General features: G+C 36.5%; 40 protein-coding genes, 6 long non-coding RNA genes and 1 other non-coding gene across 107 annotated transcripts in view; 21 read left to right on the plus strand and 26 right to left on the minus strand.

Annotated features, from left to right (window-relative positions):
- Positions 1-3975: 3975 nt before the first annotated feature.
- LOC126869741 (sorting nexin-6) lies at positions 3976-7591 on the minus strand. Of its 4 annotated transcripts, XM_050626657.1 has the most exons (12): positions 7450-7591; positions 6764-7018; positions 6586-6636; positions 6229-6444; positions 6026-6147; positions 5807-5943; positions 5409-5716; positions 5152-5334; positions 4981-4998; positions 4387-4450; positions 4214-4299; positions 3976-4140 (listed from the first exon to the last, which is right to left on the minus strand). In XM_050626657.1, the coding sequence occupies exons 2-12, from the start codon at positions 6767-6769 to the stop codon at positions 4090-4092; spliced, it is 1242 nt and encodes a 413-aa protein (XP_050482614.1). In that variant the 5' UTR covers positions 6770-7018; positions 7450-7591; the 3' UTR covers positions 3976-4089. The 4 variants fall into 4 exon arrangements, with proteins under 4 accessions (XP_050482614.1, XP_050482613.1, XP_050482612.1 ...); XM_050626656.1 differs by lacking the exon at positions 7450-7591 and having other exon boundaries at positions 6764-7021; XM_050626655.1 differs by lacking the exons at positions 6764-7018; positions 7450-7591 and having other exon boundaries at positions 6586-6757.
- LOC126869749 (ER membrane protein complex subunit 2-like) lies at positions 7472-9731 on the plus strand. Of its 4 annotated transcripts, none has more exons than XM_050626682.1 (8): positions 7472-7619; positions 8168-8208; positions 8316-8429; positions 8507-8657; positions 8733-8876; positions 8964-9120; positions 9199-9294; positions 9360-9731. In XM_050626682.1, the coding sequence occupies exons 2-8, from the start codon at positions 8175-8177 to the stop codon at positions 9531-9533; spliced, it is 870 nt and encodes a 289-aa protein (XP_050482639.1). In that variant the 5' UTR covers positions 7472-7619; positions 8168-8174; the 3' UTR covers positions 9534-9731. The 4 variants fall into 4 exon arrangements, with proteins under 4 accessions (XP_050482639.1, XP_050482642.1, XP_050482641.1 ...); XM_050626684.1 differs by lacking the exon at positions 7472-7619 and adding an exon at positions 7640-7734; XM_050626683.1 differs by lacking the exon at positions 7472-7619 and adding an exon at positions 7649-7702.
- Positions 9732-10003: 272 nt separating this feature from the next.
- Positions 10004-12416, minus strand: LOC126869739 (tRNA (guanine(10)-N2)-methyltransferase homolog). Of its 2 annotated transcripts, XM_050626651.1 has the most exons (9): positions 11954-12413; positions 11817-11882; positions 11488-11733; positions 11277-11411; positions 10942-11205; positions 10741-10879; positions 10472-10670; positions 10261-10387; positions 10004-10174 (listed from the first exon to the last, which is right to left on the minus strand). In XM_050626651.1, exons 1-9 carry the CDS (start codon positions 12035-12037, stop codon positions 10013-10015), a joined length of 1422 nt encoding a protein of 473 aa, XP_050482608.1. In that variant the 5' UTR covers positions 12038-12413; the 3' UTR covers positions 10004-10012. The 2 variants fall into 2 exon arrangements, with proteins under 2 accessions (XP_050482608.1, XP_050482609.1); XM_050626652.1 differs by lacking the exon at positions 10004-10174 and having other exon boundaries at positions 10281-10415; positions 11954-12416.
- A 623-nt stretch (positions 12417-13039) lies between these two features.
- Positions 13040-20039, plus strand: LOC126869721 (uncharacterized). The gene is made up of 2 exons (XM_050626613.1): positions 13040-16524; positions 16751-20039. Exons 1-2 carry the CDS (start codon positions 14038-14040, stop codon positions 18416-18418), a joined length of 4155 nt encoding a protein of 1384 aa, XP_050482570.1. The 5' UTR covers positions 13040-14037; the 3' UTR covers positions 18419-20039.
- Positions 20040-20513: 474 nt separating this feature from the next.
- LOC126869733 (BRCA1-associated protein) lies at positions 20514-23968 on the minus strand. 2 transcript variants are annotated; one of them, XM_050626642.1, is made up of 6 exons: positions 23520-23968; positions 22740-23010; positions 22465-22654; positions 22065-22383; positions 21542-21966; positions 20514-21471 (listed from the first exon to the last, which is right to left on the minus strand). In XM_050626642.1, the coding sequence occupies exons 1-6, from the start codon at positions 23596-23598 to the stop codon at positions 21091-21093; spliced, it is 1665 nt and encodes a 554-aa protein (XP_050482599.1). In that variant the 5' UTR covers positions 23599-23968; the 3' UTR covers positions 20514-21090. The 2 variants fall into 2 exon arrangements, with proteins under 2 accessions (XP_050482599.1, XP_050482600.1); XM_050626643.1 differs by having other exon boundaries at positions 22740-23027; positions 23520-23967.
- An 828-nt stretch (positions 23969-24796) lies between these two features.
- LOC126869745 (dual specificity protein phosphatase 15) lies at positions 24797-35506 on the minus strand. Its single transcript, XM_050626670.1, has 8 exons — positions 35344-35506; positions 32969-33342; positions 31249-31365; positions 31048-31172; positions 30220-30391; positions 29211-29389; positions 28831-29031; positions 24797-28230 (listed from the first exon to the last, which is right to left on the minus strand). The coding sequence occupies exons 2-8, from the start codon at positions 32987-32989 to the stop codon at positions 27993-27995; spliced, it is 1053 nt and encodes a 350-aa protein (XP_050482627.1). The 5' UTR covers positions 32990-33342; positions 35344-35506; the 3' UTR covers positions 24797-27992.
- Positions 31372-34816, plus strand: LOC126869765 (uncharacterized). Its single transcript, XR_007690990.1, has 2 exons — positions 31372-31925; positions 34343-34816. It is a non-coding gene; the product is annotated as an uncharacterized LOC126869765 (long non-coding RNA).
- A 1633-nt stretch (positions 35507-37139) lies between the features above and the next one.
- Positions 37140-48269, minus strand: LOC126869757 (transmembrane protein 42). Of its 3 annotated transcripts, XM_050626698.1 has the most exons (5): positions 40187-40312; positions 40019-40120; positions 37802-37987; positions 37544-37690; positions 37140-37429 (listed from the first exon to the last, which is right to left on the minus strand). In XM_050626698.1, the coding sequence occupies exons 3-5, from the start codon at positions 37973-37975 to the stop codon at positions 37280-37282; spliced, it is 471 nt and encodes a 156-aa protein (XP_050482655.1). In that variant the 5' UTR covers positions 37976-37987; positions 40019-40120; positions 40187-40312; the 3' UTR covers positions 37140-37279. The 3 variants fall into 3 exon arrangements, with proteins under 3 accessions (XP_050482655.1, XP_050482653.1, XP_050482654.1); XM_050626696.1 differs by lacking the exons at positions 40019-40120; positions 40187-40312 and adding an exon at positions 48003-48269; XM_050626697.1 differs by lacking the exons at positions 40019-40120; positions 40187-40312 and adding an exon at positions 39463-39926.
- Positions 38456-46050, plus strand: LOC126869735 (protein phosphatase 1 regulatory subunit 16A). 3 transcript variants are annotated; one of them, XM_050626644.1, is made up of 9 exons: positions 38456-39361; positions 40360-40623; positions 40709-41023; positions 41135-41277; positions 41354-41479; positions 41560-41635; positions 41718-41935; positions 42019-42190; positions 44829-46050. In XM_050626644.1, exons 2-9 carry the CDS (start codon positions 40395-40397, stop codon positions 45134-45136), a joined length of 1587 nt encoding a protein of 528 aa, XP_050482601.1. In that variant the 5' UTR covers positions 38456-39361; positions 40360-40394; the 3' UTR covers positions 45137-46050. The 3 variants fall into 3 exon arrangements, with proteins under 3 accessions (XP_050482601.1, XP_050482603.1, XP_050482602.1); XM_050626646.1 differs by lacking the exon at positions 44829-46050 and adding an exon at positions 42622-43130; XM_050626645.1 differs by having other exon boundaries at positions 38460-39361; positions 40721-41023.
- On the plus strand, positions 46595-52021 carry LOC126869754 (peptide methionine sulfoxide reductase). 2 transcript variants are annotated; one of them, XM_050626692.1, is made up of 5 exons: positions 46595-47384; positions 50132-50298; positions 50614-50734; positions 50825-50961; positions 51266-52021. In XM_050626692.1, exons 1-5 carry the CDS (start codon positions 47319-47321, stop codon positions 51501-51503), a joined length of 729 nt encoding a protein of 242 aa, XP_050482649.1. In that variant the 5' UTR covers positions 46595-47318; the 3' UTR covers positions 51504-52021. The 2 variants fall into 2 exon arrangements, with proteins under 2 accessions (XP_050482649.1, XP_050482650.1); XM_050626693.1 differs by lacking the exon at positions 46595-47384 and adding an exon at positions 48355-48511.
- A 143-nt stretch (positions 52022-52164) lies between these two features.
- Positions 52165-56131, plus strand: LOC126869731 (uncharacterized). Its single transcript, XM_050626639.1, has 11 exons — positions 52165-53092; positions 53239-53386; positions 53542-53717; positions 53795-53967; positions 54103-54256; positions 54401-54445; positions 54524-54674; positions 54816-55174; positions 55299-55591; positions 55667-55774; positions 56003-56131. The coding sequence occupies exons 1-11, from the start codon at positions 53015-53017 to the stop codon at positions 56097-56099; spliced, it is 1782 nt and encodes a 593-aa protein (XP_050482596.1). The 5' UTR covers positions 52165-53014; the 3' UTR covers positions 56100-56131.
- LOC126869762 (uncharacterized) lies at positions 55309-56034 on the minus strand. The gene is made up of 3 exons (XR_007690987.1): positions 55939-56034; positions 55650-55788; positions 55309-55455 (listed from the first exon to the last, which is right to left on the minus strand). It is a non-coding gene; the product is annotated as an uncharacterized LOC126869762 (long non-coding RNA).
- Positions 56132-56463: 332 nt separating the features above from the next.
- LOC126869732 (TAF5-like RNA polymerase II p300/CBP-associated factor-associated factor 65 kDa subunit 5L) lies at positions 56464-59417 on the plus strand. 2 transcript variants are annotated; one of them, XM_050626641.1, is made up of 10 exons: positions 56464-56844; positions 56942-57099; positions 57204-57543; positions 57657-57889; positions 58005-58187; positions 58281-58433; positions 58488-58635; positions 58765-58933; positions 59007-59190; positions 59268-59417. In XM_050626641.1, exons 2-10 carry the CDS (start codon positions 56996-56998, stop codon positions 59398-59400), a joined length of 1647 nt encoding a protein of 548 aa, XP_050482598.1. In that variant the 5' UTR covers positions 56464-56844; positions 56942-56995; the 3' UTR covers positions 59401-59417. The 2 variants fall into 2 exon arrangements, with proteins under 2 accessions (XP_050482598.1, XP_050482597.1); XM_050626640.1 differs by having other exon boundaries at positions 56464-56840.
- A 15-nt stretch (positions 59418-59432) lies between these two features.
- Positions 59433-69724, minus strand: LOC126869726 (inositol 1,4,5-triphosphate receptor associated 2-like). Of its 7 annotated transcripts, none has more exons than XM_050626629.1 (13): positions 69236-69724; positions 65353-66178; positions 63726-63924; positions 63273-63625; positions 62042-62241; positions 61619-61646; positions 61382-61522; positions 60867-61096; positions 60555-60666; positions 60365-60427; positions 60193-60269; positions 59839-60066; positions 59433-59681 (listed from the first exon to the last, which is right to left on the minus strand). In XM_050626629.1, the coding sequence occupies exons 2-13, from the start codon at positions 65917-65919 to the stop codon at positions 59555-59557; spliced, it is 2325 nt and encodes a 774-aa protein (XP_050482586.1). In that variant the 5' UTR covers positions 65920-66178; positions 69236-69724; the 3' UTR covers positions 59433-59554. The 7 variants fall into 7 exon arrangements, with proteins under 7 accessions (XP_050482586.1, XP_050482584.1, XP_050482585.1 ...); XM_050626627.1 differs by having other exon boundaries at positions 60163-60269; XM_050626628.1 differs by having other exon boundaries at positions 59839-60069; positions 69236-69723.
- Positions 69725-72355: 2631 nt separating this feature from the next.
- On the plus strand, positions 72356-79818 carry LOC126869743 (serine protease snake-like). Of its 2 annotated transcripts, none has more exons than XM_050626664.1 (5): positions 72356-72469; positions 74066-74266; positions 76432-76673; positions 77166-77467; positions 77877-79818. In XM_050626664.1, exons 2-5 carry the CDS (start codon positions 74083-74085, stop codon positions 78265-78267), a joined length of 1119 nt encoding a protein of 372 aa, XP_050482621.1. In that variant the 5' UTR covers positions 72356-72469; positions 74066-74082; the 3' UTR covers positions 78268-79818. The 2 variants fall into 2 exon arrangements, with proteins under 2 accessions (XP_050482621.1, XP_050482619.1); XM_050626662.1 differs by lacking the exon at positions 72356-72469 and adding an exon at positions 72804-73024.
- Positions 79350-101151, minus strand: LOC126869718 (mucin-3A-like). The gene is made up of 7 exons (XM_050626598.1): positions 101003-101151; positions 88692-88747; positions 88441-88481; positions 87649-87802; positions 87506-87553; positions 86730-86845; positions 79350-85952 (listed from the first exon to the last, which is right to left on the minus strand). Exons 1-7 carry the CDS (start codon positions 101011-101013, stop codon positions 81438-81440), a joined length of 4941 nt encoding a protein of 1646 aa, XP_050482555.1. The 5' UTR covers positions 101014-101151; the 3' UTR covers positions 79350-81437.
- On the minus strand, positions 89254-89326 carry Trnaf-gaa (transfer RNA phenylalanine (anticodon GAA)). The gene has a single exon. It is a non-coding gene; the product is annotated as a tRNA-Phe (tRNA).
- Positions 100141-110785, minus strand: LOC126869729 (CTTNBP2 N-terminal-like protein). 2 transcript variants are annotated; one of them, XM_050626636.1, is made up of 8 exons: positions 110189-110784; positions 109977-110078; positions 109641-109865; positions 108944-109565; positions 108689-108784; positions 108136-108245; positions 105650-106015; positions 100141-104966 (listed from the first exon to the last, which is right to left on the minus strand). In XM_050626636.1, the coding sequence occupies exons 1-8, from the start codon at positions 110456-110458 to the stop codon at positions 104952-104954; spliced, it is 1806 nt and encodes a 601-aa protein (XP_050482593.1). In that variant the 5' UTR covers positions 110459-110784; the 3' UTR covers positions 100141-104951. The 2 variants fall into 2 exon arrangements, with proteins under 2 accessions (XP_050482593.1, XP_050482592.1); XM_050626635.1 differs by having other exon boundaries at positions 100141-106015; positions 110189-110785.
- On the plus strand, positions 110727-118361 carry LOC126869719 (chitin synthase chs-2-like). 4 transcript variants are annotated; one of them, XM_050626601.1, is made up of 20 exons: positions 110727-110873; positions 111576-111817; positions 111985-112226; positions 112416-112712; positions 112779-112997; positions 113089-113388; positions 113497-113924; positions 113998-114244; positions 114343-114617; positions 114746-114956; positions 115104-115351; positions 115501-115693; positions 115814-115968; positions 116070-116369; positions 116476-116675; positions 116746-117055; positions 117140-117316; positions 117397-117564; positions 117638-117866; positions 118023-118361. In XM_050626601.1, exons 2-20 carry the CDS (start codon positions 111645-111647, stop codon positions 118220-118222), a joined length of 4572 nt encoding a protein of 1523 aa, XP_050482558.1. In that variant the 5' UTR covers positions 110727-110873; positions 111576-111644; the 3' UTR covers positions 118223-118361. The 4 variants fall into 4 exon arrangements, with proteins under 4 accessions (XP_050482558.1, XP_050482559.1, XP_050482557.1 ...); XM_050626602.1 differs by having other exon boundaries at positions 110746-110873; positions 111716-111817; XM_050626600.1 differs by lacking the exon at positions 110727-110873 and having other exon boundaries at positions 111308-111817.
- On the minus strand, positions 118242-122439 carry LOC126869763 (uncharacterized). Its single transcript, XR_007690988.1, has 2 exons — positions 122359-122439; positions 118242-119704 (listed from the first exon to the last, which is right to left on the minus strand). It is a non-coding gene; the product is annotated as an uncharacterized LOC126869763 (long non-coding RNA).
- Positions 120190-122237, plus strand: LOC126869736 (another transcription unit protein). The gene is made up of 5 exons (XM_050626648.1): positions 120190-120413; positions 120508-120932; positions 121008-121598; positions 121675-121876; positions 121966-122237. The coding sequence occupies exons 1-5, from the start codon at positions 120296-120298 to the stop codon at positions 122133-122135; spliced, it is 1506 nt and encodes a 501-aa protein (XP_050482605.1). The 5' UTR covers positions 120190-120295; the 3' UTR covers positions 122136-122237.
- Positions 122440-122902: 463 nt separating the features above from the next.
- LOC126869744 (spermine synthase) lies at positions 122903-127185 on the plus strand. 5 transcript variants are annotated; one of them, XM_050626667.1, is made up of 9 exons: positions 122903-123051; positions 123661-123769; positions 123992-124284; positions 124679-124790; positions 125893-126015; positions 126102-126256; positions 126343-126447; positions 126516-126707; positions 126795-127185. In XM_050626667.1, exons 3-9 carry the CDS (start codon positions 124003-124005, stop codon positions 126939-126941), a joined length of 1116 nt encoding a protein of 371 aa, XP_050482624.1. In that variant the 5' UTR covers positions 122903-123051; positions 123661-123769; positions 123992-124002; the 3' UTR covers positions 126942-127185. The 5 variants fall into 5 exon arrangements, with proteins under 5 accessions (XP_050482624.1, XP_050482626.1, XP_050482622.1 ...); XM_050626669.1 differs by having other exon boundaries at positions 126343-126432; XM_050626665.1 differs by lacking the exon at positions 124679-124790 and adding an exon at positions 125077-125188.
- Positions 127186-129545: 2360 nt separating this feature from the next.
- Positions 129546-132073, minus strand: LOC126869750 (uncharacterized). Its single transcript, XM_050626686.1, has 2 exons — positions 131836-132073; positions 129546-131503 (listed from the first exon to the last, which is right to left on the minus strand). The coding sequence occupies exons 1-2, from the start codon at positions 131935-131937 to the stop codon at positions 130745-130747; spliced, it is 861 nt and encodes a 286-aa protein (XP_050482643.1). The 5' UTR covers positions 131938-132073; the 3' UTR covers positions 129546-130744.
- Positions 132074-132767: 694 nt separating this feature from the next.
- Positions 132768-143727, minus strand: LOC126869728 (sodium- and chloride-dependent GABA transporter 1-like). 4 transcript variants are annotated; one of them, XM_050626631.1, is made up of 10 exons: positions 137185-139431; positions 136976-137066; positions 135860-136115; positions 135467-135767; positions 135180-135363; positions 134841-135108; positions 134360-134734; positions 133987-134289; positions 133685-133852; positions 132768-133589 (listed from the first exon to the last, which is right to left on the minus strand). In XM_050626631.1, the coding sequence occupies exons 3-10, from the start codon at positions 136004-136006 to the stop codon at positions 133500-133502; spliced, it is 1836 nt and encodes a 611-aa protein (XP_050482588.1). In that variant the 5' UTR covers positions 136007-136115; positions 136976-137066; positions 137185-139431; the 3' UTR covers positions 132768-133499. The 4 variants fall into 4 exon arrangements, with proteins under 4 accessions (XP_050482588.1, XP_050482589.1, XP_050482587.1 ...); XM_050626632.1 differs by lacking the exons at positions 136976-137066; positions 137185-139431 and adding an exon at positions 143583-143727; XM_050626630.1 differs by lacking the exon at positions 136976-137066.
- LOC126869755 (eukaryotic translation initiation factor 3 subunit K) lies at positions 139596-141218 on the plus strand. The gene is made up of 4 exons (XM_050626694.1): positions 139596-139785; positions 140031-140250; positions 140493-140712; positions 141008-141218. The coding sequence occupies exons 1-4, from the start codon at positions 139733-139735 to the stop codon at positions 141163-141165; spliced, it is 651 nt and encodes a 216-aa protein (XP_050482651.1). The 5' UTR covers positions 139596-139732; the 3' UTR covers positions 141166-141218.
- Positions 141199-143730, minus strand: LOC126869753 (palmitoyltransferase ZDHHC3). Its single transcript, XM_050626690.1, has 4 exons — positions 143583-143730; positions 143011-143292; positions 142548-142706; positions 141199-142301 (listed from the first exon to the last, which is right to left on the minus strand). The coding sequence occupies exons 1-4, from the start codon at positions 143699-143701 to the stop codon at positions 142028-142030; spliced, it is 834 nt and encodes a 277-aa protein (XP_050482647.1). The 5' UTR covers positions 143702-143730; the 3' UTR covers positions 141199-142027.
- A 688-nt stretch (positions 143731-144418) lies between these two features.
- Positions 144419-147640, minus strand: LOC126869746 (protein Mo25). Of its 6 annotated transcripts, none has more exons than XM_050626675.1 (9): positions 147346-147640; positions 146648-146851; positions 146290-146402; positions 146060-146227; positions 145788-145906; positions 145533-145701; positions 145290-145454; positions 144994-145098; positions 144419-144914 (listed from the first exon to the last, which is right to left on the minus strand). In XM_050626675.1, the coding sequence occupies exons 3-9, from the start codon at positions 146380-146382 to the stop codon at positions 144732-144734; spliced, it is 1002 nt and encodes a 333-aa protein (XP_050482632.1). In that variant the 5' UTR covers positions 146383-146402; positions 146648-146851; positions 147346-147640; the 3' UTR covers positions 144419-144731. The 6 variants fall into 6 exon arrangements, with proteins under 6 accessions (XP_050482632.1, XP_050482629.1, XP_050482633.1 ...); XM_050626672.1 differs by having other exon boundaries at positions 146281-146402; positions 147346-147639; XM_050626676.1 differs by lacking the exon at positions 146648-146851 and having other exon boundaries at positions 147304-147640.
- An 856-nt stretch (positions 147641-148496) lies between these two features.
- Positions 148497-153116, plus strand: LOC126869738 (transcription factor Dp-1). The gene is made up of 11 exons (XM_050626650.1): positions 148497-148916; positions 149537-149655; positions 149786-149852; positions 150650-150747; positions 150856-151025; positions 151194-151356; positions 151432-151793; positions 151876-151958; positions 152032-152115; positions 152188-152454; positions 152529-153116. Exons 1-10 carry the CDS (start codon positions 148868-148870, stop codon positions 152418-152420), a joined length of 1428 nt encoding a protein of 475 aa, XP_050482607.1. The 5' UTR covers positions 148497-148867; the 3' UTR covers positions 152421-152454; positions 152529-153116.
- A 286-nt stretch (positions 153117-153402) lies between these two features.
- On the minus strand, positions 153403-154156 carry LOC126869761 (COP9 signalosome complex subunit 9). The gene is made up of 3 exons (XM_050626701.1): positions 153941-154156; positions 153675-153744; positions 153403-153580 (listed from the first exon to the last, which is right to left on the minus strand). Exons 1-3 carry the CDS (start codon positions 154007-154009, stop codon positions 153543-153545), a joined length of 177 nt encoding a protein of 58 aa, XP_050482658.1. The 5' UTR covers positions 154010-154156; the 3' UTR covers positions 153403-153542.
- Positions 154157-157111: 2955 nt separating this feature from the next.
- Positions 157112-168884, plus strand: LOC126869764 (uncharacterized). The gene is made up of 3 exons (XR_007690989.1): positions 157112-157260; positions 168503-168640; positions 168736-168884. It is a non-coding gene; the product is annotated as an uncharacterized LOC126869764 (long non-coding RNA).
- On the minus strand, positions 158005-170966 carry LOC126869714 (PHD finger protein rhinoceros). 6 transcript variants are annotated; one of them, XR_007690981.1, is made up of 12 exons: positions 170215-170966; positions 169066-169115; positions 168475-168989; positions 167809-167965; positions 167396-167548; positions 167036-167323; positions 166765-166938; positions 166472-166644; positions 166266-166389; positions 158589-165915; positions 158398-158498; positions 158005-158293 (listed from the first exon to the last, which is right to left on the minus strand). XR_007690981.1 is itself a non-coding variant. In XM_050626593.1 (11 exons), exons 4-11 carry the CDS (start codon positions 168930-168932, stop codon positions 158722-158724), a joined length of 8721 nt encoding a protein of 2906 aa, XP_050482550.1. In that variant the 5' UTR covers positions 168933-168989; positions 169066-169115; positions 170215-170709; positions 170772-170966; the 3' UTR covers positions 158545-158721. The 6 variants fall into 6 exon arrangements, 4 of the variants coding, with proteins under 4 accessions (XP_050482550.1, XP_050482549.1, XP_050482548.1 ...); XR_007690980.1 differs by having other exon boundaries at positions 158005-158498; XM_050626593.1 differs by lacking the exons at positions 158005-158293; positions 158398-158498 and having other exon boundaries at positions 158545-165915; positions 170215-170709; positions 170772-170966.
- A 256-nt stretch (positions 170967-171222) lies between these two features.
- On the plus strand, positions 171223-173160 carry LOC126869758 (NTF2-related export protein). The gene is made up of 4 exons (XM_050626699.1): positions 171223-172373; positions 172443-172529; positions 172650-172794; positions 172964-173160. The coding sequence occupies exons 1-4, from the start codon at positions 172365-172367 to the stop codon at positions 173137-173139; spliced, it is 417 nt and encodes a 138-aa protein (XP_050482656.1). The 5' UTR covers positions 171223-172364; the 3' UTR covers positions 173140-173160.
- Positions 173161-174480: 1320 nt separating this feature from the next.
- Positions 174481-184387, minus strand: LOC126869720 (tyrosine-protein kinase Abl). Of its 8 annotated transcripts, none has more exons than XM_050626605.1 (16): positions 183988-184387; positions 183093-183243; positions 182817-182926; positions 182333-182631; positions 182107-182248; positions 181879-182009; positions 181523-181785; positions 180606-180777; positions 180250-180505; positions 180029-180151; positions 179721-179856; positions 179347-179474; positions 178713-178924; positions 177553-178622; positions 176907-177413; positions 174481-176780 (listed from the first exon to the last, which is right to left on the minus strand). In XM_050626605.1, the coding sequence occupies exons 1-16, from the start codon at positions 184112-184114 to the stop codon at positions 176270-176272; spliced, it is 4338 nt and encodes a 1445-aa protein (XP_050482562.1). In that variant the 5' UTR covers positions 184115-184387; the 3' UTR covers positions 174481-176269. The 8 variants fall into 8 exon arrangements, with proteins under 8 accessions (XP_050482562.1, XP_050482569.1, XP_050482563.1 ...); XM_050626612.1 differs by having other exon boundaries at positions 178713-178876; positions 179368-179456; positions 183093-183246; XM_050626606.1 differs by having other exon boundaries at positions 179347-179456; positions 183093-183246.
- Positions 184388-185094: 707 nt separating this feature from the next.
- On the plus strand, positions 185095-186930 carry LOC126869756 (ras-related protein Rab-2). The gene is made up of 4 exons (XM_050626695.1): positions 185095-185270; positions 185882-186021; positions 186120-186476; positions 186568-186930. The coding sequence occupies exons 1-4, from the start codon at positions 185225-185227 to the stop codon at positions 186667-186669; spliced, it is 645 nt and encodes a 214-aa protein (XP_050482652.1). The 5' UTR covers positions 185095-185224; the 3' UTR covers positions 186670-186930.
- A 1807-nt stretch (positions 186931-188737) lies between these two features.
- Positions 188738-198796, plus strand: LOC126869723 (huntingtin-interacting protein 1-like). Of its 2 annotated transcripts, XM_050626616.1 has the most exons (19): positions 188738-189521; positions 192381-192583; positions 193175-193238; positions 193709-194066; positions 194399-194460; positions 195173-195447; positions 195584-195777; positions 195855-195993; positions 196065-196152; positions 196229-196317; positions 196395-196598; positions 196678-196858; positions 196933-197220; positions 197289-197530; positions 197608-197760; positions 197868-197968; positions 198029-198258; positions 198335-198498; positions 198584-198796. In XM_050626616.1, the coding sequence occupies exons 2-18, from the start codon at positions 192539-192541 to the stop codon at positions 198493-198495; spliced, it is 2874 nt and encodes a 957-aa protein (XP_050482573.1). In that variant the 5' UTR covers positions 188738-189521; positions 192381-192538; the 3' UTR covers positions 198496-198498; positions 198584-198796. The 2 variants fall into 2 exon arrangements, with proteins under 2 accessions (XP_050482573.1, XP_050482574.1); XM_050626617.1 differs by lacking the exons at positions 188738-189521; positions 192381-192583; positions 193175-193238; positions 193709-194066 and adding an exon at positions 194762-194860 and having other exon boundaries at positions 194442-194460.
- Positions 198797-200472: 1676 nt separating this feature from the next.
- LOC126869742 (quinone oxidoreductase) lies at positions 200473-219496 on the plus strand. Of its 3 annotated transcripts, none has more exons than XM_050626661.1 (3): positions 200473-200619; positions 213843-214568; positions 217105-219496. In XM_050626661.1, the coding sequence occupies exons 2-3, from the start codon at positions 213853-213855 to the stop codon at positions 217538-217540; spliced, it is 1152 nt and encodes a 383-aa protein (XP_050482618.1). In that variant the 5' UTR covers positions 200473-200619; positions 213843-213852; the 3' UTR covers positions 217541-219496. The 3 variants fall into 3 exon arrangements, with proteins under 3 accessions (XP_050482618.1, XP_050482616.1, XP_050482617.1); XM_050626659.1 differs by lacking the exon at positions 200473-200619 and adding an exon at positions 212627-213013; XM_050626660.1 differs by lacking the exon at positions 200473-200619 and adding an exon at positions 212627-213013 and having other exon boundaries at positions 217123-219496.
- Positions 219497-220371: 875 nt separating this feature from the next.
- LOC126869722 (dynamin-binding protein-like) lies at positions 220372-225506 on the minus strand. Of its 2 annotated transcripts, none has more exons than XM_050626614.1 (9): positions 225358-225506; positions 225092-225269; positions 224900-225018; positions 223371-224798; positions 223148-223297; positions 222451-223071; positions 222183-222365; positions 221501-222106; positions 220372-221203 (listed from the first exon to the last, which is right to left on the minus strand). In XM_050626614.1, the coding sequence occupies exons 1-9, from the start codon at positions 225445-225447 to the stop codon at positions 221012-221014; spliced, it is 3567 nt and encodes a 1188-aa protein (XP_050482571.1). In that variant the 5' UTR covers positions 225448-225506; the 3' UTR covers positions 220372-221011. The 2 variants fall into 2 exon arrangements, with proteins under 2 accessions (XP_050482571.1, XP_050482572.1); XM_050626615.1 differs by having other exon boundaries at positions 221061-221436.
- Positions 225507-226153: 647 nt separating this feature from the next.
- On the plus strand, positions 226154-227696 carry LOC126869737 (putative GTP-binding protein 6). Its single transcript, XM_050626649.1, has 2 exons — positions 226154-227167; positions 227241-227696. Exons 1-2 carry the CDS (start codon positions 226154-226156, stop codon positions 227679-227681), a joined length of 1455 nt encoding a protein of 484 aa, XP_050482606.1. The 3' UTR covers positions 227682-227696.
- Positions 227697-235777: 8081 nt separating this feature from the next.
- LOC126869717 (plexin-A4) lies at positions 235778-662223 on the plus strand. Of its 2 annotated transcripts, none has more exons than XM_050626597.1 (12): positions 235778-235926; positions 349968-351249; positions 557088-557270; positions 652554-653285; positions 653498-653623; positions 653820-654281; positions 654634-656312; positions 656424-656637; positions 656726-656909; positions 657082-657792; positions 657893-658038; positions 658136-662223. In XM_050626597.1, exons 2-12 carry the CDS (start codon positions 350077-350079, stop codon positions 658307-658309), a joined length of 5784 nt encoding a protein of 1927 aa, XP_050482554.1. In that variant the 5' UTR covers positions 235778-235926; positions 349968-350076; the 3' UTR covers positions 658310-662223. The 2 variants fall into 2 exon arrangements, with proteins under 2 accessions (XP_050482554.1, XP_050482553.1); XM_050626596.1 differs by lacking the exon at positions 235778-235926 and adding an exon at positions 301101-301387.
- Positions 398871-675429, minus strand: LOC126869740 (PI-PLC X domain-containing protein 1-like). Of its 4 annotated transcripts, none has more exons than XR_007690983.1 (8): positions 675038-675429; positions 674488-674607; positions 674198-674371; positions 673659-673890; positions 672998-673348; positions 672505-672692; positions 671520-672010; positions 398871-399019 (listed from the first exon to the last, which is right to left on the minus strand). XR_007690983.1 is itself a non-coding variant. In XM_050626653.1 (7 exons), the coding sequence occupies exons 2-7, from the start codon at positions 674537-674539 to the stop codon at positions 671649-671651; spliced, it is 1359 nt and encodes a 452-aa protein (XP_050482610.1). In that variant the 5' UTR covers positions 674540-674607; positions 675038-675429; the 3' UTR covers positions 670885-671648. The 4 variants fall into 4 exon arrangements, 1 of the variants encoding a protein (XP_050482610.1); XR_007690984.1 differs by lacking the exon at positions 398871-399019 and adding an exon at positions 481857-481877; XR_007690985.1 differs by lacking the exon at positions 398871-399019 and adding an exon at positions 521040-521056.
- Positions 662352-666886, minus strand: LOC126869724 (NPC intracellular cholesterol transporter 1-like). 2 transcript variants are annotated; one of them, XM_050626618.1, is made up of 10 exons: positions 666801-666886; positions 666186-666295; positions 665871-666117; positions 665712-665785; positions 665164-665611; positions 664571-664816; positions 664150-664452; positions 663498-664062; positions 662901-663383; positions 662352-662823 (listed from the first exon to the last, which is right to left on the minus strand). In XM_050626618.1, the coding sequence occupies exons 2-10, from the start codon at positions 666284-666286 to the stop codon at positions 662426-662428; spliced, it is 2865 nt and encodes a 954-aa protein (XP_050482575.1). In that variant the 5' UTR covers positions 666287-666295; positions 666801-666886; the 3' UTR covers positions 662352-662425. The 2 variants fall into 2 exon arrangements, with proteins under 2 accessions (XP_050482575.1, XP_050482577.1); XM_050626620.1 differs by lacking the exons at positions 666186-666295; positions 666801-666886 and having other exon boundaries at positions 665164-665804; positions 665871-666008.
- LOC126869760 (uncharacterized) lies at positions 666282-670749 on the minus strand. Its single transcript, XM_050626700.1, has 3 exons — positions 669832-670749; positions 667198-668864; positions 666282-666760 (listed from the first exon to the last, which is right to left on the minus strand). The coding sequence occupies exons 1-2, from the start codon at positions 669955-669957 to the stop codon at positions 668517-668519; spliced, it is 474 nt and encodes a 157-aa protein (XP_050482657.1). The 5' UTR covers positions 669958-670749; the 3' UTR covers positions 666282-666760; positions 667198-668516.
- A 2573-nt stretch (positions 675430-678002) lies between the features above and the next one.
- On the minus strand, positions 678003-710235 carry LOC126869730 (palmitoleoyl-protein carboxylesterase NOTUM). Its single transcript, XM_050626637.1, has 8 exons — positions 708644-710235; positions 681767-682133; positions 681362-681422; positions 681012-681235; positions 680623-680832; positions 679959-680235; positions 678913-679226; positions 678003-678374 (listed from the first exon to the last, which is right to left on the minus strand). The coding sequence occupies exons 1-8, from the start codon at positions 708659-708661 to the stop codon at positions 678037-678039; spliced, it is 1809 nt and encodes a 602-aa protein (XP_050482594.1). The 5' UTR covers positions 708662-710235; the 3' UTR covers positions 678003-678036.
- A 22037-nt stretch (positions 710236-732272) lies between these two features.
- Positions 732273-883000, minus strand: LOC126869699 (glutamate receptor ionotropic, kainate 2-like). 2 transcript variants are annotated; one of them, XM_050626569.1, is made up of 16 exons: positions 882103-883000; positions 794967-795074; positions 760028-760183; positions 758080-758291; positions 753685-753984; positions 746700-746798; positions 743949-744110; positions 742937-743167; positions 742522-742737; positions 741982-742066; positions 741758-741896; positions 740450-740587; positions 737429-737627; positions 736842-737070; positions 736499-736764; positions 732273-735923 (listed from the first exon to the last, which is right to left on the minus strand). In XM_050626569.1, exons 1-16 carry the CDS (start codon positions 882209-882211, stop codon positions 735687-735689), a joined length of 2886 nt encoding a protein of 961 aa, XP_050482526.1. In that variant the 5' UTR covers positions 882212-883000; the 3' UTR covers positions 732273-735686. The 2 variants fall into 2 exon arrangements, with proteins under 2 accessions (XP_050482526.1, XP_050482528.1); XM_050626571.1 differs by lacking the exon at positions 882103-883000 and adding an exon at positions 810505-811036 and having other exon boundaries at positions 732292-735923.
- Positions 856938-1145208, plus strand: LOC126869701 (glutamate receptor ionotropic, kainate 2). 2 transcript variants are annotated; one of them, XM_050626575.1, is made up of 18 exons: positions 856938-857329; positions 942288-942474; positions 946766-946921; positions 1008434-1008618; positions 1051015-1051172; positions 1095636-1095777; positions 1110796-1110963; positions 1120333-1120353; positions 1121344-1121496; positions 1126703-1126924; positions 1130175-1130466; positions 1130976-1131114; positions 1132508-1132645; positions 1137404-1137602; positions 1139100-1139331; positions 1140489-1140604; positions 1141731-1141886; positions 1144840-1145208. In XM_050626575.1, the coding sequence occupies exons 2-18, from the start codon at positions 942402-942404 to the stop codon at positions 1144891-1144893; spliced, it is 2604 nt and encodes an 867-aa protein (XP_050482532.1). In that variant the 5' UTR covers positions 856938-857329; positions 942288-942401; the 3' UTR covers positions 1144894-1145208. The 2 variants fall into 2 exon arrangements, with proteins under 2 accessions (XP_050482532.1, XP_050482531.1); XM_050626574.1 differs by lacking the exon at positions 1132508-1132645 and adding an exon at positions 1135711-1135848 and having other exon boundaries at positions 856942-857329.
- Positions 956556-957662, minus strand: LOC126869704 (uncharacterized). Its single transcript, XR_007690974.1, has 3 exons — positions 956992-957662; positions 956819-956917; positions 956556-956741 (listed from the first exon to the last, which is right to left on the minus strand). It is a non-coding gene; the product is annotated as an uncharacterized LOC126869704 (long non-coding RNA).
- A 741-nt stretch (positions 1145209-1145949) lies between the features above and the next one.
- LOC126869705 (uncharacterized) overlaps positions 1145950-1153433 on the minus strand; it is a 7653-nt gene continuing 169 nt past the window's right edge. Inside the window, exons 1-2 of the long non-coding RNA XR_007690975.1 lie at positions 1151996-1153433; positions 1145950-1151679 (exon numbers count right to left, since the gene is read on the minus strand). The exon at positions 1151996-1153433 is cut by the window's right edge and continues 169 nt beyond it. This is a non-coding gene — a long non-coding RNA (uncharacterized LOC126869705). The remainder of the gene's footprint in view (positions 1151680-1151995) is intronic.

Below are 1153433 nucleotides of genomic sequence, written 5' to 3' on the forward strand. Positions count from 1 at the left end.
AAAACAGATACAGCTCGTTTGTAGATGGTTCACGATCAAAGAAAAATTTACGTGTACAAGCGGAACATATACGTATATATAATATATAAATATATATATATAAATATAAATATATAAATATATTATGAAACGTAAGAAGATCATCGAATGTGAAAAGAATAATTAGATAAAAGAAGAAATTGATCGTCGATTAATAACTTTATCATCAAAATTGACCTGCATCTCAAGGGTACAACGTACGCATGAGAGATGATACGTATCGAATACATAGGCCAATACCTACTAATTTTCTTATAATCAATTATCAAATACGAGTATATGGCAATAAGCAACTGTGGTAAACCGTCTCCAAACTATCAGAATCATTCAGAAAGAAGAAATTTCCTCGCGACGACGCTAAAACCATAGGGAAAAGTGTACGAAACGGTTTCATTCGATCGTGTCAAATCAAAGTAAAGCCGATCAATAAACTTATAGGAAAGCGTTTCTTTTTCACAGAGGGACCGTTCAGTTCATTCGTAAATCAATACGGAAGACGCTGCACGTTTTCCTGACAGCTTTACTTCCCTTTGACGTTCATCGCCAAACGAAAAATACCAAAGAAAAAGAACGATCCGTCGATATTCAATGACCTTCCTTGTGATCTGGCGAACCACCGAAGACGAGTTCGTTCAAGAGAGATCTCAACGAACCTGAATAAAGTTGCAGAATCCTTAGCCGATGTATTCTGCTGCGTTCATTGGCGCAGGAGTTCTTAACTTTCTCTTAAGATCCCGGATCCCTTCAACCAATTCAATTCACGACGATCGCCTCTGTCTTGATTCAAGACACTCGCAGAAAAAGAAAAATGAAAGAGAACGATTCAACGACATTGATCGAACTTTAATTGTCCTTTCTAGGTTGTCGGCAATGGATTGATAAAATATAACGGGTAGAGATTCTATGTTTAAATTGTACCATTATCCCTGCATCCCATTTGGAACCCTATTTCTTCCACCTCAGGGGAACGCCAGGACATTACTGGTTAAGAACACTTGCATCCCATTTGGAACCCTTTCTCTTCCACTTCAAGGGAACACCAGGACATTTCTGGTTAAGAACATTTGTATTATCCTTCTGGAGAAGAAAAGGTGAGCTCATGATTTCTTCTTTATCCAAAGATACACTGGTACGATAGTATTTTCTCATTATTCGTGGTACATTACTTGAGTTCAGTATTCGAAGAAATTAATTAAACTTGCGTTGTAGAGAAATGAAGAGAATATTCAAAGGAAAGTTCAATCATATAAGGTTTTGTATTCGAATAAGTATTCCATATTATATCATACAATATTATCCTTTGTTTTTTTTCTTTTACTAATTTCTTTACCTCTCTTATTATATTTTTTTATTATTGAAATATCATAAAATAAAAAATATCTCACGTTGCAGCACGTAAATGTTCGACAATTTAAAAATAGCAACAATGATTCAGAAAGCTCTTCGTCATAATACTTTTCAACTTTCCGGTGAAAAAAAAGGTGTAGTACAACGAAAAATGAATAAGTTACTTCCGATGGTAATATTAAATGAGATACCTTTTTGTATTATTTATGTCGAAGTGGCACAATTGTAATAAAATATAAAACATCTTTTTAAACACATAATAATAGTAGAACGAATCTGTCATCGAAATATTCGAGTAACTTAATATTTTAACCAGTCGTAAGATATTTGATTAAGCATTCTTTTTTTAATCGATCGGTATAAAAATAGTTATATTGAAAGCAAGAAGTATAATTATATCGGCAATATACTACGAATCAAAAGTATTCAGTTAAATTGAACAATAACAAGATGAAAGTTTCTTTCATTAACTCTAACAATATTAACAAAGTGATAAAGAATACAATCTGTCAATAAAATTTAAAAAAAAAAAGATAGTAACATCAAAACACCACAAATGGAGATCTAATAATCATGTTGGATGGAAAAAGTTAAAATATATGGCTGTTAAAAAATTTTTCAAATTAAAGAAAATCTTAAGAATACTCAAAAAAGATTAAAAAATTGTGATGGAAACAGATATATTGAATAAAAACCGAGCATTTCAAAAAGTATTTTTAGATTTATTACAAAATTGAACATTGGAGTATACTTATATATACAGTATACATAATTCTTAATTTTCATACATCACATGATATGAACTAGAAATTTGAGTTTTTAGAATTCCATTAGAAATACGAAATCAAAGGCAGAGCAGTATTAAATCAATAATTTTTAACTATTTCGACCTTTTTTTATTTAGTGACCATCGCTAACAAATAAATTTTTCTGTACCCTTTAAAATTAACGAACATTGTATCATAAAAAAGTAAAAAATCTAATAAAAAGCGTAGATTCATCTATCATTCGTTGATGCAAATCTTTTCAGTAAAATTCAATATTACTATCCCATAAACATTTGATGTACAACAATAAATACATTCTGTAAAATATTTATTAGACAGTTTTTTTTAATGAAATATAAAAAGTGGATATATTAAAATACGTGATTATTTTAACAAAGTGTTTTAAAATCTGTCTTATGATGTATGTATGGTAACCCGAGATGAAAATCATTATTGCATGATAAACAAATTTGAAAGTGGTCAATAATCTAATTGTTCTACAAATTTTAGGATATATGATTTGTTTTAACACTAAATTAGGATGATATATAGATCACTATGGCGATACTTCAAATTAATTTTTAAGAACTTAAGTAATAAATTCTATTTAATGATTCTCTCAGTAAATGTTTGCAATCGTGTATAAGAGCAACGAAAATATTTCAAATCAATAAAAACATAAATCATTGCCTACATATTTGCTTTAGTTTTTTAAAATATTTTTATTTTCTTTCAATTTTTATCTTTGGCAAACTTCGATAATTCTATTATTAAACGCATAATCAGATCACATATAATTATCTAATTTTAAGGTCCCTTTACTCTTATCCCATTACTCATGATTATATTTATGTAATTTTATTGAATAAACAAAATATTGTAAATTGATTTAACAGTATGCAACATGTTAATCTACATATAAAAATCTGAAATATTCACTGCATATGCTAATTTATATTCATCTTTTGATTAACTTAAAACATATTGAAAAATAAGATCACTTAAAATAACATTTGTATTACTGCTAGAAATTTCACTTTATAGCATTTAAATAAATGAACAATCGCTATTTTTTTTTTAGTTCCGAATTTCTTTTCAAACGAGTTGTTAATTATATGCACATGCTTGCATACATAGAATCGTTGTATACAGGAGGTATCATAGAATGTAATGAATTTTGGAAATAAAAGATTCTTTAAATAAAAACATAATTTTTTTAGTATTTGTATATCTTAATTAATATTCTTAATAATTAATAATAAAACCAAAATATATATAACATCAATATAATTGCAATAAGTTGCATTATAGTGTTTCCTACAGTATTTAGTTTTTCAACATTTTGTATATACATATTCCAGTATTTGTTTAATATTTGTTTTATATTAAATATATTTTATGAGTTTTATAAAATGTTCAATTTCTTGCAAGTATTTTGTTTTAAATACACACGTAGTGCTAAGTTATCTTATTTTTATATCACGAATCTCTTATTTCCTTATGACCACTTCCTAATCATCACTTACTTCCTGTTCCATTAAAATACACTAGTATATAGAATGGAAAGAAATCTTATAGCTTATATTAGATCAATATAAATCTGTAAAAGAAGTTGACAAGAACCAATATCTTGATTACATTATTCTGCATGAAACTGAAAAAAACGATATAAGAAAAAAATAATTGCTATTTAAGTGACGATTATAACGTATACATAATTTTTTATAACTTAGAAATATTAAACAACACACAATACAAATTAATGTCATATGGAGCTCTTTTGTAATTAATAATACGATTCTTTTTTTTTAGATAATATAAATCTAGATAACAAAAAATATATATTTTACAATACCATTACATTGCAATAATTTTAAACAGATTATCTTCGTATAGATTACGCGGTAATCTTTGCAATGAGAATTATAAAATTGAATCACTCTTCTCGTAAAACAGTTAAACATTTTTTGAGCAATTCCGCGTGTGCCTATAAACAAAAATAGAAGTATTTTTAAAACAATGAGCAATTATATATTTGGACAGAATAAAAGCATTCTTACTTTTGCATGTTTTATTTCAAGTTCAGTTAATTCAATAAGATTCTTTCTAAAAGCAGTTACCCTCCTCGTTTTGAAATCCACTAATTCTATAACGGAAATTAATACATTATTTAAATCATTGTGATTGTTTATTACATAAAATAAAGCGTCATAATATAAGCGTCATTCTTTACCTTCTTTTCCCTTTTCTGACATTTGCTCAAATTTTTCACAGGCTTCTGTTTGAGCTTGTTCTGCCTAAATTAACAATATCCAAAGATAATTATAAATTCCACAAAAATACATAATACTACCAATTTTAAGAACTTTCGTAATTCTTTTTTAACAATTATGATTGGCAAAAAACACATGCAATATTTCGAATAATTATATTATTTTAAAATAACGTGTATTTTTCACAATTTTATTAGTAAAATATGACCTTCCAAAATTATTTTTTTTATTATTTGTTTTATTGTAATATTTTATAATATTTTTACTTTTTATTCGAGACTAAATAATATCAATGCAAGAAAGAAATGTTCATGCAAATTTATTTCATGCATGTTTAATTAAATAATAATCTAAAATATATTCACACTAATTTCAATCTCTTCCTTTTTCTCCAACACATAGTAACTATATTAATTCTACGAAAATGTTCGTATATATTGTTTATAAAAGTAATACAATCTATAAGATAAAAAGTATATATCCTTTAAAACAAAAAATGATATTAGGATTATACTACAACAAGGCGGTAAACATACAAATGGAGAAAAACACACCTCAGCAACCTCCACTGCCTTGATGAGCAAAAAGATGAAATCTTTAGTTAGATATACAATATATACAATATATACACATACATATACATATATATACTATATTTAGCAATTGAAGTAACCCATTTGTTATAAATACTACAATAATAGAAATGTCTCAAGTAATATACATACAGCATGAACATCTTTGTTTTTGGCACGAGCTTTCTCTAGAGCACGGTTTGCAGATTCGTACGCATGTAGAGCTTTCAATCTTCTAAACAAAAGCCGTTTAGCTGCAGCTGTATCCCTCATGTAGTAACGTAGAGTGTCTGATAATTTTAAATCTTCATCAGATGCTACCCGTCCCTCTACTTTCTATTACATTGTAACATTACAAAGATAAATAATATGAAGAAATAAATTAAATTAGTTAAATTGAAAAATCTTACCCTTAATTTCTCAAACATCTCTGCTATTTTTGTTAAAAATCTTTCTAATTTACCATTATCAGTTGTAGCTAATTGCAAAAGATTTGTAGAAATTTTAATATATGAATCTGCTACATCTTTATGTTTGGCAGTTTGCCGATCTGCACGAGCTGTTGCTTCTTTTAAATTATGATGATAGGTTTGTAAAAACGACATTTCTTGATCAAAGAAATCGTTTACATCTTTTACTGTTGCAGACAAATAGTATTCATCTGTAGTAGTGGAAAATGATTTTACCAAACCTCCAAACATTTCCATTTTATTTTTCCCTAGAAAAATAAAAGATTTATACCTTTTATTCATATTACAGACAATAAGAAAATGCAGAATCTTCCTTAAGGAATTAATATAAATTTTACCTCTCACACAAAGATCTTGATCATATTCCAAAAACACTCTTAAATTATGATCATTACGAAAAACTGGATGATGTGCTAATCTAGTCAAAAACATTTCATGCATAGCAACAGTTTTTTTAAACGTTGCCAAGTATTCACTGTAAAAATATCAGTATATAAATTTATAGTTTTGGGTCATTATGATTGAATTATATTTTAATATTTGTATATATAACTTACGCCTCCAATTCTTGTTTCATTTTATTAAATTCCTCACGTGTCATGTTACCCTCACCCTCCCCAAGTTTTTGTAACTTTTCACGAGATGCATCAAAATCTGGTCGTGGTGGACAAGGAGGAATCTAAAGATACATATTTTTTCTGTTCATTATTTAAAATTGTAATTATATATTTAATATAGGTCAAAAAGTAAATAAACATACAATATAACCGGCATATTCTTCATTCTCCTCGAATCGGTCATGTAACCATACAAATTCTTCATGTTGCCTTACAACTAAGTTATCTGGTTTTTGAAATTCTGGTAATGTAGTTGTTGTATGTACAGTGAATTTTACTTTATCCTTTTCACTAAGAGCATCTGAAATATCCACCTGTAATGACTTATCAGAAAGATCTACATTGTCAGTATGAATTGTCTGTAAATAAAAATTGCCAAAATTAGAACAATTAAATTATCAAATATAAACGGTAGTTTCAGACATGAAAAAACATTAATTTTCTAATCAGTGTTATTTTACATAATAAAAAAAGAAATAACAGGAAACTAGCGTAAATACCTTTTTAGGAGGAACATTATTTAAAATGTCAGCAGTATCGCATATGCCGTCCTGAAACATTTTTTTAAATTAAGAACTGTATACTAAATATTTACAATAAAGTAAAGCTTAAACTGCACAGTATTAGGATTCGCTGGGAAAGTAGATCGGTGGATAAATGATAACAGGTTCCACCTACCATCATGGCGTCCAAGCGTCTCTGACACGTTCCCTATTTTATCGTATAGAACTATACGAATTAAACTGATACCGATCTTAATTGCAGAGTTAAAAAATTGATCTTATACGTTCGAATGAAATTATTTTCTTCTTATTCATATATATATGCCTTTTAGAATAACCATTAGTAAAAAATTTTCCGCGAATAAAATGAACTTAATCGACACATGAATGTCAAAATGTGGTATTTTTGAAGTACATGTTATCAAACCAGCTGTGAGAAAAAAGTAATGAAATGTAATCAGAATACTTAAAAACTAAATGAAATATAGTTTTAACAGATTTAAAATTATTTTCTTGTCGCATTTATCAAATATGTACATAACATTAATCATTAAATTTCTATTGAAAAACAAATGATTTGTTAATCTGTTGATAATTTTACATTTCATAAAGAATAAACATAATTAATATATTAAACACAGCATTTTGTGTTTTTTTAATATTATTTGTATTTATTTAAAAAACAATATTTCCAGTTATTTGCTATATCAATTTAATGTCACTACTTTAATATGATAATATAATAGCAAAAACTAGAAACAATGATGATAATAAAAATGTATGTATTTTTATAATATGCTGTAAACTATATATTATTTTTTATACTTTTCACTTATTTTATAATTTAAGAAAATGACGTACTTCAAATATCTTACTGAATAATTTTGCATATATAGCCTTGAATTACTTTTTGATTCCTGATCGACCTGTGTAACATATGTACATGATCGATTTAATTTAAGGCTACGTGTACATTGATTTGAGTTAATACTTTATTATAAACTTGTTTTTATTATTGCAATTACTTCTACGTAAGTTTGAAATACCTATAATACTTTATATCCTGAGATTCTACTGCACGAATTATTACACTGTAATAATAAATTTGTCCCAAGTGTGTTATAATTAGTAACTGTTAACATCTAAGTACATATTTGTTTTAATATCTTTTTTAATTTGTGTTAATATTTCTTTCTGTGTTATTTATATATATTTAACATATATTTTTTGATATCTAGTCTTTTACTTATTTAGGTTATAATAAATAGGTTATAATAAGCAATGTATTTACAAATTCACACATATATATTTATATATTATAATATTATGTATACTTGTATGAAATTTATAATATTAAGGAATGGTTGTTATCATAAAAATATTCAGAATTATGTAAAGTTGTTTAGTATTTTTTTAGTATTTTTTTTAGTATTTAGCATTTTTTTAGTATTTGATTAATTAACTTTATATCTTCTTTTATGTTTATACATAATTATAGTTGTTTCATGTATAGAATATTATTTCATGCACTCTATGCACAAATCTATTATATATTATTTATGACATTATTTTTTTTAAGACCAACTATGGCTGATCAGTATGATAAATTATCATGGAAAGGTAAGTTAATAAAGAACATAGTTTAATCATCTATAACTTTTGAATTTTAATTTATTAATATTTCAATGTAATTATTAAACTTTTATATATGTTTTTTATATATGTAGAAGTACGAGACATGTTCAGAACATGGAGAGAAGATAGTGAACGGCGAAGTAAAGATGTAGTTGATCTGTGGGAGTCTAAATTAATGGCAAAAATTGATCAACTTGGCAATGAAAGTAAGATGAAGTAATTTTTTGTAAGATATTTTTAAAATGGTGTTAACTTTCTACAATAATTTGTAACTTTTAAATAGAATATCTGGTTTTGGAACAAGTCTGCATAGCCGCATTGGATTGTGATCGTCATTCTTTAGCAGAATATTGCATTAAAATATTGAAAAGAGAATTTCCTAGCAGTTTAAGAGTCCATAAATATCATGCTATGCATCTGGAAGCTTTGGAAATGTAACAATTATTTATGAAACAATGATTATTTGTTGCATATTTCTATGCCATATAAAAGAAGTTAATTATTTATAGGTATGATGAAGCATTAGAAGTTTTGGATTCTATTATAAAAAGAGACGAAACAAATGCAGCACCAAGAAAAAGACGTATAGCTATATTAAAAGCGAAAGGTCGAATATCAGAAGCTATTAAAGAGCTTACAGAATATTTAAAAAAGTTAGTGTTTAGTTGAAATTTTTTTGATGTTTTAAGTTTTTAACTTATTGTATTAATCATAGATTTTATATCCTTCATGTATTACAGATTTATGAGTGATCAAGAGGCATGGCATGAATTATGTGAACTATATTTACAAGAACAAGAATATTCCAAGGCTGCATTTTGTATGGAAGAACTTATATTACATAATCCACATAGTCATTTAATTTATCAGAGATATGCAGAAATAAAATATTCTCAGGTAATAAATATTTTTTATGTAACAATACCTGAGACCTCAAAACTTTCACTGAAATAATACATTTTTACTTATTATTAGGGTGGATTTGAAAACATGGAATTAGCAAAAGCATACTTTTGTCAAGCTGCAAGATTAAATCCAAATAATATCAGAGCTTTGTATGGTTTACTGTTGGTAAGAATCAAAATTAGAAAAAAAACATGTAGTGTTAAACTTTTACTATAAGCTTAAATTTTTAGGCAACCAATAATATTGCCACATCACCTAAATGTCCCTCTTCTAAAAAGAAAGATGCAATAAAATTAAGTGAATGGGCAGCTAATCAAATTGAAAAGCAATATGAATCAAAAGTGTCAGATGAAAATATTAAAACACTTGAAGGATTATTAGGTCAGTTGCAACTAGAAGTTTAAGTATACAAATTTATATGTATGTATGTTACTGTAATATATGTAAATGTACTGTTCATTCCTTACAATTTACACACATATATAATTTATCATTTAATACAAATCTTTTGACATAAATAGTTTTTTAGTATGTCAAGTAAATTTGCGAATGTATATTAAGATATTTACTATCCAAAATACAGTAAAGTATTATTTACCTTATTTAAATAATTCTTAAGATCATTTAGTAAAAAGATTATAGAACTAAATGAAGAATGTTCCTTGTTCTTCTCATAATCTCTAGAAAATGTTAGAAAATGACTTTATTGATGGTTCAGAATTTTTCTTGTTATGAATACTTTCCTGCACATGTCCTGCTTTATTCTTTAAAATGCACATATGGCCATAAAAAGTAACAGTTTAACAAAATTTATATTCTCAAATACGAATTTGAAGGAAAATAAATAATTATAGTCAGTTTGTTACACGTAAAATAATTATAGTCATCTTTTTGGATTTTCTTTATTATTCTGTTCCCAAAGTTCTCTTTTCTTTGCTTTTTCTACAGCTTTCTTCATTCGTTTTTCCCTTCTACTTTCATTTCGTAATGCAAAATATTGTTCGCGGAAGTCGATTAAATTGGTAGAAATTATTTCATCTGATTCCTGAAAGAAAAATTTGAGAATTTTGATCAAATTACTTTTAACATTTTTTTAACTAATAGTTGTATAATATATATTTTGACACATACCTTTGGATCTTTTACCTTTTTATAAGTCAATAACCTCCGACTAGTATAATTACTAAGTACTTGTTCTGAATTAGCTACTAATTCCAAACATGGATGTGTTGGTAACTGATCCTCTGAATATTGATCTCTATAAAAGTAGTATTTTATACTTCATTCTATAAAAATAAATATTGTAATGTCGATAAACAACTTTTTATAACCTGTGACTTACCTAAATAAAGGAAACCAACATACTAATCTACCATTTAATTTAAGATGTTGAGCTGCAAAAGTTAATAAATCCTTGTATATTTGAGGTAAATCATAACCAATTTTAGATGGTATATGAGATGAAGCTTGATGTTCTTCTATCACTGGATTTAATTTAGTTGTACCTATCCTTTCTGTTGCTTCTCTGATACCATAAGGAGCTATAATTAATAAAGAGATGAAGGCTTTTACAGTACAACTTATAAGTTAATGAAAAGAGCTGATACTTACGGTCTGTTATTATAGCATCTATACACATGTCAGAACGCCATAAAGGATAAGAAAAATCTGATACAACTACATCAATATAGTATGATCTTTTTCCATATTGACTCATATTTGTAGCAATATTTTCATCTTTTTCCCTAATCTGGTCATTATCTTAATAATAATTTAATAACATCATTTAGTGTAAGCAAATAAATTCTTTACCTTTTGTGATATCCTACTAGGCCTTGTACGCCCATGCAGCATTAAAAAATCTATATCTGTTCCCAATGTATATCCTCCAAAATGAGAAGCAGCAACTAATAAAGATCCAGTACCAACAAATGGATCGAGCACGATGTCTCCCTTTTGAACTTGAGCTTGATTAGCCATTATTAATGACAGTTGAGGATCCATAGACGTATTACCAATAAATTTTCTGGTTTTCAGCGATAACTTTCGAATTAAATCCCTCTGTCCTCTTGTAATCTAAAATTTCATTATAAAATGTAATATATATGTAATAGATTGATGTAACGGTACAATATAATTATGCATACCCATCTACCAAAAAATAATTCATATGGTTTTTTAGGGATGTTATTAGGATCTAATCCATAAAATTCTATATAACACAATGTTGTGTCTGGATTATTTAGTCTTACTGGTCCTTGCAATGGTAAATAACTGAAAGACTATTTATTACAAAGTTAGATTAATATCAAAATTTTACATAATTTCAGTTTATAAATTTATAAGTTATGTACTTACATCAATTTTATTTACTTTTTCACCTTGAGAAAAATGTTTACAAAATGTTTCAACTGTTACTTTAAAAGATTTGTGTGGACCAGCATATTTATTAATTTCTGAAATTGGATAAGTTTTTAACTTGTTATGCAAATTTTCAACTTGTTTACTATTAGCCCACAACTCTAAACAAAATCGCACACAGACTGCTCTGCTTGCAATTTTATGTGCCAGAGTTTCTGAAGGTAAATTAACTATCCAATAAGGCTATAAAAAAATCATTTATTGCATAGACAAATGTATTAAATATTATATTATATTATATTAACAAAATAAATGTATTTTCTTACATATGTGTTTAATTCAGAATGAGTATAAATATTTACACCAAACATACCAAGAATAGATTGCATTTCCTAAAAAGGTGAAGTGTAAAAATTTTATAGAACAAATAGGTAAAAATTAAATTAAATAAAAAATTACTTACAGCTGTACGAAAATCAATGTGTTCTTGGGCAAACCAAAACAGATATTTTTTCCACTGGTTATTCATTGTTATTGCATTATACATATTTATCCATATTCAATTCAAATTACATTATTTAAATTGTAGTATTAATTATATTAAAAGTATAGCACATATACTCTAATATTGAAATACAGCTTTAAACTAATTTTGCATAAACTAATGCAATTCAAAAATTTAAGTTGAAGTAAACAATTTGTGTTTATAATACAGACTTTTTACTTTACTACATCATTTAGATGTTTCAACTAAAAAATTAAGTTTCTAACTTTAATATAAATTATTACATATTGATTAAATTGTAATTATATGTAACTATAAGCATTATTTAGCATCAAGTAACATAAGATCTATGATCTAGACATTAACCAACGTGATCAACACAAAAAGATATTGCACACATTATACGCGCATGCTTAATCGAAACCATAGATAAATAAAATATAGTGAGTCGAATATTATTGAATATTATGTCGGTATAAAATCATTATTATTATTTTTTATTATACAAAACAGTCAAGAAGCGCTCTTATTAGAGAGTAAAGTTGCTCAATTTATTTTGCGATATATTAGTCTTCTATAATATATTAATAGCATTAAGTATAATACCATACGAGGAAATATTAGTTAAATCATAATATGTGGTAATAAAGAGATATTAATTACAATTATTTTGATGATATGATTTACTAAATGTTGTTTAATAATCAAAAAGTGTCATAGAAGGTGAAATATAAATTTCAACAACATAAATATGAAAGAAAAATAGGAAAAGCAGAGAAGTTGCAAGAAAAAAGATGTACATAACATATAAATGCAAGAAATAGCATAAATCATATATATATATATATGTATATTAATTAAATTATGAGCATAATAATATAGTAAAAATATCTCTGGAAATATATATATATACATATAATATATAGAAACATTATATATTTAAAATAGTCGATAAAAGAGAAAACTATAATTTCTTAATCGGTAGATCTACAACATTGTAGCTAATAGAACAGTGTACGAGGGGGCGCTATGTTCGTAGTAAAACTTCTTGTTGTTCTCATTCTAAGGTGGAATACTACTCGTCACTGTTTTCTGTTGTGTTTTTAGGCTGGAATCGGATGAAAAACATGCCGTTTCGATAATCGAGTGAGAAACAAAAGGCTCTTAAAAAGAGTTGTTGTACATATGTTTGAGAAAGCTGGTATATTAAAAACGTGTGTGAATAGTGCAGGTGTAATTTAATAAGAGCAGGGGAGGCTGGCGATTTAATAGGATATTGATTTGTCCGAGACTGCCTTGCTGGCTCCATCGCACACACAAACCAGGTAGCCATGAACGTCGATATTTTTGGGGCACTGCCTGGTGCAACGTGTCGGCCGTACATATGCCGTGCTCTAATGTGTTTGCAGGCCTGATAAAGCCCAAAATGCAGCCAGCCATTGGCGATATGTGTTAACGATATTAGACAAAATTACGGGTAACAACGACTAGGTACATCTATTACGATCATAACGACTATCAAAACGGCGACCAAAACGGCAACGACTACAACGATAACGGCGACGGCGGCGGCGGCGGCGACGACGGCGGCGACGACGACGACGACGACGACGACGACGACGACGACGACGACGACGACGACGACGACGACGACGGCGACGGCGACGGCGACGACGACGACGGCGACGACGACGACGACGACGACGACGACGGCGACGGCGACGAGGACGACGACGACGACGACGACGACGGCGGCGACGACGACGAGGACGACGACGACAACGACACCGACGACGACACCGACGACGGCGACGGCGACGGTGACGGCGTCGGCGTCGACGGTGACAACTACGACTGCGACTAAAGAGGCAGCTGAGACGAACAGAACGATAATTACGACAGATACGACGAATTCGACAGTAACGGCAGTAACAGCAAGGGCGTCAATTACGAAAAGAATAAAGTGGTGTTATTACTTCATCGTGGATATTTTACAGAAAATTTTGCATTGGTTGTGTTCAATGCAATAGTTGAGAAGTTAAATGTATAAAGAAAATACCTCAGACACAATGGATGCAGTAAGCAATGGAGCTTCAGGAAGTGCAGTGGCTTGTCCAGTCTGTACCCTCTATCTACGCGAGGGTATCAGCTTACAAAGACATTTGGATACTCATCCAAAAGAACAAGTCATTGAAGCTCTTATCAAAGCTAGTACCAATTCCTCAAATGTGCAACAGACACAGTTATCATCATCAGCACCTCCAGCATCTCCAGCTATACAATCATCCCAAAATACACCTCAAGTTGCACAGAATACTCATCTATCGGCTCAATCTCCATATCCTATAGGACCTATTTTCGAATGTCCACCTATTGGTACTGTGATGCCACCTCAGTTTGCTTCATTTAGTTATCAACAGTTTGTAAATAATGGCACTATGATGATACCACAATATGCAATGGCTCCACAAGCTAATCAAATGATGCAAATGCTGTATAATCCATATGGTATGTATCAGCAGCAACAAATACCAACTGTTCAAATGATTTCGCCAGTCACAGCCATACCAAACACCACTAGAGTCAGGCCAGTGGTAACTATGGCTGGTGAAACAACTGGTAGGACTGCCATTGCTGTACCTGTAAATAATTCCGAGCCAAAACAAATTTTACCTGAGATTTTACCTGAATCAGAGCAAGAGTCTGAACAAATGTTATCAGATATCAACCTTCCAGTTTCTCCTCCATCATTAAACGAAGATAATTCTATGCAGCAAAATGAAAGTGAAACTAGTACAATTCAAATAGAGCAAGAAGGAGAGGAGCCCCTTGGTTCAAGTACAGATCAGCATACTGTGCAAGATGAATATGATAGCATTCCAAGATCATTGGCAATTACTTGTAATGTCAATGTCACTACAGATGATAAAGTTGAGAGTGTATTGCCGGATATTGATAATGGGGAATCGTCGTGCGTTGTTACTACAAATGTGCAGTGTAAGTCTATTCATTATGAATCGTCAGACATGCAGGAGTATGTACACAGATATGAAGATGACGATGATAATAATAAAGTTATTATGCCTGAAGTATCACCAATGGTAACAGAAAATGAGACAGAAAATGCAACTAATGAAAAAGTTCCTCACAGAGAAGAAATAAGCAAAAATGAAGGTACCTCAGCAGAAATGCCTGTAGAAGATACAGTAAAAGCACCAGCTCAGCCTGAAGTAGAACAATTAGAACGTCTTTTAATCACTATTATGGAAAATGAATTTAATAATACTCCACAGAAAGAATCCAATTTTGAAGATGATAAAAAGAAGAGTAAAGATACAAAGAAAAATACTTCTCCTGAAAGGGCTGAAAGTGTAATACATGAAATAACTAGTAATAATCCCATTGAATATGAAAACAGTTGTAAATCTGATGTAAAAGTAAAAGTTAATCAAAGCTCGGAAATTAATATAGGTAATGATGAAAATAAAAGTTCTTGTTTTTTATATAATTATAAAAACAGTTTGTCTGCACCTCCATCACCTATTGTACAAAGAAGACCCCATAGAAGCTATTCTGTTCATTCAGATTTTAGTTCAAATGAATACCTTAATTTTTATCCAATTGGTTTTGATGCAAGCACATTGCACGATGAGGAAGATGATGAAGATGAAAAAAATGAAACAGAAGATAATTTTGATGAGGCAGATATGGAAATAGAGGAAATACCTAGCCCACATACTCCTTTCATTAAATATGATGAAAATGCAGACAATGTTAGATCTCATACTCCATTATCTGCAAGTAGTGGTATTTCTGTATTAAGAGTTAGAAAGGATCTTAGTAAACCATGTTCTCCTGCTTCTGTCCATTCATTTTGTCATATGAATGCTAATGGTATAAGCCACGATGAAGAAAGTAATGTTGCAATGGATGGATCACCAGAAAAAGATCCTATTGATTGTTCTTTAGTTGAACAAGATGTGAAAGCTGATCAGTCAGAACTTTCCTTATGCAAAAATGAGAAAAAAATGGAAGGGGATTCTGCATATCAATCTGGAATTAGTGACCATATGAGTTCGTTTTCTACAATTCATTCACAACATTCTCAGCAATCAACATTAATGGATGAATCATATAACATGCCAAGTAAAAGTAATAATCATGTAAATTTATCAGAATCTAGTGACGTCGCAAGTAGTTCTGACTCAAAGAGTTTTCATTCATCTAAATCAATTATACAAAAACAATCTGTGGAACTCCTTAGTTTAAATGAAGATGCCCATGCAGGTCCAATGAATGTGTTTGAATTTGATGGGCTTCAAATCTTAGTTCCTAGTACATTCATAAGTGATTCTTCACAAAAAGCAGTTAGTGGAACCAGCCAACAATCTATGGCAAGTAGTGAAGGTGGAATAGGTATAGATGAAGAAGTTAAAAGCATTAATATGAGAGCTGATGAAACTATGCCACCCAGAGGTGAACTATCAGAACAAGAAAGCAATGGATGTACAGAACAATCAGCTTGGCAGGTATGTAAGCTGCTCTTTGAATATAAATATATTGTTAAAATTTATTATAAATATTTCATATAAGAGTTTAATAGATTTATAAAATAACAAATGTTTTAACAAGTAATTTAAATATATACAATTAATTTAATTTATTTAATACTGGATATATTTTGTAAACAAATTTTCTATAAAAACTGATATTAAAAGTTATGTTTATATTAACAAATTTATTCTGTATATTCAGTTATATGCTGGTCAAGAATCATCAAGAATGTCAACATCTTATGATCTGATGGCACGTGAAAGTTGGGAAGAATCTGATGGATCAGACAATGAAATTGCAGGCCCATTATTAGATAGCAGATCTTTAGCAACACATTTTACATCAAGTTTATTTTTAGATCGAGATAGAAAAACTCCTACAAAAAGAATGTTCAAATGTTATCATTGTCCTGAAGTATTTGATTGTCCGAAAGAACGCAGAGTACATAGTACCACCGCGCACAAAGAAGCTGGTCCGAGTAGCAGTAGAGAATCTACAGAACAACCTGAAGTAAAGGATATTAAGTTATTGGATGGCCGTATGAATGTATTTGAAGATATTTTTGTACCAGGTTTACATGTTCAACAAGTTTATCACCAGCAACCACTGTTACATCAACTTCAACCACCACAATCATGTACAGATGTAACTACAAAAGTAGAATCTGATCAAAAAATTGAAACACTAGTAATACCATCAAATATTGAAGTGATCTGCACCCTTTGCAATCAGAGATTTAGTAGTGAAAAATCATTACAACTACATCATAGAAGAGTACATATTACAGAAACAACAAAACGAATTCGTGAGAGCACCAAGTGTCAGATATGTCACGAAGAATTTCCTTCGGTTCTATTGTACAATGCCCATTTAAAAATACATCCATTAGAATGTAGTCAATGTGGAAAGTATTTTTATAGAAAACAAAATTTCAAATTACACATGAAACGACATTTAGGAATTAAACCATTTCCATGTACTGTTTGTGACAAAGCATTTTTAACAAAACAGAAGTTAGATGAACATACCAATGGTCATACTGGAAATGCACCTGTTAAGTGTAATCTTTGCAATGAAACATTTCGCAGATATTCAAATCTAACACAGCACAAAAATAGACATCATTTGAATATAAAAAAGAAATTAAAAGATTACATATGTCATTGTGGTGAGGTTTTTCATACAAAGAAAAAGCTAGCTTGGCATAAAGAAACACATGATGAAAAACCTAAAGCATGTACATATTGTAACGAAAGATTCATTCACATGGCCAGCCTGACTAGACATATGCGCCGAGCTCATAATAAAAGATTCGTTCCAGATGCTCAAAGAGAGAGCGAAAATGTTGAATGTCCTGTATGTAAGTGTATTTATTTACGATCTTCCTTAGCAGTGCATATGCGAGTACATAATGGTGAAAGACCATATGAATGTCAAGTTTGCTCTAAAGCATTTAGTACTAAGTGGAACTTACAATTGCACAAATGGACTCACGCTGCCCGTAGCACCAAACCTTTCAAGTGTAATCAGTGTAGTGGCGCGTTTTACCGGCACAGTGATTATACTGCTCATATGAATTCTCATAGAAACGTGCGTCCTTATACCTGTAACTATTGCGGAGCGCAGTTCATACGAAAATATAATTGTTTAAGGCATGTAAAGGAACATGAAGAGAACAAAGCATATACATGTGATGTTTGCAACAAAACTTTTCATAGATCATATTATCTGAAAGAACACTTGCGAGTACATTCAGGTGCCAGACCATATACATGTCATATTTGTGGAAAGTCTAGCGGTACGAAATCCAATCATAACAAACATGTCAGAATTCATCATGCACGAGAACCTGTAAATACCGAAAATTAAAAAGCGAACGAGATTTTTGATCCAGTTTACTTAGTTAATATTTTTAATCATCTCACAATGCTTTATTGTAACGTTTTACCTCTTATTCTTCTATTTGCTGAAAATTTTTTTTTAAACTGAAGCAAACAATAATTCAGTACAAAAAAGTGATGAAATAAATGTAATACATCTATATATATTACATCTCTTAATCTTTTACAAATCTCGTTCGTTTCTGTTATTATTTCTTAAATATTTTAATACAGAGATTTTAAACTTGAATTACTTGCTAGCATTATTACTAGCAGTATTTAACTAAATAAAGGGGTTTAACTTGCTTTAATCATAAAAAACAAGAGGACGATTTTACGTTGTATTGTGCATTGTGCATTGTATGTTGCACTTCGTAAATTTTCGTCATATAGTCTGCTAAATACAATGACTCGAGACTGTAACTACTTAAGATAATAAGAAATTTTTAACAAATATTAACTGGTACATGTCTGAAGATTTGAATAACTTCCATAAAGGAAGACTATACGATGAAATGCTTTTTGCCAACTTATACTAATTAACTATTAGATAATAATAACTAACTGATCAATATTATGGAATCATTAAGCACTTTTATGTGTTGGTCGTTGTACGAAATTTTTTTACAATAACTATTTTACACAAAGTATATATATTACGATTTTATGTATTGGCATCGAATGTGAGAAGGAACTGGGAGAATCGTATTTATTTGCATTGAATTTACTACGCATAAGCTCATATCAATAATTAGGATTATTAATTATCACAAGGTAGTTACGGATCTTAGTTATATTTATATATTTTGCAAAATATCTAATAATTTTTATCTCTAACTGTAATTCCAAGACTGATCGATGTTGGTTCCTCATATTGCTCTCCGACATACATATCTTGAGTATATGTATGTCTTAAATGACAAGCAAGAATAATCGTGTGTGAGGTTATTTGAAATATTTGGTATAGTGATACTGTGACAAATATCTTAATAGTTAATTGTTTTATATTAAAGTATTTGGCAGATCATGTATCATTTAATTTCTAGAGAGCAATATGAATGAAGAGGCGCTAATATATTAACTATATCAAAATTATGTTACTATAATTATATTACGTTCGATGGACGTTTTGTTACGAAAGCCGGTTCCCATAAACTGTTACCGTAAATTTCAACAAAACTGCATGAAACATTTTTAAAATGGTTATACTGTTTCCATAACATATTTTGAGTTTCATCTTGTTAATAGTTATTTAACAAATTACATTTTAGTTTCGTTAATAGTTAAATATAGCAGTTTTCCAATATCGTCGATTATTAAGCGAAACTTATTTGCATGCATGACCAACATCGACGTCCAAATGTGCAATCGTTTAGTTAAACATATGTATTCTACTTGAATGCAATTGTAGATAATGTAAATATGTATATCAGTTTTATTTTATAACAGAACCGACAAATTCTGTTGGGAACTAATAATTGTCTAAAAATGACTCGTACTCTTATGAGGATAAAAATAGGCTATTAACTATTATCATAAAAAGAAACTATAAATCAACAACACCTGTATACCTTAATAAAAATTATGTATTGAGGTACTTTTTTAAATAAGTTTTTCTTTGTATTTTTATTACAAGTACCAATACCATATTTGTTTCTTGTTTGTAAATTGGAAATGTAATGTAAAAACGAATGATAAAATAAGAAAAAATATGTAAAAATATTGCAAATTGCGAATTCGATAAAAATATTTAGGACAAATGTTTTATGGATTTAAAAAAATGTAATATATTTTTTATTTGAAAAAGTAGGTAAATGAAAGATTAATTTTAAGTAAGTGTTATTTATTAAAATATAAGTGAAATTTATTTAAATGTACATACATATATGTATGTATCATGCAATTATTTGATGAATACTTCAAGAGTGAGCAAAAATGATTACTATTTATTAGAATATTTATTGATAAATTAAAGGACAAGTGTAATAATTTAAATACCATGTGTGTATACCTCCAAATATAACTCTCAGTTACTCGTAGAACTTTACTAATTTTAAAGTTAAGAAGATGCGATATAAACAAAATTGGTTTTGAGTAGATGTTTTTATTCTGAAATTCAATATATTTTACATTTATAAAATCATATTCATTTAAAACATTTTTTCGAGAAAATAAGAAATTTTAGAAGAATTAAAATACTCGCTATTTTTACTTAAAATACTATAATCTATTGAATATTAGTACAAGCATAATTACAAATTAACAAAATAAAGCAAATAGTTCTATACTTAATATCAAACATTACGTTGGCAAAAATAAATATGAAACAACATCTTTTATTTTTGAGATAGATTACATTTGAAACTCTTCATATAACAGATTTCGTTTATACATATATAGCATCAATTTATATTTAAAATTTCATATATTAATTTTAATTCGGAAGAATTAAATATTAAAATGCATTCAGAAATTACAAACATCAGTAGTTTATAGCATTGATCATAATTTTTATATTACTATACTTTCACGTTGCTGTTGCTTAAAATCAGTAAAAAAATTCAGCTGTTTATTTTGACATAAAAAGGTATGAAATCAGATTTTAATTTTTAGATCTGATTTGAAACTCAATCTTTTTACAGAAAATATCAGCGAATAACATCAACGTTTTTTACGAGATTTAGAAGGTCGAATGTTCTTCTTAGCAGAATTAGAGGTTTCTGGAATTACTATACGACCTGATGCTATTTCTTCTCGCAATTCTGAATTTTCGACTTTGTTTTGAGCGTCAAGATAAAACATTAAATCCTGTACTTGCTCTTTTAAATTCGTTATTTCCGTCTGCTTTGTCTTTTGATACTCGGTCATTTCATCTTGCAGCATTTTATATTTATCTTGCCAAGAGGCTTGATTTAATTCCAATGCTTTCCTTAGTTCCTTTTCTTCAGTTAATTCTGCTTGTACTTGTACCAATTTATTACTAACTTGCTGTAGTCGTTTATCCACATTTTGTTTCTCCCGAGTCAATGTTGCTAATTGTTCCTAATATATGTAATAAAAACAATGAACTTTCTCGTTTAATTTTCAAGAGACAAGTGGTAATAAAAATTACCTTAGTTTTGGCATTTTCTTCTGATACTTGACCCACTTTTTCTCTAAGTTCTGTAGTTTGTAATACAGAATGTTGTTCTAATCGCGCCAACCTATCCTCGAAATACTGTCGTTGAGTTTCCAACTGCGATGTTAAAAGATACGTGAATTCTAACTGTACGGAATCTACTTTTTCTTCCATTGCTGCTCCTTCAGCTTTAGTTGCTGTAGGTCCACCTTCAACCATTTTTCCATCTTTATTTTGCAGTAATCGATGAACAAAATTATCTCCGACATAATCCCAGACTCTGTTATTTCCTAATTGCATAGCGTAACAGTGATGTGTTTCACGATAGTGCTGAAAAGCATGTCCCTGGTGATATCGCGAACATCCTATATGTCCACATATTAGACAAATCCATAAAGCATCATTGCTTTCTCCAGTATCTAGGAAATATTTATACAATTTTTATTTTATGTGTGATATTTTCACTAACTTCTCTTAATTCACTTCTTTTTATCTAAAAAAATTATTGTTTACATACTACATTCCATACAGTAACTGTCTGCAAATGATTCTGGTGTTTGAGCATATCTACAAACTGGACAGGAGGTATCTCCCCATTTAGCTAAACAACTTGCATGAAATGTATGGTTGCATAATATTGTTAAAATCCCGTCAACACTTTCGTCCATTCTCTCTAAACAAACTGGACAAAGTGGTAATTCTGTGTGTCCAGATAAAGGCATAGCATTATATGTCACTTCAACACTGTACACAAATACCATGTGACAAATAACATCTGGTTCAAAAGAATTATATGGAGTGCCATTAAAGGAACCATAAAATTCTGTTGCTGCATTCTGAAATGTTATGTAAAATGTAATGTTATAATACAGTAAAATCAGTATATGAAGAAGATTTAATTCATTAAAGATAATTACAGCAGATTTGAAGGTAATCAATGCCATATATTGATTGGGACTACCATCTCTAAGTATCCTAAAATGCCGAACATCTTGATGGCAAGGTGCTGTAAACCTTAGAAGATCATGACAGGTCATTGTAGCTGGAACTGAGAGAATGCAGATAGTTTGGGTACGTTCTGCTGCATGGTGTATATCCGTTAATTTGCTAGAATTTATTAGTATTATTACATATTATAGTACAAGACATAAATGATTGCAATTTATTATTTACATAATTAAAGGGTACTCACTTTTCCTTATACAAGTGTATAATTCCTTTCGTCACTTCGACAAATGGGTTCCCAGAGATAAAATTGATTTGATCACAGGCACAGGCACTTGCACCAGCTATCTCTGAATCATCATAGGTATTTTCCTCTGAATTAGCTCTAGAGGCAGAGCTAGATTTGCTAGTTCCTTGAGAAGGAACCGCAGAGTCTTGATTCTCTGTAAGATTTGTGCAATTTTCCATGTTTATTTTGGATGGTTCTCTGCAACCCCTCATCTTAGTAGCCATTGCGCCTGGATTACGAAATCCACTGTGAATTAATCATGATACAAACAAGATATGATCTTTGTACTTTTAATAATTACTTTTTAACAATCTTCATATATTAAATATTTGAAAGCATCTTTTAAGGTCTCAGAAAAAGCTTTTAAAAAATTAATAATATTATCCCATTTATAAAGAACAAAACGTACAAGATAAAGAATTATGTAAATTTGAAAATGATATCTTACAAGCCTTACGTCTATTTGATCGTATATAATCAAAAAGATATAAACGTTCTTTCTAAAAAAATTTTATTTATTCTCTTTCGGATAAATATCTTATTTTCGAAGTTACATGAATTTTATAAAAAAAGGTAATAATATAAACACGACATTGTTAGGACAAACAACATAACCTTAAAAGGTTTTGTAAACAAAAAGATTAACCGAAGCGATTCATTATAAAACAAGTAGTGTATAAATAAGTAATAACAATTGAATGTTACTACTCTACTTATACGATACACATAAATATTTACCATTCGATTCTTCAGAATCCTCGTCAATAATCTCGACGCGAATAACGCAGAGAGACACCGAAATAGGAGAAGAATTCATCCCATAAAATAATACTTATCGCGCATTATTACAAACAAATTTATCATTGTGATCACTATTCTTAAGTACTTTATTAACCCTTTAAGCAACCCCCATGATTAACTAACAATGACCTTACAAGGTGTTACACCGTTTTCGATTAATAGGTTAAATTTATCTTTCACTCATTGCTCTTATATTTAATTGTCACAGAAATTATTGTAGACAGATTACATTCTGATTGTGCAAACTTATGAATACGATGAATCATGGAAAGTCACAATTTGTTGTGTAGTTCTTTTCTCTTTTCGCTTATCATTCACCAATCAAATACAATATATTCTTTCAAATCGGTAACTCCCACCTTTAAAAAGTAGTCAGTATCGCGCCATCTAATGTGCATTGTTATTATTAGAGAAAATTCCTTTTTTATTATTATGAATTATGAATCTTATAAAGTCAGTACTAATTAATAATTACATATCATTATTCAGTGTGGAAAAAATAAACATGATACAACATTGTTTTAAGAAGCGACAAAAGTTTTATTAAAGTTTTACCAAAATTTTCTAAATTATTCTTTATAATCATTATTAGGGACAATAGTATATATTCATTAAATATACAACATAATATAAATAGGCTTTACGTTTTTCTTTTTAGTAGTAGCTCTTCAATTTTTGAGCGCATATTAAAAAAAAAATTGCCGAACAGAATTATATAATTGCGCTAAGAATATTAAATTAGTGTCGTGAATAGAAAAATTTTATACAAGCCTGTAAAAAATATAAAATATTAGACACCATGGATTTCGAAGAAGCCTTACATATTTTTTAATACCGAAACATGTCATTGTATAAATATAATAAAAACTCAGATAGATAACTTTGAAAGCCTAAGTCGCTATGAACCAATTTCGAATTACAATGAATCTTCTTAAAAAAATAAAAGGAGGGTAAGCGTATAATAATGTTCAAAAGTTCCAATAAAAATTGTTTTTATCGTTATAATATTACGTTATCATGCTTGTTCTTTTACGTACGATTTGAAAAATAATAATATATAATATTTCTCGTTTGATCCCGTATCAAGTATTTTATAAATAAAAAAGGACGATATGATGTCCTATAATATTTCTTAAATATTTTAAGAAAATAATTGCGACTTAAACTGTTTTCAAAAGTTACCTGATTAAGCGTAAAAATTGAATTATCTTCAAATTTTAAATATGCTCTCCATCTGTTTTTAGTTGCTTTCTTGCTTTCTTTTCTTCTTTTTTTTATTTTAATACACTTCACTTTTGCAGTCACAACCTAAAACTATATAGCGTAGGCATCGAATAGAGAATATAAACATATATCGAATTTTTGTTCTGTGTTCGTCAAAATCATTTTAAAATATAATTGTACGTTTAAATGAAAAGCTTTAAGATGAAATAATGGAGCTTGAAATAACTTACGATTCATGAAGAATTTGTTCTCTACAAATATATATTATTAATTTTTTTCGTATTTAAATGGTCAAGCGTTGTGTGTACTGGTGTATACATGTATATATATTTAATTAATATAACAGCGATATGTGTTATTATCGAGCAAAACTTTGAAAACAATAAGTTTATAAAAAATACTTTTTGAATTGTTAACATTATCATATCTGTACTCCTTTGAATTGATCGAAATGATGGCTGGTCTCACCGAAGCTAACTGAATAAATCTCCGTCGCTAGAATATATTTTACGTTATTGCTTTAATAACATGCAAACTCTATTTAACACAACAATCAACAATAATAAATAATAACTATGCAACTACGAAGCGAAATGAGCAATCGGTTTAATTTCTATCAGTTCAGACAGGCTCTAATGATCAGATTATTCAAAAGAGCACAGTTTACATTGAGAAAATGATTTTAACAATTTCAGTCGATAGATCTCCTAAGAAACTGTTAAAAACACTTCCTGGATTGAACAACGCTAAAAAATCGAATGAAACGAGCGCATTTTTTATACTTTTTAACTGCGCACATTATGTCTATCCTCTAAAATTTATTTATTTACTTTATTCTTGTAAATCTATGATAAGTCGAATGATGCTAGAAAAATAAATGTTTCTATTATGCGAAGAAAAATACGCTTCGATGATAGGAGGGATGATATCGGAGATCCGCTTGCGAACTCTTTGCTATTCTCTCACTCGTCGTGTGAATCGTACGTCGCATCGGTGCACGAAAGAATAACAACTTGTCTATCTAATCTACGACATAGTCGCATAATAATCACCATTTGCCAACAAGTTATAAAATTTTCTGAAATCCTTTTGCAACAACGTATGCCTACAAAGTGTATATGCATACAAGGTGTATGATGATAAGTCGAATTTTATGCACACATATGTCCTATTCGTCTGAAAACGAGACGCTCTTAACATATCATGTATTAAGTTGTAACATTTTCTTTCGCTTTGTAGCATTTTCCGCTTGCTAGTATAATAAAAACAGGATAAATTTATGTTACAACTTAATATACACGCCGTTTCCATTATTTTTTCTCTCTTTCATTTGGGCTTTAAAAAAGATTGTTGTATAGTGCGCTTGAGGTCGAGTCGAATTAATTGCCTCGAATAATATTGTGCGACAAAACTATGAAAAATTAAAGAAAGTATTCTTGCTTTTCTTCTTCCTTTTCCTTTTTTTCTACACGATCAGCGTTTAGAAGGTAATTATCTTTCAATCAGTTAGTGGCTACAGTGTGCATAAAATACTTTCATCGACGCACCGTTTTAAATACATGTGTATGCTCGTATATGTATATGTAATATGCTTCCCTTTAGATTAACAATTTGCGCTAAACAGCGTGGTTTTCGCTACAAATCCAACAACTGCAATGGACGGTTGCGAACAAACTCAATGCAACGATTCGAGGAACAATGGCTCGCGCTCTTCTTGCTCTTCTCGCTGTTTCGTTCGAATAGTAGAGAATTTTTGAAACGTTAGTCTCGATGTTAACAATAACTCCGTTCATCGTGCTTCGTTAAAACGACATAAACTCTGAGAACGGTTACCATTTCCATTTCTTTTTACTTTCTCGTAAACGACATCTCTAGAAATCCTGAGGGCAAATATCAAACATCGCGATTAAGCTCTGAATCGATGAAGCGAAACAATATCTGTTTTAATGATTCAAAGCGATTCGTCGCGTTCAACGATCGGAGAACGCGTCGTAACAAAATTCTGTACGCAATTATTAAATCGTTGATTTACAGTTGAACGAATTGAAGGAAACACAGATGCCCAATTTTATTATGTATCGCAACAACCGATTGACGTGAATCTATTGATGGGATTGAATTACTCGTGCAACGAATACGAGAATTAAATGCGTTCCTCTCGGATGCGATGATTTTCTGTATCTCTAACAGCGAGTTCTACCATCTTTTTTTTTTTTCTCGGATAGTAACGTTACTGTTTGGAAAGTAATCGAGATATCTCTACGAGTAAATTGTTTTGTTCGGTTGATCGATTACTCTTCGTAGCTTCATCGTAAATTATAAACTTTCATTGTACGCTTTAAAAAAACGTTAATTAACAAGAGTTCTAGAATCGTACGCAAGATTGTCGATGATCGCTATCACGCGCGTTTCAAATCATTATATCGCGTCGGTTAATATTTGTGTAAATGTTCGAACATTCGGTACGCGATTCCTTTTCACGCGACAAACGTGTTTTCAAAATATAATCGCCGCCGCTCGAACGTCGGCTCATGATAATTGTCGAATTTCGATTTCGTACGTTCGCTTTCGACGAAAAGATAATACGTATTTTTGTGCGATTTCTCACGCCTGACGTTCGATTCAGTTACAAACGCGACGTTACGAGCGTTTTGCTGTATTAGCTGGCATAACTTTTTTCCCATGCTTTAATCATTCATACAATCAATAAACAAGTATCCTCTAACTTTCGACCGGTGAAATATGTATAATAAAGCTTTTCGTTTAGTCTCTTCGCTGTCAGCCAGCTGGTAAAGTACTTAGAAATGACATGATTTCCGAATTCGTACATTTTTAAAGCATCTTTGCGTCCTTGTGACGGTGCAGTTACGCTGAAAGCGGTTCGCTGAAAGACTGTTTTTAGAAGAACTCGCACGATCAGGCATCGTTTTGCGAAAATTTAAGTTACTTATGTGCTTGCTCCGTTATCGAAAATTTGTCAATGTTTTTCTCGACATTTTCCTCTTTCTATTATGCAACACAATCGCAACAAAATACTAGGCTTCTGCCAATACGCTAGCATAATACATTGTCAGACATCACTAACGATAATTGTAGGGTGCTGTCAGGCAATAACTGATATCGCTAAATAAATCGACGTCCAGATTACTCGGGTAAAGTCGAGAACGAAGCAATTTTCCGCAAGTGCTACGTCGTTGTCGAAGGAGTTTCCGGCGGTATTGGTAAAGGGGGTGTTTGTCGAGTAGATGCTCGTCTGGGCCAACGTTGCGGAGAAACTGGTGGCGTCGGCCTTGGTGTGTTTGGTGCGGATCCAGCCGCTAATCGCCAATTACTACTGGACATCCCTGATCTGCCTACCGATGTTAGGCTTGTGCTACTACTGCTGCAAGCCACTGCAGCTGATAGGTCAACCCTCGACACCGCTCTAAGAAAAAGTATCATGTTAACCGTAAAGGCTATCGTATTTTAGAAATCGCCTTATAAATGATGAAATGATTTGAAATGATGAAATGAATTTCATCAATAGATGAAATTCATTTCATCTATTAAATATTATAACATCACATATGTACGTATTTTGTACGTTTTTACATTTTTATATACTCGCATTAATATTTCGACATTTCATGTTCGATAAGATAATGAACGATGAGCCAGATAATGAAATGTATAATGAAATACATTTTATTATCATGAAATACATTTTACTATCTGACTCATCGTTTATTATCTTAAAACGGGTATGTGCATTAAATAAATGAAACATATCTACATTTTTTTCTTAATATATCAAAACATTATCAACTATTATAAATAAACGTATACACAACAACAATGTCTGGCATATCATTGTATCCGAATATCTATGTATGGCACTATACATCTGTACATCAACTACTTTTGTAAATGCTCTGAAATAACTCTGTTACTTAAATATCTTATTATCTACGAAGGTGTTGATATTCTATAATAATATTACTTTGCTTGTAATAGTAAGTTTATTTATAATAATAAATAAAATTACCTGGAAGGAGGTGCAGATCCTCCGGTATAATAATGCAAACCAGCAGGACCACTTCTTGGTCTCGCTGTTGAGAGCACGCTGGTTGATCGGTGCATAGCCGGTGAAGGTGGTGCGGATGGTAGCATTCTTGGTGTTTGCGGCGGAGTTCTGCCTGTATTTAAGCTGCTAGTACTGCCTGTGGATGACTTTCTTCTTGGACTTCTGTATGCATAAAGAAACATCAAACGTATCAAATGATCAGTTCCATTTCCCCTTTTCACGAATTTTCATGAACATCAAAGAAAAACGAGGATGAAAGATTATATACATATAATAGGCGCGCTATCTGACGCTGACAAACGGACTCAGGTTGGATAGAATGACACAAAGAACTAACAAACCTTTTGGAAGATTGCCTGCATAGTCCAGTCGGACAAGGACGGCCCATGGCACATTTTCCCTCGCACACTTCTCGTGCCAGTGCCATGGTTTCGTAATTTCTTAAAGTAGTGCGGCACACTTCTGCATCGGATTCCGCGAGCGCCAGGCTTGGGAAACGTTCTTTCAACCTACGTCGTTCCTGTGTCAGTCGAGAGAATTTCCAGGCTAATTTTTTAGATTAACAACCCATTTTCTCATGCAAAAAAAAAAGTAGGTAGAGTTATTTGATTCAGAAGGATATTTGAGCAAGACTAAGTAATTTGCCTTGTAATTCGACAAATTCGGTCATGGACAATTTTTAAGGAATCTATGTTTAAAGACAGACTATTTAACTCGTTGTTAATAGCGTGATGTACAGTGAAATATTAGTAGTAGTTCTATTATATGCAGTTAAATATTATATGTAGTTTTCTACAAGCATATAGCTTTTACTTATCAAGAGGGAAGTCGTAGTTGTTATGATTAAGTAGCGCGTATGTATTACTTTATTTCTGGAAATTATCTTGTTGTTTATTTTATTACTGGTTATATAATACCTTCTGGCTGACTCAAACAATCCGACTATATAATTATTCGAGTCATCTTTTTCTATTGCACTTGAAGTATACGATATTTTCTCGTTCTTTCGTTGTCATATTACAGGCTAATGGTGTCTCATAATACACAAGTTATATGTACAGTAGTTCAAGATTGAATTTCAAGTTATTGAAGCTTACGCGTCTCAAATAACTCTACTATATTCGTACTACATCATCGAACAAACGTCGAAGGTTCATCGTGTTTATAATGTAGCATCTTTGTCATCGTTAAAGATTCGATGAATAATCTTGAACAATTTTCCTCTCTCTAATTAGAGAGAATCGTTCGCATCTTTATTACATCGAATCTCTTGCAGAAAAAAAAGAGAAAAAAATGTAGCATAAGAAGGATCAGCCTCGGGCTATTCTTTTTGATCGTTAATTTGAATACCTCGTGCAATCGACTGGATTCGAAATCTTTCAACTGTTGCTGAAAACCGACGTTTGGATTGGCAATGGAACGACCTACTCTGACAACTTTAAGTGCCTCTTTCCATGAAAGATTGGTGGTACTCATAATATAGGCCACTGCTACTGTAACGCTTCTCGACATACCGGCTAAGCTGAAACCGAATATCGTTTTGTGAACGATTTTCAGATCGGTTGTTAAATATCGTTTAAAACCAAAGATTAATTGCTTCATATTTTTCTTTTTTTTTTCAAGATTTGATAAAGGCTAAGCATTGGATTGTTCAGAAAATTTGTAGCATCGCTGGTAATCAGTCATTCTACTCTATATTTCTATTGGAAGACGTTTATTTATCTTGAATATATGTTAAATAAAATTGAAATAAATACTGTTTTTAATTGGCTCTTAATTCTCGGCAATAGCTTAAATTACGTTGCTTAATTATAGGATATTTCATGTATATGTATTTTAGCTGCACGTGATAATGATATCATATTTGTATGTTGATAATAATATTTGTCGAACGAAGTGAAAGATATAATTTCAAGTTAAGTAAACTGCAGTAGTCACCTATGACCCAACAATGATAAGTATTAACCGAGGGTCCAATAATTGTTGATAAAAAAGAAGTCGTTTTTTAAAATTAAAATGCACTAATGCTATTTTGCTTTGTCCGTCGATGATAATAATAATATTCGATAAAATTCCAGAAAGATAGGACTACCTCCGAATATTCCTTACATTTTGCATCGATTAAAATTTTCTGAACAGTCCGATATATTAATAGATATATTAAAAATGATTACGCACCAGTGTATTAGGACGTTTCCACCGCGTAAGCGAGCAGCGTGAATAAAATCGTTACACAAAGAGAAATACTGAGATAGATTCTGATCTGGACTGTCCGCCGCCAATATGCATAGATAATGTTTGTCCTACAAACAACATATCGAGCTAACTTCGTAGAATTCTTCGAGCCAAGTTAAACACTTTATCTCCGAATATACTCACAGAATGCAATCGACGAGCCGTGTCGTGAATGGCCAGAATATGTGTAATTTCAAACCGTTCCAATTGGTCTGCATCTTTACTATCGTGATAATTCCCGATGTAAAGACCGGGAAGAACCTATTTGCACAAACAAATAAAACAGCTCACAATATACGTATAATCATAGTTAAACTGCGAATTCTTATACAAATTCACATTTTTATGAACGCGATAAGGAGGATAGAACTTAGATGAAGAGTGTGCCGAGCGTTTTACTTGAATATTTTGCAACTATGATTTTACATATTATGTATATCCTATATATTTCTGAACATTTGAATTTCCCATAAATCCGTAAACGTATAAGTGCGATTCTTCTTCTTGACTTGTAGCGTTTGAAATATCTGTTTACGGATCGTTCGTTATTGGAATCATTAGATTCTTAACGAGCGGCGTTTTGAACTCACGCGCGAGTACACATACGTTTCGCATTCAATTGGCGCTGCTTCTTCTTCTATCGCAATTAGCGTGAGGAGAGAGAAAAAAAGTCGAGCGCTACTCGAGATACGTGAACGTTGAGATAGCGTTGAAAAAAAAAAAAAAAATGAGAGGAGAGTCGATAGAGCAGCTTTTTGATGCAGGTGCTCCACTGTTAATCATTCATCTTTGTGGATGATCACTCGAACGTGTTTAGTCAGGTGAGACTCGTGGTAATCGTCTAATCGATACCGCATTCTTAAGTGAGGTGTCTCTAGACAATCGCGAGAACAATAGTACCAGCTCTTAACTTTTCATCGGAATCATCGATCGAAATCTCGGTATGCATCGTCGACCGATATTATGCATCGTACGGTACCTACCGACAGTAAGCGTTAAACCGCCGATTCAACGATTAATATCGAAAGAACTGTTCGATGAGCTAGTTAAACTGTATAATTAGCTAACGCGACGATTATATACATATATGTATTGCATCAGGACATAATAGTAGACCTGTCATCTAAATATGTTACAGTTATATATGGCTAATTATAAACATGATAAGTCTATTATTTTTTATGTTACTTGATGATGAGAAGGGAGTATTTATGTTAAGAAGATACAAAGGTAAAAGGGTAGAGGAGAGAAATTGGTAAGATAAGGAAAGGTAATATAAAATTAATTGACAATATATTAAATTTAAAAACCGTCCCTCTGTAGAATATGAAAAATATAAATCCCGTGATTTTCGTAAGTAATCATGTTCTTGCCTCGGTAAGAGTCATTTTACCTGGTTTACTAGTTCTACATATCATCAACGCGACATATAAAATAAAAATAGAAATTTGTTAAATATAACGAACAAGATATACGTACACAAGGGAAAAGATATCTTGAATTTTTGGTATCTAGGACAGATAAAATTAGAAGCGACGGTATAATGATTTTACAATATGCACATACATAATAATCACAAAATAAGATGTAGGAGCACGTGTATCATTAGCATATTTTTCAATACAGGTTAAGGCACGCAATAAGCAAAATGTCAAATACTATTTCATCATTAAAATATTAACATAACTATGCTCTTGGAAAATTATTATTGCATGTCACAAATATATATGATGTTTGTATGATTTTAACCACATTCCTCTCCTATTATTTGTATCTTAATAGCATTTATGATTCGCATAGATGACAGAAATGGTGACAGAAAATATCAATTGAAACGCAACTTATCTGTGAAATCGTTACTCACCTTATTCATGCCATTCCCCATGGTGTAAATTTATGTTATTCCGCGCGAAATTCCCTCGGGTCGCAGCCGGAATTATAAATTCACGGTAAAAAGCTATCAGTTTAATCGGTCGACGCGCTTGGGACGATTCGATGACGATCTTCTCTTATCTTTCGTCTCTCGAGCTCACTCCCCAATGATCTTATTGTTGGACAACAATATCGTTCGTGGCCGCCGTCGCGTCCCTCCTTCAGCATCATCGTTGAAGGTTCTCGAAGCTGGTTACAAGTTCTGATTGACTTGATTACGTCGCCTAATTGAAACCTTCGAAGTCGTCGGGGATGATGCTCATAATGCGGTATGTTCGCACCAGCATTCTTGCGATATTCTTTTCACTAAAAAATCGTAATCTAATTCGTATTTCAAACAATTCTATATTTCTTTTATTATTTTATTATTTTAATAGTCCTGTTTCCTTCTTTTTTTTTCCTCTTCCTTTGCTTTTATTCGATAATGTTTCATTGGACTTTGTACGGATTATAAAAAGCTACTAAAATATAAATATAAATAAGCTCGCAGTCTCTCGTGCGAATTACAGTAGAACACTGTCACATAACGAGAACCGCGTTATTTCACGTTCATTATCTTCCACCTACATTCGTTCATTATTCATACGAAAAAATGCAGGGAGAAGATAAAAAGGAAAAAAAAATGGAACACTTTGGTGCCATAAATCTTGCTCGTAACCGAAGATCAAGCAGATTGTCACGAAACCCCTTTTGAAGTGTGTGTGTCATAGCATATGCGTTTCTCTGTACTTTTCTGTTTTTTCCACCGGGACCTATCTATGCAAGCATTTACAACGTATTTATTCCACTACACCGCGTCAAAGAACGACTCGAGCGTGCAATTTCCGACGATCGTGACTTCGTAGAAATTTCTAACAACGATCGACGACAAACTTTCACGTGTTACGCTCGTGAAAAATGGATTATTATCGATAAAAGCGATAGAAATTTATAAGCGAATTATAATGCGGAAAGATAATGAAAATAATATTATTTATCTTCGATCGAACAATCGTTTATATGTTGATATCTTATTTGCTCTGATTCAATGGTAGCAGAAGCATAATAAACATAGCAGAACGAAAAGGAACTCGTTGCAAGCGATCAAGTTATCATTCGCTAGGAAAACGGTGCAATTTAAAGACGAGCTTTTGTTTCATTTGGTGCCGGATGAAATCTATATTTTTTGGCCGATTTTCTCTGACAATTTAAATGCACGATGCATTTGTAGAACAAGGAGAATGAAACGCGACTAACGGACACAATCGTTATTTGCCCCACGGCGATAAATTAAAAAGTTTTCGCTTCTTTGGTTTTGCCGTATTAGTTGGAATCCTGCCAAATACAAAATCGAAGCTGGTCTTGCGTGTGCTGATCCTGCCAGAAGTCAAATTTGACGGGACAATAAATTCAAGTGAAGAATTAAGAGCAACCGGACTGAGGGACTAAAAAAGGATGGATGAAATAAAATCGCGCGACTTTTTCATCGCGATGACCTAAATGGCCACGGATAGGACTAAATGTTTCTCGCGATAATAAAATGTCGTTTCTACTATGATTTTTATCCTTTCATAAATATTATATAACGATAGTAACGCTTACACAAAATAGAATTGAATTTTCCATTGTATCAAATGCATGTTATTTTTTTTACGCTTGTAATTATAATCATGGAAAATAAACTATTATAATACACGTCAAATTATTGAATATTCAAGGCTTCCGTTTGTTAAATATTGTAATTCAAATGAAATATATTAAGCAATTCTTTTACATATAAAACTTAATGAACTAAAATGAATGAACTCGTATCGTTATTTTTCAATGCAAACTCAATTGTATCATTTCAATGAAATTTTCGTGCATAGCATCAACTTAATTCACAAACATAATGTTGTTTGTTTCAGTTGTCATACTTCAAAATGTCATGCATAACGAGAACAAGCAGAAACATAAGCATCGTTCTTTCGTGCATTAAGGAATCACGTAGGGGGTATAACTGACAACTGCAATTTTATTTTTGCACATTCGATTCTTTTGGCACGTCTCGAAATTACCACTTGAGACCCACAGCAATCGAATTAATTAAGATCCTCGTGGTATTTACTTTGTTCGCCTTGCAAATTGTGGCTTCCGCGTTAATTGATCTTCTGGTTATTGTAACTCGTTCGCTGAATCGAAAGCTGTTCATTATGAACGAGTGAAAAGCGAAAGAAAAAGCAAGGGAAACAGGAAAGATAACCGTGAAAGATTACAGTGTGTAATGAGTGTGAAAAATTTTACAATAGGTGGACCGATTGATCGTACGAGAACCATAATTCACTCTACCTGTCGACACTTTCACGTAAAGGCACCTTTGCTAATTAACACGGTTGTGTACGCGCACGTAGACAAGCAGTGAAGCAGCCGATCTAATGGATAGATACGCGAACCGCGTAACGCACAGGCTCGCTATGCGTACTATTCGGTATCCGACTCGATTGGCAGGAGGGTGCGCCGTATCGAAACTGTCCCGTTGTCTCAGTTGCGAGAAGCGTTGCTAGAATCTAGGGGCACCCGTCACCGAGAGGGAGAACTATCGGTGGTGGGGATAAAAGTGTTGTGGAGGGGAAAGTAAGGCGCGTGCACGGGGCAGTAGAACTCGTTGAATAACGGAAGGCCTACCACGGTAAGGGTGATGAGTTAAAACATGTATAAAAACACTTGAAACGGATAATCTCGAAAATCTGAGACGATTAAATGCTAATTATTTGATTAATGTTTGATTATTACAAGAGCGTTAAGTGAACAATGACCGTAGCTTACAGTGATAGACGATTGTTACAATGTACTCTTGTAAATTCAATGAAAATAAAAAAGGTGTCGATGTTGATGATTTAAATAATGATTTAATCTATTGAGGAGTGCAATTACACGAGTCGAGTGTTTAAAGCAGCTCGAGCGGTTAATAGATCATACAAATTTTCAAGATTTACCGTTCAAAGTTGTACACTTAATGGTATGGAAGATTATGGACAAGTGTTTATTGTTACGCAAATGTGTAGCAGAGCAGTAGTAAGAAAATATTTATTAAAAAAGATAAAAAGAGAGAAACTATCATATTTTGGACTGTTGGGAATGACTGACAACCGGTAGGCGGCAGTGTAGAGAACAACACTGTGGCGCAGCCGCCGCTCGATAAAGCCATCCTCTGGCTCCTCTTTTACGTTCTCCTTCTAATACCCTCCTTTTCAACTGCATGATATACCTATGAACCACGACCCTGCCCCACAAAGTAAAAACCTGGTCGACTGAAACTTCTTGAACAGTTCGGTACACATATACCTTTAACTAGGGTACACTACCTATGTAACGAAATGCTAGTAACCCTGGACTAGTAGGATGCTTCGTTACTAACCTACGTCAACTTCCCAAACAGTATAAATAAAGGCTCGTTATTTAATCAATTTAATGAATTAATTAACTTTTCTTAGATCGAAATTTTAAAGATTTTTTAGTTAGAATTTCAAATCTAGTATTTTTTTGTACTTACAATTAGTTTCGTAAATACGATCAACTTTGAAATTTTTCTTTTAATTTTGATGTTAATTTTAGTTGCTTAATATTAAAATTTTAACAAAAAAGTATAAAGAAATGAAAGAAGCAAAACGTTATTGTTAGATTAAAAAGAACTTCTGATTCAATACAATCAAAAAGGAATTTGTATAGTCTACGTGTAGTAGGAAATAGGGCGGAAGAATCTTCTATTCTTTTTTCCCTCGCGTTTCTTATCCAGTACTATTACAAGCACGGAGATCCACTTTAGTCTCTAAACAAGTACGCTTCAGGTCTTTTCTCTTGCCAGTTTCCTCGGTCGTTCTTTTCGTATTTTCCATTATCTTTTTTTTTTAAAGAGAAATGAAAACCAAAGACGATAAGCCTGTATTAATCTTTATATGCTCGGTTAAGTAGCGCAAATCATGGGCAATTACAAATATCGTATGACAAATAATGAAATAAATTTTACAAAGCTGAAATAAGGTTTCGAAGATTTAGAAACGAATAACAGTTTAACAAGAAAAAGAATTAACTGGTACGAAAAAAAAACGAAAAGAAAAGAGGTCTTGCAATTCCCTTAAACAAAGTTTCAGTATAATTTTTTATTTATTTATTCAATTTATACATACTAAAATAGATAATAATATTATTACAATGTAGATGACATGTAGACACAGCATAATATTAAGAAAGTAACAGAAAAAGATTTCCAAATCATTTTCGGAAATTATTCGCTCTTCGATCTCTTCAGGGAAGGTATATGATGGTCTTTGGATTGCGTACAAGAGATGACCAATAAACCCAGAATAACGAAAGATATACCGCACCACCAAGTAAGTGACGTTGATTCGTTAAAAATCAAGGAACCCGTAAGAGCCTTTAAGAAAAAATAAATCAGATCTAAATATGCATTCACTTTTCTTTGTGTTCTCGTTTTAGTGTGTATATATATATATATATACATATATCGATAGAAGAATAAGTAAAATACCGAGCAAATATAACTGGTGGCGGCGCTAGTTATTGTACATGGTAAAGAAGATCCGCTAGCATTGAGTGCTTTTACGAAAAATGCGTAGCCCACAGTGTTGCTTATTATCATTAGTATTAAAAGTACTCCTTTAAGCAGCAATCCGAACTTATTAAGAAATACATAATTAGTTTTGAATAAAAATAGTGGAATTTAATTTATACACAAGATTATTAAATACTCTTTATGCAACTAATGGTTGCGAAGAACATCACTTACAGTGGAATCCACATCGGCACCACCAGCGAGTTTACCAAGTAGACTTCCGATAGTTGCAAAGAATCCACTGACGACAGCTAAAGGAATATTTGATTCTTGCTTTTTTTTCATATATAACATCGAGGAAGGTTGACTTTCTTTCAATGTCAACGAAGAAGAAAGTTTACGTTTCATTATCAAGCACCGCTGTTAATATATTAAATATATTAATAATAATAAAATAATGACATAGAATTATTTTCAATCCATATCACTTTTAACTTTACTGATGTGAAACTGAGATTTCTACTAGTACCGTAAACAAAGTATAACATCCTATACTTTATGCGCGATGACTACAGATCTTGTTTTCATGGCGGGAGTATTAAAATGAATGAAAAACAAATCGATTTTCTAATTACTTATTTTATTAAAAATCTTCGTGCTAATAAAATATGAATAATTATGTATATAAGGAAGACACTGTCCTTTGTTACTTTACTTTATTTAATAATTAAATTTGTAATATACTTATTTACTTACACAAAAAATAAGAGATAGAAAAAAGGTTAGATAAGTATACAATTCACATCATAAAATAATGAAATATGAATAATTATGTATATAAGGAAGACACTGTCCTTTGTTATTTTACTTTATTTAATAATTAAATTTGTAATATACTTATTTATTTACACAAAAAATGAGAGATAGAAAAAAGGTTAGATAAGTATACAATTCACATCAATTATAACAGAATCTTTCTCAAAATTTATCGACTAATAGATATTCTTACATAATTCAACAAATAAAAATGTACTAATGAATCGTTGAGATAAGTTAAATTCCGAGATTCAATGACTCAATAAATTAATTTGATTATACCCAAAAAAGAACGGTAAGATAACAATGTACATACATACATTGTGTACGTCATAAATTAATAGCGATATTTGAATTTCCAAGAAGGTGCTAAGCACTAAGTTCCACGATCTTCTGATTCGATATGTGTTACAAATATACCATAATCTGTAGAAAATAAAATGAATACACAGCATATAGCGTGAGTACGCATAGAGACTGGTCGTGCGTAAGAGATACATAATTTGAAAAAAGACAAAGTTAGCGCGCGGTGAAGGGAACGCGCGAATGGTTTTCTACAGGTAGTTTAAAAATGGCGACTGACAGGTACGCGTTTCCTCGCGTGCACGGCGCCGCGACGAGATCAAACGCGACGTGATTTTCGTGAAATTAAAAGCAAGAGGTTCGTCCACCCTCTTCGGTTCAATTTCATTTAGTGGAATCGTCGCATCAGAGAGACCGTAAAAATTATGTTACGTTTTGATCAATCAACACGGTGACTTTCTCTCTCTTCGCTACGTCGTGTACTCGCGAGATTCAGCTCCACTTTTCAGTTCATCTTGGCAAGATACTAAAATTTCCTACCTTCATCTCGCCCGCTTTCCGAACCGAACGAAAAAAGAAACAAAAGACGAACGAATGAACGAACGAACGAGTAAACTTCCGCATTCCACTGGATCGCGAACGAATAAGTGAACGAGCAAGCGATCACTTGCCGATGTGAGTAGATACCGCGATTTGACACCCCCCAGTCTTAGAACAGATTTCTTTCACCTGCATTAACTCTCGAGTTACAATCATGAAATGGCATACACACTCACATTTCCGTTTCTAAGTCAGTTCCATCGATATTTTATTCATCACTGATTCATTTTTTTTCTCCCACTCTTCACCTGTATTCTTCTATTTCACCTATTTTGTCTTTTATACGAGGAATATATTGTTTTTTTCCATACGTTGAAATAAGAAACAAGAAATAAAGAATGAGAAAACAATGCCACCCAATATAACACCTTTGCATATGTTATTTTCGTTACCTGTTGAAATCTTCTAATTATATAATTTATCATAGAAAAATTACACTATATCATGTATAGAGTAAGATAAGATTAAATTGTACATTTTTATTTTGTGATAATTTAATTACGGATAATCTTATAATTTTTCATTAATTTTGTTGCTAATTGTTTTATTGATTTTTTAGTTTTATATAAAAAACATAATTTTATGTGAATTTTTTATTGCGTTAATGCGTAATGGAAGCATATTTTGCTTTAAGAAGAAACTACAAAGCAACGTTAACTTATTGTTACTGATTATATGATGAGTCAAATAAGTATTTTGGAACATTTGTGTAAATAATGTACATTTACTTACCTAAGTAGTTGATAAATATGACAAAGTTTTGGATAAAAGTATGATATCATTCACAATAAAATACCGAATGAAAAAGCAGTTAATTTCACACAGATTTTGAATCTGAAAGAGCAAAACTTAAATTATAACAAAATGATATCTAATGTATGTCACAAAATTTTAAAATACCTTGAAATGAATTCATGGTTTTATAAGTGTAAAGGTAATCTCGTTGGCTTCAAATTCCGTTTTATCATAGTCTTCCTGATAAGAGTTCTGTTTCATGTGTATTGAAGACACTAACACATTATAATACTAAATAATACATACAAAACAAAATATAATCTGTTTCTTTTGAGTAGGTAAATACAGCTGTGAAAATTACAAAAATATAGCCATGGAACATTCAGATTTAGTAGCAGAAATGGTACATGTAGAAAGGTTAACAACACAAGAGAGATTGCATTTGGCTCGTCACAGAAGACTCCAACAATTAAAAGTATGGCGTCAACGTGAAAAAGAATGGCTACGACATCAAACCAGACATACAAGTAACAAACGTCACATATATTTTAGTGACAGTGTAATGCTATTAGAAGCCGCAGCAAGAAATGACATTGATGAAGGTAATCTGACATAATTTTTATAATATTATTATTTGCAATTACTTTTAATATAACTGAGTATATCAGTCGACATATTAAGAAGTAGCATATACTTTAGTGAGGCGACTCTTGAAAAAAGGAGTAAATCCAGATTCAACTAATGAAGATGGACTGACAGCTTTACATCAGTGTTGTATAGATGACAATGAAGAAATGATGAAATTACTAATCGAGTTTGGAGCAAATGTTAATGCAGAAGATAGTGAAAAATGGACACCATTACATGCTGCTGCTACCTGTGGCCACTTACACTTAGTTAAAAATCTCATTGCTAGAGGTGCCAATTTATTAGCTGTGAATGCTGATGGTAATATGCCTTATGATATTTGTGAAGATGAAAAAACATTAGATTGCATTGAAGGTAAAAATCCTTAAAATACATATCTGTAATTAAAAATTACTTAAAAAATGCAAGATTACAAAAAATATACAGGAATGATATTTTGATTTTAATTTGTTTATATAACTGTAGGAGAAATGGCAAGACGAGGTGTTACTCAAGAATTAATAGATGAAACTAGGGCTTCAATAGAAGTTCAAATGTTACGAGATTTACAAAATATAGCTTCTATAGGTGGTGATCTAGAATATAAAGATCATCAAGGTGCTACACCTGTATGTATACCAATTTATTAAGTCTATTAATTTTAAAAAGTAATTGTCAATAATCTTTTTCTTTTTTCAATTTTAGCTTCACATTGCAGCTGCAAATGGTTATTTAAGGGTAGTTGAATTTCTTCTAGACCAACATGTTTCAACTGATGTCGAAGATAATGACAAATGGCAACCAGTTCATGCAGCTGCTTGCTGGGGCCATGTACGATCTGAATTACGTTTTTTGTATTAACTAACTTATTTAAATTAAACCCGTTTTCTACATTCATTTTATCTTTTTAGTTGGAAGTTCTTGAGTTACTAGTACAAAATGGAGCTGATCTAAATGCAAAGAATAAACACGATGAAACGCCAGCTGGTAAAAATATTTTTGCTAATAAAATTTTGGAGATTATATTTTTGTATGAAATATTAATCAATTGTTAAATTTAATTTTATAGATATCTGCGAAGATCCGGAAATTAGAGAAAGGATAGTAGAACTTAAAACAGAACAAGAAAGTAAACGATTGCGAGAAGCACAGGGAAGACGGGTACGTAGATCTCAAAGTATAAATACACGTACTCAAAGCGTAAGAAGAACTTCGATAAGGGATAAAGTTTTGACTACAAAAAAAGATGCTCAAGAAGAAGCTCGTCTTAGATTACAAGCGCAACAGGTAACAAAGAAAAATAATATTTGTTGTTGATTATGTAATGTTAGAAACAATTAAAATCAAACAACAGAGAAATTATGTTTCAGACATACGTTGGCGGTTCGACTACGAATGTTCCACAATCGGAAAACGAAGCCAACGTACGAGAAAATACAAGTAGCGAAACAGATTCTAATGTACCACCAACAGCTGCACGTAAAGCTCCTGAGGGGAAGGATAATGAATCTTTCCTTCACGAGGACGTCGATAAAGAATCAGGTATATTCCAAATCATGTTAAACTCGCACTGGTTATGGTTAAGTAGAATCCTCTGGTAAATGGTAGTTTTATGCATAAGATTTGTGCAAAAAAAGAAATACGTTACGTGTCATGTCCATTTAAACTGTGCGTTCGGTCGCATAACTCGACCTTGTTAACGTTGTATAGTTATTGTAACTTTATATTTATCATGCGCTTATTATGTTTAAAACAAAGCAAAATATTCCTTAACGAATTTTTGATAATCCAAAAAAATGAATTAAAGACTGGCAGTTAAAAATTATAAATGATCGCTATTATGTTAGTATAAAGATTGGAACAGTAATTTTTACTATAAATTGGTTAACAAAAGTATTAAGCATTGATCATTTATCAGCCCTTTCTGTTTTCTGTTACTACTGCGTCGTGTTCCTGAATAATTGCGAGGTCAGTTTTCTATATCACTTTCTTATTTCTTTAAACGTATTTTTCAACACAGCGATGTATTATTTTTTAACTTCTTACGTGATTGTACATTCGAAATTTTCTCTTGTAACAGTTGAATTATTTTTATGTGCTGTGTATATATAATATGTTTTTCTCTTTTTAAAATATCATTATAGCATAAAAATATTTCTCCGAATTAAACTTTTTGTGGCAAGGGCTAAATTGCATTGGCTTAATTTTCAGTACTTCTTTGCAAATAATATGTTAGCATTTGGCAAAGCTTATTGGTCGTTATGTGTGAAGAGACATTATAATAAGTTTAACAGTCAAAAACCAAGCTCTTGTAATGTTGTTTTTATATTTACTACTTAAAATGTTCTAAGCTTAAACGCACATTCATAGTACACAAATAACTTAATACTCTCTCTATATGTATACAAGTAGGATGAAGACTTTTACTGTAACAGTTTCCCAAAAAATTACTTTGTGAAGTAAATAAAGTATTGCAAATGTAGCTTCATTTGGTAATATTACTAGTATTTCATATTTTACCAAACAGATTAACTAAACTTGAATCTATATTGTAATGCATCAGTAATCAATATTCAATGAGCACTCCACATAATACTTACATATCATAGAAAGTTTGTGAATTAAAACATTAAACATATCGATTTGCTGTAATATACATACATATATATTAGATTTGTGAAAAGTTCTGACATATTCTTTATTTACTCACATTATAACAGTAAATTGTCATGTTTAGCAAATAGACGACAGCTACTGCTATTTATAGATATAAATAAATATATATATATATATTTATTTATTTATTTATATATATATATATATATAGCTCTTGTTTTGTTTGCTTCTTATTGATTCTGTTCTGATAACAAAGCATTTTAATATTTACGATTTTACGTGTACATGTTCTATAATTTAATGTTTGCCTAATGACATAAAAAACTTATATGCCAACAATAAAAAACAATGTTAAGAAAAATAGAAATAGAACTTTCTCACATACCTAACATATTAGTTCTGCTAATGATTAACTGTATTCATTCAATGTTAGTTACGTACTCACGCGATGTGTCTTCCCGTCTTTTAGTTTTATCGTTAAATGATAAAGTCGTTACGAGGTCAATTGTGTTACGACATTATGTTTCGTATTATTGCTAATAGGAGTCTATAATAGATTCCACATCAAATCAATCATACTGATAAAATGTAACATTAACAAGCATAAAATTTGTCTTAATTTAAAAGTAAAAAGTTATACAATTAAAAATTTATTTAAATATTTTGATACATATTTAAATTGTTGATTATTACTATAAAGATGTTGATATAAAATGTTGATGTTTAATATCATATAGCACACTTGTTATCTTTTAAAAATAATAAAATTTATGATGTTATTGTAATATTTATATTGCATACTATTATATTTTAATAAATTTTATTGCATAAATGAAGGTATTAGTTTAAGAAATGATTGATTTGACAAATCTTATTACATTATTATAATAAGATATGTTTGGACATTGACACAGCTAAAAATAGCGTTAATGCATATGTCTAGAAAAATGTTAAGTCATTTTAGTGTTCCAGAGAATTCAACTATTATTTGCTTTGTATGTACATACATATTTCTGTATACAAATATTATGTTTAATGCATACGAATATTGAATTGTAAACTAAATCTTTTGTGTTTTATAATACAAAAATTTGTATAAATGCATTCATATTTTAAAACCTAAAGACTTAGTTTACAACGTGATAAACTAATAAACAAAAGTAACTTATTATCCACTTTTTATCGGGGTAAAGAAGAAACCGATATGTTGTTAAAAATTTTCTTCTTTCTCCTAAAAAAGAAGTCTGAGAACATGATAATAAATACGATAGAAGGTAGGAGACGAAGGATAAAGGTGTTTTTATGTAGAATAAAGAGAACATGTTTTTGGTGCTCCGTCATGCAATGTTTCTAATGCTTATTGCTGAAGCATGTACCGCTTAGCGCATGGCTGCTAATTTTCATACTAGTCGAGTTTCTTTTGAAGTGCTATTTCAGTGTATAAAAAGGGGAATTAGGTGGAGGGTAATACAAGGTGGAATGGGATGAGAGGGAAGGAAAGCAAATTTCACGTGAACCAGAAGGAACAAGAAATAGCATTGGATTTACATGTTTGCCTCGATAGTGACAGGGCCCGACACGCCGATCAGTAATCAGCAGCCGATCTACGCGTCAGACAGCGACACCAACGGCAAGATCAACATACACGTCTCGGTAGTTTTTGTCAAATCATTATCGGATTTGAAGAAACAAAGGGCACAAAATCGGCATATATCTGGTGGATCGATAGATGCTAATGGAAATGGTATTCCCGGGTCGCCTATCTCCAATTCTGAACTCAACACTGGCAGGGATTTTCAGAGATTCACCGGAAATACGAGCGACATTGTCGGTGATAATCATTCTGAAAAAAGTTGCTGTACTGTCATGTAATTATTTTTAATTACTTTCTTCCTTACCACTACCTAGATTGCGAATTTTTATGCATTTTTGTAAAATCTAAAAGTACAAAAATGCACAGAATGCATATAATATGCGAAAACATAAAATATCCAAAGTAGAGTATTTATTATAATATGTGATAAATGAAACAGATTTCTATTTAAATTCAATGTCTTTAAGTGTATCTATAAAAATATAAAAATCCGCAGTCTACTCATCACCTTCTTTAAAAATCATTTAATTCCATTTTATTCTTGTTCCCCGCAACTTTAGTACCTTCGTCAACATGTACTTATAAATCTATGTATCTCTTCCATAGAAAACCGTAGATAATTGTACCAAACGAGATTCTTTTATTTAGATATGGTGCAAACTAACATCTGTTTCGATCTTGTATTTTAAGTACCGTCTAATAGTTTCTTAGACCTTGATTAATTTTATAAGCTGTTCGCGTACGATTTTGAAAGGAAATCGCGTGGGGTCTTGAACAGATGATGCGCTTACAAATTCGAGATAACGGGATCGTATAGATTTCTAATCTGTATTGTACTTAAGCGAATATTTAAATAACTGCGATACAATTAACTAAATTTATAGTTAAGTTTCGAATATGTACAGAATTTTATTTATTACAGCGTAAACATAATGTATATTTCAAACAATAATTATTGAATTGTATATTGCGCAAGAACTCATTTTTGCGGCTACTATGTATGATATCGTATATCGTAGATATTTCTCGTGTTTTTTATAAAAATGCTAATTATAAATAATATTTTTTATATTCATTTAGATATACATATTTCTACGAATACTTTTATTTGTAAATTTTGATGTGTGCCGTTATTCCGCAATAGTATATATCCTGTATTTTTTCTTAGAAATATATCTTGAATTATACGATATTCAATCAACATTAATTTTACATCCTATAAATATGCATTGTATACTTTTACATTTCAATGAGAATTTACATCCTAACATTATTTATATGTCGGATTAAGGTTGGAATTTTGGGCGTTCGATGAACCTTCACTCAAATTTACCATCGCGGATATAGCTGATGTTTATTAGTACAAATGTGAGCACTACAAGAGGCTGTAAGTAATAGCGGCAATAGGATAGTCGAGATGTTGATGACAACGAATTCAGGTTCGATAACGAATCCACGGTACACGGGATGACGAATGCGATATGATACACATATAACTGCACGTACAAGTCAAACTTATCTGCATGAACTCCAAAAACTCCAAGTGGAACTGCCCTTATATATTCCTTTTCCCACTCCTCGGGTCAATCTCTGTTTTTGAGGAGAGCTACACAACTATTTCCTACTTCCTTTATTACACGTCCCTCCCGTGACCGTGGGTACGTTCGGTGACTCATCATGTCACCTCGAGCCCAAACCCATCATCATAAACCTTAAGTGCCCGTGTAACTAGTTCTTCGTTTATTGTTTAAATGTCGTTGTCGTAAATGTTTGGATTAAGGTATTGGATTTTTCTGAACATTCTAAAGAAAGGTTCCGATGCCCTTTCATCTCCGACATATATTCATTTCCGTACTGTTTCCATTTATACAAATTTTATATATGCATTTCTTTAATAATCGGATTTACGAAATGGAAATTGAATTTTGATTACATTCATATTTCATTCACACTTTTATTATTTTCGTATATAATAAATATACTCATGTATGAATCAGTAAAGAATGAAACAGACATTTTTGCTGTAATTACATAATGTTTCTATATTATACCAACTTAATAAATTAATTCTATGCACGGTAAAATATCACTTTTCATTTTAAATATATTTGGAAATGTCCCTGACATCCTCCATCGTTGAACGTGATAATCACGTGCTCACGTTAATCGAAGCTGATTAAATTTTCAAGGAAGACCTAGCTTAACGAAAGCTACGAAGAAAGGCATAAGTATAAATGCATAAAATCCATTGCATTTTCATTACGTTAAACATTTTTCAAATCAATATTTCGAATCGCATGAAACATTTACATTTTATCGAAGTGAACAAATATTCGAACAAAGTTGCAAAGATTCCAATTCAATTGTTGCAAAACAATTTAACTTCGACTATTGTCTTTAACAATATTAATGAATGAATGATTCTTTTGGACCACTTATCAATAGATATTTCTATCAAAGATGGTGACACCAAATTTAACCCTCTTACTACGCAGGAGTTTCATCGCAATCAACTATCGCTATTTGGTATGTCATCATTAATTTGCACTATTTTACTATATTTTTCAATCAAGTTATCTTTGATTAGATATAGTATATTGTTAAATCCGACTTTTCAACGATTGTGGAATGATGCATGTCCAAGCTATGCGCCTGTACTATATTTGGCATTATGAAAATGCCAAACTTCCCAATACTGCTATGTTCCAATAAACATTTGTAAATGAATAAATTATATCAGATATTATGTATCACTGCAAACATCATATACACAGGAAATAAAAGACGCGATAATAACCTCTCTGCATGATCGAAGCTGTGGATGACGAGCTACTGAGCTTAGTGTGCAGGGTACAATAATTACATCAGTCGGTCCAGCAATTGTTATCTAATGTAACGAACACATGTGGCTTCAATTTTCTGATGCAACTCAGGCGAATAACTTACTGAACTCCAGTTAAATTGACAATTAACACATACCCTATATACAATGAGATTTGACATCGATTAATGGCACAGTATCTCTCGCGAGTGAGGTTAATATCGATATTTTTAGCCACGTTCTTTGATCCGGTATTTTAAAACACGCACCTTTTAGTTTTAGGCTAATGATTATATGTATCCGATTTGTAAAAAAATACTTACAGATATTTTACTACACAATTTGTAAATTTTATGTATGAATGAAATGCACAGCACCATTTAAATATTAAAATTATAATATAATATACGAATAACCTTTACCAGTCTTTACCGTTAGGAAGTATATATGTACATACTCTGTGGCGTCACAAATGCAATTTTTATTACCAAATAACCAACACAATAGTAGAAAATGTAAGCAGAAATGCTAAGGCAGCAATATCGGATTATTAAAATTGAAAATTGAATTGAGATTTAAAGGAGAGCTACTTACTAACGAAATATGTATTTCGAGAAAAGAGTGGTGGTAGTTCGTATTGAAGAGTGGGGAAAAGAGAAGGAGGGGGGATACTGTGATAAAAAGTAGAGCTGCTGAAGCACGCGGTAGTTTCTTGTTCTTTTCAGTCATTAACGGAGTGTCGTCCGTTCAATTTGGAGTGAATCTTTACTTTCTCGTTTACTTTACTTTTTCGTTTATATTTTTAATCTTTTCTATTTTATCGTAAAATAAGGTAAATAATTTTTTAATATCATTTAAAATAAGCTTATTTTAACTTTAATGTATTTTTATAACACTTCTACTAAATAGAAAAGATGTTACATATTTATACTGCTTAAAATATCACATGAATTTTTCAAAAAGTAGATTTTATTAATAAATATTAGAATAGAAAATAATAATTAAAACAGAAAATTCAGTAATTAAGAAAGTAAATAAGTCAGCAAATTGAATTACTTTAAATGATTAACAATATTTTATTATTTGGACAAATTTTGATTATTTTTATTAATCTTTTTAATCTGTCATCAATAAAAGTTGTTATGTCATAAATTTCAATTTGTTAATCAAATCATGTAACCAAACCATCTGAACTGCTTGTCACTTATAGACAAGCTGTTATATATTAGTTTATGCTTTACTCTTTATTTCAAAAAGTCACATAACTTGGCTAATTTTCAGAACTTTGTTTCTATAGGTATTTTTGTTTGATTATATATTGATGGGAAGTAAAACAGTTCCAAAAATATTTCCTTAAAAAATTGAAAAAGTAGGAACTTCTAATTTACCATTTACATAATTTTCTTTTTTTATGAAATAGTAAGATTTAAAAAAATTTTTTGGTGATGAATAATATTTAATGATGGTACATAATCACACAATAGATCCATCTTTGATTACATGTTACCGTGTTCATGAGATCAAACTACAATAGATTCAAGTATATTGAAGTCAATGAATAGCATTTTAAGCATCTTGTAAGATACATCAATGTATTTTCAAGTATGTACTCTATTTTTATACTTCTAATTCTGATATATTGAAATAGTTACAGGATTCGAAAATATATTCATTTTTGCATACATTTGAAAATAAAATTAAACAAATTAATTAATGTAAATTTTATCGTAAGAAAAAATAGTAGTATTGCGTGTTTAAATATTGAAAAGAATTTTGGATTTTAAAGTATGTTATTACGGAGTAATACATTTCAAAGTAATTTCATTAACTGAAACGATGAAGGTGATCAAGTTATGTGGTTCACCCTGTATAATTTCTTCACGCTTTTTTTGTACACGCATCTGACACAAGCATCAGATCTGTAATTTATACACAACGGGTGTCGTAAAAAAGGACTGTTTCTAAGCATAAAGATACAAGGTCAAAATAATATTTAAACAAACGAAATCTCCAAACAGGTGTCGATACTAAAATACTTAGAATTAATTTTACTCATATTCATAAGCATTTTATTAGGTCTAACACTAACACCCGTTAAAAACATTTCCAATGTTTAAATTTCTAAAATTCTACTAATATCGAGGAAGAATTAAGAATTTTTGTGCTTTACATAAAAGAAAAATGATTTTGTTTGATAAAATCTTCGCTAGAAAACTGATACTATTTTGCCACTAGTCATCCTCAGCTTAACCGTTACTTAGCAGGTTTCAGGTTTCTTTATCGGATCAAATCAAAACATCATTACGGCACGTGAATCGAACGATTTTCGCTTATATCCCTTGCGTTGATATCATAATCTAGCATACTCAATTTCCGTTAGCATTTTTGTAATTGTATCAAGTACTCTCTTTTATGACCTTCTACGTGATTTGGCACGTGTTGATGACGATAGTCGAACAAGATGCCAGGACAATTCAAAGAAATCCAAGCAAAACGTGCAACATTCGGAATGGGATGCTTTTGGGCTGGCGATTGTCTTTTTGGCGTTTTACCCGGTGTAATTAGGACTTGCGTTGGCTATGCCGGAGGACAAAAGGAATCACCAATTTATAGAAATATGTATGTTCTTATACCATTTACATTTTCTTTCTCTAAGAATAACTAAGTATGCCTAAAACTTTTTTTTTAGGTATGTGCAAAATTTGTTCTTGAACAATAGTTTATCTAATATCATTTTTTAAAAATATACAATAAAGATAATTATCTACAAAATAACACTTACATGTATTTTTATTAATTTTCCTAGTACAAATATTAATACCTTCTACATGCTTCTTTTTTATCGCAAATTTATTAATCGCTATATATCAGATAATACCTCTGTAATGTATTTATGACCTGTAATACCGTAATCTATTCTATTCTCGTTTACAGTGGAGATCATACGGAAGTCGTCGATATCGAATATAATCCAGACGTAATATCATATACACAATTACTCGCTTTATTTTGGCAGAATCATGAATATGGTCTCACTACAAAGATCAAGAGACAGGTAAATGTGTATAATGATTTTTATTATAAGTATTTAATTTTTAATCTTATTAATTATTAAAAGATGATTATTTTTTTCTATTGGTTCCAGTATATGTCACTGGTCTTGTATCATGATGAAGAACAAAAGTTGCTAGCTGAAAAGTCACGTGAACAAGAACAGCGGAAGCGTACAAACCTAATTCTCACCGAGATAAGAAAATTCGAAAAGTTCTACCCGGCTGAAGAGTAAGAATTATGCATTATAACTATAACAATCTTTTTCGTAGAGAAGTACAAAAGGAAATGATTTTGGATCGATACATTACTTTAATTAACATTGTTATATGATAGAAAAAGAGAGAAAGTTCCATCTATTAATGATGTAATATTATTTGATTCGATCTTTTACGTTGATTTTTATTAGGCTAAATATATCGTTCATATTTACTTAAAAATTTTAGATTCGTCCACAACGAATTAAAATATTTAAATAAGTGATTTTCAATATTTTTAAATGATTGATTTATTTTAGATGATTTATTTTTTTCAGTTATCATCAAAAGTATCGACTTCGAAATCATCCATGGTTAATCGAAACTACTGGTCTCACCAGCGACGAGGTTCTTCGAAATTCACCTTTAGCTGCTAAATTGAATGGTTACATTGCTGGTGCTGGAACGATCGAACAATTTGAAAAAGACTTACCTAATCTTGGTTTAAGTGAGAAAGCTGCGCAATATTTACAGAAATATGTAATCGAAAATCAAGGAAACGGTTTATATTGCTAGCTTAAGAATGTTTAATAATTCTTCGTATGTAGTACAGATCAAATAGGATTTATTTCCTCGTAAGAAGAAGTTTTTAAATCTGACAAAAGACTTCCTTATGCAATGCAGGTTTTCTGTGAACCTGTCTTAAAAGAATATGTCTGGAATCGTTCGCCGAACGATTCTAATAATGCGAATGAGGGTTTAGCTCGATTTTAAAAAGTAGTTATGTTCGGTAAATATCCTTCTTGTTAGTATTAAAACCTCTCGTTTTCTATCATTTTTATTGTAGTATATAAGTTTTACTAACAGGATATTAATGCTATACTTCATGCATAAATGAGTAATAACAGATTTGTTTGCTCAGCAGTATCGACATGTCGTTTTTTAAAAAGAACTAAAAATTAATTTGCAGTAAGATAGGCTGTGAAAGGTATATACAGATAATTCTGTTTGCAATAATTTGTTTTTTGATCACTTCGTACATTCTATAAGTTTTATAAGTTTATCGCGTTATTATTCATCCTAAAAAAAACAAATGACTATAGAGCATACAACTGAAGCATGCTTTTTAAATTCTTCAAGTTGTAACTTTTTGGATAATATTACTATTTCGTTTTGTGTAATAAACAAATGTTTATTACGTATAAAAATACAATTATGTAATATTTATTAAGAATTATGACCATGAGTATTAGTAAATGTATATAATTTCAAGACAACTGCGTTGTCAGATACGCACGCTTACGTACATATAGATATATGGTATGGTGAAGTGAGATACGACTGTATATCGGAATTTAATGTGCTTCTAACTCATTTACTTCACATTATAATTTGATTTTTATATATACTTTACTTATATAAAATTAATTTGCATTGCGAAAAAATCAAAATATATGTAATAATCGTTTATAAAAATCAGTAAAATTACTGAAAAATTAAAATAACGATTACGAGTTCTACAAATACTTTAAATACTTTTCTTTTTGTTTCTCTTCTGTACTTTCTCCTCTCTTGATTATATGCATTGTAACTTTTAAGAATAGGTAAGTTTGTCTACAATTCTTTTGTAACTTTCTTATATTTTTTTCTTTGTAAATTTCTTATATTTTTCCAAATATTAACAGTTTAGATATTATTTTTTGTAACCAATATCTTAATCAGTATATGTATATATAGATACCGAATTTAAAAGGCGCTGCTTGAGCAACGCGCATGTGTATACATACATGTGCATACACATACAAGCAAATTCGCTTTATTTTTAAAGATTGTTATCGCTACTCCGTTACAACATTTTTCTGTTACACACATGGCTGTGACATTGAATAAGTATGTTCCATTTAAAAATACGTATTAAAATAGTATCAACAGTCGGAGATAATGTGTGTCAATTTTTTTAATTGGAAAGATTGTGAGAATCCTTTTTTCTAAATAAACACAAAAAATTCATAGGAAATTTAAAAATTTGATTATAAAGTATACAAATTTTGAATACGATATAGATTCTGTAAAAGCATAGTTCAGTTATGCTTAAAGGTTATATGATAACTGCGTTCCTGATTGCAGTTACATATTCATCTTTTCCATACACAAATGAACGTAAAGTAAGTATAGGTATAATAAGTAATTAAATGTAATATTTGATATTTATTTTTATGCCTGTATATTCATCACTCATTTATCAATATCGCTTGTAAAAATAGAGCCCTATATTTACTTTATTTTATTAAAAAAATTTTTTTACTTACAGTATATCTGTGATGCTGATGGTTGTAAAATATTAACAAATAACTTGAATAATAATATCTCATCTATAAGATATTGTACAAGCGAAGATATTTCCACTGATGTTAATTTTTCAATAATAGAAAATAAAAATGAAGCTTCTGAATCTCCTGGTAAATAATAATATATATTTATATCTAGATTTTCAGAACAAATAATTAGACTAAAGTATATATATATATATGTAATAATAATAACATTTTAAGTATAAATAAAATCTATTTATGTTACATTATAAAATTTTTAAATCATATTTAATGTTTCACAGCTATTATACAGATTAATCTTAAACCACCAAAAAGTATATGTAAATATGTATTAACTTTGTTAACTAATGCATCAACTAGTGAAGAAAAGTGTGTCAATTATAAATTTCACAACTCTTATGGAAGTGAAACTCATACTAGGAGTACCATATGGTTTGTTTCAGATAAACAGTATCAGGTAATAACTTTTAATTTTGACATTGTATAAAATGAATAATTTGTCGGAAGATTTAACATCTATTCTTTGTTTTTTAGAACACTATTGGAATTTTTGTTCCATATATATTTACCGCATGTTATTCTGTTCAATTTTCTTTTGATAAGGATGTAAAAATGTTAAAACATAATAAATTCATAAAAACTAAATATAAACGAACAGAAATCATGACACCAATATTTGAATGTACATATGACTATAATATTGATAAGTAAGTTTATATTGTGAAGTAAAGATTGATTAATTTGTACAATATCTATTAAGAAAATAGTTATATAATATTTTTATGTCATATTTTCTTAAATATTAGAATTTTATTTAAATTTTGAAAATTTGATAAATTTAGAAAAATGGGACTTCTTGAGGTACTCCTTTATAAACCTATGGTTACAGCTGGAGTAATAAGGTTGGGAAAACTTTGGTATGATTCATCTGGAAATGAAAGCTGTCCTTTTAATAAGAAAGAATTTCCTAATGCTGTTTGGAGCTTCAATGTTTTGGTAAAATTTTAACAATACATAATATGACTAGATTGATGATGTTTCATATTATTGTGAAATATTTAGACTCCTGTGTATATGTTAAGTTAGAATTTGATAATGTAAGTAAACTAAATTTTTATAAAATTTATATATCATTTTTAGGACAGTTATTTAGGAGATAAAAATTATAACTTTAATACAACGTTGGTAAGTCTTATATTTGATATTTCTCAGTTATACTCTAGTATACTGTTATGTAATTAAAATTTGTTATTTCACTATTAGTTAACAAATGAAATATATAATAGAAATTTGACATTTCAAACTGAAATTTCACAAAAGGTAAATTATTGTGTTTCAATATTTTTATATCGTGATATAAGATGTCAAGAATACACTTTATGGGAACCACCTGACATATGTTCTTGGTATCAAAGTAAGTAAACTGATATTACTATGTTCATATATCTTTCTTAATTTGTTGCTTAAGATAGTCAATATTTCTCAGTTTGAATTTAGATGTATAATAACTTTTTTATTGCTGTGTAGTATAATATAATGGATGTTTTATTTACAGGTTGTCAAGATATTACTATTTCAACTTTTGGTGTACCAACTAAAATTAATTCTGATACAACTTCTTATTCGTACCTGCCAATTACTATTATTACATTAACTATATTTACAATTATTGGAATTATGTATCTCATCTATATCATACATATTTATAGTATGCAAGGAAAAAGCTTTCAAAGAAATATTTTCAATGGAAATGTTCTTAAAACCAATGAAACTAAATATAAAAAAAAAGAAAAATTTGAAGACGCCAATGTTAAAAATACAGATATTATATTGCTATATCCTAAGGGTTCTGAATCGTTTATGGCATTGATGGCAGATTTTCGCGGACTACTTAGCCATGTTTGCCGGTGTGTTGTAAGTTATTTACAATAATATACAGTTTAAGAAAGACTACAAAGATATAATTTACTACAATTGAAGATGTGATTTTCTATTACAATGTAACATTGATTAATTGTAATATCTATATACCTTACAGGTACACGATTGGTATGATGGCATGCAATGGAATTATGTAGCCGAGGTCGGTGCTTTTGATTGGTTTGCAGAAATGCTCCATAAAGAATGCCGCGTTGTTTGGGTAGATACTCCAATAATGCGTGCATTAATTACACAAAGATTTAACAATAGTTTATCTGTTAAAAATTTAGAACAGTATAGTTTCATAAATATTGGCGATTTCCGTGACGCAGTATTTCCTACAGTATTTAATTTATCTAAACGTAATATTGGAAAATCTACATTACAAGAGCCTAAACATTTTATTGTACGGTTAGTACAAATTTTATAGTTACTACTTTTATTTAAATAAAAGTAGCATTTATATTACCTTTTTATATTTTGCAGGTTAAAAGAATTTGACAATTTTGAAAACGATAATGATCCTTTTGTTGATTTGTCTCCGCATATGAGATACTTTATACCTCAGGATTTAAACTTGCTCTGTTCTGATTTGTAAGTTTTCATTACTAGAAATACGTTTGTGTAATAATTTTATTATAGAAGATAATATAATGCTATTACGTTCAATAAGTAATATAATATAGATATTACATATATTAAAAAAAAAATACATTAATATTGCTAATGAAAGCAGTATAAATATGAATATTGTATACCTTTTTCGTACCGGTGCCGATATTATTATATTATCAGCTTTTACAATGTATATATGTATTTTAGGTCAGCAGTGGACTTAAATATTATTGTGCCATTCACAGGCCAAGAAGATCTTATAAAACAACATTTACATTATGTAAAATTAGATTTTTATAAATAAATATTTCAATTATTTATAACTGTTTATAACAATTAGTATTTCTAGTTGTAAGTAAACTACCCCTACTTAAAATTACTAAAGTCCGACATGTCCCTATACTGTATTAATGGCTATTCAACATTTCAAAAGTCTTATGTTTAAATTTGTTGATAAAATATTTGAATTTATGAATAAGAAATATAGCAATCCAATTTGATGTTAAATGCTAATGGAAAATTTAATTGTTTTATATTTATGCATAAATTAGAAACACGTGCCCAAATAATTCAAGCATGAGAAGTACTTTTCTAGGGGAAAGATATGTTTTTGACTTTCAGAATGACTGGCGAGCGGCAACTATTTGTTTATAGATCTATATGTTATAAATAAGGTTGAATAAAGTATGAAAGTTTAAGAGGAATTAGTAATGAAAACAATATGCCGAACATTACTAATTGAATGTTTATTCAAGTTTCAATTCACTTCATTAATGGAAACATACATAATAATAGCAGTTATTCAAACTCGATGTCTGTTCTGTTAATTGTTGACAAAATATGAATATTATTTGCATTCAATTGGTTTTTTAAGTAATTGTTAAAACTACGTACTTTCAATGATTTTTATTATTTGACGTTTTTCTTATGGTTAAATATTTTCATTTGAACATAACCAACGTATAATCTCAAAAAGATGAAACGTTTAAAGAGTGAATTAATTAATGCTACAATTGAATCATATTTAAAACGACGTCATTATCAGGCAGGTTACGTTCTTATTTTTACTAAAAAAATGTTTTTTGAAGTTGAATTACAACTATTAAATTGACATAACCTCTTGTTATTTTCAAATATCTATTATAGACTAGCGACATTTTTTGTAAAGGCAATCAAATACATTGCCGAACAAGTGATGAAATGACTCTGAGTGCAACTGCTGCTTCTGCCACTTCCCAAGATAATTCAATCATTTTTAGTGCCATTAGCATTGATGTTACTGCTGCAGATCAAGCGTATCAACGGTATATCTCTTTAAATTTTTGTTATATCTGTTTCAGTATATTAAATTAATTATATATAATCTTTACTGAGAGATTTCATTTTTAAAATATATTTTTTTCTCTAGGTTGAAGATGTGGGTAAATATTGTACTCGATGATAAATTAAAAATGGAATTAAAAGGGCTTCTATACCCTGTATTTTGTCACTTGTATTTAGAGATGCTACATACTGGTAACAGGCAAGCAGCAATTCAATTTCTAAAATCACATCAAAATGAATTCAACAGTGAAACAGAGAAAGATTTTTTAGAAGAACTATCCAGTGTATTTTCAGTACAAGATATTGAATTAAGACCTTTAGTTAATTCATTTAGAACTAGAAAATATAAAGTGGATATGTCAGATGTTGCTCACTTATGTCTTCAACAATTTCTCTCAAAACATGGTCATATAATATTAATGCAGGTAATATTATAAAAAATGTTATATATTGATTACAAAATAATTATTTATTTATTTTATTTTTTGTTATATATATAATATAAAATATAATAATTTAATAATTATTTTATTTTTAGATAATAAACACTCATGTAACAATAATTAAGAAAATGGATGTGCCTGAAACAGACACAGAAGGATGTGAAGATGCAAGTATACGTTCTGAGGTGGGGATTAATGGATATGTAGAACAACCATCAGGTACTGGAGCTGACCGTGAAATGAGAGAATTACAAGAGGCTATAAGATTAATTCGAAATAATGCTCATCAACCTCTACGAATATTTGCAGTAAATAATGCTGTTGAAAAGTAATTACATATATAGGAATTTATTTATCTAAAAAATTAATTTCGTTGAAGGTCAATGTAGTAATAATTAGAAAATTGCAGAAGTCATATAAAATTTATTTATTTATCTTTATAGTGCAAGTAGTGGTGCCATTCCACCCAATATGGATAAATTAGCAGTAGGGTTTAGTACTACAGAGATTAGGCTGTGGGGTATAAATGAAACAGTATTAATTAAGCCAAAGTATGAAGAACCTTCCTTCACATTTGCCTCTGATATTCCATTTTTACATAAATTTTACGATACGTCAGATGAAATGTAAGTTCCTATAATTTCAAAATCATTTTAAATTTCAATGCATTAAGTACATAGAACAATATAATATTATACAATTTTGTATTTCATCTTAAGGATTGAAGGAGGGGCAGTGATACTTAGAGGACATACCGATATTGTACATGATTTAAGGTTTATTCCAGAATCGGATATATTACTTTCTGTATCTAGTGATAAAGATATGAGGGCATGGAGACTTAATGATTACACATGTGCCGCAATTTATAGGTACGTATTTAAATTGACTATGATACACTAAAACTAAAATGTAATTTGTTACAGTGGTCATAATTATCCTATATGGTGTATGGATCTTAGTGTATTTAATCTATATGTAGCAACTGGTTCTCATGACAGAACTGCCAAATTATGGTCTTTAGATAGGATATTTCCATTGCGTATATTTGCCGGTCACTTTTTAGATATAAATGTATGTATTTCAAATATATAAAAAAAATATTCCCTTTTATATATTCAAGGATTCATATACTTAAAAAAATATGTAAAAAATAAATTTAAAATTTGCATTAATTTTGTTATATATTATATTATTTTGTAGTGTGTCAAATTTCACCCAAACGCTCGATATTTAGCGACTGGGTCTGCTGATAAGACTGTGAGATTATGGGATAAGGACGACGGAAATTTATTAAGGGTATATATAGGCGCGCAGTCAACGATTTATAGTTTAGCCTTTAGTCCAGATGGGAAATATTTGGCAGCTGCAGGTAAGACAGTTTATAATAATATTTCGTAAAATAATATGTATTTTGTAATTTATTAATTGAGACTTTATTCTAGGCGATGACAAATCTATTTCTATTTGGGATTTATCAACTAACGCATTGTTAACTGAACTTAAAGGCCACGAAGACACGATTATGAATTTAGACTGGAGTTGTGATGGTCAATACATTGCCAGTGGAAGTTTGGATGGCACTATTCGTTTATGGCCTACACATGATCATGTTAAAATTGTTAATAGGTAATTTTCAATACTACAAATTGAAAAGATATTTATTTTTAATATTGAAACTATATTTTAAGTGTACTGTTTTACAGCAATTCATCAAGTCTAGTACCTGAAACAGAATCACCACAAATATTCTCAACTTATTGCTCGAGCATCCTTTCTTTACGTTATTACAATAAAAATAATTCGCTCGTGTGCATTGGAACAGTGGACAATTTGTAATATACGGAAAGAAAAGAATATTAAATACGATATATTTGTAAATCCCGTCTTTTATTATTCCTTGTAAGTGTTATTACACGGGGAAATATATATTTAATACTGCAACACCATAACACAAAAACGCTAACTCTTACTATTAAAACCATTTAATATATTATGTAACAAATGTTGAAGTAATTTGTTTGGCATAAAATCCGAGAAAAAAGATAAATGTAAACCATAATATCGACCGCCATGTTTCGATATTTCTAGTTATTCGTAAAGGCTCAGTTGTTCGTATACTGAAAACAAAACGTTTAACAAACGTTAAGTATTTTTTGAAAAGTTCGCTTTCTTATATTTCATTATAATTTTAGATATTTAATATGAACTAATAATACGTTTCTGTATTTACTTTTTATTTAATTATATACCATTTCTTATTAAATGAGTAATTACCATGATTTTATCTGCTTTTCAACAGTTTTAGTTACACTTGATTCCAAGAAAGAATTTTGTTTGATAATTGATCGATCTTTATCCCTTGTATTACTGGCTATGTTACAATTCATACTACTAATGTTATTACTTTGGTCGTTTCTTAAGAGATTGTTATTTTCTTCAATGGAATTTCTCCGCGGCTCAGTGTGCTCAAAAATGTCACGTAATTCCACAACACTATTTGTGCTGCTAAAATATGGAAACATCATTTCATTTATTTTTCTTATCGTTTTAAATATATTTTATTATTGTTAGTCAGCGGAATAAGAAAATAGTACAAACTCCGTTCGGTTTAATTTTTCGTTTTCCCACCTCTGCGTTTCGAAGCATAACGATGGCCGTCTTAAGTTAACTCTTCCGGAAACAGAGTTACGTTGCCTAGGAGTTTCCTGAATTTAAAAAAAGAAAAAATTTCTCTATTTAACTGTAGCTTTTTCTTGTAATTTTTACATAGAAAATATAATAGTATGACGAAAAGTATTGCCTTTATGTCCTGTGCACTCAAGGGTCGCGAAATTGTAGCGATGCTCGCTCTTCTCCTAGTCATCTGTAAATAAAATTAGTTAAAAAAGAATTAATTAATAGCGAACATATTCTGTTGATAAATCTACAATTTCGCGCATATACCAGCGCAATATATTGTATCTTGTCTAATACATTACTAATTTTCAAACCATTGTTCGATTATTGCAGGGTAATCCATTTCTGTATCTAAGTTTAGGTAAATCATCTCCCACCTCTCCAGTAGTTTCTTCTATCATGATATTGTTCTTCAACAATATTTGTCTGAAAAATTATAATTTCTAAATATTATTAAATCGCCTTGAAAAGAAAGAAGATTATTTTTTATGGCAGATAATTTCTGACAATTAATTATGATTATATTTTATTTTTCAGCATGAGAAGAATACCAATTTAATTTACGAATATTGCGAGAAACACAATGAGATAAATAAACAAAAGGAAGTTTTGAGGGATATGCTTACTTGACTTCTGCGATATCTGCTGCCAGATTTTCGCATCTGGATCGCAATAACTGCAAATACTTGTCACCTATGAAGATTGCTCGAGAGATTCTATGCTCCTGGTACACTGCTCCGAGTGTTTCAGCGGCGCAAGAAACTCTATGGGCCGAGCGTGCTATCATGTCTAACTGATGACGGACGTTTTCTATTTTGTCTATCGACTCTTGATCCGTGCAAAGTGGACACAGACCCTTTAACGGAAAATAACAGGTAAATAATAATAATAATAATAATGATTAATAGTCTCTGAACATATAAAATTCTTTCAAAAATTGTAAAACGGTTTCAATATTAACGCTTTCTGAGTTTTTATGAATTGGCTGTATTAATTTATTGCTATGACAAGTTAGTTTTTTCAAAAATATATATTTATATATTTTTATAATTGGTATAATTGATATTTGGGAAAATTGACAAGAGATCGATTCATGAACAACAGCGATGAGCGATGGAAGAAGGTAATAAATTATATTTACGTTTATATCTTCTTGCATCTTTTGAATTTCATTCATAAAGTTTCGTTCCGATTGATCTCGTTGACGAAGCGACAATGCCATCCTCCTATGCAGAGTGATCCTATCCGTACTAAGTCCTATCGAAAATGCAATATATTTGCGCTGAAATTAAGAAAGCGGGTCGATATTTACACAGAATAAAACTAAATGTACACTCGTTAATTTCGTAATGTTACGTATATCTGATAACTTATTAACCTCGAGCTCGTTCTCTGGTATATTTTCCCTGTAACAAACAAAGAGGAAAAAGAGATAGAATTAATTCAGATCTGAAAATGCATATACGCTATCGTTCAACGAAAACAGTCGGGCACTCGCGCTTATCTTGGACCGAATGCAATCGAGTCAGAAAATCATTGATGAAAGGATTTCTAATGATTTAATCTTTTTTTCGAGACGAGTCCCATATTCAAGCAAATAGAATATTCAATATTTGATAATTTCATATTCAATGAAAGAACTATTTTAGTAGCATGTAATTGGTTGACGAAATAGTGGATTTTAAAATTGCATCCACGTGAAAAAGATGAAATGTGACGTACGTATGTTTCCCCTGTGGTTTTCGCATAGAGAATATACACTGGAATAAATTAAAAAGATAGTACTTTGACTCGTGTGTACCTGTATACACTGTCTATATCATTGGAGCACGATAACCCCATGATTTGTAACCTAGTGTCGTTGAAGCTAGGAAAAGCTGGAAATTCCTTTTGTTCTTCATCGAGCGATTCCTCTTCTTTGACGCATCTGCAACGACGTTTCGTACGATGGTATCGTTCGCAGTCGCCTTCCGACAGAGATCTCCTTGCGGCAAAAAGTTTCTAGTGGCAAACGATATCAAACGATACACACACATATATTCGCGAAGAATATCATTTCGTTTCTTAAACCGATACCGAGTTTTCAGCGTTTTTCGGCTTCTCTATAAATATCTCAATGCGCGAAATCGAAAGGGAATTTCAGTAAAAGCGTCCGTACGCTTTATTTCGAATTTCCCGAACTGTTATATGTGCTTCGCGTTTTGCTTCTAGAACAAATATTATTTTTCCTATCGAACGGAATAGATCGCCAGATGTAATGCGACCATGTGGTACAGCTACGACTCAAGGTACATACATACACAATATTTCAAACGTCTGGCAATGCCGAAGGTCTCCATCGCAAATGCCAGCGCAGTTTATCAATTTTTCTTCCTTTTTTCTCGCAGATTAGATTATATTCTAAGATCGGAACCGTCTAGCGGTAAATCATTCATTTCGCAGAAATAACTACGAGCATGTTTAATACGTTTCGAGAGATAATTGAGAATAATGTTCAATCTACCTACATTGCACGTATATACATTGTAAGTACATACATTGTAAGTATTTGCATGTGAAGTAAATGCCTTTGTTTTCCTACAAAATGACTTTTTATCAGTTTCTGCATCGTATTTTCATAGTATCGAACCTTTATAATTACATAACAGGATCTAAACACATATTCTGTGATTATACATATTTCGTGTAACCACCGTACGCATTAGGACACCTATTCGTTATATTTATTGAAAACTTAACTTTATGTCATCCAGTATTTTACGCCATAAAATCAATTAATTACTACATTACAATTATAGCATAAAATAAATAAATTATACAAATGTATAACAAGATGAGAATAAAATTAAATGAATAAAACGACAAATCTATGACAAAGTAACCAGAAAATAGAAATGACGACAACGCTCAATTCATCAGCAGGTGTCTTAATGCTTGTCACCAGTGATATACGTTTCGATATTTTTACGGAAAACAAGTATATTTTCTATAGGAATAAAAAGAACAAGTGATATTTTAAAAGGATTACCAACTTGTCGCTCCACTCGTTCCAGACAAAGTTCCTCAACATCCTCCGCCACTTTTTGATCATGGATTTCCCTTAAGTTGAGTTTCCTGAAGGGTTCACCCATCGAGATAGACGACAAGGTTTGTGACAACGGGCTGTTACTTTTCGATCGTGACCTCTCATTCTTCGTCTCGTTTCGCGTACATATCGTGGCGTGCACGGTCCGTTCGATCGAATCGTCCTCGCTATCGGAACCCATCGAGCTATCCTCGTGACTCGACATTTCGGCATCGACTGATGTATATTTCCCAAGACGACGGGCACCCGACGCGTTCACAAACGAGCGGGGATACTCCGAATCTTTGATCTTAACCAGATCTGCGAATCAGAGAGAAATAGATCTCCAACAATATACATCTTATTGTATTTTTAGGTTTTTTAACTTGATCGAGCTGTGTATAGACTTTCTGCGATTTACCGGTGCACGTGATGGCTCGCGAACATGCTGAACGCGTTTGCGGTGAATTTCCATGTTGCGGCTCGGCCGTTCCATTGGCAGCAGAGCTGTTCGTTTCGGCGTTTCCAACTTTTTCTTTGGCGAATGATCGAATAGTATTGGTTAGGTCGGGTGACGAATTGGTTTGGCGCGAATTGATCACGGCACTTTCGTCGGCGACCTGTGATCGAAAGACAACAATCATTAAGAGTAAGAAGATTATTTTTAACTCTTAACGGTCCACTGGTGGGTTCTAACTTTAGACTAGACTCGGTTTAGCTGTCTGATAAATCATGTAATATATATAACATAGTTCTGTGGAATACACGATGATGCTGGAAATTGGGCCAAGGTTTTGTTCCTTTTCCTTCTTTTTCTCGGTTTCGAGATGATATGTGAAAGCGATACAATTTTGGAATTCTGTACACGTTGCGTTATAACCCTTAGCCACAGATCATTCGTAAGGAATTTTTATTCCATTGCTATAATATGATAATATGTAAGAGTTTTAGAAGATTTAACGTTTGAGCATTTTCAATTGTATAAAATCGACAAACAAATATGTATGATCAAATAAAATAGTTATATCAGGAAACCATCGCGCAGAAGTATTTAAAAGAGGATTCATTTCCGAATGAGTTCGTTCTTCATTGCGACCGGAATAATCCTAAGAAAAATATTTTCGATGCAGTAGATTCAGCGAAGTTCTACGAAATTAATTCGACTCGCAAATCGTATCAGAGAATCAGTTTGCCATGAAAACAGTCCGACTGAAATATCCTCCAAGAGAAAATACCAACAGGAACCATTAAGAGTTAAATCGGGAGACTCATAACAATCACGGTCCTTATTAAGTTTTCCAATCTTTTAGATAATAACGCTTTCTTCTATATTCTATTTATTCATTGTAATATATCGAACAAAAATTAACTCGTTAAATGGATTGTCTTTTAACCGGACATATATCTAACGTTGCTCTACGTTAAATGTTTTCTTCAAAAAAGTTAAAAATCTTTTCTGTCGAATAAATTCGAAGTCCGCAGTAGGGTCGATTTCAAATCGAATGCAAATACGAATTCGACGCGTTTTATACGTTTTATCTTAAACATAAAATCAAACATATACAGGGTGGTTGGTAACTGGTGGTACAAGCGGAAAGGGGGTGATTCTACGCGAAAAAAGAAGTCGAAAGTATAGAATAAAAATTTAAGATTTAAAAAATTTTAAAAATTAAAAAAATAACGTCAATCGAGGCAACGATCTACAGTGAGATCCGTTATAACGAGACGTGATAAAGTGTACGGTTACCGAGCGAAAATTCAAAGTCGATTTTCTCGAAACCAAAGCCTCAAACGAAAAATTTTTATTCTATACTTTTTCGCGTAGAATCGCCCCCTTTTTCGCCTGTACCACCAGTTACCAACCATCCTGTATAAAGAAGTACTAGATAAAGATATTATTAAGACTGAAAGATTACGATCTGAATGACGAGCTAGTCTCGTCTACCCCAGTTAATAGATCGAAGACGTTGAGATATTATTTCGCTTTTATAAAGAAAGATAAACATAGCCAAGGATCGTTTTTGTTATGAGTTTTTGTTACAGCTTACTTTGTACTCGTAATTCCCATTGTTATTCAACTTATAGTGTTTCCCGATTGACGTCTCGGTAATCGTGGCGTAATTATCGACGATCGTGTCCTCTAGAACTTGAGGTAGCTTGAACCCTATCGGAGATAACGATCCAGCTTTCGAAACTTGCCCGTTATTCGACGAGGGCTTTTCGCTGAGCCGACTCGGCGAGGAGCAGCTCAAAAACTTCCCGTTCTCGTTCAATGAACGATAATCATCGACGAAGTGTCTTTCCTGCAAGCTCGCTTGTTGATCGATCTGACCATTCTTCGAATCGGCGTCCTCTCGAGTTCTTTCGATTTGTACGGACGGGCTGCTTGACGTTCTTCGAAAATCCAGCGTCTGTTTCTCCTTCTCTTGATCGACCTGTGCGATCACGTCGAACGATCGACAAAATACGGACAATTTTCGTTTTGGAATTTTCGATAAGTCAGTGTCGTTCGATGTCATATAATTTGTCGCTTTTGTAGAGGTTTGTTGCTTCTGATCTGCGTCCACTTCTTGTGATCGAGGCTGTTTCTCATTATCACTCGTGGATTCGTCCATTTGATGGTTTTTAATTTCCACGGGTTGTTTTAACGGCTCTTCACCGTGATATCGCTATTCCTTTTGGACGTTTCACTTCTTTCTTATCTATTTAAATCACAATTCTCTGGTATCATATTTGTATATTGCAATTAGATTAATGGATTCTTATGTGAATATCTTCGTGGAGATTCGTTTCACGAACAAGATATTCAGCAAATTGTTGCGATTATTTTTCACGATTACGATGAATTTAGTGGAATTCGATAATGTGAATTCACTGAAAAGAAATTACAGAATCAGATGCGTTGCCGCAATGTTGGGTTCTTAATGAGTTAAGTCTAAAGATCGTATTAGCCATTAAACCTCGATCAAGCACAGATATATCGTTACTATTATTATTATTTAAATTATAAAGAAAGATATGAACACATACACGCATACACACACATTGGAATATTTTCGAATTATCTTACAATTAGAATAATCTATCTGCATTGTAGAACCATGAGAAATCAGCATACGCAAGAGACGCGGTTATGGTATGATATTCAATTCCCAGCGCGGGCAAGTTCGCGAAACACCCACGGAAAGTTGTAACATAGTTAACAGCACCGTGCTAAGGAGATTATTGCGTAATACCGAGCGGCGTATCAATGTCAACGAGTAAAGAGTGTAGCGACCCGCGCGTCAAATGAACCAGAACATTTTAATCAACGAGGATGGGAACGCGCGGTCCGTTTTACAGTTGCCTTTTCCTCCTGCCGATATAAACAGTTTGCATACATTAGGCCTGTACGTTAATTAGGACCGTCACCGATTTATCCAATTTAGCGCGGCGATCATACCATTGAAGGAATAAATTGGCTTGTCCTTGCCACTGGATGGTCTAATGTTAAACCTGCGCGCAACTTCTACGCGTTAGCGTAATTAAGACATACGTACGTACGTGTGTATGTAGCTCGCCGATTTAGATCGCTGTTCAAAAGTATTTCGCATATTTGTTCATTTCTGACGGGATACGTTTTAATTGCAAAGAAGGATCGAGTGCCTTAATTACAAAATTAATATCGTCTAATTTGTATTGTGTAATTTGTATTAATATTGTATTAATATTGTATTGAATATTGTCTTCAAAATTTATGTACAATAACAAAGTTTGTCAAATCTTATAGAATTGTCTTGGTACTTGACAAAGTTCCGATTTTTTAATCTTTGAATTAGGAGTCGCAACTGATAGACATACCGTTGATATTGATACAATCAACGATGCGAATAAAAGAATTGTATGTTGGTAAATGAGGATTTCATTTCCGTTATTGATAATTCATCGTTATGACATTGGAAAAGTGATTTTAAACAGACTAGTGAATATGCAATGAAATACTGGCGCCTCTAACGATAAGAATCAAACAAGTTACGGATTTTTCAAGAAGATTTATAACAAAACAAATTTGAGAAATTTCTTTATTCCCGGACTGTCTATTAGTTGTAAGATACAGATAAAATAAAAAAATTCTTCTAAGCTTATAAAAGGACCATGACCGTTAATATGCAAGCAGCGATACTTAAAAAATTGGACGAAACTCAATAGATATATTGGATATTAATATACTGTTGGGCAATTTTTAAACGTATCATTACAGTTTACTGTTTGTTAATTCTACAAGCTATTTATTTATGTGCCGTGCTTCGAATCAACTAAAATATCTGGGTACTCGCGAGCAGTAATCTATATAGTTCAACAAGTCTTAATTGCAATTGCAAATATCCATCGTGAATGCACGCGTGCGACACAATATTCGCCATCAGCTACTATTTGCTCAGAAACCACTCCGTTTGACATCGATATATTTGTCGAAAACTTTAACGGATGAGTTGTATATAAGTTGCGTTCGATCTTCCTAGAACTTCGTAGATGTAAACTGCCAGATATAAGTATCAAAACATCTATTCGTTACATTGGTTGGACAACTCCGACAAATATTTTTATTATTTCATTCAATATCATAGAAAAGATTTGTGATTATTATATCGTACTTATATTACGATATAAATAAATTAGAAAGGGATGCGAATGAGATCATAGCGATGCAAGTGAAATTATAATTAATAAAATAGCTAGAAAATAAAACGTCTTAATACGTACAGTTCGTAGTGTTAACGATATTTTCTATCAAAAATCTAATTCTTTTGATATTACTGGTTAGACTGTCCATCGTTTATGGTTGATTTAAGTTAATCAGATTACGTCACTTTTCATATTTATTACTGTAGTATTACCTAAGTACAAGGTACAAGTTCGCTCTAGCTTGACCGTGATACTGAGATGGAGAAAAGATCCAATTATATATAATAACATTAAATATTTCTACGATTTCACGCGCGCGGAAATTAGTCACGCGTCGTGTGCATCGTCGCGAGAATTTGGATAGGAGACAGTAGCTAGAACAAACGATTTTTACATAGTCAAAAGGATACTTGAAAATGTATATCATTCCGTCCGAGTTATTTAATTGAACGAGATTTTGCGTAACTTTCACCAGTACCGATTTATCTGATCCGAGGGGCGCGGGAAACTCCGTATTCTTTCCACTTGCCTTCGACGAGAATCGCGTTCACAAGATATTGAGAGTAAAAGTATACTAAACTACATTTCTTCTGAATGCGAGCTTACAGCCTTACTTTACCCCGATAAACTGTATTAATGAAAACAAAACGGAAAAATTAAATTTAGCAATTCTAACTGAGATAACATTACGAAATTATTTATTGCATCGAGTATTTTGCGCTCATATCTATTTTAGACAGCGGATTACTCGGTTTGGTGAATATCGAAGTTAGCTCCTTAGTAGCTTTGTAGCTGGTTTACTTTCCCATTTTCCAAGATGCACCGTTCGTTTAAAAATCACAAGACGGATATTACGTTTGCTTACGAATAATTCATATTGTAAAAATTCATTTACAATTTTATATTTTGTACGCTATTAATACGCCGAAGATTTAATCGAAAAGAGCATGCGAGCTCAAGATATGCAAGCAAATATCAAAATACCATTCGTAACAGGAAATGTCCACAGACTTTGAAGACTTTGTTTTCTTATCTCTTAAGTAAAGCCGCGTTATACAAGCTGTTGCGAAATAACGACTAATTATTTTTAATCGAATAACGCGAAATGAAGATGGCACATAGGGAATAATAAACTTCGGATTCTTTTAGTTTCAAAATTTAGTTTTAATTGGATGGGACATTTTTATCAAACAGGTCGGCGTAATGGCAGAATACGTGGAACAGCGGTTAATAAAACGCATCATTATAAAATAAAGCTTCTCTTACCTAATGTTGCGATTTTAAACGACTTGGAGATTCACGTGTTCCTGGATCTGAGCGCATCGTTTATTCGCGTGTCCCTCATAGAGAAAAATGGTGACGGAAATCAGGTTTTGCGTGCTTCGTGTCGTTCATTCTCGTTTAAATCAGCAACAACAGGGTCATAGATGTGAAATAGAGTAATAAAAGCTGAAAACAAGCAACGGAATACGACTGGCACGAACGCCGCAGCCACACTGAATGCGAACGCGTGTAAAACTGTTCTCTTTCTCGCTCTACCATCCTCTCTCCGACAGGCTCTATCCTCGCCTTTCGAACTTCTTCCCTCTTTTTCCACCTTTATACCGGTTTTTGTCTCTTTTTCTCACCTCTTCCACTGCCGTTTTCCTCCTTCGTATCTCTTTCGCGTTTTCATACTTTTTTCATCCGGATTCAAATGTTTTCGAAACGTATTCGGTAGGTATATGTGCATTATTGTACACGCGTACATTATAACACGCGTCTAGACGCAGCCGGGGAATCACAAACGATATCTGTTCAAGCATTCTGGTAATTTGTATGAAGCATAAATCGCCTCTGACACGCTTACAGTAGTAGTGTTAGTTTTTTTTATTGCTTATTGAAGATGTAGGAAGTATTAATGCCATCATCTCGTTTCATAAGTACTGGCGTTTATTATTTTATACTTTGAATTTACTCTATTTTATTCTAACATAGAATCAGACAGTGATCAGTGAAATTTACGATCGATAATAATTGGGAACACTGCAAATAGAGTAATTAGGATAGAAATGGTGAACACTAATGAATCAGAAGGCAATTGTATTTTATTTTTGTTTTGTTCTATAATTGCGATAGTCGCATGCATTAACCCAATATTAGATAACTTATGTAAAGTAGTATAATTGGGAATTACTGCGTGTTTCTAAATATAGACAGATTTCCATACATTTCCATTACATACGACAGTATGCTATAAAAAATACAAAATTTCATACGACAGAGAATATCAAAGCTGGTAACTGGATATTTTCCATCGAAATGTTAACGATTTTTTAACGCGAAACAAATCTTCCTTTTGTCCTGGATATCGGTTTTCAGTTATTCATTAATTTCGTTTTTGATTTGCTCGATTATGGATCCCTTTCATTCATTCAGCTGCATATACGTTTTATCATCGTTGCGCGCTATATGCTAGTAATTTATAAAGAGACGACGCTCATTTGTTAATACGAGAAAATCGTTCGTCTTTCCTATCGTTATGAATGCAGTGGCTGATATTTATGGGTTCTATGACGTACGTGTAAAAATTAATCAGAAATTTTCTTGAAAAATCAACATGAGGCCATAAAGATCAGGATAATTGTAGCATTAACGTGAATTTCTTATAAGGAAACAAAGTGGAGAGACTAAGTTGCAACTTCATCGTGATACACGTACGATTATGATTTTTAATACGATCTCAAGGAAACACGGTTATTTTTATGCGAGTGCATTTCATGGAAGGTATTCAGGCCAATGTCGTACATGTGTGAACCCCCAAGTTCTATTTTTATGGGAAACCCTGCGAGTAAATATCCGTGTAATTTCGCGGTTTTCTGTTTGATGTAAACGAACGTGAATAAGTTTACCAGGAAATAAAATCTAGGTGACTGAATAAGGAACAAACTACCAATGCAAGCCATTGCATATATAATTTCTATGTATCGTTGATGACTAATAATATATCATAGATCTAATTCTCACGGGTTTAATATCGAGGAAAAAAGAAAATTCGGATAAGAAGCAGGAAAACTTGTCTGAAATTCTTCATTTACGTATACGAGCTTTTGTTACAGAAATAAATGCTTATCATTCACGGTCATCCAACGATGACCCAACTTTGCATTCTGCGTGCGGATTTCTCATTTTTTCGTTCCTTTTATTTTCTCGATAAAACATATTTTACCGAGTATATTTTAATTTGACACGAACAAAATTCTTCAGTCTTCGGTTTATTTAGAGTCGAATATAAATATATATAATCTTAGGTATATAAGTGAGTCATTAAGAAATTATTTCGAATTCAGAATATATAAAAGATTCCCGTTTATATTTCAAAAATGATATTTTAAAGAATTTTAACTAATATTATATAGCCGTATAACGGTTTATTTGTTTTATCGTTTTGTTTAACTTATTCTTATACCTTTTGGTAAGTAAACATTTCTCAGATATCGCTTTTGGAATATAAAGTGCAAAATTTACGCGAAAAACTTTCACACACCACTGTAAACGTTAAGTCTCGATGCAACAAATATATTATTATTATTATTAGTTTCTTTATACAGAAACTATTATTTTTTCGGTAAAATGTACTTCACGGAATATACAGGGTGATTGGTAACTGGTGGTACAAGCGGAAAGGGGCTGATTCTACGCGAAAAAAGAAGTCGAAAATATAAAATAAAAATTTGTTTTTAATTTTTTTTTTAAATTTTTTCATCGAGACAACGATCTACAATGAGATCCGTTATAACGTACCGCACGCGTACCGAGCGAAAATTCAAAGTCGATTTTCTCGAAAACAAAGCCTCAAACGAAACATTTTTATCCTATATTTTCGACTTCTTTTTACGTACCACCAGTTACCAACCACCCTGTATTTCGTTTTGACTGGAACAAAATCATTCAGCTGTAGGTCAATTAAATTTTCATTATAAATGAACACAATTTTTATTTAATACAATAAGTATTATCTAATAATAATAAGTATCATCATGTAGCACTCGAAACTTTGGACGCTATATAAACTTTTGAACGATATGGAAGCGAACGATGAGGTATCATTCAGGTAGCTTTGTGACAGAGGTCCTTGAACCAACGACAAAGAGAAGTGTCGCGTTATTGTCATGTTTATACAATAACTATGCTTTTCAAACGTAAAGAAATAATATTTTGTTCGATGGCTGCTTCAAAATCTATTGTAAGTGTCCATTAGTTTTCACTGACTTAATATTATGTAAGAATTTTTATCTGAACTGCGATCAATTGTTGCGTGATCGTTAACTGTACTCCAATTATCGTAATTAACAGTACGTCAAGAATCATCGTTAAATTAATGTCAACTACGTATTATCGACGTGTCTTCTCAAATAACCATCAATCTCGATCTTAATATACTTTCGTCATGACATAATTCCAAATAGGTCTCTGCCTGCAAGATCGCTTTATCTTTGTAGCAAATAACATCGTCCCGAGGTAATTGGCAATTTGTTGTTACAGCGTCATTGAGGAATCATTGAATTTTGAAGGAAAAGCAATATTAAATTAAATATTAACAAATATAAGGCAATATTAAAATAAAGAATCGTAAATTACCGTGTACAACGTTAATTACATTGTTCAAATCCGGTTCGCGACGTCCATAAAGAGGCATCTAACATTCAATACGTAATACGTTAATCGCTGTACATCGCATCGCAACATTGCCGTCTATTCATCATTGATTTTTTAATTTTGTCATTTTCTCTATTCCTGTTCTTCCCACCAGGAAGACCAAAACATATGGGCGTGAATCTTTCTTCGAGTCTTTCCCTTCTATCTGATTCATGGCATCACTCGTGCTTGCTTGATCATCAGTTTAGTCTTGAACTGTACGCCACGCGGATTGGTTTATCGGCATCGTTTGTTTCACTTCTCATCGCCGTGTCAGTTTTGTGTACGTTATTACAGAAATGTGCAGCATCGTTCGATCGAATGCCTTGTTCCTGCTACTCCTCGTCTTAGCGTCCGTGAGCAAAGAGGAACTCTATGGTAAATAAAATATCTATTCCGTGTTCGTGTGTAACTTATGTCTGTGTCTGTGTTTTTTCTCTTTTCGTCGTAATCGTCTTCACGTCGAACGATTTAAAAATTCATGATCATCTCGCTTCAAAAAGTGTTTAAAACTGCGATCACGAAAGACGGTAGAGTTGTTATGTCTCCGCCCACTCAACTCGGATTTTCTAGAGAGAGAAAAAGAAAAAAAGGAATATTTCTACGGTTTGAACTCTTCAACTCTGTCTTCGTCACGACCGGAATTATGATGTACCGTGGTTGAACCCAATAAAAAGTATATCGTCGTATTACGAACACGAACATAGTGATCTACGCGAATTTTGTATTGCACGACGCGAACGAAATACGTATTTATTTTACGGCGACACACGAAAGTGTTTGGACCCTTATTATATCACATCTTTGTAAATCGACTAGATATCATGATTATTATGGCAAACTTTGAAAGCAATTCGAAAATGTACATAAAAGAAAGCATAACATACAAGACGTTTATCGCACACGTGTAATTAGCGTTAAAAGCGATACCATTATGCCTATCGGTAAAATGGACAATTCACTGTTTAAACAATTTCGTGATCTTTGCGAAATGTATGCTTGCAATAAATATATCGTAGTTTTCATATCAATTTTCAGGCTTGCTTCAAACTTTACCAGCGTTATCGCGATAGTCGTATCGTGTCGCGCATTATACAAAACCTTTTGCATAACGTAGATAATATATACAGATAAATGTTCTATGACAGGCGTTCAAATAATTTCGCGAGCAACTACACTTGCTTATTGCAGAAACGTTTTGTGTACTTTTATGACGTCACTCTTATGTATTGTAAAGTCAAGCCTTCTTTAACTGGCAACTTTGCACCGATCATGTGGAGTAACGTTTGTATTAAATTGTTTGCGTGAAGAGGCCGAGTTAAATACAAACTTGAAATTCAGCCTCGTTAACAAGACTAACAGGATGTTACGCGATAAGTAAAAGCAATATTACCTCTGGTTTCTCTTTGTTCTTCGCAGAAGGAAGCCATTGCACGATGGAACAAGGTAATCCAGGTGTATGTAGACAATTGTCCGACTGTCCCTTCAGGATGCAAGAAGTAATAGAAGGTAGAAGACATACGACTTCTTCGGGAAGATGTGGATTCGTTAAAGACATCGAGATCGTTTGTTGTCCCATAAATATCACGAGGAAGATATCACCTCGTCCAGCTGATATTGGTATGGCTCTTTGGATAATGTAATTTTCTATGGTTAAAATACTTTGCGCGTAATCACTCTTTCTACGGGGCTATACAGATTTTTGTATTAAAAGTTAACTTCCTTCATAGTTTCCACAAATTAAAGATTCTATCACTCGTAATTAAAGGTTCTGTTACACCATTGCTCCTTTAAACCTGTTAATTTGTATCGTAAATAACGAGTCCGTTTTTGAAACTTCCACGTATTTATATTATAATCGAACTATAAAACCTATTTCGACGTAGCAAATTGATCTTATCAACACTAGTTTTCGATAATTTCTTTTCATTAAAAATCTGCGTAGGAAGTTTACACTTCGCAGATATTTTTAAAGATCTAGGAAGATCGGAAGATTCACAATCTGAAAGTAATTTATGACACAATTATGTTGGTAGGATGGTATTAAAAGTTTACGCGCGTGTTAGATACAATCGCTTGCATGTGTGAAAAGTACGCGTATATAGTAGATCGGAGTCTGTAGAACATCATCAATGATCGAGCATATGGAAATATCAGAAACAGTTGTACTAGGAGTATAACATAATTCTAGTAGTTAAAAAGGAGTGAGTTGTCTGAAAAGTAACGATAAAAAGAACTGTTATAAAAAGATAATGACACAACTTAGTCTCATGTACTTTTTTAATATTCTGGAATATTCATAAGAATAGCGAAAGCGCACGTATAAACGAAATAATAAAATAGGACTTGGTAATATCGATTTGGTTCGAAGCATATTGAATTTGAAAAAAAATTATCTCTCTACGAAAAACAAAAAGCTTGATTGATTATATTTTTCCTGTATGGTCTACGTACGTTAATGTGATAAGAAACAAAGCATGCTATATTTTATGTCGTATTGAGAAACAATTTTCCTTATTCCAAAAGATTAGATTATAATACTTATTGAAAGAAAGAAAAACGGTAAAAAGAGCAGTTTAGTTTTGTCTCATAATTATAAAACCAGCGTAAAAATTCTGTTCGAAATTTTCATCTTACTACGTAAATATTTAACTCAGCATACTGTATAATGAAATAATAACAATAACTTGTCTAAGTTTAATTATTCAATTTCGCATACTTCTAGTCTTTTGTCACGTTGTATTCTTGTACCTCGTATCTGTATAAGAATTGAAAATTTCAGAGTAGTTTTATATTTACGAGATGCGGTGTACGTAATTTATTGTTATGGATTTTATAAAATAATAGTATGAAATTTTAATTACGTAGAACGAGAAGCGAGGAATAGATTATAATACAAATTTACTATCTTAACATATCAAATTGCATGCATTTTATCTGAATCTGAAATGAAACACGAAATGCATAAAGATACGTCAGAAAGAAATTTCTTGATAAAATATCACGATCATATGCGTATAAATCACCTACTACGAAGTTGATTTGCATACTTTATTTAAAATTTAAATGGTTAACCTTCCTTTTGGTCCAGGATTTATGCGCAATGCGTAAAATTAAGTACACGTACTACCAAAAAGAATACGTACCTTCATTTTGGAAATTTTCTTTTTCTTACAACCATTGTTAAAGGCATATTAATCTTCTCAAAACGTATTTTACCGGATTTATTACCACGGCACTCTTGCATAATGCAACTAACATTGTTAACCCAGTTAAAATTTCAATAATGATATTGAGATCTATTGAAAATGACAACGTGAGTTCGCGCTTGCCATCCATATGCAGATGCGCTACTTACAATAAATAATAACTAGAATAGTTATAGTTCTAGATACAATCGATAGATTTCAGATATTCTTTTGTTTTTATCCCTAGTCAATGTAAGAAAGTGCAATAAAGGTTTTTCGGCTCAGAACGCTGTGATAGATTTATCCAAAGAATAAAATAATAACTATTGTGATCCTACCTCTAAATACAGAAACAACAAGATCAATAATAATACCGTGTCACAAGTTACAAGTTGCCAAGTATTATCGAGTTACAAATAGATTAATATATTTGACGATAAAACGAATGAAATTTTACAAGTAAATTAGAGAAGTTATAATTCTGTATTAATCTGTGATTTGACTTGTAATAAATTATTGCGCAAGAGGATTAAAAAATTTTTATCGAAAGTTCGATCGCTTTGTATCATTTATTATGGTAATGCATTTAATTTTTAGCTTGCCAAGAATACAATGAGCAGAGCTCGCAATTGTACGATCTATCGTTTCACATATACGGCGGAGTTGAGGCTAAACCTGGAGAATTTCCATATGCAGTCGCTTTAGGATATGTAAACAAGGACCTTTCCGAAAATCCAGCACCTATCACTTACGAATGCGGAGGTAGCTTGATCTCTATTGAACACGTGTTAACAGCAGCACACTGTGTGAATAATATAAACGAAAAAGTTCCAGTCGAAGTGAGTATTTTTGTATGATTTTTTTGAAAAATAATAAAAACCTGTACTTCTTTATCTATCTTCGTTCTTCTTGCACGACTTTGTTACTGTTTGTTAATATACGATATCGTGTGATTTAAAATTTACATATCATGTATCTGTATATTTTTTTTTAAACATTATTTCGTTTACTACTTTAACGTTTTATGTCATTGCATTGTTGTGAAATAAGTTAATGCGAGTCCATGATCAGAGAAAGATTCGACGATATATGGTTAAAGAATATTTTAAGTTGCACGTATATTACCATCGATTACGTTTATTTTGTTTCTCGAACAGCAAAATTTAATGTAATTCGCGCAATGTTTCTGTATATGCTCTGTAACAAGTAACTTCCCTACGACGTATGTAAAAATTTCTCTTGAAAGAAAGAAAGATAAGATTATTATCTTACGAATTAACATTAGATAACGTTAACGGATTTCTTTAATGAACTTTTACTCATTGTCCCAGGTACGAGTAGGAAACGAAAGCATAGTAAATATCGCGGCAAACGTGCAGCGAATCCCGATAAGCGACATAATATCTCATCCGAAGTATAAACGCAGTGTGAATTATAACGATGTTGCCATTCTGAAGTTGAAAACAAAGGTACTACTTTCCAGTGCTGTCTATCCTGTCTGCCTTCAAACGCAATTCTTAAATACATTGAGCATGACACCGAAAATGTCTTTAATAGTGATTGGTTGGGGTGCTACAGACTTTAGCAGTTTGGAGTCAAACTCCATCAATTTGAGGAGGACACCCGCTCTTAGGTATCATAAATTTATTATTTTAACCGTAACCGTAATTTTTAGAATTTCGAGATTTTATCGAGCCATAAAATTTAACGTTGTTTCTAAAGTTTTCCGCTTCGATGTTGTTTCTTTTAAAATGACGTTTTTACATATTCGCATTTTGAATCGTTGATGAAACCTGTAGGAAATGTGACGCAGCTAAGTTTAAAGCGTCTTCTCTCGTTCGTCGCCGTAATTTAAATTTTGTTGCTAAATTATTTTATTATATATTTTATTATAAATTATATATATATTATTAATTATTTTATTACTATTATTATTATTGAGTCATATAATTTCTAAAATTCAGATTATAATTCTCTAGGGTGCTAAAAGATCTTCAGCCCGAGAGAAGCACTAAAATGTTTTAACTCGTTCGAAATTACAGACTCGTGGATAGAGAAGAATGTACTAAAGACTACGTAGGATTTCCAAAATTACCCAATGGCATCGACGACAGCATGATTTGTGCTGTAGACACGAATCTAACGAGGGGAGCAGATGCCTGTCTAGGAGACAGCGGAGGTCCACTCTTACTATTCAGCCAGCAAGGCGTTAAAGTAGTTGGAATTACGGCTTTCGGACAAGCTTGTGGTGGCTCCAAACCCGGCGTCTATACGGCTATATATCCTTATTTAGATTGGATCGAGGAGCAGGTGTGGATAAGAAGCAACGAGAATAACAAAGCCGTCGTGAAGGCTCCGAGTAACAAGAGTGAACCTGTCATAAACCTGTCGTTTATTAATCCTATCTTTAACATCACGTACACGTCTCAGTGAGACATGGCTTATACGTGTTACACATACCTGGAGGATATTCGCATAATAGAATTGGATTATGTTACAGAGACAACGGTATATATCATCAGTTCCATTTTTCCGATTTTCCATCCAATTTAATCGTGCATGATACCTTAGATGATCCGCTGCATCTGCTGCGTCATATCCGATGCAATCGTATTTTTTTATCGTTAGAAAATTTCTTATTGTTACGTGCGATTTTTTTATAACATTTGCGTTTACGTTAAAGATTTCCTCAAAACGTTAAAATTCCTCTTTTCGGATTGAAAATACAGCGAGATTCATAGGTGGAAAATTAAAGGGTTAATAAATTGTATAGTGATTCGTAAACCAAAAATTTAGTAACTGAATAGTCTACAAAATATCGAAACTTGTTAGTAGAAAAGTTGGTAATTGAAGACCGCAGGGCAAGAACACGAGCTAAGTTACGTTTCCCATTTCTTAAGCAAACAGTTTTAAAGTCGTTGTGTAAACTCATGTTGTTAAAATCGTCTTTGAACTTGATTTTGAAGCTAATTTTACGGATAACTTAAATCAGTGTCGTAATATTAAATTATTGAAAGTAATTCAAATATTGCTTACCTTGAATCATACCTCTCTCCGGTAAAGAAATCTATCAATTATATTTTCAAGCCTCAAAGATGAACTTTAATTAAGTGTCCGAACCCCTAAATTTTTACTATATCCAATGTGTGTCATCGAGAAGGAAAGAACGATAGGGAGTAAACATTAACAAAACCCTCTTTTATTTATTCACATTCTGTACAAATGTTATTTTACATAATGTCGATAATATCTACCGGACCAGCTCGGATTATTGGCCGGTAATTATGTGATAAGCGTCGATTTGAATACTCTTCGAAGTGAAGTACAGTTATTAAAACCGAGCTTAGGCAATCTTGGAATAAAGTAGAAACCGTTGTTGGCGGATAAACGTAAGATGTATTGATTGTATGCTTTTTGTAAAAAATGCAAACAAAGAAAAAATGCTTTCTAAACGAAATAAAAATATTTTAGACGAATACTGTGAACGGTTAAATACGTCTAACAAGGGCCTCGTATCTTTAAAGTCGTTACTCTTTAAGATATCCAGATGCAAAGAAATATACCAGCACCAAGATTCAAAGCGATTCCATGTAATCTAAGTTTACGATATAAGTTTCCACATTTTCCTCCAAGTGATTAATACATTAAGGACCAAGCGAAATGTAGGATTATTACAAAGCATAAATAAAGATTGTTTTATCAAGGTACAATGGCGTGTGAAGATGTTTGAATATTTATAAAAAAATTTTCTGAATGTATCATGTACGTTATGTGAAAAATCGTGTCTGAAATATAGGCGATGTGATACAGCTATCGTGATCACATTGGCGAAGTTTGAAGCGAGTCTGAAAATTTACGTACAAGTTACAAGATATTTGTAGTAAGTATTTTTAGTACTAATTATATGTTTTAGGCAACTAGTTATACTGTATGCTAATTTTTTTTAGTAAACATGTATTTGCAATAAACATCCTATAACTTTTATATACATTTGAAGGTATATTTTACTATTATAATTATGATAATCGTGTCTTATTATAATGCTAATAAAAGATAAAGTTTGTTATAACACATAATATATTCACAAAAATTTTCTATGAGTCAGGTGTGCAAATACTTGACAAAAGTCCATTGTGTAAATTAAAGAGATGAAATCAATCTTCGTGACTTAGAAAGGAGATAATACCTAGTATTATCGTGTAATATTTCAACTTCTTCAAACTTTATCAAAATGTAGGATCTAGATAAAAGAAGAAATACTATACAAAGAAAATATTTTGCAAGTCTTTGGAATGTTCTTTCGTAATTGCTGTATTAAAAAATAGAATTCTGTGATATAAATTCGTTAGCATAATTGAAAGTACGTTGACGCAACATTGGTCCTTAATGATTTCAAATTTTGCAAACCATTGAAACCATTTCAGCACAGATATAGATGTACAGTTCGTATTTCTCATAAAGGTAAATCGTTAAATCTATTATAGAACATCGAAATTCTTATTTATTCAACGTAGGGTGTACAACGATTATAATACAGTGTACTTGTACGCGATGTAATACTGTTAACGATCAGGTGCAATTGTATATATGTATTTTAATTTACAACCTAACGAACGAATTCCAAAGAATTTCATTATTCCCGCAGACTCGTTCGTCCGCGACGCGTGATTCAAATGAAATTAATCGGGAGTCGTTTCGTCGATCACTAACACCGTAAAGCTTCGTTCACATTAGTCAAGTTACGTGAATTCAAGCCGCTTGAGCTCGAGTAACCTAATTTGAAGGGAACACCTAACACTAGGTAGAATATTTTTATTAGAAAATAAGAATAAAAAGGAAGTAATTACACGCTTGTTCATAAATATTAAGATACTTGCTGGTTTGGGTACGAAACTTTTAATCCGAGGTATAATCTAAAGTCAATTTTATTTAAAGTACCGTGGAAACGATTAATCAGAATTTTATATTCGCGTAGCATAAAGATACTTCAGATTATTTTAAATCGAGTCGGCTGATGAGGATAAACATAGAAAATTATAAAGATATTTCAACTGGAGTAAATTACACGCTGGTAAAGAGGTAACAAGTTACACGAATTTAAATTGCTCGAGTTCATGTAATTTGGCCAATCTGAACAAAGCTTAACTTCTTAACAGTAAAGAGTTTCGTGCGTATAGAAAATTGAAAGGAAAGATATTTCCGTCGTATTAACTACGTACGTGTTGCATTCCCATCACCCATAGACACCTTCCACTCTCGTATCAATGCAATTTAATTTTCTAATCAATTTGAAAAATCCTCTGAACAAAAGTTATTCGACATATAACATTATACTGCCAAAGAAAGAAAATTGATTTGTTATACGATTAGGTAATACAAGTTAATTGATCGAATTATGATACTCTGTCTATAAAATCAATCAACAATTCTCTAGCATATCGTTCTTCATCTTGAACTTCATCGATTCATCCAATACATACTATAGTAATACGAAAAAGTAGTTTCTGTTTTCTCAAAAAGACATGTTTCGGAAGGGATTTCTAATCTTCAGAGCCTGTCGACGCTAAACGATCCTTGCAACTTAAATCTCGGCTCTTGAATTTTCACCCCCATTTGGTAGCTATCGTGTACAACGATCTGAGAAGTTCCAGCGCCCTGTTATCCGACGCAACAGTCTCGTCCTCCTGCAAAGAATTATTTTCATCCAACGTCGCGGTCTTTTCCGATCGTCTTACGATGCTCGCCGAATTTTCCGTAGTTGTTCGAAACTTGCGGCTCTTTCTACTCCTAAATGTGGTCACCGGTGGATCCGTGACTAATGGAGCGGTCGAGGCACTTTTTGCGTAATTAATCGACCTAACAGCAGGCAGACTAAGCTGATTAATTCCGGCCACCGCGTTCTTCGATTCCTCCGATGAAAATTCGTTCACGGGCAATCTAAGCAACGCGTTTAGCAATTCTTCCCTTTCACGTTGCAACGTTTTATTCGCTGGATCGCTGCAGTGTCGTATTAAAAGTAGAACAAGTTGTCGAACAGTCTCGTTGTTATCCGCCTGTTTCATCACCCTCATCAACGTGTTAGTACTCGAATCGTTTAATTTACCGAACAGTTTCTCAGCAATTTCGTTCTCTGTTCCATTTAACTTAGTCGTCGCTACTGTATAAGGCAATAAAGAAGTCACCACGGTGTCATGAGGCAAAGACTTCGTCGACGTGATGGAAGACGTTATGGTCGTCGTGATACTGCTGCGTGTGGTTATCATTGGCTTCGGTGTCGCGGTGTTTTCAGCTGTTGACGAAGTAAACGATGTTGGAAGCAGAGAAAATGTCGTAGGCGAATCTTTATCCCTGGACAATCTCTGCGATGAAAACAAAACATCTTCGTCGCTAATGAATGACTCGTCTGAACTACTCGATACATCTTCACCCAGAGAAGGCGTATTTTCATAATCTACTCCTTCTCGACTATCAGTGACGCTAAACGTTCCTGTTGTAACAGTGGAGCCAAGGTCTGACTCTAAATCGTGATTAATTCTCTGAGGGTCAACGAACACCGAAGTCTCCCATAAATGAGTAACAGCTGGAGACGAAGTCCAGTGGTCACTGTCTAATAACTTTGAATCTTCCTTCTGATCTACGGACTCGAAAGAATCGTTAGAATCGTCATTTGCGCAAGGCGTAGTATCTATGCTATTTGTAGTGGAGGTTGTTAGTTCAGTAACAGCAGCTGTGCTTGTTATAGGTTTCTCTGTTGTCTCGATATTATGTTCGTCCACGCGATTGTAAAGATTTCTAAACTTCATGTAACTGCTTCGTAACGTAGGCAGGGAAATTCCAATTGGTTTCGGTTCGGCTAATAACGACTTGTGACGGGGAATTTTATGAGGTTGATTTGTAGAGGTTTCGTAACTCGTGGTTGAATCAAAAGTAGTCGATCGAACGCTATGCGTGGACATAGGCGTGCTAGAATAACTTTCATGCCTCAACGACCCAAGAGTTTTATCATTTTCCTTTCGAATCGTCTCTGGATGATCGTCGAAAAACGGAGGATTCAATTGTTGCTCAGGTTTCTTACTCGTCGACTTTTTGTTCCAATTGTAGGTAACCATGTGCACGAACACGGATGGAGAGGGAGGTGTCGGTGAAACGACGTAATTGTCGCTTATGGGAGTGCTGGCGAATAATTTGTCGAGTGATTCCGTGACAGTCGTGACGCTGTTATTCTGGAAACCCCCAACGCGATTTTGATTCCCAGTCTCATCGGACGAAACGTAGCTACTTGTCACCGCTGACTCGCCGTTTCCTTTGTCCACCTCGTTATTCTGATTGTAGAATCCGCTTGAATCATACGGTGTACTGTTTGGCTCTAAAGTGTACGCGCTCTCTGTTGGAGGAACGGAAGTCTCGAAATACGTGCCAGTCACAGGACTCAACGATATCAAGTTGGTACTATACTCAAACCCGTCTTGAGAAAATACTTTCGGAGTAGTGTAGTAAGTGCTTGCTGATGTGCTAAAAGTATCGTAAACGCTCTCTTGGGTCGTAGTGGTTGGTGGTTCAAAGGTGGTAGGATAAATGGTAGTTAATTTCTGTCTTATATCGTTACCATCGTCGGAGAAATCCAGAACTTCGTCTCTTTCTCTGGTCGGGGAAGTGTTATCTTCGATCAGATAGGGAGTAGTAGTGCTCCATAAATCATTTTCTTCCGTAGTTTTAGATGGCTCGGTCGGTCTGATCTCCGTTAATACCTTCTTAAACGATTCTGGATCCAATAAATAGGCCGACAGAGCGTGTGTGAACACTTGAGCCAGCTCTCGAAGTCTAGTACTGTTAGTCTTTCGAAGATCATCCAAGGATCGTCCGCTTTGTTGGAGCTCTAAATCATCGTTATAATCCTCTCTGTAACCACTAGAATTGTCCAGACGATCTTCCGTAGTCACATTATTCGTCTCCACCTCTTCGTTCAATTTAAATAATTCCGTGTACGAATCGATAGTGTGCCTGGTTAGAAGACTGGTCGGCACTTGGACCGTTCCATTACTCTTCTTCGAAAGTGCCGATTCCTCCACATCCTCTGCAGACTCTATATTTATAGAGGAATCCGTAGTTTCGTTCGAATCAAAGTTCTCTGTGGCTGTAGAGAAATAGAGAGCCAGAGAGTGTAATGTCGAAGGAGCTGGAGGAACGGAAACGTTCGACGCCTTCTCGTTTTCTTTCAACGTTTCCGACAAACTAGATACACTATGCTCGAGATTCTTCAAAGAGTGTAGCATGCTCAACGCGTGCTCTCTTTCGGAAAATCGCGCTGCATTCGACCTAATCTTACTCGACGACGTCGAAGTAGGATATTTCAGTTTTGGTATCAGAGTTCTCGGAGAGGTATAAGTCGTCGTATAAGTGGGCACCGTGGGAGTATATGGAGTTGGTTTTGAAGTGGTACTGCTAGAACTGTACGCGTAGTTTCTTGTAAACGGAATATAAGGACCTAGTGTAGACATCACTTTACCCTGTTTGTACGTGAAACTTCTATCGTAAGGACTCAGATCCTTCTCGGTCACGGTGTTCTGTTGATAAGCCAGAGTGCTTCTAAAAGGTTTCTCTGTGGTTGTGCTGATCAAATTTTGTCGATAGCCTGGAGATACCGTGGAGGGGTTCTTGCTAGTCGGTATAGAATCGTTGTTTAACCTATTAGACTGGTTATCGATCGTGGTTCGAGCCGCTGGTCTCTCTGTGCTGCGTCCAAAATTGCTGCTACGGAAAGATGCAGTTGGTGTGGGAGAAAAGTAGCTTGTAGTATATCTCTGCTGCGAAGAACTCGGTGTTATAGTGTTTTGACGATAGACATCTGTGGTCACGTAGGAACGAGTCGTAGGAGGAACTGTTCCTGTGTTCCCGATAGTTGCTCTATTATTATCCCTGTTATCGTTACCATCGTAATAATTCTTGTCAACGAAGCTGCTTCGAACGTTAGTCCCTATAGTTCTCGCGTTTCCACGATACTCGTAGTTGCTGTTAGCAAACAGAAGCGATTCGGTGATCGGTTGAGCATCAGAATAAGTAGATGGATTCGTTAGAAAACTACTACTTTCGGTGGTAATCTCGTCGTTACACGGAGGAGTAGCAGTGACCGTCGAATACTGTGTCGTCGTCTCATAATAAGTAGACGTCGTGTCTGTAAACGACGGGTAATCGTTCCTCTGTGTGGATACGTCGTTTTCATTATCCCGTCTCCACGTGGTCGAATCATAAATAGAATTTCTTGTAGTAGAATCACGATTAATGTACAATTGATAGTAATACTGGTGCGTATTTCCAGTGTTTTCGTTGAACCGATTCCCACGATTGCCAACGAACGCTGCGCTTTCTGCAAATTGCTGAGACTCTTTCACGGGGCTTGTATTACTTCCTCTGAATGTAGTCGACTCTGTATAAGCTGGCGTGACCCTTTGCGAAGAAGTAGAGTTACTCCTATTCAAACCTTTAAACTTCAATCTTTTCAGAGCTCCTTTGTCATCACGTTGACTATTCGAGTTTCTGTTCGTAACGTAGTAATTTTGAGCCTTTTTCGGGGTGCTATAATAATCTTGACTGGTCGTCGAATATCTATTCACGTTCCCTTCGTCGGTGTTTCTTGTAAATTGATTGAATTGCTGCTTCAAGTTGGAAGGTTGATTGTTCGAGTGAAATCCATTGCCACCAAACAGTTGGTTACCGTCTCTTTGTGAGTTTGATTCTTGACTGAAATTGTTGCCAGAGTCAAAGTGTCGAGAGGACTTGATCCTTTCTCTGTTTGGTTGCACCTGATTTTCTTGCGGAGGCTCTTCATACGGTTTAATCCTTCCGTTCTGCTTACCATCGTAACTGAGATTCTGAACGTCGTAATAGTCTTGTTGCGCGCCTGATTCGATCGACTGTGGATAATCTAATTTCGATTTTCGAGACTCGGCCCGTCTTCGTTCTTCTTCAAATAACTGCTCGCTACTTTGCTCGTACAGTTCCGCCGATTTGCTACAGTCCACCTTGAACCACCAATCGCAAATTAGCTGCGATTGTTGAAAGATGGTGCCGTTCGGACAAAGAAATGAGATTTTTCGCCCGTTGTCGCAGATATGGAATACCTGAACAGAGAAATGTTCATTGTGATAATTCATTGCTTGATTTTTGTTCATCGTGTACCATTACGGAATCATTTATATCAACGGAGTCTGTGTAGTTCGACGGCCAAAAAACATGAGAATATGAATGAGAATATAAGAACTAACAATTTTCTTAATCTCTCTTTTAAGAAATAAAATTTAATATGAAGGCCATATCAAACGAACTACGATGACTATTATAACACGTTATTTTCTTAAATCGTTAGATTTTCCAGAAATAAGCAGTCTACAATAATAGAAGCGAAAAACCCAGTTCTACAATTGTCTATTCATCAAAAAGAGCATACATTGACACACAATACATAATTATACATCTTCGTAATGTATAATATCTTGTATCTCATAGTCGCATCGGCTGCCTGACTCATTTGATTACCAAACATAATCATACGTCATTATTATCTCTCGTTTTGAATTTTTATTCTATTTTTAACGTGTTTAAGGTCGTCGACACTTTTAATTAAACTTCCTTCATTTAAAAAATGTTTTTTTACTTGGTTGTCTATTTCGTAATCTTTTCTTATTTTTTTTTTTTAACTTCAAACAGCTTGACGTTATTGGTAAAGACAATTTTTAGGAGAAAGTTTCACAAGTTTTACGAGTTAAATAGTCTATTCATCAGTTTGCTCGATTACGCTATCGCGAGACGAGATATCGCGATGTCGTAACGGTGAATCCCGCGTTTGATTAAAGTAATTATATTGCGGCAAGATATATATTAAACCATTTGTTACTTACTTGACAATTCGTCTCCAAGTCAGCGTAGTAACCACCTTTCAGACCGCGACAGCTGAACGAAGTAGCTGGAATTGTCGTGAGAGCTGGAAAATCCACTCCTGGCTGTCCTGTCACTCCTAAATTACAAGATCATGTTTCATTGTACGACTTGATCGTTCCCTTTTAAAAATCCACTGACGTTTTAATTCCCAACAGCGAAATTTCTACTTTATTTATCTTTTCTTTCTCCTTCATAATTCGTGAATACGATGAAAAATTTAAAAAAGTGTGCAGGGATTCCATTAAGTCATGCAAGTTAATTCTTTTACATGCATTTAAAGCTTCTTGTAGTTGCTCGAAAAATGTTTTATTTCGTGTCATTCAAAACGATTCTACCGCCTATAGCATATTACCACAATCATTTATTCTTGTTCTTATAAAACATTTTCTTTTTTAATTAATTCATAATCTTGAAACTTTTCCTTTTTCTTTTTTAAATAATTCATAATCTTGAAACGTTTCCTTTAATTTTGCTACAAATTTTCCAAACAACCTAATATACATACATGTTATTACAAGACTCTATTACAAGACATGAAAGTCAGTATTAATTGATAATTTGATCTTCTTTTCTTTTTCCATCGATCGAGATCGATTTCTTGGTGATCCACAGCATTAGTTGTCACATCGGTCAGTTACAAAGGATATTAACTAGATGCATGCGCTTTATTCTATTGGGATAGAGGAAGCTGAAAGAGAAAGCGGCTGGTGTACTTATGCAGTATTATTAATAATACCCGCTCCTTTGAGCCATTCCTTGAGAAGATCCACATTGCCGAAGAAGACTGGGAAAGAAAGGCGAAGAAAGTATTTTAGAGACAGAACGGAAGAGGGTTAAGAAGTGTTACTTTCGGTGTTAATAAGAGTATGGCTTAGAAACCTTGATAAATTTGGTACTCGCCATTCTTCTCAGATGCCAGTCTTTTCACTATTTTTTTCAACGATTCCTCGTTCTCTATGGATGCTTCTATACTGGATAAATCCAACTCTGACGAAAGTTCCGGCAGATTTGCTTTTTTGTTACTAGTTTCTGACTAGAAGTGAAAGCAATTCGTAATGAAATTATATAAAATATTAACCGTGTTAAGTGTATAATAATTAGACTGAGGATTTTTATGCATTTATTGTTTATGGGAAATTTGAATGTACATAATAATACGCTGCATAAGATTGGAACACTATAAATATTATAATGACGTTAGTATACTTGCATGTGAATCAGTTAATTATTTATATTAATTAAAACAACACAATATTCATAAAAATTCATAAAATGTATAATATACGTGGAATATTCAATGTAAAATACTCGATATAATACTTAATAGATGAAATGGATCTTTTGAATTATCTTAGAATTAAACAAACGTTGATTAACTAAAAATCTTGATTTTCAAGGACTCGAAAGTTTTTTAGTTTCGTGAGCTTCCGAGTATAGTATCTCTAACTATTATTTAAAAAATATGCATTCGCATAAATATCCGTAGTCTAATAACAATTCTTGTATGACAAGTAGTCTTAGAATATTTGAAAATACTTTGCTATTTTTCTTAACACATTTTTATGACTTGTTTCGTAGTAATAGCAGTGTGAGTAAAAGACAATGAATGTAGATATGTATTGTTATTTTACACGGTAGAAGCTAGAAACGTTAATGAGCGGTCATAGTCACCTCTGCTTCGCAATTGCTGACCATGAAAGTGACCATTGAACCTGAAAAACCGAGTGACACTTAAACCTCAAATATTCAGAAACGAAATTTATTATCAATTCCTCGAAAAATGATACTTCATTTTCCGTGTTTTAACATTCAATAACGCTAAAGTAACATCCTCACATAACATAATAAAAATCATACATATATATACGTATGTAGATTAAAACATATCGAGAGAGATCGAGAGATACTCTAATCATACTTACATAAAAATATGATTACTTCGAGATATGCCATTCTCGATAAATTCTTGTGCATGATTCTGTAACAAGATATAAGCAAATTCAGGTCAATCGAATTTCTTCGTAATTAGAAAAATATCAAGTATCACAATGAGTAATAAGTTCAGTCACAATTTCATAAGAAAACACGTCAAGTGTTATTAATTTCATATGAAATCTATCTATATAGTTAAAGAGATTTTATTTATCCCATTTCTTTATAAATTTATCTTGTTTTGGCTTTTATCAAAAAATTCACACGTAGATATTTCTACATTCTTAATTTATTATATCATTCTTTGCAATGTATACAGTGGTGAAAAGCTATTTTTCGCTAAAGCGAACTTATTGCTCAATTCAATACATATACAATATATGGATGCCATATACACATATAAGAAATAATAACGTTGTTATCTATAAAATCAAAATAAATAAACAGATTACACTACAAATATTCTGTTATTTCTAGATATATTCAAAAACGATACAGAAAAATGAAAATATAATAAAAGCTCAAATTTTCAAGAGAAAAAAATATAGCCACTGCCGAAACCCGGGATCGAACCAGGGACATTTAGATCTTCAGTCTAACGCTCTCCCAACTGAGCTATTTCGGCGCTGAAAGAACATCTCTCTATACATAATAACAAGCACTTATTATACAATTCGATCAATACTTTCTATTAAAAATGTTTAAGCAAAAGTTATTTTAGAATCTAAACTAATAATTTAGGTTCTAATTAAATTTCATAAGATACGGTTCTAACAATAAAGGTTTTCATGAAGCGAAGCTTTAAGTAAAGAGATGACATTTAATCGCTTATATTTCATACTATACATAAGCCTTATACATTCTCGTGAACTATTAACGAGAATAAATAAAATACCAAGAACCTTGCTTAATAGTGATAATAATCTCGTAAGATTTATGTAGAAACATATTTTATGATTGCTCATGGAGTTATTATTATCTGAATAAAATCTTCGATGGTAATAGTTCTTGTTACTATTTTATTATTATTCTTTTATTAGGTCTATAATTAATAGAAGATTTAAGTATCTTTACTTTGCAAACAAATTTATGAAAAAATACGATTGATAATAACATATAACAAATATATAACAAATAATATATAACAAATAATAACATATACATATCAATAAAAGGTAATAATAAAATATATGAGAAGAAAGTAGATAAAAACGAAAAATAAGATAAAAAGATTAAAATTCTATGACGTAGTCGCTAAAAATATGAACATAGTACGTAACATAATAATCTATTTATATCAGATACAATTTTCTTATTTATTATTATCTCGCCGGGAATAAAATATTCGAATACTCGCCATAGAAAATGTATCTGATATACAAAGCTTTTCGATTAATACTCCAATGATACGCGATTCATCATGATATTAAGTATAGTGTTCTTTATAATATTCCATTTCCTTATCTATACTCATAAAAACATGAATTTGCATGAATATCCACAATCTGTTTGTCAAGCATGAACTACTTCCTACAGACCGCGTATATTACGTACATTCTATGTATTTTCCAGAAAACTAAAAAAGCAGTTATCGTTTCCTCGATAAATTCCTACCCGATAAGATCAATCAAATGTTTTCCTCCAACTAAAAAAAAAAAAAAAAAAAAAAAAACAAGAAACAAAAAAAACAGAAAATAAACAGCAAATAAATTATCATAACTCCTCGATAATGTTTTACGATCCTTTCACGCTCATCTCACTTACACGTAAATCAATGATAAACGGCCAATTCGAATTTACTGGAAGAAAACGGCCCGTTCGATCGCGATGATACGATCGGCGAAGGACTCGTGCGCGAACGTAGCTCGTGATTACCCGTGAAAGCGATTATCCTAATCAAATCCCTGGCCGTGGTAATGGGGTTTCCATTACGCCGCAATCTGCGACGAGTAGAAACACCACGTCACGATATCGGCCGTGGCTCAGTGACATTCAATCGAACATGAAACATGCCAGCCTCGTTGTCGGAAGAAACAGATAACCCCAACGTGCTCGTTTTACTCCTCTCTTCATCTTCCTCTTCGTCTCTTTGTCGTCGTAGCAGGTGACGCAACCCCGAAGACGGTAGAGAATATCTTGTTCATTCTCACGGTTCACCGATTCACCGGACTTTCAAAATGATTACGGTAGTCATTAAGTTGCTGGTTGGCATTTGATGCGACTCGCAATTTATGGTTAATCCTTTGGGCAAACCGCGATGAGTATTATAACGAAGTACTTTCACTCTCTCTCGGTTTGCGACGCGCGGACTCCTCTCTCATTCGATATGAATCCGGCTCGTTGTCGTTTCACCCCGTCGATAACCGGATTCGTAGCTTATTGCTTCCTTTCCGTTAATTGATATTGGCCGTTTAACGATCGCCACGAATTCCTGCGACCGTGTCCAACGATCATTTTAACGGAACTTCGTTCCTCTTCCATTATGGCGTACGATAAGCTATCTTCTTTTGTTAAAATGTTTTTAATTCCTTCTTTATCTAAAAATTTCTTAATTCCTTCATTTTTCAAGACTACAGTGATTAATAAGAGATAGCGTAAATTACGGATGACTATGCAAATTCAGATTTTTGTGATCATAGATTAAGGAAGTGGAATCTAAACAGAAGATTAGATATTGCTTTATTTTAAACGTGCAGTCTGTGCATTTTTGCATATTTAAATTACGCATAAGTACTTAAACATCCGCAGTCTACTTATATAACGATATAACGAACTATATATAGCGATCATTCGTAACACGTTAGGAGTTGTGTATGGTTTTGATTTCAATTACTACGATGTTCAATAACGAATACCATATCGCGTTAACAAATAGTAACTCAAATTTATTATTTTTGCTTTTATTTCTCCTCGTTGGAAGTAGGAAGTTGAAAAATCAATTTGCACTTCGTAATGTACGTGCACTAACACCGTTGCATCCCTTCAATCATTTTCGATCCAATTAAGTTTTTCTATCATTAGAGCAAAAATGTTTGAAATTGAGATACGAAGGAATCGTCGTTGGTACGATTTTTCGTTTCAATTTTATGTCAATGTTTTACTCAAGCTATTGGTTTTTAAATCAAGTACGATGTAATTCATTTCTACCAAAAATGAAACGGCACGTAAAGAGATAGGGAGTCATTAAATAAAAATATTATCGTTTTCAAAAAAATTAAGCACTTCGCGTGTCAAGTTAACTTACTTTTCCCGACTAGTAGATTAAAATATTAAATATTATTTATTATTGCTTAGTCCGTGCCTTTCGGCTTTAGACGAACTTTCGGTTTTACATCTCTTATGTCTATTTCTCTTCTTATATGTCTACCTCCCCTCTTTTCCACTCTATTCTATTGCACTCCCTTAATTATTCTATCTCTAAAAACTAAAACTAGAAACTACAAATTAGCAACTAATGACTAAAAACTATTGCAACTTTGGTCTTTAGCCTCCTTGCTGTGCATCCTTCCTGTCGTTTGTCCTTCTCTTCTCTATTATTGCTTTCAGTTCTGTTAAACCTTCTCCAGTCTCATTTAGCGTTTTTCCTGTGTCCTTTGGTCCTCCCGTTATTTCACATTCTTCTATTACATGTCTCAGGTCTTCTTCTTTCCTTCTACATAATCTGCATCTTTTTTCTCCATCTTCTTTCCAGTATTCCCTTGCTTTGGTCTCGTTTCCACATCTGAATCTTGCCAGTATTCTTCTGTCCTTCCACTTCATCCTCCCTTCTAAGTACTTTGGTAATTTTTCTTTGGCTATATTTCTGTCTATAGGATAGGCTTGTCCTTTTCCCCCTCTCTTCTGCTTCTCTCTTTCTTCTTTCTTCTATAATTTGGTCTGCTGTCATCCTTTCTTGCTCCTCTCCTGCTTCTATCTGCGTCCCTCCCTTTCTCACCTCTTCTAGTCCCTTCCTTCTCTTTCTTGCTCTTTTCCCTTCATGGCCATTTCCCAAAATATTAAATATCGTTGAAGTAAAAGTAAAATTGAAACATAGAAATTTTAGGACCGCAGCAGTATTAACAAAGTATCGATAGAAACTTTTGACTAACTCTGTTGAGCACTATCATCGCTCATTGGTGTATTATTAAAATTGTACGTGTTCTAACGAAACGAGAAGGATGGCTATTGCAAACATAATTCTATTAAAAAGTTCCCTGCATTATGGGACGAGTCCACGGTCTCGTAACGATTATTCCCCGTCCTAGATAATTCCTAATTATTATAATTCTCGTCGAAACTTCGACTTGATTGACTTGACTTCGTCTAATAAAGGAGTATTTCGAATTTTCAGCGATCGATCCCTATAGCATCGCCATAGCAGAAGGGAAGCCTACTGCAGGGCACGGGCGGATAGTGATGTTGAAACAATAGCCGGCAGATAGCGAAATAAAACTTGGCGTCTTAACGAGCGCGTACTCGCATACGTACCGCCTTCCTCTTTTGTAATGCTAATTCAAAGGAGGCAATTATTTCAGGAGTAACTGGTAACCTTCTAGTTTCTCGAACGACAGTAAGTATCGTCTTTAGTAACCGAAGAATAGGTGCGAAAATGACCGTGTTATTATGTGCAACATTTAATGAAAAATGAGAAAATTCGATGAATAAATGAATATATATATATATACTCTATTTAGAAATTGTCTTTAAAAATGATATAACTTCACTTTCAACAATTCCTAATATTTATTTAATATTCTATATTTTTAATATTACCGAATGTAATTTTCAAGTTTAATTAAACATTTCTAATAATTAAACTGCGGGTGTTCATGGAGATTCAAGTTTCTATGAAGATAATAAGGTAAATAAAGAAATGGAACATAAATAACATTAAATAAGACTAAATTAAATTAAATGAGACATATGGAAGCTAAATTTGTTTCATCCACTAAATATTACAACAAACATTTCACTTTCGATGTTTTATATATCTTTGCATGTTATATTACATTCTGCGGATCTTTTCAAACGTAAATGTCTCGTAAATGTATAAAAATTCGCAATCTAATAGTAATCGTGAATCTCTTATTAAATACTCGCACGAATATAAATATGAATACTTTCATAAAATCCCTCTTTAAACGTGATATTAATTTTCAATAATTTACCATTTTTATCACTCCTTTTTGATGTTAAATATATTAAATCCTTGCTTTAAATACGTCAAGATAAACGGAGCGGAAATGATTTTTACCAATTAAAGAGACAAGATAACATTGGTAATACGTGTACGGTAATAAGTATTATTATCGGAATTATAATCGTGATTAAACAATCGCAGAGGGGAGCTGCGGTTCTTTTCATTAAGTCACACGTTCGTTTCCGGTTATTTTGTTCACCTTTGCACACTCGAAATCTAACAAGGCGATACGGCAGAGCATCGCGTTAAGGTAACAATCGAATGAACGAATCGAGTTGTCAGATATTATCAGAAACACTGGCTGCGTGTTACGAGAAACAGATTACTTTTCCCAATGAAGTTGAATCGGGAAATTAAAGATCGTAAGGCTGCTTTGGAAGGCAAGACCGGTTGATTAAACGAAAATCTTTATTCGTCGACTTTTATATAGAGCAAGATACAAAGTCGATAATAGAAAAACCTAAATTACGCAAAACCTGAAAGAAGACATTGATCTTCTTACATTTTCTTCGTGTCCTTTACTTGTCTCCTATCTCCGGCACAAAGTTTGCTTTACAATCATTAATCTTACGCTAAACTGTTACGTTATAACTAATAGTCTTTCGGCATGTCGGCTGGATAGTTCTACTCTATTATCTTATCAAGATGTTGAAATCATTTAATGGCTGTCTTGCGAGAAACTTGGACAGACGATTACAGGTTTCAATTGACTTTTCGATCGTTAGCTTAATGATTAAGTTAAAACGATTCGTGATAGCTCTCGGATATACTATTGAAACTGGAGAATTTTTGGAGAAGAGATCTCTTTCCTTTCTTTTATCTTTATATGATTGCTTATAGTCAAGTCAAACGTTATAATATGTCGTTAGAGACTCAGTTGAGATCATAGGTCAAATTTGACAATTTTTGTGAAAAATTTGATTCGTTTTAATAATTTCAACAGCTGAAATATTTATTGAAATTGTACAAGTTATCTTTGACAAAGGAGCAACCAATATTAAAGTATGATTTAACAGCAGAAAATTTGCCACGGTATATAGGATGAGATGTTTGTTTTAGTTGTTTCTTTATTATTTTTACATTAAATTGCACGTATGTACAGCGGTAAGCAAGTATGTATTATTATTGATTTTGTCGGTATCATAGAAATATATATCACGTTCGGAGATTTACTGTTGCTTGTTTTAGTTATCTCGTTATTACTTTTAATAAATTACGTATATAGTAATGTTGGAAAAGTATGCATTGTTTGATTTTCTCAGTATCAGAAAAATGTCTTCCACGTTCATTGTTCAAACAACTTGTAAAATTGAAACAGGCAACGAGATCTTTCTCTTTTGCCATTCGTTCAGCTTCGTTGAGGCGAATAATAGCGAAGTTAATTACATGAATCAGCCGTAACATTTTTCGAAGTATTTTGTTACAGTGTAAAAGAAGAAATTTTCCCTTCCATTTAGAAGGTAAAAGTAATCGTTAACTTTGTTCCTCTAATCATGTATTTCTTTGTGTTGATTCAGTCGTTTAGTTCATAAACTTTTTTCTCTGATGAAATCATTTCAAATTTTTAAGAATGAAGATTTCATCTTTTTGTTCTCTTTTTTTCTTTTTTAAAGAATTTGATGTCTTATTATTAGACATTAACAAAGAAACCGACGTGTTTTTTGAAATTTTTCCCATGTGTACGTGCCACCTTACGTAAAGCATTGTATTCATTATGGGAGAGTTCTTGTAACTGCTTGTTTCTTTCGTGACTGAGTTTTGGTGCTATAATCCCTTCGTACCGAGGTATTTGACTTCGTGTCTTTTTCTTCTTTTGTTTCATCCCGATAATACGTGTTTCCTCCGATTACGTGAGATTTCGCGAATATAAATAGAAGGAGAATATTCGTGAAAGATCTGAAGTACAGAAGCAGAGGTGAGATAATCAGCGAAATTTTCCGCCTTAAATCTTGGCTTCATTTTCTCCAAATTAATATTTCACTCTGCGTCAATCTTCATTCAGTTTCCATGACAGATTCATGGAAGATTCCGTGGAGAACAGAAATCGAAGATTTATATATAGAAAATAATCTTCTTAAGGTACAGCAGTAATACATTTCAGAAACTGTAAAAGTAATTGTTATACTGTCGTAAATACTAAGACATCTATCAGTTACATAACGAAAAATTCGAATAGAATTGACTTTATGTAGCATTACATCGTATATTATAAATAAAGCATATGTGTACGTACAATGCGAGTGAAACAACGGATTTATAACAAAAAGATTGGAAAATAAAAGCAACGAAAAAGCGTTCGATTTATATTAAACATCAGCAGAATCGTGTTGTACGATTCAACTAACATAAATAGCAAAATTGTACGAGTATCAAATTGCTCGTATTAATCGATATTTACAAGTAAATTTTACAAATTATAAATTATCTGAACAGCCTGTTTAACAAAAAATTAAAAATTATAAAAAGGAAATCTATAATCTATAGCTTGTAATTTATCAATTAACAATTATTGTACAAGAAAATCCAAGTGTTCCAGTACCTGTGACCGGCGATGTACATTTTACATTCTTCTTTCTCGCTTCTACCGTTACGTCTTTTTACTAAAAAGAAACATAACGACAAACATATGGAACAAAATTCTGTCGAATAAAAAAGAAAGGAAAGGTACAAAAAAGACATCTACTGTTCGATTCATCCCAGTTGTGTGGTACACAAACATCATGAGAACGCGAGGACGCGCGTGCTTTCGGTTCAGGAAATGCTGAACGCTCGAGATCGTTATAGAGCGGCGCCTTATGAAACATCCTGTTCACGAATATATGTCCGACACATACGAGAAGGCACGGGACTTTCGGTTGTACTCTCGGTGACGGGGAGACAAGCTCGTCGTGTCGGAGAGAAGCGGAAGTGCAAGTCTCCTACCGTCGTTGGCAACGGTGTTTATCGTGTCGCTGTTGACCCTAAGCCACGGAAAATCCGCCCGCATTTAAGATCCCAACTGCAGAAGAAAGGTCATTTCAGGCCACTCACCGACGCCTTTGCCGGCGAGGAAGATCGTCAGATACCTTCAGAACGAATCTGATTACCGTCCCCGTGGCAAAAGATCTTAGAAAGCGGCGAACCGACCACGGCAACCAATATTGAGTCACGTTGAGACGAGCTGCGAATCTTCCGCACCGAATCGACACGATCCTCCTTGAGTTAGTAATGCGTTTTCATTGCAATCCAACGCGGCGTTTAACTAACAATTGTCGTTTCAGTCAGTCGGCAATATTCACTAGAGGAATCGCGGCGCTCTATAATTTTCAACGAAATTGTCGCTCGAAACGGAGAATGTCGAAATAATAAACGCTATGATTATCAGCGGGAGAAACGATACTTATTTCGTCAATAATAAATAGGTGGAAGTAACTGGAAGATCTCTCGGTTTCAAATTGCTTCTTCGCGGATGTCTAACGTTACAATCGAGGGGCTTTTTTTTCAAGCTATCGCTTTCGTAAAAGCGTTAATAATAAGCGTTAATAGCCTACTAAATATCGAAAATACGTCGACTAAATAAGGAAATATAAATCGAATCGTGCGTAAATTGATAAAGTCCAACGATGAAAGAAGGGTAACGGAGCTTAAGCGCTTCTCTGAATTGGTTTAATAACAGAATTGCCAAGCCTGTCGAAATGACGAGCTGCAGATCCTTTCTCTTTTTTATTATTAAACGTATGAAAGTACTTTCGATAAAATTGACGTTGATTTTTATTGGAATGGAAACATAATTATGGAGGCTGTGGAGAGAAGTGGACGATATTTATAAAGTTCTAGACATCAAGACAATGAGGAAAGTTCATGTACAAAAACGTCGTTCCCAACTTTTATATCCCGACGCTGTCGTTCGGACGAAAAAACTTTCAACAGTTTTAACATTTTAATAAGAACTTTAACAATTTCTTCATATTCTCTTCAAACACAAATCTGCAAACGATAAAGAAATACCATTAAGTCGGAAGCAAAACAAAAGAACATGGCAGAGTCAATTATAAACTTTATGCATTTACGAGAAATTTAAAAATGCAAAAATGCACAGAATGCGCGTAATACGCAGAAACATATAAAATATCAAAAGTTCGAAACTCGTTATAACATTTACAGAGTGAAACAGAATTTCCGTGTAGATAGTATTCATTAAAGTATGAGTCTGTATAAATATCCACCGTCTAATTATACGTATAGTAATTTAGATACGCGTTAAAGATCGGCAGTTCTAGTGTAAATGCGTTGAGTTACCGTATCACTAACAGAGACGGAAGCGCGACGAATGACTTATACGATTTATTGAGCAGACGTTGATCCGGAAGACGAGCCCACTTTCGCCAGCAGAGTAGCGTGCACGGTGTACACGTTAGGCTACCTACGACCTCACAGGACACTAGGCCCGCTTCACACATGCGATTGCGATTCCTCACGGCCTCTCTTTCAGACACCTAAGAAACAGTGATTGTCCTCCGCGTTTTCTCGCGTGATACGAACGTGACGAAGGAGGGTGGCCGCGCTGGTAGTGGAACTATGACATAAGTGAAATTACGAACACACGTGCTACCGGTATACACACGCAGACACTTTCTGCGCCGGCTCTGTCGCGATCATATCGCGCGCGCTACCGCGATTATCCATTACGGACGTAATCATAAAATAATGAGGATGATTTTCTAGGATACTTATGAAATATTATATTCAGTAAAAAAGAAACTGGTATATCCACAGGGAAATAGGAGAAGAACGAACAGCTCTTATCTCGTGATTTATGTCCTTTCTTCTTCTTCTAAGCAAATTATGGCATTGTTCGAGTTAGGGGCGTTAAAAATATACAGTGATTATTGATTGTTTTTGAAATGCGTAATGCATCATTTTGAGTTTAGTACGGAAGATAGGGAAGAAAGGTGAAAACATTTCCGTATCGATTTAAAGATTGTTAAGAGGAAAGGGATGTAAAAGGGGGGATGCAGGTACTCTCGATGGTTTCTATCTCGTCTACGAAAACTAGATATCCTATTTTCCCAACGAACGTGATGCTTTCTACGTAATATACGGTAACAATCCAGTTAATTTCTCAGGAACGTAAAATGTTACGTCTTCGAATGCTAATTCATCTCTATCTGCGCCTGAGTATAGTAATGCGTCTTACGTTATTAATCTGTAACCACGGCTTTCTCCGCGAAATTGTTGCTATGTAATAATAGAACAGGAGGAGGAAAAAAATAGAAGAGAGGAAAATGGATTTAGTTTTGCCCGTGGAAACCGGAACTCGGAAGCGAATCTATTCGGCGGATTTATAGGTTCTGACGTGCATGACGTTAGCGAGGAACAGCTTGGTAGAAGTGTGTTCCTTCCATCGTGAGATACAACGCAATGTCGACCATGGGAACCCCTTTTCTTTATGTTTAATTAATCACAGTCATAATTATGCTGTTCGACGGAGCTATATTGTTTTAAGCAGCTTAGTATTTAAGCCGCTGTTTACGTCATACTTGTAGTGTCACGAAAATGGGTCAATATTGAGAAAAAAATGTCGAATTTGAAAAAAACATATATATATTCCATTTAAAAAATAGAAAATATCTAAAAATGAAATGAATCAATGTTAATGGCAAATAATAAATTTTCGAAATATATAATATACGTATAATTACACAATATTATGTTCTATCTGTAAAGTAGGACGCAGTGTCACGAAAATTAATTATTGGGAAAAACATTATATTTTAAAAGTATATAATATATAATTTTATATCGTTACATTCGACTTAGGAAATAAATGCTTATCAACGAAGAATTATGTAATTTTCTATCGCGTAAAATACTAACTTACCTGTAGAAAAAATCAAGATTAAAATATTTAGATCGCTATAAAGATAAAAAGCAGTCATTATTCCAGTAATTACATGTTTAGTAAACTACTTTAAATTTAAACGTGGAAATTTATGAGAGAGAATAAAGTTTGGTATAATCAGAGGAGATTATGGCGCATACACGACCATAACGCCAAGCTCGATATTCGCATACTATGCATTGGGAGCACAAGATACCTTTGCCATCCTTCAGTAGTTTTAACAAAGTTTCTTTCGATCTTCCTGCGCGGAACAACGAAGTTTTCATTCCCGCCATGCCGTAGAAGAATATCAATGAAAGCGGAAAACAAAAGAGGTCTCGGTGAATTGGATCAACGATAAAAGAGGAACAAGGGGTGGTTTTAAAACTTTTTTACTCGGTTTCTCTTTTTTTATGCTATCAATATCGTATATTCTTATAATTTTAGCGGTACATCTTTTTGTTAATCGCCTTTCACGCATTCAACCTCCTTCGTGTCGATTATACGTTCTCGGACTCCAAAAAATAAGGGTTATTTTTTTGTGCGTTTCACAATCGAGGAACATACCGCACTACTTTCCCCACCGCTACGTATTTTTGTCAATTTTACGATTCTTATAATATATATAACATCTCCATGATATATATATACACACATAATATTCATTTACTGCTCTCGCAAAATGAAAGTTAAATCGGACAAGGGTCTATGGAGCGGATCGATTAAAAGATATGATCGATGAGAACAGTAACCAATGTTAAAATATTCTACGAGGTGATAAACCAGTCATAGATGCGACGAATAAAAACTCGATACAGAGTAGACGCTATACTTCAATAAAACAATCTCGATATTGTCTATACAAATACATCTGCTGTACATACATAAATTACAGAACAATCTATTTGTATCAGGTATGATCAGTAATAGTTTGCTACGATTGTACTTATCATTTATTATCACCATCTAAATCATATCACTTCTTACCTCCTAATTCAGAAGCGTAAACGTAAACAATACGTAAAACATTAACGAGTTACCTTATCCTACGTATATATAGCTAAAGAACATTTCTAAGAAATGACGAAACAGAAAAAGATACCGCTAGTCTCATTCATCAACATCGCACGTTTTCTACGGTTTCTCAAGAAATAGTGTGAAAGCACAATCTCCCACGTTTATTGCAACGCGCGGCGAATCACAACAAATAGAATCAATGCCGAACGATTTATCGTCAATCAACATTATACATACGTACGTACGTGCGTAACATCCAATATCTCTCTCTTCTGTCACCCTTGCGAATCACTTTGCTCGTATTCCTACGGAAACGGCTCGAGGATACGATAAACGGCACACATCACCCGGTGACACGGGGCAAAACGTTTGATACTTTCGCTCCCGCTTTTAGAATCGTATCACTGATCGAAATACGAAAAATAGAAAATAAAAAATACGGCGATATCCCGCCAACAACGAAGAACAGAGTCGTACGAGCAACAATAGTACCACCGGTACTCCAGAGCAATCGGTGTACATCAAACAAGTTGGATGACGCGCGGACCAGGACCAAGTTGAAGGGTGCGCGTCGCGAACGAAACGTAGGACGATACTGAGGAGCCGTCCGCTAGGCATGCAAACCTCATACCGCGCAAGGATCTCGCGAATCCTCGCTTCTTTGTCCATCGACTGTCACGGCTCGCTATCTCTATTCCACTCTTTCCATTCACGTTTCCAGCTGTTATCCCATCTCGCTTACGCTCGCCCCGCTCACTTCCTCGCTTTCTCGCTTCCTCGCTTCCTCGTTCGAGTTTGCGATCCTCCCTCTGATGTTAACCTCTCGCGCTCTCTTCGTCTCCTAACTCCCTTGCATAGACGACCCCATACGTATATATGTGTCAGTATGTGTACGTGTGCGTGTACTAGGTGTATCGGACAACCTAGCCGGCGAGCGCACGCGCTATACGCGCTGCTTACCTTTTACCATCCTTACCAGAAGAGAACAACCTCACACCCACTCTCACCTTCTCTCTAGGTCCTCCTCCGGCTTCCTCTGTCTATCTCCTTCTGCTCGCATTTCCTGTAACCCTCGCGCGCTCCTTGGTCATCTTCTTCCTATGTGACCCGATGTTATCTGTAATGCTTTCTCTTTTCTTCGTTCCTCAGATACATTTACACCTTGCACAGATTCTAACTCTCACGTTTGCGTGTAAGTAGATATGTAGTACTTGTAGATGTATGGTATCGCATCAAGCGTATACGTATAACGTGTATGGCTGTGTAGCTTCTGTTGAGTTGCTCCTACATCTTCGCGTAATCATCGTCTTCCCCCTTTTTAATTCGCTCTCCTCTTTTTTACGCTTCACTCTCGCTCTTCTCTCGCTTCGCTCTTTATTACGACTCGTGTCGCAACGCGCCGCTCTAAAGCGTTTTCCTTCGCGTCTCGACCTTCTCTTATCCTCAAAAAAAATCCTCTACTTCATCTCCAAGAATTTATACCTGTTTTAATGTAGCCCGTTTTAATTACCCTCCGGTTTCTCATTTTCTGTGTTTTTTTTAATCACACCGTCCCGCGAGATTTCAACGTATCGCCGATTACCCAAGTTTTCTTCTTTCTCCCCCTTTTGTTACCCGTATAGCTGCTTATATCGCTGTGTTTTTATCGAGATCCTCTAGAAATTTTTCCCGTGAAATCGAGAAACTTCGATCGAGATTACATCTCTCGTTAAACAGACTTTTCGTTAACTCCGAAGAAAGTGAATAGGATGCACGACGGTACGATTACGCAACAGATGGAAACTTCTCAAGTGACATCGGAAAGAAACAACAGCTACAGGCAATGAATTTCTAAATGTATAAACGAACAAATATTTTACATTTCTCGCATCCTTCCCTTAGCGAATTAAACAGAACTCGAGCGGGTGAAGTTAAAAGAGGTTTCTTTCGCTTCTTTAATATTCATTCTGCTTGACGAACATCTTCTTTTTTTTTTTTTTTGTCCTTCTCTTTGCACGAATCTTTCATCTTGAATAAATCGTTGTTAGGTATTCCCAAAGTATGAAGAAACTAGGGAGATTGCGCGTGTTCCTTACGAAATGCAGCATAATATTTATGCATTTGACTGGAACATTCTCAAAAAGAAAAAAGAAAAAAGAGAAAGAGAAAAAAATGAAATATTGTAGCTAGCACCGGACAAATATCTGTGTTCTTTAAAAAGAAAAAAAAAAGAACTCGCACACTAAAGACAATCGACGCGCGCGCGCACTGAATATTTTCACACGTTTTATGAAATCACGGTCGCATGTAAAGTATAACGAAAGGAAAGTGAGATACATCTTTAAATAACTCCGATACATCGTTTTTTTTTTCTTCTATGTATGTATGTGTGCGCCTGTATCTGTCGACAGGAGTGTGTGAGTGAACGAGTGTGTAAGTGAATATGTAACAGTGTATGCGTGTTTATACGTGTACATCTTTCATACGTTTATGAGAACGTAATTCCATCCATTTATAATTTATACAAGAGAAACTGTGTACAAACGAATAATTTTATTCATGTCCTTGTTATAAACTCTGTATTGTGGGAACGAAATTTGTACAGAGATTTCGTAAGATGTACCGAGCTCGGCAGGTAAAGGATTTTTACAGCCGAAAATTATTCTTAATAGCCTCGTACGTACGCTTGGAATCTTTTTAAAAGATTTACGACGAACGACGCGTATATGCGCGTAATAGAGACATTCGAATTTATTTCATTTACGCGTTTAATAAATAGAAAAATTAATAAACAAGCGTCATACGAAGATACTGAGAATATTTCTGCTTTTATTTTTGATTCAGAAATCGCTCGTTCCACCTGATAAGATACATCTTACGGAACACTGTGGATCAATAAGATCATTGATATTACTATTGTTTAACATTCATGATTGCGCGACTGGCCTGAATCATTGGAAATTTTCTCTCAAATCAAACGATCACGTTCATAGAAACACATAGAAAATAAATTGCCTCCTGTGTTTCTTTGATTTGCGATCAATTATCGACAGTCGTGATATCTGAAGAAATCTCAACATGGATATGATGGTCGCGTGGACTTCGAATAATACTACTTTGCATATAGGTATTGTCAAAACGATAACGGTTCAGTTGATTTCCCTTCGTAACTCCTCAAATACCTGTCCCGGAGCAAATCAACAAGTTCACGATAAGAACCACTTCCAGACTTATTCCTGTTTTAGCTGCTTGTCTCGAATAAATTCGTTCAAAATGCTTTCGTCCAAGGCGTAACATCATCGGTATATTGACGATGCACGCAATTACGTCAGGCAAGGCAGTGATTATAGCATATACTGTTGAGTCATCTCACGTCAAGTCGATCAATTGTTTCAAGAAATTTTTAACAATATTCTTGTATATATTTATTAAAAGTTGCTTAAACTGTATTTTAAAAATTATGAAAATCATGGTAAATATCAATAAAATATCGTTAAAATCTTCCTTGTTCCTGCAAAAGGCAAGTTCATATTCTCAGTGTATAATCATTTTTATCCAATGAAGTAATCGTGTTTAAAAAAAAAAATAAAGGATATCTTCGATGGAAATTTGGCAATTGGATGATTTAACGTGAAATAACCCTTCCATATCTTTCCCTACCTAAAAGTATTTCTTTTATTAACATATTACATGGTCTAGCTCCCTGTTGCATAAACATTTATTATTCACGTCCACTGTTAATAACAGTATCGTTCTTTCTTACGAATAGCACGTTACAACGATACTAATTTTATCTAATGACTTTTAGTGTAATTCGGAAAGATCGCGGATAATAAACTACAGAATCTACAGAGTCTACCTTAAATAGTTCAAATAATCCCGTTTCTTCGATTGATTCATTTCGACTATAGTACAATGTTACAAGCATGATTCTTGGTTGGTTGTGGTGATGTATCGCTATGGATCCATAGATCCGTCCAATGTCGAGATCTAACAATATAAGTAATGATATCTTATGGTACGCGATGTATAATCAATCGATGAACAAGTAGTTCGAGCACTAACGTTTCTTTTCGTTGATTCAGAAACGTTGCTTAATGGAATCCCGCGTTGCGTAGTTCCAAACATACTACCCCAAGTTTTATTCGTGTAACACGGCTTTCAGACTTTCTTAAACGTTAATAATGCTTACTTTTTTTTGTACCCGCCGTTAAATCAACGTGGCTTTGTCTGAAATCATATTCACGAGTTCTGAATTGCGTTCACGTATAAAAAGGATCATATAGAAGAACAATATCGATTCATCGGATACTCAAGGAAGTTAATCGTGCAGCAAGTTTCAAAAGAACATTCTCGTTACCAAAAGCCTCCCATAATTTACAGGCAACATTTAATAACTTTTATTTAAGAACCAATTAACGTAACATAAGAAAACAGGAAGAATAGGACGTGCTCGTTAAAAAATTATGCAATGAAAATGATTCGGGATAAGGGAAAAATAATTTAATAATTTTATAAGTATTTAATTAACATGAGAAGCTATAGAATGTTATAGAATAATTGAACTTCTGCAGGATATGTAAAATTTTAATAAAATGTAAAATATCGTAAATATCGTAATGATATGAAAGTATAATAAGAGAAATAATGGCCTTTTATTCAGTAGCTTCATTCAATCATAATTATTTATAAAGTTCCTCCTAAATAGAAAATATAGCAACGTGTTTGCAACTTGTGCAAATAAGTAGCTTTCTTGAGCACCCGATGAGACTTCTAAAGTCATTGACAAAGAGGAAAGAATATATCAGGAGATAAGAACATAGAAACATTTAAGATGCTGGCACTTGAAATGAAGTTGAAGTTGTTCATCCGTATTAATCGGATGAGAAAGGCAGAGGAGCTTTATTACTAACCTCTTCATCGGAGGCTTGAGTAAAAGCTCCTATTGCCTGTTGGACTTGCGGAACGGTAGGTCCACTAGTAGGATGCGCCGCAGCTTGTTTACCAAGTTTTACGGCGTCCTGTGTTGCTTGAGACTCAGTCCTTCTAATATAAGCAGCCTCCTTTTTAGGTGGTACTACCGGCTTATTTGGCGGCACTGGAGGAGGAACACCGCGAGATACTGGTGGCTTTTTCGAGGGCAGCATACCGGATGCTTGAATCGCCGAACCAGAGCCAACATGAAAACCAAGCTTTCCTGTAGCTTGTGTCGACGGTATAAGTTTTACCGTGCCTCCAGGATTTACAGGAGCAGGTACAACCACACGTTTGTCTACAGCCTGAGGAATGAATACACAGGAGATCCGATTTAACGTTCCGGTTATCCCTTTGAAGCACCCCCACTAGAAGGGCACATATAGACGATCGCTGCATTTAAGATAATGATTAAGAACAGAAAGAAAAAAAAATGGGGCAGTCGAAATTATACCAAATCACCAATCTAAAGCAAAGAAATAAATCAATTGCCAGAGAAATAGTAATTGAAGATGTTTGAAGAAAAGATCAGCTTGTTAAGCTAAGCAATTTCATGATAGATATGTTTATTAATTTTTAACTACAACCAGAACTGCATTGATTCCTAGTAACTTAATATATAATTTGGTAAAGTGAAAAGAGAGATTATTATAAGGTAATACGAATTTTATTTGCTTGCGAACATAATTAAAAAGAATTGTAACGTTCTACTATAGAAACTGTATGTAGATCTACTTTTCTTTGTTAGAATAGTTACATTACACAACTTGAAAAAATAACAGGTGAATAACCAAACCATGGTAAAGTTAGCAATAGCAAATACAAGGTTGCAATTAGGAGGGCAAGCAGGGAAAATTTGTAAATAAGGCTCAAAAGTGAGTTGCATACAAGTTTTAATTAAGGAAATAATCAATGTACATACTAAGTAGTAATCTTATGTACAAAATAAGAATAGCATAATACATAAGTTAGACTTAAAATTTGATGGTGTAGTAACTTATATAAAATAATACAATGTGATATAATTCAATGTGAATTAAAGTTTACAAACATGTGTGTGTGTATGTGTGTGTAATCAGAAATAAAAAGATGAATTTTTTGTCATCTATATGATAAAAGAATATTCAATTACAACTATAACAGCGTAACTATAACATGATATAAATTTATCATAATAATTTAAAAAATTGTAATAATAAAATGTTTATGAAGTTCCGTTGTAATAATTAAGAAATACCTATTGAATTGAAAAAACATGCAACGCATCTGCAAGATGTGTGCATGCAACATTAATATTCATATGTATACTTATAACTTACTGTGCGTGTATGAACACCTTTATTTTCTGCTTTGCAATAATATTTTGTGTATTTTACATCTTACATTTGTTTTTTATATAAAAATATAGAAAATATCTATTGTTCATATTATTATTTTAAATATATACATCGATTGTTTTTCTAGCTTAGCAATTATATTGATTGCTTTTCATGTCATTATAGTAAGTACGATCAGTAACTTACGTACGTGTTAGAAGAAGAAATAAACCAATTTTACCCCAAAGCAGTTTCTGTTTGTTACACTGATTCATTAGAAATAATACAAAAAGTCAAAAAATACGCAATAACTGTGCGTTCTATAACAAGATGATAAGACATATTTATATTTATCATTATCATGCAATAATCATACAATAAAATTATTCTATATAACATTCAACCTGAACAAAATATAAGACTAGAAAATCCTATTTGATTATGATACACATATAAAATAATATCATATAATATTATTAAACCTAATAGATTAATTCAATCATATTTTGATTATTTTTAGAAGCACTTTTGTTATCATTAATAATCATAACGATAATAATAATAACAATATTTAACACTTAAATTTTTGCTTGTACGGTCACTTTTATAAGTATAATTTACATATTCATAAATTAATTTATGTATTTTGGTGTTCTATTCATTTCTTAGCAAAATAAAATTTAACATAAATTATGGATACAAAATTATCATGCTTATATGCTTATATTATGAAGCAGTGTATTAAATTAATGTATTTCTTTTTAAATCACATACAAAGATCAATAATTTATTTTTTTTAATAAATTTTACTTTTAAAATAATTTCTTTTGAAATTACATACAAGCAATATACTGTTCAAATGTTTCCATTCTAGTAACATATTATTATGTTGCTTTTGTATATTCTGTAAATTTTCATACAAATTAGATGCATAAAACATAGTGGTGTTTTAAAAATCAACATAATTGATTGAAATGAAAATATGAAAGATTTTAATATTATGAAAGCTATATTATGAAAAATGATTTTTTACAAGTATATGCATAAATGTGTACTGTATAATATTTTCAAATTAAAGTAGAATGTGAAGGAAAATGGGGATAATTTACCTGACTTTCAGAAGACGCCGCAGTTTCTCCAGTAGAAGATGTAATGTTGGACGTGTAAGTGACGCCGCGTAATGCCTGCCCAGGAGTTACTGACCTAGCAATCCCAGTAGCTACAAAGAAATTAGTATAAGTATTATTTCACTATTTTAAAATACCTATATTCAAAATATTGAAATACAATTAAAAATATAATGTATAATATTATTCCCAAAGTATCAGCACGAATTGTTTAGTTTTATGTAATCTTTAGAATAAAATCTTAAATATAAATTATTTATTGTATTAACCCTGTATCAGTCTGAACCAGCATTAAATTATAAATTATCGCATCAACATCAAATAAGTAGAAATAACAAATTCATATCAATATCAGGTGCATTACACTTATGAGCAAAAGCTATAATTACCATTCCTTTTTCAATTAACAGTCAAAATGTAATTTATTAATTCATCCACTGTCATGCAATATAAAAATTCTCTTAGAGAAAATATATCCAAAATATTTTAATTTGATTATATCCTATTTTAACTTTAGGATAACTGCTGTTCTTACTTGGACCGCTGACAGGAACACTAGATACCGTGGCAGTGGGCTGAACAACTTTACTACTAACCATTGGAGTCCCAGTACCCAGCACTGTACCTTTAACTGCACATAAGATGTAATTATAAAAATATTCAACAATATTATCAGTATTCAACATCATAATAGATATTGAGAATATTATTTGCTTGCTATTAGTGCTTACTAAAATAAGTTCTATTTATGTATGTAACTGTAACATTTTAATTATTATGCACAACATACTTGTTTGTGGTGCACTAGCAGGTTTAACTGTAGGCATAACAACTAAATTAACTGGTTTGGCTGGGGGTGGTGGTGGAGTTGCACCCACACCTCTTGGAGAACCTCGTGTTTGAGACTCTTTCCATACATCCATTTCAGTTCTAAGTTTATCTAATTCTAATTCGAGATCTTTAGCCCTCTTTTCTTCTTTTGCTAAGGCTTGTTTATATTGCTGTCTTTCCATGTCAAATTGCGCAAGTTGTTTCTCCAATTCTGCTTCCATTTGTAACGACTTTTTACTTTCCTCTTCGAGTCCTTCAGCCATAGAATCTATCCGAACTTTTTCTTCGCTTAATATCTGTGCCAAATCTTCTGATCTTTTCCTTTCTTCTATATACTTCATAATTATCTTTTTGCGTTCAGCAAGTAGAAGAAGTACTATTTGCTTCTGTCGAGTTTTTTCTTCCTCTAAAGTTTCATTTGCTTTCTTTAATTCTAATTCCAGTCTTTTTTTTTCTTGTTTCTCTAATTCTAATTCTTTTTTCAATCGTGTCCTTTCTTTTTCCAAGCCATATGTAATATCGTCACCCTGGGCAGTATCATGTTCATGTTTTCGTTTTTCTTCTTCTAATTCCTTGATAACCTGAAGTAAACTAAGTATGAATATACAATTTACAATATTCATTGCTATTTAAGTAACCAAATATGATATACATACTGCTCTGTGCCTAAGCTCTGCTTCTTTAAGAACTTTGGCCATTTTAAACTGCATACATCTTTGTTGTGTCACAAGTGCTTCTAAAGTAGCAACTTGTTTATTTATTTGATTTGGTTCATGTTCACTGACACTACCTACTAATACAATATCACGTGCAAGTGCAGCATGTGGATCTGATGTCCCACTCAGATATCGAGTATTTAATAGATGTTTCAATTTTTCTGACTATAAAATACACAAAAAACCTATTTATGTCTTAAATATTCAATATCGTATTGTTACTATAACGGTTAATGTTAATTATAAAAATGCTCCCATTAATGAAAAATAAATTACCTTTAATACTGCTATTACAATATCTCTTGCCTGCAATTCTCCTTCAAGATGCCCTAATAGTTTTAATAAATCAGTTTTGCTTAATTCCATTTTTGGATTACGCTACAAAAGAAATGTAAAAAATTATTATCAATGAACATATAATCTGCATGATAGATTATTTTCTTCAAACAGAAGTATTTCTAAATACATATAACTATATGTATACATACTTTTAATGTATTGGAGGAGTTCTTATCAATTGCCTCTATATTGTTAGGTTGTTGTAGAGTCTGTTGATGCTGTTGCTGCATCGGTGACGGCGACGGCGATGGTGACGACGATGGAGACGAGTGTTGTTGATAGGATTGTGAGGATGGTGTAGAAGTAAGAGACTGCATCTTCGTAGTGCAGACCGAGATGGTCGTCGACGATCCGGATGATCCATTCGCCGGTGAAACACTCGAACTTACATTCATAGCATTTTGACTCTGTGATGCCATTTTTGAAAAAAAAACGAAATATCGGGGGGGAAATTCACCCCTGAAGAAGACGTATAATTTCAGGGAAAAGTACTTAAAAAGTACTCAAAGAAGGTATTCCGCGGTTAAACCGATTCAACCTTCGGTATTAATACTTTCATTTGAACAAAGAAGACTTCGGCCCGGAGAGCCAACTTCGGGGCACGCCACATCGCTTCAGGATTTCTCTTTTCCTTTTCGAACTCGCTTAGATTATGCCGAAGGAATTAATCCGGCATTTAACTTTATCCTCGATTATTGACAAATGAAGCACAAAGCGTAATTCACAGATAGGAACCTATCTCGTGAAAAGTGCTACGAAATCCATTCATTATCGATTATTTCTTATCGAATGTTACGACTCAGAATTCGATATGATTTCAACTTTATGGCAGCGGTAAAATTAAAATCTTGTTTGAATGTATTGCTCATATACTTGCTTTCAATCTTCGCTATCATTTTTATAAATTTTTACAATTTGTTATTAAATGAATAAAACTGATTAGAGAATATAATTACTAGACTGCGGATTTTGATGCATTTATAGGAAATTTTAAGATGCAAAAATGCTCAACATTTATGTAATATAAAAAATATATAAAATATCAAATATATATTACTTCTTACGATATCTGATGAATAAAACAATTTTTCTATATATGTTCTATGTTTTTACTTATAATCATAAAAACGCGAATTTGCATAAATATACGCAGTCTAACAATAATTATTATTAAGATTTGGGATACTTTTGTCTAAAGTTTTGAAACAGTTCATTGTTGCATAAAGATCCTAATTTATTCATTCTTATGTTCATATCTGAAACATTTTTAATGCATATTACTAAATAAAAAATGATAAATAAAAATATCAACTGATGTTTCTTCTAGTAAAATAATATTTTTACATTCATCTATTTTTAGGCGTAAAATATATCATTTAATGATTCTACTCCATTTCATATAACACACTAGGCTAATAATAAATAACAATGAATTCTGTTGATCAAAATTCATTTCTTAATAAACCTAAATATCGTCTTAGAAAAAATAGAACATTACTGTAACTTACTTGTTTCTCTATCTCCTTGATCTCCTAGATCACAGATAATGTAGAAAACCCTTGACAAATTTGAAATCTTATCAATTTTATCAGTATATTGATTGATATGCCAATGAAAATTTGGGCTATTGGTGACACATCAATGACTAAACTTATTAGTAAGTTTTATTCTTGCAGCATGTCATCGTCGAAAGACAATAGTTTAGAACCTTCATATGAATTTCAATATTCTAACGATGATTTTTCGGAATATGAAGATGAAAATACGTCGCAAAATTCGTAAGGATTCATCATTTTATTTATATATATAATTTAAAAGTTTCAAGTATGTAAAAGTCTAAAAAAATTTCGAGTAATCTACGTTATAATATCATAATTTAATATGTGTTTAAAAAATGTCTACTTTGTTAATAGTTACCTTACTGAATTTACTCACTTAATTGTAGGCTTCCAAGTTCATCAAATACATTTTGGGATATATTTAAATATTTTCCAATAAAAAAAGAAAGTGCATCTATGCAAAATAAAAAATGGTTGGATATTTCTATGCAAATTATTAAAGTATTTGTATATGGTATATTTTTCTGTATTGTCCTTTGTACTGGTTTAATCTCTAAATTTGTAGTCATTTTTGCTCTATCACAGCTCAAAGATGAAAAGTCTATACAGTTCTGTGATTATTATTCAGGTAATTTATTTAATATTTATCTTCATTAATTTATATCATTATAAGTTTATAATTGTGCTTATAGTTACTTAAAATTATAAATCTCATTACAATTATGTTCATAATATATTTACATGTAACTCTTTTTTAATATAAATTTTACATTTTATACAAATAAGGGTACTATTTCAGTAACATTTAATATTGTAGAATATCAAGAAGAACTGGAAGCAAGGATTTCCAAAAAAGGCAAAATAATTTGGACATGGTATATTATTTCTATGTTCCTCATACCAGAGTGTTTCACAATACTTTATGCAATATGGTATTTTCTTTTCAAAAAGAAAGAAAAATTGCCTCCAAAAGAAGCTATTATAATTCTTTTTGTTTTGGAAACAATTCAGTCAATTGGTGTTGCATCATTAATTTTCTATAGTCTTCCACAGCTTAATTCTGTGGATGTTGCTGCAATCTGTAGTTGTATTTGTTTTATTCCTACCATTTTAAGTAAGTAAATCTATTTGTTAATTAGTTATGAAAAATATAGTTAACAAATTTATACTATTATTACAGATTTATTTATACAATATCACAAATACATAAGAGCAACTAAGATATTTATAGTAGTCCTAGCATCCAATGTTTTAGCAGTAATTGCTCAAGGTTCAGGAACAGTTTTATACTCCTTTCTGAATTATATACAACATCCTCTAACATGGATTCTTCCTATATCACTTCTGTTATCTTCTTCTCGTTGGTGGTATAATTATGTGACACACAATAGTTATTGTGGTAAAATTTGTACATAATTTAAATCTATTATATCTTCTGACATGTTTTTTCTAATTTACAACTTTTTAAAAAAATATAATTTTTTATTTAGGTTTCATAAATTTATTAGCAAAAAATAAGATAGATTTATCAAATAATTGCAATGTATTACAAGGATATATAGCATTATGGAGATGTTTAATCTTTATTTCAAGTACTATAGTGATTTCAACTTTTAAAGAAATCCATATACAAGAATTTTTTGAATTTTTGGGACAGAATGAATATAACATAGAATTAATCAAACTATCAAATAAAGATAATATTATAGATACTATTATAGATACTACTTCTGCACCCCTGTATACCTTTTTATTACAAATATTTTGTGCTTTTGTCATATATCAAGTAGGTAAGGTATACATTTTTATTATAAATATGATAATAATAAATTATATATTGTAATAATTTTTTTTATTTTATCTTGTATAATTCTAAAAATTGTTTAATACCTTTACAGCAATAATTGCATATAAAACTCAAATGCATAAGTTTGGCTTTGCCCTGCCAATAAGTTTAATTACTCCAGGGACGATCTTATTAATAATGATATTTTGTGTATCAAGAGAAGAAGATTCGTGTGCATTTCATAATTTAATACCAGATTATTTATTCTTAAATACACCTAAATATAATAGTATGACAGAGTTTCTTTTAAACTGGCATATCTGGTGCTGGATAATATGGTGGTTATCACAGATTTGGATTACAGTACAAATCTGGTTAGGTGAAAAGGAAAGACTTGCACCTATAGAGAAAATTTTCTATCATCCTAGTTATGATGCATTCCTAATTGATCAATTCTTAGGATTAAATAAGAGGAGACATGAAAATTATCATGTTGTTGAAGAAGTAGAAGAATCTTCAGACTCTATTACAGAATTTGAGGTTTTACTTTGTTTAGTATTTCAAAATGAAAGTTTGTTTAACTGCTGATTTCTAGCTGAAACTTTTATTTCAGAGTAGCAATTCAAACGAAATATGTGATTTTAGTAATCCTAATTCCACACTTTCTCAAAACACTATAAGTAACAAAAGAAATGCTTATGTCCCTGTAATTTATGTTTGTGCAACTATGTGGCACGAAAATAAAAAAGAAATGAACGAATTGATTGGAAGTATTTTAAGATTAGATAAAGATCACTGTGCCATGAAAGTTACACAGAAGTATTATAAGATTTCTATTAATGACTACTATGAACTTGAAAGTAAATAACATACTTATAATTAATTATGCAAGACATGTAGTATATTTCAATTAAAATCTTTAAAGTATTAAATAAAAATGACATATGAACTGTTTCAGCACATGTAATGTTTGATGATGCATTTTGTTGTATGCATGGTTGTATTGGATCTTGTAACCATAAAGATAGTGAAGTATGCATAAATGAATATGTAGCAACATTTGTGGAATCAATGCAGGAAAACATAAAAAATCTTGGTATACTTGATTTACCACCAACTAAATATCCAACTCCTTATGGTGGTCAACTAGTTTGGAATTTACCAGGAAAAACACGTTTAACAGTACATCTTAAAGATAAAAATAAAATCAGACACAGAAAACGATGGAGTCAGGTGTACTTAATCATATTACTTTTAATATGAGACAAAATTATATTTCTATAAATTTAATTCAAATAGGTTCTTTCTTAAATACATAAATTATATCTTTTTATTTTGTACTAATTACTGATATATTTTAGGTCATGTATATGTATTATCTTCTTGGTTATTGTTTCATGAACTCATCAACAGATTTTGACACTAAAGAATTAATAGCAGAAAATACTTACATTCTAACACTAGATGGAGATGTTGATTTTCGACCAACAGCTGTTAAAGCATTGCTAGATTTGATGAAGAAAAATAAGGAATTAGGTGCAGCTTGTGGAAGAATACATCCCATAGGAAAAGGTACCTCCATAGATATCTAAGTTTGACATAAAAATTTAACATATGAAATATATTCTTATTTCTCCTAAATTTATTTTAAAATTTATTAAAAATTAATAAATTAAAGTATTTTGTAATATAGTTTTAAAAATATATTTTCATATGTAGGTCCCATGATTTGGTTGCAGAAATTTGAATATGCTATTGGGCATTGGCTTCAGAAGTCAACAGAACACACAATAGGCTCTGTTCTTTGCAGTCCAGGTTGTTTTTCTCTGTTCAGAGCAAAAGCTTTAATGCAACATAATGTTATAGCTAAATATGCAATAAGGTCAACTGAACCAAAACATTATATTCAGTATGATCAAGGAGAAGATCGATGGCTTTGTACACTAATTTTACAAGCTGGTTGTAAAGTAAGAAAATGTATATTTATACCTACATTATACTTCAAATCATAATTTAAAAAAAATTAATTATTTTTCTAAAAAATAAGGAATTAGATTTAAAAAATGCTTTATTAATTTATTATAAATACCTTTCTTCATTTGTTTCATTCAATTAGGTGGAATATTGTGCAGCTAGTGACGCTTATACACATGCTCCAGAATCATTTGAAGAGTTTTATATTCAACGTCGGCGATGGATTCCATCAACCATGGCTAACATTTTTGATTTACTAAATACATCAAGGGAAACCAGGAAACTAAATAATAATATTTCATGGCTTTATGTAACTTACCAATGGATTTTAACAGGTAATTTGGTTCTATAAATATGTATAATTAATAAATGCAGAAATAGTTATTCATATATTATGTATTAAAAATATATATGTATATCTATTATTTATTTATTTATTATATTACTTTATGTAGGTAGTACAATTATAGGGCCATCTTTCATTTACTTAATGATGGTTGGGGCATTTGTAACTTCCTTTGAATTAAATAATTGGATAAGTTTCTGGTGTAATTCAATTCCAATTGTCATTTTTGCTTTAATCAGTTTTTTTGGTGATGTACACAAACAGGTAATAATCTAAATTATCCATATACAATGTAAATATAACCAATTTAAAACTGATAATTATTAATAGAATTAATTTACAAGTTTTTATTAATGTTATTACAGCTTATAGCAGCAGAAACTATTTCTGTCTTATATGGTGTAGTAATGATGATTGTATTAATTGGCATAGTATTACAAATAGCAGCAGATGGACTCCTTGCACCCAATGCTCTTTTATTTCTTATTGTAATCGGTCAGTTCGTAGCAACAGGTTTTTTGCATCCTCAGGAACTATCATGTTTACCTTACGCAATCATTTATTATATTACTGTGCCATCTATGTACATGTTACTCATTATTTTTTCCATCTTCAATCTACATAATATTACATGGGGGACCAGAGAATCCAAATTGCACAGACAAGTATAACTTTATAAAAAAAATTATCTTAGTATTAGTTACTAGTAAATTAATTTAGTAAATTATTTTAGTATTGCTTCTCATACATTATGAATTATAATTTTTATAGGCATTAGAACAACAAAATAGGAAGCTAAAGAAATCTGAACAAGAGGGAACTGTTGCTAATAAATGCCTGAAATCTTTTTTACACAATTTGTGTAAATGTAGATTTTATACTCATAAAAATTCGAAGAAATCAGAAGAATACTTAGAATTTATCTATAATTCTATAAATGAAATTAATATTCGTTTAAAGCATATAGAAAGGTATTAAACTAATGAAAACTCAGAAATGCTATAATAAATATATTATATTTAAATTTACTAAAATTTTTAGTACCTTAGAGCTCAATAACATATTAAAAGGCAATATAGAAGAAAAAAGCAACGATCAAAGTAAAATATACGATGAAGTAAAATTAGAAGTGTCTGAACATTTAAACACAGATACAGAATCAGAAACTTCAGAATGTACCTTTACTAATAACAATCAAGAAGATCCAAATTACGTAATAAATCCTTATTGGATACAAGATGAACATTTGAAAAATGGAAAAATAGATTTTCTATCATATGCAGAAGAAGAATTTTGGAGGCAATTAATTAAAAAATATTTACATCCTATTGAAATTGATGTGGAAAGGCAGGTAAGTATGATTTTTACAAGAAAATAAATAATTAAAATTGAAAAATTAATAAAAACTTTTATGGAAAATTAAATTTTGTTGCAGCAAAAAATTTCAGAGGGGTTAATAGACATACGTAATAAATGTCTTTTCAAATTTTTTATGATAAATACATTATTTATAGTGGCAATATTCTTGTTGCAAATAAACAAAGATGTTTTGCATGTCCAATGGCCATTTGCTGTTAAATATAACATTACTTTTATTAATGACACACATGAAGTAAGTCTTATGTTCTCAATGTGCTATGAATATCATTTCTGACTGATTTTAATCTCATTATAAATGAACAAATTTTTCAGATACATATACTCAGAAACTATATGCATTTGGAACCAATTGGATGTCTCTTTATTATTGCATTTGTTTTCATTTTGTTCATCCAATTCTTAGCTATGTTAAGTCATAGATTCACTACGTTTATCCATGTGCTTGCTAATGTGAAATTGAGTTTAGCATGCTTTAACAAGGTAATATTATAAAAAAGAATTATTGTCAAATATAATTTAATTTAATTGATTTAACTTTCATATTTCTTTCCAGAAAGAAAATTTACCAAATGAATTAGTTACTAGTACTCATGCAAAAAATATAGCTGATGGTCTCCAAAGTACAGTAGAATATCAAACAATACATAATAATAGGTCTGAAACCTCTTCAAGAAAACATAAAACTGTTAGAGAATTGGCGGAAGAATCTCAAAATCCTACGAAGCGACCTTCCAACTTTGAAGTAGTTTTCAATATAAAATTAAGGAACCCTGATATATCTGGTATTTAATTTTAGTATAACATATTTAATAAATTATATTTTAATAATAATATTTAAAAGTAATATTTTATGATATATAATATTATTATAATGATAAAATATAACAAAAATAATAATTATGCTTTAAAATAATCTTATATTAAATGTATTATTTCAGGATTTAGAAAAACAATATCTTTAAACACACCAAAAGGTGTATTAGAAGCTTTTGAACAACATCGTTCAAATATTTTAGCAGAACATGAGTTGCAGTCTCAAAATAATGCAGCTAATGAGAAAGAAATATATCCAAAAAATAAAAATTCAAAAGGGCCTGTATATGATAACCCAACATTTTTAAATGACAATAATGAATAAATTTAATTGATAGTATATATATGATTTTATACATTTATTTTATATACGTTTATTATATTGAACAATAAGATCTTCTACTTTGTACAATCACTACAAACATCTGTAAATTATGGATCCAAAATAAATTTGTTAAAATAAAGATAGAATTTGTTTAATTTGTTCACTTATTTTCATAAAGTAATAAGAAATGTTTTAAAAAATGTGTACTTGGCAACATTTACCTTGTGCTTACTTGCACACTTGCAGTTTATTTGTTTAAAATTTATTTTCGTCTAACATTTTAATAAACAATGAAAAACAATATATGTAAGTTCAAGAATCACTTGCAAGCACAATCAATAATTGAACACTTACACTATAAGTAATATCATAATGTAAACAGCTATAGTACTGTCATAAAATATACATATAATATATATGAATATATGAATGCATGGTGGCGCCTCTATCACTTAAAAATTTTGCTTCTTCATAGTACTACAATTTCCACTCTAATAATATCAGCCTACACCCAGTGAAATCAGAAAATAGTGGGTCTATGTGAAAAAGTAAGAAAAAGATGTAGTATAATATTTTTTCATCCGAGATTTTGTTTCCGAGAAAATCGAATTTAAGAATTTGACAAGGATATATAAATTTGCCTAATTCCAGACTGGACAAGAATAAATAATCGACAGAAGTTTAAACTATATGTGAAAATAAATCGAAAAGAATAAAATAATATTTTTTCATAAGATACTTACGTTTTTTCGAGGAAAATAGATTTGAAAATGATTATTGAAATTGAGATATCATGCGCGTGTATCAAACTATTTCGTAATTAAACATGTTTAAACTTTAGTTTCTTGAAAATGAGATTTTACAATGAATAGAAAAATATTATTGAATATTTTTGACTTATTTTCATATGTATATTAACTAATAACCTCGTGCTCAATGTTTATTCATACCTAGTTGGTACTTAGCCAAGTTAAAGTATATTTGACGAATTTTTAAACTCAAATGTTTCAAAAAAAGCGACATATGAAAAAATTTTACTGCATATCTTCGACATATTTTTTCACGTAGAATCATCCTCTGTCCGGTTGTTCTATGATTACCGTCTCACCCTATATATCTATTTTAGTTATCAAAAAATGGACACGTCCGAAAAATAATAGTATGTCTAAAGAAATATTATATAAAGAAATATAAAAATAATATGTGTAAATAAATATTGTTACATTAAATTGAGATACTTTTTTAAAAAAATGAATGTACAATTAATCAATTACACAAGTTGCATTTATAACATGCAGGGCGACCACGCATCGATATTTTAGAATTTGGAAGAAGTATAATATATTATAGGAGTTAATATATTAGAAGAGTTAATTATATAACTTCAATTTATATAAATTCAAATAAATGTATGTATGGATATACATTACTTAAGTCTGTGACATGTAGAATTAGTCTGACCGTAAAACGTCGACATTCTTTCTGGAAAAAGACGAACTTGTTATTAATTAAAATAATTAACAATTTATCACTTGAAATATTTAATATATTATTTACTTTTTACATAGATAATTAAGAGTAATAAACAAAAATGAAAAGAATAACATTTTGCTTTTTGGAAAACGCAATTTTCTATTTCAATTGTAGTTCCAAGCATTTGTAAAGTTTCATCTCTGTGTTAAAAATATTTAATACATATAAAAATATGCATTTTTTTATTTATTCAAATATACAAATTTATTTTTTACGTTTTTTAAATAAAGATATTATAGAACAATTAATTATTATATTAATATAATAAATGATGTTAATAAAAACACTTTACTGTTTATCATTGTTTGACATAAATTGCGATTGCAGCGTTCTACAATAAGCGGCCGACTTGTAAAGCGCATCTGTGACATTAGAGCGCCTCATCCCCATCATGAGAGTTACTAAATTTGTGACTGTCTTTACAGTCTACTATGATGTGTTACTATTAGTACGATTCTGACATCTTCTGACTGACGAACAGTAAATAAGTACTTACTTATAGTTTTAACCTTCTTTGCTAATGATATTAACATTTTTAAAATGATAAATTCTCCTGAGTCCGAAAAAAATAAACCGATAGATTCTGAGCAAAGTTCTTCAGAAAGTTCTGAAGAAAATAAAGATGACAATGAATCTGAAAAATCGTTGAAAACAAGAGGTTTGTCAATTACAAAGGATAAACAATCAATGTATTTAGAATTAAGATTTAATAAATAAATTAAATACTGTTTATATACATTATTACATTGCAGACAGTGTAAAATCAAGTGATAGTGATGGAGAAGCAAGCCCAGCTCCTAAAGAAAATAATAGTGGTTCTGCTTCAGAAGCAGACAATGAAACAAAAAAGTCAAAACCGCTAATAGATTCTGATTCAGAAAGTGAGGCAGGAGATAAACAAACTTTAGCTCCAACAGCAGATGCCCTTTTCGGAGATGCTAGTGATATTAGTACAGATGATGAAAAGGACAAAGAAGATGAGAAGAAAGAAAAGAGCAAAAGTAGAAGTAGAAGTACAAGCAGAAGCAGAAGCAGAAGCAGAAGCAGAAGTAGGAGTAGAAGTAGAAGTAGAAGCAGAAGTAGAAGCAGAAGCAGAAGTAAAAGTAGGAGCAGAAGTAGAAGCCCAGAGAGATCTGATAGTGGTGGTGAAGGCCCTAGTCAGGCTGTTATTGAAGATGTATATATAAAATAAGTTATTTATAATTAAAAGATTCTTCACAAGCAAAAGATATTTACAATTCATTATTTTTAGGATGTAGATAAAGAAAAAGAAGAAGAACCAGAACCTCCACCAGAGACAAGAATTGATGTAGAAATCCCAAAAATCAGTACAGATTTAGGTCGTGAAATACATTTTGTAAAACTTCCAAATTTCCTTTCAGTAGAAACACGACCATTTGATACAGAAACATATGAAGATGAAATTGATGAAGAAGAAACTTTAGATGAAGAAGGTCGAGCCAGGTTGAAATTAAAAGTAGAAAATACTCTTCGTTGGAAAGAAACTTTTGATGAACAGGGTAAAGTTATCAAAGAAAGTAATGCCAGGTTTGTAAAATGGTCTGATGGCAGCATGTCTCTACACCTTGGCTCTGAGATTTTTGATGTATATAAACAACCACTTCAGGGTGATCATAATCACCTCTATATTCGACAAGGAACTGGTCTTCAAGGACAAGCAGTGTTTAGAACAAAATTGACATTCCGTCCACATTCTACAGAATCCTTCACTCATAGAAAAATGACAATGTCTTTAGCAGATAGATCACAAAAAACTTCTGGTATAAAAGTATTATCTCAAGTAGGAACCAATCCAGATCAAAATAGATATGAAATGATTAAGGTAAATTATGTTTGTTTAATTCCATTTTATCATGAAATTTGTGTATAACACAGCACTTAGGTCTATTATTATACAGAAAGAGGAAGAGAAATTGCGAATGGCAATGCGAGTTCAAAGTAAAACAAAGAAAAGTACTGCAGGTAGAGGAACTACTGGAAGATCTGTTGGTGGATATGGAGCTGATGCTTATCATGATGATGGTTCAGATGACGAGGGTGCTATTTCTCTTGCAGCAATTAAGAATAAATATAAGAAAGGACTGAATATTCCTGTTAAAGGTAAGTTATACTTGACTTACTTAAATAAAATAAATAAATTACTTAAAAGACATTGATTAAAAAGTACTTGTTTATTTTTATATTTTTAGCATCAAATATATATTCATCAGATGAAGAAGGTTCAGACTTCGAAACATTGAGACCAAAAAAAAATATCAAAGGAAAGGTTCTCAAAGATTCAGATGAAGAATCGAATTCTAGGAGCGCCTCAGAAAGTGGAAGAGAAGATGATAACCAGGCTGATAATGCCAGTGATTAAAATATTACTATTTTACTAAAGTATACATATATGCTTTATAATATAAATGTAATACTTTGTAATATAAATGAATAAATTAATATTTTTTTTGACATAAACAAACATTCAAACATTTTCAAACGACATTATAAACAAACATTCAAACATTTTCAAACGACATTTTTTCGTCTCCGACAGATATAAATAAGTGTAGCGACTCAGAGAAATCAGTAAGAATATTTACCTTTCGTCTATCGAGTATATTAGTTACCATTCGTCTATCAAATATTATAATTAATTACCGTTCGTCAACCGAATAATTACCATTCGAAGACTTAGTTATCATTTAGTCAACAGAAGAATTTTATATCCGTCAGTCTGTCAGACAATTGTCAATATCGAAATCGAGTAAGATTTGAATAAATCATTACATATTGTTAATTTACTTTTTGAACAACTTTAATCCTCTCCCATGCCAGTATAGCACATAGCAGGTTAGCAGAAACTGCAACTTATTGCCAGTTGTATTAAACGTCAGTTAACGCTACCTTCTCGTCGGCAACTAAATAGAACGTAACATTTTAATTCTGTCAATTTGAATTTCAATTGGTAAATTTTGAGAAATTCCTAAAATTCTCTAAATTGCAGAGTGAGGGAAAACCATTGATTTGTTTCAGGATCTGTATTTCTATAACTGTAACACATAATTTTATAAAATATTAGATTTATACTAAAAATATTGCAAATGTTTTAATACCATCTCAGCTTTTCGTTAAATTATATTATAAATTTCAATGTGCAGATTTGAAACGGTGTAAAAGTTTATCTACATAAACAATTGGTAGCACTGATTGGAACACAGTGTAATATAACGACCTGTATTGCAAAAGCATTTTTATCGTATAAATTACTGGTCTTGTGATTGAGAGTTATTATTGTAAGTGTAATTTGTGAGTATAATTCCTGTTTTGATTAATGGTATTATCTAATCATGTGATGTACACTTTTAAATACCTATATATAAATATATAAAAACTAATGAGTTTCATTTAAGAAGTATTATTTTTTACAAATAAATTTTAGAGTAATGGCATGAGTTCTATTAATTATATTTCTGTGTCATTATATATATAATTTTACCCTTAGGTTACTTGACCATGTAATTTTATATATATTAAGTATTTTCACATAATTTTTGCAGCTTACATTCATTTAATTATTAATATGAATATAAGATGTAAAAATTAATTTATATAATGTTTGCTTATTAATATTAAAAAGTTAATATTAACTCTTTGTTGTTGTAAGGAAGTTTTAGATGCAATTACAAAATTTTTATTTCAACAAAAAATGATTTGAAATATAATTTTAATGATTTTAATATTATAACAATTGAAACTTATTTAAAAAAAAATTGGCCTACTTATATATTGTTAACGAAGTTAATCATTTCATTACTTATAATTGAACTATTGGTTTAAGGCAATTTAACTTATTTTCTACTATGCGTGATGTAGTATAACCTTAAAACTTCTCTATTTTCCAGGAGGAATTTAAAATATTTTCTACAAGTTCTTTTATGTTTATTCAATTTAAGGATTTGTACAGGAATTGTGATTTTCTTCATTTTACAGTCATTTTATATTAATATACAGGTATTAAAAAATCTTTTTCTAATATTTGGTATTAATTAAGTTTGTTGTGTATTAAAAGAGATAAAAGTATATTCTATGATAAATACTAAGTTACAGAATATCTCATTTTAATTTAATATTTTATTTATGTAGCTTTCTTGAATAAATTTTATATTAAATTATGTGTAATATTCAATTAATAACTATTAATAAATAAATAATAAGCAATAAAAATGATTTTAGGTTTTTATACAATGGTTGCCCACACTGTGCTTCTTGACTTTACAGTACCATCAAATGTAATAGTAGATGTGGAGAAACGATCCAATCTAAAAATAGCAATTGCTAATGTCCTTCAAGAACATTTTAATAGTCTGAAGCCATTAACTGAATCAAGCATTGATGGAAGCTTTTTAGTTTTATATACAGGTCCCAAAGGTAGTCTAATTACAGTTCGAGGATATACTGAAGGCTTAATCACTGTTAACATTGAATATTATAAGAGAGATGAAGAAGAAGCACTTTTGGATTTTGAGGTACAGTCCTTTATATTAATTATAGTAATTGTTTTGCAATACATAGTTGCAAATTTCATAATATTTAATTGCCTCTCATGAATATCAAGTACAAAATCAGCTTTTGTATCTCTCAAACATGGGGTCATTACAAGGTACATCTTGTTACATATGATATATCATAATAATGACTGTGCTAAAGATGTCCTCAAAAAGATTTGTTCAATATGAAAAACGTGAAGATTTTTGCATTCGTTAAACCGTGATTTTTCGTTTGCCGATTTTTGCCGCTGAACGCTAAAATTGCAAGATAAACGTATTGTAAAATCATCTCGTTTGACGAATAGTATTATAGAAATAAGTAAAAATTTTACTATATGCGGAAGAAACACGCATAACAAAGAAGACCTTGTAGCAGTGGCGATACCTGGAAGCGGACGTTGCGATGGCTCTGAACAGCCAACGCAGTAAGCGCCTGCCACCAGTAAGGCGAGGAACCATATATGACCTCTATCTGACACTATCAGGTAGAAACCACTCCCCAATTAGTTCCTATTAGTTTATCTATAGCACTTTAAAAATGTGCGAATCGTTTCCGTTGCACTCTAAAGACAACAGCTTCGGTCGATTACTTTTTTTCCGGTCAACGTGTATTTTCCTCCCGCCCCACCCCCTCGGTATTACTTTTTAGTTTTTCCGCAAAGGGAAAATGACTTGATTCATACGTAAAAAAAGAGAGTTGTTACGATTGGTGTAACAAGATAGTTTCTGTTTTTTTTTATTCGTCGGTTCGCTTGTCGCGGCCACCTTTAGTTGGCCAGAGAATTGGAGACGGCGTTGCAGGCGGCAGTAGCCTCTACGCGTTCGCACTCGCTTACACCGATTAAACGCGGCGGACCTTTTGAGAGATACTTTCCTACCGCCGGTGAGTTTTTTATTTATTATTCTGTTTACGGTATAAGCGGAGCATTTTATCCGCAAGATTTTTCATTTCATCATGCGTCGTTAACGAAAAATGCTTTCGATTCATTTCCTCGGTTCTGTGTAATTTACTTTCCTATACTAATCATTCTTTTCATTATTCATCGTGCGGAAGTAATATCGATTACTTAATTGTTATTCATTTATTACCAACAAGTATTTTCATTTCTATATACATCTTTTATTTCCTTTCTTCAATAAAAAACACATTTAAACTATTTTATCTTTGGTTGATCAGTTTCTTTGTTACAGTTTATATCTAAACATAATGAGTTGTTTAAAAAAAGACAGCAAATATCAAAAATCAATTTTGTGATCTTAAATGATTTTAACAGCTATAATTTTGTGGGACTTTATATTTTTATAAATATGTTAAGTAAACAGTATTCTTTATTTCTTCAATTTACATGCTATATCAAATATACATGAGACTAATAAACATAAATAATATGATAAATTTAGTAATCCACATGTGACACTCCTAAATCTTCAATATTTTCATTCTTTTTAATTTTAGTTTTGATATAAGAATCTTTGTTCTACGAGATTTATGCTTTGCATTGCATGCATCTATTAAATGCTTTCTTATGCAATTACTTATATTCTGTAAGTTTTCAGTATGGTAATAAAATTATTTCCTTTTTTAAGATGACAGACTACTTGAATATGACATTGACAAACTGGTTTTTGAAGCACGTTCTCCCTATCAAAAAGTACAAATTGTTCATTCAAAATCACTGGGAAATCTATTGGTTCTTGATGAATTACAAAGTAAGAGCAAATCCTATATTTTCAAAGCAATTTGAAATTATATTTAAAGTCAGAACATTCTTAAAATTAAATCTCGCAATTTTTAGATATATCTGAAGCAGATCTGATATATACAGAAACTTTGATGCAACGTGGTAAAGAAAATTACACAGGGAAAGAAATAGTTATTTTAGGAGGAGGAGATGGTGGTTTACTTTGGGAATTGCTTAAGGAGAAACCAAAATTCGTAACCATGTTAGAGGTATGACAGACTAAAATTGCAGAAGTTGTATTATTACATGTATTAGTAAATTGCTTTACCAAATAGAATTAATTTTCTTTTATTAGATTGATGATGTTGTAATAAAAGCCTGCAGTCAACACATGAGAAGCATATGTGGAAACTGTTTGGATAAAAGAAAGGGAGAAAATTATGAGGTAAATTTTATAAAGGCAAGATTCATTTCTTCAGCTACAAGTAAAATTACTAGAATTTTTTATGGAAGATTGAAAACTTGTAGATTATTGTTGGAGATTGTGTAAAAACTCTAGCACACATGATTGAGGAAGGCCGACAATTTGATTACGTTTTCGGTGATCTCACAGACATACCAATTAGCCCAACCCCACATGGGGATGCATGGGATTTTATTAGACTAATCTTAAACTCTTCAATGAAAGTTCTAAAGTCTACAGGAAAATTTATGACTCATGTACGTATAAACATGTTAAATAATTTACATTTCTGCAATAAAAATCAACACTTATCTATATAAGTAATCTTCTATTTTATTCTTTAGGGAAATGGAGCATCTTGTCCAGAATCACTAGAAATGTATGAACAAGTTCTTTCACAGCTCTGTGTACCCATAGCTTTTACCAAAGATAGTGCTTTTGTACCCTCTTTCTTCGAAGATTGGGTCTTCTATCAAGTATCGTTAAAATGATGGATTAAACCTATTGTATTGAGGTTTCAAGTGAGGTATTTTTACAATCCATTTTCTCTCTTATGACCCAAATTCGACCCTAGTCGCAAATCTTCTGTTAACAAATCGGTTCCTGGAAGAGATGATCCTGATGCTGGACATGAAATCCCAATTAACACTACTACGCTGGCGTCTGTACATACAAAAGGTGGTGGTTATCTGTATTTATTTGTTTGTTTAGTAATTAATAAACTATACAACGGTGCTCAATTATTTTTTCTACTAACTGTCAATAATCAAACTAAATTACCCAATAGTTTATTACAAACAAATTCAAAAGCAATACAAACACATTACTGTACAAATAACTTTAATAAAACAGAGATGAAATTACATGAAATTTTAATGACACATATATAAACATACTTTTTATTAACACGTCTTGAATGTTTTTAAAATTCTAAGGTTGTATTTATTGATATGTACTAAGTAAATAATATTTTGTAGATGTACATAAAAACACGAAATACTGCATGAGGTATAATATGCATCAGTAATAAAAAGTTAAGGAATATACATAGAGCTACCATCTAGCTAGAAAACTGATTTTATTTTATATTAATTATTTTTAAACTAAAAATATCATGTTATGTTCTGCAAAATTTTTAATAAAAACATAATTATATATATAATAAATTAATAAAATATTTAATAATAATATTTAATTTTAATATTTGGTAGATAGAGATATAAATTATAACTATAAATATTGATTATAAGTTGATAAATAGTATTAATCTAAAAAATTATTTTCTTATTAATGTTACATTAATAACATACCCACATATTTGACATTATTTTAATATCACTATTTATGTATGTTATGTATGTAAAATAATATTAAAATATTCCTTTGCTTCCTTTATTAATGATAAAATTATAATTAATAATTAAAAATATTTATAACTAGTAGCCCCTCAATATTAATGAAAGTACGAACTTATTTACTAATAGTATTACTGATCTTTAGCTACCAAAGAGAACATCTTGTAATTAATTATTATCCAACTTACTAGCCGAAACATTCAAATCATTATCTAACAAAAATTTTGACAACCGGGAATCCCCATCTGTTTCACTCTCACATATTACATCCACATGACCATTCTCTCCTAAAACCGTCCATAATAAATGAACAGTCTTGTCATACCTACATCCATCCGAGTACGCCTCAGTCACAAAAGCCTTACCATCAATCACACCATGAACACACATATTACATTTAAACACACGAGAATACACACGCAAGCAATTAGTTTTCCCTGAACCACTATCAGACCTATCGAACACATTTATAAACGGCATTTCCGATTTTTCTTCTTCCGTGCACGAATCTCATAATTTCCTTCTCACATCCAAAGCAATTAACCCAAAGAAATATCCTAATGACCAAAACAAACAATGTCCATCACCAGGCATCTTCAACACAGCACTCGTAAAAGCTTCCTTCCGCGCATTCGCTAATTCTTTAGAGCTGACATACGATCTAGTTGCTACAACCTTATGAAAATTATACACACTTTCTTTCCGCTTCTTCTTCGACATCACCAATTCCACATCAGCGACCTCATCACCTTCGTACCTCTCTACACGAGGCATTAAATTAACATTCTTTTCCACTTCCAAGCGCAAATCCTTCTCTTTAATAACATTTTCATCTTCCTTACTCATGTACTTACAATAGTGTATAATAGCGTATAATTAACAATAATGTCGAGAAAACCCTCACGCATTTGCACATCGACAGTGTCAGTATTTACACTATTCACTATCTCACTCTCAGTTTCATATCTTCCCTCTACAGTAACAAACTCTTCTATCTCAATACATTTGATGCTCTCAAAAAATTCTGCATCTAAAGAAGACCGAGCCCTAGTCTGAGACAAACAATCTACCATCTGGTTCCAACACTCCTTAAACGCATCCAAAACAGAGATACACATAAACATACGCGCCAAACATCGCATAACATCTGAAAAACCAATCCTTCGTAAGACACGCTTCTCCTTCTCATCACTCACAAACCGTTCAATCTTTTTTCCAATCGCGTATCTCTCCCTATACGCAATACAATACACTGCTACAATCACATCCATCAAATCGGTTGAAGGTACCCTATTCAGAGTACGAATATCATTTCCATTAATAGTCATTCGAGTGTTAAAGGTTAACGCGTCTGAAAAAATTTCATTTAAATTAAAACCAGAACGTAAACAATTACCATATAACAAATCAAAAAACTTATTATCAATTTCAATATATTTCCGAGTAAAACTAACAACAGGATTCTCACGAGTTTTAAATTTACTTTCTGCAAAAAAGGAATCAGAATAATCCCAGGTCGCGATAACCGTGACATTCGAATTTCCAGACCAATAATCGAAATGCGTGCTTAATTGTTTCGTCATAGGTGGAACACTGCAGTATGTAAATTTAATAGATATATTACCGCATCGTATATTTTTCCTCTCAATAAAATAAACACGACCCTTCGGCGTCACGACCACCTGCTCCGTTAAGATACGCATATAATCATCCAAACTATGAGAGTAATTCAATGAAGGATCATTTACAAAAGAAAAATATATTCTACCATTCTTCTTCACAAAATGTATACGTTGTTCAGTTATAACACCATGTTGTTTATAAAAAATCTGTACATCGAAGTTAACCACACTCCAAAAAATTTCAATCCTATGCGAATCAAAAGCCTTGGCTAAATCATCAAATTTAATATCGTACTGAGAATGAATCGCCATACCATACGCGGCCTTTACATTACAATCCTGGGCTAATTTCATACATCGCCGCTGGAAACTAGAAGGTCGCACATAATCTCGAAAGGTTTTCTCACCGATCTTCCCTTCTCGTAACATAGCACGCATGATCGCGACTCGCTCAGTTTCACGCGCAGAACCACGCACGTCAACACACGGAACACAACAATGGATGTTAAATCGGTCCTTCTTAACATGACGCACGTAATTAGCGCCAATGTCAACAATATATGCCTCATCACCACGAAGAGTACCTTTTACACAGCTGTTATAATGTAGACTGCGCAATACCTCTTCCTCACTGCAAACACACGAAGCAGCGGACATAGCATGAGGATGGTTTACTTTGCCAGTCACTACAACGTCTAATTCGGGAAACGCTCGTTGCAGAGCGGCAATATCCTGCTGTAACATAGCATAGTCTACCACAAACCTTTCTTTTCTCTCACCTAACTTATGCTCAACCAGGTGATTAACTGGATTATGATTAACTGGAATCGCTTGATCATCGTTATCCCCTAAACCGCAGATTCGCGCGCTCGAGAACATCACAGATCTTATAGCGTCACTCAGCAAAACCGGCTCACCACACGAGCTCACATGGTATAAACCTGCATGACACAGAGCAGGGAAGGAATATAACAATCCCACGGCGCTGTAGCGTACAAGTACCCAAATACTCGCCTAATATATGGATAACGACCAAAACGACATTTGATTATACTTAAATCATATGTCAATTCGCCTGTCGCTTCGTTAATCAAGGAAAAAATCCTCAAATAACTGTGACCTGACGTATATAGAGCACTCGCCGTAGTGGACATTGCTATAACGAATGAATTATTCTGAGATTCAAGGTGAAATACAAAGTAATCAAGTATAGTAAAAAATTGTTCCCAATTTGAGATTTTCTACTTTATGAAAAATTAAAGATAAATATATTGTGAAAACAATACACTGAACAAGTTGCTTAGCTAAATGCAATTTTCATGTTTCTAAGTGGAACTTTGCACAAACATAAGCATCTGATATTTCAGGTAACTTTTCCACTTCATGAATAGTTGGTTCTATTTCTGTCTTTAGAAGTATTTCATCCAACCACTGTTGAACTTGCTCTGTGTGTCTATGAGAATTATGTTGTTCTTCTATGATATTACTCCTTGAATTCCTATAATTTTTTGCAATTTCCTGGTCATTGGTATCTTCAGTAGTCTGAAGATTGAAGTCATTTTTATTTGATTCTGTATCTATCTTTGAAGAATGATTAACACTTTTTTCAGAATCCTTTTCTTGAAAATCAGAAATATGACTGGAATTTCCTGATAAATTTATTATATTAGACGATTTCACTTCAGTAGAACCATCATCTATGTCTTCATCTTCTGTCATACAAGAAAATTCAGTTTTTGTATTAGAAGGAATAACTTCTGTATTCTTGATAGATTTATCAAAGCAGACATAATCTTTATTTATATCTTGATATTCTTCTATTTTATATGGTTCTAGATCAGTTACAGCTGTTGTATTAGATCCTATGAGCTCTATTCTTCCAAATTGTTTAATTTGTTCTTCCAATGCATGTCTGTCATTTAATATTGCTATAGATGGAGGAAGAATTTCCTGACTGGATAAAGCCAAAGATATTTGTTGCCTATAAATTGCTTCTGATTGTCGTAGAAGTTGCTTTTCTCTAGCATACATTGTTTGTGCCAATTGAGCAAAACATATTTTTACTTCCTCTTGGACCTCAAAATTAATTGCATTATTTTAATTACGACACCTATCATGTAACACCAACTAACTAACAAAATGTAAAATATTTACAAAATAAGATGTAACTCTATATAAATATCATTGTTTTTAAAGAGATAAAACATTTGTATATACATAAATGAGGAATGAAGCTAAAAATAAGAAAAAAGAAAAAAATAAAATTATGAATGAATTAATAAAATACACTCTATCAAATAATTGAATTATATGCAATAATTTAAATAGTAACAGTTCAGAGGTCATAACCTCAAAATAGTAATTATATAAATATAATTATCAAATGAAATATATGCAGAAAAAATTACCTGAAGAAATTGTTTCTCCAAAAATGTTCTTTTGTTAGCTATTAATCTTATTCTGTCAAGATGATTGTCATTGTCAGTATTTTCTTCATTTTTTTCTATCATGTTATTTATTTATTTATTGTATTTACTAAATAATTTTACAACGTAACTTTATTAGCAACGCCACAAACAATTGATGTTATTGAACAGTTAGTTAATTTTTTAGTAAAAACATCACTTCAATACACTCCTAAAAACTACTTACAAGGAATTCCACTTCTAATTACTTTGCACTTGTTAGATCAGCTGCGCTGCCATCTTGATATTTGAAAGAATCTTATTTTTCTTTAACGGAAGTAAAGTGTTAAAAATGACAATTATTATATTTTATAGTTATAAATATTTTTAAAAGTACACCACTGAAAATTAATAAAAGAAGGTATATAACAATGAAACATAAGGAAACTTCGTATACTACTATACATATATCCTTACTATACTTTATATATTTCATGGCTTTTTCATTTGCATGGAAGCGTACATATATAATTATATATTTCATAAAATAAATATATAGTATAATTTTTATATTGTTAAAAATAACAACATATAAAAGTTATAGATATTTATATATATTATACTAACAAAAACTAAATAACTTTTTAATAATTAACTTTATTTACCAAAAATGTTACCATACAGATTCTTTTTCTTAATTTTTCTTTCTTCATATGAATGAAATTCTTATTTAGCATGTTACATTTTCTAAGAGAGAAACATGCGTAACATATATAACTACAATAGATACTATTAAAATAACTAGTTATAATAATTTTCAACTAAATATACCGTGAATTTTGCCAAAACGATTTTTAAATAATTTTCGACTTAATTATATATATATTAATAATTATTTTTTCCTATTAATAATGTAATGGATATCTACTACCATATTTTCTATGCAAATCTACAATTTTTATTAAGAATAAAATTTGCACATACATTTTCTGCAAAATCACGCGTAAATCGATATATCTTTTATATAAACAAAAAACATTTCGGCTTAGCGATCAATTGAGCAGCAAAATATAATAATTATGGCAGCGTAGATATGTGTACTATATAGTTACATTCAAAATGTGCAGTAATTTTTGATTTATGGTACATGTCCGATATTGCTAAAATAAGTTATAGCTGCTAAATTTGTAATCAGACTTACACGAATAGTTTCGGAATTTAAAACACTTATCAAGTACTTGAAATTTTTAATTTTAGAATCCATCTTATAAACAACATCGGGAGATTATTTTCTAAATGCATTTCTCTTGTGAACTATTCATGTATGCCAAAAATTTCATGTGCTTTAAATTACTCTATAATATACTTAAGCTAAAACTAGATACAATTCTGAACACTTTAGTTCCTTCTGATAAGAATCTAATATATTATTATCTAGACGATAAAAAATGTTCATTTAAATAACATGAATTTCTTTGGTAAACAGGAACACAGCAAAAGTTTTTTTTTCGAACGAACGAAGAAAGTAATTTTATAAAAAAATTACACGAAAATAATGATGTCAAATGTTGTCATTAAATAGTTAATTCGTTAAATTAATGGTAGTCAGAAGGTATTAAAGATTAAAATAATGAATCCTTTTTAGGATCAAAATGAATCCGTGGCAGTTAAAGTGGTGTCAGTTCGACCGATGGCTGACCCATTTTCATTCGTAGACCTGTTACGTCATCCTCTATCCGTACTAACAACTTGTATTTCTAAACATAAAAATACAAAAGAATGATTAATGTTTTATTAGATACCCAAAAGACTTATGAAATCTTAAGCGAAATAATAAATAGGATTTATTTACTGTAGACGTATCTCCTGGTGTTGTCTTCCAGGCATAAATCATGTAACCAGGTATACAAAGCATCGAAGATAAAGCCGTCATCCAGCCAAGCACGTGCGACCACCATGGATATTCATAGTCTAAATATTTTACAGGTGTCCATTGTACGAGATTGAAAATGAAGACGCCCTATTAAAATTTTTAAAGATTGAGAATAATAATAATTTTATCTAAATTAAAACATAAATTGAAGCTAGACGAGAAAATTAGAAAGTAGTCTCAGTAATCTTTGATTTATAAAATAAAGAATGAACTCTACTTACGACACAAATCATCGGGGTGGTAATAGTCCAACATAGCTTCCACCACATTAGAGGGTAATATCCTATCATATCTCTTATAGCATCGTAAAACCGATTTACACCAAAAGCCCAACTTATCGAGATACACTCGAAAAAAATTAGGAAGAGAAGACAGAACCCAGACACTGCGTATGAATCCAAGATTTGAAAGACGTACATGCCACCTTGTGAAATACAAGATAATCCAATAATGTAAGAAAGCACGCAAACTATCGCAATGAATAGTTCCTTACGCCGGCGAAGCAACTGCGGCCATTCGTCCACCTTGAATGTTAAATATTTTACAAGGGATTGAAAATTGTTTATTAAATATACCCTAAAGAATTTTACTCACCATGGCAGTAATAAACCCTTCCATAGTACAAAACTGAGAATCTAAACCTATGAGAAGAAGCATAAAGAAGAAGAGACAAGACCAAAGGGGCGCTCCAGGAAGTTGAAGAACCGCAGAAGGGTAAGCTAAGAAAGCCAATCCTGGACCAGAAGCGGCGACTTCTGCGACAGGTTTTTGTTGTTCGTGGGCCATGAAGCCTACCACGGAAAATATGACAAAACCGGCGAACATGCTCGTCGAAGAATTCACCGAACAAACGATCAATGCGTCTTTGTAAACGTTATTTGTAAATTTATTGTAACTACCAAGAGCCACTAATGTACCCAAACCTAGTCCGTATGAAAAGAAGATTTGAGTAACAGCATCTATCCATACCTGCAAAGTTCAATAAGCTGTTACTAAAACCGAATAATTGTTACAATTATTTTCATTCAATCATTAAAAGAAAACGATTATTGCAGTATAACTGTATATTGCTTACCTCGGATTCTTTTAGTTTGGAAAGATTTGGACTGATATAAAATCGAATGCCTTCCATGGCTCCGGGTAAAGTAATGCCACGAATCAGAAGGATCGTCAACAAAACATAAGGGAACAAGGAGGTAAAGTATACCACCTTTCCAGTCCATTTAACACCTTTCCAAATACAAAAATAACAGAGAATCCAAACCAAAAGGAGGGTACCAGCTAGTTCCCAACGAATATTGCCGACGTGTTCCACGCCCTCACTGATCTGAAGTGCTCGACGTCTACAAAATAGTATTTTATACGCTCAAAGAAATCTTTCATATTGTTACTATAATTGTTTAGCCGAGCTTACTCCCAAAATTCTTTGACCGGATCAGTAAGCTCTGTGATTGTCATGTTGACGTCGTTGACGGAACATACTTTAACGTAATTATGATGTCTAGTAACTTGATTCCAACATATTAGCGAATCTCTGTCGTAGGGATTTACGCAATTCTTCGTGTTCCAATAGTTATTACAGCTTCCCCATGGTAATTCTGATTAAAAATAAAAGTCCATATAACTCGTTGAACTTTCTATATGTTTATCAAATTTATTTTTACTCTATATATAAAATACAATATCCTCGATTAAACTAACCACTGCGCATGGACATAAAAAAGTAGAAGATAGCCCAAGCAAGAATGACGATGTAATAAACATTCATCCAACAGGACATGACAGCGGCGGCATATCCGATACCCTTAAACAATGGCGCTATTTTGAAGACACCGAGGCCACCAACGGTAAGCATCTGGCCGAGAGCTAGTTCCATAAAGAACATTGGAATCCCAGCAAGAACCAGTGTTAAAAAATACGGAATTAAAAATGCACCGCCACCGTTCTTGTAACAGAGATATGGAAATCTCCAGACATTTCCCAGACCGATTGCTAGACCAACCTTCGAATCGAAGTGAATTAGTATAAAATCAATACAATATAAACGTTGAAGAGCAAGTAAGAAATAAGAAATATTATAATTGATAAAGTTACCACGCTCAAAATGAAATCTAGCTTGGTACTCCATGTACCACGTTCTGGCAGTGGCTTCGTTTTATTAGATGCGGATGCTAGGTTCAATGCAGTTTTGTCAGGATTTTCAAGATCCGCGAGTTCCGGTTCTCTCGATGCTTCCGTCATTTTGAACGATTTATTCCGCTGACCGTAAAAGAGTTCCCTCGTTTTCGATGACCTCTCTCGCGTATTCCTTTATTGGCCGCGGAACTACCGCGAAGACATAACAGTGTTTCTGTTGGCAATCAAACGTGTCATAATTTTTATTTCTTCGTCTATTATATATTTTTCGACTATCCTATGTATTGATTTTCTATAGAATATATTTATCAAGTTCACATGAGAGTGGATTATGAGCCCTCTTATATGGATTATAAGCAACTTTCAAGGTTCGCTGAAAGGATGTAGTTTGCGAAGAACGAGTTTGACCGAGTTCTGTTTCCGGGACCGGATGCGATTTGTGTTTTGCGGTGTGGAAAATCTACGGAAAACTATTATTCGTCGAAATTCAAGGATACCAACTATAGTTTAAAACTGTAATCACTGACTATACCGAGTCACATGACTGGAATCTAACATTTCACTCATTTTTTGTCCGATTCTAAGATTTCTCTTTTAAGAAAAACTGAAGAAAGTTATTGAAAATTTAATTAGACTAACAAGTATTTCAAAATGACTGAAAATCAAAAGTAAACGAACAGTTTAGTTACAGAAACAGTATTATAAAGAGATAATGTTTCGACGATTCTTGAAGGACTCGTCGCTCTTTCTATCGCGGAATCGTGCGAGAGTCAAAAGTGAAACGAAAGTAACATGGTTTCTGACGTCAAGATCAATAAGAAAAAATTAAGGCGTAAAAGTAATATCGATGCGATCCGGTTAAATACGAATGTCCGGCTGGGGAACCCTGTAATGAATATCCGAGTCCGTGCGCGTTCCCCCAAAGCTCATCCTTCCCCGGCCCCTTCGCGGCCGATCCATTGCCTGGCTCCCTCTTCCTCTTCCACGCTCATAAAAAACAGCTATATTCTAATTAGCCGAGAATGCGTTGTTCCGCATAACCGACATTGCTATGATCTTGAATTTCTCGCTTACTATTAATTGGTTTCTCGCTTTTCCAATTCAACCTCCACTTGCGGCTTTTCCTTCCGTCGATCAGATCTCCGTTTCTCGGTCAATGACGCGCCTAGGAATGTCAAGTTGCTCGCACGTGTTACATGTTCCCCATATTGTTTTACTTTGTTCTTTCTCAATAAGATAATTTGCGAAATAAAATCTTATACAAGGCATAGTTTCATACAAACCTAACTTTAGCCAGTTATCGATCTCACGACACTGTGTCAGCCGTTTATTGCGCTTCCGTGGTCACCGTGCTTCCTCCTCGTGAATTTCCGGTGGTTCGTGAGAAGAACGGAAATGAAGGAAGGACCGCGCGAAAGAGAAACGCCGATTTAGCGGAACTTTCTCAAGAATCAAATTAGATCGTATGCACTGCACTGCACACTCTTAATCTTTCACGCAACAGCTCGATCGGGTCGAACGGGCGGCATTCTCAGTGTTTCAAGCAAAGTCCTCGATGCAGAAAAAGAGTGATGTAACACTTTGATTCGACGGAACTTCGATTCGGTAAAGTGATATTCGGCGATCAAGAGCTAACGGGTTCTCTTGATCCTGGCGGTTCTAGCGACGTTACGATCATCGATTACTACGTATGATGTACATAAACGACGAGAACTGTTGCAACTGTTCGTTTTTTCCTCCCTTGATCTCCCTTTTTTCTCTCAACTTTTGCTCGTCTCGTCTCGATGTCGATGTCTAAAAGACAATTTATATCTGAGGGACGATGTGAATGGTTAGCCGGCCCGCTCAGAACTGGAATCAGGAGTTCACTTTCGACGGCGAACTAGCTGAAATATCAGGGGTACAAAATCGGGGGATCCCCCTTTTCCTTTTTTTCCCCCGGTCCACCCTTGCAGTTTACATCGGTGTCACGCGTTTAATCCGCGCGCGCTCACTCGTGCCTGCTCGCGCGCACGAAGCAAGAGGGGACGAGGAAAACAAGGAGAAAGAGGGTCACCAAGATCGCAACAGTATATCATCATCAAGTTGACGGCTATCCCGACGATGCTGTGCTCTTTATTGTCAATGTTTAGATATGTACATCTACATATCCATCCATTTTCTTCTATGTATCGATAACTTTCCAATTCTAGCTCGCAATATCGTTACAACCTTCTATCGCTATTATTCGATCGCGCCAATCTCAAGTACTTGAAATTGCAATACGGATGGCAGAAAAAATGTTTCCTAAGAATGTAATTAGAAAGTTCTATCATAGATATTAACCACGGGGGTTCCTTTTTGGTCAATTGAAGAAAAGAGCCTTAAAATAGAGAAACATTATTTATGAGGATTTTTGTTATTCATGAAATAACATCAATTGATCATCTGTTCTATACAAACAATATTGTCAATCATGTTTCCAAGTGTACAACTTTGAACACTTCACAATATCTCATTTTTCGCGTTATTATCCTTATTATCGAAACTGTCTTTTTTGTATATGAAATAAGCAAATTTCTGTACTTTCTGACGAAATGAAAGAGTACGATAAAGTAGGTGAGCAAGACTAGGAAGCTAGTATATCCGGAGGGTTCACGTGACACCGATCTATCGCTACATCCGTTCTGGGTACACTCCGTAATATAGATCATCAGGATGATCGACATTAACTCACACAAATCCCAAAGCATCTGCTATAGATAGAAATCACTCTTCGATTTATGAAATTAAGTAGATACCTGAAAAAATTTTTTGAATTCCTTAGAAAATTTTACGATTAATTCTTAATCTTAGAAGAAAAGAAGTAGTATTCGTGAAAGTTTCTCTGATCAAATTGAAAAAAGTGACCCTTCGTTGTAAAAACAACGAATTTGATGTATGGTGCCCAAGTGTTCGAAACTTTTGCATGAAACAAGAAATTGTTAACGTAACTAATTTTTATACCTTACAAGCGCGCGCGTGCACGCGGTTTGATTGCTCGTTAACGGTCAGCACGGCAGAGGGGAGCATCCCCAATGACTAGAGGATGTGCGGGAAGTGGCGCGGGAACCGCGTTAAGAATTACTTTGCGGGTCACATCTTTTTTTTACGAATCGAACTACCTTTGATTTCGCGAAGTACGTTAAAACTTCTAATACGCAACAGAGATAAAATATATATTACACAAAGAATACAAAAATTGATAACAGACAAGTAAAAATACCAAATATAACATATATATAAAATTCGGAATAATTTATAACATTTAAAATATTGGTTAAATAACATTTCTTATTGAGTTCACACCTTTTGCAACACATTGACTTGAACATGATAAACATGCATATATAGCTCGTATAATTCCATTAAATTCTTCTTTCAACTGTACATAAAATGGGTAGTTTCATATAAATGATGAATGATCTATTAACAATTCGGGAATAGTTATTTTGTTTTTAATTTAATGTGCATAAGACAAATGTATTGACATTTTTATTATTGCCTGCAAACAAAATTAATTTACTATTATATATTGTATGTTATTACTAATATATACTATTTTGCGTTCAAAATTAAAATAAAATAGCTGATAGCAGATGATACCTGGTGATACTTAAATTTTCGTTTCTAAAAGCATTTATGTAGGTTGGTATTATTAGTTTATGTTGTCAAATTTGGCAACCTTGTGAAGACTCATCGTGTGGTGGAATTACTTTTCCTAACCTAACAAAATATCTGTTTTCTAGATTAAAGAGCAATATACTATTTAACTTATAATAAGCAATTAAGGAAATAATCCTTTTTACTATAATGGCTGAAGCAATGCGTCAAACTGTGGCTGGAATGTTGAAAGGCATTGAAAGGTGCATTATTCATTACTCAAAAGTGTAATCTAATTCATATCTTATATATGATTTATTTTAATAACACAAAAAATACATGGAAATTTAATATATTTCTTTCAACATTTAATTATTAATTTATTTGATCTCATTAAAATTTTATTTATATTGTTATCATGAAGAACATATTACAATCATATACATTAAGCATGCATGGCAAATATAATAACTGTAAATATATTTTTTATATTTTATAAAAATTTCAGATATAATCCAGATCATTTAGCAACGCTAGAAAAATATGTTGAAATACAATCAAGAGAGAATGCATATGACTTGGAAGCTAATTTAGCAGTTTTGAAATTGTATCAATTAAATCCACACAGGTTTAACATGGATATTACTTGTCAAATACTGTTGAAGGCTCTAACAAATCTTCCTCATACTGATTTTGTACTTTGTAAATGTCTTCTCAGTGAACGAATTGTAAGTTATTCATTTATCATCTTGATCTTTATATTTTCATGGAAAATATTTTGATTTATAACTTATATATTAATTAAGCATGATTTTGATTCAAGAACATATTTATAATATATATAATAAAACATTTTTTCATACAAAATATATATAATTTCTCATTTACATTTTTTACATAAATATGTTGCTAATCTACTTTTTATAATTAATGCATAAACTGACCAATAAGTTTAAAATTATTTTTACAGATGCAAGAAAGTCCTATTAATCAAATCATGTATTTGGGAGATATTTTAGAACAATGTAATTTCCAACATTTTTGGGATAGAGTTCTTTCTATGTCTGATCTTTGTGATAGGATTGTAGGATTTCAAGATTCTATAAGAAAATTTGTTTGCCATGTAGTAGGAATTACATTCCAAACAATAGATAAAAATCTCTTAGCACAACTTCTTGGAGGAGTTGATGGTAATGTTTTTTCATATTTTTTAAATACTTTAAAAGAGATTTATGAAAATATTCACAAAAGAATATTTTGTTAAAAAATATTATATCAAAAAAGATAATTATTCTAAACAACATAAATCCATTAAAGCGTGAATTTATAAACTAAATTCCTTGAATTAATATTGTTAATATGTTTTACTTATCAATATTATGTAACATTTATATAAATGTAGAAATCTGTTTTTTAAGTACAAATTATTATACTACCTTAAAATATGTATGAATACAAATTTAATAATAAAATAATTTATTTCAGATACCACATTAAAACATTGGGTAAAAAAATATGGATGGAAAGAAGAAAGCAAGTCCATTATTTTTATAGCTAATCAGGATGAAAATATTAAAACAAAAAATATTACAGAAAAAATAGATTTTGAAAATGTTGCTGGTTTAATGGCTGCTTGTCTTTAAAACTTATATCTTCAATAAATTTTTTGAACAAAATAAATTTCTTACTTATTTTATAGTGTAATACTTTTTTATGTATAATAATTTCATAACACATATAAATATAAAAAATATACATTCTGCACAATTTAAATACAAATGAATTTCATTAATATTTTTAAAAAATTGAAAATTAGTACTGAATTTTGCATAAACTGGAATATTTCGTAATACATATGAATTCATAAAATTTTATAAAAGATATACTAAAATGTTTAATTATATGTATTACAAGATTTTGTTGAAATTCATTCATTGACATTACATTCAATACAGTTACTAACACTTGATTCAATCATGTGAGTATTAAATCTGCAAGTATATTTAGACATATTTAATCTTATGGAATGACTCACAAATACTAAAATATACATCAATTTAAGAGTTTATCTTGAACTATAAGCGGATATAATTTAATGAGGGATTAAATAATAATTCATCAGCAATGATACAAAATTTGTATAAAATTAAACCTTCAAACATCTTTCCTATGTGTTATTTTTTCTACATTTTTAACTAAATATGAGATTATTTAAAAAAGAACTTTATTAAAAGACTAAAAATTATTAAAAAATATTAGAATGCTGTAAATTTTCTAATTTTAAATAATTAAACGTTTTTAATAATATTTAAGAATTTGAAGTAGACAAATATAATATGTGAAAGTCTTCCTTTTCCTTCTCCTAAATTTTGTAATGTATAATATCTTATTTTTTTGCAAATTGCATTTAAATAATGGAGACTTTCTTAAACATATAGAAAAGTATTTATGGCAAGCAAAGCCATAAAAGAGCATTTACATCTCAATATGTGATTAAGTATTCATCTAAACTTCATGATCTATCAGGTACGCATCTTTTCGGAAAGTATAACGTGGTGGGTTTTGGCAAGGAAACATCCATAGAATTGGATGGCTCTTGCCACAAACCTGAGAAAGTAAAACCAGAGTACGTGAACTGTTTCTTTTATAATGATGATTATTCTGCATATGTTCCATTATGTTTTCTTCTCCGAGGATACCTTGAAATTGGTCTACCAGCATTGCGATGACAAACATGCCAAACAGTGCTGATTCCAATACCAATATAACACAGTGTAAGCTGCAGAAAAAACTTCTTGATTAATTTCATTTTTTTCTGACAACATATTTCTGTGTGTACTTCAAATAATTTTTAGATTTGAATAAACTTTACATGTAAATTTGAATATTGTATAAGAAAAAATTACTAATTATTTAATCTTCTCTCAAAGTACTCTTATTCTATTATTAGAAGTTGAATTTAAGTTAGAATGTAATTATATAGTTATTATTTCAAACAATAGTGAAATATTTGAAACACACATACATGCGACTCTGTTTGACAGCTATGTCATTACTGCACCGAGAACATTCTAAAATCCATGAGGTTATCACCAAGCCTAGTGCATAGAAGGCCAATATTCCAACATAGACCAGAAATTGAATAAAGTACTTTTGATTTTGTTCTCCAACACAGTTGTTTATCCTTTGAGCAACATTGTAAATTAAGTTCAATGTGAAAAAATATCATTAAAGTATATAAATCATAAATCTGCTATTACTGCATTATTATTTTTATTATAATGAATGTTTGGTAAAAATACTAAAAAATAATACTAAGAAAATATCATAAATTCAGAAGTTAAGAAATAAAAATTACAATTGAAAATAAATAATAACAAAGATCAATTATTAATCGCTATAAATTGCATAATTTTTAATTGAATTTAATATTTTTTACTACTCTACAACTGTAAACATGTTTTATATTCCTATAAGTTATAGCATACCATGGACAATGATGATCCATTCGCCTAACACATCGTTTACAAATTCTACAATGACATGCTTTGGGAGGTCTATATGTTTCGCATCTAGTACAAACAGTCCAACTGTCTCTCTCATCACATTCAATTTTTGTTTCTGGATTATCTGTATGAATGTCAGAAAAGTCCATACGACTTTGAAGTAGTGGCACAACACCAGGATCACTGCAGACTGCTTTCAAATGTGATATTATCAATAATAATACAATAGTGTTGAAAGCCACAACATGAAAGGGACCCCACAAACTGTACATAATAATATACAAAATGAGATTAATTGTAAATCAGTAAATAATTAATGCAAGTGCATTTCCTGAAGATGCATCTCTAATTACAAGAAAAGTGCAATAATGTAATAAAATGGAAAAAGAAACATTCCATGAGCAATATTTTATTAAGTTAAATTAAAAGTATATTAAAAGATTAAAATACATATATCCATATTGATATAAAATTTATGCAAAATCAACTTTGTACAAATAAATATAAAACTACAAATAAATAGGTTTACAAACATAGAATATTATTAAATGCACCTGTCTTGCAAACTATGCAGGATAACCCAACGTACGACGACGTAATCTGCATAGAAGACAGCAACATATGTAATTATGATACACACAATCCCACAGGGGTCTTTTACAAACATTTTCATTTATTCCATACTCTTTGCTAGCAAATATATCAGCTATCGTCACAGACTTAGAACGAGTTTATGTAATTTCGTTCTTCATTGAATTTACATTATACGAATTCAATTCAATCTTCCTTAATTCCATTTAAGTTCAAGTCTTTATTCTACAATTGCACTAAAACATCAAGTCGGAACGTATTTATAGGCAAACAGTTGATTTGTTTCACTAAATAATGTTAAAATGTTAGCACAAATATTAAATTTTCTGACCAATACTGATCACTATTGACTAGCCTAAACTGACCGCCATGATATTGCTGTCATAAAATACCACGTGACATGCCCCACTACTCCAATGTAATCTTTTCCCCTGACTGAAAATATATTTTAGTTTCTTTATTAACATTGTAATGTTCAATAATGAAATGCTGTTTAACATGATGAACATAACCTAACAATTATTAAGTTTAATAATATAATAATAAATACATAATTTCTTTACTCCTATAAATTTTAAACAAAAAAAATTAAATATATATTAGCTTTTGAGCAATATTTTATAATATAAATTTCGTAATTTAATAAATATTAAGCAGCATAATTATGATAGTATCAAATAATCTAATTGCATTGAGAAATTGATATTAACTTCAAGAAGGAATATTTTCTTTTCAAATGGATATTTAAATGGAAATATATGAACGTGGCATAGAATCGCTTTGTGTAAATATACAATAATGCATTATTAAACGAAAACTTTATTTACAGAACTACTCGCAAATAAAAGTAATAGCGATAATAATAATAATAATTAATAATAATAATAGTAATAATTAATAATATTAATTAATAATAATCGAATCATTATGAATCGATTAACGATAACTATAACAAGTGAAAGAAAGGGACAGTAAAAGACAGAAAGATAGGAAGAAAATAATGGTAGATTGCTACATCGGTGACTGTGATGGTGTAACAGTAGCAACAGCAGTTGAATAGACTTCAATAGTAGTAGTTAACGGTAGCTGTAGCAATAACTTGTATTTTGGACTTAATTCTCATGTACAGACTTAAGTTCTTTAATCTGCTTAATAAGATACGCCTTCTCGTCATTGAACTGTTCGTCTTCGGAACGGTCAGTGTGGAAGCGTGTCAAGAATTCGATTAATTTTTCCTGATTACGCAGTAATATATCTAGGATTGGTTTCGGTTTATTTGGATTCGCCACGAATACCTAAAAAGTTACAAACAAATTTTTCTGATTATTTTCTAAATCTAAATAATAATGATGATTCTAAACTACGTAAATATACCTTAAAAACATGAAACGCTTCAAACTGAATATTACGTGATTTTTCTTTGAGCATATTCATCATCAATTTCAAATTATCAGGATTCGAAATATATCGTGTCATTACCTGAAATTTAAGAACTGTCGAATTAACGTGCTCTTAAGAAGGTACACATATATATATATATATATATATATATATATATATATATATATATATATATATATATATATAAGCACGCATACACATACACGCGCGCGCACATTATACATATATACATATATATGCTTTCTTTAACTACTGATAATTATACATACGGTAAAATTGTGTCTATCAAGTAAGAGTTCCCCTAGCAGTTTCAAACTTTGTCGTCGCGTAACATAGTTTTCTGAATTCAATAACCTTTGATAATGAGAGAAAACTTTATCGTAATTAATTTCTAAAAACTCAGCGCTCAGTATTTTATGCCTGGTAAGTAATTCCTAAAAACCAACGTACCGGATGCACCAAGAGTATTCTTTACTTTAAGTACGATATATCATGCGCTTATCATCGCTTACTTTGAACGTAGAAAACGCGTCGGAAGCTATGTCGAATGTTGACACTTCAACGTATCTGAAAAAATTGTAAAAGTCGTCCGAATAGATCATGATTTTTGCCAAGGCCTCATATCTTGCACATTCTCTTAACATAGTGCCACAGTTTAAAGCAATGTCTTGGTGCTCATATCTGTAATTATTACATTTATAAATTAAAATATTTCATATTTATATTTAACAAGTAGAAGATGAATATCGTACTTTACCAGAACTTACCCAGACATGAGAGTAAACAATATTTCCGGTTTAGTACATATATACTCTACTGTTGGAGATCTGGTTCCAATTTGTCTCCGTAATATATTATTAAATACTTGAGCAACATCCTTCTTTCCCTAATGAAATATTATAAAACATATTAAATATATGAGTATATGAGTATATTAATAAAGAAACAAATAGTATATCATAAATGAAATATTAAAAGTTTGAAAAATTGTTGCACAATTTATAATTTGATATTATATTGTAAATATATCTAAACATACCTCAAAATCTATGCGACTAAGATTTTGCACAAGTAGAAGCAACAAATTACTATTATACAATTCTTGGGCCAATTGGGCAACAACAATATCTGCTTGAGGCTCTGTTTCAGCTGTTCCATAAAGCATATTTTTTATATGTACCAAATTTTTACTGACATCCTCTTGAGCCTAAAAATTAATGTATTGCGTCATAGAAACCGAAATATAGTCTCACAACATACCTTTTCTACCTTCTTATCACCACGCTCCAATGCATTTACTGCTTCCTTAAGAGCTTTTACCACCTCCGCCGGACTCTTTTGAGACTTTCCGAACAGAGGCATGTTTTTCACAATGTACAGACCTTGCGGAATATATGGAAACAATAAACAACTGTTAGGTCTCTTGTTCTAGTAAATAGTTTATATAAACTGTAATTAATACAATTAAATAATGTGCACTACTATAGTACATAACCATTATGTAAATTCCAAGCATAGAAAATCCATTTGGAAAATTCATTCTAATATTTTGTGCACAAAAACATAATGAAATAAAATTGAAAGAAAGTAAAAATAAAATTATATCAAATTTAGGTTAAAAAATTACGTGATTTAATTGCTGCAATAGTAAGTGCTCCAAATTTTGAATTAAAAGAGGCTATGTATGGTATTTTTCATATTCCAGACTTATAATATCCTCATATATGTTTATGCGAAGAGTCTTTTGTAGGATATACTCTTCTTAAATATTTTGTTCATATATTACAAGATTTGCAATAAATTGCGCCAAACATATTTCTTCAGGTTATATCTATAGATGTAAATGTCAAATTTGTTACAGGCTACGACCTATTATCATCAAACATGATTTTATAAATATTAATTGTGTCTGTTTTCTTATTTCGAAAGTACACATTCGAATTAACCTAAAAATTTTGACTTTCGCCGAAGTCAAGTTTAAAAATTCGTAAAGTGATTTAAAAAAAATAATTGAACCGACAAACACTGCAAGAAATATGCCGAATGAAATAGTTGCAACAAAAATGGAGGTCGTGTATCAAGTCGATCAACGATACAATGACGACAGAAAGGTTCAGGTAAAAAAAAAGGAAAGAAATCAACAAAGCAACATAAAATTTATATATGTTTATAAAAAACATAAATGATATAAAATAAAAATTTAACAATTTAAAGAAACTAGAAGAAATCGAATTGCGACTTGTTAGGGTGCGAGTTTGTTGAAGAAGATAATAAATGTTTAACCTGAGCGTTTCAATCGTCTCACGAGCCTTAAAATAATCTTACCATTCAGTCAGACCCTGAACGAACCCTCAGCCTCGGTTCGAAGTATTCTATACGATTCTTTTAAAAGCACACATATAAGGCAACTACTTTTCAATTCAATATTTCGTGTTAAAAACACAATTTATTCTATTATGACAACTCTATTGATAACAGATCCCGAACCTATGCAATGTGATATAGTTTCTTTTAAAGAACGCTACAAATGAATTATTTGTCTTTGAAAACTTTTGACTAATTGCACGATTCTATGACGTCTCTTATCAAAATTCTTTCGCGACTAATGCCGAATCTGCAAAAACATTATTGGTCTTGACTATCTAGAAACTTTCGTTTCAACCAATTGGGAAGCTTTGAAATTAAAATCACGCATCAATTCACTTAATTAATACGTAATCCTGCTATTTAAATGAACTATTTTTTATTTTATTTTCTTATAGGTATAATTACATAGTTTTTCTTAGGAGATGTATTGGAAAATTATTTAACCTGAGAAATCACAAAAAATGTCTCGTTTGATGTTATTTTGAACTACGTAACTACTCTGAATGTTTTTTATTAATTAATTATGTTTCAATTAATTAAAATCATTAGAAATATTCTTAGGATTACTTTGTACATGATATATTATATATTGAATCATGGCGCGAAAATTTCATATACTTTACCGCTTATTTTTTATACAAATAAGACTATAGTGAAATAGTGCATAAATTTTAATACTGCACTTCATTTGAAATATGTCTTAAATAAGAAATACTTTTAAATACCTATCTTAATTTAAAATTCATGTGTGTTTAGAATCGATAATAAAGCAAATAAATTACGAAACTTTTCTTTGGAAGTAATAATTACTTTTAAATATTTAATTCTTTTAAAAAATAGCATATTTGATGGAATTAAATATTTGAATGAGATTAATCTTTCCACTATTTACTATGTATAGTAAAGTCAATTGCGATGTACTACGCGTCCTTTTTAATTTACTACGCGTTTGTGTTCAACATAAGTTATTTATTGGACAAAAACCGACAAATGGGTATTACCAATCTAAAAAGTGAAATCCCAATAATAGTGTTTGGCATTTTGTAACACTAGAAACAGGTTTTTCTTGAAGATATTACAGTGCCCATAAACGTGGAACAGAAGAAGCCACGTGACTGGGAAAGCAACCAATCAGCTGTTTAACTTTGTCATGCCGCCAAGCTCGTCTCTATTCTGTACTGTGCACGCGGAAGCTAGATTTGTGTTGTTTGTGATATTTTTCCAATGAGCGTTTTCATAAAATGGTCGCATTAATACGATAAAGAAACAGCTAGCTTTCAATTTTGTGCGTGCAATAAGACGTTCCTTGATCGGTATATCGTTGAATTCTGTTCTCAAATGGTTCTATATCATAGTCGCCATTTTGGTGATAGACCGAGCCAAGATTAGCGAGTGTACCTATGATCTTTTTATTTTCACTCGGCATTCGGTCGATCGTCGTGATCGTCGGTGACGCCGGGACGAAATTCTAACCTCGAGGATGACGCAACAAAACAAAACGATGAACTTTCTCATACATGACGCGAACGGTGAGTATGCCGAGTGCGCGCCAATTATCAGCATGCCTCGCTTCGATGATAATGCCTTGATTTTCTCTCATTTTCTTTAAAATCACGTAGTTTCACTATCGTTGCCTTGTTCCCGGTTTCATGTTCGTGTTTCTGCTATTTTTCTTTTGATTCTTGTTAATTGCAATTTCATGTTGACTCTTCTTTTTCCACATACATGTTAGTCTTATACTCTGTTTCTTTCTAAACTATCTGCACTGAATTTATGGAAAGATGTTTTTATTTTCTTTTCTATTACTAAACAGATAAAATCAATTTACTTCCAAGTTGTTTGACTTTAAATTGTTTAGGAATGTACTTACTTGTTTGTCTTGATTGTTCAATCGAAAAAGGTCACTTTTACTTCACAATGCTTATATTCAAGTTTGAAGATGCTGTTCAGTGTGTTTTTAACATAGTTAAGGTATATTAGTTCGGAGAGCCTTTGTTTAGTTCAATAATTTTTCATGTTTATGTTTATCAAACATTTAAATTTTTCATTAATTACTACTGACTCTATATTGTTTGATGTTATCATAATACATTGATGTTGCACTTGTTTAACTATCAAAATAGTAATAGAATATTTAATATCATTTTAGGTCATCCACAAGTAATAAAAGTAGTGCAGAGTACTGCTAATAAGGCATTGGGTGGTATCGTCAGTACAACAAATGCAGGTGGCCTTAAAGTCTTTAAGACTCCGAGCCAAGAATCTCAGGTATAATAAACAATATATGTATAATAATTTTATTTGCCATTTGAACCTTTTTTTTATTATAATATTTATATAAGGATAATTCAGTTTTTCATTTTAATATTGAATTCAGTGATTTGTCTCTGATGTTTAGGTTTTGTCATCTAACGCACAAGTTCTTAGAACTATCAGTCTGCAGAGTCCTTCAACTCCTGGCCAAAGTAAGTAACTTTTTCAACAATTATTTTTATCTAGTCACCTATCTCTTTATGTATTTTTTCTTAACAAATTTAAAAAATTAGATTTTTGTACATTTGAAACTTTTGGCATAATTATTTCTTACATTATTGGTTATTTGAAAAAAATATTGTAAACATAAGTTACTCTACTTCCAGAAAAATATCTTATAGGGAATATAAATTTTGTTTAGTTGAACATACCTCCAAGATTTCAAGGTGACCTTTGTTTTTTTAAATAGGTCTATATATTTTTATTTAGGTAGTCATGTAATTCATTATTAAATGAATTCATTTACACCTATAACATGTTGATCTTTCAATGTCATTCAAAGATGTTTATGGGAATTTAAAATTTATTTTCTATGAATAAAAACAAGATTTCCTTATCAGAGTGAATCTGATTTGATCATAAAGATGATACAAATTTACATTAACATTTATATTCATCATTATGTTTCTAAACAAAGGACATTCTTCAAATGAATTTGTCTTGTAATAAACTGCATGCCTAATAGAACGAAAATATATAGTTTCATATTAAAAAATAAAAGTCATCTTGCAATCAGAGGTGTAATTAGATAAAATTTATGTCCATCATTAGATGCCCTCTTTGAAACAAATTAATTTGAAATATCTGTTTGAATAACCACAATTTCAAGATATAATTATGTGAAAATGTTTATATGACATGTCCTGTATATACAGTAATATAATTTCTTGTCATTTAATTTTGAAATAAAGGATATTAAAACAATATTTTTTGTGTGTAATTATTCTAGGGTTGGTTACAATACCATTACAGAATACAAAATTAGCAACAACCAAGGCTGGTGAACCTGTACTGACCAAAACTATTCAATTAACATCTGCACAAATGGTATGCTTTATTCAAAATAATTACCTCTGTTGGTAAAATTTTAATACTAAACTCATTAAAAGTTATAAGAATATATGAACTGATTGTTTTGTTTATTTTGTTTTACAGAGTGATATAAAGCAGGCAATAGTATCTCAACAGCAACAACAACAGCAACAACAATCTGGTAATCAACAAATTGTGAAAGATGCAAGTGGAAAAACATATATTAGTCCAATATTGGATCATAGTGGTTCTAGAAAAAGACAAGATGTTGAGGGTGGTGATTTTGTACCAGAGTAAGGATTTATCTATTTTAATGGAATATTTTTTTATGCGTGTATTTACTATTGTCTTCATTCTATAGATTACTTGTAAACAAATTTTAATGATTAAGAACTTAAATATTTAAAATAAATTTTTAGTAACATACATTTATCATTAATGTTTTATTTTCTTGTTGATAGCAAACGGAGAAAAACGGAAAAAGTAGGTAAAGGATTACGTCATTTTTCAATGAAAGTTTGTGAGAAAGTTAAAAAGAAGGGAACGACGTCGTACAATGAGGTTGCGGATGAACTTGTTGGAGAATTTACTAATCCTGCTCATATAAACTCTTTAACAGATCAGGTATGATTTTCGCCATTTCTTTTCATTTTTAAAGTAATACAAATAAAGAACAACGTATTATTTTTTGTCTTATAGCAATATGATCAGAAAAATATTAGAAGACGTGTTTATGATGCTTTGAACGTTTTAATGGCAATGAATATTATTTCAAAAGAGAAGAAGGAAATCAGGTGGTTAGGTTTGCCAACTAATTCTCTTCAGGAATGTTTGGCACTTGAAAAAGATAAAAAGAAGAAAATCGAGAGGATTAAAGCGAAAACACAACAATTGCATCAATTGATCCTCTCGCATATCTCTTTTAAAAATTTGGTGGAACGTAATCGTGCCAATGAGAGTCTGCGTGGCCCACCAAAACCAAATTCTGCCATACAGCTGCCATTCCTGATTGTGAATACTAGCAAAAAGACTGTCATAGATTGCAGCATTTCAAATGACAAGTATGATAATAGAAATAAGTGATTTTTTTATTACTGTCAATATTATATTTTAATTGATAATATCAAATCATGTTGGTTACAGAACCGAGTACCTGTTCAATTTTAACGATAAGTTCGAAATTCACGACGATATTGAAGTTCTAAAGCAAATGGGTTTAGCTTTCGGTAAGCAATTTGTTTTATATTTCTTTTTGAACCTATCAGTCAGATTATTTAAAGAGAAATAATATTTGATCAGGTTTAGAGAAGGGTGAATGCACAGAGGAAAATTTGCGGAAGGCCAAATTAATGGTTCCAAAATCTCTGGAGAAATATGTGGAACGTACGTATGATTCATAATTAAACAATTGTTCAGATCGTTATATGAATTTTATATTTCAATGCTTTACTTTAGAGCTAGCATCTGGTGATTTGGAAAAATTCATCCCAGTGACCATTCCTGGACCAAGTACCTCAATGGAAGATCTGGACACAAAATTGGAAGGCTCTCGACCTCCTTCATCTTCTCATACTTCACTTTCAGAGGATGTTCTATCGCCACCCTCGCAGTATTATTCCGAGGAGGAAGATGAAGAAGAGGAAAGTGATCAAGATGACCAAGCCGATAGTGATCTCGAAGTTAACTAGCACTCCGAACGATTTTCTCGGGGCTGGACTCAGGGTGAGTAATTCATAATATATAGAATTAAAGAAATCTTTTTAATGTACAAATAGTGTAAAATTTGTATTTTACAGGATACTCGTCACTGTTAGCAGCGTACTCGACATGGTCGTCATCGATATCGCTCTTAAAAATGTCATTCTTGTGCGCAATCAAGATGCAAACGAGTGACGGTAGTCGAGGGTCTCTTAAATATGGAACCTCGTTGTCACCGTTAATAAAAGTCTGTTAATGAAAAATGAGGATGGTCAAAAAGTGAATTAAATGTCGATTGGGGCCAAGGAGAAACACACAAAAAAAACAAATCGTGTAGGCATAAAACACAAAAGCTTCAGAACGTCTCGTCTGAAAAAAGGAGACTCTCGATGCATGACGATCGACAGGATCCATGATTATGCGGCGCGACTGAAACCCGGGGTGCTATTTTAATTGTGCATCATCTTAACAGGTTTATATGACTAGCATCTATGTATTGTAAATTATAATCTTTACAATGATATCGATATTAATGTGTACGAGACATTATGACCAGTACTCATTTTCTTATGGCACGTTTATAATTAATATCGCCCAAGCTAATATGCCAAGATAAGTGGTATTCTGAACAAGGGCACACGTCTGATTCAATTTCGAACTAAAAATAATAAATTGTAATAATGTTATTGCACTGTGTATATCAATTTTCTCTACCTGTATGTGTTTAATTGCTTTTCCAATAGACATATATTTGCTTGTTTAAAACTTATATAAACTTGATTATAAATTGATATAATAGAACATAATTTATAAATATATAATATTAAGAATAATTATTTTAATTTCAGTTTTTATAGTTATTTATAACGATCATATATATGTATTATATAAATTCAAAATTTGTTACTGTTATCTGAATCAGTTCAAATAAAAGATGAAAATAGATTTACTAAAAGTAGTCATAAAAGCAAATCTGTTCCATGTTTTTTACTTCAATTTCTACTATATATCACAAAGCATTTTAAATTAAATATTTATAGAATGCTTTATAAGTTGTTTTTCTTTTTCATTATAATTACTCTTACTATTGCTACTATCAAAATTATAAATTTTTATTCAAGATCATCATCGTCATATAGATCATCAAAATCTGAAAGAAAGCATTATTACTCATAAGATATCAGTAGTATTTGTTATGCTATCAGCATTAATTAATTTTGAATGAAAATATTATCTTTATTTACCATTGAAAAAATCCGCATGTACTGCTTTTTCACTTGCAGTTAAATCAACCAACAAACGACTACCTCCAACCTAAAATAATTTTAATAAATTCATGATTATCAATATTCGTATTGGTTTATTTTTTCCTCCAGAACAATCATTTACAAACTTTTCGAAAATTATCAATATATATAATTTGGAGGAGAAAAAACGATGTTTAGTTCATCATTTACTAATAAAAATTAATGTTTCAACGTAAACATAACCTTATTAAATTGATACGTACCTCTTCTAATTCGATGTAAGATCCAGCACCTTCTGGAAACATCTCATCTGCTACAAGGGTAGGTTTCATTTTATTACAAATGTGAATTAAACAAGGACTGTGTAAATTTTTTGCAAGGCTATTATGGCTGGATATATATACAATTAATAACAACAAGCTACTATGCAACAGTAATATGTTATCCAAAGAATTTGAAATCTTGTATCAGCGCCCTCTCGAGAAAATTGACAAAGTTACATAACCAGGTATGTATTTTAAATTACTTTTTAAAATTCTAATGGATATTTTCACAAAAAAATAAGGATTAAACAAAATGGTATTCAACGATATCTATCTCTGTTTTTTTTTTAAAAAACTGTAATTATTATTAATCGTAATAATATACTCATCATTGACAATGACGCGGCTATGTGCACATTAAAACACCTTAATCCGTATCTTACAAGACCAGCTTTTCTTTTACACTATATACAGTAGCTAAATATTGTATTATTTCATTTTGCAATATAATAAAACTATTTATATATTTATATATGCACGTATGTGTTTTTGAATCGTTGTAAGTGTCTACACTTTCTATTTTTACATGCAGACACGTGCAACAAATTATAACAAAATTCATCAGCTTCTTTAATTTTCTTTCTATGCTTAGCATAAGCAAGAAACGATTCGAAATTAAACAATTCTGCTTGGCTTGCTTCTTCTCTGTACAACGTAATAGGCTCCTCTAAGGCTCAGCTTATCGCCGACGAATTTTTTCTTCGGCGTCCAACGACGTATAACGTTATTCTTCGTCTCAGAATTCAGGAGACTATATAATTTAATATTAACATCTCGTTCGACCCTAGAACCAGCTGACTCGATTATTATATTTTACTAAAATCACGATTAAAATCACGATTGGAATTCTTCTGATTTTAGTTGGGATTATATTTTATTTACAAGTTGATTAAAGTTAAACTTCTCTTTCGTTGAGTCCGCATATTCAATTGCATTTAACTGTAACTCTCTATATTCTATGTAAAATCAATCATACAGATAACAAAAAATATACATATCAAAACTTGAAAACAAAAAATCGTCATCTTTGAGCGAGATAATCTTCGTGATAGCTTTGATTTATTAGAACGATCTACAATGATTCTTTTGTACCCCATATTGTTTGTATAAATATACAGAATAAAATATTGTACAACATTTTCTAAATGAGGAGATTCTTGAGCTAAGGTAACATAATTTTAAATGTTTCTACGGTTTTGAGAATCATACAAGAGCAAGAAAAAGAGATAGTCGAATATAATAAAGTATAGGCATTTGTAGCATATTGCACCGTCATTTTATATATAGTTTATTTTGACTTATAAAAAAATGCTGATTAGACCACTCTTTTTATGAGTCATAAAAAGTTGTCGTTCAAAATGAATATTGTAACAGCAAGAAAAAAAAAAGAAAACATTTATAAAACATTGCATTTGCACGTTTTCATAGATCACAATTCCATCGTTACGAAGATATGATTTCATTAAATGAAATCGTTCTTAAAATTGATAAATAGTAAGCAACAATATTTAAAAGTGACACATGAGTCACGAATTATTTAAAAACGTTTAAATAACGTTTTGTTTTATCCCTTTTCTTTTTTTGTTAATTCTTTTACAGACATTTCATTCAGTCGTACAAAATTGTATCAAAAATCGTACAAAATATTCGTACAGAGGTACAATATCGTGAAAGTACGATACATTAGAGCTCTTATATTTTTCAACATTGATAGTCAATAATTTAAAAAGCACAAAAGAAAAATATTTAAGAAACATGTAATTATAGTACTGTTAGCTCAGGAATCTCTTATACATGGATACGGTACTTCTAAAGGGACACTCTGTACGGATGTAAAACAATATTAAAAAGTAGAAAATATAGACAAAACTATCGTTTGACAATACTAATTTTTTCTATGGAAATCTTTATGTATTCCGAAAAATAGCATACGACACTCGATTTTAGACTTCACATCGTAGTTGAATAAAAATAATTGTTGCAATTAAAAAAAGTAATAAGTACAGAAAAGCGGACATATGGGAATTTGATTGACTGGATCTAGGGTCAAATACATCGGTCCGCGCAGAGAAATTCCGTACCCCGGATTCCGAGCGAAGAAGTTACGTTTTATCTTCGTCACAGAATGAAGAAGGAAACAAAATTTATATTTGTTTCCGCATAAGAAAGAAAATTGTCCCTCTATCGCTGGCATACACGGCGAAAGTCCAACGAGGACAAACATTTTTTAATGTATAACGAATTCCAATATGGATATGGACGATTATTTTTGATTACTATTTCTCATATAGTCCTCTTTTTTTAATGAACATCCATAAGAGTGGATGCTTATTTATCATCGTAAAATTACGCAGTTATCCTTAAAAGGGAAATTCATGTTCCCCGGAAATGAGTTAAAAAATGAGATTGTTCGGTGTCAAAGTAAAAACGTAAAAACCAGAAGGAGCGCAAACGAATTAACTATCACATTATAAACTATACTACTGTGTAAAAACGTATTTCCATTCTATGTAGAGCTTACTTACAATAACAAATACAATAAATTATTAACATTGTACTCGGTATAAAATATATTTGAATATATATATATATATATATATATATATATATATATATATATATATATATATATATATATATATATATATATATATATATATATATATATATAATATATATATATATATTAAATATATGATTATATATATAATTATATATATATATATAATATATATGTATATATATATTATATATATATAATACCAAATGAATCATAAAAACGATGAGAAATGCGTGTTGATAGTTCTTACGAATTTACTTTGGTAAAAAGTATATTATTACACGCCTACAATGCTAGATACGAATAGATATATCTAACAACGGACATTCGGTGACTCGTATACTAACGATAACTGCGTAATTATAATTGATGCATATTATTGCGGTAGACTATACGATTAATTGATCTAATTCATCGAAGAAACTGCTACTGCGCAGTAAGATTGTCCTCGTCTATAACTCGGCTAAATTACAATTCTTTCTCCGCCCGAAAGTTTATTACTTCTTTTACTTGTTATGTTCTTTTCTGCATTTTTTAAATATATATTATTTCTACTATAATGTCAATCGACCATTTTATTTGGGGAGAGGGGGGAACACTCGAGCGATCCAGTAATTATGGGGGGATACTGAACGTTTCTGCGCGGCCCAGGATTAATTTGCCTGGAAGATCGGACCGCGTGGTAAAACACAGCCATCACGTAAGCTTCGCACTGATTACAAAATCTCTCACGCAGCTTCTCATTCGCACATTCACCGGTCTTTCACTTTCTCCCTCGTGTACTTACAGCTCTCATCCTCTTATCGCATGTATTCCTCTTATTCGACTTAGACTAAATACAATCGTAGATTACAATTATGTACAATTAACTATTTCTTACTGTGAAAGTTCCGACGAGGCCGCGTACGAAGTAATCTCGAGAATCATCCCCGTTTTAATCCAACGTTCTTTTAATCGTTCTTCCTATTTTTTTTTTTTTCAAGTTCTCTGTACACATACAATACACACGCATAATTCAGACATACACACATACACAGGAGAATTCGTGTAGACAAGACAAAAAATGTTTTTTCTTCTTTACAACATCAGTCCGTTGAATTCACAGTAGATTCCATGGAGACCTTCGTCAACAACCTCGACTGTTTCTTCAATCTGCTTTCTCTTTCATCAAGGAAAAACAGACATCTGGTCGCCGCCGCGAAATGGCACGCCCGTTTTCATCTCTCGAGTATTGTTTAAGAATAAAACCGGATTATTTTTGTTTTTTCTCGAGGAGTATAAATTCTTCTCGTTTAACGTAGGAGAACGTCCGTTGAAGCGAGTCCAGAACGAGTATATCTTAGAAGTCGCGCGACCACCTTGTTCCTCTCGCCGAAATGAGCGTTTTTGTTTCGTGATTCTGTTGCCGTAAGAAGGTGAAATTTATAAAAGAAATTCATTAATATGAACAAAGAATAATCATCGTATATACATAAGATAATGATAATGATTAATAATAATAATATTAATATTAATAATAATAAAATATAATAATAATAAAATAAAAAACATGGTCTATAAATATCATCAACAGACTAATGCAAGTAATTCTTACATACAATTTTGTAAAAAATGTTGTATCAAGAACTATCGTATCATAGGCTTAGTGAAAACAGTTGATAAAATTCATACTCCGTACTTTATCAATTATATGTACAACTCCTATTGAAAATCTTGAACCTAAACGGATCTATCTGCAAAACAAAAAATATTTGATCACTAACGATTTGATTATTAATATCGATCTATTTATCGAAGTAGTATTATTCAATTTAATAATATTAGTAAAATATTTGACCTGATTTAAAGCAAATACCAAAAACTTGAAGTTTTGAAGCCTACGACGACATCAGTGTTGTCTGTCTCTTTCTTAGATCTTTCCACTAAGCCAACGATACGCTGCAACAAATATTATAAAAAATTGTCTTGTAAGAATATGCAGTACCTCGATCTTCTTGGACCGTATCACTTGGAGGAACAGTTTTTCACCTTATTACGGCAACATGCTTTCACCGCAAGCGTGTATCGAGTCCGTTTTCTTTATCGATCGTAAAAATCATACAAGCACCGTGTGTATGTGTTCTTGTCCTCTGCTTCATTACTCCACGAGTATCATTAATTATCACCTAACTTGGCATCCCTGCGGTATACTTGTCGCGGCAGGACACGTGGAGGAGTCCCTCTGCACGGAACTATTGTTCTCCTCCTCTTCTTCTTCTTCCTCCTCTCTGGAAGATTCCTCCTCGTCTTGGCCCTTGATCGGTGGATTTCTTGTCTCGTTCGAAACTTCAAGACTTCCCGGTTTCTCCCTCGTTAAACTGGACTCCTCACCGTGGACTGGTGGGCCCTTCAACTCGTAGCCCTCTTGACAACGTGTCAATTTTAACCTAATCGGAGTGACTTTCGCCGAACGAACGTTTCTGGGTGCACTACCACCAGTATCTGGGTCGGTAGGTTGTTTCTCTTCGATGTTAGCAGCTACCGATGGGTAAACAGGCTCGTCTTTGACCGGTTCCGGAGGTGGGGGACCTACTCTACTATCAGTCGGATGTCGTTCCTCTTCGTCCTCTTCTTCCTCATCCGTGAGCAAAATCGGTAATTCGTCTGGAGAATCATTACCTTTGCCGAGTCTTATTATTAATTTCGGAGGAGCGGTTCCACCCTCGAGGATACGTACCCTAGCTTCCTTTCTACTCGACTGTCGTTTCTTTCGTTTACTATTTCTATCCTTTTTACTTTTCCCTCTTAATTTCTCATCGTTATCGAAACCGGCCATGATCATACGCCTGAATTTCATACTCTCTCTCTTTAACTCCTCGATGCTCGGTGTACTACTAGGAATACTGCACAACCGCTTTTTCGGCGGTCTGATCCTCGTTCTGTCATCCTGGCCACTTTCTTGGCCACCAATTATGCTGTTACCGATCTTGATCTTCAACTTCGGCGGACCACTGTTCGTAGTAGTGGTCGTGGTGGTCGTAGTCGTCGATCTACCGCCACTACTCTGCCTGCCTCTCCTACGATCCGTGTTTCCGACTGGAGCGTTACCACTGGAACTAGCACCGTTAGTAGCGCTGCCCCGCCTTCTCTCGACACTTCCCTCTTCCTCGTTAGTATCCAAGAATCCGGCAGATCTTTCTTTTCTTCGTTTCTTCTCCATGTTCGCATCGACGACTGCCTTGTAGTCTTCCCTCGTGGGTATACTGGTCATCGAGGCAACCGCTTTCGGTATTGTTATCACTGTGCGATTGATCTGTGGCATGATGATTGGTGCTGACGTAGCCAGGTTTCCACAACCTGGCTCGTCCATATTCATATCCTGAGAACAGTACTGCCGGAGCAATTCCTTCTTTCGCATTCGTCTAAGGTTTGAGGTTCCGGAAGCGATGGAAGCACTGGTAGCGGCTGGTGTGATTATCACGGGTGCCTGCTGTGCAAGCGGTGGTACCGACGAGGTAGCAACGTAATTAGCATCCAGGAAAGGACCTTTGATCTTAACCTTCAGCTGGTTTCTCGAATCCGTCAAGGAGACTTTATTGGCGTCAACAAAGCCAGAAGATGAGGCATCGATACTCGCATCAAAATTCGGCTTTGAACAGTCTTCTTGACCTTGCTTGATCAGCGCGGGTCCGAATTCTTTCTCGAGGTCTTCTTCGATATCCGGGAGGGCAGGATCATTAGCTGAAACGCTCGTAAACGTACCCAGGAAATGATTCTCGTACGTCTGACCATGCAAGGTAGAAGAACTTGAAGCATCAAGAGTGGAATTGTATGTTCTCATATCGACAGGGCCTGGAATAAGTGGTAGGACGGTATCGAAGCTCTGTCCAGCGTTTGACTGACTTTCCACGACAACAGAATCATCATGACTTGGAGAGCAAGAGAGTCGTCTGTCTTCCAGATACTTCCTGCTACCTCCAGGGCTGGAGAGTCTTGACTGAACGCTTTCTCCGGAAGCCATAACCGTGGAATCTCTCCTTTCGACTCCAGCCGTCGCGGCATCAGTCGACTTCTTTCGCTCTCTCATAGTGCGTAAATCGGCAATATTCGCCTCACTAGTTGAATCTTCGTCGGAATCGAAGTCGTAAACTGTGCCGACTAGTTTGTTCTGAATGGAGTCATCGTGTTGGCCGATACCCGCGCCGGAGACCAGAGAGAGTCCTGAATTTTGTCCGCTTCTACCTCGACCTCTGCCTCTTCCGCGTCCACGCCCCCTATAACCGGAGTGTTGCGCCGAATTTTTGGCACCTCTGCCACGACCTCGCGCTCCAGGAACGTTTTTCTGCGTTTCCTGTCTTGGAGATTTTCCCGGAGACTTCCCTTGCAAAGACGTTACACGAGCAGATGTCCTGGTAGGTTTGGAAGGTGACTTTTTCCCAGAATGTTGGCTCTTGCTGTCCGTTAGAGCTTCTTGAAGGCTCTCGACAACGGTGTCGCTGGCATGACTCTCTGGTGCTACGGTGTTTAAGAAGTTTATTGGCAACGAAGGTGAAGCGGTTACTTGCGTTTGTAATTGTTGTTGCGTCCTCTCTATAGGTTCTGCAGGTGGAACGGTGACTTGTGGAGGTGGTGGCGGTGGTGGTGGAGGTGGTGTGACTATCTTAGTAGGCGAGACCATGGCTGCGGTAAGCGCCATGTTGTGCGAGGAAGACGTGAATGCTGCGGTACATGGCGAAGCTTGTAGATTAAGCGAATCTTCTAGCGGTTTCACGTGTGGCAATAACGATTGAGCTCCTGGAAACGCAGCTCCAAATGCTGGCGGAAAAAGAGCTGGTCCAGGAGAAGGGTAAGGTAAAGGTGCTGCACAGGACTGTGGCGGAAATAGGCTGACTGGACCGGTACCGTAACTCGAATCCGCGTAGTATGTTGTTTCCATGGAACATGGTGGAAACGGAATGCTCGGTACGTTCTTGTAAGGTGGAATGGAATGATCCTCCGCGGAAGAGGCGGAAGTAATCGAAGAAGATGTAGATCTTCGGGAAGGCAAAACTTGACTTTCCGCCCACCTGGTGTCTGGACGACCGTTTATATCATTGTACGGTGAATTTTGATCGTACTCCTGCTGTCTGACAACGTCGTCCTCTTTATCGAGCACCCTGTCCATCATTTCAGCAGCCTGATCCTCTTCTGATGCTGGCAAACTGATCAAATGTCTGCTCATTATTTCCATAGGACTTTCTTCAGGTATCTGTTGATCGAGTATCGTCCTTTCGTGTGGCTCTTGCTGACTATGTAGAATCGAATGTGATTGCTGCAAAAGATATTGTTCCTGGATACTCGGTGCGGTCAAATGAGTACGCGCGATAGAATCGTTCTCTGAAATAGTTTCATTAGAAAAATGATTGCTGTATCGACGATTCTGCGTCTCCATCAAAGCATTCAAATGTTGCACATCACTCAGTTCAAAACTATTGATGCTTGGTGGAACCCATCTCTCGTCAGTCTCCGCTCGATCGAGTTTTGATCGTTCCACTAAGCTTACTTTGTTCGCCTCACGATCCTCTTCATAGGCCGCATACCTATCGTTACCGCTCGAGTAGCATGTTTTTCTCTTTTCCTCTACCGTACTCTTATTATAAGTGCTAGGACGGGTTTCATTAATAGCTACCTCTTCTTCGGAAATTTCAACATTTTTTACGTTTAGGACTGGTTCTGCAATAGGCTCGAGGATCTTTGTCTCTTTTTCTGCTTGAGTTTGAGCAAGTTGCTGTTGCTGCTGCTGAAGTTGCGGGGATTGTTGTGGTTGTTGCGATTGTAGTTGCTGCGGTGGTTGTTGTTGTTGCTCGTACGTTTTTTCTATTGGTGGTTCCTCCTTTTTGATTTCGCCATCCACAGGTACTGCCTCTAATTCGAACTGACTAGAATTTGATTTCTTCGAGAGTTCCATACGCAATTTCTCAACAAGATGCAATGTTTCCCTCGCGCTATCTTCTTTCGAATCTTCCTTGAACCACAACTCATTATTGAACGAGAAACTTAATGGTACACCCCGTTCTTCCGCATCTCTTGATATACCAAATCCATCTTCGTTCACTATTTCTTCTGTTAACATATCCTGGTCAAAATCAAACAATTCCGAAACACTCGCATCTTTACCATGTTGTGGCGAGAAAATTGATCTATTTGCAGATTTTCGTCGTTTTTGATGTTCTTTTTCAGAATTTTCAACTCTTTCCAAAACAGATTTGACGTTGTCATCTTTGCTGCTTTCTTTCTGCACATTGTCTTCCACGGGAACGGGCTGAGGTTCGATATTTTGCGGTGGTTCAACACTTCGTTGTTCGACAATTTCCTCCAGGTTCTTCGTTTGATTCCGATCCGTTTTCTTCTTTCCAGCTATAACTTTCTCAATTTCTGGTACCTCGGAAATATCCTTCTTTATTATCTCTTCCTCCTCTTGTTCTTCCGATTTTGGTTTCTCAATAATAATATCGCTCTCGTTAATATGGTTTTTACGATCTTCGTTTTTCACAGCTTCTTTCATTTGTAGACTTTCTTCCACGGATCCCTTCTCTTCCTTTTCCTCGTCACAAGCAACTTTCTCAACTTTCACCTCCGAATTTTTACTCTTAGACATTTTGTCGTGATGTTCACGTTTCTCCAACAATTTATCTAATCCCCTCAATGATTTTTTCGGACTATCCCTTTCCGCCCTACGCTGTTTCATTTCTTCTTCCAAAATATTGATTGCGTCCTTGCCTCCAATCTTTTTAATTTTCTTCTCTTCGTTCTTTGAAGAATTGTCCATGCATTCGTTAGTTTTTCCTTGATCAACAATCTTTGGTTCGTCTTTTCTACTCTCCTCTTCGTTTTTATTTTCTACTATCTTGACAGGTTGCTTGTCAGTTAACCGTTTCTCCGGTTTCTTGATCGTTTCTTTCCCACTCTTTTCATCCTTTGCGACAGACTCGTTCGATTTTCGCTTTCTGCCTTCGGACTTGGTCTTCTTATCTTCTTTCCTTGACAAGGACTGCTGCTTACTAGCTTGACCCGACTTTTTGGGAGGTCTGGACCCAGGAACACTTCTTGCCCCATCATGATCTCCAGACCCAATGAGCAGATCCTCATTAGTCTCTGTTCCTGTTGTTGTGGCTCCCGCTGTTGCTGGTTGCTTTTGTTTGTTGTCTCTTTGATCCTGCTTCTTGACAGTTGCTTCTTGTTGTTGTGTCTGTGGCTGTTGTTGTTCTTTAGGGGTTCTACGAGATTCCTCTCTCTCAGTAGGCGGCTGAAACTCAGGTCCCCGCCGCCCGTCGGAAGTTTTAAGCTTCTTCTCGGGCAGCTTCTTGAGTTTCCGCCCTGAAATTTGTTTTCTTTCAGCATCCTGTCGTTCTGGTGACGTTTTATTAGACTGTTGCCTTCTATTTGCTGTGCTTGAAATTGTAACCGGTTTACTTTTCGTTTTGTTACCAGTATCACTTTCAGAGGAAGTAGAACAAGAAGAACCGTCCACCACTTCATCTGAGAATTTCCTACGTTCTGGATTTTCGGAATCACTGCTACTTTCTGAGGAACTACTACAACTATTACTACTACTGCTGCTATCGCTGTTGCTTGAAAGCACCGACGACTTTTGGTCGCTCGGTTTTCTAGGTCTTCTCGGGCGACTCTCCTTCGAGATGATTTCCTCTTTCCTGGAGGACGATTCTTCTTTCTTAGAAATCAATTCGTCCTTTCTGGATGAAACTTCCTCTTTTCTAGAGGATGAGGAAGAAGAAGATGAAGAAGAGGATGAAGATGACGAAGAGGATGAGGAAGATGACGACGATGAAGATGATGAGGATATTTCTTCTTTTCGTGAAGGAAGTTCTTCTTTTCTGGAAGAATCGTCCTTTTTAATTTCCTTCCTTTTTCCTGCTTCTGGAGATTCCTTTTTCGATCTTCCGTCAAGCGTCTCCTGTTCGATTTGCTGCGTAGTCTTAGTACCCATGCCACTTTTGATGTGTTCGGCGGCCTTCTTGGCAGCTTGTCTTTGCGGCACATACGCCAAAATCTCCGTTCCATCTTCTTTATCGAAATCATATACATCGTTATTTTTAGTTTCTTTCGACTGTTTGTTTTCTCTCTGTTTTTTATTAGGGGTTTTGTCTTTTGATTGCTTCGACGAGGAACATTTCGGAAATTCGTCGACAGGAGACTTAATTACTTCTGGAGTAGATTCAGGCACCGAATTGTCTTTTTTGCCTTGCTGTGTGCGTTGCATGATTTCCGAAGCTTTCTTCGCAGCTTGTCTCTGCGGAACGATTAATGCGGAAGGTATATATTCTTTCTTTTTAGAGCCAGCTTTATTTTGATTCTCTTTATTCTTCGATCCTGTATTATGATACGTTGATTCGACATGTCTGGGATCTTTGCCAAAACTTTTTTGTGAATTTTTTGACAAATTTGCTGCGGAAAACTCTTTCACTGCTGCTTTTGTGATTAAAACCGCAGAATGAGATGCATGTTCTTGGGAGTCAGAGTCAGTATCTGAATAAATAGTGGAAGCGGTAAAATGCTTCGTTGCGCCACCGCTTAACATTAACAGTTCGTCGCTTTCACTACCAGAAGCACTTCCTAATTCTTTCTCCATATGTTCGAGCGTATGCGATCTACTATTCACAAGCTTTTCATTTTCACTGTTATCCCTAAGCGCCGAATGTAATTTATCAGCCGATTGAACAGTCTTTTTCGTTTTTCTTCGCGATAGTTTAGTTTTCGTCGAAACGTTAGTTTCTTCTTCCGTACTCGACTCAGTTTTCGATTTTTCGGTTGTCTTCACCTTAGCCGCATCCGTTTCACTACTACTGACAGATGATAGATCACTGCCATAAAGAGTCTTTCTTCGGACAGAGCCATTGAAGTATAACTTTTTACTAGAGGCACCATTAAAATCTTGTTGTTGTTGTTGCTGCTGTTGTTGCTGCTGCTGAGTCTTCTTCTCTTCACTAGTCGGAGAGTCTATACCAGCGATTCTGGCAATAATCGTGTCAAAGTCGTGAGTGTGATCCTCCGAGTCAGGGTGGGAATATAATCGGTCGTATATCGAAGGTCCATGATTTGCTTCCATTACAGCAGCGGCTGCTGACGGTGGTAAAGGTGGACCAGACATTAGTAAAGCTTGCTTGTGGAAAGTCTGCTCTCGTAATCTGAGGAAGGTTCGACAGAGTTTTTCTCTTCTGCCAACCATGTAACATAGGTTTCGAACTCTTTCCAGATCTTGGCGCAATTGCACAAATGTCCTCATCTTTTCAAGATCTGCTGCTTGTCCTTGATTACGCGATCCACTACCCGAAAGTTCTCCACAACGCGGTGCCAAAAGCGGTTTGTTATGACCGGCCTATAAAATTAAATGAAAAAATTAAGAAAAAATAAATTTAACATAAGAAAGCTGTTCACTTATTTCATTTATGATTTTCTGCTTATTCTCGATATAAATGTTGACTTTATAAAGAAACAACGCTAAAATTAGTGAAGCGAAATAGAATGTTTAAATAGGGTGTAGGAAAAAATAAATTTAAACAAGTAATTCAAACATATTAAATTAATAAGTCAAATTACTTTTATAATTATAATCTTAAATAGAAAAATCGTAGATTAATAACAATCATTAGTACAGAAGCACATAGTAAACAACAAAAAATTATTATTAGTTTCAACTAATATGTGATGTTTTCAAATCTTACTTACCCTTCTTTTGAGCTTCCAATAATTATAAATATAAACAATGCCATCAGGATCGACATCTAACTGCTGCGAAGCGATATCCTTTAAACTCACGTGTTTGTCAAATTCTGCTTCAATTTCCTGTAGTCTAATGAAAAATAGACGAAAATTTATAATAAATATAGGAAGTTGATAAAGAAAAATTAACGAAATAGTGATTAAACACATACTTTGCAGCACGTGCTTGATTTTTCTCTTCAGAAGTCATGTCTTTTCTCTTACGTCTTCTAGACTCCGCATCTTCGGAATCTGATCCCGCTTTGTCAGCTCCACTTCCTATAGTGCTTCCAGTACCTTGAACTTTATCTTTCGTATTTGTTCTACTATGTTTCTGGCAGTAAGACTGTAAATAAAATTTACATTAATATTCACATTATTATTCTTCAATACCAAAAAATTGTAATAATAATTAATAATTTAATAGTTTTGGAATTAATATTCTCAATTATTTGATAAATAGTACCCTTAATTTTACTCCATCATCTGCCATTTCATCTTCAATGATTGCCTTCATTTCTAAGCCATATTTGAAGGCACACGTTACGTGATACGCTGTCTTACACGTCTTTATACTGCACTGGATGCAAGCACCGACCCTCTCTCGACACAATACACATATTAAGGCCCATCGACTTTGCTATAAAGAAAAATTTATTATATGAACTTAAAATTTTTACTTTTTTTTCTATAAAATTTATATTGAACATATATGTATATATATATATTTCACATACCGGAATGCTGGATATTTTAGTAATAGGCTCCATTCTTTCGACACAACCAATACTGACTTCTGGGATCCATAAAGCACAAGAAACATGAGCCCATTTTTGACCACTACGAGTACACTTCATAGCACCACCTTTGTTAGGACAAAGAACACAATCTGGTCGTTGACTTAGAGAACAAGTTCTGCATAGCCATGAACCATCTGGTATTGAAGTAATTCCATAACATGCTTGATGTACACATATATTGCAGCAGTCACAAAATACCATTTCATTTCCTTCCTCAGAATCAGGCTAACAAAATAATTTTTATTACTATTCAGTATTATTAATCCTGTTTCATGAAATTAATCAGAAGATACTTACAGATCTGCAAACATCGCAAATCACATTTTCATCATACTCAATACCAAGACCTTCCTCATTCTTGACTATAGTTTGTATTCTTTCCCAACAACGAACTTCCAGTTCTTCTATCACACGTTCCAATTGTGATTCCGTAATAGGCAATTGTCCAGCCTAAAATTATAATGCAATTATAAATTATAAAATTATATAATAAAACTATGCAATTTTGAATAAACATTTACTTTCATATTTTGGCTGTAAAGAATAAAATTATTATACATGTATAGAGCTTTATTATTCATATCCATTAAATCTACTAAAATAAAACAGTAAATGAGAAATATAGATTATTTATTCAATCAAATAAGAAATTTTTATTGACTTATTTAACGAAATGTTATGTGATGAAAACTAGTCAATTTCAAGCATACCTGTGCACGTTCACCGTTTAATACATCCAACCAAGCAATATCAGTATCATCAAGGTCATAGGCACAAGCTTTTTCTGCTCGTGCTGGAGTTGTGCTTAAATGATGATCTTCAGGGTTGAAATAATCATCACGAGATATCCTTACGAACTTTTTAGGTCTATGAAAATTCCATCATTGAAGAAAATTAGCAAAAGACTATTCATTTATATTATGTTAATTATAGTTATTAATATGTAAAGTGATACATGTCTAAAATTAAACTAAAAATCAGGAATAAAAATCACATTTCCATCAAGTATAAATCATTTTCTAACCAAATATAGAATAGACATTAGGTTTCAAATAATTTTTAAAATATTAACATTTCTTTTTAGAAAAATAAGATCAGTGGTTCCTTAAAGCATTCTATTAACATTATGAAACCTCAAAGATTATATTTTAATATGCAGAAAGGATTTTTCTCTTGTAGTAGTACTTGCTACAGTACAGCAATTACCATGTAGATAATGACAATAGTGTTGTAAATTATAAGTAACATTATAATAATTGTTTCGAACAAAATTATTTATTAAATTCAATGTAACTATTGAATATCTATCATATTCAAAACATAGTTATTTTCAGACATATTTAAAGAAGATACAATAAACTGTAAATATGACTTACAATTTAAATTCACTGTGCTGCTTTATAGGTGTAGCTTGTGTGATAGTGACTGTTGGTTCTGGAAGGGAGTCTGGGTTGACAGGTACTTGAACACCTCTCTCCCATTCTTGCTTCCATTGATCAGTAATAACCCAATATTCATTGGGACTTAGTGGCTCACTGTCAGGTAATTTCATTGCGCTAATCAAATCCTTACGAAATAATTCTGCAGGAGCCTCAGCAGAGGAGCGATTATATATACTAGAGATTTTAATGTCACAGAGTGGTCTGGGGGTCCAGGATGCCCCTCCTTGACTGGACGACGCCATCGTCTCCTCCTCTTCTGAGGGCCCCATGGTAGCTGCCAGCGACGACGAACCCGACGCTGGGACCAGCCTACATTTGCGCCTTTTGATTGCGCCTGGGCAAGACGCCAAATCATTGTCGTTTCTATTTATCCGTTTGCCTCGCTGTGCCATTCTACTATACCAAGTGAGCTAGCGGTACGTGGCACGTGCAGGTGAGCCGCGCACACCCTAAAACATTTCATTATTGTAAATTAAATGAATAATAAAAAAAATTTGAAGCAAAGGTATTTATTTAATTACTCACTACATAGTCGTCCATGTATTTATTATCTAGAAAGCGGATTCCTCTTGGAGCTGCAACAACAAAAATATAATTGTGGCTTTAATCTAGTTAAAAGAAAAGCTTACAAAATTTAATTAAAACTTCTTCAAATAATTATCAACTATGTCTTAACACCAAATATGATTCCCTGTGCAAAATTAATTGTTCTTCATAAATAAAGGAATATTTATATAGGAATAACAATATTACATGATTTTAATAAAAATATTACATAAAATAAAATTTCCATGCTTAGATACAACAAATGGAGTATATCACATTAAAATGAAAACAAAGCAATATATAAAATCAACAATTTATGCATTACATTGTATAAATTTAAATTAATAACTGTTTGCAAAGAAATAATAGAAAAAAAGAATCAAATCTAGTAAAAATAGTACATATATGCAATTATAATACACAGCAGTAACTGCGTAGAAAAAATATGTAGAATACGATCATTGAAACATATTTCATACGATACACACTGCAATAATGTTCATCAATTAAGTAGAAATGTATTATTACACATAATAAAAATATAAAAGTAAATATAGATAAAGAATTGGTATTACACAGAGATCATAACTGTAAGACACGAAGCATTCCTTCGCAAACTGAATTTGCAAAGATAACATTTGAGATTAGAACTATTCGATAACACAAATTGACAATTCTACTAATTAGCACACATTAAGATGTTTATATCAGAATTCTAATAATGCAAACACGTTTGAGAGCATAACACTCGGACAAAAGGACTGATGGTATAGACCGATTGTATTGCAGGGGGTCTGCGGCCGTTGATCCTCGATGGCCGCCGCGGAGAGGTTATAAATGGGGCAGTCCAGCAGGAAAAGTTACTATTCGAATGAAATAGTTTTCCCGTAACGTAACAAGGCGTCGAGGAGTTGGAAAAACACAATAATCTTGGTGAAACTGATCGCCGTGGCGGGTGGCATGTAAACATTGCGACGAAGTTACTCCGCGGCGACGCTCGAGCGGCACCGAGGCTCGACCGTGAACGATCGCTGTATGACTTTCGATGACTCGACACGAGGAAGTCGAGGTTCGCGGTCGAGAATAGACGTCTAGAAGAAGATCGGGCGGAGAGTCGAAAATGCTCACGGGTCCATTGGGCTGGTGGTGCTCCTGCTGGCCGACAACATTGACAATACAGATGGCGACAGGCTCGACTCGCACACGAATCTCGATACACACGTATACACATCTGAACGCACACGCAGCCGAATTTCAATACACATGCACAGAAATGTAAGTAAATACGCACACGCGACGTAAGAACACAGGTATGCACGAACGTGAATATATACGCACACGATGTTGATACGAACACGCGAGCACAAGTTCGACACGCACACGTAAACATGAACACGCACGCGCGCGCAAGAGAGAGCAAGAACGAAAGAGACAGAAAAAGATAGAAATGGTCGGAAGGCAGTAAATGCCTTATTATTGATCTATCGACGGAGAGGGTGATTTCGCGCGCGATGATGCACGTGACAAATAATAGCCGGTATGTCTGATCGTGAATGATCGAATTATTCTTCGATCGGTAGCTCCGAGATGGCAGTAGTCCGAGTACGCCTCTGTCACGGCAGCCTAACCAAGATGTCCTCATTAGCAATTCGAGTCGCAGCCGCGACCAGCTCGGTTTTACTCACTTCGTGGCCCGAGGGCTCCTGTCGAGCTCACTCGACGCCCTCAAATAGCCTCCGTAAGGACACCCGATGGCTTTCTTCCTCGCGCGGTGCACCGAATCGATATTGTATTTACATTAATGTGGATACTGCTGTTTGGCGCCATCATGCCTAAAAAAATAACTGTCTGTGCGCGGAGTCACGTGACCCTGCGACACGGTAAGATCCCACGATTGCTTTTATCCATAAGCCACTATGAGCTCTGGAAACTGAGCAGAATAAGAATTTGTGGAATAAGTTATCACGAATGTTTCTAATAAACGTTGCTTTATTCTAGTTAAAATCCACTAAGAATTAAATAAAGAAACATCGGTTTTTTATTTAATAAAAATTCATGGTATAAGTGCAATTTTTAAATATTTTCTTCATTTAGCATTTATGTATAACGTTTACTAATGTGTTTTGCGAATGAACTCTTTTTTCGTCAGTTAAATTAAAATTCAAAAAGTATTTAAATGGAGAGGAGAAAAAAGCTATATTATTTAAACAATTTATTCCTAGAAGTGTTTTACAGAATAAGCCACTATATCATCTAGGATTTTTGTTAACTAACTATTTTACGATGTGCCCGTAAAGTAACTAGTACCATGATCATATAAACAGGTCCCGACACCCACTAGGGAAAACCGTCCGAAAATTGAATCATGAAAACTCAACATGGGAAGCAACAGAGTTCTCGTTTTTGGAAGATAGACAAGGAAGAATAAAGTATCTCTGCTTCTGATTGAGACATTCGTGGCATATCACACATGCGTAGAACACTAACCTTCTTGTCTTTCAAGTTAATTTTTCACAACTCAATTTTCGGACGGTTTTCCCTATACTTCAGTATCTGAGTACCGAGATTTGTTTATGAATCGTAACTAGTACTGCTACAAATTTTAAGAACTAATTTTGATGCTTGACTTATGTTCATTTGATAGTAGATAATTGCTATAATAAATAGACACATATGTATTTATAGGGAATAATTTAAAATATTTAACATATTAAAACATTCATCTTTTTTTTTCTTTTGTAAAAAAATATTTAATCCCTTTTTTAACTTTTTTAAACATATTATGCATGTTTTATAACATAGGATTTTCTTAAAATTCAAATAGTATTTAATAGCAGCTTTTTTATTGTGCTAAGGTTATAGTAAACGGCTTGAGTACAATTTTATTTATTTTTAATATGTTCTTACAAGATCCAAAAACAAAGATAACAATATTTTTCAGGAATCATTTATACATTATTGTTGTACAATAACATTTATAAAATTATTTATTGGCAGTTAATAATATATAAAATTCTATAAGTTCTACAAGGAATATTTCTTATTCTTTCCATATTCCAGTGATAGATACCTACAAAACAGTAACCTACAAAACAGTAACCTACAAAACAGAGTTTAAGAGAAAAAATACTATTTTTATTGTTTTACTTTTAGAAACGCAAAAAAAAAAAAAATATTCTGTAGTTATTTTACAACAATTTAAAATAAACAGACCATTAAATCGTAAATCAATTTGCCATGTTTATGTTATGAAGGTTATATTGACATTAATATAAAGGATGGAACAGGTATTTTATGGAACATTTTTTTTCTATTATTGTTGAAAGTTTTACAATATGATAATTTATTATTTTTAGGATCTGAAGACGAAAATCGATCAGGCTTGTCGAACAGCCGAAGAATTTACAAAACTTTATTATGAAAGTTTAGATAAACGCAGATATGTAAGTAATTTTAATACTGTTTGAAATTGTTATTTTATACAAATTAAACAACGAAATCCAAAAAGTTAAGAGAAATAAAACAAATAAATTTACAGAATATATATATCATATTTATTTTAGCTTATATCAAGGTTATATTTGGATACTGCGACTTTAATATGGAATGGGAATGGTATTGAAGGCAAAGATAACATACAGAAATTTTGGACAGATTTGCCACCTTCAGATCATTCTGTTTTTACTTTAGATGCTCAACCAATAACGGGTAAATAGATCTATATGTTAGACAATATATGTTTTAAATACCTTCAATTTTTGTTATCCTTAGTTATAAATTTATATGCTTTCATAACATTGTTTTCTTTCATTATATTTTGAACAAAAATTACTATTGAATATTAAATATATATAAATATATTTAATTATGGTATTAGGTCCTGAGGTGGCAGATCAATTAACATTTCTTGTAAAAGTTGGAGGGCAAGTAAAGTATGATGATAAAACATCGAAACCATTTAACCAAAGCTTCTTAATTGCAGCTATGGGAGATAAGTGGAAAATTGTAAGCGATTGTTTCCGAGTACAAGAAGCAATAGAAAATGTAAATTGAAATATAAAATAAGTTAATTTATATGTGTTTTCAAAATTTTCAAAGACCTTCTTGATTCAATATTCCTTTTTATTTCTATCGTCGGTCTTATATCAATGTATAAAGCGATATTAAAATTTTCGTATTAATGAATCAGTACGTTGGTCGATCATTTAGGAATAACTTTACACGAGAAAAAACTAAAAATAAATATAGATATAAATACTTAGACATAAACATTACTATGATACATATCGTATAAAACATCGATTTCATATCCTTTGACGGTTCATCAACTTAAATATCCAATGATTAATAAGATTCCGAGAAGTTCTAAATGTACATCTTTCTAAATGAAATACCTATCAATATATAGTTCGTAATACTTCTTAAGGTCTATAAATATTGCCTATAATTACTAAAATTTTGAAAAAATCACACATAACATTCCCTATTTATATTAACTGTGTTATACTTCCTATCAGTTAACATTAATGAGATTAATAGTACTATGATAAAACGAAATTCCATAATTAAATGTAACATGCAATAAGATTATAATACAACTATCTAACATATAATAGACAAGACTGTTTGTAAAGCATCATTCTTATAACAAGAATTGAAAATTGTTTTAAAATTATTAAACATATTTAGGCTAAAAGATCACTTAAAATGTTATGTGTGATCCTTTGAAAATAATTATGTATTTACAGATAACATTTTATTGAATACTTTGCCTTAATAAACTAAGAATTGATTTAAATTCCAATTAAAAATCTATACATCTAGGACTTCTCAAGAAGATTCGTTCGTACGATCGCTCGTCTTTCTTTCCCTCCCACCCTCTCTCTCCCTCTCTTTCTCGCTTTTTTTATTTGAAGATAAAAGATAAGTCGATCGGTGTATCACAGGTACAAATGATGTAAAAAAAAAAAAGAAAAAAAAGATATAGAGAAATGATTGGGTGATCGGACCGAAAGAAGAGAAATTCCGGTTCGCGTAACTAGCGTTGTCGATCGATGTATTCTAGTAGCCATATGTAGGCAGTGTTACAAGGAAAAATGTCTTGATTGGCAAATCGAGTGGCATTTTCATTCTCGTTGCATGTTTCTTATTTTTAAATGATCAAGTAAAACATGAGTTCAGACTCCGGAAACTGTTATTGGAAGACTACCAAATGAAAGTTAGAAATAAACGTTAGAAAATTACTAAATTGATATATTTAAGTGTAAAGAACTTTCAAAGTGGTAAATGCAATTTGAATTCGAGCAGCATACTAAACGCAGTCATTTAAATTGATTAATGAATTAATTCACGATTAAGTAGAATTATATTACACTAAGAGAATGATAAATAAAATAAAATGAATACTAATTTTTATTTAAAGTTGATAGTTTGTTTTTGCTTTCTTTTCCTCGATTTCTTTAAAAAGTATCCGGAGTCCTTATTTTTTACTAGCGCTCTGTGGAAGAAAATCTACGCGATGCGTAGACAAAATAAAATATTTCGAAATTTGATTAATTACACCCGCTGATTTACATAAATATATACAGTAAAACCTTGACACTATTTGATCATATACAAATCTGATTTTTGATTATTATAATACTTGATCGAACTTTCCATTATTCAATATTAATTAGTAATATTAATATAACTATCAATTTAAATTGACAAGTATTATATTTTTGGCTGACAAATTTTTATATATCTAAGATAAACATATTTTAATAATACATGCTTAGTATAGTTATTGCATGAAAACAAATTTACGATAGATATCAACACATCAAACAATCAAATTTTTATATATATTACAAACAATAAAAATTTTTAAAACACTGAAACAATATATCATAAATGAGTTAAAAACGGAATAAATGATACTATTATATATGCAAATAAAATGAATGGGGGTTGATTAATCGAAAAGTCCATCAATTTAAGAATATTTTTTCTGATTAATTTCTCTAATCAAAGTTTTACTGTATTATTAAGCATACCTGTTATTCGACTTACTCTATACAAATACAAAAGTTGTTACATCCTCTCACGCATTAAAATGGCTTACTCGCTTAAAAGTTTTCGCACTTACGATGTATAATCTAGCCTAAGACTGCGTACGATATTACGAAGCACGGCGCGAGAAAGTTCGATGAAAGAACACCGAGATGTTTTACTCGACAACTATAATCACTACATTTATCGTATAGCGGACGAGTATGATTCACGTAGAGTTTTCACTTATACAGGATACATGTTGGATCGACGTAGAAGTAACCATAATTAATTTACAAAAAGAAGAACCAAGTGTTCAGTGTACAAAAAGTATCTTTTTCTGTTTTCATAAGATTAATATGCGTTCTTTTGTCTCGATAAACTGCGATTACTCGTCCTTTTTCTATCAATTTTAAACTATTATTAAAAAAATTTAAGGAACCAGAGTATATTTGATCCTTATTTATATACTTATCATACTTCTAAATTCACTTTGCTCTTGAGAATACATATTTCTTTTCTTCCTTTTTTCTTTTTTGCAAAACTCAATACATAAAAAATATAAGTGAATTACATTTATGTACTATGTGGTCTTTTTTTCTCGATATCAAAAGAATAATACTTTTATTATAATAATATCTCAAAATCCGAAGGAAAATGGCTAATCGCAGTCTATATTAAGAAATGTATTGATGAAAAAATCGAGAGAGAAATATATATATATTTTTTAATTTAGTATTTTAATTTTAGATTTTTCTTACTTTTCCATCAAATCAGTACTTGATTGAGGCCGAGATCGACTTGAGGCCTTACTCTAAAATATCCTTGGGTTAGCGTACTCTCTCCAGGAGCAAAATTATAAAAGTATTTCTAGGAAAATCATTGCAATAGAAACTTTATAAAATATCCATTGCAAAAGAAGTATTTTAAATGGATCTCAACTGAGATTAGATAAGAACCATAAAGTTGCTTGATGTTTAACACAGAAGTTAAAACATATAAGTCTGATACAAGACTTCGGAACGATTTCCGAAGGTGTCCAAAACATTTCATGATTGAGTAACAGACAGGGACATTGCAAATAGTATCGGGTGAAAATGAGGACGAGAATAAGGGTGGAGATAGAGAGAATGATGTTAATTTCTCTAATTTATCTTTGTACGGTATTGACAACATCCTTTATCGTGTTTTGGAGGTCAGTGAGAAGTCTTGTATTCTCTGCGACATTTCGAGTACCAGCTGCACGAAGTTGTCGTGCCTGAAGTTCTAACTTTCCAAGAAGTTCGCGAAACTGAAATCGCGCATGCGGTGCGATACCACTGTCTGCGAGATTAGCGCACATTCCATGTAACAGCCCTACCTTGTCTGAAAGTTGAAGCCAGCTAGTCATTACTATCGTTGAGTTACTTTTCAAATTTAATACGCTGTTCTCAATTAATGTTGAAAGCTCCAGTACGATTTGTTTTGCGGTTTTTGAGTCTGTATTCTGTTTACTTAGATCGTCTTCTGCATGTTGAGATTTCGTACAGTTTGGTGTTGCATAAATTGAAGAACCAAAATGTTTAGTTGAAGAACACAATGGTTTTAGTGGTTTTGCAGGAACAACTGGTTTTTCTGGTTCAGGTGGTGGCCATAGTCTAGTATCACTTTTGCTACCAGAACTAAAAATATTGATCTATGTTTTATGACTATTTATATATAATATTGAATAAATTGAAGATTTAGAAAACTACCATTTAGTAAGCAATATATAAGTATTATAACAAATATAAAAAACGTTTATGTACCTCTGACTACGGGTTGAGGCTCCACTATGATCTTCAGGTGAATCTTCTGTCTGGTCAAGAGTTTCTTGTTTACCGCTACTTCCTCTGACACTGAGTTTTGGGCTGTGAGGCTGACTATCACAGGATTCTTTATTTTCCCAAAGTTTCTTTAAACTGCTGATACTACCAGTGCTTCTGCGCTTATCATCTTGTTGTTCTTCTGATTCTGAAGATTGTTCAGTGATAGTACTTTTCTCCTCTAACGATTTTTCCCTTTCTGCATTCTCAACTTTTCGAAGTCTGGCCTTGAAATCGATTATTTGTCCATCAGATGTCTCCTCCTTCTGCGGATTATTTCGCTTATCTACTCTCTTCAACTTAAAACCGACACTTCCGCTAGAGAGTATCGACTCAGTTACTGGAGAAGATATGCATGAATCTTTATGAGTATTATGTATTTGAAGTTGTTGTTCTTGAATTGCTTCGTTGGTTTTTAAAGTTGATACAGCGTACTCATTTTGAGCGTGTCTAATATGATAAGAAAAATATAACATATATATACATGCTTTAAACAACAGTTAAGATGCAGGAAAGCAGAAACGAACATATAATACACTGATATATAATACCTATTACACACGATGTATGTATATATATTGGGATTTACCTTTGTCCAGAATCCATGTTAAAACTTGCACAGAGTTCCGAAAGTAACTGTGATGCTGGATCCAAAAGAGCAGATGGAGTACTGCTTATTACTCCAGGTTTTTTCGTAGTAGTACCATGTTTAGTTTCTGCACTTTGTTTAATTTCATTTATCAGCTTCAATTCCAACATCTCTTTCATTCCAGGTTTCCGTTCAAAACTATCAGGAGGTGAATTTGTGGAAACTGGTGGTGGAGGTGGTGGAGGAGGTGGTGGTGCTTCTTCTGGTGGTGCAGCAGGCTCGATTGTTTCTATCCTGGACTTAAAACCCGTTCTTTTATTATCGGTAGTTCTACACGAGTTATCTTGAGTTTCTCTGCGTCTCAAATTAACTCCAAACCTCGAACACGCTTCTTTTACAGAGGGTTCTGCGTTACTAACATCATTCCTGTCTTCTTGATGCTCATTTTCATCCTCCTTTGAACGCCAATCTGTACTCTTTGCTTTTCTTATGGATAAAGGAGAATTTCTTATTTGAGAAATTTCGCTGCAAGAAATAGGAGGTGGTAGTTCAGCTTGTTCTTGCCCAGAAAAAATTTCATCTGGTGGAGGAGGCAAATCTGCGGGTGGAGGAGGAAACTCCAAGTCAGCTAACGACGGTTGAACAGATCTCGATGGGCTCGCAGTACGAAAATTAGAGTTACTTGAAACCCGAAAAGTTCTTAAACCGACAGCATCAGACTGATTATTCTTTCTTACAGCTACTACTCGAGTACGGGGAGAATTTGGAGGTTGATAAGTATTAACAACACCGCTTGAAGAATTACTACGAGTCATTTGAGGCTGACTTCGTAAATTACTTTGACGAGGAGAAAGAGATCTGTGTTGCGAATTGTCGATAGATGCTTCATGTTGTTCCACTGTACCAGGTGTCATGGAAGAAGCCACTGTCGTCGATTCCTGATTCGATGGCATGCCACTCTGACGTAAAGACTCCAAATACGCGCCAATTCTAGCACCTTTTGGCAATGTACCGTAACGATTAATGGCTCTTTTTACGTTCTGTACTTCTAATGCACCAACTTGTACCAACTAAAAATTAAATAAAAAATTTTTATTTATGTGACAAGTTTCAAAATTGTTTGGAAGCTACTTTAATATTTCTTTGCACTAGAGAACTACCTTTTGTGGTAATGGCTCTTTCGATGGATAAGGTCGTGGCTTAATTTGTTTTTGTGAACAGGTCAAGCCAGGTATAGGTTCCGGAGACGTTGAAGGTTGAGTGATAAAGTTTGGTTCCGCTGTACCCTGAGAACCCTCTCCATCCTCCTCGATTTCACAGCCTCCTGTAGCAATCGTTCCTTGAGCCATCGTCGCGAGATCTCGCGCAATACCTGAGTTCCCATTTAACAACAAACCGTACCGGTACATATTCTCTTTCTGCTTAGAGTCCTTTCGCTGAGAGCGAACAAGTTCCGTAAGCTCACATAACGAAATACAAACAGTATGTTCGAAAATTAAAAGTAGTCTCCTTTGTACATATTAAATTTTCTTTATATCAGTACTTTTTATAAGTTATTTAATGAATTTATAAAGACAAATTAGTTATTACACAAAAAAGATAAAAATATCAAAATGAACTCGTTCTTTTTTAACCTTCAGTTTTACTATAAAAAGTTAATTTTTTATCTAATTCGAAAAAGAATATAAACGCAAAGAGAATTGAACATAAAAAGCTGGATACAGAGCTTACGGTAGGAAACTGAAGCAGTACGTGCACGTATCAGTACGCTCGATTAAAGTAGAATGAAAATACCTTCGAGAATCTTATCAATACCATTTAGATCCGTGGCATCATCGAGAGTCATGGTGTTCGTTTCAGTGTTTTGAGAGTCTTGCTCTTGATAGGCAGAGTCGCGGAACGAACTGCACGACGACAGCAAGCTGTTACCCAATCGTTATATTATCGTATCACCATATAATCAATATTTGTCGGTGTTCGAAATCTCGATTATGTGAAAGAAATTTAATAAAAGCAGATTTATGCAAGTAATGTGGTAGATAAAGTATATTCCATATGTGTGTATAATATTTTATTATTTACTTATTATTGTAACCAGATCTAGAAAAATTATAATAAACATGTAATAATCGAGGTTTCGTTACACCGAAAACAAAAAAATTTCATACCTCGTTCTTTTTGGAGGGGCAGGAGCCTGTTTCCCCTTTTTATTCGTAGAACGTCTCATTTGTACGATACTACTATTGTTCTTACTCGACATACCACCTGTGAATGTACTCAGTTTCGTTACTGAACTGGTAGTATCTACAATAAATAAATGGAAGTTCGTAAACTGCTGTAATATTAAAAAGTTAACTCATTTTAAATAAGACTAAATAAGGATTGACTTAATCCTAAACATATTAATGTATTATGTATAACCTGCAATAATAGTATTATCACAAAACAATATTCTATGAAGTCCATACATGTATACCTGAAGATGATAATGGTTCAGAAACTAGAACAAGCCCATGGATGTTTCCAGTGCTACCAGTCTGAGATTTTTTGTATGAAAGTAAAGGAATTTCTCCTCCTCCTTGCAATTGCTTTTCAACTTCTGTAAGCACAATTTTTATACATGTTTATACGAACTATTTACATTTAAAAACATATCTTTATCTTTGATGTTTGCATGGAATTGATAGATTATTTTACCTTCTGTAATACTAGATTCTTGAAACATATTTTCAAGAGAGTGGTGAATTTCTTTGAAAGTGGGCCTATCAGCAGCGGACCACTGCCAACATTGCCGCATCAATTCATATACTTTCGGTGGACATCCAGGTGGACATTCCATTCTGTAGCCTTTTTCCAGCATATGATAGACATCGGTCAAATCAACACCAGGGTAGGGAGACATTCCATAGGTTGCTATTTCCCAAAGTAAGATGCCAAATGCCCACACATCAGACTACAAATATATGATACAAATAAAGTACAAATGTAATATAAATAAAACAAATTTGAGTAAAAATTCCTAAAACTCTGTATTATAAGAAAACTTGTTTTACCTTCGTAGAAAATTTATTATATGCTAGTCCTTCTGGAGCAGTCCATTTTATAGGGAATTTCGCTCCAGCGTGAGCCGTGTACGTATCATCTCTCATCAATCGGGCCAAGCCGAAGTCTGCGACCTTCACCAGATGATTTTCACCCACTAGGCAGTTTCGAGCCGCTAGATCTCTGTTTCGAAAGTCGCGATGTTAACGCGAGCTCGTTTCTTAAGAGGAGAGGATGATGAAATTTAAAAAATTTCTCCTAACTAACTGAATGTACTTTTTTGTGCAGAATATGCATATCATAATCATCACTATAATCTGCCATTACTTTTCTTCAGTGATCCTTGTGACGCTATAAATCGCTCCCTAAAAACAGCTACTTACAAGAAAAATACTTTAAGTGCAACGATTACTTTTCTGCATAATACATACCACCTTAAAGCTAATTCTTTATTGATCACGAAACTATACTACTTTAAGACATGTAGTTATAGTTTGCGAGATAGAAAAAATTAATTACTTTTCGATATGCACTATGTAAAAAAGTGAACATTACATTTTATGTACTTTACTTGTTAGGTCTTTTTAGTGCCTCTTTTTGCAAAAATTTAAGTAATCCCCAGTACAATTTTTTACTTGGTCAAAATTCTAAAATGAGTATGCAAATATTTTTATGCGCTAATCATAGTGACAGTACATAAGATCAGGATAAAAATATAAAAATATGTTTTTTAAATAAATATAAATAAGATTAAATCATTTGTAAAAAGAAAGAACAATTAAAATACACACCACAATTATTTGAGAATTAGTTTGTTCATAAAATAGAAAAATACTGATAAATATACTTTCGTTCCATCCTTTAGAAATATGTAATAACATGTATACCATATAGAAACATGTATTTATTCTAAAGTATGAAACAATACCTGTGAATGAAATTTCTGCTTTCCAAGTAACTCATTCCACTGGCGATCTGCGTAGCCATATGCATCAAAACGACAGCATTTATTTGATGTTTACTCTCATTCCGCAAATAGTCTAGCAAATTTCCTTTGCTCATGAACTCTGTAATGATGTAGAAAGGCGGTTCCCGAGTACATACACCTAATAACTGAACTAGATTTCTATGCTTCATTTCCTTCATTATTGCAGCTTCCTCCAGAAAGTCTTTTAGAGCCATTGTATCCTCCTATAAAATAAAGGTATATAAGAGTAAACCAAAAATAAGTAAAATAAAAAATGATATAAATAGTAATTATAACTAATATATTAAAAGACTAACCTTTAAGGTTTTTACAGCCACAGTCATATTATACCTCTTCCATACAGCTTCATAGACATCCCCATATTGCCCCCCACCTAATTTATGCCTCATGACTATGTCTGTCCTATTAATTTCCCATTCATCAGGTTCTGAAATAAATAATTTCAACACATTTCATCTTTACAATGATTATGTAATTTTACATGAGTATCACAGATATGATACATGTTATTTTTTTCCACATACCTGGGCTAAGTGGGAAAACAGTAGGTTTATTGTGCTTTGGTGCAGGATAAAGTAATTGTGTAATTAAACCATCAGCAAGCATTGAATGGTGGTGTACTAATTCTGCCAGAGTATTAAATTTGCTTTCAGTTGTAACAAACATCTGAAATATTAATATTTCATAATACCGTGTTTACATCTTATAGCATATCATTTAATTACTAGTAAGATATATGAAGCTTTATACCTTTCCCTCACTGTCTTCGTTAATCCTATAATGGTATACCCTACCCTCATATCGCAGAGAAATACTGCGTTGACCTGGACTGCTTTCTGATTCACGAACCAGAAAACTACCATTTATACCAGAGCTTAGGAGATACTCTGCAGCATTCCTGGATATCCTTCCATGATACCAGGAATGTTTCTCCAAGGAATTTACTGGTGTAACATAATTTGAAGGAACCCATCCTACTTGACCAGTACTTGAATGAGCTTCACACCATTCTCCACTCTTATTATAACTTAGAATACGAACTTGTTCTCCTAAATTCAAATTTATAATGTACAACATAAATTTATATCTTTATATTCATACAAGGTATCCCAGATATTTTCTCCAGATTTATAATAAGACATTTATGGACTTTTTATAATATATTTTAATCTTACCTTTACTTATAAAGTACAAAAAAGTCTGGAACACCAAGTATGTTTTCAAAAATAATTACCTTTCTTAAGACTGAGCTGATTTTCTCCACCTGCTTGAAAATCATATAAAGCCACAAATAGTTGAGGATCATCTTCTTCTTGTGCCAATAGGTTTTCCTTACTTGTCCACCTGTGATATACATATTTTAATATTATTCAGATTCATATTAAATTAATTTGTATATATAAAATATACTTTATTTTTTAAAATTGAAGCATAAAATATTTATATTTATGTGTTGTATGATGAAAAACATTCCTAAAGTAATAAAATTATATAAATGTTATAAAGTAACCTGTTTGCAGCCTCCAAAAGTCCAGCAGAAGAAACCACAGTATGTTGTTGAATATTCACTTGTTGTGAAATTGACTGAATGCTGGACCCATTTGGTGGATCACCATCTGGTAATGCCGGAATGTGAGGTAGCGGTCTGCTTTGTAAAAGAGCTTCTGCACAACATCATAATACTGTTGTATGCATATGACTACAAATTAATGTAAGAAACTTAATTAATACAATTTAATATCAGTATTTTCATCTGCATTTTATCTTTTCGAAAAAGTTATGATGCATCTCTTTTCACTAATAAAATATACAAATGTTAATATCTTATTTAAAAAAACATATCTACTGAAAATATTTATTTTCCTTCTTATTGAACACAATCGTATATGACGCATTAAATTAACAATTATGATTAATTAGATATTAAATTGTTTAAGATAATTTACAAAATTAGAAATTATGCTGTTCAGAATAACGGAAACAAAACTTACAATGCAAATAGATTCTGTTATCATACATCTGTGTTAATGACTAAGAACTAATTTAGAATATTAAGTCATTTAACAATTGTTTTATCTTTATAACAAAATTATAATAAAACAATTAATAATAAATTTAATAAAAGAAGTACATAAAAATATATATATACATATGTGCATGTATTAATTATATAACTAAATTACAGCCTATTTTTGTACATGTCGTTATTTGCAACTTTATTTAATATTTTCCTGATCTTCTATATTCATAATCTGTTATAAAGCAGACAAAGTGCATGAATGCAAGAGAGAAAACTAAGTAGAGAGGGGAAGAAAGCGTGAGGGAGAGAAGTGGAAAAAGGACGGAAGTAAGAAAGGAATAGAAGATAAAAAGCGAGAGAGTAGGAAAATAAGAGAAGGAATTACCGCTGTGCTCTGTAAATATATTAGAGCCGACAAGACGGGATTCCTTGAGGTTCCTAGGCTGTTTGCGCGTCTGTCGCGCAGCAGAGCCGACAGGAACAATTCTCTCCTTAGTTTGTTGAGCACCCATAGTTCCCGAATTGGCATGCCCTTAGATTAATCCCGGCCGCAAAACTGCCGGGGCCGTTCACTCGGCACATTCACTTTCGGCCTGACAGTCTAACTCCCGATCGCATCTCTCGTCGGCCTCTGCCGACGACGAGAACACCCGAGACTCACCAATCTCACCACCGAACGCGAACCTCCTATTCACATTTTTGACCACCATTCAAGATCGACATTCTCGCCATGTTTGACAGCTTCGACGTCGACGATAGCTCGATTCGCATCGTACTGTTTACTACTTTTACTTACCACCAGAGTCGTTTCTCTATTCTCATTGGACAATCAATTTCTCGGACAAAGATTTCATTGGCTAACAGCTTTGTTCACCGATAACATCATTCGAAGTCTAACAAAGTTCTTTGTTATTTATTTCTTATTCTATTTTCCCTCGTAAATATTTCTATTCGTTGGAACAAACAGTTAATATATAATAATATACTTAAAAATGTTTAATTATTTATCATTCTCGATATAAATTATTCTTTTATAAAATTACTATATTTAGATTCCAGATCTATTCTCGATTTGTTCGTGTACATTGTTATTTTTCTTTCTATTAGTAAAAGAAATGTTATAAAAAGGAATCATTTATAAAATTTGATTACATCTGTTAATAATATCAGAGATATTATGATGATGAGGAATTTCCTTTCTGATAATATGCGTAGTTAAGAGAATACGAAGAATGGTGGAGTATAATATACAAAAAATAGGCGTGATAGTGTGATACGAATTCATATGGAATATGAATTATATTAGATTAACGATTACATTGTACAATATTATAATCATATAATATATATTTTAATATATCTATGGTCAGCAAGGTACAAGTGTCGTGATTTTGGAACACGGCCAACGCTTCTAAGATACGTCAATGACTGAAGCGACGGCAGCGCGATATCGGAAACCCGAGCTTATTACGAATAATACGAAAAATCCCGAGAATTGCCGAACTGATTCAGTGACGTCATGCTAAAGCAGAAGAGATAAGGCAGCAAAAAAAGTGAAGTTCTGTTTTTTAATATATCCGCATTTCGTGTAGATATCTTTGTTTGCTACGTGATTTCGAAAAATGTCGTACGCATACCTTTTCAAGTACATCATTATTGGAGATACAGGTAATTATCTGATGCGTCTACTAAAACAAATTTTGAATGATTTCTACATCCTACACTATGTCGACCGTGACAGGACTCATTGTTTTCGTTTCTTTCGACGATAATATTTTTGATTCGTAAACCTTACAACAGTTCTAGGAATTCTAATGCGCGTATTTCACAACGACATTTAATGTTACAAATTAAATATTTCTTTCAATGTAACATCTGTACATAGCTTCTTTTTTATAATAATTTCGTCAACTTAAAAGGTGTCCAATTCAGTTATTTATGTTCAGGACAGATTTCATATTAAATTTTTTGTACTATATATGTATATACGTGGTATTATTAGGAAATGATATTAGATGTTGTAATTATGAATCTGCTATAAATATTTTATAATTTTGTAATTGGCTTGTTTACTTTCATATATATTGTTTATTATATAAATGTAATATATCTTTGAACTTTTTGCTTTGTAATGTGAATAAGATAAATAAATAAATATATTTTAATATTATAGGTTTTGGTTTTTAATTTTTTGGTTGGATTCATTGATTTTTAATTTTATGGAAATATCTCCAATCTGCATTAATTGTTTAATGTAAGGACATCTTATTTTTAAACAGGGGTTGGAAAATCTTGTCTACTTCTTCAGTTTACGGATAAGAGATTCCAGCCTGTTCATGATTTAACAATAGGTGTTGAGTTTGGAGCCCGTATGATTACAATTGATGGAAAGCCAATCAAACTTCAAATTTGGGATACTGTAATTATTTAGTTTTTTTTGCGTTGAATTTCACAAATGCTTACAATAGTGAATTTTAAGGAATAATAATTGCTTATACAATTAAATTGAACTTATAGGCAGGTCAAGAAGCATTCCGTTCTATTACACGATCATATTATCGTGGAGCTGCAGGAGCTTTATTAGTATATGATATTACACGTAGAGAAACATTTAATCATTTGACCACTTGGTTAGAGGATGCAAGACAACATTCAAATTCTAATATGGTGATCATGTTAATTGGTAATAAGAGTGATCTGGATAATAGAAGAGAAGTGAGGAGAGAAGAAGGTGAAGCTTTTGCAAGAGAACATGGACTTGTTTTTATGGAAACCAGTGCAAAGACAGCAATCAATGTAGAGGATGCATTTATCAATACAGCAAAAGTAATTTATGAAAAAATTCAGGAAGGTGTATTTGACATAAATAATGAGGTAAAATCAGAGAGTTAGAATAACAAAAACTTTATTACAATATTGTATTTTTGATATTATCATTTAATAAACAAAATTTAAATGTACTTAGGCAAATGGTATCAAGATTGGACCACAACATTCACCGACAAGTCCTAGTGGATTAGCAGGTACTGGTGGTCAAGGAAACACGCAAGGTGGTGGGTGCTGCTAGGGGCTGGGGGTTGCCTGTCCACCGCTTAATCCTTCTCCAATTTAAATTGATCTTTTTACTCCTGCTCCACATTTTATTCTCAACCAATTACATTGTATATTTTTTTGCGCGCGTCGCATCATGAGGTAACAAGTGACTCTATTGGTGTATTTATTATTTAAAAACAATAACATATACATACGTACTAAATAGGAATATTATAAGGGAAAATGTTATATATTGCTTACATCATGAAACCTAATAAACTTTTAATTTACAGATTCTGGCTGATGTAAATTTATTAGTTTCAAATATGTTCATTACATGCTTTCTGTACTTAATTCCTTTGTAGCAGTATAGTAATATTAGTTCTTAAATTACATCCATAAAATATTAGATGCTTTTCATATACATATACAGATAATTTTATTTTTAATGTACTAGAAAGAAGTTAACGTTATTTTATTAATGCAGTGCTACATTAGATTTTTATTCATTTACATTTAAAATTACTTAATTTTAATTGTAATATACGAAAAAACCGAGAAAGAAATTAATTACTATTGGATATTGATAAAGCGGGAGAGGATAGGCACTTCCATTTAATGTTTTGTATTTGTTCACATTGTATATTGTATGTATTGTGCACTGATCTTAGAATTTGATTTAATTTAATAATGAATCATAATTGATATACATATATAAATCAAAGTGATTTGTCAAAAATATGATTTACACTTGACTACCTAACGCGACACCATGTATATGTATGTATCAATGTATGAAATGACGAATATATAAAAACATATAAATCAATTTTATTGTGAGGCCTATCTAACCAAAAATCATATTATTTTATTAATTATGATTGGTATTGTTATTTTTGGTATGTCTTGGAAATATAGTATTCTAATTACAACATATAAACTAAGACATTTTTATAATTTTTATATTTAAGTAAATATGTCCAATAAATTTAAATATTTACTAAAGATAAATTCTGTACTTATAACCATTAGTAGTAATACCAATCAAGAAAATAGAGAAATACTAATGCTACCTGTATTTTGTCCAATTAAATGTAAAAATAAACATAGTATACATGCACTTTTGTTTTGATTATAAGTTTAATATACTTTAATATCTTAAATATTTAGAAAAATTTTAGGTAGAGAATGTTAATCCAGATAATATTCTATAAAGAAAAAGGAATTTATTTATTATAAATGGTTTTTGTACCTACTGCAATATGCAACATACTTTTTTCGAAATATTCTATGATGTTTTAAAATATACTAAAAATAGATGTATGTAATCTAATGTCAAATGGATGTAATAATCGAAACTTATTACCACAATAAGTATTCAATTTTTACACCCGTTTAAAATATTGTACTGTTGTATCCTTAAAATTAAAATATGTATATCAGCTTGAAGAATCACAATTATTTATCAAATGATATTATTAAACATAGGAAATGCATGATATTGTCTATTTATAATAAATTTAATTTACTTTTTTTATTGAAATATACGTGAGCATATCATATATATATCTTATTTTATTCTGAATACATGTTCAACGATTTCATTTGTACTCTTTACAGCACTACATGTTTCAAATCGAATCTATTATAAATTATGATATTAATATTCGTTGTAGCGATAGAAGACCTGGCAAATCATTTGTGAAGATCCCTTACTTTATTAATGTATGTTAATTAAATCCATTTCAATCGCGTTTTTTTTTGTTTTAATTAAATGACGACAATTAAGATTAGAATTATTTCAAAAGCAAAGTATGACCTCATTTAATAATTTAACATAATTTCTAAACTATTTTATGTCAGTTTTTACGTATTATATTAACTTAAAAAAATGATAAAATAAATATGCAATTATAATAAAAAGATATGAAAATCATATAAAAATTTAAGTGTATGAAAAGCAACAATAAATGGTTGATCAAATAATTAATGCATAGTGGTATTTTTAAAATTGTATTATATTCAATAACAAAAATGAAAGAAATAGATAATTGTATTAAACATTACATTTTTTATTGACTAGAGATTTTAATGTTATTCAAAATAAATTTTGGTGAATGTATTATGGCTATATGTATTTTGAAAGAACTTAAAACAGGGAAGATTATATATAAGCGTTATACCGGAAAGAGATAAATAATGCACAAATAACGAGGTGATAATGATACTAGCGAAAGAAAAAAGAGGATGAGATAATAAAAGCGGTAACATTGAACGATTCGTTGAAATGTGAACGAAAAACGTAAAAGTAGATGTTACTTTAAAAGCGAGTTTACGCGCCAGCAGGTTTCACAAGTCAGCTACGCCATTGGAAGAGCGCTCGAAATAGCGGTTTGACACTGAATGCACGCTACATCTATTGCTATATTCCAAGCGATTCACTGTATTCCATCATACTCGCGAAGGGGAGCACGTATTTATTTCGTATTTAATACGAATTTCGATTTATATAATAATAACGCTATCTGGCTATTATTTAACTTTCTCATTGTTATCTTTAACATTTATCCATCGTATCTGATATCGTATCGGTGAATCCGTACTACTACGTATCGATGCATTTCTAATACGGTCTTTAATTAAAAGAAATCAGTTAGATAAATTGATTTGACGTTTGCCGCACTTTTCAAAGCCAGACGCGTTAATATTTTAAAAGAAGTGCTAGTGCGCATTAATGAAGTTCCCGTTTATGATAGCCGGATCTATGCTACGTAATCTTTTGAAACAATTCGTGTATTGAAGGTGTAATGAGTTTGACATATAATTGTGTTTTCTAACAAAGCGGAGATCTAGATTTAATGGCATAGACTGCTGGATTAGTTTTAGGTACGTAATGCGAGTTTCAATTTTTAACTGCATGATATATTTGCGAAATAACTATTTAAATGTATCGATGCCTTTTAAAATGAACGTAAGGTTATATTTTTGCTAAATCAGTAAAACTATACTAAAAGCGATATTTTCTTTTTAAAGTGTACAGATGTTTCAAACTATTAAAACTAGACGTATACGATGAAAATGCGGTCCTTGACCTCGTTCCAATTTGTATATCGTTTCAATGCCTTTTATAGGTTAGGAAATGTGTTTATTATGATATTGTACGTATTTGAAGGCTTAAGTCATTGACAGTACTATTTCTGTGTACAGTTCTCAAATTTCGAAAATTTGTATTCACGAGGAACATTTATATCCGCCATTTTTGACATTAATATTGATAACGTGATATTGTATACATCGTTCTAAGAAAAATCTGACATCAGCGAACAGGAAACCGCCTCTCTGATGTTCTTTCACGTATATACAGACACACATTCTATCATATGCACCGTTTCTTTTACCGGTGAACAAAATTGGAGTAATTTTTACATGAATATCATTTTATTTAGGTACACATACTTAAATTATGATGGTATTTATAGATATTTATGCCATCATACGACATGCGTGTAAACAAATTTAAAAAGGATACATATTGCAAAATTGTACGAATTATGCATAAGCACATTACAACATATATTATTGTATTACTTGATTTTTTAAGATAATATATTCATACTTTATACAGGAATTGTAAAAGTTACTAATTATTTTTATTTGTTTATATTAACATATATTATTATTATTTATACAAAATTTCGAAAGAAAATATGTGTACATATATATAATAATTGTGACACTTGACACTTACGTAGAAAATTAATAGAACAATAGGAATATGATGCTTCCATGGTCAAGGCCCTGTATTTAAATTGAATGAGTTCAGTTGCGACCATAATTTACATATCATTTTTTTTAGCAGAGGATCAAAAAACATCAAGTTAATCAAAACATGTCATATTTTCCGAAAAAATAAATATATGCGACCGAAGGAAATGTTCGTACCAATTATCGCATACCAATACAAATAGTTACAATAACTGACACAAATTAGAATTCAATATTATTTACCTCGTCGCTCTATTTACAAACATCTTTGTTTAGTACAAACTTCATAGTTATACACACAATAATCGATATTTTATCCCATTACACGAAGTAATCATTCATATTATCATTATCTTCTCAAAACACGAATGTTACTTTTCTATCAATGTATATTTTTAAACAATACCTTAGCAATTTCTTGTTTATATTTATGTTAGCTACAATTTATAATTGAATCGTAATTGCATGTCAGAATTGAGTATTGTCTATGTTGCGTTTATTTCAGTTATTATCTTTGTTTTGCTGTTGCGATACACAGGGTCTTTGACTTATGCTATAATGAACTACATACATACATACATACATACATACATACATACATCTCGCTTGGCTCATCTAAATATACAAGTGCAACCAGTGCAGTACTTTCTGAATGAACGTAACCGTATAGCGGCACTTTTTCTGGCACAAGGCATCGTTAACCGTACCGCTGCGGTGACACCAGTCGGAGGGTTAATGAACATAAAAGACCCATCATTTAGACTTCCGAGATTGGACACTTCGAATACGTATTTTATGAATATTGAACGATTTTCGTAGCAAAAGTTAGAATAGTCAAGAATTCAAAGAAAATTCTATTGTAGCATATTTTGCAGTATTTTACAGTTCTGCTTCTTTTTTCAATAGTTCATATCATTATTAGTTTGTGAGTTTCTATGCATTTATGGCAAACTTAGAGGAGCGAAAAATACATGGGATGCATATAATATGCAAAAATATATAAGATATCCAAACTCATTATTATATTCAGTAGACGAAACAAATTTTTGCCTTGTTTGGTTCTAGTTGTTTCACTTATGTTCATAAAAATATGAATTTATATAAGTGTCCATAGCCCCATTATTGTTTTAAGTTAGAAATAAAAGAAAATTTAATACAGTTTAAAAGTGAATCAAAACTCTTCATTCTTTGAATGCAAAACTCATATATGTAAATTATGTTACTTAATAAGAAAAATGTCACAATTCAAAAGTTGTTTTAATTCCTTTGACACTGGTAAACAATACATATAAACAATATTTTATTGAAAATTTAACTTAAAACTCAAAGTCTATTAACTAAACTCTAAAAGAAGAAGATTTTGTTATTGTTAAATGGTAATTAATAATTTTCCACTTCAAACGGTCTATTTTAAACGAATTTCCTGAAAAATTTACGTTTCTTAATTGTGTCATTCTTCTAATGTCTGTTACAGCGTTTTATCAGCATCGAAGTTAGCTTCGATCATGTATCTGATAATGATAACGTATTGATATAATATGTTTCAGTTTTAACTTTAACTGACGACACAAATTACGAGGGCTTTGAACTTTTCATTGCTGACATTTCTAAAGTAATGGATAATAGTGAACCTTTAGTGACATATAAATTTCATTTATCTCTTTTTTAAAAAGTGTTTTAAATGTAAATATATTTATAAAATTATAAGACTATATTTAACCGAGATAATCATTGTGCAATAGTTTAACTCTGCTGCAATTCTCGACCTTTTGACGTTTCAATCTTTCGCTTTAGTTTGAACCGAAAGAAGGACATTTAACGTTCTATGAATCAAAAATCATATTTTCCTTAAATTTAAGAAATCTTTTAACGGCAGAGAGATAATTAGAATAATAAAAAAAATAAGAATTTTGTAAAGTTAATCTTGTGGTACATCATTACTCTTCGTAAAAAGTATCGCAATTTTTATATTTTTTTCAGACGATGTGGAGCAACGTAACGTTGTTGAGCGTGCTTGTTTAACGCATTTCGACACGACTGGCGAATTGGTGAAACGATGACTTTTCATACGGACTGACCATTAGGATTCCTGTTTACACGTGCTTTAATTTCTATCGCAGCTGTTGTACGCTATTATCATGACGGGTGTCGTTCCGCTCACCGATAAACAACTCCACCAGCTGGTAAATGAATCTCATGGAAAGATCCTGTTTCGTCTTTTTAAATGCTATGAATGTCTTTAACATTGGAACTATTTTAGATTTTTTGCTTTTACAATTATTATAAGGATGGAAAATTAATGCTGACTTTTATCGAAATGAAAACATGATTATATATGAAGATCACAGAGGAAAAATATGTTAAGTCATATTTCTTTTTTAATTTTTAAAAATTTAATTTTGAACTCTAATACTTTATCAAACAATCGCATATCACCAAAATTGTCTTTGTATTAAATATAGCTACAGGGTTTTCTTGAAAGATATTTATGTAAAAAGCATCGATTATCTGATTAAACATATATGTATATATTTTAGACATTAGACATTGATTTTATTTGTCATTTATTGCTGTATAAGCGTATATCTTTAAACTGAATAAGTTGTTCCCCCTTTTCCCCTGTAACCTTCATATATAAATATTTATTCTGATCGTATCACTTTAATTATAACTATTTATGTATAACTAATTATGGCTACTATGATTTTAATGTTTAACGAAACTCAAGACAGTATGTCATAAACAAACTGTAATAAATGATTTCTAACTTTTAGAGTATCTCTATAGGGAAAGCTGTAAACCCTACAGAAACACCCGTAAAAGAGAAACATGTGCGAAGTATCCTTTTTAACAAAAGATTCTTCAAAAATGAGAAGACCATTGACCCTCTGCACCTATAAATGTTTTCCGAATTATTTTATATCAACTTCGAACTTTGAATTTAAAAATACCTTATGTATTAAAGATTCATGTAAATTTTTAGTGCATTATATTTACATAAAAATCAACTGTCAAATATGACAGTTAGGATAGATGACAATAAGGATTCAATCGATCAGTTAGTATCTTAATTTTTTCAATGAAGGTCTCGTGCAACTTTCTGTTCCAGTTCCAAATGAAGCTTTCATTCTAGCAAAAAATTGAATAATTTTCGCGAGTCTTCTTCGTAGAATTTCGCGAGATTTTCTTCGTAAAATCGCATTTTTAATACGTTAAGCAACGAGCAAAATATTAACAGCGTGTATTAGGTGTTGCAATTAGCAAAATTGTGTTTCAAAGTACGTTATATGTTCCTTACAGAAATATAGGCGCGATTATAGGTACACATCAAGAGAAGGGTGGAGCGATATTTTGGACGTATATGTTACGGCAGCCACTGCAAGAGAATCAGATCGTCGCTTGGAAATTTTGTCATGTGTTGCACAAGATACTACGAGAGGGTCACGAGAAAGTGATTCCAGATTCCCAACGGTATCGCAAAAGATTGGAAGACCTCGGGAAATTATGGCAACACTTGCGGGAAGGATATGGCCCATTAATTCAATTGTACATAAGATTGCTGATTACCAAGTTAGATTTTCACAAACGAAACCCACGCATACCCGGAAATCTTCAAGTAACACCGGAGGAACTTGAATCTATAGGGGAGAACGATATTAATGTCTAGTAAGCTTTTAACTTAATCAGTTCACAGTAGAACTCCAGTTATTTGAATTTCATTTGTTAAAACAGAAGTTAGCAAGGTGAAAATTTGGCAAGTATCATGTTTGTTAATCTCTTAATTATCTAATCGTATAGTTCGTATAATTATTTGATCCTACGTATTATATGACCGAGAAACAGTAATAAATAACAAAGGAAATTGATAAACTCCTATTAATATTATCTGTTTATCCTCCAATGAGTTCAGATAATTGGAATTTTACTGTATTTGTATTTTCAGCCTTTTATCCACGTTTTATGATCTTTTATAATCTCTTCTAATCTTTTCTGCTTAGTTTCCAAATGTCGGTCGAAATGTTCGATTACATGGATGACATTTTGAATTTACAACGTGCAGGTAGGTACAAATTAGATTCTCGTCTATCACGATGCTTTTTGTATTGTTCGAGTTTCTGGCTTCCTTTCGATCGATGAGAAACAGATCATCTTTCTCATACTTTCTGCTAACAAACGCTTTGCACGAGTACCTCAACCTCCGATGCATTCTCTTCCTTCTTAGATGAATCATTTTGGCCGATTATACTAGAGTAGTTTTGGCGTGAAAGTGTCGATTGTGCTTGTAAAATGAAAGCAACGCGGTATCAACTTAGGTTTCGCTACGTTGACGTAATTAATCTACTGGAATCTCGATTATCCAGATCGAACTGAACCAAGGCAGACCGGTTAAATCGAGATCTGCATGCTGAATAAATGAACGGAGGCGTCATTGACGGATGAACAGAACAATTTACATAACGGTAATATCTTTTTATTTCGTGAATTACCGACGAAAAATCTAGCTACCAAAGGAGATTCGTATTTCCGAATAGATCCAACGTCGAATATACAAATTGTAAAAACAGAACCCGATACTTTGTGGTATTTGAACGAGCAAATAGGTACAATTAAGCCGATCGTACCAGATACATTTATCCTATCGTCTCGTGTATTATGGAAGCTGAGTGTATCGCTTTTGTAACTTCTCGATCAAAATCTGCCTCAAAATTTCGTTATGTCGATGATATTACAGATTTGTGTTGATATTAATTTATACAAATGAAACGTTTCAGTTACCACTTCTTTGAAGAACACACCCTCCAACTCGATGACTGTAAGTGGACAGTGTCGGCTGGCTCCACTAATCCCCTGCGTTTTAGACGCATCGCAGCTTTACGATTATTGTGTAAAAATATTATTTAAACTTCATGGTGCTCTGCCTGCGGATACCTTAGCCGGCCATCGCGATAGATTTTCTAAACAATTTCAAGAACTAAAGAAATTTTACAATACTGTTAAACAAAGACAGTATTTTAAGCATCTTATAACGATACCTGCGTTACCTGAGGTAATCTTGAACTATTATCTTGTAATATTATTTTTAATGTAATTTTTATATAATAATATCTACATATAATATTTTTAATATTTATAATATTATTTGTAATATAAATTACATTTGTAATGCGGTATATTTGTTCTAGAATCCACCAAACTTTTTAATACAATCTGAGTTTCGAGCTTATGTTACACCGATAGTAGTATTACCACCAGAAGAATCTTTGGACTCTGACACCGTAGTTGATCTCATCGATACTTCCGATACAAGTTCGTTACCAGGTGATCAACTAGATTCCACGCGAAATGGTTCGATTTCACCCGATGCAATAGCAGAAAGGTAAGTTTAAAAGTTAGTTGCATTTGAAATCTATATGAAATTTGAAAGTTACACGAGGCAATCGTTTGTTGTTTTAGAGAAAGTCTCATCGATCATTTGCAACAGGAAATTAATCGACAAAGACAAGAATTACATCGTGTATTGACTGATCATCAGCGTATCGTGGGGGATCTTCAAATTCGTGTTACTCAGTTGGAATCTGATTTGATCCTTAAAGTATGGATATCTTGATTATTTGTCAGCATACTTATTGTAAACGTGATATTTTAATACGCATATTTCTTTAGGGTAATGAAATTGAGCAGGAAAAGCAAGTTAATCAAGACTTTGTCAAGCAGAAAGCAGATATGATGGTGAAAGTTCATGAAAGCGAAGGTTAGAACTGTTTTCACTTGCATTATATAAAATATTGTGAAAAACATTCATAATATAATCATTGTTCTCTTTCTAGAAAAGTACAAAGTCTTACAAGAGAAATTTCAAAAATTGAAAGATGCATATTCAAAGTTCAGAGACGAACATATCAATTTAATTAGGAAGGTAGGATTCTTTTAAATATTAAAAAAAAGGGATAAAAAATATTAGATGTTGAATTTGGGTATGTTTCTATGCAATAGAAAGCTGAAGTGGATAAACAGTTAGGAATGTTAAAAATGTCGCAACAACAAGCTGAACGACGAACGTTTGAAGCAGAACGTCGTCTTGAAGAATTAATACAAGGCCAAGCAATAACAGAGCAAGAAGCACGAAAAGCTGTTGAAGCTCAGCATGATTTGGATGATGTAAAACAACAACTAAATGACGCGAAAACTGAAAACTTGGTTAATATTTCTCTTTCTTTTCTTCAGTTTACGTTTACGTTTGTTTTTATTTCGTTCCGGTAAAGATGTAATATTTTAGGCTTTGATTGCCAAAAATGATTTTATAACTTCTGAAAAAACGGCTTTAGAAGGGGATCTACATGATCTATTAGCACAGAAAGAAGAATTAGACCTAAAGATCGAAAAGTTGGAAGTTGAAGCCGAACGATGCCGTAATGAAATGAATACGTATACACATACTATGTTGCATGAATTATTGCGTAAGTGTTTCATTCATTTGAGAGTGAGAAATTATTTGCGTTCATCTATTTGGAATTATGAACTTTTATTTCAGTAAATTGTATTTCTGAAGCGGAAGACATTATGCAATACTCATTAAGTGCTATTGATAATCCAGCAATGTCGGATTTAACTTGCACTTCTCAATATCTTGAAAAATTAGAAGATCCTATTCTAAAATCGTTAGATACTTTAGATGCAGCGTATACCGGTTACGTATGTGATACAACGAATGGAAAAGTACTCATTAAAAGTGCAATACATGTTGCATATATTTTGGGGCTTTATATTATTCACGCCAAATCTACGTCCAATACTACATCTAATATTGCATTGGGCGACAGTAAGTTATAAATTGAAAAGATTAATAGGAGATTAAAAACCATATACTGATTTTTTATTCTATCATAGAATTGACTGACGAGTGTAAACAGTTAGGATTACAGTCATTGACTATGTTTAATCACATAAGAGAAAAATCACCCGTGACTGTGGGTCAAATCAACGAAGTAAAACAGCAATTTAAGAAAGTGTGCGATCTTGCTGCTACATTGTCTAATGGACAAGGCACTGTTGAAGTTATTGGGAATTTAGTAGAAATGGAATTATTAAGTATGGATAAAGCAATAGAAGAAGCTGCAAATAGAATACAAGTAATTATCTTTTACATTCTATTATGTCACAATTAATGTACTATTTCTATATGAAATATTTTATAATGTTAAATCAGGATATGATAGAGAAATCTCGTGCAGCAGATTCGGGATTAAAATTAGAAGTGAATGGAAAAATTCTAGATTCTTGTACAGAGTTAATGAAATGTATAAGAATGCTAGTTAAAAAATCACGACTGTTGCAAGCAGAAATTGTGGAACAAGGGAAGGTAAATGTATATAATATTTAATTTGATATGGCACAATATGTATATCGATGAGGATGGGATTCCAACTTTTGTCATACATATGTGTAAACATCTATTTTGAATTTTAGGGCACTGCCTCTGCAACAGAATTTTATAAACGTAATCATCAATGGTCCGAAGGACTTATATCTGCAGCTAAAGCAGTAGCAATGGGTGCTAATCTTCTGTTGTAAGTACAAACAGTTTATTGCAATGTTTGCTTGTTTACAAAATTTTTTAATGTTTATAGAGAAGCTGCAGATAAGGTTGTTGCCGGCAATGGTAAATTTGAACAACTAGTGGTTGCATCCCAGGGAATAGCAGCGTCTACAGCGCAATTGGTAGTTGCAAGTAGAGTAAAAGCCAATAGAAATAGCTCTAACCTAGCTGCACTTTCTGAAGCATCAAGGGATGTAACGCAAGCAACAGGAAGTGTTGTTGCAACTGCTAAAAATTGTAGCCAACTTGTTGAAGAAAATGGTAATGTCGCTTTTTGGGACTTGTTTTAATATTTTCCACGTGTAATGAGAAATTAATAATTATTAATATTTTACAGATGACTTAGACATTTCTGGACTAACTTTACATCAAGCCAAACGATTAGAAATGGAAGCACAAGTACATGTACTGGAATTAGAGCAGGCTCTGGAGACTGAAAGATTACGCTTAGCTGCTTTACGTCGCTACCATTATCAACTTGAAGGCGAGAAAGAATAATCAGTACGTATAATTACAGTAAATTATTAATACTGTTCTAAATCATAATGTTACCTCCAAGTAATATATTTTCAATGATTGATTTCAGATTTTTGCTAACGTCTATATGAGATTCATGTTGATAACAGAATTTCTCATAGGCACTAAACAGTATTGAACAAAATGTTTATAAGTGGAAAGCAAATAATTAAATTCCATTATAAAATAATATATTGCAAAAAGGAAATCTATTTGGATTGTCCGAATTATTGTAATATTTGCATGTTTAATGTTTAATAAATACAATTTTATTTCTTTTTAATGGTAATTGAAAATATTTGAACAGAAATCAAACTATCATATTCCTTTTATTTCATGTATATGTATATTCTTTTATTTCCCCATAACGCTTCTTATTTCGTACCATCAGCTCAAAATAATCATAGATGTAATTTCCATACTTCTCCAAATTTTTATATAAATTGTGCTCCTTCTCGCTGTCTCTATACTTTTATAAGAACAACCATTTATGTATTTCGATAAATCAATTTAATTTTTAATTATTATTTAACATAAAATTGGAAAAATTGATGAATCAGATAAAAGTTATCGTTATAAAGAAATTTTATCATATCGGCAGTCACCGTGGATTTCCGCGACCTATCGGAGATAGTGGTTGCTGTTTATATAAGAGTCATGAAGTCGTAATTCGCGTTCATTCAACGTTCTGTCTTCGTACGAAGCGGATCCTAAACTTAGCCGGCGTATTTTAAACTGTAAATGGTATAGATAGATGAATGTCTACAATATTTACATTCTTAAATTTAACGAAATAAAATAGAATTTCTAACGATTTATACGTATAATTTTAATTGTTAATAAATATCGAATATTATTACAATGAGATTTATAATTAACAGCAACAGATAAGATTTGTATACTAGAAGGCGGCTGAAATTAGTGTACAGTGGGATCTCTTGTGTAATCACTATAGAGATATAAAGATAGAGTGCGTGATCGAGCTGGGAAAGTGATATAAAAATAGAAAGAGAACGCTGTATAGAAGCCCTTTGTATCCTTGTCTAATATCTATGTATAATATCCACATTCATGCAGTAAATATAGAAGTGTAATATCGATTAACGAACGATATCAGTGTGCATGTCTGATTAGACGAAGACACAAGGAACTTCTATGCAGCATTCTTTTTCTATTGCCATATCATATCCATTTACACGGTAACATATGGTTCGCGTACTCTATCCTTTATATGTATTTTTATGGTAATCACCTATTCGTGGCAAAAATTGACAGTTGATGTCTTTTATTCAAAATTATTCTTTACAAAACAGTATCGACCTAAGGTCTGCGTATTCTATTTATGCAATCTGCAATTCATTCTAATCTTTAAATTTTTTGTGGATCTTAAAAAATCTTGCGTACATGTGTTATACATTGTAATGCATATACCAAATAATTCAAAATTTTGTCAATATTATTTGATGTTTCGAAAAGATTCTTTTATATATAATAACTAACATCATTACGTAATATAAAAATACAATGGTTGGCCCATATTATATCTCATCTATGATTAAATATTTAAAAATTTCCAATTCAATCATCTCTATCAATAATTACCTTATTGGAAAGAATATCATAATGTTTAATAAAGTGATACTTGAACTAAAAGGACCAGGAGGCATGTCGAATCGGATGTATTTAATAAAATATATCCAATACAACTAACAATATATATACTCTGAAAAATAATAAGATTCATGAATACATTGATCCGAAGCTTGTTCGGAGTTTTCCACTCATAAGAGTTTATCACTCGTCCTGTTCTAAAGAATAGAAAATAAGGGTTTGCTATACTTACAGACCATAGGCTTTGTGTACGTGCGATCGATGACATCCCTTCCATAGGTCGTAGTTCGACGTTGGATTTGCAGACTTTTCGGAGTCGGCGCGATGATGGTTCCCCGTGAAGCGCCCTCGCTGGATACGATTCTGCCCTCCACAGTAAATCTATCAGAATAAAACGAAGGCTTGGCGTGTGACTGTCAGCATTACGTGTTCGTTTTACGTGTTTTCGTGAAAGCAGTTGACACCAACGATATTATCAAACGGTTAATTTGTAAGGTGAGGAATCAACCTTGATTTGTCTTTCATAATAATTGCTTATGGATTTGCAGCTAAGTTCATGGAAAAATTAATGTCCCTGTGGTCGATCGTAAGTGTTAGGTAGGACATCGGGTATTATATAAAGTTCCTCAATTCCATGATCGAGTGTTTCTGTATTCACAATTAGTGTATGTGTATCACTTATACGGAGCACAAGTGCTTACATATTGAAAAAGTTGATTTGTCTTGTAATGTTAATGAAAAGATGAATGTTGGTGATAAAAAAACTGTCGTATGTGAATTTCTGTTGACGAAATATATATCCTGTATTTTAGACCTGGCCGTATAGTAAGTGCATTCTTCGAATATGCTGACATTTCGCAAAATTTAAAATATCAGTCATCCTGCAAATTTTTTTGCGATTAATAATCAGAATGTATGATACAATGCTTTATATATGATAGGATACAATATACTGTAATATAGTAATCATAAATTACTGTTATTATGCTACTGTATCTTATTCAGTTACGCTAATTTACATGTAATTTTGGATTTTATGCTTACAAAATCTATTAATTTTCCAATGGAGAAGTAAAACTAGATTAGCAGAAAAAGAAGTTAATATCGACCACTGACTTCTACGTCAGATATTGTAGGTGTTTTCACGTAACCGATATCGACAACAACGTGCCAACTCCGTGCCCCTGAATGACGCTTCCTGAACAGCTGATTGGAACATAGAAACGTGTCACGTTATCAACTGATCGTTCACGATACGTATTTATGTTACCACTTCGCACAGATACCGCGATACCACGAAACGCGTGATATCACAAATAACTACGCTATATTCGCAAAATAGCGGTATTTTAAAATCAGGCGCATTCATCGACCTATGAAAGTGTAAACAAAAGCCGAACTTGCGCTGTAATCAATTCGGAGATCGGCTGCTTGTTTCAGCGCGTATAAAAGATGCACTGGCGTGCTAAAAATATTATCGTTGATTAAATGCAAGAACACATTCCATAACCTACGCAACTGAATTTTATTGAAATTTTCATTTTCTTTTTTTAAATATACAGTAGAATTTCAAGAATTAAGAAAGAGGTTATGTATATTTACGATGCATTATCATAAATGAAGTCTATGAATGGGCAAACTATATGGATCATTTCTTAGGACGTATATTTACTATACCTTTGCCTTAATCGATTCATTAACGATCACTAATTTTTTTTTTGATGAGCAGAGAGGTTCGAGGTCTGGTTGTAACTTTCTAACACGTACTAAAAAGGTTGGTCGTCAACTTATAAATGTTAGTGAATGCAAAGGACTTGAGCCTTTGTTTGATAACTTTTTCGGTTTGCACATCAATATATACCATTTTTATCTCTGAAATGTTTCTGATAATTTGTTTCACGGTCATCGTTTCAAGGACTAGAATCGATAACAAAAATTTAAGATTATATCAATTTTAAAATGCGGGAACAGTACTATTATATTTATCATATTTCGCAAAAAATTTAACGGAAGCTACTACTTAAGCAAATCAAAGGTAACCCATAAAAATGTTTGCCTATTTTAAATTAAAATATTCCAGATAGATTCGTATAAATAATTACATTTTCATTACTGCCAATTTGTTTTAATACGAGAAATGTTTGTCTTTTTTGTCAGTTGACATCCTTTCATGAAGATTTTTGAACGATATTCTCAAATTATCAGCGAAACGACGTCATACGAGACAAAATAATATCACGTTTCGAGGACGCATGCAAGGACAAACGCATAATTTATTTCTCCTTGCATTGAGCTAATGTTTTGGATGTTACTAATGCTGCATCAGCTAATGCTGCATCGCCTATGCATCAAACCAGTTGTATATAATATGTAATCCTCTTAAACGTCTTTTCTCAAGAATTATTATTCCTCTGCGTTGATGTCTCACTTTTAAGCAGACACAACAATTACACATAATTTTAATTCTATCTTAATCGATAGCCATGGATTTGTTAAATTTTGTATATCAATATTTTTATATGTATATGTACAGTGATGAATAAAAGTATCGGTACAAGCTATAGTTTGTTTTATAAAATTTGGTGGGAACTAAAAACAGCATGATGAACATGATACTTTGTTTGATTTTCTTGTAAAATATAAGAAAAGTTGAGAATTATTATGATATTGATTTTGTTTCTTAAAACGTTTATGCAGAATGTTTATTTAGAGTAAATATCATAATCAAAGTTTCTATTTCGATTCCTATAACGGTTTTTATGTCGCTTTTAGTATACATTGTTAGTTTTACATCAATTTAGGTTAGGTTTGTAAAGGAATCAGAGTCCTACAATCAGTTCATGTATCAATTTTACAGTGATTAAAATTTTACGTTTCAGTAAAATAAGTCATTGTGTACTATTTATAATTTATTATTAAACTTTATTATTGAACTGTTTACTAATAATGAATTATGATTTAAACATGCATATGTAAGCTATAGGTTCGAAGGCTATATTTTACATATTTATACAAGATTTTGCAGAAAAATGTGGTTTTATTCGTTACTGTATATAATACCGTATATGAATTAAGCTTCTGTTTAATAAAGTTTGTACTGCTCCATAATGTTTCGAGATATCCTGCTATAAAGTTAGAGCCGCATATTGTCCAGGTGCGTAGCGTTACGCAACGAGGTAATCCTTGATGAAACGAATTATAATAACGTGACCCTCAAAGAATATTCAACAAACTTAGCTCCGCTATAATTATATCATGTATATGTATACAAAATAAGGCCTAGTAGCTGTACTCTCTCATGATTGAATGTTTTATATTACATAATAGGTACTTTTATTAACCCTGCTACGCCCATGAATTTTTCACGTAATAATTTTTTAAGAAACTCTTCAACAAAATCTAAGACCGAAACAACGCAGCTGGCTTAAATGGCTATTAACTGTAATAAAGGCTCAAATTGATAATAGGTTATTAGATAGTGTAATTAAAAGTCATCCATCTTAATAGAAGTATTTACATACGAACTCATACCCTTCAATTATTAATCTAAAAATTCCACGTTCTCATCGATCATATTATTCAAACCCCTTTAAGGAACAAGAATAAAAACAAGGCTTTTGCGTCACTCCAGTAGTATTACCGGAGCCCTATCATCAAAACACTCTCCCTTCCATCCATGCTTGAACCTCATCAGTCATAACTGCTTTTAAAACGTCCAAAAATATCTATCTTATATTACTTATACGTATACATGTACCAGCGTTACCGATGGCTTGCCTCACACCGATGATGTACAATTCTTTAATCTTCCTTTGACGTGTCCATATTTTTGTTTGAATGAGTTTGTTTGTTTATTGACAAGATAAGAAAGCCCAAAGTATATATTGTACACAAATATTGATATAAGCCATCCATTGGTCAAAGTTGTCAACTTCCTTTCCGGAACATTTTAATAATTTTTAAGTTAAGTGCCTTATAAAATTAGTAAAATTTAGTATCTTACATAATTTCATCAATATCCTCTATTCTTTGTTTTATGGCGTGAACCAATTTGGCAAATAAGCGGCTTATATATACATAGTAATTTTTCCAAAAATTCTCGTAATGCTGGTAAAAGTTCGGATATTCGCGACGCAACCGATAAAATTTTCTAACGGACGCAGTCGCTTATTTGGGGGAGTAAACATGATCCGAAACACCACGGGCATTGTACTCGGGAAGGTGAGAGCGTGTCGAGCGGAGTGGCTCGGCTGAGCACGCGGATGCTTGCTGATGTGCACGTGATTCCAACGTGCCACGGTTCCACGGCATCGACCGAGTTCCCCTTCCCCGTATCCCACTGATGCAGTCTCACACCACGCGCACTACGCTATTTATGTACATCGGTTCATGGTAAAATCCTCGTTTTCATTTTTGTCTTTCAAAGGGCTTGGAAAAGTGAGATCAATCAGAACTTTCTTGCACAATTGAACTAATATGTATTCTAAAATAGTGAAATTTTGCCAGTAACAAGTCATTAGATTCTCTTATATTGAGCTTGATGATAAAGCAAATGAAATTATTGAAGTAAATTTTGTAAATTACAAGTTATCCGATTATTTAATATAAAATTGTAAACTCGTGAACTTGTTATTTGTCAATTCATTAATATTATTGCGATAGATTTCTGTTTATATGAATTTGTCGAGAAACAAATAACTTATATAATTGGTGTATATACAATACATACAGTATGATTTTTCTCATCACCTATGATTTTTTGATTTATGAAATAGGAATTCATGTTCAGATAAATGCATCTAACCGTCACGGAATTCATTTAATCAGGTAATAACTAAAGTTTGGTTCAAATAAATACAGTCAATATAAACGGAGGTCTGTTGTAATCGGTAAACTATTGTGCACTCGGAACGTAGAATTTTTGTATTAACGATTAAGAAATATAAATCCATATGTGTGTAAATATTTACACAGATTCCTCTCTATTTATTTCCTCTTACTTGTTTGTCTCATGACACGAGATTTAGGCCTTTCCTTTTAACTTAAACACGATATCTTCTACATAGAAGTTAAAAATTTTGGAAAGACAAAGATGCTGCTTGAAAATAGAGGTTAAATTCAAGATTTAGGTACCATATATATGTTGTCGATTCGTGTCACTCTTACGAGTAAAGGTACTGCTCTCCTTCTCTTCAGTGGAAGATTTTCGCGTGGTAATAGAATCGTGATGGCATGCGATTCCTGTAATCATTCTAAAGATCGATTTTTGTAAACATTCTCGTAACTCGTTGTTTACACGTACAGAACTAGTGAGAAACATTCGATGATCCAATTTTTTCATCGGTGGGATTCACGCGAAAATAAAAGTTCGAGAAGGTGCACGGTTGTGTAGTCTGGAAATTTTCTAAACGGTCGTCTGGTATAAAATTTAAAGGATTCGGATTACATGCGTACATTTTGCGACTCAATTCGTGCTTGGAAATATCGTAATTTCATATCGTAATGTGGTGACGAAATTTTGCTGAAAAAAAAGTATTTTTTTTGTTCCTTTGGTAAAATGTACGATCGATTCTTAGTAGGAAAGTATCTCTTGATAGTAGTAGGCGTTAGGTGTAACGATTTCTTTTCTTTTTTTTTTTCGCGCGATTGATTTATGTATGTGTATCACGAAGGCATAAGAATATCGTGTGCAAATTTAGAAAGCCAACTGCGTGTTTCTTTGCGTCCATTTAACAATATTTACAATGTTCCAGAGCACAAAATATACATTAACTGTGATGAGAAATTATTGGGTGCACAAATAAAAATAATTTTACGAAAAAATAAACACTATTCTAATAAAGAGTACCTAGAAATTGTTGTTCTGGAGAAAATACGCGTGATGCATTCATCTGGAAATAGCGGAATTTATCGTGAAATACTAGTTTTTTAAGCTTATGATTCACTGTTCTCTTCATAGCACTCAGTATCATGTGATAAAGTTTTCAATAATAAAGATGATTGCGTGATAGAATGACTTACACTTGATTTTTAACAAGAAACTGTCTAATTGATAGATATACGTGAGAAATCTTTAGATTGCGCTTGAAAATAGAAGATTTTTGTCAAATCATAAAATCTCTAAATACTGACATCGTAAACATGTTTTCAAACGATAAGGATAGGTAAAGGAAAAGGAGAACTGTGAAATAGACAAGTAAAGTGGTCTAAGATATGGCGGTGGACATAGAAACAAACAGAGATATTTTTAGATAATTGTGGAGTATAAGTATTTTTGAGATATTATTGTTATTATTGCGTAATGCTAAATCGTACTGTGAAGTTTCTTTGTCTTCAAGTAGCACTGAACGCATCGCGAGAGTCTCTTTGTCTTTTGGAAATACAGGATGAGATCAGCTGCTTGTTGGTTCATTCACAGCGCATAAATTGCGTCGGTATACGTATTTGTATAACTAATAGTCATTTTAGTGCAAGATAATAATTTTCTAAAAAGTGTTTATTGTTATTTGATCCTTCTGCATTCTTAGAGTGATTTTCCACTAAATCGTATCTTCCTATCGCTAGAAAATTATTTACATCTGAGGAAAATATGAAACAATTGTTATTGCTATATGTAATTTCTTGTTTCAATTTTATGCTGAAGATATTCTTAAGGAAGGTGAAATTTCTCTCCATTTTTGTTGTAATATTATCCACTTATAATAATACCACCACAATGTTATTTTTAACCATTATAAATAATATTTTACTTTCTTTTTTATTTTATTTTTAGCGAATATTAAATATAACGATAATAAAAATCGCGTTCGTTTAGCTTTATTGATTTTTCAAATAACAAAAATATACTCTGCGTTGAAATTTTATCCGTGATAGCATTAACGCGAATTTCTTTAATAATAGCTTTTCTCCAGAATTAAACGTTTTTTTTTCTCTGTTCAAATAAATATAAAACCATGAAAAAGATATTTGAGAATATTACAATAATCTTTATCATTTTTTCGTTCGATTTTCCGTTTTTCGTTGTGGTGAACTCATCTGCATCACAATAACTTACAAAACAATCTTTTCAATTCAATCTAGATTTCTTTGATACATAAATCCTTGGAATAATGATGATCAATGTCTTCTATTGAGCTGATCGAGTAATGGTATAACACCTGGTTAAATGAGATAACACACAATATTTACGTTTAAAATGTAATTGTTGCAGAGGATACTCTGCAGAACCTTTTCCAGAAATAATTCAAGTATCGTTAATCGTGATGATGAACCATAGACGAGCATGATTTTATGTACTTTGAACGACTGTTATTGTGATGCTATTAGATCGTAGTTGCTCGTGTGGCATATTTTATTTCTGGTATGTTCTTTCGTCGTAAAGAAACGATAATAATTTGATATTATGTATCATCGGTCGAAACTATCCTGAGCATCAACAAAGTATCTGTGTGACAGAATATTGTGGTCGTAAAACGAATTAAAAATGTATCTATTTTGAAGCTTAATTCTTTCTTAATTATGATGTCTTTTGATTTCAAGCGTTTAATTTACTAATATATCAGTGACATCATTAATATTATTTGGTCATTTGAAGAAAAAAGAAATACATTAAAGTGTCGTTAGACATTCGTTCACTTGTCGGAATTAACGTGATTAATATTTGGATGCACGTTGACTCAATATTGTGGCAACTTATTAATTGATTAAAACATCAGATAAAGAGTGGAATAATCTGAAAATTATTAAAACACATACAAAAGCTTGGTGAAAGTTAGCTTGGGTGACTTTGTGTGAAAATTGATCGATTCTGTTCTGTACCAAGGGAACGTATTAGCGAGATATTCTCTAATACCATTTATTCGAATGATTGAGCTGTTTTATTGTATAAGATTATTATATAAACAGTTTGTAAAATACATATCGTGCAATAAAAAAGCGTCAAACAGCTACTGTTTGTACGAGATAAAACGCGTTGGTCAACAATATAATAATCGACTTCAGTATAACGAAGGCATTGACAAAGTAGTTTTCTTAAAAATAAAATAATAAATCGTATTTTTGATAACAAAGAGATAATCGATTGATGTGCGATCAAAATATGGTATAAAGCACGAATAACAGTATCTTTTTACCTATTGCGAATGACAAACACGTTCTTACACAATGCAAGCTGCATGAGGCACTATGCTCCTCCTCGAAGCCAAGGTTAGTATCGTAATTGCAGCTAATTGTATTTTGCTGCTGTTTCTTAGCTCTGTGTGAAAACAATTCAGTTTCGTCTAGGTTTCCTTTCTTTAGAAATCCGTCTTAGAAATATTAGTGAAATAATTGCTTACAAGATGATGAGTTTAGAAAAATCACTTGGAAATATTTAAAAGAGGAAAAGATTTATTTTACAGAACAAAGTCAAACAAATGCAGTTCAATTATTTCTCAATTATTCTCGCTATTATTCGATGAGTGGATGAAATGTGGCAAAACTATTACTTGCACTGGTTATTACGTAACATTGCGACGATATTATTACAGGATGATACTACTAAAACAAAATTTGCGTGGACTGGAATTTTCTCTATTATAGTCTGTTAACGATTAAAGGATTGCTAAAAAATAATTTAAAGCACCATTTAAAAAATTATTTTTAAAATATTTGGAGAATCGTAAAGTAAGAAATAAATATATGTTACTCTCATTGGTATTGTTATCATGAGTCCTGCTCCTATTCGCTATGAGAACTTTGTTCGTTATGCGAAACAATCAAAGACGGTTCTAGGACAAACCTAAAATAATTCTTAAGTATCTACATTGTCTTCTTATCGTGTTTCATGCTATTTCAGTACAGCATGAAGTAAGCATTTCCGGGATCTAGACAAACTGTCTGTCTCGGTCTGTTTCCGCGTGTTTGATGTGACTGCAAATTTCGCACCTACGATAATAACGATGCCAGTCAGATATAATGGCAAAAACTCAATGTATTAATGCTAATAGATAGAATTAATTAGGTAACGGAGGAAATGTAGGCGTTGACGTTATCGTACGTCATTATCATCGAATTGACTTAGTCAAACAATGCGTTGAAAAAGATTGCAACTGCGTTGCGTTATTCTCTCTATTAAAATGGTGAACTCCTTTTAATTGACCTCGTTAATTAACCTTCTCACAATTACGTTGTTGTCAACAATCGTGATAAAGAAGATCATAGTTTTCTTTTTTTTTTTTTTATTTTCTATGACCTTCTTCAATCACGATTGTTGACAACACCGTAATTTATTTTTTTTTATACCTTTTAATATCTTTGCTATCGTGTTTATTACAATGTAAGTATTTTCTAACAAGGCCAAATAATAGTTTAAAACGCAGTGTTTCACCTTCAAATTTTTCAAGTTTCAGTCTTTCAGATCTTCAGATTTCCAGACTCCCAAGTTTGTTACTATGCAATAATATCGCATTTACATATTTTTCACGTGTTATTTCACTGCTTGGTTCTGTTCTTAACGAGTTAAGGATCAAGTAATACTAGATCTAACGTTAGGGCTGTCCTTTCCTCGTTTATTCTACTTGCCCCAAGTTCTTGTTTGTTGCTGACGATCGCTTATGAGTCAAGCAATTATAAACGTACCACGATGCAAGTATTACAAAAAGATGCTCGTGGTTTATCGAATAAATCACTTGATAATGAATTATAGAAACTGAAAAACAGAGGAAACGAATTTCAGAGGCAACGTTTATTTTAGCTCCTACTGAAAAACTCGGGAAATTATTCTCGTAAACGAATGTTTAACCCAGATTTTGATAATTTCTTGACGATAACTGAACGCTGGCTATTATGATATTTCGTCTGAAACTAGTATGAGGGCCAACACGATTCCTCCTACACATAACTCACAATCTTTTCCTATTTTATCTGCATTTTTATTATATTTCACAATCGAGTGTGCTTTTTATTTGCCGCTGAAGGACTCTTCTTTTCCATTTCCATTTACGTTCACGTGTACAACACGTGATACTTGGTTTTATTTAAATATTGTAAATCGGTCGTTATCAGCATCGTTGCTGGCGAAATAAATTTGTGCAATTTAAAGCACGATACAGCACATCGTGAAGTATTTGGAACAATTGGCGACGATTTCTTAGGGGAAAAATTAATTTCGTCTCAAGGTGAATCTTGTCTGAAATTATTCAGCGATTATTTGCATGCGGATTCGTATGACGTACGATGAAAATTGGACAGCATCGAAGGGTCATCGCGAAGTTGATAAGATCCATGTCACCACTTGATCAATAATAAACACATGGCTACATACATATGCGTATTATTTGAGTCAAAACAAAACAATGTCATTCTTTATAAGCACAACCATATGATATGCCATATGATGTGTCACATGAGTGCCATATGATACATCAAATTAATAATCGATCATCGTTATTTTATTTTATCGCACTGGAGAACACTAGTGATCAGGAAGGTTAAATCAAACATTTAAGAGAATCCAAGTAGTTAAATGTACTGAAAGATTCGGGAAAATTTCGAAGTTTATCGATCGTTTTTACAATCTTCTACGTCGTTTGAGAAAAGAATCAATTACCCTGTTCAGAGTCTATTCCAAGATATTCAAATTCCAAATTAGTCTTTAGCTTTTTTTTTTAAACAATTTTGTAAAAATCACGAGTTTTTAATTTTTCGTTTTTAACAATCGTTCAGTCAACATTGAATTTTACTATCATTTTAACAATTTTAACAATATTAACAATTTTAATATCAATTTATTATCGTACTACATTAATTATAGTCTTTTATATATAACTTATTGCATTTTCATCGTTCCTTTACGCTACTTGAAACGATTAGCCAATTCAATATTGAAAGTATTTATATTAAATATAGAATCTGGCTATTGATATAGAAAGTATCTTTAGATACTTAAACTAAACGTTAAATATGAAAGAAATTTCTCCCTTTTTTTGCAATAAAAAGACTTCAAAGATATTAATTACGTTACTAAAGGTAATTTTTTGATCGCTTCGTTCAGCGCGATATTCGTTAAATTTACTTATCGACTTTGAAACAAGTAAAGACATAGAAATAACCACATTTCGAAGAATATTGATTACTCGTTCAACAAAGTTACGCTTTAGGAATAGAACATTCTGCCGATAAGATAATGTTTATTAAATATCGACTATATATAACTTTCACACATCTGAATAATTAATAACGTATATCAGTATTTTTATTGTCTCAGAACATGTTGCGTTCCCATATTCATTGATATCGCGTTGTCTATATATCCAATATCTATTCGTTATACGAAAATACGAGATGTCAGACGGTTTCTCGTGATCGTTATAGAAAGATTACCTTATCTTAGCGATGAATAACACGCGATATATACTTTACATTCTCCGAATTACTTCTATGTGATTTCAAGAAATTTCCAATATCAGATGAAGATTTCCATCGTTGTTAACACGTCGAGGATAAGGCAATATTTTTGCAAATTCTCTAACAAGATATAATTATAATCAAGCAAATTCTCACCTGCACACCTTTAGATACAAAGACTACTGTTTCCCCTCTGAGTTTTAATTTCACGTTTCTTTCCATAGACGACGATTAGATGTAATCATGCAAATTCTCATATTAGTCAAAGATATCTGTTGTTGTAACGCTGGGTAACATTGCAAGGTAATTATTAATACTTCTTGTGTATCTCTTATATCCGATACCAAAAACGCAAGAAATATTGCTGATAGAGAAATAATTTTTTTTATTATAAAGAAGTATTCATTCTTATTTTGTTACATCGTCAAAAGGCTATATATGTTCACAAATTTATTTATACGATAGCTTTTTTTTTCTCTCTTATTTGTTATCGGTGAAGAAGATACAAGATTCTCTTGATTCTCACATCATCAAGGTCGTTCTAGCTGCACAGGAATAACCCAGTAGAATAAGTACAAGGAGTTGAAATATTTCATTTTACTCGTAAATAAGATAACAATCAGCGAATCGACGAAAAAGAATGATCTCATCGCGTTTTTCTCAAATAATTTTCGAATACATCGCGATCGATTCACGATAAAACGTAATATCGATAATACGTGAACTATTATCGAGAAACGTATAATTACACCTCTTCTATTGCTTTTATGTACTTCTATTGTTCGGAAACATATTCCACGAACAACACCCCAACGAAGATCATAGAATTTGCAGCACGGAGTCTCGAAATACGTGTTCGAAGAGTTAAATCGATGGCAGTCGTCATCGAAATAAAAACACGAGCTATCTCCGCCTCATTCATGCGTCTATCACGAAGCACTGGACGAACGTGAGGGCGTCGATATAGGAGAAAAACAGAGGTTGCACGTGGTACGCGAATGCTCGTACCTGCTTACGTTCCGTTTCTTCGGATCCCTACCATGACTCCTTTTCTGCCTACCATGACTAACGCAGCTTGAACGAGAAAGCCCGTCCGGGTATAAAAGTGAAGGAGCGTGAGCGCGCTCCACTAGTACGTTTTACGCGTTCACAGAGCAACGTACTCTGTTTTTACCAAAGTTTTTATTTTCTTCGTAACTCTAAGTCGTTCCCTTTCAATCGTTCGTTTGCCTTCAACCAAGTTTCAGCTTAATATATTCGAAAGTGAGATAATTCCACGAGCGTTTGATCTTATTGTGAATTCGAAGAATCGAGTCGCGAGATTCGTTGACGAGATTCCATCCTCTTGAAGGAGACTGAAATTTTTCGAGAATAGATTTAGAGGGGAGTTGTTGATAATAGTCGAGCACTGTGAAATAGAAGTAAGAAAAGCCTGATACAGAATGCCCGTCGAATTGGAGTCAGTGGCACCGATCACACACAAGCCCTTCTCACCTTGTAACGGGTATGCATGTGTTTTAATCTCGTTTAGTGAATTACGTTTATTGAAAGAGAGTTGAGGCCAGCGCAAGTGTGAAATTGCCTCGATTATCTTGATATATGATATAGTCGTATACGTACCTTGGTGGAGTCTTGTGTAAGAGGCAACAGCTGACGTGTAGAAACTGGGGCTAACGGCGTGTTTCCGCTTGCGGTTGCGGCTGCTTCAAAATTTCCGATACGTCGCTTGTAATTTGTTGGCCTTGTCTGGAAATTTTCGCTGTTTAATATAATTGACATTAACGTAATCAATTTATTTTCTCGCTCGTAGACTTTTATAAAATATAACAGTATCATATCTTTTCGTACGGCGGATACAATTTCGCTCTTCAAATCGTCGTACTTCAATTTTATTTTCGTGAAATGGACGAGTTCTTCGACGTTTTAGAAAAGATCTTAGTATAAACTTGAAACGAAGAATCGCGCATATAAGCGAGAATTCTTTCCTTTTCGACTGAATCGAAAATGACTCAAAGAACGTATCAGTGTTGACATAGCTTGCGTTATATATGTGTATATATAAGCTTGACACTGAGAAACATCCCAAAAATAATTTTCTCCGTTTTTACTCCCGATACTTTGTATCCAGACTGCGGATGTTCATACATAAAATTTTAATTCTGCAAAAATACATACAATGCGCGTAATATTCGCTGTACGAAAATTAGAAACGAAAAAATATAATATCCACGTAATAACATTTAGTGGGTAAAATAAAAAGCGCAGAACGAAATATACCTAATTTACTTCTATTCAAAGTACCCTTCAGCCTATTCATTGGTGTCTCTTTGCAGGGAGAAGAAGATGAACAAACTATGCAGGCAGGTGTCCATCGACAGCCCGAGCGTGACGGGTCGCGAATGGGTGTTCAGTTTCGACGTTCCTGTTCCCGATGTTCCAGCGCACGGAGCCCGGATCCGGGTGATGTGTGCAGGTGCTTGCTACCATCCTCGTCGTTCGCCAAGCCTATCCAGCCTGACCTCTGTCTCCAGTGGAAGCAGTTTAGCGACAGATGTTTCTTTGGAGGGTGACTTCCCAGCATCGTTGCCTCATCACGGAGTCCGTGACGCAGCTCTGTTCCCTGGATACGAGGTAGCAGGAGTGATCGAGTCCCTTGGAGCGAATGTTCCCGAGGACTGCGGCTACACGGTTGGAGATCGAGTGATTCTTTATCCTTACGAGGGAATTCCAAATGGATACGTCGAATACCTGGTCGTTCACGATCTGAAGTATCTTATAAAGATACCAGATAACGTCAGCCTCAGCGTAGCGGCCATGTTACCAGCTGGTGCTCTATTAGCCATGAACACCGTTTTTGCTGCTCATGAACACGTTCAAGCGGTGCTGAAGCAGAGAGGCGAGAAGAGCGTTTGCAAGATTCTAATTGTTGGCACTGGCGGTCTGGCACTTTGGGCTCTGAGAATCGCGGCGTATCACTTCAGCAACATGAAGGATAGGGTTACCATTACAATCGCTTCGCTGAAAGACGATGGACTGACTATGGCTCAGGAATTCCAACGGTGAGTTGTTTTGAGCGTCGGATAGGACGACCTTGTTGATGTTAGATGGTAGACGATAGGAACTGTAAATATGTTTCTTGTTGTAAATACGTGTCTTATTGCAAATACGTCTTTTACTGCGAATACGTCTCTTATTGCCAATATGTTTTCTTTGCGACGAAGAAGCGAGATCCTTCGAGAGAAATGATATTCTTGGTGTTGTTAGCTCCCGAACAATGAATTCTCGACATTTTGACCTGTCATCTGACCTTGGACATTACGTTTCTCTGGGAACTCAGTGACAGTAGTAATGTTTCGTCAAGCTCATAGCCTGGAAAAACTGAAGATAAAGTACTTTCGATAAACTAATGAATTTTAATTCAAATAGATTAGAGGTAAAAGATTCTCGAAAAAATCAAGTATTTTCATTAAGTTGGAACGAGGGTTTCCTACCGTTTCGTATTTGTTGACTAACAGTTGAAAATCCAATTCGTATGCGTCATTAAAGACTCAAGTATTTCTCTTTTTATCTAGAATTCCGTAATTAAATTGCATCTTATCAAATATAAACAAATGCTTATCTGGATACACTTGAGCATTAACGTATCTATTGAGAAACTTATATCACATGATAACAAATAATCATGTGATATCACATATAAATTTTTTAACGATTCACCATGGGAATTGACCTTCTCTTGAAGCTAGACTCGCCTTTAATTGGTTGCTAGATGAACGACGCGTATTAAACCGAGCATTGTTCGTCGTTGATCTTTGAACTAGGCAGCTGGCAGTGTTTGGTCGATTAGTAAAGCCGTTTTGTTTTTGTTATTCGAGCTAATTGATCGTGTCGACACCAATGATAAAGTCATTTAGATACATCGACGTTCTGCTCGATTCTATCTATCTTTTCCGTGATTGCTATTACATAAATTCGTATCTCGGATCTCTTCCGCATACTTTTATATACGCGATGAGTCATCCGATTTGAATATTATATAAACCGATAAAAAGAATTGAAAAAGAGATCAAAACATGTCGTTGTCTATATGTATGTATGTATTCCAATTTCTGATAATCACTGCACTCTGTCGTCTTTCATTTGCATGTACAGCTTTCAGCAGTCGATTACCTTTAAATTACTGGCGATCGATGTCTCCCTCGTTCTTTTTTGCCGGCAATTATTATATTATACCTACCGTGATGTGTCATCGTTGACAATTCTATTCATCTACATATTTATCTACACGTTCATTTCCATACATAAAAAGGTAAAGAAAAAAGGGAAAATGATGAAACTCACTATGACTTACAGTTATCTACTTAGTTAGTTATCAGCATGTTACATGTCCGCGTGAATATTTCCAAATAATAATTACAATTAAGAGAAACAGAAAAATGCTATCTTATTATATATAAATAGACAAACGGGGAAATAGATTAAAGTTATTATTTTAATCTATATCGGTGATATTAATTATTAAAGGTATTAGCGCATTGATGTGTGGGTAAATAAAAATTGTCGGCAAACTAGGTATCGGTGAAATCGTGTCGATAAGGACATTTTCGATGAAATGATTGTTGGTGATTTAAAGGTAACTGTTTGAGCACTTGTCAGTAAGTAGTTGGTTTAGATTGGTAGAAGTAGTATTGTTTGATATGTAGTATTGTCTGTTATCCAGTATCACGTTTAGGAATAAGGAACATGACTTAGATATCGAAATTAATTTATTGAGGACCAAGCAGTGAAGTAGTGCATAAACGCAACATTATTGGGAAACTTGAATAAAGTAATTTATATATTGTAAATACAAGAGAGATGTATTACAATAATGGATACTTCACGAAAGCTCAGTAGCATACTATTAGTGAGCCTTATATGTGAAAAAATGTTCAAGATATCCGAAGTACAGTGCTCATTGCAACATTCAGAGGATAAAGCAAGTTTCCGTTTAGGTTCCATTCTTTTAATCGTATTCAGAAAAACATCAATTTACATGAACATCCACAGTCTACTCGCTAGATATATATAAATCAGAGATATAAAAATAACTTCCATTAAAAAGAAGATAGCTTATACTATTTATAAAATTTCGTAAAATTATAAAACCTAGATCTCTGGAAACAGCGATGGAAAGAATTCCCTTAATAACTTTCGTAACAAAATATTACAAACCAAAATTCAATAACATATAAGTTGATCGAAGATATTACAAACGGAATATTGCATTACACTGAACATTGGTTGTTAATGAATTGACAAATCAGTGTAACAATTTAAAAATTCAAACTCTATCCCAACACCTCGATCTTACAACTAAATAATTTCCCTTATCGAAACATATTTCAATAAAACATATTTTCATTAAATCCAAATAAATCCGATTTGGTTCAGACAATACCTTGATCGCCTAAATCTTTCTACCCTTTTATCGAAACATCGTTTTAATTTCCATTCGATCTCCTATACATATGGTGCAAGAAATTAGAGTAGATAGCTAAATAACCGAGTCCATCTGCATCCTACCCGAAGTCCATTCGATTTATTCACCAACAGTTTCCTTTCTCACTACAGCGTGAACGTGGTACAATGGAGTGAGGATCTGTACGAGAAACAGCTGATCGAGCGCACGATGGATGCCTGTCAAGGTCACGTGGATGTGGTGATCGATTTCGGTACAACCTCGCGCAGTCTACATCGCAGTATGCAGTGCCTGAGCAAAGGAGGCGTGGTGTTCGTGATCAAAGAAGTGGCCGATCGATTGCTACCAAAATTCAGCAGACGCGCGGAGGAATGGCAACAGAGTATCAAATCAGTGGAGGCTGGTACTCTGGAGCAACTTCGCGAGTTGGTCGAGCTGGTGGCTTCTGGTGAAATCGAGCCCCCGCCACATACCGTTTATCCTGCAGAAGAGGTTCTCGACGTGGTCCGCAAGCTGTGTCACTCTGAGATTCAAGGTCGTGCGATTTTACGTTTCTATCCAGCGGATTAAAGGATTTTCTGGAACTAAACATCTTGTGCCGCGCGGATCGGCACGAAACGCGAATCGGAAAACGACCGAGGAGATTTGAAGAATAGACGGTAGCCGGATCAACTTCGGTTAATTAGGTATTGAGGCCAACGTGGCTGAACAGTGTGAATACTTCGAACACTGAAGCTTCACAGAGTAATCGAGAGCATGGGTCGTTGAATAATGTTTCTCCTCTGCACGAAATGCAGGGAGCAAGGAGAATAATGGTATAGTTGTCCTATGAAAAACGTTAGATCACTGGGCGATTAATTTATATACAAAGTAATACGATTGATCCTTGGATGAAGCGAAACGAGAAAAGTTGGACGATCCACCGTATACCACTGCGTATCTATTAATGGTGTATTATACGATAACGACTACCTTTGGATCGGTTCACATACTTACATATATTGTATCGTTGCTATGTGCAGTACCGATAAGTGCACACTTACTCGCATCTTTCGTTTCGAAGGCGTTTAATCACGCTTCCCAGGAATTTGTTGAAAATCATCGTGAAATTGTATGGTCATAGAGTAGAGAGTAAAGAGGTATTCGAGAAACGATGATGTCATGGAAACGTAGGGAATACCACAGAGAAAGTTTTATCGCTGAATTGAATACACCGTTATGCATGCGAGATTTTCCATGGCTCTTTCGCTAATATCGTGGTATTGCTTTCACTTAAAAGTTGTTAACTTAAGAATGTAATTATATATTTCATTTCCAACGTCGAAAGACTTTGCCAATATTACCTAATGAGCTGTTAATACATTGTTGACCAGTTATTTTACGTAAAAATTAACGCGTACCACCGCCTATTTTATGCAAGATCGAACAATTCTACTTTATACATAAAAGCACAAGTTAACCTGTAACCGATCAACAATGTGTTAAGATAAGATTTTAATATAAAATATATTTAACGCTCGAGTTGTTGAACTTTAATGATCTGCGACTATAACAAAGCACAATCTGCGATAAAATTTGAAAGAAACGTTTCTGAATACCTTGCCAACCATTGAGAGTTTAAGAGATAACAGAGTTATCGACTAATAACTAAGTTAAGTCTCGGGTAGATTTTAACCTTACGTGGTATATATATATATCGGATACACGTATAAATCCGATGTATCAAAAGATGATTAATGGTACTGTTAAATATTTAATGTCAATTGAATCGTAATGGCCGTCATGATTTCAAGTTTTTAACATGTAATACCGGCCTGTAATTGTTCGTTGAGGAATTCGATTAGGAAAGACAAAGTTATGCGGGGAGATTTTGTAATCAGGTCATCAAGTATCATCGTTTAAATGACATAAATCATACTCAGAACGCATTTCGCACACGTACTCGGAATATAATCGAGCAATTAAAATGTGGAAGGAAAACACCTCCTAATTCGTTAGGTACAAATAATGAATCATATCGGTCGGCGGTTTTACGAACGAAACTGTCATCACGTGAAAAGAAACGTTGCTTTACCATTACATGTAGATTTGGTAAACGTTTGCATTTAACGAATGATATAACATTTATAAAATACGATTGTCTCGTAATCGAGACACCAGAATTACTTTCGAACGTGTTATCACGTTTCGGGGCATTTTCGCAAATTATGCTTAGGTATCAGTATTCCTTTATCACATAGCGCAATTTAGGATAAGTTGATCATTTTGTGCGCGTATAAGGAAATAACTAATCGTATCTCATATCGCAGTTATTACATCTCTACCTTGAAAGACTGTTTTCTTTATTTAAGTATAATTAACTTTTGTCCTTTTTATTTCCGTTCTCTCTTTTTAATTTTTCATTGTAAACCTAGGTGATAATTTAACAGCGTGGATACGTGTTACCACACGTTATTCTACTGACTGTTCGCTGTGGCAGTAATTGTATTATATTATGGTGATAATACAACAGATTTATTAAAATAATTGTACTTGTTTGTATTTCATACTACACCTTCATTTAGATCCTTGTTGTCTTCCTCTACATGAATTCTTGTGTTTCTATCCGTGTGTATCGAATGACTGACATTGAAATCGATAAAAATCGTTAATTCGTCGAAAGTAGGTTAATCGATTATACAGAGGTTTCAATTTATAACGAAAAGATCGAGTATGCTCAAGGACTTACTATTAACTAATTAAACTGCAATTTGCTTTTTAAACTGCTCTCCATTACCTTCTCTCCAATGAATTCATTGTCCTTAATTATAATAAATTGTTGCCGGTCGTCATATGTGCCAGATTATTTTTTTCTTTGCTCAAGATTATTATTAATTCATGCAGCTAATGAAATACTTAATATTAATTTATAAATAATTTCTGAGATCACGTCCTTCATTTACATGTCCAGCCTGTAATACAATAATATCAATATTTAGTTTGTACTCGAGTATGCAATTTATTTTATATCTTCAGTTTCTTTTACTTTGTTGCGCTTCTTCCTCCTGTGCCTCCTATCGATACCATTGATTTATCGATAACTATTTATAAAACGGATCGTTTCTACATGCCTTATGTGCCATACTCTTCATTTTGATTATGGGAAAATATTATAAAGTAATTTCAGCTGATCCTACTTCAAAATGCAAATTAATAATTATTAATGAAAATATAGGTCATATTAATGGTTTCTTTGGTTACATAAAATACATATCGCAAGCATCCTCAATTTGGATGGTGAGCTTCAAGCAGAGAAATCTGCCTTTCTTATTCATTTGTGTATTATCTGATGTGTATTATTAATTGTTGTTGTTGTTAATTGTGTATTATTAATTTGTGTTTAATAAATTATTTAAATAGACTAATATTGACACAAGAATTTTATTAATATATTTATAATTTGACAAATATGGAACAATAAAGATAATGTATAATATTAAATATATATGTACATATTTTTATATAAAATGCAAAACAGTATTGATATTTTATAAAGTTAATTAAAAAATGTGTATAACATATACATATAATATATAGATATTTCAAATGTATATAATATGTAGATAAGTTATATATATTTGTAAATAAAACAATAAAATTTTAAGATTATTTAAAGTGACACATATTTATAGTATCACAGAAGTAATGCATTATTATAAGTAAAGTTAAAATATACATCTTTCAATTATATTTCACACATATATGTATGTATTAATAAATACTGAGGAAGTACCTTTAAGCGTAAAACATGTAAGCATAAGTACTATTATTAGAAACCAGTAATGTTATAATACTTTTCTATGAAATTAAAATATACGAATGATATGTATTAATATTAAATTAAAAATAATATCTCGAGCAAAACCTAATATTTAATATAATCATTATTCAATGACTTAATTAAAATTTTATAATAAATGAAACTATACATATGCATTGGAACATTAACATCAACAATTTAATACATGAACATACTGAACTGATATTTTATTTGCGAGTTTATTACTTTTCCGTGGGTGGATCCCGTAAATAGTTCTTGGGTACATAACCTTTGTTACCGTAACGATCCTCCATAAGCCACCATTCATCATTTCCTTTCTCATCATGAGGTCTAACGAGTCTCAATGCTTGTCCTTTAACGACAGGCAATGTTCCAGGTATCTTTGTAGAAAAATCATATTCTGCATAATAAAACTGGAAAATAGTGTAATTTAGTTTAACAACAAAAATTTCCTTAATATATTTAACACGTTCAAATCGGCGTGACCCACCGTTGGACCACAATCTGCACTTCTATTTGGCGGCGTAGGTCACCGCTGAATCATATCTTTTTTTACCATCAGGCGATGTTATCCATCGGTGATTTACGCCATTTACGTTTCCAATTTTAATTTATAAAAATGTAATTTAACGGATATAATATGGAACTGGAATAATATGTTATTGGGGAAGGCGCGTATGAAAAGACTTGAATGTGTTAATATTACTTACTTCATAGTTTAAATTTTGATATTGTTGAACTCTAGGAATTTGTTCAATGTTGCCATAATAGTGATTCTCTTTCTTCGTGTCTTCGTTAATGTTAAGGTCTAATAATTCTTTCAAATGTGATTGGGATGTAGTTTTGATTTCTTTTTCAGGAGAATCCATGCAAATTAGATTAGAAGATACAGATGTATTACTGTATCTATCTGAAGTAGTAGCTTCATTGGGTAATTCAGCTTGTGTTACTTGTTGAAGTTGCAAACTTTTTGAAGGTAAAAATCCTTGAGCAACACCGTTATCTACAAACCATCTAGTGGCATCACCCATAGGATCTTGCTTCTTAATCACTGCGACTAATGTCCCATGTGCTGCACCCATATCCAAAGAGGAAGTGCTTGCTATATTTTCTGTAACAACATATAATTTATCACTAGAGTATTTCTTTCTTAATGCAATTCTTTGTCTTTCCCCTTGTGGACACCATGTGGATTGAGCTTCTTCTATCCGTGAGTTTAATCCAGCAAATGCAAAACGAGTTATTTGGTTCCACAATAAACTATGATTAACTAAAAATGACTCCAAAATGTCCGGACGTGATAATTGAGTCGAGGTCTACACATATAAATAAATATGATCAAATTTTTAACCTTTACATAATCGTACATATCGATTGTTTTATTTGAAATACCTCGCAAAGAGACAAATATCTTTTGGTAATTTTTCCACATAAAAGTTTTCTAGCTTGTGCAAAAGCACTAACACAGTCAACTAATACTTTTGTTCCAGCATCAATCACAATTGGCAATTCTTCCATTAGTTGATGTGTTAAAGCTTCATAATTACTTTTTGCTGTTGATAATTCATCTTGTGCCTATATAAAAAATAAAATGTCGTGATGTGTCTATACAGTTTAATCGCGTTATTTAAAGAAATAATTAAATACAATAGAAGCTCACAATTCTTGATTCTTTATATTTTTCACTTTTAGAGATAGCAGCGTCATAATCAAGTAATTTGTCATGTGTCTTTGTTATTAACACAGCAGGTCCCTCTAATAAGGTTGCTAAACAATTAACTGGTGCACTAACTCTATTTTTCAAACATATCTTCAATTCTTGTACGAATTGTGACCAAATTGTGGACCTTATGTCTCTAAGTCTCATTGCTTCAACATTAGGTGTTCCTTGATAGTATTGAATCAAGAAATCTGATATCATTTCTCCAGAAATAGATTCATCGCTTAAATATGTAAGGCACTGTTCAGCATCTTTAGCTAAATGTAAGACGCATTTTTCAACAGATCTAAATTGTTTCACAAGCTCTTCAAATTCTGGGTCAATAGCAACATTTGTTAATCCTAAACTAGCAGAAAATCGTGTACTTAATCGGGTAGACATTTTTGCCACAGAATGCATATTAAGTTTAGCCATTTTTCTTATTAATGTGTTGCCATTACCCAAATATTTTGATACTAAGTCTTTCCTACGTTTATATTCGTTAATATGACTGGCAACAGCAGTCATAGTCTTCCATGCTTCCTCAACTGTAGATTTATCTGGATGGTTGTCATCAGTACACTATAAAATAGTTGCCTAATTTTAAGGAAGCTTATAATACACTGGTAATACATATATAAGTATTAGCATGACTTACCTTTACTAACTCATATAATATAAGGGGATACTTTAATATTCGTTGTACTGGCTTTATAAGAATAGAACTCATATCAAAGCAAGCTACTTGATACCGCAATGTTTCAATTCCTTTGTTGAATACTTTCATTATTTCTTCATTATTCTCATACTGAAATCATATAGTAATCTATAAAATACTTAACATATAAAAGGTAAAAAAGAAGTGATTTTAATATAATAACCTTTTTTAATAAAAATAATGCAGCTTCATGATTTCCGCAATATTTTACATAAACGCCTTTTAGTTTTTCAGCCATTCTTGTAAAACAAGGACCAATAGTTTGTAATTCTTCATCACACCCCTTCATTGCTCTTAGTATCAGATCTAATAATTCTTCTGCAACTTGAATAACGTCAAAAAGATTTCCGAATAAAGTAGTCACATCTATTCCCAAAGATTCAAGTTGACTTGGATTATGTAAGTTAAATGTTTCATATGTCATCCTTAAGTCACGAACATATTCCTTTTCGGTGAGAACTAATTCCGATATAACATTCTGTCTTTGGTCTGCTCTTTTCCGTTTAATTTCTAAATTATCATTATCAGTAATGTTGATTTGATGATTCATATTATCTAGAATTGAATTATTCTCTGTTGCACCCTTTTGTAGCGGAGTACTACCCGGTGCAGGTACAGGTGGTGCTGGTCTATGAGGTTCTGAAAGTCTTTTTGATTTTTCTTCCTTTGTTCTTTCAGAAACTGTGTCATCGTGTCGTATTATTACAAAATCTTCCAAAATACTAACATCTGATGATTCTATAGGCAATGGACTCAAGTAACCTCTTGGACATAAACCAATTTTACCAAAGTGATCTTCAACATTAACCCAATCTGAATTTACCATATTAATTACTTTAACTGTATCAGCTTCAAAAATAGTCAAATCTCCATCCATTTGAGCTTTAAAAGTGTAATCCACTTTTGCTTCAGTTCCAGGCACTAATTCATCATATTGTATAGTGTTTGTTTCTTGATTACAGAAATTTTGTTCATTGTTTGTTTCGCTACAATCAACTATGATGTTAACATAAGACATAGGAAAAATGCCTTTTTGATTATCTATCGTACCTTCTAACCATTCTGAATCTACATGTTTAATGAGATGTACCACTTCTCCTGCTCCAAAATTAAGCTCATTTGGAAATTGAGCACTAAATGGGTATAGAGTTATAGCATATGGATTTACATCTACTGTATTCAGATTATTGGTATTTTTTATATCTTCTGTTACACTTGAAGAAGTTGGTTTGAATTCAGGAAATAAATCATAATAATTTGGTGCAGGTTCTTCCACACAGGATTTTGCAGAAGGTGTTTCTTCAACGTTTCTATATATACTTTCATTGCAATTTATAGATATAGAAGAATTATTGTCCGTAACAGATGCTATATCTAATTGATCTGTGCTGTCATTTATATAAGATATAAACCCTTCTGGAAACATACCCATTTTGCCATCATTTGTTATTCCATAGCACCAACCATCACCTAGAATTTCTGTGACAGTGACTATTTCACCTTCTACCAAATCAAGTTCTTCCTCAAGCTGCGCTTTTAAATTAGTTTTTATTCTAGCTTTTTTTCTTGTAATCTTCTTCCCTAAAGCTTTCTGAAAATGACAGAAATTAGTGTTTTTAATGGTTTTCTTATTTATATAATAAATGCAATTTAATTACTAGATTAAAAAGTTAATTTATACAAATAATATACCTTCAATAACTTAGTGTCAATTTGCCATACATGTGTTAGTGGAAAAATACCCTTTTTAGAATTTACTTGACCTAAGTACCATCCAGATCCAACATCTTGTACCCCAATAATAATTTCTCCTATATTCAGGAAACATATGCATTGGAATAGTTCCGTTATTTAAAAGTATACATATGTACAAACACAAATTACCTTCGGAAAAACATAGATCTCCATCTTGTTGTCCTGGAAAGCTTGCAATTGATACAAACAAACATTCAGAATCATGGAATGACGGAATTTCTACTTTGTGTAAATGACTTGAAGGAAATTTTCCAGTTCTGCCGCGAGATTCTCCATAACACCAGTGCTTATCTATGACACTATATACCTATCCCAATTTTACAAAAAGAAGAATGTAATTAAATACAATAGGGTTATAAATAAATGTTTATGTACACATATATTTTTAAAAATACCAAGAAATGTTCTCCTTTATGTAAACTTAACTCTCCTTCAACAGTCGTTAAAAAGTCGGATAAAACTTTCGTGAGTATTCCTGGTTCCATTTTTATATAAAACTTAATTTAATCCTACTTTTAATTTTGGAAAGTCACAATTCACAATTCTGGAGAGATTGACACCTTGTCAGTGTAGTGTGTCGTGATCAGACCTTCAGTCACGTGGCAAGAACATCTGTTCAGTTACGTCGATCCTCAAATTTAACTCGTGCGTTTGAATATATCACACGAAAACATAGGAATTAAGTATTTCAAAATATTATGAGGTTGATAAATATTTCAAACATACGTCGAAAAGTTAATTTAATAATTTTGTAACATATACTATGTATTAAAGGAAGTAGAACGTTAATTTTAATTGAAAAGTGCATGCAATGATTTTTTTTATTTAGAACAAATTTATACAAATACGAGTATAATTAAAACTAAAATCTATATTTATTTTGACCGTGAATATTATCCGGCATTATATTCAATTTTCGAACAGTTTGATACAAGAGTTACATTTTAAACAAGGTTAAATAAAACATAAAAGCTTTTATTCTTTATTTTTATACATTTTCTCTCCTACTTATTGAACATAGAGGAACAACAGTCCTTATTTAAATGTAATGTTATTTTTCTTTAAAATTAAGTTGAATATTTTATCGACATACATGCTAAATTTGAGGTTATGAAAGTATGTGTATAACTGCTTTTTGGAGTATTTATTTTTAAGTGTATATTTAAGGAGCAAATATTACATAATTATTAAATGATGCAGTGTTCAAAAAAGCTTGTTATGGTTCTAAATAAATCACAATATATAATAAATATAAGAAGAAAATTTAATATACTAAATGTTATTCATCAGTGTAAACATGCGTCTTATACAACATTTAAATATGAGGAGAACGAAGAAGAAAAGAACACCTATGCACAGGTATCCCAAGACTGCTTGGGAACAGCTGTTGGTGGAAATAGAGTATTTGTGATACAACCATATATAAAATGGGGTATTAATAAGAAAAGAAATACTACACCTCAGTTGCAATTAGCCGAGGCAAAAGCACTCATTAATACTTTAACTAATTGGAGCGTTGTTGGTGAGAAGCTAGTTCCACTACTTACTTTGAACAAAAATAAGTTAGTTGGTGTAGGAGCTCTTGAAACGTTGAAAGAAGATATTAGAAAATGTCCACATGTTACATGTATATTTATTAGTACAAATTTATTGAAATTTGTACAAATTGCTGAGTTGCAAAAGGCTCTTCAGTTACCAATTTATGATCGTTATTCTATAGTCATTCATATTTTCCGAGAACATGCAAAGACGCCAGAGGCAAAATTGCAGGTAGCTTTGGCTGAACTTCCATACATAAAGCAGAAAATGATGGATTTAACCAATTATCGTATTGGACGAATAAACTATACAGAAAAAATGAAAAATATGCTACAAACTAGGGAAAAAAAGTTAAAAAATGAACTACAAAGGTTAAAAGAACATAGACAAAGGATAAAACAGCACAGAGTTAATTATGGTTTTCCAAGCATTGCTATTATTGGCTACACAAACGCTGGCAAGACATCTTTGATAAAAGCATTAACAAATGATGCTTCGTTGCAACCTGAGGACAAATTATTTGCTACTTTAGATACAACAGTACATGGAGGATTACTTCCAAATATGTTAAAAGTATTATATATCGATACCATTGGCTTTATTCAAGATGTACCAGAAATTTTAATAGAGCCATTTATAGTAACTTTAGAAGATGCTACAAGTGCAGTATGTAAAATCTTATTTTTTTGATTATATTGAAATCTACTAGCTTAAAGTAACTTTATTTAATCTTCTATAGGATATATTAATTCATGTATTTGATGTGAGTCATCCTGATGTTAGAGCTCAAATTCAACATGTTCAGAAAACAATAGAGACTATGGTAGATGAAAATAAAGTAATAATTAACGTTGCTAATAAATGTGATGTAGTAGAAAAAGATGTCATAGAAAACGTTATACCAGAGAATACGTTTGCCATTTCTGCTACTAAATTGACAGGCATCGATTTATTACGATCGAAAATAGAAAAAGAAATTACAAATACACCTAATTTAATAAAGAGGCGTTTTAGAGTAGGAAATGGAAGTACGGAAGCATCGTGGTTGTACAAAGAAGCGACAGTTCTAAGTGCTGAGCCTGATCCTAATAATCCACAATACTTAATAATGGATGTATTCATGACATTACCTATATTTTATAAATTTAAACGAGTTTTCAATCTCACTCGATCTAAATAAATTTGTTTAAATCTATTTCTCTACCATGTGTTTGTTGTAATATAATTGATTTATATTGACTAATGCTTATATAATTCGTTTTATTTTATCAGTTTGTTCCATTCTATTCACCATCTTCATTTAATAGTAGAAAATACATTATGAAACACAAATAAAAATTTTGATAATATTTATCCTCATAATAGTTTTTCTAATTTAGTTAGGGTCTTATTTTCTATTGCATGAAACTATAATCCAACAATTCAAACTAATATTTCGTTTTCCCTAGAAAAATTAAATGAAACTTACCAACCTCAAAGCTCTCCAGATTAAGTCATCTTTTTCAAGTCGATTTTCCCTTTTATGATAGCCATTCCGCACACGTGTTTCGCACGTGTTTCTCTACAGTTGGTGCTTCTGAATACCAGATGTATGATACATAACTCGAAATTTCAACCAAAGCATTCGTTGCGCTCGTTAACTGAATTAAAGCTTTATTGTGTGCACTCGTATATCTTTACGACTGTCAAATCTAGACGTAAAAACAAGCTTAGATATCTACTTTATTTTTACGACTTCAAAACAGGTAGAAAATTAAAATTATTATTTGTATACTGAATTGTCTAGTATTATACAGAACATAGAAATATTTTGGAATGGAGATGAATAGAAATTCTAATTTTACAGATTCAAAATAAATGTTTAAAAATAGGATTCTTGAATGAAATGTTTCCAAGGGTTTCATATGCAAATGTTCACACATTAAAATCGTGCATCGCATTCTAATATAAATTGGCCTCAGACGCGACGCGTGGGTTGCAGAGGATGCAATTTCGTGTTATCGAAGAGTAGAATTCAAGCGTGGAGGATGGCTCGTAGAAAAAAAGAGATACGAAAATCCGGCGAAGAGTAAACGAGATAAGGAGGTTCGTTATACGTACTCGTACAGCTCATTCTAGCTAACTGCAGTTTGATGTACGACTCTTGATAGCTAACAAAGACGGTAGCTAAACGGGATGCAATTACTTACACTATTATAATGTGTAAGTATTTGAATATTTTCAAACTACTTTACGTAATATAAAATATATTTCTCAAATGAAACTTTTTAATTTACTTTTGATAATTTTTTAATTTTTGATGAGAACAATTGACCAACAGAAAATTCATTGACACATTCTTTAATCATGCTTTCTTATTCAACTAAATAAATGCATTTTTTTTGTATCATACATACATGTGGAATTTTAACCATTTATACATGTATTTGTATTTTTTTTACAACTGATAAATGACAATTAGTATACATTTTAATCGCATAAGGGCCGGTTAAACGAGAGTCTATTACGTAACAAATAGACCACTCTTTCTCTTTTTATCGAATTGTACCAGAAGTCAAAATACTTACGTACATCAGTATACGTCAATCAAAAAATAAATGCTTAAAATTTTATCGAGCAATCAACGTCAAATATTCGTGCGTGCTTCGAGTATTCTTTTTTCGATGAAACTATCGGTGGGTAACAGTTTTGGAAGTGGCGTTTATTAAGAGGCGGGTTTATTTGTCTTATCTTTGTTGGCGAGTGCAAGAACGATCATCCGCCGCAAGAAAGTTCGCGGCGAGGGTGCCGGCGACGTGATGTATAATTCATAGAGCCGGTGTTTCATGCATATATAGATATAGAGAGCGTCTTAAGGAATTAATCGTGGCGTCGTGTGGAAGAGTTTCGATGCAAGTCGTTCGTTCTTCGCCGAGGGAATTAATGAAGGATTGATATCGCGATTATGGCCCTTCCCTTGCGGAAAGGGTCCGGTGTGCCAAGAGAGGCCGATCGACAACCGGGCAAACGGGCCGCGATAATTAATTACGAGCGTGACGTCGCTTTAACGTCGTTAATTTTCATTATCTCGATTGGAATTCGCTTGTAGCGCACCGTGTACCGCTTTCGGGCTTGCTAATTTCGCGCCTCGTCTCAACCTCTCCGCGGAAAAGGCATTAATAATTCCGGCTGTCCTTGCAAAATTTGTCACCTACCGTGGCCAGGCCGCGGTAACGTTAACGTTGGTCACGCACACCAAACACTTTCATACAGAGTAGCTATGCTTTCACGGATGCAAGGATCCCAGCAATGCACTTTACATGTTGTCTGGATTATTAAAGCGAACCAAGTGAAACCTAATTATCGCGGTGCCACTCCTGCCACTGGCTTTAGCCGAACGACTAATTTCCACCGCTTTCCTACTGTTTACCGAGGTAACAAAGCAACAACTTTACATTCTCGCCGCTCCCAACCTGTGGGACGACTCTAATCTCCGTAATCTTTGCGTGTCTACGCGTTACATGTATCATTACCTGTCGTTGTTTTGCACTCTTCGTTTCTTACATTCTTCTTTGGTATTCATATCTTATTCGCATAGACCGTCACATCTTAACTGGATCGTGCAACAGAATGGGGTTAGTGAGAATTTTATGCTGTTGTTTCAAACGAATACGTGACATATGTGAATCCATGGTCTCGAGGAGCTCATTTTCGTTCCTAAATCGATGCATTGTAAATTTGCCGTAGGATATTCATTGCTACGATGTTTCTCTTTATACTGGATCTCTCAGTTGTATAGCATAGTTCAACTGATGTTAGAGGAATTGTATAAGCGACAAGTAGTAAACTATTGGAATTAATTAGATATTAGTAACTTTGCGTAACAGTAACAAGTCTGGTGATAAAATAACTTAATATTTTATAGAAATTTTACAAATAAATTTTACAAGTTACAGCTTATTTGATTATCCTGTTTCAAACTGTAAAAGGCAAACGGTAAACTTTTTATTTTACTATTTATAATATTTTATAGAAGTTAAATATTACGATTATATTGGAACATTTGAAACAGTGACTGAGCCAAGTAAATCGTTAGAATTTCCTTTCACAATTGCAGCGTTAAGAACAGAATTCCATAATATAAATTGACTCTGGAGAAATTACAAATGAAATGTTACGCGGCGCAATGTTGATTCTGAATAGATTAAACAGGAAAAGTGACAGGCGAAAGTGTCGATGATATATCACGGACAATTCCGATTTTGTAACTGACACCAATTTTATTCGCATGCTATATATAACAATGTCTTTCTCAGCATATTGTTCCAGGCACGTTTATTTATAAAGTGAAATGGAAGGCCTTTTATACATTTTGTCGGACAATTCTGTCTTGTTCCGCGCTATCTAACGAGCCAATGATCGTATTTCTTTCACTCAACGTGTCACTCCGCCTCGTGCTGTTAGCGTTGCTCGTTTATCTGGTACCTCAACTACAAAGCTGTAGCTTAACCGGGCAACTGTAACCCAACAATTATACGAACGATTGACTAACGAATGTCGATCGGCGAGTGACTCGTATAATGCAATGATTGGACATCGCGCTGATTCGGTTGCTGTTACAGATTCAATTACGGCTCCCACGGCTTGATATTTTGCGACGCCGATTGAACGGCCCGAAATCGGCCGTACAGAACTTTGATCTCCGACCGTCAGTGGTCGAGAAATCGAATTAAATCTGGCTATACGCATAAATAACAAAAATGGTGTCTGTCGTTTATCGCCACTCCCACGACTTTATCTGCTACATTTTTAAATAGATATGTAGTAAGGTAAAGTTGTATAAGTCGTCTAAGTTTCATCGTTTTGAAATTCAATGTTGAACCTTGCACAGAATAATTAAGTTTATTGTACATGTGTATATTATTATAGATATTCAAATTTTGGAATAACAGGAGAGAGACATGACGAGTAACATTTTTCGTTTCATCTTTTTATTCGATCTTAGAAGTAAATATGTATTTCTGTCTATATAATAATATAAATATGTTTTTTTCTATATGATATATAAATAAGAATGTTACTATACGTCTTAAACAAAAGATGCCCGGTAGCCAGTATGTACATAGTACATAGATTCGCGGGATTGATAATATGTTAATATTAACTTAACACCCGTCGTCTCATATTTAACAACTGTTCGATACCACGACACAGACGACACGACACTCGTGTGTTAAATAGTTCGTAACCTTACCTTAAGATTAAGTCGTTAAGTTCTATCGTATGATGATTAATTAAGCTGCTGGCACGACACCGGTTCGACGAGGCATACATTTCGTCTGTCGACAGAGTATTCTAGCGATCAAGCTTCCAGGATTAATTGCATCGTTAAAGTCGTCGAACAATGTCCCGCAATGAGAAATCAACGCTCAAGTGGGCCCCTTTACGTGCCGTGACCGATGTTCGCGGAATGGATATCAGCTAAGCCGAACAGCGGAGCCGGTAACTTCAAAGAGACGGAGAAAAATTTGAACGGTCAACCCCGCGTAAGAATCGGCAAATTTTTTCGTCAAACGATCAACGCTGCTCGCTTTCCTATATCTGAATATTTTGACGAAATAACATAAGATATATTTATAAAGAAATGGAATGAATAAAAATCTCTTTAACTATAGATAGATTTTACATGAAAGTAATAACACTTGATGTATTTTCTTAAGATACTAATAATATACAAGTATAAAAAAAATTGCTTATATCTTGTTACGGAATCGTGCACAAGAATTTATCGAGAATGGCATATTTCGAAGTAATCATATTTTTATGTAGGTATGATTAGGTTAAATAAACAATTTTTAAGTACACCAAATTTTAACGCTATTATATAGAGAAATTTTGAACATCACAATCATTGTGATTTGTGTTATGATTGTGAAAATGTGTTAAATAGAAAATCACGAAAAATGGATACTTTTCGTTTTTACCCTTCTCATATTTCTCTCTATTGCGCGTTTCTTCATAAGGGTCCGGGTGAAGGGATGCGTATTTACATATACACTCATTCCTCTTCTATTTCCTCCCTCTATACTTGTCATTAAAGTTGTGTAATGTTATACATATGTAACTCTCTTTGTTTGACGTGATACTATAAAATCGGGATGAAACAATGATTAAAATATTATCACGCGATTGTCGTTTGTTTCATGGGTTCGAAGAAACAAATGGAAACAGACGAACGTAGACCATTAGAGTATTTCGTTCGTTTACCCAGTCACAACACGATTCAACGGGGCGAGTGCTAGACCCGTATATTGAGGAATTGGGACCCTCGTTTTACAAACGTATTCCCTACGTAATAAATTCTTCTTATTTCCTAACCTACAATAATCCTACGCAAAGCCTTTAGGTAGAAAATCTATACATATTTATCTACTTTAATTTCATTTTATTCAACAAAACTTACTTTATATTTATTTGTATTGTTAAAAACCCTTTGTCGGCGATCAGTTTTTATTATTTAAGAATGAATTTTAATTCTACTACCACCGATACTTCTAACAATAATTAATAACCACAAAACATTGCTTCTATACCGGTGTATCATAATGTTGGTTAAGAAACAGAAAACGTATTCGGTAGGTTGGCGCCCTTGGTCGAGGTTAGACGGTCCTGCGGAGAGGCTCCAGCATTGGCTGTTTCGCGGGCGTGGGAGCTCCGCAGGGGTTCAGTTAGTCTGCACGGGTAATAGAACTGCGCTGGGGGTGGGCGTAAGAACGAGGAACGGTTAGTATATCTTCGCGAAGGGTAGGAGCAATAGCCGGTTGGCGCAAGTGCGGCGGGGATATCGTGGCCTGGCGGAGCCCAGTCGAGTCCCGTGAGTCCGGGAAAGCACAGCTATTAAGGTGGTACGTGGTGGTGGTGTAGGCGTCGTCCGGGACTGAGAATTCGAGGCCGCCATCGAGAAGCATCTCCACACGGTGTGTCTGGTGCGTTTATGTGTGGTCGTCGGTTCCGCGTGGTACGCATCGAAAAACCGGCTCGATTCGTGGCTGATTTCCATTCTACCTTGATAACATTGAAAGAGAGCCTTATTCTGTTGTGCCGCGTGCTGTAAGAGTGTGTAGGTGAGTGTGCGTGTGCCTGATAAAAAGAAAGGTTAGAAAGAGAGTAAATGTAAAGAGATTAGCGAGTGGGAATCGAAGAAGAGAGAGAAAGATAAGTAGAATATAGTCGATGCGTGGTAGTATGCGTGGAAAGAGCGGCTGCTCGACCGAACCCGGCGAGGAGGAGGCGAGAGCTGTCACTTCGATCGCCATTTTAGCGCCGAGGCGGTGAAGAACCACCGGGTATGCACGCCGGTAGTGGCGACGAAACGGAGCGCCCTGACACGATGAACGGTGGTGCTGTTTGTGGGCTGTGGCTCTTTCGGTGACTTCCTCTCGAGTGTGTCTCGTGTTTTGGCTATCGAAGGGACCGCTACGCGATACATGATAGAAACGGGGGAAGAGAAAAGTGGTAAGCGCGCGTCGATCAGAATGTGTCCAGTGTATCTTGTGTCGTGCGAGCTACATATATACATAAATATATATATATATATATATATATATATATATATATATATATATATATATATATATATATATACACATATATACACATACATATATATACATTGTACATTGTACATATATATATATTGTACATTTGCTGTTTGTCCGCCTCTGTCTCTGGCCCCAACGCTTCAGTCGACTTGTGTCACTTTCTTGGTGTTTCATCTAGTTTGGATATATATAGTTTCTCTTATTTCGTCGTTTGAGGTTATACATAAAAAGAGGAGATGTCATGTCGCATGAATCAGTGAAATTACCTTGCTCTAATAGTGTATTCGTTGTTCTTCGTCGGTGACTTGATGATTATTTTATAGTCAGTGGAATTTGGAATCGTGTCATAATCTTAACATAATCTAGTCCTCGACTAATTCAACGATCCCGTGCGCGCCGGTGACAGTCAAGTGTCGAACGTGTATGCGCGTGGTTAACACGAAATAGTGAGGAAGAAGGTGGTGGTGAGAGTGAGACCGGCGAGGCGCATACATGTGAACATAACGAACACAAGAGAGACAGAGAAGGAATATACGTGTATAGTGAAAAGAGGCGAATGAAGAAGATCGGGGTATAGAGAGAGGGACGGACGGGCACTTACGAACGTAGCAGAGAAGTGAGATGGAAAGCGATGAAAGAGAAGGGACGAATGTATGCGTGTGTGCGTGAAAGAGTGAAAGGGGTTAGAGAAAGAGATAAAGGAAGGACGGCGCCATACTGGCTCCCCGGTACATAGTTTTCGTGGCACATTAGGCGATCTTTCTCTCTCGCACTCGCTTCCTTCGATTCGGTTTATGACTCGTCGATCGTCCGTCATATCGCATGGAAGCCTCTGATCGATCGCAAATGGTTTTTAGGTACGTACAACGATAGGCCACGTCTTCGTTGCTGGAACCGAGCAGACAGACACCTCTCCCATCGACACGGACCAGTTTTCCACTTCGTACCGGCCGAAAGAGGAAGAAATCGATGGTGGTGTCACAACAGACAACGTCCGAATCACTTTGCTGGCCGCGTACGTAAACTCTAAACCCGTGGAAAACTCATATCGGAAGTATATAGGAGGAATCGAACAGGCGCGCACGATGATTCTGCGCGTCTGAAAGTACCGTGTACGTAAGAGAGAGGGAACAAGATAGCTAGATGGATAGATAGTTAGATACGTAGATAGGGATAGATAGGACTGATAGAACGTGTGGAAAGAGGAATACACGACGTCGTTCGAGAGTTCGCGTACATATATTTACGTTCGTCGCGTTCGGTGGTGGATAAAGAAAAAAAAATAGAGTGACAACCGGTGATCTACGATCGAGAGTGGGGGAAACGTATTTCAATAGCGGGAGGAACACGAACGATGTTATCGTTCTTTGTCGCGCGTTTCTTCGACCCCTGATGATCAGTGCTCGCTCTCGGTGTAACCGATTAACAGACTCCCGCGAGTGTCTATCGATTAAACCGTCGGGAGAACAGCGAAGGAGGAAGTGGTAAAGCCTTTGCAAAAGAAAGGAAGAAGGGTGTGGAAGAAAAAGAACGAGAAAGAGAAGAAGGAGAATAGGAGAGCGAATAAAAGAGAAGAAGATCACGGAGAGGATAAAGGATTAGAAAGGAAGAGGATAGAAAATTGGTGACGACTGTGAGTGGTCGGGTAGTGCGTGGCAAGAGAGAGTGTGTGCTCTAAACGGAGCACGTTGCAAAGGAGTAGCATCGAGGACGGGGGGTCCAGAGTGACATTGGGGGGGCGTGTGAGACTGATTTTGCCCCCCCTACCCCCTGTCTGTCGTCCGAAACTGTGACTTCATCGTCGTTAAGTCAATTTCTCGTTGGCGTTACAACGTTGCCGTTTAGGTGAGTCACATTCCATGAATTCTTTTTCCTTCGCGCAAATTCTGCGTACACTATCGTTCATAACTACATATCCGGACACTTCTATCGATTTGTACAAATTATATATTTTTAAAATTTGTTATTTAAACATTAATCATTTAGTAGAAGTAGCACTTTCCACCATTTTTTTCTAAATCAATAGAATATAAATTCAAGTTAGTTATTAAAGAACGATTGCTATGTACGTATTTTATCTCATATATATATGCGCACATGTTGCGTCGACACAATTATTTAGGTAATATTACTGATACAACTGCTACATCTCAATTTCTGTGTCTTTCAATAAAGTAACATAAGACAGGTAAAGGAAACAGTAGATAGTATAGCCGGAACAGACGTTATTATTAAAAATAAGTAAATTTTTAATTCGAAAGAGAATACAACTTCGAAAGTATAGTCGTATGATTTATAATTCAGAAATCAAAGAATCTGAATATAAAATATATAAAGTTTGACGATTAAGAACGCCAGTCTTTTTTTATTATTGCATATAAATTTCCAAAAATCAATTTAACGTATATACCTATGATGGTTATAAATAATAAGATCATCGCAACTCCATTTATGCGATATTTAATTTCCTAATTAAAATACATATTGTCAGAAATATACAAGTGTTCAGATACTTTTGAACGATACTGTATACTGTATACCACGACCTTCGTCGTTATATCCTTTTTCTCTGCGTTTCACCAGCCTTTATCTCTCATTCTTCGAATGCAAATCATTTATATTTGCAAAACGAAACGAAACGAAACGAAACGAAACGTGGCATTGAGAGTCCGCGAAAGAAATGAATTCTGGGATTGGTAGGGGGCGGGAGGAGAGGGTTTTTGTCCTGTGAGGTCGGCCGAACATTATGATAACGTACAATGTCGCGTCGGGATTCATTGTACGCTTAGTAACAGGCCGCGTTCACTTCCTGGCCTGCTCTCTTGTCCGCGTGGAGTAAGAAACAAACAGGCTCGAGCAGAGAATAGTTCTTCTTTAAGTGTTTTGTCTATACCTCCCCTGTTCTCTTTGTTTTCGTTCATCCGCACTCCGCGTCGTGTTCTGGTCGACGGTCCTCCGGCTGGCGGATTTTGTTCCTGCCCGGAAAAGAGAAAAATACGACATTGATTCGCCACCGAAACACCACTGGCTCCAATTTCATCGTGTTGCATACCACGTTACACGTATCCGTGACTTACCCTCGATCTCTCTGTCTCCAAGTCGCGAACAAGGAGTTGGAAGGTTGTTGACCTTGCTAATTACACCCTGGATCGTTTCTGAACTCGTCGAAAACGCGTCTTTATCCTCTTGATCCTTTGTTTGTTCTAGTCTCTGGCTTTCTTTTCTGTTTCAATGTTGGAATCGATAATAACAGAATTGTAGATGGATAGTAACTGCACTATGAATATTTGCGTTAAGTTTTTATGAGTATAAGCAAAGAAATAGAGAAGAGAAATAGAGAGAAATATTTGTTTTGTCCATTAAATATTATGAATTTTATAATTCCGAATAATAAAAATACTAGGTACTTGCCATTTTTATGTAATCAAAATAAAATTCTTTTTAGTATCATCGTCTATTTTCTGTGTTTACATTTTGTTCATTTAATTCGTCGACGAAAACGAAATAAATAAATCACTGCGTCTTCGTCGATTTCCTTTTGTTTGGCTTAGTGGTAATATTCCCGTAAAGTATCTTTCCATTAAACGTAGAATGTAACGAAGTAAGAACGATGTAAGACTAAATATCCACCGGGTTGAAAAAACAATGTTATTAATAGATAATGCAAGAACCGGCAGACCTTTGCACTCTCCTAATATTTTCTTGTAATTACGAGCACCTAATATCCTGCGCGTAGTAACGTATCTTCGTTACAGGGAATTCTACGTTACGCTTAGTCATACATGGTTTAACACGAGTACAACGATTTTATAGCGTCTGAACACGTATCATTACTTAAGGTGATCATTTTCAACGTTCGTATGCTTTGCGAGAATTACGCGGTTAATTTAATGCGTTCGGCGCGTCTTTGGGGGAATCTTGAATTAGCTCGCGCCCACGAAGCTAGTTACTTGATTTCGGTTACCTGATTCCGAGCAATTCCCGCTTCTCGGAAATACGCTGCGTCTCACAGCAATAAAACCATTCTAAAATTTTCCGTTTCTTACATACAGTGGCTGGAGAAGCTATTTGAATACTTATCGCGGAAAATCTTTACGCGTGTAGTGCGCTTATGTACGTTTATTATACGAGTTTCTCAAAAAGCCAAACTCCGCTTTTCATTAATTTCTTGACTTTATTACATAAGTGCACTTATGTAAGATTAATACTTCATTCCCAGGAAACAAATAATTCCATAAGCTCATTCATTGTAAGATTTTCTAACTTTCATTTACGCGTACAAATTCGTTTTAAATTTCATTAATATCAATCATGATAGTGTCGTCTCGTTCTAATTGTAGTGAAATTTCGAAGTGCTTTCTATGTAACACACATAGTATATCGATAAAAAGTTTCTATAGACGATCAGATACTTTTGTGAGCTGCTATATTTCGTTCCTTCTCGCGTTAACCACGACACGCTATAAGAATCGGAAGTTTCTGGCTTGTTTTATAGGTACGAGGCCCGCTCTATTTATACGTGATACATACGTTTAACGTTGATTTGATTCGATTATTCTGTCGAACGGGCAGACGTTTTTTACGCGGAAGCTCTTTAGAGCCGATTGAATAAAAATCCAATCGCTTTTTACCGCCTCCTCCCATTATAGTCTCCTTTTCCCTGCGTTCTTTTCTTTCTTCTTTTTTTTTCAATAGGAGGAAACAAAATTCACTGGTGAAACGAATATGGCAGCCAGGCGAATTCATTTTTGTTAACGGTGCAATTACTTTCAAAATGATTGACGTCAAATAGTACGCGCTATTTGCGCGACCACGTTCGTCAGATTATATACATATTTAGCGATTGCCTGCAGTCTCTCTCTTTTTTATTTTACATTCCCTCCCACTCTGCCTCCGATTTTTTTCCCTTTCAAATATAATTGATTGACAGCGTGCAACGCTGAAATTCAATTACCGTTGATACAACGCTCGAGTACCAGTCGACTTCTGATCAATACTCGAATAGGACCGTTTTTCCGGCCGTGTTTCTCGCGAATAGAGACAGACATTGGTAAAAAAAAAAAAAAAAAAAAAAAAAAATAAAACAGGTACAGACGCAGTGACGGATGTCGTTTCGTCGAAACGTAACCTGGGTCGTTGGACCACACCATTAACCCCTTGGGGGGTGGCGGATGGTTTTGTTACAATCGTTTCAGGAAACGCTGGTCGGTGGTGGCATATTTTTTTCTTTCTTCCTTTTCCTTTTTTCGTGCAGAATCCAAAAGAAATTCATAATTATACGGGTTCGTTAGCGGTTACCCGGTATTCCGTTTTGAAGTTAATCGACGATGAAAGAATTTCGCTTGGGATCACGATGAGCGGGCTTAAAATACGAGCAGCTTTCGTGGCTTTGACCATTAAAAGCTGTACTGGCGATGCGGTTAACCTCAAAAAGTCTATAGTTGGGCCTTCCGTCGGCAACCCTGGGCAATTTCACTGGAGAATATGAGGAAGGATAGCGGAGGAACGAGGTCGGCGCGCGCGTAGGCATCCTCGTCCTTTTTTACTTTCTTTCTTTTCGCAGTTGCATCGAAAAGGAACGGTGTTGCGCGCGTCGTTAACGAAAGCAGGCCACGTTTCGCCGTGGATGAGGCTTGGCTTCTTAATCGCCTGACCGTCGCGTCGTTTCTTTCTACGAGTATTTTACTTTGGCATTAAAGAGGGAAGAAATTTAAATAAAAACGAAGGAAGAAATATTTTTAGGAATTTAGCTCGCTTCTTAATCGTTTCTTTTTAGTTTACTTTGTAATTGAAAAGAGAAGAAATTTTAATAGAGTGTAAGCAATATTTGGAGAACGAATCGAATCTTTTTATTGATTTTATTCCTTTAATTAATCGGATCGTTCGTATCGAATTAATATAAAGATGCACGTTACGATACTTTGATCGAGCAAGAAGAAAGGATTTGTTGGTTCTCGCGTGTTAAACGTTATTCGCGAAAATCCTTTTCAAATACCGTCCGTGTTAATCGGATCGATCGGAGGAAAAAAAAATATGGACAGGGTCATTTGGGGTCAGAGGGTACCTGAAATAACAGGAGGGCTCGTCGGATTACTCGATGTATTTGTTCAGAGGGTTCCACTCGTAAATTGTTTCTCTGGAGTTTCGCGGGGGTCTGTTACCATTCTCATAGTTTTGTTTGACGAGAAGATCCTCTCCGAACAACGTGGCCTTACGTAATAACTACCGGATAAACGGAATTCTTCAAATATTTGTAAACATCATTCTCTCTCATGCTCGACATGCATTCGTACTGCAACTCGTTCAGATTACTCATGTTACTTGATTTCAAGTGATTTCGATTCAAGTAACTTGAAACCTCTTTATCGCATGTTATTTATCCACTTGATTTGAAATATCCTTTCGTATCTCTATACTCGTCTTCATTAAAACCTCGTTCCGATTAATTTGAATTCATCTGAAAGTCCTCAATTCATTCGATCGCTGTTTACCTGATGCGCTAAATACATAAGTTGCAGTTTCACTATACATCTCATTACGGTGTTAATAAAATTCCAGAAACATAAATGTTCAAATATTTTCACGAGCCACTATGCAACGTTCCCGGAAGTTTAAATTCGATAGACCAATGCCATCTACTAAATTCCATCCTATCGTATCATCGAATAGAATACACCCAGAAAGAAGATATTTTTTAAATCCTATATCTTCTAAACGTTAAACCAGTACATTTCTACGGAGAGATTTACCATCATCCTCTTCTTCCCACGTTTGGGCGATATCCATCCTCGGTATCATTGCACGTACGAACAATGAGCTATTACAGAGAGCGTGTAGAACATAAACATAACGTGGACCGATGAAAGTACACAAATCGTTAGGGAGAACAAGGCGTCTCGTTTAAAGTACAGATGAAACGACCTGTACCGCCTAGCTTGTACCACGGTGATGCAACTGGGCACGGCGCCCTTATAGAAAACGTGGGGCACGAGGAAGAATCGAGAAGAGTATGCCTCGTGCACGACGTGCCTCTCCTCTATAGCCAGTTATACGTACATACATATATAATATACATATATACATACCGCGTATACACGACGAGTCCTAGATTCTCGATTTCGTATCCGTGAGAGAGAAGAGAAGGAAGAAACTCGCAGCTCCGCCAGTCCCACGGAGCGTTCTCGGAGTGTCCTCAGTTATCTCGGCCAGAAGGGGGCCTCACCTCTACGATCCTCTTCTCCTGGCGGTCCCTTTCTCTCCGGGCCAGTCCTTTCGAATGCATCCATCTCGCTATACCCACCTCTTCCTTCTCGTTCACGTCGTTCGTTTTTTACCCCGCAACAACGTGTGCCCGTCCTTTTCGCATTTCAACGAACATCATTTCCTCCTTATTACAAAACTAATCCACTCCTCCCCCTGGTTTTCCCTTCTCTTTCTATCGCTTTCTACGAATCTCGCGTTTAATTCCGCCTCTGTCAGCGTATCTTTCTTCTCGTCACGACTTTGAAGTTCGCTTTAATGTATATGTATATCCGAGTTTCGTCGATAATGAGACGAGCGTTCGTCGTTTCCTGGGGATTCTTTCTCTCTTCTCAGGCGATTCGTGTTATCAACGTGAGAAAGGATTTTCATTTCTACCGATAACCGTGCAAGGAACCCCTCTTACAGATTGGTCTTACAATATCCTATGTATCGTCGAGTTAGGTGGTCCCAAGTTTCGATGCTAATAGGACATTTTATATTAGAAGAGATAGGAGAAACCTGGAGTTTTATCGCTTTCTTTCAGCTATCTCTGTCGTTATTCGTTCCATTTAAAATATATAGATTCAAGTATATACATAGGTAATACATAATAATTTATTCATGTAGCAATTATTTAAATGGATAAAACAGCGACTTGCTGTCACAGTGATATGCATTCTACAATAAAATATCGAATTTTATCATTATAAAACCACCTAAAAAGCATTTAGGACAAACAATTTAGATTTCTACGAAGTATTTTAGTATTATGCCAAGCAATTTCGTCTGGAATTACGAAGAAAATGGAACTATATCTGTTCAATTCCAACACCATACTTTTTCCTCCATACAAGAACGTACTGAATTTTAGAATTGCTCTCTCACAAAAGATGAAAATTGTCATTACCGTGTTCTTCTCCTAGCCTTCGTATATTCCGAATTCAACGTCCAGGAACTGTATATCGATATCAATATGCCAGCCACATTTTTTTGCCTTTCTGTTCTTTATTGATCGAAATGGAAAAGTTTAATTAGACAGCGGACGAGTTCCAGAGGAAATTACTCGACTGGTTTTAATATCCTCTGCGTGTTCGGCGAATTCCAAAGGAGACCGGACCTAAGGTATACCTCGCGACCTGACCTCAACCTGTTCGACTGTTCGGTACTCCTGTTTCTACCGGTTTTTTTTTCTTTCTTCGCCGGTGGACCAACCCCAGATCCCCCTGTCAGTCCCTCGATTCCTCTTCCTCGAATCTTTTTTTTTTCTCTTCTTTTTTGCATCGGAATTCATCTTTCAACTATACGTCTCCGTTCTGTTTCGTCTGTGTCCTTTTCGGCTACCTCGGCCCTTCTCTTTTTCCAGCTGCCTTCGTTTTACACGATCTTTCCAAAACATCATTGTACTGGCAACTATTCCACGTTCCATTGACTGCTGTTTCGCCTGCTTTATTTTCGTTCACACACGCGAGGCGTGTGAGACGATCTTAATGCGAAGTTTCAGCTTTCTTTCGTTATTTTTCGACCACTGTGGCATTCGTATTGATATGGAAAGTAGTGGAGCCATAATTTTCTCTCTATACTGTATCGTTATTATCGTTTTACTATTTATTTATTTATTCCGTAGGTTATCAGTGGCGACATTTAATTTCGCAGTGGTATTGGTGGCTCGTAAGCGATTCGCAATAATTTAGTTTACTATTTAAGTTTATGCATACGTATACTGAATTTTTACGTAGCTCAAGAGTACTCTCAATCTATCTATTGTCCACTAAAAGTTCTTAACTAAAAGGATCAATGTATCTTGTCAATACAAGATTGTCGATTTTGTGCAATGATGTTGGCCAACTTGAAATATTAATAGTGTTATTAATTTTCTGAGGAAACTCTAATATTTGTATGGATAATATCTTTATGGTATTACATATATAGTAATATATATTATACAGTATATATATTACTATATGCACTACTATACATATATCTCACCTTAAAACGTATCTCGTATTTTCAGAGAAAGTATTAGGTCGTCGGAAAAGTTTCTTTCGTTTCATAAGGAAATAATGGGTACACAACATTTTTCGTTTTATATTATTTTATCGAATTACGTATGATGCATTTTCTTCTATCAAGACAAAGATTGCAGATTAGGTTTCATGTTTGTATGAAGATGCGTCGTTGTAAAAGACGTGTCTATAAAAGGAAGACACTTTTCGACAACCTAACAGATCTATGGATGTTAAACTCGATCATCGACGATCCAAGAAAAATCTCACTCTTGAATTTCGTCGGAAAGAATCTTTGTTCTCATTACAAGTGTTTTAAATTTTGTCCTAATTTATCTAAAGCCTAACATAATAGCGTGAGAATTCATCCTTCATCCGTTTCCTCATTTTTAGCTTAATCTACACGTTTACGTTAAAATTGATCGTTCCTCCGTAGGTAGCTTCTTCTAGCTCCTCTTATATTTTTGCATAGTCTGAATAGACGAAAGATATAAAAAAACTTTGGTGGCTGATTGACAAAAAATCGTAACTAACAATCTTAGAACAAACTTCTTATATATAAAACTACTCTGAAACCCATGTAGATGTACATCTGCCAATTACGAGGTAGAGCCTCAAACTCCAACGTATAGTCAGTACAGAGATGACAAAACAAAAATAGCATTACAAATCCATATAGAAATTTGTAAAATAAGCTGGCGCGTGCTGGCACTTTTGTTTGTCACCGCGTGCTCCGAGAAGAAAAATCCAGCGAATGTAGAACGTAGAACGTTGAAACGTCAGAAATGGTGGTTCGATGCGTGGAGGATAGAGTGGCGGGCATGGTTGGGATACATTCCGGCTTGACCAGCCGCAGAATCGTCAACTATGACGGAGGTTGAAGCTTATCTAGGCTGTTCCGTGGCTACGTAATGACGAAACAATGGCACGTCTTGATCGTGCATCGGATATACGTAATCGTGGCTGGTTCGGCCAGATTTCACTCAACGCCCGCTCCTTGAATATGCAATAGCTCGATATTCGTTGTTTCTGCACACGTTAAAGGTCTTGATACTCCGGCATGATTTATGCTCGTGAAACGACCAAAGTCTGCTCCGTTCGATTACGTGCGAAATATTCCTCCAGGCTCTCTCCTGACTTTTCGAATAGTTTCTTGAAATCTTCTTTTCTGTTCTTTTTATTTTTTTTTTGTGATCTATCGTACAACGATACTCAGCACAGACCGTAATGAATTAAATTGACACGAATGGGAGTAGATCCAATAGTGTATCACTATGATATCGTATTTAGCTTATGCCGTTAAATTTGTACGGTAAAAGTAAAGAGTTCTACCAATCAATCAGCCACTAAAGTTTTTTATGTCTTTCGTTTATTCAGACTATGCAAAAATAAGAGGAGCTAGAAAGCTATCCGCATTCTTCTGTGATGTTCAGCGATTTTCTGGCCAGGTTGTTGAGGTGATTCTTCAGCCGTTATTGATATAACCCGGCTGTGTCTGATGATTTCTTCTTTCACCGTGGATATATCGGTTCCTTTGTTTATTTTTTCGTTCCGCAAGTACCGGTCTACTTTCAAAATGGCTCTCGACTTTTTGTTTTGTCATCTCTTTACTGACTTTACGTTGGAGTTTGAGGCTCTACCTCGTAATTGGCAGATGTACATCAACATGGGTTTCAGAGTAGTTTTATGTATAAGAAGTTTGTTCTAAGATTGTTAGTTACGATTTTTTGTCAATCAGCCACCAAAGTTTTTTTATGTCTTTCGTTTAATAGCTCTGTTTTTTTTTATGCGGACCTACGTTTTCCTATTAAAGTTTCCCGTGTAAGTGTACTCCGAGATATCTGGTTTTAAAATTAGAATTTTGCTTTCTTAGTTTGAACGACGTCGTGGAAGTTAGCTCGTTGTGAATGGAGAAGAGAAACATATTCAATTTTCAAGCACAGCGTGGTAGTGTAATGCGCATAAAATCTGCGAATCACGAGCTCTTTTGCTTTGCTTACCGTGGCTCTATAATGCAAGAGGTGAATCGTTTAACATGTGACGGAATTTCATGCAAACGCCGGCACGAGAGACAAGAAAGGCGTGTCTCGAAGCATACCGTACCGAAAAGGTTGAGAAACGAGTCGCACGCCATTAGGTAACACGCTAATCCGTTTGCATTAGCGGACACACAGGCTAGTTATCGTATTTCCGCGATTTTGTGTTTTAAAGTTTTTAGAAATCATCTGCTAATTTTTTTTTTTTTTATTAATCTCTAAGTTTATCTTTTTTAGAATAGAACATCTCAGTCGAAGATTTAATTATGTTGCAACATATAAAAAGTCCGATTTTTGTAAATTACGCTGTGCAATTACCTTCTTCAATTATTTTTGAGAAGCATCAATTTTATAAGAAGAGGAAAATTCCCCGTACAGCACGCGCAGTATCATTTTTGGAGCTTACAGCGAAAGAAAATAGATTTTAACGATATACTTAAATTAAATAAAAATCCCACAGCGAATGGATGTGCATTAAAATTCTATTACAGTCGAATGTCGCAGTGTAAAGGTTAATAGAATGACAGTCATAACTGGACTGCGAATGTTTATGCAATTTCATATTTTTTACGAATGTAACGCGACGAAAGCAATCTAAATAGCAATTTGTTCCATCTATTAAATATTATACCAAGGGCTTATACGAACGTTCTATTAAAAATCGGCTACTGAACGTTGATTTCTTTTACCGGTTAACGTACAATATTTTTGATTACAAAATTTGTCACCTTAGAGAAGAAATAAATAAACGCTACGAAATAATAATTTTCCAGCAGCATATCCTTTTTTCAATATTCGCTGAATAACAGAGCATTAACTTTCTTATGTTCTCCTTGAGAACTTTAAACGCACTTTTAGATGAATTCTAAAATAAAAATTTCATCCCTAACATCGATCCTTAATATCCAATAACAGTTATTAAAACATTTTTTACCGAAGAGAAGAAGAAAACTAACGATACAAAATAGTACTATTCCCAGTAGTATACTCTAAATTCACCAATTGCTCGTCGAATAACAGAGAGTTTGGGTCTTCTTATGTTCTCTTCGATGGCCGTCGGTATTCTTCTACGCCCACTCTTCCCATCTACCTGTCTCTTTCCGATGCTTTCCCTTCTTACGTTTTCTTCTTTTTTTCAACAGCTTGCTTTCTTCGGTCCAGTCGCCGTGGCTCGTTTTCTCATTGTCAGCGTCTGTCTCCCTGTCTCTCTCGCTTTTTCGCCGCCTCGTCGTCCTCCCGGGGCCTTCTCTGGCCGCCTGTAGCTCTCCTGAAACTTCTCGTTGCCCCTTCCATAGGAATTCTCCTTTTCTACGGTCTTCCTTGCCTCGGGCTTTCCAAACTTCACCATCTTCTCTCGTGTCTGAAAGGAGGAGGCAAGGAAAGGGATCTCCTCCCCTGTTGTACTTCTTTCTCTTTTTTTTTTTTACTCTTTCTCGTTTCGTTTTCCTCTCCTTATTCCGCCTTGATTTCTTGACTCCTTGGATCGTCTGCTTTTCGTCCAGGCATCGCGAGAATTCTCGTTCGTTCCATCTGTTCCTCGCTTTGTTCACTAAGAGGCTCGATACGATCGATGATATTGACAATAGTTTTTGTAACAGCAGTTACTCTATCATATCTTTAACAGAATCAAAGAATATACGTTCTTGTTCACAAGTATCGGAACAGCTGCCGTATTCGTACGAAATTAATCCAAATTACCAAAGGAACGAGACGAATTAATTTAATTAACTATATTTGCAAATATTTTAAAATGTAGAATACAAAGTTAATCGTAAGCGTTGCTCGCTTGATAATACTCGTTACTGCGGTACTGATACTAATATTCATTCGACTGACTCGATACTAATATTAATTCGTGCGACTGACTGACTGGAGAACTTGGTCGTCTATTTATACTGGTCGAGGGGGGTACCGAAAGGTTTGAACTTGTCGTCGGTTGTAGGTTGCACGTAGCAGCGAAATTGCTCGACAAAATTATGTGCGTCGTACTGTATTAATCCTCTGTGGCAAAACATCTATGTGAGGCATCTTCGTATCGAAACGTCCTAAAACGCATATGCCGCTACATACATTTGCAAGAATTACAGTAATATCACAGTTACAATAAATTGTACAAATGTGTCGTCCTCCGCAAGACGAGCTTTTCAACCGAAGAATCGAATAACAACAAATACAGTGGTAATGCAAGTATCAAAATCGAACAAATGTGGAGAAAAAACCGATGAGCTTTATCATACCAAATCGATGAGATTATTATTTTAATATCGATTATACAGATTCTTTCCAGTCCAACATTTCGAATAAGATAACAATTTTTAAACGTTTTAAACAATTTCTCAATAACCCGATCCTCGATTTTCTTAACTTTCCCTAAGCGTTCTAATACGTACGATTCGAGCGTTTCTTGTTCTTAAGGAACATCGATTGGCGCTCGTCGTCTTGCAAATTCACCGTAACCATTCCATCCTAGCTCCGATGGAAAACGGTCTTATCTACAGTGATCGCGTCTCATCGATTCCACGGATCTATCTTTTTCCGTGGATCGTTCCATTTTGCTTCCACCCCTTAATTTTCCTCCTCACGAGAGGAGAACGCGGTTGCACCGCGATTAAGACAAAATACAACGGATCCATCGAAGCGTGGAAATCGTTGGCTTCCAGCTTTCCTTCCTTTCCTATCGGCGCGCATCTTTCGAGCCGTCTAACGACGAAACTTGTGGTAATTGGATTTAATGAGCATTCTTTTCCTGCGTCGAGATGCCGATACACCGAGAGTCGAGCCCGTTTGGCCCCGTGCTCGTTCGATTGTGAAATACTCGAGCACGCTTTGCTTGCCACGCTCTTCTGCTTGATCCGATGTAACTAACTTGCTCGAACTTAGAATCTTCCGATGTTCGTAATATACGATATACAGGATATTCCAGAGCGACTACAGCCAGGTAGATTATTCCATTGGGTCGTTCTTAAAGTAAATTCCTTTGTTTCTTTTCTTTTTTTTTTATTTAGATGTCATATTTTAAGAGCTAACTTTATTCCAATTTATAAGATTGTTATATCGTACATTTTAACGGTTCACATTTCAAGCTTTGTTTAGAAAAAAAATTGTTATAAGTGGAAAAGCAAAGCGTGCATTTTTGTCATACTTTGATCGTAAGGTATTAAATCATCCGAAAAGTTTCTTTCGTTTTATAAGGAAACAATGGATGCACAACATTTTTCGTTTTATATTATTTTATCGAATTACATATGATCTATTTTGTTCTATCAAACTAAAGATCACAACGTTCGACAGATTAGGTTTCATGTTTGTATAAAGATGCATCGTTGTAAAAGACGTGTCCGTAGAAGAAAGACACTTTTCGGACAACCTAATAGAAACGCGGTGCAAGGAAGGAAAAGGAAAATTATGTGCCATGTGTGGATAGAGATCTCAAAGATGCAACGCGTTTAGGAAGGTCAGTCGAGGCTGATGAAGATCAAATAATAAAGACATTGGTGGAAGCAAATCGTCGCATAACAACACGAAAAATTGCTGCGAATTTACACGATTTAATAAAACTGTTTTTCTTTATAAAAAAAAATGGTCTTTCACTCTCGCGCAGGAAACGAAATCACTTTCCAGACAATCCACGACTTTTCCTATTGCTCGCTATTTCCAATCTGTGTGACGCAAGAATTTTTAAAACTCGCTAACTGTTTGGTCGGAAGTACTGACCTGTTTTTTTCTTAGATTGTCGAATAAAAACGCAACCTAGTCACGTGGAATGCTTTCTATCGAGCTAATTGCGAGTATGTACATCTGATATACGATAGGAGAGATAATATAGGTCGTGCCTATCTAGGCGCCAGCACAGTTTATTATTACATACTGATTGATTATATTACTGAAATTCGTAACTGTTACAAAACTGGATATGAGCGAATTTACGACCTCGTGGATTTCGTATAACGCCTAGCGTAAATTATTAGTCTAATGCTGTGTGTAAGTGATGGCGCATTGGTTCAACATGATTAACTTCCTAACTTAGACTTTCAACAAACTTTGTATCAAAGAATTAAAACTCACATATACGTCGGTACTTTACAATCTTGTATGAAAATATAATCGTGCAATATAATTTATGGTCAGAGCAATGTTAACGTACGGATAATCGAGAGTCTTGCCCAACTACAGAGAAAGATAGTAACAGCAAAAACGTGTAAAACGAATTTCATTATAAGAATAGTTTTTTTTTATTTGGATGAATTTTACAATCAATTCTCATTGGGAATTATAAGTACATTTTTCTGGCGTGCTAATATGCCGTGTTTAATAAGTGTTTATCGTGTGTTTGATTCTAGTTGAATCTAGTACTTTAATCTAAAGGGTAATATCTTTTTAGCCTGCGGATCTGATCCGACGTGTCAAATAATTGAGTAACTGTGGGCTTTGGTGGTTAATGGTGTTAAATCTTATGTTATATCTATTACTGAATTTGGATATTTCTTCTTTGACCGTGGGTATCTTGAGATGGCGATGTATTGTTTCGATAAGAATAGTTGTGAATATTTCGTTTGAAATTAGAATAAAATCGTAGCAAGACAGAATATTCTATTAAAATAGTCGTATCTTTAGATACATCGTAGACACAAATATATTCTCTCCCAAATTTCTTTGTACAACGTAGCTTTCGAATTTAAAGAACTTTGAACTACTTTGCATATTTTCCTGTGTCATTACTACAACCACGTAATCATCCATAAACACCCACAACCTAATAGTCGCAATATCAATTCGAAATTACAAGCTTTAGCCCACGCAAGAAAACTCAAACGTACAGACACGACAACTCGCGAATCCTAGCTTCTAACTTCCTCTTGCCTTCGCTCGGCGCAAGTTTCGTCGTATTCTCCGCGAGTATTTCCTTAGCAAGACTCGTTCGGGTGTTCTGGTTTCCGGTCGCAAAACGGAAAAGCGTGTATCGAGCTCCGAAAGGAAACTATACCGAGAAACGGTTGAAAAAGTTTCCCTTCGCCGTCTTGCTTCTATCCGGAGCAGGCTGTTCAAGTGGATTATGTATCCGGCGGTCGTCGTATACATCTTCCGTGGAAAGTTTCAACCTAATCGCGGTTAGATTGTAGGAACGAGGCGAAGGATCCGAGGACGGAGCGGGCGAAGAATGAGCGGCCTCTCGGTACCTTGTGATTTATCGTCTTAACGCGCGTACTGATTTATTATCTCGGGAATTGACCTTAAGACGGCCGATCCTGGCCCGTCTGGTCGACGTTCATCACCGATCGGGCCTTCTCGATAATGTCGACTGCACACGGCCAAGGAAATCATTGTTCTTTTAACGAAATTACATCTATGAGGCGCGCGGCATTTAACCCCTTTGCACTCTGGCTTTATCTCGCGAACCAACAACTCACCTTTGCTCTGTAACGACTTGTAGCCATGCACTATGGCGAGGAACTAAGCTAAGGTTGGCACGTTTACCTGCTGAAATTAGCGTACAGTCTTGTTTCGTGGGTAACGCGTGTGAGAAATTGAGGGGTGTAACCCGAGTCATTGGTTTCTTTTATTTGAGGTGTCTTTTTGCGCGGTTAGGTATACGCAAGGTGTTCCTTTCGAGTGGATACTTGTTGAAGAGGAATTTGGTACATACAGGGTGAGGTAATAAGATAGTACAATCGGGCAGCGGCTGATTTTACGTGAAAAAATAAGTGGAAGACGTAGAAGGACATGTTTTCACGCGACGCTTCGTTGCTGAGAAAGTGGAGTTTGAAAATTTGTCAAGTATACCTCGAATATTGGCTAAATACCGGGTAAGTATGAATAAATGATCCACAGGAAGCTCTTACACATGAAAATAAGTAAAACGCGTAAAATAAAATTTCCCCGTTTAAGGCCACGTTTTCAAGAAAATGAAGTTTAGCCGTGTTTAATTACGAAGTGGTCTTGTACACGCGCATGATACATTTTTAAATTCGTTTCTCTCGAAAATGGAGCATCTTATGAGAAAATGTTATTCTACATTTTTCACTTATTTTCAAAGGTAGTTTAAACCCCCGTCGACTATTTACTCTTATTCCATTCGAAATAAGCTAAATTTAAATATACTTGTCAAATCTTTAAAGTCGATTTTCTCGAAAACGAAATATCAAATGAAAAATTGCCGTATCAAATTTGTTTCTTATTTTTTTCACGTAGAATCCTGCGCGGTTGATTACCGCCCCACCTTGTATAATAAATTTAAAGAGATATTTGTTACATATAACGAACAAAGACAGAGAATTTTATTCGTTCTGATAAACTATCCAGATCTAATTTTTTATGATCCAGCTATTTCCCGTTTCCACTTTCTTCCTCGTTTCACCGCAAGGTTTTTCGCAACGGAAAGTTGAAAGTTAACGGTGCACGAGATCACGAACCGTTTAGATCAATTCGTGTAATTCATCGCAACGTGGACGTGATAGTTCGCGTGTTTGTCTCTTTTCTTCTATTACCCTGACCTTGTTAAAATTCTTCAATTATATTATATTGCACGATTATATCATTCCATAATACGATTGTTCAGTTATCTTCTAATTAGGTCAGCTAGTTAAAGTCTTACTATGTACTATATACATGTATATATATACATGTATATACATGTATATTGTACATACATGCGAACAAGTAAAGTTGTACAAATGGATTTGACGAATTACAACTGCTTGTCCTATGCGAAGTAAAATCGTGTAAAAAGAAATTACATAACTTGCCACTTGGAAAATTCAGGCGAACAGCGACAAGAAATGTCAAACATCTCTTTGTTCGCGAATTCTACCGTATTCCAAATGAGAAAAAAAAAGAAGAAGAAAAGAAAATTATGCGAAGGTCAAGCCTACGTTATTCTTGATATCGATTAAAACACACGATAGCAGAGAAGAAGAAAATGATCGTGATTAATTTCACGCACGCTTACGATCTACGCTCAAGCACGTTTCTATAATTAACCGCGTTGCATTTGATTCGCTGAAACGAAACGTCCTTGCGGTCTGACTGTACCACAGGTGCCCACATGGCATAATTCACAGTAAGAAAGAAAAATTTATTCTGTACACGCGTGTTTCCTCTCGAGTGACTCGCTTTTAACAACGATATTTATCTTCGTAGAAATTGGAAAAAGTAAGTAAAGAGAGAAGAAGAAAGTAGCAGCGAAAAAGAGACATTTATTCGAGTTTGCCTACGCTTTTACAACGGATAGGAAATCTTGCGGAACGGTGATCTACCGCGAGAGCTGAGATGAGATACGAGTTCGCGTTGAAATGTTGCCCTCTAAAATGGAGGCGACGTAGCCGAGGTGAATCTCGTGTATATTTCGTCATAGATTTTACTTCGAACTTCCACGGCCGAGTTACTTATACAGTCGAACTACGAACCTCGAGGGAACAGCTAAAATCTCCGAGTTATGGAGGTTCTGTCTTATCGAATTTTTCGGGTAACAGAGGATCAACAAACGAGAAAGACTTACAGGGACTTTGTACAAGGATTAGTATTATAGTTATATACTATTACTTATAGTATTAGCACATATGAAATATCTTCTTTTCGAAGTTTCAATTTGATTGATCGGTATTACTTAATTAAAAAATAATTCTATCGCATCGGTAAATTAATTCATCGATTGTCAGTGATATTACAGAAGAGAAATTTCCTATAAATCGGATATGCGCAATGTCAGAAAGATTTGCAATAAAACTATATGAGTCTTGTTAATGGTTATTATGAATAATCAACGTGAAATTGAAAGTTTGTGAAATTTAGCACTTCAAGATGGTTAAAGATATCGTTTTTCTTTATCTTCGAATTTATTGCAATGTCCGTTTATCCAATAGTTTAATTCCAAACAAGTTTTGATATTATTGGATTACGCTTTGAAATTGTCCTCTCGTAAAAAAAAGACGATCGTCAATTTTTCACGAATAGATCGTGATCACGATCGAATCGAGTCGAGTTTTGTTGTAGCGTCGATGAACTTTCAAAATTTCACATAATACATTCACAAAGGTTTCTACAAATGTTCGAATACCTTCGTGAGCCACTATACATACGTTTTAATTTCTTAGAGATCTCTACAGTGTGACGAAGGAGAATGAACAAAATTGCCCTCTTACCGAGTTTCCAGTTACAATGTTCTACTGTAGTTTCCAAGTTGTTCGTATCATTTGCCCGTGTCTGCGGACCTTTTGATCTGTTTGGATTTCATTTGTGGTCGCGAGGGAGAGAACCCGGAATTCTCTCGTCTAAAACGACTCGCCTCTCTCGTTCTCTCTTTTCACCCCCACCCGCCATACGCTTTCTTGACTGTTTTCTGAAAAATTCGCTACCCTTAGGCTGTCTCCTGATGACATCGTGCGCTCCGTTTCCACGATCTTCGTGTTACGGCCTTCTTCTTGTTCTTCGCATCCCTCGCGCGAGTCTCCTCCTCGACGTTAAAGAGGCAACCACGTCGTCTCTTATGAGCGCACTTCCGACCGAGCTCGAAACGCGCACTCGACCTCGTTCCGTCCTTCGTTTCTTTGAGCAAAAGATTAACGCACTACATTTATCGCGGCCAGTTTCTTGGGAAACGCCTATGCCGCGGGTAACTCGCCCCCGGTAATAACCTTCCACCTGTAATGGCCGATTTCGATCACCGACCAGCAAACCTCTACCGGGGCAGTAATTATATGCAACTTTGTTAAATATCTTCGCTTCTTTCTCATATTTTCTCTCTTTGTAATGCTCTGTACGGAAGTAGTGCGTTCGCGTTTATTTTTCGACTCGCAATTCGTCTTGCCAGCTAATGGGATATACAGGGTGTTACGAGAGAAACAGTGAACCCTTTTACGTTCAATTTTGGACGTACGTAATATGGTGTTTGGATGAATAATTAATTAATTAAACGGTAATTGTATTTAACGCCTAGATGGGGGAAGTAAGATAGGTCCACTTTTCTTTAATTCTTTGTATTTTGTGTTACGTATAGCTGAGTATTATTGAGACGTTTTAAGATAGTTTTGATATTGCGAGATACCTTTCGTCGAACCTTTTTTTAGAAATATCTTTAAACTTCGTAAATCTTGCGTAATTCAATATCGTAAAACTTGCCGACCGTAGAGTAGCTGTTATATGATATGATGAATCTGCGTATATTTGTCGCTCAGGGCTGATAATATAGACATATTTTATAGTCGGAGAAGAGTCAGGAATAGGGTTGTGGGCGTTTGATAAATTTTCATTGGAATTGGCCATCGTTGTGGTATAACAAAGGTACGGTTTGTTAACACGAGTATGGATACTACCGACTCGACAATCAACCGCGGCGGTTAGGCACTCGCGACACTAGTAATGTTGGTCTTAGGTTCGATAACGAATTCGCGGTCAACGGGATGATAGATATACTTGCTCACAAAATCTAACGCAAACGTGCAATACTCACAGATCGTAAGGTGTTACTCTCTTCGTCGATGAGATCGTAAGAAAAAATGACTTTTCGTCCCAATGATGCCACAGAGGAAAACTATGATGGGGTGTGTCTAAGGACACGAGATCATCGGATTCGTCGAGTATAGCCCTCGTTCAGAAAGTAAGGGAAATTGACGTTGCTGTCAATTGGTCAATTTGGGACAAAGACTGCCTGTCCGTTTGAAGAACCTTAATTAACAAAAACCTAGGTTTTATAGCGGGTCCTCAGGCTAGCTGAACTTGTGCTGTGTAGGTGCATCGACATCTGGTACTCATTTTGTCCGAAGGAACCATTGGAATGTTTTACTGTCAAGTACCTCTACGGGTATTTCTTTTAATGAGGGCCATACTACCACTCCGCACCTTTGCTAGACGACGCGCCCGCCCCGTTGATCGCGGCTACGTTCGGCGACTGATGGTCGCCTTGAGCCCAAGTTTATTATGACAAATCGCAAATAAGTACAATTGGGTAGAATGACGGCAAATTGTTTAATTACAGCTGTAAACTTTAATTGTAATTTTACGAATTTTCCCGAAGTCCCAGAGGGAAGGCTCCGGTGTCCTTTCATCTCCGACATATACATATGGTATGAATACATATATTTCTACATATTTCACGGTGTAGAAATCCTCGTAATGGAAATGTCTGCATTCGGAGATATACATATCAGTTTGTCACAAAAGAATTAAAAAATATTTACATGTATTGCCAATAATGCAATTAAAAAAATTACAAGTTACAACGTACAAAATATAATATACCATGTACAAAATACAACAATATACGATATACAATATACAAAAAATTACAATATACGATTTTATCTTTTGATGCTGGTACTACGTATAATGTATCGTAAAATATTACAATACGATAAAATTAATTTTTTTTTATATGTCAGTAACAATATGATTTGTATTTGTAGAAAAATCCGAGAAGAAGGTAATGTTTTTTTTTATTTATTTATCAAAATTACAATCAATTCTCGCATTGAGAATTTTCAGTAATAAGAAGGTAATGTAAATGCAGAATATGGTGGCCCAGTAGTTAACACTCGTGTCACGTTAGTGTAGCTTTCTCGATGTTCACGATATTAACAGTAATATCAATAGAAATAATGTAGTATCTTTAGTATGTTTTCGTGTTAATACAATGTATTAAGAGAGAAAAAGTGAAAAAGCATGCGTCAGCAGCTGCCTTTTTCGGTCGTCAACGGCAGATTTAGAAGCGTGTCCAAGCAGATCAAGCGATTAACTATATTAAAATCGCGATTAGTTGCAGGAAAGTTGCAAGCGGCGAGCGTCACGAATCGGATCGTTAGACGTGTTATATCGTCGTAAAATCCTCTCCGTTGGTTTTTACGACTCGTCGCTTTTGTCAACGAGATTTCGGGTCCCGCGATCTTTCTACTCTTTCTTTTTTCCATTTCACCACGTAGCGAACAGTAAGCCTGTCTTACTTCGTTTCTTAATCCCAATTCACGTTTGTCGACATATGTTACCTCTGTCGTCTTCATCCACGCGATAATATATCCGACCGCTTGTCTTTCTTTATTGCCACACGGCAGGGTTTACAATTAAATTGACCCGGCTTCGTTTGTAAAATTTAATCGACTGCCTGAGAACTGGTCGGGCGAGATTCAAGTCGAAAAATCAGGATACAAAGTGGCCGTGACATTCCTTCGAATTAAAGCGGGATTATAGTAATTTACGTAACTGTTTACGACGGTTAATTAAAGTAACGATGAGACCCGTGAATATAAAGGTGAGAAAGCCGGTGATTATTCGGGGCGTATGTTTTGATTAAATATATTAACCCGATTAAAAAGCCGACCGCGGGAACTATTATGTGTAAAAAATATTACGCTAAAGGAAAGATATAACGTTAGATGATCGTAAGAACAAATTGGATTACATGATAGCTAGATTCTTTACGTTGATGTAATACCGTTTGACATTTAGTTCCGGTTTATTTATTCCATTAGGTTGCGTAAGAAGTTCGTCTGTTTTTCGTTAAAAGAATATGGAAAATTGTTAATTTTATATAATTGAAGATTACTCGTAGACAATACCGTAAGTGTAAAAATATAAAAAATGTTGTCTTTTTATCGTACAGCGTTCTACATACCAGTGGGAATGTACTGTAGCGTAGAATTTAAGAGCAGTTTCTGTTCGTAAATAATTACATGTAATATTGTAATACATGTAACATTGCCTCTGTATAAAGCGATATAAATGCCATTAAGTACTCGAACATCTAGATATCAAACGTCACCAAGTGTATAACGATTCTCACTCGGATCATCATAAAATATACGTTTGTAATAAAAATTAAAAGATTCGTCGCCTTGAAAAATATGTTTTTTGCCTTCTATACAAGTTATCTAGCGACGAACAGGATCGGCACTTACAGTGTTTGCAAATTTCAATGAATTGTACATTCAGTTTCCTCTACGAGTAAGAGGTGGTGCGGCTTTTCTACAAATACAATTCGTTTTCCTATGAATTTTCACTGTATCAGCTCATAACATAGAAACCTTCCCGATGCATTTGGATTATTTTTTGTACGCTTAAGATCTTACAAAAATCAAAAGAAATCAAATTTCGAGAATAATTTTAAGATTTGCTTTTTCGCTCCTAGAAAATTTGATGTTTGACACTTAAGTGCTGTCTTTTGTTCTTTATGCCACGTACGAGAATTCCTACGTCAAACGGAACTTGTTATAAAATCGAATGTCACGAAAAATCGCTCCTCGGTACGAACCAAAATTTATCTTACACCTGATTCACGAAGAAATCGAATTTAAAGCGTTCTCCACTCAAACTGGCCAATTAAATGGCAATCCAACCCCGTAAATTCTCCATGAACGCCCTCGCAATTTTCTCACCACCTCCATTCCACTTTTCTTTTTTTAGCGAATTATGAGCTCATTGCTTTCTCCGGTTCTTCCATATCTTTTATATTATTGCCTGAAAGACCCTCTGTTATTTCTGATGGTTTTGGATGACTTTGACCGGGTACGTTCTGTAGTTTATCACTTTAAGTATCATTTTGAACCAATAGAAGAAACGAAAGTATTTTTTTTATGATTTTAATAAAGAATTAAGTACAGTAGAGCCGCTCTTATCCGAATAACATAATGTTCTAACGTTTTATATTTTCGTCCGAACATGATATTATAACATAATAATATTTCCTTAATAATAATGTATTCTTTCTTTTATTCGATCGAATGAATTCTGATTTGAATGATTTAGTATGAAACTAATAACTTTCTAACTGTCGAAATAAAACACGACATAATTAATAAAACTCGAAAGTGATGTTACATGATGTTAGAGGATCCACAATCGCAGACATTAAAAACCAACAACGTGGTACCGAAAATTATGGAAATCACATAGATTCCACAGATTCTGGCTACAGTAGAAAAACTTTAAGTAAACCTGATGCAACGAAATGGTTTCGTAGCAATAAAAATGATGACAATGACAATTTATACGAATAAAAAGCAGAGGTGTCTCCTCATGACGAAGCGTTCCTGGCATTCGAAAAAGAGTTTCGATTTATGCAAGTACAAAATGAACGTAATTCTATACAGTTACTTGTGTCGAAAAAATGATGTGACTTAACAGCTAAAACGATATGTGATGCGCAAATATTTAAAGAATCCATCAATTAATCTTAATCTATATTCAAATAAATGAAATATCATGTCAAAAAAGTGATTGTTCTATTATTCGAAAAGTCCACTATCCGACCAAATTTGTCTTCCTGTTAATTCGGCTAAGGGAAGTTCTGCTGTACTTTTTTTTTTTTTTTTTTTTATTTATTTGTTGAAATTACAATCAATTCTCGCGTTGAGAATTTTCAGTAATTTTTCTGGCGTGGCGCAGTGACATGGCTGATTATTTATAATAAGTTAATACTTATTATAGATAAGTATAATTTATAAGTAAGTATTATAAATAAGTGAATATTACTTAGATTACTGCTGTACTTAAATCAAAATGTTTTTTCTTTAATATTAAATAATATTAAATATTAAAATTGCACCGATACTTCGCCATAGCGGAGCTTCAGTATTCTGAAGTTTCTCTCATTCTTGTTATTTTTTCTAATTTATCGCAACGGAAGCTCGCATGGAAGCTTCTTAATCCGGGCATACGCGTCGTCGTGTCGAGCCGGTTTTACACGTTGTCGCCGTGCGACGCGAGCAAATCTCGTTTTCACGTGCGCGCACGTGGACGATGGCAGGGGTTGGACGCGTGTTTCCAGCTTTTTCTCGGATGTGCGGGTCTGGGAACTCGCGTTCCCCGGCCTAACGTGAGGCAACTCGAGCGATGTAAACGCGCGTCAATCCGTGACGCTGCGCCGCGCCGCGCCGAGCCGAGCCGGACGTCGCGTCGCCTCGTTTTGTTTATTTTTCGAGGAAAGCGGCGCGCAGCACGTGGCGGCAGCTTGCAAATGACACATGTACACACGCCACTCCCCGTGTATCTCTCTCCTCTCTTCGTTCCCCTCCGACGTACACGCTGGTTACGTGCACCTCATTCATGCGGACCGATCGTGCGGGACAACCGCTTCCATGCCCGCAAAAAAGGCCCGGATTCTGCGACAATACTAGTTCGACCCGCGTGAAAACAACCATAGCAACCTTGTTGGGACAGCTTGCGATGGATTTACCGGGCGATCGTTACCAGAGATCCGTGGATCTAGCGAGGGTCGCGTATTGTTGCGTTTAAATCTTCTCGGTGACTTCTCTCTTTTTTCCTTTTTTTCTTTTCGCAAATTAGATCTGGAATGGTACACTGTTTTTTTTTCGAGCTGCTACACGATGGAGAGTCTTTTAAAACCCTGAATTTCATGAAACGCGTAATTAGATTGCCGATGTTAGTGCGTTCATGGGAAATTTGAAATCTTACAAATCCGCTTACAAACGCACGTAATATAAAAACATTTGGAAATTATGCGCAAGAGGGCGCCTCAACTTTAACTTTGTCCGAGATATGGGACGAACGTAATTCGAAAGTTACGGCAAAACGAAAATGCTACTTGTTAGAGTAAAAATGAAATTGCATGCGCGTTTGCGTCGGACTGCGATTCTAATACTGGCAAGGTATGGTTAGGTTAGGTGAGGTAGTTGGAAACAGAGCCCAAAAGATCTAACCTAACCTAACTTTCCAACCACGATCGTCCCATACTCCATACAAAGTGCACGTTACTCAGGATTTTTCCCTCCGCGACATATCTCAAGGTTAAGGTCATTGGATTTGAGGTAGCTTTCATAATTGTTAAAAATTTGTAAAATATCTGAAGTATAATATACTTGTTACGATACGTAATAGACTCGATACGAACCTCCATATTGGTTTCCCTGTGCTACTAGCGCTCATAAAGATACAAATTTGCATAAATGTTCATCGTTTGTACATAATAATTCTCCTTATATACAGGGTGGTTGATAACTGGTGGTACAAGCGGAAAGGGGGCGATTCTACGCGAAAAAAGAAGTCGAAAATATAGAATAAACATTTTTCGTTCGAGGCTTCGTTTTCGAGAAAATCGACTTTGAATTTTCGCTCGGTACGCGTGCACTTTATCACGTCTCGTTATAACGGATCTCACTGTAGATCATTGTCTCGATGGAAAAATTAAAAAAAAATTAAAAAAAATGTTTATTCTATATTTTCGACTTCTTTTTTCTCGTAGAATCCGTTTGTACCACCAGTTACCAACCACCCTGTATGAATATTATACTATTATACATATATATACAAGATAAAATTATATTTATTCGTAAGAATCACAGAACTATATTATTCTATGAGTAACACGCGGTCGTCACTGGGGTAGGTATCAAAGGGTTAAAAGTAAGGCAAAACGTGCATGGCAGAACCAGCTTGTAGGAATATCCATAGTCGTGAATTAAACATAAGATAAAGGAAATCGATCGTTCGTAGCGCGTTACTCGTGAAAATAATAACAGCGAGGATACATTAAGGTAACTCATGAATATAAAAACAGATTCAGCGGCTAATACCAGATCTCCCCCGTTCGAACATTCCTCCCCTCTTCTGCGCGTCTCTCGTACGGTTTTAAACGATAAGATTAACAAAAGCTAATAATTGACCGTCCAAACTATAAGCAAATAATTCAATAAAGATTGTTGGCCGATTAGTTGGAATGAAACGTTCGATTCGTTAAACGCGTGCTCGTGGTGATCAGTCGGAGGATCAGTTCCCGATGTTCGTACGATTTTATCGTACGTTGGCCAACAGGATGGCTGAGTGTCGTAAACAGTGGACAATGACACATAAATATCGCGATAGTTCGCACGCGAAAGTCGTAAGACTGTTTTTAAGCCGGCTACGTTGTCCCTTATGCCTCTCTGCAGGCTACTATATTTGTAGTGGCTCTTCATTATCTAAGTCCGGGACCATTAGCATAATGAATGGTGAATGTCATAAAATCGGTTAACAGGCACCTAGTGCCGAGATATTTACCTCTTTATCCGTGGAACGGGGCCTACGACGCGCCGTTAAATTACATTGGTTGCAATGGAAAAAGATTACGGGAAAAGAGGACTGTCGCATCTTGATGACTCGGAAAGTCGACAAGTTGCGAGAGGATAAGTCTATCTGGCCGAGGATGGGGCGATGGGTCGTTTCGAACGACGATATTACATTAAATCTCGTTCCTTTTTCACCGAGGCTCGCTAATATGGGATGATTAATCTCGTGAAGTAATTTTTTGCTATTAAATCGCAAGATCGTTTGATACATTTATTATATAGATATTATAATTACGTTGGTTCGTCTTTGACGAGTCAATATCGATTTAACGTGTGACGTATTAACGCGCGTTGTATAAATCGTCGTGCTCCTTTATCTTTAATTTAAAAAGCAAAGAAAATGTCGATTGTATGCAAATTGGGTTTAAAATTGGAAAATCTGTGGTTCGTTATAAATCGGTGAGTTATACAGTTATGTTTAACATTTCAAATTGATCGATAATACGTGTATTTTAACTTGCAAACGAATATATTTCTCGGTATAGACCAGATCAAGCTACGTAATTGGAATTGTAAAATTCATTCGAAATGTATGGAAAAGAGATTATCAGTGGGGATCATCGTAAATATTTCAAGGTTAGTGCGTTAAATTAATTGCTACGTGTGTACGAGTAAATTTTTCGAGTAAAACAAAGTGCGAGTGAATGTAGATCGAATCTGAAGGAAACTGTCTTGTAAAATTCACTCGTTGAAAGAAAAGATCTAACATTAGCAGTGAATTAATTTTTTAATCTTTGTTTCTCTTTACATTGAGATTAGAAAAGAGGATATTACGCTATGGAAAATTATCACGAGTAACGGTGTTTCAACCAGCGATTAGAAAGATGCTACGAGATCTATTGTATTTAATTCCTACGACCGTTACTCCTCTGAAAAGCTACTTGAATCGCTGCCATGCTAGCTATGGTAATAAAACAGGTTAATTTCGATTTGTCACAATGCGGATTATTCGCCAGCACGTACCTAGCGTTCTTACGTGCAGATTGTATTGTTTAAATTTATAAACGGGTACACGTGTTCTCGGAAGAAGTAGGTTGGTTTGAAGAAGAACGAGGCTCGCGAGGATAAAAGAAGGTCGAGTATGGAAGTCGACGATGACGTCAAGGATGTTTAAAAAATTAGAAATCTAGCGAACGATCTTTTAAGCACAGCTCCGGTGATCGTTCTTCGTCGCAAAGACTCAAAGTTTCGACCTCTAACCAGTCAACATGTACCCTCGACATGATTTCATTATGTACTTGTGATGTTGAAAGACCTGCTACAACGAGACTATTCAGGCCGTTAAAAGTAGCTGCCGTATCAGAGGGTACGAAGCGTTAAAGACATCGACCCGACCTTGAAATGTCTCCGATCGTTTTCGTTGTTGATTTTTCCCCATTTGACTCATAGCGAGTTCAGTTTTCCCGACTCGTTGCGATTCGTTCGTTTCCCAATAAAAACACGTACACTGCGGTCAAAAAGGATGCGAACGCGTAGATGTATGCTACATATTTTCATTCTATGTACTTTCGTATGGTTACAAAAATTCGATCAGATGAAATGTAGAGTCGCATAAAAAAGGAAAAACGCTTCACCGAAAAACAACGGTATACGCTAATACTTTTCGCGTGGTCTGAATACTTACGGACAGCAGAGTAAGAACATAGCAGTTAATTCGAACAACCAGTGCATAATCGTTAGAAACATAGATGCGAATCTGGCCTCGTATGCGATTCACGCAAAATGAACGTATAGGAATACGAAACCGTACATTCTGTAACCTTCTGCTGGAAAAATCTCAAAGATGGAAAACTCGCGCCCTGTCTTCACAATCTTCGTCTCAGAGAAATTTCACGGAACATTTAGAATTTTTGCGACCAAGTTCTACGTTAGCAAGTTCTCTTTCAAACGTCCTGGATCCTGTGAATGGGGCAATTACGAAGGTAGATCTGGATTTGCCGGCTTCTTTGCCCCGATGCGCTCCTTTTTCTTTGTCCCGATGCCGCGAGCTGGCGCGTTAATCTCTCCTTGAAGAGCCCCTGCTCGAATTGAATGATTCAGGTGAAGTTTGCCGGGAGTACATACTCCGTCGTGTGTATGTGTATATGTGAAGAGTGGGGAGGGGTCACCGCTATCTACTCGCATGAAAAGGGGTTGGAAACCCTTCAGGCTGTGTGTTGGCAGGGGTTCGATCCCCCGGCGCACGTTAAGCCTCGTTTTCAGAGTTACACGAAGAGAGGAAACGACTCGTCGTCGTTGTCGTCGTGGTTTGACAATAAACGGCGTTGCGCGGGTCGAAAATTCGCAGCGGGCGCTGTTGGTGTCGCCTTGCAAAATTAACGAATTCAATCAACGCCGGGGCAGCGACGGGCTTTGCTTAACGAGAAGTCTCTCGCGTTACGTCTGCCGTTGACACCGTGCCACGTTCCGCTATCCTAATAAGTCTGTTTAGTTAATAAGCGGAATCGACGCGTAGAGTCACCGTCGGATAAATCCATGGCGCATTTATATTCGCATGTAATTTACAGGCACTCGGAGCCAGGCAGGTTGGCTCATTTTCCAATCTCTCCATGTCAGTTATCAGTGTTATCGTTTATCTAGCCGGTGATCATTTATATACCTACTCGTTCTACGATTTTTGGCAAATAGCGTTCGCTGTGAAATAGAGATAAGTGTATTTTCTATTCTTTACTGTTGAGGTTTTTATCTCGGAATAGAGAGAGCAAACACGTGGATGAATGTATTATAGAATTTCTTTACTCAGAAATGTTAGAAATTAGGATTTCCAATGGTTCTTATTCTATATAGTAATCTATTGATAGGTGGATTTATTACAGTGCATTAAACAGAAAACGATGATTATTTAACGTGAACTTAATGCAGTAGCGTGATATGACAACTCTCGATTAACGACTCTTGACTCTTCACTCTCCGGTGGCTAACTGACGATCAACTACTGCGGTGCCGAAACATATTGATGACCGTTAGGCCCATTGAAGCATTCCGACCCTTTCGACTTGTCGGCATTTGTGCTTTATCATCGATATTGTCTGTATGTTGACGATCTTTCTGCGGTACTAAGGTTGTCCGAAAAGTAGATTTCATTTCACAAGGAAACAGTAGACGCACAATATTTTTTGTTCAATATTCTTCTGGTCCATTACTTTTTTCATCCTACAATTTACATCGTATGATCCATTTTACATTACGTGCAGTATATTAATACGTGTAATAAAATATAATATAAAAAATGTTATTGTTCTCTTCTGTATCTTCGACCAGTCGCGGAGAGACGCGATCGCGAGGAAGCGCGTCAACGGGAGTCGTAAATTCCCGTTGCGATTTGACAATCGACGCCACGAACTGATCGATCCCATTTCGATTAGGATAATAGAGGTGGTTTAATTAGTATAATACTTGATTAACAGTTCAAAGATAGTATATATTTCCAACAACATTGTGGAGAAGATAGTTACGCTGGTGCGTAAGGTATAAGTTAAGTAGGTGAATGATTGAAGGGTGAAAACCCAGTAAAGAGATGTTGACTGTTCTAAAGTCGAAGAACCACTGAAGTCCGGTGACGATGCAAAGGAAAACTCTTGCTCGGTGGTGATCGCTCCACTACTGGTCGCTTGCGGGCGAAATCATGAAAAAACCTATGTTTCCCCAATTTTGACCTGCTGGAGCAATAACCATAAGGAACCTCTTGACTCGAAGATTTTTTATGCCAATTGACGGCCTTAATGGTTTTATGGCAGTTCCTTAGGATCATTACGATCCGCTTAATTCTATGTGCACAGCTGGTGGCTGCCTCGGACGTCACCAGACGTAATACCCAAAACGAAAGAAACTTTTCAGACAACCTAATATAATGGAGACCAAAGAAGCCGCTGTAAAGAGAATCGTTGTGCCAAAAACTAAACACTAGAGAAGATGTAGAGTTTTCCTAGAAGTGAGACCCACTTCAACATTTACGGGGCATAACTTTTTACACGGAGATACGTATTCGCTACATCGTCGATTGATCTTGCGTTATCAAATTATTTCAGGGTATTTCTACAAATTATTTTTTGAAAGTAAAACGTGATAAAATAAAAGAATTTTGGTGTTAGTTGGAAAAATTGCATATTGGCAGAGGAGGTTTATTTGTGTCAGTAGAGATATATATATATATATAGTAGCAGGTTAAACGAGGCTCTTCTACTTCACGACATATGATAAGTTCGCTTTCAATTCCATTCACACAATAACTGCCACGCAAATGCAACTTCTATACTAATCTGTATGAGATATAGCTACTTACGTACGTACCTTGCGCACATTGTCTACTTGATATTCTATTTTACAATCACTTCCACTCGATACACATAAATTACGCAGATATTCCCAGGACTGCTGTATTCCTTCGTAGCCATAATCCTAGGTCCTCTTTGTATTTCTAAGATTCAAGACGCAGTCATTCGCAATAAACGTAAGAACGTTTAAAAGAACGAGGTAAATTCCTATTCGCTATCTTCTTAATTGTATGCATGAAAATATAAATTTGCGTAAAAATCCACAATATAACTGCAATATTCTTCTCTCTCAAGCTTTTATCCACCCAACACAGGGCCGGCGTGACCTTTTTGCGGGCCTTGAATACACATTCATCACAATCAATCCTACACTAAAATTTTATAACGAGGAGTTATTTATTTACCAATGTTGTTACATATTATATATTTTTTATAAGCAGTTTTTTAAACAAATCCAAGTAATGTTTTTTCGCATCAATAATTCGCCTTCAAGGGGCACAAAATTCAATGAAAGTACCACATCTGTAATCATATATGACTTTTGCAAAAAACTATTGATGCAGTTTAATTTCTCTAAAAAGTACATTTCTCTGAAAGCGCCTGGATTTTTATCTGAAATAGTTTCCAGGATATGAGGACTTTATGGAGTTACACTGAACTTTGATGATTTTTGTCACTCTTTTAAACTGAATTATCGTTACTAAAAAATGTCTTGCATCTGTTAATGGTATCATCATTCTGTAAAAAGTTAATCAAAATCGGCGTTTTTTAATTGGCTAATTTTCCTGGACCGCGGGGCTGGGTTCCGGTGAACGCGCTGAATCTGCCTTGCGGCAGCCCTGACCCAACAAATTCCTAATAATACAACAACAACTTTTATCTGGCCATGTTCGACACATCGATTAAGATATCACACGCCACGGACAAGACGTTCATACCAAATTCTCATTTCCTCTGTCGATAATAATCGCAGAAAGTTATAAACAATATGATAATAGAAGCACGCGTAACTGTATGGCACGTTTCGTTATGATTAAAAGACGATGCGCAGCTATTAAAATTAATTAAGTCGAAGGCAACCGATGGTGAATCGATTGCACGCCAATGTTTCCGTTTAATGCGAGTCCGCATTGAAGAATTGTTCCCTGAATCACGACTCCGCCACGGAGCATTTAATTAATTTCTCTAAGGTCTCGATATGTGGGCTCGAGTATCGCGATAATAGCGAATAATTATCGGTTGATCGAACTTTGGAGACTTCACCATAAAAAAAGGTTTAATTAAAATCTGTTGGAACGTACCGATATATCATGAAAGTCGGAACGCAGTCGATTAAAGAGAGGAATATATTCTTCTTTTATCTGCTACGTATTTCGAAACCAAAGAAAACCTTTGTTTGAACCTTGAACACGTTTTATTATTTCCTTTGGGCCTTCTTTGTTATCAACATTAGAATCGAAACTTTGGAGCTTGAATTTAAATTTTAGTTTGACCTTAAATTGAATTAAACTAATAAGATGAGAATTACAATCACATGATTTATTTTTTATCAGTCACATGAGTTTTTATTTGATGAAAATTTTAATTTCATTAATTGTTTGGACCTTGAAGACGTTTTATTATTTCTTTTGGGCCTTCTTTGTTATCAAGACTAGAATCTAAACTTTAAAGCTTGAATTTAAATTTTAGTTTGATCTTAAATTGAATTAAACTAATAAGATGAGAATTACAATCACATGATTTATTTTTTATCAGTCAAATGAGTTTTTATTTGATGAAAATTTTAACTTCATCAATTGTTTGAACCTTGAAGACGTTTCATTATTTCTTTTGGACTTTCTTTGTTATCAAGACTAGAATCTAAACTTTAAAGCTTGAATTTAAATTTTAGTTTGATCTTAAATTGAATTAAACTAATAAGATGAGAATTACAATCACATGATTTATTTTTTATCAGTCAAATGAGTTTTTATTTGATGAAAATTTTAATTTCATCAATTGTTTGGACCTTGAAGACGTTTTATTACTTCTTTTAAACTTTCATTGTTATCAAGACTAGAATCTAAACTTTAAAGCTTGAATTTAAATTTTAGTTTGATCTTAAATTGAATTAAACTAATAAGATGAGAATTACAATCACATGATTTATTTTTTATCAGTCACATGAGTTTTTATTTGATGAAAATTTTAATTTCATTAATTGTTTGGACCTTGAAGACGTTTTATTATTTCTTTTGGGCCTTCTTTGTTATCAACACTAGAATCTAAACTTTAAAGCTTGAATTTAAATTTTAGTTTGATCTTAAATTGAATTAAACTAATAAGATGAGAATTACAATCACATGATTCATTTTTTATCAGTCAAATGAGTTTTTATTTGATGAAAATTTTATTTTCATCAATTGTTTGAACCTTGAAGACGTTTCATTATTTCTTTTGGACTTTCTTTGTTATCAAGACTAGAATCTAAACTTTGGAGCTTGAATTTAAATTTCAGTTTGACCTTAAATTGAATTAAACTAAGAAGATGAGAATTACAATCACATGATTTATTTTGTATCAGTCAAATGACTTTTTATTTGATGAAAATTTTAATTTCATCAATTGTTTGGACCTTGAAGACGTTTTATTACTTCTTTTAAACTTTCTTTGTTATCAAGACTAGAATCTAAACTTTAAAGCTTGAATTTAAATTTTAGTTTGATCTTAAATTGAATTAAACTAATAAGACGAGAATTACAATCACATGATTTATTTTTTATCAGTCAAATGAGTTTTTATTTGATGAAAATTTTAATTTCATCAATTGTTTGGACCTTGAAGACGTTTTATTACTTCTTTTAAACTTTCTTTGTTATCAAGACTAGAATCTAAACTTTAAAGCTTGAATTTAAATTTTAGTTTGATCTTAAATTGAATTAAACTAATAAGACGAGAATTACAATGACATGATTTATTTTTTATCAGTCAAATGAGTTTTTATTTGATGAAAATTTTAATTTCATCAATTGTTTGAACCTTGAAGACGTTTCATTATTTCTTTTGGACTTTCTTTGTTATCAACATTAGAATCGAAACTTTGGAGCTTGAATTTAAATTTCAGTTTGACCTTAAATTGAATTAAACTAAGAAGATGAGAATTACAATCACATGATTTATTTTGTATCAGTCAAATGACTTTTTATTTGATGAAAATTTTAATTTCATCAATTGTTTGAACCTTGAAGACGTTTCATTATTTCTTTTGGGCCTTCTTTGTTTTTCTTCGTTCAATTTAAGATATTATTTTGTAATGACGAATATAATACAACTTTAGGTGAAACTACAGAGAAGCTAATTACAATCCCCCGATGATTATTCAATATGTGTGAAACTCAATATTTCCATCACTTTTCTCCTATAAATATAAGCGGTGAACTAAGATATAACTCGCATGGTTTCCCGGATATCCCCGAAAAAAATTATCCGTCAAATAATAATAATAATTATCATTCTTTTCATAAAATAATATCAATCGCTCGTTATTTTCCAGTCAAAGTAGTTTCAACCGCGCCTACTATTTTTATAGTCAATTTGTTATTATTTTACGTAAACGTAGCCTGTCACCTCGCGGCAGTCGCATTGGAAAAACTAAACCAAACCCAATACGTCAATTAATATTCTCTTTTAATTGAATTACAAGCTGTAACAGACGTTCCTTACAACCTCGTATATGTATGACGTTGTATGCATATGGTCTGCAAGCTCGTCCAACGCTCATCTAGAAACAGAAGATAAGCCACCGACAACCAATCCTCAAAATACATTGCCATAGACACACAAACAGGCAGAATTGAATTCGCTAGTAACCGACAGGCAGTTTCCGCGAATATCACGGAAGCTAAACGAGTTCACTCTTATACGTATAGAGAAAACATGTTCAAAATATTGAGTTTTACAACATACGAAACTAAAAATCATCGAAATCTCAGACTAATTAGCGTTGTTGCAGCTTCATTTAACTCGAAAAATATTCGTTTTACAAAGTTTCATAAAGCGTCCTTTAAAGTTATGCGTTGCGTTATTTTCCGGTTCACAAGCGCACCTTCCGCTGTTGCGTCACAGCGTCGTAAATTTATAGACGATTAAAATGCAACAAAATCTGTCCCAGGAAAAAAGGAAAGTTTGTCGGGGCACGCACGTGGTAGCGTACGATGTTTCTCGTTGGGAAACGATACAGAGACCGCGTGCCCCGACGCCTCGATAAATCCTCCTCGACGCTTCCTCGTTTGCTAAAGCGTGCGTGCCCGCGCGTGGAAAGCAAATTTCTAGCACGCTCTTTTATTCTCCCTTTTTCTCTTCCGTTCTTCCTCTCTTCCACTGCGTTTTTTCTCTGTAACGAAATAAAATACGGTTGTTGGACGATCACGTTATACGCGGCTATAGTGGATTCACGCACGCAATATTCGTAATTCATAATGTTGAAGCGAATGCGGTTCGGCCAGGATAGAAGAGAAAAATTATGAACCGTACCACTGATGTTTAGGCATTTCGTAGGATTCGTGGTTACAGCGTGTTCCTCACGTGCGTGCGCGCGCGCTCCTCGGCCCGGATAATCGACATTTTGTTTAATTGCTCTGCAGATTCGAAGCTTCGCGTTCCTTTATTTATTCGAAATTAAATGAGCACGGGATTGCCGCGCATAGGAATACGATTAATTCTTAATTTGCACAGCGTTCTATCTCGCCTCGCTATTTTAGCTATGTACAGGGACGCGCACGTGTTGTTCATAGATACTCGCTGGCTAACATTTTGGTTGATTTGTAACAGCGGTACGATCAAAGTAACGTAAAGTTGACGAGGAAACAGTAACCAGAAGTAGCGTTTTTGACGGACTGCAAATGTAAATTATTTCTTAAAGGATATTGCAATGGTATTTTATTATTTAATTTTTTATTTTTATGCAATTTTATTATTTAATATGTATGTACATGCATGCAATTAATATTTCAATATCACTGTTTACATTAATGTTGAACGCGTTGTTATTATTTCAACAGATGTTCGTCAATCTGACGTGCAATTTAGAAATTAAAGAATCTGAAGATAAAGAGAGCTTGTTAGTTACGCACGCTCTATCCACCGGTCATAAAAATTGGGACACCTGATACACATTCAGTATAAATGCTTCTCGCTGCTTTTATTTTCTACTTCTTTCATTACACACCCGTTATTTTGTTCACGTTATACGCTCCTTATAATATAAAATACTGAACGAAGTAAAATTCGTTCAAGTTTCTCGACGAATGTAACGAGCAAACGTCGCGAAACTTACGCTCAGCGGTTTATACGCACTGAAATATTCGTTTGCCATTTGATACGAACGAACCTCTGTCCGAAACATTTCCCCGGTTAAACTAGACCATCCAGTATATCGTTACGCGTATTCTTATTACGTTCCAACGTTCGAATAGCAATTTCGTCTCGTTGGTTTCTTATTTTTTCCACGATTGTTCTTCCTTTCTCATGCTGTTCTGTTTCCTTTCTTTCGTTCGTCTCTTGCCCCAGCGGGCGTCTACCCTGCTGCTTTCAATCGAATATTCGATGAAACGGTCAGCGACTCCGGCGAGAAAGCGAATTTTAATTAGCAAGAGAAACTTCCCTCGTCGCGGCCGATTAAAATCAGTCGGAAACGCGAGTTTTGTAAGCGAGATCTAACGATTAAAAAACTGGAACATCGTTAATTAACGGTGGTACGTTAGATATTTCAATCATAGGGGATCGTTAAGCGTACTTGACATGATCCTCGACGTCGATTAATTATCCGCAGGGGAGCCTCGTATTTGACCTGGTCCAATCGTCATTCGGTTAATTGTATCATTATATCAGACACGTCGCCACGGGTTAAATAGTTTTAATCTATTACTCAGGCTACTTGACACGTTACATCAACGAGATTCTTTTCGTCCTTTCTTTATTCCTTTCCTTCTCTCTCACTCTCTCTCGTTCCTTCTTTTTTTCTATTTTTTTTTACGTTTCCTGCTTGTAATCCTGGCCCGGGGCTTGCATTGCCAAGGATGACATCATTCCTACGGTTTTTCGAATCTTTTTTCACCGCCCTTCTTTCGCTCATTTTTCTTCGTCCTACCTTGTCCTGCTTCTGTCTTTGTCCCCTCTGTTCCTTCGTCTCCTCGATCTTTAACTTGGAACACGAGGCAGCTGGCTGAAATCGGGTCGAAATTACCAAAGAACTCCGCCATACTTTCTTCCCTTCCATCATTTCTGCATCTTTGAATCGTGCGGTCGTTGATGCGTACAAATCCGGTCTAATTTTCTTACAGTTCAAATATCTTTGAAATATTTCTTTTCAAGTTGTCGGTTATTCTTTTGTGCCGTGTACTTTTTACTTATTCGTGGCCTTTTTGTAGCGCGTCAACTAAAGTAGCCGCAAGCTCGAACACCGTAGACATATGGAAAATCTCATTTACCGAAATACGCTTTTAAACGTCTGCGATGAAATATGGTTTGTGTGTTTTACTTTCTATGAAGAAATAGAGTGAAACAGCTTTTGCGTGTAGTAGCAATAATGTTATGAGACAGTTATGACACTTCTATTACAATAAATAGTTTATTTTTAGACTCAATTTTTGTCGATATTATCAAAGTCGACGATTTTTCAAACGTATCATTTCTCTAGAAATTCTTCCAAATTCCGTTAAATATTCTACCATCAACAAGTTAGTGTCATTATAACAATTATGAAATTTTTAACCCTTTGCACTCGGAATTTTATTTCAATTTCGTTACCAGCAGCTGCCAACGTTTTTAAGTTTTATTTGAGATTTACTTTAACTAAAAAATAAGACAATTTAAATAAATAAAGGAAAAAAGAAATTCATTTAAATATCAGTTTTATTCACACTATTGTTGTATTTTGTGATTTTTAAGTGTATGATATATCTTGAAACAATTTCCAGGATGCAATCCTGCTTTTCTTTCGCACTTTTCGCAAAAAAGGTGGACATGAAAGAATGTCGAGTGCAAAGGGTTAATATAATATATCGCTTAATATATTACACATAGTTAATCATTTGAAGCGATATGACAAAAATGAATAAACATGCAGAATCTCCTACCCAGTAAAGGCAAATACAAATACAGACTGGACACTCTGTAACCATCTGATCTTCACTATCAATAACTTTTAAACAAAATGAAGAACAACGATCTTTTTAATACAAGTCATTCATATATGTCGGAGATGAAAGGAAAACCGGAGCCTTCCCTTTGCAATTTTGAGGAAGCCTTCTAATGCTTTAGCCTAGGATTTTATCATAACTGTAATTAAGCATGAGGCGGATGAAAAGAGAGAGAGAGTTGTGCGTTTCGTCCCGGGACTATCGGTGGACTCGTCAGTAAGTCTATGCCCGGTAGTCCCTGCCTTAGACGTATAGCGAGTCTCACTAGGTGCGGTATTTATATCAATCGCTCGTATATTCGATCACTAGCGAGTTAGACAGACAGACTCGTTGTCGTCGTAGCCCTCTAGTGTTGGCGGTTGGTACCCGCGGCTCGACCTGTCGGCGTCCTATTGATACCGATCCGCCACAAGCAATTGTCATTTGTAATTGTTTGATATTTGTGAAAGCGAAAGTGGGTTCGAGGTGACAACTGGTCACCGAACGTAGCCACGGTCACGGGATAAACGTTTTGCCTGACGAAGGTGTGGATCGGTTGTATAGTTCTCCCTAGAAATCACATAGAATTGTACTTTAGAGATGTCGATATAATGGGACACACGTTGTATTAGGAATCAATCTCCAGACAGAAACTGCCTAGTAACGGTGTTTGGATCTTTCTCGATGTTTCCAAAGAGTATAAAACAAACTTTTGACAGAAATTGCCTAGCAACAACGATTGGAACCTTCTCGATGTCTCCAGCGAGCATATAACAAACAAATGCAGTCGTATAGCGAAAAAGATTTTCATCAGATATTCATTCGTGTGATCGCCTTGGAAAGTGATACATCGAGCAATTTACCGAGTGTCTCAGCAATCGTATTTTTGTGTTTAAAATTATTCTACGCATAGTAAAGAGTTATCCCGTTGACCGTGGATTCGTTTGAACCCCGGAACATTGTTAATAGCGTAAATTAAATTCATTATTCGTAAAACCTATCAATCGTTAATCTCATTATTCGTTAAATTCATTATTCGTAAGACATATTATTCGTTCCTCTTATTGTTCGTTAAACTTATTATTCTTTAATCTAATTATTAATTAAACTTATCGTTTGTTAATCTTATCATTTATTAAACTCGTTATTCTTAATATTTTGTAAAATCTTGTTTATTCGCGTAAATATATTCTCTGTTTTGTAAAACAGTGGCTAATTCAAACGAAGAATCATTACGCGCCTTAAATCCTAATGATAACCCGACATATATATACAATATACATTTGACGACTATGTATTACATGAAGCGATAGGAAAAATTTTTACCAACTTCGCAGCATAACATTCATCAACATACTGACGTTGTGTGTTAAAACAAATGCTAAGACTTTTCTACAAATTGAAGTAATAAAAGAACTCGTGGTTACGATTGTGATAATTTTTACTGGATAGACTCTGATCTCCGATCGTTTGGTATCTTTCTCCTAACTATTTTATATTGTCCACCCTGTATTAGCAAAAACGTTCGTACACGATTCTTAGTAATTGCAAAAACGAAAGATACGACGCCGGATCATTCTGACTTGTTTAACACTAGAACTACTGATAGTTAACACGAAGCTGTTTCTACCAAAACCAGTCAAAGTGACTGGTCTTGAAGAAATACGTAATCATAGAATATTTTTATATTTATTGATTTATTACTTTCTCACAGAAGGAATTCCATGTTATGTAATACATTTTTGGTATTATTAATCCATCTGGGACCGTGATCCCTAAACGAGGGTCGACACATTTATAAAATTGTAGAATCAGTCGTTTTAACTGGTGTGGTATTTCTAGTGTTAGCATTTAGCGATCTAGCGATCGATTCGGAATTTTCCTGCAAACTGATATCATCATATCGAATGATACGGAGTAACAATTTTAAAAACGTGTGCGAAGTTGTACAAAACGAGGAAACTGGTTAATTGGGGTTCGATAAACAGATTGCAGGACCCTTTTACGCTTTAACAAGTACCAGTCGTTTTGACTGGTATTGATATAAGTAGCCTTGATACAAAATTATTTTCAATTTGAATACATAAAAGACAAAATACAATTCATTATATTATTCTTTTAGTTATCGTTGCGAAACTCGTTACATCATTGCGGAAAAAAATATAACACAAAGTATAGATGAAATATAACACGAAGATATTAGAACAGATGATAGAAAATTATATGGAAGCAGGGATATACAAAATACGGAGAAAATGAAGTCGTGTAATAAGCTGGCTGTTTTAATGTTAATGACGGGTTTCGATCGATAGGAAATGCAGGAAGCCCGAAGCGACGACGAAAGAGGCCAGGAACGGAAGAATAGAAAGATTATCGATGTTTGATTGACGTTTTCATTGCCGCCGGTTACTCTGCGCAACACAGGGCCGGCGTGCCACTGACGTGCACGGAAATGATGTATAAAATCTCGTCTTTGATGCGCGCCATTAGTATGCGAAAATGTCGAATTCGATGAAAGGTTTTAACGCTCCATTTCGCTTTTAAGCCTGGCATTTTATAACATTCGCGCTGCTACCTGAAAGCGGTTATTAAATCAATTATCCGGCCAATTATCGGTTAAAAGCAAAATAGAATTTTTGCTCGCGCACATGTTACCCTTCCTTTCGAAATTCTATTTTCACGATTGACGAACGACGATCGGCCGATTGTAAGGTACGCGGAAAAGTAGCTGATTTTCCCGTAGGTAGACATTTATGAAAATTCAGGTTCTTCGTGATCTACGCAAACTCCAACTTTTACGAACTGCTGTTTCGGATGTTCGTTTGGCTCAATATTTCACTTGTATATGGAACAACGTAAATTCTTAGGATAAATCAGACGATCGATTCTGGAAAATCGAGTTTTATTTCGGGAGTAATTAAATTAAATACAATAACAGTTAATAACAAATCTATTACAAATTTTACTTAAATTACCGTTCTTTTCTCGTGATCTTTTCTATTCAGAAAATGACTGCCGGTGAAACAAAACAAAAGCAAAATTGTCGGTTTGCGGGTGGTTTGAATTTTATAGAATTTATATACAGGGTGGTTGGTAACTGGTGGTACAAGCGGAAAGGGGGTGATTCTACGCGAAAAAAGAAGTCGAAAATATAAAATAAAAATTTTTTTTTTTTAATTTTTCCATCGAGACAACGATCTACAGTGAGATCCGTTATAACGAGACCTGAAAGTGCACGCGTACCGAGCGAAAATTCACAGTCGATTTTCTCGAAAACGAAGCCTCGAACGAAAAATGTTTATTCTATATTTTCGACTTCTTTTTTCACGTAGAATCACCCTCTTTCCGCTTGTACCACCAGTTACCAACCACCCTGTATATAGTAGCTCGCGAGAAAGTGTTCCAACACATATGCAAACCTTTCGTAAATACGAACGTTATACGAAACATTTTGTTTGGTTGGCCCTGCAACGACACACAACGATGATGATCATACTATTGGGTTGGCAACTAAGTAATTGCGGATTTTGTCATTAGGTGGTATTGGCAAAATCCGCAATCACTTAGTTGCCAACCCAATATTTCAATTATAAAATTTCAAACGAATCTGGAAGAAAAGAGAAAGAGAAAGAGAGTCGACGAGTAACGTTCCATTGACAGAGCGGTGCATGAATCGGAAGCAAAGTTGTCGTGACGTTTGCCGCGCCCCTCTGTCCACGTGCAATATTGACTATAGCCTGGTCTCTGTGTCTTCAACATTTCCCGATTGCACGATATTTTATCCATGCGGTCTCTAACTTCCCGTTACTTTGCACAAGAATCTTTACTCCTGTAAATACGCTTGGTAATACGGTATGCGGTGTTACCAAATCGTGCTTGACTATAAGAAGCGTAATAGCAAGATGTCTTTATCGTTGCTTGGGTTTGCGACGCGAACAATTATTGACTCGTGATAAACGGCCAATACGACGATGGCATACGAATGACAAAGAAAGGAAGAAAGGCGATAGAAGGCTGCGTTTACATTGAACAGCTTTGGATTTTTCTTCTTTTACCTTGTACCTTTCAATTCATTAATAGTAGCGATATAATAAATTATTGAGTATAAGTATACTGATAGCGTTAATTGTAGTTGATCGTGTAAATACTGTGAAATTGTAATTAACGAGCGACTGAGACGAACAATTATCGAATAATTATAATTAATTATGATTATTATTACCGATTATTTATAGCTGTAAATAGTGATAAATATTGGCGAATAATTAATAACTGATAATAAAATGTGTATTATTGCTTTACGCAGTATATTTTATCTCGAACGATGAAAACGTAAGACCACGGTGTAATATAAATCTTCCAGGTCGACAGGAAAAGGTAATTGCCGAATGTAAATGCGACCCAAGGGAGAATTCTTGTGTAATAACAATAAAGGTACGTGATTTTTACGAAGTCTGTTTAATCTGATTACCAGTTATGTGGTAGTAGACTTTCTTGAAATGTAAGTATAGTATCGAAGAACAAATATAATTTTTCTAAATTTAATTACCGCTTATCGTTTATTGAGTTTTTAAAGTGTCATGTTTAACAACTTTTTAAACTGATGTGCGTGGTAACTGAAAAACTAGTCGGTTGAATAATCTCGGAAAAAGCTTATTTGTTGCAAATTTCTCCGGGGACCGAATCTGAAATTTTTATTTCATCATGTATTTTTAATGTTCTTCTAAGCGTTAGAATTTATCAATTCTTCATGCTTTTCTTAAAAAAAAAAGAAAAAAAATAGATTCAGTCGCAGCGTAAACTATTTAACTTTGAGAAAGTTTCTGAACTATCACATTCTGACGATCGTGACAAATGCTATATTGCACGCCAACAATGATTACAGGGTCAGAGATGATCACAAGACTTGCATAATATACAATAAACGATAAAAGCTGAAATTTAAAAATTACAATTGTGCTTCAAGACTATTTGTTTACACCGCAAAAAGATCTAATCTCATAGAACCAATAGTTAGATTAAAGAAACTCATAAAAATCATTTGGTAATATTGTCGCAACTTGAGAAACTCCCCTTAAGCAAAGCGATTTTTCGTCGTTTGTTAGTCTGCGATTACAACGACAGTTATATGCGACGAAACATCAAAAGGAGGAAAATATCGTAACAATAAAAAATTCCCCCGATCGTCATATTTCACGCGTCTACCTATTTCAAGTTAACCAGTTTATTGTATCTCCTACGCTGATAATTCGTTGGAATCTCGTTCCTTCTTCCCAACTAATTACAATTAACTGGCCTTTTTAATTTTTTAATTATTCATCAACTTATATTCGTTAATTAAACATGCAATTCCATGAAGTTGGAGATAGTGGAGTAATTAAGAACCGTCATAAATCGATGGAACTAACATCGGGGCAGTGCATGTATTTCAATTCGACGTCGTAAAACGTCGAAATGAACGGTGTAACGGTAAAAACTGTCGTAAATCATGTTTAATTCTTACATTTGTGTCGACCCTACATTTTTAATTACGCTGTTACGAGTTTCATCGTTGCGAGCAGATCGTTCAAGTTTTATGGTCGTTTTTATTAAGTTTCTGTTGTCCCAAGCGTCGTAGACATAATCTTCATCTTATTTGCTTGTATCGACACCGGTAACTGTTATCCAATGATTACAATCTATCGAATGGCCTCTCGTTTCACCACCTTCCTTCTATTTTCTTCCCAAGACGTTTGACCGGTTATTGTTTGTCGGCACGTTTGACGATCGATCGATCTATTACGAAACGTGTCGGGTGTCGTGGAAATCGAAGGATAAAAGTTCAAAATTGCGTGACTGCAAAATTACAAAATTACGAAATAAAAGATTATAAAATTACGAAATAAAAGATTGCAAAATTACGAAATCTGAAAACGCAAAATAAGAAATTACAAAATTCCAAACTTACTCGAAATTGCGAAATTAAATGATAAGGAACCTGTGACTTGCAACTTTTCAATTGTTCGAAGGCCGAAGGTTTAATTGAAAAAATGACGGCTCGGTGTTACGCGGGATGGATGGATCGTCTCGTGGAAATCGAAGGATAAAAATTAAAAATTGCGTGACTGCAAAATTACAAAATTACGAAATAAAAGATTATAAAATTACGAAATAAAAGATTGCAAAATTACGAAATCTGAAAACGCAAAATAAGAAATTACAAAATTCCAAACTTACTCGAAATTGCGAAATTAAATGATAAGGAACCTGTGACTTGCAACTTTTCAATTGTTCGAAGGCCGAAGGTTTAATTGAAAAAATGACGGCTCGGTGTTACGCGGGATGGATGGATCGCTTCGTGGAAATCGAAGGATAAAGTAAAAATTGCGTAATTGCAAAATTACAAGATTACGAAATTACGATATAAAAAATTGCAAAATTACGAAATCTGAAAACGCAAAAATAAGAAATTACAATATTACAAACTTACTCGAAATTGTGAAATTAAATGATAAGAAACGTACAATTTGCAACTTTTCAATCGTTCGAAGCCCGAAGCTTTAATTGAAAAAATGACGGCTCAGTGTTACGCGGGATGGATTGATTGTCTCGTACTCGAACCAGCAGCAAGATTTGTTCGTCAGCTTATTCCGTTGGAAACGTATGAGGTGGATGGATGAAATCGCGGCGTGGAACGTCGAGCGAATCTTTCATCGAGAGCACATTCAAGGCAGGGATAAAAAGGATCGAATAGATTTTAGTAGCGAGTAATCGTACTGTGCACGATAGTTGGTCGAATGATCCTCTTTTATGGGATGTAAAGACCTTTCCTCGCAATTCTTCCTGTACCGAATGCGTAACTGCATTTTATTCCGCGTTCGTCTCGCAAAAGATCGGTTATTCGATCTAACCCCCGTTTTCCATTAACGTTCTGCTATGAAATATGTAAAAATTTACATTTAAATGCTCAACGAGAGAATCACTCAAAACTTTCAATATTTTTCAGTTCTTTTTTAACAATGTTAACGGACATGAGGGAATTCCAAAAACAAAATGTTTTTGTTACATTTTCATATGTATATAGGAATGTTTATTATAAATTAACAGAAAAGACAGTATGATAAACACAATATTGTAACACTCACAATTGAATATAATATCGCACTTCACGAATTCGCTTAACATTATTTCTACGTCATAGCAACACGATGAACTTCTCTCGACCACGATTAATTCAACTCCGACAGCATTACCATTACTGTAACAAACCTTGGTAACGCTCACAACACTCCTTGACAACATTAACATATCTTAACAACGTTTATAAACAATCAGCCACGTATTTCGCTAACGTCACACCATCCCACATGTAATTGCTACTAAGTAATTTCTAAAAGTTTATATAATAATATATTTAGCATAATTAATTAGTATATATTTAGTATAGTATTAATTATTCTAGTAGAATTTATATAATATTATGTTTTTTGTATATTTTAGTAATTACTTAGTAATAATAACTATATATAATAGCTACTAATGATAGTAATATCTAGTAGTAAATATATATACAGGGTGGTTGGTAACTGGTGGTACAAGCGGAAAGGGGGTCATTCTACGCGAAAAAAGAAGTCGAAAATATAGAATAAAAATTTAAAAATTTTTAAAATTAAAAAAATAACGTCAATCGAGACAACGATCTACAGTGAGGTTCGTTATAACGAGACGTGATAAAATGCACGCGTACCGAGCGAAAATTCAAAGTCGATTTTCTCGAAAACAAAGCCTCAAAGGAAAAATGTTTATTCTATATTTTCGACTTCTTTTTTCGCGTAGAATCACCCCCTTTCCGCTTGTACCACCAGTTACCAACCACCCTGTATATATATATATATACTGTGTATTAACGTTCACAAGTATTGGGACATCAGCGATGGTCTGATAAGAAAGTAATGATTAAGCTGCAGATATTTATCCAGTATCATAGTTTTCAGAATATAATTAAAGAAATAAAATCATGGTAGATAATTGTTTTACCTACCAAATATTACGAAAAGCACTATAATTCGAATATTTTATATACATATCTGTTCATATTACACGTATTCTGTGCAATTTTACACCTTCAAATTTTCTATGAACGGACAAAAATCCACGTTCTAAAGTAAATCAACGTACGTCGACAAAGAAACGATTAGTCGGTCAGAACCTAAAACAAAATTGCGATTGAATACTCGCAGCGAAAAATCTGTTATTGTATCGATAATATCCCTGACATTTATGAACGAGAGTGCATGTATAATACAATATAATAACGACGCGTTATAAAATGTGAAACTTCTGCGCGTGAACCTAATTCGATAACCAAGGACTTTTACCTCTTTCCACGCGTTTCACCTTTCTATCGGTGTTCTCTTTCGACTCATTTCACGTTTCTTCCTCCCTGGCTTCTCTGCTTCTTCGTTGCTCCTTCCTTGTTAGATGAAACGAGAAAAGGGTGGAGAATAAGTAGGAAGAAGAAGGAGGAGGATAGGAAATTGCACCGCTGGAAATTCGCTTTCTTCCCTTGCCACGAAATTATCATCCCGGAAGTCAGATACGAATCTGTCGAAACTGTCTCAGTGGACGTAACGAATTACCGGTAAACAGGGGAAACGAACGTACGTACAGGGCGTATCCGTCGCGACTATTGATTCCTCATTGTCGTATGCGGTGCGAGGGACACGCGAAGCGAACTACCACCCTGCGTGGACAAAAAGGTGAAACTACCCCTTCCCCTTTCTCTACTCCCCATCGAAAGGCGTTTTCCAAACAGCTGGCTTTTCTCGACTTTTTCAATCTACTACCTTGGTGAATTTTCTGTACCTGGTTAAACGCTGTTCCAAGGGATAACGATAACATCGTAGGTACGTAGCTTAAACAAAGATATTTGACTTATGACGATAGGAAAACGTTATCTTGTTTAGTGCATATTGTCTCGTAGATATGACTATTTTTTTTCTTTTTTGTTAGAACATACCTATGTTTCTCTTTCTGATATCAGTTTTCTTGTTTTTTAAAAGATTTATCTCGATCTCGTACATGTAACTCGCGCAAGTATTGTATTTTTACAAGAGATTGATAGACGGACTATCGCGAGTAATTCTAGCAACAATATTTAAAACCAGTTAAAACTTGCACGAGTTTTATTGTATTTAATCATAACATGCCATTGAGAAGGTTTGAAACAAGCAACGCAGATGAACAATTTCCGTTCTATAAGATACGCGAGTCAAATTTAGAATCTCCAGAAGCCAAATCGATCAACTTCGCTTTTTATAAAGCTATTGATTTCACGTTATCGAGGTGCATAATTAATATTCAACGTTGCAAGAAAGGAATCTTATCTCTTAAAGGAAGAAAGGATCTTATCTATTATAACATGCAACGATACAAAGAATATTCAAACACATTAAAAATATTCGATGCGTGAAATCAATCTTTGTTTATATATAGGTTCTATTTGCTTCGTGAAGTTAACGAAAATAAAAAATTGCGGAGAAATCCGCAGTCTGTTTATAAGCGACAACGCGAGTATAATACTTTTTCAATTAGCAAGTGTTCTATGACAATGTACATCTGTTCGTTGAAAACGAATAGTCTGCTCGCAATCCGTACGCGTGGAACAACGAGTCGAATACGGAAGTCGTATTGATTGCGCGTTTCGGCGTATCGCGATTTATTGTTCCGCCGAGCGAATGGTTTTCCACTTAAGTGGCCGGTCTCGAATTTCCCCGTGGCTGCTGGCCTCGGGGTGGGCGGAATAATTTATCGAACGAAACGAATGTCCCGGCCGCGAACACCGTCGGCGAACTTTAAATCCCAGTTGGAGCGTTCTAAGGAAGATCGATATGAGTTTTTAAGGGACACGCGAACTTCTATTTCGGTGTCGAAACGTGACCGGGCCGTTTCGCCTTCTGCGAAACGCATGCCGACCAAAAGAAAGGAAGAAGAGGCGACCGGCTTCTCTCTCGACATCTGGAAAATTTTCAAACCGTATGCCGATCGCCTTAAAATAAACCGACAGAGAAACTATGGAATTTCCTTATTACGCTCTGTATATACGAAATGACGGCAAGATTCGACGACACAGTGGACTCACGAAAGTATTTAACTCGGTTTTCCATCTGGTGCTATTTTCTAACGTTGAAAAGTATCTCACGTTCGAGCAAGTTATGAAAAAATTGTTACTGGTATGCGCGATTCCTCGTTCCAACTTTACGCTAAATATTCTCTTAAAATACTAGCAAGCCGTTTTGTTTGCTAAAACGAGTAAACTTGAAACATAGGGATTCGAGGGTTGTAGTAATGTTAAGCATTGGAGATCTCGATTTTACGTGTATCTGAAACATACGTGTACACGTGCAGTTAATATATCCGTGTTTTAATCCATGTACTTCTCAATACACAGGTACACAGCTATTAAAATACACGATTACACGGATCATAATATCTATACATGTATCCGTGTACCGAGGTTCACGGATACGTGTATCGAAATGTATAATTTCACGTGTATTAACCCGTAGCCCGTGTTTTATTTTCTAATTAAATATCAGAATATTTAGATATGTAAATTGTTTGTGAGACTTAATTTGCTGGGTCGCGGGTAGAAATAAGAAACATTATGGTTTTGGTTAATAAAGTTTAATTTATTAATTTTTTGTTTTGAGATAGGAAAACTAAAGTATTAACATTTTATGGAAATAAATGGTGTCTCCTTTTTTTTCTGTTACAATATTTCCAGCACGTGAAAAACACTGTTCCGTCATTGCCGAGGTTGCTGGTATTGTTAAATGTTTTTTGGCAAGTTCGGATATTGCTGGATATTTGTTTGCGCCAGCCTTCCACCATTCAAATGGATTTAAATCGAAGCGTAATTGTGGCTCGGTCATATACGTTTCAATTGGAATGTAAACATCAATGTTATCGGTGATCTCGTTATATAAAAGTTCGAGAGCAGATTTTTCATTTGCCTTTGCTGCATTTGCTACATCCCAGTCTTGAAGCGAACGTTTTACTTCTGTACAAATTGTTTCTTTCACGTCAGATGTTTCGTGCTCCAGATTTTTGTATCTTGGATCGAAAATACGGGATATAATTTAGTGAAAGAGTGATCATCGTTCTATTCGAGTTTGAAACGTCTTAAAATTTCCGAAATTATAGTTTTCTTTATTTAATATACCCTCGCACTTCAAACGAATATCGCCAGAAAATTCGTGCAATAATAAAAATGCTAGCGGATTATCAGAAATTATTTACTTATTTGCCTATGCAAACATTCTGATATCTAATTAAAAATGAAATATGGTATACGAATTGTATCAGTGTGTATCAGTGTGTATCAGTGAACACTTATAGACATTACTATCCGTGTATTTCAATAGCCGTATTGTATTTCAATGTACCCGTGTATTAACAAGTACACGGATTAAAACACGTATGTATTAACTACACGTACACGTATACACATTTTCAATACACGTTCAAAATCAGAAACTCTAGTGAATAGTCATAAAGAAGTTTCATACGAACGTATTATGTGTGTCGTAGGTAAACTGCGGATTTTTATGCCTGGAAAATCATACGAATTGTGTATTTTTCACGTGTCGCATTCTTACACTCGATACATTGCATCTATTTTTCGTTTGGTTCCCCAGTGCCGTAGGATTTCGTGCGGATCAGACAATAGTATTCTTTATCTTCTTCGTCGATAGGGGTATTATTCTCTTTCGTATAGGCATTACAAGAACGTTACTATTGTCGTCGATCATGCTTCTGAGTTTAAATTATAAATTTTGTCTAACACATGTGCACATTGCGGACGGGATCGCTGTGGACGAGAGATATTGGCGCGTTCAGTTAAGAAAATATACACGTTGAACGTTTGCGTTATTCATTGTCGAGGCTTGTATTACTTTCATCAGTATTTAGTTCATTATCATTGCCACTATTAGTAGAAATATTGAAATGTCCGAGTCGATTTCTTGTTGAACGCAATTCGTTTCCACTGCCTAAAGTACTATCGTCGTCTTCTATCTTGTCAGGTTCAAAATAATGCTCGTCATCACTACTATCATTATCGAACATGTCCTTTCTGGATATTTTAGACATCGTGTATAAGGTATTATAAAAAATATATAAAACATATAAAAAGCTTGCTGATTCGTCTGGTAATGCCAATAAAAGACTTTTTTTTATTTGGAAGTAGTTTACAATCAATTCTCATTGAGAATTATAAGTAAATTATTCTGGCGTGGTACTATAACGTGAATAATAAGTTTTCTTTTTATATTTGGATGAATTTTACAATCAATTCTCATTGGGAATTATAAGGTACTATGTCGTGTTTAATAAGTGTTTATCGTGAGTTTGATTCTAGTTGAATCTAGTTCTTAATTCTAAAGGGTAATGTCTTTTCAGCCTGCGGATCTGATCCGACGTGTCAAGTAATTGAGTAACTGTGGGCTTTGGTGGTTAATGGTGTTAACTCTTATGTTATATTACTGAATTTGGATATTTCTTCTTTAATTGTAGGTATCTCATGTAGCCAATGAAAGACTGAAATTCGTTTTGACTCGACCATCATCCTATATCGCGAGTTTACGTTAAACGGAAGATAACATTTCTAAAGATCTATAATTTTCTTTTATCAAAAACCTAATACTGTTTAGTTTACTATATAAATACATATTTAAATATTAATTAATTAATTATCGCATTAAATTATCGCTCAGAAAAATAGACGCACGCCAGCCACCTCAAAATAAGTATCCGGAACTGTGAACAGATTCGGGCGGCTATATGCCGACACAAGAAATCACGAAACCGATAGATCGCCGGTGATTTCCTCCTGTCGCAGTTCGATCGTTTCACGATTAAGCTGAAGAAATTGAACTTTGTATATGATAATAGAATTTATTATGCAAGTCCAACAGAGTGACGGTTGAAAGTGTTGCAACAGAATGATTCAAAGTGTTACAAGAGGCTGGGACCAGCGCTTATTTTGGAGGGTTTTTATACTGAGGTTTTAGTCCCTCTGGAGGAGTTGTCGTCTGGTGTATCTCAGAGGCGCCTATTCCGTTCCTATTTGGTTATTGTTTCGATGCCTGTGGTACGCAGGATGTCTAGCTGATCATATTACTGTTTCCGAGCGGGTAGCCTTCTCGAGCGTGTCACATCCGCAATGGTAAAAAGACTTGGGCTACTATTTTCCAACACTCGCCCGCAAAGGGTTAAGTAACGATCCGTATCGCTTAAATCAAAGGTCAGATCAAAGATGAAAAAATAGAAAAATCAACCACTTGCGGAGGAGATATTTATATTACAATTTTAAGTGAATAAGAAAAAGTTACTTCAGGGTATCGAAAAATTATTCTTCGCGCTATACACGTGATTATCGCGTGCCTATATTGGCTGATACGGGTGTGTGCATCCCAAATATCATTTTTCGTCATATATTCGAAATTTGTGTTAATATCTAACACGTGTTTTGAGATATTTAACGCGTTACATTCGGTTTATCCTACATAGAATACATACAATGTGCAAATATATATAAAATATCGTAATTATGCTAGTCTCTGTAAAATTTTGTAATTAATACGATTTCCCAACTGGATTTCATTTCTTTCGGTAGATGTAATATACTCTATTTAATATATTAAATCTAATATACTAAATCTAATATATTCCTTTGTATAAATCTTTAGATTAGTTTGAAATTTACCGATGTAATTTTGATAGTCGTGTCTCATTACAATCTCGTGGTCTTCTGTGTAGACGAAATAGCGCCGAAATTCGACCACCGTAATTATGTCTTTTTACACACGAGCGTAATTCATTGCTGACTCCACCAACAGATAATTACAGGTCGCAGTGTGTACGCTTCCCTCGTCACTTCTCTACGCCGGTTCTCTTGGAAATAAATCACAGCGTGTCTGACATTCCTCTACGGAAACGATTACGGTTGGCCGACTAGGACCGATTTCGAGAAACGTTCGTGGCCCTTACGCTTTCGTAAATCATACACCGCTACCTTGTCTTTTTCTAGAGAAACTTTGGTTAAAAGTAGGTATGAAATCGAGGCAGGATGTGATGGATATAAAAATTCTGTCATATCTTCCACAAATTTAAGAAATTCTTTAACTACGAGAAAGAAAAAAGGAAAGAAAACAATAAAAATGTCCACGAGAACGCAGCAAGATTAATTTCATTTAACCTAACGTAACCGAAAGCTTTTTAATTCTTCGTTTTATAAACCGACAACGAGAATGTCCAACTTAATAAAAATCCAATTTAACCGAAATCGCGTTACTTCCGCTTGAAATTGTATTATTGAATTCTGAAAACTGATAATATCGAACCTACCGAGCTCTTTGAAAATTATAAGCCAACTTTAGCCAGGAAAAGAGAAATAAGATGCGTATAGACCAAACAAATGGCAGAGAGAATATTCCGAGAAAGAAATTCGCGAATGCAATTATTCGGAAGCTAACGAGCTTGCGGAAATTCGGATACTCGGTTCTGGTCGGTAATACGTTTCACATTTTTCCTAGCGGGCAGAGTCGCGAATCCCACGACTCCTCTCCGCTCTTTCACCGATTCCTTTCATCGTCGATTACACCGAGGGACACATGCTATACCACGGAAAAAGCAGCGACATTAGCGTAATGCTAGCTGCCAAAGAGTCGCTTGTTTTCGTGTATCGAGCACGCAGAAAGGTCGTGCAACCGTTGAGACGGTAATATCTGTACTACTTGCACCAGCAAGGGGAAGACCGGGCCAGTTGCGTTGGCGTCGGGCCAAAAGTTTCCGCTAAAAGTCTGATTCATACGGTGAAAGTAACAGTTTTTGCTGATTCTCAAAACACTACCCGTTTCCTAGTCTACATTGCTGTACTATAGATCTCGTCATACACCATGTTTCGCTCACGTGTATCAGGACATCTGCTGATCCGACGAAGAACGCGACAAACGATACAAATTGCTAGAAAAACAATTAGCCTGCTAATGATTTGTTCTCGTTTTATTTTCAGGTAAGAAACAGAAGACTGACATATGAGAACATAATATATCGACAACTAGCGCAGCTAACTGAAGGTTTTTATACATATTTTTCATATTCATATCGTCGATCCTTTTTTCTTCCGAGTTGGAGGACGTAATAATCGAGTTGATAGGCCTTGAGTGACTGGATGCTGATATTCTAATGATTATAGTAGGACGATTGGCAGAATTTTGCTTGCAGCAACGCGGGAAAATTCAAACCGATACTTACGATATATTTACGAAATAAATATATATTCGCTTCTCCGCTTATGTCCAGTTTAATGTCATATTATAACACAGGAAGCTTAGGCGTACAGTCAATCATACAAGTTACGTTTCTTGAGAATGTTACGTTTACGTAACTTTTACACGCCGTTTCACTGGTTGCTCCTTAATCGACTAAAAAGTATGAAGCATTTAAATGCCTCGAGATGAGATTATTAGGTTGTCCGAAAAGTTTCTTTCGTTTTGTCGGGATATAATAGACGCACAACGTATTTTGTTTTATATTATTTTATCGAATTACGTACGATCCATTTTGTTTTCTTGAGATAAATACCGCGACATTTCACAGACTTTATTTCACGTTTGTATAAAGGTGCACTGCTGTAAAAAACACGAAAGAAAGACACTGTCCGGACAACCTGATACGAAGTCTTTGATTCTATTTCATTTGATCAATGACGAAAAGATAGAAGCGAAATATTAATGTAACATTAAATCTACCTGTTTTATTATCGTTTCATGCACGAGTAACGAGTCTGTATATACATACTTTTGTGAAATTGTAATTTGTATCTGCTTATTTCTTCTTTGTAATATGTGTAATAAATTGTATCGTTCTTTCCAACACGCTAATGTCTACGTTCAGTTAATACAAAATTTCAAACGTCGAAGAATATCACTAGAGTTACTCGTTACGTTGTAATATTTGAATTTTATGGATCGCGGAGTTCTGTGAGCGACTGTACATCCCCTCGACGAAAAGGATTAATTTCTAACACCCTAAGGTATCAATTTAATCGGAACGCATCGGTGGTTGAAAGTTGGTCGACAACCAGTTTGAAAATCGTTGCCGTTTACAGGTTCGTTCCACGAAGGAACGACGAAAAATATCGTTTCACGTTCCAGGCGTGGTCTATTAACTATTTCCGCGATCCGCGTTACAACGTCGCGTTTCTTTTCTCGCTGGGACAATTTCTCGCGGGGAACGTGCCGCGCATATAATGCGATCGCTTTGTAATCGTCACACGCATCGTGCAGCCAGGCGACTATCGTTCATTTCGCATAAACCTCTGGGTATCGATAGACACGCGCTGCAATCGTTTTACTTAAAATTCTGTAAATTCTAGCGTAATAAGAATCCAGTTTCCTGTGTGAAATTTATAAATTTAAATCGATGGCTTCGTTGAGAAATATTTCAATTTCGAGAAGATTTTCGTTTTTCTTCGATTTTCTGTTGAAACAAACGTAAACATATTCTTTGATATTTCGTGAGTGGATTGAGCAGTGCGAGAGAGTACTTTTACTGGTTTAAAAATATTCTGTAGAATTCGAATAATTCATTCGAATTCATTATACGGTTGTTCGTTACTTTTTTGTGACTCTACACGCCCATACGCTTATTTTTTTTCAATCTTGTTTTTCTATTACCGAGACACTGTATTTTATTTCTGAATCATTATGGTACTGTCAAACGATCGACTAGTGGCAATTATCGCGTCCCAGTTTTCGAATCAAACCGAGAAGCTATAATTAATTAGAAACTGTGATTATATCGAATATTAATCAATATAACTGTAGTTAATCACATAATCAATTTCATAAATCACCGTTATAATCACTACTTCTCCTAAAAAAAAAAGGAAAAGAAAAAGAGAAAGAAACGTACTTAAATAGAAATGAAATTTTATTTCGAATAAATTCACATGTAAAACCTCGTTCGTGTTGTTAGTTAATTTGCGTATAAAAAATTAATAAATTTAGATGCCGCGTTGATTATGCAAAGGGAAAGTTTTCATTTTAATGTTCGAAGCTAAATCGCTTGAGAAAATGTAATATATCTGTTACCTGTGACAAACGATTTTGTAATATACATTAAAACGTCGTAATAGCGAAGTAATGATGCAGAGACAACGACCATAATGCAGCTACTTATAAAGATGTGGTTGCAAATAATAATGGCTGGATATTTCAGTCGACCTAAAAAGTAAATCAATTTTATTGCAGCATATATTGACATTATCATAGAGACGATTTACACGAGCGAATACAACGTAAAACGCAGCGTAGAGAACATAATACTTTCTGCATGTTCTAACCACCATATTACATTTACGTGAGCTGCTACATTAAAACGTGCGACAGGAAATTCTCCGCACCTTAAATAGTATCATAAAATCACGAATAGATACGTCAAAGTGACCCGTTCGGTTAGAGTGTCACGTGTCGTGAGAACTTCTATTCTAACACGAACTTTTACACCTTTAAAGAAAGGAATATGCTACATGTAGATATGTAGCAAGCCAGAAAAGAAACATCTACTTTCCGGATCTTTTTCTGTTCGAGTCAAACGCGGTTGTCACTTCTCGTTTTTCGAAATATTGCATCTAAAAACAATTATATTTATTCCATTAATACTTGACCTGTGGTTAGATCCCCGTGACTCAATAATAGTCCGACGTAAGATACATTTTGCATGGAATTTTGTTAAAATCAGACTGCTCGATTTATTCTGTTTTAAATATACTAATATATATATACATATTATTTTTGTTAAGAATATAATCTAAAAACAATTATATTTATTCCATTAATACCTGAACTATGGTTTGATCTCTGTGACCCAATAACAGCCCGACGTAAGATACATTTTGCATGGAATTTTGTTAGAATTAAACTGTAAGATTTATTCTTTTTTACATACACTAATATATGTGTATATATATATATTGTTCCTATTAAGAACATAATTATATGTATTATTCATTTCTTTAAAGTCAGATTTGAGTTATAATTATTAATGACTATAATACATGCACGATATATGCATTATTTAATACGAATTATATCAGTTATAATAGTAACGATAGAAAGATAATATAAACAAGAAGTGAAATATATACGGTGATCCTGGAATGTAGTAAGAAGGTATTTAGTAAGAACAGACTTAATTACACGTGTCGAAGACCATTAGTCATGAATTATACCAAGTATAATAATGAGGTGTACTAGAAATAAAATATATACGGTGATCCTGAAATATAATAACGACATAGTTAATGAGAATAGACTTATATAAGTTATATAGACTATTACAGATATATATCACAGTCCATTTTACATACATGCGTATGTTCACGTTAAGTTCTCCGAGCTAAAGGAAACTCGGTTATAATTATTGCACAAACTTTTACGAAACATATTCCCTTACTGATCTCCATCCAGCATAAACTCTCCTACTCAATTAGAAAATTTCGAATTAGTTTCTCAAAACTACCAGCCCTAAAAAGAAGAAATCGTAATTGATCGAGGCAGAAAGATGACACGCTGGCGAAAGTTTTCGTAAGGCCGAGGCTCGTTACAGGGAAGAGGCTGTTCGCTACGATTTTAGCGCGGCCGAAGGGGAAATTGCAACAGAGAAACGGCGGTCGAAGGCGGCGACAGAACACCGTGGCTTCGTTACCGTCGTTAAGAAAATGTGGGCCTGCAGGCTGGTGCGCGGAAGATTACGAATTTCGAAATCGTAACAGTTTACTTCGGATGAGAGGGGTTTCGAGTATAAACACGCAAAAAGAACGTCGTAGAAACGCAGGCAGAGGCGGAATTGCCGCGATTCCAACGGACCATTGTGTACAACGTGAAGGTGGTACACGTCCTTGTTTCTCTTTCGCCAGGGAGGTTTTTGTGAAGCGTGCCGCATCGGTGTTTCTACAGGCCAAGTTTCATGGTATCGTCGATCAGAATGTAACGCAGCATCCGATTTCTCCGAGTTCTCGTTTAGTTCTATTCCCCTATTTAATCGATTCAAATCTCTATCTGAAAGTTAAAACGATTCGAGTGTTTTTTCTTATCTGTTTGTAGAACGGAAAGGCAACAGTATTTCTTGTTTAAAAATGTAGATTAGTCTTACTGTGTAAACACAGGCGTTTTGCGTTCCAGGGAGTCCGAATATAACGCTACGTCTCGTGTGTTTTATTGGATTGGTAACTAAGTAAGCCAACCCAATATTTTATTATGCGATATATTTAAATGGTAATTTGTCCAAATTTCTACGACAATCTTTATTTGAAATGTTCCAAGATTATTGTTAAATTGTTGCAAATTTTTGTAAACATTCAGACTAACGGTTAACTTTACGATTAAAACATTCTGGTTTGCTAGTGTTTGCAAACAACATTGATTTGCATGAATCTTTGAAAACAACGATTCCTTTTGCCGTTTCCTTTCTCAAATATTTACGCCCCCGACTTTCACTATGTTCGAGATTCAGCGAACGAAATCAACGCGAAGCTTTAGTTAATCTGCGAGTAAAGTATCGCTACGAGAATAGGATCTCCTATCCTACATTCCATCTTTAAATATTTGTTATCGAAATGGAGGTGATCTGGTAACGCGGCAGCTTTAGTCGGCACGATAATTGTAAAGTCGGCCAGGTGAATATTTACCGGATTTTATGAGGTAACGCAACGTTCGACGAAGAGTTAAATTTGCACAAAGGATTTCCTTTTCTTTTTTCATCCCTTACGCAAACGGAATTGACGCGGATATTTTATAAATCGCGTTCGACGACGAGAGGAACGCGCGTGCACGCGCCCGCGTCATTGTTGAGCGTTGAAATCGGGGGGATTACTTTCTGCTCTTCCGCTTCTTTTACGTCGAAATTTTTATTTTCCCCTGACGAGGCGAGCGAGTTTATAACAAGGCAAATTTATCAGGGGTTAAATCGGAGGAGCGGAATGCTCGAAGGGTGTAAAGATGAAATCAACCACGTTGGATAGAGAAACAGAGAGAGAGAGAGCGAGAGGGGGGCAGGGGGAGAAGGGACGTAAAAGGGCGAGAAAGTGCGAGCGAGCACGGATCCAGATTAAAGATTTCGATAATGGAAATTCGTGATGCAAAGGTCCGCCGGTTGAATCCCGGCATCGTTTCTGGGATCGTAATCGAGTTGTTATCGCTTGGTTGAAACGGCGTACAGTAATTATTTTTAATTTAGCCTCGGACCAATACCGAACAGATGCGCGCCCCTTGACTTTCTAGCATCTTTCGTCATGCATGGATGAATTCGTTTTTTTTTTTTAATCGTTGCTCGTTGTTGTTCGATGACCATGAGGATAGCCATGTTTTTATTTTTTCCTTTCTCCTGACCGTGATTCGAGTTCGGTTAGATAGGCATGTGGTTGATCGAAATTATCGGATTAGTTATTGAACTTTCCAGACGATATCTTTTCAAACCGAGGAATCTCCTCACGCTTCTTTTATCTTTTTTTCCTCTCTCTTTCTCTCTATCTTTTTCTTCTCCGCGTTTCACGAACTTCTTTCATTATCCAATGATTCGTTTTTCTCTAAACCGCGTTTCACAGCTGGCCGCATAATTGAGCGCGATTTCGAGCTCGATGCCTTCTTAATAAGTAGGAACCCGTGTCTTTGGTAATCTTTGAACGAAAGATATCAATTCTTAGAATGGCTGTACGTGTGCTTCGTAACGAGAGAGTAGGTGGAGAACTGGTCGAGCTGGAGAACATCGCGCTCGACCTCGTTATCGGCTCGAAATTCTTCTCAATTTCCGGCAGAGGAAATCGAACGGTCAGCATGGAGCAATCTTGCTAACTGAATTCCATCTCTTGATGGACAAAAGCCCTGGTACGAGCGACTGCGAAGCCTGGGCTAGCCACCGCTGTTCGAGTTATTTCGACGGCCTCTGTGTTTCTCGATGTTTCTAGGTCAGTTGACTCAACTAGTTCGCTTCTGGGTCGGTCACCGTTTGTCTAAGTTTCAGAATGCCCCTCTCTGCTGTTGCTGTTGGTGCTATCGTCGAAAGTCAAGCCCGAATGAACTTCGTCCGGTAGCAGCGGGCCTCCGGACCAAGTTTTAACCGGTGTACCATCTGTGATATGAGAATTAGTTACCGGAGGTAGGAGACAACGCCGCGACAACGAGAAAGTTACGGACGAGTGAACGGAGATAATTGTTGTTTGCTAAATTCCAGCCGATATCTTGTAACGGAACTCCTTCTCTCCGGCTCGCCTAGTCTACATTATTATTCCATTAATTGAGCCGCCGTGCTGCGGGCGCGCATAGGAGGCGTTTATCGATTTATTTTCCTCCCACCACTCGGCTTTCGTTCCTTGCTCATCGACGTCGTTTCAACCCCCTCTTCGTTTTTCCTCTCCACATCGTGCCACTTTGTACGCGACGCGTTTTATTTCCACCGCGCTTAGCGATACAATCTTAATACTTGGAATCGCTTCGAACCTGTGTAATAACAAGATATTCCGGACATACCTGAACTTCGAATATCTTACGATTCAACGTTCCACCTTGTACAGAACAATCAAGTTTGTTATATGCAAGCCCCTTAAGAGTCGAACCGATCAACTTCACGTTTTATTAATTTCTTCTTTTCGCTATACAAATAGGCAATTGATGTCCAGTTCTCGCGAAAGTGTCCGAAAACGACGTACTTCCGTAAATTGAGTTATAGCAAGAGCACGATATACAGTGACTCAATTTTTGTAGAATTTTCATAGAAACAAGTTTTCGTGGTCGCATAAAAGTACTATTGGTTGATACGAAACTTAATATCTTTAAACCTAATATCCTCTCTAGCGTATTACATAGATATTTAAATAAGCACAACGGCGTACGAATACTTTTTGTAGCCCCTGTAGTTCCGATAATAAGTTCGATCTTACGTAAAAGGGAGACGCTACGCTAAACGTCATCGTAAGGAACAATTTCGTCCCGATATCGTTTCACCATATAACTCTGAAACGCGGAATTTTTTGATCGATTCTTGGTACGCAAGTGTCCGAGAGTACTGGAGAGAGTATCGATACAAAGAAACTTCAAGGACAAAAGGATAGTGTCGTTGCACCTTGACACGAGGTGTACGGTGCGAAGATACCTCTTCTCAAATCCCAAACGGAATTGCTGAGCTCGAATTCTTGGCCTGGTAGCTGGCTCAACTTATCGCTAGCGACGTGCGTTTCAATGTCAACTTGGAAGCGATCCGAAGTTTTCCTAAGAATATCTCCAGTCTTGAGTCTTTAAAATTTCGATACGTCTTAAAAGTTTCGAAAGTTTGGAAGCCTTGATCGTTTAGTCGATGCCAGCGTTTTATTTTTCTTTCGACACGTTTGAACATTTATCATAGAATAGATTTTTGTATATGTTCGCCGTGTTACATAAAACATTTTGAAATGTCATTAGCGCTGTCACGAGACTCGGCTGCCTCAATTATACGTATAAAACGTAAAACTGAAGATGGAGATAAAATTTAAAGTCAATTTGAAAATTTATATAGATTTCATTGCAAATATATATTTAGTATAAAATTGGTATAAAGCATGAATGGAATAAATGTTTTAAAGAGAATCCAACTGAACGTGAAGGTTTATTAATATAGCGGATAATTGACTGTTTAAATATCTTCTCTATGCTCTCTGTGGAATATATACTCGCACTAAATATCTTGCAGCTTCCATGTATGTTATTAAATTTGCTTCAAACTTCACCGATATAATTATGATAGTCGAGACTCATTAAAGTGCTAATGAAATTTCAAAGTGTGTCATATAACACATAGAATATACAATATAGTACTCGTAAAACGTCTCCACGAGCGTTTGGATATTTTCTCGTATTAATGAATATTTGCAAAGGTTAAGACTGATTGAACTGAAATTTATTTGTTTAAATCGCGTTTTAATCTCTCGATTATAAAATTCTCTGGTTAAGCTATAGCTCAATCAACAGGTTAAATAATTACACGACGTTCCATGGAAATTTCCGTTCTTATTTCGTTCGAGGCAAAATGCGAAATTTATATCATTTGGCAGAATGAAAAGTTACGAATACCATTGAACTTACATGCAATGAATAGATCTCGAAGAATACCTTGAGACATCGATAATAAATCGATTCGATCTAGTTAAGAACGGCGGCTATGATTAATGTTAAGGAGCGCTTGTTGTGAAAGCGTGGAATAGTTTGCATCATCGTTATACGCGCTACTATATTTTTTCTTTCTTATTTTCACCTGAACGCGCTCTAATTTCGTATCCTCATCTACGAACCAACCTCTCGAACCTGTGTATATCGTCGACTTGCCTCGATCATGAGTTTCATCTTATTCGTTGCCCATGGTGATAATTTAGATAGCTAAACGACGAGTATTATCATCGCGCTTCTATGATCCGTCTCTTAATAAATGCAACGTTATTACCACCATGCGAAACCTTTTTTTATCTCGCCCCTAACTATACGTCGCGTACGTATTAGAACGCTTACCGTGTCTGGACAAAATACGCCGTTTCATACAAATTGGATGCTTCCCACTGTTTTCATTTTCTCGTTATTTTATTCCAATAATCGCATCATTGAGAAATGAACGCTAAGAGTTTGTAACTACTACGTGTTCTGTAGAATGAAAATTCCTCGAAGAAATCAGATTGAAATTCTGCTACCCTAGTGAACTGTTTCTACGTGGAGTAAATGTGCAACGTAAAATACTAAATAAAATATAATTTGTTAAAGTATTCCAGTAAACGAATCATAGATCACGAATCAAGATTTATTCATTTTTATGGCAATGTGCGTGATTGTTCAATTTTTCGTTGATGGAACTGGTCAGTTTAAAATTTCTGTGCGATTCACAAAGTAATATTTGTTCTAATACGTACGATTAGCGGTAAACGTATAAGAATTAAGCGAAACCTGATGCAATTTGCCCCTTCTACCATTACTCGTTTTAATTTTTTTTTTTACCATGGAAATGCATGAACGATTTAATTTTTGACCAATCAAACGACCAGTTCACCAATCACGTTCATTAAACACGACGAGGTTGCTGAGTTTATCTCCTGCGTGACTCGCGAACTAAGTGTCCTAATACCATTTAATAATACATGCTAGAATTAAACGAAACCTAATGCAACGTGTTCCTATTGTTATCACGTTCTTGTTGCTCTCTGTGGTGCTCTCGAGTAAGAGGATTTTTAACGGTAACCAAACGAGCCTTTTTATTCTGGAACCGGTTCACCCGGCTACTTCGGAAAACAACGAAAGTACTCGCGTATATTTTATCGAAGCTACTCCGTTATTACACACCGGTGTCGATGGAGAATGCACCCGTCTGTTTTATTTGCAACTACAGCCCTGGTTCTCCTTGCCAGCAGCCTTGCCTGAACCGGCCAACGACCGTATCTCTCTTACCTATCCTGTAGCCGCTTGCATCTCTCTCTCTCTTTCTCTCTCTCCTCTATCTTTCTCTCTTTCACGCTCCTTTCTCTTTCGCCGGGCAACCTCCGCTCTTCCAGCCAGCTCTCTTTGATCCGTTGTACAGGTAAACTCACGGGAAACGTGCATAAAGCTCCTTGGACACTTTAAACGAGCCTTTTTGGCGCGCCACTGTTGACTGGGGGAGTGGAATTTTTGCACGTTTGGTCGTGGTGCCTTGCCGATTCATTCTTCGACCAGCTTTTTCATCTCTCTTATGCAATTACACGCGACCTTCCATTCCAATTTCCAAATGGATTTCGCACAGTGTCTCATTACCAGGGGGAGTAGGTAAATTAGACAAGTTGTCCACGGTAAAGGATGCAAAGGCGAACGTTTTGTGGAATGTGAAATTCGAACGAGAAAGTTACATTGGAATATTTAATCATGGGAAATATACATGGTTGCGTGTAATGAATTTTTCTGACACTTTGATTTTCTTCCGCGTCTGCTTTATTCGAACGAATTTATATAGGAAAGTATAGAGAAGAATGTGTTAAACCGTGTTTGGGTTCATCAAGTTACTGGAATTCAGGCGAGCTCGTTCAGGTAACGTGAAATCTGTTTATCAGGCAGAAGCTATTATTTAGTTGACTTGAAATGCCTCTTCGTGTTTCTACCGCCGTTTTCATTAATCGAGCCATTTGGGCTCCAGTCGCTTTAATTGGTAAAATTAATGCTTCTCCTATACAAATAGCTACGTAGTTTCTTACGGGAAATAACGAGCTGTATCCACTGGTGTGTGTGGTAAAAATTATGCCGCGGTATTTGACCTTCGTATGACCTTCGAAAAAACTAATCACGCTTCTCCGGAGATTATTCGATTCTTCTTTCGCTTGCGAATAATGCGCGATATCGTGCTAAGATTTGACATCGGTTTTACGGAGAATAAATTATATTTCTCATTGTCAACTCGTTAAAATACAATACAATATTATTCGAGGATAATTGGTTATTAGCCTTCACTATCGTTTTATCGATTATCGTCGACTGTATCGATGCTGTTAACCATCGTTATACTTTGTCAAAACGATGAAGCTCGAGAATTTATTTTAGAAAATAGTCCAGAAATTTCTGTATCGATGTGAAAGTTGGTAATATATTACTCCATTACAAAACTTCTTAATGTTTGCCTCGTGTCTCGGTTCGTTGTAAATCCCTAATTGTTTTGAGTAATGCGTGCTTTCACGATGCGAATATTGTACTTTGAACTTCCATAGTTTTCCTTGATAAATTATCGGATGAAAGTTTTACGGTGCCAAAAATAAATCAAATGCGAGAGAAACGTGGAAAGAGAGAGAGAGAGAGAGAAAGAGAGGGGATAGGATGAGTGGTCCAGGTTTCATTCATCCGGTTGATGTAGGCGGCGTTATACACTCCTATCCTATCTTATCAGATGCGACGACCGAAACGGATATTACGATAATGGTACTCTTGGAATATGTTCGTCGCTGTATGGCAGCGACGCGATCGCGTCTGCGCTATCAGTCTGCGTGTCATTAAAAAGGAAATGCGTGACCGATAAACGAAAGGGAAACTTGCAGGATACATATACCACGATGTTCTGATCGATGTTGGAATTCCATCGGTATATAATAATAATTATACAGCGAGTAATGTTAGAACGAACTACAATTGATTCTGAAATCTTAAAACAGTACCAGTTCGTTTTAGCATGCATAAAAATGCATATGTATACGTATTTAGGAATAATCAATTGCAAAGTTGCAATTTAGGAAAGAATTACTACCTATTAAATAATTTAAATGAAAAAATGTTATCATTTTTATTTATCTGTATCTTTATAAAACTTTCTAACAAGGTAGAATATTCGACACTTTGAATCAAATTATAGAGACATTTGCGGCATATTTTAATAATAAGAATAAAAAATTGGAAGTAAAGCAAGGTTCAAGATATCTAGAGACCTACTAATTTTGAATCTATAAGAAAGTTAAGAGAAAGTAATTACAAATTTTTGTATCATAAATAACCAGCGAAAGATAAACAAAATTACTAACCGACCGTGTATGCATCTCGTAATTTTCTAGAATGGTTCGTTCGCGTGGCCAATAAACGCAATTAATTTTACTCGGTCAATTACCGAGATAATTCGACGGTATTCCTATAATCTATAATTAATGGTACTGATATGTAAAGTAGGCAGTATCGAGTCGTGGTGTTGCATATCGAAGGGATCTTTCCAAAAGCAAATCGAGTGTGACAGGTTAGCAGTAAAAGCTTGACATCGACGAAAGACGAAGGAGGAGAAGAGAGACAACCGGAGGAAGGAAAGCTCGACGAAAAGCGATATTCCTTCGCTTCACGCGCGAGCGACTCGACAAAGTTCCTCGATGTCCAGGCTGGGCCTGTGCACTCCAGTATACGCTTCTTCGTGTTGAAGGATGTATCGTGTTACACATTCGTATCGCGTAACACCTCGATCTACAAAGGAGAGCAGCTCTTGCGGCCTGGAACGACGAACTCGACAACGACGGGCATAAACCGGGTGTACCCGGCATATGTACTTATAGTATACGCCAGTTGCGTTCGATCAGGCTTGCTGGATCAGGATGTATCGGTTCGCGATTCTCTGGCACGCGCGTTTACGCGTATCCTCCTCGTCGCGAGTTGAAACGAGACTCGTGAACGAGGTGAGCGCGGGCGGATTACTGCCTACGGTATGCATTCCATCGGAATCTGGTCGCGAGAGCTTTCTCTCTCGGCTTGGGGACAGAAAAATACGTGAGAACGGGCATCGGTGTGTCTATTAGGAAGAACACGTATGTAAGGTTACACGTTCTCGCTTTCGGTGAAACTCCGTTACGCTACGTAGCTACCGTCCTCTTACACGGCATTGTTACGGAAATATTTAGTTTCTTTACTTTTTTTAAGTTGCGTTTGTTGCCCAAACGTGAAAAAAGGATAATATGTTGTGTGACATATGTAGGTATACCTTTGGTGGGCGGGGAAGATGAAATAGTATAAAGTATGCTAATATATTTTTACATTGCTGTTTTTTGCTTATATATGAGTTTCTTTTGCTCGGCTTGTTTTTTAATTCGAATTGTTTTCGTGAAACTTCTCAAGGATATTGTTACAAATACTGCTTGGTCGAAATATTATAAGAAACAGTAAAAATACAAGACGAACTGAAAATTGATGACTACGATAATATGTCGTCATTTCCCAAAAAATAAGAATGTTTTCTTAAATCCAAAGATTTCGGAGGCAGTTTTATATAGATTAATCAATACCAACGGTGTATATCGAGTAAACAGAATACAATACATATAAGTATCGAGTTTTTCGCTTCTATCAGGTTCATTGCTATTCACGATAGAAAAAAGAATCAGAGTTCCGTGAAAGATCGAGAGTGAAGGGAGACGACAATTCGCGCTCTCGTTTTTTCAGTGCTCTACAGCTTATGGCCTATGGTAAATCTCACGATCAAGAACGAAAGAAAAAAGATAACAGCAATAGCCTTCGTGCCAGACAGTATAGTGTTTCGCGACTTCGTGGTCACGCGACACCCCTCGACCACGAAAGCAGCGTGGTGTCGGATAAGCATTAGGCCGGCGGCGCATGCTTGATCGGACGCGTTCGTGCACGTCCGTGATGGTTCGACTTCGTTCGTCCTTCTCCGTCCGAGTTCGCGCTTTTACGCTGCCGGGGAACGACCGAACGACTCTCTCCAGCGCGCTGAATCACAGTCTGGGTCAGTTCGCCGAATGATCGTCGCTCCATGAGGGAGGACGCGTGCGCGTGTGCCCTTCTGTGATCACATGAGTGGAGAGCTGTTCGATACGATTTTGTGACTTAGGGAATCAGTGTGTCAAACTAGTGCTAGTGCGTCGACCAACGGAGAGATACAAACCGGGTAGTGGTGGAAAAGATAATGTTTAAGTGTGTCGCCGAAAAGGCCGTCGAGGTTGCACGGAGTAAGACGAAACCCACCGAGGAGAACAAGAACGCGTGACAGGTAAAACATAACCTCAATTTCGTTGGGGATAAAAACTGAGTGGGAGGGTGAGCTTTTTTTGTATACTTCGCGAATATACGTAATTCCCTATTCTTTGTATATTTGCTAGGATTTCTCGTCGAAATCTTCTTTCTTGTGGTGGCTCGTTTTCGTTCGTGCTGATTATTCGAGCGTCTGATAGGCTCGTTCTTTATAACGTCGGGTGGCGTAAACGAGCCATGCAACGATACGTTACCCTCAACGATTTAAAAACGGTGCTATACGAAATTACATACTTTCGATTGCACGCGTGAGTTATTTTATAGCTTGCGAGGGGAGAAACGTTGGAAAGTTGCTGCGATGGATCGCAGTAATATCGCCGATAATCATTGAAAGGTTGATTTTTATTTCGTTCGGTTTTTGAATGGCCGAGGGCTCACGTGACCTTCTTATTGCGCGTTTATCCTTGTCGCGATGTGGCGCTTCCGTTTGCCTTGGTAGGAATGTTTGAGCGTTTATCATTGTACACGAGTGTGTTTCTCGTTCGTTCACCACGCCTTGAAATTTTCGCCCTTTGATTTCGCGCGGCTAATCGAAAATTATCACCGTGCGCGACACTATCCATAATTCCGTGCTATTGTATTTCTTCAAGTGTGAGTGACTTTCATTGTATCTTTAGATTTAAAGGTGTATAACTTTTTTTTTTTAAAGTCGATTTCAAAAGTCGATTGCAGAGATTATTTACTTTGAGTAATTACGAAACATAATTATTTATTATTACATCTTAAACTTTGGTGAAATATCTGATGACATTTTTCGTTCGTCATTTTTTAGTTTCTAGCAAGTGTACGACGTAAGTTTCTGATTTAATTTATTTTTTACTTGATCCAGAATTCTGTGAGAGATAATTCTGAGAAAATGATAAGTGTATGTCTAGCTACGTTCTACGAATTTCGTTATCTCTTATGATAATATTAATTATGTCTTATTCATGAATTATACCGAATGCCAATTACATTACTCGAAACGTTTTTAACACTTGCATATTAACCAATTTGTAAAAGATTACTAATGAACAGTTTTTTCATTTATTCCGAAATTTTCTTATTTCGTTACTTTTCAATGAAACGCTTATGGGTTTATTTTTCAGTTAGATAGGTGCTTCTAGAAAATTGTTATAAGTTCACTTTACGAAGTGTCTTCTAATTAGAAGCAAAAATTGTGTTAAAAAAATATACGGAAGGTTTTTAATATGATCGATAAAAAAATTCAGCATAATGATAATAATACTCGCGTTTGGAAAAGTAAACTCATAATTAGCGCAGATATAAATTGAATATTCGGTGTTATGAAAGAGCAGTTTTCGAGTTTGTGATTGCGGGTGAAACTACGAGACGGAATCGTTTGTACGCGAGAATTACGACGATAATCCGCGGACAACGATCGATGTGTTCGCTGTTTCTCTTCTGTCACGGTTTCAGACGGTTTATCCGTGTTCCCTCGTGAACCCGTCTATCAAGGAGCTTAAGAAATTAGCATAAATATTCGTAGTTACCTCCACGCATCTATCATACTTACGCCGGTGTATTTCAGGCGCGTGCAAATTGAAAACTAACAGATCTCATGATACTGAAAGAGAGGAGATTAACTGGAGATAATAGCCGTGATATAATCCCATAAATATCGGAATTGATATAGGACTAATTCAAAAACGGTGTCACCGGGTTAACATTGGCTGGCTTGTTCCACATCGTCGAATTAAAGTACTCGCAACCTTTAAGAAGTGCGTGTAAGAAGATAGCTTTGGTCACGCGAAACAGCGGTTAATAATGTAAAATACGGGAATTTTAGTTGGAAGTTTGAATTTAGATTTGCAAGTTCGAATCTCGATTATTAAATTTGTACGTAAAGTTGAAGATTCGAGTTTGCGCGTGAAAATTTAACTTTAAATTTGGACCAGATATTAAAAATGTGATGTCACGTTTGAAACTTCAAATTTGATTATAGAGAATTGAATTTTCGTTAGGGAAGTTTGAATTTGAATTTAAATTTAAACATCTGAATCTAAATATGGAAATACGAATTTGAATGTCTGAATCTGAATACGAAACGATGAATTTGAATCCAAAGATCTTGATAGAAAAATTTCATTTTCAATTTCAACTTTCGGAAACTGTTTTCAAAGATATCTAAATACGATTCGTCATTGGCATACGTCGTGTCGTTATCTGCCTTACGATACCGTATCGTAGTTATATCGGGCAAAATTTTTCTTGGTTACAAGGTCGAACGTAGGAAAAAATGTTTCTCGATGTGCCTCTAAGCAACAAAAGAGTTGTCGCTTTGTTATATTTGACACATTGCCATTGGTAGTTGAGAGACTCATGAATAACTGTTGACTGAATCGTTGCTAATACGTCAGGTGATAAAATGTTTCTTAAAATAAACTGCATGAGTCAGCTGGAGCAAAGTACAGTATTATTTGCGTCGTTGATCATACATTTTCGATATATACCATCGCTTAATCTTTTCAATAAAACCACACGCATAATACACTTCATTAGTTATTTTTCTTTCATTAGAAGTTTCCTTTTACACTTCAAATTTTCCCCATTAATTCGCCATTAACCTCGTACAATATTCTTTTTACACAAACTTAATACTTAGCAACCGAAAACTTATAGTTCGTAGTGTACGCGGTACATGTCGAGGGAAAATTCATCGTAGCGGTTGGTACTAAGCGAAGAGACACGTAGCAACTATGAATGGTTGGCAGGGTGAGCCGAAAGTATGAATGGGCTAATCAATTTCCAGGCACAATCGTGGCATAACGCGTGTCCCTAGTAACCGTGTCCGCCGATACTGCGTACGTGTAGGTGTATATAAATTTTCAATTGCAAGTGACGAGTAAGCGATCGCCAACAATACAGAACGTTGAACGATATGATGTCGACCAGCGCCTGCAGCGTTTGTAAATGGAGAAATATCAGTCTGTTTGCCTCGATAATCGAAACTTTGTCGTGAAAGCTATCGGATTCATTGTCACGACGTAAAGTTACAACGAATTTCTATTCTTTCCAGCATCGTCGCCGATTTCCTACAAACAAAGAGAGATGAAACCGTGACACGGATTAATTTAAAAGCGTAAATACCGTTCTTTGTTCTTTGACGTTTTCATGTTAAACGTTTTCACATGTAACTACGTTATCGTTTAAAAGTATCTAGACACTTGTTTATTCTTCACGAGATATATTTTTAATTGGAACGTTACGGATAAATTGAAGCGCCATGGTTTTCTTCTCTGTAATAATCAAATATTGTCTGTAATATTAGATCGTATAATATTAGGTTTTTAGCCTTGTAGAAAAAGGTAGAAAGTATGAATGATCGATTCATCGTTATTTCATCGCTGTGATTAATGTTGAATAAAGTATGCTGATACTAAGGAACGGTAGGTGTATGTAGAACGAAGACGAACACGATGTACGCAGTCGAATGAATTTCGCGTAAACTGCCGCCTGGATGATTATTGCGCGAATGATTCAGTGACTAGTCATTCGTGCAAGGTCCCAGTTCATTTCTTCCACAGGCTGCGTTTGCATAGCCCGTTGCATGTGTATAACCATGTGCACTGGTGTGCGTGACTGCTGACTTGATTTTTGTTGCGAATGCTGTTTGTCATTTTTGACCGACACACGTATTTCTATGGTTCCTTAAATTTCTCAAAATCCAAAGGAAACTTAACAAGAGGAAATATAATCGTAAAACGACACATGTAATTTCCCCTTTCGATTTTATGCTGAAGATTTTTTTGAAACATTAAAAGTCGTTTCTCGATCGAAGCGAAAGCGAGATTGAGAAAATAAAATCCAGGAAACTCAGTATTATAATTAGACTGTGGATCTTTATGCTAATTCATATCCTTCAGAATATAATTAACAAATTGCAATCTCGCTTGGAAATAGTTTTACCTATCAGCTATTGTAGAAAGCTTTGTATTTTCGCTATTTATATATTTTTGTCATATTACGTGCATTCGGTGGAATTTTGTACTTTCAAATTTTCTACAAACGCATAAAAATCCGTAGTTTTATTTCAAAATTCTTCGAGCTTAGGTAGTTCCTATTTCTTCGCTAAAAGATCGTTTATACACAATTAGAAAGAGCAATCGAATTAATTCGAGTCACGCGACAAGGCTACTTTGCAATCGGCAGTGAACAATCTGCCTTAAAGTGATAAATACGGAATGCGTTAGGATCGTCTCGATCACCAGCAGCAACGTGGAAGAAGACAGTGAACATCGATGCTATTTATTTGCCCGTTTCCTCATTGCAATCGGTTTTCCGATAAGCCGTGCCCTCTATTCCGCATAATTTACAGTAATTTGAATACAAAACGTTAATCCATTTTTAATGGAGTGTGCCCTTAATAGCCGCTAGGGATTTTAATAGTTGCGTTAATTGTTCCACTATTTTAGTTGAACCAGCCGACTGGACGCGAGGAAATCGAATAAACTGACCGCCGTTATTTCAACCGTTCGCAAACCTGTACCATGCAATAAATTACTATCGTTTCTTTTTTCTACCCGGCCGTATTTCTCCATCGAGTTTCGGCAATTAACCATCTACCTAGGATTTAATTATTTTTAGTCTTTAATTGCCGGCCGTTCGCTAGCTTCTATCGAAATTATCTAATATGATCGTTAATATATATAATGAAAATTTAAAAAAAGAAAAGAAAAAGAAGAAATTGGGATTAATCGCATGAACAGTCTTCAGTTTTAATCAATTTATTGTCGCTGTTGTATGTATCGCGTCGATGCAATTATTTCAAAGCCCGGTTGTTTTTTTATATAATCGTGTTTTTCTGGTGTTGTAACATTTCTTCGTTTCAAGGAATTTTATTGTATTTTAATTTATCGTTTGAATTATGCAGGAAGATTTTCTTAGAATATTACGAGTCTTCGTTTCTTGGAATAAAACCGAGGTGGAGATATTTCAATTTCAGGTATTTCTATATAGATAATTAATCGTAGAATTTACTATCATTTATGTAATACTGATACATTCGTCGAATATTGATCGTGTAGTCGTGTAATGAAATTTTATTCAGTTGAACAAAAAGTTTCTCTGTCTGGCTCCTGTAAGTCTCATATACAAACGTATGTATGTTACAACCCAGTAACAAAGAAATAGCGATAAATTTATAGGTTCGTGTCACTGGGTATCGCTTCATATTTCCAATGATACGCACGTTTGCCTATTGGACGAGGACGGCATTCCAAAAGGACGGGAACGTGAAGCGGACAATACGCGGCTATTTTTCGATGTTTCACGCGACAGGTTGACGCGCGACTCTTCTCTAATAATAGTAGGCTGATGACGACAAACGCGAAATCACGACAAACTTTCAGTTACGTCCAAGTCCCCCGCAGTGGATGACTTAACGCGACGTTCGCTTTCCTTCGCGTTCGACACAGACTGGTTTCGCAATGGTCTCTATTCGACACGGGAGGAAAGAAACGGAGTTCCGCGACTGGGTTTTATCTGGGACACAAAGCAACTAGAATGGACCCTGAAGCGTGTGGTAGTTAGACAAATATTTGTCAGGTGACGCGGTGGAATGAATTTGGCCAGGAATCCGTGGAATGTCTATTACAGAAATGTCTTTTACAAATCGCCGGCAATTGTCTGTTCCAGAATCTATTCAAGAAATAATGCGTATTATGCATTGTAATTACGGAGGAATATGCTGGCATATATAAATGTTACAGCGAATAATTTTTATTAATGAAATCAAGATGCTGCAACGATTACGATTCATTGCTTCTATGTGTACTGTTGTGCATGTTTTATTAATTCTTAAAAGCTCTATGATCGAAGAAAATCGCGTTTACGGGTGAAATTGCACGGTGGTATATTTTTTCTTTTATTTTGGAATCAATAAGCTTTAGAAATTCTATGTTTTCTACAGCGAGTAATTTTTATTAATAAAATCAAGATGCCGCAAAGGTTATGATTCATTGCTTCTATGTGTACTGTCGTGCATGTTTTCTTTTATTGATTCTTAAAAGCTCTATGATCAAAGAAAATCGCGTTTACGGGTGAAATTGCACGGTGGTATATTTTTTCTTTTATTTTGGAATCAATAAGCTTTAGAAATTCTATGTTTTCTACAGCGAGTAATTTTTATTAATAAAATGAAGAAGCCGCAACGATTACGATTCATTGCTTCTATGTGTACTGTTGTGCATGTTTTCTTTTATTAATTCTTAAAAGCTCTATGTTCGAAGAAAATCGCGTTTACGGGTGAAATTGCACCCTGGTATATTTTTTCTTTTATTTTGGAATCAATAAACCTTAGAAATTCTATGTTTCCATCATTGGTCTAATGCAACGTGGTCTAACAATTAACGTGCTTCGATAATTAGCGTTTTCATCCTGACCTATTTGTCCTCGAGATAATAACAGCACGAGTTCTTCCGCTTAGTCACTGAGTCCTCATCGCGTTCGTTTCCTCTCGATGAATATTCACAATGGTGACAATATCGCGTTGTTTCTCTCGTGAAACGTTTATTACAAATTCGAGAAAGTTTCGAGTCGAATCGTGTATTGTTCGAACCTCTAAAACCAATGTGAGTGTGTCTTTTTTTTTTCATATACGTCGCGACGTTTTTGCTTTTTATTAGTTATTTTTTAGGTCAGTTTTTTTTAGTTATTAACCTAATGCTTACGAAACCGTCGTCGTCCGTAGTCAACGAAAGACTGCGAGAGAAAATCTTCGATACTTGGCAGAGTTGTTTCCAACCTTTTTTACGGTTCCTCAGCCGCGCCTATGACACGATGAATAATTCATCTTTTCACCGAGCCGGATAATGAGGCATCCTTAACTCCATTCATTAACTTCTCCGCTATTTAACCGCCGTGACGAAGCGCGAACAACGAATTAATAATATTTCAAGATCATTGGTTGTCCCTATATTTCCCGGCAATTAGTAGCGTCGCTCGAGTTCTTTTTTCTCTCAGGTTGAAAATGGAGTGCCAAAAGCCATTAATCTTCGACCAAAGGGCACATGCCACAAGTGGTTGAAGCTCGATAATTTTGTAACTTGGAATCAATACTTACAATATTAATAAGTTGGAAATGAAAAATATATATTCACGGATTGTAAATATTAAATTTCAAAGGACAATAAGCGAACACCAAACATGATTAAGCTGAATTTTAAATAAACATAAAGAAGGAAAGTAATATAAATCTCTCGATATGAAACTTTTTTAAAATTAATAAATATTCATATATAATATGTATACACTACGATGCATTCATCTGATGTATTAGGTTGTCCGAAAAGTTTCTTTCGTTTTATAAAGAAATAATAGACGCACAATGTTTTTTGTTTTATATTAGCTTTTATTATATTTTATTTATTATTATTTTATGTTAGCTATTATGCACGAATATAATAATAGAAATAGAACGAAATGGATCATACCTAATTCAATAAAATAATATAAAACAGAAATTGTTGTCTATCTATTATCACTTTATGAAACGAAAGAAACTTTTCGGACGACCTAATAATATAATACAATGCAGAATACTACGTCATACGCGATAAATAAATAGTATTTATCGAAAGTGTTATCGAAATTCTTTCTCTAAATTCTTCGATAGTTGGGCCTTTTGTTCTCTGCAGTGTACAATTCGGACTAGTCAAATTACTGAAATCCAATTTGTGCTTCTAAGGGTTAAGATTAAAACGATCCTTCGTCTCGTCGTTCACCTTCTCCGCTGTTCTTCGTTGCTGAGTTCTAGTACCTGGAAAAATCTCGCGGATAGAAGCTAAGCGATGCGTAGTTGTTGGTCTGGGTCTCACCGGCTCGAGTTCCACAAACTTTTTCGAGGATCGTTTTCACCGGTCACACAGAGACACGTTTCCCCCCTTTGTCTTCTTTGTAATCGAGGCGTGCAGCTTGCCAGGAACACGTCGAATAGAAGTGCGAAGTCAAATTAGCTTTCGCCGAGGGCGAACGTCTTTGCACCATCCCTCCGGTCGCCCCTGCCATCTGCGTTGGATCTCTTTCCTGTCATTACGAGGCTCTTTGTCTTTCTTCTTGGAACTCGTTTCGGGGCCCCATTGGCTTTCAACGCCGGCACGATTCATCGAGACGAGACCTGCTCCAAACGATCGTAGTTCATGACGTTTTGTTCTCCACCTTCTCCGCCGATGCTTGCACCCAACTTCGCCTTCGGAGTTCCACTTTCGTGCGAAACACAGCGCCCCGTGTTTTCCTCCCGTTTCGATGCAACTTACAATGAAAATTTTGATCGGATAACACGCGCATAAAGTTGGAAGAGGGAGACCTCGAAGCGTTTGTTCGTCAAGTCGAGTGATCTTGCCATGTTGTGGCTATTTTTTATCTCGATATTTTTCTTTTTTTTATTATTTAATAATAATAATTTATTTAATAAAAATAATTTTCTAAGGGAAATTAAGAGACATGAGCGAATTCTAATAGGAAAGATTATATTTAATTATTGGAAGAAATGCTTTGGATTTGTTGTAATACGAAGATCGTGTGAGAAGTCAGTATTTTCGTTTTTGATGGAGCAGCGCCTTTGAAGTACGATGTAACGTAGATCATAGACAAATGTCATATTTATAATTTTATGTATCATATAAGTCGTAAAATCAAAGAAGCGGGAAACTATATATATATCGCAATTACTGCAACGGAAACCTAAGATATTTGAGAGAAGTAAAAAGCTCGAGCTTCGTTGAAGTAGTATACGGTTGAAATATGATATTTTTGATAGTGTGTCAATCGGTCATCGTCGATGCAATATGAAAAGTCGATACCATTGGCATATTCTATACCATGCTTTTATTATCGATATTAATTTATGGAAAATTCAAATTCTGTTAAATATTCAAACAGAGCTTGGTACTAGTGAATTATTAGTATTCTGTGAACGTGTTGTGTTAAGATTAAAAGATTTATAGGATATATTAATTTATTAATTAATTAATATATTGATCTATGATGCAGTGTATTATATTTCTAACTTTCGAGAAATGTAATTTCGGCAGCTTTGTATTTCCAATAATATAGAACACACGGGCGGATTTCATTATTGAAAATGTACATTTACAGAATCATCAATCGCGCTTATATAATCGTAACGATCGTTCAATATTTAATTAAAAATATAATTCCGAGTAATTATATTTGTTTGTAATTTCGTAAAACTAAATACAGAAGATAAAAGGTAATTTTATAATTATACGAAATAACAACAATAACATGCAATTTCTACTTTGTAATTAAAAGCTAAAATCTTGATACTAATGTTTTATCGTCGTTATCTACGTCAAGCTTAATGACGCAACGCACATAATTCTACTAATTAAAATACAAGTATCAGATATCACATATTAAAAAATGCAAATTCTTAATAACTTTGCATCGCTCATCTGCATCTGCACATAAATAGCGTTGCTCTCGTCTACCTTTACGTCGTATACTTTGGTCTCGAGGTCTCGACAAACACTTGCAACTATTTACGTTCGCTTTTCGCTTTACTGTCTTCTGATCGTCGGTACGGATCAACTGAAGAGATCGAACAAAAAGATCGACTACAAATGCGATGCATTACCGTACGGATCGACCAGCGTAATTGCGTAATATTCTCAATAGCGTACCGTTATGCACACCAGTCACGAACATATATACGTTCGAATGTATTAATCCTGAAAAAGGTGCGTCATTCCAGTGCTAACGATTCACAGGAATAATCTCTTTCCGAAGATAACCGTTTGAGTGGCAAGCAGCGTGATCGCGCTGTTTGGATTTTGTGTCGAAAAGACCCAGTACATTTGAACGCTACGGACAAGTAACTGTATTGTGTATTTCATTCTTATCTTCTCATTAACGTTTATTGAATAAAACTTGAAATATTTATAAACTAATAGTACGCATGTATAGTAATATAGATGTATGTCATAAAAATAACAAATATGACGAGCGCTATCACGATGTTCGAGATTTTTCGACCCTTTTTTCAAAGACCCCAGCGACTCAAACAGTTAACACTTTACTGACCGCTAGCGGTTCAACAGCATACGCACGTCCGACCGGCAGCTCAGGCGCGGATTCTCCTCGGCGCCGGCTGTGTTTCGGTTTAGGATCTCCAATACTATTCTTTTCGTTCATCGCGAACGGTAAGTTTTTCAAATTGGTATAAAATTGTAGGAGCTTACAAAGCAACGTAATTGACGCAACTGAGCAAGGTACCTTAGCACTAAATAACAAATTACTGCTCAAATAATGAGAAAGATTGTTGGCGACAAAAAGCCGATTAATAGGCTATCGGTCGGTAAGCGTCGGCGACAAAAAGCCGATTAATCGGCTATCGGTCTGTGAAGTGTTAACACTTTGACTGCCACGCCGAAATCATATGTTTCGCTCAGGACGCCACGAGAGTATTTTTATTATTCGAAGCATATAATCGCAAAATAATAATAAATTGATGACGTAAGACAACATTCTTCCCCAATGGATCGTTTATCTTATTGGTGGTCACGGGTGACCATTGTGGCGCCTTGGTAACAATTGATAACGATATATTATAACCAGGCTTCGTTTATTTCAACAAACCATTCGCATTCGTTATTTCCTCGTAAGCAAAACGTGCAGAATATATGGTTGGAACGTGTAGAAGATATTAGTAAACAGTATTTGATTTTTCTATATATATAATAGTAAGGTGGAGAGACAAGCGTGACATTTTTATGATTTCGACAAGACATTCGGATGGAATGGTGGAAGTCCGAAAAAAGATTATGTTTATGATAAAGCAATGGTAGTGGTAGATTACAACAGAGGAAAGTGTGCTGTACATTTATCAAATCAAATGATGGAATATTCTACACCACATAGAAAAACCCTCAAGTAGTATATAAAATTAGCTTTAGAGTTATTGTTAAATACATCAGTTTCAAACGCGATGATACTCTATAAACAAGCAACAAAATCAAAAATCAAGGTATCAGCTTTTAGAATAACACTCGCAATGCACCTTACACAGTACCATTCACCAGAGCCGTCGAATATACTTATTCGACAAAGATTACGACACGAAATGCAGAAGAAAGAAGGGCAAGCGTACCTGGCACGAAAATTTTGCAGAGTGCTATAAAAAAAATGTTAAACAGTCAGGATCAAAAATTGCTAAGAATCGAACCAAAAAGTGACCACCTATTGTTCAGATTGTATTGCTGAACCACATTTATGTTTAAAGTGTTGTAACACAGTGCACCGTTAGATGCAAGATTTCTTCTCATTTTTTTATATTGATGTTCTAATAAAAATGTTTAATTGTTCAATGGGGCACTTTTTATTTCAAAGTATCTTCTATTTATTGGTTATATAAAGCAAAACGTCCAGAATATATGGTTGGAACGTGTAAAAGATATTAGTAAACAGTATTTGATCATTCTATATATAATAGTAAGGTATGTTCACATTTCTAACTTCAATTATATAATTATAAAGCAGCATTTACGATTATTTTCTAAGGTGTGTTTATAATAATATTCGTAGATTACCCCTCAAAGATATGGATGCAAACACAGTGTACCGTTAGATGCAATATTTGTTCTCATTTTATTTTATTGATGTTCTAATAAAAATATTTAATCGTTCAATGGGGCACTTTTTATTTTAAAGTATCTTCTATTTATCGGTTATATTCAAAATACCCTTACTGTCAATTTTCATTCAATTTTTACAATTGTAAGAAGTTCAAGCGCTCCGATCACCTATGACCACCGTGGCGTCACAGGAGAAACCGTGGCTGGTTATATATGGCCAATGTGGCAGTCAAAGTGTTAAGAAGAGAAATCTATTCTAAAAGGGTTAAGAAAAATTATGTAAGCCGTCGACGATTAAAGAATCTTTACAAATATACATCCTAAATAATCAATACAAATACCAACAGATCATAAAAATTCGACTACCTTCTACTCCATTCACGGAGCTCGTAATCTCGCACGAAATTCTCCAGCAAAAATGAGGAAAAAAAAAGAAAAAGGGAAAAACCAACAACTAGATCGATCGCAGAAAGCCATTATTCCGTCGAAAGGTGTAATGATTCTTCGACGTTTGATCTTTCGGCGGCAATTACTCCGTCTCTGCCTTTCCCCTTTCATCCGGCTATCGGAAGAAACGGAACGAAAAAGAAAATGGGAAGGGTGGAAAAAGCAAAAGGAGAAACAGACGAGAGGAAAAATAGGTGAAAAGGGAAGGAAAGGCAGGTCGCTGAGAGTGAGTTACAGAGCATAACGCTGGCCAGAATGACGACTCGTATAGCGGCGAGTCCCCTCGTAATAACGGTTCGCCGTTTTACAGCTGGTCGACTCCTTTATTCGAGGATCCACGTGGATGGATGGAGGATACGGGAGCCATTGCACGACAGAATTTCCACGGCAGAGGAGGACGACATTCCGTCCTGCAATTTGCTCGGTGTAGCCACGGCCAGGCCGTTTTATCGCCCGGGTAAACTTGTCAGACTAAGGGACGAAGCACGCCCGGTGTCGCCAATGGAAAACCATGCTTCCCAAAGTCAATCCCCAGCGTCAAAGTATGCCGCAAAGTGATACCACGCGCCGTGGATTAACAGTGGAAATCGTCGCTGGGTTTCCTTTTTTACGTTGCTGGCCATAAGAATTAGCCAATTTTGAAGTTTTCTTGTTGCACATTTTTGGGGAAATTCTAACAAATCCAACTTGATTTAATATTTTGCGTTGTGAGGTATTAGGTTGTTGACGAAATCGTCGACAGGTTGTCTTTTGCATTTTGCCGGCTATAAGAATTAGGACATTTTTTCGATACATTTTTTTTTTTTTTTTTTTTTGGAAAATTCTATCAAATTCGATTATATTTAATATCTTACATCGCGCGGTTGTAAAGGTTGCTTGAACACAAATTTAGTATTTTATTAAATTATACGTTCATTGCTTCTTTCAATGACTTTGTTCCAACTATCGGACATCTTCGCGAGTATATCTTTTCCCAGAAATTTGTCGTCGGTTTCGAGAAGGAATTCTTTCGAGTTGTTGATGTAGATTAATTCTGCTCGAGAAATTTTTAGAAAAATCATGCGATTACGCGAATATTCGAATTACGATTGAATATTTTTGGCCTACTCTTTGTCGATACGTAAGATCGGTCGCCATCTCGTCGAAGAAACGAAATATTGTAATTAACAAGGAAATCGAATCGTAACCGAATTCGACTGAAATTATTTTGTATAAATATATGTCGTTTTAAGGAAACTACATACGATTGAAGATTTATTTTCAACTAATTCTGTCTTCTAAGTTTTTCTTATTTTCTCCGATCTGACTGATTTCGGAGAACAGAAGAGCAAGGGAAAGAGAATGATTCTCTCCTGTCTTGGCTGTTGTAATTTCGTTCCGAACCACCATACTCCGCTAGGATTTTTCCGTTTCCTCGTGCCGTGATATTTTCTCTTTCGTGCTTTGTCTTTTTTCCCAGAGTTTAGGATCCTTTGAGAGGGACAGAGAAAACGAAAGGGAACGAAAGCTCTCAGCGGGCGAGAGAGAGTAAAATGAATTACAATTATTTTGGAACGAAAACGGGTTACGCTCGGCTGCCACGATAAAAGGGCAAAAATATATTTTTCGCTTCTTTTTTCCAGCCTCTGCAGGGCCCTTGTAACACACGAAAAGAAACGTTCTCTATATTTCTGAGCCGTTCTCGCGACTTTCATTTTATTTCTCTCTTTCCATCCTACCCTGGTGGTGTGCCTTTGAGCGTGTGCTTCTGCTTCGAAGAAAATAATCCGAGGGACGTCTGCAAAAAATAATTTTCCGCGCGGCTGCCGCGCAACTGCACGCGCAGCATTGTTCCTCGGGATTTAATTTCTGTCCAAAGAAACGACGTGAAAATGTTTCCTTTCCCCTTACGACTATCTCTTCGCTGGTTATATAGCCAGAAAAATTCTTCGCACGATCGTTGATACCATCTCACGAGGAATTTCAGTCGATCGAATAGTTTCTGACCATTGTTTTTCTTTTTTTTTCCCGCTTTTACAAAGGATGATCGCGGTCGTTTTACCAGCTACAGCGTTGGTTAAGTCGAGGAGCAATTATCAGACCGCGAATGTTTGTTTAAATTGCAAGAACGTGCAGAATGTACAGGAATAGAATGACGCGTTTAAATATAAGAGATGTACTTTTTACGAACATAACTAGAGAAATGTAACCTGGTTGTACCAGTATCAACGATATTATAACAAACACGTTATTCCATGTCCGTATGTCTGCGTATTACGTACATTTGTATAAATGTACAGTACATACCTTTTGTGTATCGTAGTACTCTAATAGAGTAGGTATTTCCACATACATATTGTCCATTCGTTAAAAAAGTGTCAGCTCTTCGTTACCTATCATTCGAGAAAATTATATCTTCGACCATTTTTATAAAGCGTTTTATAAACCTTTTCACGGTTCACGGATATATTTATCTAACATACCCTAATTTTAAAAATTGAAAAAATATTCCAAAGCTGTCAAACATCCAGCCAGTGTTAATATATTTTCTCCATACTCTGCTTAAGCGAAAGGGTTAGAAAACAGGAACGAGATCGTGCAGATTGCCTTGATGCTCACGTTACGCTTCCACCGGTTTACCATATGTAACAAAATATGTATTTCGAAGCGAGGACGAGCAGAGGCTGCGCAGAGTTATTTGTGAAATCTCCCTCTCTCTCTCCCTCTCTCTCTCCTTCTCTCCTTTTCTATAGTCAGCGAACGGATAATTAGAATGAACTGTGGGCAGAAACTCGATGTAATTGTTGCTCCCTCGATGTCATCACCATATTAATCTCACTGATTACTGAAAGCTGGCATTAGATCTTTAACCGATCGATACGTTCGTTCGTGCAACGCGTCTGTTTTTCTTGCGTTTGAACGTTACGTACGTTGTTTTCCCGCCGTTGAACAGATCGGCAACGTTAATACCGTGGAATTAGTATGCGCAAGTTCTTGTACACGAAACGTGCCTCACGTTTAGTCAGCGTTTTGCATGTTCTTTTTCAAATTCGCGATAAATAACGAAAGATTGGCGATTATCTCTTTCGTGTCGGCGATATCAAATAACAGACGATGACCGATTACAGGCCGATATTTTCGATCGATTTACACGTGTCTGTAGATAATATATCTTCAGGAGTGGTCTGAAGAATTAAACTGGAATATTCGCGAAACATCGGAACAAAGCGTAATATTAATGAAAATACGATGGAAATCCAAAGTGTCATATAAGTGTGGTATATATAAAGGTCATTTTAACGTGGGATTTTTATTCGACTCGAAATTTTTATTCTAAAAGCGTCAGAATCCCAGAGGCGCAAACAGCATAGCAAAGAAACTTTCAATGATACCAATAGCAGCGAAAGAGTGAAGAACTTTTTGCTGGTCCTTATTACTCGCAACTTTTTTTCTACTTTATACGTGAGCTTCGTTAGCTACCAGAATTCTGACACTCTTTCGGACTGTTTTTGTGCATTTCTCGTTGGACAGGGATAAAAACTCTCCTAGAATCGTACGTTTCTTTTTACGTATAATTATACGACGAATAGGTTTCGTCATCGTTGCGAGGAGCCAATCACGTTAGTTTAACTATACAGTAACATAGCCTCAAAAAACTGGCATCTGCTTTTCCTGTTAGATAAGATAAAATCTTCGGGTCCAAGAAGAATCTGGTTTCCTGAAAAAAATATAGATTACGACGTTTAACCAAGAATCCATAAACGCGTAGAAGAAATTCTGCAATTTGATTTCTTTGTTGTCGACTATCACACGTCACGATGACAGTATACTATTACTAGATAGCGTGGAATTTTCAGGAAATCCAAGACCCAGATATCTGGTTACCCGAACAGAACGCATTCGACTTGTTCGGAATACCTGGTGACCCAATAGCGCAACGCGTGAAGTTTCTCTCTGGTCGCATCGAAGACGTCCGTTAATCGATTCCCACTCAATTAAACCTCGAGAGATAATATCTCGTGCCTGGATACGCGGAATCCGATTTAATTACGATCGCCGCGGTGTAACGATTATCCGCTAGCCATTCGCATTGTTCATCCTGCCGTTTGGTACAAGCGTTACACAGGTTTAGAACACTGATTGGAGTCGTTTTAGGGAAAGAATCGCGCGTCGTTGTGTCTCGTCACGCGGGGACGAACAAGCGGAAGTCGTTGTGAACGCAGCGTAAGGGCACTGGGACGCAGGAAGTGAATAGAAATGTCTGACGACACACATTCCAATTTCCAACGGGATACTACCGTTTCCTTCTACTTTTCTCTCTACTTTTCATTCATCGTCTTCTTTAGTTTCTTTCTTTCAATTAACGTGCCAGGACTTTACACATACAAAGCGTAGGCGCTATCGACGCACCCGTTGCGTCACATTATTATGTTGATGCCGTTATTACATTTTTGGTTTTTTACTTTGTGACGACGTGGTTTGTAGAAATGAAAGAATTGCGAATAAATGAAATTTACAGGGAAAATCATGAGAAATATAACTTTCGTTGGCGGTCTTATTTCAAGCAATATTTTAACTACGATTAAAAACGAACGTACATTTCAATAGAAAGTGACTAAGAGTCGGGAAAAGCTGCTAGACTCGAAGATATAGTTAGCGAATTTTCGCAAAAATCACATCGTCGGCTCGTTGTTGAAATTCATTTATATCTACAGCCATTGATAAAACGCATTCATGGAAACTCGTTCCACCCAGGAAAGAATTCCTTGAAAAGTTGCTTCCATTCAGGTGATGACCTTGTCTTTTCGCCTACGATTTCACGCGCAAGATTTGTCTGTTTTAATCAAATTATTATACAGGGTGGTTGGTAACTGGTGGTACAAGCGGAAAGGGGGCGATTCTATGCGAAAAAGAAGTCGAAAATGTAGAATAAAAAATTTTTTTTTTTAATTTTCCATCGAGACAACGATCTACAGTGAGATCTGTTATAACGTACCGCACGCGTACCGAGCGAAAATTCAAAGTCCATTTTCTCAAAAACAAAGCCTCGAACGAAAAATGTTTATTCTATATTTTCGACTTCTTTTTTCACGTAGAATCACCCCCTTTCCGCTTGTACCACCAGTTACCAATCACCCTGTATATTATCAAATTATCAAGCCCCATTCACATATCCATTGATGAAACGCGATCTCGAAAGTTTCATTCTCACCATTCTGAAACGAAGCAACGAAACAACAAACGAACAAACGAAACTATTTTCAAATTAGAATACCGGAAAGATATTGCGAAACTTTGTTTGATTAATACATTAGCTCGTTATTAGAATTCGTTCAAATATCCGTGGCCATTCACGAAACGGTCGGACAATTTATGTTTATAAACGATGCCACCGTTCATTGTTGGCCGATTGTTCCCGGGGGATGATTAATCGGTTTCGTTGGAGCAAGTGCGCCGGTGTCTCCGTTTTAAAAAGAGATTTATTAGCAGCGTGACATAAACGGCGATTATGACTTCCATACGTACTCGTCGATTAATCACCGGCGTTGCTTGGTGCCTCGCTTAAGAACGCGCTACGCGAATTAACACCGATTGCGAAAGTCGATGCCGTGCGTGCAATCGATGCCTGTATGCCTGTGATTAGCCGCGGGATTTATACGGTATATTTATCAACGATAACGCAATCCACTCGATTCTTTGACTATCCTGTTCTCGGACCAAGCCATACCAACGTAGAGAAATATCAACGTTAGGCGGTGAATGATATATCCGTGGATATGAATTGGATGTTTGAGAGCGAAGGGTAGTTACGAGTTTCGTTCACAAGACCTCGTTTCATTGAACAATCTCTACTCCGTTTTATAATCGAGCTATATTCGTTACGAGCTATACGCAATTTACGTTTAAATATCGCATGATGAGAAATAATGATGTGTTGCGCGTTTAGGTGGATCGAATTACAAGACGAGATGATCGCGATGGAGAGGTAAAAATGAAACTGTGGGTAGACGTTCTGTGTCGAAATGAAAAAGGCGATGTTGGTACTTGCGCGTGCGAAGAATTAATTTTGAATCGATATGGAGAAGTTCGTATGCGAAAGGAACGATGCTGGAGTTCTTAGAAATATCGTTGACAAATATTTCATGGTTTTCGAAATTGTATAAATATGCGCGAGTGGATGCCATCATCAAAATCACTTTTATTCGCGGTAAATTTCGACTATTACATTTTTCTTCAAATTCAGGTTTATCTGTTTTTACAGTTTGTTCAGACACATTGGGAAACTCGTATAGATATACATTTCCTTCAAACAATAACGCATTTTATTGTAGTAGCCACTAAAAAATAATTGTAAAAACGTGGTCAAAGTCGTGGTTTATTTACTGATTGAAAATACATCTGCTCTGTAAGAATGCTTTCCATGACCATACAACTCCATAATTTGATTCCATGTCGCTCCTGTAATGTAATTGCAGATATCCTCGTACAACACGATAAATATTTTGTTTAAAAAAAGAAAAAAAAGAAGAAGAAGAAGAATCAACGTATTATATTGGACGAAAAGATTCAAGATACTACAGCATACTTTTACTTTCCTGAAGAAAGACGAACGCGAACAAGGATCATTTTTGTTACGAGCCCTTTATTTGAAAACATCATGTACGCCTGTAGTGGCTTGGTAGCGGCAAAAAACGTGGACGAGAAGATTTTTCTGGGATCAGGCCGATCCATTCAGGCGATGTTTGAATTAAACGCGGCTTTTTGATTTTAATGATGCCGTGCGCGTGATACGAACGCATCACGTGTCCCTCGCCGCTCGAATCGGCTGAAAATTATCCGTGCGTTCGCCAATAACACGGCGTATTACCATAAATGCTGTCTGTCGGTGTAATTTTCAATTTTGTCCGGCCTTCTTGTACCCTTCTAACCGCGTGTCTCCTTCCTTCTCGTGCACCGAGTATCGCGCTCGGTTTTTACACGCGTTTTCCACGTGATTTCTTGCCGTCCTTTCTGCAGGCCGTGGATTACCAAAGAAAGAAGAAGATTCCCCCGGACGAGAGAAGAAACTAACGACTTATTCTCTGGAAGAGAGAGACCCGTGATCGACGTTTTCCGTGCTGATGCTCGAGTTATCGTGGCCGTGATCGAAACAGTACCGACAATCGTGGGAGAAAGAATTTCGTTTGTTGTGTAATTAGCGTGAACGCAACTGCAAGGTATTGCCAGTATCGATAAGATCGGCTCGTTGTTCTCATTGGACCGCGAAAAACATAGCAATTCTTTGTTGTCACGTTTGCTTTCCACGTGGATGATGGTCTTAAGATGCTAGGTGTTTGAGCGAGGTTCACGTTTGACGGTCTAAGAACGAGGAAGAATCGTTGAAGATCATTTGATCTTAACGACTTTTTTCATACGAGTGTAACAGATGTATTCAGCGTAACAAGAAAGTTATTAGGCAGGAATTTTGTGTTAAAAAGTATTTTCTTTTCTTTCGAAGATATTGTTTCATATAATATTATGATGTTATATTTACGAAGAAATAAAATATTCAATACGGAATTGCTATGATAACAAGGACAGGAAACAATTAGGGGATGTCTTGATTTTTTGAATAAGAAATTCCTGGATCGTATCGATTTAGAAGGAAGTTTATCATTGTTTAATTACAGTTTATCGTGCGATTCTTTTTCTCGTTGCTCTCTCAAGCGATCAATTGCTTTAGACGATGCCACATTTTAAGATATTGTAAAGCGTAAGCGTACAATAATGCATTGTCATGTAGGCGATAGAAATTACTATTTCCTCATCGTCGCGAATTTGCTGTTAAAATGCATTGCGAGGATCGACAACACCGTTACGCAACATAAGAAATAAAGAAGAAGATGAAAATTTTTGAAACTTTTGTTCATTTGAAATAGTCGCCACTTAATTAGGTAATTAAATTATTAAAATTAATTAATTAAATAATAAAATTTCTGACGCAATTATCAGAAATGTGTTAAGACGTTTGAATATTTCACCGAAAATTTTTTGTAGCTTCGTTTCCTCCTAACCAGCTGAAGATGAAACGAGGTTCTTGGTAAAAAATCCAGCATAGCTTAGTATAGAATTATCGTTGAATATTAAACAAGGGCAACAAGGAACCGATTCTAGAAATATGTAATCGTGGTCGATTACATTCTTGGAGACTGGTTAACAGATTGCATCTTCGGACCGTCTGGAATCTTACGGTTGCGTTGTTATGTACTGGAAGACGTTTTACATGAAGACGATTACATAGACGATGCCACACGGGTTGGTTCACCTTGAGAGTTGTGTTACGATGAGCGGTGGATTTCTATCTTGTGGTTAGTCAAACCTTCGCTTACGTGTTTTATTACGTAGACTTGTCGTCGTAAGAATAAAACAACGGAGACATAGAAAGAAAAATCTTAATTTTCTGAAAAATTCTAGTCACCTTACATTCGATCCTTAAATGTTAAAAATTACATATCAGAAAACCATAGAAGAATATTACTCTGAATACAGTGAAATATCTTATAAATTATATGCCACAAAATTGTAGAAGAACAATTATATTTTTTCACACTTTCTTTGTTTAAAGGTAATTAATTGTTGCAATAAAATAAACTACTCTATCTCGTTAATTGTATAACAATTTATAAAGTGTATTATGACAATGTATAAAGTGTATTATAAAGTGTATTTTGTATATCTTGATAGCAACGTATATCATACGGTATGTTAATCATCTGCTATAATCGAAAAAAAGGTGTGGATATATTGTCAAATAGCAACGCTGTGCATTTTGGTGAAGAATTTTCAAATTATTCTATAAAACCAGAAATATATGACTCATTTTTCCCCTGTTCTGTCGTATGAAATACACGTCAATAATAGCCATAACAAAAATCTGCAACGTAACTGACATAAAATATAATCAATGAAATTATAACAAAGACGAACGATACGACATAATAAAGTCTTACAGATTAAAGTTTCACAGATTAGGGAACTTTTCGCCGAGATACTGTCTTTGTTAGCTCGTAATTTGGTTAGCGACTTCCAACGAGACCGGTGAATACGAAGCCGGCCGATTACTCCATCGAAGTCATGCTTAGCCGTTATGGTGCGCATTATGCCGTGGAAAAAGTGTGCAACAGTATTTGCATGGCATTTGCATACGATTTGCATATAATCTTTAATGAACGAGAGATCTGCGCTTTCTCTCTAATAACGTGGAATATAACCGCGTATTTTTGCCGTGCACTTGTCGAAACGCGATACGACTACGCCTCTCTCGTGATTAATCGATCTTCCGTTCGTTCTGGGACAAGGATTTTTGTCTCGTCGGGAAAACGACGTCACGGAAACGAAAAAAAAAAGAAAAAAATGAAACGAACGATGAATAAGAAACGTGACACGTTCGATTGAACGTGATGTATCATTGGTAGAGGAATGTCTCGGAAGTCATCGGTGCTGAATGTTTATCGAGAGTTTTAAAAGATTGATGCAGCTCGAGTGTATGCGTCACTTGTCAATTTGTACGTTGCTTCTGCGTCGTTTAAGAATTAATTCTCGATTTCTTCCGAGGATTTCTTTGTCGAGGACTGCTCACGAGTACGAATAGTATGATTAAACGAAGAGCTGTGACATTGCCTCGATACAAATTCCACTAGTAAAATATTGGTTGGTTCGATAAGCCGATGTTGCAGATTTTATCCGAGACTCAAGTTACTTTCATTTGTCATTTACCGTAAGAAATAAAGACATCAATTACATTAAGAATAGCAGGCACTAAATCAAAACGTTCGATCTATCTAAATTCTATATTTGTCACTATACCTCGTTCTTGCAAAAGCATATACATATAATTCCTTCTATTTGTCGTTATCATTCTCCATCGAAAAGTAATAAAACTTCAGATTCGAGTTAAAACAACTTCATCGTCTTAATGAACGAACGAAGCGACCCAACAGAACGCTTTCTCTGAAAGAACTCCAGCCCCTTTTTTGAAAGAAGCAACTCTTTGAGCGAAACATTCTTTCGGCATCTATATCGGCGTTCTGTGCTTTCCAAAAGCGCGTGGCTAACACAAATACACCTCAGCGGTCGCATACAATAATCGACGATGACAAAGTCCCAAAATCTCATACTAAAACGACTAAATTGCGAATGAATAAAACATGCGAATATATAACGCTTTCTCTGGTGAAATTCCATCCTACGTGAGGAATTTTTCGAGCTAAAGATTCTTTCGGCACCTATATCGCCGCTACTCTGTGCTTTCCAGAAGCGTGTGACTAACGCAAATGGACCGTGGCAGTCGAGTATGATAATTAATTAGAAAGGCAGAGACCGGCGATCGGCGATCTCTTTCAAGCCTAATATAACTGGCTCTCTGTCTCGCCTCGGCTCCAGCGCCTCTGTTCATCCTCCTCCACGAAGGAAGTCTTCTTTTTCGTGGCCGCTCCTCCGAACGACCTTGCGATCTGCACCGCTGATGGCTCGGTCTGAGATATCGGCGTGCCGTGGATCCGGATCACATTCCCGCGAAACGATTTCGTAAGAATGTATCCGTCGGACGGTTGTGCCTGGCCAATTGTCCAGGTATTCGCAGAATTAAATCGTTTCGAAGCGTTCGCGGTGTGTCGCGGAAACACTAGGGTGGCGCGTGTACATCGATATCCGCTTGGAGCTGTGTGTGTATGCCTCTTTGGCGGAAAGTAATTTTCGCCGGGGCGATACGGGCGGAATGAAAGCGGCGGGAAACGATGGGAACAGCAACCGGGATTTCAGTCGTTGCCGGGAAAAGCGTCGTTCGCCGGAAGCCAGGCAATCGAGATAACGACGAAATAATAATAAAGTAACGCGCTTGCGAGGTTGCGAGAATAACGATAGAGAGTGAGAGAGAAGGAGAGGGATTTGGCGGGAGCAGAATCCGGGCCAGGTTCGCTCTTTGCCCCGCTATACACAAGTCGAGTGGTTGGTTGGTTCGCTTGCTGCTGGTTTCAGCCCGATAATCGATCCTCTCCATTCGGTCGTACGTTGGCAACGAGAACACCGTGTGCACGCTTACGTTGAACGCTTGAAAAGTATTAAGAATGAAACTTCGTTCACACCGTCTGGTCGGCGTCGAAATCAATAATGCCCAGGTTGAACTGGGTTAATACCATGGTACGCTGCTTGGTCAGGAATTTCGTTCCGTTCTACGCGTTCGTGCCCTTCGTTTGTCTTTCTTCGTTCTTCCACCTTGCCGATCCGCCGTATCTCTCTTTCACTTTGGTCTGGCTCTTTCTTTCCATCACCTTGGACCTTTTCGTTCTCTTGCTTCTTTCCATCCTTTCGTTCACTGACTGCTAGGCATATGACGGATTCTCGAACAACGCAAAGGTCTCGGTCGACTAGTCGCGTAGTTGAAATACCACGTGTAATTCTTGGTGTTGTGATGATCGTAGCAGAGCAACTTGTTATTGACTGGGGACTCTGTTTCGTATGCTGTACGCGACGTCCTTGTGTTTCTGTAATAAAATAAAGTATTTTATGTAACGATATCACGATAACTAACGTATGTTGCAGAATATGTAAGTATCCGCTCTCCTCCTTTTTTATTGCCGACTTAAGACATTTGTTTTTTCGTTCTCTCTCAAGTTGATCCGCATAATGCTTCCGTTCTGACGTCTCTCTTTTTTCGTCTTCCTCCGTTCTTCCCTCTTTTTTTTTCTCTACACCAGCTAGCCGGAACGTACGAGCGTATAACGCGGTCGCGCCATTAAACCTAAGTGGCTTACAGCCTTAAAATCGTAATAAAAACCAGTCGGAATTACACATCGGTCGTCAGTGGACTTTGGTTGTCCCTTAACCTCGTCAACTCTGGTTTAGCCTAGAATATTTGCCGTTCTATTGCCACGTTATAGCCGGACATCCCAGAAAAATCCTCTTCGCTGCCACGTGCAGTCGGATTGATATTATTAGCGAAACTTTACAAGCCACGAGATACAAATAGCCAATACTAATGAAAGCTCTTCCGTTGCGGCAAGAAATCTGATATTAAGAGAAATTGAATTTTGCGAGTGAACTTTGAAAGAGCAGCAGAATTTTACAAAATTCGTAAAGGAGAAATCATAGTTTGTCAATTTGTTAACACTTTGACTGCCACGCCGAAATCAGATGTTTCACTCAGGACGCCACGGGAGTATTTTTATTATTCAAAGAATATAGTGGTAAAATAATAATAAACTGATGATGTAGGACAACATTCTTCCCCAATGGACCGTTTATCTTATTGGTGGTCACGGGTGACCATTGTGGCGCCTTGGTAACAGTTGATAGCGACATATTATAACAAGGGTTCGTCTATTTCAACAAACCATTCGTATTCGTTATTTCGTCGTAAGCCAAACGTCCAGAATATATTGTTGAAACGTGTAGAAGATATTAGTAGACAGTATTTGATCATTCTATATATATAATAGTAAGGTGGAGAGACAAGCGTGACATTTTTATGATTTCGACAAGACATTCGGATGAAATGGTAGAAGTCTGAAAAAAATTTATGTTTGTGATAAAGCAATGGTAGCGGTAGATTACAACAGAGCAAAGTGTGCTGTAGATTTATCAGATCAAATGATACTATATTCTACACCACATAGAAGAACCCTCAAGTGGTATATAAAATTAGCTTTAGAGTTATTGTTAAATACTTCAGTTTCAAACGCGATGATACTCTATAAACAAGCAACAAAAACAAAAATCAAGGTATCAGCTTTTAGAATAACACTCGTAATGCACCTTACACAGTACCATTCACCAGAGCCGTCGAATATACTTATTCGACAAAGATTACGACACGAAATGCAGAAGAAAGAAGGGCAAGCGTACCTGGCACGAAAATTTTGCAAAGAGTGCTATAAAAAGAATGTTAAACAGTCAGGATCAAAAATTGCTAAGAATCGAAGCAAAAAGGTGACCACCTATTGTCCAGATTGTATCGATGAGCCACAATTATGTTTAAAGTGTTTTAACACAGTGCACCGTTAGATGCAAGATTTGTCTTCATTTTTTTTATAATGATGTCCTAATAAAAATGTTTAATTGTTCAATGGTTCACTTTTTATTTCAAAGTATCTTCTATTTATCGGTTATATATAAGCAAAACGTGTAGAAGATATTAGTAAACAATATTTGCTCATTTTAACTATTGCTCATTCTAAGTATTGCGGTTGGCGAAAGGTAAACAGCTTCTTCTTTCTTACCTTTTACAATGATATGAAGATGATATAAGAAAATTCACAGTATTTCGAAGCCATCAGTAGCTTTTCCGCGTTCGTTGGATCATTTCGACCATATTTGATTTTTATTTTATTCATAGAAACTGTTATAGCTGTCGTTTTAGGATCGTTCGTAACAACATACCTCACCTGGAAAAAAAAACTATAAAAAAGGATCACTTATCTCGTTTTCGGAAGAGTTGGGAGATCTATATTTCGATCAGATTTTTAGGCCGATCGGTGCACCCATGGCCCGTGTAATTTCATTCGGATTCCGATTTAAATGGACGGTGACACGCGTCGAGATAACCGGTAGCTGTTCGCCGCGTTGAAATTTATTTAAAAGATGGTCGGAAGGGTTGTCGATGGGAATCAACAAGGGGAGAGCGCAGCGCGCACATGAAAGAGACAGAGAGGACGACGATTATCCGATATACGTGTCCAGTAACGATACGTCAAACACGATTTCCGGACATTTTTATAAGAACGATCGGTTCGACACGAATGGTTCGTCCGCATTAAACGTCGAATGAAGTTCGCGCCGGTGGATGGGACGCGTTCGCGGGTGAATCGAGCGTTGATTGTGGCGGCGCGTCGATTGTCGAACCGTGGTGTATACTCGGCCGGTCGATAGACGCCGGTTCCGTGGCTCTGCGCGTACCTTCGCTTTGTTTGCCCGTAACAACCATAATTATCTTGCCACGACGTTATCTCGTATGAATCATACTAACCTGACGTAATGTACTTGTTGTTATTTGACGTTGCCATGCATTCAGGAGCCCTCTCCACGGATGCATCGTCCCAGACGCGCGAATTGACTCTAATTCGCAGATAAGACGAGTCGCCTCTCTTGACTTTGTAAGCCGCTTGTTAGAGGATTTAACCGACCTTGGTTAAGTCGTAGAAGTACTTTTTCAGCGCAGTAAATCTTTGTTCAAATTTATGATCCTCCGTGGCTGGGATTTCTATCGCTCGATCCGGATCTTGTTAGTTTAATATTTAAAAATGTCCGAGGCAATTTACTTAATTCAGCATTTCGCCTTGTGAATTTTTTTTTTTTTTTTTGGTTTCTCGGTTATAGGATTTCGCTTTAATTCGCAAACGGTTGAGTTTGTTATTATCGATATTCCACGAGGTCCGTTCTATCGAGGTCAGTTTGATTATTATTCTCATTCGTATCATTTTCTTAATATTACGCTCTTTCTTAATTTGATAATATTTCTGAAGCAGTTACTTGTTCTTTTCTTTCTTTTCGTAAAATATAATTAATTAATACGATCGTAAAATACATATGATACGACTAATTAAAACGATCAAGGTTTGTCCTTCTCACCATTGCTTTGATATTTTATCTTTATATTATTTGTATTATACGACGAGTTTATTCCGAACTGTGAATCTTTTAAAGTACGAATATCTTGGAAAATACGTACGCGTATTCCAATACACGGAAAGAACAGACGCTATAAGAACAGGTATAGGAGAATTAGTTGCATTGGTTCTGGCATGTTCCACGTATCTACATAATGAAATTGAGATGAAAAGTTGAAGCTAATCAGCTTGTCTACAGAGAAACTCAATTATAGATGTTACATTTCTATTTAAAATTCATGGCCAGATAAATGCAAAGTTTTCTAGACGTCTGGTATCATATGAGAAGTCATCGTAGAAGGTCGTCTCGCGATGGAATAAACGACATTGAATTAGACGATATCGCGTGATTTCACGACGCAAATAGGTTGCGTGGCAACTAGTAGATTTATCTCGAAGAGCCGCGTAAACGCGACACAACGCGATGACACGCAACTTCGCCTGCTTTAATTCTAGTTTGTCGCTGCCTGGATGTGGAAGAAAATGCAGCCGAAGGAAAAAAAGGCTGTCTGAGCGGCGAGAGGCGAGCGTTTTTTCCCTTAGATAAATCCTTCAATTACGGGCTGGCGAGTCAGTAAATATAGCTGCTGCAATGTCGGAACAGCCTTCGAAAACTTCGTTTCGCTGTCAGAACGACGGCTTTAAGTGATTTATAATCAAAACTGGATTAGGTGGATGGAAAAGCCTTAACTTGCTCGAGCACTCGAGGCAAGTCGAGGCCCGTTGAACATGAAGCCTGCCAGTGATTTAAAAGTCTCTTAAAACGTATTAAATAAATGGCCGCTTGAAAAACGCGAACGTTGTTCGTGGGAATAATGTCTATTTATCCGTAGGCAGCTATTTATCATTTCGAAGCGAAGGATTCGCGCGAATGAAATCATTCTGCTTGCTCCTTGAATATCTTTACGTAGTACGTACTTACTTCATCGATGTATTCTTTCATAATGTTTTTATTATCGATTTATTGTCACGTATAAATCTTTTTAATAAACGCAATGATTAACGTTCTATAGTTCTACGGAAAATCGAAGTAAACAACAGTTGTCGTACCGAGTCCGATTCTTTCGTTTCTCCATTTTTGTTTCTTATTAGATACATTTTCTGTCTACTTGCCTTGTTTGACTAGTTTAACTTTGAAATAATGAGATTTATTCTTATAACGGATCAAATTTGTACATGTAAAAATTGAAGAAGATTTAACAATATTATATTTTATTTTCATGTAGGAATCAGATTACTAGACTCCGGATACGTTTATGAAAATTCATATTTTCATGGACATAATTAACATATAGTGTAAATTCTAAGATATATCTAACTAATTCTTCCCTTTTCATTTTGTTTCAGGTAAGCACAGTAAAAGGGAATTTACACGTATAAGACAGCGATACGTACCAGGCATACTACAGGTTTTTATATTAAATATTCACGTTATTAACTTAGACTTTTGAGATTATTTATGCGAATTCATATTTTCATGGATACAGTGAACCGAGGAAGTGGCGTTTAAACAGAGATCTGACAAAATATTACTATAATTTTATTACTTTACTTCGGATATTTTATACTTACGTGTTGTCGGGCTGCTAAGAATATTCGTAACATTTTCAAAATAGTACTTTCACGTTCATATGTTACAAGAATTTGATGCTGTAACAACGAAACGTAAAACTTCATAAAAAACGCTTTATCGGAAAATAAGGATGCGTGCAAATATTTCTCGCATCCACTTCGTACGTACCATAATCAAGCTACCTGTACTTTGCCTTCTCTCGTCCAACAACGGCGTTTCCAAACGAAAGCAAAAAAAAAAAAAAAAAAATGAAAGAGTGAAGGTACACGAGTGGTGATAAATTTCCGAACGAAATCCTTCGCTGAGAATCGTCACGAGGCATCATATCTGCGGTGATTTGTTACCCTGGGTGTCGTCTAGCTCCGGTGACACAACCCTGTTTCATTCTGATGGAAAAGCGTTGTACGGAGTTTGCGTAGCGAGACGGAAAGTCGCGAGGTCGCGTGCCACTCGCGTGACATCCGCTTGATAACGATGCTTCACGTATCCTCGATCTCGACGTTCCTCAACATCGTCGCCGTCGTCGTCGTTTTCGTCTTCGTCGTTGTTGACCGTCTGCACAGGGTAACCCGTCATTTTTTACCTCTTCTCGAGCGTTTTGTAAATAGCCGACGAAATGGCCCATTTTCCTAGCTGGTGCTCGCGTTCCTCGGGTATCATCCCGAGCGTACCGCCGATTCATCACAAACTGTCAAGCTGTCGCTGAAACCGGTGCATCCTAAATGCGACCGGACACTTTATTGCTCCTTTTGCTTACTGTTTCCCGATGGCCCGTTAACGGTGATTGATGCATTTTTAACGGGTCTCGTCTCATCGAATATTATGAACAGTTTACACGCGTTCCACTTTTCGATCCTTATCGCGTCAGATTGAAACGTATCGTTGTCCGTTATCACTCGCGTTCCAGCGTTGTTCGGGCAATTTTCTGTTTCGGTTATTGCAACGGCAGATTATAAATTCGTTTCTGTACAGTCAGCGTTCCATTTAACTGCGCCAACTCTCCACGAGGGCTTACACTTTCCAAATTTCATGCAGGTGCGTGCACAAGTACGCTCGTCCATCAGGCTGTACACTTTCAGACAGCGAGATAAGACTGGAAGATTATTACGGACTTACTGAAATCTTCATGATCGTCGTTTTGCTTGGAACCGTGGTCTAAGATGAATCTACCTATATGTTCTGTGTTACAGTAAGAATGAGAATTAAATTAGTAGATACTAGGAATTCAAACTCTTCTTTATAATTGTAATTATTTTCGACGTTTGTATCATTCGATTTTGTCATCATATCATATCATATCATTTCAATTGGTAATTGCTATTCTTTGGTTTCGTGCATTCTATAAACGATACCACGGGTGAGATTCAAATTTTTGTTCGCTTCATCGAATTTCCTAACACGTATCGACGTTAAAATCGAAAAATCGACGAAAATGTACCTCTTGTGACCTTCGCATAATTCTATCAAAGATCCTCCTGTGCTCGCAATTGACGTTTTAGAATCTGAAAGAAACCTGCCTAGTCGTCATCCACGTTTTATACAGAAATCTCGTTCAACTTCATCACGTACCGCGTTATCGCTACGATAAATAAAGCAACAGATAGATGGTTTTATTCCAGTCCGGTAGCCTTGAAACAGATTTTGCATTGCGATTTTTGTTAACTTTGCAAGATAAAGTAATAAATTCGTACAACTGGTAACAAGAAATAAGCGTAAAACGTAGAAATGGTGGAGTTCATCGAATTTAATGTCCCCTTTGGCCTCCGTGGAAAACGTAGGGGTAGATCCGCACGCAGGCATCTGGCCGCATTATTACCGACAGTAGCGCAATTATTTCGGCCCGACAATGTTCTTTGTTCGCGCGACGTGTTTGTGGGTCGTGCATTTTCGGCGATCCATTGGGTTTCGTCGCCTGTCCCGCTCTCCTACCAACCCAAAACCCCCCTGTAACACCCTCGAAAACTAGGAAGGGTGTTTCGCTCCCCCTTTCCCCCGCAGAGTTTAAGCAGGACGTCGGTGAACAGTACGGGTCGGGTCGATCCTCTTGGCGAACCCCAAAGCTTGGACGTCCCTCGGGGCTTCGGCACACGATATAATACACGAGAAACTTAACAGGCATCGAGCTTACCGAGAGTCTTGTACAGCAACACACCCCTGCCTCTTCTCTCCTAGTCGCCACGAGCCCCAGCGTACCACTTAGATTCCCTTTTGGTGTTACATACAGGGTGTCCTGTAACGTATGGCAGTAATTTCCATGAAGAGTAGACCCTTTATTTGGGAACAATTAGAAAGTTTATAGAAATATCGATCGAAAGTTTGGCATGTGTATGCGTCTCGTGGAATTTAAGAAATGAAAAAGAATGTCTGAGATTGCATTCAATATGAAGGAAAGGTTTTCGAATTTGTTAAAGTAAGGTTATTTTAGAGATATTGTGTGAAAATCAAGGAAATCGTAAATAATATTGATTTTCGATTGATAATAGAATTAATAGAGAATCGAATACACGATACAAGTAGGAAAGTGATTTCAGAATTTTGGTCGATGGCGTATGCTTTGTTTCAGCTCGTTTATGAGGTATAACGAATTTTGTGTTATGGCGTCTGGCATTTGATAACACTGGTAGTACTGATTTTCAATTAATAACACAATTAGTAGAAAATTTAATACGCGGTATAAACAGGAAGGTGATTTCGCCACGGTTGATGTATCGTTTTATCTATCTCAGCTTGTTTATCAGTGTTTGTGTCGCGTTAGTTGATGTTTGATTATCTTCGTTAAATTGATCGTTGATTAAATTCCAGAAGAATTTTAATTCCAGCAGTGTTTCGCCGTTATAGAAGTGAAATCAGTATCAAATTATGATCTGAAACAGAGTAAGTATGATCTGAAATAAGTGGTCTCAAATGATTTTAGCAACGTTTCATTAACATCCTTTACAGAAGAATAATTAATATTAATAAAATACGACCTTGCTGCAAAAAAATATATTACATTAAATGAAATGAGACGATCCACAGTAATTTCGACTTTCATCGAATTTCATAGAATACGCGTATTACAGGACACCCTGTATATGCATGTATCCCGCACATGTTCGTTCTTCTCGCTCTATCTGGCGAGTTCACATTCTCCTTGGTTCGTTTCTACCCTTAAACTATAAGTTGGCTGGAGCGGGGCGCCAGGATCCCCTGGCGGCGCATTGCGCGTTTCTGCTTTCGAATTTCGATGTTCGAGCCCCATTTCAGCCCCGGGAACATCTGCTAGCGCGGTGATCGAGCCACGCCACGTTTCTCTAGGATCCACACCCTCTATTTTCCTTGTCTCCTCGTTTATCTATCTGTTTGGACGGCGTGTTTTAGCGGGACTCTTAATCGTAATAAAACGTCGCGGAGTAACGCGTACCGGAGGGGCAGTCGGTAGGTTTGGGATTTTCGATGGCCAGCCGAGGGGTTTAATGACAGTAGTAATGGAGTATAGAAAATGAGACGGCGAAAACGACCCGCCCGGGATTTCGAGCGAATGGATACACCGGCATTTATGTTTCATGAAACGTCGGTCCATGCCAGCTCGGACAGTAAACGTCCCTTTTGCCCTGCGTTGGTGTGTTTTATCTAATGCAGTTTCCTACAGGACAACAAATCGTTCTCACAACAACTTCTTACCTTTACCAAGCTGCGTTTGCATTTTCCACCGTTTACATGGGAAATTAATTTTTCAACGATCGCTAGTAGATACGTCTCTGTTTGTTTTCGACCTTTAATCCTTTCGGTGATACGGCTACAGACGGATACATACGACAAAATATGCGTAGGTTAAATACAGGCAATGAACTTGTTTATTATCGTTGTTTTTTAAAAATGTTCAATTTCTGTACTTTTCTATTTATCGATGTTGAAAGTTATTCTGTGTTTCATATTAAAATAAATGTTACTATGGACCGTATCGTTTTATATCGCAGCAAATTCTTTTCAGTTCGTATTTTGAAAAAATGTTTGTAAAGTATATTCGTACGAGCACCTTTTTTAGTTGCTTATCGGTATTTCGAGAGATTAAATTTCGAAATTTCGGACCATAAGCTTATTTTAATAAGTTTCGAGCAAGTTACTGTTCAACGTACCACTTTGTATTTTGCATTAATCCAGTCATAATTACGTGAGAGCTTCCCATTTCTATCATACGCGTAATAAAAAATTCCCATTTCATTAAGCAAAAAGAAAACCTACTTCCAAATACGACTTACCGTTGCACCATGTTAACGATTAATGTACAAAATTTTCTAAACGTGTTACAACTAATTTGTTATAGATTTCTCGTAATAAAAAGGCAACTACCAATGGAATAGAGATATTCGTAATATACATAAAATTATACCTACATAATATGCGCTTGTGTTATATAATTATTATGATACTAATATATATTAATTATGTATATTAGTGTGCATTAATCATGTACACCGTTTATGTGTATACGATGTTATTATATTTTCAATTCACGAAGACGAATGGTGAAACTAACTGGTTAATTCGGATTAACCATGTGCTGCAGTTTTGCCACATCGAAACGCGAACGTAGCGAAGAAAAACCGTTGTTTGGTAGAAAATTTCGGCCAGCTGGCGATTTTTAATAAAAGAACCGGCGGTTTGCGCCTAAAACTTGCGCCGGGGCAACGACACGCCGCATTCCCGGCGAGCCGTGTGCGGCATCCACAACCTCTCTTCCATATTCAGGTTAAGGAAGAGAAGGCCGACGAACGTGTACGTGCCTCGACGGATCCCTTCGTATCCTTCTCGTTTCCTCGTTTCTCCTTCCTTCCTCTTCTTCTTCTCTCTACTCGATACTCGTCCATTGCTCAGGTATACCTTCCAGTTTTTGCTCTCGATGCTGCGTTCCGTTCAAGGCCCAAGGGCACGATGAATGCGTTAATTGCAACGAAATTATTGAACCTCGTGATAGCGAGAATAAGACAAAGGAGGAAAGAGCGAGGCGGATAGAGTGGAACGGAAGACGCGTGTTGGGTGTTGTTGGAACACGTGCATATGCCAGGCTTGATAATAATAGAGTAATAATTGATATGTAGATGGTGCGTCTTCGTGTACTTACGGGGAATTTATGGCGTGGCTCGTACAAGTAGTCGAACACTGCTAGAAATCTTTTACGTATACATTGTACAAAGCATTTTGAAATCTCATTAACATTTGTAACGAGGTAAGTTTGTCCTGATTATATTCGTAAAATTTAAAGCGAACTTGAAAATGTGTACGTAAGAAGTTATAAGATATTTATGGTAAACATAATACTTAATACATAATAATCAATTATTCGTGATATACTGGGTGGTTGGTAACTGGAGGTACAAGCGGAAAGGGGGTGATTCTACGCGAAAAAAGAAGTCGAAAATATAGAATAAAAATTTTTCGTTTGAGGCTTTGTTTTCGAGAAAATCGATTTTGAATTTTCGCTCGGTACGCGTGCGGTACGTTATAACGTATCTCATTGTAGATCGTTATCTCGATGAAAAAATTAAAAAAAAAAGAAAAAATAAAAAAAAAATTTTTTTCTATATTTTCGACTTCTTTTTTCGCGTAGAATCACCCCCTTTCGGCTTGTACCACCAGTTACCAACCACCCTGTATATTAATAACTCTAACGAGACCATCTCTTATCTCTACAATTTCCTTTCGGTTTGGTTTCAAATTTTATTATAATATATTATTTAGTAAATTTAATTTTCATTTATTATCACAATAGTCGCGTCTCATCGGCTGTACTTTCAATCCTCAGATTGTTCAATGTCGCAACGTGCATCCTCAAACGCAAAGAAACACGATGGAAAAATAATCACGAGCTTTTCCATTGTACGTTTCTCGTCTGTTAGAACTTAACAACGGTAGGAAAGAAGGAGAAAAAAAAAAGGGAGCACAAGGAAAAGGGCGCTGAAGAATCGAGTCACGGACCTGGCACGAGGGCCAGGCCGTGACGGAATTCATCGTCTTGCGTTGCTCGTACAGAGGGTCGTTCGTTCCTCCTACTATGGCCATATTCTCGATCCTCGTCGACTGAGGGACTTCTCTCATTCTTGTCCTCTCTGCTTCTGTTAGTTAGACGACACGCGGCTTCTCTCTCACGGACCCCCCTAGAACGTACCCGGTTCTATTTGTCTCTGTCACCGGTAAATGGCCTTTGCCGAGCGGCACGACGCTCCTCGTAGTCTTTCTCCTACTCTCCTTCCACCTTTCTCTTTCTTCGTTTCACCTTCGATCGCTCTCTCGTCTTCGCTTATAGCAGTCCAACTGCGTACACCTTCGAGTGAACGCCTTTATAAAGAAAGAGAGAGGCCTCATGACCGGAAAAATCGGCAAACATCGCTACGAACCACGCCACTAGGACGATCCGTTGTCCGCTATTTCTCATTGGTATCGATGCTGCCTCGTTTGCGCTCTTCCTTCTTTCTTCCGCTACTCCCGCGTCCATTCCGCGACGCTGATCGACGGCTACCAGATAGAGAACCAGATCGGATAACGTGATTTTCTGGTAGATCGGATAGATACGTACGTAAGCATCTTCGTAGATACAGAATCGGGGATCAGAGAAAGGATTTATGGTATTTGACGATTGTCTAGGAGGCCAAGTTTAGAAATGGGATCGAAGTGTCGACGAAAGAGGAAATCGATCGGCGGCCTGCGAGCACCGTTGTCGGTTCGATGTTTGTGACTTCGTAAAGACGTTTCTCTTGTGACAATTTCGTGGTGTGGTTTCGTGTTAGGTTTCCGTGCTGCTGCTGTTCCCATTCTGTTATTTGCAACGGTGTACTAAAGTCTTCCAGATCTTGCGCTTCATGTTCGGAAGCAAATGTTCCAAAAAATATTAACCAACGTATATTTTCCATTTTCTTTTACTTGCTCTTACGTTAAAATTTGTTAATACAAATAGGATTTGGTATATGAAATGAGAAGTCTATCTGATTGGAAATTTTTGTGCATCATATTGTATACAGAGAAAGTAGAATAGAAAAAGAAGAAGAGGAAGGACACGTAGAAACCGGTCTTATCTTACCTCGATCGGACTATTCTGGAGCAATTCGATTCCTATTTCGATTCTGATGTAATGTGAATGAAAAATGTGATTTAAGCTGATGAGACTTATGCGCGCATTAAGGTGTTAATACGTACGCGCGATACTAAGCACGCCAGAACGAAAGTCCACCCTTTCGTCGTGGAATAACAACGCGGTCGAGAAATTTGTCAGAACAATGGCGGCTAACGAGGAAGCCCGTTTCCATGGGGCGCGTGTCTTTGCGCTGGATCCTCTGGGTACTTAGTTTCGACTTAAGTTCGTAGAAGTACGTTGTCCGAAACGGTGAGTAAACCGACCAAAGGGATGGCAGAGGTTTGGATCAGAGGCTGGAAACGGAGAAAAGTTTCGTAGTGTTTGCAAACCAAAACTCAGCTCTTTGAACTTGCTAGAATTGCGAGATGCGACTCCGTGGAAATCTGTCGTTAAAAAGAAAAAAAAAAAAAAAAGAGAGAGAGAAAGAGAAATCTAGTCGAACCGGTGAGATTGTTTAAAGTCTTAACGATTGTTTAACTCGTTAAAGAGCCATTAAGGTCCGCAAGCCAGCCGACTGCACTCGAGAAAAATGTTGTATTCGTAGTCAGACTGGCCTCTCCTTCGTTTTCTTTTGTTTTCTTTTCTACATCGCCAGTAAATTAATTCAACTTTTCCCAGACAATCGTGTTCAATGCTCGCCAGCTTCCGTCTGACCGGTTGATTTATCCTTTTCTCGACCTTTTCTCGGGGAAAGTATACGTTTTGCCGTGTTGTTTAGAAGTCGCTGAATTTCCAGGTTTCTGGAGTCATAAGTTTTCCCTTAATGTCTCTTTAATTCGCGTTTCAACGCGATATCGTGCGATTATTTTAACGATAGCGTGTGTGAGGGGTTTTTAACCTACGACCTTGATTTTCCTTTAATATTCCCGGTCATTCGGTATCACTTCCTTGAACGCGAATCACGATACAGCTGAGTACATTAAAGTAACATATAGTTCTGTTCAAAAAATGAATAATACTCGTGTGATTTTCTTGGGATCTTCGAGTAAGGAAACGGCAAATTAGGCTTCTTAGCACGTTAGCTGCCATGTTACAGGTCGATATGCCTTACTTTATATTGTACTTTTTAGTATCTGATACTACAAGTTGTCTTAATGATTGCACGCTACATCAAGAATATTTGTTTTTCGCTAACGTAACGTGTCTTTAAGATTTCTTTCAATGTGACTACTAAAAGAAGAAAGGAAACAGGTTTTTTGACAAACGGTTCTACTGTTTGATATTCCGCTATACAGAGCAAGTAAAAATGAAGATAGTCGATCAATTCACTGAAAAATAGAAGCTAGCAATTAAAGATTAAGTTTAAACCAATCCACAATTATCGTATCCTCCGCTAATCTAACGATATCAATTAAGAAATAGCTCTTCCTTCTTGAATAATTGATCTACTTCAGATATCACTTAGCTCCCTCATCCGTGTTCGTTAAATTTTCATGAAAAATCGCCCCTGTCTTCTGTCAGTTCGAGATTTTTGCTAATCCAAATCCGTCCGCGTAACAAAGGGTTCAACAGAAAGCTTTTAGACAATAGAACTTGTACGTCTTCTAATCGTCTTATCGTGCATGGTGCAGGGGTCGAAGGAAAAGCGAAGACCCTGTATATCTTTCTAAATTACTCGGCAACTTCTTCCGGGCGATTTCTTTTTTCGTCTTTCGCCATTTACTTAATGACGAATCAGAAGAGTTTCGTAGGAAGAGAGCACGGCGGAGCAACCCTGTGCAGATTTAAAGGAATCGCGTATCGTTTTTTTCGGCTGACCCCCGTTACATTCTTTGTTGCTTCTTTTGCCGTGTTTCTTTACTTCTGCTTTACTTTTCTTTTCTCCTTGCTCTTCTTTTTTTTTCGTCGCGAACTAAAAGGTCGATTCAAGTTGGCCGAGCGATCGCATTCGTTACGTGGAAGTTTTCTTAAGAAGGCAGTTTATCTCAAGGTATTTCCCACGTTGGAGCAAGGTAGTTTCCCCGCTCGGATATCTGAACGTTTTAAATTCGTTCTGACTAACTGCCACACGGTCATAACGCTGTGTCGCACATCTGTTTCCGAGCCTTTTTCGGAAAGGTTTTTTTCATTGTGCTTCCCGCGTTTCCTTCATTCTCCGGAGATATCGAGGACGAACACTTGGTTCGCCGAGTAATTGCAATTTTTCCTCGTTTTCAATTGTCGGCGCGCACCTGAGAAATTAAAAGGGACTTAATTAGTTTAGCGCGATTAATGGGAGAAGTTGAGGAAATTAAAGAGCCGAGGAAACTTGCAGCCTGTAATACAGATTGAGTTGCTAATATAATTAAATATTACAATATCTTACAGCAAAACTGTAAGCTTCTTAAAATTGTACAAGTGCAGGGCATTAGTGAGTTGAGAAAATTTGAAATCCTCGTGGAAATTTGTATTGTCGATGGAATCGATGATATAATTGCTATATTCACATTTTTTTTTTTACAGTGAAATTACAACTTTTTTGAATTGTAAAAAATTGTGGATCGAGTAGGCACGTTCTCAGAATACTAAAAATACTAAATAGAACCGATGATATAATTACTCTAAGCACATTTTTTTTTTACAGTAAAATTGCGTTTTTTGAATTGTAAAAAATTGTGGATCGAGTAGGCACGTTCTCAGAATACTAAAAATACTAAATAGAACCGATGATATAATTACTCTAAGCACATTTTTTTTTACAGTAAAATTGCGTTTTTTGAATTGTAAAAAATTGTGGATCGAGTTGGCACGTTCTCAGAATACTAAAAATACTAAATAGAACCGATGATATAATTGCTATATTCACTTTTTTTACAGTAAAATTGCAAGTTCTTTGAATTGTAAAAAACTGTCATAGAGAATTTTTTGAAAAAGATGAGCTACCTTTTTTTGTGCCGTAATTCATCTTTTATCGCAATGAGTAAAAATTGAGTAAAAATTTTGAGAACATAGATTTGATCACGTACATATACCAATCCTTAAAAGTACAGTTGACTTTCAAGCAACGTGGATTTGGTTACACATGCATTTCTTTCTCCATCAATATTGTAGGAGTTTCCACGAAAACATGTATACTATGTAGGTATGTAGTCCGTATACTAAGTCGTGACTTTGCAACAAACCAAACGACTAGCAAAGAACGTTTGAAAAAGAAAAAAAAACGCAAATCGCCGTTGTTAAAAGACGATCGAGCAGACTATGTTTATATTATCGGCGTTGTGAAATCAGTCATGTTTCGTCACAATATGAATATAATATTGAATATGTATATGTGTACGTATTTTCTCTTCCTTATATGTAGGCAACTTTCTTTTCTTCAATTTATGTTATTATAACAAAACAGTAATAACAAACGCATGTACATATGTAATATGCAGAATAAAGCTTTCGGTCAACAACAGATTACTACGTACATACATGTACATGCATAGCCAAGCTTTTGGAGACTCATAATTATACGTGGATTTTCGACTACACGAACGTTGTTGGAGGGTCAACTGCATATCCCTTACTTTCATAATTAATTAAGTTATAACAATATTTTCGTGATTTGGAAAAATATACTGAATTTTTTTATAACGATACATTCAGAAAAATTCTATAGAAATCCATCATGATTGATAATGCTTCATATGCGAAAGTTAATTCCTATTATGAATACCGAAAAATCGTAGCTAATGGGGAAAATCGGTAAAATGTTTCATAGTGTACGAGCTATTCGTTCTGTAATGGTTTCATATAGACGGAGCTCTACCGTGTTACTCCACGCACAATGGATACAAATTTCTTTAAATTTCTTAATTTACCAGGAAAGGAAGGCTACCTTGAGCGGAACAGTAAGAAACTGTAAAGAATTGATGCTGCTCCCCTTTTGGTCCCTTCCCGTTATCCACCCACGCTTCTTCCTTGTCTCATTCTTTTTCTCCTTCCCACTGCAAAGTCTCCACTCTCCGGTTTACCAAATGATCGCATTTGTTACGGAGAATTGCGGCTTGGAAAAGCAGTTTACCCCTTAAGGTACGTTTCTCACTCTCTGGTAACGGGCCTCTTCTTTAACCATACGTGACTTCAACCTCGTAATTTACCCGTAGCTTCTCGTCCGACTATTTAAATTCCACCCTCCAACCTCTCTCGTACCTGAGAATCCGACGTTTCTTGAAAACCGAACCGCATTCTACCGCGGTCTCCTTAAAATTCCAAAGGCGTTAGTTACGCGATCGCATTTCACCTGGCATCTGTGCGGATTCTCTAACGAGCAATCGAAGGATCAAAGCGAACGTTTCTGGCCCGGTTTCAGGATCGAATCTCGCCGAGGAACGACCTTGATTTCACAGACGGTTCGACGAACCCCGACAGTTTCCTTTGCTCTCCGACGTTTCTCATTCGAGTGGCCTTAATCGAGATCAGCGTTGCCGTGCATCGGCCTGCTTAATTCCGTGACGTTTGAATTCTTTGCTGCGAGTTAAGAATATTTAGCGTAGTTTCGGGAAACGTGTTTCGATTAAGAATTGAAAAAGGATCGGTCTGTCGGTTTGTGTAATTGTTTATACAAGTTATCGTATGTCTTCCGAAAGGATCATTTTTATTCAAGCGAAGCTTGTATAATGTTGTGTAATAAAATATTGTTTTCTTGACATGTTCAATATAAATATCGTAATATCTTAATATCTTCGTATAAGGATACGATAAAACACCTTATTGTTAGTATAGAATTGAAAAAAAGAAACTTGATGATGTATTAATCGTACGACATTGTAATGACAAAATTAAACAATCCAACTGAATCGATTAAAATATGGCTTCTGAACGAATTAGAATTTATTATAGTCCAGCAACTGTTGCGAGTATCTTGAAACAATTTATCAACGTGTTGCAAATGTAATTTGATAATTTAGGCAAATCTTCGCGTTTCTTACGAGCCCTGCAAGTGTTCTAATATTTATGAATGAGATTTGTACGTTTAAAGGCGAACTAAATGAAAGTAAAGCGCCCAGCCTTCCTCGCGTGTTCCGCGGAAAATGATGAAATATAAGCAGGTACGTAGGAAGGTTATCGGGTGCATCGCACGGAAGCACCCGTCGGTTTTCCATTAAAATAAATGTGCATATTAAAGCGCGTACTTTGTAATTAAAATTAACGCCTGGCCGTTTCTGCTGGACGCTTTCGGCGTACGTCACGCAGGAATTATACGTAGTTCGCGTACGAATCAACCGTATCGTCCCTGAAAACCTCGAATCAATTACGTTTCTCGTTCCATTGCTTTCTATTCCTTATGTTTCCGGAAGGATACGATTAATCTCCACTGATAGTTTGAAGTATTCGTCAAAATAATTGCCATCCGTGGTCGACGTTGATTTTACGGTTTAACGAGGAATAGGAGAAATGAAAGATTTTTAGCGTTTTCCAGAAAGTCTTTTCGAAAATCTCAAGTATTAATGACGCGTTTAACGACACTGTTTATTGTCTATTACAAGTACTTCGTATTTTTCTTCGATAATATAGATTCTCTTAGATATATCAGATTTTATATTAGATGTTCTACATTTTAAATTATTTGTTTTATAAACGCAGAATGGAAAATATCGTTGGATAGCTAATTTTACGAGTGAATAATCAGCAGTCCCAGCATTGAAAGATATTTTATAGACGTTCCATCTATTTTTATGGGTGAGTTAATTGTCCGTGGTAGTTAGAAACGATGCTTTCGCTGCACGCTCACCGACTTGTATCAAGTTAACGAGTCAATAAAATAAAAATGATGACGTAATAAAATAAAAATAATGGTTTAATGAAATTAAAATAATGACTTAATGAAATATAAATATATATATATTGTTATATAGCCAAGGAAAAATTCCACTAAAAAGAAAAAATTCTTAATTTTTGACCAGTCAGATCGAAGAAATTTGTACCTTAAGAGATTAATCGAATTGATCTTTTCTTCAATCTCTGCCTCTTTTGCAAATATGAAAATGTACGTTAGAGATTCTTGCCGGAATCAAGAGCTCGGGATGCAGCTACTTCTCATTTCCGGATTAATCCGTGAATCTTTTCTACTCGCAACCGGTTGGTTCTCCGGTAAACACGCTAATTAAGGTGTCGTTTCACGGTTGTTTGTGTTTCCCAACCGAAGATACGTGGTCCCTGCGGTAGCTAAACAACGTCCTTTCCATTCGTGTCGCGACGTCTCCGGGGTTAGATCGGATAATACCTCGGTGAAAATTGTCGACGATCGAAACGATCGTTAATTACGGTTTTAACCTACATACGATATGTGCGTGTGTCGCACACACCGGACAGAATAGGACTACACGGGGAAAAGGCACGTGTGCTTTTATCAGATAGCGCGAGAAGAACAAAAGCACCTTGTCTCGTGCGTACAATCAGCAGAAGAAACATGGGTAGCTCCCATTTTACGAATCCCTGCGTTACGAATTTCTTTAGAGTGGAATTTTTATTTTAAATTGTGTACGTCGAAGGCGATTTTTTCTCTTTTTCTTTTTTTTTTTTTGTAGAAAAAGATATACCGTAGCTTCCCAAAATTGTCGGTTGCTGATTCACCTGGTGACGAAGAAATGAGTTAATTTTTTTCCAAGAATCTTTTTGATTCAAATCTTCTCTTATGTTATTTTCAAATGCGTAAATCTTCAGCCAGCAAAATCTTTGTCATTTCGTATTCGCTTTATATTTTGTATATCTCTTCCTACGAACCTAACTCTCGCTTATAGCATCGTCTCCAATGGAAACAGTTTGTTACTAGACTATACATGTTGATGGATTTATGAAAAATCAAAATGTTCAAAACTGTGTAGAATACGTATGATGTGCAAGAATATATATGAAATATCCGAAGTAAAGAACTATTTATAATAGTTAGAGGATAAGAAGGATGTTTATCTAGATGGTGTTTCTTTAATCAAGTACAAACATAAATACACTGCACCATTTTTCATTTTCATTGCTTATAAGTTACGTTATCGGGCTAGCGTTTAACCGAAAGCTCGATGAATAATTCTCAACAAGTAAATACATCAATCGCCACTTTACGCTTTAATTTACGATCTCGGTATATCGGTTCCAACAACTATACCGTAACCATCTTTCCTTACGATCTTTCTCGCGCTCGCACGAGCGCACCTGGAACAAACATAGTGCTCTTGCACGCATACTTGCCGCTACTTGGCTCCCCTTCTATGTGGAACCGCGCGTTCCTGGATATCTCGCGATGCTTATCTGCTTGTCGGATAACCCGCCGCGATCCTCTTTCCACGTTGCTCGATCGTTGCGTGCTTCTTCGTACGAGGCTCGAAACACCGCGTTTACCTTCATCTCTTCGTACGAAAAGGACGAAACGCGACGCCGTATAGGATGTTCCGTGAGTAAGATTGGAACTGCGTGCGCGGTCTGCGTTCGATCGTTTACCGCGTTCCGATACGATGTTCAACCCTTGGGCGAAGGAGAACCGTTCTGCCATTTTGTTCGCCTGGAAAAAATTTGTTGCGCTTCTTTAACAATCAAACGCTTAAACAGACGAATACTCGAAACTTTTCTATAAATTTTGACGAAGAGAAATGCAGATCCGGAGCAGTTTTGTGATATTTTTGCTACAATAATAAATAACTCTTTCAGTGAAGGTGTAGAAATGGGTACTTGGTTGTTGGAATTTGAAGTGGTTCAGCTTATCGTAATATAATTTAATGTAATTAACCATGTTTCTTGTCCTGAATAATTCACTCATCGGATTTTCGTATAAAATTCTGTTGTGTAATTCCACGAAATTGACAAGTTACAAATTACATGCTATGGACTTCCCTTGTATAATACTACATCGAATAGAATAATTAGATTTGTTTACACGAGAGTTTGTGGCTTCTGAAATTTCGCTAATGTCCAGCGTTACTTCCATCAAACAATAGCTGTTTTTCGTGATTATTGGTATCGACGTTTCTAATTGCATCTGTCATTCGTACTTGAACAACTTCATTATGACTAATTATACGGAAATATAGTTTGAACTTTTGCCAAAATTGCTCGTAATTTCTGCTAATTGCCGATTAAATTTTAATATTAAACGTCTAGATTCTGAAAATATCGATGCTGAAGTACCAAACCGAAATTTTTCATTTTCCGTTTCGTCTTCCTGTAAACGTTCATCTGCTGCTTACCTTGGAAAATTAAGTTCCTTTGTTTTACGTGTAGTTCTTCACAATTGTTCGTTTAATTTCACAAAGAAATTAGCTTCTAATTGCTGACTTTCTTCGGTCTGTATCCGGGTTTCATATTAAAAACGGATTGAAAATGAAGCTTCGCTCGTGATATCTGTCTCATCGCTTTTTGTCAGAATGTCGATTGCTGTATTGATTGGCAGATTAATTTTCGAACGGAAACGTGATATCTGAACACAAAAATGAGCAATCATGTCTTTCTAGATATATAGCTTGATAACGGAAACCTTGTTTCACATTAACGTCACATTCATGGAATGCGTTTGAATTCTGCTTATCGGTTCCCCAGGAGCGATGAATTTTTCATTTTTCGAACTCGGCTAATCACTAGTCGTCACTCGCCAATCAATGACTCATTTTTACCCGATAAGCACTTTTATTCGCACTCGTACAGTTGGCATGTAAGGTAAAATTCAACTGTAAGAATTTTATTTGTTATCTGTCCCCTGTATCGTGGGAAGATAGTTCGACATCAAACAAGAATACAAACCTGTGTATTGAAATGTTAAATATACATACAATATATTAAATCATGAATCGATAGAGGCCGGTATTTCTCAGAATGCTTATCTTATGGTGATAATGCGAAGAATCGAACGGAAAGACCTTTTATAGCATTTATTACAAAATAAAATTTCGTATAATTCGATAGAATAACAAATTAGAAAACGCGAAAGTCAGAATAGAGTATCGTTGACTTTATTTAACGTTCGTGTCGAGGATGTTAAATATACTGCAATGGAAAATACCATATAAAATAAGGTTAAAGCAGAAAATGACTGGACAACACGAAACAACTTGCACTCTCCGTTTCTTTTGCGTCTTTCACGCGACTGTGCACCTTCGTGTACGCATGTTCCTTTCTTCCATTTTACAATCTCTTCCACCCATTTCAGCCAAACTACGCGGAACAGATTCTTCAGTCTCATATTCTCTGAAACTTTCTTTCTCACCCTAACCTCAAATATTCATTGCCTGTTCGCATCTCTGTACCTCGGTCGCTTGTAATAAACGTCCGCGCCAAATTCCCATTTCCATGCTTCAGCGGTGCGTTGCTGAAAACAACTCGTAAAACCTACTTTTCAATCAAAGCACAAATCATTGTTACAACGTCGTCAATTACAATTACGAGAAGACGTACGTGTAAAGTAAGGAAGGCAGGACACACGGAGCACACGGTAGACTTCCACTTCCTTCGTCGCCTCTACCCATAAACTGGAATTGACGTGTTGCAGAAGGGAGCCCCGACAGGCTCTGAGATGGGTGTTCGGAAAATAAGGAAAGTTTTTGTTGCGATTGAACGTTACCGTTACGTCGCGATAAGAAGGAACGAGCAGAAGAAACAGCTTTCCCTTCCTCCGGCTGGTTCTCCATCCACTCCCTTCTTTCTCCCCTGGTATACAACATTTTTTCTCCTTTCATTTTCTTTTTTCCTTCTCACGTACTTCGTCGCGTCCTGCACAAAGTCAGGCGTTTCATTTCGTTAAGAGGAATATGCGTTAGGGTTCCGATTCAAAGGCACCTGGTTTCCCTAGTCGATAAATTGTTAGATACCTTCCTTTCCGTTTTTTCTATTATCTCCCCCCCCCCTCTCTCTCTCTTTCTCTCTTTACATGGTTTTGCCCCGTGTTCTCACCTTTTCTTTTCCGTACAGTGACTTTTAGGAAGTCCTACGTGAACTTTCAAACGACGAAGCCTTCCCGATCGCGTGCTCGAGTAATTATAGTGGATAACACAGGCCTTCTCGAAGGGAAAGGAATTTTCTACCTGTTTTCATCTCTACACGTTTCTGCGTTTAAGTTGTTGTCTTTCTTTTTTACGTCTGATTTTAGTTTTTGCGTCCGAGCTCCTCCTGCTGGTCAAGCATTTTTCAGCTTTTAGATTGCTCTTTATTTTTACTGACATTGTTAATCTCCCGTGGTATTCTATCTGTCGATAGCATCGTTACTTTTAGGTCCATCTTGTTCGCCTTGAACCTCCTTAACGCTTTGACTGCCACGCCGAAATCACATGTTTCGCTCAAGACGCCACGAGAGTATTTTTATTATTCGAAGCATGTAATCGCAAAATAATAATAAATCGATGATGTAAGGCAACATTCTTCCCCAATGGATCGTTTATCTTATTGGTGGTCACGAGTGACCATCGTGGCGCCTTGGTAACAGTTGATAGCGACATATTATAACAAGGCTTCGTTTATTTCAACAAACCATTCGCATTCGTTATTTCGTCGTAAGAAAAACGTCCAGAATATATTGTTGAAACGTGTAGAAGATATTAGTAAACAGTATTTGCTCATTCTATATATAATAGTAAGATATGTTCACACTTCTAACTTCATATAATTATAAAGCAGCATTTACGGTTATTTTCTAAGGTGTGTTTATAATAATATTCGTAGATTAAGCCTCAGAAATATGCAAACACAGTGCACCATTGGATGCAATATTCGTTTTCATTTTTTTTATTGATGTTCTAATAAAAATGTTTAATTGTTCAATGGGGCACTTTTTATTTCAAAGTATCTTCTATTTATCGGTTATATATAAGCAAAACGTCCAGAATATATTGTTGAAACGTGTAGAAGATATTAGTAAACAGTATTTGATCATTCTATATATATAATAGTAAGGTGGAGAGACAAGCGTGACATTTTTATGATTTCGACAAGACATTCGGATGAAATGGTGGAAGTCCGAAAAAAGATTATGTTTATGATAAAATAATGGTAGTGGTAGATTACAACAGAGGAAAGTGTGCTGTACATTTATCAGATCAAATGATACTATATTGTACACGACATAGAAGAACCCTCAAGTGGTATATAAAATTAGCTTTAGAGTTATTGTTAAATACATCAATTTCAAACGCGATGATACTCTATAAACAAGCAACAAAAACAAAAATCAAGGTATCAGCTTTTAGAATAACACTCGCAATGCACCTTACACAGTACCATTCACCAGAGCCGTCGAATATACTTATTCGACAAAGATTACGACACGAAATGCAGAAGAAAGAAGGACAAGCGTACCTGGCACAAAAATTTTGCAGAGAGTGCTATAAAAAAAATGTTAAACAGTCAGGATCAAAAATTGCTAAGAATCGAACCAAAAAGTGACCACCTATTGTTCAGATTGTATTGCTGAACCACATTTATGTTTAAAGTGTTGTAACACAGTGCACCGTTAGATGCAAGATTTCTTCTCATTTTTTTATATTGATGTTCTAATAAAAATGTTTAATTGTTCAATGGTTCACTTTTTATTTCAAAGTATCTTCTATTTATCGGTTATATATAAGCAAAACGTCCAGAATATATTGTTGGAACGTGTAGAAGATATTAGTAAACAGTATTTGCTCATTCTATATATAATAGTAAGGTATATTCACACTTCTAACTTCAGTTATATAATTATAAAGCAGCATTTACGATTATTTTCTAAGGTGTGTTTATAATAATATTCGTAGATTATCCCTCAAAGATGTGGATGCAAACACAGTGCTCCTTTTTATTTCAAAGTATCTGCTATTTATGGGTTACATTCAAAATGCCCTAACTGTCAATTTTCATACAATTTTTACAATCGTAAGAAGTTCAAGCGCTCCGGTCATCAGTGAACACCGTGACGTCACAGGAGAAACCGTGGCCGGTCATATATGACCAACGTGACAGTCAAAGTGTTAATCACGTAGGCTTTTAAATTACGATAACGTTGTGAGGCTGGTATAGCAATAAGTGGTAAAATGTCATTTTTGAAAAAATCTACCATTTAAGACGCTATTTCCACGAAGATACATCGAATGTTCCTTACACTTTACCAGGAACTTTATGAACGATCTGATACGGAATTGTAGTACGAGCAATAAAAGTCGTAACGCACTTATCATTCCAGTTTACATTTTTATCGGTGAAATAACGTTATTATCAATATCAGTTGTCTCGCAAGGCACTCGCGTGCAAGTACACGCTTGATTCGTCAAGAGTGTGAAGAGATAATCGAAGCAATTATTCCGCGTTGTAAGGTGTGTCGTGTCCAGGGTGTCGTTGGTCCGCTGTTAAGTCGCAATTAATGTAAAACAGCCGTATAGTCACGCTAAACGTGGCGTCTGCGTCTGCGAAAATGCTAGGTGCCTTTGATTTAAGACCGGTCTTCGTTAAAGACGTCTTTATACGCTTTCAGCGATTCCGCCTGTTCGCGTAAACGATATATTCACTTTACAACGCGTCGTTTAAGTTCCCTAACTAACTCTTTTTAACATTCGAGAAAGTACACGAGCCTTGTTATCCCGTTTGGTTACACGCGTTTGCGTACTAAACGCGATAACGAGGGAGAAATTCCTAGACTTTACGTTCTATCTGAAATTAATACCACACGTTTCTTTAACGTTCCTTATTTCTTTCTCGCGGCTACAGTGTAAACTTCAGGTACGAGCGTTTCACGCTCCGTTTCCCTGTTACTCCATAAAATGCAAATGGGTACAGCAGCACTAAAACTACCGATCGGTAGTTCGGTTTTCGTATGCTAAGTCTTAAATGCAGCAGAACGTAAAATGGAGTTTTAGCGTGTTCCTATCGGAATACGTCTAGGCAAAGAGACACGGATCTGCTGGCTTATTTTTCATAGAACGATGAAAATAAGCACGCTTACTGATTAAAAGTTTCAGTAAAATCATATAAAGATCGCAGCAAAGGATGCGTTGCTTTTTGTGCTCTGGTTTTCATGTCACGTCCTGATTAAACTGCAGAATATTAATATATCGTAGTTGAAAATGAAGATGAGATCTGTCGAGTCAAAAGATATAAATCCTTTAAAAATAGTTGATAAAGTGGCGAAATTTTATGAAAGCCAAATTCTCAAGACGAATAATAGTAATTGATACTGTGATAGTTTGACCATCATTTTTCTCAATAAAAATGTGTGCTACTTGATTGACGAATAAAAAACATGAATATAAACTAAACCTTCTTTCTGGTTTTGTTGGCAGGTCTGGGAGAGGCTCGAGGAAGACGCCTTCGCGAGAATTCTCGGGCGCAGCGAAGAAGGAAGTAGTGACAGATCGTGTCCCGCGTAGCAGTAGAAAGTAGAGTAGTAAGATGCTAGTCTTCCCGTGCAGCAGCGAGTCATCGACGAGGATGGGATCGATGCTGTCGCATCAACAGCAACTTCGCCTGCTCCTGTCGATCCTGGTGCTGTTGTCTCCCCGGCTGCCGGTCCGTTCGACGCCAGCCGACATAGTACAAAGGTTCCACGATCCAGAAGTGAAACGCATGAACCATCTGGTCGTGGACAAGAACACCGGTCGAGTTTACGTGGGCGCGGTGAATCGGTTGTATCAGCTCTCGCCGGACTTGAGCCTCGTCGTAAAGGAAGTTACTGGTCCAAAAGGCGATTCGACCGCTTGTTCGATGATCGACTGTCCCCGTGAAACGCCAACGAGGCTAGTGGACAATGTGAACAAGGCGTTGGTGATCGACTACACGACCACCAGGTTGATCTCGTGCGGAAGTTTGTCCCAGGGCACCTGCAGAGTACGAAACCTTCACAATATCTCGGACGTGGTGCAAGAAGTGAAAGAGGCCGTGGTAGCGAACAACGCTACCGCGTCCACGGTGGCGTTTATCGCGCCTGGACCACCGAATCCACCCGTTTCGCAAGTGATGTACGTGGGTGTAACGTTCACCGGTAACTCGCCGTACCGATCGGAGGTTCCCGCGGTCAGCTCCAGATCATTGGACAAGGATAGAATGCTGAACATCGCGGAAGCTGCCGTCACCACCGGTACCAGGATGTACGTGAACTCGTTGTCGCGCGAGAGATATCCTATCAACTATGTGTACGGGTTCAGCAGCGGTGGTTTCAGCTATTTTATGACCACGCAGATGAAGAACACCGATACCGCGGTATTCATATCGAAGCTGGTTCGAGTCTGTCACGACGACGAGCATTACTACTCGTACACCGAGATACCGATCAACTGCACCAACGATGGCACGTATTATAATCTGGTGCAGGCCGCGTACGTCGGCAAGGCTGGCTCGGTTCTAGCCGGAGATTTGGGCATCACCGCTCAGGACGACGTGTTGTTCGCGGTTTTTTCGGAGAGCAACAGCACGCACAGCGACGTACCGAAGGAACATTCCGCGCTCTGTGTCTACTCGTTGAAGGCCATAAGAAGGAAGTTCATGACCAATATACAGAAGTGCTTCAGCGGCGAGGGTCATCGGGGGCTGGAATACATCTCTCCGAGTCACAAGTGCATCTTAACGGTGAGCGATTCTCTCTGTACTTTTCTTTCACCGATCTCTTTTACGATCGACGTTACTCTCATCCGCCGACTTTTCAAATCGTATATATATAGGCGAAACGTGGGCTTAAGTGATTTTCTACGAACGAGGTTTCCGACGAATCGTAAAAATGTAATAGCGGAACACACGTGCTCGCCAAACGTTACGATAGCAAATGCCGCGAACGAAATGTCGAATAAGGCGCGAATATGACTTTTCGAGTGGACGTGTTTCTTTCGTTTAGAAAAATGTTTAACTGCTTACGACTGGGTAGCTTGGTAGCGGAAAGAACGCAAGCTGCGTTGTTTTCAAGCAATAGAACGTTGTACGATGCTGATTTTTTCAGCGCTAAGATATCTAATAAGTCGTATAATTTTCCTCTTTCGATGCAGAATATACGTATATGAAATTATTCACAAGTCAACGTTATTAGAAATATTCCCGAGTATAATAAATTATATAACACGTGGAGCACGTGTTGTGACGTGTGAATGACGAACTAACCTGCCTCTTCCGGTTGAGACATTAAAAATTGTATCTACCTACCAGCATTTTTCTTATTAGGAAAAATGGCTACGTCTATAAATCGTTCCTGTACATCTACAAATCAAAGAAGAACCAAATAGAACACTTGCCTTTGTATCATTTTCTAGGCAACTTTCCAGCCGCTTATCTACGTTACGTTGCATTGACGTTTCGCTCTTTCTTTTCCTTTCATTTTTAGCAAAATCCCGCATAAATCACAACGTTCGAGTGGCATATTTTACTCGTAGCTTCGAGTTGGTCGGTATAAATCGCGAGTCAAGAACAGACGATCCAAAGAGGGAGGGAAAGCGAATTCAATGATAAAAGCGAAATCATGGCACGTCGTTGTAGATGCAGGATCAAAGTCAAGGCAGCCGAGTTGAAGTATACTCTGTGACAAAAATGCAGCGCTCACGTGCTATCATTCAATTCTTAATGATACGTTCATGATTCTCTAAATTCAGCGAATATCATATACGCATTGCCTTGCAATGAAGTTACGCATAAAGTTTCCAGGGTTTTACAGATCATCGATATCATCGAATTATTATTCCATTTTAGCTCCACTATTCAGAGATTTCCAATTATTTCACACGAAATCCTATAACGATACCAATTTGTATTTTCCTCTCGCAGTTCGTATGTCAATTAAAATCTTCAAATTCATCCTTGAAATATAAAAATATCAAATAATTCTTTGTGACGACGAACTTTTATTTACGTAACTTTTATTTATTAAGAAAAACTGTTGCCAACAGAATGCTTACAACTAGCAGCAAGCCGATGATGCATTAATACAGTACCGTAGTGATTAATGATGTAATAATAATATAATAATGTTAGTTAGTGATATATATAATGTATAATAATGATGAGAGTTGCAAATTAACTGTTTAGTTATCTTAATTATAATATGTTATCGTATTTAGTTCGCGTTAAACAACCATCGTTTCCTGCTCAATCAACATCTGTTTAATCCATTGTAAATAAACTAATTATAGTAAGATCCTACAACTATTTATTCATTTATTATCAATATCGTATTAGACATATTAGACATTATTTATTATATATGTTTCCGAGTATAATAAATTATTTACTAATTAAAAGAGCGTTTAGAAGATACAGGTATATGGCCTTCGCTTGTATCTTTTGATGAACATTATTATCACTAAATCATGTTGCAGCTTCTACAGCTTGGATTCTTCGAATTATCTATCGAGTCTTTTCGATTTAAATCTGTGCTCGATTGTTTTTATGTTCGAACGTTGCATTAAAACATCCGCTAGCTTGACCAGAGATAAAAAAAAAAACATACTGATATTCGCTACTGGTAGTATACTACTGCGTGAAACGTTGAAGTATAAAGATAATTGGACGCGGCTTTACTTCGAAAGCCTATATTAATAATTCGACGTGTAACGTGCAGTCGTGAAATCGGCTTCTGTGGCCTGCCTTTTAATTTATCAAAATAACTGGTGAAATTGGGCCGGCTGAATGATAGCGCATCTACAAAATTAAAACAAAGATCAATAATTAATTAACGGCTTATAAAGTCTGTCCTCAACAGTTCCGTGCGATATTCAAATCTGTCCAACAAAATTACCGGTCGAAAAAGCGGAATATTCGGGCGTAAAAAATATTCTTTGCGTGTTTCCTACCTTTTATAAATATGGTTGGTTTAAATCGAGATTGTTGCAGCTATTTATTTGCGTTCTAATTTCTCTTTCATAGTCGATAGCCGCTCGAATCGTAACGCATGCTCCATTTATCTAACAATACATATTTGTTATTTTATCTTTCTCTGCGCATGGAGATTGGAATAACGAAAATGTTTCAAATTATTCAGTTCTTTCAAAAGCTACTTTCTCTTAACTTTTTAGAATAGTTGTTCTTTTATTAGTTATTAATGGCGAAAACATATTTTCCAAGGGTTTTTGTGCAGAAGTGTATTGTATTAAGTTTGGAAGTATATCTGCAAAATGGATGTAAAGTGGGATAAGAACTTGTTAAGAATTCATCTATTCGTTAATGAAGTTTAGCCTTTGAAATGAGAGATCGGTGCAGTTCTGGTAGCGAACATTTCAAGAAAATTACACGAAACTACTCGATTTTTTTGAAGAGAAACAGATTCTTGTAACGCTAGAACTCTCGGTTTAATCGTTATAGAAATATTATGGATTTAATTTATTTAAGAAACTACAAAACCGAACCTACAACGAATAAAAGTAATACAGATAATTTTCTAAACATTGTTCATAACGGTACATTGTTTGGTACTGTGAATATCAATTTGGTGATTTACTTTTTCTTTATTTTTGTGAAATGTACGTAGCAAACTACAATCTTCTCCGTGCGTTACATGTTCTTCCATATCAATTTCTTTCGTATAACTTTGCTACTCTACTCGTCGACAATTTCAGTATCAATTACCGTCATCCACATGTTTCCTACAAGCAGCAAATCGTCCACATACCGATTCTACTACACGTCACGTTGTCAGAAGCTAGTATTTACACGCTGTTCGATAAAATTATAGAATTACGAAGCTATCATTAAGAACTTAACGCTATCAGTCGCTTGGCTATCTTTTTGCCCGCTAGTGGTATTACACGAATCGCGAGCATCAGCGGTAAATGGATTTTCCTCTTTGCGGGGCCCTGGCGGTCTTAGCTGGGGCTCCATGGTCGTACGATAACGGTCCCGGCCGTTTCGTCCATCGGTGTCGATTTGCATTCAAGCAACGTACGTTTGCTTTACTAGCAGTCGGGTAATCGGTAAACCGGGATCGGGCCTGTTATCGCGTGACAGCGCCGCATGGGGGCTTAAAGAACCCCTAAGGAAAGAAACACGAGAACAGGGCGCGTGCTTTCTTGCTCGATTTTACACGTGCACCCACGATCGGTTCGTGCGGCCACGTTACAACCCGACCTGAATGATCGTTTCTCATTTACATAGGGTCGGATATAAAGTAAAGTTTTGCACAGCGCCCTGGCTACATACCGTACACGTCGCGCCTTGTTGTTCAATTCGTACGTATCTTGTTGCAACACCGATGACCAGCTTAACGTGTTCACCGCGCTACTACAGCACAGATTTAAATCGATTGCCAGGCGATCGTAGACCGATAGACTAGATTTTCTTGACGATTTTTAACACCAGATGCTATTTCCTGTTCTTTTTTCTCTCGCTTTCGTCGTTTTCGGTGATTCCATAACGTTGCTGACTGGTAAACGTGGAATGGTTGCTGCAGCAAATATGTTACGTCGAACAGATATTTTGGAAACGAGATTATTCACACGGGTTCATTGGTTTTAGTTGCGCGATTTTGTGCACTGGATTTATGTTTGAATAATTAAGCGGTAGGATATTAGCTTTTTATATATTTTCCGAGGTCAATGCATCAGCGAAGTTTGCGGCATTTGGTCCAAATAGTGTTTCCTTAGCGCAATTTTACGTAAAAATTTAATTTGTATAGAACGTAACGATGAGTTTAATTCGGGTGGTATAATGGAGATAAGCAAGTATATGATATACGAGATGGGATAATAAAGTATTACAAACAGTGCGAGAAGAGAGAAATAAGAATGGCGATTGCAGTTTAACACTTTGATTGCCACGCCGAAATCACATGTTTCGCTCAGGATGCCAGTGTTTTAACACAGTGCACCGTTAGATGCAAGATCTGTTCTCATTTTTTTATTGATGATTCTAATAAAAATGTTTAATTGTTCAATGGGGCACTTTTTATTTTAAAGTATCTTCTATTTATCGGTTATATTCAAAATGCCAATTTTCACTCAATTTTTACAATTGTAAGAAATTCAAGCGCTCCGATAACCAATGACCAACGTGGCAGTCAAAGTGTTAAATTAAATGAAACAGAAATGTTTTTGTGTTTCTATCCCAATGAAAGTGAACAGGGATGTTCGTTAAAAAATGTCTACGTATTTTCACTAATCGTAGAAACAGAGTATCGAAAATTACGGAAGAACATTATAATTTTGTGATTATGCGAAACTTCTAGATTAACATGTTAACAACGCCGGCATGAAATCACGTATTTTCATAAACTGTAACCAATTACGCTTTGTAAGATCACGTCATTTTATGAGACAGCAGGAAAATATAAATAAAACAGTATGGAACTATAAAGGATCTTAAAACTTCTATTCCAACATCCTCGTTTTAATGGATGATAATATTCTTCTATATAGAAGAGCAAGTTTTTCAAGTATTATTAAGAAATTATCAGAACCGGCTAAAAGGTATTATGTAATAGCTTTAATAGCCAATAATTTTCTTACCTGACACAGCCTCTCCTTGGAAAAATAAAAGCAAATTCGATTATAAAGAGGAATAAACGAACGAGATTTAAAAGACATGAAAAGCTTCGAGAAGATCTAACGAAAGACGATCGAATCGAATTATTCGATTATAATCTGTCGATCGAAAGATGATCTAATCCCTCACGTGGGAAGACGGAAGTCGATGATTTGTTAAATGGTTGCCAGGTAGAAAAAGTCTCGCAGAAAGCCGCGATTCGTCATCGGACGACGTAAATCAATTGGCCGCGTCTCCACGAGTTCCGCGCTCTCGTGTTTACGTAACAGGTGGTGATATCGGAAACCTCGAGGATGATACTGTGAAGAGCAAGGCAAAGAAATGATGCACTAAAGCGTCATGTGCTTCTTTCGCACGCTTCAGCTACGAACAATCGAAACGATCTTCCGCAACGCCTTCCGGAAATCGCGTCGTTCGTTCACTGTCTTTGCGGTGAATCCTCGACACGAATTCTAGATTTCCAGTAGCTTTCCTCTCACCCTTTCTACGTGTAGAAGCTTTTCTAGTGGTAATATCGAAGTGTAGTGATTTGGCGAATTAGATTTCGAATAGAAATTTCGACGAACGTTTGAAAGCGATCTCTTGTGATTTTCTATGGCTACGTGTGTTCTGAATTTCTTCTGATTTTCACAAATTTCGATTCTTTGAAAAATTACAATTTTATATGTGTATAATTTTGTGTTATTTTTTTTCTATTTTGAACATATATAACAACTCGCAGGAGATAAACTAAGCAAGTCGGCATTTTGTTAGTTGTTAGTTGTTGTTAGTCAATAGAAGAAACCCGAAAGATAAAGTAGTGAACATTCTGGATGATTATGATTTTCTTGTTAATACGGAAAATGCAATGTGAAAATTACATACTGCATTGTATCACACAGCATTGTCTAGCATGAGGCTAGCTAAAGCGTCACAACCTAGTTGGCGTCATATCCTAGCTAACGTGTTCAAATTTTTAACACTGTTGTATTAAACTTTTGTAATATTGTGGATAGATTGCCTAAGAAACATCGGGTGAACTATAAACAATGTTGCGAGGAAGCCTAAGTGCCGATAGGCCAAAAGGGTCGGGAAACTTGAATGGGCCAAGCGGCCCATCAACGTGTCGTCGGTCCTTCAGTCGAATAGTTACGCGGAAGAAGGCGTACGTGATCATGATCCCGGATGGTTATGGAACACGTACATGATGAGGGTATGAGGAAAGACAAAGGGATGCTTAAGGAAGAAAGACGAATTAATCGGCAGTCGTTAATTAAGAGTCGAGTTGTGAGGAGTGGAGAGTTGAGTTGCCGAATTGTTATAAGTTGTAAACTATTAGTTGTGAGTTGTGAATTATCCATTTAGTTGTCTTAGTTATAGCGCATTACTGTATTTAGTTCCCGTTAAATAACCATCGTTTCCCGTTTAATCGTAAATAGATCCATGTATCATTAAACTTATCATATAGGATAGAAATCATTGGAAAGCCTAATTTCTAATATTTCTTAATAAATAAATTGTATACTTTGTTACCAGAACACTGTGTCGTCGTGGAATTCGAACCATAATCTACACCGCCAGTATCACTCGATATTACAGTGCAACGAATTAACGTACTATTGGGTTGGCAACTAAGTGGTTGCGGATTTTGTCATTACCACCTAATCCGTGGCCCCCGAATTATTGGGTTGGCAACTAAGTGATTGCGGATTTTGTCATTACCACCTAATGACAGCCTAATTTCTAATATTTCTGAATAAATAAATTGTATACTTTGTTACCAGAACACTGTGTCGTCGCGGAATTCGAACCATAATCCACACCGCCAGTATCACTCGATATTACAGTGCAACGAATTAACGTACTATTGGGTTGGCAACTAAGTGATTGCGGGTTTTGTCATTAGGTGGTAATGACAAAACCACCTAATGGCATTAGTCATTAATTACTAAGTGATTGCGGATTTTGTTATTAGGTGGTAATGACAAAACCACCTAATGACATTACCACCTAATCACAAAATCCGCAATCACTTAGTTGCCAACGCAATAATTCGGGGGCCACGCCAAGATTTGACACAAGCTTCTCCCCATACAGCCTCTGTACAGAGCATATACTCTTTTTACAGGCGGCAATTATCTGAAACTATTCTACAAATTATTACACGCTACTCGTGCCTTTATCTTCCTTAACACCGTCACCACGATGAGAAAAAAGGGGTTTTATTTCAAAAATAGAATCACATGAATATGGATCGATGAGTTTTTCCAGCACGAAGTGCGACAGACACGCAAGTGGTCTCGCGTCATAAGGCGTAATGTCAAAGGTTCCCACGAATGAGTCATAATAAAACGTTTGCACGGTTTATTATCTCGAAAACTAAAAGGGGGGGGGGGGGGGGGGAATGACGAGAGGAAGTAGTTCTCTTCAGTGAAATTAACTACGGGTTTGCTACTGAATTTTCAGTTACGCCCAACCACTTGGCAAAGCTGACCGTATAGTTTGTGGAAAAGCGTCGAAACGATATTCAGAACTGCGATGATGGAGGGAGAAGAGATTTATTCAAATTTTCATGGCTACACGTTACGTTGCACGATCCATCCCTTTTCTCCTTCTTCCCTTTCAGACGTACTTTTCCTTCTTTCTTCTCTTTTGTTTCATTCGTTGCTTCCTAGAGTCTCTTGTTTTTTTAATCTTCTTTTTCTTTCCCCTTTTTTTATTTTTCCTGTTTTTTTTTTTTTTTGTTCGTTCCCCTCTTACGAAACACGGTAAGAAAGTATACGGCGTGGAACACAAAGGATCCGTTCACGTACGTAGAGCAAGAAAAAGGCAGAACCTGCTACGGGAAAGTTGTAGAGAAGAGTCAGCTGCCGGAGATAAGGACGACCATAAAGGAGATAAAGATTGTTTGTTTGGCCTGGTCGACAACTGGGCTGCCGTGGGACAGTGCCGTCTTTTTCTTCACCTTTTTCTTCGGCTACGTTCCTTCTGGTCAACCCATGGATCGCTCCGTTTTCTGTACATAGTTTCTGTTTTCTCCCTAGGAAACGATTCTTTGTTCTTTGAGGCTGGGATTAATCATTTCGTATTTTCCTCACGATTTTTCGCAGAATCTTGTTTCAGGTTTTGTTGAGAAGGTTTTTTGAGCGTCTCGTGTGTTTAGAATTACGAAACTTTTTATAGTAGTTCAATCATCCCTTGTGCATCTACTACGTTCGGTAAGAGATGCAGGGAAGAGTAGAATGCAAAAGGAAGGAATTTTAACGTAGTAATTTAAAAATAATATCAAAGAAGTAATTGGAAGAATAAAAAGAACACGAGGTTATCAAAGAGGGTATTCTAGCAGAAAAAAGGCAACGACGCAAAGAGACCACAATGGCATTGAAAAAGAACGATACAGTGTTATCGCGGAAGAATTTCAAGAGTAAAAGGAAAGAAAAGAAAATGGGATAAGCACGCTGAAAAGAATAATAAAATAAAGTGAAATGGAATAAAATAAAGATTGTAATAATAAAAGAAATAATCGAAGGAATTTGAAAGACGTGTCTATCTTCAGTGGAAACAGCCATAAATAGATAGCTACTAATATTTTATTACAATAATATGGGAATTTAATACGCAAACGATTGTACGTGATCGGGAGCATATCGAGTTGAGTCACTTTGAACTATTCTGTAAGAGAATTCCATAGACAAGTAAAAGCACGTGTTCCTGTTAGAAAGGAAATTAACGATACGCTACGTTATCTAGTCAACTCGATAAGAAATTATCTCCTATACAGCGCTAGCCTTTGTGGTCATAAAAGATAAGAAATTTTGCCTCATTATGGTATCAGGTTCTGACTTAATAGCAGCTTAAACTCGTATTTACGATTTCTTTCGCTGTCAAATCTATTTCTCAAATCATCCAAAAAGGTTATTCTCGCTGATAAAAGCGGCAAGATTCTTAGGTTTCTCTCTTCGTTGTTCCTTTTCGAAGCCGGTTTTAATCATTACGTATATATTCTGTTGCGATCTTTTCGTTGAAATTTATTTAGCTGAATTTAACTTTTATCTAGACCGAATATCTTTCTCAACCATCTTATGTCATTATGATCTGAGAATTTTTATATCAATTTAACGTTCATGAAACTTTCATGTATGTACCACTTTATATCGACGGAACAGCTATTGCAATGATTTTATTACGAGATTAGAGAATTAGAATTTATTAATATTAATAAGAAATTTCTTCCTGTACAAAAGTACGATATATACGGAATGTAATCTCTGGTGGATATTTCGCTGCAATTTCCGTGTTAAACGTGTTAATATGACGAATTAATGATATGTTTCACGCGTTCGTGTAACCATTGTTCACGACTGATGGATTAGATAGGATTTAACAGAGGGTAGATGATTTTTTTGTCCGCCGCACCTCATTGATCCTTGGTGAACCATAAAAAAGGCCATCAAGCGGCGTGAAAATGGTGGTCTGTCGATTAGCTCCAATTAAGACCGTCCGTGTCGACGAGTTTCGTGATCCCGCTTGATCGGCTTACAAAAAAGAAAGCTGTATCGCCAAGCATACCGAGCCAAACCAGCTTAAACTTTGTTTTTTAACGCTTCGGCCAAGGTGCCATTAAATGAATTACATTTTTATACCGTCTACACGACAAAGCGTCTTTGACTTTGTACGTTTATAAACCACAGCTTGGTTTTTGAAATACTCCGAACGTAATTCAGCGGAAGAAAGATTGATCGGAGATTGAAAAGTCGAAAATCGATCGATCGTCGCTCTACTTGGCAAGGAGGCGATCTTTATTTCGTGTAATTGAGAAGCTCGCATAAATGTTGCGCGAATTCCTAAAAGATTCTTCACTTAATCGTTTTGTAAAATATAATTTTTAAGAATCGAAAACAGTTGTGACATCGATAGCAGGTTTTAAAGCGGCTAATCTTTGTCGTGTCTCAACAATTGTTACAAGAAACTGAAACTTCTGTTTTCACTACAACTCCTATATCACTGTACATCTCTGTATAATTGTAAATTATAAAACATAATTGCGGAACGATTCTATAATTTCATTAATCGTGCGATATCGATGCACCAATTTTGCAATAATTAAAACTTTATGTTTCGCTGGCAAGTCTATTATATTGGGTTGGCAACTAAGTGATTGCGGATTTTGTCAAGACTACCTATTGACAAAATCCGCAATCACTTATGTGGCCATTGCAAAGTTCATGGGCATCACCATCAGCATGTCATACTAAAAAGAGGAGGAACAGAGGCCTACGACCGTACGCAAACGCCCCGCACCGTACCGACGAGTATCCACCGCCACATCGAAGACTTCGCGCAACATCTGCACGGGTTTGATAACAAACGACTGACGTTTTACAACGCATCGAAAACGACAAAAATCCGCAGATGTCAAAAACTCTCGCAACAACACCGGAGAAACGTTATCACTGGTAAGGGCGTACTGTGGCGGCACTCGATCACGGAACTTTCCTACGGCTTCGCGACACAAAGCGCTATACCTTCAAAGCGTAATGCCGACATGCCTAATGTACCATCGATATCCCTATGGTTCTTTCGCCGAATATTCGGAAGAATGCATACGTGGCAACCGTCGCGGACATCTAATAAACACGTGCGTAGTGGGGATATCGAGGGGCAACAAAGAAAAGAATCCGTTTGCTTTTGAACCAAAGATTCATTCTGCCCCGAGCTGCGAAGTGCGAAAGGTTAGCGTCATAGCGAAGCAAACAAAATTAGAGATACGTGTTTATCAACTCTTGATAGTTAATCGTTAATTGTTGATCGTAAATTGTTGACTGTTGATTGTTGATAGTTTAATAAACTTTTTTGTTGAACATGAAGAGTATTTCTTGTGGGCACCTTCACCAACAACCACCTCACTTGGTTGTCAACCCAATATATCTCGAATTATACAGCTGTTTAATGATTACGAATTATAATATGTCTGTTACTTCCAATTCTCGAACTTTATTATTCGTTGTTAATTATTATATAAAGAGTCGTTTATCTTACAAATTCACGCCGTATTTTACAGAAAAATCCATTTTGCTTCAATACTTGGTCGTTGTGTATTATACTACTCTTTTTGGAAAGCTTCTCGACTTCTTTCTTCTCCTTTTTCCCACTAAAAGCGCCTGGATTCGAAGAAGGTGAATCAAATGGATCGAAAGTTGTTTTTTCCAAGTTTAGAATCGTCACGTTTTAGCCGTGCTCGTTCACTTGCTAAATAGAGGGAAACATGTTCGCCGTAGGCTCTTTTCGTATCCGAACGATCCGTCATGTTCGATTCGTAAAATGCTGAAAGACACACGGGAAACGATCTTCTTCGTTCGTTAACGAACGCATCTTGCACCGGGGTTTTTCTTTCATTAATTATCGTTACGCTGCGTTTCTTCAGACTTCCTCTCGTCCACTTCATAGGGGATGCTCGGCCGGTAGTTGAAAGAAGCTAGTTCGTTAACACGCGTGACTGACATTCCAACAGAATATTACTACGAGATTACACCGGAAGGTTAGAAATATTCTCTAATAGAGTACAAGTATCAGCAGTGGATTGCGTTTCAAGCTTTATTAGGTCATTCTGAAAATTTCCGCGGTTTTTGCCGCGTCTCCAATACCATCCAAATGGAACGTACGTATTTCAAGTACTATAGAAATATGATCGTATATGCATTCGTAAATATCCGGACGCTTGAATTAATTGGCGATAATCGTCGTACGTAGGCAAAGATCTTCGTCTGAACGAGTTCCTATTTCAATGAATTTTTATAGAAATAAATTCCTATTCGATTGCGTGTGTACTCGCTACTTGCAAATAGAATCTAATTCCTCGCAGCTTGCACGTTATTACCGTTACTGGTACAAAATTGTATCCGCGAGTAACCGACTGCAGAGGCGAGAAAGAAGTAGAAAACAGGATTACGCGAAGGAATAAATTTTTCGTAGAAAAAGAATATCAGCATCGTTAACAGATAGAAACAGCGGGATAAAGACACGTAGCAAAAACACGTGAACTGTAATCAGTCTTTAATTAACGCTAGTAAATCGCCGCCTTTTAACCTCCTCCTTCCCCCATTTTAATACACACCGGATTGCCTGGTCCATCGTAAACAATCAGTTGCCAAGCACCATACATTCCCCGCTTCAAGTATATAACCTTCCATTGCAAGCATTCAAACATTTTACGTACCTTCTTATCCTATCGATATTCTGGCGAAACCCTGGCAGGGGAAGCATAAGGATGCCAAGCAACCCCTAGTATCCGCGAGCACTTGTCCAGAACGTAACTATAATGAAAACATTACTCCGCAAATACCTATCGTAAAGGAGAGACGTGCTTGTACGTGGGCCCGAGCTTTCTGGATAGTATAGCGAGAATAGTTGAAGCACGTCGCCCATACTATATATGTATATACACATACTATATATATATAGAGAGAGAAGAAGGAGACGAGATTGCATTTTTATACAAGCTGCGTGGAATGCATCGGACCGTGCACCGATTACGAGTCCCACAGCTATTCTTTCTATCGACAGATTCGCAGTTTCGTTCTTTGAGCCGGACTATCATCGGTCCTCGGGCGACTCGCACCGCCTCCAAAAAGCTATGCTAGTACCACACACTGAAGAAGGTCACACGCTCAGAAGGAGTAATAGGATAGGCTAAACATCCTGCGTGCCACAGCTATCCAAACAATAACCAAATCGTAACGGAATAGCCTCCTCGGTATACACCCGACGATAACCCCTCCAGTGGGACTAAAACAACAGTATAAAAACCCTCCCAAATTAGCGCTCACGATCATTCTGTTGGATTTGCATAATAAATTTCATTACCATATACATTATATTAAATTCTTAAATAAATATTTAATTCTAAATAAATAAATTATTAAATTCTATTACCATATACAAAGTTCAATTTCTTCACTTTATTTGTGAAACGTTCGAACTATGACGCGAGGAGATCACCGGCGATTTATCATTTTCGTGATTTCTTGTGTCTCCTACGTGACACTAGCGCGGAGTAGGCGATATGGGAGTTGCTGGAGATCGTGGCTTTGTAACCTGTGCCGTTGGCATGTGCAAAAAGTGCAGGACAATGGAGCTGTAGCTAACCCGAAAAACTGAACGACTAGCGCCATTGGGGAAAGGGCTCAAAAAAGGCGTGGAGGTCCGCAAGCCAAGAGGGTCGGCTGCACGCGCGTGTGGATGGGTACGCGTTTTTGTAGCTGGAATTCAATTTTTTTCGTGACAAAAGAATCGCGGAAACGACTAGGACGGGGTTGTACACTGTGGAAGGAAGGGGGTGGTTGTGGGTGGAGCGGAGTTTCGCGACGGTGAGGGGATCGGTGCGTCACGTTCAAGGAAAATCCCATTCGTGCAAATTGGATGGTCACCGCTTCGACTGGAGAGAACCTTGCAATTAAAAAGTTTCGAACCGCAGGGAAAAAAGCTCGCGACCTCCTCCCACGTGACGGAGATTGCGCGAAATATTTCTGCTGCCCCTTTTATTTCTGTGCGTTGCGTATTTAGTTGTTTTCTGGCTGCTGGATTGTTTGTCAGGGCAGGTTCGACGACATAACACATGCACCTGAGATGTAACTTTGTACGCGTATTTATACGTGCGTATGTAAATGGAAAATTTACATACGTACGTGTAAATGTGCACGTATGTAAATTTTCTATTTACATACGTACGTCTCAGTATCTACCTACTTTGGTTTTAGTGGTTTAGTGAATGATGTTTCAGATATGGACAGAATGATTATAAAAAGAGAAATACGATGAAAAAATCCCTTTCGCGATTATTTCCTTCCGAAGTTTACTATGTTAACACATTGTTGACGAGTTAACTCGTGTTTTCATGGCCAAACGTTGTCGACCAGCCACGAGTAAACTCGTGATGCGCTTTTTTTCGCATCAGCGTTGTTTTCTCAGTGCGCTGTTGGAGATCATATAGTGCAATTGTTGGTCAGCATAGTGCACAGAGTATGGTCTTCAAAAGGAAAACGCAAGGAAACTAGATATATTTGCAAAAGCTGTTGTGTATCATTACACGTTGGTGATTGTTACACTGTTTATCATACGAAAAAGAAATACTAAAAGTTGAATAATAAATAAAATTTATTAAAGCTTATTTGTATTGTTTTACTTCCACATTCAATTACGAAATAATAGCCGGTGACATGAGACAAATTCTCAGTAAAATTGCCGGTCAACAATGTGTTAAGTAATCGCGTTCTTATCTTAAACGTTACTATCATCAAAAATAGCGAAGTTACTCATGTTTCTATGTTTTCGCAGGACACGATAAATATCTTACAATTTTTTAACTAGGTCGCCGAACTAAAACCGTACCTCTATTGGTACATGCACAGAGCGAAATCCGATATGCAAAAGTGTTTATCGATATTTAAGTTCAGATCCACTCTGGTCGAAAATTAAATTTATCATCCGTATACTCGCGCCAGTGCAAGTCACCTTCGGTCCTATAAAATTCGCTCGACCGAGCGCAACATTAATCACGCTTTTCCGGTATCGCTTATAGCGATTTTTGAAACTATCCTTTTTCCCCCTGTCTCGACTGTCGAGTTTCCTCTAATCGTTGAAAATTTAGAACACCGCTGCTTCTGTTTCTCGTTTGCCCGGCTTCTGTCTTTCGTTTTCCTTTTTGCTTGCCTCGTTTCCCTGCCGTACAGTAGAATCGAGGGAACCGCTGTCGATGATCGAGTTTAATCAGCGACAGGATTTACAAGAAGGAAAAATCGCATTACGAGGTCGGGCGTGAAACGTGATTAAGGTCCGATTGAAATTCGATATCCGAGTTTTTCTTGTTCCTTTGTAATTTATGGAGATTAAGCCCGCGATAGCGGGGCGACCGCGTAATCATCAGCCCGGGAACGGGGCCGAGTCACGCGGCGTGGAAAATGATTTTTCGGAGTCGTGAAGGGTGGAATTCCCACTCTCGATCCGCTGCCTTCCTTCTCGATTTTTCTACCTTCGTCGATCTGTTCATTATCCATTTCGCCATCCTTGTGAACTATCATCCTGAAAATCGAAGAAACGTTTTAGTTGCCACGAGTCGATGGAAAATATTCATTTTGTAGAGAAATATAAAAATATCGTGGATAGAAGTATGGGAAAGTATATAGAATCTTCAATAGTTGTATATTTTCATGAATCCGTAATTTGTGAACTATCGATCGCAGTATTTCTCAATTTCACTTCCAAATTGTACCAAACTCAATGTGTGCGCGTCTTGTCTAAAAAAATACATAGCAGTTTGTAAAATATGTTTATTTTATGAACTGCTGAATAAAAAATCCCTACACTCTGTTGAAAACAATTAGAGGATTACCAGTATGAATGGTTCTATCCCACTTATTTGGTGATATTGTGATAAAGATTGACTATAACGAGGCAGTAATAAAAAATCAAAGTGACATGGAAAACGATTTTCTACAGTAATATAGAACACTAGTTAAGCAATGTATGTGCTGGATGCACGTGAATATCTAAACATAATTTTCAGAAAGGCAGTAAATATTGGTAGATAACGTTTAGACAAGCAACCAAGCCCACTAATCGGAAAAGACAAATTATCTCGTGGCATAAATTTCCAGCCTTGTGCGTGTAATAGTTTCTTTACTTAAAAGTCCTGTATCCTTTGCGCGTCGTTTCATTTCTATTAAAAATAAATGAACTTGCTAAGTAAATGTCTCAAGTACGAAAACCAAGCAAACCAACTCAATATTTCCTTATGAACTTCTAATTGCATGATCGCGGTCAGAAGTGCCTGGTCAACAAACGTTCCACTTAACAGCGTTAGAAACAACCGTATCCTGTTATTTTTCACTCGTACTACGTACACGAACGAACGCCTCGATGAATTTCCTCGTTTAGCAAACCTCGTGTTTTTCCTCGTCAATCATCGTCCCTGTATCCGATCTCACGCGACCAACCCGTTATAAATAACGATGATCCAGTCGATTCCTAGCACAATAACTGTACGATAGAACAGTGTGCGAGCGGCAATCCTGATGAGAAAAAAGACAACGACAAGAGACCGATGTAATTGCAACGTGTGTTGCGTATTCGCCGTAGGCGACAATGACGAAAAGAATCGCAGAACCGGAGCGTAGAATTAAATAAGCTTGCTCGTTTACGGCAGAAACATTATAAAACGGTGCGTCGCTATTTTTCCTTTCTTTCTTCTTTTTCTTTTCGTTTCTTTTTTTTTTTTTTTTTGTTGTTACATTGCTTCAATATCGTGCCGACGGGCTGAGGCAATTCGCTCGTTAGACACGGTCGCGTCGTTAAAAATGCTTGTAATCTTGCTTTTTAGATGGGAGCAAGGCCGATTAATTGCACGTCAGAGAGATCGATCTATTGCCCCGCGACAAAGATTCTGAGAAGATTAAAATTCTTCGAACCGCGACGACAGCCAATAAAAGATAGCCAGGTTTCGCTGAATTTATTTAAAACTTTGGATAACCAGAAAAGTTGTCTGTTATTGTTTCACCGGCATCGATCCTGAATCACCGTGACTAGCTTCATGCCATCAATTGGTTGAGTCATTTTGGTCTTTCGTTCGACAAAGTTTCGCTTTGTTCTTGGATCTGGTTCTGGCCTATGCTCGATGAACGGGATGAATTTTATTCTCACGCGGATCGCGTTGTCGTATGTCGTTCAATTCTCCTACGAATTATTTGAAACGTTTGTCGAAGAAGATTCTTGAATTCTTATTATACTTCACATATTTTGTGTACTATGTAATTCCATATCTTATCATTTTAATTATCATTTTACATACTTTTATCACTTTGAAATTCCCCATAAAAGTCCGTAGAAGTGCAGTTGGTTCACTAAATATCAATAGATTTCTTCATATTTTTTATTGACTTTTAATATTACTGTTACGTATACGTAACAATTTAATTAATTTGTTTGTTAATTTATTTATTAATATTTGGACCATTCACAGTTAACTCTACCTCTCGCTTTTTTTTAATTTTGACGCCAAAGCACTTGGTACAATTTCATCAATTTTCTTCGCTTCTTGTTTCGTGAAGCTAACCAATTTGCCAAGTAAACGTCTCAGTAATACGATCTTTATCTCATAACAAAAAATCTATGCAATATCCTCGTTAATTAAATACCGTCTCGTACGAGATAATAACCTAGATAACACATCGCACAGTGTATCATTTGAATAAGGATTCGGGACAAAAATAAAAAAATGCATTTAATGACCAGATTTCCCGACATTTGATATCAGTGGATCTAGCGTGACTAAAAATCTCCAAAAGATAGTTTTTTAAAGAAAGAAATAAACTTGGAAATTTAAATGATACATATCTATGCTCAAGTTCTTCATATTTAAGGTGCAACAAACGCTATGTAACAAGACTGAACAAACAGCGTGCTAATTTTCAAGTTTCGACCTTTTCAGATCTTTTGTGCTTGAGATTTTCAGATTGGAATTACATTTAATTGCACAGTCAATTTTTACTAATCGTTTACATTTATATTACTCGCTTATGAACTGATATCATCGGACGACAAGGTCCAGCAATGAACGCAACGATTATCTCGATTTTTGTCAACTGCCTGCATCGCTGTGCATCGTCTCGTTATCTCCAACGTCACAACCTTCGTTATGTAGCAGATCAGAGTCGATGTACGACGAAAGCATGAAAACCAGTATTACCTGGTCAATGTGTCTACCTTTCCTATTCCTTTCTGTTTCTCTTCACGAAATCACTGGATCGTGCCTTACACGGAGGTTTCCCGTTCTCCTCTGACGTCAATGGCAACGTGTCAGGCCACGTATTCCGATAAAAAAAGGCTTCTCCAAGAGCGAGTTTTCGAGAGACGACAGAATAAGGTCGCGTTGGTAGATCGGCCGATAGAGGCTGGAATTATGCAAGTGCATCGGCGCATTAGCCGAGGTGAACCTTTGAAAACGCGAGCATCGACGGCTTGTGGTTCGCGTTATTTCATGTTGGTCGCATTCCATGCGGGCCCCGTGCCGGGTTATTGTCTCACGGTGTCAAGGGAGAATGCACGTCGAGAAATTGCATCGGTGAAAAGGGCGACGCGGCGGTTCCACATCTGCGTACCTTCAGCTATTTCTTTTTCCCCTTTTGCTCTCTCTTTCTCTCTTTCTCTCTTTCTTTCCTTCTCCCTGTCTTGGTTTTTCTCGTTTTATTTCGTTTAAGTTGCTTCGACGTACCGGTTGGGTTTTGTCTTGTAATCGTGACTGCATCGAAAAGAATGGCGAATGTTGCGCGCATTGGAAAAAGCGGCGGGCGTTGGAGCTGTTGCAGCTTGAATTAAGGCGATTCGTGAAATTTTGCGTTCCTCGAGTTATTGGGTTTTAGCTGCAAAATATGTGAGTGTAGGGTATGTTTATCGGCTTGAACTGTAATATGTGCATTCGCGAGATGGTGGCATATATTAGAAGCAGATCTACCTAAAATATTAAACCTAGTTATTCGATAATTCTGAAGGTATAGTAGAACTTCATTTATCTTGTGTGTTCATCATATGTCAGCATACCAACTGTGTGATAAGAATTTTCTTCGCTATGAGAAATGTTAGGACGATTATTTATAGATTATTTCATTCGTATGTAAATTCAAGTAAAAATCAGTTTCGGAAACATCTCATCTGAAAATGTAAAGGTCTTAATCTTTGAAAGTTAATTCACTTCAAACGAAGAAGAGCGCAAAGGACGTGGCTAAAGATTTAACTAATTGCTGCGAGATCTCGAGGTTACTCGTAACTTCGCTTCCAAAAACTTATTCCTTGTCAGCAGTTTCGAAGATAACCTTCGAAAACTTATACGCTGACGAATGAGGTAATTTTTGCATCGAAGCAATATCTGACGAAACTGTCTTCCGTGCTAATGTTCATCGCGTTAATACCGGCCTCGTGACTTCACGTTTCATCGTCCTCGTCGAGTTTCATGTAAAAATGAGATGGCGCGGTGATTTGACGGATGACACATCCGGTTTCATCGATTCCGCTGGCGAACTCTTCGTTAGCGATGATATCACGCAAACCTGAAAGAAAGCGAAATCCGCGAAAGGAAGCGGAAGAAGCCGAGAAAGAAGAGAGGAGAAGATGGATGAAGCGTGGAATTATATTCCACGAAATACAGCCGTACTAATGAGGTACACTAATTAAAAAGTTCTCGACTTTCTACAGGCTTCTCAAAGAAAAGAGCACGCCTCAGCTGTGATGTGGAACTCTGGAAATTTTCCGTTTTTTTTTTTAATTTTTATTTTATTTTATTTTTTGTTTAAGTAAATTTCAGTGGTTATACTGCAAACTGGTGTTTCTGACGTATAGAATATCCAGTTAAATATGGACAATATTTAAGCGACTGATTCGATATTTCAAAACAATGAAAGAAGTTTATATAAATTTTTATTCGATCACGTTTATTAGATACAGTGATTTCGCGTTTCGTTATTTTGTATCTAATTAACTTCATGACGCTTTGGAAATTTGAATGTATTTCAAATTTGAACGCATGCCTGGAAACACTTTGTCGTTAAATACCATCCAACATTAGTGAGATAGTAGTCCTTTAACACTTAGCCAATCGCACGCGCCACAGCGAGCTATACGTTTCCACGGCGCATTTTTTCAAGTATCGAGAACTAATATTCACTACTTAAAAACAAAGAATTCTAAAAATTATTTAAATGGTTAATTATATTTTGCGGTAATGATTTTATTTAACGATTTCACATATTGTTTATACAAAACATCAAATTAAAAGTATATATTAAAAGTATAAAGAAATATAGGTAAAATTAGAAACATTAAAAATGACTAAAGATAAATAACACGATTTGAAGGTAAAATTAAAAATTCATAATGCGTTTTAATATTTTTTTACAGTGTGGTATCGTTCGATTATAACTTTATTTAGTCATAACTGATAGTGTAACTTTTTAATCAATTTCAACACCACTAAATTGCTGTATTTTATTATACACTGTACTTTATAAAAGCAAAAATGTGTTGCAATTAATTGGGAACAATTCCAGGTAAACGATAACTGATAATAACACAAAAAAACGCGTTGCAGAAGTCAAAAAGGGAGATCTCCCCGTTCGGTTACGCAGCGATGTTCTTCACAGAGGGGACATCTCCCTATTCGGTTGACTAAGTGTCAATATTCCTGGAATTTATTGAAATCCTTGCTCATTTTTTCATCAGAATATCTCGGTGTTGCCGATATGGATACATAATGAATTTAAATATATTCCAGTTCTCTAAAACACACATGACCCGAATCAAATCTTGCAAATATAAAGTAGGACCAGTAAATGTTTACTCGAGGAGCTAAAAGTATTCGTAGAACAGTAGCACGACTAAGGGTGTTTGTTACTCGCATTACTATTGGATTCGTCTGTATGGAAAGGCGTGACGAAGACGCGATAATGACGAACTCGCGCGAGTGTACGCGGCGTGGCAGGTGGTGACAAAGCGTAATAAAAGACGGAAGTAGGAAGAAACACAGAAGGAAGAAGCGTGCAACCGAGTTTGCTTGAAAGCGAGCCAAAAGCCGTTTTATACCGGTGTCGTCCACGAGGCGGAGTCAAAAGGAGAGAGGAAGGAAGGTTGCTGGCCCCGTTATGCTCAATTTCAAAAGTTCTGTACTTGCTGGGGGGCGAGCGTTTCCACTTCTGAAAGCTCGTAGAGTTTCTTTCATTGGTAAAGGAATTTAACGAAAAAAGAAAAAGTAGAATAGAGAAACAAAGACAATATTAAGAAAGGAGGAGGGAAAGAAAGAAGATCGCGAAATGAATTGTTCAGAAGCCGTACGAATCAACTTCATGCGTTGCGAAGTGGAACAAGCTGATGACGTTTTGACCATTATTTTCCTTTCGTTTATTTGTGAATTTAGAAAGTTAGAAAGTTTTGTATTGTCTCTTTGTAACATAACTTATTTATTTATTTCTTTATATTCGTTTAGAAGAGAAGTAAATAATTATAGCGAGAAGATCTAAAGAGGGGTAACAGTTTAGTAAATGTTTAAGCGAGGCCACTGATAAAAAGGATTAGTGAAACATTAACATAATTTATAATTTGACAAATTACTATGATATTCAGTTCGCAATAATTCAGAACGACGTAGGTTCCGGAACGTAACATCAATCCTTTGCACTTCGAATTTTATTTCAATTTCGTTACCAGCAGCTCCCAACGCTTTTAAGTATTTTGTTTGAAATTTACTTTAACTAAAAAATAAGACAATTTAAATAAATAAAGGAAGAAAGAAATTCACTTAAATACCAGTTTTATTCACACTGTTGTTGTATTTTGTAATTTTGGAGTGTATGATGTATCTTGAAACAATTTCCAGGATCCAATCTTGGTTTTCTTTCACACGTTTCACAAGAAAAAGGTGGGACTGAAAGAATGTCGAGTGGGACTCGACAAACGAGCTCCTGAGATAAAAACTGATGTCGAGTCACACTCGACATAGGAGTGCAAAGGGTTAAATTCTAATTTCTCTATAATGTCAGTGTTGAGGGTTTGGAGTGGCTGTCAGTTTATAATTCGGATAACACATCTCTCTCTTTTTGGGAAAGTCTACGTCCCCAAACTGTAAACCTTATGATACGGACATCATTAAGAGGCTAAAAAACACCTTAAGTGCCGATGGGTCATAGGTAAACAGATGGCAATACCAGAGGATATGCACTCACGAGAGTACAATTAAATCAGGGAAAACCTGGAAAGTCAGGATATAAGTACGAGACGAAGCTTCTGGTGGGAGTAGCAACAACATCCTGGAACTGTCTTCATCAGAGCGTCATACTGTTCGTATTCAGTCTCAACAAGATCGTACGATCATTGTAATCAGAACGTCAAACTCTTCGTGTATACTAAAAGTGCAAATAAATTACCAAACCATACTAATACTCGATATATTTAAATTACTCCACTTTGAGCGTTAATCTCATTCAAGGTTCGCGATATCAACCGATCGGTTGAATCTGACCGATCGCTATTTAGTTGAGAATTCTCAACAGTCAGAACAAGTGATTTATATATCAATCAAACGTCAAATACTTCTGTAGAGGATGCTTGGTCGTTTGATTTAAATGATGAGATAACTCGCTGTTGAAACCGTCGAGTGTATTTTAAAATAATAAATAAATAAGTACAGACAATATTCGCTAAGACGCTCGTACTAACGGATTCGCTAAAGACAGTATGTAAATCGCTAATAAAATCGCTGATAACTCGTATTGATTCGCACCACTGACTGCTGGAAAACATGGTCTATTTATGCTGGTCGTGGGAGTACCGGAAAATTCAAATTCGTCTTCGTTTCGCACGTAGCGGCGACATTGTTTAGCCCGGAGTTTATTTATTATTACATTGTGTATGTCCTAACGATGTTGATACTCCGAGGCAAAACAACCACACGATTTAAATTGTCCTGTAGTTCATGTGCCGCTACACTTCTCCCCTGCTCTCCGAGATCGTAAGATTGGTCAAGCAAACTTCTGTGAATCTAGGACATCAATTTATCGACATGTTGAAAGTTCGTGTTATATTGTTAGATTGAAAGTAATCAAGTAACGAGGTAATGAAGATGAGAAAATTATGAAAGACGTAGATTAGTTCGATTTCTGAGAGGCTCAAATGAAGAAAGACGATGGAATGGAAAGAAATGGACACGCGAGATGGTTAACGAGTGGTCGTTGAAATTTGCGATTTTCCGTCTCACCCGTCGCCCTCTTCCCGCTTGAAAAAATATTTTCTCAAAATATCGTGGTAAACGATACTAGCGAATTATAAAATAACGATCGCGTGTCCTCGTTACCATTAACTCGAGTAGCGGAGCACGCCGTGCAAAAGTGGATACATGAAAGTTCAATTTTCCGCGCGCAACGAAAAATGCTACTGCTATCGGTAGGGGGTGGGGGGTTGAATCGTTGCCTGCACCGCTTCTGCTTCCCTTACGCTCGAACGAGCGTTCCGCAACCCTCTCTTGGAATCTGTGCGCCCGACTCGCGGTCGAATCCGGCGAGAGAAACGCCGGAAAGGGAGAGGAACGAGAAACGTATGGCAGACGAGCCCGTACTCGAAAATGGAAACGCAAAGTCGGGCTAGACGGCTGCGTGTATCGTCGCGGAATCAATATAGTAACCGGTATCGATGGAATCGTCACGCGAAACGAAGATTGCTTGTAATTGCATCGTTTCGAGCCGGTGGATGGCGTTGAGGGGTTGAAAAGGGGAGCGAGCCGAACCACGGAAATGGAGGAAATTGTTATCGAAAAGAACTTTCTGACCAGACTGCCAGATAAAATGCGATCGTTCGATTTGGATTAGTTACGATTTATTTCATTATCGGTAGCTGCAGGGGGTGGCAAGTGTAGAAATCAGTTTTGCGTATTGTGCGCGTGTCATGTGTTTATTAATAGATGCCGACTGACTGTTCTGCTTGGATCAGAGGGACGTTTGAATCGGACGCATCGATGGGGTTGATACGAACAAAGTTTTAGGTGTAGGTATATTGTATAGGTAATGAGACACGATTGTCGTGATCGGTAGAATTTCGGACTGTTTTAATGATATGTAGAAGTTAAAAGATATATTTGTTGCAAATACTTAGGAAAAAAATTAGTGTATAACATAGACTGGTTTTAAACATTAGCTAACGATTAATGGTAAAAATAACCTCGTTTAAACTTTAAGGTTTACTCAAACATATAATGAATAATTGACTGTTCGATAAACTTGGAACCAATTATTCCTAAATATGTATTTTTATAGAACGAATCGATTTATAAAATGTGTTAATATGATAGAGAGATATTTAACAACACCGGTACTCCAAAAATTGTACTATTAACATTAGTGGCAAACTGTGCAGATCCCAGTAGTAATAAAAGCGCGATAAAATCGATGTTTTCTAGCGACGAAAGCGCGTAGCACGACGCGTCTCTATAGTACGGCGGTGTTTAATTCGACCGTCAAACCTAAATGTCAAAAACTGTAATTACGTGGGGGACCGTTCAGCCACGAAATTCGTTTTCGAAACTTTATAGAGCCGGGCGTGGAGCGTGCCAGCCTGGACCCCGCCGCTTTGTGAGATTGTAGCTCGTTTTGCGTGGCTGGCAAACTGTAAAACAAGCGTTGAAAACCGCGATAACACGAGGTAGGGGGCGGCGAATACGCGAGTAAAGGTGGATCAGCCGGTTTCTCACGAATCTCCATGAATGCTTTGAGGCGTGATTACGTTCGCCGGTCTCGTTTCACAGAATCACATTATTAAAAAACTTTATCGTGGCACGAACTGCGAATTCGGACCAGTTCGAACCGATGAACGAAGACGAACGGAAGTAGCGCGCGCGGTTTACTGCTCGTACGTACGGTGGTTAACTCTGATTGCGTGCTGCATCTATCCGGTTCTTTCGCTTGTTTTTCTTTTTTTTTACTTATTTAACTTGTACTTTGTAATTTGTCCAGCTGGACATGTCTTTCCCTTATGAAGTTAATTCTTTTGGATAATGGTAATCGTCTGAAGATTGTTAGGAAATTACGTGTGGTTGTTTCATTCGACAGCCATTGATGTGAATGAATGACGGACCAGATTCGTAGGCTGAAGAGGCACTACCCGCTTGACCTAAACGTTAGATTCATTTAATTATCCAACTTAAGCATATGCACTTACTTATAATACTTATAAATTATACCTATCTATAATAAGTATTAAGTTATTGTAAATAAACAGCCATGTCACTGCGCCACGCCAGAAAAATTACTGAAAATTCTCAACGCGAGAATTGATTGTAATTTCAACAAATAAATAAAAAAAAAAAAAAATTGTGAATGATATAAACATTTAAAATACAGTTGTCAAATGCTATAAAAAATAACGATGAATGTGATATTTAGATAAATATATAAAACATCTAAATTAAAGTTCATATAACATTGCTTATCAGCTTATCAATTTTTATATATATATGTCGGAGATGAAAGAACACCGGAGCCTTTGGAATTTTTTATAATCCCGCAACATTGTAACCTAGAGTCTACTATAGCTGTAATTGAACAATTGTATTGTGTAATTGTAATTGTTCGAGAGTTGTGATAATGAGCTTGGGCTCGAGGCGACAGTCAGTCGCCGAACGTAGCCGCGGTCACGGGATGAACGCTTTGTCTAACAAAGGCATGGAATAATTCTATAGCTCTCCTTAAAAAGGAAATAGTTGTAACACTCGACAGTAAATATTCCAACGGTCTCTGTCCCGTAGCTCGCCACACGCAGACCCTATTCTTCGAGTAAGATGATTGCCAAATGTCGATGCGTCTCCGCAGTACATGTTCAGCTAGCTCGAGGGCTCGTTATAAATCTTAAGATTTAGCCAACTAAAGTCCTTCAAACAGACAAACAGTCTTTGTCCCAACTACGGGAAAATAGAGGAGACCTATTTTTCAACGAGCGGCGTCTCCCACTAGCAACTTTCCCTCGAGGGCGGCTAGCATCTTTTTCTAACCACCGATATGGAGATTGACCAATTAGCAGCAACGCCAATTTCTCTTACTTTCTGAACGAAGGCTTTTCTCGACGAATCCGATGATCTCGTGTCCTTAGACACACCCCAATATAGTTTTCCTCTGTGGCATCATCGGGACGGGAAAGTCATTCTGGCTCGCGATCTCACCGATTAAAGAGTAACATCTTCGCGATCAGTGGTTATTTCACGTTTTAACCCGACTTAGATTTTGTGAGTACGTTCATCTATCATCCCGTCGACCGCGGATTCGTTATTGAACCTAGGATCATTGTCATTAGTTTCTCGAGTACCTAACTACCACGGTTACTTGTCCGGTTCTATAACAATCGTATTTGCACTAGTCAATGTCTTCTCTATTGCATAACGACAACGTGTAACCCAAACGAAGATTCGTTTCACGCCCCTAACCCTAATTCTAATGTAAACCCGACATATATATATATGTACTATTTATTCACTTGTGTTCATAAAAATATGAATTGATATAATACCGGTATATATACATATAATATATACTACCGTAATAAATAATGTAATACTGGACATTCATAAAACATTCGATAGCAGACGCAGCCGTAATTTCAATCCTAAATAAACAAGCAGGACCAGCAATATAGCATTAATTGACAGTACACAGAAGTTGAAAATTCCCAATAAAATACCAAAGATCTGATTTACCGTATCACCATAGGATACAAAGAAACGCGCTGTTTCGCCGTTAAATTCAGTCGCGCGAGCAACGCGAGAAAATTCAGTTGACCAAGTTTGAGCGACCAAATATACGTTACAAATTATTGCATGAAATTAAAATTTCAAATTTCGAATGAATATGAAAAATTGCGTTATAAAATCAAACGTTACCAAGATTCTCGATTAAAACACGGGGTCGGGGGACGGTGGTGAACGGCAACTAACTAACACGTTGTCGACTTTCGCCGCGGCTCGGTTTCGCGGTTTTAAAGTAATTGAATTCCCTAGGCCGCCGACGTCGAATCCACGATTGTTTATGCGCTCCGTGTATTTTATTCGCAGGCAATTTGTTATTCGTGCGCGAAATAAAATGAGAAAAGCGTTGTGTAACGTCGAGAGAGCCTCGTGAAATCGATAAACCACGTTCCTGCGATAAATTGGCATATCGGTGCCATGGATAAACAGCGAAATTATTCAGTGTCGCCTCTGAGCAGCGAACGGAACCAATATCCGACATCTCTGCCGATTTCACTGTTCCTCTCCACCTTCCAACCTACCTTCTGCCTGTCTTCCATCGGACCAAAGAGGTATTATCCGATGACCATTATTTATTGCTCTACCGAAAGAATACTGGCTCCCTGCGCGTTGCTTCCAGCCAATCATCTGTCATAAAGTTTGCCGCCTCCGTGTCCTATCGGTTCCAGTGCAAGTATACCGATCGATCCGTTAGGCCGTTTGTCTTAAGTCTTATCTTGTCCATCTTCTTGCCCTTTGGTTACGTTTTCGGTTACGAGTCATGGTTAACGGTGATTTAATGGTAATATGAAGTATGGAGACAGGTTTGTGGATATTTGATACGTACGATTGATATTTGTTCGTTTATTGTAGGTTGTGTTCGATGTTGTAAGTAAGATATACAGGGTGTCTCTGAAATCCGGTTACATGCGGTCGGGCGGTGGATTGTATGCGGAAAAATATGCCGGAAGGAAAGAATAACATTTTTTCTTTTAAGGCTTCGTTTTCGAGAAAAATGAGTTGGAGGATCCGATTGGTGGCCGATTGTAAGGTATATCATTTGGAAGTTTCAAGGTATTCGACTTTTCTGCTCGCGTTTATTATCATTACTGTTATACTATTTCCATAGTTTCCCATAGTTTCATTAATAAGGATAAGAGTATTGCTTTAACAAAAAAATCATTTTATTAACGTAAGATGTTGCTGCATGTCGTAGCTCTGCTCGCCTAATTAAATTATTATCAAGACGAGCAGAAGGTGACTATTTGTACGATGATTTCGGAGACACTCTGTATATACGATATACATACGATAATTATAATTTCTAAGAATTATAATTAATACGTTCTTTTTATTTTGCTTTCAGGTAAGCGATAAGAGGAAATTGATATACGGTAACTAACAGGGTTATAACTGGAGGTTTTTATACATGAAATATTTCTATTATTATTATTTTTTATTTTTGGCAAAATTCAGTCTTGTAATATTTAGAAATTATCCGTGGTCTGCGGATGTTTAGGCAAATTTCTATTTTTATAAAAACGAAATAATATGAAGCGGAATCTGTTCCATTCATTCGATTCTAATCGAATGCTATATTTTGAATATTCTGTACATTTTATCTGTGTTTTGCACACTTTGCAAATTTTCTATAAATGCACAAACATCCGTTACCCAGTAATTAGCGTTTGATTTAATAATCATGTTTGGTCGCCCAGAGGGCAATGTCTAGGATTGTCCTTATAACAGATAATATTAACAGATTCAAACTGACTAGTACACGCTTTAATTATATTGAGAATACACGTCAGAACGAACATTTAAACGTTGACGCAACTGATACACGATGATGATTAATATACAACGAACGCAAGATGCGCACAATGACAATCTCTTTCTGTCAATTGTTATCCCTTTTAATTGAACCTTCGGTAATTCTGACAAATAATATGCGATATAGTAGTAGCGTGATATAGAACGTAATAACAAGTTAATACTAGAACTACCACACCAGTCAAATTGACTGCTTTTACAATTTTATTTTGAAATTCTTACTTCATGTTATATTTTTCCGCAATGATGTAATGACTTTCGCAACGATAACTAAAAAAATAATAAAATGAATTTTATTTTGTTTTTTTGTGTATTTAAACTCAAAATAATTTTGTATTAAGGTTACTTATACCAATACCAGTCAAAATGACCGGAACTTGTCAAAGTGTTAAAAAGGTCTTGTAATTTGTTTATCGAACCCCAATTAACCAGTTTTCTTGTTTTCTCCAACTTGCCACACGTTTCTAAAATTTTTACTGCGTATCATTCAATATGATGATATCAGTTATCAGGAAAATTCCGAATCGATCGCTAAATGCTAACACTAGAAATACCACACCAGTCAAAATGACTGGTTCTACAATTTTATAAATGTGTCAATCCTCGTTTAGGGATCATGGTCCCAGATGGATTAATAATACCAAAAATGTACTACATAACATGGAATTCCTTTCGTAAGAAAGTAATAAATCAATAAGTATAAAAATATTTCATTATTACATATTGTTTAAAGACCAGTCATTTTGATCGGTTTTGGTAGAAATAACTTCGTATTAACTATCGGTAGTCCTAGTGTTAAATATATAAAAGTTAATATAAAAAGTTAAATATATACTTTCCACTAGCAATTTATACGTTTGTTGTATTTCAATTTTTGATAATACTTTTCGAAAACTTCAAATCCAGAGATTGTCTACGAAGCCCCAATTTTATTTTAGTCACGCAACGACGCATTCTGTCCCCTATGGATTTTATACTTTCGCCGGTACCTTTCGTTGGCCAAAAATAATAATTCAGTGGCAATCGTTCCTTTCACCCCTGTCGTCGGATTATGGCTGCGTGGGGGTAAAATTCACGGTTCGGTTCGTTGGAATCCTGGACGTCCAGTTTTTCGTTCGACACCTCGCGCCTCGACGACCAAACCACCACGTCCGGGCTTATACAAATGCAAATCCATTAAGCTCGCGACTAAGCTTAGGCTTTTATCGAAAAAGCTGCGCCCCTCGAAGGACAACCACCGCGGTTCTATTTCGTTTCGCGTCGAATCACGACCGAGGCTCCGAGAATTAACGGCTCCTGTGTTTCAGTGTTTTTAATCCGTTCCTCTCGAAGTTTTGAATCCACCGGCTCTCGTTCGAATAATATATGCAAATGCAAGCTAGAGCTAGAACACCTGATATCTTCGTCTGAATAGATTATTTAATTCCTGTTTTTCTTTCCTCTCTTTTGCTGTTGCCGGAAAATAACGCTTTGCCCACGCTGAAGTAAATTTATGGATGAGAGAGGACGATATTTTTCCTCGGCCAGCTTCGCTGTTTTTTGCGCTGCAGGTTCACGTTCAAACTTCAATTCTCAATTCAAATTCAAATTCAACTTTAAATTGTTAAATTTATATCGGAACGTTCGGTTTTGCGTTTTTCGATTCGTATACGAGCTTTTAAATTCACATTCGAATTTAGATGTACAAATTCAAATTCGAATCCTCCGACTCAAATTCCGATATTTAAATTCAAATTCATACATATATATATACAATTTCGAATATAAATTCACGCATTCAGATTCGGATATTCAAAGTCGGATATAAATATACAAATTCAAATGTAGATTCGTAGGATCAACTGCAAATGTACGAACTCAACTTTAAGTGTGCAAATTTCCCGGTTGAAATTTCCAGCTTCGAAATCAAATGTTCAAATTCATGTTTTTCAAGAGAAAAAAAAAAAGAAAAAAATAGAAGCTGATCGATGAAGGGATCTTGAAGTAATATGAACGAAAATCTAATCAAATTTAATGAAACTATATTATGTATGTAGTTTCACTGACTACATCGAAAATAAATTCAAGTCACCCTCCATCTGCCCAGAATATTCAATTTACTCAAAATCTATAATGATAAAAATAAAAGGTGTTTCGTCATTTCGCCAGCACGCAGTATGCACTGGAATAACGAGGCTCTCATCTGCTTGCCAACCAATAATCTTCTTCACGTTGGCACGATGCCCTTGCGCTCCTCTTCTCTCTTGTCTTGCATCCTCTTGCAGCGACTTTGAGTTCCTTTGCGAAGGACAACGCGTCGTAGAGGGGGGGGGGGGTTGGGTGGCAGCAGCGACTTCCGGTCGAGTGCTCGCTTCACAAGAGATACACGGTCGAGATACGCACGGACAACCGCACGCTCTAACTGGGTTACTGTTAGCAGGGGAACAGCTTTCTCTTGCCCTTGGGAAAACGCTGCCTGTTGGCATCGCCTTCTCCATACTCCTCGTTCTGTTTTCATAGACGAGCGTCTATCGTTCATCTCTCGTCTTTTCCACGCTCCTTGATGTAACGATACAATCGTTGTCCATAGCCGAAGAACGCACAAAAGACGATTGTCTGACCAAGTTCTCGCGAATTTCTCTTATCGCAAATCGAACGACGACTGATTTCCTCGTCCGTTTTCGCTTTCTTCGGCCAGGAAATTCACCTGTCGATCGGGGCGCTTACCTCGATGGGTTCGATAGTTGAGATCGGAGATTTCATCCTATCGGTCGATTCTTCGTTGCTCGAAATACTCCTTTTTCTTAGACAAATTTGTTTCAATACGAAGGTAGGTGTTTGACAATTTTCCGACGTTGACGTTATTTTATTCCTAAAGAACAGTATTTTGATACGCTATAGTTGGAAACGATCTGTCAGTCTTGGAAAATATAAAACTCTTAAAAATATATCATGTTCTATAGTGAAGAAACAATTTCGCTAAAAACAAAACAGTGTAGTTTGAAGCGGTCAGGTCGAAAAAATTCTCCGTTAAGCGATTAATTACCAGTAGAAGAAACCAGGCCGTAGATATCGTAAAATCTTCGCAGCTACAAATACGAAACCAACTTGTTCTCCAATTACAAACCCACGCGTTACACATTTTAAAACGATTAAGCTTGTTTGTTAGAGCAACACGGACAGAAGACCAAGTAAATAATACCCTGCTATTATCGAATTCGCTCGTCCGCGCTGAAAACGTGTGAGTCGAGTGGACCAGACTCATCCCTCCGTGAAAACGTGCCTCTCTCTCCGAAAGAGATCGATCGATCGACCCTCATAATAAGCCCATATTTTCCTACGAGCGCAGCTCTAATTGGCCTTGCGCTCTCCAAGCTTCCTTATACATATTCTGTGTGTATGTGTGTGTATTTGCAGGCGTGTTCGTGTGTGTGGAGTGGGCGAATTTTCGCTAAATCCTTATTTATAGAAGTCGGCCAGGCTTTCACGTGGCGATTCGGGGGAGAGTTGCAGCAGGGTGGTCTATGGACCAGAGGCTTAAGGGTTCGCGAGCAAAAAGTAAACGGTCGATTGATTTACGAACGTCCACCGGACCGTACGGAATTTTCACATCCGTTCCGGCAGATTCTCTCTTCCTCTAATCGACCGAGATTAGCCCCCCAGACTCGTTCCACCCGCTCGCTAAGTCGTGCAGCAGACCTTACGCGGACTGTTATTACGCGCCAACAGGATATTTAGTGGTGGAGCAAGAACGTGGAATTAACGAGTCTCCCTGAAGAGGTGCACCGCGGGAAAAGAGTTACTGTAACGAGGAATTTCGCTTGATACTTTGCTCGATTCTAACTGCGAGCTATCGTTGTGCAAGTGCATCACGCGATTTCCGTGATATAGTAGAGTTAGGGTTGCTTGGGTCGACTAAGCTTCGATATTTTTAAATTTGATCTCGGCATTTGTATTTTCATTTGAATAGTTCAATCTGTTGCGTATTAAGAGAAGATCAATAGTATTTGATACGTAGGTTATGTAAGTGTGGGAACACGATAAGTGAAATTTTTTATTTCTATAGGAAAACAGTTTTGAAACTCAGTACGTTGTCAATTCTTCTATTTCATTTTAAGAAAATACTTCAAGTAGTTGCGTTTACATTATTCACGTTTGCTTGAAATTGAAGGTAATTGATCGACTGGATAGGGCCGAGTGTTTCAGAAACGCAGGATATTATCCTGATAAAATAATTTTACTGTAAATTGTGATCCGCTTGAAGCTGTTTCTTTTTATACGATGAAAAATCGACGTTACATTCGCATCAATCCAGTATAACGATCTAACGAAATCCTGAAATCGATGGATCAGAAAAGCATAAACGAGTCGGATCGCTAAAAAAAAAGGACAGGTTCGATCGGCCGTAGATACGTCGGGGGAAAACAGTACCAGGAGAGCGGAATTTCAATTTTAGAAAGTTGATTTATTCTCATCTTCGTCCCCTCGATCGTCTTCCAGACGCCGCCGTCGGAATCTCGTCTTCAGTTTCCGCCTATCTCTTTCCGCCTTAAAGTCTCCGCGCTTTCCGGGTGGCTGAAATTCGCGGCTGGTTCCTAAACCTTTAAACGTCCTTCCCACCTTCGTCTAGGAATTTATGTGTCTCCGATAAGCTCGGAGAATATTGCTTCCCTTAAAACGCGAATTATCAATCGCCAAAAAGAAAAGAAACAGCGCGTTTTAAAACGTCTTCTTATCGAACGAATTATTCAGAAGCTTATCCGATATTCTTGGCTGGGAAATTCCTGTTAAAAATTTACCATCGGGAAAAAGTTAGATTCCAACGTAGAAAGTAACCAAAGTAAGATAGTCCTCCTCCTCCTCCTCCGTGAGGATTTCCACGTAATCTTTAAATCGTTTAATCAGCGTGTGTCAGGTGGCGAAATTTTATCGCGCCGCACGTGTCGAGTACGAAACGAGGAGAGTTGGAACGAAGGAAACGCTTTGGTTTAGTTCGGTGGACAATATGGCGCGAAAGAAACAAAGTTGGAGGCGACTGTGGTCTTTCACCTTCTCAAGGTTCTTATCGGTGCGGATCGCAGTCGTCGTGCGAAATCTATCGGACAAACTTTAATCGAACTTCACCGGGCGCATAAAACGCGGGCTTGGCCGGCATGGAAATGGCGCGAATCGCGACCTCGCGACTCTTAGCGCCGCCAGATTGAAATATTACGGAGTATCGTCGTAGAAAAATGCCACAGGGGGAAAGGAGAGATAGCCGCGGACGAGACCAGCCGTATTTCACGCTTTATACGCTTTGTACTTTCTTGAAATATTTATTCCTGTGCGAAAGTCCTGTGCTCGTGCACGAGTATAAAATACGGTGGCCGATGCAACAACGTGCTAGCGCCAGTCAGTTTTCGCCCCGCGTTGCTCGTTCAAATTTTATTATCCCCTGGTTACCATTTTCTAGGGTAGCTGTTCGTTCGTATTTCGTTGCTGGATTTTAGAAAATTCACCGTTGAATCTGTGAACTGCAATGATTTATGAAAGTATTCGAACACTTGCAGAAGCTTCTAACGAAGTTATTGCGTGTGTTGCGTAAAAAATTTTGAAATTTTCGTGGCATTATAACGAGATACGTCTGTCGCGATTACATCGGTCAAATTTGAAACGAAATTGAAAATGTGTGTAGAAATGACGAGATAGTTATTGGAAATGTACATTTTCCAGGGATCAATAAATTATGCTAACGGTCGGTTATTTGATTGCATTACTAAGTCATAATATTTATTGAGGCCATATTTAACATTAATTATATGTTTATAATCATATCCATACCGTATGTTAATTTTTTACTAATAATAAGCGTATGTTTGAGACATTTTTGCAACGTTTGACAACATCTGTACAAAGTATAATGGTAACTTGAAAAATAAACTTCAAATATCTTGTCGATATTTCTTAAATTTCGCATTAGAAATAATCTTGTCAATTTTGTTAATTACTTTACTGTCCACTTAAAGTCTACTAATTAAATAATACTGTCGGTACAGGCCGACAATTTTTCGTTTTCAACAAATCGCTACAACAAATCTCTAATCTTAGCAATTGTCAATTCCCCTCCTCTTATTAAGTTCCATTTATATTGCAAGCTTATTTCTTAAATTTGCATTTTTACCTATTCCAGTCCAAGATACAACAAGAAACCTTAGAGCGGTCGATGTTGTCCGATTGAATTTCTTTACCAATACAATCACGATAGTCCCATCTCGTCGCAGTAAGAATAAAATTTAAAAAAATTTCGTATTACACACGCAACATATTCATAAAGATTTCCTATGATAGCTGTCGGAATACTTTGGCGAGCCACTATGAATCGCGGGATTATCTACGGATATACAAGCTGGGTGGTGCAGCGTTGAACGAACGTGAACTCGAACGTCGTCTCGACCGTTTACGAACGTCTCGGAGATCCGAACTATCGAGATCGGTAGTGAGAAAATCGTTGGCCAGCCTGTGATGTGGCACTTAATGTTCTCCATGGTGAACGATCGTCTGTCGCGTCGGACTAAATATGCAAATGCGCGATAAGACAGAGGCGCTACGCGTAGATACGCGGCGTGGTTCAGCTATTACGTCAGCGGGTCGGATCAGAGACTCTTGGCGAATTAATGTCGGCCGGTTCGAACTGTTACCAGCCAGAGAAACATGGCCAGTTAATGGACCCATCGGAGAGATCTAATTGCTCGGATAAAGGTTATCTTCGAGCAGGCTGAACGAGATATCGAGCATAAAATCAACACCACGATACAGCCGATGCACGCGAAATTGAAACGTTCCGCGCGGATGCCACACAATCGAACGAATCGACTCTCGCGATGATTTCGCGGTCGAGACCTAGATTTCCTAGCATTTCCATTTATCCTTATGTGTACGTATGCATGTTGGTTGTGTATGCATTTTGACTATGTGTGTTGCTTTATTTCCAGCCTTTCCTTCTTTTATCTCTTCCGGATGGTTTAATTGCATATAAATCGAGATCCTCGATAAAAGCGACGTTTCAGGCCGAATCTGGCAGGTAAATTGACTTTGTTTCCATCGGTTCGAACGCAGGAGAACGGCCAGAGGAATGAAGTTTAAATGATATCGTTTCAGGTAAACGGTAGAGTAGGTATCTCTCGCTTTATTTCTAGGAATTCGAAGCTAATCGCGCCGTCTTGTTTCCGCGTGGAAGGCGGCCAGCACGAACCAGGGAAACAAGAATTGGCTTGGGAATGGTTTCGCGCAGCAGTGTCGTTGAATATGCGTATTAAATTTATTTAGAGAAACCGGGACGGAGAGCGTAGGACCACGAAACATCCGGTCGAACGAGGAGAGAAGCGTTCACGGCTGATTTTCTCGCGGTACGCGCCGGCTAATTTAATTTGGAACGAAATTAGATGCGGTAATACACTTTTAAACCTGTTCCTCGTGTCTGCGCTCGGAAATTTATTTGCTGTCCCTGCAACCTTTTATCCGCTGTTCATATCCTGCGCGTCGAAATCGAGCAAAAAAAATAGGATAAAATACCGGGAACACGATTTTGTTACAGTTAGCGGAAGCAACATGGCGAAGTTGTAAATTCGAGGGTTAAATGGACGCACTTATCGTTGCCACTGTTACCCGGAATTGTACCCATTGTATAGGAGTCTTTTGAATTTGAAATTACGAAAGTCTTTCATTAAGACGCGTACTTTTGTGGAAGGTAGAGAGAAACAGTTACGAAACAGTAACGGTAATATGCAAAAATGTGTAGAGTACCCGCAACGTACAACAATACGCAAAATATACAAGCTAAAATATTCATTGTAATACATGGAGGATGAAGCAAATCTCCGTGTAGATTCCATTTCTTTAATCGTATTCACAAAAATTTGAATTCCCAAACGTTCATGAACGTTCACATATACGTAAACAATTCACAGTCTGTGATACTTTCATCATTGAAAATTTCCTGACCGATTTTACATCATCGTCTCTCTCCTCTTTCGACTCTACAATCAGCAAAACGCAACCCTTTCGAACTGCACCAGCCCCTCGTCTTTGTATTTTTCGTCCAACTTCCTTTTTCTCTCCGCTTCGCAACGCATTTGTGCTCTCTTCGTATCACCGTATGCCAGAATTCGCGGGTGCAGAAAGAACAGAGGGTTGATAGAAGCCAAGGAGAGAGGCAGCACGATCAGCGGAAGAGAAATGCAGATTGAAAATCTGCGGCCACCCTACGCGAGGGTGCATCGGCAAGAAAATTGGGGTTGTGCGAGAATAATACGAATCACGAGAGGGATGCTATCGTACAACGTGCTCTATCCCACCACCGGCATGGGGGAATTATTTTTTTTTTTCACCTTACCCCTCGAAATATGTTGATTATATTTGGTGGAGCTCGCGGCGATTACGTTTCAATTCTCGCCAGCTAAGCAGAAATATCCAGACTTATTTGATTCTTTTTGATAGGACTTTAGATACAAAACTACGGATAAATGAAAAAACTACAATGATTTTTCAATACATTCGCGGACACCTTGTTGAATTGTGGTTTTACGTAGAAACACACATATGTGTGTCACGAAACTGGACAACATTTCAAATTTTGTCACGTTATTTTATATCGGTCAATTGCTATATTGCGTTGTTGTAAAAAAAGAAGAAAAAAGAAGAAGACGAAAAGGAAACAACCATAACCGTCATCTATCTTGCTTTGCCCAGTACGCTAGACCTTAACGATACCTTTGTGATACTTGAAATTTATTGTTTATTTGCAGGCACACTGAAGAGGAAACAGTAGTTCATTAAGCGAGATCGTATCGTAATTCGATAATATATAACTAGAATGGCTGCAAGCGTTTGATCTTCGAAGCGCTTGAAGCATAAGACGGCTACAATTTCGAATTCCGTTATTTTACTAAAATTTATAGAAAATCATCTTTCAATATTGAAGACGATCTGAGCTTTCCCAGAGTACTACCAATGATACTAAAACTGTAAATATTAGATCGTCCGAAAAGTGTCTTTCGTTTTATAAGGAAATAATGGATGCACAACATTTTCCGTTTTGTATTATTTTATCGAATTACGTATGATCCATTTCGTTCTATCAAGATAAAGATCACAGCGTTTGACAAATTAGGTTTCTTGTTTGTATAAAGATCGTTGTAAAAGACGTGTCTGTGAAGGATAGACACTTTTCGGACAACCTAATATATATTATAGTATACTTAAAAAGCAATAAGCTGTATTAGTATTAAATTTTTTAATAGATGACTCGAATTGCAGTTCTTATGTGTAATTTAATTTCATGAAAAGGGAATAGTAAGTGTTGCCTTCGATAATTAACTCGTCATTAATTCGTACACTTCAACGAAATTCACTTATTATCACGTAGGAAGAAAAATATTCGGCCCATCTTCCGCTTACCGAGCGGTCGCTTTGCAAATTAAACTAGTCAGGCCATTGGTGAATACTTTCTGCCAAACTCAACAAATATATGTCTGGTTGTATTCTCGGAAGGTGGTGTGTACCGCGATTTCCGATCACGCAGCAAACTCGCTGCAAGCTCTCGTTCGCTATGCATCGCGCGCATCATCTCCATCATTTGTCCAACATTTGCGTGTCCCCAGTCACTTCAACAACGTTCGATTGATTCTTCCAAAGGTGCTGTATTGTTGCCACCTGTAACAGTTGCGAGAGATTTCGTAAAATGCGGATCTGCTTGCAACAAACGAGCGATCGATTCGGCCTTGCTGCCCGTCACCACGAGATCGCGTTCGCGCAATAGCTCTTTCAATTACTGCATCGTAAATTGCTGCGTGTTTCCCTCTTGTCCGGATGCCATTCTAACGAAACGATGCACTCATGGCCCCAAGACTAAATATTCCACCAAGATTCGACACAAAACTTGCGCAATAAATGTGTCGCGGATCGTGTACACAAAATGTTGTCACGATATTCGTCAACGTAGGAAGTTTGTAAAATGCTTGTCAAAGTAAGCTGTTGAAAGCACGTAAGCAGCACTTGTGGGTAAAACGTAAATCGTGTGCTGCACCAAAATGCTCGGTAATCTCACTTCTCAGAATTGTGCAGAGAGATTACTTAAAACATCGTTGAAGATCAAAAGTGTAGATAAATATTTATTATGCGACGATTCTGCATCATCAATGACAACTCGGCTACGCGAGTCCGGCCAGAAAAATTGCTAACCTGTGCCTGGGCTGCCAGGCCACTAGCGATAAGACGTACGTGTGCAACGTTGTATCGTTTACACACGTATTGTTGGTACAATTCGATTAAAAAATATCCTGACACTTATGAACGATAGCGTAATTGCGTTATTACTAGGACGCGTCACGATACTCGTGTAAAACGTTTTATATTCTAGCGCGTTGTGTGCATAAATGTCGACGGTGACTGATAATTGTCGCGCTTTTAATTTCGCAGTTACCCAGCCGACGAGCAGCCCGGTGCTTATTAAGTACTCACCTGACGGTTCCAGTTATTTCTCGTGGCGTTTTTAGAGCGTTTTTAGTAAACCTGAATTTTGGCTCTCTATCTGCATTTCTAGAGGCAATTATCTTTGACATTCTCCATTACCGTTTTCTACGCGTTACTGTAATTAGAGGCTAACTTTGGGATACGTTAATGACGGCCAAACAGTCTGGAACAGGATGTTTTCTTTTCGAGAATTCGCGATATTTTTTGGACAAAGATTTTGTAGTTTTTAGACTATTTGTATATCGGAAGTATCAAAAGTCTTTTGTTATTATTTGAAAACTGTCTATTTCTTTAGCGAATTAATAGCACAGGTTCATTTATAATAAAAAAGATCACGAGAAATAAATGGTAATTTTTTATTGGACAGGAGATGTTCATCTTTCTCGAAAAGTAAAGGAGTTACATCAGCCTGTGTCACGGGTTGATTAATGCGCCTGCTTCGTGTCAGTCTATGCAGTTACAAGCTGGTCATCGAACAAATTAACAGAGAAAACCAGTTGGCTCATTAATGCATTAGTAGAAATTATTTTCATCGAAATCCGTATTAATCGTTCGCAAGTTCTTCATTTTCAACAGAACATAAGTGTTTTTATGTGTTCTGTTTAAAATACCAAATTCTTATTATACTATATTAATTATTTTTAAAGTATAACATATATGTATACTCAATAGAGATATTGGAAAGAAGGAACTCTGACATTCCTAATCTTAACGATATACCTCGATTAATTTTCTATCTGAGTAAAAGTTGACAGCAAGTTTATCAGACACATTTGCATATTTTTAACAATTGCGAAAACATGTCTAAAAAAAAAAAAGAAATACAAAAATCAAAGGTCGAAATGACGAGTGTCTCATCAAAAATTGTTCCGAAGATTCTAAGACACCGTGTACAAGATACAACCTCTGGTTTCGGTATTTTCACACCGAGCATTCCTCCGTTTCACTGTTACCTACTCATCGACATTTTCTACGTTGACGTAATACCCACGGCTCACGTAGGATAATCATGTCATCCGTCGGATTCGCTTGCACAATTGCAGCGCAAGTGGGTAACAACGCACAGACTGTTGGATTACTAACGTAAGGTCACCTCGAATCCGCGCGCGTTAGGTGTCTAGCAACGTGACACAACGAGTCATCTCCCTCATTCACATTAATTCTCTTCCTCCCTATATCAATTTTAAATTCGCTCGAATGATGCATCATGCTTCATTCAGCCACCCTCCATCCGAGATTTCCACGTATTCTAAATTGCTCAATCAACTCTGCTTGCAGTCTTTGAATTTTTACATTGTACACCGTCGTCCGTGAGCATTAGAAAATTGTCAAAATTTTGAAGAATTATTACTTTATTTGAAACAGTAGGCTATATATAGAATCCATACATTCAACGTTATAATAATAATCTCGTCAACCTCCTTTTGCGATAATAATCTCAAATTCAATCTTTCCTTACGTACGTTTCTTCCACGTATTTGGATTATTAGTTTAATCAACTTTGACGTTCGTATTGTTATTTTGTGCCAATCGCTGGTATACTTGTGTCGCAAACGATTTTAATGTCACAATGCTAAATCGCGTCAAAATAGACGTAAAAAAACACGGTGTTATATTATGATTTCTTATGAGATTCGTATTTCAGTTATTCCCATTATTCTGAGCATCATCCAAAGCCATGACACGATTATTTCAGTTCATGGTTCAGCTTACGCTTATGTATATTTTGGGCTGATTTATATGACGAGAGACAATGGTCTCAACGACGATGGTCTGTTTAATTTTAATGAGAACAGGCTTAAGATTCACGGAGCAAATCCTGCGGTGTTTGGGACTCGTCTCGAAGGATAAATCCGCTCGGATAATTCGCGACTTCGTCGTGTCGTAGCGTTCTCCATAAACCTTCCGATAGACTAATTCGCGAAACGGAACTAGGCGTCGACCGATTCGCAAATAGGGAATCGAATAATCCTATTTACTCTCTCGCCGTAAACGTAGCTGGAGGAAACGGTTCGATTGATCCCACCATCAGCTTCAACCGTCGAAATAATCGGGATAATCAATCAGGCAAGTTGGAACGTTCTCTGCACCATGGCCTCTCCTCTCCGCCTCCCTGCAGCTCGATCGGGAGAACTACGCTTACGAAAAACGAGCGTGGTCCCGTAATTTCGAGTTAACTAGCACTTTGTCCAACTCTGCGGCCAGGGGAACTCGTTTGAGTCGATTCGTTTCACCGGAGGATCCCACGGATGCTGAATTTACTCGCACGAAATCAATAGCGTTTCAACGGCTCCAACTTTGCTTCAACGTTGGTCCACCACCGATAACCTTGCGGTGTATTTAGATTACGCGATGAAATCAACCTTGCTGGTCTCTTTGCGTCATTTTTGATTGAGTTTTTTGTTCTTGTTAAAAAAAGTTTCTTGACCTTACTGCGTTAGATGGTTTTCTCTTGATACGATCGTGTTTTCCTGTTTTTCACAAGTTGCTCGAGGTTAGCCAGCGTTCTTTGGCTAATCCTCGTTCAATCGCGTTCTTTTGTCGTAGAAAAATCTTTTAACCCTGCCACGTTACTTTTATACGCAAGGTCGATTGAAATAGTTTCGACAGCCATTCGTGTTCATTTTTATGTCTTATTTATATTTCTAATTCCAAGCCTTAATTACAATGTATCCTAAATCTAGCTTGGTTTCGTGATATTAATATCGCAACACCATAATATACGATGCCTATGACTAGGCGATCAAGTTTTCACGACGACAGAAATCACAATTTCTAGTACATACGAAATGAGGACCTTAAATTCTTATACTTTAATCAAACCTAACTGAAATATTTAGTCCGGTGTCGGTGTACTTTATGTCTCCCATAAATATTCAATAAATGAAACCTTCAATGTACTCTTTAATTTTCATTATTTCATATTCAGTTATTTAATTATCAATTATTTCTTCCCCCTATCGACTACATTCTCCATTTTCAAGAATTTTGCCAACTAATTGAACTTCCTCGTTCAAGCAAAACTAGATACAGGAGGAGACTCAAAATACTCCAAATTAGGACTTAGAAATCTTTCTCTCATAGGTGAACTCACAAATCTTTTCTAACCATAAGCTACAGTCCATTTACATACATTACGTTGGACTCTACATTAAAATGCAATATACATCTCCGAATGCGTTCAGGTCAGTAGATGTCGATTCTAAGGATTTACTACACAACTTCGCTGTATTTTACTTCGCTGTACAATGCAGAAACTGTGAAAGAAGTGACTGGCGACTCAGGGATTTGCTGCACCATGTCACTGTCTTGTCTCCGGTGGAAAAATATCGTTTAGCCGTGAGACACGCGGAGGATAGGTAAACCTGAAAGACATGGACGAGATGGAAAAGGTTGGAAAGGATAGTCGTAGGAGAAGAGCGACGACGTTTTACGACGAAGAGAAAGAGACTCGGTCGGCTAATTAATTAGCACGGGGTTAATGACTCGCTCGGGACACGTAGGAGGTGGATCGTAGACCAGACACGGGGCAAAAATTGGCGTGCATGAGGTCGTTGCATTAACCTATTTGCTCGCCGCGGCTACTACGAAACAAGCGTTCCACGGAACGTGCTCTCATAGTTCGAGAAACCAAGAAACAGACCGTCAATGTGCAAGACGTTCGTGAAAGGAAAAGGCAGTTAACACGATCACTAGCACGCGAGCTTTATATATTTTACCTTTTACATTTTATATATTTCATCCTCTGCGTTTTGTATATTTTGCTTCTAGGAAACTGCTATGGATATTGAAATATACTACACCATAGTATAGCATTTAACTTTTGCAGGATATCTTATTGTATTTGCACAATTTTTGCCGATGTTATCTAAGTCATTGTTGAAAATATTTTAGGTCATGAAATTTATCTAATTTTACCTAATCGTTGTAGAAGATTTAATAAAACAGGCGTCATCGACGGTCTCCGTGGTAGTAGTCAACGGGTTAAGTTTCCAGCAGCTCTCCTTCAGTCATCGTTGACTGCATCTATTGCAATCATGTATCGTGCTCGAACACTCGTGTAACGACGTTCGATCGTTTCCACGTGAACACTCATTGCGGTTTCTTTGACTAATTTCCTTCGTTACTGATTGTGATTGCCGAACACTCGAACGAAGTCCTTATTTCTTCTCTTTTATACTATTCTGTGTAGATAAATGTAGAAAATGCATTAATATAGTTATGTATTTGTATCGCGTTAAAATAATGACAACGACTTGCTAATGCATCGTTTCCTGTTACTAATGGAGTGTGAAACCTCAAGCAGTAGTTCTACCAAGTGGAAAGAAGATACAGAAAATCTTGCGGCATTTCTCACTTGGAATAAACTGCGTACATCAACTTGCGTACATGAAATAAATGCAAAGAGAGAGAGAACATTTGCATGTAATAAATATTGATAATACAATTACAGATACACTTACAGAAATTCAGTCATATGATAAATATTTTGCTAAAAAGGAATTTAAATATTTATTCTTCTCTTGGGAGAAACAAACGTGAACAAGCCTAATTTTTTATTATAAAACGTTTCATTACTCCACGAAATATCGATATCGGGAAGTCTCGTTAAAATTCGTCTAAAATTCCTCTTTTTCGCGTGGCTGTCCATTCACGAGTGTCTACTTAGCATAGATACGCGAACTTTGAGATGGACGTGGAAACGACTGGGGAGAGAAAGAGAGGGAGAGAGAGAGAGGTAAATAGCTGATTCGTCTTAACAGCGTATTACATTATACCATGGAATGTTAGTCGCGAGAAATTTCTCAAAATTTGTCTTGTTCGTACTGTGGCAACCTGTACAATAGGTAGCTACGAGTACTTAGCATGGATATGCGAAGGACGCGAAGTTCGTGAAAGAGATACACGGAAATCGGTATTTGAGTCGAGGTTACGTGGGCAACTCGCCGCAAGAGGAAGTATTGGCCGCGGAGGTCTCTTTGAAATTCGTCTTCTACGCTTATCTGCTTGCTGGCATCTATTTAACATAGATATGCGAAGTACGCAAAGTTCATACAAAGTGTTGAGATTCTTTCCAACAACTTAAATAACCAGTTCGCTGTCTATATTATGCTGGTACGTGGTGTTTGGGAAAGTTTATGAGAGCTTTAGAGATAGCTAACTATATCGTTGAAGCGAATAAAAAGTGACAAATATTGGATTCAAAGGATATTTGTTTTTAAATTATAAAGGTCTTCTTTCGTTCAATTTTATCGTCTTTTTATAGCAAAGCTACACTTTATTTCGTGGTAATAATTAGATTGTACATGTGCATCGAAATTCGTATTTTCATAAACGCAATTCACGCAATAGAACCTAAATAAATGTTTGTCCTATTCCTTGAATATGGTAAAAACAACTTCTCTTTGGCGCTTTTTGTATGCTTTTATCATATATCATGTACGTTCTTGTACATAAACGTACGCAATTTATTAATTATCTTCCATTAACGACGCAAAAATACTTAACATATATTAAGTATACAACCTATTCGATTTTTAACATGTTACAAACATTCAATTTTTTTAACATTTTGCACGTGCATATGTATCCTTCGATATCGAGCAAATCGTTGATCACAAAACTGTACATATACAATCTTATAATTAACTATTATACTAAATTATATTAACTATTATATTAAAGCACTTCGATATTCGTATTCATAGTAACAGAAACTTCCTCGATCCAGGTATACACCGAAAACATTTTCACTGTCGGGGATGTGGCAGCGAAAAGATTAGATTAGAACCTCTTCTAGCCTGAAACCCATATAAGCACGATACTATTATCGTACGAAAATATTCTTAAAACCCTCTTTTTCCGTGGCAGCTAGTTAGCATCCACGATACACACGTCCTTTCAATAAACTCGAGGAGCAGCACTGTACGCGAAAACATATGTTGCCCAGAGGCTTTGCAGGGGTCTGTCGAAGATTCGAGTGGCGAAACGGGGTAGCTGAAACTTCCTGCCGCGACTGTTGCCAACATTACGATAGAGCAATGGAAAGAGACATAGCGAGGGGTTAGTCGAAACGAACGAATGATAGACGAGGGGTGGAAAAAAAGTCTCGGGTAGAATCGGGAAAACGCAACAGGGCGGAAGTACATCGAACAGATAGCATTGTGCCATGGTGGAGTGGAGACCTCCCTTTGTTGGAGTACTATTTTCTTGTTTGGTGGGGTGGTAGCTTCGCGTACATACATTCCTTGACAAAAGTATCGATGTATAGTTTAGAGCGTGGCTTTGTGTTTTCCTAGCCTCTCGAGCCTTGTCTGTAATGGAATCGACGATGGACCAAGCATCGTTCGCGTTGATCAACTTAGAAGGGAGACGGGATCGAGTTATATATTTTGTAGGATTGCCAATAATCGCGTGGTCAATATTGACGGTGCGTGTCATGATCAAAGACTCACGATCCTACATAAGAGAACATGTGATCTTTCTTCTCGAGCTTAATTCCAAGCATCGGAAAAATGTTTGTACTCTGCTTACGAGGAAGGGATGGGTGAGGTTCTCCATGGGGGTCTGACTCGAGCTTAGACGATGACTATGTATTATTGGGTTTTGGATTTCTTTGATATCGTCATCGTTGAAGGGGATTCTGAAGATTTTCTAAATATTTTTGACGTAGACGATGGCTACGAAATATTTCATTTCTTCGTCGATTCCTGTTATTACATTTTTGGTTATAACGTAAGTACTGTCGTAATTGAAAGGAATTTCGAGGATTTGCTCGATACTCTTTTTACTGATTTTGCTCAATAGTTTTCGTTTCACTTTGGTTTTACAATTTTACCAAGTCTGGCGAAACTGAAGTATTTATAGCGGAGCGAGAAATCATATGTGATAGTTTACTGAAATTAGGTCAAATGTAATTAAAATGTAATCGGATCACAAATGACCGAAAGAATGCAAAATTAACGGTCTTTACTTATCGGATCACAGATATTCAAATGAACTGTATCTGCTCCGACCATTAAACAAATTTATCGACGACGCATTAGTCCAGACACAATCGCGATTAAGCAATCTAACGCGTGGTATAATTCCCCCTAATCACCATCCTCCGATATTTCCTCCTGTACAACCTTCACCCTTTCGATTGTGTTCGAAGTTGCCACGATATTCTCACAAGACCCGATCAAATTGTTATGTTCAACGTTGATTTCACTTTTACGCGAGAGAGTACGGTCTTTGCATATCGCCCACACGTTATGACACGTACGAATGAACACGTACGGGTGTATTAGTAGCACGAGTGCAGCCGAGTGTATTAGTGCGTGGCTGGTTGCATCTGCAGCGGGAAGGCGCATAAACCATACCGCGATGATTTTCCCCGTATACATGCTTTATACAGAGCGTTTCAATAATCATGTTACAATATTCGAGATAGTAATTCTATGTGAAAAAAAAACAGGAAATATAAAATAACATTTTCTATATGGCGTTTCGTTTTTAAGAAAATCAAGTGAAATAAAAGTTTATCAAGTATACTTGAATTTGACCGATTCTGAACCGAATAGGAGAGAATAATCGATCAAAATAAGTGGAAAATGAATTATTTTATAATCTTCGCTTATTTTTTTATATGGAATTATCATGTCGTCAATAATTAGAAGACCTCGGCGCAAAATTCGGGCAAGTTGATTTAGAAAAATTGTGTCTGTTGACGTTTTATATATTTTTATATATCGTCGATTGTTTGGTGCAGGAGTCAAACAAGTCCAATGCGATTGTAATAATTTTTCGACTTATCCAACGTGATCTTTGGGAATGAGAATCGACTATGTCTAGAACCTATCCGGCTTTTGTTCCAAAATACAGTGTTAACGATGGCGATAATGTAGCTTTAATCTGTCAGCCAACGTGTTTCGAGTGTTTCGTAAACCTATTCTGCTCGTCGCGTCTTTCTTCTTTTCGACTCGACATCGTCTTCTGACGAACGAGAATCGTATCAAGCCTCGGCAAGTATATATATGTGTCAACAAAAGATGACCAGCCGAAAGTCAACGATTTATCCACGAAACTGTTTGGTTAACGTGAAGGAAGATCAAGTAAAAATAAAGATGCGAAGAAACAAAATATTTCATTTAAAATTCTCAGCATTCCGGTACAACAACCAAGCAAGTTGAAATTTAGAAAAAGATTTCCTAGATAAATTTTTATGGAAGTGTACAAAATATAACAAAAATGTAAGAAATATTATTTCTTATATGAGTTGTCACGCTAATGCGAGTGCAAAATATTAGCGTGATTGGTCGAACAAGTCGCGCTCAAAATTCACTTTTATTCGATTTCCCACTACTTTTAAAATCTAGACTTGCCCGGTTTCTGCACCCAGCCCTTCGATCGTACCATGATCATTGGAACACCCTGTATGTATGTATGTGTTTCCGTGCGTGGCGCATTCTCTATTCTCGCTGGCTACGGGAGAGATCGCACAGATGCACGTGCTGCCGCAGCTACACGCGTGTTCTCCGCGTCTCTTGTACCGAGATAGATTGATAGATAGTTTAATGCACCCTGGGAATCCGGTCCCCTCTCAAGATCAACTGCGTCGGCACGTAGTAGTGGTAGCGATGCGCACGGCAGTACAGCAATGAGTATAATGCGTCGGGATATCGGTGCGTAGATAACGCCCTGCGGAGATAACCCTATAATCGAAAACGGGATGCTACCCTTTTAAGCCTCCTTTCCAATTTGACACATTGTAATGGTAACATAGAAATGGATTGAAAGTTAATTGGAAAGTCACGAGCACACGTGTAGAAGTACTTATGTAAGAACGTTTTTAGATCGGATATACCTATATATATTCAGATTGGTTCCAATTTTAGCAGTTCGCGGCCCAAACAGCATTCTGTAATGCATTTTATTTCGGTTGGTTCATCGTAGTCTGTAAAACGACCTATTTGCAGAAGTTATTTAACATCGATGTATTGTTTACCTTTTCATAGTTACTTAATGACATACACACACAAGCACACATACACGCACACGCACACGCACATTGGTATTATAAATTGGACTACTATTAGGTTGTCCGAAAAGTTTCTTTCGTTTCATAAGGTGATAATAGATGAATAACAATTTCTGTTTTATATTATTTTATTGAATTAGGTATGATCCATTCCGCTCTATTTATATTATTATGCTCGTGCATAATTCAATAAACTAATATAAAACAAAAAACATTGTGCGTCTATTATTTCCTTATAAAACGAAAGAAACTTTTCGGACAACCTAACAGATTGTACGTGGTGCTATCTATTGGTTTGGCAACCAAGTGATTGCAGATTTTGTCATTAGGTGCTATTGATAAAGTCCGCAATTACTTAGTTGCCAACCCAATATATCTCTATCAAATCTATTAATCTTATTTTCGGTTAGAAACCTAAAGGATGAAGAGCTATAGATCGACTGTGTAGTATCCGTATATGTAATGAAAATTTCGTCACGATCCTGCGCGATTCATACGAGTGTGTACTACACACGGTACTGTTAGGTATTGCATCGTAGCGCCTTATTATACCAGGGAGGAATTACAGACGACAGCGTGGAACAACTGGTCGAACTTGGTTTTCATAATTTATTCTTTCGAGGATCGACAGTAATAGCGGTCGGTGGCGTTTTCAGTTGGTATTAATGGCAGCTACGATTAGATAACACCGGGGCTAGATAACGATGCAATCGAACGTAGGATGACAGAAACACACAGCCGTCCTCTTCGGAGAAAGTGTGTATAATTATTAGGCTCGTTAGCGCGGAAAGCGAGCAAGCTCCATGGCAGATACACGACGGTTAACGTTGTTCTCGTATTTTCTAATTTAAAGTTTATTAGCTTCTAACGTGGTCGATGAGTATCTACCACGTGGAGTCGTCAGTCGTCGTTACTTTTATTACCATTCGCGGATTAATGGCATTCGTATACCGCCATCCTTAGTTCGATCGATAAATCGAAGTACAATACAAGCGCAAAAGCTAGATTTTCAGATGTTCGCTATAGATAGATCTTGTAGTTCTCCTGCATTATTAATGTTATTGAACACTATTACGTTAATTCAGTTGAACGTTTATGCGTGTCTAATTAAATTTTATTTTATCCTTTCATACATTTTCGATAAATAATTTTGCACTGTTGGACTCGTATCGCTTTTCTACTCAAGTTACTCTTTAGTCAGAAAGCGGTTAACTTGTTTCAAATGCGGCAGAAATTATCTCACAAAAACTGATCGTTATAATATAAATCCAATATGATGTAACTGAGCTGACGAGTTGAATGATGATCGGTAAATGAAGGGAGTAATAGCACAAATCCATGATAAATACTATTATATCATACGGCACATACATATAATCGCAACCATGGGCTAAAATCGCTAAAAGGAGAAATTCTGTTTCGTTAATCTGAGTATTATGTTTGAACTTGCGAATTCTATATTTATGACTTCACGCTTTGCATTCATCTGATAGATACAATTTTTATCGCACAGCTTGTTTCATAAATGTGGAAGCATAAATAGATGCAGACGCTTAAGTATACGGCTCGGTACGGTTTTCCCGTACTTGTCCACACCGTGAAACGCGTTATCTTCCCGCAGAACGTATTTCGCTCGTTCTCGTTTCGATTTATTAACGAAACGAGATCTGCTTCTGGAGGGATAGCCACCCGGTAGCCTGGATTCCAGCGACTGGCGATACAGCGCGATACGCCGACGTGGATAACGGTACCAAAAAGATAACGTCTGCGTTGGAAAATAGGATAACAGGACGGGGCGACGTAACGAGAAAGTGTAGAGCGCAATTATAGTGGTCGGTCGCGAACCAGAAACGCCAGGTTTCGTGACGGTACTGGTGCTAACCTATCTGCCTAATGATCGAGCATTCGGAAGCACGAATGAAAAGAACGCGAAACAGTTGTATAATACCGTGTTTTTATGTACGTAAGAGTACATAAGAGAATTTTCAACTGCGCGATCTTCTGGCTCTTTCATTCGTTAGTTATCCAGTTATTTATATCGCATTTAGCAACGGTTCGACTTGATGGACATGTCCCGATCGTATCGTCTGATAAACATATGCTGCGATCGGCGTCGTTAAATTCACAGAAGTACATTTATGGGTCGATGAAATGGCTGAGACTACGTCAATTATAATGGAAAGTTCTCTAATATTCGTACATAATTGACGGTTGAGTAACGTTAGGTTTCGGTTGTACATCGGTCTCTTTCTTCGTATACTTGACTTTATTATATTTGTTTTTTGGCTCCTCCTCCTTAGTTGTATCGCATGATTTTTTTTTAAAAATTCGTGTCTTAATAACAAGAAACAGATGAACTATATATTCAGTCGTCCGAAAAGTTTCTTTCGTTTTATAAGGAAATAATGGAAGCACGATATTTTTCGTTTTATATTATTTTATCGAATTACGTATGATCCATTGTATTCTGTCAAACTAAAGATCACAACGTTCGGCAGATTAGGTTTCATGTTTGTATAAAGATGCGTTGTTGTGAAAGACGTGTTTGTAGAAGAAAGACAGTTTCCGGACAACCTAATACAATATGTAATAGTATGTAAAATAATGTAAAAAGTAGCAATGTAAAACATTTTGTGTTTCAATATCACGCCTCGACTTCAATATCTCTCAAAGATGGGAAGGAAGAACCATGAATCGTTATCCGGACAACAATCTTAAGGCTTCTCAAATAAAAAATAAAGAGCCACGAATAGCAGATTCCACACTTTTTAAAACCTTTTCAGAGAAGAACGTTGAATCGATGTTTAAAGATCAGATCGCAACAGCCTTAACGCCATTTAAAATAAGAAAGAGGGATTACGGATCGATATTCCAAAATCCAACTACAGCAACGCAAACTGCTATTGGAAAATCCTCTATCCCAAAAAATCTCGGCATTTGATCCTCAATCTATCTTCAGAGCCGAAGACTCTCGCAGAAGGATGAAAAAACGAGCAGGAGGAAGCTTCACAAACATTGGCAGCTGCAAGACGTTAACCATCTTCCGGAAAAGCAACGAAGTGTATAGGTGTTCTCCTTGAAACGAGACGTAATAACGATTCTTCCTTCTCTTTGTGCCTCCTATTCTCCTATTTCTCGAAGCATCGACTAACCCTGCAACAACCGACACTTCTCGACTTCTTCGGTGTCTCCATTAGCCTGGCGAGAGAACGAAGCAGACTGCGTGCGTTCGCGGGTCGTTTCACGGAACAGCAAGAGACACACCGAGACACGAGCCATTGTGGTCGAAGGTTTACGAGGAAGGTTCGCGAAAGGAAGAGCGGCAGGTATCCGCTGGGAAATGTCGCGAATCCGCGGCACCGGATAAATAGGGTTTAAAAATCCTTGAGAGGGAGAGGGACACGCTCGGATTGAGATTCGTTGTTCGCGGGATCACTCCCTTCGGATCAACCCGGCGATAATCTCAGGGAAAGCGCGGATGCCTCTTGCCATTGCATTGGTTTTCGATTATCGAGCTTTCGTCGTGGGAACTCGAGATGCGTTCAGAGAGACTCGCGTTGCATGTACTGTCGAGAATATGTGTAGTCGTTTCGATGGGTGACGGATTTCGGTTTTGTAATGGTTAGGGTTTGAAAAGAATTTGACGTGTTTATTACCGCTTCGACGCACGAGAGGAAGAAATAAGAATATTTTGTTCGAAAGGTTCGTAGCGAAATTCGAAGAAAATTTCATGAAGTTGGTGTCAGTATATTTTATTGAGATCAAAACTCAGGATTGACATGGTGGAAGACACGGTAGACACATTTATGCCATGTTTTATACAATTAGTATTTTATTCATATTAGAATCGTTGATAATTTGTCGAAAAGGAATACACAATACAAGGAGGATCTATAGAATCTGTGAAATTTCTATGAAACGTGAATTGGTCATTTTGACCATTGGCAGTGCTAAATAATACACTCGTGTATCACTTTTTCAGATAATCTAATATTATTAGTAATTTGTGACACCTTTTTTGCAAGACTTTACGGACAAGCTTGGGAAATAAAAACATTGGGAAGCATTGAGTTTGTGGCAAAAATGTTACATTGCCCAGCGACAGATATTCCAATTATGTCGTCTAGCATTTCAACTTTTCAATCGCCTCACGCGCGGAGCCACGATAAAACAGAATTATAGCTGCCAGTTTCGATTCTTAATTTCACACCCCGTAAAATTCACCGCGCTGCCATGACCCGTTGTCATTCGACGATAGGTTGGTCGCGAAGGAAAATGGTGACCGGTCGCTGTATTGTCATTTAAATGGCGTTTATAAATTTTTCAATTAGTCATTGCTATGTAAATTGAAGATGTACCCGTGCGTCGGCCTGCCCGAAAGATTCGCACGAATTCAACCGTATAATAAGGAACCGGGTAATTCAATACATAGCAATTTGCTTTGCTCATCGTCCCTTTTGTTCGCGCTCGCATTTGCACGCTGACAATAAAGCGAATTAATCTTCCCTTCGATCTGCGGAGAGTGCCGCGGCATTGCAATCACGAACTTCGTTGACCGTCCGCTATCGGAATGACACTCAGCCAGCCAAACAATTATACCTCCTAGTATGTACACTGATAAATGCAACCCTGATAACTTGGAATTCGCCGCGTTGACTCCCTCTTGTTCGATCTGCACGATGACAATGAAAGATACTGAAATGATGAGAGTCCGGTGCAACCCTTGTCAAAAATATTACTTTAAACGTCTCTTCGTATTTTATGGAATTAGTTATTTCGTTCAATTATTCCCCTTCTGTCTCTTTTCAACGATTTCAACGATTAAATTCCTCATTTGACGATAAGGAAGTCAATAAACGGTCGTTGTTATCGTTGACTAATTAAATAAATAAAGATTGTCTCGCATAAGTAAGCACTGGGTTGAGTAGTACGTTCGGTCACTTTTCATTTTGTAAGTATACAATTTTAGTATGTGCATTTCGAAGAATATTGTACAGGAATATTTATAAAGAAAGAATATTTATACAAAAAGGAAAAATACACGTACCTGTCTGAGCTGTTTTGATAAATGATATACATTTAGAGAGAAATGAGATAAATAAGTTGCTACTTGATTAGGTAGATTTTATATGTATTAAGTTGTCCGGAAAGTGTCTTTCTTTCGCAAACAACAATGCATCTTCATACAAACGTGAAACCAAGTCTGTGGAACGTCGCGGTGTTTATGTCAACAGAGCAAAATGGATCGTACGTAATTCGACAAAATAATATAAAACAAAAAACGTTGTGCGTCTATTATTTTCTCATAAAACGAAAGAAACTTTTCGGACAACCTAATATTAGAGTAGTAATACTGGATTTGAAGATAAACGCGAATGAACATATTGGTAGAACGTATAGCTGATAAAAAGAATCATGACAATATCGAGATTATGGGATATATTCGGTTGTGCGTGTCCCCTTGATAAATGAAGTATGACTATCGTTAGATCGATCTTTGTTTCTATGACGTTTCTGTTGTTATCGAAGCTTCGATATAAGCAGACAAGTTTAGATACGATAAAAATATACTAATGTTTCGTTCGATAAATTCGTCGATTCAACTGAAATTACGCTCACGAATTCGTTTGAAAGTAATTCTTACTTTTATCGGAAAAATGTTTGAACGGTTGATTAAACGTACGATTGGATGCGTTTGGTAATTAAACCTCGTGAATGATGGTACAACATGCGTAGAATATTGGCAAATTGCCATTCGTGTTACCGCATCGCAGAAGAAGGAAATGAAGAGGCAACGAAGAATAAAGTCTTTCGATTCGGTTGGCTGAGATTAATCAATCGAGCGATAAATGTAAAACAATTGCATCTCGTAAGTGGCATATTCTGCTGGCACAGCAAGCCAGCCAATACAGTAGAAATTATCCCCCGTTTCCGGTGGCAACGGCTTTGGAATAATACCAGCTGCGCTCAACGACCCAACGATCATTAATTAAATTCCTGGAAATGGTTATTCCGTTGTCGAAAAATAATTTTCGTCTACAAAGATGGCCAAACTAATTTTTCATCTGTACAGCGTGACTCAATGCGATACGACGGATATTCAAAATATCATCTGTGCTTACCAAAAACTACATCTGTAGAAATTAAATTAATTCAACCTCTTTAATCAATCACAAAAGAAACAATTACAAATCTATTTTCGACCTAAACGTCTTTCCAGCTTTTGGACATTTTCAGGTACCAATTTCAATGTTAATAAAATGCCATCAGTTGTCAGAATAAATAATGCGACTAATCTTTCTTTCTCTAACTATGAATAAAAAAGAATACTGTCAAATCTATGGAAATAATTTGTTTTTCTTTGAACGAAATATTAGGCAAGCGGTAATTTTAACATTTCCTGTGAGGAACATCCTGAGCAACCGAGCAAATTTGGAGGCAAGGATCTCGAACAGGAATTGGAAAATAATTTTAAACACGTTATAACTGATCGTAAAGTGATATCGATTAAACGAACAATTTCTTTCGTATAAAAGATGGAATTCATTTCTACATCCAATAACAACATCTGTTCCGAGGAAAATTCGCTTCGTGCATTTCCGTATATAATTCATAAGCGCGGTATATATGTAGCATCGCAGGTTAAATATTTAACGCGTCGGGAAGGTTAATTTGCGTGAAAACGGAGCACGGATAGGGTCGGCAGATGAATCAAAATTAAATAAAAAGTAACTCCCATCGGGGGTGTGGCGTCGGCGGTGGTCTGTGTCCTGTCGGCGGAACGAGCCGACTAATGCAATAGAAATTATTCCTCGTTTTCAGTTACAGTCGAGCGGAGGAACATCGCGCGTCGCGCTCGATAAACGAATGGTATTACGTTCTCGCCGTTTCATCGTGCTTCGTGCTTGTCAATTTTGCGACTGTATTAGCAGCGATGCGCTCGAATAACCAACCCCCGTGCATTCCAAACCCGTGTTTTATTCCACGTACAAGCTGTTTCAGAAGAGGCTTGGAACGTTTCGTTCGTACGATTGTTCATACATCTATTTATTTATTTTTCATTTATAACAAATTTCAGCCTCCAATTGGCTGTTATAAAATATTCCGAAATGAAACTGACCATTATTTTATTATCGTTGTATAAAAGAACGCGAGAGTGTAATTTATGGCTCGATTTTTATTACATTTTATATAACGAATTTTTTTGTTTAGTGCAGATCAACTTTCATCAGCGGATCATGTTTAGTTTTTTCTTTTCTTTTATTAAATTGCGATGTTTCATTATTGATTCGTGTAATATGAAATTGTAGAGAACAACGATTCGCGAATAACGCGTATGGATAGTTTGTATAATATACTTAGCCAATCTGCGATATTGAATTCTATTTGCGGATTCCGAATATTTATATGGATTTATATTTTTTTAAAATTTTATTTGCAACTAAAATTCAACTATGTTATATTTTAAATGAAATTTGCATGAGCAAATATGTATAACCTAAATAGAGATTTGTTGCGTCTATTAAAAGCACAATGTATATTTTCCTTCCGACATTTTACATATTTTGTACATTTTTATTGAAACTTTCAGATATGAATTTTTTGCCTTTTAATATTGCATTCGTGGAAACGTTGAGAACCGTTGGTACATATAAAATATATGATCGATGTTACGATTACCGTCTATTTCCCAAAAGTGTATTTCGAATAAATCTGCGTTTGCCATTTCCAATTCGCTGGTTTTTTGAACGAACCTGTAGCCAGATTCCAGCGTATTTCGCTGTCGTTTCGAGCGAACAGACACACTCTGTCGATAACATTTTCCATCGGCAGCTCGCGGTAATGTCCGACAAATCGATATTCGGAGCCTAGGCTCCAGGGCTGGCCTGAAGGCACGGCAAGCGGCAAGCAGCTGCCCGAGGGGTGCATGTGGTGTAGCCAGGGTGAAAAGGGATGGTGTACCATTGCACAGGGTGCGTCCCACCCTGCCTGTTTTCCACGTCGTTGTTTTAGCAATGACGATACTCTGATTCCATTCGATGTCGTTCCAACTTGAGGAAACAAAATCTGCGTGCATTTGTCCTGTAGCGGCGCATGAGCTAAAGGACAATTCAAATCATGTTGTTGCTTTGCCTTGGAGTAGCAATATCGATAGGATACATATAATGTAACAATAAATAAACTCCTGGCAAAACAATGTTGCCGCCACGTGCAACCGAAGACGAATTTGGATTTTCCGGTACTCCCTCGACCAGTATAAATAAACGGACGCGATCGTAAGGATTTCAGTTATCTATCAGTTAACAGTCAGTCGTGCGAGTCAGTATCTATCAGTTACCAACGAGTTATCAGTGGGTATTTTAGCGATTAAACACTGTCTTAGCGAATTTGTTAGTACGAGCGTCTTAACGACATTATCTGTATTTATTTATTATTTTAAAATATACTTGACGGTTTTCAACAACGAGCAATCCCGTCTTATAAATCTCACGAGCAACCATCCTTTCTACATAAGTCTCCACAGTCCTAATTGATCACAATATAGTAAATTCTTCTCAAGGATAGTGAAATCAATTCGTGGCTATCAAAATTTCAAGACCTGAATTTTCTTCTTTTTCTCGAAACACTGTCCCTACATTTTTTAATGTCATTTACAGTTTCTTACAGTTTGTTGAGTGAACGAGGAAAGGAGCATGGGAAAATCGGTCGAATATTATCGATATTTAAAACGCATATCTCCATTCGTAAATTTGGAGAAGAAGAAGATAAACCTGATAAACTATCCAGAGCTTGAACAACTTACATGTTCGATACCGCAATGAAAATCTCACCGATGATACACAATATAATGAAAGTTGAATTTTCTTTTTATATATGTCTATCGTATCTTTCGAATTTGTTCTTCCCTTTGCATTTTTGTTATTATCTTTGTTACCGTACGATTAAAGTTTATTTTCTACTAAGCAAATCCACGTGATTCATCCATTATTATATTCATCCATTCTGAAACAGGAAACTACTATGTACTTGGCTAGTCGTGAAACAAAAGTATCGACGATCAAGAAGAATTTCCTCTCTTTTCTCGCGAGAATAGCCGGTTATCGGAATTTTTCGAGTCTCTCGACGAGTAGCTATCCGTTTTCGATATTTTTCATTTCGATCGGGGCAGGGGAACGGGGATGGATTAGCGACATATCGCTTGGTAGACAGAGCGAACGCGCGAGAGGAGTCGAACCGATTTAAGCACCCTCCTACGCGGATCGCGAAACATCGGCTACTGCTTCGACGAGCTCTATACACCTCGAGTCTGTGCTACGCGGCCGCAACGAAAGCACCACTTTCAAACTCCACTTTCGATCCGTTATTTATGGTTTATCCGGCAGCCTGCGCTGATCGAACTAGTTTTTTCCCATGTATCTATCTGATTTTTCAACGGCTAGCTATCCATCGCACGGTTTACGGGATAATTGAGCAATAGTCGGTTTTTGTTAACAAGATCGTAGAAAAAGATGGTTCTATCGAAAGCTTTTTCAGATGAGATCCATGATACATACGATCGTATAATGTTCGATGTTAGTTGAGCGTGTCTTATATGTATTCTTCATCCGTGGCTATTAATATATCTTGGAGATGGAGATCGATGAATTTAGATCTGAGAAAATGTTAGAATGGTATTAAAACGTTGTATATTTATTATTTTTTTTTTTAAACATTAGACGAAGGAAAAGGGAGATTCGAGAATCTCGAGTAAGGAAGGATTCGTATATTTAGCGTCATAATTTTTCTATAACGCTTATTGTTACTTAGCTCCAGATTTTGAACCAAATTTTCACGAAATTTCTCCGAATTCTGCATTAAATTCCTTGAATATCTTTTAACGGACTTAAAGGATCGTGAAAGTACTTGAAAGAGGTTGTGTGTCTTTTTATAATTAGTCTCAACCTGACTTTCGTTTCAATGAACACAATGATATATAATGTTTGGAAATATAATTATTCCATATAAAATTCAGGCAAAAATGGTACATCTCAGTCACTTTTTTACATTTTTCATATTTACGAAATTCATCAAAGATGGAAACGTACAAGTTGATGAGAAATCACTAAAAAAAGACACATCAAGACCATTATTTTCATACTTTCTTTCCTCACTTCTAAAGTCTTTGTCTTATAGACATACCTTATAGACGTCGACTAACATCGAAGAAAACACAAAGAACTTTGTTCTTCAGAAATATGCAGCCATAAAAAGAGCAGCGTAGAAGTAACAGTCAGTAACTGCGTTCACTCGTTCCGAGGCTGTGTAAACCGATGTAAGTGGCCATTGCGCGGTCCCTGATGGTGATTCATATTTCAACGTTTTCAGGAACTTGCCTCGTTCTAACGGAGATCGTTTCTCTTCATTTAGCCAGAATTTGTGCCCCGCCCGACCATGTTTCTCCGTTTCTTCTTTATTACGAAACTTAGCGGATGCTTGACCACTCTGCAGGCCATTACGATTACTTTCCGTGTAGAAAAACTTGAAAATTACGCTGAAAATCGAGAGAATACGTCGAACGATTTGCTTGTCGATTGCGTGAATCTTAGCCTGATTTGCGATAGTGTGCCGGGCAGTGCGTTAAATAGCGTGCGTGGTTCATGGTATCAGTGTGATTTAACGTTCGCGTCGTTTCGTGGACTTCTTAGAGGCTATATTAGATCCAGCAACACCCTCTCGTAATAAATGTCAACGCAAAAGATTACGGCGACCAATTGCCGCGAAACTCGCCACATTGATGGCGTCACGTGGCGGGATTATCCCAGACGTTTGCTGGGTCTGCGTTAAACGTCGGGATTTATCAGTTTGGAGTTCACTGTGATTCGTTTAGTACAGCGCTTGTTAAACTTTTTCTATTCACGGCCCCACTTTTATACATAAAAAATCACGTGAAATAAACATATACGAAGGAAACGTTAATCGGAAATAAATCAAAGAAGTTTAATTTCAAACGATTCTCTGTTATATTTATAATGTTATCTCATATTGCCACTTGTTAGGACAAACTCAAAGCGTATTGATGAGATACACGCGTTCCTTTATCTTTCGCACAAAGAATCAAATCTTGGCGGAATGTTCGATATAACAGAGCGTCTTCAACGTTTTCCACAGTTCATCGATAGTTTGATTTCACATTCGTCGATGATGAAGACATCGTTTTGCAACAGATATGGAATATAAAATGGTATAAGTGTGTTCGAAACCATTCTAGAAATTACTGGAAATTCTGTCTAGATTCCAGACAAAACCCATTTAAAGTCGGTGAATTTTTTATGATCCTTCAATGACGGATGATTAGCACTTTTCATTTTACTTGTGTGTGGCAGTTGCAAACCCCACGACCCCGTAACTCTATGACCCGTATGAGGTCGCGACCCATAGTTTATGAAGCTCTGGTTGCTAGACTAATAAATAACTGTTGTTTGCGATGTTACGTTGCGTTTATTATGTTGAACGTATTATAGCGAACAAAAGCATCGACACGGGCCAGGTTTCTATTCTTTTTTTGCCAATAATTTGTCAATCGATGATATTAACGAATTAATAAGTTAAAAATTGTATACCATAGACCGATTACTTGATAATAATTCCTATAATACGAAAAATATGGCAAGGTCACGAAAGAGGCTAGGCTCAGCCAAGATTTATCGAGTTTATATTAAGGTATGGACATTCTGCCGCGAGATACCGCGTTGATCTCCAGAGGACAGGATTCTCGCTCGGAACTCTCCTTCGGAATACACGGACGCTTTTTGCCAGAGGATTTTTGGAAAGCCGCTTCTTTGTCGGCTGGTCATGAATTTCTAATCCCCTGGACGCGTTCCTCTTTTCACGCGGAACAGGAAAGGTCTTTGTCTGCCCCTGTTGGCCGTCTCTGCCGTGTCGCTTTTTAGACGGCGCTCGGCTTCCAGTGAATTGGGAATTTTCAAACGGTAATTGCATATTTAAAGGGACTGATAAATATTTTCGCAACGAAACTACTGGAATTTCCTTCGGCCTCGGGTGAAAGGATACGAGACAAAGACGGTGAGATATAATTCCTTTTCTCGGTGTTTTTTTGTTGTCTTGAAATGATTTAGATTAATCTGGATACCAGAATGGTATATATCGCATTCATTCTGATTTTCATTTCTAGAACACATGGTAGAGCTATTTGTCACTTGGCGGGCCGAAAATTGTTGTTGTACAAGTAGAGGTTTTGTGAATTTCGATCTAAACGATATCTCGTTAGTTTCAAAATAAATAATTAATTGTGTCACGCGGTTGTAATTTAAATGATCATTCATTATATTAATTCGGTGAAACCATCTTTAACGTTTATTATATAGGTAACACTTTGACTCCAACGTCGAAATCACATGTTTCGCTCAGGGCGCCACAGGAATATTTTATTATTCAAAACATATAATGGTAAAATAATAATAAATTTATGATGTAAGACAACATTCTTCCCCAATGGACCGTTTATCTTATTGGTGGTCATGGGTGACCATTTGGCGCCTTGGTAACAGCTGATAGCGACATATTATAACAAGGGTTCGTTTATTTCAACAAACCATTCGCATTTCGTCGTAAGCCAAACGTCCAGAATATATTGTTGAAACGTGTAGAAGATATTAGTAAACAGTATTTGCTCATTCTATATATAATAGTTAGGTGAAGAGACAAGCGTGACATTTTTATGATTTCGAGGAAACATTCGGCTGAAATTCCGCAGAAAGATTTATGTTTGTGATAAAACAATGGCAGTGGTAGATTACAACAGAGGAAAGTGTGCTGTACATTTATCAAATCAAATGATGGAATATTCTACACCACATAGAAAAACCTTCAAGTGGTATATAAAATTAGCTTTAGAGTTATTGTTAAATACATCAATTTCAAACGCGATGATACTCTATAAACAAGCAACAAAAACAAAAATCAAGGTATCAGCTTTTAGAATGCCAGTCGCAATACGCCTTACACAGTGACATTCACCACAGCCGTCAATTATACTTATTCGACAAAGATTGCGACACGAAATGCAGAAGAAAGAAGGGCAAGCGTACCTGGCACGAAAAATTTGCAGAGAGTGCTATAAAAAAATGTTGAACAGTCAGGATCAAAAATTGCTAAGAATCGAACCAAAAAGGTGACCACCTATTGTCCAGATTGTATCGATGAGCCACATTTATGTTTAAAATGTTTTGACACAGTGCACCGTTAGATGCAAGATTTTTCCTCATTTTTTTTTATATTGATGTTCTAATAAAAATGATTAATTGTTCAATGGGGCACTTTTTATTCCAAAGTATCTTCTATTTATCGGTTATATTCAAAATGCCGTAACTGTCAATTTTCTTTCAATTTTTACCATTGAAACAAGGTCATATATGACCAATGTGGCAGTCAAAGTGTTAAGGTGTCTATTAAACTTCATACCATATCTTATACTTTTGTGTACGTTTGTAGATCGGTTTCAAATTTTGCCAATATGACGATAATGGTCGTGTCTCGTTACAGTGCTAATAAAATTTCAAAATATTACAAAGATACGTAGTTGATTCACGGTGGTCTAACACTTTCATGTATGTTTATGCAATTTTAATCCCGTTGTTCACGGATAAAAATATTCCTCTCTCGATATAGCTAAACGCAGTACAAATTCTCGCATTTTGAGAGGGATATCCGCATGACCAATACCCGTAAACATAATTTTATCGCGTTCCAAGAAATACTAAAGATAACCAGCGGTGAAATTCGCTGACGATGACCGGAGGTATCACGGTCGGCAATTAACCGTTCCACGTTGGTCCCGATTAGACGCTAATGCCCGTAATAACAGTTGGCAAGTAGTATTTTAATCGCCTACCCTCGGTCCGAGGAATGTTGCGTTTCGCGCACCAGTTCACTGTCTACGATCTGCAAAGCGGATTAATATTTCGCTCTGCTCGGGACCGTTTGTGCAAATTGTCGATGTGTGCGAGTCTAACGAGCGTTTCGAGGAATCTCGTTAGCGAAGCCCGCCAGTTTTCCACGGCTTAAAAGTCGCCGAAGAAATTTTTTCATAAAAAAATTTCGTACCCTTTCCATTCCCGTCACTTTATAACAGATCAGGCGGCTTCTAACGTATCGATTTTTCTTCGTATCGAGGTTCTTTAACCTCTCGCCTTGTAACATCGAGTCCATTCCACGAATCGTAGACCGAACGTGACCAGTGTATCACGTTCGAGATAAAACTTAAGTGTAACTTTCAGTTTAATATTGCTTCTACAAATAAATTTAATGCGCTACGAAGATTTGAGAATAAAACACAGTTACTGGTGCATCATGGTATGAATGAATTTATCGTATACATTCAAATCTGGGAATAAAAGAAATCAGAAACGAAGGCAATAAAGAATATACAATGAAACATGTGTTTTAAAATATAGCAAGATCTCGATATCGAAGCATTATGTTTTAACTGTTACAAATCAGCGGACATCTGTGTAGATTAGAAATGTCGATGAGGAACATTTTAAGGGAAACACTCTTACTCGTGCCGATTATATGCACGAAAGAAGAACTGACTCATCTGGAAAAAGTATTGGGTAGCAGTTGTTTAAGGAGAAAGAATTTTAAATTTGGTATAAGACTGAAGATCGTCTAACGAAGTTTCTCATATAGTAGCTCATTTTGGTATAAATATATTATAGGACTGTTTCAGAGATTTTTTCAACGGTTCAAGCACCCATTATGAACATAAAGTTGTTTCACAAATATTTTCACAACTCTAGCAAATATTGACGAAATGTTTCCAAAGATACTTTCAATATCATTAAAACAAGGAAAGAGAAAAGAGTAGAAAATCGATAAAAGAAGACCTATCACGTATTTCCAACGTGATCTTTATTCACAATGTTCAACATTATCATACGAATAATATAGGACGCACGAAAAATATTCGAGCTGCGAACTCTGACAGAGTAGAAAGGATGTTACGGAAAAACGTTAGAGGAACAGGCTTTACCGCCAGAACGAGGAACATCGTTTCACCCTCGTGTCTTGAAATTTTCACAATACGCTAGTTCCGTATTCGTTACACGGGGTAGCAAGCGATCGTGGATCGAATTTCTCGGTATCCAGCGCGAAAAGCTGACGTTTAGTGACACGCCTACGGTAAGCAGATATGGAAAGCAGCCGAGCAGCTAGCATAAAAGTCCGATAGCGAATGGTAGAAGAAAAGAAATCCACTCCCCGTGGAGAGTGCAGCCCGTGTCACGGACCAGTTTTATTAATTTTTTAGTCTAGAAACCTCTATGCCCCTCTTTTGCTCTACCAACCGTTGCGAAGTTCACCGGTATGCAAATGCGAGACGCGCGTTCTATCGCGTTTCACGTATGCCGCGGTACAAGAACTTTCAGGGGGATTCGAATTAAAATTTTCATATCTTCCTTCGGAACATCTGCGAAATTCAGCCTGACAAGGGAGATCACTTTGGCGTTTCGTCGGAGAATCCACGGAAATTTATTAGGGCACAAACTTTGCCTCTTTCGATCCTTCGCTCAGACACCGGAAGGGTTTCGTATAATTTTTCTTCCTTTTTTATTGCTTCACATTTTCCTCGATGTCGATTGAAAATATGCGAAACCTTTTAGTATCGTCTTCTGAACGAATTATTAGCTTTGAAACTTGCACTTTGAGAATTTTAATCTCTAAGAATAAGGAAATTTGTCTCCCACCTTCTCTCGTTTCTATTGTTAAAACTAAGAGAAGATTCACGTATCGAGTTCCAAACGATTATCGACTGCGAAATGCTACATTCCAAGTTTAAGCGGACCATTAAAAATGAACATTCGTTAATGTAATGAACGATTTGACTTATTGTAACTTACTAAATTTCTCCTAATCTTAAGTACGTTCTAAGATTTCTTTCCAGCTTCACCAATATAAGCGTGATAATCGTTACATTTTCCAATGAAATTTGAGAATGTTGCATATAAAACGCATAATACATTCATAGAAGGTGTCTACAAGCATTCGAATATATTTCACGAGCGAATGTACTACGCAGAGCTCTTCGGTAAATTTCCAAGCAATTTCCAAACCATATCAATTCTCATCCTCTCTGCTTACATTCTACGTGTTTTCAACGCGATAGTATGAACAGGAAAAACAGAACGAAAAACAGGTGACAGAAAAGAAAGGAAATCTATCGTTCCTGAGGCGCTCCCACGCGAAAGGCATCCTCTGCGCGACGTTAGAATCTGTTGGTTGAAACCAGTCGCGACTCTCTCGCGACCCGTCGCGCTCTTTTTAAGGCAACGTCTAGCCCGAAGGCGTTGAAGGCAGGCCACGGGGCGAGTATCGCGTCCAAAGGGGGAAAAAGAGCCGGTCGATGCTCGCAGGAACACCGGCCACGATACGTTCCAGCTTCTGAACTCTCGCTAAGAAATAAGAAAGAGAAACGAAGAATAACGAAAGGAAAATACCATGGAAACGCGTTAGAGCAGTGTTTCCCAATCCTTTTTAGAGATTCATCACCTTTGAGAATGAAACATTTAAGAAAAATTGTTAACAATACGCGAGACGAAAAATAAAAGACGTTAAAACACACATGAAACCGGTGAAAATATTGGAACCACTTTTCTAGTTGTAGCTGTAATAAATCTTGCGCTACTTGTTTCACCAATTCGAAATTAACGTCACAGATATCAGCACTGACTTTCTCTGCTGTAATGGATTCTTCCTTAAAAAGTTCTCCAAAGAAACAAAACTCTTACTTGACATTTTCTCTAAATTCTTCAGTTTAATGATACACATAGCGTTCTTGAACTTTTGTCCACCAGCATATATTCAAGTCCTAAAATAGCAGAATATATTCCTCCACAGTATTTATTTATCGCAGTGAGCATTCGAAAGGTTTGAATAAATGAAAATGGAAAATCTTCAACTGGTAATATAATCACGTGAGTCCTCAAGACATAGCCATTTCGTCCTTTAAAGGTCGCGATCCACAGGTTGGGAACCGCGGTATTAGAGAAACGAGACACGTCGAAGAAAAATCAAGGAAATCGCCGGAGGACCAGTTTTTCCTCTTCGATAGCGAGGCTCATCGAGCAATTTGTTATCTGGATCGAGCAACTTTGTTCGACCAGTCTTTTTCGTGAATCATTGTGAATCTCGCTTGTGGGAATCCTACCCCCTCCCCTCGATATTTTCGACGATCGATTCGCGAAGCGATTTTTCGCCAATCGGCGGAAACGTACGTGCAGAGGGTGGACGGGGTTATAGTAGGATTGGAAACGCGTGACAAATCGGCCGAGCATCGATCGACGGCGCACGACCGTAGGTGTCAAGTAATTGACTTCGCCATTGGTGAACGCAATTTAACGGTCCGCTAGAGACACAGTCAATACAAGACGCCATGGATATATTCGTAAGGCGGACGGAGAGCACTTAGCGAGGGAAATCGCGAGACGAGCCGCGGAAATTCGATCAGATGATCTCGTTCCAGCGTGACGGGCTATTTGGAGACTGATTCGACATGGTGTCTTAATGTATGAGACACGAGGAAGTGAATGATAGAGGGTTTATTGTAATTTGTTACCTTTCCGATGGTAGAGACGTGTGGTTTCTACGATATGTTGAGTTATTTGTGGGGGTGGATTTGGTAGGGGATGATGAAAGATAACGGAGTGTTGTCTGTTGCGTGTAATAGCGTGATAAATTGATGAGGAATTTGGAAGGAATGATTTTGATATATGTGGATAAATATAAGAACGAGAGTATGAAAATGTTATTATATAAATATTATATAAATATTATTAATAATGTGTGAAATATGAAATTTTTAGCTCTAGTCTGGAGATTTTCTTATTTTGTGCATTAAAAGGTTCAACGAAAGAGACAAGTCACTAAATGTATGAAAAATTAATAGCGAACACCTGCCTGTTCGTGGATATTTTTCTCATTTCTTAAATTAATTATTACATTTAATATTAGAAATTGATCGAAAAGTTGGGATTCGCTTGGACAAAGTCCATTTAATATTTCATTCTATATCCTGAAATTAAAATATGATTTGGATAAGTAATTACCTTTAGTCGAATCTATAGATGAATGCATATTTTCTATTTTAGAATATTCCTAAATCGTCCGCAACGTATATTCAATTTCCTACCAAAGAATGAATAATTTTATAGAATCTTACAAAGTACTCAACTGGCAACTTTAGAATATCAGTTTTATTCAAAAATTCATAAAACCTAATGCCCTGTTAACGAAATTGGTAATTATGTGGTTAAATGATTTTTTCCAATATTCGCTATTTGATCTCAGTCTTTCTTTTCCAAAGCTTTACCTCGAAAGGAGAAATCTTCCGATCAATGGAGCTCGAGAAACTAAAGTATTTTCTTACTATTTTATTAAGAAATCCTTAAATTCTTAATTTTCCGAGAAAAATCACTAAACTAACATAATCAGACACAGAATTGTACCATACGTTAAAAACCCTAAACTATGTACGATTCTTCGAATTTCACAAATAAAACAGAAACTATATTACTGTTTAACGTTCCACTCGACCAATTCTATCTCGTATCGTCTCGAAGCCAAAATTCAATGGAACATTCGTGTACACATAGCAAACATCGATCGTGAGTTCAGACTGGCGAATCCTCCAGGAGGTATCTTTTCCTGTAACAGCCGCTAGATAACAATAACGAGAGACGGGATAACAATAACGCGAGGATAATTCCCGAATTTAGATGGGCAATTGACAAGGATTTAGTCCGGAGCGGGCATTATTGTCCGAGCAATCCCGCGTTCCTTCCATCACGCACGTGAGTACACGGACCGGAAACTAAGACGGTTAATCAAACGATAAGCACGTCTGGAACTGATCCAAGCGACATTCCTCGCTGTGTAACGTCATTGCGTTCTCTGCTCGGGACAAACGTGCGATCACATACGTTTCGCTATAGTGGAACTAAGTGCAATATGTATACACATACTTGGTCAGCATGATTTGATATTATTATGTATAATTTACCTAACGTTTTACGGTACTGTAGAAACGAATTCTGTTACAAGCAGATTCTGCATTTTCATGTAAATTTATACTTTTATGAATACGAGTAGAGAGATAGAACTTGAATTGGAGATTTGTCTAATTAAATATCATGCCGAGTATCATATTTGCATATTACATTTTTTGTATCTTTAGATTTTCGATGAAAAGTGGATATTTAGAAACTGGCAATTATTCGCTGAATAATTGTAGAAGTTTAAAAAACAAATAGGATGACTTCAAGATAGCGTTGTTTTGACTATGTTGTTGGTGTCCGTGAGTTTAATCCTGGCTTTTACGCCAGCGAAATTTATCTTTATTTTAGGCAGTCAGTGTTATTTTAGACGACAGATTTGGTTCTTGTTTCTGCCCGAGATGAACTTGAGGAGGAATTTTGTCCGTGGTGAATAAACTCCTGGACGTGAATATAAATTTTCTTGTTTTATTTTAAACCATGAAAAGATCGCGAAGCATTAAGAAAGATTCTCGCATCCGTTCTCCGAAACGCGAACGATCAAAGTGATATTATTTCGTAGAATATCGTACACGTATTTTCCACACGTTCCTTAATTCTTCGTTTCGGGTCTTTTATGGTGGTGTAATCGAGATTTAAACACTGGTTCGGTTTTTGAGTTATTTTTCCATCGATGTATAATAACCAGTGTAATTTTGTACGAATATCTCATTCGTATTCTCTTTCTCTGTCTCTCTGCTGACGATTGAAAAATATGGTGAAGTGAAAAAGAAAAAAAAAAAAAGAAAAAAAGAAACAGAAAAAGGAGAGATGGAAGAAAATACATGTGATATATACTGTTAGGAACCGCAGTGCCATCGGGGCGAAGAGGTAACGTTGCCGATAGTAATAATAATGGGCGCAGTAATATCGATAATACTGGTAGTAATTACTGTAATAATAGAGGTATAAAATTATAGGGGATAACTATAATTACGCGAGAGCACGAGGTAAGCGCCAATATGAGAAACGTTTATTTCTTTTCGGGATAAAGGGTGGGGAAACCAATTAACGACGCCGAGAGGGGGAAAAAATAGGAGGAAAAGGAACGAAAGAAACGCGGTGGAACGCGGATCGTTTCCATAACAGGATCTTCACTAAATAGGTGATAATGAGAATGTATATCCTTGTTGCGATGCAAATTAGACGCACGAGGTCACGAAAGCCTGTACGCCTCGAGAATTAGCGTATTACACCTGCTATTACATTGTTGAATCTGTTGCTCGTTTGAATGTAACGTCATAAGATCCAAGATTTATCGTCATTTATAAACTATTTCGAATAATAAGAGACAAAAAAATTGAACGTTCACGAACTATAGTTATTCGGGTCGAATGAAACCTGTAAAAATACCAAAAAGAATGTTTCATTTTCAATTCTACGTTACAGTTGTAATTGAATGAAAATTTAATCTCGAATGAAATCTAATAAAAATGCAAAGAAAAGCCTTTCATTTTGACTTTTATACTGCGGTTGGATTTTAAATTGAAACAAAATTTGATCTACATATCGATGAAATACGTAAAAATTTAGAGAAATGTTTTATTGCTAGACTACCACGTTCAATTATAGCTAAAATCGAGCCAAAATTTATCTAATTTACATTTCTTCATCTTGATGATCGATAAAAAAATACAAAAGTTGAAGGTCAATCTTAGAATACATATTTTATTCGGTGTCCGTTTAACACATACGTTCATATGGTATATTTCAAGAATGTATTTTTTCTCTTCTAAAATGAACGCTTCTCGGTATCAATGAGAAAAACGAATTACACAGCATGAATATTAAATAAAAAGATCCAAGGAAAGTTACGGCAACAAACCATCCAAGCCTCGTATTTACAGCAGTACAATGTAATGGTATAAAACCTCCTGACAAAGCAGGGAAAACAGCAACTAGCCACGAAAATTCAAATCATCCTCTGCACCCTCACACGTTCCCCTAATTAGAGAACTTTACGAGCAGCGAATCGGCTCGGAGCCGCTGCACTCGCAAATACATACTGGTGTAACGTTAACGAAGATATCAGAGGTCCGGATCGCCGGGTCCAGAAATACGATGCTACGAGGATGAAAGGCGCGCGTTAACGGTGGCACAGGGCAAATCGTTTACATGCGGGCGGAAGACTGAAGAAAAGGCCATGCAACGACGATATCAACTCGGCGCTGGTTAGAAACGACGCTAGCCAACGAACGAGGCGAACATTGCTCGTCAATCTCCCTGTACGCAACAGAACAAAAGCAATTTATACAAGACATTTAATACTTTATTCTGGTTTTGATCTCTACGTTTCACGCTTGAAGGTTTATATTATTTAGAAAAATATATGACAAATTACTTGAACACGTGAGTGGACGTTATGGAGAAATATTTTTACCACAAATTTACGTAGTACAAAATCTCAGTTTTTGTAATGATTGATGGTGGAAGTAAGTTTAAAAGTATTGCTACTTCAAAAGTATTGATACTTTGAGAAAAATTGACGCACTTTTGTAGATAGAGAAAAGACATACAACTTTGCTTAAGCATTTTTTTGATCATTTTTATTATTCTTGAAATAATCCACGAGAAAGAAAAATCTGTATTTTCTACAAAGATAACCAATTAGTATAATCTTGCTGCTCAAAATCGCTGTATGACACCGACGAAAGATACGTCTGTGCCATAATAATCTGCGTCACTTGCACACAAAGTTTCATAATTTTTCGAGCCTCTGGACTTCCTAGCTTGTGCTTCGGTGATTGAACAGATTTTTTTCCCGCATCATCCGGTATCCTCGGGATAAAAAGATGTCTCTATACTTAATCAGCAGCTCTTTCAGCGTTATATTGGCGTATTCCAATACGCATTCTTTGAAACAACGTCGTGGAAATCTTCGACGAGCGATTTCTGCCGATGCAGTTAGCGCCGGGTTTAGCGAGCTCCGCTAACGTTTGCCGGGACGCTAACGAGCGTCGAGGAGGAGCAACGGCAGCATCACGATGCAAAGAATCGCGCGAGGGAAAGGGCATTGCCGGAGAGCAGAGGGCAGCCGTGTTACGAGGAGAAAAAGGCCGGAGTTGGAACAGAGAACTACGAAGAACGAAAGGAAGAAGAGGATAGAGAAAGGCGTATAAAGAGACGAGAGAGCGGCGGAGAAGAGAAGAGACTGGCTCAGAAGCGAGCGAACGTCGGCAAGATAGGAGGCGGCAGCCAGCAATTACTAGCTGGAATGTCTGGGAACGCGTGGGACTCGATCCTAAAGGCCCGACCACGACAAAGTCCCGTGATGCCCCCTTCGTCGACTCTTTCCCTCTTATGAATCCGTGAGGCCCCCGCTAGTGATGGGATTGATACCATGCATATATTGGATGCTCGAACAATTCGAGATCTATGGTGGTTTATGGGAATATTCGAGCATTCGTGGAAATTGTTTGTGAAGAGACATTTTGTATGGGTACTGTAACGAAACTCGATTGTTCTGCTTGTATTGGTAAAGTTATACCGAGAATGTATCAATCTTTATTTATTAAACAGTCCAAAGTATATGTCGTTACGCGTAAGAAGAGTTCCATAAAATGTGCTCGTATGTGCAATTTCTAAATAATTACGGCATCATTTTTTCGAATTGAATTTCTTTAATTTTTAAAGTTTCAAAATTTGTAAATTTTAAAGAATTTATAAAGCTACATCTACTGGTAACATGTTAAGAAATACTTTCAAGGAATGTACGCGAGACAAATTTAATTTACAATTAATAAATACCAGTTAATTGAATCTTATTTGGTTAATATAGTATAGGTATATATCAATATTTTGTAGATTTGTAATGGAAGTTTCAGATTTTTACCGATATTTTTGCTCAATTATCGATATTGTCGCGTAAGTATCGAAGAAGTATCGATTCTTTCTCGTATGTACATCTTTGATATTATACGACATAGAAGCGAAATGTTTGTATCAGTCCCAACACTAGCCCTGGCTCTCTCTCTCTCTCTCTCTCTCTCTCTCTATTGGGTGACCACGGGGGAAATAACGAGATTGTTATCGCGTTGGTCGATCGTTGTTCGAAATTTGTTTGGCCGATGGGTGGGTTTACCTTTGCTTGGGAGCGTTCGTTGGTGGCACGAAGGTGAGGCTGGGAATGATGGTTCAGACGAGGAGAGAGGTGTTATTTGATGATATTAATCCTAGATTTTTCGTGTGTCATCGGAGGTAGTTTCAAAAGAGCTCGCATTTGATGTGGTCATTTTGTGGTTATTATATCGATTTAATGGTGGTTGTATTTATGTCTACAATATTGCGTAATGATGTTATATCGCGTGTCATGGGAGACAGAACGGATGTTAGAGGTCGATTATTTTTCTCGTATATCAAGTGGTATTTATTTGTAGGTAGTTTACTTTATACCTTGGTATGACGTACGTTGTCACACTAAGGTGTGATTAATAATTGTAAGGCGAAAGCGTATAAATGGCTTTGCTTTTATATTGAGTAATATTCTAATTGCAGCAATGAAATTAATTTTCGAAAGTAATTAAAAATTGAAGTACTAAATTGCTTATTTTTTATTTGTTTTATTATACAGAAGATGTATATATGTACTTAATATACAGTGGCTAAAAGTGTTTTTGCATCGTTGTATTTATTACACCACTTACATAATAATCGATCAGATTCAAATATATGAAATTTTGTGTCATTTAACAGTACCAATTGACTCTCGAATAACGCGGATGTTTGGGATACAGACACTTCGCGTAGTCAAAAATTCGCGTGTAATTTTTGAGTCTCGAAAAACTTAACTATGTATGTACATATATGTGCGTAATAATATTGAAAGCTTTATTATGCATACTACGTATGCAAATATATGTTGTATTACGGTATTCTTATAATAAAATAAATTAGAGAAATACCTGCATATAAAAAGCAGAAAATATGTGTGTATGCACACACAAAATATATTCTTATATTATTTATACATATATTACATTTAGATTGTGATGATATGATAATCGACACACGACTGATCTCGCGACAACAACGATAATATGGACATTGTCTATCCGATCGTCAAATTTTCATTAGCCGTCTTAGTTTATTATAGTTTACTACACGAACGATAACATAGTATAACATAGTATGCTACTTTTCGCGGATACTCCTACAATACTGGCCGAGAAAAAAATCGCATTGTTGAAATACGCATCGTTTGAGGTCCAATTGTACTTTGATACTGTGAAAACGAAATGTAAGACTTGCTAAAAAAATAGCTTCATTGGAAAATAAGGATGTGCACGAACAACATTTTGTAGCCATTGTACATAAACATAGGATAGAAACGCTGTAAATCTGTTCGCTTCTCACTACTCCGCGTTACAAAACCAAACACTTCCATAACCCAATTACGCTACACCCTATCTACTCTCCACTGTAACTTTCATCGCACCTACTCCAAACTCGATTTATCTACGATCAAACGATCTCTAGTGGTCGATACTTCATCGGGTACGTACACAAAATTCCGCAACGATCCTCTTGGATCGTCGAGTCATCGGTTGCAGCTAATCGGAGTGGAAGGCGCTAGGTCGCGTGAATTATTTGCCGCACGACTCGAGCCATCGGCTGGAACGCTGATCGCGTGGAAAGTAAGTACGCTTGCCTCGGTGGTCGATAGAGCAAACCGCGAGCTTGTTATATAATTCGAAGGCTGCCGATGGTATAGTGCCGCGCTGGTATGCCTACGCGATCGACGCGAACACGGCCGATGTTTTATGCCGATCGTTTAACATTATTCCATCGTATAGTGGCGCTCGAGGCCCCTTCGACGTGTCTCGCTCATTCCACAGACGAGCGAACGCTTACACTCACGCAATCTGCATTTTTACGAAGGTTGTCCACACACGTATGCGCGGAGGTCGTCTAGCCACGATTTCTCGTCTAGCGCCACCGGTTTCCCAGGATGCGACGAGATTTCACTCGATCCAATATCGATCGCGTGCTGGCCTATCCAGCTCCGATATTAGAACCAGGAGTGCCGATGTATCTCGGCCTGCGCAAACAGATTTCATTTGTCCGTTCAATTATCTGAAACGCGTCTCGGTGATCGTACGATCGTGGTTTTTCTACTTGTTCTTTTTCCATCATCATTAAGTTAAGTTCGAGATGGGGATACAGTGCTTCATAAGTGCGTGGATACTTCGGTCAATTCGCAGTAACGTCGCATGAATGCTAATAAGATGATGCACATGTTTATGATAACGTCATCCTCTAGAATCAACAAATAATAAATTTGTATTACTTGTTGGAAAATTGAACGACGGTATATCAAAATGTGAAACACGTTTCACCGAAGTATCTAGCGGGTTCAAGTATCCTTGCTTGCGTTAATACATTATATAATATACTTTAGAAATACTCTTACTCGATCCGTATTTTCACTCTTGCAGAAGTCGATATCCCATGTACGTGGTGATTTTTTAAATCAGTTTCCAAGCGGTTGCTATTAGCAGTTCAAGAAGAATCAGAAAATCAGAATATGACCATAAGCGAGTTACATAAAACATGTTGTAAAACAAGACGAATACGTTGTGAATAAATTGTTACTATTATTGGGGATTGTAAACCCTAACCACTGACCGATTCCACGACTTAGCTTCATCGCTTGCACCTACTATACCATTGGTATCCATTCCATGCATACCATGATACACAGGTAGTTACCTGGTGTACGTGTGAACCTAGCGTTACCGACCAAACCGAAGACTAAAGACGATAGAGCCTTTCCTCCACCACCGGTTAATTTCTCATGAGATCGAATTTCGTTGTTTGTCAATGTCTGGTGGGACCCGCGGATCGCCGAGATTCAACCCCCTTAAGATGAGAAATTTCGGGAATCCCTTTGTCGCGGTGCCGTACGTTACCATAGAGTGGCTTGAGATTACCTAGCGGTTCTCGAGTGACCATGAGAAATTGCTTGTTCGGGTTGTCGGATAATCACGAACACCCTGTACGTGAACCGCCAGGATTGTGCTACGTTCTGCATATAGATACACTGTAAACTCTCTTCCCTTCCTCTATCCTTCCGTCTGGCTGTCTACGAGTTTACGTACGTGTGTACGTGTTACCCGTCTTTCTCTCGCGGTGTGTCCACCTCCCTCGTATCGTCGTCTCACAAATCTTCTCTTGTCTCATCTGTTACACCCTGAAATACTCGGACGTAATCAATGAGGGGAACAAGGGGGAGGGAGAGCGAGAGGGTTGGCTTCGTGTCTCACCTGGCAAACGCGTATTCGTGTTGGTAGCACTGGCAGGTCTTGAACCGAATCGTAAGCGGGTTCCTCGTCTGAGGGTGAAGCGAACGCCGGATATTAGGTGTACGAGAGTCTAAAGGACTCTTCAACCTATCGATTTCTCTTTTTTTCCCTTCCGCTGCGTTCGCGAACCATGGCTCGTATAGTTGTACGATCGTAAGCTGAGCTTTTAGCTGGGAGCAATTCCTGCTCGAGCTCCTTGGGAATCGTGTAATATTTTTGGCAAGAGATCAGGGTAGGATTGGATGGAGAGCGAAGTGATTCTGGGGATTTTTCGACGTACATAGTTGCAGAAGCTTTAGATTCTCGTAGACTTTAGAAATTCTGTAGAAGTTTCTGTTTATTTTATTATGTCGTACATATTGTGCTTGTTCTATGTTATGAATTTAATAAAGTGGTTTGATAAATTGATGTATTATTCAAGAATGAAATTGAATAGGTTTTAGTGGTTTAGGATATTGGTTACCAGGTTGATGCTAAGTTTGATTTCAGCTGAATGTCAAATTGTTAAGTGAATAATTATTTATTTAGATAATCAATAGATGTTGATTTAAAAGTACGCGTCTTAACAAGTACGTTCATAAAAATAGCGCGAAATCGTATTCGATAGAAACGATAACCTGTTAAATCTGCTACACACACACGATACCACCACGTACGTTATCCAAAATTTATCTCAACCATCTTCTTCCAATCTTCCCTCAACAAAAAGCCAAACAGAAAAAGAAACCTTTCTTCCGTTGCAAAAAACAGGCCAATCACTCTTGCTAGCCAATCCAATCAACCCAAAACCAACCTCCCATTCCTGCAAATACTCTTCCCGATTCTGTTCCTCTTTTTCACCTCTACCAGCCAATCAGCTTTGCATCCACTTCGTTCGGATCTCTTCGTGTCTTACCCAGAAACTAACAGTCGTTCAGGGGTGGACAAAACGAGAGCAAAAAGGAAAATAGATAAAAAATTAGGAAAAAAAAGAAGAAGAAGAACGGGGGAAATCGATCGTTCGAACGAGCTGGTGTTTTTCGTCCGGGCCGGATATGACCAACGGCCAGCGGGGTCAACGAGAGACACGGGGGTTGTAGGGGGTTAAAACACCCCCGTCCTTGCAAAAAAAAAAGAAAAAATAGAAAAACAGAGAAAAAAGAAAATAAAAATAAAGACATAGCGATTGCACGGCACGCGGCAGGGGCCGTAACTTTGGAATGGTCGTATCGCGGCTCGCGCCACTTGATGGATGGCCTCGTAAACGGCGTCGAAGTTGCGCTTTAATTTCGCGCGGGCATGGCGTGGAAATCGCGTACATCCGCGGAACGGATTCGGCGCGTCCCGCCAGCCAGGCTGGATTTATTTTTCCTGGCCGGAGCCGAAATAAACAAGGCTTAGGCGGTTGCCGAAAAGTCGATAGCCTAGCGAGCCTCCGCTTTATATAGAGGGGCTCGTTGAAAATCGCGAGCTTTATCTCGGGAACTCGCTCCTCTTAACCGTGTCAACGAGATCGTCCGTTTTTTTTTTCTTTCTCTGTTCGAACTTTCCGCTGTTTGTTTGCTGAAGTTACAGCTTTTTTTATAGGTGATTCCGTTAAGGGCTGGTTTGTGAGCAGTTTCCAACGTGTGTATAATGCCTCTCGTTCTTTTTTTAGTTTTCTCTCTCTTTTGAAGGTTTTTAGTTGTTTTCTGTTTAACTGTTTGCAGAGAGAAATTATGGGATTAAGAATGGTTCGATTTATTACGGAACCATTTTTACCATCTTTTTCGACCAGACATCAAAATCTATTCTTTCAGCATTGTGACTGTGAAAGGGAAGTCTAAGAATTCGTTGAAATATTTCTTTCGTTATTATTTTCTACTTTTACAATTTTATGAAACGCATAAGATCGCGACGTGCTATTGCTTGGTCTTGAACGAACTAACTTCCGATGAAATCTTCTTGAAACAAGTTGCAGCTTCTTATCGAAAAGAATTAAGCAGCACTTAGAGAAGCGACAGTTCTCTCTGGAAGAACGAGAGGGAAACATAAGCGCCTTGGAGGTTTGAATCAGCTCGGTGGAAGACGTCGGATCGTTTTGTAAGTGCATCACGGGGTGGGATAAAGTTTAATCTTTCGCAACGTAACCGATCGAGGTGCAACTTTTCCCCTGTCTGTGAAGAATTGCAACGGCGAGATCGGCTGGAAATGCGCGCAGTTCGGACGGCATGAATTATTCAGAGCAGCCGGCGAGCGGAATAAAACCGATTCTCGCGTTAAACGTTCTAACGTTCGACGACGATACTCGATCCGCTCGGCGTTATACGCACGCGCTGCTTGTAACTCCGCTATTTTATTTGGCCTTTCGCACGATCAGCACGGACCAACCAATAAAACGTCGATCGCTCGTCTTTCCTACGATGCTTCACGTTGCCTTTCGTGCCTCGACCATTTCGTGCCTTCTTCAAAAGGAAATTGTTTTTAAAGAAAGAAATGTTTTTTTATTTTTCGTTTATGTAAATTCTTGTTGAAAAGTAGTAGTATATCTGTTGGCTTCATACGATATGCGACATTTAATCTAAAGTATTTAGGGAACGATTAATTATTGATAGAAGTTTATGTCTTATTTATGCCAAATTATTAATTCAAGTACTAGAAATTTGTTAACACTTTTTGAAAAAATTATGACAATATAGAAAATTATAATAATTATATATAGTGCAGTGTCTACAGTTTATATCTCATTTAAAAAGTTCAAGGCGAATTAGGTAGGAAACTGTAAGAAGTTTCTGTTCAAAATTTGAATCTGTGTTGTAAAATCATTTATATTATGCGTGGAGATAGCATCAAATACCATAATCGTACGAGTGTCAAAATTGATCAAAATAATGATCAAAAAATACGCCACATATTATACAGACCTTCCCAGTTTTTTTCCAGGTAAACGCTGTCAGCGCATTCCATAAGCCAAAATAAAAAACGGCATCTAAACACGTGTCATTGATAGTATCGTTAAAGAGTTATAAAAAAAAAAAGGAAAAAAGAAAAAGACACGATATATGAAACGAGCGATAACGAACATGGGTTACTATGGTACAAAGAGAGAATAAATCATAAATATTTACATCTACAATAATAATCAGAAGGTAGCATAATCCTTCTACAACTCCATTTCAAAATATTCACCATCCCTGTCAATGCAAGATCGGAAGAGGCAAAAAATTGAGTTTATTACTCTTTGAAGTTCTTATTTATTATTCTTTGAAGTTCTCGTTTATTACTCGTTGAAGTTGAGCTGTAGAAGTACCACGATATCTTCCAACTATCACATAGATGTAAATATACATATTCCTGATTTATTCACATTTTGCACCATAGTAACGCACGTTCGTTATCGCACATTTCGTACATCATTTTATTGTTACAACTTTTTAACGATACTACCAACGACATGTGTTTTATGTCACTTTTTAAATATAACTTTATAACATTTTTTCCTATCTTGACCTATACAATGTAGCGACAACGATTGACCGGTAAAAACTGGGACAAGACCAGAAAGAGATTAAACTTGCTATGTCAAATTGATGACATTATTATTATAATATCGAGTATACGATTATCTTTACAGCGTAACATTTCAAACGGTGAAATAATCTTCAAAGCCTTTGATAATTTCCCACTGATTTCATCGGTTTATTCAAATAAAATAATTAAACAAAATATGTATTTATAAGAATGTATTTTAATATTCATGAACGGAAGTGTTGTACATTGTGTACATACAATTTTGAAGTTACGCTAGCGTATTTAACGAATAGCATGCTTTCGAGACGTTATCAAAGCATATGTTCGTCGATGAAAGTCGAGTCATCATCGCGTGGAGGTATGCGTAGATCGCTCCCATGATCGCTCGCCTGGTTACTATACCTATATGAAGTAAGTACTTCCTACGCGGCGTCGCGCCGCTGAAATTTCCTTGACACGCATCGGCTCCGACACAAATATTCGTATACACGCGGTGTGGGAGTGTGCATGCATAAATGCATCGAGCGTAAACAGAAGCGCGCGCGTTTCTCGCGGTTTTCTTCCTCGCTCGTCCCTCTATTCTTTCGCGTGGATGAGCTTCGCGTGTCCGATGAGATTAAGCTGTGATTTAATTTCTTTATTCTCTCACCATGCGGCTTCCACCTTCGCTCGCGTCCTCTCCCGACGATAAACACGTTGCTCGCGCAGGCTACCATCTCCCTATTACGTTCGTCGACGGAGAAAGCGGATGATAAAGCGACGATGACCGCTCACGATCGATTATTGCGCCGACGGAGAGGCGTTATGGCTTAATTCCCATTCGCTGGCGCGTGAAGAACGTCGCACTCGAGTGACGTTTATGTTTGGTAACGAAAGAATGAAGCTTTTTCTGACGAGGCATGTCAGCTTCGGTACGGTATCAGCGAAGAATTTTCCGTAGCACGAACAGAGGTACTTAAGAGAAGAAGAAGCATAGTTGGTAGATGACACTGGATTCTGATGTTTTTAATTGCGATTTCATTGTAAACGGCGAATAATTTCAATAATAAATTGCTAGCTCGTGGTTTGAAAATACACTTTCTTAAGTCTTTCATTATGCGGTTGTTCAGTTAACGCGTTCAGAATAGCTCACTCCTGGTCGTGCATTCATCGTCGAATACTTGAGTGCATGAAAATTTATTCTAATTTTTGCACCAGTATTAAATTAGAAGCGTAAAGAATCTCTCGCAGAGGAATAATAAAAGTAACACAAGATATATGAAATTCTTATTGCATTTCTGAACATACGAGTAAGGACTATAATTCTGCCGCCTTTCGAAAGTTCCATCCTGCTTAACGGAAATAAGGTAGTTCAATTCGTAGAAGAGTTTTTATCATCCGTTTAGAAGAATCTCAAGGAATGACCGTTACGCTGAAACAACCTAATCGATAAACTTATTCCGCGCGTCTCTTAGCGTAACCAGCGCTCGACCCAAGTTAGCCACCGATCGATACATCCTTGCCATCAAATCACCATTGCAAAAGGAAATCTATTAGGTCTAAGTACTGACACACTTTTTGCTCTGTTTTTTTTTTCTTTTCGTTTCTCCATACTCATCAATTCATCGAAACGGAAGTCATAAATCGGCAAGTACCGGGGTCGTTAGAAAGCCCACGGCTAAGTGCAGGGCTTCTAATTCGATCGCACCAAGACACGTACGTGCACTCGACGCCAGTTATCGACGATCGATTATCGTACGCATCAGCACGATCCACGGTGCATTATCGCCGAGGTCTAACTATTCTCCGCTTTCGCAAAGAGGAAAAGGAAGTCGCTAGCCAGACGTACGTACGGTCTTCGCTGTAACCAACGCGTTTCTTTATGGGCGACTCCTTCGTGTTTTGCATCGACTGACAATCGCCCTGTTGATTAACAAGCGACTCCTTCGTGACATGGGAAGCAATTACTCGCTGTGAAGATGGAGAGGGTTTGCTTTAACCCGTTGCACTTTGAGTATTTCTCTTGAGCGTTTCGATCATTTTTCGTTGTCATACCGATTTCTATGTAACTTGATTTAGGAAATTCGAAGATCTCTTATTAATTCTCTTTCGTTTGAAATAATCCTCTTGGATGAATTGATAATTCTTTAATAGCACAGTGATTGCTATGTAACTTGATGTAATAAATGTGAATGATGTCTGTTTCAGAGCATTTGGATTTCAAATATCGTTTTTAATTTTATCTTGATTTTACTGATTTTGATGTTATACTAATTTCTATTGATCGACTTAGTTCAATAAATCTATTTTTAACTATTTATGCTTCGAATATTTCTCGTAGGTATTTTCATCTTTCGATGTCATATGATATATCGATTGTTATATAACTTGGTTTAGTAAGTATAGGTATCATCGATTTTATATTAATATTCCAGGCGAATAAATGTTCAAGAGAGCAATATAACGTGTCTCGTCAACTAAAGCGTTCTATAATTACGTATATTAAACAATATTTGCAGAAAAACGTATATAAATAAATATTCTCTGCAGCTTATTGAAAGGCTGATAAATATGCACGTGGAAAACATTCGTGTCGTTTATGTAAATATCATGAAATAACTGCTTCATTAGTATGTACTTACATGTGCAAGTTTTTAATTACTTCCAAATATTCAAAATATTCGTTACAAGAGCCAATAGTAATTGTGTAATTAATTTTGTTGAACTAGATATTAATTTCACCAGAAACTATCTTTTAAATCAAATTATACGATGTCTGATTTTACGGACCAGCAGACTATAAATATACCCAGATCATTTAAAAATTTCCATACTTTATCTTCAGCGTATATATTAGTTAATAACTTGGTGTCAGAAATGTCAGAGTGCAAAGAGTTAATTCCTTCGCTACGATAATATCGGTAACATACATTAAATATGGTACGTAGCAATTATATGGTACGATTGTGTACATTATTAACGTTACATATTCGAACAATAGAATGAATACTATGGCGCATAAAAAACGAGTAGTATGATAACGTATGTTGATAAGGTAGTGATCAAATGTACGTACGTATTTTTGTTGAAAGTATAGCGACCTAATTTAGATCATAATCGTAGAGTATTAATAGGTACAATTACGTTGTTATCGTTGCGATAAAAAATTTGACAAATTTATGGAAAGTCAGAGACTCTGCATCTCGTTAAATTCATTTTTATGGAGCATTTACCTCAGTCCTACTGTTCTGTTAAATGGCACGGTTGAAACGAACGATCTTAACACGTTGTATTTGGGTCGACATTTTTCTATTCTTGTTTTATGATCTACAGTAGCATGTCCTAAACTACTTTCAGTCTTACTTTGTCATTAGACTGCGGACTGTGAGTTCTACTTGCTGTAAATGTTTGTTTAGTGTATGTACCTAAAAATCTGCAATAATTAAGACATATATATATAGCTACAATTTACGAGAAATATTTAACTAATTTCTTCTTCTATTTTTGTTTTCAGGTAAGCAATGAAACTGATTTATGGGGACATAACGTGACCACGCAGGGCTAATTAAAGGTTTTTATATTAAATATTTATATTATTAACTCTTTCGCAAAGCTAAATAAAGTAATAGAATAAAGTAAATACAAAATAAAGTATTACTAAATAAAGTAATACAATAGCGGTATTACGTTGAGACTGAAATTTAGCGTCGCTAATTAATCATTCAAAGTGACTTGATAAAGTTCATATATCGATAATATCAATATAATATTTATTATAAATTATATCTTTAAAGTAAGTAAATGTGTCAGATATTCATATTTTATTCGTCCTTAATCGACGATAACAGATATGTACTTGGGAGATAGCATATGTACTATGTACTATGAGATAGCAACGTATCTCAATATCCGGTTAAATAAGAACGTCACTTTGATCAGTTAGCAGAGCGAATTATCAAATCGTTGCTATACTAAAAATTCGAATATTTCTAAACTAAGACATATTTCTTTAACATCCATCAACATCGTTGATGCTACGAAGAACGTTTTTCTTCGACTTACAACGCGATAATGCGAATCTAATTGAAGGACACTGAAGCATTCGTCGTTTCCTCTTCCTAGATTCCCATATAATCGAAAATTGAACAACCAACGTTTCATTTCAATTCAATTCTCTTGCACGCTTTTTCAAATTTCTCCCATCGGCTACATCTACGATACAATTCATTTTCGAATAACAAGAAACATCAGCTTCGACACCTATCCGTTTCCTGGATGACCACTAAGATCGAGGTGCTAAAAACGAAAAGGGGTAAACGACGCATCTGACGGCTGGTTTCGCACTTCCGCTTGTTTCCGTTCGTCGGCCAAGCTGCAGGATTGAATTACACGGATCGATCGATCGACTCGATCCGGTGTGTTCTCGAACACGCTCGAATTTCCGCTTGAAATACGCGCGTACGTGCAGCCGCCGTTGAATTTTTCAGGAGACCGGGTGCCGGGTTTGGAGCAAACGGTACGCGGACGAATCGAACGTGCCCGGCCAGAATCGATTCGATTTTATAGCGGATAATCGGAGATAGAGAAGCGAACTCACGGGGAAAACGATCGTTTGATTTATTATCGTTCGTTACGTCCCACCGTTACGCCGTTTGTTATCTTTATCGAGGCTCGTCACCGAGAGGGAACCGACGACGCCGAGAAGACGACCTCGTCGAATCCTGCTGTCGAATCGAGGGATCGAGGGTGTACGTCGCCTATCTTACTCGAAGAACGATCCGCGCCTCTTAAGAAGTTATCCAACCATTTCACTTTCACCTCTCGGCTTCTGCTATCCCGCGATCTGTTTGATTTCAAATGTTGACACGAAAGGGAGCTGTGATTCTATCAAATCTGCAAGTGTAAATTAGATGTCAGGAGCGAGAAACTTGGATGATGCGAGAGATTTTCGGTAATCTGCGTTTTGATCTTGTGTATGGTTGCGATTTGATATCTCGTTGACAATTTGTTAGCATCTTTCGAGAATTTTGTCATGTAATTAATAGTAAATCCTTTTTCCTTGATTTTGAAATAAATATATAGAATGCTATAAACAGTTGTCGCAAATTGTTCGTCTTTCATGGTTTCGTATTGAATTTCATGGCATCTACTTCTAGCAGCGTATGATTCTCCTCCATCAAAACTTAGTTCGGCACGTACTACGTTAACTTAGATACGATACTAATTACGAAAATGTATGTCAAATGTAGTCAAATTATAATCATATAAGCCTTTGAACTCAACTTACCAAATATCACATTCGGGTCGCTAGCGATTAAGTACAACTTGTGAAATACCACGGTTATTAACATTTCTAAATTCACAAAGGCGACAATATAATTGAAAGAGGAAACAAACCTTGCCAAACTAGAACCGAGAAAGATAATAAAGCGATAACTCGAGGCGTAAGTAAGTAGAATGAGCAGCTACGCGTCCAATCGAACTTCAATATCTTCATAGACAAACAGTCCCGACGATTCTCTCAAACAATAGACACTCTTTCTCATTCCCTCTTCGTGAAGATTCTCCTCGCCGACAGAGCCGTTCTTTTTTTTCCAAGCCAAACTTCTGATCAATCGCGCGTTCGAAATCAACTCCCCGATCCTATCCTTTCTCCTCCCAACGGGGAGAGAGACACCGGGAGCAAAGTAAAATTTCCCTTCGCGAGCTTTAATTTCGTCGTGGAGAATCGACGGAAGGGCGAAAGGGCGTTGCAATGGGAGAGGGGCGAAAAGGGTGGGGGAATGAGGAAGGAGAGAACCGGTGTGTCTCGCTCGACAGGGAATATCGCGCCGGGGCTGGATGCTAATTAGCATTTTCCAATTAAGGCGGCAAAGGCGGCGCAGGATCCCAGCTAGCGTCGTGTCTCTCCTCCAGGAGACAGAGAATCGTTCCGTGCGAATTATCCTCCGCGTCGACATCAAGAAATCGTGTTACATCCGTAATTCCTGACTTTCGCGACTCCGCGTTCTCTCTACGATTCGTCTCGTGAATGCCGAGGAAACGCGATACACGTTCCGTGCGCGCGTGTCTTCGACGAGAATCTCGTGTTTCTACGTTGCGAGTTTCGTATTGGTGAAACACGAGTTACGAAATTTTCACCCCTTTGCGGCCGAATCGTTAGCGCTGTTAGTTGCTCTGCTTCTTCGTCTTCGATCTTCAGGAACAGCACGATGAGCTTAATGGAGGCGGAGGCTGGGTTGATTTAAAGATTTGGGATTTTATCGTGCGACAGCCGAGATGCCTTGTTTTTCCGATTATTGTAATTTACAGGCGATTTCCTTGCTGTTTTGTTGTAATGGCATTATAGTTGTATTCGTGTAGATATTTGTCTATTTGCATCGTTACAGAATTAAAATATTTATGTGTTTCTCGTAACATTAATGTAGAGTTTTATTGGGATTGAATTATAATTATAGTTGTATTAGGTTGTTCAAAAAGTTTCTTTTTATAAGGTGATAATAGATGAACAACAATTTCTGTTTTATATTATTTTATTGAATTAGGTATGCTTCATTTCGTTCTATTTCTATTATTATGTTCGCGCACAATTCAACAAACTAATATAGTGATTGCCACTTAGTTGCCAACCCAATATGTAGAATAACTTGTGAGGAATATAGATGAGCCTATATGTATTAGATTGTCCGAAAAGTTTCTTTCGTTTTATAAGGAAATAATAGACGCGCAATGTCTTTTGTTTTATATATATGTTATAATATACTAAGGTACGTGTTAATGAGCGATAGTTGTACGTAATATTAATTGGAAATCTGCGAGTAGGTTCTCTTACTAGAAAGCATCAAAATGTAAGAGATTCTAATGCTCGTTAGAAATTATATTCATCTTCACATAACAAGTAAAAGATTGAAAGTAAAAAAAAAGGCTGAAATTCAACCTCGAGCCTGAAGGCTGAAGTTTATCTTTAGCTCGTATCTTTAAGCACATATCGGTATATCCTATATGCTATGCTAATCGTCGTTAAATCTCTTCACCCTCGATTACTCACTCACTGGGATCATATCTCGACTTGAATCAGCCTCTAACATGGTACTAGAGAACGTTCTTTTATTTCTTTCTTTTAAAATCTGCGGCCATGTCCGGGCAGAAGGCCGGCGGGCACAGGATCCTCCAGTTGCGCGTATCCGCGTGTCCAATTACCATTTGCCAATTAAAAGTTGGAGCCGTGTATCGGACGGCCTCTCGAAAAGGCCTGCGCCTCGCGCTGGACGGAACTCGATTATAGGAAAAGTGCGCTGTAGACCGTTTAGAGTTTTAGAGAGACTTTGAAAGAAAGAGAGAAGGGGAGGAAAAAAAAAAGAAGGAAGACAGGGTTTCGAGAGTAGGAAGAGGGAAAACGTGCAAGGACCGATGGTCCCCGAGGAGGCAAAATGTCGTGGGGAATATCTTTGAAGGAGCAGTCTACGACGAGTAGACAGCGCCAATTACAATTTTCCAATTAAAAGGTCCGTCGAAGGGATGCTTCTTTATTGAACGAGGAAGATCGAACCGGTAGAAGTTTAACGTGATCAAAGTATGATCGTGATACGGTAGAATTCCGCTCGTTTAATATTTCCAAATATACAATATATACAAATATTATATAATATATATTATATAATATATATATATATAATATTATATAATATATATATATATATATATAATATTATATAATATATATATATATATATAAATAGCGTTTCATAAGTACGAAATTAGATAGAAGCTTTTGATGTGACAGAAAGAAATTACAACAAGTATATTCATGTCGATATTTTTATTTTAATTTTATCAGTTTTATGATTAAGCAGAAATATTTTAATATAAAATGCCTAAAAGTACCAAATACTGTTGTTAGGTTTAAAGATATAGGTGGTGTAGGATTTAGGATGCTATCTTCGAATATATTTACTCGAAAGACAGTTAAATAGGAATATCGAATGGAAATTAGAAAGAATAACGTAAATGTTAACTAAAGGTATTTTGAAGATACTTAAATAGAAGTCGAAGAACGTTGGGCAGGGTTAACGACAATCACCGCATGCCTGCGTGATAAATAAATCGAACGAATGGTAGGTTGGACGCGACTAGGATTCCGCTTCGTTTCATCGACGATCGTTCGACGTCGATAAATTTCCCCCTCAAATATTTCCTCCGTGCTCGGTGTTCGAATCAATTTGATCCTGGTAAGTAGTACCTTCGAGGCGGATCTCTCGCCAGTTTCTCGAGGAACGAGAAAGATATGTTTAAATTTTTACATTAAGAAGAAGAGACATCAAGAATTACGAAGGCCACTGTTCGTACCGCGTTAGATCAAATTAAATCATCTAAAGAGAGAATCATATTTCTTTAAAAATTCCACATAGAAATCGAGGAATGCCTGCGTTTATTTATTGGATATTTATCAACGATTCGATTAGTACCACACCCTAAGCGAAGGTTAAATTCCCTTCACATACTCTTGCAGCTCTCTATCAAACAACAAAGAACAATATATTATTCTACGGTTGATTAAAGAAAGACTAGAATCAAAACGAAACAGTAAAGAGAGAGAGAGTAATATCACGATGAGAATTCCAAGATGAAAGAAACGTAAAGAAACTATTCGCATAGGTCTAATTCACGCCATGATGTACCTCCACGATCGAACGATAATACAGGCGAGCCGGTTAATTGCAATTTCCCAATTAAAATGCCAAACAGTCCCATAACGCGTCGCAAATGGACGGCTTCAATCGGATTTCCATTATCGTCCCAGCGTCGCGATAATTTGCGGCTAAACTCGCGTCTCGTTCCGGCTGACCACTGCACCAGCCTACGCGTCGCTTCTCACCGGTTGTTGTCGCTGCCGTTGCTTGTTGCTGGGGGTCTCCGAAAGGCTCGCGTGGATTCTCGCCACCCTCTCTTTCCCCCTGTTTGATACGTTGCTGGTCCGCGATTCTCCCTTTGTCTATCCATGTCGGGGTAAGCGTCATCGGGTCGTTAAGTTTAACGTCAGTGGCGATTAGTTAACACGCTCGTGACCAGTCGACAGCCTAGGCTCGGGTCAAGCGTGTAATTTTGCGCGGTTGTATCCTCCCCACGATTTTCCCGCGAATTTGCTGCTTACTTTATTGTACGATGCTTTGAACGTTGGTATTGGTCTGTCGTGTGTGTATTTGATTTGACTGAATTTATTTCTTTTGGAATCGTCAGCAGAGTTTAGAGGAATTTGTAGGCGCCACGATGCTTCAAGATCTATGATTTAGCAATTGAGATAATAAAATAGAATAAAAAATTAGTTCAGTAATAAACGTTATTAGGAAATTGGGCTTCGTTTTTATTCATATTTTTCTTATTTGCGACATGTCATTGCGCAGTTGTGTATTATATGAATTATTAATTGTTTTTCCGATTTAAGGTCAAACATCTTTTTAATTTGTCTGTCACGATAAACGTTGGTTTTAACGTTTCACTCTGAGGTTATCAAATAACTTCAACGTTTCAAGTAGCTGTCAAAGACTCGAAGCAACAACATTATTGATCGTTGAATAATAAATAATAAATTTGAATAAACGCAGTAGTCTTAGTGATACATGAAGCTAGAGCCTTTTAAATCTGGATTTGAGATTAAAGTAAAGAAATTTGCGGAATTAAAAGTAATTGCATTTTTACGTGAATAACTTGATGAATTTAAAATGAGATTCGAATAAAGAAGTTTGAGGAATTAAAAATAATTGTGTCCCTGCACGAATATATTGATTAACGTAAAATGAGATTCGAATAAAGAAGTTTGAGGAATTAAAACTAATTCTGTCGTTACATGAGTATCTCGATTAATTCGAAATCGGTGAATGTCAGATTAATTTAAAATTGAAACTCGGCTCGAAACAACTTCGTTTGTAACAACAAATTTCTCTAAAACTTGTTACAATGAATGGCGACTAAAGTCGTGAAATATGAAAGAAATCCTTCATTCTTTTCGAGAAAATGTTTACTAACGAAGAATCTGCTTTTTCGAATCATCATAAACGCGGAGTTATCGGTTATCGGTTAAACGCTGTGATTGGTGAAACGAGGTTCTGAAAGCAGTTAATAAAGTATTTATCGCACAAAAGAAACTGTAGTTCGTGTTTCGGTTTATAGAGTTATCCAAGTCGGATTTGATGTGCAGAGATTAAAAAAAAAAAAAAAAAAAAAAAAAGAAAGAGAAAGAAGAGAAAAATGAAACGTTCATCGCGTTACAACGGGCTTTGTGTTTCGATAATTCTCTCGCTACCGGTTGAGCTAGCGTAACTGATTTCATTCAGACGTTGCAATTAACGCTTCCTACCTCCCGTGCAATTTCGCTGACTGGTCGCAAACACAATATTCGTGGCAAATTCATTCTACACCCCTTGGCAAACAGTTTTGAGATCGCGTTCCTGGGTAATCCGAGAAAATGGACCATGTGTCAGGGATGCAATTAATATAACTGAGTGCTTAGTGCACGATACATCGGTTAAGTATAGAACGTATGATAAGTCGTAACTTTTAACGAATCATTAGATTATCGAGGAAATTAACGTTGTCTAACGCTGTAATTAACTATACATTGCGAAATTCAAATTTAATGCAGGTATTGTTAAAATTTAGTTTTCTTTAGTTTTCTGTGAAAATCGACAATCGATATACAAAGTCTTTTAGTTCTTATTCATTGCAGAATGATGATATAAGTAACGTACAGATAAAAGTAAGAATAAATTGTTATAAACATAAGCTTATTAAAAAATTTATTAAATGCTAAAATATGAAATAATCGGAAGCATAAAGAATAAATACGGAAATTGCGTAACAAAACACGTAAAATTCACAGAAACGACGTTCATTAATTCGGCTTCTGAGAGGCTCGTATCGAATACCATTAAAATCAGAAAAATCCAGGAAAATATATTTGTCACGTTTATCCCCTATAATCTTCGGTTACTAACGTAAAAATCGTGATACGTGTGTCCGATTCTGGAAACAGGCAGAAGGTTAGGGTGCAGCTATACAGATCGATCGATGTGCAATATCGATGAAGCGCAAAGGGGCGGAAAAGACTAGCCAGCTTAAAAGCGATGCCAGAACGTAGCAGGGAAGCGGAAAAGGTGTTGTATTATTACGTCGACCCCGGCACCGGATGAATTTTTAACAGTCTTAGCAAGCCGAGCAACCAAGAAACGTGCCAGCAACCGGAGAATTCTCCGGGTTCGCGGAACAAGAGTATGTATAATAATTAAAAGACTCCGGGCCGCCGCGAGCGGCCGGAGCCTTTGAATCGCGTCGAAGTATGGCGCCAGAATAATCAAATTAGCGGCCGTTTTAACGGGAGTGCTTTCCAACGGATGAAAATCTCGTTGAAAGAAACACCGGCTCGAGATTTATTGTTTGCCTCGATTGTTTCACAGCGAAACTCCTCTCTTCGCTTTCAACGACGTTTTCATTCAACCTTTGCGAAACGAGGACCCTCTCTTTCCCTCTCCAACGTAATACGTTCCCTTTTCTTTTTCTGGAGATCGGTTGTCATTTGAGAATGTTATAATCATTGATTGATTAAGTGTTTTGGATACGAAGATGCAATATGTGTGTATCATTTTTATTTTGTAATTTTGGAGTTGAAATAATATATTATAATATGTCATTATATATAAATAAATAAATAAATTTCCAAGAGACCGAAAGACACGTTTAGTTTGAGAATGAAATAAGAAGACAATTGATAACGTGAGATTTTCGAACATTATGAATGTATTTAATTTGAAAACTGCTTCTCTGTAGAAGATGGAATACAGTGGAGTCTGAAAGTTCGGTTATCTGACTTCCGTTTTACCGAAGTTTCGTATTATCCGAGATGCTTGGAAGATGATTCCAAATTTTTTCGGAATTTTAACACGAAGGGTACGAATATGTAAATAGACGGATATTGTGAAAGCAGTTAATCAAACTATCAACCGATTCAATAATTAATTAAACCTAAATACGTGTACAATGTTACATTATCAAAAGGTTTTCTATCATTTTGTTATACGATTTATGATCGAGTTTTCGATTATCCGGGGGTTCACATAGGGTTCTACTGTATGTGACTTATTACATTCTAGCCCTTCTACTTTTTATATGAAATAGTCGAAGGAAAACAACATAGATGGATTGAAATGTAGGTACAGCCTTTTGATAAGAGATGAATTAATTCAATTTATATGGTAATTTGATTTGATTAATATCTATATCTAGTAACCAACGTGACAGTACCTTTTAAATGTTCAAGAGGGTAGAAACGTGAAAATCCCAAAATCGAATGAAAGATCTTAATATGGAACTGATTGACAACACGCTGCATTCTAAAATTGCTGTTCTGTAAAAGACACAAACCGTGACTTGTCGTGTTTTTCATCTGAGCTTCGATTCTCGTTTTTTGCTTTTTCCTCGGCATGTTTTTGAGTCAAATAAATTACAGAAAAAGTTTCCCAGTAACAGAGATAAAAAAATAAAAAAGAAGGAAATTGTTCCTTTTGGTGGTTCAAAAGCGTGTTCTCCTGAAAAAGTGCACAAAGCATAGTTATCCTGGCTGTTACAAAGGACCGACGTATCCAAGATAATTCCTTTACATCCTACAACGGTAATTGCGACTGACGCTTCAACCAAATTCCGCACGTCTCTAAACGTACGCGCCGTTACGAAAACTTCTCCGGTTCCACGACCCGGTTGCAAAATTAATTTTACTCCGGCAACACGTAAAATTAATCTTGCTCGCACGGAATTTCGCGCAACTTTGCGATCTAACGCGTCATTAACGAAAAGAGCCATCGTTCGCGAGAATCAACATGGTCGACATTGATATACGTACATTGCCGACCAGGTATTATGTTTGAAGATTTCGTGCTGTTGACTTAAATCTGATGCTTCCCACTGCTTTTATTTTTTTTTAATTATTTTATCATAAATCCCTTTAACGTAATTTTTAATAATACTAAAGAAAATGTTAAATAAAGCAAAATATTTATTGAAGTTTTGCAATGATTGTAACGAGTAGATGTTCCAACGTTTATAACCAGCAGCGCTGTACGTAACAGTGGCCTATTCTGCTTAAATATTTCACGTTAATACAGTCTAAAAATCCTTTATTCCTTTGAAGAATCGTGCGAAAATAAAACTCTGTAAATGTTATTCAACAATTCCTCTACATTCTACAAACGTATACATTTTTCTCTACATACGACAATCTCATATTACGTTCACAAAGGTACATCAGACGGAAAAATCAGAAAGGTACGCCTACGCCATACACAGATGGTTGTTTTAAATGAAAACACCGAGCTCCGATTACTTTACCACGAATAAAAAGTCAAATAATGTTCTTTCGAAACGGACAGGAAATCCAATCACTACAAATCACAGGAACTTTTGTGATGACACAATACCTTCGTGCGATGATTCATCGGCAATTAGGCACCGTTTCACCGAAACGAGGGAAGCAACGCGCGAGAGTTGTGTACGACTGACCGTTTTCGTAACGATTCGATAGCTATCTATCCGTCGAAGCGGCTGGATCATCTTTCGTGATATGCCAACACCGATGGGGGCAGTGTAATTGCGCCTTCGAGCCTCTTGTCTACGTCGATTTCCCTTTTCCATCGTGGAAAAAACGCCTTGGGCTTGGTACAGCACGGACGTTCGTCGATCGCGATCCATTTAGCGCGTTAATCGCCGTAACACCGCGTTTATGGCTCGATCTTCGATCGTTGCGCCTCGGGTCACGCCTTCTGCGTCATTCGCTTTCTACTGAAAATGTCGGAAAAATCTCTCTGTACGCGCTTTCGTTCCGCGTTTCGTTCGTTTCGCGAGATTTTACCGGTAGATATTGTTATAGCTTGGTGTTAGGTCAGGTTTATCACGCGGCCAACAAAGATTCCTATTTTTCGTCCCTTTTGTATTATTTTTGGCTTTTAAAAGATTTACAGAGGTACGCGAATCTTTTTTCAGTAAAAATGAAAACTCGAATTTAAGGATGAAATTTCCTTTCACTGCAGTTTCTCTCCAGAGAGTTGAGTAATTTTTATACTCGCTTGTCTTTTTTCGACGTTACTGTGTGATGAGAAAACCACTCTTCAAGTTTAACCCTTGACGCTACTACGATTACGTGTTTAAATTATAATTATAAAATTAAATTTAAGATCACTGTAATTCTTTGAAATTTTCAATTCTTCAGAATTTGTTACCTTACTAATCTACCGAACATATAGGTATTATAAAATTAAATTCAAATTTGCTACGGTTTGTTTACTAAGTTACTGTTCCATCAAACAACTATAACAAGATCAAATTCGATATCAACGCGAATTTCCAAGATTCCATCGACCTCTCAAATCTTACATCCTTCTCTCGACTCAAGCATCAAACCAAACATCAGACAATGGGAAACGAAGGAAAGGGTAGGGTTCAAGATCGGGCGCAATCTTCGTGTTTTCACGTTGATCGCGCTTAGCCTATCACGAACGTCTTTCATATTGGAAGGATTGCACAGATGGAAACCTGTAAAGTAGCAATGAAAATATTGCGCAAACGATATCACGCTGGTCGAGAACGTGTATCGCGATTGCGGTCATCCTTCTCGATCCTATCTCTTCGCTGACGATAGGAAACTCGAGGAAAATTATCGGAGATGGCAGATACTTGAGTCCATGAATTGCGCAACTGTGACGATCGGATGGAATAACTGTTTTGTCAAGGCGTGCTCGGTTACACGTTGCACCTGAATGTTTTCCGGTCGCTGACTAACGTAGAGTAATTGGAAACTGTTGTTTGGTCAGAAGTGTGGCAAGTCGCGCGTTGCAAGTTGAAAGAAGAGCTGGAGAGGTGCACGCAGTTTGCGTCAAGAACACTGCACTTGGACGTACGCTGTTGATGGCGAATGCTAATTCGCGTTTGTGTAATTAATTGGTGGTTGGACGAGCTGCCGTTTGTTTGGATTAACTTGCCTGTGGTGACCTGCAACGTGGGTGAGGTTAGGAGAAGTGGTTTGAGCAGAGAGGGAAAGAGAGAGAGAGAGAGAGAGAAGAGAGAGCCATTAGAAAGGCTACAATCTGTAGGAAAAATGAGAACAATACTCTTCCTTTATTGATGTCGATTCCTTCATAGTGAGGAAGAATACAGGATGGTCGAGTTGGGAAATAAAATAATTGTTTATTGTTAAACTTTCTTGCTAAAAATTGTTTCTAGTACCAAGATCCTCAGAATACAGTCAATTTCTCTTAAAATGAACATAACACACGTCTATACAACATCCTATACATTTAGTATTATTCGTAATTATTCGCGGAGTACAGCTTTTATCGTCCGTATCTAAAATCTTAAGTTATTCACATGACGTGGATCAGTGTTTAAGAATAACTGTACAAGAAAAGCCTAACATTATATGTATATATAACTATGCCTATATATACCATATAAAATCTGCCACGAATAATCTCTGATATCCTCCCACGCGACTTGACGAATAAATATTCAGAATCAGTGGGACAAAAACCGGCTTTCACGCGTCTAATCGAAACAAACCTAATACCTAGAAGAAACCTGCATTGCTCGGTTCTGAAAGTCACGTTGTTATCGCTGTGGCGCGTGGGTATCGTATAAATTCAGGTATTTAAACGAGCGTTCGAGTCGGAAACGTAAGAAATCCAACATCCTGGAGAGGTCAGCTCGATTAAATCCGTCGCGAAGCGGAGAAAAAGGCGTCCATGCGCGTGAAGCACGGTCTCGGCCGCGAACGTTTTGATTGCCACACGAATTGCATTTATTTTGTCTCGAGATCCGCGATAAATTGAAATAAACTGCACGTTCTCCTCATAATCTTATCTGGATCACTCGTATCGTTGAATATTTTTTAATGCATGAAATTTATCTTATTTTAATCAAGCGAAAATATTAAACATATGGTGGATCATCGATTACCACCACGTGACAATCAACGTTTTAATGCACACCATTATAACCTTGCAAGGTGTAATTTTGGTAGGCGTAATTTCACCGAACATTTACCAAAGTCAGGGAGAGTCACCAGATCCCCAAAGGGCTCGTCGTTCTCCGCTTTTCCATTCACCTGGGGATACCTTTCGAAACTAGGGTCTACCACCACTTCCTGTAACCGATGACCCTTGTACCCGTCGACGTTTACGACCGCGAAAGGACGATGGTCAATGTTAAACTAACAAGGGGATGGACTCGACTCCGTGTCCCTCTGTAATTTTGATCTACTTTGGCGTTTGTGAGGCAGGAAGTACAGGGATGATACTGTTGGAGAAGGATCGGTAATACTGAGCTGACTAAAGGATTTATAGAGTCGCGTTGTTTATGGGCTACTTAGCAATTTCATGATTCGATTAGGTTTGTGAATGGATTTTGTACTCTGTACTGTGAGAATGGAGGGTTGTTGTATTAGGGTGACGCATAAAATGTTTCTTTCTCTCTATCGTAACTTGAAATTTGTTACGTGTATATAAAATATCACGTTTAGTAAGATAAAGAAAATACGCTTATTTAGAATATGATTTTAATTCCACTTTCAATTATTTCAATATATGTATCGAATATATTCAGATAATATAATCGCGGCCTTTCTTCAGAAAGCACTTCGAGACTACCAAGGATCCTGTTTAATTAGTAGCAATGTAGCAATGTAGATACAGATTGAGATAATATGTTTCTTAACGACTTTCATCGTCACCTAAATCCTATCAAGAACGACTTTGAACATCCAAATGTACACTTCGTCTACAACATAAAATGAACCTTTCCCTTTTATGGAATGGCAACTAATTATAGTATATAATGTACAATACACAATCGCATCGGCCATAAATTTCCCAAGACACTGTGAAAGATGTTTAGAATTTTACATATCACAATATTCTTCAAGGAATAAGCTAGTCCACCTCTCATCGAAATACATAGACATTCACGACGAACGAAATGTGCATTGGCTCTCGATAGTTCGTGTGCTTCAACGTCAACCAATGCACAGGATCGCCCGGTCGCAGAAATTTCCAAGTCCCGGCGTAACTTTGGCAAAAGCCAGAGTCAAAAGCCAGCCGTTCCTCTATGAACTGCGTGTAAACTTCGTTAACAGGTAGATAGCGTTACTTTTACCGTGTGCGGTAGCGGCGTTTCCAGCGGGTCGTCGCTTGTCTCGCGGCTCACGTCGTAGCTCAAGGAACGCGTCGCAATATTTCGCGGCGCGATTTTCTCCAACTAATGCAAGCTGTATACAAGACGTGACTTTAGGAAGCGGGTACCGGAATTATTTCTCTCGGTGGACCGGGTAGCGAAGTAGCGAGCCTGGAAATAAACAGCGGCGAACAGCGACGCCGCCACCGCCGCGAAGATTTATCGTCAATTTCGTGGCATTCTCTCGTTCCACGGGGTTTTATGGCCACGCCACGCGTTCGTGGAAGGTCGTTCGTATTACTTAATCGAACGGACACGCACGTAACGCGCGGCGTCCCTGTCCCACTCGGTAGAGAACGCTCCTTCCGTTGTTTGCCTCTCCATTGTTCCGGTTTGTTGCTCGATCGTGCGAGACGACCGAACAATCTGACTCGTTATGCGGCCGCCATTCACGCGACCAAGCGATCGATCCGCGTGAACTTTCGCGCGCGACACGCGCTTCTTTCACAGATGCTTACTGCGGAATTGCTTAAACGATCCGGGTTAAAGCGTTGTAATTGCGGTTTGAGAGCTCGTGCGTGTGATGCGATGTGTTTATCGGATAGAGAGTGGATGATAATGGGGATTGTTTTAGGGGTGGTTTATGGGTTTGATGGGTGCATGGCTTTATCAGAGGGTCTATGGTTATTTTGGCTTATTAGGTTCAGAATCGAAAGATTGGCTATATAGAGGAACTTTACGAATATGTAAGATAAATATGTAGTGTATGTTGATAATTTTATTGAAGTATAGTCGCAATTTAAGATTCGCGGTGTACATCAAATACCAAAGTTTCATTCTAAGTGAAAGGAATATGATGTGCGGGTTCTTTTACGATCAATTTATTTTTAATAGACAAAAAAGCCTGTAGTACTTTAATGAATTTAGATTTACAAAATTGTTGATCGCATAGACGTTAGAGTAAATATAGTATACTTATTATACTATTATAATATCTATACTATACTAGTATACTATTATAGTATCTATCTATACTAGTATACTGTCTATACTATCTATACTAGTATACTGTTATAGTATCACTTATTACACAGCTATCAAATTGCATATGTAAAATGAACTTTTCAAGAATTAAATATTATATATAAAAGTTTTATTACAGTTTTTTGTATTTTTACGCAACGAATCATCTTTTGCCGGCTCGTATGATTTTTTCAATCGCATGCTGTATTGTAAAATTTTTAGTACGAGAATTTGCTAAAATTTTTGATACGAGAGTTTGATCAATTTTTTAATACGAGATTCTCTGTATGACATTTTATATTTTATCTATATATTGTTGTAAAAATGTTCCTCAAAATTTCATGGTATTTAATATGCTTTCTATATTACAGTCGGTTTCATTTTGTAAAAGTAAATGCTAGCTCAGAGGCAAGACATATGCGGAGAATGTGTTAATTAACACGTTGCCTGCAGGGATATGTTACCTATTAAAAACTGCTTCTAAAGGGATTTTTGTAAAATAGAATTAACAATAAAGGGTGTGCTTTATGAAAATTCATAATATAAAATTTGAGGCCGAAGTAAATCGTGGTCGTTTAACAAGATTTCGGATATTTCGGGGTAGAGTGAAATATGAAACAACGCTAAGTAAAATCTTGATTTAAAAGATTAGCAAATCCCACGTGTTAATGGGTCAGGACTATTTAAACGATGTACTCGAGAGTCCACGCGAAGTTTTCATTTTCCACACTGTGTTTGCACTTGATTAGACTGCATATATGCATATTTAGTTCATTTGCTCTTGTGTCTAACTTTACAATAATTAACATCGTTCACGCTGAAGATATTTCATTTTCAATTGTTTCAAAGATATACTCATTAAGCGAAATAATCGTAAAATTATAAATCAAATTGTTCTACGATTCCTTGATCGAAATTAATTCTCGAATTTGTTAATGGAAGAAATGGTATAGATTTAATCCGTTAACATAACACTACATATATGGATATCTACCAAATATCTGCTTTGTATGAAGAGATTCATAATCCTAATCGATCGCCTGCTATTGTACTATTGTACTATTGTACTATTCTCCGTTGTCTACAAGCATTTAAATGCCTGTTATATCGTATTTATTGTAAATCGATTGCAGAGATGTTGTCGATAGAGTTCTGTTCATTCGATATAAAATAAGGAAATAATCAAAATTATATTCAACAACGAAAACTAGATATACGAAATTAATATTCACCTTGAAAAGAAACAAAGAATTTATTTATCACGAAGGAGGCAGTTTAAATAATTCCAATTTTTTATATAGAATATTTGAAGCAACAGCGTCACCTTCATTTGCATTCAATGTGCGAAATTAAACGGTGTGGCTTTCGAGTGATCCAACCAATCAATCATCAGACTGAGCAAAAAATAAGAAAACTGAGCGGATAACCTTAGATTGGAACAATCACGATCCAATTTGGAAAAGCCAACAACGCCAGAAGAGTAGCATTTGCCGGCCAGAAGCAGGTTTTTTCCTTAAACATAACGACTAATCCATAATCCCGTGAAACGAGTTCGTCCAGTCCACGTTCCCGTGCTCCGTTCCGCTTCTCTTGCAGTGTTCTTCTTCCACGCGCGTGTCCGCCCTGGAATCCCCGGTCACCGGCTAATCCGTGGATTAACGCGCGACACTATGGGAATTTATAGCGAGGAAAGATGGAGGAGATGGTAATCGCGCTCAGTGAAACGTGGCAAAGTGCGCGAATTTCTCTCGGACCCGGCAGACGTCCGCGAACCTCGCGTATATTTCCGACCCCTTCCGCTTCTCGGGTGGCAGCTACCCCCTGGTCGCGTTACTTATCGCTCGCGGCGTGCCCGAGAACGTTCAACGGTTCACCATGAAACTTTGCCTTCGATGCAACTTCACTTGTTGCGAATAAAACCGTAGTTCTCCTGCTTTTAACGTTTTAACAGCGCCGTGTATGTACTGAAAACTCGAGAAACATTCGCTGAGAGGGTGTAACACGAGTTTATGCTATGGATACATAGCCAGTCACGAAAGTCTACTTGCTCGTGTCGAATTTTGTATGTATGTGATTTATCAAAGAAACTGGAGATGCTGTTTATCACAAGATTATTGCTAGCGCCCGTCTAGAAGGTATTTAACAATTTGAAGCATTCGACACACATGGATCTTGGGTTGAAATCACATAGAAAATAACGAGATTACAGATTAATGTTTTCAATGCCAAATAGGACACGTTTGCGAAAGAAAGACACTTTCTGGACAACCTAATACGTACATCCATACTATTATCAAAAACAAATACATTTATCCCTTAATTAATAGAACATTTTTGCGCTCATACGTAATATGAAATGTATTAATTAATTAACAAAATAAACATCTAGCGCTACGATCTTTTTACCGATGAAGCTCAATGAATCGACAATTATAAATCTCACCTATACATCAATCGAAAAATTCTGCAAAAAGTTTCGTTCGCAAAGTCTCCATTGAAATTAAACCGAAAAAGAGAAACTCGATTCAGAACGAATCCAAGTTTAACAAATACTCTATCAAAGAACCCGATTCTCCAAAAAATTTCAATCATGAATACTCCATTGCCCCCTCTTTAAACCCAACCCGAAATTGAGGAAAGCTCGGCCCAGAAGCAACCCCTCGAAATCCAAGAAACATCCCGGAATGAACCTTAAAGCCTCTTCTCGGTGCCGGTGAGAATTTCATTCGGTTGAAACCGGGAGCGGGTGGAACGCGCATCAAGTATAATTTCGGGCAAATGGGAGGATAAGTGACGAGTCTCGGGGTTATATAGTGAAGTGGACGATGAAGGAAGGCGGCAGGTCGACGTCCCGGCGTATTCGAAAGCGGCTCGTGGAACGCTCGTTAATCCTTGGAGTCACGCGTTAAGTCGTCGTGTTAGCGACTTTTCCAGCGTGCGGTGTAAAGTAAAAAGGACGAAAAAAGAAAACATAGTGGATGGATGAAAGAGAGAAGGAAAATCGGGCGAGAGGCGTTTTCTCCGGTAGCCGCGTTACGACGCCGTGTCCCGACGCAATTAGCGCTTCGCGATCGGCAAACGAGTAGCGACTTCGCGTTCTCGCTCGATTATCTCGCCGCGATACGGTCCATCGACTATGAATGAAGCGCGAGCCCGCCTGTCCTCTCGTGGGAAAGTCTTTGCCCGCTCGTGAGCCTGCTCGCTTGAAAAACGGCACACGCAGGGAATTCGCGGCAATTTGCTACTCGATATGTTGCCGTTTCTTGCCTGATAACGCGCAGGAAATGGTTTCATTAAAGGGGAATAAGTCCGTTTTTAAATTGGCCACCTCCCGCTTTTACCGTCTGCTGATCCTTTTTCTTTCTTTTTTGTTATTTGGTTGGTACTCGAGGCTTATGCGTGTTGCTAGAAGCAGCCAGGGTAATTATGGGGTAGTTAGAGCAATAAGGAGGATCATTCGGCTTGTTCGTGTATAAGTAGTGCGTGTAAACCGTTCTTACGATTGTGCCACTCTCTCCATTCTGCTCGCGTTATGTTCGAGTATAAAAGCTGTTTTTCTTGCGACACTGGGGATTAGGGCTATTTGTTCTGCAACCAGGAACTTATATAAGTGATATGGCACCGATAAAAATACTGATTTCAAGTTTAATGCAATTTGCGCGGCATATAAGCTTCTGGGCTTCCAGCGATGCTACGGGAATGGCCTTCTGCCATGAAATTTAATTTATAAAAATTCGTTACTTATTTACTTTATAGATTTGTTTTTTAAATTTATTTTTTAGATTTCGGACACTATTCTCCTATGGAGGAATTCACAGGAGGAATTTCGTTTGAAATTAATCATTATTTAGCGACTTGCTTCCGTATTTCTATTCGAGCTCCAGCAAGACTTTTGATATAAAATTCGGATTATAAAATGGAACATAATATTCGTTATTTATCCACTTTATAGATTTGTTTTTTAACTAAATTTATTTGATAGATTCCGGATATTATTCTTCTATGGTCTGGTCAAAATTTTATCACAATAAGCATTTCGTTCTAGACCAATCATTATTTAACTATTTTCGAAAATACTTTACAATAACTTTATAGTAATAGTAAAATAAGATGCTTTAAGATGTGTCGAAAAAGATGAGTCGCAAGAAAACTCGAACGCCGTAATAGATAAATTGTGTAGTTCAAGTTTAATCAATCGGCGATTAAAAATACTGATGTTGTATGCAAGTTCGACGATACGACTGGAGTAATTCTAAATGATATTTTGCTTCGTTAATTTTTATCCGCTTTGGCCACATGATATAAAAATACGCTTATTTCAACACGCATTGCATCGATGAAACGAAATAAGCAAATCCAACGTTTACTTAAAAATGTACGTATCTTCCCAAGATAACCATATTATGAAACAACACATTGATGAAAATATTCAAAGAATTCTTTTCGAATTTCTTATTGTCAGGATAAACAGCAACAGTGAAAAATATAATTTCTTCCGAACAATGCTACGGTAGGCGATAAATATTGGAGCGATTGGCGACGTGTTGCTATCGAGATGATTTCCACCGACGATTTGGAAAGTCACAGGGCAGCATGGAGCGGATTATTTGCCCCGTGGTTCTCACTTTCGTTGACGTAGCTGGAGCAATCGGAAACCTAGGCGGCTCCATATTGAAATCCATAGTTCATGAATTTTTATTCCCGAACGTTCCCCTCTAAAGTCACCGGCGGGCTTTATCGCGTTCTCATTTCGCCCTCTCCTCTGGCCGGAAGTTTCGCGCCGCCGGACCGGGTCTAACTTTTTCAAACATCATTTGCCTTTGTAAAAGCATCGGGCGTTCATTGCTCGAAAATTGCTTTCGTCGAGTGTATCAGCCCCACGGGAACGTATTACACGCGTCTGTAACGCGAGCTCGAATATATTTTTTTCTCTCTCTCTCTCTTTCTCTGTCGGATTTCTCCTATTTCCTTTTTCTCTTTCCCTTCCACTCTCTCTCTTCTTTTTTCACTTGCGTTTTTTGTTCCTTGTTTTTCGGTATTCCTAGCCATCCACCCAGGCCGTATTGTAAGCCTTTAAAATGCGTGTTTTTTAAAACGCTATCGCGAGTCGCGAATGACATCTGTCCTACAGCGTGGACAACGAACGAACGCAGGAAAATCGCGTGCTGAAAGCGCTGAACCTCTGGAATAAAATAAAATACGGAGCTCCGGTAAATCAATAGTTCCTTGCCGCGTTCAGAAATTTTTTTCCGCGTTTCGCGCTGGTCCAAAGCCAAACTTTTACCGTCCATTCCATTTTAAGTAATCTTCTCGACGAATACGTTTTCCGTGGCTGATGAAATTACTATCTGGCGTTCCGGTGTTTTTATATTTTTCGTGTGACCGTATCGAAGTGTTTATCAAATGAGATTCAATGGCAGAAATAAAGCAAAGAATAGCAAAGATATAAATTTCAACGAAGGATACTTGTTATTTCTATTGCAATGAGTATTTTCTTTGATTAATCAGATTTCCAGTTATTAGAATAGAAATATTTGAAGATTGTAACTATTTGTAACAAAGTAGCTAGAAAATACAGTGTATATATTCAAGCTTGTTTCAGACTTTACCGATATAACGATGATAGCCGAGCCTCATAACGGTCTTAATGAAATTTCAAAATGAGTTTCATACAACACATTATAGTACATCATAATTATTATACGTCTAGAAGTGTTCGATTACTTTCGTGAGTTTGTATAGTTGGTATTACGCTATCGAGATCATAATTCGCAGTAATTCGCAGTGAGGGTGCACGTGGTTACTAATCGTATCATATTTTTCCTGGCACAAACTAATCTTCCACGTTCGACCGGCCGCGTGCACGCGCTTGTTTTCTTCTCGTTGGCGCGGCATTACGCTTGTGCAGAAGCACGGAACGCTATCGCGTTGCATTCGATTCCGGACGAAAGCGGAGGGCTGCATTCATGGGGCTTGAGAGCAATCGCAGGAACACTCAATTGCCTTTCAAGTAGATCGATTATGCTCTCGGGGAAAAGTCGCGATCGACAATTGCACAATTACGTTCGTGGCATTCATCCTTTTCGCTGAAGCCTCGCCCCTTTGGTTTTACCATTAATCGAAACTTGGCCGTAAAAGGGACTCCGCGCATTCAAGATAACAATTGCAAGCAGATCATTCCGTAGTGAACAAGGTGCTGTTTATCAATTGTATTTATTATATGTTAATCGTTATTCGAAGAGCGCTTATAGAGAACGCTTCAAGTGGCAAGAAACTAGTTGTTTTCAGGAGGAAGAGGAAATTTATGCATTAATGCAGGCGAAATTCACGAAAAAGAAAAATATATCTTTAGAAAACCATGTGTATATGCCATCTCTAAAGTTGTACAGACAACTCAATGTTCCATTCATTTAGATAGATAGCATAGACAAAATTTAAGAAACAATTAATTAATATTTATTGGTATCATCTTCTAACATTATTAATAAATATATGGGAAGGGAATTTGCAATTAAATTTTATATTATAGTGTTCTCATTGGTAAAACTGGTAAACATCTGGTAATTATTGATAAACATTCATAAAATATTATAGTGTTTTCTACTCTATTCCAATTGTTAGATCATAACATATGATTCTGTTATAGCAGTTTCCTAAATTTTCTTTTCCCTGCAATAAATGGTTTTCTCTAAACTAAATATTAAAAGCGTATACTCTTTTAATTATTTCCTATCTTTTTCTAATAATTTCCAATTATTTTGAAAATGTAAACTCGCATGTATATCCGCAATTTGATAATTACATATCGTTAGATATCAGAAAATATTTTATAGCCAAGAAACGAAAGCTTGAACGCGACTTGCATTAATCATTGATATGTTGCTCTATTTTATAATTTCTCAATAATTAAACTACCGTTACATCGTTAATAATGAGACTAATCTCGACATTAATAGTACCTTTCCATCATCGTCGACACCTAAACTTTAACAATCCGCATCAGTATAACTCTCCAGTCCCCACAAATAATCCTGTCTCGCCAATCGCTTATTATCGAACTCCAGACTTCCGTCGAAAAATTTCACTGAACAATTACGGGAATAGGTACTTTCCCTGGTCTCTTCTAATCGTTCGACTTCGTGGTTCGTTAACTGCGGATTGTAACACGTGGGCGGATTGTTAGGGATCGCCTTACGACCAAGGGAAGCTTGATTTTTGTCGCGATTCACGAACACGATCTCGCGGCGTCTGGTTGGCGCTCTCGATGACACAAATAAATATTCTACGTCAAAGCTCGATAACCTGTTAATCATGGATGCGCATAATTACGAGCGATCGTATACCTTGAGCCTCTGATTCTGTAATTAAATTCGACGTTGGCATACCTCGGACGACGGTCGATGAATGTTTCCTGGTTAAATTAACAAGATGGTAAGGGCCTGTTCCACGTATACGTTCGATCATTACGTTTACTCACCCTGGTTCCTAATTGATTTAATTAATTATTTTTCCGTCTGTATCGCTTAATAAAAGGGATACGTAGCTGATGTTCCGTTTATGCTCTTTCGTGTGTCGACTTGTAACGCTTTTTGTCCCTTGAAACTGGAATGGCGTTCGTATAGTTTATTAGATGGGTGTGCGTGAGAGATATTTCTTGTGAGGAAGAAATGGTGGGAAAAAGGGTGACGAAGATGGTAACTTTGGATGTGAATATTGTGAAACGTGAAAGGGTGTTTCTACTGCAGACACGTTATGATTAATATTAATTGTTTCGATATCTGGAATTATTTTACCAATAGTAATTAAGTAATTTAAAGATTGTAGAAATACTAATATTGGAATATTTAAATAAAAAGACGGAAGTTTTGAAGCGATAATTGCTTAATTCGTTTGCAAAGTATGCTAGAAAATAATACAAAACAATACAAGTCTCGTTAACTATAAATAGATTTTATATAAAAGCAACAATCTTTGAACGAACTTATTGTACAATCTAATATTACTAGATGTAGATTATTGGACATTGTTCATATTAATTTATTATACATATATCGCATATTTTATATTAATAGATTGTACTTATTCAATTAATTCATTGAATCTTTGTTTATTGATTGAATTCATTAATTCATTGAGGTAATTAATTAAATATACTTACCAGTCAATGTATGTACATACTAATTGCTGATTATACTAATTTATACTTAACACTAGTGAATGCACTTATCAAGAATAAGAAACATTTTTGTCGACACTTTTACTAAAAGCTTATATGTATAAGTGCACATATTAACTACGCTGAATTTTATTAATAAACCCATAGAATATTTTTGAACATTGCAATTCATCGCACAAGTCAATATTATTATTCCAATTTTGGGTTAGCTTTGTTTCCAAGCTGTTTGTGTTTAATGACCAAAATGGGCATTATCGTTTCGCTTTTGAGGTCGTTAAAGTATCATCTTTTAGTCCTGATTATACTAATAGATAATTTGTTCGTTTCATCCTTTAAATACGAACGTATCGTGATCCCAAACGTAATAAATATGATACATCAAAAGCCGCAATATAATTTTTGATACTCGTTCGAGTGTCCCGAGGTGTTAAACCAGTCTTTCTATCTGTACATTTTCGCAGAGTAGTTACCGTTTTATACAGCAGAATCGCGCAAGCCTTCGCCCTTTTAACATTTTGGAATTTCCGAAACTCTCATTAACGTGCAAGTACCTGTTTCACCATTGTATTTCGTTCAGAATATTACATTGTTCACGACTTTTGCAATTAAACTCACAGACTGACCGATGTTACGTATATATTTTAAATGAGGAACGCGGTTCGCTTTTAACAAAATAAACTTTTCTACCAACGAAAATGATTAAACGAAACGTACATTCGCGTGTTCGGTAAATTTCGTTCGTTCCCGTTTGAAAAATTAAGCGGGCACGTATCACTTCGAATAAGCGTGTAGCGGCAATAAATAAATGTTAAATCACGCGAAATGTTAAGTTTTAAAATGCATGAGAAAAAAAGAAGAGCTGACACGTCTATCGTAATACGATGTACATAGAGACTGTGGCTTATGAAATTTATCGCACCACTTTATTACCTACTTTTTATACGATACGAGTTTAAGCGCGGATTATGAGTCGTTTCTCGTTGAATCTCGTAAATAAAAGTGCAATTTCAGCGAAATGTTTGTCAATGGATCTCCCACAAACAGTAAGTTGTTAAATAAACTAAAAAAAGAAAAAGAAAAAAAAAGAGGAGGGGTTAGTATAATTCATATTGAATGGGCACGTGTATCATGAGACGAGTTTTTTAGAGGGTAGAAAATCGATTTTCTCTTTAATGAATCGCGGAATACAAATCCTGATTGCGTTCGCGCTTTTGAAGCGAAAATAACGAATTCGTTATGGCTGTAATCGTGTTTCTGAACAGAGTGGTATGCAATATTTGCGGAATTTTTTTCAGCGGCCGCATGACGAAACACATTTTACTATCCTCGTTTGCATATATTTCGCGGGTCCGTTGTTCTCGTCCGTATATTTCACTCACACGGTAAAAATGTTTAAGCGAAACGGAGAAAATAATTTTATTCACTCTAGAGAAATTATTGCTCGGCTAATTTTGCAATTAAATGCGACAAAATACGTGAATCTCTTAACCTTCAAAATCCGGCATATGATAAAAAAAAAAAAAAAAAAATTTGAAGGCAGGAAGAAATTATCGAAACTATTAAAATTGACCAAAACCAGATTTATACGTAATGGGATTATCGCGAGAAGCAAGCTGCTCAAAATCCATTACGCGATAGAAATTATTATTAAAGCTATTAAAATACCGAAAGAAATTATTGTTAAATCTACTAGAATTGATCGAAATCAGGTTTATGATTGCATTATCACGAGAAATATGGAAATTGGAAATTTCCAGTGCTCGAGGCAAACCAATTATCATTTTCGTTTTTGATGAATTCCAGCAAATAATCCGTGCAACAGAGATTCGTTTTACATTCCACCTTGCCAAAAGAGCATTTTTCATTGTTTTAACGTGTGTTATTTACCAATTCAAACTGCTTAACTGTGCTTCGTAATTCGTTAAAACCTACCCCATTCGTTTCCACTAAGAAAGTCGTTTCTTACTTTTTCTCCACTAACACCGCCATTTCAACTTCTTTATTCCTCTCCGCCACTCATCAAAACTTACCCTATTCACCCTCCCTACCTCTAACGAAATCATTTTTTATTCTTTTAACACTTACACGATTTATCCTCCACGATTTCAACTCCACAATTGTACCTCGCCATTCGTCAAAACCAACCTACGTAATTCATCCCTGCCCCCTTCAAAATTCCCTTTGGACCGAGCGTTCCCATACCGCCTCACATCCTTGCTTCATCAAGCGTCCACTTTTCACGACCACGTAAGAACCAAGGACGCGAGTTTTCTCTGTTCCATCTGTCAGGAAGCCACGTAGTCTTTCTCAAGCCGGGCGACAACGGCCAAAGCGTGACCGTGTCCACTGCCTAGCATCGCAACAGAGACGTATCTGCTGTCGTCTTCGCAGCAAGTCACTGTCCCCTAATTCCTCGTATCGTAAGGAAGAGGCGGAAAAGGGGGTTGGGTTTAAGTTTGCTCGACTGGAGGTTGCACCATCACGCGATGGGAATGTGTCACGTCGACCGCTACGACACAGGGGGCTGACTGTTATCCTGTGAGTTGGATTCTGCTGCGTTTCGTGCGGACTTGCCTCAAGGTACCCTGCTGGATTTGCCAATTGTTAGGGGGCTCACGCGCCTCTGTTGGCTTTTGTCTAGCGAGTGGCCTCGATTTTTCCGGCTTACGTCGCGCCGTACGATGGCCCTGGGCTTAAGGGTCTCTGTCGGCGTAATGATTTATCTCGATATCGATGGTCATAGTTTGCGATGTGCTTTAGAGGGCTTGGCGAAGTGGACAAGGTTTTGATTTGTGGAGATGGGGAAGATAGAGCTGGATTAAGGGTACGGAGATTGTTTTATAGAAATATAGGTTTCGTTGTTATTTTGCGAGACAAGTTACGACGATGGTTAGGACACCTGCTCGCTTTAGATCCGTTGGCTGAATTCAATGAATTTTAATCTATTTTGCGCTTCGTTCATGGGATACGTATGATACGAATCTAATCTACTAATAGATTTGCGGTAAAATAAATGGTAAAACAGGAAAGAGAAAGTGTAGAAAGTATTCAATTTATGTTAAATACCAGTAGACGTTTCTTTCGTTTCATAAGAAAATAATAGATGCACAATATTCTTTGTTTTATATTATTTTATTGAATTATGTACGATCCATTTTGTATCATTGGAACAATTTTCTCGATCAAAACGCCAATTCATCGAAAGTGTGAGACACCTTTTACTTTTAGAGAACCAATTAGAAGATGTAATGATGATAGACGTCGAGATATGATAATTCAAAAGACCACTGAAGTACATCGAACCTGTCTCACTGCTAAACGAGGAACACTGACGATTATCGATGTCAATCACATTTTGCAAATATCCAATCTCGTAAAGACAAATTATTCTTCAGCGCGTTTAATTCTTTATCAATCTGAAGGAGATATTGAAAGTCAGAGACGAGGACAATTATTTTCACGGAACGCAGAAACAGAAAAGCTAAAAGGAAGAAAAGCAACAAAAGAGAAACAGCAAAAATTAATCCGATTAATCACGACTTATTTTCAATACATAATTGAAAAAAACGTTCTTTGTCCTTCGTGTACACGTATCCTCTATTGGCAAGCATTTTACCTTTTCATTTCTCTCCCTCTCTCTCTCTCTCTCTCTTTCTCTACACCTTACACTCCGTCTGTGTATCCCTTTTTACCGTCAACAACATGCAAACCGCTCTAAATAACGGGCCACGCGAAATTAAAGGAACTTTCCACCAGTTGGGATCGTTTCTATCCAAAACTAATCAACCGGATTTCCTTTCAGCCATTCACAAAGCTGCAGGCACGCTCGCGTGCTTACCGATACACGCGGCTTGTGTAACCGGTTTCTATCGATAGGTCATTCGCGGGATCTGGAAACTATTATCCCGAACGATGATAAACGAGCAACTTCGGTGGGCGGGGTGGCAGGGGGATGGTAGAAAAACGACTGTCATGATCGTTGAAAGAACGAAGAGAGGAAAAATCCAACCATCCTCTCCTCTTTCCCTTTTCCCCTTCGATGATAGCTAGCTCGATTTTCACGAAGTAGAGAACGGAAGTCCGGTGTGACCACGGTTAGTTCGTCATCCTGTAATTAGCGTTGTCGAAGTTGTCGAAGGTGCTCGAAGCGAGCGACCAGGCCCGGAAACACCCGGCGGTATCGCGCGTGGAATCGATATCTCGATTCCCCTGTTCCCTCTCTCGGTCTCGCCTGCCTGCGCTTCTCTCTCTCTCTCTCTCTCTCTCCCACTCTTACTACCCCTCTCTGCTAGAAACCAACCACCCGCACACCCTCGGCCCGTCGTCAGGTGTGCGCGTACAAAGGGGTGCGTACGGCCGCGTGCGCGAGCGCTTGTGCACCCATTCTCTCCCTCTTGCTCTTGCTTCCACTCCCCCCTTATTCGTTGGATGGATGCACAACAGACAGATGTAGGCTGATTAGAAGCTCGTGGAAGCTAGCAGAGGCTGGTGCCGCTTTTTAGCCGCCTCTACACAGACGACGACGACGACGACGACGAGCAAACGAACTCTCCAGCCGAAGTATCGACTTTTACCGGCGAGAGTCGCTCGAGTCGCAGCCATATTTCCCCCTCGAAAATGGGCCAACCCTCCGCCCTCGACAATTATACAAGCGTCAGGGACCCGTAAAACGTGCAATAAACCCACGATCGCCATCCTAGATGCGTTCGCGCATTTCCTCATCGTCCCTTCTCCTGTCATTCTCTCTTGGTTCTCTTTGCTGAACACGACACACATCGAACGACCACGTTGAGCCTCCTGTACTTGTATATCGGCCGTCTCTGCGCACCGGATTATCGTGCTTCATCGCAGCTTTTTGCCCGGGTTACAAGCAAGCTTCCCGCGGCCACGCTATCGATCGACGCGTCGCGTTTTCAGAAGTTAATGAAACTCGAAGACCGGCCCAGGGCTCTGGCCGGTAGTTTCCAGCAAGATTTCTCGCGATTCCCGTGGCCCAACCCCTTTGGAATAACGCTCGATGTTGGTCGTTTTTCTCGCGCCAGAGCCGCGGTGGAATTGGCCGATTCGAAGGTGGAACGATTTCGAGTAATTGCTCGGCCAAACTGAGAGAAACTCACGAGCCGATCGACCTCTCGTTCTTTCCTCGTATCGATCGCGCGTGGATTAGGGTAAACGAGGACATCGATGAAACTGTGCTGGGCGATTTTGTCGGTGGTTGTGCCTGAACTAGTAGCCAAGAACAAGTTTCTCGATTAAAAGAAACTTGGTGCCGGAGGGGCGAAGTCGAAGACGGTTTAACGCGAATAGACGAAGCTAAAATTAGATGGTTGTTCGAGGTTACTTTCTTCGAATGGTGTGACGAGTGATTTATCTCCCCTGAGATGATCGACCTGTTGTTGCCCGTTTTTGTTTCACCAAGTTTTATTTTATTTCTTTCGATATTTACTTTGGCCTGGCGTGAATTTGTTGGATCGCATTTTTCAAGTTAAAAGCTTCGTACGGAATTATAGGAAAACGTTATACGAGTTCAATTATCAAGATGTCCGGTCTCTAATTGTCTCTGTGACAAATAGTTTTCAGAAAAATTTCTCTCCTGCAATCGTAGAAATTATTCTTGATTTGTTTTATATCTACCGCTTGAGGACAAACCGAATGAATATTTTCAGTTGTGTTATTTTATTCATAAAGAACGCAGTGTCGCAAATGCTCTTCTATTTCAATTATCGTTCCTTCGCTATTCTTCCAATCTTTTTGAAATTTTCATTTATTGAAGATTAAATACCAGTTATGAAAGCAGGCTAGTTTTAACCAGCTTTAATAAATAAGAAACGGTACTTCGTTGAAAAGTGATCAAAGCTACGAAAAGACATAATATTCTCGAATATAACGTTTTCGAGTTTCAAGAATACTCCTACTATTTTCTAATCCTATGTAGAATACTTCCGAATTTTTAACACTAGAACTACCACACCAGTCAAAATGACTGGTTCTACAATTTTATAAATGTGTCAACCCTCGTTTAGGGATCATGGTCCCAGATGGATTAATAATACGAAAAATGTACTACATAACATGGAATTCCTTCCGTAAGAAAGTAATGAATCAATAAATATAAAAATATTCTATTATTACGTACTTTTTAAAGACCAGTCATTTTGATTGGTTTTGGTAGAAATAGCTTCGTGTTAACTATCGGTAGTTCTAGTGTTAAGAACATGTATTTATAATATTTTTGAGTATCAAGAATATTTGCAATATTTTCGAATATTTTGTGATATACCTGGTACTTCGATATTTCAAAAGGAGGAATTGAAATGGAAGCAGGTCTGCTTTCGGTGGTCGATTTCGACGTTCCTCGTTGCTGTCTCGTGTTTAGCTAGTAGAGCTGGTAATTCGAACTCCTTGCGTGGCGAATTCGAGGACAATCGATGCGGCGATACTCAATGTTCATGGTGTCCTTAACAGCTTCTGCTAACTACTGCTGGTTTGCGAGTTAGACACTTGGAAACCGCAGATCGGGGCCCTTGTCGTCGCTTGGAAATTTCACGGGCACATAATAATAATGTTACCAATCGAGATTCTATCTTGTCGGGATTTCTATTAAGTGTTTCCTATCGAGACGTCGAAATCTTGGAAATTGCGCCCTACCCTTCCTGTCTCTTACCGGAAATCACGCTATTTGTTAGTCTAGAACTTGAAATCTCTTGCCTTACAAACGTCATTCACGAGCCAGCAAGTTCTATTACATTTTATTGCGTTTAAATCGCCGCTAAAAGCTTTTCTTCGCAGTGGAATTATTTCCTTTTTTCAATTTAAAACAAGTTCTAAGTTTATACTAGAAGATTTTAAAACTTCTCACGATCGTCCTTATATACGTGAGTACCTCATAATAATAATAAACAAAAAAAAAAAATGGGACCTCCAAAGTCTTCAATAAAATGTATAAAAAACGGCGTTGAAGTATCAAGGATCTGTACGTTAACATATTTCTCCGATTAATTTTTCGATGCTTTTCTTGCTCCTATCCGAATAATTGTACACAATCGATCGTCCATACATAACACACAATGTATGTGCCTAGTGACTTGCAACCATAAAATTTATTTAGATATTGTAGAATCCATTTACAGCAATCATAAATTCCAATTTTTCACTTCTAAACAGCCACTTCTCCTCCAAGAAACCACTGAAATTACAAATTAACTTGTTCCATTCCGGAGGAAACTCCGGTTCTAGAGGGTTAAGAGCGAATTGGAAAGTTGCAATGGCAAACGATCAGAAAATCCTTTCCCTTGGTCGATGATGTATTACCTTTTAACGCCATAAACCAACGTTTCCGGAGTCTGTTGTTCAACTACTGGAAGGACCTGTAACTACTTTACCACGTCGACGTAACATCGTAAAGTTGGCACATGTTTGAACTACAGTCGAGTTCCACGAACTATCGCGGTCGACTCGAAAACCTGCCACTCGATAACCAAAAATTCATTTTGCATCTAAATCGATAAAAATTACGACTGCTGTTGAGACTACGACGTTCACGAAAGTACATGCATATTTTGATGGCAGGCCAGGTACACAGAAGACGGAGATGGAACTAAAATGGGGTTGTAGCAGAAACGTAGGGCGGACGAGGTCGAACGGCGTTAGTCGGGAAACTATAAAATAAAGCGAACATCAAACGGGCCAGGCTCGTATCGTTTATAAACGTGTACACGTCGTAAATATAAAACGGATCGTTTTGGAATTATTAGTCGGGGAACGGTGAATGGATCGTTTTGCGCTCCCTTTTCGAAAATTCTGCTTTATGGCAGGCGGCCGTATGACGAACGCCCGCGCGCGATCGTTCGTATGAGTTTTGAAGGGCTTTACTGGGACGAGGTTCGTGGATGTTCTCTGTTTTTATAATTCGCATATGGTCGTACGTCATAGGAAAATTATATTATGTAGATATTTTGTTGTTATCAGTGTGTAATTTGAAATTATATGATGAAATTGAATGATTTATAGCAAGAACTACCCTTGTCAATTTTTAGCGCTTTTGCACTGCTTTAGGAGAATCGTACGAAAATATTTCAGCATGTTTAGTTCTTATTTAATGTATTGCAACTTTCTTAATGAGATGTTTATCATTGTGTTCTATTTACAATGTTATAAAATCGGGGAACTGGTAAATTTATTAAGCAGCTTTCCTATTGAATTTTTATATTATTCTTTTTCTACATATTTGCAGTTTTAGCAAATGATAGAAATGCAATAAGAAAAATACAAAAGTTTGTAAATAATATCGAATCGATGCTTAGCAACTCAATGGTTGAATACTATTATATTACAACAATTAATATCAACTTTATGAATAAATACTATGTTATTTAAATCTTTATCGAAGTTAAGTTAGCTTTACGATACGTTTGAATGATAATTTTAAATGATTCCTTCAATATCAATATTTTTACTCTGCCCACTTAAATTCACAAAAATTAACCCTTAGTATACGATGATCCTCTCTCTTGATTGCTGGAATATCCTATTATCTAATAGATAAAAAAGAATAATAAAACTTATTTTTACTACGAACACTTCGATTCTTCTCTTTGAATGAAAACAAATTTCTATTCGAATTCCTATTAGGACTTCGTGATTTTTCATTGAGAAAGATATACGATACTTCGTTTAACTAGGAGAGAATTGAATGCACGGTTTCATTGCGGTTCGTTGGAAACAGTGAAAAAGAAAGTTCAAGGTACGCAATGCGTGAGCGGATCGTCCATAAAGGAGAGGCTAATTAATTTCCCAAGGAGTATAAGGTTCTTGGTAATAGTGTTTCCATCCGGGGAACACGAGGACCTTGGTGATATTCTAACGTGCGTAAACGTTAAATTACTTTTTGAGTAAAATTCTTACCTTGAACGTCACCGCCATTCGAAGTACAGAATGCTAGGGGAAAAAAGATTGGCGATTAATGGCTTCTTCCAACATCCAATGCAATAAGACTTTATGTCCCTTCTACGAGTTCATTTAACTATAAATTTACGGAATAAAACAGCACGACATCTTAAATACATACGCGTGACACTTCGCTTCAATACTGTGTCTACGTTGTTAAATGTTAATGTTGCTATAGGCGGTACTAAAAGGTCCTAGTCTTTCAAGGCCACCTGTCCTCGTTACAAATTGTATTAACTTCCTCGCATTCGTTCACTCCATTTCGGTACAATTGTGTTCTCTCAACGTTAAAGGTGTATCACATGTTGGGACGAAATATGTATGTTTTTGGTAAATGACGCATGATTTCTGATATTAATTTTATGTTTTTTCATATGTTAAGAATATTAATAAATATTTTAAAATATCACGAATTCTTTTTGCTTGCTGAAGTGAAAGTAAAGTTGAAATATAAAAATTTGAGGATCGTAGGACAGATAATTTGATCCTTATTTCTGGGAGTTTGTCAGCTTTTGATTATTTTACTTTTGATCGCTTGTACGGACAGAAGAAAATTACAGTTATGAATCTTATTTTATATTCTTAACAAATCTCGTTCTCTTTTAAATTCGTCATAAAACACAGTGAATCGTAAGAATCAGTAAGAATATCAATTACGATAAAAGAAACGTAATGATTTTTTTGCAACATTTTCAGCTTCAACTACGAATTTTCTTAGAAACAAGAGTTCCACGAGTAATCATACGAAACTCAATAACATTGTCTAAAAATTCTATAACACTAGACTATGAAAGGGGAAACGACTAGTTTCGAAATGAGAAACTCAGTTCCTCGATTGAAAATCTTTCGATACTTTCGATTCTGCGACACGCGTACGAAGTCGAACTTCTCGTCGAACGCGATTTAGCAGACAGCGACTTTCGTCGATAGCTCGACAATTCGTGTGTCTCGTCCTTTTTTCTCTTAAATTGTACCAAATGCTAAAATGGAGATTTCCAGCGGTGCTATCGGTTCCGATTTTGCCAGATTGGATATTGAATTCCCGCGAGGAACGAACGTAGAGAAATTTTAAATTTGTTAGGTCCTGTTTAGTCAGGAGAACAAAATTTTTCATTCGTAGATACGTCTCGTTCCTTTCTAAAATTAAAGTTGACCAGTTTGAACGAAGTTTCAGAAACAGCAATAAAATTGTAATTTAATACGAAAGATATGATAACAACAAAGTCACTATGTTTTATTACCCTCTTAAAGAGTTAAGTGGCAAAAGTTTTTAACACTTGTTTCGTAGCTTTTTTGTCTGTAGTTCAGCGATAAGAAAAACTAATACTTTTCGTTACTTCGACCAATGTCAAAATGTTGTTTATTCGCTTGTTTCTTTTATTGTATTTCGAATATTGTTATTGAAATTTCATAAGGATTCGATGGTTTAGCAAAAAAGGCAAATGCTTTTCGTAGCTTCGTAAGCCTCTTACACGCCTGTCTATAATAATTTGCAGGCAGCTTCAGCTAAGCAATTGCATCGACAAATCCTCTAATCCTATTCTGCCGCGTTTCGACTTCAGCCGATGTTTCTATCAAAAATACAAACGCGCGTGTGGTCTATCATCCGCCGAGATGGGCTTTCCACGTAGTTATGCGGCAACTTCCATACGTGTAGCACCATAATTTACGGACCCACACGGGGCGACCCTATCATCAACCAGCTCGTTGCATTTCGAGTCGAAGACCTTCCTTTCAGTTCGAGACAATAATAAGCATTCTTGAGTTGTTTTACAATACGATCCGCGGTTGTAGATTTATGACGACGGACCGGTGGTTGTTCCTTCCTGTCCATTCACAGATTTTTCTTTCAATTTCAATTCCTTTTACTTCGCATCCTTTCTTTGTAACTCCTTTAAACATAGTGGTTATTTGAAATAAAATTTTTACTAGGCTAGCAGAAATATTCTTTAACATAAAAAAAACAGCATGTTGAGAATCAACACGATCGATACTTTACTCTTAAGATCAAATATTTCACGGTAAATTTTTCAAAATGTACGTAACACGCAACAATATACGAAACACTCAAAGTATTAGGTTGTCCGAAAAGTTTCTTTCGTTTTATGAGAAAATAATAGACGCACAACGTTTTTTGTGTTATATTATTTTATCGAATTACGTACAACCCATTTTGTTCTGTTGAGATAAACACCGCGACATTTCACAGACTTGGTTTCGCGTTTGTATGAAGGTACACTGTTGTAAAAGACACGTTTGCGAAAGAAAGACACTTTCCGGACAACCTAATATAATACCGATCGTTGTTATTTAATATACTTTGTTAATTATGTTCATAAAGATAGAAATCTGCAAAGACATTCGCAGCCTACCAATTACTAAATAGCCTTTGTTGCACCATTTGAAAAAGAAACGGATCCCAAAAAAAACGAATTGCTTTTCCCACCAAGTAAGTCACCTCTTCCTATCTCCCGAATGGAATAAACATTCTGTGTTCCCCGTATCAGCGACTTTAGACCGACAGACAGACAATTCGCATAATCTGTTTCCACTTCTCCAACACAAAGTATACCAACCCTCCGCTCCAGCTCGACTTACCACTTCCGTAAAATCCTCGGAGATTTCACGTCGATATCGGTGCTCCGTAGAAGCGTCCCTTCCTCCATCGAAACAATTCCAAAGCCATTACTATCGTCTCTTCTGGTGCCATTACCGGAACACGCTCGAGACTACCTCGATCGGTGGTTCTCTTTGAAAAATTGCAACTTCTCTTGGTGAAAGTCGGCAGACGTGACCCGGTGACACGGTGCCAGAAGCGTGAACGAACGCGTGTGTTGCTACCGTACCGATAACGGAGATGATAAGCGTGTTGCATAGGCGTGCGCGCGCGCCAGTTATACGCCGCGCCGACGAGCCGCGACAAAGGAGCCTCTCGAGCGTAAAGCGTGTCAGAGCGGTTGGGCTTGACATGCGAACACGACCCAAGAGAGCGAAACGCGATGGAGAGAGAGCATTGCACGCGCGCGTACGCGTCCAGGGACACGCTCGAAGAGGGGTGTCCGGCTGTGTCGCTGATACGAAAGCGAGAGGGCCAGAGGTGGCAGGGTAACGTGTAGCCGTGCTTGGAGATTTATTGGATTCAGGAGGGGGCGCGCAAATCCGCCAGGATCAGCGTAACCAAAGAGCCGCGCTGGTTTAGTCGTAGAGTTGAAAGAAGCTGAGATGGGGTTGGGAGAAAATGACGCGTCTGCCGATTAGGTTCTCGGGCGGGGGGTGTTGCACGAACGATCGGTGGACGCATCAGGGGTAGTTTGATTGGATTCCCATTGATTTAGGATTATTACGGTGGATCGGTGCAACGGCTCGTAACGTGAAATGGTACGGGAGTTCATCTTCTTGCGACTATTAGAGTTAAAGGGTAGTTAGGAAGATCTTTCTAGCCGATCAGTTTGATAACTTTGGATTTTAAAGGTTTTATTCTACTTAACTTCGGACTTCGCCGATCTCTAGATTCTCTAGTTTGGAAGACTAGTTGACAATTTTAGTGGTTTCTTCTCGTTTACAAATTGTTTACCGTATGTTTACCGTTTGAATCCTTTCGACATGCTTGCGCGTTGGTATTGTAAAACATGGCTGGGGATCAGAGGTAGAATCTTGTAAAGGAAGGAAAGTTAAAGGAATATTTGTTATCGCCTTTTTTAACGTCTCAATTTTTTTGTAGTTGGATAATGCGACTACTGAACTTGTGAGTTCATATCTCTGAGAACTGTGAGTTCATATCTCATACTGTCATTCCTAAAGATACTTGAAAGTTTTGCTCGTTTGCCTAATATTAACTGATACTCTTGATAGTCCTAAACGAAGAAGTGACATTTAGAAGAATTCTAGAATATCTGAAACAGACAGAGGAAGCTCTCGAGGAACAAGGGACGTTTTTCGCTCTCGAAGGAATTATTGCGTACAATGGCCACCCTATCTGACCAGTGAATGGTCGAACAACGCTCGCAGAGTAGTAGACTTCGCAGCGTTCAAGAGACGCACAGAGACACCGGCGTGCGAGCATCCGGATATCCTGTTATCTGAATATCCTAGCATCATGTCGTGCTTGTCTATTGCTTGTTCATTCGAGCATCGACAAATGAATATCCCTTGATGTCTATCGAATAACGTGGCCGTCCACTGTTATTCGTCTTATCCACAACGTATAACGTTGATATTCCTGATGCAAGGCAAAAGTTACTCGATGGATCGTTTGTCCAATTTTACTTCCTTTGCTATTAATATTAATATCTTTTTATCTTCTCCTTTAAAATTCTTAAATACGTTTATGCATATTTATTTGCATCGCAGCAACATGTACATTGATTTTAGCGATATTTTTTTCTTTATCAAACCGCTATTTTCCCTTGTCGTTTGCACGAAATCTTCTAATAAGTCTAAAACACGAAACACGCTCACACACTGCACAAGCCGATCCCCGATTAATCAAAGTACATCCATCCATTTACCCACGTAACGCGTACACTTCACCTATTTTTCAAGCTTCCCTCTACCAACCCATTCGGTTACGTAACAACCAATCCCGCCACACGAAGCCTCGAGTTATTACAAGATACTCCAGCTGTATCCCGCGAGATGTTTCCACATTTACCCTCAAACTTCACGTGAGATAAGCCACGCCAAATAGCCAGAGCTTCGACGTTCTCAAGTGTGCGCCAATCTGGAATCTAGCTTCGTTCAAACGAGTTTTCGTGTAAGGGTTAGCTTACTATTTTGTTCTAAAATTCGTGCAAATAATTTTCACAATTTTCTGCCACGTACTCTGGATCTTTATATTGTGCAAATGCAACGTTCTAATCGATTAATTACGTCCCTAACAATCTGGATCGATGATAATATTTTGCAGAGGATCAGATCGTATTCCGAAACTTACGGACCTGGGTATATCATACGTTGAAGATTTCTTGTAGACAACAATGTAAACGGAAAAATTGAACAATGTTCTTTTTCTTCTGTATAATGTTCTACATGCTAATGGAAATATTGTAGTATAGAATTTAAGAGTAATTTTCATTTGTAAATAATTACAAATAGTATGAAAAAGTGATAAACCACCGGTACGAACATTGCACAAAACGATGTAAATATCACCAACTTTGTAATAATTGTTGCTTAGAACGTTATAAAATATACTTTTGTAATAAAACTAAAATGAAAAAATATATTTTCTGTTTTTTATACAAGTTACCTAGGGATAAACAGGATTGGAATTTACAGTGCTTGCAAATTTAAACGAATGAAAGCGAATCAGTTTTCTTTACAACTAAGAGGTAGAATATATAGAATTTTCTATGGATACAATCGTTTTTCTGATGAATTTTGAATATATTAGTGCAAATAATAGAAAATTTTGCAATGTGCAAATGTTTGGATTATTTACACTTAACACATTGACGCTAATTCATGTCTTACGTACTTCATGTAGTATCCTATAAAAAGTGTCAACTACTGTTAAATAAAACAGTAAAAAAAGCAATGGGTGCTATAAAGAAAATGTTATCAATGTGTTTTTACACTACATGCTTGAATAATGAGAAACTGTTATCAATATTTAAAAATTTTTTTGGGAATTGAAGATCAGTCTGTTGAATGTACGCAGAAATTTGTGCAGATGTGTTGTAAGACGTACCAAGTGATGTCGAACGTAAAAATAATATCAGTGATAGTGGTAGTGAAGTTGATTTTACTAGGAATAAAAGTACTCTAAAAAGATAGTGAACACCTTTCTATATCTTATTATTTATGATATATATAGATATAATATATAATATAGATTTATATTATTATTAAATAGTATTTGAATCTTTTCAATTATTTATTAAATAATTAAAAAAGTACGTGGGAATTCAGACTATATGCTTATCAAAGCATACTGTCATCGATATGTTAAGATCTTATAATAATGAAAGCAAATTAAATTTCAAAAATAATTTTAAATCAGAGAAACATTTTCTCGCTCTTAAAATATTTGATGTTTGGTACCTATAGCATAGTCTATAAGAAGTCTTCAGTTGTTGCAGCTATTCTTAGGAATACATCGTTGCTAACAAACTATTCTCAAATTGTTCATAAATACCATTGACGTACCTTTAACACGTTGACACAGTTTACTAAATTTTTTGAAATGATTAAAGTATGCCGAATCTCATGGACTAAAGAATGTTCCGCAATGCGAATGACTTAGATAATATTATCAGAAAAAAATCAGCGAACGCGATATAATATTTTACAAAAGTTATACGTTTCGTGGTAGTATATTTCAATCTGTTGCGACTCCGACAACAACATCCAGTGGCGAAAACAAAAGAAAAGTTTTAAGTTGTATCCTATGTACCTTATATATTCATTTTCGTATATGCACATATTAATAACTTTATATTTGTATCTTTCACCACGTTGCTAACAGTCAACTATGATACTTTACAGCATATCCTTTCTCTATCCATTGCTCTTATCAAATACAATCTGTTCCGTAAGCTTCTGGTATATTTTGTACCACACGTATTTAAACTTTCTTTTGTCCACTATAATATATACTTTCATATCGTATATAGAATTCGTGTAGCAGTCAACGTGTTAAATCAAGAGACACGAAAAAGGAGATGTACATACAAAAAAAAAAGAAAAAAATGGAAAAAGAGTCACTTGGTCTCTTCGCGCTTGTCCCTGAGGATCCGGCCGGTAGTACACCGACCCCCGACCTAATTTCCAGTCAGTCGAGCGGGACGTTTCCTCTCTTCTGTCTTCTCTCTCTCTGTCTCTTCTCTCTCTCTCTCTCTCTCTCTCTATCTCTATCTCTCTGGATTAGTCGGCCAAATGGGGGATTCGGAGGAATTCGTTGACGTTGGTCGCTTGTCCAAGAGAATTCTCGTCGCGAGTCTCAACCTGCCGATCATGCGTCGCATCATTTTGGTAGATCCCATCCACGGTTCACGCGAATTCCCTCGATCGGATCACGACCATCCTCGTCGATGATCTTGAATAACGATCGTGATATTTCGGCCGGTTGCCAGGAATTTGACATGGATTCCAAGAATCCGTGCCTCCATTGATGACCGTGATCCTGAATGAATAGAGGCGTTCGTCCCTGGCCAACGATGGAATTCGATTACGTACCGATCGATCCTTCGTGTCAGCGACACGTCGCGTCGTACCGTACGGCACGCAGTGGACAAAAATCGAGATATGCAATCCTGTTCGATTTTGGTCTTATCATTCGATGATATAATCAGTCTGTAAGTAAGTAATATAAATTTAAAGGATAATTCCGCGAAAAATCGATAGAGGATCGGAAAAAATTACTTGTAATATCAAGATCTAATCACTCGAAAATTAGCTCATTTATTCGATGTACATTCTTGTTTGTTAATTCTTGTTAAATCGCGTCTGTTACACTTTAAATATGGAGAATTTGAGCGAAGATACGTCTCATTGTAATTTCTAATTTAAACATTTCTTTCCTTCTCTTTTTTTCTTTAAAGAGCAGTTTAAAAGGACGGTTCAAGTCGTTCTGTAATTTCAATTGTTCTGTGTCAAGAAGGCATCGTATTGCATCACTACATAATTTTTCCTGCTACAAACTTCTGCACTGAATATTCATCATCTTTTTACGAAATTCATTCGTAATCGCGACTCGATCGAAGAGTGCAATTCTGGCTACGTTTATTTTCATAAATTTTTGGAAGCTTTACGAAAATCCCGTTCTTTGTTAAATATCAGCGCAACATTTGATGAAATTGAAGGGAGAATAAATGAATTATGAAAAAATGGAAAGATTGTTTCCAGTATAGACACTATTTATTTAAACGTCATCACGTGTGGTTAGACAAAGAAATAAATATTCAAGACATCTCAAGTGAGCCAAGGAGTGGGGACAATACTAACAAAGATTTAATAAACAGTCCTTTTCGCACGTTGGAACCCCTGATGTCAAGTTTCAGGAAAATCGCACATTATATGCAGTTTTTGATCTTTGTCCCGCATCCTCATTCAAATGCCGCACTGTGCGTCACGTCGTTCGTGCCTGTCTGATCATTCGATCTTCGTACTCGTGTTTGACGTTGAAGAGGTTTCAACGCTCTGGAAACGTTAAACGGAGCCGTAGCGGAGTGTTTCTGTGGTAAAAGCTGACTGGTGACTTGCGCGTTCAATCGAGTTGGGTGACCTTTTTCCGTTGCTCTAGATTGAGCGAGGTGTTCTTTTCGTCGTCTATAGCTGCTTTATACTTTAAGTTTTTCAATTTTTGTCGTTTTTTCGATAGGTAATTACCGTGTTTATCGCGCTGGTTCAGTTTGAAATTAAATAAGATAAACAAGACGAGAAGACGGAAATGAAGAAAAAAAAGTGTTAATCACGAGATTCGAAATCTTAAACAGAAAGGTGTCGTTTTGGACGTGATGGATAGGTGATGGATACTTCGTTGTTTGTTGGAATTTTTTTACTCTTCTTATAATCGGGTAATTAATGCGTTTATCGCCGATTGAGTTTTAGATTAAACGTTTGTTGGTGAATGTTTATGTAAGTTCATATTTTCAGAGCCTTGAATAAACTTAACCTAAGCTATATTACAACTCCATGCATAAAATCTTACGAATGATCCATTCGATAGATCATTTTCACTGATTTTACAATGCACTATACATGTAAACGAAAGAGAAGAAAGCTGAGAGAGTCGTAAAGCGTAACGAGATAAGGAAAAAAGGAAGAATGAAGAACGGTTCGCTTTCGTCGAATATTCCATCGGTAGGGGCGATAGTACGATAGTTACACGCTTAGGAAAGTTAAATATAAGTTTTCGATGGGGGCGTACTACGTAACGGGGGAATTCATGGCGTGGGTACAAGCCACGATGATAAAGAGAGACGTTCGTGTTTTAATATTCTCCCTTCCACCCCTCCCGTGCATCCCTAGCCATACCGATAAACGCGCATCTCCATAAAAATAGGAAAGAATACGGCTGATGTATGCCATATTATTCGCATATATCAAGATAAACGCGACTCCCTCTCCCGAGAGTATCTTGCCGCGGTTGGATGCAGTTTTCCGGCGTAACGGGAACTCGCCGTTTTCGGAATAAGATTTATGCCTGGCGTGGTTTAACGAGCCTGGCCGGTCCCACCCAAACGCATTAACCGGTGAGATTTAATGAGACGCGAATCGTTTCATGTAGAATTTCGTTCATTATCGTTCTCGCGAGTTGGACATCGATTCGCGTACGCAACACGTTGCAACGATATAGTAGACTTATCTCGGGGCACGTTTGTGGTTTCCGCTTGTCGTTGAATTAATAAGATGGAATCGATGGAGAATATGTTGGTAGAGGACTGGTTACCTTTTTGTCAGATATAGCATTGAGAATGTTTACGGGGCGAGTGGCAAATATCATTCAACCTGTTAGTCAAACCGCCTTTTAAATTGCACGTTCTATAATTACGGCATTAAATAAGAAGAGAAACCTAATAAGGGGAAATCGATGTTAGATAGTTATTGCAAGTGTAATCGTGGGATAATTTATTCTTGATAGAAATCTGATGGTATGCAAAACCATATGAAATTCTTAGATAAAGAGTTGCTTTCGAAAGATTGACAATATGAGTGACGAACGTACACGTCTTCTTTATTTGTATTTAGATATTTAGATGTTGGTAGTAGTACGAAACTCATATTTCAACAGTTTTCAGATCTGATATTTTTAGCGTGGTCTTCCATTAATAATATTCAGTATAATATTCGTTATTACTTACGATTCATTTGTTCTATTCGCTGTTGAATCTTTCATGTTTACATTTCTAAAATTTCCACTGCCTCTGTAACCTGATTCCAAGTATTGAACTTTTTTCCCATTATAGGATTAAAACAAACTGTCGATATATCTGAAAAAGCTGTTATAATATTACACAGTTTATAAATCGAATTTTTCATAATACTTTAATAATACTTTATATGCTTCACGATTACTTTGGAATTTTTCACATCTATCTAAAGGATCATTAACTGCATCATACTTAATCGTTGCTAACAATAAGCTCCTCTACAGAACAGAATTTTGAAAATTTTCTGGCTAAAAGTTCTGACTGAAACTCCTCGAAACGCGATATCAATACAAAGTTGGAACACGATTCGACGATTTGATAGGCACGTTGTGCAGTGTTAAAATTAACGTCACGCTCATCAATGTTAATGTAACCACATTCGCTTACAAGAATGCCGTGACTGTAGCCCTACGTCACCCTAAACCAATACCATTAAACGTAAATTCAAAGCGACTTACACAGTCTGTCGCTTCAACCCCTGAACTTCTGTCAGAGTCACCCCTGTAGTACCGAAACAGAGAATTCTGCCGGTTGTCAGCGGCGCGCACGTATTCGCGACCGCGTGAACGCGCAATAATCCTGCTATTCTTCCGACCCCGTGTGCAAATCATGCCGGAAACACTGTCGGACACACTGTAGTCGCTGCTATAATATCGATGAACGGGACCGTTTGCATTATTAATTTTTCTTTCCCCGTGGCTGCACCCGTGTATGTATATCATAACAGTATTAATGGCTTCCGGTATTAATTAACTCGAACAGAGCTGTCTGTCCCGCGATCGTATTGCCCGAAAGAGTAATTTAGCGGCTGTTTAATTTTGGAAATTTATTTTCGTATCTGCAATTAATTTAATGGAGAGTCGTTTTAAGTAATTTCACCTATCCCTGCACTCTAGCAAACTCGTGTCTATACGTTTTGCCTCTCTGGAGTCCGGAGACCGCTCGAAATTGATAAATTCGGAGCTTAACCGATTAATTGCGCCTGACATTAATTAGGTGTAGTGGGTCATCCTACGAGCGATACGTGTTTACCTATGTAACTTCGCGACGTTGAGAAATTGGACGACACGAAATTTTTATCGAGTTTGTTGTTGAACGATGTTACTTTTTAAAAGCATGTCCTGACATTTTGTTAATTTTTTACTTCTTTTGGAAGCTTGTTAAGATTTTGATGTAAAATATTCGGTCATTATTTCGAGGTTCTCCTGTGACAATTTTTTTTTTACTCTTCAGAGAGCATTTTGTTTAAAATAAATGAAATGAGGGTAGATGGTAATAAATTATTCCCTTTTAAATGTTCTGTCTACCGAGTGTCGTTGGCTCGTTATGCAAATTGATATATTTATGTATCTAACTAATCAAATAGAATCTAGTAGAAATTTATTTCATCCGCTGAATATTATGATAAATAAATACCTACTATACTTTAAACATATATTTACGTATATTTTTGTATATTATGTGCATTTTTTTAATTTTACATTTCCTGTAAATGCGTAAAAATCTGCGCTCTAGCCACAACAAAACAGAATTTCTTTTCAATTTATTAATATTCATTTCAAAAGTTATTGTGCAGGCAGACACAGATAATAATCGAACAGCATTTACCGAACAGAGAAAGTTTGTTCAGTCGAATTTAAAAATTATAATATTCTAAAAGAGAAATTTACAACCTTCCACATACACCTGATAACTATAACTCTACAAACATTATTAGTCAATAAACTATCTGCTCAAAGAAGCGCAGCTATTAGTAGAATAACATCTGCTAAACATAGAAAGTCTTGACTAATCAATGCATTATAAATTCGCAGAGAAACGAGCGAAATGTATCTCGTGGGCGTTAGTTAGAAAGATTCGCGAAATTTGTGCCAACCATGTATCTATCACATCCCACGTGCAAACGATTCATCCGCGCAACCAACGCCCGGGACATGTTCGTTTTTTAATATTTTTCTCGCTAAATACGTTGCGCGCGCGTAATTACCGTTCGTATCAAAGGTTACTGCGCGCGATTGCGAGAGAAGCCTGTTGGTGGCTGCTGATTTGCCTCTGGTACGCTGAAAGTCTCGCCTAAAATTATTCTGCTAAATCGTTACGCGAACTTACGTCGTCGCGTCCCCCTTTTTCAACCGATTTTTTAACCAGCGGATAGTTTTTCCCTGCGGAATTTGACGTTTCACCGCGACAGTACACTGAACTCGAGTCGCGCGGAAATTATAATCGCGCGGCTGCGCCTAGGACGTGCACATCAAATAGTGAAAAAGGTTGGGCCTCGAAAATGGAGACGAGGTATTAATGGTACGTTTCGAAAGTTGATTTTGTCTCGTTAATTAATCCATTAATTACCAAGCGATGAAATAGCCTGTAAGAAGTTCGTAAATGCGATGTTATTAAAGTGTAAGATTAGTGTAAGTGTAAGATAAGTGTAGATTATTATCAAGATACGTCCCTGTTCATAAGTATGTGTTCCAACATTTATGAAAAATTAAGTTTCAATAGTAGGCTAGAACGATGTGTATATATATATTATTTATATTTTATTTATATTTATATATCATTATTATTATATTTATATTATATATATACATCGTTCTACCCTATTATTGAAACCTAATTTATATATATTTACGTATTTCTTTACTATATTTATTTTATATATATTTATATAAATTTATACATATATATAGGAAAAATTTTTTCCGCTATTCGTAACTTCTGATAGGGAACAAAAATTTCCTTCTGTAGTGATATTTAAGCTGTTGAAATCCAAGTTTGATTCAAAATTCGTCCAGGCACCGCCAGCTACACAAACATTATTTTTGTCGCTTTTATCAATTTTTTTGCGAAATATTTTAAACTGTTCCTTCGTTTTGAAAGGATATTTTCACGGCATCCGAAACATTCATTTGACCAGAAATTAATGTTCGCATGCTTAAGAGAAGAGGCAAACATTTTTCCACTAATAGAAAACAATTATATTTCATAATCAGAATGTGTATTCAACAGAACGTAATAGCGTAAAGTAAGCATAAAAAAATAACAAAAAGGTATTACAAATGAAATGTTGCGATAAGGCCACGTTGGCCCTTAATAGGCGTAAACGTTGGACATCGTTCTGAAATTTCAGAACCTCCACCTCTGTTTGTGTTCTCATTCTATGTATTCGTTTCTTCTCGCTTCTTTTCTTTTTTTTTTTTTTTCCTATCGTCAATTCAGAATCGACGAACTTGTTGATACTGTAAATGTAGCACCTTGAAGCGAGCTAACTCGTTGTTTGATAAAAAAAAAAAAAAAAAAAAAAAGAAAGAAACGCGTGGAAAAAGAGTGGAACGTATTGAAACATGGTACAATGGCTCGTTAAAATTTCAGACCATCCCTGGTCGAAGTTAATAGACAGCAGTGGCGCTTTCGAGCGAGAGGCGGACTAATTGAATTTGGTGTGCTGCCTGCTGCTAGATACAAGTTCCGCTGAAAAGATGTGTCCTGAGCGTGGTGAAACGACTCTCGCGGTTATGAAAGTGGTCGGAAAAGTTTGTGCGTGGAATGTGTACCGGTTTTTGTTAGAGAAATGCCTTGGATACCCGGTGTGTTTTAGAAACATTTTCAAGAGAGATTTTATGAATCATTGGACAGGATCGTGGAGGATTTGTAGATAAACGAAGAGACTGACGATAAAAAGTATCTTTATTAGACCATAAAACGACCAAGTACCTATCAACTGTCTATTTTTAACATCATCTATATCTTTTTTATCTTTTTATCGTAAAAAATTCTTCCTGAGTTGTTAAAGTTTACTTGATACCTTTCTTCCTTTTCTTTTTTATTTTTTTTATTTTCCATAGAATATATTCTTATACTTATGTGTGTGAATTTTAAACACTGTTTTGTGTGCATTTTTCAGATTCATGCGAAATCGTGTAATCGGCACTATTACAGCTATTGTGTATAAAATAGTAAATATTAATGGAATAACAGATATATAAGCGGACAATGCAGAGTATAACAGAATATAATATAATATAATGATATTATAGGATACAGATTAATAAATTAATAGGTTATACTATAATACAACGAATACAATATTCATACTAACCGTATCGGTATCTGGCTCGTTTCAGCGTAGATTTATGATTGTTAAATTTCCGGCATGCATTTATTACAATGCACAGATTACACTTAATACGCAAAAATAATACTACATTGTAATACATAAAATATTTAATTTCATTTTATCAACTGTTCGAACCTGCATCTTTCCATTAAACATCTTTATTCCTTTATAGAGCGTTCTATTTTTTATCGTTACGGAAATGATCGTAACACAAAGAACTTTCCCCTAAAATTTTTCGTTTTCCAAACTCCTTCATCGCTTTCTATACTTTACGACCGCAATATCGTTGCTACTTTTTCAAAATTATACGAATCGCCTATCGGTGTCACGTGCTACGCGCGCCAAGCATAAGTTCAGGTAAATTTGAAATATTTGACGTTGTTTGTGTGATTTAACGAGGCAACGAGCGTAACAGCAGCCAGTCTGAATACTCGGCCAAGCTGCGGTCAGAAGCATAACGACGTATTCGCTGCGTGTCCTCCTCGGAACGACACTTCCGCTGTGACGGCAGGAGCCACTCGTTAATTCCACACCACAAGCGCTTTATGTTGCTTTGCTTTCGCCCGGTTTCTCGTCTTTATTATTATTCTTTGCTCTATTGCGGTTTCTACACTTTTTTCTTCCTGCTGGTCTTAATAAGGAATAAGATTTCAAGAAAACATGAGAAATATTTAGTATAACGACCCTTCGGCTGTTCTGAAAAATGTATACTTCTATTTATTTTGTTATATTTATTTATTTAAGAGTCGTAGACATATAGAAGCGAGAAATGAGAATCTATTTTTACCTTCTTTTAATTTTAGATATTTGTCGACTAGTCAAATGTAATAGGAACAGGAATACAATTTCAAGCAAACAAGCCACATATTAACGATAATTACTCTTATATATAGCAAACAAAATTTTTAGTCGTCTATAAAAAAAAGTGTGTTTTTTTTAACGTTTTCATGTACAAAATAAACGCAAAACGATTCTCTTAATTCTCGGCTTTTATCGTCGAACTTAACCCGAACAAGTCAGACTTCGTCTGCTACATCAAAGAAGATACACAAGACTATGGTGAATTTCCAATAAACCGTGTTAGCCATGCTTTTCTCCGGTCTATTCTCCGATGGACCCTAATTTCAAGGAACTTTAAAGCCCACCATCTCCGAAGGATCGTCCTCGCTGAAAAGCCTGGGCTCAAGCTTCTTCCCACCGTCTCAAAGAAAATCGTTCACGAAATAAACTCGTGGAGTTTCATTTGAGGTAGCGTATTTTGTATTTTTAACGCGCTGACCGTGAAGGAAAGCGACGGTTTACGAAGTTGCACAGTTTTACCAGTCTATCTTGTATCGAGGTACGAGCGTAGACGGAAGTGGAGTACATTGAGCTCGAATAATAAGAAGCGACGCACACGAACGGTGTGTGTTGAATGTTTTTCGTAACTCGAGCGATGTTCGTGGTCGTAACTCGTATTGCTCGACATGTGTGGCGGTCAGTGAATCGAGAGGAAGAAGAAGGAAAGCATTGGAGGGCACTCGACGCGTTTTTGCTCCGGCTAGCCCATTTATAGCGGCTCCGATCGATTGCTCGTCCCAACGATATCTTTCGGTAGGGAACGCGTTTCAGGCCTTCGTAGGGTAGAAAGACGATACGTATAGAGTTCTATAGACGTTACAACGTTATGTTCATCGTCTAGACGTCGCGCCGGATTCGGAAGATCCAACAAGTGGACGAACAAGTGTCTCGTTTTCCCTCTTTCGAATTTGCATCTTCGCCGTGCAAAGTTTTACTTTCGGTGCGGCAATTTATCGAGCGTGTCGGGCTACGATGCTTAATTATTTTTCGCGAGACGATTAACTGTTGGCTGGATTACTTGAGATTTGAATTTAAGCTGCCAATGTGAATATCTTACGATGGAATTGTTTATTGACGATCGTTTCAGTCAATGAATAGATTATGAATGTTTATGCATTTACGAGAACATTTCGTGAAATTCATTTACAGCGTAAATTCGACAACTTCATTGCATGGAAATAATTTGTATCTAATTTCTCGAGAGACTAGTAATAATAATAATTCATAAATTTCAAGATACATTAAGAATATTGTTTGTACCGTTATCACGTTCCTCCAATTTTTCAATTTATGGGGTTGATCGGTATGGCTTCCGAATATGAAAGAAAATAACAATAACCAGAAACCTGTTCGGAATAAATGTATATATTTTTTTAGCATGAACCCGGTAACCGTCGCGGGAAGATTAAGCTTGACAGCGTCAGAAAATGGGCCACAAGGAACACAACACGCGTATTAACAGCGTTTTACAGCGTTATCACGACTGGTTCAGCGAGTTATAGCAACCAGGCCTTGCCACGATTAGCACCGGTAATTGTGGAATTTTCGGAATAATGATTTTCACGTTGTAATAGGACTTAATCCGTATTAATTTTCATGGAGGCGTAGTTAGCGAAAATTCTGACAAGTGGCTTCACCGATCCGCGTGTAAACGCTGACTCGAAACGGCCTGCACATCCTGTGGCTTGTTATAAATTTACCAAGACTTCCTGATGCACGTAGGATAATGTATAAATGAAAAACACGAGAAACTGGTGTGAAATTAAACTGGGGTTGCGTTTAATATCTTGCTTAATATCAAATTAAGTTAATCTTTAAACACTTCAGTTATTAAGCTTTTAAAAAATTCTTCTTTAATTATGACATATTAGACATAACGAAGAAGACATTAGTAATCTAAGAAATATTTAACTGACCGCTTCTTTTCTTTTTATTTTCAGGTAAGCGATAAATGGCAACTATCGTACGGAGACGTAGCGTATCATTGACTGGCGGGGTTAATTGAAGGTTTTTATATTAAATATCCATATTATTAATTCTTTTTACAACACTCGATTTTACTGATTTTTCGTTTTTCTTCTATTAACAGTTTACAAAACGGTAACAAATTTCTGTTGAAAATCTCTAAATGAATATAAATCTGAAAATGGCAGACCGTACGCCAGCTTTTTGGCATGTATAAGAAAACGATAGTTCATACAATTTGTAGAACCCATTGAAGAATTAGATTTCCTATAAAATACATAAACGTAATACAATAATCTTCCGCAAGAACTAAGCCAACAACTTCTAAACACAAATGAACGTAAACTTAAAAAGACACCATAAGAAACATCATATAAAGAAATTAATTCGTACAGCATATACAAGATGAAAAATAAGTTGAAAAAAAAAACATTTTTTTGTTTACGGTACCAGTGTATTAACTGGAAGTTTCGAATTATGAAACTTCTGTTCCTGTTCGTGTTTGTATTATTAAACATGGACAATGACGATTCGCTTCCTGTTATTATTGTTATCTTATCTCTGCGAATCAATTATTACTTTCCTTTATCCCATATTTAATTTGTATGGTTTTGTAAACAAGGATAAGATCAGTACTTTATAATCGCGACATTGTCCATGTTTAATAATACAGACATGAACAGAAACAGAAGTTTCATAACTCGAAACTTCCAAGTAATACACGGCTACCTGATGGCTTTTTAAACTCGTTTCTTTACAAAACGGAGCCTTAAACGAAGAAATGTTATTCCTTTTTTCTTTCGGCGTATCTTTGCATGTGGAATCACCGGCTGGTGGTCGCTCATACCGCGATTTTACTGACAACCATATTATATTATATAATACAATATACAACATAATATAATACATGGTACTAGGTTGTCCGAAAAGTGTCTTTCTTTTAAAGATACGTCTTTTACAACGATGCATCTTTATACAAACATGAAACCTAATCTGTTGAATGTTGTGATCTTTATTTTGATAGAACAAAATGAATCATACGCAATTCGATAAATTAATATAAAACGAAAAATGTTGTATATCCATTATTTCCTTATAAAACGAAAGAAACTTTTCGGACGACCTAATATTATAGAAGCCATTATCGAAGACTTAAATCCTCCATAAATGCATAATCATCTGCAACCTTCGAACAACCATCTACCACGAAAGGCCAACCTACACAAAAAATCTCACCCCTGCAAACTAGATTCAACCAGAAACCTGATTTTGGATGACATAAAGCGAGCGAATGGGGGTTGGTTCTGCAAGGGATGCAGGAAGGTTGATCAGGGCCGTGGCCGTTCGATGTTTTTCCCCGAGCTCTTGCAGGGTGACCCGGCTGTAAGCGCCGTCCCTGGACCAGCCGACAACTCGCCCGCCACCCTTCACTCGCCCTCCTCCTCCGCCCCTCGACTCGACTCCAGCTCCTTGGTTCGTTCCCATGCGAATCAATAGTGCGTAGTCGCGGCTCGGCGCCGTGGCTCGGTTTAGTGGGTGGTCGGGACGTCCGCGCGCGCGACGGCTGCTCGGGGGCGCAGCCGAGGGTAGAGAGAAACCTGGTGGAACGGGGTCGGAACACAGGGGACGGACTGGGCCACCAGCCGAGGACGACCGAGCCACGACGGAGCTCGCCGATCCTGAGGAACGACGACGTGGGGATTCGCCGATCGACGAACCTCCACGAGGGTGCACGCCTTCGCCTCCTACCCCCCTTTCTCGCCTTCTTTTTCTAACCCTCGATTCTTTCCGCCAGCGTTTCTTACAGCGACCATCCCCCGTTTCGGACGATGTTGTTCCACCTTTGCAAAAGCGAGATTTCCAAAGATTGTGGCGCGTCAGAGTTTCACAGACTCGATTGTTGTAGGTGGATAGAGGGTAGGGGAAGGTGAAGGGTGATAGGTTTTTCTTCTGGGCTCTGAATGGTAGTTCGAGATGAGTGCGTTTTTGGAGATTCGAGGCGGAGCTGGGTGGGTGTGATGTGGTCGTTCTTGGTGATTGTGGGAACTGGGTTTGCGAAGGTTCGAGGTTCACATTGATGGATTAGAGTTGGGGAAAGGTTTTTTTGCGGACGCATATCCTGTTGACGAATTTGTGCGACGAAAAATATGGAGCTGTTGGTTTTATCAGAAGCAGCATTTGCAAGGGTTTTCAGGTGGAAACTGTTGTGGTTAGGATTGAAGATACTTTTTCCTTTACTGAAGTATGTCCTTTTGATAAATTCATATAGCAGGAATTATTGGGTTATAGGTTTTATCAGAATAACTGTAAAACGACGTTGGTATTATTAATATCGTAGAACAATTTTTGGAAACGGATTGATGTGATATAAATAGGCAGGTTATTTTTGATGATTCTGTGTAGCGGTTTGAAAAGGTTTAAGGTTGAAATTTCCGAATTTAGCGTACAAGATATTTTTATATTGAAGTATATGTGGATATGTTGGCTTGATCACAGCAACAAGTAAAAGAAAACGTAATAGTAGGTAGAAATGTATTTTGAATTACTTAATGACTCAATAAACGAAATGTCTTAATTCTCAATAGTAGTTAGCATTAATTCACATCTACCAAGGGTAACGTGTAACCGAATATCATCGGAATACAACGTCCCAACGGTTCATTACTCCGGCCATTCATCGTGGACGTTGTAAGACGATGCTCTCGACGTGCTCGACAATGCACTTTCGCAGCCCCTGACAGATACTCAGCTATTGGGAAAACTGTCGTCCCGTGACCCAGGGGGGAACCTCTTAACCCACGATCCGGTGACCTAACCCGGTCGAACTGTGCAAAAAGGCGCGGCTAGTCGACTGTGGACGATAAATTAAAGGGAAGGGAAAACACGAACGACTGATCGGTGAAAAATCGTCGTGAAAAAGGGAAAAAGACTGCAGTTTACTGAACTAGAGGAGAGGTGGAAACGTATGATGCTCAAAAACTAAAAACATCGCGAAGTGTTATGACACGGAAATATATCGCTTTTTTTCTTTCTTTTTTCTTTTTTTTTTAGAAGTGTTGACAATTCTATGGTCTGTGAAATTGTAGGCTATGGAGTGACAAGAGTAATTTAACAAGTGGTACCGTTGTACTAACTAAAAGTAAATCGTGGTATTCATATTCGGTTTGTATAGTTTTCTGAAATTTTATTTTTCTCTTGTCTTGATCGTACCAATGAACGGAATAGTATACTGAAGCTTTCTGAGCAAAATAATACACACGTGAAAGCAATCGTCGAATGTCTTTTGATTTTAAGATAATTAAAATATACAAAGTAATATTTATTACACTGCGATATGACATTGTACGTATTTAATAATTTCTGGGCATTTTTTCTTAGATATTTACAATAACGTTACAGCAACACTTGCAGTGAAAATCATGTCCTAAAAATCTCGAACTAGTTCTTTTTATTACATTTTTATTGTTAAGAAGTTAAAATCATAATATAAAAGAGAGAATTCCTAATTTTGATACAATATATGGGTAAAATTTTACCGACACCTATTTATATATAATATAGTATATAATATAAATTTATCTGCACAAAGACGAAAATACAATATTTCTTCAAAAGAGAAAGATTCAGACAATTGATACAACGAATGCAGATATTCGATGCGTTACAACCTAATGAAAACGGGTTCTGTTGGATTCGTTACATCGAGCGTTATTTGGTCACAATCAATTCGTTCCTCGAACTGGAGTACGCGTATACGTGTTAAGTACATTTACATAAAGACCAACAGTAACTCGCCAGACAAGGTTATATGTAATTACATTCTGAACAGTTAAGTACCAATCCTTGTAGCAAGTTCAACTATCCCATCATACCTATGCTCCAACAAATTGAATTGAATATGGAATTTAATTAAACCCAGTAACATCGTCTTACAGTTAATAACTGAACAAAGCTAACATAATATTCGAAATCAAAACTGAAACATGAAACCTATATTTCTATTTCTATCTATAAGAAATTTTAATAATTTATATTGAAGAATTTTCCACGTTTCTTAAAAGCTATATTTCAGACACGGACCTTTATGTTGTAAGATAGCAAAGAGAATTTTAAAATTTCTTTTATCGCGATAAAGAAATCGCGTGCCTTACCTGTTTCCATAATAATAGGATATTCTGCATGTATAGGATGTTTCGTAACATGTAAGGGACCTACTTCCGTGATAGATGCGAAACAGAAGAAGCTATAAAAATACAAACATAGCGGAAGAAACGTAATTTCGTGTCTAAATAATTTTTGTATTTAAACAATCCTTGAGGATAAAAATAATATAATCAATTCTGAGGTGCTTAGAATTTTTCAAAAGGAATTCTACAACATGACAGCTGCGTATTTGCATTCAGGCCAAAGTACTTTCTGTGCGTATCATCAGGATTTTAAAATTGTATAACTCGAAGAAACATCAAATAAGACAGCCGCTTTTTTATGTTTCGAAATAGAATTCGATAATGTAAATAGACTGAAAAAAAGACTGCTGTTTAATATTCAATTCTTTCATTAACTCAACGTTTATCCGTAATGGATTTCATGAAAATGTCATTTAAAAAAAAATGATTCCCTTCCACTTCACGCTTCAACCGCCGCGAAAGTTTCTTTCAAGTTGTAACAACCATCGAACGATCCTGCTTCGAAGACATGGTCGCGATATCCAGATATAATATCCGTTTAATCGAGTCCACGAGTAGCATACACGAGGTTCAAAACACGTAACGTGACGGAACAAGGAACAGCCGCATCATATCCTCGAGGAGTGCATTATGCTCGGGCTGAAGCTCGCTCGAGTGTTCTCTTCGGCTTTTGCGCGTGGCTCCAGATCCGGTGTCGTAGAATTTTCCGCGTGTTGAGCGCGTACATCCTGAACTTTCTCTCTTTGCGTCTCGAGGGAGACGTCGCCGATGCCAACGTGTATAAATATACTGCAGTCTCGAAAAAGCGTGAAATATCACGTGCATGAAAGTACACGCTGTCTGCTTGCCAAGAGTTTAATGTCTTTTTAATTGATCTCTGGGCATCAATGGGATATTGAATCTGTTCTACAGACATTTTCAGACGTTAAAGATGGTTTTGTTGTTATAATATTTGTAGCAATATGTTTTATTATCTACCAGTGGGCAGGCATATTTTTATCTCTTTCGCGAACAATCTATATCGTCGATAGTGTGACAACGACCATACCCAAATCTACGTCATTTCATACTACCTGACAGTGATCCGTTAGGCTTTGACCTGACCTTTGCACATGGCGCAACATTACATTTTCCCCATTACGTAGGGCAATCAGGATCCTCTCCTTGCCTCTCAACACCTACAAACGCAACATATAAAAACTGTATGCATTCGACCACGAGACTAATCTTATGTACAGTCTTGGCCGTGACTCGAACAATTATTTTAACTTCGCTACTTCATTGTAATATTAGACTTAATCATTTTGTGAATAAAAGCCTACAAAAATATAAAAGCACAGTCAAGTTAAGCTATTGCTCAGCTACTCCTTTTTTTATCATTAATTTTACCTGACAATATCCACGACTATTTCTTTTACTGTTCTAAGCTTGCAAAATATGTGGAAAAATTCTGAAATGTTTATTAAAGTTCTTACTACATTTTACAATCAGAGTTCGATTCTTCTTTGGTGCGATTAATGATTAACAATGAGACAAAATTTAATAGATAGTACATTAGACTGTAAAATATAAATTTTGATGAAACATTTCATATGCATAATTTTCATACTAACGTATATACTTGTACGAATTTTTTTCTTCGACAGTGTATTCAATTTCGAATTTTCCTTAACGGGAGAGGGTCGATCTGTCGCGATGTTACAATCCCCAAAGTACCAGAAACAATACCCTCGAACAAAACTCCTTCAACTATATTTATCGTGCTCTAAAATTGTGCTTACCCCAGGGACTTGATATCGTCGTCGACCAAAAACGATCCCTTTTCAAGATTCCGTACTGAATTTCTCTCTCTGCCGCAAAACACAGACACGTTGCCTCGAATTTCCGGTATAATTCCTCAGAACAAAGAAAGTCCGCACTGAAACCTCATGCAAGATCACGGATCGGCAGATATCCCGCGAGCACGAACACAATCTGCAACACAAGAATCGAGGACGTGACGTTGCTTTGGGAAAAGAAATCCACCCTTTAAATTCAACTATAAACTCATTAAAATTGATAAATCTTTTCCTAAAGTAGAGCGTTCTTCTAAATTTCTTACAGAGAAAATTATAGCAGATGATGCGAGTAAATCATCCCCACTTTCATATTTGATCATTTATTTTGTTGTAAATGAACGTCCAAAAAGATGTACATGAGAATATGTATTGAAAAGGAAGAAGACACATATCTTCCGATATAATAATAATTTGATAAAGTAAATGGAACCCACATATATCAAAAGATTTAAGACTTCCATTGGAAATATATTTCATACACCTGCAACGACTTCAGAGTGGTCAAATACGAGCTCCAGTACATCTCGAATTCCTATTTCCACCCGCCAAAAATATGAACTTTACCTTCTAACCAATTTCACAACTCCACCACCCTCCGCCAGCCATAATAAATCTTCCTCCAAAAAGAATTAATTTTCCCATAGAGATATTACGTCCACACTCTGTACAGACAGTACAAGGGTGGTTTCCGGCTGAAAAGGGAACAGGTGAGAGCCGAAACTTGGCAACAGGGGCAGGTCGAGCAGAGAGAGAATAAACGGGTCGGGAAAAAGAAGCAGAAGGATAGAGAGAGACGAGCAAAGAGGACTCGACCAATCCCCAAAGCGGCAGCCAACCCCCGGGCTAAGCCTGGCTAAAATTCGTTTGGTCCGCGCAGGGTCGGCTGCGCTCGCGGAGGCAGCGTGCCGGGGGTGGCGCGTGCTCCGGCTAAGAAACTCGTGAAGGGAAACGACGGAAGGGCGAGAACCCTTCAGGCGTCGACCCATTGATAGCTGCTACTCGACCTCTCCTCTCGTACCTTCGTGTCCTTCGTCATCGTTGGTGTCTCGCGCGCCCTTCGAACATTCTCCTCTACCCTTTCTCTTTCGTTCTCTGTCTTCGGTAGCTGGTACGGCGTTCTATTTTAATAATGTCGCTGGCACAGTGCCCCGCTGAACGAACGCCGGCGTCTCGGGGCCCTATCACCCTCGGTGAAACCTTCGCTACGGGGCGGCGACGCCTTTTGTTTCATTTTCGACTGGCCTGCTATGTACCGCTAGCTCTCACACTCTTTCTCCCTTGGACCCGTGAATGGGTACACGTGGTCGGATAGTATTGTGAATGGCGGATGCATGCATTTTATGGGATGTTTGAGAGATGACAATGTTGCCAGTGGAGTGAGTGGTGCAGGGGTTCCACGATTTTGAATGGAGTCGTAAAATACGATTTGAGAAGCTTGCGCAGGATTTGTTGTATCGGTGGTAGGATAGGTATAAGAGAATATTTCGGATGAAAGGTATGCGTAAAAAATATGTGCGCGTCTTTTTCTACTATAAAACTATTGGTTTTTGTTTGGAGTTACCTTTTTTTCAAATAGAGGGGAAATGTTTTTTTATTCTATCATCTGCTGCTATTCTTGTCTTAATTAGAATTATTAATATTGTTAATAATATCACATACATTTTATATTATGAAAGAGAAATATGAACATTAAAAAGAAAGACAAGTTTGGTAACATGGAATTAATTAACATATTGAATTTTAAAATTGTTCTCTCGTAAAGAATGAAAAATGTGACTTATCATGCTAATAATTCTCTGGTGCTCTCTGCGTTTGAGTCGCTCACAAGCCATATTAATCAATTCCGTTAATTAAAATGTACGAAAGAATGAAAATTACAAGCACTATTTGTTTTTAATTTTCCTTGCAATCTACAATTATTCACGCTGTCTCTATACGATAAATAAACTTATGAAAATTGGATTTCTTTTCTCAGATGTTGAAAATTGATAAGCTTTATAAAAAACGAACTTAATTTGCTGTTTGATAGGTTCGTTTAATAATCCTGCGAGAACCATTTCATGAGACATGGTACACCAGTTTCTTTACCATATCATCGTATCATTATACCAATGATACCCTGTATGAAGCCATCCATAGAATTCATTGTATCTGATTCTACAGTATTTTAAACCAATTTACGAACACACCTTTCATATGCTTTCGATACACTCGAAAGCATCGCGAATTGGTCGCGAGTTAGCGAGTAACGCATGATATTCGATCTCGAAAAAATTCGAGCACGTTCAGTCACGGATTTATGATCACCGTTTCTTTCCTGCTCGCGGGCGTCGGCTTTTACGACACGCGTCGCGTAAAGCGCGCTCTAAGCGCGATCGCGATCCTCCAGTTTATACTCGCGTAAAATTCCCCATTACCCCGGCTGTATATCAGTTTAATTCGATGTTACATCCTAAACGCGCTCGCCGTCTGACGTGTCCTTAGCTACGTAGACGGATTGCCGCGGATACACGGCGTACCAGTGGAATATTCCCGCACGACACAGACAGGGCTTGATCGACGAGATCTCGTCGCTGTCTGAGACGCGTTGGTTCGATGCACCCGGACAAGGGAATTTCGATAACTAATCGATTGAGATCGTCATTCACGCTGGCTTTGATCGTCAAGCAGTTTAGGAGCACGGTTTACTGACGCTGTTATCGTTTAAGTAACTTGTCGTTCATTGATCTCGCCGACTTCCGAAGGATAATTTTGTAGTTTGACAATTTTTAGGTAATGGAAAATGAGTAAATTTGGAAAGATAAATTACTAATGGGAAAGAATGTGATTATATGTGTATGCGAGTTACGATTGCGTTATACCTTATGGGTGAAGATTATGTAGTGAAATTGAAAAATTACAGTTTGAAGAACAGTGATGCCAGTTGACTTAACAATAATTGGTGAACTATTTCTTGAATAATTTAAATTTAAGATTAAAAGATAGTCTATTTATAGAATATACGAAGCATTTAGCTACCAACTGTACGCAGTATTGCTTGACAGTATTTCATTTAGAGGTATACAAGATGCAAATATCAATTACTATTTTGATAAATTGGAAAATGAGAATGAAAAATTGCAGCAGAAATATAAATTTTTATTTCAATGTACTGTATAAAATACAGTGACTCTATATTAAAAATTTGTTCACACGAAACGTAATAATTTCCCTCTTCTTTGATTTTACAACCCGTTAAATTATAACACGAAATTTAACTGAAAATATAACGTATGATCATTTTGTCGAATATTCTGGAAGAAATTACTTGAAAAAATATTCCGTAGTAATGTATTTTAGATATATATATATTTTCTACATTTTTACACGTTTAAATAAACGAAATTAAATAAATATCCCAAATGCTCCAAATTCTTTAGCGAAGTTGTTTCAGAGTCAAAAGTAAGAACTTTCAACACGTCTTTCATTACACGCTGCTGTCACAGTTTGATCAACAAAATTTCTGCGTTTATGAAATGTCTTTCGTTGTCGGCAGATTTTCCATTATTTCATTTCACTGGTGGAAAAAATGAGGAAAGGAAGATAACAAAGCCGTTCCATATTATCGGCGCGCCGATGCAAATCTCGTAGCGCAATTGCCACGCTCGTGATTCCATAGGTCGCGACGTGCCGAGGATACAGAAGGTCCCACGCGTCGCGAAAACGAGAAAAAGTTTAAAGGAATCGTCGGAAGCCGGGCTATGCGGGACTCCAACCGCCCGAGGATTTCTTTGTCTCCGGAGATCCCTTTTTCCTACCGAACTTCTCGTAGTCTTCGCTTCACAAAATTACCGCTAGTCTTCCTAGAACCACGTCCGTAACTCGGCCACCCTTGGTTTTAGGGTTTGTTTAAAGATGCTTTTCGGCATAGTCGACCGGGGAATTGAAATCCTCGTGTTCTATCTCTCGAAGCGTTTGCAACTTTACTTCCTGAATCCTGTGAGTGGATATTCGCGATCCTCCTTAACTTTCAAAGGTCAAAGATAGAAAACGTTATTCTTCTCGTTCGATACTACTACGAAGAATAGAGACAGGAATAAATGTAAGGCCTTCAATGAATTTTGGTGAATTGAATTTTATTAGAAAAAAAATTTTAATTTTTGACAGTGAAAAATTAGGATAATTATGGGCGAGAGTCATATGTTTTAGAGAATTGATACTGTGTCTACATTTTATAACAGAAAAATGTATAATCATTAAGAAGAAGAATAATTATTTCTATTCAGACGTATTAGAGTTTTGAGATATATATATCATGATTGAAAGATTAAAATTTAAGGAAGAATATAGGCCAAGATAGGGGTGTAGATGAAAAGAGAAATACGAGTGATATTTTCAATTTGGATAGACTGGTGGTAACTCTAATAAAGAAATTTGTGTACTTCAAAAGATTACCTCTTCCGCTGTTGCTGAATCATCCGACAACTTAATTTGTTTCATACTTTGTTCATTTCAAGGGAAATTTCAGGTGAGAATAAAATTCGTCATCAAAAGAGATACACATTGTTATTTGAATTTTTAATTTATTTTATACTTCATTTGCCCGAAGAAAAATTTGAGACGAAGGTAAAATTCATGATTAGAAAATATGTGTACATGTTTCTGTTTGAGTTTCCATCAATAATTCAATTTTCTGTTTCCTTTGCAAAGTTGTACTGCGGACAGAAGTATAGATAGAATTTATTGCTAATGATACTGGTAGGTCGATGTTTACATTTCCGACGATTTTATGTAGCCGACGCTGTTAATTAAGTCGCGACTCAAATATTGACACAAGCAAAGTTATTTTGGGAAAACGTCAATTAATAAATTATGTAGGCAACAGGGTGAAAGAACCCCCATTAAGCGAACCGTGAATTTCAGGACAGCATCACCGGCTTACTGTCGAGTTACCAACCTACCGAGAGAATTCTCTTCGGTTAGTGGAAGCTGTCTACAAAATTTCAAAAGATTCTTTTTTTACAGAAAAAAGGTCAATGGTGTTAAATTAAGACTTTTTCTAACCGGAGAGAAGTAACCTTCCTCTTAATACAATGCACACGGTATTTACATAAAACGAAAGAATCCAGCTTTCATATTATTTTCTGAAAGCATCAACCGAATTAGGTCAGTGAAAATATTAAAGTTCTCATCTACCGTCTGTATACATTTTCTACTTTCTTCTCTTGTTTCTAATTATATTTTATTACGTTTTGAAACTCAAGTTTTCAAGTTATAATGTTTTACATTATTTTGTAAATTCTTTGTCTTCGTTATTCTGTGAGCGATATTTTTAATTTAAAATCCATCGGTTCGTTGCCTGTCGAAGCACATCCCTTTTCCGGTACGGTTTATACCTTTCAACCTCATCAGCAACCCTTTTCTAATGAACCATAAATTTCAGGTTAACGTTCACCGGCTATAGCCTCTTTAACGGATTAATTATTTTTACATAGCACCGGCCCTCCTGTTATTCGTCTATCTTTTCTATACACCAGAAAAGCAAAGAACTTTTCTTCTCCCCTGTTTTTAATTTCATAACTTACACCTAGAGTAGGTTCTTGGAAAATTTCAAACTCGTATTAACCCATTAAGAATCAATATTACGTCAATATAATAGGTACTTTCTTTGCAATTATTTAAAATTAATTCAATTTAATTTACTTAATCTACATTATTGAATTATATATTTCCTAATATCGTGGTTATAAAAAGAGCGTCTGAGACTTTGCTTAATATTTTATTTCCTTTATAATTGCTTCGTTTAGCTAGATTCTACCGCTTCATGAAATTCAAAAGAACTTGGGTATTTATACCACAATAAAAAGTTATTTCGCTAAATTTCTCGTACCAACGAAACAATATAGGTATAGCATATTTGATGTTTATTTACGTTTTCCAATAATACCATGTTCCTGACTTTTACACGCTATTACACCACCTTAATGAATTAAACAGCGCAATTTCGCGCTCTAATTACATCGCGAATTACTACAGTCAATTCTCTGCCTTCAAAACTAGAATTCCACTCTGTACCTAGCGATACTAATCCGAGAATTTAAAACGGCATTCCTGTAAAATACCAAACACAAGACGAAGTAACCCCTCGTGACCCAGATGAGCCACATTCACCCGAGTTCCTTGAACGAAGCGAACGTTGCAATTCCGATTCAGCGGTTGCTTCCAAGATGAAATTTATCAATTTAGACGTTCCTTCAGCTGCACCAGTATCCGGAACAATGGGCCAGAGTCCACAGGCAGAGGGAGATGGTCGAAGACGACGTAACAAAATTAACATTGTCGATTCAAGGAGCGCGACCCCGAGAATGCCCTACTTTCATTATCCAGAATCCAGGATGGCCCCGGGCTATATCTCGGAAGCTGCGTGGAATATCGTATTCATACAAAGAGAGAACGGAATTCGTATCGCCAAGAACGATTCCCGGTTTCCTCTTGAGAAGGAACGCCTCCATCATCGAGATTCCCCCGGTTCCGCCCAGCTATAATAGTTTTATTATTTTAATGACTCGCCTGGCAAGATGCCTCGCGACTCATTGTTCCTCTCCTTGTCTATTTCTTCTTTCTTGTCCCTTTTTATTCCCTTTTATACTTCCTGGAAATTTGATTTCGAATCTTCAGTCGAAGAACGTCGAGATATTCCTTTTCCTGCCACGTTTTCATCTACGCTGCATCTTATAACTAGACTGCAGATCTTCCTGCAGGTTTCTTATCATTTTCTTTCCGCAGAATAGTTTCTTCTCAAACTGTTGCTCCATGTGATTTCAAACGCGTCAATATAAAGTAGCTAAAGATGAGGAAAATCTCTTAAATTCAATTTGTAGGAATTAAGGGCATAAGTGTTGATAAACGATTATAGTATCGTCGATATTTTAATATTATAACAAGCAATATATTTAAAGGTATGAAGCGAATGGGAAAATATATGCTCAGAGAAAAGAAAATTTTAGTAACGTGGGGTGAATTAGCATTTTGAACTGAATTTTAAAATTGTTCTCTGATAGAAGATGGAAAATCTGATTTATAGAGGGGAGCGAGAATCCAAAAATGTCGGGAAGAAATCCAGTCGGGTCTCGGAAGAATTTCGTAATTTGAGATTTTTGGGTTTCTCAAGAATTTCAGCATTCTCGAATTATAAGATTATGTAATAAATTATAATATTTTATAATAAAATATATCGTTATTATTGTTGCTCCATATTTTAGTCCATATAATTTTAAGATTCTCGAGAATCCTGCAAGTCTAAAAAATCCCGATTTTCTCTAGAACTCCGAAATTCTCGAAAATCCCAACTTCTTCGATAAACTCGAATTACGAAATACTTCCGGGAATCCGGTTCGATCCCGAAAGAGATTTTCGACCCGACCCGACCTAATCTGATATTTTCGGAACCCCACAAATCTCTACCATTAACATAATATAACATATAAAAAATTGCAAGATTTTTTATGGTTTCATAATTATGAGACTCAGTGTCTACGGCTGTTTTGTGCTTCTTTCTACAATAAGTGTTGAACAATTTCATGGAAGCTCCACGATGATCGTTTGATTTTAACGAATTCTGGCAAGCTGCCTCGCTCCTGCGTCGAATACAATCAATCCTTATGAATTCGATTTGGAAATATTAAACTTCTGTTCTCTGAAAGCGTTGCTAGGAGGAACGCTTTGTTCGTGTTCAACGATTATATGATTTTACGATCGTCTCGTTTGAATTGGCGATTAAAACGAAGCAGCGTTATGGTGATTAAGGTGGCGAATGATGATTGAGATCGTATAGTTGATGTATTTGGAGGAAATTGTGGAGATAGCGAGATGAGATTATGGTTATAATCTGTGCAGCCTATATTGTGAGGTCGTAAAATCGGTCAAGCGTTATAGCTTACATGTATTGAGTGAAAATACAGTATCCTGAAACATATATGGGTAGGTAAAGAGTTTGAGATTCATGTAAGGTCGTATCGTGTCACGTTAGAATTGATATTTTTCAAGAAAATTAGTATAGCATACAATTTGGAAAATGGTCTTTGTCATCTTACATAATGTGGACACATTATGCAGAAATTTTAAATATCAGTTTGCAGATGAATGCAAATTTCGTATAACGTATAATTGGAGAAACAGGTTCCAAAGTTTAATATTTTGCAAAATGTATACACATTACACAGGAATTTTAAATACCAATTTGCGAGCGAAAAAGAAATTTTGTAATAGCGTATAATTTGGAACATACATTCTGTAAAACAGTGTTTGGTATTTGCACAGTGTATACCTACATGTTATACAGAAATTTTAAATATCAATTTGCAAGTGATTTTGTTTCTCGTTGATTTTACGTTATCCTTTTCTTCCGATTAATTCTTTTATAAATTAGTTGTTTGATGGTAAGTAGAAATAAAGATAACGATCAACACGATTCTTTTTATTCTTATTCTCCATCCAGTTTCCATTTTTCTCGGTGTTTTTCGCGGAATCTGAGAGCGTATTATCACGTAGATCCGATTGAAACGCAAAGGACAACGGCAAATAAAATTCAATTCCCGTTAATTCCGGTTAAGCTCTGTTTAATACGCTGCGTTCATTTATTTGCACTGTTCAATCCGATTTATCGATATTACCTAAAATCCTTTAGCCTATATCATATAAAACACACATTTCCAAACCATCAGACACTGTTCATTTTCTTTTGTCTTCTTTATACAAATATACCAATATTCCGATTTATTTCAGGAGTATTCATTATCAGAGATAAAAATCAGCATTGCTATAAAATTTATAACGCATGTTATTGGATTGTTTGAAAAGTCTGTAGCGTTTTTGATGGTCAATACATTTTATTGCGTATTTGATGGGATTGGAAGATGATTATTTATTGCGAATATCTGTCAAATAATGAAATACTAAATTTCATAGTTGATTTTAAATGGAGTAATTGAAAAAAACGGGCGTTCAGGATTGTTGAATAAAAGAGGTGTCATATTTCAATAAGACAATCTGTTTCAGTTACAAATTATAACATCGTTCGATCACTATTTATAACCCGATAAATTAAAAAGTACAGAAAAAAGATGATGTTACATTGTCTTTTAAATTTGCTTAGAATTTATCACCAGCATCTTTTTGCTATGAATGAATTTATGAAAGTAAGTCATTTTATTTTCTTTGGCTTATGATTTGGTTAAAAGATTAATAAATGTAACCTTTAAAAAATTTATCAATGATGAACAATTAAGTACACCAGAAAAATAGTAAAGAAGTTTACAAAATAACATACATTTTTCAACAAATTCTACGAAGATGAATTGCTTCAGATTTTCCAAAATTTCTCTACAAACTTCTCACGCAATCGAATATTCCATCGCATATTTCATATCTCGCAAGCATTCGCTAACCCGTTACCACATGAACTTCTACATTACAATATTCATCAATTAAACGTACCAACAAACATTCCAAACTGCATAACACAAACCAACTATTTCTCCAACTATTTTGGGCTCTCTGTACACCGTCGGTTATAAGTAAGTACTGGTTCCATCTACTGGTTACAATTATTGTTGTTGAGGTTGATAGAAGAACGAATGGATGAATTTGTAATAGAAAAATATATTAAAATAAGTATAGGTTTAAGCATAAGTATTAGGATATGCTGATCCAGATACTCACTCTTACGGTGTTACAATACAATAGGAAAAATTTATTTATTTATAGCAAAGGATATTACCAAAAAGTCAACCTTGTAGCTCTAGCTGAAGGCTACAAGAAACAGCAATAGAAATCTACTTGTAGCTCTTTTGTTTCTAGCCCTTGTATTCCAAAAGAAAATCTATATTCAAGGGCACAATAATATGGACTTTCCCTTATTTCGAATTTTCTTTTTTTTTTTTTTTGGTTTCACTTTGTTTCACGGATAAACAAAAGAAAAGGAGTAGAGTTCTTCTTCAAGTAATTACTTTAACAATTGTAAAACTCGATTTCCACGAAAACGGAGCGCTATACAAAACTACACTATTCTATATTTTCAACTTACCTTAACGTAAGGAATTAACCTTTTTTCCGGTTGTACCACGATTTCGTAAGCATCCGTATCTCTGCTTCATTTAAAGGCGTAATATCTCTGCCAATTAGACTTGAAAATTTCGTGGATGTATCTTCGATGATACATCGAGATTAGAAGATTATAAGTTAGATTATAAGGAGATTATAAGAAAGAAAGTAGATTATAAGGTTAGATTATAAGGAAATGCAAGAAAGATTGATTTTTTCTACCCTAGAAAAATACCTCAACAGTGGAACGAGGTGGTACGGAATAGACACATCGAGCTTTTTGAACGAAAGCAATCTATAAAGCGCGACCGAGCTTTGTTTTCACGTCCGTGGGACAGTTTAATTGGCACATTGAGCGATCCTGCCGACTTGTTCAGCAACGAACCGTCTAGAAGAAACTGCGCGTCCACGACACGCTTTTTCTTTCGCCGATGCCCTTTTACACGCCGTGCCAATTATCGACCGATACTACTTGAGAGCCGCGATCGTTTTGCGCGTTTTTGCCGCGCTTTAAACCGATACGAAAGTCTTCGTGCAATATGCCGGTTTTTGCCACTGGTCCGCGTTTCCGCGGAGCATCGCCGTTATGCCGGTAATTAAATGATTATGGTCGGATAAATTCCAACCGAGCTAGCGACTTTCTTCCCTCTTCTGGGAAGATCAGTTTAGACGCGCCGGCATCCTGAATCCCGACTCGATGAGGTTTTTTGGAGGATGCTTGCTTGGATTACCGTTGACGGAGCTTTTAGAGGGTTTTAAGATCTGTTTTATGAGGGTTTTAACTTTTGTTTTTCTTTCTGTGTTTGCGATTTTAGTAGGACATTTAATAGGAAAGAGCGATAGACATTTTTGTTTCAAGTATTGTTTGACGATATATTTGATGGTATTATGGCGACAAAAAATTGGAATCTTAATTTGTTTACGTTTATTATTTATAGGAGAATCGATATTTTCAGAAAGTTAAAAAGTGTTCTAGTTACTGATAGTTGAGTAAAAGATTATTTCTAAAACAGGGAATATGTGGATTAAAAATTCTGTTTTTTAGTCTTCACATGTATAAGACTACTATACTAAGACTACTAAGAGAGTAATTATTTTTGGAAAATTTATATCTTTTGTATCGTTGATACTCAATTAAAAGATTGCAGATATTAAGTATTTCAATATCTAATTTGAATATACTTGTATGGATAAGAAAGAACTGTATTAGTAAATGGAAAAATGAGAGTAAATGTTTTTTACAAAGATACATATTTAACACGATCTTTCTGGACAAATCTTCCTTGTTGTTGATCTTAGCGTAACTGAAGCTAGTTAATTGTCGTCTAAAATTTTCCAAATAGTTGAAAATATTTAATTCGCGAATTTAATAGTATCGACGAAATGTTAGTAATTACAAAATTTTGTTTTGAACATTTGTCAGTACACGCGATATAATTTGACGATGATCTATTGATGGAATTAAGGCAACGAGTTTCGTTTCCTCTCGGTTTTTCAATTTTAATACGGGCACCGGGGTGTTCCGCGGGGATTCGAATTACACGATCGGGGCCGCGTAATCTGCTAGCAACGAGCACGAGGTATCGCGATGAAAATTAATTCACAGCAATTCACCGGAGATCCTCTGATCCCCTGATCAAACAATCCCGCGGAATATTGCGAATTTCCAGCAATGATTTAAAAAAAAAAAAAAATCGAGCGAGCGAGGGGGAGAGAGAGGGAGAAAGAAGAAAAAATTCAGGTTTCCAGCGACAGTCAAACTGAATTGACGCGAAACACAGAAATTTTTAGCAAATTGGTGAATACCACTATGACGTGCCGAATTCCAGGAATATTCCCAACATTCATCCCTCTGCTCTAACACTAAATCCACATTAAACTCTATCGAACGAAAAACTCAAATAAAACCAAATATTCTATCGTTCAACCAATAGACTTGACATCCTCCACTGAAAATAATCAGTAATAAAAAGTCAAACAGAAAAAAGATGAAAAGTTTCGAGTGTCTATATAATAATATAACATATAAATCAAATCTACTAAACGTAAAAAATGTATGAAATCTATTAGCTTCTATAAGAAATCGTAATTCATGTAACAAATAACAATTGAGGTATTTGTACCAAAAGAAGTTTTCATCAAAGCTGTTTCTCACAAGAATAGTTCCTATTAGTTAATAACTATTCAAATGTCATAAGTAGGGTTGATTTCGTCCTCCCATCAAGGATCATTGCTTTTAGACATCGCGTTGATGATTCAGTCTAATAACAATAATGGGAACGTAGGACATTAACATCTTTAAATATTACACTGCATGTGGTTTTTAATCAATGAAAAATATTTAATTCATCCAAGGATACGTTATATCTATATAGCAACTTGATTTTCATTCCATGATATTTTACTGCAAAATTAATCTGAATCACAAATTTTTCAAAAATGCATAAACACACCCAGTTTAATGATCGATATCTTGTTAGAAGAAATTGAAATCTGTTGAATTGAAGATGCTATGATATTTTTGGCTTTTCTGAAAAAAAAAAAAATAAAAAAAGACACAGGTTTGGTAATTATTGTTCTCGCTAAGAACACTTCAATCTTCTTTGTTTTTTTTTTTTTTTTCGTTTGTCTTTCAAATTTTTCCCTCCATTTTGTTTTCGTCCACTGCCAGTCTACATTGTGACCCCCTTGGCAAAGCAGAATACGAGCACCCGCGCGCACCTGTATCCGGGGAAATCAATAACCGCGAAAATTTCCATCGTTCCGGGCCATTTGAGCCGTAGATTGTGCGAGTCCGCGGGATTCCAGTTCGATTTTCCGCATGGCCGTGCTTACGGCGAAGTTTTTGGCCGAATACCACCTACGATACAAGTACCTCGTACGCGGAACGCATCGGGAAACCGTTTCGAACACTTAAACCACCATCGACTGTGAGAGAAAAGTAGGATGGAAGGAACACGCGTTGAAGGCAATAGTCGCGAGAAAGATCGTTCCGGGTTAGATTTGTCCGGATTTGGAACATAAATTAAAATAAAAGAGATGGTTCTCTTATAATAATTTTTTTTTTGCATTAAATTCTGGTAATATGTAGATATTATACTGCTTAAAATAATTTAAATTAAGAATTTTCTTCATTCTCTTTGATAAAAGTAAGTTTATACTGTTGATTAATTTTATACTAAATTATGTACAATACAGATTTATAAATTGCATTAAATATCTATTTGACATACGTGTGCCGGATGAATTACTTTTGTTTTTTAATTAAATATTCTTCGTCTTTCTATGGGCTTTGAGTTTATTTCCAACTACGTATTCATAGTAGAATTTACTTTGTGTATTCACAAAGAGAAAAAAATCCTATATGTAATGAAACATTAGTGCTGTGCCCATTTTATTCGCTATAATATTAATAGGTTTTCATATCCCGCAAATTTGGTCATCACGAAGTCGTGATCGAAGCTTGGTTGAAACTTGAAGCTTGAAACTATTAAATACAAGTCGCCAAGTTCTATAGATTTATTCGTAGCACGATGTCACCTTCTTGCAGTGCGTATTTCTTTTTCTCTTCACGCTGGTTAACCGTGATTTCCGTACTTCACGGAGTATGTGGGCGAATTCCTAGTGGCGAAATGCAGATGCACGTAACTCGAGCCGTTTGCTTTCCTCGACGTCGAATCGGCGAAACGGTAATTGGGGCCAGCGGGAGAACAAACGAGAGGGCTTTCAGAGAGGGCGAATTTGTTTAGCGAAACTTTTCGCCGATTAGCTCAGGATATCCACTGGAGGCTGCTGGTTTGTCGAGATTGTAGCTGCTTTTTCTCGTCCTTCGAACGTTTGCGGCTAGAGCTTGTTGATTCTACAAACGATTTAGGGGAATTTGGAAACGTTCTGTGTTCGAAGAACGTGTTTAAACTGTTGGAATGAAGAATTAACTCGTTGCATGGATTACTCATATTTTAACGTTTTCAGATTTTCAATGTGTAATTATCTTTTATTAGCGTTACGTTCGTTATGTTATAGGCTGGTTACAAGAAATATTCGCAAATATTTTTAGTGAAGTATCTTTTTATCGTATTTATGTACTTCATTTTCAAACTATCAAATTTTCTTAGTCGTATGAAAGTACTGATAAATGATACAAAATTGAATATACTTGAACGTGGAATTAGTACGTGAATACTTGAGAAAATTCTGAGTTTTGAAACGACGTATGAAATGACGTACGAAAACATGAAAATATTCATTGAATAAGAGAAAGTTCAAGAAATTGATATAAAACAAGTTTATTGTTTTCTGTATTTTTATTATAACTTTTTAAGAAAGTATTTATCATGCAATATTTATATGTCGTCTCTTCTTCTTATTTTTATACCAACATCGTTCTACGAGAAAAGAAGCTGGGATACGCTGTATATATTTTGATTTAAAGTTAGAATTTCCCATTGGGGAATTACGGTCGATGCTATAAAATTTCCACAAATTTCTTTTTACGATGCCCGAATGGATAGCATACTTAATAGGTTAATCCCTACGAGTATTATTAAAATGTATACCATAAGTTTCCTTATACCTTTAAAACACCTGAATTTACTCGGTCGACCGATTGCCAATGTACCGCGATACCTCTAAATGGTATCTCTAAATCTCGTTCTTCGAGGTGGAACCAACCATCCAGCTGCGAGGCAGCGGGGATCAACGAGCATTAATCCACAGGGAAAACATTTTTCCCCGGCGTTATCGGGTTTTCCAAGCGAACTGTTCAAACACTACGATCGACTGTACGCGCGCGTTCGAGAAAAAAATGTTCTACTCCAGTTCACCGATCTTTTTGAGAAGAACAACGCGGTAAAACTAGAAATGAACACAAAGACACGATCGGCAATGGAATAAAACAATGGTAAATGAAGACGAAGATGTTAGATTTACTATGCTATGAACTGTGACGCGAATTAAATCATTTAAAGCTCATAGGATCATGCTGTGAGAATAAGCGAACATAAGAATCGTTGAAACGTATAAACTTATTGATCGGAAAAGGCTAATTAATTCGTCCATTAAACTCTCAATCTTTTGGATGTAACAATTGCTTAATCCATTGTTACCCTATTTTTCAACATGATAATATGATAATACGAAGTTGTTTCAATATGATAATATGATAATATCAAATTCAATTCTACTCAAAGTAGAGAGTATTATACTTATACTTGGAGAAATTAAAATTAATCTAATTGCAATAAATCTGTTATTAACTCTTAATTTTGTGATTATTCAAGTTTTTGGTTAAAGCATAACTCGATTAACACGTGATTAACAGGCGTGTATTTTACGCTACGTGTCTATTGCGATATGTAGCAACGATCGAGCGTGTTAAAGTAGAATTTCCTGTAAGAGCCAGACGTGTGCGCGCGGACATATGCTACCACTCAGTAGATTCATACACCGATAGGAGTTTCCTATTAGTATCGAACGCTTGAATTTCGATAAGCACAAACAGGTAGATTTTGTTATACAGCGTTCCACATGCATTTCAGCTGCTTATTAATTTATATGAAAAAATATATGTAATATTGCAAAGCTGTAATTATTACAAAACGAAGTCTTCAGTTGATGATTGTTGACGATATGGTTTATTCCTTATATCTGTATTACCTGATTTTTTATATTATCACCTATCTGTCTATATTTTTAATACAACTGTCTCGAAGGTCGTATAATATTTTCGAAAAATGTTAAAAGATCGGTATCTTTTTACATTGTCGTAAGAAATGCATGCGAATGTCTTACTGATTTATAATTTTAATATAAATTGACTGTTTTATACTCGGCAAAATACCACTAACAGCTTATTCAATCTCTACTTCACACTGTAGAATTACTAAATACTATTTAATATATCCAATCACTATTAAATTCCAAGAGATTCTACACATTTGTAGAATCATCCATTTCATACGCAATAAGCCAATAAATGAAAAAATCCTATTGTAATCAAGTGTTAGCGCGGACGATAGAACGATCGAAAGACAGAAACAAGAGAACGCAAACGCAAGAAAACGCGGTTAGAAAATTTTTTAGGGCTGACAATGTACGATACGTGATATATTGACCGTCTCGTTTCGGTTTTCCACGCTCGAATCAATTCGAGCGAAGATACTCGATAACCGAATCGAGCAATTTCGAGGCTAACGTGTGCCCCCTGCCCGCAACTTACTCTCTCCTTCCATCGTCCTACTCCCTGTTTCACCCTATTTCACCCTCCTTTTCTCCCCTCGTTCTCCTGGTTCCTCGTTTTTCTCCCTTTCGTCAAGCGCACGCTCGCTCTGTCCCTTTGGCCACACGCTTTTTTCATCGAGGCCAGGCGTACCCTGGCCCGCTAGCTGGATAGACGCGTGCACCGTTCCGTTTTCCAAGGGTGTGTAAGTGTGCACACATAACCAGCAGCAAAATCCCCTCGTGGCTTTGCCATTCGGTCTCCTCTTCCGTTTTCTCGGTGTTCCGCCGCTGAATGAACGCTCTGGTCGGCGAGAGCCAAGCAAAGAGAGGGAAAAATGGATGGAAAGGGACAGCAATCGTACGGAGTCTGTTGGAAAATAGTCACGTTGCGGTTAATTTCGAGTCACGTTCCTTCTCCTCTTTTTGTCTTCTGATATCTTCTCTTTCGTTCTCCCTAACATTTCTTTTCTTCTTTAATGTATTTTTGCCTTTCTCATGCAGCTTCTCCTTCTCCATGTATATTGTCATACGTAAGTATTTGGACACCTGCTCCCCCTTGCACGATTGATGTTAGTGACGTTGTTAGTGAAATTTTACAAGTCACGAACTACTAGGAAGCTACTAGCTCTCGAACAACAGTATCTAACAAGTTTGATAATAAAGAAAAATGAAATAGTACATTTTATAAATTACACGTTATCTGATTATTATCTGTTTCATGAAAAATTCTGAAATTGCGAAAGAGAAATTATCTGATCGCACTCCGTTCCACGAAAGATTATGAAATTGTAAAAGAGAAGTTATCTGATTATTCTTTATTTCATGAAGAATTATGAAATCATGAAAGAGATGGCTGTAACCTACCACTGTTACTTAGCTTATCCCTTGTTGTATAAAAAAAATATTGTACAATAAATACATAAGGTTGATATTTCTACTAACTACAATGACTTCTACTAACAGCATTAACAATCTATCATATAGAAAAGTACGTGCATTAAACAGATAAAATTTATGTTTCTACGAACCACATTATATCTAAATGTTAAATAAAACAAATCGGTAATATCTTTATACCGACGGTATTATAAAAATACCATCGCTAACGACCATATTGTCGATGTTAATGAATGGAAGAAGAAGAAGAAGAAAAAGAAGAAGAACTTATAAAGAAGTATACAGGCTAATAATCTTTCGAACGCCACGATATCCGAATGTTAACGATTCACACTACATTTTCTATAATTTAAAACAGTCCAAATACTTGTGCACGGTAGTGTACGTACATCTTTTCCCATTGCTTTTCTCAAACCACCGCCGTTGCTCCTCCCGTTTTTTCCTTTTTTACGCCTGTTCTCCTCCTATCTTCTCCTATCCTCTCTTTCTTTCGTTTTCATATTCGTATCTACGCGCGCTGCGTCTGTCTCTTCTCAGTGATTTAATGGCCGGAAGCGTAATTACTTATGCCGACGTGCGGCAGATAGGAGAGACCGCGTGGCTCTCGGCTTTACATAGAAAGAGAGAGAGATAGAGACAGAGGGAGAGACACGAGACTTTGGGAGAATGGAGAATACGGATAGATAGAATGGTACGCGAGCGTTTGTCTACGCGCGTGTATAAGCGCGGGAGGGCAGCGATCGGAGCGTATGACGGGATCCATTGTCAGCTGGCGGGATGCCTCCAGTCGATCGATTATTATCACTCGAATCGGCCCGTTACAACGAGACGAGACACTGCGCCCGGACAATGGACGAATACCAAGACTCGCGTCGATCCACCCACGTTCGCCGCTATCTTAAGGAAAATGAATACGTCGCGGAGAATCTCGGCGAAATTATCGTCAACGAGCACGGGAAATTGCTCGATCGTACTCTGACTCGATCCACGAGAAGGCGCTCGTCGAGACGGTTTCCGGGCCATTCAGACCAAAGTTGACATGCGAGACGTCATGCTATATGCCGCCAGTAACTTGGGTGCTCTTGAGAGATTTCTTCGACGGATGTACTTAGTCTTGCGCAGTTTTTTTTATATTGTGGTGTTTAGAGGTAGCGGTGCTTTGTATCGACGTGCTCAAATTATTGTATTAGTCTTTGAGATATTGCGCGATATTTTTCCGGTTCTTTTTTGATAAAACATTCGGAATTTTTGTTAAGGATTATCTGTCGAAGTCCGCTGCTTTATTTAAATTTATTTGAAGGTGTATTCCCATTTATAAGTGTCATTTTTGGGCGACTTTTAGGATGAAAAGTTGGTTGATAATCGTCGACTAAAAGACTTGGAATTTTTTATATGTATTTATACGTATATTATATAATTTTTATGTAATTATTTTTGTTACTATTTAAGTTATACGCGTTATTATTATGTTATATATGTTTAGTATACTGTGCCTATATTATGCAAATATTATGCCTTGGAAAAAATTGAATAATTCATTGTTATTAAAAAAATGACGAGTTTAAATCTTGAAGAAGTGAAATAATAGAAAAACAATTATACAAAGTCGATAGGTGTAATATTTCTAAATTCTTTGTTCAGATCATTTTCATAATCATCCCGCCAATCGGTTCAATTCTCACACTATTCCAAAGTCAGATAATCCGAGCCAAAAAAGCTGATCGATCCAACACGTGTATTACCATTTTTCCACTTCGCTTATTTTACTCTGTGTATTTCATTGGCGATACAAGTAAATAAAACAGGAAGTATTAAGCTGAAATAGAGGGGTGGCAGACAGAAAACCGGGCTTTTTCCGCGTCACAATTCCGCGTTTCCCCGTTCGTCAGAATTATTCGCCGGCTGATCGAGTCGCAATGCATCGAAAACATTTTCAACGAACTTTCATTCGCCGCTCGCGCAACCATAAACCGAATATCGTTCGCCGTGCTTTCCAGTCAAATTATACACCGTCGACGGTGGCCATCGATACGTGAAAACGTATCGCGGCAATACGCCAGGGAAATGTAAAAAGGAAAAGGTTGTTGGAGATTCTCCCTCGTCAAGAGAGAAATCGGATCTATGGATCTATCAAAAGATACTCGGTTGGATCGAGCCGATCATCGGTCAATCGAAACTATCTAGAAAGAGAAAGAGAAAGAGAGAGAGAAAGACAGGAGAAAGAGGTTTGTGCACGCGTCGATATTTTCATTCCGCTAATGCTTTGATCTGAATTTTCCACGTTCGAGTGGCTTCCCTTTTTTAATCGAGCACGATTCGCTGCGAACGTATAATAATAGGATGACGGGAGGGGAAACGAGGTTCGATGCTGGTTTATCGATTCAGCTGACGATTGTCTGAAGTCGGTGGAATTTATGGAGCAAGAAGTTAGCCACGTTAATTGAAGTTTACGAGAATTCATAGAACTGTTGCTAAGCACGGTTTTTAGAACTGTTGCCAATCGGTTATTTTATGGGAGCGTGTGCTTGGAAATTGAAAGGGAAACAGAGAAATGAATTCTTGTTGGAGGATTTCGTTGTTAGAAAACCAGGTTGTATTATGCAATTTGTTTCAAGCTATATAACCACGTTGTTATTTACGAGTTTGGAATCTCTTTATTCCGCGCTAGGAGTCTTACAAAATTGATTATATTTTCTCATATTGATTCGAAATGTTATAACTAGATTATGGATTTGTGGCGGATCGGTATCAACAGGACGCCGACAGGTCGAGGCATCAACGCGGCGCAACACCTCCCGGGCGATCCGCTGGTACCAACCGCCAACACTAGAGGGCTACGACGACAACGAGTCTGTCTAACTCGCTAGCGGTCGAATATACGAGCGATTGATACAAATACCGCACCTAGCGAGACTCCCTCTACGTCTAAGGCAGGGACTATCGGGCATAGCCTTACTGACGAGTCCACCGGTAGTCCCGGGACGAAACGCACAACTCTCTTTTCATCCGCCACAGATTTTTATGTATTTAGGTGAAATTTAATGACGCAAAAATCCACGTAATATGCAGAAGTAAAAAATACTTAAAATAGGTATCCTTTGCAGTATTTAATAAATAAAACATTTTTCCGCCTAAGTTCCATTTTGAAAATTATATTCAGAGAAATAGGAATTTGAATAAATATATTTGTTATCCGTGTGATATAAATATATATAAATATAATCATATAAATATATATAAATATAATCATATAAATATATATAAATATAATCATATAAATATATATAAATATAATCATATAAATATATATAAATATAATCATATAAATATATACGTTATATTACTGCAGTGCAGTTATGACTGATAATTGCAATAAATAAATTATTTCGTATGAAAAGAAATCGTAAATTTTATGACAGTCTCGTTAAATCCATCTTATTTAGATAACATCGGTAAATGCAATTGAGATTGACGGAAATATTATAAAATGTCTGGCTGATCCATCCGTCGCGAACAGTATTAGACAACATTTAATCAAGTGGGAGCATGTCGCGTTCGAATCACCAGTCAACCGAATCAAATTTAACGCGAATGAATTTTGCATGCTTGACCCGCGGAATTCTCGAAATCGCGCTGAATTACCATACGTAATTTAAAACTTCTGCCTGTCGTTTGCTCAATTCATGCATCCGCTTCAGCGAAAGGGGACAAATGTTACCAGTTCCATGCATGAGACAGTATCATCGTCCCTCTTTTGGGAGCGCATCAAATTTGCATCATCGTCGGCTCGTTACCTCGCGATTTAACCTAACGAAATATCATACCGCATTCAAAGCGACATTTATCGTGTCGAAAGGAAAAAAAACATGATGCGAGTGTTTAAAATTCATTGCATGCGGATTTTGTGGGAGTTTCACGTATACAATGCACCAAACATCTATCAAGCGAGAAAATTTACGCGGAAACATGTAAAATGATCGCAGTGAAGGTATTTGTTTAAAAAACGTGAAAATTTATGGAAAGCTGGGGAATTTAAGAAAGTTTTTCAAAGTGGTTATAGAAACACCAACATAGGGACGAGATTTATATGAAATAGCGAGAAATAATAGCATTAAAGCATTTATTTAGTTTAGTTAGCATTTATTTAGTAGAAAATCGTAATGCAAATATTTACATATTTAATTTCGAAAGAATTTTATAGAACATTAGGAAACTTTTATTGAGCGTAAAATTGTACGGGATACTGAATGCAAAGTATTCGTGTAGAACTATTTATTTACCGTATAATATAGCTATAGACGACTAAATTATAAAACTCGTATCAAACGAAACAAAACGAAAAATACAGAGAAAAGTAAATACATCAATGTAGGAAAATCTATAAAATATATAAGATACGCGAAGAATAGTACAAGGAAAAACGCAATCTGTTAAATTTATCCGTACGTTAAGTCAAATAAATAAAGTCTATATAATATTTTTACGAGAAATTATGAATTTATCAATTGACTTCTTCGACAACTGCAACTTTGAATGCACATGGGATTAACGAATATCAAGAGAATTATTTGAAACGTCAGGAGAGAAACACTTATCGAGTAATAAAATCGATGCGAAACCGTGCGAAACATCGGCATTAGAGAGGTCTTCAACCGGAACGCGAGGTATAATGATCCCCGGGGCAAGTTATCGTCCGGACAACCATGCGATTTGGCTTTTGCCAAGTTGAATCGCGTTTGATTAATCGCGTTAAGCCGCGGAAGCGGCACGGTCGCGGTGCGTCCGCTGTCAAATTTGCGCCGTCAAACTCCGTCTTTATTACGGTTTTATCAGCGACTCGCCAGTGTCCGTGGCGAGTTTTGTAATTCTACGTCCGCCAGTATTTACCCCCGCGTCGATAACGCGGTGAAGTAATGGAAACAGCGGCTACGGGGGCGAGTCGGGAGGCGGTATAGAGCCAGCAGAGAGAGAAGAGATGGAAGAGATGAAATTGCCGGTGGAACGAATTTATTCGACAAATTGATGGAACCGAACTGACGGTTATTCCAGCGTCCATTTCGCTGTTAGCCTTCGCTGTTGCTGGCGTGTATCCTACGCGTCTGACAAACGTGTCGGTTCTGCTTGTAATTTCCCCTGAAAGCCGAAACCTTCGATATACTTGACTCTGGATCTGAAACGCGTGCATCTACATCGGTGGATGCGCGGCCAACCCTCCTCCAGGAAAGATAAGCTGCTATCGATCCCGCGAAAAATTTCGTCTGATCGACGAGACCGACTGGACTTTCCCGACAGACGATGGGATTGGTAGAACGTTGGTAGACCACCGGGCAATCTTTTTTGTTTCGTTGGTTAATGGCGGTCATATTCTTCATTTCTCTTCTTCTTGTTTCCGCGAGATAGAACGAAGGTATTTTTAATTTTGTACACTGCAGTGCTGTACGGAAGTCTTATAATTGTGACGAGAAACACGTGTAGATTTAGAACGAGTTATGAGAATAAAGAAAATCGGAAACGTAAATAGATTGCTTGAAATATTAAAACTGTAGATACAAATAGATCGATTGCAAAATTAATTAACGAAGCAAGTGTAAATAATTCCTTTTATCGAGACAACAATCCATATTACATTAAATATTAACTGCTTTGAATTGAGCTTCTCGAATAAATTACCAGCAATTTTAGAAGTAAAGACTTTTTAAGAATTAATAACAGTTATTTTGAATAACAGCATGTATCCTCGTTCTATTTCGGACTTTGACTTTAATTCGCATGCCGTTAAACATCGTGACGTCGTTAAACGTCCCTATTGTACGGGTACAGGTATAGCAAGAGCTGTTAAAAATTAAACATACTTTGTTTTCTCATCACTGGCAAAGACCGTTTTTTTTAAGGAACAATTTTAGAAATTAGTTATACAGCGCGAAAGTTAAGTTAACTTCTAACAAGTTCAACAATTTAGCGAACGAGATTAAATTTAATGAAAGAATTAACTTTCTTCTTTGCAAATTACCTCTCTTGTGGCCTCTCTTGGAATTTTTCCTTTTTTTTTTTTAGCCATAAAAAGATATTTTCTAATTTACCTTCTCTTTTCTTCACGAAGTGCACACTTAGTAAAGGAAGTCAAGCCGAAGAAGCTGAATTTGAACTAGATTAATAATTGATCGTCTTTGAATAGAAGGGAATTCTTTTGTACGTGGAAGTACGCTCCGATAGATTCCTGAACGAGCAAAAGTTTATTTTTAATGCTTTCATATTGTAAGTCCATGCTTATAGAATGAATGAATCGCTCCATTCTATTTCTTAAACTGAGCATGTTCAAATTCACGCTGGCTAACCATTCAGCTGTACCACGAACTCCGTGTTTCTTTAAAGTTCCATGATACTGATGCTTGAATCATTGATCGTTCCCGGGACACTACGTTGCTTGAAGGCTTGCTGAATGTTCCCGGTGAAAGTTTAAGAAAATTATCAAGACCGTGGTGATCAATGTTCTGAAAGTTCCTGTGCATACTCGGAGGGAAAAGACGAAGTTTCCGGTTTCTACAACAATTCCGAAATAAATTTTAAAAAATAGCTTTCGTACCTTTATCTTGATCTAATGTAATTTATCAACTCGTATAATTTACTATCGATAGAGTCATCTCTTCTAAATAATCTCTTGCAATTTTCCCCAAAATCACCGGCATACGTTTCAAGCTTAACTCGATACTAGTAATCCTTAAGCCGAAAATTCCTTTCAACGCAATCACCATACACAAACACGGTGGTTGTTAAAAAAAGAAAAAATACATCAAAGAAACAATTGCTGGAAATCCTGGCCAGTATCGAGAGAAAGACTGGCCCTCGAATTATCCTGGCTGGCGTTTCCTGGCAGCAGGAAATTTTCGATCAGCCACCTGGGTAACGTTGATTCTCTAGCTGGTTCTACACAGAACCAGAGATGGAGGGTACAGAAGAAGATGGGGTAGAGTTGGAGGGTAGGTTAAGCCGGGTTTATAAGCCACGGGTGGCTCGTCGGTAGGCCGCCTTTATGTTTCGCGTCTCTTATCCCCGAACATAATGGCGCGGAGAAAGAAAAGCTACTCCTTTCTTCTCTTTCTTCCGAGGTAACTGCGGCTAGTCGCGTTTTAGCAACGACGATAATGATATCAATTACGCGTCCCGGAAGAAGGGCCGAAACGACACGTTCGTTCACCGTGTGAAAGATGGTAGTACATTTCTTCGCCAGTAAAGAAATCAAGCATAGTAAGATAGGGTTGAGCGATAAATTCGTTTTTCACTGGTGTATGGATTTTGAAAAATATCGTGGAAATTATTTGGAAGAATGTAAAGATACGTCTGTGCGTGTCTAAATGTTTCGATGGCAGATATATATATTTACGGAGAAATAAATTGTTACGGTGGAACTCCATTTATCCGAACTCCATTTATTGAAAGGGAATTTTAGTTAATGCCCGAGTAACTGAAGCTTTGAGCGAGCTCTTATTACGTGAGCGAAAAGTAACGAGCAGCGGGGAAAATAATGGAACTTTGATCATATGAACTCTAATTATATAAACTGTTAAACTCTGAAAATATAAATTGTTCGCGCCCCTTCGAGTTCAGATACATATGTAGAATTCTAGTGTAATTTACTCCTTGATTAAATAAATTTTATCACATTTATTTAGCAAAATGTGAACGAGCTTGTGACTCGATTTACCGCCATATGAGTCACCTAAACTTCGGTATGTTCAAATTCAATCTCGAACTTTGTATGGAATAATCGAACTTGTGTATGCATTATGAAACATCATTATTCTTTAGGATATATAGAACAGAGGAAGAAAAATCAGCGTTAGAGGGAAAGAGAGAGAATGGTGGGCCAGCCAGTAATTTAGTCGCTTTATTTTTCCCGTGGTCCGGATAAATTCTCCAGACGGGGGCCTCTTTTCTCTGAAAATATTTTGTTTTCTGGCCGTTTCGAGCCGCGACAGCACATCGTCCGTGTGAAAAATCCCGGCTATGCAGATAGACCCGGCCCGCGCTTTGACCGCGTCGTTTCATTATTTTAACGAGAACGAAATACCCCGTAACGCGTCGCCGGACTAATCTTCGCCGTTGCGTCGCGGCGATGACTTCGTTTAAATATTCTCGCCTCGCCCCTCCGTGATATATTCAGCATTTTTTTCACGTTTGTCCTTTTCTGGCATTTTCTTTCTTCTTTTTCAGGGTGTTTCGTTCTTTCAGTCGTGAATTCGCGGACGAAGCTACGGAAAAATATTTAGATTGACAAAGAATAGGTGTGTTAGTGAACGATGACGAAGGATGATAATAAAGTAGGAAGATGATTTCTTCTTACTCACGATATTATGGATAAATCAAAAAGCAATGATTTTATTCCTCATAATCATCATAGCTACATAGCATTGATTTTTGGAAGCCTGAAACTGGTGTTTGTTATTGTTAATCTTCATTATTTATTATTATCTGCAGATTCTTTTGTTTCTGAATTACAGATTACATTGAACTGATACAAAAACTTCAATATTGTTAGATATTTAGATAGTAAATACTATATTGTGGTGCATATAGCAAGTAGTAAAATGTATTATTGTTATATTTTTCAATATACGATATAGATTTTATAGTCTACTGATTCCATAAAAGGATAATGTAATTGCTGCTTCTAACAATTAATTCGTTACTAATTTGTACATTTTCGTCAAACTGAAATTTCGTCGCTACAAATGTAGCAAGTTTTTCGAACACTTACAAACGATAATGTACATAGCTGCGAGTTTCTCTCGAACGAGAAAACAGAGAGAGATTAAACTTTTTGATATCATTCGAAAGATATACGCCATATCTTTATAGCGAACAATGGCTGAAGCAGGTGTAATCATCGTTGTTCCGTAATCAACGTGAATTGTTTAGAACAAAAGGCATAGGATCAATTGTCCCGGCGAAGTCGAACGATTTTTGCGCAAAATGGGACACAATGGTAGAATCTCCATGTACGTAGAAACAGATTTATCTCTCTGTTTCTCCCGGTCGCTATCGCGACGATTTCATTGGCAGCTAGCGCGCAAAGAGACAACGGCTGTTGAGAGGAGAGAAAAAAAAAGCGACAGGGGGATGGGATGATCGTACGACGACCCAGTTTGCCCGTCATCGTTAAATTTATCAACTCAGCGAAATGAGAATTGAACGGTGGAAGTAATCAAGAGAGTTCGCCAATATTCAAAGATCCGTTATCAGGATAATGAAATTATTTCACCGGCTCTTCTATCGGGGCTTAACTTCTCGCTGGATGAAAGACACGTCCGAACAATCTCGAGAAGCTTTATCGATTATTCCTGCCGCGGCACGAGTTCCGCGAGAGATTAAGAAAAGCGGAGCTAAAAACTCCATTGGCGACTTTTGAGACTTTCGTCGAATAAACGCCATCCCCGCTCGTTTTATCAATCATCTTCGCTAGTTGCTAAAATCAGAGAATATCGACGGGTCATTATTTTCGTAGTTATTTAACTTTTTTTTGGGGCTATGGTAATCTAAATTGAATTTTTCTTTTAATAACGAATCACTTTATGAGATAGAAATATGATTATATAGATTTATCTATTCTTAATAAAATAATTATTCATATTATTTTAAATAATAACGGACTGTGTATAACATATTTAAGTACATATTAGCGGTTGGTACTTTCAATATTAAACTCCTTATATTAATAAGTAGGACACAGGTATTTCTACAAATATTTAATTAATTCCTTTTTCTTATTTTATTTTCAGGTAAGCAATAAAAGAATGCTGTTATGAGGGAACGTAACGTATCAACAACTAACGGGCCTAATTGAAGGTTTTTATATCAAATATCTATAGATATTATTAATTTTATAAAAAATTTAATTCAGTTGATTTTCTTTGATTTTTGTTCGTATTGGATAGAATTATTAATTAAACATGTAGAGGGGGTTTAACAACCTCTAATGTTTTCTCGTAACACTCATAAGTCATCCTTAAATTGGACCTAAACAGAGTATTGTCTCGTATTAAATATGGTAGAGGGCAAGGAGTCATACTGATATCAATCAATATACAGTTGAATTTAATAAAACAGCGTGCTGCGTTCATTATTATAAAAAATTCATTATATTTTTAAAATCATAAAAACGTATTGCTGCAAAGAATAAAGATATAACTTCTCCATAAACGGTATAGTTTGTAAGGAAAGGGTATCAAGAAAATTGAACGTTATAATGCTTTACAATTCATATGGGTGAAACTCATAGAAGGAAAGTATTGTATAATACTGTATAAGTTATGTTTTACATTTTTTATATTTACATCACCAAATGGAATTCTTATTTGATTTCGAGGAGATACGGAAGAAAATGTGCTACTATTTCCGCTCCTCCCTTGAACATTTCAAAAATGTTGTTGATTACCGATTCATCATAATATTAGCTTTATTGTTGGTTTTTTACGAAATTTTACGAATGTATCACGTATTTTTATAAAACTAAAATATTCACGTTAGCTTCCAAATGACGCAAAAATAAAAAGATTAACGAATATATTATATAAATATTTGTTCTGTAATTATTATATGTTATATGATTTTTCTATATGAGATTACGGATAACGTAGAGTATTATTAAAATGTATTCCACATGAATAGTTGAAATTATGAATTCGCCAGACAAACTGCAAAATTTTAATGATGGGAAAAATAAATAATTTTTAATCTTCCCTTTTCCATTATTCACCATTTTATTGACCCGCGAAGGAGTTAGATTATTTTTGTTTATTCTAGAAATATCTTACAACTCAAACAACGTTTTTTAACTATACGTTATTTAAACGTAAATCAGGCGTAATTTTTTCAAATTTATCAGTTTTATTTTATCAGGTCTACAGGAAATAAATAGCCGATTGATGCTCGCAAAGATCTTTCGACTGTTATAGTTCGGCTATATTTTATTTTTCGTCCCATTCTTAATCAAAAAATATCCGCTGTGATCACTGCACTTTTTTCCAATATTTATTCGCTCCTTTTTTCTTTTCAGTTATTATTATCATCGGCACAATAAATTTCCTAAGAGCTTTATCTTTTCTGCGTTTTAACAATTCATTAAACAAGACAAAATAACTTATGGAATATGATTCCGTAAAATAGATCGTACATTGCTCGCCATAACAATTCATCGGTACGTCAAGCTACATTTCTATTTAAAGATATACTTACAAGTTTGCGCTACAAAAATATGAATTTGTACACAATCTATTGCTGTCCGAAAAGTGTTTTTCTTTCACAAACGTGTTTTTTACAATAGTGCACCTTCATACAAACGTGAAATCAAATTTGTGAAATGTTGCGGTGTTTATCCCAACAGAACAAAATGGATCGTACGTAATTCGACAAAATAATATAAAACAAAAAACATTGTGCGTCTATTATTTCCTTATAAAACGAAAGAAACTTTTCGGACAACCAAATACAACTTCTGCAACACGGTATTGCTTCGTCCTGTTCTCATTATCTCCACGATCTCGTCAACTTTCGCTCAGATTCCCACGCTTACACATCGCTTTGATCGAGACACGGGAAACACGGCCCACCCCAAGAAACAGCCATGAAAGTTTCACTGTTCGATTCGGCGGAAAAACACGCGTTACCACTCAGAGCCTGATGAAAGATTAACGAAAGGGGAGGTTGCGCGTTTCCGCGTATAAAGATGTTACAGCAGTGCACCCCGGTGGCCATTTCTCGTTCGACCTTATCGCCGAACCGGCATCTTATTCCCTAAACACACGAGACCTAATATGTATTTTTAATCAGTGCTCGAATCGCGTTCGCCGACCCCTCGAAACGAAACCCAGCCCCTGCTTTCCCTGCCTTTCCATTCGACTTGCCCGAGAGGATCCTATTCCCTCGGGAGGAATTCGCAGCGCGGGGACTTCCGAGCGAAATTCGATATTCGCAATTTCGCCCGACTGTCACCAGAATCAGGAGGGAAAGGCTCCTCGTTTGTTTTCCTCCGACTCTTCGTCGCTTTCCAATCCCGAGTCGAGTCTTTTTCGTCATCTTCCTCTACCTTTCCCTTCTTTTTTTCCCCCCTCTCTTCTTTTCTTCTTATTTTCTCTCGACCATGACGGCCGACTCGATTGAAAGAAACTCCGCTTCCGTTTTCGCGAACTTTCACGAACAACTTTTTCCTCCTCACCTGTACTAGAGTGCGAGTTAACCCGAAAGGGGATGATTGTTTCTTTGAGAGGCGAATCGATAACTATCGTTACGTTTCTGGAGTACCGTTGTCGAGCGTACAAAACGTTTCACCGAGATTTCAACTGCTTTCATCGATCATCTCCTTCCAACGATTTATTTATCAATGTCAATTGGAAACTTCTCGACCGGTGTTGCGTGAAAAAATCTTTCGAGGGCTCGTCGTATAAGTCGTCAACTTTTTCTAGTACGAATTACAAACTTTATTTCAACATCTTGCAATGATACAATTCAACCAAATATCCGGCGATATCTGTTGAATAATCCTCTGCAATCCATTGATGTTATTCCATTCGTGTAGAGTTTCTGCTGTTCCGAGCTGGAACGCGACCTCGGAAAGGTTTAAGAATTTATCCGACAAACAGGATACTATATAGAACTGTCGTTGGAAGTTTTGTGCCGCTCGTTTCGAAATCTGAGAAAAAACACAAGAGAAAAGAGCTAGACGAGAGACAGTTGTGAGTAGGAACGGGATAGCCAAGCGAAAGCTTTAATTGAAGTTCGTTTAAAACGACGCGAATTAATTCGACGGGAAATTGAATCGAACCGGTGACATTAAATAAATCGCAGCGCACGCCGGCGTAATCTGGTTCGTTAATTAGAGGACCGTTTCGCCGAGTTTTGTCCTCTGCTTTTGCTCCTCGCTGTTCTTCCTTGCTGTTCCTCCGCGTCTTCTTTTCTCTTTGTCGTCGTCGTCGACGTCGCGGTGTCTTCGACTCGTTTCACGCGAACAGCGCACCAACCACCCACGCCGAGCCTATTATTTGGATGGAAACGATGCATTGTGATGTCTTGTCACGCCGCTTCAAGGTTCTCCACGCATCTGGCGTGCTCACGGAATATGTGTGCCGCTGCCTCGTCGAGGAACAAAGGGACAGTTTCACGGTCAAGGCCATTTCGCTACGACATCATCGTGTACACAGATGCTTATAATTATGTGAATACTTTGGTATTTGTATTAGCAATACGTGAATGTTGCTCAGATGTATTAATTAATGAGAAAGTAATGAAAACCAACGCGTGTTATCTTCTTATAGAATCGATACATAGTGTATCTGTGTCTTACGATCATAAAATCATAAAATCATCCAGAAACTGCAATTTTTGTATCTTTATGATCAAAATCGATATTTAAGATACTAAAAAGATATTAACAAATGATATACCGTAACGATTATACCTCTGATTTTTATAAAACATTATCAACTATATTTTTAGACTTAAGAAATTTTCCTTGTTTTTAGCTGTTCTATATTTACTCCATTTTAATCATAAAGAGACATCGACGTAAAAATGTCAGCAAGATTATACTTATCATATCTTCCTCCTGTGATGTTCCTTTGTAATTTCGTAATCACGTTACGCGTATCACAATTCAATCCCAAATCTTTCTAGATATTTCAAAGTTCTATCTTATGCTTCTATTCTTGAAATATTCCTTTAAATTTTCTGTCGTTAATACGAAGTGTGCACATACTTTTGAGCGATAGTGTACATGGAAGAAAGGCCCTTTATTCGTTTACTGGCCATGTTATGTTGTTGGTCTCGTCGTTAGCTCGATGTTTCCCCCCTTGTGTGCCACGCTGCGATCATCTATCCTTCTCGTCCCTTAGTTTAGTAAACAGCACGTCTTCTTCTTCTACTTTTCTTCCTCTTTCTTCTTTCCTCAGGTTTCCTTTTCGTCCACGGTCGTCCTTGAGGTTTTAATAAGGCACCGACCGAAGGGAAATGCGCACGATGTATTCATAAAAATGGTTAAACGCGGCCTGATAGCATTTTGCCAATTACGTATCGAACGCTGGATACACCGGTAATGAGGCATTATTTTCGTCTACGGAGGAAGGGTATTTTAAACGGAACGAGTTCATCGATGGGGAGTATTGTTGGCTGGGGACAGATGAAGAGACAGAAAACGGACGTGGATAAATGACAAAAAGTCGGAGTTTCTTCCTTCGTTGAACTTTATCGACTGGTTCGATTGATATGCTTGAAACAACGAAATAGAAGATACGGTGAAAAAATTGACGCGCACGATTGAATTAATATTATAAATTATTAAAAGTTACGGATACTAATTGTTAAGGTATGGAGAGAATTTGGAGAGAATAAAAAGTTAAACTTTATTTACATATTAACTAAGTTTAGCTCTACACGTAGGTTACTCTCTGAAGTGCTAGAAGACACTCACTCGCTTGCTTTTTTTTCTTCTAGTCGCTCTTTTGTCTCAACGGAGACCCGGGCCGTCTTGCGACGCTCACATACACTCTAGGAAGGGGTTGCACACGTACAATATAAATGTACTATCTGTTTAACACTAATAAAGCTCTGTTTTCTAACAGTAAAAGAAATGAAATTTGACAAATTACCAGTCGTTTGGTTATTCAACGCGAACGTAAAATTGAAAAATTCTAAACGGCGAACGTCATTTTGATAGTATTTTTAAAAGGAAATAGAATGGAGGCTTACGATTGTGCAGAGGTTTGAAATCGTTCAAAGTTACACGAATTAAAAACAGTTAATAAAATAGCGCGTTATTTTTTGAATGGACGATATGTTATAGATATTACATCCACGCCGGATGTTCCAGTTCCTCACAGAGATTCTCTTCAGCATTACCGATAAGTAGAATCGCATATCCTTTTCCTGTTGATTTCTATTCTACGGATATACGCATTTAGTCATCCTTAAACGATATACGATAATAAATTTAAAGTGTAATGAAACTGTAATGTAAGTCCACTTGTTTAAAAAGCGAATCTTTGACCTGTGTAGAACTTAAATTTTTTAAATAACCATACTTGTACGGATCAAGATAAACGGAGTGGGAAATGAATCATTTTATACTTTTGCATGAAAAATTTCTTCCTATGGATCTGATCACAATTTCAGCTCTTTATTATCTCGTATTTCCACGAATTCTATCGTGTTAATTTACCATACCATGTAGTTTCAGTTCTGATTAACCTCGCGACCTCGTTTTATCATACTCCAGACCAGATATATTTCCATGACTTTCCTCGTATATCAAACCATTACTAGGTCGCTAGTTCCATACTCGCTCCTCTCGTTTGTTAGTCAAATAATCATCAAATAATCCATCAACTTCACCACCTACCGTTCTTCTTTCACCAAGTTTGATATTCAAAGTAACTTCGCCATCCTGGTACTTTCTATCAAGGCCGTTCCCGTGCGTCTCTATCCAGCCACTCCAGCCTCTCTTATCGATCCAAGACGACAAAACGGTCCGTGGTTCGATACTTTCCAAGCCGAACCACGAACCTCATCCTCGAACAATTTCGCCGTGTTTCAATCTATCTAGCCAATCGCGCACGCTCTCAATCGTTCGATCGATCGTTTAAATATTTTCTCGAAGGCAATATCGCCTTCGGATAATTGTGGCTCCGGCAACAGGCTGTGTTCCTGCCAGCTTTTTTATCCGCTTTCGAACACCTTTCGACTTCTCTCGGTGCTTCGAAACGTGGCAGACGAAAGCCTAGCGAAATCGCATGCATCTCACCTGGCCGCAAGTTTCTCCAGACTTTATCGCGTCGGCCAACATTTCCAACGATATTCGTTCATAATTACGATGCCAGGCAAGTTACAGGTCGCGCGTGTACATCGATCCGATTCTATTCTACTTTCAGGTGGCGGCTAGCGGACTCTGAAGAGGGTCTAGCGAACGGATATTGGAATAGACGAAAATGAACTGAACCTGGCGTTTCCCAAAGTTCTCTTCTCTTTCTTCGCGTCTACCTTTTTCCACGTTATATCCTCGACATCTTTCTGGTCGTTTTTTTCTGCGATATTTTCCTTTTTTCTTCTTCTTTACTCTTTTTGTTTCTTCTCTTCTGCTCTGAGAATTCTACCTTTTTCCTACGGTGATACTTCTATGCGCGGTCTTTGCATTCTTCGTGTTAGTCCTATAATAGTATCGGTCTGTGGTTTGTCTTATTTTGCTCGGCATGTGCTTTGAATATTGCTTTTTTATCGTATCTTCTAGGTTTTTGTAGATTAGTTTAATTTAACCCGTTTAAGCCTCGTTTGGGCGATTCTAGATTTTACATAGTGTGTCTAATTTTCTTAATTTTTCTAGAAGTGTTTTGCTCGTTGTTGAGTTTTTAATTCTCGTTTTTAAATTCTCTACTGTTCATAGATCTACGATGTGTATTGTAAGAAACGAATGACATCGGCTTAGCTATTATATTATAATCGTTCACCTGAATCAATAACAGTCTGCACTAATTCGAACGTTATTTTTATTTTTCAAAGGTTCAAGAAGATGACAAAAACGCATATTTAATTCTAAAATTAAATGCAAACATGGTTTTGATCGAATTACATTTAAAAATTGCTCTTCTATAAAAGATAGGAGATGAGAATGATATAATTTTCACCGCGATATAAGATCTTCATATATGATATAAATGATTCCTAAACGTAAAACAATTGATTATACTGCAAATATTATTGCGTAATATTTACTTTGGAGCTTGCAATCTTTTACTTTATATAATTTTAAAAAATTTATGTAAAATTCACGTCGAAACGAAGGATATCGCTGCCCAGTTTGGCTTCTGAGAAGTTCACTTACACTATATCTATTAGGTTGTCCGAAAAGTGTCTTTCTTTTACAGACACGTCTTTTACAATAACGCATCTTTATACAAACATGACATCTAATTTGTCAAACGTTGTAATTTTTATCTTGATAGGAAGAAATGGATCATACGCAATTCGATAAAATAATATAAAACGGAAAATATTGTGCATCCTTTATTTCCTTATAAAACGAAAGAAACTTTTCGGACGACCTAATACATCTGACTTCTAATTCCTTTCTGAACTCTCACTAGCATCATCTAATGTTTACCAACGATCTTTAATGACCCTATCTCTTTTTTCCTCGATTACGTACTTTATCTTCTCTGTACAACATCCAGGACCTGTTTTACCCTCGCGACAACGCATGGAGACAGTCGCTCGCCTCGCGAAGAATCCCGCTTTCGCTTTATCTTCCTATCAACTGAAAAACCAGCCGCTGGCCGTGGAAGACGTTGTTAATCCCGTCGTCGCAGGGATCACGCGTCCTTGGCAATTCCTTTAGGAATGCTGAACACGCGCCTACGCTCCAACAAAGTGACACCCGCTCGCGTGTAGAATTGCGTGTTTGGCTACGTTCGAACGTGTATAGGGGGAAGAAAGTAATAAGCAACGGTGTTATACAGTGCAAGTCAGCGTTCGCTCGTGCAACATTGTACGTGTTCGTAGAAAACGCTTGACATGAGTTTGAAGAGACGCTCAGCCTTTTAAATATGGTTGTTGTCAATGGACAACGAAACGAAAATTTGGTTAGTAAATATAGTTATTCGGAATGGATTGTCAGGATTTAGGATAGTCAAGATTATGAGTGACTTCTTTACGTACGTATAATCGTCGTTTAGTTTATCTTTTCAAGATATAGAGCAATTAATGTTCGCGCTGTACAGTGAGAGTCAAAAACGAGCATATACGCTTTACAAATATGAGCTTCGTTTAATATCGATTTACGTATATTTGTTCACCAGTAATGCGTATTCTTATACAATTTATAACTTTTATGCAACATATGTGCACGGACTGTTAAATAAATTTCGCGCCTTCGAGGTGTATACTCATTTTTGATTCCTACTGTATACTAATTAATATAATATGTATTTTTGAAAAATTGATGTATTTTTGAAAAGCAATCTTTAACACTAGAACTACCACACCAGTGAAAATGACTGGTTTTACAATTTTATTTTAAAATTCCTACTTCATTTTATATATTTTTTCCACAATGATGTAATGACTTTCGCAACGATAATTAAAGGAATAATATAATGAATTTTATTTTGTTCTTTATGTATTCAAACTCAAAATAATCTTGTATTAAGGCTACTTATACCAATACCAGTCAAAATGACCGGTACTTGTCAAAATGTAAAAGGATCCTGCAATCTGTTTATCGAACCCCAACTATCCAGTTTCCTCGTTTTGTACAACTTCCCACACGTTTTTAAAATTCCTACTGCGTATCATTCAATATGATGATATCAGTTATCAGGAAAATTCCGGATCGATCGCTAGATCGCTAGATGCTAACACTAGAAATATCACAGCAATCATAATGACTGGTTCAACAATTTTATAGATGTGTCAACCTTCATTTAGGGATTCCAGATTAATAATACCAAAAATCTACTACATAACACGGAATTTCTTCTGTAAGAAAGTAATAAATCAATAAATATAAAAGTATTCTATTATTACGTATTTTTAAAGACCGGTCATTTTGACTGGTTTTGGTAGAAATAGCCTCGTGTCAACTATCGGTAGTTCTAGTGTTAACCAACTGTTGATCAGAATACTCAACTTTGTCAGCTTTTTTTGCGTTTGAAGGTATTTTGCGATTTATGAAGATATACTCATACATGATAGGTTAATACCTTCAACTCTATTTTAACATAATGTACTCGCAGCACATAATTAGTGTTCTCAGTGAAAATATTCGGCGACGGTATTTTTGTATCATTTTTGCCAACACCCGTGTCTCTGGTTTCCTTTTGTTCTCCCTTTATCCGTGAGATTATCGCTTTGCAGTTTAGTCGTCGTTTCCCTTTGTTTGCCTCGAATGCTTGTCCTTTATTGTGGATTCTTTCGTTGTTAATTCTTCGTGGAAAATGTGTTTGTCCCTTTTTGTTTCGGTTTAGCGGAGCTTTTGTCGGATGCATTCGGATGTGAGAGGAGAATGGTGTTTTAGTTTCTATTTGAAGAGAAATACGGATGCGTTGTGAAAATCCTGGATTTGAGAATTAAATGACGGACGTAGATACACTTTAATTCAACTTTCTGAGAAGAATATAATTCATTAGAATGTAATATTCGGTATTTTTGTATAACGAAATAACGAACTATTTTAATCCTGATTTAGTGCAATTAATTTCAATTCATTTAAAGTGACTGATATGTCGTGTAACCATTTACTTTTTCATTCTTATCGGAGTAATTTTTTACTTTCAATACTGTAAAATATTTTCATTTGAAATTTTCTATAAATACTAATGGCATAACTAATTTCGTAGCAATAAAGCACATGTTGAATTTCAAAGAATTTTTAACGTAATATAAACTTGAATCACTTGGTTATAAAAATGGAAAAGAGCAACTTGTTATGCAATATTCCTATGCTCTTCGTTTCTTAATAATACGAAATACAATCTGAAATACGCCAAAACTTCCTTAACCGCAAATCCTAAATTCTCTCTTGCCAATCACAAATCTTAAAGACACGATCCAGGTCCTCGATTGCCTAACAGTCTTCTCCAAATACCTTCTCGCTGGAAGTACGTAAATCTAAAATAACTCAAAACTTGCCAAACCACGAATCTCAAATTCTCCCTTGCCGGTCGCAAACCTCAAAGACACCATTCAGCTCCTCGATCACCTAAGAATCTTCTTCAAGTATCTCACTGGAAGTACCTTCTTTGCATCCCCTTCCCAATTTCTCTCGTTTCCATGCTCGAATTCCGAGCTCATGAGAGCCAGAATACGACTGCAGAGAAGCGGCGAAAGTGGCGTGTGCACGCACGCAATTCGTCGTTCGCCACTGTCGGCCAGAATCGACGGTAAAGAGGAAAACAGACAATGAGATAGTCGTTGGTAAGGAGCAAGTGGGAAAGACATAACCACGATCCGCTCTACTATCGCGGAGAGTGGATTCGAAAACGCGAATTCGCTTCAGCCAAGTTTCCGCCCCTTTGTACGAGCAAGAGAAATAGTAGAGAGGGGTAGGTTGGCGGAAAGTTTCCGATGAATCGGCACACGGTATTGTCCCAGATACAGAGAAAGAAGCCGGTAGGACGAACGAAACGGAGGCACACAGGGAGAAGAATGGAGAACAGAGAGAACGATAGAGGAACGAGACAATGAGACGGTGCTTTATTATGTTCCGGCAGTCCTAGAGACGATCCTCTCTCGCTGTACTATCGTCTCGTCTCTCATTCACTTGCCTGTATTCTGCATTCCTCTCTCTCTCTCTTGTCCTGGCTCTTCTATCGTCAGTCACCGGTGTTCGTCGCTTCTCTATCCGGTAGCATTTGCTTTCGACTAATTAAATCGCGTGTATAGTCTGCTGTACGACGATCGATCGAATCTCTCTCTCTCTCTCTCTCTCTCTCTCTCTTTCATTCTCTCTTTCTCTTGGCTGAGGACGAAATGAGCTCTCGCCTTGCTGCGCTGTTCATTAATTCCTTCCTAAACGTGTCCTTCCTTAATTTCTCTTTCTAGCTATGTGTGTGTCTGCCTGTCTCTTTTTGTGCCCATGAGTGATCGTACATTCTCCGTTCGCAAGCATTGGGACAGTTGCGAGAGTTTAAGTAAATGTTGAATAATCATAAGGAAATTATCAAAACGATTTAGGATTATTATCTCATTGAAAATCTCAGACTAAATAGGGTTCGTATATTCAATAGTACAGTAACTTGGTCGATTATATATGCTATTATTGTTATTCGGTTCCTGTGATTGCTATGAATGATTCTATAAATGAGTAATGAAAATCAGATTTTACGTGATCTTCTCAGATTCAGATTCCAATTGGAATTTACACGTAATAATTACTCTATCATTTCTCTATAACTTTGGCGAACAGTTTCACGTTACAGATTACAGACTTCTTTTTTTTAGAGTTTTATCATTTTCCATTGAATAGTACAAAAGTGACAAACTTTGAAATTTATCAGAAAACTTGTCACTTGGAAAATTGAATTTGTTTCATTGCCACGTGTTATTATTAACTTCTTAAATTTACACAACGACATTTGTTAATACCAGTAACTTGTAATTCGTAGCTTGTAAACCGTCGCTATATTAAACGAAATAACGACCGTAAATAATGAACGTCCAAACGTCTTAATATTTCTGAACGCCAGTGTACGCGTTCCTTTGCATCTCTGTCGTTTCTCGTGGTTTTCTTTCGATCACAGAGGGTAGTTCCCTGTTACACCCTTCTCTGTACTACCTCTCTATTTCTCTGCGTCGAATAAATCGGGATAAACGGCCGTGTGTGGGCGACGTTTCATCTGCCGCGCGTGTACCCTCCCCCGGTCCTTTGAACGCTCGAAGAGAGAGATTTCGAGGGAAATACGAAAAAGTGGAAAGGTCCAGCAATATTTGTGCGCGTTGCGCTCGTATCGGGTTTGAACCGACCGCTTGGAAAAAGTTTACTGCAGCTGAAAATCTTGAAACGAGAGCGCTGCACTTCGGCCACTGCCGTTTGTATGTACAAACGGTCCCGCTTTCCAAGAAGCACGCCTCTTTGTGAACTCTCGTGTCCCAGTGGTTTTAGTCGATGTTTTTTCAAAGTCGAATCGGCGCAGAGATCGTTACCACTGTTCCACCGTCATCGTTGCCAATAGAGAATTCTTTTTGATGACGAGCATGTGCTCGTTTCAACTATTCAACGGATTGATCATTGCGAATGCAGAAGTATAATGGGAACGAGATGGTGAAATTTTTAGAAAAAATTCACGGTCTTTTCCTCCTTTCTCCTCTTCTTAGTGGGACAAGCGAAGAGTTTCGGCGCTTTCAGGTGATTTAAAAAATGAACGATCTTCTACTGCGATCAATTTTACGTCTCTCTGAAACACCAATTTACTGAGCTATCGTCTCACGATCGACTATACAGCGATCAACATCGTAATTCATGGAAAGAGAAAAGGACAAAATCGACGAAACAGAGACTTTCGACGACGTTCAGCAAGGCGTGGAGCAGAACTCGAATCGATCGCGAATTAAAGCAGCCGCTCCGACTCAAATGGCGGAAGAAGTGAAACGTTTAAACGATACAAACGAGGGATTCCAATATTTCCGTATTCGAACTTAATGGACGGCGTTTGCGTTCCCCGGTTTCCTCGCTGTCCATCTTCGCAAATGGAAAGCCCCGTAATGCGAAAAATAGTGGAAGTGGCGAGTAAGAGTGGGAAGTCCCGCGTGGAGTGATATTAATGCGAAGAAACGATCTCTCTTTATGCTCGGAGACGGATCCATCTCGCTCCTGACTCCATTAAAAGTGATTTTTTTCCCGGCAACAAGGACATGAGATGTGAGAGAAAAAAAGGGGAAAAAAGAAGAGGACAAAAAAGGGGGAAAAAAAGGAAAATACTTCGGCGAGACTTTATACAGGGGATGTTCTGCCGCGGAAAATCTCGACGAACGAATGTCCCGTAATTGATGGACTAAATATTAACATTTCATCGTTTGCGGATGGATGAACATCGAACGTCTCTGTTTCTTCTATTCGTTTCCCGATTTCATGTGATTTCCTTTTGCTTATTCCCAATATTATACGATTACTTGTCCGTGAAAGATGGTTCGCGAATCGAGCGGAGATGAAATCAATGTGAAAGCATTGTTCGTACGCTCTTTCCCTAATTTCAGCTTGATTTCGTTTCCCTCTTTTTTTCTTTCTTTCTTTCTTCGCCATATTTAGCTTGACTCGTTGGCCACTGTTGCGAATTTGCATTTTGCGTTCTGTTGTTTGGTTATTTAAAACTGTTTCTGCTATGTTGGTTTAATGCATCCGCATTGCTGAGAAAATAGGCTCGTTTGGGAGCTGCATATTTTTTGTGTCTAGAAAGATCTTTATTTTAATATAATAGTGGTTGATTCAATTATTTTGTTCATTTTTCCTTCCAGTATCGCTTACACAATTAAATATCGTAACTTGTAATTCTATATATAAATACAATGCCTATTTATTAATCTTCTATTTGAATAATTGAAGGTACCTACATATAATATAATTACATATAATATACATATTTAATATAAATGAAATTCTTTCTATCATAACTTAACATAAATCGAGAGCGATTCGGTTAAGAATTAAATGAATGAAATTCTAGTAAACAGGAAGCAGTACACGAAACACGTAGCGCTAAAAAATCTAAAAGACCCTGCTAATGTAAATGACAAACACGCGTGGGAAAAGGAGGAGGATTAATATATGCACAAACATCAACAAGAATGGAATGCACGTTCTTCACCGACTATATTCCCTCATTCACGCCATCTTGGTTATCTTTCCCACAGTAAACCGGGACATGTTAAATCCAAGACTCACAATTAGTGGCCCTTTCGCCTGAACCACGTCTCATTCTACGAAATGAGGGAAAAGAATCGTATAATCTCGAACAGCTTCTAAAATATCGCGTCCTGAGGTCTGGATTCCAGCTATTTCGCCGTTATTACAACAGTCAACGTCGGTTAATCGACCATTACCGATACTATTAAACTCCCCACGGGGACTGAAGCAGAACTATTCAAGTCCGGTTCCCTCGTTATCTCACTATCGCTTTATCTCTATTTTCGAGATAACGATACGTCGCAGAAATTCGTTACGTCGTATCTCCGTGATCGGTGTCGAAATAGAGCGAATGCCTTTGGTCTCCAAGTCCATTTTCAACCGATGTGTTACGGTACAAGAATTTTTACACCCCGAATTATTTTGATAGTCACAGCATGGTATGTAATACTACGTAATATATATCGTAATATATTCATGCAATATATTCATGTAGTATTAGGTTGTCCGAAAAGTTTTTTTCGTTTCACAAGGAAGCAATAGACGCACTACATTTTTTGTTTTATATTCTTTTGGTTCATTATATTTTTTATCCTACAATTTACATCGTATGATCCATTTTACATTATGTGCAGTACATTAATCGTGTAATAAAATATAATACAAAAATGTTTCGCATCTATTGTTTGCTTTTAAAATAAAAGAAACTTTCTGGACAACTTAATATATAATAACATCGTAATTTTTTAGATAGAATACATCGTCTCGCTTATCATGGAATTGAATATGTCTCGATAGACGCCATTGTCAGTAATATGATAAATATTATAACAACTCAGCAATTGTTTTAAAAGATTTACCTTACGACGTCTCGACAGCTTTAAAACGTGCAATACCTGACTGTTTGGAATGTCTTATCTTCAGACAAATACTATATATTCTTTAGCGTGCTGTAGAATATTAGCAATTAGTTTATATGTGCTATAAAATGGAAAAGGCTGAAGATTGTTGCTCTAAATCATAGTAACGGGCGTGAAGGTCGCGACTGAGAGAGTTGCTAGTAGAAGGATAAATATATATCTTTTGAATCGCGTTTGCCTGAGCTCGGGGAACGTTGACTTGACAGATGGTCAGGGGTCGGTCGTAATTTATGTTACGAATTTGTCGCTCAAACGAGTCGAATGACTTATAAGTTAGTTAGCGGAGTTTATACAGACGACAAGGTTATTAATACGACGCGAACCGTTGAGACGATGAATTATAGAGGGCCCTGCTCTCGACGTATTATGATCGGCAATTTAGTTTGTCTCGTGACCCCAGACGGACGATAAATTCGTCTACACATTAGTCTAGTGTCTCCTATTGATGTTTAGAGAACAGTTTGGATTTTGCGCAACGAAGGGGAAAAGAGATTGGAACATTGAGAAAATTCATTTAATCTGTATTTTATATTAAATCTGTATGATTTTTATAACTTTTTATTAGAAAGTTTCTTCGCGCCTAACTTTCTTGCCGGCCAGTACTTGCGCTAACAATTGCGAAAAATCAGTGACCCACCACTAACATCGCATAATGATCAACTCTATAAGTATAGAAGTAGGAAGGAATGATGATGTTACAAACATTAACTTTGACATTAACTTTCTCTATTTGAATGATTCGTCTTGTCAGGTTTATAATCTAAATTCTATTTATCTGTACAAGTATTTACAAATACGTTAGTATATCATAATAATTACGCGTTTAAAAAGAGAAATAATTCACTAGGCAGAATGAAAGTTTCCGAATCTAATATTCTAAAAATACGTAATACTGAATCGTTTGCAAGAAGCTACTCCATTATATTACATCACTTCTCGATGTCGAGGAAGAGGAAACGTAAAAAGGAGAAACGCGAAAAAGAAATGCATGGGAAACGATCATGAACGCTTTCGCTGTTTAACACGATCTCCTCAGTACCATCGTCGTGTCGATTTTAATTATTCAGGTCGATAATTGATTGTTCTCGAGACGTGGCGTAATTGGCGGAGACGATATCCCTATTATCGCGAAACCGTATTCTTCCCGTGTTCCATTCCACGTCTCCTTTCTTTTTCTCTCGTTGCTTTCTCGTGTTTGCCCAACTTGTGTCGCTCATTAAAATCACTCGATACGAATATTCGGAAGGACGAGAACGGAAAGGGGCGAAGGGTGGGTTTCAGAGGGGAAAAAGAGGGAGCGCGACGACGATGGCGCGCAAGAGAAGAAGGAGGAGAGAGACGGCTTTGGCAGAGGTAACATCAGCGACAGCACAGGAGTCTGCGAAACTTTGCGGAACTCTACTCGTTACAGGCGAGCGAAACGAGAGCTTACGCGAACGAATCATTACGCTAATTAATTACTTTGCCCGACACAGCTCGGAATGAGACACCGATCATGGATCGTTCCCTCGTTTCCTTTCTCTTCCGTCCCTTGCTGCCTTCAATTTTCCTCGTCTCTTTTTCATTTTCTCTGTGTTCATCCACGTATAGAGCAACGACTTCGATGTATACCACTCTTCGCAAGTAGGAAGACACCTGTGGGTTTCATAGAGAACCTGTGATTGATAGGATTTATATTTCAGTATGTCAGAAGTCTCGATCAAATTCTTTTTTTATAATGTTATCAATTTCACATATGCACGTAAATTGATATTCAACATCTCAAGAGGAAATTTCATTTAGTTAGCAAAATTTATATTATATAATATGTTATAACGTGTCGCCTTATTTTATTTATTATATTATATCCTAAAATTTAAAATTATTTATGCCACCTCCTTGTGATAAATATATTTACTTAAATAAGATTTCGATATATTCTATCACATATATATGTATATATTATAATGTAAAAATGACTGACCTACTCATCAACGCCTAACTCAAATATACTATACTTAAAAATTTTGACAATATATTTCTTTATGACGTAGACATGGGATACGGAATGATTTTTGGAAACACGGTAACATTTCTTTTACAGGATAACCGTATATTTGTATCTACTAAAGTTAGAGATGTTAAATTATGCATATGAACTCCTCGTTAAAAATAAACAAACATATGCTTGCAAATACTATGTGGGCAAAATCGTGGACAGTTAGGTAGTTTTAACCGAAAGAAAATGCGTGTGAATTAAAACTGGACAATTCGTACGAATCGATTAATTTTTCTTTAATCGAACTTTCGACTTTGAAGGAACAGGCGAAGTATATAAATTTCTATTCTTCGTTTTTGCTGTATTTATGCTGTGCAACATCGCACGATTGCGTGAAAATTCATGGAGAAACGGATTTTATCGTCTGACTTCGTGTCGGTAAGACACCTCGGAAGAGTTTGCACGCGATTCCGACGTTTTCGTAACGCTTTTAACACGTAACTAGTCATCGAGGTAATTGGTGAACAAAGTGAGAAGCATATTTCATGCGGAATTACTGGTATCCGGGCGATTTAGAAGGAAACCTAGTGTCTGGTATAATCGACGTGAAGAGTTCTTCATATTTTTCTCTTTTTTTCCTTTTCTTGTTCGAACATTATTCTCGATGTTGAAACTTTTTAAATACATACCTAGCTACGAAGTATCCTTCTGCTTTTCAACGATATATCACAGTTTCCCTCAATTTTCTCATTTGATCGATTCGATCTCGTTAATTAACTCGATATTGTAAACAGCAATAATAAAATTGGATTGCATCGCTGGTACACCAGCTAGGGATACAAATTTTTATACCATTTCTATTTACGCAATTACGTTTGATTAAACACAAACATCAATAAACAAACAAAAAATGTTTATCAAATATGCACGCGTAATATTTCTGATAACACGATATTCGTTATTACGACGAATGAAATTTCAGGCGTTTAAAACCTCGTCGTTTATAAAATTCGTATTATTTTACCATAATAGAAAAATTTTACACTCCGATATATTATACCACATTTTTTAATTTATTATATATAACCCCTATCTCTGGATCTCCAAGGAGATTGTCAAACAAGGAAATAAACTTCGTTTATCTCTCTTCGGGATTACGTTAAATAACAGCAATCTCGCCATTCATGCAATTATCGTATAATAGAGAAAACCTATTTTACAACCCAATATCCCACACCTCGAAATCTATTACGCACAACGTAACTCTCGAAAGAGCCGAGAAAGCTTCGTTCAATCCACATACCACACTCTCCACGATCGTAAAAAAAAGAGCCCGAACTTTCCTCGTCTCCCATCGGTACTCCATCAAACAACACAAAAGACGAAGCAATACACCTGCTTACCAGCCAGTTAGCAAATAAAAGCCCGAACCGCACATTCGCAGAGCCGGAAGGGGTGGGATTTACTAGCGACCCTCGTTGCGCCACGATATTTCCTCGTGCGAGCAATATTTTCCCGGGCCGTTCGTTTCGCCGGTCACCTTTTACACCAGAAAAGAGCAGTCCACAAAGTGATACACGCGTTCGCGTCCTCTTACTCCCCTTCTAGTCATCCCGCACGAAGTAGAAGCCTCACGTAGAAAATGGCGATTTCCTTCGGATTTTCGTACCCGTCCACGTCGTATTTCCTTCTCCTCCCCTTCTCTACCCGTCGTTCCAACGCGACTTGCGAGTCACAGGATGCGATAGCGGGAAGGAGGCGGAAACGTTCCCGAGGACAGCTGCCATCCTTCGTTCGTGCGAATCTCGATGGTAAGTTAGCGGAGTAGAAGGTAAACTCCGGGGATGGCTCTCGCAAGTGGACGACGCTTCTCCTCGTCACGATTCCGCTCACGGTCGCGCCATTTGTCTGAAATCGCATAACGCTTACACAAGCGCCCGGTGTGTGCCCTGGCTACTACCTCGGTAGCTCGCTTTTCCACTCTGTTTACCTGCCCCAATCTCCTTCTTATTGTTCCACCCAGGAACTCTACACGCTGACTCTCTCGCTGCCGGGGATCCATTGCTCGTTTTTGCATTTTCTGGGCGGATCCGATCGTAAATCGACGCCACGGGGTGAAAGGCGCACCGATGTTTTTTTCCCCCCTTTAATTGCTATTTTTCTCGGAGTTTGGAAGGTAGGGGAGGTATTTCGTGCAGTTGAGAGGGTTTTTTTAAGCTCTTAATCGGGCTCTTAATCGGGCTTTTAATCTGGCATTGAAAGAATGTTTGTTAAATCTTTTAGGGATAAGTAGTTGGAAGATTACAGGAAAACTTTTCTACTACTCTTTTATAGAAACAATTCTTCCCCAGTGTTTCCGTATTGTAATTCTTCCACTTAAGATATCCTCGGAATCTTTTTAACTCTTGTGTTACGTATATATCTGAATATAGTGGAACAACGACATTTAACTAATTTGAACAATTATCATATTTATTTAAACTACAACGTTTACGATGAAAATCAACAACGATGGGATTCTTTTGTATGTATCATTTTGTATTATCATCCTTTACAAGTATGTAATTGATTTACTCTTTTGTACTTTGATTCCTTCGTCGAGAAATTTCTGAAATATCGAAGATATTCGAAATGAAAGCAGCGATCTCAATAGATGGATCAATACTATCTAAAGACCGGTCGATTACCAAAGCATAACTGTTTCCAAAGAAGCACCGGCCTTCATGCGAACACAGAAGCCAAGTAAACGGTTGTTGCACGATGACGTTTAACTGCGAGAGCAGATAGAAAGAGAACACAAAGGGCCTGGAATATAAAGGGTTCGACATTGCTTGACGGTATCTGAATTCGTTAGCAGCATCATCGATGCGTGTAAAACGTGTCTAGGTTCTCCCATCCCCTCTAGATACAGAGGCTGTGAATAGGGCCGGTCGCGACGTAATGCAGAAACTGTTCCGTAGTCGGTATCTGTAATTTAATTACCGCGATGGAGTAATTACAAACGACGTCGCGTAACCAGCCCAGTGTCTCCCTGTAGCAATAACGAGGAACGATCTATCCGACTAAATTCTGATACCTGCCAGCTTTTGCTCGGGGCTGTAATTAAATTCTGGCCCTTTCCCATCCCCCTTTCCCACAAAAGCGTGTCGCGTACTGCCGCCGTTCCGTTCCGACTGTTGATCGTCCGCTCGCGCGAACCGTGAACGCACGATGGGCCGATTGGTCAGCTACTTAAAGGGATCACGCGCGCGTAAACCGAAAATTGAAGAGGAACCCAGCGTTAGGGTAGCATTAATGGGATTGAAATTGACGGAACAACCCGCGTAATTCGATGCAGAGCGGTCGATGAAAGGGGTTGAATGGTAGGTGAATGGAAAATATATTTTCTCATGGTCAGTTTCGTATATTACGACATCAAGAGTGATGTACCCCCGAATACGTAAGTATTCGGAAACTTACGAAGAGTTAGGTTAATGTGATACGATTATAGAGAAATTATTGAAACCTTCAAATATTATCGTTATCGAGTTTGAAATCTTACGACGCAAAGAATTCGTGTATTTATTGTAGTATTATAGCAGCATGATCAATGTTCAATTAAATTTCTTTTTCATCTATGTTCGGTAAACTTCTCGATTATTTTTGTAGAATTTTTGCAAATAGCTTCTGTCAACTTTTATTGTATATTTCGAGTCATCGTTTTCATGGAGAATGAACAAACGTCTGTATAGGTGTAAAATATGCAGAACCATTTAAATATCGATGACGACATTCGAATCACAATGTGCGTCATTCGAAATTTACTAGTCCAGTAATTTTGCTCTGACAGAAATGTTTGTACCGATTAAAGTAATTCATATGTTAAAAAATCTAAAATAAACGAAACGTCAGATCGTTTATTATGTCATGTAAAAGTAACTTCGATTTGTGGTCGACAAGCAGACTTCAGCGAGTATTTTGTAGTCAAGTAGCGATGCTTTTGTGATTTTCGTCGAGGTCGGTGGCTTGTAAATGGATGGAGGACGCCATGACGACGGATAGCTTAGTAGGTACTCCTCACCGTCAATTATAATATAATGCCTCTCTGGTTTTAAGAAGATTATGAATCACACCTGTCGACGGCATGAGTGATGTTAAAAAATGTAGCATGCCGATATTTTCAACCCTTGACGATGTATATATGACGATAGTCACTGCGATATATATGTGTTTTCTCGATTAATATGTGTTCCTCTAATATTAGTTTATGTAAATCAGTAATAAACAGAAGCTTAAATTGTAAAAAGAAAAAGATGTTCTCCTATATCTTAGACAGCCCAGATTCCAGAAAATCCACGGGCCCCGAACAAATCACGAAATCCTCCCACAATAACAAAAATCAAGAGCAAAAAGGTTCACGAACCTTCTTTTTCCACGTGTCTCCCTGGACGTTGGTGGTGGCAAAGAAAGGGTGAAAAGGAGCAATGTGAAAGGGTTGGGACGTCCAGGCACACGGGTGACCGGCACACAAGGTCCAGAGGGTGGAGAAAGAACAGAAAGGGGTAGACTCGCTTAAAGAGCCAAGCGTACGAAAAACACATCCAGAGAAAGGGGTTGAACGAGTTTACGTGTGGCTGTGAACGTGTACGAGGGTTGGAAAGGTGTACAGAGGAACGTGTGGAAGGCGTATCGCCTGCAGAGTTTCCGGGGTTGGGATGACACGTTCTCTTTTTTTTCTCTCCCTTTACCCTCATTATCGACGCTGCTTTGAGAAACGACGGTATCGTTTCGTGTGAACTGGGCATAAGGACACTGCGAAACGAAAGAAAAAGCTGGTCTTCCTGACACGCGCGAGTCTATATAAACGCACACGTGTGTACAGATATATGTAGATGTTCTCTGGTGGAGCAGAGTGGGCAGAAGCTTTAATCGTTAGCGTCGATGCACAGCTAAAAGCCTCGAAATGAGTGGACCATCGCGCTCGGTGTCAGTGTTCATTGATGCCGGAGCAGAGGTGAAAGAGTACATATAATCCTCCGCTGCAGGCAAATATTTTTCTCCATTGCCCGTTCCCGTGTAATTCGCCTGCCTCTGCATCCCCTAGTTTTTCGAAGAAATCGCCACATCGTTTTATTTTTTTCGATTGTTTGACGTTCTTTCGAGATTCATCCACGGTTCGTGGAAATGGGAATGGTTATACGGTCGGCTCATCGATTGCTATTATTTTTTGATGTGGAGTTTCGAGTATCGAGACTGTGGAAGTTGAAGTACTGTGAAAATAGAACAAAGAGTTTGATTTCGTTATGACGGTAGAAATAGTTACAAATGCATCAGAGGGATTACAGATTTTGGCTTTGCAACTTGTTAAATTTTTATCACAGCAAGACGAGTAGATACGATTTGTAAAAGAAATTCATTTTATTAATCTACAGTATATTATCGTCGTGTTGTCTTGTACGCCAAGTTATGTTTGATATTTGCTCCATAAATTCATAGTTGTTACCATTCACTTTTCTGAATTTATATCCAATAGCATGTATATGGAACAAAAATTAAACTGTCAAGAAGCCACATTAATCAACTCCATAAATAAGAGGTAACAAAAGCGGTGACTTTACAAATATCTACTCTGAAATTTACTACACGTAAATACTACACATACTATACGTACTACACATCGTTTATTCACCATCTTTACGATAAATACAATTATAACGTTAATTCATTCGTTTCTCAACAATTGAATATTAATCGTAGAACTGGGTAACGACATCGAAAAATGTACAAAAGTAAAGTCGATCTGTTTGATTTGTAAGAAGCTGAATTAAAAACATTCGAGATATTTCTTCTTCTCCTAAAAGACAAACATTGTATTATTTTGTATCATTCATCCTTCAATTTTACCCACTTCCATTGTCTCTTCGGTAAACGTGTCATGTAGATTGAAGGTTTTCGCGGGAATATTGCGTATCGGCGGTCATTGATTCGCGTGCTACCTGCACTGGAGCCACTGGAGGCCGTAGAACTGTAGGCTTCTTGCGTCGTAAATAACTATATAATCCTCCGGCGCCTGAACGTTCGATTAAAATCCGGCCGGCAGGCAACCGGGCCGTGCACAACAAGAATTTTCTTCCGGAATTATTGTTATCGTCACGTATATTTCCCGGCGTTAAAGTCCCAGGTTAAATATCCGCTTGCGTTCGCGCCGCGCCATACCTCCTCTTGCGTCTCTTTCTCTTTCTCTCTCTCTTTTGCCCGACCATGTCCGTGTATAAATTGAAAATTCCCCGGAGTATTTCAAGGTAATCTACGAGGTAAATTCTCTTGGGGCCAATAAAAATGAAACAGCCCCGTGCAAGAAAACGCCCCGGCGAACGCGAAACATTTTTCCCCCTTCCGCCCTATGCTCTTCTTTCCCCTTTTATCTTTGTTTTCGCCCAGGTTCTTCTCTTCCTGCTACTGCACGCGTTTAATCGACGCCACTCGCATTGCTCCATTCAAGAGACCGAACGCGGATGGCTCTTGTAGCGTTTGGTTTGAAATGGCAGGAACAGAGATAGTAGGTTTTGGTTGGTTTAATTATTCGAACGGAAGCCTGCTGGGGAGGATCATACTCGGTTCTTTTCTGAAATTAGGGTTGTACCGAGTGGTGATCTTTTGAGAATCTTATAGTTTTTGTTCTTGGCAATTAGAATTTTTTATTCGTTTCTCTTCCATAAATTATTACATAATTGTTTAATCCTCATATGGTGTTTTAACGCGAGTTAATTTAAAATGGGTAAATATGGTAAAAGAATGCAAATAGCATTCAATTTTCTGCAATTGCTGAACTTAGAAAACTATGTAGAAAAACTATGTAGATTGTATAAAATGTCCTCTTATGTATTAATAATATTTTATAAGAATAATTCCTTCATATCTTTATTCATTTGGGAAACGTATTATATGTTTGAGTTAAACACAATGTATTTGATAAAAGAAGTTCTCAAGTATGAACCAGCTTTATGATAAATTTCCTGCTGCTTTTTGGCCGAACTATATTTCATTGTATATCTCATTTTGTCATTTTTGTCGTCGTTTGCATGAACGAAGAATTTACTCTTGCAACAACGAAAACCAGAATAATTCATCTTCTTCTGAAATCATTTGCCAGAAAGATTATATTACACGAAACAAGTCAAAGGAATCAAAGATGAAATGTAGGAAAAAATTCCAGGTGTTATAGAACTATTTCAGTTCCATCAACATCCATCGAATTGCGGATACAATATAGAACTATTATATACTATTATCACGCAATAAAATCACTTTGTTTCCTTTGTCAGTAAACGAGATCGTTTCGCGATGAATATCAATCACATTCAATATTTCCATCCATAGCTTTCTAAACTGATCTTCGATCAAGATAGAAACCTTTCAAAAGCTCCACATATTAGAACGACTATCTAGCATTAGAATCTCTAAACCTCGCCCTGGCAATTCCACGAAATAAAAGAGAAAACTTTCAATACAACTCCATTCGAATGAACCCCGAAACGAGCCTACCATAACTCACCGCCTATCGACGACGATAATCAAACATCGCGTAAACTGATTCCCCTATTCTTTCATCATGCAAGGGTGTTACAGTTCGCGATGGCCACGTGGGCCCACAATGACGCGTATTTCGTGGCTCGTTTCGACATTACGCGTGAAGCAGGGTATGAAATTGTGTCCGACAGGATTCAAAGGGTTCGCTAATCACAGAGGATGGGGCGGCAGGATGGGATCGCCACTCCAGAAGCTTCGACTTTAATTAGGGAATCCGGAGAACTGGGGGATGGATCGCGAAATTAACGTTACCGTTGAAAAACTCTCGAGGTTACGAGAGCCACGAGGCTGTCGTATCGACGAATAATACGAGCTGTTTGCAAGCAAGGGGGTTTGCAAGCACTCGTGAACAGTCAACGAACGCCGCCCTCTCTCCCCTCCTGCCGATCGTAGTTCGGAATTTCTTTTTTTTTCTTTTTTTTAGTTTTTTGTTCGGAGCCGTCGACGACGAGCCCTTTGCCGGAAGAGAGCAACGAAATCAAGTGCAAACAGTGCGAGTAGCTGGCAGTTGATTAATTGTTTCGTTTTCCTTTTGTTTCCTCTCGTTCCTGTCCTTTTTTTCTTTCTTTTTTTTCTCCTTTTGCTGTTTGATTTTTTTTCTTTCTTTCGTTTTCTTTCTACAAGCGGTGGTAACGAATAGAGGCGGTGACAGTGGATTGAAGTGGTTTTCGACGACGCATGAACACTAGGCCGGTATTTCGTAACCGGGATACCAGTGTTCTGAATTTCATGGGTCACTCAATATCGGCAATTTTCTTGAAAGTTAACCGCTCCGTAATCTCGGCCGCTTCTTCTTCGTACTTCTTCTACTGTTCTTTTTCCTCCTCGGTATGTTCCATCGGTTTTTGGTTGGTTTCGTATAAAAATGTTGGGCACATTGAAATGAGAGCAGAAAAATTTTAACGAGTTAAAAATCTTGCGTTCGGTCAATTTTATAAGTAACTTTTGTATGGGAAAATAAAATAGTGTAAAATATGAGAGTAATGTGTTTACTCGTTATAAGACAAGTTATGATGTATTAACACAGTGCATCACTTGGAATTCTCTTTTAATTAATTGGTATTAAATTCCTATTCGAACTCATTTATTGATATTTGAAGAAGCATAGTCGTATGTTACTATTCATTTGAAGTTTTGATAAAATTAACAGTTTTGTGTATGTTAATATCATGTTGCGAGAGTGAATTCCAAATATTTGTTTCACGTCTTTCTCGTCGCTATATTTTATTCCATTTAGACCCTATGATTTTATAAAGTTCGAAGAAATCCAATTTGTATGAAGCTATGAAGCACCTTCTTCGAAATTATGGAAATTTCTTTGCGTTCCTAACCTGTGTTTTAAGCCGATGAATTAATACAGATTGTCACTTAGGCAAAGAAATTTCTAATGAATGAAATATTATATCGCTTCCAAAGAGCGATATTTAGTAGCAACGAATGCAGTAAATGGCGTTTATGCCTGTAAATAAAATTCTACAAACCGTATTATTACTTGGCCGTATAGAACAACTTTTAATCAAAGAGAAATTTGTTTTATTCAACCGAGAAACGGTATAAAAGCGTGTTTTCCCAGCGTAGCTATTCTCTAATGGAATCCGCTAGTCGTTCCGCTTTCCGATTATTCCCCATTCACAAAAACTCTGAATTTCCCCAAAGCTTTCGCAATTTAGAAGGACTTTTCACGTTTTAAATTCCGCCAATCTTTTTTTCACTTACAACCTAATTTAACCATCCTCTCTCAAATTTTCCCACGCGATCGTTCACTCACACACCGTCCTACCCATTTCATCTTCTATACAATCCAATTACACGTCTCTCCTGTCTCCTAAAGATCCTCCGCAAATCCTCCATTTCCCAACATCTTTCCATCATCATTCCACAGCTATATATAACCGAAAAAGAGAGAAGAAGAAAAAAAGGAGAAAGAAACTTCGTCCACTCGTCCCCTACCAAATTTAGAAACGTCCAGACCAAAAGTAGCGCCAAACAAAGAATTGGAGCGTTTACAGCGTGGCGAGTGGAAATCCATTCGGATGAAGCTTCGTGCAGCTCGTACAGCTCATTGTCTGCAAATGGCCGAACTCATTTATCGGGATCGGAGACAGGAGGGAAAGAAGAAACTCGGATCGACGCGCGTGTCGTGGAATTTTCAACACCCGCGTTGGCTGAATCACCGTAGCGACGGAATACAAATGGCAACGAGCGGCGGGGGTGGTCCCGATCGTAATGACAATCGCGTTTGTTGCGACACGAGATCACGCGATACCGCGTTATAGAGAGTGTTATGGTAATTCGGCACCGCGCGTCCACGGTGTATTCCCATTGGATCATGTCGCTTTCATTGTCTCCGGCGATGTTTCTGGCTCGCTACCAGCCGCGACTTATTGCGATCTTGCCGCGATCGCCCAGCGAAATCTCTTATCGGAAACGTTTCGTTCTTCCGTCGGCTTCGTCGTTTATTAATATTTAACAAGCTCGAATCGCTAGTCGTTCGAACGATCCAGGCTAGCTTTTATACTGTACAATACGGTGGAGCTAGCGTTTATGGCCGATCGAACTCAGGAACTAGGTAAGAAGAATCCGACGGCGAAATAATCGGGAAACGATTGACAATAAGTTGTTCGAGCGTTGATAAGCTTGGAAAATGGTAATTGTTATGGAAACACGTTCGAGCGCATTTCGTGACGATACACGGTTCTCGTTTCTTCGTTGCTACTGTGTATTGCTATCTTGGATCGGTATAGTTACCGATAAGGTGAGGATAGAATTTTTCAGCTGGTAGATAAATATTTTAATTTTTGGATAGATGGAATAATATACAAAATGGAAGGAAAGAAAATTTATAGAATAAAAAGTGTATGGATTTATTTTTGATAAGAACAATGGATAAATATAATATATAGAACAGTTGACTGTTGCCAGTATGGTAAACAATTTTTTGTACAAGTGTTACTAGAATTCAAAGTGTATGGACTTGAAACTTTACTTGAAAAGTTGAATCAATTGCAAAAAAGTTGTACAGGTATGTTGAGTTTATTTCTATGAAATATGAAATCAAATGAAAGAGAAAATTCTAAATGCCTGAATATCATGTTCATTGACGATATTGCAATATCTTACGTAGTTAGTTTGTATCTAATATTCAGGAAACTGAAATTAGAATTCAATGGAAATTGTGTTAAAAGTACAACTTGTCTTTGTCGAATCGAAACTGGAATTCACGACACAGATGTGACTCGACGTCATAAGTCAATAGATTTAAAGAAAATATGTAGCGGGTTTTGTAAGACGAATTGAGTTTGATTTTAAAGTGGATTCTAGCGTCGGTTTCTTTTTAATAGTCGGTTTCTCAACGTGGAAACAATTTTCTACCTTTCAACGCTACTGTACGCCGACGTGAACATTATGCGAAACTGCGGCAACTTCAGTGGCGGCACTGCTCCCGGTTAAAGTTTGATGCAAGCATTCACCGGACTAACCGCGAACCGTTCGCTATTCTCGCTGCTCATAGTTTAGCCAAACTCTGTCACTCGATCGAGAGGGACGTTAATAACTGGTCGTTCGTGTTCTGCTAGCAAAATCGCTATTGGCATCTGAGCGATCGTCTCCGCGTGTTAATTACGCTGGATCCTCGCGCGTCAGACAATTACCACAGCCTCTCTGTTCGTGTCATCTAACAATACAACAGCTAAATCTTTCTTCATCCTTTGTCCAAGATTTTTAGAAAGTATAAAATATTATTGAAGAATGTCTTTAAGACTTCATAAATATTTCTTTTTGGTGGGTAACGTCTTTACTCGCAGTAACAATTTCTTTTGCTTTTGTTATTCTGTAAGTTTCACAAGTCAAAGTAACTAGAGATTTCTGCAAAGACGCAAATAAAATAGCAAATGATGTCTACTTTTAACTTCAATATTTCTCGAAGCTAAACGTTTCTTGAAAAGAACCCAAGTTTTATTTAGTAAGATAATCTATTTAATTAGATGATTTACGTATTGCATATTAATATTGATTCGTTTTGCCATGTAGTAGATATGATAATTATTTATTTTCGTAAGAGGAGTAAAATGTAAAATAATATTTTAAGCAGATATTTCATTCGTATATGACCAGACTTAAGGAAACACCTTATTCATAACAGAAGCAAAAAATAATGGGACGAGTATATAACTAGGCGCGACTGTGCAATTTTACAACGCGATAAATAATTTCCTCGTGTTACTTTTGCGCGATCGTGGCAACGTTTACCGTAATATATTTCCAATTACCTACCGTACTTTACGCATGTTTCATAATTCAGTCTTGAAAGCGTTAATAGGAAATAGTGGCCAAGCTCATAAACCATATTTACCAACTCTGCCGTCGGTGTCTGTTGCGAAGTCGAGGATTCCAATTTCGAGGCCGACGAAAGAAATAACGTGCAACCCCGTATCCGAGGGTCATCGGCACCCGAACATCTAGCCACCAGATTTAATATCTGTGCGATTCGCGTCCAAGTACCCTCGTATCGTTTCATGTTTCAACAAAAAACAAATACACGAGCAGTACTGAAAATTCTCGTGAAATTGGATCAAAGTATCCATGTATTTTACTTTATTCTTCTCTGAAAATTTATAGAAATAAATTGTATCGAAACGCATCATGTTTAATATCCGCTGAATAAAAAAATTGCTTTTCATTTGATCATGAAGTCTGTCCAAAGCATTTCCATATATAAAAAAAAAGAAAAAAAAAAGAAGAAGGAAATGGAATCAAACTGTCGGATGTTAGTTAGAACAGAAAATTTATAATTTGAATATCGGTGACTTTTATATCACTAATATGGTTGATTTTTATATAACTTTTATTCCGTGCATGTTGATACGATCGAGAAATTTATACGTGTTTAGCTAGCGAATTATTCGAATAAAGAAATCACAATGGGAAATAAAGCAGTACTATCGTGAAACGATTAATCATATTTCCATAACCCATTTCCTTTCCATCAAATATCTGTTCTCTACGAGTTTATTCGAAAGACAAAGATAGATATTGGGGAAAAGTGCTCGACGTTTCGAGTCCTGTTATTTCCGCCTTTGTATCGAGGAAAATACAAAGCCTTGTATCGGTCTGACAGGTCAAGATACGAATATTCATCCTGAAAGCAGAAACCGAGCGGAAGTATATATTCTTGCAACTCGATCGCTTTGTTGATCCGCTACTTCGAAACTGTGCGCGTTGACGCGAATGTACATAGTTGACTGATAAATTTATATAGCAACGACTGAAAATTGTATAATTTATAGAACGCACGAGCAAATATTCTGGGTGAAACTCGAAAAATTAAATTGGCCACGCTTTCACGAACATTAATTGCATAAACAATAGTGTTTCTGTTTCGCTATCTTTATGTACGTAGAGGAAATAAGTGAAGCATTCAATCGATAAGCGATATATCGGCACATAATAATGAAACGAGTATTTAGATTTAATTAAACCTATATAACAATGCTATAACGAAATTTAAATTTCCTATATTCTTTATCAGTCGTACAAATATTGTAACACTTTCTCTGTTATTAAATTTAAATTTAATAAAATATCGTACGACTCTAACGATAAATGAAATTCCATGTAAAAATTACAATATTTATATCTTTTCACAATATTTCACAATGAAGAACACTTTCACATTCGAATTAAATACAAATACAGGAAAATTTGATATTACCTTAAAAAATTATATATACGCACATAAAATTGTCGAAAATGTTAATTGAAATATACGATAGGCCAGGCTAATTTGAAATGAATATTTGTAGAGAATAAATTAGACGGAATTCGAAAGAAATCGTTTTCTCCTGTTTACTTTTTCTCAAATTTATAATCGCTTTCCGTCGCGACGCCGCGCCAGTGCGTCATGCAATGCACCAAAATCTAAATTATTATTCGATGATATCATCAGTCTGTATGATTTGGTAAGAGAATGAATAAAGATCGTTTGTACATCCAAATCTAATCATTTGAAAATCAGGTCACTCATTCATTATATATTCTTGTTCGTTAATTCTCGTTAAATATTGTTTGTTACACGTTAAATATGGAGAATTTGAATATGGAGAATATGGTATCATTTTAATTTCCGATTTAAAAATTTCTTTCTTTCTTTAAAGACCAATTCAAAAAAACGGTTCAAGCCATCCTGTTTTTAATTTTTCTATGTCAAGAAGATATCATATTGCATTGCCACGTAATTTCCCTTGCTACAATCTGCTGCACTGCATGTTCTTAATTTTTTTAGTGCAATCCGTTCGTAATCTGGTTGAGGAATGAATTTCTCAACACACTTATTCCAAGAAAATTTTAAAAGTTAAACAAAATTTTTCTTCGCTAAATGTCAGCACAATATGTGATGAAACTAGTGGAAAGATAAATGATTTCTCCATGATATTTACGAAAGCAAGGAGCAAGGAAAATAATAACAAACATTTGATAAACAATCTTTTACTCACGCCGAATCCCCTGATATCAAATTTCAGGAAAACTGCATATTATATGCATTTGCTGATCTTTGCCCCGAATCCTCGTCCAAATGCCATCCTGTAGAACGTGCGAACGTGAACTGTGAACGTGCGAACGTGGTCAGCGAATTTTGATTTTTGTACCGAATCCTCATTCAAATGCCGCACTGTGCGCCGCTTAATTTCCAACAAAAATGTTCAACTTGCACGAGTTCGCTTAATCCCCAACGTGATTCAATTTGAAAACGATAGTGCGTTTCAGTTTACACTAACATTTGCACACGTGTATATAGCCGAAATGTATGTGTACATACAAGTACGTATTTTGTATGCGAACACATGTACGCTTGGGTGCATTTGTATATTTAAATATTGTTTATTTTGTTTTATTTATGTTCGTTGAAAAGAGTTCATCGATAGAAAATAATTTTCGAGAGATTGCGAAATATTCCTGTTAAAACTATTTATTCGTTGCCAAACAAGCCACGAAAAGTGAATCGCCTTTTTCAAGGGGTTGAATCAAGTTTGTATCAGTTTTCAGTTGTCAAATCGACAGAGTGCAAATATTTCGGAAATGTAAAGCCGATTTCACGTACGATTCGCAATTTGTCTCTTTCTTCTTCTCGCAAAATTTCAACGTTTCGACGTGAAACAGGAATGCTATTAACGGAAGAAAAAAAAAGAAGTTGGAAGCCTCTTTCCCAACTGTTTGTCAAGAAAAATGGCGAATGGTCTTTTCCTCTGCCGGATGAAAAATCTCGTCGTGCCGACACATGTAAGAGTATTTTTATATCAGGATTTTCTCGGAGAGTTCAGTTTGCAGAAGTTGGATTTCGATATCGTTATCCCTTGCGTTAGGCGTTATCTGATTTATTTAAATGAGATCACGATGCGACGTTTTGTAAGGACTTAGGAATATACTAAATTATCTCCTTGACGGAGAAATCCTTCAACAATTTATCGGTACAGAATGATCAATTTTTTAATGGTATTATACCACGTGTTCTGTACTTTGATCGATGTAAACAATAAAATAGCATATATACAAATATGAATGTATCAGTGCTATTCGTTTAAAACAAAGGTTGAAGAAACAAACGAAGAATTTAAGTAATACAAAAATTCTAGAAATTATCATTGTCTATTTGATAAGTATACAAAAGACGGCATTAGAGAGTCATAAATTTTCAACACATATATATCTTATAATGTATATTCTCAATAACACATATTTCTCGCTATAATACTAAATCTGTGTAAATTAATGAAACAAACACCATATTATAATTGAATTTAGAAAACTGTAAACGAAGTACATCATATATGTACATACTTGCATCACAAAATTATCCACTGAATGATTAATTGTTTAACAAAGTATACTATTTGACATTCCTTTAACCATACCATAGTTACCAGCACATATCATAGAACACTCCTTTCTTTAGTTATCGGTATCGTCAGCTACATTCTTCTCTCTCGCTATATCCAATTTCCCCACAGTCGAATAATCAACAACTGATAGCACAGTAGCCTGACAAGCAGACAATTTAATCTCAAACTTCACGTTACAATAACAAATTCGATAAATCTCAACAGGCTATTTATACGACTATTGTAACGAAGCACATTGATATTCGAATGACGAAGTGATAAGTAATTTTACGTCGACTAGGGAACTGACGCGTCTTGAACAAGATACAGCTATCCAGAAACCCCCTCTACTTCCTCCTTATCATGACTTTTGTATTGTCATTGGATTCGCCGGATGTTTGTGGTGATAAAATTTGTCCCCTTGTCGGGATATCCGGCTGGAAATATGCGGATGGACGAGCCACGATGTATGACAGCGAAGAACGACGAGACGACGGGAAAAGAGGGATCCGAGAAACTCGCGGGAAGATAGAACGAGCGTAAAAGCTGAGAAGAAGATTGCGGGAAAAGCGTATCGATCGGTTGCGCGTGACAGACGCTTTTCTCGAAACCGCAATCCTCGATTACAAACCCCCGCCACCATGGAAACAAATCTGAAGCGTTTTCCGACGAGCAGAAATTCTGTCCACGCGTGGGTGGAGGCGAAGATAGTCGGCAAAGAAAATGAAGAGAAAAACGCGGCGATAAATTCGCTAGAATTTCCAACGTTTTCATTCGGTCCGCTGCTACGTACCGGTATCAATTTTTCTCTACTTTTTGTCCTTCGTTTTTCCCTCCTTTTTATTTCCCCCCCCCCCTACTTTCCGCTTTTTCCTTCCTTTTCTCTTTTTATTTCTTTGTTTCATTTCATTTTTCGCGTTTCTCGGTTTACGGTATCACGAGAATTCAATTAACGCAATTGCGGCGAATTAAAATCTGGGAACCTGTTTTAGATTTTCGCCGCTGCCGCTCTCTCCAATCCCCCGTTTGATTACGATTCGTAGCGTTTTGTAACGAGTTTTCCCCTTCATTCACCTCTTCCCTCTACCCTCCAGACTTTCCCCTCCCGTCCGTCGATTTTGCACAATTTGCACTTGAACGTGCTTTTGACGTAAACGAAATAACGACAGCTCGAAACTGCCCCCTCCCTTGCCCGCTCGCTGGGAATTTGTAAAAGCGGTTTCGTTGCGCCGGAGAACGCGAACGGGAAATGAAGGCGGGAAAATTAATGAACCGGCCCCTTTCGATTGTTTCGATACGGAGATTATGAGGTATAGCGAGCTCTGTTTTCTTTCGCCGCTTCTCCGTTACACGCCACAACATTATCCAAACCGTTCGTGTGCTGTTGCTATCAGAGAGATTCATCTTCTTTTGACTGAATAAAAAGTAAGTTAGCAGAACGGTGAAGAGAATACCAAAATAATTGGAACACGTTCGTGATTAATTACGGGGAACGAAATATTCCGATTAATATAGTAATATCTGTATCTATCAAAGTTTCGTAACATGTATGAAAGATATGAATTTCATGAGATATTGTTCAATTATTTTAATCGGCTTGCTCGATAATTCCCTATAAGCATTTCTTTATGGCGAATATTCTCGATAACATTAGCGAACCTGTGGTTGATTTTAATCCTTCTGACAGTGTTTGCTTATCGTTAGTCAAAAAGCCAAGTTTTCTTCTCTTTGTAGGTTTTTAACACTCCATGCTATCCTCTTCTTTCAATGACATTTTTTGGATTTACACTTTCGAAAATTCAAAACATATTCAGACTTACTTGACGATATTCCTATTTATCTATATAATTTTTTAAGTAATTGTCAAGAGGTTTTTTCTAACAGCAAATTCTAAAAGCTAAAAGTAAGGAGAGAATAGCATCTTAAAAAATTGGAACGTCTCTTTTTGTTTGAAATACCTTCCAGAAAGAAATTTTAATTTATTACTTATGTCGCACTTTTGTATAAAAATGAATGTGCTGTTAATTTTGTAAATATGTAACACCAGCGTGTTTTAATTGGGGTTCCACAAACTTCGTCGGGTTTGAATTGGACGTCAGTAATTAAGGCCTAAAAAAGTGTAAGTTATAAAGTAACGATACAATAAATCACCTGTATTACCCATAATTATTAACAACCAATTATTATGCCGTCACTTATTGCTTTCACTTTTCTTAAACCTTAATTAAGGCCAACCGGATTCTTTCGGTCTTAACTACCGACATCTCATTTATCTAAACGAAATTCTATCAAACTCCGACTAAAACATACTGTAATTAATATTACATATTTATCAAATTACTATACGTGATATCGATACCAGTCACATAAAAAGTAAATTGCTTCGAAGCTCCCTTACACTATGTCATAAATAACTTACCCCCAATTACCCCTTTTTTAAACTCGCGAGGAAATAAAATACTTAAAAATTTCCCTTGCTAAACTTCCTAATAGTCGCACAAAAAGATGATTTCTCCTGTACTCCTGGTTACTTACTTCGTTATACTTCGAACCACCCCGTCTTCCCTCCAATTACAGAACTTTCATCCGCGAAACTTCTTCCTGGATGTTCCTCGTCGAATTTACCGCGGCAAGCGCAAAAAAGCAGACGTAGCACCGTGATCGGTGTACGCGTCGAAAGTTATCCGTATATTGACGTCGCTTATAGGATGTCGCAGAGTTGACGCATGATAATTAGCCGTGCTGATTAGTCGTGGACGCGCGTACCTACAGACGCACGACGGGGTAAAATGTCACAAGGCCACCATCGAGCAACGCCCTACCCTACCAGCATTAATTGCGCGTTCTACGATTCGACATGCCTTTGACGTTGCATTTCAGTTATCGTCCTGTTGATTATATTTCCTTTCGTCATTCTCGTACTATACTTCTTTTTTTTTTTCGGCGTCGCTGATAAAATTCGTTGCGTGGCATAGGGGCGTCGATTAATCCTTTTTCTTTCCTTTTTTCGACGTTGCTAACAGAATTCATGGCATAGTATGCAGGGGCGTCGATTATTTCTTCTTTTCTTTCGTTCTTTTTACAGAATTGCTGGCAGGGTTCACGACGTGGTATAAGAATGTCTCTTCCCCCTCTTTTTTTCTTTTTTTCAGGATTGTTAGCAGAATTCATGATGGTAGTATAGATATGTCGATTACTTCCTTTTCTTTTTTCTTTCGAGATTACAGACAGAGGTGACGGAGTTTATGATATGATAGAATGATGCCGATTATTTCTTCTTACGTTTCGCTTTTTTTCGCAAACGCTGACAAAGTTCATGATGTGGTATCAGTGATCAGGTATCGTTTTGCTTTTTTTTAACTTTTTTTTGGGATTGTTAGCAGAGTCCACGACGGTGATGTCGATTACTTCCTCGTCCAAGTCCTAGTTTCTTCTTTTTTCTGGGATTACTGACAGAGTTCACGATGTGGTTGTACGAGTGTCGATTATTTCTTTTTTCTTTCCCGTTCTTTTTTGAACGTTGCTAGCAAAGTTCACGACACGGTATAAAACGATCAAATATCTTTTTGTTTTTTAACTCATTGTTTACAGTCACATCGTTTTCAATGTTCCTGATTGGAGGATAATTCTGAGATTTTACTGTCTTATAGAAATGTCGATTATTTCTTTTCCTTTCCTTCTATCTTTTTCTTTTCTTTTTTTTTTTTTTTTTTCTTTTGAGGTTGCTGACATAGTTTATGACACGATATAGTGACGATTACTTTTCTTTCGTTTACTTCTCCTCTCCTTTCTTTTTATTTTTTCTTCTTTATGCTTCTCTTTCCCTGGATTAACGATAGAGTTCGTAAAATAGTATAGAAATGTGATCTTCTCGGCACTATTAGCAGAATTCATGATATCTTTCTGATTATATCGTTTTTCTTTATCACGCCGCTGCTTACAGAATATATGATGCGATATAAAGGTGTAGGAAGTGTGTCGGCGCTGGAAGGAGATGGACCAAGGGAACATAGCATACGCTCGATTCACTCGTCGCGTCCGCTTTTATTTCGACACAGTTTCACGCGGCATGCGCACGCCAAGAGACCGGCAAATGAGCGGCGTTCGTTAAATTTTAATGAAGTCCCTGCACGCCGAAGCTGAATTGTTTGCCGGTTACAGGTAAATCAGATTTCGCTGGAGTTCGACGGCGGCATAGCGCGCCGCTGAAAATAATTAGAGGATCCCGGGATTGTGTATAACTTTTTTTTTTAGTCTTTCCTTCTTTCACTGCGCTGGAACAGAATTAAGAAGTGGTATACGAGAGATTCCATCGTTGACTCGGCCGTTCACGTGAAATTACGTCTTTTCATAAGCAGCTGATGTCTCATCTCATAATGATGTTCATAGCGAAACTACGTAATTTTATTAAAAGGCGGAAAAATGTAGAGATACTGTACGAAATTGTAAATGAACTCGACATATTTACAAACTAGATCATTTTACACGATGCGGGCAGCGTTACTAGGTAGAAACTTTCTAAATCGTAAATTACCAAAATTAATAAATATCGATTGAGGAAACACTAATTGAAAAATTCAATCGATTAAGAACGTTAAAACGAGGTTAAATTGATTTTTGATGAAATGAAGTCACGTTCGATGTAGTTTGCAGAAAGATCGAAAGACCAAAACAGGAGTTTTCTAATTATTCTAATTAATGTATTTAGCAAATCAGTCCCTGGTGCTTGTGGGTTTAATTGCAACACGAAACACGAATTCATTACATTAATGAATATTAAGCTAACAGAAAATATAAAGCTGTAGCGTTGCATCAACTGTAGAGAAATATACGTAATTTATTTCGTTTCCACACTTTGTGCACGCAAGCTTTAATATTCGACGTTAATATTGACATTACAACATTTAATGCTATTTAATATCGTCGCATTTAGATATATTTTTAAGCGTTACCGTAAAGTAGATTTCTCGCTTGAAAACGCCGTACTACCGAAATGTTAATAATTCACAAGCTTATATTTATTATTACGCGCATACATATGCATAGAATATAAGATAAACTTATTCCACTACAAATCTCTATTTAAATTTAATTAATTCGGCTATGTGCATAAAAACATGAAACTTTACCAAGCAATTACCAAATTAATTAATAAGAAATCTCAACAAACTCATCGCACAAAAATAATCCCAAAAACTCGATGTACCTCGATGCTCTTTTAATTGATCCAATTACAATCGCGAACACTTTTGCCATGTGCATATGTGTGGATCATTAACGAATAGAAAACGCTTCACAAACGGTTCATACGAGCCAGGATATCCTAACATCGATAACTCCGTTAACTATCGAGAGTTCTCTGGCGGATCATCGTATTTAATGAAAAGCCACGGACAAACGATCCTGCGAGTGCTCGTAATCAAACGATTCCCATTGAAACAGGACACGTGTAAATTAATCACCGTATCGCGCGCACGTGCACACAGCTGCGCATCCTTTACTCGCCATTTTCACCCGTTTGCTCAAAGAAATAAGAAATAAAATATAAAAAGAAAAAAGAAGGACAAGATAAAGAAAGGATATATTCCAGACCATTCGGTCGACTCGTTTTCCCAGCAGTTCGCGAGAAGCGAGTCAGCTAACGCGTCGTTACTCCAATTTTCCGAGTTAAGGCGAAAGGGAGAGGGCAGAAGCAAAAAAAAAAAAGGAGCAAAGAACGCGTAGTAACGAGCCTCCATTTTGTGTTGATGGCTGCATTAGGCGCATTTTCAATAGAGAGCCTCGTTGTTTTACCATAACCATTGTTTGTTCGAGCCTGGCTCTTTCTAACGGAAGGAAGAAGGAAGTTGGCCGAAGATGGAGAATTCGATGGAAGAGAGAGGAAGAAAGGTGGAACGTGGTGTTGCGAAGCGAAAGTGTACTGCAACGCCCCTTCCGTTAACGTCGGCGGCGTATTAGCACCAGGAATGCAAATAATTGTTCGGTGCAGTGTATACAGGGTGGCGAAAGCAACCCTGGAATGTAAATAGAGCTGACTTGAGAGTGGTCTCACCGAAACCGGGGCTTTCCACCTCTGCTCGTCGATGTATTGACCTCTCCTGGTTATGTGAATGTGTGTGCGAAGATTTCAACGTTTTAGCTCGTTTGTGAGAAAATATGTGTAAATATGGATGTATGTGTGCGGCGAGGTATGGGCGAGGGTAGCATCCCCTGTCAGTTTGCTCGGCATTCGTAGAACGACTCATGGAAGAGTTTCTGCTGAATCAACTGAATCCCGGCGATGGTTTGACTTTCATTAAGCCGCCGGCTAATTCGCGACGATTTTCAAGACAGTTTTTCTTCTTTTCTATTTAATTGGATAGGATATTGAACTCGGATAGATTGATGGATCGCTTTAAGGTAATATTAAATGTTCTTGATTTTTCTACTGTCAAAAATAGTGTATTGATTTTTTTTAGCGCAACCGTTTTAATTCTTTTTCTTGTTTATATAAAAATTGAAAATTATTTCGTCATTTTCGTACTGTCTTAGGTTTGTGAAACGTCTGACAAAATTTTGGAGATACTTGTCAGTGCGTCTACTTCGTCACGTGATGATTTCTTGAAGCTGCGATGAAGAAACCTTTTATCAATGAAAATGTATATCTTCTGATATTTTTATAAAAAGACATAGCGTAGTGACGTTCAACGCCAGTTATCCCAGAAACAAATACATCCATTTATCGTTTAGTTAACTGACATATTGTATTGTATTGCATCGAAGAACTATATAAATTTAGCGACACTTACGAAAATAGATACAACAGTTTTCCAGACGTATTAACTTCCGCAAGAAAACCACCGTACAATCCACTTTACCGTCTTCTCTTTCTGTCTCACAAAAAAAGAGACAAACATTTTCAGCATCCCAACTTTATCCTAAGTTGCTCAACTCGCGACCTGCGAAATTAATCGTAACTTCAGCGCAATTAAATCAACGTCCCCGGCCATGGTCCGGAAGAGACCAAAACTCGGTGCTCCTCCCGCAACAAAAAGCCGCGTGGCATTCAACCAGACTGTCACGGCGAATATCACCGCGAAACTGGAGACGATTTCACTGAGCGAAGGTACGTTCGAAGTTGGAAGGAAGGAACTGCAAGTCCGCGGGTGGCGAGAGACTTCTTGCGCTCGTCTGAAAGCAACGCAACGAGAGGAAGGTTCGGCACCAAGGGCAATAAAGTATCGCATCTGGTCGCGCGACACGATTAATCGCCACTACGCCGCCAAGAATTAATTGCCGACACTACGATAATTTATCGTAGCTTGGTTCGCGGTGATATTTCACCAGCTGAATACTTTTCATGGTTTCCGCTCGCGAACGATAACCCACGATAACCTTGTTTTCCCGTAATGAAAATCACGTCCAGAGGAAATCACAAACGAATCAACGTCCTTCTGTTTTTCAAGCATCTTTGAGTCGAAAAAACGAGCAGAGGAACGGCACGTGATAAGGGACGATGCTGCTTTCTGTCGTTCGTCGTCACCTCGCATGGTTTTATTTGTACACTCGCGCTCATAATCACCAAACATTTGCTTATTTTGAGAAAAATAATTGCTAGGACGTAGATACGTCTTTCTGAATTGATATTCTACTGTTTACGAGTTACTCGGTCGAATTAAAGTATATACAATTTTATGCTGTGAAATGACTGTGCTGATACAGTTGCTGTGAATAATTATAGACTCAAACACATTTTCGATATTATTTCTTTAATATCTGCAAGAGACATGACTGACTATGCCTAGATATGTTAAGTGAAATTGCTTTTGTAAAGCATAGATAAAACGTTATAGAATATGAGGAAATGTTACATGGCGAACTATTGTCTTTTATAGCCGAAATAAAAGATAAAAGGACAATTTTTCGTCAAGACAATGCTTCCATTCATACAACCGTCACTACAAAAAAAGGTGGTTCCAATATTTCGGAATACAATTATTACTATGGCCAGCATTGACCCTCAAAAACCTGTAGGGAATTCTAGCTAGAAAAGTTTATGATCAGAAAAAGCCACCTTTGGGAAATATCGTTGAACTTAAAAAGAGAATAAAATCTGCATAGACAAAAAACTTAGTATATAGTGAATAAAAACGTAACAAAACTAACGTTGAGTTAATATTTTTTCACAGCCGAAAACACAATTTTAAGGAACATTTCACTTTATCTAGACTTAATAAGAAAACGATAAGAAAAGAAGAGATAAAAATAAGAAAACTTTGATTGTTGTATTATATTATAATATGATATTATATAAACGGTTTTGTCAGTTTTTGTTTTAATATTATGAAGAATCTAAAAATGGGGTTGAGTTCATATTTGTTCACGACAGTGTATCTGTACATACAATAAGACAGTAATATGTCTGTACATCGAGTAAAAAGTAAATAAAACAATCATCCAGGAACAGCTCGTAAGCTACGAAGTCGAAAAAACTAATTTTTGGAATATTTTTATCTGTATTTGTTTGTTTGTATGTTTGTACTCGCATCACGTAAAAACTACTGAACAGGTTTGAACGGTGTCCGGGAAAGAAAACAGGCTATGTTTCATCTCGATCCGTTTTACAGAAACTGATAAATAGCCGTAGCATCTGAATTGCATGCGCTCTCCTGTTTGGTAAAAAACAAACAACAATGACTATCGTTTACGTTGTATTTTCTCTGAAATCGAACCTTTTTATAATTTGATATTTTATTATTATTTATTATTCGTTAATACAAAAGATACGCAGATATTTCATTCATAAAAATTCATCTGCTCATAGATTGTTCTATATATTAATATGCCATAAAGTTAGCATTTACGTGACAGTTTAGGCTAATACGAGTGTCTGCTTTAATAATTGCTATATAATTAGATCTATCAGAAATAACCAAGCAGACATTTTTTTATTAGGAATTGTATCGTATTTATAAATTAATTCCCCATAAGACATTGCCTCGTCAATACAGTGATATATTTTATTGCCAGTACAATTGCGTACCAATACTTCCTATAGCCATCGTAAATCAATAAGATGTGCATACCTTCCCAGCTATGAAACAGTACACGCGGGATTCACACGGTCGTCGCTGTGAACTTATCATCTGGCGATTTAATCATGCCGCCGCAAGGTCTCTACGATTAGAGATAAGAGGGTGCAAGGTATGATAGGAAGAAGCTATTTATGCGTACGATGTCTCTATTGCTTAGGAACGCGGAATCTAATACGCGATTTTCGTGATTTGATTTGCGGTTTGGCCTTGGTTAATATGAGAGAGTTGATTAGGAGAATTGATAACCTTATGAGGTAAAATCAGATAATTGAAGTTTGAAAGATTGTAAGAGTAGGTTTATAGGGATATTATGATAGATTGGATTCTTTAAGATGAATATTTAGTAGTAATACAGAAGAGGATATAGCATATCGATTTCAGTGATCTTCATCTATGTTTCCGAAGTCAATGTCCTAAGTAATTTCACATATACTAATTCCTGACGCTTGGCTTTAATTCTCAAGAGATTTTATTATATTTATTTTTTAATTTTTATTTTTAATTTTAATATATTATATTCATTTTTTAATATAGATTTTATTATAATTATTTAGTTTATAGGGATATTATAATAGATTGGATTCTTTGAAATGAATATTTAGTAATAATATAGAAGAGGACATAGCATATCGATTTCAGTGATCTTCATCTATGTTTCCGAAGTCAATGTCCTAAGTAATTTCACTTATACTAATTCCTGACGCTTGGCTTTAATTCTCAAGAGATTTTATTATATTTATTTTTTAATTTTTATTTTTAATTTTAATATATTATATTCATTTTTTAATATAGATTTTATTATAATTATTTAGTTTATAGGGATATTATAATAGATTGGATTCTTTGAAATGAATATTTAGTAATAATATAGAAGAGGACATAGCATATCGATTTCAGTGATCTTCATCTATGTTTCCGAAGTCAATGTCCTAAGTAATTTCACTTATACTAATAGCTGATGCTTGGTTTTAATACTCAAGAGATATTATTTTTAATAATAGTATAATTAATGATAGTATTACAAGTATTTTTAATAGTGTTCATTTTTTAAACATTTCGCTAAATTCGGTTAGATTTGAATGAAATGATTACAACTTCTGTATATTCAATCTTATAGTACATTATTGTTGCTATTAACTCTGAAGATAATTATATTAAAATTCAGACGAATAATAATGTATTTCATATATTACTATGTGATATAACGTAGAAGATCCTTAAGCTGTAAGATCAACGTTTCTAAGAATAGTTTAAGATTAACGTAACGTATAAAAAAGTTCTTGATAGAAGCGTGACATTTTTCCCAGTTTCGCGATTTTCCGTTCGCATATTCATTTACCTTGATACTTCTTGATTTAGACATTCATGAGTAGGAAAAGTTCGGATCTTAATTAAAACTTGGTAAACTCGGAGCTTCTTGCTGCTTTTTAATAGCCGTTGACATGTCAGAAACTTAGAAGACTGTCGATACTCAAACAAAACTTTGCAAAATCGATAACCGATGTCTCTAGAAGCTTATTTTTATCGTCCTCTACTGAAAACTTTAACGAAGGAAGGAGATGATATTTTTGACTGCACGAGTTTGTTAATCAGCGCGAATATAGATAAAATAAATTTTAAATATTCACGAGTGACGGTGCATTTAGTCTGTAAATATAAAATAAGGAGCGCACCTCATAACAAGCGCTATTAGTTACCGTTGTTTGTCATGTAAACAGTGTACATTACAGCTAATTGCTTCACCTGTTACAATCTTCAGCGTATAATAATAAGTTGCAATTATTATTAATATACTTGTTTCACGGTGAAAAGATTCACAGAAAGATACGCTGATTAATGTAACATAGCGTTTTGTTCCTGTTAAATATCTTTTGAAATCTCAAATCATTATAAATTGCTATTTTCCTATTTTCATGTGCTTAGATTTAAACATCTTTGAAGATCTCTTAATTTTCATATTCGCGTTACTCGATCTTTCTCGGTTTCCAAATTTTTTAATTTTAAAAATCTTCAAACTTTGAAATTTCTTGTTTGTCGATATACTAAATTGTCAAATTTTTAAGCTATTTCAAATTTTCCAATTTTATCGTTCAAATTTCCTAATTTGAAAATTTTCAAATTTTCTAATTCTACATTTAATTTCTAACGTCCCAAACGTCTTAACTTCTATATTTTCACACTCACATCTCTGAAACTTTCAAAACTAAAATCTTCAGAATCCAATATACAATAAAACACATATATAGTCGCTCGTTCCAAATTTCTGCTCATGGAATCAACAAACTCCGAACTGACGACGATTTCGTTTTATCTCTGATTACAGAAACTGCAAACGATTGGCGAGGATTTCTGCGGTCTGGACGTGAACACACCTCTGGGAGGCGAAGATCCGATGGAGGGAACCCCTGTGCTCACTTTCGATACACATCTGACGGCGGTCGCTGCTACCTCGACCGGCGACTACACGGTCGTCTTCGTGGGCACGAGCGAGGGTCACCTGAAGAAGGTCAGTGCACGATACTCTTTATCTCGTCGATCGAAGAAGAGCAAGAGGCGCTCGAACGGTACCGGAGCTGTTTCATTAGGCCAACCTTGTACGTTCGTTATCTGCTCGCTGCATATTTTCCACAATCTAATTCTTCCATAATGACCCTCGACCAGCTCAGTATTTTTAACGCTCTTTGACCTTTCACCCTGGACAATGCGTCGATTCTTTACATTGAAGCCACTGCTCTCCGCGTCGTGTTCTATTTTTTTCCCTTGTACGCTTGATGTTTCTACCGCGAGTGGCTCGTTTTATAAGCCCTTTTTAATACAGAGAATCGTTATAATGATACGAATATAGGAAGGTGAAATACAATGAAAAAAAGGTAGCGAGTGATTAAGAATTTTAAAATATTCATTTATGTCCTTGTAAATGCCAAGCAATATTTTTATATTGAAAGTTCTATTTCTTGTTCCATAATTTAACGGGAAATAAGTTTATACTAATCTCTCAATTTGTATGCATCCCTTTATTGTCTTTCTTTTTTCTCTTTTCATTTTTCTTTAAGTCTGTAGTGAATTCCATAGATAATTATTCTAACTTGTGGAATCTTATTCGTTAGATGATACTAACCTGTTTCATTATAGAGCACAATTAGTAACATAGACATCTGTCCACATACATTTATTCTACTTGCATCTTCTGAGTAATACGTAAAAAGTAAAAAATAGTACATGCAAGATTAATTATCGTACAATGTTTGGCACGATACATAAATGAAAATAAAAGTAATTCTATATTACAGAGAACGTATACGTTTATTTTATACATTTTCCTAACAAATAATTACTCGAGGATATTTTTGTCTTGTATTTAACTATATTGCTCGATATTGAGAACGAGTTAATCAACCTACAGTAAAATTAGATAGAAACTGTGCGTTAAAACAGAAACATCAGAAACAGTCGCAAAATCTGGTGACGTTCAAAAAATTTCATTTCATCCTGCAATATACGCCCTTCGTAGTAAAAAAGAATAATACATTCCTCACTCAAAATTTTCGGATACGCCGACCTACCATTTCTCTCACAAAAACTAATCAGAGTCAGAATGGAAGCAGCGAAGCAATAAAATCAGCGTTGTCCCGAGTTACGAGTGGTCGAACTCATTGGATTTCCATACCGCCTCTTGCTCTCTTTCGGCGTAATAATTAATCCCGAATCGAGCTGACGGCAGTGGCGCCAGCAAAAGTAATCACAATAGATATTAATGCGAACGACAGAATCGAGGTTATAGTGAAATCCGCTTTCTACCCGCGTTCCATTAGCCTGCAGGTTAGCCATTACGGAATATCGTTGCTCGCGAAGCGTTAACGCTTAACGAACCTAATGGAGTCCCGTGGACCGGCTCGCGAACTTCAACAGCTCCGAAACTTCAGAATAGAAACTACACTAGCATATCCCGACCTAACTTACCTGATCGTTGCGCTTTCCTCGTTGCGTTTTCCTATTTTTATGAACGTAACTAAAGAAACGCAAGCCAGATGGAAATTTGTTTCGTTTACTAAAAATTGTAATTAGACCGCGGATTTCTACGTAAATTCATATTTTTGAGGATACAGTTAAAAGCGTGGAATTTCTACCTCGGTGGAAAATTGCTTTACTTGTCAAGTATCGTAGAAAACATTATACGTTAGATACTTTATATATTTTTTCACATGATACGCATCCCTTGCAATTTTGCACTTTGAAATTTATTACAGATGAAATCCACAGTCTACTTATAAGAACTATCCTATTTTGGATATTTTATACACTTTTGTATGCCATCGTGTACATTCTTTTTAATCGTCGAATTAATTACGATTAAACCGCGGATCCTTATGCATTTTTCTATCTCTACGAACATAGGTAATGGGATCTAAATTGAAATTTCATCCAATAAATATATATACTCTAATAAATATTGTACTGTGGACATTTTACATGTTTTTTTGCATGAAAATCTACAAATTTTTAATAAATATAGAAAAAATCCACAGTCTATTCGCACGATTATTCGACCAAGAGATCGTGAATCAAACGCGTGTAACGCGAGCCGTGTAATTGGCTCTTGGGTGATACACCCGAAAAAGAAAAAAGTACGTTGGAAAGAGGAAATTACGCGAGACGATCGCTGGAAAAATGATTCTGGAGTGTAGTTCGGATCGTTATCGCGGTGGATGCAGTTCCAGGAACGCGATATCTCGCGTTGGCCCTCTCGAATCTGTCGTGATTAATCACGATTATCCTAGCTAAATCCTCTCCGATTTCTTCCGGTTTCTCTAACTCGTTACGTTGCTCGCCGATGCTTTATTTTCAGAATTATGTTACACGATCTGGCTGGAAAACGTTGCAGCAGAAATGTGTAGCCAGAGTCAAAAGCTTTTTGGGCATAAAGTATGAGAGCTTTAGTGGGGTTTACCCTTAGCGTATCAAGCTGGGATAATCAGCGTTCTTTTCCAAGAGGGATCTTTAAGTTGCGCACGTTCCTCGAATTTGTATGTCTCGGTCTTGGACTCGTTTTAACTCGCAAAAGAAGTTTTAACACGTTGACCGCCACGACACCTGTATTTCTGTCAGTTTCTGGTCAGGCCATGTAACCCATATTGGGGTGTCGCTTATTTGACTACTTGCGAAGGATCGTTGTAGGTATTTGAAAAGATATTCCATAATAATAAATTGTTAATTAATAATTCATTGTAATGATAGTTGAATTGTTATAAAATAAAAATACGAAAATGGTTTATTAAAAAAATTATTTAGAATGTAAAAATTTAAAACATTCTATAGTTGAGGTTGGTCGGTACAATTTGGACAATAAGTTGTTGTTTTCTTCAAATTCTTTTGTGCCTTTGTTCGGTCCATTCGATGTCTTTTATTTGCATAACATAGTTTGCACGCGCGTCTAATGCTTCTTCCGGAATCATTTTTCCGAACGGCGATATTATGCTGACTCCGTCGAAGACAAGGATTTTTTGTATTTTCAGACAACCTTAATAATTTTGCAACTAATAATTGTCTAAATATTCTAATATTTATATTTTTTCTTGTTGCAATTTTGTAAACCGTCAAAGCGTTTACAACAGAAATTCCTAGAAAGAATTGAATTCCAAGTTTTCTGTACCATTTGATTCCTTTTCTAATTGTGGTGGCATAAGAAACCGGAATAATCTATACCACACTTTCCTTCATTATATTCAACAACGACTAGTGGTTTTAATGTTGCGAACAAATGAAACGAAAGATCATTCTTGAGACCATCACTTGAGGGATTTGCATTGCTAAAATATCGATGGGAGCACCTAGCAGAGAACGCTTGGTACTGCTGTACGCGTGGCCTAACGGAGATTTCTTTGAAAACACGCGTGGCGGTCAACGTGTTAATGCGTTTGCTCCTTTAGCAATGGTGGTGTAATTTTTTTATCATTTATATTTCACAGTTATTACATATTTACACAAAAATTGTACATCTTGTAAATGTGTATTTTTATATAAAAGATAGTAAACCTGTTTGTTTTAGTCGTTCAAAGATAACAGAGAAAATTTAATTGGTTTCTGTATTAAATTTAAGTTTAGTATACGATCGAAACTTGAAATTACAACAAGGATGATTATTCCATACTTTCCTTAAACTTAAAGAATTTCTTAGCAAGAGAGAAATACGGTTGTTCGAAAAAGGCTCAAACAATCAAGACATCTTTGGTACAAGTTACATTTTTCCACTTTTAGCTATTCCTAAAAATCTTCACTAAAATTCCTGTTTCATGCATGTATTTGTTTAAAAATAAATTTCTTCACTTATTATATACTGTACATACAGTGTCAAATACAATGTCTTGGAGTCACTGAACAATACCAGTGTCGGTACGTCTAAGGAAATTCTTATCTTTATCAATCGTTTCGTAATCATAGACTTGTCTCTTACTTAAAAAAAAAGTTCAATCCTTACAAAGACATTATTTACACATCGTCAAACAAATCCTAATGGCAACCCATTAATTCCTTATACTCTATACCATTAAATTGCAATTTTTACGGGACAAATAAATAAAGTTGTATATGCCCGGTAGGCAGATAGACAATTTAATAGGAATCTGTTTCAAAGTGATTTACAAAACGACGAGCAAAAACTCCTACGATCGATTACATCGGCAATATACGAGCTTTCAATATTTCTTTCCGATTCGACATGACGAACGAAGAGGAATTTAATTGTTTCAACTGTGTGTGCAAACAAGAGAGGCGCATCGCGCAACAACATCTCGTTGGACGATTGCAATAGGCGATTGCACCGAGAGTTACAGGCTAGTCGCTTAATGACGAGCGACTATGGTCACCCTTAGCGGCGTAAAGGTTAATCACGATCGCCGGGGCTAAATTCGCGCCGATTTGTTCCGCAATCTCGCGTCAGAACGTACGCTGTCCCGGCGTTAGATGATTCGAAACGCTGGGATGGAAAAGGAAACACGCTTGCAATGATCGCAAGATTATGGATCTGCCTGGTGGCGTTACCTCTCTTGGTATCGTTCCAGCACGTTGTATTTCTAGGAAAATCGCGCCGCGGATTCCTTCCAATTAATCACAATTACCGGCCGAAGCCTTCTTCAATTTGTTCTGCAATCTCCTCGCGTTGAACGGTTGATGATCGAGCTCTATGAGTTTCTGTTGGAAGATTCGATGATAACCACGTTGGATTACGCGTGTTTGTCCGCTTGTTTCGTCGGCGATTTAGCTTCGAATAAAATCCTCGCCTGTTTATGATTAATTAAACCTGTGACGATTAGCTGGTTTCGGTTAAATCTATATTTGCAGAGAAGTTCAGTAACATTGGATGCTTTAATTTTCGTATAGCAACTTGAGAAATGTTTCGTTTAATGTGTAAGGGCATGTTGAAATTTAGTGTTTCTTTCTAATCAATTAACACTGTGATGGTTAATTTTGATTAGATTATATTTGCTGAGAAGTTCAGTAACTTTGACTGTTTCATTTTCATATGGTAGGTTAGCAAACACTCAACCGAATGTATGCGAGAGGATTTAAGAATTTAGCGCTAGTTTCTCATTAATTAACACTGCGATTAACAGTTTTGATTAGGTCATGTTTGCAGAGAAGTTCCGTAACCTCGAATAACTCAGCTTCAACTTGCAAAACATTCTACTGAATGTATAGAGGGCTTCAAAATTTCTATCAGTATATACTAAAGTTCGACCGAAGAACCGATACAGATTTTATGTATATAATGCGTTAGATTATTATTCAATTATTATTAAATATATTATATTATTATATTTCAATGTAACTTACGCGCACAGTACAACGCAGAGGTTCGATCCAGATTTTATCCAGGAATGTCTGTAGAATATAACTCACCCTGTATATCTATTCTCGACTAGATCACGATCATTGAATCAATCATAAACCGGTGTCGTTACTGCCTCACGACTTTTGGCGGTTACGCTCATTAACGCGTCCAAAGAAAATGCAAAACCGCGGCTGGAAAATCAAAGATGACGCGCAAAGAAGCAAGAGCAAGAGAATTTATCCTGCAGAGGAGGCTTCAGGTCCCGGGGAAAATTTGCAAGTTAACGAAGTTTCGCGTGGACTCCGTCGTTATTCATCGTGATTAATTAAAGTCGCCTCTGGGTGGTGGCCGCGGATCGTCGGTCTTCGATTATAATTATCTGTGTGCAAACGCGAAAGTCAAATAGCTCCGCGAATGAGCGCAAATACCGTCGTGTAAATTCGTTGAAAGGAACACTCGCGGCTCCGTTGAGAATGCGCCACGTTAGACAGAGGTAGCCTCTTCTGGTCGACCGTCCCGGCGATTCGAGGCTATTAAAAATTTATCCACGGCCACGGCGAAATGTCTGATGCCAGGGTTAACCGATGTCTGAGGCGAGAGTATTAAATTTCAAGAGAGGGCCACGAGAGAAAGCGAGAGAGAGGCTAAGGAAACGCGAGCGATTCGAGGGTGGAAACGCTTTTCGGCGTCTCGCTTTTGATCCCTGGCCGTTGCTCCGCCTCGCGCAATTAACTGCTAGCGGATTTGCCTCCCCTTTATGATAGCAAGGATATTCTGGAATTATTCCTTTGCTGTTTGAATAGCTGAGGACTTATTTTCTTGATTTCTTCAGTTCCCTTTTTCTTCTTTTTTGCACGTAGGTGCTTAATATTTTAATTATCTACGAGAAGCTAATTCGCGTTCTATATGAAATAACGATATTACAATGTGAAAAACGTATTTTCGCGTAATTTAGCTTCTAATCATGAAATCGCTGATAGTCTGTTGATTTTACTTTCTCCTGCAATTAATCGTTGCTCCGTCAATCATAATAAAACTCGGTTTTCTCACTGCACTTGCATGAAATATCAAACGCAAATTAGCGCCAGTTATTAAGTACACAGAATGCGTCGGCAAGAAATGATTTTCGTATCGTTTAAGCGGGCAATTATGTTGCAATTCGATCGTCGGAGCCCGTGAAGACCCGTTATCCTCCGATGCCAAGTAAAATTGCAATAAACATTCTAATTAGAACGCTCTTATACCCGCGATTAGCGAGTACTATATTATACCATGCTATTATCGAAACAAATAAGTTTGACCTAATTAGACTAATTCAGCGTGTATTAAAGGGAAACTCGATATCAAGATGTCGCGTAATTTTCTTCTTCTTCTCCCTTTCCGCCCTTTTTTTTGTGTGTGTCTCAACAGTGGTTGCTGCTTCTTAATATAAATTCCACGGGGACCGAAGGGAACTTTTTTAATTAGATTTTCATTCTCCACGGAAACTTTCCTACTTATTACTTTATCGCGCAACGACAGCATTTTACTCGAACGTTTCGTCGTCGTTAATATAAATAACATCTCCTGTAACTTTGTAATTGATAAGACCATTCGAACAAGCAGATCCTCTAATTAATTCGAGCACGAAGAAAATGGAACAAGTTGAAAGACGACGATAAAGGCCCCGCGAATGAAGAAAGACGAGAAAAGGACGACGGATATTTTGTACGCGTGTCCGTGATGAAATACCGAGAACAAAGAAGTAAAGTAAACGAGAAAAGAAAGAGCGGGAGGTAAAGACGGTTGAAAGAATAAAAAAAAATGGTACGGAACGACGGAGAAAATAATACACGAAACAAAGCGAATAAGAAACAGGAAGGAAATGCGGGCTAAGAACAAATTGCTGAAAGAAGAAGAAGGAAGTAAGCAACAGAGAAACAAATTAAGAAACAAAATTCCCTGTTGAAATTGGTGCACGTGAATATGAAGGCTAGTAAAATGAATTTATGACGACGTTAAGCTTTCTAATCTCTAAGGGAAAGGGGATCGTTAAAGATATTACAGGTTACTTGAAAACAGGGTGATTTAGTGTACACGTTAACATGAACATAGAAACTGATAAAAATGGTTGGTCATCCAACGCATATGTTTATGTAAAATATTTTCATTGCTTTGTGACGTTTATAAAGACTAAAGATGAAAAATAAAAGCGAGAAAAATGAAACGTCTGCGATAAAGACATTACTCAAGTTATTAAATAGCAGTAAAGGTTTCACGAGATTTGAAAAAGTAATTGTTCTAGAATTTAGAGGCTCGCATAATAAAAGATTCATTCGATCATAACTATTCTCCTATCACCACTGGCGATTGCAAAAAAAAGGTTGCAATCCTCGATTCATTAGTACATAAATTGCATATCTACACTGAGCCTATCACAACCACCAAACTACCTAACCAATCAGAGTGTGCGCAAAAATTCGTCGATGTGGCGAGTAATTCAGCTCTAACGTTGCCAAACCGCGTTCAATTAACGCGAATCCGTTCTGTTTCATCGCAAACGTATATTTCGTTTAAACGCGTCTCTTTCAGCTCGCGAAATTCGTGTTTTCCGTGGTGCGCAGCGATTCTCAGTTCGAACGTGTCGAGTTTATCGTTGAATTTACGGGCTCGATTTTTAAGTAATCTTACAGAGGTCGATTGTTCTTTTGTAAATTTAGAGGTGGATTCCCGCGAGGTGCGATTTTAACGTTGCTCTCGGTTGATTCTATTCGAGCACGCTCCGTGATAGCGACCGTTTAAAACGGATGTTTATTGTAACGGATGCCCGTTAGTATTATGGCACAACTGGTAGCCGCTTATCGATGGCGGCGAGAGTGGCAAACTGCTCCTCGATGAATATTTCAACGATATTTACAGCGTAAATGATCAGGCGTAATTCGGTTCTCGGCCGAATTTCGATTACCAGCATGATCCTGATAGTTCTCCTGTCGACATGCAACGTTTCCTTAAAAGGAGACGCTTGGATAAGAGCGTTTTGACCATACTTGCTGAGTATAATGGTTAACCCTTTCAGCGATGAGACGTCCGATGACGCGCGTTTACTATATGTTACTTTGCTTATCCATTAGTAAATTGTGACTTTTTATGGAAATTTGTGCCTTTATGAACGTGAGTGAAAAGGTAGAGTTTAAATAGAAATTTATTTAATCTATTGGAAAGTATATAAAAATATTAAACTATATAGAATTATGTAAAAGTTATATCTACTTTGGATACTTTGTATATTTTCGTGTAGTATATGTGTTTTGTACGTTTTTGTATCTTGAAATTTTGCATAAATGCATGAGAATCTGTAGTACAGTTATTAGGATGAAACACACGTTGGGTTGAATAATTTTGCAGTTTCGATAGAAAATGAATCAATTGTGCTTGTGCTTCAGATTACTAGAAAATTATACTGTGAATATCTGTAATTTCTTTCTTTTTATTTACGTAATTTATCGCTAATAAAAATAGGAAATTATATTGTTACGCATGAAGGATTAGTAATTTTTCTAAATATACGATACATTACAAGATTCATTATATTAATAGCGGAAAGAAGATAAATTTTTTTAAATTATTAGATAGTTTTGGGGTGTGTAAATTGGCACTTTTTAAGTGTATTATTACATTTAGGAAAAGACATGTATTTAAGAGCCGGAATTTTAGAAATAGAGCTTCCAATGGTAGAATACTTTATTGGTAAATTACATGAACGAAATTCTGGTCGGCTATAAATATAGGTTCACTGTCTTCTTGATCGTGTTAAGGGACAAACACGTGACGAAGTTACATTATCTCTCGACACGGTATCGTCTATCTCGTTATAGTTTCCTAACCCGTTGAAGCCTCGTCGCGAACTAGCGCATCGATATCGTAACCCATATCGATATTGCTCTTCCTGATTGTATCGTCGCCTTCGATGCAACCCAGTCGTGGACACTTCGACGAATATAGATTTCCCAGTTCGTCCTTCGAGAAACATTGAACGCGTACTGTACAGTTAATTTACATGACAAACACAGCTGATAGCGTTGTCAGTATCCGCCTTAATTTAAATATACCCAGTCCCTTGTTTCAGTATCTATAGAATAGGAATTGCTGATTCTCTTATCTAAAGATTTTTCTTACATCTTCTCTTGTTACAATGAACTCTGAGTGATCCTTATAAATTTGAAAATTTTAATTACAATGCATATTCAAGTGTAATATGTGAATTTTGATAAAATTTCACGGATTCATAATATAATCAAGAATATTAAATATATATTTCTTTTTATCAGCAGTAATAGATGCACATTTACTGGCTGAAATTATTTTTCATCCATCTTTAAACTACTTTTAATTGCGAAATTTTGGAGTCGAACAGATCTATTTTTCGAAACATTAGATCATTTCATAAGTAATTTTCGTATGATTAGATAGAAATAAGAATTATTTGTTGACAATTGATGAATCCTTCCACACTTTCTTTTTTTTTTTTTTTACAATTCTTTATCTTTCTACATCAAGTTTCCTGCTCCAACTTCATAAAATTTCAACAGTAACAGTTTCCATTGTTCTCGACTTAACTCTCACAAAAGCCGCGTTATTTGTGAGATAACTCCATACCTTGAAAGCTAGTAAATCTCTAAAGCCTGGGAAAGCTTCTCTATTTTCTTCAAACTTAAGGCAATTTGTGACAATAGACAAAAAAGAAAAAAACAACGCGATACAGTCGAAAATGATCGAAAGAATGGATCAAGATTAAACCATTCACTGGAATGAAATCTATCTTGTCCGACTTCCAAATCTCATCAAGCTCCCCATTATCTACGAGTCATTTAAAATTCTTCCAGCCATTTACCAAAGTATCGTCTGAACCACGCAACATGTCCACGAAGATACGTTCGTCCGATCGGAGTTAACTTAATTCAATATTTCCCGGCTACCTTTCAGCAGGCTTTAACTACCAGTTGATTTACTCGCGGAGCGCCGTGGACCAAAACGACGCTCGAGCAGCGACCGGTTCTCGCGGCCGGATCGCACGACAATCAAAGAAATAAACGGAAGGGGCTTTGCGGCCGAACGTTGCCTGCGGACGTTTAAATACCTCCAGGATAACCTTTCGCCGCGACCTCGGGTCTAAGCTACGGCCGCGTACGCGTGCAACGGGCCCGATCATTAATTAATACCTTCCGGGACGGGGCGAGTCATGAATCAACGCGATTCAGACGGCGTGGCGAACCATTCGGCGGCGTCTTCTCTTTGGCTGTTTCTCGACTTTTCTCTGCTTTTCGATCGACGATGATAAACAATCCATCGCGGTACACTTATCAATCAGCCGGAGGCGTTATCTTGGTCAGTTAATGCGCTGGATTGAGTCGAAGAATGGACGACCTTGAAATTAAGGGTGAAGAGCGAGGTGACGGAGATAATTTTCTTGAGAAGTCGATGTCAGATATGAATGGATAGAGATGTAAGGCACTGTTCGTTGATTAGGATTCTGACTTTTTGCATTTGCAATACTTCTTTGCTTTTATTTATTCGCTTAAAGAAGTGGAATTTTGCTCGTGTGATTTATTAATAAAGAAACGAACGAACTTTTCGTCAAAGTATTTGGTTCTCGAAGAGCGTGGGAATTTAATGTTTCGAGTGAGTCATCTTTTAATATTTTTATAATCAGGAAACTAAAAGTTAACGGAGATAAATCCAATTTAGGTTGATTTTAATCGTTGCAAGTGTAAGCTTATTATAATGATATTCGCTTAAACAACGCGTATATAAAGAAATCGTAGTATTTAAGAAATTGAGAATTCGAACAAATTGACAAATCAACTAGCTAACATTTTTTCATCGCGATAGAAAGTCTTCTACCCTCCTACTTTTCTTCTAAAAATCTTAACATCTAAACAACGTCCCGTATCATAAGTTTATCATGTTTCATATAATACATGATAGCCCGTTTAATCTGATATATAGGTTAAAATTTCTAGTTCTAAATACAAAAATACCAATCCATAGAAGCCCAAACATTGACAAATCTATGCATGCAGAATGGAACGAAAAATTCGAGTAATAACATCTAAAGAAACAAAGCAGGAAGAGATACAATTCGGGGAGAAACATTGAGAGGGCGGTAGGGAGTTTAGTTAGTCGCTATAATCCTATTGAATTAAGGATGCACAAGGCAGTTTCCGTCGTACGTCTATCGCGATCACCTAATTGCCGGCGCATCTTCCGTCGATCTCTTAATTAATGCGCGTCTTATAGTCGATCCCCGGGCGGTTTGCGGCGCTCGACAAAGAGCAAATCGGTCGATCGATCTATCGATTCGCCGGGCGGCAAACCGCGGACCTTCGTTAACGGGGATAATTAAGCGGCACGCTGTGTGTACGCACGTGCGTTTCGATATCGAACAATGCGAGATTCCGCGACCGGATTGAACCGCCCGCTGCAGACGGGATCCGCGCGAGAAAGAGGAAAGATATAGGGACAAACGTACGAAGAGAGAGAGAGAGAGAGAGAGAGAGAGAAATTCGACGAGCCGTGGTTGATACGCGGCACAAAGGCAGCCGGGAATGGGCTTCGTGTTTCCGGAAATGGAAACAGGGGGACGCCTGTAACTCCTGCCTCCCCTTTCACCCTGTTTGAGAAGGGACTGATAAATTTGGACGAAAAAGAGACGGAAACTAACGGCGAATGTGATGGTTCATGGTGTCTTGTGTTGATATATTCGTTTTGGGGATAAAAGTGGCAAGAAGAAAGGTGAATATGGAAATTTGTCGGGGAAATTATTATTATAGGGGATGATTAATTGGGTGGAGATTTCTGCCGCCTGACAAAACCACGCTGAAATGGAAATAATTCGAATAAAAAATTAAATTACTCGATGGAGATTGTATCGCATGTTTTCGTGTGCAGCAACGTTTCGAGAATTAGCTTCGAGAATATCTTGTATTCGTTTAAAATGACGCGTATTAAAGCAACGAGAAGATTGGTGAATACAATGTATAGAGATTAAGCAGAAAATCGTTCAAAGAAAAATTAATTAATAGCCATATTTTGCAGAGAAAACGATTTGTATAAAAGAGATATAATTGTGATAGGTTGTACCGACTATATAACGAGAAGAAATGATATGATAATAATTTAAGAATAAAACGTTAAATTATGGAAAGGATGAAAGAAGATATCCTGGTGAATCTAAGAATAAAGATTAGATGATGGTAAAACACTTTGTTTATACATCTGCTTATTTCTAATAAAATGAGGAACAGTAATTACCTTTGTGAGTAATAGTGATCGAATAATAATCGAAAGGATCAAAGAAGATTAATATTCCGATCGGTAAATTCACAGATATTTCGGTGGAGGGATGCGAAGCCAAGCGAGATGAAATATTCGGCACGTTTCTCTTTGTTTCTCTTATTACCATAAACTTATATAGAATCAAAGCTGAAAGTTCACTTGAAAATCCCGCGGAGTCTCTCGACTTCCGTGCGGCGGGAAAGTGTTTGTTTTCGCGGTTGGTTCGTGCTCGAACTTTTTCCTGTCGGCGTAGGAGGAACGGCAAAGGGAGAAACTGGCGTCGCGGCAAAGTTGAACGCCGACCCTTATGAATTTTATGGAAATAAAGATTCTATTCTTAACGAGGTCCGCTGGAAGTCGAGCGTGCGCGACTGAATATTTCATCGTTCCGCGTGACTGTATAAAAGTTCACGAGATGGAATGTAGCTACTCCCAAAGATTGAAGCAAGTTGAACAAATAAAACGGCAGAGGAATCTCTCTATTGCGTATGAAACAAAGAAAATGCCGAGTCAAACTGTAAACTTTAACCCTTCCTGTTTCACATTTGGTATACCCATCATACTGATTTATGCCTGTTAATTTCAACGGTACCTTATAGGTTGTCTAGATTTCACGTCTGTCAGTATATTCATGCGGAACGAACGTCGCTCGTGAATAGATTATCAGTTATATTTATAAATTAATTTTACTGGTTTTTTATTCTAAAATCAATTTTATTAATTCTTTATTTCAAAGTTAATATTATTAATTCTTTTTGTGCGTAGGATATATTTATACATCCTTAAAAATGATCAATTTGTAATACCTTATTCACATGTACAGTTAAATAAAAATGATAGGACAGTTATTATATTTACTTCAAATTGGAAATGTTAATATATATATATTTTTTTTTAAAGATGTTATTGTACATTTTAAATCATTACCTTCTACAAATTTAAAATTCTAATCGGTCATTTAAAGAGCTCATAACAAAAACGACTGTCGTCCATTCTTATCTGTTTATAAAGACAAAAGAATATTCTAATATCTTTAATTTCTGTCCAGGACACTCCAATTTTTTTCAAACAAAATATTCATCATATAACACAAGCGCTATAAACGTATTTATAATTATATCACAGAAGAACTCTATTCGATTAAATAAAGTTGTAGAATATTATACATTTTTATATCCGCAAAATGTTGTATATATTTCTTCCACATTCACCAAAGTCGTCGCTAATTACACCAAAGTATCCGAAACACGTGCTCATTTCCTTCCCCCATATTTGTATTTGATATTTTGGTGACATACTTCACGATGCGAGAATAAAGTAAAATTCGTGTTTCGTTAAAATATCCACGAGATGGAAATGATGCAGGGCGGTAACGGTGAATTAATCCGTCCAGCGTTAGGCCGAAAATCGACAGGAATGACGCGTGTGCGCATCGTGGATTAATTCATGCGTCCATCAAACGAGGGGCGATGCACAGGGATTACGATTAATAATCACGACGGAGCTGATCTCGTGTCGATCGCTATTAATAATTGTTTGGCCGATGATCGATCCACGGAAAAGAAGGAGCGCGTTTCGAGGGAACGATATTCGATCAATCCGATTGCTCTTCAATTAGGACGATCCATCGAATACTGATAAACGTTTTGGGGCTTGATACATCATGCCCAACGACGATAATAATAACGAGCACGTTATATAACGGTCATCGTATTATCGGCGTCGCAAAAATGAGAGAAGATCGCGTCGCGCTATTAGCAACGCATCGATAGTGGGACTAATCCCAATGGTAACAGTAATAATCCAATGAAATTGATTATCGAATACCGATGTTCGATTGAATGTATGTGTTTTTGCGCGTGTGTGTGCGTTTGTGTATGTGTGTGTGTGTGTGTGCGTGTGCGCGCGCGCGTGTGTGTGTATGTGTGAGAGAGAAAGAGAGGGAGAAAGAGGAAGAGAGCGCATTACTGTGAGCGCTTTGTTGCTATTAATGCAAGGCTTTCGCGAAACTGGCATAGAGAGAATATGTATGTATTAACGGGTTATTATAGTTACCGGTTAAAATGATTATAGAAAATTGATGATTAATTTGCGGCCGATGGTTCGTTTCGATATTAGGATTCCCAGGGATTATTGGTTTGCTGGATTTAATAGGCTTTCTAACGGAATAAAGTCTTTGCTTCAGTTTTTGGTAATATAAAAGAAGTAATAGAACTGTCTGGCTATTTATGAGAGGGAAATAAGTCGATTACTGTACACTTCGGAAACCTTTCAGAGTGGTCTCTAAAGTTTCTCTCTCTCTCTCTTTCTCTTTCTGTTTCGGTATTGCTTTATGTTACAGTTCTGGTTCCAACTTTGTTTCAGAAGAAAATTTACTTTCGTATTAATCAAATTTAAAATTGTAATATTGTAGTATTAGCTTTTCTGTACATTAATATTGGGTATATTCTATGGAAAGTGGATGTCGTGGCATCGATGCATATGAATTCATTAAAAAATCCGAGAATGATTTGTTGAGAGATTACAATGGTAGATACTTATTGCCTATTGGATGAATTATTGGTTCCTAGTTAGATATCTATAGCTTTATCCGTTATATTACTTTTTCTTAAATCAAATTTCCAATCACCAGAGTTCCCATTGACCAGACTATATTTCGAGGAGATAAATCTGAGAATTTACTTTTCACAAACGTTATTCCTTACTGTTCGAATTTACGCCGTTGTTTAATTAATTTTCTTCTTTGCGTCTCAATGAAGCACACATCTGACGAAAGATGGTAGCGGATTTCCTAGAATCGTAATTTTTCCATAGAGGGATATTTACTATGCAATCTTCCGACCTAGTTTCAGGCTAATATTTGAAGTACGTTGAGTCCAGCTCGGTGTATTTAAATGTTCAACAGAAACGGAATACGACCAAGGGGAAACTATCCTGATCGAATATGCCTAGTCATCAATTCTATCCTCCTCCCTCTTTCTCTCTCTCTCTCTCTCTCTTTCTCTCTCTGAACCCATAGGAAGGATTAAAAAAGATTACAGGGCGACGCTTTATATTAAAACGAAGCAAAGTAGAATCGAAGAATGAAGAATTGAATGTAACATCACTGTCCAATCCCTGGATTTCGCTATCCCACAATGTCCTCTTTGGTTTCCATCGGGCGCACCGATTTTCTTACTCCTTCTTGTCGTGAGTTTCTAGGTCTTCACCGTTTCGCTTTCAACTGAAAAGCTTCATTGTTCCTTCGAGTAACCTCTTTCATTCATACTTAGCCGCATGGTCACCGCCTCGATCAATACCAATTTCATCAGCGTCGCGTAATCGTACGCTAAGAACATTCTAATCCTCGTTAATTAATTGCGAGCACAGCTGGTAAACGTTTCGACGAACGATTATCGCGATAGAATCACAACCGTGAGTTTAGCTTAAATCGAATTTAATAGATAGATTTAATTCCATTTTATGGTCGAAATTCAATATTGAATTTTACTTAATCCTACCATAAACAGTTGAAATGATCTTTCATTAAACTTTATGTTTTATTATCATTCGATTAAAGTCGTGTGTACGCGTAACGTAAAAATATATTTCTATTTTTGAAACGCGTTACCACGTATTCGAGCAATCATGGAAGATGAAACACCAATTTATTGACTATTCATTGAACAAAATATGTCTAATCGTGCAATAGGAATTATAATATTTACCAGTGGTATCTATAAGGAAATTCTGATTGCAAAAAGGAAGAGGATAAAGATTAGTGGCTTATAAAAATTACTAAATTGCCAATTTCTTGCACATAGTAATTTCTTCGCGTAGAAATCTTCTACTTTTTTTTATCTGTCGTTCCATTTTTGTTAAGAATCCTGTATCGCGCACGTATGATACTTGTATCGCATTTACATTTGCAAGGACCTGCAACGTAACTCACGTTGGCGTATTTTTATTAATTTCTAATTGCGTTATTACAGAAATATGCGTTACACGCAACTTCTTTTCTCTTCAAGCTCACATTTCCTCATCTCTGCATATCTTACAGACAAAGGAAAAAGACAGTTATCGTACGAACTCGAGCGTGGAATAGATCGGAATACATTTAAATCGATTACAAAACTATGTTCTAACGTTCTAAATCCACGTCCGCGTATTCCAGACAATATCAGTAAAACGAGTACCATAAACATAAATACTCCTATAAAATTCCACGAGTATTGTCACCGTAATTCTAACCATCTGTGTTCATTAAATACTATACCCATAGGAACTATGCAAGAGTATCTTGGTAAACGAACCGATAAGTGGAAATACCTCTGAGTGAATCGCACTTGTCACCTCAGCGAAGGCGCTCGATTAATTTCATTAGAGCGAAATACCATCGCCAGCGGGGTAACAGTTAACCCGTCGACACGGTATCATCACTGTCAATGCGGAACCGTTGAATAGTAAGCGAGCATACTCTCTCTCTAAAGGCCGAGGCTACGTGCCGTGGGAAAGTCCATAGAAGCCCGGCATACTATGCCTTCGAAGTTAACTTGCGCCGCGAGCTCCAGGATGCTGCAGCAAAGAAAAACGGTATCTGTGTGTACGCCAGAGTATCATCGTCGCTGTTCTAAATTATTCGTGGCTTTGGTACATTGGAATAGCCTCGTTTGCAAAGCATATTATTCCAAAGAATTTCGATTCCTTTGCATGAAATATTAAAGGGATTACCGCGAGGATTCTTCTCAAAGTTGACTTTTAATTTGCTTTAATAGGCACGTCTTGTAGGTTTAAAGAGGATAGTAGAAATTCTGATATAATTATTCTAAACGGTTTGGACTCTTTTTACAAGGAATATTGGGTTAGGATTATTGCAAAATCTCTTTGGTAGTCATTTTAATTCAATAGGTGTACATTTTGTAAATTTATAGAAAGTAATTGACATTAAAAGATAATTATGCGAAAGAATTTTGATCGTTTGCATGAAATATTGAATGGATTACTGGAAAGAGTTCTTGGAAATCAGATTAATATGTATTTTAGCAGCACAAATTGTCGAGAAGAGTAGAAATTGAGATACGATTATTCCAAAGAATTCTGAACCTTTACAGGGAATATTAAAGTTTCAGTTTAGCCTGAGTTGGCCTGATTTTTATGTTACTTTAATATTGGGTACATCTTGTAAATTAAAAGACTAAAATACGATTATTCCAAATAATTTTAATTCTTTGTATAAAGTGCCGAAAGAATCTTTGGACGAATTTTGCATCTTGCTAAGGTACATCACCTTGTAGCTGTAAAAGGAATACTATTTTTTTTTACTAGATTAAATACTTTCCGTTAAATAATTAATAAATAACCTTTATAACCAAAAACTCCCATACACGGTAGCCATAATTTCCTATATCCACAACTGGTAACCAACGTCAAACTCCGAGAGTCCTAAAACCATCGTCGAACTCACAACTCTGAAGGAAACTAGACGTTAATCGTAGACGTTAATCGGATCGCGCGAGGAGATTTTCAATTTCCCCGGTGTCCCGGTGAGAGAAACGACCCATGAAGAGGGATCAGCGTACGTTGAAGGGCTGATTATGACGCGTTCCAAGGGCACGTGCGTAAGGACCTTAAGGATAGAGAGAACACGCACGCGAACACGCTGCTTGCACCCTAATGGCTTAAGCTACCGAGATTCCCAGTTAATTAATTGGTATTAACGTGGTGACGCGATGGAAACAAGGGGTGGAATGGGCTAGAAGTGCTCGGTGGCCAGTTTATCCGGAATTTCGGGCGAAGCTCGATCGATTTCATGAGGGAAAAAAGAACCGACACGAATTTGCATGTTAACGAGACAACGAGTGAGGATGAGGCAGTTAAATGAAGATGGATTTATGGGGAGATGGATTGGCGATCGAATCGTCGCGTATAATCACCCCTCCGAGGAGAGGGAACGCAGCCAAGCAGGTTAAATATGAAATTATGGATACGGCGAAGCACGCGAGCATCGGATAGAATTAATTGAATCAGTGATTTTGGAATTCATGAAAGAACAGGAAATGAATTTATTCGGTTGGTTAAGCGACGACCGGTTTTTTGGCGCGTACTAACGGGTATGGTAGCCTGTCACGCGTGTATCCGAGATCTGAAATCGATATGGATGGTAGTACGGTATGTGAGGATGGTACTGCTGTATGTAGTTATGGGCTTATTAAGGAGTAATAGAGTCGGCTGCCAAGGTACCGGTGGAATGCCTCACCGTGCTGGACATTCCACTCAAGCTATTTGATATTTTACTTAGAACAGAGACACAATCGTGAAATATCTCTTAATATCGATGTACAATTCTGATGTATATCGTAATATGGGATTTTATTTATTATTTATTTATTATGGATTAAACAGGAAACGATGGTTATTTAACGTGAACTAAATAGAATAACGTGCTATAACTAAGACAACTAAATAGTTAATTTACAACTCTCGTCACCACGGTTCCAACGCTCTCTATCACGTGGACCACACTATCTGACAACACTGACAACACTGACTTCTCAATTCACACTCTCTGACTTCTTAACTCACAGTGGCTGTTAATTCGTCTTTCTCCCTTAGCATCCCTTTATCTTTTCTCATAGCCCTAACAGGCACGTTTTCCGCAACCGTTTGTGGTCAGGGTCACATAGGCCTCTTTTTCGTGTAACTATTCGATTGAAGGACCGACGATACATTTATCGGCCTGTTGGCACTTAGGGTTTCTCGCGACATTGTTTATGGTTCACCCGATATCTCTTAAGTCTTTCGTCCACGATATTACAATAATATTTTGTATAGTATGGTTTTTCCTTTACAGCAATAATTTTTGCAACTTTGTAATCTTTAATTTATTTAACAAGAATAATAAATAACGATGATATGTTGGTAGGCTGATCAAAAATGCGCTATTCGATGTCTACAAAATTTTTATGAAAAATTACAAATCGGTAAGTTTGATTATTGTTAGATTTCTCTAGTATTATCCATTGCTCGTCAACGTTTCCCATTTATTGTTCGTATGTGCCTGATTTTTACGAGTCTTAGGCTTTTGTACTACCAACTACACCTTAGCAAATTATTTAACGTGGAGAGTGTCCATATTGTGATTAGTCAATGATTATTAGCGATTGTTGTCTTCGAAACTATCGTCTAATCACTTAGATAACTATTATAAACATTTCTTGAAGTTCAACGACTTCCACAGATATGTAGTATGCTTTCTGCACGGTTATGGGAAATTATGTGCGATCCCACAAGCTTCCTTTCGACAATGCCTTCCTTGGGTACATTTTACCGTGATGGAATTGAGTCTTAGAAAAATTTCCACATTCGGGGACGCAATCATACCCCGGGGAATTCTTAAGAAAGCTGGAACAGCGAAGGAAGGGAGGGAAGGGAGGAATTTCATCAATAAAAAAGCAACAAAAGGACACTAAAAAGAAAGAGATTCCGGGAATAAAAAGAGGGTCGTAGCGACACCAAAAAGGGGCCCCAGTGTTAAAAAGGAAGCAACGTGAAGAAGAAGATTTCAAGTATGCAAATAATCAGACATCAAGAAAGAGATTCTAATAATAAAATTCCAAGGATTCACTTCTGCATAAAAGATAAGAATTCTGATAGTGAAAGAAGTAGCCAAGAAAAGATTACAAAAATACAAATACGTAGTCAGTGTAAAGACGTCAAGAGAGAAATTTCTACAATAAGAAAGTAAACAAAAGGACACCAAGGGAGAGTTCTAGCATCGTAAATGCAACATAAAGACACTAGGAAAAAATTGTGGCAGTAAAAGAGCAGCATAAAGACATCAAAAAATAAAATTGTTGCAATAAAAGATAGGGCGTAGGAATTCCAGAACTGAAATACCGCCTATAAAAAAAAATACTATATAAGGACACTGGAAAAAATCCAGCAATAAAGGAACAGTACAAAAAGACAAGAAGAAATAAAATATCTATAAAAGAAGAACAAATGATGTAAAAAACACGAAGAGAAGTGAAGTTTCTACAAATAGAAATCTATGGAATAGATCATAAAATATTGTCGATTCAAATTTCTCGATTCAGATGTCTTCAGTTTTCTGGAATATCCTAGAATTCCGGAGCAGCTTTTAGAAATCTGAGAGCGACAGCTTTGGACAGAGTTAAGTTGAACTACAAAGTTACTCATGTGGAAACATGCGAAACGATGTATGCGAATTGCACGCAACTCTTAGTGTATACATAATCGGCCTGCTGAATGCGCCCGACTGTCTCTGCTCATATCGTATGTGAAAATATGGTATTACATGAAGCTTCGACGTTTTTATGAAATACGGTTTTCCCGTTGAACGTAAATTACTTTTAATAGAAATTTATTTGAGGGTTGATTTTTATTTTTACATTTCTAGTTGATGATGAAACGGTGGAATAAAAGCGTCGGACGCGTGTTTTGAATCTATTTGAAATAGCCGAAAGGATTGAAAATTTCAAACAGTTATAAATATTCTTCACATATTACGACATTGGAATTAACGAATCTTCTTAACTTTTGCACGGATTAAAATTACAGCCATCGGCCTGTAATATGCACCAGAATATTCTACAATTTAGATAAGTATAGTTTAGCACGTATAGGTGATTATAACTGTTGATTGTAAATATCATACATGTTGATCATCTACTTTCATCTTTTCTCTCAAGCTCTCAAAACTGCAACAAATAATCATCTTACGATAAATACTGCACTTCGTTGTCTCCTTTAAAACACCCATCAACCTTATAGAAATGGCACATCCTTTGAAGAACGACTTGCTTTTCCTCTCCAGAAACGCTATCAAATCTCCCTCTTCCACTCTGACACGCGAATCGAAAAAGAAGTTATTCCTCGCAGCGCACGGCTAACCTCGGCCACTTTTATTTACGAAAAAATTCGCTCGAAATAACATTTCGACCTCAAAGCGATCTGTAGGGGAGGTTCGCGAAACCGTTTTACGCGGAAACTGCCGCTTCGACAAAGCCCGGGGCTCGCCCCTTTTATCGACCCAGAAAATATATAATGCTTTATTCGGTTTCGTCCGCCGAGATCCTCTTTCGATTGCCTCCGACCTATAATCTGTAATCCGGTGGGCGTCAGGAACTTCTTCGTTCCTCTTTGTTCCCTCTCGTAGCCGAGTTTCTATCGGGTTTCGTATCTACTAACCGTGCTCACCGTATCGTTCCATCTATCTATTTGTCTATTTATCTTTTCTCCGAGCATAGCTCCATGAACGCTATTGTTAGCTTCTTAACGTAACGAGCGTAATGCCAGCCAGTTTAGCTCGCGGACATCCCTTGAGGGGTGTGGGCAGGACTTAGCCCCGGATAAATGAGTTTTACTTATCTTCGCCAGCGATTTCTTCCTATACCTTCCCTTTAATTGCGTTCTTTTTTAATGTTTCACCGTTATCGCGACGCGTGCCTCTAACGACCGTTTACCCTTCGACGTGTACGCCCGCTCGAGCATCGGGAATCGCGAAACGGAGGCACGAAGATTTATGGAAGGTTTTGCTTCCTAGGAAGTCGCGTTTGCGTTTCATTTTGTAAAACTCGACGATAATGCGCCGGCGTTACGTCGGGAACGTATATTTTTTTCACATTTTTCCAAACGTTATATTTAGATGGAGCATATAAATGTAGCGGATAAGAGAAAGTTTGAAATTGATACGCTGCGGATTTTAGTAACTTTCGTGTTAAAAATTGTTTACCGTATTGATAACAGTTATCGGTTTTGTAGTGTATGTATATTATATTTATACATTGTTCGCGTTAAATATAAATTCACTTTGTAAAATTATACTGTCTTGTTTAGCTTGTTATTTTATAAACTTTCTCTTGTCCATCACTGTACAGAGTGCATATAGTGGTAAATAAAATTATTCTCAATATACCTAAGCGATCAAAGGTAATTGAACAAAATAATTAAATAACGACGCTGTTGCGTTGTACTTAAGCGCATATTTTTGGACTTTGAAGTATTAGCTACAGTATTATTTACCTTTATCGATAGAAACAGAAGATTATTGTAGTATATATTGCATTTATTCGACAATTTTAATTCTATAAATGTTGTAATAGCGCACAACACAGATATCATCTGTTTATTTTTACCTGTATTATTTTCATCTTCTTCACGTTCCACATTTTTGTTATATTTATATAAACTTAGATTTTTATGAATACAATTAAAAATATGTAACATATGTAGACCTTCGGTTTATCCATTAAATATTATAGAAAAGATTTTGCTTTAAATATCTTGTACATATTTGTACATCATTTGCATTCTATACATTTTTGTACATTTAAATTCCACATAAATGCATGAACATTTATAGCTTACTTGCAACATTTTAACTGCGGGGAATTTTACGTACGTGGCAGTTCTGTATCATTTTTAACCATAGAATAATTTAATAAAAAAAATTAACCATAGAAAAAATAGTAAAAAAATGTATACCAAAATATATGTAGGTCGCCCTATACATGTATTAATGTATTATTAAGCATTTCTGTGCTTCTATATTTTACTCTGGCATTTACAGCGAATTATATTTTATTCTAAAACATTTCGCTCCATGATAACTAGACTGCGGATCTCTATGCATTTATGTGAAATCTAAATGAGTAAAAACGTAAGAAATACGTATAATATGCAAAGATACAAAAAATCTGCAAAATACTCGTTACAACATTCACAGAATGTGTCAAACTACCAAAAACATGAATTTACATAAACGTTCAATAATACTATACAATACAGTAATTCTACGCATTAATAATAATAGTCCAATAATAATATTAAATAAACCCAAACTCCATCTTTAGATATCATATTACATGGATTTTCAAAAAATCCTCTGCGAAACACTCAGTCTCCCATAAGTAGCATAATCCGAATTTCGTTAACTCACGTTTAGCAGAACTCGAGAATTTAACCGGTATACACTCTACTCTTGAAATCGGCGTTCATTAACCATTTCCTTCTTGTTTTTCTTCTTTTTATACAAAACTCCATTAACCCGTGTTTCTACGGTTACAAACGGGTGAAGAAGCCAAAATAGAAGAAACAGAGAGTGAGTGAGTGAGAGAGAGAGAGAGAGAAATCAAGAGACTGGCGAAAAAGAACCGCTTAAAGGGCGAAAAAATTCGAGACAGAAAGGAAACCGCATTCCACGACCGGGGAGAGGAATTCGAGCGTCATAAACGAGATTCCGCGTTGTTATTTCGTTAATGCGCAATAACGGGACGCAATAATTCGGCCGTGACGTTGGCTACGCGTCCCACCGCGGCACAATTGGATTATCCTGTGTTTCGATCATCTGAAAATTCCAATTAACGATAATGATCTTATCGTTTTGTGGCTCAACGACGATAGACGGACGATTCTCTTTCTCTCTTGTCATCTCACCTTTCTTTCCCTCTCGTCCCTTTTGTCTGTTTCGTGTATTAAACGAAAGGTCGAAGCAACGCGATAATCCTTGGACCGTTCGCAACGCTATAACGCGGTCGAATTAATTAATCGACCTATGCTTGGAAAAAAACGGTCGACGTTATCTTGAATGGAATTCCATAGTACGCTGGTCTTTCAAACGATCGAATCCCCTCGGCTAATTTTACCCCGATTCGTGGCCGCTTATTAATTTACCTCGCTCCTCGACTCAGCTTCACAGACGGTCATTTTATTTTTTCTTTTCTTTTATCAATCTTTCTTCCCTGCTTTCTCTTTCTTTTTCTCTTCTTCGCTCGCCTTTCGTTCTATCGAGTTAGTTGGCGGGAAAGTAATATCAGTTTCGTTCACGTAGAAATGAATCAACTTACACTACCGTGTTATTTTGTTTAATCAATTATTTTATGTTCCGTGTTCAATTTGTTTTATGATTATCGCCCCGCTTTAGAAGTCTCTCCACGGAACCTTCGTAAAAAGAAAATAGAAACTAGTTTGATTAGACAGAAGTGAACTACCATATACTGTCACTTTATTCCACTTAAATAACTTCACAATAGCCAAAGCGGATGACAGTGCCACGTCCAAAGAATGCAGACGACGAGATATAATTTCAAGTAGTTACATTTACACTTTTACGTTCATATAACATACAATAGCCTAGGAAAGTATTTGTAAAAATATTTTTTGAATATATGCTCAGAGTTTGTCGTGATTTTCGCACATTTTGAACACACACAAAATTCTACAAATATTCGTAATCCAAGACTATAAAACTCAAATATTCAAAAAATCTGAAGGACCATCTCACTTGCTATTATTTTGAGATACAGTAATCAAGATTGTTCCAAACCTAATCATCCGACATTTGCTCTATCTCCTTATTCACCGTATCCTCAAAAACGATTGCAAACGATCAACAACGAGATGAATCGAGGCAGTGGGCAGTTTTACTGTTGAACATTGTTCGCGAGGAATCGCGAATCGAGAAATCGCAAACGATGCACACTCGCAATTACGTGGAATCGAAAGCGGCTGGTCGAATCGGTTGCATTGGTTTGCTCGAGTTTCTCCGCTCGCTTTTTTCTTCCGCGTTTTATCGGATATTTCGAGGGAGAGGAGTTTATCTCCCTATTTGGAATCGATAGGTAGAATAAAATTTTAATGGATTCAGAAATACGAATAATGGATCCACTATAAACGTTTTGTGTTTTTATGATTGCTCGTTTTTTGGACATATTTTTGCTAAGCAATTGTAGCCCGGTTTGCAATCTTTCTTTATAAGAACGTTTATGGTTCCCTGTCTTGTAAAATGTATTTATGACGTATAAATTTTTTTCTTACAGAATGTTGCTTTCTAGATTATGCTCTTTCTCTCTTTTTTCTAAATATAATTGTGTGCTATTTCGTATTTCTATGGCCGCTTTAGGGGATATTTTTGTTGAATAACCGTGATTTGGCTCGCTGGATAGGTGTCTTTGTGAAATTATTTGTAGTTATCTTTTTACTTTCGAAACATTATTCTCTGTCTCTTGGGCTTTTTAAATCGTTACATCGTTGGTCCGCTGTAATTATTTGATATACCGCGTAATAAAAGCTTCATATATGATTTATCTGTAGAAGAAATTCACTGTAGAAGATCTAGTCGTGTCAGAATAACCTATTAATTAAAACTTTGACAAAAATTATTATCTCCGCAAACGAAATTGCTTGCAATTTGCTCATTTCAAAAGAATATAAATTTATATATGTATACTCTCTCTCTCTCTCTCTCACACACACACACACACACACACGTGTCTTCGTCCATGTTATAAAAGATCCATTTTTTAATTTAAATGAAGCATATACACATTATACTTCACAGTAAAATTTTGTAGCATTATATCTCAATAGAAATGACCTTTTTTGTAGCATTGTCACTAAGTATAATTATATTTAAAGATTTAATTATACGTTTTGCAATTTTTCTCTCAACAGAATCAGACACATTTTATCTCTTCTCCTTCTTTAATTCTCTTCTCACTTTTTACTACATCCAACCACTTCCCCTAGTATATAGAACAGAAAGGACAACGAAGGGAAACAATTTTGAAAGCCTAGATTGTCCATTAGTTTTCAAATTTTCGGCCCATTGAATTGCAGCAGGCTGACCACGGAAGCAACAAAAACGAAGAAAAACGATCACGACCCGATCATCTTGAAAGGTAACAAAGACCACCGGTGGCCTCGGTGATCTGGTAGATCGCGAATCGTTCGTTATCGATCTTCTAGTAGCTTCCCTCGCAGTGACAGTCGCTTCATCTCGCGGTGGTCCGATTCTCGAACGTCTATTAACCGCCTCTCTCTCTCTCTCTCTCTCTCTTTTTCTGTTCTTCCACGTCGATGAACGAGGATCGTGTCGTGCCTCGCTGTAAATCGGTGTATCGGTGTCGCGATCGTTATCGTCGTCGCTTCACCCGGATTCTATTATCGTTGATGCAACAGCACAATTGTTTGTTACCCCGGACACGTAGCAGATTCTCGCGTTATACCATTTTGCAACGACTGTCGGCCGTTCTTTATCGACACGATAGCCGTGCGTTTATCGATGAACGATTTTTCTTAGAGAAGGATGCGCCAGCTTCACAAACCAGCCAGGGAGATAACCGATTAAAGTGGCTATTTCCTACGGAAGAAACTTTGACGGATATTTTCTACGTGCAACGTACGAGATCCCTTTGATCCAATCGAGCCTTCGTCTTCTTTGACAGCTTCCAAAATTTTCCAAAGATAGATCGACGATATGATCTTGAAAAAGGCTATTTCTAGAAATTTTCGAGGAAATTTGCTTTTCATATTTCGTATGTTTCTCGACGTGCATTGATTTGTGTTTTATTCTCTGCCTGTTTGAAAATCTTTTACCGATTGTAATGACGGTTCTAATGATTCTATAAATTACGTTTAACCGTGCGTACTTTTTATCTTCGATATCCCAGTGTCACCCTTGTCAGAACAAATAAGAAATTCTTTTATGCTTTAAGAAAAATTCTGGCGTAACGTTGAAACAAAAATTTGCGCGTATTAATAACAACTCTTGAAGAAATTTCTTAACGATATAAGGTACAATTGGGAAATGATTCAAGAGAGGTAGCAAGAGTTACATATTTAGAGTTTTTAGAAGGTTTTGTAAATAATCAATTATAAATCGAAATATATCCTCTTCGTTTGATTTTGATTACTTATCGATTTACGTAGGAAAACATTTTGTATCCCTTCATCTTTTTCTATTTTATAATGAACGTTGCTCGACGAGCAGGAGTTTTTTGCGAGAAATACGTGAACTACTTTTTCCCATATGTGTTTCCAGAGATTTCTATCCATATTGACTCGGATCCTGTTTATTGTCGATGCACCAGCACAGTTGTTTACCGTAACAAGTAACTGTCGTTTCTTCTTTATCTCACGATACTGGTAATTTATCGAGATGTTTTACAGAGGGAAGAGGTTTTTTTCTAGGAACGATGGCTGCAAATAAGAAAAAGTATGCACTCGTTAAACAATAATTTCCCGTAGAAACTTGGACAAATACTCTTCCGTGCCGTCAGTAGTCGTTATCGATGTCGTTTCACCAGGGTCTATATATCGATGACGCAATAACGTGGTCGTTTATTGCTCCAGACAATACGTAATATGGATCTTCATGTTATTTTTGTTGCTTTCTATCTCGTTATGTCAACGTCATATTATTTTTTGCAAAAAGGCTTATTAATAATTATACGAAATATTTTTCTTCTTTTCAATTGGTACAATCAAACACAGACTCTGAACCTCGAATCTTTCTCTTCGGTAATCTTTTCAATGACCTTTCTCAATAATAGGTGACATATTTCTATAATTTTCACATAAACGCAAGAAAACCTCAAAATTGAAAATCTAGATGATTTAGCATTGCATTTGAACGTAATTACCATACTGTGAATAATTTTTAAAGATTCTGCTAAAAAATCATTTGCACTTTTAGCAGGTCCTTTTATTAGAAACCTATTTTGTGTACTTTGAGTTTATGGAATGGTTCGTCATAATGAACCATGGAATCTAGGTAGAAGAAGGAAGAAAGTAGCGGATGAAATGTTCAACATTAAACAAGATAACAAGCGAAACAAGAAACAAGTAACATTAGAAAACAGAATCTAATGATATAAATCGACTAAAGAAGATTGCAAAGGAAATGTTGCATTACCACAGGATTGCCCCTTAATGGATTAAAAAACGTCCGCCAATTGTCCAACAGCCAACGCTTTCTCCAAACATTCAATCTCTCTTTAGTCCACTCGAATCAATCGATTGGAGCATCGACGATCACCATAAACCAAGCGAAAAATGGTTTCACAACTTGAAAATGGATCGTGGGCCATTATTCGAGTGTGAGACTTTCCGCTTCCGGCTCTTAGGATCCTTCGAACTCGCGGTATTCCTGATGTCTATTAGCCTGTTCTCCATTCCATACAGCCAGCAGTCTGTCTCCACCGACCAACGACGAAATAAACGACGAAGAGGATCGCGATAGAATAAGCGAGAGAGCCATAGTATAGAAAAGGAGGGAGGGAGATGGAGAGAAGGCTTAGATTTGGACGGACTGCAAAGGGTGAAGAGAGGAGGAGGGAGAGATTCGAGGAGGAAAGCTCGAGGATATCGGATATACTCAGAATGTCCTGGGAATAACGAGAGATTGGGACGACGAGGAAATTTCATCGCTCGGTAGGTCGATGTTGTATGGCTGTGAGGAGAGAGAGAGAGAGAGAGAGAGAGAGAGAGAGAGAGAGAGGAACGGAGAGGAGAGGAGAGAGGGTAAAGTGGGGGCGGGGGAGAGAGGACGAGATTTATCGGATTTTCGAAATACCCGTGCACTCAGCGTGTCGAACCAGACGCCTCCATTTCTGTGCTCGAAAACCTCCTCTCTCTTTCTTTGCTTCTCCCCGTTCCCTTCTTATTTTCGCTCTTCCGGTTCTTTTTCCGGTTTCCGGTGCTACCCCTCTACCCCGTGGCATTTTTCCTTCTTTTTCGTCCTTTCTCGATAGGCTTCGATGCATTCGAACGAGAAAGCATCCTCGAATCTCTGTCGATCACGATGATGCTCCCTCGATATATACAGAGGCTTCGTTCGATTTATTCGTACGGTAGAACGACCGTGTTGAAGGAAAAATGAAAGAGAGGAGGGGAATTGACCCGTGCGGTACTCGTGGACCACGGAACCCGTGGCGGCCGGAAGTGGCGGGATTTCGGTGGATGATTGAAAACACGCGAGAAAGGGAAGAACGATCGTTTTGCTCCTCTTCTTTCTTTCTTTCGCCGTACGGCCGGTCGAGTTGTTTGCTCTCGGGAGGGGGCGGGGGGAAGCTCTCTCCTATGGGCTTTCTTCCAGCCATTCCACGACGCATTGTCTTCTTTTCTGTCTTTTGTTGCGGTTTGCTCTCCGCATCGGCTCGATCCCTTTCCCCTCGGCGTCGCATTGTCTCGCCGTCGTTAGACACTTTTGTGCATAGGTTCGACATGTTCGACGCGGAACGAGCGAACGAGAAGCATCGCCGATCGGAAATCGGCCGCGATTTCCCTTCAGAAGCTCAACATTGCTGCCATGAGTCGAAGAAGCGCTTTGTGTCTTGCGTGAACCGGTGATTTGATTTTTCTTGCCAAGATATTTTCTTCTTTTCCTCGATGTTAAAGGATCGGAGTGTAATTTTAATTCGTTTAGAGCGTGATCGTGTTTTAACGAGATTTGATGTTCCTTTTATTAATGAAATATTATTTTAGATGTTTACAAATGTAAATTAGTTGTTCATACCAGTTGTATGATAATTTAGTTTGCGCAGTGAATAATTAATTTTAATCCGTGGTCGTTAATTAAGAGTTCCTGTAAAATTAATAGCGTACAGGTAGAGGATTTGTATCCCGGACAACTTTATTACATCTATTGTAGTATTTTATGAAATTTATAGGTATTTATTTAATTACTAAACATATACTCCTGTTCTATAATAATTCAATAAATTTATATATCTAATAGAACTAATAAATTTTGATTCTCTTTAAAGCGATATTGACTAATTTTCCTCAAAACATATGAAGACTCGACTTTTCATTAAGAAGAGCATCATTTTACAGCACACGACATATTTTTCTGCTTGAGGATTACAAAGATTAAATCAAATACAATTCCTACATTTATCACCCTAGATGAAAAGTCAGCGAATCCAATTTTGTCAAAATCAATATTTCAATATCCGTGACCAGAAGCTTCGCAAGATGACAGGTATATCCTCTAATAAAAATACAATTCCGTGCTTTCATGTCACCGTTACTGATTAATAAAATTCTAGTATAAATATGTATGAAATCTTTCGTTATACTAAAAAATCTTAATTTAATTTTAATTTTAATTCTAATTCGTATAATTAGAATTATTGGATACGTATAACTAGAAACCTATATTTAGCTATTATTTTTATTCACTGAATTATATTATCACTTAAATAAAATAACAGAATAGTGGAGACCACGTGAGAAAATATATGTCTGTTTTTACAGATTTAGAAACAATCTAATAATTTCGTACACGTAAGTGCAAAATAGTTGATGAATCCGTAATGCTTTATGAAAACAAGTAACACTAGTTCAGCTGTATTAGTTTAATTTAATTAATATTATCGCATAATTAATATTTTTCGTATTTTATAAATGTTGAAAAGAATGAAAAAATATGAATTTGACCCCAAAATCAGGTGCAAACACGTTATTTATACTAAAATATTATTATTTCGATGTAGAACTGATCGACAGTATATTGAGTTTAAAAATTTCTCTGCTATAAACTTTCTTCTATAAAACAGAAAATGTGGCTTATCACATTTCTCACCAGTTCTGCCCGTATTTTCTCTCAAAATAAATGCCATAATTCGCCGTATCCATAATGTCTACCAGCATTTTCAAATAAGATGATTGACGAAATCGAATTAAATCAGAAGATCGTCGACAGAGGAAGACCTAGAAATTATTGACAAATAGGGAAAAAACGAGCGCAAGAAACTCGGATGAATCAAACGAGAAACAGTGGAGAAGACACACACGCTCGCATTCGAGGGCTCGAGGAACATTCTCGTCTCGTTCATAATTTCTACGGGAGATCCAGTGGGAGCACGGCATGCAGGAATTCACGAGTCCAAGCAGGATTAACGGGGAAGTAGCGGGTGTGTCAGAAGAAGAGAGATAGAATAAACTGATATTGCTACTGGAATATTTGTTGAAGCTCTTACAACGCGGAGCACTTCGCCTCAAAAGCGAATAACGTAATTTGCGAAGAGGCGAGTCTCCCTCTTGCCGAGAAATTTTCTGTCATCGCGCAAAATTTTCCGACAGCGAATACGATCATTCCGGGGAAAGAGAAACGAATCTCTCGACTCGGAAAGATAAAGCTTCTTCCATCCTTTCCCCTTTCCCTTTCTCTCTGGTGTCACTCGTCGAAAAAGAAACCGGAGGAAAGGCATTTACCGGAATCGCCGACCGAGAAAGATCATACGTCTTTATTTCTCGTGGAAGTCGCGATCGATGCGATGAAGATCGACCTCGTTTATGAATTTCATTGCTCCCGTGATAATTAGACTGCGAATTTTTATGCAAACTCGTAATTCTTGATATTTAAATAGCCTTATGAGATCCTATAGTATGGATAGTACGAATATTAAAATGCTTTCGCTGTTAAGTAATACATCGCGTTAAGTATTCGAAATTTCTAATTAATCTTTGAATTTTATAAGAGAGATATGGTATTTCTATCTCACCGTACTAATAAAGAGTTCAAAATGCATCTAATATATTTGCAAATTGTGTAAATTAATTGTACGAAGAAAATTGCATACAATTAAAAAATATATTTACATAATACGTATAAAATATTATATATATAATTGATTGAACATAATATAGGGATAATTGTAACATAACGAAACATAGTTAAATATACGCTATTGAATTTTCTTATAAAATTTTTTCAAAAACAAAGCCTACAATGGAAAATTTTCATTATACACTTTTTATTTGCTTTTTCGATGTAGATCCAATCGCTCGTTTACTTACTAGCTACATTAGACACTCTACGTACATGTATTATATATAACTATATAAAAGTAGATTTTTATTTTTAAATAACAGTTTAAATGGTGGTTCGATGTTAATAGCTGTCATAAAATGTGACTTTAATTGCATGTTACTTTGAAACGTTTCGGCGAGTTTGAAAAATGTTACCGAACAGCAGCTTTATGATACACTATGAATATGTAATTTATTTAACACGCAAACGACTCGCCTGAAGGATTTCGTAGCATAGGCACAGATTCACGATAAGAAGAAGATTTATGCGCCACATGCTACAAGATGTTTTTTTCCGACTGGAAGTTTCCTGGGAAGTGAAGAATTTAAGAATGCGTCAGATGCGTTCAAGTATGACACTTTCGCGTGTCGATCGTCTGTTTCCGGAACCATATGCGACACGGAAACGACGATTCTCCAATATACGTTGGAAGATCAACGAAGGATTTTCGCAAAAAGAAAAATTCACAGTTACGTAACCATAATTTTTTTTAACATAAAATGTTAATTTCGTTGAATTGATTCTCTTCTTAGTTTAAAAAATAATTATTTCAAAACAGGAAGAAAACAAATCTTTCACGTTTTTATAGGTTCTTTAGTTCCATATTTTTATTCATTGTATATCATCTAAATGATAGTTAAATTTTTATTCTTGTGTATTTTTATAACGATATATAAGCGTCGTTCTTAAAAATCGAATAAATCAGAGCCATCTTTTACGAAAGTCCGTTACTCAGAAACAATACTAGTATTCAAAATCTCATCCATTTTCACAAATTTATTCGCCACAACAGGATAGCATAAATAATCACAAATTCGAAGGTTTTTAAAACATATTGTTTTTACATTTTAATTCACGGAGTTAAGCAGCATAAATTTCAAGCTATTTATGTAAAGATCGTACGAAAAACATGGGTATTTTGATTTTTAAAAAGCTTCAATTCATCTTGTTTCTTATCTTTTGCAATATATATGTAATATTAATCAATTCGTCTTTTTAAAAAAGCTGTAACTTAAATTCTTAACATTCGCGCGTATATTAAAAATCGTGCATATAATTCAAAAGTATTATTCATACATACGCTACACGAAACGCATGACGATTTTCAGCGCGATTATGACTTTAATATTAAAATAAGAGAAACAATTTGCATATGTTGGTCCCAAGCGTTTTCACGGGTTGAAGGTATCTTTCTGAAAGCTGTTCATTGTCCATCCAGCGTGGAGGTGTCGTTAAATGGTTAAGCTTCCGGCAATATTCCGTGTGCAATTTCTGTGCAAGCTAAATGCCACGAAAGTTCTTGTTTTCGTTGCCGTTGGTCGCTGTAACCCGTGGAAAATTCTACGTCGTCGACGCGAATTCCTTGCGGAAACATAAAGCCTCGTCATTACCCTTCGTGTTTCTTACAAGCTGGCAAGTGTTGGCTATCGTTTCCACGGATTCCTCTTCACAATTCTTCTTCCATTTAATGCATTTTAATAACTGGATTGCTTCAATAAGTGGAAATGGTAATAAAGAATTACATGGACTTTTTAAAAGGTTTTTTGTGAGTTAAAGCGATTTTCAGATAATAATCATTTATACGCGAAATTTGTTAAAAGTACAGTGACGGGTAAAAAAAAAGCTTAAAATTGATATTCTTGAAAACAATGAATCTTAGTAATTTTCGTGCTAAAAACTTTTTACCATATCGATAACAATCATCTGTTCTGTGGCGTATCTTATATCTATTCGTTGCTCTTATCAAATACAAATCCATTTCGTATAATTGTGGTACCTCGTTATGCTTCTAACTTTATAAACTTTCTCTTGTCCGTCTGTATACGTTTGATTTATGGTATACTCGGAATTCTTATAGTTTCTGGCAATATCTTTAGTGTAAACATACGAATTATAGGAAGAATACTGTATACGTTTACACACACAGTAATACAGTGGCTATAAAAATTATGTGCACGTACTCTTCGAACAAATTTTCAAACAGATTTCGCAAGTAAATCGGTGCAAAATGATTTGGCAATAAATTTTCAATTTCCATCGACCCAAACTCCTTCTACCCCAAAACAAGATTTCTCCCTATCAGAAACTCGAACAAAAGAAAAAAGATAACCTGCAACGTCGATTTCATGAAAAATCAAATTTCATCGAAGAGGGAGATTTTCGCGAGGCCGCATTTGCCATTGGCGTTCGCCGATGAAATTCGCCTTTGTCTGGGAACAGAAAATTTCACGATACTAGCGTTCGATAACGTGGCGTGTCGCGCATTTTCCAAATTCCTTTCCCCTCCGCAACTCCTGCCTCCTCGCCCCATTTCGTCTCTCTCTGTGAAGCGCAATTCCGTCGGTCTCTTAAAATCTAGAAAGCCATTTTCCGCGGCGACCCCTGTAATGCGATGTGGTCGCGATTGATTTCGGACAAGCGGATTTACCTCGAAACCGAATTTCATTCGAACGAATATTCGCTTCGTGTTCGACGTTCATGAAAGAACAGGAGAGAAAAAGGGGAGAGAAAGAGAGAAGAGAGGAGCAGGAGACGTGCAGCGGTAACATCGTTTCCTTGACGTGTTCCCCGGACCCGCCCCCACGCGAAATTCAATTTTATTTCTTGCTCGCATATCGCAGCCGGCCGCATTGCGGTTCGGAATTTGCGGAACGCGCTAGATGGAAACGCGCAGTTTTTCCGCATTCTCCTTCGATTTTATCGCGGCCACTACAATGCGCAATATTCATCTCCGTAGGCAACGTCGGCCCGTCGCCATTAAATAATACGACCGGTTTCTCTCGGATAGGAAACGGGGGAGAAACCGCGCGACAACAGCCGCCTGCATTTTCGAGGCGAAGCTTTTCGAGGAGACGCCGGATACGAGAAAGTATTCCCTCAAATAGGGAGGCGGGGTGCCTCGATGTGTTTCTGATACCATCTTCGTGAATACGTTAACGGTATACACATACACTTGTGGGCTGAAGTGCTGAATTTTCGGATGCTTCTTCCGTTGATGACATGTTGAAGAAGTTCCGAGTGGAAAAATGGGCGGAGAAGGAAATTTTGCTAAGGAATGGAATGTTGAAACTGATCTAACTTTTACTGAGTTTACGTGTAGCGGCTGACACGTAGTGTATGAAAGGAAATATATTTTAATTCGGTTATGACGTATTTCATTAGGCAATTTATCGCGTTGTTGAATACGCAGTTTGTTATTCAATTCATACGATTCTGTACTTTAATACTCGATTTATGTACTTAACTCTCAATGCTCCAGAAATAATTCATCATTTCGTACATTTCGTTATTTACATTCTACTTCCGCGAACAATTACATTTGCATTAATCTTCGTCCCACCATATGCCAACAATAGAATTCTATTGCACATCAGAAATCGATTATATCCCCAATAACTGTCAATCAACCTAACCTTCGTCTCCCTTTCTATTTTTCCAGTTCTCCAACTCACGAAATATCTATCATTTTCCATCTCCTTTCTCGAATCAACTACATCAGCTTAAATTCCAATAAATTGCTACCTATTTTCTAAGTATTATAATTACCAATATAATACGTACATACCTAGAAAACGGTTAAAGATTTTATTTCAAAGATACCGCCGAAAGTGCCTCGATAAGGAAAGAGGATAAATTTAATTCGAGAACCAGCGACAATTACATAATATTTCACGTCTTTGTCAACTGCAACAGCCGCTGCTTGGTGAGTGCTGACGAGGCTGAATCATTCGAATTTAGATGAAGCAAGCTCTATCGAAATTTCAACGTACGTTGCTATATCTCTTTCGAAATAGAAACCTTAACAAATAAGGACAAATTCGACAAGCTCGTTTTCGTCGTCCTTTAACTCGTGAAAGATGAAAAATTCGGTAAACAAAGAGGAAGAGTCAAAGGAACAAACGAGCAATGGTGGTTCTCGCGTGCGTCGGTTGATTCGTGTCCGGCGTTTCGGTTGACCCGACGTAACCTCCGCGACGTGTATCCGCGTCGAGTCCTCGCGCACCGGTCGCAGGGAGGAGGTGGTTTATCGGCTGGAACGGTTCTCAGGGCACTGGACTCTGTTGGCGAGTCGAACGCCTCGGCCTGACCTGACTTAACCTCGCGCTCGTCGCCCGGGAATATCGTGAAGACCTACTCTTTCTTTCTCTTTTCCTCTTCCTCTCTCGTTTGCTTCTTTCCCCTTTTTCTCCGGAGACCTACTTCCCAATTTACGACACTTCGTTTCGATCGGCCGTATACGTATACGGCGACCCTGAAAGCGAACGTCAAAAGCGATACGACGACATAAAATCCCTGACCATTGAATGAAGAAAACACGCAGAAACTTCACTTTTCCAACTAACATACGTCTCATATCCACGCGTATTACAGTGGCTATAAAAAATATAGGCACACCATCGTATTTGTTATGGCATTTGCATACTAGTTGCGACCAGGTACGAGTATTTCAAAATTCGAAAACTTGATGCATGCTGTGAAAATGAAATGTAAAAGTTGGTTAAAAAACGCTTCGTTCAGAAATAATTGCGCGTGCCAATCAAAAAAAAAAAAAAAAAAAAAAAAAAAATGGAAAGTAGCGAATATAAATATCGAGCGAATAAGAAGTATCAGAAGGTTTGAGCGATCCTAGTTTGATGGCGAGGATTGTAAATTGCACGCATGTTGGCTCTCGAGACTCGTTGCGATGCGCGAATAGTATGAATAGTAGATATGAATTGCAGACGTTGCAATAGGGAATGTGTTTCGTGGAGCGATAAAGTAGATTTGTTTGTAGAAATGGTTATGAGGTTGGTGAATAGTTAATTTTAAGAGAAGGATGACTCACGTGAACGGTTGTAGAGAAAATGCATCGCGTGAAAATGGATTAGGTGATTGCAAAACCGCGTGGATATGTATAGGGTGTGGGAGTGGATAGAGCCTTTGCTTGCTTCGTGAAGAGGATTGTAGAGACGGAAATTTACTTCGGATTTTGAATATGCTTGACAAGCTATTAACTTTTACAGTCCACATTCATTCATTCTGATTACGATTTATTCTCTTTCACTGTGTCCATTCAGAACGTCTACAGGTAGTAACATTGAAAATGAAAGAATTCGTTCTGGTTTTAAGATTCAAGCTTGTCTGAATTAGTTGATGAAATTAATTACGCAACGTAAAGGTTAAAGAGCATTGTCGATTAGGTACCATATGTTCAAACACTCATATAAGAGGATTATACAAGTGGAGCATTTTAGGAGACCGCAACAAATTTTGTGGTAATAATATTTAGATGATGTTTAATATTTTATTACATTCTTTCGTATTTTTGTTAAAGTGATAGTGACGGTAGAGCATTGGTGAAAGAAAAAACAGCAAAAATTCTGGTGATAAAACGAATGTGCTAAACGGCCAGCGAAAACATTTATTATGAAACCTACTTAACTACCACGTTTGCAAATACGTGTATAAGAAGATCGTTAGAAAAGGCAATTTAAGATCGTGCAATCTCTTAACAGCACATAAAATGTTAATTCGCAAGACACTCTCCAGCATTCTATCAGATCGCTTTTAACAATCTCATTACGCTGTTTTTGTCGGGGCAATCATAGGTAAAATTTTTATTTTTATCCATTTATGAGAAATATAAATATGCAAAAATGTATAGAATGTACGTAACATAAGAAAGTGTACAAAATGTCCGAAGTAATAAAGTAGGGATTATAATATTTGATGTGTATGTATAAAATAAATCGCCATTTGAATTCTACTTCTTTACTTACATTAATAAATATAAGGATATGAATTTTCACTGTACATCTAGCCTAATAATAATGGTAAAATTGATAAAAGATCAAATCACACGAATTCTTCAAAATAATGAAAAACCAAAAGAAATTCCAAGTATAGTCGTTAAAGAAATATAACTAAATTGTAAATGTTTATGCATTTATGGAAAACTTGAAGACGTAAAAATTCATAAAATACATAATGTACATGATGTGTAGAAATATAAAGAACAATCGAAGATACTGCACTCGTTGGAATATTTAGTCAGTGAAACAAATAATATCTCTCTAGATTCTAGTTTTTACTCTATCTATCTATAGAAATATAAATTTACATAAAAATCCGCAGTATAAAAATGCATGTGAATGATTTACAGTCATCCAGGAATCTTCAACGTTCCTTTCCATTCGTAAATGCAACGTTCCCAAAATCCAAGCAAAAGCTTTATCATCCCATCACCCAACCTAAAAACCAATTTAACATCGTTAACAATAATGTCACAACTACCGCAGAAGAGAGAAACTTTAAATTCGCGTGTTTGAAATTCCTCTGGTCTTGAGTCCAGGGTCTGACGTGCTTCAGAGACGTTTTAACTCCCTCCCTCTCTCTCTCTCTCTTTCGGTTTCTTCCTCTTTGCCATTCTGCAGCGACACGCTCAGAAGAGGAAAGCGTGTCCCGGCAAGGCGGATACACGGCGCGGTGAAAACGTGGTGGTTGTCTGTGGTAAAAATAAGGAACACAACCGGCTGAACTCCACCCACGCGGTTTCCCCGAGAGAGATCGTACGTCAACCGTGCGCCGCCCGTGAATACGAGCCGACTCCAATTTGCTATCGCGCCGAATAACGCTGCCGGAAACGCAAGGAACGGCCGCTGAACGTCCAGAGAAATACGACGGGGCTTCCAGGCGATCTTGCGTGGCGATCCGTGCAGGATGGCCGATCTTCATCTTCGATCGATTTCCGCGATGGTTTGCTCTTTTGCGGAGAGCCGAGATCGTATCCGGGACTGAGTTACGATTACGAATTATCATCCGGACGTTGTCTCGCTGTGGCTCGTTCTATCGGTGAACTCCGATTTATGGTGCGGCTTGTAGACTTCTTGCGGTGATCGAAGACTGTTACGATAATTTTTGGTTTTCGAGATAGTTATAGAATGCAGTTGTTTTGGATAAATGTCGTTAGCGGGGTATGTTTGTATATTTGTGGGAATTTTAGTAATATTTGAAATATTCAAAGTAAGATAATTGTTGTGGTATCTAGTGACTGAATTGGCAGCTTACTGACTTTTATTTAGACTAATTTTTCGGTTGTGTTCATGAAAATACGTATATAGTACGATATTTATTTCTATGGTTACAGTGCATAATATCAGACACCAATCAATTACACGATACATTTATCTATTTTTTGTACATACATTCTATATATTTTTAATCTAAATTAAACTGTGTTTATTAATCCATATTATGTATTTATGCATGTATTAAACATATACAGGACATATATGTACCGAAATCTGAATTGTATAGTTAATTGGTACCTTACAAGATGCATCATATTGTACTGTTACGAAACAATCAGAAGAATGAATATAAATATTCAAGAACAACATATAAAAAACAGGAAGAATAATTACGAAAAACAATTTTCTACCGAGCATACCGATATAACAAAATAACAAGTGGAATATGACTTTGTCTTCTGTGAGGCTCAGTTCATCGTCTGACCTACTTGCAACGTCTGCCAAATTCATCGATATCCTGCTCCTATTTCGAATTTTCAAATTTAAACACTCTTCTCCCGAACAATCCATGCTTTACGTAACACGTATCGGTTTTACGCTCACTGTGGAATCGCGAGACTATCAAAAACCTTAAAGCGGAAGCTTCCATTTGCGTTTCTTGGCTGTTACCGCAACAGTAGACGAAAGCAGCGAAGAATCACGAAGTTTCGAGAAATCAGAATAAGGAGGGGTCGGATAACCACGGAACCGCGATATCGTGTTAGATTCAAGAGAGCAGGGTGCTGGACGCGGGTGGAAATTTAAATAATACGAGCAACGGGGTGCGAGGAAAAATAAGGAAGAGTCGGTGGAAATAAAGAGGAGGCGGTAGGCGCGGCGTATCCCCAGAGATCGCGAATGCAACGCCAGCAGACAGAGTCCAATTTGCTGTTGCTGCGGTTGAATGGCACGTACAAAAACCAGAAGAAAGAGAGACCGCTAGTCGACTGTGGAAAGAAAGAGAGAAAGGGAATGGGAAGCCACCAGTTTCCAGAGTCCACACGCTGAATCGAAACAACGATGCGCGACGATGAAAAGTCGATCCGACCGTATCCACGAATACCGAAGGCAATACTGATAATTGCAGACCGAACTATCCGCGTAATTGCTCGCAGATCGTGTTCGAGTATTCGCGTGCACAGCTATTTTCCTGTTCTCTGTTTGCTCTTAGCCATCTACCCTGTGTTGTGTCGTGTCCCTTTCTTTTTCAACCTTTCGTTTCAATCGTTTGCTTCCTTTTCTTAAGGTTGATCGTTCCAGTTTAATTGTGAGAAAGCATGTACAAGTGGATCACGAAAATAGTTGAATATTTGTCATAGGAAACTTTCACGTAGGTATTATGCGTGCTTCATCAACAATGTAATAATGAAACGCTACAGTCATGAATATATTGGTTGAAAATATACGTAGAAGGTACAAAACAATTACTGGAATGTATTTAGTGAAACAACGGTATGTAACATTAATAGCTATTTTAAATGTATGAGTAATAGGTGTCAAAGATGATTCTACTACTTATATTCTCCTACTTATTGCTGACAATTAATATAATATATATAATGTATTCGTGTAAAAAGGATCAGTCTTTTGATGAGATACTGAAATGAAAACTATATGAAAACCGTATTTGAAAACATATTATTATCCGCTATGCAATCTGTTTTGAATTAATTGCCAAATACATTGAATTGAAAAACAAAGATAACACAAAGAAGATGACGAAATCCCACTGTTTTCTTCAGTTTCGAAATGGTAGATAGTAGGACATTTTGACTAAGAAGGTCGGTGTTTTTCCATTTCCCAACATTCATTCCATGTTTACGCGCGATCACGAGACATCGACAGAGAGCGGAAAAAGTATTGAAAAAAGAACCAACATTCGTGTCCAGCACGCGTGCAGGTCGACAGAGGCTTCCAGTAGACGGCGTACGGGGGTGGAAATAATGGGCCTGCGGGTGCTCGGTCGCGCGATTCCCCCGGAGATCGCGCGTCACTCATACCGATCGTGAATAATGCATGAGGAAAAACAGCCGCGCGACTCCTGCGCGGTTCCAGACATTCCTGGCCCAGCTCGATTATTTATACCAGCGCGATGGTTTTACGCGTAGGTTTTACGCGTAACTCGCGATCGCCCCTCGAGTTCTCCATCGCTCCTTCGCCACGGCTGGTCTTCGAGTTAGAGAGTGTGTCGTTTATCGAGGCGAAATCAACTCTCGCGATGAACGCAACGGCGACTACGTTGCATCCCTCTCTCTCTCTCTCTCTCTCTCTCTCTTTATCTAACTATCTATCTCTCTCGCTCTCTGTCTTCTCTCGTTTCCAACGGAAGAATTTTTTAATGGCTCGGTCGCTCGCGGCGGAACCGCGGCCACGTAGAATAGTAATGTCGCTTCTTCTTCTTCTTCTGCTTCTTCTTCTTCTTCTTCTTCTTCTTCTTGCGAAACGCGCGTGCTTGCGGTGCGCGCGACGGGGGTGGAGGAGATTGCCAGACGATCGCGGCGAGGTAAATTGCGTGTCGCTTCTTGCCTTGGATTTGTTCTAGTTTTTTGGCGGCTGCCACTCGGTGGATCTTGCGGTGATCCCCGAGAAACCGCTTACATTTATTCCTGCCTCCTGGAGGATCACCGTGTCGGTGATCGAAACTAAGATTTCTCGATTTCGAACGGAGGATGCGAACGTGGCATGTAGAGTGTTTAACGTGAGAGATGCGGGTCGCTTTGATATGCGAAAATGATAGGAAGCCTTCGAAAGTTTATGCTATCGCGGATATTTAGGTAGTAAATGTATATGATTCGTTTAGAGGTCAGAATTCTATAAACTGAAAAATGCATACGGCGACATTAAAAATTACATTATTATATAAATTATATTTAATATATATATATTAAGATATATATATGTAATAACGTAAATCCTCAGAGTAAATCAGAAGATCGATTCTGGAAAATCGAGTTTATTTTGGGAATAATTAAATGAGATATAATAACAAATCTTAATAACAAATTTACTACAAATTTTACCTGGGAAATCGAGTATCGATTTTCTAAGTCTTAAATTACCGTTCTTCTCTCGTGATCTATTCTATTCAGCAAATGACTACCGGTAAAAAAAACAAAAGTGAAAATGTCGGTTGGCGAGTAGTTTGAATTCTATAGAATTTACATATATACATATATAGTTATAATTTTTAAGAAACATTTAACTAATCTTTTCTTTTCGCTTTATTTTCAGGTAAGCAATAAAAGGGAATTGTCACATGGGAACCTAGCGTATCAACAATTTGCAGAGTTAATCCGAGGTTTTTATATCAAATATATATATTATTCATTCTTCGCAAAACTCGATTCTCTTCTTGTTTCCGTTCCTATCGGACAGAATCATTGATCAAATATACAGAAAATTTACGTGCGATATCCCTTCAACGAATACCACTTATGAGATATACCAGTTATAAACAAAACGTGTTGATTTCACGTGCTGAAGCACACGATAGAAGCAGTAGACCCAACTATTAGCTGACACTTATCGCCAAACGCTAGTCGCTTGTTTATATCAGGGACTGTTTGTCAGTCTCCAAGATCCGTAGACAGTTCGCACGGAAAGTGGTAAATACTATATCTGAGAACTACGACTATGCCCTTCTCTCGTTTAAATACCACCACGTGCATAATATGTTTATAGCTGGTAGCTCGAACTCATTGAACGAACTGCAGTAGTCCAACAATAGACAACAGAAACACATATCTTCTGATGTTTTTGTAGACAAGAAATAACGCAGTTTTATCAAAAACAAATACATTTATCGTTCAATTAGTTATATGGTACATTAAAGTATATGGGCTGTAACGTAAATTGGTATCAACAAAACTATAACAGAAAACTTTCATTAATTTACGACATTCTGCCAAACGATACAACATATCCGAACTCGATAAAGTCGATAGATTTTCCTCCACCCCTCAGATAGATTTTCACGAAGACAAAACGCAATAATAAAACTCGAGAGCAAAAAAAAAAAAAGAAAGAAAAAAAGAATGGACGAGGAAATAACAAACATAACGGCGCCGAGAATATTGAGCAACCGCGTTCTCTTTCCACTGAATGTCGTTGTTTTACGACCTCAGGCGATGCACGGACTCTCCTTGAGACACTTTCCGACCGATTTTCCACATCGGCGCCAACGATCGTTTTTACCTCCAACGTACTTTCGTTCCTAGTATGCGATCGCCAAGGTCTCTAAGCGAAGCTTTTTCGATGTCCAGGGATAAGCAATGCGACGATGGACCATATCACCCATACGATCTCACCTGAATCGATCGGTCGCGATCGAACAAGCTCGATGGCTGCTGGCTCCGTTTATCGTTTCACAGGCGGCGGTGTTGCATCGATTTGATTAAAACTAGCCGCGATATGAAACAGATCGTCGTGTCCAATCGAGCCTTCAACGCTTGATTGTGTTTTCGACGATTCTTCCGAACCGCGTTTGCCACGGCCGGTCATTCTCTCGAATCAATTTCACTGATTTAAGCGCCGGATTGTCGCGTTCTTTGAATTTATCCGTCTCGTTCGTAAGAGGTATGCAGGACGGTTGTTCTCGTTTATAAGGCGTGTAACTATATTTTGTATTCATGATTTTCCTGGAGCTACGAGTGACGCAAGCCTCAATCTAGCTAAGAGAACGAGTTACATATACTTTCGTCTTTACGCTGGATAAACAGCTGTTTAGATTTTTACGTAAATCATATTACAGTGATTGGTTGGGTTCAGAAGTGAGAGATAATTGAAATCATAAATGATCGCGTTACTTCTGTCTTTCTATTTGTTCATTTGAATGCTGTGACTTAGGTACTTGTTCAAGTATTTCAATCAAATCTTCATCTTTCGATCGTTTCCAGTCATCCAAACGCTAAAAGAAAACATAGAAAATAGTTTGGTAATTATTTAGAAAACCGTCGTCATCTCGGATTTCGATGTCTTTTTAACGCGTTGTCGGTGACATAATCTCGAAAAACTTTTTCCTATACATGTAACCGCTGTTCAGACCTAGTTAGTAGTAACGTCCCCTAACTTTCCCGAGATATTTGCAAAAAACTTCGGCGACCGGATAAAATGACGTCTAGCCCAAACTTATTTTTTGTTTATAGCTTATATAAGTTTGGCTCAAGTGCTGTTTTATCCAACCAATACCGACGTATACATTGTCACAAACGAGTTATTGTAGGCAGAATTCACTGTAGCGGTACCAATCATTTTTTCAAATGTCTCAGAAATTAAGACCGAGCGACGATTACATGCAAATGAAAACGTTGATTTCTAAGACATGTTAAAGAATCATCGAAATCCAAGATAGCTGCAACTTTCTAAATAATTAATAATAGATGTCACATATGAAGTTTCATATGCGCGTTTTCAAAATACGAGGACTGGCAAACGGAGCGACGCAAGAATAGCAGAAATTCTCGATGGCGCGGCGACGCCGGTGAAACGTTCGCCAGTTCGCCAGCTTCGATCAGCCGTGTCACGCGTTCATGGACATATAAGTACCGATTCGCGGTGCGCCGAAAGCGCGTGAGGGACGAGGAAAGGTGGGAAGGACGCGGTAGAGGACAGACAGAGACGTACAGAGTGCGATCGTGTCGCATTTTGCTCATACTTGGCGAGGACGAACTTTCACGCGAGCAGAATTCTTCACAGCGCGACAAACAATTACCGCCATTACGCCGTTGACATACAAATTGCTTTTTTAACACCGACCGGACGACCATATTTTATGCCCAGACTTTTTGTCTTTTCTTCCAGCCGCTCGTAGTTTATGCGATCATCGCGAGGTTTCGCGTTGCATCGATATTTTTTGCCCAGTGAAAGTTGCCCGAGGATGTAGTCACGACCAAGAGATCGCTGTGTAATCAGGTTCCCCTGGGTGCTTTTCTGAGAAGGGTTTAAAGATTGATTAATGGTCTAGGTTCGATGTGTTTTAATGGTTAAAAATGATGAGATGATCTTCGTTTCGAGGCTCTAACAGTTCTTAACTCCTAACTGGCATCGTTGAGCCTTGGAAACCATAACAATTTAGGGTTAAATTAATTTTGGACTTTTTAATTCAATTCAATTTTATTATTAATTTTGATCACGGAGAATCTACAATATAAAGTAAAATTAAATACTTTAAATTTTAGTAATCTAATCAATCCACTGCGATATTAAACTAGCTTTTCTTCGGAAAAGGATCTCTTTTGGATATAATGAAACTTTGATCAAAGAGCATGCATATTTCTATTAAAATCGGAACTACGAAAATTAAAAAATTTACATTTCACGGACTTCCAAGATCAGGATTGAGCTTCTTTTTCTGCCTGAATAACAGACATATGAAATACATATATCGAATTATTTTAAAATTTAAAGTTTCAATTTCACAGTTACTTCTCTCGTATGTTTACTATCTCCATGCTACTTTCGTGCATCTCCGTATTTATCACGCGAGAAGTATCACAACGAAAGCGAGAAACATTTATATGTCAGTGAATTGAGAGCCTTCGTTAAAATTCCATGGCCCTTTTTATGAAGCAACTGCTCAAAATGTTTGAACAGCCTCGTCAGAGGTTGTCTAATGAGTTGGAACGGTTCTTGGTATTGTTAAAGGTAGAATAAAACACGGATAAACTAAACGAAGCGTTTCAATGTACCAGACGAATATTGCACGATAAACAATTGAATAATATGCCGCGTTATCTCCGCTCCCGGGTACGATTGTTAAGACTCACAAAAGATTATAAATCGAGAACAATGCGATTTGAAAACGCATTTATACGAACTGTCCTTATTCTCTTCTTGAATCTACTTTTCAGATCGTTTCGCGGTTTGTGTCGGCTGCTTTCGTAGGCAAGGCAATTACATCGGTTTTTTAACAACGTTTATTACCGTTTGCAATTGTACTGCTATTGTAACAAGTATGCCAGTTGCATTTTTATGCGTTTTCTTTATGTATCTACATTTTCACATTTTCTTACTGTATTTCACAATTCGTTTATTCGATCTAGTTCTCGACTAATTATTTCGCTGGTCACTAATTACTTTATTCCATCTCTTTCTTTCCTTTACGATGCGTATGGAATTTTTCGTACATGCTGATCAAAAAACATTTTTTAATTACTGAAATATACCCTCTGCATATTTTCACAATTTTTCTGTTTCCTCCCATGTCGCGTTTATTTAACATTAGAGTAACCAACCTTTCATTTGTACTGAAATATACTACATTTAAATTATTATAATTAAAATGATATACTGAAAATGATAGAAGCATATGTAGTTATGTCGCGATCTGAATAAAAGACTGCATTAATTCCGCCAAAAACTGCTGCGTACTTTAAAAAATTACGAAAAGGAAAGAAACTTAACCTTGTCATTTTAACTAATTTCATAGCTGTAGCGTTAAAATCACTAAACGTCGTGAACCTATTAATGGAACATTCTCATCCGATTGTGTTTCCTAAAGATCAACGTTACTTTCTAGAGAACGTAAAGACAACGTTATCTTCTAATATACATACACTCGCTATAATCTTATTCTAACATGCACGGAAGCATTTTGCACGAAAATACAACGATCAAGAGCAGCATACACAGGTTGTTAAAGATTATTATCCGCGACAGACAAGTGTCGCGAGCGATGCATGCTCGCCCATAGATCGACACTTTAAGCTCGCCTTAATATATGCCGCTTCACACGTCGTTACATAGCGTTACCTGACTCGCGTTTAATTCCCATCCGCGTGACAAACATTTACCATTGCTCACATTTATGAACTGCGTCGCGTTTGTATGCTCGTGAGTCAGTGGTATTCAAGAGAGCAAATCAGAAAACGGCGCCCGTTTTGTCGTGGAAATCTTATCTGGCCGCCTACCTTGCTCACAACTGAACCGAATCGTGCGCAATTTCAGAACAGAAAGGGTTCGCGAGGCGAGTTAAAAAAGAGGTACGATCGAACGATCCCCGATTCGGTCGCGAAACTCGACGTCCCGTGACAAATCTCGACGCTGAACAGCTCGGATAAGATCTGAGAAACTCTGCTCGTGATCGCGCGGCGTGTTACGCCACGGGCCACGTACGCGTGTGTTCGTCAAAGCGTGACACGTGTCTCGTCACGGAGTGCAGGAAATCATTTTCTCTCGCGGCTCGAGCTACTTATGTAAAGATAAAAAGAACGTTCGTCGACCGGTTCGAAGGAAATCCGCAAGGGTGTAATCAGATATTTGATCGACGGTGTAGGAATGTTGTTTGTAGTTCTAAAAGGGTAGGAAGATACACCGGCTCGCGATAATATTCAAACCGTTGTAGAAACATTTCACGAACGTTTATGTGTGTTATACGTTACACGAATCATTTTGAAATTTCATTAGCGCTGTTACGAGATTCCATTATTATGATCTTGTGATAAAATTTGAAACAAGTTTGAAAATATATATATAGAAATTACAAAATATTTGGTACGAGTGATGTAAGCGTTTCAGAAGTCAATTCAAGAATGTTTAATTCTTAGCAAACAAGTTATTCCTTTCCATGAATTTATTTATTGGAAAAGGAGGATATAAAAAATAGTAAATTCTACAGTAAATTTAAAAAAACAGTGTACATTTTGTACCTCCTAATACTAATTCCACATGAGACGTTGAACTTTCGTGAGTTGAAACCACTCGTTAAAAATGCCGAAAATTCCCATTCCCACAAAGCGAAGACGGCGAATTCCAAGCGACAATGGAAAATCTGTGGGATAATGCGCGATCGAACAGCGCGGCTGTCTTTTAGTATTCGTTAATCCTCGCCGTTAGGAATATTAAAACGAGCCGAAGCCGGGGAGTGGTGAAGCGTATTATGCAAACGCGGCAGTCTTCGATGCAGTTTCTCACAGCGACCGTTTCCTTTGATTCATGGCGCGATTTATAGCGAGCACGTAACCTTCGCTCGTATCGACGGGGATCGAATCGTATCAAACACTGCCGTACCTGCCATTTTTCTACCGTGAAGTATGATTTGTTCACGAGGCGAGATAATACGCGTGTCCATTTGTCAGGGAAAATAAGTATAGTACAAGAGAAGTCGTTCAATGTATGTCGAATAACGACGTTTGTCAGTGAGATTATTACGCGTAACGAAGGAAAATGAGCTGCTTAAACGAAGTATGTACTATGATCTGATTCTAATTTACACCTTTCAGTGTGCAGATTCATTTTCATGTAGATTTAAATTGTTGACTCTTAGAAAACGCAAAGTCATCGGCATTGGTATAAGTAGTTTCGATAAAAGTTGCTTTCACGCGGCTGTTCATTAAAATTTATTATGATCACTGATGAAATCAGCTACGAAGGGGACTATCGAATGTAATGAAACTCAGCCACGTAAGAAAAATGCCACTGCGTTTATGCGTCGAAATCCATTTACACTTTACAGTGGATGTAAATAAATTACAGGAAAATGTAATTATATGTTTTGCAATCGTATTCGTATGTAGAAGCGGATTGTGAATTAACTTACTGGCTGCAAAAACCAATTGGCGAATAAACAATGAAGTTACCGAGGAAAAAGAAGGCGTGCCCAAAAGACGAATAAACTTATCGTCGCATCGTCAATTAGAACGCCAAACAGCTGGCGAATAAAAATTAAACGGTAAATCAAAGTTCCATTAAGAAAACCAGTTTCATCTGCTCCATAGGCAGCACGTGTCTCGTTCGGATTAAAGGACAGAGAAAAATGAGAAAAGGCAAGAACCCCGTGGCGAAAAAGAAAAACGATCTACGTAAATCGTTGAAATAATCGATGAAAACGTGGAAACGCAGTCGATCAGCTTAACACATGTACGTGAGCACACATATATATATACACACACACGGTGGAAGGAAGGTTTTAATCGAGGCGATTTGTCCTTTCGTCGGCACGATCGCGATTACGCTCGCCGCGAGAGATGCAGATTTATCGGTGGAATCCCGATCGCCGAAGAAACGAGCGACGGCCTCGTCTCTCGATCCACCTCCACCTCCACATTGACTTTCCTTTTTCATTTCGATCGTCCTGCCTGGCAGCACAAGGAACCGGTTTTCGCCGCATGGAATTCCAGGCTTTCCTTCCGAAGCAAATCCTCCTACCAATCCGTACGTGACTATATATCGCGTCCTTGCTACGACCCGCTCTTGGAATTCGTGTGTCCCGGCCGACCCATTTTCCATTTGACGTCTTTGTTGGTTACCTTCTTCTTCGTTTTAGAGAATTTTTTCTGCCAATTTTTAGGTCTCCGTAAAAAGAAAATGGATATTTTGCGGGAGAGATTGATGTTTGATAGAGCGAATATTAAGGAAGAATTTTGGATGATTTGTTTTGTATATTTTTCTGATTTTTTCTGGTTTTGAGTTTATTAAATAATACTAAAGATAGTATCGATTATTTGAAGAATAGAGAAAATGTCCAGAAAATGATTTCACTTTGTTTCCACTTAATTTTATACGAATGTCTTTAAAGTTACAATTCCTACTATTAATTTACCAGAAACCAACAAACTGTTTGATTTAAAATTCGAAGAAATTTATGAGTTACTTATATATAACATATTTCGCGTTCAATACGGTTTATATGCCTTTACTTCGTCTTTCATCTACCATACGATGTAACAGAAATAAATTTTTATCCAAATAAATTTCTTGCTCGAGTAACTTCTTATTCAATTGGATGCTTATTCGTTAGTAGCGAATGAAACTGTGTTTTTTATTTCTATTCAGTATCTGCTATCCAAACAAAATTTTCACCGACTTTAGTTCCAACCCGTTCGTTCGAAAAGGATAACCTAGGCGAAGAAAAAACGGATAAAAACGGGGAAAGAGGCACGTGTTCGTGAAACTTGCCCGGGTCATTGAATTTCTCGCGAAGCGAGTACCGCGTGAAAAACACTTTGTGGCCGTAACGCAATTAAAAACGGGCTGCGGCGCACGGATATCGCGGCCGAGAACGTGCACAGTATAACGAATTCCACGGTGACGCATGTTGTGTTTCGGTAATGGCACGGCCTGGCCAGGCCACCGTGGAAATCGTGTCAGCCGGTGCCGCGCTGCGACTGGATAATTCGAAAAATCTAAATGAAATTTAATTAACCCCGGGATCCGTGGCGGCCTATTGATTCCCCGGCTCTTCCGCTCCTGTGGGATCCGCTACGTTCGGGTCACCGGTTCCCGATTAGAATCATCTTTTTCCCACTGAATTACCCTTGAGATTTGATGGAATTAAACAAGCCCGTGATTTTTTATGAAGAGATCGACTACAGGTCTTGCTTGCGTGTTTTACGAAGACACAATGGGGTAGTTAGAAAAGTAACGAGCAAATATTTAGATCAGGGTATGCTGTACACTACTACTATTTTAATACAAAATCGCTTTTTCGAACAAATTACCATTTTAACCCTCGAGTATTATCTATGTGATTATATTTAATGTGATGAAAATAAAGTGATGTATATACAATAATGAACGAAAGCATTGGCGTAAGACAGATCTACAGAATACATGATTTTTTGTACAATATATAATAATATATATTATATATTATTATATATAATATATAATAATATAGTATAACAATATAATATATAATAACGCTCGAGTTTTTAATGTTTCAGTGTATCATAATTTATTATCGTTAAGCAGCTATGTAATAAAAAAAAGATAATACTTTTCAATAAAACTTCTAGCGAAATATAGGATTTCAATTACCGCAAAATTAGTATGAATATCATATCTCCAAATGTTTAGGAGCAGATATAAAATCAAACATATAATATACACCTTATATGGGAATTATAACCAAAGGAGAAATCGCGATTCCTTGCAACAATTCTTCAGAATATACTAGGTATGTACCAACTCGATCATACTAATTTTATTGTATTTTCAATCTTCGAAAGTTACATTTTACGAAGAAATTAAATAAAGAATTGTATTTTCTACAAATTTGCGCAGAATTTTACAAGAAGATCTATAAAATACCAATACGTTTTGTAGCCACTACTACAAAGTAGCTTACTACAAAGAACATTTTAAAAGACTATAAATCAATACAAAATATATATATATGTGTGTTGTAACCGAAACAAAAATTTCGATTTCTTATATCAATTATTCAAAATATATTAAGTATGTATCAACTCGATCATACTAATTTTATTTTCAGTCTTCGAAAACTACATTTTACGAAGAAATTAAATAAAGAATTGTATTTTCTACAAATATGTACAGAAGTTTACGAGGAGAGCTGATACCAATATACTTAAATACCAATATCTTTTATAGCCACGCTAAAACTTACTACAAAGGACATTTTGAAAGATCATAAATCAATAAAAAAATTCCTAAAATTATTGCTAAAACGCAAAGTTACCTAAAATGATCTCAATTACTATAGTAACGTGTAACCGTAACTTTTTATTCCTCCGTATGCATTAAGCAGTTGACGCGCCTATAAACAATGAACGAAAGCAAGAAATGTCCGGTTCATCGTTCTCCCGATTTGATAATTCTATCCTTAATAGTAGCAACTTGAAAAAGCAAAAGCTCCTCGGCAGTGGTAAAGTTCGGAGAAAGGCAACTTGCCGTCTCGATTGGTGGCAAACTACCCACTCGACATCGCGACAGCGATATAAATCGGTCGGTTGAAACGGGGCATTTTTCCAAAGGTGTGCAAGGTAGCCAGCTCTTCTCAGCTAGGAGGCAGAGGTCTGTGGAAGTAAACACGCCAGAGGCGTCGCTTCGTCGGATCGTTTCTCGTGCGAGTTGCGTCCGACCGATAAATCTGACCAGGGTCTCCGTGCACGCGTAATCGCGTCCGTTTTGTACGTGCCGTGTACGCGGCGGCGCGGAGGAACGACAAATCGGCGTCTGACACGATTAACGAGTCGTATTACAGAGTCTCGAAAAGCACTTACCGGGGAACTATTTAGCTCGCCGTCTACACCGCCGCGAACGAAAGGTAATCCCCGTGGCTTTTCGATGTCCAGCGCCCAGAGACGCTCGTATGTTCGTCAGACATCCGCGGAAAAATAGATCCGTCGATTGCGATTGATTGGAATGCAATTTTTCGGAGCTGAGGGAAGATTGAATCCTCTCTCTTTCTTAGTTCTTTTTCCTTTCTTCCACTCAGATGGTAGTCTTTCCGATTAGTTGGTTTTTAGTTTGATTCGATTCGTTGTTTCTTTACGTTATTGGATCGGTACAGGATGGATTTTCATTTCAGACCTTTTCGAAAATGGCTTTTTTGGATTGAGGCGAGCGATCTGGTTCACGAGTCTGTTTGTCTGGCTGTAGTGGTTTCGTGGTCAAAGTGACGAGATGTTTACTGGTTTTGATTTCTTCTTTATTTTTGGCTCGGTTGGTGATAAATAATAATTTGTGTAATAGTATTCGAAGGGAATTTTAGCGTTACGGTGATCGGATAGCTTAGAGCGTAACTCTCGCATCAAGGATTAACGAAATAGGATTTTCTTGCGTTTGTACGACAGTTAAATAAAAAATACGATAATTGTAATATTTGAAAAGTAGAAAGATGGAAATAATCGAAGGTAAATAGATAATAAGGTAATAAATAACAATTGAAAAAATACTTATGTCTAGCGGTACATTCGTACTAAGGTTTAACGCTAGCATGAATGTTAAAGATAAAATAAAAAAAGTATAAAACAAAATCGAAGCTAGAGACAAGCTATCAAGCAACATAAAATCGATCAAAGATAAATTTTATCATTTCTGCAAATACTTGATAGAATTTTCACACCCATCACAGGAAATTTTCGAAGAATACGAAGATGGCATGGAACGTTACTGCGTCATTTCTTTGATGATGGCACTGCATTCGGCTTTCCTGGTTGTGTCGCGCCTCCGATTGCAAAAGGAAGCTCTCTTCGTCGATAGAACCTGTTATCATACCGAAAGAAGCGGTTTGTCCATACCGAGAAAAACAAAACTCGCTTACAGTGAAACGTTTTAACTGATGTTTGCGGTACAGTCGAACGATCGTCGAAGAGTTGCAGTATGTTTAAACGTTGACTCGCAGTATCGTCGTGAAATCCGTCAACATTCCGGAAATGATTTCCGCGGAAGTCTGCTCGACGGTCGCGGTATATATTTTACATTGGATTTCGCGTTTCAAGCTTCTTCAGTGGATTTTTCTTTTACAGTTATCGTTCTTCTCTGGCTGTACTCGGATTTTTATTTACCACGATAAATAGAACGTTTCCACAAGCTTTATTTATCGCGATATTAAAACCACAAACACAAAGAGCAACAAACAGAAAATTAAAATTGTTCAAAATCATGGAAATTTATATTTACAAATGAAAGGATCGTATATACGTAGGAAATCAATTCCAGGATCTTTTTTTAAAAGAGGGAATCTGGAAATTATGGAATAAACAATTTCCAATTAAATGCAATGCCGAGATTAATATCGTTCAAACACTTTACACGGTCAACCAACGAATGATCAAATATCACGTGTGCTTTTAGCAACGAGATTGCTGTTCCGTATTGCTTTCATTATGTACATGCAGATTTAATATCGCGACCGAGTCTGAGAATACTGCCCGTTGTTTTCTCTGTATGCTCGGTTCCAACAAAATTTCGTTTTCAGAACATATTCGGGAAAACAATAATTAATTGGTTTGATATATCTTTCTTTATATGTAACAGGTAACTCACGAATGTATTTTACGAATAATCATAGAAAGCTTTTATGAACATCTTATGTGTGTTATACAAAACTGTTTGAAATTTTGTTATATTAAAAATATGAAATTTGAAAATTATATGTAGAAGTCACAAACTATATATATTACATTTTCGAATAATATATTCGTAATATATTTATACAAAATTGTTGTAAGTCACTGTAGCTTTCTTTAATTACTTCTATAATGTTTTGTGAGGGAAAAAAGTGGAAAATAATGTTATAAAAGAAAAGACTGCCTGTTTGTAATTAATTTTTAACATATAGTTGTGATTAATATTTGGCACAATTAATTCTCTAATTTATCTGAAATTGAAAATCCTTGATATAAAAGAGGTACTTCTCTATTTTTTATTATTTTATCGATGATTTATAATTGACAGTCGTTCCAATTAAAAAGCTTGGAAGAAGGTAAATTCGTCGAGCTCTCGGGTAACTTAATTACTACGCCAATTGCAGCGTATAAAAATATCCAGACTCCAGTTCAACAACTCAATTATTCAACCCTTTTCCTCCCCAAGTAACAAACCAACCTTCCAGCACATTCTCAATATATGACATACGAATTAAGCTTCTATTAGTGCTTGCAAAAGGATTTCTACAAATCCGTAAATTCCGAAAATATAATTCATCCATCGGTTTTCGTTATAATTTTTACGATGAAAAATGCTGAATCTACTTTTTATTCCCATTTTACGCTATTAAGATCCAGTCTTTTTACATATGTGTCGAATGTGTGACTTACGTCAGTGCGAGTATGTGTCTAAAACGCATAAAACATTTTGCACGTCCTATTTGAAGATTACAATTTTTATTAATCACGAAGTCGGGTAATAATCTTTTAAAACATACAAATCACTTTGCTATTAGATTTCAGGCTATTACTCGAAATCGATACTTTTTGTATTAAATTATTATCGGCAATCAGAGACCATAAATATCTTGCCGTCTGCACGGTAGATACTTACACATTTATGTCGTTTGAAATGAACAAAAATGAAATGCAAAGAAGTAAATGCAAAGAATACGTAAATCAGCAGAACTAAAATACATATTATTACACATTTATAAGACAACACGCTTCTATTCGAGATTCGTTCCCCTTCATTCGTGCTATATTGTTTCTTCAAAATTAGAAGACGACATTCGTAGCATCTAATTATTCTTTAGCTTTCGAAAGACGATGAATTCAAAACTTGTTGAGAAGAGTATCTCTCGGTAAAAAATTCTAAATGATTATAAAACTGTAAGGTACAAGTATTTTTCAGATCATCACGCTCGTAACATGAATTATAAACGCTAAATAAATTAATAATTCCAAAAGAAATCCCATTTCCTTTTGACAAAAGAAACACTTTAAATTATTTAAACTCTTATATAAGCAAAGCGAAATTTTGCCTAATAGCGTATACAGCGACAAATAAAAATATCCAGTCTCGTCACCACGTGCATCCGAAATTAGTCGTAGAATCGGAGCTGAATTCCAGACAAGCTTGAAAACCGGCCGTAGCTCGTCTGTGGACGTTTTTAATCGTTGTTTACAGAGAAATCGAGCGACAGGCAGGATTTTCGAGGGCCGCTTTGAAAGTCTGCCCCGCTACCGTCCATTACGTTAATTCGTGGCGGCCGCACGCGCCGTTCCCGAATCAATTCGGTGGCTGTGACACACGCGTGAAACGCCGAAAGAGACTGTATATACACGCGCTTGTACTTGTCCCAATACACGAAAAAGAGAGAGAGAGACAGACAGACAGACAGACAGAGACAGAGAGATAAAGGGCGGTTCTAATTTATCAGACCGTAGTTTATTTGCGCGGCGAGTCCCGCGCCGAGCTTGTTCAGAGAAAATGGGAAGAGCGACCGGGCGCAAAATTTGCACGGATAGACAAACAGATGAATATCGGGACACATCCGCACAGCCACGGCTGATTCATAATACGATACGTATACGTACCCGGGGAAATTGTGTTCCATCGCGGTCGAATTTTGTATTTTAATTTCGTGCTGGTATTAAACGGGCCGCCAGACCCGTTTCAATACGTACCAAGCCGGTTTCATATATCCTGCAATATTCGTTATTCGGTGAGCAGTTGTATGTATATTTCGAACCGCGTTCAAAAGTCTTATTGTTAGTTACAGTTATTATACTGGATTATACGTAGAATTTTCGACAATTTATTTATTCTATTATGTTCCGTATATTGTCGCGAAAGTGTTGGAATATTTGTTGTAAAAAAATATTTGTTTATGTCTATATCGTGTTTATTACATAGAACTCTTTGAAGTTTCATTAATACAGTAGTGAAACATAGTTATCGCGATCTTTTTTATGGTAAGAAACTGAATATGTTTCAGCAAAACTGTATATGCTTGTAAGTACGCATGGTAACTGGCACAATGATATTTTGGATAGAATATTTTTGTAAATATTAGTATACCAAACGTAATGTTAATAACGGTCTTTGCATTATTATACCTACTTAGCATTTTACTATATTATTATAACTAAGTTTCCGCAACAGAATCCCATAAAAGAGTTGCTAATAGGGTTAGCCCGAGGGGAATTAAGACTCCGATAATCCACGGGATTAAGAACTTCGATCCGATTTACTCAACACTGGCATCGTTCAGGATGCTATTTTGGCGAGGCAATGTATAGAATGGTTCTTTCTTATGCTTCAATATTGTTTCAGTAGCTTTTTTCGAAAGCAGAAGTTCGTGAATGTTTCGTTACGTAATGCGTACAATCCATTGAGAACCAACGTTGCATGAACGCATTTTATTTGCATTTTGCATGTTTTCTTTTTCATAATTTACATTATGAAATTTTGTTTCTTAACGTTATAATTATAAAAAAAATTGCAAGGATTTGCTTAATTTTCTTTCATACTTTAGACGATAATGTGAATATATGAAAATATTTATAGCACAATAATGTTATTCGTCTTTCGGATTTTATAAAACTTGCTTGATAAAACAACACGTAAATTATTTTAGAATTTCCAATAATAATGCGTTCAAGTAACTTTTACGCTTGGCTCTTAACAGGTGAAGCCTACGTTCTATAAACAACCACGACGTCGTAGTTCGACCGTGGAAAACCCTGAAAGCGAGCTCGATCGGAGAGCGATCAAATTGGCAAATCGAGTTGCATTGGTAGCCGTAAACGATCGATAAGACGTCATAAAGAACCGGAAAAACGGGGCGAATATCGAGCGTAAGCTGTCCTCGGCGTTCCATTCATGAGATATCGAGGAGTTTCGCGCGCGGGGCGTTGAAATTTGGTAGCGTTAAAAAATCGGCTTTCACGTTGCAGCCTGTTCAAAAATATACTTTACGGTCTGGACGTTACGCGAAAGCGTTTCGGCGGAACGAAAATCGAATACGTACCACCTATCTCTGTTCTCAGGCCTTTTACCATCGTAGAGGAATAAAATCAAACTTTCGCCGAGCCAAGCGTCGAGCGAAACAATAACGAAAAAACGTGAAGATAAACGGCGACGAAGAAAACATGGCAACTTGGTCGTAAGCGGTTCGAAACGATCGTGGAAGTTTAAAAACTGGCAAAAGACGGGTGTGTGTAATATTTCATAGGTATATCGCTGGTGGCTTGGTTCCAAAACGCGTGTCTCTTCTCGAAGCCACGGTTAAATGACAAAATCCCTTGTAAACTGTAACATAGATCAGCCAGTTGAAGGATAAACGAGCAGACAGAAGCGAAACGATGAACAAAGAGAGGAACTCGACGTAACGGGGATGTAGTCGAACGCGAACGAAGAAAGAGGAAGAAGTAGAGACAGGGTGCGAGAAACAGGGTGGAATCCCTTTCATCTCCGGGGTGCTGGCTGTCCCCGCGACTGAATACGAAAACGTCATTTAATTCGTCGTTCTGCGATAGTCTCTCCCTGCCTCCAGTCTGTCTCTCTTCCGTTTTCATCTCATCCCTCTTCGAATCTCTCTCTTTCTCTCTCTCTCTCTCTTTCTCTCTCTCTCTCTCTATCTCTCTCTCTCTCTCTCTCTCTCCGCCACCAAACTTCCTTTGTTCTTGTTTTTTTCATCCTTTTTTTTACGTCCAATCACAGCATCAGACACTTCCACAGGATATCGATCATACGGCACGTGGAGATCACTGTCGGCCGGCGAAACGAAAAAAATTTTTCCCGATATTCTTTCTCTCGCAGGGCGAATTCGCTTCAATTAGAGCTCGCTCGATGAATGGTACTTACAAAAGAAAAAAGAGGAAAAAGGAGAAAAAGGAAAAAAATTGGCAGACGGGGGTGGGACGGTGGATGAAGAAGAAAATGAAAAGAAAAAGTAGAGGCACCCTTTCGGCGCGTAGAACGTGCAGACCCGTTGCAAATCCGGCTGCACCGCGAAATTTTACGAAACGTCACAAACGCTGTTTCTTTTTTCCCGTCTGTCTTAATGTAATTCGATGTCCTCGCGCGGATAATAAAACGCCAGACAGGTTCCATAAACGCGTCGTCGATGGACGTTAACACGCTCGGGATTATGTACTTCAATTCGAATATTGTCTGTTTATAGCTTTATAACGAACTGTGTCCACTCGTTTCCGATACGTTTTATCTTGATTTAGAATTGGTATTAAAACGTGGACGTGGTATATTTACGCGTATCAAAGTGAATTGGACATTCGATATTTTTCGCGTCGTTTGAGAGTTTATTTCCGATATTTATTAAGACAATTTCCATCGAATCAAATCTTGTCATTTTGCGGAATAGATCGCCGTTTCTCTGTTTTTCCGCCTGATGAAAATTCTTTTCTCTTTTTTATTTCTTTCAATACTTGGAATAAATTTTAAAAATTCTAACAATTTCTTAATAATTCTTGATGTTATCCTAACATTTTTCATAAGTGAATTAGTGACCAATTTATTCCGGCATCTGTGCAAAAATGATAAATATTCTAGAATTACATTTACGCATTTATTTATATATTAGAAGACCATCGAACAATTTAATATTTTAATACTATCGGTGAAGAAAGCATCACAGGATGTACAGATTAGAGATTTTAAAGGGAAATAACGGCATTTTGCTTGGTACTTCAGTCTAGTCTCGTATCCAGAATAAAAGCTAACGGCACGATTGCTATGAAAGAAGAGTCGTACCATCACGAGCACGAGCTACATCCTCAATTGTAAAACTCAGACGCTGTAGTTGCCGACAAATACGCGAAATGATGGCGCATTATGTTAACAGTCGATTTAGAAACACTTGTCCGTGCAATTTCTTTCTCATACGAATCACGGTTCTTCCTGGACCTGACATCAAGCCATTATTCATGAAAGCTAGAAGAATTTTCTTTTCGACAATGGAACCTCCCACCCTGTATGTCTGTTCTCTTATTTATCACCGGATGAGGCTGTCAACCCGCGACAAATATTACATTCCATTCATTTTTCAAGCTTTTTAATATAACGTCATGTAATGTATTATGTATAATATGTTTAGGCGGAATAATAGTGTCAAATTTATCGGATATTATTGAAATTTGTTTATATAGGATGAAAATCATTAACATGTACCGTTTAATAGGTTTATTATCGCGTTGTATGTTACGACAAACTTATTGTTCAGATTGAAAATACAAATAAATAAACTGAAAACTGAAGTAAATAAACTGTGAATGTGAATAAATATAACAGGAATGAAAACGAAATGGACAGACCAAACAGATTAAAATAAACCGGAAATACAAATAAACAAACCGCAAATAGTTCCAATATTATAATGTAGGCACTACACTTTGTGTAGTAACAAAGAATAAAGGCATCGGTGTGTATTATCTGCATTTCGCGTGATTAGAATAAAGTTGTTTCAACGTGATAAGATACGAAATGCATTAATATGTGTATCTACTAATACAACAGAAAGTTAGAACATTCTTGTATGTTAGTGAAGATTAAAATAAGTGAACTGGGAAATTTTCATGAATTTTTAGTATCGTCGTATATCATTTTATTATTATTATTAGTTTTAATTGAATCATTATGAAAATGGTAGAATAGAATTTTTGTTTCTCGGTTTACCTTTAAAATTGTTAAAAGTCTGTACGACACCAGTTGCTTCTCTCATTTCTGAAACAAAATATCTTTATTATTATAATATTTTTATTATTATTTTTAATTGAATCGTTATAAAAATCGTAGAATAGAATTTTTATTTCTTGGTTTACCTTTAAAGTTGTTAAAAATCTGTACACCACCAGTTGTTTCTCTCATTTCTGAAACAAAATATCAATTTATGTATTCCTATCTGTATATTTCATCAACCAATAATATTTCGCTCTAAAATAACGCACCCTCGATATAACACAATACGGATATTCGTGTTAAAGAGGGTTATCTGTAACACAATAAGGATTACATATCCTAAATCCTCGTAATACCTCATTAACAAACAACGATACCCACTTCAGAGTCACTAGATATCAGAAATCCGTGGCGAGAACCTCGTTTGAAGATCGTGTAAGGGGTAGAAATCGCGTGGAACACGCAAGAAGCAGCTCGAGCGACGATGTTTCGAGTAAAAAGCAAACCTCTCGTACGAGGCTGGCCTCGCAAGGTAAACTCTTCGTCGAGAGGGTGGACCGGCACTCGAAAGGGCTAAATATCCGAAACACAGGCGGTCCCGTTATAAAATCAAAATGTCTAGACTTCTTGAACGAAGGGAAGAGTCCCTCGGGGTAGCGCGTCATAATTCAGTAGTTTGCCTGCCGTGAAACTCACGCAATAGAAGCGGTGGTGGGCTCTTTCAACGGTCCCACTCAAATGGTCCTTGGGAACTAGCACGCGCCAATTTGTATGGGAACTCCCCGAGAACCCCTCGCGTCCTTAATATGTGGTTAAATTTCTTGCTCTTTTCCCTTCGTGTTGCGTCCTTTACCGAAGGACTATCGAGAAACATATTGAAAAGTTTCGTGAATTTACAGCAGCTGTTTCACAACTTTTTTTTGAGTTACAAGCCCCTTTCATAATAAATAAATAACCTATGATTCCCCCCCCCCCCTATATGAAAGAGTCTTTTTAAAAAGGTAAAGCAAGCACATTAAAAATGGAAATTTTGAAATATAATACTAATGTAATGTTTAATCACATAAAACTGAGGCAATGACCATCTGCACTAAATATAATACTAGGCAATTCTTATAATGGTCAAATAATCTGTCAGCCCGACAAGTAAGAAAAATTTTTAATAAAATATAGCAACGTATGTTTATTATGCGTGACACATCAATGTAACTATATTAACCTAAACAAATACTAAAAATCCGTAACTAAAACTAACCGTAGCAACATCCCGAATGATACCGCTGACCTCTTTAAGTCGTCCGCGATCGTCGAGTTGGGAAGCCAGAGCTTAGAGTGTCAGGGACGAAATCTCGTTTTCGCTGGCAGCGTCGTGGTACAGTCACGGAAATCGTGAGTACAAAAGCTAGCACGATACAACAGTCGTGCTATAAAGAAGCTTTTAAGTTAATCTGTTGAACGATTTAAAAGGGTCTCGGGAATAAATCAGCCAGTTGAAAGAGAGGTCCCGCGATTGGAGTAAATAGGAAAATCGACCGGTCAAGGGACGGTCGGTGCTCGCAAAAATTCCCTGCTCGTTGTCGTTTGTTCGTGTTGTGGGAATGGAATGGCGTCAGGAGGAAATGTATGAATTGTCAGAAGCAATGGTGTGTGGCATCGTTTGTGCACGATTGTTTATTTGGTCTCGCGGCTGAGTCTAGTTGTATTTTAAGAATCGTAGATGGATGGTTGAACATGTTCTATTTAGTGCGGCAGTTATTTTTTAATAGGTCATCTCATACGTAATACGATTTTTATTGGTACGTATATCAGATGAAAATAAATATGAACAAAGTTCTGTGACAGACTGCAATATATATCCACTATGAGAAGAACATAGGCGCTATACAGTTTAAATTACATCGAAAATAATAAAACAATTGGATAAACAATGATGGAGTAAAAAATCGATGACAGAGAATATTTATATTAATCAGATTCGTAATTGTTAAAATTTAGTGCTTTAAATTACAATATTTTCTTACGCGAATTAACCTGTTAATCAATTCTAATCGATTTTAAAATGAATAAACAATCAAGTTTGCTCGCAGGAAGTTCAATGTTATTATTATAAAATTTTTATTCACGAGAATCTTGCATTTTTAGATAATGAACATTGTACCTTTGAATAATGAACTTTGTATTTTTCTGACTTTCGTTTCATCGAAATTCACTCGGAATATTACAGCATGTTTCATAAATATAAAATGGCATGCATCGACGAATCCATGGATTTCGAGCGACAACGAATTATGTGGAATACGAGATGAAAGTATCGTAGCGTCCACGCTCGTCAATGTTTAATAAGACCTGATGATCATCGATGTTATTATTTTCAGCTTCGATTACGTTGATAAATTAGCCGACGTCTGGTACGTTTTGCCATAAATTTGAACCTAACGAGCGTAAAAACCGTCGAACCAATTCGTCCGGTAATATGGTAATCGGTTTCGGTAATTAACGATAATATCATATCCTCTTTGAAAAGTCTTTTTTGAGAGAAAAACAACAAATAATCTGCTTTAATTAAAAAACGCAAAACTATTGTATTTAAAAAAAAGACAATTTTTTTACTTAACATCTAGTAAATTAAATAATTGCTATATATTATACATGACTGTATACGTTTCTAGTAAGAATTTGCGCAACTTCAAGAATCATGCTATAAATTATTATTAGTGTCCTGAAATAATATTCTGCCTTTATTGTCATAAAAAGTTTATCATAATTTTTCATTTGAAAAATGAAGATTTATCATGAGGACTTTACGCGATGGCGAATAAATTTCTAACTTAATTAATTATGAAATTAAAGGGATGATACTTTTAAAAGTTGAAATACGACTAGATTCAAATTCTTGAAATCTCGACTTACGTTACTATGAGTTTCAGTCTATCATATCGGAAAAGTGCTACCAAGACGTGGCCATAATTCGCTAGTCAGGAACTGTAAAACAATTTCCAAAGGTACGGTGGACGATTCTTCTCCTCTGTCCTTTCACGACTACTTCACCTCGTTTTTCTTCTTTCTTTTACTTTACTTTCGTTTCGTTCTTCGCGACACACCTCACGTTCGTCCGGAATCATCGCAGACCTCGCAATTTCTCACGGTGATTCTTGTTGAAGGGCGGACACGAGTCGACAAGAATCACCCGGACACTTTTCTCCAGAATTTCTAATCTAATTCCTGTCAAGTTTCTTGCGCACGAGGAAATTTTCCTGTCGACTCGCGGACAGAAAGTACGTCATCGACTCACAGTGTTACCCGACTTTTGGAAATTCGACGCCGCTTTCGAACGTGAATCGCTTTTCTAATAAGCAATTTTGATTTTTTAACATTTTCTCGACGTGCACATTTTAACGTGAATCGAACGATTTTATTCAAAATAACGTTGATTTCTTAATGCAATCGTTCACATCTCCGTACTAAAAAAATGTATTCGCATTTAACTACGTTCAATGCAGTATTTTTCACTGACTGAGCAAATTTGAATCAATAACGGTCTGAAACTCGTGCGCTCGTTTACCTATCAGCGTGCCAGAAATCGGCTATAGGCCGATATTAAAAAATCCCCGTCGAAAAAAATCAAACGCAATTTGGATGACAGACCAGGTCAGGCAAAAATCATCCTCGCGTTACCATTTTCTCCTGACGCTCTGTTTTTCACTGTCCGGGAAACGAGTTGTCGTTCCGGCATTTAATAACATCGCCGGGTCTGCGCCTCTAACGTAACGATCGCGGTCGCGAAATCTCTATTTAATTTGTCATTGTGTTTACTGTCGACACTAACAAGATTCCTGTGGCAACGCAATAATGACGTTTCCCAGGCATTACTATTTAATTTATCGTTCGACGCATGATTTCGATACGCGAGATTGTCGTCTGGATTTTCAAGAATCAACCAGCCTCGCGATAGAGAAGCTCCATAGTCCCCAATTATCGAATTAGCATCAAAACTTTTAATATCGTTGATAATTTTAGCAAAAGTGAATATCCAGAGTGAATCCTAATAGCAAAGTTTATTAATTCCTAAAGCGTTATATATACGCGTTGATAATTGGAGGAACTGTTGCAATAAATCATGAGGAAAAAAAGGCAGTTTAAATCATTTGAGTAAACCAACGGAAAGTAATTCCAAATCACATCACTTTTTAAAACGTGAAATTTTAAAATAAATTCGGCTAATATTCATAGCGATAAACTTTTGCACGTTTGGATATGAAACCTACATCTTTCTTTCCGTTCCAAATATTAGAGTTGTCTCTTTAGTACTGTAAACCTCAATCTGTATGCATCGCCGTGACATATATTTTATGTCTTCGTTATGTCCATGAACATTCTGAATTTTTTAAATCGGGTTAATGTGGCGGTTAATGTAATCAAATTAAGGACGAGTACACAACTAATTTCACTCAGTATGCGTAGTCTAATCACTATTTATTATGATAATTGGTCACATTGACCAAGGTCCAGTAGCAAATAATTAAATGTACTAGTCAATTCATGGAAATATACGACATTAATATAAATATGATACAAAGAAGCATTATTTGAGGAAAAAGGATTGATCCAATAACAACTCTCACACCTTAAATCATTGTTCGAATTAACTGGTCATTCATATTTCCCTTGTTAAAAAAACGATCCTCTCAAAACGTCTGTATACCACGTACAAAACCTATCCAGGATGTTACTACATAGTAACACCATTTACAGGATCAGCCAACGAAGCGAATTGAGCCTTTAACGCCATAGAAAAGCTCTTTAGCATCCCATATAGACGCGGTGTCAAAGGTCCTCCTCAATTTGCCCCTCGATGAAATGAACCGCCATAGAATGGCAACAAAATTTGAGCTATCCAAAGGGACAAATAGATCGAGCCCAAAGATTCACACTGGCTGGCCAGCCAGTTAATTACGCGGCAGGTCGCTTTTGTATACTAATTACGATACCGTTCAGAGAGCGTATCCTCGGCCTGCTGTCCCTCGCGACCGTCATTTGCCTGAACGTTTTACGGCCGCCTCCGAAGAGCAGTCCTGTATAGGATACATCAGTTAATTGCGTTAATACCTCTTGATAGAAGAAGCTTTGTCAGCGGCGAACAATGCCGGGTAACAGCTCGAAGGAGTCTGTCTACGCTTCCTTATCTCGCCACGGATTTCTCACGAGCGTATCTCTAAAGAGAGAAACGGATAGAACGAGATATAGAGAAAGAGAGACTATAGCCAGTGAAATCGTTCGTGTGATGTCTGTGGAAGAGTGTTAGAAAGGTACGTTATGACACGGTGCAAGATAAATCGTTGACCCTGGATCGGTATCTATAAATACGATGGGCTGATTGATCGATATCCGTTGGACCACGTTGACTTCGAGCGGAGTGAATCATGAATTATCGGGTAATTTGTTGCCTTCGTGGGAATTGTTCGATCATCTCTAGCGCCTACTATTTCGTAGGCTTCGTGGAGATTCTGGGATTAGTATAGGACTTTTTATAGGTAAGGAAACATAGAGATCTTGGAATCTCGATTATGCTTTGTGTGTGGAAAGCATTCATTTTCTGAAGTGAGAAATTGTGAGAGGAAAACATAGTTGTAACGAATACTTGCAAATTGATAGATAGGCAAGTTTCGTGTACGATCTTACTTTATCTTTAGTTGCAAATTCGGTGGAGTTAAAATTCTAGGATATTTAAAACTATTCTATTAGGCTATTTGAAAAAATATGTTGTTTTAAATGAATACGTATAAACAGAATCTAAAATTCCTCAAGGTTCTTTTATCAACAGCCACGAATATTATAAATATCAATGGCCATTTGTAAATCAAACATGTAACTAGAATCCCCAGAATCGAAATACTGAATTCGACACGCCCTAAGCCTCTTCAGGGATTGCTGTTTGTTAGGTGCGAGTTTCTTTCGCTGAGTTGAGAAATCGATTACAATAAGGAAGAGCTGGAGTTTGAAATGGTCGTTGGAAAGGGTCGTTAGAAAGGGAAAGAAGAATCGAAGTGGTGCTTTTGCGAAGCCATTCGTGGAACAGTGACAAAACGTCTCACCGTACATAAGTTCACTGTCGATTATTTGTCACTGGTATTTTAAAAGTGAACCGAATTCTTTCTTCTTTCATATTTGTTAGATTTAACTGGTGACGTTAGCTTCAACTGCGTTCGAATCGCTGCTGTTTCGCAAAGATAACTTCTTACTCTTAGCGTCAGAAGTGTCAAGCTCGGTAACATTAGGAACCTGGGGAACCTTTCACTTAACGCACATTATACTAGGTGCGATAATTATAACTTTGGCGCGCAAGCGGCAGTACGCTGTTTCAGAGGAACGGCAACTTTAACTTCCGCTCCGGTTAAATCGTAACATTTAGCGCTGACGCGAGTTTTGCTAACGCTGCATATTTCGTGAATACTGTAAACAAATTGTAACTATTTTCTACGTTACAGATTAACATTTTTATCTGTTGGCTTCGATCTTCTCTTTTTAATTTTCTACTCTTTGTAGGTAGAAATATGTATCCGTATAAATTCCGTTCAACATTCGTAATTAATTAGCACTACAAAATACTTAGACACTGATAAAAATAGGAGGAACTTTCTCCACAAAAAATCTAGAACTAGATTTTCTTAGCTAAAGCTTTCATCATAATTTAATCTTTAATAAACTTGCAGAATATTATAAAAAACGCAAATTCAAAGTGAATATTTAAAACTCCTTTGCATAATAACTTACCAATTAATGATACGAATATTAACAAATTGTTATGAATTATAGAACTCTTCTTTGTAATTTTACAATTTTACCACGAGCAGGATAATTTGGTAACTCGTAACTCGTAGAATTTACGTGCAAGATTTCATTTATCTCGTTATCAAATTTATTCCAAAGGATCTCTTAATACTTCTAATCTATGACATGAAATTTTTCGACAACAATATTAGTGAAAACAATATTGGTTCAATTGTATAATTTAATCATTTTAACAAATATCGTAAGAGCTATTCAACGATATAAAAACATGCTTCACATAATTTCCTCGCAAAAAGAACCGCGTGAAGCCATCTAAATCTTCCCACAACTTTCTCGATCGATCCTTTGTCGATCTTTCCCAACGAACGCTGTGTCTGAAAGCGATCCAGAAAAAAAGAGGCTAACAACAATCACCAATGTTCGAGATTCCCGGGGTACATCACCGGGCGATATTATTCCCGGCGTTCCCACGTGGTCGACCGAACAATGAAGAATGACTTGGAAACCACGAACTTCGCAGAACCTCACAGAAGAAGAGACACCAGAATCTCTCAGGATCATCTGCTCGGTGCTTGTCATTTTCCGCGGGGGTTAAATCGTTACCCGGCGCAACGATCCATCTCGAGAGCTATTCAACACCGATACTCGACTTCTGCTCGTCCTCAAAAACACAATACCGACTGCACGAAGTGCACGAACAACGTCCAAGGAACAGTGTCGCGATTAGCGTAGGAATGCCAGGCGTTGCTCGCAAGATGATCCGCGCTTTGCGTTATCGAGCTACAACGATCGACCACGATATACCGATTACAAGCTATGTTTCGCTTATACGTCGTGTTCAACGTTCGACTAAGGCGCTCCAGCCATGGGAACCCGTAACGGTACCCGTTGTTTTCCGGGAACCAGGTCTCGTTCCTCGCTTACGCTCGTTCTTTTCTTTTTTGTTCTTGTTTTTCGCTCACTTTTTGTTCTCTTTCATATTTTTCCAATTTTTTTTCCTCCCCTCTCTTTTGGTGACGAAGTCTTATGATCACGAAGCCGCCTCGACGTGCTAGGAAACGAAATACCGTTGAAACTTCCTGTAATTCCCGTTCACGTAGGTTCAGACTGTGTCTTGTGATCGTTTGAAGAAAATGTTGATCGAGAGAGTGAGAGAGAAAGAGAGAGAGAGAGAGAGAGAGAGAGAGAGAGAATTTCGTGGAATTGCTTGCGAGGTGGTGAACCGAAATTGTTGAAATACGATCGTGTTTTTATATGATGGAATGCTTGGAATCGAGTTGCTTTCGGATCGGCAAGTTAGATGGTTTGCAGTATGGAATTATGAAGTTCAATGTTGGGATGTCTTGCTTCCGCGCTTGCTTTTCTTCTGTTCTAGAGTTTTTATTATATAATGTGATACGTGAGTGTCAGTTGTAAGCCTAACGGGAAATACTCTGCTCAAAAATGTGTTTCCTTGCGTGGAAAATGTAACTTGTGTAGAATTGCGGAGAGCGAATACGGAAATTGTTTGAACAGTAAATTTTAATTCCCTAGAAACATTTTACCAGATATTAATTTTGCGGGAATATATTTTCAAATTGACGGCAGAAGAACGAATTAACAACACAACAAAAGCTAATATTTTCACTGATGATTACAAGCTTTTGATTTTCAAATAAAGATAAGCGTGTTTCTGCGTTTTGTTTAAACTATTTAATAGCGGATTATGCTCTTCAAGGATTAGTTTTAAAGTATATTGTATCATAAGATACAAGAAGAAAGAAGAAACTGTGTTATTTCTCGTTATAATTAACATATTAGTGCAGCAACAATGCGACGATTGTGCATCTCTTATTTATGACAATTATAAATGCACGCGATCATTACGGAAGTCACATTTTTAAAAAAAACTCGTGTAATTGCTATCTGCGCTCGGGGCATCGTAATTTGGCAAATTTAAATTAACGCGCGCGAATTTTTTTCGGTGTCAAGCCGTTTCCCGGAATTATCACTAAATCCTTGTCCGACTTAAATTTCCCGTCGCGTACTAAGAGACAGTAAATTGCTTTTGAAAGGAGATGCTTAGTGTCGAGTGCATGAATCTTTCTTGATGCTTTAATGAATCTCTTAATGCTTTAATCCTCTACTTTTGTACTACTGGAGGGAATAGTGCGTTAGCGTTCGAAGTAGAACGTTGAATTCCATTCGAGAAAGATTGAAAAGGAGAAAGAAAATATAGAGATAAGGAACGCTTCATTTAATACGGTGTAATTTGTCTACGCTTTTTATACATCCCGTGTTTCGTATTCAGGATCCGGCCATGCAAATATCCATTTGTGTTAATGATACATGGATTTTATTAAAATATATGGGTTAACAGTAAATTAATGATCAGAAGCTGTTTTTACTATCTTTATTTTACAACTTTGTCAATTGTATATATGAAAATTAAATATTTACATCATTTGCGTAGTTTGCATAGTTATGCGGTATTAACCAATTTTAAATGTTATTGCTAGAATTAACGACGATAGAGTCCCTCTATTAATTTGTGAAAACTCTCTCTGTTTTATATCTATTTTATCACGTTGACAATCAAACAAGTTAACTTCTAAAAATAAATTTTATCAATATCATGTTATAATATTCTATGATAACTCAAGTAAAAAATAAAATTCCACTCGTACTTTTATAGTCAAATTACGTATTTTATGAAAAATAACCAAGTATGCACATACTTTTGAAGGATTTTTTACAATCCTATCATCTTACAATGCACCTTCCAATTACCACAAGACTCCCAAAAAGAGACGAGCAACCCTCCAGAAAAAACCTTCTATGAGACACACGAAGATTCGAAAGTACAAACGCCACCCCGTAGGACAGGTACGCTCATTGTCGAGGTTCCCCTAACAGTAAACCCCTGGAGCGGCGGTAAATCACGCATCAGTAGAACGAAAAGGAACTACTCTTGGTACTGGCATCTTGACGCGAGAAAAGCTTTCGCCCGTTAGGAAAACTCTTCGTTAAAGGAACGACATTCGCCGCGACAAGAAGAGCGGAAGACAGCCTATTTCGCCGCGACTTTTGTCGAAATTATTCGATAAGTAACAACGTTCCTCGAGACGTACACTTCGGTTCATAAATATTAAGATATTTAGCGATTACATAGAAAATGTTATAACTGATCCGAGAATGATTGGCAAGAAAACGATAGAAATTATATATTCGTACGAGGCGAGAGAAAAGCCACTGGGAATAGGCAGAAAAGATTTGTGAACGTTATTTGCAGAAATTATAGGAAAATAAAATAATAATTAATATAGCTTGTTGCAGGACGAGTAGTACCAGCGAGTATAGGTGGATTCTCTATAAAAAAGTAAATCGACGATATAGAATAATTTTATTTATTATTATAATATATATTATTAATGTATATTATATATATTAGACGATATAGAATAATTTTATTTTCGAGAAAATTAAGTTCGAAGAGTTCTTCGTGTAGCCACTTACAACCCTCTTATATTAAACAATTCTTTTTGATCTATCAAACGAGTATCAGTATAAAAATTAGAAAGTCCCCAAAAGTGATCTTATCACATTGTTATATTGTATTATTATATTTTTCCCATGGAATCTTCATATACGGATCCTTGTATTACAAGGTTCCAAAGTAAACAATAATCCCAGTTATTTGAGTAACTTTTTAAAGATTTTTGAAGTTTATCTTCTTTCCTATAATTGTCCTAATACTTATGGAAGGGGATGTACCAACGAACGAAAGAAGAAGGGGGAACAAAATGAAGGGAAAGTGTATGGGTACCGCGCCCTTTTCGAGGACTTCGAACGCAAGGGATTTTTAATGTCTCGACGAGACGAAAGGAAACTCTGGCCGGATATATCTATATCGGTTTCGGGGGGTGGTAAGCGTGGCAGAGAGAGATGGAAAACGGGAAGAGGGTTGAGAAGGAGAGGCCAGGCCGAAGTAGACTTGGAAAAGGGGCTATGGAGTGTGTAAGTACGCCCCTTTACGTCTGGTCTAGGGATAAAAAGCTAGGCCTGCCAAACTTTCCGGCACTGGAGAGCCGTGCAACCCTCTGGGATCGTCGTCGTCAACGACGACGTCACTATGACTTGCTGCGTTTACACCAAACCGTTTTTCTCTTTGCCTTAGGCTTCGCGCACCGCTCTACGATATCGCTGATCTACGATATAGAGAACACACCTCAATTCTCGAGGAAATTGCGTGTGTATCTTTTGCGAGCGTAACTAGTTTCAATGTAAACGATGGAGAATTGGGGTGGCTAAATAACTAAGTCTTTGCTTTTTGGATAAAAGAAACTTTTCCGTGTGTTTTTCTAAGAAATAATACTATGGTAGCTTGCATTTAAAAATATAGTTAATTAAAGTTTCAATACTGCAGGAGAATAATGTTACGAATAAAATATTTATTTACCTAAAAAAGTCAATATTTCATGTCAGATTCTAATACGCCACAAATTTTCGAGCAAGAATATAAATATAATTTTAATATGTTATAAATGTCGAGAGTAGTTGAGAGTTGTAAGGGAAGAATATCACGTGTTACGTGTTTCTCTTGTTTTATATAACAGCAGCAATAGAAATTTTTTCGTGTTTTTATTACCTTCTACAATCTAAAAGTATTAATTATCCATCTATGTACTTCTAAAATATTGATTATTAATTAAATATTCATTCCATAGAATAAACAGGTTATCTGTCTCAACTGTGTCATAAAATCAACAAAAATGGTTTTATCACGTTTATCCGGTGTAATTTCCAATTCTAATGTATCGATCTGAAATATTTATCTCTCGATATTTATAATTTACGAGATATAACGACAGAAGCTATACCGCCCGGAATTATTTATAGTATTTAATATGTTAGAGCATTCGTGATCGAGTCTAATACGTTTAGCATAACGAACATCGTTCTATCGGACATCCATTCAATTTCGCTTATGGAATAGGAACAATCAGGTCGCATTGATCAAATTGCTATTAAAATTTCGTGATCTGCCACATTTCTGGACGAGCTGGAACTCGGCCGTAAGTCTCGAAGGAAGCCTTCAAAGTTCATTTGTGATTCCTCGGTTTTTCTCGCGGGAGTGCTAGACACGCGAACCACTTAATTATCGTTTGACACGCTTCTTAGAAAGCGTAGCCGCTGAAAAAGGAATCGATAATTCTGCGTTTTTACTTAAAAGCAACCCTGCTTCCCAGAATAAAGTTCGAAGCCCGAAAAAATTTACTACATTTTGGCTATTAATTTCGTTCAACAAAAAGCTGAATTCATCAGCTGCGCGTACAATTCCTATAGAAATACGTTTCTCACAGAGAAAGCGTGCAAAGTTTAGGAGGAAGAAATATTCATTGTTCGTTTACTTCATTTTGGCCATTGATTTCGATCGACGAAAAACTGAATTCATCATGTGTGCGTTCACTTTTGATAGAAACTGTTTTATCGCAGAGTAGAGTGCAAAATCTAAAAATAAAAAAATATTCCTTCTTTATTTGCTTCATTTATACCATTAATTTCATTCAACGGAAAAGCGAGTTCATCAGCTTGCACGTTCAATTTATATAGAAATTCGTTTCTCACAGAATAAAGTACGAAAAGCAAAAGGACTTTAACCTATTTATTTATTCCTGAAAAAATCGGATTCATCAGCAGCACGTTCGATTTTTTAGTAGAGATTCGTCCCTCGAGTTTCATATATAAATGAAAATTTTTAAATAAGTATACTACATTGCGTGGCGTGCAACAGCCAATTCGTGTGTACCCGATGAAAAATTAATCCGGTAAATGCAACCCTGATTAGCACGTTATACATATTTAAGGGCGCGCAAACTGGCGAATTATAATAGGATCCGGGAGTAAATAAAAAAGCCATTTAAATTGCAAGGGAGCGTGATTTATTAACGTTACGACGCTTCACGCTTTCGGAGCAACTGTATATATAAAACTGTACTCTTGCACGGACTTCGTTATGCGATGTTACGCGGAATACGTTGACAAAAAGCCATTCAATTCGAGGAATTTGTTTCTTACAAGAGGATCATTCAGTTCTAACTTTAGAATAGGAAACATAAGTGATATATTTTATTCAATCGTTCCACTGACTTAACTATATATTATGTGTAAAACGCAAAATTGTTATTAACGATATGGAATTTTATTGTTCCATTAGATATTTATATCTATTTTCATGTATAAAATGTGTGCCATTATACTCTTTTTAATTTCAAAAAATTGTCAGATTAATATATATCGCTCGATATAATAGCGTGTTTCTATTAAGTTCTATTAGTCTACTGATTCGTTTGTCACTGAATAAATAGAAAGAAACTTCCGCAAGTATCTTCACAAGCTTCGCGAGATTAAAATCTGCAGGTCTTTGTTGTCGTATGGAAGAACGCAATTCACCGGTGGTATTAGACTCTCTTTTATTAACATTCTTTTCATGTGCTACTTTTTATTCATATTTTCATGTGTTTGTTTTATTATAAACAACGTCGTTTAATAATAGCTTATTAGAAAGTTAGCGTAGGATGATATTTCCTTAGCCTTTGAAACCATCAAACATAATCAACGTAGCTTGTGTTAATATCAAAAACTGTCACTTTATATTGTATAATAACTTCATCTTCCAGAGACTTGATACTCGTACTGACTCGTACAGTTGATTGTAGTTACAATACAACCTGATTACTCTACATGATTAAATCGATTCTCTAGTTTAAACAATAACATTTTAGACAGCATATTCTATATGTAAATGTGTTTAAACAAAGTTATTATATTATAGGAAATATACATAATTCAAGATACGTATTATCGCGTTATGAAGAACAGACACCGATATACAGACAATGTAATGAATTGTTAATGTCAAATTTAAATGATAATTTTGGGATATCTTCCGAAATGACTTCCAACATGATCTTCGGTAATAATGGAAATAATTGAAATGTTCAATTTATATAAAACACGCTATACCCCTTTCACTGTACCCATAGAATATATCAGCAAGATTTAACTGCTAAACCTTAGTACACCCTGTATATCTCACTGAAAAGATAAAATAACAGCACTCCAGCTCCGTAAACAAGACATAAAATTCGTCCAGCGGTCAACATGTTAAATCACTCTCACGATCATCGTCTCGAACCCTAACCCCCATTTCGTTCATCCCTAAAACATCGCTACGTCAACGTCCCAAAAATCGTCAAGAGGCACGAGGCGGACGAGAAAATTCCCTAAATAATAGCCGTGGGCCAAGTAAGGGTAGGGGTTAATTTATGGAGAACCGATAAAAGAAGGGCAGCGCTCGTTAAATAAATCACGGAAATCGATGCTCGTCGCCAAGGGTCAAGCGACAGGGTCGCGCAGACGCGTTTGCAGGGCTCGTTCGGGATTTACGAGCTACATAATTATTACGCTGTTTCTTTGCGCAACAATCTCTCACGTCGGTGAACCGGGGAACGCGCGAGGCGTAATTGACGCGCGAGGCATGCGTGAAGCGCGCTTTTAATCGTAAATCTTCGCGGGAAGAGAAGCGAATCGATAGCGCGCGTGTACGTACACTGTACACGCGCTGCTAGCTCACGCTCCCATCGTCGTTTTCCGCTTCCTCTTTACCATGTCGCAATCACGCGTACCCGTATTTTTCAACGATTTTCACTTTCACTCGAACGGTCTTGACCGCTTCTCGCACGGTTACGCGCCGCCGCGCTCGTACAACTTCTAACATACGCCTCGTACAGTTTAGAACCAGGTGTTCGCGAGATCTGCGATTCGCCGAGACGCTAATCGACCGGCAGAAACAATGGAGAGACTTGTCTCCCGCTGCGAGCAGACAAGCGCGTGTAATGGCCGGTAATGGATAGTTTGGAAAAATGGATGCTGACGATTAACACGTCGACGCCTATGGCTAGTTTATCCGATTGTCCATTCGAGACGTTTATATGATTTTCTGGAATGGAAAATAGCGTAATTATTCTTCGCGGAGATAGTAAGGTTTATATCGTTATTATTTAATAGCGATGAAGTCGAGTATGACATTGCGTTGGACACGTAAAGCCACACGAGTGCGTAAAATATTAAAATGAATATTTTGTATCAATATTTATTGTCGATTATGATTCTAACATGTATACAGTGCAAAGAGTAATATTGGCAAAAGTAGCGAACGTATTAAGAAAGATTCACCCTGTCCTTCTAAGTAAATGCTCTACCTACAGAGATGTTGAATTTGATAAGAAACGTAATTTAAGATAAGTCTAGATTCGGGTGATGGAGTAGGTCTTTTTATCCTACTTCTTGGAGATTAAAGATCCTCGTTTCAAAGATTGTTTCATGAAACACGCGGGTAAAAAGGAACTGAAACTCAGTCAGAGCTCGTTCCTATGAAAAATGTATTTCATTCTTAACACAACTTACGATAGGGATCGACGAAAGAAAACTATTCCACTTCGGCAAACTAATTTCTAACATTTAACCTCTCACTTTCTGATAGATCCATTAGCACAACCTCTAACATAATGAAAGCGCTAATGTTCTAAACCCTTGTATCGCAAATCTACTTGAAAAAAAAATTCTGAAACACGAGGCTTGCATTCTATTTAACACCATGTACATTCCTGGACCTGACTCGGTACACAATAGAAGCGACGCTTTAATGGAGGGAAATCGTAGCTGGATCGAGCAAGCGCAACGATTGTTCCGTTTTCTTTTCGTTGTTCTGTCCGCGTCAGGACCGAATTAGACAGCAGGAAATGGATGCTGTGATTTAGCATTGTCCAAGTCGATTAGCGATTATTCATTCTACGCTGACCGAACGGGATTGGTGTCCATTCATCGGTGCGCGGAATTGGCATTTAATTATCGTTATCGCGTTAACGTGACGTATTATCCACTTACTGTTGCATAGGTGAAAACGCTGATGATCATCATCATCGTTGTCATAGTCATCATTGTTCCCTGACGATGTGGATTCTTTATGTCTTTTATGTTCCGTGTTAGATTATGGTTAAGCAGATTCACGTTCTGACGAATAAAACTTCTGAAGACTGGAATGATGCAGAGTGTTGCAAGAAATTGATGGCAAACTTCGAGAGTATGTGGCATTCGTTAACGTAATCGAAATTGTCTGAATAAACATAAATTCAAATATCATTACTTTCGGGGTTATTACAGTTATTAGTATAGTTTAGTACAGTTATTATTATAGTTATTATAGCTTTGCTCATCGCTTAAAACTATTGCATGATAAGGAAGCAACAACTGGTCACGCGCGATTCTCCACACGATGACACGGCTATCAAATTGCTTCCTGGAATGCCATTGTTCAGCAGTTATTCGTACTTTTTCTTCAAAGTTAAAAGTACGAATTAATTCCGATCTTCCACAATCTCGAAAATTATGTTTTAATACTCCAGTACCACCAGCACTGAATATATTTGAAAAATGTTTTTCACGCGAGAGAGTCTCTTGCACATTCACAATGAAAAATATCCCATAAGTAGAAACTAAAAATTAGATTGCGGAATTTTTATGTGAACTAATGTTTTTACGGCTAAAGAAAGAATTTAAATATAGATTTCTCTCATCTATTCAAAACTACAACGAATAATCTACTTTGGACATTTCATATCTTTCTGTATATCATACGCATTCTGTGCATTTTTGTATTCTTAAATTTCCCATAAACGCATGAAGATCCACAGTCTACTAATAATATTTGGATCCATGTTTAGCAATGTTTTTTCCTTGGTTTTGGTGCCAAAAAACACCTACCCTCTGAAACACTCTACGTGCTGACAAAAGTCCATATATTTGATCGTTCTGATATATTCCTATAACAGGCAATAAAAAGTTGCTTGTTGTTGCTTCGGTAAGACTATAGCCTAACGTCTAGAGAGGACACGCGTGCTTCGAAACTGTAAACAGCGAATGGCAGCGGTGGTTTCCTTCGATACGTGGCCGAGGTCCGAAGGTGACAAGGCACTCTGTCCCAGAGGCTGCATTATTGCTGGCCGTGTGCTGAATCCGAAGGGAGTGCTTCGAGGGGAATGGTGTTGCCGTGGTGCAAGAGAAACGGGAACGACGTGGCGTTAGGTGTTGCACGGTTACAAGGGAATGAGCGTGCATTGCAATTTTCTGGGAGAAACGTTTGCCACGGAAACGTATTTGCGCCCCCTGTTTGGGAAATGTCTACTTTAAATTTTGAATAAGTCGATGATTACGTGTTGCATAGGAATTTCCAGGATCGTATGCAGGGAATATGTAAATCGTATGTAAACTGTACGAGTCGAGTAACGTTGAAATTTCCAGACGTGGCTTATTTTTAACAGCATTTCCATATGGAAGCGTTGTTCCTTCGTGGCTTTCAGAATAAGGAATTAATTGATAATTATGATTATCGCTAGAGCGTGAGAACATTTGCTTCGTCGCAGACATTGACATAATTGTGATATGAATAATAGGGAAATAATGGTGGCATGTGACAAACATCTTTCCACAGCTATTTTCTCTTGGATGAAATTAACGCTCTTATAATATGTGCATTCTAAACACGTATATCAAAAGCGTACATATATTAATTTTCAAAAAACCATACTATAAGAATTATTAAAAAAAAAAAAAGAAAAGAAAAACATTTATATTTCAAAGAATTTATGTTCCTGCCAAATGAACGATTTAAAACGGATTGACCTAGTACTAAAAAGAAACGAAACAGCGATCTTCAAAGAGCGCGCCTCAAGCTTCTTTAATGAAAACATATAAAAGTCTGCAGGCGGGAGGGGTTCCATCTTTCAAATTCGCGTCCATTTTCATCCGGTCTGATTAAGAGTTCACGATGCAACACGTTCTAGCAAATATATAAAAACGTAATAAAACGTGCACGAGGTTCCATAAAATTATTTCGCTGCCTCGTAAACAATGGAGGGCTGCGTCACTGGGCCATCAGCGCGTTTCACCCTCTGCATTTCGCGACGCTGCATAGCCCGTGAAAACGTGGAAGGGTAGAATGGGCAATAAGGGCAAAAGGTAGGGTGGCATGGTGGGCGAAAAACTGGCGCGAGAGAGAATATACGAGGGTATGGGACGAGAAGAAGCGGAGGAACGGATGGCTGAGCGACAGATTTAAGAATAATCTGGCCGGAATGACGCGGAATCGCTCGTCGACGAGGAAAGAATAAACCGTGAATGTTCTCGCGAGGGAATGCCTCCGAGGGTGAAGTTCGTCGAGCTCACGCCGTGAGACGAGATAGACGTTCGATTCGTGAAGACGACAGTCGACGAGAGATATTGGATCGACGTGAATTGAGAGAGAATCGAACGACGTTTTTGGAATTTGTAATTAGTGGATCTTGAATATTTCCATGAGGAAGATACGCAACTGCGAGGAAAAAGTTGCCATATTTTAATAGCAGCGAATGTGTTAAAGAACGCTGCAATTATGGAACAATTTATTCAGCGATTTTGGTCATCAACAACTTTTTGTCGAATTATCTGTGCATCGTGTATGTAGGTTTTGCGGTAATAATCAGAGCGAGAATAATTAATTTCATGTTAATGAGAGAGCATTTGATAAAAACGTAAATATGCTTAATGTGAGACCAACAGATGCGTTCAAAACGAATCAGTGTCATATAAAAGCATGAAATAATTACGACAAAAATTTTGTACTTTAATTGGATAAAAAGAGGAAATTTCATTATGAGCGTTATATCAAACATTTTTTTAAGCAAACTTCTCTTAGTCATTAGCGAGATGGTTATTCGTACTAATTTTTAATTAAATATACGTTTGCAGTAAATGTCTTGTAACTTCTACATACATCTTCAAGTTGGTTTAAAAAATCAATATAATCGCGGCAATCGTGTCTTATTATGGTATTTCAAAATACAACATACATGGTGCACACATAAAAGTATTCCATGTAAACGTTCAAACATTTTCACGGACCATTGTATAAGGAACATATCTCATCGTCGTGATGCACGTCCTCTTTATCGCGAAGTGTCAGCGCTGTCATCGGTAACAAGGGGTTGATTTGAATATAAAAGACCGCAGAAGTGCGATTAAGCCGGGTAAAACAATGGTCGAAGTCATTTACCCTCGCCTTTTGCCCGCTCGGAGCAAAGATCCCGACGTTTAATCCGCCATTGAACGCGCGTGTACGATGCCAACTGGTGAAAATCTGTCCGCAAATAATCTGCTCGCGTATGAATACGGGCACGTGAAGATTTCGAGCCAGGTGGAAGGGATAAAGATGGAAACGGGGCGTAAAAAGGAAAAACAGGACGAGTGAAACGGGCAGAGAAAGTAATATAAATAAAAGGTTAGGCAAAGAGACGAGCGGGTGTAAAGAGAAGAGGTCGGACAAGTTGAAAAAAAGAGGAAAATAAAAAGAGAAAAGGGGGGTAAGAAGTGGAGAGAATTTCCTGCAGCGAATGAAGAAGTCTTGGGCCAGTGCATCGTCGGGGCTTTCAATGAGAAAAGCGGCCACAAAGATGGAGATAGATGCCGCATTGTAAAGAAGGAACCGAACCAGCTATAAGAAAATAAGCTCGCTGGAAAGAAAAATGAACAGGACAGGAAAAATCACGGGCTATGCTACGGCCGGAGATAATAACGATAAAGGAGAAAAATAGGCAGAAGCAAGAGACGCGAAAGGAAGCGAAGAGACAGATGAGAATTAGTGTGTCGCTGCACGTAGCCAGGATGGTTTTCCTTTTCCTCTTCTCCTTTCTGTTTTCTGTATTCTTCCCTGTTTCTACTTTTCCCTTTTTTCTTTTTTTTTCTTTGAACTCAGTGGGGTGTTTGTAGGTAGCGCGAAATGGAGAGGATTGCAAAGAAGACGGGTGGGAATAAGTAAGAAACCGCGGAGATAAGAAGCGCGAACAGGGGTAGGAGGATTAGAATAAGTAGCAGGGAATATGGGCGAAGTATGTACAGGCCGCTTCGCTAACTCTGTTCCGACGGCCTGTGTAGAATGTGAAATATGATGTAGATTCTTTGCTTTAAATATCGTTGAGTTATCGATTTTCGATTTACCCTTCGAATCTTGCTACTTTGTATTATCGTGAGTATGACCTGCAAATCTTAAGTTATTGGTATACTTATCTACCATTTTCTGGATCGATATTAATATTTATGTACTTACGTTACTTTAAAAATAACACTCTAATGTACTGCCAAAATATCTACTAAAATATAGTCGAAGATTAAAATACGAAAAAGAATATAGGTATATAGGAATATACGAAAAGGATATAGCTACCAAGTGAAAACGGACAGTGTGTAGTTAGACACGTTCTTCACCCAACACGTCCAATATTATCTATCTATCTCTGCTACAAAATTATATTAACATTTTTAATGAATTCGTTAGAGGTCTTCTACGTAATACGTTTCGCATACTAATTTATGACTTTTGTCATTAATATTGTTTGAAAAGAAATTAAAGCAAATATCGAGTAATAAATGAAAAGGAAAACAAGAACAAAGAGTTCGTATAATTTATGGGAGCTTGAGGCATTGTTTCTCCCGACTGAATTTACCTTAAGACTAATAAATTGCATTATTGGAAATCCGGAATATAAATAAGGTTACGCTATTACGTCGTTCGATAGGTAATTGCCGACTTCATGCGCGCCACCCGTGAACAGCAATACATTACATGGCGATATTACACCGGAAATACGAGGCTGAGCGATTTGCCTTCCCTTTCGGAGTTCGTTAACTCGGCGATCCTCTTGCTACTTCACGGTATCTCGTGCTTCACTTCGTCAGAGGAAAATTTACTACAACGTGAAACGTTTTTACAAAATCACTTCCTCACGATAGAAACGTTTTATGCTGTTAGTCGTTTAACGTAGTAATTATTCTTACAATTTTCCATCGCTTAAAACGCGCTTTTATTATATTTATCGCAATCAGTGGACGTTTTAAAAAGCAATTTCTTTCATTGTGTTTTTAAAATTTATATTTTTGTGAACAATGTTGTACAATTAAAGAAATGGAAGTAGAGATTTATTTCACATATTAAATGTTACAATGTGTAGCATATTTTGAATATGTTTGAATACTATATGTATTCTGAGCATTGTTGTAACCCTAAATTTCTTATAAACGCGTAGAAATCCACAGTCTAGTAATGAAAATAAAGTTCAAAGTCGAATTGTATAAAAAAAATGAAGAACCATGTTCGCAAGCAAGAAAGAATACGGGAACGATGCAAAGTTTTAACAAAGTAAATAAAAAATATAACAAATTCTAATAAAAAATGAATGATAAATTTTCAGCATAATTCGAAACAACTGGGAAATATGGCGCTCTGGATGAAAACATTATCGAAATGGGTGTACTCGTTGGAGACAACCGAACACGACTGAAAAACGGGAAAACTCGACGAGAAAGTCGTTAACGAACCCCTCGACGAAACATTATTGCGCCAGAATAACTGCGAACTTTCCTCCGGCCCGTGTTTATTATAAACGTCGAGTTAGCTCGTTGCGCGTTGCAAGTGTTCAAGGAAAATCGTTATCTTCCAAAAGTTTCTATCGAATTCGCGATTCATCCGCAGTCTGTCGGTAACGTATTTGTGATACCTTTATTCGGAGCAATTGTAAGATCGTTAGAGACGAAGAAAATCGAAGAAAGCACAGGGAAGCCCCGTGAGAAGGCACGATTTTATGGGAAAAATCCGATTAACCCTCTGCCTTTCGAGTTCGTTCCACCGTTTGATCCCTTTCCTTATGATTCCACGGATCCTAGAGTTCTCCTCGAACGAATTAATTCGCGTAGAAAAATGATTCGTCGTATTAACCCCTCGTCTGGCAAATTTTCCCAGTAGTTTTGATTCATCTTTCTATCATCGCGCACAGAAACTCGCGTTCATATATATGTGCTTTCGTATTTGCTGGAGATCAATATGGCTTGGAAAAATGAATTTTGTAAATAATATTATATTTGAAGCGACGATAGAAATAGTTTCAGTAAATTATTTAGCGGAAAACTATACAGAATTTCAAAGTATTTTATAGTTTTATATTCGCGAAATAATTTGCTAAATATTTATATCCCGTTCTCTTCGCTTTTTCACGTTTGCATCTCTTCGGATATGTATCCTTTCTGAAAATTCTTTATTCATAAAATGTATGGAATACACAAAACCTAGTAAAATTGTATTGGATACTAATATCAAATACTTAAAAACTATCTGTATAGTAATAGTATAGTATATAGTACATATAGTATGTAGTAGTATATAGTATAGTGTATAGTAACAGTAGTATAGTATAGGCCGGAGAAAAACAAACAGTGTTAAAATATCGACAATAAGTACTTTAAATTCAATTTAAAGAAAAAAGTAGAACAACAGCACACATTTGTACACGTTCTAGCGAAACTCGAGCAATCTACCAATGCGACAAATTCGCAATATAAACGTAGCACAACCCAGATGGCGCCGACTTTCCTGGCGTATATTTGATATCTATATCAAACAATACTTGGTGCAAAATCAATATCTAACACTTGGAACAATTTTCATGTTTCACCACTACCGTCAGAAGATCTATCTCTGTAGAAGATTACTACATTTATCATGATTTATTGTATTTCTAACTTGGGATTCCACACAAGTCTGCAGAAATATCTATAAAGGAAACATTTTATATTTCAATTTAATTTAAAATTCGATGCTCCTTCTTTACTTTCACCACGCAATCATGCAATATGCATAATTGTAAAAAGGGGTAGGGGAAAAAAGTGAATTTAACCGGAAAGAGAAATCTAACGTCGAACGATCTTACAAATCATTACATCTCGGATGCAATGTTTAATTAGTTTTCACGGAAGGGAGAAAGGCTGTTCCGCGAGTTTCCCCATCTTCCCGCGTTCTTTCACGATTTTCTTCAATGGCGATTCCATTCGACGGCAATTAATCTCGATTGGACGGCTAGGCTGCGATAAAGGGGAAGCGAGAACTTTTATTCGAGGAAGACCCAGTTGCGAATTCGCGGGGCTGTTATCACGCCGGTGGCAAAGCTTTCGCGAAACTGCGCAAGAAAAGCAAGAGAGTATTATCGCGGCATCCTTCCTCCACCGATAATGCCGTTGGAGTTCGATTTTTGAGAAGTTCCTTAAGCCGGCGAAAGAGCGAACCGTCGCTTGGATAGCTTGCTTTTTTCTCTCTTTCTCTCTCTTCCTCACCCTTCGCAGAAGGGAAAGATGAAAGATTCGTCGAGAAAGAGGATGTGAAACTTTCCAAGTTTACTCTCGTGGCAATTTTTTACCATTCCTCTTTTCGCGATAGCCGGGTAATTTTTATTGTTGCGCTGTATGAAGTTTCAGGAGAAGTAAGAAGAAAATAATAATTTTTCTTTAAGATAAGATGCGTACAGATTTTTGTAGTTTAACATTGAGGAAGGAGAGTTTTGTTATATCAAACATAAACTTTGAATATTTGATCCCTTGATGCTGGTCAGTGTAAGATAGAAAATTTATATAGACAATCAAACATCGAAGTAGATATTTTCTCATAACAAACTTCTTTTCTGTTAAAGTAAAGAAAATAATAATGTTAAAAAAAAAGATGTATAGTAAAGTTTCAATTACTCCTGAACATAGAATTTATAATCGCAAAACCAAAAATTGTGATATATCCTTATACTTTTCCTTAAAAGACCGTAATCTATGCAGCTAATTGTGTAATTATAGTGCATAACAAAATGTTTACGTATGTGAAAGTTATCAAATTATTATATATATATTGGTATATACATATGGATGTATGCTCTGACATAGAATTGAGATAAACCACCACTTAGATTTCAGTCATTTAGAAAAGAATAAAAAATATAGAATATAAGATAAGGTAAAACGAGAAATCGAATACATCAATCACATTATGAACAATGAGATATCATTAGTAATCCAAACTTCCTTTCAGTTTTAGATCTTCCACAACCCCTTTCGAGTTTCTCCTCGTAACAATTATCACGTCTATTTATTTCCATTATACAGGCCCATTTTTCAAAGGTGAAACCAAGCAATGAATCAACGAAGAAACTTCCAACCTCATCAAGAAACTCCAACTCCTTTCGCAAGAGTTTCCTCGATTCGACCGAGATTAAGCCTTCCTCCGCTCGTTCCGAGGGGTTGTTCGCGTTATTTATGCTCGCGGGCTCGCGAATTACTCGCGCGTGGTACGCGCGAAACGCGCATCGAATTGGAGATAAAATTCTTCGAGGATTTCTAGAGACATATTAATACCGCGAGCTGTTGGCCTGCAATAGGGAGCGAGTTTTTCGGTTTTCTCCGGGCGCATTCGAGCAGAAAAATCACGATGAACGAGAATTCCATGGTGACCGTGTCCGAGAATGCGTTTGAAAATTCCACGGGAATACCAACCGCTCGTTCCACTCTCGCGTTACACTGCGTACACTAACGCGCAAAAGTATTCAAACACTTGCTTATCTTTGACAGAAGATGTGTTTTAACTACGAAATTATGAATAAATCAAATTATAACAATTTTATTCTTTGCAGAGATTCTATACAGTAGGATATTCTGACGCAATTAAATTGATTTTTCCAAGCCAAAGTGTAATAATAAGACTGGTATTTATAATTATCAAACTTGCAGGACTATTTTGTTATTTGATAAATTCTTTATACATATATAGATTATCTAATTTCTGAGTTACTAGATTGTATGACACGCAAGCTCTTTTGATGGTTGCATCTTATAGAATATTACAGGAAAGTTACATATAGTTGCAGTAGACATAATAGAAATTGTTACAATTTTGTTCAGATTTAGGATATTTTATATGAAGTGAGGCTATAGGGCGAGAAAACGGACAAAGAAGCAGTTGTCATGTTTTTCTCATGTAATTCTTTAAATAGCACGATATAGTAAATTATAATATATATGATAAGTAGTAAAATATTCTACATAAGATATAAATAATATAAATTAGATTTATAGAGCAGTGACAGCATAGGATATATATTAAGTACCGCTTATTTATTAATTAGCAATTAATTTGTACATTTTGATAAAATTCACATATACTGTTACCTACAATAAATCAAGCAAAATGTCTGGATACTTATGAATGATAGTGTACGTTTGCGAGAATCGTTTGTATGCATGTGAGTATCGTGTTTAGATGAAAAGGAGAAAGGAAAAACGATTAATCTTTCATCGTTACGGCATTTGCGCGTGTATCTTCTGGTTTAATATCGCTTCTTAACTATTGAAATCGTAAAGCGGCGGGTTCGTTCTCAACGATAAATGAAAATGTCCGTCAAGAAAGTTATTGTGGTTTCGTAAACCACAGAATAGGTGAATTCTCGATTTTACGATTACCCACGGTATATGATGAACTGTTACGGCTTGAATATTGAAAATGTTTCGTTCAATTTCGCATGGAACTGCGAGTGCAAGGATTCTAATATGTTACAATCAACTGTTCATAAACGAAGTTGTTATTTTATGAGCTAATATCGATCGATCAATGTCGAAACTGAACGCAGGCTAATTGAAACGTGTCAATTTTGATACGATACGCGCGAGACACGAGATATTACGTTACTATTTTTGTCAATAATAATCTTTATTGACATATTAATCTCTATTGACTCGTAAGGGTAAATTTGTTAGTCTGGTCTTGCGTAAGAAAGCTTGATGAATTATTCCTTGTCGATTCCCATAACTTGCTTGAAAAATATCATATTGGCTCGTTGAGTTCAATCAATTCTACCAAATTTCGTAACATAGTTTCTGTAAAAAAATTCTTCGAATATGGTACGTGGTTCAATTGTTGTAAAGCCCTAACAAATACAATTTGTTATATATGTTTGATATTTGGGACTCGAACAATTTTCATTCACGACATCAATTACATAATCGAAGAGCAGAAGGCTACAAGTCAAATACTACGACTTCCTGACCTAACGCAAGGAACTGTGTAGAGAACTACGTGTTCTTTTCATGCGAGTCGATTTGTTTCCAATCGAAAAAAGATTACCGCCATGAAATTTCTCAATTTCTCGTGATAAATTTCTTGAGAGTTTTGGAAATTATCGACGCTATAAACGAACTTTCACCTAACGAACCGAGTATGGGTAAGGCAGAGAAACTTCGTTTTCGGTATTGTTCCTCGGTGGGTGATTTAAATTTATGGTCGAAGTGTGAGAAAGTTCTTTACGTTAGGATATTCTAAAGAGTATTGGGTTGCAACATGTATTTTGAACCGTGCTGTTAATTAAACTAATAGTACCTTAAATAACAGGATCGTTAATCGTAAGATCCTATAAATAATAGAAAGTTGGAAAGTAATATAATTTAAAAAATGGATATTGGAAAGTATGAAACATCGGACTAATAAATTTGGATATTTTTCTATGGAATTACGTTGTCATATAATGCTGAAATCGTGATTAAAATATCGTTCGATGTTACACGGAACATCGTAAATTCGAGATGTGACGGTTTAAATTTCTGATTCATAGAATGAAGCATTAAATTTTGAAACGGGTCGATAACTCGAATATTCTACGTCTGTCCATTATACATATATATCACAAATATACCAACGTTCGCATTTAGGATATACGCTTTAATCACACTTCTCGAATTAAGCAAACCCCTTCGAAATTCACTGCAGCTGCCCCCATTTTATTCAAATATACGCAGCACGAGCTTCATTTCGTCGTAATTCTGTCCGGTGGCGTGAATCGAGTACCGGTCAGTTTCTATAAATTTTTCACGAAAACGTCGTATTTCGTCGCACGCTCCCGGCAGAATGTAATTTTTGCATAAAATTGACGCGGAGCCCCGAGCGAAGATTGAAGAGCGGCGGCCGTTAATATTCCATGGAAAATACGGGCTTAAAAATGTATACAGCCGTGGTTGAAACGTTGCATTATATTCGAAATTGACCAGTTTCCTTCAGTTCCTCTGCTAGCCGCGATTGTCTCCGTTTCACGCTTGAAAATTAGTCTGTGCTTGGATTGTAACATGTAAATCAAATTGGCCAAATCTAATTTCTATTCACTTGCGTGAGGTTTCTGTTCCAATAACTGAATTGAGTAGCTAATTGAAATATATTGTACTGCAATCTATAATTGCATCGCGTATTTTTCAGTTAAGGAAAGTTCCAATAATTATCAACGAAGATTTGTGAGCCTTTTTAATTATGAATTTTCATTATGAAAAGAAATTCATAATTAAAAATGTTCATTTCCATTGTTAATCTCATATTCACTTTTGAAATCGATTTTCTAAGAACAATAAAAAAATATTGATTTTTAGAGAATTTTTCTTTTCGTAATAGCAAAATTCGCAAAAAACTATTTTGAATTGTTCATTGCCTTTTGTACTTTCGCTTCTCTAAAAAAGAATCGTTAGGGTGGAAAGAAACAATGAACTTAAGACGTTTCGAAAAGAAGTTGCTGGATCGTGGAAGTTTCTAACAAGTTGGTACTTCGATCCTTCTTGCCGCGAAGCAAGGGTGAACTAATTGCCGGAACATCGAGCGTACAACGCGCTTAAGCCGGATTTCGAACGGCCATTAATGCGCCTGATCGTGCGAGTAAGTTAAGGTGTGTTTCTACTGTAACCACGTTTTATGATAAAATATATATTTATGAATATAAATGAGAAATGAAATTTTGATATAGTAATTAAATCCGGAATAATTTAAGTAGATATTACACAAAATCATTATTATAATAAATTTCTGCTGCAAACTTAATATTACGTAATTATTTTACAAATCTAGCATGATCCTGCTTCATTTAACATTCATTCAGGGTATGTTTAATATTCATTTAGAAGATAAATATTCTTACGCGATTATCGATGTATAATGTTCATTAAAATATTCAACAGTTTTAATAACATTTTCATGAACTCTGAATAAAATTTCCTGGGGTAATTATTTTTTGACAGAGTCAAGTTTATAACAGAGGAATATAAATTTGGATCATGTAAGTATCTAATACAGGATTGACAACTATATAACACTCAACAATTTTTAATCTTAATGAAGTAGCCTCCAATGATTTACGAATTCAGTTCAAATACATCGGAAATCTATCCAATTCCAACTGAAATATTCGAACCTCGAATATATCCACGAAATTTACCTACAAAATTTACCTAGCAGAAATACCAATGAAAATGCAGCCTTATATAGGACGCAGGAACACGATCGGGCTCGAAATCGATTCAGGAATGCCGAGGCTCGATTCGTTTTTTCGTCCGTGTTGAACACCGATATTGTCGTGGCGCTCACGCTTTCAGGGTACAGGGTAGAAAATACTTGCGAACAAAGAGACAAGAACCCGGGAAGAGAAAGACAGAGAGAGAGAGAGAGAGAGAGGAAGGTGAAGGAAAACGAAAAAAGGAGAGAGAAACGACGGAGCCGAGTAATTAAGACGTCCACCGAGTTCTTGGTAGCTTTGTATCGAACACGTTATTAGTTTCTTTGTGTCTGGTGATCGGAAGGATCTCGTGAGAATAAAAAGGCGGATGGTGTTCCTTTATTTCTTTCCTTGATCCTTCATTTTTCTTCTCTTTTTTTTTCAATTTCTTTTTGTTTTCTTCAACCCGGTTCCTTTTATTGATTCCTCCGGTTTGTTCTTTGTAGTCGCGTGATTATTAAGTTGAGCTGCGTTCCACGGTTTCGCACGCTCGATAGGAGATTGAACGCTATTTAATCGCGATGTCGAAGGTTACGAAAAAAAGGGGACAGAGAAGTAATGGTCGCCTTAAATAGAAAGAAAGGCCTGATACAATCTATTGGACAGATTGATAAATTTGCAATAACCTTTAACCTAACCTGGTTCTTTGTTCTTTTCACCTTTCGTTCTCTTGTTTATTTTGTCTGCAACTGATGGCAATTGTTCCTTTGTAATCGACTGGTCTCGTCAGTTTCATTCTGATATCTGTATTCTGTCGATAGCTACGATCACGCGATTCTTTTTATCATGAGCGTTTAGCGGTGTATTTTAAAGGCGTTATTATACTTTGTAAATAACTGTCATAACCACGCAAACTATAATATAGGTGTTGTTCTTTAAGAGAACGCGCATGGGGATAAAGAATAATAATTATATTTAAGCAAATTGCGTATAAGAAACTAATTTAGTCTTAATCAATGTTTGGAAACTCTGTTCATATACGATACCCAAAAAGTACTTAGATCCATTGCCTTCTATACCGTTTTATCGGACCATCTACCATGAACAAGTTTGCGTTAAACTAGGTAGAAAAACGTGTTTTCGTGTTTTAAAAGAAAAAGACGAGCTCGTTAATTGACCAGCAAAGAAGAAGCGAGAGCGGCGTGTAGTCGTTGTTCGGTGTAATCGCGTTGGCAAATCGCCGTAGAAAACTCACGAGGTTTCTTATTTCATTACCATTCGCGAGAGATGGAAGATACGCGGGTAATTGAGGGCTGCCGATCCGACAGATTCCGCGGACTTCGTGCGCAGTGATAATTATATTTATTATATTTAACAAGCCGCGGAGATTAATCTTTTATTCTCCGCGCGATGGAGTAATCATGGGAAAGTGGGATAACCCGGATAACCGAAGCTTTTCCAACGCTCCACTTGCCTCTTTGTCGGCGGTTCTCAGATCGTTCTCGACGAAAGGATGAAAGGGAAAGAGGAGCTTAGCGGGTTCACGGGGGCAACGAACAACGGCAATTAAAATGTCCGGCTGTTTTCACGGTAGTCTGATAATTGGAACGATTTTTATGCGAACAAAAGAGACGCTCGAACAGCCGCGAACATCGAAAACGCCTCCGCGTTGATTATATTCTTACGCCTTCTTCGAGCGTCCGCCTCCCGTTTCGACGTGACTTGATCCTGTTGGCTTTTGGTGACCCGTGAACTTCAGAAGTTGCTGCCCGCCTCCATGAAGTCGAAGTCTACATCTTACCTTCAAGGTAGAGACTTCAAGAGGTATGGCTTGATGAGCAATATTCGCAAACAATAAGACGGAGAAATGGATGGAACAAAGGTAACTGCAAAGAATGTGCATTCGAAGTTTGGAAGGACTCGTGATGAAGTAATCCTTACGGTGAATTATCTATTAGTTTGTTATATGGCAGTTGCCAAAGAAGAATTTTCTCAACAAAGGAATAATAGATTGAAATAACAAAAATGAGTAATAAGAAGTAGCGAAAAACCTAAGGAAGCTTTACAAGAGCACCTATATTCAAATTTATTACGAATCTTTGAAAGAAGGGATTCGTCGTCTATTCTTTTCTTCGCTAACTTTCTCATACTTTCATCTAAAATATCTTCATTGTGAAAGTGCAGCTTGCACTTCCTATCAGAAAGCCTTTCATCAATCCTTATTCCCACGGGTTCTTGTCCAAGTATCGATTTCTTTTCACGGCTGAACAGATTTCACGCAAATTTCAAAGTCAACCAATTTTCCTCGTAATAATCGCGCTAGATACACACACCTTGGCGATGTTACATACTGAGTTATTACGTGAGACGTGATTTATCTTGTGGGGATGACTGTGTGTAGACAAAGCTGATGCAAATCCTTGGTGCTGATGCCTGACACCCTTATGACACACTTGATAGACGTAACATCACCGTCAAAGTTGGGATATGTGTAATTCCATAGCTTTAGTCCTTCTAATATATCTCATGCATTCTATTAAACGCTAGGGCGACAAGAATTTACATTTACAAGCTTTAAGCTAGATTCCAAATGAACCACACTGCAAGAACGTAAGTGAAATTCTTGCTGAATTGTTGCTCTTTATGACGTTTGATAATTAGAATGGAATATTTTAATATAATATAGTTGAAGATCGTTAGATTTAGAGATAAAAGTCTTTTCAAAGTAGATCTCCTCGATGATTATGACAGACGATATTTTTGAAGAAGTGCACATGTCGAATTTAGATATGAAATAAAAAGGGTATCTGATAATATACGACCAGTCGATAACGTATTAACGATAACTATCGATTAATCGACGATATGCTGTAATAAGCAGGTTTAACAGTGAAAAAAATTAATTTTAAGTATTCCTCCTCTATGTAAAACGAAGAATACAACTCATCATTTTCATTGGCCGTTATCTCCAAATATTTATACTAATTTTACAAGAAACCGAACAAGACCACTGAAACTCTACAAAACTGTAATACGCAAACTGTTCCACGAAATTCCATCAACCTCCATTTAATTCCTCCATTTAAAAACATCGCTATACACAAACATTTTAGAATAAAGAAGATTCTCAACAATAAAAGGGCGTACACACGCATCATCCAAGATTGGAATCGCCGCATCGCTGAGATGATTTCACTAGTGGAGAATAAAAATCACGTGGCCGGCGTTTTAGCTGGCGACCAGACATGCAATTAACATCATGGGGCTGTGCGGTAGCTCAATAATTATTGTTATTATTTCTGCACGCTTACAGCGGGCAGAGATTGCAACATAGTCGCGCAGAAACGGTTGTCCTGGCCGGGTCGATTCGTTTATTCGGGGCAGAGGTTACGTGCCGGCCGTTCCCCGAGGACGAGAACTTCCTTCTACGAACGTTCCCCTTTCCCTCTTTACCTTCTCTTTTACCTCCGCCTCTCTTTGCTTCTTCCTAGCTTGTGGCCGCGGTCTTGAACTTTGTCTCCTTTCTATCGTGCGGTTCATCGCGGCCGATGCATGTGAATCGTGCAATTAAACGGTTGGAAAATAAAGGGTTAAGGCTTGCCCGTTAGGCTTCCATGCTTGCGGCGATAACTAGGCGCGCCGTGGCCTATCGTGGGTGGGAAGAGACGTCGAGGACAGTGATTGAAGGATATGAAACGTATAATGCACTTGCCTGGTAGTCCTGACTGGCCATGGATCGAAGATCAAGCGAATCTTGTATCTTTTTTCGTTTTCTCCAGAGGTCGACGTTTTTACGCTGGTTTCCACGGTATTGCGACGTTCAACGGGTGGTCGACGTCGTTCGTTAACCTCTTAACATCCACGCTTCTTTTTCCTTCCTGCTTTCCTCGGTGATATCGATGATCGAGCGAGTTTTTTCATGCTTAGAATCTGGAAATCAAAGGTTTAAAGGCTTTAATGTATCAAGCATATTTGACTTTTAACATTAGATCTATAGTGGTTACAAGAATATTATATTTATTATAACATTTATGTATTCATTAATTAGCTCCTTATTTTATGCATTTTTATATTAGCATTTTGTGTACTTTTGCATCTTTTAGTTCTCCACAAATACTTAAACGTCCATACCCTAACGATTATAATTAGTATAGTATAATGAAAACTGATAGATTATATATATATAATCTTTTTATCACCACTAATTTTACGAAAAGCTTCTTCGTGGTTTTATTAAATTACTAAAGTAGACAAAATCTAAAATTTCCAAGTTAAATAATATCGTTAGTATAGGTTGTCAGATTGCTGTAATTAAATATTGCGATGTAATTAGATAGTTGCGAATCAAATTTCGGGAGATTAAAAAAGAGCGGAAATAAAGCCGAGTTAGTTGGAAAAACGTTGTTCCAAAGAGCCGCGCTTGACATGATACCCGTTAATTTCACCTTCCGGATTTGTCCTCCTTTTCAACGCTGACGGCAACGTGTCTCAGGATTGTATAACGCGATAAAAAGTGGTCGGCAAAAAGTCGTCTACACGGTATAATTAACAAGCAAAATATTTGTCTTAACGTGCTTACCTGGTATAATAAAGTTACCCCTGTTACTCAACTCTTTAGCATTTATATTAAAAGTATAATTTAAAATTTATATTAAAACATATAAAGATAAAAAGAACACAAGGGAACGAGAGAAATTTGTTCTTCAAAAATTACAGAAGGTTGCAGTACTCTTTTGCTATCTTGCTTAAAGACGAACGTACAGATAAGAGCCATTTCAATTCAGCTATATATTTAAAATTTTAAGCAACTATTCATACTATACATATACTAATCTTTTACCAAATAGATTTACAATAAACGTCTTGTAACTTTTATTATATTTCCTGATTCAAAGTCTACCGCGTATTCTCATTTTCTTCATTTGTATAATAAATATAAAAGCAAGGCGAATTTATATTACGAATATATTTATAAAAATTTTTACTACGACAATTGTTCGAATATTTTCATAAATCTCTGTATACTAATTAGTGAGCGAAAGTAATAAGCACAGTTCAAGTTTACCACGTTCAATGAAGCTGCTTGCAGTTCCGATTTTGTTGAACCGTCGCTTTGAAGCGATATTAGTCTAAGCGGTGTGTGTGTTTAAAATAGAATGAAGACACACCCGAGAAGAAAGAAGAAAACTCGTGCATAGAAAATCGAGTGAGTGAGCATACTTGAGGGAGAAAGCATTCAAAGCGTAAAGACGTAACTAGAAATAACATATTCCAAGCATCGCTGTAAAAGAGAAAGAGCCGTGGGACGGTTGCGAAAGATCGGCTATTTCCTATGCGTTAAAAAAGAACCGATCGTGAGAGAGTTCCCCTCTTTAATCGTTTCGATTATGTAATCGAATCTCCATGGAAGAGATTCGACGAACATGAAGGAATTTTTGATTTCTACCTGTCATCTAATAATTTCAAATAGAGTTCCGTTGGATACAGAAACCGTATAATTATAAACAAGCACGTATTAATCCGTCAATAATTAGAGGAAGAGAAAAACGCTTAAAGCGTTCCTTTATTTTTATAAAACATTGACACATTTTATGCAATTGGTGAAACGGGTGCGATGCAAGTCTTTTTATTAAAATTGATCCTATTAAATTATAAGTAAAGATTAGAAAGTGTGTATGATTGAAACATTTAGTGGATTAAATATATCTTACAAGAAAAAGTGGCTTTAATATGTTCGTTATTCCTGACGCGTATTATTGCATTGTCTCTTAATTATTATCTAAAACTTAAATGAGTTGGTCCCTGGTAATAATTATTGCTACAATGCCCTACATTTTGTTTTTATAGTTTTAATAAAAAGATTCAGAAGTAGGGAACAAAATAGGAAGCCATGAAATTAGAGAACGATAAAAGCTTATGGATTTTTAACAAAAATTAACTGTTAACGAAAGCAACAAATTCTAATAGTCAGTAATTTAATATACTCATATTCCTAAAACCATCCAAATACATATTACATGAAAAACATAATTTCTATTTTTCAAGATCTTCCTCCAGAAAAATTTGATTACGTAACAAATTATAATGTTTAACGACGATATCCGTAGAATCTCTTTAAAAACGGTACTCAGACCAGTTTATCATCATCAGACGATTACTGTTATTCATAGCTCGATCCCGGGACGGTCTTGCCTTTTTATTAGACAAGCGGGTGTAATTCTAGCAGGGAGACGTTCCGTCATCCTCGTGGTCGCCTCAACGACGAGCGAAATCTAGTCGTCCCCGAGATTTAATTTGCGACCTCCTAGCCGCGACTCTGAACGAGCCTCGCCTCTACAACCTGCACAGAGACGAAATTCACGAGAAAATTTCCCGACGAATGATAAAACGTAAATTTCACAAAGTAAAATTTTAACATCCTGGTGTTATACGTTTTCAAATTAATCGTTTGTTCCTGACGAAATAACGGATTGAAACGTTCAACTGCGGAATAAAGGTGGACTAAAAGAAGGGACTGGGAAAATGGAAACACGCATTTGGACGACACGCGTTGATAAGCGATTAATATTTAACAAAAATGGAAATGAGATGCGTTTATTTTCATGAAATTGTAAATGTGGAAGCGTAAATGTTTCATTAATCGCGTCGGGTGCATCAGGGTCAGTCTGTATCATCGTTTCGATGAATAAACCACATTAAATTAGTAGTCTGAAAGAAACGGTCGAAGAGAAGGGGTTGAATTAGCCAGCCACGATCCCTCTATCCTTCATTTAGTTTATCGAATTCCTTGCCCAGCAATTAAATCGCACAGGATCGATTTAACGTGTTACCCGCAGGCTGTAGTCCGAATTTATAGCTCGAAGATCCTCCCTTATCCACTTTTTTCCTGAACGTTAGCCTAAGGTTATACATGTAGCGAGATACAAATGATATATCATGGTGCTTGTCGATAAGTGAAAAGGAACAGGGATCCTTGAAGCAGTAATTGATTTTACATCGCGATTAAGAATTTTTCATTGAGTATCTGGAGCGAAATGCGACCTTTAGACTTTTACAATCACCGTTATCGATCAGTTCGATATTCCCTGGGAAGGGATAAAAAGCGCAAGGTTGGGGAGCTTGTTGAGTTTCGAGCATACTCGCTACGAGGTCGATCTCGAGCACAAGCGTTACGCAATCGAAAACATGGACTAATCGTGATATTACGTGTTTCTTGTTACAGGTAGTAGTGGAGAGCTCGACCCTGGCCCTGGAGTACGGCGACCTGGAGATCGATCCAGATTGCCCGGTGAACCCAGACTTGTTGTTCGACTCGCAGCTGATGCACCTGTACGTGATGACGAACAAAACGGTGTCCAAGGTCAAAGTGCAAGAATGCTCGGTATACAAGACCTGCTTGGACTGTCTCGGTGCCAAGGACCCGTACTGTGGCTGGTGCTCACTGGAGAACAAATGCAATCTGCGCAGCGACTGTCAGGATGCTGCCAAAGATCCGCTCTACTGGATCTCGTATAAAAGTGGCAGATGCACGACCATCACGACCGTCACGCCGGACCAATTGCAACGCACAACCGCTAGAACCCTGGAGTTGGTTATTGAAAATCTGCCAACCCTCTCTGGCCAATTCCTTTGCGCGTTCTCTACTTTGGACAAAACCCTGATCACGAATGCCTCGAGAAAGTCGTTTGGAGTGAACTGCACCACACCCAGGACCGATCTATTGCCATCTATTCCGCAAGGGCAACATCATTTCACGGCGAAGCTTTCAGTCAGGATGACGAATGGGCCTGACCTCGTGGATACCAATTTCACGTTCTTCGATTGCAACACGTACAGCTCGTGTACCAAATGCGTATCATCGAGCTTCCCCTGTGACTGGTGCGTCGACGGTCACAGGTGCACCCATGACACAGCTGAGAACTGTCGGAACGATATATTGGTCACCGGAGTTAGTGTAAGTGGAGATTCTGTCTAATCGTTGAATGATGGTTATGGGTCATCTGGGATCAAACGATTTAAACGAATAAATTCAGAAACTTGATAGAGTCTTTATAATAGAGTTCGCTTATATTCAAAGTATCAAGTTTTCTTCAAAATTGAATCACACAATTTTATTAATTCGTTTCATTAGATAATCGTTAAAATCAACGAATTCTATTTCCACAGAGAACGGGCCCCAGCTATAGAAGCGGTCCAGCGTTCTGTCCGACGTTGAACGCGACCGATTCCCAGGAGATCCTGGTGTCTTCCGGCGTGAAGAAGGTGATACGAGTAAAAGTGCACATCATCGGGGTAAGTAATGCCATGGTTCATCTTTCTCGAATGTAGAATCACGTCTAATGCTGTTACATTAATTCCCTGGTCGTTTTCACGTGTCGTTAGCGGACCTTTCATAACAGACAGAAAGAAAGAGGGAATCGCTCTGTGTCGGGACTGGTTCCCGTCTAGGATGATTGACGCGCTAACTTATGCGAAACATCTTTTCCAGCAATTCATCGTGCAGACTCGGTTCGTCTGTCAGTTCAACATAGAGGGCCGTGTGACGATCGTGAACGCTCGGCTGCTCGCGGACACGATTTATTGCGAGGAGACCGAGTTTTCGTACACATCTCGGGCGCCCAACATCACCGTGCCATTCGCGGTGATCTGGGGTGGCTCGAAACCTTTGGATAATCCACACAACATCCATCTGGTAATATACCGGTGTCGCGACATGGCCGACAACTGCGGAATGTGCCTGACCCTGGCGCCCAAGTACGACTGCGGATGGTGTCAGAGCACAGACAGATGCGAAGTGAAGGACAACTGCGAACGCAACACCGGCATGTGGCTGAACAGTAACCAAACCTGCCCGAATCCCGAAATACATTCGTTCGAGCCGGTTATGGGACCTTGGGAAGGTAATACGAACGTGACGATACGTGGCATCAACTTGGGCCAGACATTCATGGTAAGGGGCAATATCTTGATACATATAGGAGACTTCTGTATAATATCGTCATATATGACTTTTTCGAGAGTAAATAAGAACCAAATTTTTTATCTATAATAATTTCGTAATACTCAAAAAACACTGGATATAGCACATAGGATATAGTATGGAATATACAACCTTATTTAAAAGTCTTAATACTTATACATTAATATTATAAGAATACCAAGCGAACTAGAACGAAAAAGTCTTATTGATTTGATAGGTTCGATCAGTCTCGAATATAATTAAGGTATAAGGATCTGTTTTGCAATAAAAGTATCTTTTGCTTAATTTTAATATACAAAGTATGACAATCGATTTATTTCAGGACATCTACCGAGGCGTGATGGTTGGTGGATTACCATGCGAGCCATACAAGGAACTCTATATACGCACAAAGCAAATAGTCTGTCGAGTGGATGGCCCAGGTACAGAAGAAGGCAAACGTGGACCAGTAATCGTGAGGATCGAAGATTTCAGGGGCCAATCCGAATACAACTTCGAGTTCGTAGATCCTCAGATTCTCTCCATATCACCAAAATACGGACCTATGAGCGGTGGCACCACCGTAAGGATCACCGGGAAATATATGAACGCTGGCAGTACTATCAAAGCCTTTATCGATGAATTACCGTGCTCTATAATCAGTGCAGAGATGAATGAAGCGCTCTGCATGACTAGCGCTAGTGATCATAAGAGGAATGGAACGGTGAAGATGACATTCGATGGTGCATTTCGGATCTATAGCGGAACTTTCGAATATGCTGATGATCCAACGATCGAGAGTGTAGAGAGTGGCGTTGCTGGTCAGATGAAGATTCCGAAAGGTATTCCAGCAGGAGGAATAAAGATCTCGGTAACAGGCAAGAACCTAGGCTACATTCAGAGTCCGCAGATGTACGTGTACTACGACGAGAAGATGTTCGTATCGCAATGCGAAGTGCACAGTCAAGAAAGCATGATCTGTAAATCACCCACCATCGAAGTACCAGACAACGTTGTCCTAGACGCAGAAAAACCATTAATGTTGGAATACGGCTTTCGCATGGACAACGTGACAGGCGTGCAGAACTTGTCGCAACACGGATTCAACCATTTTCTCCTCTACCCGAATCCTATATACGAGGTGTTTGACGAGGAGATTAAGTATTACAAGAGCGACTATTTGACCATCAATGGCCAACATCTAGACCGCGCTTGCCAGGAATCGGACGTGACAGTACAAATAGGAAACGCGTTCTGTAACGTTACTTCGCTCTCTAGGCAACAGCTCACTTGCAGACCACCTCTGACACAACCACCAGCCATCGATTCCGATGGTTTTCCAAATAAGCAAGAACTGCCTGAGGTGATTGTGATCGTAGGTGGCACACTCCGTTACAATATAGGAAAACTGAGCTACGCACTGCCAGCTGGTCTTAATGGACCACTATCGAAACCAGCTCTGATCGGAGTGATCGCCGCCATTGTGATCTTAGTATTCGTGTTTATCGCCTTCCTTATTGCATATCGACGCAAATCTACGGAGAGCAATCGGGTACTGAAAAATATGCAAGAACAAATGGATATTCTAGAACTTCGTGTCGCAGCTGAATGCAAAGAAGCTTTCGCTGAGTTGCAAACAGAGATGACAGATCTTACAGGCGATTTGACCAGTGGAGGTATACCTTTCCTAGATTATAGAACATACGCTATGATGATACTATTCCCAAGCGACGACAATAGCCCGGTGCTGCAATGGGATCGACCGGAATTGGCACGCAAAGAGAAAGGACTGCGCCTATTTGGACAATTGATAATGAATAAAACGTTCTTGCTCCTCTTCGTAAGGACTCTTGAGAGCAATCGATACTTCTCGATGAGGGACAGAGTGAACGTGGCTAGTCTTATTATGGTTACGCTTCAGAGTAAGATGGAGTATTGTACAGATATTCTGAAGACCCTCCTAGCGGAACTAATTGAAAAGTGTACGGAAGGAAAGAGTCATCCGAAACTGTTCCTTAGACGGTAAGTTTAGTATCCTCTTGGAAAAATATTTTGATACTTTATCATTGTTTAATATTTATCACGATTGTAGAATAATTGTAGAGTGATAATGCTACTTCGTTTATGTTTCAGAACGGAAAGCGTCGCTGAAAAGATGTTGTCAGCTTGGTTCACTTTCCTCCTGTACAAGTTTATGCGAGAATGTGCTGGAGAACCATTGTATGTACTATTTCGTGCAGTAAAACAACAAGTCGATAAGGGCCCCGTCGATGCGATTACATCTGAAGCACGATATTCGTTATCGGAAGAGAAGTTGATCAGACAGTCCATTGACTTCAAACCAATGGTAAAATTGTTGATTTCAATAAATCTTCATAATTTCTTTTTCGTATTACGACGTTCTCTTTAATATAATTTTTAAATTGATTTTTTAGACGGTCTACGTGTCTATATCTCAACAAACGGTCTTCGTCGGCGGTATGGATCCAAACACAGAAAATGTTCCAGTCAAAGTTCTCGATTGTGATACGATATCTCAAGTGAAGGAGAAGGCGTTGGATACAATTTACAGAGCCACGCCTTACAGCCAAAGACCAAGGAAGGATGATCTTGATCTTGGTAAGATTCGAAACTTTTAAACTTAACATTATGTACATTGTCATAAGTATTATGACGCTAACGTAACTAAAGTTAAAATTTTCGAATAAATATAACCAGTAGGTGACCTAACACTTACTAACAGACAATGTAAGTAATATATATCCAATGTAATACATAATTTTTGCAACAGAATGGCGAACTGGAGCATCCGGTAGATTGATCCTCTATGATGAAGATTCTACGACAAAAACGGAAGGCGAGTGGAAGAAACGAAATACGCTGAATCATTACAGGGTACCAGACGGAGCATCGCTCAACTTAGTCTCCAAACAATCGTCAATATATAATCTATCGATCCTCTCCGAGAAGACGGACAAATCGCACAAATACGAAACCCTGAATCTTAGTAAATTCAGTTCAGCCAGTCCACCGCTCTCCCGTGCCACATCGCCGTTAAATCAGAATCACGACGGTGGTTTGAAATGTTGGCATCTTGTCAAGCACCATGACTCCGATGCACGAAAGGAGGGAGACCGTGGAAACAAAATGGTGTCAGAAATCTACCTAACGAGGCTATTAGCCACGAAGGGTACACTTCAAAAGTTCGTTGATGACCTGTTTGAAACAATCTTTAGCACTGCCCATCGAGGATCAGCTCTTCCCCTCGCGATCAAATACATGTTTGACTTTATGGACGACCAAGCACTGCAGCACGGCATATCCGATCCTGAAGTCGTTCACACATGGAAGAGCAATTCGCTCCCACTCAGGTTTTGGGTGAATCTGATTAAGAATCCGAACTTCATCTTCGATATACATAAATCGAACATCGTGGATTCGTGTCTGTCCGTCGTCGCGCAAACGTTCATGGACAGCTGTTCCACTTCAGATCATAGATTAGGTATGTAATACCTGTTTGACAGTTTAACTTCTATGGATCTTTTTTCTTGAATTTTGGACATGTTAATGTGATTATCTTCATTTTTTAATTTTATTTATAGGCAAGGACTCGCCGAGTTCTAAACTACTTTACGCAAAGGACATTCCAGTGTACAAAGAGTGGGTAGAACGTTATTATGCAGATATCAAAGTGATGCCAGCCATATCCGATCAAGACATGAACGCCATGCTTGCCGAAGAGTCTAGGGTATGTATTTTTTCTTTCTTTTTTTTTTTTGCGATTCTAATAGAATTATAGTTATTGCCAATTCTTATTTTCTCATTTTTTCATTTCCTTGTTATAGTTGCATACGACGGAGTTCAACACGAATTGTGCCCTGTACGAATTATACACGTACGCGGGTAAATACAACGAACAACTGATAGTTACTTTGGAGGAGGACGAGTTTTCACAGAAGCAGAGATTGGCATACAAACTCGAACAGGTACACAATATAATGGCGGCGGATAACCCCTGATGTACCATGAACTCTATGAAGCATATGACAAAGCCCGCCCGCCAAGAGTTACCCTGCTGAATATTCTACCGCAGTTAGGTACTCTTAATGAAGCACCAAGAGGACTGGCCTATGTTGTAATCGATCGTCTCAGGTTTCCGTGCAAGCCAGTTATCTCAGCTTAGTACGCGAATTATTAACACAAGAAGAAATTGCACAACGGACCGCTAAACTGTTCGAACGGGAGAAATATAAAATGTCTACGAGGACTGAAGTGTTTTTGTGACAAAGTCTTCTGAATTTGGTCGCTGGTTGGCAGGTGTGGCAATAATCACAACAGCGCATTGTCACGCATAATTGTACATAAAATACCAAAATCACGATTAATTGTAATAGAATTATCGATGTGCAACCACACCACCCGGCGGCCACGCAACCACATACGAAATGAAAACTGAAAAATTTTTCGCGTGCTATGAAATCGTCGTGATGACGATTTACACGCCGCGACCGCCGGCGGATAGGGTTTTAAAACGAACGAAAAAAATAATAGAACATTAGTGTTATAAGTGAGTGAACGAATCAGCCGATCAAACCGATAACTTGTAAATGTGTTTAAAACGGTCGATATTTGCCGCCGCTATCGGAGATCGGCGATTTTTAACGAAGAAACATTTCCATCCACCGCTATTAGCAGAAATTTTTTTGAATTACGAACTGACGAATTTTAATAAATAAGATAATTAACGATTAACGATGATTAATTAAACAATATGAGTATATTATATATACATGGATGGTATGTCGTATGTATATGTGTACATATATACACTTTATACCGGCGCAAAAGTATGTGTGTATGTATATGCAGTATCCGAAGAACGAGCGCGCGTACAGTATAGGCGCCGATACCGAGATATTTCTCTCGCGGCGATTAATCGTTGCACGAGAAGAGAAAGAATGAGCAAGAAGAAAAGGAAAATGAAGAAACAGAGGCGTCGCGATAGCAATTTTCGTCCAAAATTTGTAAACGTGAGCTTCGACCGTCATTGATTGAGCAGGATGCCATACTGTACGTACGCCATGCATTACGCGTATTATTTATACTTACATGCATTCAAAACGAAAAAAAAGGAAAGAGTCATCCGCGAAATCGGAGACAGACTGTGTATTAGTTGATAGGTATTAATCTATGGACTATGGCCGCGCGCGAGGCCAGCTCGATGTGACGGTTGTGTTGAGTGTGCGTGCTTCCCCTCCTTGGTCTCCAGCTCATTGTTCCATTTTATCATTAATCGTTCGTTCTCATCGTCGTGCATCCATCACCTGATGTTCACCTGATCATTGTCGCGCAATTCATGTTCATCAGAAAAAAATCCCTCATTGTCCTCGTGTCATCAATTACCTCTCTTTGTATTACATGTAGTAAAGATGTCCACTATCGGCGCCTCTTCTACTCTTTCTCATCATTCCTAAGAAATCACATTGTGCCACTCTCTCTTCTCCCTTGTAATGCTTCAACGCCTCCGTCGTCATGTTGTTGTCACTCTTAATTATTGTAATATATAATGAATAACGATCACTGTTGAGTATTGTCTGATTGTAATACATTGATATTGAATTGATATGAATTGATAATCATTAATTAAAGCGTAACATTAAACTTTGTGGATGTAGCCATATTGGTATGGGTGAAAGTTTAAAACAATTGATGCAGATGAGAGTGGTCGGGAGCCGTTCGCGATAGACAGCGCTCGAAAAACCTCTTTGTTCTAGGAGTATTTTACCTGTACGCCACTTTCAAACGAGTCGAATCGTATAAATCGTTCGTTTTAATCTATATACATATGTATAGAGAAAGAGAGAGAGGGATCAAACCTGGTATCATCGTTTTCGAAAACCCTTCGCTAGGAATCTTCATAATCTTCGCTGTATCATTTCTTCCAAGTTAATCGTACTATTAACGAACCACTTTTACAAACGCACATCGAAACCCAATGAGGTGTTTCGTCACGTGATAAGACTTCTCGATTCCGCGTAGGTAAGTTTCGATAAAATATCGAGACTATCATAAAAGAATTCATATCGCCGAAGGTGTTCGAATCGGAGCAACCTTCGTGAGTTCTGTCAACGCGAGCGGCTAGTAGCGAATGAGTGTTGTTTGTGTATGCGTGAGAGTGTCCCGTGCGTCAATTCAATGTGCAGTTGTCAGTGGAGAAAGTATTTATTGCTCAAAAAACATCGGAAGACCGTGTGTGGGAAGGAAAGGCAGCAGGAAAAAATGCGGAGTTGGTAGGCTACGGGAAAGGAACGGGGGAGGGGGAATGGATGGGTGCGTAAATTAAAAAGCGGCGAACGTACGTGAGACATAAAGAAGAAAAAAATGGATCACAGACAGGGTACTCCGCCAAGTCGAGAAACACGAGAAGAAAACCGAGAAGATACTCACGTTGTTCAGTCGCTGTATCACTTACAAATGACAAAAATAAATAAATAAATGAAAAAATTAACAAAAAAAGACAAAGGACTCGCAGCGCCCTCCCCCGCGCACGCCGACTTCAAATGGTACTAATAAACCCAAAGTGCCTCTGGTAGATTTTTGGGCATAAGCTTGAGTAATAAAGACTACATAGCGTTTACTATAAAAGCACGATTACGACGCGATCGCTGATTGTAATAAAACGATGATAATAATAATTTAAACAAAACGAAAAGGGGAGGAGATCGAAAAGAAAAAAAAGGGAAAGTGAGACAAACGAGTAGGAAGGAGACAGCGAGAGAAGAGAGAGCAAGAAAGACAAATAGAAAGTGAGGGACAGGAGCGCGTGTAACGAACATGTAAGTACACGTGCTTACTTATTGAAACACAAAAGAAATAATAACAAAAAATAAAAACAACCCGAAAGGGCGGAGTGCGGGCGTACCGGGTGTACGCGGTGCGTACGCTAATTACACGTTTAGATAGGTATACATATAGTCGGTAGCCTAGTCTCTATATCAGTGTCTGCCCTGAGTGTCTTTCCCATGGTGTATCCCTATAAAGTGCGTGTACCTTGAACTCCTGGTAAGCAGACGTGCAATTTCCTTGAAACGTTCAATCAACCTCCCTCTTTGCTCAGTCATCATCAGCCTTTGAAACGAAGGAGAACCCGCCTCTCCCTTCTACCAACGTCCTCCTGCGCCAACTTTATCACCCCTTCCACCACCAATATCATCGTTATTATCATCAAATTCCCCCCTCCCTTCGTAACGCGTTTAACTGTGCTCACACATCACGCGTCCTTCGCCACACTACCGATCGGCACGTTTTGCTAAGTAAATATTATTATTGTATTGATGGTTCCTCGTTAATTATGGAATGTACGATCCCAATTTGTAAAATTCGAACTAAGTAAGGAGATGTGTATCGCCGTATCGTTCGTGCGTGGCTTGCTGCCCCGGCAGTCTACTACCGTGTATGCTGAGTCGTATTTGGAGAGAGAACGTACGCCTCGAATCGAATGTCTTTGTCGAAGGATGACCGTGTACGTATGAGCATATATTTAGGTCTTCTTGTTTGCTTTGTCTCTGCTCGAGGAGGTAAGATTGATCTTACGTCAAAAAAATGGTCTCGATAAAAGGAGGAGCGGGACCATTGGTACAGAGTGAGATGACAAATAAGAAAGACTGGGAATGACAGATCATTCGAATGAAAGATTTGCATGAATGTTTGTGGACTGTGTAAGACTGAGAGAGGCAGCGGTGGGAGCTTGCCAATCAATCCGGGGTCGCTCCCTCGCCGCTCATTTTTACGTCATAAACATTAATTATGATTATACATACAAAACAAAAAAAAAGATAATGCATCCAGCAACACGATTACGTTACGTTTATAATAGTCATGTTCCTTTCCGATCAATAATTATTAATAAATCTATATCAACCTTGCTACATTATTTTGTACTTGTTTTTTTAATCTTAATATATTAGATAAATATATATATATATATAAATAATGCCGTTTTTAAGTTATCCGATCTTTATTATTATTATTTTTGTATAAATGTGTGATTAATAGTACGGATAGTGTAATAATTTTGTATGTTTATTGAACCAAAAATAAATATTATTGATAAAGAATCATCTTAGGCGTTCTGTTTAACTCTCCGTCGCTTTATTTAGGGGACTAGTAACGGTGTCGCCTGTATCCTCCACCTTCTCTGGAGATTCTGGTTCTCTATGTGATCGTAGACTTCCTGGCCCAATAGTGCTTAATATAACCGGCAGAAGAAATAATCCGTGCCAGAGACCAAACAATATTACCAAAACAAAAATCTTTAAAAACGCATGGAACACATAACTGTCCGAGAATACCATCATGGAAAGTGCAAGTAACGTCGAGCCAGCACCGTATGCAACCGCTGCACCAATGTACCTCACCGCGATATGTGCTCTTTTTGTACGATCTTCATTTCCGCTTACACTCGCAGCATTTATAAATGCGTGTGCAACGTGAGCAGCGTAATCCACACATAATCCAATGCCCAATTCCAAACCTGGAAAACAAAAATTAATATAATAGTGTTGACAAAATTGTGCTATGTTGAAATTGTCAAAGAAACTGATTACGCACCAATGCAAGATGCAATATCTATTGTCAAGCCCCAAAAGTACATGAATCCGCAAACATTCAAAAGTGTAAGAAGTACGCATAAAAAGATCCAGAAACATGTCTGCAGCTCAGCGATCAGTAACCCTGTCATTCCCATGACACAAATCAAAGCCAAGAAAACATTACGCTGAACTTCTTGAGCGATTAGTTTGTCGGTGACCCACAAGCTGAATACTTCGCTCCAGATTGTGACGAAACCATTGACTCCAGCATCATGTGCCACCTGCTTACTTTCATCCATCGCTGGGATCCATTGATGAGGACCATAAAATCGTTTAAAGGTAAGATCTATAGTAGCTACTAAAATCGGTGCAGTACTTTCACCGCACGTTAAGCTTTTTCCAAAACGGAAGTTCCGTTGATATTTGCCTCCATTTCGACTAAATAAGAACTTGGACAGATATTTTCGAAATTCCACGTCTTCTAGTATTTCATATCTTAAATCTGTTAATTAAAATATTTATATATATATATATACTTATAAAATATATTATTGATTTGTTTCTTATAGTTTCTTTTTGAATTATTATTGTTGCAATGATAAAAAATATTGTCAACCTTTTTGAAAATATTCCAAGACAAATTTGGCAAAATCACTGGGCCAAGAATTTATACTTTGTATCGTTGATAAATTTCCAAATTTCTCAGCCAAATTTATTAGCTTTGGAAACTCGGCGGTATAATTGAAATCTCCCATAAGAATCATTGCTTCGTAACCATGTTCGGGATATTGAGTGCGTCGTACGTCAATATATTTACTTAAATACGAATGGCTTGGTATAAACCAGCCTGGGTCAAACCATTGTTCCAATTTTAATGTACCCATAATTCCAGCCGATACTGTAACTATTGTTATTAATACTATCATTATCTTTCCGGGTTTTGTCAGAATTATATTTGAATATAATTTATTTATCAACTTTGCGGCAGGTTCTTCTTGCGGACTAGTGAATTTCTGTACAAAGTTTTCATGAACGATGCAAGGTAGTATCGAATTTCTTTTATTCTCGATTCGTCGGGCATCGACGGTAAAGAAGGCAACGTAAAACGTGACTTGAAATAAAAACGTCAGTAGCACTCCAACCGCCGCGTAAATACAGAATGATTGAAGGGATGGCAATATCTAGAATTATATATAAAATTTAATATATACACACACACATACATACCTTTCATCTATGTAATAAGTTAAATGTCAATTCAATCTTACTGTGGATGCACCAATAATAAAGGCAACAACATCAGTAAGAGAAGTAATAATAATAGCCGAGCCTGCATGCCCTAACATTAAAGCTATTCTTTCTTCTAATGGCTTATTTTGATTCAACTTGTATGTATGTATTTCTTTCCAAGATGCCATTATTAAAAAATTATCGTCTATTCCAAGAGCCAACAACATAAAAGGTAAAGAAGTATGCACAGGTCCATACGAAATCCCAAGAGCAGAGCACACACTGATTGAAGCTATAAAAGCACCACCCACACACAAAAGACCGCCAATTGTGAGATAGACCTGGAGAAAATTGTATTTTGTAAAATTTAAAATTTGTGCTTCTCATAAAATCTTTTTATGAAAAACTACATTCATATTCCAACTTCTTATATCAATGAAAGTTTAATATAGTACTCACTCTCCATCCCACCCAATTGTAATCCGAGAATATGACTAGAACGTAGAAAAACATTAAAATGAATCCTATTGATAATATACCAATATTTCCGAACATTGTTACAAATGTAACATCACCAAAGCTTCTACCAGCATCATACCAGATAGCTAATGTATTATTTACATTTTTTTTGTCATTTAAAATCCTTGCATTTTCGTGCAATATATCCAAATAGGATAGCTCCCACTGTAATACATCATCTGTTGCCTAGAAATAAAATATTATTTTTATTCCAAATATTTTTATGATATATGCAAAGCAAAATATATAGAATTTATATTGATTCTGTTAAAGATCTAAGATGTTATAAAATATATATTATAAATAATCTACTATTTTTTTTATCAAAAAAGCGACATTTTAATGTTGATCTTGACAAAATCATTTCAAGAATAAAGCAAGGCCTAAATCATATAAAACATTTAAAGTATATGGTATATAATGTACACATTATAAGCTGTTTAGTAATAATATTTCTATAAGACTTTTGTAAATTCGAAACTATTTAAAACATTAGAAATCATGATTTAGGCCTTTTTATAAACTTACCTTACCCAATCAGCTGTTCCAACATCGTTGCCAAAATTATTCATATCCACTTTTGAAAAGTTTACATTAACTGCCCATTGTGTTCTTACTGCTGTGGCTGAGATGATTTTACCCTCTTCATCTCTTGTTATACCACCCAATAATTCTGTAAAATTTAGTGGATGGCCCAATGTGGGACTAATTTTTGTGGTGTTTATATCTTTAATAATATCCTCCTTAGTTTTATGGAGAATCACATTAGTGTCATATTCCCATATATCCAAGATACTGCTTAAAAGGCAAGCTTTTGGCAAATTGTTTACTACATTACAATAGAGCTCAGGACTAACATGAACTGCAGGTTCAAATACAGTGTTATTAATTTGTTTGTCTGGTTCAATTTCAAAGAAATCATCAGTCAGCAGTTGATCGCTGCGCTTTTTTCTATGTACAATACCTGATATGACAGGTACTCTATTCATTAAACAAAGAGAAATTAGTTTTGGTTTTTGGCAAATCTTATAGTATCCATAAAATAAAGCTTGTTCAATAACATGCACAGAAGAATGCTTACTTGAAACATACATCTGTCCATGCAATTTGATCAGAAGTTTGTACAGAAATAACCTCCTTTGTTATTCCATTTAGCTGAAAGAATTTAAATAAACTAAAATGTATATTACACACACAGAGAAACCTTACTACAATAAAATATATAAGTAAAAGTAGATACTCTTGCAAGAACTTCTGGTTCTAATACATCATCAGCAGTTAATATCATATTCTCCATTCTCAAACCCTGTTCAAATTGTTCGAACATCCATTCTGTGTCACGAACAAAGTCAGAGTCCTGTGGAACCCATAATTTCACAGGATTTTTCTCTTGATGAAAAAAATATAAACCAGAAAGAGAAATCAATACTATCACAGTACTTCCAATTATCCATTTCAACGGTCGTCGAGCAATTCGCAACCCGAGTCTGAAAAAAGATATAAGCTGACAACGAAGAATTTTTATATTACTCAGAGGGCATATTATCAGACCTACCTATAGAAAAAATGTTCCACCACTTCTGATAAACGCTGTGGTATGCGTTGCAGAAAGCTTCGGAAAGACCGTTTGTGAACTATTCTCTCTTCTATCTCCATTTCTTTACGCTGAAATCGAATCACAGCACCATGATTTCTCTTCGAATCATGATCGAATTTTACGCGCAATAAGCGTAAACCTTATCGAATCACCTCAAAACGAATAATTCCGTTCGTAATCCGAAGTTACGGCTTTATAGTCAGTCCTTCGCAACGGTGAAGGACAATGTATACCTAACCTCTAAATTTGGCGACCGATTAAGTACACGAATAGATATAGAAATGTAAAGAAAAATATACAATCAAAGACGAACACTTCCATTTGAAGCAATTTGTGCACGGAACTTTTGTCTAGCTCCGCGAACAATCGACTGTCACTATCCATAGTGACCCTTCTCGACTTATCCCTCGTTTCGCTGCATCAGGTTACATCTGATAGACGTTACGCTATCAGCGCGCGTAACTATCGTCTAATGTAAATTATCATATGAGTGGACAACGGAATTACATGCATCGATGGTTAATAAAAAGTATCTGTTTAAAAGAAAAATTAAATTAAAAATTTGTATGTTACCGTTTCTATACACTGATTTTGTGTTTTAGTCCCAACGAGGTCTAGAAATGACCGTATATACGTATACACATTTATTTCTTTGCCAAGTTTTTAGAGCTAGAATTGACGTGTATACCGGTTTTGAATGAATAAACATTGCAAGATCTGGATTTTCCAAGAAATTGTAATGACGTAACCAATTAAGAAGATATTAAATTCAAGAATTTATAAGAATATACTATTAATAAGAATATATTACAATCTAAATATATAAAAAATGAAGATATTAAAATGTCTAACACAAATATTTGCATTGTTGCTTTGCATTACAATTTGCACTCTATTTCAATATAGATAACTAACTCCAGCCTTCACAATTTCCGTGTAATATGGAAAATTACAAAGGAAGAGAACTTACCAGGAGCACTACACGATTTCCACTGAGATCGATTCTTTAAAGTATCACTCGTACTTCTTGACAGTTGAATCACGACTATGACGCTTTGCTCTACGAATCTGAACAGGTTGCACTCAAAATTAACTTAATAACTGACTATTGATCTCAAAGACGTAACATAACGAACACGTCATAATCTAGACAAGCTAAATACTTATCAATTAAATCCAATGATAACGAAGATATTGCACACCGAGGCAGTGTTCGCTTTCAGTACGTTAGCAGTTGAAACTCGAATAAGCACGATGATCGCGGCTCTTATGTGGCTCGATGTTGCATGTGCACATGCTGTCTGTGAAACAATAACTATAATTAATTTCTTCTGCGGTTTCTTTCATGTCTAATTACGAATTAGTAATCAGAAGGGCGCACGGCATATGACTGATGAAGCGCAGCGCATTGTCTTAATTTCTCTGGCAAATAAATTAAAATAAAGTTACCATCGTAGTTCTATAAATATATATTCTGGTTTATCGGTTGCTAATTCATGCATTGAAAAAGTAGCATGACGAAGAACACTGTAATTGGTCTATAACAGGAAGTTGATAGATCGTTAGAAGAACTGAAGATTTGTTTTTGCAACGAGTATTGTGTAACATGCACCTTATCCGGATACTTCAAGATATTTTATAATGTGCTAGAATCACGTTATTCTTTGTATAAAAACTGAAGAAAACATCTTAAATTCTGACTGTGAAAAGAATTGGTTAAGAAGTTTACTTATCATTTGTGATGTTTTATAGGCCAGATTTGCATTTTTGCTACTAGCTTGTGTTAATAATGAGAGTTATTGGACACTAATAGACACGTATTGAACACGGGGTCAAATACGCGCTGTACTTCTACATTGATTAAATAATTGTAAATTATTCGAACTGCATCTTTATTGTGTTAAATAAATCAAATTACATAAATTAAATATTCTCGTTGATCTATTATATCAATATTTTCGTTCATTTATTTGCCTGTACGTAAAACGTCTATTAAAAAATGTTCATTGTGTCACATATAGATGGTACAAATATCTCGAAATTCTTTCCCGCATATTTTGCAAAAAAAAATCTTCAATAAATATGAAATAAAATATGACACAAAAACTTTAAGTTTTTTCATATTTCAATTTTATTAAAGAGACCTTTATAAACCGCACTAATGATGACGTCTACATTTACTGATTTACGCGACACGAGACACGTTGAACGCTGCAGCTACGTATCGTATCAAAATGCAACGATCACGTTTCTAGAACTGCAAGAAATACGTATATTACTATACCGAGATCAGGATGCGTAGTAAAACGCAGATACGACGGACATGTAAATTAGAATGCAAAGTTCCGAGATGGACAGAATTGTTATGCAATAACGATGCAGGTCCACGAATTTAATGTGGAGCAACGTACGTAATATGCTAACTACCGCAAAAGCGGGTAAAATCAATCTAGCCATAGGAAACAGCGGTGACGTAGTCAGCCATATCGGTGCAATTAGCAGATAAGGGATTACAATTCCAAGATCATGTTGATGTGCATTTCTGATGCGAACCACGTCCTCGTGACCTCCTCCGGTAGGACATAAAATTATGTCGGTACTTGCCAACCACATTTTGTCCTCCTCGCTGTGTATCACCTGTGAAAAATCGATCAAAACGATGCGTTCCAATTATGGACTTGTAAATATTATTACGTTAAAAAATCTATTATCAATAATCTCTCCTTCGATAATCAGACTTGGCACTTTTTGCCAAGAACATAAATACGTATGTAATCAAATGCTTAAGTACGTTCAGAACTACTTTCGTCACGATAAGCGGCGTGGCGTAATATAAATAATGATCAAAAGTATTTCGTGTTTTTATTAATGTCAACTTTGAAATGTCTAAATGTATGTTAACTCTGATTTGTCTGTTAGGTAATTTTGATAAGACAGGAAATATGTATTTTATAATATTCGATCACGAAATATCACATCAAGAGATAACAGTGTATCTTGAATATACTTAGTCATACACCTACAGACACAGAAAAGATATTAGATGGTAGTATTTATACTAGAATTCTTATCGTTATAACTACGATATTCAAGATCAACTGTTATTGATTTCTTAAATCCGCTAATCAGTTGACACTTAGACATATGGCAGAATAGAAATCGTATTGGTATACAAGTGATGATTTTGAGAAATTAAATTTAATCATATATTTCTATAATAACTTTAATCTCTATCATGATATATTTTCATGATGTAGAAAAAATATGTATAATGAATTTCTTACAATAGTAAACGTAGAATACTGTTTTAGGAAAAATAACACTGAACTAAATTATCTTTTTGATTTTTAAAAATCTTGAAAATTATTTCCATGATTGTCAGCCAGCCATCCATGTAAACATAATATAATTTAATTTTGACACACATATAGAAGATTAGGAATAAAGAAATTATTACGTCGAAGAGATTGATAGTCGAATGATAAATTATCACATACATACGTATCTCCCGGTTAAGAGATTATAAACGACCAGACAGATTTTTTATTGATATCTAATGCTAGATCAAAATAAGGATTATATAAGGAAAATAAGGATATTTTACCCGTCTGGTGGCTCGTATTCGCCCAGTGAACCACGTCAGGGCGTTCATCTTCAGAATGAGAACGCATGACCACCAAACGTAAACGACCCACAGCTCTTTCACCTCGTTCGCAAGATTGTTCTCCATTGTTTCACGTTAGCCGTCCAGCTGGCTTCGTACCGAGAAAGAAAACGCGAAGAATGGGCGACGTAGCTCGTTGTTTCCTTAACGTTTCATTCATCTCATTGCGTGCGCCATTCCGTATCTCGACGAGCAAGAAGGGGACCATTTATCAGTGTCGTGATAAAGCTACGATAATGGTGGTCAACGAACGACGGAGATAAATAAACACAAAAAGGAAAGAAGAAAAAAAGAAAGACTAAGAATGTACCAAAGTATGGAAACACGAGGCGTATTTCAAAGTTAGTATGAACGCGAGTACGCGAGTGGAAAGTCGGTTAAACGAGAGGAATCGACGGATGGAGCCGTGTTAAAATTCACTTCGCATGGATTCGTTGTCGTTCGCTGCTACCAGACGACTGACTACCTCGAAAACCGGTGTCCCGAACGTGATCTCGCTTTCTACAGTCCCATTTGGAAGTCAAATCGATGCGCGCCACGCTGATTCTTCGCTGGAGCACGTTTCGGAAACGTCGCGGCATTTGTTTCGAACGAACTCGTTTATTTTCCTCGGTGGAAACACGGCCGCGTTAAAAAGTTCGGGAATTGTAGGACACGTGGTTCGTGCAGCAAGTTTCCGCCGTTGAATTGAATAGCTTCGTGCTGACACGATGCTGAGAAATGCGAGTTTGTGAAGTTTTCGTGTTATTGTGAGATTGGCTTGATGATTTTTGGAAGTGTGAAACGTTGATTGAGCAAACGTATAGCGAACTCCACATATTCTTTTTGTTTGAAATCTTGAGAATATTAAATATAGTGATAGTAACTATCAAAAGTATCCGGTTGTTATATAGGTTTGTTATATCGTTGAATTGAATTTTGGAAAATAAAATTTTGTTTGTTAGCTCAACCAGAACATTTTGACCGCCACTATAAGAGAGATAAAAGCATGTCTTCTAGTTAGTACATGTATTGATACTTCCATTTAAGAGCTTTTAATGTACATGTCTCTTACAACAGTTATCCTAAGAAGAATCTTATTAAAGAATATCACGGTCAATCGATGAATCCGATCTACTAAGAAACCATTAATCAGTAATTTAGAATTTCTAATTAATTAAAAAGAAATTACTGCCGATTTTATCCCTTTAACTCATAAGCATTTCTATTTTTCCTTATACTTTCTCCTTCTCGATCTTTCGCATTTCAAAGATAATTATCAGTTTAAATAATTCAAATAAATTTAATAAACACCTATATTTTTCTGAATATTTTCATAGAATGCTCTATCGAATAATAAATTTCAAAACTTTTTCGCTAGAAATGGCTTAGGAAACTTATTGCAAAACATAATTCGATCAGTTATCGTATTTTTAATTACTAGGTTGCCCAAAAAGTTTCTTTCGTTTCATAAGGTGATAATAGATGAACAACAATTTCTGTTTTATATTATTTTATTGAATTAGGTATGATGCATTTCGTTCTGTTTCTATTATTATGTTCGTGCATAATTGAATAAACTAATATAAAACGAAAAACATTGTGCGTCTATTATTTCTTCATAAAACGAAAGAAACTTTTCGGACAACCTAATAGAATTAGAATCATTTCTAAAGGAAATTCGAAAAACTTCACATGTTCCGCACTTTTCCTCCCACCAAGAAAATAGCATCTAATTAAAGTGAAATCTTCGTAGAGTATGCGAATTTACTGTCACGTTACAAACGCCACTGGGCGATGTTGCTCTTTTTAATGTTCGCCTGTATCGACACGTCGATCAGATTATTTCCGAGGAAGAAATCCGTTGCGACGATGTTCGTTTCCTTCCACCATTCCTCTTGAAATTTGTACGTGAGATTTCTGTTCACCGAGTCGGCCATCTGCCGCAGTCCGCCGGATAAATTAAAGATTATGTCTAGCGGATACGGTGTTAATTCCGCCATCACCGCCCACAATGGATTTTGACTGTTCCGGGACTTCTTCGGACCCATGATAACTTTCTCCAAATATTTGAACAGCCCTTCCACCGTTTGTTGATTGCCCCAGGCTTGAGACATCGTTGGCCACAGCCAGTCGTATTCTAGAATAAAATTAATTTACAAGTACGATTCGCGAAATAAAATTGAAATGATATTGAAAATAAGAACGAGTACTGTGCACATTATATTTCTAAAATCCTCTTCTTGGATATTTAAATAATATAAAGTATATGTATAATATAAGTGTATGTTAAAATAAAATGCCTGATGAACTAAGTACAGCTGGCTGAAAAGGTATTACCTGAATATTTTATACTAAAGTATATATTTTCGCAATATAATTTTATTTTGAAAATATTGAACAACTAATGTTAAGAAGAATAATAAATATTCGTAAAGAATAGATTTCTCGTAGTCTCTCTTCTTTAGTATTTTATAATTTTTGATAAAATGTTCTAAATATCTAACATGGTCAAGTGCTTTTATGACCAACTGTATAAAATTCAAGTAAAATTAGAACTTTCATTAAGCCAATTTTTATATCTGCATATTGACCTAGGTAATTTCATTGGACGGAGGTTGATAGTAAATTTACCATTAACGGTGTGCTTGTCGCCGTAGCAAATTATCAAGCGTTTCCCTCCGGTCCAAATATCATTCAAGGTCGGACCCAGACCTTCGACCCCTCTATCGGGTTTTAGAATCAAGCCTTCGAATTCTCGCAAGAGGATCATGGCCAATCGACAATGCCTGTTCGGTCTATCTTCAAATCCCACGGGAAATCTAAAAGTAACACAATTCCATGTTGAACATCGTTTCCCTCCAACTATAAAATATGCAGTTATTTTACTATATAAATATCACCAAATTATTCCAATTTTTCTCTCAATTCTTATCCTACAATAAGGTCATACATGACTTTCGAACAAAAATTTCCTTTCAATTGTTAAATACACGATATAAATATGTTGACCTACTACACTTAATTTCATAGCCATTTGAAATCAATTTGCATTACGAGCACCGAATTGTTTTCTCGGTATTATTGATCCGTAAGTCGTCAGTGTTGCATTATATCGCCAATTTACCTATGAAAATCCATGATGACCACTTCTCCCCTAGCGACGTTCAGAAAGTTTCTCACGTCTTTGATGATGGCCGAGAGAGGGGTGATCCGGATGACATCATGATTGATCCAGAATCTGCTTATGTGATTGCCCTCTTCGATGGCAGTGTCGTTCGGAATTGACGGATAATAACCAACCCTGATGTCTAGATATCTTATACCGTGCACTAATTGTGTCCATATATCGCGATCCTGTGTCAAGAGATATCTTTGAAACGCGTCCCGCCTCGTCAGGTCACCGTGCTTGTAACATCCGGAATTATGCGTTCCGGGTATCAATAAACTTCCTATCGGAAGCCTTCCTAATTGCTTCCTGAAAAACATAGCAAATCTTTTTTATATAAATTTTCGTAAAGGAAGATATTCTTCCTTAATAAAATTTAGATTTAAGAATTTATTGAGAAGAAAATCTTCCAGTAATGTTTGTTAAAAAAAATTTCGCAATGATATTTGTTGGAAATTAAAGAAAATGATTTTAGTACAATTTGAAAAAATAGATTCTTAATTTTAATTTCATATAAATTTTCTTAATGAGGAAATATTCTTTCCGAATAATGTTTATTGGCAAGTGAAGAAACTAATTTGAATAATGTTTGGAAACTTATGGAAGGTAAGTATATTACCTCAAGTCGTACATCCATGTTGGCCAGATTTGTAAGCAGGAACTGGTAAGGATAACTCCATCCTTGTAAAGGGCAGCATGGTGTTTCAGGCAATGTGGACCAGGAAGCGTCGCGCCATCCTCGGTATCCCATCCACCCGGAAGTGGTGGACGACCCACGGTGATATTCGTTCGATAGTAACCGCGTGGATATTGCAGCGAAGTCAAAGTCAGCTTAGGCTTCACCGTTTTATCTGGAAGCGCGATGTCGATGGTTGCGTCGACCGATATCGAAATGGTTACTTTTGAATTTTAAACTTCGATGAAATTGAAGAAAATACACGCTTTTGTTCACTTAAATGGTTCGTGTAGCTTCTTTTGAATAAATTCATGACATATGACGTATATAAAAAGTAATTGCCATAGAAATGGAAAATAAAAATTATCGAAGATAAAGAAAGGAGAATAACGAAACTATAGATTAATTAGCATCGATAAGACAGGATTTAATCCTTGAATCACTAGTTACGACGTTCAAGAGAAGCAAACAAAACTTATTACTATGTGCTGGGTCAGCAGTGAACACCTTGATGGTATCTGGGTATCCTGTGCCCGATGGACAATCGAGATCCCAATTTACTTCGAGCTCAGCGTCGACCACCTTGTCGCTGGCAGCGATTGGTCTCCACAATGAGGAGACTGTCAGCCATACTTTTCCGCATTGTGCTGCCAATGCTAAAATCACGAGTGTTATCGTCAGCAATCTTTATCGATCGAATTACACGATCCAAGCTATTAAGAATATTGCAAGTGTAATACGAGAAGCACAGAAAATTTAGATTTACGCTCACCGATATCGCAAAATAAATGAAGAAGCAGCAATATTACACCCTTCAGCATCATCGAGTGATACTATTTTATCCAAGCTTCCCGTATAAACCGTACTCCAACGTTCAGCGTCAAAGATTTACCTATATTTATAAATAAGGATAAAAATTCAATTCTAAAAATAATCGAAGTTATGAACCTCTCGACGAAGGTTCCTATAGAACTAGATAATTTAATTCAGCAATAAACGAAGATGTAGATTTTTTATTTAAAATATGAAACTTTTTTTATAATATCAACTTTTACAGTGTTCTGAGTCTAGCTACCGACTACTAGAATGTCTTATTACTTGAAAGAAACAAAAGTTCGACAAGGGTCGTCTTTGTTACGAGTTCATCAATTTCTTTTACTTTTTAGTATAACTATACCGTACCGATTTCAAATTACAATTCCCACGAAATCTAATACCATTCGAATAACCAAAATCGAAACAAAAAAAGAAAACAATAAAAAGCGAGATGAAAATACGAAAAAACCGAATCCGAACAGCAGAGCAACAGCAAAAGCACTTACACGTAGCGCGCACACTCCGCGAGCCACTTCCGACGCAGCGAGTCGATCGCCAGGAGTCCCTCGAGTCCTGGTTCTCCTTGCTTCTCGATGGCCGATCGAGCATTCAGTCGCGCTTCGTTGCCCGCCCACGGAAGCGTCGCCGCTTTCCCGCGTCGCTTTCTTGGCCTGCAGCTTTTCAAGGCGATCGCAAACCGCTCGATCGGCTCATCGTCCGGCGTGGCAAGCGAACAACGATCGATTCGCGGAGTACCGTAGGCCGTACAGAAGCGACACAATGAAGAAGAAGAATAGGAATCGAACGCTCGTTATCCTGCTGGTCCAACCGATCCGGTCGTCTGGAGACAGTCCAGTGACTGAACGATAGACAACCGAACGACCCGTAACCGGACCAGTTTAATATAGAACCCGCTCGCTTATGGGACATTCAAGCACATTGTGCCATCCTTCCATCACTTCCTCGGACACGTCAATTGCTCGGTGGGGACCACTAGGCTGTCCTCGTCGTCCGTCCGATGGAACGTGTTCCGTTTTTCTCTGTCCACCGTTCGATCATCCTATCGACTGCCGTCCAACCATCGGGGGTCAGACCCGGTCTGACCCGCCGGCATTAAACACCATTTCCTGCGTATGCCGTGGAATATATAGTTTCGAGACAACGACTACGGAGGGAGGGCGAACAGATCGGAGAGTACGCGCCGGGCACCAAGCATCGACGGATCCCGGTTCACCGGGGTTTGGGGACGGATTCTGATTCTACATTGAATTATCACCCTCGCTCGTGGCTGAACAAGCGGGGAGGAAGGGACGGCAGTCGTGAGAGCTAACAGGATGATGATTAGGTACAGGTGCAGCCAACGAGGCGACTCGATTTATCGTTACTCCGCGTTCGATGATGTTTACCGAGTACCGACTATGTATCCTTGGTGTGTATATTCAAGCCATAGGCTTCTCTCGAAACTGTTTATCATTCGCGGTATGTGTTTTTCGAATAATTTTGGACGAACGAGAAGATTCGATTTAGTGGAAATTAATTTTTTTTTTTTTTGGATTGTATTCATTGGTGTAGAATGTTTGACATAGAATTACAGAGATTGTTATATGATCAGGCAATATCACGTTTTGCCTGCGCTGTTCCGATTATACGTAAATAGTTTAGTATTTCGTAGTAATATACACACGAATGGTTAAATAGTTTATTCATTTGTTCGATAGTGTGAATTTTAGAAAATTAAACGTGTTGTAAAATTGTGTAGTCAATGAATTAGATTCTCTGACACGTTTTTATCGAAATTCTGTCTTCCTTAATAATTAGGAGGTAGTACATGTATTCTGCTACTTTTTACGTAAACTCTGATTATAATTTAATTATGCATTATTGAATTTTTTCATACTAGAGTTCATTAAAATATCTTCAACGAATGACTTGAAATATTACCTAAAAATATATATATACATGTGTGTTTCTATTTTAAGCTCTTGTCAAAGAACAAAAACGCGAATGCAATTCGATGTGAAAATTCTATTTCTACCATTCAGCCATGTCGATGTTCTACATACAAAGAAACGAAGCGATTGATTAAATGGTACACGCAATAAAATAAAAAAAACTCTATAACTCGTTTAGTATAACAGATATACAATTTATTTACAGTCTCACGCGAGTACAAAATAACAATGATTTGTATGACGGACGCAAATGTGAGGACAAAGCGTCGAAGAGGATTGATATCGATTGCAACGCGCGAAAAATAAATTAAACGCTTAGAAGAATTCTTCTCGTCTTGATCGTCGCATTTCTTTCTCTCGCTCTAAATAAATAATTAGTTAATCCTACAGAGAAGTATGTATATTACAGTGCCTGGGTACAATTAGATACAATGACCCGCGGCTTCTTTCTATGCGCACGCGCGCGTACGCGTTAACCCAACTCCTTAATTACTCTTATCGCGTTAAACTCTTCTAATCGGCGTTTACAGTACAGAGAAGGACGTTAATACGATTTGATTCGTTGAGGTAGATAATTTAATCAGTCTATGAAGCTGCTTTGTCGGTCGGTTTGCTCGTTATTGGCATCAATTCGCAAAATTCGGTTCCGGCGCATTCTATTGAGTCGAGCTGAACGTTAACTTCCAGTTGAGCCCTAGCTGGACATTGAATGCGGCACGACCATAAGCCGGCAGTATTAATACTGAGCGTCTCCAGTTCGAACTTCTTCGGTATACGTGTAACTGTCGGAAATTGCATTACTTAGTTCGTTCGAGCTTTCACAAAAGTTCTTCGATCTTGATCAGTCTATCAATAGTATACAAACAACTTTACTTAATTTATCATACCAGAAACTACAATTCGAAAGATCGTTCTGCGAATATGTTGCTTTCTATCTGACCAGGTACAAACGTTGAAGAGGGAAGGATGTTTTGGTAAATTGAACGTCAAGCCTCATGGCTGATCAGCGATCGCGTCACCGCGAAGGCGAGTGAATTAATTCGTAACATGATTATATGCCCGTTTACTTTACCTACAACCTATCAAATAAATTAAATTACTCGGCTACTCGCGAGGTTGGTGTGAATTACACGTTTCACACGCAAGAACGAACGACGAAAATTGTTTAAAGAAATTGTCGTTGAATTGAGTAACTTGCTGGAAGATGAATTCGACCATAAAATATAATCGACTCGATTCCTCTAACGAAAATTCTAGGTATTTCATGGAAACTCTAACGAATACTTATGTACAATTTAATGATTTCAAATTTAATGATGTCAAAATTGTTTCAAGGGTCTGAAAAAATTCAAACAAAAAACTATGCTCTCCTCTAGAGACGCATTAAATGTCTTGTTTCCTTTCAGTCTCTTCTTTTCTAAAAAAGATTCCCAAGGATATATTCATCTTTATCGAACAATGAAAGAAAATGACGGTCGATGAAAGTACAAATTAAAGTCTTATTTTCTCCATCATTGTTCTTCTTATGGAATGTATCTTCTTAATGCGACGAGTTAGTTCGCTCGTTGCGTAAGAAGATTTAACAGTTCGTCGTGATCCATACTGTTCAACGTTTGTATATCGATACCCAACGCGTTCGCCACGCTCTTCATATCGAGGCCGAAGCTCTTCAACAGCTCGATGAAGTCCATTTCCTCGCCGGTGAACGGGTTGTGCAGCTTTGGGCAGCTGTGATTACACTGCGGCCAAGTGCAACGTTCGATTAACCGGAAGTGGCAGCCCTGGACACACTTCCGTTTGCCAGATGGTATCACCGAGCGCTGCGGTCTGGTACCGTTGAACATGCCTGTATGGTTGCTGTCGTTGTTCTGCTTGTTACCCTTCCGACGACCTAGAATTTCAACGAATTTCAGATGATCCATTTCTTCAAATATGTACATTCTTCGACGAATACGATAAAAGAAATGGATAACGGAGAAAATGTAAAGCGTGTTCGGATTAAATAATCTGAAAACATTTTCACGTAAGAAGCTAATATGTTTGGGAAAGATATGTTAATAATTTTGTTCAAACATAGAATTTTTGCCCCATAAAAAATTAATTTGTTAGCAGGGTTTTGTCAATAAAGTAGTGGCAAAGTGATTTTGTAGACTGAAAAATGTTACCCCTTCTAATTAAAGTAACATGGATTGCAAAAATAAATATCTCAACAATTGTAAAGAACTACAGGACGAGGTTACTTCAAAATAATTATTAAAAAGATTATGCAGAAGTTATAAAAAGTTATAAAACCAAAAGAAATATCAAAGATGTAATGTAATATTTTGCATCCATAATTTCTCACTTAGTAATTCTTATCTATATTATATATTATATTTATATATATTATATATTATATATATTATATTATATATTATATAATAATTTACCTGTAGATTTTCTGCGCTCATGTTTCTCCTTCTTCATCTTCGATATCTTATTTCTGTCCCTGCGTTTGCCTTTGTGCTTCCGTCTCTTCCTCTTTTTGTTCTCCCTGTCCTGCATCAGGGCGTTAGACGAAATCTTCCTCTCGATCGATTTATCGATCATCGACGATCTGACTTTTTGCAACTCCGCTATGAAGTCGCTCTTTCCGCTTCTTCCCGGTTCAAACGAAGTTCCGTTTCCCTTCGTCAGACCGGATCGTAGTAGCTTCCGCAATGACTTCGCGCACGGCTGGTTCGTCTCAATTGGCGAACGAGTGCTGAAATTAACAGGGACGAAGTCAGTTCGCTGCCAGTTTCGCGTTGAAGCAAGTGAAACGGCGGAAAATGAAAGAAGAAGCGCTTTGTGTAACTTTTTTTAGAAAGTACAATATACAACAACCTGGCTTTTGTTGTTCAGTATTTTGTAATATGATGATGTAAATTACAACATGTATTACACAACTCGACTTTTGTTTATTAATTTAAAATTGTTATATGGAATAGGATTTATGAATAAGTAGAAAAAGATGAAAAAATATGCAGGATATACATAAGTTAGATGCAAGATAAAAAATATACAAATTAAAATACTCGTTATAATACACTGTTCAGAATTACTACAAGGTCGTTCTATATTTCACTTTAATTTTCAGTGTCCATATATTCTATTTTTGATAATTGTTTTAAAGACAATTTTTATTACAATTTCATCTCATTTTAATAACATGCCAATCTCTTTTTCTGTCAAGCTTATAGGACTCCTTTACTTTTGTTTGCTTAATTAATACACTAAGATCGTTCATAATAGCGACCTCTTAATTATTCTACATAATGTTAAAAGATGAAGCAAACCTTGAATGTGTGTATTCATAAAAATATTCATAAAAATAACTTACGTAAACATATACAATCGAATAATATAGTACAATTTGATTTATACAGAATACTTCGTTACCTTTTGTATTTTGTATTCTTGGAAAAATTAGTTTTGGAAAAGACTTGATACTTACTCGTTTCGACGGTTCCCAATCGGTATTTGCTCCCAACAGTGCAACGCCTGTGCCAAGGAAATCTCATCTATTTTGACCAACTGCCAATCTCTTTTCGTCAGAACGCTATGACTAATACAGCTCGGGGCAAAGACCGCGCTAACGTTTTCAAATGTCTGTCGCAGACTGTCACCCATCTTGTGTATATAATCCCATTGTTGCTTAGTCACCGGTGCACCCACGTTATCCGCCGACATCTGCGCCTCATCAAACAGCCATTGGAAGACGAACAGCGGCGCTACGAATTTGAAAATGAAAAACAAACATTTTCATCTATTAATTATTTTACACCGAAATTTCGTCGTATATTTTATATTAAGTTTGACACGCAACTTTTTCCCTCTGAAGGTCTCAACATGACAAATTTGGAAGAAAAAAGGCCTTTGAATTTTTGAGAACAAATATTTTTCTCACTCAATTGGTTTACAGTGAAATTTGCTTAATGATTAGCCTTTTTGTCAAATATTTTATATTATACTCGAAACAAGCATCGCGTCTTCGTCTTAGAATCGTCGATTCAGCAAATTTAAAGGAAAATACAGTTCGATCTGAAATGGTCCTCTGAGACGGCGAAATAATAAAATATACTAAATAGGATAAACAGGTAAAATGGAAGTTGCTTTACCAGTCAACGTTGGATATAGTCTGTAGCCAAAGTAGCACCTCCACGGTTCGTTTGGGTACTTATTGACACAATTGTGCGGCATTCGAGCCTTCCAAAGTTCCATCCCCTTGTGAACAACGTCAACTGGTGACAAACCGTTTGGTGAATAGGGAGCCCTGTCGAGAAACCAGCCCGAATCCGACACACCTCTTATCGCGATATGTTTCAATCCTGTGATTCGTCGTAGTAAACATTTAAATAAAAAATTTCAATTAACGTATATAAATAATATTTAATATTTTTATTCGCAAATTTAATGATCTAATAGATCTTTCAAATCAACATGGACCCGTATTTATTATAATATTGCATGAAGTTCTAAAAAATAGAAAAGAAAAAATGTAACTCACCCAGATTGTGATGAACTAAGCTGTGCACGTGATTCAAATTCAACATGACACCGGTTCCACCAGCGCTACTACCAGCCAAAAGAAGGGAGCTTGCATTCTCAAGTCCAAGAGGAATTAGATCCCGCACCACTTGCAGTACAATCTCTGCACCCATGAAGGAAAACATGTCATTCGGTAAAGCTCTAGTACCGCTCCAACTGTCACTCGTGCAATAAGGGACGAATCTAGAGATACAAGGAAATCTAGTTATGAAAATTTGATGATTACGTATCTTCAAAAATCGTTCAATATCGTAAGAAAATTTTAATCCATTTGAGAACAAAAATATGGTCAAGATGGACAATACCTACACGTGATTCGCATTCCACCAGTACGGATTCTCTTCCGGATTAGCTGATAACAAGCCACCAACTGCAACAAATTAAAGAAATTTTTCTGTTATAGTTCTTAAAATTTTATAACTTTGATTTTAATTTTTCTTCTATCCATAAGTACACGAACGATCTGAAAAAGAACGCCCTCTTACTTATTCGAACCTCTCTCCCATTTTAACTATATCCACTAAACCTTATTGTGTGTTGCTCGAGAGAAATCGAAACCCCCGAGCAATGCGACATGTTGTCACGTGTCGCGAAACTCGTTAAACAGCCGACAGACAGCAGGGAGAAGATTGCGGAACGGTGCGGCGTTCCATTGCAAACGTTAGAAAGTGTCGAGTTAGGTGAACATACGACTTTCCAACGGAAGCTACTCACCGTCGCGTGTCTCAGGCCACTGAGTCGACGTCATCAGATGCCTCAGCCTGAGCCACCTGTTTCTGCAGCTCTTATGGTCGTAGCAGTACCAGCCACCTTCTAAAAAGATGATCCACCTCTTGGAACCATGCGACTTTCTCAGGTAAAACCCTGACTGGGATCCGTCGTTGCATGTGATCGACCTGTTGCTGAGGTAAACCCTCTTTAGGCCTCTCTGCTCTTCTAAACCGTATTTCTCCAAAATCTTGATTAATTTCTGGATCGTGTTGCTCTGGATCGTTGCCGTGCTAGAAGACACGGAAACGGTGTTCGTTGGTTTCTCTTCGGCGGCTATCGTCAGCATAAGAGCCGTCAGGCACACTGAGATCTGAAATCGATGCGAATTATTCGTGGTACAATACTTTCACTACGCGTAGCTATGTTTTAAACAAATCTTGCTACTTGATGTAATTTTTTACATTGCTGAAGTTTGTGAAAGAATTTGTGGATTATGAGAGCGTAAGTTTGTGCAGTTGATGAGTTTGCTGCTTTGGTGTTAACACGGTACTTTTTTAGAGTATACATAACCAATCACAAGTTCAAGCATATGCTGGTTTTCTCCAAACGAGCTTTGGAAATTTTTGGGAAAAATATTTCTATGTATCGATGGCTTTATCTTTTTCGGCAATTTCCATTTGGAAAGTCCTATATCATGTTTGATCCGCTTAGAAGTTAGCTGGAGCAACTCCGTGTCCCAAAATTTTCTTAATTTTAGTACAGCAATACGCGATAAGTATTCAATTTGTGAATTTAACATTTTAACATTTTTTAAAGTTAAAAAGAAATCTAATTCCCAAGTTATTGATTTCAATGGAATTGATTAGTTTCACTGAATTATCCTGCAAGAAAATGAACCCAACTATGAAAATGAAATATATTTTACTTATTTATTCTCATTGGTGCACTTCATATAGCAAATTTGATTTTAAAACGGGAAGGTTACTAGTAGAATTAATTAGTTAAAACACAGTAGTACAAAATTTTCATTATCAAAGATAAAATAGAGTCACGTAATTTATAAAAAGCTCTTTTCTGGACTGAACAATTTTAAATTTTATTCCTAACACGTTTATGCTGAAAAAATTCCAATCTCGAGCACGTGGTCGGAAATCAAATTAACAAGATAAAGGACGAGAATCCCGTTTCGCGAGACCGCGTTATAAACTGGAAACTCCGGCTGAGTACGTTAATCACCGCACCGTATAGTCTATGATAATGAGCCGACGGAGATACTGTGGCTGAGTGAGCAGAAACTGCAAGCGAAGGAGATAAGCTCTTCATCGTCGGTCTCCCACGTAGTTCGAAAATGACCATTATTCAACCTGTTAGGCAAATACATCTTACGATGGGGTAAACAGGCTACCTGTTCCAACCACTTTGATCCCCTTGGCGAACGAAGGACGTGCCGTCATGTCGAAGAATTCATGCCAGTGGCTTTAATACGTTAGCTTGATGAATCTTAACTAGATTCTCATTATGATGATAGTAATGCATTAATATTTTTTGCTTCCATGGCTCCCTTGTATGTATAGAAAGCATCATGTAGATACTTTACCCTGCTACATTTTTTGCTCACTTCTGACTCAACCATATTTCTTAAGTAAAAACTATCTCAAATTTAAACAAGATATGAAAAAATTCTTAACATTTTGATTTTATATTTTTTGAGTTACATATACATATTATCGTCTTTACATACTGTCATTGTATATGAGCAATTTTATTTTTAAATAAATTTAATCATCATATATGAATGTAAACTTCATTTCAATCGGCTCTTCTCTCCGTAATTAACAAATTCGACACTCATGACAATGATCCAGCCTCCGCTGGGTAAGGATTGTTAAAAATTCTTTCATACTTTCTTCAAATTTATAAACTTTTTATAGGAAGAAAAATACGACTGAAAAATATAGATGTAAAAATATAGTTGAAGTGGAAATAACCTAAAGATTGTAGTCAAACTAAAGTTTCAAGCAAACTGGCAATGCAACATCCTTGCAATTTAGTATCTATAGTAACTATGCAATTCGGCACGGGTTTATATTCTTAACGACAGAACGTACACGAGCGTAAAATACTGGAATCTTATGCTCGTGGATCGTTAGAAATATAAATTTGCACCTGTCAAGGATAAAAATCACGCAGCGTCACGACTATCACGAGTAGAAAATCGCAGTGTAACGTCGCGACTCGTCGCCATCGCTCGTCTAGTCGTCTGCATCGGGCTGTTAACTATAACGACTATTTCCAACCATCTCTTGAATTTCACCTATACACTAATATACATATACTAATCTTTACCTCGTTCGCAACATTCCTGAGAGACCAAGCGCAACAATTTCAAATCGGCCAATTTCCCTCCCCTTTCTTGATCCCCTCCTTTACACAAGCCTGTAATTTCTCCGTCGACAGGGATTTTCACCGTGAGGGCATAGAAAGCAATAACAACGTCGGAACGGCGCGGTAACAAACGAGCAGCAGGCCCCGGGAATAATTTAAAAGGAGGAAACGTCGTTTCTTCACGGCGCCACTCGCTCTTTCTCCTTCTTTATCTTGCTCTCCATTACTATAGAGAATATAACTCGTGCGTTTCACCACAACCCCTCCTTCAATCTCTATCTTTCTTTCTCTTTCTCTTTTACATACGGGGTGTCCCAGTAATCATGAGACGATCGGCAAGGTAACGATTTTACAGGAAGACATAAATAGAAAGTACAGAATAACAATTTTTCATACGGTACTTTGTTTTCTGCGAAATTGAATATGAAGATTTGTTTAGTGTACGTGAACTTGACTAATTGCTACCTACGCACGAGTAAACTACCAGCAAGAGGTTATTTTTCGTGCGAAAATAAGATAAAAATATAAGGTAAAATTTGTCTGTTTGAAGTCTTGTTTACAAGGGTTCGAGCGTGTTTAGTTAAAAACCCAGCACAGCCGTGCTTACTTCATAAATTTTCAAATTTTATCTGTTTGAGAACAGGCCGACCTAGGAAAATATGGTATTCCACATTTTCGACTTATTTTCCCATGTAGAATAAACTCCTGTCAATTATTCACTCCTGCCCTGCCTGCAATGAGAAAAGTTAAAGTATACTTGACAACTTTTCAAACCCAATTTTCTCCAGAACGAAGCATCAGATTTATTTTACATTTTCAACTTATTTTTTCGTGTAAAATAGCCTCCTTGCTGATTGTTTCATAATTAGCGGGATACCCTGTATAACACGCACGTGTATACAGTTGCTTTGTCTGGCTCTTTCTCTCTGTTGGTCTCAGCGTCCCAGCCCAGCAACTCTATCGCGATGTCGGCTACTTAGGATCAAGTTCCAGGTTGCAGAACGGTAGCCGACGGCGGAAACACCTCGGAAACAGAAGCTCGTTCTGGCGGCCAGAGCCAGATGAAAGGGAGCCGCCCAGCTATGGACGCTGGAAAGGAGAAACGTTGTTGCGACGCAATTATGATCGGGCATAATGGGCCGCGAACACCGGATCGGCTTTGGAGCACGTATCGAAACACACCGCTGTCGAGAAAGAGCTCCTTTCAGTACGACCATGAAGCGAAGTACATTTCGAAGATACTTTCGACCTTATCCGAGAAAAAAAAGTTGTAAATTGTACTTTTGTTTCTTTCATTACTATCATTATTATTATTTTTATTGTAATCAGCATCCTTGTTTCGAAAAGGCATAAGCTAAATCGATGAAAAGGACTTATCAAACAAAATCGCATCTTTCTCTCGTAAAATTCGTTATCGAAGCTAAACCCGAATGGACACCCTAGTCGCTCACGAACCTCGCGTCGTTAATTACGCTCCAAGTGGCCTCCACTCGCCGAGGGAGAATATATCAAAGTTCCGTTAACCAAGACTAATCCGTGCCGTGTCGTCGTGGAAACGGACGAACCAAGTCGTAAATATCATTTACACGGGACTAGGAAAGCCGGAAGATTCGTTCATCTTCGACCTGAGCAACGTTTCACAGTTCGATGACGCTGGAAATCGCGGAAACACTGTCGCCAGTCCCACTGTGGGGAAAATTTCCCTTCTACCGAGGAGAATCGATCCCTGGAAGGCTGGAACGCGATCGCCGTTCGCTTTCAGACGATTTTACGAGCAGGTTCTGCCTGAAGCGCCGCTGAGAAACCGCGACGAATCTGAACTTTCGGGCAGATCGTAAATAAAATTCACGAGCCCGGACCCTCCCACGCTTTGCGTAACCACTTTATTATGCTGTAAATCAAGCTGTCCGTGCGCACGAACGCCCTTTACCGACGGCCCTTTGCCTCGTGTCTCTGAAAAATCTCGTGAACAAAAAAGGGGAGCAAGAGAGAAAATCTTCACTGTTGTGGTGCACTCCTTTCGCTAAAAACCATAGTGACACGTAAATTTCCGGTCGTGTCACTTTAGTTTGCCGATCCTGTGTCCACACTATTAGTTTTGGACGGTTTAGTGTGGCCGCCCGTGAACGTTACGAGCGTACGCTTATAAAAGGGTGGCGCAAGGGGTTGTAGTGTTGCAGTAGCATAGGTTTCGGCTTATGGTTTTTAGTCCTTTTTGTTCTGTTTTTCGTTGCGTGTTTAAGGGTTTATTATACGACGTATTCGATATGAATAATGTGAATAATATGAATATACGATGAATTTCTTACTTGAATTTATCGATAATTATACTGCTCTCTAAATGTATGTCGGTACATATGTCTATTAATGGGAACAGAATGAAGAGCTTCGATGCAATACAGTAACTATCAATTTAACAAGACTTACAATAGCAACGCGTGTAAACAGAAACAGAGATTAATGCTTGTAAGTCTCAAATATGCACGCGTTGCGATCTAAGTAGAATCATTGCTATCGAATTACGACCGTTTAATGTTTCCAACGTTTTTTAAACATCTTATTAAAATTGAAAAGTGTGGGTGAACAATTTATCAACTATGACGTATATACTACATAATAATTTGAATAACCAAGGACCATTTATCATTCATATCGTAGGTACTGTTGTAGTATCTGTATAAGATAAATGAAATTTTTACACGTAATCCTAACTTGATGTCCAAGATTGAAATATTTTGTGCAAAATTCCCAACTCCAATATTATGTTTTCTCAATAAAAAATCACTTAAAAGAGCTTAAAACTTTTTGTCCTTTAATTACTTCGATTAATCAGATTTTGGAAGAGATGAACGAGGCGTCGTCCGGCAATCAATTTCTGCAGGGCTGAAATACTGGTCGCCCTATAATCCACTTCCATCCCCTTTAAATTTATAATCCCCCTGGATCTACGTATAATTCGGGCGTGCATCTCAAAGAACTTGTCCCGGTGCTTATGGAAACCCTCTCTCGTCCTTCCCTTTTTCCTCTAGTTCGCCACTCTCTCTCTCTCTCTGCCTCTCTCTGGCTCTACCCTGGTTGCTCCTTTTCTCTCCTTTGCGCAACCAGCACATTAGAGGGTGTTCTGGGCGTGAAGGTGTCCGTCATAATTTGCCAGCCGGCGCATAATCCCCGTGACAAAGGCCGACAAAGTGACGGTTGTTACTGGCCGCCACCCTTTCTTCAGACTGCTAAGATTCCGGTAGCAGGTAAAGCGTTTAAAGATTTCGGCCATCCGAAACTCGGATAGATGAATCACGGCTCGAAGTTGAGATCTTTTGCTGGTGTTCTTGTCATTTCATTTGAGCGTTTCGTAGATGTTACGAGCATATACATTAGTAGATTGCGAATGTTTGTGCATATCGTTACGAATGCAATCAAAGAAATGGAATCCAAGAAAATATTTATGCCACCCATTAAATACTGTAAAGAGAACTCGATTTTGGATATTTCTAATGAAACAACCTCTTGTCAAAAATATTTTTATCTCGTATATTTAAATAACAAAATATACTTTTATTATAAATAATAATTGCCTGATATTTCTTTATTTTCTAACGAAGTGTATAAGTTATATATTCACTTTTTTCGTAGCTTAAAACTAAGTCTAAGCTAATCTAAACTAAAACGTGATGCTTGCAGAGTAAAGGGTTATTCGTGCAAATGTTATAAAACTAAGATTTCTCTATGGGTTAGCGTTCAGAACGTCTCCTTTGAATAGAAAGAATTTAATAATCGCGCCGTATCAAACGTACGCTTCGCCAACCGACAGCTGTCGATATTCTGGGAAACCCTTTCGTTACTTCGTCCCTCGATTCCATCTATCCATATCGCCATCGAATTTCACAACGTACAAGCCGCGCGCGATCCGCTTATCGTCTTCTGCATCCTTCGTGCCAATTTCACTATCCTTCCGTAGCTCTTCTTATCCATAAAGAATCTTTGACGCCGTACATGAATGTATGCAAAGAATTCATTTACAAAATTGAATTTTTGTATGTTCTGAAAGGAGCATCGTAGAACTAAGAAAATTCTCTTATCATATAGGAAAACGTTATTTTATAGATATTAAGTTACATAGAAGTTTAACATAAACGTTTTCTTAAAATTAATCAATCGCACTATTTTAAATAGATCATCTTCATTTGTCAGATAAAAAATTAACCTACTAATTGGGAAGCTGTTTAGAAAAGGAGCTCATAAGACTTTAGTTCTAACTTTTTAATATTACTTACGTTCGGATTAATAATCGCAAGGGCTCTTAAAATACTTTGCTTTTTAATATATACGAAATAAATACAAACTTCATAATAATTAAGCCATTTGTGTCAACAAAAATTATCGAAGTCTTCGTTTCTAATCTTATAATCATTTCACTCTCAGTACTATCTACTGTTCAATTTCCAACTTTCACTTCAGAACGTGCTTCAAATCATGAAGTTTTCCTATTTAATTTCACCATACTTTCTACCATACATGCTCAATTCTTCAAGTTCAAGAGGACATTTCAACTTTTCAATTTTTATTTGCAGAATGGAGTCTTTTCTCTTGAATCGATTCAAATTACCGATGGGAGGTAGAATCATCGAATTTCGTTCTCAAAATCAACTTTTACGAGTCTACACTGAACCATTTTCCCAATATCCTCGCTTTAATCGATTATCTTGGTTATTCTTATAGCTTCTCATTTTCAAAATGATTCAACTACCCAACTTCAGAATCGAACTTTCTTCGGATCAGTTCAAATACCATCCAAATGATTTATTCTCTCAGAACCTCAAAGCGAATCTCAAAGGGAGAAGAAACATTCGAATTCTCAAAGTCTCTTTACCCACCTCCCTACGTTGGCAGTCGCTACGCCCACGTAAACAGCCCTATGTCGAACTTTACAATTTTGTTCTTCCAACCGAATCTTCTTTCTCAAATCGACCAAACTACCGTTCAAACGATTATTAAATTTCTGTCTCAAAATCAACCCTTAAGATTCTATACCGAGCCATTTGGACTCAGACACACGAAATCCCAATTCCCTTTGTTATACGTCACGATGTCCGCGTTTCCTAGCGGCTCGATTTTTTCCAGAAGGTCGATTCGTTTCGCGGGTGCTGCGGTGGCCGGTGGTGCGTGGCATTCCATCGAATGCACGCTTACGAGCCACCGGTGCGCCTCTCTTTCTCTTTCCTCTCTCCTCTCGGTACTCCACTCGGTGGACGCGAAAACAAGTTAAAAATAGCCAGCGAGCGGATCGCGGTCGGCACCTTTGAGACCGCGGCTCGGAACCCGCAACAGTCGTTGATCGTTCGCATCGTGTTTCGTCGTCCGGATGTTGATGATGATGGTGAGAGACCGTCTCGTTACCATTACGAGGGCCGCTCACGCAGCCGGCTAACACGCACCGCAAACCTCGCATTACCATAACCGCGTGCACACAGAACCGTCCGCCGCTTCTTCGGGGCTTCCACCAAACGTAAGAGAAGGAAAAGAAGCGAAAGGTAGGAAGAGAAAGAGAGTGAAAGGGAGAGGCGAATCACCGTGGCGTGCTTTCGAGCTTACCGCGGGTTTAACGATCTTACAGCGCGACTCTTGGTGAACGCTTTTACTGCTCGGAGACCTGTTAGCTGCTCTACTAAGATTGACTGCAATTGTCAGCCGCCTTTAGCATCCCCTTTCGCCAAGCGCGCAACTTCAGCTCCCCCAGGGGGAGGTTTAACGTCGTTTGCTCGCGTTTCTATTAAGCCGTCTCGCAATTTCTACATCCTATGTATTCCGGCTTATTAAAATATTTAACTAGAAACTTGGCTTTACTACTGTTGTGTTGAATTATGGAATATCAGAAATTGCTGTAGACTGACGGGCTGCAAGCAGATTGAAATTATATTTTTAATTTGTAAATTTTTTTGGATAAATTTCATTCGTATTTAATTGAATTTATGATAGATCAAGTAAGATGGAAGGTCTCTACGTATTAGAATAATTTTGTACATTACTGTTACATATTTTAAGATTATAAATTGGCACACAAATCATTTGAAGCGTTACGGGGAATATATGTGTCGCAATGTTGAACGAATTAATGAGAAAAAGAATAATCGTATAGTACAATGTTGCATTTCCTATGTTGATTCACGGCTGTAGATAAGCCGTATCGGTGGAATGATTCATGCCATGCTTAGCTGTTCGGTCTACAATTAATGAATGGATGCGATAATTGCAGCAACAGCGGATCGAAAATTTGCAACCTAAACCGAAGATAATTTATAGGGATTCCCGATCATCTAATTCTCATTCCAAATGTACAAACGAGCATAAGTTGGAGATTATTAACTAAAAAATTATCTTAGACCAAGAGTCACACCATAAATACTTGTTGCAAGTATCTCGTTCTATTAATACGATTTAAAAGATTTTAGAAAGAATTTTATATATCTTTCATCAAAATTCTCTTACCATAAATAAGAGTGGAATATCTTGTATCTCTTACTTAGCTAGCTGTCGCACCCCTAACTCACGCTTTCTTGCACCATCTTAGGGAACTTTCTCCCTTTTGAATTTATGGTGTCTATGTATATACAGGGTGGTTGGTAACTGGTAGTACAAGCGAAAAGGGGGTGATTCTACGCGAAAAAAGAAGTTGAAAATATAGAATAAACATTCTTTTTTTAATTTTTTTCTTTTTTTTAATTTTTCCATCGAGATAACGATCTACAGTGAGATCCGTTATAACGAGACGTGATAAAGTGCACGCGTACCGAGCGAAAATTCAAAGTCGATTTTCTCGAAAACAAAGCCTCAAACGAAAAATTTTTATTCTATATTTTCGATTTCTTTTTTCGCGTAGAATCACCCCCTTTCCGCTTGTACCACCAGTTACCAACCACCCTGTATATGTATGACTCCTATATTGAATTTATAGTCTCATGCACATCAACGATAAATATTCAAAAGCACTAAATGTCGTTATACCTTGTTTTAACAGCTTCAAAGTCGTTAAATTGTCGCCGAGTCTTTAATATCTTTAACACTATTGTCATTCTAATTTAATGCTTCTCAAGGGTGCTGCAATGGGATGAATTTTACACAAATGTTTTAGTATACGACTTAAGAAACATGCTACTACTTAAAACATTCGTACACTTCCATCGACTACATGATTTTTTAAAAAATCTTCCTGTCTTTTCTTTAAATAACGAAAAGACTTCACATCATCCTACTCATTCTTCTGGAATTGTTACTTCAACAACGATCGAATAACAAGATCCAAACTTCGATTATTAACACGCAACATGGCACGAATCACATTTTTCACGACAACAACAGCAAAGCAGAAGACAGGTAGCTAAGCAAAGAGAGTTTAGGCCAGGCATCCAGTCCGTCTCTAGTTCGTTCAACATCTATCCTCGTCGACAGCTCAATCGATGGAGTCGGTCGCGTATCTTCTGGCGGAAAAGAGCGGCGCGCCGCTTAAAGAGACCGACAACCTCACGGTGAAGAAGAAGAAGAAGAGAAGCATGTGCGCGGAACATCTCAAACGCGCCGTCATCCGTGCCCGTACCAAAGATACGTTTTCAAGCGTCGATCGTGCGTTCTTCTCGGCCGGACGATGAGTTTCGAGCCCTCACAGGGATGTCGATGGCCTCGTTAAGCCGAGGTTACGAGACGACGCTCGGTCCTTCTTCGAGAACGGCTGCCTCGTAACGCTCGCCAGAACTCGGAAAGCACACGACGACGATGATTTTCACGCGAAACGACCGGTAGCCGTGTACACTGCACCGGTACGATGCATCGAGATCTCGCTACGAGATACCAGGCAGGTGCTTTCGCCAAACGCCTCCTCCATCTTTCAACCCTCCGCGAGAAGGTTTGCCGAATTGTTTTTATTATACTCTATGTAATTGCTTGACGAGATTTTTCGAGAGAAAGACAAACGGATGAAATTTTAATTTCAACCTTGATTGTTAACCGTTTGAGGAACGAACATCTTTTAATGTAATTTTTTAAATCCTCTTAAAAATGTGGGAGGTATTAGGTTGTTCGTTAACAGAAACGGTCTTCTTCGGTGGTTTTGTAAAGATACAAGACACTAAAATTTGAGGTAAACTTCACGGAAAACAAGTATACTCATTGTTTACTTAATCACCAACTTAGGGAGTATGCAATAAAACCTACAAGGGTTAATGTATTTTACGTACATAACTTCGTTTTCTGAAAATGTATATATCACTTACCATTAACCATTAACTTTCACACTCAGAAATATCGACACCTTCTAATTTTATGGACTAATTTTATGGACGTTTTACGTGCTCACCTTTATGTCCAATTTATAGACATTTTTTATGATGAACCGAACGACGTCACAAACATACACCACTTGTGGTAGTACGTTTCAAAAGTCGCTTGAAAACGAGGGTAAATACGCATCGCCGCGTATACGTATCCGGAACAAGGCAGAATGCCCATAGATCGAAAGGCAGAGAAAGAAAGAGCGAGCGTGAGCTCGTGTTGGAAGGGGTAGATGAGGCACGCTGTGATATCCTCAGTAATTTATGGTGAAGGACTCGAGGACGAGAAGAAGATAGAAAGAGAGAAAGACAATATCAACTGCGCTACACGTTTGAACGAGAGAGAAGTCGACGCACAACGCACGACACATAGAGAAAGTGGAAGGATAGAGGCAGATAGGCCATGAACAGAACACACACAGCTTGTGGGCACTCGAAGAAGAGACGAGGAGAAAGACGAAGAAGAGGAAGAGGAAGCGAAGAGGGGTTAGAGAGGAAGGAAGAGGGAGCAGGTGGCAAGATAGGGTATACACCAGTGGATTAAGGCGCGGAGCGGCGAGTCAAAGAGATTTTCTCCCCATCCCGTCTCGGCGGGGGCCCCTCGGTCTAACAAGGGCTGAAATATGACTGCCGCAGCCCTACCTCGCCTCGCCTTAGCCTGCCACGTCTTTGGCCGCCGTGCGCCTTTCGAACGAACCATGGAAAAGCGAATGAGATATCCGTTGCCGACTAATTTATCGGTCGCTCTTCCCTTTTGCTTCTCAGCGAGACTGGGATCAACGTACTTCCCTTGAACTTTCTCGATTTGCGTGAAACCCCTTGGCCTACTTTGGACACCAACCCTTTAGACGTCTTTTAGTGATAAAAGAAAAATTGGATATTAATTGTTCCATATTTCTTCGATCGACTTCTTGGTATTAATAAATGATCTGAATATACACGGTTATTCGTAATAATTTACGTCTACACGCTAGTCAAGTGACTGTCAGAAAGATATCTACCATATTATGAATAATATTTATCTATTTATCATAAATAATAATAATAATATGATGGTTCGAAAATACAATAAGATGCAATACCATTGTTCCATTCAACTGCTCATTCGCGATTGCATTTTTATCTATTCCCGATCGAAGCTACACGCTAATTATCGAGCTCTGAGAAATTCGATTGTGACGATTAATTATATTTTGAAAACGATATCGAACGAAGAAATCTTCGGATTTATCGCGAAAATACGTCGCTTTTCTTTTTATCCCTTTCCGGAATAACTCGGTACTATTCCGGTTGTGATTGCAATCGCGAACAGCGCAGATTCGAAAGATGGAAGGATATCGGTGCAATTAAGGGATTGTGCAAGACATTTAGGTTCGTTTAATGGCGTGGCCGTTTGAAGCTGATGGAGTAAATGGAGGGTGTTCAAGAAAGAATACAGCGTACAGCGGTTTAATGATACGCGATAGTCAACAGAGCAGGTGGTGCTCCGTAAATGTACGCTTATAAGTTAAAGTTTAAGGAGAAAGAGGCTTTTTGTTCGGACATATTAGAGAGCTGCGTGTTCGTTACGGAATTTGTTTTTGTTGTGAAAATGTTTGCATTTCTGTAGAAATGGTGGGTTACAGAGAGATCTTTGCTCATTGAATGTAAAATAAAGTAATCGAAACTGTACTTAATAATAAAGTAACAATAACAGTTTTCAAAAAGTTTCGTGTAATTCTCAGTAATTCGCACCAATTCATAATTGTTATTCATAATTATACTATGCTATTGTAGATCTCACATGCATAATACACATTCTTACAACGTGCAGCCAAGTTTCTTCGTGGCACCACCGTGCATTGTATAATTAATTTACTCGTGCATTCTCCGAATCGCTCTTTATTCGATATCGATATTGTGGCGTAAATATTCGCTTGGTCTTCGATCACACAAATTCTTGTTACCACGATAAGTACGTAGTATATTTGTGTGTAATAAATGGGGATATATAAAAATTATTATAAAACATTCTCCGAATCGCTCTTTATTCGATATCGATATCGATATTGTGGCGTAAATATTCGCTTGGTCTTCGATCACACAAATTCTTGTTACCACGATAAGTACGTAATATATTTGTGTGTAATAAATGGGGATATATAATTATTATTATAAAACTTTGTTATATTATATATCATATTATATTATATAAAACTTTATATTCTATTATTCATTATTTCTTCTTCGCTTCTCTTTTTTTGAACAAATTACAACGACCATCGTGCTCGTTCTAAAGTAAAACAAAAATCTAAAGGAAAATAGATTCGTAAAGAACAATTCTACATTCTCGATCGTATTAAGTTCTTCTGAATGGATGAAGACGAAACGATTCCTCCGAAGTAGCCAGCGCCATCCGCGATTTCGTGGCAGTTGAAAAATGTGCCAAAGAAATCGCGCGAAATTACAAGCTGCGATCGCAGTATTTTTCTACGGGACGCAATGACGATGATTACTTTGTACGCAATGACCACTCGGTGCGCTTTAAAGCCGCAATTTGCACGAGCCGCAGCTCAAAGGGTGTTTCATGCTGCGAAACCGCAGCGGCTGTCGCGATTTCCGGCCGCAGGAAATTGCCGAAATTACCAAAATCTCAACAACGTCCCGAGAAAGACGAAATATAAAGCGTTCACAGAATTGTCCTCCTTTCTTCTCTTTCTCTCTCTCTCATTCCAGATAAGATCTGTATGTTAAGCAGGCAGTCTTTGAGTCGCTCACGATTCTCGATGCGTTTCTCTAACGCGCTTCATGGTTCATTATGCCGCGTAATCGCGAGGACATTTATATTCTACGAAGATTTCTCTGTGCTATTGTGCCATCGACCTAGATGCGCTAATTGGCTTAGCTCGTGATTCGATCGATTGTCTTCTCCTTTTTGGAGATGTATACTCAGCTTCTCGATCCTTTGAGCAACATCGATAATTAAGTCGCCAATGCATAACCCGGAGTAATATTAGCCTATAAGATTGCATCTTTAATTTAAGAGATACAGAAATAGGAATTATATGTCTTCGACAAGAATAATAAAATACTTTTAGGAAATTCTTATTTGAACCTTAGTAATTGAAAGGTTTCACTGTGAATGTTATTATGTTGCAGGAAAGCAATGAATTACCTTATCTCTTCTTTTCTACGATAATATATATCTGATTCTACATAGAGATTTTTTTTAATGTCTCCTCCACTTCTATCTATATGCACTTGTTACTTCCGTATCATAAAATTCCCGATTGTGTTCTAATTATTTCACTAGTACATATTTCGTCTTTTCTGATATAATTCTTCTACGTTGCTGATTATGGAAAAGTACATTACGCCGTTAGGGTGCCTTCAAACTATCAAAATATATTGCCAATATTTCAAAGTTTTCAACTGAAAGGATCAATACATATCGTCGATACAACTGTCAATATTGTATATAATTGTCGATATTGTATCAATAATATAAATATAATATGAATTCCTCTTTACATCATCAATTCTTACTTCCCCAATATGATGTCTTCACACCCCACACTAGTGTTCCATCCGCTTACCAAAAATCAAGATAAGGTTCATAAAAATATAAAGACTATGGTGCACAGAAGAAACCTATCGGGTACTAATAGTGTGCAAAGTAATCGGGAGCGTGTGGTGATTGCACGGTGGTCGTGACTGTCGGTTACGGTGGTAGAGGATGGTGGTGGCATTGGTGGCGCTGGCTCGGCCACTGCTAGCGGTGCTAGTGGCCGTGATGGCAATGGTAGCGGTGGTCCATCGGAGTAAATATATTGGATGGTGGTAGGATTGGTGGCGGTGTCTTCCGCTCTCTACTTGAGCCGCGTGCCCGCTCGCTCGTTCACGCCCGAGGTGCGCCTTTGATGTGCCGCCTACACCGCGTTCTTGCTAACTCTCGCGCCGCCAACCGCGCCGGATTCTGTTTTTCTTCCTTGGCAAAAATCTTCCACCGTCTTCCTCTTCGTTTCTCATCCACTTTCCACAATTCCTTCTCCCTTCCTCTTTATACCAGTTGGCGGCAAGCCTAGCGTATATACACGTTCGCACTCTTACATCCTTTTGCTCGTCTCTGCCCCTTCCTCCAGCTCGGTCTTCTTGCTTTTTCTGTCGTTATTCCTCCGGCCGGTTGCTCGTAGCCGGTAATAAACGAGAGTCGGAAAAATCGCGAACAGAAGGAGAACCGTCCGACGACGATGGCCTTGATTCGGAGGCGAAACGGAGGATCGATTATCGCCGGTCGTTTGAGGAATCGACCGCAGCGGAAATGACGTTTTTGCGAACGCGGGACCTTCTCTTTCCTCGAGTAGTACGCACATAGGCTTCCCTTCGCGTTTGCGTGTGACTACCAGGCGGATTTGAAATCAAAACTCCCCTTAGAAGAGTTGCGTTTGAAGTTTATTCTACGAAGAAATTCAATTTCAACTTGGATATTAATTTAAATTTAGATTTTAGATAGAAATTTTATTGCCGTTTTTGATAAGTAAGATTCGTTACGTATAACAAAGTTGTTTCGCACGACCAATTGTTACCAAGAAGAGTACCAATTGTTACGAAATTGTTCGATATTGACTTCTGCATGTTTCTTTGATAGTTTTATTCGTATTAATAAACGAGATACGTACTAATATATAGTCATTCATAAATATCTTCGTATATTTGAAGAATAAAAAAAAAAAAAAATAAAAATTTTCGCGATAAAATTACTTGAACTCATTATTTGTACGTTCTACATTGTACATCTTGTACATTGTACATCTTTGCAGTGAAATTTGTTTAAATATATTTTATCTCTGCTGTTCTCCTCGCTTCTTTTTCTTGTTTGTATCTCTTCAGATACCTTTTTTTTCTTTGAATACTTATTCGTACGGAGCACGAAATATACAGAAGGTAATAAAATTATACTAAACCAAACATTTAAACTCCATCCGTATTTTAATAGTGTCTATTAAATTCTACCGTCTCAAGTTATACAGACCCGACATCCTACTTGGACTGCTATCCTTAGGAAGGATAATAAAAATAACCCTGTTATAAGATATACGAAGACTTTCCTGACTTACCGTGCCGTAATTTAAATCCTACTGAAAAATGGACAGCACGTCAGTTTCCCAACGTTGTGTTACGAAAACGACGTGGAACAAAGAGGCATCGAACGTGGCCGCGAGGCGAGTTAGATGAAATCGAACCCAACGTAGTAGCAGTTGCGTAGGCCAATCATTTTACGGGGGCTTATTTCGATGACCTATCTCTCTCCTTGTTTTGTGTTCCCTCTCCGTTCCCCCGCTCACGGACATTCTTCACGCGTGCTCGGTCCGTACGCGGATCCTTTTGCTGCATCCTTACGCTTTCCGGAAGCCCCTACAAACTTCGGCGTACTTCAAAGGTTCTCTTGGCGTTGATCAGCGCTCCGCCGTACAAATCGATAATGCGATTCATAGTTGCTCCGTGACGAAGTTTCGCTGTAGCCTTTTGTAACGTGGACACAGAGCCTCCGGGGACCTAATAGTCCTGCCTGTTCGACTTTACCGCTCTCCAAAAACGAAATCCTTATTTGATTCGTATAGATCGACCTATATCATCCAACTACATATATACGTAAATAGGAGCGTTGTGAAATTATATTTTAGTTTGAATGCCGATTTGTTTAGAGGATTTTTCGTTTTTATTGATTCGTGGCTAAGTTTTTGAGAGAATGGTTATCCAAAATTGTAGGGTTCATTTCGCTTCGCACGATGATTTTTTTAAAAGATCTTAGCATAGAATGTTAAGCACTTTGTGCTTTTCATAATTTTGTGGTTAAATTTTCAATATTTCTATATTACATTTCTGTATAATTAGTTGCAGGTGTCCCGCGATGTTCCAATTATTTCCGAAATTTTTCGTTCGCTTTTACTCAAAGAGTGATAAACAATTTGTCGAATTTCGAAGTGAATCTTCGCCTCGATTTAGCAGGTTCATCGTCACAGAGAAGCAGAAGCGATTCTCCAGAGCTACATCGAGTCAAAGGGCTTTTGAGGGGGCGCCTCAACAAATTTGCAAACGGTTAGCGAGGGCACGCGTATTTATTCAGCCGTTCGTCTCTTTTTACTTCCTCAAAGACAGCGTCACTACCGCTTTTCTGACCAGTCGCTTCCTTTGATTCTTTCTATCGGTTCCCTCTTCCTTCTTTGTTCGCTACTCGTTTCCTTCTTGCCGCTTTCCTCTTACTTCCCTCTTAGGATCATTTCCTTTCTATTTCGATCATTTTCTTGTCTATTTGTTTATTTAACCATTTTTATCGTTCGTCGTATATCTGTAACCTTCTTTGTACATACCTATAGAGCATATAATTTTTCACGCAAATTTTTTCTAACGTTATTGTACATATATATGCTTCTCTAAAGATGATATAAATTTTTTGTCATTTCTTTAAAACATTTATTATATATATATATATATATATATATATATATATATATATATATATATATATATATATATCACTGTTTTTCCATTACGATAAAAGGTAAAAGACTTCGTTCTCTATATTATCCCTTTGTATCTATTTTTTTGGTTAACGATTCGATCGACTGAAATATACCTACTGTTGCTCTTTTTCTAGTTTCAAGTTAATCCTTCTGATTTAGTACTCCTTGATTTTTATCTTTTTATGACTTTTATCTTTGCCTTCTATCATCTATCTACTATCCCTCTTCTTTATTCTGTCAAACCTTCAACCTGTTACATCCTGTATCTCCTTCGACCCTTATCAAATCCACGAATCCTCCACCTAATCCTTTTTCTTTTCTGTATCTTTCAATCCTCAGCATCTTCTGTCAAACCTTCAATCCTTTGCCCTCTATCAGCCTCCCTTTCTCCCTCATTAAATTCACCAATTCTGAATCTCACCTTCGTTTCTCATCCATTCCTGCCTCATCAAACTTTCACTTTCTGAATTCATCTTTTCCATATCCACATACACATTCTATCTTTCACTCTTTCCCTTCCTAATTTTCCTTTCTCCTTAAAACCCATTTAGTTTTATCCTCGAGAAACCTTTATCATCCTCAGTAAAGCTTTATTTGAGGAGCAATATCTACAAATGTGCATCTATTCAATGATCCTCAAGAAAACCATACTGTTTATGGGACGTCCTAATATTTACCATCCCCTTGCTTCCAAGTGTATCAAATCTCCCTTTGTGCTTCGATGGGCCCGTCACTGTGCACCACCGTCTACCACCCCCGCCCTATCTTAACTCTCTTTCTTCGTCCATTCGTGGCCCGCTCGTTGTTCGTACACCCGTGTATATCGGTCTGTGGCGCACAGTCAGTTCACCGAGTACGCGGAACAAAGAGGAACAGAGGCGAACAAGAAGGACAGAGAAGGAGGAGCGTTTGATCTCACCGCCAAGGCAGATCGGCAAAAGGCCTTTTTCTGCGGGCCCCGAGAGAGCTTCAAGCCGACCTCAAAGACTTGACTGATGACTTGCGGCCACGACGACTCCGCGCGCATGGCTCTGGTCCCGCAAACCAGCGCTGGGACAAACCGACAGTTCAAGGGAGAAAAGAAGAGGAACATGTCGAGAAAGACGAACGAATGCAGCAAATAAGTAGAGGAGGATGGTCCACGTATGGCTTGCTGTTCTAGCGACGAACGCCGATTTCCTGCGAACGACGCGTGCCTACTCGCGTGTCCAACGAAGATTTGGGATTCCCTCGCTGGACACGGAACTCCGATGCTCCGACTCCAAGACTGGATTACACTCGCACTCGTGCTTCGTTGGTTTCACGGTTTACGTTTCAGGTGGTTGTAATGAAGTTCGTTCGGTGAGATTTAATTTTTGAAGGTTATTGGTGAGACGAATTTATCGAGAAAAAGTAGTATTTTCTTTTAGAGATGCTTTGGATTAGGTTCGTGAAAATATAAAAATATTTATCGTATTAGGAAGATTTGAGAAATGGAGTGAAATTTTACAAAGACTTGGGAATATTCGAAAAAAGAAGAAAATTAAATCAGGAGTTTACTAGATGAACACCTTTCGTCAATCATAGTTACTACGGTACATTTCTGAACAAGCTTACGATTTGAGTTAATTGAGTTAAGAATTAAATATAGGAGCAACATTTTTCATATGAACACAAATCAATCTTAATCAAAACCACCCCCAAAAATCACCAAGTCATCTATAAAACAAATATACATCATCAAAACAACCTATATATATATATATATGTAGGTATGGCTATATAGCACCAAGCAAATATATATCAACCGCAGGATCGACGTATCCTACCAGGAAGCAAGACCCGCGATTTCATCCTGGCGTCATTGTCCCGACTACCATGGTGCTTACATAACGAACCGAGAACCATCAATTACGTCTTGCATAAAGCGGCGCTCGCCACGCAACAGCACTCTGCTCCGAGTCCGGTGACGCGAATAAATCGTCTATTGGCCCAGAAAAATCCGCCCGTGTCACACTTTTCATCGTCTAACCGGAAACCGGAACCCTCTGTGTTTCACTCGATCCACAGAATGATTAATTAAAAATTTTACATTGACTATCAATAGGTTAATAATGATACCAAAAGGAACAAGTAGCTACAATGTATATTTTTGTTTACTATAATATGATAATACGTGATGATCTAGATTTTATATGAATAGTAAACGAGACGTAGTAAACGTTGTTTGTAAAATATACTATTTTTATAATTTTATATATATTTTATGATTAAGATTTGTAAAGTATAATGGTGATACGGAAAATACAGTAGAACAATCTGTTCAGTAGTCCAAAAAAAAGGTATGAAATTTTAAAAAATTCGAATTTTTCTCACTGAAGAATTCATCTTTATTTCGTCATATCTACTGCTTCATTTTTATTCGCTGATCTACCAGATTATTTTTTAATTAGTCACAGATATACTGCGATAGTCTGTTGTAAATAGAACTCATAAACATCCATATAATTACTATTCATACGATGTCCACTCGTTTTCCCCATTAACTATTACATTAAGTTTACATAGTAAGTACTCATGTTCAAATAAGCAGATTCAATCGGCAAAAGCTCAGTTAACCGGATATTAACTAACACCTGGTTCGTATGAATGAAATTCTACCATGCAAATATTTCCCAAATTTCCCTCTAAACGTAAACTAGAACCTTTTACCACCGTTCTCTTCATAAACTCGATCAACCAGTCAAAAATTGATAGTTGATAGGGTAGTAATGGTATCTAGCAGACAGAGTACCTGTAGTGTTGATCTCAGTGCACGTGATCATTGGAAAACGAAGCACGAGCAAGCAACTAACAAGGAAGAGACGACAGAAAGGAAGAAAGAGAAAGGCGGAAAGGAAAAAAGAGAAAGGGAGCATCGGGGGCTAGTCAGGTCAGCGTCGCCGACGGCTGGCTGGGCTGTGGGGTATACGAGGAAGAGGAGCGTTGTTCTTGGGCCCGCCGTTCGGAGGGGATGGCTCGGAGGAGAGACTGTCGGCTCCTTTGAAGTCGGTCGGTACCGTGTGTAATTAGGCCGCCGCTCCCCACCCCGCCCTCAGTCTCTGATCTCGCCGCGCTGTGTCGCTAATTGCTCACCGCCCCACGGCAGAAGCGTCGTCGTTGTCGTCATCGTTATCCTCGTCCAATTCTACGTCAGGTACCAACGTCGTTGTCGTCATTGCCGCCGCCGTCGCCGTCGTCGTTGAGGAAGAGTCGTCATGGGGTCGTTGTTGATTCGGGTTCGTCGAGTCCTCTTAAAGTGTAACGAACTAGACAAGCTGCCCCGTCTAAACTAAACATCAACGTGGACGTGTGCTAATTCCTAGCCAGAGGCTATGCACCAGGTAGACCTCGAGTTGGACGAGCTTCGGTAGCCAAGCATAAACGATGCGATCCAGAAGGTTTCTCGTTGCCCCAGGACCACGTTCTATGTGTCTCTATAGGATAGGGGTGCTATATAGAATCGTGTTAAGGATTTTGGAAAGTTTGGAAGTTGTATTTGAGAAGTGGTATTGAAGGTTTGCTTTCTGGCATTGAGTTTTCAATTTCAATGAAGCTTTTAGTGCGATGCCTTAAACTCTTGCATACTTTGTTCTTTGTTTACTTTTGTAGTTTCCTTAGGAGACTTCCGCCTTTCGCTCGCTTAACTGTAGCTTCATTAAGGGCTGAACGATATACATTGGTACTGAATAACGTTGAAACACATGCTATACCTTTTCAAGGTTTTATGGATTTTACCCCGGAAGCCTTGATTTTCATAATCGTCATTTTATTGATAATTGAGTTTAATTCAATATTTGTTTCTTTAATTCGAAGTTATTTTAGTTTTATTTAACATTTTTACAATGGATCCATTTATACGAATCTGCTAGGAGTCAAGTAATTTATGTAGCTGATAAAAGCCCGTCGTAAGAATTCTTGTTCGAGCAAACCGTTTCAATCAACAAGTAGGAACCAGAAGTTCATTTAGTCAGACACTAACTTAACTTCCCTTCACATAGATGGAGCTCACATAAACAAAGCTCTACTACAAATTACTCAATTTTTTAAGAATCTTTTTTTATTTACTTCTTTCCATTTATTTCCTTACTATTTTTACTCGTTTCTTCTTCTACCTTTTTTCAAGTATTAAATACAAAGTCCTCTTGTTTGGAAACAATCTGCGCGTTTCTCGTAAAGCATACAGTTAGAATTCTTTGCGAGCCTATCTAACACCGTTGCTCCCATTTTTGACGTTCACATTCCGGCTGCAGCAATCTGCCGGCTTGGAAAAACGTGCTAATTCACCGTCTTACAACCAGACAATGACTCGGTATTCAGGACATTCCGGACATTCGGTTGAATGTGGAAAGACACGCGGAACCAGTGAGAGTTCGTTGCGAAAACCGGAGATGTTTTAAACCCAATAAGTTATGCCAAGCAATCGAACAATATGAATATATCTACTGAGAATGAGAGTATTACGAGTTTCGCAGACTACAAGTTAATTCTTCGGTAGGAGTAAAGCTCGAGGAGAGAGAACGTTTTCTGTCGAGAATATAATCGAATGAATTAATCAGTGATTCATACGATTACAATCGCGAGACTGTAATTTGTTTCGTCGGTGTTCTTTAATTTGAAACATAGTAATGGAAGCAGATCTAGATAACGGAGGTATACGCTGATGTAATGAGTTAAAAACGTACCTTTACGTAATTAAGATCGGTAATTATTGCTATGAAATGTAATAAGCCTACGTAATTTATAACGTACGCTTCTTTTAATATTTTCCACTTTTCTTCCATTGCTGGGAATAAAATCATATTAAGTATATTATGTGTCTCAACCAAATATATTTGAACTATCAAAAATTTGATCGATAAATCATTCAATAACAAAGTATCTTGGACGTTGTATTTTTTTATAAATGTCAGACAGAAAAATCCGAAACGACAGCTTTTACGGCCTTTTTTTTAGGTAGATTGATGGTTTGTTTTCATCTTTATGGAACTTTCTGACAGAAAAAATATTCGATACTGTGTGTTGAAAGAATATCCTAACAAAAATAAAAAAGCTATAAAATTCAACCGCAATGAAATAAATGAACTATCCGATAAATAGAAAATAATCATAGGTAACGGTTAATATTATACTGAAGACTAATTACTAGAAACTTCGGTTAAACAATATATTTATTTCTATGCAAACAACGAAAATGACAGATCTTTTTGATCGACCCATTACATTAAAAAGCATTGAAAGTTTATTTTTAGTTGCACCGTAGGATTTTGGAATACTCCTAACAGAACAAATATTTTTATAACTATGCTATTCGATAATACGCGATATTAAATAATCCTTATAATCCTCTATTAAGTCAAATCTTAACGCCATAACTTGTAAGACCATATTTTAAGTTTAAATTTCGAGATACCTTAGAGTTTCATTTAACTTAACCCATTCCCATTTCACTGTAACGGTTGATAAAGCAATCAATATCAGTCAAGGATTAACAAAACAGCCACCGGAATTTCTTTGATCGACTAAAATTCTCAAATCAAACTCTTATTGTTAGAAAATGAATTCAGAGTAGAAACACTTTTCGACAATTCACCGAAACGTACAAAACGCTACAACAGCGATAGAGCATCTTTCTGCGAGCTAACCGAAAAGACACATGGAGATTCAACCGCAAATCTAACCGAAAATCCAGCTTTGGCGAATCGAAACAAAACGTTCCGACGCAAATGCAGTGGAAAGGCGAATAAATAAGAGATAGAAGGGCTTAACGAGCGGAGGAAACGAGAAAGCAGTCGCAATGGGCGAGTCAGAGAAAGGGGAGAATCGATGTAAAGACTATGCATGGCGCGCGAAATCACAAACGAAATCTCGATGTAAACATGCTTAAACTGTAATCTCTGCCTTTCGGCTCTTTCTCTCGTCGGAGTTGTACTTGTTGCACGTCTACCCTTTGATGTCGGTCATGCACTGCTCGAAATCAATTTAGACTCATTAACGGGGCTGGAACACAGTGCCAAAGGATATCCGAGCAAACATCGCGTGCCATTAACCTTGCCTCCTTTAGCAGGTGCCGCGGAGTCCTCCTTCTCGACTTCCTTTTGTTTCTCGCGAGCGTTTTCGATCCCCTATTTTGGGAGACACGCGTCGCGCACCAACCAGATTGCAGATTCTCTTTTTCAGGTATCTTGGATACGATGCAGCGGGAATTTCGTCAATTTGAGATCGATTGGGAAGATCATTGCTAGAGCGCGGATTTTTATGCACATGTGGAGAATTGAAGAGTGTAATTATTAGAATGCAGCTTTTTATGAATTTATGAAAAATTTAAAGGCGCAAAGATGCACAGAATAAAATGCAAGAATACAGAAAATGTAGAAAATAGAGAACTCGTTATAACATTTAACAGATAAAATGATTTCTGCTTTGATTCCATTTCCTTGAGAATGTTTATAAAAATATTGGTATAGATATTCTCAGTCTAGTAATGATACACAGGGATGCGTATGATATACAAAAGCATATAAAATAAGACATAGTAGTCGATACAGCGAGGATCGGATAAAATTTAGGGGTGAGATTTTGAAGTTTAATGTCGATCGGGTAATTTTTAAACGATTATCGACGAACGATGTTTCGGATTTTTCGCTTTAAACGAACGATCTTCGTTTAAAGACGGGTCAAAGATCTGAAGATTAGACTTCAAAGCTCGGTAAGAAATTCTTTTACCGGATGACGCATGTTTTCTCGTTCAAAGCAGATTTTTCTGTTCATTGAACGAGTGTTCGAAACTTGATACTGAGCAGATGATTTCCCTTGAGATCAAATAACCCGACGTGCTTTAGTAGCGCAATCATTAAAACGAAAATTTGCCGATTCTGGAACCATTGGTAACAGAGAAGAACGACTCAGTGACAATTTAAATATAAATAATTATAAAATTCCATTATCAAGATTACTTTTCCTAATACAAGTAAAAAGTTCAAAATACATAGATAAAGAATTTTAAATCAAACCAGCGGTCCTCTTGCGCACAATTTAACTAATATCATTGGTGAAATCTTCACTAGTGAATTTTCTAATTTGCAAGTCTCCTGATTACCATATTTGACACATAATTACAGCAGACAAATGTATAATACAAACTCCAACATGTACCAGCTCAATGTCCTAATATTATTGTCCCATAAATTACGCGAGAACTCAGTTCTCTAAACAACCAGGGACGAACCATTCCTCAAGTTGCGACCTCTATCCACTTAATCCCCCCGAGAAGATTTCACGGAAGTAGCAAAGTTCTCTCCTCAAGTCGACAGCCACGTTCGCAATAAATTACAATGTCTTGCCCCTTTGAGGCGCAACGAAATGTCACGAGCATTGGACGGCTCGTGGAATCTGAACGTAATTAATCGAGGGATAAAAAAGGAAGAAAGTGGAGAGGATGGTAGAGTTTTGGCGCCACGTATCCAATGGCACAACCAAAGACACCAGCGTGCATCCCATGGGCATGGGCAAAGAACAGCCATAAATTTAGGCGAGTCGTTCGTTCTCGCGGTTTGTCGCATGCGTCTCGATTCGCGAGCGTGATTTATTATGTGTTCGAGGATCGCGTGCGGTCTCGTTCCAGACGCATGTGCCGCCCCCGGTTGGAACTTCAACGTCGGACTCGAGGAAGTCCAACAATCTCGAGGGCTCTTCGCTCTTAAATCTAGCGGAAGAAATTTCAGCGTGTTCTGAATTTAATTAGCCTGCTGCGAAGATATCTTATATCTCTGGCTACCGTGGTCTCAACATTTTGCTCTTATTCTGTTTGACAATTGAGTCTGCCAGAGGCCAAACTGATCAGCTATAAATTTTAAACCAGTAAAATGTATACCAAACACATTGAAGTGGAAGACATACGAAAAGACATATAATGGACAGAGAAATCCAAGCTTTTATCCAGTGTTTTATTCGGAAAAAATTGCGTTGTTGTCAATTTATAACATTCCTAGTTTGGTTGATAAATTTTAAATTTTGAGCGCAGAAAAAATTTAGATGTGAATGGCGTGGATTTTCAAAAATGGAACAATATTTCCATTGGTGTCAAAGATCAAGTTAACCAATACCACTGATATACATTTTACTATTTTATCTTTCTTATCACAACATTATCGATGTTTATATAAATTTATGTTTTAATGTATTACATAATTTAAGAAACTTGTTTCATCTACTATATAATTGTATCATGACAAGCACTTTAATTCGCACATTTTACATATTTTTCCATATTACTAGATGATGTTCATCAATTATATTAATCCTCTGAAATAATATATCATATCCTTTAAAAAGGACAATACCATTAAACATTTATAACTAAAGGAACATTTATTCAATAATTAAAACTACAATAAAATTAAAATCATAGTCCTCTTAAGTTCCCAACACAGCAGTACTTTGTTATTTTAAATATCATTCACAAGAAATTATGTAAGAAACATGGAACTCGATCCGATTAAGTGATACCAAGTAACAGTAGCAACTTCAAACAGATTGCAACCGAAAAGAAAGCAAAGAAAAAAGTCAGGGATTGCGGGGGCGGTCGAAACAAAGAAGTATTTAGAGGGTTAGGGGCACACTGGCAAAAGTCAAATAATCCCAGGATGGCCGGAAATTTCGTGAAAGCCAGAGGTTCAAAAGCTTTTGTTAAATCGTACTTAAAAGTTAAAACTCGGTAAAGGACCTGACCAGATATCGGGGCGGGTTGGAGTGTACAATGGAGGGAGAAGTACAACAGGGGACCATGAAAGCTGGAGATGATCAAAGAGCGTTAGAAGAAAATCGGGTTGTCTTGCCGCTATCCGTTTTACGCTTACACATACACACCAACCCTTTCGTTGGCATAAAATAGAGACACCATGGGAATCTACTGTTTCTTAACAACGCGCATTGCTCTTCATTACTCTCCCACCGTTTTTGATTTGTTCATGTATTCATGGACTTTATAACATTTGTTGATTACATGTTATTTATATAGTTTTTGCTTTACTTTGAATACATGATATGTTTTTGCATATTATGCACATTTTATAGAAATTTGCCTTCTTTCAATCTCACATAAGCGTATAAATAATAATAGTTCAATTATAAACAAGATTATCTTTTTCAACTCTTTTATTGCATGTACGAGAAAATCTATATATAAACGTAACGTCATATAATGTAACGTATGATTATTAAGCATAAAACAAGTTGCTTATGGTTTCTTGTGCTATATTTATTATTACGAATGTATCTAAGACAAGAAAAATATACGTTTTTAAATTGTTGCTTGTCGTATTATTATTCCGTATCGATAAATTATTTGGAGATATTTTAGTATCAGAATTATCGTTAATATTTTCAGATTGTTCCTCGTTTCTGTTACAACGAAAATCTTTGCAAAGAGTTTTACTTTTCTTTCTCGTTAACTTTAAAGAAGTTCCATGGACGTTTCATCAAATACTTACAGTAAGAAATAGCAGTTAACTCTTGACCCTACAATACAACACCTCTATACGATTTAAAAAACGTATTACTCCAAAAACACAATGAACTGTCAAAAAAAAAAAAAAAAGACGTCTTACGCTTTTCAAACAAGCGTTAAAAGCATCAAGAGAAAGCTTCGAACTCACCTGCAGCTCCATTCTCATCTTCTCGTTGCTTAGTTCCGGGTGTTCGCCGATCGTAAGTACTCCAATGCCACTCAGGAAGCTTCCCAGAGTAAACCAACCTCAACTTCCCGATCACCCTTCGATCATCTTCACCCTCTGCATCTCTCCTCGTGACAATGCTTCACAAGCCAAAAACACCACGATAATTCGTCATACTGTCATCAACGTGACAAAAACCTCGATTCCTCTCTATAATAATCGATGTCCGACGTGACATTCGACACGAGTCAATGTATATCCGCTCGATGATATGTTCCATGCGAAAGAATACTGTTGGAAAAGATGAATGAAAAAACTTGCTCGTTTTCTGTCGAAGCGGAGTGCAAAGACCACGTGGTGGCAGAACGCGTGAAAACGCTCCAGCTCGAACCGGTCTCTGCTCGATACACGTCCTCGTTGACGGTTCGCGGCGAACTGCCGCCACTTTTCGCTTCACACGCTTCCTCTTCTCTTCTCCTTCTTCGTTCCTTCCTGCGGGCCGAGCCCTTCTTCCGAGTCACGAGGAGAGTCGGTGCGCGCACGTGCCGGCCACGGCCGAGGAACAGCGACCGACACCTCCTCTTCTTCGCGCTTCACCCTTTCTCTCGTTCGCCGTTTGCCTCTCTTCTTGTTCGTCGGCCGCTTTGTTGCTGCCGGCCTCTTCTTGCTCTTTTGCCGCTTGTTTGTTGTGGGTGTTTTCTTTGACGGCTGCGTCCGCGCCGCTCTTTTTCAGACCCGGAAGACCACAACCCGGGGGAAGATTAATTGACGGGGGATTTTTAGGGGAGGAACCTTCTGTCCCTTTTCATCTATCCTTACGTCTCTTTTTATCCCTTGATCCTTCGCGTCGCCACCTCCATTGTACCCTTTATTCCTCAGATTTCAACTCCACGCTTTCCACCAAACGGGAATTTGATCGACAGCACAGATGGGAGATGTACGATGACACAATCGTTCCTCGCAATGTCATAGGATTTTGATGATAATTTACGGTGACGTTGGGATAACTTTTAGTATATTTTTGTTAATTTCTATTGGCGGGAAATATTATTTGGTAAGTAGATTTTTGGAGATTCTTTTTCTATATTTTATTTTCAAAGGGTGGTTCGTTCATTCGTAGATATGTACTATGAATTATTCTGGGAAATTTTGTCTCGTGTAACTTATTAATGGATGTTGTATACAATGCTGTCTACTACCAGTTAATAATTTTTATTCTTTCATACCACAGTGTACATAATTTGCTCCCTTTAAAGTTTCAAAATTCCTTTCGTAAAAAATTCTGTCCTTTCGCAACCTTCGATACCCTCAATCTTCCTGGATACTTTTTTTCCAAGAGTTGACAATTTTATTTTTCTAAATATACCTGTTATGACACTATTTGCTCTTTGACGGATAAATTTAAGTCTACTTCGGTTCACCGTTGTTTGGATAACACATACGAGGGTGGTTCTCGTAAGCTGGAAGATCGAAAGATCCACGCGGTATCTAATTGTAAGTTTCAAGGACTTCACGTGACTCTCAGGTACGGGTATACTACTCCGAATGGTTGGAGGTTCCTTGCACCATCGAAGCTTGGCACTGACTGACAATCGGGCCAGGTTAAACCGCGCGAAGTAACCAGACAACAGTGTCGGCGCGGAAGGGCAGGGGAAGGCATCGAGTCACAGAGAATCGGCTGGAGAGGGATAAGGAAGGGGCGATGGAGACGATTTCACGTGGAGGGTTGTTTTGATTAGGAAATTTCGCTATGGTAATTGTTGCCCTTAGAATAGTATAGATTTGTCGTTAAGATTTAACTAGGCAGACAAACAGTAGCTTTGAATGGTCGTGAACATTCTGCGTCTTGACTTGGTATAAAGTTACAGTGTGCATGTATAATTATTTAGACAAAGTGTTTCGTGAAATTTTGTTGAATTACATTAGTTTATTTTATACTGATTTTATACTGATTTTTCGACCATTTACATTTTGGAACCTTATTTAGTAATACGTGGTAGCATTATGAAGCAAACGTACCGCCCACAAAAGAGTAACATGTTTATACTTCGATAAAAAAGTTTAAGTGTAACGTTGTTCGATACATGTACATATTTAGATTGCTTCATTTACCTCGGAGTGTCCTCCTTTCTTCGTAATGTTACGTAAACTTTCATCACTTCACTTGTAAGTTTTCGTAACTCCCTAACGAATACGCTCTTGTATCCAATATTTCAGAATTACAGACTATAAGGAGAGGAAACTATCTGCGTTATAGAAAATATCCCGCTAACCATTAGCATTTTAAGTACTTCTAAATATCTTCTGAAAAGTTCGATAGATCTTCACTTATTCGACACTTTGTACCGCGAAAATTTTTGTTACACTCCTGCACACCTTTATACAGTGGAACTTTTCAAAAGAGATAGTTTATAAGTTCTTCTAAAATTTGCTCAACTTCCTTTTTCCTCTTATTATCGGCGAAATTAACACAAGAAACAATTTTCATATTATCAATGTCGCTGCAATCGCGTTATCGGATTCCGTGACATCAACACTTTGCACTCCGAATTTTATTTTAATTTCGTTACCAGCAGCTCCCAACGCTTTTAAGTGTTTTATTTGGAATTTACTTTAACTAAAAAATAAGACAATTTACATAAATAAAGGAAGAAAGAAATTCACTTAAATACCAGTTTTATTCACACTATTGTTGTATTTTGTAATTTTTAAGTGTATGATATATCTTGAAATAATTTCCAGAATGCAATCCTGGTTTCTTTTCGCACGTTTTATAAAAAAAAAAAAAGGTGGAAAGAATGTCGAGTGGAATTCGACAAAGGAGCTCCTGGGATAAAAACTGACGTCGAGTCACACTCGACGTAGGAGTGCAAAAGGTTAATTTTCTGAATCTAATAACGGCATAAGGAGACCATATTTTCCAAACTTATTACTCTAATTATATAATAAAACAGTCGATCATTATCTTATGATAGGTAGATTATAGAAATTTACAAGTGCAAAAATGATAAAAAAGATAAAGAACATACACGACATTCGTGGCACGCAAAAATAAATCAAATACCCGAATAAGGATAAGAATATATAGTATTTATTAGGCAAAATCTCTTTCTCTCTCTCTCTTTCTCTTTCTCTTTCTCTTTAGTTATGGCTACAGAAATATAAAACTGCATAAACATCCTGTACGAGAAATTTGGTCCACCCTTCGGAAGGATCCCGATATATTTATTGTTGCGTTATGAGAGGCCATGTGTTGTGGACCTTTCATTAAATGAACAAGTTGCGAAAATATCAACAGTGGTTTATATTGTTGTTTGTTTTGGCAGATTATCTCTATTAGAGCAATGTGAGATCTCGTTCAATCGATAGATCGTTACATTGTGATAAGATTCGTTCACATTATTTTAACATAAATTCTGCTCGATCTTCCTTACCTTCTAAGCCGTTTTCACGTGATCTATATATCGTTAAATCTCCTTATCGAAGCTGCGGCGGGGGTTGTGCCGGTGAACGAAGGGGGAGACGTATCGGGTAGAAAAAGCCTATTGCTCGAAAAACGGGTTTGCGGTGCCGCGGGTGCTGCCGGGTGCGCTGTAGTTTATCGTTGAAATCGTGTAGCACGTTACGGTACACCGCGATCATTAGCAGCTAGAAGCTGCCTGCCTGCCGGGAAGGCTGCACGATACTCGCTTAGATATCTGCTTGTTCCACCGAGGTGATCGCACCGATTCGAGGAACCTATGAACCAAACGTCGCATAGCAATTTAGGAGGTCAAAAATGTCATTTGTGTCATTTGTGTTATATAGGCAGATGCTTTTTTTCTATTCATATTTTATAATATGGTAATTGGAGCAACGAAATTGAGAAGAATTTTTTGTAACTATAATGGATTATCGATCGTCGGATTATTCAATGATTGCCGATTATTGGAAAGCATCGATTATTTTATGATAGAGAGTGAATCGAGATGGTTTAGGTACAAGAAAAGTTTCGATTTTCAAAGTGTGAGTTTCTCGTGTTATTCTAAAAACATCGTTCTTTTAATCCTCAATAAAATGTTATCGCCAGTTTGATGTAATTTGTGTCAAGTTTGATTCAATGCTTTCAAACAAAACGTACTACTATTTTCTTAATAAAATTTTACTTGCAGATTAGATCTTTTAGCGTGCGTAGTTAAATATGCATTGAGTTCTTTTTACTTTCTTTGTAATTTGCTTCGCAAAGAAATTAATTTAATTTTTCAGCTCGCTCAATTTAATTAAGTAAATCTTTTCCGTCTATCCTACTCTAAAACAGTAAAATCGTCTCTTTTAAACATCTTTAGCTTAAGTTAATATTAATTAAAGCAATATATATTGCTCCGTCATAAATTGATTAAAACAACCTGTTAATTCAATATCGATTTATCTGCAACTACCCCATGGGGGTTGAAAGCAACGAACGACGAAGGAAACTACAATGGAAGCCACTAAATGCAGTAAACTTCCACACGACACGTATACACAGACGTGATATACCGTAGAGAGAGTGGATAACTTTTTGCCGATCTCTAGCAGATTTCTTTACGGAGACGCCAGCTTGAGGCGATCGAAATGACGTTATTAACGAAGAACGTGACGCCAGGATGTTATCATGGTCGACTAAACGATAAGCAAAAGATCAGGTCCACCGTATCAGGAATCTTATGGCGTGAGTCATCGCTGAACCGGTCGATACCAATTGAGGCCGATCGGGAGTTGAAACGATCGTTTGCGGCTGTGGCCTCTCCGTCTTTGGCGGACTTTTAAAACGATCATCGATGAGAGAAAACGAAACGATTCGATTAAAATTTGATCACCTTCTTCGCATGTATACGCAATTGAGAAATCGAGGAACAAATATGGGATTGCTCGATTACAATCGATGATCGGGTCTAGATGAGATCAAATATTTGAAACCGAAACGCGCGAATGTAAACGTATTTTGGAAGCAGGGAGAAGCAAATTCGAGGGAATGAGAACATTCATGTGTAAATTCGTGTGAAAGAAAATGTAAAAGAGAGAGAAATAAAAGCGAAGACATAGAATAGGAGAAATCTAAGTAGAATATACAGTCGATATCCGATACTCATATCTCTCACTCAATATACATACTTACATTATGCGACAAGTGTCTTCTTGAAACATCGATATTTTTTCAACAAAAGATACATTGAAATACATATATGTAATCTTACGAATACTTTCATTATGTCCATAGCGAATATAGTTCGATTGCACGAGATAAAAATGTCCTTAAGAATCTTTATCTTCGTAGAAAACCTCCATAAAACGATCTTAGAGCGATCCAAACTGCAAACTTTTCTCTACAATTCTTCACAGACAATTGGCCGACCATCCACCGAACCATCAAAAGGAACGAAGCTAAAAAGTATGTCAGGTTTGCGTCGCAAAAGCGGGGCACGTCTTAGTCCGTGGAGCATCATGGTCCCTCCGTCCAGGACAGGAACGTTGACTTCACAGTAGGACACGTAACACGGTGATTTGACACTAACAGGAGTGGGATACGGGAATGGCGTCGTGACCAGGTGTAATCGAGAAAAGGGGAGCCACAGGAGGGGAGCATCTCATGGAGGGCAGTCGGCACCTTTCATCCCTTCTCCTTCGTCGCTTCTCTCGTTTATCTCTTTTTTTCTCGCTTATCCTCCCCCTTTGGCCTGTTCGGTAATGCTCTCTTTCTCGATGCTGCTCACCGAGTTGCCCGAATCGTCGTTTCGTAGAAACTGATATCGGTGTGTCTCTCGTCCCCACTGAAAGGGAGTTCGGGGAAAAGGAAAATTCGTCGTCGGAAAAAAAGGGATGCAACGGGCGTTCTCTTAGTCTGCCGCGATTCTTTACAAACAGCCGGAGCCTCGTGTATTATTACCATTAATTCTCGCTGTTGTGCCACGGCCATTCCTCCATACCGGTGAAAATTAATGATAATAACGTTTTTACAATCCCATTGTGAACGTTACTCGCGAGACTTAAACTCCGCATGGAGATAGCGAACGTGTATACAGGGTGTCTCAGAACAGCCTTGCCGTGTATCACACCCTTGCAGAAGGTTATTTTGTATGCAAAAATAAATTAATTTATTTTACTTAGCTTTGGTTTGTTATGAATTTGTATTTCGATATCAATACCTTAGCTTTCTTTTTAAGTTTCATAAAATCGTACGATTTAAATGGAAGAAGTAGCGATGTAAAAAAATATTAACCGATTGGAATTCCCTTTCATAGCCACATCATTTCTTATTTTTTTAAATGGTATAATGGTATAAGGTACTAAATTTTATTATTATTTTACAAAGAAGGTATAACGTACTAATATTTGGAATCAGTTTTAATCAGCACAAATATATTTATTGTTCAGTTAATTAATAGCCTGGCAAGCAGAGATGCCGTGACTTCCCAGAACGTATTGCATCGAGACGAATGTTTCTGTTTGCGCGGACTCCACGCGCGTAGTGGCAAACGGATTTCACTAGCAAGTTGCACGTGGAAGTCTGCACGTGTATCTATTCTAAACAAAAATGACGCCATACTGTGCCTAGACGTAAAGTCAAGCGTGCCTCGGCCGATATCATAAATACATCCCAAATTAGAGCAAAGAAGAGTCGAACTGTCGATGAATCTTGATCGTTCAGTAGTTGTTATTCGTGACATACAAAGTGCAAACAAATTTTTCACAACTAGTATAGTTTAAAATTAATTGTTGAAGTACCTAGATTGTGTTTTAGTTATAATAAACCTTATTTAATTTTGAAAATGACCAGTATTTATTCATTGCTCCAGTAATGTTCACCCGTTCTGAACCACTTAAACAACTTATCAAAGTACATACTCTATATAATTAATTGTAAATTGACATATATGTACGGAATTTTCAAATTCGTTTTCTAAAAAAACGAGAAGCAAACGAAGAAACTTTATTCTTTATTTTTGACTTATCTTTGTTAGTAGAATCATCTCCTGTCCAGATGTATCACTCTGCGATACGTTGCGTTGTATAATCTATGGAACGTTTTTGAATGCTTTGAAATACTCGTAAAATGGGAATAACAAAAGAGTGATCGTTAATGATTGCTTGTTGCTCGTATTTGGTGTTCTTACTAATTAAAAAAGGGGTCCAGGGGGTTCGTTGTGCTACCTGGTTGACGAGAGCCTGGTCAGGTTCCTTAACACCTAACTGTTTATTCGTGGAACTGCTACCTCATCGATCTTTCTCCCTAAACACACGACGGTCTTCCGCTTCGACTTTCACTCGAGAGTTACTTTAAAATATTTAACTACGATAAGACGCTTACGTGTAATTAAAATTGTCACGCTTAACCTTTCTTTGTATCATAATAAATAACTTACAAGAATTGAGTGAAGTTATTTAATTGATTTTAGTTATATGTAACACATAACTATCCTAGCAATTAATTTAATTCAACTCAATATTAATTAACACTTATCATCATTTATAATCCGACGATATTACTCAACGACTGAATTTTTATTATATAAAATTCTCCCTCTTCCTACCTTCTTTCTTGAAATTCCATTTAGCTGTAGATCACCGCTGTTCTAATACAAATTTTTTCATGACTACAAATTTTATCAGGACTGCCACGCTGCCACAGAATGTACACACATCTGTATACGCAATGTAAACATATAGAAGAAAACAAATGTCAGAATCTCAACAAATAGTACAAATCGCAAATAAAAAACAAGAATCGAATGAAACTAAACAAGGATATACATTTTAAACGAAACAACTTGGATTTTCAGAATTTATTCAACTGCCAAGGGTGGCTATATGCATAGTAGATCAAAGGCACTGTTTATCCAGGATAGTACACGAGCGGGCAACATATACGGCCCTGGCGAGAGTACGGCGCCGTAGAGTGGGAGTAATGAGAATGCTCGTATAAGGGGCGGGAAAAGGACAGAACGAACCGTTTACCTGAACGCGTGACGGAGGCAGGTGCACATCGTGGCTGTCGGCACGTTTGATGTTCGCCACGCAGCTCGCCACGCAGGAACGGTGGATGCGTGTGTCGCGTTCGAACCAAGGACCAAGAATAAAGCGGGACGCCTCTGGTCTAAGAAGAGGATTGAATGAATGTAGAGAGGAGTTGAGGGGTTGGTATCAGACGGAAGTAAGAATTAGGTGGAAGAAAGGGACGAAATGTAGCAAATACGAAAGAACAAACGACGAAAGATAGAAAGAAAGAGAAAAACCCGAAGATAGTAAGTTGAAAGCGATGAAAGGAGAAGTGGTCGTTGATTAGTTCGAGAAAACCGAGAACAAAGGAAAAAAGGAGTTGTCTGAAAGAACAAGGATCTTAAGGGGACGTACAAGAGATCTGTAATCAGTGAAAGAAAAATAAACGACAGGATCTGATCTGGTTTGCAGATAAGAAGGCGACGATAAGGCTGGGATAATGGTACAATGATCGTGAAGGGGATGTTCCAAGAAGTAGGACGGCAGATAAAATGGACCAAGTAGGAAAAATCATGTAAGAAAACTTCGATGGAAATAGAAATGGGAATCGGTGGCGGGAGGAGAATAGCCCGAGGTGGATGTACGTAGGAAAATCGTAAGAGGAGGGAAGTTAGAATTAGCGAGGGATGGGAGCCGAGGTTCGTGGTGAACCAACATTATGTAAACATCGGGGTGGCTTTCATCTCGCCGCTTTCCGTAGCTAAACTGATTCGATTCTAGAATCAAAAAGCCGTCGAAGCTGGTAATTTGCGAAATTAGCATGAAATATCGCACAGCGGACGCTCGCATGCAACATGATTTATGAAAATTTATCGTTCCTCTGACAGCGCGCTGCCAGCCATCCCGACTGGTCCGCATTACCATAATCGCGGGCACGCGGTAATTTCGACGCCGAAATTCCAAATTGAATTAACACCATAGTTTCCCTTTTTCTGTTTTACATTCACCGCGAAATTGCTGTTTATCGTATATCTTGGTTCGATGTCGATCGCATCACTACTCCATCCCCGAGTTACGACGACGAACCTCGACGATTTAGCTTCGATGCAGACGAGCAAGTCTCGTTTAAAGCTTAAACTCGCCGTTCACGGCAATAACGCGCGAGGAAAGAGTAGCCTTGTTGGCCTTGTTATCCCGTTCCTCGGTCGTTTGCGTCACAGGTACGATTCCAGGATCGAGAATAAAGCATTTTTAAGACGACAAGAGGGGACCAAGAGTTATGGTAAAAGCGCGACCACCAGCGCCGATGGGTCCTCTAATTATTATTCGACGGTCGCTCGCGCACGCCTGCACACAATATTACGTTGCACAGGGAGCGAACACCTACAGTGACGTCGAACGCTTTTAAATGCCGGCAATCGTTCCGAATATTACAGGGGACGCGGTTAAATAAATATCGATAATGCCGTTTCGGTGCCTTTTCGCGAAAACGATCCCGACTGTGGCCCCATAAGCCTTTATTTTATTGTTATTGCTATGTACTCCGGTGCCGATGCGGTTGCCAAGCACTCGATAAGTTAACGTAATGCATGTCGATGTCTACGAGCTGTTGCACGATCATGTAATCCGTAGACTGTTTTATTCTTCTCCCTTAATTGTTTCCAAATCTGACCGGGATACACGAATATTCAATACAGAGATTGTAATCTCGACGAGGAACTGATTTTGTACGATAGAAAAGGTTTGCAGGTGCACATCCATTAAAAGAAAATTCATACGAATTTGATGGTTCAAATATTTTGCAAGAGAAGGTTATTATATATATTGTAATAATTCGACATATTATAGCTCGACACAAATATTCCACTGATTTGAAGAATTTTATCGTACTTTAAAGAGATCGTAATATAGATCTAGGAACGAAAGGAAATTGATTTTACATAATCCAGAAGAGTATGGTGTAAATAAAAATTAGTATCGACAGAATTCGATGTTTCTAGCAAGTTTGTTGAATTTTCAATTACAAGTTCCACTCGACTTATGAAATTCTATTTTCATGTATGGTTTTTCAATTACCACCTAGTGAAACTACTAAGCAATCGTCGGGGTAAGTAACTTGCAATTCGCTAGGGTTGCAGTGGTCTAGTGGATTCACTAAATAACGCGATAATCCTGCAAGTTCAGGAACTTGTAATTCCCCGATTGCAAACCGTACTACTCTTGCGAGATTGTTATTAGTGGAACTTTAAGGGACTTGGTTGGGAAGATTCGAACATCATTCTGTCTGTTCGTAGAACGAAGTTACACTTGTGGAAATTTTGCAACCGGTTTTAACGAATTTACGGTTTAAATTACGTTAGTTTTCTGAATCAGAGGAACGTATGAATTTAAAAGGATATAATTACAAGGTTCTACTATTAAGCATTACATGAAAATACGTCTTATCACGAAAATATGTTCCTACCGCCTGGTTTATGAACGTTTTAAATATTAATATATACTGGATGTTGAAGAATTAGAGTATACATTTTAATGTGCTTACATATTCATTAAGAGGAACAAAATCTAGTTAATCAACAGGGGAGCTAAAATACATTTTTTACGGGCAAATTATAATTTTGAATTTGCGACTAACTTAGATCTAACAGCCTGTATACGATCATAATTACAATTTACAAATAAATTTATAATCGAAAGTAATTTCCAAAACATTTAAACATTAATCCTGCTGAAATTTTTTTATTCCAATTTTACCTCTGTTTTAACAACCAAAGAGATCATTAATTGTTAAACATCTTCAACGTTCAGAACTTCGCATGAAATTGAAACAAAAAATTATGCATATCAACATGCTCTTTTCCCATTCTTTCCCAAACTCTCCAACAAAAACATAGTTGGGATGAAAGTGATCCAAAATATGCACCAGGGTTAATTAGCAATTCCTATGAAAATCATCATGAGTTTCATCGAAATCTTACGATGTCGGAGGCAAGCAGAGTCTTGGAAAATCTGAAACTGAATCCAGCCCGCTTCATTAACCTCCTTGAATTTATAGGGGGAGCTTTGGTGATGGCCGACAGTGCATAGGAAGCCGGCCCACGTACCTACAATGGGCCAGGATACAATGCGGTTAGATAGGCCATTAGATAAGTACAAGAGGAGGACACACGTGTCCGGAACACGTGTCCTTTTCGTGGCCCCACCGTAATATCGTTGCCTCGTCTTTAGATCGTCGCGATACGTGGCTTCTGTGTTCCACGAATTGGACCGCGCGGCCCACGATCGAACATCCTTTGCTCCGGTGACCGGTTGTGGGATTGTTCTAGGTACCAGCAGGAATCGTACCGTTGTTTTGTCGATCCCTAACCAAAATAACATGCTTCGACCCATAATTCGATGTTCTAATACGATGATAGTGAAATTTAATGATAGTTAATCATCTGGTTAATGCAGGCAGCAATTAACCAGATTTCGTAAATATTAGTCTAATTAAGATTAAGTCAATTAAATATGATTTTTACCTATTAAAATTAATATGTAAGTTGATATAGTGATCTAAATAATTATACCAAGTTTAACTTAATTTTAATTTATGATTATATTCTATATTTATAGTGTTTTCAAATTCACGGATATTCTTATATCGTAATATTCTAGGACAATATAATAGATTTAAAACTTTACATGATACAATTACACGCTTCAATTTTGTGTTTCGATGTTCTTAACAGGGATACGAAAGCTTTGAAATATTTAAAATATACAAAATATATACAGTACATGGATAGTTGAAACCATGTAGAAACAAAAGAATTCATTCCCTTTGCTACTAACTTTCTATAAAAATATGTGCTTTTTTCAAACATCCAAACTCTGGCAATTATTTTGCTTTTCTTTATGCTAACGATATTGAAGAAATCAGAGAATCTTGCCTTTAAAAAGCACTTCAGTAGAAAGAGAAGGCCAGCGAGTTGCATAATTTCGAAACGACGTCGGCGGTACATTGTTTGCACGTGGCGCGCTCCAAAGAAAGCGCTGCGAACGACGCACGGTTTTGTTTCTGCAAATGAATAAAAGTCGAATTCAGAATAGGCACAAAACACGCGAATCCTTTGAAAACACGGCGCGAGGTTTCGCGGCTCGCTTTGATGTCCAAACGCGTTACCACGGTTTATGCTGAAGCACGAAATGCGCAGCACAGTACACGTCGAAGTATAAAGTGCGTCATTATGCTTCATTTTGATCCGCGAACCGTGTTAATTTGAAATGCAAACCCATTTCAATACCGCACAATCCCCGGATACCGTACAACAAGGCAACAAGCCACGCCACTTGCCAAGTCCTTCTTATACTCGCGAGTTAAGACTGTTTATGTAAAACGAAATCACCAATCAACAAGTAAAGTCACTGTCGCATACCATTAATATAACGTAGACGTTTGGAAAAACATGAAAGTTTTAGAAGCGAAACGATTCGTTATAGAAATTACTATGTTACAAATCACGCAGAAGATTCTTCTAAAAATGTTGTTTGTTCGTGATAGGATATTTCGTACTAATTGTTGATTTGTTTGTAATAAAGGCGATTTGATTATTTTCTATTTCTAATAAAGTCTTTCTTATTCATTCTTATTATTATAATACACATGTACAATAAAATATTTCCAATTGTAGTTCAATATGTGAAATTGTGAAATACGTTTGTATTAATATCGTTAATATTCTACCTCATGGTTGTTGGAAACCTTTACCCTCAAATCAAATCCTAATTCCTCGGAATTTTAAAACTTCAAAATTAAAAAGTACAACAATTTCTAAAACTCTTCTTCCAATCATTCGTTGCGGTAAGCGTGTATAATACATAATTTACATTTCTACATTCGACCAACTATACAAATATGTACTTTGATCTTCCATTATATTTATTTCTTAACAATAAACCATATAACAATAAAACATCCCCTAGTCATTTTCACATAAACCTCGCAAAAATCCCAAAACCTCGTAGCATTCTATTGAATAAAAATAGCCATTTCATAGTACGTATATCCTAAGACCCCCGTATCTAACCATATGTCATTTATTACGTCACCTGGCCAATTATCCTCGCCTATCCAAACACAACTAAGATCTTTCAAAGATGTTCGGAAGGCGCACAGACGCTACCGCGTATAAGGCGTGTCACTAACCGAGCGAAGCTACGAAGTCCCTACCAATTCTCGCATAGAAACGCATAGAGAGCCTGGAGAGAAAGGGTAGCACCGTTACAAAGTGGTTCGTCGCGGTGCACTTTGAAGCACCGCAAAAGTAACTACGTTTGTGGCCGCGGCGTTAAGGGAACGCGTGGTGGCGTACGCACTCCGCCGGGGCTTAAGGGATGCGAATCGGTTTTCAGGCCTTGCCCCGAGGAGGAGACGTCGGCAGAGGCGGCCGTCAAAGCGGGAGAGACCGTTTCATCGCAATAGAAAAGCGCATAACCGCACGGCATAGAGAGGCTCCGTGGCTCACAATGCCGGTCACATGTCACCATCCTCTTTGAACTATGCCGACGGCCTCTTTCTTCTAGTCTCTCGCCACTACACATCCCCACTGCTCACCCTGTTCGCTGTCACGGCCAATGAGCACCTCGTATGCTCGATTTCGGTCCCGATCGGTTATGCCTGCTCAATGCGAGAGAGGTAAGCGAGCTCGGAGAGAGGGCAGATTGTGTCCGTGCTTCGAAGAGCACGACCTTCCAGCTCTATTGCGTTGCGGTTAGAACTGAACGAATCTTTGAATGGAAGACTGGCGAATTAGCAGGGCAAATGTTTAAGGTTTAAGTTGTGAAGAGTCGACGAAGAATTTGGTATGGAGGACGTTGGATGGAAGGGAATTTGGATTTTTTTCCAGGGATTTGGGCTCGTTTTCGGACACGTACGAACTTTTATTGAAGAATTACTCCAATAGATTTGTATTACTCATTTATTTATTTGAATGTCGTATCGATCTTATGGTTGTATCAACGAATATTTATATAATACTAATAATTTAACAATATAGAAGTTATATAGAAATTAGAGCAAAGTGACTTCGAATTTAAGTAATCTTAATTTACAACGTAAATCGTAATACATGGTGTATTTTTACATCGTTAAAAAAAAATACAGGAGATTTTTATGTGATCTTTGATTATTACAAACCGAATGAAACTTGAGTGGGAAATGAAAGGTTTTTTTTTAAGAGAAGCATTTCTGCACCTTGATAGATGAACTACTCCTATAACTAATATTGACGTTAAAAATTAAATTGGATAACGCTTTGTCTTCATATTCTAAGGTCCGAAAAAACAGGACGGGCATCAAAGAAACTCTTCCCTTTCGATCCTAAGTATCCACTGCCTAGTTTGTTCGCGAGTGGTAGCAAAAATCTAATTAAAAATCCTGACTGCCAACCGGAGGAGCAAGCGCTAAAAAGAGCGAAGCTTATAAGGACAAGAGTCTTCCGGCATGGCGTGTGCGCGGGTCCGCGAGTGGGAATATTCAAAAGATCGGAAGCTGCCTGTGATGTCCCGGCATGGCCATGAACGTGCTATGGAAACGACCACGAATACGGGCTTACACGCGGCAGTGCGCGCCTTTTTTCACGGATAAAAACCGCGTAATCGTATACGACGACCGATCATGTAATGTTTTCGCGAGTCCCACAGCCGCATCGAGAAATCCGCCGGCGCTTAATTAGCCGACGGCTTCGTCGGCTGCTCGAAACCGTGCTTTGATCACCGACTGGATTATTCCATCGGTGGATCTTCCTTTTTATTTGCATTCGACGTTTCTCCTCTTTTTTCTACCTGTGAATTTTTTACTGCGCGAAAATAGCTGATTCTACATATAATAAATCGAAGACTCGTCTTTTGACGATCATCCAGCTTTTTATTTACGGTATATTCCGTGGCTTCAACGGTCTCTTATAGCTTTTTTAATATTCGAAGTCGTAATTTAAAAAATATTGCAGTATACGTAAGGAAATAAAGAAGGTTTATTATCGATGATGCGGCCCTATTAATAAATATATTATTATATCCTACTTCGTTGTACGAGAAGAAGCAGTAACATAAATAAGGTGATTAAAAGTGACATAAATGTATATTGTAAAAAATAAGAAATTAAAATTAGTTACTGAACATTTTATGTCATTCAATTACTCGCCATCGTATGGATCCTCTTTTATTGTCTCGAGAGATCAGGACTAAATTCGAAGTAGCCAGGTTTTCGCGGCAAATAATCATACAGGCGCGTATATCGGCGCAATAACAAAGAATGGAATGATTCGCGAGCAACATCCAATTAATAAAGATTACCGGACCGGTTTGTAAAATTGATAAGAACTTGGTTCTAAGAAGCCATTACGATAAGGAAATGTCCACGTCGCCGTGATCGGCATTTGTCGGCTCGTCAGATCCGACCCGACAAATTCGTTCGAAAGGCATTTCCATTCGCGTGCACTAAATCGGCGGATCCTGCGGAGAAGAAATCGTTAAGAGGCGCTTATAAATGAAGGAGATTTAAAGACCGAGATCAGACGATAGCCGGGGCCAGGCCGCTTGGCGCTCGCCGCTCCAAAACAAAAGCGAGGCCGATTACAAAAGCCTCCCTTAGAATACGCGAAAGGTTACGCGACGGGAATTATTTAAATTTATTAATAGGATCGAAGAAGAACTGGACTTTTGCATAGAAGAGAATTTAATTAATTTTCGCTTTTTATCTCGTTGTAGGCTGTTGGCTGGTGTCATTCGAAATTAATAGTCTTGGAAGGAGTTCTGTAAATAAATATTCTTTGGTTATATACATGTTTTTTGTATGCTGCTCGTGCTGATGAATATTTTGACTCGTTTATAATTTATGTATAACGTGATCATATCCTGTAATCTGCAATTTTCACGAAGTACGAATTACAAAAATTAATTGGATGAAAATATGAGGAAAATAAAATTCATCGATTTCGTAATTTTTGCAGTGCAATCATTTATAGTGCTAGAAATTAGAACACGAAAATTAATTAAATAAAAATATAAAGAAATCTAAATCCATCAATCTGATACATTTAACGATACACTTAGTTTATAATACATTTATGTAGGATTATGAAAACAATTATTCTCTCGATTGATAATTATCAATTATGTATTAATTGCGTCATAATAAATATCCATATAAATACTAAAAGACAAAAAAGAGTGATTCAGTCTCAGTTCATTAAGTATCAGTTTATGATATTTACGTCCTGGGTTATATGTATCGTTTTTACGGAACCCTCGTTATCGAGAGTGAAACCCACAGCATGGCGGCGAAAGTAAAACACGTGGATCGTTGAAAGAACGACGGAATTCAGGTGGGAACGATAAAAAGGGGAAGCGGCGATCGGTTTAAATCTACCTTAAAAATTCCTGAAGCACGTTCACTGGATTACGCCCGGTGGCGAAGTTTGGACAGAAGCGAAACAATTATGGCGCCTGTTGGGCCGGATTAGGGATACGTAATGCTCGCAAAAACGGGTCAACGTGGCAGCAGTCACGTGGCAGTGATTATCTCTCGATGCTTTGCACACGTCTGCCGCTTTTTATCCACCAACGATGCATTGCATGTCCACCGGCCTCTACCGGACGGTCGAATGCCTCTACGACTTTGTAATTAAGCCTCCGCGTTTCCTATCCTCTCGCATTGTTCACCGTCTCGTTCGGTATAACCGGTCCAACGATCTTAAATTGTTTCTTCCTCTTTTGTTTATCTTTTTATTTTGCCATATGTACGCGTGTATTTTTCCTTCTATTTTTTAAATTGGTCTTTTGAAGAATTTTGAGTAATACAGTAGATAGAAAATAATGGTTTAAATACGTTTGATACGATAATAAAAAAGATACTTTACATTAATAATTATACAAATTACTAGTCTGAAATATACAAAACCTTACTTTTCTTGCATTTATTTAAAATATTTTTCTTTTCCAACAAATACTTTTATGTTTATACATACGTTCTAGTGTATCGTTTTAAAGCTGAGAATTTCCTTTCCCATATGTGATTTAAATTCTGTAATATCTTTCACTACTCAATAAAACATCAACCATTGAGAATCGTACATTTCGTGTTACAACCTACTAATATTTAAAATAAATAGATGTAAATTGACTTTCATACAGCTTCTCACCGCAAGATTAGCAAATAATACCGCGAACGAGGTACTTACAAAGCACACAACGATAGCTCATGTTCACAGTATCACAGCTCGACGCTTAATCTCGTTAACGATCTTGCAAATAGCATTAAAAGAGACCTTGTTTCTTCGCAACTTAAAAGAAAGCATGAAAAAATGCTGTCAACCAACAAGTGTCGTGTAACCGTTTCAAGCCTTTGAAACCTTAAAACGTGATGGCTTACAGGTTACGTTTAAGCGTATTTTAATAACGATAAACAGCATGGTGGCCGATAAGCGCGAGGCTCCCGTTCTCTTGTGTAAACGTTATGTGGGTGACCGGCCCGTTCGTGCAAACAAGTAGCTCGTGTTGGTTCCCTGTAAGCTGCTCCCCAACAAACTACCTTGTCTTGGCTTCTTCCTTTGTGGTTGGCCGCCTCTAGGCCGGTGGAGCACAGTAGACACGTTTTTCGCTCCCTAATAAACACAACTGATATATAATATATGCCTAGTGGGCCGGTTGTATCCAAAAGCGGATGTCCGAGAGGAGAAAAAAAAAAAAAAGAAAAAGAAAAGACACAGGGAAAAGGAACACAGGGCTGATATACGATGCATCGTGAATTACCATAAAACGATATTTCACTTTTTTAGGGGATACGCCGCCTTCTAACTGGCCGCCATAGCGAGGCGATATTAAAACGAGCAGAGAAACGAAAATAATAATCGGGGCCGATAGGAACCCAATCTGGATAGAGAGAAAGAAAGAAGAAAGGAAGGGTTGGCTAATTGAGGATTGCTTATCGGTTCGCTCTTAACGGTCGTAAGAATTGGATAATTTTGTTTCGTTCGAACGACCAGGAAAACTATTTGGGTCAACTTAGCTTTTCAATTATGGAGACAAGTTTCTTCCAGAAGTTAATAAGAGTTTGTTAGAGAACGGGAAGTAATAAGAGAAACCGAGCTGTCTCTGCAAAGTTTTGTCTTGTTTTCGTATACACTTTTAACTTGGATTTTGTTCGAACTTGGACGAAGTTATTGCAAAATGGTGACAGGTTTGACACTTGTTAACAGTGGAGATTACTGGAAAATTTTTAATAACGTTTCTGGTGCTTATTAAGGGAGTACAAAATTGCACAGATATTAATTTCCGTTTTATTTTTGTTGTAGTCTGTTATTAGGTTTCACAATTTTGACCGACGACGAATTAGGAATTTTACGAAAAATTTCCACGTAGTTAATAATAACAATAATATAATTTCCAGATTTAAGGACAATGTTAATAAGACTGTGATTTTGAAACCGTATACGAATTTTGAAAAATTATTCAGTACGCGCCATTTCTGCTCTTGTGTTCTAGGATGAAAGTCTGTCATGTACAAATTGCAATATACTTACTATCGTACGTGTGTTTAGTAAAGAATTAGTTAATATGCAGCATGATATTTATGCTGAGCACATTGAATACTATATGTTTTCAATTTTATATTATAATAGAATGGATTTAGTTTGACGGTTGTACTGTCAGATGTACATTTATACATATGTACATTTACAGATTGGTTTCAAACTGTACCAATATAATCACGATAATCGAGTTTTATTACAGTACTAATGAAATTTCAAAATATTTCGTGTAACAGACATAATATGTTCATGAAATATGTCCATAAGTATTCGAATATTTTTGTAAGCCAAATATTCTTTTAGATTACGTATATAGAGGCTTGCGAGGAAAAATAGTGGAAAATAATATTTCAAATCAAACAATTACCTCTCCATATCGCTTACAAATTTCATCAACATGATCACGATAGCCAAGTCTTATTACAGCACTAATAAAATTTCACTGTATTCGCGATAGTATCCATGTCCTTAAAATCATTGAATTCGATGATTTGTTCGAATTTCCATTTACATTATAACACGCTGCAATAACGCACTTCAATAAACAATATATATAGAACAAAAGTTTAATTATTACGTCATGTATTATTATTGATAAATATCGTAGTATAAATATAATGAAAAAATATTAATTGTTTAATAATTGTAAGAGTACGGACACTTCTGTATATTTATAGAAACTTCCTACAAGTGTTCGAATATTTTTTGCGAGCTACCGTATACATAGCTACAAAAAAGACCGACTAATCATTCTCCGTGGATGATGAGGAAGTTCGACGAAGCTGGTACCGTCTCGAAATCGGTGCACAAGAGCCGATTCGCCGCGCGGTCGAATCCGTGACGCCACTTTCGGTACAGGGCCATTACTTCTCTTACTTTTTAACGATCCGTCTGGACGCGCGGTGCTTCGGAAGAGGAGCTCGCGCTCTCTTGGAGGTTCGCCGCCGAGGGAAGCACCCCGCTGCGATAGTCTGGAGTCCCCTTAACAAGCGGCGATACCATCGTGAGCCTGGTTCCCCGGGACTCGGCTTTACATACCGCTGCGCGGTGCCGCACCGCGTCGGGACGCCTCCTACGCTCGGATTCCGACGGTGCACCGTCAGCTATGAATGAGCGTGCCCATTCTTCCGCCGCCCAGAAATTTTCATGGCTTCCTGCGTTACGCGTCTTACGCTGGTTCCCTTCAATTCGACGCGCGAATTGATGAAGTTGACGAAGGAAGTTCAACGTTTTCTTTTTGTTAGAGATTTTTTTTGGAACTGGGATGGTTGCGAAAAAAAAAGAACAGTTGAGCTCCATTTGAGTCTTTCAGGAGCCACATCAACTAACTTTTTTTAAATTTTTTATTTATTTTTCAGCTTCTCAGAAAATAAATCGCTGATTTTTGTAAATTGACGAAGAAAGTTTAGTGTGTTTGCTTCTTGGACATCTTCTGAGATGGTTATGAAGTAGTACGGTTAAATTCCGTCGGTTCTTTCAGGTTCTACATTGATTAACTTCGTTTTCTGTATACACTTTTCAGTTTCATCGCCAGAGATATGTTAATATTAATTTCTGAGAAAACAAACTACTTATTTTTATAAATTTCTCTGTCGCAAGGAGATGGTATAAGTAATGGCACATTTTTAGATAAATCGTCCAAAGTAATGCTTATATCATCATTTTTTTCTATCTTTTAATTTATAAAGTTTAATTCATGGTTCATTTATCCGAATGAAATTTTAGTTAGTGCTCGATTAAGTGAACTATCTATTGAACCTACTGATCTGAATAAGGCAAATAGACAATTTAGATAATACAATAGCAGTCGACAGTGTATTGAATTTTGAAATTGCTTTCCTATAAAAATTAGAAAATATGATTTACCACGTGTATTATCGTTATAGTTTCATTCACAGCGATTTTGCATCGTTAAACTTCCCACAAAGTTTAGTGACAAACAATTTTCTATTTAAATAATCTGTCCGCTACAATGACAAGGTGGTTACATTCATCTTGTAGAATTTAGTTCTGCGTAGAATCGGAATATGTCGAGGTGTTGGGGGATGCCTGGGACACCTTCGAATACATATTATTCCGCAGTGTGTATTCGCAACAAAAGACGCCGCGCATAGTTTGCTTAGATCACAGGAATTTCGGCGTGGGAGGTGGTCTATTAGTATGCAGAGCGAAGTGGGAACACGAAATATGTTGAAACTATTACTTTATAATTTAGAGCGACAGCTATTAAACCCAGACATTTGGACGGTCGACGAAGAACCTGCTGAGAGTAAATGGAAATTAGTCTTTGCCTTTAGAATTTCTGATTAGTCAGCGTTCAAGTTAAACTTAACTACGTGAATATGTTTAAACATACATATACATAGGTATGTTGACTATAAATGCATGCTTAAGAATGAACTGCTGACCCGTTCCACACGAACGGCACGTGTTACTTTTGCATTTACGTCAATTTCACACTGCGTTCTGATGATAGTATGAAAAGTTCGTAGCGAACCTCAGGGAAAATTGAAAATTAATGTGTTACTATAGAAGTTAGAATTTTATCAAATTCAATTGTGAATAATAAAAATGTTGCTAAGTTGTTGAAATAATAGGAGTCCGATTGTAGCTCAAATGATTAGACACTAAATAGAATTTCGTTCATACAAATAGTATAACAGCAAAAAGAAAAAGTATAAGGGGGTTTATATTAATAGTAATAGTAAATTTATTATTATTATTTATTATTATTTATTAATATTCTGCAAATTTCCATGCAAGATACGATTCTTCGAAAATTCTCAAGTATTCAATCGTTTCGCAAAATGATGGTTATAAAACGCAATGCACCATCGCCTATCTAATGAAGAAACTAAACAATAAGTGAACGTGCAGCATAGTCCAGTCGTTTGTTATTCGTTTCGCTGAAAGGATCGTGTACCGATATAACAGCGGTGTACTCACGAATTCGAGCGAAAGTTTCTTGAATCTCTGAACGATTCCAGCAGGTAGGCTTCCTCGAAGCGAAGTCCAACTCCCTTACCAGGAAGCCCAAGTATAGAAAGATTCCGGAAGTTCTGGAGTGGTGCCTACCGGGTGGTCTTGCTTCTCTAACGATTGCCGTCTGTCATAAAGGGCGCGGGGCCGGTGACACAATGGAAAAATCTGACGAGTCCGCCGGGGATTCCATGGTTAGTGAACGACTACGAAGATGCTGTTACCAGGACAGCATGAAAGTGATTTTTGGACAGTTACGAGAAGTGGGAATTCTTCGTAACGCAAAGCGCTAAGGATTACCGAGGATTCATTCGTTAGAAGTTCTAGGATATAGAGAAGCTCTAGAATATGTAAAAAAATTTTCCTAAAAAGAATTTCGTTGAAATTTAAAGAGGCATAAACGTTACTTTCTATTTCTTACGATTTCTTTTTTTTTTTTTTTCTTGAAGAAAATAAATCAATAATTCTGCCCGTTATAAATTCTCATCCATAAAAAGGGAACTCCAATCACCAAATCATCTAACTGTTGAGTTAACAACCGCTACTAGCTACGTTATTACCTTCATCCCATACCTCCAATTCCAAACATAAACACAATACACCAAAGATTAACAATCAAGCAGAAACCAAACGTCAGTTTTCCGCACAAGCCCTAACCAAACCTCAGCACCATTAGCCCCATTAACAAGATAAACAATTCATCGCTACGGTCCTCGTCCACTAATTCCACCCACTTCATCACCTCGTCAACCCTTCAAAAACCAGTGCCATCATCCTTCAACCACCCCCTCGAGGTCTCTTCATTCATCCCCTAGCGAGCACTCGTATCGTCGGCAAGCTTGGTTCAACTACGAAATTGATTCCACACCATCGCAGGAACACGATGGAGGGGCGACGTATGAACGAGAGGAGAAGAAGAAGACGAAGAAGACGAAGAAGACGAAGAAGAAGAAGACGAAGAAGAAGAAGAAGAAGAAGCTGAAAAGTCTGGATTCCCTCTCTCCCGCTGGTAAAACTCGCCAGGAATTCCTGGGCCACGGCCGACTCGAAACCTCTTGGTCCGACTGGCGGAGTCCGGGTCCTGGCTACGGGGGCAAGCCTCTTATCCACGCAGGATCGGGCCGTGACTTTTGTCGGTGCGCGTTCCCCGGTCCTCTTTGAGTAATGGAAGTCGACCGAAATCAATTTCAATTCCTACGAGCCGGCGCTCGCTCGCCGTGCGCGGTTCCCTCTTTGAGAGAGGCACCGTTTCAGCTTCCATGCGCGCCTCCCCTTGCTTAACACCTTTGGATTTTATGTGGATGGTCTCTTCGCTCGCCGATCGGGCGTAGGGTACGTGGACGATTGGTATGCCGACAATCTCGCGAATCCAACTCTTCTTGGTATGGAGCCGACTGATACCGAGTCTTCGACGGTTTATCTACCGATATCTATCGCTCAGAGAGGGTTGAGACGTTGGTGCTGGGAAAAGGGTTAATGGAGCTTTCGTTGGCAAGGAAGCGGGGTAGATTTAAGAGAATCCGTTAGGTTCAGCTGTATGATCAGTTATGTTTCTTGGATTCTTTTAGTAGAGATTCGCTTTTAATTCGTTTCACGGACCACTGGCTTTTCAGAGGAATTTGAATCTTCACTTCATTACTCGTTAAACACATTGTCTAATTTGGTTACTTAGACACAGTGCAGAAGTTTGGAAGATTTACTGTTTGGGTACCTTCAATCGGGAAAAGAACCTTAGCAAATAGATATTGTAATTTAAGAAATAATTATATATTGTTGAGGTTGACTGATAGTGGAACGAGTGGATGAAATTGTAATAGAAAAATATATTGATATAAGCATAGGTACAAGTATAAGTACAGTTATAATGTATACTGATCCAGATCTTCACTCTTACGGTGTTACGATACAATAGGAAACTATGATAGGGAACACGTTTATATATTTATAGCAAAGGACATTACCAAAAAGTTAACCGTGGTGTGTAGCTCTAGCTGAAGGCTACAAGAAACAACAATAGAAATCTACTTATATCTTTTTTGTTTCTAGACCTTGTAACCCAAAACAAAATTTATATTCAAGGACACAATAATATGGACCTCTCCTTATTTTGAATATTTTTCACGAAATTCTATTCTCTTCGTAACAGCGGTCTCTAGGTTACGGATATTGAGAAGAAAAGTTGTAGAGTTTTTCTTGAAGTAATTACTTCAACATATATTAGATTAAGTTTTATATTAGCAACAAATACGTACATATTTGGGAAATCAGTGGAGTTCATGTTAACGTCCGCCATTTTTATTTATTACAAAATTAACAGAAATCAATTTTTCTTCTTATGTCAGGAATCTTCACTTCCAGCACGTGCACTCACAAATACAATTGCATTTATTACGTTTACATGGTAATGGATTATTGGATTACCAAGGAAAGCGTTGAACACGCCAGAAAAATTGGCGTATATACAACATAGACTACTATATCTTAAAGTAGCTCTCAAATGATCTTCTTTGATATAGAATTTACTGACTCTCTACATCGTTTACCATTTCAATTTCACAATTTTAACTATCATTTACTGATCGACAAGATATTATCTCTCTGTACAACCATCTAGTATGATCAACGTTAAATTATCTCGTCGAGATGCAGATGCAACATCGTCAGGCAAAGACGAGGAGACGGTCGTACGATTCTATTTAAAATTCGGCGCGGTCGTAAAGAAGAACAAGAGAGTCGTCGGTAGATCTCGAAGAGGGTGCCGTGATTTCGTACACCTGTTGTTTTTCGCCGTGACGCGATAAGATCGCGAAGGAGCGCGCGAGCGCGTAGCATCGGCAGGATGCTTCGATCGGCCAAGTTAGCGTCGCCAAGATGAAGATGTATCGTAGATAACACGCCGGGTACGCATGCATAACGGCGGTTCGGATGCCCGTACTATAAAACTTAATTAAACCCTCGCAACGATTTATTCTGGCGTCGATTAAGGGGATTCCTTCGATAATCTGAATCCGCTAGCCGCTTAAATCCCCGCTCGTTTGAATCGCATCCGACTGCGGTTTCGCTAGCCGTTCGTTCCCTTGGATTTACCTCGATACTCCGCGAGAGAGATGTGTTTTATTGCTGGAAAGCATCGTTAAGGAGAAGGTCAACATGGTGTTATTAAAGCGAAAGATTCCCTATAGAGAACGATTCGTAAATGGATGGAGAAATATGTAAAATCGTATGCGAATAGCGTCGTAGTAAGCTAAACGAAATTATGAAAAATGTGGAATTGCAGTAACAGTTACTACGTAAGGTACAAAAAAAGAAAAAAAATAAAATTAAACATCGCTAAACTAAATTGTGGCGTATTTTACAACTGTACCACACTAAATTGAAAAGAAGCAACTTTATTGTTTATACGTGTGTGGTACGTTGTACGTATGTGGTATGTTGTAATTATTTGTATTCTTATCTTCTTCTTTATGCGTATCCCTATAATATTACAAATCCTTTCTTTCAAAATTTCCAAATATTTTTCTGAAAGAGATTGTAGCAAATATAATTACAATTTTATTCCAAATAAATCAGACACCATAAGTTCTTAATTTAATACACCTTTGATGCAATATGTTAAAGTGTGCAACAACCTCTACATATATACATACGTTTCAGTCCGTAGATTTCTCATTTATCTCATAGTCGGTAAACTCGGTAAAATATTCACGATGTTCAGCTAAAAACGTGACACGCAACTGTTCAGTTAATAATACACCCACTTCCATATCAGGCTCTAAACACGCGCGGCTCATAAAAGACGCGTCAGTAAAACCGTAAAAAGAAGAAAGTTTCGTTTCATGAAACGCTCGCGATTATGAACATCCCGTTGCAAAAATACCGTACAGTTAACAGCTCGTTCGGCTTCCGTAAATGTTGCCTGTAATCGTGTTACCCGCTTTTACTACAGCTATGAAAACGAGTATTAATCGATGTCCTTACACCTTTATCACCAAACTGCCGGTAGCTGTTGCTTATACGACTTCATACTTCGGAATCCATTCCTTTCTGACGCCACGAATTAGTCGTAATGCTTTTCCGCATTCTGGTCATCGTGACGGCATAGTGAATCGAATCGACCTCGGCATATTTTTCGAGCAAAAAAGCTTCGCGTTCAAGAGCCTTAGTAGACGACGTACTGAATGGGATATAGAAAAGACTTAAACATATCTTTAAATCCTAGTTTTCTTTCAATTAGTAATTTAAAGATAGAAATAATTCTAGTTAACGATTTTAAAGATTCCCAGACGTAAATCATGAAATGAATTAATACAATTATTCGAGATACATTTTCAGATTAAATTCAGGTCGTTCCCATATCTCTCATCTATTCAGCTTTTACTACCGCGTCTATTGGACATGCTTGAAATTAATACAATCGTATTTCTAGAAAGAAAAAAACTCCCAACATTTCTTTTCGCCAATAATTTTAGAATTATACGATTTTTCATATTCGAAATTCATGCTGTTTGAAACTAGCGATTAAAATGTCTAACTTATGAAATGACTAAAAGGAGAAAGAAGTACAATCTTTGACAAACAATCTTCGATAAATAAAGAAGTAACATCAAAACTTTTACTCTCATTCAACGTGCTAACGTAGTTTAAATAGTTTCCATTATTCCCCAAAATAGATGAAAATACAACACTGGAAGGATAATTCAGTCTTTCAGAGAATTATTGGCGTCCCTTCAGGGGTTAAGTGTCCATCGACTTTTCTTTGACGCGAACGACGTCAAGTCGGTAAAGTTAAATGTGTCCCCTTGCCAAAGACCAACGTTTACGTTCCTTGGTAATAATGACACAAAGATGCCGCTTTGCTCCCGGGGGGGTGCTGGTATCAGGAAACCTGCAGGTGATTTCTAGGAATGAAAATCTCCTAAACCAAGGGCACGGTTTGTCAATGCCATTGTAGCCGAGTCTAAATATTGTTGAATTTCTTTCTTATTGGACCTACAGCGAAGATTTCTGCCTTCCATGACGTCGCTATTCTGCGACTAGTCGAGAGAATGACGACTTTATGCGCGAGGGCACAGGATGTTCTTGATGGTGTCCTTTCTTCTCCTTCTTTGTTCTATGCTTCTTTAAATATTACCGACGAATTTGTTTTCTTTCTGTTGTCCCTATTATTGTAGATTATCAGTGATTATATTATATCATTTTGTTGTAAATGAAGCAATTATTATCGAACTTAATTATACAGTTTATTTGTTAATGAATAGCCACAGAAATTAGTAATTAATACTATGAATTATAGTAATAATAGTAGTAATAAATAAGAAACAAATTTTGAAAAATTAGAGATTAGAAAAGATTTCACAAAAGATAAAAATCTTAAGATTAAAATCTGTTACAGTGTGCATAATCTTCATGAAGAATAAAATATCATGTTGCAAAAATTAGCACTTAAATTGTTCACCCTCAATTTGTAACATAACCAGCTTAATGTATAATGATAGAATGATCGACAGTTTGCTGGAATTTTAGTTGATCTTGCGATCGTCGCTGTGATTATTGGTATTGTTATCTTTATCGAATTTGTCGAGGATGTCGAGACGAAGGAACGAGCCGACGATTGAACGAGCCGTGGAGGCCGCCCGACCGATGCCGCCTTCCATCGAACTCGTGCCGCTGCTTTTCGAGATTTTAACGGGTTTCGTCTCCGCCCAAATGTTCACGGCGAATTTCAATTCTGCTACCAGCGCCTCCCATGGTGTAACCTGCAAAAACGTCCACAAGAAACTGTCACAAGTCGGTCCATTGCTTAATTCCATACTCTCGAATCTAATTTGAATAAAACCCCGATTAAAAGTGTTGCTGCTACTTTAATTAATATTTACCAAGATAAGAAAGAAATTACAATAATATAACTAAGATAGCGAGTGATCCAAAATATGATTATACAATACGGTTATAACTTATCTCATTTAAAATTGTTATTAACGAATTTTGTTTCATTCCTTAAAAATTATTCTTTCTACGAAGTATTCTAAATCGATGGTAATCGAACACTATTGCAAAATTCTGTTAAATAAAAATGTTCAATTTAAGCGAAGCAATATACTTTAAAATTCGCTTAAACTTGCAGAGACGGTCAAGATAATCTAATAATTATTATTTGTCATTTCCTTCTTCAAGAATAATTTAAAGACAATTTTTATGAGAAAGAATGATTCCTTCGCTTTCTTATACACGCGACGCAGAGGAAAATTTATCACTGGTTTCGGGGTAAAAGAGATCCAAGGGTGAGATAACGGTCTTGTGAGCAGGAGGAGACGCGGCTGAGGAGACTCACCTTCTCCCTCACGGCGACCTTTCGTACATTCCACAGGAATTCAAAGACAGCGATGATGAACGAGCCGCAAGTTCCGATCAGAAGGACTAAGAAAACACCACCGACGTTGGCTATTCCTAATTCACCTGACGATGACGGTTCTTGTTCGGTTTTCGTGCACAACCCACCACCCCGATCCACCCACCATTTCTTTTTCAGGTCTTGGAGCACCCCTTTCTCTTGCAGCGTCAATATCGCGCCGTTTATGGGCGTTCTATACTCAGAATCTAACGAAAAAGGATCATATTTCAAAAGATTCGCGCCGATATGATTCGAAATAACATTGAAGGATTGTGGAACATACTCCGTGGCAGGGCGATACCATATCCTTTGTTATCGATAAGACCTCCAATCTTGTCGAGATCACAGTTTCTTTCCATTCTGTACTCGATCGTGGTAGACTCCATAAGAAAAGCATAGTCGCGTTTTTTCAACACTCGTTCAACGCCTTCGTCGTTCGTTTTCGTGAACACACTTGGTCTTGCTTCCTGCATGGTGGCCCACATGCGTTGATATGTCGTATAATTGGAATCCTGTAATCGAAATGACGTTATTGTTAAACGGAGATAAATATTTAATAGATTGCGGATATTTGTACATTTTTTAAATTTAGAAACTTAAAAATGTACAGAATGTACGTAATTTGCAAAGATATATAAAACATCTCAAGTGTAGTATTCGCTATTATATTTCCTGATGGAATGCATTCTTAATTACGTTCCACTTCTTTATATGTTTTATATATGAACTATATGCTTTATATATCTTTGCATATTGCACGTGCATACTGCATATTTCTGCGCATTTAAATAAGTAAATTTTCCATAAATGTACAGATATTCGCAGTCTAGATATTAGAATATTCCGAAATGTCGGAAGGTAGAAATTTACCCTGAAGAAAGTGGACGTGGATCCACCATCCACGGCTCCGTATCTGACTTTCGTCTGTTTAGCAAGATCTTCGACACCTTGGATTGGATTTTCTTTCTTGTCGTACGTCAAGAAGGCGGCCAAATTGGCAGTATATGAAGAAACCATAATCATAATGAAGAACCACCACATACCAGCCACCATTCGAATCGAAGGTGTTCTAAGTGAAACAATAGAAATACAAGAGTGATTAGAATTTGAACGTGTTTGATCCAAGTAGGCTGACAGGAGTTACAGATGTTCCAATTGAAGCTAATTGGATAGGTCGATGTGAGTTGTAGTTGATCAAAATGAGTTTATACTAGTTGAAGCTAACTGGAATCAGAATTGATCGAAGAAAGTCGATGGAAATTGCAGTTGGTCGAAGTTGGTTGATTTGATTTGGGACAGTTTGAAGCGGATCAACGTAAATTGGGCCTGGTCAAAGCTGACCAATGGAAATTGGAACTGGTCGAAACGAACAGATGAGAATTGGAGCTGATCAAAGCGGATTGACGTGAAGTAGAACTGATCGAAGCTGATCGATGCAAATTAAACAGGTTGAAGCGAGTAAGAATGGGTCGAGGTGGATTGACGCGAGTTGGAGTTAGTTGCATCGAATCTATGCTCATTACAGATCATTACAGTCAAACGTAAAGTTGGTTTCATTTAATTCTTTTTCATTTATAAACACAAATATTTTAGCTTTCTTTCATTTATTACAGTTTAGTTGACTAAATATCTTAATTTCCTAAAATTACAGTTTCGTTATTCTATTTTTCGTATATATTTTTAATATCAGTTCATATTATCACGAAGATAAACTTTTATGGTTTCGATAGTGTCAAACACAATAGATATACGAGCTTAGAATATAGTATTCTTATAACTCTAATAGAATCGAATTCCAAAATTCAACTGTTACATTTGAGCCTGATAAACTCTAATACAAAATGGTTTATGATCTATGCTTTTACAAAGATCACGCTATGAATTTTCGTTCAACATGAAATCTGTCTACGGTTCAGCCAATCGCGGTCTACGTCGTCTAGATAAATCGTCCGGTACTTACGAGATGAGTGGATGAAGCATCTCGACGATACGCTAGAAGCGCAGAAGCGGCGACAGAGACAGCGTGCATCGCGTTTTCCTAATTAAGCGCGAGCTAAAGAGCCGCGTATGCAAATGACTCCTGTTTGCCGAGCATGGCGCGCGTGCGGATATTCTGTGTCACGCGAGCGTGTACAGGACGCCGAGTAAACAGAAACAAAGGACATTGTTTCCTCGCGAGGCTAGCTTGCCTTCGCCGACAAATGGATCGCGATTAAATTGCCGCCGCGCGAAATCGATAAGCGATACTCCCATTTATTCCACAGAAATATTCCACGAAATTCTGGCAACGAATTTTTTCTTTTGATCCGTAACTTTTTAATAATGTAAAGTAAATTTTATGGTGAATAGTAATTGCATTTAACTACACGTAACTATAATTCCAATACGTAATTTTAACAAATGTGCGTACAACAGTATATCTACAAATTTAACGAACAATTTCTATTGCGATTATTTCGCACAATGGTGAAAAGGAATTTTCTTAAACTCAAGCTGCTTTTTTCTTAATATCTAACACACAAGTTAGTAATGGATTTGTAAAGTAGTTTACAACAGTTTTTAAATCATCTTACGTACAGTAGAATAAATGAGAGCGACTCATCAACCCGCTAAAATGTAATGACTAGACTGCAGATGTTTATGTAAGCATTTATGCGAAATTTAAGCGTACGAAAATCTACAGAATATACATAATGCGCAGATGTGTATATGAAATATTCAAGGTATAGTACCTTGTTAGTTACGATATTTGTATAATAAATCTTTAGTTAAATTCTATTTCTTTAGCGCATTCAGTTATGCATATATGTGCATAAACATTCGTAGTCTAGCAACGACGATAATACATAAATTATTCTACAGAAAATCATTTGCTGACATCGATGTCATGGATTTTTCTCAAAAATAATAAAAATCTTACCCTTAGACCATTTCTCCTTTAGATCCAAGTCGGTTGTAAAAGACATTCAAATATTACTTCTATGCAAATCACGACGATTCATGCTACCTTCGCGTAGCATAAACAAGCGGCTAGGAGGCAGTTAGGAGGATTCACCGTTGTTAGCCGTCAGCATCGCCGTCGTGGTCGTCGTCTTTAGTCGGAACGTCGTCAGTATGTAGCGAGCAAACACGCGCGACGTTACGAGCGGAGAGTTAGCGCCGTGCCGGCGTTAATAAGTGGGAAGCCGCCTCAAATATGTCCGGCAAACAGCGGCTCGTTAAGCTTAATTGTCGTGAAAAAAAGAGGATAGCTGGGAGACACGGGAACGGCTGCGGGGGAGAGAAAAAAAGGGCCGCGTCTGCTTTTGGCACCGTCTCTGTACACCTTTCTACAAACGATCCGCAATATTTTATTTCCTTATTTTCCTTCTAGCTTCTTTTAGTTATCAGAATATTTTAGTCTTTGTATTCAGAGGAATTCGTCTCGTTTCGACCGTTTGACGCGGTCTCTTGCTACTTTAAGCCAGAGATTCTTTTAAATAGGTTTTTATTAAATTTGACTACCAAATCTAAATCTTATGTAAACTTAACAGTGTATTGATATTACAACGAGCAAGTTCATTACAGTATTCATGGAATACAATTCGTGGTGTGTTTGACAATGAATATCTTGAGGAAGATACGACATACTTTCTAAAATATATTAAAATTCCATTTGCGAAAAATTTATTTTGTGTTGAACAGTTATTAATAAACCAACAAACGTCCAGTTTGCTGGAACTCTCGCGAGTAATTTCAGAGTTGTAGTTACACAAGGCAAAACAGACACAGTAGCATCTCTTTGCGGTGGTGTTGCGGCTGTGTTTCACGATTATCGCACGGCTTTGCATGCATGTAAGACAGGCTGCGGTAGCATAGGTGCTTTGTTAAGTTTGCCGGTTTTGAACTTACTTGGGGAGTATATCAGAGCCTTGTTGCAGCATAGAGCCGACAGTGAGCCACATAGAGTTTTTCAAGTCGAAACTATTTTCCAATTCTTCCGGGTCTGGATTGCAGGGATGCGGATTGTCCCATTCGCCTGGCGCTATTCTGTAAATAAACCTTCTTTTTAAGCACGGATTCCTGTAAGCGCACGCTATTCTACTTCTTTAATATCGTTCTCTTAGAAGTTAATTTTGTTACACTTTTCAGAAACATAAGAAACGTACTTTAAAGAAAATTTTCTTTTCAGAAAAGGAAAACTTGGTTTATGTAGGATATCTCAGTATTTAATAGCCAAACTTTGTCGGTATATACTACGGATATAATCAAGCAAGACATCTTACACGAATATTGGTTATTTAAATCATTACTGAAAAGTTACAGTAAAAGTACGAGATACACAGAAACTTTGATCTCCGACATAAACAACATAAACTCTTATGTGTGAATAACTTTAAAAAAGAAATATATATTAAACAAGTATCAAAAAGAACAGGTTGATTCACTGAGGCAAAACAAAATTAAAATAAGCTTTATTGAACAATAAATGCAACTTTTTATTGCGATCAGCTTTCCGTTGATATAAACGGTGGATATTTTGAAATGGAATATTAAAACTGTAGAAATGTGCGAGAATCCGAAAATAACAGGAACGCGATGCTCGGGATGGGTCGGTAAGACATCGGGTCGGTACGGGTCAGGACAGGTTCCGAAAGGATTTCGTAATGCAAGATTGTCGGGATTTGCTAGAATTTCGGGATTCTCGAGAATTATAAAATTATATAAAATAAAATATGGAGCAGAGATAAAAACGAAATATGCATGATAGATACAATATTTTATAATAAAACATTTTTATTATTTCATTTTAGTACTTTATAATAAAATAATTTATTATAAAATATTATATCTCTCGCATATTTCGTTATTATTTCTGCTCCATACTGTATCCGTCTGTATAATTTTAAAATTTTCGGGAATCTGGAATTACGAGATATTTTCGGGTTCTCATATACCTCTAATTGACAGCTAATGATCATGTTGATTAATAGTATTCTTGTTGTATAGCATAGTAAGTACAGGTCTGTTACTGATCTCTTTGTATGTTGTGTTTTATAAGTGTAATAAACACTTATAACTGATAAGATATATATTTATATGTATAACATTTTTTGTTTGTTTACACCCATCTATAGAATATACTAACAAAGTTTAGCTATTAAAACCTGGAGCACCGTTCTTGTATAAAGTTCTTGTTATCTTTCTTTAAAATCTTACCTAGCTTGCACAAATAGCATTATCGAAACAGCTAAGAAAGCAGTCGCCATGTAAATCCAGACGTCGAGTGACAGCGGTGACAGGAACGAGAACAGGTCCGGTTCTTTTTCCTCCGGTGTTCTGTACAAAATGCTGATACCTGACTTGGACATATCGGATAAAATAGCAATGTCACGAGATTTATTGTGAAAATAGAACGCGATAAGAAATTAAAGATACCGTACCTAGATTCATGAAGGGCATCGTGAAATCGACCGCGTTTTCTCGCTCGTACGTGATCGTCAGGTCGCAAATAGCTAAATCCGCGTCCTGAAAGGATTTCATGCGCTTTTAGTTTAAGTCTTGAATTTTTGAACTTTCTTTTAAATTACTAAAGAAGAGAAAATAATTTTTTGTATACATATAAAATATATATGTATAGATGCAAAACTTCAAAATTATACGCAATGATAGATAGGTTTATAAAGATTAAAAAAAAATTTATTCACAAATTTATTGTAATATTTAGAAAATTGGTACAGTAGAGTCGGATGTTTCATATGAAACAATCTGATTAATAGTAGTTGTTTTTCAGTTTTTTAATATTGTCTGAAAGATATAATAAAATATAATAAAAAGTAAAATTTAGTTTATTTAGTGATATATGGAAATCTGTTGGTCACCATATGCCTAGAATTAAAAGTGAAATAAGAAATTGAAATCTTTGAAATCTTCGCATTAATCATCTTTAATTATATAGAACGTGGTTGCAAGCAATTACGTACATGATCCAGCAGACGTCTGATTAAACCGTTCCATTGCTTCGTTTCTTTATCGTACTTGCCATAACTTCCATCCGGTACTAATTCGAACTCATATTTAAATTTCAACAGCTTGGCAATCTCGTCGATGAGATCAATGCAGAAACCCTCGTACCGTCTTTGGTCAATCAGTATACCTCGATTTGAACCTTCCGGCACTTCCATGATATACGGTGGTCCCTGATGAATTACAGTTAATTAGCACGTTCGAAAAATATCAATATTACACATCTACACGCTCTTTTTCACAAAGCTTCTTAATTAGTGGTTTTGTCGCCGAACGACCATATTGCTTCTCAAACAAATTCAAGTCTCGGTATTTTATCAACAAGAATATTCTAATAATTACAAATACCTAAGAATGTCAGAGAATACTCACTACTTTAGTAGTAATCTTGAACTTCTTCAGTTCAATGGATTTGTACAAGTAACGTTCACGTTCCTTTTCGCTTTTGATCGAGTGAAGACCATCTGGGCGCCAATATCCTGTTTGTACATTTTCACCCGGTCTCACGTCTATAATTTGTATTTGGAAGGATTGACGTCGACCATTTTCGTCGATCGTTATTGGCCCTGTGAGCTTCCCTTCGATCTTTCCTTCGTCGGATAGCTGTAGGAACCGTGGCCATTAAATCTATGCTTTATTTTCTTATTAACATAAAGTGTCAGAAAGCGTCCGGATGACTTGTAACAATGGTTTTTGTTTAAAAATTAGATATAGCTAGCTTGAGTGGCTGTAGAAACTGAGTTCCATCAAATTAATTTTTGAAAATTTACTGACATTGACATAGTTCATTAACATTTATTATGACAATTTTTCGTTTTTATTAATATATTAGTACATATCAATATCGCGACAATGATATTTTTATTATAAATCTTTTTAACGTTAAACATACCTAATTTATAGTGAATTTCTTCTTCCTTAATACGGTTGATAATCGACGATAGGACAAAGTTTAATGAGTGGCATTGGCGCGTTCTAAATTCCAATTTCAAACGAACAATATTTCATACGAATGTCTCAGGAGAAAAGCATGATGATTACGTTTTTCTTGATTTCTTTATCTTATCAAAAGGACTTTGAGCAGGAGAATTTTCATAGATACCGGTCTTTTATAACTAGTTGATAAGTTGGTAAAGTTTTATGATTGTCAAAGGTACAATTATTGCCAGCAATATTTTGGAAATCTTGAAGGTAACAAAAGAACGCATATTTAGATCAAAGACCAAGTGAAAAAGAAATTTTGTTAACATGGAATTGATTGAAAATGTATTAAATGCTAAAAAGGTTTCTCTGTAAAAAATAAAAGATGTAACTTATTGTGCTCTTCCCCTATAGTCTTCATATGCATCAATTTAATATGTTCGTATGTACGGGAAGGCTTTACCTCGCGCATTAGGTTGATAATGTCGAGACCTGCGCTGTATTTCTTTTCCCCTTCACAAGAGAGCGGTAGCGGGTCAATATCTACAGACATGTTCCTTGCGTTTAAGGTCTCCAGCGTGTTGTAGAACATGAAGACGGCATCGTATAGAATAGCGGATTCCACCTTTGCCAAGAGAAAATGCACGATACCGTTTAGTAGAATCAGAGGATACTTGACTATCGTTAACAAAATATAAAGTTTGCAATGATTCTATCCTTCCTGGTTATTACGATTATGTATGATATTGCGGAATATCGTGGCAGAATAAAATTGACACTTAGTAGCTACCAGTTTTAATAAGTAATTGTAAAATGTCGTAGCTTTGTTGTTTGAAGAACACTTTATCTTCAGGCTATTGCATTTTTAAATTACAAGTGAAACGAAGGAGATTCCTTTAAATTAATTCAACTGTTTCATAAAATTTTGTAACAAGCTAATTGTACACCCTCATAAAATTTAAATGCTGTCATATGAAATTTTCAGCTGTTATTTCACTATATGGACATAATATTATTATTTATCGAATTTTCGAAATATTAATATTTTCAAATAAAATATTCAAAAAATAGTAAACCCACACCATTGAACGTATTGCAAGCTCATAAATTATTCTTCGTTCCTTTTTTATAACTTTAGACTGTACAAACTAACGATACAACCATCTTTCAAACACCTCAACAAAATCTCAAACGAAGATCTTCATGACTGTGAAACTATCTGCACTATAGAGGAATTCCTTGATCTAAAACGCAAGAACGTTAAAATTACCTTCATATCTCCAAGAAGACCTGCAGCCAACAGTCACAATAATTTCTCGGAACAGTGAGAAAATTCCAACAACCTCGATCTTACACAACTTGAGGAAAGAATCTCAGTCATCAGACATGCACCGTAATATTTGTAATTCAGCGAGTTTCGTTCTACTGTTACGGCGGTTCTTTGTAACGAGAAATGAAACATTAAGCCGTCCAATTTCCCAAAATTATAAAACAACGCGCTTAATCGTTTCATGGGGGCCCGTGTTAGCATATGGGAGAAAGGGAAACGATATTGCGAGCGTGTAGTAACGCCTCTCTATTCAGCGAAGGGCCGCGATACAAAGTGAATTGGCGGGAGCTAATGAAACGAAAATTAAGGCAGGCCGTCAGCTGCTCGGAAGTACCGTGTCGCGGGTAGATTTTCCGGAAAACGGAAGGCCTCACGTTGTTGTATCCTCGAAGCGGAACACGCGATACTCCACTGTACCATGGAGTTAATGAAGAAATTACTTCGAACCTCGAGGTCCGATGGACCACCGTTTAAGCGACCCTTTTCATATGAAAAACATTGTGGTTGAAAGTTTGGGAAAACGTACATGAAAATTGATTGAAGAAATTGGGGATAGATACCGAAGAGCTGTTTCTAACTTTCTTCTAACCCACTTTTTCCGATGTGGTGTAATAGAGACTTATTTTTAGCTTTTTAATTTTTTTCTATTGATTTCATACTAACTGTACTTTAGAATTACTGCAGTGTTTTATTGCAGTGAATACTTTGAAGAAGAATGTCGTAGGAAAGTTCAACGTTTTTTATCATATTTTTCAATATGTACGCATGCATTAATTATAAGTAATACATTGATTTATTTGTATTGTTTATTTGAAGAAACTCTCGAAGATACCTTTATTTTTCAAGCTAGAAAGGATCAGTCAAATAATTTCACCGTGTGCCTTTTTCTGTTTTCTCTGTTAAGAACGATAAAGACAGACACTTGATCGCAACGATATCGCACAGCAAAATGTCGCTCGTGGAGTTTCTGCATAAACGTAGTATTGTTGAAAAATAGGTATAAATAAAGTAACATACATATGGTTTTGTCAAGACAGAAAACAAATTGTGACGGATTTTAATTAGAACGGAACTTCTAATGACTGAAATCTTATGAGCTTGTTGTAAGTTGATATATGACTAGAGAATATGTTTGAATAAAGAAATTTTTAATTTGCTGATTACAAGAAAAGTCTTCCCCTCATTCAAGAAAAATGAGCTTTATCGAACGTTCATTTATCTTCTGCTTTTTTGTCGTATCGACTGCTATGCCCATGGTTGTTCTTTATAGTTCTTTACGTGGAATTTAATATTACAGAGTGCAGGATAATGGAGAAAAATTTAAGGAACGACAAAATCAATTTTCATTTAATGTAAAATATATTGGATTATACGTACGCCATATTATTATCAATTTTTGAAGATGAAATTCTTAGCAAATTTTAAATTCTTAAAAGTAGTTCATAACATATATTAATTTGATTAAGAAAATATTATATGAAATGTCTGAGCTATAAAATTCTACGATCTTAAGAAACATTCTTGGGAGCTTAAATCAAGTTATTTTAGTCCCGACAGTGCCAATTCATAAAAAAACCATCATGTACTCTACGTTCATTGAGTACCAAAAATATCAACACCTAAAATATATATTTGCTATATATGAACATCGCCATCAGAAATATCGACGATTACTAAATTCATTTTTAAGAATTTCTAAGAATAAGTTTTAAGAATATCAACACCACTAAATTAATAATTTTGTTAAAGGTTTCTATTACTAAATAAAAGAAAGAAACCATTTTTCAAATAAAGAGTAACTAAATGAATTTGTTCTGAAATAAAATTTAAATTATGTGAAATAAAGAACATTTAAATTTTAAAAAGCAAACTTTTTATATTTACCCAATTAATTCCTTCTACGTCATTTTCCCGCAAGTTGAGTCCTGTAATGTTGGTCGTTGTTTTATTTCGCACTTCCCAGATGGGTAATTTCGTCGAGTCCTACAATTCATAGAAGTATTGAACATAATATGACAATAGCGTTGAAAATATAGAAAGTTATATATGCTGTAACATAGAACAATTATGACATAGAACAAAAATTAGTCTAACAATTTAGCTTAAGTCTTACATTCTTTTAGCTTACGTTACACTCCTCCTTTGCAATTACGCGATATAAAAATTATTAGATTACAATCGACGTTTGTATATGGGCCAGAGAACACTACAAAAAATCACAATAATTTCTAATACTAAATTTGCATTTATTAAGTGACATTGAAAATTAATTTATACCGAAGTAAGAATTTTGTTTGTCGTTTCAATTTATAACGCAACTAAAAGAATACAATATAACCAGAAATTTGTTTCATCCTCTAAATGTAACGAGTACATTAAAATTTCCTATAAATGCATAAACGTTCACGGTCTATTTATGACAAAAAGAATCTCGGTCAGTCCATTAACAGCGAAAATAACGGAGATGATTAAAACCTGTGGTTCACCCTATATACTATGTTGCACGCAAATTGTGTATAATTCCTAGCTTTAGTCGCGACATAATTTTAAAAAGTGTCAATTGCCAGCCGCGTCCCATTTTTACTTGGCGGCGGAGCCAAACCTCCAAATAGTGCGTCATCTATCTCGGACGTTTCGGCCAATTCACGCTGACCTCTGAAAACGCGATCCATCATAGTGTACACGCGTCTCAATGGGCTCGACCTGATTCGACGAGGAGCGATCACTATACACCAGCAACCGTGAAATCTGGAATCTTAAGCGGACCAACGTTTGAACGGTCGTTCGCCTTGCTTCCTTGTTATCTCGATGCAACAAGCGGGAAATAACTTGGGAACTCTGTGCTAACTATAAGAAGTGTGTCTGTAAACGGAGGCCAGACGTATCGCGGAAGTGCTCTGATGGTTTGTTGACTAACTGGTTTCTTTTTAGTAATTTTTGTTCGGAAAGTCGAGAAACTGTAGATAAACGCCTTTAGGCGATGCCTGGTTCTCGTATAGCGAAGTAATTAAGGATGTTGATCGAGGGTTCAATGCTGTGGGTGGAAATAAGAAATTATGAGAAGGTGATTATGATAAAAGATGAAGAGAATAAAATAAATTGTACACATAGTTACAATTTACAATTATTAAATAAAAGATATTTATAGAGAAATACGTTTTCTTTTTTTTTTCATCTCTTTGCTTCCCTTTCGTTCTTTCCTTTCTCATTTCCTTCTTCCCTCCTTTACTTTTTTGTGCTTTCCTTTTCTTTCCTGCCCCATATACTCCTTTTTTCTTTCTCTCCTTTCTCTTAATATTGGTCGATTCTCTCCCTTTCTGCAATCTCTTTCCCCTTTTCTTTCTTCTTGCCTTCGATTTATCTTTCGTTTCCTTTCTTGTCATTCCTTCCCTTCCTTCCATTTTACACTGTCTTTCGTCGATAAAGAAAATTAGTTTTCATATCCCACGTACAAATAAATCCAGTTGTACCTCTCTACGATCGTATTTCACCGAATTACAACTTTTTGGTCATAAAATTAGTACATTTTTAGACAGAAGATGATTCTGTTATGTTTCTGTTCTATTGAGAAATGGCAAAATACGATATGAAATAGCGCGACTTGGGTCAGCTTCGCACTAACACTGTTACAATTTTGTTGTTACCAACCTTCTTCTTACGAAATGTAATAAGCTTCCCCGATACTGACGCCAAGCTATCTACAATTACAAAGTTGTAATCTTCTCCGAAGTAATCAAGTCAATCCTTTCATTTCGTAAAAACAACTTAAATAAACTAGATTATTAAATTTAAATTAAATTAAATACCCGTCTAATAAAAAATACTCGTTTCCAAAAGCTACCATTTAAACAAATTCTATCTGAAACGATAATTTCAAATAAAATTCATAACTAGGATTACACTGAAATAAATAATTATCCAATAAAACGAACCATTACCCATGAAGCACTGTGTATTTCAATAAATTCTCTCTGAAACCATTAATCTAAAGCGGCCAGAAGACAAACACGTTGTAGTTTAACTACATTCTCTGTGCTGTGTACAACCCTTCCCATTCCATTGAAACTATAATTAGAACATATTTGCTGACTCGTAAAGGTCGACCCTGCGGAGAAGGAGGAGAAGGTATTCAGGGTTATCGAAATCGTAGCATCGCATCGGGCCGGCAGATACAGTGACGTTGATGTGGGTCCACTTGGTGTCTCGGGTTTGGCTTTAGCGCCGTTCAACGAGGTGTCTTCCACGAATTTCTCGACAGCCCGGACAAATATAGATGCATCGTGAAATTCCTCACGAATTCATACGACACGACACGCCTTTTTCCTCCTGGTGCTTCGCCCTCTGTATACACAGACAAATTTCGAATATTTGCGAACGCCAGAGAGGAGCGTCCCTACAACTTCTGTCGAACTGTCGCCGTGATCAAAGTGCTTCATCTATAGCTTAAAGCTAGAACACGGCAATTTTAAAGAGGAACTAGAGAAAAATAACCGGCGGACGCGTTTGAATGAAAGTGAAAAGGAAGCCGAATTTTTGCTTATTTGAAGTAGAAGAAAATTTTGTTATTGTTCAAGGATGAAAATTTACCTCAAACAATTTTATATATACAGTAGCGGGCAAAAGTTTAAGACGAAATGGAAGAAATAAATAATTGATTTACTTTCCATAAAAAATACAGTGTTCTACTTTTGATATTAACTAATTAGTCATTTGTTTGTACACTTACAAACAAAATTTCATTTTGATATTTTGCTCAGTAGCTGTTATAAAAAAGGAACGAAATCTGTATAATATTTTGTCGGTCAAAAGTTTAAGACTACACAAAAAATATTAATTTTTGGTAAGAAAATATACACAATTTTTGTTGAAATTCAATATTTTGTTCAATATCCGTTATTTCTTATCACTTCGGTACATTTTCTTGGCATAGAAACTATTAATTTTTTACATTGATCTACCGTAATATTACTCCGTAATGTGTAATCTACCGTAAGATGTTTCAATTGTAAAGTTCATTTAAATTTTTCGGTTTATAATCTTGTACTGTCTTTTTTATGATGCTCCACAAATTCTCGATTGATTTAATGTCTAGTGATTGCGACGGCCACGGCAGCACGGTAATATTTTCTTCTTCAAGAAACTGTTTCACAACCCGAGCCGTGTGCTTCGGATCATTATCATTTTGAAAAATAAAATCATCACTCATATTGTTGCGTGCAAAAGACAACATTGTGTTCTTGAGTATGCCCATGTATTGAAAACGGTCCATAATTCCATTGATACGACATATCGGACCAGGGCCGCCTCGAGAAAAACACGCATACACCATAACGTTTCCACCACCATGTTTAAGAGTTTTTAAAACGCACTGTGTTTTCAAACTTTCGCCAATTCGACGACTAACATACCATATCCCGTCAGAAGAGACGCGATTGAATTTCGATTCGTCCGAAAACAATGCCTTTTGACAATATTCACTTGTCCAATGCTTATGAGCTTTAGCAAATGCAAGTCGTCTTTTTCGATTCGTAGAACTCAGCAGTGGTTTCTTTTGAGGTTTTCGCCCACTTAAGTTAAAGTCTTCTAATCTTCTCCTAACAGTTCTAGCACTAATTTGTGTATCGTTATCGTAGTTTATCTCCGCAGCAATATTATTTGCACTACGAAAACGATCCTTTTCGCTCAATCGATGAATCCGGCGATCCATTTTCGGCGTTGTTTTCCGTGGTCTTCCGTTTTTCGGTTAATCGCAATACATACCTGCCTTTAAAAATTTATACCAAGCTTGCTTACAAGCCGTTTCTGTCCTGTTCACTATATTTGCTATTTCGGTCAAGATATTACTTTGCTTTCGCAGCCTTACGATTTGTTTCCTTTCGTTTTCAAGTAAATTCTTTGATTTACCCATAGTCTGTTCCTACCTAGATGAATTTTAAGCAATAAAAGGTACACTAAACAATGATTTTGACATTCCAGAATCAAAATGTTCAAAAACTGTACTCACTCTCACGTTTTACACAGATCGTCTTAAACTAATGTCCACTGTTTACAAGCGCTAAGCGGTAACTAACTGTTGTAACTTCTACATTGTTTGTATTCAACAACTGACGGTTCTGAGGTTACGAAGGTCAAACATACAGCTATGTTATTTCAAAGAGACAAACTGAATAGAAGAACCATTTGCGTATAAGATGTTTGTAATCCGGTTTACAAATCATCGTTTTAAACTTTTGTCCGCTACTGTAGATAGATGTAGTTTTTTAGGGCGAATCACATAAAATGCCCTTCGCGTTCAAGCTGTTCAGAGATTACATTGACCAACTGCATAAATTTAAAGGTAGAGAATAGCGATGATCTTTTTAAGTTTATTTCACAGTTTACGATTACTTACACCATTTCGTAAAGATTCACCGATTGATTTTAGGGAACGAAAAAGATGATTTGAAAATATTTAAAGACAATAAAAATATGAACTCCTATTATCTAAAAAATTGACAATTATATACAGGGTGGTTTGTTACTGGTGGTACAAGCGTAAAGGGGGTGATTCTACGCGAAAAAAGAAGTCGAAAATATAGAATAAAAATTTTTCGTTTGAGGCTTTGTTTTCGAGAAAATCGATTTTGAATTTTCGCTCGGTACACGTGCGGTACGTTATAACGGATCTCACTGTAGATCGTTGTCTCGATGGAAAAATTAAAAAAAAAAAAAATTTTTATTCCATATTTTCGACTTCTTTTTTCGTGTAGAATCACCCCCTTTCCGCTTGTACCACCAGTTACCAACCACCCTGTATATCGTGTCAGTGATATGTATCGAACAATTCTTTTATCTAAATTACCTTCCATCGTTTGACCTAAACAATCATCTAAAACTCCCACTCTGAGGGCCTAACCAACCCCCATGCAACACCTTACACCATCCACCTCCATCAAACGTATCTCTAAAAAGACGCAGCGCTAGTTTCCTTTTCCAGTCGAACTCCCCCGTAAATCGCAGAAGTTCGTAACTTTCCCTGAAAGTTCGCATTGTCTTTAGATACATGCACAATTCGACAAAAGGGACGTTTCTACGCGTCTCCCGGAGGACGTCGATACGTTGTTCCGCTTTGGAACAAAAAAAAAGCGCGGAATAAAGAAAGTAAGGAGGGTGAAAGAAGAAGAAGAAGAAGAAGAAGAAGAAAAAGAATAAAATGGAGAAACGATATGCCTCGCGTGAAAACCCTCGACGCGACGCGAACGTCGTTATTTGTGGAGGTATTGTTACGTGCTCGATGGTAATGCCTCATAAAAAGCGTATTCCGCGGGAATGATGGCGAACGATGGAATGTTCAGACGGCACGCTATTACTGGCGTATCGCTGAAAACAATTACTCGCGGCGATTTATGGCTACGTTTAATAAAAAGCCTGGCGATTGTAACCAGCTAATGCAGTCACTACGCCAGGCGGTGAACGTGACCGCAACGCGTTTCATGGATTTATTAATGAAATTCCCTGGGAAAGGCCGCCATCAAAAATCCGCGTTCGATTCACGATTATCTCTGCTAATTGTCCGCGGTTCGGTGTCCAGAAAATCTTTAGGACACCAGTGACTGGATACGTGTCGATTTTGGATGAATAGACGAGATTATTGGCATTATTGGCTTGGTTGGAGTAAGTTAACACATTTACTGTCCACTACGATTAATTCCTACTCGATAAATCTTGTCCGTGAAGCGAAAGTATTGTCATACGAACTTTCTGCGAACGCACGCCTAGCATATTCTTTTTCGTTCCATATGTCGAGGATTGTAAACTTGAGAATTGTAATTTGACTATAAAACGAAGCCATTTTTGCGCGCGTGAAATGAACCTGAGATCCGTGTAATGTTTTAACGATTAAATACAATCTTTCAGAAGTTGAAACAATTAATAGAATAGAAATATTTCTAATTATTGGATAAGTCAATTTTTAAATGTATTTAAATTTCATAAAACGCAGAGTTCCCAATTTTTACACTGTCTACCCAATTTCCGATTTAACGCGCTGTAGATTTTGTTGAATTATTTGAACAAATGGAACCGACGCGGGCGTTGTAGAATCTAAAATAAGCTCGCAAAACGCTCATTGTTCGAAGTCGTAAATCTCTCTCCATCGTCTAAACTTCGTTACCTCTAAATGCGTACAAATGAATTTTCCGAAACATATCCGTTGTTAAAAAACGAGACCACGAAACGTAGGAAACGTATTTGCAGTTTCTTGTACGGATAAACAGAAGAGAGCAAAATGTTGTTCCGTTTAGTCGTTCGCGATTAGACACACTTTATAACTATCGTATTAACTTACTATAAAGATAAACTTGTAATTAAGCATGTTTAAGGAAACTCATATAAGATTGGTGATAGTTATCAACCATTACTGATATTATCATAGATTTCAGAACAATTTGGAAACTTCTACATTTAATCCGAAGTTTTAATTACTTTCACCATAAAAATGGATTTTTCTCGATCTTGTAAAGACCGTTTTTAAACTCTGTTACAACGAACAGACGATGTAACCAGGGACAAATTTTCTTCCACTTGTTATTTTATTCTACGACTAACTATAGGAAGTCTACTTATCTTATAAAGAAATTTAATTAACAAATAATAAATCTGATAAACTTACTGTTAATCCTGAAAAATCTTAATTTGCATTATGATAAATAAAAGCTTATGAGTAAATTTCTAAATCAAAATGCTCTCGGAACTTAATCTACGAAAGAATAATCAGCAACCCCATGTTATTCTACGACTAATTGTAGGTGGATTGGGTCGATCATTAGAGGGAATAGTTACAAGTTTCTCGATAAGATCTACGCATATAATGTAGAATGTGGTGTAATACCAGGTAAGTAATTAAGAAATTACAGTAGTCCGCCAGCAGCTTGACCTCCATCGCCTGATAGAGCACCTCGATGATGTTACTCGGCTTGACGTCGATAATCACATTGCAGATGGACATTGCGCGAATTTCCTTCAGAACTGGTCGATTATCCACCCCTTCGCTGAGTTTTTTTATCGTGATAGCGCTGTCTTTCGTTCGCTTGAGTGACAGAGCCTTTTGAATCCGCGATAAACCGTCGTTGTCTTCGTACACAGCCGCGAAAGAGTTCCATTTCATCGATTCGACCACGTCAGCGATCGCCTGGGGAAAATATTACGTATCTTTTACTGGGAATGATATTCGATTTCGGTCGGGTAAGTGTTAGATAGAACAGTTAATTTCGCACATATGCTACAGTTAAACAGTTATAGCAATCCTCTAGTGCATGCACAATAGTGTACTTTTAATACTACGCGTGCAGTTGTGCAAGTGAAATCATAGAAATTTAACGAGATATAAGCAATGATGTAATTGCAGCAGTAGAAATGCAATGCTATAAGTGCAAGTGCGATATTATTGTACAAATATAACGCTCCAAATACAGCAGTGCAAATGTGCGGATATTTATAGAAATTTATATTTTTGGAAGCACAACCGAAGAGATGAAATTTGTGTAGAGATTTGTTTCACTCGCTAAATTTCGTAACGAATGTATTGATGTGTTTAAAAATCTTTCGAAAACATATTCGCAGCCTAGCGATGATTAAAACGTAATGGTGAAGGTGCAATAATGTAACGACGAAGTAAATGCAATATCGTGATTGTAATAGTGAAAATGCAACGATATAAGTATTTAAGAAATAACGATTCAGCTGTAAAAAAATATACAGTAAAATCGCGATAGAGTATGTATTCGTGTTTCTCTTTTTTATTTTGTTTTTTCAATGAAACTGCGCTTTTTGCGCAACAGATGTTAAAAGAAACGCTATACGCGGAGGAGAAAAAAAAATAGAAAAGCAAACGTGCAATTGCGTTCCGTACCCTGAATATTCAAGTGTTACGAGAGTTTGACGTCACTTAGCATTCTATTCTAATTACCTGCTAAACTCACGCGTTTTAATTACCTCTACGTTCAAAAAAAAAAAAAAAAAAAATTGTTGCAATATGTTCGTGTATTATACGGAAGAAAAATGAAATAAAACTTCATATTTCTACTATACCATAATTGTCTTTTTGAATGGCTTAAAATAGCGAAAAAGCTTGAAAACTGGATTTAGCTTGGTTAATTGTTCTACATTCACTTAGTATAATTTTGTTTTCTATCTTACGACAGATGATTCAAATATATTATGTACGAACATGCTTGATGTTTATAATTTACTATTTAAACAGCAATCAAAGCTGCTAAATTGCTATAAATTTAAGTAATTAATTAATTTTGATTCGTTTCAAGTATTCAATTGTGGAAAATTTATATTATTATTGCTATTATTAAACGCTTTTATTACATGTGCACATATAATATATATTTTTATTATTTATTTATATTTTCAATGGCAATATCATCATTAATAATTAACGAATATACCGTGAAGCTGTTACACGTGAAATGACCAATTACCTTCAAATGGTTTCACGTTTTATAGGAAGTAATTTTAAACTTTAGTATACTGTTAATTAATCTCATACCAATGATACTATGCTTTTATTCCACTTTTGAATGAAATATTTCTGCCATCTTCTTGATCGTTTCAATGATATTTACAACCCTAATTATGCAAACTAGTATTAATTAAGCTAGATTAATTTAATATTACTAGTTTTTTTATAAAATATTACAAATTTGTTGCCTATTTCCAAGAAGTTTATATCTTCGAATTTATCTATTCTCACTTTCAACAATTTCATATTAAAATACATTTCTTAGCTACTAGAGACATAGAAACCAGGAAATCGACAAATATAGATTTAACACGTTTTTCCTGCGTGATCTCCAAATGAAATGTCAGAAACATTAGTTTTCCGTGAAAAATGAACGTAAATGTTCGAATTTGTGTTTAAACCTAGTAATTTGTCGGGTATTAGTTACATGCGGATTGTTGTCAGTCGAGAGAACGTCGAACGTCGCAATGTCTGCGATAAATTAACGAAACTACCGTCGAGTTTGTTTGAACAAGCGAAAATCCAACGAGCGAAAATTCGGTCGTTCTTTCCTGTGGCAACTGTGTAAAAATGCCGCAAAAGGGGCATCACGATAACGAAACAAAAAAAAAAAAATATATATATATATATATATACATATCAAACAAAATAAAAGCCTCCAAAGGTTGCAAGGACCAGAGAGAATATTGAAATATTTTTACGCCTCTGGAGGGAAGAATTTTCTGTTAAAACCGTGATATTTCGCGATCAGCAACATATGGTTCGGAGAAGAATCAAAAAGGGAGCGCCGATGCATTTTGTAATGGTTTAAAAGTTCGTAATTATGGAGTTCAAATGTCACATGAATTTACGAAAATGTGAAAATATATATTTATATTTTATATTTATAAAACATTTTAATTTACGATTTGCTATGACTATATACAGTGACTCGTGGAAATATTTGAGTAATTACCGCAGAAAATTTTTATCGATATATACGTTATATGCATTTTATGAAACTGTAATGAAATATATCAGTTAATATATCGATAAAATATGAAACCAATATAAAAATGTATATTTAAAATAAATATGTATTTTATACCTTCTATTCGCATTTGTTTCAAACTTTTCGAGTATGGTCGTGATAGTGACGTCGATGAGACATTACAGAACTAACGAGATTTCAAAATGTTTTATACTGCAGATATGAAACATTCATAGAAAGTTCCTATACCTAAATGCTCGAACACTTCTGTCAGTGGATGTATCTCCAAAAAAAAAAAAAAAAACTTTAAGAAGCAGGCAATAAATTTGTTGCTTCCATAAATATTATCATATCGTATAATTCATTAAACGATTCCCTTATTTCCTAAAGATTAATCGCCGTTAATATTCTTAGCCGAGAACGGTCGTAAGCCGTTTATTGTTCATCGATATATGTATAATATTAATCGCTGCCTTTTTCTCTGGCACAAGACTTTTTATACGTTTCATGCGTTTAACATTTCCTTTATAATTCCTTATCCCGTTTTTTCTTTCCGACATATCGATGCATATTTTTGCATCAAGCATGAGCACCAACGTACTGTATCAATTACCATGAGATTTAAATTTAACTAACCTCGCATACATACAGGGGCAGGAACTGCGCTTAAAAAAATTTTAATTGCGCCATAAAGATAAAGAAACGTTAAATAATCCTTTACGCTTGTCACGCACGTTCGTCGACAATTTTAATTAGACTTAATCGGCGAACCCCGTTCGATTCGTATCAACCCGCGTTCGTTTGTTTTTCCGACGCTGTGTCCATGAAAAGACCGGCAGAATAAAAACTCATCCGGCGTCGTTAGCCGAAGTTTGGTCTTTGATCGCGCTCATTAGCTTCGACTAGCCGGTTTAATGCACCAGCTACTTCAATCCGGCTCGATTTGCCTCATTAAACGAGTAATTTAAAATGCATCGAAACGCCACCTCCGCCCTGGTGCTCGCCCATTTCGCTGCCTTCTCTTCACCCCATCATTTTTTCTTTCATTGGTTTTCCTTTCCGAAGGGTTCCTGTCGCGTCGCATCACCAGGTAAAAGTGACGCGGTGAAAGTTTCCATATATGTATACAGTGTGTTAGAAAATGTGGGTGATACTTAGAATTTAGAACACGTGGTTCTAAAAGACGAGGTAAGATGCACAAGATTGTCGATCGAAGCTTATTTTACAAAATACGTATCAGTTACAGTTTACAAGTTAATTTTGTACGAGAAACACTCTCGTAGCAGTGCGAGTCAATGAATCAGCTGACGAATCTTTATTTCTATTTTACTCACATTTTATATTTCTTTTTCAAATTATGTTGATATCTCACGTATTATGTTGTAATTACACTGTGTAACAGGCATCGTACAAATACTTGTTACATATATTAGGAAGGGCGTTATTTGAATATCGATTCGTGTCTGAAGTCGTAAAAACCTTGTCTAATTAGTCAGGTTACTTGAATCCAAATGACTTGATATCAAGTGACATGTCAAATGAAAAGAAGAATAGAAAATTGAAAGGATATTTGAGGACAACTAACTAACAGATTTATGCTCGAATTGCTTGAATTTAGATAATTTGACTAATCTGAACAAAGTTTTTAACTTGCAAATTTAGATGAAAAATAATAATCGACGTCAAATTCATTTTAATTAATTCTTCGACGAAAATATGTTCCACGTCATGAGACAGCAATTAACTTCAGCCCTTCCGATGCCAACACTTCGATTTTCGCTTACCTTGCTAACCATGTTGCTGTCAGGGAACACGTTGATCGTCATCGGTGTCGGGTTCTTCGGTTCTTGGCCTTCCTGCAGCTCCTCGTTCTGTCGCCAGAAATAGTCCATGTGCGGCACGTCGAACCGTGCCGCGATGCTTGCGACAATTCCGTAAGTGTACGAACTCGAAGGACCGAAGATTGCTGCCACACCCTCCTCCAAAAGCTCACAGGCTGCAATGTTAAAGCGTGTTACCTCGGCTTGTCCGGTTCACCAAATTGCATCTTGTAAAGTGCACGAACGAGGCTATCTTGGAATTGGCTGCGGGACGAAGACCACTACGTAAGTTGCTATTCGAGGGAACGCGATAACCATGATGCTCGAGATTTGATAAATTTTGATCAGGTTAAATCCTGGTCATTTCAAGAGTATGCGTAGAAATTTTACATTTTGTAAACACGGCACAAAAATGAGGAAAAAATAAAATAATGGTAGAAAACAAAATAAGGGTAATATTATTATACTGAATATATGAATTTTAATAATTTCCTAATTATCTTTAAGACTCGATTCATTTTCTATCTTAATATCGTAACATTTATAAATGACGTTTTGTATACAATACTTTAGTAATTAATGAATTTTTGTATTAGAATCCACTGAATTTTGTTAAGAAACATGAAATACTCTGAAACTTTTGGTCCTAATTCAATGACTTTGAAAATGTGTATAATTTCAAACGAAAGTTAATTAATATCTTATTCTTCGAGTTCTTCGATATAAAAAGAGCGGTGCTCGATAGATACGATCGTATTAAAAATAATCTTATTACGCGTTTCAATTTCAAGGAGACAACAAAAAAGAGAGAAACTATTTAAATATCGAGTTGCATCGCGAGGCACAGACGTCCAATTACGCTTTATTATTGCTCCACCTCTCGATCAGTTCTCCTCGCGACAGGATTTAACGTGAAATTTATCGCGTCGATCGGATTCAAGGAGTTCGATCGTAAGAAAATCGTAGACTATCTTACTCGTTAGATTCTGTTCGTTTAGCATCGACGATGCTCGTCGCGTTTCCTCTGCAATTAACTGGAATTAAACGTTTAAATTTCTCGCGATCGATCGGTCGTATATGTTCGCTTGTTAATTGGTTCATTAGCAGCTTTGAACCTTTCTAGTCAGCTGATTTTGCCACGCGGCTATCTCGAATGTAAACTAAAAACGATTCGTAGTAAATGTACTTCCATTTAAAAGTCTTCTTATTAGGGCAGTTATTATAAAGCATGACTCATAATTTGTGGTTGAGTCAGGGAGATTCTATATGACTTGGAATAAAGCAAAAATCGGGGGTAATGAATTTCGTTTGGAGACTCAGTTTGTGAGAAAATCGAGTTTGAAATTTTAAATTCTAGTATATGCGAATTTAACTAATTTCCAATTGAGTAGGAGTGGCTATTTGATAGCAAGTGGTTCTATATACGAAAATATTTGTACCAAATTTAATTACTTTATTTGACAATAAAGAAAATATTTGATGCCAAATTGTGTAATTAAAAATTTGTACCTTACAAGAAATACAAAGTTTCATTAGTCCTGTTTCAATCTTTGAATTTTTATGTTTCAATCGTGTTTTAATCGTAGAGTATACATTTAATATTGAAATAAATCAATATAAACCGAATATTCTATTAAAGAAACAGCTAAAAACTTATTAGTTCGTGTGCATAATTATTAGAAAATTCTTAATCTAATTTGATTTAATTTAATTTTTTCGTCAATTTCCTATCCCTTTAAACAGCGTAGGTGATCGGAGATTAGGAAATACCTATGAGCAGTATGGCTAGTATGTGCATATATATACATATATGTATATATATATATGTATGTATATATATATATATATATATATATATATATATATATATATATATATATATATGATATATGTATTGAGTATTCATACAAACCAGCAGCGGCGGTCCTGAAGCTGTCGGTATTAACCTCTACCTGCTTTATGATGGACTCCAGCTCGAATGCGGGTGCGACGTGCTCGAATTTCGTCTTGTATATCGCCGATTGAAACGCAGCTATGTGCTCCTCATCGCCTGCATGAAAGATTGCACCTGACAACAACAGAAAACGTGACGTACCATTCGACTATTTTACCGGAGTCATTACTGGCAGATTATAAAGTTTTTTTTTTTTTTAATTTCGAAGAGATTGGACAAGCATAAGATTATAAGGAAATAACATAATTTCAAAATAATGTTTGCCGTTTAATATTTCTAAAGATCGCTATGAGATTACCGCTCTAGTTTGCCAGCCTGTTGGTATCTTGGTGAATATAAAGTGCGAATCTTGTTGCGTCTCAGGGACTGTTATTCGGGCGTTGTTTATAAATAGCATAAAGGAAACTGGGTAGATTGTGGTTTCATTTCAATTATGAGTTTCTTAGAAATTAAATTTTCGCTGTGAGAGAAGTGGCTGAGAACGAAATTTTTCAGTGAACATATATCCTTACAATTGTGAGGAACAAAATGAAAAGTAGAGTAGCCGTAAAGTAGGTTAACTAGAACATCAAATTTTACGATATCGTAATTCTGCAGTTTGCAATTCGATTCCCAGTTTTGCATCCGTATATCAGCCATCTGACAATTACGAACTTTTGAAGTAGACGCGATGAACGTCGAAAACAATTCAATCAAAGGCAGAGTAATCGACTCACGTCAGGATGATCAATACGAATCGAAGGACAATCGAATTGATTGTTTCGTGAATGGGATATTAATATTCCATGAATAGCAAGATCAATTTCTCTTCAATTATCAAAAGTGTTTCGATTACCTATATTGATTGTGAGTTATGGGACTTCGATAAATCATAGAATGCAGCAAAGTTATGGTAGTTGAAAAATCGACAATTCCCTTAAGAAAATATACAGTTAGCAACCCTTTAATATTGTCACGTAGCGTAAATACAATTTTACACGTCATACAAACGTGTCCTTCCATTTCGTTCAAATTCAGCAAACTAGAGCGACGAAAAATCAAGTTGCCTGCATTTACATTTGATCGGAAGTTGCAGGCAGGAAAAGGTCCCCAACCCTCGTCTGACAAAGCCGACGTCGACGTTTCTAATTAAATTCCGGCAGCGTGAAACACGGGATCGTTTCGTGGCGACGCGAACGAATTTTCATTCGACGAAACACCGGGGAACGATCGCTTTCTCTCGCAAGCGTTTCGACGTCGTTTCAGCCGAGGAAGACGACGACGACGACGACGACGACGACGACTTTCGAACTCGCTCGAGCGTGCCGGCGAAAGATTGGTCGAGATCGCGATGGAAGGCAGAAGCTTCGACGAGATTGGACAATTTCTCGCCGGTGAAATCGCTTTCTTCCGGTAGAAATTCAACGACGTGCGAGTGAACGCCAATAAAAGAAACAGAAGTTTGAATTTATCCCGCCCGGCTGCTCGAGATCTACGGCTAATTCGTGTTAAATCGTTCTTCGTGGTTTCGATCACGTTGTTTGCTATTACCTCGTGTCTCGAGATTTCCTCTTTTCAAGTGAAAGGTAATCGATACAAAAGGATTTGGGAAATTTTCTGTGAAAATATAGGAGAATGATTGCAGTCCCTTGACAGGGTATTAAAATGACGAAGAATTTTGAACGAGCAATTTAGAAAACATTTCTTTACGCTGAAGATGCATACATTTCTAGCATCGAATGTAAAAAAAGGAAATGCGTATTGTTAACTTTTTATAGGAATAATTGTGTTACGTATGATGATGTTTAAGATGTGAAATTTATATGACTATATCTGACTACTTGCATGGGCTACAGTCTTGTCTAACCTTCATATAACCCTTTCTTCGGGCTGCGAGAGTTGAAACGTACAAATTGTGAAAGGATTAAAATAGTATATTTAAAAGTTCAAATGAAAGAATAATTTTTAAAGATATTAATAAATTCTCATTTATTTCTAAGATTTGTTTGAATTTCTGTAAGTGTGATAATATTTATGAATGAATATTTATGAATTTAGTCGAATGATAATGAGCATAGTAGATAATCCGTCAGATAATCAGGTACATCAGGTAACAAAAACATAAACTTCCAGGACAATGTAATATCTCAATCGATACGATTCAACTCTTCCTTCAGTCATAAAAAAAAGAGAAAAAAAACTAAAAATGTTGAACAATCTTTAAGAACATGTGTACGAACGATAAGAACAACGAATATTAAACATCGCTAGGATTATTCTAGTATCTATATTGGAGTAACTTACGAAAAATTGTATAAATGTGATAATTCGAACGCTGTAATATTTCAGCAAGATTCCAGTAGCGTGTGCCTTCTATTACGTTAGCGAGTAAATAGCATTAAAAATATTGCGCGTCAGCAAGTACAAGTGGAAGCACGCGTCAACGCGGATTTTCGCGGTAAAAAGTCAGAACGCGTAGTTTTCACGAAATAATCCAAACAGATGCTCAGTTATATGCCTTCTGTTTTAAAACGAGATTGCGATATTGAATTCTGAATTACGTATTGTAGTTCGATATATTCTCATCGTTCTCTCATTCACATTCGACGACTGATCAGTTTGAAACGTATAAAATTTTCGTAACAAAACAACGTTCACAAAGGACTAGATCAATTGCCTGTGTGTATCTTTTGTTTCATAGTGGCACCGAATAAATTCGTAGAAAGCATTCGAGACTGAAGAGATACGAAAAAAAAAAAAAAAAAAAAACAGTGGAATGTCAAAAAGAAACGTAGCGACCAAATATTTTCGACGAAATATCAGTCATTAATTCGAATCATTTAATGTTTCAACATCGAACCAGACAAATTTCTGTATGCATAACACTCAGATAAATCTCGTTTCATTAAATATTTTCGATTAAAACGAATTTATTAAGCCCGTTTTTTTTCTTTCGTTATTTGCTGTTTCGCTACGATTGTCACGGTGTTCCGATTGAAATTTTCGCGCAACCGATACCAACTTTAATCGAAGCACCTACAGGCTTGATGAAAAATTCTGTATAAAAGAAAAACGGCGCCACTGCGTCGATATCGGTCTTCGAAACGCGCTCATTCGTGTTTCACGAATTTCGAAAATACTTTAACGCTGATACATTTTTTACAGGCGATCAATTTTTGATATACAGTCTTGTCTACAGATATTAAAACATTTACTGGTTTCATACGACGATTAATTTTTATATGTCGATTCTGATAGTACTGTAACCCAATTTGCGTTGCGAAAGTTTCAACTGAATTTGTTCAATAAATCTAAATGTGTATGTAAAATAGTTTAAAACGTGTATGGGGTAGAATAGTAACAAATATCATAATAATACGAATACTAAAATTAATTAAAAGCGGTGATCAACAAATAACAAATATAGGCAAAGGATTAATTTTATCATATCAGAAACCGATGAAATTAATTATTATTGTAATATTGAATACGGGTTTTGTACAATTTAACGTTCCGGAAATGATACAAATTCTTAAACCCTTCAATAATTTCTTCTAATGAATTTCTAGATTTACTTCAATTTTCGTGAACCTATCGGTACGATACATACGTCATGCGATCGTTTGCATAATTTTTTCTATTTTTTACGCGTAATTTTATGCATATCCACCGACGAAGAATATCAATAACAAGCAGTGTACGTCGGTTTCACGGTCGAAACTATGTCCCATAGGAACGTTCGAAATCTATCGACGTTAATAATAAACGCGACGTTTAATGCATATTTTGTCATGCTAATTATATATTTGACATGTTACTGGATTGTTATGCACGCCCGCACGATCTCACGAGTATATAGAATAGGTTTGGTAAACGGGATCTCGACATCAGTCATGAAGATAATTTCAATCATTCAGCTAACACAGGATTACGCGGCGAACCCATCAGCCAGTGGTCAAACCTGACTGACTGGCAGCCCACTACATGTCCAGTTTCATATCGATACTTAGACACAGATTCCATAATCTCCGGCCAACTGTGGTGATTCGATGCCCATGATGGGATTACGCCGACAATAATGGCTCCTGATTGTCGTGAAATCAATAAGTGCTGGTGAATTGCCGCGTTTAGTGTTCCCAGCAATATTGTTTCTACAAGAAGAATCGTTAAGATTCGATTTTCTATCGGGTTTCGAAATAGAAGACGAATCGAATGTCAGTCGATTGAGAATTCTCCGATGTAATATATGGCCATTTATATGCGGCAAATCATGCGGTAGAAATTCGTAAAAATTGTAATAATCGCGATAGAGGGAACGATGAAAAGTACGGAGATAAATTAAAACGAAAATGATTTTCGGTTATCGCTAGATCGTTACATAAAAATGTGAGATAAAAGTGAGGGAGAATTGGTACGATTATTTTTATGATAACTCGATCTTTACCTTGTGTTACGTGCTCAAATAAAAATTGCGGCAATAGAACGTAGTTATATATAGCGATAGAATAAGCATCTTGAAACAATTTTGTGCATTTCCCTTTACCGGCTTATCCGCTTTGACCGCCGTGTTTCTTTTTTCTTATCTTGTACTTAACATGCATAGAAATTTCGACGATGAATGTTGATATTCAAAACAGGGTGCCGTGTTTGTTCTTTCCTTTTGGTGATGCCACGGCACGTGGGTTCGATGTAATCTGATTTCCATGAGATTAAAGGCGTTGCAAGGAGCATGACGAATCGAAAACCTGGATACAATCTGTCTCAATTTGCTGGGTTAACATTGCGTTCCTGAGTCATATGGCGCCGTAAATTCGAGCCTGTGACACGAGGATGGTGAATGGTCTGGTATATTGCGAATCAATGGAACGTGATGCTTCTTCGTTTAACGAACTAGACATTTACCGTACTATCATTAGAGAGAAAAAGATGGAAGAGAATTAATTAACGTTTATTAAATTTCACAGTAAATGATATAGGGATTTTATTTATTAAACAACCCAAACCGGTATCGTTCATTACGATAATTTGAAGGTGTAAAACTATAATAACATAGTAGAACAAACAATAAAATAATAGATTCAATAAAAATATTATTTACAATAAATAATTGCATTAAATTCTCGACAACTATTCCTATCGCTATGAAGATAGACATGAATTATTGTATGTATTACAATAGCGTAATCATTTCTAGTAAATTATTATTAATCTCCTATTTCCTCAACAACTTTGGTCTTTACATTATATCATGAGAAATTTATTATTCTACTCCAACGTTAATCTGTCATTTTACGTATACGATGCTACGTACACGATATTGACTTTCTGCATGTTACACTCATTGTTTGATCACATACACTTCAATTAGCTGCGACACTAACATGTCATACCAAACTGGTTAATGCATCGTGTCTTCTTGAAGTTCTCCGTTATCAATACCTTACTTGAAGCCTCGACACACAATCACTTAAGACTAATTTATTATAAATTAAACGAAACCCAGAGATTGATCGATAATGAGAAATAACTCGAATAGCTTCTAAAATTCATTTCAAGAAATTATAGGAAAATAAGTAACGCATGGATTCATCGCGAAAAAATTTGTCGAATTTTGCAACATCCATTTTCAGTACAATTAATTATGATGGGCAAAATAAAGATTATTTTTAAATGTTTGAATGTAGACAATAATCTTCATGCTCCTCTTTAGGTGTTATAGCTACGAATATTCATAATTGTCTATTATTCCCAATTAGATATAGTTTCTAGTGAACTTTTAAATAAATAAATTGATAGATAGTAAAGATAAACGTTGCTTATAATCGCAGAAGGGTACATACGACTTCTAGATACCATGTACGCTTTTTTCACGAAGTGTTACAAATTATTGCAATTTATTCTATATTTACAATAAATATTGAGCCTTCGTCTGATTTTTAATTCGCCATGGAAACTGTTTTTTGAGAATTCATTAACCGTTTCAAAGCACGTATTATCGTTTTTTGATAAAAAAAAATACTACACAGTACATCTTTATCATCCTTATAAATATGTTAAATATTATAAACTCATTACGAGAGCGATTAATGAAAGCAACAACCCCTAAATCTACAATCTAAACACGGTCGAAATTATTATGCAATCCAATTAATTGTCAGAATGAGTTAATTAGCATTTATTTACATCGGTGCGGTGTGGCGTGTTGGAAACACACCGCGGGCCGACCGAAGCATAGGAAGAGGCTCTCGCAAATTCAACTGCTCGTATTTCGAGCCGATGTGTCGGTTGTTTCGCACGACTAGAACCTAAATGCTGTCGGTATTACACGGAAGAAAGGATGGTTGCGTGGTTGAGGATAAATCCAGATTTTCGACGATTAGACACAGTCGACGACCAGGACGGGACGCAACGACCAAGCTGCATACTGGCTCTACGATAAATGTGAACTTACTGGAACGTCTTAACGTCTCGGAAATTGTTCTCCAGCAGCTGTGGTCAACCAAGGAACGAGCAGCGCTACAGGCGAATTGTAATTGTAGTCGTACTGTGCACAGAAGATAACGTAAGTAGACGGGAGAGAGTCTCTTCGAATGAATAAAATACATCGTTCTTTGTATTAGTGGTAATGATAAAATCCGCGATTACTTAGTTGCCAACCCAATACGTGTCTAGTGAACACAAGTGACAAGTGACAAATTTTTTATGTGGGAAGCTTCGTTTGTCGTTAATATAAGATGCGCTGATACAAGATTGTTAAAAAATTGTAAATATTCTTTATCTTCTTATTATGCATCGTTGAACAGTAATTTGTCAACTAGGAACACTAGTGGATTGATAAATTACAAGTTATAGGTTATAGACTTTGTTGTTCGTATTTTACAATTTTATATCCAATAAGATAATTAGATAACTTGTTCGCAAAATTTACTACGAAATTGCAGTTTGTTATATCATTAAATTTGTAATGCAAGGAGATTCTTTAATACCTATATCTTGTAACTTGAGACTTCTAAAGTTTTATAGACAAAGAGTACTCGTATCTATTATTTCTATCGTGGTTCCCTTAATGAAAATGTAAAAATTGCTTCGGGAAATCATTACAAATAATTTACGATAACGAAATATCTACCGTTTGATAGTAAATTGAATTTTCTTCAAGACTATCCGAATAGAAGAATGGCGCATCAAATGGAATCATTTTTTATGGATTCGCATTAAATTCTACACGTGCTGGATGCTTTGGGTGGATATCAGTCGAACGAACGTATCGTTCAGTGATCGATCATTCGCTTTTCCTTCTCTCACTCTTTTATTTCGCTGAACCTGCTTCATTCGCCTTAATTCTATTACGATCGACCCAGAATCGTGAATCAACCTGGAATCGATTAATTTTGACCTTGGATCAATCGACGATATATCCTGTCTGGGTGTGCAGATATTTTCGTAATGAGAAACTCGATAAAATTTCGCCGAATTCATGTAAAACCTCGCTATGGATAATTGAAATGATAACTTGGATAAATTAAATACAATCGACTGATGGAGAAACATCGTTCGTCCAAACAGAACGAACAATAAATAATGAAAGTTAATAATATGTGTGAAATTTCGCCAACGAAGTATGTGAATTTAATTAAAACGCTATTATTTTTTCGCTCTCCTCTTGGTATCAATATGTAATGATCGGTTATGAATGAATTTACGAAACGCGATAGAAAATTCGATTGGTTGGTCGTCGAGTGCTTTTAATTTATTAAAACGGAATGTTTTTACTAAATTAATTCGTTAAAACACTGCCGGAACGTGATGGCTTTAAAATTTTAGCTTCTTTAATGTATTTTCGACCGAACCGGAGACTGCAGTAAATATTTGATGAACCGGAATTATAATTCATACAATTCCCATTCTATTGTTAAATACCGGGATTCTCGGCCGTGTGTGAATTAAATAACAAATTGTTAATTTACATGACATATCAAACTTTACAAGAGGACAAAAGCAAGAATTTTCACAAAGAAAATAAAATGACAATGCCGATAATGCGGAATTAATTGAATTCCGAAATTATCCTGAAAAGTGTGACTCAGCGTGTTCTTCCACTATACATAGTTTCTACACGTATAGTCGTTTGTCTTTCAAAATAGAAATAGTACCTTCTCGAGATTCGATTGTTTCAAATACCAATGCGCAAGTACTTTGTTCTGGAGTTTGAAATCCGCTTGTATAATATAATCTGAATACTTTGCAAATATAGAAAATAAAACATCACCTCTTATGAATAAGGGCAACTCCCCCGTCGAACGTATTAACGACTTTTATCTTTATTTTGAACATTAATAACAAAGAAAAATCGACAGGAAATTGATTTTTGCAGAATAAAGGGAGAACAATGGTGGTCTTTGGAACCACAATATCCCGAGGCAAACGTGAATTTCATTCACTGTTCCGTTTGACCCGTCTGCTCGCAAAACGAGCCGTGGCACCTAGAAACTTTTCCATTCGAAGGCGAGGCGTTTGCAAGCGCCGCCACCGTAATCGAAAACGGAGCGGCGGCTGATCGATCTGCACCCTTTGTCTTCCCTATACTTTTGCCGGGCGAAACTTTCATCTCCTATCGCGTGATAAAAGTTCGGTCCAGCGACGGGCGATATGGAAAATCGATGTTGCGAACGTGACGTGTATTCGGTTGGGAAAAATCGACTAGGAACCCCAACCGATGCACCTGTCGAGGACTGACGCCGTTCAACAGGTCTTGCGAAAATTATCCTCCGTGTCAGTCAAACTTTTTTGCAATTATGAACGTTGCTTCATATCTCTTTGATATTCTCTTGGTTATAGTGCAATTGTAACGAATTAAGTTCGATATTTGACGAGGGAGTGTCAAAGAAAGAGATTCATTCCGGGAAATCGTTCATAAATGTGTATTAGGATAGCTACTGATTTCATATGAAAAACGATAGTCTAAATTAACTCATACGATTTTTGTTTTAATATTATGGATACGTAATGATATCGTCATAATACTATTATTTGTAATTACTACAAATAATAATTTTTTTATCACGCTTACACTGAATAACAATAAATCTCTTGTTTTATTTTATTAACTTTTAATTGCACATATGTTAAAACAAGTTAGAATAGTCATTGTTATTTAAAATGAATGCACTTGGAAAATTTACTTCTTGTAAAATATATTAATACTCACTGCGATTATTTTGTATTATACTCGTAGAGTATTTTTATGTGGCGAATATTCGGACAAGAAAAATAGGGCAATTTCATTTAAAGAAAATGTGCAATCGCATCTCGCCACCGTGTTTCGAAAACAAACCACGAAATCTACAAAATACACGAGGACAAACTTGGTTATACCGTCCTAAATAGTAAATTTTGTTAAATTATTGTTCTCTTTCGAACAAGAAGTTCTGTTCTCCGTCTCCTTTTTACAATAATAATTCGTCGCACATACGAGCAACCAGAACGAAAGAAAATAAAAATTTCTAACTTACTTTATAAGACGAAGAAATTAAAATTTTATTATGCCAAGGCGACCGTACGAAGTCGCAGCCTTCATTAAAATGTTATTCAGTAATGAAACATTCCAAACATGAGTTTCATTTTTCTTCTTTCACTGTTTTCATTCGCCGCGTTAATTAAGCGAAATATTCGTACGGAATAATAAAAAAGGAAAGACGCGCGTTCGAGAAATGTATGTAATAAATACAAGGTAGCAAACATCGTGCGAACCGCGAACTATGAAACGAAATCACGCGCTTTTTCTCCATCCTAGTTTCGCCTGTGTCCTCGTTGATACGTTGCGTAAACGCGGATGGATCTTGGTGTCACGGTTGACACAGGTCCCGACTGTTTTTTCATCCACGGAACAATATTATTCCGTCCGGAAGAGCGTCTCGAAAAATCGAATAATCAATATCTACAACGTGATTCGCCATCTCTGTTATGGAAATCGACCACATCCGATATATCGTCTATACGTATATCTGTACGTATTTCTATGTGGGCCATCAGCTTCCGGTGAATGCGCGACCCTCGTTAAATCGATTGAACATACGATGAAAATATTTGCGGTCAGTATCCGGTCCGCGTTTGAGGTTCGAAATGCGCCCTCCTGTCGATTATTTTACTTTAATTCGTTGCAAAAATCGACCGAAATTTAATTATTATTAATTATAAATTTTATTATTATCCGCAAAAGCGACGAAACTCTCTGATCGACTGATTTGATTGCATTCCTTTGTGTGTCTAAATATATATGTTAAACACATACATATAGTAGGTTAAAAAAGAAAAAAGAAAGACGATGACAATGTTTGATTACTTTAGGCGCTTCGTACAAGATAAATGGCTTTCAGGAGGGGCGAAAGTTGTACCTTTTCTAGTGTCACGTTGCGTATACAGGGGAGAAAGTAACAAGTCATTAAGAGGATCTGGCTTCGTTCAAGTGCAAGAAAAACTTCAGCAGAAGAAAGTGAACTGCTGTCAACCTTGGCTCAAGAGTTCGCACGTGGAGATAAAGTTTCGTGGAAACGACGATACTGCTTCACACGTGTCACCATATTTTATAAACGTCTTAATGAAAAGAAGAAACTTCGTGTATAAGTGATACTAGATTTTCCTTTTTGATCTCCGATTCCTATTTTGATATAGTTCATTTCGCCTGACGAAAGAAATGTAAAATTATTTAAGACGTTTTAATCTTGCTGTATCGTAGGACAGTTTGCAAGTAGTTATTTTGTAAAAGATTTTAAAGTGTTTCGCGCAAGTATCGTTCTGAAGATTATAGAAGACAGGTCAGTTCCAGAGTCACAAAGGCGGAAAGCGACCAAAGGATACGGATCTTTTGTTACCTCTGATACATAATCTACGACGCAAGTTAATAATTTGCGGAGCCGGCGGGTTTACGACTGCATTAAATTGCAACTACATCGCTTCCTGAACGAGCAGAGAGTTAACGGCAACCTTTATGGCATAGTCCTTCGTTTCAGTTGTACGTACAGCCCTCTGGTGATAGCGAGAACTATACGGAAGTTTTCTAAGAAAATTGTCTCACGTCCTCACACGGTTGGCCGTTTTTCGTTCCAGCCGGAGGTGGTCGAAGAAATTGAAAATAAGCGAGACGCCTTTTAGCTGTCGCTGCTGGCGTCGACTTACACTACTTTAAACTTCTTGATGAAATGCCATTGCCATCACGAGCAACGTCGCTTTCATGAAAATGGTAATTTAAGGTTTACATATGTTCGCTAACGCCTTAAATTTTGAATTGCATCATCTGTTTGTTGTTATTTAATGCTTATACAAGTCCAAATTTGTCATTACTCTTTGAATATTTTTTATGCTTTTACATATTGTTGTGCAATATTTTCCAGTTTCTGTATATTTTTCAGTTTTCCATAAATCCATTAATATCCGCAGTGTACTAACAATATTAGTCAATCGACAAATGACAAGCCGTAAATTGTATATTTTTATTGATAAACAATTTTTTACAATTTTACGGCGTGATATCGAGTAAAAGAATCATCCGACTTGTAACTCATAAAATTCTCTTGTTAAAACTTTACTCGTTTTAATTCCCTGACATATTACTGTTAACTAAATTTGTAACTTGCACTAATTGTTTGTCAAATTTCAGTAGACTAGTTAGCAACATACGAATTAAAAAATTTGTATCATAGGTAAAACTAATAACAAGGTAATAACATTAAGAATTAATATTAGAACTTCTTAGTAAAATTTTATGAGAACTTATATACATACGTGTTTTACTCGAAACTAAACTTCAACTACGAACTCGATTTTGCCCAACATGCTTGTCATCTCCATTCTACGCTGGAGAATTGTTCGCACTTGTACGAACTGCTTAATAATTGCTAAGCTTAACTATACGTACTTCGGAGAGTACTTCAGATCATAGCGTCTGGTATCTTGAGAATTATTCTTACGAACATGCTTCTCTACATATTGCTCTATAAATCGTTAATATTTCAGACTCAGCTGAAAATTCTGTTTAAAATAATAATAGAAGGACAACAAATTTTACTACATATAATCTTGTGATACCATAATTTTTACAGTATCAAAGAGAAAATATCTGTTAAATTAATCGTTCTCGGACACAACCACGTCATTTTCTACACTATTTTTTATACGAAATAAAAAGATTCACTGATTCGTGTATAAAAAAAGAAATGTAATTCTGCTTCAGCAAATATCAACAATATAGAAAATTCGAAAAAAGTGATCTCGAGAGAGAAAGTCAAAGATCAGAATTATTCATGTCGCTGTTCAACTACTGCTTTTTCCTGTTACAATTTTTTTATTGATTAAAGCAACTAAAATATTAACGAATTTGAATTAACAAAGAAGAAATGTTTACTCTAAATCTTAAAAATTCCCTCGTAAAAATTCGTTATGCGTTGCATTGAAAAAAGAAAGAGAAAGAACTACTTGGTGTACAAAAAGCAGGAAGCTGTATGATGTAATTCTAATGGAGTATAGTTGCGGGATTTGCTTAGTTCAACTCGGTCAAATCGCGGGGAAGTTAATTTCCGCAGGACACTAGTTGAACCGCGCACTCGTTCATACGCTAGCCAATGGTATCTTCTGTTAGATGGAAAATCAAGCACACAAAGCCCCGAACGCGGACGTTATTGCTCTGCACGAAGCTTTCGTGCTTCTAGCTTCGCGCATACTTCATAACTGCTGTGTAATTGTTTGGGAACGGAAATTATGAAAATTCGTGCCGCTATCTGAACGGGTCGCAGCAAATTTAACCGAGAGAACTTTCGACTCGCGTGAAACTACTTCGACCATTAGAATCCGATAAGACAACGTTATTTGATCATCTTTATTCATCAACCCGTGAAAATTCATTTTATATCGCAATGATTTTTTATGGGGAATATGTAAAAAACTTTAATTACTTTTCGGAAAAACTGTCACAGGGAAAGATTAATGTCACCGTCAATTTCCACTAACAATGATAATCACCCCGAAAGAAACTCATTTATTAAACAATAGACTCATAAATCTTGTTTCAGCTTAACAAAATGGGTTAAATTTTATTTGCTTTTTTCATACATAGCGGTTACTCTGAATTAAACAAATCAAATGTGATTTCTGTTGTCTTTTAACCCCACGGTGATCTTAGAATTTCTATAATCTTGATTTCGTGTTAACAAATAAAATGAATTTGTAACGTTTCAAGACGTTTGATGAGCTAATGGAATTGCAAAATATTGTACGTAACACGCATGATATATCCATAAAAATTTTTTACAGCAAGTATTCAAATATAACTTTCGTAAGTCAGTAGTATGCGTGTTACCGGCAATGTGTAAAATACTAGCATTTTGTACATATAATGTTTAGGAAGTTCATAAAATGCATGTCGTTTTCAGGCAAAGCATGAAATGCCTTTGTTATTTTAATATATTTTATACTTTCCTTAGGCATTGTATATGTCGGAGATGAAAGGACACCGGAGCCTTCCCTTTGGAACTTCGGGAAAATCCGTAAAATTGTAATCTAAAGTCTACCATAGCCATAATTAAACAATTGTCGTCATTCTATCCAATTGTATTTGTTTGAGATTCGTGATAATGAGCTTGGGCTCAAGGCGACAATCAGTCGCCGAACGTAGCCGCGGTCACAGGATGAACGCTTTGTCTAACAAAGGTATAGAGTAATTCTATAGCTCTCCTTAAAAGAAATATTTGTATCGGCACGTGACAGTAAACATTCCAACGGTTTCTGTCCCGTGGCTCGCCACACGCAGACCGTATTCTTCGGGTATGATGGTTACTAGATGCTGACGCATCTCCACAGTACATGTTCAGCTAGCCTGAGGGCCGTTATAAATATTAAGATTTAATTATCTAAAGTCCTTCGAACAGACAAACAGTCTTTGTCCCAACGACGGGAAGATAGGGGAGATCTATTTTTTCAACGTACGACGCTAGCAACCTTCCCTCAAGGACGGATAACATCCTTTTTTAACCACCAACATGGAAATTGACCAATTAACAGCAACGTCAATTTCCTTCACTTTCCGAACAAAGACTATCCTCGACGAATCCGATGATCTCGTGTCCTTAGACACACCCCATCATAGTTTCTTCTGCAGCATCATCGCGACGGAAAGTCATTCTCTCGTGAGGTCGTATTAGCGAGTGACATATCGTCTTTACGCTCGGTGGATATTCCACGTTTTAACAAAGAGTTAGTTTAGTAATACTGGCACCGTAGCCAAGCAAGTCGAGTACGACTTGGGCTTTGGAAGAAAGCGCATTCTGTTATCCCGTTGACCGCGGATTCGTTATTGGACCTAGGATCATTGTCATTAGCTTCTCGAGTATCTAATTACCACGGTTTACTTGTCAAATTCTGTAATAGTCGTATTTGCACTAGTCAATGTCTTCTCTATTGCATAACAATAATGTGTAATCCAAATTGTTACGCCGCCTAAAACATCTGCACGCCAGCCCGCGCGACCGGACAACAACCGACCTGCGTAACGTCACTTCGACCCTCAATAAACCTGTGGCGGATCGGTATCAACAGGGCGCTGACTGGACGAGGCATCAACGCGGCGCAACACCTCCCGGGCGATCCGCGGGTACCAACCGCCAACACTAGAGGGCTACGACGACAACGAGTCTATCTGTCTAACTCGCTAGCGGTCGAATATACGAGCGATTGATACAAATACCGCACCTAGCGAGACTCCCTCTACGTCTAAGGCAGGGACTACCGGGCATAGCCTTACTGACGAGTCCACCGGTAGTCCCGGGACGAAACGAACCCTCTCTCTCTTTTCATCCGCCTCAAACCTAAGGACCCACCATAGCTTTCACTTCCCTGTATTGTTTCGCCATGTGTCTTCAATCCGTTTGTCTTGAAGAATTTCTAAAGCTTAAAATTTTATCGAAACACAGTCGGTTTTTAGAGAGGTCCTTGGGTTTATTAGTCGCACTTAAAACACGGAGAAAGCGGGTATGCACCCATTAGGAAAATCCGAATAGCTCTGTAATAAAACAAGCTAGGTTTTTCTCACGCACACAGTCATCTATCCACCACGATGGTAGGAGACTCCCTACTCATCCCTTCGAGCAGTAGTGCAGGTCATGACCAATCGACACCGCGGTTCGTTACCCTCACTTTTCCTAACGAAAGTGGGAACAACGAATCCGCGTTCTTTAGGCACAGGGGCACACCCACACCGAACTTTTCTTCCGTATTAGAAAAAGAGCGACAGTCAGTCTAAAAACTAACGCCTAACGCGGCAGTCTACACATAGCGCGAGAGTCGCATACTTCACGCAAATCTTTTGTCGGTTCTCGGTGTTGTCGAACATACATCTTCTCTCCTAAATATATTATAGTGCTAAGTCCATTAATACATTACTTTCCATTATAAGAGCCCTGCTCTCGCGTACATATCTATCGCATCTTCGTGCGACAAGTTGTTAACTATTTATTTCTCTACGTCAGTGTAATCTAAGTGTTGTAACTATATAATTTATAATTCTGTGAATCACAGTGTTATACAAACTCAATCACCCCTATTATCTCAACGGATATCAGGGGATCGATCAATTCGTGGTGTCGATTGTTATAATCGTAGCGGGGATTTACGACCCCCGTTGACGTCTCTCCTCGCGATTACGTCTCCCCGCAATTGATCGGAATTTACACAAATGAAGATTCGTTTCACGCCTCTAACCCTAATCATAATGTGAACCCGACATATATAATACTTGTGGAGGCTTATGTGTAGAAGATGGTTGATCGTGAGATTTATTAGACAAGATTGCTCGTTGTTGAAACCGTTAAGTATATTTAAAATGTTAAATAAATAAATACAGTTACTGTTCGCAAAGACGCTCGTACTAACGGATTCGCAAAGACAGTGTATAAGTCGCAAAATAAGATCGTTAATAACTCGTCGATAACTGATCGATACTCGTAGATACTCGATAGATACTGATTACAGATAACTGATAGATAACTGGTTGTAATTGAACTGTTTACGATCGCGTCCGTTTATTTATACTGGTCGGGGGAGAGCTGGAAAATTCAAATTCGTCTTCGCTTGACGGTTGCACGTAGCGGCGATATTGTTTAGCCCGGAGGTTATTTATTATTACGTTATGTGTATCCTAACGATATTGATACTCCGAGGCAAAACAATAACATGACTTGAATTGTCCTCTAGCTCATGTGCCGCTACATACCTAGGCATTATACAGATCGACGAGCAATGTTTAGGCAAATAAGTAGATATGTGGCAAAAACAAAGTATATGGCAATGAAAGAAGTAAAGAACTAAAAGAACTAAAGTACAGGATCTTCTTACTGAAAAAATATCAGAAAAGGACGAGAACTGCACATAAAAGGATACACTTCACTCATTTTGATAAAATTTAAGCATCTTGTAAAACTCAACATACTAAAGAATTGTATCCTACACATATAACCGCCGCTTGGTTTTAGTTTCTCAGATATTCGGCAAACACTGTCGATGCCATTACAGTGAATTCTACTTATAATTGTGTGTTCGTGACAGTTATGTGTTATGAGTTAGTATTGGTTGTCGGTCGCCTTACCGCGGCCAGCTACCAACTCTCACAAATGCGTTGCTACGGTAGTACAATTATAGGCAAAATTCACTGTAATAGTACGGACAGTTTTTTGCGAATATCTCGGAAACTAAGACTGAGCGTCGGTTACATTTATAAGAAAAAATAGTTCAAAATCTTCATTAATTATAAAAACGTCTTTGAAACGAGAATTTTATACTTTACCGGTTTGCCTTATGGCAGTTCGTAGGATGTCCAAGAAATGTGTAAAATATTGAGTGTTTGATACTTTGTCGTTTCACTTATGGTATTCTATAGATTTTCTAGACGTTATATAAAATGCCTGCATTTTATATAACGTAACATACATCCTAAATAGTAAAATATTTTATTGTCGTGACCTTTAAAATGTACCGCTGGTATACTTTTCGGTGAGGAAAGGGTCGCGACGAGGATGATCAAAGCCGCGATCGTGCTTATTTCAGAAACAGCTGGAATAATAGGTCGTGTAATTAGATCCATGGCATGTAATTGTTGCTTTGTCACTATAGCGCGGACTAGCGGTGTGGCCAGTTCATTACACGTCCGGATAAGCGACGTGCCGTCCGCTCCTTCTTCCATCCCCTTTGAGCTCTCATCCTCTGTTTCGCTAAGCCCTTATCCGGGCGTAGATTACTGAGTTTCCAAGTCGACGTACCCACCGCGTACGGCAGAATTTAATCGAGAACCAAGGCAAGTTAACGCTAGACGAGAGGTTCAATCGCGCCGGTTTGACGAACATCGAGCTGACGCCTGTCTCGCCGCGAGACGAGAAACAAAGGGCGAATCGGATAACGAGGGATGGAGAAGATAATGATTTGGATCAGAACTATAGTTTGAGAGTTTATTTATTTGCTAACTGGTGATTAACTGTCGATTATAATGCCGATCAGTTCGTTGATGAACGAGTAATAAATAAGAAAATTAAGCAATATTAAGCTTGACTTTGTCTTGCAAGAAATTCAAGGATAGTTAAGAGTAGTGAAAATGGAAAAAATAAGTAATATTATATGTACTATTATATTCACGATATTATATGAGTAGTTATTCAATCTTAAAGTACATCAAACAAATCTTAAAATCATAATAATTCGTTAAAAATCTGTAAACATTTGGAAACATGGGATGATAACTCAGCTTCTATCCTACGGCATTTTACGTACTATTCAAAACACATTGACTCTCGCCATCATAGATATTGAGTTTTAGAAGTTCGATAGCGAGAAAATCGAGTTCTGTAGAACTACGATATTCTATATCAAATCCGCTGGAATCAGATCGTTTATATCAAGATCCACGTTTTGTAGACACGCCGTATTTCAGAAATCTTGAATCATTTATTTTACACTACGCAACTGTATCGGTTACGAATTTTCTACGCTGAATTCTGTGAGTTGTAATCTGTATGTGTCGATATTATAAACACAGTGAATCGTTTGTAATGGAATTCACCATTTCAGGTTTCCTGATATCATCTCCAACGTGCGGTCGTCTTTGAATCCCTGTAAAGCTGAGTTGTTTAAGTTCTACAGCACCTTTCGTTCGCCGTGGGGAATCAAGTTGAGTTCATAGCCGTATTTAGTGAAGTTTGTTCACAGTAATTCTGTTTATTCGCGAGTTCACTCAACGGTGTTCAATTATAATAAAACAAAACGCCAAGAATTATTGTTCGTTTTTCACAAGAATTAAAATAAATATGGTTCATTTAATAAAAGAGTTGTTAATAGAACGAAAAAATTATTCCGGTGAAGAAATCTGGGTAGAAAGAGGGTGTCAATATGTGAAGTTGTTATCTTGGCTCGTTTTAATTGAAATTTTTTCAACGGCTGCGCGAATGAGTCAATAAGCATTGGCAGCAACGTCGCGTATAAATTTTATTGAAATTCATTCGGACAAAAAGTGAATTGTTTCGCGTATACCGGGAGAGGGGGCCAAATAAATCGCCGGTAATAAACGAGGCGGCACTTGTTGCTTTTAAAAGGCATTTAATAAAAGTTTATCAAACATTGTCGCATCCTGCCTCCTGGAAGCAAATTTCCTTCCATTAAAGTTTCCAATTATTCCACTACGTATTAATTTATACATTGCCAATTTTTATATTTCGTATTTTATCTAACAGCGGTGAAAAGCTGAAGCGTTTTCATACGCATTTCAATTCTGCTCCTCACGAAGCTTGTATCTTACTTTGCTTGTATTCTCCCATTTTACATCGAAACGTGACTTCAGAGAAGTATCGATATTAAAAAAAGGATTACAAGTTTAATCTTCCATGTGCTATTCTTTTATCTAAATTTTTTAATTAAAACAATACTTCAATACCTTTTTATGAAAATTGCGGTTCTTCTCTTCCAGAAGTGGTGTTGAATGCAGAAGCTTGGATTTGAAAAAGAGAGGTAAAGAAAGCAAGTATAAGACACGGATAAGTAAGAAAAGAAAGGGAAGTACATTTCATTTGAGACTTCTCTAATGGTCTTATCAATAAGGTTTTGGAGTAAATCCATGCCTTGTGCGCTACGACAGAAGATTAGGCCAGGCCAATGTATTTACATGGACAGAATGGCTAGACGGCGACTTTTAAAAATTTACTATAAACTTTTCTGAAAATTACTGCATCAAGACACACACTGCTTCGATATATTAAATTTCCTCCTACCACGATACAAATTAGCAGCTTAACTGTTATATTCGGTTTGACGATTTTCTACGTATGCCACGTGACGTGATCGGCCGACAGTTATCTACAAATGCACTGGTTATAAACACTGATAAACTAGAAGTCAATAAACTGATTATTATTGAATTGCTAGTATAATAGCTTAATTCGGTGTATTTTATTTTCCCACGAAATAAAAGTAATAGTGCAAGATGGGTATGAGAGCAATTCATTCCGTGAAATACATCCTCAACTTGTTAACGAAAGCATATTACATTTTTATTATTAGTATTATGGTTAGTAGTCTGGTTAGTATTCTATAAAACACGAAATCTTCGAATTCTCCGCGAAATTCCGACAAGCATTGATGACATTCAACTACCAACGACGAACCCATCCCGCTTGCTCTCGTCTATATTGTCGGTCGGTGGCAAACAAAATTTGCATAAAGCTGTTAATAGTACCGGATAATGGTCCAGGACGGCTGAAAGCATCGCCGTGGCCAACGAAGTGAAACTAGCCCGAAGTGTCGCGGCGCATTAAGCGAGAGTTGCGTCTGTAAAAGGGCTACTTTGAGGTCTTAACGGCGTTCTCGTTGCCTTTCACAGGATTTCTAGAGCTTGTATATGAAAAATAAAATAAAGCCGACGCGGCGTATCCCGCTAGTCTCAGCCTAGATCGTCGAATCGATAGTACCCAATCGACCGGAACCTTTCGCGCGCTATTCAAAAGGGGTAGCTGAGAGTGGCCGCTTGTATAACTCGATAAATCCTGTACAGACATTTCGTAGATTGAATCTCTCCTGGCTACGCAGACAGATTAAATGTACATAGAAACGTCTTTATTCGTTGGCTTTCAAGATTTCTTGTATTCTGGTTCTATTGTTCCGTTTGTTATTGTCTGCGAAAATCGCATTGCGGATATTTATGCGAAACCAGACTTTCATAAATGCAATTAAAGAAATCTGGTATTTTTTAATTTCACACAAATCCATATAAATTCGCAGTGATAATGTTTGGTTACGTATTTCAACCGAACAGTCAAGTATTATGAAGCTTAAAATCGTTAACAATATAACGAGTTAGTTATTCTGTGATAAATTAATGGAACAGCCTGGAAATTTTTTTACTTCGATTTTCTTTTCTTGGTTCTTTTACGTTTTCCCATTTTCGCTACAGAAATTTTTGAGCAAATAATAAACATATAGACGAACTATTAAGAAGATTTAATGAACATTCAAACAGCACACTTTGGTCCGATGTTTTTCTCCGAATGCACAACATTTGGAATTCTCGCCGTTACCACTTAGCCGTTTCGAATTGCTAATTAATCCTACAATTTATCCACGACGAAAATTGCATAACACATTTTAATGACGCATCAACGTTTCAACCGGCCTCTTTCGGATCGTCAACGAAAAACCATGAAATACCACGTTATTGATATGGTTGCTGGCAACCGTGGCTAGCAGCTCGAGATAATATAATCTCGTATTAGTACACCGACCCATTTAATGTTTCATCAATTAAAACAACATTACAATGGTACAAATTGTAAAACATGGTTGGTTATTATGTGGATAGTCGCACCGGTTGCTATGGTAGTGGGTGCAGTTGCCTATGATAATCATCCCCTGTGCCTGCTTTATTTATAACTACATTGAAATTTAACAGTATTCGACTAGTATACAGCGTGGCCTCGTAACCCAATGTTACTAACCGTGTCCACCTTGAATCTTTTAATAGAAAAATAAGCAAGCATCGACAGAGAGAGAGTCGCAAGTCCTGTGTGCGACCGCTTGTGAAAATTCCTCGTGACTTTTTACGAGCGTCCTCTTAAAGAGACATTTCCTTCTGGAAGGAAATTGACTCTCGTGTGATAGCAATAGAACCATCGCGATAGATCTTTAGAGCTAAAGCTAAGAACGCTTTATGTATACTGCAAGAAAAACAAACTATATGTACTTTTACATTACCGCTTATAAGTATCAAGACACTTTACTCGATTTTGACAATCGTATACGAATGTTAATGAAATGTAAAATCTGTGAAACAATAGCCTTTTATCTTTCGAAGTTGAAATATTGCTTTTCTGAGATTCAATTATTCTAAATATTGAATTACTTATGCTAATACATATTCAAATTCTATGATACTTATTCTGCAAGTTAAACACTTTGTAAATATAGAAAGGAAACTAATGTATTGGTAATGACTTGTATAATTTATATAATTTATAAGTATACATATATTTGATTGAATCTCATCGTTAGATAACTTTTAGAACTTTGAAACATGCTCAAAAGAATGTAAAATAAGTATAGATATTTTCCTTACTGAAATGAAGAAGAATTAACGCAATCTCGTAATCCCAGTCGGTATCTCATTAGCATGTTGCAAATAGAGAGAGACGTTAAAGTCACGAAAGTCGCAGTATCAGCAAGAAAAGCCATGTTACTTTAAACATAAACTTTTAAAGCGGTCATAATCCCGATTATCATTTGTGAAATAATCTTGGACAGCATCGTCTCCCTTAAACGATCGAATAAAACGGCGTTGACTATTTCGAAGAATTTTATCTTTGATCGTTATACCATTCGAAAGAAACCTTTACCAAGAAAATTTTATAAAAAGATGTCGAACTACTTGGTCAAAGACGTCGTTGTTTTCGATGGTATCGTTTATAGCAGATCATTTCATAAGTAATATTATCGTTGATACTAAATGAAACGTATACTAAATGAAAATAAAGAATTATCTGTTGGCAATTGATAAGCGAGAAATCTTTCCGTATTATTTATAACTCTTTATCTTGAAGTTTTCTATTTCAATTTTATAAAATTCTGATAATAACAATTTCCATTTAAACTCACATCCATTTTACGCGTACGCAAACAGTATTATACACTTATGAAATAAACCAATATTAATATTAGTATAATATCTACAACCAGGTACTCGAGTATAAATTCTTACATTGCTTCTATCAATTTGTTATTTTTTTAATAAAAATAGCGTAAAATCACTTTGAATTCACGTTATTCGAACATATTTACATCGAAATTTATGCAAACCTTTGAAATATCAAAATTTCAAACTAATTTATTCGTTTGTTATTTATTGTCATCATTTAACGATAGCCCCATGTTGGTTGCTTGCATAAGAATTAACAGCTATGCACCAGATTTTTCTCTGTATCGAAAGTCAAAAAAGCATTGAATCGAAAGAAAAGACAGCAAAATGTAGATCTGCTTCAAAGTGTTGGAATAAATAACGAGAGAGTATCCTCATTATCCTATGACGGATCGTTTTCTCCGCTCAGCTCTATTCATTAGTTCGCTTCATGCTTAAAACATTCAGCGATAAATGAAAGAATCGCACGAATAAAAGGAAGAATCACGAAGCAAAAGAAAAAAATGAGCTTTGTTTTACCTCCAGCAATTAAATACCCTCGGCGAAACTTCGACAGCTTTTGTAACTCGAATTTTTATTGCTTGCCTATCAACGTGTTCAACGAACATCTGTTATTCGATGCCAGCTGGGTCTCTTTCATTTGCTGGAACAGTACATTCAGCAACATAGATTTAAAGAGGCAATGTTGCTCGGTTTTCGTCGATTGTCCAATTATTTTCGCTGATTGATTATTTTCACTGCGTGAGGTTTGCGTCTTCTAGCGCGGATCGGAAAGAACGTTTTGGATAATTGCTCGTTCCCTATCGCTTAAGAGAAATTAAGTGCGGTAAACAAACGAGCATTCGCTAGGGACTGTTCTTTAACGGATGATTTTCGCCTTGGCAAAGAATAAAACGGATTCGTTATGATTCAACGCGATGATGTTCATTCAGTTGAATGAAAAGAAAGAATTTCGTTAGCGATATATCTACATGAAGCAGATCGTTGTACGATGTAATGTGAAGAAAGATCAAAATGACATATCCTGTCGAGGAATTAAACGTAATAATTTGATTGAAGAGCTGTCTGGAATTTTAATATTCTTTACGGGTCTAATATTATTTTTATGGTATGAATTTTGATTTCACAAGGCTATTGAGATATTCTGAAATCAAACTGACTAATTCTTTTCTTGGGAAACGTTTTAAATTCAGTTTTGAAATATGCCATCGATGTTTAATGTTTCAAAATGTAATCTGATCAATTCTGGCTTTTGGAATTTTATTTGGAATTTTGAATTAAACAGGCCGTTCAACTAATTTCTTTGAAACGTCTTTATTTCTGAATACCATTTTACTTTTAATAAGATCCTTAACTTTCCTTCTGCAACCTTATTTTTACTGACGTCGTCTGTATACTGGGTCGTTTAAGTCCATACTGTCTCCTTTTTAGGTTTTTGTGTCCTAAAAAATCCTCCGAAATAATTGTATACTCTTCCAAGTTTCCAGAGTATCAACGAATTTTTTTTACTGTCACGTGTTACCTCAATTTATTTAAGCAGAGCAAAATTTAAGGAAAAACATGGAAAAAATGAAAAAGTGTCTTAAGATTACTTATTCGAAAGCAATCAGTATGCAGATGAAGGATTAAGATACAAACTTCATAATGAAGAGCAAGTTCAAGTTCGCAAGCTAAACATTTCTTAGCTCTTGAGTTAAACAGATCAAAACGTGGAATTATCTTTCTTACAAAATTAATCAAAACGACCGCTTATACTGTGTAAACAACAATTTTTCAAGCGAATCACGTTCTCGCAGTTTAACACTGGTTTGATGTTATTCTAAGGAGGAAACTTGAACCTGACCAGAAGGGTTGTCATTCCGGCTGTCTGTGGTGCCTTTTACCATGCCCTCAAAAAAATCCTCGCCGCCACTCCCGCCCCTTTTTCATCCGCTCGAAAATACCAGGGCGAATACGCTTTTAAACGAGCTCTTTCTCCGGGAGTCGTTTAATTTCATTCGTTGGAAAAACTCTACTTCCCCTCGCGGATTCTTCCGCTGTTCCCCGCTTCCTCCCTTACCACTTTTCCTGAAGGTTCCTTTGACGTGGTTGGGAAAGCCCAGATGAGGAAAAATATTTCCTTTTAACGGCCACTCGTTCAAACTTCGACGCCCAACCGTTGAAAAATCGGACCAGAGATTCAGTAGTTCAGCCCGTTCGACGTTGTCCGCGAATGTTCAAGCCTCATTAATGTTTTCTCACGGAATTATTTTCCTTTTTCTTTTTCCTTCTCTCTTTATCTTTCTCTCCCACTCCGTCTGTCTGTTTGTCTGCCTGCTCCCCCCTCTCTACCCTTATCCCGATTTCCTGGCCACAGGTCCTGGTCTCGACTTACGTACTTGTCACGAGCAAAAAGCGCGAATTGCACTCTGATTCCCATGAATATCTAACGAGTGTCAGCGAAGCGCAATATTTTTCTCTTTTCGACAGGCAAAATTTCACCGGTGAACGATTACCAGGCTGTTGTTGTTGGAAACATCCTTGCTGGAAAGTGTAGTGTTTCACGGCTGGTTCTAGAACCAGTTGGCTTTCGCATTAGGCTTCCGATATTTTGCTATCGGATCAACCAGAGGAAACGGCTTTGCGAAAAGAGTTTAACGGCGAGAAACAGGGATTTTGCGTGCCGAATTTAATTTTGGTACGTATGTTTACGGGACTAATAAACGTATTAAACAAATCCAAGACTTTTATGATCGTGAAGTGAAAAATTGACGAAAACCAATCAGTTTTAGTTAGACCAATTCCGTTTAGGGTTAGATTTCAAAAATTATGAAACTTAACAGTGGTTGAAGCAACGGGAAACTGCCAATTGAAATGCGGTGGGCGGTGAGACGTGTTGTTGGTTAAATTAATAACAAGACGAGTTGATTTCGTTAACTATATTTACAGATATTCTAAAATGTAAAATACAAAGTTAATCGTAAGCTCGCTCGATGATATTCGTTACAAGATTGCGCGATACTGCAGTACCGATACTAATTGTTATGCTGATTCGTTATACTTATTCGCTCGACTGATGATCTCGATGACTAAATATTGATTCGCGCGACTGACTATGTCTGGAGAACATGGTCATTTATTTATACTGGTCGGAGTGGGGGGCGGGGAAGGGGGGAGGTACCGGAAGGTTTGAACTTGGCTCCGGTTGACGGTTGCACGTAGCCGCGATATTGCTTTGTCCAGAGTTTGTTTATTACATTATGTACGTCGTACAGTGTTAATCCTCTGTGACAAAACAACTACGTGAGGCATCTTCGAATCGAAACGTCCTGTGACGCATGTGCCGCTACAGGAACAGAATAATGATAATACGAATCTCTGAAATCTTTGGACGTTTCGTATAGAACTTTCTCGGTTTCCAATCATATTTTCACAAGTACAACATATACAACGTGCAGTTTGTCCACATAGCAGTATAAAAATGATTATAACAAAGAGCTTGCCGGAAATTAAAATGGAGAAAACGTGTTTCTACAGAAAATGATCGCTTAGTGTATCTCGGTATAAGTGCGTTTCTTTAATTCCTCCTCGTTGTACTTATATACAGTTTTACTACAATGTTGTCCTCATTTTTCTATAGATTACCAAGATTTATAAAGCATCGAGGGCGTATCTTTTGCTTCAGAAGCGATTAAAATTTCTTTGTAGATTCGCCATGGTTGCCGGAATTTTCAAAGAAAATGCTCGGAAAGGGAAGCATGCAGAGAGAGAGAGAGGAAGAGAAAGGGAATATACGCCCAGCGTCCTGCAATTTTTCTTCTTTGATACGGGAATCATCTGCGCTTCGCGCGGTACGATATCCCAGAGGAAGAATGGAGGGTTGCGCTACGAAGGACTGGTTTAATTAAACTTATAACTATTATCCACAAAGTCGAGCTTAGCCGTGCTATTATCGGGCCCGCAATAGAGTGACGCAAAGGGAGTAAAGAGCGGCAAGAATATAAGACGAAACGAGGAACTTCCGTATCTCCTTCGACGATAATATCGGCGAAAGAATTATAATGAAAAAGAATGAAAGCTGGCGACGATATTATTTTTCGACGTTACTCCATATTCCTGCCACCCTTCTTGCTTCTTTTCTCAAACCGTTATATTTAATTGTAAAAAGAAAAAAGAAAAAAAGAAAAAAGGAAGAGAAGAGGGAGAGGAAAAGAAAAGCAGAGAAGAACAAATACAATTAAATTCCAGTTCTCATTATTAGAATTTTCTGGACGCCTTTAACGACATCTCCCGTCGTTACAGACAAGTGAAACGCTTTAAACATTTGCATACGCATAACTATCCGGTTATAAAAATAAATCATTCCACCCTCTTTCACCATTCCGGGGGAGCGGTATTCCATGAAACAAATTTCGTGCTTCCATCGCGCAGGGAAAAAGTCTCTGGCAGCGTAAATACGGACATGGTTTCGGTTCGAAATTGAATGAAACTTTTCTCGTTAAACAATTTCAGCTATGCAGCGCGAAATACTGCTTTGATAGGTAGACAGGGTCATAGTTGGATTTACGGGAAGGTAGGCCCTTTGTAACGGGGATCGGTATGAATAGCCGGTGATTGGACTAATCATTATCCTTCATTAGGCGTTCTATGATCAACTCTTGTCCTCGGGATATCTATAATGCCTGTGAATTATTCCACGGAGCAATTACAATTCCCGAGGAGAAATTGTAGGACAGGCGTGAACCAAACTGTTATTAGGAACTTCAGTCTCCAAAGGTTAGGCAGCTTCGCGATTTGATATTTCCCAGCAGCTTCTCCTATTCCGTCTGTATCGTTCCCAAACAATTGTATTCTCTATCCTCCTCTTTACAACGGTGCAACAAAAACTTTGCGAAACTTTGGAGCAAGTTGTACGCGGTGAAAGTTCCGACTTGGAGCTAGGAAAATTTTTAGAGGGGCCATGTAATCAGTATGGAAGGAATTCCGGTTAAGAATTTTCAACTTTTTCGAGTATAAAAAAGTCTTGTGAAAATTTTGATAAGTAGATGGAAAATGTTTAAAATCTTTTAACACGATATAATGATATTTGAAATTTCAAATTGAACATCGATGTTGTGAAAATTTGAAACAAGTCTACGTGGAAAGTTAAATGGAACAGAAATTCTGTTACGACCGTTCGCGGAGAGACGCGGTCGCGAGGAAAACGCGTCAGCGAGAGGCGTAAATTCTCGCTACGATTCGGTGAATCGACGCCGCGAAGTAGTCATTCCCCTGTTTCGGTTAAGATAACAGAGGTGGTTAAATGAATATGACACAGTAGAGTAAGTTATATTTCACCGTTTATTCCAACAACTTATAACGAAGACAGTTACGCTGGTGCGTATGTACGAGATGAGTGAGTGACTGATCTGCGGGTGTGTATACCCGGTGGAAGGATGTTGACCGTTCGAAGGATGTAAAATCAGTACTGTCTTGGGAGACGATGCTGTGTCGGAGGAAAGCTAAGGATGGGTGTGTCTAACGCACGGGACCATCGGATTTGTTGGTGCCGATGTTAGTTAAGAGAGTGAGGGAAATAGGCTTCGTTGTTAATTGGTTAAACGAAGGGTCTTAACCGCCCTCGAGAGAAAGTGGTTAGTGGTAGGAAAGTTGCAGCGTACGTGAGAAAAACTAACTTTTCCTTGTCAAGCCGTGGTAGACAATAGTCTTTGGAAATTCTTCGGAAACAGACGTTTGTTTGGTTCGAAGGACCTCTACTAGGAAATCTATGAGATTTATGGAAGGTACATGAGACTGTTGAGGGTACGCAGTGAGTATCCGAAGACATCTGGTTGCCATCTTGCCCGCGGTGTGTGGCCTCGGCTAGGTAGAGTGTTACGCGACGTAACAAATTCCCTTAAACATTTCGGCCCTTGGAATATGTGTGTTTCGGTGAACGCTTTTGACCCCCCGTGGAACTGTACATATAAGTCTCGCGAGTGCGTTATTTTCTACGCTTTTAGTATGTTTCACACTGCTTTTGTGGTGTGTTAAACAGTTTTTGCTTAGACAGCGATTGCGTTTGTAGAGTTACAACAGAGATGTTGCTCGTTTTACACACATTATCAAAGGTTCTGTATGATTTTGAAGATGCAAGATCTGTAAATCATTCTGTTCTTCGGTTCATAGTACAAAGTCATTAATCTCTTACAGAAAGAACAGGAAGTGGATAGAAAAAGAACGGGTCAAAAAAGTCAATGGACGAAATCAACGATTAGCTTTGTCGATGGATTTTTCTAAACGTATTCTTCGTCCGGGATTCACAGGTCATTCCAGCAACACCAACGTCCGTCACCGATGTCAGCAGCATCCAGGCCGTTTCCACATTCACCGCGACGATATATCACACCTTTATCTACCGTTGAATATCGATCAAGCCATCCTGCCTCTGTCTCGTCGTTTCTTCGATTTCTTCTCTTTATCTGTCCCCAGTGGACAACTTTATTTCTCCCAAGTGAACCGCGAGGAACCATTTCGCTAAGCTGGAATCGTTGGATCGACCGGCGAACAACTTCTAATAACGTTATCAAAAGTTCACGGTTAGAACGGGACGAGGAACGAGAGCGGAAGAGGGGTAGTTTTCTACAGGAAACGCCAATGAAAAGGCGTCTCTCTATTTCCATTGAATAGTGGCACACGCATACCCGATCCGGTTACACGTTTGAAAGGGAAGTAATCACTTACTCAGGGAGGAAGGGTATTTTCGCGATGGCATGCGCTTGAAAAGAGTGGTCTGCCTTCGTGGGAAGGCAAAGGAAGTCGCTACCTGGCGCGATGCTCGTCTCTTCCGGATGGTGGAAGCCCCGAAGCCACAGCCTCCGACGGTACAGGAAATCGACGATCTTTACGATACAAGGCTGACTGGCTCATGCCGCACGCGCTCCTCCAATCGTTTCTCGTGATTCCTTTTCACTTGATTCCCTTCCTCGTGCTTTCTTTGTGCTTTCTCTGTTTGCTTTATACCGATATCAATAAACATCTGACGGCTTGATAACATGAACGAGCTCAATGATGTTTCCAAGATATACTTTGACTACTTACTGTATAAGGTGAATTGTGGCATTTTATAGAGTATTGATGAAAAAGTTTACGATGCAGGAAACTTTCGTGTGACAAAGTGCAGTGATGGTCAAACCTTGTCGTAATAGAGATTACGTATGTATCATCTGTCGAGAATTGTTGAGAGTTGTATCCTTTTGTTGTTAAATATTTACGTGTGCATACATTCATGAAAGTATTTCAATGCTTGTCATAGAAAATTTTCACAAACATGTAATATGAGATATATCTAAAAGGTAATCAGATTTCGATTCCCGGGAATCCGATTGTATCAATGCTGCGATGCTATTTGTGACGCAGTATCCTCTACTTTAGCTTTCAATGTTAATCTGAACTCGATTCAGTTAACACGAGCGATTTCGTAGTGAATTTTATAAAAGTGTGTTTCAGTAACGAGTTGTGGAAATGAAACTGCGTCGTAATGTGCAGTGTCTTACACTGCACTCTCTGTAAATGAATCTTTGGCCAACAAACGTATTCTTGTGATTGCACAGTCTTCACGTTCCTCAGAGTTCAATCCACATTACTATTATTTTTTTCGCTTGAGCTTTTTCGAAAATTAAAAATCTTAATCACACGACATCACTTTGAAAATGTGGACAATATCCAAAAGATTGTAACTGACCAACTGAAAGCAGTTTCGCTAAAAGAATTCAATCGCTGTTCCCTGGAGTGGGAGAACCACTTCCGGCGGTGTATAGCTTCCCAAGGGAACTATTTTGAAGGGTACAATGTACATTTTTCATTAAATGACATATAAACATTTCTACAGGACCAGTCCCATTACTTTTTCGATACACCTGGTGTGTGTTATGCATCAGCTTTTAAAAATGTCATTAACTGTAACGAGACACTATTATCGTGGTCATATGGATGAAATTTGAAATCAATTCCAAGATATAGTATACGTACAACATGTACCCAATTAATAAGAATTGATTGGGCAAATACTGAATAAGATCCGCAATTGGATCATCACTGACATGAAAAAGCGTTATTTTCAATCGAATTTCGGACGGCTCATTGATCGAGAGATTCACCTCGTTGAAATATTAACGACGATAAACTATATATTGACCTGAATTTTCCAATAAAATGTGAACGCAACACGGGATAGTATCGTGAAACAATAACACAACTGGATCAACGAATAAGCTGAAATGGTTAGGTTCCGCTAGCAATCTGAGTTACGAATATTAGCTATGTTTGATATTTCCCACTTCGAATAAATAAAGCAAAATTTATGTATGCGGAGATTGAAAAAACTTTACCCGTTCGATGTTAAAAAGCGTTACAAATGTATGTATCTCCGTGCAGTATTTTTACAGTTCTGTTTACCGGCGTACGAAATAGAATTCGAATATCGTTGCAACCATAAAAAATGTATCGTGCTGAAATCGAAGAGCGTGAGCTTCAAAATGCACTCACGCAAAATTTTTCCTTTGCCACGAATTTTTGAATTCTTCCGTCGTGTATATTGGGTTATTCGAATCAGTCAACTTTCAATATTTTAAAATTCAACCTTGAACTTTGCATAGAAAACTCAAATTTGTTATATATTATGAAACGTTATTAATAAATAATATGCATATTAAATCGCTGCCTATAAAATGTCATAATACATTTAGTCTAAGCAATTCCCACATTCGATGATTCGATTGACCTTCTTGATGATTAACTATTTTCATTATTCCATATTTATAAGAATTATCGATTCTAAAATTCACAAATTTTTTGAACGTTGTGCTGTGTGTTGTGGTTCCTCCGTTGTACTTTTAAGCTAATTTATGCGGTAAAAGATACGTAATTATATTTAAATGGATAAGTGATATACCCACGAAGTATTACACAAAATCAATGGCATAATTTATTATGCATGCATTTATTATATATAGATTTATAGCCAAATTTGGTAAATTCTACCCATTTGGTAACTCTACCTTAGCCTAGTATTGTGAATATGACAACGAAATCGTGAAATCGTTGTCAGAAAGGACTGGTTAAACTTTTGGAACGGTGTGGATGGGTTCCTGGATTCGCTTGTTTGTTACTTTTGAATGGAATTACACACGGCAGACCGTAAAGCTGCCTGTTCGAACGGCAGGCGAGGACGTATAATTTTATACACGCGACACGTCGTACGCGAATATAATCCTTATTTATAGTCACATCGCGCTGGCACGCTGAAACTTTTCACGGTTCGCCCATGAGGGTTTCTTACACCCTTCGAATGACCAGTAATTCTCGTGAACAACGCTGGGTTTAGTGGAAAAGGCGAGACGTGTGCTGCCTGGCTTGGGGCTCGTAAACCAATGAAAACTAGTCTCGCATGGACGCGCTTACGTGTCTTGTTCGCTAATAATTCAATCTCGTTCGTACGCCACGTGTCGCTTCAATTTGTAGATTATTTCGAAGGCAAAACAAAAGGGCGAAAGAAATATTGATAAATACTCGCCACCTACACGTTTCCAGTCACGTAGTTCATTCAAGAATTATTCATCTTCCGACGGATATCTATTTCGTGGATTATGTAGTATGTAATTACATTTTCGTCCGATCTTCTGCTTTAAGTATTTATATCGCTCTTTTTTAAGGAATTTTGCCAAGTTATTGATCGAAATTGCTTAAATCTTTTTAATTAGAAAAATGTATCATTTTCCTGATAATACATCTTTATTATTCTATTAATAATCGGTAATAATAACGACATTAGTTTTCAAATGTTAATATTTCAGCTCAATATGTACAAAAATGTAGCAAAATATTACGAATTTTAGAAGGTGAATAATAATTGTCTATATGCAGTCCTGATTCAACGATGAGTGACTATAATTAATAAAAAGATCAATAAAGTATTACTAATAATCCTATTAACAATAATACTAGTCTTTAAGGATTATCATTTATATTAAGCTTGCACATTCAATAAATTGCTATGATTTTTGATGAGCAACTATAGCCATCTACAGCAAGTATACTACGGGCATTCAACGATATACGATTATAATGACTGGTATTAACGAAACGGATAATCAACTGAATCATATCTGGGACAATGCCGATATTATCTATCTATACGTGTCATGTATTCTGGGTATTGTCTAATTTAAGATGACAAAATGTATAATTTAAAACGATAATAATAATAAAAATGATTGCTGTTTTAATTTTCTGCATCCCACTGGCTGTAAATTCGAGTGCCGCTTATTAGGGTTGCAAAATAAATTGTTATTGCGGCGCATTTCGGCCGGTTGTGCATCATCGAAGGATATTTCATTATTTGTACTCGAGTCGCTCGATAACGCTGCATTGATGAATGGGATTCGACTTGAGGCACTAGAATGGCCCATTCATAGTCAGCCATACGGAATGCAGCCTCGCTTAACGGAAGGAGTTGAAACGGTTGTTCAAATTTGCGGTCCGTGGTTACCGTCTATTTATCTTGATCGCGGATTGCGGTTAAAATATCTCAAAAATGTTGAAATTAATTATTGGATGGGTTCACGGTGCAAAGAATAATCTCAGGTAGGAGAGATAGTCAAGTCATTGCGGGTTTGAAACGCTGTCGTAATTTTAAGAAGACGATGATTAATGACTGTATAGCTTTTTATTGGCTTGTATTTTTTTGAAGTATCTTCTAACATATAATTACCATCGACATTCTCATTGCATCGATTATGTATATTGCATCCGAAATTTTAAAAATCGAAGCCTATAAATCCTCAGTTGCACCGAATGAAAAGATCAGGCGTTGTCAATGTACTCTGTACACGTCCCTGAATATTGTACAGTGATGTTTACTTTTTTTACAATTCTTGCATTAATTAGATCATAAAGCTCGCTTATTAGATTATTCAAACTGTGCTCGATGATTCTTTTGTCGTGTGACTTTACTTTTCTTCCATCCAGGCAATTTTAACCTCTGCGAAGAGGTTATTTTCTATTATATACATTGATGTAACATTAAAAACCTTCCATAACCCTGCGCTGAAGCGAAACACTAGCGGGTATCACAAACATTGAGACTGTAGCCTTTTATCATTTTTATGTCGAAAGAGAAATACTTTTCAAGTAAAGAATATGAAACGGGTAATACAAACTCGAGATAAGAAAAGGGAGTTGGCGATCCGAAATTGATTTCCTCGGAGGCAGCTTTTTAGGCTACGCATACGGATATCGGAAATGCCTGATACAAGAAAAAGGAAAGCGTATCAAATATCGGAAGTTCATGTTCGATCGTAGCAATACGTTTCGTCGACGTAGCAAAAAAATCATTCAACGTTCAAAAAATTTATTCAGTCTTACATTTCAAGCTTCTTTTCTATATTACATGATTAATATTAAAAATGAACAAACATCTCTTCAGTTTCCATTAACATATTCACACTATCGTAAGACTTTCAAATACTGCAATTCAAAGTTAGTTCAAATTTCCAGTCCTTTAATTACACAGCCTTATACTACCTTAGAGAGCCTATTCAATTTTAATTAAACATACATCCTTTCGTTCTAGAAATGGGCCAGCGAGAACGGACGGCAATGAGAATTCTGCTCGATCGTTCAACCAGAAACTTTAAATAATTTCTTGTCAGAAGAGAATTCTTTGGTTACGGTAGTCGTATGAATCAGCTGGTACATACGCATTACACGTATGTCGAGGGATTTTCAGCGAGGCTACTCAACGAAATATCCAGTACGCGTCGCATTCACCATGGTGGTTGTGTATACGAATGTGTGCGCGGCTCGGTGTGTATATATCGTGGTAAATGCAGCTACTGCATACGCTAGAACAGACCTCTTATGAAACCCATCCGTTCTTCTCTAAATATTTGGGCATTTTCATAAGGGGAGTTTCTACTAAGCTGGCGCCATGACAAACGCGCACTTCTTCGGTAACCTGCGGCCACGTACGTGACTTCCGTGAGAGCAGTCGTGTAATACGCCTATAAAGTGCAAACACCGTCGGTGTGCTTGCGGTTTTAGTGTGCGGTCACGTTGGGACACGTGCAATTTACGTTTTGCCCCTCCCCGATCCGCCCGCTATCGGACGTACATTTCGTTCGACGAGTTATTTGTATTGGATGGAAATGAACTGACTGAAAAACCTCTCTTTCCCTGTTTTACTGTTTGATCTTATACTGAAACTGAAAGGTGTCGCGTCTTTTGTTTGGAACACAAGTACGTAGGCACGTGGTTACGATTATTGCAGAAATATTTTTACGCCGCCTCGTTCTTTTGGAAAAAACGAGAGTTTTTTCCAGTGTGTTCGTTCATCTTTTTTAGGAGCGCATAGAGGACGGAGGGGGGATGCTTTGTCTCGACACTGGTAGAAATTTAATTTGCACCCGCGCATGTTCTATTTTACTTCTTCGTTTACCTTTTGCTCGACACGAAATTCGTAGCACACAGTGTTTTTGTCGAAAGTGACATTTTGTTGCAGATTTTTCTCGTACTCTTTTTTTGAGAGGTTCTGTTTTGCAAATTGCTGCCGTTACTGGAATTCTCGGAACTCAGTAGATTCGGTAATAGTTCTCATCGAGATACGGGTAAATTACTTCAATGGAAAAGTATGTTGACGAGAAATTACATTGGGTTAGGTTCGTTAATATTTAGATTTTTGTTTTTGTTACTCACCAATTTTAATTGTACGCGGTACACCGTGAGTTCCTGGAACTACTGTCAACAAAGCGATGACGATGACAGCAGCATATTTTGAATCCACGCTAACAGCCATTTTGTGATCTGAGGAAAACACATATTAAATAATTAGCGGATAAATTATTTAGAGATAGTACTATTTTTTCTAGTAGTGCAATATAACGTTAAACTAAATATTTTGCGAAACTGTGCTATTTCTCGACAGGTTAGATTCGTCTGATGCAACGAACGTGTGTTTCGTAGACAGTTATTGCAACTAGTCATGAGAGTTACATTTCATTCAACGTAAAATCGTTTTTCATTGCGACGTCACAACAGAGTTTTTAGCGAGACCCACAGAAAAACATAACGTCAGGTACAATTGCGATTTTCCAGTAAAAGTCGATATCCGCTATTTAAATCTTGTAATGATTCTTGTAATGACTTATGTATTCTCATCCTGTTTTCTCACTTGTTTGTTCGATCTTCTTGCTCGAACTATTCGAGCAGAAGTTTTTAGGGATAGAAATGAAAATTATAACTTTTTTTGGTAGGTGGCGAAAGTATTAAAGAGGTACCTGACCAATTTCTTGAAACTTTAATGAAGTTATGAATGTTAAATTTTCAGATAATTATGTGTTGCATTTTTGTATGGAGTAATTATGTCATTCAATGTGAACTAATTACGGATGCGAATGAATTTCAGATATTATTTACTCACTTTCAGAAATATAGTTTTAAATCTTAACCTTTATTAAATAAAGGTATTTATGCGATTAAGTAGTATAATCTTTGATATGTCAGGCAAATACCTATTTTATTAATATAACCATCACTTCTACTTCTTTCTAACGTTTTTTTGTTAATCTTTCTAACAATCTACGTCCAAATACTTGAATATATGAAAAATCTAAATTTATACAATACAACTAACGATTCCTAGATCTTAAGAATTAATTTCAATATTTTAATTTTTCTTCAATTCGAGCAAGATTTGTAAAGGTACAACGAATATTATTATGATTAATATTTCTCGGTATAATTACTAAGCCATGAATAATTAATTTCAACATTCGATAGCTAGACTTCCTGCAAGAGAAATAGAAAATAATAATTATCTCCTGGTTTTAATAAATTCGTTTTTGGTAAATCTCAGAAGTAAATCTCAGTTTTTCTTCGTGTTCTAAATCGGTCTATAAAATTTCACACACGAAGGCAGAAGCGGAAGAACGTACGACTTGGTGGACGACAGAGCGCGATTTCACGATTCGAGGATTTTTCTGATTTCCGAATTTAAGAGGCATTGAGTACTTGTCACGTACGGTTTGCGTTCGAACTCGAGTGAAATCGGTGCACTCTTGTGTCGATGGAATGCGCGATTTCCCTGGCATCAATCGTTCTGTGTGAAAACCTGTTTGATCGCTCAGAATGATCGGGAAGTATTTCGGGTAAATACGTGACCGCACATTGCCCTCGGTCGTTTGCTTCTTGTCCGGCGGTTTACTTCCTTTTCCAGGATAAACCCTTGATCTCACATTCCAAGTTTCTTTCATCATTCTTTCTGTTCTTTCGCATTATATTTCTTATGTTTGTGCTAATTTTGTGATTGATTTTTTAATCATAGACTGTGTAAATTAATTACCTTCGTTTCCTATAAACTTATCTAATTTACTATAGGAAACTTTATCCAATATTGGATTGTATTATTATCATTTGCACTTGCATTCGCAATATGAATATGCACTTGCACTTGCACTTGTACTTGCACTATGCACCTGTGCTTGCAGAATACACTTGTATAGGCGCTATAAACTTACTCTAACACTTACACCTACATCGTACACTTGTACTTACATTCATGTTTGCACTTGCGTAAAGCACTTGCTCCCGAACTTGCATTTGCATTTGAACTAGCATATACATTGCGTAGCTACTCTTGCATTATTTACTACTTCTATTATGCACTCGTAGTATGCATTTACAATGACACTTCTATTTGAACGTCTACTTATTATGTTCATACATAATTATGCATAATTACACATGTACACACACACACACAATATTTGTAATGTATGCGGTACACGAAATGTGTTGTATGCCTGCAATATATACAGTACAATTGAGCAAATATTCACATGATAAAACAACGAAACAAATTATAATATATATAGTCTAGAATGAGGTACGATGAATGTCTCAATCACTATGATATGTATCATTATTTTCTTGTTAGACCAGCGGTTTCCAACCCGGGAGGCGTGGACTATTGGCAGGGGAGGCGGCAAAATTTTTTAATCAGATATTAATTTTCATATCATAATATCTACAAATAAATTAAACTTCATATCGCAACGCGCGTATATTTATACCAAAACCTTGTTATTATTCTATTAATTGTAGCTTTTAGTTTCCTTTTGTAATAAAGTTTTCATTATTAAAACGTATATATATTATTATATCTGTTAAAAGAATAAAAGGTAGGGAGACGCGGAATAAAATTTTTTTTCGGGGAGGCGTAGCAGCATAAAGGTTGTGTAAAGACGACCAGTCGCAGAGAGACACAATCACAAGGAAGCGCGTCAGTGGGAGTCGTAAATTCTCGTTGCGATTATAATAATCGACGTCACGAATAGATCGATCCCCTTATTTCTGTTGGGATAATAGGGGTAGTTGAGTTGGTATAACACTGCGGCCAATAGGTTATGATGTATATTTTATTTCCAACAACGGATTTCATTGATTATATAAATATTTGGAGATACTCGTGGATTATCACACGAGTCACAATCGGGTTCAAAGTGTTCGACTCGTATAGGTATTAGCAGCTTGTCGAGTGGTGACTAAGTTTTTTATTCTTTTCGAGTTGGTGTTTGAATGTTGACTCCTTCTGAGTTGGTGTTTGACTCTTCTCTCGCTGAGATTTGATTGACTGTCCGCTCTCATGTAATTACGGAGGAAAGCTCGGTGTGGGTGTGATTTTTGAACGAAGAAAGCGGATTCGTTGTTCACAGTTTTCGTGAGGGTAACGATCCGCGATGCCCATTGGTTACAGCCAACGTTAATGAATGAAGATAGGAGGAGGAAACCTCCTACGAATGTGGCTCATGTGTGACTTGTTCATGGGAAAATGTTCATGGGCTTTTCCTGTCAGGTTTGTGAGAGCGCACAATATGGATTGCTATGGATTGCTCTAAGGACCATCCATAAACCGAAAATGCTTACAGGATTAAGTTAAAAGATTCAGTTTATGGTGGGGCCTTAGGTTTATCGAGGGTCTGAATGACGGTACGCGGACCCTTGGCGGGCAGACCACGAGGGACGTCGCATGGACCATCTCACGCGACGTAACAGGTTGCAAACCGCTGCGTTAGACGATATAATCGACCCTTGAAAGTGGCAATAGAAAGGTATGTCCCTGAAAATTCAGAAATTTTCAGATTGCATAAACCTTTCTCAACACTGGTACAAGTCTTGAAAATAAAACAAGGCCTTTATACAGGGTGCTCCAATTTTGTCTGTCAAACGTTGTCAATATATTCTATAGGTTCAAACAAGGAAAGAATGTCATATAAACGTATATCATTATAAGGATTGTTAAAGAATTGTAACAAAAAAATTATATATGAAATATGAACGTGCGTTACTACGGTACAAAGTATGAATAGACCAGAAACATTTACATCTAGTAGCAGTGAAAAGGTATCGTAATACACCTACAACTCCAGCTAAAACTCCATTTCAAAATGTTCAGCATTACTGCCAATACAAGATTGACATACAGCAAAAAATTGAATTTATTACTCTTTGAAGTTCTCGTTTATTACTCGTGAAGCTGGAATCATAAAAGTATTACGATACTTTCTGACTACTACTGAATGTAAATATTTCTGACTTATTCATATTTTGTACCGTAGCAACGCACGGTCGTTACCGCATTTCATATATCGCTTTTTGTTATAGTTCTTTAACAATGCTCCCAGTTTTCTCTCGTCTTGACTTACAGAATATGCTAACAACGTTTGACCGGGAAACGCTGCGACACCCCCAGTATAAGGATTTGACACATACAGAACTTTTAAAACTACTTCCAACTTAGGAATCGAACTTTCGGATCTTTAGAATTAGCATTTTTGTGCACAACTCTCAAAAAGTTTGAACTACGCACAAATCAGAACTTTGAATTAAGCAAGAACTTTACAAGTTGAACTTTCTGAACTTTGGACCTTAAGACTTTGTGAATTGTTGGAACTTCCGAATTTTATATCTACAGTTCAGAGTCAGAAATCGTAAGACGAGCAAACTGGAAGTTTGGCTTGTGATCCGTGCGCTGCAACGACGCGTAATCTGAAGCGGAACCTGCCGGAATTGCAGCACAGTGTAAATTTGAATGTTTCAACTGCGAACATTTCACGGTGGAAAACGACCAATGGTTTTAATGTCGGTTATTTAACGACGAGATCGCGTGACAAGTTTCCTCCGCTGCTGACGTTCTGACCCTCTTAAAAATAACGAATGGCATCAGTGCGCTCGTTGGTTGAACCCGTTCGCTTAGAGTTTGCGTTCATGAAACGTATACAGGTAGCCGGAAACCCGTCCCGTCCGACGAGTCTGAATGGAACAAATTGAGGTAATTCATATCCGTAGTGCGCACGAGCTGGGCCGATCCAAACATTTCACGCGATTTTTAATTAAGTAATGAAATCCACGATTAAAAGGTTCGCGGAAGAGCAGATCCGGCTATTCCTAGGGGAATTGATATTTGAAAGCGAACTGCATCTATTGAATGAGAGCATTATAGGAACTGCAATCACGTGGAACATAGAGAATCTTTTAATCGATTTAAAATTTATCAAAACGACTGGAAACGGTTGAATGCGAGCTGCGTGCTTGTCGAACCTCGCCCTTTCATATTTTCTAGCATTTTCTTCTCTTTTCGTATTTCATCTGTATTCTTTTGTTTTATTCGCAATCCATTAGATTGTGTAATAGATTCGTTCGTATTTCTTTAAAAAAAGCATATCTATAACATTGATTTATGTAATATATATGATATATAACGATATGTGTATTCTTTTGTAGGTAGATCAGGTAACTTATTTATCCTGTTCTTTCAAAGTTTTCGTCCATTTATCAAAAGATATAATGCATATTTTTACATTCTTCAGATTATTTAGTGATTATTTGTAAAGAAATTGGAAAAGGATATTATTACTTTAAAGTTATATGCTACTACGTAGTTTGTGTAGAGGTTTCCTAAAAATATTTTTAATTTCTATCATGTTGGCATTAACGAGTTGTAATCGCACAAGAAGAACACGTCCGAGTGCGTGAAATGGATTAAGCGTGTGCAGGAAACGTGTCAGAGTTTGCATTGTCGATTATTGAAAGCCGGCCGAAAACAACTTCCGTATTCTCGTCGAAAGTTAAATGAACTAACTCAGTCAAAATTTTATTTTCTCCGGAAAAATCGCGCATTTTACGTTTCGGTGAGAGTTACATTTCGATACGACTCAGGATTTCCTACAGAACAATGTGTTTGGAAATTTAACAAAAAAAAAAAAAAAATCGTTTTAATTTAAAACGTGTAAACCGTTTCGCAAAATTGTTTTGCAATTTTTCCTAAATTTTATTTTATGTCGATATGATATTAATATTCGACACCACCTGTATTTGCACAATATTCCCAAAAATATGCAATAAACGCAGAATATTGAGACTTATTAATATAACGAGTAATTAACTGTCTCGATACTTTTATGATATCTGTGAAACCTATCCTTGCACCATACATCATATAATTTTTATACCTACTTCCAGTCTTCATTCCAAATTTTGTCGATATAATTATGATAATCGTGCCTCATTACGATCTAAATGAAACTTCAAAGTGTTTCGCATAACGCATATAATATATTACACAGAAGGTGTTCGAATACTTTCGTGAGCCACTGTAAGGTACAAAGAAAATTCAAAATGAAAGTTAATGCCGAAGTTCGAAACCATTTGTTTGATTTCGATTGGACACTTCAAAACGAACTTTCCTGTCCTCACCGATGGAAACGGAAGGGGCTATTTATTTAACAGAAAAGTTGGCCATTCACGAGTTTTCTGTACTCTGGCGAAAAATACCGGCGAATTGATTCGAGCTCGAGCGAAAGAAGGTCAAGATGAAGAAAGCCCGACAGGCGGTCTGAACTGGGTGCGATTTTTATCGGATACAGAAACACCCTCGGTCACCCTTTGGCTCGTTGAAAATCTGTGTCAACCTTCATTAAAGTCGCTGTTCCGTCGGTAGGGAGCTGTTGGGCACTGTAATGATCTGCGAACGGTGAAATTCATTCAATTGACACTTTTCAACCCCCTCGAGTTTTTTGCTTCCTCTTGGGTCATTGCAATGCCGCCGGCCACATCAAGTATGTCGATCGACCGTTCGTATCTTATCGCAATTATCATCGGCTACATTTGTTCTTCAATAGTTGTTTTCAAGTGTGAGAATTCTGCGCGAGAATCCTGGTATTCGCGAGTACTCACGAGTGAACGAGACGGATAACGTGAATCAATGATTCTATGTGAAATTGTGGAGAATCCGTTATATACATGTAGATTAGATACATGTATAATGTATATAGGTTGGATATGGAGCATTAGGAAGCTAGAGTTGTGATTTGTAGGCTTGGAGAATTGAAATGTCAAATCTAGAATCCACACATTGGAGAATTTGTGACGGAGCTCGAAAATTAAGAAAATTTTCATAAATTATTGCTAATAACTAGACTGTGGATATTTATAGATTTTTAGGAAATTCAAGGTTCCAAAAATCTACGAAATGCTATTGTAGGAATATATAAAATAATCAAAGTACAAGGTACACTTATTATAATATGTAATAGACGAAACAAATTTCTTTAGAACCTATTTCTTTAGTTATGTTCATACAAATGTAAAATTGCATGAACATCCCCAATTTACTGGTAGGAACACTACCCTTTTTAGTTAAAATATTGGTTCAAAAAATTACGATTATTGTAGTGATTGTCCTCCTTAGTTAAAATATCCTGTATAAAATGTCTTTTATTCATTTTTGAAGAACAAATATAATTTATTCAAATATTTCAAGTTCTTCGTTTTATCTTTGAAATAAAGTTACGTTATACAGGCTGTTACAGAGTAGCGATCACATATTTCAAAATTGAACGAAGAAAAACAAACACTTACTTAAACTTAATTAAAATCTTAATTTAAAAGGGCAGAATAAATCAATAGAGAAAGGATAGCATTAACTGTTGATAATAGGTGCAAGATACATTGCAGTTATTGGAATATTTCATGTAATTCATGTAAACATCTATTCAATTAAAAGATTTTTAATAATTGCTTCTTTTTTCTGATATGATATGTATTATAAAACGGGCTGCACTTCATTTAATTAATCGTGATTGAGATTCTTACCTAAATTACGAGAAAAAACGTTTGTTCTCTGTAATTTCGCTCATATTATTCGTATATGTACATATACGTTTTTCCAACATATTGCAGTCGTGGATTAAAGTAGGACAGAGTTTTATTAATTTAGCCATGTATCTCTCTAAAAGGAACAACGTAATTATTCCGTCGCACTATCGAAATAACAAGAAAAATTCTTTTCACGTGAAATAAATTAACGGTATTCATTTCAATGCATACCCAACGATCTAGCAAGCGTATAATCATAATTCCATCGTTCGTTATCGATGATTAATTCCTGAAATTTTTCAATGCCTTTTATCCCTTGATTTATTACATTATACGTATACAGTATGAAGGGATAGTCTGATAAAATTAATGCTTACATCTCATATTCTCGTTGATTCGTCTTTCGCTACTTATACTACCGTTCGAAAATATCCGGATATTTTAGCCGATTGGTGGGAAAAGTAGATGAGTGTTGATAAAATATACAAATTAATAAATAGCTAATAGTTAAAAGCAATATTTATTATTTAAAAACTGATCAACGGTATGTTAAAATTGAATACGCGATTCATAAAGAATTCTGTCAGGATATTGTGATAGAAATTTTGTTAAAAAATTATTTTTTTTTACACCGTAACGTGTTTCGCACTTGCAGATACCATTATTTCATTGTATATCTACTAATCTTTTAAAATAAATGTTATCATATAAAAATATAATAATATAGCAGAATAATAACACCTTGTCACCGCTGAATGCATCCAGCAGTGGCATCGATGCCAAACAGTTGGCGATGTACGCAATGTAATCATTATTTAACAACAGATAGTTTTTACTTGTGATTTTGTAATTAAATTACATTATATTCAAAATAGGTGAGTGCAGGGATACTTTTAACTGAATACCACTGTACCAAGCAATGTATCTTGATGAAAACGTAACTGAAATCGATGTGCAAGATACACGTGGGAATGAAAGTGAATCGAACCATATCAAGAAACAGATTCGATGTTACTCTCTGGGTGTAGCCAGTTATTGCGTCGATTTTTTCGTTCTCTTCTGCTCTCTTAATTGCTCGTTTCCTTTTATTTCGAATTTTAGAATCTCGACGAAATTGAAGTTTTCCGCATTTATAGAGAGGAAATTTTTCTTGTTCCTCAATTACGTGTTCCCGTTTTGGAACTTGAAATTGCCAGTCAATAGTTGAACGGGCATTGTGCTTCTAACGCATTCTTCGTGCTTCACCGACATGTTCGAGTGGCTGAAGTTAATTGCAGTATTATTCGCGAAATGTCTGTGCGCTTCCTTTCCTTTGATAAAACTTGAATACTGGTAGAATAACTATCGTTCCATGTTGTAGATTTAGTGATGGACTGGGGAAGAAAGAAATACGGTTTTATTTAACTAAACCCACATCGTGTGTTTGATGACGTGACGTCGATGACGTAAATTTCGACTATGAAAAAATGATGTGTTTCCTTTGAAATATCGTAAAATATCAAACGTATCATAAATAAATACATTGTATAAAGAAATCTATTTCGATCATTAGAATTTTTCTTTGGATTTTAGTGTTATACCAAGCATATTAAAGTCAAACATGTTTCAAAAATTTGATCGTAATTATCGTCGTGATAAAGTAGAAATTGAAACTGGCTGCCGTCACATGAACTATGTACTTCTTGCCTCTATCGTTTAAATAACGATTTCAGTCGTATATCACGCGATATAACACGAGAAAACTAACGGAAAGACAACATAACTGTATTTCACACAAAGCTATAAGCAAGGCAAATGGCAAAAGAAAGTGAAAAAAGTTCTCGGTGAAACATTCGTTATGAATTATGACTTAAAATTCAATTTCTGATCGAAACTTTCGGCAATTTTGATTCGATGCTAGTTTAACAACGCGATTCTTCCTGGCATAGCCAATAGAGTTGCGATAAGTTTCATCGAGATAATGACTCTGTATTGTGTGCATTACTTCTATAGAGAAAAGGTAATTTATTATTATACATACTTGACTGATATTAAATTCAGAAATTTAATAAACTAGCATTGATAATTCTATTAACTTCTACTAATTACTATACACTAAGTGAGTTCATACTTCGCAGAAGAAAATTCTCTCTTTCAAGAGCGACTCAACGAAACGGAAGAGTCGAAAGAAAAGGATATTCGGTGAATTTCGATTGTAAACAAAACCGCAAATCCGTACTAAGCGTTTTCCTTTCCAAGAGCATAAAGCGTTGCAAAAGGTGCCATATTCACTGTGGTTGACATCAAAGGACTACTTTCACGCTCTTTTCGCGCTCTGTGTACTTTGTCGCAGGACAGTCGTGGAGGAACGGCGCGCGGCTGACTAGAAACTTGTGAAAATTGCTTTATATCATCCACTCCTTCGTTTTTCACCAATCTTCTATCCTTTACTACTCGTTCCAAAGAAATTATAACCAGTAATATGCGATTCTTCGAAAAATCGTTTAATTAATTATCGTTTTATTTACGGCCAATTTTATCGAAAACGGATTTTGCGTATAATAGTCTCGATCAAAATTAATAGTAACAAGAAGAAAAAATTAAGTTTCAATTCAATGTTGATTTAATGTTACAGCGGCATTTAATTAAACAATGAAATAAATGACGATATGATATTCCAATTCATAAATTTAATTTATGATGAAGATCTCCCATGGGTATTGAAACAATATCATTTAAAAGGACGCTGAGTTTACTGGTAACGTATAATTATTTATACATTGCATCGAATCAAGGGTAACGGTAAGCCGACTATCTTTGTAGCAATTAAAATATAATTTTGTTTATTACCTGAGATACGTCGTATCAGCGTGAAATTACGCTTGAAATCTAATCAAATCGCTGGACGGTATTGTTATCGGAATGTTTTCGCAGGAAAGGCGCAACGATACAACGGTTTGTAGAGAGATCGATATCCAACCGACTCGTCGAATATTACAGATATTTTTATCGTTTCGAGACCGAACTAACAATCGTACTTTTATTGTCGTCGACAAGGCGGCGCACGACAAACACAGGTCCATTTTTGCGTTTCATAGAGACTTCCTAAAAATGCCAGTGAAAGGTCTAAAATTGCCGTGAAATTTCTACCGTTTTCAAACCTTTGGCAGTGCCATTCGCAATATTTTTCTTGTCAAGTCAGGCCCCAAAGAGTGTTACTCGGCACGTTTGCCTACGCTTTCCAGCTATTTTCTCCCGCGATCGATATTAAATCTTACGCATTGTTCCGACAACTGGCTGTACCATTACAACAATGCCGTTTGCTCATACGAGTCGAAATTTACGATAATAGGGGCTGCGATGCAACATTGTTGCAACGAGCATTGTTGCATTGCGGCAAATCTCTTTTCTCTGCTGTTCTCGCATACCGGTCCTTTGTCACGTTCAATGTTCGGAAATGAGATTTCGCAAGATGTCAGAGCAATGTCTGCAATTTTGGCCAACAATCGCGTAATGTGTTTCGTTCTTACACAACGAACGTTCTCTTTAAGTATTTACTTGTTTACTCCGAAACATGGGTGCAACGTGATTAACCTAGTCTGACTATATCGCCATAATTACATTTTTTCATTCGATTCACCGACCAAGATATGCTATCCTTCGATTCGCAATTGACAAATTAAGTACATTGCATACTACTACATAATCGAGATATACAAGTATTACATTGATGGATCTTTCCGTACAAATACTCGATACTGTTCATAAGTGCTAGGATATTTATACGAAACGTGATAATTAACGTAAAGTATCAATCTGATATGACGATCAAGTATAGATCTGAAAAAACTAATCGACTAATAAGAATTTTATATTCATGCATAGTTGCGATTCGATATACGTAAGTTCACAAAAGTATACGATTACTTGTGAAAATTTGCATGATATGATATGATTTCGCATGATACGATTATCATGATCGAAGTTTGAAATAAATCCAAGTTTACGATACTTTCATATTGCACATTATAAAGTTTACGATTCAGACCACGTCGACGATTTAATTAGCATTTTAAGCGCTTGACGGGTCCGCTCAGTAGCAAGCGACGTATCGTAAACTTCGATACCAGATGAGAATTCGACAATGAATCATCAGACGATGTCATTAACGGGATCTTGCGCTATGCATCCTCGACCAGGTACGCACAAGACGCACCACTTGTGAGACACCCACGGACATTTCGACAGTCAGAACACGTTGACGAAAACACACTCCTAGATCAAACAACACTTCAGAAGACACTTCAGAAGACACTTCAGAAAACACTTCAAAAGAGACTTCGAAGTAGGCACTACTTCAAAATCACAATCATACTAGGAGACTTCAAAATCGCAATCATTCTAGAAGACTTCAAAATCACAATGATACTGTGGGATGGTGTGACGTTAGCGAAAGACGTGGTTGATTGTTTATAAACGTTGTTAAGATATGTTAATGTTGTCAAGGAGTGTTGTGAGCGTTACCAAGGTTTGTTACAGTAATGGTAATGCTGTCAGAGTTGAATTAATCGTGATCGAGAGAAGTTCATCGTGTTGCTGTGACGTAGAAATAGTGTTAAGCAAATTCGTGAAGTGCGATATTATATTCAATTTTGTGAGAGTGTTACAATATTGTGTTTATCATACTGTCTTTTCTGTTAATTTATAATAAACATTCCTACAATACTAATACTTCAAAATAAAGATCCAACAAAATCATAATCATACTAGAACTCTTAATGAATCTTCCACCTTGGGCGATAATATCGTTCAAGGTTCGCGACCCCAACCGAACAGTTACAACTTAACTGATAGCCAACTACTAGTTGAGAGGTCGCAACAAAAGTATTTATTGCAAACGTACGCTTAAATCAAATTCACGAAATTATTTAAACAGTTAATTACCTATCTTATGATAAAAAGTTTAAGGCAACTGTTCATACTGTGAATTTTTATGAATTACTAATTCTAAGTATATGTTTGAAGTAAACCTTGTAACCAGTATAATCATGGCAATCGTGGGCCATTACGGTGCTATCGAAATTTCAAAATGTTTTATATGACACATACACGTGAACATAAAAATTGTCTACGTTAAATATTCATTTACTTTCGCGAGCCAGTACGTGATCGTAGATATATCTAGGATCCCTTAAATTTTCTTGATTATCTTCTTCCAATATATCCGTGAGGGTGTAAAAAGAAACGTGAAAATCAAGAAATAGTAATCCCAGTAAACAATACACTGCCTAATTTACTTTTCACCTATAAAAATTAAACTCCAGAGAAGATTACAAAAAGGAAAGGGAAAAAAGGGTGGAACAAGAAAATATCCCAGCCATGGGAACTGCCGGTTAAAAACAGGTGGCCGATACGCTCACGATCATAAAGTCGACTCTTCTTTTTACGCAGCAAAGAGTTCAGCTAGCGTGAGATACTCGCGTTCGATCGAGGCTCGATTCGAGCACTGGACTAGAAACGGCCAACACAGCACAGCAAGCCATTGGTCTCGATTCGAGCCCTTCTGACCACTGCTACCCTTCGCAGAAATTGAATCGAATATCGGACTTTAGGTTCGTCGAGCAACCTTCACTGGAATTTCAAGTCCTCCCCTTTCGCATTACCTGGATTATGAATATCGCGATTTCTCGTGGCCGCAAAATCAGAGGAAAAACACCGATCGTACGACGAGAGAACGTACGAGGGCGTCTCGAATGCTGCCAATTCGAAAGAGTGAAATGGCACGGAGTACGAGTTCACGGAGAATTTCTAGAAGCTTTCGATCTTTACGGTTACCGCCAGCTACGCCGAGTGAATTGTTACAATGCAACGAGGGAAATTGGAATTAGCGATGTCAGCGGACATGAAAACAACAGAACGCGAGAAATTAGAATGTTCCAATTAGCCGGGGCGCAACGCACGGAAACTGGCTTCTAACGCGGATAAAGTCGAAAATAATTGGAATAGGGGAGCAGTTCTCCGCTTATATGAATTTTCAGTTCCTACGGAAGAACGAGCAATTCGTGGCAAATTTTTTCTTATTTGTGTTAGAAATACGTAATTCGGATTCTGCTGAGCAGCTAGATACCGCGCAAGTTATATGGCCTGTAAATTCAAAGATCAAGCTAATTTTCGAAAAGTAATTTTAAGTCTAAAGCTTGATCTCTTCTGTGAGTTTTCTGAAATTGATCTTCTAAAAGTTCATTGTTTCGTTGGTATTAACTGTTCCAAGTTCCTTTCCAATTAGAAAAATATAAAATCAGCATGATACACTTTGAGGGATCTTATTCTTCTCGTAAATAATTAACAAATATTTTCGGTATGTTCAAGTTCTTGTTTCTCTCTTCTTTCATCGCTTTAATAATTCATAAATGGGCAACGTAAAATTTGTTATGCGTTTTCACGAAGATCTTACACAATCGATTTTATATAATCGTGTTCAATAAAACATATATAATACCACAAATACTAGAAGATGGAGAATCGATTGCAAGAACTAATCGATGATACAAGAAACCTAAAATTGACGCAGATGTGCCTTTTTCATTGAATCTGTCGATTCTATAAAGCATTATTTTTCAAAAAGGCTTTGATAAATACCGATTCATCGTAGCTTCGAAATATGTCGTTTTAATCACGCTCATGCCTCTGCATTCCACACTGCTAACACCAGAAATTTGTACAGACCTCTAACAATTTCCATTAACAAAGAAGATTGTTCGTTTCATAAATTTCACAACAAATTCTCGCCAAGTTCTCCGATCGATTCGATCGCTCTTTCCCATTCGTTTTTTGATCAATAGATACGTTATTACGAGGCTCGAGTCCTTTCGTCGACAATTTACATTTACCCGATCCGTAACTAGCCTCCCCGTGCTTATAAGATATCGATAGGCCATAAATTTATCGGTAATAGTAGCTCTAGATGCGCCACTTACGGGCCGAACTAGAGCTTAATTGCAGCTGAACCCAACATAATTGCCGAGTCGAAGGAACGAGCGAGGAGAAGCTCGGCTGAACGAGTACGGAGAACGGGGCTTGGATATTTCCCCAGAATTACGTGGATCACGATCGTTAAAAAGGCAGATGTCGAGTGTCGGTGTTGTTAAAGACGTACTGACGGCCTCGTTTCGATACGATCGACGCGATCGAGTGAAAACTCGCAGTTATCGACAGGCTGGTGTTCTGGCGCCTTTCGATGAATCTTCACGAGTATCTGCCACGATTTTTCCTGTTTCTTCAATGCCATTCTATTTTATCATTTCTAGCTTATTTATTTCGAAAGTGTTAAATACTCTTCATCCTAAATTTTATTCCGAAGAACGAAAGGAAGAAATATTTCAAATGCTCGGTAATGTTTGTGCCAAATAAAAGTAATCTGAGGGTGAATCGTTTATTCGTTGTTAGATGAAATTTGTATTGAAAAATTTTTCGTTAAATATCGTGTGTCATGAATCTGCCACGAGCATTTTTTTTGTTAACAAAGCGTTGGTGTATCTCGCTTTTACATCGAATGAAACTTTTTGCACAAAACGTTATTCTTTTCAAGCGAAATTTCACCAACTGTATCAGCGATCAAGTGAAATCGTTTTGTCCGATCTGTTCTTTTAATCTGCACCAACATCGAGACCAGATTTTCTGCATGATAAATCGCAAACAATATAATCGCAGTCCAATGAAATTTCGTTTCTACCCGAATGAAACTGTATTCACATATTCCACCCAACGAACGTTATTCCGTTACACTCGATATAACTAATAAAACAATAAGAAATATTATTCCTTTATTCATAATGACTAATATCTAGTATTATATAATTGCTTAATATTCTAGCTACACCACAAATACGTAGCTACATATCACAGTACCAAATTTTACACATCAAATGAACCTCGAGTAGATTCAAACGAACAATTTCTTATTTTATTCGATAAAACTAATAAAATAACAAGAAATATGTATTTTCTATTACATAGAACTCGAAGCTCACTTCAATTACCCCACGAATATCTCCAAATACGAATTCCAAACACGAAACCAAAAAGCAAAAAAGACACTTACCTAATTACTTGTAGTCATTCATACACCGCGGAACACGCAGCTCCTTTCATCCTTCCATTTCTGACCGTGTGTTCAATTCGAATATGAACTAACCAAGAATATTCACCGCGTCTCGATTTCAGCCCCAGAAGATTCTCGAACAGCGAGACACCTCGAACAGCTACGGGAAATCAATGGGATGGTGGAGTATCGCGTTCGGTGGCCTCGCTACGAACTGATTTAAATTTAGCATGGACCAGCCTAAATACACAGCGACCGACGTCGACCGTTTCGACTCGCCCCGAGAAATACCTCAACACGCGTCGCGATTCTTCTCGTGCACATCCGAGTTTATTCATTCGTTCGATTTTCTTTTCGTTGTTCGATTATCGTTCGGGTTCGCGGGCGTCTCGATCGAATTAGCAAGGCACCGAATTACAGAGGGGAATTGCAAAATTCGATTAAAAATTCCCTTGCCGGAGGCACTCCAATTATGAAACTATTATGCGGTCGAAATGCTTTTAGTTGTTGAACGTAAAATTACCGAGTCATTGAATTATAAACTGCGCCGGGGCTTTTTGCGCAGCTGCGAAACTACAGATACGCAAGAAACCGCGAGAAGCGGGAAATTAATTGTACGCCACGTGGATGTGTTACGACACATATTTATTTTCGTCAAATTCATCGGTTTCGTACAGTGAGGCTAAGAGCGCGTTCATTGGGTCAGTTAAGTAAGACGAGACAAGCATGATCAACGAATGCAGATAAATTTTGGAAAATGATAGGAATAATAAGACGTGTGAACTGAATCTTGATAATGAGGCTCAACAATGAATAGGTGTGTATTTTGCTCAATCGATTTAAGGTGTTGAAATGTTATACCGCGAGAGAAAAATGGTAGTATTTCATCCTTGAATGTTGTGCACTACATTCATCGGGCGTAGAAAGAATATAAAATTGAAAGCAGAAAGCCGGATTCATAAAATATAGCTCGAATGTGTCACAAACGCGGGGAGAGCAGAACGAGGAAGATGAAAAACTGTAGGAAAAATGGAGGCCTTTCCAACGAATCTATAAAATGTTTGAAAAATGGCGTAAAGTAATACCGTAATAAACATAAGAATGAAATGTGGCCGAGAATTTCATTATGAACACCCCGTATATCAAGCAATGCATCTAAACGTATGTGCTTCTCAAGAGTGCATAACCTAAAAAGGATTTTACATTTTACCATCTATTCTTACGTTCAAACCTCTCGACGCTCGATAAACCGAGCTTTCAACTCAAAATCCTGACACTTCAGCGGTGTGTGAAAATAAAATTTTTATCGCTAATCAGGTCAAAAAGCAGTCGCTCGGACAGTATCGATCTGAAAATGAAGATCACGCGAGAAAGGCATAAAAATGAATTGGAATTTAAAATTCTTCTCATATAAAAAAGAAATATGACTTATAATGTAACATCGTATAAATGAAATGACTTAATAATAATATTGGGTTGTGACATAAATTCGTCCAGTATAATATATGCAATATGTTTATAAAAATAGGACGAATTCATGTTATAACACGATAAAATGATTTGTAAAATTACTCTTTTATAAAAAACAATAAAAACGCATTTCATCACTTTTTTCTTCGTAATCTTCGCAATCTTCGCAATCTTCAAATATAAAAACGATTCACAATCGAAATCGTAATCTAATTCATCAACGATATTTTACAAAAGATATTGTACGCAAGAATTTATACGACTAGACCAGAGAAATTCAGCGAAACTGGAAACACAAGGAATATAGCAAGCACCGGAGTGTTTTCGCGTTGTTGGAAACACCTACGGAGAGCAATTAAGTGGCGATTACGAAGGATTCCCGATGATATGTTTCATCTATTCCTCTCGCGAGCCTCTGGAGTTGCACCTGGGTATTATCTGCTTAGACCACGCGACGGTTAATTGCAATTTTATTGATTCCCTCGGTTGGGATGTTCGACACGCGTTAATTGGTTAACTGCAAAAACAAACGCGCTCGTACGCGGCGCGACGCGTTTCTATCGACGCAGTCCCAAGTTAATTGCTCCAGAATAAGTTGGGTTCCGCAGTCATGCAGTGTCAAAGTTAAAGTAACTGTGGCCCTTTAATAGGTCCGCATATGCAGGAAGTAATTTAACGAGGATTACGATTTTTTAAAAAGGCGCCTGCTGCTGAAAAGAGCCTGCTGGAATTACACGTGATAGAAGTTCGCGCGTCAATTTTAAGAGCGAAAACTTTCATAACGGCCGGAAAGGAAAAGAAGTATTCTCAAAGGCGTCTATTTGTCGCTACAATGTAAATTATTTTTCTAGACTTGTGCGGTGGCGTTATTTGATACGTGGCAAGCGACGTTAAAGTTATTCGGTGAATATAATTTCTCCGTTGCTCGTTGAATCGTTGCGACGAGGAAATGAAGCCGGAAGATGTCACGAAATTTCGTGGATACGCCATTCATTCCATAAAGCCGGCTACAAACGTCCCGGTAAGTCTGTCAGTTATGACTGCACAGACACGGTTGCGCAAGTACGTGTGTATGATAAAACTGTGCAGTTATTTTGGCCTGTGAAGGCAACCGGAGCAAATATGAAAAATCATTCGATATGACTGTGCCAAAATAGCCTGTACAGATACTCCGGAGCGTGTGTACCAACGTTTGTTAATTGTTGGGACGCCGTAAATAAAAGTTCACAATTTACGCGTAATCAAAACATGCAATAAGATACGAAATAATAATGAATGTACGAAATTATGTCCCCCACCCATCAAGTATGGGTGGAAGAATTCGTCGAAATTTACAAAAGCGAACCGTACTTACGGAATTTGAAGCGCAAAGATTGCTAAAATCGTGTGATAAAAAAGCGTATTCGAAATTCATAATCAAATTAAAAGAGCTTGACGCTTCTGTGATTAGAAGAAGCGCAGTAAAGAAAATAAATAACCTTTGAAGCTGCTATCGAAAAGGATTAAAAAATGTGAAAGTATCATCGAAGTGGGGGTACAGATTACATGTACGAACCAAGATCATACTATTTTAAAGTGCAGAATTACTTGAATGGTCAAGTCATTCCTCGAAATTCTCGATCAAATATTGAAAGAGACGATGATAAAAACATAATTTAGGCAAATTAAATAAAATAATTTAATTATTTATGAATATTATATATACATTATAGCAAATATATCCACTTTAATTCATGAAATTATTTTGCTGAATGAGGAATGTTACGTCGCGTGAGATAAAGGAGCCTCAAGCCGTACTCGTAGTTTGGCAGTCAATATACACACAATGGTATCCAATATTAAGGTTATTTAATTGTTGGAAATATATATATTATAACCTGTTAAAATCAGCGTTATACTCACTCAACCACCCCTATTATCCTAATCGAAATAAGGGATCAATCTATTCGTGGCGTCGATTATTCGAATCATAACGGGAATTTACGACTCCCTTTGACGCGCTTCTTCGAGATCGCGTCTCTCCGCGAACGATCGAAACAAGGAATGTTCCCTTTATTTATGAAGTAATTTACAATAATCACTAAGAAAATATTCTCTTTTTCAGTAGTATTAGCTGTATTTCATAGATTTCTTCGATCAAAACTTTCCATACTAGGGTCTTTTGTGTGAAACTCTGATGCAATAAATCCATCTTTCTTATTTTTTCGATTAAAACATTCTGATCGAAAGTAAGAATTCTGCACCGATTTAATTAAAAAATTTATAATACATACTTACAATTACAACAATATCGATGTTTTTTTAGATCTACAATTATGTATTAATTTTGTCCACCTTTATAATTATAAAATTTCAACCTATTGCTATTTGGAGGAATGATCTCAACATGTTTCCCATCGATTACTCCAAAACAAAGCGAAAAGTTCCACCTTCCTTAAACAAATTTGGCTTCATTCTTTCATTCTCTTTCTGTGTGCGGAAACTAAAAGGGACGATATATATACTGTAGAAATATAGCACGAGTATTCCTGATATAGCATCGCGGATGTCGGTCAATCACTTTAACCGTATAATTTGTCAACATCAGATCCATTAACTTCTGCATTTACACCTGAATACAATCATCCAACACAACCAAACAGGAGTTTATAGATATCAACGTAACGACTAACGAATAAAGTACTACTAGCTGTTAAAAATCATTTTAAGCGTCCACCAAATGAAGAGGTTCATTTTGATATCTGTGGGAAAAACGTTGTCATGAAATTACGCGGGCTGTCTAAATAACAAAGACTTATATCAGAGAACATTTGTTTCAAGCTGAAATGAGCAATTTAAATATGTTCCACCAATTAATTTGTCAGGACCAACAGTAACTCCCACACTCAGACCAATGCAATATTACCAACAACAAGTGTACTTTGCAACTGCCATGTCAGTACATCCTTCCACTTCGGAAAATTCCGCAAGCTCGTTTGTATCTAATTTTAATACAGATATGTAAAGTAGTAAATCTTAATAGAAAGAAAATTATTTTTTTCGTACCTTTAAATAGTCTTTATTGGGGAAGTCTCAGATGATACTACTCTTGAAAATTTTGAGGTAACTTCTTCAGTAGCAAAAAATCTTAGAGTCGTAGTTAAACTGTCGTATGGTGAAATGACGTTTCTCATAACAGTACCTGTTTTTTTAATTAATGGAATAACTAAAAAGAGGAATATTACATAGGTTCTTTCATTCGTGCGTAAATAACTATGCCAATCTTTAGGTGGGAACCGTAATTCATTTAACAAGATGTGAATAAGCTTCTTTCTTCTTCAGCCATTCTTTACACCATATACGGTGATACATAAAATTTTCATTATACATATTATTGACATAAATCTTCAAAATTTCTTGTTTAACTTTTCTTTAGGTCATTTTCTTAAGTTTTCTACAAGCGCAGATAAAAAAGTTGTAAAACACGACTTTTACTTTTTTCTTCTCGACTCCGACCAATCGCAACTTTTTCAAAATTTTCGTTGCGCGTCATGCTGTAAACTACTCCTTCCAACTTCGCAAAAAAAAAAAAGAAAAAAAATAGAATCAAGTTGTTTTGACCAATTTTGGAAAATTTATTCTGTTTTAAAGTGGGTATGAATACTTTCTACACTCACTGTATCACGTTTTATTTTACGTTTAACACGCCTTTTTGTAGCTAATAATAAGTCTAGTAACGCTAAGATGTCCCGCCGTCACCCGATGCCATGTTCAACTAAACTGACAGGTTTGCCATAGTGTGTGGTTGCTCTACGGACACTAGGAGGACTTGCAAAGACGTGCCTGTACAGCAATAACTGACAGACTTACCGGAACGCAGCCAAGTTAACGGTGACTTTTTGTTATGATTAGTTTAGGGTTCGTAATTTTGCAAAGTATATGCAATAAATATCTTGTAACTTCTATATACATTTTCAGATTCATAACATAGTATTCATTATTTAATTCGTAAATTAATTCAATAATGTAATTATGATGGTCTTATCTCCATATATATATAACTTATACATACATTGGATGTCCCATTTTAATCGGTTACAAAATCTAAACTGTATATTATTCGAAAAAAGAGTGTCAAATAGAACTTGTCCTATTTCGAGAGAAATATCTGGCGATGGTCGCAGATCTTATCTAGGTAGATGCACCTTCGAGACTTTAGGGTAGTCTTTGTTTTTCTAAATAGTACGATACATATTTTTAGACGCCAGTCGATGCAGTTTTCTATTCCCTACAGAAGAGTATACAGATACTTGACTCGAAAATTCATTAGTTTAACAGTTATCTGAACTTTGCAAGGAAATTTGTATTAGTTTTTATTCAGTAATAATATGTGGAGGATTGGTCGTTGTTAGGTTGAGCGAAATAACAAGAGCAAAATATTGCTGTCACAGTCCGTCAAATATATTTTGAATAAATAAATAAATAAATTATTTACAGACGAATTTGTGAGTTGTTGGTACAAATACAAGTCGCGGAATAAATACTCAATAAATACTCGGAGAAACTCTGTAGATTCACTTCGATACTCGTTTATACTCGTTGATGCTCTTCGATACTGTTCGAAAACTCCTCTGCTCGCTTTTTTAGACTGGTCGGGGGAGAACCGGAAAATTCGAATTCGTCTACGTTTGACGGTTGTATGTAGCGGCAACATTGTTTTGCCCGGAGTTTATTTGTTCTTACATTACTTGCAACCTAACGGTCTTAATACTCCGAGGCAAAACAACAACAGGATTTGAATTGTCCTCTGACTCGTGTGCCGCTACATCACCCCCCCCCCCTTCCAGTGATAACGTTTTCATTGAGTTAAACTTTTAAAATATCTACAGAGTTTCTCTTTGTCATCGTTATTTTTTTATTATCGATATACTCCATCCGATAATCTACAACGCCTAATCGAAGCCTGCCAGGATCCAATCGGAAAAACGGACTCTACGTCCGGACCGCGTAACATACTTATTCCTGGTGTTTTCTTCCGCGATCGCTGCTTGCGCTGTTTTCGTCGTGCGCGTTTGCTTGCTTTGCCGGAATTAGTATGTTACGAGATTCGGCGGTCTTTTCTTCTAGATCGTCCGGAACTACAAACGCCAGGCTTAAATGATCTACGGAAACCGTTACGTCGCTTCTGTTCGCAGGTCCATGTACCTTATTACGCGGATAGACGCACGTGTCCGCACCAGTGTCTATTAAATAAGCGACATTCGTTCGCTGGTCCCGAATAAAAATGCAGCAGGTTCCCAAGCCGCCGACGTTCGCCGCTTTTACGGACGATTGGACTTGTTTCCCCGCTACTACTTGCGCGGGGATCGACACCTTCGCTCACGTTCACGGTTCGCATGGTAATAGCGAAGACCGTCTGGGGATCTCGAACTATGGCGATATGTCCCCGGTGTGTATGAACGTGCTCGTCGATGGCATTCCATGCTTAGTGCGTTGATTTTCGCGTGAAGTTGCTTCATTTCTTCGCGAATTGTGCTGATAATGTTGGTATTGACATTGCTCGTTCCGGCGTTTAGTATGTGTGTGCTAGCGGCTGAGAAGCCGGACCCGCTCTGATAATTTCCAGTACAGACTTCCTCTACCCTATCCGCGACCTGAATTAGTTTTTCAACTGTTATGTCCTGTATCAGCGTCAAAACGTGCCATATGCGATCAGGTATCCGGGTTTTCCAGATTGTGAAAATAGTCTGCTCCGGCACGAAGGGACGGCCGAGATTCTTCAGATCGTAGTAGAATTCGGACGGCTTCTTGTCGCCCATAATTTCCCTTTCTAACTGCCTTCTTGCCCGTTCGCTTTCGGAATCTATCAACTTCCGTGTTAACTCGTTTTTTAGCCGAACATATTGCCCCATGTCCGGGAGATTCAATATGATGTCCTCTACTTGTTCTAAATGCTCTAGTTCTAGGCACCCGAGCAGGGTGTTGGTTTTTTCTTTGTCATCCTTGATGCCAGCAGCCGCGAGCTGTCTCTCGAATAAATTGAACCAGAACTCGACCTTCTGCGGCTTCAGCGGTGGCACGCGGATAGTTCGAGTAGCCGAAACCGTAGTGCTCCTGCTCGACATCGTTAATGCGTTCAGACTCACGACTCAGACAGGTCGTTGTTAGGTTGAGCGAAATAACGAGAGCTGTCGCAGTCCGTTAAATATATTTTGAATAAATAAATTATTTACAGACGAATTTGTGAGTCGTTGGTACACATACAAGTCGCGGAATAAATACTCGATAAATACTCGGAGAAACTCTGTAGATTCACTTCGATACTCGTTGATGCTCTTCGATACTGTTCGAAAACTCCTCTGCTCGCGATCGCGCCCGTTTATTTATACTGGTCGGGGGAGAACCGAAAATTAATTTTCGAATTCGTCTACGTTTGACGGTTGTATGTAGCAGCAACATTGTTTTGCCCGGAGCTTATTTGTTCTTACATTACTTGTAACCTGACGGTCTTGATACTCCGAGGCAAAACAACATCAGGATTTGAATCGACCTCTGACTCGTGTGCCACTACAAATACTAATATACAGGGTGGTTGGTAACTGGTGGTACAAGCGGAAAGAAGGTGATTCTACACGAAAAGAAAAGTCGAAAATACACAATAAAAAATTTTTTTTTTAATTTTCTTTTTTTTTTTTAATTTTTCCATCGCGACAACGATCTACAGTGAGATCCGTTATAACGTACCGCACGCGTACCGAGCGAAAATTCAAAGTCGCTTTTCTTGAAAACAAAGCCTCAAACGAAAAATTTTTATTCTATATTTTCGATTTCTTTTTTCGCGTAGAGTCACCCCCTTTCCGCTTGTACTATCAGTTACCAACCACCCTGTATATACAAAAATACAAATATATACATAAAACAATACATATAACAAACAAAAAAAAAGAATCTCGCAAGAGTAGCGATTATTCAGGATCGAGGTAACCCAGCTTCAATCAGTGTGCTCCCATGTCTCTCGGGGATTCTCCCGGCTCCAACAGCAACCTTGCGGTCATTGCTTCTTCTAGGGAAGGGTCGATGTTCACCAGACATCCTAACCGTCTCAACATAGTAAGTTGGGCCGCACGGTGTCTCAGCGCTTGGTTCACTTGGTCGCGCACGTCTGACAGGCGGATTTTCCTAGCCCATAGTGCCGTCCTCGCAAATTTCCGTGACAACAACCGAATCAAATTTTTGTTGACCACCAGCGACTAAGAACGACTATGAACAACTAAGAAACAACTATGATGCACTATGGTCGACTATCTCGCATTTTTCCTCGTTTGCCTTTTTATAGGGTGCCGAGGTCCTTGGTAGAGCAAGTTTTCTTCCGAGATGGGGATGGAAGAATTCGTAGGCAAGAAAACAATAAATGTTCTCTTCGAAGGCTCATGGATTTTTTTAGTAAGTCCCAGCATTTATTCTTTTACGTCATCTTGTCCTCAGACGTTGTTTCGCGAGCCATGTGACCAACACACGTGCTTCAACCCTGGAACTTTCTCTACGACCATGGACCGCTACAATAGTAAGCGTCTCGACTCGCACTATCCCAACACGAATCTCTTCTCGGGATCGATCGTTCGTACGTTGCAAGATTTCCATTTTCCGGAAGTCTCGTCAAAAATTTCGAATATCAGTGTTTCGCTATGCTGATTTGCCTAGTCACTTCCCGAGATGAGACGACGCTCTGGATTTGCAGAAACTCGGACCGCTCTTATACAGTGGGTGAATGTCATCTTATATTTCGAGTTATAGTGGGACTACAGTGGCTCACTCTACTACTCATTCGCTCATCGTTTGAACTAAATGATCTTTTTGATTTGTCTTACTTCACACTTTTCTTGTCCTCGCAACATTTTATAATAGTGTTAACAATATACAGACAGAATATATAGTCTTTGTTTTTGATACGCCAGTGTCAGATATCAATTGTTGCTTCTCGTTAAAATAAATATACAATTATTAGATGCTGTTTTTAGCATGCCGAGTATCTAAATATATAAAATATTCAAATTTAATTTTCATCTCTGATATTATCATAAAGGACTATATACAGTTAGGAGATATTGATAAAAAGGATAATTAACATTAACTACTACAAATAAAGAAATATTGGATAAACGTATAATTTAAATGATGGAGATGTAATTGTTTCAGTTTAAATTTAGTAGAACATTTGATCCCAGTGATAGCGAAAAATAAAGAATTAACAGTAGGGGGAGATTATTTTGTCATAATGTCGGAAACATAATAAAAATATCAACATTTTAATCGATTTGCACCAGGTGTCCCACTACTTATGCGTAGTTTTAAAACCTTATCAAAGTGGCACGTAATCCGCGGCACGTTGTCGCACAGCAGTATGGTTCAATTTGCAGCAACAACGACGTTTTTCCATACTGCCGTCCCGAGAGAAGTTTCGCTGCGAACGTAATTTTCTCGGTTGGGGTAGTTACCAGCGCTAACTTTCCGATTGTTTCACCGTGATTCACATTGGTTACTGGCCGAAGGGGCGGCCCCGTTGAATTGTAAAACTTGGATAGAAATTTTGAGTACCGCCGCGCCCTAGGAAAATTAAAGTCCGTTGTACTATATCACCGACTGGCTCAGAATTCTTGTGCGAAAGTTTTTGCGGCGTATTCCGTAGCCGCGGAAGTTTGCGGGAAGCAACGAGAAGTTTTCCTCTGTGTGTTGCGTAATTTCGTGTGCCAAGGGCCATACGAGGAAGAAAACGGCAAAAGAAGACAGAAAAAAGATAAATGTATACATAGAAATGTTCGATTAAGTACAGCCAAGAATAGGAGGAGGAAATTAAACACGAGAAGTCGTGCAGCAAAAGAACTAATTGCTTAATAACCGAGAACGACAAAATAAATGAAGTCACACTCCCGTGTGAATATTGTATTCCACGCCGCGTTAATTCAATCTTCAATTAATCATTTGGAGTTCAATGGGCGCGCAACGAGCGCGATAAAATCTTGTTACCGTTTGCCAAATAATTTTGATGTTTCTTTGTCGCTTTTTTAAGGTTGGAAATCTTGTGGAATTAAAAATTACTTGTTATGTGTAACATTAATAAATCAAGATAAACGACCTATTATTTGTCGTTCATTTGATAAAAGAGTGATGTAGTTAGAAAGAATACATTTTTCAGGAAATTACAGACACGACCATTTAATGGTGAAAAACAATTCTTTCTATTACGATTTAGATAATAATCTTTGAGTTTTGAAAATATCTAATAATCTTACTATTAAAAACAGAGCTGAAATAATTTTTGAATTGTGAAATTCTGTTTGTTAAATAATATAATTCTTTTTTAGATAAATAATGAAATTGTTCACTTTTAGAGTTGATACTTACAGATATTTTAAAATAAACGATCTTGTAGCGAATCAACGATATGTATAGAGTATAATTATTTATATGAAGACATGATTGAAAGCTAAAATACTTCAGCTTTTCAATGAATATGAAACAATTACTTGAAAATTATACAAATTCTACAATAAATATAATTTATTGAAATTTTGTACCATATTTGTTATAGCACGTAGATGTATCTTTCTTTTTATGCGGTTTTAAATATTTCTTATTATACATATTTTACATTTGGACCAGTGTCAAGATAACACGCGTGGTTGTTTCAAAATGTATCTGGTTGGTAGTAGCAGTCGTTTGTCTGAAACTTTATGTACTCTATCCTTTATCTTCCGTTGAACTTCGTGAGAAGTGGAAAACAGTTGAATTCCCAACGACAGTAAGTTGAATTTATTATAATGTGCAGTCACGTATTTAGTTATACGAACTATATATACTATTTCTTCGATCTGATACCAGATGGGAGTTAACTAAATTTTCCTTATCTGTTTCTGGAACTTCAGTGTGAGAACGATTTACGTCGCACCGAAATCAAAACGGTATCTTGCTTTCTTCCGTTTTAGTCAACCAGAATAATTAATAACAACTTCACTTCGTCAACAATAGTTAATAGAAAATATGCTACAATGAGAAATACAGTCGAATTAGGAAAAAGTACGAGATTCGTATATAATCTGAGGTGGACAGGTCGTGATAGGTGCGGAAGAAACACTTGAGTATATTTAATAATATATATTTATTAACATATACTCTATATGTACACTTTGCGTAGAACTCGCAATTACTATTAGCGGTTCGCGATTCGCGATTACAAGTTTGACTTCTGGTCGATGCGTTTCGATGCACGATACAAATTCGGAAGATGTGTGGCAGCACTCGACAGCAAATACCATCACTCGACACTAACTAGAGTCGGACGACGGCAGCGCAGTGGTTAGCGCCTTAGGTTACGAACGTTCGGGAGCCGGGTTCAAATCCCGGCGACCATGTTCCGATTTTTCTTCCACGATTTTTACATTAGAAGAAAAACAGCGGTACCCCAACAGCGACATCTACACCCGCAGCAGAACCTATCTCAGCCAACGGAACACAACCAGCGGAGTTACACACAGCCAACAGTTAGCGCACTATCACGACCTATCCATCTCAGATGATTGTTTAAGATGTCGAGAAACTCGGATCAATTATTACTGCTAACTACCAACAAGCGTCTAACGACTGACTTTTCGTCGCGATGATGCTGCAAAAGAAAACTATGATGGGGTGCGTCTAAGGATACGAGATCATCGGATTCGTTGAGGGAAAGCCTTCATTCGGAAAGTGAGGGAAATGGACGTTGCTATTAATTGGTTAATTTCTGTGGTGGTGGTTGGAGAAGGATGCTAACCGTCCTTAAGAGAAAGTTTTGATAGCGGGAAGCATCGTACGCGAGAAAAGCAGATTTCCCGTATCTTCCCGTAATAGGTGATAAATTTAGGGACTGTTAAGACAAAGACTATTTGTTCCATTGGAGAACCTTAGGTAAATAAATCCTCAGATTTATAGCGGGTCTTAGGTTAGCTGAAAATATTCTGTGAGGATGTATCGACATTCGTCCGTAGAATTTTTAGGGTCTTTGTGTAGCGAGCCACGGGACAGGAACCGTTGGAAAGTTTACTGTGGAGTGCCGCTACAAATCAGTAAAATGCAAATTTTTATAGATTTATGAAAAATTGAAAGATGCAAAACACAGAATGCATATATTAAGTTGTAATGTTTGTCCCTTTTTCTAAGCTTAAAAGCTACGAAATTTTAAGCATATCAGAAAATAAAGAGAATTTTCGAAAGGCAAAGACATTGTACAAAATTGTGAACATTTTCTAATACGTACGAAGCCAGGACAAAAAAGATTACGACACAATAATATACAGAAATACATAAATCCAAAGTATGATATTCATTATAATATTTAGTAGGTGAAATAATCTTATTTATTCGCTTGCATTCATAAAAACTACAATTTACATGTGCATTCGAAGTCTAGTAATTACTCTATGAGTCGTTTCGTTATATACTATTAATGGTAAACGTTTCAAAGCCTCGATGAGTTACAAATTTATTCGATTATCTGACTGCACCCGCGAAAGCGATAATTCATCGATCGATCATGCTACCAAATCTACGCGTTTCAGAACCCGAAAGCACCGTTTATCCACTAATAATTCGCGGTTAATAAATTCGCAACGAGCGAAAAGTGAACTTTGAAACAGAAAACATTTAGTCGACGGCTTTTTCGCGTCATCGTCGGTTTGTTTATCTTAATTGAAACTCCATAAATCGAACATTAGAAGCATTTTTTAATGCCAGATTCGTGTGAACCAGCGTTCATTTTTCTATCGATTTTTATCCTGTTTCACGCCACGGGACGAAATGACAAAATAACCTTAAACGTCTATCGACAAACGCGCGCATATTGGATGTAACGTCTTATTGATGGCCGAAGCTGGCGAATCTTTTTTGTTTCGTAAAACAGGCACGCTCGTTTAACTGGTCGCCTTAATGGCTTTGCCACGTGCAAACACGTTCGTATTTTTCACTATCAATCATCGGCCAATGCTCTTCTTCCCAGTTCTGCATCGCCCAACGTCGTCATCTATCAGAAATGCTAGACCTTACGTTGTCTATTGCTATACGTCTAATTTTGCTTCGTAGATTGAAGTTCATAAATAGTGCGCTAAGCTCAAACTTGAAACGTTTATCACTTTTATGACTATTAGACTGCTGATGTTTCTGCAAATTTTTGAATATTTTTACCAACCTAAGTAAACAAGATCTTTTTAGATATTCTTTTTGTGCATTTTCTATATTACGTGAGCTCTACGAATTTTTTGCACGCTTAAATTTTTCATAAATGCATACATATTCGCGTATCATTTATGATAGAAGATCAGTTTCTGTAACGAGTTCTTTTATCGACTGCTATTTTATTTAGAGAAGGAACGTTTTGAACGATCTTAAGAGAAGTTACCGTTGTTATCGACGATACGAGAAACAAAACTTGTATTCGCGAAGAATTTAACACCTTCGAACAACCCCCTGGGTGGTGGCAGGATTTAAGGACTTGTAAATTCTGAGCAAGGGCATAGGTCGTAGCGAGGTAGCCACTTCAGCGGGTGAACTTTCGGGTTTAAGATCCTCGCTCTGGCTCCCGAGTTTCCCCCTTGCTGGAGGAAACGCGTTAAAGAAGGGGAATATGAAATTCTCGTGGCCAGACTTTATGGCTTCTACACTCTCTTCTCTCCCTTTTCGTTTCTCCTGTCTCGCTTATACTATTATTTCATCGAATGTCTTTGTTTCTCTCGCTAACACCAATGTTACCCGTTTCATTTTTTCCCGCATGTATATCTGTTTCTTCATACTAACCATCTTGGAGTTTTTATCCATCCTCTTCTTTCTTTCTTTTCCGGTACACGACCATGACTTTCTTTCTTCATTCTTCCCCTTTTTTTTCGGGGTACATTTTATATTATCGTTCTGTATCTTCATCTCTATCAACTTTTCACCGTGCACTCTCCCCCTCTGTGGTTCCATTTAATATCTATCCTTACAGCCGCCCCCTTCTCGGTTCTTCGTGTTTTTCTCATTTTCTTCACTCTAACAATGAGTTTCTTTCGCCGTTTCTTTAATTTTCGTCCGTGTCTCTCACTCTCTATCCAGCCTCCTCGTCTCCATATCTCTGAGTACGCCTCTGCTCTCGTTCCTTTTCCGCCTTTTGTTCCTTAATAGTCGTAGCTCTTGATGTACGTGCCCGGAGCACGACTTAAGCGCGAGACCGAAAGAGCAGCGAAATTTTTCCGTGTCGCTGGGCAAAAGTCCGGCCAGGGAGAGATTGACTCGTAGCTCGCGCTTTCGTGGCTTTTAATAACAATCATTTTCCCTTCCTCTTCTTCCTGCGATGTCTCGCGCTCTTTTCGCCCATTCTGTCCATCGTTTCTTTCCTTTCTTCTTTACCCTGCGTTTTTTAATCGTATCCGTCGCGCGGCTTCTTTAATATCGTTTCCCCGACGGGGCTCGTTCGTCGAATCGCCAAACCGACAAATTCAACGCAACGCGTCATCTTAAACGTCTTGTGAAATATCTTGCGAGGTAAAAAATTGCACGATAATGGCATAATTTCTCGAGGGGATAGGGGAAGACCGGCGCGTTCCACGGATCTCAATTATTCGCATACGCGAAGAACAGTACGAAACGGAACTGAGCGATCCGATGAATTAACGAGAAATTGGACGCGAAATTATAGGGCATTTGTCGAATGATGTAAAGAATTTCTATTGTTTTTGCGCTACGGGCAGTGAAAGTTGTCTACGTGAATTTTTTTCTCTTCTCAATGTGGAAAGTTTAGGCAGAAACATTGAACTGGCTCACAAAAGTATCTCAACGTTTATCATAAATTACTTTTACGTATTTAGTACGTGTGTATACGTATACGCATAATACATTAAAAATAGCATCAAATATTTCTGTAGGCGTTCGAATATTTTCGTGAGCCATTGTATTGGGTTGGCAACTAAGTGATTGCGCATTTTGTCATTACCACCTAATGACAAAATCCGCAATCACTTAGTTGCCAACCCAATACCTATTACGTTCGTTTCACAAACAACATCGGGGGATAATTATTAACGCAAACGAAATATACACGTTGATGTGGGATTCGCGTTATTTAAGCATTTATAACCAAATTAAATATTCCTGTGTACAAATCGACTAGTCGACAGAATAATCAATTGCCTGAATGCTATATTCATATTTTGAATATTGTGTTATTTCCGGACGATAAATCGGATGGTTGTAATGATCGCTACCTGTTATTCATAATCGGGAAATTAGTAGGAGATGTTTGAATTGTAAAGCGAAAGCTAAGCGCGCACAGGAGGAGAAAATCAGAAGTTTTGTGCATAGTAAGGAAGGAAGGAAGGAGGAAATGCAATACAAGTGTTTATTCGGATCGCAGGGCGAGCAATTCTCAAATAACCGGCGAACAAACAAAAATGTTCTTCTATTTGATTGAACTTTCTTTACTTTCAAGCTTTGCCTTCTTCCTTCTTTCATTTATGATAATTTTCCTTCTCGCACGATAACAAACATCTATGTACGCTCACCGAAAAATCACGCGTATCAATAAAAATTCTTTGTTCTCTTCAAAGTTAAGAAATGTTCTAATGACAAAAAGATACAACTCGAAGATAATTCAAACAAAGCAAAATTAAAAAGCGTATGTATGAAGAGTTAAGAAAAGTTATATATGAAATTTGTAAAATACAATTTTCAGCCGTATTTTGAGCACAACGTCGTCATATCAAGACTCACAGAATTCATGGAATTCTTCGATTAGTTTCATCCTGAGAAAAAATTTCCCTTCATTCCGTTCGAAAATAATAAATGTTAGGTAAACTCTGATATTAATCGTTGATAAAACTGTATGTGCAAAACGAATCATGAAAAATGGTTGAATATAAAACGATCGTTGAATGTAATTTATAGAACGGTTTGTTTAAATCGTTATCGCTATCGTAACAATTCTACAAATTACAATACGATCAATTCGTATCGAAATGTATCCAGTATCTTTGTCATTCAGAATTTATGGAAGACAGTACTTACAGCCGTGAACGCTTTGCAGTTCGTTAACGATCGCGCAATGGGAACCGTATTATTGTGCTGGCAACAATTACTCTGATATTTTATTGCAGGAATAATTATGTAAAGCGAACTAAACCGTGAAGCAATTAATGTACACGCTGCAGTTGCAACAAATGTCTCTTGTACGTTACATGCCCGCGTGCCTATGTTTGTTGGAACGTAAATTTATTAGTTAATTACAGTGGCACTATGTTTATCAAATTCCATTTCGTTTACTATTTGTGTGATTCATAAGCGTTTAATTAAAAAGTCATAAGTACCCTAGCAATTTCTCCGTGTACATTATTTAAAAAGCGACCTCTAACGTAAACAATACAAACTAACTTCTTTTCGTGAAACATAACAGAATTTAAAAAAGAAATTTTTTAAATTCAACCTATGAATCCATTTCTGTGTGTTCGTCCTAATTTGCAAATATATTTCTTCACAATGATTTAGTTTACGTAGTTTCCGCGAATAAAACTGGTAAGTAATTGGCCATGTTTTATTGTATATTTTGCAATTCAACCACGAAGCGCTTGCGCGATAAATAAAGCAAGAGAAATATGAAGAACGATATGGGCGTTACGTCGCGTGAGATGGTCCGTGCGATGTCCCTCGTGGTCTGGCTGCCAAGGGTTCGCGTACCGTCATTCAGACCCTCAATAAACCTATGGTCCCACTATAAACTGAATCTTTTAACTTAATCCTGTAAGCATTTTCGGTTTATGGATGGTCCTTAGAGCAATCCTTAGGTTTATTGTGCGCTCTTATAAACCTATCGGAAAAAGCAGGCTTTTGCCATGAACAAGTCACACACGAGCCACATTGGTAGGAGGTTTCCGGATACCGACAAAATGTGAATCAGGTACTGGTTCCAGACCGATATCAACATCACCATGTAATCAAACACCACCCTCGTCTCCGCGGAGAGGTTGAAAATTTACTCTAAGACCCACATCTAACACTCAAGGATAGAGGAAACAATGGCAACGAAAGCCCACGACTTCGAAAGAGATCTACTCACCGGTTACGTCTCCATCTGACCCAGTGCATCACGACCTGTTAGTCACATCCCAAATAAACATTTTTAATCACAAGGCACAACCAATCCGATGTAGAACTCTACTAGACACCGGCTCAACCATGAACTTTATGACCGAAAAGTTGGTTAAATCACTCGGCATAAAGCATTGGAGATGTTCGATCCCAATCGGAGCCCTTGATACCCTAAAGACGACTGCAAAGCTCCATATCACGGCCACAATAACCTCCATGGAAGACACATACAAATGTACATTGACGTTTTTGGTAACACCGGCAATAGCGACATTGGTCCCACATCAACCCGTAGATCAATGATCCAAATACCTCCAAATATCTCCAACCAGCCAATCCAAGATTCCATAGGCCTGGCCCGATCGACATCTTATTGAGCGCGGGATCAACACTAGCATCACTATGCGGCGGACAAATTATCAATCAATCAAACGATACCGACTTGTATCTGCAAAAGACTCGATTCGGTTGGGTCATTGGGGGGAGCCTAACCTCTCCATCGACGTCACGCAACCACAACGGATCTACATAGGGACTTCACTTGCGTTGGTGAAATCGACGAAATGTTTGTGACAACGACCATACGCAAATCCACGTCATTCCATACTACCTGACAGTGAACCGTTAGGCTTTGACCTGATCTTTGCACATGTCCCAACATTACATTTTGCACATTACTTAGGGCAATCAGGATCCTTTCCTTGCCCCTCAACACCGAAAAACGCAACATATAAAAACTGCATGCTGTAATTCTGTAAATATGTGCTCCCGATGTTAGACATTACAGAAACTACAGAAATGGGTAGCCGTGAGTCTTATTGAGATATGTATAATTTTGTGTGCTAGACTAGATTAGCCGCGTAGTAGTGACAAACGTATGTGAATATGAATGTGTGGGAGTATGTGCATGCGCGGCGTCTCGAAAAACAGATGAATGTAATTGTTCCGTTGGCAGTGTGTTATAGAAGATGGTGAGACAAAGAGAGTGCTGAGACGCATGCAAATGTATATCGACGAAGATCCTGGAAATCGTTTATTAAATAAATCTAAAACTATTTTAATACGAATTGTAAGTGTAACCTTAGTGTTCCTTTACTTTTATTTCGGTCATTAAGATCCACAATTCTTAAGAAGTCTTGCTAACTACAGTCATCTGTATTATTTCCATTTTTGTTGAAGGTAAAAGCTTAAAGATAAAGGAAAAGCAACTGAGAAAAATTCTATAATCAATTTGCATTTAATTGTAAAGAAATCCCTCGGGGACACCATGGAGGTCATTTCAAGGTTATGATGTTATAAGCCGTTGAACTAGTTTCAATATCGTCCAATTGAAAAAATAAATGATATATTCAGTCTAAAAAAGTTGATGATTTTAAAGTGACTTTTAGGATTACTATGAAGGAAGAAAAAAAGGAGTTTTTCCTTTTTTACCATCAACTAAAGGTCCTCGAATAACGTAATCTCATTTTATCTATGTTTTCCCATTACCAAATAACAGTGAAAATAACCCTCATATTTATGTAAATGGTAGACGTTGTATATTCAATTTTTTTGTATTATTTAAGAAGAGAACAATATTGATTTTCAATAGAGATTTATTTATTCAACATAAAGGATTGTGGAAATTCAGGAGCTTTCAGGATGATCCAATAAATATCATTTCACGCAGCATGTATCGATCAGAGACGTTTCCATCGTTATATCTGAGTGGAACGAAACGAATTTACTACGGATTCGAAGGCGGAATGGAAAATTGTTCTATTTTCGACTTTGCGCCCCAAACGAATACGTCGGATTTATAAGCGTCGGTTGTGTCAGGACGGTATGGCAGCGGTTCATCAAAAGACGATTCAGTTTATTTTTCTGTTCAATGACTCGTTCCAAAAGGTTTCCTTTATTCCTGGGAATAACGTTAACTGTAGCCCGTTAACCTTATCACCAGGTGGTAGAAGGTGGCGCCTAAAGAAATTCGAAACGAAATTCGTTTGAAAGTATTTTCTGGCAAATATCCCTTTACGTGGCAAGTTTCGAGAGAGGGTTTTAAATTACGAAAGCTAAAAATCGAGGGGCGACAAATCATGACAAGAATTGTATGCCACCAGCTCATAATAGTCGAAACGATTCTGTGTGTATACATATGTCGCCGCTGGATTATAGAAGTCTCGCTGGCTGAGAAAAGTTAGCAACACGTAAAACCGACGCTCGACCCGTTTTCAAATTAAAACCGCGTTATTCTTCCTCGTTACGGACTTGCTGAAACTCGTAAAAACGCATTCCAATATTTTGTAGCCAATTTAAATATCCGCACGTGTCTTTTAAATTCACCTGACGGATATGTAAAATGAAATATTTTGCGAGGTACCTATTAAAGCTAAAAGTTAGAGGTGTTTTAAAAGTTTCGTCGTTCGTAATGTTGAAAGGCGATTTATTGAAAATAATGTAAATATAATATATTTGTAACTGATATTTCAATGTGCTATCTTTTGCGGTAATTTACTGTATAATAACATTTTTATTTATTAATATCTCAATTTGTTCTATTCTTTTACGTGAACATTGTTAGAAAAATGTAACTATATTATATTTATATTTGCTAGGATTGAAATCGAACCAATTGAAATCGATTCTTTTCTATTAATTTTTAATTACACGATTGCACAAAATTCTAATTAAACGACTCGATTAATAATAAGTTGAGAACGCTTTCCGTGGCTTATTATTCGGTAGTCGCGTAGAAGATATAAAAAAGTGTTGTAGAAAATTTCAAGACGTTTAATAATTCTTTAGGTACAGACGACTTAAACTTGTTTTGTTTTTTCGAAATAAATTGCCACGCGTTCACCCGGTTCCCGTTACTCGAATAAAGTGTTACGAGTTGAAAGATTACAGGTGGAAGTAAATTGCGCCTTTTGATATACGTGTTTCTCGCGGACAAGCTTCGACGATTTATCTTTAGACCTTCTACCTTTTTACGGTTTGTCTTTATATAAGTGTCGAATTTAAGATCGATGGCCATACGCCGTTCCGTGCCCCTTCACCTTTTTTCAACAAGCAAACGCAATATTCATATATTTTATCACAATATCAGGTTATATTTAAACGTAAATTATTCAACGAAAATGCATCCAATTCAATTTTGTCTACGTTTCTGTAGGAACAAATCGCGATCCAACCGGCCATTATCTAATAAGATTAAAGAGCATTGGTCGTTTAAAATTTCATTGAATTCAATTCACCCTTTCTCTGACTTCCGATTTTCATTCGATTATCGTCGAAACCTCTGATCTTAAGTCTCAATTCGATTTAGATTAAATTAGATTCCCTAAATATTTCGCTCGAGAATCAGAAAAGAAACACAAATCGGACGATACTCCTCGTGAACGTTTCGAACTTCTATAGGAAAGACACGTAGCATATTCTTTATCGCGCAATCCGCGACGAAGGCAACGAACGAAGGAGAACTCGCAGTCGGATTCGCAAGTTCGCGCAAAGTTTTATACGCAGATTAAATTGTACGTCGCAGGTAATCCCATTTCAACGTAGGTTAAAAATTCCAACTGCATCGAGTTCTCTTGTTCCGCAATCCTCTTATCCGGCAATATCGTTACATTAGTACGCATATTCTACAAGTTCGATGTTTGCGCGGAGTTCGCTCGATGAACAAATGAAAATTGCGAATACGCCCAATATCGAACGACCCAGGGACTAGCTGGGGATCGAATAGAAAAGCGTGAGTAACGTCGGCTTTCAAAGTCTAAGTAGTTGTCGCTCGTAACGTTCATCACTCTCTTTCTGTTCCCTGTCCGTTTTGTTCGCGATTTTCTACTCTCGATGCCTCGGATGAGACTATTATTTCTCAACGTTTTTAACCATTGAGTGACCCATGCACTGAGTTATTGTTCGGTCGTAACGGCGATCCCGAATAAAAGTCCTCGTGTCCGTACAGTTTCCAACAAAAACGTCGAAAAACTTGAACAAAGTTTCTTTTGAGCGGGAATATTAATGTTGCACTCAGACTCGCCTTCCGTTACCCCTTGAGACCGTTGTCAACTGACGCTGATACAACACTGAGTATTCCAGCAAAGCTGTTGAGTATCGTTACACAAATAGCATGGTTCTTCCCAAGATTTTACCGAATCGCTGTGAAATCACGTCCCGCTACAACCTTCGGTGTACCGGTTTCCCCGAGGCGGTGTCATATATCTTGGAAATGATCGATGGACCTCAATTTTTCTGCTACAAATAACGTTATACACCATGGAGTTAAAAAACAAGTGGGCGATATTTATATGATGTGGCTTTAGACATCAAGGTAATAGGGAAAAAGTTCATGTACGAAGATATCGCCCCAGACTTATTTTTCAATTTATGAAGAATTTGATATTGACCCTGAACCAGAGAAGAAGAAAAGTAAAAGGTTGTCGAAAGACAACTGCGAAGGAAAAGTAGCTGCATCGAGCAAAGGTAAATTATATGGAGAAGATAATGAATTGCGTTAAATAATGAAATTTATTATATAATATTATATAATATTATAATGTATAGTTAATAGAATATCAAGTAGATTATTGATTACTTACTATACATAACGATTTCGCCGCATTAATATTACTCTAATCAACCTATCCAGCGGTACGAGCTAACCAAGAAACCCAATTTTCGCGTAAAAATCTCCAATCAAGGTGACGTGTAATAAGAAGACGAGTATCACGAAGGAATTCATGGTGTTAACGAGAGGAGGAGACTTAAAATACCTGTAACAGGGTTCGGCGCTTCAATTAATCTCGGCAAGCTGAGTATCTAGTCGGCGTCTATTCGGGGTTGAAAGGAGGGGTACCCATCTTTAAAATACCTGGTCGCATTCCAGCTCGGATTCCGGCCTATTTGACTTGCCAGGAAGTCGAGGAATGCACTTCTGCAGGGATAGCCGCGGCCGCGAAAACGAACAAGCTCGCCTCGGCAAATTGAAAGCCAATATCTTCAAGTGCTTCTGGCTAGGATATGAAATGTAATAATCGACGATCCCATCCAGGAACGAATACATCATCGTCGTTTTCGTTAGTCACGCCACAACGGCTTTACTTGCGAACGATAAATTTCTACGTCCACCGGCCAAACTACCGCCGAATTCACTGCAACTACCATGAGGTGAGCACTCGAATATTAAACCCTTGCGCCTGATTTTCGCGCTACACGTTGACGAATTCCTAGTGCAAGCGAGTCGGCGACGAGCAACGCGTGACGTAACTTACATATTTCTTGACACGTGCTCCCGACATGAGTTCCGCAAGATCATGAGATACATGGACCAACTGATGGAGAATATGATTCATCCCTACGTGTAGAAATTGTTCATCGCATTCTCACTTATTTCGTAGATTGAATAAGAAATGGGTGGCAACTTTAACACCGGTTTTCTAGTTTGTCGTTTTATTTATTTCCTTATGTCGTCGGTGGTTCAAAGTGAAATTCTAAACTTTTCATAGATGCAAGAAATTAATTCTATTGATGAGTGATGAAGAGTAGGTTCATTACTACGTGGAATGGAATTTATTCATTATAATTCCAAATTATTTTATAGATTTTTGAATAAAAATTAGTTGTAGATTGTAACCTCGATTTTCAAGGTTCTGATAGACATAGAAAGTTGATTTGACGCTTCTTCAAAATCTTTTACCTTGTTTATTTCTGCATGCATCATACTTATTGGCGAACAATATTCGAATGATTTACTATGAGGTCCAGTGGAAATTGAATTCGTATACTATCAGATATCGTCGATGATACATTTGTATCGTCGTTGAAAGGAACGAACGGATAGTTTTGTAGAATCTTGACAGAATTACAAGACTGCGATAACAACTGAAGGTGCAATAAGTTTTCCGAAAGTGGAGCACGAAAGCGATCAAAAATACGACTTCCGTTCTGCTACATCCCTTTCGCCAACCATGAAACACGTACTAGGAAACGCCACGAACCGACTACGAAGATAGCATGAGTGATTTCATTACGTCACGAGATAAAACCCTTTTTACGGATCGCAAGGTGCAAAAATCAAAAAATGAGAAACATCCTTCTTTTATTAAAAATTTTGTTACATCCCAGAATATAAACTTTAAATATAGAGATTATTAATAGAGATTATTGGTAAAATTTATTGTACAAAGAAACTCAAGGATAAAGTAATATACACACATTTTTAAATTAAAATAATTACAATTTAAAATATTAACATTAGTCGGGCAAACTTTTTACTACTTGATGAATAGAAATCATATCCTGGTAGAAAACTATAATGTGCTGTTGAGTGTACACAATACACTTCATTGTCTGTCAAAATTACTCGCATCAACCACAAAAACTCATTAACAATAAGTTAAACAGTCTGCTTTCAAATATAGGTCGCGCGGAAGTTGTTCATAATTAGGTTCGGCGAATTATACAGTAAATTACTTTTGTACATATAATGTAATCTAAATATCTCACTTCTTCAAATAACATTATCGCCTATGACATAGTATTTGCAGCGGATTGAAATATCAAACTTGCTTCCTGCGTAAAATGAAATCTGATTTTTCGTGAGGAAACACGGGTGCGAAGGAATTTCAGTAGCGTTATACAGACGGACAACCTTCTCAGGGGTTGTTTCCGGCCCGAGAGGTACGGAATGTAATAAAGTACGATGTCGAAAGCAACAAACTATATTCGGGGGTTTCTCGACGATTTCAATCTCATTGTTTTGCAAGAACGTCGCATTAACGAGTCCGAATAATTTGCCGTGGAATTAGCGATGTTTGAAGCGAAAACTCGAAATTAGCGGGTTAATTAAATTTGTACACCTGTGCAAATTATCTAATATCACCAATAAAGGGTGTAGTTAATTAGCTACGAATCTAATTACGTCCGATAAGTTAATTCATCCTTACAATGAAACGTCAAATTAAATTACGATTAGTACTAATATCTAATTATTTAAGTAACAGTAACTTCTAACTGATTAAATTTTCTAACGATTACATTCATAATTTTCAAGCTATGTTTAATAATTTACCGAGAATTTTGTTAAAAGCTTGTTCCAGTTTCTGTCATCTTGACAAGATTTATCATACTATACGATTACGTTTCCATTTTGTTCACGAAACAGCCACTCTTTCTTACTGTTTCAAGCTTTCAACGTTTCATTCAGCACGCCCTTCCTATTACTCATTGTCAGTTACCATGTTGGTGACTCATGCAGTTCTTAATACTTACAGAACCAACTCGGATATAAGCGCTATTATCGGAACATGATTTAAACAATTTTGTCCTGTATTAAATGCGGAAGTGTCTTTCGGTGTTCTTCTCAAATAATAACATTATACCGGCTTTTCGGCTTGTTTGCGGAGTTCTACAGTGGTGAATTAAACGCATCTTCTATCAAAATTTTGTGCTTATATTCCAAACAAAATAACTTCTCAAAGAATGATTACGTTGATTTTATTTTTATTTACTTCGAGTTATTAATTCAAAAGTAACTATTTAATAAAAAAAAGGGAAACATTAAAGAGAAAGATAATAAAAGAAGAATTTAGCACTCATTAAAAAAATTGTAACTGATCTCGAAATTTCGAGAAATCAATAGAAAAATGTCGGATAGTGCACTAAGTGATCTTCTTCAAACCATATGCAACATTCACCTGAATAAACTAAAACCATGGCTTCCTGAACTATCCCAAAATGGTTGTGTGGTGGACGGTGGGACGTGTTGTTGGTTAAATTAATAACGAGATGAGTTGATTTCGTTAACTATATTTACAGATATTTTAAAATGTGGAATACAAAATCAATCGCAAGCGTTGCTCACTCGATGATATTCGTTATAAGATTGCGCGATACTGCGATACTGATACTAATTGTTATGACTCGATACTGATATTGATTCGCGCGACTGACTGATTGACTATGTCTGGAGAACATGGTCGTCTGTTTATACCGGTTGAGAGGGGTACCGAAAGGTTTGAACTTGTCGCCGGTTGCCGGTTCCACGTAGCAGTGAAATTGCTTTGTCCAGGCAAAATAACTACGCGAGGCATCTTCGAATCGAAACGTCCTAAGACGCATATGCCGCTACAGGAACAGAATAATGATAATACGAATTTCTCAAATCTTTGGGCGTCTCGTATAGAACTTTCTCGGTTTCCAATCATATTTTTACACGTACAACATACACAACGTGCAGTTTTTCCATATATTTCCATTATATACCTCATCCCGTACATCAGTTCTCAGCCGTTCAATTAACAACGAATTTCCTTAAACGAAGATAGATCACATAAATAAAACAGACAAGTTTAGTATAAATATTCGATCTTACAATTATTTAATACGGTGGTTCAACGTTGTTCGTTTCCTTAAAAAGAGACGCGTGACAAGACCTTGCGCGATGGAAACGCGCCAAAATGGATGCGCATGTTTGTTTTCATTACACCGAAATGTCACGTATGTCCAGGCTTGGCTTTAGCGGCGCAAGTGATATAGTCGCAGTGAATAAGCTAAAGCGCGCGTTAAACTCAGTCAAGCGGGGAGTGGCACGTGTGCGGAAATCGTCCGAACGCGGTTAATCTTCGTGGCCTGGCCGTATATTTACGTTCAGCGTGCCTCTGATCCACGAACAATGTTGGATCTTGCGCGTGGAAATTCTGCGTTCTGGTCGCGAAATTATCGCTCCGTTAACAGCTTCATACGCGAAGCGTTCCATTAGCGTTTCTCAGCACTAAATCGTATTGAAATCGCCCTGATACACGAACTGCGCTACGTTGTAATATTTCTAATAAGGTTGTAAGATAAGGTTCTTTGCGTTATCTAAACTTCAACATCTTAACTTCAGCATTGAGCTTTGCTCAAAATATCAAACTTGTTGTACAGTATTAATTACATTTACACTATTACACACTGTTAATTACACTTATTAACTTTTAATGTATTAACGGAAGAATGAAGAAATATCGTATACTTTACTTGTGCAGAAAGAGAAAGCGTCAAAAACGGATGATTTCGATTTGGATAATCGTACGGTAGGTATACAAGGTACCGTGGAGGAGCTCGTGAGTATGCTATGGCGGTTCCAGGGTCTCCCCGCAACGCGCTAGGTACGACCATCGTGGTGTTTTAGTCGGTACCAGCCCGACACTACCCCGCTGCTTACCCCAGAAGAGCGGCGGAGTGTCCATGAAGATTTCTCCACGTAAAAGAAGAAAAGAAAAGAAAAAGTATATAGGGTACTAAGTTATGAAAATTACAGCTGAAAACATTAACATTACACGCCAATATTAGCCGAACATATTCTTTTATTTTAATGGATAAAAGTTACATTCTCGTAGAAAACTGTGACCGACGAGCTGTCAATTAATACAACGTATTTCACTGCTTACAACGCCACTAATACGAAGCTGAACATGTAGCCTGTTTTCAAATAAGCCCTTTATATTATTTGACAAGTCAATTAAGTCCTACTTCACTGAATTTACGCCACTGGTTAGTTGAGAGGCTCAAACGTAGATGGCTTAACAATTGTTGGGAATCAAGGCAAATTGCTTACAATTAGCGTGACTCAAATAACCGGACTTCACTTTACAATAGAAATCGAAGAAAAACTAGTATAAGAAATGTTACAGGACATGAAAGGACTTATTGTTCGAGGTCAAGAATTCCTTTGTAAATCCACTGGCCCTTTGAACCGGCGAATCTTCTCTTTTTATAAGATTCAGTATTTTTTACTTAAGTTCCTTAAGACGGAAAATTTCTCCGAGATAAAAGATACGCCCGAGTGAAGATCCCCATTGCATTACAAAGGAAAGCACATTTAGCTACAAAGAAATCTAGTCCGCTTCTTGTTCCTTGCTCTTCGAGATTGCCAATTTATTGGCTGCGGAAGCGTTTGAGCAATAGACAGTTTGAAAGAAAGAAGAACGGTAGGTACCTTTGTTCTTAAGCTAGTTAGTAATTATCTTAATAAGTCTATTTGGAGATTGTAGTTCAGATAAATGTACGTGTACTCGATGTTAGGATAAAGGATTTGCATTGTACGTGAACTATTTACTTACGTTTCTATATATACAGGTTTATTCTAATCTACGTGACATGTAGGAATTGAATTAGATGCGTTTCTATGACGATCGATTATGGATTGTTTATGTTGTGTGCCATAGAAACGGCTTTAGATAACGCTAAACTAATCTATACAGTTGGATCTATCAGGCAAGGACTTATGGTCCTATTGATCGAAAGCTCGCTAGCGCAGCGTCAAACTGTCGAGTTTGATACGTTTAGTACGGTAACATATGTGAGCAACAAAATTTCCGTTTTAATCGTTACGATTTATCGTAAATGTTTACTGCTTGATATTTCTACCTTTGAGTCACAAGAAAGATAAGATGAAATAGCCGCAGTCTATCGAATCAGAACTACATTCAGAACGTCACTTTCTTAACTTAACAATATTGTGTATTTATATAATATATAATTATTATTGAGATATGTGTAATTTTGTGTGCTACACTAGGTTAGCCGCGTAATAGTGACATACATATATGAGTATGAGTGTGTGGGAGAATGTACGTGAACAGCGTCTCGTAAAACAGAAGAATCTCAAACTATTTTGATATCAATTCTAAGTGTAATCTAAGTGTTCCTATACATTTATTTCGGCTACTAAGATCCACAATTTGCAACAATTATATATTGGGTTGGCAACTAAGTGAATGCGGATTCTGTCATTACCACATAATTACCATAATAATATTAGTTGCCAACCCAATAATACCATTTATACAGGGTGGTTGGTAACTGATGGTACAAGCGGTTCAAAGAAGTTGAAAATATACAATAAAAATTTTTCGTTTGAGGCTTTGTTTTCGACAAAATCGACTTTGAATTTTCACTCGGTACGCGTGCATTTTATCACGTCTCGTTATAACGGATCTCACTGTAGATTTTTAAAAAAATTAAAAAAAAAAATTTTTTGTTCTTTATTTTCGACTTCTTTTTTCGCGTAGAATCACCCCCTTTCCGCTTGTACCACCAGTTACCAACCACCCTGTATATTATATATTTATATAATGCCATTGAGAATGTGCAATACCTGCTCAAAGTACCTATTTTTTATTACACCGAGACGAAAAAGTCTAAAAGAATATAAAGTATGGTACATAGAGATCACGTCAGAAAGGACACGAGTTACAATCGAACCAAGATGAGAAACACCATCAATTATTAACATCATTTATATATTTAGTATCTTAGGAATTAATAAATTTCAATAATACAGTGCGCTCACGCCTCTTAATTTGATTAAAAAAGTGAAAGATATCGAACGTTTTAAATGGCCCTTTCTCTACTCGTTTTCGCCGATAAATCCGATTAGAGTTGCTAACTGAATGTGGTATATAAATTTCCAGAATATTTAATCGAAACTAAAATGTACTAAGAAGCAAAAAATGTACTAAATGTGGAGGTTAAATTCTGTGCTTAAAAATATAGAATCAAACACCACGTCGAAGATCAGAAGGCGGATTGATTTTCCACGAGACGGAATTAAACGTTCGCTTTGAGATTTCATTGTAGCAACCGTTCTCGTGGCCTGCACCGATCTTAACCAGGGTAAAATTTTTATCGCTGTGTGAAACAGCTGGTCAACTTCCGCTTCGCACGATTACCCACACTGCAATTTATGGAAGTTATAAATGTTGTGCCGCCACGAAAACATGAAAAGCCTATATGCTTCTAAGCGAGAATTTACGTTTTTAACTGAACGCTATAGCAATCGTAAAGCGCATTGGTTTAATGCAGTTTGCATTTTATGTTTCATCGTGATAACTAAAAATATATTTATACGCAAATCGGCTTTGTACATTACAAAAAATTTTGAACATCGATTGGCGAATTTCATTTTCCGCAGATGTTATTTACGGCGCTATGGAAATAAAAATTTAGTGCAATGTTTGTCTCTAGAAACTGAATTCCGAGATTTAGAGGTGTGAGGAAGCATCGACTAGTTGAGATTATAAATCGAAATGTGAAAGAAGAATTTATAGATACCAAAGGTTTCTGGGCGAACGGATATATCTTGACAATGTGGAAGTTTATCTGGATTGAGTAAAAGAGATTGTAAAATAGAAAGAAAGGAAGAATGTGTGAGTAAAAGTTTATATCCTGTAGAAACTATGTGTGCGGGATAGAAGTTAATTGGAACTGAGAATGGAGCAGATTTAAAGTCGGGTAGCAACGACATGGCTTATAAAAATCCTACGTTAACCACATATTGGATCATTCTTTTTTAAACCCCGAAACTAGACCTATATTATTTGTTATGACCTTTCGTTTAAAATTACCTTATCTTATTTTCGTATCTTATGATCTCACCACGTTTAACCATTTGATTCGTTGTATCATCAAACATCTTCGAAGAATCAAACGTGAGATCGTCATAATATTTGCGGGGCAACAAGCGGGTATGTTGAAAACCACGCGCATCGTGGATCTCGTTATCGATGATACTCGACATCCGAGATTTTTTACAACTCACAGCTCGCAGCCTCCACCGAATACATACGCATCCCCCGTATGGAGAAATAAAAAATAGCCTAGCCTTATTTCTTCTCTCGTACGATTATATTCGCCATCTGCATCCGGATGGAATTTTAACGCGGAGGATCGTCGCACCGTGGAGTATTAAGCCCAAAATGCGGAGTAAAATTTTTTACTTGGTTTCCAACATAATTAGATACACACGTAAAATGTAAATATAAAAGAAACATAAATATAAAACATAGTACAATTTTACACGAGAACGCTCAGGAAATTTCAAAAATGAAGAAATAATTTATTATTCATTACCATATATATTATTCGTATTTTTTCTAATATAGAATTTTCATATTAAAAAAAAAGAAAAGATTTTACTGGTAATTTTAAAATGATTTTATATTTAATAAATCATTAATGTGTGCGGAAAATGCTTTTTTCACTCTTGTAAACAAGTTCATAGCATATTATCCATAACGTACTAGATATCCCTACAATCTCCATATCGTATAAGAAATGAACATGCTTTTGTTTTTAAATGACTTTTAACAGTATTGATTCTGCTTAGCTTTTTCCACCGTGTATTTCGCGATCGAACCGTGTCGCGTGATGGATATATGTGAACGAAAAATTCGTTCTCCTCGTTACCGATAATACATCTCAGCCGCATATATCCGGTACCTGCAAATTACGTGGAGCCTGCCTATACAGTTGACAGCAAACACATCCTTCTAGGCTTCCCATTTTCCTTTTGATATTTATGCAATCTCTTCGACCGCGCACCACCCGATATGGCCGTAACGAAGCGGATTTACAGTCGGAGATAAGTCGTCGACCGCGCGCGCGGGGGCGTTCTCCTATCCAGGAAGTTATTCGCGTCACCAGGCGATAGTTCGTCGGGAGAGTCAGCTGAACTTACAGGCCATTCCGCGCGTCGCAGTTTGCGCGATGCAGTCTCTGGTACTCCAGCCTCGCATCGGTTCCACGCCTCGCCAAGATTTATGAAGCGCGATAACCTAGACGGTATCCACCGGAGAGAACAGAGCTTGGGACACTGGATTCGCGCAATAGAATGCTCTCAGCATGTCTCTTCTGTCCGGAGATGCGACAAACCTTTCCGTCAACTGCCAAAGTTGTACATACTGCGGAGTTTCTTTCAACTGGGGTGATTCCCGATGTGTCGACGTGTTACTTCTGCTTGTAACGATGACACACGCCTACAGGGATTTCTTGCAAACGTGACACTAAAAGAGAGAGCTTTTTCTTCGATAGTCCTTGAAGTTTTTCGCGGAGAATACATATTTGTCTTTTCCCTGTCGGAGACGTTGAATGACAATATTTTTTTCCGATTGGTCAAACGCTTACGCAGTCTGTGTGATCGTATTAACCCATTACAGTTTTCATTTGGGGATTATACAGAAAAATTTTGTTTTTTATCATGTTTGGTAAAAACTTATGTATTTTGTATAAACGTATTAACTCATTACGGTTTCCATTTAGGGATTATACGAAGAAATTTTATAAACTTCATAACGATCAAGATGTGCATTAAAAATTTGTTTTTAAAATAAATAGCATTCTGAAGACATATTCATATATTGAACATCTATATCTATACTGAATATCTATAGGATAACTTAAAAATAGAATGTAATAATAATTGGATTAATAGAAGGTTCTGTTATTTCATCGAATTCTTTTTTCTTTGGAAAGAAATCAATTAAAATTCAATATAACATCGCTATGTGGCAACTTTCTATATGGCAATTAATTTATTTCGTCACTGCAGAATTCTTCCTTTTCATTGATAAAACATTCAAACAACTCAATCCAGAATATCGAACATTGTTCCTATCAAGAAGTTCTACAAAGATATAAATAAGGTACCAATCTATCCGAATGAAGCTCTTCTTAAATCATCTGTAACACATAATACAATGAGCTAAGATATCATCCATTATAGAACAATTTATTGATCTAATTTTCAATGAGAAAATTTCTCCAGCAATATTTCCTTCTTTCCACAATCTCTTTTCAATAATTCATATTTTGACAATTAAGATATATATATGTCGGGTTTTCAATAAGATTTAAGGCGCGTAATGATTCTTCGTTTGAATTAGCCATTGTTTTACGAATGATAAGATTAAATGATAAGATTGAATGATAAGATTAACAAACGATAAGTTTAACTAATAATTAGATTAAAGAATAATAAGTTTAACGAACAATAAGAGGAACGAATAATATGTCTTACGAATAATGAATTTAACGTATAATGAGATTAACGATTTGATAGGTTTTACGAATAATGAATTTAATCAACGCTATTAACAATGTTCCGGGGTTCAAACGAATCCACGGTCAACGGGATAACTCTTTACTATGCGTAGAATAATTTTAAACACAAAAAAATACAATTGCTGAGACACTCGGTTAATTGCTCGATGTATCACTTTCCAAGGCGATCACACGAATCAATATCTGATGAAAATCTTTTTCGCTATACGACTGCATTTGTTTGTTATATGCTCCCTGGAGACATCGAGAAGGTTCCAATCGTTGTTGCTAGGCAATTTCTGTCAAAAGTTTGTTGTATACTCTTTGGAAACATCGAGAAAGATCCAAACGCCGTTACTAGGCAGTTTCTGTTTGGAGATTGATTCCTAATACAACGTGTGACCCATTATATCGACATCTCTAAAGTACAATTCTATGTGATTTCTAGGGAGAACAATACAACCGATCCACACCTTCGTCAGGCAAAACGTTTATCCCGTGACCGTGGCTACGTTCGGCGACCAGTTGTCACCTCGAACCCACTTTCGCTTTCACAAATATCAAACAATTACAAATGACAATTGCTTAATTACAGTTATGATAAAATCTAGGCTAAAGCATTAGAAGGCTTCCTCAAAATTACAAAGGGAAGGCTCCGGTTTTCCTTTCATCTCCGACATATATATATATATATATATATATATATATATATACGCTTTAACGTTCATAATAATCTGTACGCTTTAGTCGATTTGTAATAACGTTATTTAAATTTGACCAAAATTTGTACAAATTGATGATGAATTATTAATTAGAAGTAGAATTTATTAACTTTGTATGAAACGAGCAGACTGTAAAAAAATTTGAGCAGATAGAGTACATTTCAACTACCTGTGATATGTAAAAATTTTCAAATGAGATTGTAAGCATACAAGCAATATTCCGATTAATCTAATATCATAATCATTAACATGGTTATTATCTTGCTTGTGAAAGTCATGTTGAAATATGTTTCCCTTTTGATAGGTGCAAGTAAGGCAATAAAGTGAATTTAGTTATTGAGGTTTCATACGCGTACATACATAGATGGCCACGTATCGACCATAAATTCTTGAAATGAAAAATATTCGGAACATTTTCCAACGGCGTAGATCATATTCTCGATCAAAACACTCGATTGTATTCGTTGAATACACCCGTGTACAATACCGTGAAAATCACGTACATTGCTGCACCTTATTTTCATGTTCCGTCAAGCAAACGGAAATGTTCATCAAACAAGTTTCCAACTAGTGTTATTAAATGTCATTCATTTCAGTCTGTAACCTTTTGCATAATTGCTTCGTTTTCAACTCTAATTGCAAAATATTTTTCGAAAGTTTCCTCGACAAAAAGAAGCAATTATCTCGTTGTAATTTAGTAAAGCTGCAAATTCATAAGGCAGTCGTTTGCAACAAATTACATAATAACGAACTCCCAGTTGTAGAAAAACGAACCTTTTTATCTCCCACATTTAATTCCGCATCGAATATCGTCCCTCCTATAGAAAGAACTACGACAGCAATTCACGGAAATATTCGAATACTCATCACAGACAATTTTTATGATTATATTATGTGCGTTATACGAAACATTCCGCAATTTCATTGGTACTGTGATGAGGTACGCCTGCGATTATATTCAATTACATTATTGAAATTTGAAACCAATCTGAAAATTTATGTAGAAGATATAAAACATTCCTTGCAAAATACACGTAGTAAAAGATTATTATAGAATAATGATCATGAACATATAATTAACGTCAAAAACGATCTCACTAAATATTGTGACTTACTGATATATTAAACAATTGAATGTCGAAATACTTCAGTGATTTTGCAAAGTATATGCAATAAATATCTTGTAACTTTTATATAGACTTTCAGATTCATAACTTAGTATTCATTATTTAATTCATAAATTAATTAATTAATGTAATGATGATCTTGTCTCTATATATACATTGGATGTCTCATTTTAATCGATCACAAAATCTAAACTGTACATTATTCGAAAAAAGAGTTTCAGATAGAACTTGTCCTATTTCGAGAGGGACATCTGGCGATGGTCGCAGATCTTATCTAGGTGGATGCACCTTCGAGACTTCAAGGTAGTCTTTGTTTTTCTAAATAGTACAATACATTTTTTAGACGCCAGTCGATGCAGTTTTTTATTCCCTACAGAAGAGTATATAGGTACTTGATTCAAAAAATAATTAGTTTAAAAGATATTTGAAATTTAATATTATAAGACTTGTCGTATGAATGGCAAGGAAATTTGTATTAGTTTTTATTCAGTAATAATACTAATATATATACAAAAATACAAATATATACATAAAACAATACATATAACAAACAAAAAAAGAATCTCGCAAGAGTAGTGATTATTCAGGATCGAGGTAACCCAGCTCCAATCAGTGTGCTCTCATGTCTCTCGGGGATTCTCCTGGCTCCCGGTCCAGCAGCAACCTTGCGGTCATTGCTTCTTCTGGGGAAGGGTTGATGTTCACCAGACATTCTGACCGCCTCAACAAAGTAAGTTGGGCCACACGGTATCTCAGCGCTTGGTTCGCTTGGTCGCGCATGTCTGACAGGCGGATTTTCCTGGCCCATAGTGCCGTCCTCGCAAATTTCCGTGGCAACAACCGAATCAAACTTTTGTTCCAAAAGAATAGCTCTATCCCAAAAGCTATCATCCTCAAAATTTGCTAACACGGCGACCAGCAATGCCTGGTCTCAAACTTTTGGCCTTCGGCCAGTACGCCATAGGCTGCACGAGCATCTTCCAATTGAGCGTCTCGATTATTTGGCTGTGGACTCGTCAGTAAGGCTATGCCCGGTAGTCCCTGCCTTAGATGTAGAGGGAGTCTCGCTAGGTGCGGTATTTGTATATTCGACCGCTAGCGAGACAGACAGACTCGTTGTCGTCGTAGTAGTAGCCCTCTGGTGTTGGCGGTTGGTACCTGCGGATCGCCCTGGAGGTGTTACGACCGCGTTGATGTCGACCTGTCGGCGTCCTGTTGGTACCGATCCGCCACAGTTATTTTGGGAGATTGGAAGATTGACACGAATCTTTTCTTGGAACCGACTGTTCGTAAATTGTAAGATCTCCATCTTTCGGAAGTCTCGTCAAAAATTTTAAATGTCAGTGTTCCGCTATCCTGATTTACCTAGTCACTTCTCGAGCTGAGACGACGCTCTGGATTTGCCGGAACTCAGACCGCCCTTATATAGAGAGTGGATGTCATCTTATATTTCGAGTAATAGTGGAACTACAGTGGCTCACTCTACTACTCATTCGCTCACCGTTTGAACTAAATGATCTTTTTCATTTGTCTTGCTTTACACTTTTCTTTTTACATTTATAGCAACATTTTATAACAGTGTTAACAATATACAGACAGAATAGTCTTTGTTTTTGATACGCCAGTGTCAGATATCAATTGTTGCTTTTTGTTAAAATAAATATACCATTATTAGATGCTGTTTTTAACATACCGATCCGTATCCTTATAATTTTCTAGGATCTTCAACCTCAGAATGTCGCTTCAAAATAGAAGACGAAGAGCTATTTGCTACAATTCAGAAACATACTCGGATCATGATAATATACAAAATACGAAATCAAAAAATTGAAAGTTTTGGGCTTGAATGTGTTACAGAAAAGTAATTTACTTTATTTCACACACAACAGTTATATATATATATATATATATATATATATATATATATATATATATATATATATATATATATATATATATAGCTGTTGTGTGTGAAATAAAGTAAATTACTTTTCTGTAATATATATATATATATATATTAAACTCTGAAGACCTCGATAACCTTCTTACACGCACGCTTGTTGTCAACAGACTATTCTAGATTCTTCTAACAGCTACCAACCGTTTTTTGTCTCAACTCATACCTGGACGTCCTCTGACGCTTACACACACATTCACATGTACAGTGTAAATGTATCATCTACCTAACAGAATGTAATTTTTTGTACAATTGATTACAATTTTATATAATTGATTAGATTTAACAAAAAATCATCGTTCTACGTTAATTTAAAGAACTACTGCTGAGATAATGTAGGTGCCAGCAGTTTTAAGGTGCATTTTCAATTTCAGACTCCGCAGTCCTACCTACGTCCTTCTAATACTAGAATTTTATAATCCTTATTAAAGCACAATCAATTGAAATTTTGTTCTGTAAATTCATTATATTTCTTTCTATAATCTTTTTTTTCGCATCTTTATGTCTTTGAACAATGACGCTCAATTTCTCACGAGTTTCAAACACATTCATCTCATTTCTAATAACCTTCCATTACCTTGCTTCATTTTCTACCTGCAGTAACAAGTTCGATTCGACGTCTCCGTTAGATCCAATTAACACGGGTGATAAAGTAATTTACCTACTAATCTTTCCGAACAAACTCAATTTTACGACAGGGGCTTCATATCTGTTCAAATAATGAAAATTAATTTTTATGAAATTTCATAATATATATTTTGTACAGTATGTTGCACTAAAAAAATTCTGCAAATGTTCAAATACTTTCGTGAGCCACTGTACTGAGCTCTGTTGTTCGTTTCTTTGTTTGAATGTGCTCCTTAATTTTGGTAACTTTTATACACGATTTATCACTTCGCAAAGCACACACTTGGCGGCTATGCAAAATTGACATTTCACTGTGACCACTTTTCGTTAAACGACTCGTATCGACAAAAAGTCGAGTGTCTTCAGACTGTTAAAACGTTTTGCTTTTTCTCGATAGTCGTCGCCGAAGTGAAAGAGCAGATAAAGCAAGCAAGTCTGTACGTCGCTTCCGGGCGAGCGTCAGGTTGGTAGTAAAACGGACTGGTGGAGGAACTTCGACAAATCCACAGCAAAATTCTGCGTGCCCTAATAGAATCTGCGGTTTAATTCGCGTGTAAAAGCCGATTTTCCATGGACCGCGTATTTTACAGTTTCAAAATAGTTTCAGAAATCCTATTACGTCGATTACGTCACACACAATTCTCCTGCGATAGGAAGTTCGATTGTAAGAGATAATTCTTTTTTTCACGAAACGATTATTAAACACAATGTGCGTGTAAAGTGGACTCGTAAAGTTCTATTTTCCTACCTGAAATTCCATTTATTCCGACGTTCAATTTAAATATTATAGGCTCCATGTTTTGTTTTATGAATGAAATGAAGTTTTTGAAGGATTGTTTCAGATTTTATACCAAATATGATGAAATGGTTTTGTGCAATATTGCAGTAACCAATGTGACCGTTGCTACATCACGTTTGGAAGGTTGAACACGAAACGTAATTATAAGATTATTTGTTTCAATTCGGAAAAATCAGTGAGATAGATTTATGGGATATCCGACAACGATTTCCTTTTTCTTTCTTAATCTCTCCATCGTATCGTTATTTTCGAAAAGTTAATCAGGTAGAAAAAGTATTCGAACGTACGAGCCTGAATATATGTATATTCATATATAATCGCACGTTCGAACACTTTTATATATACAGGGTGGTTGGTAACTGGTGGTACAAACGGAAAGGGGGTGATTCTAAGCGAAAAAAGAAGTCGAAAATATAGAATAAAAAATTTTTTTTTTAATCTTTCCATCGAGACAACGATCTACAGTGAGATCCGTTATAACGTACCGCACGCGTACCGAATGAAAATTCAAAGTCGATTTTCTCGAAAACAAAGCCTCAAACGAAAAATTTTTATTCTATATTTTCGACTTCTTTTTTCGCGTAGAATCATCCCCTTTCCGCTTGTACCACCAGTTACCAACCACCCTGTATATAGATTGATATATAAGATCAAATTTGACTTATGAAAATAGATCGGTAAAATACGAACATTTATGGTCCCGTCAAGTCACACAAGTTGGACAAGTCAGAAGTTACGGATTATTAGTATTAATAAATTTTCTTGCGTAATTGTGACAAGGCTAGCATTAAAATTCATTTGACGTAGAACTAGAAAACTGTAACAGTGAAGTTTATAAGATATTAAATATTTTTAAAGCACCGTACATATAAGTATTTTGTACTTACTCGATGAGAAATTTCAGACAAGACGAGCACTCTTTGAAACCTTGAAAGTCTGCGAGTTCTTTCAGCCTTGGAACTTTCGATAGCCCCGGAAGTTCTCCAACTTTCGAAACCTATAAGAATGGTAGAGTTAAGTTGAAATTCCCACGATAAACGAGATTATTGTAGAAAAGTATGAATATTAGCAAAGATGAGGAAAATCGAAAAAGATAGTAATTTATACAAAATTCACGATTAAAGTGGATTTAAGAAGATAATAACGCGAAATGTAAAAATAGATTATTACGATATTAAATATCGTTTTGTGCATGAGGAGACGTTTTTATCGGATAGCGGTTTTAACAATAAACGCACAGCGTCTATAAACACGAAAAGAGAACGATCGTACGCTAAGAAAATGCCATTAAGATCGATTTATCATTGTCTTAATTAGAACGATTAATCATGTCGGGTCGTTTATTCGATCGCAGCTTTAATTATCCCTCGTTAACATAAAGGTACTCTGTTCTGTTTCGTAATGTCAGCTCCGCCGGTATCCTGTACTTAATCGACATTCTCTAACGAAGTTTTAATTTTCACTCGCTCCTGTCGCTTTGACAGCTTTTCCGCGTCTCATCCTCGCCAATCAACGCTAACAATTTGACACTTAACAGGCAGAGGATCTTTGGCCGTTTTTGAGAGTGTAGGACATCCAAAGAAGAGAAAGAAGTTCTCAATTAACGTGATTGAGCTTTCTCTAAATGTATTTAGTGTGGATACCGTCGAAAAGTTTCCAGTGAAATTACGAAAGGCCGCTGAAGATGCGAGACGTTCTCGTTCCGTGTGGTAATGAACCAACGATCGATTTCTCGATGACTCACGGAGATTCTTGTCTCGGCCATTCTAACGATATATTCTTTTGAGTGTTGTTCACAATCTCGCGAACTATTATTCCCTTTTTTTTCAAATTTTCTATTCTTACATTTCTTTTCTATCGAAAAACAGGGAGTGAATGAAATAGAGAGCTTGAATAATTTAAATTTGAGACACATACAATCTCTAATTAATAGAAGAAGTACATATTAATCAAATTTTTATGAAATGCGTTGGAAGATCCCAGAATATCCCAGAATATCGTATTCTGAAAATATCGCTGTTCGATATAGATAGCAAGAGAAAACGAATAGCTCGTGATTAAATGAACGACGCTGGGACCGGAAATACTACTGTGACAAAAAAAATACTAATTGTAATAAATCCGACGTCATTTTCCTCCTTTGATATATAATTTGATTGTAAACCCAAGATTTTCTTCTTTTTGTTCATCTACAGTTTCTATATATATGTCGGGTTTGCATTAGAATTAGGGCTAGGGGCGTGAAACGAATCTTCGTTTGGGTTACACGTTGTCGTTATGCAATAGAGAAGACATTGACTAGTGGAAATACGATTATTATAGAACCGGACAAGTAACCGTGGTAGTTAGGTACTCGAGAAACTAATGACAATGATCCTAGGTTCAATAACAAATCCACGGTCGACGGGATGATAGATGAACGTGCTCACAAAATTCACTGGTCCTAAGGGGTTACTCTTTTCGTCGATGAGATCGCGAGAGAGAATGACTTTCCCGTCCCGATGATGCCACAGAGGAAAACTATAATGGGGTGTGTCCAAGGACACGAGATCATCGGATTCGTCGAGAAAAGCCTTTATTCAGAAAGTAAGGGAAATTGGCGTTGCTGCTAATTGGTCAATCTCCATATCGGTGGTTAGAAAAAGATGCTAGCCGCCCTCGAGGGAAAGTAGCTAGTGGGAGACGCCGCTCGTTGAAAAATAGGTCTCCCCTATTTTCCCGTAGTTGGGACAAAGACTGTTTGTCTGTTTGAAGGACTTTAGTTGGCTAAATCTTAAGATTTATAACGGGCCCTCGGGTTAGCTGAACATGTACTGCGGAGACGCATCGACATCTGGCAATCATCTTACTCGAAGAATAGGGTCTGCGTGTGGCGAGCTACGAGACAGAGACCGTTGGAATATTTACTGTCGAGTGTTACAACTATTTTCTTTTTAAGGAGAGCTATAGAATTATTCCATGCCTTTGTTAGACAAAGCGTTCATCCCGTGACCGCGGCTACGTTCGGCGACTGACTGTCGCCTCGAGCCCAAGCTCATTATCACAACTCTCGAACAATTACAATCGGATTAAATAACTACAATTGTTCAATTACAGCTATAGTAGACTCTAGGTTACAATGTTGCGGGATTATCCAAAATTCCAAAGGCTCCGGTGTTCTTTCATCTCCGACATATATATATCGACGAAGATATCAAATCTTGCGTTCACCTTATCGAGATCAAAGATGCTCTGCGGTAGACAGTTAGCTCAACTAGTTGATTTAAGGTGTATGTATATATGTATATATGTACTTCAAAATCAAGGATTTCGGTCGAAGTTCATCAGCAAGTACGCGAACCGCTCAACGAATCTGTTACAAGGAAGCAGAATTCAAGCTCCGTTTGATGTCTGCGCCTGAGGTCCAATCGCTTTAACTATTAATGAGGCCGCTACAGACGAGCCAGTTAATCGACTACAGGAATTTTCTAATCAAACACAACACCGCCGGCAAATCGGAGGAAATTGACCATTATCGTAACGTAACACCGATCTCGATACTATCGTCCTGTTTTATTTCTTCTGGAAGGTATAAACTATATATATGAATACAAATTGCTTTCAAAATTTAGTTTTCGATCAGTTATACCCAATGCAATTAATTATCTTTTATCTTGTCTCCTTATCAAATTTTTTCGAACAACATGCACGAGTCTGCTGTTTCCGGCGTGTTAATTGCCTAATTAAGATTGGGGTCCAGCGAGTTAGCGACCAAAGAAAGAGAGATAAATGGAGGACAGTGGATAGAAGATAAGGTAATGCCGTTGGCAGGAAAGCAAAAGTTCTCAGCCAGAAAAGCCAGAGTGGAGCAGCAAGTGGTCGTATTCTCAGGACTGGGGGCAACTTCCAAAGGACCTCCGAACTTCTTCGATCCGCCGAAACTCTACAGGAGTTACTGGAGTGTCCTCCGGGTCAGCCTGTTACCAGATCGTGGACTTTGTCGCAACACAATTTTCCTCTGAAATTTTCCGCGCGCATGGCGACATCGCTGTTTATCGTGACTTTGGAAACTATCAAGGAATACTTTCAAGCTCCCCTTCGAATAAGGATCCTGATTAATTCCGCCTTTGTGTTTATCTCTTTCCTCCATCATTTCCCGTTCTTTCAATTTTCGAGCATGATGAAATCCCATCAAGGGTAAAATGTTATCAGGTTACTCGTACAGATTAATTACTGTTAAGTACTGAAGGCATTTGAACGAATGTTTGAGTGTGTCGGGATTACTATAAAATATACGCGATATGGATAAATCGTGTAAAAACGAAGAGCGTAACGCGTTTGTCCAAGATTCTAATTAAGATCGAGCGATCGTTAGCAGCATCCATCAAGGACACAAGGTCGTTAGAGTTAGAGCAAATTTAATTAAATCTTACAATAAAATCGCCGGCTACGATGAAATCGAATTACTGTAGATTTTTCGCGCGATATCCTGAGATGGAGGCCGAATATTATCGGACTGGGCGCAAGAAGGAAGCGATGTGCTCCTTCAGAGATCTCTACTCGGCTTCTAGCATATCCGATCAATTTTCGACATTAAATAGTCGCCAGGCATCGACGTCAGATTCTCGGGGCGTTGCGGTGCAATCACCCCGACACCAGAGTACTCAACGGAGAGAAGTGTCTCTTCCGGAATCAAATTGTCGGGAATAGGCCCAAGCTCTCGACGATCTTACGGTAGTTCTCGAGCCACGATCATCGAACTTTCTACTCTCGCGAAACTTCAACCCCTCCACGGAGTTCTCCTGTCGTCAACCCTCTCCTCCTGCTCATCTGTCTTTCTCGTTCTATTTTACTCTCTCTCTTTCTCTCTCTCTCCCCCTTTCCCTCTCTCTCTCTCTCTCTCCCCCTCTCTCTCTCTACGATGCCATCTAACCAACGACACAGGCGATGCGACGACCGTGCCATTCGAACTTTCTTTCCGCAGAATTGAATCGCCACCGAATCGGTTTGGCCCGGAAACATTGCGGGTGAAGCATCAGAAATTTCTGGATCTGGTGCACCCAACTTTTGGTTTATCCATCGCACCAAACCAAGGCCCTCGAAGATGGCGGATGCCACGGAATCGAATTTCGGACCATGAGGATCATTTCCCAAATAAACAGCCTTCAGCGATATATGCGTGTTCGTAAAAGGAGAAAATGTTGAAAATTTTCAAAATTTGGACGAAAAATAAAAAGATACGTGAAATATCCATTTTGAAATTATTATTTACTTTCGTGAGTGCTTAAATATTATATCGTTTTTAAATTCCTAATGCAATTGAAGTCAGACTGATATGATATTCACATAATGCTAATAATACAAATAAAAATTGAGACAATCGTTAATAAAATATACGGTGATAGATTGAGATATTACGTACATGCTACTCTAATGAAAATTGTCTTTAAGACAGGCATCAAACATATAACAAATACAAAATATCAAAACATAATATTCAATATAAAAATTACAGTAACGCGCAAAACCATCCTGTGATTGTTTTGAGCAATGTATTTTACGTTTTGATTTAATATAGTATATCGATCTGACTATTATCGATAAGAATGGCTGTGAAATGTAATCTTCCTCTTGACTGTCACTTTTTTGCGACCGGGATACAGACTGATAGGAAGATAAGTACGCGTGATGAATTCTGCCTTGTTTCGAGAACAATGGTTGAGTGGTCTCAATATGATGTCCTTTTTCCCTTCGGCGATTATTCACCTTTTGTTGTTCGAGTTATGGGTTTTTCTCATACGTCACCAGGCTTCGGAAAAAGCGATTGATAGAAGAAGCTGGTTAATATAAGGGCAATAATTAGAGCGTGCATTCGCGTTGATTAATGGGTTGTACGTGACGTAACACATTCTGAATGTTTTGTACGTGTAGACAGAGCAAGAGGAAGTCCTATTTCAGCGTTAAACAAGCTTATTGTAAACAGTTTTCGTAACTGTAGAGAGCTAAAAATAAAGATGTTTCTTGACATTTTTTTAGATTTACAAAAGAAACGAACTGTTTCTGAAAAATAAAACTATAGAACTTTCTAAACATCGCGTCGCCAACGTTGCTAAAGTTTCTCGATTTTCTTCGACGCTTTCGTCCGATCTTTTCCCCCAAATTTCACGAACCAGCTGAATTTCATTGGTCGTTGCCTACCCAAGCATCCGATTCTTTTTCAGAGGAAACAGATCCTCGACTTTGCCCGAGGATCTTTTCCCTTCCAATCGTTCTTTCCCCTTTTACTTTACGATGCGCGATCTCCAGAAGCTTTGAACAATTCTATACTGACTTCGTCGCAATTTTTGCGAAGATTTATTTTAAAACAGCTACCTGTTCCAAGAGCTCACGACGATTTTATTCCTTTAAAGGCTTTTTCTGTTTAACGAATCAGTCTCTTGGTTCATTCATTTCTACTTTTATATATTCACGTTGTGACATCTCCAATTTTATCTGTTTTTTCAGAGTATTCTTTACGCTTATGTGTAAAAAACACAAAATTATGTGTAATTATGTGTAAGTTACACAAAATGATATACCTGTCGATCAAACTATCTATCTCCCCCTATTGTCTACTCTATGTATTGTCATGCTTGCATTATATTTATTGGCTTGAATTTTAGTCAGCTTTAGATATAACGCGATAAATCCCATGCATCACATGCGACGCAAAGTACAAAAATATGTGGATGATTCAACTATCGTGTATCTCATATGATTCAAAGAACAATAAACGTCTAAATGATTAACAAAATACTTTATTAAGATTGTTGCCTCTTCCTAACTTCTTCATTCCACATACCAAACTTAATAGTTAATCATTTCTCCTATTTCCCAAAAGATTAATGCCGACAATAACCACGTCTAACGTAAGACAACGTTACAAACGCGGAAATAACCTTTCCTTTCCCATCGTACAATGATGCGTAGCACTAGCGAGAATAGGAGAGCGTAAAGTGCATTGCGTTTCGGCCTGGACTACTCCTTTCGACTTTGTGCAACGACGCCAGAGCAATTCGTAAGCTCTGCTCACCCGCGCGGATTATTTTTCTCATTTCCGTGCCAGGAAGTGGAATGCTTCAAATCTTTCGTCTATTTTCGCTCGTTGACGAAGCGCCGGCACTCGAAAGAACAGATTCATTCGGCGCACTCGAATTTCTGCTTGAAACGCTTTCATCCACCCTAGTAGAGGCATCACGGTGAAACGGAATGCTTCACCGGCTGGAAAAAAAATATCGCCCTCTAATTGCGTTACGAGCTCGTAATCTTCGGCAGTGTAACCAGAACGATCCACGATAATAGCATTATCAGAAGAAGAACGTTGTAAAACGAGCTCGTGTTCCATTAAAGATAACTTTTCGTTTAATTCCTCCTAATTCTTCGCGATAGTTTGTCAGGAAGCTAACCCCCGCTCCAGTCATTTTCAGCCACGTTTTCTTCTTTACTTCGCTCTTTCTGGTCCTAGCGTTCGCGAGGTTTAAAATGAAAAGCGCGTATCCCCGCCGTGTTTGTACACCAACGTAAAAGCAAATACGTGTATCGAGGATGATCAAAGTTTACTTCCGGATTCTTGGGTCGTTTGTACCACTTCTTCGACGAACTTTCGACACCTTCTACTCGAGAGACAATATTCCAGAGACGCTCGCGGAAGAAAACGACTCGGCGAGTTGTCACGGAGATGCGTTTCGAGGCAAACTTCGATTAAGATTCAGATGTCGATCCAATGGAGTAGTTCCGTGGCCAACGGGGAGCTGAGAACTGCTGAAACTGGATCATCCTCGGAATTAATGTAATCCTATCCTTTCCTCTTCCATTGATGACAATCTCCTAAGAAATAGCTGCGCTCTGCTTTCTCGTCGTCTTATTTCAATACATTTTCAAGCGAAGATCAGGATCCCTCGCGATCTTTGACCGTCACGTACTCGTGAAACGGCCCTAAAGAAACCCCCGAGTGTTCCTTTGGTGGTGGAATTGTTGTTCTTCGCGGGACTCCTTCCCTGGCGAATACTTGGATCGTTTGACCGTTCCATCATTCCAAATCATCGTCTTCCTCTTTTCTTCTTATAAAATCGTCCCGAACATAGAACAAAATCTACATAAGGCAGTTCGTCATCGTCACCTATAAAGAAGTCTCGTGGTCTCGTCGCGAAAAACAGGGAGCTGAATCGTGCAACGATTAAAATTCAGCCACCGATCCACGGGAAACATCTCGTTGGTCACTGGGGAATGAGAAGCCATCGAAGCAGGCATTGGATACCGACAGGTCGACTCTTTTCACCAACAGATAGTCGAGCGGCTACGAGAGCGATTCGTAGCCTCCGCTCGGCCGAAGCAAATGGAACGCGGCACAGGGCCTTTCCTGTAGGATCGATAGAGTAGTGGGGAGAGCCAGAGACTACAGGAGAGGGAGAGAGGAAAAGCGTGGGATCAACGCGATAGATTGGACAGAGAACGATATAGGGAGAACGGGAACGATGCTGGAAGAGAGCTGAAAGTGGGAAAGAACGATCAAGGGGGGAGAGGGAAAACGCGAGGGGTGAAACTAGAGGAATATAGGAGAACAGGTTGGGAGGGAATATTGGTGCAGGATCGGGCGAGATGAGGGCGCTTTAGCCGGCGGTTTCTACGTCGCGCCATCGTTGCTACGAGCGGCGTCGGCGTCGGCGTCGGCGTCGTAGTCGTGGCCGTCCTCGTTGCCGGCGAAAGCGGCACCAGACCGAACACGCAGCTGCCAAAGGCAGACTCCGCCGCTCGGTCCAGTTTGCCTTCCGCTCTCGTTTGGCATAGTACCGTCAGCGAGGTCGTCGCGTTTCATGCTGTCCGTCAGCGACTAGATATCGTAACCTCGTATCGTATCGTGTCGTGCCGTGTCGTATCGTCCTCGTTTCCGTTTTCTATTCCACCTAATCGGAGCCGGTCAAATGGATAGCTCGCGTAGAACTAATACGATCCGGAAACAATCTCGCGCTGGTGGATAATCGTGTGAAAGAAAGTTGTCGTTTTTTCGACAAGGGTGATTTTGTTCGAACTTGTTCCTTCTCTCATACCTAGTTGTTCGACGAAGGAATCAGCGTGGTCCGCGTGAACTGCGGAATCTTTGAGGTTCATACACGTCAGTTGTTCCTGGTCAACGTGATTCATAAAGGTACAGGACTTCATTATAATAAGATTTTTTACTGTCGCGATCGCGATCTACTTTCGTTGCAACGTGATTACTTTTGTCATAAATTATCTGTTTCTCTGTGTTACGACGTCTACTTTTTTTTAGGTTTTAGTCTTTCTTCGATAAAGGAAAAGTGATGTTTCTTCTTTTATTGTTTCAACGTCATCGTTGCAAAAAATATCTACACGAAGGGCTCGCGAACTGAAGAACAATCGTCGCAGTAACGTACTGACGGATAAGAGGTTTTCTTTCTCGCGTGCATCGCGGTTGCGAATCTATAGAACTCACCGGCTGATTCAGTATTTCTCAATTGCTTTCTGTCCCACATAGAATGGTTTACCTTGATTTTCGCGAAACCGATGCGGCGGAAGTTTGTATTCCAAGTTTCCGTGCTGTCGCGGTATCTGCTTTCAGGTGTTTCGTTCCACCGCGATTGTTCTGAACATTGTAAAATATTTGTTTTGCAAATGAAAAGATTCTAATAAAGAGTGGTACGAAATAGCGCGAGTCGAAATACGCCAGTCCACGAGTTTCTTATCGTGTGCTTCTTTTTTTGTTTCGTTATCCGTTCGAAAAGTCGAACGAAAACATCAAAGTTGACACAACCTTCCGACGTATTTTACTAAAAGCTTCCCGTGTTCTGTGTGTACCGAAGAAAGCTGTCAGGGGCAAACATTTATATCCCACTGAGTAAATCCAACGCGGAGAATATGATGGATGGTGTACGATCCTACTAATCGAACGTTGATACACTGATCTGACGTCGTCTGACAATTCTAGCTGTCCACGCGATATACGATATATTTGAACACTTTTAATTGTCCCTGGAAGAAACCCTATCCATTCAACGAGACATCCTTGAACTAAAAATTGTCATTCTGTTATCTTCTCGATATATCGCTATGAATAAATCACATGAAGTATCCAAATGGATGGTTGAAATCCATTAGACTTTGCAAAAACTAAACGCAAGTAGGAAGAATCAGGATATCCATTATCAGGATATTATGCATTCTCGACGAACGATTCCAGTTGGCCGGTAAAAAGCGCGGCTTTAGATAGAAGTGGGATAAAAAAATTCTACTTTCTTCCCGCGTATAAGCCGGCACATATATATATACAGGCCAGTCACCAATGCTGGACTTATGGTTTTACAGGGCCGTTATGCATTTCAATGAATATTAACAGGATGCAATTATTGAACGTAAATTGGAACTGAAACAACTGCTGTTTTAACGCCCTATTCGTAACTTTTGCAGAATTTTCGAGCCGCCAATACTCCGCTCATTCGTACATATTCATTTCCGCATATAAATTCGCTTTGCAAATCCGTTTGTACGCTTTACCAACTACTTTCAGACTAACTTCGTGAGTCTCGACAGAATTTTCTAGATCGGCGACGAAGTTACCTCGTGGGGAATACACTCTCAAGCTGTTCTTTACAGCTGAACTTCCGTGCCTACGTGTCCCGAATGAGGAAATCCTTACTTCTTTACGGTCCTTCTAATTGTTCCCCTTTTGCTCGGTGAATCTGCATCCGGCATTTCGGCGTTGTTCACCGAAAATTTAGCTGGATGAACGGCGGTTGTATTCAGAGATCGATTAATGTTCGTTCGTCGGATGTATTTGTCACGATTGTATTTTGCAATCAACAAGTATCAATTGACGGGTTTATGAACGAAAATTTCGTGCGTTTATTTCCAAGATTAATGTTTTAACGTTCAACGAAATAATTTGGTAGTCGTTTTGCGGGCGATGATATACGTAACGTGGATCGAAGAAATAACTTGATAGATTCACTTTGTTAATGGCTATATTATAAAAAATTTCGTAATTTAATACGAAAATGTCTCACCTATACAAGCTGGCTATAATTACTCGAACCCTGCTGTCGATAATGTTCGAACGAACTGTAAGAAATTACTTGGAAGTATCAACGATCCATTTTTACTTTATCGAACGTCACTTTCTACTTTCAGTTTTGCTTAATACCTAAAGAGTGTCGGTCGATTAGCCGCACCTGTCGGCTCCTATCTGAACGACAGTTTAAAGCCATCAACTCAAAATTTCAATACATAATTTACCTGCATTTCAATGGGCTTATCATCGCAGCTGGCGCATTAACTGGCCAATCAGATTAATCATTCGATATCACGGATACACGGATATCAGTAAACCGGAGTTGATATTCAATTACAAACGTGCATGTGGTATTTAACTAAAAATCAAGAAAATGCTGGTCGATTAAACGGAATCGTGCCGTAAATTATGCGCATCATCATGGTGTCGAAAAGAGTTACAAGAAAAAGTGTTGTTCTTCAACATCAACTATGAGAAACCTTTTCGTCGAGTGAACGATAAGTCATTGTTTGGAGGATCTGTGATTCCTGTACAAATTGAAGAGAGCATCGGTCGAAACAAACGATGTTCAACTTTCAATCTCGCCGGCGCCCACGCGAAGGGAACTGCAACGATTTCGATGGCACAGAGGAGTGCGAATCAAACGCGGTCCTGGCCGAGCTTTAATGAATTTCACGCGCTATTGTGCTCGATAGTTTCGCCCGGTCTCGTTTCGGGGCGAGAGTTCATACCTTCCTGACCTCGATAATCGGAGTAATTTCGAGGCTGGAATGGAAATTGCCGCGTTTCGCTGCCGTTTATCGAGGAAAAAGGTTTCACTGACGGTTCTGACACGCGTGGAATGATAAGTAAACGGCTATGTGTATCGCGAGAAAAGGAATATTCGGTCCACACCCCGGAAATTACAAGTGTACGTCGGCGAAATTAGTATTCCAGCGAGGTATTTAATTCCAAAATTCCCCATGGCTTGCGCCACCCCCGTGAATGGCATGACTGCGAAAGGGACACCCCATCTCACTACTACGCTGTTTATTTCGCGTCAGTCGTGATATTAACAAGCCATTTGTGGCTCTCCTCGATTTCATCGGCCTTTTCTGGCAATTTCTGACCGTGCTGACGTTTCCACCGCTCCTGTCTCGTTGATACGCGGCCACGGAAATTGTTTTTGTAGCAAAAGCGTCGAGCGAATAGCATCGTTCTACAGTTGCTTGTCGCGGCTCAATTTGGAGGCTTGTTTTTCCACCGGGAGGCATCGCGCTTGTTTTTCCACCGATGTCATACCGATTCCTATCGTCGATGATGGATATACAGAGTGGTCCGTGCAATTGGGATCTGTTCCTTCTTTCGTTGCAATTAGAAAAACATGATAGCGGAGGATGTATTTCTTTTGTGCAAATAATAGCGTGTATGCATTATGGAATTGCGTAATATTTTTTAAATACAATTCAATATTTTCCTTTACATAGATCGAGTCATAAAAATATTGTACGAAACACATGAAAAATACCCTACTATTTAATATCCTACTATTAATGCTTGTGCAATTTTAAATTTTTGTGAATAACTAAAGAAGAAGTGAGAATGATATTCCTCTGAAAAGAATATTATTATATAATAAAATTACAGGAGATTATCTTTTTCTTCTAATATTTTATTCGAATTGCAATTAAAAAGGAAATGCCTCTTATCCTAGTTGTACAAACTACCATATACTTATAAAAAATGCACTATGTACGAAGGATATTTCGATGCATAGTTTGTTACATCTGATCGATAATGAATTCACTGATTTTAAATGGTTCTAGAGCAACGAAGTGCTGTTATTTCAAAAATAATTTCGTTGGTACATGTTCATGCGCTGATTGAGTCATCTTAGGACTAAATCCTTTGATAATGGAACGTTTATTTGAGAAATAAGCAGCTAAAGTAGCGGTCGATCGCCATAGTTCTGTGTATCATATCGATTTTCCGTTCAAATTCCAGCGATTTACACGATCCTTCAGCTCGCTTTCTCATTTTTAGAAATTATCTTGTAATGCGTTGTTACGTGCTCCGCAAGGTAGACAGTTTCAATTACGTTAAGCTATGGAAGATCTCTAGAATTACTGGAAAAGTATTTCGAGAAGAACTCTTGAAAAGAACTATAAATTAGAGTTCTTAATAACGAACCGTTGTCGGTTCTTAATTATTCGAGGGGAATAAGGAAATGATCAAAAATTAATATTATCGTGAAAAGGGAAAACAAAATGAATTTTATCGATTACGAAATCGGTCTGGTGCGTGCAGGCCGACTTTACCTACCCTTTACTATCGTAGAGCGTGGCGCACGCCGAAAGAGCTTAATTGAATTTCTCTTAATTAACTGCTTTCGCGGCGCTACGATAATTGCAATGCACGAACTCTCCCATTACCGTAATTGTGGGTCTAATTAATGTAGTCCTGGCGTTCTAGACTCTCGGCAGGCAAGCAGATTAAATTTTTGACGAAACGTTCAAAGATTGTCTCCGGTTTATCGTAAGCTTCTTAAATCACTTTGCGTCGATTTCATAGATATTTCACGACTTCGCGATGATCAAATCATAATTTAAGCATTACACGAAACATTCTAAAAGATTCCTAGGGTTCTATTAGTATTCTATTCAAATAATTTTTAATTTAAAAGGAAATGAAGGTAGTCTAGTGGTCTAAAAAAGAAAATTCCTATGAAGAAGATTCCTATAATAACATCATTTATATACATGTATAATTAAACAGATGAAAACTAGATAGAAATTTGTTTTGTCTATTAAATATTATACAGAACACTATAGTTTGAATACTTTTTATACCTTTGAATATTACATGTATTCTGTGTATGTTTGCGTCTTCAAATTTCTCATAAATGTATAAAAATCAACAGCTTATTCATCCAATTTAGCCAGCAGCATTCAAAACCGCCATTTAAGGATTCAGGAGGTGAATAAGTAGGTAAATATGGCTAAATTAATAGTGTGTGCTGTTAGTGGGTAAATGGAATGAGCGAGATGATGAGATATACTAGGACGTGTAAACAGTTTTATCACCAGTACACGGTGACTAGATTCCTGATGCCAAGAAAAAAGTCCGATCATATATTTTGCGGGGAGTCGAATGAAACTCGAGGGGAAGAAACGAAAAGCTGCACGCTATACTCGATATACTTTCACGAGAGAACGAATAGAGGAACCATCGTATTCGACGAGAGTCTAGTACGAAATGGACGATTACACCGAGTGCTGTATAGTCGACATGGAACGAGAGATTTATGGGACCGCAGGAATTGCGCGGTACGTAACTGGAACGAAAAAATGCGAAACTATTCTCGCTCGGTGACTTTGCCTATTTCTAGAAACTCTGACAGAATGGTTGTATGCGCCGCGTTCGTCCGTTGTCTGCTAAATGCAGCTTCAAGTTTCCGGAGGATAGCATCGCATAACTAATTGCGCGACAAAGAAAGCCGTCGTATGTTTGGATATTCACGGAAGACAATAGCATAAAGACAGTAGAACACATAATGTAAAAACGTATTTTATACTATGCGTACTAGTTCTGCAAAAAAGAATGCTACTATAGGAAAATAATTTCAGTGAAATTTAATGAAAATCTGGTTAATTACTTTTATCATTGGATAAAGAAGAGAAAATGAGGATTTTGTATACTACGCGTCTCATAATTATTAAACCACTAAAAAACTTTAGTATGAAGATCGAACGAAGAAAACCAAATAAGTATATTTTTATCGATATTCTTATTTATTTATATTAATATCACTCCATGGATAAAATATAATATTGATAATATGATATAGTCGACTAAAGATGATTCTTTTTAAAAATAACTGATTGACAAAATTAAAAAAAGAAGATTATTAGGAATTAATATTTGAATACCTTTGGTAGTTTTTGGGTGGTAGATGCTCTTGTCTGGATTATGTTTCGATTTTTTGGACTTCAACGTGTACTTGGGAACGAAAAAATCCAAACCAAATCACTTCAAACGTGTTACTATGGACAATGTTTAGATTTTTCGGCTTCCAAATGCATTTTCCTATGTTAGATTCAGATTTTTCGGCCTGCGGATGTGAAAAATTCAAACCTAATCCTGAAAGACGCAAGTAGGATATACACGTAAGGAAATTTTGGATCGGGAAGTGGTCGACTGAAAGAAAGTGTCTTTTAGCGTTGTTTATTTTTTTTTTATGGAATTTGTGGAAGCCACAATTTGCAATTATTTAATAATAATAGGATCTGGCTTCAGCGAGTTGCAGAGTTATGGCGCGCAACGGAAGCAATAAGAAAATTCGTTAAAACGTGGTATAGAATTTCGTCTTTGTTACTGCGAGGAAATGTTAATATGACGCATACAAACTTTTTATAGTAAGTGTTCGCTTACGAGTCACTGCCATATTCATATAAGAATTGACAATTCTGTGATAGTTTTACATAGTCATAACACCCAGTATACGCCAGCTTTTCCCACCGCTGTCATTTTTCTTAGTTAGTCAAAGCTTTTTCACACGGTGATGTAGATGATTGGTTGAAAAAACTTGAAAGACTTCGGTCACGGCGTAGAGAAGACGTTGCTAACGCGGATTATTCGATACGGAGAGTCATCAGCAATGGTCGATTGCGATGGAACATGAATTTAACTGGGCCCACAGGTTCGTGTTTCCCCATTCATTCTCTTTTCATTTATACGCCGATGGAGTTCGTCGAAATTGCCATTAAAACACGTCGCTAACGATTTTTCAAGTATCCGCTTGTACGAGCGCGCGAATAATCCTGCGATCCAGCCGAAACGATTGCACGCTCGCGTACTTTTACTGTTCCATCTATAATTACGCGACAGCCGGTCTGGGTTACATTTCCATTGGGAAATTAGTGTCGTTAGATGGTAAAACTGACGCTAGTAGTCAATATCAACGGGAAATGTCGGTGGAACGCGTATGGAACGCGTCCGGACCAAGTGTGAGCGGCAGTGATATAAACTGGTAGGTAATCAACGCGTCGCGTCGTTCGCCCATAAAAGCGTTGTTGACTGTACTTCGTATATCGTCTCGAAAATAATCAGTAGGAAACAAATGGGTTCGTTTGAATGTATAAACTGGATAAAGACCCGTAAACTCTGTCTGACCGGTGCACGTGGCGCGCGTCTGCTAATTAAGATCCAAGTCATCCCATGCAGCCTTTGAACACTATTTTTCTGAATTCGAAGTACCGAGGGCGTGAAATAAATCAGGCAATCCTTTTAATTGAGCGGAAGCGAAACGATTAAACGATTACTCGCACCCCGACTGTCCTCTATTTTCCTCTTTTTCCTTCTTTTCCTTCCGTTTTTTAACCTGAATTTATTTTGATTGTTCGTTTCAAATGTTTTCGTCGAATCGAAGAGCGGTCTCTCTCTCTTTCTCTCTTTTTTTTAACAAAGCATTCGCATGATTGTGCAGAAAGGCAAAGTTTCAGGTAGCCGTGTGCCATTTCTCGTATTGCTTGATTGTAAAATAGTTCTGTGGAACGTGATTTTTCTACGTCACAAACCGTTTCATGTTCTCTGATATTTTTATTCGACCCGTTGAAACTTCCGTTGATCAGCGTCATCAAGCTGCTTGTTTCGAAATAATGGTAGAGAAATGCACAAATGAGTCGCCGTATCGCAAACGGCGTCGAGAATTGTAATGCGCTTAATATTTCGTTAAAAATGTTGCCACGTTTAACATGAAAAAATGTGTTCGCGGAAACGCGGTTTGGATACATTAAAAAGTACATATATTCAAAGTGGATGAATATGGAATACGTAAGCAACCTACCGGGAGACAATAAACGTCGGTATCTCGGAAACGCGAACCTTCAGGCTACAATTTCAATTTGTCATTCACTGTCATCAATACCTTCCCGCCGTCGCGGCGACCAAATTTTTCATAAGCCAATCTACCGAATGCGTCACGTTCGTTATCATATTTTTGTCAGCGTTTTCTTGCTAAATATTTATCACAATGTAATCCATCAAAAGCTTTAGAAAAATTGTGAGAATGTATCACTTTCCTTTGTAATACCGTATATCAAAACCGGGTAAAGCATGTTTTTACAGAAAACGAAAAATCGTATTTCAGACGTCGAAATAAACAGAGAACGTATAATTTAATTCCATACGACAAAACGTTTCTTTTACATTTAATTAAAAGCATGTTGGAATTGAACGAACCTTTACACTTTTGATTAATACAGAATTTAAACAAGATTTCACAATTGTTTTACTCCTCAATATTATAATTATTGGTATACTAATCCTCGAAGAGCTAGTTGATGATATGTACACGTAGGTACATAATTATTAAATCCTGTCCTATGTAATTTATATGCACAATCAATGATAATTAATCGAGTAACTAGAAGCATTGATATCGATGACGAATTAGCGGCCGATTATTGAAATTTGACGAAATTTTGATGCCAGCCGTACTTAACAATCGGTCGTTTGAATTTCACACGATAAAATATTTACGAATACCATATACATATATCTTCGATCATTATTATCGATAAGTTTGCTACAGTTCAATATTTCTGACGAACATTTGCGTTTCAATGATCGAAGAACTTTTATCACCAGTAAATGCACCATTGTTTCAACGTTATTAAAGTAATGATTTGAGCGGCAGCGATTTAATGAGCGTTTCAGTATAGATTTTATTGATCCCTGTGTTTCACAAATTTCATATACTAGATTATATGTGTATACGTTTCGTATTATCCTTAATTTAGTCTGTGTTTGTCAATAAAAAGAATGAAAATATATAGTATATTTATAAAATTCTAAATTTATTCCGTTTCAGTGCAGAAAGAATTTCTTTCCAAAATAATTGTTAATTATTTGCTGATATTTCTTTATGGAAACATTTCATGTATGTTTTACATTGTTGTTTATTTAAAAATTGATAAAGAGGATTTTTTTATTATCCATTTCTCCTGTTAAAAATCATCGGTATTTTCGAAAAGAGATCCAGCACTTTGAATTTGTTGAGTTGTTAGTGATTTATGTTAGTGGTTTAACATGCATGAGAGTTTGTCATATGTATAGGTACTTGATGAAAAAATTGTTCCCGATATCAAAATACATCCGATATTGTAACATTGATTCGGCTTTATATATGCAAATATATGTTACACATACTTATTTATATATTAAATCAAAGCGGATAACTCTGTAATTTCACTTTTGAAAGCAGTATCAAATGTTTTATATTTATCAAATTAATTAACGGAAACGTGTATGCAGGAATATCGAATACTGGAATTTCACTTCAACATAATTTTTTACGAGAAATTTTTTGCAACAAATAATTTGTTTAAAATTTAATGACGACATAATCTTTTTGCATACACAAACTACCGCTAACACAAATACGAAACGTATCTTCATAAGTTTTTATAACTAAAACTTCATCAAAGTTATGAAGCAAACGTAGGGGTGAAATTTCATTTTTCAAAATTTCAAAAAATACAGCTCGCTTCTATTCATTAATCATATTCCCGCAACGCCTCTTTTCTATTTAAACTCTACGAGATTTAAAAAGATCCCCTAATGAAAATTCATTCTCATATCGCGAGGATTTTATTCGAATTGAAATATTCAATTTTAAGTGGACAAACTTGAAAATAAACACGGCCCAATTTTCCTTGAGATTATAATTTCATTTTCTTTACAGAGATAACTGGTAGTTGTATGGATCAATAAATTTTTTCCTACCGATTTTTACGGAAAGAAAATTTAATTAAATATCGTTGCGCTTTCCTTTGACAGTCGGCATGGGTACACCGCCGCATTCATTTTCACAGTCACGTATAAAAAATGCAATTGAAATTCCATTTTCATTAGGCGTCCTCGATAAATGGTCACTACGCAGGCCAGAACCGACATTCACTTTCCGAACTGCATATTTCACGGATTAATTAAAGCGTTTTGCATGTAGGATGAATCGAATTCAAGTAACTACGTTGTATTTTTTACCTAGGGTCGCTAGAAAACCGGAACAACCGGTTTTAAAAGAAACACCAGCATTTTATTTAAACTTCATGCGTTTCGTTTTATTATCAGCATCGTGTCCCGTTGCTTTTATTAGATTTTTTCGCTATCGACTCATTTTTCTACTCACCGTTCCTCTATTAAATATCATTTTTCTTTTTCTTTCTAACGAGATTGTTTCCATTTTCATTTTATCGAAATATCATTTTTCTTCCTTCGAATTGAAAGTATCCATTTTTCTAGCGTAAGATCAACACATATACAATATGTAGCAGCCCACGAAAATATCTGAACATTTGTACAAATAACTTTAACTTTAATAAATATATTATGTGTGTTATACGAAACATTCTGAAATTTTATCAGCATTCTAACGAGACACGACTATCGTTACATTAACAAAGTTTGAAACATATCTGAAAATGTATGTAGATGTTACAAGATGCTTAAAAAATTACTATACTGTGTTAATAGCCATCTTAAGCATATAAGTGTTAAAGATGATCTCATTGAATAAATAATGGAGAATTGAATGTTCAAATACTTCTATGATATACTGTATATCACAATTTAATTAAACTACATATTACCACGTAATTTTTCCGTTTCATCGTCGAATTTCAACCTGTTCGGCATTCCCCATCAATATTTTCTTACTCGCCCATTTTTTCCCTTCTTCTCTTATTACCTCTACACGAATTTCTCCATACAAAACATTTCGTTACAACAGCGCACACTTGTTTCAATCAACGTGCACGCCTACCAAGTCCATTCATTTATCCTTTCACATGCCCTTCAAAAAGTTCTCGCCCGAATACCGAACCGTGGATCCAGGCAACTGTTCACAAAGAATTCACCTGCAATTTCCGTTGTGGCACGGCCCATTCGCGAGAGAGAAGGCGGCTTTTCAATAAAGCGAAGCGTGACTTCTGCACAATGCTGGTGCGTAGATACTGTACACACCGTACCATAGGGCACTCATCCCGATAGAAGTGGACGAGGGCAAAAGAATGAAAAGGTGTGCAGGGGATGTGGATTGAGAGAGAAAGGTAGAGGGATTGAACAGAAGCGGTACACTCGATATATTGAATTTCCACTTGGCCCACGACCACTGCCACTGGGTCTTTCGACTATCGATGCACGACCGCTTGTTTCGATGGAAAACGCAACGGCTGATTAGCGGGAGAAAAAAATTGAACGCAACTTTTACAGATGTTAGTCGAGCGTGGCTAATATACAACGACAGGACCGATGTTATTGAACTTTGAGAGCAGTGAAACGTTGGACAAACGAACGATCACGCTGGTTCTATTGATACGCATGTTACTGCTTTCACGATTAAATAAGCACGCTGCTAGATCGGACGGAATGATTGGTTAGTGATTTTGACGCATTGAGTTATAACGATGTGTGGAAGTTGATTAATTTCCACGTATACCACCAATGAAAAGACACACAATGTACACAATCTGTCTATGAAGTTTTATAGTTTGGTCTTTTTCAGATAGCGCCACTTAAGCCTTCTGATAATACTTGTTAATGATTGATCGTCAAAATATTTCAGCAAGTTCATAAAAATTGATCATTAAAATATTTGAATTCGTGTTACGCAAAGTTTCATTAGTATGATTAGATGTGTTTGGCAGTGTCCATATAATCTTTATTGAAGTAATATTTCAATACTATTGCTTTGGATTGTCAACTAAATTCTTGTTTTCATATCTTGCAATAATTTGAACTATCTTCTTATTCACCGAATTTAGAATCTGCATTAAGAAATCGCGCTTAAGAGGTTTAGCTCTTGACACGCAAACTAACGTAACGTGAATTAAACAGTAAGTCTACAACTAGTTTTCACCCAAGAATTCAAAAGCTTCAATTCTCAGCTACTTGATGCACGAACTTAAAATTATGTTAAAAGCAAAAGAACGAAATTATTTCCTTGAGAATATAATTTTGTATCAATTTCCCCCCTTTAAAACTTCGTAAACGCACAGTGTACAGTTCCGAACATGGACTTTTGCCAACGTAGCGCATTATAGATTTGTATCTACTTTCGTAAATTGCCATATTTTAAACTGCTCCCTTTTCGAATCCATAGAGATAGAGCAGAGAGTTCGATTAAACGTGGAAGCTAAATGCAACAGAACCGGAAGGTTATCGAACGCGCGGAAGCAATTGAAACGTCGCGTCGCGTCGAGTAGTTGCAGTAGTTTCTCGACCTTCCACCGTTACTTGCCGAATTTTGTCGAACGTTGTTTCCACGAGCGGCATGGAAGCTATTTTTCAGCCGAATCGTACACTTCCAATTCGGCTTCGTCTCACTGCTTTGTCCTCTTTTTTCCTCGACCACCGGCGCGTGTCTACGTGCTCTCATTAACGTTATGTATCGGAATCTTCGCTAATTCGCTCGCGCTACGTTGAATATTCATTGTTTGCGATTGGAACGAGTGTAAATAACTACCGAGAGGATACACTCTCGGCATATTGCATTATTTACCGGTTTTATGTCTGACTAACCTCCAGGGAAATCTTTAGTAGGTATTTAGCCGTGACCCCGGCATTGACGTTGGTCAGAAAATAACAACAATGTCCACCTACCTAGCCGCCTGGCTATCACCACGGGTAATAAGAACATAATGTATTCCAATGCGTGCATCTCAACGCGAACTGCATTATTCTTCCAAATAGCTTTCATTTTTTCCTCTCCTCTTTCACATCCTCATTATTTTATTTCACGTGAGTGCATCAAGTAAAAGAGTCTCGCAACTCACCACCACTCTTCTTCCTGCATCAGGGGTATTCTTCGTGTCTGCCGTTTCTTTCCCTTCATTTCTTTCCTTCGTCGAGCGAGTTTCTTAGTTCTCTATTACATTTTCGGCCCGAGAGACAACACCAGCTGTCCATATTAATATCTCGCTCATAAATCCTTATCTTGTCGCTTGTCCTTGGTCTTTCGAGACTATTTCATCTCACCACCTTGCGAGGATAGAATCTTCCCTTTGAATTCTGTTTCGTCGTCTTTTCACGTCATATTTACTTCTCAGACTCATTTTATTCGTCTTAGTAAATGTTGTGTCAGAGATCTGTAGCGCAGATGATATCTTTTAAAATGTGATAGTATTGTTATCCAGTGATGAAATAATATTTATCTTTATCTTTTAACGATATATCGTTGATTTGTTAACGTAGAACGTGTTTAAGGTACAGAAATTCTTGGGTATCATTAAAGAAACCGCTGACGAATTCGAGCAAAGAATTGAATTTGTATAGATATTCATGGCCAACCACGCAATTTTCATCTCGTTTGTCCCTTCCTCCGGTACTGACGCAACTTTTTCATTCGACGCGACCACGAGGCCTGATTACCCTCATCTACTTGCAACCACGAAGTCCCCTCGTGCTCTGGTTCCGTCAAATAAAAGAATAATAAGCGTCACATCGGCACGGATTACCGGTCGTAACCAAAGTTCCTGGCTTAATCCTTCCTTTTCTTTCTTTCACGTCTTCTCCGTCTTCTTTCCTTTTTCTATCTTTTTTCTTTTTCTCTCTTTGAATCAGAGCACCAGGATAAAATAAAGAACCAACGTAGAAATAAAAGGCAGAAACACCCACGCAGGAGAAAAGAAGAGGCAGAGCGAGGGTCAGAAAAGAAAATTGCATTTTAACTTAATCGCGGAGCGGAACTTGAAACTTCCACGATGAAAACGGCGGAAAAGTCTCGACGCCCTGTAATCGAATGATCGGGCATTAAGTCAACTATTGGCTAATGGACTGGGAGTGCTCGGTAAGAAAAGGTCGCCCGATTTCCTGTCGGTTCCTTAGCGATCGTGTCCTGCTCTCGTTTATTCTCTTGGCCGCTTTGAGAAAAAATTCTCTCAATTCGAATAACGATAACGAAATTAAAATATGACAACTCATTAATATACCGCGAATGTCTATAGAAATTGATATTTGTACAAATACAACTAAAAGAATGGAACCTAAATAGGAATTGGCTTCATTCCTTAAATATTATAAGAAGTATTTTAGTTCAGATATTTTATATATTTTTGTATATTTTGCATATTTTTATAGGTACATTTCTCAATACTAAACATTCACAGTATATTGAGTCTTCTTATATTTTAAGAAAATCGATTATCACGTTCACCTGTCTTATGACTAATTCTACAGTGGAGTGTTATTATTTAAGCCTTTCTTAATAAATCGGAAATGAATATTGTTTCTTTAATCGATGAAATGTAGCGCTAAGGGCAGATTGGAATATTAAGCACCAATATAACGTCTGTTCTATTTCTTTATGAAATGGAGAAGGACACTCGTGACGAATAAGACGTTGGACTTTGTATCTGAATCTGCAGAATTCAAGGTCCTCGGATATGAATTTTTATATTGAAAGTATGGATAGGAAATTTAATAAAGGAAGATAATCTGACTTTATTAAGTTACAAACTATAGTAGCGGATTAAAAAATTGAGGAAATAAGCGGCAAGGAAGAAAACGATAATTTTACAAAGAAAATTTATATTTTATAAGAGCAGCGAATAGATGAAGAATGAATGCCTCCTCTCATGAAAACGTTAATGTTTCTCCTTTTTGTTATTAATTACTACTCGGGAACTACATGACTAACATAAAATTAATTATACCTATGTTATGTCAATAAATATATATATATATACATATAACGTGTCTCCCAAATAGAATATATAATACATAGATATTTACAGATATAATAATATATTAGGTTGTTTCGTTTCATAAGGTGATAATAGATAAACAACAATTTCTCTTTTATATTATTTTATTGAATTAGGTATGATCCATTTCGTTCTATTTCTATTATTACGTTCGTGCATAATTCAATAAACTAATATAAAACAAAAAACATTGTGCGTTTATTATTTCGGACGACCTAATATAATATACAAGAAAATGAAAACTCTTTGGAAATGTATTAATCGCTTGTCGCTAACTTTTCCATATACGGCCATGTCAAACTAGTGAGATAAGCGTTGTTCGCCAGATAGCATTCTCGTTACTAGCATAGACAAATATTTGTAGATGGAACCCACCAATCGTCGGTACGTGAGATTTTGATTCGATTTAGGGATTCAAGCTGACATTATACGGCCGGCATAATTTACAGCTTGGACACCGCGTGCGCACGTGACGAATAATGGGTACAGATAGGAACGTGTCCAATAACACGGTAGGTTGTGCCTGTTTGTAAATCGAATGCATCGGTTGTTAGGCGTAACCACTGTAAGGGATGTTCGAACAGACCATCAAGCGTTGATGCTGTGCTAAGTTATCTGAATAAGACCGTAAAACGAAATCTCGTAACTTCTGCTCGCATGATGCTTACATATGTCTTTGTCTGTATATTGCTTTCTGTCAATTCTGGCAGCCAACGTGTATGAAACTCTATAGAATTCCGAAAGAGGATAATATTCGCTGATAGATGAATAGGTTAAGCGAAGATTTCAATGCGATTATTGTAACAATTGGCTAACTTATCTGCGTGCATAGTCATCTCACAGTCGGAGACATAGCGTTTTGTTAACTATCAGTAATTTTAAATACGCTGTGCAAATAATGAAATCCTAAATAGTTTGGATGAAAGCTTGTGTTTAGAAAATGATCGGAACTGTTTTTCTATATTCTGCAGTTAAAAAATTCATCATGCATCATGCATGCTTCAACAGTTTCATCTATCGTTTTTCCTCTCGGCTGTGTTAACAATATGCTGTGTCAGACGTAGCAATGCAAGAAATACTAATCATTCAATAGCGGAACATGTTCCATTTCCAACGGAAAGTTTTGCTGAAGCAGACATTACGAAATATCCTAGTAATAGAATTTTCAGTTGGTCGAAACTAGTTGGAGTTTTGGCTGTTCACCGCATTTACATGTTTCCGACCTGGTCGTATATTATCGATTCACGCGACACGTGTGACTACGTATGTTTTCAAGATGTCGATTCCTTGAAATTCGTCGCGTTCGATGTTTTATTAAATCTCCGTTTGCATGTAAATATCGGGAATTTGCCAGGAAAGTTCGCGGTAACATCGTGAAACCGAAACGAACAGGGAAACGTCGTCGTGAATCGAGTTACGGTTTCAACAGTGCGCGAACTTCCAACGTCCAATATCATCCCGTTGACCTCTCTCGTTCGACGTGTACGATCCATTGTATAATTTTGCCTCGACTTACGATTGAATCGGTATGGCCATCCGTGGTTGCGGCGTCAATAAAGCGAAAAGGCCCGAGACTGCCGGCAACGCTTACCTTCTCGGTAATAAAACGATAACGTTGCGTTCAAACGATGTTGCATCGTATTCAACGCGAATTACATATTTCCCAGCTGAAACTGCAAATATTAAACTCGCTTGTAATATCGTTTCTCAATGTTGTAAACAACCGCAACTTGGATCATCTTGTTGAAAATAGAAACGCTTCTACCTTTCGAGTTACAACAAGAAATATCTTCTATGAATTCGAGCGCGATTTTATATTTCTTCTTCGTCCTCCTTTATTTTTATGATAAATAAAATAAAAGTTTCGAAGAATTGTCTGAGAAGATTGAACCTACCTTGCTTCTTCGGCGGATTAATCATCCGTCTTTCATGCGTAGAGAGCGATTCAATTTGTCGTTAATGCGATTTATTTGAAGTTCCGATAAGTAGGTGATAAAGTGCTTTGGGAACAATGCCGCGAGTCACGGTTAGCTCGCTCAAGCGTCCATACTATTCGGAATACGTGAAAGTGACAAAAAAGCGTAATCGATAATCGAACTGAGCAAGTAACTGTATAATACCGCTTCTTTGATCAGCAACCGTACCGTAATTTGTACCATGAAAGGATAACGAAAATTAGGCCAATCGTCGATTCTATATATGTAATGTCACGTATCATCGGTACATTCTATTAAAAATCTCCACAAACTTTCGTTAACTATTCAGCTAAACTTATAATAAAATATAAGAGTTGGCTTATTGTAAGGTTCTAAATTAAAGCTTCAAATACGGATACTAACTTTTGTAGCGACATTCAGGTTACATGTAGTATTCTTCATCTTTTACTCGGAACTCGATCAGTGCTAAGATATAGTTTACATTTACGTAGTTCTAGGGTTCAGAATTTTTATCTTTGTAGGTTTTTAATACAAAATTTCTTTTGACCTCTTTGTTGTATTATTTCTATTCTTTTTTAGTAATTATTACTATTTAATAATTAATTTATTATATATTTCTTTAATATTAAAAAAATTATATGATACATCATTTTCATTGATTAACATATATCATTTGTAGAAATTAAAATTGCCAATAAACAGTGCTATTCGCAGGTTAACCATCCTTCTTTGGGATTTGTTAAAGGAAAGAGCGTGAAGTCTCAATCTATTTCTGTGTTTTCGATTTTTACAAGTACCAGGATGTTAGATGCTAGCCTATGTTGCCAACTATTTAACATATAAGCAATATTCATTCTATGAAGTTCTTCAGTCAATTGTAATAAAGACTTTTTCTTAGCACTATTTTGTTGAAGTATACTTTACTATGATAAGATTGAGACTCAAAAAAACTTTTTCATTTGAAGAAAGATATATGATATTGGGATATTTAACAAGAATTCTGAAACAAGAGAACCAACCTCGAGCGTTTAAAGCAAGGAGGAATTCCAAGGATAGAGAAAACAATGCAAATGCACAAGGAAAGAAATTCTAGAAGGGAAGAAAATAACGCAGGGGAATAACGTTTCAGAAAAAAGAAATTTTACCAATAAAAGAAAAAGAAAGATGTGGTGTAGGTGCAGCAAGAACAACAACGATTACGCTATATTGTAAAACAATTCGACGTATCTACAATTAATTGTGTAATTAAGGATGCAATTAGGAAATATTCAGAAATATTTGAATAACGACTTTAATGAGAATTTCTATTAATGAGCAAGACTTATACATAACCATGGTTCAATTTGACTTTGTAGGTAGATTCTAGGTAAATATTAGTCAATGAACCAAATACGAAACTAGTTCCACGTAAAATATTCACTGCATCTAAACGCTCAAAATCACAGAATACTCAACGATGAAAATTAATTTACCAGGGGATGTATCGATACCAGAAAGCTTGATTAATGAAACTCTCTGTTAGTGAGAAATTCCGGAAGACGTAGTACCAGTAGCTTAAAGGGCGTGCAGTCTTCGTACGTGTAGCAGGTCTATGAACATAATGTACTTCCACCTCGTACTAGGGTATGCTTATAACCGGCTTAAACGGGATTATATCCCTATTGGGAGGTAGGCAAGCGATCGTGCAAGGCAGACAGTATGAACGGAGGGTAGCGAACAGGAAGTAGCATGATTACGTATTGAATTGAGCAATTATTCAGCGGATTGCTAGATTTCGCGATGTATATACAATCGTCTAGGCGGCCTGTGTACGATATTCGCACCTGAACGCGGCCTACATACCTTCCTGTGCGTCTCGATATAGCTGTTTAAGTGTCCCCAAACGGTCAGTGATTCACGGCTGGCATAGCCATGAAATTGATCTGCTACCGATATCTCTCTTTGCCGTCCACGATCGTTTTACCGATAGGACCAGAATTACGTCTTCTCTTTGCTTGGTTTCTTCCTCTACGCGTCCTTTTATTATCAATTTCTTACGTGTACGTTTTATGCATACAACGTACATTGGTTAATTCTTGATCAACGAGTGTGGAATGAAATTTAATGCCTAAGACATTTCACCAGCTCGATTAAATCGCTTGCACAAGAGTATATTATCGGACGATTAATTGTGGGACGGTGGAAGGCTCTTCCGCAGCGCAAGGCTAGGGGTTACGTTGTTTATAGCGATGAAAGTGGTCGGTCGAAATGGTTTAAGATGAGCCAAGAGCGGAGCGATCCCAGGAAGGAAGGAGCTCTATTTGATCTTCGTCTGTATGTTCGAACCCTTCCTGTATGTTCTGGAGGAAGAAGCTGTCGATGCTTTTGGACGACTAAGAAATCGATGAGTCGACGGGTTTCCTAGCTACTACATACGAATACGTACACACACGTATGTACGAGTGTACTATACATTTCGATTGCTCGAACCATCTCTTCAAGTTTGGCTGGTACGATTTACTCAAGAACGGACGTTTATTTTTGGAAGAAGTTGTTCTCGAAGATTTTCTTATTTTCGCTTGCAGAAGTTGAAGAACCGTTCCCCAAGTCGCGTGTAATATTTACCAGGGAACACTTTGAAGCGTTTGCATAGATTTCTCTGTAAACTTTTCCCATGTTGCGTATAGTAACTACTCGGTAGCTCCGGTATTTTTCATCGATTATGCTATACCCGAACAAAATAGGATGAAACTTTCTTGTTGTTTTTAAACTGTCAAGGAAAGTTCACATTTATTCCACCTATCCATCTTTGACGCATGTTTCCATCGCGATATATCACGGCTTACGTCGATCAGTCAAACATATGCTGTTTTAACGATTTGACTTTCTCGTCAACAGGGAATGATGTATCCGTTGAGTAAAACGAATCGTTTCCTATCAAAAAGCACGATATTGTACGGAATCGCCAGACTCTGTACCTACCGAGCGTACAGATGTTTCGAGTTCAACGGCGCGAGGAAGAAGAAACTGGTCACAGAGGATTTAGATTTACGACGACAAATAATTTATTCAAATCCTTCCTCTGTTTCGGCTTGACTTCCTGGTTTCTTGGTTTGGTTGTTCCTGAATAGAAACACAGAAGAAGAAAACACCAAAACCGTACCGCTGTCGATTCTTCGTTCCAAGAGAGCGGTAAAGCTGCAAACAAGTGGACGAACGTGCTAGGCATAGAAAGAGGATTTTCACAGAGGTGTTCATCGTTTTGCCTCACCTATCCATAGCCAACGATCGAGCTTTTGTTCGGCCGCATCGACGGTGGCTTAGTTTAACCATTGATGTTTTAAATATTCATCGATCGTCGCGCTTCTGATGAATTTCCACTCGATTAAATTCATGATTCGTACTTTCTTTGTTCATTTCTGTTTATACCAGTCTTCGTTGACTTCCGACGATTCGATTGTCACTTCTGCAATTTACCTAAAGATGCATGCATTTCAAGGCGGAATGTCAATATGCACCGATAGTTTTAATGTACTCGCATAGAGTAATCGTTAACCCTTTCGAAGTTTATATTCTTCGAAACTTTTTGCGCAATTTACATTCAACGGCTTTAATTAATTTCTCAATGAGCAATTGACATACTATGTGAAACGATCATATTGCAATAAGCAATTCATGTAAAAGTAATAATCAAAAACCTTTGACCCAATTGCTTTTTCAGAATTTTGAAATTAATAACGCATGTACGTTGGTATATTGCTATTAAATTATGTAAAAGACTATGTTTCATGTATTAAAACTCAAAGGAATTGAATGAAGTAGAATATCAAGTCCGCATAGTATAGGATCGAAAATAGTTAACACATTATCAAATCTTCATATGAATATCCTGATTAATTTAAAAAATACAGTTTGAACAAGATAATTGTTCCAAACGCACCTCACCTATGTGGTATTAATAGAAACGATAGAAACTCGAAACACGAAGATATACTAAGACGATAATTGAAGCGTTTATATCGAGCGCTTGTTAAAAAATAAATAAAAAATTATTTGTACCGTTTCTTGATGGTATTTATAAATCAGAAGGATAATCAGTAAGAATAATAGACGATGAATGAGATAATAATGGCTTACTTTTCCGACTGCACTCGCGATTTCTATCGATCTCAAAACAGAGAGGACACGATAATCGTTAAGAGCGTTTAAGCGTTCCCACGAGGATTCAGGATCGGTGCGGCATCGTCTCGTGCACAATTCCACTGGTGTTCCATGCGTAACCAAAACGGATCGGCAGATCGGGCTTCCATGTTTATAGGCGTGCAGCGTAGCGTATGCTCTTACTGTTCGCCACCTGTGCAGTGTATTCACTCGGTTTACCCTGTATCCGCAGATGTATCCGCAAGCGCGTCCTTGTATACGTTTCATCGAGTGGCTCCAAGTAGTTACTATCTCTATAGTAGTTACTAGCTATCGTCGCCGTTGTCGATCAGGAAGGAGAACTTGACACACGGCAAAGTGCATCTCGCACGGTACATCTAGGTCGTCCTACGTACCATCTCCCTTGTGTCGATGTATAAGGGCTGTTTGAACGACTTAAAGATGGTATAAACAGGAGAGGCAGCGAATAAGTTGATTGTACTTGATCTTTGATTTTTCCTATAATATACCTCTTTCGAAGAATACGAATAAAGTTCGTTATCGTATTTTAGTATTTTTAAGAAGTTCGCGAGTTATTCGTATTTTATGCAGGTTCGTTGCATATCTGTATCTTGGAACTACTTTCCATTTCTGTTTTCTTTTCCTTTTTGCTTTCGAATGCACGAATATACAGTAATATAAGTCGTGTGATAAAATTCTGTTGTTTTTCATAGAAACGTTATTGCAAATAAGAAAATGTAATATTTTTACGCAGCCAGAATTACGAAATTTTAATAGTTGACTACTGGCTTTTTTCAGAAACAGAAGATAGCTTTGATTCATTAGTATATTGTTGTTATATGAAATTCTGACAACGCCACTCAACTTGTAAACACACGAGGGCATCGTTTATTTTGTTCATGTTCGTTAGCGAAGAATTTGCCAGTACCTAGTTGTAGGCTGAAAAAATACATGTAAACGGAAACATACAATCACGTGAAATTTTGTTCTATATTTCGAGTGGATTGTCAGATACGATATTGAATATTTTTGTCGATAACGGGAAAAGATAATTGACGAATGTTACAGCCAGAATTTTTAGTTACACTGCCTTTCTCTCGAAACATCTTTTTGTATCGCAACAAACACGAGAGTAATTAAGGATGGTAGAATTAGATGGTACATGTTGTATAAAGTATACCTAACACCAAATTCGTTTTATTCAAAAAGATTCTAATCTTTGAATAAAGATCTACTCTGCAATGATCAATCAAATTTTTCTAATCAAACGGACAAACTTAGCTGGAAATACATAAGCTGTCTTTTATCCACGTACCAACCATCCATTAATTCCCTTACAATTTTTCAATTTCTCTATGCCCACCCTAAAGGTGATCGACTTCGAACGTGACTTTATTTTCAACACATCCATACAAATCTATCATACTTCGGATTTTTTCAATGAACTGCATCTACGTGGATATCGATTGGCAATATTGCTACCAATACGGAATATGCTCCCTATTTCCGACGTGTTGACGCTGTTTCATTCGTTTCGATATGCGGTGTACACACAAGTCGTGTGTATACATTTGTCGAGGGATGTGTGTTAGTCAGCGTGGATATAGCATCGATTCCTCGAGAGACCAGAATCCTCACCACGTTACAAATCCTCTGACGTAGCAGGTGACAAGGATCGATAGATTAATTAGGTAGAGAGGTACAGAGTAAGGTAAAGAAAGATGCTATTACATTCATTATGCATAATGCACATTTGCTATAATATTTTGGTAATTCTGCGAATTAATAGAATATTTTGCCGTCTACATGGAAATGAATAAGCTATGTAAACTGTCTATATAGGTATACGTATTTATGGTTATGCATAGATCTATCACTATACCTGCTAGAGTATACAGATTCAGATATGCGCAAACGTATGTACACACATGCATATTTATGCGTGTACTCGAGGGTTCGACGTATTTCTTGAGCTTAATAATTGTTTAATCTGTATGTATATTTTACTAGATCTCCTAGCATTTCGAAACATAACTATGTTTTTTCTAATTTAAAAAATTAATTTAGGCGTGATTACGGGCGCTTAATTGAGACATACACAGAGATATAACTGTTATTTGAGCATCGAGTTTAATAGTTTTCTATTTTTCGTATAAAATAAAATTCAGTATTTACTCTGATAAAAACATTAAGCTTCTGGAATTGACGTTGCAAATGTATATCAATGTGAATAAATTTAATTTATATGGAAATTATACTTTCATTCTCTGTAATTATTGCATGGAATAATGTAATGAACAAATAAAAGTGTACGAACGGCGTATGTATTTAAAAGAAAAACAATCTGGAAAATTGACTGAGCACTCTCCAATTTAAATGTGCGAAATAATCTCATTTCATCGATATCATTAAAGTGTATTATTTAATCTAAAACAAAAGCCGCACAAGTTGAATTAGGAATCATTAATAGATAATTTATTAAAATATACAAAAACAAAATGATTTGATAATAATTGTTACATTATTCAAATCATGAATAGTAGAATCTAGTTCAATGAAACGTGATGGTTTCTTTCTGTCGTTCCTAATTTGTAGAAATTACCGGTAGCAAAATTTAATTTTTAAAACTAGATAACCTAAAGATTATACGAATCTCGAAAATTTGAAAAATTCTATAACTCTTGAGAATTAGAAGAAACTAGTACTTAGAATGTTGCGAGTGTTTTAAAGGTATCTTTATGATCTATCATTTGAAAATTTGAAACATTTTCCAATTTTTTTAAATTATGAGGAGCTAAATATCTGAAAAATTGCGAATGTTTTAGGAGTATTTTTTTTTTATTTTACATATTCATGATCATATTCTATATACTTAATTTTGCGAAACTCACAAGATTAAAACAATCGCAATTGTTTCTAGAAAATTTTAAAAGTTTTAAGAATTAGTTAGGTGTATCATACTTCACAAATATCAAATTGGATGAATTTCATGTCCTATTCGAGTTTCATGAGTGTAGATTTGAGTGCATCGAGTCTAACGTTGGTATTTGATCACTGAGATAGCTAGCTTGTATCGTATTAAGTACAGGGTTTAGTGCATCGTGTTCTATATAGTCGATTGTGTGAGCCTGTATCAGGTTGCAAGTGTTTAAGATGATCTGTATTAGGTTCTAGAGTAGGATCGCCAATATGGAGCCCTATGTAACCAAGTCTGATAGCACTGAATCCCTCGAATTTTTAGTCGTCTGTATTAAATCGAACTTTCACATGATATAGATATCATAGATTCAACATTTCGAACAGACATAAAGTTTCAAATAAAGAAATTCTAACAAAAAGTAGAATAAAGACTGCTCTTCGTACATTCTAATTGTTAAAAGTGAATGCTGATTACATTGTTTAGATTAAAAAGCATTTTTCTTTTTCTAATTTTTGTATATTATTAATAAATTGAATTATTACGTTACACTGAGTTTTATAATCGATTGTGTCTCATTTTTATAAAAAATGATCTTAATCTTTTGCACTCGGAAAACATTGCAATATCTCTTTCCATCAACTTGATAATCAGGCGTACTTACGAAACAAATTTGCTTTACTAATATTTTTTATGGTAAGAAGTATTAACTTTTATCATTTACATATGTATTACTAAATCATATTATTTATCAGACTTTAAAACATTATATTATTTATAAACAATTGTCTGAATTACATTTTAAAGAGTAATCATGAGAAAAAATTCATTATACATTCTAATTAAAATATTGATAAAGTACCTTCGACAACAAAATGTTCATTGAAAAAATCAAGACGAGTCCTTGTCATTATATCATTTTTATATACATACATATGTATACATATGTATTTGATGTTTTACTCCTTCCCAAATATAATACTCACGATACATATATGAACTGATGATGTTAGAATATTTTTAAATACAAAGTTCGTGTCTAATAATTTTGTAAATTGGATACATTACAAGATAGGACATACATGACACTAAAAATATTGTGCGAGCACAAGTGACGTACTAAGTGCAAGAGATTAAGGTAATTCATAAAAATATTACTTAGTTGATAAGAAGACTGAAGAAATTGATTGAAGAACATTTTCCTTTTTATACAGTACTTCTTCATAACAAAACACACACAATTATCCGCGAAAATACCACAAAACATCACAAAAACGCCATGAAAGGGTCTTTCAACAAATTACATGTTACTAAGCCATGTAACTGGCGTTAGAGCTATCGATACGCTTCGACAATCGAAACAATCACTTTCCGCAAGCGGCCACTAGATGCCACTGTCGCAGGTATCGTTACGAATTTCAAAGGAATCACAGTGCTCGTGCAAATTCGACGATTTTCGTTGCAGCGATCAACATACACACGTTTAATTTACCGCTTAGTCGACTTAAACATTCCCTAGTGAATTGTGTTCAAGTTCATCAAAACAGACTCAGTCGTATTTTGCTTTATTGGCTACGATTGTGTACCTCGCGCTATTGCGTACAATATATATATATATATGTATATCTTCACACGTCTCGTTGACCGTATATATTATGGAGTTTCGTATACTTCATATGAATCGCGACGTGCAACGCACGATGACATTCCCGTACACTGTGTTTCTGTATAACTTTATCATTTTCTCGTGTCTTGTGTATAATAGTGTTGTTTAGCGACCATATGCTGGCGGTGCCAGTCACGAAGATGTTTTAAATGGAATTCGCAGACAACGAAGGTGGCGTTGCTGTAGCAGTTTAGTTTCCCGCGAATTCTCCGGTGACAAACGATAAGGATATTACTGTGTTTATCGCAAGAAGTACTCTCGGTTTTGTTTTACGACGACCATTAACCTATTTACGAAATTAGTGCGTAGAACGTTATGGAGGATGTTTCGGGTCACTCGTAATCCCTAAAGGGAGTAGCACGATGGCAAATTTGGAAAGTTGACGACAGTGTAAGTGGATTAAAGAAACCGTTTCACCCGTTTCGCCCAGAGAAAGTAATTGTTTTAACCTGCCGCGTGACTGGTCGTTTCGTAACTAGAAACGGGGATAACTAGACGTCGCGTCGGTGCACGGAACGTTAGAGCGTCATTGTTCGCGAGCTTCGTGATCGTAAACGCTAGTTTTTTGGCTTCACCCTGCTCGTAACGTTACGCCATGCCCCAGTAACCCGAACTCTTATACACTGATAGCTGATTGGTGACGAGTCTCAGCATCGATTGGCTCTCTCTGCACTAACACTATCGCGAACATAGCAGAGTTTGCGTGTGTAGGTGGATATGGCTATTTGAAATTCCATTCCATCTTTCTCTGCTTCTTACTTTGCATGGGGATCTACTTCCGTTAGGATTACGATCCCTGACAGGAAAGTTTTCGCATTGGATGAGAAGGCGGCAAAAGTAATTGAGAGCAAATACCCGACGAAAATATTCGACAATATTCTCCGATGAGTAAGTTATTCTTTTCATAAAAGTTATGTTTAATATGTTATAATATACTTAACATTTAAGTACAAACTACTTGACTCCCAGAAGGGTATCAATTTTTATTTCATTATTACAATCTAGTGATGAATTTTCAAAATCAGTATTTAGTTGAATTAAGAATTTATTTACATTTTTTTAATTATATTCATAAAGATATAAAATTATTTGAATTATATGTATGAAATATTATTACCTTTCTTTCTTGAACAAACTACTTATATCAAAAAGAACTTTTATGACGCAGAATTAATCAATAAAGTTACAAAATATGTATGATATTTATGATGACTATAAATAACTAGTAAATGATCTACTTAGAAGTCAAATTGATCAACTGCATCTAATTTAAAATTTCTTAATTTTAATATTAAACTGCATGATGACCATAAGTATTTTAATACTTCAGAAATGAAGCGATTACTCCCGATTGAGTTAATCTAAGAGAGTGAAAGGGAGAGAGAGAGGGAGAGTTTGACTTTAAGATGGTTTAAATATTCATGACAATAATAAAAATACAAACGTCTGTAGTTAAAGGTTGATTTAATTTTTTGATTCGTTATGCGATAATAATCGTAGTTATAATATACGGGAAAAATAATATTTTCTCACATACTGTTTCCTAGAATTTAACATTGGTAGAGAGAAACGTTGTTTCCTCATGCTCCTAAAGTTATTTCAAAATCACTTTGTGCGTTTTAAATGGAATCTGAAATTGAGGGGGAAAAAATATATGCTTCTTTCGGCTATGTACGAAAGCAAAAGCTATCGAAATGGACTAGAAGCGAGATGCTTAGTATCTTGTTTATTCAGAAAACACGTTCAGTGTTTACACACTCCATCCTAAAATATAGATATAGTCCGTTAAGTCTCGTTAAATTTATTTTCTTATGTACTTGTAGGTGATCTAAAGCTTCTTGGCGTTTGTTTTATTCCCTTAAACATGCACGCCATGTTTTATTACTTATATAAGCGGAAAAAGAATGTGGTAATCCGATTATCGAGCTAAAACCACTTTACTCGATTATGCCATCCATCTTAACGGCATAAGTCAGAAGAATACCCTTTTATCATGTTCATAACTCATTATCTACTTTATCTTACTTTTATTTTACAACATGATATCTTACTAAATATATACATAGTATTTTACCAAAAGCCATTCCATAAGTAATGTTGGCTTTTATTTTACATGTTCAATTTGCATAGTGAGATCAAACGAGAAAGTACTGCAATTTCTAGCTGGAAGTAATAGAATAATATACTACAATAATTGGAAAAATTACCATGTCATCTATATTAAATGTTTTGTAGATCCAATATCAACAAATTTTTACTACCTTTGACATCTTAAAATCATATATATAATCACAATATTACTTATGGAATTACCTACCATTGTATACATATGTTATACATATAATAGACAATTATATTTTACTCTTACACTTTGATTCTTCTCATGCCAGATCCTTTTTTACTAACACTTGTTCGCGATGCGATAACCAGCTATCGACCTTCTCCCCTCCCCTCCCCCACCCAACTGTTCGTTCTCGTTTTTGCTTGTCACTCTGGGAGTAGAATAGCTATGTTTTCTCCTTTTTTAACTTTCCCTCGCGACAAGTACAAAGCGGCCCTATTAAGCCATAACCCGTCGGCGACGGTTTTACATCTGCTTTGCAATTCCTGTAAAAAAAGAATATACAGAAAAATACTGCCGGCAGTTTCGGGAAATTGCGGAGTGAAAAGGGTGTGGGAATGTGAACGCCTCGTGGCAGATAGTTTATCGTGAATTTATCGAAATAGCTTTCAGCTCGAAACACCTTCTCGTGTTTAGAGCTTTTTCTCCTGCTTTTATTATCGTCGACCCTTGAAACCCTTGTCGACCATGGATGATTCCTTCCCTTCAGGTGTAAATCCAGTTTTTCGCGATCGTGATGACGTGTTATAGTCGCGATAACGCGAAAGATCGTCGCATCGAAGCGAAATACGGAAAATATGCATGTGCATGAAAATGCGGCTTCGCTGTCCGGCGGTTTCATGAATTCTAAAGGGCGAGAGCCGAGAAAAAGGTCTAAAGAACATACGTTAAATAACACGTAACGCGAGTATAGGAAAGGGGCGAGAGCTGTGAAAAGGCTCGTTGTTTATGCTCTTTTGAATCATATATTTCAATGAAGATACTAGACATTAAAAAAGGGAGGTTGGAAATAATCGTTGAAAGTCTCGTAAGCGAAACGCACGAAATTTTCAAACCGTTTCGTTGAAATTGCTTTTTCTGGGTTCACGAACAAAATATGAACTGTTATAATTTTTGTTAGTTAATACGTTTTATATTTACCGAGGAAAATGCTTGCATGAGAGAAGAGCGAATATAATTTGGAAAAGCAACGCAGTGTGTAAAGCAACGCTGTGTGTAGAACACGCTATTCAGTTGGGACAATATTTTGTACGTTTATTTCCGATGTATATGTCTACTTGCACACATTGTATTTATTATGTATTTATTATTTTACATACTGCTTAATTAGGGCCAAGTATATTGAATTTCGTATCATTTAACAGTGCTTTCATACGATTGCGAAAATTTGATACTATGAAAATAAAATTTGCAGGATCTACCAGAAGGACATTTTATTGGAAAGTAAAGAAATCTGCAAATACATTTTGTAGCAACAACGTGTATGTTTTTACGTAATTCTACTAATTTATTTCTTTTAAAAAATTCATCTCGAAAGGTCCTTTCTAAGAGTTAAAAAGGGGAAAACGTAAAGAGTTAAATTCCTTTTAATCCTTTTTTCATGATAATACTATTTTAATTTTTGTTTAATCCGAGATCAGGCATTGAACGACGTATTTACAATAGCAGGAGTTTCTCCTGCAGTTTCCTGTCGGTTAGGATCGAAGGTTAAGTCAATGCATTATATCACGATTTGCTGTATTCAATAGGGACGAAGGGTCAAGTTCGATCTAAAGTGAGAAATTTATTTGCTCGTAAAAGAGCAATAAGAGAGTCGTTCTCAGTCGTTTCGGTTGTTTTTCCAGAATGAAAAAGTGTGAAGAATGCGTTTGTAAACTCGCGACACTTGTCAGTTGTTTTCACTTTTCTGTGGTTGAATTGTGCTTACCTGAGATGACAAAGAAACGCGGCTAGGTGGCTTGATTCAGCTCGTGGGAACATTTGTTATTCTAACATCTTTCTCGAGAAAAACCCAAGGGAAACAACAGAGTTTCAGATGAATTGATTTCTCTCTCTCTCTCTCTCTCTCTTTGAACGGAAAATTATTTCCTATCGACGAATACTTTCAATCATCCTGTTTGATTGGATACGTTATATACAGCAATTCGTAAATAAATATGCGCTTTAACGACCGTTTAGTGTATTGTTTGCAAATGTTACACTTAGTTTCGATGTTGAATTAGATGCTTAACAAGTATTACATTGCACATTTTGTAATTATTAGATGCTAATTAAGCATTTTACCTGTGATTAAAATGTCCAATATATGCAGAAATGGGAATGTATGGGTTTCCATTAACCATAAGCTTGCTACATTTAAAGAAATAACAACGTATCTCTCTATCGCAATATGGTATAATGTGTTTGGTGCGATACGCAAATGTATGGTAAAGTTATAATGATCAAGTCTGTCGTATGGCAATGAAGGGATTACCAAAGAGCACAAATCGAATTCGTTGCCTAATTTATGGACTCAGCAAACCATGCTAATATCAGCTTACCGAAAGCAGCATAGAATTGCATAGGAAATTATTCGACTACGAAAGATCCAATTGTATCGTGTAAACGCAAAATCGTTTTCCTCGTTACCGCATGTTGACAATTCATTGTTGTTTCAAGTTTCTACGCAAATCCTTTCTGTTCGTTACGACCGTTCGTGGAGAGACGCGATCGCGAGGAAACGCGTCAGCGAGAGGCGTAAATTCTCGCTATGATTTTGATAGTCGACGCCGCGAATCAGTCGTTCCCCTGTTTTGAGAGGTGGTTCAAATGATTGTGACACTGAATTAACAGGGTTAATATAAGCTTTTATTTTTAACAATATTTAAAATTATAATTAACACGTTACAAATGATTTAACGATGATACAACTAGTTTATTTTTATAATTCGACTCGACTTTATAGTATTTCTCGACGTATTCGTTTAAGTAAGCGACCATGGTTTTATTTCTCTGTACCTCCCAATGCATTCGGTTTGACTCCTCGCATGATACTGATTGCCCTTCGATTTTTTCCTTTGTCTTCTCTTGGAAACGACCCTCACCAGGCTCGGTTTCGCGACCGTTCGCGCCTATGATCACGTATGCCACCTTTTTTGTGTGTGTTGTGTAGGTAAAATAACGGACCGAAGGCGAATCGATGTTTTTTAGAACTCGCTGCTTGACGACGACTATGCGCTTATCGCTACATTGTGTATATTTCGCCGGTCATGTAAGACGATCTGTCTGTAACACTGTAGTACCAAAGGAGACGGTTAGGAACACAGCCTATAGTAAGCCTCGGGGCGTAACACCGTTGCTAAGATATACGAAAATAACAAGAATCCAACGTGGCGTACGAAATTTAATTTAGTCTAATTATCAAGATGCTCCGCTCTGGAATTACATATTCATGTTTTGTTTCTTATGCACATACTATTTTTTTTTGTTCTTTTATATCCTTTTCGTTCCTTGAGATAGAAAGGTAACAATAATTTTGAATGTGAAGAAGAATCCATGTAATCGGCGATATGTGTAAACCGGAAATATGAACACGGAAAAATGGTAGTACTATGAAAGTTCGTTTCTGGATTAATCCCGAGATTAACTTCAGCTGGAGATACTGGTACCGTTACGTGCCAAAGAGAAGGTGATACAGGAGATTGAACGTCCAGACTAATCTCGTTCGAAATTAAGCGGCTTATCTTTCCTTGATTTAGTGTCCGTTTTCAACCACTTAGTAAATTCTTCGTGAGAAAAGTTTCTGTGTCACCAATGGTGTTGAAAAATTTACACACTCGTTTCCTATGATGTTCTTCACATTGTTTGTCCCACGAGAGAACTTCAAACGTTTGAAATCTTCGCTAACAAACAGTTCTATAATCTTTTAATCCACCAATCAAACTGTTATTTCTCTTTACCGTGTTCTTCAAATTCGACGAAAAATTGTTTGATATCGTTCGTCTATGATATTCTTTCCCAAAAAAGAATATATAAACATCATATTGGAAGAATTGAAACTCTTTGAATCCTTTATAAAATAGAAACTTGTTATTTCAAACAATGTTAATAAATGTTTTGACAGAAGTGAATCACTTTGTGATTCGGAAAGATGGAAAATATTGAAAGTTTTGAATGATTCTAATTCAATAACCCAGGACTGTAGATAGTATTGAATTTTAGTTATGGTAGTTATGAGTTTTAATTATGATAGTATTGAATACTGGAAATGATTGACGATAAAAGCGTAAAGAATGTACCAAAAAACGATTAAAATGAAAAAAACGCGAATAAATATATAATGCAAGAAGGAAAACAAACTTCTGCTCATGTGTTGTCAAAATAGAAATCGATTAAATTCTCAAAAACTGTACCGGCGTAAATTATGCATAAAGATAAAAAATTCCAAGTTGGTCATTCTACTCCGGCAATTCTACTATTAATAAAAGGATATTTCATATATTATGGATCAGTGAAATATTAAAGAATATTAAACGAGAAATATTTCATGTGACAATATTTTTACAGTGCGTTGATTTTCGATATAGCTTTATCGGTTGTATGTATACCTTGTATGTTGCGGAAGATTCAAGTATACCTGGCTCTATACGATTAATTCGTAAAATTAGTGTCACATTTGTGTAGCTTTTTTTCGCGGACAATGATTATTTCTGGGTATTTTTGCAAACAACACGGCTACTTGATTTTTAGTTATTATGAGTGCGTCAGGTCAAATGATTCTAGATATTTTATGCACTCAATCTGCTACGCTTGAAATGTACGTATATAATTTGATTGGAAACTGTCAAACAATAGTGGCTACATATGCGAATGTGCATGTATGCACATAGGGTGGATTTATTGTTCGAATCGCAACGGATCTAATAGGTGAACGGAATATGTATATCGAATTACATTATTTCTGGGACGATGTTTGCGTATGTTTATGGTTTCTGCGTGGGATTATGTGGTAATGAATGGCTGAAGACCGAATATTGCTGGTTTAGGAAAATAGATTATTGCTATAGCTTGTGAGGAATTCTGCTTTGCATCTCCTTCACAGTGGCTTAATTATCCCAAACCAGTCTGTACGATCTTTTGTCTTGTGTCCTAGATACTGTAGATAATTTTGTTTATTCATATGTATAAATAGGGTTTGCATGTATCAGAGTTAGTAAAATTCCCAAAGTGAAAATATTAAAAAGTATTAATTCAGAGATTGTTCGAGCGTTTTAAATGTAAACTGTTTTGTTGCTCTGTGTTTGCATTTTTTTTAGTTGGTAAACAACATACTGTAATACATATATGAATAAATGTACATTAAATGTATAGTAGCGTTTTGTCGATACAAGGTTTTATTAAAATTTTTCCAAACAAGATACAGATATATACACATGTGTATTTAAGTAAGCAATATTATATTATCATTAACGCTGTAATTCACACATTCGCTAGTAAATTTCATGCGATTTTCGGCGTTCAGTTTCGGCGATTTTACAATTTCTATATCAACAATCTATATCACTTACATATTTATGATAATAACCACTTGATACATTCAAACACGTAGCATGAAATAGTTCAACATAACGGGGCTAATTAATTTGCATCAAGTAAATTACTGAACAATTCGTAGTATTTGCATTGTTCTGTTTAATCGTCTGTAATATCGTGTCTGTCAATTCAACAAATCATCGATCTTCTTTCTTGCTTTCAAAATTCATTAACACATATAACATTTTACGCATATGAATTACCACTATTACTAAACAACATTGCCATTTTTATATTTAACACTCTGCGATTATCTTGCCATCGGTTTTTATTCACAACTATTACGAATAACTAATGCTAATAACTACCATCCGTCACTGTCAACCTCACGATTGAGCACAACGAATGGAGATGTCTGATAGTATCATTTCATGTACCGAATGGATGTGGGAATAATACTATTGGATTTTGACACGGCACATATCGGCCATAGATCTATTCTTGCATAGGGCGAGCGCGTCCTCGAAGTTTTGCAACTGATAGGCGGCTGATCGATGACTCGATCGATAGCCATTATCCGCCTTAATTCCAGGTAGTTGAAAGTTTTTATTCGGATAAGGGCCATCATGAACAATGGATGCACAAGTAGGATCAACGTAGCTCGATATTTGCATATCGATCTTGGTTCAGTGCAACCGCGTGGAATACTTAGCCATAGTATTAATAACTCTGATGTAGTTTTCTGCTAATATCTATTAAAAGTACTTATAAAGACGGGTTTAAGAAGTTAAATAGGTTTGTCAAGAACAAGTGAAGAACGACGGTTAACGATCGTTTACAAAATGACTATGATATTTTTGCGACAGGTAATATCTTCCGAAAGTCATTTATCAAATCTGACTTAAAATTCGCTGCATTAAAAATATGGATTTCTCCTTTTCTTCTTTTAAGCGAGAAATATACTCTAATTATACGTTAGAAATAATAAATTACAAGTAATTCCGCAACGTTTACATCGCGTTTCCTAATTAGCGTACTAACGTTTCTCTTAGCTATCACGGAAGCAAATTGTTCCTCGGCACCGTTAATTCTTTAACGTTGTTCCAAGTAAAAAGAAGGTTCTTACATTGGATCGAGGCGATGTCGTAAGAAAGACTTCTTTAACATTTTTCTAACTCCAAGTCCGCGACTCGAAGTGAAAGTATGTCGCGAAACAGCGCTCGATGTCGCTCATCTTAAGAACGTGATGAAATTAGGAAGCTGAGGCGTATCCCAGATGCGATGCGACCGTCGTCCAGTCTTTTCATCTCCGCCACCTTTTTCCCTTTCGCCTTTCTTAAATCAACTCTTTTTCGCCTCGTGTTGTTTCATCTCTGTCGAAAAATTCCAGGCGGAACGTCATTGTCATGCTTCGCGGACATCCTTTTCCCACCTACATCTTGCGCCGTACGCTTATGTACAAATGGAAGAAACGTGAAAACGGGTACAAGTACGTTCAAAAGCTTCTTCAGCTTGGCGTGTCTGATTTTTCATCGTAGAACCTTTTTTCTCTACCATTACTTACTTCAAAATAACATGATCACAATAGAAATTATTAACGTAAAAAAATATAGCAGGACATTTGGATAAAATATCTTTTATAATATCGCGAAGGAAAATTGGCTTTTCAACATATTTTATTATTACTCTACTTTTTTAATTACACAAAGAATGAAAAGTAAAAAAGTGTTACGGAGAAATGACCTGGATATTACATACTATCGTTACGCGAAGCAAAATTGCAGAGTTTTGTCGCAAATGAAAGTTGTATGTGTAGATGCCTTCTGAAACAAACAGTGTAAGTCGCTATATAGGGACAGTTGTATTTTCCGAGTGGATTGTACGAGTACAGGAGAGTTCTAGCGCCAACTAACATTCAACCCTATTCGTATCCTACGCCATCGTCGACGGCGACAAATACGTCGAGCTTTTTTTGCGAAGCACATCATCATTCCGCTAGCCATCCACGGTTCCATTCGTATATACTTGTATGTACCTTTCAAAACCTGTATACAGCTTTATTCGTCCTCGCGATATCCGGTGCATTTCGTTCTTGGCAGCAACCCTACGGTTCCATTTTCTCGGCGAATTGCTTCATCGAGCAGAACGACTTTTCAACATTGTGACCGATTTCGATTCATTTTTTAGGTTCGGTGCAAAATGTCTTATCTGTCGGATATTATTAATTATGATTTCTCACATATTGCGAAGTCGACTATTTAGCAACATTTATTTCCAACATTAACATTCATTTCCAAACAATAGGTATACATTAGGGTATACAAGTCTTCAGATAGATAGGTTCTTCGTTTTATTTTCCAAAAGTGATATGTAAAAGAAGTTTAATTAATGTTCGGTATAAATAAAGGGAAACACTACATTTACATAAGATTAGTTAACATTCCCTAAAATATCGCTTTTGCAATACGAAGTTAAGAATACACCGAGTTAAAGACTTTCGCATACCACTGCATCTACATTTAATAGCAATAATGGTAATGATTTGATACAAAAGCTATAGAAGTTTACAAAGTTCTGAAATTTTCAAAATTCTACAAACTCCTAGTAATTCTGATAATCCTTAAAGTTTTGAGTCTAAATGTTTCTAAATTAAGATCTGCCTACCTGCCGGTAAATCCCTTTATAAAGATCGTTAGAATAACGAACATCTAATTAGAAGTTCTATTCATCGAAAAAAATTTTCGTTCTAGCGAGGAGGAAGTCCAGTCGAATCCAGAAATTTCTGAATTTTGGAGGGTGTATTTTACTATCTGCTGTTCAAGGAAGCGTGTACTATATCGCTCACTTTTTTTACATAAATATTTAATTAGATAAGTATTTAAACCCCCACAAGTAACAAATATTTTGAACTTTAGAAAAATTTATCGTAAACAGATATTATTAGCTGTTTACGATACGAAATAATTATGAATTACCAAATGCGAACTTCGTATTATAAATCACTGTCGTCAATAACATTGATCTTTGTCATCGACTCTGACTGTGAATACAATGGTGATCGGTCATGTCCAACGGAAATTTGGGCAGTTCTGTCCGTTTCTAAGGTGAGACCCTGTTTATCGGTTCAGACAAAGCGACTGAATCTATTCAAGTACCTAGTGCATGCTTTCGCTATTAACGCGACCTTACCGATGAGCCATCTGTCAACCTCAAATTTCGTACGTTCCACGGTGGTTGTTTGCCAAATTCCAACACCGTCTGCACGGACAATACCTTCACCATTCCTCGTCTCGTGTTTACTGGAGAAGTTTACTCCAGAAACTGGGAAGCTTCGAGTTCAGTAGTTGTCACGAACATGTTAATGATTAAAACATTGCTCGACATTGTCTCCAATGTGATTTATCTTCGATTAGAATCGCAAATCATTTCTCATTGCTTTTCGGAATGCTTGGATGCACCGATTCTTCTTCTTTCACTCAGTGATCCACAGTATTACATATCCGTGTTATTTATTTATTTCAAAAATTATAGTACCACGTGGTAAAATAATTAATATAAAATTGTAGTTTATACTCGGAGCACAAGTGGAGATTTCCTCAATTCTAGATAATGTCAATGGAAATTGCATAATTTTACTTTTTTGCTGGACCGATTTATTTTAGGATCGTGGCGAGCCGAAAACGGTATATATGCGTTACAATGAGACCTTGCCTGTTGAGCTTAACTCGTAGTGATCATATATCATTCTTGGTTGCAAAGCTTTTCATCCCCTTTCTCATAACTTTTCTTCTTCTTGTTTTTAAAACAAGTTTATGAGTCTGGGATATTAGATTCGACCAACCTTTCTCGCCCACATTCTACACTGCCCCCTGGTTTCCTGTAATGGATTTTGCTTTCACGGCATGGCAACGATTAGGGGTTTCCGGTTATAATCCACGAAACTCACGACACTATTCCGAGAAGTGAATTATAATTTCGCAGACATCAAACGCTGCAAACTGCTGTCGTATTCCCATGCAAACGGAATCCAATAGATACCGGTAGTTTCTGCATTGCCTTACTCTGTCGTGGATACCTAATGTTTCGGCATAGTAATGAATTTTGAAATTCAGGCTATGGATATAATCCTTCCTTCACTAAAAGAGGTGTGCGTGTTTCTAGCACGCGTTGCTACCGCACGGGATGATGAAATTTTATTGGTTTGATATCAAGTTAAACGTTAATGATGCTCTACTACTATCGTTAACTATTATAGTATATACTTTAGGTATTATTAGTATTATAGATATTGTATTATAACGATATTTTTTCATCATTCTTTTGATATATCACCGACGCGATAGAACGACGCGGAGGGAGAATTTATAAAAATAAAAAGTGTGGAGAGTGATATTTCGAAGGAGGGGGCAGCAAACGTTTTTCACCGGGTTAGAAAAATATGACCGTCCTCTACGTCAAACCGATAATGGCCGCCGAAAATTGCTCGGGATCGGCGTGTGTAAATGTCACGTGGAAGCTTCGAAAAGAGCAGAAATTACGATACGGCGCGTGTTACGTATACCCCACGAGTTTTTCGGCCGAGCGGGAACTGCGTTTCGAGGAGCGCGTTTATTTTGCGATAGCCGTAGATAAATATTCACAGCACGGTTTATTCTCACAGCCGCAACGGTTATAATGCACTACGGGACCCCGTGTTCGTGTTACACGCGAGATAATGGACCAGAACGCGTATAACCTATGCCGGTGGCTATGTACAATGCGATTTATATGAATCATAAATAGATGCGTCATGTCCGTTGATCATAATTTCGACTCTCCCGCGCGTTCTTCTCTATCCGTCTCGCTCTCTTTCCCTTCACATTTTCAAGAGGAGGAAAAAAGCGTGAACCAGGAAGGGAGGAAACGGGAAATTCGTGTTTTATGTTGCTTTCAGCTTTAGCACGCGCCAGGCGATCATTAAGGAGTAAGTGGAAAAAATGGCACAGAACAGATAGAAGCGTCTGTAAATCTTGCAGCTGCACATGGGGATAACGATCTGGAATATCGAAATAACGTTTGTACCATCAGTCGTGCTTTATTAGAATCTTTCAAATAAATCTTTACCTCCTTGTCTATATTTGATCAGAAAGTGGTGAAAAAATTGAGACAATTAACCTATTAAAGATCAAGATTACGGTAGCACAACATTTTATTAGTCATTTCTGTTGAATTCTATTAAATTCGTATTGTGGTCGTGATAAGGAATTGCATGACTTTTCTCAGAATTTTTTTCTCTTATGATTTCTTCTTCCACTGATATTATACATATCAGGTAATTTTGTATTAATCCACATTCCGGCAATCAATCGTCTCATTAATCAGCATTTTAATAACAATCGAGACTCTATCGTATTTCAACGTTTAAATCTCAAGCTGTTAATTACTGTTCGATTTTCCTGTGTATATCTCGTTGTATGTTATGAAACGAAAATATGAATAGTATATGACTACAGCTAATTGCAAGACAGACATTCAGCGATGGGATTACAACAACGCTTTTATATAAATTACGTTGGATAAATTAGAAAAGTTATTCTAATTTGAAGATTGAATGGGATTGAATCGAGTTGAGCGTCTGCTCGATTGATTTGAATATTCATAAGGACAAAATCTACTAGCTAGTACTTTAATTAGATTCATGAAAGTTCTCATCTTTTTTCTCTTTTTGCTCCTGGTAGAATTAACGAAGTGTAGATACGTTATTCCATAGAATATAGATTAACTATCGTACAGATTGTTTCTAATGCTTGCAAGCATTTTCAGTCGTGTTTGATGAAAATCGACTTTGCAAATACTTCACTATAAAAATTGATCGATGAGATGCCATTACATTGCTCTCAATTTATGGACTTACTGTCGCAAAACAACAAAGTCGCACAATCAATCACGCGAACGTATCGGTCATGGCACGGCAAAAATATTTTCGCTAAAATTTTTCAGATTGCTAGTGACATATGGCGAAGATTCTGGTTACAACGATGCAGCTGTTAGCTTCCCACCGTTTTCCAGCTGACTTCTCAAGTACTCAAAAACTTTTTAATAAAGGACCAAATTCACGACAACACTTCAGAAAGAAATATCTCAAGAGCAATTCTTTTTCTTTTCAATGTAGCTAGTTCTACGTTCCTTAATCTATTTTCCTAGAAAGTTAGCCGCAATATTAAAACCTATTTTCTACGTACCATTTTCTTGCGACTTTTAATAGAATTCGACGATTACCTTCTAATCTACATTACTTTCTAATATACTGAAGCAAACTTATCAAGTATATGTGAATTTGCCTAATCTATGTTAGACAGAAATGGACAAGTGATAAGAGATTATTCCGCATGCAGTGATAAATGAAAAATGTAGAATAAAATTTTTTCGTTTAAGGCCTCGTTTTTGAAAAAATCGATTTTGAAAATTTATCAAGTACGTATGTTTACACTGTTTGCACTAAAATGAGGTCTTAAAACGAGAAAACTTTATTCTACATTTTCGACGAATAATTTTCCTAATTAGAATTAGACAAATTCATGATAAGTCTTTGTTGAGGTTGACTACTAGAGGAACGCGTGGATAAATTTGTAATAGAAAAATATATTGAAGTAAGTATAGATATAAGTACAGGTATAGTGTATGCTGATCCAGATCCTCACTCTTTCTGTGTTATAATACGATAGAATATATAATAAAGCTGCAAGAAACAACAAAAAATCTACTTATAGCTCTTTTGTTTCTAGTCCTTGTAACCCAAAATAACATTTATATTCAAGGGCACAATACTATGGACCTTCCTTTCCTTTTAATTTTTCACTTCACTAAATTCTATTTTCTTCGTAACAACGGTGTCCAGGTCACGAGTATACAAAAGAAAAGATGTAGAATAATTACTTTAACGGTCTTCAAGCCCGATTTTCTCAAGAATGAAACTTCCAGCGCAATTTTATTATTGCTGCCATAGAATCTCCTTGATTTCAATTATGCTGCGAATTTAGGAGCGCGATGTATATTCGTTTGAAACTAACGAACATTTCAATCGCAAAATTTCCTAGGTATTACGCTGGTAAATCCATTCACCAATTCCAGCAGTTCTTTTCGCGGACCTATTTTCCAGAGATTCGAAACTATCGGAGAACGTATAACATGTCGGACAGAGCACAGAGCATGAGAAATTGTACAGGGAAAGAAACAAGGCTGCCGTTCTACATCGAGTACATAATGCTTGTAAATATGTATCTGTTTCGTGTACAATGCAGCTGCCACCGACGCTAAACCATGGCGCTGACAAATACAACGCTATGATATGGGTTTGTACATCGATGGTATAGCAGTCGGATGCCTGCGCTCGTAAAATCCGACGTTCTCACTCGCGCGAAGTCCGGAAATGGAAGTTCAGGTGATCTTGAATTTATAGAAGGAAGCGAGGAGAGGCTCTCTTCGATTTATCAGTCGATATTTTGTGTAGCTAAGCCGTTTCGTTTTATTAAAATCATTGAAATATTAACGAAGCGAACGCAACAATATCGAAACAAACGAAACGTAATAATCGCAATTCTTGGCTTAAATATTGATTTCTAAAATTTGATCGAAACGTTAATTACCAATTACTAAATGATATATCGAATATTAATATTCGTTGCACGAGTAAATGCAGTTTCCATAACGGTTTGCTTCGGTCTGTTTCCAATATTTGCATTAAAGCTCGTAGGCTGGAACGCTGAAAGCTTCACACGTTAATACGCCTCGCATGGACTGTGGTCAGCCCCAAGGGAAGATTGAGATTTATGAGCGCGTAGTGTGTCAGGAATCCCCTACTGGGAAATAACCAGCGATCATTTCGTCTGTCATTCGGTGAATAATTGATGTACCTGTTCTTTGTTGCATTGTCATCTTTTATAAAGGTGTATCGCAGAGGAATCATTTCTCCGCAAAGTTGTTTCTTTTTCACATTCCACGTGGCCGTTCCTTTTTTAAATTCAACGCTGTTTCCCGACTAAAGCGTCGGATCTTTGAGGTTAAATGTCTGTGTTCATCGACATGCGGATTTATAATACAGATGAAGGCCATTCGTCTTTCTTTACAACTTCTTCATTGGATGTGCAAGAAAAAAATTGGCTTATAACGGAGTGTTCTGTTCTTTGATCCAGTGTCAAATTACACGATTTCGTTTCCATTTTTGGATTTCACAAGGATTTTCATTTTCCTTTTTATTATTCTTTTTATGCTACGAGCATATAACATTACTTGTATAAAAGATTAATTAAAAGTAGGAATTGTACGAAATTATACAAATAACCAACCATTAGAAATAGTATAAATTTAGTTGAAATAATATCGAATCAATTGTCCAATATGTATATATGCGTTTGTATTTTTTTTTCTTCATTGACGTTTTTGGCGTAAGTTTAATTAAATTAGTCTACGCGATGAATGGTTATACACTTATATCTATTGCAAACTTTGACATAACATGGCACTCTTTTAACGTGCTCGTACTATACGATGCAAAAATTGCGTCGGTACTTGTATAATACAGTAAAAAGAGCTCGTATAACACGGTATGTACACGATATTCAAGAATATATTCACATTTTCACAATGCAGCTAGATACTAGAAGTCGTAAAAGATGATTAAAGAATGTGCAGTGGGAAAGAAGTAAATCGAGCAAGTAAGTACGAGATAAACTAATTTGTGACGAAACATCCTTAATTTGTTCATATTTGCAAACTATTATATTTGGTTGTTTAAGAATTTTGTAGTGTTTTTGATAGCGGGCATACTTCGCCCTGGCTTTAATCGTATCGAAAAATAATTGCTCATCATGAAATTTAGTCAAATATTAACATTATTAAATTCAGACAAATATTGTTTCTGGTCTGAGAGAGAAACAGGAATTTATTAATTTAAAATGTTTTATTTTTCAATAACATAATATTGGATTTTATCTGAAATGTTTAATTCCATATAAATCAGTAACACAACCATTTATTCCTGTTCCTGCAAAATATTTTTGATGGTGAAGTATTAAAAAAGTATCCGCAAAATTTAAAAGAGGTTATTCTTAAAAAAATTTTTTTGGAAGGATTCATGATTTATTTAACTCATGAAAGGGAGCCATCGAAAAAACGAGCTACATTATTCAATAAAATGGCATTTAATTTGTCTTAAACTTTGCTACGAGCTTCTTATGTCTATTTCGTGAATAATTAAAGCAAGTGTTGTACTTTTCTCAAACTTCTTTCTTAAAAAAAATTCATCTGTACGGCCGGTGTAACCCGCGATGAATATTCATGGCATTCAATCCTCTTTAAGGCTGTCTATTCCATTCTGAAGTCATAGAAAACGACTTCGCAATGCTATGAATCCCTTAAGCTTCGGTCAAATGTCTTTCCAATACGTGCATAACAGCATACGCGAATCGATTTGTGTAAAGAGTGGTGAAAATACATGGCAGCGAAAATATTTTACATCTTTTCCTATACATTTTTAAATTCACTTTTTTCTACATATATTTTTCGAATTTCTTATATTCATCGGAAATTATTAATGTTGGTAAAGTTGACAAAACTCAGTTATAGCCGAAAATCCTGCTGTTAAAATTTTATATTATCTATTATCATTATTATTATTATTATTATTATTATTATTATTATTTATTATTGCTTAGTCCGTGCCTTTCGGTTTTGGACGAGCTTTCGGTTTTACATCTCTTTTATATATTTCGCTTCGTATATATCTATTTCTCATCTTATCCACTCTATTATATTGCACTCCCTTAATTAAACTATCTCCAAAAACTAAAAAGCTAATAACTAAAAACTATTGCAACTTTTGGGCTTTTGCCTCCATGCTGTGCTTCCTTCTTGTCGTTCCTCTCGGTCTTATATTGCCCTTCTCTTCTCTATTATTGCTTTCAGTTCTGTTAGTCCTTATCCTGTCTCATTTAGTGTTTTTTCTATGTCCTTTGATCCTCCCGTTATTTCGCATTCTTCTATTACATGTTTCAGATCTTCTTTCCTTTTACATAGTCTGCATCTTTTTTCTCCCTCTTCTTTCCAGTATTCCCTTGTTTTGGTCTCGTTTCCATATCTAAGTCTTGCTAATATTTTTCTGTCCTTCCACTTCATTCTCCCTTCTAAGTGCGTTGGTAACTCTTCTTTGGTATATTATCTATATTATTACGTAAATAAATTGCATTACATGTTATGTAAAAAACAAACATAGATCTATATCAAGCGAAACTCACGAAAATATAGGTCAGCTGTACAGGTCAAGAAAATGTTAAATTCCAAACGATTAATCATACCGCCATTTACACATAAATTATGATTATGCTTAATTTAAAACGAGGTGGGAGTCGTTTACGCTATGAAGGACGAAAGGTATTTTCCAACTGCGTGCACTGATTCTCATATTATGTTCATTTCTACTTCTCTTTGTCTGACCATACATTTATCGACGTCACTCGTGGCTTTATTTCAAGATACTGCAGATACCACCGACCTTGTTCCTTTTTACGTATGTGTGAGCTCTGCTTCACACAACCAAAAATGACCGCATACGCAAACACACGTTTACAGAGAACAACGGAGTCGCTGATGATAATTTATGTCGAGACACGCAATCGCTGTGAAGCGTAGTTTCAAAAGATGTATTCTTGTAAAATTCTCTTTCAAGCCCATCCTTTCCAGGAAAAAGCTGAAATTTTAAATCTGTTAGCTACTACCGATACGCTATGTCGAATAATGATTTTGTCCTTAACGAGCAACGATACATTTTTAAAATTTTGAGGAACGTTGTTGTGCGAATGATACGATTGGTACGAAATTGCCAATCGCTCGAAAAATTCAGTGACGCATGTGAAATCGTAATTTCTCTCTGGTGATAATTTTCATAATATCGAATGTATTTTCATTTAGAGTTTTACCATGGAACCACGGTATTTCGTCTCTCGTTTATCCTCTTTACGCAGTAGCAGATATAGAGCAATTCACCTGGCTAGCATTGTACCTGTTTACGCGTACATATCCGCGCGATTACGTAAACAGCATAACTCGAATCCGTAATTTATGTTCCGGCTGCGATCGTTGCTGGGTGGAATATTTGAAACGTTTCCGGATGATGTACCTTCGGATAAAAACTTCAGCGAGAAACCGTATTAATCGTTTCCCATCGTTTCCCCCAAAATTGATTCTCGTAAATTTCCGAGAAATTACTTCCGTGGCTTTGTTATACAAATTTTACTGGTTTCTCTTTCCTTCTATCAAAGAAGGTTGTTCCTGTGGCATATTTACGAGGCAGGTTAACGTCGTTACTTGAGGCTAATATCGTCAGTTTCGCCAATTAACATTCGTAAATACTTCCGCAAAAACTGTCGTAACTGGCACGTAGCTCTGAGGTTTAAGCAAACATGTGAGAAACTTCAACCAGAGATAAAGGGACGAGAGGTACCTAGGTCTGATAACGATTGCGACGTAAATTAGACGCGAAGCCTCGTTTATTTCGCTAACGTGCGTGCGTGTGTACGCGTAGCCGGACGCGGACAGCGTGAACGCGCATAACAGCCGCGCTATCTCACCGAAATAAAGTACGAGCTAAATTCAATGAGTAGAAGGCTAGAGGGGCGGGATGAATGAGAATAAAAGGTAGGCCGGACTAGACAGACAAGCACGTGGGGTCGCGAATTAACTGCTGAAAAGCGGGTATAAATAAAACGCTGTGGTTTCCGCGCGAATTGTGTACGCCCTCCAGGCTGGATCGTCGTAATTCCTGTCGTCCAATTGGGAAAATCGTTCATGAATATTTTACGACATTGCTTCCCGTTGCCCGAGTCTACCGTTCTCTACTCATCAAAGTCTTTCTTTCTCTTTTTAATTGCGCTCTTTTTAATTCTTGATTTTACATACGCGTTTAACTTGTCAGAGGCACCGATTCGATTGTTTTTAAGAACGATCGATACCGTTGATTCTCTCGATAATTAATTAGAGCGACACAAAGGCGCAAACGCCATCTTTCCCAACCGTTTACGTTTAATTCACCGAGCTTAATTCGCTCTGTCATTCTACTTAAACAGTGCGGAACAATGTTTTCTCGAGTATCGCGTGCATCCGTGGCCGTGTTTCCGACTACGGAACAAAGGCGAGCGCAAGAGGTTCACGCAGCTCAGAAAGAACCCACTCGAATTGCCCCGAAGGATAAACGGTCGGCGAAAACGGCGAGCTTTGTCTCGTTGACGACTCGGTCGACGACTAGCTCGTAGTTGCTTCCTTCCTTCCTTCCAGGGTTGCTGATTACGTGCCTACCGAGAAATCCGACGAAGTGCCGGTCCGGCTAGATTAATCTTGCCAGACTCGTTGCGCTCGAGAGCTTCATCAGCTAGATTTACTTCCCTGTGACACTCTTTTTTTTTTTGTTTACTAAGAGTTCTTGTATAGTAGTATTTTTAGAGCTTAGTATATACCTATATACAAGTATGAGGAAAGATACGGGTGAATGTAAGCAGAGTAAGAAACACGGAACTGCTGTAGAGACATCTGAGAAGAAGCAGAATGTCTACTGCTAATCGATATGCTAACGGATTCCTTTTGTAGGATTATCCAAATTAACATAGGCGTTTCAACGACTTCAAATTTGGGACCATGGCGTTTTTAACTGAGTATAATGAATACAATCACGATTATTCTATAGTCTATACTCCTGTATAGCTCTCTTTTCTCTTTGGTTATATTGGGTTGGCAACTAAGTGATTGCGGATTTTGTCATTAGGTGGTAATGATAACTCAATTAGTTGCCAACCCAATATAACCAAAGGGAAAAGGACCAAAGAGAAAGGATCATTACTACCTAATGACAAAATCCGCAATCACTTAGTTGTCAACCCAATATTTCGATCTACGACTTGATAGTCGCGAGCAAAACAGAATGTCCACGATGGCGTGTTCCTCGACACGCGTATCGGTGCAAACGCGTAAACTCGCCATCGAGGTGCTTTTCTGTTGCCGCGGAGAAACTGGTTTTGTGAGAAGGTGGGTGTAACGTGTAGCGGTTGAGTGACACAGCTGAGGCTTACATGGTTCCACTTTATTCGCTTGATGAAGCGCTAGGCTTGCGAGAACGTTCATCGAAACTGGTAGACTCGTGCCAAATTCGCGACCTAAATCGATCTTGTCAATTTAAGGCTATTGCCGGTTAATGAACGATCATCCATGTATACAATATAGCGTAGATGGCTATTGATCGAATACTGAGTTTCACTATACAGAAAATTTCACAGTTTCACTTGCACAGTATATTTTGCATTTACTTTGACAGTTACTAATCCCTTTAATGCGACAGGGCGTGCTCAGGAATTACACGGAGAACTAATAGATTATACTTAACTGTTTTTAATCTGGTAATGGGACAAGAATATCTCTAAAGAAAAAATTATGAGCACACAGTGTTCGTATTACAGAATAATATTAATTCATATTAATTATTCATTCTGTATAGGAGAAACTTTATGCCATGCTTATTTCTATAATTAATTAAATATATTCTGTGAGAAGTTGACAATCATTGTTCGTTAATAGAGATCTATTAGAGAAAGAGAGAGAAGATTCAAGTGCTTTAATACATGATCAAATTGCCATAAAGGATATCTTGTATGGAAATGGGGTGCAACGTGTTATGAATACTAAGTGTTATGAATGCTTTTCAATATTACTGCTGTTATTTAACACATATGTTTCAAATCAGACAGTCTGATCTTATTTATTGTTTATTATTGAATAAAGATCACGCTCTCATTATGTCATATTGAAAATACACTTATGGATACTTATGATAGTATTTAGAAATACAGTTTTTACTACATAAGTTGTTTTATAAATTAGGAAGATTATACATGTGGAAGTTTAAATGTACAGTTTTGGACAAAATCGTTCGTTTCAATCGTTTCATAACGGAAAAATTAAAACTTGTCGTAATCTATTCCGGATATTTTATACTTCGTTATACAGAGATAACGAATATACGATATTTGTTGGTAAATGTAACGGGGATGATAAATGTCCGCGCAGGGAATATTTCAATCGAACAGAGACAAATCCAACGAATATTGTGCAGGAACTCGAAAGAACATAAAACACTTCCTCGCGGAAGTCTTTTTTCAACGCGTCTGATGGGACTCCAGGCTGAATGAACTGAATTACGCGAAGTTGTCCTAGCACGGATTTTCCCTGTATTCCATTCTGCTCGGTCGGTTTTGCTCGTTTGCGTTCAAGATCTGATATTGGTGTTCGTGAACCGTGCCGGGATGTACTAGTGCCAGAATCGACGCGAAAGAACATTACGAGAGGATAGGAGGTTACGCAGTGACGTTGACCTACGATACCTACGATCTTTCCACGATTCCGCGACAGTCTTTCTACATTTATGTCCCTCGATCGTGAACGTCTCATTACTCTTTCGAATTTTTATTTCTACTATCGCGTTACGATTTTCCGATTTAATTAAAAGAATATTCCGGAATTAATCCCGTATTTCCTAATAACCTTACTAAAATACAATTTATATAGTTCATCCGAGTACCATTAAGGTCGTTGTGAACAGGAGAGCTTGAGATGAAAATTAGAAAGCTTCTCAATATCAGTTATTCTTTATATATTAGTAGTTTCCTCGGTTAATTTATATTATTGAATTCCACTTTTGCATTGTAAATATGGAAAATAATATCAAGAATTTATTCAGTACTATCTCGTTACTATTTAATAACTTACTTAGATTTTACCAGATGAAGTTTGAATAGATTGTATTATTTGCAATTTGTAAGTTACGTTAATTGCTTATTAAATTTTAGTTGACTTGATGTGTTACGACTGCTTGGTTCCCGCTAGATTAATCGTAATTCGATAATCGATAAACATTTTTCTAAAATTAACAAGTCCTCAGAAAATGAAATTGATCAATTTGCTTCCCGAGTGCTTCAAATACCGCGACTATCCATGCGGTCAGTCAGTTGTTTCGTGGTAACGATATTCTATTTGGTCCTCTCACGTTTTATTTCAAATTGGCTGTGCGGAGTAGCCGTTTTGAACGTTGCGTCGATTCGACCCCGCCCAACCGTTGTAACTACAACTGACATCTTTATTGCTCTTCAGTAATCCTCCGGAGTATTCCAGGCGAAATAGAGAGAACTCCAACGAATTCTATAATAAATTTTTACGCCAATGAAAGCAATGCTTACAGACAGCACGTCTGGTTGGAAACGCGTGAGGATGCTTGCCAGGTTTGTTGGCTGGCCAGTAGAAATAACGCTCGTACTAACGCTGGCAGCTCTGTACGTTACCAGTCGGTTCTACTTGAAACGAGAAACTGACGAAGGCAGGCGGAAAAGGGATACTGATTTCCTACGATGCGGTTATCGTCGATTTACATATTCAGCTTTAGACCGCGATAACGTTTAATAAATAAGCGGAACGGCAAAGTTTCACAGCTATAATACATTAAGTTTGATGCTTAGGTACCTTAAACCGAATTTCCAGCGAAAACCACCAAGCCTGTTAATTGCGAAGGGCAATATATATTTCGGTGCGCGATAAACAGCCGCTTGAGAACAAGCTCGTGTAAGAGGACTTATTGATGCAGAAAGCGTGTACAAAATCGCATGGTAAATTGGCACTGTGTAAGCGGCTGCGAATTTATAATTGGAGCATTTTACGTGTGCCGCGTCGAACTTGCAAGCAGAGTTATCGGTGGATCGATAATATTCGCGATAATGGAATATGAGATTGTAAAGTGTTGCATAAATATTAAATGTGATGTTTTTATTAAAAAAAAAGAGGTTTTGCTTTTAAGTACACTAGCTCCCGAAAGTATTTGATCCCTTACCACAGAAACCGATTTGTGTCCACATTTTATGTGTTAGTCGACTTTCATTATAGTGCTAATGAAATTTATTTCAAAATGTTTCGTATAACACACATTATATATTCATAAAAGGTGTCTACTGGTATTTGAATACTTTTGTAAGCTAGTGTGTATCAAGCTTAAATTAGAATGCATAAAGTGAAAGATAAGTTGGTATGTAGGGCGCGGACATTTTTGCATTTATAAAGAATTTAAATGTAGAAATATACAGAATCTTTAGATGGTAAAAAAACTACTTCGTGTAGAAATACTTTCTTTAGTTGTACCAGATGTAAAATTATTATTCGAAAATTAATGTTGTAAAATAATGTTTTTGCTTTTTGTCTACTGCCGATAATTTATACTACAATATATACCTTTATTGAAACAATACGTGTAGCTCGGAACAATTTTAATGAGATTTATAATAGCATATTTGATCTTCAGAGCGTGGAAATTATTCTGTAACATGTTCGATCATCGCTATCCTTGAAATACGATAAGTCTAGCTTCGAAAAAACTTGACCATCAAGATCAATAACTTTCCAAGCTATAAACTACAATATATATCAGCAGCTATGCAGAATTTTTCGAATATGGGACTACCTATTCCGTGTATATCTTGTTAATTATGTGTGCACTAAGCAAATTAGCATTTTAAAGGGTCAATGTTGCGATGATAGTAGTGTAAATTATTGTTATATCGCGAACATTTTGCAGAGTAGGAATTTTAGTGATGGTACATAGCGAAAAGTTATATACCTAAAATAGATCGGCTCTATTAACCATTGTTCTTCTCAGTAATGTGTGTATAGTGGCTTGGAGTGTACGATAACAACTTGATACTCGAAATATATTGGACCTTGTACACGTGGTATATTTGGGACTTATGAAAAGTACACAACGAAATGGGACCGAAGGGAATCCAACTATCGCACGGAGTAAAAGTTAAAAGGTTTAAAAACGAGCTAAACTCGACAAACGATAAGAAAGTAATATAGTAGAGAAATATAAACAAGGGAAAAAATATTCGTGAAAATGAGTGATCGAAAAAAATATTATAGTTGCAAAATAATTCAGCGAAAATTTATCGAAAATTTATTAAAGATTCAATGGAGCATTAAAAATTTATTTGTACAGAAAAATTCAATGGGACAATAATAATTTATTTGTACAGAAAAAATCAAAGAATAAACATATTATGATTCGACGGTGATGAATCGTATGCATTCGTGGTGTTTTCGAAAAGGTTGTTTGACGAGCTCCCGGCGTTCATTCCTGTACCAAATATCGATCTGTTTTTCTATATCTCGTTTCGACAAATTTACTCATGACGCTCTGTCATCTTGTCGATCGTGTTCTCTTCGGCTTTCATCAATTTTGTAATCGTGTTACTGGCATAGGGATCTCCTTTTCATGCTCCCGTCTAGCCCGTGATTCCTGTCATTTATGCCGGTACTTTTAATTAATCAGGAGATACTTTACCTACTTCTGCCTGCGTATCGCTATATGCTTTGATTCCGTTATGTTTCTTCACGCTAGCGTGTCGTATAATCTGCATTCGAATTGAAGTCACCGTGCACGAACCTCCTCATAATTATTAGTTACACACCCTGGATGGATACTTGTTTCAGTATGAATTCTGCGAATTCGCATCTCGTTATTTCGCGTGATAATTTTGAATAAAAATTAGTGTTCGGCCGCCTCTTTAAACACAAATTTAAACGGTAAAATAAAACGCTCGATATCGAAAACAATTGGCTCTCCCTTTATCAGGAAAATTGAAGTTAAACTCTTCCGAATGTTTAAACGATGCTCGATCCTTTGATCTCTGCGACAGTAATTCAGAGCTACGAGCTTTCAATTAATTCAACTTAATCGTCCATTTTGCTCGATTGAAAATCGGCTTTTGCCCCGCTATATCGAGTATTTACCTAGTATTCGTTGGATAGCAGGAACGATGTAGCAGCTCATGGGGTCGCAGATATTATATCGAGGTGTTGCGAGAGATCTATTCTAATTTCCATCAGATAGCCTACAGATTTCGACCTAATGCGGTCATAATACGCTGCGTGGATTTAATTTTGGACAGCCGAAACACTGTCGAAACTAAAGGTAGTATACACGATTGGGGCAAGAGATTTTATGCGGGACTGTTAAACCATTGCGGGAATATAACCAATTTTCCTTTTGTTATTTGACTCGGCCAGTTTTTGTCAGCTTAGTGAATTGCCTGACAACGTTGAAATTAACTGCCCGCGGCAAAGCATTATAGCGAGTTAGTAATTTCAATTGCAGAGCAGTGAAAATCGGCAAGTATAAATTCGCACGATTTAAATTGAAGGGGCCGCGTATACTCGCGCTGCTTACCGGAATAAATTGTTCGCTCGGACTAAAAATCGAACGCGGTTATTTTACTAAAACTGTTGTTCCGCAAAACTAATTACATATTCGCCGTGTAATGTCGTCTGTGAAAACATTTCTATGCGTTTATACGAAGCGGTGGTTGAACTTCAAAGGAAAAGGAAATTAGATAATTTATGCTATAGTTTATAGAATTTTGTAAACACGCAGTATACATATCCGATCATAAGTAGTCGGACACTTGTAGAAAGTTAAGTTGACCTGAATAATCGTTAAGAAATTATTAAAATCTTTCAATATTATTACCGCATTTGAGATACTGTTAATTATGTTATCGTTATAATTAAATGTTATAATTATGGCATATTATTAAAATAAATTTTTCTTCCATTCTTTATTTATATTTACAAAGGTTCTCTGTAACTGCTTTAATTACTCTCAGTACTGTTGCCACTAGATTTCTTATCATATTTATCGTTTTTTGAATTTATGACTGCCGTGAGTGATTCTATCAATCAAATTCGGATTTTAGACAGAAATTCCTGTCCAATTTACTCCAGTTTTTTTGATATGATTTAGTTTATGATACTACGAACCGTTAATTTATTATCATTACTCTATAATTATTTTTCTAGAATTATTCTATTCATCATTGTCTTATCATTTTTGCATATAGTTTCTGTCAACTTTGATCGTATATTATACGACGCCATTACCCGTAGTAATGTCAAGTCAGTGACGTCAATTAGAATTGTGTTCCTTTTATTTCGATTGAAAATAATTGCTTTGTGATCGTCGTTTGGACGTGAGAAATCGAAATTTCACAGAATGATGGCTAGAAATAGGCCACTGTAACTGGCATCAATTAAAAGTTCACGATAATTGTGCACGATGAACTGCTCTAATTGCAACGTCGAACGAGTATCGAAACGGCGGACATTTGAAATTTCACGAATTTTTGGTCGACCAGTTAAAAACTTGATTTTCGTTGGCACCGATAATTATATCGACGACGAGCGTATTGCACAAAAATTTGTGCCAACTGGGGCGCACGTGATTAATTAAAATAATATCGTGTCAAGGACATGCATGTGCCATTGTAACTGTTGCACAGGTTTGGTAATTAAACTTTCCGATGAGTGGCAACCAAAATTTTCATTTGACTTCATACTCGAGTTTCATGAAATTCGATACAATTTGTCAGAGTTAATTGCATGATATTGTTCGTAAAAAAGCAATATGATAAGCTAGGGTTACTAGAGTCAATAAGACTCGAGATAAGTTATTTGCTTCGTAATCCGGTTATAAATCATTTTTAAGCGATCCACGTTTGAAGGTAAAATATTTAACTTATCATTGGCCTAATAAGCAATGAAATACATGATGTACATTGACAACTCGGTGGCCTTTTCTATGAGGACACAGCTCGGGATGTCTAGACAGGACAAGCAGTTTCTTCTGAAAATGTTTTACGATGCTATATCTGATACGAGTTTTTCCCGCAGTGGTGTCAGAGCCGCGACCGAGTAACCCTGGTAAAACCAAGATAGATCGGTCGAGTCCTACGGCTCGCGACTTAAATGGAAGGCTCTTAGCAAGCTACGGATATAGAAACGCGGTTTCTATTATCCGGTCGTGTCGAGATCTTAGCCCCCGTGGGCGACGTCATTCGGAAATTGGAAAATATATCTTCATGGCAAAAAGGTTAACTCGATATAGCCGAGTGCAAGCGAGCGCGGCGAGATTTTTCCAGGAAACTGCTTACGACCGTTACATTTGATTTATTACAGATGTACGCTTTGCCACGTTTTGGCAGCCGTGCTACCGGAATTAAGTACCCCGTGATAGCTTACCCAGGATCGTATCTAATATGCCGTGGAATATTTATCACGATACCCAGGGAACTCGATTAATTGTTGAAATATAGCGGCCCGGCTCGTTCCGATCCTTATCCTTCACCGGTTGATCAAGTAGTTCCTTAGATAATGGACTGTGAACTTGCAACGTAATAATAACGTACAAGGGTAATAAAGGAAAACGTCATTCTGAATTATGGAGTGCGCAGATGTTATAGTGTTTTCTTAAAACTGGAGGATCGAAGAATACACATTGCTGCCCAGAAGTAGGCTGCTGAATTTTATGTAAATTCACATATTTGAAAAGATTTGTCGCGTCCTCTAAATTATAAAGAACACTGGGTATTTTGCATATTTACGTCTGTACATTTTTTACCCGAGATAAGTACATTTTTGCTAATATTTGAACACTTTGACACACTAGCAGTAGTGTGTACATTTTACTATAATCATAAAACAAGAAATCGGGAAAGAGATATTTTAGCATAAAATAAAAATATCGACAGTAGAGAAAGCCTCTCATGGATCTCTTGGATCTACATACTTTCTCAGCAATTCTAAAGTTTGCTCAGCACCGAATCGGTCGCAATTTCCTTCCTCGATTACTGTCTCGATACGATGTTTCTTCAATCGTGCCAAATAACAGCCTAAACAGACGAGATACGCTGTTGTTTGATTTAAAACAAGTTGCAAACACCTTCGTACGTGCATTCTTATTTATTCTGTCATTCTCACGACCGTAACGTTGAAACTGAGATCGAAATCTCTCCTAATTCGAGAGTTAAAATTACTTGCTATCGAAATGACAATCTTATTTCCTTATTTATCGCTTGAAATATAGGAAATTCTCGGAAGAAATATGAACGACATCGGGAAATCGTTTTGAAATGCAACTTTTCATACATAAATGGGGAAACACCTCGTGGCCTCTTTTCCATACCGCAGGAATGTCTCAGCAACGATAAAACTCTTATTTTGCTTTGAAGAAATCGACGCGGTTACCTAATAGCAATTCCAACACATCACGATGAAACATGACATTCAGATGTGGCATCATAAGCTGTAAACATTTTTCTTTCCTCCCGGTGTCCGCTTCTCCTGCCATACATTATCCTCTCCTTCGCGTTTCCACTCTCTCGCAGTGAGACTCGTACGTTCCTTCCGTTTATCTGCTTCTCTCATTCAGCGCGCATTTCTCCAACTGTCCAGCAAGTCTCCAAATCTTTCTTTTCTGTCTACAAATCTTTCGAAGAAAATCGTCCACGTCTCACGATCACCATCTATGGTGCTACATGGCCCTAACTTCATTGTAGATTCGAATTTATATTATAATACTAATTTCGAGCTACTAATGAAAAAATAAATCGCAAATGTAGAATAAAGATCTGACATATGTAGGTCCCTTTTTTGAGAAAACCAACTTCGAAAACCGACTTGGTACATGTATACCAAATACAAATACACTTGGTTTTCTCCCGAAGAATATTTCAAAAGGTGTCTTTCTCTCTACAGTGTTTGCTAGTATTCGATTTTTCAAGTATGGTATGCCGCTGTACATACTATTTCCGGCCAGTACTTTTTATATACTTTCGCTTCCGTTAACAAGCAACGCACCATACCCATCACTGTTCTATTATATCTTTCCGCTGTTCCGTTTAATTCATGTACGTAGGTTGGACAATTATTTATTATGATACCTTTATCTCTAGCAAATTTATAAATTCGATTGTTTAAGTATTCTCTTCCATTATCGCATCTCAATATTTTTAACCTCTTGCCCGTTATGTTCTCAACTTCATTTACAAACTGTACGAGAGAATCAAAGACCTCGTCTTTTGATTTTATACAATAGATCTTAGCTATTTTACTATAATCATCGATAAATGAAATAAAATATTTCTCTCTATTTAATCCGGTAGTCTTAAAGAGACCACCCACGTCCGTATGAATAATTTCCATTATCTTCCTAGCCTTAGTTCGATTATTTTTGAAAGATAAATTATGCATTTTACTTTCTATACACACCCTACATTTCAAAAATTCCTTTTCAAATTTATTCGGTATGCCTGTCACTAGCTACTCTTTACCCAAAATATTTAAGTATTTAAAATTTACGTGTCCTAGCATCCTATGCCATCTTTCCGTTTTACTCATACCACTACGTTCGCGAATGCTTAAAGGAAAATAAGATAAATATAATTAAAGTAAGTACAGACGAAAATACTGCGGATATTTTTACGAAAGCACTGTGTAGGGAGAAATTCGAAAGGTTTAGGTTATGGATAAATGTAAGAGGAATGTAAATAAAGCAATAAGTGTTAAATTTTCTGTTATTTAATTCGACAAGCATGTAAATACAATTAAGTGTACAGTATAAATGTAAGGAGCCGTGTTAGGTGGATGATACATTTACACGGTACATGTGAATGCGTGTGTAAACGTCAGAGGACGTCCAGGTCTCAGTTGAAACAAAAGACTGTTGGTAGCTGTTAGAAGAATCTAGAATAGTCTGTTGACAACAAGCGTGCGTGTAAGAAGGTTATTGAGTTCTTCAGAGTGTAATATATATGTATAGCTGTTGTGTGCGAATAAAGCAAATAATGTATTTTTCCTTAACACAACGTGATAAATTTCTGCCCATGATATTTTACTAAATTATTAGTGTATTATAAAAATAACAGGGATGTCGAAGTTTTAGAGTATTAGAAAATACAAATAATGAAAAAAATACAAATATAATAAAAGAAATTGACAGATCGACCGAAAGTAACAGAAGTAAGAAACAGAAATTCGTCAGGTCGGGACTTGTAATTCGTACATGCGTACCCAGCAGATTTTCAGAATTGTTTCTTTCGAGAAAACAGAACTTTGTATATAAGCTCTTTATTCTGCATTTTCGACTTATATTTTCATGAGGAATCGCTCCTTCTTATTCGATTTTACCATCAACTATCGGACACCTATATATGTAATATGTCTGTGTGAATCTATATCTTTTCGAAGTTGTTCATGTGCATCCGAGAAGATGCGTCCGGTGCAAATCGTCCGAGACGAAAATATCGGCGTAATCAAGACTCGATCGACGGGATCGGTTCAGTTCGTTGGCAAACTCCGTTGTCACAACAGATAGTCGGTAGACCGTAGCTATAGCATGTGGTTCTTAGCTTTCCTTGGTGTCGCAGTAAGGCGCACTAGGAAACGAGCCGTAGAGCACTGCGAGAATGGTGAGTCGTAGAGGCGGAAGGTCGGGTAATAAATTTCGTCGAATTGTGACGGCCGCCTCCTACTTTCGCGACGCCATTGTGCAAAAGAACAGATAGAAGCCGTTTTCGCCAGTAGGCCAGGCGTGTACGCGGGAATGTAGGCGAGTTTGCGGTACGATAAAATAGTCCTGTTCGCAAAGGGGAACGCCAGGTTCACCGAATCATTGTTCTTGCTGAATGAACCGTCTGCGAAAGGGTATTGTGCAACATCATGTCGGAAACTGTACGCATTGGCTCGACATTCTAGGTGTAGCATGTTTCGAATCGCACCTGTATCTGTCAGAATAGACATGTATAATATATACAGTGGTTCGTAAAAGAATTTAAACACTTATAAACATTTGCTTTGAATATACATGTGTAATATCGGAAAATAAGGATAGAAATTCTTTTTTCCGGATTACTTACAATTTATTAATATTAAATTGAATATACAAATATAAATTGGACAGAGAACGATATTTATTTAACGGAAACTAAATGCAATACTCGTATCTATATCAAATAACTTTACAGTTATTTGACCACTCTCGTCACAACGAATCTAACACACACACTCTCTCTCTCTAACAACTCTATCAATTCTCACGACTCTACTCTTCGACGACTCGAAACCTCTAACGACTCTACTCTTCGACGACTCAATTAGCTCTGATTCTCGCAACACGCACACTTTTCGATTCGCCTTGGATAGCGAAACCGTCCTTCTTCTAACGTTGTCTATTGTTTCCCTCATACCTATGTAAGAACTACCAACTACGTGCCTTTAGTCACGTAGGCACTCTTAAATGTAAACGAACCACAGAAACACGACGTACACGGTTTTTTCTATTTTCAGCCGATCTCCAATCAAAGCTATTCTACGATATTACACATGTTACATATGTGTGCTATGTAAGATATAGTGAAATTTCACTATAACTTTAACTTACCTCACTGTAGAGTTCCTTCGATGTGTAGAATAAATTTTAGATACATTCAGCATACATTCAGTAGTTTACATTGGTAAACGGTTTCCGGGAATAATCGGATTTTTGTGGAAAAATAAAACAGAAAATTGAAAGCACTGCTGAATTTGCCACACAATAGTCCATCGAAATTGGGAAGACCACGGGAAAACGATAATAGCTACAGGAAGTAAAATTTTCAGTATATTTGGAAAACAAATTTTGTGTCCTTGTTTTTACTGAACTTTCTAACTTACCAAACTGTTAGAGCAGTACTTCATGGAAAACAGCAATTAGCTAACTTACGCTACTAAAACTCTTTAATCCCTCTGAGATTGTCTTTCGGGTGCTTTCCTATACATTCCTTCCAGTTGTCATACTACAATATAATATTTCTCCTTAAGCTCTGAAACATGTTAAAATTTCAGTTTCGATTTCAAATATACTATGATCACACTTCCTGATCTCTACAATCGTAATATTTCAAGTCGGTGTTATTAGCGCAGCGAAGGGTCGTTACGCAAACAATTTATGTTTGAGAGAAATGGTTTCGAGTTGATAACAAGCATAGTTAGTCCTGTTTAGATTTTGACGTGCATCTAATTGTCGACTAGGCTAGATATCGGCAACGGTTAGACTGTATTTATCGATAGAATGGGAGTCAACAATCATTGAATTCGGACGTGATCATAGGGTTATAGACGAATAATACGATAGAATAGCTTGTCGTGAAGGTTCGTCGATTCCATTGCCCACCGGTAAGGGTGGGTTATCCTGGCAAGGTAAACGGCGCGAGTAATTATTGTCAGAGAGGCAAATGCAATTTCGAAGCGGGTCACGAGATACTAGTAAAGCCCACAAGGCAAACTGGCTCCGCACTTTGAACCTTTCCCTTTCCTCCGCGTTGAATTCCTGCAACTCATTCGTTTCCTTAATAAAACCACCTGTCTCGTATCCTCTCCTGCTTCAAAGTCGCTGCAATTTTACTACAATACTATTTTATTTCTGACTTTGTTTCCGCGACCATGTGGCTCGGGTTAAAAAAGTGTAAAGTGTTTTTGTAATTACTGCACCCTCTATAATACATAGTTAATTTTTGCTTAATAAAATTACGGTCGAGAATTAAGCCGAATTTAACATTCATTTCTCTTTCATTTAGTATTTAGTGTCGTTTTCAATGTTATTATTAAAATAAAATTATTTTTTACGCAGATAGTTATGAGCGTTTAGGCTTGTTAATTATATTCTAAATTTTATATTTGGTGAATATAGTACAATGAGATGGATAACGAAGTAGTAGGAAAATCTGTAAAAAGATTTTCATTCAAAGCGATATTAATTGCTCGATAACCACAATTTTATAGAAATAATAAACAATAATTTACACGAGAATCGGGAAAATAATTTTAGTCAACTATTTCTGGAGATGGAAGAATCGTTATATTTAACCAAGCATCGCGATGCACGATTACAATTTCAATTTTCTTCAGCGGAAGTCTGAGTATGGTCCGTCTCATTTTACTGAATCTTCCGCCCGATTGCCGAACTTTTCTCGTCCGAGTGAGTTTTCCAGTTCCAACGGCAGAAAGTACAACCCCCATCCCTATCGGAAGTGAATTCTACGATTTGGAACCAAGGGGAAAGTGGAGTTGGTACAATATGTTGGCGATTTCGAGCTATCGTCGAAAGACAATAAGAACGCGGATGCACGAATGCGCGCCATCGTGGCGCGTTTGTGTGCCGGAACGTTCTCTTTTAATGTCGCATTATGGTTCTCTTATTGAACGGCCAGAAGTGCTTCGGTTGTTCGTGTCCAGTGTTTAAGATGCGCTCTGGCTTCTGCAGCATTCGAACTCTCTGTTTAACCAACAATAAATACGTCCGTACGAGTTTCCAAAGAATATAAACAACGATCGAACGAGCAAGTAAAACGTCGTGTTCCCTTCTGAAAAACATCGAACGAAGGTACACGGAGTATCCAATGATGTTACGCTACCGTCGAGTCATCAAGGAAGTAGTATTTCATCCGACAGGAAGAAAAATCAACCTTTTATCCAGACGATAACTTCGTTGCTTGTCGGAAAGTTTCACGAAGTCTGTTTCTTCCCGAGTTTAATATATCTCGCGCGGTATACTCGTTCGTTAAGAATACTTTAATTGCCTCGTGATAAATAGAGTGGTAGCTTACAAGCATCTTCTTTTTACGAGCAGAGGGTGGAACGTAAAATAAGGGAAACTTGTCTGCGTTCCAAGATTCAACGAATATTAGAGGGAAAGCTCGGTTGTGAAAGGTTAAATTTTATGTTTTCGGAAGTTTTTCGTGTGATACGATTAAAATGAAACGCTTGCTTTGATGAGATACGCTTTTTATAGGTAACCATAAAAGTAGAGCATGTAACTTTAAATATTTTCTTAACACGAAACCACTGAGTCCTGTGTGTGAAGGATCAAAGGTTTTCGTAATTGGAATCTCCAAGAATACTACGTAGAAACATTTATTCTTTAAGTCGGGTAAATCAACCTGAAGGTTCCATATCACCGCGGTCGTTTATCCTTTAGAGGGGAAATGGAAAATCGCGGAGACTAGCCAAAGAGAATTACTGCAGCAGTGCTGTGGTAAATGATGCATTACCCAACATCTGATCTGATTTAGTACCCTCAATCTCCACTGTTTACGTTAATTGCTTGCGCTTTGATTAGGGAACCATCGATCGAGCTAACCAGCGCCGTCTAAAATTAATGTGAGCGATTCTCGTTTACGCATGATAATGTCAGGAAATGATGGCGCATCTTGAGTCGGTCCACGAAATTAAACCCGCTTAATTTCTGAAACTGTTACTCGTTCAACCTTCTTTTCCTCGGGGAAGACGAAGAAGGTCAGAAATCTTTCGTCCGTAATTAAACCTTTTGCCAGACTGTTCCTCGAGTTAACGAAGAAGCAGGGTTTCAAAAATAGATAAGTTCGCGGGGTTAGTTGCCGTGAGGTATAATTGATCTTGGGTAATGCGTTGATTGATTACCTATGCAGAGGTTAATTCGATTCTGATTGGAACTGTTTAACTTTTAATTGGAATCCACGATGGCAGGGAGCAATCTGTATTCTCGGTCGATGCTCAATGAGATTACTCGAGTCAGTATAGGAGCTTGAGATATGGCCGACTCGTGGAATTAACTTTCTCGGTGGTTTATCGGTTAACGTCGAGTTACGTGAAATCAACACAGGATAAATCAACGTAATTTGAACGGCATTGTGTCGTTTTCCGCTACGATAATTGTTCGGGTTGGCACTATCGTTATTATCCATCAAGGCCGGCTATTAATCGTCGGACGAGGAAGTAAAGAGTCATATTAACTACGAGGGCTTCGATCGATATCGTATTTTACATTGCCCTGTCAGCAAATACTTATTCTATTTCAAGAAGTCAACAACTTTGCTCGATTGATACATCGTGTTCATACTGAGATAATTAATGATCCTACACCAAAGAACGGATCTATGAAAGATCGTTTTTTATTTTATTTCTTTCTCTCTAACAAGATAGCTTGTAAAGTTTCAGAGTTTCAACTTTTTGCACATCTTTCCACCAACATGGTTAAACATTAATTAAAAATCGTATGATAAAAAATTTACAATTAATTTATTTATGTTTGTTATAATTAAGAAACTTTACCTGTTATTGTATTAAATATTAATGTAAAATTTACATTTTATATAATAATGTTTTAAAGTATGATATTATGTGAAATATCTGTCCGAATGACTATAGACTTTAATTGGATATAACATTGTGAATGCAAAGACTGGGAAAACGTTAAATTGATTATTAGGGTTTAAGAATATATAATAACGTTGTAGTAACGAAAAATTGCGAAATAACGCTGAAAAGACACACGATAATACTTATGATAGTTGATAATATTTCATTGATATCTCAATCGGTGAAGTTTGGTAAGTATCACTACTTGTCAAGAAAACAGGAGAGAACAATGATATGAGGCAGACACGTGAAAAAATGAAAACCCTGATGGCCTAGGAAGCGTAGGGAGGATATATCATTCGTTTACATTCGTTTTGGACAAAGCAGATAAAGTATCGAGTGTACGGAGATAGAGTTTGCATGAGTGTATGTCTGACTGCACATCTTGATTCGATTCCACTTCAATTTATAGACGGTTTGCGATAACCTATGATTTACGAGGATTTTAGAATCATTTCGATTTTTCGATAATTCCTAACGCTCGCATCACCAATGGAATAGTCTTTTAAATCGAAATAGAAATTTTAACTAGAAACAAATTAATCATCGTAAATAGGTGTATCAAAGAAGAGATAATGGAAAGTATAATCTAAAAACGATCTGAATTTCTTTTGTTAGGTTGTTCGAAAAGTGTCTTTCTTTCGCAAACGTGCTTTTTACAACAGTGCACCTTCATACAAACGTGAAACCAAGTTTGTGAAATGTCGCGGAGTTTATCTCAGTAGAACAAAATGGACCGTACGTAATTCGACAAAATAATATAAAACAAAAAAGGTTGTGCGTCTATTATTTCCTTATAAATCGAAAGAAACTTTTCGGACAAACTAATACAAGAGAATAACGATTTCGTACCCACTTTGTAAAAAAGGACACATATTCTTTTCATATTCTACCAATATTCTACGTAATATCTTATTTTTATACGTTCATGATATGTACTTCAGGCGCGTCTAGCATGTGAAAGAATTATTCTCACACGTATGGTGGACAGTAACCTCACGAAACAACCAGGAAAACTTGGAATCGAGTCGAGAAAAATGCAGCCCGAAAGAAAAAGAATAGCTACGAGTGATTGTAAGCATTAGGTAAATAAAAGGCAGTGTAATTTAAGTTCATTCTTTTTCCCTTGACCAGCTCACATTTTCGGTACATTCCGTGTTTAATTTTGCCAGTATCATTCTGGTTGTTGCGTAGTAACCGTAAAAACTAAATGCTCGGACATTTCCTTCTGAAACTGTTCTATTAACTCGACTGAAAATACACTTTGAGTCGCTGCACTATGCTCCTCTAGATACATTTTCCCGTCAAAAAGGGATTACCTTCTTCCTTGTTGTCTATAAAATTTGCAGGATTTCTATTACAAGAAAAGGTCGCGAACAATCCAGGTCCGATTTAGATGAAATTCTGTAGGTTTGAAGAACAGCAGCAAATTTAAGGCTTTAAATCACGTTCCAAAGTTCAACGCCTTAAAATGCTTTTCAACACGTTAAAAGAAAACGCTACAGTCAACAGACAACTTATAAAATATATATAAATACTTGGTTCGGCCATGTTCATTAAAAAAAAAAAAAAATATCGACTGTGTATATGACAAAAAAGATTCCATATCGTCGTTATATATACTAGGATTTGAAAGTATTTGGACACTTTCACAATATATAATTGACATAATATGATATATGATTGATATAGTTAACTTTGACAATATATAACAATTGTGAATATAATTCAGTCAACGAAATGCAGTACAATGTAGTAAAAAATTACGGATAAAAGAATCTGCAACAATTTTACTGTTTATGATCAAACACAATGATGATAAAATTTCCTTTAGAAGATAATATGCAATAACAAATGCACACATTGTATTTGAAGTACTTTGTTCCAAAAATTGGCCTAGCTTCTTCTTTCGTTTCTCGCTCTCGACCGAACTAGTGGGCTATTTGCCATGATTTTCAGTGTGGAACGACCCGATATTATCCAACGTGGGTCATTCCTTTGCGACTGCTACGCAAAAGTAGCACGAAAAGGGAGCTCGATGATATTAATGGCGCCACCGTGAGGCAGAATGTAGAAAGACATTTATAAGAGCAACAGACAATGCAGGGCAATAAAGTTGGCGTGGAAAATAGCTCGGTGCAATTGTGCCTTGAGAAAACTCCTCTAGAAAGGATTTACCTAGACACCTTTAACCCAACGATATTTTTCCAATCCATACAGATAATGACGAAAGTTTCTTTTAATCGTTCGAATGAAAAAATACATCTGCACGTTGCGCACAAGAAAAATATCCATCGGGCGAGGAAACTTTCTCGGCCATCCTTCATTAAACCCCTTCGCGGAAATAATAAATCCTTTCGATCCTTCTATTCTATAACACGATTCAATATCTCTCACTAACAAACAATACAACGAATCGAACGGCGAACGCGAGTGATAATAGCAATTGTGACTTGGATAGCGATTCAACGGAAACATTCTTTAATATAAGCAGCGACCGGGCATCTGGAAAGTTTTGTATTTCAACTTTCGAATTTCATTGAACCGTCGAAAGAAGCTTAATAAAAAAGATAATCCGGAATCATGGATCGCACGATGGGTGGAAAAGAAAAAGAGGCGTATGGATTTTTGTACAGGGTACGCGGCTGGCCGTAAAACTCGAGATATTGCACGGTAGCAAGTGATTTCTTAGTCAGGCAAATTCATTAAAAGTTTGATTCTCGGTTCTCGCTTCGGATGTGCCCAACGTCGCGGCTTCGCGTCGCCGTCTTTCTCCTTTTATTCCGTTTAGACGAATAACGACGTTCGACTCATTCCCATTCTTTGCGTCATTGTTCGGTAAACTTTTAATTGCCCCGTGTATATAATCGTCTGAATGGATTTTCGGAAGTTAATACAGCCGGTCGCAATTATAATAGACACTCGTCGGTGTGCTTGTCTCGTCGGACCTTTTCAACTAGAAATGAATTACGCTGTTGTATTACATCGATGGAATTGCTGTTTGAGATTGTTGTATTAGACGTCGAATGAATATTAACGATGTGCTTGTTTATGTATCTTCGTTGTTAGATGACGGTTTTCTTAATGTTAATGTATCGTAGATTTTATTTTACAATTTAGTTGAAATATTAATATATCGTAAATATGATCGTTTTATTCGGCTCTGTATTATCGAATATTCAATTAGTTCAATGTAGAATAGGAATGAAAGGGGTGAGAAAAAGTGAACATAAAAACACAATACGCGTCTTGTTTTTTGTATTTTGAATTTTACAGTAATTCTATATCTGTATCGTCTATTGTGTAGATATTGTTTCAAGTGCTACGGAATAAGCCACTATTTCTGTAGCAACCATACAAATTTCTGTTCGATGTATTTACAGATGATTGCATTTCCTGTTATCCGAATGAATTCCCGCCAGGACAGAGGAACATAATTTAAACGATTTATATTCATTCCTTTGATAGAAAATCATATGAATAAAATTATTGTCGGGCAGCGCTTGATGGAAGCATCTATAGTTGATTGGGCGTTTAGCATAATTTTAGTTCGCTACTGCTTAAGCCGATAATGCTCAAACCCAAGGTAGATATTCGAATGGATGTGGTTCGATTTTGTGTATCGACTATATATTACATATTTGCAATACCGATATATTCAAATTCACATACTATTACCATAAATTGACCAAAGTGTCCAGATTCGTATGAACGATAATATACTTAACATATTAACGACACGTTTGCTATAAATCTTGCTAGTATAGTTCATTTATTACATGAAATATTAATCCATCAATCTGCAACGACGTGATACTTCATCTCTCGATTGTAATCAATTTACATTTCACTAATGGCTACGTGTCGCGATCGATCTATAAGGTCGAGCAACCAGAAACCACGTATCGAATCTATATTGGTAAACCGCGAATAAGCATCGTGAAATAACTTCAGTAGCATGGACGATTTTTCACCAACGGAATAAATATCGTCGCGAATTATGTATTTACTCGGTCGCCGTGCAATTTGTGCACACGGACGTATCGAATATCGATATCGAGGAGCGTGGCTGTTCGAAAAAGGCGGGCTGGAAGTCTACTACGGGAACACTAAAAGTCGAGCGAATTCGTTTTCAGCGTTCCAACGTCGCACGTGTTCAGGACGTTGAAGCAGCGGAAAGGAACGTGCTGCTTGCCCATGCCACCACGCTTTTATTACCGCGACTTTCATGGTCCGTGACAAAATGTTATCCGTAATTGAATCGCTAATAGTTCAGCCATAAATTATTTTCGTTTCTTACTCCTCTCTTTCGTAAACTATCACCTCACCAGTCCGCAGTCATCGCAAAATCTACTATTTTTCGGCTATCAACTTACTAACTTGATTCTTTTTATTCTTATTTTACTCTTTACAGTGTCATGCTATCGCTATGAATACAATAGTCTCATTACAGTGTTAATAACATTTCAACAAGTTTTCTATAATTGTTCAAATACATTCTTGAGCGACTCTTTGCCCAAAATACTATTATTTCAATATCCATTATTCCGATTCTACAAACATTTCATTCGATAGTATAATAATATTAATCTAAAAGTGAATAGTATCGTATTTCATGTGAAATATTATATTTTCACTACATTTTTTTAATCTTTTATCATAACGATTAAAATTTCGAACGCAATCTACAATTTTCATACTATTCTCCTTTCTTCTATCTGTGATCCGTATGAGGAAAGTACACCAACACTTAGTCGCTTGGGTATTCCCATTTGTCAAGATAATACAGCAAGTATTCATGTCCATCGATGTTCATCGGCACCGATAAATGACGCGGGAACGACTCGAGGCCGAGAACTCGCTCGTTTTTGTTCGTGAAACGTATGTCGCACGTTCCATTACTTACTTTCACGGAAGATATATGACCGGTGATGTTTCTCAGACATTCGCGACGTTTCGCATTCAATTTTATTTATAAACTACGTTGGAATCCTGATCAAGTTGACTGTGTGCGACCCTTGACTGACACAGTTACAGCTTTTCATACGGTGTTTGCTCCTATACCCGATATTGTCTGGCATAGTTGCACCAACGTACTCCCCAGAGAGTGACCTCGCGGTTACGGACGACAGTTCGTCAACGTTTTTTCTCATTCTCGGTGTTTCGTTCTACAGGATATCACAAAATATATGGCAGATATTCATAAGATATTCGACTCGATTTTAGACATTAAAACAATGAAAAATGTTATGTTAGCACATGCTCCATTTTAAGTGCCTCGTTCTAAGATTCTCGAACTGAACAAATAACATAGGATACGAATAGAATTTTGGTTAGTATATTAGAGCTATGCGGTTGACATATATTTCTGGCAGTATTCCCAACTAGTTGGAGCAATAAATAATTACATTTTGAAGATGAATTTTGAATTTTGACTTCGGCATCAAATTTTAAATGTCATCACAGTGACGACATTCAGTATCCAGTCCATAGAAACGTGAAATATGAGTGCGATAAAGAGGAGGATTCGTCAGTTGCCAGGATTGGTACCAGTGTATTTCCAGCGTCAAATACTGTTATTTGTAACTTGAAAAATAGGCCTCTCAACGACATTTTTATATATGAACCATTTTCATCATTCTTTTTTTATGTCTAGAATTGTCGCTGTAAATATTCCCCACATATTTTGTGATATCCTGTATACTGAGAGGTCGTTTATCCTCCGAAACTCCACTTTCAGATAAACAGAAACGGAACATCGAGTTTTTATCCGGGACTCGAAGATTGACGGTACACTGTTTGTCTTGACTCGCCACGGAATCGGCCTTGTTTAGCTTGCATTAAATTTAATCGACTTTATGGTAATTTCGTTCGTGCTACTCGTTACCATGCACACGCTTTCGCATTCGGCAAAACACTGTTTCGTACGTTTCAAATATACTGCGCGCCATTTCTTGCCCATCTGTACCATCGCCAGTTCGATTCGTTCGTAATGGCAGGTTTTACATCGCTGCAAAATCAGAGAAGGGGTTGGTTAAATATTTCACTCGCTTTGTTGCCGCTTTATACGCTGGTTACATGGCTGGTTCTTTTTCCGCTTGGAAATTGAGATACTGAATTATTGCTGCAAACACAAACATTCTACGTGTTGTTTTTTAATTTGGTGAAATTTCGTCGAACTCGATGTAGTATCGCGAAAAATTTAAATATGCAAAATGTATTCAATAATATATATTGCTTAGTTTATATATTTTATAAACTCGATAAATGTTTTCAAAATGGTATTGGACGCGCGCAATAATGTATTATTGCTATTTAATAATGAATTTTTCTTATTATTGATTGTTATCTCATATTTGTGTTTATATTGCTAGAATGATTAAAAAATAATAATCGTAACTGTGCTTTCGGGTTTAAAAAATTTTAATTTCAGTCGTGGCTTTGATAACACGATGTCTCTGGCTTTAAATATGCTTTTTCACGATGTTGTGTAACCCGTTTTTCCGCCACACCTTGCCAACATTTTTCCCTTCCGCATCTCGCTAACGCACGTCTATCCGCCTGACCGTCAATCAATTTATTTGACACCTACCCTCCATAGAACAAACGAGGGTCACCGCTTCGACGCTCGAGTTTACCGTCTGTTCGAAAATTACGTGCCTCCATGCCGTCCAGGAATATTAATCAAATATTTTAATAATAAGCAACTTCATTTTCGCAAACGTTATCCCTTTTTTTATAAAAAAAATTTCGGATTAAGTAAATCTTTTATTTTGAAGTGAGAATTCATGAATTTTGGTGATTACTGAACCATAAAGAACATGTAATGGCTCATGAATGTATTTGAATACTTATATACATTTTTTAAATAACTTGCAACTTTCTTATACATTTTCAAATTGGTCCCAAATTCTATCGGTATAAGCATGATAGTCCCATTACAATGCCAATAAAGGTTTCAAAATGTTTCATATAACTCATATGATACATTCATAAAAATTTTCAATAGTAAATGTTCAAATACTTCCGTGAGTCATTGTATGTTTGCGCGTTGATAGAATTTACCTACGTGTACCGGACTTCTCAAATATTTTACGCATCTTGCTTATTAATTGATAAACTTTGGCCACGCGAACGATACCAGCATTGGAAACATGAATGCTTCTAATAAGCAAATCTGTAATTTGCGCCCCCCCCCCTATGTTTTACAAGTGTTCTCCTCGCTTTCTTGTTCCGCTTTTAACCGTTACAAGACTCGTGTTTCGAGCGAGCCAATCTAACATTCCTCGTTGTTGCGTCGCATCGTGACGACAAACTCGAATTCATTACTTGACAAGGACGACTGTTACATAATTTGTAACAGCGAACGGTCACGTTAATTAGAACTTCCGGCCATATAAGAAAATTTCCTTGAAACAGGAAATTTGATTAAATCCATCTCTCTCAGTCTCCCTTTATTCTCTCTCTTCTCTGTGCTTCCTAGGATGAACGCATGAATTTTTTGCTAGGCAATCCAAGATACTCGTTCTTTCCTTACTCGATAAGAAACTACTCGCTGCTATCGAGTGGTTTATCTTTCGTTGGACGCCATTTTTCTTCAACTTCCAATACACCATAGACGAGCACAGCTCTCTCGCTCGTTGCTGTCGAATCATTCGTCGTTCCATACCCGTTCGTTTTCCCTTCCGACTGTTTGCTCGGCTATACGTTTACTCGCATCTGGCTGGTCATCTATTATAGGCGAGATACCTATCTGCCACGAGTCTGGTCAAACAACAACGGTCCACATCGCTTGGCACCGTTTCGAACGTGACGTTCGCGCGAAAATCACGTATCGCGAATCGGTAAATATCTAACCGGGGTAGTTTTATTATCGTAAATGGCCGACCCAATTATCGTTGGATCAGCCAAAGGTTTACGTTGCAACGAGAGGTTGTTTGCTGTCGCAGCAACTCTGCCGTCGAATCAGTCACACTGCGCTTTCTGCCTCTCGTAATACCATAGAGCTCCATGGGGCGTTTATTTTACGCGTCGACGGGCTGGCTAATGCGCTTTCGAAAGTTCCAGAGGGCCGCCGACGTTTCTATTGGAAACATACTTTTAACCAGCCGTGATGGATGCGCAACAACAAGATTATAGAGAGATCTGCAATTACGCCTGCTCCATCATTTCGAACCTCACGCTTGCGAAAGCTGATGGAACGGTCTGCTAGAGTTACGTGGATGAATCTGCTATTAACGCTTGGTCAGCTCAGGTGAACCCGTGAAAACAACGGGTTCAGACGCGTCAATACAATACGCTAGGATCCCGTTATACACATCGATGGTTATAAGCATTAGGAAAATGTATGCGTCTTTGAATTGACTCGAAAATCATAGTCGTGCATCAATTTTTGTACAATTTCATAGAATCGATTGTGTTAATTTAAAAAAGCAATGTATTTTACTTTCTGCGTTCCGATTCCCGTATAACATGAAATTTGCATAACATGGAACGTATCTCTCAAGTTATAAGAGATTCTCTTGCACGCTGTGCTTTCACGTGCAACGTTCGCTTCGAAAGTCTCGATGTTTTAGTACGTGCATATTACGAGCGTTACAGTGACGCGCGAAGCGCAATTACCGAAACTTCCGAATATCGGGTCGGCGGATCCATGGTTTCATGGTTTCCTGGAGCGAAACTGCTCCTATATAACGATAGTTTTGATTTAAAGCGGGGTAGTTGGATTATTAACGAGATAGCTCTGTTTCGTATTCGTTATTATAGCTATCGGCATCATCACTTGCAATGGATACGGGAATGTAAATTTTGGAGAGATTTTAGTGTTTGATGATTCGAAATCGCGAATTTTTATAGGATAGGGACTACCGTTGGATGGGAGTTAGGTAGGTTTTATATCGGTGAGCTGGACAGCGTTCAGTAGGCGAAGATAATTGTCCGATAAATGTGTAATTCGACTACGAATCCTGGTCGTATTAGAGATTAGGATGTTTCGTGTGTTTTTGAAATAAAAGAATAGGATATCTCTTTTGGTGGAATTTATATTCTGTTTTACTTGCAGTATACATTGATAAAAGTATTCTAGTATCTAGTTAAATCTACTTTATGAAAAGAATTCAATTTCCGTTGAACGAGTTGCATTGAATGTTTTCGGACATCAAAGCTAGTAGGAAGGAATATAACATTTAATTTAGGACAGTTTAATTAGTTCAGTTCCGAGATAGCAAACTACCAAGGCAATGTATAATTTTTGCCTTTATACAGGTACAGCTGGCCGTAATTGGTTCGTTTTAACAGTACGAGCACCATTTTCATTGGAAAATAATCGCATACGAGATATACATATTTGTCGATTGTCGTATGATCACGAATCATTGTGGAGTATTCAAAAAGATATTATTGTATGATAAAGTATCTTTTCTTTTAAAAAAAACTTAAGGAAACAACTCCCAATTATCTCAAAATTTAAGTTTCTTATTTTTACGATAAAATTATTATTTGACAGCGGAAATAAACTGCTACCAAAGTTCGCTTATTCACTATGGGATACGTTCCGATTAAATACATTAACGTATACTGATAGGATACGCGAAATACGAAAGTGGTGGGTGGCGTGACCCCAGTTGAAACTTTGGTAACTGTAAATTTCACCAACAGCTACAGCTGCGCCTAATGAATGCAAAGGTTTAAGCGTAGAACACGTATTCGCTGTACAGCAACATTTTTATGCGCGTTCTTTTCGTGAGATTATTATCTCGATCTTTCCACACAGAGCTACCTTTTTCATTAGCTAATTGCTATTTAAATATTTCTTTCAGTTAGACAGCAGTACGCTAGTATATAATAATATATTAAAATATACAGGGTGGTTGGTAACTGAGGGTACAAGCGGAAAGGGGATGATTCTACGCGAAAAAAGAAGCCGAAAATATAGAATAAAAATTTTTCGTTTGAGGCTTTGTTTTCGAGAAAATCGACTTTGAATTTTCATTCGGTACGCGTGCGGTACGTTATAACGGATCTCACTGTAGATCGTTGTCTCGATGGAAAAATTTAAAAAAAAGAAGAAAGAATTAAAAACAAATTTTTGTTCTATATTTTCGACTTCTTTTTTCGCGTAGAATCACCACTTTTCCGCTTGTACCACCAGTTACCAACTACCCTGTATAAGTAATATATATATATAGTATATCTATGTTTCTTCGAGCTATCGACTCATACATTTTACGGAAACTTCATAATTTGCTTGAAGTTTGAATATTTTGGATTCTTTATATAAATCATATCGAGGAGTTACAGGAAGTTGTTTGCAACATGGTTTACATAAAAAGAAATCTTTATTACTTAATTTAAGGAAAGTGTTTAGATAAGGGGATATATTTTAATTAAAGAATTTTTGTTAAAAGAATATTTAATTTTAATTAAAGAAATCGACATTTCATGTGTTCTGATCAAACACAAGAGCATCTTTAGCTTTTTATAGTGCCATACCATCATTTACGTACGAACGACAAAGACTAAAAAGGGAGAACGTAAAATTACGAGTTTAACGGAATTGGTTTCCCGAGTGAGGTTTCGTGGAACACGAAATTCTCGCTGATTAACATTACCGATGCAGGTTAACTTTACATTGTGCAAGTAGCTTCTACTCTCGCAACGGGAAACGAAACGAACGAACATAAAATACGTTTATCGCATCAGTCAAGAAATTCCCATGGTACAAACGAAGAAAATGCCCGAAACTATGGTCGGCGATTAACTACAATTAAGGAAGTAAGGAAGGCGGAAGTTACACGGGCAACCGGTTCGAAGGAATTTAATTTCGAACGTATCAAAGTTTTCTAATAAAATAGCCCGCGGAGAGGGCTGTTTAAAACTCTCATCTACATCTGTTCATCTAAAAGTGGCAATATGTTATTCATTCGGCTGGTTAGTAGCAATTATCTCATTTGCTATTTATTTTAACGAAGTATTTCGAATTAGTAAATTAACATCTACCTAGATGTTAATTTACTTGAAACGCGTTTAATCAACCTTTATGATAACCGATATTATGAAACACGATGTAGGTAGGTACTGCATTATTCTGAAAAGACATTTTATCAGTCTCGCGTGTTTTATAATGAAATTTCCATTTATTTATGCTGTAATTGTTTATCACTTGACTCATCGTTTCTTCTATTATTTTTACATATGTTATTTTTTTGGAATATATCCTATATAGTATACTAAACTCTTTGCAAAATGTCATGCAATTGCAAATGCAATGCATTAATAAAATATTTTTTTAAAGTAATATTTTTTTTTAGTTAATGTACGTTATCGAATGTACTCTTTATTTACTATGGATATGAATCGAAATCTCAAGGACTTTCTTAAATCAGTATCTCTTTTTCCATTTAGATCCTACAATTTTGTGATATTTAATATTACACACATACACACACTATTCCGTTCTTACATAATGACATTTTATTTTGTGTTGCCGATTGATGTAATTGTTAACTATAAAATATCAAAAAAACAATCACTTATTATGAACTACTGCGAAACAATGAAATACAGAATTCTCATAAGTGCTTATAGCTATCTACTAATTATTCAGTTGCAGAATTAATTACGAGAAATAATTCAAAATTAGTCAATAAAACAGATATTTTTCATCAAAACAACGTTAAGCCCACTAATATTATCGAACATCAGTTGTAGAAATCTCTCAACTCTTGAAATACAGAAATACAGAAATCAACTCTTGTAGAAATACACAACTTTTGAATTTTTCTGAAATTTCGCTGCGAGCTTTGAACGACCATATTATCGTAATGCATTTCCTCTACCGTGATGGAACAATATGTTTTCTAATAACTTCGTATTTACGTAAGTCAGACGGATAATTACTCTGTTTGCTCCTTTAGTATGTTACGTAATAAACGCAATTTCATATTACGTGTATTCAAAAGCATTGACGGCGATTAAAAGGAAACTCCAATACTAATTAATCGTTTAATCATCGTCTTTCAAAAGGAGCATCCAAAGCACGCGCTTGAATTGTTCGCGTGTAGAACGATTGCTCCATTCGATTGTTTTCCATGTGCCGGACGCATACTCACTCGCATTTTAAAAGCTCGAAATGCGACCTGGGCCAAGCCCCCTATAAAACAATCGTAATGTTTAATAAAAAAAAAAAAAAAAAGAGAGAAGCGTTAGGAGGGAGAAAAAAGAACGTGCGTTCTGTTCGTAAAAAGCCTGCAATTAGAACACACGGTACAGACCACAATGGCGTAGGCAACCGGTATTAAACGACCGTGTCTCGTTCCCTTATTGTATTCCATTGTACCGAAGTAGCCCAATTTTGCTATTTTACGGACAACGGGTATGTACACTCTGGCGAAACCGACCGAGAGGGAAATGCAATTTTGGGGGAAATCGCTAAGGGGCCACCGGTCGCGTTAGTTGGTTACGAGTGTAGCTGGCTCATGATGTGGGTCAGCCGAACCGTAGGTGGCACGCATCGCTGTCGAATAAAACACGTATGCGACGGTCATATAAACATGTCATCGTTCGACCGCATTTTCCGCAGTTTACTCTAACCAGCGGACCCGTTGCATCTACAAAAATTTGTTCTCGTCGTAACGCGGTTCTGCACATTTTCACAATGTCCACAATCGAGTCCAGTGCTGACCCTTGTTTCTTTCTATCTTTATTTCGTTAGCGTTATTTGTTTGAATACGCGTAAAGTGAAATGTTTCTGTTATTAATCATAAAATAAGACAACCATGAAAGAAGGTAACGTTTCTGATGAGTGAAATTTTCCTCTAACGTCCCTTTTCGTATTTTAAAAATCAATGAAGTCGATCAAATACAGTTAAATGTTTTGTTACTACTTAATATTGAAAAGTAGAAAAACAGAAAATATAGTAATAGTGAAATGTAGAAAAATTATTGTATGCATAACATTGTGATTACTATTATCACGGGTCGATAGAAATAAAATACAATTACAATAAAATTGACATGAAGTAAAATCTTATGTGAACAAAAAACTGCATTGTATTAAGATGAATATAACTTGAATATTTTAATAAGGTTCGTAGTTCCTAGAAGTTTATTTATTTGCTATTGTGGCTGCTAATAAAGGAATCAGCCCTTTTATTTTTGGATGAGTATTTTACGCAATTTCTATACAATTTTTTTTTTGTATTTCATAAAATTTTGTAAAGCGCTTTTGTTACGTAGAAGTGTTTTCGTTATGAAAACAAAGAGGTAGGGTAACAAACGAACAAGAAGCATGGTAGATAATTAATCAACGATAAACGGTTGAATTTCTTGGAATGCATGTAGCAGAAAATTTGATCCGGTGATATAAAACTGAGGAATTTAATGCACGCTACATGAACGCTCAGCCAATAAAGTACGCTGTTGTCACGTCAGGAGAAACTTGACAGATGTATATATATGCCGCGTGCATTGTACGCGTGCTTTTCGTCAGAAACATTGTCTGCTTGCTGCATAATCTCATGTTATAATTCATTGTTAAAACAGTGACGCTTCGATGCGCTATATGGTCCATTAGGCGCAGGGAAGGTGTGGAAAATGAGAATTTTTGTTCCAAATATTCGATACAGAATTAATATTTGTAAGGAAGGAAGCAGTAATATCGATAAATATATAACCAACGCTTATTACACATGCAAAGTCCGTACGAATAACATGTAAAAGCGAGCTCGACGTAATTTCATATAGAAAAATAAGAGGAAAATATAGAACAAAATCTTCTTATTTTTGATTTAGTTTTTAAGAAAATCAAGTTAAGAAAATTTATCACGTATATGTGGCTAATTACAGACTGGACTAAATAATAGAAAGGAAGTCATCCTGCACGTGAAAATAAGTTGAAAATATCGAGTAAATTTTTTAAGGCTTCATTTTCCAGAAAATAAAGTTTGAACACGTTTAGTTAAGAATCAGGCTAGTACATGCATATGATAAATTGTTTAATTTATTTTTCTCGGAAATGAAGCGTCTTGTGAAAAAATCTTAATCTACATCAATCTATTTTTTCATGTAGAATGTCTTCCTGTCAGTTACATAATCCTGCCCAGTCTTGGATTAACCATGTTCAAATATACTTGGGAAATTTTCAAATTCGATTATCCCGAAAATTGAGTCGAGAATGAAAATATTTTATTCTACATTTTTTTCTTATTTTTTACAAGGAGCCGCTTTTACATGTTATTCGCACAGAGTCCGTATATCCACGTTCCACGGGAGCGATGTTCTTTCGAGCGGTGTGTAATGTTTCAGTGGGAATGATAAAGTCGTTTTATGCGTATAATCCGCAAAAAGGAAAATCTGGACTATGCGTTTACAAGCTTTCCACACAGAATCAAAACAAGATTCGTCTACGTGGAGCGAAATGGAAGCCAGTCTATTTCCTGCACAGGAATACGGTAATAGGATCGTAATGAATATTTTCCGCTCGGATGAGTTTCCATTGTGCAAACACAGAGAGAATAATTTCAAAGACCAGACTGTGGCATCAAATATAAAAGTATCATACCGCCAAATTGTCTTTAGTAACATATTTGCTATTATCTTCCATCTTAATTCGAAAACAATTTTTGATTTTTGTCAACATATCGAGTAGCATGTCCGAGTGCGTTTTAACGTGACTTTTAGAAAATTCAGCAAAAGGTTGGGTAGAAATTTCAGTTAATGCAGTCTGTAGAGTACGCGTATGAAGGAACAATGCAACAATAATAATTGGATGGCGTTACGTAACAAGAAGTTAGCCCGTAATATCGGGCAGCTTCTATAATTCAATAAAATAGTCGTTCCGTACAGCGGCCGAAATCACTATTTGCTCGAAAATGTATCGTTGAAACGTGCGTGGCGCAACTTTCGTCCATTTCTGTTGCAGTTCTATTGAATTATACCGATTGTTTGGCATTGTAGTTCGTTGCATAATATTTCACTGCCACGTTCGTGTGCAGGCAAAGCGAATATACACAGAAAACTACGTTTTTATATTCTTCGTAATACCAACGATAACGGTTGCGTTGTGTAGCATTGTGGTAACGTTTGTACATATATCGTTACATAAGAGAAGTGTTGTAATGATACAAATATTATTACGATAATAAAGAGCATGATAAGAATGGTAGAATTTTGAAAAATACATTATTGATTACGATTTCGTCAAAGAGAACTGTTTTCCTTTTTTTTCTTTTTTTTTTTTGGATAGAAGTTTGTCGACATATTTATGAAATCCATTCGACTGATCAAACGAACACAATCGAACGATATTTTTTTCAAAAAATTAACACCGCTTTCGCGAATATGGTTGACGTGTTTTATCTTCTGTCTCATGGACGACAAATCGCTTTATCGACAAGCCCGTGCAAAATCATCGTTATCGGGGCAATCTATTTTTCCAGTCAATAAAGGGAAAGCACGTATTTAAGCGACGTCAGCTATGAGTTATAACAAATTTTTTCGTCCTTAAGTTATTTTTGGTCGCGTTCTTGTTTAATCACTTGTTTAACGGACGTTCCATCCTGATGAAACGCTCGTGTCCAATTAGTAACTGTTACTTCACTCACGACGTCATCATCGATTTTGTAACTCGAACAAACGAGAGATGCGAAACGGATGGTACATTACCAATTACACGTTCCATCGCAGATTTGTTGTCTTTTTTTTAGATGTATTAATTTATCGTTTTAAATTGCACAAGAATGAAGACAATGGACTGCGGTTAAATAATGAAATGTACCGCTATCTATCGCTAGTTAAATGAAATATTCCGAAATCTTTAACAAAATTAATTTGTCGATGTAGAAATTAAAATAAATTAATTATGATTGGGCAAATGTTCAGGTAAAATTAAAACGCGTGTCGATGAACTTTAAATAGTCGATATTATCGTTAATTAATTTGTTGGCGAAAAATTTTTTTACTTCCTGCTTTTTGCTTTTGTTGGTTAATAGCTAGGTATCGTACAATACTTTAGGTACGTTTCCATAGGAGGGTAAACGAAATACAGATGGAAAATTTAGATTGTTTAAATTATTCGATAATATAACAAGGGTTTCGATATTTCCCTGCAAATGTCGTTCTGTTTGGTTCAATTTTCTTATTCTTTTATGACTGGTACATTTTCCATTAACAAATTTAAGAAACATTGTTCGATTCAATACGATTTGATATTTTCTTCACTGTGTTTGAGAGCAAAGAACAATTTCTCGATATTTTGTGGTATATGTTTACAAGAATATGGATTTGATATTGCGAACACATATTGTATATAAGGAATTTAAATTTTTCAAAACATTCATTAAATATAATGCCTAATACATACAAATCATGTCACATTTTCTCGTCACACAGTTGCCAGTTTAAACATCTGTCTAACAAGAAGGATTCTTATGAAGAATTCTTATATTTTATTTTAATTAATTTAATACTACATATCAAGTATTCTTATCTCTCCCATCTCTCCACATCGTCAAATATTTTCTTTAAAGCTTCCATTACAAAACAGTGGTGAAATTCTACATTTTCGATTTCATATCTCTCGGCGCTGCATTAAAGTCTCAACGGAGGTTTTCTATCTGCTAGGCGATCTTCGTTTTTTTTTTGGGATGAATTTAGTACAGGGAAGAGTACATACGTGCTAGTCGAGTTTCGTGCTTTCACCTGTAAATGGTGGCACGCAGACGCCGCAATACCCAGCATCCACATATAAACTGTGCATCTCGGTCTTTTATGAGCCGTCGTCGACGTGCATCGTTCCTTCAACTTTACAAGGTTGCCCGACACTACTGGCTGATTCGACGTGCAGGACATGCCATGCTATGGCGTCTCGGTGGCGAACTATTTGCTGATATAAAAATTCCTTCAGGTTCTTTTCGCTGCATCACTCGGACAGTGTCTTGGATGCAGAATACATTTGGCTACTGGCCTCCCAAGTCAATGTATTCGGAGGTCGTTGATATTCATTTCTTCTTTATTCGATTTCACGAGCCTTTATCTTCCTGTTACTACAAATCTGTTTGATTTGTAGTAACTCTCGTTTTCCTCGTTGTAGCACTCGTCATCCTTTCTTTCGAATACCAGAGGGAAAAGATCTGTCAAGTATTATAGAAAAATATTTTTGTCCATTTTCTGGTTTTGATAGTATTTATATAATATATGACATTAAATCCAAATTTGATATTTTGGAGTTATCCCTCTAGGAAACGGAGAATGTAAATTATAGGCTTCAATGATGCGTATTATTATATTATTATCGTTATATTATAACAAATATCTAAAGGTGAAATATTTGGAGAAAATAACGTTTAGAATAAGACGAAATTGAAAATTAAAATGTAGAGAAAATGAGGTATACTTTATTCGCCGTTCATATAAGGAGCAGTATTTCTCATTGCTACTATACATTCGGTTCCATCGATCTGAAGAAGGAATTTTATCCGCAAACAAGAAGCCGATCGAACAATCGAGCTAGAATAAAATATGTGTCAGTGACGGGTTATCGGCCTTAGCCGAACGCTTTGTTGGCTAAAGTCCACGCGAAATCTCTACAGAATGCATCAGAAGACAATCGATACAAGACGCAGATCGTGAATTCGTTTCAGCCGGCATTCTTCGGGATCTTCGGCAGTCCATCAGGTAGCGTCGCGGTTTATTCCAGTCGTAAATCGTGTTCCATGTGACTGATTTTTGACTTCATACATATTCAAGAGATTCCTCGACTCAACGTTCTCTGCTCGCCTCTGAAACCCCATGTACAACCAGCCTCGCGCAGCTATTACGTAAATTATGGCGAATGCGTGCACCTTCGATGCGCCAATATTTCATAGCTCACCTGGCTCAGTCGAAAAATCTTCTCTGACCGATGCAAATGACAACTTTGAATAATTGAAGCGACAGGAAAATGCAGTGTGGGGAAATTCGGTTATTTGCGGTTAGTTTACACAGTAAGATTTGAGATAAATGCGTGACGTGTTTAAAAATGAAGATAGAACAATAATTCAAACAAGATTTGAAATTTGAAATGTTTGGTAAAGATTGAATTTTAAAATTAGTCTTCTAAAGAAACGCGGACTCTGAGTCGTCATATCTTTCTCACGGAACAGTCTCTTTCTTCCCTGGTAGGAATTTTAAACCTTTTCCGTGTATAAGTAAACGAGAAAATTGAATTACAAGTAAATATATCCCCTCGCGATCGATTCCTACTTTTCCTTTTCCTCTTATTCTACTAACTGATATAATCTCCACAATTCTTCTTTACCATTATCTTCGATTCTCGCTTTTCCTCGATCTTTCCTTCTCCTTTATCATTCTGTTACGTAGGATAATCAATTTATCAAGATAATCACCCGCATAGTACTTGTTCGAATAATAAATCTGCCGCGATTCGAGCGTGAAGCTGCGATATTTCGTACAGCTCTCTACCTGGTTTGTTGGCAAAGAGATGAAGTAGTCGGCTAAGGATTACGTAAATACATGGTTCCGGATCTAACAAATCTTTGCGCCATTTAACGGCGATCTGTGCACCGGAAATCTCTTGGTGGTACGAGTAGCCAAAAAGTTTGTCGATCTGCGTAATTATTTTCCATGAACAGAGAGGTTAAACGAATGAAAGAATAAAACTCTAAACTAACGATGCCTGACAGATAAAACGAACATCTGTATTTCGAATCATTCGCGAAAAATTGCGTAATCACAACGGAATCTCTGATGCTATTAGTTTTTTTTTTTTTTATTTAGATACGCGCGATCATTTCCATTCGAGGTATCGATGAAATTTACAACCGTTTGAGAATTATGTCAAATATTTATTTCACTGCCGAATGACGTGATCGAATTTTAGGATTCCTCGACAGGGGATGACGGTACGCGTTACACGTTATTTCTATTCTCTCTTTGTCGGCAAGTGACTCATCGCGGGAAGGGAAGTTGGGATACGGAAAAGCGATTTCAGCGACATGGTCCGGGCGTTGAGATGCAAACGAGAATGGAAAGATAGAGAAAGCGTAAGGAACATTGTACGAACGGCGGCGATGCGTTTTTCAAGAGAAGAAAACGTTTGCAAAGAGGGCACGAATACCTTTCTCTTCTCCCCTCAGCTACGAATGTATGGAAAAATATCTTTGTCCTCGATTCTTCTTTTCAAACTCGATTCTTCCGTAAATAGAAAAGAACTTCATTAAGGTAAAACAAACGAATAGAAGGGGAGATAAAACACAAGGAGCTTTTTAAATAATAAAACAATTTTACTGGATTTAACAATTACAAACATCGATTTAATCGCATTACGATATTCCACTATACGCAGCTATGACGATTACAAGGAACACAATCATTTCAGTTTGATTTACCCGTAACATCGTAATTAAAATACATCTTGTCAAAAATGAAAAAAACGTGTGTATACTTTTTATTTATGCATCGAATCAACTTTTATCAACTACTTACCTTGTCGTTCGAGAAACTAGCTGTGCTTAATCAAAGAGTTCCTGTAAGTTCATTGCTCTCTGTAAAGCTCACAAAGAGGGTGTAAAAATAACCCGTGGATATCTCGTTCGTCGAGGCGTGTCACGGTAGCTCCCCCAAGAATAAAACGTCTCTCTGTGCCAACTTACAATCTTCTGATCGAGAAAGAAGTGTTGGAACGTAAACCTCGTTATCCATTACGTGAAGAAACGAGGTGAACGTAGGATTAAACCTGGATAGCCACCGCGCTGTCCACGAAGAAGGAAGGAAGGAAAACCGAGGGTGAGACGAATGATCCGTGTTTGCATAAAAATTTTATGCACCCATGGATCGTAAGAGAGGATCTGTGCAAAGCTTAAGGTACAAAGGCAAAGGAGATTCATTAAAATTCAATCCATACGTTCGAACGACTATGGTGTTAGAACTATCCCTTTTTATTGTCTCCTCTCTTGGTACAAGCCTTTTCTTTCGGTCACGCGATGAATTCTACTAAGCTTATTCAGTAACCAAGATGCATCCACGCGGTGGTAACTGGCTATTTGTCCGCAAATGTCCGTGTGTGGTTGAACCTGGCTCGCATGGAACTCGAAACGGCGAAAACCAATGGGGAATTCGTGACAGAGAGATGACGGTTGCTGGCGTGTATATTCCTGTTGCGTGATATCGTTGGATCTCGGACGTTTGAGCGTGTATCGGAAATTTCACGGATGTGCGACAACGTGTGGCCTACGAACAAGCCACGTCCAATGCGCGCGAAAGATACCAACTCACTGAGACAAATCGATAAATTATGCGGAAAGAGAATTCGGTCACGAGAAATTAGCTGATAATTGGCTGATTTGTTATGCGCAGATTAAAGTCGCGGTTCGTTTCAATCTGATTCCTCGCTGGGATTTCACTATCAACTCTAATTTCGTCTTGGGAATAGTAAATGGTTGAATTGCCGAATATTACGGTCTTTCATCTGCAATTATACATGAACTATAGATTAAAAATTGTTTAAAATACTTTTCTAATTAACTAAGAAATTTATCATGATTCGAGTTTATCTTCTCTAGGACTAAATATTTGTTAGGTTGTAGAAAAATTATCTTCTTGAACTGCTTTTCTTTTAACGGATGACATAAAATTCTGAGATTAGAATCAATTTTACCGAAAACAATATATTTATACGTTTATCATTTAATGGATCTCAGATTTTTTTGTTTCACAGGAAAATAACTTTATTAAAGGAATGGAGTTATTTATTATTAACAAAATTAATGATTTTTATTGAAATGTTATTATACACAACTATTTAGTTCTATTATATCACTTATACACATTTATATACACACACTGTGTGTAATATATTTGACTAGACATTATAGGTCTTTTGTCGTAGTGTTAAGGATTAAAATACGATATTACTTGTACGCAACTTTAAGAAACAAATTAATTCATGAAAGATTGTTGCGTATCTCCCGTAATAAACCAAACGTGTGTCTTTGAACTTCGAATTGAATAAGCCGCATTTGAATTATTTATACATTTCCCGCATTCTGGGAGATATTGGGAAAAATATCGATTGCATATAAATTTCTACATCGTTCATCGTAATCTCTAAAGCTTTCCCAATACGCGTTGTCGTGAATTTCCATGATGCTGTGACGTCATGCTCAGTGAATTGTAATTTTCAAATTTATGATAACGATTTGTCGACTTTCGGGAATTGGGCAATTGCCGGGGCGCGCGTATATCATTGCCCGTTCGTTGCTCGTCTATGCATTGAAAATTTACGAATGTGCCCCAGTGAACGAGTCACGCCATTCACGATGAATGCCACTCCACCATGCTGGCGAAGAATCAGAGAAGAAAATGATAAATTATGCAGAATGAGAATTATTGGCTGCCAAGACGGGAAAATTGGTCGGCGATGAGTGTCTTGGAGTACTCGTAGTTGAATACTTGATTCGCTGCAGACGAATCCGCGGGACTTTAAATTTTCACTTCTTAATTTTACGTGTTTGCACGCGTCCTCGATCTATGTTCACTAAAAACCTACCATTTCGAGTAGCATAGCGTACGATCGGTTTGATTTATTTTGATATGCAGGAAGTGGTACAAATGGAATGTACTCCAGATGAAAAAAGAAATTGAGGACATCGAATAAAAGCTTTTACATCTTTGTTCTGAGATCTTTTTTGGATAGTTCTAGCATCGCACTTTTTTATATCTATGAAAAAAGTTATGTTTTATTAAATATTAATATCATCTATTAGACATAGAACATAGTGGGAAATACACAGCGAAATGGAATATTCGAGGACAATAAATTTAATTAGAAATTCTTAAAAATGTTCGCCATTCTATTAAAATCTGGTTTCCGTATTAAATTTTTACGAAATGACATTTTTTCTATAAGGTATTAAAATTCATCATGCGTCACTATCTTATTTCATTGTCTGTTCTCCACTACAATAAATAGAAATATATGTGGAGACATTAATTTACAGCAAAAACCATCAAACTGAGATGTAATTAAATATATACGTTTTTGGAAATATGGGTTTGGATGATTTCATTCGATTTTTTCGACTTATATTCTCATGTAGAATGATCCCCTCCGTATTATTTACGCAAAGGATGAATTTCCTTTTACTCAAAATCTAAGTGGAATACACATAATTTACTCAGTTCACATTGACAGACTTTTCTGCACACGCAGCATCACTTTTATTTGCTGATGTGCTTATACGTATTGACTACGAGATTATTTGCACTTGATTTACCTGTCAATATTTATCAAGTTATCTCGGTCACGAGAAATCGTAGTTCACTGCGCTACAATATCCAACGTACCATAATAATTCTCAATTTTTCAGTGCTTACATGCAAGATATGAATTATACTTTATCCATTGAAACAAATTACACGTCGAAGTCTATAACTCTAAGCGCTTAAGAACGCGTTAAATTCGTCGCGCTATTTCGTTTGCAATTTCATGCAGATGGTTTCGCGCAGATCGATAGTGCGAGTATCAAACAAAAACAAAAACTCGTGCGAAAAAAATCCAATCCACGATTTTGACTTACTGTATCTTTTTTTTCGTATTCGTTTGTTTCGCGTTACATTCACCCTGTTATAGATCACGTTCGTTTTTCTGTTTATGGAGGATTTCCGATCAGCGGGGATAGTCGTGGAACCGGTTACGGATTGAAAATCATTTTTTGGAAAAGGGAGATCCACCTGGAAAAGTGTAGACTGTGCAAATAGAAAAAATCACCGCGAGGATCTGGTAAATACCAGCAGAAAGCTTCATCCGCAGGTCGAATTTAATGAAAAAAAAATTTTTTCCCGCCGTGCCCACATGAAATTTCAACGCCGCGCCGCCAGATTCTGCTCACATTCACCGGGTTTTATTTTCTTTATTTTCTTCGGTTGTTGCGTTACGATGCCATAGTTTTCTCGCCTGCCACGCTGTGGAAAAACCTGCACACGTACCTATACATTGTTGTAACCGCGCGTCCACATTGTATGCTCGCGAGAACAGCCTCGAGCTGAAGCTTAGAAAAAAGCGCGCCAGTCGTTGCTTTTATTTTCCACTGGGTTTATTCCACGCTGTTTTACTTATTCTTCGACATCGTCGCGTCTTGCTGGCTGCTGCTCTGTGACACCGATTTTTTTTTTAAGTCCGTCGTGTAGGACGATGAAAGGGATGCTCTTCAGTGGTACGGCTTTTAGAAAATGGTATACTTCCATGGACGTGTGATTCACTAGATTCAATTTATACGGTACATATAACATTCTTCTATTCAATTATTTTCTCCTATTTACTAAATGAAATTGTGATGTATGGTATAAAAATGTTGGATTAATAGAAATTTAATGATAGTTTTATGAATGTAAAAGTAAATTAACTTACTATAGTGTGCCCATCTGCTTTGCCTTGTAACTATTTGAATTTTGTATAAACAATTTTGCATAGAATTATTGCGCAGTCAATAGTAAATTGTTTTACTAATTCTCAGATTTCCGAATTTCTGCTATTCCAGGTTTTTTATGCAATTATAGAGAATTCGGCGGTGCAAAATTGCACAGAATTCACGTAATATGAAAAAGATACATGAAGTCCAAAGTAATTACGCTTTAGAATATTTCGTAGTATCGAAGTATGACGATCGAGGAAACGTCGACAAGCGATCGATAAAAACTTCAATCCTATCAAACATCGAATCACACCATTACTTCATTATCCGCTGTCCTCTTTTCCGTTTGATGACAACAGGCTGAACGGGCTCGGTATCGACTTCTAATCCGTGGCACGCCGGTCGTTACGATGTCATCGAAGGGAACGTGAACCCTCGCTCTCTTTCTCCGCGCCAGAGGATATATTCTAGGGCCGGACGCGAAGGTTTTGCGTACTGCATTTTAATGAACTCACCATCCCATCTTGTTTTCCAGCGGTGTGAGTCTCTCCGCCAGAAGGGAGGCGCAGGCTCCCGTGGGGGGCGCAGGGGGAGGCGGTGGCGTCGGAGGCGAAGGGAGGAGAGGCGGTGGGGCGGACCGGAACCGGAAATGGCTGCGAGGTGGCTCCTGCTGGCGCTCCTCGCCGCCCACGCCGCGGCTCTTCCTGATATCATTAGGATAGGTGAGTATCTTTCCAGTCTCCCTTCTCGAGTTAAAAGGCTCTACCTCTCTCGCCCTTTTTCTCTCTGCTCTAGACTCTTTTTCTTTTTCGTTCTTTCTTTTTCCCTTAGCGTTTTCTACCCCGCTTTTCTCGTTCGTTTCATTTTCGCCGTCCATTTCACCCCTGGGCCACGCGACAAATGACACCACAGCGACGAAATTGTAATCGATACGTCCCTTTACCGAAAGCGTAGGAATTTCGGAAGTCCGACAAAGATTTAGAATTGCGATTACACGGTGAATTAAAGGGACGATCGCGTAATCCATTAAGCAGAATGTCGCTGCGATTAACGCAGATGATCGGGCAATATGATTTAAGCGGAATTAAATAGATAGGGTGCTCCGGAATTTTATTGAAAGTGACTCTCGTGCAAATCCAACGATGCAGCTTGGTCGGCAAATTCTTTTATTTCTACACTTTGTTTTTTACATCATGCACCTAAAGTCATGTAACCCCCTATCAACTGCTTGTTCCTGTCCAGTTGAGAATTAAATTACTTAATTAGGTGAATTCATTGGGTAAATTCATTATATTCGACGAGCCTTCAAGCCGGACTTTCTCGAAAGTTTTCTGACTTTCGAATTTCATTTTATTTTAGACTTCGCTTGAACCACAAATTTGCAACCATGATATATTTTGTTTTTTCACTTCCTCTATATCTGGAAAATTTCTCGCGTATTACTCGGGCCGGGTATCACGATACGAAAGATTAATAGTATCGCAGGGAAAAACGTGGCCTCGCTTCTAAATGTCGCGCAAGTAGAAACACTCGTGCATAGTCAGACAAGCAGAATCACGAACGTTCCCGGAATGCAGAGACTGTGAATAACGCTGTACGCGTGATGTCCGCGTTAAAGTGATAGGTCATGATCACCTTGTGATTCCAGCGAACAATAGTGTCTGCTAGAAGTTTAACGTTGCAATCTAACGTTGCAATGAAACCATCGTGCGGACGTTATGCAACTTATTGTCGATGAATACGTATTCTGTCGCTCTACACGAAACATCCTCTATGCGTTTTTACTTTCTGTTTATTTGTTTATCACTGTGTCAGATTTATTTTTTTGCAAACATCCATCGTTCGTTAGAAATCGATATTCGCATAAGATATATTTATATAGAACACAAAACGAACAATTGAATGCATTAAAACCGCACGACAGTTTTCCATATTTGACAAGAGCACTTGCAAGTTTGAACGTATATCGGACAAAGGTCGTACACTACTGACAACAGATATTAGTAGATTTACGTGTTGCATTTATTAGAGAGCTTCATTTCTTTTTATATTTAGTATTTTACATTCTAAGATAATATAATTAATTTTCCACGCCATGATACAAAAAGTCTTGGTTACGAGGAATAAAATGGATCATAAAAGGAATAAAATAGAGACCAAACGAAAGGAAGCGTTAATCTTGGCGGTTGTAAATCTCGGTCGATTTGGCTCACCACGGCACGGCGTCAAGATAAAGCTTAGGCTCGTCGTAAAACCTTGATCTTCTAGTGGAACTAGTTATCGTTAGATAGGTATATATATACCGATTCGTCGAGACTCATCAACGAGTGAATTGTTCCGATGAGGGGCGTTTAATCGCACGACGATGGAGTTATGATCCGGCATAAAAAGAACGCCGATACCATCGATCTACGTAAAAACGAGCAAGTCTCACTCGAAACTTTATCTCAACCAGCCGATTAGTACTCGAGTGCGCGCGTGTGACTGTACTCCGAGCTCAGTTGCATTTCGATTCGCCCTTTCTCTGCTATTTTTCCTGATAAACCATCGCCGTTTCGCCGAATTAATAGGGCTTGAATATTCATTGATTGTTAATGAATTATTTCGCGTCGACCCCTCGCGCTCGACAACTCTCGACTGCGAAACAAAAACGGCAAATTGATACCGCTTCGATACGCCGCGCCAACCGTATATCCGGCTAACGTTATACACAAAACACCGCGCTGCCGGTTTAATTACTCGCGTGAGAAATTTCCGGCAGGTCGTAGTGAATAGCCGCGGAACAAGACTAGCTTTAATTTCGCCGTTGCGTCTGGCTAAAACCGTTGCGAAATTATTGGTAATTAAAAAAGAGACATTGACTCACACTTTGCTCTCGATCCGCACTGCCGAGCGTAAGCAAAGATTATAGCACAGAGACATGATAAGTAAATGTTTCTTGATTTTCTGATGTTCGCTTTATGGTTAAACAAGAGAATTCTAATATGCAATTGATGTAGAATATAGCGTAGGATTTTATTATTTATTTGTAGCGGCACGCTAATAAATTCAAATTTAAAATGGATTAAACAGGAAACGATGGTTATTTAACGTGAACTAAATACAGTAATGTGCTATTACTAAGACAATTAAATAGTTAATTTACAACTCTCGTCACCATGGTTCCAAAGCTCCCTTTTACGCGGACCACCCTCCTTGACAACGCTGACAACACTCTGACTTCTCAACTCACATTGACTGTTAATTCGTCTTAAGCATCCCTTTGTTTTTTCTCATAGCACCACCACGTACGTATTTCGCAACCTGTAGGCCTTTTTTCCGCGTAACTATTCGACTGAAGGACCGACGACACATTGATGTGCCTGTCAGCACTTAGGCTTTCTCGCGACATTGTTTATGGTTCACCCGATATTTCTTAGGCCATTTGTCCACGATATTACAATAGTGAATCTTAAAACTATGATTTATCCTTCCATATAATCACATCATAATGGAAAAACATCATAATGAATATGAATGTATCGAAACGCGAACTTATTTGACGACCTAACAGATTCTTAAGATTATTTGCATTTTAGTCTCCAGATGTTTTACTGTCAAGAGGACAGTTTATCAGAATCTACCTTAACTGTAGCTTTACTTAAAATTGCGGTACTACGTTTATTAAAGTCTCTTGCTTTTTTATGAGAACACAGTACTCGAACTATGTCCCATCTTAAAGTTAATCGACGGCCGACCTTTAACGAGAGACGTAAATCTATCGCGTAAATTCTATAAATTGTAGAGTCAGGTTGGCGCAGCTGGTTTGCTAAGTTACTTTACGACGCGCACGAGATTAAAATCAATTTATGGCGCCAATTCCTTCCTCCTATCGCGTTGAATTCGGCCAGGATTGAACTTGTTCGACGTTTACGCGGTCGAACAGGAATCTCGAGGTTTTCTTATTCGCCGAACGCTTAACGCCGCGTGAATTATTCATCGGCAATATTCTTCTCCTTTCTCGGACGCAAGTATCGTGCGTTATTAAATAACCGTCGTCAAAAAGATCCTTCTTCCCATAGTTGGACTTTCTCGAACAAATCATAATTTCAAAGCGCGGTATCGAGGTATTCTTAAATTCCTAATTCTCATTGTGATCATATAGTACCAGCCGCTCTAACTTCGTTCTTCTTCTCTTTCCTTTATCCTTTTCATTTTATCTTCCCGTTCTTTCCTTTTTTTGCCTCTTTTTTCTGGCCTACTTTCGTTTTATCTGCCCTCTTACGTTCATTGCATATTAACGTCGCGAGAACTGTGCGGCCGTTCTCCTGTTGGCAACTTGAATTCGCTGCATTTTCCCTGAAAGGTAGCTGCCTTCCCGGTCGAAATCGGGGATTGCGGTGTTCTGGAACGACTGAAGCGATCAGTCTGAAATTTCTAGAGAAAGTTTAACTTACCACGTGGGTAATTCATTATAATCTCTCAATCCTATCGATCCGTGTTCAACGAACTGAAGTAGGGATATTTCGCATGAAACTCTACTAGTTAAAAATGAACCAGCAAAAAGATTAGTTAGAAAATACAAAGAGACGAATCCGACCGTCGAAGGGACGAATTAGACCGACGAACTACAGCGACACCGGTGTCGGTTAAAATTTATATTTGATTTAACTTTGCTCTAATATCAAGTTTTCGATCGAATTGCACCATAGTATTCAGTCCTTTATGGATGGTAGTATACGTGTAAAGCTACAAGATATTCGGTAGATTACAGAATAGAAAATGCAGAAAATCTGCTGTTCGTCGTGGGAAGGCAAAGGGGATAAATATTTAATATTTGAAAGGTGCGCGCTCGCGGGAGATAAAGTTCTCGACTGCATTATTTTCCCACAGGTGGGACAATCAGCCGATGTTGCGGATAGATAAATAAAATGAAGAAGATACACGCGGCTGGTCGGAGAAGAATAAGAAATACCACTCTCACGCTTCGCTCCCGTCAAAGTAGCGCTTTAATATGGATGTGTGATTTCCCAGGTGGGCTGTTTCATCCTTCGGACGACAAGCAAGAAGTGGCCTTTCGTTATGCCGTGGAAAAGATCAACGCCAACCGAGATATCCTGCCCAAGTCCCGTCTCAGCGCCCAGATTGAGCAGATAAAACCGCAGGACAGTTTTCACGCTTCGAAGCGAGGTGAGTCTGTTGTTCCATTCCAAGCGTTTGTCCATTCTACGATTAAACGCGGCCGTTTCCTCTGTAAATGTCGCGGTTTTCTCGTATACTCGACCGATCTTGTTCCTGTTTTCCCTGGTGACATCATTCCAGTATCAAAGCGCTTTCAATTTCGGCGCGGGTAAACAGGTCTGCGGAGATTATCTGATCATTGCAGTCACGTTCTACTTCCGACCCCATGCGCCCTGTTTTCACCGTTGCACAGTTGCGTCGTTTAATTTCGGGGAATTACTGGTCGAAAATGAAACAGCGTTGCGGTTGCTTAGGGAAGTTAGTGTTGGTAATGTGGGGCAATGGGATTTCATTGAGGGGGTGAAGAATATGTAGGAATAGAAGTTGAGAAACAATATTGATCAATTACGTGAAGTGGAAAATAGAATAAAGCGACGATGTTACAAATATTTTTCTAAATTAACTTTGAGATTTACGTTTAGCTTTCTTCTTTTTTTTGTAATAATAAATGACAATAAATTTGTTCATAAAATATAATTCATAGATTTGTTCAATAAATTCGCAACGGTAAATTTGTTCGTAATAAATTCAATTTGTGAAAGTAAGTCGGTTTTTTTTCTATAAGTTTTTCTATAAGTTGTATTAATGACGTAATTAGGTAACATAGTCGATAAATTTGCAAAGTAATCAGGTAAGTAATAGTTGAAGTAGAGCGAAAAATGAATGAATCGTCAAATAGTTGTTAGGTGGAACGAGGACTGGAGTTTTCGTTATCATCGTTAGTCGAATATACGCACCGCAAGGTAAACAGCAGAGTTCTTCAGCTACTTTGACTCTTCAATGCTAGTTAAAGTTTAATCAGGTAACGTGGTAATTACCTCCTTAATGGGTATCTTCTTGCTTGACATCTTATAACGTTGTCAAACTGTAAACTAATCGAATTTTTGTATCTTTATCGGTGAGTCAAAGATCGATGTTTCAGAAGAATTATGCTCCGCTGAATATATGTTGCAAATTACAAGGGAACTGGATTTTCTTCTTCTCTGTTGGCTCGTACACGCGCAGTTATGTAGATCAGTTGAAATTATCCATGATGTACTTTCGAAGACTTTCCCCAACAGGAAACACCATGAAGATAATCCAACTTCTATAGAATTTTCCTGTGGTCGCCGCCTGTTTCGTGAGCTACCTGGAATCTGCGCCAACTATTTTCAGAGTTCACGCCCCGCTCTGACATGGAAAATAGAGTTGCATTTCCGCGCTGCAGATCTTTCGTGCCAGTTTGCATCTGACTCTCGTCAATGTTGCATGTCCCGCGCAAGGAAACTTTCTTAACAATGTTATCCTTCTGCATATTATTTTCCATAGTTGATACGTTCCGTAACTCCTTTATGTTCCTCGTCTTTTGTCTGTTCTTTGTGTTCCGAAGATTACGAACTTCTAGCAGATTAAGAAATAAATTTTGGAGCTGAAGAATTTTAAACATTAAACATGAATTTTAGACCTGAAACTAAGCTGCTTTCTTTAGTTCAAATATTTTACCTAATATTCTTTTACTTTTCGATATACGTTGAAATATTTCAAGTTGCCAATGCTTTTTTCTTTTCAGTATGTAAAGTTCCATTAAGCTGTTACGAAATAATGATTAAACAAGTTAGAGTGTACGAAGAAAAACGAAGATGCTATAAATAAAATAAGTTCTATGCAGTCTCGAAACGAGGAAGGTGGTAAAGAGAGATCGAGACAAAAGGTTCCAGAACCACAATAGAATTAAGCAGTTCAACCAGCTTGATTGTTCAGCGAGAAAAAAGATTCTCTGTTCTATGTAAACGCTGTACATCTGTCGATTCCCATCAATCGAATAACAGTGACTAATTGAAACCAAATATCGTTAATTTCCTTCGATGTTAATTATCCTAGCAGGGATCGGCTCGAGGCAATCGCGAAACGAACGTAATTATACGATCGAATGGCTTAGGAATAATTGTTGCTGAAGTGACAAGTGGAAACTCGTCGGAACGCGAAACGTCGGCCGATTATTAATCGGTTACAGAAATGCCGCAAAACACGATAATTATTTTCGCACGCCACAAACAGCCAAACTAATTATCAAATTAAGCCCTTCGATTTATTAAGCCGAATTATGTATTAGCTTTAAACGTACATAGATTACCGTGGTCGTTGGCAACGCGCAAACAGAGCAAGTCACGCGTACACGTTGTAACTCGATGGATAGAGATTTGGCGTCGTTCCACGGGTTCCAGTCGTAAAGGCAATCTCATTGACAAATATCCGTTTGTCGGTGACGCGACGAATTCGCGGTCTGGAAAAACAGGCCGTATACAAGCGATGCGAACCAGTAAACTGAGTTAATGTACGATGACATTCTCTTACAATAGGAAATGATATATGACACGCACTGTCATCGAGAAAGAAGATAAACAAGTTATTTTTCTAATAAATTTGTGCAATTCTAGTTGCATTATTATTTTCTAACTTTATGGTTAGAAAGGTAGATAATCTCTGATACAGAAATCTTATTGAGATAGAAAAAAGTAATGCACATCGTGTACTGTCTGCTTTTATATCAAATAACTTTTATTATAACGATGTTTTTTTACATTCAACGTTGTACGAGACTTTCCAACCTTTCTAGTTAAAAAAAAAGAAGAAAAAACACCCTGTAGAGTGACTAGAAGATAAAAATTCTATGAATGGCAAATTTCCATTTACATTTATATAGTGAAAACTAACTTAACTTCTTCCAGCGAAGAATATCTATGTCCTATTAAATATACGCACATTATGTATTTACATACCTATGATATACTTGACACAGAGCAAGATGAACATGAAAGAACCCTATCAAGATCTTATTAAACCCTGTCATGTAACCTAAGTAGATCTAATTTATTAGACTTAGTAGATTGACGTTCGAACTGCCGTCGATACCTATCGTTCACTCTGTTCTTTGAACTTATTATTACCTTCCATCTTTTCACTATGAGGTACTGTAAACCAAGGAAAAATCAGGTGTTTGTAACATTTTGTCATATGGGTAATATAGAAATTAAAGTATTTATTTTAAATATCCTATAGTTAGCATAAAATTATATTGTTTTTTGTTTTGCAAATATCGCAGTGTGTAAAATATTTGTCATTCTTTCTCTTTAATTTATATTTATTATCTATCAATATTATCCCAATATATATACATATATATATAGCATAATAGTCAGGAAGCATTAATAGTCAGGATTGCACTAGTTAAAACCGTAGCACATATTTGTGAAAAGCAGCGAAAATCTCGTTAAAAATGTACAACTCGTACTACCTCTAATGTTTCTTTTTAATGAAACTTATTAATTATTTCTAGAGCAGATGCCATATTCCTGTACTAACCCCGTTTTCACAGAGGTTCGAGAGAAAAGTCAATGGTGAAACGTGACTATACTTAAGTACATATTCCCTATAGATCAACATGGAAAGGGATTTCCGAATTCGTTTGCTTCGGTTGTTCGAATTCGACACGGGTTTATCCGTCACCGGGCAACGAACTTTCTTTCATTTCGATGAGCAGAAAACGCGGATGGTCGTTCAGATGTTCTTCCCTTTACTGTGTTTTTACGATATGACGAAGAAACACGACCGAGTGTCGGCTCCTTTGTTCCGACTCGTACCCTTTTCGCGCGGTTCCACGTAATACAGTTTTATGGGCTGCGGTTCTCTCTATTCCGGAATTTCTTCGAGATGCTCGTTGCTTTTTCTGTCGGAAAACAGCAGCGAGCAGAGAAGGGGCCGATGACGGAGACACATGATCCGATTATTCGTGATCAGACTTAAGTGATTGTGATACATAATGCAATAAAGCGCGAATGCCAGCGAAACATTGAAAAAGTTGTCAAGATTGAATAGCGAGAACGCGGTATTTAATTTCAGCGACTTTTTCTTGATGAGATTCACAGTTTTACAATTAATTCCATCAGGCCAATGTACATGAAATTTCCTAATTTTAAATACAACTGTAAGTTCATACGATTCAATGCATTGTTCTGACGAATAAACTAGTTCCTTTTTTCTAGATTTATAAGAATTGCTAGTTCTACAATTGTGAAATTCTTGAAACGAAGTCAGTACAGTTCTTTCATTCATAATTTCTTCAAAATATTAAAATTGTCTATCAGGAATAGAAAACGTCTGTAACTTCCTCGAAATGCCTTTCTGTGCATTCATAGGACAAATTAAATTCCAAAAGGTTTTGTTTAATACGCCGAACACATTCGAAAAAATTTTCTGTGGTAAATGTTTAAATATTTTCGTGATTCACTATATACAAATCCAACAAAATAATAGTCATTGAGAGGAAAAGTATCGTTTTTACTTAAAAAATTTTAAGCTCACCACGTCGTAGCTACCAGCAAAGTAGATAAACTCATCGAAAGTAGATTTATGTAACTCGACAAGATGGAATGGTTCCCTTGTTGACGCAATTTATTCTGTTCTCGTTCAGCCAATTTTCCAAAACCTTGCACAGAGACGAAAAGTTGGTAACAGGGGATCGTGGGAACAACGAGCTGCTAGCGGGTCGTGTCATGGCTAGAAGCCGCTCTTCTAATTTCACCGTAACTTTTAAGGTTTCTTTCCCTTGCCGGCGCATAGTTGCCAAAGTTCGGCCAACATATTGGACCGCTGAGAAGTTCCCAACGCTCACGGCGATTTCGGTTAGCATGCTCTTTTCCCGTCTGGAACTGTACACTGTCCAATTAAGCATAATGGAAGGAAAACATTGTTCTCAGACGCGGTTTCACCGTTACACAAGAACCCGCGAGGACGATAACGCGAGTCTTCCAACTTTACGATAGCGTCCCCAAGAATGGCATTTCCACGGCAGAATTGCTTCTCTTCGTTAACTTTCCACAACATATTACTAGTTCTTCCTTTTTTCTTCACTAACCGAGTTTAATTAAATTGAATCCGGCCACTAGTGTTTATATTGAACGCGATGATTCATTAAACGATTGAAAATCAATGATTGAAATTAATCAACGTGTATACAGGATGTCTCATTAGACGATTTACACGCAATTAACTCTCGACTTATTCCAAAAGATATTTCAAGTAACACTTACTTCATGCCGCTATTATGATAAATAGAGACGTTCAACAAAGATAAGATTCAAACAAAAATGAATGAAAATTCTTGAATATTGTAGTGAGACACGATTATTGTAATTCAAAAACATTATCTTCAAAATCTCAGAGGTGCGTCCACCTTGGTAAGATTTGTGAGCGTCATAGGATGTGTTTCGTGGAACAAAATAATACGCGAAACATTTCTTGAAATGACGAATATTTTAGTAATATTTTAGACACTCTGTATAGAGTGGCCGAGTTAGTAGATTAAAAAATAAAGAAACACGGGCGACGAAAATTATCGTACCACTGATCAATTTTTAGAGGTCAGCTCGATAAAATGAGCGATGGCGTATAACGCGATCGCGTAAACGCAATTTCGCTGATCAGCTTTATCGGGACGATCGCGGAATTAGCCGAGTTTTCGGCGTAGTTTAATTAAAACATAACAGCTCTCAAACAATTTCCTCTCCGCAAATCAAAGTTTACAGCGTTTACGAGCCCACCCAAGGTACGTCATTAAATTACCATCACCATGTATGCTTGTTTATATCGTCAAAAAGAGGAAATTAATCCCGATAACGCGTATGTAGATACAAATATAAACGCGTAACAGTAATAATCAGAGGAAGAACAGAAAGGAAAACGTGAGCGTAATCAAAAATACGATACGAATAACGACGCGAGATCGAAATAATCAAACGATAAATCCTACTGAGTGAAATCCGTCAGCAGGAAAGAATTATCGTTCACCGACTGACGATAATCCCGATGTTTCGAGCTTGTACGATGGCCCGTGCCTGTAATTCCGTCCCGTACGAAACACCGTTTCGAACATTTACTCTGTCGTTTATATTATTCTCCATTAACAGCTCGTCGATTTGTGGGCGACGATTAAACGCGGCCACGACCAATCCCGTGAGTAATTACATGCTAGCCAGGTGGCATACGTCGTACTCATTAGTAGCAATGCAAACAGCACGACCACACCAACACGGTGCGGCTGCGCAGCAAAGAATGTGGTTTCGATGCGACGATTTGTCCATCCCACGGTGTTTTTAATTTGATCGTAGATAATGGGTGAACGTAGGATATGGAAGAAGCTTGCGAGCTATAGAGATTTTGTTTTATTAAAAGGTATTTCTAATATAGAATTTACTGACGGTTAAACACTTCAGGAGTCCACTTAACAGGAATCCAATAATTCCCTCCACTATCTACAGTTATTCGATCACATAACAGTTTCACGTCCAAATAATAGGTTGAACAGTTTATATAACAGATGTGTCTATAATATCTCGTTATCGTAATCGATAGTAGTTTATTTAATCGAACACCAAAAGAAATTCGGGACAGAGGAAACTCGCGTAACTAGGATAAGGTTCAAGCTGTCGAAGCTCTCATCGCCGCGAACAGGGATAACAGGAGATAAGAAACGGGGGAGAAGGAGCAGAAAAGTAGCGAGGTAACAGCTAACATGAATAATGTAAACGCTTTTCACGATAGCGAAATGCTTTTTATTCCCTTGGACATAAGGCGAGTATCTCGATGCGCTTGACACGGTGGGTGGACAAAAATGAGAAGGAAAGAAAAAAGAAACTAAGGTTGAAAGTGAAGATAAAAATAGAGAGAGCAACCTTTAAGAGGCGCGAGTTGCGTATAGCAGGAAGTCTGCTGTTGCCGGAAATTGTCAGAGACGCTTTCAGTCCCGACCACAAGGGATAACTGAGCTTCTAACGGAGATTCGATTTTCTCGTGAAACAACGGCAGCCCTAGTTGCTTCTGAATATGCCACTATCGTGTCAGATGATTGTGAGTACGGCTAATAAGCAAAGTTTGAACAGAGTGCTTAGCCTGACCTCAACGAACAACTCCACGAACATTGTTCCGCGAAGTTGCGTTGGCCAAAATAAAAATATCCGTGAAGATGTTACAGCAAAAACAATCGGAAATTGTTTAAAAGTTGAGACTCGGTAAAAGCAACAAGATTTAGGTGGAATATCCGTTAATTTTTAGCATATTACGGTTAAGTCACTTAACAAATACAGTTTCTCACAAAAGTATTCATACACTTCATATATGAGGCTATTTTTATTAAAGTAAAATGTTGACAAATTTCACCGTACAATTAGTGTGTTTTATTCCAAGGCGACTAAGAATTAATTTATTATTGCTTTGTATGTTAAGAAATAGGGAATAAAATATGTTGTACGTTCACGTTTTATTTAAACAGGAAGTCTTTTGCTCTTTGCAACATAACCGAATTATATGTTTATGGAGTACATTTCAGAAGAAACACTGAAAGTATGATTATGCATAATATAAATTGTCATAAATATTTCTGTTGTAATTCATCTACGCAATAGAAGAAGAAACCATGCTCGCGTGTAAATATTGTAACGAATTAAGGGAACACGAGGAACCTTGGAACCGTGCTATTCGATTAAATCATGACGTAAGCAAGTTCTTATTAAAATGTTGCTACAGTCACGGAGTAGCGACTTTTAGTTCAGATGCACTACAGAAGTGAGACCCTTAACCGCCATAATTCGCTTTTCATGCGATTACGTGACGTGTGAACGCGAATTAGAGTTACGCGCAGCGGTAATTACGGCTTTGAGCTTTTCAATTACATCGCCGACACAACCCCACCTGAAAACGCTGTGTGATTCAAGAAATAATTAAACGGCTTCTTTTCTTGTAATCCTTGAAATCGTTCTTATGCTCACCTTTCCAGTTATTTCAAATCGTCTGCTGTTTAATCTCTTGCTTTTACATTCGCTAGACTTTCGTTCGTATCGTTTCATTTCTCATTCGTTATTTCTTCATAAATGTTTTGTAACTTGCATTGTCCACGTAATCGAGGAATTATTTCCCTACATCTTTCGAATTGAATTATAATTTCCGAATATTTGGCAGAGAAAGTACCTAGATGAAAAGTTTTCAGACTTGATTAATCTCAGCTCTACATAAAATTTGTATTTCCTCATAAGGAATTTTCCAATTTAATTGGATGTCGTTAGAGTGTGGCTATCTATACATTTGTGATGAAGATCATAATCAAATTTAATGAAAAGGCGGTTTTGAGTTTTGATAATATATGTGTTTAACAAGGTAATTTCTCACATACGAAAAATAGAAAATGTAACACGTCTTTCCACTCTGACCATCACATTTAAAAGGTGAAAAAATCTATACGAAGACTGTATTAATAGAAATACAATGCATGTACAATATAGACACCCGAATTAAATTTAATTAATAGATTATTACTAATCCATAAAATAAATTTACACAAATTCTTACCAATGTATATACATCAATATTAATCATTTCATAAATGTAAATTCTGCAGAAAATAATCCACGGATCTTAACCTGAAATTTCCTAAAATCGTGCTTCATCTCTGTTAAGATATCACGTTTATCTGACGAACGATAATGTGGCAGAGAGATGACAATATCGTGTAGAATTAAACATTCAACGTTTAAATATTTGTACAATCTCCATAGCCCTGATTCGAGCAGAGATTCGCGCTTTTCGTTGTCGCGTGTGATTTACAAAACGTGTTGCGACTCGATGACGCGTGAGTGTTTAGCGTATAGCCGGAAGCTGTTTGCAACCAAACACACGGCACTGATCCATAGCTGCCGCGATTTTGCGCCGGAATAAATTGGGATCGAGTTTCCCCGAGACTCGTGTATACGCGGAATACAATGAACTAGATAAACGGAGTGGAACATGAGAAAAGAAGGGTTGTTGCTTGAAATTTGAGCGGAAAAGAAACAATTACCCACGAACATGGCTACCAAAGCGAATAGAGTATAGTCAGATTCCGTCGTATCGTATTCTAGGGAATTTTCCTCCGCTAAGCCGATGCAACAATCTCGACTCGTATTCGGATAAAGTTAACAGACACAGAAACATTTTTATTCTTGTAATTGACAAAGAGATCTCATGCTTGATGCTACTTAATCGCCGAATTTATTCGTTATTGCTATGCATAAAGTTACGAAAGTATCTGTGGACAGCTTTTATGAACGAAGAAGAAATGAGGGAACGAAAAGGAAAGAACGGATGGAAAAGGAAGGAAAATAAAGCCCTGAAATGTAATATTTATCTTTGCTTCTCTCGATGCTGGTTTAAACAGTAATGACCTAATATCTATAAACGTAGCACTTTTATAGCCTACCTGCTAATTGTCCGACTGTAAATCTGCTTTGTTACATCTCATTTAAGATCTTTAACCATAAACAGCCAGTATCTCATTTGAGCTCTGTGCAAATGTCTAACTGTTAAAACTCTGTAAATTTGAACTAATTATATCAACTATATCCAGTGACTGCTGCTTTATTAATGATATTACTATTATTGAGTTATTCGTTAACGATGTATGTTCAGTGGAAAACTTAGTTCATCTCAAATTTAACTAAACTGGTGGATGTTAAAATATCTCTCGTGAGTTTTCAGTTTCACAGTATCACAAATAGCGATTAAGAGAAAAGAAAAGTTGATATTTTAATAACAGTTTAATTTGTTTCTAACATTCGAGTTCGTTAGCTTCTACATTTCGAGTTGTTCGCCTATACCATTTGTACTTTTTTCTTGGTCGCAATCTGACGTTGGCTACCACGCCACTGGATCTTGTTCTCTTCCATTTTCGTTCCGGTACGAACTGCACGGTCCTCGCGCTTCCCTAAGAAATTAAAACAAATTTACGACGCTGGAAAGTTCGCTCGGGCAACCGGCTTTCTCGTTATTTAGTAAACCTACTTGGAATTCTTGGACGTGGCTCCGGGGCTGGCAAACCGTAGACCAAACCGGCATGACGGAGGTCGAGCCATTTGCGAGATAATATGACCCCGGCTGATCCTGCATTATGAAGTCGTATCGCTTTAAAATGGAAATAACAGTGTAAACATAGTTGTAGTTTGGTAATTAACAACCTTAACGGATCTCGCGTAAAATGGCGTGGCTCGGCCTGCGCGAAATTCGTCGCTTATGCGGTCGTGGAGGAATATGCGTACCTATGCGGATGTTGTTCATTAGATCGGCGAGAAAAGCGAGGCGTAAGCGGTCCATTTACATTTTTTCCGCGTATGACCGCGTAACTCGCACAGCTTTCTTGATTAATATCCCTTTGGGAGCGGTTTTTGCAACAATTCTTAAACGAAGTCGACTGTACCCATACATTATTCCACTTTCCACGAACGTGCCACGTTAAATGTAACGTTAGTCAAATTTTAGGATTTAAAAACCTGTGTATTCTGGTTTCGCGAGAAAAAGTAAGATAAATTCGCTAGGAATTACCAAGTGACAAATTCTTCGAATACGAGAAACACTGTAACATCCTTTTATCCGGGAAAATTATCCTTCCAACTTGTCACGCTCTCCAAAGTCAGAGAGTGTAAAAGTAGTATACCGAAAAATTGATCGCGCCGCGGGAGGACGAGAAGTTCTTGCCAAAGTTCCGAGAGAGTCGTTACAAAGCCGCTTACGGGAATCCTGCTAAGATGGAGCACACCTTCCCATGATCTAAGGGTTGTCGCGTTACACGAACCTCCACTCTAGTCTGTACGCGATCGTATCGCGTTGTATCGCGTTCTGGCAACCGTTTAACGCCTTTCGTGTTCGTCCTCGTTATCGTCTCGTTGTCGTCTCTTTCAACACCCGTGACGGTTCATTCGTCGACGTGTCACACGCGATCATTTTCGCCGCTTCGTAATAAAGCGACAGGTAAAGTTTAACAAGATAAACCAATCCAGCGGATTACAGATTTAGACGCACAAGCAAGCGCTTCTGGCGTCGCAAGCGTACCGGAAAATTTCCAGTGAATAAGGGATTTCATAATGTTCCGCTTAAGTGCAGTCTAGGGGAATTCTCGTTGTAAATTCTGTGTCCTAGAAAGCTGTCTGTTAATTAACAGACCGGTGAAATATGCAGGGATGCTTTACGGCTTTTCGGCGAGTTTCAAGACTTTTCCGCGGACCTACTTTCTCGCACTCTTTTGTATTAATTTAACCGGATGGCGAAGTTCCACGCTCACGGCACGTGATCCTTTCTTCTTCCCCTCTTTCTTGTCCTTCCTCTTCCATCATTTCCTCTTTATTCCTTTTCCTTATCCCGAATTTCTATCGTCGTTGCGAAACAAGACGACACAGAACGACGCGGATGACTTACGTAATTCTCGGAACACGAACGCTTTATCGAGAAAGTTGGCTGGTTGGTTCGAAGCCCCTACCGATAGAGAAGTTTTGGAATTACAGTCGCGATTATAGCCGGAACGAGCGATCTTTGGCGGTCGAAGTTCGAGATTAGAAACTCGCTAAGCAGCCTGCAAACATTTCACGCGTTCGCCGTTTCACGGTTTCACCGCGTCGCGGCGAGGCGGTGGCCTCGTTCTCTCGTTTGAAATGGTTAGAATGAGATAAGGATATATAGAGAATTCATTTCTCCGAGAGTTTCATCGAAGAATTTCCACGATTTCCGGCACGTCCGCGCCATTTATGTCCCCGTTGCGTGGCGTAATCGATGAATCGAAGTGGTCGAGAGTCCGCGTGACTCGGCCGGTCATGTGCAAATCAGAACTCTCGCCGCAATTAACTAACGGGCAATATCGCAATTCGTTGTTCCGATGGCATTGTCGCGTGCCCCGACCCGTGACTATTTATTCGCGGTCCACGAACAGAATTATGCCAGTTGTATGGTCATGCATGATTTTATTGATTTGTTTATCTAAACATGCAAATGAGATCGACACGTTGAATCATGACGGTTTTGCATAAACCGCGTTACAACGGAATTGTATCAATTTCTTTCAAACCGATCGTTGATTTCGATAAGATGCAATCTGATGGATACTAGCGCAATATCACGTGGAATGTAATGAAAAACGATATATATGAAACATCCCTTCAAACAAATCTTTAAACAGCAAGTAGTAACTTCAAAACATCACATATATTTCGTAAAAGTAATTTTCACATGATTCAGTGCACTTTTCCAATGGTTCGTTTATTTCATCATTTTAGATTTATGAGAGATCAGTTTTAGGATCCAGAGTCATATAAAAACCGATTATCAAAAATTGTACAAAAATTTAAAAATCGATAAAAGAGTAATAAAGGATATCAAAATACACGCCAGACACACGCAGTCAAATTTTAATTATAAAAATGGAGGATATACATCAACTAGTGAGCACTCAAATGGTTAAAATAGTTTGAATCTTTCTCGCAATATGTTTTTGATTTGTATAAAAAAACAGAACGTAATCTGACAGATTTTCGAACCATGCTATAAATAAATATAACTATTCCGATGATTTATTCCTCTGCACGAACTCTGCTAGATAAAGAAGATACGAGCACTCGTCCGAACAGATAGAAATAACGATTCGGAATATCTAAACGGCGCGGCGTCTTAATAGGGCGTGACTGGCCATCTAATGAACCCAATCAATTCATCCTATCGACGAGAAAGTTCAGGGAAAATTCGCGTCGCTTGCATTCTGATCGTCACCATCGTAATACCGACTGATTTCCAAGTTGAATTTCAATCGACCAAGCTCCATTTATTTCATTCTATATCATTGATATGAAAAAAGAAAGGGAAGACATATTACGAATATTTGTTCCCATTCTGAAGCAACAAATTAAAATGCGAAAACGAGTTGTAATGAATCGTAAAAACACGCGTGTATGGTGCAGACTGTATCCTTGTCAAGAAGTTGGAGCATGTACGTGTTCGTTGTTTCGATACGCGGGTTCGTTAAATCATTTTCCTTTTTTCTTCTCGATCGTGTATCCGATCGAATATTCTACAAAATATTCGTTCAGATCGCGCACGTTCAATTACACAGTTATTCAAACGGCATCATCCACGTGGTATTTCTTCGGTGGCTGTTTGCATTGAAAAGTCGATAGGAATAGATCCTTTCCTGTTTATTGAACGTGGAAAAATCTCGAATTTACAAGAGAACACCTTTTTTCTCTCTCTTGCGCAACTTCGTTGGTTTTTTCGGTTTCGTATACTTCATCGACCTATTTTACGCGTTATAGATTGAAATTCATCGAGCAGAAGTGATTTGTCAGCCGGGGGGGATTTGGAATGGTAAGAATTGAATTTGCGAAAATAACATTGGAAACAAGAGAGAAAAATTCTCTTTTCTAAAAATTCAATCCTCTGCCTGTATTATATTGTATGAATTTAATGATAAAACAAGGAATTTTTAGTTGCAAAAGACTCGTGTACTCTTTGAAGATGAATCGCCCCATTTCGCTATTGTTTCATTATTCTGTACATTTAGAATAAATGGCATGACGAACAATTCTCTATCCATTTATATATCTGATAGAAATGCGCGTCTATGTCTCCGGGAAAACATTTTACCTAACTTAATAATAATAAACAGTTGTAAATTGAAAAGAAAACTATTCGCTTCAACCAAAAGATTTTAAAATGTTGTTACCACTAACTAAAGTTCTTTCAAATAAGCAGAGTAGAAGCAAATTAACAATAACTTGTCAGTGTTCTATCGGCGTTCGTCTCTTTCTCGAACATCCACGGTGCATGAAATTAATCGATATTTTCTCTCTTTATCCTTTCACTTCCCTCTCACATCGCCGCTTCGTAACACTCTTCTTCTACTTTTTCCAATAAAACGTGGGCTGATTGAAAAATACCTGGGGGAAAACTTGCGCCGATTTCCTATCACGCAACCGCAATTATCAGTTCATACGGACAAAAAAGTGGTAAAAAATATAGTTTCGAACTAATATCAACGTACAGAAATTTTCCCCGATATCACATATAGTACTTGAAAGAAATATAAATACTAATACGAATGTAAATTTTATCCGCGTTCATCGCGATCGTTATGAAAGAGTTTCTTTATTAAATTAGTATGATGAATTCCTTCTTGACTTTCTTATATATCGCAGGTTTGGCACAGCCTGTACAATTTATTCCAGTGGAGTTGAACATTAATAAAACCGGCTTACCATAACAAAAGAACAAGATATCCGCGGCCTTTCTTCTATGCGTTTTATCGTTGGCGATAAATTAATGAAAAAACAGTTCTCCGATGTTGGCGCGGCTAGATTCAAGAATATTTTATTACCAGAGACCGAAAGAATGAGCTTCAATATTTTCTGGTTGCCGGAAAAATTACCAGTCTACCCGAAACCCGTCAAGATTTACAACTACCGACAAGTTACTGCGCCCTTACATGAAGTTAACAACGTTACAGGGTAAAGAATCGTATAATTCTTCTTGCTTACATAGATAGTTGCATCGAAGGAGGTATCCGAAGGACTATGCGAGAAAGGAAGATCAGGAAATCCGTGGAAATTTATAACGGAACGCCATGATATGGAAGGATTTTATATTATCTTGCTGAAAATCTCGTTGTGACAGAATTAAAAATATCTACACTGTGTTTTCAAGCTCAAAAAGTAATCATCGAAGTCCAAATATTGAAAAATATTGATAATATATTTAATCATATATTATCGAGGATTGAGAATGAAATAAGAGGTTGGATATATTATTTATATTTTGTGTTATTCGTAGTTTATCACTTGAATGATTATTTATATTTAGTATAAATAATATTCAGTAATAGAATCACGATATTATAAAATACTAATACCATGACATACTTTTTCAAATGCAATTCTGCGCGAACCACGGGGTGAAATTTACATACAGAAATATTATTCCGCTTTATTTAAAATCACTGGCCAATTCAAAATGTGCGAGGACCGTAAACGTGATACGTCGCAAGAGATCTTTAGAATTGCTAATAGAAAAACAGTAATGGAATTTTAAACGAACTTTGAAATTAATATCGAAGCGACTTCGACCGAACACGTTTTTATCGTCGCCCCCTCGATTCTTCCTTCTAATTATCCTGATTCTATTATCAAAGGAAAATGTTTACAAGAAATAAAAGCTTGTTCCTCCTTTAAACCCATCGTGAAGGGGATCTGATTAATTGCTTGTGGCACAATGGTTATAACTGCCTCATTTCATTGTATTTCATCACGGACGAACACTTTTGTTCTTGAAACGTTTAAAAGAAACTTTTCTCTCTTCGGTTGAACTCTTCGATTATTTCCGTAAGAAGAATAATAAATTACGATTGCGCGTTGACGAGAACGAAAGGAAAAACAAAAAGACGGATAAAGAACGGTGGAAACGAAACAGGAGAGACGTTAATCGGATTGGCGGTGGGAAGCGTAGAAAGTTTGGTGGTAGGACTTCGTTGGAGGGATATTGAATCAGTGTTAATTAATAAACATCAAGAGCACTGGCTTCTTGCTTCCAAGTTCCCCTCTACCTTTTGCCTTTGCCTTTTGCAGGAAGGAATTGTCTGAAAATTAGAAACTGAAGCATTGGGATATTTTATTAAGTATCGAATAGTCTGTTCACTTAAGAGGGATGAAGTTCTTGGCAAGTGGAAGTTCTTGCGGTAAGATGGTAAGTGAATAGTGAAGAAAAAAAGTTATAACCGAGAAGTCACGACTTTGAAGATTTTGTAGAAGCTTCCAGACGTCGTTTCCCCTGAATTCCTCGAAATTTTATGAGCTATAAGAGAGGAATATATTTTAGGAGTACTTTGTGTACGTCTACGTTTGATGATCTCGTATCACGAATACGCGTAAATTTGTATATTTAATGATTAGAAAGTAAACTAGGTTGGAGGGAACGTGACGACGAACTGTCTGTTTGATTTTCTCATGATATGGCGTATAGATCATAGTATTCTAGTAGTATTCTAAATATTCATACAAGTAATTTCTCTATCAACCCAGAAAGTTATCCACGTTGATAAACGATCTTATTCGTTTCATTAAAAACCGTTCCATCACTTCGAATTACTATGCAACAAAAAACACCTTTGAAAAACATATTTTCGTTTCCTTTTCGTAGTTTTTCCCAGCTTGCTGATGGATTCCATGCAAATATCTAACGCGTCGCCGCAAAAACCGCGCGCGTTATCGCGAAAACAGGTCAGATGGGATTCGTTAAAGCGTTCGAATACGAGAAACAAAAGGATACCGGTTCGTTCGGTTCGTGACGGTTCGCCACGGTCCCCAGGAACGGGAAGCGGTCACGACGCACGCAGTGTTAATCCGCAATTTTCCGATGCAAATGCCGGCCAACGCAGCTATAACCCAGCGGCGCTTTCCCGCGAGAGATGCGGCAAGAACAGAGGCGGCGTTTCCCAGCGATTCGCTTGTAAATCAATGTCGCGCATTCCCGCGGACGCGTTCCATGCAAAAAATTGCTCGATTAAAATCGCGAGCAATTAAAGTGCAGCATACTTCGAATTTCGTTTAATCCAAAATCTTGTCCTATCGTTGTGATTTTATTCTATTTCATCTTATCTCGCCTTGGTACATTGTCTATCCGATTGATTTGTCGTATCTTATTCTAATAGGCAAAATTTTGATATCAATCTCTCCTTGTTCGTAGAATATATATTAGAGATTATGTTTATTCAGTAGCGGAAAATTTTCTTGTATGACTTTTTTACATCACTTGGAATAGAGTTGTAGTTCGTCTTAGTAGATTATCTTGTGTACGTACGCGTTGGGTAAAAGAATGTTCAATAAGAACATTTGCAAGGAAAATAGCTTTCTTAGATTTGTGATTTGTTTAAATTTTGACAAAACTCTTTAGTAACAAAAATGTTCAATACTCTGAGTTTAAACTGTCGAAAATGAAACATTTAAGAGCAATAAAATAAATGAATTTGCCAGATGAATGGATAGCAATCATAAATAACAGTCAATATTATATTGAACCAAGTACATAACAGAAATTTCAGTTAGAATAATTCATTTCTTCCTTTCGTTTCTTTTTCTCTTTTTCTCCATTACCATCGTATATTGATGTTTAAATATCTTTGCCATTTCCGACTTGTTCTTGTTTCGGATTATAATTTTCCTGAACAAGAGAAGAACTTGTATCATTATGTGTGCTAGGTGATTTAACTAATTCGGTCACATCAAATTGCTCATAAACTGTTACTCGTAAAGTTAAATTACAAACAAACGAAACCTCGTTGAATCGGCATGTAATTTTCGTATTTCAACGAGAAGATTTCGCAATATGGGTGTGTCGACAATAATTCATCGCGTGTAAAAACGATTTTGTTCGCCTCGTCGAATTCACCGCGATTTTAGTATCTAAATACGAGCGGCTGACGGCGGTGTTTGCTGAACACGCTCTCGTTACAATATTTCTATGTCAGATTATCCAGCAACGGTGCATGAACGATATATTAAGGTTATACGTGTATTATACGGTATGGTTACGGTACGGATTCGTTTCGACAAACATTCTTCCCGATAATAAGATCGCATTGTTCATATATAGCGTAGCGGGTCCGTTCCGACACGTACGGAATGCCACCGACACCGGCACGACAGAACGTTGAAGCATGCGTTTTAAACGAGATCGTTCACACTATCCGTCACCAACCGGTACGTGACGGTCCGTACCGCATAAATTCACCTTGTGCATTTTGCTTCAAACAGTACGATATAATAATTAAATCTGCAACCAGTGAAACAAAATATGGAGAACGATAATATCTGGGAAATTGCAAGAACGTTCTCTACGTGGCACGATGAAAACTCGCTATATTATTTAACGTTTCTCGGATAGGTGTATCTTACATCAACACGATCTATGTTTTCAAGGAAAGTTAATATTTAGGAGAGAAGTTTGTTCTGTTTAATTTTCTTCATTGCTCAGATATTAATTTTAAATTAAATTTGAAAAAGAGGATTCAGTATATTGCTGCATATTTATATTTCCTCGAATTCAGGCCATTTATTGGATTTTTTCAGACCCTTTCAGAAGTTAAACCGATCTGGCTCTTTATTAATTTCTTAATTTCATTACGTAACTATACAAGTAATATTCAGTTGTCCAAGTCTACAAGTTCGTTTACTAAAAGAAGATGATATGACGAATAAGGATGAATGATAGACTTTAATAGACTAATAATTGACTTTTCTTCATTTTTCAGTTTACGAAGTTCATCCATATGGAATCATCTTACGAAACCGATGATTTCTGAGTCACGCAATTAGTATTATTTTATAACGATGAATGTGTAACACATTACAAAATAATCTTTCTATGGAAATTTCAATTACCCCAATAAGAATAAAAATGCATTTCGTTATTTCTATTAACTTTTAACTTTTCACTAAGTAACAAGACCAACCTACGTTTTCATACTTCACTATAAAGCAAGAAGAAGTCTTTCAAACCACCATACTTCGACTGCAATTTGTAAATGTGCGATACGTGAAAATGCAGAACTGTGTACTGTAATATATATATATATACAGAGGCGATTGCAAAAGACGAGAGAAAGAGAGGACGAGAGAGGAAGAGAGAGAGAGAGAGAGAGAGAGAGAGGGACAGAGAGGAAGAAACACAACTTCAGCCTCTGTTAATCTTCCGCAGAGTTTCAACAGTGCGGAATTTACATAGCCGCGGGATTTTTATCGCGCGAAAGGCCATCTACCCTCCGCTTTGGTGTCGTCGTACCCTTTTGCACCCTACCATGACCAGGAACGTTCGCGGTGGAACGCATCCACCGTGGCCTAGCTCGACTTCCACGCAGCCAGGGAGCATCGATTTTTCATTAAGCTACAGCTCCGCGGACCGTCGCCTGCTTTACATACACGCTTACTCGCGCTGCTTGCCGCATTACGGATTACGATCCTCGTTTCGCCAAGTCCTTTCTTCCTTCAACTTCTTGTCGATTTCTGCTGCCTTTTCTCACAATTTTTACTGATTCTTCAGTGGCCAGGTACCTTATTATAGAATGATTTCCAAGAATTATTTCGATTTAAAGTCCTTACGATTCCGTGTTTTGCATTCGTGGGTGGTTTGCTAGATTTTTACACTGATTTTAGATCAATGGCAATTTGACTCTCTGTCTGTAGCTTCTTATATTTTATTTGTTTATTTATTATTATTATTATTATTTTTTCTTTTTTGTTGGATCTTATGGAATTAGGAGAGTCGATTGTGGAGCGAACAGAATAATTATTTGGCAACATAGATGTGTTAACTACGTACTGTGTATATTAATCAATATAGTTTTACTGCATGGTGACTGTATTGTTTGAGTATAAATACGCATATGACTAATTTCTCCTTCGAGAAGTTTGAAAAGTTCTTCTGTACACGAGGCTAATAACGGTATCCCAAAAGTTCTGGAACACTGCATTTTCAAGTCCGTAGTACAATTCTTCAGAACCAAACAATACGGTTTAGGGCAACAATCCGTATCAAGTTTTCTTCGAAACGCAGACCTAATCGGTTAACGTTCAGGTTTAGACACAATTGTTGATGCTGAAATAAATTCGTCGAACCGAATAATCGAAAGAATTCCGATCTTCAGCTTATGATTTCATTTTATTCCGCTCGATTTTTCAATAGAATCAGCATATTTTGCTACCGACGTAGGAGAATATTGGATATTAAGGGTCGTGGATGGTTCTCCGCAACTTAAATATTTCTGTTCAGTTTATTTAATGTCCTTTGAAGACTCCAAATACAGCTTTAGATCGAAAAGAAGATTTGCTTCTGCTTTAAATCTGATAACGTCAATCATATCTCGCTACTTTGAATCAATAGTAGCTAGCGTACAATTTGTAAAGTAATACAGGAAATTGATTCATCCATCCAACATTTAGATTCTCAAAGGTTAGCAACTCGTTCCACGTTACGTTTCTCAAGCTTTTACTTATCGACACGGGAATATAGTTACGTAGCCAACTTTATTACGTTTTATTACGCCCTGTATCGATCACTTTCATAATTCATCCGTTAATATCGTTTAATCGTTGGAAGTTCGAAAGCTCTACGAATGTTGTAAACGAGCGCGCGCGTTTTAACGTGCGACACAGCATCGTAAAGCGAGCCTTCCGTCGTCTCCGACGCCAGGAAACGTTTTAATGTTTCCTTTATCCTAACATGTTGCCGGTGAAACTTCGAAATTCGTTGGAAATTTACGACCTGAGGCGAAGTATCGAGAGAGTCGGTGGGAGAAGCGAGCGTATACGAAACCGATAGTCTCAAAGGATTCGTCGACGAAGAGGGAGATCGAGACAGGGACGTAGTTCGAATCGCGGAAATTTTCAAGGGAAGAAATTCCATTAGCTCCCCCTTCTCCGTCTGTGTAGTTTTCAGTTCTCGATTTTTGATCTGCGTCTGACGCGACACGACACGTCTAAAAGTCGTTCGTGAATCGCACGGCCGACGGAACATAACGGGCACCGGTTGTAAGTTGTAAAAACTTTCTCCTTTTCTCGCCAGTTTATCACCGCGGGCGCTAGTTTTCGAATTTTTCCTCGACTTTATGGTAAAAAAATTTCAGTTGGAAACGTACTGTCGTGGAATCTACACATACAAATGATAAACAAATGGTCGTTTAGTTCGTTGATTCCATATGCTGGGAAAAATGTGAATGTTCTCCCTCGTGGGTGGTGAATGGGTCTTGTTTCTTGTTATTTCGATAGGATTATTATTTGATATTGTACAAGTGTTGGAAATATTTACTATGGTTGTAAAGACATTCCAACGTTTGCGAGATTAGCGACGAGTTCGATTTCTAACGACCAAAATTAAACGTCAACGGTTTAAATGAAAAAATTCTAATTCTAGTCGATTAATCCAAGATTTCGTATTTGAAGTTCAAATTTATAAATATATTAAAACATTTAAATTCAGATTATTACGAGTTTAAATATTAAATTAAGAAGTTCAGATTCGAGAAATTGAAGTTCGAATCATCAACGAACATTCAAATTTTACAGGAAAAGAGATTTCAAATGTTCCATAATGTCACATATACTCATGAAGAATTCTTAACGGCCGACAAATGAAAGATACTAATATAAAACTGACATCCATCTATCTAAACGTTTTATCCGGCTAAACTGGATAATAAACGAGTTCTACATGAAAATCACTCTTAGCACATTAAACTGACACATTCAATTTTGGAAGTAGTAACGTTATCGGCTGAACGCGACGAATAGAACGTTTCCCCGAGGAAGTTTTATCGTCGAGTCGCATGGGGAACGACGCGTCGTAAGTTCCATTTCCGGCGGTTTTCCTTTGGCGGACAGTCGAGACAAAGACGTTATTGGCATTAATAATTTCAGTCCGATTCGATTCGATCCATTGAAATTCCCAGGAAGTTTCTAGGCGATTTCCTGGCGCACAGTTGCACGAAGTCTCTCTCGATCGTAGGCCTTGTCCCTGTTTCTGTACTTGTATCCTTTAGACACTTCCCGTAATATCAGCCTTATCGCCAACTGCAAGATGGATTTTGCATCGAAATTGTGTCACTAAATCATTCCTTACGGCGATATATTGCAAATTGTCAGTGTGAAATATTAGGTTGTCCGAAAAGTGAAAAAAGAGACACGTCTTTTACAACAACGCATCTTTATACAAACATGAAACCTAATCTGTCGAACGTTGTAACCTTTATCTTGATAGAACAAAATGGATCATACGTAATTCGATAAAATAATATAAAACGGAAAATGTGCATCCATTATTTCCTTATAAAACGAAAGAAACTTTTCGGACGACCTAATATGTGCGTTTGAGAAATTGTTTTTGTTTTGAAAGTGATACGTAGAATCAGACATTGGAGTAGAGTGAAAACTGGTAATCGAACGGTTCATTATGAAGCTGCCTGATTAATATTAATTAGAATAATCATTAATTTTTTATAAGTCGACATGTTCTTCGGAACACTTCTGCAAATCTTCGCGGAATTTATAGAATAAATAGATTGCAAATTTAAATTATGCACTAAAGAAACTGACTAATCCTTACAAAAAAAACTAACTCCTACAACACATCCTTCGATCTTAAATATCGTGAACCGTAATGTGAATTCATAAACCTTCAGCTCTTTTACTTGACGGTACGACAATTTTATTATTGCGCATATTTTCAAAAATAAATTTTGCTATTATAACTATTATACACGTATAAAGATCGTAAGGGGCCAGATCGTTACACAATTTTTAACCAGTTTGCCACGCAAATTACGTTCTATCAGAAACGAGCAGGTTAGACAGTCGGATACTTTTGGCTATGGATCGTATCTATATGTACGGTTTCGTGTTTATCCAGTAAGCAACCAAGTAACACGCGAAGCGCATGAGATTCTCGACGAAGTTGCACGGCAGAATCAGTTGGATACCTCGAACGTACGATACGCCCAGGGACTGTCAGATCCCCAAGACACGCCCCGCGATATAATAGCAGTTGTGCCGGCAAAATCGTAACGGGGTTCCTGCAACGTCGTCTCAATTGCACCGGCGACACTTCAGATACACAGGACGCCGTAGATTGCCGTCGGTACACTCGAGTGAGTACCGTTGAAAGTAAGACGCGCACGTAAGTAGGTACATACACGTACTGCAGCATCCGGTATTCGAGGCTGATGCTCCATTTTCCGGGGCAACGGAACGCTAGCGCTCCTTCGTTGTCCTAAAACCGTGGAGCGTAATACAGACGGGAACAGACGATCGTGGAACTTGCTATTTTCGTTCATTTAATTTGGTTACGTGATTGAAAAATAGTCGCTTGAAATTTATCAAAGGTCTGGGATTTGAAAACGTTTTAACGCTGAATCGCGTGAAGAAGAATGTAATTATTTTGTGTTATTGATATGTTATGATATGTTTATGATATGTTAGTGAATGATATTTGCAGAAGGAAATTGTTAAGGCTTGCAAGGTTTGCAAGGATTTTAAATCAGTTAGTTAGTCAGTTAATTGTAGTTCTCGTCCGAATTTGTAATAGCTATTTCCCAGAGCAAATAACGATAATACGTCATTTATTAATAATTCGATTCAGTTCCTTCCTTTTGTTATAATAATACTGCTCTAAGGAAACATTAGCTGATGTATATGCACAAATTCTTTCAATTTTGAAGCATCACTGTAGAAATATCACTAGTTAGAAAGGGAGAAAAGTATTCGATTGGTAATTGGTCCATTTTTCTTTTTGACGAAAAGCTTTGATCTCATTTTAAATCGCTTAATTAGGAATCAGATATGTTAGAAATCTCAGAAGATGTAATTTCTACTGCGATATCGATAAAATTGTAATCGTCACATAAAAAGAAGAATTCTGCAGTCGATAATGCAAATTAGTGGATTGTTGAAAGAAGAGAAAACTGCGATTTTATTGGTCATTTCATTTTATCTATTATGGAGAGTCGTGATCGTGCCACGAGACTGAATAGTTGTCGAGTTCTGTTCATTACGGTTCTAAAATTTCTGCAGCTTAAATTACGCAACGAAGCAAAGGACTAACGTAACTTCACTACAACTTTAAGAACATCGTTACTGGCGAATGGAGCGTATGATGAAACTGACTTGATAGTTTCGTGTCTCCATTTATGCGAAATTCTGGTTACAGTGTGATTGAAAACTTGTCGATTATATCCTGTTACGGTAGCTATAAAGTGTACCTATAAATTTAGAAACACGAAACCATGCAAAATAACGTAGCAATTTCATTGTGTAATAAAATGTTCACGATTTTAACGATACGACAATTTTTACAAATTGATGATAAGTGAGAAATCTTACAGGCGATAATTTCCTTTTCCCTGTTTGTTAAAAATTTTTATTGAAAAATCATCGACTACGTTTGCCAATTAGAGTTGTATAATATTTACCGTGTAAAGTATAGAACGAAGAAGAGAACTAACATAACTTCACCGTAACTTTAATGGTATAATAACAATCATGATTCACTGGCGTATGAGGAGTATAATGGAAGACGCTCGATAAAGTTATGAACTATACCCTCAACAAGAATTAAATAAACTATAATGTTTAAGAAAAACTGTTAATTCAAAATTAATTTGATTCAAAGATAAAAGTAGCTCTAATTGCGGATGCCACTGGTTTTTAATTTAATTAGATGGACATACACAAAAGATATTCTGTTCAGGATTCGTAAATTGAGAAAGAGGAGAAAGGAAGCTTATTAAAAAGTAAGAATGTAATCTTGTATAATTTAAAATTCTTGTAGAATACGGACAATCCTTTTCTCCCGCGTATTCAAATAACTAGAATTTAAATACAAAAATCGAAATTTAATAGTTCAAAGTTTTCAGTATTCAACTTCGCTTCAGGTATTCTTCTAATAAAAGTTAAAACCTTTTACTTGCAATCTGCTTATTCTTTGTACTTTTATAATTTGGACAAAATTACAAATAACTTAATTTCCTTAATATTTATATCTTATGCAAGTATTTATACTCATATACATACATATAGGTATTTATGTAAGTATATATGTATATTTTATGAACTACACGGTACAACATACGCCGTTCAATAACGACACAGTCAGTTCTTCTGAACTGTGTTGTTTAATCTTTTTTAAATCTTGCTTCCCTTTTACAATAGTCAAATAATCCACCATATAATCCACATAAAAGACAATTTTAATAAAATACAAGTTACTTTTATCTAATATGGTAACGTAGTCATATTAAAATAGATAAATGATAGAAATCTTCAATCAAAAATACAGCAACGCCAGAAATTGCTTCGCGATCGAATGGTTCGCGTACATTTGGGCTTCTCTAAAATAGCATACGAGCCAAGAATTTCATACTCAATTAATTGCCTGCTTTAGCAACATAAAGTCACGCTTATGATAGGTTATGAACCGTATTTGAAACGGCTCTTCCTCGTTATTTGAAATTTCATACCACTTCATAAAATTGGAGATAATTGGACCCAAGTTAGGTATAATACTCCAAGACTTGATTGTTAACTTTATCGCGTGTAGCCATAAAATAAACCCGCGAGGCGAAGGTTTAACGCCACAAAATCACGGATCTACAAACAACGAGATTTGCCACGAACGTTATTAAATCTTACCATTCTCTAGCTTTATCGACACGCGTACGTAACTACAGCTCATATCTCCTACAGCAAACATCTCGTACGTATACGTATAACATAGTACGTATAATTAATTTGCATAGGGTACAATGTTGCAGCGTTTGATAAACGCGCAAGGGTTGGAGGGCGTCGCGTGTGTAGGCAGCTAAGTTTCGAGACAGGGTCAGGGTTAATGTGGCATGTCAGCGACTAGGGTGCGGATCTTGTGCACAAGGGAACTCGCGTGAAACGCAAGTAGCTCAACTATAAAAGCAACAGTTTGTGTGGTGACAACGATTCGAAGAGGTCTCCCCTCATCGGCGATAAACGTTAATTAACGTTGAACCAAATAGTCGAGAAGATACGTGTCGCGGTGGCCAGTAATTATGCGCCATTAACGATCGTCTGCTAATTACAAATATATTGCGAAATTAATATAATGAACGGTGTCTATTAAACCGCGTTTGATTTCGACTAGCCCAAAATTGATATATTGTTCTCGCGTTCTCAGATCGAGATCGTTGGTTGGACTTCGTTTTGCGTCGTATCGAATTTTTGTGACCTCTTTTCAATATATAATAGCTTTTGACGAGTAGAATTTGAGAATACTAATTTTAAAATACGGAGATCATTATTTTAAAAATTGTTTTCAAATTTGTTTCAAACTATATCCGATAATAGCGCTAATGAAGTATCAAAATGTTTCACATAACATACATAACGTATTCATAAAAAGTGTGTACAAGCATTCGAATACTTTCGTGAACCACTATAACATGTACTTATATGAATAGTTTTGGAAATGATTTCTGCGTTTCAAGACTAGTATTTTTCTGGTTTTTACGCGTGAAAAACTATCATGTGTTATAAAAAAAAGTGATAAATTCGACGTGTCCCAAGTTTAACCGGCCATTTGTTGCGCGACGAGGGCCAGCGTAGTTCGAATTAATTTCGTCTAAAGTTAGTCGGGATTGTTGGCGAAAGTTCCGCGTCGTAGACGCTTCGGACTGAAACTGGACGGTGAAGTTTCGCGAGGATCGAAGATGAAATGCGAAACCCTCGGGAAGAAAAGGAAAGAAGGCGTGGCAGGCCAAGAACGATAATTAAAATGTTACTTTCTCCTGTAACGAAATGACGTAGCCGTGTTGCGCGGTCGTTTTACGAAACTTTAATAATTAATACGATTTACGTTAGGTGCCGGCGTTTTGACAAACGTAATCTCTTTATCCGCTCTCAGCTTCTTCCACTTTTTCGTTTTGCCAACTATACCTGGTGGATTCAATTTGTTCACCTATCTTTTAAGTTCTCTCGATCTCGAAGATAAAATTCCAACCTTTTGGATAGTGAAAATTCACTTGCAATTAACGAAAGTATTCTTTTTTGGTGTTTCTAAGTTATCAACAGCGAATCAACACGATTTTTATCCGTTTCGCTATGACTATTTCAATTATTTCGTTATTTTAACATATAATTCTTCTGCGCATCGACTTAAATATTGTATTTTTTCTGCACGTTATTCCGTATTTAAGTTCACCAGACTATATAAGGGTCGTTAAACCTTCCTTCACGAAGTTACATTTTCCATGGTACGCTCGCTTGAAACGTGTAATTCGATCATTATTCGCTTCCATGGCTTCTGTTCTCTTTATCTATTCGTGTGTGTGTTTAATCCTTTGTATTGATATGTGAATTGGAAGTATACATCTCTGTATCTACATTCCAAAAGTTTTTTTTTCTTTTATTCTATTATCGTATCTCGTCACCTATGCAATCAATCACGGAAGTTGACATACGCTCTAAGAGATATGTGTATCTGATTTATCAAAAGAGATATGCAATTTATCACAGAATTATATAGAATTACGTGCCAACACAAAATGACTTTGAACTTGATTAGAACATATTGAGGTAATTCGAGAATAAATTAATTAAACAAATTTTTAACGCTTTTAACCTACAGAAGTCTTGCAGTTATACCAGAAATTCCCGGATCTTTGAGTTTATCGACGTCAAAATGATTGTGAACTATTATTGACTCGTAACCTTAAAATTTTATGTTGATGTTAAATATACTTGCATAACAGGTGTATACTATACATATACACTTTTATAAAATTATATTTCGAACTTCTCTGTTTCTTTCCTTATTGATATCAAATTGTTATTTTTCAGAAATCTGTCTAAATGCAAATAATAGAGAATTTGACGCTGAAAGCATCGCTACAGACAAAGTTTTCGTTGTAATATCTCAAATTAAAAAAGCGTATGTAAATTCTCGTGACATGCTACGTCTCTTCTATGTAAGTAAAATTCTGTTTCTGGAGAGTCAAATGAAAGAACAGGAAAGACGTCAGCGTGAAATTAAACAATGTTTCCAAGTTTCGCAATTTTATGAGAATTTCGTGATGACAATTTCAACGAAAGAGAGAGAAAGAGACAGACAGACAGACAGACAAACAAAGAGAAATCGTTTCTTGAAGCGAAATAAACCGAAATGTTCCAGTGTTGTTCGCATCAACAATGGTTGTTTAACGAAACATTACACGGACGATATAGTACTGAATTATATTTTATACCGTCGTACCGAATGTTTGCGACTACAATACAAACAGTTACAGTACACCATATAACAAGCAACGTATTTACAAAATATTAATGTTTAATTATGCCGCAATAAAATTTCTCTAGTTGACAGAGGTTAGTATTCTGCTAAACTCCGCGTTACACATGAAAACACGGGTGAAACTCGAGTGTATTTTCTCCTTTGATTCGCGCGATTGCTCTTTTTTGGTTGGATCGTCTCGATAACGATTCAGCGATTGTTAGAACGTTTCTTTGCGTGTCGCTTATACAAATACGAAAATCGCTCTTTATTTCGATTTGACATTTATTGCAAATTTTATCAAAAAAGATTGTTCATGAAAGTCAAGCAATTTAAACAAAATACTTAAATCCGTAAGCAATTTTTAAATCCTACAATTAGAGGAGCGAGAAACAGAAAATATGATAAAATGGTAATATATGATTGAGAAGATAAACTAAAGAATATCTATACGTACGTTCTGTTTTATTGAAACTAATTATTTTGTCGAAACTTTTATTATTCAGAATTTTTATTCTGGTTCTCGATTGTTCTTAAAACTCTCAGATACTCTTGACTGAGTCCGTATACATTTTATCATTCTCAAGTATGTTGCAAATATTCCGCTAATAAGTAGAAAGAAAAATGTAATTTAACTTCTGTACGTAAACTTATCTAATTATCCAGAATCCTCTTCTATCATTCAATTTCCTTGCTTCCGACTTGACTGATGACCCCTGTCAAGCAATTGTAACGAGTGACTCTGCAAAAACGCATCAATTCGCTCATTCAAATGCTCGGTAACAGCAGACTTTATGCTGCCATATCGCGGACCAGACAACGATATTACGAGCGCAATTTCAAAGCGCCGCAAGCATGTCCCGCAGCGATTCGTGTCTCAGAATCCAACAAGGGTTGAACAAGATGAAGAAAAACGAGCACGCTGCTCTTCCCTTCTTCCTTCTTCGCGTATGATAATCGTGTTGGCCGACTTCGTGCATCGATTCACATTCGATTCAGGTAAATTCTTTTGGGAGAAAAAGCTTTTTTTTCATAGAAAACTAATACTTTGTCTTGTGAAAGTTTATTTTGTCGTGTAAAAGCCAATACAGTTTCGCGGATACCGAGAATACCTTAACAACAGAAAAATGAAATACAGTGAATTGATAGAACGGTAATAACTGGAACATTTGTTGATGGAAAATACTTTAAAAGAAAGATTAAAAAACAGGAGCAAATACTGGGTTTATCTTCAAGAACTTTATCAATTTCTACATATATTATATTATAAGCATTTAAAAATGACTTCTTATATGAAAACAATTTTATTCTATTGTTTTGTTTCGTTTTGATTATATCAAAACAGCGTGTGTCACGATCAATTCGGATAATTTCTATTGCATTACTGTAAAGCACGCACATATTTCGCTTTCGATAAAACATTGTTACATATTCGTACACGATTCAGCAATCGCATTATTAACGTTTCACAAATTTCTACGGTAGAAGATTATAGGATTATTATGTTCTTATATATATATAATTCATCATTTTCCTCTTCTACCAATTTTTGCATGATTATGAATGAAAATTAACGCTTGGTTATTCATTTTCTTGATAATCCAAACCAGTTATCGCGTCTAATATAAAATCAGCAGCTGTATTAATACGTTTAAACAAAAGTGTAGATAATTTTCCTGCCATTTCAAGCAAGAATGGTTCTTGAAGGATACTCGGATACAGATGGAAATACAGATTTCCGCATGGAATTTATACGTACCGTACCTTCTACATACCGCGAAACACGGAGGCTCGCTATAATGTGACTTTACATCAAGACGCAGAGCAACATCGTCCGCTCGTGGTCCCTTTCTCGCCCGGATATATACGCATTCCTCTGCTGTTTCCGCTCGGGTTGCTCCGATAGAACGGGAACACGTGCGGCTGGCTCTTGATACTCGGATAATGTCGCGTAAGAACCATCCCTCCTTCGGACAGAAACGTAATATAACTGAGACATTGACCGGGCGGAGCAAGAAGCCCCGTGGATTTAATATGAATACTTGAGCCAGGAACCCAGAACGAATAGGTATGGAAGTCCCGGGACCTATCATATTTTTCAACTTCGCCTCGAATGCTTCGAAGATATTTGTATTCGGGACGGGGCTTAGAATCGGCCCGGTTGGCGCGCCAACAATTTTCAGAGCGCCGCGAGTGTAGCGGACTTTCATCGAAATCGCGGAAACGACAGCTAACCGCGCAGCTTATTAAAAATGTTCCGCGTGTCCCTTGTCTACCGTGTTTTTCTTTTTTTTACTTTTTATCATAGAAGTGACACTAAATAAATGTGTAGCTTTTGAGTGAGACATGTTTTTGCTGGAAATAGTTTACGGACAGTTTACATGTGCTTGCTTTGATAAAAATGTTCTCTGTGGCGTGGTGCTCTCTTATTAGAAATGCTCAGCTTGTGGTTCGACCACTACGTTTCTCTTTTCATTTTTTATCATGGATCTGACACCTGATAAATTTGAGCTTTTTTTGGATGAAATGCGTTTCTGAGAGAAACACATTATTCTGTACGTTTTCTTTACTATGCTTGGAAATAGTCTTTTAGGTATGCTTCTTGTTGAGTCTACTGTTTTCTTTTTGTTCTTCCCTTGAGAGAAAGAGAATGCGCATGAGTGACTGGAAAGTGTCTGAACTCAGACATAATCGCTCGCGTTAAGTTACATGACAAGCTCGTGAGTTTTTCACGGAATCTGGATATTTTTTACTGTTTTGAAGCGTCGTATCCTGTAAGCGAAAATTTAGATTTATTCCTCTACGCGTTTGTACGATGGCGCTTTTAAACGATAACTTAAAGGAAACTTCGAAAGTTTCATATTCTACTTCGTCTACGCGGAGATATTTTCGTACACGAACCTTTCTCATTGACTTGATATTTAGAATCACACCTTATAAATATCGCTCACCTCTTTCTCATTACCCTATATACGTAGAAATATAAAAAACACAGTACAAAACGAATCGATATGTGCCATTTTACAACAAGTTTCGGTAACTTACTCCCAACTTGTTTTACAAAATAATAAGAAGATTTACATATGTAGATTAATATTTCGAATAAGGAACCCAAAGCAATTAATCTACGCAAAAAATTAAATTTTCAATTTATTTCTGTCTTTTGTCGTGAAAACAGTCGCAAATTGTCGCGTTAATGTTATCACGCTCGACTCAGAGCGTCGTTTTCAATAACCGTGTGAGCAGTACGCTTAACTGAGACTCGCACAGAGGATGTAGATAGCGAGGACGTTGTCTTACAATGTGGCTGGAATGGTCCCGGAACACTATGCGGATAGTACGTAATAATCCATGGTGTCTGCCGTGGACCACGTTTGCCGGCGACCCACTTCACCTACACTGCACCTACCACTCCTGGTTTGTAGACTTCAGTTTAATTACAACGCGTGTTAACGACCATATATAGGCCGCGGTACTCCAGGCTCCTCGAAAATTGTCGATTACTGGTGACCTCTTCATTCAATTGTCGAGTCGTTCTCTCGAAACCAGCCAGATACTGAAAGTTTCGTGATAATTATAACCGTGTGAAACATTTTACAGTTATTCTGATTGTTGTCTTAACGAATTCTAATTTTCAACTAACATTTAAGTTCTTTGAAATGTGATGTGATTTGTCAGGATGCGTTTTATTTTCAATATAGATTCTTTAGATCCTCAGAATGTAAACATTTATTAAAATATGCTGGTGCTTGAATTAGGACCACGTGTAGAGATTTGTATTTCAGGAAGTTTAACTCACGTTCAGCTCACTTTCGCGAGAAAGAGTGGGAAATATTGAAAACTTTGAGTTCAAGTCCAATTACCAAAAACTATAAATCTTCATAGATTTTCATGTAGACCCCATAACGGAAACGCCATAGATTCTAATATACTGTGTGTGTGAACGCAGACAATAGGCTTGTTAAACGCTTGGGAAGAGTCCAACTAGCGTCTTCACGCTCCGTAGCGCAGCCTCTATTCCCTTAAACGTTATAACTTTTAGTTTTATACCTTAAGTGAACTTGCTCTATCATTCTTTCTTACTAGCCTACAATTTTCACTCATTCACGACAAACATATCAAAGTATAAAAACAAATAATTGGAATAAGAGAGGGAAAATCTTTATCGAATTAAATTAAGTTCTCATACATCAAATATCGCTCTAACTAGTGTTTACATACCTATCTTTGATTAAATAATCGCGGTCTTTGATGTTCTGCGAGAGTTTGAAACAAGTTGTAAACCTAGGGTTGATTATTTTATGAGGTAGAGAGAGGTTCTTCTCGAGAGAAAATCACTAACGGTTGATCAACTCAAAGCTAATTACCGGTTTTGGCCGTCTACCTCGATTCAAGGCTTGGTTTGGTGGATTTGAGATTCACCTGGAATTTCTGCGCCCAGCTGGCTTAATGTCAGATTAATGCAAGCTGATGTTAAACTATAATTTATTGTATAACCCAGTTCGCTATTACATAGAATTGTTAGCGTTACAATATGATTTAATGTCATCCAACTAGGATGACATGTATGATTTATGTTTCATTGTTTGTCTCGTCATCAGTGATGTCGATTTTCAGGTGAAATTCATATATTTCGAAACTAACAAACGCTTTATACAATTTTTGTTTCCAGTCGGTGTTGGTTTTGAATATGTCGAGTTAGAAAAATTTCCAATATATGACGACTAACCTACTTTTAAAGGATCAGCCAAGTTGAAGTACTTGCCATCATGAGTGTATAATGAACGCAGTCATAAATGTTCTATATTGTATCCATTACTACGTTTACGTGAAGACTACATCCTGTGTTCTAAATGAAATTGTGTGAAAGTTCGTACTCTTTCGTGGAATATAATGAGTTAATAAACTAAGAAATTAAATAGATACAACAAAGTGTAGACACCTTTAGGAGTTTTGAGAGAATGCAAAGTGAAAAAATCTTGTATTTAAGGTTGCGTGAAAAATTCTGTAGCTAAATTCAGTAAATAACTACTACCAAAAATCTAACTCAATTGTTAATTACCGATCCCGATGAAATATTTAAAAAGAATAGTGTTTTGAAAAATACTTGACCTAAATATTTTTTGTTTGTAATCATCCCCCCCCTTTTTTTAGGGATGAAAACAATTTTTGAGAATCGCAAATGTATTTTTTAGAATATCTCGGAAACCATTAGAGTAATGGAAAAGGTTAATCTGTCTTTAAAAAATAACACTGGTTCCAATCATGTCACAGACCATGCAGACAACGCGTAAAAGTTTGAAGATTAAATTGAAAGATTAAAACTTTCAATTTATCCTATTACAAGAAAAATTATTACACGATTTAAAAAAGTAAAAGGTTGTCCTGATATCTCGAACAAATCGAAGAATAAATTTAATCGTGGCTGGAGTGCAAATGTTCCTCGTGTACAGTCTCCAAATATCTCTGCAAATATCTCTGAAAATATGAAAATTGAAAAAAGAGAAAGGGTCACTTCACCGAGCTTGTTTACAGTCAGAGAGACGACCTCCTGTAGGAAATTGATCCTGAATGAATTTTAATACCGTAGTTGCACTCGTCGAGTTCGACTACTTCACTCTGCCCTTCGCTTTCCACGTTATGTCCCATGAATGAATCTCAAACTCGATATTCATGCGTTGTCGGTGTTCGCCGCAAATAAATGACGTATACGCGACAAGAATCACCAGTCGATTTACAGCCGTGGAATTCGTCGTTCGTGACCACGAAACATCGACTATGGATCGATTGAAGAACTTACATCAGAAGGTTGGTGGCGGGTTTATCGTGGCGCAATTAATTTTCGTCGACTGGCAGTTAGCGCGCGCAATACATCGTTAGATCGTGACACGGCAAAGAACAAAAGCGTAGAACGATACGTAGTCGTTGTTGAAATTTCGAATGAGTGAGGGAAAAAGAAAAATGGAAAACGGTTAGGGAAAGACAAGAAAATGGATCGTTTATTAGTCCCATTTTCCGAGGCAAACGTTCGATTTTCTCTGTTCTTAGTGAAACGTTGCAAAGTGACCCCTTTTCCTATTCTGTTGCGCAGGATGTGATACAGGAGGCAGCACGGGAAGCTAATAAACGAGGAATGGTAGCTGGAGGACTCGCATTAAATACGCGTGCGACTTTCAAAGGCGGCGTAATTAAAATGGCGAAACTGCTCTTGATCAATTTAGCTGGCCCATTCTTTGACGCCGTCCCAACTGGAACGCAATTTGTTCGCGTTGAAAGAAGACCTCCCACCATTAGAACCGCCTTCCAACTAGACTTCTGATTCTACTGTAACACTTTAACACACATTAATCGACAATTTCGACCTACGTCTGCCGTGATTGATTCCGTTTTGCCCTTTGGATAGTGTTTCTTGTGCGATTTTACGGCCGCAGGCAAATTGGAGTTTAGACGAGCTGTTACAGCCTCGAAATATCGTTGGATTCAACGATCGTGACTCAAGTTTACAATGTTTGTTCGTATCTGTCGAAACAACGTTTGTTGGCACTCAAGAAACTTGGCGCGCAGACACCCACAAGTGATAATGGTCGTTTATGATCAGACGCACGTAGACAGCATTCCACTGGTAGAAAAATATTCATCCGCGTTCTATTTTTTATATCTCGTTCAATATCAGAACCTTTCCAATAAAATTGATACATCGGCTTAGTCTTTGTTCACGTAACACATGTTAGTGAATAAATACCGGAAACTTTGAACAATTGGTTAAAATGTCTCTTTGTGCTTGGTTGTACGCTATATCATCAAAGTACAAAAAACGAATAGTGTTTGTTAAATTGAATCGACTTGGATACTTTGTGCAGAGATTGTAATAAAATCGTAAAGGTTTCTTTGTCGTTGGCTTAGGAAGCTGGTTGAACGATTTCAGAAAGCATCATCCAGCGAACATGAAGAGAATGCGGTGTTTACGTGGGCCAAACATGCGTGCATCGAGCTGAAGCGGTTAGTGTGCTAAACGATCGTCTGCTTCAAAGAGAGGCGACCCGAGTGGCTTGGTAGCCGCAAGTGGTGCTTGCTCTATTATGTTTTTGCCAATATATCGATCGTCGATGGTTCAAAGATTAAACTACTATATAGGAGTGCGGCGTGTTGCATATTATAAATCCACCTAGTCAGTGTAATACTTGGAATGGGACTACTTGAGCGTATTATCAATATTGAAAGAGAATCTACTACGTAATATCACGCTAAATATTTCATCGTATAAATCACGCGGGAGATAACATTTTCGTATTATTAAAGCTGTATAAATCATCGGAGGAGGGATCGATGAATCTTTAACGATAGAGGCGAAATTCGGTCACGATCTTGGTTAATTTGATTTTATGTCATAACCAATGCGGAAATAAATAATTGAAGAACCATATACGATAGAATATTAATTAATCGGCCAATCGACGCTTTATACATACGCATGGGCGTATCTCAATTATCCGGCCATATAATTACACATGGAAACAGTCAGAACAATTTAGCCAGGTGAACCTTTATCAATTTATCGACCTACCTTATTATTCTAACGAACAGAACGTCATGAATACAGTATCTATAAATAAGATATAATCGAAGGAGAGAAAGAGAGAGAGAGAGAGAGAGAAATGATCATTCATTTAATATAAAAAAACTCTATTTATATTATCTGGTGGAATCAAGTGGCAAAAAATTGTTTCATCCAATTTTCATATTATGGAATTTTGTAGAGCAACGACGCACGTTTTTCACAGTGATCGTGAAATCTGGTGAGAAAATACGTACATATATTCATCTCGGGATCTGCGCAAGGGCTGAGCCCCGGTCATACCTTTCAGCGTATGTAAATATAACCGCGCGCCCCTCTATTTGCATACCACGGATTCTGCTGGAAAACCATTCCTCGATCGGCGGCCGATCAAAAATCGTCTGCTCGAGCATTTTGAATATGTAATTCCTGGTAAATCTTTTACGCCCGCGCGACACACAGCATATTCGCCTGTCCTCTTTTGTCTCTATTCTTCCCCATTTTTCTTTTTTGAATCCGGACGCGCGATCGTCAAATATCCGACGACGCCGCTGGCGATTTTGCTCGTGTCCATAACTTTTCGTCGATGTCGTTTTAATGGCAACGCCGTAGGGCAAAATATCGTATTTATACGGAAAATCGGAAACTCTGGGGATTATCTGAGAATTGCATCGCCAAACGTTGAAATTGATATTTGTTTCCAGTAAAATATATATATACTGGCGAATATATAAATAGATATATGTAAATATTTCTGAAAATTTAACCGAAATTATTCTCCGCTGATGTATTTTATATTAGGAAACAGTAGAAAGAATATACTTCGCACAAATTACGAAAATAGAAATAATTTTACTTCTGCGTTTATCGCTGAATAAAAAGCAAGGTTATGGTATTTTTCCTTATCAAACCCAATTTATCATTGAAAGCTTATATCATAATATAACTCGTGGCTTTATAAATTTGATTTAATGCAAGTTAAAATCATTTCCAATGTTCGATATTGTTATTTTACCCAGAATTATATTATTCACTTTTGATAATATAATGCTTTGAAACCTTTATCTCAAGCTTAATATAATAAAATCAGATTAAATTTCACGGTTTCGGCAAATTTCAACTCAAAGTCAGTACTATCGTACGATAGCGTTGAAATATTCCTCGATACTCCCTATATCCTAACAATTCTGTCAAAATCGATTCGAATGAAAAATCATCGGCGGTATCCTGTCAAAATACGACTTATCTGTCCCTGCCAGTGGTTCTTATTTCAAGAGCTATAAAAAACGAAAGGTCTCGCCGGATGATCACCGATGAGAGGTGTATCTGGTGTTCCCGCGAGTCATCATCGACCTCGGGAAATAATTCGTTTTTCACTGTTATCTGCTCGACCGGTGGCTAGGGAATTGAAATCCACCGAAGTAAATTGGTTTCGCTTGGATCCGTTTTAATTCCGGTTTATACGGGTTGCGATGTCGCTTGAGGTCTGGTATCAATAATCGAGACGCGAGCTAATGCGGGTAAAGCGCTTTCGCGGCTGACGGATTCGGATCGGAGAACGGTTACCACGGTTTTGTAAAACGGAAACTCGGAGCAAAACGCGATAAATCGCGCAACCTGGTTCGCCCGGGCTTCGTATCGCGCGTTCCGCGGCCGCACTCCAAATGAATAAATTTCCACGCGACAAAAGTGCTCTCCCGCGTACCCTCGATCGATCGCCAGATTTAACGGGTGCCACGGCGCCGTTCGCAATGAACAATCGAGCCCCGGTAACAACCAGGCCCTTTTCTTCTCCCGATAAATTTAACGGGGCCGTTTAATTCGAGGAGAATCGTTTCGTGCACCAAATTTGCCTCCGATCGTGTGGAAATCGTAAATGACAGAGGTTGTCAGTGATTTAATTCTTGCCGAACGGAGGCTGGATCATTGTTGTCACGGATGTCGAATATTTTATTTTATTTGGAGCTTTCCGAAGTTATATATGACAATTGAATTTGCTTGAAACATAAATCGTTCGAGTAGTTTAATAGAATAATAACGTAGATGTATTTTAGATAGAAACAAATGTGAAATATTTGCATGAGTCAGAACCGAACCAATTTCCGCTATGCAAAGGACGAAGTATAGTTTTGGCACACTTACTCGCACGGTTAAGAATTAGGTATTTATAAATGAAACTATTCTTGACGATTAATATACACTATTTTATTCACTTTAATACATCTTTAAATAATGAATCTGTTAATACCCTTAAAATACTTTTTTTCGATATCTTCAACCAAATGTGTAATATAACATATTTAGGGTTAATCGAGAAGTATTTTCTTTGAAAGATTACTTTTATGCTCGCTTAGGCTGATGTTTGTAGAAATTGCGTAATCCAGTTTAGAAGATTAACGTGATTATTTTAGTTGTGTGAGAACTGATTTTTGTTTCACGGTGGACTGAAACGGAATATGACTAGGATATTTTAGTTTAAGCGTGCAGACGTAATTGGAAGGGTAGAGACACGTTTTACGTCTACGTAAATATCCTCCAGTAAAGTGGAAATTACGAAGATAATCTTCGTTGTATCAAGCATTACGCTAAGCCGATTCCAGTGAGCTGATTAATGATCTTTTAACAGGTACCTCTAATTGCTACTTGCTGCGCACATATTTCGCCGCGACGTTTTAATCCGTAGATCATGAAACTGTCGTAACATAAATTACACTTAATTCGTGAAATAATGGACAATTTAATTATCAATGCAAAACGATGAAGAAAACGGACGGAATTTTAATAACAACCGTTATTTCTCGTAATCGTAGTCGTAGATACGTAGCCGTGTCTCGCTATATTTCTAATGAAATTTCGATATATTTTATATGGTACGTACAATATACGCATAAAAGTGTTCGAACACTTTCGCGAGCCTCTATGCAGGCGATAATGTACACATTCCTCCAATGCTTTCATGAACTCACTAAAAATCTCTAGACTACGCTTAATTCCACCAATAACGGAGACTCGTAAAATGGCGACATGGTACAATTAAAAGCAGCATAATACCGCAATTTATTTTATCGTCACCGTTTTGATGTATGAATAGAAGCAACGCGGCACTGCTGCTTGCTATTGCGTAGTCTGGCAATCATTCAGCCACCATTTTCATGCGGCGCTCGTATCGGAAACCACCGGAATGATACTCACCGTAACACTGGCATAAAATTATCGGTACACGTATAAACATCGTAATTCCTGCGCGACCACAAGGCAGCCGGTCGTAGACGCGCGATGGCCGCGCTTATATTTTACTCGAACGAAAATTAACGAGCCGTGGAGTAAATAAGCACTTTGCTTACGATGCATAGCCGATGTTGCACGAGTCTCGGGTCATAAAACCCATAAGCCGTAGCCCGCATGGCGGACGTAACCGTGAAAATTCCTCCAACACATATGCAGGACCTCTTACCCTGGTCTATCTTGTGTGGACGACAGGGTACCACGATACACGTGTATCACGATCCTTGTATTTTCACGAATCTACGATCACATCCTTTTTTTTTTTTTGTCCGTTGTTTCGAATATCCACAAACGCAAACACATGCGTATGGAAACGAGTAATGCGGGAGGCTTGTTTGCTGGGAAAATCGGGATTTTTGAGAGCTTCGTAAAGTTTAATCCATTAACCCATCAACAGCCGGGCGATTTTCATATGTAGCGATTTTCTGTACAAAAACGCGACCGATTTTCGATCTTTTATTCGTAATTTAGAGATCATTTCATATTTCATGTACCTAATTCGTGTCTATGATCCACTGTTCTACTATGAAATGTATTTAATAGTATAATAAATGGAGTAATACCTATCAAACTCTGTATTAATATAACGTATGCACTTAACGCGTCTCGATAAAGGACAGTTTATCAAATCAAAATACTGTGTAGAAAACAAACCCTGTAACATATAGGAACGAATGTAGCTTTGCTATTTGGTCGGCGTGCTTATTGAAAGGTCGATAGTGCTGACTGTTTCGATGTTGCTAATTTTCCTTCGCATACTCTGCATAACCGCTATTATTATTCAAACATTCATAGAATGGTGGGGCTCAGACATGAAACAAATTCCAAGCGCACACACGGTTCGGTTTTGACTTGTTGGTAAATATTTGAATCGACCAGACATCCTAAAATCGACCCACGGCGCGTATGCAACATCTGCTTGAAATTCTCTGTTGAATTGTAATTGAAAACCACACGTGGAAAACACGACGAGTTCGCTCAAAGTTCTAGAGATGTATTATTGGCTAACAGTATATTAAACTTTAAAACTATTCTCTGTAGAACTGTAATTGTTGGCGCGCATAAACACGATCGCGTCTGTCTTCGGTTCGATCATTTGATATAGCGTTAACGATTCCATATTTCGAAGTCCTGGAATTAATGGTGAAAAATGGATTGTGTCTGGTTTAATATCCGTGCTGGCAACTAAGGTGACCGTAAAGTCGTTCTATCGGCACATAATAATAAATCACGCTCGCGTTAGCGTTTGTACACCGTTTACAACCATGCAGGATGAAATAAGTTTCTAGAAAATAAGGTTCGGCCGTGGCAATTTCCTTGGGCGAGGAGAAAAGGAGAAAGCTCTCTACAGCTGAGACCCTCCATTTCGGCGGTCGAAGTCACTTGATTTATCGAATGGGCAGCAGCAGGGCGAACGATACGTTATTAACCGTTGACGAGCTACGAAATGTGGGCCACAGAGCGTTCGAGGTTCATCAGGAGGCTAACGGTTATGAAAAATGCCAATACGATCGTTCCTCTCGGAAAACCCTACCTTCTCGTTTATCGGCGAATTTCGTTTAACCGCCGGATATCGTATTTATCTTTGTACGTTCGATTGTCGATCCTCCATCATTCCCACGATTGCTGAATTTGATTTGTTCCATGAATACTTCGGGAAAGGGTGGCTGGCAGAGTTTTCGAGGGTGTAGGCGACGAACGCGGATTACACCGCAATATAGCTCGCGTGAAAATTGAAATTCAGCGATGTAACCCGAGCGAGGGGAACACGTCTCGAGAGTGAAATTTCTCCTTAGTGGTGGAAACTTAATTTTGAATATTCACCGGAGTAATATGACTCGCGAGTAAACCCTTTATTCCAGACATTTCCTCGAAATGCGCTCTTCAGATCGCTGTCATTTTGATTTTGATGCATCTTACGTATTTTCGATTTCGACGTTACCTCCGAAACTTTCATTTATGTGAAATGGAAGTTCGAAAAGTGTTTCATCCTATCCTTCTCCAGGAATCTAGAATTTCTCAGTTTCTGTTTTAATCTTATTTCTGGTATTTTCATACGTGTCCAGATTTTTTAATTTCTTCGTTCTACGACGTACTAGATTCTATTTCAAACAGCTGTTATTGTTAGCGAGGTTTATAAAGATTACTCGCATTTCTGGCAACTGTCAACCTACGTGTACAGCTTCAGCTTGCAGTTTTGATTTGTTCAAGATTTCGAATATATCTGATTAAATCGAAGCGTTTGCGATAATATGACGCGTATTCGAGCGATGGTTCGTGGAACGCGAACAAACGCGTGTAAGCTTCATGCCCTTTTTAAATCGTCGATATACGGGGATTTCCATTGCGACATTTCATGCGTCGCTCATACGTCAACGTCGCTATCTCGTTAACTGTCGAAAGGACGAATTCGATACGACGCGACGTTATAAATATAGATTTACAGAATCACCTCTTCTAACGCTATGGACATGATTTAAAGCATTCTATATTCAAAATTACAAATTGATGAATGTTTGATTTCTGAGAATCAAAGTATACAATTTTCTTCAAAATATTTAGTGTTTATTAGATCAGACACGGCATTCTAAATACTTATTTTATTGTTGGCACAAAAATCTCCTTACTACAAAAGATTCGTTGACTGATAATGGAATATGAGTGAGTGCGTTGTTGCGATGTATTATTTTCAAGCAAGCAATTACTTATCTGGGTCCTTCTGCACAGATTTACGAGTCACAAATTACCAGTAGTAATAAATTTCCTTGCGTAACAGCAACACGTTGGATAATAAATCAAACAAGATTTTACAATCTACAAATCATATAACTACCCTATTTAACATAAAAGTGTAAAATTATGAGAAAGAAGTCTGTAACCTACAACTTTTAGCTTGTCAATTCACTGATATTACTGGTAAATTATTGCGCAGAAGGGTTTTAATGACTCCATATCAACAAAACCAATTAAACCGAATATATATTATATATAACATAAATACTTGAATAAAATCCGTTGATTCACAATGATTCATTCATTTTCCATTGGAGCTACGAATTTGAGTTACGGAGTTAGCTCAGATCGCGTATAGAAACGTAGTAAACCAAGATTCGATATTCGAAGTATAAAAATTCTCGCGTAGTTTCACACGAAATAAACCGCAGCATATTCAATATCGTGCTACTTTACACAAAAACCTTTCACTTCATTTTCTCGAGCAGGAGCTATTTCAAAAAATCAAAAACCCATCGCGCCATGGTAGCATCGCGTTCTTAGCGTTGCCAGTACACCGTAAAACAACAATTTCAAACGTTATTCCTTCCAAGCCGCGCACCTTGCTCGATTTAAGTTCACGACTTGCAACCCTCAAGAACCGACCCTCCAAATATCGCACCTTTTCACTCGTAGAACAACGCGCGGAGAGCAGAACCTCTCACACCGAGCCGAAACTGTTTACGACAGCAACGGTGCGCGCGTTTAGGCATCTATTTGCAAAGAGAGCGCGGCGCGGCGCAACGGGGCGACGATAAACCGTATCCGAGACAGCCAGCAGCCGAGTGGAAATAAAGAGGCGGTTGGAGACGAACTTTATCCTAAGAATAGCAAGTGCTCGTTACTCCTGTTTCCTACGAGCTGTACCTTCGCACTAGCATTCTCCTTTTCTTTATTTCTTCCTCTTTTATCTGTGCAACCCTATAGATCGCGTTTTAGGCTTTAGCATCGTGTAGTATGTTAGTTGTCGAGGACCTTGATCGTCGTCAGTTTCTTCGATATTCAACACGCGAATATAAGGATAAGATTGCAGATAATTGCACGAAATTTTGTAACCCTATGAATTCAGGATAAGATAGGACTATTTCAGTAAAACTATAAGCAACTTGATATGCAATTCTTGGAATCTGATTGTAAATCGTTATATGATTTATATTTAAAGACTGCAAAGGAAGAGTATGATATTGTCAAAGTTTAATTTTTTTCAAAATTGTCCTTTTATTTGTTTTCGATGCTTCTTGGTTCACTTTCTTTCGTAAGAAAGAAATTAATAATATCAGTTTAGTTTATTGTATTATGTTTAACTTAATACCTTTTGGATATTCATGACACTGACAAAAACATATATCTAATCCCAAAAACAAATGAAAAGATCTTAAAAGATTTTAACGTGGAATTGGCCAGTAACATATTGAATTTTATAGTTGGTCTTTCATAAAAGACAAGAAATATGACTCGTCATATTTTTCATTTGTACCCGAAATTCCACTTTCTCTTCGTGTCAGATGCTAGTGGTATCTGATGAGGTATAACAAGTTCAACTATTCTGTACGAAGTTCAAAGTTGTATTTTACAATATATTGTATCTTACTTAACTCAGATAACTCAACAGATTGTTGCCCTAATATTATTGCGTCAGTCGAAGGCACTTGGTTCTCGAAACAGGTTGTAGAACTTGTGTATGAGTTTAACGAGCGATGTTATCATCGTCTGTTGTATAGGAAATCGCGTCGGTGGAATTTGTCCGTCTGCTTCGATCGCTAACGGTAGTTTTATTCTAATTGACGAGCATGGATGACGATGTTGCAAGCTCATAGATGGTTCAGGATGGGAAACGGGTGCGTTTCGATGCGTAACGAGCGCGGGAGACTATTGAACGAGACGGTTCGTCGCTCGTCGCGCCAATAAAATCTTATCATTCCGGAACATTGTGTTCAGAATTACGAGACACGAGGTTCGATTCACCGAATTCGGTGACCCCGTCTTTATTTCACCAACTCCTTCGAAGCGTGTCGCGCAACTACCCCAGGTTGTTTGCCAATGGGGTGATTCGGGTTTCCAGAGAAGTTTAGGATGGACTGAGCGTGGCTTGCGACACATTGCGATGAAATCGTAGCACCACTGTTTTCGATTCTGGCGCTGGGGTTTGTTTAAGTAGATTGGTTTGCTTCCTTTTTCTTTGGCGAGTTTCTGAAACAGAGCCCAGTTAAAATTATTTGAAGTTGCAGCGATAAAATAGGTTAGGTTTTTTAATTAACGTTTCTACTCGCGAGTTTCTATATATGCGAACAGAATGAAAGGTAGAGGCACGATATATTTCAATAGCTTCGGTTAAAGGAACGAGATCTAATTTAATAAAAGGAGAACACTTTGGAGAGAACGGTTTCAATTCCGAAACTGTAATATATTACACCAAAAAACACGGCAACCTATTCAAACGAATTAGAGTAAAGCTCGTGTTTCCTGAAATTCACGTAGCTTTCTAGGAAGATATTTGGCAGATGCGAGTTACCTCTTCAAATTACGACTTGCAATTCTACATGCTCTAGTTGCACCGATGTAAACTCACCCCCAAGTCTTTTTCAACAATGTAACCCGATATTGCTTTCTACTTTTACATCGACGTTACTTCAAAATTATCTGAAAATGCCATATGTAAGAAATTTACAAAAAAGAGCACAAGAAACTGAACCAATTCTAAGTATGATCAATATACGCGCTGCTACTGATATACAGTGACAAGCAAAAGTGCAAACACACTCCGCTGATTTTATGTAAAAGGCGATACTACGACCAATTTTTCAAGTGATCGGTAAAAATTAGGTAACAGTAACTACGAGCTACGTCTGATTAACGAAATGTAATAGTTCATTTTCATTAACATTAATAATGTACAGAATATTTTATAATAATTGTGTTTTGAAACAATGTTTATAGTTTTGCACGTTTCGTCAGAAACGTTTATAATAGCATGTAAATGTCAGGGAAACGAAACGTCAATAAACACTGATTGTCCACGGTTTCGCAGTCAACTGTCCCACACCATTGTTAGATTACTTTTCAGTTTGTTATGCTTAATCCAAGAAGGTATAATGCGAAAAGAGCATTATTTGACCATTCTACAAAGTAATTTACCTTCTGTAGTTAATTCTATTGGATATAATGAACGTGAAGTAGTATTTCAACAAGACGGGGATCCTAAGCATACTGCAAAAATAGTTAAAACCTGACTAGAAAATCAAAATTTTTCTGTGATGAACTGGCCAGCACAAAGTCCGGATATGAATCCGATCGGAAATTTGTGGTCCATTTTGAAAAGAAGCCTGGCAAAATATAATAATCCACCTTTAGGTGTTCATGAATTATGGGAAAGAATACAACAGGAAAGGTACAATATTGAACCACAAATAATTAATAATTTAATTCACTGTATGCTTCGTAGATTAAAAGCATTAAAAAAAAGTAAAGGAAAGTGGACGAAATACTAGATTCAAACCTTAATTCGACGAGTATAATTAAAGTGCAAAACTGTAAACATGGTTTGAGATGTCCATTTTTATAAAATTTTCTGTACATTATTAATGTTAATGAAAATGAATTATTACATTCCGTTAATCAGACGCAGCTTGTAGTTACTGTTACCTAATCTTTACCGATCACTTGAAAAATTAGTCGTATTATCGCCTTTTACATAAAATCAGCGGAGTGTGTTTACACTTTTGCTCGTCACTGTATATGTCGCGGCATTTTGATTATCTGAAACTTAATTGCTAGACTTCGAGCGATAATTACTGACACAACTGTTGAATTTTTATGTATCTTAATAAAAATATTTAAGAAATAAATGAAACAGACAGCAAGGAGGATAAAATAAACACTGTTAATTAAACTAAAAGGCGTCTCATATAGTTGTATTTAAAAGACAAAAACAATGCGAAAAACGCGAAATATTTCGCCATGTCTTGAAAAGTGGAAAAACATGCTAGACAGGATAATCTTAACTAAGGAGGGTAACGAACGTTCGAGTCTCAGAAATTATTTTCCATTTAAAGGAAAGTCTGGTAGCCATTTAACGATAGGCACTCGTACCGATACGAGTACAATTGAACCGTCCAACCATCGCATTAAATTTACAGTACAAAGGACTGAGATCTCGAGACTTTTCACGTTAACACGTCCAGTTAATTCTCAAAAGTTTCCCTCGTGGCCTGCTCGAGCAACGAAAGTTCCAGGCGAATGGAAAGAAACGCGATGAAGGGGCGCAAAGTTTCGTGAGGCTGGAAGCTCGATACGAGTCGATCGAGCAGAAGTGACTGCGAGTGGGCCGATCCTCTGGCTGAATTATGTACTCTCATATGTGGGTCGAGCTGATATACGGCTCGCCCTTCTGAAACGTCATTCTCTTTTCATTGCTGGCCGTGCACGCTTCTCCTGCAAGTGGCACGGCTCTTACTGGCCAACCGATCCTAAAGCGGATCCTACAACGATACTCTTAAATCACTATGTACAAACCATATCATGCGGTAAAGGATACTCGTGTACTTCTTGCGAACAATTTTATTTAACCCACTAAAGACCAAGAAATGATGGGTAAATGCACCTTAAGTGACTCAACTTAAGTAACTGTAAGTAAAGTCACTTGCATACCATTTTATCAAGATATAAGCAATGTATTATAGTAATAGATACTTTTCAAAAATTACATATATCAAAGATACAAGAAAACTTTTCATAATTTAAAGAAAAATAGATTATCGTATATATAAATATCAATTCTTTTTGTGTTATAAATATTAGGTTGTCCGGAAAGTTTCTTATGAGAGAATGATAGTTATGAGGAAATGATAGACGCACAACGTTTTTTGTTTTATATTATTTTGTCGAATTACGTACGATCCATTTTATTCTGTTGACATAAACACGGCGACATTTCACAGACTTCGTTTCACGTTTGTATGAAGGTGCGCTGTTGTAAAAAGCACGTTTGCGAAAGAAAGACACTTTTCGGACAACCTAATATATCGATTTTTTACAATAGTATAATATCGTATAGTATTGTGTAATATTAACGAAGCAATACCTAGGCCATGTTTTCAGTAATGTTACGTTTATGCAACTTATATATATTATTTCACTGTAACGGTATTCTAATCTTTACCAATATCAAGTCACAGTTTGAGCTTGTTACTTCTGATTATAACCTGGCCAATACCAATACCTGGCTGTATCAATAGCCAACAATCTGAGGTGGCGCCGTCTGGACACTCTAAAAGTTGAAATTTTTACATACGTTATTTAACAACGGTCCTGCATATGAATTATAATGTTGCAACGTCGTAAAATACATAGTCAATGCGTTTCCGCTTTTATCGAGGCAATTTTTCGGCGCGTTTAATTTTTTCTTTTTTTTTCATAATGCCGTATCGTTGATATACAACCGGTTCTCCAGTGGAGGCGCGATTTAAACGATCGTTATAAGAAAAGTGGCACACTCTTGAGTTTTTATTAGGAGGCATAATGTTAAGCGTGATGCTGAGGCACGAGCTTCGAGCCGACCGTTTATGGTCGTGAATACCGGTGCACGAGAACCACTTTGCTTCTATCGGTATTTCTTCGTGGAGCGATATCCTTTGCGTTGATGCTGTCGCGCTCTCTTCGAGTCGGGAGAGCCTGTAATTCACCAGCATGTTCGAATGCAAATTGCTTCAGCTCGAGATGACATTCTTCCGAGACGTTTGGGTTTCCATAAGTACATCGGCTTGTAATTTGTGGACTGGACGGAAGAGATTCGGAGTTAGGTAAATGGGATTGTTGATGACGTAGTTGTAGACTGTGTACTATAGAAAATTCGCATGGTTTACCGAAGATCGTAATAGAATCATCTTTTTTCGAGAAACATTGTTTGTAAGAGGAACGATTTTCAAACAGAGTGTTCCTTCTTGTTGACGGAGGAAACAAATATTCAGTTTCCGGTTAATTGGACTTCAACTATTTTTATGTGACGCTCAGTTAAATCCAATCTACTTTTTAAGTGAGTTTGTTGTTATCTACTTGTGTTTTAAATTATTAATATAAACATTTGCAAACTACTGTTATAAACTGTGACGTTTTCCCATTATCGATTTTTAATAACTTTCAATGACTTTCAATATTGTTCCAGTCCAAATCACAGTACTTTATTACTTGTTTATTATTTCAATTAATATTGAATTTTTGACCCCTGAAATGTCAAACAGATTGACAGTGTAACTAGAAAACAAGCTGTAACTGAAAGTTATTTACAATTTCTATATGCACAAATATTTTTTGACCAACCAATTTCGAGCAAATTTCAAGTCGCAAATACTTTATAAATAGGATAAAAAAGATAGTTTCTATATGGGAAAAGGTGATAGAAAACAAACGAGAACACATTGGTAATTAAAGCTAGTATGATATTTCTTCTTAATTTCATGTCAAACTTCTCATAAAGAAGGGACGAAACTAATGAAACGATCCAACGTCAAATACTAATAATAGTCGGATAATTCAGCACTCGCAGAGTACTGACTTTAAATTACGGTCTTTAGTCGCAAACGACAGACTGATTAATGGGAAACAAATTGAAGAGGGCTCCAGAAGTGGCGATGATGCGGCCCCGGAGTTAATATCAGGTTATCTAAAGTCGGCGACGGTTCGTTTGAACGAACGAGGAGACATCGGTTGCCGTGGTGGAAAACGCCTTGAGAATAACTTCCAACCTTTGTAATAGCACAGCCAGATAAGAATTAAATTGTTTCCGCGATAAGGGAGCGAGGAAACGGTTCGGAACTTGTCCGTGAGGCAATTCTGACGAAGTAAGCGATATGGAAACGAAATGAAGTTTAGGCATCGTAATATTATTTAGCCCTGGGCGTGTTTTCTTTGTGCAGACGGCGTGCGTTTCTTGTGCACGACGTTTCCCTCCTTTTACGTCGCTGAATTTATACGGAAAATAGAACGTCGAGGTTCTTGTCTCTTTCTCTCTCTTTCTCCCTCCTTCTCTCTCTCTCTCTCTCTCTCTCTCTCTCTCTCTTAGCCCTTCTTCAACTCACTTGAATCGCTTCCGAGAAAATCGTTGAACGTTTTCACATTGCTACGACGCCTGAATTACCCAGACGAAGGAATTTGCTTGAGATTCTGATAGAATCACCTGCTCACTCACTGTCGCCTCGTAAATTTTCAAATTCCACAATATTAAAACAAAGATCTCAAGTTATGATTTCATTCTTGTATAATCATCATAGTTGAGAATAATAATAAAGTGCTTCCAAAAGTCTCGAATTATTTTCTTCTTTTCTTGTTGCTTTCAGGATAATCGCTATTAACTTGATATTTTGTTTCTTTATTAGAAAACAATGCATGCGAAATTCATGCATATTTGGGCTGTTACTAAAGTCCCTAGAAAACTCGGATAATTCCAGACTTTCAACCAGGCATCGCGTAACGTACGCGTTTAGATCTTTTAATGGACATAGAGAGGCAAAAGTGGAGAAAAAAGTTCGTACGTGTATCCGCATTCGTGAATGTTCAGCGACTTTTAAAACACACATTTCTTTCTTCGGCCGCAAAATGTGCTTCTCCGCTTTCAAAATGTCTAGCTAAATGCTCGTCAAATACGTTTCCCCGTCTAATTTTGCTAGAAACGTGAAAATTGTTCATTAACTCGATAAAATTTCATGTTTACACGACAAACAGCGACGAAAAATGCTTTTTTAAAATACGTTAAAATACATTTGGTTTAAAACAAAGATTCTTAACCTTTCTAGGCTACGAATTTTTTCGTAGCCAGAGAGAAAATGGCTTTTTAGTACTTGTGAATAAGAGAGACATATTTTTGCAATTATATTCGCGAAGGAAACGTAATGCATAAAAAAATAAATGCATATTAAAAAAATAAATTTATTTATTTGAGTAAATTAATGATCTTACGCATATGCAATATTGAGCATGAAAGGTGTATCTCAAATAAAGAATGAAAGCTTTTAATTTACGTTGTGTATCAAAGTCTTCTTATTGTTTTAATATTATGTACAATTGTATATAAGCCACACTTGTGACTAGAAATCTGTTTGAATAAATGAACGCGCTTGGCATTCTAATGGGGAATATAACGTGACATAGGTATATGTATTTAATTACTACTGCATAAATGATCAAAACTAATAGTTACTAGAAGTTAATAATTACTATTGACTTTCAATACAAATTTATATACACACTGTCTTTAACAAAAATCAAATTAAAAAATAAAAATATTCCCTTTTTGATTAAAATTTCGCCCAGTAAATTTGTTACATTTATTACGAAAACATTGCTTCTTCCATGCACAAATGTATAATGTATTTCCATGCACGTGGACGTTACACTTGTACGTGACACTTAAAACGTGACGCTATCCTTGTAGCCATTTCTACTCGATGCAGAATAGTGACAGAAACTGGCTCATCATCCGATGAATTAGCTACGCTCTTCGTTATGTAACGAAATATGTTTCCCTACGTTATATAAATTGACGAAAATTCATTTTTACGGCTCAGCATTCCTCTCATTAAAAAAGAACTGCAGAAAGTGTGGTTTACTTTCCCATTTCTCCGCCAGACATTACATCTTTCGAGTTTTCGTAGTTTCGCGAAAGATCGGTGTACTAGGAGAAGATCTTGCACGCGATGCAACATTTCGTGGAACATCGATTCGTTGCAGCATCCCAAGAGGAAATTAGTTTCATCTTCACCTCTTGTTCGTCTCTACTTTGAGTTTTTCATGGACGCGGCCGCCCTATCGGCAGGAATGGCGCAACAGTAGATAAAGCACGTCTTGGCGCGACAATGGCCGTTTCATTTAAGAAAGGACGCGTCCTCGCGTGTATCGATCCAACTGTGGCCGTGATGAAGAGCCGTGGCAGGTCTCGGGTCATTCGTCGAATCGACGTTAAACATAAATCCTGCTTAACGAAGCCATTTCTTCGCTAAACGCGATTGAATCACACACGAAGCGAGACTGTCTGTTATTGTCGCTCGAAAGGTCTTCATCGGCTGTAAGGGGGTAATCTCTTTGCTTTCGCGAGAATTGTAATAAGTCTTTTAAACAATCGGAAGGCTCGGAACACGAGTTACTCTTGCTTTTGCTCGTGTCTGTTTTTCTTGAGAAAACGAAAGAATTCTCCAGTGTCTTTAATTTCTGTTTAGTCTATTTGCATTCCGAAATATATCCGAATACATTTTCTAGTCAGGCAATAGAGTTATGAAGTTTTTATTTATCACGTATATACGAAAAGAAAAATAAAATTCTTTAAAATAAAAAATAAGATAATTACCAAACGAAGTATAGGTGATTTTGAAAAACTGGAACAATTCGCTATTTGGTTCGTTTTCCTAGAAATACTCCAATTATTCTATAAAACAACAATTTTCGAAATTACCAAACACATTTCCTACTTTCGTGGAACTTTTCCAAATTCGAAAATTAGTATTCCGTATTCGAGAAGCGGTATCAAAGTCACATTTACGACTCGTCTGAGAAAACAATCCGCCACGTTTCTAGGCACAATAGTCAATTGCTCATCGAGTACGGTATAAGGAAGGTTAGATAATTCAGTGCTCGTCGCGAAGAGATGAAACGCGTTCTCAAGAATGTTTGACATCCTACAGCGTTCTCGATCGTCTTCCTTATCCGTTCCTTGATATATCTTCCCCTACACGGAACGTATATCGTTCCGAGTGTCGTTCATTGAACTGCCAAATTAGCATAATTCCTCGTTTCGGATAAACGAAGACGATTCTCCAGGCGTTGGTTGCAACGGGGACACGAGAGGAACCTCTTAGTGATCGATTTAGGTTGGATCGAGGTCGCAAAAAGGAATAACCGAAAACGGCCAGGTTTTTCAACGCAAATACATCTTAGATACGGAGACACGGGAATTGGATGGAGCCAGTTACAACGAACGATAAAATGAAACAGAATTGAGTTTATTCCTGTTAGTATATTTATTCGAGTGTGCGGAGAGATATCCAAGTTATAATTTTTTCTACGAGAAGCTCCTCTTGATAAGATATCGATGTTGAATATCCTCTGTGTATCGATGCAATTTCGCTATGTTTCAGAAAATAGAGCACACGATTCTCACGATAATAGGCAACAATGTAATCGTTTAATCCTCCAATGATGGTATTTGTCAGGCGTGACGCGGAAATTGCAGCATTTATGAGCTGTTTCTTCTTCGATCGAGTGATTGTAATTGGAAAATTTTTCTCCTGTTTGATTTTGTAAGAAAGGTTTTGTTCGGATAGTAGACTCCTTTATAGGTTAGATATTACATTTGATGAATTGGATTTATGAATGTGCCAGAAGGATACAGAAATATCATATTAGATGAGAATATAGAGGACAGAATCAAAAGTAACGAAATAAGCAAAGTTCACAATTAACCGATAATTAAATCTGATACATGAGGATGCATTCAAGGAGGATGCACAAGCGTATAACGTTGTTAACTTTGTTACACTAACTCAAATATTCAACGGTACATCGTAGCCAAATAGCTAAAATCTAATACAAAGTGGTTTATAGCACACGCAACTTACTATTCATGTAAAAAGTCAATAACGAAGCGACGAATAAAAATGAACGGAGCAGCACAAGCAGGATTTACAACGCTACTCCTGGTATCTGTTCAGCGAAGAAAACTGTTCTGCGCGCGTAAAGCAGTGAATTAGTCGTAATTCAATTTTGGCCGCGCAACGATACAGCACGCGATTAATTATGCGCCATATTAAATCTGAAGCGATCTAATCGCCGGCCCGCCACTGCTAATTGCTATTATTTAATCAGAATTTACTCGTTGGCCAGCAAATGGCCGGCGGGAATAGCTCTAGTCGAAACTTTACAGCGATAGCCTGAAGTCCTTGCTTAGCGACAGTCTCCCCCTCTCTCTCTCTCTCTCTCTCTTTCATGCCGCATGTTACAAAATTATCGCGGTTTTACGTGTAAATTAGCATAAACCGCATCGCGCATATACGTTTCGGAGTTACGGATGTTGCGGCCAGCAACGAAGTCATACTTGGGTCAATGAAAAGTCGTCAGATCGAACAATATTTATTTCTTGATGTGCCAGAAATGGTAACCGAAGTAAGTGCCAAAAATGGAAATTTCGATATCTACCACTTTTAGAGATTTAAAGGGAATATAAAGGATAAAAACTATCTAGATGAATTTATTTATTTATACATTATAGTTTCATCTTTCTCGCGCTCAATTTAAATGACATCTATGATGATAACTGTCGTTGCGATAATCCTGGAAAATTCACTGAAGTATTTTAGTATCTAGAATTTTTTTCATCGTGTTCCGTATTCCCCATCTTTCCTCGTGCAGAGGAAACCATTTTCCAATTTTCTGAAATTTGCGTCGTTTATCATTCCAACAGCTCATTCGTTTACAAATGGTGTTACATCATACAAGATGACAGAAAGACATTATTTTATTCTCATAAAAGGTAAAAATATCAGTGCATACGTATTGCTGAGAAATAAGATTGTTGTTGGGAACATAGATTTGCTTATGTCTTTGCTCCGAAAGAAATGTCGAGCTCGTCAAGACTTCGTAAAACAAGAAACCTCAACGGGAAGAACAAGAAGGCAAGCAAAAGGCGGAACCAATCCGTTCGATCAGGCATTTCGCAGCGGCGTACATTGTTCTGAGTCAACAGCGAGTCGAGTTTTAAAGGCGCGATACTGCGTGCATCAGATATCGCGAGGATACGCGAGTTTTTCAATCGAGCCACCGATCAGGATTCAATAGGGCAGAAGCTATAAATGTCTGGAACCACGTTCTCGTTCCCCCTTCCATTCTCTATTTTTCTCTTCCTTTCGTTTCTTCTCTCTATCCGCTCATAAAATGGACTACCCTATTAACCGCGCCGATATCCACTGGCCGGAAGCGATGGTGTTTTCGTGGTCGTATCGTTGACTATTATGTTACAGATATTTAAGGGATTTTATGAAGGTAGACGCCCGCGAAATATCGATCTATCGATAAAACGGTCTTCTCGGCTTCCCGCGGAAATCTGGGGAGAATAAGTAGAGTAGCGTGTCGTATCTTAACCGAGTTATCAAAGCCTGAACGAAGCGATGGCGCGACGAAATTTCGAGGTTACGATATTCGCTATCCGAAATCTCACAACGTGTCTTTCCGATCCGAAAGCAAGTTATAATTTTCATTATTTCCTTTTACTTCACTTCTTTTTTTTTAACGTTTTAAACATTTGAGGATTTTTTATTGGAATATTATTTAGCGAACAGAGTAGCGCGTAAATAGAAATAGTACTTGTGTCCTAAGTAGCGTGTTTTTGAATCTGAGCGTGTATATTGTGAGAATCTATTTGAATATTGCTTGAGTCAGACATCTGGTAAGAATCTAAGTATTCGAGATTTAGTAAAAATTCGAATGTTTCACCATCTGTACGATATTAAATAAGTTTACTTGAATTCTAAGTGATCGGCAATCATGTGCTAAAGATGGTTAGTTCGTTTTCTTAGATATCGCCTACGTTTTTTACTGATGGATTTGTGTTGACTAGTTTGAAGAGATATAATCATGAAGATGACAGTGAACGAATCCGTGTTTTACAACGACCAGGTTTGGATTTTTCTTGACCTTTTGTTTCATTTAGGATTACTAATATGTAATTTAAAGCTCTCAACAGAGTTCTATCGTAAACGAAAGTTACAAAGAGAAAAGACAGAAACGAGAAGAGGAAATGTACAAAGCATGGCCGTCACGCGGTGAATAAGAATTAAGGAGTACTCGTTTAAAAGCGAAGGGACTGGAAGGATCCGGAAGGATCCGACAAACCGGGAGAATTCGTGGTGAAGACAAAAATCCGGAGGATAAAGTACGAAGGGGGAAAGGGAGAAAGGGAATCGTGGAGCTCTACAGTAGGTTGGTGTACACACAGACGGCCTAATCTTGAATAAGGAACGAATACGGAAGAAGAGTGGTCCGCTACGTACTGGAAAACTAAGTGGAACGGCGAGTCGACCAACAGACATACTGAAACACTCGAATGGATCCGACGGAGAGAAGCCTCCTGAGGATAAAGACATATATCGTTTCCGGCAGAAGGATTGTATCTTTCCCAGTTCGTTCTGCGCTCGAATAATACGTCGAGTAATAATTTCCCCTTCGTTCTACAAACGCTATTCTTTTCACGAACGCCGTTCCAACTAAATTACATATTACAATTATTATTTGACACAATGAAGTTTATGCGACGGGACAAACGTGCTATGGGTATTCGAAGAGACTCCCAATTTATCGCTTAAGTACGCTCGTGGGGAAAGAAATCTAAAGAAAGCTTTCCTTCGTATCGACGATATTTGTGATGAAATTTTGGAACCATTTATGTAAGTGTTTTCTGAATTATTTAGTGGTAAATTATATTTCTTTTCAACTCTTCTTTTATTCATGATACTGATGGAGATTTAGGGTTAGTATTTTTTATATAAGGAATAACGTAAAAATTTTGTTTTGATTTATTAATCGAAATGACTACGTTCCCTTTGTGTCTTACATCTCTGTCAATTTGAAAAATTTGTTAATAAACAACAAAATAAATGTTTCAATGAATATTCCAGATGTCAAGAAAAAAGTTAAATGAAAAATGTATGAAATACGAGTACCTGCGATTTCATAAAAGCTATTCGAGCTATGGAAGCAAATAAATGTAGCTTTCTGAAACTAACAAAAATGTATAATATACCATGATTTACAGAATCGTGCAAATAATTAAAACTAAGTTTCACAACTTAGTATATTTTACTCTAAGAAAATAGAAGCCCACATTACTAAATACCAGATTGCCAATCTGACGATTGTCGATCATTGAATTTCCTAAGCAGAGAAGTCATTAAGTCTACATAGCGTTCAAATGTTATTTCCTACGTTTATTCTTTTTTATTTCTATCTGTATCTTAGTCAAGATTTTCCAAGTTAAGAACCAAGATAGGTATCCGATATTACTACGACCTGCTTTATAATTACTATCCGCATGTCGAACGTTTAAAGGGAAACTCGAGGAGTTAGATGCAGTTGGACTTCAGTTTAGGCAAAGGACAAAAGGGATGAAGGGTGTTTCTCAGGCTGCACACAGCTTGCCAACTGGCTTTGATACATTAACAAGCGATAATCCTATCAACTCGCAAAGCCGGGATGATACGAACTGGATTCAAGCAGGAAATACGTGGTCTTGCTGCGAGATATATCGTATTTCTTCCGAGGATATGTTGCAAAATACATATTTCAAGGTATCGCATTCGTTTCCTCAGCACGCGTAGGACGAACGATGATCTTGTGAATGCTGAAGCGCGTTTCCCTTACCTTATCTTTGGGAGTGTCTTTTCTCCTTGATTCTGCCGAGCTTCCAGCGGCCACTAAGTAAAAAGGAATATTCGAAGAACGAGGAAAACTTTCTTCGTAAGTTTCCTTCCGTCTGTTTCTCTTTTCCCTCATCTTCTTCTTTTTGGAAAGACACCGACCACCCTTTATTCTTCGCGTTTATTTGTATAAAAGGACGACTCTTCCAGAACAGTGAAGAAAGTTCGTTTCGAAAATGGAGAATCGTGCGTACATTTCCAATGAACGAACATAACTTGGTTAGATAGAAACTCTCCAGGTGTTTCGTCCGAAAATAGATAAAAGGGAACATGTGAGATTTTCGTAGAAACCTATGCTTTTGTGACGAAGCTTATAATCTAATTGTAAAAGAATCTTGTTCTTGGTAGCAGTTTTAGAATATTAGCGGCGCTAATTATTTGTATCTTTAGAATCTTTTAGTTCAATTTAGTTCAATTACAAAAAGAAGGTATCACATTTATTGGAAAAAGAAAAAGTTCCAATAAAATGATATAGATATTTTGTCGATAATATTAGAATGAGTATGTAGGTTAAATTTGTACGAGATGTTTTTAAAGATCCATTTCCTGGATTCTCATCTGATTTTTTCCCAGAAAGGATACCGTCAGCGGTAGAGATCCGTTTTAACCGTTAAAAATTATAATGAATACCCTACTTTACATATTTTACGTATTATTCATTTGGATATTTCACATATATAAATGTGTAAAAATCTACAAATTACGTTTGGTAGATAGGTTCATTCTTTAAAGTCCACTCGTTCTGGAATCACTGTAATACGTGCAAAGTTATTCTCCCTAATCATTTCGACAATGTCGCGAAAAATTATTTTGCTCGTGGCGCATTTGCGAACGGATTTCATGGTGATGCACTCGAAATGAACGCACAGGGAACATAGCGAAGCATGCAAACACATACCGTTGTCACCGATAGGAAGAGCTTTATTCGTCCGCTGCCTTTTGATCATTTATTCGATGGAAACCCACCTAATGTCCCCTGCAGGCTAGATTTTATACCACAAAAGGATCGACCAAGGGTTTCGTGGTTCCCTGTGGTACTTACGAACATCCTCTATCAATCGGAATCTCTGTAATCGGTCCGCAAAGTCAGCTTCCAAGTAGAACACAGACAACGACCACAGAGGAGAAAAAAGAAGTCGAATCTCAAAGCAATACCGGACAATGCTAGCGGCGTTTAAAGGTTAAAGTATGATTCTCGGTATATTGAAATTCCAGATGCAATTTCATTGGATGGTCCGATCGGAACCGCGAATCCGTATATGCGAAAACCGTATAGAAATCCGGATGGTTTCGTATTAACGAAAAAGAAGGAATTCCACGTTCGTGTATTCTCTGTATTGTTCATTACTAACGAGGAGAAACATGAATAACAGAAAACTAAAACTACATACAATAGCCATATTACAAAGAATATTGTGTAAAACACGTGCAAATGTATGTATAAGGTATTGTACGTGTAAGGTTCTAGGTCCAATACTTTTTAGTCTACGAAATACACCGCGTAAAAATCGTATTTAGAGTATAGGCATAATCGATGACTTCCTGAAATATTTTCCTCGAGAAATAATATTTTACTTAATTGTTAATAGTTTGTCAATACGTTAGAATTCCATTTATTCTGACATTCCTTTTTATTATTAAGTTTATTACTATTATTATATTATTAAGTAATATTCGTTTACTCTCTGTAAATTCGACCAATCGCGGGGAGACGTAATCGCGAGGAGAGACGTCAACAGGAGTCGTAAATTCCCGTTACGATTATAACAATCGACACCACGAATTAATCGATCCCCTGATTTCCGTTGAGATAATAGGGGTGATTGCGTTTGTATAACACTGTGATTCACAGAATTATAAATTATATATTTCCAACACTTAGATTACACTGTCGAAGAGGGATAAATAGATAACAACTTGTCGCACGAAGAGGCGATAGATATGTACGCTAGAGCAGGGCTCTTATAATGGAAGTTAATGTATTAGTGGACGGAGCACTATAATATATTTAGGAGAGGAGATGTATGGTCGACAACACCGAGAACCGACAAAGGTTTGCGTAAAGTATGCGACTCTCGCGCTATGTGTAGCCTGCCGCGTTAGGCGTTAGTTTTAGACTGACTATCGCTCTTTTTCTAATACGGAAGAAAAATTCGGTGTGGGTGTGCCCCTGTGCCTAAAGAACGCGAATTCGTCGTTCCCACTTTCGTTAGGAAAAGTGAGGGTAACGAACCGCGGTGTCGATTGGTCATGATCTGCACTACTGCTCGGAGGGATGAGTAGGAAATCTCCTACCATCGTGGTGGATAGATGACCGTGTTCGTGAGGAAAACCTAGCTTGTTTTATTAGAGGGCTATTCGGTTTTTCCTAATGGGCGCATACCCGCTTTCTCCGTGTTTTAAGTGCGCCTAATAAACCCAAGGGCCTCTCTAAAAACCGACTGTGTTTCGAGAATATTTTTAAGCTTTAGAAATTCTTCAAGACAAACGGAATTACTGAAAATTCTCAACGCGAGAATTGATTGTAATTTCAACAATAAAAAAAAAAAAAGACAAACGGATTGAAGACACATGGCGAAACAATACAGGGAAGTGAAAGTTATGGTGGGTCCTTAGGTTTATTGAGGGTTGAAATGACGTTACGCAGGCCGGTTGTTGTCCGGTCGCGCGGGCTGGCGTGCAGATGTTTTAGGCGGCGTAACACTCTCAGTGTTTAGGTCTTCTGAGAAAAAATCCTACTAGAAATGCAGGAAATTGATCTCCTACAAATTTAGCTTATTCACAAAATATCGACAAATTCATTGGATTCCAATCTTTTCTTAACTTTTGCCATAAACATTCCAAACAACTTAATTTTCCTTGATACGACTAAGAAAGACCGAGAATTGTATCGCGTGGACACTAAATACCCACGAAAGATTTGAAGAATTTTTCAACTGACTTCTCCTTTATTATAAAACGCAATGCTACGTTTCCTTAAACTGTTCTCAACAAAACCGATATATTCTATTTACAAATTGATCTTTGGTGCTGAGTTGAGGGTAAGTGGTTCAGGAAATATTTGCATGTCACCTTCGTTCGGTGCCTAATTCTTCTTCCCTTACTGCTTATTTCTTAATCTACGAATTTCAGTTTCAATTAATCTACGAAAAGAAGAACGTAGCAAAATAGTTTATCATTAATCGCAAATTACTATGGCTGTCCTAGCTTCTTTTAAATCTTTCAAAGCGAATGAAAGAGCTTGCGTGGAATAAGGACCGAAGCCGCGAGAGAATTCAATGCTCTTTGCATGTACATAATTAAAGCGTACATGGCAAAGAGATCCGGTTGACAAAATCGTCTAAGATTAACGCGCTTAACGAGCCAGAAAATTGAAGAGGACCCGTTACGCGAGATTCAATCGTACGAATAAAATCGGGATAAGAATAATAAATATAAATACGGAGTGACATCTTTAACGAGGAGCGAATCCAATTACAAAATATTACCTGTCACGACTAATTACGAGTGACTGGCGTTCGATAATCTGCTTCCTCGTAGTCGGCGCGGCGTAACGCTATCCCGTTATGAAACGTATTAAACACGATATACATTAACGTGATTATCTAAATACCTTGTTAATTAACGCTGCGCCGTTTCCTCGAAGAGGAAAGTATTCTTTTGCGGATGGTGAAAAATATAAAACATAAAATACCCTAGAGAAAATTAAAGTCGACATCAGCTTGTGTTACGAAACGTATGGAGCAATGAAGTGTATAACATTGTTATTATGTAATTATTACGATAGTTATTTTCTTTCAAGTTTGAGAATATTTTTATGTTGATAAATATAATAATTTTATTGAAGATTTTTATATGAGCTTCTGAAAAGCCAAACTGATTGGCTTAATTAACTTTCTGAATGTCTCAATTTCATTAACCATGCAAATAATTAATGTCAAATGTCTCAAAAAAAAAGAATAGTTTATTTCTGTAAATTTCATTGGGTATATAATATACTGGTGACATGTATAGAAATGCATGTATGTGTATGTATGTGTTTATACCGTATACTAGTCGGCGCAATATAGTACAACATACATATTAAGTCTACATGACGGATTTGTATGTTCCTACAATTTACACAAGATCTAAATTAAAGAGTCAAGCAGCTGAAAAGCGGATAATCTAAGATATATAACTCTACAGAGATAGCAATTACGTAAACGAAGAAAACAAAGTTTCCATCGTGAAGCAATTCGCTCTGGTAAACAGAATAAACTTTATCCTACACTTTGGTAATTTATTCGGAACTCCTGCGGCAATCAAAGTTGAAACTGATGACAAAGGAAACATTTATTTGGCAAATTAAAGACAGAAAGGGATCGATTAAATACGTTGGATAGGAAAGATCGTAACCGGAGCGATGTCTCGTTTGCCAAGCGCCATGGTGACCCTTTAAGTCGAAGATGGGAAGATGGGAGACAGGATATAGGGGAAAGTTTGTACGCTGGAAGTTTCGGGAGTTTGGCTGATTAATCGATAATGGCAACCGAGTGACAGTTACGTTATGCGCTCCAACAGTTCAAGCTCTTTCTTACACGATTGTACGATACGAATGCGAACGATTTTCTTTATTTTACTACTCGTGTTATTACGTAACGTAATCTTTTAAGAGCATAAAAGTGCATTTTCGAAACTGGGGAAATAATATTTGGAATGTTCGTGATTTTATCCTTTCCGGTATTGCGATTTCAAACAAACTTTTATCGATTCCGAATATTTGCTCCTACTTACGTATATACTTACTTGGCGAATAAACTACATGACTACTACTACATAATAACTACTAATAATAATAGTAGAATAAACTACTATTACATTCTATGGCATGAATTAAGAATATTTCTGAAACACAGCGAACTTGATATTTGATAAATATCATGAAATCAATAGTAGAAAGCTGGAAATTCTCCATGTGAATTGAACACTTAGAATTTATATATCAATGCAGTTTTTCATGAATTAAATCTCAACTATTTTCTTTTATGTACAATACAGTAGAAGCTCGATTAACCGTGAAACTAATTTTGCTTATACGAGACATACGATACAATTGTTGTTTAGTTTCAAAACAGTATATTTCTCGTTCAAGACGCAGAATATACACGCAACAATTGTAAGTTTCAGTCGGCATTAAGATCTCGGTTAATCGATGCATTATTGCGTACATTATAAGGCGAATTTTATTCGATAATATCAGAATGTACGCAAGTTAAAGATTTATATAACCAAACCGCTATATTCTTCACTACATTAATCTTAATAATCTTTTCACGTTCGACCATGTTAGTTTAAAATATTATTAACACAGATGTATTAATTTTTCTTAGAGTTGGTCCTAATTTTTACATCCACAAATATGTAGCAAATAGATCTTTAAGTTAAACTTTTGACCATCATTTCATTTTGAACATCAAATTGTTCTTCCGAGCCAACTAACAAAAATGTAATATTCCCGGATGATATTTCACAACCTGCTTTTCTCGAACAATCTTCTTAAACTAAATTTAAAATCACCCATTCTCAACACCCGCTCTTGAACTCTTCAACTTGTGTCATAATTCACATACTTGCAACATTACATTTTTCCAAAAGTAAACTCCGTTTTATGAAAATTGAAGCAATTTACGCGAAACTTGAACGAGCAAATAACATTGTGTATAAGTGTACGTATCCGTGTACATAACGTAGAGTCGTGTTTGATTTCAGTGTGCCACTTGCTGCGAAGCGGTGTAGCGGCGATTTTTGGGCCGCAGAGCGCGCACACCGCCTCCCACGTACAAAGCATTTGCGACACCATGGAGATTCCACATCTAGAGACACGCTGGGACTACCGGCTCAGACGGCAGAGCTGCCTTGTCAACCTTTATCCGCACCCCACCACACTCTCCAAGGTACGTACAAACTCTCAGAATAATACCCTCATCAAGGCGTCACTGAGCACCGTCGAAAATCTTCGCATTCTACGTTTCCCTTTTCTCCGGCTTGTCGACTAATCGTTTCCTTCGCGGTGGAAAGTAGACGCGCTCGAGTTCCAATCGAGTTCCCAGTCACGTTAATTGGCATTCTCAGACGCGATTGTTACGCTCTTCCCCGATAAATCGACGTGGATAGACCAGACTGATCGATCGAGATGATAAATGGGTAATCTAACGTCTTGCAGAGAATTTTTCGTTGATTTATATACGTTCTTAATAGATAAAGGATTTTTATTGAAATAATCTCGGTAGTAAATTGATGTTGAAATTTGATATTAATCAGAATTGATTAAGATGGTACAAGCTTGTGTGGTTTATTTTTCAAAAGTTTTAAATCAGGATTTTCATTAACTCCTTATTGCACAATGTTGTTATTTAGTAATACATGTAATTTATTTTCTATTTACTTAGTTCGACATTCTTTCAATATCAGTTTAAATTAAAAAGAATCGTCGATAGGAATATTTGACATTCTATTCACTTGACAGACTGTCGGTTCTCGTAAGAACTTCATACCACAGTTTCAAATGTTATTCTATTCTACTTACTATAAGATTCGATAAACATAACACTTGGCAAGAACAGCGAAATGGAACAGTATTTTCAATGAAGAAGTAAAGAAAATATTCTTAAACTTTTTCTATCAGAAACGATACACACACACACACACATACATACATATGTTTAGACAATTGTAAGTTGGAAGTTGGGACAAAAGAAGGAAAAGTTTTCGAATTTCTCTTAATAAAAAGAAAGTTCTTAGCGGGAAGTGACTAAAAGCGGCGGTCTGTTCTCGAAGCTTTCGTCTCGTATCTCGAATGCAATCTTGCAAACGCGTTGTCTAATATTTGCCACTCTTTAATTTTCCTACACTTTAACATTTTTCCTATCGACTACCACTGATCTATTAGTATTTGTTTGCTCAGAGATGCGTCTCTTGGAGCACCTATTGTCACGAAAAATTTACCTCTGCCACGTTTTCTCAAGAGCGAACTTACGACGTTCGAGGACAAGTCCTCATCGAAGCGCCTTCTTTAGATGGAAGATATAAGAGGTTGTTAAAGATATTAATGTTGCTACGTGAACGAATGGAAACGTTCGAGAAACGAATTTTTCTAAAAACAAGCAACACGTGTTACGTTAACATTTTCATCCATTTCCTACCAATCCTGTTACTTTCATTCTACAAAATTTATAATTTCACTAAAATCGCAAGTAGCCTACAAAACTATTTTGACGTTACGTTTAAATATAATTAAATATCATGATATTAAATTACATAAAAATAGTCACATAATAATATCATGATGTCATAGAATATCGTAACAAAAACTATGACTTTTAATATTATATGAAAATATATCTTAAAACTTTGGAGACTAGTTTATGAACAAGACTTCGTATTTACTTCTAACCACAAAGAAATTCTGTATCTAGTTTAAGGGACGTTCGTATCAGAAACTTCAAATTCCAATTCGGATTCAAAAATTTTCGAGCTTCTTCCCCATCGTTCGATGTTGATTGTCGTATCGTAAACCCTTGTTATGGTACAATCAGTCCATAAAACTTTGAATAGGTTTCTTTCGATTCCTCGTAAACCACTTACGCGTCGTACGATTACATGATGTTGATCTTAAGATTCCCAATTCGAAAATTAGATTAAAATGTTTACAATCTTGTTTTTACAAAATCATATAAAGTTTTTCATAGTTGAACAACCTGTTTTATCACAGCACGTAAAGTTAGTATTACATTTCTACAGAATTTTTGAAACAAGACATGTAGATAGAATAGGGCAAGAGTGAATTCTCTAAACTTGGAGAAAGCACACTTTGGTCTTTATGATGGCTTACGGCAGTGCTATCCAAGTTAAGCTTCAGAGCTTAAAATCTTTCTCTGCTGTGTCTCCGCTGATATAGCGTAGCAACACCAACTCGTATCTGTGCCCTAGTAATCATAGCTTAATCGACAATAAGATTTACGTATTAATTAATTAAGTCCAAATATATCAAGTTTCGTGTTATTTCATGCTACGATCCTATCACCTAAACCCTGATAAAAAGGCTTCGTTGGAAAGTACTTTTCGATAAATATTTTTTGATAAATAATTTCTCTAGCCATTGAATATCACATCTAATTAAAATATGAACAAATTTTATCTCATATTTTTAATGTATTTTTTCAAATCGCCATAAAATCGCCACCTTGTTGTTTAGACAATGACTATTGGGACACTCTGTACAAATGCGTATTCGTGTACGCACTTACCATGAGAATTTGTTGGCTTTTCTTCATATTCTAGCCAGTATTTTTACTCTGGTTCCGCCTCTTTATAACCAGTGATATTTCATCGACTCTCGGAGCATTGTTTTAAGTCTGAAAACCCGGCGGAAGTCGGTTTCCACCAGCAAGTGGTACGCAAACGGAATTAATATGATGGCTCGAATATGGCGGGTGTTCTAATGCAAACGATACGATAGACGGAACTTTCTCTATTTTATTTCCACTGTCTCTTTTATCCTTTTATTCGTTGGCTACGCATTTTCCTCGTTAAGCGGAGACCAAAAACGCATCAGCTCGCAGGAATAAATCTCCCGGCAAAACACGGATCGCCGACGGGGTGAAGCCGAACATTAACATTGCTTTACTATGGACGACAAAACCGAAACAGGATGTTTTAAATTTGAAACATGGCCGAAAACAATGTTCGTCGAACAAAGGGCTGACAATAACGAGAGCTTTATGTTAACCGCGGCAGTACACGACTCGCGACAGTCACGCTGGAAATTAACACGATATTTCGATAAAACATACACGGCCCGCTATGCGAAAAATATTTATATTCCTTTGCAACATTTATCGAATCATTTATTTTTGCGTATAACGCTCTGATCACTTCAGTCGACCAGATTCAATGTTCATAGACAATGTTGATTTTTCTGAGTTATATTACTTCGCTTTGCCAAACGACGGTGTTCTATTTTTTCAATACTAAAGTATAATACGAATTTTATTCCAAAGTTTTGATTATAATTAAATATATTATAAACGCGATGAGAAAGGTATATAACAATTAATAATTTGACTAAATGGGTTTCTCAAATAATATGTTTTAACGTATGCTAAATAAAATGATAGTATTAACTTGTCTCAAAAATTATACTATTGGTTTCGACGAAATTAGCTCAATTTATCAGGTATTTTTAAAAGTTTTACATTTTTAAATCTTATATACTAAAATTTTTTTGTTTAATCATAAAGTGACTTTAAGATAAAAGAAATCGACAACGATATACCTACCATGTTCTTTTCTTGTAATCTCTGTACGTAAAATATTCTTTTCAATATTGTTGTATTCTTACGGCTTACTATTGCACATTTTCAATCTATTTCAAACTCTAAGAAGTAAAGCTACTTTGGAAACGAAGTTTATCGCACGGTAAAACTTTGATGAGTAAGTTGGAACTGAACGTAAAACCATAGATAATGAAAAATATCAAGAGAAGAGTGAACAAAATTGAAATCGCAACATGTTACTTGTATCAGAAAGAAACCGGTACTTTTTCACTAACGAACACCAGATTCAAAGAATCAAGGTTCAAAAATTTCGATAGAGATACACGGTATCGTTCTATGGTCAATCAAGTTACTGAAACGAGCAGGCTACAAAGCGTTTTCAGGGTGAAAGAGAAAAATTTCTAATCTGCCACGGCTCCCGATTTTCGATAGAGCAACGCGAACCAATAAATGATGATTTCCGGTTGCGTGGTCTGACTTTGAAGAACGTCGATCAAAGAGATCAGAACAATGTCACGGTACAAAGAGCGCAGGAATTACTGCGTCGCAGTAAGAATTTCAATTATAGTGTAAACGCACTGTACGACAAAATTGAACTCTTGCCATGTGTTAGACATCACCAACCAACTCTCTATATCACGACAACGACACTGCAAATTCTTCAAATTCTAAAATGTTTCGAAGGTAACGAGCAATTTTAAGAAATATATTTATTTGGCTGCTTTGGCATCAATGTTATTCTGAATTTTTATTCTAATAGAATATTTGGGAAGATACCTGTTAGACACCACTAACTCTCCTCATATTATGGTAACGATGTTACGAATTTTCGAATTTCGAAATGTTCCAAGACTGATTTTCAAGAATAATTCAGGTGCTTATAACAAAACTTATCCTTGTCAAATTTTTTTTTGTTTTACGTATTATGTTATAATATCTCTAATAGTTAGAAACCACACTCAATATGATTATACACAATATTGATACTATCAAGAATGAATTAGTAGTTTCTGCAAAATCAACTTTTGTTATGAGATTCACAACTTCATAATTCAATGCAGTATAATTACAGACATACTCCTAGAAATTGTATAGTTAAATTGCTTAAAAGAATTCAAACGTATTAAACAGATATTAAATACCTTTTTGCTGTCCTGGAGAATGACAATCATGAACAAGATCCACCTTTTTGTTAAGAGCCGTTCAACTTCAGGAGATATTTTCATTCGACTGCTTTGATCAATTTTTCAACAGATTCAATTTGAAACGGTAGAACATTTGGGAAGATAGTCGTTCAATGAGAGATACACGCTACAATGTGCATTCGTACAGAATTCCTTTGTAAACGCATGCAACATTGTCAGTTGGCCATTTTGTATCCCTTCTCTGCGGAATATAGTGGCGTATTGCTACGTTCTTTGTTCGAAATGTCTCTGCTTCCTGCAATATTTATCTGTGCACAAAGATATGCTGCATGTTTTCACTAATAACTCGATTTAATTAAACATGATAAGTTCGCGTGACGAGGTAGCGAGTTATTTTTTCATTTGGCAACAAAAATATTCTAGGATTTTCGTTGGAAATCTTTCGAAAAAGAGACAATTTTGTTGGAAAAATCGAGCTAAACGCGGAGATGATACTAGGAGATAGAAAAAGTACTCAGCTCTGGTTCGAGCTCGTAATAATTGATGAACTCTAAGTAAATCTTTGGAAAATTGGTCATGATGAAATGTTCAGCTCAGGCGTAATACGATTAGCTTGTTAAATTTTTAATCATTGGAAATGGTATATTTGCATTCAAATCTAAAGTTAGATACAATTCTAAATAATGTCTATTCTACTTACACGTTGAACTTACTCCTTGCCACGTGTGACTCAGATGTTATATCCTTGTAAAATTAAATATAATTAATATAAAAATAGTAATAATAAAAACATAAAGTCCACCTAGTAAACTATCTACATATTCTAATTAAAGGAATAATTACTTGAAATATAATACATCGAAAAACTATACTGATTAACTATTGTTACGTTATTCCAACATAAATTATCCGAAAGAAATCTTCGTAAAATTCGAAAGCTAATCGGAGATGAAAATTTCCCTTTAAAAGCCCAGGAAATATAACGTCAACTTTCTTCGTGGCGATGCAGATGGACTTTTATCTCCCTCGAAACTGGTTCGTCGAGTATTTATGAAAACCGTATCTACGGAAGCGCGGTCCTCAGAACTTCGCTGGAAACATAGATTTCCTCGACTACGGGGAAGAAGCAGCTGGCGTACGGCGAAGCCGGTTTACCGTGCAAAAAGGAAGAGGAACCGAATCAGAGGGAGTTTATTTGTAGCCGGTTGTCGGCAAATTTTTCGCATTTTGGTCGACGGCTCGTAAGTTTACCGCGATGAAGAGAGAAGTGGCTTGTAGGACGTCGAGTCTTTTCAACCGCCTAGCCAAGGTGATTCCTTTGACTATGTTTTCTCAGTCGATGCTTTCTTCCAGCCTTTCGTGGCCTGGATTTGCAACGGAAATACAAAATTCAGTAAGAGGAAGTAGCTCTGTGATTATGTGGAAGGAAATCACTCTGCACGAGGTCTTCAACCATGACGACCGAAATGTTTTCATTCGGCGGGAATCGAAATGATCGAAGGTAACGCGATATTCATGAGAGAAGAAGCTGAGAGAACCAACGCTGCTGCTTGCTTTAATTCGAAAGAACTCGCTCTTCCGCCGTAATTCCAATCGCTTTTTCCTACAATGTACGAAAAGAAGGTGATTAGTTCGTGGAACGTTTGGGAAAGCACTGAGATTGATGGAAAGTGAAGTGGTAAGAAAGTTCTTTTGTTCATTTGGCAGAATATTTGCCCGATGAATCGAGAACGATAATGTAGTTTTAAAGCTCGTCAGGTTCAATGGAAGTTTGTTAGAAAAGAACATCTTCTTCTACGGTAGGCAAAAAGATAATAATGTAACACCGGTGACTGCAATTTGCATTCGTCGACAGACGATTCGCTAGAAAACAACGGCGACGCCGACAGTTCTCTGCAGAAAGACACTTCTTCCAAATGATTTTCGCTTCCATTGTTCCACCGTTGCAGATAAGGACCAGAGAGCAAACATCTGACGAACTCGTAATGATTTCGTAAAAAACATCGTGGAAAAATAAGGTCAAATCATAGTAAATCAACTGTGAAACAATAGCAATATTTTTACTTATTTTCTAATTCATGATCCTTTGTTTTAACTAACCTCTCTCAGGAGAACTGTAAAGGAAATATTGCTATCATATTGCATGATTTGTAAAAATAATATTGTCATTTATATTATATTTGAAATAACGAAATGGACAAAGTTGGTGCAATATCTTGTACTTTCATTAATAGTAGTCTTCATTCATACAATCAGTACATTTCTACAGTGATATTTTTCAAATTCCACAACTTCAGTAACTAACATTTTCATTTATAATTTGTAATAATGAAATGGTACACAAAGTTTGTGGAATATCCTGTACATTTACTAATAATACTCCTCTTTCATTCGCAATTCACTTTCACTGTTTTTCACATTTTTTCTAACTTTATAACTTTTATAAGTAATACATTATTATTCAAGATGATGGAGATATTTCAGATGACTAAATGCATATAATACCCTGCGCATTCGTTAATCTGAATTTTCTGTCATTGTACATTCCATTTCTACTGTGTCATATGTTGATAGCACAAGTTTCGTCATCGGTTAGATAACGTTTTCATCAAGCTGAAACAAGATTCGGGATTATGAACGGTAGTCGTCGTTGCTATTAAGATATTATCCTGTTGACGGAAGCAAGCGGTGGGTAGCCCCGTCTTAAAATCTTGACCGGCTCTGTTTGCCATGGGCAAAGCTATTTGCGTTTCGGACATGCGGCCTATTAGACTTGCGCTTATACCGTAATACCGATCAAGTGCTCGTCCTTCATGCTTCGCAATCAGTTTTGCTCGATCGAGGGAAACTGGCCTCCTCGCAAAAGACTTTCGACCAGGAAAATTCCTTTGACATGACTGACTGCTTGTAGTCCGGCATTACACGGCTGCATGAACACTGTTTACAGAAGCGCAAGCATACAGTCGCGGCCAGTTCGCAATCGTAGTTCACATGCAGATTCACTGGAGTATTCGGACGGTATACTAACGAACCGTTTTAAATTCTACGCCAAAATTTCATCTCCGCGGAAATTTCTCGTCGAGATAGTCCAAGCTGCTTTGACCTTCCTCCAAGAGAATTCTGCACGGTTCCGTGACTATGGCCGAGATCACGAGGAAACACGGATGCTTGTATTCAGTCTACTTCAATTTGGAGTAATTGAAAATATGTGTTTCGTCGAGATGAAGAGTCGAGAATGGAGTTATTGATTGTAGACCTATTCCTGGTCAACCTACGAGTCTTGGAAACGTCTATTTCACGTCCGTTTAAAGTCAGAATATGTTACGATTTAATTACGATTGATTCGGTTATGAAACGATATGAATCCTGACCTAAAAACGTCATATTAAATAGTTACTGTTAATTATGTTAATGTAATTATCGTTTCTCGAAAGTTTATTGTGATTGTAGTAAAGCTAACCTCTTCTCTAAGACTTCCATAAGATGTTTTTGCACTGCCTGGCTTAGGTTCGCAAAGTTTGTACTGTTTTCAAGCGTGTAGATATGGCCCGTAGTTTGCATGTTCCATTTTCTGTTCTATTTTCTGCTAGATGTATCTCAACTTTATGTATCTTATCTTAACTTAATAACTTTTAATATGTTAACTTTTCTTATTACTCTTGAGTTTATTTTTGTTCTTTACGCCACAAAGGAATTCCGAAGATGCTATTAGCTATATTATCTATTATCTATGAAGGAATAAAACAAGAGAGAATAACTTCTTACCCTAAGAGGAGCGTCGATTTTAATAGAACTCTATCAAACAAATCCTCGTAACTCAGGAACTACGATTCCTTCTGTATCTTCTATATCTATCTTGCCAGAAGTTGTTTCCCAAATCCCCTTAAAACGTGGCCGAGTAACTTCGACGGAATTCAAAGTCTGAACTTGGAAGCTCATTCCCTGTGAACACAGCCCCCTAGAATACGAGGCAAAGACGCGCGTCGCGTCGAATTCGTTTATGGTCGCAAGCAAACGCTCGCAATTGCTCGGCATGGAAGGAGAAAGAAACGAGCGTAGATCAAGTCAACAGTGCGGGAACAGAAAACCTTCTTACGGCTCGACATTATGGTAATCTGATTGTTCCACGACTACACCACTATCGTTCATCAGCAATGAACCGCCGCTACGTATATCGACCGATATACATATATCCGCGTCGCTCTAATGAACCGCGAGAACCGGAATTGCCGTTGCCGTGCCAATGATTTAACGGGCCTTCCTTCTGACCGATAATGGACCGTCTCTCCTCTTCTCTTGGATATCGACTGGACCCCATGGTTGCACGATCGTTCGAATCAGCCGGTACGTTCCCGTTGAAATTCAATTTGTACCGTTTCGTAGTCGAGCCTTTGCTCGTTACGGTTCACCTTCATACACATCCGCAGCTCATGTAGCACCCACCACGTGTACTGACACACTCGTAACCAGACCACGCTGGCCCTGCCGATAAGCACTTTCAGGTCGATTCAGTTACTCGTGCAAGGTAGAAAAGGTGGTTGCTACCCCTCGACACAAAGAGTTCATCCTGTACTTTACTTTCGTTCCTTCCTTTTATCTCCTTCGCCTCTTCTTCCTTCGACAATTCTCTACTTCGTCTCTAGTTTTTCGTCGTCGTCGTTCGTCGTTTCTTCGCCCGCGAAAAGAAATAGAGCACAGATATACACGGACGCACGTCTGTTCTCGTTTATTTCCGAAAGTAGTTACTAATCAACGGCATTGAAGGAACGCGCGGCTGAACACGAACCACGTAGCCCCTGGCTTCGATTGAAAGCCGATTGGCCTGAGTCTGTCTTTCTCCCCCCCCCCTCTCGCTCTTTCTCTCTATCCTTGGGGAATGTTAGCGAGCAGTCATTTGCCGTGGCTTATTCGACCGCCGTCCATTTCGACGTTTTTTTTTCTTTATGGCTGTTCCTACGCTTCGGTCACGCGGTAATTGTTCGTTGTCCGTACGTCCCACTATGGCTATGGTTTTATGGTACTGCTTACAAGACGATTTTATTGCTGCTTGCTGTTCATTCCCAATCGATGGGTGTACACTTCTGGTTACAATAATCTGTACACTTTGATAGATTTATAGTAAGTAATTTATAATAAGGATTATGGACTTTGTAAGAAAAGTAAAATTAATTATCGAAGTTGCCTTTATTATCTCTTTTCCTGCAATCAGGGGACTATAAATTTAAATTATCTATTTAGAATGTCAGTAATAATACATTACTTAAAAATCTTTTCGTAACAGCCATATTCTACTTGTTTTACATAGTACATTTTTCTCTAAGCACTAAATATAATTTTAGGTATTTTAGTTCGTGATAATATGGGTATTCTTTCTGTCAAATTAGGAGTTACACCAGTTCAGGTTTTCATTTTCTGCTATTTCATTTCAGAACAAAAGACAAAAAGCTTTTCATATAAAATAATTTCATAATTTCTGGTAATGTTTTTGTTGCAATATCATTTTCAAAAACCAATTTCATCACGTTTTTATATATACATATAACTGTAATGATAACAAGGAATAAAATTATTCCAAATGCTTTTATCCGTAATTTCATAATCGAGTTATATTCTGTCCAAGATTTTAAATGATATGACTGATGCACGCTTTATTACCATCATTTCATTATTATTAATACGAGCAATATTTTTCGTTATCGAAATATTCCAATATATTTTATCAATTAAAAGGCAGTGTGTTTTATAAAATGTATATATTATGGTGTTATGCATATGCATAACATTGTTTGAGTTTCTTTTGAATTTAAGTTAATTCAAGTTATAAAACGCGTACGCACTTGCTTCTGTTTCACGTATTAATAATTGCAAACGAATATATAAAGATTCGTTTAAACTTGAACTGTTTACAATTCATATGTTATTATTATAACCAAATATAACATGCTATTGTCCATTTAAAAGACGTTGGAAAGGCACAGAATATTTTAAATATACTTTTGTTTTCAACAATTACAATTGTTTGTTCTCGATTTATCTTTCTTTACATAGACGGGCATGAACGAATCTTTAAAAAATACTTGTACGTCAAAACTCTAAATAGCTGTCATGAAGCTTGCTTGTCAGGAAATATAGCTTGTTATTTGAAATTTCTACAGGACGAGAACGACGTTGAAAAATTTTTTATCGGTTACGTAACTTGTTCCTTGAAGGAAAAGTTCATAAATCGTTGGCAACCAAAGTATTCGGAAAATAATAAACGACGCACGGTTTTCGGACAAGCGACCGTTTATTTCCATACTACCTGTCGAGGAATAAACTTATCTTCGTAAATAGGATTAGTTTAACATAAGTCGCAAACGAGTTATGTTTAGTTAGATAATCAGGTAAAGGAAGAGCAACTCGCGACTGAAATTGTTAAAAGAAAACGTATTTTTACACCTAGGATTAACGTAAACCAAAACACTAGGTATGTGTTGTGCTTTGTTTGGTATTTTAAAGAATATTTATCATTTATTAACAATAAATTATTATAAAATATATTTAATATTTAATAATAGTATCATTACATGCGATCGGATAAAATACGAAGCAACGAACAGTTCAATCATGAGTAATAAGTTAAAAAATAAGGGGCTCTGTGCTGCAGTAGAAAAGGAACGTTATGATCAGACGCCAAGACGGATCATTACTGTCAGACAATAAACATCCAGGATCGATTCAGTACTGTCTAAAATACTATCTCTATACCATTTTTTAGGTGCTCAAGGTTTATCGAATACTTTTAAAATTGAAATGTACCACATTAAATATGAAGACCACGGGAAAAAACATAATAAGATTGTAAGATTCAACACACTGTAAATCAGTTTCATATTATAGTATCAAAACCGTGCCTTTTAGTCGATTGTGAGATTAAGCATGTGTTTTGCATACTATCGAATATCTGTCTCAAATAGATCAAATTCATTTCTTCGAAAGCTTTATTGAAATAAGACTTAATCGAAACACTTCCAGGAAAATTTACCATGCAATGTTGCATTTTTCCAAGGATTCTTCGTAAATAGGCCTAGATGAATGTTATCATCGTTGAACTCGCGTGAGAACGAGGGCCACCGGGAAATATAAGCGTAATGCATAACGCATATACCGCAAAAAGGCGACGAGAGATCACGCGATACCATAAAACGATTTTATTCCCTGGCGAGCGAATAACTTTATCATGAAAGTGGCTAGCGTTATGTCAGACCTCAATTCTCTCTAAATAGACCACAGGGCGTGACAAAGGCAAAAGAGGTTCAGTCACAGTCAAAACATCGAAGCCATATCGTCAGATGTTGGAGGATAATCTCGTGTATACGATGAATCGTTCTGTCGGTCGGTTCGCGGCTTTTTGTCGCCTACAGTCGACGATTCGCCTTTGCATTCCTTTCCGTTCCTCTATGCACAGCTGCGTTTCTCACGGTCTCACCTCGAACGCCGTGTTGCACACTTTTAAACACGACGACGACGAGGCAGGTAACAGGGCAAATGCATTATTTACGATCGCGTTGGCTGAAAGAATCGGGATTGTGCTTCGAATTGAATTAAAAGGGGGCATTCTTTCGTCGATTTCACTCGACTTGCTCGGCGAATGCTAGCTGCTTTCGCGAAGTTCGAAAAAAGAAAGATATAGTAAGGTAGAGTTAGTTGAGGAACTTCGACATCTTAAAATTCGATCTTGAATTTTGCACGGAACAACCAAACTGGTATGTATAGGCTCACGAAAATGTTCCAACACTTGTACACAGTTGTCATGTGTGCTATACGAGGCATTTTGAAATTTCATTAACAATATAATGAAACACATGTATCAATTATTTTGGTGAAAACTGAAACGAATTTGAAATGTATGTAGAAGATATAAGATATTTACTACGAACATACATTTCGCAAAAACTAACGGGGTATTTGAATAATTAATTATTAATTATATTTGTTAGTCACAATATTTAGCGAGACTATCATTTAACTACATGTTTCAGACTATTCGTGCTATGTATATAGTATTTCTTTTATTAAGTGTCCGGTTGTAACTTCCAACTTCAACAATGGTTTCAAATGTTACTAATATAATTACGATAGCCGTGTCTCATTACAGCATTAATGTCTCATATAGTGGATATAATATATTCATAAAAATTTTCTGTGGCAAATATTCGGTAATTCTCCTGACTATGCCATTGTTGTCGCCTGTAAGTTGTTCATAATCATATTTTGTACATAATTTGGCAAATTTCGTGACAACTTATTTTGCTTGACTCAAATATCCTCCCATCGAATAACTCTACCTTGCTCTAGGGTGGAATGATGCGAAATCTAACTGAATTCGAGTTACGATATCAAGACAAAGCCGATGAAAGAAAGGGAAAGGATGCAGAAAAGCGTGGAAAAATGCAACGATCTAGAGCGAAAGGAAAATGCAGAGTGCATTTTTCCCGCGGTGGCATTAGGGAATCCGAATAAAAGGACATTACTTGGAGGGCATTGTTTCAGAATACGACTTTTGCATCTGACGGCCGTAAAGGATTTGATTTACGCCGAATAACTTCTGAACCGTCCGAGCGGCCACGTTCACCCACGCGCACTTTTCCCAATAAATTTGAATTAATGCGATAAACTCCACGGGCCGTGAACCGGCCGTTGCGAACGGAAGCTCCTTTTTCTTGAAAAATAAATTATCCGCGTAACGCGATATAAATTCACGCCCTTTTTACGCTGTCATCGAGCGGCCTCGTTTCCCACCGAGCAAGCTTCGAAAAAATGAACGGTGTTTTCCTTTATTTTTTATGATACCAAGATAACAGGATGGGAACCTAAAGAATGCCAACGAACTACTTTTCGGACTGCTATTATCTGAAACATTTTTTTCATATATTTTTATAATTTTCACTGCGCTATTTTTGCACGTTATTATTATAATTTCCAATATATGCATATATACTAACCACAGTAAGCTTTTATATATATTGTGTCTGTTATATAAAACATGTTAAAATTTCGTTAGCAATATAATGAGACATCATTACCGTGATATTATACTGGTAAAATTTGAAACGAATTTGTAAATGTATATAGAAGTTGCAAGATATTTATTACAAAATTTTCTTATGGATGACTGACTGCTTAAATACTTTTAGGATGCTCATGAAACTTGCATACTTTATATTGAATATCGGATTTGTTTTAAAAATTTGCCAATATAAGCATGACAGTAATGTTTAAGCATGATAGCAGTGCTAATGAAATTTCAGAACGTCTGGTATAACGTACATAATATATTCATTAAAGGTATCTACGAATATTCAAATACTTTCGTGCGATACTGTATATTGAAGCGATCCTTCCGCTTTTGATTTTTTTCGTGTTTTAATACAACTGAAGGTATGAACGTAAATCGCAGAAGTTATGTACAACAAGACAAACACTGTATTACGACAGGTCAAGTCGGGCAAATTATAATCGAAGCTCTGGTGACAGCAACTTGTTATTTTCGGGCACATCGGGAAATTCTGGCACGTGTGCCCGCACAGGAAGGGACGATAAGGGCCTCGAACTTTCCCTAACGTTCTGTCTAACAGCTTCAACGACCCGTACAACTTTGTTTGTTCAGGAAACTTCGATTTAACCATACAATAGGTAACGAATTTCGCTATGACCGTGCCAAAATGTATTAGCGGACATTAATTTCGTCGCTAACTGATAGAAGAAAGAGTTGAAGAGCTTCCGATCAATATATTACGTGCACTATTGACCATAAGTATGAAATTTGAACATCTAGCCTATCTTGCGCGATCAAATCAACATTATTACCGGTATTATAGAAATCATAAATTATCTATAATCTATTAGTGTTAATCGATTGTATAATCGCATAATAATGTCAAATTTCGTAGGAAAATAAAGATTTACAAATGAATATTATAAATTAAGAATTATAAAATTATAAAAGATCGTTTATCCAACGTCTATCACCTAAACAGGTCTTTATATGTCTAAACGAATACTAGTCAAAACGAATACGAATATCGGAATTAATTTTATCCCATAAAAATGTCTACTTCTCTTTATTGTTATCTTCTCTCAAAGGATTGAAGATAAAAAGTACAGATCATAGTTTTCACCACCTTTTATTTTCATATTGTACATCATACCGACAAAAAAAAGTTTTTAAAACACTTGTTTTTTCGCTGCAGCAAAAATTTTAAAAATTCATAGAGTCTCTCGTATTTACCGCATACGTTAAATTTTTCTTGCTAACATGAGCAGCATATTGCTGATTCGCGTAGAATCTCGGTAACACGGGAGTTTCTCGTTAGAACCGGGCCGAAAAAATACGCTCGCCCGTCGAAATAACTCGTCTTTACAGCTCGGTGTGTAATAGGCGTATTAAAAATAGGATGGCGCACGACAAAAGAAAGGGGATTGTACACGTTAATCTTAATCTTGTAATATACAGGATGTTTCGCACGTTCGCGGGGAGACACGATCTCGAAGAAGCGCGCCAACGGGAGTCGTAAATTCCCGTTACGATTTGCTAATCGAAGCCGAGAACCGTTCGATCCCTTATTTCTTTTGGGATAATAAGGGTAGTTAAATTAAAGATAACGCTGCTGCTAACAGGTTATTATATTTTCACAATCCAACAACTTCGGTGTAACACAGATGAATGTAACACTGTATAGTAAGTATAAATCACCGTTTATTCTAACAACTTGTAAAGAAGATAGTTACGCTGGTGCGTGTGTATAAGATGAGTGTGTGACTGATCTCCGGGCGTATTCCCGGTCAAAGGATGTTGACTGTTCGAAAGATATAAAATCAGTGATGTTCGGAGACGATGCTGTGGCGGAGGAAAGCTAAGGATGGGTGTGTCTAGCGCACGGGACCATCGGATTTGTTGGTGACGATTTTGGCTAAGAGAGTGAGGGAAATAGTCTTCGTTGTTAATTGGTTAAACGAAGGGTCTTAACCGCCCTCGAGAGAAAGTGGTTAGTGGGAGGAAAGTTGCATTATACGTGAAAAAAACTAACTTTCCCTTGTCAAGCCGTAGTAGACAAAGGTCTTTAGAATTCCTGAGATTTATGGAAGGTACTTGAAACTATTGAGGGTACGCAGTGAGTATCCGAAGATATCTGGTTGCCATCTTGCCCGCGGTGTGTGGCCTGGGCTAGGTAGAGTGTTACGCGACGTAACAGAGGATGGCGTAGGTTGTATCGAAGTTGCCACCTTACGATGTCACATTACGCGTTGCATACGTGTACGGCAAAGGAACGGACATATGTACGTTTCTCGTTGAAATTCAAAGATCGCGAAACGAGAGTCAAGATAGAAGTCGACAGAGAGGCGTGCTCCGAGTGCTCGTGCAAGTTTCATCTTCTCTTCGAAAGTTTCATCCTTTGATACGTGTTCTACGTGCAAAATAAACGTTTACGTTAAATTGTTAATCGCCTTTATAACCTTAAGGAGTTTCGAATTGTAGTGTTCGTTACGTGCTGAGATATCTATTTCCATCCTTATCTGACTCTTTTTCCTTTCATTTCCCTTGCTCGAAGATTGACACAAGCGGAGCCAATTTTAAAGGAAATTTGTTTGAGATAGAAAGATTGAAGCAGAAAGTTAAATTAAATCAAACGTTCATGTTCGCACAACTAAATATTGAATTTATTTTGTACCATAGCATGGAATTATTAAAATTCTCATGCCCAGACTTAAAACTACGTATTTCTTATAATCGATACCAATACACTGCGTATTTTTATGAACTTTGAAGATACAAAAATAAATAGTATTCACATAAAATCCAAAGTTACATAAAATATCCAAAATGGGTCTCTGCCTGTATTCCACTGTTTTATTTGTGTTTATAAAGATATAAAGTTGCATAAAAATCCGTAGTCTAGATACGAGAAATATAGAAACAACAATATTAATGATCAAGAAACAATTATTATCCAAATACATTTTAATTTCCCATCAATTTATTACACTACATAGGAAAGGACTAAGTCATGTTAATCACCCCTGACAAGTCTTACGGAAACAGGAAGGAGGATGAAGGTATGCATTCATCGAGCAAATTAGCCAACTAAACAACTAATCTTGTGAACGTTTAGTCAGACTAAACGCGTCGTTTCCGTGTACACTACAGTCACAATTGCCCTCGGTGGAACTGGGACACAACAGTCGGTACGAATTCAAGACCGTAGACATGGGGCGAGGTTACTTGCTGAATGAAAACTAGATGTTGGGAATGGAAATGTGCGTCGCGTTGGTCGCGAATAATGTAACACGTAGCTATAGACGAGACGATGAACGTCTATTGGCGTACGAAGAGTGCGCTACGACGGAAAGTGAATGTATCTTAATGCGAAGTTAGCGTGAGACTTGCGCTAGTCTCTGAACGGGACGCGTTCGTAATCTTCGTTCATTATCCTGTCGCCTTCAATTTCACAACGCAAACTGTCTTTCGCTTCCTGTCAGTTGCATGCAATATTATTTCTTGCATTATTTGTTGTTTCGGGCGTATGACTAGGTCCTCCATTTATTGCCGTAACAATACGCTTGTCCCGTGACGAGATTGTTCACAGAATTCGAGGCTATTATGCTCGTTTGTTATTTCGGGATATACGTATGATCGACCCACTTGGTTTTGGGCGGCGTCTGAAATTACTGTGTTAACTTGTGGTATATATCGTCAAAGGAAATTACGTAAATGTCATTATGGGTGAAATTTCATCCTAATGCATTTTTGTAGTTTAGAAATGAATAAAGTTGAACAAATGTAATCAGATAATTTGCTATTATTCGATACTCGATGAAGACTAACGGAGTTGTTGTTTGCAATTATATTATATTCTATTGGAACAAAACGGATCGCACCTAATTCAATAAAATAAAATAAAAGAAAAAATATTGTGCATCTTTTATTTCCTTGTAAAACGAAAAAAACTTTTTGGACAACCTAATAGATATCATTACGATAATATCATTACTGGATAATAGTAGTAGAACAAAATTCAGATGGAATAGAATTTCATCTGTAGTAGCCTTTAACATATTCGCTGCTACTAATAATTAACTCACCTCTGAAGTTGCATTCATTCTTCACCAGAAATCTCTTTAGTTTAAATAACAATGTTTGCTACAACGCACTGGCTACTATTTTCTTTGACTTTCTAAAGTTGTTTTATCGAACAATAATTGTGTCAGTAATATTAATTCAATAATTAAGTCGACGCAACGTATCCCAGGGTATCAATGAATATGTTAAAAATAATGCAACGTTTCTTTCAATGCAAAATTATTTTTTGACATCCTTGTACTTGCTTATTGAGAGGAGAATTTGATTAAAAGCTTTTTACCTACGAAAGTGATTTAAATGGATTGACGTATGGATATAGTTTTTAAGATTTAATCAGCGAATTCTACGAGATTTGATTATAGATTATGCAACACACGTGTTACGATTGTATTGCAAAATTGCAAATTTATTAGAATATAATGAATACAATTACAAATTGACCTTCATTAAAAAACCATACAATTAAAAGTTAGCTATCACACTTCGGATCACGATAATAACATCTATGTTCACTGCTATTAGCACCGATAAGAGAGAAATAATATGGGTCATGCCTTTAGGCGCTAATAGAGTTTATTATTATTAACTGTAATATCGAATTTCGTAACTGTTACGTGCAGTATTGGATATCACGCGGATATACAATCTCGTGGACTTCATATGACTTTATGATATGTGCAATGATGGCGACTATCTATTGAAACTACCTCCTAATTATTAATTAATTACCAAATGCACCTTTCGCTACTGCGACTAAAACTTGCGAATAATAGAACGCGATATGGTGGCTTCTTTTAACTCAAAAAACAAGTTTGATTGGAAAGTTAAATTAAAGGCATATTTTATCTTCAATAATCGTATTCATAGTCAATGAGTGGTGCGTATACCTTATGAAGTCATTAACGCGTACTTTAAATGTCCTCCAACTTTTCTGTTCTCATCCCCCAATTACCTATTCATTTAACTATATCTCGATTTAATAAACTTTCTTGTAGATTAATATTCTTGTTTATGTTTGTGTGCTGGAAAATATACAGTGAAATAGGAAAGTTCAAGATAAATGTTAGTAGTTCGGAAAATGTACAATAGTGAAAACATTTTCCATTTTGTTGAATACGTATAAGCCTGTTTTTTATATTAAATCTCTGTGAGATACAAAATTTATTTTGCTACAAAGTAATAAAATTTATCGTGTGTGAATATTGTATTTTATTGCATACTCTCTATTACGCGATACAGTAAACACAGACAAACAGAACCATTAATCTACAGCGAGATCCATTCACTTGAGGCATATGCAGTAGTGAAGTACAAACATTCACAGCAAAAATTTCGAACTACGTGCGTAAAAATCTTATTGTATATTTTTTAGTTACCTCTTTCATATCAATATCTTCTCGGTTGTGCAATCGATTGCAAGACACAGATTTTTTTTCGCATTTACTAAAGAGAGAAGACCTATCAACTAATATCTATCAATTAATAGAAAAAGATACAACCAGGAAATCATTTACTCAGAACTTTGTCGATAATTAACTCGTAGATACTTTGTTGCGGCGCATGGAACATTTGCATTCCAGCCGACGCTACCTAGCAGCCAGCGGCCCACCGATAGCCTTCCAGACCCTCAATAAACTCAAGGACCCACAATAAAACCACTTTTTAGTTGCATTGTTTCCACACGTTTGCCAGTCAAACTATTGCCTAGAAGTATTTTCGGTTATGTCAGAGTTTCGGAGAAGTTCTTGAGTTTATTAGGCTTTCAAAATTCACGGAGAAAGCGGGTAGTCGCCGAACGGAAAACCGAACACATGGCTACCGAAAACGACTGGTTTTCCCCAAGAATGAAGTCATCCCGATCCACGTTGGTGGGAGACTTCCCCATATCCTTCTTCATTAGCAGGGGTCATAACCAATCGGCATCGTGGATGTTTACCCTCACCTCCTTATCGAAAAGTGTGAACAACGAATCCGCGTTCTTTATTCAAAGGGCACACCCACACCAAGCTTTCCTCCGGAAAAACACAAGAGCGAAAAGCTCAGTCTCAATCAAGCATCTCTTCAAGCAGTCAACAAGTCGAATACAGTGAGTCGACAAATCCATCATTATACGCGATAATCCGACTAGAGACTCAGGTCGCACTCATTCGTAGTCATCTATAACAATTATTCATTTTGTGTTACACCGAAGTTGTTGGTTTGTGAGAATATATAACTACCTATATTTAACTATCCTTATTATCCCAAAAGAAATAAGGGATCGAACGATTCGCGACGTCGATTAGCAAATCGTAACGGGAATTTACGACTCCCGTTGGCGCGCTTCTTCGAGATCGTGTCTCCCCGCGAACGTGCGAAAACATTTAGTCCTTCGAACCGGATCACGTGCCAACGAAAGTGAGTCTACAAGTGATCGCATAGTGCCACGTGCCCACGGTGTATCCAGCAACAGAAGTGTATCACTCCATCGAAGTCAGTGACGTCAGGAGCGTCACCTTCGAAAAAATATAGCCCATTGGTCGAGGCACGCAACCAAGCATCGCGCCGACGTAGCTGAATAATCATCCAATAGAAGGTTCAACATACGTAAGTTGGTCTACATCACTAAGCATGCCGACTCCAGCAAAGCTCAACGCTATGCGGCAAAAACGCACCAATTGCATCGGCAACATCAAGGCCCTGGAGAGCGACATCGATCAGTATCAGCAAGCTGAAGAGCTTGACGTTTGCCTCGCGAGAAAATATCAAACCCAACTCAAGGAAGAATGCAGACGGTTCCGACTCGCCCACGATGAGGTAACCGAACATGGCGAAGAAGAGGCGACGGTGGAACGAGAGGTGACACGCGCCTACCTAGCCTTGAGCGCTCGCTTGGAAAGACTGATACTCGCTGAGCAACGATCGACCAAGTCGACATCTGTAAGTAACCCCAGCGGCGATTCATCCGCGACCTCGAATCCAATAGCGATCAAATTACCAGATCTTCGGCTTCCTACATTTGACGGAAGCTTAGAGAAGCGGAGCACATTCTACGACACTTTTTTATCTACAAGAGATCAAAATCCCAATCTCACGGACATACAGAAATTCCATTACCTGCAGTCCGCCTTGCAGGGAAAGGCGGCGGATTGTTTGAACGCGTTACCCCTTAACAATCTAAATTACAGTCAGGCTCTAACCGTTCTCAAGGATAGTTTCGAATGTCCACGATACACCGCATTCAGTCATTGCATGTCAATGCTTGATTACCCCAAATTAACCAACGAGTCTCCAACGGAGTTAAGGCGCTTAGCCCACACTATTAAGCAACATATATGTGCTTTAAACAAATTAGGACAAGTCAAGCCCGATAACAGTGCTCTACTTAACTGCATCATTTTGTCGAAAGTACCATTAAGTATCCAAAAACAATGGAAAATGACGCTGTCTGACCACGAAGTGCCTCAGTACAGTCATTTGCTAAAATTCCTCGAGAAATTAGCATGGAGCTCCAGACCGATTCCCACGGTTCAACAACCAAGAGCTTCACCAGAACAAACCATTTGGACCCGTCAACGCGCCCCACGAGTTACTCCAGCATGTCCTACCTGTCAAGGACAACACCCGGTCTGGCGATGCGATTCATTCAAGGCCAAAACTGTAAGTAAACGCTTAATGGACGCTACAAGGGCGTCTTTATGCTTGAACTGTCTGAAGAAGGGGCAGATAGCGCGTGATTGTCACGCCGGTTCATGTCGAATGTGCGGAGGACGACATCACACACTGCTACATCCGGAAAAACAGCCGTCGAGGTCGAATTCCTCCACCTCGAGCCGAAGTCCCTCCTCCTCAAGCAGGAGAACAGCATCGCCCCCGTCACCTGCAGGTAAGCGGAAAACAGCGAAGAAACACAATTCGGGGACAACCCGGACGAACTCGCCCACCAGTTCATCCGACAGACCGAAACGGACACATACGCGTAACCAATGACGCCAAAAACCCAGAACTCCGACAAGGACCGAAAATACCCGACCAGCAGCTTCCGAGGTATTGCATAATGACATAGTGACTACAGCCCAAGTCCACATGCTAACCAACAAACAGCAACCGATCCAGTGCCGTGCGCTCCTCGACACCGGATCCAGCATGAATTTCATCACAGAAAGGCTTGCAAACACCCTCGGAATAAGGCAAAGGAAGTGTTCGGTCCCAATTGGAGCTCATTGACGACGACATCAAGGCGACTCATAAGGGCGACGATTACCTCCATTGACGGCAAGTACGAATGCACATTGACATTTCTCGTCATTCCAGCCATAACGCACCTGATTCCAAGTCAACACATCGATCGTTCGACGCTGGACATACCCAGGAACATCAAGCTAGCCGATCCCCGATTTCATGTGCCTTCCCCGATCGATGTCTTATTAAGCTCGGGCACAACTCTTTCGTCGATGTGCGTCGGACAAATCAACCTGACGCGATCGGACGAACCGGAACTGCGCTTGTAAAAGACACGATTCGGCTGGGTAATCGGGGGGAGTCCAACTTCCTCAACCGCAACAAGCACCTTTTACACATCCACGACGGCTCTGCAAGTAGACCTTGCGCGGTTCTGGGAAATCGACGAAGGACCCCCGACCAAACACATCTCAGAAGCAGAGCGACGATGCGAAGATCATTTCAGAGCTCACACCCGACGCACCAGCGAAGGACGATACATCGTCGCTCTCCCATTCAACGAAAAGTTTCCGTCGCTCGGATCATCCAAGGCATTGGCGATGAAACGACTCGCATCCCTCAACCGCCGATTCCAGCGCGACAGGCGCTTTGAAGCCGATTATCGAGCGGTAATCCAAGATTATCTAGATCGGGGACACATGTCAAAAATCAGTCCCGACAGCGCCGACGAAGGCGCGTATTATCTACCACACCACGCCGTGATCAAGGCAGCGAGCGAAACAACGAAACTCCGAGTCGTGTTCGACGGATCCGCGGCTAGCAGCACCGGAGTATCATTAAATGACACACTCTATACAGGGTCCAAGTTACAAGAGGATCTATTCAATATCCTGCTTAGATTCCGTCTGCATCAGTATGTACGCACCGGGGAAATCGAGAAGATGTACAGGCAATTCCTGGTGCGACCAGAGGACCGACAATATCAACAAATCGTTTGGCGTAACGAGGAGGGGGAAATCGAAACCTACCAACTTAACACCGTGACGTTCGGGTTATCGGCAGCTCCATACCTGGCCCTACGGTGTCTCAAGCAGTTGGCAGACGATGAAGGACATCGATTTTCACGAGCGTCATCGGCCTTGCGACGAGACTTCTACGTCGATGACGCCCTCACCGGAGCGGACACGAAGGAAGAGGTACTGTCCCTCAGAAAGAAACTAGCCGAACTTCTCCAATCCGCCGGTTTGAACATTCGAGAATGGGCTTCCAACGATCAGAGCATCCTCCAAGGGTTATCCGAACAAGATAAAAGCCGAAGGTTACAATTAGGTGAGTATCAAACCCTAAAAGCACTAGGCATATTTTGGGATTCTAAGGACGACGCAATACTCTACTCGGTCGAAGCCAACGCCAAGACCTCTCGGGTTACAAAGCGATCCATCAGCTCGGTGATCGCCAGAATCTACGACCCACTAGGATTGCTTGCACCAGTGATCGTTCGAGCGAAGATTATACTTCAACGGGTCTAGTCGCTAAAGGTCGACTGGGACGAGGCCCTGCCAGCGGATTTGCATTCCGAGTGGAACAGTTACTACACCAAACTATCACTACTCAACGAGATACGGTTCCCACGCAAGACCATAATAAAAACACCCATCGAGATTGAGCTCCACGGCTTTTATGACGCCAGCGAAAGGGCATACGGAGCCTGTGTCTATCTGAGGTCTCTCGATCATTACGGAAACGTCCAGACACGACTACTCACTGCGAAATCGAAGGTAGCTCCGCTCAAAACGCAAACCATTCCACGACTTGAACTGAGTGGCGCTCTTCTACTCACGTCACTAATTGCAATCATAAGGCAAGCATTGCATATCGAGGTAAATCGTACAGTTTATTGGACGGATTCCACCATTGTTCTCCAGTGGATCAATTCGTCACCTCACACACTGAAATTCGTCGCAAATCGCCTAGCCGAGATACAGAACAAAACTAGTTTCACAGATTGGCGTCATATTCCCACCAATGACAATCCCGCGGATCTGATTTCTCGAGGACAATCACCCGAAGACTTCCTGCAGCCTAACATGTGGCAAACTGGACCACGGTGGCTGCAACAACCAGAAGAATGTTGGCCGATGTGGAGTCCAACACCTTTAGCCAACTTACCAGGACGGAAAGCAGCAACTTGTCTCGCCACAACTCCTGTCGACAACAGCCTCTTGGACAGATTTTCATCGTGGCCAAGGTTAATCCGCATCGCCGCTCGTTGTCTCCGGTGGAGACAACCACAAAACCGATCGTCACCACTAAGCGCAGAAGAATTACAGGTTTCCCATGACAAACTCATTCGGTTACTCCAACATATTCATTTTTCAGAAAAGCTATCCACGCTCCGGAAGAATCTAAATATGCCGGTCAATGGGAAACTCCAACGACTCAATCCGTTTATAGACAAGGCAGGAATATTGCGCGTCGGGGGCCGACTGAGTCTAGCATCGATGGCTTTCACACAGAAGCACCCGATCATCCTACCCAAATCTCTGACAACGTCTCGGATCATCGAAAACGAGCACAAGGTCAGTCTGCATGCAGGTATACAAGCGACTTTATACGCAGTGAGACAGCGATACTGGCCCATCGATGGCAGAAGTCAGGTATGGCATACAATCAAAAACTGCGTCTGCTGCGTTCGTGCTCATCCACCACAAGTAGATTACATAATGGGTAATCTGCCGGAGGCTCGAGTAACTGAATCTCGACCATTTACAAACGTCGGCGTCGATTACTGTGGGCCATTTTACATCAAGGAGAAACGAGATCGTAACCGTCGACAGGTCAAGGTGTATGTAGCCATCTTCATATGCCTAGCAGTGAAGGCGGTGCACATCGAACTCGTTGGAGATCTCACGAGCGAATCGTTCATCGCCGCTCTTCGTCGATTCATCGCACGGCGAAGGTTTTGTTCGACCCTCCATTCCGATAATGGCTCAAATTTCATCGGCGCAAACAACGACTTAAGGGAGCTCTACGAATTGCTAAAATCGGACGATCACATCGAAAAGGTAACTACTTTCCTAGCCAACAAGCAAATCGAATGGCACTTCATACCCCCTCATTCTCCACATTTCGGGGGACTATGTGAGGCAGCGGTGAAGTCCTTCAAACATCACTTCAGACGCATCGTCGGTAATGAATTGCTTACGTTCGAGCAATTCAATACACTTGTCATAGAAATCGAAGCAGTTCTCAACTCCCGACCATTAACACCCATATCCAGTGATCCCAAGGATCTCCTCGTCCTCACTCCGGGTCATTTCCTCATCGGCGAGTCATTAATGAGCGTGCGTGAGCGAGATTTCAGGGACACTCCATCCAACCGACTCTCCAGGTGGCAGCATATCCAAAAACTTAAACAACATTTTTGGAAACGCTGGCATAAGGAGTACCTCAATCAATTCAACAACCGCAGTAAATGGACCAAGGGTGGACACAACATACAAGAAGGTACAATCGTCCTCCTCAGAGAAGACAACGTTCCATCGATGCATTGGCCCTTGGGCCGTGTAGTCAAGGTCCATCCCAGAACCGATGGCATAATACGGACAGCGACAGTGCAGACATCATCGAGCCTCCTGGACCGCGGCGTCAAACGACTGGTCCCCCTGCTATGTCAATCAGCTCAAGATGAGTCCGGACAATCACTGACATCGAAGGAGGTGGATCACACACTCATCTAACCCACATATAGAACTTGATCGGTGCCCTCTCAACGGGGGGAGGATGTTGCGTCGCATGAAACATCTGCATTCCAGCCGACGCTACCTAGCAGCCAGCGGCCCACCGATAGCCTTCCAGACCCTCAATAAACTCAAGGACCCACCATAAAACGGCACTTTTTAGCTGCATTGTTTCCACACGTTTATCAGTCAAACTATTGCCTAGAAGTATTTTCGGTTATGTCAGAGTTTCGGAGAAGTTCTTGAGTTTATTAGGCTTTCAAAATTCACGGAGAAAGCGGGTAGTCGCCGAACGGAAAACCGAACACATGGCCACCTAAAACGACTGGTTTTCCCCAAGAATGAAGTCACCCCGATCCACGTTGGTGGGAGACCTCCGCCATAACCTTCTTCATTAACAGAGGTCATAACCAATCGGCATCGCGGATGTTTACCCTCACCTCCGTAACGAAAAGTGTGAACAATGAATCCGCGTTCTTCATTCAAAGGGCACACCCACACCAAGCTTTCCTCCGGAAAAACACAAGAGCGAAAAGCTCAGTCTCAATCAAGCATCTCTTCAAGCAGTCAATAAGTCGAATACAATGAGTCGACAAATCCATCATTATACGCGATAATCCAACTAGAGACTCAGGTCGCACTCATTCGTAGTCATCTATAACAATTATTCATTTTGTGGTACACCGAAGTTGTTGGTTTGTGAGAATATATAATAACCTGTTAGTAGCAGCGTTATCTTTAATTTAACTACCCTTATTATCCCAAAAGAAATAAGGGATCGAACGATTCGCGACGTCGATTAGCAAATCGTAACGGGAATTTACGACTCCCGTTGGCGCGCTTCTTCGAGATCGTGTTTCCTCGCGAACGTGCGAAAACATACTTCATGATCAGTATTGACACGAACATTTTCGTTTCTCGCCAGAACCGAGTCGCATCCAATCAACCACCCGATAATTTTATTAGCTCACATAATGCTCGTAGAATCCATTATGTACTTAGCAAACGAAACAATTATTTACCAACACAAGACCTTGACAATACTTATTACCGAAGAGCATAATTCAGATTTTCATCTATTGCTTCTATCTATTTATTGCTTCTAAGCGGGAGAGTTTGCTTAAAAAGCAAACGTGTTTTATCACACTTCTAAATTAAAAAAAAAATGTGAAGAAATTCTGAAATTCCTCTAACTGTTCCTTAAGTCAAATGTTTAAAACTTATCGCCAAAAGTAGAAAATCGAAGGAAAGAGTTCCAAGGAGATTGTATTTTGCTTAGCACCAACGACTTAATTTACTCACAATGAATTACTAATATGTCCAAAATAAACCAGATATTCATCAGTATCCTCAAAAGAAGCAAATAATTTGTCCGAATGATATATTTATATACAGGCGGTCTGAACAAAACTTATAACACCGAATCAGTAATACTTTATCGAATTTTCCCACGCGGTATAATATCCTCCATTCAAGAGAACGATAACTGTCGTGTTGGTAAAATTGCGAGACTAATAAAAGAATCGCGAATGCGGGACATTGCGCGCAGACAAGGCAATCGTACGAGGTACGAGCAAACGAGCATTTTCTTTCTGCGACCCTCGTCACGAGCACGTTGGCAAGAGGTTCGTTAGCAGACACGATGATGTGTTATGCACTGTTACATACGTTTTATGCATGAGTGTAGAATGATAATGCAACCAGGGTTAATGGCTCGTTTTGAAAGGAACGAGCAGGCAAAACAAGAAATCGCCGATCTTTTAACCGACCTTTTATTTACACTGTTTATGATGCAACATCGATATTATCATTTTGCGTCTTTCTTATATCATGAAAGGTGTGTTTGCTGGCAGTAATAAATATTATTAGGACACCAGGGCATCTCTTGAACAATAATTTACCAACTAATAATGTTATTAAATTGACAGGTTATACATGTAGATAATAAATTCCTTTTTTGCTATTTTATAATTTTTCTTATCTTAATAGGAGAGATTATATCAGATAACATGTAATTGATAGAATGTATGTGAAAAATTTAATTTCTTCCATTTTTAAATTTGCTAATGTTATGTAAAGATGTTTATTAATACCGATAACAAGTAATTTGTGACTTGTAAAATTTCGCCCGTAAAAACTCGTAAAAACAACATTAGTTCAATTGTGCAAAACGACATTTAATACAGGTTTAATACTTTTCATTATTTTTATTTCCTTGTTATTTAGAAAATTTTTCATGTTACTACACGCAGAAAACTAAATTATTTATAATATTTGTACCAGATAAATATTCTCCGTGCACTTCGATATGACTGTAAGGTAATTAATTTTTAAAATAAGTTCTCCAATAAATCACGTTTTCAGTTTTCTGGTCAGTAGCGTAGTGTCACAAGACATTGGAATAATTTTCTATTTGCGGAAACCACGCGAAAATGCATTGAAATTTCATTGTTCGTTCTTTGCTACGAGATTTTTAATTAGCATGTTTGTAGAAATAAATTGCTTACTGCAGAGGGTCTTACTTGAAACTGTTTTATGCAAAACATGAAGGAGGTTGTTTCGTTTTGTTCGAAAAAGGAAAGAGATGAATAGGAAAAAGGTAAACGTGAATTTGAATTATAAAGACTAAAACAAGAATTGGACGTAAAAAGTGACTCTCCGTTGTACTTGGAAATTGTAGCTGTTAATGAACTGTTCGGATTTCAAAGATACGATTAAAATTCGGTTAATCCAAAGAGATGAGATTTTCATCCGACTATCTCAAATGCAATTCGAAATTGTATTATTTAAATTTAACAACGACGTGGCTGAGAGCTGGAGCGCGTCATGTCAAGAAAAATAGAACAGAGGGAAAATGTATGGAGGCCCTCCGCGAAATGAGAAATCTTTTTCAATCCTTTTAACGAGGTGACACACTTTTGGAACTGAATGTTTCTCGTATGTTCTGGCGGCCACATTGAGCAAATCTGGTAAGAAAGAAAAGTCATAAATCGAGATACAAAATGTTCGTTAAATTTTAATACACATATTTTAACGAATTCGATTCTCCTTGACGATTCATAAAATTATATCAGTTTGTCCAATAAACTCCTGTCGCGATATTTTTATATCATTCTTAATATGCTTTATACGCACAAAATAAGAAACTAAAATTACTATTCGTTATAATACCATGTGGATATCTCGTCAAGGAAGGATTTATGAAATACATCGACATTTTTTAGCGTGCAGTGGCAACGATGAAATATAAGACAGGAAAAATCAGTGATTGTGTGTTAATCCCAATTTACCCATAGAGTCCCGCATAAAGTTACTTTAGCTTTAATACATCAACTATATTTTTCGTTTTGCTCTTCCTTACAGTTCCATTTCGCGTTCGTGTTATCAAAGTATGGTGAAAGCCAACGCAGCTTGCTCAAACATCGGCGTTTACATTCATAAAATTTCTTCCATTACCGGATTAAACAAAAGTGACTTCGTCGGCCAATATCTTTTCGACTGTAATCGGAATGTTGGAATAAAACAGTCGGAGAGCTGTTCAAACGCAGCGGTATTTATTCAAATTAATACGAAACATAGGTTCGAAGGTGTCTAAAACGTATTTGTTTCGACGCTGCAATTGACTCCACCAGCTATTGTTCGTTACGAGTTCGCGGGAAAACAAAGGGGTGTCATTAACGTAGAATTCTCTTACCGTACTTTTATCTGTATTTTTACGAAAGGTGTTATACACGCATTGTTGTTCTGTTTCCATTTAACACCGAAGACTTGGGCGAAAATGGACTTTGTTTCCTTTCAAAGAAACCTCCAGTCTTTGTTCTATACCATCTATACACATTACACAATCTCGAATCGTAAATCTATCCGAAATCCTTCATTTTTCTATGGTATACAAAAATGAACAATAGCACTTGTTTAAAAAAAATCACGTTTCATTCAGATACGGTTAATGTTTGGGTCACCTTATTCTAACGAACACTGATATACAGTAATTCGCGACATTGACTTGTCACAGAAAACTTTTACATACATATATATTGTGTGTGTTATATAAAACATTTTGAAATTTCACTACCATTGTAATGAGGTACAGCTGTCATAATTATATTGGTAAAATTTGAAAGCGATTTGAAAGTCTATGTAGAAGTTGCAAGATATTTATTGCAGACAAATATTTAATAAATGATTGGTATACACCATGAATGAGCATCTTATACATATAATTGGTATTACAAATAATTTCATTTTTATTGAGGATCATTAATATAATTAGTTGTAGTAAATATCTTATAACTTCTATATATATTTCCAAATTTATTTCAAACTCTACCAGCATAATTCTGATAGTCGATTCTTATTGCAGTGCTAAGGAAATATCAAAATGTTTCGCACAACACGCATAATATATTGATTTATAAACGACTGCTACAAATGCCCGAATATTTTTTTCAGCCACTGCATCTACCTATATGTATTTCTCTGTAGTCGCGTTTTACATTTTTTTATGTCTATTTCATCCCGCACAATTTACCCTGTTATTGCGGGACACGGGGGCTGCAATCCCTGGCAATTGGTGATACACGTTCTTCTATTTTCTTCTCCAAATACATTTTCATAAACTTTGATCAAGCACTGCCACGAATTCGCGATAGGAATTGTGGAACACAAATTAAAAAAAAGAGAAGAAGAGGAGAGAGAGAGAGAGAGAGAGAGAGAGAGGGAACAAAAAGAATGGTTGGTAAAAGGGACAAGTATGATTGACGGGACTTTCATTATGAAAAGTCGCGTCAGGTTGTGGCAAAAGATAGAAGCGTATGCATTTTCGCCGGAGCTGTATGATATCCGGATATACTATAGCTATAGACGTGTCTGGAAAAGTAACCGTCTTCTGAAGTATAAGGCACTCGGTCACAAACGTGCCTGAAATGGTAACGTAATGGCGATGATAAATTTCGCTTCTCTCCCTCTGTCCTTCGTCGCCAACGGCCCTGGACTTGAATTTCACCGATACCGTGATAAAGGTAGACTCGCGTCGTGGCTTCGTCGCTGCGCACTGTTGAAATATTTCCACGTAATTTACATCATCTGCGGAATTCGCGACTCTCTTACACGTCCACGTTTCACGCGGAGAATACGTAATGTCCAAGCACTACCGCTCTTTGCTCTTCTATTTTACAAATTACCCCGCTGATCGTATCGCGAAATTCTGCAATGGGTTGACTTTCCTGTGATCAGAGTCGCTGCACTGGAACCAGGTCGTATACGTGGTACACGTTTTGACTTGTGACAAATTTTATGGGTAAAGTATGTATCCTGTGTATGCGATTCTGCAGACGTTGGTTTTTAACGAAGGAATTGCGGTGGTGAGTTCTTTGAAGGATTATAAATTTGCAGGGATTAATTGGAGTGAATATGGAATTTCTTTGGAACTGTAGAGTTAGATTAGATTTATGGGAATAGAACGTTGATTGTACTATAAATAGGGAAATCAAAAGAAATGTATTTTTTGTTTCTATGTTACTTATGGCACTTACATTGTTTCCCTTATTAACTTTTTAATTCGAAATCGGAATACTTGTACTTAAATTTTAAGCTTCTTTCAGATTAATTGTTCCAAATCACTTTGCCTATGCAGACGTGTTGAGTGAAACATCTTTTCAAGTTTGAAATTAAGTTGCGAGTCTTCCATTTATTCGACTTTACGTATGCGCTGTTTTAAGTATCCATTTTTTATTAAGTATCCACTTCGAATAAAGATACTGGATTAATGTGAACAAAAGTTTGCAAACTTGGCTGATTAATATTTTGTTCCTCTACTTTAATACTTATTATTTATTATTTATGTCGGAGATGAAAGGACATCGGGGCTTCCCTTTTGGAATGTTGGTGAAAACCCCAATACCCTAGTCCAGACTTTTACTATAGCTATACTTAAGTAATAAAACTAAGAAATAGTTTTAATGTTCTAATCCGATTTTATGACGATGGGCTTGGGCTCGAAGTGACGTAGCCACGGTCACGAGAGGGACGTGTAGTACCTGACAGAGGTATAGAATAATTATATAGCTCTCCTTAAAAACAAAGATTGGCCCGAGAGGTGGGGAGAAGAATATATAAGGGCAGTTCCACTTGGACTGCAGTCAGTTCATTCAGATAAGTTTTACTTGTACGTTGAGTCATACGTGTATCACATCGCATTCGTCATCCCGTTGGCCGTGGATTCGTTATCGAACCTGAATTCGTTGTCATCAACATGTGACGGATGAAAAGAGAGTTGGAGTGCGTTTCGTCCCGGGACTACCGGTGGACTCGTCAGTAAGGCTATGCCCGGTAGTCCCTGCCTTAGACGTAGAGGGAGTCTCGCTAGGTGCGGTATTTGTATCAATCGCTCGTATATTCGACCGCTAGCGAGTTAGACAGACAGACTCGTTGTCGTCGTAGCCCTCTAGTGTTGGCGGTTGGTACCCGCGGCTCGACCTGTCAGCGTCCTATTGATACCGATCCGCCACAAACATCTCGACTATCTGATCGCCGCTATTACTTGTATCCTCTTGTAATAACCACATTTGTACCAATAAATATCAGCTATAACCGCGATGGTAAATTCGAGTAGAGGTTCGTCAAAAGCCCAAAACTCCAACCTTAACCCGACATATATAATCCTTGCTTATCGGTTTAATATGGACTTACGACTTTACATTTTCCTCTCATTCCCTACGTTTACCTCTCGCTCTCTTGTCCTCTTCGTTCATCCTCCATCTGCGTTTTCATTTATATCGTACATACATCTAAAATTTTAACCTACATTTTAATGCAAATCAATACTGTAAATTACATCTCAATATTTCAATGCTGTGAATGATAATTCATGCGAATACAATGATATAATGAAACGAATCTCCGAAAGTCCATATTACAATACATTACGGCCAAATGAGAATTGAAAATTGAAAACACATTCACTTTCATCGCGTATCATCGAAATCCAATACATTCACTTTTATCTCATTTGCATATCATTTCTCGAACCATTCATTTAAATCTACTTCTTATAAATATAGCACAGATAGTATTAAACGCAACGTTTCTTTACCCAATAACAAAGAGAAATCACACTAACGCAGCGGATCGTAATTAATGCTATTTGAAACGGAAATCTCTCTCCTTTAAAATGCTTTTTGTTTCATATTTATAGGGCGTTTTGTTTCGGAGATATCATCGTTTAAAGTGGAACGCCATTTCGGATGCGTCGCTATCGTTGTCCTTTTCGCGTAATCGGATCTCTTTCTCGCTCGCACAGTCACTGACCTAGCCCAAGCGGACCGCTCGTGCGGTGGCCAGTGACGAGCGCTGAGTCAGCGGTTTTTTACTACTACTAGAGCCGCTACTACACGTGATCCGCAACGTACGCATTTCCAGAGGAAAAAAGTGGGTCACGACGTTTCAAGGAATCTCAATTGTCATTCAGCTCCTCATGGATTTTGAACGTTTCACTTTGTACCGTCGTATCTCCGTAACGAATTGATATATCAACGTGAAACAAAATGCGTTTTATGGAATACTTTTTCTTTTATTAACCGAGTGGCTTTCGTTCAAATATTTTTTACATCTTCTGGTCAGATATTTTTGCCACAATTAACGTTTTGTTAATTGTTGTCAAAAGGGAGTTTAATTTTTTAAAAGATCTGTCGTGTTGGTTGGAGAATTACGAACGTTTTTCAACTTGGCTTTTGTAGCCAAATTGATGCTCTTCCGCTGAATTTGTTCTTTTCGTTCATTTATATAGATATTATTCTTTCAGCATAATATATCAAGCTTTATTAATATAACTAATTGTCGTAAATACTAAACCAAATACAAATACATTGAAGAATATGCAATTGTTCAATTTTATGCAATATCTTTTTAATACAACAATCAAGACTAAATTTTCAGACATAATAAAATGCTATAATTATAAGTATATAGAAATGTATAAAAATCTTTCACGGTTTTTGTATCAATATACCCAGATCATTAATGAAGGTTGTATGGTTCTACTGTAAACTTTAAAAATGTATGTCATACCTCTTGAACCTTTTTAAACATTGAAATATCACAATTTTAAAAATCGTTCCTTTTCAAAAATTCACGTACCTTAGCTTTAAAAATTATAACTGTTTAAAAATTCAAAGATCTTAATTTTAATTAAAACTTCAATTTCCTGAATGCAAAGTGGAACAGAGCAGAGACTAGAAGCATTGAACTGTAATGGTAGTTAAAGATCAAGACAGTCTCATTCCGCGAACCTTAATTACGAACGTTTCTTTCATTTACGATGATATAAGACCGCAGCTTTATTTCGTCTTAAAACGCATTTCCTTTATTGCAATGAGTACAGTGTGTTCTAATGTCGTTATAAGCATCAGAAACAATTAAGGTTAAGCCAGATTCACGATACAGGCGTGACTCCTTTGCAGTTTTTGAAATTAAGATTTCAATACACGTTTTATTCCATGATTAGGAGCGCTTATCATTTCTAAGAATTAATATTATTAGAATTTATTTCTCTCTATTTCTTATTTCAGATTTGCATATTATCTTTCCAGGCGGGTAACTGCAATATAATTTTTGTATTCGTGTTTTGCGATTTTTAACGGTATCGTGCACGTTTAACATTATTCTTTTACTTAAACAATTGGAATATTAAATGAATAGTAATAAAAGTATACTGCAAAAATATATAATTAATGTATCATTTAATATGAGAGAATAAAATGATAGAATAAAATTTAGTCGATTTTACAGATTTCTAATCAAATTTGGTCTCATTGTATCCTGTGCTCTGTGACTGTATAACCAGGAAAGATCTTAGGATGGTTATAGAATCACACGAGAGAGACAGTTTATTTTCTCTATCACAATGAATACAAAGAATTGTAATATCGTTATACGTCAGACTCTAAAAGGTTAGCAGCTAGCGTAGCAACTAATTTGCTCGCGTCGTCGCGCCAATTTCAATTTTCTGATTCGATGACACCTTAAACGGAATTGATCGCATGGCGAATAATTTATCATTCGGAATTAAACGAAAACGTTTGGGATGGCAGAGTATTTTCAAAAGAATAGCTAGAAAGGGAAATATAGGAACGGAATGAGAAAGGGTGTTACAGGGATTACCGAGATTGCGGGCCAAAAGGATTATTCAGATTAGCCGGTAAAATATTCGGAACGAAAGATTTGCTTTCCGACGACGACCTCTCCGATTTATGCACCTAACAATTAACCTAACCTCCGCATACACTGCTGAGACTGACACCTCGAATGAATTGCTCCTGTGATACGCCTCTGCGAACGTTAAAGTCCTTTACCGTAGGGAAAGGGATGACCATTTTTTCGAAAATTTGTCTACTTCAAATTTTTCCCAGCTAAAGTTTAAATAATTGGACGAAATGAATTATGAAATGGATGAGAGGTAATCTACGTTAAAAGAGGTTAAAAATGACAGGAATTTTTTAAAGTAAATGTTATGAAATATTAAATATTTGAATAGGTGATAAATGAACAATACAAAAGCCAATTTGTATCAAGTTTATCATAATTATTTATTTCATTTTTAGAAAAAGTATTGAGGCACTTACACGTTATATTTATTAGTAAATTCAAACTTTATTATATTTTGTATAGTATTTTACGTTATAAGACATGTGTAATACGAATGGAACGATCAATTTATGCTAAAATAATAAGGAAAGTAAAGCAATGAAAAGTATTCAACGTGTCTCAGATTTTATGTATCATATACCAGCTATTCTGTATCGACAAATTTCACAATTTGTTGTCTCTCCATAACTATTCATAAAAGAATTCCCTACGTATCTGTTAAATCAACTATGAGTTATTGTTTTAAGTTCGTGCCTTTAAGATACAGACAATCGTTTAATTGAATTTTTTCCTTCTTCTATTGTTCGACAATAAGTTCTTGTAAACACTGAATATAAGAAAGTGAACGAACAAGATGCTAGGTATTCTTCTTCTTTACTCGAAGTTTTCAGAAAAAGTATTACCTTCGGATACTTAAAAAAGAACTTTGTATATGAGATCTATGAAAACATTTCATATTTTATAAATTGTTCCTCTGAAATATTTGTTGCGGCAAAAATAAAAAGGAATTTTCAAGAGACGTTGAAGGTGCCAAAGTATTTTATCGTTTTTGAGAATGATTCTTGTTATCAGTCTTCTTAATAATTATACACATACATATTCTCGATATCATGAAATAATATGTTAAATAAATGAATTAGACATAAATACATTTTTATTGGTATTCATACATGTTACAAGCTAATTAATTATGCATGTAAAATTTAGAAATTATACATATAAATATTAAATTATTATATGTGTGTTTCTTCCATATCAACACAAATTACCTCAATCTGTACATCACAAACGCTTCTCGCAAATAAAGATACCATTGTACAACTATTACTAAGCACTAAATCTAATTGAACAGGTTCAACCACACCACTACATATCGAAAAGAATGGAAACGAATTTCCTCTCTAATCTATGCATCTACAAATCCAGGAACTTCACAAGAAAGCCGCAACGAAGCAATCGAGAACGTTCTACAGTAACCGCGTTAACAAACCCCAATGAAATAATTCGTGGCTACCGGTTCGGACGGATCGTACGATCTATGTATTCGGAAACGAAAGCGTTTAAAGCAGCGAAAGGTAAATTAACCGGCGGCGTCGATGTCGGTCTACCAAGTTACCAGCGCGGAAATACAACGTGTATTCGGCAGTGGAAAACGTGGCCGTTCCTGACTCACGATTTGCACATACTGGCTGCTTGCAAAGCGCGAAAGCCGAACGCTCGAGTAGAAATACCGGGAATAGTTGTCACGGTCAGATTTACAGCGTATTTTCTACGATTATAGTAGACACATGGTATGCCCTTGGACAATTCCGATTCACGGAATTATTCCTCCCCAGATGGTTGTTTCGTTTCTTTTTTCTTGAACTACACTAGCTCCATTGCCTTGTATTTGCATACACATTTCCGAACAGTGCACGTTCGCGTTTGTCATTCCGTATCGCAAGTCGACCACGATCTTCATGCACCGTGCGTGATATTAATTCCCTGTGCTCGTGTCGAGGAAATCTGGGTAAGTCTCGCGCTCAGACCTCGAAACGCTTTCACGAGCTTGTTGGGTGCCGTTCGCGCGCTCGAAGAGGCGCCAGCTCTTCCACGTTACGCCATTGTCGAGAACTTGAGTTAAAAGCGTCTGGCAGTTTAGTACGCGTGGGTATTTCTTAAATTCATGTTTGTGGTAATTAGGGTAGCTGAGGATAATTTGTAAATCAAAACATCGTTATAGCATTAGGTTGAGTAATAAATTCATTCCAGACCTTTTTTTTAAAGCATGCATTGAGTTTTATTACTCTTATATACGTAGAATTTATCTATATACAGAGTGTTCTAGTACTGATGGTACAAATGAGATGATTTTATAATACATGAAAAAATATAGAATAAATTCTTTTCACTCGAGACTTCGTTAAAAATAATTGCTGCTTCGGAGGAAAGAATTTCTTTATAACATTTTCCGGATCTTTCAAAGTAGGAAAGTTAACAGAAATCCTCAATTTAGATGAAATACCTGGCATCCTTGATATTTCGTAAGAGTCTAGAACTTAAGGGGTCGCATTCCAGGACAGTAAATTGCTTGCTAAATATTGGAGATTAAATATTTCCAGGTCAGTAAATTAATATTCCTTACTCGTATTAATATGTTAATCTATATGCTCAGTATGTCCTTTTCATTAAATTCCCTGTGATTGACATGTTCAGAATGCGCCAAAGCTGGAACGTCTCGTGTTTGTAACTGTCTCTGAATACTTAGTGTCTATCCGTAGTATATAGATGACCCGAGACTTCGTAAAAGCATCTTGGAAAGTCAATTTCGAGTATTCGTAGATCTGTTCGAAAGTTCGCTGCTTGAACACTTCCACTGGATCCTTCTATACAATTCGGGACATTGCTCGATTGCCATGTACTATTTGTAAATATGCTTTACTGCCTTCAATTACGAATAGTTCAAGCTAGCAAATTTTCGTTTCTCAATAATTTAATAATGATTCTAATTTAAAGGGCATCGTGCTCATTCGCCCTCTACTTATTGCTCTCGAAATATTGATAATACGTGAAAAATGAACGATATAGACGCCGAGGAATTTAATACTCGTTGCGCAGACAGTGGAACGCGTTCATTAAACGATCAGGTTTATGACGTGTCCTGTCTGTCGCGCATTCACTGATGCGCATTTTTTCCATCAGAACGCGGTGTAATCAGAACCCTGACCACTCTTGGAAATTACAGACACATCGCTCCACGATGTCATCGTTGATTTCTAATTATCGGTTTTTATATTGGATATATTAATATTAATACCGGGTAATTGGCACCGCATCATAATTGTCACGTCAATTTTATCAGGCTCATCGACTAATAAAGGAGAAACTAGAAAACACGAAATTTAAGAAATGAATCTGACAGTCTGGAGCTACGAGTTATAAATTACTGGTATTAATAATTTCCCCTATAGCTATAACAGCAACATGTTTAATAATGAAACGAAAATGTATAAATTATACAGATTAGTTAGTTAGTCATCCTCTTCAAGAAAAATGATAGAAAGCAATTTATGTGATAGACACTTATCTACCCATGTCACTTATCAATTTACTGCTATTATCAATTAATAGAAAATTATATAAGAGGTCACAGATAGGCTAATTAATGAAAATCTCAGTTAAAACAATCAATATCTTTCATCCAACCTACAAAACCAACAATCCATTGTAATCCACCTACCATAACATCATTCTACCCCCATTTTTCAACCCTTAGTTTTTCTCAAAAGAACGAGTTTCCGAAGAACCCTCCATTAAACGAGTTGTCTCGATCAAAGAAAGGACTCTTAACAGTCTGAAAAGCGCCCGATCAAAGATAAAACGAGATGGTCTAAAAAGCTCATTCCAACGGCAAATAAAGTTGAAACCGCTGAAAAATTGATGCAGTCTCGAGCATTGGCAATCGATGGTTTAGTAAACAAGCCAATTTGAATTTATCCTTGAATCCTGTGTGCGCGAGCCAAGGTACTTCGTGTTTCGTTCAAGATATCTTAGGCAAAATCTGGGAACGAGTTTGTGCCGCATGGTGGTTGTTGTAAAACCTGAAAAGCATAACCTTTTGAGAAGAGGGTGGGGTGTGTGAAAGAGACTGAAAGGGGTGGAGAAAGAGAGAGAGAAAGAGAAAGAGAGAGAGAGAGTGAAAGAGAAAGAAGGCGGATACTCCGCTCTATACTGGCGAAAGTTACTCGCCGGAAAATATACAGCGGCGCTTTTAGGAAGTTCGGATTATCGGAAAAGCGGGTTCGAAACGCGAGTTACCGCCAAGGCGGATCCTCGTGAAAACTCAGTCGCGAAGTTGCTTCCTGGGTCTCGATTCGGCCATTGCAGAGAGCCGGCCGGCTGTAATAGTCGTTTTCCACGTAAAAGCCCAGCCTTCCCCATAGAAAAGCTATAGCCGGGGCTAAATACGCGCCAGGCCCGCGCACCCTTGCTAACTTTCGAAACATCAGCGGCACAGTTGCCGAGCGTAGAACCGCGGCTCTAAACTTCTTTAACTTCCGATCGATATTACCGGACCAGACCTTTTTCTAGTTGCTCGTGAAACTTATACACTTGCGCGTTTACGAAACATCTTGTTGCGTACTGTGTTGTGCGAAAGTCTTGCAACATCTGTTGCGTTTTATTATCACGATTCTTCAGGGTTTATAAGTAAATATTATTTTTTAAGATTCTTGCCGTAGCAAATTTTATCGTTATATATTTGGAAGAATGAAAAGGCATAAAGAAATTTTTACACAACGCACCACACAGCAACATCAAAAGTAATAATTTTTATGAGTATCCAAATTCATTATATCAATATTTTTTATTAAAATGGTAGGCGAAAACAGACAGATTTATATAACCATATTTTGAATAGATAGTCAGACGAATTTTTAATATTGCAGAAGAAGAACCAAATGTTATTCGAAATACCCAATAAATATTTAGTGTAACGAATTGTACCTAATGGGAAAGGAGTTAGCGTTATTTGGAATTTGGAGTAGTGAATGTGATATGTTGAAAAAGAAGGATCAAATGTTATTTGCAATACTCAGTAGACATTTGGTGTAATGAATTGTTCCTATTGAAACAAAAGGGTAAAATGTTATTTGGAATACACAACAGATACTTTGAATTTTACATATGGAAAATTGAAACGTCCTATGAACGGCACCATGTTGCAAAGTATTATCATGTTTTACGAACAAATTGCGTTGCAAAATATCTCGACCTCATGAGAAAAATTTAGATAGCAATGTTATCTAATCGATACAAATCGAGGAACAATGATAGTTGACACTGTGTTTATTTGCACATAAAGAAGTAGCTGAACCTCAAAAGTGAGTTCTGAGATGATCAATGATAGAAATGGTTGAAACGGAAGATAATAGTAACGACGGGAATTTTTTGCGATTTTTCCATTTTTCATAGTTTTACCTTTGTTCCGGCGAAGTCAAAATTCCGTCTTTGGGAGCAACTTAAAGAGAAGATTCTTGCGAAATAGTTGACCTTATATCGCGAAGTAAATAGTTGGATGTGAACCACGAGAGGCTTTATTAACTTCTGCGTTTTCGTGTCCTCGACATTAAATCTTGAGTAGTTTCAGAGTCTTCAGCCACTTTAAAAAAATATTTAATGCATAATGATTTTACAATTGAATTACGAAGTTTCAATTTGTTCAATGTAATTCCAGTTTGAAAATGTTTCAGAAGTGGAAATGGTAAACGATTTAAATGCCAGAAATAAAAATTTCAATGGTAGGAACTTTCCTATTAATTTTGACATTGGAAAAATAAATCTATAGGATTAATTAAAGTTATCCAATATCTACATATAGGTAATCTTATTCATAGCTTCTTATTATTCATTTATGTTTTGTCTTTTTTAATCTTAATTTACTTGACATTTGACATCATAATTCTGTCTTGTGACAGTCTTAAAATCTAAAATAAATTCTAATTTCTATCATCTCTATATTTCTATCATCTATTTTCAGATACACATCAAATTTGAAATATATACCTCTTTTTCGCTAAAATCTCATTTTCCATTCTCTTTTTTTTGCACTTACATCGTTTCACCATTTTAGCTTCTCGTTTGAGGATGCAGATCCTGGATATAATAAATAATAGAGAGGATACATTGCAGTACGAAGAGTGTTCCATCGAGTCAAACTGGAATGATATCTACTATTAAGCTTCTTGCTCGGGAAATCAAAGAATGCAGAAAAATCGACGGTCGTGATCGTCGTCATCAGCGTTTCTGTAACGGAGAAAACGAAACTCGCGCAAAGATATGACTAAAAGTATCACCAACATGAAGATAGGACGTTGCTACATGTATGACCATGATATTTTATAGCATCTCATGGTCGCAATAATGGCGTCCATAGAACATCCGTGATAGTTTCAATTTATAGGTAACGTTATCGATATTTCATCGGGACGGATTGCAATCTAACATTCCAATGGAATCTAAAGTGAAAATTGATAATTGAAGGGCGCGGCCGGTTTCCAGACCGTTACGTTCTGTTAAAATTAATTGCCGCGATCGATTTGAGTTTGGCAGAGGACGATTCCAAGAAGACGAACCTCGATTAAAATGTATAATATTTATCGTTCGAGTTTAAACCATTAGTCATTCAGTTTTCGTCGTTTATTTACTTATTTAACGTGGTAATGAGATATCATTGATTATTACTTGTTTCTATAGTAATTGTACCGTTACACATTTAACGTTAGTAATACCAATTAAATCATCTTCATCCGTTAAAAAGAAACTAGTACATGTATCTACATTTTTAGTGTAAAAATTACAAAATAGAATGTTGTTTCCATTAAAAACTAATCATTAAATTACAGATAAATCTTTGTTTACTTGTAAATCTGAAAGCGTTTTTAAATATCAAGATAATTGTGAATCATCTATATTTAGATATGAATATCTAATAGATACAAAAATTACAGACGAATGTCTGTACCTACTAAATAATTTAGAAATGTACCAGTTAACGATAAATGTTAAGAATGATATATTAAATGAATATCTATGAACATAATTTTCTCCAAGAAATACGCTCTTTGGAATATTTGTATAATAAATGTATTTCTCTCAAGAAAACTAGAAATATTATTCGAGTTATATTTTGAAGAAATCTATCCGCCTATTGTCGTAACATAACGATGTATGAATTGATTATTATCATATCTAATTCTAAATCAACTCTTATTAATCATTCATATCAAACAAATCTCAAACCTAATTCATTGTCAGCAAAAAGTTCACTAATAAATCTTTTAGAATGTAGAGTCTAAACTAAATCTTGCCACAAACTCTTGGAACAGTTGTACCGCATAAGATACGGCCGAAGAACTAGAATTACAAGTTTCCGTTTTATTAAATCGAAACATCTTCCATTCAGACTCTATAACCTTGCCAGCAACCGACTAATTTATCAATCGCGATAAAGTCGGGTGTGCTCTCATTTGCATGGTGCATCGTCGTGTTCGTCCTCGCACGGTCCATTACACCTTTGAAAGTTTGAATCGCGTCAGAAAACTCGTACATGCAAACTAGTTCATGGAATCCGGTATTACTGGGAACGGAGTAAAGTATTTCCTAGTGAGACGACGGATCGTCGTTCGAGGTTCGCGATTCTGGCTAATAAGCGACTACTGTGTTTCAGGCATACGTTGATTTGGTGAAAGCCTGGGGCTGGAAGAGCTTTACCATCATCTACGAGAATAACGAAGGGTTGGTGCGGTTGCAGGAGCTCCTGAAGGCACACGGACCCAATGAATTCCCTATTACGGTCAGACAGCTGAGCGAGGGTTCCGAATACCGGTGAGTTTCCTGACTTTAGTCGCTTTAGGCGAAAGAAACTCAAAAGGCAACGGTCGATCAAGGAGATGTTGTGTTTGCTCGATAAATGTTCGACGTTTCCTCTCTTGCAAATTTTTTGGAGCTGAAAATGGTAGACCATGTTTGAACAGAATGAATGCGAGGTGGTTAGAAAGAAAGAAAGTTTTATCTTAAAGTTAGATCTTCGAGTTAGGATTGGATGAAAGAAATATGTGTAGAGTTATGATTGTAATAATTGGCGTTAACAATTACGCAATTTTTATGTAAATAATTACAGAAACAAGTAGAAATTTGTTTTATTTGTTACGTATTATACTGAGTAATTTACTTTGGATATTTTATTGTGGATTTATATTTATATATTTATATTGGATTTTCCAATTTTCCTAGTTAAACTCAAGGAGCATAATCTATAAATGGAAATGAAAAATGCGACTATGTCCGGCATGTTTTTTTACCTCTGTTAGAAATATCTAGAGGACGAAGGTAATAATTTCGAATGCTACTTTATTTTTACAACGCTGAATAGTGCAACTCAAGGGACCATGAATATTGTTGATCCCCTAATTTTCTAATTATACCAGCTCGTAATGTATCAATTTCAAATTCATTCTAAATCCCTGAAACCCAGTTTCTCAAACAAATTCTCACAAAGTCCTTAACCGCAGTGCATGTTCCAATTAGCATACAGTTATAAATCAAGACTTCCGTTCTAAATCTAAATCTTGCTTGAAATCTAGCAATTTCCATCGCGTTAAAATTTGCTGTTTCTTCTTAGCGTCTGAATCCTTCTTAACCCACGAATTACTTTCCTATTTGAATATGGTTTTAGAAAAGAAGGAGACGAGATGTCAGCGCTTATAGGAATTAGATTATTTGTTAATACGATGATTTAACGTTGGACAACTGCGACCAGTATATTCAAACGTTCGAAGCCAACTACTTAAGTATAAACAGATTTCGAAGAAAGCTCACGTCGTAAAATTAAGCTTCGGTTAAATCTCGTTACAATAGCACAATAATAAAATTGTTTGTTTTAAGGCGATAAATATGTATTATCGACTACATCTAGTTCCTTACAGTTCCGTTATCGTCAATTGGTCGTTTCAAAGCGCGATAAACGACAAATGGAATGGCGTACTCTGTTCGTGAATTTAATCGAATTAACGCTCGAGTTTGATTGCATTCTCGATATGGCTCATGGATGCACGTGTCGGACTCTAATTTCGTTGGCGTCTCGATGAAGTGCTTTGAAATTGTAGTATGACTATTTACGAGATTTATCGATTTCTGGTTTCTCCCAAATCTATCGGTTTTTTCAAAAATAATTTTAGCAGGTTGTATTGAGGAGCTTCTAAAGGGATTGTAAATCTATTGTGCATTATCAAAAAGATGCAATAGAATTTTGAAATTTATATAGTTGTAGATAGTCATCAGTAGTAAGTCACAGAACGTTCGTTTCTAAACACGAATTGTAATGAAATCTTAGAAATTCGATCTTCTTTATACACGCGATTGATAAATATCTATTTTATTTTATAACTAAATGTGTTGTAATTTATGCTTTTTCTAAGTATACTGAAGAGTAGTAGTGTATATGTGGGTATTGTCTATCGATTCTGCATATTACATGATGGTGGCAACTAAATTTATTTTGCTGATTTGAAAAATTATCCGAGTGCGAATGCACACAGGATCGTACAGAATGATTGATGACTACGGTTTATTAATGTCTATAATATACTATCTAATTCTCTATCGCTGTATCCTGTAGTCTGCATTATCGTAGATTATAATATTTTGAAAAATCTCGACTTCTAATAGCACGTTACTTCCCAAAATTAAATATAAGAAACAATAATTCGAAGAATGATGTATTCGATGAACTCTTCGATGTGTTTTTAACGTATAAAAAAAAAAGATATGTAATCGCTGATTAGACGACGGTCATTTCTGTCACCGACAAGCTATCCCGTCAACCAAGTTCCTTGAAATATGATTTTATCTATTATTCACGCGATAAAGTTCTGAGAAGTGCCATTACGTTACCCAGTTCCACGTAAGATTGTCGTTAAGTTTAAAAGTCGGATTTCACGCGACTCCGACATCTTCGCTTCAAATTAGTTGGGCGAAGAATATTCGCGAGAAGCTCCGTCGTGGTGAATTCGGCGATAAATCCAACAGCGGCCAGGCGATCCATCAAGATCACACGTAAAATACAGTCAATCTATCAAACGTCATGCAACATAACTGACTCTGCAAATACACATTCCAACATGCTGTATCGTACCACGTTCCAATTTTCATTTGTATCGGTAGTTGTACCAATAATAAATGTAACATCAGTATTGATATTATTATTATGTACACATATATAATCATATAATACTTGTAATCGTATATCTATACATTATACGACTGAATAATAGAACATTTACTTTCATTTGCTGACTAATGAGTCTTTGGGATTAATCTGAATTTTCATTTTATTTTGTTAACCCATAATTAGTACAATCTATCCCTTTAATAGATTAGTTCACATTCTATGAAAAAGAAACAGTAATGTTTACAACGTTTCCTTAAAACACCGACCAGAACCTACCTCAAATTAAAATTACCAGAAATAAAAAATTCTTCACTTCTCGATTCCTAAACTACATCACGGTGATCAACTCATACTCGCGTACGCTGATTCATATTAACATACTCTTCTATCTATCTAATAAATTATTGGAAGCTGTAATTGTAAGTAAGAAATAAATCAACCTCTACAAAGTATCTTTAAAACGCCCGTCCGCTAATTGGAATTAATCCTGATATGCCATTAAATCACGAGAAGCCATCAGAATCAAGAATTCCTCCTTCCACAGTTTCCAAACCACATTGCGCTGTAGTGATCAGCTCGCAGCCAGTGTTCGAAACTACGAAGCATAATCGTAGAACCTGGAGACACGCGTCCTGTTGAAAATTCAGCGGTCCCGATGATCGACGTTGTCGTTGCATTAGCGTGACGGCGTGCAACAGCAGTTGCGTCGCGATCGATACTCGTACCACTCGCAGAGAATACACCATTACGAATTAAACTCCTCACCTCCTCTCTCTCTCATATACACATGCATTCTCTATTGGCAATCCACAGACCACAATGATCTTCTTACTCCTCTATGGTATGGGTGACGTATCGATCGCAGCCTAGAAAGTGTGTCAACTGCGCTTCACACGGCGAATAGGGCAAATCTTCATCTCCTTGCCCGCCATTCTGTCACCGATACGAGCTTGCACACTTCTTAAGAACCGGGCACACCTATGGCTCTTATACGCTCCGACTGTCTCGCGTTCTAAGCGCAAAAGAAGGAGCCACCAGAAGCGTTGCATTATTCATAAAACCACGGGCGGCGTTGGCTTATTGCGCCACAGAGACCAGAACGATAGGGATTTGAATAAATTCTGTTAGATGCCACGTATCTATTTCACCGGAAAATTCATCACTCCCTGCGTGCGTCTCCACGCTGTCGCTAATATCGAATGCATTGTGGGGAAATTGTTTGGCCGACGTAGGGTCAATGGTGACCTTTGTATGGGGTCCTGTGGGATACTCGACCATCTCTATGCATGGTTTCGACTTTCTGTGGATATACGATCGGTTTGTACGGCCGTCCTTTGGTTGCAATTATTCCTTCCTCTAGGGGAGGATGGAATAATTTGTGCGAGGTGGAATATATTATATAAATATCGCTGTTTGAATAGAAATTGGCCCTTGGATTTTCGTCGCAGATTTTTTTCGTCAGAGATTTTTATTAATTCGAATTAACAGTATATTTGGAAATACGTGTAACATAGAACGAAGAGAGGCGCCTGTAGGTATCTATAGAAATTGGAAAGTTAATATAAAGATTGGAATTTCAGCCTGAAACATGATACGATATGATGAAAAGCGTGTCAGAAATTTTTGTAAGAGTATCACTGTGAAGGCGATAGGATTTTATCGAGCGTGTCAAGAGTGTTTAGAATAGGATGATAGATGTACGAAGTAGATAAGTACATACCTACATATACCTGGTCTAGAATGTTATAGGTATGAAGAAAGGATATTTGAACTGAAAATAAGTGATATAGATTATTGTATGACAAAAGAATAAGATTATTATTAGTACAAAGATTTTAGATAGAAATGGTTAAATGTCTCATAGAAATGATCGTATAAAATGAAAGAAGATATATACGTGGAAAATTTTGACAAAATATCTTTGTCGTATAAAACAAAAGTTATGATATAATTAAATTGCTATTACTCCATTATTATTTTCATTATTAATCTACAGATATTATTAATCATTACTTATGTGAAAAGCTGTTTGCAAATACATATTTCTACGATACAATGGTGCATTGTTTACTATAGAAAGTTCAATACAGGTTTCTTGTATGACGTAATAACGAAAGAGATTCTCTTGTCAGTATGTTTTCAGGTATTAGACTAGGGTGCATTCACATGTTTGATAATATATTATATAAGCTCCGCTCAATTATTTTCATATTATCGAATGGCATTACGTTTTCCCCTTTTATTACCTTCACCTTGTCCACCAATAGTCTATTGCACGAGGCATTGTCTTAAATGCCTCGTTAAAACTTCAGCAACGATTTGCATGGAAGTTTTGATACTTCACAATGGGCCAATAGATTCGATAAGAAAATATAAGATTCTTTTCTTTTCAGCTTCTTTTTTCATTCGTTTTCGTCGTGAAAACAACTTTGTAAATTAGGTAGTTGGACCCTTTTGTGGGATATTTTACGATCGACTTTCATGAGATCGTAAGAGAAAGATTATCTTTTTACTGAATGGGAAAAACGTTCGGAAAATATGATACTTCCAAGTAGGAGCCGTTTGTATTGTTAAACTTGGGTCAGATTCAATGAAAGTATAATAAATTTCTTGATGTATGAGCTATATAGAAATCCGCCGGATCATGGAAGTTACGTTTTACTTCTACAACTCTCGAGCGAGGGCTACTTCAAATCTCCATTTTTATTTCCGTAAAAGGATCTACTCAAATTTTTCATGTCTCTTAGAAGAAAATAATAGTCTTGGCATATAAAATAGTAGTCTATCATCATTTTTAACTTATAATTATTATATTATTACATAGACAGCGCCGTTTACGGCCAAATCTAATTTATCTGCTACTCTATCCTTTGAAAAGATCAGAAACACTTCTGGGATACTTATCAAAGTCTCCATACTCCACATTATACAAAAATTCATCACGTCTAATGTATGATACCATTCTTAATATAAATAAAAATTCGAAAGGGAGAAATATAAAGGCAGATCAATTCATTTATGATCTATATATATTTTACATTTCCTGAATAAAAGTTGTTACATCAACATTTCTACAAAGCATAATTAATTAAGAGTAATGTTATTCGCACAGCGTAAGATCGAATCAGAGAGATAACAAGTTACTCTTTCCCAATAAAAGGAAAACACAGAAAGCAAAGAGCACGCTGTGTCCAAAGCTAGTGAACAAGCGTCATGCAGATTTAGAATAATGGAAACACGTGTGAATTCGCGGTCGTCGATCGTGCGAGAAAATAGCGCAGCTCGCGTGGAAACGGTAGTTCTGGAAACGGTTGCGGTTTCAAGGTGAATAGACAATCGAAAGTGCTCGAGTAACGCGACGCTGCTGGCATTCGGGCCGCAATTGCTTCGTCGTTGAATCGACAACGTCGTCCATCAAATCGGAGCGTCCTGACCAGACTGGATGTAGACGTGGATACTCCTGATGGGTATTTTACTGGGGCTGCGACGAAAGCTCGTAGCCGACAAACGGGCTCGGTGGAAAGCTTGACTCTGGAAATGGCTCCTGTGGGAGGTGATCGAAGCAGCTCTCCCTGATTGTCGATCTGTTTCCTTCAAATGGATCATTCAACATTGTGAACGATCGAATGACGGTAAGCTAAGGCTTTTGGCCTAATTTTCGAAGAATGGTGAATTGATTTTTACGCTGACGGCTCTGATCGTGAAATATTTTTTCGTTATTTGATTTTATACTTTAGACACTTCATTCGACAGTCTACTTTTCTACGTGAAAATTTGTTGTTGCACTTGAGAATTGGTCAATAACGTATCTGCACATACGTAGCTACTAGGAATTTCTAGGTCACTGTATCGAAATTATAGTTTACGGTTGGCTGAGTTATCGTATTTTCATCGGTCGTGTTACTATATTATTTATTTTAATTGACCTTTCATCGATTGCATTTCTACTTTATTTATTTTAAAAATCGTTCAACTTTACATCTGTGAAATGCTAGAGCAATATGCTTCATGGAGCATCAATTTGTCACGAGCAATTAATCAACAGCATCCAACAGTAGTAACGCGACACTCGAGCAAATCAAATCACCGATTCCAATCTAGTGTTCTCCATTCCAATGTAGCGTATGTATGTTCCATTCGTCTGTGATTTTCCTAAAAAGCATCCATCGGCTCTGATCAGATCGTGTCGCGATCGTAATGGAAGTAAAATAAGAGCTCTGAGAGGGTAGTACGGGTCTGGTGGTAAATCCAATTCGTTGGTGCCTTTGCCGGCGGAAGATACGGATGCGCACTTCTAAAAGAAAAAACTTTACCGAGGAGTGCCTTCATTTTGGTCTGTGGATGAGCGTAATTGACGCTGGAAAACCTGGTCCTGGCTGGAAGAAAAAGAGGAGCAAAAAGATAAAAAAGAAAGAGAAAAAATAAAAAAGGGAAAAAATAAAAGGGAACGAAGGTATCTCGGGTTGGATACTCATCAGAAACGTGTTCCCTTTGATCAATCAAACCACCGTATCGTTTCTACAAACGTGATGTAACATCTGCAGTGGTCCAGTCAAAATACGGCGTTCGACTTCCCTCGACCAGTGGCCATTTTCCTCATTTCCAAATTTAGGAAAAAGTTGCTCGAGATACGTCGTTTGAAGTCTCTGCTCTCAGTTTATCGTGCTTGCCGTATACCTGGGTTCGGTCAAGTCGAAACGAAATCGAACGTTTCTTCTTCATCGTTTCTTCCTTCTATCGAAACATTTCAATTACTTATACCGTTTCGGTTAAGGTCTGCGTCTTCGTTCCCTTCATTCCTCTCCATTAATGATCTTCTATCCCTTTTGCAACCGTTAAACCGTGAAAGCCCGGTGTTGATTTTGTTTTCGCTCTCTATACATTGGATTAGGGAATTATTGAAAATGGACTAGAATGGTTTCCTTTAGAACGGAACAGGTTTTTGAAAAATTTGAATGATAGATATTAAACGATCGTATGCCTAATTATACAGCGTAATTATATTGATAGACTGATTAGATATTAATATTAGATGGATTGTTCTTCTGTTTTTGATATTGATATGACCTTGTGTATTTTGTTTATTTGAATCGTCTTTGGCAATGCGTTACTGGGTTATTAAGACATTGATAATAGTAAAATTCAAGAAGCTAATACGTTTCTAATAACATACAACACTGAAGCGTTCGTGAGATCTAAAAAAACTTAAACCTTAACTCTTCATTCAATACTTTTATCTATCGAGATCCTTACGAATACTGTTCACTTCAATCACTCTTCAGCAGGACATTTTATAAATTTGTAAAAATCATTTGTAATTCTACGAACTATAGGAATCTGTAAATTTCGTCCATTTCCATATCTATAACACTTTCTATAAGTTACTTTTAACAAAAGATAAAATCAAGTTGTAATACTTTTACGTAATAATAGAATTAGGAAGCACATACGTACACAACATATATAAAGTACGCACAATATATTTCTGTGATAAATGTGTTAAGATAGAACATCGCTGGGATAGCTGCACGATGCCATAACAGGAAATCGATAGAAGATCGGAACAGGAAAGGGACATTCGTTGTGAAAATCCAAACTGATATCGGAACGTCGATTTCGATTATGGTATCGGACATGTGGTCTCCTGAAGTCACAAATGATGGTTCTCCGTGGTACTTTACGATCGCGATAAGTTCTCAGTAATTTCTCCCCGCGGTAATAAAAGTCCCATCGAAGAAAGCAAAAGTATTTATGCCGTTGTGTAGACGTATCTTGGAAAGGCGTGGACGCACGTTCGAATTCTCCTGACAGAGGAATGCAACTTGGGAGTTTCGAACGTCCTTTGGTTTCATCCCGCAAACTTTAGCAATATGTCTTTTTATCAAGCTCCAGGGAAGTATCGAACAGAGAAGATTTACTAATATCGCGGTATATCGCTTTTCCGAAGTTGCGACGAAGGAAAACGAAGTTACGATAAAGGAGTCGCGATTAACTCTTTAAACTACTAGAATCGATACGAGGATGTGTAATTTTTATTGAATTATATTGGTTAAGAATTGTATTATACTGTAAGATTATATATACGCTCTATTATATCTTGTATCTATGATATAAAAGAAGAAAATTATAATTAGCACAATGTTAGGATTAACATAGAATAACGTTTCTTAATTACAATGTTTACTCGAGAAATGTTGACATAAGTATGATCTTACATTATTGCAATTAAAGAGCATGTTACAATATCGATTACGAAGTCAATTTAATTTATTTTATATTATTTTATAAAAATAGAGCAGAATGGTTTTTATTCACTTCACTCTAAAGAAAATAATTCACACCGTAGAAACCGACAAGTATGATATTGAATATTTAGTAATTTTGAAATATTTGAATTGGTTTTAGAAACAAGGTTTATCTCTCGCTATTGAATTCAAATGAATTATAATATACCATAAAAATCGGAAAATTACTCTGTGCAACGTTTTGAAGGCTGATGAGAGTTCCTTTTCCTTGGTCACAAGCTAAAAGGACGACGTTTCGTGCATCTGCATGTTATGAATAGGTATGAAGCGGTCGAGTGGCGCGGAAGCCGGATCTAAATCTTTTTTATGGAAATTGCGACTTAGATCTAGGGAATAGTGGAGCGTGAAAAAGTTCCAAGCTCCGCCGGAATTCCGATACGAGCAGCGTGTTACGTGTACGTGTATGAGAAAAAGGAAAAACGGGGGAAAATCAAAGAGTGAGACACGACGATAAAAACGGAAAGCTTAATCGACCTCATTGTTACGCTCGAGTTAACGAATATATTCGAAGCCGTTCCTTTCTCATTTTTCCGATGAACGAATCACCACGATTCACTTGCAAGCCCTTTTAATTTAATAATTGCTGATTCGAGCAATTATGCAAGTTACCATCGTTTATATTTCATTTACATATTTAATCACTTACTAATTTTCTAAAAATTATCAAAATTCACGCAGTTCCGATTTCCATCGATTTCGATTTTCATTAGAATTAAAAAGTTGTACAATTGCGAAAATTGTATTAATCAAGTTAACATATTTGAGCGCTTGGAATTTTAACTTGGGTATTAATTTTAAACTGTACTATTTTTCCGAGTTTTTGAATTTAAGAGACTTCTAACCCTGAGATAGGAAATTTTCAATTTCTTTTGTTTCTGGCGGTTGCAGAATTGAATTCTAGGAACGTTAATACCACAGCTTTGAGGTTTCAACGACTCTCTGGCCCGAGGTTCTAGGTTCCCGATTTCTTTCGTTTCCCACCGACTAGTGACTGTAGATTTAAATTCTAAGACCATTAACACCTGAGCTTTCGAAATTCAACGACTTTTTAACTCGGTCTTACAACTTTCCGATTCCCTTTGTTTCTAATGGCTGTATGATTGAATTGTGGTAGCATTAATACCAAGGTCTCCAGGTTTTAACGATCCTCTGACTTGAGCTTGCAGGTGTTCGATTTCTTTTACTGGCAGTAGATTTCAATTCTCAGAAAATTCATATATCAGCCTCCGAATTTTGAATGATATTTTAATTTAGGTAAGCCGATTTGTGCGTAAAGATAAAAGAATTACAATTCTAATAATATAAATATTGAACTTTGTAAAATTAATCTGAGTTTTAATTAGTAAGTTATTACACCAGAAGGCTTTCTTCCACGACCCATCCCTACTTCAACTACTCTTCAGTAAAATTTCTTCTCCCCAGAGGAAAACGATACTCGAACAAACAGCAAAAAAAGAAAACGAAGAAAAATAAAAAGGCGCGCGTGAAAACGTGATTTCAATCGAGTTGGTGTATTTTCACTATCCATCCACAGTTTAGCCTCGATGTACTTTTATCTGACCCAGTTTGCGCAACAATATAACTGTCTTCTTGTCTTGTTCCGCTCCTCCATCCCTCGGCCTTTAGTCGTTTTCTCAGAGGGAGGCGCGTCTACTCCGCCAAGAGCAAAACAAAGGAGGCGATTAAACGGAACAGCGAATCCGTCAGAGGGTTCTCGACTTCCATCCCACTTGGTGTTACTGCCTCCCCTTTATTTGTATTAGTTACCCCATTCTTCGACGGTATTGTTATGGGACAAGCCCGAATGTCCCCTCACGGCGAGTAATTTTGTCGCAAGCTGCCATTCCCTTGATGTTACCACCTATAGGGGTGAAATTTATTCGGAATTTTGAAGACTATAATCTACATTGCGTACTTCCAGTTATTCTTCAAGGGATTGGAATAATATCTACGAATGTAATATCTGTGTTTGGATTATGCGGTTATAAAATCCACGGTTGTTACCCTCCATTTTCGAGAAAATGTAATTATTCATGTATGTATATATGTATATAGTATACATATATGGAGATTTTCGGTCGCGTTTCAGGGACGTTCAATTTGGAAAAGGAATAGGATTAAGATGGGAACGAATACACAGGTGATGTAGTTTTATGAAAAAGGATTTGGAGTTAGTAAATAGAATTTCGAATGTTTCGCTATTTTGAATTCGGTTTATTTCTGACTCTTTTATTGTTAAACAATTTTTACTTTTGATAGATATGGTAATTTAATGTTAGTATCAATATTAATACAATTCGAGATTAATTCGATATTTTTTTGGTGTGATTCCAATTTATTAGATTGTCCCAAAAGTTTCTTTCCTTTTATAAGGAAATAGTAAACAACATGTTTTGTTTTATATTATTTTATTGAATTATGTATGATCCAGTTTGTTCTATTGGAATAAAATGAAAGAAACTTTTGGGACAAGCTAATATTTTTCTTCGTTTATTTCTGATATTGTTATCGTTAAAGTATAACGACTTTTATTTCTGGTAGATTTGGTAATTTAATCTTGGTACCAGTATTGTTAAAATTCAACATTAATTTGGTAATTTATTTCAAATTTACGTTATCATAAAAGTTTCGTAAAAAATATTAATAAAATGAAAACCTCGTGTTAAAATTTGTTATAAAGCATGAATGGCTTCTAACGAGAACTACATTCTCTCATGTCTCTATTTCCACGTGAAAAAAACATCAGTGTCTGCTGTCCCTTTTTTTCAATTTTACACATCGACGAGAAGCCGAATCGACGTTGAAGTGTTACAGGCTGTCGATCCTCGATTCCGATTTCCCTTTCTTGCTCCATGAAAAAAAAGGGAAGAAACAAGGGAGTTGAAACGAGAAACGGGCGGTGAATTAAGAGCAAAATGCCTGAAAGCTGTATCATCGACGGTCGTTTCATCGAGAAACCGATTTTTCGTCGATACGCGTGTCGAGAACGAGGCGTTCGCCTCGTTGGCTTCACGGCTCGCTGCATTTACAGCGTTTTACGTATAGAATCGTCAATCGTGAAACAATGTAGACTCGAAACGAGTTGGCTTTAATCAGGTTGAGATTGAAATTAGCGAGAATAGGTTCGGTGAAGGAGCCTCGTCATTTGGATAATTAAATTTCATTTTGATGAATTAGTCGTTCGAAATAGAGAAAAGTCTCCTTACGAGGTTTCCACCGTGAGTCTCTTCCGAACTCTCATCGAGAGGAAAACAATGGCAACGTGTCTGAAGAGACTTTCAATCTCGCGCTGCCGAAGTTTCGAGTTAATTATCTCGTGGCAAACAAGCCGTCGGATGTGCTTCCTTTCTTCACGAAGAGTTGAATAACAGCGACGATGAGTCCTGTCGACTGCAATCGGGAAGATGGAAGATTAAGAGTAATATTGACTGTGTCTAACCTACTTTTCTAACGAGCTGTACCTTACTTTCGATCTATACCTACCTATGATTCAGATATTCTCCCTTCAAACCGCACCACGTATATCTACAAATTTCGAGATCCACCATAACGTCATCAGTTCTATGTATCACGTGTCCATGCCACAAATCTCAAGTCCGAATTGCCTTCTATAAATCAATTACCATGAGCGTTTCAACGTCTCGGAACTGTTACCACGAACATTGTGCATCCTTCGACAAACGAACGCTCGATTGATCACGGGAGAGATCTGTTTCATCGAGCAGACCACGAGGTCTGTGCTGAAAATCGCAGTCACCTATCACGACCTCGTCATTCACAGTGAATTTTGGCCCAGCCACAGTTCAATACCGGTCAACTGTACTGGTTAGTTTACGTGAGGGAAACTCGCCGCTGTCTCAACAAGCTGTCCAATATGAGATGACAAAGCGGTGAAGCAGCGCGCAATGTTTAAAACGTTGGAAAACAGTTGCCTGATCAAGGAGCAATCACAAGTTTGATTCTGTATTACCTATTTTTAGGAAGGATACGTAATTTTCTATCAGATATCTTTTATTTATTTATTTATTTTTTTTTGTTTTTAGCTTTAGCTTCCTAAGTCCTTAAGGATTCTTAAGTAGAATATTATTTATCTATAAAAATTATTTACACACGCAAATAGGATATCCTGTAGTTACATAGTCATCTGAAGGAGTACCATTTAGCGTTCACATTTCATCCTTCTGTATAAGATGACCATCAAAGTGAATTTATATCATCTTATATGTCGAATTTGTAGAAGAAGGTGTATAGTTAAGCTGTTTTGCAATAAAAAGTCAATTTTGAAATTCATGTAATTTGCTTTTTCAAGTGAAATGATATGGATTAGTATGAATTGATTAAAATTTCTCTGCTATCTTACAGCTCTGGTTAATCGTCTAATTCTTTTAAAAGTCAACCGCTACCTTTTCTAACCTTCCCGTAACATAATTTTAAAATTCGCGGTCATTGCGTAAACTATACAAGATGTCTCATAATAGAGTAATTTTTGCCTGAAAAAGCATAGTAACTGAAATAAACCTTTTCACAGTCAGACAATCGTGTTAACGCACAGCGCAACGCAAGGGGCACGATGGTGAGGCACAAGGAGCGAACGACTCCTTGTTCGCCTTGCGGACCATTTCTCATTTCAGTGCGTGGGAATGCCGTTATAGACTCCTGGAAGGATAGGAGCATGCGATGGTGAATAGGACGTCGAGACGGCAGCTAGAAGAATTCATTCGACGTGGGTAACGGATGGGGCGAGAAAGTTTGTGCGGCAATAACTCATCGTTCACACCTTATTTACCTAGACCTCTTGCCAACGGAGCCGATCGTTCTCCGTCCCTACGCCTCGTCGGGTCTCGCTGGATTCAATTTTAACAGGCGCCACCGTTGAAAAGGAAAGTCGATGCCGCGTGCTATCAAGCATGGCGGTTGAGGATACATCCAACGTGTTAAGAAAAGAGGGGGAAGGGAGAAAATATACAGGAAATAAATGGTGTTGCAGTCCGTTGATTTCGTTTTCGAGTACAACGACGAACACGTGAACATGTTATTTATACCGGGGGAAAATCGAGTTCCTTTCTGGATGAAAAGCACGACATGACAGCGACGACGAAAGGTCTATATTTTTGTATACGTCGTTTGCCCAACATTAAGAATTGATGCTTACCCAACGAAGCTTCGAAGAATACTTCGATAGCAATAATGTGGAAGTTTCCTATTTTTCACACTGTATTATATGTTTATGAATAATGTATTCTAAATTACATGTTATAGAAGACGTTTTCGGGAATGGTTGTTCTCGTTGACAGATTTCACAATTCTTTTTCTAATTTTTCTTACAAGGACTTTTCCTATCTGCAAGAGGTTTCACCCTCGTTTTTTGCTCGATTCTTTGGCTCAATCATTTCGCACTATCCCGGCGATACGGTTCGACCTCGTTGACCTAACGGAGAACTATGGATTGGAAAGATGGCGTGAAAATTAATAATTGAAGAAGCCACCGACTCGTGCACCATAATTTTCATCGGATAGGTAACATAGATCAAATTGCACGGTGGAACGGGGTTACCCGATAAAGCAGCTGTCGCCGACAGATAGACTCTTCAGACTCAATGACTCGCCCCTCCTCTCATCTAATTCTCATTTCTTCCCTGTCCAACGAGGGGATTCTGTTTTCATTCTGCGACGTATAGTCGTCTTAATTTATATGGGGTCTTCCACGTTGCTTTTCACGTTGGTGGGCCACCTCTCGAGCCAAGGCAGACCGCGAACTTCTAAGATTCTGGCCGTATCGATTACGAGGGCAATTTCTTTTTAACGAGCTCTCGATAGCATCTCGAAAGAGTGCGATCCAGGGGCGACGAGGAGTGGAAAGACGCTGATTTAGCGCAAAGATTTAGAGAGAAACGATTCTTCGAACCCCTTCCCACCTGGCTATATGGCCTGTAATCTCCTATCGGCTGGTAATCTCGATCAACATCTTTGGATTTTCGCCGGAAGCGGTAGAGACGCGATAGAATTTTTCATCGAGGCTGCCCGTTATCCACCGGTTCGTTCGATTAATTAGAAAACTTTTCTTTCGCTGATCCGCTCGACACTTTTTGCCTCGAGAACTTTAAATTACCATCCAACAGTCATCTCGACGTTCCGCATCTCCTAGACTTGTAGCTACATATTTTAATTTGTTGCGTGTATTTTGGTAAAAAATTTTCATAATTAGTTTGTTGATTCGTTAATGATTATTTCGGAAGAAAATTTTTCCAAATATTTCCGTCATGAAAGAAGCTATAATCTAACGAGTATAACAATAAACAATGCTTTTATTAAACACTCGTAACATTCATTTTTCTTGCATTGCTATTACTGAATTATGTTATTGTAAGCAGTGTTTATCCATACTACCTATATTTAATATTCTGTTTATTCGAAACATAACACCAAAGAACAAACGAACTTATTACGCAATTTCGTACGTTTAATAAAGGAAAACAAGGAGCGTATAAGGTGAACGTGGACACGTGAATAAATTAATCTTTATCTTGAATACGATGAGAAAAGATGATAGTAAAACATAAATGTTTGTTAGACATTTGATATTACGGATTATAAAAGCGAAGGAATTATTCTATACGATTCTTTCTTGTTTTATTTCACAACAACTTAACGCGAGACATTTTGATGATAGAGCCTCTAACGATCTCGCTCATGATTTATGCATGAAAACGTTGTACGTTTCATTCATACTGCTGGATTTTTCATCGTAAATGTCATTTAGAATCTAGGCGATTCAATATATATTTATTATGAAATTTGCAAGAATGAAGTAAAAGCTATTTCGAAATTACGCGATTCTTGACGACAAATGGTTAAAGCGTGCCTGAAAAATGTAGCAAGGTCGGTAACAGGGCAGAAGATACGTTTAAGCGTCTGTATTCATGGGATTTCATTCTCTTGGAAATGTTCAACTACAAAGTTGAAGCTTTTCCCTGCTCTTAACAACAAACACTAAACCGAGAGTAGACACGTCTGACTGCAAAAATGCGAATAATTATCAACCTACATAACTCTTTCGTTTCCAGAGAGAGAAAAACAGGGTTGATATACGAACCAGCAGTTTCCTTCCTCCAAGTATCTCTGCTAATGAGATAGTTTTTTAACTAGTCTTCTAACTAGTCTTTTCGACTGCACTCGACATTTTCTGTCATAGCTGTATTCCTTTGTAATTCACGCCTGTTTAGTTACATAACACCTTCTAAAAGTGAACCTTCCAAAGTATTTTATTTGGAAGGTAGCATTTGTCAAACGTTTAAAGAATGGGCGAATATTGTTGAAAAAAGAATTGGATATTCGAGTCTAATTTTACAAATGTTTTCAAATGTTGCCTTAACGAATCGTTCTTATTTCTATTAATATAATAAATATTTCGATTTAATCAAGTATGAAATAATTTATATTATATAACTACTTTATAATATTATATTAAAAATTGTAATCATGTTCTCAATTCATAATAAAGTTGTAAAATTGTTCCTAATGTGTTATTTTAATTTTCCATAGACAAACATTATTGTATTCTGTAGAGGGAGAGTTGTTTATGTTTACACCTAATGTTTTTACTTTCTTAAGGTTTCTAAAAAGGTTTCGAAAAACTTCTGGAAGCGTCAAACTTCGTCCTCACACTGTTCCTCGCTTCAAACCCTAGGATAACTATACATTCTTCTTTCGCGCCCTACTTTCAAACACTTGCTCCTTCCGCGTACTTTCAACGTTCAAAACTCCGTCACTCGCAATAAACATTCACACGGAATTCCTATTCCGACATAATTTAGCTCCCAGGATTCCCAGGATTCCAGTTGTACTTGGGAAATATAGGATAGAATAGAGTGCCACCCATTTAAGTAACAACACGTGCCACAACTTTGTAAACCGTCGCCTGGAACATCGGGTATTCCCTTCGAAGGGGCCCAAGAAGACGTCAGCCGTTATAATAAATCGTTGTTGCGCGGGATGCAATGCGCGTAACATCAGCGTTGAGAGGCAAGGATGCACCGGAAGTGGCGCATGACGATGCATCACCTCGGCGACCCATGTACGCGTTCTGCGTCAACTCGCAAATACCTGAAGATTCAGTCGTATCGGTCGTTTGTCTTTGCTACCAGAATTTCAAGTTTCCTACGTAAAAATGTCGCGAAGACACCATTTTACATGTTCTTTCAAACATTCACGCGTCTAATAAGAAACCAGTATGCAAAAGAGCAAGGAAGTATGTTGCACTCTCGTTACAGGGCAATTCTTCGTAATATCCACTCGTCGATCTCGTATTACTTTATCCGACAGCCGAAATTTGAAGCTTCCAGGGGGCTTTTTTATACGATATATGTGTTCGAGCGGAAATGATGCGAGAACCAAGAGATCTTTCAGTGAAAGACGGTGTTTCTAGCGTCGTTCGAGCTGAACGGGAAACGCAACGCAGTGGAAAAGGTCAGAGATAAACAATATCGCCGTGGAGACATTGGGGAGCCGGGAAGAGAACCGTCGCGCAAAGGGTACCTTTTATTGGGATATTGAACGACGAATTGGGGCGACGAACGTAGTTGCACGTTCGACGGGCTGGCAATAATTTCTTGACTTCGATTTGCATTCGTTTCGCGCTCGAGTTGGATACAGTGTGAGGATTCTCTACCGTGAAAAAGTGCGCTGATGTTTATATTTGTGCAGCCGCGTTCGTTGTAGATGGTCTTATGTAGCTAGGTAGTTGGAATTTTAGAAGTGGAGTTACTAAAATGAATTCTTTAACGAATACACAAATTTGAAAAGTAAAGTCATCTTCAATGTATTAATTAAGATATTAACGATGATTGACCACTTTACGATAATGTCATCGTATACCCCCTCAATATTAATACAACACTAGAAATAGTCAATGGCTGAACAAATTCGAGGAAGCTTTTTCTTTACTTTATCTTAAGTATTCTTGCGACATTTCCTTGTACGGCTATGTCCTCGTTAAAGAAATAGCAGTCAACCTTGTAATTTAAATAATATGAAGCTCCTAATTGGAGGATTAAAGAAGTGTACTTACCAGTTTGAAGGGATGAAGATGGATATTAAAATGTAATTTATAAAATGAAACATTTTCTGTTTGAATATTTAAAACCTACTAATTGGAAGACTGAAAAACTTTTGAGCCATATTTTTAAAAATCGTTTTCGTAATCGTTTGATTATCGTCGATATTCTCATTTCCACGAAGCTACAATTCCTGGAATGGTGACGGCAAGCTACAAATTTGTTCCTAATCCACGGTAAACCCAGGATTGTTCACGCATTACCGCCCGTCGAAACGTGACGGCTGCATGATTTATTGGAAAAAGCTTTCTACACGGTGGCGTTCGCATCGAACGCGTAGATCCCGGAATAAAATAGCGTGGACATGGTATTTTCGCGCTCGCGTGAACTTGAAAATTCCACAACCACTGGTCCACGTGAACCGTTCGAGTATTACCTGTATCTATATCAAGAATTTTCGTGTCATCAAAATATCTCCTCTTTATATAATATAAAAGGAAATATTTTCGAATGGAAATTTTCCCATTTTAGATGGAAGTATTCCCCAAGATTCACGGGAGAAGTTCATTTGATAAAGTGTCTGCTTGACAGATTCGAATACTCGAAGATCATATTTTATTCATCGACACATGTTTGACCGTTCAGATTTATGATCCCGCAGGAGTCCAGGTTAACCGTCTACAACTTTTTCTTACTCTCAGAGAGAGAGAGAGAGAGAGAGAGAGAGAGAGAGAGAGAGGGAGGGAGAGAGAGGGAGAGAGAGAGAGAGAGAGGGTCGAAATTCAAGCGGATAAAATCTATGTCTTTTATTTTACACATGGGAATATGTGGAAATGAAACTCTCCAGAAAAGCAATAAGCGACTTTCATTAATCAATTCATTCTTTAATATTTTCAAATTAATCATTTGATATCGTACATGAACGCGTTGTATTTATATAAGAAAAGAAATTCTGTAGTTACAATGGATAATCTTCGATTTTCGATTCGAGAACGTATTAATTAAATTACTATCTTTTCATTCACACTATATCTTTTTAAATTCTTGTAATATGTAGAAACAAGGATATGTATAAAATATAAAACATATTCAATATATTTGTAGTTAAGCGATCAATTAAAATTGTGAACTAAAAACTAAACATCAATTTACTTTCTGTGTCTTTTCTATTAAATTCTACAGTACACTAAAAATCCAAAGAAATATTTTTATTTTACCAAATCGCACAATCTGTTCGCACAATCTCAACCAAATACAAGTGTCTCCTCCTTAGACATAGAATGTCTACTTTTTAGACCTCTTATTATAAAACTCCCAGGTTCCTTTCCTCAGATTATATATTTATTTCCTTTGATACTGGTGTACTTCATCCAAGGAATCGAAGTCATTTCTTTTCAATTGATCGTACCACTTCGAAGAATCTGCGAAAGAAGCAACAATCACGATCAGTTCGAATCCAAAGCCAAGTTCCTGGTGGAGAAAAAAAGAGACGAAGACGGCGACTAAAACAAAGACAAAAGGATCGGACCTCGTTCGAAGGAACATTGCCCGGAAACGTTGAGGAAGACGAGCCAAGAAGAAGGCAGTGCCAAGAACGTACGCAGATTGCAATGGCGATATACACGTGCTAGTTCCAAGACGAAGTAAACGACGAAGAATGCCTTTCAGCCGCTCTTCTCGATGGAATGTCTTTGCCACGCCTGTTCGAAGATGAGAGCAACTCTGGCTGGAAAAGTTTACTTTGTACCCAACCCGATCGCGCTAATGCGAGTTTGAACGCGGCCCTGCAGCCATCCGGTCGGGATGCAAAACTCGGCCGGAAGTAACTTTCGGAAATTTGTAAACTAACTGATGGAAACCTAATTTCAGCCGAGTCATCTTGAGCGCCGGCGTTTTCATCGGAAACGCTGTCCGCGCAGATGCTACAATAGCCAACGAAATTCGGAAACAGAGGTTGGAAGTCGAGGAGCAATATGCGATGTGGTTTGATTTCTTTTTGTGCCAATTGGTTATGTATTTATTAGATGTTGAATATTTATGCACTTATGGCAAGTTTTGAGACTTAGTAGGTGTATTTATAGATTCTAGGCTCTTTTATGTAGTGGCTTAGTAGGTAACTAGTAATGTTAGTAATCAATTGACAATTTCTACTTATACTCCTCTATCTTATAATTTCATAATTTTTTATCAAATAAGGGTAATTGATAATTTTTTTTTATCAGTGAACTTGTTACTATTCTGCAAAGGTATTTGTCTTTCGAAATAATGGGCATATAAAGTATGCATATGTATATGTATGTAGATATTGTAGATGTATATAGATAAGGGTTATAGATATTTTAACACGTAAGTTCTTTTTTGAAGTATGTAATATGAAAATGATTATATTTAATCTTTTGTATTTTATTGGCGGTTTCAGAGCAATACGTAAAACTTGATTGTGAAAATCCTTTCTTACCTTATCGATGGGAAATGGGAGAGGTATGAAGGATATCATATAAATAAAATTATATGTACCACCCTTTTTTAAACAAAATGCTTAATATTAAAAGGTGTCATTGTGAAACTATGCTAGAATTATCCATTGATTGTATCATAAAAATTGTTAAACCAATAGAACAAGATATATTATATTTTAGATATATTACAAATATATCTACATCACTAGAGCATGAAATTATAATAAATGCACATTTGTTTCTAAAACATCAATTTTTCATCAAAACCATATGGTATGTCGGTCACATATTTATTCAGATTTGCATGTGGGAAAAGACGCGGATGAGCTCTGTGCTCTTGGCTGACGAAGTCTGGGATTTCCTTCGGAAGATTTCGCAGGAATGAGACTCACGGAAAGAAATCACGATACATGGATAGCTAGGGAGTTTTATTCTGATATAACTTCTCGGAATGTGAAAGAATGCCGTAGTAGTGATTTTAACAAACGAATTGTTCGAACTACCATTGCAAATAGAACAAATACGTTTCCATTACGTTTCACTGGTTAAACATTGATCAAACAATTTGATTGATACAACTTCGTTGGAATAAAATAAAGTGGAGCAGATGGATGGAAACCGTCGAGCCATTCAGATTTATCGACGATCTTTTCAGGTACTGTTCTACAAGTTGTAGCTATGAATGTAGAAGTATAGCGAATAAGAAAGTACAATTACTTTTCTGTTTCATGGGTCATCATCAATTAACTTCTACGTTCTCCGTACTATCATATTTCATTAAATGTACCTCATTTGCATGTGCAAGCTTTATTCAATATAAGCAAATTAACAAGCTGTACTGATTTTAAATTGCACTTGTAAATATTATTTATTTACATTCGAGATATAACGGGTTTTACGGAGTGATAAAATAATACTATAATTATAGACATGATTTACAGGATGTACATTGCGAGCAAAGTGATATATTTGTTATAATACTTAGACAATGAAACAAATCTCTATATTTTCCATTTCTTCTGCTATCTTTACAAAAATATAAATTATGAATGTCCTCGGTTTAGTTATAATTGTTTTTCAGATCTATTGATGCAACCGATGTTTAAATTATTCTTAATCCTTTATTGTATTTCTTCAAAAATAGTACCCCGATCCACACTATTATTTTATTTTGTCCGTTGTTAAAAAGAAATCCGTCAAAGAAGAGTCGAAGAAAAATAAATTCGTTTAAAATAAAACACAATAACGAACGAAACATCAATATGATCGCAATCCGTCGTAATCCTAAAATAACATGGCTCAGCAAAAAACAAACAATGTTGAAGAAGCTATTTTTACAGTGGTGCAGACATTGTCGAAGCAGAAGTCTAGACCTTCCGACTATTTTTTCTGGCCTCCGTTAAATCTTCGATCGGGCCAATATTTTCATCGACGAGCTTTCGGTTTATTACATTTGCAAGTATACGTAGGGGGTGGGAACGCGTGTTATCGGAAAGTCGTTAAAATCAGGGACCGCGACGACGCGGAAGTTGCATCAATTTTTTTTCGCTTTTGTCGAGAGGCCGATATTTATTGTGCAATAGCCGGCTCACCGCGTCGGTACATGGTACTAGGATATATTCGACAAAACGCCTGGCAGTCAGCAACCAGTTATTCTCTCCAGTAGCCTCGTCGCTCATGCTCCATTGGGAGCTGTTCGCTTATTCCAATCCAAACGGTGCTGCGGCATGCACGACTCAAGAATAATGCCATCCTCGGCTACACTGCTCGAAACTAAAAGAAACTTCGAATCAGAATCGGAATTTATTCCTGAATCATTGACAATGTGTTTATCCAACTTTTCTATTACGTTATTTCTAAGTTTTTTAATTCGAGATAGATCATTCGAATGCGTTATAGAATCGCTGTTCTTTACCAAGAAAACAGAAAAATGGTTTAGTACCTCTCATATCTATGCTACATATTTCAATTTTTTTAAACAAAATATTTGCAACATTACACAATTGTTGTAAACGTATCCGTAATTGTATCTCAGAAGAATTGTAACTAATTAAATCACGATTAGATCATGAAGTTGTTGAACTCGTAATAATGTTTTTATTATTAATAATAGACTATTTCTTATAAATACATTACACCTTGGTAGCATTGAACCCTTTAATTTTAATTTTGGTGATGCGTATTTTAAAAAAAATTCAGATAGCATAAACTCGGCTTAACAATTGTGTTCATTGATAATTAAACGATACGGTAAGAGATATTTGAAAATCTTAAAAATCTTTATCTATCATAATTTTTATAACTATAATTAATACTTTTCTGCTAAATTATTTCTGACAAAGTTGATAAGATTCTTTGAAACGGCAAGTCACGAGAAGCGATCCTTAGTAGCGATATAAATCACAGATGAGAAAGAACGAAGAATATCGAGATACAACGTGTACGATGAATAAACGTACGATACGAGAAACTTGGTCGGGATTGCGATTTTCTTTTTCCCTCCTAACTATTGTCGAAACTTGCAGAAAAATAACCAGTTACCGTAATCGAATAAAATGTGCACCGTTCCGAGCGACGAGCAAAGTAGACAACCAGAATAAATTGCTTCTCTCATACCAAAACATGGTTTTTACTGAAATCTCGACTTTTTCTTCATTTACCTGTTACGTGTGTCTCGTGGAACTGCCTCGTATCTAAAAATATGTCTAACGACGTAACCGTAAGTGACAATGTTAGAGCGATGCCTTAATTGGTAATACGAGCTTCAACGAGTTACTTCGTTGCTTTAGATGCCACGATATCCTTGATATCCTTTTGTTTTTTAGTGGGATAAGAAAATATATAGGTTTCATAATCTGGGATAATAAAGATGCATTACTCAACAAAATTATATAGAAGATCTTTTTTCTTATTTAAATTTATATAACTGTTGAAATTTAATTACATGAACAGCATTCTACTCAAGCTTCTCGAGACTAACGAAAAAAAATGTGTTCGGAATTATTTTTACGATTATTGAGTTGTTACAATTTTCTTTTTCACCATTGAGATCTGTTGGAACATGTGATAATTGTAATATATCATTGTATCGTTAAAACAGTAATATATAATGTTTTAAAATAATTTATAATATAATCAATATAATATAATATCATTACATACTGATCATACATAAATAATCATTGAGGTTGGATTATGTTTCAGGCTATGTTTCTCAACTCGAAAATTACATTCAACTTATTTTTTTCAAGAAATAAATTATATCGTGTACTACTTTGTTTTCGTTCAAAGATCCTCCATCACATCATCCAAAGAAAGAACATTCTATTCTCTGATAAAAGATAAATGTGATTTTCACATCACGTTCAACATGGTATAATCCTTTCCATATTACGTAACTTTTCTGGAAAAAAAACTTCCTTTGGCACTACCCTGTTCATTTCCACATTCTATATTTCATATCTTCAAGCTATACAGAAAGAGTTATAAAAATCATGTTTCATAAAGTAGAATAGAAAATTATCATATACATGCATATACATGTAGAAAGAAAATGAAGAAGAATTTTAAGATTAGAGTTTGCAGGGTGTCAGGTGAAATGTATGTTTGATATGAATTAGGTCTCGATATTACGCATATGATTACAAATATTATACACACTGCGTATGCTTATGCATTTCCGGAAAAAGATATGTAAAATATTTTAAATACTTGTCATAATATTTAAATGTTAAAACAAATTTCTATGTACTTTCAATATATGAGAAAATATATGGAATATAATATAATATATAATATATTTTAAACACATAATATATAACATACATATATAAATATATTATAATATTTGTATATCGATACAAATTGTAATATTGGCATATAGCAAACTGTAATTTAACCCATAAACTACCTATATTTAACCCACACCAGCGAAATGTTAGGATATAATTTTTATCGGATACGCTTTATATCCCGAAAACTCGAATTGTAACAGTCAAGAGAAAGTGAATAGGTAGCTAAGGTCAATAATAAATTATGCACGGTGACCAATTCATACACATAAATTTTGTCAGTTATACGTGAGTCCGTGTTTCGAAGGGCTTATCTGCTAAAAAATAACTGCACGCGTTCACGCGATGTATTTATACGATGCACTTTGTCACCGACTCGCCGACCCAGTAGTTATGCCATAGTTAAGCGGAGGCACGTGCACGCGCATAAAGACGACACTGGGACCAGGCCCTCTCGTTTGTCACGTTACCTGCCAGCGAAAGCATCTGTGACAAATATCAAATGCTGCGTTCTCTTTGTTCATTGGCATCGTACGAATCGATTGCTAGGAAATTATTAAGACTTCACCTTGCAGATTTTACTCAGTCATCTGAAAATTTGAATTTTTTAGTATAGTTTTATTAGAATATTATTAATATTTCAAGTGGATATTTTACGTTTCTGGAATTTGATTTATTTGTTGCTTGCAACATGTGCAGATATCAGAATTTTATTTCTATATATCTATACTTTTAATTATATAAATTAGTGCATAGAAGTAGCAAAAAATGTAAGGTGCATGCAGGAGGCTAACAATATTTTGTAATTCAGTCACGAAATGTGCCCCAATGTTTCCTTACACAACACTACTGCACAATGGAACTGCATGATAAATTACAACATGTATAACATTGAGCAGTAAAATTGCACCTTGTGTATTAAATTTTAGAATCAGTCCAACTGCTCACATCGCACCTCAAGTTGCAACCTTAGAACTAGCACACATTCCAATTAATCAAATTTTAAAGGATATTCCTGAAATAGATTATATAAATCCACAATATAATAATATAGTGCATGTATTAATAAATAATGGACTCATATGGACTTATATTTTTACGTATTTGTGAAAAATTTAAAGATATAAGAGTATACTGTATACATATAACATGTAAAAATATATAAAATATCCAAAGTACTTCCAACATTCGTAATCTAACCATTTTAAATGCATGAAATTTCTATGTAAAATCACCAATTGATCTACCGTAATAATCCTGATTAGAATGATCAAAAAACCAGTAATACAGCCAAAATAAACTCGGCATAACCATATACAGCCACATTCACGTAACATCAAAACGTCGTCCAGTTGACCAAACGGAAGAATCAGGTTCCACTTTGCTTACTCCGTCGGACGAGTTACCCTGATTAGATTAAAACGGTGCAGGGCGCGCGTAGCGGTAGAAATTATTCACCTCGTTTTAGTCGACATTCCAGCGCAGCGGTGTGTAATCTGGTCGGCATAGGACAGGAAGAAAACGAAGGATCCGGCTAACGCGACTGCAAGTGCTCGCTGGTCCTGACAAACCGGGCATACCAAGAATCACGTTTCATCGTTGCTCCTGTTGGAAATATCCCGAGTACGTTCTTCTTAAGCTCTCTGCGCATCGCTCCTCGGAAACGTCGTGATAACGAGTGTCGAATAATAACATTACTTTCGCGCAAATGACTCGTGTCTCCTCTGGCTTTTCGAGCCTTACTCCTGGGTTCATATTTTTCTTGCACGATTACGAATGGTAATCCGCTTCCGCGAAGGAAGACCTACCAACGAGGATTGTAATTTCTAACTCGCCGCGGCTTTTAGGAAAACAGCTTCCACGCGCTCGTTGGATGGGCTTTAATTCGCGCCAACTCCTTTGAATGCCATTACCTGGATTTAACTTACAAATCGTCCTCCACCTTGCCGACTTTTCTCCTCGTCTCAAAGTTTTCGGTTCGTATTTTATATCCTCGTCGTGTTGTTCGTTACTTCGATTTTTGAGGGATCGAGTTAGTGGAGAATTTGAGAGAGCTTGCTATTTGAACTTGCGATTTGTACTTTTTGGATTTTGAGTCTTTGTAGGAACATTGGAACATTGTGGAAAAATATAATATATTTTTGATGTCTTTGATTGCTTTTGCGGTTGCTTCGGATATATTGGTATATGTATTTTCAAGGAAACGTCTAACCAGAATATCACATTGGTCGCAAACATTTCGAATTCTGCGTTAACGAGAAAATCAAAATTCCATGTAACGTGCACCGAAGTCCGCCTATCTAATTACTTTACGAATTGCATTCGCAAACACACGGACTGGTCTATGCAACCGAAACTAGCTCGGCAACTTTGAGAACATTGATTGAAACGAATACCACCGAACTCGATAGTTTGAGAAAGGATTCAGGCAATTCGATCACCATTATTTGTATTGTTGGTGGTCTCAAAACGTGTCTTCTATCGCAAACCTATCTATTCGTAATAACATGTTTCATGGTATGTACATTGTATATACGTACATGTAATTAAATTACAGACACATCTTACATATAACTTGATTAAATTTAATTGCTTTAGAGTACGAACCTCGCTTTTTATTCAGCGTTAGATGTTGTTTATTTGAAAAAATTACTAGGAAACTCATCATTATATGTTACTTGGCAATAACATTGTAACAATATTTACAACATTTAAGGTACTTTAAGACCAGTTTATAATTGATAAAAAAGCAGTAAATATACAGTTCTAATGAAAAATTTTTTGCTACTTGAAATTAAAAAATTTCTCGTGTAATGCAATCACATCAACGAATATCGTCATCTAATGTACAATCATGCTACACCATTCTATTATTATACACTTTCAAACGATAAATTTCATCATTGCAATTTACTCACTCATATAACTGAATCAACATCCTACAACGCCTCTGAAAAAATTCTTGCTTAATATCTTATGCTTCATCTTTCGCTCAAAGGGAATAGAGTAACCACGCGACTGTTAAGAGAAGAAACGTTTCGTATTCACCAAAGTGAAAGACCTTGCGGCAGTTTCCGTCGGAACATTCAGGGTGCGGCAAGTTTTACCTACGTAGGCAGTGATCAAGCGGACAAGCACTTGTCTTGCTTTCGCTTAATACACGCTGGTTTCCGGCGCTTTCCCGAGCAACTTGGAATTCCTGCCGCGAATAAAAGCGCGCGATCTCGAGCGAATAAAATCCCTCGGGCGAACGTTTTCGCGGCAGGCAAAAGAGATATTTATCTTGGTTTTCGCGTGGCTCTCACCGTGAGAGTTATAGGGGACGCGAGAAAATTCGTTCTTCTCGCGTTTCAACGTATTCCAGCGGAAGAGAAACTTTGGGTGCCCGGAATACGGTTTCTTTTATTACTGGCCACGTACGTCGTGTTCCACCCTTTTCGACCCTTTCGTTTCTGCTCTACGGTTCTGGGTCTTAATTTCGAGCGTGGCATCAAGCTTTCCACGCGAAAACCGTTTCCTACAGAATTCTTCCACCTCGATTTATTATTACGGCGCACGACGATCCTGGCATCTCCTGCAGAGGATCATGCTTTCATACGTAACCTGTGAGCTCCGAATTTTGCGCGTGATCACGTAACCCTGTTCTCGCGGCGTTCTTCTGTTTGGAGAGAACTTTTGTGGTCATGAGGTAAATTTTTGAATTAAGGTGCAGTATTTTGCGGGACATACAGGTTGAACTGTATAAGTAATTACGTTAAATTCTTTTGTTTGTGGAGAAACTAAAGTTAATAATATTTATAAAAAATGTAGATATGTAATTTTGATGTCACATAACTTTATTGAGAGTTAAAATGGCTATAGTACACTTTTTATTACCTATCTTTTTCTTCAAAATATTCAAGACTAGTTTGATTTTTTACAAATGAGTGTTCAATATTTTCATAGTACATTTCATTATGGGTAAACTATAATAGGTTAAATAATAAGTTCATTTCTAACAAATTGTACGTAGTATTGAAAGTCCCGACAAAAAGAAGAATCTTTGAACCACACTTCTTAATAAAAGAAAATTTCGATTAAATTACGCGATTCATTCTGTACGTCTTTTAATAATTAAAAATCGTTTTTAGTAATTAAAAAATTGATATACATGATACTAATTGATACATATGCCGGCTTAAATGTATAATATAGTATATTGACAAAATATTACGCTGGAAGGTAAGCAGCTCTTGGAGAATCCAGAGCTGTATACGATATAGCTTCGTAAGCGAAAAACCGGAACTCGAGCTCCAATCTTTCGACTCGATCGACCGATTTTCTTCCAATTTGCGAAGTTCACGTGCACTTCTCAAAATTCTCAGACCTTAAAACCCTCCTGGCAGTAAGATATTCAAACCAACGTGCCCGGTGTTACATAAAACTGTCTGTCCGCCCAGTTCCATGATTTCTCCAGCGAACAATCGCTACAGGCTATCTCTCAATACACTCTCTCAAACAACTTATACACGAGTGTTTCTCTTCATTCCACATAAAAAGACATCTAAGAAAAAATAAACAATTCCTTGATGCTGAGAGAAATTCCTTAGAAAAGCACAAAACGTAACTGAAAAGCTTATAATTCTTAAGAATAGTTATTTATAAATATTCCCACTGATTATTATACTGCGTATGTTTATGCAAATTTAAATTTTTATGAATACGATTAAAGAAACAGAACTTAAATGGAGGTCTGTTTCATTGTCTAAATATAATATCATGACAGATACTTTACTTTGAATATTTTGTATATTTCTATATGTCACATGTATTGTGTTCACTTTTGTATCTTTCAATTTTGCAAAAGTGCATAAAAATCCTCAGTTTACTGATCACGAACAAATCATGTTAAACCAAAAATTGCTGGTATATCGATGGTATCACTGTCGATCAGCGGAATAAATCAATTTTTCCACGTCTGTTACAGAATCGACAAAGTAGAATCATGAACGAACAATTGGCAATAAAGTAGATGGTTGTGTCAATATATAATCTGTACATTAAATAATATTAATATTTGTAAAAGTCTAGATTATGGTAAATGAAACCACCGTTAATGGTGAACAAACTATTATCAGAAAAGTCTCGTGCGATTCATGAAAAGGAAGACCCAACGTATGAGATGTCTTTGTACCTAACAGGACGATTCTCTCTTCTAACACGATGGGTGATTAACTTGAAAACTAAAGGTTGCTTACTGTATCTGTATGTCTCTGTTCCACTGTTTCCATGGTTTCCAGTCGTTCTACGTTGGAACGTTGTCCACGTTGGGAACGGACACACCGATGAAAGGTGAAACAAGGCGAAACCAGCAAAACGAGGTAACAGACAATTAATGCCGGTTGAATAAACGTGTACGTTCATCCCGTGGAAACAACGGGGACAGTGTTTCCTTGTTCGTCAGGAATTCGACGACTGATTCGCACGCCGTCTGTTCACCGGTTTATTTCACGCGTGATCTATCGATCCGATTAGTACCGTGCTATATTCGGAAGAATCGTTGTTCGTGACAAGTTTCGTTTATGCAATTGAAATGCAAGAAATTTTGCAATCACCTCGCGTATATTTCATTTAATTGGATTGTTGGAGGGAAAAATTGATTAATTTTTTTTAGAAATGAATTTACTCATCATATTCTTGTTTTTGTGAAAAAGAATCCAACCTCATAATTGTTTAATTAATTTAAGCAGTACTTTTTATGGGTGTATTGATAATTAGCAAATTCTGACAGTACAATAGGCAAATTTTCTTCATTATCAGATTCTTGAATACATTTGAAAAACTATGAAATAAAATTCAAACAAAATCCTCCAACATGAAAATAGACTTTCACCAAAATCCTTACCTGCGGAAATATGAATTGTATCTGGGTTGGTATAATTAATTGAAAGAGCGCGAAACGCGTCGCGACGAGGAAGTAATTTAACCGTCTTGTCGATTGGAAGCGTCCTTCTATCCACTGATTTATTTCCGCCAACAATTTTCGAACAGCGCCGCTTCCGGTCAACGAAAATCGATATCCAATCGTTTTGTGGGCATTTCCAACGACATTTTCAACTAACTAACGTTACTTAGAGATCTACAAACTCAGTGTCATTTAAATCAATTCATACGATACTTAAACTAGGTATCTGAATGATTTCTAATAAAAAATATCTCGAGCAAAAATTTATTAGTATCAAATGAAGCACTTTTCGATGTAAAAAAGCTTTCAAATGTATTACTTTTTATTATTTAAGTAGCATCATATATTTTTCTTGTCATATTCTTACACGCTAAAAAAAGACGAATCCAATGATATGCAATATGTATTATTTTATATATCTGATATTACAATAATATGAACTCCTGAATAGCAATTTATAAGTCCGTCACCGCCATATAACATTCCCAAAACAAACGAATCTGGTACATTATTACATAAAACACATTATTATTTCGAGTTCTTTTCTTCACTTGCATCGTTAAGAATATAAATTCACGTAAACATCCACAGTCTTGTTATAACTTTCTAATGAATCATTTATGAGCCTATATTTATATGGCACTTTTTTCTCATTTTCACTCATAAAATACTATACATTTAAAAGCAGCCACGTCGTAATTCTTCATGTAAGGATAAGAAAAATAAATGAAATGAAATTTTTTCATTAGTTAGTTTTGAAAAAAATCAAGTTTGAAAAGTTATCAAATAGACTTGAACATGGCTAATTCCATGCTAGACAAGATCAAATAATCGACAGAAGATCATTCTACGTGTAAAAATAAACCGAAAATGTAGAATACAATTTTTTCACAAAATGCTCTGTTTCCGAAGAAAATAAAGTTGAAAATTGATCATACGCATATACGAGGCCGATTCTTAACTTAAACATCTTCAAATTCTATTTTCTTAGAAATGAAACCTTAAATGGAAAAATTGTATTCGACATTTCCGACTTATTAGCAGAATAACCACACGTAGAATAACCTGCTGTCGTATATCTAATCCTGTCGAGTCCCGAATTAGACATGTTCAAGTATACTTGATAAACTTTCGAACTCGAAAGAATTTTGTTATATATTTTTTTCTTATTTTTACACAAGGAACAGTGTCGTGCCCGCATTTACATATTATTTGATCGGACACTGTATCTAATGTACGACGGTCATCTTTAGAGGATGTCAGAAAGCGGAAATTAAGTTTCCACCGACATGCACGTGAGAATCCGGCTGATATTAGAGACGTTCTTCTTTGGTCGCCTAACCAGTCGATAATCTCACGTCGTACGGCTCATTTAACTGGTGCCGAGATTTGCATAAATTCAGTCGAGAGATAGAACAATATCTCGTTGCGTGGAGAAGCGAATATCTGCGGGAAGATTGAAAAAGGAAGAAAGAGGAGAAGACCGTGTATCGTTAATGTTACGTGACGGTAATCCTTGGTAAACAAGTTAATTGAAAATAAACAGCCAGCGTGTATTTTTGATGATAAACAAACTTCATCTCGCCGCTGATGCGAACTACCACTTTCAGCAGCATTGAAAAATGCTCAGGAAATGCATTAGCAATTCCAGGTTACATGGAAGAGAGGAGAAAGCTAAAAGCTTTTTTTCTCGAACGATTTAAGGAATAGAAATAACATGTCGCGCGTACATTAGCTGTTTGTAGTTTGGAGATTATTATGGGACGTGTCTTTTAAGCACGGAAGATATTATTGAAGCAAAGCTTCTCATTTATGATAATGTAATCCGATTTGTGCCTGGATTATTGGAATTTCAGACACTTTCCACGGAGGTTCTAATTTATTCTGATGTTCATACTAATTCTATCCATTATAAGGAACAAAAGTTCTCTCTCTCTCTCTCTCTCTCTGTCTCCCCCCCTCTCTCTCTCTCTCTGGGTTGTTCTTGCGGAATGACCAGATATTTTTGGCCAGTTGTCTCATCTTCGTACACATTTCGTAGAAATTCGACTGTAATATGCGGATATGCAGCGAGAAGACATTAAACTGCATAATTTTAGAGAAATTTACGATTTGATAGTGCACATGAGCATTCAAAGTTTGACATTATTTTTCAACATTTTATTCAAAAGTCTAAAGTGATATTTATTAAACGTAAGACGTCCTGTGACAAGTTAAGTACAAACACCTAAAGAAATGTTACATGTCTTTAAGTAATTCATAAAAAATACAGCGACGTAAGTATTCTTCATTTGGATTTCTAATTATAGCAATTGGAAAAGTACGAATACTTCTGTGATACACTGTATTCGTCCTCGACTACTACATTATCCGATTTGGAAATGAAATTTGATCAAATAATAGGAACATAAAATTTAATGGCAAGCGTATAAATGTGGAACAAAACAAAAACAAGTAGTACATGAAATTATAATAAGTAAACGAAAAAAATTTCAAATGTAGAATTATTTAAACTAATCAACAACACTAATTTTCGTCGCATTAATCGGAAAGAATGGAGAAAAAAGGTAAATCGTAGTGCAAACAACTAATCTGAACTGTTCGAAGGAATAGTTAATCCACAAAATATTGAATGAGTCACGTTCTTTTGATATAAAGAGCAACTTCCTTGAAATGATTTCGCCGCATTCAGCCAAGTAGACGGTCCTCGAGAAAAACTCTGTGAATCGGTTTCTAAATCGATTCGATCAGACTTCGTCCGCCGGTTCGCCTTTTTTAAAGGAATCCTTCCACACTGTGGAAAAGTTTTCGCTAAATATCGAAGGACTTCCACTTCCTTCTTGCCGAAGGTCTTTGCCCTTGATATAATTAAGCTCGGTTACGTTACGCGCATCCTCCAAGTCCTCATAGTTAAGTCTGTGTCCTCGTGCCTGTCTCGAGAGGGCGTCGAAACGCTTCAACTAGCCACCAGATCGATGCCAAACCGCGAAACTGTTAGACATCCGATCATTCAAAATTAAACAACTCGAGTTTTAACTGACTCTGTATCGCGTTTTATTTACCCGCTGCTCATTTCGTATACAATCCGAAGAGTTCTTCGACACTGAACGTTTCGACGCGACGTGTCAACGACTAAATATACCACATCAGGAAATAGTGCCGTCCTTACCTATTGAATTTCAGGTTACTCGAAGCATTCAATATTTTTCAAGTTTTCAGCAGAATTCAAAAGAGTAAAGAAATTCTTTATATAATTTAAACAGCCAATTATACAATAAAACGTTTTATTTCTATCCTTTTTTCTGTAATATAAGATTTAAAAATCCATTTCTTGTACTTTGAAGTATCATAAACGTAGAACGGCTTTCAAAATTCTATTTGTTATTTAATTAATCTAATTTATCTGTTTGGTATAAAAATGTTCTCTATTTATGTGAACACCATCATATTTTATATCTTTGTTAGTTTGTCAAATTTTATCTTCAAATTAAATAATGTAGTGGTCGAGAATGTATACAGAATAATTTGACTTTGTAAGCAAATCAGATAGATTGTCTGGCCATAGAAGGAAGAAATTTTCCTTCAATGATACAGTGTAGAAATAAATCAAATAAATTTAATAATTTATGTATATAATTTTTATATATGACTTTTTACTTATTTAAAATAAACTACATGTGGAAACTACTATACGCGTATCTCATTCACACATGACATATTATCAGTAAAAGTAAAGCTTTTACCCGAGGTCCAAATTCAATCGTTATCAGTTATCGTATTCCCCTCGTGACATTTTGCCTAAAACGTTTCATAAAAAAAAAAAATAAACTTGTTGATAGTTTCATTGTCAAGTTAATCGCTTGTCCCATCTGATGGTTTCTATTAAAAAAACTAACCGTTCAATATTTCAACACAGAAAAATATAAAATTGTTTTTTATTTATTAAAATTTGTTCTGCGTCGATGAAGAATATTGCGACTATTGAGTCACAATATTCGATTAATTCCATTTTTTATACAGCAGTTGTTTATTCGACCATTCGCGGAGAGACGTGATCGCGAGAAAGCACGTCAACGGAAGTCGTAAATTCCCGTTACGATTAGGTAATCGACGCCACAAAATGATCGATCTCCTTATTTCTTTTAGGATAATAGGAGGTGGTTCAATTGAGTTCACACTGATTTAACACGTATAAATTAATGTTTATTCCAACAACTTTGTAAAGAAGATAGTTACACTGATGCGTATGTATAAGTTAAGTAAGTGATTGATTTAAGGAGAGAAACCCGGTAAAGATATGTTGACTATTCTAACGATGAAGAATAAGTAAAGTGACAATGCTGTGTCGGAGGAAAGCTAGTGATGGGTGTGTCTAACGCAAGGAATCATCGGATTTGTTGATGACAATTTTGGTTAGGAAAGTGAGGGCAGTAGACATTGCTTCTGATTGGATAAAAAAAGGTTGGTGGACTAGAAAGGGTTTTAGCCGCCCTCGGTAGAAAGTTGCTAGTGGGAAGTATCATACGTGAGAAAAACTAACTTTCCCGTGTCTTCCTGTAGTAAACAATAAGTTTTAGAAACGATTCAGTAAAGAGATGTTTGTTCGGTCTGAAGGACCTTAGCAAGAAAATTCCTGAGATTTATGATAGGTCCTTAAGACTATTGAGGGTACGCAGTAAAGATGTGCAGACATCTGCTTGCCCGCGGTGTGTAGCCTGGTCTAGGTAGAGTGTCGTCAGACGTAACAGCAGTAGAATTTTTACTCATAATCCGTATAATAGTAGACTTATCGTACATAATGTATTTTACCTAATACTAATATATATATATATATGTCGGAGATGACAGGAAAACCGGAGCCTTCCCTTTGCAATTTTGAGGAAGCCTTCTAATGCTTTAGCCTAGATTTTATCACAACTGTAATTAAGCAATTGTCATTTGTAATTGTTTGATATTTGTGAAAGTGAAAGTGGGTTCGAGGTGACAACTGGTCGCCGAACGTAGCCACGGTCACGGGATAAATGCCTGACGAAGGTGTGGATCGGTTGTATTGTTCTCCCTAGAAATCACATAGAATTGTACTTTAGAGATGTCGATATAATGGGACACACGTTGTATTAGGAATCAATCTCCAGACAGAAACTGCCTAGTAACGGCGTTTGGATCTTTCTCGATGTTTCCAAAGAGTATAAAACAAACTTTTGACAGAAATTGCCTAGCAACAACGATTGGAACCTTCTCGATGTCTCCAGCGAGCATATAACAAACAAATGCAGTCGTATAGCGAAAAAGATTTTTATCAGATATTCATTCGTGTGATCGCCTTGGAAAGTGATACATCGAGCAATTTACCGAGTGTCTCAGCAATCGTATTTTTGTGTTTAAAATTATTCTACGCATAGTAAAGAGTTATCCCGTTGACCGTGGATTCGTTTAAACCCCGGAACATTGTTAATAGCGTTAATTAAATTCATTATTCGTAAAACCTATCAATCGTTAATCTCATTATTCGTTAAATTTATTATTCGTAAGACATATTATTCGTTCCTCTTATTGTTCGTTAAACTTATTATTCTTTAATCTAATTATTAGTTAAACTTAACGTTTGTTAATCTTATCATTTATTAAACTCATTATTCATAATATTTTGTAAAATCTTGTTTATTCGCGTAAATATATTCTCTGTTTCGTAAAACAATGGTTAATTCAAACGAAGAATCATTACGCGCCTTAAATCCTAATGATAACCCGACATATATATACTATATATACTAATATTGTATCACAGAAAATTCTATTTTATACGATTTGCCTGGATAAAGAAAAATAAATAAAATGTACTTTATCGTAGCCCTTATCTTGTATATTACACATTCCAAAATTCTCGAGTAGTTCTACCTACCTCTGAGCAGTGTGCATTAGTGGACATTCGCTTAAAGCACGTGAATTTACGGTGGTATATGTACTTATGGCCGAGTTCCAGAGTCGTTGAGACCGCATTTAAAAAAGGATAGTAGCAAGAAAGAAAAAGTTTAAATGTGGCCGCGACGAATCGTATATCACGTTTGGTCGACAATCGAATGCGATTAAATGTTACCCCTACTCCGGCGTCTTCCATTACGTAAAATTGCGCTATCCATTTTCCTAGAGAAACGCCAGGTTTTCTTAAAGTTTTTCTTTCTATCAACGAATATCGATTGTAAAAGCTGGTGGAAAGGTAGGGCTGACGCAGGAAGACTCACCTCAAAGACGCGTTTCCTCGACAAGGAAAGAAGTGGAGGAAGTCCGTCCTACAATTCTCTCGAACGATTGTTTTTGAATCCTTGTCCAGGTTTGTTTTTTCCAAGAAAGCGAAAGAATATTATATTACAATAAACTACTATACACGTAATGTATTTACACTTACAATTATTTCTTGTTATTGCCCTTCCACAAAAGATTCTTATTTCTGGATTATTATCAGAATAAGATATTCCTTCAATTCATGAAAAAAATAGGTAGAAACTTTTTGGGTGGATTTGGTTGCCAAGATTGCTGCTGATATTGCCGAACTTGCAAACCGAGAAAGGCGAGTCAGCTCATCGCTCTGGTTACCAATCCTTGGATATAATAGTCTTTCTTCTTTAAAGATTCCTTATCTTGTTACACCTCGTTTTATTTGTTATAAAACGAATCTGGCAGGAACTAACACTGCTCTAATGGAAACTGATTTATTTTTCAAGACCTTCGTCTCCTTCATATCAAAGATGATATGTTAATAGATTAAGAAATTAATTAAATTACGAGGCCGTAATTACCAACCAATTTTTTATAACATCGATTCCACAATGTATTGCGATGAATTTTCATTATTTAAAATACGGACAAATTTGGCAAGTGTTGTTTTTGTTACGAGCCGCTCAATTTCTAGGACAACGGCGCATGAAATTTAACTTCCTCCCCCATAGCGATGGAAGTTTAGCAGAACTGTAAAATGAATTTGGAATTGTCGGGCGAGTTGCGTGGCCTAATTTCGCCACGGTTCAGACCAGTGTCCATTAGACCGTTTGATACGGACTATATTAACCCACCGTCGTTTCATGTGTCGACGCGCGGTTGAAATGTAGCGGCTTGTGAATAATTCACCGCGTGTAAATAACGTTAGAACAATTAAAGTTGCGAGCCGCGGGCGTGATGGTATGGCAAATTGTAAGCAAAGCGATTGTTATTGAGACGCATAGAATCTCGAGAGCAAACCACTCGATGCTTAGATTTACAACGCGAGACATTGCTATTAAGAGCTTGAAAGGATTGCAATGAATTCACGTCAGTTGTACATTAGAATGGCTCCTGAAACGAGTTCCAATGAGTTGATGTATGTTCGGAGTATGCTGATGCAAATTTTGTGCAAATTCTGTACGTTGAAAGAAGTTCAGCGTCAGAATTAGTCGATGCGAGTTGTAACTCGTACTGTAGTAGATTAATTTGAATTCGCGCGAGATGTAACGCGTTTAACGCTACTGGAAGTTGATTTACATACGTTTAATCAATTTTTAAAAGTCGTAGATTTCCAGTTTTGTAGACGATAAAATATTGGGTTTACAAGAAACTTTGATTGTAATTAGAAGCTATAATTCATTATAAATGACATTTATTATTACATAGATTACTTTACGATATAATCTTGTAGTCGTCCTTCTAGCAGTTTTTTTTAAATATTCTTATTTGTCATTCTTATTTTTTACTATTTTCTTTATTACAGATAATTGAAGACTGTTCATCTAACACATATAGTACATACAAATATTTTTTACTATCAGGTTATCATAAATACATACATATATAAAGTACCACGAAAGGAATACTCATAAGTAGTATCAGAGTTTTAATTGTAAGTGTACAGAATTACTACAAACATAAAGAGTTAAATCTTCTCGCTCAAATATTTGGAACCATCATCCATATATGTTATAATATAGCATCCTTACCGTAAATTTAAAGCAGCTGTAACCAAGTTATTCTCTCGTTGAAATATGGTATCTACTGTACTCGTAAAGTACACTTACAGTCGTAAATGCATTTTGTTCGCAAACGTGTATCTTTGCACTGCTCCTAGTAGTGTTTCCTTGTCACTGCTCGAAGAGCAAAATTTTAATTAATAAAATTGTACAAATGTATTGCTGAAACCTAAACAACAATTTAAATTACACTAATAAAGATAGTAAAGAAGCTGCAATTGTCTCATGGAAAATATTTTATTAAACATCGTATTAGAATTTTTTTATGACTCTCGCTTATACGCTCCACTGTCTGTAGTAGACGCTTTGCACTTGTTTTACACAATTTTTAAATCTTTGTTTGTAATGTGATTCCGCCGCCAAGAGGATGACGAACTTCATTCTTCTTTCCCCAGTCAATAGAAACTCTTACGCACTGTGTGAAAGGAAATCATACTTAACTTACGTCACTACATTCCCCTGTCTAATCATCAATCTTAACTCATAACCATGTACTTCATTAGTCACACCGTAACGGGCGCGTTGATTATCGTTGTAACCATTATTCCTTCATCTATCTCTTATCTGATCCTTTCTACGACCGACTGGAGGGTTCATTGAGCGAGAGATGCAGGCGTCGAACTTTCTTTCCTTTAAGATTAAAAAATTCCGTAAGACTGGGCTTGTCACCAACGATTTCTTAGCGGTATCTTTCGGTCGCAGCCTATCCTCCCGAGAGAACGACTATCTCGAAAGATATCTGGAAAGCCATCTACAACGCTGACGAGCCGAGCGAAGTAGTAAGAGAACGAACGAAAAAAAGGGAGAAGAGAAGAGAAGTAGCAAGCGACAAAACGATGGAAGCAGAAGAGAAAGAGATATAAGAGACGTTGGTCGGCTTACGCTCGGTACCAGAACTGCTCGAACCTTTCCAGAATAAAGCCTCGATGATAGCATTAAGTTAAAGGGAAGAAACGACAGAGGCGAAGAGATCCGGATCGAAAGGAGAACTGACGACAGGAGGAACGACGATGAGGATAGAAAAAGGAGAAACCAGTGCGCGAACAGGTGCGCTAGGAAACCTGGTTCGTTCCTCTGTAAACTCATATCGATTCCTTATCATTCTCAATGCAAACTTTATACCTTCTTGTTCCTGGGTATTGCGCGGAATAAGCTCGGCTGTCGGCGCTCTCGATCTTGGATTACCTACCCTGCGTCTTCGATGACTACGTAAAAGTTCTCAGCAGCGTGGAAACGATCGATCGGCTTCGAGGATCGCGAGGCTGGCTCCTGGCTGCTTTACGACGCGTTGTAAAGCGAAACGAACCGTTGTGTACTGTTTAGCCGAGCTTCGGATATTTGGCACCATCAACGAGGTAATCCCGTCGCGCGTAAAAATCGTCTAAGCGCATTTTCTTGGCGCCACGGTGACTCTACGAGGATATTCACTGCCCAGGAAGCGCGAAACTGCTTTTGAAATAAAAGCACAAAGCACATAGTCAAAACGCGCTCACTTATGGGCAATATTTAAACGGACACCGTGTCATAAAGTGGACATGCATTTTTAAAGTTACACTGCTACATCATGGTGCTTCAACTGACCAAATTGACTCGCTGGTTTACGATGCACGATTCAAGAAGAATTGCTTCAGCCATGCTTTACAGCGTCTAGTTGCTCCTCCAGGACGGTGAAATAAAATAAGATTTACGCGATAGTGGACAATGGCAAACGATGCTCCAGCCACAAGGAATATTCGTAATTGTTGAATGATTGCTCGTAGGTTGGTCCCTCGAGTTGTGAAAATTTCCCATTGTCGCCCTGGAATATGATTATAGGTATGATTAAATATGATTAAAGGTATTGTCTCTACGTATTGTTTCTTATATTATATAACACCATCACTAGAGTGTTTCACGTGTCTTCTATTGATAAGATTATTATTACTTACAGTATCTACTATATGTTAAAAAATAATTTGGTTATAAAACCTAGGTATTACATAAATAATTATAATAATAACAATTATTATTAATATATATTATTAATAATTATATTGCATAAAGTGGCTTAAGAAAATGTTGAGGAATGGAAAGTATTTTTTAGCTTGAAAATAAAGTACCAATTATTTGTAGTCATTGTGAAGAGTTTTAAAGATGGACTTATTTATAATTTAATTAATCTTCTGATAGGGTGTCAGGGTTTAGAGATAGAATCTTGACGTGTAAAGGGTTGAATGTTACTCGGGGTTTCCTTCTGTTTGGGGTTGGTTATAGTGATTCATAAAGGGTTTATCAAGTCAGAAAAGGAATTTGGGGTGCGTCCGTTGGGAGGATTTAACAGATTCAAAATCGTGATTTGGTGAATAACTGAAATGTCATAAAGAAGGGTTGGCGAAGTATGAGTTTAGAACGTAAAATATATGAGAACTTTAATATTAATATAAATCGTGGTCAAACTCATTAAAAGCTGTTGACTTACGATATCATGAAATAATTCATAACATAGGAATTATCTGGCAGCACATTAAACTTGAATTTTTGGAAATCCACTTTAGAATCGCACAGGTTTATGGAATTACAGGAATATTTATTTTGGATTCATGATAAAATAGGGTACGCAGATACATCGAGCGAATTATTTATTCATATAATAATTATTCAACTTGGTGGAATATTAATCAGAACCGTGCATGCGTATTCAATACCGTGCTTCTATTGATACAAGTATTCATGTTGGGATTTTAATGTAAAATAAACAATTCCCACATGTAGTTGTGCCAAATTTGTAGTCAAACGTTATACAAAATACATTATGTATCTCGCATCATGCCACAGCTACGTTTGAATTCTCTTCAGTAATGTTATTACAGTATCTGCTTGAAAATTCCTCTTCCCCTTAACTCTTTTATGTTTTTTGAAGCCTTCAGGTATCTCAGGACAATTGAATTCACGTGAATAATAGTAAAGAATTTTAACAAAGCTTTTGAAACTTTTGTGTCTGAGCCGAGGACTAGAATTAATATATAAACCAGTATTGTATCTGCGACGCAAAAAATATTCTAAAGAATACATTTGTACGGAACATGTTTTACGTAATATTTATTCTGGAATAATGCTTGAATAGAAAATCTTCCATGAAAATGTTAATCGACAAGTATTATTTATTCATAACTTTGTGAAATCATTTGCAAAATATATAACTTTTTGTAAACTGGCTATCATCTAACAATGATAGTATTGTTCTGAATATAATAAATAAAATAGAAACAATGTACAAAGTTCCTAATTTAACAATCAAATTACGTTAATAAGCAATTCGCTTGAATTGCTACGACGAATCTTAAAACGCGAATATTTTGAAACATATAAATATAAAGCAAATAAATCATTAACGTGTCCATGTTAGAACTACTATGTAAAAGAAAAATAGATTACGAAATACATTTACTAAAACATTCCTTACCTATTTCAATAAAGACTATATACATACAAAAACCAGATAATATATCACGTAGAGTCATTTGCATTGCTAAATCTACAATCTGCGAATACACGAACAGTAAATAACTTCCAACAAGTTTCCTTGCCCATATATTCAGTAAAAATAATTAAGAACGATGTAATACAAATTCAGGCTGCTTTTAAATCAGCCAGCATAATGTCGCCAGCTTTTACCGCAGTTCCTCGAGTCTTACGAGATTACGCGAGGGACGAACACCAACGAACAAAGAAGCCTCTCCAGTCTGATTTATCATTCCTATTCAAACTTCTTAATGGCCGTATTAATAGGTCGTGAATCGCACAATGGAGCAGTTTGGCCGGTAAAACTGGAGGGTCGTTACATTTCAACTCGTTAGATCTTGCTTACTTACCACTCTACATTGCCTCGCGATACACCCCCATAAATTCAACCAATCATGAAGTATTCTTCATCGTACGGTTTCTACATCATAAATGCTACGCTTTTATACTCACCTCCGCCCAACTTTTGCCGTTTACTCCGTTCGGTTTCTAACACAATGTTTCTGCACATTGTTTCTAGTTTTCGTCGTTATATGGAAGACTCGACGAAAACTAGCTGGCTCGAACATTTTATTCGTTATAATCATTATACACGCATACAATAAAATATTGTGGTGAGATTAAATTAGTTTTCGAACGCACATAAGTGATACTTTTGTTAAACCGTAAAATTAGTTTGTTACTTGACAAGTTTCTTATCTTTAAATTCCTTAATTTTATAAATATAGGACAGATTGAAAAGTGTTTTATAAAGATAGAAATACTTGCGATGTTAATACAACCGGTGTAGTGGTATCTAAACAAACAAGTGTACGCGGCAGTACATATAATAAATATTTTGATATTTATACTTTGTATATGATGATGATTCCACGAAAAGATAGTAAGTGGTTTAATTCATAATTTGTACTCTTTGATAACATTAGCATACTGTTACTACAAACTGACCAACGTGTCCAAATAACTCACGAAACCTACTGTATGCGATTCTAAGAAGGTGACGATTTTCCTTTTTCAAGTCAAAGGGTACTTTTATACTTGGCTACGTCCAACTCTTTCTTTTTCCTTCGTTTTGCCTGTAACGAGATGTTTCTGCATATTGTCTTCAGTTTTCATTGTTGTACGGAAGATTTGACGAAAGATACCTGGCTCGATTGTCGGCCATCGTAAGAATAGCTGCGTTGGAGCACCGGAACGACGCACACGAAAGAGACTTTCCGCTGAATTATGTAAAGGCCCATAAAAAATTCGCGCAATGAGCAGCAGTCCAAGTTGCGCCGGGCGCATAAGGAGATTCGCATTATCGTGCATGTTGAATGAGTGGAGGCGAGCGGAAGGCCGGGAAGAGGATGCTCGTGTTATGAAATTTTGATCAAAAGTACATGGAACGTAGCTCCGGAATCGGAAGTTATTTCGTCCTCGTGGGAACGGGTGGACCGCCAACAGAATGCGTGCGAACTGCATTGTTGGGATGGTTATTTTCACGATTCGCAATCAAGTATCCAATCCGATGTCCTTCTTTGTCCTTCATTTTATACTTTCCTCCTTCCTCATCTTCTCATTTTTTATCCGATAAACTATTTACAAAGTTTTGTGAAGTACAAGATGTCCGGTTCGGGAGTACACGCGCTGTTGCTTCTTGAAAATTATTTATTGTAATCTGCTGAGAATGCGAAACATGGTTTGCTTGAAAGTTTGTTTATTTCGTGATGAAACATTAATGAAATATTTCTGAAGTTTCTCTTCCAGTGTTATTCATTATGATATTAATATAATTTGACTAGATGGAACTATATATTTTTGTTACTATCATTTCGTTACATGTATCAAGATGATAAATTCAACCATGTGTATTAACAATATAAATTACTGTCCCATATGATAATAGCTGTTAAAGCTAGCTCCAATAATTCGCACAGAATGCACCATTTAACATACATATAGTTGCAAAACAATTAATTGATCAATAGCATGTACTTTCTCCGATAATATTACCTTTTTTTATACATGTTTTATATCTTGGTGATGAAAATATGACTTATGAAAAGCTCCAAATAAAATAGCAAATATTCAAACGAAATCTGACAACAGAACTTCCTAGTCAACTTAATGGTATTGAAATTCTAATGATAGGAAATCTAATTGTAAGTGAATCTGTATGAAGAGTAGCAATATGAAATTAACATTAATTATTACAAAATTGAATTTAATGATTTTTTCATTCGAAAGACATAATTTTTCATTCATAATTATTAATTTTTTGATTCTCGCAATACATATTCACTATTTTATTTGACTCGATTGGTCATAGAAAATATGATGTTCTTTAAAACTTTCTTGAGGATCAAGGATCAGGCAAAAAAAAAAGAACCTTTATGGTGATTTATGCAAAGATGAAACGTTTCTCTCCCTGTAATGTACAAGATTTATTTTACAGGGACGAGAACACAATAGAATATTCTATCAACTACAGTCGCTTCCGCAGAATTACCGTACTAGCATCGCTTTCTCGGAAACATCATGTTCGAAAATTACATGAAACGACCGTAATATTTCCAAGTTCGTAAAAAAGGAGGTGGCGTGAAAGCACCAGGGACTGCTTTCGCGAAGATCCCGTGCGATGCTTAAAACCGAGGAAGTCGCGTATCTAAAAATTTTACTATAAGTCGCGATATACCTAAAGGATTTCAGTAACTTTAATCCGTGCTACACACTGTGCCAATTTTTCGCATACGAATTATATGAATATACGAAACACGTTTAGCTTTATTGAAAGTTCAAAATATGAACATCTTCTTGCGATACAATCAAAACTCAACACATGTTGCAACGAAAAGATCCGATATGGGAAAATGATGTTGAATATCAACAAGTACGAAGAATATATCCAGTAACACACTAATATTATTTTCAGAAGTATTAGTATACGTTACATCCCACCATACAATTTTAGTATTAATAGCAAAATTAGCGAAAAAATATCCACCCATGAAGCGCGGGAGACGTGTTATGGTTCCGCCTTCGCCACATTCACACATATACTAACCTACATTTTACCTTCTGTTTCAGGCCGTTGCTAAAACAGATAAAAAACTCGGCCGAGTCGCACATTGTACTGGATTGCTCTACCGAGAGGATTTACGACGTGTTGAAGCAGGCTCAGCAAATAGGAATGATGAGCGACTATCACAGTTACCTCATCACCTCTCTGGTGAGTCTTTTAATTAGATGAGAATGCAATTAATGCTGGACACGATTCCAGTTACGTTCAACTTTCCCACCCTCTCCATACCGAAATCAGCCACTCCTTTCCACGACAGAACCTATCTCTGAAATTGGAACTGTCATGTCAGACACGCGAGTTATGCGTATAAACTAATTTTCACGGGTTCGCCTCGTTTATCGTCTCTCAAATTTTCTCTGTGCTTTTCGATGGGCTCGGAGGTGTGCGCTCGTGATCAGAATCGATAAGCGTCCGGGCCAAAAGGGTGGGAAATTATCGATAAGTGAGCGAGAAGGAATCGATAACAGGGTGTACCAAGGCTGCACCAAGGCTGCAGAAGCGTAGATTGTCTTCCATCGATGTTTGAATCAACGAGGGAACGTTCTAGATTACACTGTCCCTGGTATAATGGAACTTTCAACGACATGCGCATTCGACGACGCCGAGTGACGCACAGTGGTTTTAAAATCGTAAAATCACGAATAAAATTTATAGCATTACTATTCAATCCTTATGAGTGGACTGCGAATGTTTGCATAATTTATGCATCGTATTATTGGGTATCGTTATTATAATACTCTATGCTTCTTCGTTTTTTATACTTTATGGATATAAATGCTTTTTATATTACACAGAATAATCAATTGAGCCAATACACCGAATCGGGCATATAGGTCGCTGAAAGTGTCGTCGCGATGCGCTATTGCAACGCGCGATAAAGTTGTTCTTTTCATCAAGTTTGTTCTTTTCATAAACGAAGAAAATAAAAAAGCGTGGGTATTATGAAACGAAGGAACTGCCACTGCTCGCTTTTATCGAGCATGTTTTATCCGTGAATCTGCTTTTTTTTTCTCCTTTTTTTAGCAAAGGTCTATAACGATCTGCGTCAAGTTACAATGTACTAGAATCTTTTATGTTTAAGAAAGACGAATGGTATCTCGTTTTTTGTTTGTAGAATGGACACAGAGAAGATGGAACTTTTTCTTTATTTTTTTACACGATCGAATCTGTAAGAAGAGCAAGAGGTCGTCTATAGGATGGTTACTTAGCACGTAATATTTTCATAGAAATAATTACCATTACCGTAACGCTACTGATGTCTCGTTTCCTGTCGGTGGTAATCCTCAAAAGATCTTGCTCTCTCTCTTTAATTTTGCTGAAAACCAATTATCAGGGGGATCATTAGAGTAATCACAGACTTCAGCCTTCCACTTAACGGTACTTCCTTTCATTTCTTCACTCATTGACTGACTGTTAACTGACAAAAAGTCTCGATGCCTCTGCCTTTTCCGTTCCTCCCTATATGGATCTCACAAACAACACGAATAAAATTAATGACATTGAATTTATAAACTCAATTTTCTCCGAAATAAAGCTTCGAATGTACTCTATTTATAGTTCTTGATTTCCTTTTTATTTTGTGGCATAGAATCATCCTGACTTTTATTGTGTCATGAATTTACCACCACAATATATAAATTCAAGATTTTAAGGTATACCAAAGAATACTTTGCTCGCATATACGTGTGACTGTGTGTTTACACGGAACACAGGTCCCTCGTTCGATTTCCTCGATCACGTTCCTGCATTAATGCACGTAAGAGACCGATCCTCTTTGTAGTTGTTCGCGCAAAGAGAATATCCCGAAGGTTCGAGTAGTCTGCACGGATTTCTGTGATTCGGATTGTACGGGACGGAAGGAAAAAGACGAAATCGCCGTACGTGTTGTCCCAGAATAGCTGGAGGCGCGATTTGTGCAATATCACCGATCGTCTCTCAATATTCTTTCTTTCTCAACTTTTCTCTCAATGGCATGTAACAGAGGACCAGGGGTAGGGGAATAAAATTCTCCGGAGATGGATGCATAGAATCGACATATCGTGTCGCGAGATCCCTATTTTTCCCTAGTTTGCGCCAAGAAAGTACTGTGCATCGCAAGAAATTTCGTCTTTTCTTACTGATGAAAGTTTCAGATGAGAAACATCCTGTTCTTTGTTTGATTCTTTCTAATATACAATAACGCGAAACTAGGTTTATAAAAGTATTATGGAGCCTGCGTATTCATAAAAGTTTGTTACGGTAGTGTCCAAATAATTTTTCATGGATATTTTAGTCTTTTTTCGTGGAGTGAATAGTATTGTTCTTATTTACCTTTAAATATTTCTTACATATTCCTATTTAACATGGAGAACAGTGTCAAGGGAAGCTTAAATTTTCAAACATTTTCGTATCTTTTGGATGATTTATCTCGTACGATAGAACAGAATAGAATAGAATAATCGAGGCGCAGTCAAAGTGCAAGTGAACTCACGACGCGTAACAATATTTTTCATACGAAACAACGTGTATAACTCAATCAAGTCGAGTACATCTGCTTTCTGTTTTCTCTAATAAGATAGCGCATTAAGAGCGGCATGACAAATTGAAGATTGCACATGGACGTCCGACAGATTTCCTCTACAAAGGTGAAAAAAATACTAGTCGAGATTGCTGAATTACTTTATCTTCTGTAATTACCGATGAAAAATGTTCAGCATAGTCTTTAGACTGAGGTAGAACTGTGCAAAAGTGTGTTCAACAAGTTATCGCAACACATAACGAAAGTCATCAATTCTTCCGATACGATATCATCATACGTAATCTTACGCCACATATACCAACCCAAGACATACCTAATAGTTTCTCTTCTCTTATTCCTGTAATGCTGACATCATTCACTGCGTGTTATCATCGCGAATAAACGATTTATCCTGCTTACTTGATTGTATCCTATCATTCCTTAATCATCAAGTATCGAGTTGACTGATATTGAACCGCATTGAATCACCAGAAAATTATTCGATCGCGTAATCATTTCAAAGTAACATTTACCTAATAAAGTAACGTATTATTTAAACATTTATTTCTCAAATATTTTCTTTACATAATTCTACTGAAGAATAAATGAGAATATGCGTTGTTTGTATAATAACATTCAAATATATTTGAGAAATAAACGTTTAAATAATATATTATTTCATTTAGCTAAATGTTATTTTGAAATGATTACGCATTAAGTTTATTTGAACGAGCAAATGATCTCCCTACAAATTATCTCATTAGTTAAAAATGAAATGAAATTATTTCGTTGTTTACGTATGAAATTAAGTAATCTTTATTTGGCTTATATTTTGTAGTGGGATAAATCTTTATGAAAATAATATTTCAAACAGTTTCTGATTTCATTAAATCAATATCATTAATTGCATCAGAAATACGAATTTTCTCATTACATCTCAGAGATACATGTTCAAATACATATTATTGAAAGACAGTTGAAATTAAAATAATTTCGAGAGCAAATCTCACGATTATTCGAGATTGTCTATTATTACTATAAATTGTTCACCTAATTCATTCTAAATCTTTTCAGTAAATTTTAATTCATCATTTTCTTCTCACAGATACTTTTTTACAAAATCCTGTTGTATTTTCTTAAGATAAATGGCCATTAATCATCTAAAACGATTATCACATTTTATACGATATTATAGCGTATTCAGATATTTACGAACGAGGGTGTGCTTCCTTTCGCTCCTTTTCATCCATGACATACGTACAGGAACGAAGGCAAGATAGTCTCAGTTAGTTTCAGCAACTATTTCCTTTCCCGCCGCGTCCTAGGAATATTTAGTCGAGCGCGAAATAACAGGTTGCACAGCGAAAAACATCGGCGCAGATTGTTCGCCGGGCCTTATAATTATAAATTACTCGTAATACAGGGGCAATTTGTAGCTCTCCTCGTCCACGGTTCGCCTCGCAATTATTCGGTGGATGCGTCTAGAAAATGATTCACGGCGCGATCAGAAATGAGGGATAAAAGAGTGCGGTGTTCTGTGTATGCTGCATCCAGAAATTATTCCATGGATATCTGTTCGGAGTTCGCCGCGGTCGTTCTCTCGAATTGCTCGTTGTAATTGGAAAATTCGTTAGCTTGAGGCCGTATTCTTCTTCGTAGCGTGCATTTATCAGGTCAGCTCATAAATAACGTTGTTTCTTGCGTTACGGTAAAATGAAGACGGATATCTTGTTTATGCGGCGTGCATATAAAATGCTTTTCGATGCATCTTGGAAGGCTACGATCTGTTTCGAGTGGATGCTGCTTGGGAAAAAAAGAATTACAGAAATGAGACCGTTGTGAATAGGATTCGAGGATTAATACGGTCTGTTAGGTGATGAACAACGTGCTTCAGATTTTCCTGAGGCAGACAGGACTGCAAGGGTTGCAACATTGGTCGATACTATCATTATGATTGTTAATTGGTGTAACTTTGAGATACATATACCTCTGTTTAGAAATAATAGAACACTCGTTAAAATAAATCTTTGAGAGAAAGAAAGAAATCATTTGAGATTTATTAAACTTCTTAGGATTAGTATTTCAATTGAAATCGTGGGGTAGATAAAGCTTATATATGTACAATAAATATATATGATCAATTATGTTATAAATAACAGAAACAAGTTGGTTTCCTTCAAACACTGATGAATCTGTACACTCACGTAACATCAGTAGATTTTCTACTGTATCTATTATCCTTTGATTTTATACATTCCTTGACTGATTGCGAGAGTCACGTTTAACTTTCAGCAGACTGCCCTGAATTTACTATGTAATTCACTTAAAATTTTCTCAATGAAATTTAAATTAAAGCATCGTGGACGTCAATCGTAATCCTTAATTGATTATTTTCCCACAACAGTTGCAAATAACTTTTACAAATTTCTGTTGCGTATTCGGAATCGTTATTTTGCCTAAATACATGCTTCTACCCGAATAATCGCCTTTGTAATAAATTGAGTCAATTATTACGTTTTATATGGGACCAGCAGGTGTCCCAACACTTATGGACGATGTATATCTATAATAATGTGTTCGAATGTATTATATTTATTATTATACATTAATATATATAATATAATATTACATATAAATATGTGGTCATATATTTGGCAAGAAACACTTCGCACAGATTCAGCAAATCTTATAGAAATTGAAAAGCTCAAAGCGTATCTTATCATACTTTGAAAAATTGTGCATTTAAAGTTAAAGAGTATTATCACAAATTTTTCCTTTTTAAAAAAATTTATTAATGCTTAACAGGGACAACAAATTTATTTATTTTTGAGCTTTTATAGTGTTTTTCTATTCTATTTGTATCCCAATTTTACTGTTATTTTATTTCTCGCTGCAATATCTAATAAAAAATGTACTAATATTAATAAAATCTGTATTATAAATAAAAAATAATTATACTGCTTAACTGATACACCACACGCAGCTTGAGAAATTATTTATAATTTGTCTGGACGTTTTAAACGCGTTCGAAAATATCGCGTTCGCTTACCTTTATCCAATTCCCGTGAAAAACGTTCAGCCAAGGCAGAAGAGATTTCCTGCGCTTTCACCGTAGTTGACGATGAGAAGAGAAAGAGAGAGAAAGTGAGATAGAGAGAGAGAGAGAGAGAGAGAGAGAGAGAGAGAGAGCCGTTCCAAAGTAATTAGCAATTTATCGTTGTCCACGGTTAGTCGAGCTTCTTCGAAGCATCGCTGACCCGGTTGAGTAATCGCGATGTATGTATATAAGTCGAGTCACCTTACTATGTTCTTAGGATCTAAAAGTTATGTTTACTCAGGCTTGCCGTTGATTTTATGGTTTTAATTGCAATTAAAATCACGCGAATATCTTAGTCGTATAATTTCTCTTGTTGCGTTACTTTTAATTTTAAGAAGCAGTAATTACAGATGTTATTAACTCTAGACGCAAGCATAGCTAATTTTTTTTGTACCTGAAAAAATTCTTCTATTCTTTTTTTTTATTTTTATCCAAGTGTTCAGAGATTTTTAACTATCTAATGTAGTAATTAAAATCTATTAAAAGTTGAAACCAGACCTGTGATTGATTTAACTTTAAGATTGACACCTTAAAAGTCAATAAACATTACATATGAATTGTATAAAGAACTTGTAATAATCTAGCTTGTCAGTTATTTAAAACCATCAAAACGCGCAAGGTAGGAACTTGTTAAACATTGAATGCCTCCTCGAACTTCCTGTAGATTATTGATAAATTGTTAGAGCGCTGTCAAAACTCATTGAACATTAATGCATACTAAACTATGTAATGACTAAATTATAGTAGACCGCTGTTGACACGTTGAAATTGTTTAATGAATAAAACAAAGTTAATAGCACAAAATATGTTAAATGTAACACTGAAATATTAAAGATATTAGAACAAATATATGACTGTAATATAATCAATTTTTAATTTTAATTGGAGCTTCGCTATTTGATATATGAACCTTAAGTTAAATATGTACATCTAAACTCGTAATCTTATATTCTGCATATCAAAACGTAGACATTTCGTGATATTTCATATTCAAACGGACATAAACACTGTATTACACGTCATTGCACAGAATCAGAAAATTATGCGGACGTCAACTGAATATTGCATCTACTATTATACCTGTTAGCTATATCTATTTATTACAACTACGTGCCCTATCGTGAAGGTTCAACAATACATAAATATTTCTGTCCAACGGACGATTCTTCGCATCAAATTACCATTTTCAGTCTCGAATAAACAGTAATAACCATCGTTCCCCAATTTATACTTTAAACGATCCCGGGAATAATTAGCAATTCGCAATTTGCTCCGCGCGCGAACAGACACAGCAGAGCGAACGCTGCCCGCCAGTCAGCAATAAGTGATAAAAAGTAAATAGCCTGTGTAACCTCGGTACAATTTATCTCGGCCGTGTCTAGCAGATTTCAATTTAGATCCATTAAAATGTAAATTAGAGACGGTATTTGTTCAGACGCTCGAGGTCGACGCTGGGCATTGTTCCCGCCCACTGGTTTCCGTGTTCGATGCTACGCCTGCGGATGGTTAGTGTTCGCCACCGAACAGGGATGAAGATTTGTCGCGGTGTTGAGCAACAACCCTTCCGGCCATTGATTTTTAATCGTTCTGCAACGTTACTCGTTAGCCAGCCGCGACGTAATCGTATATTTATCGCGAGGATTTGAGCGAAACAAGTCGATCTTGTACGACCGATAACACGGGAAGCCACGATCAAACAGCAACATGTGTAGTTTAACACGTTTAACGTGTGCATTGTTATTTAAGAATATAATATGCAGTTTATGAAGCTTGTTGTTCTCCATAGTACTCGATTTTCAATATTAATCAAAAGTTTAAGAACGCGCGATATTTTTCAGCAAAATTTTAGTATATCAGTTGATTGGACGGAATGTTTTCTGTGACATTCTGCAGAGCCACGGGACGGACGGAAAAATGGTGTTGCGTTGTTCCCTTGTCAGCTGCACGTGTTAACCATTGTACTGGTAATCGATAAACGACTCAGAAGGGAAATAATTGCTCTGTGATCGAGTGGCCAATCTCTATCGATAGGACGCGATAGTTAATACATGATTTTATGGAGCGTCGGTATTCTTGGAAATTGAATAATAATATCACAGCAATCCTAAAAAGTAAATATACATGTATGTAATTCATATACGACACTATATTCCCGTAATCTAGGAAATAATCTCGGATCACGTTCGAGAAACAAGCCAAGCGAGAAAGAGCCTGGTATTACAGAACATTTAATCAAACTTTCATCGTTGATAAACCTATCGAATAATTTTCTCCCTCGATTTTTCCTGCGGGCCGAACAGTATTAAAACTCGATCCCCTTTATAAACAATGAAATTATCAATCGTTTGTTCACGAGCGAACACTTTCTCGGCGCTGATCTCTCGTTTCGGTCCAGTGTCAAGTAAATATCGCTCGATACTCATTACGTTGGCAATATCGTGCAACGTCATCATTCACTGGGATGAAAATCGAACGATAATTAGCGGTTCGTATGAACGCGTTAAACGGTTTGATTCGAGCCAGCTAATATCAAAGAGACAAGGAGTTAATTGCCACGAGAATGAGCAAGCGATGTTTTTTTAAAAGGAATGATTGCAGATCGGTCTTTTAACGAGCTAGGTGTGCGGTAATTTAAAACTTTTGAAAAAAGTCGCCGAATGAAAGTATGAGGACGATATTGCAAGCGGACCACACAGAAGAGCGGACAGCGTGGAAATTAATTATGACGAATACCGCGTGATTGTAGGAGTATTTCAACGTTCTCTGAATAGAATGTTGTGTATACGACAACAGGAATAGTCTGGAAGTTAGGTATTTATTTTCATTTGTATCATGTAACTGGCCCTCCAACCAGATCCTGCTGATCTCCTTAAGAAACTATTGGACTGATCCATTGATGCAATTCGCGCTTCAAGACAAACAAAATTAATGACATTTTAATCGTTGAGAAATTTGATTGACAAAGCACAGCCGATGAACCGTAGTGACGCTATTAAATTTCGTCGAATCGAAACAAATAGATTGGACACGAGTCGTGCGTCGTGTTGATATTGTCGATTGATGAACTTACAGGGAAAATAAAAGCCAGTATAGAAAAAGGTAAAGCAAGAATAGAAAATAAACACTATCCCGTTCGTTTGCGAATAAATTAAACGGTGCATTAACTTGCGTTGATTAATAGGAAATTGTTTTTCAAACGTTAATTTAACACCAAGAAAAACCGAGTTCAACGAATGAAAAAGGAAAATAAAATCAAGTAGTTTGCTACGCTGCGCTGTTTCGATACGTTTGGTTTTCAGTTTAAAAACTCCTCATTTGTCGAAAATTTGCTTTTCCATTAGTAGCCCGTTCAGTTCCTATTTTTCTCTCTAAGCAACCTTGTTGCGAAGCATTGTGCACGTGATATAACGTTTCTCGATATAGAACAGCTTCGGAGATGAATAAAAAAGGTGAAATAAAAAACAAACTTAATTGCTCTTTATTACCGCATAGCATCTTTATTATCATAGTGCGGCAGTGCTCCTGCCGCACCAATAAAATCCACGGGGCAGATTTACGCCGTCATTAATTCAAACTGAAAATTCACGACAGAGAACAACTTCCGGCCCGTTCGCCATTTACGAAATTTATTAAAACGATTTCTTTCTTTTTTTCATATTCTAACGCGCTATCTCGATGTTTTTTAAGTGAGAGCTCAACGAGTTATTCCCCACTGACAAGGAATATTACTCAATTAACGACTGAACTGCATAGATTTTTTATGTGGTTTTAAAGGCGCTATTAAGGAAATGCTATGAAATACACATTACAAATACATTGCAATAAGAGAAATATGATTAATCACAAGAGTTGTAATATGGGCATGGAAATAATCTTTTTAAAATAGCTGATAAGTTGAAATTTAATATTAAGACAATTATTAAGAAAAACAATATTTAAATACCTTAATATCGCAATGAGCAATATTTTTCAAATTTTAGAGAAAACTGAAACTCGTGTTTAACTCCAAAACCAACTGACAACATAATTTTGACATTGATTAAGAATGTATTGAGTTTTAAAATTGTTTCTTTATAAGAAATAAAAAATGTGATTTATCGCCTGTAGTCATCAAATTATTCCAGATGAAGGTCGTTGTTGGTCAAAAAATCTTCGTACGCAGTATCTTCTCGAAACGTCTCGTTTCTCGTCGACGTCATGATGTCACGTAGCGAAGAATGTTTTACGCGAAACTGCACAAGAACGCGACGTTTCGCATTCAAAGTGTGTATGCGGCATTTTTATCTAACTCTCGAGGATGTTCTGCTGCAAGACAAGTGAAGATTACGTATGTGATACGCGTGGCTTGGTGTAAATCACGGGAAACGATAGTTATCGATCGTCGGTTCACTCGATAGTCGTCTGCTTGCCTGTGTTGGGTACTTTTTATACATGACTAGCGCGAAAATTCTGCTGCTTTCGTTTGTCACGCTTTTGGTGCTAGTATGCCGAGTGACATTCCACGTCGCTAGTTCGACGGTGAGCGACATGGATTGAAAAGGAATTCTGATTTTGCATATCATGTGATATGAAATGTCCATTTCCTTCGGCAAAATAAATATGATTTTGCTGTTTCAAAATGAGCTTATTAATGTTGTAATGGGATATTAGGATTTCATATTATCCTAGTAAAATTTGTTACTATAAGTAAACGAATAATGCTTTATTTCATAAGATTACTTTTATAGTTTTTGGAATTTTTTAAAATCTTCATACTGATATATATTATAATTATATAAATATAGAAGAAAATATGAGGTAGATTTTCAACGGTAAAAATATTTCGTGAACGCATACAAAGGATTTGTGATCAGCTCTTTAATAATAAATAAATATTTTATTACTTATTATATTACTATAAATTTTTATGAAACTTTTAAAGTCTCAGTTTATAAATATGAATCTTTCTATTCTTCTACTTCTATACACACCGATACATTTTCTTTTTCTTATTTTCCTATCTATTTCACGTCTATCTAAATTTTGTATTCCCGTGAACTTTTCATTCGTACTATAATTTCAAGCATTTAATATAAATATAATTATTTTTATTTTGCGCTTCTACATCATATTAGACTTTCTTTCTTTGGTCGCGCATTTAATGTTCTAAATAAATACCTAAATGCTCTTAACTAGCATATGTAATATAAACTTTATTATTCACAGCGAATAGTTCATACGTGTAGGAGATATAGAAAAAGGGCTTTAATCGGTCGAAACAAGAGAAGAGGTTCTATAAATTATCCAAACAGTTATTTCAAGTATCGTTCGCGGTGATCAAATTAAGTACTGTTTTCATTAGATCGTGACGATCTATATTTTACAATGATCTACTGAAATTGGAAGCGCGTCGACGGGTACTCCGTTGAAATTTATGTACATTCGACCTACTGATTAATGAACAATTACGCGAAATCAGCTGTTCATTATCTGTCAACCAGTATGTTAAAATGGTCATAATTCGATGAATAACGAGCACTCGTATCGACGGGGTCATTTTTCCTCGAAATTACCACTTTCCGTTCGGAATAACGGGTCTGTTAATTATGGAAGACCGGTCAAAGCACAATTTATTCCTGGTATGAAAAATATGCGTAAATACTTAGCGATGATTTAACTCTTCCTTCCTTACGAAAGTGCTCATAAATTAAATTATAACAAAATATATGTACCTAGTCCCAGAATAGCGTTATTTTTGCTTTAACAGTTTGCACTTAATACGTACCTACATTGAAATGTCTTCATGAAAATATTCGAAGATTTGCAGACACCTTTTATGAATACGAGTATATTATGTACGTTATATGTATAAAATACTTTGGAATTTTATTGGCAGTGTGATAAGAATATCATGATCATATTGATAAGATTTGAAATAAATTTAAAGACCGCATCATACAACAAAAAATGTAAAGCGCCGACACATAATACAGCATGGCTACATCGTACCGCCGCGTATCGGTACCTTTGCCTAACATATCATTATAAAAATTCATGTTTATTGTGAATAATGCACTTAAAAACTGTATTTCTGGACTCAATAAACTCCTTTGTAAAAAAAAAAAAAAAAGAAATAAATCTAAATATACATATATGTAGAAGCTATAGGGCATTTATGGCCTAAGCTTATACGTTCCGTACAAAAGTTTACAATTACAAAAGTATTTAAGCAGTCAATCATTCATTACGTTAATAAGGTTGAATATTCAGTGGCACTATCTGTAAGATTTATGATATTCTTAAGATCGTCGTTGGAGCTGTATATTAATCTTTTACTAAATGTACGTTTTGCAGTAAATATTTTATACCGTCTGTATACATTTTCAGATTGGTATAAGTTTACTCATTATGGTAGTAATGAAATTCCAAAATGTTCCAAACACACATGATATAAAAAATCGTAAAAATCTTCTATGGTAAATATTCAAATATATTCGCAAGCCACTGTAGAACAAAAGGCTGACCGCATCTTTCTCTGGGATAACTCGCATTATTCACAAGGAACAAGGCGAAAGCAAGAAAATACGGCAGTATTGGTTGGGTAGAGTGCTCGACGAACGGTAAAATGATGTTGCCCGAGGTGTAATGAATTAATAAACGAAATACCTGGCGTAAATAAGTTTCATGCAACGAACTGTAATTGCGCTTTGATGCCAGCTGTATTCAACGCGCGTATATTACCGATAAAATCATAGCGATTCTATTACATCGGTCTAATGATCACCGATGCAATATACCGACAACGAAAAGGAGAAATAACGTGGAAGCAGCGTTCCTCTGAAATTGAACAAACGCGACCGTTAATGGCGACCGACCGACCTACCAATCTATTAACCGTTAATCTTCCAAAAACGGGCGTTATTTATCGATAATGGCGAACGAACGACGTAGAAATATCAATCTATTAAACATATATCTTTTGAAAATCGACGCGATGAATCAAAATTGGCAACCGGTTGGCCTACAAATATCAATCTATTAGCCTCATATCTTTCAAAAATCGATGCTATTAATTGATAATAACGACCGATCGACCTACCAGTATCAGGCTGTTGAGAGTAAATTTTCCAAAAATTGATGCTGTTCATCACAATAGAAGACCGATTGGTCTGGCAATATCAATCTATTAGCCTCGTATTCTCCAACAATCGATGATATTAAAATCGATAATGGCGAACGATTTGCATCACGTAATTGAAATGAGTGGAATTTGAGGGAAATGTGGAATATAAATGGGAAACGCGATGATGCGACCGCGGCTAAATAACTCGATGGTAATAAGGAGTCAGAACTGGTAGCGCGGTGCTACGTCTACTAAACGTTAGTAATAAGAAGCTTAATGGCAGCGGGTACTATAACCACGATAACAATCATCATAACCGTAACAGGCATAATAACCGTAATGACCAGCGAGATGCGATAATACGTCGGCGTCGTAGAATTCGGGGGTCATGTCGAAATTTGTGGCCTCGAAATGCGAGACCACGTCTACGCGAACGGCCATAACTTCGTGTCTTCCTGAATCAATGTTTCATGGAGCGAGCTTAATTTGGCGACAAGCATTTCATTGACTCGTTAATGCGTGTTTCTTATTGTCTTCGATCCTTAAGATCAACGTTCGAGAAGATAATAAAATTATTTGCTGCATTTGGTTGACTCGAAACGATTAGTTACATTTAGTTGGTGAAGTAATTTGTGGCACTATGGGAGATTATGTCGTTGAATATGAGATTGTTAACCCGGGTGTTATGGAGGAAGATTTATCATATACGTCTACTGGAGATCATGTGTCATTGTTAAGGATTATTGCTCGGTAGTAAAGGATTTACTACCGATTATTGCTCGGACATTCCTCTGATTTTGCTGTAGCAAAATTTAAGATTTCAGTAATCTGATCAACTGATTGGTACTCGTTATGAACGGTAATTACATTCTAAAACAAAATTTCTATACTGGTGAATTGATAATGAGTTGCATTTATAACTACATATGAACTTAAACCCACCATTAGTGACACCATAAACAACAACCAACCAACATCATGCAAATTCCCTTTATATCATGAGAGAATGTTTATAATTTAGATTTGCTAATTTGCCAATGTTCGAACAACCTGAATAAAAGTTAGCAACAGCTCCCAGCGATTTTCTTTCGGCACCTCGGACCCTATTCAGATACGAAACTATTGAAATTCGTGTAATTTTATCGATCCGAAGCGAGAAAGGAAGGCCTGTGTGTGTCGCTGGAAGCAATATCACGACGTAAAGAATGAACGAACGTCCCGAGGCGAGGCGATGATCGATCACCGGTTCGAATCGATCGGCCATGGTGCCTGGTGTATCGCGAGGCTAGTCGATCGTTCGATTGTAGGGGACAGCGGATCGGGAACCGGCAAACTTATCTATCCCGGCCAGGACACAGGACAAAGGATAATAAATGGTCGTGGCTGGCTGCTTGAGCATTCGAAAAGGTGGACGCGGCTCGGAGTTGTGCTTTGAGGCCGGCCGACTTTAAATCACGCTGGCTGCCACTACGATGTAGATAGCTCGGTGAAGAAGCTGCTCGCTCCATTCCGCACTCGAGATATCTCTATTTCTGTTGATAGGCGTCGCGTGTCCGGCCAAGTAATATCTATCCTAGGAAGCGTAGTAGGACACGTGATTACGGATTGAGTTATGCGAGAGAGAGAATTGAATCGAACGATGACACGGCGATCATGAAAGGGTGATTCTTTCGACTCTCTCTCTCTCTTTCTCTCTCTCTAAGCAGAATGTTATTGATTTATGAATACACGGGTGTTTAGCCATTTATGGATAATATGTGTATAATGATATTAAATGGGAGTTTTAAGAACTTTGAAATACTTAAATCTTGACGAAAGTTAAATCTTAACGAAAGGTATTTGCCAATTGATATTTTGCTTCCATGTGTCTATCTGTCTCACTATCTCTTGCAAAAATAGCAACCAACATTTACAAAAATTAACCTGCCATGGAGTAAAACGCTGTTTCTTCCGAAGGAAGTGGGAAGAAATCCTAAATTGACGTAGTACAGCTCTGAATGAAGCTAAAGGTTCTTATGTACTCAAAGATATCTCAAATTAGATGTATCTGTCCTTCACATTAATAAATCTTACGATTTTACAGTTACGTTTATCGTTTATACTGAATATGTAATATATCTTCCAAAGGATACAACTTTTCACAACCAGGAAATAAAATTTCCTTTATTTTCATTTTTCAAGCATTAATGAAGTTTCTTCTCGCCACATTAAGATTATAGAAATTATTCGACCACATATATGTATCTTCGATCTGGAACGACAATAATTCCAAGTATCGGAAATATGACAATTTTTCCCATCCGCAGATATAGAAGCTTCTATAAATCTCAGAATTCCTGGCAAACGTCTAGTGTGGACGGTGATATTAAACGTTTATCGCGGGGAGGCAATAAAATTCTTGGTCGAGCAGCATGCAAAAAGTCAGCAATCGGTTCAAGAAATTCATAAAGTGAACCGAATTCCTTGCAGGACCTACACAGCGTCGATCTGGAGGAATTCAAGCACGGCGGGACCAATATCACTGCCTTCCGATTAGTGGATCCGGAGAAGCAAGACATACAGAAAGTCGTGCAAGATTGGATCTACGGCGAGAAGCGTTATAATCGAGAACTCGATATGGGACAGAGTTCCAACAAGGTACGACAATATATCGCTTAATATTACGTATTAATTCGAATAATTGTCATTGGTTATACATAGAAGCGATTGATCGAGTTACTAAATTTCGAATATTCATCATATTGGATATATTTCTACTATCCGCGGAGAGATTGATTTTCACGATAATTAAATTTTTATCAAACCGTACCCATCAATTTCATCCTGTATTAGTTCGGTCGTTTAAACATAGCGGTAATAATTTAAAATCGTGTATAACCATTTGCAACGTTTATTGAAATTTAATTAGTTCATTCTATTTTATTTGAGACCCATTCTGATTTTGATATTATATTCGTTTGTATGATTGAAGAACATTCCCGCAATACGGGACGTTTAATAGAAGTGTGCCGCGTACAAATTCGCTGAGTTGAAAATGGTTGTTTGTTTTCTCATGGCGCGGCAGCGCGCATAACGTAAGCGCGTTACGCCGACGGAGCACAGACAAAATTTCAGCGTGCACGCGTGCGAACTTAATTAGCACCGCGACGCGCCGCGTCGCCTCGCCGGCGCGAAAGATTTTAACAGTTACAGGCTTGTGGTGTCGATGTAATTTTCTCGCTGAACGAGCCTGCTCGAACTCATCAGACCTGTCCCGTATGCATGCAAATGCATAGATTGTTCCGCGTCGCACCAACGGAGCACGCTAGCCGCTTGCCACCGCTTTGCCCGTTGTAATAACACTCTAATTTTACATTCTTCCCGCACAAGCCAGCTTGACAGCTACATCGATCTTCCTCCAACTTGCGGAACGTCCGCTGCAAATGCAGCGGGTGTTACCCGTTCGCTTGTTCATGTTTGACCGAGAATAAGCTGGAATGTGCTACATAATTCGATATTTCGCCTTTCGAAAACTTCGAAAAGTGCCACGGGAAATTGAATTCCTGATATATAACGTGTATAGGTGAAATGTTGGAAAAATGAAGAAAAGATGAAACCGCGATTAGTTTCCAGTTGAACTCTTTTGCTAGAATGGATTTTACAAAATTTCGGGTAATAAATAAGTAATTTAAGCATTGGTTTGGAATTTGACATTTTTTGATTTAGTCATCGAGAAAGTAGTGTGTAATGCGAACGTGATTTATTATTTCGATGGAATCTAGTTGCTATTAGAAACATCATGATAAAATTGGGAAATTATAATAGAAAAATGTCTTATAACTTGTTTGTTATTAATTAATAAATTATATCATATAAGAGGGCACAGGTCTAAGGGAATTTGTGTATGTGATACATGTTTTATACAATTCCCAATTCCTTCAAGTTCCTATAGAGAACTCTGCAGACTGTATTCTCTAATACAATTTTCTATTTGTGAGAGTTTTACGCAATTACTTACAAATATTTTAAACCAATTGGTTGGTTAAACTTATAGGCAGTATTACACTGTAATATTAAGGAAGCTTCTTTTCTACAAGAATTTGGAACTGAAACAATGTGACGTTACAGAAATGTAACAGTTCCTCGTGATTATGTGATTTCTATATAAAATAAGAATTAAATGTAAGGAATTGAAATCATGGAAAATATCTGTCTCTTTGAAACCGAGAAAAAAAACTTTAAAACGTTCGCAGTTAAACCTCTTTGATATTTTAGTTAATTTGAATTAGTTACTCCACTCACTTCCATAAAGTTACGTTGGAATATAACTTCTTTTGTAAAGCTTCATTATGAAACAGGGAAGAAAACTGTTCAAGCAACGATTATAAGATTTTACAATATGAATATTTCTTTCTACCGATTTCAATTTTTTTCATCGTCGACCTTCTTGCAAGACAATATGAAATATTTGTTTCTGACTGTTGTTATCGCCACAAGAGATTTTAAATACCCCTGAAACCTCTTTATCGTGACCCTTGTTTGACTTTCTGACTTGTAACGGTCTTGATTCCCTTAAGTTCCGAAACAAAGTCGCTTTCAACTTTCTGCTCTGTGGAACCCACATAAATAAGTCGACAGTCGACTTCCTTTCAGTGAAACGGCGGACCCGGAAGAATCCGGTGCATAAAGAACTTTGTCCTGCAAATTACAGAGCTCAAACTTCTTATACACTACCCACTGTTTTACAGGTAACAAGTCTCGGACGTAGATAGTGCAACTTTTCGAAAACCGCTGTTAAATTTGTCTGGTGTTACATTGACTTCTACTACTTATTTGTGCAGCCTCCAAATTTATTGGTTTAAAACTTTCAATTTGACAATTATTATTGCAATTTCTTCCACAGTCATTTAAATTTATGACGACATTTCCTAATTCTATAAAATTTTTGTCCATTTTTTTTTTTTTTTTTTTTTTTAATGAAATTGCAACGTTATTTCAATAATTCATTTTCCAAAGATATTTCTCGAGATACACGCATATTTGTTAATTCATATATTTGCAAATACGAATAAAGAAAAAGAATTTAAATTGATACTTTTTAAAATATTTTTACATATTATATGCATTTTATACAGATTTTCACGTGTAAATTTCCCATATACATATGTATGTATAAGCACAAATCGTGTCGACATCTATATTACATTACGTTGAAATATGAGTTCAAAAGATACATTGAATTTTATTATGAATAAATATTTTCCGATTTAAATGTTTTATTTTGCAAAAGTAAGATATTATTATTGCTTTCTGGCTAATAAATTTATCGCTTAAGGCATTAATTTCATTTTAGAAACTTTCTCAATTTCAAATATTTTAGAAATTTTACTCTATGTAAAGATACATGTAAAACTTTATAATTCGCGAAAAAGAAATGTAGGGAACGAACGTTGTTTCTAGTTACAATACTTCTATAGGTCAACCTAATTCGTAGCCAATTTCACTGCGGTATTCGATTGATCGCGCGAATTTCGTCGCGGAAATTGCCTATGCAATTTACCTACTTCCTCCGTGTGTTCCTCATTCTGCCGCATATAAACCCGCTAACGAAATGACATCGTATTACGTGTACGAGTATATATGTGTGATCCCCTGAATCCATATGTACGTACACAGCGAACGCACATGCACACTCGCTAGTATTCCCATTAGGTATCCCTATTTTCTCTGTTTGCTTCGATTGGTGAAATGCGACTAGGGAAATTACTAAAACGATTGATGATACAATTGAACGTAGAAGTAAGGGTGCTAAAATTTTTAGCCTGCCGTATTCGCCGGTTCATTCGACATTTTATTCAAACAATTTTACAATTGTAAGTAACAGAATGTTCCAAAATTTGCTCCAAGTATTTTATGCTGTTTAATATAAAGGTAGAAATTTATTTCGCTCCAATTTTTGCTCATAGCAGTAAAGATAAAACGTGATTAGTAAATGAAAAGGAATTAAAATTGTTTAAAAAGGATATTATGTTTGTCGCATATTACTCAAATTTAATTTGCTTTTCAATTCTTTCATGAATAAATACTTTTAGATTATATGGAAATAAATTTCATTTTACGAGTTATTATTAATGGCTCTGATGAAACTCACCTTTGTTTTCTCTTTCTTTTGTACAGAGGAGGTATAGTGCATTAAAAATCAACCACTAACTTTAACATTAATATTATTATGTTATTGGACTATTATGAATTCCGTGTTATCTCTTAATAATTGAAATCATACTATCATTTTTTTTATTGTTTTCCGAATATAATATATTCTTCAAAGTTCATGTTTGTTTAATCATCTTTCGAATATAAAAAATTCTTGGAGTCTTCTAATCATTCTATTTCATTCTCCATACATTTCATTATCGTTCCACTTCATTATCATAGTTTTTCTCACATGCGATAATCGCCAACGTTCAGCTACAATCCAAACAAGTTCAGGACGAAAGTTACGTTCCTAATTGTTAGTCGTTCGACCGATTCGTGAGCCTGCATCACGGAGGCAGATTATATCATTGCGCGCATCTGGCACGGCACCAACCGCGGAAAAGTTGAGCAGCAAATCTGAACGTTCGGTCATCTCGTGGGAAGCAACATCTGCCACAACCGAAACCAGCTTTCACTCCCTTAAAAAGGTTAAATTGCATCGATGCCCTCACGCGTTCGCACGAACTTCGCCGTAACTTTTTTGTCGACGCACATTATATGACGAGTCTGGATATGGATGAATTTGATGGAAGATCCGCAACTCTGCATTTCCGGATCATGAGGAGCTAGGGAGAAGATTGAAAATACGCGCAATCATAGATCATAGATTATAATTTAAATCGGAATGTGGTAGCCTTAATTTAGAAGATATTTACTGATAGCTATAATACGTTAAATGTTATCTTACATATATTATGTCTTTCATGACAGATTTTAAATGAAGGAAATTTTCTAATCGTACCCTTTCTGACGTATCTTTCTGACGATCCAATAAACTGACTAAACTATCGACGAAATATTACAAATAGTCGAGTTCCACCTAATAATTGATGCAAATACGTAACGCGAGAGGAAGAAAATATGTATTTTACTGTTATTTCATTATTTCGTTATGAAAGCAATTGTATGCGTTCCTGTAGAATATTTTCTTCCAAACTTGCAAGCTTTCACAAGTGGGTCATGGTAATGCATTTTAACGTTCAAAAGTATACAAATCTTATTTACTAAAATACAATTTCATTTAGTCTTCTCCAGCTTAATATTTTGTTATTCATACCACTTTCCCGTGGAAGTGACTCTCAATTACAAGATTGAATAAAATATTCCGAAGGTATCTCAACTTAGAATGAAGGTTGTCCTTTGGATAAGAGTAGGTATTACGTGGGACCGACAGAAACGCAGAAAATAAGATCACAGGCTCACCTATGAAAACGCAAACAATTGAACGAGATCAGCGGCCCAAGGAGCAGTTAAATAATGGAGGCTGGAACCACTGGAAGGCACCCCGGGGCATTCTAAGGTTGCCGAGCTTTATATCTTTTTACCTACGGTCTCTCTGCCTTTCCTATACCCTCCATTCATTTCTTTTCCCCTTGGAGAAGTCCACGCTTGTTTGATCCCTGACCCGTTCATAACGCGGAGGAAACGACCCGGCGGAAGTCAACGATGGGTGCACTTGAGGATGCACTTTTTTCGCCGGGACTTCGTTAAATTCGGATCCTTTGTAACCGTTTGGGAGAGACAACGTTTTGACAAATAAATCGGCTAGCGTCTCGTCGCTATTCCCTTGCTTGCGAGGAAAGGATAGAACCGACGAGGAATCGATTCTTGCCACGCACCCGGAAGCCACAATAAAAAGCCACGTCGCGGTGACTTACAAAGGCTCTTCTTGTGAGACAAGCCAATCCATGGCTGGATTCGTTGCATTCTCGTCCGGAGGAATTTATTACGGATCGTGTTTAGCATTGCGAAATAAAAATCTGGCGAAGAAAGTGGAGAAGATTAAGATGAAGCTTAGACCTTATGAACGAAATATTTTATAATTCTGACGTTGATCCTCACATGTATCACTTTTTAGATATATGATACGGTATTTTGAAACTATTAATTTATGTAAGAAAATCCTGAAAAAATAATTGTATACTTCATTTCTTTTCTGTAATATTTTTCACTTGAGTAAAAAACTGTAGTACACTTGTAACGTACATATAAACAAATTAAATATCGTGTCCTCCCCTTTAACTATACAATTGCCTATAATACTACATCGATAAAAATTAATCTACCATGATACGTTTTTGAAATATCGATATTGAAATGTATCGTTAGAGAAAGTAGGAAATAATTTTCCCTAGCTAACAGGTCATTCATTACTGTGATCAAGAGGGCCACGTTATACGTGGTAAAAGTCGCGAAAGAGATATTCAAGTGGAAGACCACGAGCGAACTTACTCCGGTAGCTGTGCTTCATAACTGAACTGATTTATTCATTGAACATTCGAAGAAGTTCCAGAGCAGGCCGGGAGTTCCAGCCCGTGACAGCGAGACAGAAAGTACCAGGGGAGAACGTACCCGGTGAAATTTGTATTCTCTCTACGTACAATTAACCCGATTTATTTCGCTAGAGCTTCTTTCCGCACTGCCCTCTCTATTTCAAGGGAAAATCCACCCTAAAAGGAAGCTAGAAAAGTTAAAAAAAAGAAAAATCTAAAAAGAAACGAAACAGAAAAGCTCTGTAATTTCCATGGAGCGGAGAGTCGAACGGAGTATTTCGATTTCGAGTAAAGGTAGCGAACAGTTCAACGAATACGAAATCGCGTTTATTGTTCGTCGTAATTCAGCTCAATTACACGGTAACAGAAAGTTGTTAGTCGTGAAACGGAGAAAGAGTGAAGGCAGAATAATTAGAGCAGGGAGAAGGAAGGAACATTAGGGATCTTGGATGAAAACGAGCAACGAAGGCTAGCATGAGTTGCATTAGCGATTCCGTACGAGTCGTTGGCTAGGAGAGCGGCGACGAGTATGTAAATACGCGTGCACATGGATGCAAGAAAATTGAGCGGATGTGAGTAAATGATGGTACGTGACCGATCTTAGGAGCGTTCGAAAGAGAAGAAATCTCGCGGCTAGAAGGAGGCGGAGGCTTGCTTAGCAATCAGCTTCGGAGATGGAGCACCAACTACGAGAGAAAAGTTCGTGTTTCCTGCGCTGCGAAATAATTTTTGTTAACACAGTAGCAATGGTTGGTTTTATGCCGAATTTATGACACAAACGTGACTTTTCTGCTATTTAATTTTAGGCTTTTAAAGTTTCAGATTTTCTATATGCAATTTTACTAGAAGGGAAACTTGTAAAAGCTAACTCGTATACCAGTAATTGTTTATTAATCAGCGCTCAATCACCCCTGTCAGGATAAACTTTTCATACATCTTATCCCCTTATAAAGAGGACGAAGATGCGGATGTGACACATTTCTTCACACCTTGACAGTATGATAACCATAATAGAGCAGACATTAAACTTGGTAAAAATACCACAGGGACTCATTTTGCACTTACACTTATTTTTGTAGTTACACATATCTTTCATAATCATACAGTCCACATTGTTATTTTAAAAGTCGTTGATATCGAGCTACACGTGTGAACATTGACGACACAACACGTATTTTCTGCGCTGCAAAATAATTTTCGACAATGGCGAACCTTACATAGAACGGTGTATTTTCTCCTTCATAATTTTTTTTTTGCCCTAAAACTTCTTTTTAGTTAAAAAAACGTACGATAGAAAAGTATAGATCGAGATATGCACCGTATTGAAAAATTCATCAGGTAGAAGCAGGTCTGGAAATAGTTCCCCGGAATTCAGATCGTTCTATGGATAAAAAAGAAATGAGAATAGGTCCTCGATGGCGCGTATCACGGTTTGCGCAGCCGAAAGATTCGGCTGGATGGAATCCGATAATAAGCACGCGTGCCTTCGAATGCGTGCGTGGTTTCGATAAAATCGGACGAGTTGAAATTTCGTCGTCTCTTTTTATTGGCCGATTCATGGAAGCTCCCGTGGCAGGATACGAATAGCGAAACCTTTTGCGATTCACCGGTTACCCAGGCTACATTCTGTCCCGCGAAATTCAATTTGCCCTCGAACTGGTCCGCGAATTTCTTTTACGACCGTCGAGCTACGTCTACTGGCATGTATAGTATCGATACAAAGAACTACCTTAATGTTCAATCCTAGAATCATGTTAGTATTTCTGTAATAGTGTTACACCAGTTTCTATAGCCCCTTCATTCTAATGTTTCGAGTGTTTTCGAATTTTCTGTATTTATCGTTAAGCATGAATTCAATTAACCTGGCTTTGAAGTTTGTATTCATACGGGTACAGTTAGATAACTTGGACTCGTTTCCACTTAAATAACTTGCTTTTAGAGAATTATATACGTAAGATAACTTGGAAGGAAGTGGCAATAGTAATATCTGTATTCGTTTCTGTTAAATGTTTTAAAAAATTAAAAAATAACATTAAGAAGAAACGGTTCAAAAGATATTTGGACGAAGAAATGAATTGTTAGGAGTCACCTGGGTCTATGTGAATTCCATATCCTGAATTATTTCATTCTTATTTTTTTATTACTATTTCTGTTCTACGTAGTTCAAGATTGTTCATATAACACATGAATTATATATTATTTGAAGATATTTTACAATTGATGTAATATGCATATACATATACAATGTTACATGAAGTACATAAATTATTGTAAAGGTATCTGTCGATGAAGAAACAATAGCAGATCCATTTCAAGAACTTTTTTATTTCTTATACTGATAAATCATCATTAGTTCAAAGAAGACTTGTAATAAAAATACCAAGAAACCGAATCAACCTTCGAGATAGTGTATCAAATATTTTAAAGGAACTTTGTGTAGTATATGGTTGTACTTTTATTTGAGAAAGTAATATTTCATATGGACCAAACTAATACGTTATACCAAATGCAAATTTCATTCTGAATTTCTATACAATAGTTGACGTTAAGTCGATTCCACAAAGGCATCGTTCCGATTTTCGAGTTTACTAGATTGCTAGCGACACGAACTTAGTAAAATCATAATTAATTAGGTGCACGTGACAAATGATCAGTATATCCGTTGAATTACAGATAAATTGGTACGCGCATATTGCTATTGACAACTGTAGTAAGTATAGATAGGAAATGCCTGTTATTTGTCGTCTGTCGGTACTTACACCTCGATTCACGATCCTTCCACCGCGGCACGTGAACGTTTTCATTTATCGTATTTTCCCCGTGGTTACGGTCGCGAGGAGGATAATTAATTTTCGATCACGTCTGCGATAAAGAAACGTCGGCAATCGTTTATTTCCGACACTATGATCGATTCTGATCGATAGAACGTGGACTTTTCCTTCTTACAATAAAATACGTAGAACCTACTGACTAATTTTAAGATGCGAAACGTTTTCATCTAAGTATCCGTTTTCTGGCGCCTAACGTGCAATTTGAATGTAATTGCGACATTAGAACATCTGCGTATAAAATTGAACTTTGTCTTTTTGTATCTAATAATTGGATTATGTTAGTGTAATCGTCATTTAGTTGCTTTGATCGTTACTCGTTTTTATTTTTTTTTTTTTTTTTCGTTTTTCTGTATATTGAGAAAGGTTCAATGATTAATGCATTGCTCGAAAAACATATAAGGAAATCGAAGAAACAGATAATATATAGTGATAAACATATAACTAGGTATAAATATTTATAAGACTGTAACTGAAATTATTTTCTGTTTGTAACAATAAAATTTCCCTACTTTTGTTTATGTTTTAAACCTTCTTTTAGCTTCCATTGTATATATATACTTGTTTAATGTTACACTATCATTATTAATCTTAGAATAGTAATTTTATGACTACACGAAGAATCTGTAATCGAATAATGAATATTTTTGTTTCATGCACGCCTGGAACAGAACAACCTCACTTGCATAAAGGTAAGACACAACGAGTCTCTGATTAAAATTACGAGCAACTAGATGTTATGTTAAAAGTATTAAAAAAAGTTTTCGCAGGAAATTAAAGGAATTGTGAAATTAAATTCTTGAGATTGCCATTTTCGAGAATTAGTAGGTACTATGAATTTAAACGAACTTCCAGAAAATTTGTACAGAGTATTTTCACGTTAATTGAAACTTTTAATACAATATGTGTGTTAAGATATAGACTGGCAATCTTGCAGCATTTACGGCTATATAATAATTAATCAGAGTGTTTTGATGTTTGCTGCAATAATAATTTGATTATTGTTACATTGATAAAATTTACGAAGAATTTCCACAGTCATTCCATGTCGGTTATGCTTTCAAGTTTTTAGAACTATTTTGAATATTTTATATTAGCTTAATTACATTAAAGAATAAGCTTCATGTTGTATATAAATTCAATTACAAAAACTCAGTGTGAAGTTTCCATGTTAACTAGATTACTTAATTTTGCTTTAACTATCCGACCATATATCACACACGTGAGAAACATACCTGATTCTCGGTTAAATGGCTCCAGGAATGATGTCTCGTAAAATCCTGTGAAGATATTGTATATCTCAAAGGAAAGAAACTGTAGTCACGATACAAGCAAGGACGTTGCTGGTTGAATGATGCTTTCAGAAGATTTTGATCGCAATTCAAGAAATTTAAATGCATTAAGTAAAGTTTACTATTATTTATTGCAAGATCGTAAAAGTCTTCACAATGCTGTCTCGTTTTTATCTAACACAGATAATATAAATAACAATACAATTTATTTGTTATAAAAGAAAATTTCAGCTTAATGTAATCTTGTATCATAGAAATCGATATTTCGAAAATGTAATCTGATTTATGTGACACGGATTTTTATGTAAAAATTATTTCAAAAATTTGTTCGAACGATTTATTAATTATCATAAGAGTAATATGTTTGGCTATTGTCTCTGAATCTTGTAGACTGAAACATCATTGATGTACGACGCCGTGCATTTATTTGCGAAAGCACTGCACGATTTGGATACATCCCAACAGATCGACATCAAACCGCTTTCCTGCGAGTCCACCGACACTTGGCCCCACGGATACTCTCTCATAAACTACATGAAAATCGTGAGTATTTGAGCTATAATATCGCAAATTATGTATGGATATACTTATCGTATTGAATGTAGATAAAAGATGAAAAGCTATGAATGAACTTCGCATGCGCAGTTAGATATTATTTTAGTGTATTTATTGACTTATATTTTAGGAAGTTGTAGTTGTAGAAAGTGGTAAACGTTTCGAATACTAATTTTAAACGATACATCGGAGGATAAAGGTAGATCTAAAAATTAAAAGTTAGAAAATAATCTGAAGAAATTTGGTCAATATTCTGCTGAAATTTATAAAATTTAATAATTCTATGAGCGTAATTCAAGAGCTGAAAATGAAATAAAGATTTGTTCCACCCACTAAATATGACAATACGTGCCTTAACATGAATATTTCATATACATATGTTTGCATATTATGTTTTTCCTATAAATGCAGAAACGCCCGTAATCCAGTGATTAAAATAAGACATATGTTATAATACCCCGCCTCGAATATTTTATATATATTTCAATATTGTCTGCATTCTATGTTATTATATTATTCCATTTAAAAATTTTTCATAAATATATATAAAAATTTGCAATGTAATAAGTAAAATAAAATAAAAACTTGATTAACCAATCGATACGATAATACGTCTGGAATAAATGAAAATGAAAATAATAGTTAATGTTAAAATACGTTTAACTTGTCGCGTGGAAATTTTATTTCGCGCGTTCCATTTATACGCCTGAGAAGAAGCCAGCATGTGTTTGTACGATTGTTCGCGAGGGAGATGTTCAAACAAAGCCAGCTGCTTTACGATGTCACAACGGATGGGGAAATTCCATTGGAGCCTTAATCCTATCGCGATATCGTTGGAAAAGCTCCAATTGAAAACGAGTCGAACGTTCAGGAAACGATGTTCGCGTCACGATGACGTCGGGAATTCGATATACCGATGGGAACGTCGGCCTATGACGTAATTGGTAAAGGGAAAGAAAGGAATTCTCTGCAGTGGAACGCGGAAATTATCGGGTTAGCTTGCTGCTTTCGTAGCTGCAGCAATTTTTTCTCCCTCGTCTCTCATGGGCTTTGCGAAAACACTCCTCAAACCGCTACATCGTCTCGCGGGATTACGAAATCCAGTTTAAATTTTCAAAACTGCGAGCAATTTACGATGCGCGATGTAATTAAGTAATTTTATATAATTACGCTGTATAATTTGTCGCGTTCACGCCATTTCCGTGTAAATTGAGATTTTCACTTGGATTTTATCAGCTATTAAATCCATTAATCTCATGGTTCGTGCTTTATTGTAAATCGAAATTTCTTATAATAAAATAAAACGGATTTCACACTTGGATTAATACACTAAACGAATTTAAACTTCCAACACTGTGATTGTTTTTTTTTCATGTAGAAGTTTTCATTTCAATTGAATCAAATACTTTTCCATTGAAGCATGTCTTTTAATGTTCTTTTTGTTATTATTTTTCTATACTAAACTACTAAATCAAGATCAATCCAAGATCAATTCAATAACCAACCATTCCAAGAAAAACCACACCGCAAACATTAAAAACATTTCATTTACTTTTTATCGTATCTCATTCATACTATTTCCTATCTTATCTCAAAATAATCGAATACTTTTCATTAAAACATCTTTTTTGAATTTTTTTATTGCCATTTTTCTACATTAAAAATATTTACAAAAGTAAGAAATTAAATCAAGATCAATTCCCGCTAATTAATCTAAAAGGAATCCAAATCAAACCCCACCGCAAACACTAAAAATCATCCACCAATTCACTTCTCCCCTATACCTCATACATATTCACCATTTCTTATCCCTACACAGAAACCAATACAGCCTGCGTTATCAGCCACACGAACTAAAACCAACCAACAGCCAACAACGTCCTCGCAACTATTTCCCCAAAAATATGCATTTCTGCACAGCTACACAATCAAACGAAGAGTTCGCGCGACCTACGCTTCTGCCTACTTAAACTAGCCGCAGATAAATAAGCGATATTGATACGAAATATGCAAAACAGGATAGTAACGTCGCGTACAAGCAGCCTAATTGCGCGGACGCGTAATTAGAGGTTTGTCAGTGGCGCAAATCGTTCGAAAGCGAGCTCACCACGACAAAAACGTCCCGTGTAACAGATGCGACAATGTTCCGTTGTCGATAGGCATCTTGCAGCCAGTTGTGGTGTTTCTATCGCTGCAAACGCAGATAAAGAGACAGAGAGAGGACGAAGAGACCATGAGAGGTCGAGAGAGATAGGTAGGTCAGTAGGTTTATCGGGAACGTATCATGCAGAAGGGGGAAATTAATTTCGCGGAATTATGGTCATCGATCGGCCGTCCAGCCAATGTAATAAGCCATTATAACGATATGCTTAATCGGACTGTTTCTCTCTGTTTGGGATTCTCTGCTTATTAACGGGCGCCACGAGTGCCGCCATGTGCAAATGCAAATGTCTGCGGGAACTATGCGCCTTCATACCGCACGCGGACGACACGATCTTTCCACGGTTCCCAATTGTTCCACTGAACAATGGAAAGTTACCTCCCGAGTTAAACGAAGCCGTCACTCCCATTGACAAATTATAGTTCGCGGTTTTGTGACCGTGAATCCTCGATGACGTCCGCTGCGACCACGAATGCGGTTAGGCGAAGTTGAAGTCGACCTAGTGACCTGCAGTTTAAGACAGTGGATTCTGGTTCTACCTTCGTAGGAAGTACTGACAGGATTATTAATAGGGAGATGGAGATTATTCCTTTTGGAATATTAGAAGCGGAGTGTTGGGGTTTTAGGTTTGGCGCTTGGTAGAAGGGAGAATTATTTTGAGATAATTAGTTTTGTCCGTGTTATTTTTGCTATTCTACAACGTTTATAATACGGAGGACAATATTTCCTATTTTTGGATAACTATTGTATCTATTTCCATTTCATTGGGGTATTTTACGATAGATAATGGTTAAGTTGACGTGTTAAGAAGCGTACATAAGAGTGGGAGACAAGATAGCGATGTTGAAGAATGAAAAAATATGGTCTTAGGAAATATTAATAAAAATATACGATATTCAAATATATAACGCGGATATATAGAATATATGTCCTAATATGATGTCCGGCAGCGTATTAGGAAGAAAGTAGTTATTCATAATGTAAATATTATATCGAATCATTCTAAATGAGTTTCTAAAAATTATGTAATTTAAAGTACCTTGCCGTAAGCAGTTAATAGCAATACGATTTGTTCGGTAGAAGACAAATTGTTTGTTTCTCAAGATGAGTGAAGATAATAATGATCGAAGCCGAGAAGACAGAAGAGCCTTAGAAGCAGTCACCATTTAGTGAACGAGCTTTAACGAGCTTAGACCGCTACAAGAATATATTGTTAAGTACCATGCAACACTCGAGCAAATTGGGTGTTTTGAATATCATTGAAATTCGTATTCTAATCGTTTAAAACATCAGTATCTGAAACAAAAAGTTCTCTCGATCGAGTAGTTAGCACGATTCAGGTTCGAATGGGCTACGAGTACTCCCTTTAAAACCATCTCAAGATAACATTGTTTGAAGTTTTAACGTTGTTGTTTAACAAGCAGTTTTAATTGGGACACAATAAAATGGAAATTGAAAATGCCTGTGCGCACAAAGGGATTCTTCCTCTGCAAATCCTTTTTTAACGCAATTCCTTTTTATCCAATACAAATATAATTGGCATAAATCTATATCGCAAAAAATTTTCAGGATATAACACAGAGGGAAATAATGAAACTACCATTATTCTTCCAAATATGGCACAAAAGGAACAATGGAACAATATAAAGAGTAATGAATAAGATATATAGAACATTGCAACAATTAGCACCGTAAACAGAAAATTCGATTACCTCAAATATCAACCGGATCAATAACGAGTCGTGGCTGCAATAACTGTATCTCTTCCCTGGATATCTGGATATTTCCTCTTATGTTTATTTTATTTTTTTCAATATTTGCATCTGCTAACGATGTCTGCTGTTAGTGTTATCATTGATGAAACATGAGTTCGCAAACGTAGCCGTGTGAATATCGCACGATTTCGGTGTGAAGCGATAATAATATTTGTTGAATAGAAAAACACTTCTCATCAGGTTGGTTGACTCATATCGCAGTTCTGCCTTCAATTCTACTAATTACGCGGCGCATAACCGGGAACAGGCGGCGCTTTCGAACGCGAAACATGAGCGAACGCAATTTGCCGCCGAAAATTTCGTATCAAGGCTGCCTTGGTAATTATGCAGGTAATGGCAACTTCCCGCTAATTTTCCTCTGGCTACGCGGCTCGATTCAACGCTAAAATTTATTGGAAATCCTCGTTGCGACTCGATCACAGTTTCATTATGCAATGATTTGCTTGAACAGATCTTGAATATTTTTCCAGTTGTAGGGGGAAATTTTCGATTCGATAGGAATAATCGGAAGCAAAAACAAGAAGGAAGATGGGTTCACGTGGATCGTTTCACGCGTCGATCGCGGGGCTGAGTTCAATCGCGCGATATGCTCGTGATCCACTGATTAGAGCTAGTCACCCAGAATTTCGTGTTTAATTACGCCAGCTAGCTCAGTTACGCAAATGTGCGGTTCATATTGCGTCCGCTCGATCAACCAGTCGTCTCCACTCTAACGTTTCGAATTTCCCCCATTTGTAAATATTGAATACCGTTTGCCTTCGTAGAATGGAAAATTCGATGGCTCCAAAGGGGTTGAATATGGATTGGGAGTTAAATTAGTTAATTTATTTGTGTACATATATATACATATGGAGATATGAGGAAAATCAAATTTTTTGAAAATATTTTTCGATAGTAATTATAATATCTTGAAGAGGTTGAAATAATAACTACGATTATAAACAAATGCTACGCGCAGAAATATGATAAGTCTATATTTGTTAATTTTCACATGATGATTAAGGAGAGGTATTTTAATGTAATTTAGTTGTAAAGAAAATTGTCCTGCTGAGTGTGAGAAAAAGTAGGTAGCGGGTAATTCCAAATTGTAGTTAATTAATAAGTTTTTGATCCGTGTCTTTCCTCTTTCATAAAATCTTTACTCTTAGAAAAATCATATTACCTACAGGATGAGAATAGCAGTTAATAAGTGGTGTCTACGAGTATCATCTTTGTTTTCCTTTGAAAATTGTCAAGAGTGTTTAATATTTGTTTCTAGGTCGAAATGACGGGGTTGACAGGAATTATCAAGTTCGATCACCAAGGATTTCGCTCAGACTTCATTTTAGATATCATCGAACTGAACAACAAGGAGGGGCTGAAGAAGATAGGGACCTGGAACAGCACCAAGGGTATAAATTTTACGAGGAGTTACAAGGAAGAGTACACTCAAATCGTGGAGAATCTTCAGAACAAAACTTTCATTGTAACAACTATACTGGTAAGTGGTTAAAAGATACTCACTGTTTTAAGATTTTCACGATTATTATGAAGTGTAACTATTAGAAATTAATTAAACGAAGTATTTTCCATTAAGATAATGAATTCTTCTAAGAATATATAGAAAATTGTTCTCAGAGCGCATACGTTAATGTATTGCAAATAATATTTAAAATTTATTATACGAATAGAAGTTGCGAAATGTTTTCCCCAATGCTGCAAGATGAAATCTAGGTTACGCGTAAATCTACGAAGCTAACATGACGTTCTCGGTCCTTTAAAGCCGGAATTTTAAAATCATAGCTAAATTAATTACCCATTCGCTAATTAAAAAGCTTTATTACCTAGGATCATTTTCTTACGTCATTATCATACATTTTCTAAAATCTCGGGAACACTCGCTTACATGAACGCGAACATGTTTAAACGAACAGGAAAAAATAGATCGTATCCCACGTTTACACACACGAAATCTCTAATCCTCGAGTCAACTTTTCAAAGTAACCAGGACATTTCATCCTCGTTTTAATCAAGTAAAGTGATTTCCCTCAAATCTCCCGGTCCGACCTCCATCTGCGCCGGTTCTCTCATCTGAATTTAAAAAATTGTTCTCTTCCTCGGTGTTTCAGCATTCCACTGCCACGTAAATCATTCGTGTATCGTTAAAATCCTGACTGTTTGTTTTTCCTGAATGAAAAGGAAACAGAAACGAAGTTCAACGAACGCCGTGCGGAAGTGGACGCACTTTCTTTTCCTTTTTCGTTCGTCGCCTTCGCCAACTCGTTAGCTTTTCTTCTCTCTTTGACTCCCTGTCTCTTTTCCCTAGTATTACCGTCACCTCTCGGTACTAGTTCTTGCCACGACGAAGGAAACCAGAAGGAAACCAGAAACGGCGAAGGGATACGCGATTTAATTGAAGTTTTCATGACGAGCTAGCCGACCGTGTCACTTATTCTCGCGATAATTACGACGACAAGTAATGCAGTGCTCGTGAATGTATTAACTGGCTAAGAAAGTTGTCTTCCTTTGGAAGAAGTCCGACAGAGTTGAATTGGGTTGAGTTTTGCGGTAGTCGAGATAAGGGTGCTCGTTGCGCATCCGACGAGACACCGAGCCGTTGGAAACTTAAACAATCTAACGCCTGGCGTCTTTAAACGTCTAAGCACCCTGTATTTACGACGAAATTAATCGGATTATTCGTCGACGTGCTTGAATAGTGGACCGCGTTAATTCGTTGCGCTCTTGAAAGTTACGCTCCAGTTTCTGCGAGTTAAAAGCTATCCTCTTGTTGACAGAAGTGGTATTAGAGAACGATAAATTATTAAGGACTGTTAAACGTACAATTCTGTTCTAGCCTCTTGAAACGATGAAATTTTCCGCTCTATTTTCTTTGCATTAAACATTTGAAAATTATATTCATCTACGTGTATGCTGTATGGAATCGGAAATACTCCATCTGCACGAGTGGATACGATGAGACTTCTTATAGAAACAAAATTAAAAACGAAAATAATATTTTTTCATCTAAGTCCTAATATTATAGAACACTGATTTTGAGCTAATTAATAAAATATTCTTGATAAATTAATCTATATATATTTTTTCGAATATGACAATTTGTAATAAGATAATTTAGATTATTAGATTATTAAGATGAGTTATTTTTGCACATCATTTTCCCTTCACGCGTACATCATTTTTTCTACGAAGTAAAATTTCCATTTTAAATATACATCTTCATTCAAACTTCCAACTAACGTAAGTACATATCTCCAAAGTAATTTATCATCCCCAATTATTCGTTTTTATTTTCTTAAATAACACAAAATACAAAATATGTACATATATAAATATTTCATAGCAAGTCCACAAATTTGATAAACGAACTTCGCAAGAGTTACGAAATACGATTACGATCAAATTTTCCCCCAGAAACTTGCTTCGAAGTTTTTCAAGAATCGGCCACGTACGCCCGCAACATCAATTTCGAGGAAGCTTCTACGAAATTCCACGTCAGTGCCGGCATTTAGTTACCGCGTTTCGCGTAAACGCGTCATTTCGCGAGCGACACGCGGAATTCTAAACGCGCGGAGCACCCAGCCACCCATTCGTGCAATCACCAAATAACTCTGCGAGTTTTCATCTCTCTGTGCGTGCAGAGGTTATCATCTGTTCCTCGCGTTCCATCAAACGAGTTTCCTTTTTGAACAAAGAAAGAAATCCTGTCGACACGAGAGTGCAATCCTTTCAATTGCGAACACGCGCATGCATATTCAATCACAGCTCTGTGAATTAAGCAGTGTTGGGGTCCGAAAGAAGCTTGTGTGACTCTAGAATTTTTATTACTCGTCGAAATATGGTTAGGTTAAGTGCAATAGTTTCACATATGCATTGCGTTTCGTTGCTGTGCACAGTCAACAGGCTGTTCATATCTGTATTTGTAAATATCCAAACATGTTCATATCCAATATCCAAACGTGCTTTATTACCTTGTGTTTTATTGACATTTTCGTGGTACTCGACATGGAATGCTGTCAGAATGTTTTATCTGGTATACCTTATAAGCATATCGTAGAATTGAACGTTGCATTTGCTAGCCAATATACGATCAAGATGAAAGAATTTGTTAATTAAAGTCACAAATCATTTTATGATTTTGCACCAAATCATGTTATATTGATTTTAATCGATAAATTCTTGAATTTGAATTGTATATCTGTTAGCAATGACAATGTCCAATCCTAAAATAACTTTCCAGGTTCTTGAATAATAGCGAGTATTAGTATCTGAATAGTAGTGATAATAGTAATAAATAATAATGGCAAGCAAAATATCGGACGCAGTGTTTTATGCACTTCAATTAGAGCCGAAACAAAAATGTGTTCTATGCTTGACGCACATGTAATTACAATTGTAAGCTCATAGTTTTTCAAATCATCATAGATCTGCTTGTCCGAAAATTCAAAATACTTCTACTTTTACTCATTTATAATGTAAATTTTACAATCACTCCACAAGTTTTCCAATACAAACACAAATATTATACAAGATGTACCACTTCTTCCAGATGAAACATTGTCAAAAATGTTTCATATATATAATATGGTTATGGATAATAAGAAAATTTTATATAAACATAGATAGGATATTTTAAATACTACCTTTGCAGTTCAAAATACACACACAAGACACGTATACACTATCAAAGAATCTTTTATTCGATTACTGGCATTAGCTTACTAATCTCATAGAGCGCGCCATACTGCATGAGGAAGGACTCGAGCGAAAAGCTGACCGGGAACGCACAGTTCGAGGGCTACAGCGTCGACTTGATTTACGAGATATCGAGGATTCTCGGTTTCAATTATACGTTCCGCCTGGTACCGGATGGACGGTATGGCTCCTACAACAAGAAGACGAAAGAGTGGGACGGTATGATGAAAGAACTGTTGGATCAGAAGGCGGATCTAGCGATCGCGGATCTAACCATCACGTACGACCGGGAACAGGCGGTCGACTTCACCATGCCGTTCATGAATCTAGGTGAGCGATCAGTTTGATCTACGATTCCAAGAAGAACCTTGCTCATCGCGTGGAATTGATTTAACGATGGTAAAACTCTACATGTAACGGGGTTGATTGATTCTCGAGATATTTGAAAACTCCATCACCGGATGGAGCAAGATTCGATGGTATATTTTCATTCAGTTGAAATTTTGTGGAAAATTTTGGATTAGAAGAAGGATCAAAAATTTATAAAATAGAATATGGATATTTTAATGAGAGTAATTAATTTTTTTACTAACCGTCTATAAAAGAAATTTGTTCGGAAAAATTTTAAACATATATTCAAATTCTTAAAAGTTCTACATTTCGTACATATTTCATTTTTAAAATTTACTTTTATACCATTTTTTTAAATATCTTTTGTACCATTTTTAAATTTTGCTTAATAAAATCTTTTCATTATATCATAAACAACATACGAATATTTTTGACACTATATATTCAAATTTTACGATGGATTTACACATGTGATCTAAAATTTACAGGGATCAGCATACTGTATCGTAAGCCTATAAAGCAGCCACCGAATCTGTTCTCATTCCTCAGCCCGCTTAGCCTCGACGTTTGGATTTATATGGCGACAGCTTATCTAGGCGTCTCTGTGCTGCTCTTCATACTCGCTAGGCAAGTAAATCCATCTTACCAAGCTCCGATAAAAATATTGTACCGACATCGGTGAAATTTTGCATCTGAACTACATACTCGATAGGAATGAATCTCTGAACGTAGTATACTTTATCGTTCGGTTAGACTTTCGTTGTATTGAGAACTCGACAAATCTCCCGCGTTAATTTTCAGATAGAGAAATAAGACAAATTAACACGCTCACTGCCCAAACGTTTCATATTCATCAGGTATTTTTCGTTCACATTCCAATGATATGCCTCTCAATCAAATCGTTTATCTTTCTCCATTGCTCGTGCTGTAGATTGTTATTTTTCTATCAAACAAAAATTAATATAAGATCTACTGTTATGTCGCATTTTTAAATCATACTGCACAGGATGTATCATTTTAATATAAAGCTTTATTTTATTTTGCATTTATTAGTTTCTTCGGTGAAAGATCTGGATTACAGTGGATTTTAGCGGAAAATCGATCACCAAGTTACAACTAACTCTTAAGTTCTTAACAATTGAAATATCAATAATCGTTATAAAAATATTTCGATAGTGATCCTCGACCAAGACTTAGAACTCATAAATGATGATATTATTAAGCTTTCTATTGTTTACGGGAAAAGGTAACTAAAGTGAAAGTTATAAAAATTTGAAGAAAATATGGTGAATATGGATCCATTTGTAAGCAGCAATATTTTTCAGAATGCTTAAAGAATTACACCAAGTAAGTCAGTTGTGATTGATTTCATTTGTAATATATTTTTTTTCATAATTTATAGCGAACGAGCAATGTTTTTTCTATTTTATCAGTTCTATTTATCACACGTCTTAAATAAACGCCATTCACCAGTGATTGTTTCCATGCATAAAACACGCTGCATATACCTACATGAAAGATAGCCTATATCGGGCGTGATGCAGAGGACACGCCCGAATCGAGCGGTGTGAATCACGAATGATGTACAGGACAGTGAACGTGCTAAATCGACCGAACGTTACAAGAATTATTAGCGATCCTAGCCTCGATAAACTCTGCGTATTCACCTCTGTAATCTGCATACATAGCGCACAAGCATTTAATTCACGGTGACTCGCGAGTATCTTTCTCGAAGATACATAGAAACTCTAATTTCACGGTCGACGTGATTTCGAAGTCGAGCACGAGTGAGTCCGGTTATGCGAATAAAAGTAACGTATATACATACATATAAGATCAACGCAAACGAAGGAAAGGAACATACGTACACGCTGACTTGACTCGCATTCCGTTCGGTCTTCTTTTTCTGCTCTGTCGACGCGGTTAATCTTCGTACGTAAATGGCGAACGATCCGTGGTAGAAGGCAGATGCATCCACGCTGAAAAGGATCAGACTGTTGTCTAGAGTTGATCAGTTTAGATTCACCCCGTACGAGTGGTACAATCCTCATCCGTGCAACAAAAACCCGGACCATCTGGAGAATCGCTTCAAGCTGCTCAACTGCATGTGGTTCACCATCGGATCCTTAATGCGGCAGGGCTGTGACATTCTGCCCAAGTAAGCCGTTAGATTGGCATCACGGTCGCTTGATCATTTCCTTTTATCTTTTATCCTTTTCTTTTTACTTCCCTCTCTTTTCTTCTTTTTCGTTTTTTAACCGTCGTTTACGTTATCCCCTCGTCTTTCTTATTTGTTCTATTTTGCGTCTCTAGCTGGTTTCGTTGTGTATTCGACCTAAAAACACGTTGTTCTCCACCGCCTTTGAGCGGCGTGTCGTCGACTGAACGCATGTAAATCGAGAGCGATGACTACGTAACCGACGATCCACTTTCGTAACGATTTACTTGTTCATGTCCCATGAACGCACAGCCTTAGAATACTCGAGCTCGCCTTTGCTGTAGGAGGATGAATTATTCAGCGGACTGATTTCGTGAAACCGCTTTTAGCTGGCCAATTGGGATCGGTTGTTGCGGGTTACGCGGATTCGACGAAGGTCGCTTGCGATCGGGATCGGGAGTTCGATCGTAGGAATCAGAATCGTGTTCGATATCTGAAAATTATTCTAAGGAGAGATCGTTGGGGTTTAACCATTGTTAGAGGAATCAATTTATTGTTATCGAGAAGATTACTATTTCGGAAGGATTCATATATGAGATCGTGAAATTTTGTATTGTTTAGTCGTATGTATGGAAATTCGTATGAAAGATATTCAAGAAGCGAAAGATTCGATATTGTTGTTTTCAGAAGACTATGTCGCGGATAAGATTGTATAAATTATAAACTGGAAGACAGTTTAATAATTGAGCTTCTTAGGTGTTAAATTGATTCTACATATTTCGTAAATATTTTTGACAAACTGGATTAATATTCAAGTTTTTGAAGAACAACTAATTTACTCTTGCAAGTTAATTAATCGCGATAATAATTGCAAATTTCAAAATATTTTTAAAGAATATATTTATAATATATAACTAACTTATTTTATCTTTTAATGTATATAGTTGAGCAGTATGGCTTCTGAGCGGATCAATTGCCGCATAAGTTGTGTCATAGGATTTAGAATTACCTGGCAGTCTCTCCTTAACGTGACTAGTACTTACAGATTTTAAACGAATATCGATTAACGAGCGGACAACGATCCTCAGAGTCGTAGCTGCGTTTCCAGGTACAAAAGAAAGAGAACATACTTGGAGATTGTCTCGACGAGAATATACTCCTATTTCATTCGATATTTTAATAATGTTATTCTGTTAATAACGTAATATTCTTCTTTAATTCTTGGATAACATAATATTAATTACGGATAATATTATTTCAGACTAATACTACCAGTTAAAGATACTGCATTAACTTGAATAATCAAGTTAACCATAATCATGGTAATAATAATCATGGTAACCATAGATAATGAGATAAATAGTCAAGTTGGTAAAGTGGTTTTAATAAAAAAACAAATGAGCTGAACATAAAAAAAATCTTGCTAAACATTCGGAGATTTAGATGTCATAGGACTTTTTGCTTTCATTGAAAAATCATAATATATCCCGTTCCTTAATGATAGTAATCAAATACCAATGAGGAAAGACAAAACCATGCCTTCAAGAGAATAGACCTAGAAAAGAAGAAAAATGCAAAATAAAGGTGACCTTAATGTCTCCTTAACGCTTCCACGTAAATCTCTAAAATCCTCCGCAATGCCGAGGAGCTCCCGCGTAGGAAATGTTCCTGTGTAATTCTAAAAACAGAGAAATCGTTTCAAGTTAAAGATAAAGTCTTACGTAGAGTAACGAGTACCGAAGGAGTACCGGAAGGGCATTGATTGGACGCAACGAATGTCTGTTTGCTCGGATTAAGTCTTTGTCATTATTCAGTATACAGCTAAATTCAGCTTCTTGAATTTACGACGGAGATTTCTGGCACACACACGTTACTACTTCCTACAATTTTTAAAACTATTATTCAATCTCTTCTCTTGTCAAAGTTAAAAGTTAAGGCCTAAATATTAATTTATGATTCCCAAATTCTATATCAATGCAGCTGATGAATTATTATTGTATCACAGCTCGTACATTAGACACTAGTACTTGCACGGACAATACAATAAACGCATATCTTTTTCAGATGTAATTTTTTAAAGAAAATGCCAGTTTATGTATCATGAAACTATAGAAATCCACTTTATAAAATCTATATATTTCATTTATTTAATATTTAAAATCCACTTTAAAAGTATTAAAAATACTCCAAAAAGAGGACAGTTTATTTTTGGGGAAACATTTATTTGCGCTTATGAAACATTATGCCTTAATAGTGTGCTATATTAGGAAGTACAGGTATGTTACTAAATAGCAACACTATGTGTTTAAGGGTTAAACCCGCAGCTCGGTACATGGTTGCGCCATCAATCAGTGAACATAGTATTTCCCCTCCAGCCTGACCAGCACCCTCACCTTGTTGACTTTGGGGGTAGCTTGATGAGTTAGATTAACTGCCCAAGCGAATAAGATTGTCACAAATTCGCTAATTGAGTCAACACGTTCAACACATTTTATAAAATATTTGAGAACTTAAATATTTATAGAATTTTTTATCAGAATTTTCCAGTAAAATCTGAAAACAGAATTTTGTATAAATTTCAAACAATATCTGCTTCGCATCAGTTCGTTGATTATACATATAGATATATCAAAGATTTCTTTATAAATGCTAGGGAAATTAGTATAGGTAATAAAAAATCAGTTAAAAATGTTAGAAATTATAAATGAATGCTATACTAAACAAACAAAATAAAAGAAATCAATATTATTTTGCTTTATGTCTTGTTCATATTCGTTTTTTGCATTGATTACATGAAACTATTTACGTACAGAGTGCATATATCATAAATATGAACAAAATTCAAATTGAGTGCGAAAAGAACATTTCTCTGTGTGCTTGTTCATCAAATCTCTATACGATACTACTTATATCTCAGTTCTCATATTAAATTCGGGTCTCAAGTAATCCGACAATTACGAGCGCGAAGATTATCAACACATTAAAATCGATTGAATCCGTGGTATCACGCGCGTGCTGCGACTCTGAGGTCTAATCCTCTCCCTTCTCCTTTCACGTGTCTGCAGGTTCAGCCCTTACGAGTGGGAGAATCCCCATCCGTGCAACGGACAGTCCGAGGTCCTCGAGAACGAGTTCACCCTGATGAACTCGCTCTGGTTCACCATAGGCTCGCTCATGCAGCAAGGCTCTGATATAGCGCCGAAGTAAGTGACACGAAGAAAACACAGCTAGTCAAACAACCTAATAATAATATATATCTCTCTGTACTTACGTGCTCGTGTGTAATACGAGCGTGATATTTCCGTTTAATTCGTCGCGAAATTGCTTAATGTCAAACTAACATAAGATAGAGACAGTAATACATACGAGAGATTAGACAAAGAACAACTGTCGAGCGTTTAAACTGCTTAATTAACTAATTTAGTCGCGGTCACGGTTTACCTAGGCATAGAAAGTGATAGAATAAGAGCCTTCAGGCTTTTACGTATTGGGTTCTTATAATTAACACTGTTACGCTTAACATTGTATTCTAAATAACATTACTGTTTCCGACTGCAAGCGTATCCAAAATGGAAAGGTTTTCAATGTTTGAGAACTGACAATAAATATCAGTATCAATGTGTCCTTCGATCTCTGATGGAACTAAATGTAATGCTAGTGGAGAGTTGGGAACATTTTCCTCTTGAATACGGCTTATATGCGGAAGCCTCAAACAGTATTGAACGCAGCAATGTTAGTCTACAGCAATACTAAGTGTAATAGCATTAATTATGAGATGATAGAAGTTTAGTTGGGATAGGGAAGAGCGAGATTCGGGGCCGTAGGTGCTAACCCAATGTTATGTGACGATATCCTGGATATGCTATATCGTAGGCTTGCTGCAACCGATCACGTTCGCGTGTCGAAAACTTGCCGACGTGCTTTGCTATCGCCAGAGCTAGCGCTCTGTATCGTCGACAAAGACGGCAACGAACACGACCACTACGGCGACCGTTTCGTTTAGTCGAAGTTGTTGCTGCTCCCTAGAGTCCACCTCCAGCCGAGAAACTGAACCGCGAAGTAACTGAGAACACCGCGGCACAACGATACTTGAAGGGTCTGATAATTTTCTGTGAAGTTTACAAGGCGTGTAAAGCCGTGAGATCAAGAATCAGGATTTGATTTAGGTAATTCGGTTAATATAGAGTAGTTTCGGGAAGCAGCAACAACTTCATCGCATCGAACATTCAACACTTTCACTGTTAGATGAAGAATCATATTTGTTATCCGAAACTTCCTACGATACGGCCCCTATCCTCGAACGGTTATCGTAGTCTTTCTTTTATTCATATTAATTGTTGTTATGCGTAGAGTTGAAGAAAAGGTTGCGCGAACTGCATGAGACGCTGCAACGTAGAAGCTTGATGTATTTATTGTTTTTTATGCATTTAGATGACTTCTGTACATATTGGTCATGGTATTTCGCGTGTTTTGAGCTTTGTCTCGATAATTTTGAGATATTTTTAAATCAAATATCTAATGCCTCTCGAATATCACGAAGATATATCGAAACTTACGAAATAGAGAGTAAAATCTTTGTTACATACTTCTTTCCAAAGTTACACGTATATGCGCTTGAAGTGTGTTTGAAGGAATAGAAATTCGATCTTTGAACAAATATGAAGTGCGGTTGTTTTAAATTCATGCGAAAAATACGCATTTCGAGTCGACTATCGTTGTTGAAAATACCGATTGCACCGCTTGAATTCTTCTTCCCAGAGCCGTGTCAACGCGCATAGTGGCGGGCATGTGGTGGTTCTTCACTTTGATCATGATTTCTTCGTACACTGCCAACTTGGCCGCGTTCCTCACCGTCGAGAGGATGGATTCACCGATCGAGAGCGCCGAGGATCTTGCAAAGCAGACGAAAATCAAATACGGGGCTCTCAAAGGAGGCAGCACTGCGGCCTTTTTCAGGGTAAGATCAGATGAATAACTTATGAGTGAGCGCTATACAAACGTAAAATCGTCTTGAGTTATGTACGTTACCGCTCATGAGTATCTGAGCACTTTGGTCGATCTACTTTGTAGTAATAATATATGAATTTTATCAAAGTATACAAATTCGTGGTAGATTAATAATTAGATATCAATAGATAGATTCTTGTGGAGTTACTAAAGTATCTATTAAAAATATAGCTATGATATTTTTTACTATTTATTATATACACTTTTGTTTATAAATATTAGGACAATTTCTAAATTTATTATGTAGGACGTGACAAATTAAGAAAACAATTGATCAATCAGAATTTCATATTTATAGAAAATAATTTTATTTAAGAAATTTTTAAAAATTATTTGTAAGAGTCATAGTTGGTGTAATCGTGTCACAATATTCTACTAATACATGTAGCTACGATGATTATTTAAGAAATGAAATTATTGGAATTCAATTCGTTCTTAATTTTTTCATTAAAATACATTTTGTCAGAAATAAATAAGAGTTCAGATACTTTTAAACGATGGTGTAGACCATTTGCGTCCATCGATAAATCGTGCATATATCAAACAGCATGTGTTACGATGTTGAAATTGTATCAGAGAATGGCTCATAAGTAGACTGGAGGAGCATAACTTCGCGAGAAACGAGAAGAAACACGAGGGAGAGCGCGTGTTGCTTGAGAAAACATCGCAGCCATTATTTAACGTTAATTCCCGTTTAATTTCGGTATTATGAAACTTTATTACAACAGATTACGCCAGAAGAGGAAAAAGAAATACGGAAGCAGCATGATTTCTACAAATTTTCTTAACTTTTTATTAACTCATCTGCTGCATTAAGAAAACGCTATATTATAAGCGCCTTCTTCTTCTTTAAATATTATTCTTTATTCAAAGATCATACAGCAGAAATGATCTATATTTGTAAATAAGTAAATGTTCACATTTCACATTTTATACGAATTCCAAGTAAACTACAGAGTGGTAAAGAGAAAGGATTCAGCACCTTAAAATTAAAGAGCATTCACCAAATGGAAGGAAAAATATCCTAATATTAACATTAATATATCGATATTAATTATCCAACCTGCATTTATTAGTAATGTTTTCTTCCGTTTGGCTCTTTCGCCTTTACCAGCGAGTACAATTACATTCTGTATATTACGAGCGACTATGGTTGTTCAACACATTTTCTAATTTCATATCTACCACCCTGCGTAAATCCCACATGTGAAACGGTTAATCTTTAAGCGAGAAAATAGATGAAAAAATGTTGAATCCAACAGAAACGAAAATGGCACGCGTTATAACGTATCGATCGTCGCGATAGGGGTTTCGCATGATTTCCGGTGAAACCGCAGGCGGGCGTCGGCGGGTGTAATAGGCCTCCTTGAAGATTAACCAATTTCGACCGACGTTCCACCGTTTAATGGCACGCGTGCTCGACCATGAAATTCCTGGCGTGATCTAGGATTCCAATTTCTCAACGTACCAGCGTATGTGGTCCTTTATGGATTCGGCAAAGCCGACGGTATTTACAACTAGCAACGTCGAGGGTGTAGAACGGGTGGTCAAGGGGAAAGGCAGCTACGCGTTTCTAATGGAATCCACCTCCATCGAATACGTAATCGAGAGAAACTGTGATCTTACCCAAGTCGGCGGCCTCTTGGATTCGAAAGGATACGGCATCGCCATGCCGCCAAGTAAGTGAAACAAGTTGATATTCAATCACAATCGCGATCAATATAAGATCCAGCTGAATAACGCGAACAGGCGACCATGAGATGATTTTCTATGGAAAGGTAAAAAGAAAATATAGAATACAATTTTATCGTCCGCGACCTACCTTAGTTTCCGAGAAAGTCGACCTATATGCACGATTAGACGTATAAACTCATCGATTGGATAAAGTGTTAGCCGATTAAAGCGCAGTCGAATAATTCCTGATGAGAGATAGAGGTGCGGGCTATTTCGGTCGATCAACGCGTATATCCTTGATTTATGGTTCATCCCATAAACGGCGTCGAATCGGAAAGATAATTTTTCATGTTGGTTCCGAGAATTTATGGAGGAATTAGGATGCCGGTCAGCGATCGTTTGTAAGAGTTCTGATCAATTTATGGTGAATATTTGGCCTAATGCGAAAAACAGTTGATTAATTGTTATCGTTAATGGGTTTGGTCAATGGTACGTGAAAGATGATAATAAAGTCTTACACGTGTAAAAGTTTTTACAAAAAAGTTCATTTTTTCAGAGATATCATTACGAAGGAAGATTGATTAACGCCGCTTCTCCTAAATTTCGTAATTTTATCAACCTTTCCGATTCAATTTTATTTATTACGTGTCATAAATAACGATAACTAACAATAAATTCTAAGGTAAATTTTTTGTAAAACGGTGTTGAGAGATATAACATCATTCTTCTCTATTTTCAATGTATGTAGTTGACCAATATGGCTTTTAACAGTTCAAATAATGCTTGCATTTCCACAAAAAGGGAAGCAAAATTGAAATTCCTCTATTACTCGAAAAAACCAAATGCCTTCCATTTGTTGAAACAAAAATAAACGAAAATTCTCTGCAACCCATTGGCGCGTCCCTCCTCCATATTTGCAACTTTCTGCCAGAGCGGTGCAAACATTTGCAAACAAATACTCTGAAAATTCGAAAATACTCCATCGTTTCTCTTATTCCCGGGTCTTCGAGTATCATATTCTATTGAAACCAAGGGGTGCAATGTGATGGATGGAAATCAATGAAAACAATAACACCGATTACGCTTTCCAAAAAAGTTTCACGCGCGCGATAAATGCCGGTCGGTAGAACAGGCGCTGTTCAAAACGACCTTGGAATTTCAGATTCACCATACAGAACGGCCATCAGCGGAGCCATCTTAAAGCTGCAAGAAGAGGGGAAACTGCACTTGCTGAAGACGCGCTGGTGGAAAGAGAAACGAGGCGGAGGATCTTGCAGGGTGAGCATTGAGCATGCAAACATGATTCGAGTTTCTCTTATTTTCCACAAGGACGAGAGTGCAGTCGATAACTGTACGCTCGAAAATTCTGATCTCCCACGAAAGTGTATTTCGTTCTGGTTCCCCTTCTACAATGTTTCCAGGAAGTATACGAGAGCTCTAGAAGGGATAGACAGACCGTACCGAGAGAAGACATTTTCATAAATCCGTGAAATCATTGCCAGAACTATTATACGGCTATTATCTGCCGGTATTATTCCGCTTGGATGAATTCCCGTGACTATTCGTCGCTGGAATTTGTTGGCTGAAACTAGCACGGTTTATGTGGTATTTGTTGTGTAAAGTTTATTCTTTTTTTTTTTTTTTTTTTGAAAAAGGTGAAATTTCATTGATTTTAAAATTGAAATTATTTGATATGATAGAGACTATAGAAAGAGTAATGTATTGGTGTATTGAATAATTTCTTTGTGAGTGAAGAAATACTGAATCGAAATTTAAAATTCTTCGTTCGTCTAATTACCTTTCATTTCATATTAAACTGTTTTATAATAAATATTATCGTTTCCGAGATAACGAGTGTAATTCGTCGCAAAATGATAATTTTTAGTCAAAATGCAAAACCGCAGACTCAATGGACTTTTATCAAAGTCATATAAATTGTACAATTGCACTTGTATGAAAATTTATATTCGCGAAACAGAATGGTTGGAAAAATTGACATTGTGCGTGAATGTAATTTGACGAAACTAAAACGAAATCAATGGAAAATATATGTCGAGCGTTTAACTATTCTCCTACCTGAATTGTTCCCCTCAAACGAAACAAATATTTTCATATAGATACCCCCTGAATTTTCGAAAACGATAGAAGATTAAAATTGATGAAAAATATATCCGTAAATGAAAAATGTTACGCATTCATACATTATATGAGTTGTTTACAAGCCAAAATAGTTAATTCCACTGTTTAAAGGTTTGTACATTTTTGTACCAAGACACTCGATTGATGTCTATCTTATATACATAAATTCATCAATTTTCTCTACTTTTTATTACGCGAAGTTAACCACTTCGGCAAATAGGCGATTCGTATTATTCTCTCATAAATGTTTCTCTTTTTGCAACAGGACGACATGTCGAAGAGCAGTTCAACAGCGAACGAACTAGGACTGGCAAACGTAGGCGGGGTGTTCGTAGTTCTGATGGGCGGTATGGGCATCGCTTGCGTGATCGCGGTATGCGAGTTCGTCTGGAAAAGCCGGAAGGTCGCCATTGAGGAACGGGTGAGTGAGGTCAGATAGCACGTCGAAGAGGGCGTGATCGCGCCTGAAGTAACGTCGTCCAACACGCACCTCGATCCCGATGCGATCTACCCCGATATACCGCGCGAATACATCAGTTGATGTTCGCGTGATGGTGGAGTTCCTCTTTAATGGTCACGGTGCACCCACAAAACCACTCGGGTCTGATCGGCTTCTCGCTGTGATCGATGGAATCACGACGTGTCAGAGAGAAAAACTAGTTACAGACTCGCGAAGCGTCTTTGTTCTTGAAACGATTCGCCATTATAATTGTTTGGGGTTCTAATTAGAGATACGGTTGATTGATATCATGGCGTTAATTCGCTCTTTCCGTCCTCGTCTGTCTTCCATTTCCTTAGTCGTCTTTTACTTTGAAGAAATATAGGACGCGAGATAAGTGAAAAGATATTGGGGCGTAAAGCGTCTTTGTTCTTGGGAGAGTAATTATTCACAAACTTTGGTAAACGGAAGTTACGACGCTAATTTGGTATTCCAAGTTTCCACTTGTTTTTACGATGCGTTGCTTGACTTCGTTTCTTTAGTCGATTTTAGCGGATTTTAGTTGTTGTTCGATTGACATCAATTTATTTCAAAGCGAGACTTCACTGTCCGTTTGGTACTAGCAATGTTTGAATTGTGATAGTTTCGATTCGGGGAAATGGGAATTCAGGAGTGGATGTAGAAATGAAATGGGAGAGAAGAGAGTGTATTGTTATGAAACACGAGAGTGTAGTTTATTTTTATGAAATAAAAATACAATTTCACGTGTTAAATAGGTTGCGAAGATTTCGACTAGAATGACCAGTCACCGTGATATTTTAATAGTCAATTCCCATGGTAATCCACTAAATGAATTTCATTGAATGTTGATTGCTGATTCACGAACGCGGATATATTCGGAAAAATGTTTGTTCCGCATAAAGCGAAGAAAATTGATATACAAAACAAATCGAATAAAAATAAAATAGATATTGGAAGAGAACTGCATTAAAAATTCCATTTACGAATGTCAGTTTTATTATTTTACACTATTATTTATATCATAGATTATTATAGACATTTTATTATTATAGATATTATTTTTATATTATTTGCAAAACTAAATTTCCAGTTAGAATATTATACTATTATACATTGTTGTAACGATCACAAAAAATAAAATTGTTCTCATCAATAATTTTGTAATCAAGTTACATTCTGTTAGAAGAAAGCGGCTGTTCACACACGTTTGACAAATCGTGTGTGTACAAATAGAATAACAACGATCAACACAGCATCCTTTATGTCTTACCAATAGCTCATAAACAAAATTGAGAATGGAATTCATTGACGAGCGCGCGGTTTATGAGAAGCACGGGGCTACAATCGATGAATTTCGTTCACAAAAGAAAATTCCAGTGGGCTTAGCAATGAAATTAAAGCGCGGCTGGGAGAAACTCGAGCGGAAAGCTCGTACGAAGCTCGCGTGTCTACAATATGTATTTGAGCTGCCGTTTGCGTACGTTCAAGCGGTAAGCAAACAGGCAAGTATTTGAGAAGGGCTCGTCCACAAATACGGATATGCAGCTTTGCGCCAGTGACCTCGCGTACCCGAGAGCAAACAATTCCGTCAGCCAACAAACGTCTGGTATTGCTGTTCGCCTTCGGAGCCGCGCTACTTCAGACCGCAACAGAGTAGCCGCGATACTTGCTCGAGTTTGAAGATGCTAATCGTTTTACGTGGACGTGAATGTAGATCGAAGATTCCAATATCCCAAATTAACCATTTCCAAATCATATGTTCTTTTATACTCATTTCAACTTAACAATTAGTATAAATTGCAAAACAAGTACTTTACGACGATTCAACAAATATTTACAATGATGAACTGGTTTTCAAAAATCAACACTTAATGATATATTTAGTATGTCAAACATATTTAAAGATTTATCTTTAAATTATTTAGTTTTTAAGCTATTGGATAAAAAAGGTCCGTCTAGATTGATACAAAATTATTGTAATAAAAATTGGGTCAGTGGTGAACGAGCTACACGTTTTCTAAGCGTTTGAGTAGGGAAACGAATTTCTTTCTGTTATGAGAAGTTTTTGTATACTCCACACTGTACACAAACAGAATTTTGATACTTTTTTCAATTTACTTTAGAATTAGCATGACTTGCTGGAAGGGTCTGATTACGAAGGGTGCTGAAAAATTGTAGGGGAACTTTGTGGTAGATATTGAGGAAAAATGGCCTGTAACATCTCAAATATAGCTTAATTGAAGTGTGTCTCGAGGTTGTGTACTAGTACTTTATCAGAGTAATACTTGAGTAATACTTTATCTTTCAAATTATATCAACGAAATCCTCTTACAGTACCATTTAATTTTACCCAATAATGAAAGTTTCTGTATCTCCTATTTTTGTAATGCTGCAGCCTACCCCAGTTATAAATAATGAAACCTATAAATTAATTGAATTTAAGGACTTTAAAAATTTAAAAATTAAAAAATTTAGAATTAACGAAGAATTTAACATTTATCTCTTATGAGAATTGGAGATTTTAATACTCTTCACACTGCATTTTCAATTCTTTTTTTTTCTTTGTCTAAAATTATTCTTGTTTTATTTTATTTTGATAAATCGTTTGTAAATTTCGCAATTACACTCTCAATAATCTTATCTTCGATAGAGTTCAATCTTTCAGTTCGACGACTATTTTATCGCGTTTTCCATTTTTCACCTACGACGTTCAGCGAACTTTAGTTTCTATCTATTTACGAGCAGTCCATTCGTTTCCAAGCGTCCCCAATCGGGCAACTGTCGTTACTCCCGCTCGAGTTAATTTTTCTTATCAAAAACAAAAATGCTTCGCGTGCACCGCGTCGATCCGACTAATCGATCTGATGTGCCACCTAACGCAATCTTACCCGAGCATTTTCGTGTTCTGTTTTAGAAGCAGAAATCCTCGGGGAAACCGATCTGCGAAGCTTTTACCGATCTACACTAGCGGGCGATCCTGTAGGGATTCGTTCGCGAACCAGAAACTAAAGTAATATAAAAACGAACGAAACAAAGATAGAAAGACAAAAATGAACGGAACAATAGAGAACGAACAGAAATACGAAACAGATTCCTATGCCCGAGAAAAGCGTATCTGACCCGACGGACCTAAGGAGGAACTCCACCACATCAGTGATCGAGAACTGTGTGAAACACTGACAGACACAAACTGTAGAAAGTTCAAACGAACGTATAATCAAAACGAAGGAGCAACGATCCTCGACCTTTCCAGTTCTTTTTTTTTCTCTTATCCCTTCGAGAACCGTAATCTCGACCGACAATCTAGCCGGAACGTTATCGGCGGAATACTACCCAATCAATTATTATCGGGTAACGTACGGTGTCGTTGGAATTTCATTAAGTAGAGAGAAAGGGAGAAAGGATGAAAAGAAGGGAAGAAAAAGAGAAAAAAAATGAAAGAACGAAAACGAGAGAAAGAAAAAAAAGAAGAAGGAACAGTCCAAAGGGAACGTTTGATTTAAAACGATCGTTTTCTTTTCGTCCGCAACATCCCTTAATGACAGAGCCGTGAAATGATGCAGATATTGAAATTGGAAAGGTTAACGCGTTTGCTATTTGCTCATATCAAAACCTTTTTAGATTAATTGACGACCGACTTGAAGCCTCGCAGCGAGAATGAACGATATCTCGCGCGATTGTTACATATAAAAGCTAGAACAAAAAGAGAATGGAATATATAAAAATACAAACGCGGTGTGATTTCTTTTTTTTCTGTTTCTAATGAATTCACTGCGATCGCGACTGAATCGTATGGTGAGGAGTAACGAACTGTTTACATGAACAATCACGATTTTATACCGACTAGATAATTAATGTATAGCGTCAAGTAACAAACGTTTTATTGTATGTACATATTGTGTAGCTCGAGGAGTGAATCGCTGTTCTATGTAGAGTCTGTAAGCTTCTTTTGTGAATTAAATAAAAAGAAAGATGAAAAATCCGTCTTCTGAATATAATCGAATATAATCGAATAATGATATGATAAAATTTTTATTCCACCGATAGAAGCTTGCAGATTCTACATATTTGAGAAGAAATTCAATTATGCGATAGAAGATTCTATATGTCTGGATTCGTATAAACTTGTATGATATGAAATGAGAAAAAAAAAGAAAGAAGAAATAATGAGAACAGTGATCGCAATCGAAACGTAGGTGTTAAAGAATGAATCACATGTACGGTTCGAAAGGACACGCGCACGATGTGTGACAGTTTAGTATGACATTGTTAGTTGTGTCGCAATGTTTCTTGCCTCTCTTTCTCTCCCGCCATGGATACGCAGGAGGTGAGCAACTTTTCTTTTCTACTATGTATCTGCTACTCGTTGTGTCATAGCACTTGTCGATTGACAGACCGTAGAGCATGAGATATTTCTTTCCGAATAGCTGACTTTTTTTGTCGTTCGGTATACCGCAATGTTGGAAATGGAATTATTAAACGAACTTTTACGGAGGAAGGAAATATTTATAAGAATCCTTCGGTTTATTCATCTTTTGGGTTTTTCAAAGTTTAAACATTGTTTTATTTGTTGGATAAATATATATACATATATATATATATACAGAAAAGTTTACAAGAAACTAAAATAAATGTATTGAAAAATTGTTTCCATTTTCATCATTGTTATTTTCTTGTTATTAATTAAACAGGGTAAAACAAAAAAATAATTCTTGTAACGCAGTATGGTGTGAGTAATGTTCTTAGTTTTATGTTCGTCTCCTTTGCGAATTGAATTTTTTAATACTTTATTTTCCTTATTTACAGCTTGTGGATACCGTTTTATATGAAAATTTATTAAAAACAAAGCAGATTGTTATAAATTATTTGTTGAACATCGCACGAATAATTATAAGACACAAACTGGTTTACTATGTGTGCTTGATTCCTTGTATTTTTTCCTTCACGTACTCACAGCTTCTATGAAATAATTGATTATTAATTAAGGTTGCATGCATATATCCAACAGAATTGTTTATCTCGAGAAAGTCAGCTTCGTGCCATGACGCGTCGCATAAACCCAACAATTTTAAAAGAGCAATATGCTTGATGTCCTCATCAAGATGTCTAACTCAAAGTTTCTATTCTACTGCAGAGTCTTTAAACTTGTTTTCTCATTCTTGTAACTACTTCAGCTAATATCATTGGATCGTAGAGTATCCCATGAACCCAAAAATCTTAAGGAAGCGATATGCTTTATAGTCCTTTGTAAAATGTCTGGGTTAGAATTCCTATCTTATCGTAGAGTCTGTAAACTTGTTTACTTACAGGTATTCCTCATAAGATACTGAACTTCGAATCTTCAATTGGTATTGTTGAAATACAAACAGTCTATAGGAGTTTTGGTTAAGTTAATTTGTTTTTTTGAGAATGTACTTTATTTTAATTTGTTTCGTGTTTATCCTGTTTTACATAACAAATACAGTGGTAATCCTCTTAGAACCCTCGCATAAACTTCAAAAACACAATTCTCGACAATTCTGGTTAATCATATTCTTCCTACGTATACATTTTCTAACCGAATTTGTATTATCTTAATATTAAAGCAGCACATGATCGTAAATGTATTTATCGTGTGAGATATAGAATCTAAATTAAAATTAAATTTATCGCAAACTATTACGATTACCTGTGACATAACGATACCAATCGAAATTGGAACGCCACGTTTCTAACGATTATAATTAGGAAGAAGCTAGTTTTGTCCAAAGTTCGTAGTCATTTATTTCAATAAAATATGTTATCTCTAAAAAAAGAACCTACTATAAACAAAATTATGTACATTTAAAAACATTCCCTTGAACGTATTCTTTGCCAACTTCTCTCACTCTGCTTCAAACAAACCCCATCACGAAGGCACCTACATACTAGCAGCCCGCAATCACTCCAGGACAGCATACCGATAAAAAGTTATTGCGCCAATAAAACTTCGTATCTCGACTATATTAAAACCAGGTTAAAATGTTTATGTGCATATTATACTATACGTACACACGTCATCGCACTTGGCTGACGAAGCTTCGCATATCGCGAAGAGAGCACGATTAAAGGGATGCAGCGGATGTTTACTGGAACTTTCCAGAAGTCCATGTGCTCGGAGATGGCGAGCGAGTTGCGTTACGCGCTGGATTGCGGGAACGGGACAAAAAAGTCCGCGAAGAAGACACTGTGTAGTCGCGAGAGGCAGGAATCGAACCTATCGATCGTGTCCGAGGAGGGCAGGTATCCGGTATGCAACAAGTACAGACACTTCGTAGGGAAAGCGCCTTTGACCTGAAGCTACGAAGCTGAATCATCGTCGAAGGGAGAAGAGCAAGGTGCACGGGACTAATCGAACTCGCGACTCGATGAACTATAAAGGCAATCGACGAACAAGAGATACGACGAGAGAAGCAACGAGGCGCGAACTAAAAGTTTAGCGCGAGATGAAAACCATCCACCTTCTCCAGTTGCTTTATCCCCCCCCCCCTCTCTCTCCCTCTCTCTCTTTCTCTCTTTCTATGTGTGTATGTGTATAAGTCTGGTTCTTTCTTTCTTTTTTTTTCTTCCATTTTTTCGTTCTTTGTCTTTACAAGTGACGCGAACGAACGAACATGGCAGTACTTCGACTAGCACTTTATACAGTGTACAGTGTACAGTCATTCAGTCGTTAATTGGAGCTCACTGGAATTTATCGTGCCGTGCGGAAGACAACGATGCACGCTGTTTGAGCGGAAAGATTAACGAGCAATCTCGAGATCCTTTGTTTTTCGTTGCGCCACTCGTGGCAAAAGAGGGTGGCCGTCGTGAAACGAAACCCAGCCTAAGCGGTCGCGGCGTGAGCTGTCGCCGCGAAAGTCTAATCCTTAATTGTCGCTGTCTCTGCGATTTTATATGTGTATGAAGACCACATGAAAAATATATGATAAGTCCATTTTCGTTGATTTTCCAACTTTTATGAAACTTGGTAGCTAAAAAGATGTATTTTAATATGAAATATTAGTTGCAGAACCCGCGTTACTTATTACGTGACGAAAAATATTAGCTTTGTTGTTATGTAACTTTAGCTTAATTGATACTATTCTACACAAGTAATATTTTTAAATTTTTGTTAACGTCGTAGAGCGCGATGGAAACACATATGTAATCCTAAAATCAAATACAAACACAGTTTTAATCCGGGATTACTTGACAACTGACTGATTTTTAAAATTGTTCTTTTCTGCACAACGGAAAAAGTATTACATCATATTTTTCATATCTGTAAGCTTCATATACACATGGCGCAGTAAGGAATAGGGATGATTGTGGATACGATTAATTTTATTAAAATTATAACTGAATATATGTTCATGAATAGTTGTCAACGATATATTAATTTTTAAACAAAATTTGTCGTTTAAAATTGGTTATTTATAACTTTTTATTCGAATCCGAATTTATAGTAGAGTGAAATAATTTAATCCTATAATGGTATTTCCATATTTTATCAATTTTGTTAAAATGCTTCGAAGCCTCGAATGTATTTAATATCAATAGACTAATATCAGAAACGAGTAGCGGATACAGGAAACGGCAATAATTATTGCCCATGCCCGTATATTTCTCGAATATATTAGAAAGCAATTTATGAATTCACTCCCACATAACTTAATTAAATATTGAAATTAAATGATCAAATATGCGATGTCTTCCGCACGATATGTTATAATACAAATGACAAACTTTTTGAAGAACGTATGCATGTCAAGAACGATCGAAAAAAGAGAGAAAGAACAAAAACTGTGGATTTTGTAATTGATGCATATAAAACGTTACTTGAACAGCGAAGGAAAACGTCATGGAATCCAATTCACTCCATTATTATGGACTATGTCGTTCATTTTTAAAGAAAGTATCTACATTCGTGATCACTTGAGAAAAATATCACAAGATAATTAACACTGTACAAATTCTGTCTCTGTCTGTTCGGTGACGTTTGGATACATTCGTTTAGTGTACATAATCATAATCATCGTTAAGATTACGAACTAAACTAAACGTATCTATTCTATGGTATTGTATTATAGAACGTTCATGGGGAAAAATCTGTTCATACGACTTCTAAAAGTATGTCTTCGTTTAAGTATCATTTCGATGCTGTAAGATAACGTGTTCATTGGTGCAAACATTGTATGTAGATGTTTTATCGAGTGTAGACAGAATAAGCGATTTTATATTTTTATGTTATATTCTAGATATGCTAGGAAAGTGACACGATTAAGGAATGCAAATTTTTAGCAAATTTTATTTGAAATAGAAAATTATTAATTATTTAACAACGAAAAGCATTTTTCTTATGCAGCTTATACCCTGGATTTTGAAAAAGCGTAAATTTTTCAGATGCGTCACTCCTCTAGCAAATCGACGATATATTCCGGCTCGTTGTTTCGCTAACGAATTTCTCGACCTCGTTATCATGTATCGCAGGATTTCATTGATCTATCTGTATCTGACTTCGGATATTCATTGATTCAATCGTATACGGCATTAATCCTTTGAAATCTAGGGCAGATTCATGTGTATTAATTGAAAGTTATTACACATATTGCGAACAGTATAGGTCAGAGCTGCTGATAAAATAATAAAATCAGAATACAATACTTACTGTTTAAATATTCTCAACATACTTTGTACATTTTATAGCAATCTGAATTTAGATTTCTAATTATTCTTCAAAAAATTATCTCAACTAAGTATTCAATTATTAACTGAATTATTAAACGCAGTACGAAGTATTACATGTATCTAAATAATTCTTAAATCCTCTTTAAATCTTACAATACTTTCTAAACGTTTCACACCTCGTGAATTCGTTATAATATTAAATTTCCTTTAGAACGTGTCGCATTTATTTGATTTTAGACCTAGCAAATTCGAATAATCTTTCAAAAAACTAACTCGACTGAAAATTCAATTAAATCTCCTTCAGACCGAGACAGATTTCAGTAGCCAGTCGCGGCATTGCAATGTTCCTTTCTTAAGCGTCCAACGATTCCACGGATTAAACTGGTTAACAGAGTTAATGGAAAGCCTGTTTGCAGCTGGTACATCGCCGTTCATGAACGCCCTGGACTGAGCAGTATTAATTTCCGTCTTCCGTCTCTCCTAAGGCGTAAACACGCACGAATATCGTACATGCACGGATGCTGGCTTAGCCTCTCTGGAATGATCAATTTCCGGATGCAGATAGATCAGTGGAATGAGATTAGCGGCGAAATTTGGGCGTTGATAATATTTCTGCCTCACCGCCATGCACCATTTTTTAGAACGACGTATATATGCGACAATCGCGACTTTTTATTTTTATTTTTCTTTCTTGTTCTTTGTATATTTTTTGTTCTTTTTTTTTATCGTCGACTCGTTCATCCATCGATGTGTGTACACCAAATCGAATCGTTTTTAAAATTCGTACAAAAGATGCGATACAAACCCGCATGGACGACATATTCTCACACGAGTACATACATGCGAATAAATCGTGAATTATATACGTACTTGTAAATATTATCTGTATCGCGTACATTGCGTTTGCATCGTACCGAATTTAAGAGCCAATTGATTATACTTCTTACATAAAGTGTACTACGAGCATCATATTAAACGTGAATAAAACTCATCGTCTGTAAATTCTCAGTGGGTGTGTTTTGTTTATTACTTTGTCTACCAGGTTTGATTTATTTATCATTTAGAGAACCTAGAAGAATGAACTTCGTATGCACGACCTTTTGCAACTTTTCAGAAGAATTTTTGTATTGAGATCTTAATTCATATAGACAATAAACAAGTCAAACACTGATTGATTCTACCAACATTAATTGTTTAGCTTCTGCAACATTGAATCTAATTAATAATTTATAATATAAGATATATTATATGTACAAAACGAAAAATTCGTCTGCATTAAAAACTACTGACATTTGTGCTATATGATTAATTAAAACACATTCTTCTTCAAATTTGAAAACTTTACAACATTACCAGCGATTTAGTTCCACGATATCTCCATTTACCTTTAAAATTTCACTGATGGTATAGTCGAAAGATTCTCCTTCGTAAGGTTATTCAAACATTCGTTTAGCGCGTCCTGTGATCGATCGTCAGGTGTCAGGTTCTTCCGGTTTCAATTGAGAAAATTATTCCACGCATAATGTACTTAACCCACGCCATAATCTCCTCGTTGATTACGTCGGAGAAGTTTTACTTTACCACGTAATTGGTCCTCGAGAAGTTGTACTTTTACATCAATTGCCACAGCCTTCACTCTTCGTTCTTTTGATTAGAGAACTAAATCCCAAACCGCTAACGTAACTAATTCACTAATGTATCCAAGTTCCATGGCTTTTACCTTCTCTTTGCTCCCTAGGACGCTAACGGAGCTATTTAATTTACTTTGCTATCTCTTTGCCGGTTGTACCTTCTTTCTCTCTTTTCTTCGGTTTATGTCTTCTTTTCCTGCCTCGCTCGCTGCGTATCTCTGCCTTTTGTACAATTAATCAGTCATCTTTTTCTTGATGTTCTTCGTTCGAAAGTTCGTTTTTAAACGTTTTGCTGCGTACGTTCAGGGGTTGATTAATTGTCTTGAAAATTAGGGCGAGAGAAGAATGAGAGAAATAGATTAAGGAAGTAAATGAGGTTGTGAATCTCTTTAGATAAGATAATAAACTCCATAGAGTAACTTTTTCTAGTTCTATTGTTCCAAATAGAAAGAAAGTCATTGGAAACTCTGGAAGAAAGGATTAAATATAGATACTTTAAATTGGAAAAATAGAAAACAAGAAATAATGAGATAACGTATCATTTTAATTCTTTCAGAAGAGAATCATTTTAATCTTTTAATCTCGGCAGTTTCATTATTAAGGAAATCATTTGAAATTTGCTATATCTATAACAATTCGAGGTATATAATATTCATTACATTAAATACTACATCTTATGAATGTCCTTAACTAAAAATCATAAGACAGGGATCTTTTAATCGAATAATCCTCTTCGTTTTGTCTCCAATACATTCTATCTTAAAGGATAACAGACAAACATTTGACGTTTCCATATAAAAAATGCTCGAGATTTCTGACCTAAAAGTATCGATTCACTTCGTCGAATTGCCATCCACAGTGCGAATATAAAAAGGATTTTGTGCCATTTTGTCGTTTGAAGAAAGCCACTGTAGAAACCTTGTTTTGTCTGAAAAGACACTTTTTCCGGAAGAAGCCGAACACGCTATCAAAAGTAACAACAGTTTGTCTCGTCGTTACGTCGCGTTCGCGTCACGTACCGGTTTATTTTTACGGTGAATTTAACTACATCTCGCTGTACACTGTTTATTATGGTGTCGTCGTCAGAAAATTCTTTAACTTTTTCACCCTGGAGCTCCGTTTCCATTGAAGAAACAATGTTAATGTGATATCAACGTGTAAACGTAATTTCGACTGAGTGGAATAGACTGTC

Source organism: Bombus huntii, chromosome 9, assembly GCF_024542735.1.
Source record: "Bombus huntii isolate Logan2020A chromosome 9, iyBomHunt1.1, whole genome shotgun sequence".
NCBI lineage: Eukaryota > Metazoa > Arthropoda > Insecta > Hymenoptera > Apidae > Bombus > Bombus huntii.

Excerpts from the sequence above, each read along its gene's own strand:
- LOC126869740 (XM_050626653.1), bottom strand. The coding sequence starts at position 674,539 with ATGATGCTGAAGGGTGTAATATTGCTGCTTCTTCATTTATTTTGCGAT. Across the intron at positions 673,349-673,658 it reads ACATGGATGTACGACTTGAG|GAAGCAATTAGGAAGGCTTC; the intron begins GTAATATACTTA and ends TATGTTTTTCAG. Across the intron at positions 672,011-672,504 it reads CGACAAGCACACCGTTAATG|AATACGACTGGCTGTGGCCA; the intron begins GTAAATTTACTA and ends ATTTTATTCTAG.
- LOC126869728 (XM_050626632.1), bottom strand. The coding sequence starts at position 136,006 with ATGACGGAAGCATCGAGAGAACCGGAACTCGCGGATCTTGAAAATCCT. Across the intron at positions 135,768-135,859 it reads TAGATTTCATTTTGAGCGTG|GTTGGTCTAGCAATCGGTCT; the intron begins GTAACTTTATCA and ends TTCGATTCGAAG. Across the intron at positions 133,590-133,684 it reads CACCAGGAGATACGTCTACA|AAATACAAGTTGTTAGTACG; the intron begins GTAAATAAATCC and ends TTTTATGTTTAG.
- LOC126869755 (XM_050626694.1), top strand. The coding sequence starts at position 139,733 with ATGGCTGAAGCAATGCGTCAAACTGTGGCTGGAATGTTGAAAGGCATT. Across the intron at positions 139,786-140,030 it reads ATGTTGAAAGGCATTGAAAG|ATATAATCCAGATCATTTAG; the intron begins GTGCATTATTCA and ends TAAAAATTTCAG. Across the intron at positions 140,713-141,007 it reads ACTTCTTGGAGGAGTTGATG|ATACCACATTAAAACATTGG; the intron begins GTAATGTTTTTT and ends AATTTATTTCAG.
- LOC126869753 (XM_050626690.1), bottom strand. The coding sequence starts at position 143,701 with ATGAAAATGTTTGTAAAAGACCCCTGTGGGATTGTGTGTATCATAATT. Across the intron at positions 142,707-143,010 it reads ATGGATCATCATTGTCCATG|GATAAACAACTGTGTTGGAG; the intron begins GTATGCTATAAC and ends TGTTGCTCAAAG. Across the intron at positions 142,302-142,547 it reads GCTGTCAAACAGAGTCGCAT|CTTACACTGTGTTATATTGG; the intron begins GTATGTGTGTTT and ends TTTTTTCTGCAG.
- LOC126869733 (XM_050626642.1), bottom strand. The coding sequence starts at position 23,598 with ATGAATTCTTCTCCTATTTCGGTGTCTCTCTGCGTTATTCGCGTCGAG. Across the intron at positions 22,655-22,739 it reads ATACACTTGTATAAGGAAAA|CAAATTAACGGATATACACC; the intron begins GTGAGTACCCTT and ends AATAAATTCTAG. Across the intron at positions 22,384-22,464 it reads TGATTACCTTCAAATCTGCT|AATGCAGCAACAGAATTTTA; the intron begins GTAATTATCTTT and ends ATAACATTTCAG.
- LOC126869741 (XM_050626655.1), bottom strand. The coding sequence starts at position 6,645 with ATGTTTCAGGACGGCATATGCGATACTGCTGACATTTTAAATAATGTT. Across the intron at positions 6,148-6,228 it reads AAGAATATGCCGGTTATATT|ATTCCTCCTTGTCCACCACG; the intron begins GTATGTTTATTT and ends ATGTATCTTTAG. Across the intron at positions 5,717-5,806 it reads TCAAGATCTTTGTGTGAGAG|GGAAAAATAAAATGGAAATG; the intron begins GTAAAATTTATA and ends TTATTTTTCTAG.
- LOC126869757 (XM_050626696.1), bottom strand. The coding sequence starts at position 48,059 with ATGGTGCTGTGCATTTCATTCATACATAAAATTTACAAATTGTGTAGT. Across the intron at positions 37,691-37,801 it reads GTGCCGATGTGGATTCCACT|TTCGGATTGCTGCTTAAAGG; the intron begins GTAAGTGATGTT and ends TTTCTTAATAAG. Across the intron at positions 37,430-37,543 it reads CCACCAGTTATATTTGCTCG|GCTCTTACGGGTTCCTTGAT; the intron begins GTATTTTACTTA and ends TTTTTCTTAAAG.
- LOC126869701 (XM_050626575.1), top strand. The coding sequence starts at position 942,402 with ATGGCTGCGAGGTGGCTCCTGCTGGCGCTCCTCGCCGCCCACGCCGCG. Across the intron at positions 1,121,497-1,126,702 it reads TCATAAACTACATGAAAATC|GTCGAAATGACGGGGTTGAC; the intron begins GTGAGTATTTGA and ends ATTTGTTTCTAG. Across the intron at positions 1,132,646-1,137,403 it reads GGCTGTGACATTCTGCCCAA|AGCCGTGTCAACGCGCATAG; the intron begins GTAAGCCGTTAG and ends TCTTCTTCCCAG.
- LOC126869699 (XM_050626569.1), bottom strand. The coding sequence starts at position 882,211 with ATGTTTTGTGGTATTTTCGCGGATAATTGTGTGTGTTTTGTTATGAAG. Across the intron at positions 760,184-794,966 it reads ACCGCGTACAATTAAAATTG|GTGCAATCTTTCATGCAGGC; the intron begins GTGAGTAACAAA and ends TGTTGTTGTCAG. Across the intron at positions 742,067-742,521 it reads TCAGACGTCTGCTGGATCAT|GACGCGGATTTAGCTATTTG; the intron begins GTACGTAATTGC and ends AAATCCTTTCAG.
- LOC126869732 (XM_050626640.1), top strand. The coding sequence starts at position 56,772 with ATGAAACGTTTAAAGAGTGAATTAATTAATGCTACAATTGAATCATAT. Across the intron at positions 57,100-57,203 it reads GCAGATCAAGCGTATCAACG|GTTGAAGATGTGGGTAAATA; the intron begins GTATATCTCTTT and ends TTTTTTCTCTAG. Across the intron at positions 58,434-58,487 it reads ACATGTGCCGCAATTTATAG|TGGTCATAATTATCCTATAT; the intron begins GTACGTATTTAA and ends AATTTGTTACAG.
- LOC126869739 (XM_050626651.1), bottom strand. The coding sequence starts at position 12,037 with ATGTATAATGCAATAACAATGAATAACCAGTGGAAAAAATATCTGTTT. Across the intron at positions 11,734-11,816 it reads ATTCTGAATTAAACACATAT|CCTTATTGGATAGTTAATTT; the intron begins GTAAGAAAATAC and ends ATTTTTTTATAG. Across the intron at positions 10,880-10,941 it reads CTAGTAGGATATCACAAAAG|ATTAGGGAAAAAGATGAAAA; the intron begins GTAAAGAATTTA and ends GATAATGACCAG.
- LOC126869721 (XM_050626613.1), top strand. The coding sequence starts at position 14,038 with ATGTATAAAGAAAATACCTCAGACACAATGGATGCAGTAAGCAATGGA. Across the intron at positions 16,525-16,750 it reads CAGAACAATCAGCTTGGCAG|TTATATGCTGGTCAAGAATC; the intron begins GTATGTAAGCTG and ends CTGTATATTCAG.
- LOC126869743 (XM_050626662.1), top strand. The coding sequence starts at position 72,946 with ATGTGCAGCATCGTTCGATCGAATGCCTTGTTCCTGCTACTCCTCGTC. Across the intron at positions 74,267-76,431 it reads ACCTCGTCCAGCTGATATTG|CTTGCCAAGAATACAATGAG; the intron begins GTATGGCTCTTT and ends TTTAATTTTTAG. Across the intron at positions 76,674-77,165 it reads ACGAAAAAGTTCCAGTCGAA|GTACGAGTAGGAAACGAAAG; the intron begins GTGAGTATTTTT and ends TCATTGTCCCAG.
- LOC126869746 (XM_050626671.1), bottom strand. The coding sequence starts at position 146,382 with ATGCCTCTGTTCGGAAAGTCTCAAAAGAGTCCGGCGGAGGTGGTAAAA. Across the intron at positions 146,228-146,280 it reads GTGATAAGAAGGTAGAAAAG|GCTCAAGAGGATGTCAGTAA; the intron begins GTATGTTGTGAG and ends ATTAATTTTTAG. Across the intron at positions 144,915-144,993 it reads AAGCGTTTCATGTTTTTAAG|GTATTCGTGGCGAATCCAAA; the intron begins GTATATTTACGT and ends GTAACTTTTTAG.
- LOC126869717 (XM_050626597.1), top strand. The coding sequence starts at position 350,077 with ATGCTAGTCTTCCCGTGCAGCAGCGAGTCATCGACGAGGATGGGATCG. Across the intron at positions 656,638-656,725 it reads CCATTGACTTCAAACCAATG|ACGGTCTACGTGTCTATATC; the intron begins GTAAAATTGTTG and ends TTGATTTTTTAG. Across the intron at positions 656,910-657,081 it reads GAAGGATGATCTTGATCTTG|AATGGCGAACTGGAGCATCC; the intron begins GTAAGATTCGAA and ends TTTTTGCAACAG.
- LOC126869758 (XM_050626699.1), top strand. Across the intron at positions 172,530-172,649 it reads GTTTAGATAAACGCAGATAT|CTTATATCAAGGTTATATTT; the intron begins GTAAGTAATTTT and ends TATTTATTTTAG. Across the intron at positions 172,795-172,963 it reads AGATGCTCAACCAATAACGG|GTCCTGAGGTGGCAGATCAA; the intron begins GTAAATAGATCT and ends TTATGGTATTAG.
- LOC126869724 (XM_050626618.1), bottom strand. The coding sequence starts at position 666,286 with ATGGAGATAGAAGAGAGAATAGTTCACAAACGGTCTTTCCGAAGCTTT. Across the intron at positions 666,118-666,185 it reads GTGGAACATTTTTTCTATAG|ACTCGGGTTGCGAATTGCTC; the intron begins GTAGGTCTGATA and ends ATCTTTTTTCAG. Across the intron at positions 665,612-665,711 it reads TGGACAGATGTATGTTTCAA|AGTACCTGTCATATCAGGTA; the intron begins GTAAGCATTCTT and ends TTTAATGAATAG.
- LOC126869750 (XM_050626686.1), bottom strand. The coding sequence starts at position 131,937 with ATGATAGAAAAAAATGAAGAAAATACTGACAATGACAATCATCTTGAC. Across the intron at positions 131,504-131,835 it reads TGGAGAAACAATTTCTTCAG|GTCCAAGAGGAAGTAAAAAT; the intron begins GTAATTTTTTCT and ends ATTAATTTTGAG.
- LOC126869735 (XM_050626644.1), top strand. The coding sequence starts at position 40,395 with ATGGAACATTCAGATTTAGTAGCAGAAATGGTACATGTAGAAAGGTTA. Across the intron at positions 41,480-41,559 it reads CAGCTGCTTGCTGGGGCCAT|TTGGAAGTTCTTGAGTTACT; the intron begins GTACGATCTGAA and ends TTATCTTTTTAG. Across the intron at positions 42,191-44,828 it reads GGACGTCGATAAAGAATCAG|TGACAGGGCCCGACACGCCG; the intron begins GTATATTCCAAA and ends TTGCCTCGATAG.
- LOC126869719 (XM_050626601.1), top strand. The coding sequence starts at position 111,645 with ATGCCAATGAAAATTTGGGCTATTGGTGACACATCAATGACTAAACTT. Across the intron at positions 112,227-112,415 it reads GTTCTGTGATTATTATTCAG|AATATCAAGAAGAACTGGAA; the intron begins GTAATTTATTTA and ends TTAATATTGTAG. Across the intron at positions 114,957-115,103 it reads AATACATCCCATAGGAAAAG|GTCCCATGATTTGGTTGCAG; the intron begins GTACCTCCATAG and ends TTTCATATGTAG.
- LOC126869726 (XM_050626623.1), bottom strand. The coding sequence starts at position 65,919 with ATGGACGAATCCACGAGTGATAATGAGAAACAGCCTCGATCACAAGAA. Across the intron at positions 63,925-65,352 it reads ATGGGAATTACGAGTACAAA|GTCGCCGACGAAAGTGCCGT; the intron begins GTAAGCTGTAAC and ends TTTCGATCACAG. Across the intron at positions 60,270-60,364 it reads TGAGTGCACAGGACATAAAG|GAAACTCCTAGGCAACGTAA; the intron begins GCAATACTTTTC and ends TTTTAAATTCAG.
- LOC126869720 (XM_050626604.1), bottom strand. The coding sequence starts at position 184,114 with ATGGGTGCTCAACAAACTAAGGAGAGAATTGTTCCTGTCGGCTCTGCT. Across the intron at positions 182,010-182,106 it reads TGTTTTCCCACTTAGCCCAG|AACCTGATGAATGGGAAATT; the intron begins GTATGTGGAAAA and ends TATTTATTTCAG. Across the intron at positions 178,925-179,346 it reads TATTGATAAGATTCTCGAAG|GTATTGCGCGAGATCTCGCG; the intron begins GTATTTTCATTC and ends ATGGGAACTCAG.
- LOC126869714 (XM_050626592.1), bottom strand. The coding sequence starts at position 168,932 with ATGGCACAGCGAGGCAAACGGATAAATAGAAACGACAATGATTTGGCG. Across the intron at positions 166,939-167,035 it reads CTAAAATATCCAGCATTCCG|CAAAGTCGATGGGCCTTAAT; the intron begins GTATGTGAAATA and ends TTTTCTTTATAG. Across the intron at positions 165,916-166,265 it reads ATTGGAAGCTCAAAAGAAGG|GCCGGTCATAACAAACCGCT; the intron begins GTAAGTAAGATT and ends TTAATTTTATAG.
- LOC126869722 (XM_050626614.1), bottom strand. The coding sequence starts at position 225,447 with ATGGAACCAGGAATACTCACGAAAGTTTTATCCGACTTTTTAACGACT. Across the intron at positions 225,270-225,357 it reads ATAAAGGAGAACATTTCTTG|GTATATAGTGTCATAGATAA; the intron begins GTATTTTTAAAA and ends AAATTGGGATAG. Across the intron at positions 222,107-222,182 it reads GATATTTGTCTCTTTGCGAG|ACCTCGACTCAATTATCACG; the intron begins GTATTTCAAATA and ends TTATATGTGTAG.
- LOC126869742 (XM_050626659.1), top strand. The coding sequence starts at position 212,952 with ATGCCCGTCGAATTGGAGTCAGTGGCACCGATCACACACAAGCCCTTC. Across the intron at positions 213,014-213,842 it reads CCCTTCTCACCTTGTAACGG|GGAGAAGAAGATGAACAAAC; the intron begins GTATGCATGTGT and ends GTCTCTTTGCAG. Across the intron at positions 214,569-217,104 it reads ATGGCTCAGGAATTCCAACG|TTTCCTTTCTCACTACAGCG; the intron begins GTGAGTTGTTTT and ends ATTCACCAACAG.
- LOC126869731 (XM_050626639.1), top strand. The coding sequence starts at position 53,015 with ATGCTTAAAGGTTATATGATAACTGCGTTCCTGATTGCAGTTACATAT. Across the intron at positions 54,446-54,523 it reads ATAACTTTAATACAACGTTG|TTAACAAATGAAATATATAA; the intron begins GTAAGTCTTATA and ends TTTCACTATTAG. Across the intron at positions 54,675-54,815 it reads CATATGTTCTTGGTATCAAA|GTTGTCAAGATATTACTATT; the intron begins GTAAGTAAACTG and ends TTTTATTTACAG.
- LOC126869761 (XM_050626701.1), bottom strand. The coding sequence starts at position 154,009 with ATGAAACCTACCCTTGTAGCAGATGAGATGTTTCCAGAAGGTGCTGGA. Across the intron at positions 153,745-153,940 it reads CTTACATCGAATTAGAAGAG|GTTGGAGGTAGTCGTTTGTT; the intron begins GTACGTATCAAT and ends AAATTATTTTAG. Across the intron at positions 153,581-153,674 it reads ACATGCGGATTTTTTCAATG|ATTTTGATGATCTATATGAC; the intron begins GTAAATAAAGAT and ends GCTTTCTTTCAG.
- LOC126869736 (XM_050626648.1), top strand. The coding sequence starts at position 120,296 with ATGATAAATTCTCCTGAGTCCGAAAAAAATAAACCGATAGATTCTGAG. Across the intron at positions 120,933-121,007 it reads GTCAGGCTGTTATTGAAGAT|GATGTAGATAAAGAAAAAGA; the intron begins GTATATATAAAA and ends CATTATTTTTAG. Across the intron at positions 121,877-121,965 it reads ACTGAATATTCCTGTTAAAG|CATCAAATATATATTCATCA; the intron begins GTAAGTTATACT and ends TTATATTTTTAG.
- LOC126869737 (XM_050626649.1), top strand. The coding sequence starts at position 226,154 with ATGATGCAGTGTTCAAAAAAGCTTGTTATGGTTCTAAATAAATCACAA. Across the intron at positions 227,168-227,240 it reads TAGAAGATGCTACAAGTGCA|GATATATTAATTCATGTATT; the intron begins GTATGTAAAATC and ends AATCTTCTATAG.
- LOC126869760 (XM_050626700.1), bottom strand. The coding sequence starts at position 669,957 with ATGGAGAACAATCTTGCGAACGAGGTGAAAGAGCTGTGGGTCGTTTAC. Across the intron at positions 668,865-669,831 it reads GAATACGAGCCACCAGACGG|GTGATACACAGCGAGGAGGA; the intron begins GTAAAATATCCT and ends GATTTTTCACAG.
- LOC126869718 (XM_050626598.1), bottom strand. Across the intron at positions 87,803-88,440 it reads TCAGCAATTGCGAAGCAGAG|TCAGAAACTAGTAACAAAAA; the intron begins GTGACTATGACC and ends TTTCACTTCTAG. Across the intron at positions 87,554-87,648 it reads CGAGTACCAAATTTATCAAG|TCTTCTTCGGCAATGTGGAT; the intron begins GTTTCTAAGCCA and ends TTTCTTTCCCAG.
- LOC126869723 (XM_050626616.1), top strand. The coding sequence starts at position 192,539 with ATGACGGGTGTCGTTCCGCTCACCGATAAACAACTCCACCAGCTG. Across the intron at positions 192,584-193,174 it reads ATAAACAACTCCACCAGCTG|AGTATCTCTATAGGGAAAGC; the intron begins GTAAATGAATCT and ends TCTAACTTTTAG. Across the intron at positions 197,761-197,867 it reads AAATTGTGGAACAAGGGAAG|GGCACTGCCTCTGCAACAGA; the intron begins GTAAATGTATAT and ends TTTGAATTTTAG.
- LOC126869738 (XM_050626650.1), top strand. The coding sequence starts at position 148,868 with ATGACGCAACAAAACAAAACGATGAACTTTCTCATACATGACGCGAAC. Across the intron at positions 151,026-151,193 it reads GGTGGTGATTTTGTACCAGA|CAAACGGAGAAAAACGGAAA; the intron begins GTAAGGATTTAT and ends TCTTGTTGATAG. Across the intron at positions 151,959-152,031 it reads GCAAATGGGTTTAGCTTTCG|GTTTAGAGAAGGGTGAATGC; the intron begins GTAAGCAATTTG and ends ATATTTGATCAG.
- LOC126869730 (XM_050626637.1), bottom strand. Across the intron at positions 681,236-681,361 it reads TGGTGGAATGCGAATCACGT|ATTCGTCCCTTATTGCACGA; the intron begins GTAGGTATTGTC and ends TTGTATCTCTAG. Across the intron at positions 680,236-680,622 it reads ACTATATCCAACGTTGACTG|CGCCGCTGTTCGTCTTCCAA; the intron begins GTAAAGCAACTT and ends TCAAATTCGTAG.
- LOC126869744 (XM_050626667.1), top strand. The coding sequence starts at position 124,003 with ATGGTTGCCCACACTGTGCTTCTTGACTTTACAGTACCATCAAATGTA. Across the intron at positions 126,016-126,101 it reads GGTTCTTGATGAATTACAAA|ATATATCTGAAGCAGATCTG; the intron begins GTAAGAGCAAAT and ends CGCAATTTTTAG. Across the intron at positions 126,257-126,342 it reads AATTCGTAACCATGTTAGAG|ATTGATGATGTTGTAATAAA; the intron begins GTATGACAGACT and ends TTCTTTTATTAG.
- LOC126869749 (XM_050626682.1), top strand. The coding sequence starts at position 8,175 with ATGGCTGATCAGTATGATAAATTATCATGGAAAG. Across the intron at positions 8,209-8,315 it reads TGATAAATTATCATGGAAAG|AAGTACGAGACATGTTCAGA; the intron begins GTAAGTTAATAA and ends TTATATATGTAG. Across the intron at positions 8,877-8,963 it reads CTTACAGAATATTTAAAAAA|ATTTATGAGTGATCAAGAGG; the intron begins GTTAGTGTTTAG and ends CATGTATTACAG.
- LOC126869745 (XM_050626670.1), bottom strand. The coding sequence starts at position 32,989 with ATGGGGAATGGCATGAATAAG. Across the intron at positions 31,366-32,968 it reads TGGGGAATGGCATGAATAAG|GTTCTTCCCGGTCTTTACAT; the intron begins GTGAGTAACGAT and ends TTGTGCAAATAG. Across the intron at positions 31,173-31,248 it reads CGGCTCGTCGATTGCATTCT|GACAAACATTATCTATGCAT; the intron begins GTGAGTATATTC and ends TGTTGTTTGTAG.
- LOC126869729 (XM_050626635.1), bottom strand. The coding sequence starts at position 110,458 with ATGGCATCACAGAGTCAAAATGCTATGAATGTAAGTTCGAGTGTTTCA. Across the intron at positions 109,866-109,976 it reads TTGTAATAGCAGTATTAAAG|TCAGAAAAATTGAAACATCT; the intron begins GTAATTTATTTT and ends TGTATTTTATAG. Across the intron at positions 109,566-109,640 it reads CAGAGCTTAGGCACAGAGCA|GTTATCAAGGAATTAGAAGA; the intron begins GTATGTATATCA and ends AGTTTACTTCAG.
- LOC126869754 (XM_050626692.1), top strand. The coding sequence starts at position 47,319 with ATGGTGACACCAAATTTAACCCTCTTACTACGCAGGAGTTTCATCGCA. Across the intron at positions 47,385-50,131 it reads CAATCAACTATCGCTATTTG|TCGAACAAGATGCCAGGACA; the intron begins GTATGTCATCAT and ends TGATGACGATAG. Across the intron at positions 50,735-50,824 it reads CTACAAAGATCAAGAGACAG|TATATGTCACTGGTCTTGTA; the intron begins GTAAATGTGTAT and ends TATTGGTTCCAG.
- LOC126869756 (XM_050626695.1), top strand. The coding sequence starts at position 185,225 with ATGTCGTACGCATACCTTTTCAAGTACATCATTATTGGAGATACAG. Across the intron at positions 185,271-185,881 it reads CATCATTATTGGAGATACAG|GGGTTGGAAAATCTTGTCTA; the intron begins GTAATTATCTGA and ends ATTTTTAAACAG. Across the intron at positions 186,022-186,119 it reads AACTTCAAATTTGGGATACT|GCAGGTCAAGAAGCATTCCG; the intron begins GTAATTATTTAG and ends TTGAACTTATAG.